This window comes from Natator depressus, chromosome 11 (genome assembly GCF_965152275.1).
Source record: "Natator depressus isolate rNatDep1 chromosome 11, rNatDep2.hap1, whole genome shotgun sequence".
Classification (NCBI taxonomy): domain Eukaryota; kingdom Metazoa; phylum Chordata; order Testudines; family Cheloniidae; genus Natator; species Natator depressus.
Genome location: NC_134244.1, coordinates 60,083,785 through 60,931,518, shown reverse-complemented (window position 1 = coordinate 60,931,518; position 847,734 = coordinate 60,083,785). Strand labels below are relative to the sequence as shown.

At 42.8% G+C, this 847,734-nt stretch overlaps 7 protein-coding genes across 27 annotated transcripts; 2 read left to right on the top strand and 5 right to left on the bottom strand.

Annotated features, from left to right (window-relative positions):
• Positions 1-127,261: 127,261 nt before the first annotated feature.
• RAPH1 (Ras association (RalGDS/AF-6) and pleckstrin homology domains 1) lies at positions 127,262-663,953 on the top strand. 5 transcript variants are annotated; one of them, XM_074967968.1, is made up of 19 exons: positions 127,262-127,379; positions 396,567-396,729; positions 397,344-397,390; positions 412,296-412,439; positions 576,705-576,824; positions 587,676-587,781; positions 588,646-589,166; positions 600,841-600,921; positions 616,402-616,476; positions 623,850-623,927; positions 626,384-626,543; positions 633,713-633,834; positions 635,668-635,733; positions 637,502-637,645; positions 639,516-639,626; positions 644,578-644,676; positions 645,966-646,086; positions 648,330-648,516; positions 653,631-653,757. In XM_074967968.1, the coding sequence occupies exons 3-18, from the start codon at positions 397,367-397,369 to the stop codon at positions 648,488-648,490; spliced, it is 2,133 nt and encodes a 710-aa protein (XP_074824069.1). In that variant the 5' UTR covers positions 127,262-127,379; positions 396,567-396,729; positions 397,344-397,366; the 3' UTR covers positions 648,491-648,516; positions 653,631-653,757. The 5 variants fall into 5 exon arrangements, with proteins under 5 accessions (XP_074824069.1, XP_074824065.1, XP_074824066.1 ...); XM_074967964.1 differs by lacking the exons at positions 600,841-600,921; positions 616,402-616,476 and adding an exon at positions 397,169-397,210 and having other exon boundaries at positions 648,330-648,472; positions 653,631-663,953; XM_074967966.1 differs by lacking the exons at positions 127,262-127,379; positions 396,567-396,729; positions 397,344-397,390; ... (1 more) ...; positions 600,841-600,921; positions 616,402-616,476 and adding exons at positions 507,191-507,247; positions 513,467-513,510 and having other exon boundaries at positions 648,330-648,472; positions 653,631-663,953.
• Positions 328,599-340,782, bottom strand: ICOS (inducible T cell costimulator). The gene is made up of 6 exons (XM_074966886.1): positions 340,716-340,782; positions 333,642-333,683; positions 332,393-332,731; positions 330,559-330,671; positions 329,705-329,795; positions 328,599-329,158 (listed from the first exon to the last, which is right to left on the bottom strand). Exons 1-5 carry the CDS (start codon positions 340,771-340,773, stop codon positions 329,706-329,708), a joined length of 642 nt encoding a protein of 213 aa, XP_074822987.1. The 5' UTR covers positions 340,774-340,782; the 3' UTR covers positions 328,599-329,158; position 329,705.
• Positions 363,000-366,637, bottom strand: CTLA4 (cytotoxic T-lymphocyte associated protein 4). The gene is made up of 4 exons (XM_074966885.1): positions 366,415-366,637; positions 364,670-365,020; positions 364,131-364,240; positions 363,000-363,098 (listed from the first exon to the last, which is right to left on the bottom strand). Exons 1-4 carry the CDS (start codon positions 366,470-366,472, stop codon positions 363,000-363,002), a joined length of 618 nt encoding a protein of 205 aa, XP_074822986.1. The 5' UTR covers positions 366,473-366,637.
• CD28 (CD28 molecule) lies at positions 406,982-418,129 on the bottom strand. The gene is made up of 4 exons (XM_074967986.1): positions 418,063-418,129; positions 411,266-411,625; positions 410,868-410,986; positions 406,982-407,197 (listed from the first exon to the last, which is right to left on the bottom strand). Exons 1-4 carry the CDS (start codon positions 418,115-418,117, stop codon positions 407,057-407,059), a joined length of 675 nt encoding a protein of 224 aa, XP_074824087.1. The 5' UTR covers positions 418,118-418,129; the 3' UTR covers positions 406,982-407,056.
• A 1,295-nt stretch (positions 663,954-665,248) lies between the features above and the next one.
• On the bottom strand, positions 665,249-774,223 carry ABI2 (abl interactor 2). 16 transcript variants are annotated; one of them, XM_074967970.1, is made up of 12 exons: positions 773,974-774,222; positions 729,123-729,290; positions 717,213-717,389; positions 713,009-713,026; positions 702,557-702,654; positions 698,243-698,389; positions 696,995-697,116; positions 695,744-695,923; positions 691,194-691,352; positions 684,024-684,110; positions 683,517-683,690; positions 665,251-671,651 (listed from the first exon to the last, which is right to left on the bottom strand). In XM_074967970.1, the coding sequence occupies exons 1-12, from the start codon at positions 774,088-774,090 to the stop codon at positions 671,476-671,478; spliced, it is 1,623 nt and encodes a 540-aa protein (XP_074824071.1). In that variant the 5' UTR covers positions 774,091-774,222; the 3' UTR covers positions 665,251-671,475. The 16 variants fall into 16 exon arrangements, with proteins under 16 accessions (XP_074824074.1, XP_074824075.1, XP_074824076.1 ...); XM_074967981.1 differs by lacking the exon at positions 773,974-774,222 and adding an exon at positions 733,876-733,982 and having other exon boundaries at positions 665,253-671,651; positions 696,995-697,119; XM_074967969.1 differs by having other exon boundaries at positions 665,254-671,651; positions 696,995-697,119; positions 773,974-774,220.
• A 30,539-nt stretch (positions 774,224-804,762) lies between these two features.
• Positions 804,763-828,709, bottom strand: CYP20A1 (cytochrome P450 family 20 subfamily A member 1). 2 transcript variants are annotated; one of them, XM_074967961.1, is made up of 13 exons: positions 828,552-828,709; positions 822,954-823,003; positions 822,691-822,857; positions 820,192-820,337; positions 818,785-818,952; positions 817,260-817,338; positions 816,023-816,138; positions 815,010-815,064; positions 813,007-813,127; positions 811,624-811,735; positions 807,085-807,149; positions 805,255-805,344; positions 804,763-805,078 (listed from the first exon to the last, which is right to left on the bottom strand). In XM_074967961.1, exons 1-13 carry the CDS (start codon positions 828,621-828,623, stop codon positions 804,928-804,930), a joined length of 1,392 nt encoding a protein of 463 aa, XP_074824062.1. In that variant the 5' UTR covers positions 828,624-828,709; the 3' UTR covers positions 804,763-804,927. The 2 variants fall into 2 exon arrangements, with proteins under 2 accessions (XP_074824062.1, XP_074824063.1); XM_074967962.1 differs by lacking the exon at positions 828,552-828,709 and adding an exon at positions 827,995-828,009 and having other exon boundaries at positions 804,768-805,078; positions 822,954-823,004.
• A 102-nt stretch (positions 828,710-828,811) lies between these two features.
• Positions 828,812-841,505, top strand: LOC141996144 (alpha-aspartyl dipeptidase-like). Its single transcript, XM_074967963.1, has 8 exons — positions 828,812-829,006; positions 831,092-831,180; positions 832,496-832,570; positions 834,815-834,894; positions 837,126-837,299; positions 839,037-839,096; positions 840,381-840,463; positions 841,334-841,505. The coding sequence occupies exons 1-8, from the start codon at positions 828,906-828,908 to the stop codon at positions 841,410-841,412; spliced, it is 741 nt and encodes a 246-aa protein (XP_074824064.1). The 5' UTR covers positions 828,812-828,905; the 3' UTR covers positions 841,413-841,505.
• The last annotated feature ends 6,229 nt before the right edge of the window (positions 841,506-847,734 follow it).

Below are 847,734 nucleotides of genomic sequence, written 5' to 3'. Positions count from 1 at the left end.
TACCATAACACACCACATAGCTTAGCAAACCATAACAAAGATACCAGAAAACACCACAACACAACACATAAAACATTGTACATACCACAGCACCAAAATATGAATCATACACATTAAACACACAATACAACACAAGGGAACTATAAGCACAGCTATGCAAAATTAAACCCCAATCAACTCAAATTACAGTCTCAAAATGCAGTCCATGTTCTCAGATTGCTCAAAATTTGTTTCATCTATCCTGAACCAAATTACAGTATCAGGTGGAAATCACAATGAAACCAGGCCAAAACTATTTGATTTTGAGGTTCAAAGAAACTCAAAGTGAAACTTTGGGATGAGGTGATGGTGGTAAAGCCACATGAACTCAGGCAACAGACACAGAGCGAGGACAGACAAAGTGGATGAGGTAATATCTTTTATTGGACCAGCTTTTGTCTCTTTTCACCAACAGAAGTTGGTCCAATAAAATAAAGTACCTCACCCACCTTGTCCCTCTAATATCCTGGGACCAACATGACTACAACACTGCATATAACAAAGAAAAGAGTCACACAAATTCCTTGTGAACTGAAACTACCAGGTTTTGCACAACTGTCTATTAAATCTGGAGTGTCTACCACAAGACAGGGGCATTCTAGAACTTGAAAACAAAGACAAATCATTTAAAACCACCACTGAAAATATAGAAGTACTGCAAGCTTTGTAAATGTGTGCGTATGATCAATCAGGCCCAATATTTACAGGAATGATAATTGTTATAGGAATGATCAAAGTCCTCTCACTGGGGAAATTGTTTCCCTGGAAAAAGTTATTCATCCAAGCTGCACTTAAGGATTCCAAACCATCCAGCACCTATGGATGAGATACACATTTGACACCCACAGCTTAAAAATCTGTAGAAGGGGAGTGGGTGGTAATTATGGGACAGGGAGTCAGTGTTAACTTTTTGCCGTTTGTTTAGGTTTTTTAAAAAGCTGAACTAGATGAAGTTTTCATTTAGGGTATGTTTACACTGGCAGAGTTACCACGCCGCTCAGAGAGCGCTGAAGGGAAACCACTGTTGTGTGTTCACACTGTCAGCTGCCTGCGCAATAGCATGTTCACACTCGTGACACTTGCAGCAGTATTCAGAGTGGTGCACTCTGGGCAGCTATCCCACAAAGCATCTCTTCCTCTTCTGCTGCTATGAGTTGTGGGAAGGCGGAGGGGGTCGTGGAGCATTCTGAGTCCTGTCCCAATGCCCCATGATGCATTGCTTCGCATCCCAGCAATCCCTGTACTTCTGTCCACATTTGACGCCATCTTTCAACGGTTTGTGTACCGCGCGCTCTGCCTCTTCAGTCTGCAGGAATGGATCCCGCACCGTTGACCAATATGCTGCTCACTCTCACTAACACGTCACTAATGGCAGTGGAGTTATTCCTTAAACTACAAAGGCAAGAGCAGCTGGACATTAATCTCGCCACGCTTAGTAGCTATGACACGAGATTGCTTGTGGCATTCACGCAGGTGCTGACCACAGTGGAACGCTGCTTTTGGGCTCAGGAAACACGTACTGAGTGGCGGGATCACATCGTCTATGCAAGTCTGAGGACGAGCAGTGCCTGCAGAACGTTGGGATGAGGAAAGCCACATTCATGAGACTGTGTCATGAGCTCGCCCCAGCCCTGCGGCGCAAGGACATGAGAATGAGAGCTGCCCTGTCGCTGGAGAAGTGCGTGGTGGTTGCACTGTGGAAGCTGGCCACTCCAGACTGCTACCAATGCGTCGCTATCCAGTTCGGAGTGGGAAAGTCGACCACTGGACTCGTGTTGACGGAAGTGTGCAGGTACATTATTCGCATCCTGGTCTGAAAGACCATGACTCTGGGCAATGTGTGTGATACTGTGGATGGCTTTGCACACATGGGCTTGTCTAACTGTGGAGGGGCAAAAGATGGCATACATATTCCAGTGCTGGCACCAGACCACCTAGCCACAGAGTACGTTAATCGGAAGGGGTATTTCTCAATGGTTCTCCAGGCACTTGTGGATCACCGTGGACATTTCACGGACATTAACACAGGCCAGTCCAGAAAGGTGCATGACGCACGCATCTTTCAAAACACTGGCCTGTTCAGGAAGCTGCAAACAGGGACCTTCTTCCTGGACCAGAAGATCACCGTAGGGGAAGTCAAAATGCCCATTGTGATCCTGGGAGACCCTGCTTACCCTTTAATGCCATGGCTGAAGAAGCCATACACAGGGAACCTTTTCCACTGACTGTGTTCATTATGGAAGATATCTTGCTGCTGAGGGTGAGCAGGGAATCAAGGGAGGGTCTTCTCCAAGACTGTGGTTTCCGCCCTGGCCTGTATGCGGCTCACCTGTGTCAGCAATGGCTCCCCCCCACTCACCCGCATGACAGCAGAGTGGCACGGGAAAGTTACCCTTAATGGGGCAAGAAACAAAGATCTGCCAAAGAACCTGCGGCAGCGGTTTGCCCAGTATCTCCATGAGCGTTTCATTGAGATCTTTGAGGCAGATTCTCGTGAAGTGAGGGAGTTCATCAACACCCTGTTCTGCCACTCAGACTAGGCATGTGGTGGTACGCACATCATACAGACACAAGCCTGCTTTCTGCAACCCTCCCGCCCCCAACAACTCACTTCAGCGATTCCCAAAATCAAAGCCACTTACCAGGGGCCTCCTCTCCTGTTTGTGCTTCACCAAGCTACGACTGCTGTGACTGGCAAGCCTCCTCTGGGGTAGAGACGAGCTCCTGGCAGCATGCATTTCTGACCTCCGTGTCTTCCTCTGTCTCTGGGTCCCCCTCCATAGCCTCATCCAAGATTTCCTTTTCCTGGCTCGGTCAACCCTTGACTGGCATACGAGCCATCGAAATATCCACAGTGGCCTTTGCAGTGGAGGTGGGGTCACCACTGAGTATCGTGTCCAGCTCTTTGTAGAACCGACAGCTCCTGGGCGCAGCACCGGAGTAGCAGTTTGCCTCCCGCGCCTTGTGGTAGGTGTTCCGCAGCTCCTTCACTTTGACCCTGCACTGCAGTGTGTCCCCGTCATGGCCCTTTTCTGTCGTACATTGTGAAATCTGTCCGTAGGTATCATAATTCCTACGGCTGGAGCACAGCTGGGACTGGACAGCCACCTCTCCCCAAATGTTGATGAGGTCCAGCAGCTCAGCATTGCTCCAAGCGGGGGATCGCCTGGTGCGTGGAGCAGGCTTGGTCAGCTGGAAAGATGCGCTGACACCACTGCACGCATCACCGAGCAAACAGGAAGGGGACTTTCAAAACTCCCAAGGAATTTAAGGGGTGGGGCTCACGGTTGGTCACCTGGGGGCAGTGCAGTAGAGTTCAAACCGATGACCAGAGAGGCGAGAACAGGCGTTGTGGGACACCTCCCGGAGACCAATCACAGCACTGTAATCGACCAGGGTGTCTACACTGGCACCGCGGTGTTGTAGCCCCAGCGCAGAAAGCTGTGCGCCTCTCATCGGTGTGGTTTTTTTACAGCGCTGCAACTGAGCAGTTTCTGCGCACTAAGTGGCTTGGCAGTGAGTGCACCTCGGGAGTTACACCGCAGAAAGCTGCTTTACTGTGCAGAAACTTGCCAGCGTAGACAAGGCCTAAATCATTAGACTGGAATGGTTTCTCTTAGCTTGGACGATAAAAGTCAATGAAGTCAGTTTCACTTGCAGGTTCCCAGTGCCGCAATGTTTGCATTTTAACAAATAAACATTCTTCTGTGGTGTTTTCTGTTTTTGCAAAAGTGTTTCAGAGGAATTCAAAAATAATTGGGGAAACATTTCTGTTGTTGCTACATTTTATAAGGCTACTGTTTTACAAAATTTAAACTTGGAACAAAGTGGACAGGGTCCCTTTAAAATAATAATTTGCTATGTACTGGCAAAAAGAAGTTAATAGTTGTGATCCTTATAACAGTTGGGACCAAATTCTCTGCTGATCTAATTCCACTGATGTCAATGGAATTAGGCCAGTAGAGAATCTAGCCTTTTATATCTAGATAGTTCAAGAACCTGAAAAATGTCTGTAATTGAAACATATAGTACTATACATGGCAATACCAAGGTAGAATAGTCTGAGCCAGACTAAGGTAATTCAGGACCCCAGGCTCTATGTAACACAGGGCTCCTCCATGGCCCTACCTCCTGCTCCAGAATGGTAGTGGAAGGGGGCCCCTGTCCCACTTCAGTGAGACAAAAGCAAAGGAACAGAGTTCCCTTCTTTTGCCTTCCCTCACCTATCAGAAGCAGCACCCCTTTCCCTCAAGGTGGCAGCCAGGTGGCCCCCAATATTTTCGCCAGCATCCAAGGTTTGTCTGCTTAGGTGAGTGGGCTAAGCTCACATCGCTCTTCTCCTACCACACATGCTGGAGTTGTGTTGGCAGAGCCTCCCAAAGCAGTGAGTATTTGAGTTAACACCTCAGTGAGGTGCATGAGGCAGTTCAAACTTCTCAGAGCTGTTATTTCAGGCTCTCTGCAGACTCAGGCAGATATCACTGCAACAGTTATATCCAAGTCCTTGATTTGGAAGTTTTTCTCATTTGGAAGTTTTTCTCCCCCAGCCATTGGGCCGGGGGGGGGGTGTTGTTTTGTTTTTGTTTCTTAAATAAACACTGAGATTCTATTATAATCACATGACCTCAGAACCTGGGCCCTTGGGCACAGGCCTATGACTTAATTCAGCCCTGGTTATATATTAAAATTTGCCCCATTTTTTATCTTTTTTTGTCAGTGTTTTAATCTTATTCAACACAGACATTCAAACGATAAGGAATAAAATATAAATTTCCAACATTTTGTAATAATGGCAACTATGTGTCATCCCAGGGGATTTGATATGAGCAGTCCCTCGGGGATCTCTCTCATCTCCATGTAGTTCGAGTGGAGTGCCCCAAGGGTTGGTCCTTGGGCCGGTTTTGTTCATTATCTTCATTAATGATCTGGAGGATAGCATGGATTGCACCCTCAGCAAGTTTGCAGATGACACTAAACTGGGAGGAGAGGTAGATAGGCTGGAGGGTAGGGATAGGATACAGAGGGACCTAGACAAATTGGAGGATTGAGCCAAAAGGAATCTGATGAGGTTCAACAAGGACAAATGCAGAGTCCTGCACTTAGGACGGAAGAATCCCATGCACCGCTACAGACTAGGGACCGAATAGCTAGGCAGCAGTTCTGCAGAAAAGGACCTAGGGATTACAGTGGATGAGAAGCTGGATATGAGTCAACAGTGTGTTGTTGTTGCCAAGAAGACCAATGGCATTTTGGGATGGAGAAGTAGGGGCATTGCCCGCAGATCGAGGGACGTGATCGTTCCCCTCTATACGACATTGGTGAGGCCTCATCTGGAGTACTGTGTCCAGTTTTGGGCCCCACACTACAAGAAGGAAGTGGAAAAATTGGAAAACGTCCAGCGGAGGGCAACAAAAATTATTAGGGGACTGGAACACATGACTTATGAGGAGAGGCTGAGGGAACTGGGATTGTTTAGTCTGTGGAAGAGAAGAATGAGGGGGGATTTGATAGCTGCTTTCAACTACCTGAAAGGGGATTCCAAAGAGGATGGATCTAGACTCTTCTCAGTGGTAGCAGATGACAGAACGAGGAGTAATGGTCTCAAGTTGCAGTGGGGGAGGTTTAGGTGGATATTTGGAAAAACTTTTTCACTAGGAGGGTGGTGAAACACTGAAATGAATTACCTAGGGAGGTGGTGGAATCTCTTTCTTTAGAAGTTTTTAAGGTCAGGCTTGACAAAGCCCTGGCTGGGATGATTTAGTTGGGGATTGGTCCTGCTTTGAGCAGGGGGTTGGACTAGATGACCTCCTGAGGTCCCTTCCAACCCTGATATTCTATGATTCAGTGTAACAGAGGCCAGCAGGAGGGATTATTTCCAAACAAGGTATAGAGTAAACTGATGATATACAGCAGTATATATGCTGTACTGCCAACAGCACAAATTCAATCTGTGCCCTGTTGGAATGTTTGGCCAAAAATGTCAGCAGGTTATGTTGAAAGTATCCTATTCTGAGCCCAGAAACCTTGTTTCAGAATAGGGATGGCCAGTGCTGCTCTTTTCCATTCCCATTTAGCGAGGAGCTTAATGAAGAGGTAGGGAGTCAGGTTAGGCTCTATCTTGGTGTGTCTCTCATCTCCGTGCTTGATATTGAAAGGAATCTGTTGAATGTAGAGTTAAAAAGTCAATGCATGGAGGAGAAGGGTTTCAGCTGCAAAATTTCCACAAGGATGCCTCTATGTCACATGACAGCTTTGCAACAGTCATATGCCTTCATGACCATGAGGCTGGACAAATGTAATTCTCCCTCAGTAGGGCTCTCAGCAGAGCTTGCAGCTGGTGCAGAATAGAGCTGTATATTTGTTCACTGATGTGAGCAACTGCGATGTCACACCCACCCTCTGCTCTTTACAGCCTGGGGCTATTGCTGTGGTGGTGCGATTTATGCACCCCCCTCACCCTCTTGCTCAAAGCTGTGCCTAAAAGCACACTCTGGCCTTTTAAATGAAGGAAAGTGCTAGTTTTTAAAAGGCCACCCCTGTATTGTGCCTACTGGCTATATGTCATTTACTCACTAACAGTTTTCTAACACTGTTTTCCTTTGTTATTTTATACATTACATGTTTCATTAATTGTTCAGTTTACAGACATATTTTTGGCTGGTACATCAACACTTATACTTGCTGTAACTTGGCCAGTGTATATCCGTGTACTTGTTTAAATTAATAATATTTATCTTTAAAGTGAAAGAGTTGCCAAACACCATCACTGAAGGTGCACTTTTTGAATAGGCTGTTTTTATCTAGGCTTATTTCTTTATAAATAATTGTTCATTTGCCTTTGTCCCTTTTTCTCGTGGCTATATGATACCATCTGATGATAAAATCTAGAGATGATAAAACAGAGTTTCATCCAGATGCATTTCTCAAGGGGGAAGGATTTGTACGGAGTGTGGAAGAAATGTAGGCTCCAAAACTAATGTTAGTGCAGGGGCTAAAGAGAGAGGAGGTTCTAGTACTGAAGACACAGACCCACTCCTCATCTATCAGCATCGCCTGAATGCAAACTACTTCAGTCTCTGCAGGGAGTGGAAAGTGCACAGTAGAAATGAAAGTTGCTCCTGCTTTTTCAGATGGGAATACCATCGGTGTCTCAAAGGAGCAACGTGGAATATAGCAATGATTCCCATCCCCTGACCCACAGAATCCTGGCTATAAAGGGTTGGTTAAAGGGGGCTTCTGAAAGCAAAAGAGTTAGCATGCTGCATTGCCTCCACTCCCCTCTTTTTGTAGTGGTTTGCTCACCCCCATGCCTCCCAATGGAAAAGAGCATAAGGCCCCTGATTATTTGTTCATTTCGCTTGCTCTACCCTGTTGCTCAGCCATTCCCAAAGGTTGTCTAGCTCAGCTCTCTTTTGCCTTCCCTTAAAATGTTTTCTTGTGTTTCATTTGTATTGATTTTTCCCTCTAGAATTTCAGACAAACATTACACTGTCCTTTGCAGTTTAAGACAGAATCTGCTACAACTCTTACCCTGATAAATCTGGCCCAATGCAACTCCAGCCGTTTAAGAAACCAAACCCAATCAACTACACCATTAAAAAATATAGTTAAATGGGGGGTTTAAATGCAGCCCCCAGGAAGGGAAGTTTTGTAACATCACACAAGTTCAGCTCATTCCAGAATTCATACATACACTAAAAATGAAATTGGGATTTAAAGCATTCTGAGGAGCTGCACTGCCTATTAACAAAGCCATCTGGGACAGGCCAGCTAAACATTCTGCCTTTCCTTCATCCTTTTACCAGGTACACTCCCAAGCATTATCCTTTTCCCACATGGTCTCCATTTCTTGTACATATCCAAAATATTCCAGCTATAATTTCTTGACCTCCTGTGACAAACAATCTAACCTGTCCTGTAACCTGGGTTCCTTGCAATGCCTATTGTTGTAGCTCCCAACATGGACCTCTTACAAACAGTTTGCCAGCATGCAGGTCACTCCCAGATGTGTCTGTGTGTAACTGCAGCCTGCCAGTCACACCTGGCTCTCACCAACCTGGATTGCACTGCAGGGAGATCCCAACATACTCCCAGTCCCGGATTTCCCCCCAGAAATATATGTCTGGTACTGCCCAGCCCTCTCCTGGACAGTACAAATATATTAAGTCAGTTATTCTTTTAAGGGAATAATATATACTACAGTTTATTACCTTAAATAGCGCTACCCAGGCACTGTAATTTAAACACACTGGATTAAATAAAACAAGTTTATTAACTATAAAGAGACAGATTTTAAGTGAGTACAAATAATGAGGCATAAAAATCAGAAATGGTTACAAGAAAAATAAAGATAAAATGCTCTCCAATGCCTAACTTAATCTATATTAGATTCAAGCAAAGTTTCCCACCACATGCTTCCAGCAGCATTACTGACCAAACTCTTCAGGTCAGGACCTCTTCCTCAGAGTCCAATGGGTGTTGGTTTGTTTGTTTATTTTTTTGTCTTCTCAGGTGCAGAGAATGAGATGGGCAGAGAGAGAGAAGGGTTTTCTTGGGGTGTTTGCCCCTCCTTTTTATAGGTTTTTAGTCCTTTAAAAAACATTTACAGCTGAGAACCAGGAGACATGCAGTCTGTTGGGGGAAGCACCATGCTGTTTCTTGCTAAAATGCTGATCCCTTTGTCCCTGTCCCGCTTCCTTGCCAAAGACTCCCCACTTGATAGGTGATGGCCTGTTAGCTTTGTTGATACTGGCTGGGGCATCAGCTTGCCATTTGTTGTTGAGAAACTGGTTTAATCACTCCCCAGACTTATCTGGGAAAAGTCAGTCATGCTTTCAGATTATTTTCATAACTTTACATATAATGTTGCTATATGCACTTTATCATGATATTACCATTCAGCAATTTACGAGTTTTCAAAAGATACCTCACAAGTCATACCTTGCACAAAAATTATTACAATAGTGTGCAGTGGCAGATTAGCCACTGGGCCATTGGGGCCTGGCTTCAGGGGGGTCCTGGAAGAATGGGCACTCCTGTGCCCCAACCTGCTCCACCCACCCACCCACCGTTCCTGCCAGGAAGGGGGATCAGGGCGCAGGGGCTTGCCCCCCTCCACCCGTCCGGTGCTCCTACCGGGGAGCGGGGCAAGCCCCCATGCCCAGACGTCACTCCCTGGCAAGAGTGCTGTGGGGGGACTGCAGGTGGAAGGAGTGCAGAGGGGCCCCCACTTGCTCTGGTCCAGGGCCCCACAAAACCATAATCCACCGCCGATAGTGTGCATAACATAGTGCAGTGATTTTCAACCTTTTTTCATTTGCGGACCCCTACAAAATTTCAAATGGAGGTGCAGACCCCTTTGGAAATCTTAGAAGACACAGTCTGTGGACCCCAACGGGTCCGTGGACCACAGGTTGAAAACCACTGACATAGTGTATACAGTACATATTGTTCTGTTTCCATGACATTCTCAGTATTTCCTAATAACATTTCAAAAGCTTCCTTCTTTTCCATATACTGCCATCAGAATCCAGGTTTGACACCTGTGCAGAACGCTGTACCTTGATAGCCAATGGTGTATCAGTCTGACTTTTAGAGTAACCAATGCACGCTTTTCCTTTGAAGAGATAGTCATTTGCACGAACACTGAACATTTTTCTGGAATAATCCACAAATTCATATAGTGTGGAATCTGAACAACAGAAATACATTGTCTCAGCAGTTTCATAACCAGTTTGTATTGGTGAAATCTATGACTTCTCATGAGCTCTGCACCTTTGCCTTTTTTATGTCCATATTGTTACTCCTTTTAACCAGAGTGATTAGACAATTTTGGGGGGTCTTTCAGGTTGTTAGGAGAAACTGATTATAACGGTCAGGTATTTTTTCAATGCAAACCTGTTTATTTACAAAGAATGTACACAATATTCTGTTTCACTGAACATGGTAGGAATCGAACAGGGAAGTTTCTGTATTCAGAGTGTCAAGCCTCTTTCCAACCAGCGCTCTACCCAAAAAGCTTTCTCTCTCTGAGCTTTTTCCTCAGGGTTACACTACAAGTCCTCCTTTAAATGCTGCTGGGCTTTCCCCCTGCCTTCACTGATTCTGTGGTATTTCTGCTGCTTCTCTCTCACACACACACACAAACAGCTGCAATCAAATCAGTCCTCCACCCCTGTGTTTATTGTCAGACCCCCTGGTGTTGAATCATATTAAAGAAGTTCTGTATTAAAATCACAAATGAGTTTGATTCCCCATAGTTTAAATTCCAGGGTATTACTAATTAAGAGGTCTCTTGGTTTTTGGTACTGTTTCTCTCCCTCTGTGTGTGCAACTTGCAAGCTGCTAATTGCGTTAGTACATTCTAAGACAGAGTCTGTTCTCAAAGCAATTCACACAGAGAGAGACTCAAAGCAATACTCTGCAACAACAGAAACAGCACCCAGAGACTCCCCGCCCTTTTGTTGTATTAACAATTGTGATTAAAATAGAGATAGAGGATGGATGTGGATGGATGCTTGGTGTGGATAATAACTGAATGATCAGGGAGCCTAAGAATCCAGTGTCCATCGGCTGAAGAAGGCATCAAGTGGAAATAACCAGAGGACCTCCGGAGGGCAGACTGGAATCCACCCAACAGCCTCAAGAATGGGAGAACCAAAGAACAAGATAACATCTGGCAGCACGGAGCCGTCAGGAATGTGCTATCTGCTGATTGATTCAGCAACAGCATGATGAAGCAATTCCCATAGACTGGCATAGGAAGAAATTCCTATAAAAATGGACTCTAGAAAGTGAGAACTTTGGGGGGTGGGGAGGGTCTGATTCTACAAACCAACTTCCAGGAGCATCAGATGAGCAACTGCTCAAGGCCCTGCTCCCTCCTCATGTCCAGCCACCTGGCCAGTGGCTTGGCATGAGCAACTCTAAGGCTGGTAACTATGATAACAACCTTGCAGAACCTGTGTGTGTGTGTGTGTGTGTGTGTGTATGAATGAATGTGTGAATAAATATGAGATTGAATGGAATGTTATAACTATAATTAACTGCTTACTGTGATTCTTTCTGTATTCACAATAAATGTGGTATGTTGCCTTTTCCTCTTTAATAAGATCCTGCTGCTTTTTATTTTATTGGTATCACATTTTGGTGGAGAATTGCGAAAGGGGGGAATATTGGTAAAAAACCTCAGTTATTGTAAATATTGGTGTGCACACCGCCAGCTCTATTGAGCTAGGCATTTCTATGAGGTTAACCAGACCTGCTGGCCTCCGGGAAGGTAGCAGGGGACCTGCTGGCCTCCGAGAAGGTAGCAGGGAGAAATAGGTTAACCGGACCTGCTGGCCTCCGGGAAGGTAGCAGGGAAGAACAGGTTAACCGGACCTGCTGGCCTCCAAGAAGGTAGCAGGGAGAAATAGGTTAATTGGACCTGCTGGCCTCCGGGAAGTTAGCCGGGGACCTGCTGGCCTCCGGGAAGGTAGCAGGGGAAAAACGCATAGATTAAGCTATGATTTCAGAATCTAGGCTGTGTCACTTGCTAAGTAATACCAGGAGTGACAAAGAGATTGAAATATCCATGTTAAGATGTTTAAAAGAAAACAGGGTAAGCCAGTACCAGAGGGAGGAATGGAGTCAGAAGGAACTCCAACCTCACCTTTTGTTAAAGAAATTACACCTTTTAAACAAATCCTTCAAAAAAAACTTGGGCACAGTCCTTGGACTAAACAAGCCCTAGCTGCTGTCTGCACTATTTCGGACCTAGAGCATAGATTGGCTCAGTATATCCTCATACACAAACCTTCTAGTGCTGCCAAAAGAGATGCAGCAGCAATTTGGTTGTTGCGGGAGGCATGTAAGGATTCATACCTCCGCTTGTCCTCATGTGAAGAGGAAAAGGCACAAACGGAAAAGGGAGCAGACAATTGGAAGGTGCTGGCTACAAATACCCAAAGCCAGCTGAAAATAGTGAAAGAGGCACTCCAAGAATACAAAAAGAGTGAAAAAGTTAACTCTGCAGAGGCTGGAGGGACGCAGGTAAAGGGGGAGAAGGTCCTATGTACGGCACCCCCAGGCATAATTACAAAGAGAAAAGAGAGTAAAAAAGTTAACTCTGCAGAGGCTGGAGGGAATTAAGCAGCTAAACTTTGTGAAAATGTTAAAAAGGAAAAGTGTTAGAGGAAGAGCATTCTTGGTTTCTTTGCAGCCATTCTGAAGGAAGAATGAGCCCTTTTCCAAAGGAATGTCTGTAAATTAGCCAGGCAAAAATAAACTATCTGATTAAAATCATTTGACTGGACAATTTAGTCAAATTTGCTAAAAGAACATAAGGGGGTTCTATTGGAACTTAACTGCCTCAAATGTATAAAGGGAATGTAAGATGTAAAAAACAGAGCAGTGTGGAAGGGATGTTAAGGAAAAGAAAATATGTATGTATCTATCTGTGTGTGTGTAAATATGTAAAGTTCTAAGGACCAATTGGTTTTGTTTAAGTTTTAAATAATGCCACTAAAAATCCATTTGACTCTTTAATTCAAAGTTGCAAAACTGACAGACCTTTTTGCTAGACACAGGTGATTAGTGTTGTTTAGCTTTGGGATTTGGCATTTAACCCTTAAAAGGCAACTCAATGCTTTACAAAATTTAAAATGTTTTTAAGTTGTGGCTGCAGCAGGGCAGTCAAAATCAGGAGAATAGAAAAAAAAAATTCTGAATTCTTTTTGTTTGTTTGTTTTTTTTTGTTTGTTTGTTTTTGTAACAAAATAGCAGATGAGAGTTGTAGGGGAAAAAAAAAATTAAAAAAAGACAGTGCCCCTCTGAAGCAACAGCAGGGGTGAGGTGCACAAACCAAAAAGAAGCAATGTTAGAAACACTGAGTCTTAAAATGGCTCTGAGTAATCAGATTGTCACTTTGATAAAGGTACATGAAAACTCTGTAAGCAAAAAAAGAAATAATTACACCTTATGTAAAAATGGATATGGATCATGTTATAGAAGTTAAACTATGGAAGGAATGTGAATTTGCCCCAGAACATGTGCAGGGTATATTGTAGAAGGGGCAAAAGAAATGCAAACATACCATGCTACTTAATTAAAATGCTATTAGGGCTCCAAAGAGAGCCACAATAGGTTGGGTTTTCTTTTTTAGATTGCTCTGTGTTTTGGAAACAGAAGTTTAAAAAGTGATCAAAACTCTGGTGAAAGTTGATTGTGTCCCTTTTAAGATAGAGTCTCTGAGCTGCTGATGGCTTTAAATCCAAAAGCAGGAAGCATCTGTGAAAATGCAAATGACCTAAATGATAAAGGAAGAAAAGAACTAGCAGCACAAAGGAGCTGCAGATAAAGGACATACCTGGTCAGCAAACAAATTGTCTAAATAAAAGGCATGGGATAACAAGATAATTTTAATAAATTTAATGATAAGTACCCCTGTAACAATGTATAGTGTGTATGATTTTTGGAAAAATCCTTTAAGGTCATATGGCAATGATGCTTCTCAGCTATTACCTATACATAAACTTAAAGCTTAACACAGAAGGAAAAACATTATAAACTTGGTCCGCTGTATAAGAAGGAAAACTGAGGTACCCCACTTCAGGGATTTAATGACTAAACAGTGGGATAATTTCCCCATAACCCTTAAAAGATAGACGCCATTGAAACCTGGCCTGCCTATAGAACAAAAAACAGGAAAATATGGGGGTAATTCCTCTGTTTTGCCTGTAATCAGCAAGGGCATTTGTAAAAGAAATATTTTAAGCAATAATCTGCCACCCCAAAAAGGGGTAGAAAATGTTCTTTTGTCTTTCAGAAAATCAGGAAAAGCTGATGCCAGCTGAAGAGCAACCCAATACCATGAATCTACTGTCACAATAGAAATTGTGTTTTGGGTTCTGTGTTTTGTCTTGTTGCTAGCACTGTTGTGTGTTTAAAAAAAAAATACTGAAGACCTGCAGGAACTTAAAAATAAATTAAGCTCTCTGTCCCAGCTACAGGACAGCCTGATACAAAAACAGGTACATGCCAATGTAGACTTGGTCCAAATTGGTCTGGGTAACCTAAAAGGCCAATGGAATCTTTGGTAATGGCTTAATACTACCACATGGCTTATGCATAAGAAAAAAAAATTTAGAAATAGGAAACTACACAGCCGTAGCTCTGGGATGCACTGAAATGCAGATACTTGCACTAGCTACTTTGGAACACGAAATGTTCTGGGTCATATTGGGAAATATTAAGGGTTTGATGCATTTGTTAAAACAAAGAAAGAGATCATTGTTTGACACTTATCAATATGAATGGATGCAATACGTTTCCAGTATTGTAAAACCAGACTTGTTAATGGGAGAAATTGTTGTCAAAATTGCACACCAACAGTCGCTGGAGGCAAAGGTATTGAAGGTTAGCCCACTCCCCATATTACACATGGGATCCTTCTGGCTACCCTGGACCTCAAGCCAGTGGGCTGGGGAGGGAGGGAAGCTATTGGAGACTAGAGGTTGTACCGAATGGACTCCTCAAAAGTGGGTGTGCCTCACCTTGCCTGTTGCCCCAGAACCTTGTAGTAAAGATACATCACTAGGATCACGTATGTGGGATGAATTGGAATCACAAACTCAAATTGCCTCACAGTACCGTCTCTTGAATAGGCTACATAGAAAGTGACACTGACGATTATAAAGCTTAGTGTCAAAAGGGGGATTATGTTGGATCATATTAAAGAAGTTCTGTATTAAAATCACAAATGAGTTTGATTCCCCATAGTTTAAATTCCAGGGCATTACTAATTAAGAGGTCTCTTGGTTTTTGGTACTGTTTCTCTCCCTCTATGTGTGAAACTTGCAAGCTGCTAATTGCGTTAGTACATTCTAAGACAGAGTCTGTTCTCAAAGCAATTCACACAGAAAGAGACTCAAAGCAATACTCTGTAACAACAGAAACAGCCCTTTTGTTGTATTAACAATTGTATTTAAAATAGAGATAGAGGATGTATGCGGATGGATGCTTGGTGTGGATAATAACTGAATGATCAGGGAGGTGCCAGCCTAAGAATCCAGTGTCCATGGGCTGAAGAAGGCGTCAAGTGGAAATAACCAGAGGACCCCCAGAGGGCAGACTGGAATCCACCCAACAGCCTCAAGAATGGGAGAACCAAAGAACAAGATAACATCTGGCAGCACGGAGCCATCAGGAATGTGCTATCTGCTGATTGATTCAGCAACAGCATGATGAAGCAATTCCCATAGACTGGCATAGGAAGAAATTCCTATAAAAATGGACTCTAGAAAGTGAGAACTTTGGGGGGGGGGGGTCTGATTCTACAAACCAACTTCCAGGAGCATCAGAAGAGCATCTGACAAGGCCCTGCTCCCTCCTCATGTCCAGGCCACCTGGCCAGTGGCTTGGCATGAGCAACTCTAAGGCTGGTAACTATGATAACAACCTTGCAGAACCTCTGTGTGTGTGTGTGTGTGTGTGAATAAATATGAGATTGAATGGAATGTTATAGCTATAACTAACTGCTTACTGTGATTCTTTCTGTATTCACAATAAATGTGGTATTTTGCCTTTTCCTCTTTAATAAGATCCTGTTGGTTTTTATTTTATTGGTATAACACTGGGAACTCCTTGGACTGCATGGCCAAGCCATTGCTCGGGCTTGCATGAGGTCTAGTCCTCAGGCAGTGGTTTTCCATTGTTTCTGGGACACTAAACATCTGATCACTGAATTGTCCCTTCAGTCAGCCTGAAGGGAAGGTGGTGACAGCCTCAGTGAAGTGGTGTGATTGCCCCACCCTCAGCATAACAACATGAAACTCATATTCCACACCCCACTTCAGATCCTGTCATTACTGCATATTGAAAATCTTGCTCAGATTCAATAACAAGGATATTAGTATAATGGATTCATGGAATTTGCTCTTGCCAATTCAAACGTCACCACTGTCACCAGCAGTGGCATGCATTACTGTTTCAGTACAGATTGAATTTCTTGATGATGTACCAGTCTTTGAGCACAGTGAGAACACAACAGGGCCACTGATCTAAGTGGGAACCCTCTTGGTATCACTGTGAAAAATACAATCATAGCGTGGAAATATTTGGTATTCTGAGTGCTGTTTCTAGACACAGTTGAAACAGTACAGTCATTGAACAAATATGCAGGAAAGCCCATTTCCAACAGAGATGTCCAGGGCTTTGAATGACAAATTAAGTCTTAGAAGGCAAAATCCTCATCCCATTAAAGACAATGATAAACTTCCATTATCCTTACTGTGGCCATTATTTGGTCTAGGTCACATAAACATGAATTCTGGTTGCTGAATGATTGTCTTGCCATTTCTGTAATGACTGTGAGAAAAGGTATTTGACTTTGTTTTTACCTTGTGGCACCACATCTAATTCTCCTTTTTTCTTAATTCACTCAAAGGTGGCCAGTAGCAATACTTTACTAACAAGTGTGTAATTGTTTAGTTATTGCACTCTCTTGTGATTGTATTGTTAGTAATCTCACATTATTGCAAGTGAGTTGCTAGTAATTGCACAGGCTTTCAGATCTTTTCTCTTTGGCAACAGAATGAATAGCATCTTGCATCAACAGACATCAAAATGTACAAGAGTTTTCTTTGTTTTAAGTGTCTTTTCTATTGCAGCCCTCAGGGATGGAGGTTCTTTTTTAACCATAGCTAAACGCTTCACATTTGCCCTGCAGTGAAAAAATACATCAGACCTTAATAGAGTTTTACTCCCTTTACCACCTTGGTTTATTTTCATGGACTTCTATCAGGATTTTACTCTGACTTTATATCTGATGATATTTATTCATGCTGGGTATCCCATCACGCACCCTGAAATCTTTTGGAAGCTTTCTGACAACAATTAACAAGCTACAAGAGTTTTGCAGATATTGCTGCCACTCAGGCACTCCCTTTCTTTACTTCAATGGGGTTTCACAGGTGCAAGTGAGAGGAGAATTTGGCTTGTTTCTCATTCACATATGGAAAAGGAGTACTTGTGGCACCTTAGAGACTAACCAATTTATTTGAGCATGAGCTTTCTGCTTTCTGGTCACACCTAACCAGCCTTTGGGCTATATATGTCCGCTCAGTCATTTTATCACATCCTTGCTACTTTGGCATCTCTCCGTGTTCACTGTTAATGTGGGAGGAGAGATCACAGGATGGGAGAATAAAGGTGCAGAAGTAATGGGAAAGAGAGGGCAGAGGGTGGGAGTGAGGTTTCGAGTGTTTGCAATAATAAAAGGGAGAAAAGGCAGCAATAACTGGAGGACGAGGAAGCTTATGGTCCTTTGCATGACGCAGACAGCGCTGCAGCGCATCTGGTGAAGACTGACAGGAGAGAGCTCTCCGATCGGCCTAAAAACCACCCTCACGAAGGGCAGAAGCTATGTTGGTGGGAAAAGCTCTCCTGCCAACGGAGCACTGTGCTCGCTAGCGCTTTGGTCGGTGTAACTTCTCACTCCCACCCTCTACCCTCTCTTTCCCATTACTTCTGCACCTTTATTCTCCCATCCTGTGAGCTCTCCTCCCACATTCATACAATGCTAACAGCTGGTATGGGCTTTCTTCACCGCAGATCGCTGTGCAGATGAGAGGCAGACTCTCTCTTCATTCATGTCGTCTCCCGACTCTTCCTGTCTCACAGTGAGACAGTCTCAAAAGCTGGTCCAACATGCGAAGAAATACAAATAGCCAGGCTCCAAAAACAATCACGGAATTCTTGAAGTGAGGTACATAGAATCATAGAATCATAGAATATCAGGGTTGGAAGGGACCCCAGAAGGTCATCTAGTCCAACCCCCTGCTTGAAGCAGGACCAATTCCCAGTTAAATCATCCCAGCCAGGGCTTTGTCAAGCCTGACCTTAAAAACCTCTAAGGAAGGAGATTCTACCACCTCCCTAGGTAACGCATTCCAGTGTTTCACCACCCTCTTAGTGAAAAAGTTTTTCCTAATATCCAATCTAAACCTCCCCCATTGCAACTTGAGACCATTACTCCTCGTTCTGTCATCTGCTACCATTGAGAACAGTCTAGAGCCATCCTCTTTGGAACCCCCTTTCAGGTAGTTGAAAGCAGCTATCAAATCCCCCCTCATTCTTCTCTTCTGCAGACTAAACAATCCCAGCTCCCTCAGCCTCTCTTCATAAGTCATGTGCTCTAGACCCCTAATCATTTTTGTTGCCCTTCGCTGGACTCTCTCCAATTTATCCACATCCTTCTTGTAGTGTGGGGCCCAAAACTGGACACAGTACTCCAGATGAGGCCTCACCAGTGTCGAATAGAGGGGAACGATCACGTCCCTCGATCTGCTCGCTATGCCCCTACTTATACATCCCAAAATGCCATTGGCCTTCTTGGCAACAAGGGCACACTGTTGACTCATATCCAGCTTCTCGTCCACTGTCACCCCTAGGTCCTTTTCCGCAGAACTGCTGCCTAGCCATTCGGTCCCTAGTCTGTAGCGGTGCATTGGATTCTTCCATCCTAAGTGCAGGACCCTGCACTTATCCTTATTGAACCTCATCAGATTTCTTTTGGCCCAATCCTCCAATTTGTCTAGGTCCTTCTGTATCCTATCCCTCCCCTCCAGCGTATCTACCACTCCTCCCAGTTTAGTATCATCTGCAAATTTGCTGAGAGTGCAATCCACACCATCCTCCAGATCATTTATGAAGATATTGAACAAAACCGGCCCCAGGACCGACCCCTGGGGCACTCCACTTGACACCGGCTGCCAACTAGACATGGAGCCATTGATCACTACCCGTTGAGCCCGACAATCTAGCCAGCTTTCTACCCACCTTATAGTGCATTCATCCAGCCCATACTTCCTTAACTTGCTGACAAGAATACTGTGGGAGACCGTGTCAAAAGCTTTGCTAAAGTCAAGAAACAATACATCCACTGCTTTCCCTTCATCCACAGAACCAGTAATCTCATCATAAAAGGCGATTAGATTAGTCAGGCATGACCTTCCCTTGGTGAATCCATGCTGACTGTTCCTGATCACTTTCCTCTCATGTAAGTGCTTCAGGATTGATTCTTTGAGGACCTGCTCCATGATTTTTCCAGGGACTGAGGTGAGGCTGACTGGCCTGTAGTTCCCAGGATCCTCCTTCTTCCCTTTTTTAAAGATTGGCACTTTTTTTGAGAGATTGCAACGAAAATCAGGGATCTCCCATTATCAGTGGGATATTTAACAGGCCGTGTGCAACACTGGGCTCGATCCTGACATGCAGCCTGGATGCAGGGAAACTATTGACTGGTTTACAAAATATTGCATGTAAAAATGCAAAGTAAAAAGTTCTGACCTGCACAGGGGAACTCACTCCTTCAGCAATACACTGCTGCTGTGCAGCCACCAACTTGCTCCTGCTTAGTAACATGAGTTTGGCTTAAAACCCTGCTTCAAAAAACTATCCATATTTAGTGACTCAGCACAGCGCTTAGGCATGTGCTTCAGTTCCATTGACTTAAATTAAAGCATGTGCTTAACTGCTTTGCTGAAAAGGTGTGGACTGCATCATGTTCTTTTCTGAACTGAGGCCTCAGAGGAGATTGCATAGCTAAACACCCCAGCCAAAACATTTTGAAAAATCAGGGAGTAAAATTAGGTTTCTGAAGCCGTATTTAGGCACCTAAATAAGGGGCCTGATTTTCAAAAGTGTTGAGCCAGCTCCCTAGGACCTTGGAGACTGACATCCGCCCCTGAACACTCCAGGGCCTCCTTGGGCAATGAGAGCACCAGAACTAGCAAAGTACGTCCTACGCAAACTACATACCCCACAGCTGTAAGTAATTCTGTCCAAAACACTGAGGGCCCTAAGCCTAGCGACGGCTGAGTTTGGAGGCTCCCATGATGGGAAAGCGCAAAAAGGACAGGACAGGTCAGGCCCCATGAGAATTTCAACCCCCATGGGATTTTCAGGATGGGCTGGGGGTCTTGTGGGACTTGGCATGAGATTTGGAGCCATGATAAGAGCCCTGTGCTCATGGCCATTTCCTGTTTGCTGGTTTCCAGAAGTCAATGAAGACCAGAGCCTGTGGATCATAGGCAGCAGTCTGGCAATGACCAAAGCCTACTTGATTATGTAGGGTAAGCGGTTGGCTGGCTGCAGGGGTGGGCCCAAGATCTGGTGGGGCAGCAGGATGGGGTAACAGATCTGTTGCAGCCACTTGATGAAAGAGGCCATGTGTTACCTATTCCAGACCAGAAGGCAACCAGAAAGGTCAGGAAGGAGAGAAAAGAGCAAGCGGCGAGGAAGGGAACTGTGTCCTAAATTGCCAGGGATAGGGAACTCATAGAGATGACGCAGTCCATTTCAGATTGGCCTGGAGCCCTGGAAAACATGTGTCAAGTGCAACAGGAGTCACCTCAGTCCCTACAGGGTGAGTTCAGAAACAGTCAGGGCCCAGGGCAAGACCCGGTAGTCCAGACTCCTCGGTAGGTGTGGCCGCGGTTCAGCACACTCCCACTAGTAGGCTGCATGGTCTCAGGTGGGCAGTGATGGTTGGGGCTCTGGTCAGGGTCAGGCCTGCGGCGGAGCACAAGGGCAACATGAATAAGGGGGTCACAGAACACACCAAGTGTCTGCAGGTATGAGGTAGGGGGGACGTCATTGTTATACATCTAGGGGGAGAATGACCTTGGAATGTGTTTTGGGCTCCAGCTGATTTGGAAGGCTGATGGGACTGCTGGTGAGCACATTTCCTAGCATGGGGATAGTATGGTTGGAGATACTAACCTGCAGGCTTTGATGGACTGCAGTCCACCCACAAAAGGTGGATAGGACCGAGAGGAAGACCAACCAGCAAGTATTGAAATGGCTGGAGTCCCACGGTGACTTGGTTGTCCAACATGGCCACATAGCCAAGGGCGGCTGAGCTTTATTAAGAGGATGGATTGCACTGCTCTAAAACAGGTGCTGATTTGTTCCTGAATGAGCTCATTGTTGGGTTGGTGTAATGTTTTTTGCTCGTGGGGAGCATTGCCTAGTGGTCAGGGGCTTAGGCCCTTCAGCATGTAGAGAAGGGGTTTAGTAGGGGAACCCAGGCCTTCCCACTCCAGCGGCTTCCAGCCAGGGTCCTGTGAGGGTGACAAAAGGGCCTGATGCTCAGGAGCGCCTTAAAGCTGCCATCCCTGGGCCACTTCCTATCACTCCGCTATTGTCCACAGTTCTCAGTCTGTAACAGGAAAGTGTGAAGGGGGGTAGCTCACTGCTTGGCAGCCCTTCACAGCTAGGCCTGGCATAGCAGCTCTCTCCCTCCTGGGGCGGCAGCTGCCTCCTCTTGTGCCTTGGCCCTCTGGCCAAGTCAGTCCCAAGTCTCTCTCTCCTTCAGGGATAGTCCATAAACAAAACACAGAGAATGAACACAAATAAACTGGGTTAGTATGTGAGAGGGGGAAATGCCTCCCACTCAGGGTCTATCAGAAGCAGGTCCTCCCTTCCATCAGGGAGGGACCTTCAGGCAACTGTTGATGGGAGAGATCCTGCCTTTCCAAGATCCTGGTCCTGGCCACAAGTGAGCTGTTCTGCTCTCTTTTAACTCCTCCTCCAGTTGGTGCATCTCTTGCAGGTGTCGCAGGGAAGGGCTGGATGAACCCAGAGCAGCTCCTTAATCCCTTCTTGCCCAGTGTGGGGTTTGTATACCCCATCACAGTTGGCCAAACTCCTCGGTAGCCCGGCAGAGGTGAGTTGGAGGCAGCTGATGCTGACACCTCCTTGTGGTGGATGCCCAATGCAGGAACTCACTGATTTAGGCTCCAGATCCAAAAAGATAACAATTGTGGGCATACAGAGGGCATCTCCTTATAAGATGGACAAAACACATCTAACCCCCTGGGAGCAAATGCAAACCATGGGTCAGGATGCTACTCTGGCCAGACCATCCCACCAATACACTTAATGGTGATCCCTTCTCATGTCAACCCCTGAAAGGGCAGGTGGAGGTGCTGGGATAATTGGTTCCCCTTGTGCTGGGAGCAACCCCAAAATTGGCAGAGTATCAGTGCGAGTGACTGCCCTGGGCTGTCCCCTGATAGTAACCTTGGGTGTAAATTGACCAATAAAGTTGTGGGCTGGTTAAAGGACATCCCTCATGTCCTTGCTTTCTTCCGTGTGCAGTGAACACACCAAAGAGTTTCTGACAATAGCTTCCCTCACGTCTCAATCTGCTCCAATGGCCAGTTCCTTCTGCCTTCACAAGGGGCCCGAACCCTTTCCCAGTGAAGTCATTGACAACACTAGGTGTTGAACAGGGCCCTAAGGGATGTCATAGACTCTTCCAAAATCTTCTCTTCAGACCGTTGTGACATTGCTGATTCACTGTCAGTCCCTCCTAGAGCAATTTAGCGTCAGTGCCCTTAGCTTCTAAAACCTATGGCCTTAGAACACTAGACAATGTAAGGGTCCTTCACGCGATATTGAGAGGAGGGACAACTGGGAAAAAAACAAAACCAAAACACCCCTTCACCTTCACCCTCCGCAAAAAAACACTGGCTATTTTACTGGACATTAGGGTCAAGGCAAAGGTGAATGTAACATCTGATATCATTGAAACAGACAGGATGAGAAGGTGAAATCTAGAACTGGGGGGGGGAAGTATAGGTCATGCTTCTCTAAAAGAAAAACTAAAGGGATTTGCATAAAATAAGTCAAGACTATCTGTATAAACGGAAATGTTAAGCAGTTGCTAGAGTACCAAGTGCAGTCTATTAAGAGCAAAAAGTGCACATGGTCGTAATCTTTAGTTTGTAAGTAAGACCAAACGTGAATTCCACAATATACAATAGTAATATTTTGTAATTGTAGTTCAGAGTCTCTTATCCCAAGATGCTAAAACATACTGCAGCAATTAACAGAGTTAGTCTTACAACACCCCAAGGTGGTAGATCAGTATTATTCCCATTTTAGAAATTGGTAAATTAAGGCACACACAGGTTAAAGCCAACATTTTTAAAAATTATCCACCAATATCAAGTGCCTTAATTTCTGGATGCTCAATGTCAGACGTTAAGGGCCTGATTTTCAGAAGTGCTGAGCCCTAGCAACTCTAAATGAAGTTTTGGTGCTCAAAACCTCTGAAAACCAGCCTATAGGTATCTAAAGTTAACCTCTCCCTAAAGGGAAGCACCCCAAATTGTTGTAGACTTTTGGAAATGTGGCCCAAAGTGATTTGTCCACAGTCATACAGCACGTCAGAAATAAAGCCATGAACAGAACCCAGAAGTTCACATTTCCTGTCCTCTGCTCGAATCACTAGCCTTCTTTTGTATCACAAAAAGGAAGTTTTCATGTTGATTGCAAGAACAGATTGCCAGCCTGTCCAGAACCTGCATTAAACAGATTTTAGAATGCTCCTTTCTCTCTCCATCAGCCTTACAGAGTAAAAAGCACCTGCTGACTACATGAGAAAAAACATTTTTTTGACTTGTTTTGCGGTTGTTTCATGTCACTTTCCTTATTTTAAAATACAGAATTTGATTCTGTCATGCTAATTTTGTTTTTATTTGGATTCATTATTAAATAACTTTGAGCATTAAATAACTATTTTTTAAAAATATTATGAAGTAATTGTATTGGTGTTTTAGATGCTTTTCAATGAATTTGATGAAGTGTGAAATTTGCCCTTTTTATGATAACTAACCCATGAAATCTCTCTCTCTTTCCCCATGATTTACACAGTATGGATTTTCCATTGTAAGGTTAATAATTAGTTTTTCATCTGTTTCCACACAAATTATTGTGGTGTTATGGAGTGCAGAAGCTATAATTTATAGACTGAACTGAAGTTAATCTTATGGTCACTTAAGGGTGCATTGCTGCATGGCACGGAATGCTTTCTACAAGGTGCTGAGCACCATCAATGCCTACTGACTCAGTACTTTGCAGGAGGACCAGGCCTTCATGGGTGTTTAAAGTTTTTGTACAATATGTGTGGATGTGTTTAGATCTATTTTATTCTAACCCTAAATAGAAGCAAAGTAGTGTCAACAGGAGACTACAGGGTTGGTTTTCATTAGAAACTGACATGCTTTTTGCACTCCTCTTCCCTACACCTCCACACTTTCTACAAACTTCTCTTGTTGTGGGAGTGCTTCTGACAAAAGGATGTACTTCGGAATTACATCTGCTTATTTTAGGGGCCAAAATGCATTTTTGCTGCCATCTATTCCTGTTAGCCTGGCAGCTCCAACATAGCTACGATGAAGTGAGCTGGATTCTGTTTCTTCTTGTTTATCATTACCCGAATTGTGTGCTAAGTCAAATCTGTGCAAATCTCATTCATGGCTCTAAGATTGCACAGGTGTCCCTGAAGGCATAATTTGATGATAATGGGGCTACACTGTTGCATGCGTGGCTTCCCCTCTTCCCACCTCCCAAGGCCCAGTGATAATAAGTGAGATGGAAAGAGCTCAGCTTGACTGTCAGCTCCTAGGCAGAGTCTGCAGGGCTGGCAGCTGGAAACAACATCTTTTTGGCTTCAAAACTGATCACCTTAGGGTGTAAATCACTGAGAGAGAATAAACATGAAATTCCTATGTTGCCATTTTCACAGACACTTGAAGCACCATTCAGTCAATCCACCACCTTCCAACAAGATGCTGTACAATAAATACAGTTTATCTGGGGGGGGGGGGGGTTTGCAGTCATGTTAATGCAACATTAAGAATGCAGTGTTAAGATTTTAAGAAGCCATATTGGGCAAAATTGTGTTTTTTTCTTTATTCACCCCTGAAGAACTTTAAAAAGGATGCTTGTACTTTCTGTATTAAATAACTAACTAAATAAAAATCACCTTTGGACAGAGCTGAAATACAGAAAACTTCAACCCAGTTGGTGATTTTATTTTTAAAGTTATGCCTGTTTGAAAACACGGGGCTTGAACGGAAACAGTTTTGCAATACTTTGATTATAGCAGTTGCTACCAGGCAACCAACATAAACACAAACAGATTGAGCCAAGAATGTAGATAGTTTTTTAAGTAGTTTTGTGCTCCAATACCATAGTCTTGAGCATAGTATAAAAAGATAGTAAAGAAGAGGCCAGAAATAGGAGGGAGTTGAAAAGACAGAGCAGAGCGAAAATGACAGTAAATGGTACCAGTGAAAAAGTGAATATAAAAGTGGGAGGGGCTAAGATGGGAGACAGAGAAGGCAGGAGCCAGGAAAGAATAGGGTAGCTGCTCAGATTTTCTCGGAATGTGCTACTGCAAACATGGTTCTAGCAGAGCGGGGTTACATTTAACGTTCAGAGAGACCACTACTGGAATACTGTGTTCACTTCTGGTGTCAAGATTTCAAAAAGGATGTTGAAAGATTATAAAGGGTTTAGATACGAGCTACAAGAATTATGCCTAAAACATGCCTTATAGCAAGAGACTAAAGAAGTCTGATCTCTTTAGTTTATCCAAGAGAACGTTAACAGGTGACTTGATCATGACCTATTAGTACCTACATGGGGACAAGATTTCTGAAGTAGACAGTTCCTTAGCAAAAAAAGGCATAACAAGATCTGTGGTTGGAAGCATTATGCAACATTACCCAGTATAATAAAATAATGATTTCTCTATTAAACTTCAGCTCTGCTAATGGAGTACATTACAGTTAAGTCAGTTTTGTGTGAGAGACCCCGAGGTATTGTAATGGGAGGTGTCTCAGGCAGTGCACCACAGTAGGGAGTATACTTCAGAGCCTGATGACATTATTTAATTATGCTGATGTATCACAGTGTTCTCTGTATTACCTGAATAGGGTATTAATACTCTGCATAGGTAGTTATGCATGAGAAACTGAACAGTACAGAACAGGAGGTTCTATTGCAAACAGACATATTTAGCAAGATTATAAAGAAGAGTGTTGATGAGCAGTGATTAAACACACAAGTGGGGAAAATGTAGTGATTAGAGATTTAGAAATGCTATAAAAAAACCAAGTGATATTTTACATTTAGGGAGCTGGAAAATGCCAGAGATGAAAGTTCCTCTGTGGTATTTATTTTAGTTTTGAATGCTTGCTACAGAAAATGAAACACCTAGGGGCTTTTTTTCCTTTCATGTTTATTTTTTTTCCACTTTGAGATCATTTAATCTAGATCCCCCTCCGCCTTTTTTTGCCATTAAGGTTCTTGCAGTAATTATGATGCCTACAAAATATATCCAGTGGGATTCATTTTTGTTTACATATCAATCTTCAGTTAACCAATCCTTACGTTCCCATTGTGGGTTTGAGAGCATAATGCCAACTTTTGAAATATTTATTAAAACAAACTATTTATAGATTGTGAATTGGATTGGTCTTGTTTGTATAGTATTCCCAATATGACAGCTGGAACACTTTAAGAGGGAAGAGCCTATTAACAAAGCCCCAAACTTTTCCCCTTGGAGAGCTCAGCGTCCAGGGAAAATGGGTGCAACTAAGAAGCTGCCTTGGAATACATGGGCTGAGATCAATCTGAAGCATGCAAAGCTGTCACTTGCACTTGGATAAGCTTTTGAAAATCAGGCATAAGTGCTCAGAGAGCCTCAGATGAAAACCACTGGAATACACATGCAAAATTATTATTATATTTTATTTCTTAAGGAGAACCATACCAGGATTCTAGTATCTATTAACATTAAACCATATCAAGAACAGTAACCTCATTTCAAACTTTGAGGAAAATTTCCATTCTGACACATCAATTTCCATATCTGGGAATTCAGTGCTGTAGTCTTCTGCCATATCTCTGCTCCCATTAGGTCTATTACAGCATTAGAGTCTTGTCTTCTTTTATTACTTCTTGCATTTCTGGTAAAGTTAAAGCTTATAAAACTGCAGGGGTAGCTATGAAGATGAAGTATTGTTCTGCTACCAACAGCGTATATAGTGTTATTGCAGTAATGGGTACCTTGAAATATAGTCTGTTGGGTTATTTTCTTTCCCTGGACCATGCAATTTTATAATCATAACTTATAGCTATTGCAAATCCTACATTTCAGTATGCACCGCGCAGTCTTGCCAGCGCTCACAATTTTATTGACAGTCTCGTGTATTTGGTGTTTTACTTAAAATTCCAGGTCTTGGAGTCAAGAGATTACAAGAAAATCGCAGCTTTCATTTTTTTAAAAAAAAGCAGTTTCTGGCCCTTAGACTTGCTGAGAAAAGCTTGAAATTGTGACACAAATGCATAAATGCTCAAAACCCAGAAGGCAATTTTAAGAAATATCATGATCTCTGCGGGCCTGACTCATGATTTTTAACATTTGGAGCTGGCAGTACATAAAATTGTCAGAGATGCCCGGCGATCTATACGATTGTAAATGGAGGTTCATAAATAGATGTGATATCATTTTCATGCCTAGATGGCTGCTAGGTTGCAAAGTACTTTGTTAGATCTGCTTCCAGTGTATACATCCCACCAATGTACTTTCACCTGGCTTTGCTACATCAATATTTGGGATCAGCATGCACCTTTGTTAGGTCTGATATGTCATAATTCTTTTCTGGCTCTTCAACTGGGGTCACTACATAGAAGTTGGTGTGAAGCTCATCAGTGAAATTCGATATTTCCTCCCCGTAGTGCACTCCAGTTTGAAGAAGCTGATATGCAACATGCCTTTCCTACGTAATGCCAACAGACACCAGTTGTTCTCATCGGGGATCAAACCAGGAACTTCTTGAGCTAAATACGTTAGCCTCAACCGCCTGAGCTAAAAGACACCTTCCTCTTAGCCATGGCGGTAGCAGGCTCACCAATCTCTAGCTGGCCTAGCCACCACTAGAGGGGGACAGAGTACCACACTGAGCAGGCATGGGTTACACCTACAAAGACACATACTATGTCTACACTGTCCCGCATTTTGGACGACAGGAGCACGATCAGCAGTGCCCACCCAAGTGCTGCACTGTAACTCCTCCTTGTGGATGCTGGGGGCACAAACTAAAAGGTTCCTAGTTTCCAAACTAGGAACCTTTTAGTTTTCACCCACTGTATCCACTCACAGGAGTTACAGCGCAGTATTTTGGTGTGTACTTGCTATTCGCATCCCTGTTGTCCGAACTGCAGGGCAGTGTAAACGAGTCCTTTAAGTAGTGTTGTCTGTTTGCTTGATTCTCTTTTTTCAGTCCATTATTATTTGTTTTACAGCAGTGCCTAGAGGCCCCAGCTGAGATTAGGGCCCCATTGTACTAGATACTGTACACACACACAAGGTAAGAGATTGCCCTGAAGAGGTTACAGTCTAAATACCCACGACATACAAAGCAAGTATCAATATTTCCTGGTTTTACAGATGTGGGAACAGAACTGACTTGCCCAAGATCACACAGGAAGTCTGTGGCAGAGCCAGAAACAAACCCCAGCTTAAAAATCACAGTCTAGTGCCTTAACCACAAGGCCAGACTTCCTCAGCGCACAGCCTGGTTTCCCTCTTCTGTGTGCAAAACATGGCCACAGAACGTAGGTGATGCTTTCCTGGGTTCCCATTCTAAGCTGCTAGATGCTCAGATTACTCTGAAAGGGTGACAATTGTACTTCCTGAATTTTGCCAGAGATTAGAATTTCGTCACTGTGGTTAAGTGTGTTGGGAACATGTCAAATTACTTTTTTGATTTTATCTTGAAAATTTTCAACAGCTGAGAATATTCCATAAATTCATTTTTTGTGCTGTCTCGAGACAATGCGGGCAGAAAATGCTTTTTCAAATAAAATGTTGGTACAAATTCAGAGGGTCACTTTAAAAAATAAAAATAAAATCTAGCTTGTCAGAGACAGTTAGTTTACCCACTGGTTCAATGGCACCCTTTACAATAGTGAGATGCATCTTACAGTCCTTTGTCCATACCCTATTAAAACTCCTGTTGCAGGCAATAGAATTTTTAACTGAGGACTCAGTCGTGGTATTGCCATGAGTTCTGAGCGATGTGCTTCCCGCGGAGTGGACAGGAAGGCAGATTGTGATTTTGAGAGTCACAGGCTAGCCTCCACGTTCCCCTTACTCCAAGGGGGACATACCCTGGGCTATGTGTACAGAGTGGCCTGGCTATGTTAGCTGGCTTGGTCCCTGCCCACTCTCCCGGGGGAAGGGAACACAGCAGTTCCACTGAGGCTGCTCTCACTAAGTGCTGCTACCCATGATCCAGGGAGCTGGTGCAAAAGAGTAAGGGAGTGTTTTTCATAGATTCATAGATACTAAGGTCAGAAGGGACCATTACGATCATCTAGTCTGACCTCCTGCACAACGCAGGCCACAGAATCTCACCCACCCACTCCTGCGAAAAACCTCTCACCTATGTCTGAGCTATTGAAGTCCTCAAATCATGGTTTAAAGACTTCAAGGAGCAGAGAATCCTCCAGCAAGTGACCCGTGCCCCATGCTACAGAGGAAGGTGAAAAACCTCCAGGGCCTCTTCCAATCTGCCTGGAGGAAAATTCCTTCCTGACCCCAAATACGGAGATCAGCTAAACCCTGAGCATATGGGCAAGATTCACCAGCCAGATACTACAGAAAATTCTTTCCTGGGTAACTCAGATCCCACCCCATCTAACATCCCATCACAGGCCATTCGGCCTATTTACCATGAATATTTAAAGATCAATTAATTACCAAAACCATGTTATCCCATCATACCATCTCCTCCGTAAACTTATCGAGTTTAATCTTAAAGCCAGATAGATCTTTTGCCCTCACTGCTTCCCTTGGAAGGCTATTCCAAAACTTCACTCCTCTGATGGTTAGAAACCTTTGTCTAATTTCAAGTCTAAACTTCCTGGTGGCCAGTTTATATCCATTTGTTCTTGTGTCCACATTGGTACTGAGCTTAAATAATTCCTCTCCCTCTCCAGTATTTATCCCTCTGATATATTTATAGAGAGCAATCATATCTCCCCTCAACCTTCTTTTAGTTGGGCTAAACAAGCCAAGCTCCTTGAGTCTCCTTTCATAAGACAAGTTTTCCATTCCTCGGATCATCCTAGTAGCCCTTCTCTGTACCTGTTCCAGTTTGAATTCATCCTTCTTAAACATGGGAGACCAGAACTGCACACAGTATTCCAGGTGAGGTCTCACCAGTGCCTTGTATAACGGTACTAAAACCTCCTTATCTCTACTGGAAATACCTCTCCTGATGCATCCCAAGACCGCATTAGCTTTTTTCACAGCCATATCGCATTGGCGGCTCATAGTCATCCTATGATCAACGAATACTCCAAGGTCCTCCTCCTCTTCCATTACTTCTAATTGATGCGTCCCCAGCTTATAACTAAAATTCCTGTTATTAATCCCTAAATGCATGACCTTACACTTCTCACTATTAAATTTCATCCTATTACTATTACTCCAGTTTACAAGGTCATCCAGATCCTCCTGTATGATATCCTGGTCCTTCTCTAAATAGGCAATACCTCCCAGTTGTCCCGGTGTCCCCGGGCAATGCTCTGGAACTACTCCATATGAGGCCAGGCAGGACTCTAGGGGAGCCTCCTCTCTCTGAGCAGACTGTTGCCAGGGCAAGAAGCTTACAGAGCTTTGACCTTCCTGGGTCTGACCTCGGAGTATTCAGCATCCCCTTCCACACATCCGATGAAATGAGCTGTAGCTCACGAAAGCTTATGCTCAAATAAATTTGTTAGTCTCTAAGGTGCCACAAGTCCTCCCTTTCTTTTTGCGAATACAGACTAACACGGCTGCTACTCTGAAACCCTTCCACACTGTGCGCTTCCCGCAGTGAGTCTGCCCAGAGGGCCCTGTGCCCCAGCTCCGCAGTCAGACGTGACTCTCAGCCAGCCGGTAAAACAGAAGGTTAATTATTCGACAGGAACACAGCATAGAACAGAATTTGTTAGCACAGAAATCAGTGACTTTCTGCCAAGTCCATTTTGGGGAGCCCTGGGCCAGATGCCCTGGACTCTCCCTCTTCCAGTGCCCCCAAGCAGACTGCCAGCTCCCAGAGATTCAACCTCAGACACCCTGTTGCTCCTCCTCCTTGTCTTTGTCTCACTTCCTGGGCAAAGAGTCATCTGGTCATCACCTGGTTGCATCCCCCTCCTGGGTCTCAGGTTACGAAGAGCACCAGTCATAGCATATGTGCAGGCAGCTGGAGCAGCCTCACCTGCCCCAGAGGTCTCACCCAAAGTCACACACTCCTATTCCCACCACTGAGGTATTGGTGCAGCACACAGGGAAACTGAGGTACACACTGTATTCATGCAAAACAGTAAAACTCACATAGGCTCAACAGTAAGACTCACATACAACATAACAAGGGAAAATCCCCACTTCGTCACATCGGAGCGTCATAGAGCTTCTTCCACAACCATGCGGAGTGGAGCACAACTTGAATACAGGATTTTGGCCATCCTTATTCTTCAGAGTTCAATGTTCATTGTCCCCTTGTTTTCTTAGGTGAAATTTCTCTTGTATGGCTGTGCAATGGGATACTCTAATTAGGCTACATGTTAACACATTTGAAGGTTCCAAACTACAGCACCTTTTTACATAGCAACTTTCACATGAACGATCATAAAAATGCTTGACCGAGAAAGGCAGAAGAGAGGAATAACTCTTTACAAAAAGCACCTGATAGGTAAGAGCAACAGGGATAAAAACAGGGCGTGTAGGGGCATAGATGCAATCACTGAGGAATAGAATGTTAAAGCACTTTTATAGAATCACAGAATAATCAGGGTTGGAAGGGACCTCAGGAGGTCATCTAGTCCAACCCCCTGCTCAAAGCAGGACCAGTCCCCACTAAATCTAAATCTTTCCATTTTTTTTAAATTTGGGTGGGGCCAGGGGCACAAACTAGAACCTCATATCCAAACTCCTTCACATTTCTCCTGTCAGTTTCATATCCCTGGATCCAAATTCTTCTAGACTGTTACAATTCAGGATCCAAATGGGTTGACTTGAGACTTTGGCACAAAAATCTATTGAGAGCAGTTGGCCTGTGAAAAACTCTTGTGAAAGCAGCACTGTGGTGGCACTGGTGGGATAAAATCTCATGAGAATGTCTCATAAGATTTTGACAGCATCGGATTCATACCTGAACCCTAGTGCAGTTTCATCCACTTATCCAAACTCTGAACCTAATCTTTATCCAGACATTGCCTCCTTAGTAATTCTCTAATACCAGGTAATGTTTAGAATCAATCTTAGGCTAAAGTGAACAGGTAGCTTTCAAGGTGATATTTGAAGCGAGGAGGGTGAACCAAGGGGAGAAGGGGCATGTCAGATAAATGGATAGCACTCGTGAAAGAATGACCCCCACCTGTGGAGCATCTATCTACTGCCTCTCACATGCCAGATTTCAGAGTAGCAGCCGTGTTAGTCTGTATCCACAAAAAGAAAAGGAGGACTTGTGGCACCTTAGAGACTAACAAATTTATTTGAGCATAAGCTTTCGTGAGCTACAGCTCACTTCATGCATGCATCCGATGAAGTGAGCTGTAGCTCACGAAAGTTTATGCTCAAATAAATTTGCTAGTCTCACATGCCAGAGTGAGCATTGCTGTAGGAGGTTTTGATTTCTCACATCCAATGTTTGTGTGTGTTAACGTTTTAGCAGCTGAGTGACCCAGCCTGCATCCTCCATTGCCTTCATTTACAAAGAAAGTTGCAGATTGTTTTTTTTTGTGTCTCCCTATTAAGGAGTCAGACTGTCCTGGACACCTGGCACTTTCAAGGGTGATGTGGAATCATTTGGGTAAATTCCACTTCTGATGTAACTTTGATTTCATGTTTTCTTTAATGTGGCTAACATTCAGCGTGGGCTTCGCATCACCAGTATAATAAGAACATTGGTATTCAGCATACGTGTTTCAGTGGCTGAACTTTTGATCTCTGAAGCCTTGGTTTAACTGATGATAGCTCTCTTTACATGATGATTTTTTTCTAAATGCTTCAGCCCATCACATTCTTTTTCATCCGGCTTATTCAAGGAGAAAATATCTGAGTGAAATGAGTTAGCACAAAGAGCAGCACAAAGTGACTGGGTTGGACCACTTATATGATGGTTGCCCTATAAAAGATCACCTCTCTCTGTGAGGAAGACATGCCAAGCCATACTTGTATTAGTGCATTTCTCACAGTGGGCTTTTTCTCTTTCCTTGAAGGCTTCACAACGGAATACTTGGGCCAAGGTTTGTTTTTGTTTTTAAATGGGAACCTAAAGTTAGTAGCTTAAGTATGGATGTAGGTGCCTACATAATTGGCCAGATTTTCAAAAGGACAGAACACTCAGCATCTTGGCTCATTATTTCACATTCTAAATTTGGGCTCCTGTATTTTAAAATGTTGCCTTCTGTGCCGTATTCGATAGCTCCAGTTCAACCCATTCCTGGAATGGACCGAGAGTCACTAAAACATCCCTAATCAGGATGCTGAAGTTTAAGCAGATGCTTAAGGCCCACTGAAGTCAAAGGGCCTTAAGCTCAGACTTAAAGTTAAGTCTGGGCTTAAGTGCTTTCTCGAGTTATGGCCACATTTAAGAGCTACTTTTCTGAATGAGGACAAATGACATCATGAAAATCTAGGTTTTATTTTCTTTGCATTTATTAGGTATTTGTGCATGCCACATATTTTTGGTCAGCAAGTTGTGAGTGCATCTATGGATTTTTTTTGGTGGCTGTTTAGCCATCTGAAATTTACATATTCAATGTTTTCTTTCAGATTAAAACTCTCAGCAAGAGCAGGCTGTCATCCTTCAGAATCTTCAGTCACATTCTCAGAGAATGTCACACGATTATCATGCACCTCAACACCTGCATAATGGAGTGACAGCATGTTTTCTCCTTTCATGCCTATGTACTCCTTACAGTCATGAAGTTCTCAGATCCATATATCCCTTTTCTGCAATCACAGCATAGTAAAGGGTTGTCTAAACTAAGCATCAGATACAAACAAGTGGAAAACCCAATATTAACCATGTCACTTATGATAAATGCAAAATCAAGTCTGTACATTTTGCATTCTATTTACTCTTTCAGCTAAATTGCTCTGATTCTTATTTTCTGCCTCTTATTTCTGACAGCCTTCAACTTTAGAAGGGTGCATTATATTATTCGTGATATCACTGGATTCTAATTCTTCCCCGTCTGATTACATCTCACTTACGCTTCCTTTATGGCCCTGTGCCAATTGTCATGTTAGTATTTTAAGGCTTGATGCTGATCTTCAATAGATGTTCAAAAGTGAAACAACGTGTGTGTGTGTGTGATGCGAGCTATTAAGAGCAGCTTCAGTATCACAATGTTGTTGCAGTTGTTGCTCATCTTCCAAAAGGTGCTTCAAGAGAAATAATTGTATGTAAATCCAAATGATAGTTGAGAAAACGGGTGTGTTTTGATTAAAAAGCAACATGTATTAGCCATGGGCAGGTTGGGATGAAAGAATTACATGTTGAACACATTTTCTGAGTGCAGTGGAATCCACAGGCTCTCTCCAAAGGCTAACATTTTCAAACAAGGATGTGCAAATTTAGGCACCTAAGTAAGTGCCCTGATTTTCACCTTGGCTACAGAGTCACCGAGCACCGACAACGTCTTCTAAAATTTTGGGTCACATATTTTGGTGCCTGAATATGGATTTAAGTGCCTAACTTCAGGAACTCACGGTTGAAAATGTTGACCTGTAGGAATAAGCCACGCACATACACAGCCTCTTTGGATACATATTCAACAGGAAGCCATTTTCCTATATGCTATTCAGCAAACAGAGATGCAAATGCAATATCCAGAACGTTGGAACTAATGTGAAGCCACAATCAGGCCTTGGGAAATTTTGAATCCATAATCCAATGAGTTCCTTTTATCCATATATGCAGGGCTATTAAAATCCTTACTGATGCTTCGTTTAATTAATTGTTACAAAACATTTTCCCCCTGCCCCCATTTGCTAACTGGAGAAAGTGGTGTATACAAAGACTGAGAGGGGTCTGTAGAATGTTGTGAAGGGTGATATTACAACTCTTACTGTATAAGAGGCTCTGAAATAATGTTATATTGTCAGGGCCAGGTGTAGTGGTTCGAGCAGGAGTCAAGCCAAGGGATGGAGCTGGAGTCAGAGTCAGGAGTTGAGCCAAGGTTTGGAACTGGAGTTAGAGACCAGAGGCAAGGAACAGAAACAAGGCAGGAACCAGGAACAGCCAGGAAAGCAGGAGCAAGGCAGGGAAGCAGAGTCCAAAGTAGCATAGAAGCAGAGCCCAGTTGTGCAGACTACTTCCTGTGCCTCTCTTTGGGTTTAAAAAGAAAGCCCTGACCAGAGTTCCAGGTGTTCCTCAGATCAGGACCCAGGGAAGCCCTCCCTGATGTAGCTTCAGGTTTCACGGTCTCGCCATTCAGTTGGTTAGCTGTTGGTTGGGAGGTGGGTGGTGCTGTCAATGGGGAACTCTGTGGACCCAGGTTCAGGACACACAGGGTTATTACATACAGAGTTCTTGACTGCAGCAAGCATCAGTGTAGCTGACACAGTTAGAAACAGAACTCGCAAACTTAACTATCGAGTTGCTCCTGAGCAGCAGTGCCACTGAAATCAGACTAGTTGCACCAGCAGGACACCAATGTAAGCATGTGGAAAATGAACCCACTGCATCATTGGTGTAGGATTAGAGGAAGATATACAGACTCCACTCTCCTAGGATTTGGAAAGAATGATTAATTTATGGGTTGGGAATATTTTAATAATATTACTGCCATTTCACTTTCAAAGAGAGTGTAGGTAAAATAAAGCAGTAGGATTTTTTAAAAAGCCTAGCCATTTTTCTATAACGTACATGTATTTTCTCATTTTATCAAGGAAATTTGTGTTAATATCATTCCCAAATTGTAACACATAAATCAGGCTCCATTCCTGAAATTAAAGATCTAACAGACTTATTAGTCTCCTTCCACCTGGAGGCATTCTTCCTAGAGTTAATAACATAAAAGCGAATGACTGTGTGGCCACGAAGAAAGGAGTGAAACTTTATAGTACATAAAAAATAGAAGGAAATCCTTAAAGGTGGGGGTGGCTGAAAAGGGGAACGGTCCAAATGAAAAGCTAACACAGTGTTGTGACACTTCACAGCTGGACTAAGGAGTAATGAAACAGAAAATCATATTTTGTATTTTTATAGCAGCTTTCATCTGAGGAAGTCAAAGTGCTCTGGAGACAGTTAATTGGTCACACTGTGAGATTGGGAAGTGTTACTATCCATAGGAGGCACAGAGAGATGAGGAGACTTGGCCAAAGTCATACAGGGAGCCTGGGGCAGGGCCGGCAATAAAATGCAGCTCCCATCCTCTCAATCCAGTGCCTCAACTGCAAATGAACCTTCTTCTCTCCTGGTCAGCAGTTTTGTGAAATTTGTGAAATCCACATGTTCAATGAAAATAAAAAAGTTGGGGTTGGAGATATTTGTGTCAATGGTTGGGCTTTTGGTGCCACAATTTTGGTTATTAATAATAACAGTACCTAGCGCTAACATAAAGAAAAGGAGGACTTGTGGCACCTTAGAGACTAACAAATTTATTTGATCATAAGCTTTCGTGAGCTACAGCTCACTTCATCGGATGCTGACATAATGATTTTTACCAGTAGATCTCAAAGCACAGAGGTGAAATAACTTGCCCCAGGTCACCCAACAGGCTAGTAGCAGAACTGGGAATAGAACCTAGGTCTTCTGAGTCCCAGTACATTTCTCAATACACTAAGATGATAAAATTCCATTTAAGTTCTGCTTTTTCTCCATGCCTAAGCAGGTCTGTTCCACCCAAGACCCATCCTTTCTTTTCAGCCCATGACTTAAATGACAAGCCAAAAGAAGCCACCAAAGCAACTATTACTGGCCTCTGAGTTCTAGAACGATACATTCATTCTACTTCATGCTTCAAACATAGAATTAAAAAAAATCCATGATAGGAACCAGTTTTTAAATAGAATATAATAATACCATAAAGAATCTCTACTGCATTAAAGGTGTGATGGCATTGGACAGGAGATGAAATGACTTGTACAACTATCAATTAACCAATCCATCAACTATTGATTTTCAGTTGGGAGGGGAGGTGGAACAACTGGAGAGATCTCCTTTACTCCTCTTCCCTCACCTTTGAGGTATGGTTTGTGGCAACCCTTCCTCGAGCCAAGGCGGGCTGGTTGTATCTCTCTCCGAAGCCCAGCAACACAGCTCTTCGTTAGAGCTGCCCGAGAAATTGTCAACAAAATGTTTTTTCATAAAACTTTATATGGGAAAAGTTTGGTTTCAAGGAAACTTTCATCAGGAAGATTCATCAGGTCCAGGATGGAATGTCTGTTCACAACCAGCAGGGATTTGGGTGAAGTAGGAGTGTAGAAACATATCCCTCCCCCTGACTGTGTGTGTGTGAGGGAGAGAGAGAGGGAGAGAGAAACACACACAAACACTCTCTTAAACCTGGGTCTTTAACATACAGGTGAATGCTCTAATCACTGGGCTATTGGCTATTCTGGGGTGGGGTCTCTCTCCACAAAAAATTTCTAAAGGCCCCAGTTTCATTCCACTGTGACATGAGAAAATGCTTGAAATCTTGAAAAATTTAATGGGCTGGGAAAATCATTTCCCCGCATGCCCTACTCTCAGTGCCAGCCAGAGAGGGTTTTTCTAGAGCAAGATAAGGCAGACCCAGCCTCTGCCTAGTATACAGCCTGCCTTCATGGTTCTCCGAGATGTCCCCTCCCACACTTTTCACAGAGAGTTTTCCTTTGGTGAGAACTAATGGAAGGTAGCATTTGCCCCTTACAAATGCCATACTTTACCCCTGCCTCCATTTCATTGTTATTGCTTTTCCATTTACAAGTAATTATAGACTGCGCTCCCTTTTCAACCCTATCTCCTGCTGAAGCATGCTCTGCAAGGTTGAAGGGGCGGGTATCCCTGGGTCCAGTACTGTCCTTCAACCCCTCCAGGCCCAATGTGGAGTTTGTGCATCCCATCACACTCCTCTAGTCCTTAATGGGAGTGTTGCCTGACTAGGTGTGGACTAACAAGGACTGGAAGATTTGAGGGACCATTATTTTGATTATTCCAGGTTAATATTACAGTGTAAGATTTAATATCCAGTGCATTGTGCTGATAGTGCTAAAATGATTTACCACATATAATGTTTTAACTAGCAGTTATAATAACAGTCACCCCCTCACTTGGGAAGTCGATGGGAGCTGCGATTGAAGGTCAGGTCACACGTTTAGGGCCATTTTTTAAAACCTTGGCCTCAGTTCATTCAGAACGTGGGGTTTGTTTCTGCCCTGAAACAATCCAGGAAGAGCTGTAAAAATAATGAAGGTAAAAGATGTAGGCATATTTTATAATTCATTGAGCCATGAATGAGCAGTTTAAATTAGAGCAAAATAAGGGAATATAGAATGTTTATTCAGCCAAACCAATGTTTTCTCTGGGATCTAAAAAATACTTAATAATAAATGACAACTCCCATCCCACAGCAAAGCAATAATTTAAAAACTAAATTTACATTGTAATTAGCCTTTCAGAAATGTGAAGAACTTCAGTATAGACGTCCACTAATAACCTCACGGCTGCTGGAAAGCCTGTTCCACCCACACGTGCTGTTTAATTAAACTCCGCGTTCCTCATTCATACACACAGACAGTTATGAAGAGCAGGTGGTTCCTACTTTGAAGCTAATGGATAGATGGATCTTGATATAACGCAGTGAGATTATCTTGCTTGTACCCTTGACTTTTTTTTTTTTTTGTAAAGCTAGTTTTGCTTTTCTCATAAGGGCTACAAAATTTAGCATTTCTACCACAGACTCTACTGGACATTAGTTTTACTTAATGTTGGAGATTATTTTCCACAATGAAAAACTATTAAAAACCACTAGTTTAGAGCGCCTCATTGGCAAAGGTGGAAAGTATCGCATTGCTGGAGTGGCCTTGGGACTACTACTTATTCGCAGAGCTGGTAGCGAGAAAGTTTACAGTGAAGCATGGGGGAATCCTGCCATTCAGGCTGCGGGGGCCGGAACCATTCAGGTTCAAGGTCCCCTACAGCTGTCCTTTCACACCGCAACTTCCTTCTCCGCCTTACCCATCTTCCCGGGGACCTCAGGAGAGAAGGAAATGTTGGAGGGAGGGAAAGAGAGGCTGGGCAGCAGGAAGGGAGATTTTCCAGCTCTCCTGTGGTGTGAATAACCTCCTTCCATGTAGACTGGGCTTTTATAGGTTCTTAAACTCCTCAAATCTAAGGTGAGTATGTGGGGACTTGATGTTCTGTGGGTATTGCACGCAGCTCTTGTGATGGGTGAGTGGCACTCAGAGAATCACCTGCTGGCCTGTTCACAGCTTGACAGTAGCCTCAAAGGAGACTGTATTGGATTATGAGAGCTGCAGTGGTGGGCTGCAGGGAACAGGACGAAGGAATCATGAAAGAACGGTGATGACCACAGAACTAAACGTTACATATTACCTGTGCTTGCTTGTCCAATATATATTTTTGCTACATCCGGCATATGTAGTGTATTGCACTACTCTCTGAAAGCAGGAAGTATTCTTATTATATACCATCAATATGTGGGTACTCATTAGTGAAATATAGTGAGCCTACTGTGTGCTCTTATAGCAGTGTTCACTAAAGATTTCAAAACACTTCACAGGGCATCATTATCCTCAAAGTACTGACAGGGAAACAGGCAGTGAGAAGTGCTGTGCCCACTGCCACATACTGGGCAAGGGCAGAGAGTTGGGTTCAGAACTCGTCTCCTTACTCTCGGTCCCTTGTTCGAATTGCTAGATCATGTTTTTCAGCAGTAGTATTTTGTAATATTTGAGAGTTTGTGGGCAGCTTCGGATGCACTTGGAAGCTCAATCAGCATATCTGGGGAATAAAAAAAAGGAGGTATCATAAACATGTTGGGTGGGGTTCCCTCATTGTCTGCTTGAGAAGTTGGGGGGGCGGGAAATCAACTCAAAAACCTCCATTTGAGACATGCTTCACACCTGCAGGGTGACAAAGGGCCTCCAGGGCAGAGGTAGGTGGTGCTCCATTAGACACTAGGTCCTTATAACCAGGCTGAGGGAGCTCAGTAAGAAAAAGACTATAAAGGAGGTAGGACTATCCTGCAGTGCAGAAGAAGCAGCCAAAGGGGATGATAGAGGTGCAGTGCTGCCTCTTGAGGCAAACAGGTGCTATGACTAAAGACAGTTATGCATGTTTAGCGAATGTGGGAACTCAGTTATAGGCTGTAAAAAGGAGGACGAGAAAGGCTGATGGATATAACACCAGGGCTTCACCAAGAAAGATGTCCCACTTTGCATTGCCGCTGCACTAACTAATTCAAACGATGAAGTATGTAAAGTCTTAGAGACTACTTAATCTAGAATAAAATGGGTCTTTTATACCCAATTCTAACAGCCATTTAAAGAGAAAATATAATCATAGGATAATCAATGGAGTGAGTAATATTACTGGTTGAATGATGAATGGCTCCTGGAAGAAAGGATATTTTTATGTATGACTTCTGGCAGCTAAGGTAGCTCTAAGCTTCAGCCTGAAACAAATAGACATCTTATCCGTAGCAAGCTGAATGCTTCAAATAGTGCAGGCAAAGACATGATAACGCCCATCTCTAACGTTCTGGATTTTTCTTTTTGTTGCATTGTGTTTTGCCTCCCACTGTTGCTGGGTCAACTTCCATTTTTCAGGAGAAATTCTTTAAAAGGTGTTCTTGTGTAAAGAAAAATTTCCCAGAGAGTTAAACTTGATTTTTAGACTACATCCCCTTGAGCAGGGCACTTACATCTATTCAGTGTACCACTCACACTAGTGTTTTCCTACACTAACACCCCAAGCATAAGAAAAAATAAGGTCAAAATATAATAGCTAATCCTGGTACAACAGATGTTGACGATTCAATAAAACCAGTTGAACTGTTATACTGAAGGAGAGAAACTGCTCTTAACTCCTTTTTCTGAAACTGGCTGTATGCAAATCAGATGATCTCTTCTGTCCTTGACCCCTTTGCTCCTACTCTCAGGGCCCTTTCCACCTGAACACCCCGTCTTGGTTCTCCCCTCCATCCCCCAAGTCTTTCCTTCTGTTTCTGCAGCTGCTGAGCAGAGTACTTTGGAGAAAGTTCCATGCTGAATTCCTCCTTTTTTATAGGTTATTCTCTCTTCTCTGCCCTCTGGTCTTGGTAACAGTGTGTCACAATAGCCTGTATTCCTCTATCATATGAAGGCTAACTGTGCACCAGCCCACAGCCCTGTTCAGCTGTTTGTGGATCTGCGATAGGTAGAAACTACTACTGATCTTCCTTTTTATGATCTTGTGAGCCATTTCACCCCCCAAAAATATGGACTCCGGGGAAAGTTAGTCAGCATTGTTCCCCTGAATACTAACAGTCAAATCCAAATCACAGATGAAATTAAACGAGACACTCCCACCTTATTTAAGAGAGAAAAAAATAGATAAATACAAGAAGTAAAGAAAAGCATTTCTTGTTTCTCATGTAGGCAAGGACTCCAAGTGTCACTAAGTAATCTTCCTTTCAAGAAGAAAAGGAGTACTTGTGGCACCTTAGAGACTAACTCACTTCATCAGCTTATGCTCAAATAAATTAGTCTCTAAGGTGCGGATACAGACTAACACGGCTGCTACTCTGAAACCTTCCTCTCATGGAGTTTTAGTCCAACCATGTTTAACCGCCCTCCTAGTGAAAAAGTTTTTCCTAATATCCAACCATGTTTAACCGCATGTTTAACCGCATCCTTGTATCACTTCATTGGGATACGTCTCTGATTCCAAGTTTAAAGTCTGGTCCCTTTCCTCTTGTTCTTTCCCTGTATGCCTACCAATCCTCTCCTCACTTTTTTTCTTCTTTACCCATACTCATCTTCACATCTTTTTCTATGCTTCTACCTACAATCTATGACCCTGATTCACCAAGTCCCATTGACTTCCATGGGTCTTAAACACATGCTTAATTGCTAATCTTAACAGGGATGCTTTCTTGAATCAGGACCCATGTTTGGAACAGTCTCCCACCTCCAAGAGGCATCTTCTCTCCACTTCAGCTCCCTTTTTCATAGAATGCTTGTTTCATAAAGCCTTCGGACATCAAAGAGCAGACTGCTGTCCTTTCTGCACCCAGTTCTACATTTAAAGTATTGCCCTCTTTTTACTTTTGTCTGAGTTAGAGCGTAAGCTCTTCTGGGTAAGCTTGCTGTCTAATTCTGCATTCCTTTATGGCACTACATGATTATGTATACAAATACAACGACCGGGGAAGGTGCAAGAGGCAGCTTAAGGATGAACCAGCCCCTCTGAAGAGGCCCAGAGCTTGCCACATAATAGAGACAATCTGAGAACTATTTATTTTCAGATGGTCTTTAAGCTATTTGGGAACTGGGGGGCAGGGAATGAATCTGGAGTTTCCAGAGGAATGGAATTGGATAGTCAGATTTCCCATGGGGATATGACATCCAGGGGAGAATCTGTGTTCACGAGAAGCAAAGAAAGATATTTTCCTGCGCCCCAAATTCCTGCAGGAGCCAGCTGGAGAGATAGATATGCAGTTCTCACCTTGTATTGTCAGGCTTTTCAATTTATAACTTTTAGAAAGCACAATTAGATTTACTATTTCCATATCATTTTGAAAAATCCCTATTATTGGTTGGATTTTTTTCTTTTTATAGACTGTCCAGAAAAGGGAATATAGAAATTAATGGCAGGCTGACATATTAGTTTGTTCACAAAACCTCTTTGTAGCTGTTATTGTATGGACCCCCTGGCTGTAGAATAGAGTGTCAGTTTCTTAGAAAGATGGAAGAATCCGCCAATACATTCTTCTCTCAAATGTTTCATTTATTATTGAGTCTGTATGGAGGCTAACATCTCTCTTCTCTGCCAGCACCACACTGATGTAATCTCTTCTTCTGTATTTTGTTCCCTAGCTAGCCTTGCACTATTTTTATTCTAGGAAGAGGGATAGGTACTTAGAGAATGAGTGTAATTAGCTTGAAGATGTGGTGGCAGTATACTTAATTGTTATGTAGGATTTGCTGTCAAAGGACTCCCACACCTGGGGCTGGTGATAAATAAGCCTGAAGCAAGGCGATTGTTGGTCTCTTAGAACATTTTTGTTTGAACTTCACCTTGGTGATGACAGGTTTCAGACTAGCAGCCATGTTAGTCTGTATCCGTAAAAAGAAAAGGAGGACTTGTGGCACCTTAGAGACTAACAAATTTATTAGAGCATAAGCTTTCGTGAGCTACAGCTCACTTCATCGGATGCATAAAAGTGGAAAATATAGTGGGGAGATTTTATATACACAGAGAACGTGAAACAATGGGTGTTACCATACACACTATAACAAGAGTGATCAGGTAAGGTGAGCTATTACCAGCAGGAGAGCGGGCGGTGGGGGGACCTTTTATAGTGATAATCAAGGTGGGCCATTTCCAGCAGTTTACAAAAACAGTAGGAGGGGAAATAAACATGGGGAAATAGTTTTACTTTGTGTAATGACACATCTACTCCCAGTCTTTATTCAAGCCTAAAGTAATGGTGTCCAGTTTGCAAATTAATTCCAATTCAGCAGTCTCTCATTGGAGTCTGTTTTTGAAGTCTTTTTGTTGTAATATTGTGACTTTTAGGTCTGTAATTGAGTGACCAGAGAGATTGAAGTGTTCTCCAACTGGTTTTTGAATGTTATATTTCTTGACATCTGATTTGTGTCTATTTATTCTTTTACGTAGAGACTGTCCAGTTTGGCCAATGTACATGGTAGAGGGGCATTGCTGGCACATGATGGCATATATCACATTGGTAGATGTGCAGGTGAACGAGCCTCTGATAGTGTGGCTGATGTGATTAGGCCCTATGATGGTGTCCCCGAATAGATATGTGGACACAGTTGACAACGGGCTTTGTTGCAAGGATAGGTTCCTGGGTTAGTGGTTCTGTTGTGTGGTGTGTGGTTGCTGGTGAGTATTTGCTTCAGGTTGGGGGGCTGTCTGTAAGCAAGGACTGGCCTGTTTCCCAAGATCTGTGAGAGTGATGGGTCATCCTTCAGGATAGGTTGTAGATCCTTGATGATGCATTGGAGAGGTGTTCGTTGGGGGCTGAAGGTGATGGCTAGTGGCGTTCTGTTATTTTCTTTGTTGGGCCTGTCCTGTAGTAGGTAACTTCTGGGTACTCTTCTGGCTCTGTCAATCTGTTTCTTCACTTCAGCAGGTGGGTACTGTAGTTGTAAGAACGCTTTATAGAGATCTTGTAGGTGTTTGTCTCTGTCTGAGGGGTTGGAGCAAATGCGGTTGTATCATAGAGCTTGGCTGTAGACAATGGATCGTGTGATGTAGTCTGGATGAAAGCTGGAGGCATGTAGGTAAGTATAGTGGTCAGTAGGTTTCCGGTATAGGGTGACGTTTATGTGACCATTGCTTATTAGCACCGTAGTGTCCAGGAAGTGGATCTCTTGTGTTGACTGGTCCAGGCTGAGGTTGATGGTGGGGTGGAAATTGTTGAAATCATGGTGGAATTCCTCAAGGGCTTCTTTTCCATGGGTCCAGATGATGAAGATGTCATCATCTGGGAGTGGATGTGTCATTACTCAAAGTAAAACTATTTCCCCTTGTTTATTTCCCCTCCTACTGTTCTTGTAAACTGCTGGAAATGGCCCACCTTGATTATCACTATAAAAGGTCCTGTCCCCCCCATCCCCCTGCTCTCCTGCTGGTATGCTTATGCTCTAATAAATTTGTTAGTCTCTAAGGTGCCACAAGTACTCCTTTTCTTTTTTTGGTGATGACAGTATTTCCAGAAAAAACATTGGCTAACCACCCCCTAGCTGCAGAGTGACCATCAGACTTAAAGACAGCTTAAAGGGATTTCCTCTAAAAGAGATGTATGCATAAAAATAAGCATTAGACATTTAAAACATAGGAATAGTCACTTTTAGGATGTATGTAAAGGTTAGAGATGGATTCAAATGAAGGATATGGACCTGAACACACCCAGTTTCTGAGGAGTTGGCTCCAGATCTTGTATTTAGTAGGTTAAGCTTTTCTCTGTTAAAACACAAATCAACATATTTGTTGCATATGTGTCTGGGTCGTTATGGCTTATTTTCGTAATAAAATGAGTTTTGGTACTGAAGAATCAGGGATTTCTAGCACAGAGAAACTGAGTGACAATAACTATTCCACTATATCTATTCTAATATAACTCCCCAGTGTGGATTTCCTATTCTGGAATAAAAGTGACATTCTGCTTACAGCTATGTTGGTCAATGTCTCCATGTAGATAAGCCCTCAGTAAAGCTATGGAAAAGTGAGCTGGATTCTATTCCGAATCATGCATAGTCAACTAAGTTATGATTGCTAGATCTTTGTTACAAGTGATATTGTAATAAACATAAAGAATACAGCTTAGAGATCCCAGTATGAATTTGCAGTGTTGACAGTAGAAAAACCTACTCTTGATTTATCATCTTAGCAAATTTGATACAGAAGTCACTGAGAGAGGATAAATGTGTCATTTTTAGAGCCACTTAGACTATAACCCTACTTTAATTGCAGAAAATACAAAATAAGTGCCAAATGGAAGTATGAACAGCAATTTTTTCTCTTTATTACTGACACAAAGAAGCCATGAGCTTAGTCTTTCTTTCAAACTCTATAAATTCATACTACTAGAAATGTACAGAGTATTATTTCCCCAGAAAAAGAAGTAAAGTCTATCTATGGATTGTTACAGTTCTGAAGCAACAGACGGGAAAGACAGTATTGATTTAAGTAAGCCTGATAGTTTTACACTAAACAATTTGAAATGAGAAAATAAGACTTACAGTTTAAAGATTTCCCTTCCAGTAGTAGCTTGAATATTCTTAATCAGTATGGCTATAGTCCAGATTGTTATCAGGACATTCCTCACATATTATGGTCCTTCTTTTGCCCTGGAATAGTCCTGCCACTATATTCAGGTGGCCAAATACTCTATGCAGAATTCAAGTAACCACGGAGTCCAATCGTTTTCTTATCCCTTAGGATCAAATGCACTGAAAACAACCAGAGTTAAAGAATTGTCTTTGGGGAAAAAAAAGTCAACTCAAGAAATATCCCCCTTCAGTCGAGCTTAGCAAAAGCTACAGCTTCCTCCTTCTGTGAAAAGTTAAGCCTTAGATACTGTATCTCTGCCAATAAGCTTTACAAGCAGAGACTTCTCCAGTTTTAGACTCTTTTTGGATTTAGAAAATTGGAAGGACAGGCTCTATTAAGAACCAATTAAAGTGACATTCCAGCATGAGAGGAGCGCTCAGAACACTGCTATAATCAGTTAAAATGTAATGGAATTTCTAACTCTCCCTCCCCGCTGCACGGAAGTATCAAGGGGGAAAATCCTGGCCCAACTGGAGTTTTGCCCTTGACTTCAATAAGGCCAGGATTCCACCCAAGTGTTTTGAAACAATACCACGCCAACCTATATCATCATCATATCTCACAAGCTAAGCAGGGGAGGGTCAGGCTTGTCCAGGACTTTGTTAGCAGACCTCCAAGGAGAAAACCTCAGGCTGCATTAGCTATTCAGTGTAACACGCTGGAGGTGCTGCCTTTAAAATGAAATGGAAAACCGAGTTATGAATGAATCAAATCAAAGCTATTCTTGGCGGTTGTGGACAGCTGCTATATATGTATTCATTTATTTATAAAAGGAGAACACCTTTTCAAATGACTAGGAACCATGAAGTTGCACAGTACCAAATCTATATAACTACCTATATCTGTTTATCTAACTACACTTACCTTTGTCCGCCTCCCACCCCTTCTCTTCTACTGCTGGTCTCACATGATTTGTCGAGTCTTTTCTTAAACTAAGCCCTGATCCTGCAAAAACTTATGCACAGGCTTAACTTTGTGCACTGTGGGTAGGTCTCATTGAATGGGATAACGCCTGGTACTTTAAAAATGAAGTGTTTGCAGCACTGGGGACTCAGATTGTAGACCGTGCGGGACAGGGATCATAGCTTCTTGTGTGTTGGTATAGTGCCAAGCACAATGTACAGTAATAATGGGACCACTCATGCTCACTAATGATCCCATGACACTATTTTTGTAGGAGGGCGTTGGCAGAGGTGCTCTGATCAAGTTCCACTTTAGGTGCTCATCTCATTCTTATTTACCTAAATTCCCCCTGGAGTTACAACCCCCTAAAGTACAATAGTGTAATTCACTTCCTAGCCTAATATGGCCATGTAGGGTAACTGTGTGCTCTCAAACATCTGCTGTAGTCCTTCCCAGAGCTGCACTTCAGTGTTGGATGATATGACTTTGGTATATGTAGCTGGTAATGTCACGGAGGGAGGAGTTTGAAAGGTACTCTATTAATATAAAGGGTTTTAAAAAGAAATGAAGTAAGACGATAGCTTTTAAAGTGTGCTCCATGCAGCACTTTGGGGTGGCTCACTGAGAGCTGGCAGGTCACATGGTGCAGGCTCTGCTCCTTGTCTCCAGCTGCTAAATTGTATTATGACACTGTTAAATATACATTAAATAACTTCCTAATATTACTTTCCTAAGTAAATGGCTTTCATTGCCTCAGGGATGTTCTGCAATTGCAAGCAGGAGGGGGCTGATCAACAAGACTCTCTCTCTACTAAGATGTGGTCCATTCTCTGAAAAAGCTTGAGAATCCTTGAAATAAGATGCTAAAAAGACAGAAAGACATTACACTTTCAGAACACTTCTAAATCTTGTCCAGCATTCCTGGTTAGATGAAGTGTCTCAAATCATAAGCCCTAATAAAGACGCCAATCGCACTAGCTGAGCCAAGATTTTCAAAAGTAACCTTTTTTGGGGGTGGGGCTGGGGGAATACCTCAGCATTTGGATGCCCAAATCATCAGTCGCTTTTGAAAATCTTAGAAATGTCTGTGGGACTTCATGCAGGTTAAAGGTTCATTTGTGAGGATTGCCTTGCTGGACTGGAGCCAAAAGGTACAACAATGCACAGAGGAGAAGCGGAGGTCTTAGAACATTGTTAACTTTACATTCTCTGTTTATTGCACAAATCCCAGAATTTCCAGGTGCCACTTCTTGGAAGCATCACTGCACATCCCCTAGAACATGCAGTGGCTCTCACAAAAACAAATATTTGACGCTGCAATGCATCCTTGAGTAGCATTGCCAGGGGATTAATGATAAAGTAGGTGAAAAAGCCTTATCTACAACATCTGACCAATACAAAGGCACACATCATTTGCATTAAGAGTAAATGTGCCCAGAAAATAAAGGATGCCTCAAAGACCTACTGCTAATGCCTAGGACATCTGCAAACCAGTTATTTCCCTTGCATACTGCACTCCAAACAAACAAAACAACCCAACTCAAACCGGTACTGGTACTGACTTCCCAAGTGAAAGCATCACAGATAGAAGACTAATTCAAATTGTCCACTAGTCAATCACACAACCACATGCACACACAGCTAAAATGAAAGTGCCATGCATACCATCCAGCGGTCATGATTATACATTCCTCCCAGGTTTTTTTAAAATAGCCATGTCACTACCCATTTGTCTATTTTACAATGTGAACATATGATAACACAGCTGACCAGGCTGGTTTGGGATTTGTACCTTTCCGGAGCGACAGAGGATTGTGTCCCCATTACAGTAGAAGGAGCACAGATCACAATCTAAAATCTGTAACAAGGATATGAGAAGCTTGTACACTTCCATTCTCATTACAGTGTTTGTCAAAAAGACAAATTAACGTTGTGCCATTTTCGACTCTCATTACAATCTTTGTCATCAGATTAAATATTAGACTTTTAATGTCTCTGTGAATTATAGCAACATGCTCTACTATGTTGACCTTTTCGATATTCAGTATTTTGATTGGCTGGCATTTCCACTCCTCCCCTACCTGGAACCACCACACAAAACCTGTTGGAAGGGCTGGAATGGGCAGCCAAAGAGAATGCAGAATAGTGAAAAGGTCACCATGGTACAGTCCTTCCCATCTTTCACAGAATTTATTGCATCATTAAAATTCTTATGGCAAGGTATGAGAAGACTGAGAATAGGTACCATCTAAAACCCCTCTCATTACCATGCTACAGGTGAATTGCAAGGTTTTACTAAAACAGCAGAAATGAAGAGCCAAAAATCCAAACTATGTTCAAACTACAAAATATCTGCCTACACTTAACGCCTCCCCCACCTCCACCCCAGGTTTGTTAAATAAATTTTGAAGGCAGCTCTGCTTGCACTCCCCTTCCTAAGCTGGGTTTGTCTACATGGTGGGGCAATTTACAGAGACATGATTTCTAAAGGACAATAATGTGTTGCACAAGGACACTAATGAGTTGCACAGTAATGTGTAGCCCTAAAGGACACTAATGTGTTGTCACAAGGACACTAATGAGTTGCACACTAATGTGTAGCCCCTGCTGGTAGCCCCTCATTGTGAGGGAACAAAGTTCTACATTACCTGTACTTAACAGGCACAATCTGGCCCTGTATATGCATTGGGTTACATTTTGAGGATCCTGAACAGCTGATTTATAGTAAGCCTTGTAGTGTATCTTTAAGTAAACATCCTGGTTGCACTAGTGTAGTCAAACTTGTTATACAGTGTCCTGGTATCCCAAGAACTTCTGGGATGCCAGAAACATTCCCCCTCACTTTTTTTTTTTAGCTCAATCAAAATCAGTCTAGACAGGGCAAAACTGCTCTGGCCATTGAAGTGGTGTGATAGAGGGACTGGGTGCTGCTACCTTTGACCCTCACTTCCTTTTTCCGTAGGGGTACCAGAGCCATGTGGACTTTTGTGCAAACCATGCATGGTTCCATGGTGAGATTTCATAAAGATCTGAAACCATATGCAATAATGAATGAAAAAAAAAATCACACTGCATCTCAAATCTTGAATTACACAGCCCTAAAAATGTTGCCACAAAAACATCCTGGCTTTTGATACTGGAAAATAGTCACCTTACCTTGAAGACTTCTGTCATGGTTTCTCAGCAGCTGCAGTTGAGCTCCAGGACCAGGCTACTCACTCACTGGATGAGTGGACACACAATACTGTGTGCCTGTATTTTGTTCACTGGCTTTCTTTCTCTTCCCCAGGGAATGTGATAGTAAAAGGATCAGCCCAGTTCACATTGTCACAGGCCCAGCTCTGCTTTGAGAATTTTGGCAAAAGCTGCTGTACTTGAACCACTTCAGCCAGCCATGGTCTGTACTTCTCTGAAGAACCTGTACTGTCTCCCCCAGACTATACGACTGAGTCTTTCTTTCAAATCTTCCGGAAAGTACAGGAAGAATCCTTTGTGTTTACAATTCAAATCACCTTGATCATGTGGCCTAGCACCACCCAAAACCAACTCAGTTAAGAAATCCCTGGATCTGGCAAGAAAGAAAGCACCCATTCTTAATGACAATAGCTTTCCAGGGCTGCTTGGGAACACCCTGAGGATCACTTGCTAATGATGCTGGGATAGGTGTGGCTGCAGTTGCTATCCCTTTCATGTCCCAACTCCATTTACTTAACGTCCCTATAGCTATGGGAATTTCTTCCTCACCTTTGCCACAACACTACAATCCTCTCGCCCTCCGAATGTTGTGTACAGGGATGCATTTAGAGGGAATCTAAACTGATATATGCTGTTGATCCCTTATGAAACAGTCTATTGTTAAGGGCTCACAGCCTGGAACATATGCAGTGTTGTTGGTCCTTGAGAGCCAAGATGGGTGAGAATATATCTTTTATTGGACCATCTTCTGTTGGTGAGAGAGAGAGAAGCTTTTGAGCTTACACAGAGATCTTCTTTGGGTCATGGAATGTAGGCATTTTAATGGCTACTGTGGGGGAATGGGATCACAGCAGTAGAATCTCAGAACAATGCATACCTCTAACTACAGGGGTTAGATACATACAGGGAAAGTTCCTCAGGCAACCAGAGAAGGCCCATCCAGACTGGCAGCAACTGAAGCATTGTGTGTGAAGTCACTCCTGCCTGTGGAGAGAAGGAGAGGGGAATGTGTGACTTTTCTTTTGTTCTGGGGGAGGAGGAGTAAGAGGAGAGAAGTGACTGAGGAAAACTAGCTCAGTTAACTAAAGGTGCAAATTTAAAGGGTATTAGCTAAAGTACATTAAATCCCTGTGTAGATGGTCTCTTCAAAAGTAAAATGGCCTCAGTTTGGTTATCTTAATTAGCATTAGTGAATTCACTAAGTGACTCAATTAACTGGGGGCTTGTCTACTTAAGCAATTAGACCACAGCAAGGTGAAGGATGAATCTACCACACACTAGCCTGCCTTGGTCTCACTGCCTATGAGGACCCTGCTGACCTGTGTTAATAGTTTGTTACTGCACTTTGAGATAGTCCAGTTTCAAAAGGGACTAGACCAAGAGTGTTTTAACAAATGTAATACACATCAGCAAGGTCTATGCAGACAGTTAGACCAGGGCAGGCTAGTATGGGTAGATTCACCCCTCACCTTGGGGTGGTCTAATTGTTTATGTAGACAAACCTTAAGGCTCCTTTACTTCTCCATTGGAACTTCCACACAGGAGTTTAATGAATTTAAATTAACACAACTTAATTTGGCTTAATTTCCAATTATAGACAAGCCCTTAATCTTATTTCCCCTATTTGTCTCCAGAAGTAGGCCTAAGAAACCTGAACTCTCACCTATCAAGAAGGAGGCAAGGGAGAGGAGACAAGGTAGTCAGACCAGAAAGGTAAGTGTCTCTTTGAACCAGCCTTAGATTGGAACAGCCTAAGCCAGAGAAGGGACTAAAAGCTAGCAGGCTAATGGGCATAGATGGACCTTCTGGACAAGTATCATATTTGGGGCCAGAACTAGCCTCCTATCATATCCTGGCTGCTGGGTACATTTATAGTACTCTGGAATTATCTCTAATAATATCGTAATGGGCGAAGGTGTAGGAAGAAGTGGGGACTAGACCACATTCCAGTCTGCTGAGTAATTAAGTGTCAATTTAGGGAAAGCAGGGAGAAGACTAGTGCAGTTAGGTGCAAAGAGAATGGAGTTAAGTAGTGAAGAGAAATGAAAGAGAAAATAGGATTTTTAAACCAAGGATGGAAAGGGGCTGTCAAAGATTAAAGATGAGATGGCAGCCAGGTGTGCACAGAAGTAGTTGTCTACCCCCTTGTGGGAGGTCATAATTACAGAATTTGCATGTCTCTAAGTGTGAAATCTGTGTAGGGCTAGTGCCCCACTCATGCTAAACTCTTCAAAAATGAAGGGGAGGAAGTGAGACCATAACCCACCCATCCAGTGGAGCTGGCCAGCTGGACTGATCATTCATACTGGACCCTCTTAAAGGGATGTGGTTTAAATACATGGGGCTGTGGTTTAAGTACACAAAGTGGTTTAAATTGAGAAGAGAGGTATCCAGGATTCTGTGCCTCAAGGCTAGCAAAAAGAAACTATGGCATGTTTATAGAAGACACTATAATATAGATTTATATATGGAATATAAATATAATCTTGTCATCCTGAAAGTTTTCATGTTTTATGGACTCTCCTTACTCTTCTACCACTTAAATGTAGCCATCTTTGGTGCAGAATTCAATAGCTATTCTGTACCACCATTGCTGTAAATCAGGGAGGAGGAGACTAACTTATACCCAGATTTTCCCACAATGCACTAGCACATCTCTTTGACCTGAGATAAGGAAACCTTGGCTCTTAGTTTTGCTTTAAAACCCTGTTTATTATTCTGTAGTGAATGTCATGCCCATGCAGGGTTTTATGCCCATTTGTATTACTTGGTTCTGGCCTGTTCATCAGCCTCTGTTCAGGGTGACCAAAAAGCATTTTAAAAAAAGAAAAATATATATTTGTGTTTGAAACTTGTGAGGCTCATACAAACATAGAAAAATTCAATCAAGCAGGAAAGTTAAATGGGCTGGAAAATGTATCTCTTAATTCCTGGCTAAGAGTTGCAACACCAAGAAGGAGGTGGGAATGTCATAACTTGAAAATATCATGAGGACAGTCAAATGTCAAAGGAGTATGGATTGGACAGCTGCAGGAGGCACAGGTCACTTTGGTACCAGGTAGCCCATCAAGTGATTCTGGACAGCACCAGCAAAGAAGTGGGATGAACTGAATTCCAAGCACAAGTTCAGGACAAAGATGACTTGTGGCCCAACCAAAATTAGACCTCTCCAGATCTGGGTCCCTGCAATCAGCTTCGCAGCCCTCTCCAGTAGTAAGGGTACCTCCAGGAGCATGAGCAGCATCAATCGGACAGAAGAGAATGGGTTCCTCTTTAGATAAATTGAATCCAAAGTTTGATACCTTCCCTGAAAGCCATGTCTCTGATATGGAGGCTGAGACATCCCCAGGGGTTGGGTCAATGACCATTTCATACTTAAAACTAAAACCCTGGGGGTAGATATTTTAAATGTAGTCTCTTAAGGTGAAAGCTCATGCGGCCTCTTGCTGCCAGCGAGGGTGGGTAACTCTTCTAGACAGCAAACAGATGATGCTGCCATGACACTAGATTATCATGTGAACATCTCTGGAGTGCAATTCACCCACCTCTGAGGCTGAGTAAATAGGATTTATGCAGGGGAACTATGCATGAACTGACAGTAAGAGATTCCTCTGCCTTCCCCCAGCTTTCAGAAAGAGCTCAGGGTAGGAGCTTAGCACTTTCACACCAGCAACTCCAGCCACAGGGCTGCAGTAGGGCCTGTTGCCCCCTGTATAGAGATTGGGAAGGCCACTGAGCCCTTGTAAGCCCCTCTGTTCATGGGGAAAGGTGAAACCTGCAGAGTACCTGTCTTGTCAGCCCCCTTGGTGGGCACCCTACATTCAGCAGCCCCATGCACTGGGGTCTATTCTCCACCAGGCCTCAGTCACCTGCTCAGATTGGAAAGAGACAATAGTTGCTCCCTACTGCAGGCTCTAACCATTCCTTTGGGATGCATTTGGTAAACAGTAATTCTTGTGTTTGGCACTATGTGGACGGGAGGAGACTTTCACTGTATCCTAAACCCCAAGAAAATTCTCTTGATTTACAGCCCTTCTCCTGGCTAACTTCTTCCAATCACGCCTTTCCACTGTAACTTCCTTTCCTCTCCTCTCTCCTAACATGGCCCCCTCAAACTAATACCAGAATACCGGAACCGATTAATACTTTTTAAAAGTATTTAAAGCAGCACTATATAAAACAATGGACAGACTTCATGGGGGATTTGAACTGTGTTCTGAACCTCAAACCTGCTCTACAAACAGGATTTGAGGGGATGATTTATTTTAAATACAATAGTTGCACCAGTACAACCCCAAGCATGAACACAGTTGTGTCCCTTTTCAGGTGCCTGATACTGGTGTAGCTTATTTCCCCATCCCACAACTTGGGTGTATGGACAAGGCCTCAGAAGACTTAAATGCTTTTTAACAAGTGGAGCTGGCCTTTTTGAGACATCCTGTGTAGCAATTTCTCCTTCCCTCCCCCTACCCCAGCATGTCACTGACTCCTGTCCACTGTAATGGCACTGATATGTATAGGGCCGGACTGAGGATTTGACTCCTGCTACCTCAAAATTGTGTCTAGGGGATCGTCCAGGCCTCCCCTGAAGGAGTGGAGCCCTATGCTTATTTCTTTGAGCCCTAGCAATCAGTTTGCATCTATTTCCCAGGCTAAAGAAAAGGGCTAGAGACTTCTGTGTGTGTGTATGTTTTGTTTTTTTTTTAGCTGAAAGCTGAGATCCTCCCCCACCGGGCCCCAGGTTTCTCAGTGCTAACGAGGAGCTCTCTCACATGAGCCCTACAAGGCCCCTCCAGCTCAACAGTGACAATTGTGTGTTTAGATTTTAAATACATCTTTGTTCAGCACTAGCTGTGAAATAATTCTTCCCCCTAAAGGAAGCTCCTTCACTGTTTTCCCTGTTTTTGTAGTAACAGACCCTGAGCATATAAACAACTTCACTGCGCGCTCCAGTTGAGTAAGAGCCTCCCCTCAGAGAAGACACTACAGAAAGGAATACATCTAATTCCAAATACTTGTAAGTGCTAGAGATATTTAAAGCATTAATCAGCAATTAATACAAATAAGAAACTCAATCTCTCTCATCATTAATACTAATTATGCTTTACCGTTGTATTTTCCAAGTAAAATGACAAGCAACATGCATATGGAGGAGGCTGGCTGGCAGAGGTGCAGAAATGGGGAAGCAGCTAAAATGAAGGAGAAAGAAAAGTGATAAGGGAACTTGAAAAATAAGTAGGATCACTCAAGCAGTAAGGTGCAATGATAAGGGTATCAAAGCTGGTCTGTAGATATCTCAGGCATTTAGGTCAGTGTTTTATAAAGCTGGCTTCTGATTCAGGGTGGCTGAATTGTTGTGTGTCCAACCTGACTATACCTTCGTCCCTTCGTCTAAGTACCCACAGCTTCCAATAATTTGGTTCTGGGAACTCGGCACCTACGAAAATGAGGTCCCTGGTGTCTCAAGTTGGGTAATATTGGTGACTTAGAGGAGTGTTTATACAGAGATTGTCCCAGAGCCTTAATATGCCTCCTTTTCTGTGAGGAATTTCCTGCCCTGCAAGGTGAATTCCATTGACTAACACGGAGTGCCTCCCTGTGATGTTCTGAGGACTACCCAAACCAGTCAGGAGCTCAGTCGCTGCCTGCCCTGTAACCTGGGGTTAATCTTATGCTACTATCGGATCCCTGATACCAGTAGCCACCCCACAAGCATAAAAGGCTCATCCTGGCTTCCACCAATGTGCATCCTAAGCTAGTGGCGAAATCTACAAGATGAAACTAAAAGCAGAGAGCGTCCTGGTCATGAATAATGACAAAGGATGGGACTGGTATATCTTGGGGAAGGTGTGGGGGCAAGAAACACACTGAATCTTTCACCTGAGGGGCAAGATGGCACTGCGTACTTGTCATGAAAGGAGGCTGTAAAGTGCTGCAAGGACTTAGGTGAGCCATGGTCTACAAGACCCAAGTGTCTTCTGAATGAAGTCTAAGCTCTAGAATGTATGTTATGATGATGTTTTATATCTGACCATTTGTTTCCACTACTTCTATTTGCTACTACTTGAATCCCCACGCTTTGTTAAATAAACGTATACTGAATTTCACTATAACCAGTGCTGCGTGAGGTGGAGTGGTGTCCTGAGGTGGAACTGGTAAGCTGGGATGTACCGTTTTCTGTGGAAGCAGCAAATCTGTGACTACTGCAAGTGTCCAGTGTACCAGGGGTTGGCAGCTCCAGGGAGATTCTCATAGGGCTTGCAGGTTGGGGTGAGGCTATTGCTAACCTGTAGAGTGACAGGGGATCTGTGAGGTCTTGGGCAACACAAGCATCCCCATGGCCAGAGCAGCTGGGGAGCAGACCCACAGCAGGCACAGAAAAGGCTTCTTCCTGCTAAGGGCAGATGGTCGTGAGGTGCCTCTCAACCCTGGGTACCACTGGGAAGCATCACAACATGAAGAACAGTGGATTGGACAGAGTACAGTGCAATTCAGTGTTGCATTAACACATTGCGATTTGGCTCATAAGTTCCTCCTGAGTAATAGCAAGAGAGGTCAAAGAAGGGAATTCCTAGCTAAGCACCTCACTGGCATATTGGAAATTGCATTTATACCCATGTCCCTTCAGACATGACTCTTCTTCACCTACGTTCTGCCCCCATTAACTCTGCCCAGGTGAGAGCAAGGGGAGTGGGTGTGCAGGAGGTTTAAGATTTAGTTCTGCTCAGTGTGGAGGCTTAGGCTTGGTCTACACTCTAAAATTAGATTGGCCTTTCTATGTTGCTTTGGGCGGTGAAAAATTTTGCACCCTGAGTGCTGTAGTTAAGTCAGCCTAACTCCCGCTGTAGATGCAGCGAGGGAGGTGGAAGAATACTTCTGTCACCCGGCTCCCACCTCTCAGAGAGATGGATTAACAGCACTGATGGGGAACTACTCCTCCTGTCCATCGTTGGAAGCAGCTACACTATAGTGCTGCAACAGCACAGCTGCTGTGGTGCTTTTGTGTAGGCACACCCTTACACCGAGTGCTTAAACTTACCGGTAGCTTCCACCCACTTTTGCTCTGAACTGGAGCACCGTACCCTTGGGCTACCTGTATGTAAGGACTCGTGGGACTGGGGCCTAAATCAATTCATTCTCTCACTCCCACGCATGCACACTCGCACCCCTGAATATTAGCCAAGCACTTGAAAGGCATAGGGACCCTCTTTTTATAACAAGTGCTTTGTATCTGGACTTCCTCTTGCTTCACTTGGCCCAGCCACAAAAGTGCGGGTTGGCTTGCTATATATGGGCCTTAGCTGAAAAGCAAACGGAAGGTGGAAAGTTCATAAGAATAGTTGTCTCTGCCTTTGTATGATCTTCCAGGGCTGCAGAAGCATCAGTTTGTATTCAGCCGGAAGCCAGCTTGGAGCTGGATTAGCGACGGCATAACACCTTACAAAGGTGCTGGAAATATTGCTCTAAAGAAACATATTTCATGCTCATATGTGGTCTCTAGCCTACCTACGCTTAAAGGAGCTACAGCCTGTGCATAATGAATAAGTATACAGTCATTAGACCAACGTTTACCAACCAATAACACTCAGGGACTACAGCTATTCTACCGTCCTTGGAGTCTAGAGAAAAAGGATATCTCTGTGTAGCAATTGGTGGCAAAGGCTGAGTGTTTAATTTAGATGACTCTAATGCTTCAAATAAGATCTGTTCTGTAGCAAGGCCCCCTTCTGTGTGAAGGCCAGTGTTGTTTACCTGTCTACACATCCTGCTCAATACTGGAACAAGAATATCTGAACAGCAAAAGGCCAAAGCCGGGGCATTCATAGAGGCTCTCACTGATTATACTAACAAATTTATTTGAGCATAAGCTTTTGTGAGCTACAGCTCACTTCATTGGATGCATTCCACTGAATGCATCTGATGAAGTGAGCTGTAGCTCACGAAAGCTTATGCTCAAATAAATTGGTTAGTCTCTAAGGTGCCACAAGTCCTCCTTTTCTTTTTGTGGATACAGACTAACACGGCTGCTACTCTGAAAACTGATTATACTGCAGCTCATACCTTCAAACCCCATGATGACCACTCCCGTGTGGTGTGTGTAACAGAATGCCTGAAGGAGCTACTCCTATGTTAAAGCAACATCTCTGCAGCTAGTGGCTCTGAAAACACGTAAGATTTAAAAATAAAGCTTGTGCACTGGCTTTAGGCAGAGGACGCTAGATTGGAGAGACGTTAATTGTATGAGAGGATGTACAGCCTAGTTGAAAGGATGCTATATTGGAACTCAGAAAACCTGGGCTGTGCTCCTGGCTCTGACACTGACCTGCTGTGTGACTTAGGGCAAGTCACTTTCCCTCTCTGTGCCTCAGTTTCCCCCCCCCCCCCCCACCGGTCCTGTCTACTTCGCCGCTTTAGGATTGGGACTGTCTCTTGCCTTGTGTATGTACAGTGCCCAGCACAATGGAGCCCTGCTCTCCGCTGGGACTTCCAGGCACCCCTGTAATACAATTAATAGCGATCGCTTATGTGGAATACAATGCCGCTTTACATGGGGCTATGCCCAAAAGGATACATGGGAGACCACTTTGCTCAGTCCTTGAATATATCTGCATTGCACAGTAAACATGTGGCATTATAAGAAGGCTCACTTTCATAGGAATAAGAAAAGGAGTACTTGTGGCACCTTAGTCTCTAAGGTGCCACAAGTCCTCCTTTTCTTTTTGCGAATACAGACTAACACGGCTGTTACTCTGAAACCTTTCATAGGAATAACCATGGCATGAAGAAAAGAGAACAACCTGTGATGATTGCACCCTCACAAAGGCCTGCTGGTGGATGTTATTATTTATACTGTGACAGTGCCCAAAATGTGCAAGGTGATGTACAGACACGTAGAATGATCTAGGTCCAGATCCTCCTCTGGTGTAACGAGGCTTAGAACCATTGACATCGCTGGATTTCACAATGATTTACAGTTCTCAAGTTCTGACCTTATATAGTCCCTGTGCTAAAGAGCTCACTGTCCTAAAAGAGAAGCTGATGGGGAAGAGATTCAACAACTAAAGTCATAGAATCATAGAATATTAGGGTTGGAAGAGACCTCAGGAGGTCATCTAGTCCGACCCCCTGCTCAAAGCAGGACCAATGCCAACTAAATTATCCCAGCCAAGGCTTTGTGAAGCTGGGCCTTAAAAACTTCTAAGGATGGAGATTCCACCACCTCCCTAGGTAACCCATGTGATGGGTTGGATCACTGAAACCCCCTTGGGAGCTGCCACCTGATGTGCCAAGACAACTTCTGCTCCTACTTTCCTGCCTTGTCAGCTTAGGACTTCAGTGCCCTGCCTGGTTTGAGCCAGACCCGCTAGCCTGCTGCAAACCCAGATCCAGGTCTGAACCACATCCCCTAACAGCTGTAGGCTTAACTGAAAGCAGCTTACAGAAGTGTTCCAGTCTTCAACACTCAGATGCCCAACTGCTAGTGGGGTCCAAACCCTAAATAAATCCGTTTTACCCTGTATAAAGCTTATACAGGGTAAACTCATAAATTGTGCGCCCCCTATAACACTGATAGAGAGAGATGCTCAGCTGTTTGCCCCCTCACCCCTGCCCCAGTATTAATAGGGTTAATTAATAAGTAAAAAGTGATTTTATTAAATACAGAAAGTAGGATTTAAGTAGTTCCAAGTAGTAACAGACAGAACAAAGTGAATTACCAAGCAAAGTAAAATAAAACCTGCAAGTCTATGTCTAATAAAACTGAATACAGACAAAACCTCACCAGTTCCAATAATGACAGGTTTCAGAGTAACAGCCGTGTTCGTCTGTATTCGCAAAAAGAAAAGGAGTACTTGTGGCACCTTAGAGACTAACCAACAAATAAATTGGTTAGTCTCTAAGGTGCCACAAGTACTCCTTTTCACTTCCAATAAGCTTCCTTTTACAGACTAATCTCCTTTTAGTCCGGGTCCAGGTCTCCCTCTGTAGTTACTGTCTTTTGTTCCAGTTTCTTTCAAGTATCCTTGGGGGTGGAGAGGCTATCTCCTTAGCCAGCTGAAGACCAAATGGAGGGGTCTCCCATGGGCTTAAATAGACTTTCTCTTGTGGGTGGAGACCCCCTCCTCTCTCCCATGCGAAGTCCAGCTCCAAGATGAAGTTCTGGAGTCACCTGGGCAAGTCACATGTCCATGCATGACTCACAGTTTCTTACCAGGTAGCAGCCATGGGTCACATGCTACCTTGAACGTCCTCAAGTAGACTTCTTACATGGATTGGAGCATTCCAAGATCCATTGTACTTTAAGTGCTTCTTGATTTGCACATTCCTTTCTCAAGAAGCTAACCAAATGCTTTACAAAGGTTACTTAAAAATCAAGCCAGTACACAGCCAATATTCATAACTTTAAATACAAAAATGATGCATACAAATAGGATTAATAGATTCAGTAGATCATAACCTCTACAGAGAGACGTTACACAGCATATGTAGCATAAAATATATTCTAGTTATGTCATTTATACATTAATAAGCATATCTCCCTAAAGCCTTATGGGGGGCACCGTCACAACCCATTCCAGTGCTTCACCACCCTCCTAGTGAAATAGTGTTTCCTAATATCCAACCTAGATCTCCCCCACTGCAACCTGAGACCATTGCTCCTTGTTCTGTCATCTGCCGCCACTGAGAACAGCCTAGCTCCAGCCTTTTTGGAACCCCCCTTCAGGTAGTAGAAGGCTGCTATCAAATCCCCCCTCACTCTTCTCTTCTGCAGATTAAATAACCCCAGTTCCCTCAGCCTCTCCCCGTAAGTCATGTGCCCCAGACCCCTAATCATTTTCATTGTCCTCCACTGGACTCTCTCCCATTTGTCCACATCCCTTCTGTAGTGGGGGGGACCAAAACTGGATATGTTACTCCAGATGTGGCCTCACCAGTGCTGAATAAAGGGGAATAATGACTTTCCTCGATCTGCTGGAATTGCTCCTACTAATACAGCCCAATATGCCAGTGGCCTTCTTAGCAACGAGGGCACACTGCTGACTCATATCCAGCTTCTCATCCCCTGTAATCCTTAGGTCCTTTTCTGCAGAACTGCTGCTTAGCCAGTCGGTCCCCAGCCTGTAGCAGTGCATGGGATTCTTCCGTCCTAAGTGCAGGACTCTGCACTTGTCCTTGTTGAACCTCATCAGATTTCTTTTGGCCCAATCCTCCAATTTGTCTAGGTCACTCTGGACCCTCTCTCTACCCTCCAGGGTATCTACCTCTCCCTGCAACTTAGTGTCATCCGCAAACTTGCTGAGGGTGCAATTCATCCCATCATCCAGATCATTGATAAAGATGTTGAACAAAACTGGTCATCTTGTTGACCAACGCCATGTGGTCTTGTTGGTTCCATATTGCTTTTTTAAAAATTTTTTCTAGACACACCATCTCCGCATGCCTCCTCCCAGTCATTATTAAAACCAACATCACTTACATGTTTGTCTGTAATGTTAATTAGCCTCTCCCTGTCCTTCTCCACATGGCAGTATCCTATGTCCCCTGCCTAAACTGCTCATTTAGGGCCTGATCAAAGGTCCATTGAAGGATCTCACTGACTTAAATAGGGTTTGGACCAGGGAGGTCTATGATATCTGTATGGATTATTCCCGGTCAGCAGTCCCCTGGGAAAGCAAAACTTCCTTCTCTATTGCTTTATGCCCTCATGCAGGCTGTCAATAAACTTGGTGTTTTGCTACAACTCATTTTTTAAAAAAAGAGTCAACAGAAACCTTGTGCTATCATAGAGCAAGATATTCTGCGATGTTACCATTTAGCAAGACACGCTGCTTCCTGTTGTTCGATTGGTGAAGTGGCTTTCTCTTTCTGCCGTGACAGCCTGTGTCTTTGCACCACTACTGCAAGACTAAGGAAGAGATCTCTGAAAAAGGGAGTAGCTTTATTTTCCTGTAACAGAAAGATATGCAAGGCTTTTCAACAGGAGCATAAAATACAGCCCTGCTTTGAATTCCCCTTTGTTTTTTTCTCTAAGTTTTACAACCTTACTTATCTGTAAATAAAAGAGTTGTATGTATTTTTTTTTTCATACCGTGCTGCATAAATACATCCTCATGCATCCAGGAACCTGACAGCTGCCCTCAGAGATACAGTGTGACAGCTTAAAATCCAAGAATCAATCACTGAGATATAGTGACTATACACAGTTTCCAGTAGGATGTATCACAGAATCCAGGAGCTAGCTATTTGAGATATGCCATCATCCTTCTGATAGATTAAAGCACCACAGCCAGGAAACAATTGTGTAAGAAAAAAATGGTATCATAGATCTGCCAGGTTACAGCGCAGATTCCAGGAGCCAACCAGGGGCCGGCAGTGCTGTATCTCTGTTTCCAGAAACCTACAGAGAAGCCTTATGACAGTTCTGTTCTCAGACAGCCCCATTATGACCTAATTAGCATACATGAATTGCAGATTTAAAGCATTAAAGTGATGTACAAATCATTAATTTTTTGTCAAATCCGTGTCAGCCTTGTGTATGCCTTCCTATTTTAATGTTGCATGACAGTGAAAAGAAGCCTAATCCTCCATATATAAAGAGGAGAGATTTGGGGTAGCTGATATAATGAGATCTATTTAAGCGCTGTGTATTTTCCAGCTTTGAGTATATCTGCTTGGAAAAATGCTACATTTGTTTCATTAGGGTTAATTGTGAAAGTATGTAAATGTATTCAAAACCCTAGAGGACATTCTACATGTTATCTGTATGAAATAGATGTAAAGCTGACTTCATACGAAAACCTCTTTTTAATTTTGAGGTAAATAAAAAAGATATATTTATTACACACACAGGCTGGGCCTGATTTTAGAAGGGCTGAGTGCCTATATCATCACTTGAAATCAGTGAGAGTTCTTGGTTTGTAACATCTCTGGAAAAAATCAAGCCATATATATATGTAAGCACACACTCTGTGCAAAAAATTGACCCCATTAGTGTGATACCAAAACAAACATATAAGGTCCATGTCTGTTCTACTAACTTCCAAATCAAATTTAGCACATCTGGGTACACCAGAGGAAATGAGGACAGCTTTAAAGAAGATGTTTATGCTGTAGCGTATGCAAGAGTCTTCAATATTATACACCGCCTGGGGTTAGTTGCTCTTCCAGTTGCCCCACATGTAATTGTGTTTGATGTTCTTTCTGCTATGTGTCCTGGGAATGCAAAAACCCACCCATTTTGGCAGCCTTTGGGTCAGAGATTGACTGCTTGTTGTCGCCTTTCAGATTTCCCTTGTGCTTGCCCTCCTTGGAGTGGGCTTTGAAAGAGCTCTCATGTCTTATGTTAAAAACAAAATGATAAAAGCACTATACCGTGCAAAGAAAGAACGTTTCTATTACAGCCCTCCGACCACCCCATTAGAGTGCCATCCTGGTCCCATTTCATTCAACTGATTATTCCTACAGAATACTTTACTTTAAACCTGCAGAATGAAGCCAAACCATTCCACAAAGCAAGATGTTTATTTTTTACCTAGTGATGTCCAGATGCAGGAAGTGTAGGGTGTATTACTTATTGACTGTTGGGTGCTGTCTTTCACCCATCTTGATCCATGTGTTCATTGGCTTCAGTGGGGCTGGATGGAGTTTAGATGATGGGAGATTTAGCCTACAGGCTACACCTAAGCCTGTCAAGAACAGCAACAAATAAACTATTCAATTCTGACAAGTCACATAAGCACAGACGCCGGCTGGGCTTTACAAAGGGTCTAACAGAGTTAGGCACCCATTTCCCAGTCCAGTGGGTGTTGGACTCCTAACTTCCTTAACATCCTTTGTAATTCCCAGCCTCCCTCCCCGCAAGGTCATACTCCCATCAAACAGCAGTGTCTTTGAAAAGCCCCAGACTTCCCCAGGATCCCGAAGCAGTAGTTTTGAGCAAGGGGCCTTTGTTTCAGTTCTGCCAGTTTCAACAGTCAACAGCACTTTTGGGTGGATTATTTCTCCTCCAGTTCCTTAGAATGACTTGCTGGGCAATGAATAATCCGCAGTGTAACAAATCTTTTCTGACAGCAGATGAGTGCAGAGATGACTCTCCTCTGGCCAGTGAAATAGGATACAGAGGAATGGAAGTGCCTTTCAAAAATGTATTTGGAAAGAGACAGCCCAAGCTGTTTTTATGGCTTGAGAGATCCACGGCTTATACCCCAAAGTGCCCTCATCATGCCAGCCCAGTGGATTTTCCAATAACCATGTAGATTTTGGGTAGTAGGCATCAGAGCATTTTCATTGTCCTATAGCACACCCTATCATCTGGAGCAATAAGGAACCAAGGCTGTGAATTAAATCCCTCTGCAGCTTTATTGGTTAAAATTTTGATCATTCTTTTGAGAGAATGCCATTGCAAGAGTAACACACCAGTATCTGCATGTTAATAATAGTCACCTTGGGATAGCCCAATTCAACTCAAGGTAGGGTGAGTATCCTTTTTGATCAGCATGGCGGAGGTAAGGAGCTAATGACTTGTGTCTATGTGAGAAAAAAGCTGGCAGAGGGGAAGGATGGTCTTGTGGTTGAGGTGTTGGACTCGGACTCAGGATACCTTCATGGCACCAGGACTGGGTCTTACTATTTCCACCCCTTTCACTCCTGCTGTTGTGGGACTCTACCCAGCTAGGATGGAAATGCTGTTGACTGCGGGAGCCAACAAGAAGAACGGGTGACAATTATAGCAGTGCCTCTGGTGGGGGAGTTTGTCTGCTATTTGTAGCAAGATGCAGAAGGTGCATACCTTAGCTATGTCCCCAGCTGCTTGTGGGTACCCAGGTAGCAACAGCAGCCAAGAGTGCTTTTAACCGTTTACGCTGGGCAAAAAAGTTGGGTCTTTTCCTGTTGAATGTAGACTGTCACCACATTTGTCTGTGTCTTTGTCACCTTCAGAGAGAATTACTGCAAGGCACTCTACATAGGGCTATGCTTTCAGACCACTTTACGCAGGACAGAATGAGGCAGCCTGTTTATTAAATAAAGTTTTATGTAGAGAGCATGTTACACCTGTGTTCTGCACGTTTTAAACACAAGAACGGCCATACGTGGTCAGACCAAAGATCCATCTAGCTCTGTATGCTGTCATCCAGCAGTGGCTGGTCCCAGATGCTTTAGAGGGAATGAACAGAACAGGGCAATTTATTGGGTGATCCGTCCCCTGTCATCCAGTCCCAGCTTCTGGCAGTCAGGGGTTTAGGGACACCCAGCGCATGGGGTTGTGTCCCTGACCATCTTGACTAATAGCCATTGAAGGAGCTATCCTCCATGAACTCATCTAATTCTTTTTTTAACCTAATTGTACTTTTGGCCTTCACAACTTCCCCTGGCGACCAGGGGGATTTATATAGTGGCATTATGATACTTTTTGTCTTATTAGCTATCTAGATCCTAATGTTTCCTAACATTCTGTTAGGTTTATTTTTTGGACAGCTGCTGCTGCTGCACATTGAAAAGATGTTTTCAGAGAACTATCCACCGTGACTCCAATATCTCTTTCTTGATGGGTAACAGCTAATTTAGAACCCGTCATTTTTTATGTGGTAGGGAGCCTGCCAACCCTCACAGGAGCAGCAGGGGTCCTGGGCTGAACCCCCTCACCCCGGCACCCCTTCCCCAAGATTTAGTCTGGGGTATATAGTACAAGTCATGGACAGATCATGGGCCATGAATTTTTGTTTACTGTCCGTGATCTGTCCATGACTTTTACTAAAAATATCTGTGACTAAAACATAGCCTTAATTATGTTTCCCAATGTGTATTACTTTGCATTTATCAGCATTGAATTTCATCCATCATTTTGTTGCCCAGTTTTGTGAGATCCCTTTGTATCTTTTTGCAGTCAGCTTTGGTCTTTACTATCTTGACTAATTTTGTGTCTGCAAATGTTGGTACCTCACTGTTTACCCCTCTTTCCAGATCATTTATGAATATGTTGAACAGCACTGGTCCTACTACAGATCCTTGGGGGATGCTCTATTTACCTCTCTCCACTGTGAAAACTGACCATTTATTCCTACCCTTTGTTTCCTGTCTTTTTACCAGTTACTGATCCATGAGAGAACCTTTCCTCTTATCCCATGACAGCTTACTTTGCTTAAGAGCCTTTGGTGAGGGACCTTGTCAAAGGCTTTCTGAAAGTCCAAGTACACTATATCCACTGGATCACTCTTGTCCACATTTCACTGATTATTGTTAATATTATGGTAACACCTGGAGGACTGAACTGAGATCAGGGCCACATTGTTCTAGACCAGTGGTCTCCAACCTTTTTACACACAAAATCACTTTTTGAATTTAAGTGCAACCCAGGATCTACCCCCCCACTTCCCCAAGGCCCTACCCCTACCCCAAAGCCCCGCCTTGCTTGCTTCATCCCCCCCGCCCTCCGTCACTCGCTGTCCCTCACCCTCATTCACTCTCACCATGCTGGGGTTGGGGTTTGGGAGGGGATGTGGGCTCTGGGCTGGGGCCGAGGGGTTTGGAGTGTGGGAGGGGGCTCTGGGCTGAGCCTGGGGCAGGGAGTTGGGGTGCAGGAGGGGGTGAGGGGTGCTGGCTCCAGGAGGGGGCTCAGGGCTGGTGGTTGGGGTGCAGGCTCTTCCAGGTGGCATATGCCTCAGGCAGCACAGCAGGGCTCAGGCAGGCCTGCCTTTGCCCCACGCTGCTCCCAGAAGGGACCAATGTGCTGCGGCCCCTGGGGGGGGCATACGGCTCTGCGCGCTGCCCCTCTCTACAGGCACCGCCCCCACAGCTCCCATTGGCCACAGTTCCCCATTCCTGGCCAATGGGAGCTGCAGGGGCGGTGTTGCAGGCAGGAGCAGCGCACAGAGACCTCTGCTCCCCCTCTCCCCTGGGGCCGCGAGGCTGCACTGGACGCTTCCAGGAATGGCGTGGGGCCGGGGCAGGCAGGGAAGGGAGCCTGCCTTCATGGCAGTCCCGCTGCACTGCCAGACCTTTAGCGGCCCAAGATCGCCATCAGCTGGGAGAGTCTCCAGGATCGACCAGTCGGTGACCACTGCTCTAGACACAGTGCACACACTTAGCAAGAGAGAGTCCTTGTCCTAAGAACCTTGCAATGTAAATAGACAATATTAAGGAAAGGTGGGAGGGGAAAAAAGGCATAAAGAGTGGCAGTGATGTGCCACAGCAGGGGACTGCTAATCCAGGGCCCTATCCACCTGGCAATATTGACTCTAAATTGACTCCAAGATGAAGTGGTTTTGATGTGTCAGTGGAAGCGTTGGAGCTATGCTCGCCGGTTAAATGGGAGGAGGCTGGTGGCAGGGTGTTCTTGGTAGTCCTTGACTTTGGAACGCATGCCTCCCGTCCCCCATTGTGTTCCACTATTGCCTGGACTTGGTGACCTACATACATACCTGAGTACAGAGACAACAGTGTGAACAGAACCCAGCTATGGGGGCCGGTATCGTTACGCAATGGGCATAGCCAAACACTGAAATGCAGTAAGTCTCTGTGCGCCCAGGGTGAAATACATCTCTTTACAGAGGGCCTACACAACAAGGTGTGTTAAAATCACTGGAGTCCTATGTCAGCCCTCAGGGACTCCCGTGGCAAGCAGACCTTGTGCTGGCCCTCTGCACAGGGTAAATTTCATCCCCCTCCTTTACACACAGGAACACCTGCTAATAAAGTAGTAGGATGTGAGTCAAAAATGCACACGTCTGAAGAGACACCAGCATGCAAGTGAGTTCCTTAGCTGTGTATTTTCATCTCTGGCTTTCTTCCCGCTGCTAAGGAAGAGTTACTTGACATCTGCACAGCAATGGTTTCATTAGCATAGGAGCTTGGTTCCCTGCATTCCCTGCCCTGCTCATCACCTTATAATTTGGATTTATATACACAACACTGTGCAGGATCAAGTCTAGTATCCTGACTGATCAGCTGCAGTGGATTTTGGTCATAGAATTCTTGGCCTGACCCCTTCAGTACCTTTGCCAAAATGTTAATGTCCAGACCACTTCTTGGGACCCGCTTAGCTTTCTTATGGACTAAAAAATATGGAAACAAGATTCATGGCGCACAGCTCCTCTCTTGAGTTCAGAATCCCATGGAACCACTGAAGCAGGATCAGAACAAAGCCCACTAATTAAGCAGCAAAATCCTGGAGTATGCCAGCTGGCTCTGGGGATAAGTTTAATTTCATTAATTTGATAGCTGCTGCATCATCTCCTGCAGTAATTGGTGTATTGAGCCTGTCCCTGGGCTCTGATATGAGCGAGGAGAGCATGAAAACTCCATTTCATCCAAAAGTTCAGACAGTTTAGACCCAAATTGCACTTTATTAGCTATCTTCAAACGGCATTATTTATCAAGTAGTTTTCTGGGAGATTGTTCAATCCACGCCCATTACCCATGCAATTTCCCCATGTTGTGTTGGTTAAGCTAGTTATTGCTATCATAACTGGACTGACAGCAACCTGTGGGCTTGTCTTTACATTCCAGATCTGTCTTTCTTTTTATTTAGCATGACAGGGCTAGGATTAGTCAATCCAAGGGATTTTGCACAACTATGGATAAAAGTTAGCCTGGACATTTGGCCTCTATATAAGAACCTATGTCAGCTTTGCCATTAAAATTCAACTGAAAACACCGATGAGAACCCCATATTTATATCCGAACGCCAAGAATATCTCTGTGTTTTTCCACAATACAACTAATCCAAATACATCTTAAAACCTGAGTTCAAATAAAATGAAACCACAAGAGGTACGATTATCAAAAGAAGTAAAAGCCTAAAATACTTGGTCATGTTCATAACCTGGTTCATTTGAGTCCATCAAATCCCAGGCCTGTTCCAGGATTCATCCCATTGTTCCCTCTGCCTTCTGTTGTCACAGTCATCAAGTTTGGCAAGGAGGAGCTTCAGTTTGAGTTGAGGAGTCAAGATCATTGGTCAGGTTGGGCGTATTGTTGATAAAGATACTGCATATGCTAGTCATCGGAATGTAGGATTTGCCATGCCAGCCCAGCCCATCTTGTCTGGTAACCTGGCTTCATCAGTGGTCAGTATTTGATGATTCTGGCTTCCTGGTCCAGTTATCTGATAAGTTCTTTGGCATTTCCTTCATTGAGTACATCAACCCATTTGAGGTGTTCCTCATTGTGTGTAGTCCAACCCCAGTTATTTTAACTATGCTGCCATACTTGCCAACTCTGAGGTTAGGTTTGGGAAAGACTGCATTTACATTCCTCATCTTCTATCCATCAAAGTCTGTCGAGCCAGAAAGATTCCGGCTCCTGTTGTATTTCCTTAATTATACCAGCCAATCCTGGGATGACAACAGGGAGAGGGATTTTATAACTAATGGCTGCTACATTTCCTGTGGGGATTATTGCCTTAAATTCTTGTAACAAAACCTTCTGAGTGCTACCCCGCTAAATAAGTCAATTTCTTAAAATGTTGGTAAATATCAATGACTCCTCAGAGAACATAGTACTAACTTTTCTCTTGATTTGGAACACTGTACAAATGCAGCTACCCTGTAATGCACTAAAAGAAGGGAGATGGACAAATAGCATTGGCTTGATCAAAACATCGGACAATGGTTCCCAAACTGTGGGTCAGGCCCCCAAATGGGGTCATGCGATCAGCAGATGGGGTCATGGTGATCTCTCTTGTGTGGAGGACACAATTTCGCTCCTCGCAGCCTGACCTCCTGTGCAGCATGACCTCACCTGTGTGGAGGATGCCATTTTGCTCTTCAATATGGGGTCTTCCAGGCTGTCTGGGGTCCCAGCAGGAAATACTTCATTAAAATGGGGTCATGCTGGCAAAAAAAATTTGGGAGCCCCGGCCATAGGATAAGCAAGCACTGAGTTAAGCTTTGTTACAGAGCTCTACTTATTCATTGTAATATTCCTGATAGTTCACACATGGGTGTTTCCTGGAGAGGCAGCTGTGGAGAAGATTTGTTTTGTCGTTCGTGGAAAAATGCCCCCTAGAATCTAAGATGAGTTCTCCTTTGTTATCTACCCAGAGTTCCATCTCAGGTCACCAAGGGTGAAAGTCTGGGGTAGGAATGCTCTATAGCACTCTGCCCTTATAAGAATGTTTTTATTCAACTGCAGTGGGGTTGCAGTGTTTAGAAGACATGGTAGTGACGAACCCTATAGAAAACCTTAGACAGAAAGTGTGACAGACCCAGGCCAGTGGGGTACAGGAGTCTGGTCGAAGGCAAATAGACTGGCCACTGGACGAATAGTTTTCTGTTCCCTGCATGACCAGAGCAGGGGCTGCCCTAGAGCAATCAAGAACCTGCTAGAATCAATTATGGCAGGCAGACTAATCAAGACACCTGGTTTAAAAAGGACCTCCCATCAGTTAGTGGGGGGTGTGCAAGGAGCAGAGACTGAGAGGGTGTGCTGCCGGAGGACTGAGGAGTGCAAGCGTGATCAGGCTTCAGGAGGAAGATCCTGTGGTGAGGATAAAGAAGGTGCTGGGAAGGCCATGGGGAAGTAGCCCAGGGAGTTGTAGCTGTAGCTGTCATGCAGCTGATACAGGAGACGTAGACAGCTGCTATCCACAGGGCCCTGGGCTGGAACCTGGTGTAGAGGGTGGGCCCAGGTTCCCCCCATCCCTCCAACTCCTGATTGGACACAGGAGGAGTCGACTTGGTCTGTGAGCAACACCAGAAGGAAAGGTCTAATTTGGAAAGGGATCTGGCCTGTCCCCAACCCACTAGGTGGGACAACAGAGACTGTGGAGATTGTTCTCCATTTCTCCCATGTTGGCCAGTGATGAAGTTAGCTGACTGAACGGCAGGTTTGAGCCTCTAGCAGAAGCAGACAAACTGAAGGCTGCCGTGAACCTCTGAGGAGAGCAAATCCACCAAAAACCGCAGGACCAACCAAGGCAAAGGAGGAACTTTGTCACCAAAGATACCTCTGTACGTGGGAATTGAAAGGATTTCAGGCCACAGCTGAGTGCTTAAAGTTAGCATCCTATTTGCATAGCTAGAAACCTAAATAGCAATGGTCTGATTTTCAGAAGCGCTGTGCATCTGCAAAATCCACTGAAGTCACTCAGCACCTTTGAAATCAGGCCATTCTATTTAAGGTGCCCAAGTATGAATTTAAGAGTCTGATTTTAGGCACTCAGGTTTGAAAATTTTGGCCTTAAGGTGCAAACCTTTTGCTTGAATGTGCTATCCACATTCTGAAGGTTATTTCTGCTCTGAATCCTTCACTGAGATTATATTTGTAGCTAAAGTCCCAGAAAATTCTTCATATCGCCTGTAAGCTCAACAGAAACATGTTCTTACCATAAAATATTTAAACTTGGGCTCTCAGTTAATCGCCGTTAACTCACGGGATTAACTCAAAAAAATTAATCGTGATTAAAAAATTAATTGCTATTAATCACAGTTTTAATTGCAATAGAATACTAATTGAAATTTATTATATATTTTTGGATGTTAAACAATAATAGAATACCATTTATTTAAATATTTTTGACGTTTTATACATTTTCAAATATATTGATTTCAATTACAACACGGAATACAAAGTGTATACTGCTCACCTTATATTATTTTTATTACAAATATCTGCACTGTAAAAATGATAAACAAAAGAAATAGTATTTTTCAGTTCATTTCATACAAGTACTGTAGGGCAATCTCTTTATTGTGAAAATGCAATTTACAAATGTAGATTTTGTTTTTGTTTGTTACATTAGTGCACTCAAAAACAAAACAATGCAAAACTTTAGAGCCTACAAGTCCACTCCGTCCTACTTCTTGTTCAGCCAATCGCTAAGAAAAACAAGTTTGTTTACATTTACAGAAGATACCGCTGCCCGCTTCTTATTTACAATGTCACCAGAAAGTGAGAACAGGCATTCGCATGGCATTTTTGTAGCCAGCATTGCAAGGTATTTACGTGCCAGATATGCTAAACATTCATATGCCCCTTCATGCTTCAGCCGCCATTCCAGAGGACGTGCTTCCATGCTGATGACACTCATTAAAAAAAGAATGCGTTAAATAAGTTTGTGAGAGAACTCTTGGGGGGAGAATTGTATGTCTCCTGCTCTGTTTCACCTGCATTCTGCCATATCTTTCATGTTATAGCAGTTTCGGATGATAACTCAGCACATGTTGTTAATTTTAGAACACTTTTGCTGCAGATTTGACAAAACGCAAAGAAGATACTAATGTGAGATTTCTAAAGATAGCTACAGCACTCGACCCAAGGGTTAAGAATCTGAAGTGCTGTCCAAAATCTGAGAGGGACGAGGTGTGGAGCATGCTTTCAGAAGTCTTAAAAGAGCAACACTCAGATGCAGAAACTACAGAACCTGAACCGCCAATAAAGAAAATCAACCTTCTGCCGGTGGCATCTGACTCAGATGATGAAAATGAACATGCGTCGGTCTGCACTGCTTTGGATTGTTATCAAGCAGAACCTGTCATCAGCCTGGACACATGTCCTCTGGAATGGTGGATGAAGCATGAAGAGACATATGAATCTTTAGTGCATCTGGCATGTAAATATCTTGTGATGCCGGCTGCAACAGTGCCATGTGAACGCCTGTTCTCAGTTTCAGGTAACGTGAACAAGAAGCAGCATTATTGCTTTCAAATGTAAACAAACTTGTTTGTCTGAGTGATTAGTTGAACAAGAAATAGGACTGAGTGGACTTGTAGGCGCTAAAATTTTACATTGTTTTATTTTTGAATGCAGTTATTTTTTGTACATAATTCTACATTTGTAACTTCAACTTTCATGATAAAGAGATTGCACTACAGCACTTGTAATGGGGGAATTGAAAAATACTATTTGTTTTGTTTTTTACTGTGCAAATATTTGTAATAAAAATAATAATATAAAGTGAGCACTGTACACTTTGTATTCTGTGTTGTAATGGAAATGTAGAAAACACCCAAAAAATGTAAATAAATGGTATTCTATTATTGTTTAACAGTGCGATTAATCACACGATTAATCGCGATTAATTTTTTTAATCATCTGACATCCGTAATTTAAACCCACTCTGCTGGGGTGGACATGAAGGAAATAAGATATTGTTAAAAAAATGGACAAATCTTTATCTTACAGGTATTTTCATCAATAACTAAAATTATGCAGCTGTCTTCAAATAGCTCAAACTCACTAACAGTGCAGCTGTCAGAAGACTTGATGAAAATATATTCATTTGAAAATATAATTTCTTTGTAGTTGCTGGATTTTTTTCACCCCCAGACTGTCTGGACCACTAAGAGAGATTACTGAGCTCTGAATGATTTTTTTTTTTTTTCAAATTACATGGGAAGTAGTTGGGGGGCTAATATGTTATGTATTCAAATGAAAGGCTTTTCAAAAACAGAGTTGAAGTGAACAACAAATTCAAAACACAAGCGCCTTGTTCTGCCCTTTGGCCTACCTGTCTGTGTCCTTATGAACACAGAGTGAAGGACTTCCAGCGGAGATATGTCCGTGAAAATAATCTTACCATTACTCACCCTACTGCCATGAACACGCTGTGCTGAATTGCAGCAGTCCCTGTGTGGATGAATTGGGTTCTGGCGCCCCTTCCCTACTGCCTTAGCACAACCCCATAGGAGGCAACTGGAATGCTGCTGATCCTGAATGCAATGCAAAGATGGTTGTCCCACGGGGTGCTAGTGTAAACATTATTAAGGGTTGTGGGTATGTTGGAGGCCACACTTGAGATGAGGGGGAAGCCAGAAGATAAACATGAAAGTAAGGAATGTGGGAAGCTAGAGAAAGAAGTGCGGAAGCTCTGGGCTGCTAATTTCAACCATCCAAAAATCATGAGTGAGGCCCCCCAAAATCTTGGCTTAAAAAATAGGAGACATAACAATAATAAACGTGGGGTTATTTTTATTCAGCTTCTGGTTTTTGAGCCTTTAAATCTTGTGTTTTCAAGCTTTTTCTCCACCGCCCATGGTGGCTGGAAGGCTGGAAACACATATAATGAAAGCTGAGATCCTCATCAAATTGCTCCACTCCCGGAGCTTGGGTTTAAGAAAAACACCAAATATCGCAAGGCTCTCAATAAAATCACAAGAGTTGGCAGCTCGGAGAACAAGGCCAGGTAGGATGGAGGGGAAATTCGAGTAAGGAGCCAAGTAACTGGGTTGGAAAGAGAAGGAAAACCTGAGGGGGGAAATGAAAAGTGTGACAGAGAGGGAGCAAAGAATTCAAGGACAGGGTTACGTTAATGAGTTCATGTATATGTACTGAACATGCAGATTAGGGCACTATTTAATTTGCATGAGTTCTCCAATTTTCTAAACCTTGAAAAGTATGATGTGGTAACTTTTTAATAAAATGCTATGTGTCTGGCCCAGAGAAGATAGTGTTCACAGACCTCCAGAAATAAGTCGTTTTTATGGGACCCCTGGAAATCTGACATTGGAGAAGGAGTAATGCTTTTGTGTGTTGAAAAGGAATTTGGAATTACAAGTATGACCTTAATTTGATGTATCTACAGAACATCTTTAGTAGTTTTTTGAGGAGTAAAATATAGTCTATTTTAAAGGCCATCACAAATTCTGTACCTACCATAAGTCAGTGTGTGAAACAGGGTGAACTTCACTGGTCGATTTATTTCAGCTGCTTCGCACCACTCTGGTGACACAAACAGACTCAAGGTTTATGGCTGCTTTGCATTACCGGAGCCGTTTGAACAGCCGGAGCACGTGAGTCTGGCCCATAGTGCATACAAAATAATTCTTGGAAAGATAGTTTTATGAATGATAAACTATGTAAAACGATCTTCTTCCTGGCATGATTCATATCGGTATAGTTATCAGACTGCAAATAAGTCTGAACCAAATGCAGCAGCAACTTTACGGAAATAGAGAGTATATATCAACGTGCATTTTGTATAATTGGTGCCATTTGAAATGATGAAGTACTACGAGCCGATCTTTATTAAATAATACTTTGTATCTATATAATGCCTTCCATCTGAGGTCTCAGAACACTTTGCAAACATTACCGAATTAACCTTCTCAATGCCCCTACAAGGTAGTGAACTATTACTTTACCTATTACATAGATGTGAAAGTTGAGACACAGAGCGATTAAAGCCAAATGCCAAAATTTTCCAAGTTGTGTACCTTAAAGTTAAGCACCTAAATCCACATTTAAATACCGAACTTTTTTTAATTTTATGGGAGCTGTGGGTTCTCAACATCTTTGAAAATCATGCACATTATTTCCATGCTATTATGGATGCAGACACCTAACTGGGCTTAAATGACTTGCCCAAAGTCACATAGGCAGAGTGTAACAGAGTTGGCAAAACTCTGAGTCTTGTGCTTTAACCAAAAGACCACTCTACTGAGGCCCCAGTTTGTTAACTTGTTTGCATTTTTGTGATGATTTTTTCCTCCCGTAACAAATAAGAGCCTCCAATTTATCAAAAAAAGGGCTGAATGCACTTTAGCAGATTAATTTGAACGAAGTACCTATTTCAGCCAGAAATGGGCAGGGATCCAGATCTCACCTGAGTGTGAGGAAGTTCTGATCTGAAATCAGGACCCAGCTTTGGGCCATCTCTAGTTTTAACTGTATTGAAAAAGTACTGATTTTTAGAAATAAATGTGTTTGAAATAAAGAAAAGAAAAGAAAAAAAAGCCGAGCTAAACTGTGGGTCTCATCACATCCGATTGATTTGCTGTTGTTTTAATGATGGTGCCTATCATAAATGTAAAGGTTTGGCCATGACGGAGATCCAGACTAGACTGAACATTTTGTCACTTCCATGTCCCTCCTTAGGCCTTGATCCTGCAAAGAGCTCAGCATGGACTGATCCTTGTACTTGCATGGAACTCCACTGACTTTAGTAAAACACAGGGTCAGCCTGCGCTGGGCTCCTTGCAGGATCAGAATCTAAGAGAGGAACAGGGATGGGGATGGAGGTACCATCTGGTAACAGAGGAGGGAGCAGAGAAGCCTTGGGAGCAGAATCTCTTCTCATTTACACCCATTTTACAGTGGTGGTATTCCACTGACTTAAGTAGAATGATTGCTGGCTTATACCTGTAGGAAGAGAATGCAGCCCTTAGACCGTTCATGTTCTCTGGACAGGTCTTGGAGGCTGGCAGAGGGGGATGAAGGTGGAATAAATACTGATAAGGGCTGAGAGGGAAAGTGTCAGATGGATCACTTGGAGAACAACAGGTGCCGCTAATTCACATTGTGGCATTGGTGTCAGCCTCTGAAAAGAACGATCACCTCCCCGCCAGAGTAAAGATAAATGGTGCCATTCAAGAGAGAGCGTGTGTATTTATGTAGGGAATCGAGGAATCAAAACAATGAGAGCAAGTGGATTATAAAAAATTGTAGAAGAGTAATAGTACTTGGCAAATTCATTTCCACCATGAAATAAATACACAGTCAGCTACTACGTTTTTCACAGGGCCTAATGTCATCTGCATTGATCTGTGTTTAGTGTCTGATCAGTAAGCTAAGTCTGTGTTTTCTCTCCCTCTTTTTTTTTTTTTCTCCCTCACTCTCTTTCAAGACAATGCATTCTTTCCCTGGTATCTCAATTAATGGTTTGAAAGAAATATTTACCGAGCAAATGTGGAATGCGTCAGAGTGCTTTGCAAAGCTGCCAACAGGTCAAAGGTCGAGAATAAAAATGATGTTGAAACAATAATTAATTAGCTGACATTCCCAAAGCAAATTTTCTAAGAGAGCACCATTGTAAATCATTGAGCACCCTGCCAAACTGACAGGAAAATAAGTAATGAGGGAAAGGGGTAGAGGAAGAAAGGAGAAAAGAAAATGCTAAAGAGCAGAATTGTTTTATTTACACTTTGAAAATTATCTGATCTTTTTCAGAAAATGTTCTTGCCCCCAAACAACATTCTTCTTCAGTAAATAATTTCAAGCTGCTTTCAGTGACGAAGCCACAAAACCGTCCATCCTGAGTAAATGTTATTGACTGCATGGGAAACTGATCAAAGTACTTACAATACATTTAGAGGACTTCTGGTCTGGAGAGGCCAGCTGTTTTGGGGAACTCCCGGAACATGCAGTATCACGTACACAGCAGAATTTCTTTGTGTAGGAACAGCTTTGAGAGCTCCACCAGACCCTTCGTGCAGCTGTAGTGATAGTTTTAAGAGTTGCTTGGGTGAAAAGGATGAAGGGAGTCAGTGAGCAAATCAGTTGCCTCTGTCTAAGGGCCCTTCTTTCCTTTTTCATTCAACAATGTTGGAGTGATGATAAGATGAAGACAGAGGATATTATAACTGGTTGTGGCCTCATCAGTGTTATGGCTAATCCTTCATAAAAGTGATTGTTGCTTTAGGTGCTTTGCATCGCTTTGCTTGTTTAAGGACCATGTGCTCCTGTCCACTTCTGTGGCACAGAAGGAAAGAGCTGTGAGTAACTTAGGTGGTAACCCTCCGGTGTTAGGCAAATCAGGTTGGTCCATGCCGCACAGCTCAATTAGCCAGGCTGGGTTCACTACCCTATGAGTAAGCAGTTCTCACTTCTTTTTTTCCCCAAAGGGGGTGTTGGAATTAAAACAAAATAAATGAAAAAATCAATTCAGCTTTTATAGATATGAAGGATGAGATTTTCAAAACTGCTGCAGGAACGGGGACACCAAGCTACTCTTCAAATTTATAATAGAAGATCTCAACCAAAGTCTCCATTTATTTCAATTAAGAGGGTGATCCTGCATGTTTTACTCAAACAAAAAACTCCGACGGAAGGCAATGGGAATTTTCCACAAGTGAGGAGTGCAGAGCAGGGCTGTAGCTAGGCTAGTTTTAGCCATATGCTTGTAAGTTTCACCATCCTCTTCATGGAAATAATATCAGCTTACTCATTGTTATTCCCACTAAAAGCCTGTTTTCGCACTAGTAAATATTCTACTCCTGTACTCATTTTGACACATGAATGTTCCATTTTGTGTTATAGGGAAGCTGTGGTAGCAGTTCTCTGGGGATGCTGCTGTAATAGATTCACAAGGTTGACTTGTTTAAGTGGGATTTCACTGTATTACACAGAGGATTTTTTCCTAAGGATGTGATTATTCCAGGACTGATCCTACTGCTGTGTTATGACCACTCTTGGCATCGTGTGTGTGTGGCATGGGATTAGTCTGCTGGTATTGTATAAAGTGACTTAGACATGTTGTCTTATTATCATGTGGTATTGTAGATCACTTTACAGGGGCAACAGCTGCAGCCATCGCTTCTCCAGATATATCATAATTTGGTATGTCAGACACATCTATAGGATGCAGGCTGCAGAGCACTGATTCTTCTCACTTGTCAATACATTTATTTCTCTCTCCTCCTTTTTTTAGTAGTAAAACCATCCTACCTTCCAAGCAAGTGGCTACCCTGGTGACTGGCTATAAAACATATGGGACCTCTGTAACATCATCAGTACTGTAGCTTTCTTCCAGCGGTTATGATAAATAATTAGATATTTAGCATTCATTGAGTACATTTACAGTCTGATTTTCAGAGGCTTTGAGCCTTTGAAAATCCCACTGGCTTGATCCAGCGTTGTGGTTGCTCTGCATATTTGAAAATCAGGCCCCGTGTATCCGCTGCATGGGAGCATTGCTGAAGCTGCACGTCCAGTGCTTAGGAGAGAATGCCGGGGGTTGCTCAGTATTGACCCTCCTTGACTGATTAACCAAGGAGTGTCCCGACCAGCCACACCTATCCAACACATAGGCAAAGCGTATTCAAATTGCCACCAGATGTGTGCACTGGCATTGCTGGGGAGGGGGCACTTCAGACAAAGGCTGCTGCATTCGGAGACTCCTGCAGAACATAACAGAAAAGTGGTGAAAGAGAGATGTTGCTGGGTCTCAAAAGGAGTCTTATCTCAGTGTGAGGGAAGGCGTGTAGTTAAGAATCTGGAACACTGACAAACTTTATCCGCTGGCCTGCCCATGGTAAATCTCTTCTGCCCCAAGATAGCTGATCAGCAACACCCACAATGCTGGCACACCCAGGCGAGGCAAGGTCTCCTCTTGGGGCTAGGGTGGGGTGGGGAAGGAGAATATTATTTCATCAGCACTAATTCCTAGATCAGATTCAAGGCAGCCTATTTGTCCGTCCCTTGGAGGAGAATAAGGCTGTCGGGGGGAGGGGAATGTCCGACACATCCGATCCTGCCTTTTAGTGACATTTGCTACAGCAGAACAACCAGCACTGACTTTCTGGTGGGGAAAGGGGGTGTTTGGCTTCAGAGATCTACCAGAAAGCACAGGAGGAAGCTATGCAAGCTGGCATTTTACAACAGCTTCCTCCCCTCCCCTCCCCTCGCTTGTATTTGTTTGCTTTCAAGGAAGAACCAAGGAAGGGAGGGGGGAATCCAGCTTGTTAACTGGCAGCAGCTGACATTTTTATTGTGTTTTTTAATTAAATAACCCCCAGCCACTCGAGCACACACAACACCCCCCCCCAGCCACCGCCTCCTCTTCCTCATGAAGAGAGGGGATCCCCATTAAACCGGGAATCCAGGGTTGGCCTTCTACTTTCAGGCTGTTGCCTGCATTTCTTTGTATGGACCAAGGACAGCACAGCGTAATGCAATCTGGATCACACCGTCTTCTCATTCTGTGGTCAAAGGGCAGTAACAGAGAAATCTAATATGGATCTTCCTTTTTGCTGCATTCACTAGGCAGGAGTGAAAGCTGCTGTTTGTTCTTTCCTTAGGATCGACACGTGCATCTCATAGCAGTTTATCCATTCAGACACCCAGCCTGATTTGCTTTTAGATTTGACGGCAGCCCTTGATACCATCAACCACAAGGATTTGTTGACACTACTGGGAACCGTAACAGAGACGAATGGGATCTCATTTATGTAACTTTATTCCTTCCTTTCTAAGAGGTCCCTACATTGGACAATGGCTCATCCACCCAGAATACTCTCTCCTGTGATGGGCTCCATCCACTCCACTGTTCTGTGCAGTCCAGTCTAGTGAGGCAGTGTTGGCTGTCGTGCCCTGAGCAAGTGAAGGACGTTTAGATCAGTGTGTCTCTTCTTCACCCTAGGGCATTGTGATGACCCCCTCTTCCTGGGTATCTGGCTGTGATAAGGACTTGTCTGAGAATGACCTTGCTGAGGCTCAGTCCCAATAGGAGGCAAGCAATGCTGGAGGTAACACTGGGAGAATGGGGCAAGGAGGGTGTTGGCTCCCACAACTTGCCCATCCTTTGTGAGCCAGGTATGGAATTCAGGTAGGGCCTTGGGCCTTCAATGCCAGGTGGTACCAGTAGCTAACAGTGCCTTTCTGTATGTGGTTGGTGCACTGACTGTGTTTTTCTCTCATTTGTGGATCTTGCCTTGATCACCCAAGCCACCGTGATGTTCAGATTGGGTTACTTTAATGCACCTACACCCAGCTTCCTCCAAGGAGTATCTGGAAGCTTCAGCTGATGTGACCTGCTTGCTCAGCAGGGCTGGCTGCCAGGACTGTGCTGCCAGGACTGTATTCCTAGACCAGGGACCAGAATGATCTGGGCTGGGGAACATCATGAGGGGCTCCTTTCAGAGTTTCCCTTCTGCTGCAGGGAACTGCTGTAGGAGGGGCCGATCCCGGTCATTGTCTCACTGCTGGGATTCACTCTCCCCTTTCAGAATAGCAGCCGTGTTAGTCTGTATTCGCAAAAAGAAAAGGAGGACTTGTGGCACCTTAGAGACTAACCAATTTATTTGAGCATGAATGCATCCGATGAAGTGAGTTGTAGCTCACGAAAGCTTATGCTCAGATAAATTGGTTAGTCTCTAAGGTGCCACTAGTCCCCCTTTTCTTTTTACTCTCGCCTTTGATAGTGCTAGAGACCTAGCGTGAACAGATTGGTCATTTGCGTCATTCCTCCTTGCAGTTCTGATAGTCCATGATACCCCTGGTGTCTGACGGCCCCACTCCTTCCCAACTGATAAATAACCTCCTTTTTTATTTCAGCCACCAAGAAATCTCTCAAGTCTCTTATTCCACACGTGAGGAGTTTGAAAAATGTGTTCATGCAGCCATTTTGGGGTGTTCATTCCTGGCATCCCACTTATCATATTTTGATTGTCTCTCAAAGAACAACAACATATTTTAACTCTTTGCAAATGAGCTGGCATCCTGTTGTTATGGTAACTAAAGTTCTAAAAATAATGCAAAGAAAAGACCACTTTTAATTGATATCACGAGAAGTTGTTATGGTAACCAGAATTTTAAAAGTAACTAAGTTAAACTATACTTTTTATCCAGAGCTTTGCATAAACAAATTCTGATTAAAATATCAGGTTTAATTTAATCAGTTAATTAATGTCACTAAATGTCATTTATCTTATAACTCTCATTTATATTCAGTGCAATATTACCTAAACTTACTGAGTTCCAACTATTTTGCCATCAATCTGGTATTTTGGAAAGGAATGACTACATTTATTTTTGGGCATGGAGTAGCGGAAATGTAATGTGTTGCGATTCTACCTTGGGGGCCCGGTTCTAATCTTGCTGACACTAGTGTAAACCACAGGTAGCTCCACTGAAGATAACCTAGTTACATAGGTGTAGCTCAGAATCAGATCTCATGTTGCTATGGTTCTACTGTCGCTTGAATGCAAATGACACTCAGATCACTCTGCAGGCCTGATCCAGCCCTCTGTCTCTGGGTGTGCCGACACTTTGAGCTGCGGGTGTGATTCCCAGCTTGAGAGGAAATACCTGTACTAGCTCTGATCAAGGTAGCACCCTAAAAGTAGAGCAGAGCCATGGCTGCGTGAGCAGTGGGAGCGGCTAGCTGCCTCAGATATGTTCCTAGGGTATCAGACATGTACATTCAGGTAGCTAGCTCATGCTGCCAATGGGTCCCATCTTCCATGCATGCTATGCATGCTAGCTTGATCAGGGCTAGCAGGAGTATATCTCCTCGAGCTGGAAATCACACTGCCACCTTGAAGTGTAGACGTACCCTCTGTGCCATCTCTTCCTGGATATCCCAGCCCCAGGTCAAAATTAACATGGCAAGAACTTCCACTTTTCCTCCCTTCTTTGTCATCAGTGGCAATCCTGCTATGCTCCCTGTCCCTTACACAGGTGGTGACATGTCCTCATAATGGGGATGTATTTTTCTCTCTCAAGATCTGTACATTTCTCTCTGCTCCTACTGCAAAGAGCACTTGTACAGGCATTGGTTATTCCTTTGCCTCAGCTACAGCATCCTCCTTCTTTCTGGACCTCCTCGACTCTCACCTTGTCCCCTTCAATCTCTCCCACATGCTGCAACAAAAACAGTGTCCCTTGCTCCATCCAGCTCCTCTTCAAATCCCTTTCACTAGCTTCCTCTCACCTTCTGCATCTAATTTCAGCATCTTGTCCTTGCTTTCCAGGCCCTGCTCTATCCAGCTTCTCTTTATGTCTCACTTCTCTCTTCAGTTTTCACAGATTCGTAGAGTTTAAGGCCAGAAGGGACCACTTGGATCGTCTAGTCTGACCTCCGCATAAAACAGATCATAGAATTTCTCCCAGGAATTTCTGCATAAAGCCCATAACTTCTGTTTGAGCGGTAACATTTCTTTTACAAAGACATCCAGTCCTGATTTAAAGACGTCAAGTGACAGAGAATCTACCTTGACCCAACGGTTAATTACCTTCACTCTTAAAAAAAAAAAAAAAAAAGTGCGTCTTATTTCTATTCTGAATTTGCTTAGCTCCAGCTTCCAGCCTTTGGCCCTCACTATGCTTTTCTTTGCTAGATTAACAAGCTCCCTATCGTCAGAAATCTTCTCCCCACATCAGTACTTACATATCATGATCAACTAAACTTTCTTTTGGATAAGCTAAATGGACTGAGCTTTTTAAGTCTCTCACTGCAAGGCAGGTTTTCCAGAACCTGAATCATTCTTCGAGATTTTTTTCTGAGTCCCTCAAAGTTTTCAGCATCCCTTTTGAAGTCTGGATGCAGTATTCCAGTAAGAGTCTCACTAATACAGTATACAGAGGTAATATGCCCTCACTATTCCTACTATATTCCTCTTGTACATCCAAGGATTGCATTAGCTTTGTTAGTCACAGCTTCATGCTGGGAGCTCATGTTCAGTTGGTTATGCACCATGACCCTCCAAGTCCTTTTCATAATCATTGCCTTCTAGAATTCAGCCTCTGTCTGGAAAGTGTGACCATTCTTGGTTTGTAGATGTATTAAAAGCACATGTTTTTCAGAAGAACCCAGCTTACCCAGCAATCCAGATCACTCTGCAGAATTGATCGGTCATTATTATTTACCACTCCATCAATTTGAGTCATCTGCAAACTTTATCAGCAACGTTCCCTCCTTCAGCCAGTCATGATTTTCCTTTCTCTTTTGCCTCCAAATCTTCTTCCGTGACTTCCCCCACTTTCTCCTGGCCCCCTTCCTAGTTCATGCTTCAACTCCTTTGTCCTCAAGGTCAAACATTCATTTCTTTCCTAAGGCAGCTAGTTTGTCCTGCCGAGAAGTGGTAAGTCACATGACTGAAAATCCGTGTTTTTTAAAAAAATTCTTGCTAGCAAGGTGCATGCAAAACTTCCCCATTCAGGCATACTGCTTCTCACTTTATGCCATTCCCCAGCCCTCATTTGTGCCTGGCCCTGTTAGACTGGAAGTTCTTTGGGGGAAGGTACCTTATCTGTAAAGCGTCCAGCAAACTGTTCATACAATAAACAAATTGATAATCATCATTACAATGACAAATGCACATAGAGTGTGTGTGTGTGTGTGTGTGTGTGTGAGAATGTATAAGCACAGTCATTCACAGATATGGATCAACGAATCTATTTTCCTCTCTAGAGATATTGTACTCGATCCATAAACCAATTGTGGAAGGGAGTGTTTTTTTGTTGTAATGAAATGGAGTCTTCTCTGAGCACAAGTGGTTCCACTTCAAGCGCTGCTTCACAAATTAAGCTTTTAATTCAATCTCCGGCTTTTTTTTAAAAAACCGGAGTTGCCAGCCAGAGAGCAGCAGCTTTTCATTTAGTTTATATGTTTTTTTAAAAAAAAAAAAAAATCTTCCCTTTAGATGCTTGTTTGTGTTTCACGATTTGAATTGTTGTAATTGTCCATTTTAGCTCTCCCACTCAAACCGATATTTCATTCGCTGCGGCACGAGAACAGATTTCCCAACTTTTGGCAACATTCTCCTCTCCCTATGGCAGAACTTAGCTCTGGTATTTTGCTTTCCCTACTTGTGCAATATTCGCTTGAAGTTAATGGGAGGTTCCCTGCCTGTATGGAGAGCAGAATATTACTGTCAACTTGATGAGATCAGCTGTGTGGCTCTCAGAGGAGAATTTTGCCCTCCGTGCTGAACATTTACTTGCCAACCTATTATTTACTGTGGTCACGGAGCTTATGTAATAGCCACATCTCCTGTGCTGCTCTTTCAAAAATATCAACAGCAAAATCTTTCGTTATTGGAGTTGTGCGGAAAAACATGTATCAAACTAGGGAAAACAGCCACAGACCATTATTATACAGAACTGAAATCCGTGTATAGCCGCCCGGGAAGATGCACAGCACCAGATACATACCCCCACTTGCTGTTGTTGGAGGATGTTTGTTTGGAAATCTGCTGCCATGTTTTCACATTTCACTGTCGAGGGGCAAACAGTACAGCAACTGAGGAGAACTTGCAAGCCATTGTCTGTAGTCACTGTCTTTAGTTGACAGGGTATCTTACTCGGGGCTTTGGTCATTCAATATAGTCATTAAAACTGGTTGTAAAAATGGGATTCTTTTCCTGAAGAAACTAGTTTCAAAACCAGCAACGACCTTCCTGTTTTTATCCGGATGTTTGAGTAAAACAAAATATTTCAATTCTGAAATGCTCCGCAGGGCCTCATGGGACATACAGTTCAGGTGCCTCATACTCCCATTCTTCTTTCTACCCTGGACTCCTTGGTTGGACTGCATAGCCTCTGATGCACCACAGTCTCCCTCCTTTGGAGAGGAGAGGCGATATGTCGTGATAGTCCCCTGGCCATAGTGCACCATGGAAGATGCCATTTGGCTGGGAATCCTGGGCCTCAGAAGAGGACGGCGGTCTGAAACTCATAGACTCCAACACCTATATGTTTTGTTTTTTCATTCATTTTTTGATGAAGAATCAAAATTTGCCATGGAAAGCAGATGTGTTTCAAAAAAAAAAATTGTTTAATCAAAACCCTGATTTCTGACAAAAACCAGCGTGCATGGAAAAATTTTGACCAGCCCTACCAATCATCATATCAGGCAGGAGATCTTGACCAATTCTTTTAGACTCTGAGTTCTTCGAGCAGGGACCCGCCGCTGCACACTATATGTTTGTGCAATGCCTACCACAATGGGGTCCTGGCCTGGTTGAGACCCTTACGTGCTACCACAATATAAATCATCATAATAAACCAGACTTCTTGAGCTTTAGAGATTGGACTGGTAGTAAATTGATCTATTTTCTTCCCTCTGTGGAGCACTATCCATGGAAGCATATGATCCTGTACGTAGGGAATGCTCTCATCTAGTGTGGGACTTCAGTGCTTAAGGGCTTTGCTGAATTGGGGCCTATGTCTTTCCCAGCATATCATTTCTTTTTCTGTGTTTCCTTGCTAAGGGATCTTCTAATTACAGATTAGTAAGTGATTGATCATGGGTGGATGGACAGATCATTATCAGCCAGTCTGTCCAATCCATGTGAGTAGAAGTGCGAATTCCTGGACTAGCCGGAGATTATTACACCAGACAAATGTTTAGAAGCATTGATCTGATCTGACTAAATAGCAGCTAGGCTGAGGCCGTGCACAGCTGCCAAATTACAGTGGGACACAACAGCTGGAGACAGTCATAGGAAGCCAGGAATTACTCAGCTGCCGCTCCTCCAAACCATGTCTGACATGCTATTTATCTTGTGCCTCTGAAAGTCTCTCTTTCCAAGTAAGTGAGGGCTGGTATGAGATAGCTCGGGGGGGGGGGGGTGTTATTTTCTGTTGAATAAACAAATTTTGAATGAGCAGAATCAGAGAGTCTAAAATGGTACAAAAGCAACCCCTGCACTAGTTAGAAAATGTGAGAAATTAAATTAGGTCTAGGAAGATGCCCTTAGCGCCAGGAGCAGTATCAGGGATTAACTTAAGTTGTCTCAGAGAGAAAGAACTCCCTTCCCATTCAGTCCCAGCACACACTTTCACTACAGGTTGGCACTTCCCTCACCAGTAGCAAAACGGAGCTTTCATATTAGACATCTGGGGGCCCGCTGCTTGCCACCTTCCTCTCTGGAGTGACTCTGTGCGGCTGCCGCACCCAGGGGGAGTGCTCTGGAATATCCCGCCCCATGGAGCACTCATGAATGCGTGTTGCTGAATGCTCCTTACGCCAACCTTAGAGTGGAGCCGTGTGCTCTTTTTCCAGAGCCAGCTGCTCAACAGGAATGCAGGGGGAGGGCTGCTCATGCTCTCCCCGCAGCTGGCTACGCTACATTTCCTCTTGTGCCTTGTGGTGCACTCCCTCTACGGCACAATAGCCGGTCACCTGAGGTGATGTGAGGTGTGAATTGTACCTATGTCCTGAGCACGTGTGCTGGGAGAAGACATTTGAAGTTACACTGGGGCGGGAGGTAGCTCGGGGGAACTAAGAATTACATCCTATGTCTGTACAGTGCATAGCACCAAAAGGGCCTGGTTTCTAGAAGCGTCTGTAATACAGAATGATGATTCTTTGATTCCACCTTTTTTGCAGTTCACATTATTCTAGGCAGCCTTTGAGTATTAGAAATGTAGGCTGGGATATCAACAACGGGCCTTACTCAGCTTCCAAGTTTCAGCGGGAGCAGTTAGGCCACTGATGAGGGCTTCTGGGCAGCCCAGCTAGCACTGGCTGGAGCAGCTAATTCTGTTTCATGGAGGGTTTTAATATGGTGAAACTTGGTTTTGTTCTGCTTAGGAATGAGAACCAAACAGCTCAAAACTCTCCAGAAAAGGGAATGGTGTTCTGGAGCCACTGGCTTCAGAAGCCCTGGGCTCCCCAATTCTGAGGCAGTCCCACCTGGTGGACTATCTCAGGGCCACGGCTCCTGGAATTCTTGGGTTCCCATCTCCAGGGCAGTCCACATGGCTGGCTGCCCCAGAGTCACAGACCCCAGAAGCTGTGGACCCTGGATTCTGTTGCAACATCAGCAACATTGAATTGTCTCTATGAACACTTCAATTTTGCCAAATCAGCAAATGTTGACAAAACAATATTTTTGTCTGAATTTTTCTGACCATCTCGAATCCCAACATTACTGTCTATGATGCCCTAATGAAAAATCTCTCCGTACTTACATGGTGTGTCCAGAAAGCATGCATGAGAGAACCATGAAGCATTTTCATTTCTTATGATGAACTATGAACAAGACAAGCTACCCAACAAAAAAGGTGCCCTTGTCTTAATTTGTTATAAAGCATGAAGTAAGGCAATTTAAGGGAACTTAGAATTAATATAAAACATTTGTCTCCAACCTATTAATAACATGGAACAGTACAACAGTCAATAAATACAGTGCTGTGAGATGAATTTAAATTAGGCTTCATGTAATACCATGCAATCGCCCTTTTAAAAGAAGAGATTTGATATCAGATATTTACATATTTTCTTATCACAGCACAGTTGCTAGATACCTAGCTGATAAGGGGTCTTATAAAATTATAAGCTGAAAGATAGACCATCCAATACAATCACTTGCTTTCATTTGTTATGATGATTCATTATTTGTATTACTGTAGTGCCTAGGAGCTCTAGTCATGGACCAGGACCCCGTTGTGCTGGGCGCTGTACAAACAGAACAAAAAGACAGTTCCCGCCCCCAAAGATCTTATAATCCAAGCTCTCTGTTTTTTCTTTTCCCATGTATTGTTCTGTTCTAAGGAACGAGATCTGGATGGGAAGTAATTTTCTCTTGTGAAAAAGTGTCATTAAATTTTTTTATTTTTGTCAGCATTTTTGCTTATTCACCCAAAACTCTCTGGGCAGTCAACAGAAGCTGGATTCTGACTCTAAGCACGGCCCACAAGCTGGAACAACTCCTAGTGTGTAAGTGTCACTGAGAGGCCTTGTGACTCATAGACACACCCCTCTGAGTTACAGTTCTTTCCCCCTTGTTTTGGTTTGTGATTTTCTGCTGTCCTACACCAGCCCCAAATGACAGCCAACGCACAGTGGTTCAGATGCATTGGATGGAGAGTGGAGGATGATGGAGCTAAGACTCTGATCATTTCTCACCCTTCCCGGCCCACATGCTCTAGGAGGGGTGAGTAAGCCAACACACAGCATTTACCTGGACCCAAGGTCTGAATGCAGACGTGTGATGGGGCTTTTACTCTCATGCACCAGTGTTTTGTCCAAATCCCAATCAGTCCTGGCAGTATTGGGTGCAAGATTGGGTCCAGCACCATTGAATCGCAGTCCATAATGTCTTGACTCTCATATTTGCTTGTCGTTGCCCCCCTTCGTCTCCCTTTCTGCCATCCTTGCTCGGATTGAGGAGACTCCTCAAATAGTCAGTCAGCACTGAGTCAGTGCTAATGAGAGTGGCAATATCTGTTGCAGGGTTAGCAGGACAGTCAGGAGATGAATTACCTTGGGTGGGCTTTAATCCATTGTCTACGTTGTCAGAGAAAGCTGGCTGCCTAGGTAGTGATTGTCACGGACAGCATGACCAACAATATTTATGTATGAAAGGACAGCTCTCTCCATAAATATTATTGTTCATGGTTAAGTGGGTAAACGTTGGAAATAAAAAGGACTCTTGAAAGGACGAGTCCACATCATGACGTTCCAGATGTTCCTGACTGAGCATCAGGAACCAAACTTCACTGAGTGCTGGAGGCAACACAGATGTGCCTCTCCTGGGCATAGCGAGACAACAGAAGATCGGTAAATTAACATATAGATTTCATTTGAGACTCGTAAGCAGATGCCATCAACAATTTGAAATGACAAGTGGGACGTGAGATGGAGGATATGCTAAACCATGTCACCGTTCCAGCAAGTCCCTTGTTTCCTCCAGCAGAGCCAATACCTGATGCTTCAGAAGGTGCAGCTCCCTTATAGTGCACTAGGCAAGGCCCCTGATTCAGCATGCCCTAAAACAGGGCTCGCATAAATAAATAAAGATGCAAGGGCCTAATCCAACTCCCAGGTCCACAGGTGACTTTTCATCAACTTCAGTGAGAGTTGGAATAGGGCTTAAGTGGGAAGCATCCCTGCAACGATCACCCCATATTCCCACTCAGTGAGCATATTCCCCTGGCTCCAGGTGAGGTAGCGGGTGGCTCCTTGTCAGCATTCCCTGTCTTTCTTCACGAGGGCCTGGCTGTGAAAGCCGCTCACCCGTAGGGAGTCTCAGGCAAAGCCGTTTCTGTTCCCACTGCAGTCAGCTCTGTCACTGGAGCACCTGCAGCCTGCCCCATGGAGCTGCCAGCAGAGGTGCCCCCCACCGAAGTAGCCAGAACAATAGGCAAGCTTCCCCTGCTCCCAATAATAGTGAGCGGCGGGTTGGAGAGGGAGTGTGGAGCTGGGTGAATAATTGATTTTTCAGGTTGGTGGCCAAACCTGTAATCTGAAGGAAAAAAATTGGTTTGTTTCAAACCCAAACTGATTTTTTTGCCTATTTTTCTTGCTGAAACAACTGAGACAATTTCATGTGGGGTCCAATTACATGTTTTGAGTGTCATTTTGAAGTGGTATTTCAAAATGAAACTGATCCGCTCGAAGCAAAATGTCAAAGCAGTTCACTTTTAATTGATGTTGAAATGAACTGTTTTGACTCTCTTTTCAGTTCTCCCCTCCTTGTTTTTATTCATTCCAAACTATTCACCGAATTGCACCCAAAGTGGCAAAGTTTCAGTCGTCCCCAAACTGCACTTTTTGCCAGCATTTGCCCAGCTCCAGAGGAGAGCCCCTAGGGGAGGAGGAGCAATGAAACACGGGAAGAAACTAAAGGAGAGTGTTAAAGGATTGGGGCATACCTTCTACCTCGTGCTGAGCCACCTCCCAGCCAGGGCAATTCTGCCTGGAGCCCTCTCACAGACCCCGGGGAATGCAGTTTCCAGCAGGATTAGTCACTGTAGGTTGTTCTCTTTTATTTCAAGCCTCCTTAACAAAGCCAGATCAAAAGTTTCACACACTCTGCCCTCCGAGTTTGTACAAGTGACGTAGTCCCTTCCCCTAAATCCATCAGCCGAGGCTTTCCCGGCTCCTACCTCAGAGCCTTAGTGATAACAGAACTTCCCACAGACTCCCTTCTGGCCATTTGTGGCTTGGGAGCAGGACCCTGCAGCTGCTCCAGCTGCAGTCCATCAGGCACAGAGCCACTGGCCCCTCAGCTCTCTGGCTGGTGTTGCGGGCCTCCCCTCCATTTCCAACTACTTTCTTTAACGAGGATCAGCCAATTAAGTTGCAGGTCCTTTTGCCAGGTGCAGCAAGTGGGGCCACAGGTGCTGACTTTTATTTTTCCCTGTGGGGGCTCCACCCCTGCTGTGCCCTGAGGCCCCTCCCTCACTCCGCCCTTCGCCCGAGGCCCCGCCATGACTCTGCCTCTTCCCGCCCCCGCTCCGCCCCCTCCCCCTGAGGCCCCCCACTGCTCACTGCTCTCCTCCCTCCGCCCAAACAGGTGAGCGGCAGTTCCGCCAAACAACTCCAAACACCCCCTATTTTTTTCCCGTGGGTGCTTGAGCCCTGGAGCACCCACGGAGTCGGCACCTATGGGTGGGGCTAATCACCAGCCAGCTAGCGGCTGGCCTCTCACCTCAGGGGAATAAACAGGGTCGAGGCAAAGGGGGAAATGGATGGTGATGCAGGACATAGCACGGAAGACACAGTGCAGGGGATGGTGTCCAAGGGCTAAATGTTCCCTAGGGTTGTGTGGCCAGCAATGGTTGGGAATGACTGGTTTACAGCCCGCTGCATGAGAGCTAGTTACCCTTTGCACAATAACGCTACCAAATCAGATAATGCCCAAGAATAAAAATAACAGGGAAAGGCAGCAGAGGGCCAGTGCACTTGAAAAATGATGGGCTAGTAACCAGCTCCTCAAAAGCAGGGGCTGTTCCTGAAAACCCTCGCTCCTGTGATTAATACTCATGCAAGTAGCCCCGATGACACAGGTGCTCCCACAGATGGAAGCAACCCCGTTACAGTCAATGGGCTACTCGCATGAGTAAGGGTCAACAGGATCAGGTTCCCAGCCAATAGCTACTGAGGCAATGCTTCTCCTTTACACTGGGCTGGTAAATGACCCTTTGAGGCTCCTTTACACTGCCAGAATTGTGCAAAAGGGCTTTCGTGTCAATGAGAATAAGGCCAGGTGTACACTACAAAGCTATGTTGGCACAGCTATGTCGGTCGGAGTGTGGAAAAAAAAACCTCCCCCCCGCCCCCGCCCCCGCCCCCCGGCTGACATAGCAATGCAGGCAAAAGCCCCAGTGTAGATGCAGCTGTGGCGACAGAAGAGCCCTTTTGCAAGCCTAGCGAAGCTCATCAGGAGGCATGGTGTTCCTGCACGAGCAGAACGTCTTGTGTCGGAGTACGCCGCGCCCACACCGGGGGGCTGTGCTGGGCTAGGTCTACTGGCAAAGGGTTCATAGCGTAGAAAGACAAAATCTAAGTGCTTGTCTGCGCATGGAGTTGAGTTCATCCGTTTTAAAGTCACACCCTACGGCCACATCTACACTACCCGCCGGATCGGCGGGGAGTGATCCATCTGTCGGGGATCGATTTATCTCGTCGAGTGTAGATGCGATAAATCAATCCCCGGTCACTCTGCTGTTGACTCCGGAACTCCACCACAGCGAGAGGCGGAAGCGGAGTCGACGGGGAAACGGCGGCCGTCGATCCCGCGCCGCGAGGACACGAAGTAGGTGATTCTAAGTTGATCTAAGATACGTTGACTTCAGCTACGCTATTCTCATAGCTGAAGTTGCGTATCTTAGATCGATTCCCCCCCCTTTCCCCCCCAACCAGTGTAGACCAGGCCTACGTTGTTCTGGAAGAACTTCCAGGTAGCAGGTCTAGGCCAGGCCTAAGGCCCTGAGGGCAGCAGTTTTAAAAAAGAAATCCGAACATTTTTTACATCTCTGACCGTCCTTCCAGGCATGTGCATTAGTGACCATCTGTGTTTTCCTTTCAGTCCCCATCACGTACCCTCCGATCAATGGCAGTTCAGGACAACAAGGCAATATAGGAGATTTGGTTTCAGCAAGACTACTTTCCCCTATAACTGCTATTTATAGTGAGTAAGTCCTGGAGAATCAGGCCCTCCATTTATACGGAAGGAGCAACTACATGCAGTATAGGACCACAGTACATGGTACACTGAGACTATTCACTGACCTAGACCAAGTACTGGCTATGCTTTGGTCTAACTTCTGAGTGGAGGGGGCCGGCAAAGTAAGAGCACTTTTTATAAGCTCCATTTTCTCTCTATGCACAAGTGTCTGTCTCCCGCTGTTACTCCAGGGCCCTACACCCCAGTTACCTCCCATGCTCACAGCAAGTACAGAACAATTCTACTTATTGTTTTATATAGTGTCGCTGATAAATACTTGAGAGTGATACTCGTGTGTGTGTGTGTGTGTGTGTGTGAGAGTACACGTGAGTGTGTGTCGTCTATTGCTCATGAGACACAACATAGTCTGACTCCCAGTTCCCAGCTGGAAACCACTATGTATGTTTTCAGTGTTCACCGTGTGGATGAAGGGAATGTCTTTGCTTCGTGTCACTGTATGCAAGTGTAAGAGAATAAAAAAGGGCCATATTGCTAGACTTGTGACAGGGTGCACAAACCACTCACTGGACAGCAAAGGGTTAAAGAGCAGGTCTGGGTTGAGGAGGTCCCACCTCTCTGCCCTTGCTGAGCATGCTCCAGTTGGAGGTGTGGTTTAAAAGGGAGCCAGCTGGCTCAGTTGGGGGTGGGCAGGAGAAGGACTTAGCCAGATCTAGAGTGGGAGAAGGAAAGTCAGTGAGCAGCAGTCCTTGTGGGCCAGAGCCCGGTAGGCAGCCCGCGAGATAGCACTTACAGGGACAAACTGCAGCATGCTGTAGGAAAGGGGGGATAGGAAGTGACCTGGAAGGCTTACTTGAGGTGCCTGGGTGGAAGATGCAGGATGGGCCCTGGGTTTGGAACTTGGTGGACCGGATGAGCCCTGGTTCCCCAACCCCTCCTACTGCACCCACTTGGCCCAGTGACCACCAAGAACTGCACAGAGATCATCCCCACAATTACTAAGTGGTGGACCGTGGACCCATTCCGCTGGGGTACCTGCCTAAAGGTCTACAGGCTCCTCGGAGGTTTTCTGTGCTACTGTCAGGTGTAGGAGATGAGAGAGGTCATTGATTACTCATGGGAGTGTACCCTCCGATATCCCTGCAGTCTAGAGCTGTGATGTTGCCACACGGGCAAAGCTATCCCCCAGAGCCTCTATCAGGTGCTGCTTCTCCAGCCCTCAGCCCCTTGTGCACTAGGTGGGTGGCTCCTTCCCAGCTGCTATGGCCCAGGTTTACAGACAAACCAAGTAGGGACAAAAAGAATGAGGAGTACTTGTGGCACCTTAGAGACTAACAAATTTATTTGAGCATAAGCTTTCATGGGCTAAAACCCACTTCATTGGATGCATGCAGTGGAAAATACAGTAGGAAGATATATACACACAGAGAACATGAAAAAATGGGTGTTGCCATACACACTATAACGAGAGTGATCAATTAAGGTGAGTTATTAAGGTGAGCAGTAGGGACAGTCCATTGTGTGATGGAGTACCCATGCTTTCTTACCACTCACTCACCAATCTGCAAGGTTCCGTAATTCTCACTCTTTAGTATGAAATAGCCAGGTTCTACTCTAACAGCTTTCTAGTACCCTTCAATTTCCCTTCCCGTAACTTATAATTGTGAAGTGAATAATACTCACACAGTCAGTGGAGGGTGGTAGCAGAGAATTGGGTCTAATCAGCATCCCGACACACGTCTAGTTAGCCTAGTCTAATTCTATATCAGGTAATATTTCTGATTTGAGCCATCTAATTTCAGGTATCTATTCAGAGGCTGGCGTGTACAGCCAAAGTGGTTGGAAAAATCGAGCATAATGTACTGGCTTTTCCCCTCTGCCAAATTGACAGTGAAGACCTTTTAAAGGATGCTTCATTTAGGCACTTGTATTATCAGAAATATTCCACAAGCTAGAATCAGGCCCTCAGTGCAGTTGCACTGCTGAGAGGACTCCCACGGTTGGATCAATGACTGGCAGGGTTCCACTGCAAAGACGCTTATAGCAGCACTGCAGGCCACTACTGTTAGCTAGGCCACTACTCGACCTCACTAGTTCACTGTGTGAGCTCAACCGAAGGAACCATAGAGGGAGGGGAAGAAGGGGCAAGACGAAGGAGCATTTTTCCTGGCCTCCCCTCTTATAACACTGCTCGGATTAAAAGACATTTCAAAATGTCGGGGAAGAGAAAAAGGAAATGAACTGGAATTATGATACTGCCTGTCTCCTTTTATTTTCCTGCGTATGTAAGTGGTGGGGGAAGGAGAAACTCTGGTTTGGGACATCATTCTGGATGTGGTTTGTAATACATTTTTTTTTAAAGAGAGAGGTTTTAAAAGGAGAACGCTAAGCAGACGGAGAAGTGACATGCCATTTATCCAGGTTTTGTAAAGTAATGAGCTAGATCCCTCGGTGATCAATCTCTCCCCTTCAATTAACTGCAATACATTTCTCATAAAATATTCTAAACAGTGCTGGACTTTCCTCATGCCTTACATTATTTATGGGCCATGTTTATTATACTTGTCCTTAAAGCAACTTTATATATTGTGTCTTATTTGTCAGCCAGGAAAACAAGTTGCAGAGTTATCTCAACTGAATGTTAGCTCTGCTACCTTTCTTGTAACACACACGCATACTGCCCCTTAGAGGTGACATCCTGCCATGACCACTGGAAAAATCAAAGCTATTAAGATATACTTTGACTACAATGTGTTCATGCCATTTTGACCATCTGGGTGGTTTATCAGAATAGGGTCTATTCTGTACTTCAGAGGGTCCATATTCTGATCTCAGAAACACCAGTGTAAATATGAGGTAACACTACTGATTTCAACAGAGGTACACCATGTTTACAGTGGTGTAGCTGATGTGAGAATCTTGCCTTAGGTTTGTGTCCTGAAAACGCTGTCATGTAAAGATTTAAGAATCACAGCTAGAACTGCAACAGATTTCCAGGTGCCGCTGGACATCACCACGGTTGGAATACAAGAACTCCCATGTCGACTTGAGTCGAATTGACACGTTGCTATCCTCTGTAACAAATGAGTATGGAAATGATGAGAAAGGAAACAGCAGGCTAACGCTATTACTTCATCAACTGCTATAACAACCAACAAGCCCATTACTACTCTGCTTTGCTGCTCACTGGGGACTCTGCCTCTGCAAAACGATGGGCATCCTCACAGAATGTAAGACAATGACAGCCCAGCCAGACCTCGGTCACCCCAAGGGAGGTGATCTCATGTCAAGCTAGTCTCTGTCTCTTGCTCCGATGGAATATAACCCCTCCTTCCCCATCTCATTGTCTTCATCAGCCAGCTGTCTCAGACCTCACCAGCTAGAAGCAGTAACAGACAGAGAGAGAGAGAGAGTATTCGAGGACAAGAAAAAACTTTCCCCCGTATGTCTGTCTTATTTGACAATTTCCCTGGCTAAGGCTTTACATTAAACAAACCAATGTGCACATTTCCAAGTGGGGAGTGAGCAGGAAGTGGTATGAGAGGCAAAGCCATCATGTAAACACATAGGGAACTGAGTCATTTAATTTAGAGAGAGAAGAGCTAGGAGCACAGAGGAGCGCCTGGATTTGAAAGAATTGTGAGCTGCTCATCTGTCTAGAACTAGTGTAACATTAAGTCACATGATAGACTCTTAGATCCCAGCTTGGCCTTTTGCTCTCATGCCAGCAGAGACTGGGAGTGCTGTAGAATAAGTGGATCTGAGGCCATAATTTGCAGTGCTTAAATTATTCAGCCATTTCCCTCCCCTCTTTTGTGGCCCCAGTTCTCTTGAATCTATTAGTCATCCCAAATTATTGGCCAAATAATTTCTGTGAATAATGTGAAAATGTGAATTAATAGTGCAGAAACATTTCCATGCATATCTGCCCAGCTCTGCTCTAGGAGTAAGTGTAGACAGAGGGGAAGGAGGGGGCTGTTCCCACTGCAGCCTCCCTCTTGCCAATTCAGGAGCAGTGCTGCAAACTCCTCATGCCAGAAGGTGGCATAGGGTGAAGCCAATGGGCAGAAGTAGCATGAAGAAAAATGGGAGATCTCGCTGCTGGGAAAGCAATGATACCAGCAAATCATAGCCTGAAAGATAGGATCTAACAGCTTAGGGGCTACTAAATAATGTTGGCCCAGATCCCCAGCTCTGGCTGAGGAGAGTACAGTGCAACTTGGGGAGGGGTGCTGAATTCGCAGCCAAGGAACAGCTAGGTGGCGAGAAGTCCTGGCCATCTAATCTGCCAGCTACTGACCAGTGTCAGGGTCTGGGGATAACAGGCCCTGGGAGAAGTTAATGAAACATGAGGGGTGTTTGTAAAAGAAAGAGGGAGGCTTAGTTGTAAAATGCTACATATCCCTCAGGGATCCCATTATTTTAATTAGTTATTAGCTAAGATTCTAATTAGCAATAGGTTGTGGGAGACTGTAGCTCTTCTTGCCATTAACCCTTGAGAGCCACCGAGGTCAGCCTAGAGATCATCCGCACAAGGGGCCTGCTCCACTGAGGAAGGGATTTATACCGTGCAGGGAGCAGACTGCAGCATCCAGTTTTGCTCAGGATTTCCTGAGGCTGGAGCACTGCAGGTCAGCTTTTTCCAGAACGACGCCCTCTGGATTGGTAGTGAAAGTCTCTGACAGCTATTTTTTTCCCACTTCCTCTGCCTTTTTTTTTTTTACTTGCTTTCTTCCTGTGAAGGGATTAATTGATAGCATTAGGAACTGTCGTCCCCACCCCCAATCTCACACACACACTTGCACATCCTTGCAGCCAGGATTTGAGTCATCCGATGGAGGTAAGTAGACTGATGTCATGTGAAACACCCCAGGCTTCCGCATTTTGAGTCTGAGAAATCGTTCCTCAAACTGGGCAGAGCAGTGGGGATGCTTCCTGTTTTATGCCCCTAGCTGCGCCTATGAACAGCACAGATCTTTTGGCTGGAGGACAGGTTATTTGCATCCAAGTGACCTCTCATCAAAGAGAACACCAGGCTCTCATTTGACATTATGGTTTGTGCCTGCGTGTGCGAGCCCTCCAATAAATAGATTGTGAGGTCTTCTAACAGTACTTTTACCTCAAAGGAAAGAGTCCCAGAGTGTTTCCCTCTGGGCACAGTGTGTGTACGGATGCATTAACCACATTCATCCTCCACTAGCTAGAGCATGATCAAAGTATTTTAATTGTGGATATCTTTTCAGTTGCCCAGTTGCTGTGTATGATGTCCCAGTTATCTCACAGGGCCGTGTCTTGATCCAATGCCCTTTCATAGTGTTTGGCTAGTATCTGACTATCGCACCCTGGTCTGGAAGTGCTCTATACTGGTTCCTTCTTATCATTCTTCCAGTGAAGTCAAGGGGAGTTTCCTCAACAGGAGAAGAATCAAGTGCTATCCTGATTCAATAGCGTCTTTCTCCCATCTTCAAGGCTGTCATGATTGGGAAGAGAGACACATTAGTGCTGTAATAAAGAGGAATATCAATCTTAGAAATGGGCTTGACTCAGCTCCCATATCCAACCACCAGAAAACTATGGAGGGATCTAAATCTGAACATGGATCCCAAACTGTGCCGTCTGAACCCATCTCTTAATCTAGGTGTCTGTAATTTTTGAGATCCTTAACTTGGGCTGGCGGCTTTGCCTGTATTTTACTCGCAGGGGGGTGATCCAGAGTTTTCCCTTTGGATGTACTTTCAGACGAAAGATGTGGCTGCCCATCACATTCAGGACATCAGAGAGGCAACTGGATGCACTGGTTCGCTAATCTCTTGTGAACATGCTAATCTTTGCTTTGTAAGACCGTTTAGCTGGGGAAGAGTTAACACGTTCACCACTCAGTGAACATATTGCTTCATTCAGGAGTGAAAAAAAAAAAACCCTCCCAGAAAATTGGATGTCAGTGGATTATCCCTTCTGAGACCCATAGATTAGTGGGCTTGGAGAGAGCATCCAAGTGGAAAAAAATGTAATATCACCGTATGTGAGGGGAGAGACTGCTCCTTCACTCCAGCTCAATTACAGGGCTCTCTTATCATAGGCATCAGATGATGCCTATCCCACTGCCTTCTTCACTTAAGCCTATTGCTGTATTTTTATTAAATATTTGAGGGCCTTCTGGAATTGTGACGCTTCTTGCCATGGATGGAGTGTTGGCTAAATCATGTTATCTCCTCAATTCTCTCCCCCACCTCACCTCTCTTTATTCACCTGAATACTGCAGTAATACTGTATCTGAACCCTAATTTTGCAGAATGTGTATGATCTCAGTGGGAATGAGAAGTCTACCCTCCCTTTCCTCCCCTTACAATTTAAGACCAGAATCTCTTCTCAGATCCCCCAGTGTAAGTCTAGAGTAACTGCAATGGAGTTAAATACCAGAACATCCAAGGAAGTAACTCTGGATTTCCTCTGGTATGATGGAGAGCTTGGAGTGCAGACTGGGAAGGAGATATACTAGGCCCCAAGGTATTTGGGATGCAGCTTCCCAGAAATCTCAGTAAGGTCTCCATGGAAGACTTAATGCAACCTAAGGCCATGTCAGCGGTGACAACACTCATGATGTTATCACAAGTCTTGTGATATTCTGTTTTTTCTCAAATCCCCAGCCCTGGAGATAACGAGATCCCTAAAAAGGCCGGGGGGAACAAGAGTACATGTCTATCTAGGCCTCATGGCTGCAGACAAAAGCTCGAAAATATGAATGGAGAAAACCCTAAAAATTTAAAGAACCCCCAAATTATTATTTTCTTAGAAAATCTTATTTATTTTAGCAATTTGTGATTTTTCTGGGACCTGACTCATGACTTTTAAAGGCTTGGGGTTGCCAATACTGTGATGGGTTCTTTGGATCTACAGAATCTCCACCCCTTCCTCCTGACTGGGCACTGAGGCGCACCGAGAGTCCTCTGCAGGGCCTGGAGGGGTGTCTGAGACAGAACTGTTCCCTTCCTTCTGTACAGAGTGGAGGAAAGCCATGTGTGAGGCTGGAGGGGGCATGATCTGAGCTGAAGTTTAGCAAACTCAGGGTGAGGTTAATATATATACTACAATATACAAAGTGTGAATATTTCTCTTTCTCTGTTGTTGTTTTTTTTGACCATTTAAAGAGCCACTGATGTGTTTCCGAAAAATTAAGCTGGAGATAAACACTCTGCCGTTCTGGTCTTGGTTCTAGAACTGTGTGATGGGGTGGACCGGCTCCGCACTGGGACTGAGAGGGTTAACCCTTTCCTTCTAGCAGAGAAAGCCACACCCCTGAGGCTCTGCTGGGCATGCTCCAACCAGAAGTCAGGTATAAATGCCTGCAGAGCTGCTTAGTCAGGGCTGGCGGCCGACAAGGAAGGATGCTCAGTGGAGGCTCCAGCCCAGGATCAGTTACAACCCTTACCAGGGAGAGTTGAACAACCAGGAACTGGGGCCACTGGCTCGCAGCTATTGGAACCCCAGGGACTGTTGGGTGCTGAGGAACCTGGAGGCCCTGATGCCACAGGTATTACTGCTGTTGGAAAACTGGTGGGAAGTGACCCAGGGAAAGTAAGGGAGCGGTACCTCACACCACTGTGAGGTCAGTGTGTTTTGGTAGGTTTCCCCAGTGACCCCGTGGCGGATCACCTCCTCACTGGCAGGGCCCCGGGTCGGAGCCTGGTGAAAGCGGGTGGGCCCCAGGCTCCCTCACCGAGGGTCACTACTCCCCCCCCCTTTTTTGATGACATAGTCACTTGACCCCTCTCTTATCCCAAAGGAGACAGAGGGACTCTGGCCATTGGGCCACACTGCTGTAGGTGCAGAGTATATGGACTCTGGCTGCTAGGCTGTGCTATCCCACTAGGGGAAGAGGAGGTATATGGACTCTGGCCATTAGGCCACACAATACTGACTATCGGAGGGGTAGTAGAACCAGCATAGATGCAGAGGGATGGGGTTACCCCTTGCCCCCCCAAATCAAAGGGGTTGATGAGGTACAAAACCCGCCACAAACTGGATCTGAATTTGTGAAAAGTTCGATGGACATTTGAATCGAGGAGTTTGGCTGAGGCTCATCTCTGTTTTAAAGACTTTCCATTTGGAAAAAAAAAATCTGCTGATAGAAATCAGTCTCTGTATTTTCTCTTCCTTTATTCTCTACTTCTAGTGAAGTTTGCAGCAAACAGAGCTTGTATAAAAATGTCCATAGCATAGCATACATATTAATCAATATCATAATAAATGCAAATGTTGCACAAAAACTAAAGCTGTCTTCCCCTGGCTTCTTGACAAACATGTCAGAGGACAAAAACAAACTAGACAAAGACACCATCCATCTCCCATTGCATATTCCAAACAAGTTTTGTTGAGAAAAATGCGTAAACAGGGTGGTCTTATGGTTAAACTACAAGACTGAGAATCAGGAGATCTGGGTGCAAATTATTTCATCCTTTTGGGAGGAATTCATGCCCCCCTGCACCATTCAAGTCCCAAGGGGTATAGGCGGTACAAAAAGCATTGCACACTACACTGAATTTCTGCCTTTGTATCAATGTCCTTAACTGTGAAATGGGGTTAATAGTATTTTCCTGCCACACAGGATGTTGTAAGACTAAATTCATTAAGGTTTGTAAAACTCTTTGAGATTCCTGAGTGGAAGTCCATCCATAAGTACAATGTATTATTCTTATAATCAGAAAAGGGAGTAAGAAGAAATATTATCTCTTGTTATAGAAAACACAGGTTCACATAAAATGTCTTAGAATTATTAAATCCCACGTAATTGTATTTGATCATTCCCCCCCCCCACAGTATTGCCAATCCCACATGTCCAAAAATCATGAGATTTAAAAAATAATGTTGGGGTTCTAGTTATTTGCCATCCAGTTTTTGAGCCATTAGGATTCATGTTTTCAAACTTTTCTGCACAACCGTGAAGTCTTGAAATTACCTTTTTTGAAAAACAAACTGAAAGTGGAGAATCTCACCTCATCGCATGACTCGAGAAATGGGAGTCTTCAGAACAAAACCATCAGCCATTGCAAGACTTGTGACAAAATCACGAGCGTTGGCAATACTGTTAATTCAAAAAGAAGGGAATTCGTTCCATTGTGCAGGTATATGGGCTTACATCTTCAAATGTCACTACTGATTCTGAGCGCCTCAATACTAGAGTACTCAATTTGAAACACCTTTAAAGGGGTTGATTTTCAGGAAGTGCTGAGCACTTGCTCTCTGAAAATCAGGCCGGTTTAGGACTTCTCAAATTGGGTACCCCAAATCACTAGTCACTTTTGAAAATGTAGGGCCTGCTACATTAGAAGATCTGATCTAGAGCGTGGGATATTGTTCCTTAAGGGAACGTGGTTGATGTAATGCAAGAGTGAGGACCAGATTAATTCATCATACTCAGATTGTTGTCCATAGAAAAACAAGCCAATGCTGTTGGGATTATTTCTTAAATCTTCTCTCCACCATACTAGGAAAGGAGAACATATGTCCTTCCAAACTAGTGCTATGTTGCACTTTGCTCATAGCAGAGTTGTGCACTCAATCATACAAGCAAGCTGGTCCTGCCCTACGAAACTCACCATCTTCCTCACCATAAATCCTCCTCCTGTTTGAGACATTGCAGTTGGCTATTGTAGAAATGATTAGGCTGTCACATACAGAAAATTATGGCTTCAGATGGAGACAGATGAACTCTTAAGAAACAAAGATCAGGTAATGAGTCACCTTCTATCCCTGTGGTTATATTTAGTTACATTGCAAGCTCCTCGGGGAAGGGACTGTTTCTCAGTGTGTGCATTGTGCCAAGGACACCTTTGTTGATCACTAAATAAATGCACAATTAGAACAATAAGCAGAATTGTTTCTTAATAAAATATTTTGCAAAGCTTTCCAAGACATACCATCTGATCTCTAAGGTACAGTGCCTGATTCCACAAAGACTTGCACATGTGTTTAATTTTGCACCCCTATGGGATGACTCAAGTGCACAAAGTTAAGCGTGTGTACGTATTTGCAGGACTGGGGCTCCTAAATTTGTAATTTCTCAGCTGCAATATTTATTGTTCAAGGAAGTGCAAGCATGCTCTTTGGTAACATGTGCCAAGCACAGGCCCTCAGGGATCAGCAGCAAAGCATTGTGGACAGCTCATGACAACTCTTATTTTAATGCCCAGTTTTAATGAGGCTGTTTTCTTAATCTTCTCAGTTCGCTGTAGAAGATTGGCATACTACCAGCACCCTGGCAGCTGAGAGACAGCGGAACAAATCTCACTCCTGTTCAGAGCTGAAAGTGAAAATAAGGTGCGAGGAATCTAAGGGAAGTTGTAGCATGCATGGCAGATGTTGTTACATTTTGTCTAGTAATCCCCTCCTGTGTCAGTCACATGACTGATGACATTCCCAAGGGAGGTTAATGGGCAAGGATGTTACTTGTTGGGATTTTTTTTTGTCAAGCGAGTATGAAAATAATGTTACAGGTGTACCAATAACAGCAGGATGAAAAAAATAAATAAATCCATAAAAATGAAGGGAGGGCAATATGAGAGTTAGTGACACATCAGTGACACATAACACATTAACAGCTGAGCTGAAGAGATGTAAAGCCCAAAGCACCGTTTTATGCGGTGGGGAGTCAAAACTGGTGTCCTAAGACAACCCATGCACTTTGTCTCCATTTCCTTTTGTGGGAATGAGCTTTGACTGGCACACAAGCTTGCTCTGATGAGCTTTGCATGAGGAAGTGATACACGTTTGTATGAATCATGGATTTCTAGGGTTTCATTTCTAATGTGAGTTACGTCTGACCATGTGACTGGATACGGAAGATGATTTGTGTGGTTTTCATGTAGCTATTGGACTTTAATTTTTCACCTGATTATCAATAAAAAAGAAGTGAAGAGCAGCATAGAACGTTAACATGTCTGCAAGGCACACACAGCTGCTTGCATAAAACAAATTTAGACGTAGGGAAAAACATTCCCATTCTCTCTGTGACAATTATAAGAACAAATTCACAAACAGAATTTGCACATTCCTTTTCTTCCCCTCACCCCTTTCACAAACAAAATCTGCCAACCTGTTAATCAACTCCCTGATGGCAGACAAATGTTTCAGGGAAACATGTGCCAACTATCCATTGATACTGGCTGAAATTCAATAGGACGGAATGAATTGATGCTGGCATTCCATTTGGTGCAATGCAATATCTGATCAATAGCAAGTAATTGGACATCACTCTGTGAAAGAGAGTATGCTGAAGCTGTTACATCACTATGAGTTATGGATGATATTAGTCACTGCCAGACCGTTTCATCAGTGTAATTTCTTTTCATCAACATGCTGTGGCATTTGAAATGTTGGACATAAAAACCTCTATACTTTATTAACTTGAAATTAAAAGCTGTGCATCCCAATGAATTGTAACATTTGTTACCATGTGTGAACGGTGCTATCACATCATTGTGCAAAGTTATAGAATTCGCACTTTTAATGAACAGAAAAAAATACAGAAAAGAGTCAAATAACAAGAGCTCATCTTGGTGGGGGGATATGCACTCAAATACGCTTTCCTTTCAATTCCTCCTTTTTAATTGTAATCAACGCGGAACCAGCAGGGAGAGAAATCCATGTTTCCCTCCAGCTTATGCTAGTTCCCAGGTGTTTGCAACTTATGAAAGTACTGAATACATATTAGGAGGGTGGCTTTTGAAAAGAGAGAGGTTTTGTTCACCTCACTCTTTGTTTGCAGAGGAGGGAATTGAACTCATGCCACCCTGGCCAGCACCCTCACCACTTAGCCATTTTTCTGCTCATTGCACAGACAAGCTCATAGAATGTGTCCATCAGAAAAGCGAAAACTGTCTGGTCAGCAGTAAGAATGGAATGAAAAAAGATTTGCACACAGTGTCTGATTTTCAGAGGTGCTGAGAACCTGCATCTTCCAATGACATCAGCGGAGCTGTGAGTGTTAAACCTCTGAAAATGAAGCCAGACTGTAAGGCACGGAGTCACACTCCTGTAGGTGAGAACATTCCCTGTGTTCTTTGTTTGATACGAAGCCCGTGGGGAAAGCTGTGATGAGAGTACATGATTGTATTGCTTGCAGGGTTGCCTAATCATGACTTTATCATGGGTCTTGTCATATTTGGTGAATTATTTTCTTAAATCCCCAGGTCCTGGAGCTGTGAGAATCTCAGCTTTTCATTTAACAAAAAAAAAAATTTCTGTCCCTAGAGATTGTGGAGAAAAGCTTGAAAACCTGAACCCAAAAGGCTCAAGAAACCCAGAAGGAAAATAAAAGGAACCTTAAATTTGTATTTTTGGCTTAAAAATCAAGATTTTTTTTTTTTTTGAAATCTCATTATTTGTTGTGGCCTGACTAATGATTTTTGAATGTTTAGGGTTGGTAGTGCTGGTGATGTTTGTAGTTTGGGTTGAGCTAAGCTCTCAAAAAAACTTTTCAGTCTTCTTGTGTCTGAAGAATTAGATTGCAGCTGATATAAGAGTAAGCTTTCTTGTGAGGCTTCCTAATGTTTCCTGCTTCCAGCTGGGCTAACGTACCAAGGACACAATTCAGGAAAGCACTTAAGAACAGGCTTTTAAGTCCATTCCTGTTCAGGGAAATACTTAAGCCCATGCCTAAAATACTTAAGCACATACTTTAATGTAAGCATGTTTGTAAGGACCATTGTGACATATGTACATGCTTGAAGTACTTTGATGCTTAAGTACTTAAAGAGATGCTTTACTGGCTTATGGGCAACAAAAATGGTATAACTACCCTTCTGCTTTTCTGGGAACAAAGAACGCAGGCCATGCTTACTGGATGGGGGACTTTATACTGGGAAGCAGTGACTCTGAAAAAAATTTGAAGGTCATGGAAGATAATCATTTGAACATGAGTTCTCAGTGCAATGCTGTGGCCAAAATGGCTAATTTGCTCTTGAGATGCATAAACAGGGGACTCTCAAGTAGAAGTAGAGAGGTTATTTCATCTTTGTATTTGGCTCTGGTGCAACCGCTGCTGGAATACTGTGTCCAGTTCTGGGGTCCACGATTCAATAAGGATGTGGATAAATTGGAGAGGGTTCAGAGAAGAGCCCTGAGAATAATTAAAGGATTAGAAAACCTGCCTTGCAGCGATAGACTCCAGGAGCTTAACAAAGAGAAGGTTAAGGGGTAACTTGATTACAGTCTATAAGTCCCTATCTGGGGAACAAATATTTAATAATGGACTCTTCAATCTAGCAGAGAAAGGTACAACACAATTCAATGGCTGGAAGTTGAAGTGAGACAAATACAGACTGGCAATAAAGCATACATTTTTAATGGTGATAGTAATTAACTATTGGAACAATTTACCAAGAGTCGTGGTAGATTCTCCATCACTGGCAAATCTTGAGTCAAGGTTGGATGTTTTACTGAAAGATTTGCTCTAGGAATTATTTTGGGGGAAGGTTTTTGGCCTGTAGTACGCAGGAGGTCAGACTAGATTACAATGATCCCTTCTGGCCTTAGACTCTATGAATCCGTGAATGCTGGATGGACTGTGAAAGGAGTCCAGAAATGAAAAGTATCAACCAGATTTTTTTAAACCCCAAAGAGGTTGCAGTATTTACCAGTGGTTCAGAGAATTTATTGTACTTGATTTTTTTTCTGAATTGGTTTGCTGATCTGTAGAAAATATATACAATGTTAATTTGTTTTTTTGCTGAGGCTGCTGGGAATTGGTCACCAAATAAAACTACATAATCAAATCTGATAATGTGCTTACACATTAAATAAAATGAGAAGCTAAAAATAAATCAAGGAGATTGGTCAACCCCCAGTGGGCTTGGGGCTGAACAGGGGTGGGGGTTGAGGAGCAAGATCTTCGTACTGTTTGACTATAACTTCTTTGGCGGTTTATAGCCCAGTCAGTCCCCCTCTTCTAAAAGGAAGGAAGCCATGATTACTGGCACAAGAAAATAGCTTCTCATGGCATATGCATGGGGTCTGTCCTGGGGCTGGCTTTGTTCAACATCTTTATTAATGATCTGGATGATGGGATGAATTGCACCCTCAGCAAGTTCGCAGATGACACTAAGCTTGGAGGAGAGGTAGATACACTGGAGGGTAGGGATAGGGTCCAGAGTGACCTAGACAAATTGGAGGATTGGGCCAAAAGAAATCTGATGAGGTTCAACAAAGACAAGTGCAGAGTCCTGCGCTTAGGATGAAAGAATCCCATGCACTGCTACAGGCTGGGGACCAACTGGCTAAGCAGCAGTTCTGCAGAAAAGGACCTGCAGAAAAGGACAGTGGACGAGAAGCTGGATATGAGTCAGCAGTGTGCCCTCGTTGCCAAGAAGGCCACTGGCATATTGGGCTGTATTAGTAGGAGCATTGCCAGAAGATCGAGGAAAGTGATTATTCCCCTTTATTCAGCACTGGTGAGGCCACATCTGGAATATTGCGTCCAGTTTTGGTCCCCCCACTACAGAAGGGATGTGGACAAATGGGAGAGAGTCCAGCGGAGGGCAACGAAAATGATTAGGGGGCTGGGGCACATGACTTATGAGGAGAGGCTGAGGGAACTGGGCTTGTTTAGTCTGCAGAAGAGAAGAGTGAGGGGGGGAGTTGATAGCAGCCTTCAACTACCTGAAGGGGGGTTCCAAAGAGGATGGAGCTCGGCTGTTCTCAGTGGTGGCAGATGACAGAACAAGAAGCAATGGTCTCAAGTTGCAGTGGGGGAGGTCTAGGTTGGATATTAGGAAACACTATTTCACGAGGAGGATAGTGAAGCACTGGAATGGGTTACCTAGAGAGGTGGTAGAATCTCCATCCTTAGAGGTTTTTAAGGCCCAGCTTGACAAACCCTGGCTGGGATGTTTTAGTTGGTGTTGGCCCTGCTTTGAGCAGGGGGTTGGACTGGATGACCTCCTGAGGTCTCTTCCAACCCTAATATTCTCTGATTCTATGCAGCTATGTGACTGTAAGGTTATTTTCTCTGTACTGTACCTTTAAGGCTGAGGTGATCCCTGTAGCCTGTCTACAGGGGGTGCTCCCTGTGAGCTGAGTCCCAAGGTTGGTGCTGTCGCAGAGCAAGTAATACACATTACTCCAGTTTTACACTGGTATATTTCCATTGACAAATCTTGCTCTCCATGTCCCCAAACAGACAACACAATCCACATGCGAGGACCCCTGTCTGTAGCTCCAATGAAGTCAGTGGGGCTCTCTATGCATGTGCACCTTCTGAGATCTGGTTGTAGGATTAAAGTCTTTTTATAGTTAAGTTTCTCTGTTTCATTTAGTCTAAACTAAGCCACCTAGGCGGAGAGTACATCTGGTCTTTGACTATGGACCCCTCCCCCAGCCCCAAAAACATCTGTATGCAAGCATCGCTCAAATCATCAGCCAAATACTGCCCTAAATGACAGCTCCATAAAATGCACCTATTTTGTAGAGCTGTGTTTTTGCTCCTGCATTTATATTAAGTACTTATTTTAGCAACTAATTATCTAACAGCCATGCAGGGAGTGGGCCAAAAATGTAAAGCAGCTTTCACAAGGGGAACCAAGGCACAAGGCTCTGTGTGAGCAGGAGAGTCTACAGCTAAATGCATTGGTGATCAGCCACCGGGGTAACTTGCCTGAGAAGATCAAAATGCAGTTATGAGGGGTGTAGTGATTGTACTGTATCCCTTATGTGTTCATGCCAGGGGGCCTCTGGATCAGTTATATCGAAGGTATTCTAGTAGTGGCTTAGACATATTAAAACAGATGAGATAGCAGCACTGTGAAGACCATAACAATGGAAGCGAATATGTGGCTCTATATAACATAAGAATGATGCTCAGTTATTCAGAGGAAGCAGCAAAATGTTCTGGTCATAGCCGAGTTCTGTTCCTGACTCTGTAGCAGAGTTACTGAGCGGCCATGAGCTTGTCATGTCTCTGTGCCTCGGTTTCTCCATTTGTAAAAGCGATTGATTCTATTTTTCCACCTTTGTAAAGTGCTTTAAGCTCAATGGTGGCGGGGGTGCGTGGGTGGGTGGGTGGAACCTCTATATAAGTGCAGGGTGTTGTTGGTACTATGTTTTAGTATTGTCTTTCACTTTGAGGAGTGTCTGGAATGAGAATTACAGGTGAATAAATGGACTACATCTGTTTGTCTAGGTATGTATATTGCATTCATTACCACGGTATCTGAGCATCTTACAAAATTAAATATTAAATATTCCAGACAATCTTATGTTTTCCCCTCTCCTAGGACAAAGGCATGTTTTTTTAACTTGTACAGGCTTTAGAGAGCTCATAAACTCCAGTAATTATCACCGCATGGCCTCTGTCACCTATTGGTCACATTCATGAGCACAATTTATTCCTCCCCCCCTTGTATATAATAGTATTAATGATTAAAAAATAATTCATACAAAAATAAAAAACATCTAACAAAAGAGACAATGACATACTTCATGTGGAGCCTGCTTTACATGCTCTGTGATGTTGTCTCCTATTATAAAGCTCCAGAGGATTTAATAGGAAATAATAACCTTTCTATACATTTTTTGAAACAACCTATAGAAATGAGAGAATTAAAATCTCCGCTGTAGAAGAGAATCCTGTGGGATGGTTCAGAAAGACGATAGAAAGGATACTATTCTCTATTTAAATTCAAGTGTGATTTCTATAGAACTCGGTTACTTTATATAGAACCTACCAGTTCCATCCCTATTAAATGCCATTAGACTTTCCCCATAAGAAGGGGCTGGATATGTGAAGAGAAAAGGGGGGGGCATGAGGAAAAAATCACATTAAAGAGGGAAAATCATTTCTGACCTGAATTTAGCCCCAACTGCAGTCCCCTTTTCTGAGAACCCTGAGTATAGTGAGACCACTGCAGCTCCATTATACAGGGGTGCAAGTGAGTGGGGGGGAGGTGAATCTATCAACATCAGTGCAGAAGAAGGTTGGCAGGGGGCAAAGAGAGGGGTGGAGCAGGAGAGTGGCCAGGATATGCACCATTACATGGTGCTCACTTAACAATACTCCTGAGGGCATTCTGTGCCAAAAAAAAAAAAGTCTGCACCAAAAAATTAAAAATTCTGCAAATTTTATTTGTCAAATAAATGTAGAGGCTCCAGCATGGCATTGGGGAGCACAGGCCACTGGCTGCACAGAGGTGGGAGATCACTGGGCAGCTCCCACCTGGGACACGGACTCAGCGGTGAGGCTGCACCCAACCCTGACATAGAGCAAGGACTGGGCCTGCCCCAGAAACACCCCAGGGCCCTTCCCCTCCATGCCAGGTGCACCAGGTGTGGGCAGGCAGGTTCAGCAAGGCAGGATCCAAGAGTGGAGGGGCTTAGTGTGGGGGGATCCAGGTGTAGGTTGAGAGGATTCTGTGTGGAGCAATCTGAGTGTGGGTGGCTCAGTGGAAGATCCAGGTGTGGGGGATCTGGGTGCACAGGGGCTTGTTGGGGGGTTCTGGGTGTAACTGTGATGGGACTCTGCAGAGAGTTCCAGATGAAGGAGGTTGGGGCTCAGCGGGGGAGGGGGGGGCCTCAGTGTGGGGGGGATAGAGATTGAGGCTCGGTGTGGGGGGCTCAGTGGGGAGAGGTCCAGGTGCAGCTGAGTGAGGTGGGGATTCGGATGCGGGTGGCTTGACGGGGTGGTCCAGGTGCGGGGGCAGGGGAGTGGAAATCATCAGGGGGGATTCTGAGTGTGGGAGAGTCTGGGTAAGAGGGGGTCTGGATGCATGGGGACTGGGAAGATGGGGGAGCAGCTCCCTGCACAGGGATCCCTCCCCCTGCCGCTGAGGAACAATGGTTGCAGGAAGTGTGTATGTGGGAGTTTGCAGAGCTTCCTGCAGCTGGGGGAGAAATCTGGAGGATGATGTGCAGGGGAAGAGGAAGTCCTGTCCACCCCAGCCTAGCCGGGACTAGCAGCTGAGCCCGGTGCAGGATAGGAGCAACCAGCTGAGTCTTACCCAGTCCTGCCCCCTGCCCCACAATGATTTACCTCTCTGCTGGCTCCCCATGGCACTCGAAACAGACTGCTGGAGAGGGTCGCATGATCACACTTTTGGCTTCCCTTTGCTTCCATATCAGAAAGTTATTTTTCTGCAGGGAAGCAAAGAAATCTGCAGGGACATAAATTCTGCACATGCGCAGTGGTGCAGAATTCCCCCAGGAGTATAACAAGCTGTTTTCTCCTCATTGTTCAGTGTGTAGCTCCATGGCTTATTCACTGCATGCTGTTCAAACCCTGCTCTGAAGACAGAATTATTAATTTCCTCATAGGCTTCCCTCTGGTGCTCATCACTATAGTATCTGAGTGGTTCACAAACATTAATTTATTTTCAGCCGGTGAGGTGAGGTGATGGTATTATCCCCATTTTACAGAGAGATTAAGGTAAGAAGAAATTCACTAATTTTGAGTGCCCAATTTGAAGCATCTGGGATCTGATTTTTCAGAATGTGTAGCACCTCATATGATCAAAGCAGAGCTCCACTGACTTCAGTTGCAGCTGAGAGTGCTCAGTGTTTCTGCAAATCTGACCCCAAGGCCTCAAGTCAGGCACCCAGAAAATGAGGAACACACAATCAGTGACCACCTCTGGAAAGTTTGGTGTAAACGACTTGCCACAGGAATGCTGTGACAGAGGCAGCGATAGAATCCAGTTCTCCAGGGCAGCATTCAACCGCCTGAACCAGAAGACTGTCCTTTCCCTTCCTGCAATCTCTAGCCTCGTTCATTACCCACCTTCCAACTTTTGCAACAAATGAAGGAAGGGGTCCTAGAGACCACCACCTCCTTCACTACACAATCCTGGGTCATCCCAAAGAAATCCATCCTGTGCACTGAATGAGGCAGGGGCCCTGTGGAAAACAATATGTCATCAAGAAATTAAAGACTGTAGCATAATGCATATGTGTAATGTAATGCAATGTAGTTTTTGTGGGTATGTAATTTCCTAATTTTTAAAAAACTAAAATGAAAAATTGACCAAAAATCCCAAGAGGTGGCATCATATTGGCATCCGCATGGCTCATCTGCAGGGTTGGAATCTTTAGCTCCACCTCAGAGACCTCTGTCGCTTGAGATAACAGAGTAAACGATAGCAGGAGGAGGTTGTAATCTTCTGCGGCCCAGCCCCAGAGGGGGATTGGACACTTTGCCAGAAGGTTTCACAGATATTTGCTGATACCTTGGCATGGTGAGACTAAGGAATCTTAGATTCCATCCAGGCTCTGGAGAGGAGTCCACTGTAGTGGACACAGGCCCTTCTGCCTGTTGTCCCTCAAGCTTGAGCCTTTCTGCCCCATCCCCTCCATTCTGTCCCCGTCCAAGTCCTGTCTCTTCCACCCATCTCTTCATCTCCACCTCATTCTTACCTAGCCAGTCCCTGTGTCCACTCTTCCAGTTTCTCATCTCAGTTCTAGTCCTTGCCCAGCAGCCAGTCCCAGTCCCCTGGTCCTGGCTCCTCATCTAATCTGCCCCCCCCCCACCAGCGTCCACTCCTCGTCTTCCCCGCTGAGGCTCTGTAATGCCTTGTAACCCAGACCAGTAAGGGGTTGTGTCACCGCCTGCACTGTAACCCCAGGTACTTCTGTGATGGGCAGCTTTGTCTCAGAGCCCTGCCACCAGCAGCCGACTCACAGCACAATGGCCTGACCCTGGCTTCCACCGGCTTGGTTACTCCTTGCAGGGTGATGCTAACAGCTCTGAGTCTCCCCAAAACCATCTCCACTGCAGCATTCACTCCCTCTCACTAGACCCTCACAGAAGTTATCAGGTTTGCTGCCCCCAAAGAGAGAGAACACACACCAGCCTGTTAGTTTGGCTGAAGATTTTACTGTCCTAACACGTAGTACTGAGATGGTTTGTAATCAAACAAGAATAAGTTTATTAACAAAGATCAGAGAGTGAAGTGATAATAAGTAAGAACAGAAGACACAGATATGGTTATGTGGAAAACAAAACACACTTTCTAATGAATAAAACTTAACCTCAGCAAGTTACAATCTTTGTCTAAGCAGGTTTCTGACCTACGGTCAATTCCCAGAGACTTCAACCCCCTTTGTTGAAGGATCCAACTTTCTCTGAATACAAGAGCTCTAGCCTCTTGTATCCATTAAGTGATGGATGACAAAAATGGCTTTTTGCCTCTGCTTATATCTTCCCAAACTTCATTGACTCTGTTTCCAGAGGCAGAAAGTTTGCAGCCTCCCTCCCCTATTGAGATAGTTAAGTGGTCATGTCCCCTGCTTGCTCACCTGATGGCTTTGCCTACCTTATTTGTAAACGTGCTTTTCATTGTCTTTGGTCTCACCTTGCTTTATTTACACTGGAGACACAGTCAAGCCACGAAAACTACATTTCTTTGTCTACGACCGGCTGGGCTCAGACACTGCCTGCCAAACACATTCTAGAAATATATTTCCAGCACACACCTATAGTTTTACATACATCACCCATACATACACCATGCAATAATAGTAACAACCAGCGTGTTCCCAGTTTGCCTAGGACACCTAACACAACACCTTTTTAGATACAGACTAGGACAACAGTGAGTTGGGGCAATGAGTGTGCCAGGCCTGATGAGCATTATGGTCTGGGGTGCCCTCTGCCAGTTAGGTCACAGGCTTCTTTTCCCAGGTCCAGCTCTTGTCCCCTCTGTATTTGATTCCAGTGGCTTCCTCCCCCATCGATCAAGCCAGGGGATGGGAAATTGAGAGCAAAGGAGAGACACCCCCCCTGCTTTCAGCACTGGTGCCAGGACTTGGACTCAGCATGGCCTGCAATTGCAGGGAAGTCCTGCTCAACCCCTGGGCTGGAGCATGCTCAACGTGGCTAGAGTCTCTGGTGAATTAAGCTGCGTTCAACCAAGTCTCTACTAAGCATGTGCAAACTGCAATTTTTCAGAGGCTTATAACATGGAAAAATATCAGCAGATTTTCACAGGGACAGAGAAAGGTGCATCCCACATACAGAGACTTTCCCACCAAATTTCAAGTCCCTGCTTTAAAGCATGGGAGCACTAGGGCAGTTCAAAGCAAAGGTCAACATATTATTGTAACTCACACAATACAATGTATTTTCCTCTATCCTTGTTCTTGGAAACAGCTGAACCATATTGGCTGAAATAATAATTAATAATAAGAATCAGCCCGAGGCAGACACCTAGCATGAAAAATTTCAGCCCAAATAGTTAACAGCTGGCAAAGTAATAAGCAACTGAAAACAGGGTCTTCGAATGAGAAGTGTCAGGTGACCTTAATGATAAGTTGTGCTACTAGTCCCTCCAATAATATGCTTTTGTGTCAAAATGCTCAAAAATATAGACACCTATGTTATTCATGTCTAACTCTTCTTAAAATCCCACTATCTTCATTGACTCAATAGTATCTTGTGGCAGTGGATTCTACCAGTTAATAATGCCTTGTGTTGTTACACTAGGAACGTGTGGAGTGTTCGGTCAGTCCTATACCTTTAAATCTGAAACCTCTCCATTTTATTGTGTGACCCTCTCGTTCCAGCATTATCAGTAGCATAATGAGTAGCAGCACCTCATGGACTTTCTCTATAGCAATTATTATTCCCGTATACTTCCATCATGTCCCTTGCCATTCAGCTCCTTGCTTTGCTAAATAGTCCTGTTTTTGCTTTAATCTCTTCTGATATCATTTGCTTTGCCCTTCTAGGGGACCTTTTCTGTTTCAGAAATAGCCTTTGAGAGAGGAAAAAAAAGTTGTTTGTTAATTTTAAAACCCAACAGGTTTTAGCAACACCTGTCACTGCTTCCATCTCTCCAATCAGTGAGCGGTGCTTGGGTCTGTCTCAGTGGGAGCTGACAATTTGATGATACTTCATCAGCATGGCTCTCCTGCTGAGAAGTAGATTGAGACAAAGGAAATGGCTCTCGCTAGTGGAAAGGATGGGAAATCAGATTTTCTAAGTTATTGTTAGGTAAGTTCTATTATATGTTATCTTTTAATAAAAGATTGCGGGGGGGCAGGTCGGTTAATTTAACGGTAGACTCTTGCTTGACACTGTCCAGTTCCCTTGACTGCTCTTGCTTGACACTGTCCAGTTCCCTTCATTTTCTGCAGGCTTTTCTCACGACGACTACTTTAGACTACTTTAGCCTGCGCCGCTTCCCACAGCTCCCACTGGCCGGGAACGGCGAACCGCGGCCACTGGGAGCTGTGGGCGGCCGTGCCTGTGGACGGTCAATGTAAACAAACTGTCTTGTGGCCCGCAGGTGGATTACCCTGATGGGCTGCGTGCGGCCCGCGAGCCGCAGGTTGCCCACCATTGCTTTAAAGTGAACGGGGAAGTTTATAATGTTCTTGACACTGTTGCTTCACTCTTGCCTGGCTGGAGACTTAACAAGAGAGGCATGCAGTGGTTTGGGTTTTCAATGCTGGCTTCGCTTACAGATGTTAGACGCTATTTTTTTAAAATAAAAACTCTAGATTATGCAAAATGCAGGCTCTATCTCTGTAGTGCCCAATGGACTTATGCAGAATACAAGCCCAAAGAGCTGGATCAAGGGTGAAATCCTGGTCCCATTGAAATCAATGGGAGTTTTCCCATGGACTTCAATGGGGCCAGGATTTCACCCCAGATTAAGTCAATGGGAATCGTTCCACTGTTGTTAGATGGGGCTGGATCGGGTCCTAATGCTGGAAAGCCTTCTGGATTTCTGTTAGTGCAGAGGATTATAATCCCTGTATTCAGGAGTCCTGGTACAGAGTGCATTAGTAGTTTGGAACTAGGCATCTAAATTCAGACCATTTAAAACATCAGACAGAACAGCTTGGATTTGTCAGTGGAAAAACAGGAGAGTAACATCAGTATAGCTTACCCATATGTGGTCAGACTGCACCTGGCCCCTATGGGGGTATGTGTTCGAGATGGCATTGGAGGGAAAGTACAAGAAACTTTCCCTGCCTGTGTGCTTCCCTCTCCCTCTGTGCGGTCCCTTCATTCGCCTGCGTGCAGGGACTACTCTCTGCTAGCATCCCCTGTGGTGCAAACACCACCCCAATGAGCATGGGGAGGAGATGCCGTGTGCGCTGGCCAGATTGTCGGCGAAGAACGCGCTGCGTGCAGGGGATCACCTAGAGACATTGTGCCTCCCGCAGTTCCCTGCCGGGTGGTGCCTCTCTGGACGGCCGCAAATGCAGGCAGTAGCCCAATCAGTGGGACAATCTGACTTCGGGTGTCCAACACACTGTTACTCCGGGAAACAGGCTGATTATTTGTTTAATTTAGTGAAAGCCATGCCTCCCCTAGCTGTTTGAAAAGCAAATCCTTCGGCAGGCTCCAGCTTGTGCTTGCTGAGCTCCAGGGATCCCAGTGAAACGCTTCTGCAGTTGTGCAGAACCAACACAACTTTCTTAATGTCTGTTAGTGCAATTTGCTGGCTTCAGGAAACCCATTCGCTGAGCCGTTAAACAACTCCTTCCTTCGATGGTGCTCTCCGGGGCACCCTTATAACAGTGTGAACAGTAGATCTCGAAATGGGGACGGGGAGGGAACAATATATCAGCGGCAGTACCTAGGAACACTGGACTTAATAATGGAGTGAGGAAGCCTGCAGTGGTTCCCTGCCAGAGTCACACCACACTTCTTCATCACCGAAAGTGAAATAGCAAGAGGGCTGGCTGTGGTGCAATTGTTAGCGTCCCGCCGCTGTGTGAGAAACCCGTCAGTTCCCAGGCCCAATCTCTTGTTCTCCAGGCGAACAGGGGCTAGAAATCCCTTGCAGCAACCCCTGCGCCTGACCTACAGACTATGGGCCTGATCCTCAGCTGGTATGAATCGGCACGGCTCTGTTGATGTCTGTGCAGACTGAGGCCAGCTGAGGATCTGGCCCAGTGCAGATAGGCTTTGTATGGCCTGATTGTGTAAGAAATTAAGTCAGGGTTCCCACTGACTTAAGTGGAAGCAGAAGAAGGCCTTTAATGACCAAGGAAGGTTTCAGAGATGCAGGGCCACCATGGCTGGCTGAGGGTGGAGTCTTCCAGTGAGGACCAAGATGAAAGTCTGCCATGTAAGACCCCTCCTATTTACCCCCCCTAAAAAAGTTAGATAATGGTCCCGGAAATGTATATATCTAATTATGGAATCCACATTTCCTTCTTCCAACTTTTCATACTTCTATTAATTCTTCCTCTTCTACAATACCAAGAGACACCCTGGCTGTTGGCTGGTACTGTATATCAATTGTGCATATGTACTACCTCTACTTTCAGGTTCACTGGGCATGCAATCTAGTTTCCCCTAGGCGGGCCATGTACATTTGAAATGACAGGTTTTATGGCTATATGGTCGCATGAGTAACTGAGCATATCCAGACTATATTCAAACAGGGGCTTTTATTCTCAGGATCCAGGCTACCAGTTCATATCAGAGGCGGGCTGTGCATAAAATAATGTTAGTTGGAATACGATGACCTGTAGCCACTGTCTTAAAAACCTAAAGTAATAAGATTTGCATGTTGGATCAACACCAAACAGCTTGGTATCCTGCTTCCAGGAATGCCCAGTATCCAAGACAATTGAGAACCAGGTGGAGAAGAGGCTGGTAATGCATCAACCTGGCCAGTTGTCTAGTGCTGTACATGAAGGAAAAATATTTCCTCTCACCCTTGCATGTAGTCATTTCATACCATGAACCATGGGCTGTGAAGACCTTTAACACTGTATTATCCTTTTACAATGGTGATACAATGATCCGTCCCTTTCCTTTTTTGGAACTGTTTATTTAGGAAGTATAAGCAAGCCACATATGCATCAAAAATGCAACACTAATAGTTACACAAAGGGTTAGGGTTAGGGTTAGGGTTGCTTTTTTTGGGCAGTGAACTATTATACAGCGATAAACAGAGACAACCCTCTGTCAGTCAAGACTATTTCCACAAAAAGGGCCTTGAAATAGGGCTTACAAACCTCTTACCGAGCCCAGGCAGAAGAGAGAGGAAAGCTGCTCTGGCTTAAAGGCAAACTGCTTGATCACACCCCCACACAGCTGCTAGAACTGCCAATCGTGGGGTATGTCTACATGGAGATGAAAGCCTGCAGCAGGGCCGCAGCTGGCTCAGGCTGTGGGGCTAAAAATGGTTGTGTAGACATTTGGGTTCAGGCTGGAGCCCGAGCCCGAATGTCCACACAGCAACTTTTTAGCCCCAGAGCCTGAGCCCCAGTCAGCTGACCCAAGCCAGTGGCTGGGTTTTTATGCCCAGGGGCAGTGAGTTGTATGGGCCTGTGGTGCCCGGGCTCCAGCAAATTCAGGGCCTGGGGGGCCTGGCTCCACCAATGTTAGGGGCTGTGTCTCTCCCTCAGCCCCATCTGCCACCCCGTGCGCCTCCCGCGGAGCATCCCCCGGCCCCGCCTGCTGCCCCCGCGCGCCTCCCCTGAGCATCCCTGCCTGCCCTGGGCAGTGGGTGGCTGCCCCCTGCAGCTCTGTGCGGCACTCCCTCGCCGGCTGCTGCCGGCTACAAGGGAGCAGCGTTGGGGGCAGGCTGAGGCAGCTGCTGCGCCTGAGGAGGGGAGGAGTCACATGGCGGCCCCCTGCCCCCGTCAGGCAACTCCGAGTTGACTCCAAGAGGGGTGGCGGCCGGGGGGGGATCCTGGCTGGACATCTTGAGCAGCAGCCTCGGGGGGGACGGGCTTGGGCCCCTCCTCCCCTGGAGCTCGCTGCTGCCGATGGGGAGAGGGCTTGGGGGAGTCCTCTTCTCTGGCCCCCTGTCCCAGCCCCGAGGCAGCCTGCCTGTTGCACTCCAAACTCCTCATCCCCGGCCCAGCCCCACACCCTTCCTACACCCCAACCCTCTGTCCCAGCCCAGAGCCCACCCCCAACAGCCAAACCCCTCCTGCACCCCAACCCCCTGTCCCAGCCCAGAGCCTGCACCCAACACCTAAACTCTGACCCAGAGCCCGCACCCAGCACCCAAATTCTCTCCCAGAGCCTGCACCCCAAACCCCCTCCTGCACCCAAACTCCTTCCCAGAGCCCACACCCCCCCGTGCACCCCAACCCTCTGTCGCAGCCCAAAGCCCTTACCCAGCACCCAAACCCCCTCCTGCACCCCAACCCCCTGTCCCAGCCCAGAGCCCGCACTCAGCACCTAAACTCCGTCCCAAAGCCCGCAGCCCTCCCCTACCCAAATTCTCTCCCAGAGCCTGCACCTGAACCCCCTGTCCCAGTCCAGAGCCTGCACCCAGCACCCAAACTCAATCCCAGAGCCCGCCCCCCTTCCACACCCAAACTTCCTCCCAGATCCTGCACCCCAAACCCCCTCCCACACCCAAAACTCCCTCCCAGAGCCTTAGGCAGGTGTGGGGGGTGGGGGTGGGACTTGGACCCACTCTGGGCATCAGCACAAATTATACAAACCTGCCGACCCTGTTTATTCCCATGTAGACAGCTGCCCACAGCTGTGACCAACAGAGAAAACAAGACCCCTTACAGAGGGGAGAGAACAGTGTGGGAGAGGGAAACAGAAAGGCCAAAGATGGTAAAGGGGCTACAGCCCCGTATGAGGCTGCCTCTGAGAAAGCAACCAAGAGACAGAAGGGGATTGCAAGCCCTACAGTTGAAGGGCTGACCGACTCAATTTAAAGTGAGAAGCTATGATCGGATCTAACTGGCCCTCCGTTCGTTTGCAATCAGGAGAAGCTGAGACCCCAGAAAGGCCACACCAAAAGGTGATCACAGGACCTCCTTCCAGAGGTGGCCACAAGCTGCAAGATATTCCTTCTGTGTGGGTGCCAGGTAAGAAATCAGGAACCACTGTAGTCTCAGTACAGGAGAGCGCTACAGCTTTGGTCATTATTTGATGACTTGCTATGCCCCCAGGACATAAAGCCCATGACTAGCTACCTTAAGATATACTATATGGAGGGTCTGAGAGTAAACCTTTCTCAAACTGGTTTCTCTTATAGCCAACTGCTGTACAGGGAAAATACTTTGTCTGCAGCTGCTATAGGAACCTGCAGAAACCTGGTGTCTGCTTGGAATCCTGGACCAGGATCACTGAAAGCCCCACACAAGAACAAAAGGCTACAAATTACCTCTATAGTATAGTAAAGTTAAGAAATGAGGCTCTTAAAAAATCTTTTCTCAATTAAAAAGAGCTGTCCTGGAGTTACTCCTTCCTTTAAAAATCATGATCTACCTAGTTCCATAAATCGATGAAGGAATTTTGACCGTTAAACTTAATTGATACTGAATTAAAAGAAATGAACTTAAATCATTTTGCCATTTTCTTTGAAAATCAGTTTTTGGCATTGCATTTCTCTCCATCACTGTGCAAGGCAAAGTCACATATACTCAGGAAGCAAGATTAATGTGTACAAAAGATAAAGCACTCTGAGAAGGCGACATCTGTGGCAATGCAAAAGATGTTTCAAGGAAGCATAAACAGGCAAGAGTAAAAAAGAAAATAAAAACTGACTTTTAAGTAAAATCAGCAACAACTTGGATTTATATAGCACTCCATATGTTCTACATGAATAATACCCCCAGGCACTTTAGAGTGAAATAAGGTAAGAAGAACGCCCAAAGCAATAAACTAAAAAAAAATAATTAAATTTCTTCAAGATGTTTCCAGCTCTGACTAGGTGCAACTCTTCCCTTGACGAGACTGTTGGTAATGGTGTTGAGGTGCTGTTGTTTTACATAATTGACTCTGGACTGACGCCATGATGCAGTGATAGAACAAAGACCGCCTGTAGTTGCCTTGCTTATTGGTTTGGCTTTTTAAATGTAACGTTGTGGCACAAGTTTGAGTGCTTAGAAAAATTTAAGTAGTCAGGGTGATAATATTCATCGGTTCGGCACTACCATTGAGGTGATTATAGGAGAAAGTGGGCCTTGGGTGAGGGGCAATGCAAAACATTGGGGGATTTGGTAGTTTGTTTGTTTCATTTTAAGGAGGAAGAAATCAAGAAAGCTGTTCTTCAGAGGGCGGTCTGGGTGGATTTGCCCAGCTCTTGTGCTAGTGAGAAATAAAAAAAAACAAAAACTCAGCATAAGATTTACAGTAACAAATGCAAATAATTCTAGCATGAAACCTCCCAGTTGTCTAACACTGTAAACATGAATCATGCCTAGTCTAAGGCACTCTTCAGCCTCATTATAGAACAAAGAAGGTGTGACAGGATCCCCGGGGTGCAACCTGGGACTATTGGACTGCTGTGCCCCCTTTACTCACTATTTTGGGTGGTTTCTCACAATGCCTTACCAGTGGCAAGCAGCAAACCCCTCCAGGTGCTGTTACCACTCTGTACAGCCACATGTGGAGCCCCACACCCAGCTAGAGTGCATGAATGCTCCCAGAGCCACTCACGAATCATGGAGAAAGGCATCAGCCAAATCTCCCCCAGCTCCCAGCCTTGTACCCTAGGAATATACCGTCTTGCACTGCTCAAGACCCTTTCTTGAGCGATGCAAGTTTATTAATTGGTTCACCACTTTGTCAATGGAAAGTGGATATACACCAGCCATTGTAAACCTTAGCAGATTTACCAAGCACTTCAGGGAAACTCACTGGTAAAGATAAACAGTTAAAACAAGTTTATTGATTATAAAAGTTCGTTTTAAGTGATTGGCAAAAGGTCAGAGACAGTTACCAAAGAAAACAAAATAAGAGCACAATCTAAATCTTAAATCTGTGAAATACTAGGCACAATTTTCTCACCCCACTGGATGCTGCAGTTCATAATACACAGGTTTCACCCTTGAAACCTGGGCAACTCTCCTCTGTTGGAGTCTTCTGAGCATCCTTGGTGCTTGCAGTGTAGGTGGGGGAGGAGAAAAGGCAAAGCATGGGGCCATGATGTTCTGTTTTATACCCATAATCCATGTGGTTGGAGAACATAAATCCAGGCATGTCTTGTGGGCATTGTTGAGTCACCAGGCAAGATTGAACTATTCCCCTGGTGTGGCTTTGTGCAAGTGAGTCATTGAATTGTAACTCCCTTGCTGGACAATGGCTGTTGATTGTTGTTTGACACCCACCCAGGCGTTGGTTAGCTCCCTTGTCCTTGTGTAACCCACACACCTCCTGGGTGTGGTGCTCTGTACCACATAGTGGCACCGAGACCACTTAGAGATTAAAGAGTCTGTTATAGCCTTAGCTAAGAGGCATGTGGCTTTTAGCTCATGCAGTAGAGGCTCATGTATTTAGCTCTAGAGGTCCCAGGTTTGATCCTGCCCACCAATGACTGGGGTCTGTTGGAGTTACACTTGTCTCTGGGGATCTAATATCTGGGCGATTCCCTAACTGACAGCATATTTTAGTGACAACCATACAACACAATCTCATAACTTCATATGCATTAATGATATACATATTTAGATGGAACAGTGGGTTTCAGCAGATCATAGCCTTTCCCAGGATACCTCACATGGCCCACTTTATATGAATTATCAGAACTATATACAAATGATGACTATGGGGGTTACAGGGAGCTCCTCCAGGGTGTAGAGTGTCACAGAGGGATATTCCAGTTACAGTACACAATGGAGTCTTTCCATTCTCTCCCTTCCATTCACCAAGCCCACATCAGGTTAAGGTTCAATGAACAGTGACCTGCACATCCTTTCCCCAAATCCAGTTCTCCTGATGATAAAAACCGTGAGTGGTTGAGTCGTTCTCCCTCTTCCACCCTCATTTTACAGCTGTCATATGACAGCAGCTCAGCAAGTCAGGTGTCTGTTTGCTGAAAAATTGCAGGTGCTGGCTGAACAATTTTTTTTCAGGCCATTCCTAGTCAAAAGCGGTCAGTCCCTGCCATTGGTGTGAGAGCTGTCCATGCTTTAGGACCTAAAATCCACATTCATCAGATGCTGAACCTCTCAGCTAGATGCCAGTAGGGGCTGAATTTTCAAACCTAGGCCTCTTATCAGGAGATCTAAATGCTCTGTTTGGGTGATCAGATCACGTATTTACACACATGGTACATGCCGTTGTATGTATTTGGCTGCCAACATGAATGTCCAAGTGGAAGAGTTGTACTTCTTATTAAGGCAATCACAACAATTAATCATCTTAATTGATTCATTATTGATATTGTTGTGGTGCCCACAGACCCCAGTTAGGATTCCCACTGTACTAAGCATTGTAGAAATAGAGAAGAAGAGACAGACCAGGCCTCAAAGCGCTAACAATTTATGCTTGAAAACAGAGACCAGACGATCAAGCACCCTCTCCGTCCCAGGTTGGTGATCATTGATGAATTCAGCTTTGGCGAGTCAGAGCGATGAAAATCCAGCTGATTCAAAGACACTTCCTTCCAAACCCAAACAGAGGAAGAAATATTGCCAATGGTTAAGAAAAGGATCCTCTTACTTTTTAATTCTTCACTGTTTAGGTGACACAAGGATGAGCCTCAAAAAGGGAACTTACAGCATACGTACGCACTGACGAAAGTGTGCTACTAAAATGATCTAGGCAGGGATTTTCAAAGCTGCCTAAGGGCATTAGCGACTCAGTTCCCACTGGTTTGACTCCCTCAGACCTCTGAAAAATCTCAGCCCAAATGTCCACCAGTTTCCTGTAGCAGGACTGAAGAGATGATGGGGGTGAATGTTGACACTGACTTAATTTTTCATGAAAGCTGGTTCACCCCTAGGGCTAGAGCCTCATTTTGACTGGCTACCTGAAGGACCCTCTCCCCGCCCCCCCCCCCACCATGTAGGATACCAGAGAGCCTTGGTGTAAAGGGCATAGTCAGGGAAATGGGACATGACCAAAGAATGAGGCAGTCCAATGTGTCCCCAGTGCTGCAACACCCCCCTAGGCTGCTATGATTTGCACCAGATGCTGAATTGACTCAGGATTGGTGACTCACTAATGTGACTCAGCTACTTTTTGTCTTTGCCTCATCCCTGGTCTTGAGCCACAGTGTAGCTTGGCTAAATGAGAGGATCCAGCTTGTTATGTCCATGAAGAATCTTTTCTCCAGCAATGGCTATTGGTCACAGAGGCTGAGGACAGGGACGGGCCATTAGACTTCTTGAATTTTTATTTCTCTCACACAACTATCATCAATAGAAGAAGAGCCTCTCTTTCAAAATAGGACTAGATTTAGGCCAAGGAGGCAGTGTTTTATATGGATTAAGTTAATCCCAAATTTGGGGTTTAGGTTCAAGGCTGATCAGGGCTAAGGTTTGGGTGCAGATTTGATGGTATTGAAATCTCACGCTGTTTGCCCCAGGGTGGCAGACTCTTAATACTCGGCACAGGTAATGGGACATGGCCAAAGAATGCTGCATTCTAGTTCTTCTCCTAAGACTACTTAGTTTTAGGTGTGAAAATCCTCCACTAAGATTTAGAGAAATTGCTGCTGGATCATTAGTTCCAATCAGGATGTAAATAAAAGGGGATGGGATTGTTTCTTTGGGCCAGAGAAAATTAGGACACATGTGGTTCTGGAGAGAAAGCCTAACATCACCCAAACTCAGCCAGGAAGCTAAGGCGGTGGTTCATGCTGTGTTATTGATTCTGCATCACCAACAAAACCATGTCTCAAGATGGAGCTGAGTTTTGGACACTGAGGTCCTGTTCCTGCTCCTAATGACTTGAACTGGAGCAGGTCCTAAGTCAGGACCCGTTTTGCTCTGTAAAGGATACAGTAGGGATTCAGCTTCCCACTCCTTATTGCCACAAGATTCCTCTCTGAAAATCAAAGTTAGGAAAATGGAAACCTCACCAGATTAGCTGTTGCTCTGATATTTTCATTCTTTTGGGCCAAGAGAACAGCTGGTCCCAGACAATTTAAGCCCCACTCAAATTCACAAACAAAAAATACGCCCCTTCTGGTTTTAGAGTTAACCTGGAACCAAAACACATGGGGCCAGGTATCAATCTGAGGGTTAAAATGGACTCTTCCCCCCCCCAGAAATTCAGCCTGCAGATCAAGTTCTGATGCATTTCTTTTGACTGTGCTAGGCAGGGAAATTTCATGAAAGAATCAGGGAAGGATTACATGAAAGTTTCTTTTGTTTTAAAAAGTACAAGACAGCCCATATACAAACACTGTTACTACCCAAGTTTGATAATTAGCAGCACATAGAAGCATTTTAACTCAACGCCTGTCCGCCCAAGCCCTGTTTCTTGCCTCTTCCAATGTTGCCTCTAGCAGATCCTAAATCTCTACTAAGAGAAGCTTCCCCTCACAGTATATTGTATAAACATGTCTGATTCCCAGGTCTCACAGCACTTCACAAAGGTGGGTGTGGTATCTTTCTGCCCATTTTACAGATGGGGGAAAAGGAGGCAATAAGAGGCGAAGTAATTTGTCCAACACCACATTGTAAATTAGCAGTAGAGAGCTGGGAACTGAACCAAAATGCTCCAATTCCCAACCACTTGTCCACGGACCGCACAGGCTCTTATAGGGGCCTGTCAGTGTATACATCCTGCTCCTAACAGAACTATGCCCTTCTAGAGTCATCTGTCTGGGTTATGATTTATTAATGAAAAGGCACTTCTAAAACAACACCATGTGAAAACCCAGCCTGGGCTTCGCCAGGCTAGTCTGTCCCTGGAGTTCCTGTATCTCGGCCTAAAGTTGCTCCCCCAGTTTGGCTGAATTTTATCATCTCTCAGAATTGGGGCTCTCTAAATCCCCACTCACTCTCTGTGTGAACACTGCTCCCCCTTCCCTTATAGCCAGGTGGGGTAATGAGCCAGCTATGCCAGTGAGTTAGCAAAACCTGTGTAATGCTTTCCAGATTAATTATAATCTGCTAACAAGGTGAGGTTTTCAGGAAAATCCTGCTACCAGTAAATTGCTTATGATTCCATCACTCAATTAATTAAAATCTTCCTGTTGCTTTAAAAAAAAACCCCAAACCTTCCAGCTAAATCACGCATATTGTGAACAGACCAGCTAACTCATCACCACACACTCCAATAACAAAGAACCAATAGCAAAATCAGATCATTGAAATATAAGTAACAATGACCTGTTTTCACAAAACAAAATGGCCACACAGTTATTAAACTACATTTCCCAAGAGGCATAGGGTTCCAGTCAAGGGTCACAACAGCTTCCCAGGTATAAGAAGCCCGACCTGCCGACTGCACAAGTTGCACAGAGGAAAAGTAACAGTATCTTATTTTGCTAAGCAAATCAATGATTTATGTGAAGGCAACTTTTTAAATACATAAAACATTTTTTGGTTCTTTGATTAGGCCCCACTTCTCTTTAGATCAGAGGTGGGAAAACTATGGCCCGCAGGATCTTCCGGCCCAGCCCCTGAGCTCCTGGCCCAGCAGGCTAGCCCCCGCCCCCCCTCGCAGCCTCAGTGCACTGTGCCACCGGTGCAATGCTCTGGGCGGCGGGGCTGTGAGCTCCTGGGGCAGCTGCAGAGCCCGGCCTGACCCGGTGCTCTGTGCTGAGCGGTGCGTGGCTGGCTCCAGCTGGGCGGCGTGGCTGTAGCACCACCAGCCACCAGTGCTCCAGGCAGCATGGTAAGGGGGCAAGGGGCAGGGAGTGGGGGGGTTGGATAGAAGGCAGGGAAGTTCGAGGGGGTGTTGACAGGGGTCGGGGCGGTCAGAGGGTGGGGAACAGAGGGGTTGAATGGGGGCAGGGGTCCTGGGGGGGGCAGTCAGGAAGGGCGGGGGGTTGGATGGGGCAGCGGGGGGGGGGGCAGTCAGGGGCAGGGGTTCTGGGGGCAGTCAGGGAGAAGGGGTGGTTGGATGGGGCAGGGGTCCTGAGGGGGGCAGTCAGGAAGGAGAGGAGGGGGTGGAAGTTCCAGGGGCAGTCAGGGGACAGAGAGCGGGGGAGGGGATGGATGGGGCAGGAGTCCTGGGGGGGGGCCGTCAGGGGGTGAGAAGCATGTGTGTGTTTGGGGCGGTGGGTTATAGGGCGGGAGCCAGCCCACGCCTGGCTGTTTGGAGAGGCACAGCCTCCCCTAACCTGCCCTCCATACAATTTCTGAAACCCGATGCGACCCTCAGGCCAAAAAGTTTGCCCACCCCTGCTTTAAATTGAATGGTATGGCAGTTTTATTTTTTAAGGTTATGGAGCATTTTAAACATCCCTTATACCCATATATGTCCTCCCCCACAATACAGTGGTCACACTTTTTAAAATCTTCTAGTTTTGCCTTAGATCAGGTTACCTACGTGCCTGCAGTACTTTCTCTATTTGGTATCTCTGTATACAAAGAGCACAGTTAAAAGGTTTCCTTCTCTTTGACAGTTTGCACTAGTGCAGAAGAAAGCTCTCTCCCCCACATACTGCCTCTCAAAATGGAAGCTCTGAAGGTCCACTCATGATTACATTGGTTAACCCTCATCAATAACTTCCACTGCTTCAGGTCTCCACTCCCCTCCCCCACCTCACCCCCAGCAGGTTTGGCTCCCTTCTTGGGTCCTCTCCTCCTGTCACTGGGGCTGGCAGTAAGCTAGGGTTTCTGGGTGAGCAGCAGAGGAGGGTTTCCTTACCCTGGAGCTGCTGCAGCCCTTCTTCCCTCTTGCCAGGATCCTGCAGGCTGGGTGACTGGCGGCTCTTGCATCTCCCCTCTTATTATTCAGAATTTATGTGACCAAAAGACTTGGGAGAGGAGAGAGGTGGGAAGACCTTGGCAAACAACCTTCTCCTGGCTCTGCCCCTGCCAGACACACATGAGCAGCAGAGCAGTTCTCTCCTCTTCCCAAAGAGATGGGGAGAGGTGTTTCAGTGAGAGCTGTTCTGTTGAGAGCGCACCCTGCTAGCAGATGGGGGGTGAGGAGAGAGTTTTGGCAAGTTTCTGAAATTAGTCACTGAAATTTTCTTTAACGTGGGGCTTGGTGATGGGTGACTTATTCTTTGAGTAAATAAATTTTTTTGCTGATACAGACTAACATGGCTACCGCACTGAAACCTGTTGAATGCTTGTGTGTGTTACATCTAGGGGCAGGAAGCTGATGTCTCTGGTCCCTGCTGAAGGAACAAACACTGCATGGTGCTGAGGGCAGGAGTGAAGGTTAGGACTCCCTGGTGGTCTCAAATTTCCTCCCAGTTACCAAGAGGTGAGATAATGGACATTTTAAAAAATCCTTCATGATTTGCATAAAAAGCTAAAATGGTGAACAAAGGAAAACACACATGGTCAGATTTCGCACCGCCAGTAACTGCTTGGCATTTGTCAGTACTTAAAGGTCATGTCTGAATGTGGCATTAAAGTCCTTCCCCCTTTCCCAAGTTATTGGACATCATACCGATAGGTAAAATTGAATGTGTTCTGAACAGCTCTTTTATTGACTTACAGGGTTTATTGACTGCCCGTATTTAGAGCGGCCCACTTTTATGCACACACATGTCATGCTGGAATAATTATACCGGCTGTTAGCGTTCCTGAAGCAAGGTGTGGTACATTGGGAAACCCCCTGGTTCTTGGGGTTCTTTCTTTTTTGTTTTTGCACAAACATAACCGCTGTGGAAATAAGTGTCTGAGGATTTAATAACTGTGGTACTGCCCTACAGAGATCACCCACAACAGTGATCTGAACATGTTTTGGAACAAGTCCCTTTGAAGTGAAAGTTAGACTGCACCAATGTTAGCCCTAAGTCTGCGGCTGTTTATCATGTTGATAGCCTGTGTCACGGGGAAGATCTCAATGGGAAAAGGTGAGACTCTACGATATGCGGATGACATGTAATAAGGGATTCTCAAAAGAAGACTCAGCGGTATGACCAGCCAAACTGGTCCACTACTAGTAATAACTTGACCATCTCAATATTTATGTAAGAGATTCCTCTTGGTGAGAGCAAGGTAGGTAAATAACTATCCCCCCCGACTTTACAATATATTTGGAAGCCTCGCCAGCATTTTTCATTTTTTTCCATTGCTTTCTCTATTTGCATTTACTTAGGAGCTACTAGAGCTTATCCACTTTTGAAGTAAGCTTAAATAAACGCTGTTAGTTGATTATCAATCCTACACAAGTGCTTGCATAAGAAGATAAGTTTTCTCAAAGCTGTTTGCTTGGGGATAGGCGGCTGTTTTAATGGCAAGTTTATTGAACACTGTGCTGTTTATGTGCTGTAATTATTTGTCCTTCAGGGCTGGTGATATTATATTAGTCTTTCTGGTTTTCATTAACACCTGCATCTCTCTTTGCAATTAGCAAAATGATACACTGCATCTGTCATTCCACCCCTTGCCCCTGCTAAAGAAAAGAGTCTGAACAGAAAATGTGATCTTAACGGCAGTAAAAAGGAATAATGGTGACCTGTACCTGCTTACAGCTTTAATGGGAAGGGCTGAATTAGTCAAACAGAATGCTTTCTATGCAAACAACCTTCCCTAACATTAAAAAATAATTCATATCATGTATATGGTGTCAGGCAACTCTATTAATGCACCAACCTGACAAATGTTGTGCGAGGGGCTGCAAATGGGACATATCATTCAACTGTCTTGACTAAGAGCATAACAAGAATGGGAAAGAGGACAAATGTAACTTACTCTGGATACAGTCCCAGAACTGTAATCTCATTGTTCTTCATGGTGAATTATATAGAAGTGCTGAAGATGAGAATATGATTTTAGCTGTGTTATGTATTTTAATCATTTTCTTTTGCCACTAAACAAATAACTCATTGTGAAATACTTACAAATGGGGAATATTAGTTTTTGAACTTTGAAATAAATGGGCAGAATGAGGCTGGAATGTAAGAATGTTCTGCCAGTTGCACTGAAACGGGAAGAGATCTCTATCATGGGGAACCAAACTCAGCTCTGGTTTAAGCAGAAGAAATTCCTGTTGACTTGCTAGGGAGTTGGTGGCTGCAGCCAGAGCTGAATTTGGCTGTCTATCTCTAAGGCACCCTAGGAATACATGTGGTAGGCCTCTTTGTCTGGAGCTGAATGGCTTGGAGAGAATTCTGGAGCTGGAAATCACAAAAGAAAAGTGGGTAATTAGTTGGAAGTCTAGAGTTGGGAGCCACATTGAAAGGGTTGTGGTTGCTAAGACATATCAAACCAGTCTCTGCTGGCAGGAGTGGTTGCAAATCCACTGAAGACCGTACAGCTGAGCCTGCTTAGGCCAATAGCAAAATTGGCCCATTTGTGTGGTGGCTGGTAAGAAGAGACAAAATTTGAAGGCGCCTAAACAGCTTAATCCAAGGTTGGAGTCCTTGGCTGATCCTTTCCAGTGTCAGAAGACCTAAGAGTCTAGAAGATGGAAACCCTCTAAAGTGCACACAGCTTTCCAGAGGCTGTCTCCTGGGTGAAGTGTGACTCAGGGAGAGGCTACCATCAAGAAGTGGAGTAGGTATCAGGAAGGACTGGCCGGAGATTATGAAAGTTATTTCTAAAGTAACTGCCTGTCTCTTTAAAATGTGTTTGTGTAAAATTCCCTAGGTTTCTTCTCCATCCTTAGCCTGGAGTTCTATGTCAGACCGAAGACAAAGCTAGTTTGACTAACCCTTTCCCAGCTTTGTGTCGTCTGCTTGTAACTCTGTGGAATGGTAGGTGGAGAGAAGTCCAACGTGACTGCCTGTGAAACAGGTTGCTATGACAACACAAAGATCAGGGAGACAAGTCTGTGTGTTGAATTTATACAAACCGATTTTCTGGGGTACAGGTGGTTTGGGGGGTCTGCAGACAAATGGTCACTCATAAAAGTAAGTGAGAACTTCAGTGTGCACCCTGGCGGGGTTGCAGTAGTGATGTGCATGGGTCTGTGTGAAAGGAGGTTGTGATTCTGGATCTGGGTTGTGGTCCCTGGGTCAGCAGGGTCTGGGAGAGCTGTGGAAATGTGGCAAACAGTAGAGTGACACACATCCTCAGAACAATCCTATCTGAGCAATCAAGGAAGGGGATTGATGCACTCTGAAATGGGTTCTATCCAGTCCTTCGAAAGGGGCGTGGATGTGATGAAAGGCTTCGATGGAGTAGGTGTAAAGTAGGGGAATCACCAAGCTGCCTTGTTAAAGCCCTGGGACGTGAAAAGCAGCATTGTCTAGGAGTCACTTAAATTAATACAAATGAGTTTTACTAGAGTCCCTAAGTTAAACTTACAATATTTCAGCTCAGAGGACTCTTAGGAGCTGACAGTATTACTGTAGCAAGGAATGGGGGAGAGGAATATATTTTTTTTTTTTTACTCAAGTCTTGTAATGAAGGGTTAGAAAGCAAGCTGGGACAATGAAATCTCTTGGGATTGTGAGGGACCTCTCATATGGGATTCTATTCTGTTACCCTTTTTATTCAAAGTGTATGTGAGGCCATAAGAGGAGAGAGAGGAAAGACTGTATTACATAAAACCCTTTCTACAAGAATAGCTGGAGGTCTCAGACAATACAGTATTATGTTCCAATTCTGAGCTTTGAAACACCAGTGTAAACGTAAGAGTAAATCCAATGAAGTCAAAGGAGTTATTTTGGATTTACTACGGTACAAGTAAGACCAAAATATATTAGCCTAGGATTTGAAATTCCTTTGACGCCTTCCTGGCCTCAGGGATTTCAGCTTCCCTTCTCAGAGGAAAGAAATAAAATCAACAAAAGTGATCCAATAATGAAATATTTGATTTCCCTTATTTAAAAAACACCACCACACTCTATAGTAATGGTCCCAAATACACCTTACAAGAGCCAGTCTAGGCCCCAGCTGTGGCGTGTTGCACAGCTAGGGATGGCTAAGTTGATTCTGAGGAGGAATACACCATTTCCTTAAGGCAAAACAATAAAACTTAATGCAGAGTCCATCCCCTCTCTGCACCTCCACCCTGCCTGACTATCCTGCAGGGAAGCTGAGCTCTGGGAATGACATCATGAGCATGCCCAGTACCTGCCAGCTATCCCAACATGGTGAGGCCTCACCTCCCTGGCTTAATCCCAGAAAAGGGGGAGTCTGAGTCAGCTGTGTGGCCTGAAGGCATCTCCCAGGTTACAGCGAGATATCCACACCCAGCCAGGATGGAGATGGCTTGGGAAAAGTTTGCTCCTAAGGACACATGTATCTAAAGGGCCCAGTCCTGCTTATTTGCTTCTACTGGAGCTGTGCCGGGGATTCTGCAGCTTCCCCGATGTCCCAGCAGGTGAATGTCTTCTCTGGATGAGGACAGGATGAACGAGCGGCCTATGCTAAAAATGCCATCTGATTGACAGCTCTGAACCCTCCCCTATTGAACTGAAGAACCACCCCCTCCCAAGCAGTTTAACGCCACCACCCACCATTACCAGACAATGGAACAAACACGGCACCCCCTCCTTTCACTTTGCACGTTGGTCCAGATAGTGTTGGACACGGATGGTGGGTATCATAGGCTGGGGAAGGCCGTGCCTTCCCAAACAGCCAGGCTTGGGCATGCCGCTTCCTGCTCTGGCCCACTCTTCCCAGTTCCCCTGTGCAGTGGCCCTGGCTCAGGCTCAGACTGGGGATTGCACTGGGGCCGTGCATGCCGCCTGCCCTCCCGGCACTCCGGGGCTGGGGCTGCGTCATCTGCCTGCCTGGCACTCTGGGGTTGGGGTGGGTGCTGGTGGCCGCGGTGGGCGGGCTCTGGGCTGCGGCAGGGTGGGAGGGGCATGGAACGGGTGGGGCTGGTGGCTAGCCTCCCTCAGCCGGCGGTCCACGCGCCACCCATGGTGTTGGGCCTGGTCACGCTGACACAGAGCCAGTTTACATGGCCACATGGAGTCCTGACCTTTGGTTAAGGTCAGGATTTTGGCTCACAGTATTTTGCACTTTCACTGTAGAATTTTATCCTTTCCTTCGAAGAGCTGTGAAGATGGTTCAGCACAGCTAAACTGGCAAGGTGCAGTTCACACGCTGTCCTGATTCTCCCCAGAAGATTTGGCTGAGAATGAGATTATGATCCAGTGATCTCATTCTGGACTTGATTTTAGCTGGTCTCAGCAGCCCAGGTGTAGTTCTCTGCGTTCCCAACCTTGCTGAGCTCCAGAGAGTGGCCGCTCAGCACAAGGTAGGCAATGCTTTCAGCCTTCCTGTTCCTCCCAAAACAAGCATCCTCAACAGGCTGTGCCAGAGAGTCCATATCTCTGGTGAACAGCTTGCCAGCACTCTAGCTGCTTTTTCTCCTCCATCCTTGGGTCAGTGGTGGATAGATGGGTCACGGAAGTGAAACGTACGAACATAGAGAAAGGGAAATTACGCAGTGGTCTCTCAAGCCAGGATCGCTGCACAAGACCAGAAGGAGAAGGATTTCTGCATTCTTTATTGGGAAATGTTGATTTTTGCTCCCTTAAGCCTTTTATCTGATATATTTGGAGCCTAAACCGCCTTAAAGGTCCTTCCCTCCCATTGCTTTCTGTTCCAGTCTGCTTTTGGTCACTTTCATTCATCTGTCCATGGCTGGCTGCCTGGATAAATTTTGGACTGAATACATTTCCTTGCATTACCAACATATGTGACAAATAAGTAATCTTGACTAATCAGAATACATTAGAGTGCAATGTTCCAGCTACTGAAGGACACTTGGAATTCAGCAAGTTGCATCTGTCATCTCCCAAACACTATAAATATATAATATAAGTATACACATAGAAACGAACGCAAACTGCAGAAATACAAACTCTTGCAGATCTGTGCTTGCTTTCTCTTTTGGATCAAATACATTAACGGTAACGAAAATGACTGACACACTTTTTGCGGATTTAATTTACATTTTTTTCAAAGGCCCATTAAACGTTTCCTTGAGATATTATCTTGTCTTGAAAATATTTCCAAGTTTTAAAGTGTACCATGTACCTTTGAAGAATTTCTCAAAACACTTCAGATGGACTCTGCAAATTTAGACTAAACCTCTCCCCCCCTTCCAAAGAAGTATTCATTCATTAGGGATACTAACAGTATTTGAAAGGATGCTAAAAATATACTCCTTTATCACAAGTCATTTGCACAAGCCAGATGTCAGGTATATCTTTCAATTAAGGAGAAAAGCCTAATTTAGTGAGAATTAGATCTAAATGGGATGCTAATCAAATTGCTCTGGCGCTGATCACAAAGTGTGACCCCTGCTGCATGACAAATAATAGCGCTTTATTGAGTGCAATGAGCATCGTGCAAAAGATGCAGGAGCCTCTGCACTGGAACCAGAGAGCCCTATTCTGTGAGAGCGGAGGGCACTCAGCATCTCTCAGGACTAGACACATGGTCTTTGGGATGGTCAGGTCTATACTGCGGTGGCCAAGTTCCAGCCTTTGTTGAGGATATGTGAGCAGAGGAGCTCTGCAGCCTCTGGAATCCATGAAGGCATTCTGGTGACCCAGCAATAGTGTCTGTGTGGGGTGCCTGGCACACCCTTTAACACAATGCAGTGTGCACCATGCCATGCATTATCCTCCCAAGCCAGCCCAACTCCAGTAGCTGATGTGGAATTGGGGTGGGGGCCTCTTCTCCCATCCCTTTGTGCCTCTGCACAGGGTCAGTCACAATCAGATCCTAACCTTTTTCCGTTACAAAATTCCCCATACAGTAAGCAGTCAACATTTTCTGTGGCATAGAAGGGCTCAGATTTGGCTTCCCACCTAAACGAGGCATTCAGCAAGAAAAACAGAAGAGACACAAACCCAAATAGCTGAGGTTCATGAGGGTTTCCTATGGAGATCTGCTTATACTTCTCCTATTCTTTGTGGAACCTGATTCACTGGAGCAAAACTCCACTTCCATATGACTCTGGAAGCGACTTCGGGGTTTACAAAGCCCAGCTGGCGCATGTATGATGTAATTTCTGTAGATGGGCAAGCTGGAGCCAGGCTGTCATTTCAACATTTTTGGACAGAGATCCCACGCATAACACTTAAGCTTTATCCAGATATTGGTATTCCGGCATACCATCTTTCCTGCTAATCTGTTAGGGTGGTACTGTTCCCACTCATAATGTGGCACACTATGTCAATTGCAACCCAGCATAGATGCCAACCTAAATTGGATTGAGAATAGCCGGCAGCAGAGCCTCCTGCTGGTGGACAAAGTGCCAGATTAGACCACATGCTCTCTTACTAGAGATTGGTGTGCCTAAAGCTTTTTACATGTCAAGTAAAAGGATTTAAGGGGAGAAATCACTCTTCTAAAGAGACAAGTTGGGTGAGGGAGCATCTTTTATTGAACCAACTTCTGATGGGGAGAGAGATGAGTTTTCAAGCTACACAGAGCTCTTCTTCTGGTCTGGGAAAAGGACTCAAACTGTTTCAGCTAAATACAAGGGGGACCAAATTGTTTTCTGTTCACCCTTGTATTTAACTGTGACGCTCTGAGTACCTTTCCCAGACCTGAAGAGGAGCTCTGTGTAGCTTGAAGGCTTGTACCTTTCACCAACAGAAGCTGGTCTAATAAAAAGTACTCCCTCACCCCTCTGGTTGCTCTGATATCCTGGGAACAACCCGACTTCACCAACACTGCAAATAAGCCCTTCTAATGCAGGGTACCTGAGCTGAGAGGCTCCCCTTCAAAGCTTCAGAACTTTGTGTGTCATGTCTATGGCATGGTTTTAGTCTATCTCTTTTTCAATCTTCTTCCATGCTGCCAAGGAAAAGGAAAAGTTAGGTCCACGCAGAATATCCCCACAACCATGTCTCTCCTTGCTTTTGAAGTTCTTCTCCCTCATTTCACAACCTTGCATCCCTGTCTCAGGTGAATATTGGTTGTCCTCCAAGTACAGACCCCTGCCCTCCAAACCGCCCTGGTTATATTGTTCCTGAACATATGTCATCTCTATGGTTTGGTCTTTCTGGAATTACCAACATTGTCCAACACTGCAGTGTCATTCCAGGCAATATAGCTGTCAGGGACCTTTCTTATGCACATGACGATGTCCACTAGTTTAGATGAAGGCTCAGGAGCTAAAATATCATACCTACAGAGCCAAATTTAGTCTTGGTGTAAGCAGATATAACTCCATTGACTTCAGCATAACATAGATATAATAGACTTGTAGTGGGACAGAACTGGGCCTGTAGCAGGGCAGTCTGCCCCTTTAAGGGCCTGTGGAGCCAGGGAGGAGCAAGCCCCAGCCCAAGGAGAAGCCCATCCGGCAGGTGTTGGGAGCCAGCTGATCCAGCTAAACAGCAGCTAATGACTGGCTCTGAGCTACAGCTGGAAAACAGAAGAGGCCCCAGCTCTGTGAGATAGGAGCTGTATAAAGACAAATGCTTCCCTCAGCCCTGGCTGGCCCTGTAATCCCACAGAGGGGGTGGGGAGAGCAAGCAAGTGTGCACCATGACCATGGATTGTCAGGTCAGGACTATTACTTTTCCATATGTTTTGGTTTTTGTGCAGCAGAAAACTGAAAGAGCCTATGTAGAAGGCTCAAACTGAGTTCTGTATGGCTGACTGTTTCCCTCCAAGCTGGTGGATAGGATCTGGGGCCCACTGTATCTGTGGACCTCTGATTGCACCTGTCTTTCCAGCATTGGCGTTCAATGAACTTGTTTGTTTTCTTTCAGAATACATGGGTTGTTTTTTGTAGTAGAGGATGAGGAAGGAATGGTGCTGCCATATGAAAGGGTTGCCTTTCTGTACTCTCTTTAGCACCTCTTTAATCAGCATTGTCAAGTAGGGTGAGATGTCTCACATGTGAGAGTTAAGTTATCTGCCAGAGACCTGCCTTATGATAACCCCATAGACTACATGCTTTCTCAAATATCCCAATAAAAATATAACCAGTTTTCCCATAGACGTGTAAGACACATGAATGGCATCGTGAAAATTCATGAAAACTTTGTCAAGATTTTTCCTATTTTATTTTGTAAACTTTAAATTTTGCTGCAATTTTGAAACTTGAATGATTTCAACCAGCTCTCCTATGAGAAAATACTCCCCAAAGAGTACAGACTAAATGCTATGCACAACATACTATAGACAAAGTAGAGCTGACTCATAGTGAAAAACTTCTGGCATAGTTGGACCACCTAAATTCACAATTAAGCTGTTTTTTGTAGCTGTCTCATCTGGTGAATTACCCGTGCATGGCTGCGCTACAGTTTGAAAGGAAAATGAGTGAGTACATGCTGGTTGAGTAAAATATTAAGATACAGACGTTAGAGAGAAGAGAAGCTATTCTATAAAAAGCTGATAATGAAGAGAGACAGCATCTTTGACAGTGAAATTAAGCTAAACAAAAAAGAAAATATTACAGAAATGCTACACATATATCAAAGGGAATGAAAAAATTATGACACCTGTTAGATAGTAAGACTAGTTTGAGTCCTTTGAAAATATGGAGTCTCCTCACCTACAGGGACTCCTCAGCAGCCCATCCATAGAGTGAGACAAGGAAGTAGCATTTGTATTTGGGTGTGGATCCATATTTTCTGTGGTGTGGGTTCAAAGCCAAATCAGGGCTGTGGTGTGGGTTTGCATCTGACAGCACCAAAGTCACATGAAGATTTCATGGAAATTTCATGATCTGCTAATTTCATGAGACTTCTGCCATCCTGAATGGTGGAAATCTTTATCTGAAATCTCCCATGAAAGTCTGTTAAAAGATTCTGGCTCTCTGTGTTGGGACCAGAAAACTAGATCCATTCCAGTTGTGTATCCAACCCAGATCCAAAATTGTATTCATATCCAGGGGCTCAAATCCAAACACATTCCCATCCCCCCCCCCCCCGTTAATCTTTTCTCCCTTCGTGACATTTAAAGGGGCTAGAATTTGTGGCTGTGCTGTTGGCCTGTCTGTATTCTAGATGTATTAGGGACAGTGAACCTATGCTGCCATTCTCTTGAAGCTTTGGATTGCATTCAGGCACAGGGTAAAACCATCTAAAATACACTGCATTCTTCCTCCCCTGCCATCATATATTTATTTTTCTTCTGCTACAACAAAAGCAGGTGTTGCTTTTGTGCTTACGCTCCAAGTGAGATGGGCCTGCTAGTCACGTGAATTTCAGGGTGCTGGACTGGCTGCAGCTGTGGAAGAGGAAATAGATAAGATGAGTGGAATCTAGATGCTCTCATTTCAGTTTTACATCATCCCTGGAATCCTAAGCACTCATCTCCTTTCCTTCCATTATTACTCACTGGATCTGCCCCTTCCTTCTCCATTATACTGACTTCCCTTTTCTTTCCCTCCCCCTGAAACTAGATATTGTTCAACAGACTCAGGAAGGATCCTGTTTTGTTTCTGTGGCTTATAGCACAATTGGCTGTGCTAATGTTTCCTGTATAAGCTGAGGTCGGGCAGCTCTCCAAGACCATACGTTACGCAGTCATAATCTTGAATCTTTTTGCAAGTCCCTACCAGAATCCCTTTCGCTTCCTTTGTGACAGATCATCTCTAAAGGGCCCTCAAGTTTTAGACTGCTGGTATCTTCAAAGGAAAGTAAATCTGTAGACTGCCTGGCGATATCAAGGGGAGGCATGGTTGTTTCTGGCATCAGGCAACAGGTGTTTTTTACAGTTCTGTTTGAAAGTATAAATCTGCCCTTATTCACACGGGGTGAAATAGACAGCCAGCTTTTTCTGGTTCCAAGACAAACAGACCCTGTGGACTGCACTGGTTGAAAAGAAGCTAATACTCCAGAAGTGGAAATCCACATGGCTCCTGAGAATACAAGGGTCTGAGCTTCCTCGCCGCCAGACTAAAAGATTCTGAAAACCATTTGGTGTTTGTCGGCATGTAATCGATTTATTCCTGATTTATACTGGTAGCAGAGATTAAATCTGGCCTATACACATCTGACTGCTAAGGTCTCCCTCTTCTCTCTTTTCCATCTATTATTACTTAATGTTTATATGTGTTTCTATATACTGAATAAAAACCATAATGTACTTGGTAGTGAATGTATGAAAGAGTTTCTTCAGTGACACTAGCCCATAGCAGCTGCAGCATGTGCTGAAGGGTTGTACAAGGGAAATCAGTTAGAAGAAGATGTGGCTGGGATATGCTCTGAAGCGGATAATAATCTATCCTCTTTCTATATAAAATGACTATTTACATCAACATAGCATGGTTCTCAATATGACTGGTGGTGTCTCACTGGTCCTTCTGCCCTCTTGTCTGTCTGTCGCTGTCCACCTGTTGTCTCTCGTCTTATAAAGCCAAGAGGGCAGGGATCAGGTCTTTGCTATGTTTGTACAGTCCCTAGCACCCTGGGATTCTGGTGGGTGTGCTAGCTGTGATACAAATAAGAAATAAAGGAACAGTGGGTGGTTTGATCAATTTTTGTGGTTCCCGGAGGAAACTTAACAACTTAACAACATAATAACTTAACTTAATAACAACTTAAAAGTAAGTGACAGAATCAGATGTTTGAGAGACCAGCCCACAGAAAAGTGACAGCTGAGGTTGCCAAGGGACCTGAAACTTACAGGCAGCCTGGAAGAAATATTGTGAGTTTTGAAACAGCGTGAAGGTAAGGCATGGAGCCGTAAAATTTGAGGCCAGAAGGGATCACCAGATCACATAGTCTGACTTCCTGGATATCACAGCCCATCAACACCACGCAGCAGTGCACGCTAAACCCAGTAAATGAAATGAGATCAAGTTATTACAGCCCACAGGAGACTGGACTGTTATGTGCCACAGTCAGAGAATAGCAGGGACCAAGGTGCACCAGTGCCCAAGGTTCACACAATGGCAGATTTTCTTCTAACACAAGCACTAAAACTCTGCATTGAGATGGCATGGTTATGTTCTGAGCCAAAGGACACTGATGAGGAAAAGCAGCCATTGTGGAAATAGTGGCTCTGTAACAGGGTTGTATTGAGATAATCAGTCTGGTGGGCTCACCGGAGCATGTGTGAACTGCAGCAGTGGCTCCTGCTGCCCCATTTGAAGGGGAGCAGTGACTGGTAGATCTTCTGGCTCTGCCTTGTCACATGGTCTGTGTGGCAATGTGTGCAGAGACCCCTTCATGGTGGGCAGGAGAAAGCACGCCTCTCCTGTGCAGGAAACCATCCGGCACCTGCTTTAGCCGAGGACCACAGCACTCAGGTAGCTGGGACAGGATTTGCTCACTTGTGCGGAGCCAGCCTATGGTCTTCCATCAGGTCCCTCTTTCCCCTTGACAGCCCTGATTCTTTGCTCATCCCCAATGTGTTGACATGTCAGAGGGGAGATTTCATCCCCTGTATTCAAAGGATGATTTGGGTGCCTCTACCTCTCTGATATAGTCTTGCAGTTGACAAAAATCTCTAGATGTGTTCTAGAGAAGCTTCCTGTCATGCAGTCTAGGGTGGCTCCTGACCATGAGTACCTATCTCAGGGCAGACTGTCGGAAACAAGGCGGAGACCCCAAACTGGTATGTTCTATAATTAGATTTCACCAACTCAGTAGCAAATGTGAACTCCTGAATCATTATAACAGTCTTACCATGGAGTTACACACAGTCCCCATAGACTCTCCAGTCTATCTTGGCTCCTAGGCAAGCTGGACTTTGATAAATGGTCACTTACACCAAAAATCACACAATATTCAGGTTGCTTCCTGTCCTAAGAGACTTGTACCTTATCCCAGGTCAATTGGTACCCTAGATCTTACACCAAACAGAGTGCCTGTAGCCAATCCTGTAATCAACTATTAAGTTGCTTTAACTAGAGAAAATAAATAAGTGTTATTTATATGTTCAAGCAAGCATGTACATACAAATGAGCTACAATCTAAATCCTAAAAGTGATAGAGTTGTCATGATCTGGCCATTCAAAATGTCTTTCAGGGCAAACCTGGTTGACCCCGAGGATCTCTGCTTTAGTTTAGTGTTTCTTGCCATGGGAGAGTTTAAACAGCAAACAGATGATAAATATTCATGTCCACTATTTTTATTTCCCTCTCTAGCATTCAAACCAATGGGATGAGGTCTTCTGCCTGTACTTATCCCTGGGTGGATGGGGCAATTAACAAAGCTTTTGCCTTATGATGGCCCACTTCATTTTTGATAGTCCTCCTGGGCAAGGGGGAGACAATTCCCGTGTCTGGGTTCACAAGTTCAGAGCAAACATATTTTCAAAGTTATAAAGTAAAACTTATAAGGAAATGTGTAGCACAGAATACAGACATTACAAGCGAGATTAATGCATGCATCAACTTACAAGCATTCCATAGAGTCTAAACACTACATACATTCTTACAAGACTTACAGTTTTGTTCAAAATAGGTAACATGTATGTGAGCTGGTTTGGTTTACGCTATGAGTTTGCCAGTTCTTAGCTAATGCCTTCCACCTTGGCCAGAGCGGGCACTTGGTTTACCAGTGTCACACTTCCATTTAAGCATTAGTTGCTTACTCCATGTGCTACAGCTAAGGCTTTTCAAATGCCTCCAGATCTTAAACCATGCGGCTTCCTGGTATGCAGAGTCAGTACTGAGGGGTGTTAGTGCCCACGATGGCACAAACATACCAGTGGGTGTGATTCCTACTTTGGGTTCTGCCACTCCAGGTTTGTGTTTTTTCGTAATGTACAGAAGATAGGAGGCAGGGTTCTGAACACCACTCAGAACCCTAATTTTAAGGCTCAGATTGTGCAGAGTGGAATTACAGCAAGGCCTGTGAGTGAAAGATACAACAGCAGAAGGCAAAGCTGGGAGTAATGGGAGCAGGTGTCTGGCACCTCTCAGAGTTGGAGCTAGTTCCCTGACATTTAGAAGGCATAATGGCTGCATGTTTCCATGCCAAGTATTGGAGTATGGGATTTATCTAGCATGTGCCCACCTACTTTATGCATGTGGACATTTGTTCTCCCACCCACCTAATTAGGAAAATAGAGTGTAGAAAATTAAGGGGTGGATTTGTTGTTTTGTTGTGGCTGTTTGAAGGCAAAGTTTGCTGCAGAACATGACAATCCATAGAGGCATAGCATTATCTCTAAATCCAGCATTAGAGCTGGCTTTCCCCAGGAAGACTTCCAAGAGGAGAAACTATGGCACAAAACACCACTGTGGTGGGGGGGAATAAGCATCAGAATTACTGGACTGACCTTTGCACCCCAAAAATGAATGCTTGTGACAGCATCATAGTTAGAGATGGGCAAAGTTAAACTGGTGAAACTGATATCTTGCCTCTTATCCAGACACTTTAACACACACTTCTTCCCAAAGCCAGAGGATCACTGGGTGGGACATGCTGCCTCTAACAAACCCAGACTGAGTCTGGTATAAAATTTCAAACAGAACTTCTTTGAGGGAGTAGCTTGTGTTCCTTAAGTTTCCTCCAGCCACCCAATAGTTACTTCCTGTGGTGGGGCTGCTCTGGTCTGAGCTTTAAAGGGGGGCCACTTGGCTCTGCTTGCTGCTGCCTCTGGCTAGATAGTGCCCATCTCTGACACTTACACAGCTAGCCTCCAAAATCAGTCTTGAACTTCTCGTTTCATTCACGCTTGGCTTGCTGCAGAGTCTGCTGTGGGCTTCTGATAAAGGTTAAAATATTGAGCAAAAGTGCTCAGAAGTCTAAAGCTTGTGGCCTTCCCCATTCATTTTGGTGTCCAGAGTAGCCACTCCAATTCACTTTCTTATAGGTAGCCTTCAGTGTCACATCTCTGTTGGCCCTGTTGTTGTATTTATAGGTTTTTCCCTCTGCCTTGCTCTTGGCCCTAGAGAGCTGATGTGAGCAGTGTTAGTAGGGTAGGTAAGGGTGGGAACAAATAATGGAGTTGAGGAAAGTTCAGACCCCTGACCAAGGCATGTTTGTGTTTGAGCTCAGTCAGTGTGAGAATATTATGAGGAGCCAGGGATTTTTTGTTTTCCGTGCTCAGACAGCTGAGAACTGACAAGCAGAGGAGTCAGGATGGGCAGTTGTCAGTCAGCTTTTGAGAGTCTACATATATCCAGGAATACGCAGCCCAGATATTAGCACACCCCCTACCAGAGCTACCTTCCAGGCTTGAGCATGTGGGTGGGAAGTGTCTTCATAAGCCATAGCACTTCACGGTACAGAAAAAGATCTGACTGAGGAGCAAAAGGGAATTTAGTGTTTCTCACCATCGGTTCCTAGCTTGGAGAATCCTGCAGACTTTAATGGCCAACTCCTGCAGAAATTCAGGGCTTATCTTTCACGGGGACTGAGAACTCACTAGTCATTGAAGTCAATGGGAGCTGCAGGTTCTCTGGCTCAGAAATAAGGCCCTAAATCTCTGCTAAATAGGGCCCTTTTAGACAGATGACCAGAAGGGAGCTTAGTGCACTGACACTCAGGGGCGCTGGAACAATTTTTATAGTGGGGGTGCTGAGAGGCATTGACCCAAACTGTAAACCCTGTATCTAATGGAAACCACTTCAAGCCAGGGGGTGCTGCAGCACCTCCAGCACCTATACTGACCCTGGGCCTTGCTTGTGGCTTTGTGGTTTCTTAGCTGCGAATTGGAACAGCAAGAGGCTTTTCCCCTGTTCATTCTCCAGACCTTTATGAAGTACAGCGTGTAGAAACTTTATTGGCAACAACTCCCTACTTAACAATAATCAGACCATGTTGGGACAAAGTATTTAAAATATGTAGCAATGTGGGACTTTTTAAAACGTAAGCTTTAAAATATGCAGTGCAAAGCTGCAGGAGTCACCCTCCTAGAAAACCAATGCACATCTTGGAGCTGAGCGAAACTGCTTTTCTTGCTTATTGATGAGCCCTGTGCTGCATTGGGGGGGTGGGGGGGCGTGTTCTGCCAAAATGTATAAGCTTCACATCTTTTGAAGTGATATAGTGACATTTGTAGCTGTTGCATTAAGAGAATCATTAATAAATTGGGCTACAAACGCCTGGGTGAATGCAACGGACTCCAGCTGAAAATGTGCTGAAGAAGCTGGATGTAATACTTCGGTAATTGGCAAACAGGCTACCTGTTGGTTTACTTGTCAGCACTGAGAGCTGGTGTTGAGGCTACCTGGGGTGTAATTCTATTTTAGAGAAAATGGGGTTCTTTTAATTAAAACAATTGGTGCAACATCATTTCACTTAGTCATCCAGGGCTTTTTAAAGAAGATTGAAATCAGTCCAAGCAGTACTGTCGTTTGAGCTCTCCAGGCAGAATGAGAGAAGTCTGGGGTTAGTGGGAGCACTAAGTGGGGGTGAGGGCCTGAAATTTGCTTTTTGTAGGTATTTCTACTGGTTGCTGAAGTCAATGGCTGGCCAGGGGTGAGATTGGCCAGTCTACTGTATCTCCTTTAGAGAGGGCGTTGGGTGGGTCTGCTGGTGTTTCCTAAACAATACCTCAAAACGACAACATCCCAAGAGCAGAAACTCTCTTGTTGTTAAAAGAGTCATGGGCCATGACTGCAGAAGGTGTTGATAAGAACTAGATCTCCTAGCAAAAAGCATATCTGCTTTTTGAGCAGGGGGTTGGACTAGATGACCTCCTGAGGTCCCTTCCAACCCTGATATTCTATGATTCTATGATCTTTCACAGAGCTAAAACTAAAGCATTGCATTGAGTCCACCTTACTAAACATACGTGGAATTTAGTTTGTCTGCTGGCAGCCTTAAGGAGACAAGAATGATGTCATAGGCTTGTAAATCGCTTTGGAATTAATGCTGCTATACAAATGGCCTATACAAAGGACACCCAGCACTGGAATGGGTCACCTAGGGAGGTGGTGGAATCTCTGTCCTTAGAAGGTTTTAAGGCCCAGTTTGACAAAGCCTTGGCTGGGATGATTTAGTTGGGGTTGGTCCTGCTTTGAGCAGGGGGTTGGACTAGGTGACCGCCTGAGGTCTCTTCCAACCCTAATCTTCTATGATTGAAATGCAGCCACCTCTGCAGGGCAATGCTGCAGTTTTCTGACATCAACACAATTTGACACAGGAAATGAAGAACATTGCAAGTGAAGGATATAAGTAATTAGGATGCAATGACCACCATTTCTAATCCTTCGTTGAACTCTGCCAACCTGAATTCAGTGACTACGCAGTAGATGAAAGACTGAGGAACTTGAATATTGGATTAGCAGGGGCCAAATATACAACTGAGGCGATACACTCAACCACTAGGGGAAGTAGGTGGGGAAATGACGACTCATAAACCTTCTAGTGGGTTTGTCTAAAATGAGCATTTGAAAATGCTTGGTAAAATGTTTTAATACACGTTTTAGCATCATTTAGCATCTAGTCTAACCAAAGACAAGAATGTTTAAATTAGGGCTGTCGATTAATCGCAGTTAACTCACGTGATTAACTCAAAAAAATTAATCATGATTAATTGTGCTGTTAAACAATAGAATACCAATTGAAATTTATTAAATATTTTTGGATGTTTTTCTACATTTTCAAATATATTGATTTCTATTACAACACAGAATACAAAGTGTACAGTGCTCACTTTATATTATTTTTATTACAAATATTTGCACTGTAAAATGATAAACAGAAATACAATTTTTTCAATTCACCTCATACGAGTACTGAAGTGCAATTTCTTTATCGTGAAAGTAACAAAACAGTGTAAAACTTTAGAGTCTACAAGTCCACTCAGTCCTACTTCTTGTTCAGCCAATTCCTAAGACAAACAAGTTTGTTTACATTTACAGGAGATACTGCTGCCTGTTTCTTATTTACAATGTCACCTGAAAGTGAGAACAGGCATTCACATGGCATTTTTGTAGCTAGCGTTGCAAGGTATTTATGTGCCAGATATGCTAAACATTCGTATGCCCCATCATGCTTCAGCCACCATTCCAGAGGACATGCTTCCATGATGATGCTCGTTTACAAAAAAATGCATTAATTAAATTTGTGACTGAACCCCTTGGGAGAGAATTGTATGTCTCCTGTTCTGTTTTACCTGCATTCTGCCATATCTTTCATGTTATAGCAGTCTTGGATGATGACTCTGCACATCTTGTTCATTTTAAGACCACTTCCACAGCAGATTTGACAAAACGCAAAGAAGGTACCAGTGTGAGATTTCTAAAAATAGCTACAGCACTCAACCCAAGGTTTAAGAATCTGAAGTGCCGTCCAAAATCTGAGAGGGACGAGGTGTGGAGCGTGCTTTCAGAAGTCTTAAAAGAGCAACACTCAGATGCAGAAACTACAGAACCGGAACCACCAAAAAATAAAATCAACCTTCTGCTTGTGGTATCTGACTCAGATGATGAAAATGAACATGCGTCAGTCCGCTTTGCTTTGGATTATTATTGAGCAGAACCCATCATCAGCATGGAAGCATGTCCTCTGGAATGGTGGCTGAAGCATAAAGGGACATATGAATCTTTAGTGCATCTGGCACGTAAATATATTGATCGTGACACTTGTTTGAGTGATTGGCTGAAGTAGGACTGAGTGGACGTGTAGGCTCTAAAGTTTTACATTGTTTTATTTTTGAATGCAGTTATTTTTTTTGTACATAATTCTACATTTGTAAATTCAACTTTCATGATAAAGTGATTGCACTACAGTACTTGTATTAGGTGAATTGAAAAATACTATTTCTCTTTTTACAGTGCAAATATTTGTAATAAATAAATATAAAGTGAACACTGTATGCTTTGTATTCTATGTTGTAATTGAAATCAATATATTTGAAAATGTAGAAAACATCCAAAATATTTAAATAAATGGGATTCTATTATTGTTTAACAGTGTGATTAATCACAATTAATTTTTTTTTAATCGCTTGACAGCACTAGTTTAAATCTGTGTTAGCTGGTTGTGGTTAATCCCAGCTGCTAGTTCCAGGGTGTTCCTAGTTTGGAAACATCCATTCAGAGTGGCACAGAGTCCTAGAAGATTCTCTCCACCATGAGATTATTGTAACATACCTGTGGGAGTTGCATAGGGAAGAGAAGTTGGAACATGTGGAGGAAAACTGTTGGCTTGTAATGAAAAGCTGCAGGAGACTCTCCCACAGGGGGCCTGATAACACCCGTCTGCCTCAAGATGGAAATGATTTTCTTTACGTTCTTCCTCTTGCCCATGTCTGTGAAGCAGGCTCAAGAGAGTTCTGGCTCTGGAACAAGAACAAGAAGAAAAACTCTTCCTTTTGAAAAATGACATGGTTCGGTAGCTATGACGAGGGGTGCAGGAGAAAGGGAAGGGAGTGAAAGAGTAAGTATGAAGACAAGGGGACTAGTGATTTTTGGGAGGCCAAAGGAGATTGGAGAAAGAACAGTCGGGGAGAAGGCAAATAGTAGGCACCCATAACTCTTCTAGAAAAAGGAAAAGAAAAACAAATCAAATCCTCCCTTCTGCTGCCCCTTGTAATTTTACAGAAATCATCTGTAATTCTCCCTGGAGTTCCTTATTGACAGCTGGCAGATGTAGAATGAGAGAGGGTCCCCAGAATGACTAATCACTAAGTCACAGCTGGAATCTCGATGAAGACATTGATGCAGTGAGGAAAGGAACTTTTGCTGCCACATGGTGGCAGAAAGGAGAACTTGCAAATTTTATGTTCTCCCTTGTCGTCCTTGGCCAAAGAAATTGCCTTGGTTTTTGTGATTTCCAATAAAAATGTGCTAATTTTGAAAAATTAAAGCCAGGGGAAAGACACCAAGCAATCAAGTGATATGGAATTCATTTAGTGCACAACTTCCTCCTTTATAATCCAGATAAAATGCTCACGTGCCACAGGCTCATCAACAAGTGTTTTTGAACAGGTGCTTAAAAGCCTGTGTCTCAGAAACAGTGTGTGAATGGTACCTCTTATTGCTATGGTTGCTATAGCAAGCTCTTGTTCTTAATTGAATGCCACAGTAAATAATACTTTATAAGCTTGGGGGGAGGGGGGGGGAGGGCTAGAACACCAGCTAGAAGTGCCCTGAGCCACTTTAAATTACTATTTTTTTTTTTTGCCAGAATTGTACATTTTGTGCTGTTGGGCATAGAATGGGAACACCTGTTTATTTTGTTATGAAGCTGCTTTGTCTCTAAAAATGCCACAAGACGTGTAATGTGCATCTGAGCTCTTTGGTAAACAAGTAAAAGAACGACTCATTTCGTTTAAAAAAACCCCTTGTTTTCATTTTAAACCCTTTGTGGGTTTTTTAACCATATTTAGCAGGAAAATAGGACACACTGGACTGAAATGACCTCTACTGTAACACCACTACTCACACCAGTTGGTGACACCTGGGAGAAACTTAATCTTCTTCTTCTTCTTCTTTTTTTTAGTGTGAACAGCCCTTGTAGCTTTATAATTCATAAACATTCCAATTAGAGAGCTCACTCATGCACCCGGCGCTCCCAGAGTAGCATACGGACAATGCTGTCCTGGAGAGAATCGCAGAATGTGGGCAGAGGAGGCAGGGGGTACTCTACCTGATAAACAGCTGAGAGCAGCAGGGATTTCTTATTATCTGGAGAGAGGGAAGGGAAGGGGAGGAAACTGCTGGCCTGATGACAAACAGCTGTGAAGCAGGAGATTCAAAGACTCCTGCAGGGAAACCGAAGGAACAGTAAGGTTAATAGAACCAGGAGATTCTACCTGTTGTGCTATAGTATAGGAGTGAGACATTAAATGATACATGAGAGGCTGGGTTCTGAGCCACTAGCATGGGCTGAAGAATAGCCTTGTGGTTGAGGCACTGGACTGGCAATCAGGGGATCTAGGTCAATTTCCCAGCTCTGCTACCAATTCCCTTGGGCAGGTCACTTCATCTGCCTGTGCCTCCATTTCCTATCTGTAAAATGGGACTAATACGTCCCTATTTCACAGGGGTCTTGTAAAGGCAAATTGACGAATGCTCAGATGTTGTAGCAGTGGGGGTCCTGGCTGTGAGCACATCTTTTGTAAGCCATCTATCTCAGGAAATAAAGGGCCCAATTACTCCTCACTAACTGTTTTTCATAGATGCTGCCTCCTCATTAACAGGCTACATCTGTTTCTTACTATAATTAGCTCACAGTTCAATAGATAGCTCCAGTTTCTTATACCTGTACTACAATCAATGTGGAAATTACAGAAGTGCATGCTTCTCCCCCCTGAAAGCGGCTTCAGTTACACACATTGTTAAGCACCTAATAGAAAACAACTGCACGTTAGAACCCTCAAACACAGGAATTAAAATGCCTTTTTTTGATGGCTGCCAGTGCACATTTCCAAACCTGCAGGGCGTGCCCAGGCTCCTCTGGATTCAAGAGGAATGGGAATATCCTCACCAACCAGCCATGGGTGAGGCCAGAAAGCTTTATTTCCAGCCACCTGTGCAATGGGAAGGGGAAGTGAAGCGGGGGTGCCAGGGGGAAGCGTGCACCAGCTGGCCCTGCTGCTGCAGCACTATAACTGAATTCTTTGGGGGTGGAAGGGTGTGAGGTCTGGGGTCACTTCCTGCCAGGTTTGTTCCGAATGGGAGGGGATATGTAATTGCACTGTCTCACTGTACCATTAGTGTCAGGACTCATTAGGAAGCCAATCCACTCAGTGGCAGTAGGCACACAAAGAAAGAACCAGCCAAAGTCTGCAGCCTGCAGGAGCAGTCGTTAGACAGAGGAGCTGGGGAGGGGGGAGCAATTGTAAAATTCCCTGTCTGGGTAATTAGAGTCAGCGGGGAATTGGATCAGCTCCGGCAGGGCTTTCATTTCTCTCCTTGCCATTTTAGCAGGATTGGCAGGTGCTGCTTTATTCCAGGGGTGAGGTGATGTGCCTCTGTCATAATTCACAATGAGAAATGATCATCCCTTTGCTGCCATGCTCCTGGAGTGGGCTGAGCAGGCAGACTGTGATTACTATTGTTATTAGTACCTTGTTAGCACGGAGGAGGGAGAGGACTGCTGGTGGCTGTCTCCGAGAGAGGGTGGGGGGGTTGTACAAAAACACATTGCAGGCTGACTGGCAAACGCCGATTTAGAAAGTTGGTAAGGAGGGAAGTTTAATGTTTCGCTCTTCCTCGGTTGGGATCCATTTGTAATCTGTAGAAAAGAGGGAGTGCTCTGGAAGGCTTATTCGGTGTGCAAAAAGTGACAGCATATTAGTTTCCTTTAAAGAAAAATTGCAGCAAGACAAGTTAACTGAGTCAAATATGCAGTAAACAAATGTGAAGCTTCTGACATTCTGCGTTTTGCTTATTACTGTTAGTTAAGAGGTTGCTTTGGACCGTGGAGCTGGAGAAAGACCTAATCCATCTCTGTGCAGGGATGATATTTAGGTCCTGATTCAAATCTATAGCAAGACCACCCCAGCGACTTTGCTCAGCTTTGGCTCAGGCCTTTAGTCCCCTGGTAGACCTACAGGATCAGATATTCTGCCGATACCACATTTGGTCACAGTTGGAAGGCCAAGGAGTGAGTGAGAAGCCAAGAAAGAATATCAGAAATCCTTCTGTAAACAGGACCCTTCTTACTCCATAGACGTTTCCCCCCAGGATGACTTGTGTATCAGATTGGCTCTCTGCGCAAGTCGCAATCAGAGTCTGGCAACAGTGCTGCTTAGGTGAATCCAGTATCTGAAAATCAAACTGTTCTTTCTGCTGCATCCATCAACAGCAAAAGGAAATAGTTAGGAATTAAAACTTAGCTGACTGGCAAATTTGTTGACTGTGCATGAGGTGGAATAAAATACAGCTCACTCTTCTGGGATGCTGGCTCTGTAGACTTAATCATAAACCCATGGCTCTGCTTCACCCTCTACCCCAGTATATCAAGCATTCACACCTCTTTTTTTTTTTTTTAGCATGTTGGATCAGTGGCAAACTAACAAACCACAATCATCCCATCATCTCCAGCTTCCTCAGTGGAATCCAGTTCTCAGCTCTGAAGTGCTGAGACTCTCTGAGTACTGAAGATTAAATGATGGAGACAGAAGCAGTAATAGCTGCTGATTATAGCTACAGAAATGGTTTTCTCATAAGGCAAAGGCTGACACTATATACAGATGTATATGTTGTTGCATATTATTCCCAAATGTGCTGTGAGAGAGATGGGCCACACATGGAAACAGGAAAAACTCTGAGTTCAACTGAGCCTGTCTTGTTGAGAAACAAAGGAATTGTATGCTTGAGCCTTCTTAATACCCCCAGCCCCCACACTGAATTGACAGCTACTTTAGTCAGAACAGTCCCAGTCCCCTCTGCCCTCATCCTCAGTGGGTCCTCTGTCTGGATTGCTTTAAATCTGATTTGGGATTTGAGCGTTATTTGGATTAACTCATTAGTGGAGCAGCGTTCTGGCAAACCTGCTAATCTGTGGCAGTGGTGCATAGCACTGTGACAGTGTTACCCTGCAAATGAGAAATCTAATGAAATTAGGATTTCATGCATTCAGGCAGGCCTTTGAATGGTCTGCTGGCACTTGGTCTGAATTGCTGTGGGCTGGGAAGGGAATGAGGTGACCAGACTGCAGCACTGCACCTGGGCAAAGAAGGGCAGACCTGCTCTGCTGTGCAGGAGTATTAGCAGACTCTGAGGAGAAGGACAGCCCCTTCCCCATCTGCCTCCTTTGTGTCACAAACATGTACACATAGGATGGAAAGACTAACTTTTTTCCCTGGGGACGGAGGATGGCTGGCTGGGGGGTGCTCTGCCCTTAGGGCTGTGGGCTGATCCCTAACGGGAGCTTTGCTGTTGTTTTTTCAAGGGTAGAAGGACTCCTAACTCCACGGTTGTTTTTGTGTTGCGGTAGGGAGACTCTGCGCAAGGTGTGCCGGCCAATGTGTGTGCATAACCGTCTGTTCTGTTCTAAAATTACACACAAGATTAGCTGCCTGGAAATAGTCCATTCAGACTTTTTTTGTTTTTACTTTAATTTTAAAACCCCCCCCCCCCCCCAAATTAAAAGTGACCTGGCACCTCTCCTGTGTGCTGCTGCGGACGAGACCATGCATAATTTTTTTTTTTTTAATGTTCCCTTGAGGCTGCAAAGTGACACCCAATGGCATCTTTCAGCTTGCCCTTCTGCCCCCACCAAATCAGGGGGAAAGTCTAAAGTTTCCATGGTGTTTGCTTGCTAGTAAATGGACAATTGTGAGATGAGGCAGGAGCAAGTTAGGAGCCTGGGATGCAAGCCACTTCTTGAACTGTACTCTCCTGCCACCCAGTGATGGCTTTTGGCACTCGCAGGTGCTAATATGATGTATCTTGGCAGCTACAACTTGGCAATGCTGTATTTCCTGGAGCTTGTTGCAGTATTCCTTCCCTAATTACGGGAAAAAGGATTCAGACCCTGCCCAAAGTAAACATGTTTTAAAATGGGGTGTACTGGGGAAGAATGTCTCGCTCTTTCTTTGCTGTTTCTTTCTTGTTGGGCACTTTGGACTCCAACAGGAAACCAGCTATTGAGTAGTCAGTACTGAAGATTCTGCACTGGCTTCTAGTTTTTGCACATCCTGAGCAAGCAAGGAAAGCTATTGCTACTTGTCTCGTCTTGCTGGGACACCCCAGCAACAATCAGACCTTCCCCAGTTTCGCAGCTGGAGGAACTTAGCAATGGATTCAAATCAAGTACAGTCACAAAGTGCTGCTGAAATTGGCCACAGTTCTCAAATGAAAGAACTAGAGGATCTGAATGTCCTCCAATGAGAGATGCTTCGAAGGCCAGGCAGGGATGATGATAAACCTCAGACAACATGTTTGGGAGAAAACATCAGTCTTCCCCAGGAGCAGGAAGATATCAATGGAGCGATTTCAGAGCTCTTCCCCTCCTCCCCCTTGTGGCTACCAGTTATCACAAATATGCTTGGATCCAAAAGCTGAGGGGCAAGTAGGAGCATTTTGCTTGGGAAAGCAACTTTTGGAGTAGTGTGCCTGTGGTTTTCAGACATCCCTGGGAGCAGCAGGAATGTTTCAATAGCTCAGATAATCACTTTTCTTCCCAGGACCCCAGAGCTTCCATTTCCACAAAACCACCTTCCCTGCGACAAGATTAAAAGTGCCAAAGAGAACTTTGGGTTTTTTCAAACACAACTTAACTGTCATCTAACCAAAGATAAAATGGGCTAATTGAGCAGTTCAACAGACAAACTAGAAATCCAGTTGTAGATGATCATTTTAATTAGGCAAACTAGGAAAAATTAGCATGCTCTTGAAAATCACATTAAGTCCTGACTTAATAAGCAATGGTCACTAGTTGGTAGCAACTGCACATGGGCTAAAGCTGCTGCATAAGTGTCTTGTTGGCTGGAGAATCTAATAGACCCGTAGCCTTTGTTACTGAGAGGCTTGACATTCAGCCTTGACAATAGCACCTGGATTTATCTAGGCAATCAGATATATTGAACTGTGGATCTTTAACAAGTGGGTAGGGAAAGAGATGGCTGGTCATTTTTCTTCATGTTGTGGAATAGGTTTTGTTCTTGCCTGCCAAAGATGAAGGAAAGGGGGTGGGGGAAGGGAAATATCGTGATCAGATGGCCGCCTTTAAAGTGTGAGGTAGCACTTTCCTGCACTGTTCCCACGTGACCCATCTAGGGTGAGGGTAGCAGGAAAACAAAAACCTATTCGCTTAAGTTCCATTAATACGTTCTGCATATCTTTAAATGTTCTGCTAGTCAAGTATTGTGTTAAGTGGAGGAAGAAACACTGCAGCTGATTTGCATTTTGTTATTAATTCAGAGAAACGAGGGAAAAAAGGGAAAATTGTCAGCGAGGTGCTTTAGTGAATCTTTTATACGATAGCAACAATTTATGTATGGGAAGCAAATACTTAAAAAAAAAAAATCAGTAAAAGGAAATGTAATTCAGAGCAGCTCCTGTACTTTATCTTCATATAACGATACGGCAAAGCCTGTATTCCAGCACTCTGCAGTGAATTATGGGGCAGGGTAGAGCTTGTAGGACTGCAGCAGCTTTGTGCAGAAATAAAACACGATGGGCTATGATGGCCCATTAGGAAAAAGTGCTATAAGGAATTCTGTGATAGTCTAGAAATGGCACGTTTCATTCAGTAGGTTATTTACCCGTGCTTTAGATTCATGGGCTGCTGAAGAATATGAAAGCATCTTTGAAATCCATTTGTGGGATCTCATTTAAATGTTTTGCTGAATGTGTCTTTGTCCCAGTATTTCAGACTGGCAAAGGCAGCGCGCTTTAGTGGACAGAGTGCAGGACTAGGAGTCAGAAAGCCTGGTTCTGCTGTCTGAGGTTGAGCAAGTCTTTCTTCCCCAACCCTTGTCTAAGTTCTTTGGGGCAGGGATTGTCTCCAACTATACACGTACAGAACCCGGAAGAATGGGGTCCTGATCTTAGTGGTGGCCTGTAGATGCCTACAGTAACACAACTGTCTCTAATGGAGTCACTTCCTGATCTCTCTGCATGTTGTTCAGTAGTTTGCAAACAAGTCCTATCGGGCTGATGGTCCTAGGCATAAGACAAAGCAATTGCTTATGGCCCCAAGAGGCTCGGGGGGGCCCACTTTAGTAATACCTCCCAACTACTAACAACCATATTTAACATGGGCTTTTTAACAAGGGAATAAGTATGTGTTGTGTTGGTGTATGTTTTGGTTTGTGGAAATAATGCAAGTATTATTTTAGGGGGTGGGTGAGGGGTACAAAAGGGGGGCCAAAATATCCCTGTAAAGAGTCACCAATGAGCTAGCACCACCTCTGCATACGGGCATGTTTACAACTATTTTGTGGGAGAAAATTACCCTGTGGCAGCTAATTCTCCTTATAAATCTGGCCCAAGCAAGCAGGGGAGTGAATCTGATGCAGTGCGAGAGAGAGAACTTTTTAAAAAAGATAGTTTAATGTGTAGCTTTCTTAACATTTGAGGAAGCTTCACAGCTTTAAAAAATTTCAGCTGAAAATGAAACTGACTGTATTTTCATATATATATACATACATACAAATCATCCCAGAATAGATCTTGTAATTTCTGTTACTATCTGGTGTATCTGTCTCCACTAACAGATATCTGCCAGTGCATCTCAATGTGTCTGTAAATATTCAAGGTTTGGCTTTAATGAAAAATACTGTATCTATAGAGAGGAAAGGTAATGGTTTATATGCAAATGTTACAGTGCTATCTTTTAGTATCTCAGGAAAAAAAAAATCAAGCCACAGCCTTCAATCTTATTTAAATAAAAATAATAAAAAAAATCACTTTGCCTCAAGAGATCCAAAAACCAGAATATATTTTCCTAGCTGATTGATGCTTTTCCATTTATTTTTAAATGTAATTTTCCCCGGGTAAGGAATTGTTCTCTTGAATGTCAAGGAGGAAATATTTTCCAAATCATATTCTCTGATTGGCTGGTTTGAGCCTAATCAGATACCTCAGTTGTGAAGAGGGGATGCGGGAAGTAAAGAAGGGAGTGATTTGTCACGCTGGTTTTCCAGCCACTGCTAAAGAGCTGCTTTGTAATGCCAGCCTGCCAAATCTCCTGGCCACAATCAAATTACTCCCCTCCCTCCTCCCCATATGTACACGCATACACACGCCCTAGCCCTTCAGATCGATCACTGACAGAATAGTTATTAAACAAAAACTCAGCCCAGGGAATTATTAATCGCAAAGATTCATTTCTTTATCAAATGTTGTGGCCTGGAGGGAGAGCTCTATAAGCTTTCAGAAAGACCATAGCACATTAATCACTGATGGAGGGGGTGTGGGCTTGGCATTTTTAATACTTGTCAGATCAGAAGCAGGAGATGCAGAGATCAAAGGAGCTACTTGCTGTTGGGAGGTTGAAGACCTACATTTTCTTTTCCCCCCACAAGGTTTTGGGTTCTCCTTAGGTTTTTAGCCCAATAAGCTTCTACAACTCCTAGATCTGTGCTGGTCCTGCCAGCTGCGTGTCAGAGCGCTGGAAGGATAAGAATGGGCATTTGGGTAGAGCATACACTAGACACTGTGTGCCAAATACTTTCGCAGGCGGTCACATTTCTAGATGCCCAGCTTGAGCCAGACTTTCACAGGGGCCATGCACTTAAAAGAGCAGCTGACGTCAATCAGAGCTGCAGAGACTCATCTCCGGTAACAATCAGACCCAAATCTGTTTAAATCAAGTTAAACTGAGGCACCCAAAATCAGATGCCACTTGTGAAAACTTTGGCTTTTCTGGAAGTTTAGCCTTTGGTTCACATATATATAATTGTTAATTACTGTCACAATAACTGTGAGCTGTATCTTTGGCCAATTAAGATGGTGTTGTACAGTGTCTGAGGCTGGAAGCACTTACCCTGTGATTAGTTAAATTGTTAATTAACACTGACCTTGTTCACTTTAATACTGTGACCTCTAACCCCTTTGTAGGTGGGGAGTTGGTTGCTCCTAGTGGAGTTGAGATGCTTCGTGAGGTCTATAATGTAAGCTGGTATTTAGTTGACCCTCTGTGAAAGGGTGGTATATCATGTCAAGCAAGAAGCCTTTATCATTACAGCTCCAGCAATCCTGCGGCTGAATTACTGATTCTCACACTATCACTTTAGATCTGCTACCAAGCAATTTTTCAGACTGGTGAGGTTGAGTGGTGGGTTTGCATGCACAAATCATTACCACTTATTCATATCAATCTCTTCCTTAGAGAAGAAGGATGATCTTGTGGTTAAGGCCCTAGAATGGAATACAGGAAACCAGAGTTCAGTTCCCAGCCTTGCCTCCGTCGTCTAGGGTGACCTGGGGCAAATCCACTTAAGGATTGAATGCTTAAGAAGGGATAAATACCCAGAGTTTCAGCTGCAGTCCTTCTGAACTTCGGTACTCAGACCCTCTGAAAACTTCCTTCCTCAGTTTTTCCATCTGTAAAATGGAGCTAATGCTTCCTTATCTCACAGGAGTGCTGGAGGGGAAATTCATTATCTCGATAGCATGTGCAAGCAACTGCTGTCAGCAGCCTCAGGCCACTGGGGGCAAGGACTCTATCTGAATGTATGCTTGTACTGTACATGGCGCAGAACGCCCCAGTCTCATCTGGGACCTCTGGGTTCTACTGCAATATAAATATTCTAAAAATAATAGTGGCTCTTGCAGGCAGCAAATGTCGCTGCTGTGCAGTGTAATGCTGGTTTACAGCTCTTATTTGTCCAAGTAGCTGAGAAGAGAGGAGAAACATCCGCCCTCTCATTCCTTCTGGGAGAGAATGTGGTTTGTGGATCCTCAGCACCTTAAAACAAGCAATACAATATTTGGGTTTTGGTGTTGCCTCAGTGTGTGAGACTGTCTCTCTGGGAGTCTCGTTCCCTGATGAAGCAGCTCCTAGCTCTGCCAGGTTGAGGGCCTCTGCTTTTGAAGTGAATCTTTTTGTAAGCGGTGTCCAGTTTCCCAGGGTCTCATAGCCAGTCTGGGTGGATTAAGCACTAAAGTGTAACTTTCAAGGTCATAACTGACCTAGTTATCCTATATGGAAACTGCCCTCCTTCCATCGAGTAGGTCCTCATAGATCAAAGAGTATATTGCAGAGCCACTTTGAATAACCATAAGGTGGCCTCCATTATGAGCAAAATAGCAAAGCTGAGCGACAGGCTACATACTATATAAAATGTATCTGGTTTGTCCACCAGGGAAGCCCTGAAATCCATATACTGGGGGAGGGCTTTCACACTGCAAAAGCCATGTTTGTTTTTTATTGCACCCAGCAATCCAGGAGTTGCTTCACATCCCCGAGTGTGACACCTTTGGTGGGACATGAAGCAAAATCTTGTATTGTGGGGCAGTTTTGCCAGTTTGCAGTTTGTTGGGGGGAAAAAGAACATACACACATCCTAATCCACTAACCCCTGAAACACACTGTGTAAGTAGTTTTATCTTTCTTGTTTGAGTATATTACAGCCAGCACCTCCAGACTCAGAATTAATGGGATTTTGTTAGGACTATGCAGTAAGACTTGAATTATTAGAACAGAATCTTTGCATGGGGGATTGCACACTTCCTTTGTTCCATTAAAGCTGTTTTCTCACCTTTCAGCAAGAAGCTATGGCTGGGTCCATAAGTGGGGACTGTAATCAGGATCTACAATCCTTTTATTAACAGTTCAGAGGTATAATGGATCTTAGAAAGCTTTTGAGCTTAGATGCTTTTTTTCATTAACAACTTTTCTGCTGCTTTTCATACTAGCCTGCTTGGCACAGCATCCATGCACATCAGAGGTATTGGTGGTGGATACAGGCTTAGTCTGGTGTTAGCAGTTTTGAGGGAGGTTTTTCCTCTGCTACAATATCCCTACTAGTTGAATGTCTCTCCTGATATTAACCAGCTACTGGGGGAACAGGGCCTTCATTAGAATTGGAGACATGGTTGTATTAAATAGGGTAGGAGTTCAGGAAAGTCTGGTTTCTAGGCTTTGGTTTGGGGTTATTGCTGATATCCAAGGACCAAACCATTAATTCTAGCCTCTCTCTATCTGGTTCACTGATGCAACTTTTCCTCTAGTGTGTGGGCTTGGACATTTTTGGGGGGTACCCAGTTGAAAAACTAGCAATGAATGTTCCCTAAAGCACAAGCCACTTTGTGGTAGGGAAGGTATACAATGGCTTTATTGCTGTAGTTCAAAGACAGCGTAGCTCTTCCATTTTAATTAAGAATTACTACACAAACACGAATGTCTCCTGGGTTCCTATTCTGTTGGTATCTATGAATTCAGTGTTAATACTTTATATTATCTATGAATTGTGTTACAGTAGCACCTAGAGGGCCAAGCCAAGATTGAGGCCTTATTATGCTAGGCCCTGAAGAGTTTACAGTTTAGACAGACAGATGGACAAACGGTGTGGGAGGAGGAAACAAGCACAGGGGAGGGAAGTGAGTGGCCTGAGGTCACCCAGTAGAGTCAGAAATAGAACTCACTGTCCTATCCACTGGCTCATGCAGCCCTTTGCTGTAGTTTTAGACTAACACTGTCTTTCTACAAGAATGTTTCCTTTCCCATCGCTTATTAAGCGTGTCTCCCCGTGGTTAATGATTAGACACAGTGGACGTATCTATATTAGGATTTTTTTCCCTTAACATTTCCCATAGTTGCTGCCACTGGCTTTGCTTCCGCAGTAGTTGAAGTCCTAGTGCAGACAGGTCTTCAGACAAGGAATGGCATTTTAAGCACTGTATCATCCAGATCTACTCTGAGCACGGTTAGATGACACAGCACCTAAACCTCCTGGAGCCCTATCTACACTAGAGCACCTATCCCTGTGTCACGACCAGGACGTGGGCAGTCTGACCTAGTGTTCAGAGCAGGAGTTGGGAGTCCAGCTGGGTCAGATATCGGGAGGTCAGAGTCCAAGACAGGCTAAAAGGTAAACCGAGAGTCGGGAGGCAGGCAGGGTCAGGTTCCCAGGAGATCAGCGGCAGGCAGTAGGAGCAGGTACGGCAGGGGAAGCAGCCCTGAACAGGGAGAACCCTGTTGCATGGACAATTTCCTGTTCCTGTGCTTTGTTAAGTAGAGGCTGAGGACTAAGCAGGACCCCCAGGGCTCCACCAGTCAGATCCCAGGACTAGAGTCTTCTGTTAGAGTTCAGCTGCTAGTCTAACAGCTGTTATCACATCAGTGGTTGGCAGCTTGGGACTGCCTAGCTCTTAAGAGCCCTGTGGACCAGGGTACAAGCCCTGTGGTCCCTGATATACACTGCTGGGAAACTTTAGGAGAAAAAAACTTGTATAGAGACATCCAGTGAAGTCAAGAACTGCAACAACAACAGCAAAAAAACCAGACAAAAAAGATGGCAAGGGACTCCAAGGACCTCCCAAAGCAAACAAATTGGGCAACATGATGGCAGATGAAATTCAGTGTTGAGAAATGCACTTTGGAAGGAACAGCTTAAATGACTCTCATACGCTGATGGGTTTTGATGGAGTTGTAACTTCCCTGGAAAAAAGTTTCCAATGAAGATGTCAACTCAGTGTGAAGCACTGGTGTGTTTGTTTAATACAGACTAACATTTTAGTTGCCTTTTTTTTTTTTAAAAGAGTGAGAGAGAGAAGAATGTGGCATATATTAAAATGGGATTACATCAACTGATGTTACAGCTTAAGTACTGAGTTCATTTCTGATTGCTTCATTTCTAAATGGCCATCTCAGAGAGAGATCCAGAGAGGAGCAAACAAAATTATTAGAAGCATAGAGAGAGAGGGGGAAGGGAGAGATTCCATACTGGATAGGATTCCAAGGACTAGGATGACTTGGACTGAAAGCAGCAGACTAATAGGGAAGACAGGAGATAACGAATTTCATCCTGTCCTAAAGTGAAAGGTAGTTCTTGATGAAACAGGAAGGCACAGACTTAAATCAGGTCAAAGGAAATACTTTTTTTTTTTTTTAATGCAATATATAGGGCAAGGTAGCCTGTTCTGGCCTTTGGGTGCCTGGTGCAGTTTTGCCCTCCTTCGGTACTGGGGCTGTCATTGCTGGGCTGCTACCCCAACATATTGCAATGCAGCTTACAGGTCAGTTCTGCTGTCAGGGTGCATGAGGAGCTACAGAGGTATGATGGTTTGAGTGCTAGCCTGGGAATTGGGAGACCTAGGCTCAATTCTCTATTCTGCTACAGACTCCTTGGTAAGTCACTATAGTCCCTCTGTGCCTTGCGTTCCCCCTCCGTAGTGTGGTACTTGATCTCTCAGGGGTGTGGTGAAGATAAATACATTAAGACTTTGAAGGGCTTTAGATAATAGTGGCTCTATAAGTGCCATATGTAGATTATTCAACAGGGCCTTATGTGCTTAAAACTAAGTACTTGCTGGATGAAGCCCGAGTGCTCAGTGTCCTGCAGGACTGACCCTTTAATGAACAGCCTGGCACTGCTCGGTGTGTATAGTTTGCTATTACAGAAGCGCTTTGTTCTTGATTCATTTCTGCCTAAAGAAAATCCTGCTTGGGAACATTACCCCTCTTCAGACTCTCAATGTGCTCTCCTCTCCTTATGCATCTAGTACTCTCCAGTGCATTCACGTTAGGATTTGCCAGTCTCAGATGAGTAACCAGGTCTTTCAGGAGGAGAGCTTTCCTGTGATGGTCTTTAGACATCGGGGCAAACAAGACTTTTTTTTCACCGTTGGTTTTTTGTCTGTAAGCAGAAATATTGCTGAGGGTCACAATATCTAGAGTATCTTGGGAGCACGTTATCCATAAAGAATCAAAGGAAAGGGGGACAGGAAAATATTCAGTTGTATCACTTATGAATTAAACAAGTCTGCCACACTGATGATACATAAAATGTTACATCTGACTGTGCAGCCTTGATTTATTCTAACAGGGCTGTCACCCCCCAAATGCCTCCTCTCCTTACTGCTTGGCTCCACCTCTTCCCAATCACTGAGTTTGAGGGGCTCAGGTAGGCTAAATGACAACAATGTCACAAAGTGGAGACTAAATTGTGCTCTCTATTGAAGTGGTGTAAATCCAGTTACCCCATGGACTCCACTGGGCGCTCACCTTCTGGATTTACACTGTTGTAAGAATTTGGCCTTTGATTTGAAGCATTCTTGCCGTCAGTGAACTTTGGCTGGCTGGCTGGTTGGGAGTGTATTTATATAGCTACCTGATTGGGCTCAGGTTGTTAGGACTTAGAAGGGTCCTTACCTGGGCTTGCTTAATTAGGGCTCCTGCTTGAAGGAGATCTGTAAGCACTCCCACATACTCAAGTGTTGAAGGAAAGAAGATTAGCAAGGCATTAATTCCCTGAAGGCTGGTTTTGTGTGGGCCTCTGTGCCATGCCAGAATCCACTCATAAATATCTTAGGGGTGGGAGGTCGATTGAGGGCATTTGTCCGAACTGCCTGCTGACAGAAGCAGACCGAGGCTGATCATTGCCTGTTTACTGCGGAGGTCCCTTCCGGTGACTGGGCCACAGTTGTGAGATGCAGCTAAACTGTGGTATCAAAGGGTTCTGTCGCTGTACATGCTGATGGCTGGGTGTGGGACCGGCATGAGAGCTCATCTGGCGGATTGAATGCCAGGTGCTCATGAACCATCCCTTATGAGCCATCTGGACAAAATCTAATCCGTGCAGGGAGGAGCCTGCTCTTGTGATCCACACCAATGAGGTAAAGAAATTTGAGATGTTGTGGAAGCTACATTTAAATGAATGTAGGAAGAAGTTTTTAGTGAAGGAACTCTAGATTCTCTTCCTCACAGAGGCCTGTTAAGGAAACTACTGGGTTCCAATATATGGTTGAGAAAATGGAGCAGAGAGGTGGTGTTTAAATGTTTTTGGCACTAAGGGCTTGTACACACTAGCACTTACTTCATTATAATTTAAGTCACTCAAGGATGTGGAAAAGCCCTCTTTCCCCCACTCCCCCAGCGACATAAGTTACACCGGCCTAAGCGCCAGTCTGGACAGTGCTATATCTGCAGGAGAAGCTCTCCCGCTGACAAATCTGCCACGGCTCGGGGAGCTGGAGCAGTTATGCTGACAGGAGACCTCTCTCCTGGCAGCATAGAGCGTCCAAACTAGCAGTGCTACAGTGGTACAGCTGTGTCACTGTAATGAGTCTAGTATAGACTAGCCCTAAGAAACCTACTGGAGAACACGGCATATTCCAAAGGGATGGTGTCCTCCTTGACCAAAGTAGAACCTGACCACTGGTAAAGAAGAATTCTTTTTTTTGTGGTGGTGCGAAGGACTATTTTAAAATGGAAGGTAAAGAAAATTCAGCAGGGTCTGAGGAGCCATCTCCTGAGACAGTGATATCTGCTAGAAGTGTCAGTAACGTAGGATGACCACACAGCAAGTGTGAAAAATCGGGACGGTGGGGGGGGGGTGTAATAGGAGCCTATATAAGAAAAAGACCCAAAAATCGAGACTGTCCCTATAAAATTGGGACATCTGGTCACCCTACAGCAACATGACAGAGCAAAATAACTGTTAGGGGAATTCTGCATTGGAGGAAAGACCGGCTAAGTCATCAAGGTTCAATCCAAAAAGTCAGCAAGATTTCAGATAATAGAGTAACTTCAAATAGGCACCCTGCCAATAATGAAAACTCTACATGTCTATATTGCAATAGCAGAATGCTTAAGAGCAAAAATAGGCTAGCTGATAGTGGAAGAGGCCTGAGGCCAAATCGGGGTTATTGAAATACAGTGGAATGCAAGTAATAAATGGGATATGGTAAACACTGGGTGTAAATTATACAAACACAAATTAGGTTGTAGGTCTGTACGTGGCCTGTACAGAGTACAAATACATTATATATATTTTTATATATTACACCATATGTGGGCCTGGTGATTTACAGGCAAGTAGGACACTCCCTGCCCTATGTAATTTAAAATCTGGGTTGAAAAAGAACTCAGCACCAAAAGGAAGTGGCTGGATTTTCAAATGTGCATGGCACCCACTTTTGTTGCTAGGAGTTGCTGGCTGCTCATTGGTCAATCTAGTGAGAGAATCCTAACACTCTGAGGAGAGATGCAGTCAGAACACAGAGTCTCAAAGCCCTTTTTAATACATAGCCATTTACAGACGGGTTAAATGTCTGCCACCCAGTTACACAGCAAGTTGCAATGGCAGAGCCGGGATTGGGAGCAAACAATTAATACACTCCGCTCACCCCTAGATCAGGCTCCCTCTTCACACTTCAGCAGAGTGCAGCCTTCATTAGAAAACCTCTTTAAACAAACAGATGAAGAGCACATAATATTTTTACTCCTCAAAATCTGGAATACTATATGCCATTTACATTGAGTCATTTGAAATTGCTCCAAATGAAACATTATACTGTGTTGTGCCAGTGCTTTAAGTCTTCGTACTAAGGTTGTAACAAGCACACTCTCACACACAAAACCCCCAGTCAATAGCGCTCCAGATTTAATGTAGAAGGAATATAAATCTATTGTGATACATCATGTCTGTGAGTAGCTTTCTGTGGGGGAATACGTGATGTAGTGTTCATGCATGTAAGCAGCATTGATGGCTGGAACCTGAAGTCCACAAAGTTCAAAATGGAAATCAGAGGCAATTTTTTAAGTGAGGGTAATAAACCATGGGAACTTATTACCAAGGCTACGTCCTGTGGGTGTGATTTCCCCTGCTTGCATTCGCATACTCATGCTAGCGCTCATCAAGCTAGCAGGAGTATTCATAACAGTGTAGCTGCAGTAGCATGGGTCGTGGCAGCGGAAGTACGGCTGTGCTGATTAGAAACCCACGCTTGGCGTGGCTGAGCCATGCCTCCACTGCTGCGACTACTGAATCCACACTGCTATTTCTAGTGAGGTGGTGTGACCCTAGGAGCCCTTATAGCCACACCCCACACATTACTGCAATAATAGTGGCACAAAATATGCCTCGTGGGAGGGTATATGAAAGCTAATAAAACACAGATTATTCATCATTGGCAAGTGCATGTGTTAACATTAGATGTGAAGTGAGGAACTCTTTCTCTGTCTAATGTCACTAGAACATCTTCAAGACAAAGAGAGCCTAGCCTAGGTAAAGGTGATGAACAGGTCTGTGCTAGACAAGAGAATGTAGGTTTACCTCAATTTACGTATTAGCCCTAAACAAAGCTATCAAGCTAAACCAGCACGGGTTATCTTGAGCTTGAACTTGAGAGACAGTGAATTAACATGACGCCTGCACCTTAGAAAGGAGACTGAATCCTGGGAGACCTTCTGGACTTGTAAGACAAAGACATCCCTTTGGGGGATATGCAGAACAAAAAGACCCCATCTTGCTCCTTTACCTTATGGAGACAAGGAAACCAAGTGATTTGATCTCTGTGATGGGTCCTGGCCAATAAAGACCTGGGAAAGGAACTGGGGATGAAATGAACCATCTTGAACAAAGACTGTATCTTGCTAGATTAAATTTTAGACTTCTGTATGTGGGTTTTTTTTCACTTTTATTTGCTTTTAACCATCACTGCCTTTATCACCTTTCCCTTGGTATCACTTAATCGAGGCTCTTTTGTTAATAAACTTGTTTTGTTTTTACTGTAAAGGTAACTCAGTTCTGTGTTTGATGGGAAGGGTGTATTTACCCCAGGTGCAGAAGATGTGATATACTGACTCTTTAACAGAGCAGTGAACATAATATCTTCTGTAGATGCACTCTGGTAGGGGCAGTGCATGGCAGAGAAACCTCTCTGAGTAGCTTGGGGGCTGAAGTTCACATTAGGCAAGGTATGGATCGGGGGAACCTTGAGGAGTTTGCTGGTGTGGTAATGAGCTGATGCAGTCTAGTGGCCAGCAGAGCTCGCTCTTACTGAGGCAGAGAGGCAACAATGGCTAATAATTCTGGGTATTTCCGGCAGCGTGTTACAGTTAGCTTAATGAGAGTTAACAAGAATCTGTATAGACAAGCAAGGGAATCGCACCCCAGCTCATGGTGTAGATGTAGCCAAAGGGGTGTAGTAAACTCATCAGCTGGAGTCTTTAAATCAGGATTGGATGTCATTCTAAAAGATGCGCTCTAGCTCACTGTAACTTGTTGGAAGAGATGCAGGAATCACTGGATAAAATTCTATGATCTTTCTTATGCAGGAGGTCAGATTAGTGGTCATAATGGTCCCCTCTGACCTTAAAATCTATTCTATTAGCTTGCAAAACTATAATTTAACAGAACAATTACAGCTCACCGTGTGATTGTAAAAGTTTTGAAATACTGTTTTACATGATGCACACTGTAATGACTGATTTAATATTACTTAACAGCTTTAATATTACTTAAAAGTGTGTGTGTGTGTAAGAGGGAGGAGGTATTGATGTGCTTTGTTATTGGACTAGATGGCTTTGATACCACGATAACGAGTGCATAATAGAAAGCTATCTCAGTACTAGAAAATATTACACATCAAACAACCATTCAGAGAGAATATTGTCCGCACCATCCTTGCATCCTCTGTAGGGTGTGCTAAGAAAACTTTTTTGATCCTTCTTGTCTTTTCTTCTCTCTTCAGACCAGTGTGTGTGTGTGTGTGTGTCTGTGTGCGCAAGGTGTTGTAAAAGAAACGGTCTTGCTTCTCACTTGGAACACAGTGAGATGTGTCCTCATTCTGATGTCTGATGATGGCGGGGGGTCCACAGCTGCTGAGCCATTGAGAGCTTACTCCTTCGCTTCAATAAGTCTTACTCTTGGACTGTCAAGTCCATGACTGCTATGGTCAGGGAAGATGATCAGCAAGACACAGGCTGCCCATGACATAGCCAGGGCCCAGAGTATAACTTTCCAGTAGAAACGTCACCCCGTATTTTGGTTGTGAAATTTTCTTTTGCTAGAGCCTCAAGACTTTTCTACTCCCCGTTGTTCTAGCAACAATGAGGCCCAGTATCTCTGGTATCCATACTGCTAGGCCCTAAATATTGTACATCCTGAGCATACAAGATGTGAGTCAAATTGTGCTTGCGGCCTAACTTTCAGAGGTGCTGAGCACCTGCAGCTTCCATTCACTTCAGTGGGACTTGTTGGTCTCCAGAAGTGCAGAGCATCAACCGCGAGGTGATCAGAGGCTCAGAGTCTAACCTGGAAACTTCCTAAGTTAAAGTGGGAGGACAAGTTGACAGAGAAGAGAGAGGAGAGTGGGCCCTATTCACAGGTTATTGGATGGTGGAAAGGAAGGAGGGACATGCTAGGACTGCTCCATCACCTTCTTTCTGGGTGATGAGGCAGTATCCTTAAAGGAACATGGTTGAAACATCAACAAATTTCATTTTGGGATTGGGGCGAATTTGAGGACAGTCTCACTTTAATGAAACTAATCCATCTGGCCTCACCTAGGAACAGAGATGCATTTAAGAGTATGCTGCCCCATTCAGCTAACCAACTCAGGAGAACAGTTAATTAGTTGATTCCAAGACTAAAATATAGTGGAAGGTGTTTGATATGTGTTTGCATTCAATAAGCCTTTTGCCTGAAAAGTAGAGTTGGTGTGGATTTATATTTTCCAGTATGGAAAGTTTGGCTCCCATGTGTTTTGAATTCTGCGTTCTGAGATCCAACATGAATGCTGCATCATACGCTTATTTCTCTGTAGTGTCCAAAACCACTGTATGCCTGTGGTCCAGTCTCCCCCTTTGGGATCTGCCCTCCTGAGTTCTTCAGCTATTCCATCTTCCAGTCCAACCCAGTAGATGTGTTACATCAGTGAATCCGGTTGTTCCAGCTAATGTTATCTGCTACACGAGTTTATGCCAAAGTGCCTTCCTGCAATGGCTCAGGCTAGGATAAATGTTTGACTTTTTTTGTTTTGCCTAGAATTGTAGTTCCACCCACTCTCCAGTTTACACCTCTTTGACAAGGTACCAACCTGACTGTTCATACAGATGACACACTGTGAATACTCCCATATGCCTCAATGAGGTGTTAAGCAGGGGCTGGGCTGCTGGAGATGTAAGTCGTACAACACAAGTCCAGAAGTCCATTTATGGTCATTAAAAATCCTGTTGCACTTTTTGCAAGTAACCAGAGTTTGTTCGAGTAAATTTCCACTTTGGGAAATCTATATTCTGTGTCCCCAATTTCCCCGGCATGTTGGCTTGGTTACAATATTCTTCACTTCCTGTCTTACCCTAATGTGTAGCGTTGCTGTACACATCTATGCAGCTGATGAGTTCTACCTTCAAAACTGCATTTGCAATTCCATGCAAATGGAGCATTTTGTAAAATGCTATGGGATCTTTGAGGATGAAAAGTGATCCCACAGAATTTTACAAAATGATAAATGCAATATAGAGTTACAGGACCAGACTTTCGGACACGACTAGCCATTCTGAGTGCCTCAGTTTTTTGAATGCCCAACTTTTAAGACACTTAACAAGGGCCTGATTTTCAGAGGGCAGGTGCTCAGCACTTTCTGAAAATCAGGGCCCTTGAAGGCATGTCAAGTGGAGCACCCAAAAACTGGGGCACCTCAAAATGACTATGCACCCTTGAAAATCTTGTCCTTCGTATATTAACAATGTTGTTCTGTGCATATCTTCATTCTGTGATAGCTGGAAAACAATCTTGCATGTCTAAAACCCAGTGTTTAGTCATGCATTGGACATGTAATATCTAGCCCATAATATTGCCTAAATTAAATCAATTTGTCCTCCTCCTTCCCTAATTCTGTCCCTCCATATCCATTTGAATTACATTCTCTTCATACATCTTCTCCTCTGCTCTTCCAGTTGATAGTCCCTTGGTTTCATAACCACAAACATACTCAGCCACTCTGTATAGAACCAAGACTAAAGCTATGTATATAAATCGGGCTCCAATACTGTGTTTTTTCCTATTATTGGATTTTAAATGCATTTCCTTACTAATTACTGAACAACAATAATTCATCATTTTTACTTTTTAGATCCCCACAGATTTTTGAATCTCCCACATATACATACACAAAACAAACCCATAACCAATCCTTTTCTATTAATCATACTTAAAACCAGAAAGCTAGATAGTATCTGTCAACAAATTTAGCTGCTGCTTCCTTCCAGTGCATGGGAAACACATTTACCTTTAATATTGTGGTATTAGCAATTCTATAATATATCACTTTGCCAACAAGCTAACTTCCCTCTTTTGTGGTCTCTTGCTTAGCTATATAATTAATCCAGACGGTCCAATGCTACTTATAACTTGTCACTTATTTTCTGGATCCCACACATATAGTTGTATTCTACTCCACTGTGAATCCTGCTGCTCTGTACTGGTACCTGGATATTTTTAGTTATATATTTATTCATGTGATGCATAAATGTGCCAATGGATGTCCACCCAAGTGCTCTGGTCACCCTTGGCATGACAAAAATACGCATGCAAGAATGGATGAAAACCCACCACAAATCCCCATCCCTGTTGAATAAAATCCCATCTCTGCAATTGCGATTTTCTCCCTACCATGTTTTCAAATATCTGAGGGGGGAAAGGTTCTGCTGTGCAATAAGCCCAGACGGTAGAGCTGGCAAGAAACCAGAATTTCCATTAGGTAGGAATTCCCAACATTTCAAATCCAAACGAAAAGCCAAAATTTTGAAATAGCCACGAAATGGAAAGTCTGAAAAATGTATCTTTGGAATTATCAAACTATTTTGATCATATAAAATGGTATTTAATAATGTATGGTATTACTATTTATATAATTGATACAATGTTATTTTAATTTAGTTCTGACTTGTATATTAATCAAAATAAGCCAATTTTATTTCAATAAAGTTGAAATGAAACATTTTGATACTGAAATGAGTCAAAGTTATTTGGAGGGTTTTTTCCTGTTGACATCTATGCCCTATCGTGAAATGTGTCGGTTTTGACAAAACCGCATTTTTCCGATGGAAAACTAGTCTGTGGAAACAATTTTGACTAGCTGTACCCACAGGTCATTGAATTTGAGCTATTTCAGACTAAGGAAGAGGAGTGAATTCCAGTGCCATGGGGCCCTCCTAGAGAACACTCTGCCGGCCAGAATTCCCCTCTCATTTATGCCAGTGGGGCTCCAGCCTGAGCACCTCTGCTGACCTCAGACTCGGCCCTGGGCGAAAGATGGTCTGTCAGGTAGGCTCTAACATCTATAGGGCTTTAAAGGCCAATGCCAACACCTTAAACTTCACCTAGAAATCCCCAGGGAGCTTGTGCAGATTGTGGAGCGTTAGGTTAGTATGCTTGTGGCACTGACAAATTACCCACGTAAGGTCTGATCCTCTTCTCTCTCCAGTCACTGGGGCTTTGCCATTGGCTGTAACTGATGCAGCATCTTGCCTTGGGTATGACCATGGGATAAAGGGATGGGATAGTCCATCCTCTATTGCTGGGCCATGCCCTTCCCAGGGTCTGCTGCCATACTCCTTCCCCATTTATAGTCCGGTTTTCTCAATATGTACCTTGGTTTCTTTGGATTTCTTCTTGCCCACGCTCCCCCCAAATTCTGTCCTTTCTCTAGACTGCAACTTTCATCTCACTCACTGAATTCTTCAGTCCGCAAAGCTCTCTCATTACCTACTTCATCCCTAATACAATACTTTCCGCTTATTAAAAGGAGTCACTTTATCACTTGTCCCACTTTCAAATGTATTCCACTGCACTCTCAGCACTACTCCATTCTGTCTGTTTACTGCCTCTGGCAAGCGGGGTCACACCTGCACCTCACCCTCACCAGATGGTGAACGATCTCCATGACACACAGACACGCTAGATTCTGAGCACACCATCGGTCAGTTCCATTATGCCCATCTTCGTTTATCTGCAATAGAATTAGACCCCCAGCAAGCTGTTCCAGCCTCATGCTCTCCATTTCTCACCTCTTTTAATTCAGTATTTAAAAAGAGAAAATTCTCAAAGTCGAGTATGAAGAGATGTCGTCTCCACTTCTTCTAGCCCCATTTGGATTTAGGTCCTATGCACTTAAATCCCTTTTGAAAATGAGATTGGGGCGCCTAAATCAGTTAGGTGTTACAATGCTGAGCATAGCAATGCCTACATACCTTTTTAATATCCTGGCCCAACTGCTTTAGTTGCTGATCACTCTAAAGGATGAAAAGGCTGGGAATTGGGACCTGCTGCAAGGAAGGAAGTGCAGGGTGAAAAAGCCCATACAAAATGGGCAAGAGGGAAAGAAACCGAGAAAGGAGGATGAGGAGAAGCCCAGGTCAGAACAGGGCCAGACCATACGGCAGTGGTCCTAAAGGATTGTTTTCCGAATGAGGGAGGTTGAATGCAACAATAAGATACTGACTTACTGATAAATAACAATGCTTGGTTTTTACAGCAAGGCCAGATTCTACTCTTGACTGTGGTGCAAACCTCCCTTTGACGTCAGTGGGAGATCCAGGGTGAGTTCTGGGGGAGTGGACAGTCTTGAATTTCTACGCCGACCCAGGGACCATAATTAGAAATGGAATTCAAGCCTCTGCACAGAATGTGTCTTGCACTCCTTCCCCTAATGAAGCTCCTTCTCAGGATCCTCCTTGGACAGCCTTCCGCACTCTCTCCAGTGTAACCTTTTCTGTGGGGGTGGCCTGGCATAGTCACTGCTTTGCACTCTCCTACCTTAATTCCTGGATGCTTATTGTAGCTGGGTTGTTTCTCAGAATACTGTTAAGTTTGTGGAACAAAATGTTCTAAGAACAAAGGAAATTCAAACCTGTCACTCAGTTAACTCGTGCTCAGTGTTGTAGGGGTTTCAGGTCACTGAACACACATTCAGTTTTACAGTAAGCTGGTAGAGAGAGATGAGGGCACAGGACGAAGCTCTGCTCAGTTACACTTTTGTTAGCCCCGTTGACTTCACTTGGGGTATAGCCTGGGTATAAATGACAGTCGAATTGGGCCAAGTGTATTTAATGTTTCTAAAGCCCAGGCCACCTGGTCTCCAGCGCTCCTTTCATGTTTTATGTGCTCTAAGGGATATATTGTCAGCCAGCCCAACTTCTCCCTAGTTGTGAGTGTATTGCACTAGCCAAAGGGAGGCCACCCTCTAGAAACCTGTCAAGCTGTAGCTGGTTTCATAGGACCGGATCCCCTAGTCCAGCCAAGCTGGGTCTGTGTAAGACTGGCGTACTGCTGGGGGCCAAAGGTGGCTTTAAGCAAACTTCATGCTTCCCTGATCTTTTGGCCAGCTGGGGACTGGCACGAAGCCTGCTGCAAGTTAGAGCAGACTGATGGCTACTCTAATTTACACCCTAGCTGGAATTCATTTACTACTCTATGAAATGTAGGCCAAGTTTCACCTCAGTCTCAAGGTGAGAATGAGAGAGGCAGATCCTATGAACCCTTACTCCAATAAGTAATTCTTATTCGCACAGCTAGCCCTATTGAAATCATTGGCTCTGTTATGCAACTCTGGGTTTGAACACGTTATATTACAGCTAACTGACTCTCCATTATAATAAACACCATCTGAATCAGAAGAGAAAAATTCACTGGCTGCTATGATGAGGTCTAGTACTCAGTTCAGAGGCCCTGCCAATGATCACTTGGTTAGAAAATCATTTCAGGTTTAAAGAAGGAAACCAGCACCACTCATTATAATGGCAGCTCTGAACAGTGGCCGCATGGCCCAGTGGTTAGGCTGTTGAACTATGAGTCCAGATACCTGGCTTCTAGTCCCAGCTCTGCTGTGCCCTTGGGCAAGGCACATCTTCTCTGTGCTTCTGGTTCCACTTCCACCCTTTGCCTGTAGGGCATGACCTGTCTCCAACTAGGTGTATATGCAGTGCCCAGCACCCTGGGGCCTCTAGTCACTGCTATAATACTAATTATAAGTAGTATGTTATCAATAAACATTTCTAGTGTTTGAACTGGGGTTGGGAATAGAATGGATGGGAATACAATACCTCCACTGTACTGTCAATTGGAAAAAAGTGAAATATTTTAGGTAGAAGGGCAGTATGTTCTAATGCGGAGAGAGAGGTTGGTCCATTAGTTATAGTTAGGGTGACCTTACGTCCCATTTTGGGCTGGGACAGTCCTTTTTTTCCTGTATCCCGGCTGTTCCAATTTTTTTTTGTTTGGTTGGGGCTTTTTGTTTGTTTTGTTTTGTTTTTTGGGGTTTTTTTTTTTGAAAAATCAGTAAATGGGACAAATGCCCACTTTTGGGGGGCAGGGAGTGAGTGGCAAGGGCAGCCTCATGCTGGGGGCAGGCAGGGCTTGGGTGAGTGGCTCAGGCCAGCCCCGGGCATGGGGAGCAGGGCTCGGGCTAGCCCCACTTAGCGTCTTGTTTTTGGATTGGGAAATATGGTCACCCTGTATAGTGCTAGTCTGGGATTTAGGAGAGATGAGTTCAATTCCCTGCTCGGCCACAGACTTCCTATATGAACTTGGTCAAGTCGCTTAGTAATCTGTAAAATGCACTTCCTTATATCACAGGGGTGTTGAGAGGATAAATACATGAGGTGCTCAGCTACTGTGGTAATTGGGGGTGTACTGGTACCCAGGATAGATAGGTCCACAGTGAGAACTAATGTTCAGCTTTGTTAATGTAATTTTGTGTTAGTTTTTCTTGGAGTATAGAGCCAGTCACGTACGTGTGTGTGTGTGTGCGCGCACACACACGCTCATATGCATGTTATAAAAAAGATCAGTGTTTGCAACTGTGGTATATATGGGCATTCAAAACTCACCCAAGAGAATTCCCCTCCCCCCCGTTTATTAAAGGCTTGGTACACTTGTGTGAGGTGTGTGCAAATACTAGGGAAAAGTAAGGCCAGTTAGCTCCTGTATGAAATATGGATCTAGGTTTCACCTCAATCTCAAAGTAGTGCACCGAAATAGGAGCCCCTTGGGAGAACAACTTGAAATGAGCATCTCACTTTGTGACCTCCGTTCGACCAGAACTTTGTGCATGGAATAGGCAAAGTAGTCACTGCAAGAATCTCCCCTTACTCCCTCAGTGCTACCTGAATGTGGGCTTAGGAAGGCAGGGGGCAGTAAGGAGGCTGGGTTTGGAGTTGGGGTTTTACACTGAGATGCACACAACTTGAATGTTGTGGGGTTTGTTTCCAGTTTTTTAATAACTGGACCCTTGTATACTTCCCCTCCCCCCTGCCTTGGCAAGACCCCAACCTGCCCTCTCCTCCTCTGGGAGTTCCCTAATCTATGTATCAGTGGCAATCCTATAATCCCATATAATTGTATTAGTCTCAATAGCAGATTAGTTTTAAGTGCCCCTGCAGACAGGGAGCTGTCAGCTCTGCTATTGTTTTCTACTTAATGTGATTCGAGGCAGCAAGAAGAAAAGCAGCTGAGAGCCCTCTGTCTCACATTACAGCCCACAGTTTCTAAACCAATTAAGGAAACGGGATTTACAGTCAACTGGATTAGGAGGTTTGTTTATATTATCCCATATTATAAAAAGAAATACCTTCCATTTTCTATCTATCCTTGTAATCAACTATTCTTTCCTCTGCCTTTTGAAATGCCCATCTCCTTACCTATCCTTTTACCAATACATCTCACATGTATGATTTCCGCCATCTGTCTGGCTAATTTTACCAGACTGTTTTATTACATATTTGTTTTCAATGCACGCGGTGTAGAAAACCCGTTGTGTAACGCTGAGACAAAAACCAATGGCTGAGCTCTGATAGATTTCAAACAGACCTCACCAATATATGAATGTCTGTGCACAGGGCCCGGCAAATATTCCAGTTCCGTCAGTAAATGTATCCTGCTGGAATGTTTATCTAAGAGCCAAGGGAGCTGGGTATTTGGATAGCAAGAGTGTCCTCCATCACTATCAAGCAGGGAAATGGTGCCAATAAAACCCCATAATGTTCACACATGGTGAAGGAGGTGAAATGAGACTCCCGTGGTAATATGGTAAATGAGATCAAATACCTCACAGGTATGGTCCCAGATTGGGCCAGCTAATTCGCAGCTCAAGGACAGACCCTGATACGCTGATGTAGTACCTTCCTCTGCAATTAGTCATTAGAAATTTCAATAGGTAAGATTGCAGACTAAGATCCTGCTCCTGCTGAGGACAAGTATCAGAATCTGAGGCCGAGTGCTAAGTGGTGATTTAGTTCTGTGTTTCAACAACAACAACAAAAGCAACTCATCTGGTACCTGATACGTGCCCATAGTAGACATACAGAACAAGTAGTTACCACAGTCCATAGGGCCTGCAATGACTCAGCTATTGCCCTACAGGAGAAATAGCCTTGAATTCCTAATTCAGAGCTAATCCCTGCTGTGGGGCATTAACACATTCAGGTGACCATGATTTTAATGTTTCCCCTGCTGGTGTTAAACTAGCAAATACCTTCCTTTATGGTTTGTTCCTAAGGCAAAATTTGTTTGGAGGAGCATTTTTACTTTGAATGGAGATTTTTTTTTTCTATTGAATTCCATTTCCTAAAAGCATTTTTTCCCTCCAATCAGTTCAATATTTAAACAGGTTTAAATTTTAAATCTTCTCCACTGTACAAACCCACTTAGAGTTTTAAATTACAGTAATTCTTCACCAGCTTTCATTTTTAAAGCAATGCAATATGTATAATCCATTCCATGAATCTTAGATAAGTTTGGTATTCTGATACTGTGCAATTTGCTGCCTTGCAATGAAGCTTTGCAGTGCAGGTGAGCTCTTCCACTCCAGGGCAGTAGCTTTATTACAAATAGGTTTGAAAGAAATAAGAATGAAAAATGATAGATAAACCCTGCAGCTTGCAGCAGAATTCAACTAAGTGTCTCTCTTAAAACTTCTTGATCCTATAGTGCTCATGACATTTAAGAATGGCCATATTGGATGAAACCAATGGTCCATCTAACCCAGTAGTCTCTCTTCTGACAGTGGTCAATGCCAGATGCTTCGGAGAGAAATGAACAGAACATGGCGATTACTGAGTGATCCATCCCCTGTTGTCCAGTCTCAACACCTGGCAGTCAGAAGCTTAGGGACATCCAGAGCATGGGGCTAAAGCCATTGATGGATCTATCCTCCATCAACTTATCTAATTCTTTTTTGAACCCAGTTATACTGTTGGCCTTGGCAACATCCCATGGCAACAAGTTTCATGGTTGACTGTGTGTTTTTGTGAAGAAGTACTTTCTCTTGTTTTTGTTTTTTAAACCTACAGCCTATTAATTTCATGGGGTGATCCTTTGTTATTGTGCTATGTGAAGAGGTAAATAATGCTTTCCTACTCACTTTCTCCACACCATTCATGATTTCATAGACCTCTATCATATCCCCCCTTAGTTGTGTCTTATTTTCAAGATGAACAGTCAGTTTTTTTAATCTCTCCTCATATGGAAGCTTTTCATATCCTTGATCATTTTTGTTACCCTTCTCTGTACCTTTTCAAATTCTAATATATCTTTGAGATGTGGTGACCAGAACTGCATGGAGTATTCAAGGTGTGGGCGTACCATGGATTTATACAGTGGCTTTATGATATTTACTGTCTTATTTTCTATCTCTTTCCTAATGGTTCCTCACATTCTCTTAGCTGTTTTTGACTGCAGCTGCACACTGAGCAGATGTTTTCAGAGAACTATCCACGATGACTCCAAGATCTTCCTTGAGTGGTAACAGCTAAATTAAACCCCATTATTTTGTATGGATAGTTGGATTGTTTTCCAACATGCATTACTTTGTATTTATCAACCAACCACAGGTGATCAACACAATGCAAAATAGCCCTCCTGCTCTTCCAGGGATCCATTTTTAGTGCTTAGGGTTCTGGTCTTATCACCTCAATGCCAGAAGGCTAACAGCTTTAGGGAGAGCTCAGAAGAGAGGGACATGACTGGAGATGTGAAAGATTAACAAATTAGTCCAAGATTTTCAAAAGTGACTTTTTTTTACCCCAGTGTGTCTATTTTTGGGTTGCCAACCTGAGACCCCTTAAAAGGGCCTGATTTTTGAGATGGTGGCTGTTGTGAATTTTGCTCTTGTCATAACAAAAATAATATGAAGAAACAACACCAGTACAGTTGGGTCTGAAATAACTGTTTACTAACTATGTACAAACATGCAAGGCCTAGCTGCATACATACTAGCCAGAGCAGCAGTATCTAGTGCAGGGGTGGGCAAATGTTTTGGCCCAAGGGCCGCATCGGAGTGCAAAAAAGTATGGAGGGCGGGGTAGGGAAGGCTGTGCCTCTCCAAACAGCCTGGCTCCCGCCCCCATCCACCCCCTCCCGCTCTCTGCCCCCTGACTGCCCCCCTCAGAACACCTGACCTATCCAAACTCCCCCGCCCCCGCTCCTTGTCCCCTGACCTCCCCCTCCCTGGATGCCCTGCCCCTAATCGCACCCTGGGGACCCCACCCCCTATCCAACCCCCCCCCGTCCCCTGACTGCCCCGACCCCTATCCACATTCCCCACCCCCGACAGGCCCCCCAGGACTCCCACGCTATCCAACGTCCCCTGTTCCCCATGCCCTGATCGCCCCTCACCCCCCAAAAAGCCCTGACCCATCCAACGCCCCCTGCTCCCCGTCCCCTGACTGTCCCCTCCCAGGACCCCCACCCCTAACTGTCCCCCAGGACCCTACCCCCAACCAACCCCCCTGCACCCCATCCCCTGACTGCCCCCTGGGACATCCTGCCCCTTAACCAACCCCTGCTCCCCACCACCTCACCATGCTGCTCAGAGCAGCAGGACTGGCTTATTGGAAAGCCTGGGAGGTGGGCGGGCGCAAGCGGCGCTCCCTGCCCGGCAGCGTGGCTGCGGGGGAGGGGAGACAGCGGGGGAGGGGCCGGGGGCTAGCCTCCCTAGCTGGGAGCTCAAGGGCCGGGCAGGACGGTCCCGCAGACCGGATGTGGCCCGCAGGCCGTAGTTTGCCCACCTCTGATCTAGTGGCTTCGAAATTCTAGAACTCAGTGTGCACCCCAGAGGGCTCCCAAACTCCTTAAAGAGATACTACCTTTTGCTTGTACGCTGTAGCAGGTGCTCAGTTGAAAAATCAGGCTGCTTAAAGGTTTCTCACGTTGGGCACCAGCTATTGCTCATCATTTTACTCTTATCCTAATTTTTTCCATCTAGGCTATTTTGTGCCTGTTGTCCAGCAGTGGTGTAGCCCCACCAGTGCTAGGAGTGGTGTTGGCATTCACGTGGACTGGCTCAGGCATTTCCAGCACCTCATCAGGCTTTCAAAGGCCTGGGCTTGGTCTACACTAGCAAGCATGCATATAAATATTATACATAAAGTATAAATGTTGCTATCCCTGGTGCAGCGATGCACAAGATTTACTCATGTTGACACACTGAGTTGTGAGTACAGCTCTTTAAAGCTTTCAGAGTGTAGCAGTCGGGCAAAACTGACGTTGATGAACAGTACAGGATTTTGTAATTTGAAGATGCTGCTGCCATGGTATATTTTGGTCAGCTTGCCCAGAATCAAACCTCGCCTTGATAACCACTGAGGGTAGGAACTTCCCACTCATCACTGGGGGAGTCCACTACACACATTCTCAGTTGGAAGAGAAGGGACAGATACCGGGGAGAATGATAAAGGAATACTCATTATCTATTTTAACGGTGACCTACAACAGCAGAAGTTGTAAACCTGCCCCTCCACTTTATGGTCTGCAAGGAATGCCTGGTTCTGTACAAGTTGTCGTTCAGTTATGTACATTAGAAGCATCAGGTCTCTTGCTGGGAGGCTTGTCTAAATAATTACGGTAGTGGGACTGTGACATCACAACCGACCAGACTAAAACTTTAACCCACTGGGAAGGATGTTTAGTCAGACACTTGAAAGGAGCCCTACAGAGGATTTTAAAAAGACTGGACTTGAGTTCTTCTTTGATGTATAAAAAGGCCTGAAAGGTTGGTTGTGTTTTAAGAGCGGGATATTTTTCTACCTTTTTTTTTTTTTTTTTTTTTTTTTTAACCTTAGGAATATCAGGAAGGGCAGTCTGGTTTTCTGTGGTTTTGGTGATGGACTTATTGGGGGTCTTGGAGCATGTTTATAGCTAATTGAAGGTATAGTCAATTTTTGACCAAAGCCTCCCTTCTCCAATGTGTTAACTGATCACTAGTGTTAAGCGTGTTAACAAAAACAAACCCCCAATAGTTTCGAACAGCCTAACAATAAGTCCCATCCCCCATCAATTGAAATTTCACCCTCTTGACTCTTGTGACAACACCATTTCACTAGTTCTCCCGTTACATATTTTTTTCCAGGAAAGACAGGACTTGAAATTCTAATGTAAAAAAACCAAACACAAAACCAATATTTCTTCAGGTCATGTTTATACGTCCCAAGAGAAGGACAAATCCTCATTTTTTTCTCTTTCTATGTTCTCTTGTCTTTAGAGGAGGGTCCTCCCCACAAAACCAAATATGACAAAGGTTGATGTACCTGATATTACAGACAGCAGAACACCCAACCCTTTAAAAAACAATAAGACACCCTCTTTCGGGAATTCTTTACACTCATATGAAGCAAAGACAAACACCCCACCCCTCCCCTTCCTTTTCAGGTCACAATTCAGCTCTAGAGACACGGTAAGAAACTAAATCTGTTAACGGTTTGCTACTTTTGGCACAGCAATGTTTTAAGTATTTCAGAAGCACTTCTGGACAGCATGGAGCACTTTGTAGTGAAGTAGCTTTATCTAAGGCTGTCTCTACACTAGCACTTTTGTCAGTCAGGGGTATGGAGCAAAAAACACCCCCTGAGCAAAGGGTTTCACTGACAAAACTATCAGTGTGGACAGGGCGATGTTGGCAGGAGAGCGTCTCCCGCCAACATAGTTCCCACCGCTCATTGGGGGTGGTTTAATTATGTCAACAGGAGAGCTCTCTCCCATCCGCATAGAGTGGCTATGCAGGAGACCTTACAGTGGTGCAGCTACAGCGGTACAGTCTGTGTAGATTTCGCCTAACAGTGAGAACAAAGTGATGAATTAAGCAAATGAATGACAAATGCAGAAAGCAAATCGCTCTAAACACAGTGCACAAAACAGTCCTAAGACACATGTCACATATCACAGGTAGTGACTGATGATTGATACCCTGAGGCCTGTTTTATCATGTGCTTCCTTATAGTTGCTATGTGTTCCCTTGACTACAAAGTTCCTCATGATAGCTTTTAAAGTTCTCGAACATATAAAAATTAAGTTCCATACCTTGTATCTAATAGTTACTATAAAATTTAGAGGCGATTTTTAAAAAAGTAGAACTTTTTACCCTGATTGGTCATGAAGGAGAATCATAACTTCATCACAATCTTTTATTGGTTGTGAAGCCCAGAGATTATATGGCATAGGAAAGCACAATGGACAGCACACAGCAGCGATCAAACACACATCACCAGAAATAATTTTTGAGTTAAACTATTTCCCATTAGCTCATGAATTCAGCAAATATTCACCTTGAACACAAGTCTGAGTAGTTATTAAAAAGGACAGTGTCAAATCCGGAGTTTGGGGGCGAGCGGGATTCAAAGAACAAAAAAGAATGGGGGAAGGGAGAATTCAAATCCTAACATGAACAGAATATTTGCATGGTTTATTTTTAATGTCAGTGAAGATGGTTCTTATTAAAATTTAAATATTCCCCAAAAATGTGGAAACTTGAATGCAACATTGCTGTTAGTGAATGAGAACAGGAAAGTACAATTGACTTTTATTTAATAATGAAAACTAGCTGAGATCATTTCATAGTCCAAGATGCGTGAAATGCAGAAAAGTCGACCTCCTGAGGTCCCTTCCAACCCTGATATTCTATGATTCTATGAACAGCACAAATAGTGAAAGTAAACTAGATGTTTACAATTCTTTCTTTTAGTAATCTTACTGTAAGGTATTTATAGCAGCAGGGCTATTTAAAAAAAACAAAAACCAATAGGCCAAATTCTGTCCTCCATTACACTGATGTAAATCCAAAGGAACTTGAAATTCAGTGAAATCAATGGAGTCTCTCCTGCTTTTTCACCAGGGTAACTAACAGCATAGACTTGTCTATAGCTTTCATCCTTTTAACTTTCTTTTCTCATGCAGCTCTTCAATATAATAAACATCAAGCTCTGAGGCCAGGGTGTGTGCACATACATAAACTTATTGCTTGATTTGCCTTTAATAGTTTATTAACTAAAGGGGAATAGTTTTTATGATAACTTAAGCACAATGTTCTTGCCAAATGCTGCTGGTCTTTAATATTACACATCGGTTTTATATTTTTAAAGTAATACACTGAAAAGATAATCAGTGTTTGGCTTGAGCTGGCAGACGCCAGGGACTTTCAGTTCTGCTATTGCAGGTGTCGCAGTCTGCCCTCTGTCTGGAACTCAGTCTAGTGGAATAAGGCGAAGGCATAGGGTCCGCTCCTGCAAACGCTGCTGTGTATAGTGCTTACTACTGCAAGTAGCAATAACCATTCTTTAATGGGACTTCTCACAGCTCTACCTTAGTATTAGACATACTAAATCATGCCCCTCGCAGATCAATGCTGTAAGAGCTCCCTCTGCACTAGGAGCTCTCCACTCCTGCGTGGAAGATGGGCTCAGCTAACCTCTGTGGTATCGGGTCCTGTCTCCTGGACTTGGTAGAGGCCTCACCACCAGTTCAGAGATTGGGGCGGAGGTGAGGGCCAGAGAGAGATTGGCAGAAACACACTGTCCACCTCCCTGCATTCTCTGGAGATTGCCAAGGAAGGGTGATGCAGCCTGGCTGCAATATCTATCCTGCAGAATCCCCCGTATTGTAAATTCCACCCTCCAACATTAGCTGTCTCCCACTGCACAGGGTCCAGAGACTGGAGCCAGAACTTCTCTGCATACAAAGTTGCTGAATGGCCCTGGCCTCTCTCAGCCCCCCTGCCATGGCAGATCAATGACTGAGGTAGCTGTTATCATATCTGTCTGCTGTGTCCCGCCTAATACATGAAAAAGCAAAGGTAATCTCTCCAGTGCCCTGATTGTAATGAGGAGGCATCAGGGCTTGCAACAACCCATGCCTGGACACAGACATGCCATTGCACCTGAAGCTATTCCTTATGTATTGGCGTAGCCCCGAGACTTTCTGTCCAGCTTTGGGTTTTCTGTGGAGCCCATTATTAGTCATGTGGTGGGCAGGGGAAAGGTGGACACTTCTGCAATTGTATCAAGCTACATTTTTCCTTTTGCAGACAATAATGGTGGTGATCTTCATAACCCAGGAAACTCTCCCTCCCAACTTCCAAGCCTCTACAGCCATTTCCCATAGGTATATCTTACACTATCAGCGCTTCACACAAGTCCTCATGGGACCTGATTCCTCCTCCTCCTCCCAACGAATCTGCTTGTCTGTGTTATGTTCACAACATACACAAGTAGAAGTTGGATTAAAAACCTAAATAAAATACTTTCTGCAAAGTTGCAATGCAATGCTGCTTTCTTTCTTAGAATCTAGAACCTTAAAGCAAAGTGAGACAAAGCAGGTTGTTCCCTAAGGCCGAGGGGAACGCTCAACCCACCTTTCTCTAGGCTGGCTCTTTGCAGACTGACTGAAGATCCGGATCACACAAGTCCCTACAGAGTCTCCTGGCCTGCAAGTGAGACTGGGGGATCGTTTTAATACCGCTTTTAATATGCCACCATCTATAATCTCTGCTGCCTTCTGTGGATCTTTTCTGTACAGATGTAGAGCTGCTGCCAGTGTCTCCCAGTGCAGCTCCTCATCCCTCTGGTCCCAGCTCATGAAAGTGGCATTCCTCTCACTGATTTCAGAGTGGTAGCCATGTTAGCCTGTATCAGCAAAAACAACAAGGAGTCCTTGTGGACCTTATAGACAACAAATAAATTTGTTAGTCTATAAGGTGCCAGAAGTACTCGTTGTTATTCCTCTCACTATCCAACATGCTAGTCACTGCTGCATTACCAGAAGTCTCCTTGTCATCCCACATCACACTTAGCTGCATGGATGGGTAAGGACTGATATTGAAGATTCAACTCAGCACATTGCAGAATGGGCAAGTTTCCATCTTGAATCAGATCTACCTATTATCTCAGGCCTTGCTTCATAGGACCTTATGCCACTTTCTCTTCCTGACCCTGCTTACTGCTCCCACTGGTACCCCATGTCGCAGGGACACATGGTGATAAATAGCAATGTTCTTTATGATTCCTGTCAGCTGGCCTTGGACCCATAGACATAGTTTGACACTTATATTTGTGGGACAGCTCCAGTCAGGCCAATGGGGCTCTGTGTGAGGGGGGAGGGGGAAACAAATTATGCACCTGCCTGAGGCTTGCAGTTTGGGGGCAATGCCCCCTGACCTTCCCCCAAACTAAACCCGTGCTTGGACCTCCTCATCTCCCCAGATGGCCACCGGTGTCTGTATGTTGGCCTCAGACCATCTGGCAGCATGCTCATAGGAAGGTCAGCAGCCATAGGAAGACATTCTAGTGACTGATGCAGAATGTATTTGCTGCTAAAGAAGTTGATCACTGGGAAAACAGCACATAAAATGAACTCCATGGGATGTACACTGCTGTTTTTTACAGGCAAGTAGCCTCTGGAAATACTGAATGCAGAAAGGAGATTAGAAAGGCCAACTAAGCGGTGTCACGGTGACTGTTGCACTATGGAATAGCAGAGCGTGGACTATATAAAGAAAAAGCTTCACTCTACAGGGCAGTCAGTCTGGCATCTTTCATGAGTCCTAAATTCACACACACACATTTTTGTTTTGAAGAGGGGGAGAAAGCTGGTTTAAAGAAATAACATCTTTTACATAAACTGTGTCAAGAGACGGGAGTATCTTTTTGCTCATTGATTTTTCCAGGGATTCAGATGGAAGGCTCCCTTTTTAATGTTGTTGTAAATCCTTCAGAAATTGTTGAGAGAAGAGACCATTAAGTGTTGGCGCTGTTGCAATTTACCTAAAATAGAGTGTTCAATATATAGTAAATGAAAAAACTCGAGTGGATGGTGTGATATGAGAAGTATGTCTGAAGTTAGGGATGATGTTTCATAGCATGATTTATGAGAAGTGGGTAAATTATTGAAAGGAATCCATTTGTTTCACCAACTGAGCCCCATTTTCTTTTTGCGAACTGTCCTTGACCCTACATAGATTTTAACAAATATATTTGAAATTAGTCACTGACTAATTTAATCAGTCTATGGATTTCTCATTAATTATTAGCTGCTACTTTCTACTTTGAATATTCACTGTTTTAATTTGCTATTTGTGCTGTGATTGATCACCTGAGTCACATTGCTGAATCCTGAATAGATTAATTCCAAGATGGCAGCATGAACACTTCTACAAAAATACTCATGTGGCTCAATATTTGCATGAGTATTTGCAACTTTCTCTCTCATGCTAAAAAATGAATTATGAGTATTTGCATAAAGTGACTGAAAGAGAGCAACCATCCACTATCAAAACAAATCCATTCTTAGAACAGAAGAACAGCCATACCGCATCAGGCCAATGGTCCGTCTAGCCCAATAGCCTGTCTTCCAGCAGTGGCCACTGTGCTTCAGAAGGAAATGAACAGAACAGGCAATCATTAAGTGATCCATCCTCTGTCGTCCACTCCCAGCTTGAAGCAACAATGGCTAGGAACATTCAGAGCATGGGGTTGCATCCCTGACCATCTTAGTTAATTTCATGCGGTATAGGTCCATCAGTGGCTATTATCTAGTTCTTTTATGAACCCTGTTATAGTTTTGGCCTTCAGAACATCCTCTGGCAACAAGTTCCACGGGTTGACTGCATTGTGTGGAAAAAGTATCTCCTTTGATTTGTTTTTAAAGCTGCAGCCTATTAATTTCATTGGGTGACCCCTAGTTCTTGTGTTATGAGAAGGAATAAATAGCACTTCCTTATTCACTTTCTCCACACCAGTCAAAATTGTATAGACCTTTATCATATCCCCTCTTAGTTGTCTGTTTTCCAAGCTGAAAAGGCTTTCTGAAAGTCCAAGTACACTTTATCCACTGGATCACCCTTGTCCACATGCTTGTTGACCCCCTCAAAGAATTCTAATAGATTGAGACATGACTTCCCTTTACAAAAGCAGAGTTGACTCTTCCCCAACATATCAACATACAAGAACAAATCCGCACAGACACCCCCCTGGAACCCCAACCTGGGGTATTCTATCCGCTACCCAAGATCCATAAACCTGGAAATCCTGGACGCCCCATCATCTCAGGCATTGGCACCCTGACAGCAGGATTGTCTGGCTATGTAGACTCCCTCCTCAGGCCCTACGCTACCAGCACTCCCAGCTATCTTTGAGACACCACTGGCTTCCTGAGGAAACTACAATCCATCGGTGATCTTCCTGAAAACACCATCCTGGCCACTGTGGATGTAGAAGCCCTCTACACCAACATTCCACACAAAGATGGACTACAAGCCGTCAGGAACAGTATCCCCGATAATGTCACGGCAAACCTGGTGGCTGAACTTTGTGACTTTGTCCTCACCAATAACTATTTCACATTTGGGGACAATGTATGCCTTCAAATCAGCGGCACTGCTATGGGTACCCGCATGGCCCCACAGTATGCCAACATTTTTATGGCTGACTTTTAGAACAACGCTTCCTCAGCTCTCATCCCCTAATGCCCCTACTCGTGCTACATTGATGACATCTTCATCATCTGGACCCATGGAAAAGAAGCCCTTGAGGAATTCCACCATGGTTTCAACAATTTCCATCCCACCATCAACCTCAGCCTGGACCAGTCCACACAAGAGATCCACTTCCTGGACACTACGGTGCTAATAAGCGATGGTCACACAAACACCACCCTATACCAGAAACCTACTGACCGCTATTCCTACCTACATGCCTCCAGCTTTCACCCTGACCACACCACACGATCTATTGTCTACAGCCAAGCTCTACGATACAACCGCATTTGCTCCAACCCCTCAGACAGAGACAAACACCTAGAAGATCTCTATCAAGCATTCTTACAACTATAATACCCACCTGCTGAAGTGAAGAAACAGATTGACAGAGCCAGAAGAGTACCCAGAAGTCACCTACTACAGGACAGGCCCAACAAAGAAAATAACAGAACGCCACTAGCTGTCACCTTCAGCCGCCAACTAAAACCTCTCCAACGCATCATCAAGGATCTACAACCTATCCTGAAGGACGACCCATCACTCTCACAGATCTTGGGAGACAGGCCAGTCCTTGCTTACAGACAGCCCCCCAACCTGAAGCAAATATCACCAGCAACCACACAACAGAACCACTAACCCAGGAACCTATCCTTGCAACAAAGCCCATTGCCAACTGTGTCCACATTTCTATTCAGGGGACACCATCATATGGCCTAATCACATCAGCCACACTCTCAGAGGCTCGTTGACCTGCACATCTACCAATGTGATATATGCCATCATGTGCCAGCAATGCCCCTCTGCCATGTACATTGGTCAGACTGGACAGTCTCTATGTAAAAGAATAAATGGACACAAATCAGATGTCAAGAATTATAACATTCAAAAACCTGTTGGAGAACACTTCAGTCTCTTTGGTCACTCGATTACAGACCTAAAAGTTGCAATTCTTCAACAAAAAAACTTCAAAAACAGACTCCAACGAGAGATTGCTGAATTGGAATTTAATTTGCAAACTGGATACAATTAATTTAGGCTTGAATAAAGACTGGGAGTGGATTGATCATTACACAAAGTAAAACTATTTCCCCATGTTTATTCCCTCCCACCCCTACCCCCCACTGTTCCTCAGACGTTCTTGTCAACAGCTGGCAATGGCCCACCTTGATTATCACTACAAAAGGTTTTCACACCCCTCCCCCCCCCCGGCTCTCTTGCTGGTAATAACTCACCTTAAGTGATCACTCTGATTACAGTGTGTATGGTAACACCCATTGTTTCATGTTCTCTATGTATATAAATCTCCCCACTGTATTTTCCACTGAATGCATCTGATGAAGTGAGCTGTAGCTCACGAAAGCTTATGCTCAAATAAATTGGTTAGTCTCTAAGGTGCCACAAGTACTCCTTTTATTTTTGCGAATACAGACTAACATGGCTGCTACTCTGTTGCTACCCAACATATTGTGTTCATCTGTGTCCGATCATTCTGTTCTTTACTGTAGTTTTAATCAATTTGCCTGGTACTGAAGTTAGGCTTACTGGCCTGTAATTGCCAGGATCACCTCTGGAGACTTGTGTCACATTTAGCTATCCTCCAGTCATCTGGTACAGAAGCTTATATAAATGGTAGGTTACATATCATAATTAGTAGTGTTGAAGAAACTTAAATATGAAATTGCACAACTCTTGGGTGAATATCATCTGGTCCTAGTGACTTATTACTATTCAATTTATCAATTTGTTTCAAAACCTCCTCTATTGACACATTAGTCTGGGACAGTTCCTCAGATTTGTCACCTAAAAAGAATGGCTTGTGTGGGAATCTCCCTCACATCCTTTGCAGTGAAGACTGATGCAAAGAATTTATTTAGTTTCTCCGTGATGGCCTTATCTTCCTTGAGTGCTCCTTTAGCACCTTGATCGTCTAGTGGTCCCACTGATTGTTTGGTAGGCTTCCTGCTTCTGATGTACTTAAAATTTTTTGTGGTTAGTTTGAGTGTTTTGGCTAGTTGCTCCTCAGATTTCGTTGGCGCAAATCTCTTTTTGTGGCCCAAATCTACTTATGAAGTACAGGGACACAGCATGCACAACTAAAGAGTACAAGACGTTGGAAATTGTGATACTTGCCAAATATGATGTTCATGTAGTTAAAGTAAATATTAAACCCGACACTCATAGCAAAAGCATTCTGCTGTCTGTCAGACTAGTTTTCGCTAAAGAATGCCATGTAGTGACAATCTGTAGTTGACGAAAGCCCTAAAATGAGCCCATGGGAGCTGCCTTTTGCACTGCAACCTGAAAGTTCTTAAGTCTGACCTATGACTAGACTTCTCCATCAGCTAAGTAAAAACCATTCAGTGCCCTTCTCTTAAGTATAGCTCCCAGGATACTGAGAGATTTTTTTCATACCTGCTTCCTTTCCCAAACACACTTTCTTTCAAAATTAAAAGCATATGAATCCAAACTGTATCTCAGAGCAGCAGCCAAAACTCAGGTCACAGGCTGGCTCATGAAGCAGAGCTGTATTACTCCTGGGGTTTTTTTTTAATTTAACAGAGAACAATCTCATTAAGTGGCTTTGCATTTTCTGACTTCAAACAATGCTATTAAAACAGAGCAAAATTCTTAAGATTCCTGAGCAAGGCAAGGTTGCATCTCTTTCCTTTCCTTTAACTTCCCTCTTCAAAGTCTTGGAGACTACCGGGTGTTTTGTTTTACTGGTTGCTGTATAACAAGAAAAGGGGCTGAGTTCTAGGGGTTAAATATCACTTAAGAACTTCAAAGGAGCTCCTTTGAGAAGAGGGTCTTTGACTTTGCATCTGGTCGGGGGAGACACATGGAAAAGGTTACCATGAGAAACTGCCTTTCCCAGCTGCTGCCTGTCTGAAATTACTGCTGCTGCAGCAGCAGTCCCAGTCACTTGCACATGCCAAACATTAGTTTTTTGGCTTATTTCAGTCTGCTCAATTCCTTGCAGGAATTCCCCCAAGGGTGGAAGGGATTTCCAGCTTGTTGCAGGTTCTTTTAAACAATTTGGGATGACTCAGGTAGTTTCTGAAGCTCAGGGCAGGGCTCAAACATGGAGTCGTTCAGAGTCAACAGCTGCCTTACATGTGAAAGAGCGTGTCTGCACGGCTGCCTCCACGCATCAAGCAAGTCTGCTCTTTTTGTGAGAAGAGAGCCACTTTGCTCCGCTCATTCCATGCATCCTGTCTCTTGCATGGGATGCCTAGTTGCATTAGATAACGTGCAGCCATTGTTCGATGCCATTTGTGGACAACTGCCAATTACTGGATCAATTTCACCTCCCCAAACTTGCTACTTTTAGCAGCTCCGGTCATGTTGGTTTTTTTCCCCTACCTGTCTCTGAAGAGGCTTGCAGTGAAAGTGTGCTTTAATTATGTTCAGCTAACACACAAAAGGTTTAGTCGCTCAAATGTAATAGGGTGTAATGGCTTCTCACCCCACAGAGCGCTCCACTAGCCATGCGTCGCCTAATCAGATGCAGAATCAGGGGTGGGCAGAGTGGGAGAACAGGCTGCTAGAATAGTACAGAGAATAATTGTTAGCAGCCCTGGGCATCTCAGGGCATCTTTAACTACAATTAGACATCCGTGGCTGGACTGTGCCAGCTGGCTTGGGCTACAGGGCTGTCTAATTGTGGTGCAGATGTCTGGGCTTGGGGTGCAGCCAGAGTTCTGGGACCCTCCCATCACACAGGGTCCTAGCATTTGGGCTCCAGCCCGAGACCAAATGTCTACACTGCAATTAAACAGCTCCTTAGCCCAAGCCCTGTGAGCCTGAGTCAGCTGGCCAGACCTGGGCCATGGGCCAGACCTGGGTTTCTAATTGCAGCGTAGATGTACCCTTTGACTTAATTTCCTAGTGTATAAGCAGAGCCCTGAAAGCTTCTGAAAACAAGGGATTCCCACATCAAATAATCACACCAGCACCCCACCCAAAATCTTCATTGCATTAGATCTCAGGACATCCATGACTCCACTTGATTTTTGCCTGGATTGGTATATAATTATTCTGTAAATGATGGTTCTGGTATTTCAGCTGAGCATCTAGTTGAACAGGACGTTGCCTAGTTGTGTCCAAGGGGACTAAGAAACAGCAGAAATTACTGTTGGAAGGTACGATGCTGGAAATGCTGGTTGAGGGTCCATGGTCTGTTATGCAGGAGGTTATACCAGAGGCTCATAATGGTCTCTTCTGGGCTTAAAATCCATGAAAATTGTTGGGGAGGTGGTGAAAATGGGTTAAAATTAATCCAAAAATAGTCTAATTTTATTTTTGGCTAAGTAAACTCTTTTTTGATTATAGCAAATGCCTTCTTAAGAGATCAGAAAGAATGATTTTAAAGTATGTTGCTTGCTCACAACATTCATTATGGTAATGCTCCATCATACTTAGCCAAGCTGCTCTCTTTGATCAGCTATTGCGGCCTTTTGTCTGTTTCTTCAGTTCATCTACATTTTGTTTGTGCCAGAGTTTTTGCGCTGTTCTGCCTCTGGTTTGTTATCTATGGTACTAGCCCTGTGGAATTACAGAATCTACCATACAGGCTGATTTTTAAATCAAGGCTTTAAAAAATTCCTCCTTTATGAAAAAATAAAGAGCAGTTGATAAATTATTGATTAGCTGATTCGCTCTATCTCTTTTTGTAATTCACCACTGTTATCCATTGAACATTATTTCCTGTAATACAGTGCACCGTTCCTCTTCTTCAGCTGGGATTTATTTGTGTACCTTTAAAAGGGCTTGGTTTATTTTGATGGGGGGGGTGTGTGGTGGTGGTAATTTGTTCTTGTCAAACAGTTTGGGTCATGTTATACGACACATTCCAAATGAGTCACGTTTGATGAAAGCACCCGTCTTTAATATCTTCAAATTAGAGCTTTTCAGTGTCAGATTCCTTTTGTTCCAATATTTTTTGTGTGGCTTTAGTGCTCGTGAATGGCAGTCAGATTGACAGCCCTAGAAACTCCTACCTAGTAGGGGGAGAGGACCTTGGTATAATAGGCATTACTGAAACATGGTAGAATGACAAAAATCATTGAGATACTGTAATTCTTGGCTACAAACTATGCCCATAAGACAACTTAGGTCACAGAGGTGGGAAAGTAGCAATACACCTGTTAGACTCCATAGACTCTAATAAGGTAAAATTTAAGTAGAGAGGCTCACACAACAAAAAGAAAAAAGAAAAGGAGTACTTGTGGCACCTTAGAGACTAACCAGTTTATTTGAGCATGAGCTTTCGTGAGCTACAGCTCACTTCATCGGATGCATAGCATATCGTGGAAACTGCAGAAGACATTATATACACACAGAGACCATGAAACAAAACTTCCTCCCACCCCACTGTCCTGCTGCTAACAGCTTATCTAAAGTGATCATCAAGTGATCATCAAGGAAGGCCATTTCCAGCACAAATCAAGGTTTTCTCACTCTTTCCCCCTCCCCGCCCCCCCCACACACACACAGACACACCTACAAACTCACTCTCCTGCTGGTAATAGTTTGTCTGTTAGCAGCAGGACAGTGGGGTGGGAGGAAGTTTTGTTTCATGGTCTCTGTGTGTATATAATGTCTTCTGCAGTTTCCACGATATGCTATGCATCCGATGAAGTGAGCTGTAGCTCACGAAAGCTCATGCTCAAATAAACTGGTTAGTCTCTAAGGTGCCACAAGTACTCCTTTTCTTTTTTCTTTTTACGAATACAGACTAACACGGCTGTTACTCTGAAACCTGTCACACAACAAAGTCTCTATATGGATACAAATCCTAAATCATAAATATACTAGCAGGATTATGGTAACAGCTTTCTGTTCAGAAAAAGGATACAGTATGCACATTAAGGGAGGTCACAGGGAACTACAGAAGAACCTGCGATATGAACACCTCGGGAATGGAGGTTGTTTGTAACTCTGTAATGTTCATAGCTCTGAACAAAATGTCATGGTTGTTCTTTCAAAAGTTCACAACTGAACATTGACTTAATGCAGCTTTGAAACTTTACTGTGCAGAACCAAATGTTGCTTCTCCCCCTCCACTTCCCCCCCCCCCTTTTTTTTTTTTTAAGTATTTTAACACAGTACTGTACTGCTGCTACCTGATTGGGTACTTTCGGTTCCAAATGAGGTGGGGGGGGGAAGATGTCGGCGGGGGTGAGGGTGTTAACTAGTCAGTTTGTAACTCTGGTGTTCATAACTCTGAGGTTCTACTGTAAGTCCAGTAAAATAGTAATAATAATGGGGGATTTCAAGTATTGCAAAGGAACATGGTCTAGAGCAGCAATTTCTCAACACATTAAACAATGCTTCTTGGAACAGCTGGTTCTAGCAGAGGTGTGGGAACTAGCGGTGCAGGGGGTGCTGCAGCACCCCCAGGTTTTACGTGGGGTCCTGCCTGCTGGCCCAGGGCCCCAGCTGCTGGCCCCCCTTACCCCTGTCTGGGTCCCCCACTGCTGAAGACACGGCCCTGCTCCTGGCCCCAGCTCTGGGGGGTGGGGGGTGGGGCGAGACGCAGACAGGGGTAAGGAGACTGGCATTCAGCACCCCCACTATTAAAAGTGTTCCAGCTCCAGTGGGTTCTGGAGCACCCAGGTGGTGAAGTAACTCAGATGAATCCTAAGGAGCTGCAACAGGAGTTGGTTCAAATATAATGATACTTAAGCCATTCTGTAATAGTATCTCAATATAATTTCCATTCAGGTCCCGGGGGTACCAAAAACTAGCACAGTGACATTACATTTTAGAAAGGAGGACTGCCATGAAATGAGAAAACTAGACAAAAAGACCCTAAAGAGTTAGGGAAGGGCTTCATGAGACGTCATACGTGTTTAAGGCAGGTAAAAGAACCGTATGACGGCAGATGCATGTCAGTGCTGTCAAACACAAGGGAATGCTCATGGGAAGGTGTGTGTATGTCCCAGGACTGGAACCCTCTATTTATGTGATCACTCTTTGCAGTGGGGTAGTGAGAAGTGAACAGTGTTCTGAATGGGAACATGCCAGTGATTTACATGGGGACACTAACATTTTCAATATTTTCTATCCTAGCCATCATCTATTAATTGTGTTTGCTTCTTTGACTAGATGTTTTCCAGTGAGATTTCCTCAAGGATGACTGTCTTTCCCTTGTCAGTTATAGTTAATCTAGCTGCCAAAACCCAAATGTGATGATCAAAATGTGTATGAGTAGTTCAAATGATTCCTTCCATTGTGTAATGAACTTATTAAAAATAAGGTTAACTTGGCTGATCGGAGACCAGGGCTAAAGCCAGTTTATCTCCCCTGTTTGGGACCATGCAAAGGGAATTACTCCTCCAGCCCGAAGGTATTTGTAACTCCTGTGGGTTGCTTGACCCAAGAAAGGGAAATCGCCATTATGAAAAGTATGATGGGAGAAGCAGAGCAGATGGTGAGGCTCCTATAAATGAGTCCTTCTCTTTCCAGCAGCTCTTCTACTCCAATAGACAGAGCTTGGGATTTCTTGGCTATTCTGGTAGGCCATGCTTACACGTGGATCTGTCAGCCTAGGTCAAGCAGGTGGCATCTGTTGCCTTTCAAGGCATGTGCATCTTTAGAAGCCTATCCACGTTTTCAGCTGAAATGGGCCTTCAGAAATACCGTTTGGGGTGTTCATAACAAACCAGACTTATTGAACACCCCTCCACCCCACCCCCCGTGAGGTGGAGCATCAGTGCAAAGCCAAAGGTGTGTGTTTGGCTCCGGCTTGCTCAGCTCAGTGGGGCTGTCAGTCCACTCCTGGCATCCAGGAGTCTGGAAACCCTGTGTTCTCAGGTCTGTCAGGGGGTTGATAGGGGAACCCAGGCCTGCCTGCCTCCTCCACCGGGTTCCAGTTCAGGGCCCTCAAGCTAGACAAGGAGAGTCAGGGTTTGTTGATTCTGACCTTGCCCTGAGCTCCACTTTAGGCTCTTCAGTCTGCTGGCCTGTTTGCCCCTTTCTGGGGTGTTGTCTCTGGGCAGCCCTCGAGCAGTCTGCTGACAGGACTTGCTGCAGCCTGCTCACTACTGTGTTAGCCATCCTGCCCTTCTGCTTTCCAGTCCTTCTATCCTCCCAGCTGGCAGTGTCTATATTAACCCTTGGGTTGTTGGGCTAGTGTGGGATATGTACATGCCATCACCATGGCTCCCCGCCCCCCAATAAAGTCAAGTAAAGAGAGCAGAGAGGTGATGGGGAGTGAATGAGCGGGTACAAATACACGTTTTTGTTCTGGACTCAAGCTGAGTTTTCCCCCTGTAGGGCTGGGTTGGAGTAAACCTTAGAAGAAGCAGTGCTCTTTGGGGGCTGGTAAGAAGATAACACGTCTAAAATTGTGTGATGTTTGCAAAAAACCTGGTGGTTGAGAAGTTATTTACACTTGTGCTCATTTGCATGTTGATGATCCCCAGAATACCCTATCAGCTCCCAGTTAGTGCGCAGATCGATGCCATTGTTGGAGCGTTGGCAGGATTCTGAAGGGTCTGATGGGGGGGCTTTGGATGCAGAGTGTGACATAAGCATACCCAGGTGGTTATGTAAATGAGAACATTTTGCTGTGAAGTCTTCCCCCCTGGTTTTCAGTAGACCTGCGGGTGCTTGCAAAACTAACCAGGGATGTTTGGGGAGAAAAATAGAGATCCATCTTTTAACTCAATTGAAACACATGGGACTAGGAGAGTCTTTGGGACAGGAAATTGAATGGGAACATGGTAAATATGCTACTAAAGAAACAGGTGCGCTCTACACATAGGCTGGGGGTGAAGCGTCCCTTGGGGAGGCTAGTTCCCTGCCCTGCCTCTTCCAACTGAGGCCCCACATCCGCTCTCTGCCCCACTGTGGCTCTGGCCAGGGTGTGTGTGTGTGCGGGGAGGGGGGGCAGGACGGACCTGAGAGCTCAGTTGGGGCCACGTAGGTGGAAGGGGCTTGAGAGCTTGGCCCTAGCCAGGAACACAGCAGACCTCTGGGCCCTGGCCGGAGTCCTTCACCCATTCTGTTCCTCCAGACCTGGGGCTGTGGCAGGAGGAGATTTTTCTAGGGGCCCCAAATTGGCCGGGGCCCCTTGGCATGGGCCAGTAATCTGCCACTGCGCCCTGCCCCCTGGCGGCATGACGTTAGGGGAGGCTTAGCCTCCCCCAGTGTCCATTACACACCGCCCATATCTCTACATAAATAGGAGTGGTATATGTGTGGGGTTTTTTTTTTAAAGTACCTTTCTTCTGATTTTCACCTATGGCAAAGGAGATCCACTGGGGATTTAAATGTTATGTAGGGTTCCTGCACTTAACAACACCTTGAATATCCGATTCTGGGTGCTGCTTAGTCTCATTTCCCATCCCAAGTCTAACCAGCCAGAAGCAGCAGGAGCTTGTCTGCTCTTTGGTTCTCTGGCAAACAGCTGACTGCAAATGTATTGCAGAGGGCTGCACTGCTTCAGCTCTCTACTAAAAGGTGGGGGGATGGGAAAATTAGCAGTTTCAGCATGCGCGCCGCTGTCTCTAGAATTAGGAGCTGACCCTCTTTAATGTTACCAGTAAAATTAAACTGATGCGCCAGTCATCCATGGCAGGCTTCCAGCTCTCTGCTCTTATGGGGGATTACCCTGTCCTTAGAGATAAGGAGGGCTGGATGCTTTCTAGGAGAGAAGGAAAACCCGCATCAAGCTGCCTGGGGCTACAGCTGAACCTGCTTGCCTCTCAAGGAAGATGTTTACTATCGATGAAACAGCAGAGACTGGAGAAATAAATCAGAGGTAATAAGGGGGGAACATCCTCTCCACATCAAATATATTATTTCATCATCTATGATTCACAATAAAATGGCACTTATGGGTCTCCCATGCTTACTAATGTAGCTGGCTGGCTCATTTTTGTTAGAGCAGCAGGCCTGGTGCTTTTTTTGCTACTGGAATTCCAGTTTTGTTACCAAGCAATCCAGTGCAGGGAGCATCCCGCACTGGAATGAATCTGTCAGTAGGGACATATTGGTGTAACAAGGGGGACTTCTGCTGCACCCAAATCATAGCGCAACTGGGAAAGATATGAGATCAGCTGGCCTCTTAAGTTCTGAGTAACGGAGCTGATGGCATCTCGTTCCTTTCCCAGGTGAAAGTCTGATTTTTAACTTAGCTGCCAGTTTAGCCAGTCAGCCCTCAGACCGATTCTTCCAGTAATCTGTTGCCCATAAATAGACAGCCAATTCAAGAGTTCTGGTGACATCACGTTCTCTTCAGTACATTTCGAGGAAGGAATGCTGGTCGTGTGGTAAAGGAACAAGGTGGGAGACCGGGTTCTATTCTCACTTCTGCTCCAGACTTGCTGTGTGACTTCAGGCAAGCTCATTTAACTTTTGCCTGCCTGCGTTTCCTGTCCCGTACAGTAGGAGCAAGGACACTTCTCTATCTCCAACGGGGCTGAAATTAACTCACTTTAAAGCACATGAATATTCTTGGCACCTCAATGTAAGTTATTGTATCATGGTAGTGCCCAAAAGCCTTAATAATGATTAATGATTGTGCTAGGCACTGCACAAATATACAGGAAGCCATGGCCCCGGCCCTGAACAGTTTACAGTCTAAGTGTTTTATTTTAACAGGGAAACAAATCCTGAGCAGACAGCAGGTGGAAACTTCCCTCTGAACCCCACACCCCCCACGCCATCCCTCACCTTCCAATACAAAAGACCCAGATAAACCTTTGTGCACGTGAAATATAAAAGACCTGCAGAAATAAAAGGCTGTCGCCAGGTTTTTATCCCTAAAACCTCCAAGTGAGGAGCTGTGGACAATGAATGTGAAACTGTATCTCTAGCCTCTGGCCTCACTTCTTGCCTCCTAGATGTCTTCCTGCCTAAACAATGAATGCACTCTTGAGCGTAAATTGCCTACCGTTTCAACATCTGCCCTTGTCCCCAAGGCTGGCCTCCTCCGGTCATGTTTGGTCTTGATCATTCAGTGCTTCCTAAAGAAAGGAATGAGAGCTTCATAAAGAGCCTCCTTTTTAATGTTGAGTGGTTATGTGAAAAGCAAAGGCAAGAGAAAAGCAATTTTTTCCAGTGTTAAGTGGTGCTTCTGTATTTATATAGCTTCTCAAATAAGGCAGTCACTGCTGCTTGGTCATTTCTGGTCACCAGCTCCTGCTGGGAACATCTCACGGCAATTTTCAGTGTGCTGGAAATCTGACATCAATTCCCATTCCACCTGCAATGGAATTTGGGTTCTGAAGAACTTTATTACAGGTATGACAAAGCGTCAATGGGCTGTGCACCAGTAAAGCACCACTCTCCAGGAGGAGAGTTTACCAGCTACCAGTAACCTCTAGCACGGTTTATCAGCAAGAGCTGGGATGTGATGTTAGAAGGGACAGTGCACAAAAGGAACACAGTACATAGAGAACAGCTGAAATCAAGCCAGCATCGGAACTCTTCTTCACTGCTTTAATGTGATCTACAGGGTCAGGACAAAGGGGCTTTTCTTGTCTCTGATCATGCTAAATCAGTCCTAGCAGAGCTGTGGTATTATTACCACCCGTTTTTATTACGAACGGGCAAAATTTTCCTCCTTCCTCAGCGATTTCACATGTGACACTTGCGCCGGCGTGGTCAACTCTGAACGGTCAAAGGCTGGTCTTAGTCTCCCGTGCATGCCACCTTCTAGGAGAATGCACGGATGATGCCGTGTGTAGGGAACAATTTGTCCCTCCATCCTTCCCATCTTGCACATCCCTATCCAGCTCTATGCTAGCTATTAAACTAAGGAAGGATAAGTCCAATGCTAGCCAATCTTGGGTACATCTGCATACAGTTGGGAGTGTAATTTTCTGTTCATATAGAGGTATACCTCCTAGCTCTACGAGAGTCCATGTGCTAAACGTAGCAGTATAGCCGCACCAGCATGGACTAATCATCGAAGGACACTCCCGTCCAAGGCCCTAGGTAAGTACTCAGGTGACTAGACCACACCACACTGCTATTTTTAGCATGCTAGCTCAATCAAAACTAGCATTTGTCTGCCTGAGCTGGAAATTACACCTCCCAGCTGCATTGTAAATGTATGTGGTGTTTATTTTAGGGCAGTGTTTCCCTAATGTTTGAAAGTTGACCCTCACATCACAAAAATGAAAACATCCTGACCTCCCCTCCAGCCCCAGCATGTGATGTTAGTGGCTTACCCAAAATAAGTGGTGATTTAGAGTAGATTGTGTATATCTTCACAATATGATGCTTCCTCTCCTTTCTTACAAATTTTGAGCAGTGAACTGCTTTAAATGTCAACATTAACTGCACTATTGTGTCTCACAGAAAAATGATAAAGACCAAAACACCCTGTCATCTGTGGGCAAACCCTTTTCATGAAGCAAACACCCCCATAGCTGACCTCTCAGTCCTCATTCTCAAAGGAAACCTGCACAAGACCTTCCAAAGACTAGACTGGGAAGTATAAGAGGGGTAGCTGTGTTAGTCTGTATCCACAAAAACAATGAGGAGTCCGGTGGCACCTTAAAGACTAACAGATTTATTGGGGCATAAACTTTCGTGGGTTAAAAAAACCCGCTTCTTCAGATGCAGGGGGTGAAAATTACAGATGAAGGCATAAATATACTGGCACATGAAGAGAAGGGAGTTACCTTACAAACGGAGAACCAGTGTTGACAGGGCCAATTCAGTCAGGGTGGATGTGGTCCACTCCCAATAATTGAGGAGGAGGTGTCAATACCAAGAGAGGGAAAATTACTTTTTTAGTGAGCCAGCCTCTCCCAATCCCTAATCAAGTCCAAATTAGTGCTGTTAAGTTTGCAAATGAATTGTAGCTCTGCAGTTTCTCTTTGAAGTCTGGTTTTGAAGTTTTTTTGTTGAAGGATGGCTACTTTTAAATCTGTTGTTGAATGTCCAGGGAGATTGAAGTGTTATCCTGCTGGCTTTTGTATGTTACCATTCCATGTCTGACTTGTGTCCATTTATTCTTTTGCGTAGAGACTGTCCGGTTTGGCCAATGGACATGGCAGAGGGGCATTGCTGGCACATGATGGCATATATCACATTAGTAGCTGTGCGGATGAATGAGCCCCTGATGGTGTGGGTAGTGGGAACTTAAATTCATACATTTGCTGGTCTTAATAAAGAAACTGGTTTTTGTCACTCATTGCAACAATCTATAACCCGCTAATCCTCCCCTCCCACTCCCCCTTTTTGGTCCTAGGCCTGGAGAGGTGTTGACAAGACACTTCACCTTGAATGGTGTCTTGGGATATGTGTTAACTACTTATGCTAAACAAGGGGTTCCACCTTGCATTTCGTTGTGCCACTCTGAGTACCTTTCCCAGCCTTGAAAAAGAGCAGTGGGCATCTTGAAAGCTTGTAACTATCATCACTGGCAGCTGAGTTAGCACCTATTGAAATGAATGGGTAGTTCACATCTCTCGGCTGTTGTTTGACTTTCTGTTAAGCTCAGGCATATATTGCACGAGTTATGCTCAAGACACGCTTCAAAGTTCTCTTCACAATCAGGACAGCTAGAGGCTTACTTTAAAAAAATGGAAGCAGAAACTGGAGAACGTTCGACCATTAGTTCTTCATCTCCTGCCCCAGCAAATATGCCCACAATTTGGAAAATGCAGATTTAGTGTTCTAGAGCCAATTTCTGATCCTAGGAGACCAATAAGAGTTTTTTCTCATTGATTTTAGTGAGACCATGATTTAGGGCTTCTTTTGTATTGGATAAAATACTGCCGCTTCCCCTGTAAAATGGTGACTTCAGCGCCTCATATTCAATATTAAGGATTTTATAGTTTGGTCAGTGCTGCCATTAAAATAAGAAAGGGAGCTAAATAGTGCATCAGCATCTTCCTCATGAAGCGGCAGTTTAAATTTCAGGAGCCACTGCACAGAGCACGGTGCGCCGAGCTTTTGCATCTGTATGTGCTGGGCATTGGTAGTTGCCAGTTGAAAGCAGTTGTTCCTATGTGGGAACGAGGTAGCAGTGAACAGCAACAGTTTTGTGCTGTTGAGATCAGGTGTGCTGTCCTGTTAATGGCTTGAATTTGCAACAGGCCGCTGCTGAAGGCCTTGGAGAAATGATTAGCGCATTGTCCCTATAGAGCATTTGAGGGGGGGAAGGGAGCAGAATGTAAACAAACCACCTTGAGAGCGGGAGAAAACCAGACAACTGGAACAAACCTCCATGATTAAGACACTACAAACGGTATACTAAATAATGCAGGACAGGGCATTATCATCCAGTGCTTGTCAATGTCAATAAAAGGGTGTGCTGCAGAGCAATAATATCCTAGGAAAGTCTACTCTTGTTAATTTCACCCAGCAGCCTCTACAAAGCAAGCTTCTATGCCACTGGATTTTTACCTCTCAGAAAAGGAAGTATTTGCCTTTAAAGTCAGCCTGAGCTTGCTTTCCACTGTGTGCAGCAAACCCTTTTGTAATACTTTTTTCACTAGAACCGTGAAGTTTTCCATCCAACCTGCCAGAGACAGTGTCTCACAATCTGCAGTAATTATCCTGACAAGGTCAATTAGTAAAAAGAAAAAAAAATGATACAGTAACTTGGCCACTAGTTTTCCTTTTACTGCTGTTTCTCTGCAGGCTGCTCTTGGCACGGATTGACATGGAAACTGCATTGCACCAGAGAGAAACTATCTTGATGCCAGAGGGAAAGTAATCTCCAGGCAGAGATCACTCTCCTGCTTTGTAGGTGTTCAGAGAAGGGCTGCTACCTCCTGGAACACAGCCAGTAGTAGGACCACTGCTAACAGCAGTAGCATGAGCAGCCTTGTGTTTTCTGCAATCCAAATACCTGAGAGATCTGTGTGTGTGTGTGTGTGTGTGTGTGTGTTTGATTTCCGAGCTAAAGATGAAAATTCAGACCAGAAGAATAAGAAGAGGGAGAGACTTCCTTTACAGAAAAGGATTGAAATAAGAGAGCTGTGAATTCCCATAGATTAGATATTTGATCAGTAATAGCCACACATCAAATGTATCAGGCTTTGTAAAGAAACCCTCTGGGCCTGTAGGTGAATAGTACGTACTGTATATCTGCAGGGCTCATGTGAATGAGTAAGATCTTCAGGGAAAATGGTTCATCTGTTAGTTCATTCTTCTTACAAAGTTGACATTAACATGCATTATTACCAGATAAATACTTCAGCACATCATATCAGCAGTCAGCAAGAGTGGTACCAACTAGAGTCCTTAAGCTTTCTCCAGTTGGTGAATGCAACATAAGGAAGAAATCTCAAGGTGCCTTTCAAGACTGAGAGACTGACTTGACAAAGAATATCCCGAAATCTTGTTTTCTACCCTGCTCCTCTGCTGGCTCCTGGAATAACATGTAATTCAAACTTGGAAAGAATCCTATGCTGTTTCCTTCAGACTTATTCCTTCCACATGTGAAAGCTAGTAATTGAAACACCTCATCTCCTTTCATAACTGAAGCAGGGCAAAAATAGCCAAGGATTGTTGATTGAAACCATATTTCCCCAAACCTCCAGTAATTTTATTTTATTTTAAAATAAATGTAGTTAGAGTAATGAGTGATTTTTTTGCATACAGATGGCTTTAGCAAATCTAGTTTTATCTGGACTCCTAAATAAATTTTAATAAACCTACAGCTCTTGTTCCTGGTGTGATACTAGCCATGGTGTTACAAACTTGAGGCAGGTTTCAGAGTAGCAGCCGTGTTAGTCTGTATTCACAAAAAGAAAAGGAGTACTTGTGGCACCTTAGAGACTAACAAATTTATTTGAGCATAAGCTTTCATGAGCTACAGCTCATTTCATCGGATGCATTCAGTGGAAAATACAGTGGGGAGATTTATATACATAGAGAACATGAAACAATGGGTGTTATCATACACACTGTAACCAGAGTGATCACTCCAGTTTGCAAATTAATTCCAATTCAGCAGTCTCTCGTTGGAGTCTGTTTTTGAAGTTTTTTGTTGAAGAATTGCAACTTTTAGGTCTGTAATCGAGTGACCAGAGAGATTGAAGTGTTCTCCGACTGGTTTTTGAATGTTATAATTCTTGACGTCTGATTTGTGTCCATTTATTCTTTTACGTAGAGACTGTCCAGTTTGGCCAATGTACATGGCAGAGGGGCATTGCTGGCACATGATGGCATATATCACATTGGTAGATGTGCAGGTGAACGAGCCTCTGAGAGTGTGGCTGATGTGATTGAGGCAGGTTTAGTTCTAAATGCTGATTCAGCTTCAGAGTACTGCGAAGTGGGAAGTGGCTTGGAATGGGGGGGCGATGTATTCTGGCCTAAGCCTCAAGAAGTGTGCCAGATCAAGATTCAAAATAGCTTCCATCACCTGAGTACTCAGCGTTCAAAAGGGACTGAGATACTCAGCACCTTATAGCAGCACCACCTTTTCCCCAATTTTTGAAAGCTGAGCTCCTCCCCCAATTCAGAAAAATCCTTCACATTGCTGCTTCAGCCCTGCCGTATGCAATTAAAGGCCTATCTGTATTTTAGATCTTCATAATACAACACCTCCTCTCCTCCCTCATGCTTCAGTGAGCTCTGAAAAGGTTAACAATTTTGGCTTGTAAAGTATCTGAGTTCCATTAAAATGAATGGCCAGCTCACACCTCAGAGCTCAGCCTCACATTGCATTGTTACATTCAGGGCAAGCTTTCAGCGTTCTTTCCACAAACGTACCAGCTAGAGATTTACTTTAAAGAATGGAAACTGACGTTCTAGGGAGTGTTTCAGAGGCCTGGTTAATCCTTCCTACCCCTCCAAAGGAGACATGCCCCGCACTTAGGGAAAGGCTGGTTTATTGTTTTACAGCCAATTACTGGTTCCCATTGAAGTCAATAGGAATTTTCTCTCTGATTTCAGTGGGACCATGATTAAGGGCATGGATACACTTGCAGATGTCGAGCGCTGGGAGTTAAACCAGCCTTCGGAGACCGTAACAAAGAAAACGCTACCAAGTGTTTACACTCTCAGCTGGAAGCGCACTGGCGTGGCCACATTAGCAGCTCTTGCAATGCCACAAAGAGCAGTGCATTGTGGTAGCTATCCCAGCGTTCAAGTGGCTGCAACACGCTTTTCAAATGCGGGGGGGCGGGGGTGGGGGTGGGGTGGAGTGTGACAGGGAGTGTGTTGTGTGTATGTGGGGGGAGAGTGGGTTTCTGGGGGGCTGAGAGCATGTCAGCATGCTGTCTTGTAAATTCAGACAGCAGCCGACCCCGCTCCCCCCGCCTCTCAGGCAACATTCCACACTAATGGTTGCTTGGTCCTGGAGCAGATAAGCAGCCGGCTGTCAGAAATGGAGCTTTGATATCCGCATTCCTACAGCCGAGTTCAAAACAATGGCAAGAGTGACCACTTGACTTAAGGGGATTATGGGATGTTTCCGGAGGCCGATCAGAGCACAGTAATGCAGCACCTCGTCCACGCTGATGCCTGGGCGTTTCAGCTGAGGTGCATCAAGCGTTATGCTTCTCATGGAGGTGGATTACCAGGAGCGCTCCAGCTGCGGAGTCCAGGCACTCTAAGTGCCTTGCCAGTGTGGACAGGTGTTGAGTTAGGGCACCCGGGGCTGCTTTAATGCGCTCTAACTCGCAAGTGTAGCCAGGCCCTAAGAACCTCTTTTATATGGGATAACACACTACTGCTTCCCCTTCAAAGTGATGACCTCTGACTTCAGCAGCCCGTATTCAATAAAGGGTTTTACAGTTGGAGAATGCTGCTACTAAAATAAGAGAAGGGAACTAAATTGTGCATCAGAGGTTTTCTTACGAAGCTGCAGTTTACCTTTCTATACCCACCGCACAGAACCTTGTGTCTGCATGCCCCATACTCTTTGAAACCGGACGGGACTCTTATCCCAGGCACTGAAAATGAGAAGTCCATAACTGCAGCTGCATTGTGAAACACGACCATGTAACTCCAGAAAAGAAAATTCAAACTGAGGTCACTTACTGTGCAATTGGCTGGCATGCTGCTTGACAGTCAGCCTGTACTGAGCTGTCAAGGCAGAGAACATGATGCTTTCTATTGGCTCAACTCGCACTTTTTGAATACACAGACTTTCAGGCTCTCTTCTGGGGAGGGTAGTTCACACAAAAAGCATGTGTCTCGCCTGTGCGTGGAACTAATTTCCATCCAGGTTTTTTTAAACCCTCCCTGTCTTGTAACTCTGCTTTCTCTGACTGTATGCTGTTCAGGAGGGAATGTTACTGTAGAGTGCGAACACAGTACGGTTCTGCTCAGTAAAGCCCTTCTAAATGTGTTAGCTCTGCCAAAATATATAGCCTCTCACGGTGTCCTTCCAGCCATTCTTGGCCAATGTGCAGCAAATAGATATAGCATAGGCCAATGCCATGTGGCAGGGCTCAGTGTCTGGTAGGATGGGAGACTTGCCGAAACTTAGAAAACAGGTAAGTAGCAGCGCAAACACCAGTGGCACCTGATCAAGTGGCCTCTTCGTAGGAGTGCTGTCCACTGCCCGTTGCTATTTATTTTTAATATCCACCAGGAGAACAAAAAGTGCTTTACCATCTACGTGGGCAGAGCCTTGGGCCCCCATGCATATCCAGCTGCTGAACTGGGGCTTCTATAGGATCTGTCCACTAGTAGTGTAAACAAAGCAACTTTTCAAGAGCATACAGCGACCTGCCCAGGGTGGAAGTGAAGAATACAAGACAAAGTTGAGGGACATTCCCAATAGGTAAGGTGGGCACAATGGACAGGTTGTTATTTTAAAAGCTATTCTGCAATCCGGGATGGGTTTCACCAAAGCGCTGAATATTGGAGTTTTACCACCGACTTCAATGGGAAGACAGCGAGGCCAATGCAGAATGCTTCTGTAGTCTGATCTCCATGTACAGGAATGCTATCCCTTCTAGACTGCGTCAGTGCAAAGCACAGCAAGAGAACTGCCTATTAGAGAGAGGCTTCAAAACCAGGTAAAAATACCATACTGTTTAAAGATTATTGGGGGTATGGGGCATAACCCCCTAGACACAATCCAACTTTCGAATGGGTAAAGACTTTTGTTGAAGGATCAGAAATCTCAGTGCTGCAGAGTCAAATCATTCTGAGGAGCTACTCCACCACTTCAAAGTTCAGCCTATGTGATGTAATGTCAGATGGAGAGTCTGTTTAACTTTACATTAATTATGATCACAGATTGGGGACAGAAAATCATACCCCAGTCCTGGTTGCAAAGGTATTAATGTGTGATACAATGCCACGATGTGTCATTTGAGCCAGTGCCACAGACATGCTAAATGAGAAAGAGCTCTGCTTTGATCCTTTCCACAAGACAGACAAAGAAAATACATTCTAATAATAAAGTAAAAACATCCCTTTTATTAAAGCCTGACCATTCTGACCTTTATGCAATGCGTTATTGACAATTCCGTTAACATTTATTTAAATTTAATTTCCCAGACCAAGACATGACTGAAAGTAAAATACTTTCATTTCAATTGTAAAACTTTAATGCATCTTTGAATTAATTGGGCACTGTCCTCATCAAATGAAATAAATGGGCTGGTAATTGATTAGAACCTCAGGGAACGATGGAATCTCATTGGCTAGAAAAAGAGAAGTGACCTATAAACGGTCAAGATTCTTTCAAATAATTTCTTCTTCAACATGCTTTTAAAAAAAAATCTCTCTCCAGGGCTTAGATTAGATATTCTGATTTGATAAATAACTTCTGTCAAGGCAAGTATGGGCTGTGATGAAACTTAACTCTTTGCAAACTCTAGACTGTGCTGCAAAAGAGAAGTTTCTTTGAGCACCTGTTATATAACTTTATTAGTATTCTCTACAGCCTGTCATGGGTTTTCTTGCCTTCCCTTTCCATCCTGTGCAGTGGGAGCAGTCAGCCAGGTCTCCCCTTCAGCAGGAACAAAGGCCCATGGGGGGGTAGGAGGGTTGGCTATTTCTCTGCCTCTGTTGTTATGCACTCCACACACTTCTTCTAACCTCTCTTCTTCTCCCCAGGCCAACTTTGCCTTTCGATAAGAGGGCAGAATGAGTAGGCTAGAAGGCTGCTGCTGCAGTTCAGCTGGCATTGCCACCCCAGTCAGGGGGCTGAGTGCTTCACCTTTGTGCCACAATCCTCCTCCTTCCACAGCTGGCATGCTCAGCCTGCTCTTGAAGCTGGCCCTCCTTCCCAGCCATGCGAAGCATTAACCCCTCCCCTCCTCCCTGTGTGGCTAGTCTGAATGCAGCAAAGTATATAATGACAATGATACGTTTGTGAGCCCATCCTAAGTGCCGAATGAGTTAGTTGAGCTTTACAAGTTTCCAGGACAGTGGGATGCATCTGGAAAGTCGTTCAGGGTTATGTTTGATCCTGAGCCCATACCCCACTATACCGCAGCTATTACTCCACCAGCTTTTTATGAGCTTAAAAATATTGCCAGAATGAGGTGTTCCCTTCACTCGCACGCAGCTGATGCTGCCACCCTTGTTCATGCAGTAATCGCAAGCAGGCTTGATTATTGCAGTGCTGTTTCTACAAATGCTCTGCCTCCCCATCAGCAGAACCAAAATGCATCAGCCAGACTTCCTGCTGCGAGGATTAAATCGATTAGACGCCTGTACCGTATTCCCTGGACTGACTCCCAATTCGTCAGTGCATCAATAATAAAATGCGGAGCTTTACCTGAGGAGCCCTCTTTCTCTGCTCGTTTAAGAAGCTCCTGAAAACCTACCTAGTCTGGGAAGCATTCCAGCTACAGTGACCACATAACCCTCTGCGAATGCCTATTTGGCACTTGTTTGTGTTGTAATGACTTGTATTGCAGTGTAGCTCTAGTGTTCCAGAAGCGCTCAGGAGCCAGGTTTGTCAAGAGAGAAGGCGCGGTGCTTTTAGTAACTGCACAAGCACTTGGCTCAGCCTGAGTCCACACAGGCTTTTCAAAACATCTAGTTCCAAAGAGACAAAACTGGGGGACTTAACCTAGTTATTCGCATAGCCATCCCATCACAACACTGCATGGCCCCATTTGCATACAAGTAGCTTGATACCTATCTCCATCCACTTGTGGTGCTAGGCTTTGAGAGCTTCAGACTGTGTCTGTTTTATTGAGTCATCAGAAAGTGTATGCTCCTTCTAAGTGTACTGTTTGTGGTGGTGGTTCGTGGCAATAATAATAATCAGCTTGTAAAGAAGAGAAGGGCCCAAACTGGAACCTCAAACCCGAACAATCCTTAAGGTTGTGGATGCGAAAAATCCATGCATCTGAACCTGGATCTGAATGATGTGACTATTGCTTGTGAAGCCTTTGGCTACCTTGTTTATATAAAGGACTTGTCTGCTAGTTTCTGGACTCTTAGGTCATATGGATCTTGACTGTTCTGGAGTTCCATCTTTGTTACTGTTACCTCTTTTGAGCTGAGCAACTAGCCAAAATTTGGGGTCTTGTGGACTGTTTCTGTTAGGAGGAGAAATTGATGGAGTCAGGTATTTCTTTGGTGCAATCACGTTCATTTAAAGCTTTTGTTTCCCTGATCACAGTAGGAATCAAACAGGAGAAGACAATTTCTTTGATCACATTGCCAAGCCTCTTTCCCACTAGTACTCTACCAAGAAATGCTCTTTCTTAGCTTTTTTCCCCTCAGGGTCCACACTACAAAGGCCTCCCTGGATGTCTTTTACGTGGGGCTTCTTTGCTGCCTTCTCTGCGTGCTTCTGTGGCATTTCTGAAGCCTCTCTTTATCTCACTCCCCCTCACACACACAGCTCAAATAGTGGCTGACCTTGAAAGATACACTATTGGTCACAAAGTGTATAAAACTTAAAAGGGACAGAAAGTACAGTCCTGATGCTCCCTTCTACCCTATGGACCAGGCTCTCTGGCAAAGACTGCATCTCCCATGGTGCACTCAGAGATGATTCCCATAATGCACTACACAGCTTGGTCAGGCAGGTTATTCATATTGCGTAATAGGAGTAGTCTTCCAGGGAGCCCAATCTAGAGAAGAGACTCACAACTCCCATAAAGCAATGTGCTGATAGGGGAATGCAGTTTGTTTTGTTTAATGTTTTGTTGAACTGAATTGATGCTAAACTTTTTGGGTCAGTTAAGCAAAATGAAATCTTCTGAATAAAAATGAAACCCAAATCAGATCTAAAACAAAATATTTATTTTAGATTTTCCCAATGGAAAATCAAAATTGCAATTTTACCACAGAAATATTTGATTTTTTGCAGAAACTGTACTTTTTTTCAGGAAATCATTCTAACCAGCTCTAGTCAGGCATATATTTCTGAGGAAAAATGGCTTTGTTTCAGAGTGACCTGAGCTTCTGTCACCATGCTGAGAATTTGATTGAGTCTCCAGCTCTGCTTCCTGAAACCTCTGGGTTTTCTTTTAAAGTCTGCTATCTAAGTACTAGCCAAGCTCAACCCTACTTTACTCATAAGATCTGACAAGATCACATCTTGAGATGAAATGGCTCCCGGAAAAAAGCCAAGTGTACTGCTATGTAAGTCACACTTAGCAATCCTCTCATACATCGCAGGTCAGGTTTCTAGCCTGTACCTATCAGTAGTGACTTAGAACCACAGCTACACCAGAAGAATGTAAAAAGAGGATATGTAGGCAATCGTATGGGAAAGGGAATGCAGTTTGGCTGTACAGATGCGCACACCTCTCTCATGAGAAACACGAGCTAAACAGTAGTGGCTGAAGCAAAACTGAATGTTGCTTTTGTCATTTTAACTCTGGAATGACCCCAACCTTCATCTCTTGCTGTTCAATGGCTGGCTAAGCTGTATACAAGACTGAAGACTCTCCTGCCTTGTGTGGTTGTTTACACCTGGGCAAAGTGGATGTAAAATGCCAGCACACTCGAATGATCACATTGTACATCCACTTTGCTCTCACTTTCAGAAGGGTAGAAGGCTACACATGGTGCAAAGCTGAAGAACTCTCTCATTCATTGTTTTATGGATTAGAAGGCATAAGCACACATGTCACTGAGAGCTGCCTGCATGATGCAGCTGGTTCGGCTCTGGCCAGCGTTTGTCCAGTGTTCTGTTAAGCATGAGCTGAAGGGAGCCAGCTGTACACTTGGCATCGGACCTCAAGGTCAGGAAGATTTCTCTCCCAAAGATGAAATCATCCAATATTTTAATCTTAGGATAAGAAGTGAGATGGGAATCTCTGTAGTTTACAGATCACTTTGCTTCTCCTGCAGGATTATTGCCTGACATATCTGAGATAGCGTTGGCCTTGGCAATGGGCTGCCTCCTCCAGACTCACTGGCCTGAAGAGCTTCACGCTTTACGCCAAAAATACACTGGCTCAGAATCTTATGGCAATCAGGGGATTATCCCAGGGATTTTCAGATTCAGCTCATTCAGAAAGGCACACTCTGGATCTTATCTTTGGAAGTAGTCTAGAGATTGAGGAGCTAAACAATATACCATTGCCCTGGGCAGGTCATTAACTCCACTGTGACAGCAGAACCTATCCCCACTCCTTTTGCAGAGATGGATCTGCTCTGATGATCCACCCTCACAGATTGTCAGCCTACAAGGGATTCCAGATTGAGGAATTGTGATACGTAACCACTGGAATACTCGTTAATAGTTGAGTGAGATGAAATAACTCTTGTCCCCAAGCATCAGCAGACTGGCAGATGGAAGAGGCAGCAAGAAGAATGGAACAGCATAATGTCTGCACCTTCAGATGGTACATCATCATTCTTTCCCAGTATGATTTTCAGTCCATATCCTCTTCCATGCTTTCTTGCTTCTAGACGTGCAGACAGTACCAGCAGCTCATAGTGCTTGTTTCTGTCCACAATTAACCAGCAGATGTGATCCCTCTGTCTTCTCCAGCCCGGCTTACTATCATGTAAACCTGGAGAAGACCGGGAAGCTTCAGCTGGTGAAAAAGCCAATGGTTGGTCTTGAATGGGGAGGAGTGATGTGAGCACATAATACCTGTGCCTCCCTCTCCCGCTGCACTGGCTGACTCTTTAGCTTGTCAGGCAATTCAAAAAGTTAGCATAGCAACCAACAATATGGTATGGTGACAAGTTAAAAGACCGCATCCTTCCCTTTGCAGCAACCAGGTATTGTTATAGAAGTGCCCCATTCCGGGAACAGGACCCCATTCTGCTAGGCACTGTGTGCACATAATACAGTCCCTGCCCCAAAGAGCTTACTGTCCACGCATACAGTGAGACAACAGGTGGGTAAGACAAATTAATGGGGATGTCAAGGTACACTGTGAAACATAGCTTATTAACTTAACAGCTAGAAGTGTCAGCACACCCACTGCCTGGCTGTTAACAAGTGGCATAGGCACTGACTTTCACTCTTACTTTTACTTTTTCCCGCGTGTGCTCCTCCCCCGCAGCCCAACCCTCCCCCAAGGCCCCAACCCATTTGCTGCTCTCAACCCTCTCCCAAGCCTCTCCCTGAGCCACTGTTTGGTGGCATCCCCAATCAAATGTGGGTGCTGAGCACGCACTTTTTTTTCCCCAGAGGTGCTCTAGCCCTGCAATACCCACAGAGTCAGCGCCTATGTCAAGTGGTGTGTCAGTACCCTGGCAGAGGTGAGTTTTTAGGAGGGCTTTGAAAGAAGACAACGTTGGGCTCTGCTGACTTTTACAGGGAGCTCTTCCCAAGCAGAGGGGCCGCATGGGTGACCACACACAGGCCTTTGAGGAAAAGTTGGACTAAAGGGTGGTAAAGGCTGGCATTCTGGACAAAGTGGGCCCGGGAGTCTATGGCTCAGTAAAATGAGTTGACAGGTAAGATGGGATAAGTCTCCTGTCATGGTCTCCTTCCCTTCACCACAGCCGAGGACTGCTGGGGAATTTTGGCCGTCAGTGCTATTGGCTGTCAGTTCAAGCAGGGCAGGGTTGGGGTACTTGGCATTTTTTTCTCTTTAGGGTTTGGTGTTCCTAGATGGACCTATGCCAGGCAGCTCATGTGAAGGGCAGATGTATAGGAGTTCTCTTTTGGCAGTGTGTGAGCTCAGGACCATACAGCACTCCAATACAGCTGCTGTTGGCGGCTGGCACTACAGGATATGGTGATGAACACTGGGTCCCAGATCACTGTTTTGCAATCAGGAGGGTGGCAGCCAAAGTAAAGGGGCATTTGTCATGAGGGCAGGGAAGTTTGGCAGCTGGGGGAGCTATTTGGGATCGCTGTCCCTGCGCTGTGTGGGAAGGTTTGGTGGCTGGGAGGGGCTATCAGGGGAGGGTGTTTGTTAGGAGACGAGATCAGATGGAAGCAGGGTTTGGAGCCTTTTGTATGGACTTTAATTATGGGCCAGCCACTCAACAGTTCAGAGGGACTGTGCCTTGCAGAAATGCAACCCTAATTCACCTGGTCCCCAGGTTCACCCTTGGAAATGGGGGACCACAATGGGGCAGAGCACCCAGAACCGCCAAGGGCCAAATAGCCCAGTCTTGTTCTCATCATGTGCCTGAGAATGAGACCTCACACTTGTAAATGACTATCGTAATGCTTGATTAAGTTGTGACCTGCGGGGGTTTAAGTCTCTTACTCACAAGGCTCAGAATCCTCGCCAGCCACTCAGGTTGCTCTCTTAATGCAAGCCCTTTTACAGCAGTAATGATAGCCTGGCATTGAGGAGCATTAACATTTCAGCTACCGCCTCAGCTTAGCGGTATTATTCTGTATCTCTGCCCCTTCACGCTGAGGGGCTTTTTACCATGTAAACGACCATTGCTGCATTTAACAGCTTCATTAATTCAATCACCACTTCTTGCTGTATAATATGAGAGAGAGAAGAATGCACCGGGCTGGGAGGCAGTCAAAGGTTTCATCCCGCTGCCCGGACGGTTAGAAATCCCTATAGCCAACGTGTGCAGAGGCCAGCAGAGCCAGTCGGCTGTGTTTGCCAGACTGCTGCTGAACTGTGCTGCAGGTGTTCGCCGTGACGACGACACATGTTTGAACCAGGCGCCCTGTGAAATTCGAAAATGTGCACTTCCTCTGCTTTGTCAGCACGGCTCCTCTTCGCCTGCAAGGGTTTCAAAAGCACGAGGGAAATGACTCACCCGGCCGAACGTGGGAATTATCCTGTTTAGCCGCTCTGCTTTATCCTGTCAGAAAGCCACGATGAAAAACCCGAGTCATAAGAGAGCAAAGGGGCTCCCACATGACTGACAGACACCAACTGTTCGAGAACTCTCAGATCCTGTTATCGAGAGGAGCCTGACCCTTGTGCTGCACCTCCATTAATCATCATTTTAATCCAGTTGGAAGTCTTTTCACAATCCTCCATTTTCTTTCACCCCTTCCCTGCTATCTTACCCTGAATGTTCTCATCTCCTTTTTTTTTTACTTACTTTTTTTTTGGGGGGGGAGAACCCTAAAGTTTTCATTTGTTTAAGTAGAAAGGGATCACTTTTCAGAAGGTTGTAGGCTAAATCCTCCTGGTTCAACCAGTAGAGCACTGGGATTACTCCCCAAAGTCAGTGGAATAAGTCCAGCCCAGTTTTACTGAGCTGAATTCAGCCTGAGTTTTTTTTTGTTTTTTTTTTTTAATTGTTTAGTGATCATGAATGTTCTCAGACTAGCAGCATGGGAAAGAGTTTATCCATACATCAGGACCAAGCTTCTCCACACCCTTATTATTACAGTAGCGCCTACCTTGGTCTCAGATATTCTGCATTGTCACAACGAGACGGTCCCTGCCCCACAGAGCTGACAGTCTAAGGCCCTCTTTCCTGAAGCACTTGAGTAACTTTTAAGCATGTGCAGAGTCTTTAGACTACTAACGTGCTTACTGTGAAGTCCTAATCCAGTGTCTGAACTACAAGACCATCATCCTTCTTTCCATGTAACATCTGTCCGGGACTGGAGGGACTACCTGTAGGCGTGATTCTGCCCTTCCAAACTGTGACCTCATTGACAATATGCTGACAAAGGTGCTGGTTATGTGGTGGCTTTTGTGACCTTTAGGAACAGGGCTAAGGCACTGATGTGTTCTGTGAATGTGTCAGGATAGTGATAGATTGGAATTTGAATGAGAGCATTGGTGGGGACAGTTGGGTTTGAATTTATTTGTTATGTTTATTAGCAAAAGCTCCAAATGCAAGTGCGGAAAGATGCTATGTGCTTATGTAATTACATGGAATGTATAAACCAAAACAGCAGGTTTCAACTTTGGATGCTGATAGAAAAATCATGTCTTCTGAAAACAAAGCAAAGAAGAACCAGGTTGCTCACATTTTTGCGTGCACACATTTGATTCGAATTCGCAGTATAACTGCTACCTGCACCAAAGATAAACAAATGACTAGTGGGCTTGTGGTATAAGACTGGGATGAGAAATCAGGAAGAGCAGTTGTCCAATTCTGGCTTTGGCACTGTGCTGTACTCTCCACTGGCACAAAGGGGACATGAGGCTGGCTTGATTGGCTTCCCAAAGATCCTGTGCCATCACCCCTGATAGCCCTTCTGTAGGGGGGATGTAGCCAGATCCCCAATATACATCAGCTATTTCCAGGTGCTGGAACAGCATCTTGGCGTTGTGCGTAGCTAGGTACAATTTAAAGCAGCCCTGAGGCATAGTCTGTCTTTCTGTGGGCCCAGGATCAGGGGAATGCAAAGGTGATGTAAAGGATGCAAGAGTCAGACCCCTGTGTAGTGAGACAAATGACTTCATTGCCTCAGTTTCCCCCTGTTTAAAACAGGGCTGTTGTGAGGATTAATTAGATAATAATAAAACGTGTTGTACATGTAAAGAACTGTATAAGTACCAAGCACAATGATGATAGATGAATCTCAAAGGTTTGGTTCCAGTAAAGCATTGCAGAACTCTGGGTGCTTATCCAAACCACGCCTGAACTATTTGAACCTCTGGGATCTGCAAAACTGCACCTGAAGCCTCATGGAAATGTTTTTTTTTGTGGGGGAGGAGCACTTTCTGTTCCAGAACGTGACCGAACCACAATCACAGAGATGCTCACAAACAAAACGCAGTGAGAAAATGTGAACCTCCAAAAGTTCAATTCAGATTGAGTCCAAAATCACGGTGAAAATTTGCGGTGAGGCTAGAGTAGGGGATTTCTTATTTGATCTGCACTGTAATTCACTCAGCCCTAAACTCAGCAGTGTTTTCATGTTTCCAATGGTTTCTAGTTTTGAGTGTCTCTTCATTTTCTGTGGCCTCCACTGCCATAAGCAATAAGTGTATGTAATTTAGGGTAATCCCAGTAAAAATTGTCACCTATACTGAATGAGGTGGTGGAAAAGCATACATGTCAGCATTTGGCTAAACAGTTAAAGGGATGGCACCAAATGAAGCTAGCCGGCACTCAAGTCAGGCGTGTTTATCCATTTTTAGCACTGATCCAGCAAATGTATAGAAGATGGTGAAAATATCTCTGCACACAAGTGCCTATGATGCACACACTGAGACACAAGTGTTGAAACACACAAGTATTCAGTAGGAAAAAACGTGGGAACAAAGAGGTTTGGGTGGCCAAACTACTCCAAGCTAATAGTAAGAGAGGAATGTGTACAACCAGTACCATTCATGAATTCTGGAGGATTGTTTTAATTTTCTCTTCCAGCTCTTCCCTTCCCCCCCCGCCCCCAATTCTTTTTAGCTGAAGTAAAGCTCATAGAAATAATATAAGAACATAGACAGAGAGACCCCTCATAGTACATGGAACAATAATCCAGTCTGCTTGTTCTGCTCTGCCCGTTTCTTCTCTAAACAGTGTTACCAGGAAACCCTTGACCCAGTACAGTAAGGGTTTTGAAAAGCCCACTATGCAATTGAGCCGTGGGAGGACTTCTTTATCCTCTAAAGAGTTTAGTATTGAATTCTGGTTCACCCACAGGTTTCTGATCCCTGTGTTAACTCCAGTACCTACTCATACCTATTTACTTATTTATTTTTCAATTTATACAATACACCTATAATAAAATTTTAGGTGCATGAACAATCAATATTGACCACAGATGACAAAATTGAATCTAAAACCTGCTAGTGCTAAGATTCGTCCCAATCAGTCTACCCTTTTAATAAAAACCTGGGTAAATAGATTTTACTAGCCAGAGATTTGCATGGTATAAATTTCACCCTGTGGGGACATTAAAGTTGTCAGTTACTGAAGAAATTCTTAGTATGTCACAAATAAAGTAAAACTTGAATTCTTTGATCTAGAAGTGTTTTAAATGATTCACAGGCAAACTTTTCTGAGTGAAGAATATATTGTCTTTTAATGAAATTAAATGTATAATTTAAAAGACCCTAAAACATGAAATTGATTAAACCTACCAGATGTCACATGAAACTTAAAATGTGGTCCTCCTCTGAAAAGTGTTTTAGTGAATCTGAAGCCTTGCTTAGTAGATTAGTTCCCTGTGTGTATCTGCTGTCTTTAGTGACAAAAACACATTTTACTGCTAAGTATCCCTGTTAGCAATGAGGAGCCAGAACAGTTATTGGAGAGTGAGTTGGATTCTGTTGCTGCTTCTGCATTGCCAACAAAATATTTTGTGAATTTTGAGTCATTTGTACTTGTACAAATCCAGTATCCAGCCACCCACATTACTGAGACCATAATTTAGGCTGCAGAACCTTTATTACTTTTGATACCTAACAGATCTCAGATGAAATTTGCAAGGCTGGTAGTTAGGAACACAATAATCTCTCTACTTATCACTTGAACAGATTTGATTGGTGTTGTTTTTTGTTTTTGTTTTTAAGCAAACAAACACAGAACCTATGTGGCATTTTTTACAAACACTTTTCACAGTCTCCCCTGATGAATACAATACCATTAGCATGCTTTTTTTGGTTGGGGGGAGAGAAAAGTAAATAGAGCTCAACAAATATTTTATTCAATTTTTGCTCTTTTTTCGGGTCAAAAATAATCACAAAATTCTCACATTGATTCATTATTAAAATTACTTTTGAATTAGTTCATGGGATAATCGTTCGAGTTCAGCTTGTCTGATCTCTGAATATTACAACTGCAATGCACATTGTAAAGTAACTGATATAACTTAAGTAACACTTAACTAATCAACGTCATGAAAAAGTTGAATTGTATGCTCCATTTTAATATTTGCATTTTGTGCAGTGGATATTAGTTTCATAAGTCACCCAGTCAGGGATCTGAGATATAACACCATGACTTATGTAACTCACAGCGATCATGTGGATTTTAACTGGGATGTTAAAGACCCAATTTAAACTATGCCAAACATACCTGGAGGCTATGATGACTGCCAGATAAATGCTTGTAATAACAATGTAAAATGGTGCTGGAATTTCTTGCATACCTCGGTTTTGGTAAAACATTAGAATCATAGAATCTCAGGGTTGGAAGGGACCTCAGGAGGTCATCTAGTCCAACCCCCTGCTCAAAGCAGGGCCAATCCCCGATTTTTGGCCCAGATCCCTAAATGGCCCCCCTCAAGGATTGAACTTACAACGCTGGGTTTAGCACGCCAATGCTCAAACCACTGAGCTATCCCTCCCCCTTTAGTACCACATACAGTAATGGTTTCAAAGGAAAACAATTCTCAACCTCCGCTCTATCTTTATCATGTTTTTCAAATAGGAATTCATTAAACTTCCTGTTTGGTAGGGTAGTAATATTTGTTCATGCTCCTAACTCTTAAAAAATTGCAGAATTTATTTTGCTTGTATCTTTAGTAAGGGCATATTTCATCAGTGGTGCTGGAAGAGTTTATAACTTCCATGAAGTCTCAAATGTAGCTCTCAAAGAAACTGCACACTCTCTTCAGTGTCAGCAGAATACTACCTGAGGCTTCAGTGAAGTTATGAGCACCAGCAACATAAACTGTGGAGCTAACTGTGTTAAAACTCGCATTCCACTGCTCACTGTAGCCATATAGTCCATCATTGTAGCCCAGTGGGCTCACAGCAGTTTGAAATTATCCTGGCATGGCCCTCCTGGAGATTAATTGTCCACCAGGTAGCAGGATTTTAAAAAGACTCCGATTTCCCATGGTTCAGATAGACTAACAGCTGTGCCTGCACTATAGTGATTTGCACAGTATAAAAACAGTATAAAAACCTAAATAGAACAATAGTGAGAGCACCAGCAGAACACGGTGAAGAAGCTCCTTTTTGACTCTTGTATGCAAAATACCGACAGCAATGAAGTTCATACTTGCTTTCACCAGATCTGAATCTGACTCCATGCCTCTAGCAGCAGAGGCTAGGAAACCTGGAATCCCTGAGTCTGTTAGTTATGTACCTGCCCTCCTCTGCAAGGAAGAAGCGACATGGGGGCCCCAATGAGGTGATCATAACATGAGCCAGATGCTCCAGATGCTTTTGAATGGCCGCAATAATGTTCATTTACGGTAAATAGGTTACTCTGAAACGCAGCCATCTTCTCTAAAGCGCTGCTTGCACAGCTTTGCCTGGTTGCTGAGGCCCTGGTGCCCCAAATGCTGAAACCAGGTGCAGGAGCTCTGCCAAAAAGCGATCTCTCCCACCGGTTTCAGACTCGCCCCGTGCGCCGTTCGAGAGAGACTGTTTCATTGTTGGTGGCTTCTCCACAAGTCAGCTGGAAGCCTTGTACGTTTCTCCTTGGCATTGTTTTAGCACATCGCTGATATGTTCGCGAAGCACAAGGCCGCGACGATGGAGCCAAGGGTTCTGCTAGGGAGGGGGTGGCAGGCTCTGGAGTCTGGGTTTAAAAGTCTTTAAAGCACACTGTTTTGTTCACCAAATGTGTTGGTGCGCCGCTGGCAGACCCACGCGGGTTCTGGATAGAGGTTACTTTTAATATCTGGCCCTCACTTTAGGATCTCTTTTAGCAGCGTCCCTCTCAGCATGCTTAGCCTGCACTCTAATCAGCTGTTGTTCAGAGCCCTGTAAAAGTATTGGCTGGCTTGCAGGCAGCCAATCAGAGGGCAGCACCATAGCTAAATCTACTCCAGAGCTGGCTTCATTCTAGCCTTCTCCTGCCTTCTTTCTTTCCCCAGTTTTTCTGGTTACCCAGCAGAGAAGGATGACATTTTGAAAGCCCATGGCCACCCCATCATCCAATTGAGCCTTATGGAACAGCCTAGCTATAGTCAATAAGTGAGTATACCTTGGAAATGGTTAAATTGTATTGCTTCCCCTCCCACCTCTGCTCAGCGGCAGGGCCATGTCTCTGTCCAACGAGTGCATGTTCCTGTCAAGGAAGAAATAACGTGGCTCAGCATGCTGATACCAGTGGCATAGCAGAGATAGAGGTTGCAGCCTGAATCAAAGCAGAAGGCAGCCCTCTTTCCTTAGCTGCTGGTGCTACTCCTCTGTTGATCACTGGGGTTGCCTGCATTGCTCGTAAAGAAGCAGACCCCAAACTTTGGGCTGGATCATGTGAGTGTCTCCTCATAGCTGTGCACTACCCAGAGTTACCCCCTTTCCCTTCAGGATGTGTGTGTGTGTATTGCAGTGAACATGAGAGAGATCATCCCAGGGCACGAGTGTGCCTCCTTCAGAGAAAGACGGCTGGCTCTGTGGAGACAGGGGAGGAGCGTGGTTTTGTGTGTGCACAGGAGGCAAGTAGAAGGAGACTGGGTGCTTGCTCCAGAACAATCTGAGGGAATTTCCCCATGTGGCTTAGGGTCTCTGCTACAAGTGCTACCCCTGCGTCTGTTTGCCAGGCCAGTTGGTGGAGTTTCACAGTGTCACCAGTGTCACTCTCCACTCCCTCACTCCAAGACAATGGGCGCCTGGATGCTGATAGGCACCCCATCTTTGTCAGGTGGTAGCGTGTTTATTGCTCTGAACAGAACTGGCTCAGAAACGGAGTTCTGCCTGCCTGCTCCCATGCCCCACAAAAAACTACTGCTAATAAATAACTGGCCGCCTTGGGGCATAAGCAGTGATTTCTCCCCCTTCCACAGGCTTTGCTGCCTGCTGTCCTTTAAGCAAAGTGTTCTGTCTCCTTTTATCATGCTTACTCTGCCCATATCTCTCAGACGAAAATGACATTGTCTCTATTTCCCACCTACGGCCCACCTACAGTATGAACAGACCCTAGCCCTAGATCACAGCTTTTGGCCAGGGTTAAAGTATCTCCATTAGAACAGTTCCTTTGTCATCAGTGTGCACGTTTACAGTAGTTATGAAGCAGAGTTTCCAGCCTCGCTCTGAAATACAAGGGGGAAACGCTGGTCTTCTGGTATGTTCCTTGTGGGATTTTTGACTTGGCCAAAACCATTAAGGATGCTCAAAAGTCTGGAGAGAGAGCTCATTCTCATGAGCTTTCAAGCTCCATTTGTAGCTGTGTGCGCCTTTCAGCTTTCCATTTGCAGGCAGGGAAGAGACCCCTCTGAATTAGGCTGTAATAACCATGTTTCTCTCTCTGCAGTGGCAATAAAAATGGCAGTAAGCCACTGATGCCCCTAAGTTGGGTAAGGGCACAAGTCTTGAAGTGTAGATAGAAATAGCATTATGGCTTCATCTTTCCCGCTTGCATAGATCGGGCCAAAGTCATTGGTGCACCAAGCATTGGAGGTGCTGCCGGGGCCAGTTTGGACCTGGTGCAGCCTGGAGCAGCCCTTGGGTTGCTCCAACTTGAACCTGAGTGCCCATGGCCCCTCTGGTCTGTTCCAGAACCCAGGAGTTGTCCCTGGCATATCCCCAATTTTGCCTCTTGCACTGGTGCTCCTGTAAGGGTTAGCAAAGAGCTGGTTTTGCCAACTGTGCATAGGCCCCCTAGGTGTGGGGAATTCTCCAGGGAGTCCTTTGGCTGCTCCTTTGTTCAGGGCTGGCGTAGGAGGGGCATGAGGCACCATGATTAGCCCAGCACCTCCAGTTGCAGGACCTCTGCTACCAAAACAAGTACAGTATTTCTCAGTTCTCCCTTTCTTGCCCAGAATAGAAAAGGAGCTTTGCCATGAGTTTTCAAGCACTAAGTGGGTCGAAAAATATCACAAGAAAAATACACCCAGGTGTTGTTTCAGCAGGTAACTGGGATTTGCTCTCACATGCTGGCCACAGAGCTGTAGCTGCCCACCCATGTGGGAAGGTGCCAACCGCACAATGTGAGCAGAGGGTGGGTTTCCTGCTTCTCTCTCCTATTGCTCCTGCTGAGGTGCTGTTAAAGGCCACTCTGCTCCTTTACTGGGGCTGCATAGGGTGGGAAATGAAAATCATGGGCCTGCTGACTCTCCTGCATTCACCTCTCCTCTAGTTTGCCTGTTCCCTAGTTGCTGCTGTTTGTAGCAGGCCTCTTAGCATTTTATTCTGCATTGCTCTGTTGATGGTGATGTCACATCAGATGAGATGAACAATTCTTATCTGCTGATGTCAGCACTGAAGGAAGAGAAGGAAATGGTCTTTTTGTCTAAACTATTGTAAATCAGCCCAGTACACCAGACAATACATTATGCTTTTGTTACACTGAGAGTTAAATTACAAGGAAATGAAGGGTGCATAATAATTCCCTGTGTCACTGATTTCCCTGCCTCTCAGAAAGACGTTCTCTCCCACAAACAGGTTTCCAGTCCTGGCATTATCACTGTGGAAAAGGCGCTATCTAGTGGCTATGATCTGCAAAAGAACTGCTGGGTGTGGGGGAGGAACAGCTAGAAATGGATAAATGTAAACAGGAGTGGGGTATTATGAAGGGAAGACATGTTCAGATGGGTCATATTACCTCAGTCCTAGACTTATTATTGTGTTAAAGGTAACATCATGTGCTCTGAAGACAACTCCGGGTCTGACTTTTCTGACACATCAGTTTTACACTGATGTTATACCAGGGCTGTCCTTAGAACAAACGGCACCCTATTTCATGACTTTGATGCACGATTTGCATGCATGATTTATCCTTGTCGTATAAGATGATAAATTTACACACTAGAATCTGTAAATCTGTATTTATTCATGCCATATATAAGCAAAATGTAGTTCTCAGAAAGTCTGGAAGGTTCCACAAGATTCTACAAAGGACTAAAACATTCTAGGAGGTTAGTGAAAAATGAATCCACGTATGGAACACCTGAAACATGCTACTTCAGATTTTCTGTTTCCCCTTTTATCACTAAAAACAACAGCACCTCGAGCCCCCCCAAACCCAGTACCCTAGGCCATTGCCTCGATCGCCTGCCCCTAAATCAAGCTGTGTGTAATGCTATTGAGATCAATGAAGTTACTCCTGATTTACACTGATCTAAGTAATAGGAGACTCACATGCTAAATATCTCTCCTATTTATTTAATACATTATTAACCTTAAAATATGATCTGACGTTTGTGGTGTTTTCAGCTGTATTCCAGCTGGGATAAAGTACTAGCCAGAAATTCCATTTCTGAGGGGGTAATGATACATTCATTTAATCTTCCGCTTGCATCAAGTGATTCAAATAAACATGTAGCAGCATCAATTCTTTTAGAGCCCCATTTTCTTCAGCAGGGCTTGATGCTTTGAAGATTGCAGAATTAATTTGTGTAGCCAGTTGCCTACTGGATCTTTAACAGCTGAAATTGAATAATGAACTAAAACAAAGCACTGTAATACACTGCATGAAGTAAACCAGTAAACACGCTCTATATTCAAGCACCACATGTCCATGTCTCTGTTTGTATCAAGATGTACACACACACACACCTATCGATTTAAGCAAATGTATCCTCTATGCCAGAATTTGTCAATGGACATGCCCATAATTCAGTGCAGATTTATGAGGATCTCTATCTGAATACTGATCCTTGGGGTTATCTAATAGTAAATGTCATGAGACAATATCTGAGCCCGGTGGGTGAGAGGAGGAAGAGATGCTCTGTGCATGGTTCTCCATCCTCCAACACAACAAGAGTACTCAGCCAGGTTCGTGACAGCCAGTGTCTGGTCCAGTGTAGGCCTCACTTCAGGTCCAGGGCCTGTGCTAGGCAAGGAGGGGGAAACTGGCCTGCTGGAGGAAGGAGTGAGTAGATTGAGCAGAGCTACGGTGGGAGGATACATATTGCCCCCTTCTCACTTTACAGAGCTTAGTCCAAAGAGGCTGACTAGGGTCTGGGGATGTATTCTCTTTTTCTGTGGAAACCCCTCCTCACACATTGGTCCTGAAGGGCAGTGTGGCCAGGGGGGTGAGTCCCTGGCAGTACAGGGAGTTTCCCCCTGCTCCCCTCACCTCCCCCCCCCCCGGCCACACTGCCCTTCAGGACCAATGTGTGTGGGGGGCGGGGGGAATGAGGAGCTTTGTTGGACAGAGCTGATGTAGAAGCACAAGGCCTTTACATGGATGGCCCTAGCATCCTGCAACTCGCCTAGGATCTGTCAGGCTTCAGGGTTGCCCCCATGGCCTCTTTGTGGGTGGGAAGAGACAACCCCATATGGGACTGTGTATTGTGATCTGGGCAAGAGGATCCCCCCAGATTTTGCTGCATGGAGGATGATCTGGTTTGCAGCATCTCCTCGATCTAGGGTGAAGTCCTTCAGCCCCACTGAAGTCAATTGGGTCACAATGCTTATCGCGAAGAGCAGAATTTAGCCCTCTGCATGTGACAAGGGGATTCCTCAGAGGTCCATCATAGAAGATTACACTGCTAGGGGTGAAGCTGCTCAGGGCAGAATGGAAACACCTCGATCTCTCATGGATCCTTCCAGTGTCCCACCATTTTGAGGAGAGATCAAAGTTAGGCTGGTTGTTCCCTCTGTGCCATCTCACTGTAACTAAATGTGCCCTGTCACAAGGGTCTGGTGAAACAATTTATATATGCAAGCTAAAAAAAAGTGGGAAACAATTTAAAATTTGGGAACACTATTTCAATAGGAAAACAAGAAACAATGTACATAAATTGGAAATAATAACCACTAGTATTCTAGGAAAATGTGGCTTCATTTTTACCCTTGTCTAAGTAACTGCTTGAGCAAAGAGATTAACTCTTCATTTTCTCCATACCATGTCAGCACTGAGCACTAACCCTCTCCCCTTCTCCAACTCTCCTTCTATCACATGGATGAATGCTAGAACTTCACTCTATCACTCCTTCCATGAGTTCCAAGCCCCAAAACACAATTCTGCCTCCACCTTTTGAGCTGTAAGCACACACGATTGCTCTGGTTTGTCTTATCTCCATTGGACGCCCCATCATTTAAAACTCCTGCAGAACTTCAGACCAGTGGAAAACTTGTGGTTACTTACCTACAGAAATCATAGGTCATCAGCAAGGTTTGAACCTGCAAAACTGGCTGTAAGAAACTGGCAATTAGAGCTGCAAGGCCCAACTACTAGAGGGTCACCTGATCCCAAGCATTAAACCAGTGGATTATACCTGCATCCTGGTGCTATACCTTAATAACCCCATAATGTCAGTTTTCTAGAAAAGCCCTGCTTTGTAGATTTTTTTAATTGCGAGCCAATAATAACAGCACAGAAAAAATCAGCTGACCTATGGGGGGTGCACAATGTCGCTTAGCACCTTCCTGTCTGAATAAAGCCTCTAAAATCTATAAGTTTCATTGTACAGAAATGTATACTTTGATAATAAACAAACCGGTGGGAGGAAATGAGAGAAGAGATGCTGCTGTAGAAAGAACTGAATGTCCAAGCTTCAAAACACAGAGAGAGAGAGAGAGATGACTCTTCACTTGTAAACATTTTTTCCTCTTATAAACACTGCAAAAGATCATTTCATAATTACAAACTAATGTATGTGGCTTTTTTAACAACAAAAAAAAGCTTTGTTTCTCAGCGGCACCATGTGTATCACATGCTGCAGTTGCTATGGTAATTACTCCTGTTTTATTGAATAGCACTGCAAGGGGTTATACAGAAATGAACTAAATGGCCCAAATGCTTGTTAGAATGAATATGCCCAGTTATTTATAAAAGGTGCCATGAAGCACTCAAAGAAAATAAGAGGAAGGGAGGGGAAGGAAACACTTTTATAAAGCCAAGACTGCCATTGTTCAGCCATTTTCCCTTTATTGGAGGAGGCATTCTGTGACCCTTACAGTTAAAAGGAAAACTAGTATGTCAGTCTGGGGCTGGTAAAAGTGTTTATTTCATGTATTTGCTTTGCTGGACCATACCAGGTGGAGCCAATTATAAATATATGAATTGGAGAAGAGCCAAAATTAGGACCCTTAATCTCCCCCTTCAGATTTCAAGGGGTAGGTTAAAATCGCCAGGTCTGAATATGCTCCTACCATTTGAGTTCCAAGCTGGATCAAAGAACAGAAGGGACCTGTTTTCCTGTTCAAATCTGATTTTGGCCAGATTTCTCAAGCACAGCAATTTGCTTGAGATGGCAGAAATCTCGTTAGAGCAACTCACTTGTGAGATTGCAGCTCCCAGGATTTTTGTGCTGGCCAGTGCTGATTTGGCCTCAGATCCTGGCCTAAACATGATCTGCATCTGAACACTGCCTCCTTGGCGCATTTTGGAAACAATTAGCAAAGCTATCCATCCAAGGAATGTTTCTATGCAGTGTAAATAAATTAACAGGAATTAATTAATTCAGCTAATTAATTTGATTGCGGCAAATTGATAAAATTTTACCAAATGCACAACATAAATTATTTGTCTGTATGTAATCTGTATGGAGATCATTAGTTCTTTATGATATCTAGGTCACAGATGAAATCCAAGACCTCACTGTACTGTAAAATAAAGGAAAATATACTTTTTCAATGACCTATCACATGGTGACCTTCAACGCCAAATAGTTTAGGAGTTTATGTAGTTCAGCATTCAGAAAGACCAAACTGTATAGAGTGAGTATACTTCACTTAATTGGGACCTTTAATTAAGTTTGACACATTTGCTGAATGGGGCCAAATGAGATTCTATCCTGATTTGGCAGGCGGGGCCCCTTCAAAGTAAATGGAACTCAGCATGGGAAACAGGGTTTGCACGCCCATGGGATTCTGTGTCAGATCTCTATTAATGATTTCTAGCATAGAGGAAGGTAGATGTGTGTGTGTGTATAAAATAGCATATAAAACTAAGGTTGCAGCTAGGGATGGTTACTTTGCTTGTAAGCTCTTTGGATAAGGACCATCCTTTTGTTCTGTGTTTGTACAGCTCTGAGTACAATGGGATCCTGGTCCACAACTAGAGATCTTAGGCTCTTCTGCAATACAAATAATAAGACCTTATTTTGTCTAATTGTGCACCCATTCAAACTTCCTAAGTATGAAAGCTTGACTCAGACTCTGTTATTGGGTTTACTTTTCTCCAAGGGGAGATGCTGGCAAAAGAAGAGAGAAAAATTCATAGGTGAAAAATGGAGCTCTGAGAAGGGGAGAGAGAGACTCACTGAAAAATGGTGTGTGTATGCTGAATAGAGGGCACTATATTGGGCCACCTTAGCTCTTGAGGAATTATAAGGGCTTTCTTCTAACTAACAAGATGGAGGTGTTTTTAAATTGAATCTGACTGAAAAGAACCACATTGCTTAATGACAGATTATAAAATTGAACAAACTCCAGTTAGTTTAGCAAACTCTTTGTCTTGACTATTAGGCTAAGAGGTCCGCAAACACTCAAACACCACAAGGTCAGCCCAGCCCTAGCTCTCATTTTGGTGTCTTGGCACCTCCGGGCTCCACGCGTGGAGAGGCCCTTTGGTGCAGGGAACTCTCAGTCCTGTGCAGAAATAGCGGGGTCAGTTGCCCTTGTGTAACACCAACAGATGCTGGTGGGCAGGATCAAACTGGGGACCTCTGGAGCTTAGTGCATGAACCTCTACCGCATGACCTAAAGGCCAACTAGCTGTTATCACACTCATTTAACTCTAAGTGGTCTCGGTGCCGCTAGATGGGACAGAACACCACACGGAGGAGGTGTGTGGGTTACACTTGCAGCACTACCCTGAACCCAGCTAAGGCCTCTCCTTGGCTGTGATGATCCACCTTAGTGAGGCAGGCAGCAGGCTGAGGAGAAATGGACAGGCTGAGTGGAGGGAACACAGCACCAGCTCTCCTGCCAAAGCTGCCAAAGAAAAAAAGAATCCAGCCTAGGTCTGTAACCTTTCTGCAAAGTTCTCTTTGGGAGGGAACCGCAGGAACATCTAGGGCAGGGGCAGGCAAACTTTTTGGCCTGAGGGCCGCAACGGGTTTCTGAAATAGCCTGTCCCCCCGCCTCCAATCTGATGCGCCCTGCTTCTCCCCCCTGATAGCCCCCCCGGGACTCCTGCTCCGTCCAACCCCCCTGTTCCCTGACCGCCTCCAGACCCCCGCCCCTAACTGCCCCCTGCTGCCCCATCCAACTCCCCCTCCTTCCTGACTGCCCCCCCCGGGACCCCTGCCCCATCCAACCACCCCTTCTCCCTGACCGCCCCCGGACCCGTCGGCCCTAACTGCCCCTTGCCCCTAAATGCCCCCCACTTCCCCCATTCAACCACCCCCTCCTTCCTGACTGCCCCCCCCCGGGACCTCTGCCCCATCCACCCTCCCTGTCCCCTGACCGCCCCCCCGCCGCCCCATCCAACCTCTCCTCTCCTTCCTGACTGCCCCCCGGGACCCCGCCCCCATTCAACCCCCCCGTTCCCTGCCCTCTGACCATCCCGACCCCTATCCATGCCCCTGACCACCCCCCGAACTGCCCTGCCCTCTATCCAACACCCCCCTGCCCCCTTACCACGCAGCACGGAGCACCAGGTCAGGCTGGGCTCTGCAGCCCCACCGCCCAGAGCATTGCATCACGCAGCACACTGAGGCTGCAGGGGAGGGGGGACTAGCCTCCCGGGCGAGTTGCTCAGGGGCCACTCAGGACGGTCCCATGGGCCGGATGTGGCCCACGGGCCGTAGTTTGCCCAGCTCTGATCCAGGGGAATCTCAAGTAGCTTAGTTCCACTGGAAGGAGGTCTCTGGGGGCTAGATCCTCTGCAAAGGAATAAGAGCCTCTGAGGGATTCCCTGTGATACTGTGGTGGTTCTAGGGAGGTTCTGTAGCCTGGTCTGCAGTGGGACAGACTCTAACCCCCTCTGGTGAAGTGATGGGTGGGAATCTCTGTGAGGAACCCCCCTGCTGTGGGTTTTCCCAGGAGAGAGAGTGATCCATCTCATGCTTTGGCTCCATCCACACGAGCTAGCCACACTGCATCAGAACTTGATCTGGTCACCACTGTGTTTAATATGCAGGGAAGCCCAGTTCGCCAGGCTGCCTGAAAGGACTACAGAGATGGAACTTTATTGGGATGTCTCCCAGGGAACAGATTTAGCTCGATGACAGTGAACCAACTCTTCTCTTAATCAGCAAAGTTGCTTTAACGAGCTGTCCACGGGGGTGCCTCAATTAAGAGGGTTCTCCTGGATGAAGTTTGTGCTCAGTTAGGTTTGATTTCACAGTGATTTCCTCCCCCTGTTTGTTAAGCACTTCCCTATTGTGCTATGGAAGACATGTTTTGTCTGGTCTGGGGATTTGGTCTGCCACCTCGGAGTTACATCCTCCGACCAGATGGAAGCGGGACACTGTCTCCGGCCCCTGCAGTCAGAAACAGCGATGCTTTTTAGCTGGCAAGCAAGCAGCTTCTTTTGCATGGAAGGCTGTGTCCATCTCTCCACCAACTCACACTAATTATGTTAGCTTGGTTTTCACCCAACCTCCAGTTGCTTCTTTTTCTATGCCCACATCTGTGACTACCAATTAACACAGCAGTGAGTTGCTGCAGCACCCCCGAGCAGACCAGCCTAGCCTTAATGGTTTTCAAATACTGTTTTGACCTGAATGGATTCCCTTTGTTGGACAATTATAGCCTTATATAGCCCTATATAAGGCTATAATTGTAATTGGGAGGCTAGGCCTGTAGATACCAGGGAGCAGTGATGTATTGAGAACAAACAGTATTACAAGCCTGTCAATATGCCCAAATACTCTCATTTAGATCATTTTAAAATGTTTAAGAAATCATTAGAGCTCAAACCGAATGCACGAAGTGTGATTATCTACTCGCTGCTAACAGGAAAGCTTGTCACTTCTGTTATGCGAAGCAGACAGCACAGCAGCCGAATTTATTTTTAAGCAGCGTGTGACATAAATAGCAATCTTAAAGGGTTTTGCCATTAAAAACACCACCGGAGACTCAGCTGCAGTCCAAAGGACTTTGGGAAGCAATGTTTCGAGAAGAGATTGCAGTGGAACCCATAAAATATTTAGCTGAGGCTCTAAAGACATTGTGCTTGGCTTCCCAGAACGACACAAGGGCACCCGCCAATGCATTATTAACAACTTGAGAGCTGAGCCATGGGAGGGGAGTGCAGCGACAGGGAAGGATGCAACACGGATATGGGGCGACAACAGTTTGGAGAAATCACCCCAAGCATAGGGAACAATGTTTAGCCCTTACCCTACCAGGGGAGAGTGCTGGGGGTAGTTACTCATGTATGTTGAGGGCTGTCAAGACAAAAGGGTGCATGAGAGACAGCAAGTGGTTGAAGGAATTAGAAATAGGGAACATCACACCTCTTGTTGCAACCAAGTAATTACTACCACAAGAAGGCAGTTTGGGGACTTATGGTGGGTTTGGTCCATTTCCTAACATCCACATCCGAAATATCATCAGCAGAGAGGCCAGAGACTAAGGGCTTGATTGGGCTAGAGGCTGGCCCCGATCCAGAAAAGCACTTAAGCACACGCTTAAACTTAAGCAGGTGTGTCGTCCCATCGACTTCAATGGAACGACTCACTTGCATAAAGCTAAACACATTTAAGTGCATTGCTAGATTGGGATCAGAATGCTCAGCATGTTGTAAGATCAAGCCCTGAATAGAGTTGGAGATGGATTTACCCGTGGCCCCCCGAGCGGTATAAGGATTGAAGCATGAAGGAGACTTGCACTGCCACTTTGGATACCACACCTATGCTGAGGGTGGAGGACATCTGTCTCCAGGGCTGTCAACCCAGCAGCTTTCGTGAACACTTAATGTACTTTTAAAGTTAAATGTGTATTATTATTTCCTAAGTCTCTGTCTGAATTAATTTCCCAGAAAGACTGCATGAGTTTTATGTGTTGGTATCATGTGAAAGCCATTGACCTGGAGACATGCAATATATTTTTGATGAAGTAAATGTGTGATCAGCTGACCTCCAAAATCAAAATGGCAAAAATACCTTCCCCATGCTTTTAAAGGGAAATGAAAATGTTTAATTGATTTAAAGTTCATCGAACATGTAAAGTTAACCTAGAGGCAAATCATTAACTTCCTCCTGAAAGAGCATAATTGCATGGGTACGTGTTCATGAAAGCGAAGTGCAGGATGGAGAGAAATTCTGCTTGTCATTGGATAGCCTATATGCATGACATTTAGACAAGATGCAAAATTTGAATCCAGAATTCAAAGTTGTTTGAATGCAGGTTTTTGGCTGCGTCCACACTGCAAAATGAGAGTGGGATTTAGGCTCTGACCCACCTCCTGGGACCTGGGTCCAGAGTGATTACTGATGCAAATCAGACAGATTTGTATGTGCATGGGAGGGGCTTCGGCCTGAGCTTGGTGTGCAGTGTACGGATACACACAGTGAGCTCTGCGTCAAAGATGATGCCCAAGTTACAGGCCTGACTGACAGGAAGTTCAGTCCACAGTGATCAAGAAAGGAGATAGCAGTGAGGTGTTGGAGGGGGAGATTAAGATTTGTGTTTTAGCCACATTGAGCTTGAGCTGGTGGGTAGATATCCGTGACTAGATGTTGGAAAGAAAGGCGGAGATTTTAGTCTGGGCAGCAGGTCTGTTGAGGTAGATCTGTGAGTCACGAACATAGAAAAGGTAGTTGAATCAGTGTTTGAGGATCAGATTGCCCAGAGATAAGGTGTAGAGAGAGAAAAGAAAGGGGCCAAGGACGGAGCCCTGTGGGAACCCCTCCCCCGCAACAGAAAGTTGGAAGGGGGGAATGAGCAGGATCCGCCAAAGGACCCACTGAAGGAGCATTTAGAGAGGTAGGAGGAGAACCACAAGAGGACAGAGTTCTGGTTGCCAAGATTTCAAAAAGAAGAGTATGGTCGATGCTGTCAATAGCAGCTGACAGGTGAAGGAGGATGAGGATGAAGTACTACTTCTGAGCTTTGGAAAGGGTCTAGGATGGAGTTGGAGGAGTGGAACTCCAGACAGCAGTTGTAACTGGCTGGTGTAATGAGTTTAGAGATGAGAGGGAGAAGAGAGATGGGGCAGCATTTGGAGAGGCAAGTGGGTTCAAGGGTGGATTTTTGTTAGGATGGAAGTGACTACACCATGTTTGTAATCGGATGGGGAAGAGCAAGAGGAGAATGAGAGGTTCAGCAGAAGACTACAGGAAGTGATGAGGGTGGGTGCCAGGGAGACAGGATGGGATGGGGTCACTGGGGAAAGTGGAGGGGTTAGAGGAGGAGAGAAGATGAGAAACTTCTGCACCTGTGACAGGGGAGAAGGAGGAGAGAGTTGTAGGAGTGGAAAGAGGCTAAGGGGAAGATGAAGCCCTTGTCTCCCAGAAGCCTGCCCCTTTCTTCTCATTGCTCCTATCCTCCCCCAATCACCAGAAGTCACTTGTGCCCCAGTCCTTCCCCTTTCCAGAAATAACAACTTATTTGGTCCCTGAGAGGTTTCAGAGTAGCAGCCGTATTTGTTAGTCTCTAAGGTGCCACATTACTCCTTTTCTATTTGATCCCTGTTTTCCCTCTTGGCCTTCCTCTCACTGCAAAAATCTCTGTCTTTGGCTTAAACATTTCCTGGTGCCGCTGTGCATCTACATTACACTTATCAATGAGTTCTTGTGTCTGGCGTCCCAATCTGCTCCAACTCTGTGGTGTGGGACCAGTAAGACAGTTTGTCAAAAGGTTTATAAACTTCCCATCCAGCTGAATCTCTTCCCCTTTCAGATTTCAAGGCTTTATGATGGCAAACTCACCCTTGCTACCAGAGTCATTTCTTTCTGCTGGTGCTTCTCTTCCTGGTGTTGTTTTAGTCAAACAACTCCTGCAATATGTATCATTTCAATTATCTTGAAGGTTTACACTACTTCCAATGAACTGAGCTGTGCTTCCATCTTCTGCCCATTATATTCAGACAAAGAAGGGTAGGGGTATATGGATGGTGAATGGTGTGTGAGCCAGGGTTCAAAGGACAGGAGCTTATAAAATAGTTACTCAAAACTCCTTTCCCATAGTCTGTCTCTCTCCTATATATTTAAATGCAGTCTGCAATCATGGACTAGGAGATTTAGTTTTAGAAAAGGTTTCTTCTGAAAGTAATATGGGGAAATGTAAATCAGTTGCTTGTTTTTTGTTTATGCTCCTGGACAGTAAGAACATAGGCAATTGTTGTTCCAAGTATTTCACGGAATATATAAAATCTTTCTTTTCATAGAGGATTTATTTAACTAAAGATTATCCAGCTTGCAAAGAATTATTTTGTAGGAAATGAAATCTCTGTAGCTCTTTCAGTTCATGCCAATGCTTGCCAGCTGCCCAGCCCAGCTCCCGCTCCCTAGTCACAATGCCCATAAATATCTGGGAAACTGTCCATTATAACCAAAGTTTCCATCCAATACTTGAAACCAGAGGAAAAACACGTTTGCTGTGGGGAATCTGTTCACGTCCATTATCTCTGATGGTTCCTGATAAGTATGTGGTACCGTGCTAGCAGAAGCATGCTGCACACAATGGAAATATTGCCTGCTTTCAAAAATTACGATTCCCCAGATGGAGCCCTTTGAAAGTAATTTAGGGTTGCCCAACTCCCTGCTTTCAACAGTGTGTACAATCTGGTACCATCTTGCCACTAGTCTGACTGGGAGCGAGGATCCCATTATAAATGCCAAACAAAAGGACCTCCCTGTCCTCGCTCTGTTTTTACTAAACTAATTACTTCATTTTTGAAAGGGGAAAAGGGTTCTCTCTGCATCCGTCAGCCCTCACCCCTCCACCCTCCTTTGCTGGTTTGATCCTTAAGTCATGCTTCTATGGTGACCAAGAAGGTAATATTTTCCTTTTGCTTTCCAGTTGTAATTTGAAGCTGGATTTTCAGAATGACCAAACATTTGCCCTTTGCCACCAGCGGAGAGTCAAATGGCAGTGGGTGAAAGTGAGAAAACTTTACCAAAAAAAAAAAATCAATGCAGCAATACTGTTTGAAGCACTGTTATAATCGGAGACTGGTAATGCCCACTACAGTAGATCTGAAAATTCTGGATATAGTCTTGTGTTTGGGAAGGCATCATATAATCATCTGATGCAATACTTGATCACCGCAATATTTGTGTCATTGTGCACTGTTATCATCCATGGATTTTGGACACCTCAATGCTCCTGACAGCTGGCACAGATTGTCCCCTCGCCACTGGGACTACACTAAGGAAGCCTGCAGCCCAATACGGTTTTTTTCCCCCTTTAAAGAATAACAGTGTCTCTGATCTTGTTGAGGCGTCTGCAGGTCTTCCTCACACCACTGCCTGGCTTACTAATGACCTCATCTGGTGCAGGAGAGAGGCACATCATCTTACGTTGTTCCCAGAAGAGCTGCCTCTCTGAGACAATATTCTAGGGAATAAAACAACAGGAGCAGCAGCAGTCGACTCAGTGATGGCTTATGCACCAGTGTTGTTTCTGGAAAGCACTGCATCTTCTCTACCAATGTGTGTGTCCTTTGTGTATGGGATCCAGCCTGGCTTGAATTAAGGGAGAATTCAGGATAGAGGGTGTGGGGGAGAGGGCAATCCCCTTCATTTGAATAAAAACCTGAAAGCTTAGGTAACAAACAAATACAGTAAACCAAACCAAAGCAAACATTTTAATAACAATTCATATATTGGCCCAAACCTGAGGGAACTTGGGGTGTTCTTGGAGTCCAAACCCAGATCTGGATTTCGTGGCTTGTCCGTTTCTTTAGAATGGGCTGAATCAAACCTCTAGACGCCAACACCCTGGACTTTGGGAGTTATGTTTTGAAAACCAGTTCACTTTTTGTTGTCTCACCCTCTTTCTCATAACAAAGGGCTCTGTGTCTTTTAGACTTGCTTGAACAATCTGGATTACATTTACAACATGAGGCAGGTCTGTCATATAGAGGAACAGATGTTCAGGATGTATTATAAATGCACAAACTATGTCCCACCCATACTTTGTCATCATTTTACCCACAATGGTCTGATCTTGAGATTATTGTTATTTTTTAAACCTCTCACTGGACTCGGAGTTTTGAGCATGCAGTGACTGCAGGGTGAGGCCCCGAAATGTTGACTCTGCACATTCCCCAGTTACTGCCGCTTTTAAAACTGTGACAAAAGGTAGTATCCTTTGACACAGCATCCTTTGATGAACAAACAGCTACTTGATAATGCTCAGAAAATGTATTTACTGAGCTCCATTTTGCAGCCAAACATATATCCTTTATTGTTCCTTTTGGCATTCTGCCCTCAATGTTGATCCATTCTCAGCCTTAACCCCGATAGACCGCTCCCCGTACCCAGCCCCACCCTTACTTTATATATTTCATCAACACAGCTAGATATCCATCTATCTACTATACCCTTTGCTGCCTTCTGGCTGCCCTTTCTTCCTTGGACTGCATAAACCCAGTCTGTCAGAAGCTCTAAAATTACTTGTTCTGTGAAGTTAAATCTTCAAAGTTCTTTGGAAATCTAGTGTTTGAAAACTCGTCCCTTTATCACATTTAGGATTAGCACAAAAAAATGGCAACACAGTTTCTGCAGTCCTAAGAAAATTGCTATTAACCTTCAGAATAAAAGCATGGACTGTCATAATGGTTAACTTCCCCAAGGAAAGTGCCAGGAAGGTGGAAGCCAGGACAAAGCAGAGACCTCACCAACAAGTCTCAGAGAATCAATGGCCAAAAATACATACATACATACATACATACATAAAATAAAAAAGAAAGCTGCCTCTGTACTTAGGAAGGAGAGTATTAAGGTTGAACCTGAAGCAGAATTCCAGATTCAAACATCTCCGCTGTAGCTCACGAAAGCTTATGCTCAAATAAATTCGTTAGTCTCTAAGGTGCCACAAGTCCTCCTTTTCTTTTTGCGAATACAGACTGACACGTCTGCTACTCTGATCCCTATATTAGATGCATCATAATTCCAAAACTGGGTCTGTAATTTGCAAATGGCCCCTAACTTTATCATGGGCTAAACCAAAATTCCAGTTCTAGAGCTTCGGGGTTCATCATCTGCTTCCAAATGTTGTGGCTTAAATCCATGTCTAAGTGAGACAGATACTCATGGTCTGAAAAGTGACTGAAGCAGAGCCTATTGGGCCCCATTGAAGCTTCAAGATGCTAGTGATTAGCCTTTGGAATAAAAGTGTGTTGTAGGCCTTAACTTTGTTGTATTTATAAATCTCAGAACATGGTTGGGCTGCTTACAAGTCTCAGGAGGCCAAAAGTAGATTGCAATAAAATAACAGAGATTGTTTGCGTAACAATAACATACCTTGTCTTTGTACTTTGCAAATCTCATGGGGGAAGCTCACATTGGAGGGAGGAAAACCCTTTGCCTTTCTAGAATTGAGTGTCCATTCCCTGAGCCTCTTTACTCCCTGTGCATAGACAATTCACCAGAAATAGTGAAAATAATAAATGTAATGTTTGTCCAAAATCACCCAACCATTGTACATCACTGTGAAATTTATTTACCGCACCTTACACCTCTATAGCACTAATTAGTGAAAGCTGTGAGTGTGACTTATAACTTAGTGAAGGTTTTAGATTAGTTCACATTGACTCATCAAACATGAGTTCACGTATCAATGTTGTTCTTCTTTAAGCCCTTGCCAAACCTCTGAGCCATCCAGCCTCTTTTCCGACCAAGAGGCTGAAATCAGGCATCATTATAGGTCCCAGTCTTGCAACCCTTTGAAGTTACTTTACTCATGTGAACATTCTATGGGATTACTCACATGACTAAAGTTACTCATATGTTTTAAGTGTTTGCAAGATTGAGCACCTGGTCAGTTTATTTGGGCCCTTGTCCTGCTCCCATTGGAGACAATGGTAAAACTCCTATTGACTTTCCTGATGCAGGATTTGAGCCCATGCTCCCTTAACTGATTAACATACAGTATGAGGCATGCTCGACAGACAGCTACATATTGCTCAACGTGCTGCTCGAATGTGGTATGTTCCCACCTTTCCATGGGGAAACACGCTACCAGAAGAGAGAGACTCTCTCGAGCAGCTGAGAAAGGGTGAAACCTTAGCAAAGCTGGAAGCAAATTAAATTTTTTCAATCATCCCTAATGGCTGTGTAAAATACCCCTATCATGTTAGTAAAAGTGAAAACAGTGCCTCTCTTCCATTGCAATCTGTATCACCCTTTTCAGGGGATTCATTTAGTATGATTAGGCTGGAGACGCATTTTGTTTTGAGTCAATACAGGGCCACCCAGACGCACTTACATATTTATCAGCTTTCATTATCCTCGTTGCAGATTTTAAATGATATATTTGCATCCGTTTGCATGGGAACATGACACACATCCTAAGTTACACAGCCAAACTGCTCCCAATCCACTGAGCCATACAGGAGAGTTTACTGTAGGTTTCTGCAGAAACTGTTATGTGCTGATCTGTGTACCTCTTGGCTGACTTCAGTTAAGCAACTTGACAGCTCGGGTGGAATGAAAACCATGGTCAGCGGGGGCCATGTTCCCTACACTCTGGTTTTCCAGCAGACCAAAGAATGACAAATGATTTTGTCAGTCCTGTTGATGAGGACATCACAAAAACTGCCCACTGATGTGCATTTTTTCCAAGACGAGGGGGAGGAGAGAGTGTTTTGAAATCAGAGTGTTTCATGTTTCCCTTTGCTTTCATCTGTCCACAACTGTCATTCACCACTTTAGAGGAAAGCAGAAATAAGTGCGATTCCTGAGCAGCTTGGGTATATGCGCACATGATGAGATCATACGATACTTGCTACTGCAGCCTGGACATGTTTTGCTTAACTAAGGGGCAGTCCCAAAGGGTATCCTGGGTTGTTAAAATGACAGCCCCTAAAATGTGTATTAACACCCACAGTGAGTCCTCTTGGGGAGTAAACTGAATGCGGTCCTAACTCAACAGTCTATCTGTGTACCCCAAAAACACACACACAGAGGCAAGCTCTTGGGTGTATGTAGTCATAGTACCTGCTGGGTCCCAAGAGGCCGTGGGGCAGCTAGCTTGTGGCCACACTATCGAAATAATGTATCTAATCCTTCAATTCTCAACCAACCACCCAGGTTGGTTGTGACCAGGTTTCAGGGGATTTGACCCCTCCCTCCCCCATCTTTATTTATGGTTAGAGAGGAGCGGGGTCCTGAAGCTTTGGTAACATGGGGTCACAGTATGGGAAAGGCTGAGAACAACTGATCCACTCTAGTCTATTTTGGTAAAAATATTTACATAGCCCTTAGCACCATAGCATCCAGCCAAGGCCAAAACCCCATTTTCCGGTCAGGTCTGCCAGGTTTGGAAGCAGACAGCAAGGGGTTAAGTGTCTGGGGAGTGGATGCAGCTGGAGTTTGTTAACCTATGAGGCCCAGCTGACATGTATAAAAAGAGGAAGAGGAAAGGCATGGGCCTCTGGTGGAAAGGCTGTATGCAATGCAGGAAGGTACTTTGATGGCCTGCTGAGCAGTGAGAACTTTTATTATGAAACCTGTTTATATCCCAGCAAGGCAGGACTCTTATTTGGACCCCAGGAAGGAAAGGAATTAGGCCCTTTTGTCTTTTATTCTGGGAGTGGGCTATTTCCATCATTGGAGAGGGGGAGTCCCTGCAGCCACAGTTTACTTTGATTCTTCCATATTGCTACAGGTTTCAGAGAGGTAGCAGTGTTAGTCTGTGTCAGCAAAAACTGCGAGGAGTCCTTGTGGCACCTTAGAGACTAACAAATTTATTTGGGCATAAGCTTTCATGGGCTAAAACCCACTTCATCAGATGCATGGAGTGAAAAATACAGTAAGCAGTATATATATGAAAAGATGGGAGTTGCCTTACCAAGTGTGGGGTCAGTGCTAACAAGGCCAATTCAAGTAAGGTGGAAGTGGCCTATTCTCAACAGTTGACAAGAAGGGGTGAATATCAAGAGTGGGAAAATTACTTTTGTAATGCTGACGAGGCCAATGCAATCAAGATGGATTTTGCCCATTTCCATCAGTTGACAAGAAGGTGTGAGTATCAGCAGAGCGAAAATTACTTTTGTAGTGACCCATCCACTCCCAGTCTTTACTCAGACCTAATTTGATGGTGTCCAGTTTGCAAATTAATTCCAGTTCTGCAGTTTCTCGTTGAAGTCTGTTTTTGAAGTTTTTTTGGTTGAAGAATTGCCACTTTTAAGATTGAAGTGCTCTTACTGGTTTTTGAATGTTACAATTCTTGATGTCTGATTTGTGTCCATTTATTCTTTTGTGTAGAGACATTGGCCAATGTACATGGCAGAGGGGCATTGCTGGCACATGATGGCATATATCACATTGGTATATTGTATATATCACATTGGTATATTGGATGGCATATATCACAGCCCTGATGGTGTGGCTGATGTGGTTGGGTCCTCTGATGGTGTTCCTTGAATAGATATGCGGACAGAGTTGGCAACGGGGTTGGTTGCAGGGATTGGTTCCTGGGTTAGTGTTTTTGTTGTGTGGTATGTAGTTGCTGGTGAGTATTTGCTTCAGGTTGGGGGGCTGCCTGTAAGTGAGGACTGGCCTGTCTCCCAAGGTTTGTGAGAGTGAGGGATCGTCCTTCAGGATAGGTTGTAGATCTTTGATGATGCGCTGGAGAGGCTTTAGTTGGGGGCTGTAGGTGATGGCTAGTGGCGTTCTGCTATTTTCTTTGTTGGGCCTGTCCTGCAGTAGGTGACTTCTGGGTACTATTCTGGTTTTGTCAATCTCTTTCTTCACTTCAGCAGATGGGTACTGTAGTTGTAAGAATGCTTGATAGAGATCCTGTAGGTGTTTGTCTCTGTCTGAGGGATTGGAGCAAATGCGGTTGTATCTTAGAGCTTGGCTGTAGACAATGGCTCGAGTGATGTGGTCTGGATGAAAGCTGGAAGCATGTAGGTAAGTAGAGGGGTCAGTAGGTTTCTGGTATAGGGTGGTGTTTATGTGACCATCGCTTATTTGTACTGTAGTGTCCAGGAAGTGGATCTCTTATGTGGATTGGTCTAGGCTGAGGTTGATAGTGGGGTGGAAATTGTTGAAATCATGGTGGAATTCCCCAAGTGCCTCCTTCCCATGGGTCCAGATGATGAAGATGCCATCAATGTAGTGCAAGTAGAGCAGGGGTGCTAGGGACGAGAACCGAGGAAGCGTTGTTCTAAGTCAGCCATAAAAATGTTGGCATACTGTGGGGCCATGAGGGTATCCATAGCAGTGCCGCTGAGTTGAAGGTATAAATTGTCCCCAACTCTGAAATAGTTGTTGGTGAGGACAAAGTCACAAAGTTCAGCCACCAAGTTTGCCGTGACATTATCAGGGATAGTGTTCCTGACGGCTTGTAGTCCATCTTTGCGTGGAATGTTGGTGTAGAGGGTTTCTAGATCCATAGTGGCCAGGATGATGTTTTCTGGAAGATCACCAATGAATTGTAGTTTCCTCAGGAAGTCAGTGGTATCTCAAAAATAGCTGGTAGTGCTGGCAGCGTAAGTAGGGTGACCAGATGTCTCTATTTTATAGGGACAGTCCCGATATTTGGGGCTTTTTCTTATATAGGCTCCTATTACCCCCCACCCCCTGTCCCAATTTTTCACACTTGCTGTCCGGTCACCCTAAGTGTAAGGCCTGAGGAGAGAGTCCACATAGCCAGACAATCCTGCTGTCAGGGTGCCAGTGCCTGAGAAGATGGGGCGTCCAGGATTTCCAGGTTTATGGATCTTGGGTAGCAGATAGAATACCCCTAGTCGGGGCTCTAGGGGTGTGTCTGTGTAGATTTGTTCCTGTGCTTCTTCAGGGAGTTTCTTGAGCAGATGATGTATTTTCTTTTGGTAACCCTCAGAGGGTAATGGCCTGTAGAATGTGGAGTCAGAGAGTTGTCTAGCAGCTTCTCCTTCATATTCCAACCTATTCATGATGACGACAGCACCTCCTTTGTCAGCCTTTTTGATTATGATGTCAGAGTTTTTGCTGAGGCTGTGGATGGTGTTGTGTTCTGCACGGCTGAGGTTATGGGGCAAGTGATGCTGCTTTTCCACAATTTCAGCCTGTGCACATCGACAGAAGCACTCTATGTAGAAGTCCAGTCTGTTGTTTCGACCTTCAGGAGGAGTCCACGCAGAATCCTTCTTTTTGTAGCGTTGGTAGGAAGGTTTCTGTGTGTTATGTGCTGTTCAGAGGTGTGTTGAAAATATTCCTTGAGTCGGAGACGGCGAAAGTAGGATTCTAGGTCACCGCAGAACTGTATCACGTTCGTGGGAGTGGTGGGGCAGAAGGAGAGGTCCTGAGATAGGACAGACTCTTCTGCCGGGCTAAGAGTATATAGCTGGATAGATTAACAATATTGTTGGGTGAATTAAGGGAACCACTGCTGTGGCCTCTTGTGGCATGTAGGAGTTTAGATAGTTTGGTGTCCTTTTTCCTCTGTAGAGAAGCAAAGTGTGTGTTGTACATGGCTATAGCAGCTTGTACCTTGCCCTGTGCAAGACCATCTATGCTCATAGTTGTGGGTAACATCTAGAACAGGGCATCTGTGATTTGCCACCCCACCCAGTTAACTTAACACCTTCAAGTGGAGTATTGTACAGGAAACTTTTGAATAAAATGAGTTCAGAGTCAACCTTCATGTACCTTGGAGGGTGCTGGAGAGAGACCAGCCAAAAGAAGAATTTGTGCTGGCCACTCACTTGGAGTGTGATTGCCCAGACTCCATGTGGCAGACAGAACAAGGGGCTGGGGCTGCTGCTGCTAGGTAGTATACATGCAGTAAAGTATCCAGGGTCTCAAACCCTTCTTAGAAAGTACAGCTGCTCCCTTGTCTCATCACCTTTCTAAATCCTTGCACAAAATACCCTTGCTGCAGCATGTGCTGCCACCCTCTACCCTGTTGCAAGAACTCTCCCTTCTCTTCTCATGGGAGGCTAGCAGCCCTTTCCTATCATGTAGATGTAGGTGATACAGTTCTCTCTCCCCTCTGGTCCTTGGCTTGGGGATAGACTATGTGATCTTCTCCACTGCCGGGAGAACCCAATACCTCCCCCTGTGAAGCCCTTCTGCTATACTTATCCACACATCAGCTGGAATTTTGGGGCTTCTCTTGAACTCTTGCTCCAGAAATAGCTAGGCTGGTAGGCAGCAGGGACTTCTGGCACCGTGTCTCTCGTTTGTTTATATCTTGGTATAAAAAAATTTTTTTCCAACCTGCAAACTGTGCACAGAGCCAGTCTGCATAACCACACCTTCCTGTCACTGTGACACTCATCCCCCCTCCCCTCTCTAGTTTGTTCCATCAATTTATTGTTTTGGCTTAATTTAAATGGTAAGGTCTTTGGACCAGGCCTGTCTCTCACTATGTGTGTGTACAGTGCCTAGCACATGGCTTCCTCATCTGGGTGCTCCTGTCATGAAAAGAAATCAGTCTGAAAGTTTGCAGTGTGAGAACTAAAAGAGAGTCAGCCTGTCAGAAGCTGTCATGCCATCTGGTGCATAACTCTTAGGGAAGTTCCAGAGCGTAGCTACGTTTGGGTAGAGATTCTGCAGCAATGCCTAGAGATTAGCAAGTCAGAGACCTGGGCTCAATTCCTGCCTGGGCCCCGACTTCCTCTGTGACCCTGGGCAAGTCATTATATCGGTGCCTCTCTCTGTGAAATGGAGACAGTAATCTTTCCTTTCTCCCACCCCTTGTCTATTTTGCCTGGTAGCTCTTTGGGGCAGGGAGTGTCTCTTGTTTTATGCATGTACAGCACCTAGCACAATGGGGTCCCAGATCTCAGTTGGGGTCTCTAGGTGTTAGCATAATACAAATAATAATAATAATTAGTAATGCAGGAGACTATTGCTGCAGGAGATGATAGGAGAATCAGTCCACCCCGCCTTCCCTTCCCTGCCCCCCAGGATAAGACCTGCCACTGGAGGAGTGTGGGGCTGCCAATCTTCCTCTGAAAACAAGACCCCCAGACAGAAGTTCGGTAAAAGAAAAGAAGGCAACCATCAGGATCTGCCTGCTTCCCTGGAGGTGAGCAAGTAGGTGAACCTGAAGATAGGATCAGTGTGGGGATGGGTGAATATCCAGGATGAGCCTTTTGCCAGAAATGGTTTGCCCATCCTCCTCCATGTCTCTGTGAATACTGTGGCAATAGATGGCTGAATACTGCTAAGAAGTGGTAGCGAATGTTCATCTGAACCACACTCAGTCAATTCACTGTGCAGGCTTTTGTGGCTCTTTTTATTCACTTTCCATGCATGCCTGGGCAAATTTTTGTTTGCAAGAATGTCCATGCAAAGAGGGGACGTCTTGAATATTTAGCCAAATATGTATTTACACAGGAAGTTCTTAGTGGCCAACATAGTGGATTTGGGAGTCAGCTAGTAAGGAAGAAATACCACATGACATCAGTGACCAGTCACACAGCATGAATAATGAATATTTTAAGCACTAGCTGTGGCAAACAATTTTCAGGCTAACACATGAGCTGAAATATGTTTGCATAACCAATCTGGTAAATAATTTCAAACAAATTAATAAAGTCTAAATCTATGTAGTCATTCCCACATAAGAAAAGGGATTAAATTCATCAAATAAATTGCTTGCTGCAAGTACTTCACACAACATTAAAATTGTTGATTTTAAGCTGCTCATAAATTTAGCTAGCAGTATGTTGATATCACTATTGTATACAGGCCAGTCTGTAGAAATCCACCTATAAGTGAACCCATCAAAGGGCTTAGAAGTTGCAACCAAAAATGTGGAAGAGTTTTTAATTCTTCAGTATTATTCCATCATACACAATTGTTGTGTTTGTTCGTTCCCGCTGAGACTTGGGGAAAGATGTGCAATTAAAGTAACATTTCCATATCTAGACCTGTAAGATCCAGAGTAAAAAGATCTTTGGGAATTCCTCTCCTTTGTTCCAGCCAGAAATATTTGCTCAGGCCTGCCCTTCTGATCTGCTCCTCTCTTTCCACTCTAATGGGCTCACTTAAATATCTCCACCATTGGCAAATGCAGATTTATGGCCCTGATTCTCAGCTCCCTGCCAAGGAAAGCAACTCACCTTTGCACTTGTCCCAATCCCAGACCCTCTCGGCTCCTTGCTCCCCTGCACAGGATGCAGCAGGACTTGTGATTGAACCCTTCAGGAGTTATGAATTAAACTAATCTCTCATGGGGCCTATTCTGCCTCATTGCAATCAGCAGGAGTTTTGCCGTTAACTTCAGTGGCAGCAGAGTCTAGCAGTTTAGTATTTTATTATTTACCATGTCAGTTTTATCTCTGAATTACGTGCTGTTATGCTAATATTTTACTCTTTCCTTGAGTTCAGCATCTTGAGTTATAACATAATACAATTTTCTAATCCAAATATTGTACCTTCTGAAAAAGTATTTCCCCCAAATCACTGCAATTTGAAAATAATTTTGAAATTCTTTCTCCTGCCCCGGTCAATTGCTTTTTTCATGGCATTCGCGTCTTCTGGAAGGTTTTGTATTTTGTATTTATTTGTTTCTCTCTCTTGATCGCTTTTTCGGCTTGCATTTCCCATTGTGATTATCCATGTACATTTCTAATTAGTTTTCAAGCACTGTTTATATTTGTCTTGATCTGTAGATATCTGCTCATGCATGTTCATAGCATTGTCTTGGTTTGTGTAACTGGCAGCTTTTCCACCAGGCTTCTATTAGCAGTAGTCATCCTTGAATAGGAAAGATAAGTTCAACAGTTAAGGAAAGGTTTTTTGGATGGTTCTTGGAAGACATGCTCGGTATGTCTTTCAGCGTAGTTCTGTTTTTCTTTCTTTTGTTGCTTGCTTCTCTATAGACCTCTCCCTATGTAACCTTCTTTTTTCTTTTTCCAGGACACTTGTGCAAAACATTGTCTGATATTCCAGACACAGATCTGTGAATGGCTGCCAGCCACAGCCCAGGGTATTGACTTGGCTTCTCTGTGTGATCTGAAAAACAAATATGAAACTATTAACAGGAAAATAGGAAATGTTCTCACTACTTTCAGTATCCCAGAGGGGTTCTGTTTGGCATTTGGCTACCTCCCAGTGGTCCCTTTCTCTGGATTCTGATTTCCCTCTGTCCCACAAAGGCCTGTTTTTGCCACAACAACAGTAATTTAACTCCAGAATCGAGAGATAAATTTTTAGAATTTACTTAAGACAGAATTTGCCTCTTACACATTCCACACCTTCTTCCAACTCTCTTTTTCATAGTCACTGATCGGTGGCTCTATATTTGACTTGCAGGCAGTGTGGCCTAGTTGATAGCATCCGGTGCTCTTAGCTTCTATTCCCAGCTCTGCCATTGGCCTATTGGTGACACATCATTTCAGTAATCGGTGCCTCAGTTTCTTGAGCTGCAAAATGGTAATGACATCCTTTGGAAGTCTCTCAGAGAGCTCCTGATAAAAGCCTTATTGTAGTGCTGTGAGGTAGTGTTATTATTTATTATAATCATTATGCTGAATGGGTTACAATCCAGTGATTGGAGAATTTTACACAAACTAGAAAGACCATTTTACATTGTTAATTTGTTTCTTAGTGACAGCTGGAAGGTTTTGTATTTTGTAGGGCTGGTTGAAAATTTTGGGCCATAAACTTTATCCATGACAAATTGGGTTTTCAACTAAATGACAGTTTTCAAGGAAAGTGGCTTCTTTGGTCAAAAATTTGTGACTTTTCCTCAGAAAACCAAAACCCCAAAACTTTCAGCAAGGCTAGTGGTCATTCTTACTTTGTCTGGCTCCAACCCCTGTGACGTTATGTCTCCCACAATATCCTCACCACCTCCGTCGTCCCACACTGTCATTGTTCTGGTGGAACAATGCTGGTAGGGGAGGGTCATGATCATGAGAAGAGTCATTCTCTGCAGTAGGCAGGTCATATTCCATACAGGTCTTTGAAAATCAGGACAGAGACCTTGAACTCCCTGTGCTCAATAATACAGAGAGCAGTGAATAGGGGTGACATGTTCCTAGTGACCTGTGTTACTGGGCTGCTGCATTCTGAACTATCTGGAGCCTTTTCAGGGCATGGGGCTTCATTTCTAGATATATGTAGAGAATTGCAGTAGCCAGCCTAGATTTTACAAATGCATGGACCTTTGTGACCAGATCTGAGTCCAACAGGTTTGAGTGCAATCTTCTAGCTAGCCACAGGTGGGAATGGACATTTTCTTTCTGCCACTAAAGCACACTTGTCTGCGTGCACTGCAAAATCTGTTAAATTAGTCAGAAGCCTTTGGGTCCTCAATCTGAGGGCAGGTCTTGCCAATAGACGGGGTTTTTAGGGAGGAGATTTCTTCAAAACACTTCCCTCTTCCTACCAGCATCACTTCAGTCTTGTCCAGGTCCAGCTTCCTCAGGCACTGATCTCAGCTAGGCATGAGAGAAGCTGTGAAATGGTACTTCTATTGCAGGATGAAAACGAGATGTCTAGCTGAATGTCACCTGCGTACTGCTGGCACTTCAGCCCTTGCTGTCTCACCAGAGCTTCCAGCATCTCCATATAAACCTTGGGTGAGGAGGGGAGAGAACTGACCCTGTCAATGCAGGCACGGTTGTCCATATCACCCTTTTTGTTTCTGTCTGAGAGGAAGGAGTGGAGCCATTTCAAAGGCTTTTTCCATTGGCCAAGTTTATTAGGTGTCAATTCAGTCTATAGTGGTGAATTGTTCATCAGCAGTTATTTGTGCTTTGCTGTGTGGATCAGATCTAAAACCAGCTGTATTTCTTCCTGGAACATCCCAAGGTAGTAAACAAGGAAAAGCAGGCCCAGGGCCTTTCCTGTGCAGCACCGGCTGCAGCGCCTGTGGTTTCTCACTTCTTCGTACATTCTTACCCTTGACCCTGGTGTGCTACCCAGTTCCCTCTGTGTCACTGTCTCCTGACAGTTGTGATTTCCTTTCCTGACAGGCGGCAGGAAGAAGAGAAAGCTGTGGGGCAACCTTTGCTCTGAGAGGACTGGAGGGTTATTAACAAGGGCACGGCCTGACAGGCAGGGTTTGGGAAATGCAGATAAGATCAGGAAGAGGGAGGAAAGCAAACAAGCCAGTAGCTCCGGGCATACGGACCATTTTGAAATTGGCCTAGACACACAGCTTTAAAAATTGCCCTTTCCCTCCATTGTCACGTCCACAAAATGGGCACTGGATCACATAATTTTCATTAGCAGCGGACATAGACCCCAAGCCCTTCAGTTCAGATTCAGATCTGAATTTGTCAAAGGTGTTTGGATTCAGGTTCTTGGTCCGGAAAATAATAATACCAAGCTCTTTCCAGCCACAGATTTCAAAGCATCTCCATTATTTCTATAGATGGGCAAACTGAAGCACAGAGTGGAGAAGTGACTTGCCACATATTATGCAATAGGTCAATAGCAAAGCCAGGAATGTGAACCCATACTACCCAATTCCCAGTCCAATGACCTATCCACCAGACCACGCTGCCGCCGGGAAGTCAGCCATGACATTCAGCTGGGGACCTTACTTTCCCCACAGCTCTGAGCTGGTCACAGCTAGGATTTTGATGTGGGCTATTTCTCATTATCAGTGACTGGCAGATCCAGGACAAGATCAGGGGTTTTTTTTGTTTTGGTTTGGGGTTTTCTTGTTTTGTTTTTGTTTTCTTCTTCTTTCTTCCCATCACACCAGTTATCAGATCTAATTTCCAATGCATCCCCAAATCAAAATACCAAAGTGGAATGTCACAGACACATTTTCCTAGTGTCCTGATAAAATAACCCTCTTGCAATCTCTCTCTACTAAGAGGGAGGCTTTTCTCATCTTAATGTAACATGACAATGGCACCTCCACAAGGCTTGGTGTTGAGATTATATCTCTTACATCCCTGCAGTAACTGTTGTTTAGTATGGCTTGTCAGGCTGTCAGATAAAGGCACACAGCTTTCTATAAGGAATTATTAATGAAGATTCAGCTAGTTTTTCTGCTGGAAACGGATCACTTCACTCTTCATCTCACCCACTTTTTACATTAGAAAACTAAAAATAGCCCTGGGTTAATACGGACAGACCTTCAATATCTGGCAGGTTTTGCCTTGCCTTCTAGTTGTCTGTTCAGTTTCTCGGGAGTGAGGCTAAGTACGCAAACCCTTTTTCTAACTGTAGACGGCTGAACATACCTGCACCATAAACATATATACAAGGTTATATCTCTGCATGCTGAGCACGTTCAATCCACCAACCCCTTCCTTCACCCAAAGGCACAAAACTCTTATAAGTCACATTTTTGAAAAATGGATGAAGCAAGTGAAGTGCTAATAACACCAGCTAGAAATAAGTTCACGGCTGCCAAGAGCTGTGCAAGTTTCTCTATTCTTTTTAGTTAAGCCCCCTCCGTCCATTTCTACAACAGGCCTGCTATTCCAGTCCGGGTCCTCTCCCGAGCGGAGGCTTGCAACACAATGTATGGTGGGTGTTATAAGGTGGGCAGGTAAGGGTTTGTGAAGTGGACAATTGTCCACAAATTGCTAGGTTGAGGCTAACAAACTCAGCTCTGGTTTGGACTCAGGTTTTTAGAGATGAAAGTAGGCTTGGTTGAAAGTAGGAAAGGTGACTCCAGGCCTGAAGTCAGATGTGTGATCTGCCTCGGCCCCCAGAAGTTCTGGGTTTCAGATGCTGAGAGATGTAGTCTGTGCAGTGTCTGGTGGTATCTTTTTGTCAGGACAGTGACCAGCTACTCAGCTGGTGTCAATGAATGATCAAAGTCAGTGGAGTTATGACAATTTACACCAGCTGAGGATCTGGCCTAGTATATTACTAATTCTAATGAGGCAGCTCAGTGAGTTTCCCCTTTCAACACGCACATGTCATGTTCCCATTTCAGAGGCCATGTTTGAAATGCTCAGATGCTTGTTCTGTGTGAGGCTTTTAACGTTTGTTAATGACATTTTGCCGAACTCATTTGCCCCTGGAGTATGTCATAAGATTTGTGTCCAGTGAGCACATGTCTCAGATGTGCTTCTACATTGCTCTACCTGCGCCTTCACTGGAATAATGGTTGCTGCTCTAGAAACTCAAGAAAGGGAAAGTAGGCCAACCTCCAGTTCCTGCCAAAGAGCCTGAATGTGGTTCCACATGATTTAACAGAACTAACGGATTCTTTGGATATGTCAGGGCTGCGCTTTACATTAAGTGCTTTCCAAAACCAAACCGAGACCACCGGTTTCTCTGCAGTATGAAGCAAAACAAAAACACACAAAAGTTCATGTGTTGTCACCAGAAAAAAATTTGCTAAGAACCAGCAGAAATGAGGAGTTAATGTGTCCCATATGTGGCAGCTAACCTGGGTTTTATGAGGTTTTCCAAGAGATTTCTGAAAAGATTTCTGTAGCAGCAAATGAGATCAAAAACCCATTTTCCTGTCAAACAGGACAACTAACATTCCAGGACAACTAACATTCAGGTCACATTTTCTCCTGCATTTATGTCTGTAAACACTGGAGAAAAACTTGGATATTTAGTGCCCCTCAGCAATAATCTATTTGAAGATTTAAACAGTTTCCTCTGAGGAAGATTAGGCCATGGCTTTAGATACTACTTAAATTTGAGTGCATCTTAGAGAGAGGTCTAAATGTTAACTGTCTGGTGAGATATTTGTCTATTCCAGAAACATTGTACCTTTCAAATAATCTCATACCTTGTTTCCAGCTCATCAATTGTTCAGATCAACTCAATTAACTTGACTGGTGATGCAGTCACCAGACATTCCAGTTTCACCACTGCACTAGGATTTCAAAATGGTTACTGGCAGTGGATACATGTGATATCTGACCATCTAACCACACACAGAGTGAAGAGAGCTGTTTTTTTTCTTTGTAACTGTGTTCTGAACACCAGAGACAAGAAACATCACTATTTTCATTTTCTGGCATTGCTTCTCTGAGAAAGGTCAAACCACTGGAATGTTAGTTAGCATTGCTGGAGAGAGTAAAAAAAACCAACCAAGGATGCATTTCATATGGATTCTCTGGGGTGCTGATGTGAAGGCAGGTTTTTCTAGCTTGGATAGAAAGGATTAGGGGCCCTTATCCTTGTGGGGGTAGTATTTAGAGAATTTGAGTTGGCTCTCATATCACTGGACACGCAGTATAGAGGATTCAGTAGCATAGACTCAAGCTCTCTGAAGGACCACGAGGCAGAATCCACGAGAATCAGAATCCACGAGGCAGCTACCACTAAGGGAACTCAAGGGAGCTGGAGTACAGAGCCGTCTCATTAGAGTGTTATACCCACTAATGAGATCTGTGTCCTAAAGGAGATTAGGAAGGGTCCTGCCCTGTCCACCTTCAGACCTCATTGCAAAACTCACCTCTTCAATAAAACATTCCTCAAGAAAATCTAGCAGTGCGCTCCAGTGTAGGACCCAACAATGAAATCAAAGAGCAGGACAGATAATTGCTCTCCTTTTGGGACAGATCCCACTGTCCTCTTTAAGCTTTTTGTGGCACCCAGATACTATAAGGGATAGGTACTTTGGAAATACTAACAGCTAATTTGTCACTTAGTCATACTTACTCAATTTCCCTTATCTTACAAGGATACTGGGAGGCTCAATTCATTGTTTATAATGCACTTTGTAATCTTCAGATGGAAGTGCAAAGTATCATTAATATTAAGGTAGAGAAGGACAACAGAGGATGGGAATCAGGTAAGAAGCAGAGGACGGTGGGAGGACAAAGCATTGCAGGTGCATATGTGGGGAAACAGAATGACACTGTCAAACCATTTATCTAGCCAATTATGCTGAAACGGACAAAATCTCCGTTTCCCTGTGTCACAGGGTGAGCTGTCCCTTTAAGAATGCTGGGGCTCAGCTGTGTCTGTGCTAGACTAAGGGGTTAGCTGCACGAACAGAACAGGTCGCAGGAAACTGAGGTGTGACTCTAACCCACACTCACACCTGCTGCAGACTGTCTGCATGGACCCTGCTGATGCACATTAACAGTTCGTCAATGTGCTTTGATCGAGTCCTCTTTAAAAGTGCATTCATGAAATCTTAAAGTGTGTCAGCAGGATCCACGCAGACAGTTAATCCGAGGCAGCTAGTGAGGGGTAGAGTCACACGGCAGCTGCCATGAACTAAATGCTGGTGTAGACAATGACTTAGCTTACCTCTCCAGGTGTAGGAAATGAGTGACAAAGGGTCAGGTGATTAAGAGCAGGCTGCTGGAAGAATCAGAGCAGCCTGTAATTCAGTAAGGGGGAAATGAACAGGGACAGAGGAGTTCTAGGAGGAAGAGAAGACCTGGGAAACTGGTGGAAGACTTCAGGGAGAGGAGACCTGGGCAGCCAGGAGGGCTGGGAGTAACAAGGGCAGGGCTTCAGGGCTTCAAGGACTGTGAACCAGTGAAGATGGTGGGCATGGGATCCCTCTATATTGCCACATAGTCAGCAAACCCTGCAGCTCTTCTGTGAAGGGGAGAACAGAGACTGTTTAGGCTGCTAGCTAGTGAAGTGATGCAGGAACCCCTGTGAAGAAGGGGAGGGTGAAAGTGCTGACAAGAGCCCAGAAGAGGGGCAGTCTTGGAAGAGTGTATTGTGGAAGAGCAGACAGACTCTTAGACAAGTTTTCTTTCCCTGTGTTTGTTTGGATTTGGTTTATACTCTAAAGAGGGGGGAGGTTGACTTGGCCAGAGGACCAAGTCACCTCAGTGCCCTAGGCCACTGGATGCCAATGACTGACTGGAGAGAAGGAAAGTGTGGTGTGATATAGAGAGGGAAACTGAGGCACTGGACAGGCCCAGAGCCACACTGGGTAGACGTGCTGCTCCCCAATAATTGGCCAACACACGAGGATCATCACTTCTAAAAGAATAGTGCCAGTAAACTGGGACATCTAGACCCCTAAAGGAGAGGGTACAACTGTCTATCTTTGACCCTTCTTTATTCTGCTTTTACTACATCATTATGCTCTTGCCAAACGTATTGCCTCCTCATTTACAGTAACTCTAAAATACATCCTTTCCTTCCTGATCCTGACTGCGGAAGCCCTGGTTCATGGCTCGGGCAACTTACCCTTCATCCTTCTCCTATTGCTCCCTCCATCACCTCTGTAGATGTTTTGCCTTCAGTACTACACTTCAGTACTACCAGAAGGCCTCTCCTTTCTAGTCTATCCAAAAGGCCACAGTTAATATCATCTTCCATCCTGGCTGAGTCTAACAATCTCTCCTGCTTCTCAAAAGCCTTCACTGGGTCCTTCTGCATCAAATCCAAAATCTTCCTCCTCCTCTTCAAGGCTCTTCACCCAACTCTGCCCCAGTCTACATCTCAGCTCAGTTAGCATGATGTTGAGCATGATATGAACACCTAGATATACCGATCAGTGGATTTCATCTTCAACTCCCTTGAGCGTGACCTACACTCGGAACTGTAGAATTATAGCTAATTTAAAAAGCCTCAATCCTTCAAGATGCTGAGGAGCCTCAATTCCCATTCAGTGCAATGGAAATTGAGGAAGGTCAGTGCTTTGAAGAAAGTGCTCGGCATCAAGCTAGGAATTAAGAATACAGGCAAAACCCCATTCAGTCAGAGCCATGAAGCCAGTGGTGTTGCCTGTGTGTAACCCAGGGTCTATTTACCAGTGGAGATGGTTGAGAAATGGAGAAAATCTGCTCTATTCAAAACAAAGCCCCATGTGCTCCCAGGCTGGCACACTGACAATGAATCAGTACCAGTCAAGCTCAAGTTCCGGAGCAGCCTGAGGCCAGCTGGGGAAGAGGTTGACATGGAGGATGTGTGAAGAGTCAGCATGATCCAAGGAAGTAATGGAGAGTTCCGTCTGACATCTGAAATGATGTAGCCAGGAAAAGATAAGGGTCTGGCTGGGAGGGGAGACAGTAATTGTTTTTAGCATGACAGATAAGAGATTAGGCCTCCCTTTTGCAATCTGCCACGCTAGAAACAGTAGCTTCCTGTGCCGATGCTAAATATTTAAATTGAAGAATGTAACTGTCCAGCCTCTCTCCTCCGTCCATCCCTCAGGGGAAGGCCTGAATTTCCTCTCAGCGTAATTTAATTTTGAAATTAGAGACGTAGACATTGACAATTTTGCCTTCTTCATCTGATCATTTCTATATAGAGTGGCCAAGAACAACAACGCCCCCCCCATATGGAGTATTCAGCAGTGAACGCCTGTGGAAAGCTCACTCATTTGCCCTCCTTGGGGGTTCATCATTGCACTGTAAGGCATGCCTGGTGGGCTCTTCTTAATCCTCCCACACACAAGGGCAGACACAAGAGGGAGACAGGAGGTCCGATTACAGAGTTTCCTCTCTCTGGGAGACCAGCTTTGCTGTTGATTTGTTTATCTGCCCGGAAGCGCTATGACCAAGCAGGGGTTCAGAAGCACTGTTTGGCTCCCATTAAAGTTCTATTTGCAGTGTGGAACGAGAGCGGTTGTAGGTATTAAATGAAAGCGTTTTTTTTCCAGGGGAAGCAAAATACCAGGCCTTTAGTGTATCTTTACATCCACCTGATGAGTGACCAGCACAGACCTGATGCCCTGGAACACATTAACCTCCCCCCAGGCTCTTCGACATCCCCCGTCCCTCGAAACAACAAACACACCAACATGTACACCAGCATCAATACTCAAATGAGGCACAGAATTGGGTTATCTTCTCTGTGCGAGGCGGATTTATTTCGTTTCCCCTGCTCCTCACAAGCATCCGCACCACTTTCCCACACACCCCTCTCCACAGGCACCTAACACTTATACACTGGAAAACCAGTAGTAACTAACATTTGTGCTTTTGGCAATAAAACCACAGGCCTCACAAACCCCAAATGGCAAAAAGACATTTCCATTCCAATCCCAGCTTTAAATTAAACTGTAATGAAAAATCAGCAGTGGCAGCTGGGACCAGAGACACTGATTGTGTCTAGGAACAAAAAGGAGGGAAAGGGAGAGAGACTGCGAGGGAAGCTCAGTCTGGTAATAAAGCAGCTGGTAAACCTTCAAGTAAAAAGAAATTACAAAAACAAATCCAGTAGAGAGACAAGCAAAGATGCCTGCTCTTCCTCACGATCACAGAAAGGCCACAAATCAGCTTCTACTTTACGAATGGGTGCTGGGGGGAGGGGAAGATATTATATAGTCCTGTGCTGACATCTGGAGGAGAGAGATGGGACTATGGGGCTAAATCCGTCTCTGATGTAACTCCACTGACTTCAGCAGAGTTACACTGAGGATGGGTTTTGCCTGCTGGGATTTCCCCCCCTCTTTCTGCTGTGTTAGTGTTTGAATTTTACTAATTCACAGTGGAAGTAGCTTCCCTAGAATTCTGGAAGGGGGAGATGAGGGAAATATTGATCCCACCCCTGGCCTTATCCTGCTGGCACATTCAGTCTGGCCAACAAACACAGGCAGAGGTAAGCAGGGGAGCTGGTCAGAAATCTGACTTTTTTTTCCATTGAAAAACTGAACATTTTCAACTAGAAACGAGTCTTTTGTCGTTTGGCAGAAAAGTTTCTCGGCTTCCGTTTTTGGACAAGAAGTCCACGTTTTCAATGGAAAGCTGGCCCTTTTTTGCATAAAAAATGTTTTGGACAAATATTTTTGCCCCAGTAGGAAGTAACGAAAAAAGACGGCACATCTTTGAAAAATGAGAGGTCGGGTTCTAACGTGAATCTGTTTTTGTTTGTTTTTATTTCTACACCAATTCAGTAAAAAAGAAGCACCTTTCCTTTGCTGTAGCCCTTCCGTGGGACACTTTAAAAATACAATTATGTAAACGAACTGCTCCAGTTAATCCTCTTTACATTAATTATTGGTCATCCAACAACCCAGCCCCATAAACCATATTTAAATCTTTATTTTCTCCCACCCATAGTATTATTTAGTTTTATTACAAAAGCACCTAACTGACATTGGGTTACCATTGTGCTAGGTAATTACTACAAGAGAATTCGGGCCCTGAGGAGTTTATAATGTAACTAGACAAGACACACAGAGGGAGGGGGCAAAGCATTACAGAGAGGAAGTGACTTGCCTTACACTACCCAGCAGATAAGGGGCAGATCCAGGTGCCAGAACCCCACTCTCTCAAGTCCTAGTCCAATGCCTTACCTACCGGATTGCACAGATTCTCCCTGGCCTTAGCCACCAGGAAGAACAAATGGACCTTGCAGTGTTGGGTCATCTATGGTGACATTTTTAAGGTGTCTGTGTGTCATCGCATGTACGCAAATACATATGTAACTGAGTGGCTAATTCACCTTAACAGCCATGATTGTACATGCAAACAGCAACAAACGTCTCATTTGCATGTGCAGTTTCCCAGTTGCAGCACAAATGCAGCAATCATGCATTCATTTTAGAGGTGGAAATGCGCAACTGCATGCACACATTTTAGTAAATCAAGCCCACTTCGTAACAGACTGAATGTAATCTTGGCCACAAAATACAGTTGTCAACAATAATTAGTGGTTCTATGAGATGAAAATCATAAAAGTATTATTATTTACATGCATTTCCTGATTTAAACAAATTCGCTATTTTTGTTTGCCCTGTGTTTTTATTTAACTTTCAGTGGTATCAAAGAGAGGAATGAGTTGTAGCAGTTTGCTGAATGCTCACTTTGGATTGCTTATAAATTGCGTGAACAAAAAGGGTGCTTAAATTTAGGAGCTGTGTCCATATTTAAGCACCTAAACAGCTGGCCTGAGTTTGAAACTGCCCAGAACAGTTTACTTTGAAGTCTGGCAGATTCTCCTTCCCCAGCATATTTGAAAACTAGGCCAATTATTTAGGCATTTAAATATGAATTTAGAAGCTTATGTTTAGGCACCCACATCTGAAAATCTCAGCCTATATCTATGTCTCAAGTTATAAGGTTTTTGGTTTGGGTTTCAGTACATTTTTATAAAAACCCCACGCATTCAAAATCTATTTAGCTACTGTATATAACTGTATGACTATATATAAATGTTTTGTTTAGTTACACATCTAAAATATTTTTACCTTTTGTGATTTGTTGCTTTGGGAAAAGCTCCTGTGCATACTTGATTTGTCAAACCAGCCAAGGGAGTTAGGTGTCCAACTTCCATTGAATTTCAATGCACCTAACTTCCTTAAACTCATTTGAAAATCCCAGCCAAAAAAGAGACAGGGGAATTTTCAGAAGTGCCCAAGTGTCAAGTCAATGGGACTAGTCACTTAGATGCTTTTGAAAATTCCACTCATATATCTACACTTGATACCTTGCCCTGTATTCTAGATTTTAAGGAAGCTTCACACACAGAAAACCTCTGCTCTTCTCTTCCATCTCCTTCAGTTCTCCCTCTCTCATCCACCACACAGTCGTGCATACAGTAGTTTAATGGTTCAAAAAAAAATGTCCATAAATGAGGCCCTGAGCACCAATCATCTTTCTGTTTGGTTGACAGGTTTATAACAGATGTTTTAGTTAGTCATGGTTGAACTCCTAAAGGTTGAGTGATTCAGGTTGGAAGAGCACCCAGTAGTTCAGATGCTTATCTGAACTTTATCCAAATGATCCAACCCCCGTGCTCTGGCAAAACTGGGTAGCACGCTCTCAAGAGCAGGCTTTCTCGCTGGATTTCTAGGGTGGGTACTTGCTATTTCCGAATCTCAGAGGAAGTTTTGACTCTGGTTGCTTCTTAGTTTACCCAAGCCCATTGCGCCTTCCCTAATTTTATTGTCACTGAGTCTAGAGATCAGGTTTTTTAAAGATTCAGCCAAGAGCAGAGCAATATTCCACAGCTGGGTTTCCCTCCCCCCGTTTTTGTTTTTTTGATAAGGCATGTTGGGATATTTGCATGACAATGTGCTTTATAAGTTGCTGCTGGATTGCATTGGGTCCTTTTCTTTGTACAGTTATTTGTTGCCTTTCACACTTGTCTACTGGCTAAGGGCCAAATTCTGCCATCTATTGTGTGCCAGCAGCTTCCATTGATTTCAAGACAATACTAGGAGCCAATGGGAGTTTCTTATGGCTTTGTGCATCTGGGGGCAGATCATAAACCTCAATCAGTGACTCGCTAATTCTATACAAAGCTTCAAGCAATGTGCTTTCAGAAATCAAAATAAACTCATGCAAGCATTTCAGACTGATACAATCTGCACTGTGAACCTTTACTTTTCAAACCGAGTTATTTGCATGGGTTAGGTTTAAAACGACTCGGGGAGACCACAACTAGTTCTTTATAATTATTTTTGATTGTGTAACCTTTTGTTGAATATACAACTCTCTGTGCAATGTTTGTGGAGGGTTTACCGACTCTGAACCATAGCAAAGAAGTTTCTCGGTTTGCCTTACTGAGTTATTTAAATTATAGGAGGACATGTCTGTGTACATTACTTAAAAGATCTAGAGGGCAAAGTCATTTATGCTGTAGAGACAACTCAGTGCACACACAAACATTCCCACAGCTTTTGAGCTGCATGCACCGTTCAGACAGCGGGGCTGCTGTGAACTAGGAGTATGTGGAATATTAATATAACAGGGTCTGATCCTGTTTCCATTGAAGTCAATGGCAAAAGTCCCACAGACTTCATTGAAAGCAGGTTCAGGTTCCAAAGGAGTACCCCATATATCCTGCTTTGCTTCACATTTCTCATGTTCTGTGCTGTTGAGGAAGGGTGGTTCACTGGACTATGACTTGGAAGATCTGGGTCCAGTACCTGGCTCTGCCAAAGACTCCCTGCACGAGCTTGGGCAAATCATTTAATCTCTCAGTGCCTCAGTTTCCTACTTGTAAAATGGGGCTTATTGTACTTCCCTTCTTCCATCACCTTTTACCCATTTAGACTGTAAGTTCTTTGGGACAAGAACTCTCTGTCACTGTGTGGGTGTGCAGTGCCTAAAACAGTGGGGGCTCAGCTTTGGTTTGGGCTTTTCAGTGCTACTGTTGTACACAACAGTACTGTAACAAATAGCTTTTAAAACTGAAGCAAGGAATATTTGCATATTTGACCAATTCTTAGCCCTTACTTTTCACCTTCAAAGCACTTTACAGACAGTAACTGTTTGATCCTCACAATACTGCTGTGAGATAGGTAAGCGTTATATCTACCGAGGCCATTGGCGGCAGGATGGGGTCAGTATTAGAAGTGAGATTTGATAACAGAGTTCCTAAATCCCTGGACTGCACCCAGATTAAATGGACTATGTCTCTCAAGACACTTTAGATTTCCCTGGCATAGGGGAATTCTTTATGTGGTATGGAGCTGGGCACCCAGCTCCTATGCCACAAACAAGTCCAGCACTGGAGTGTATCCATTGTATAGCCAAAGCACTGTTGCATGCCAGTCATCCCCAGCCTCCGAACAAGCCTTTTAGGGCCATAGACATCTGGTGTAGTTTAGAGCAACCCTGAGGCTTCTGTTAAAAAGCAAACAAAAAACAACAACACTGGGACCAGTCCAGCCGATCAGAATTTTTTCCTCTCCATGGAAAAACAAAAGCCCCCCAAACCAAACATTTAACTCTCAAAAACTTAAAGCTGAAATTTGGCCAAAACTTTTAGGTTTTCAGGTTTTTGAATTTTCTGATTGAAAAATAGATAATTTTTGTTTTTGTTTTTTTGAGACAAGCCGACAATTTCCACAAAAATGTTTAGTTTAATTGAAAACCCAACTTTACACACACACAAAGAGGACAATGTTCACCCAGCCCGAGAGCTCAATGCCGGCATAGGACTGGCCCCAGGATCAAGGAGCCTCAACCAACTCTTTGTGGCTACTGACCCCACCTAGCTGTGCCCAGTGCTTATTGGATGCAGTGGAGAACTGAGCCAATTACCTCAGAAGCAGGTGCAGCACTAAGGTAATGATTTAGGAGCTTGGCAATAACTGCACACTCTTGCAAATCTGTTAGACAAAGGACTCCGACTTGCCCAGTGCAATTCAAACACCTCTAGCTCTGGGTTCATGAAGAGGAGAATTTGAAAGTCTAAAACGCTACTTATGAAACCCACTAAAACGTTTGTTGCTGTTCTGTTTCCTTAACTTGTTTAATATCACAAGTTAGTAGACCAGAAGTAGGTGGTATATCATTGGAGGGAGGGAGCTGTTACTGGTAGATTAAGGAACTGGCAGTCAGGACTCCTAGGTTCTGTTACCAGCTCTCTGTCTTTCATACTCTTATTGCCGAGCAGCTATCACTTCAGTAGCGAGCAGCTATCACTTCAGTAGACCCATTGAACTAAATGGCCTACTTGTGAATAATCAGAAAGAGTAAGAGGTTCAGAATTATGCCCCTGAGACAATTTGGACCTAGTTGATCAGACAATGCAGTGGGGATAATAAAACTTACCCATCTCTCATGTAGTTATGAGAATTCATTGATTCCTGAATGTGTACACAATGCTTTGAGGCCTTTGAATAAAAGATATTTATGGGGGTTGAAAGTGTTAATAGTTTAGTTAATCTCCTGCAGCAAGTTCCTTATAAGATAAAATTTGTATTCATTCTATAAAAACAGATCTTCTTTCCATCTCAAAACTTACAATGGGTTAAAATCTTTCGCATTCTTCCTTACTTCTCAAGAAATTCAGCCCCATGTTTCTAAAGCAACATAAAGGTAACAACAACAAAAATCACCATTTTCTGGCTTTCTCTGCTTTTAGCAGTCACTGTTCTTGATCCTCTACTTCACAAGTCATTTCAAGTTCATTCTGAAAACTGACTCACTAGTGGGGGTTTTTAAGCTATAATTACAATGCGTCTGTTTCATTCCCATTGGACTGAGTGGCCATCATTTATCCATTTTCTGTATTGGGGGGGAATAATTTGACAGAAGCTATAATCTGTTTGAGGAAGCCAGGGGCTGTTTGATATTAACACAGAGAATGATTAATCAAAGTTAGAGTGGTCAACCAGCAATAAATAAGGGCTGAGGTCTTTGGCAGCATGAAACAGAGAAGCAAGCATTGCCTGAAAAAATATATCGGGGTCATAGATAAATGGAGAAACTTTTGGCGTTTTCAGTCATATAATCTTGAAGAGACATGGCCAGCATCACAAAACCTAAAACGTATGGGCTAACCCCTCCGCTGATGTGAAAGAAGGTAGGTGTTCGCATTATTGGATAATATTTAGTATCTATTGAGCACCAAGTGTGTGCCTGGTTCTGCACAATTGCTACAAAGAGCTCACTCAGAGAGCACAGCAGAGACATAAATATGCCAGTTGGTCGAAGATGCTGCAGGGGATTTTAGGATTTGGTTGTATGGTGGATTATTGCTTCTGTGTTGGCTTGACAGAAGAAATGTGTGATCTGAATGATGAAGGTGCCCATTGAACACACGCAGAGATGGGATAAGGCATAAGAAATAGCACAACAAGGAGAGCAGGAGAAAACTGTGTAGAGTGCAATTAGGTGGGAGGATTGGGTGGAACAAAGGAAGTGCCCTTGAAAGCTGATTTTCCTTGAAGAACAAAGGTTTAGGATTACCTGATGTTTTTCAGGTTACAAAACCTTACCAGGGCTAGCTGGGGACAGTGAATTGTTATATGCATGGGAACATCTGATGGAGGAAGTTAGCATTTGCTCAGCACTCCCCAGCTGGACAGTAGATACACTCAGAGCTCCTGAGTGGATGAAATAAGCAGTCACTGTTTTTCAAGCACCGTTTTTTAAAATCCTTTACCTATTATTAACCCATTCTACCATTGCTCTGTCAGCATTCGCCACTTACATAAGATGGGTTGGCAAATTGAGTGATCTGACCAGTTACTAGTTGTGTTCAGAGTTTACCACCCAGGGTCAGAAGTCATTTAGTTCACTGATAGATTAGGGGCCTGCACCCTTCTCTCTCTTGGAGTCAATCGGATGTGACTTCAAAGGTTCCAAACCTGCAGCTTGGATCTGTCCAGGCACTGAAGTCTGCACAAGGGCAGCAATCCACACGCATGGATCTAGTGGCAGGACTGTGTGGAAGGCAGGTAAGCCATAAGCTACAACAGGGTATGCATTAGAAGGCGACTGATGTATGCCTCAGATGTGTTACACTTGCGAGGCAAGGGCTGAATGCTTCCAACTATCCAAGAAGCTCCCCAACATATGTGAAATACAAAGCTAACTTAATTTGTAATAAAAAATCCCTACAAGTCAAACCAATGAGCAGCAATTGTTCTGCCTATTTTTAGTGTTGCCTCTTGCTTAAATCTCAGGTGCTTGACACAGCTTAGATGTGTGATAAAGGCAGGCCACAAGAACATTACCATTCTTTGGTAGGGCTGTTTTTTGGTCAGCACACTTTCCCCCTGTGTCATCGGAACCTGAGGGTTTGAACCGTTTGCAGGGAAGAAGGTAAAATGCATTTCACAAAAAAGACGAGATGAATACTTTAAATTTGTAGGCTTTTTATTTCTTTCCAGGCTCTAGAAACAATTTTTAGTGGTTCCAGCACATTCTAACGTGGGTGCCGTTTGGGAGGGTCCCCAGCATAGCAAGATGGATTCATGGACTGTAGAGACAAGTCAAGAGGTTTAGCCTGTACGCCCACACTGTGGATTTGAGATTAGACAAAGAGCTCAACCTGTCTGAGACCTGTGTGTTTCTGGGAGGTGGAGATTTACCAGTGCCTGTCAGTCTGCTGGCAGGCCCAGATTAACCAGTGTGCACTCGCTGCATTTGCACAGGGCCCCTAGCTCATGAGTCTGCCCCCAACCAGCAGATAACCAAACAAACAACAAAACCATGAGTGGCACTGCAACCTGGCACGCCAGGTCACTGCGCCACTCATACGTGTTAGCGTGGCCAACCCTCTGTTATGATGCAGGACAGCCAGGCCAAACCTGAGTGTGTGGCGCTGTGATCTGGTGCTTGGCCCCCCCACTTCTACCATAACCACTGAACCATCAGAAGGCTCACCATGCTCTCCCCCTGAAAAAGAGTCTGTTGCTCCTCCCAAGGGGTACATCCCTCTTCACCCCTGGTTGAGGACCTCTCCCCTGGGTGGTAGGAGGAGGGCAGCACACTGAAGGTGTACCTAGGGTGGCAGCTTTTCTTGTATATCACATACTCTGTCTAGTTCAAGGAACGTCGGGGGGGGTGGGGGTGGGGGAAGAGAATTTTCATAGGCCATGGGGCCCACAATTTTTTAATTTGGGCCTGCCTGGTCGTGCTGCACTCTTGGTCAGTGCTATGCTAATCATAGTCCCCTGACTTAAGGGGAAAGCCTGAGCAGGCCCTCTCAGCCCTCATCCTAGGAGCAGGGAAACTCCCTAACGCAGCAAACCTTTTGCTTCTGGCCACACCTTGGTTGATGGTTCTGCCTTAACCCAGGGTGCTATGGGCAAGGCCCTGTGTACTCTGTGGGAAACTGGGCCTAAATTGTGTGACAAGGGTGTCTGGATTCTGTGGCACCTTCGAGTGAATTAAAGGACATCGTGGTATGACACGTGTGTCCGGTCCAGGGCAGCATCCTTTTGATGTTATGGGCTGTTGAACTGAATGTATTAGGCTCCCCCAAATGCTGGATGTTCCATTTTCCCTGTTGAAGCTGAAAAGTTGAGAGGTTGCCAACTTTCTAATTCCAGAAAACCGAACACCCTTGCCCTGCCCCCTGCCTCGAGGCCCCGCCTCCCGCTCCCTCCGTCCCCCCTCCCTCCATTGCTTGGTCATCCTAGCTACAGGAGACTTCCCGAGCCCGCAGGCTGTAGTGCTGCTGTGCCCGGCATGAAGGTTGGGCCCCAGAACGAAGGGGCCGGAGACTGGCCGCCTGGCACTGAGGGGGCTCTGCTCTGCCTGGGCCCTGGGCCGCTGGCTGAGTTTCATTGTCTGGTTTTATTGCTTTTTTATTTTCTCTCTCTGATTATGATGGTGCCCGGGAGGACTCCACTCTTCCAGAGGCTGTCTAAATCACCCCGCCGGGATGGGGAAGAGGGTAGGCCGGAGGGGAAAAGATGGGGGAAGGGGGGGTGGAGGAGAGAGGATGGGGAGGGAAAGAGGCCAAGGATGAGAGCAGGGTGGGGTGAGAGGGGGCAGTGAAGGAGAGAGGAGAGGATGTGAGGGGTATGTGGAGGGGATGGGGATGCAGGGGGAGGCAGAAGGCTACAGGTGCATGAGGATGTGGGGGGCACAGGGGTGTATAGGGACATAATGGGCATGCAGCAGTGTATGGAGATGAATGGGGTGCAGGGCTGTGGGGGGTGAGGGACATGGGGGTGGTGGCTCTGGGAGGTGGAGAAGATGGATGGGAGAGCACTGTGAGGGGTACAGGGCTGGGATGGGTACATGTGGGGTGCAGGGAGGCATGGAATGGGGAGGGATGCAGTGATGGTGATGGGGCTTGGGACAGGGATGGATGCAGGGAGGGGGATGGGGGCGTGGGGGGAGTTGGGACGGGGAGGGATGCAGGGAGGGGGCTGCAGGGCAGGGGGAGGGGAGGAGTTGTCCAGAGTCCAGGCTGCTGGGGCCAGCGACAGACTCAGGAGAACTGTCCCGGGCCGGGGAGGGGGGTGGTGCTGCTGGGCCAGGCCTGCCCCCGACTCCCTGAGGTGGCCGGGCCGGGCACTGGGTTCGTCTTGTTCTCCTCCCCTCCCCTCCAGCAGCCCCATTCCCAGCATTCGGAGACAGGGATACATACCTCGAATTCCTGGGTGCCGGCGATGGGGTGACAGACCTCGGGGTCGCCATAGGAGCACGCGCTGCAGCTTGAGCCCAGCCACAGGGGGAGCACAAGGAGGAGAAGAGGGCCGGCAGCAGCGGGAGAGGCACAGCTACCTGCTGAGTGCTCACAAGTCGTCTTTGCCCTGACCCGGCCAATGGGAGCTGCGCCTGCGGGCAGGGGGCAGGGCAGCACGTGGACCCCCCTGGCCACCCCTAAGCCTAGGAGCTGGACATGCCAGCTGCTTCCCGGGAGCCGCGCGGCGCAGAGGCTAGCAGAGAGCCTAGAGGCAGACGTTGTGGAAATGGGCGAGGGGACAGATGGGGTTTTGGTGCCCAGGAAGTCAGGTGAGGCTTTTGGCACTGGAGAGAAGATACTGTCTTTTTTCCTTCTGCTCTCTGGCTAGATGTGACTTGATATGTTTTGAAAGGGGCTTGAATTCCACTCAAAGAACCCTTGAAGCAATCAACCCTACAACTCTGGAGTTTGCTAGAGCTGTTGTAGGGAGGAAGGTCAATATTGTGATATAGAAGACAAAGTACTGGGAGTTAGGAGACCTTAGTTCTGCTCCAAGTCATGCCACGGGCGTTCAGGGTACTTTGAGCAAGTCACTTAAGACCTGATTTTAAAAATTGCATGTGAGCAAAAACATGCATGCAGTCATGGAGGATAGGTCCATCAATAACTAATAGCCAAGATGGTCAGGGATGCAACTCCAATGCTCTTGGTGTCCCTAAGCCTCTGACTGCCAGATGCTGGGACTAGATGACGGGGATGGATCATAATTGCCCTGTTCCGTTCATTCCCTTTGAAGCATCTGGCAGTGGCCACTATAGGAAGACAGGATACTGGACTAAATGGACCATTGATCTGACCCAGTATGGCCGTTCTTATGTTATGTGCCTAAATCACAGACTCAGTTTCTGCAATCAGGCTTCCAAAAACAAATGGCCAGTAACACCATCACTGTCCATTTTCATATGCAAACACTTAATTTGTGCTTGCAATCACAGCTGTGGTATTTATGCAACTATGTGAGTTCCGTTTTGGACCCCAGGCACGTGGGAAAAAAACTTTGTGACTCAGTTTCCTCATGTGTAAAATAAAGATAATATTCCCCAGTTTCACAGGGGAGCCATGAGTCTTAATTCCTTCATATTTGTAAATTACCTTTAACTTGCTGGAGGGAAAGTGCTATCAACACATACAGTGTTGTTATGAACTATACTAGTTAAAAGTAGCACTACCCGAGTATATGATGTACTTGAAAATTCTGTTAGTGTTATAATGGCATCAGCCAGGGTAGCTGTGAAGAATTTGTTTTTATGTCTTTGCCTTTAATTTCGTCAAGATTTTAAAAAATCCCCAGAGCGTGTTGCAGCTGCTCCCGCATTAACAGCCTTGAAATAGAATGTGTTACTTAGCGAAATGCAGCTGCACAAGAAAAAAAAAACTGAATTGATTAATCCACCAAGATGGTTATTCGTATTTTAAATTCATATTGTTTAAACTCAAATATGTTTGCCTCCCAGACATTTTTTAGTTATGTTCTTCCTAAAGCGGTAACAATTTTCAAGATCTGCATTAAAAATGAACACCGTCCAAGCAGCTCAACACCTCCTGCCGCTTGTCGGCTTCTGCTTGTTTCCGTGTCACAAGCTATGCTTCTGAGATTGCTCCTTTGAGGGTCTTTATCCAGTACGATGTAAATAACTATTCCTAGCCTTAGGTTCTTCCACCATCTTTGATCATGTCATCATGAAACTGGCCCTTGCAATGAACAAGGGACTTCATACTAACGTTATTAGAGTGTGGCGGAACACATGGTATATTTGAGCATGTCAAGGAACACAAGCCCTGGGAGAGTAATAAGAGAAGTTCAGAAGTTTCCCAATTGATTATTGCCAGCTCAGACACTGCCATTAAAGAGTATATTCCTGGTCCTTTGCCCTTGTAGTGTTGTAAAGTCATTGCTGCATCATGAATCTAAGCGGCTGAGTTCCTCACACTATAGCTCGGACATTAAAAAGCCAGTCTTGGCACTCAGATGGGTGCATCCTGCTCCCACTGATTTCACTAGCCTCCAGTAAGGACAAAAGGGCCTCTCCAAATGCTGTCATTGGAGAAAGGGTTTGGCAAGGCTGCACTAAATGTTGTTTTCATTTGAACAGATGTAACTATTTTAAATTCAAATTGTATATCCGCTGTCGCTGCTGAGCCCAGGGCAAAGGGACAGACATGCACACAGCCCCAGGATCAGTGAAGCACTAACGTGACTTAAAGCCACCTTTGCATCCCCTATTTCTCAGCTGCACTCAGTGTTCCTTGGCCACAGCTGAGGAGCTGGCCCTGTACCTCATGTATTCTGTTCCTGGTCCCAGCTATCAGCAGATTCCAATCAAGGCACTGAGGGCCAGATCTTCCCTTCAATATGTTGTCCTGCGGAGGGCATGGAAACCAGCTCTTGCTGGAAGGGAGCCAATGTGGCCTTCTCCCCCACATCTGACTCCCTGCAAGCCCTGACATGTGATCTCTGTGTGGTTTTGGTGGCTGGGAGGCAGATGGACCTAGGAGGAGACATTCTTAGTGGCACAGTCCCCTTTCAGACCTGCATGGATTTCCCTGCAGTATTATCTTATGAGGTCATAACTCCTGTCGCCCCAGGCAACCAATGGGAGTGTGACTCCTGAGAGGCCATAGGGGTGTGCCTGGGATGGTAGTATGGATGTACTAGGCCACCAAGTCAGTGCCCCAGCCCTCATGCTCTGAAATCCGTCTGATTCCCCCAACCCATATTTGCATATTCATGGAAATGGAGGGCTAATACCTCTTCTGCTCCGTGGGACTGAATGTCTAATTCATAGGAAATTCATGGAGTTTCCAGACCCTCTTGCAGGATTTTCCTGCTACAGGCATGATCCGACCTTATGATTTAGAGAGAGATCCACCTTTTGGTCAACTTATTGCAATGCAGCGTTTAAGGCTACTTGGGTCACTGACTCATACATGCGCAAACTGTGAGACACATCCACCCAAGTGGGTTTTCCCTCTGTTCCACCACTCACAAAAAACCCACTAGATTAATATTCTATTTCTCATTTTAAAAGAATGGCACCGGCCTATCTTATCCTGTCACACAGTGTTTTTCCCTCCCCCTAAATAATTTCCTCACCTTCGTGTTCTTTCAACTTTTTATTTAGCAGCTCTCTTTTCTGCTCCTGCTAATTTATTCCTTGAAATGCTTCCTAAATCCTTTTAGTTTGTCTGCCCCTTGCTGATAACATTCATGAGCCCTAGCTCAAGTGGGTTACAGCAGCTTCGTTTCCTCTCTCAAAAGCTTCACTGTACCTTAATAACATCTTAATCTCCTGGTTTTGTAAAGAATACAGATTTGGTTTACCTAACCTTTCTAAAAATTGACAGGTGTCTGAGTCATTTTTATTGCCCTCTGGTTCTGTCTCTAGTATTCTCTTTTATAAGTGACCAGAACTGCATTGAGACTGCCAAATGTGGCCTCAGAAGTACTTACCCAATGCTATAATAATTTCCTGTGACTTATATTTGATACCTCTATATTAATGTTTCCCAGGATTTTGCAGAGCATGGGCACAGAGGTTACATTCCTTTTCCTAGTTTGTTTGTTTTCATCTCCCTAGTTTGGAGCTCCCACATATTTACCTACTTCCCCTACATAGAACTGGATAAACCAACTGTCTCCTCATACAAGTCTAGGCAAGATATTCTGAATTACATTCCCTTCTCATCCTTTTGTATTGACTGGCCAATGGCCCTTCTCAGACATGTATCACTGATTGTGTCATGTGAAAACTGTCAGGTTTTGGACATCAAAACTAATGTTAAGATTTTAAGTGGGACTAAAGTCCTACATTGCATATCTGCAGTCAAGTCAATTTCACTCACATTGATTCTACACACATACAGTGTGAGCTAAGATGGTCTTGGGTTAGTAGCTGGAGTTATTAGTTGTTTGTCACTGTTCCAGAAGTACTGGATCCAATTCCCACTGATTTCAAATGGAAGCTGGATCAGCCCGTGGAGAAGTAATTTACTGCAGGGTTATCAACAGTTCAATCCAGTAAGGGAAAGGAGTGAGATTTTAGTGAATTTGTTCAGGAGTTTAGTAGCTGATCTGGAAAGGAAACTGAAGCATGATGCTTTTCCCAAGAGTGTGTGTGGAATTCTGTCCATTCTTTGGCTAGAAAATATATCGAGTTTTTCAAATCTCTCTTTCCTTCTTCAAAGCCTCAAAAAACGGTGCTTTAAAAATACACAGTCAGAATCTACAAACCATTAATATTCCCTTCCCAGCTTTTAAAGTACAAAATCAGGAGCTGATAGCACCATGGGACTTGAAGGCAAATCTGAAATCTGGATAAAGGGAATCTCCTTCAAGTTTATCGCACACATTTAGTTAGACTGAAGACTTTAGCCTCTGAGGGTATGCCTATATTGCAGTTAGACACCCGCAGCTGGCTCATGCCAGCTGACTTGGGCCACCTCACAGGGTCCTAGAGCCTAGGCTGCAGCCCAAGCCCAGATGTCTACGTGCAGTTAAACAGCCCTGCAGCCCAAGCCCTGTGAGCCTGAGTCAGCTGGAACAGGCCAGCTATGGGTTTTTAACTGCAGGGCAGACATACCCGGAGTGCTATTTACCTACAAAGCAAGGGGGTCTGTGAGCACATAATAAGCCTTTCTGATTCTTACCCACACTAAGTTACATAACATATGTAAATGCAATTTGCATTGCCTTGCTATAGTCTTATGATTGTCTCCTAGAGTAATTCACTGTAACAGGTATGTCTCCTGCCTTATAAAGAGCGCACTGACTGGCTGGTTCCAGATCTATTAAGGTTTTGTTCTCATACCGTCTGTGCCATTGCAACAGAGCAACAGCACATATACAGGTGAAAATACGATTCTGAGTGGTGTGATCACAGCTCTGGGTCCATAATTGCTTCATCCCAATGGGCAATGGTTGAGGTGGATGGGCAAAGATATAGCATAGTGGACATTGTACGTGTGGGTATACAAGTCAGCTGGCCCTAGTCAAAAGTCAGTAAGGATCACTCAGTAATTAATTCCTTTGGAATGCTGTGTTGATCTTATACTTAGATGATTAATCCAAGCCACCCAAATATATCAGTAGCAAGATAAGGTGTGAATGAATCATATACTTCTTACTGTCCAAGATACTTCTATCTATCTACGCGGGTGTCCCATGTCACCACAGTATCTGAGCACCTCACGATCATTAATGGATTTTATCCTCACCGAGGCTGTATTATCTGGGGAACTGAGGCACCAGATAAATTAAATGACCTATCTAAAGTTACAGTAGATGTCTATCTTTGAGCCAGCAATTGAACCCCATTCTGAATCCCAGTCCCAGTGGCCTAGCCATGAGACTATGCAACTTACCCGTCCTTTCTAGCAAAGTGTGAAACTCATGCAGTTCAATGCTTTGTGAACTTCTTGAAAGGTTGTTTGGCTTTGCACAAGCAGGTTGAGTTTGTGAACCTCTCACCAACAGAAGTTAGTCCAATAAAGAAGCTGGAAATGAGCGACAGGGGATGGATCACTCAATGATTACGTGTTCTGTTCATTCCCTCTGGGGCCCCTGGCACGGGCCACCATTGGAAGACAGGATACTGGGCTAGATGGACCCTTGGTCTGACCCAGTAGGGCCGTTCTTATGTACCTTACCACCTTGTCTCTCTAACATCCTGGGACAAACACAGCTACAACAATGCTGCATACCGCTCTTTCTGTGATTTAGCCTCATGCTTTTGAGTTTTGTTCAAAGATGATTCGAGCTAGAAACACGTCTCCCTGACTATATACCAGAGAATAGAAGACTCACCCCCAAGCTGGCACAAGTGGATGCCCTGTATACTGGGCCAGATCCTCAGCTGGAATATATTGGCAAAGCTCCAGTTATGTTGAAGGCATGACATGGATTTGCACCAGCTGAAGATTTGGATCACTCCGTTTTGTTGTGACTTTTTTCCTCTTTTTCCCTCTTCTCTGCTTATTTTTCACACACACTCTGTATTCATTGCTCACCCTGCCCACAGGCTGGAGCATTTGCCAGCCAGTCCGTTCATTGGATTTCTTTGGCCAGTTCCTTTGCTGGTGTCAGTCCTTGTGGTTCCATTGATTTCAGTTCAGTTTACGCATTAGAGTTGTAAAATTCAATTGACTTCAGTTCAGTGGAGCTGAGCCCTTTTATCGTAGCTGAGGATCGGGCCCTCTCTCTCCATCTCTTTTCTCTCACTGTCTCTCTCTTTAGCCCGTATTTGAACACTATGATGTTCACCCCCACATATCTTCACAATTCACTAGTAGGTATCGTGCATGAGTGTCCTGTATTTGGCAAAGCCCAGAATTTACCAAACCGGCTTGGCCGATCCCTATCCTGTCATCAGGCAGAATGTGACAGAGTTAAAACCCTCCATTTCTTCTACTTTTCACCTCTTTCGGCCTTGCATGAGGATGGCTTTGTGTGATTTCTTAGCTCCTTTATGTAAGTGCTCTCATTCAAGTCTTAAAATAGCTTTTTTTAATTAAAGTTCTGGTTTTCATGAGAAATTAAAGGAATATTATCTTTTTAGCACCAAATCAGTATTTTAAAAGTCTAATAAGTAAATGTACTATTTCAAAATTAAATACAATATTTCATCTTTCTGACTACTAAGCTCATTAAATATTGAATCTAATTCCAAGCCTAGCTTTATTGTTGTGGGCATGATGGGGGTGAAGGTGAATAGCACTGTGATGGGTTTGGTCACAGAGACCCCCTTGGGACTGTCACCTGATGTGCTGAAACTACTTCTGAGCCCGTTTTCTTCGATGGCTTGGGACTCCAGAACCTTGCCTTGTTGAGCCAGACATACTAGCCTGCTGCAACACCCCCAAAGCTTCAGACTTAACTGAAAACAGCTCAGCAAGTACTCCTGTCTTCAGCATCCAGACACCCAGCTCCCAATGGGATCCAAACCCCAAATAAATCTGTTTTAGTCTGTATAAAGCTTATACAGTGTAAACTCATAAATTGTCTGACCCCATAACACAGATAGAGAGATATGCACAGCTGTTTGCTCCCCCAAGTATTAATCACTTACTCTGGGTTAATTAATAAAAAAAGTGATTTTATTAAGTATAAAAAGTAGGATTTAAGTGGTTTCAAGTAATAACAGGCAGAACAAAGTAAGTCACCAAGCAAAATAAACCAAAAACACGCAAGTCTAAGCCTAATACATTAAGAAACTGATACAGGTAATATCTCACCCTCAGAGATGTTCCAATAATCTTCTTTCACAGACTAGACTCCTTCCTAGTCTGGACCCAATCCCTTCCCCAGGTACAGCCCTTGTTAGTTCCAGCAAACAGCTTAGGTGGAAAGCAGGGGTGTTCTCATGACTTAAGCCTCTTTTGTTCTGTTCCATCCCCTTTTATAGCTTTGGCCCAAGGCAGGAATCTTTTGTCTCTGTGGGTCCCCGCCCCTCCTTCTAAATGGAAAAGCACCAGGTTTAAGATGGATTCTAGTATCATGTTCTTCATTACGCACATCAGGTACACAGGAAAGCTTGCAGGTCAATAGACCCATTCACAACCAATTGTCCTAGTCAATGGGAGCCATCAAGTTTCCAAGCCACCATTAGTGGCCCACACTTTGCATAATTACAATAGGACTTCAGAGTAATACTTCATATTTCTAGCTTCAGATACAAGAATGATACATTCATACAAATAGGATGAACACACTCAGTAGACTATAAGCTTTGTAATGATACCTTACAAGAGACCTTTTGCTTAAAGCATATTCCAGTTACATTATATTCACACGCATAAGCATATTTCCATAAACATATGGAGTGCAACCTCACAAACCTACCACTGTGCCCGGGGGTAGGGGACACTGTAGTCAGAGCCCTAGGGCAGGGCAGTTTCAGAATTGCATCAGGCCCCCATAGGCCTGGTCTCACCATACCTATAGCCAGCCCTATGCAGTCTCTGCACTGCACCCCCAGGTGAAGTAAGGGTCATGGGCAGCCTTTGCCACTGTAGCACCTCTTTGGATGGATGCTCTGTCTCCAGAGGCCTGCAGGCTGTGTTGACCCAATGAGTGAATCTGCTTTCTTTTTCCTGTTATAAGGAGTTGTTTTGTGCAGACAGTGGCCATGATTCTCAATCACTCTACTCCTGCGCGTGGGGCAAGAATGGAGGATGTTAGGTGATTCTCAATCACATTGATATTCCCCATATTCTGGGGCTGTTCAGAGCTCCGCCTGGCCTCCAGTGTAAGTCACAGCAGCCTTTGAGCTGGTCTAATTTAATCATCTGTCCAGTTCTAGGACCTAGACCACTGATGCAGTTAGCCATGTATTTCTAGTAGCTGTTGTTCATTATCTAAACACCTTGCCAGCACTTAACAAATGCTAAATAAAAATGATGGCTGCTTGTCAGAATGATGACGGCCATCTAGAGAAAGTAACAGAAACAGAATGAGATGCTAAATCATACAGCAGCTCGTGAGCTCACCTTCCACCTCTGGCAGCCTGGCTTTAATAGAAATCCATGGGGGGTGGGGTGGGAAATGTGACTTAAATCCCCCCCTTTGGAGTTCTGCACACACCTCCCGGCAATTGACAGTCTGCTTTAGTGGGGGAGACACAGCTGAAAAGAATTGGTAAGCTCTTGCAGGTGTTGCAGCTTGCATAATGCTGCTCTTTATCAAGCCTAAAATATCAGTGCCTTCTGACCTCCAGGAACACCAAACACAGTATTGCAGGCTGACGTGCCTTCCGGGCACAGCTCCTGGGACGGGGGGATACAAAGTTCCACCACCTGGTGGAAACTCCTGGGGGCCCTCTGTCTGAGTGGGGCTCCTTTCCCACCCTTTGACAGGACGCAGCAGGCACCTCTGTGCACAGACCAGCTCTGCTTTCCTAGTCCATTTGGGGAGCTTACCACCACCATGGGCTTTAGCCCCCTGGGGAGCAGAAGGACTGATTCTGAGTGTGCCAGACTGATGTGCAAAAGAACAAGGGAGGCATCCTCTCTCCCACCCACCCATCCTCCAGGCATCCTCTCTTCCACCCACTGCTTCACATCTGCACAGGCCTGGGCACAATCTTGCCTTTATTTTCTATAGAACACACACGAGCTGCATGACTTTTATGAGCAGAAAACCTTCTCTCCAGCCGTTGTTGCAGTGTCTGTTCTGCATGTTAGGAGACGGAAAATACCAATCACTTCCCCCCAACTCATGCACTATAAACCCACACACACACAGCAGCAACGGCGGCAGATGCTTTTGACTCATTGCTTGACACCATTTCCTCCACCCGATCTCTTTCTGCCATTCTCTAGCCACAGGTCCCTTTGTCAGACGAGCCTGAAACATTGGCGTCTCCCTCCCCTCTGCCAGCCTCACTCTCCCATGCTCTCTTGGCTACCACTTGATCATTGCTTGTTTGGCCTGTCAGCTCTCCTTGTAGCCAAGTGACCTGCCCACAATCTTTTCATGTTCTTTATTGTCTAACTCACATTGTTCTCCTGAGTGTATTGCCCGACTGCAAGAGGTGCTCTCTCTTTCAGCCCGAGTCATTCCAAGTATCAATCACTCCACAAGCACCTCTGCTGCTATTAACCTTCTTCCTGTCTTCCAAATCAAAACCATTTCTCACTTGCATATGTCAACACCAGCAACAAGCATCGATTAAATGTCTATCATTTTTAAAGCACACAGCCCTGCTCCTGTTGCTTGTATCTTAATGCCTCCCATATGCTCCTCATCAGAGTCTAAATTTCCCTGTTTGCTTCCCCTGGAATGTCATTCTTCATTATAGTAAGTTGCCCTCAGTAAATTTATTCATCATCTTTTTCTATGACAGCCACGTTCTTCCACTACGGGAAATTGAACACTCTACCATATGCTCAGGGCAGCAAACTTTAGTGCTTGCCTGCTCGATTGCTTTAACACATTGCCGCCTTCATACAACATTCTGTTTGCCACTAGTGTGTCGGGCTTCCACCAACATATGCATTAGGCATGTTAATGGCAAGGAGGAAATTAAGTGAAGCTGACAACGTGAGGAAAGAGCAGTGTGATCCCATTAAGTTCTACCATTCACTATTTTTACTATTTTGCAAGGGGTGGGGAACCTGAAATTAATTCATCAGAACATGCTACATCATTAGCCTGCTGAGCCTCCATCTGACACCTTCCAAAACCATAACAATGCAAGAATTCAGAAGAATGAGGCCTGCCTCTACAATTGCTGCAGGTATGCTACACTTGCGTGCAGCTGGTATCATTGTTAGCTTACCTCTCATACTGTGATCATTCCTAAGCCTGTGCTGGGTCTTGTCTAATTAATGCCGGACCATCAGCTGCTGTGAGAGGTTTAATTTTCTCTATATCTGTATTAATAGCTCACTCTGCCAGCCGAACCTCCTTGATACATTGAGCAAATTGCATTCAATAATATGGGACGAACCTAGTATTTCCTTGTCTGGAATCTGTTCCTATTTTGACTTCTTGCACATCCCCTTACATATATGGATCCCTTTTCATAAGACAGTTGATTATAGATCCACCCGTATCTACGGGTTGAAGTGCATTGTCTTCATACAGTGTGTTGTTTACACATTGTTTCCCTTGACTGCAATGATATGTAGTCCTTTCCTCCTGGTCACTGTTTGATTCCTTGGGCCAAATTAAAACCTGGTACAAACAGGTGCAACCCCACTGAAGTCAGTAGGATTGCACTTGTTTACAACAGGGCTGGATTTGGCCCCTTCTGTCCATTTACTGATTTTTCACTTCACTTCTACAACTGGGAAAATGTTGGGCCTACCTATATTCTCATTTTTAGGCTAGATTTACACCAGTGCACCTGATTTACATTGGATGATGGATGGAATCAGACCTCTCTTTCATAGAATCACAGAATCATAGGCCTGGAAGGGACCTTGAGAGGTCATCTAGTCCAGTCCCCTGCACTCATGGCAGGACTAAGTATTATCTAGACCATCCCTGACAGGTATTTGTCTAATCTGCTCTTAAAAATCGCCAATGATGGAGATTCCACAACCTCCCTAGGCAATTTATTCCAGTGCTTAACCACCCTCACAGTTAGGACGTTTTTCCTAATGGCCAACCTAAACCTCCCTTGCTGCAATTTCAGCCCATTGCTTCTTGTCCTATCCTCAGAGGTTAAGAAGAACAATTTTTCTCCCTCCTCCTTGTAACAACCTTTTATGTACTTGAAAACTGTTTCTTGTCCCCTCCCAGTGTCCTCTTTTCCACACTAAACAAACCCAGTTTTTTCAATCTTCCCCCATAGGTCATGTTTTCTAGACCGTTAATCATTTTTGTTGCTCTTCTCTGGACTTTCTCCAATTTGTCCACATCTTTTTTGAAATGCAGCGCCCAGAACTGGACACAATACTCCAGCTGAGGCCTAATCAGTGCAGAGTAGAGCGGAAGAGTTACCTCTCATGTCTTGCTTACAACACTTCTGCTAATACATCCCAGAATGATGTTTGCTTTTTTTGCAACAGTGTTACACAGTTGACTAGTATTTAGCTTATGGGCCACTATGACCCCCAGATCCCTTTCCACACGACTCCTTCCTAGGCAGTTTATGACTCTTCCATTGTTTGGGCATGATTCTTCGGTCACTTATACCAGTATAAATTGGGAGCATTTCTGTTGACATCAGTGGGGTTACGTGGATGGAGAGGAGAATCAGACTGACTGGAATAACAACAAAGAGTGTGTTCTTGTGAGTTTATTTCAGTGGGGTATAAATTGTTGCTGGGAGGGTTCTGGGTATGGTTGTGTATGTGTGTGTTGTGTGTCTCTACACTAGGCCTGCTCCATAGAGGATGTGAGTCTGTTACAGGTTACAGACTCAGCTCTTTAACTCAAGCTGTAAGATACTTTTAGCTCTGAAGGTTCCCCATTTCAGTCCCCATTGTGTCAGTCATAATAGTGGCTGTCAAACTTGCACCTGCTCCAGCATCTCACCAATTATACTGTAACCCACAAAATGAAATTCACAAGAATACAGTGGCACCCTCTGGAAATTCAAATGATCTTGGAGTGGGAGAACATCACGATATCAATATTACTAACAGCTTCCACACGGCAGTGCTGGTTGGACTCTGCCAAATCTCAAGCATGCATTTCTCATAACAAACAGTGCTTAGATCATTTAAAACCTCACCATTTCAAGCTTTTCCAACTTTATTGATTTTTAACTCATAAGCCTGAAAAAATATTAGCCTTCCCCCAGCATTACTCATGCATCAGAGAACACAGATTCACAGTCTCTCTCTCAATTCAATGTCATTGGATGGAGCCTGAACTTGGTCGCACTAGGATTATTGGTGGTGGTGGTTGTGCTCAGTGGTTTAGTTACAGGGAAAGGGTGTAATAAAACACTAAAAGGATATTTCACATCCAGCATGGGGCTCGGGAAGGAGCCTGTAAATAACCCACGGTTTTAAGGAAAAATCAATGACAGTTTCTCAAAGCTAGAGATTGGTTTTCCAAGCTGTCACCACAGGGTAAAAGGCTACAGGCTTATGCCCTGGTGCTGCAATAACCTCCATGTGGATGCCAGAATCTTCTCAAATAGAATCCTATTGATTCCGCTGGGGCTCTGAATAGGTAAAAGCATCTGGCTACACAGATCCCTTTGCAGCACTATGGCCGCTCTCTTTATATAATGAAATCTGCGACTGTCCTATACATCACTCATTCCCCTAAGTCAGAGCAGGGAGGCCCCCTCTAGTACTCAGCCATGTACAATAGCCTCCAGTATAATGAATATGCCCTTCAAAAGTATTTCCTAAACTTCAAGTAGCCGTGGTTTGATCCAGTGAACAGCTCCTATGCACCAGCAATAGGGTTAGTCCATTGCACCTGCTATTCCAAACGTAGAGTATCTCTAGTAGGAATGTAGATGGATTTAAGAGGAGTCACTGCCCTGTAATTTCTGAGACAATGAGCATGCTTCAAAAGACAGGAATGGTGATATCAGCACTGAAATTAGTTGTGGGATAACATTATTTTCAGCTGAGTGCTCTCCATGTGTAAGGGATAAAGCTATTAAAATGTATGGGTCATGCTATTATTTTCAAATATACAAGGCAATCACTTTCTGACTGGCTCTAACAGCCATGTACCGTCGGAAGAAAAATCTGCTCCCGACCTGGAGTATAGCTCATTCCTATAATGTTAAAATCAGCTGAGAATTACCATAAAGGATGCCAATTTTTATAGATGTTTATAAATATTTTAGTTAGGGTGGTCGATGTGAACACAGGTACACTTGGAATTTAACTAGAGTTCATCTCACATGGGCCATTAAACAGCCGATCAAATAATAATGATTCCCAGCTCAAAAGAAAGTCAAGCTAGCATAGATTAAAATACGAACTGAGCCAAATCTTTTAGCTAAAATGTAGTGAACACAACCAAGACCTCTTTATCACTGGGGCTTGAAAATGTTTGTTTAATTCTTTAGAATATTTTTCACTCATCTGTGCTTTTTTGTTTTAGCAAGGCCCACGATAGAAACGGCAAAATTCTCTTTGAAGGGGATTAAGCCAAAAGCAAGCGGAGGCCACTTTACTTCTTAATGGGAGCATCCACACAGGGGGTTAATGGGTTTTAACTAATTAAACTTTAACTTTCCACCTTTACTTAATTCAGCCTAACGTTCCTGAGTGTCCCTGTGTAGACAAGCTCTGAGGTTCATCCGTCACTGTTTACTGCTGACATGGCTGAATCTGAACCAATGAGCTAAAGTATTAGTATTCATTTTATTTTGGTGTCTAGAAGGCCCAATCAAAATCGGGGGCTTACTGAGCTGGCCACTGTACAAATACATAGTAAGAGAGAGTCTCTTCCCTGAAAGCCTTATAGTGTAAATACACAGGATATGTGAAGGGCGGGAGAAAGGAAGTAGTATTATGCCCGTCTTACAGACGGGCAACTGAAACATACAGAGAGAAGTCATTTGCCCAAGGTGTCACAAGAAGCCTGCAGCAGAGCTGGGAATGAAACCTACATCTCCCGACACCCACTCCAGCACCTTAGCCACAAGGCAGGCCGCCTTCCCATGCAAGACTCCTTCATCCATCTCCTGAGCTCATGAGAAGGAGAATATTTTATAGTCCATGTTAATTTGATGGATCTCACACTATGGATTCTGCCATAGATTAGGGTGATGATTAATGAGAATGCAGGTGTCAGGTTTGTCAGGAGAGACAGCGAGGAATCTTTATTTACCGCGTGAGTACTCAGCTTGCTCGGAGTCTACTCAGTGGAAACACTGAGTTAACAAAGGGCATGATCAGAGGCTTAGTACAGGTATGAGCATCCTGACGTTACAGACTAAGATCACATCATCTCATCTTACTTGCACAGTCACTCCCCAGTTAATAACTTGGGGCCTGATCCAGTTCCCATTGACTTTAATGGATTAGCTGGCTTCCTCTAGGGCTCTAGTAAAGCTTCAGGGAGAGGAGGGAGAGAGTCAGATGGAGGTTCTCATCAGGAGTGATGGACGCTCTCTAAAAGTGCGGGGACCAGGGCCCCACCCCACACACTGCCCCTTCTCCCCGAGCTCCTGCCCTCATGCTGCCCCTTCCCCCAAGGCCACCCTCCTGCACCGCCTCTTCTCCTGAGGCCCGCCCCCACCCCATTCGCTCCTCTCTGCCCCCTATGCCCCCCTGCTCACCCTTACAGCTAGTAAAAAGTGGGAGAGCATAGCCCTCCCACTTTTAAAAGTGATGGGACCGTGGCCTCCTGCCCTCCACCCCCCATTCCAGCACCCCTGGGTCTCATTCTTTTATTTAAACAATAAAACTTGCTTTGCAATAAAGGGTGAGTGGCTGTCTCTGGGTGGTGTCTCTGCCCTCAGATGGCTATTTGAGGTTACTTTAGTTCAGCAGGGCTCCATCCTCTGTCCATTTTGGAGCTGTCAGCTTGAAGATCTACTTGTGTGTGCTTGGGGTCTCCCTTGACATCACCCCCAGTGCCTGAATGCAGTTTGCCTGCCAGCCTCTCAGACTGCTCCTGGGAAGGCAGCAGAGCTGAGCTGGGCATGTGAACTGCAGGCAGGCTCCTGCCTAGTGATCTCTGAAAGCCTTTGTAAACTGGCGGGCTCTGGCGAACTGGGCTGCTGCCCAGGGCTCCACACTGTGGATTCTGCCTGGCCCAGAACTGGACTCATTGTTAAGAGGGAACAGCAAGCCAGTGTGTCCAGTTAGCTCAGCAGGGCTCCTCCGAATCCATCCTCCTGCCACGAAGTATTCAGACCTGAAACCTCCTGCCTCTCTCATCCTGTGGTTTTTCTATTCTGCGTCCCGCTTAGGCAAGACATCCCATTTTTAATCTCAGAATATTCCAGTGTTCCATCACAATTTAGTCAGCCTTTCCAGTCTGCCCACGGGCGTCTCACAGGAGCATTCCTGTGGGATTCTGGGAGTGCACTAAGAAGAAGCCCCGTTCCTCAAGGAAAAAGTGCATGACTGAATTCCAGCCGGAGAACGAGAAGGACAAATGGCCACTGTTGGCTGCTAGACTGGAGCAGCAAAGCTCCAAACCCCACAGCATGTGCTCATTCTCTTCCCCCCACCCCCTCCATTCCCCCTGACACCCAGAGTTTGTACAACAAAAACTAAACTCTGTTAAGGTGCATACAATTTGGGAGGGAGCCAGACATTTTCACAGGCTTTTTCAGACTTGCAGTTTGCACAGTATTTCCTCTAAGCATAATTTACATAGAGAGGAAATGAGTCTTATGAAATAAGTCCTACCCTATTTAGACACTAGTCATTTAACATCGTTCATGGTTTTGGAGAGGTGCGCAGAGGTAGGGATAACATTTGTAAAGAGCAACACGTCTTAGTCACTCCATCCAGACAAAGCACTCATACAGTTTTTTGTACATTCATATCCCTCATACGCTGTTTCTCCAGTCACAAATCTATTATTTTCTCCCTCTGTTTTTTTTTAAATGCCATCTGTGTGGCTTGAGGTTATATTGGAGCCCATAAATCTCCTGTGAGCCACAAAACATTAAGCCACTATTATCTTTATAATTTCATTTTCTCCATTTCTACCCTAAAACATTTCAAACTAAATTGAACACCCGAGGTTTTCCTGTGAAGTTTATTTCCAAGACATTATTGAAGTACTGTTGATAAAGCCCAAATGTATAAACTCAGCACTTCCTAAAATGGCCTGATTTATTAAAGCAGAAATGTTTTTATGAATAGAATTGGAGTGTCAAATTGTTCTTATCTTTGTACATTTCCAGGCTGTGTATTCTTAGTCTGGTTTCCAAGAACAACTATGGAACTTTCATGAACTTGTTTCTATTATTTCCCATGTATTATCTCTTGAAGATGCTTGCCTGGTAGGTTTTTTTTAACTAAGACTTTACATTGTATCTTTTCTTTGTCTTGATTCTCTATGTGGCCTCTCATGTTCTTGTTGTCACTGGCTGTCTCTGATACTCCGTTTACCCTGCTAATGGCTACCAAATGTTCTCATAGTAAAACAGATTGGTATTTTACTACATAAGGTAATAAAATTGGAGGGATCTTGTATTCTGGTTGAAATTCTATGGCCTGTGTTACTTCAGAGGTCAGATGAGATTATCACAGTGGTCCCCGTTGGTCTTAGAATCTGTAAATCTATGTTATATTCAACTGATTTTCTTGAGGTGCAACTTCATAGATTCATAGATTTTTTTTAAGGCTAGAAGGGACAATAAGGGACATCTGGGCCCAAATATTTAAAGATCAATGGGATTTTGGCTCCTAAATGCCTAATTCACTTTTGAAAATGAGATTTAAACTCCTAAATCATTTAGGCATTGCAATGCTGAGCAGAGCAACATCTAAATACACCTACATCCTCTCATAGAATCATAGAATCTTAGAATATCAGGGTTGGAAGGGACCTCAGGAGGTCATCTAGTCCAACCCCCGGCTCAAAGCAGGACCAATCCCCAATTAAATCATCCCAGCCAGGGCTTTGTCAAGCCTGACCTTAAAAACTTCTAAGGAAGGAGATTCTACCACCTCCCTAGGTAACGCATTCCAGTGTTTCACCACCCTCCTAGTGAAAAAGTTTTTCCTAATATCCAACCTGAACCTCCCCTACTGCAACTTGAGACCATTACTCCTTGTCCTGTCCTCTTCTACCACTGAGAATAGTTTAGAACCATCCTCTTTGGAACCACCTCTGAGGTAGTTGAAAGCAGCTATCAAATCCCCCCTCATTCTTCTCTTCTGCAGACTAAACAATCCCAGTTCCCTCAGCCTCTCCTCATAAGTCATGTGTTCCAGACCCCTAATCATTTTTATTGCCCTTCGCTGGACTCTCTCCAATTTATCCACATCCTTCTTGTAGTGCGGGGCCCAAAACTGGACAAAGTACTCCAGATGAGGCCTCACCAATGTCGAATAGAGGGGAACAATCACGTCCCTCGATCTGCTGGCTATGCCCCTACTTATACATCCCAAAATGCCATTGGCCTTCTTGGCAACAAGGGCACACTGTTGACTCATATCCAGCTTCTCGTCCACTGTCACCCCTAGGTCCTTTTCCGCAGAACTGCTGCCTAGCCATTCGGTCCCTAGTCTGTACCGGTGCATTGGGCTCTTCCGTCCTAAGTGCAGGACCCTGCACTTATCCTTGTTGAACCTCATCAGATTTCTTTTGGCCCAATCCTCCAATTTGTCTAGGTCCCTCTGTATCCTATCCCTGCCCTCCAGCGTATCTACCACTCCTCCTAGTTTAGTATCATCCGCAAATTTGCTGAGAGCGCAATCCACACCATCCTCCAGATCATTTATGAAGATATTGAACAAAACCGGCCCCAGGATCGACCCTTGGGGCACTCCACTTGATACCGGCTGCCAACTAGACATGGAGCCATTGATCACTACCCGTTGAGCCCGACAATCTAGCCAACTTTCTACCCACCTTATAGTGCATTCATCCAGCCCTTACTTCTTTAACTTGCTGACAAGAATACTGTGGGAGACTGTGTCAAAAGCTTTGCTAAAGTCAAGAAACAATACATCCACTGCTTTCCCTTCATCCACAGAACCAGTAATCTCATCATAGACCTCCTGGATAATACAGGCCATAGAACTTCCCCAAGATAATTCCTGTTTAAACTAGATACAGGTAGCTCTTTCATGCTTTTTTTTGCTTTTGGTTTCCCCCCTCCCTGCTGCTAGATCCTCTTGAATCATGGAGTTAGCCATTACAATGGTCTTCTGTTCGTGTTTATGTGTAATATAGGATTTTAAATTAAGAAAACAAAACTAAATTAGGTAAAGAAGGAGAACATGAGCATTTCCCCCTTTAAAAATAAATAGCTAATGGTTACCGCTAACAGTACAGCATTTCCCCTTCCTTTATTAAAAACCAAAAAACAAAATATTCTGGTTTCTCTTATAAAGGATTTAGGAACATTCATCCAAAACACCGGACCAACTAAACGGTGCAGCAATTCAACTATAATACGGTTTATGACAGGGCATGGCTTTGTACATAATCGAGCTAGAAGAGATGGTCCGTTTGACAAGACAGCACAGCCTGCCTTCCAGTGGACAGCTGGCTATTATAAAAGTACTACTACAATTGGCAATAACTGTTCCCCTTGCGGGCAGGATTCAGCAGAGAGGTCAAAGAGTGAATGGACACGGAGATGGAACTACTCTGTCATCACTAAAAGTGATCCTTCCAAGTCAGGTTTGAAGTGCAGAGCAGGGGCAGTGCGGGGAAGCTGCTTACACAGTACCTGTTCCTTGTATATGTAGTGAATGTTAGTCTCCAGGGTTGTCTGCCTGGCACCGTTCCCCAGCGCTAAACTCACTAATAGAAGAAAGGTCTCTATTCACTCCGATTTAAAACCCTTCGTTGTTTCTCACAGTCTTTACGCTCCATAAAAATAGTCTCTCCCAGCCCCTGCCTCCCTGGCCAATTTTCTTTCTCCAAAACTGTCAGAAGAACAAATCCAAGCAATTTATCCTGCATTTGTCATTGCCACTCCCTTGCCCTAAGTCAATCAGCACCATGTGGCTCCCAGCAGGCAGAAGCAGGTGTCTAAGCCCCTGCGTGCTAAAGCAGAAAAATGAATTTAATATGAGGGAGAGGCAGGCAAAATGGCAGAAGAGTGGAAGGATTTTAATGTTTTTCATCAGTGGGTTTTTATTAATTATATTATTATTATTATTACTATTATTTTATTATTTTATTTGGAGATTAGCGATGGTGGCACTGAGCTGGGATGTGGGAAATAAAAGAAACTATACATGAAATTTAGGTCTGGAGCCAGTGCTGCATTGTTTCCTACAAAATATTCTCCAGTGCAGTGTCCAATTGGTGGGGCCTTTGCCACTTCCCTGGGGAGGTGATTGCACAGTGTCTAACAGAGCTCCTGGCTAAGGCGTTGATCCTGGCAATCACCTAGGTGACCTCCATCCTGTTTCCATTGGAGAAGCTGGCCGTCCTCAGAAAACCACAACTACAAATAGTCCTAACTGTTGCCCTCCATGAGACAATTCAGCAGAGAGGTCAAAGAGTGAAGGGACAGGGAGACAGAACTACTCTGTCCGCTCTAAAGGTGACCCCTCCAAGTTGGGTTTGAGGCTCAGTGGAGGAGTAGCGCAGGGTAACCCAGTCTAACAGATCTCCCTGCTTATGCATTTATCCTGATTAGTACCTAGGGCCAGATCCCCAGTTGGTGTAAAGCAGTGTGTCTCCATTACAGTCAATGGAATGACACCAATTTACACCAGTAGAGACTCTGCCCTTTTTTGTCTTTTTCTCACTTCCAGTTGTAACCCCTTAGACCACTTTGAACCTTTTCTTGGGTCTTTACTTACTCTGCTACTTTCATCCCTACGTCCTTAAAAAAACATCCCCCACATGGTTAAACATTCCTTGCCCCTAATCACTGTTTAGCCAAATTTTTCATCCTGAGGTCTTTTAATCTCGCCTCATAAATCAATCTCTCCAGCTCATTAATCAGTTTTGTTGCTGTTCTTTGAATTCCCTCCAATTTGTTGACATCTGTCTGGCGGTAAAGTGCCCAGAACAGAACGTCGTATAATGGTTGCTTCTCTCAGTGGTATCACATAGAGAAGGACTGCGCTAGAGTAAATTTGTGTATGGAAAACATGATTGTTATCAAGCACAAGAGACAGGAAGAGAGATGAAGAATTTCCATTGGAGTGTCTTGTGGTGAACTGAGATGAAGCCTTAATTGTGTTAATAGATTATTTATGATACAAAACTAGTTGGAATGTATGATACACAAGTAAAACCACAAGAACAGTTTTTAAATAAGATATCGAGGGGTGGCTAATAGGAGAATGGTGCACTCAGAAGAAGGAAGCTATATTTTTAAAATGTAAATGGATAATTAGGGCCTGATCCTGGTTTTACATATTAGAAATCTTGTGTTATGTATATACAGTGGACGTCCATGCATGAGGTTCGTGCTAGAAACATCCCTTCTAGAGCTCTGAGGTGGAGCAACTAAAGAGCCCATCCTTGAACAATCCAGCCCAGTTTTATAATGAACTCAAGTGCATGCTTGGACAGGACAATCGGTGCTCTGTGCAGATGAAACCAACCAAGTGCACAGTCTGTGTACACCACTAACCAGTCTTCATAGCCTTGATTTTAAGGAGCTGTCCCCAAATTGGGGAAGTGACTCAGTAATACTGCGTCAGACAGCAAACAAAACCAGTTTTAAACCATGTTTCTGTGTGCCTTTCAATATCACCTGTCACATTAGTAACTAGGCACTGACCATAAGTCCTTGCTGCTGTTCCTGCACTATTCTATAGCGAGAGGCCTAAGTGCCTTCATCTGCATAAACATGTATCAGCAGGGACAGAGATTATTGGGTAGGTATATGGCCTGAATCTTGGCCTCATTCTGCCTGTTTCACTCCATTCTGGTGGCGCAAAGCAGCCAGAACCCTGGCAGATCTGACCCCTGGGAGATTCCCCCAGGCAGAGGAATGGAAGGTCTATAGTTGCTTTATACCACTGTCAACGCTTGTGGCTCCCTCCCAGCATAGAAGACATTCCTAGGGAAAAGGAGTGTGGCTAGAATACCACTGGGCTCCAGCCTTCCTGAGCTGCCCAAACAGCTCCTTGGGGTCATGAGTATTTGGGCAGAACTTAAAGCAGTCCTGCAGCCACTCAGCTGGTTCCAGGATGAGGGAGTCACAAAGGTGGTTTGGAGCCAAATTGGTCGCCACCACCACCACCACCCTCTCCTTCTCCCCAACCATCACAGCTGTGCTGCCAGACACATCTGAGGATCTAGTCCATAGACATTTACAGTGACAACTTTTCAAAGGTTTTACCTTTATTCTATCTGTGTCACATTGTCAGTTAAGGCTGGCTTGTTTGATGATGTGATTCAGTAAGCAGGCAGTCAGTTATGCTGGAGGTTAATTGGGTAGCCAGACTAGAGGTTTTGGCCAGTTTTCATGAAAGAGACTCCAGAACCTCAGCAGTGGAGTTGACAAAAGCCATTGTCAAAAGAGACGGTATGTTCTTTTTCACCCTTCCTTTCGATGATGTAAGCGCTGGTGCTTTAGTAATGTTAGTAGTTGAACAGGGAACTCTCCTTCTGTAGTTACCATTTTGAGTGACAGATATTAATTAGTTTTACTTCGACAGCAGTTCTTCAGTAATAGTTCTTCAATAGCCATTCCTCTTTGACTGATTTATAACAGCTCTTTACCCTCAATTAATAGATAAAATAAACTTAAAATTAAATCTTATTACTCATAATTGAGAGTTGAAAAAATGGTATGGACTTTACACTTTTTAATTTTAATCATGAGTGCATTTAATACTCATGAAAGTGAGTGGTTTATTGCTCTGGCTTGAACGAGACAAAATGTAGGCACTGCACAAGCTTTGTCTTGTAATTAGGCCAATACACCTCAATCTGGAACCCTGCTGGCCTCATTGTGAGATGGGACAGCCTGTTTGTGTGTGTGTTTTAGAAGCTCCACAAATGGGGGGACAAGACCGGTATCACCAAATTCTTCTTTTATATCCTAAAGCAGGCTTTCAGCCTTTATCTGCAGGAGGCCGCAGTTAATGTAAAAACCCATTGTTCAACTAGAACCTATTCCTTTTACAGCTAAAACCAAAATGTAGTTAAAATCATGCACTTGCGTGTCAAATGAACCATTGTTAAGTCAGTCTTATTTTTACTTTATTGTTTCTAATAACATTTTTATGGCTATTTACATTTTCAAATATTTTATGCCTCTTTCTACATCAATATTCTACCAAACATATGTCAGTTCATCACATTATTTATTTTGCCTGCATTTAATACCGGGTTCCCTCAGACGTGTTAATAACTTCCAGCTTGCCGTGCACGAAATTAAAGGCCAGAGTATTGAAGAGCTTGCCATAGATGTTAATAATCCTTTATTTGTGCTGTTTTTGTTACTTCCATCTGTTACCACCGGAAGGATGACTTTGTAATAAACCCTGATTATACCTTCACCACAAAAGAAGGGAGAGGAAATGAGATGTCAGCCCGAAGTCTACTCGTGACACAATTATATTCAGCGATTATTCTCAGCAATTTAGAAATCTCTGAATAAACAAGAATCTCTTAAGATATTTTTTTCATGTTTGTACCAATCTATTGCTATTTCTGAAGAGCGAGGGATAGCTGTAAATGGTTATATTCCCTCCAGCACAGCTGTCCGTTAGGCCCCATCTACATTTAAATACAATAGTCTGTTGTGCCTGCCTAAGCCTTCATGTAATTTGGACCTGATCTTGCCCCCCACCCCCCGTTGCAGCGTGTTGCAATGTTGTAATCTCTCTGTGTGCTTTCATTTGAAAAATATTATTTAAATGGCATGTGGGGTCATCAGAGGTGCACATTTACCTGGATTGTCCCAGTTTTGCAGGCCAACCATCCCGGTGGCTATGTTGAAACAAAATATTTATCCCACTTTCAGTACAATCAGCCTGCTGGACGTCTGGGCCTCAGCTGCCAGCCCACAGGATCCATACTCTCCTCGACTACTCTCCATACCTTCATGTAGCCTCTTCATCGCCAGCAGTCACCCAGCTCCCTTCTTCCTGTTTGGCTGTATCTAGTGAGGCCCAGAGCTGCAAAAACCACCTGCTGATGGCATCTAAGTCGTGGCTGTATAGGCACCAGCTACTGTCATGCCTATATGACTGAAGATCCCAGAGCTTGCATGATGAAGGGAGGCAGGGATTTCTGAGGGATTGCACTGAGTTAGCTGGCATGTTGTACAGCAGCTGCCAGGCTTTGAGGACCTCTGCCGTGTGGGAGGTGTGCGTGACAGGATGGGGAGGGTGTTGCATGGAAACACGGCTTTTGGGGAAGATCTCTTCACTGTTTCAGCTGCAACAGTGTAAGTTAGACAGGGCCTGGGCATTCTTACCACTTTGTTGTCTGGATCGGCTCTGGGCAGTGTTAGACAGCCCAGTGGTAAACATTTCTGTGCTCTGTCTACAGTATGATTGCAGTGGTGGGAGATCTCCCCAAAATATGAGCATACACATAGCCTTGGGGGCCAGGCTGCACATGGGAAATGAGTTGCACTTTCCATGTCGCCTTTGCTGTCTTTCACACCTTTTCAGGAACCGTAGAATTTCACTTGAACCATATTTGCAATAATGCCCCTTTCCTCCCCGTGCTGGCTACTCCCATTGCTGCTCTCAGTGCAAGAGGGAAAGCAGACTCTGCAGAGCCACTGCATTTTCTCCCCTGCCATGTGGGAGGGTGGGAAGGGGCAGGGAATGGGTGATGCTGTGGCTCCACCCCTCTGGCATGGTGGGCAGCATCGCTGTGCTGGGTGAAGTACACTGCCCCAGGGATAGACCCAGTGCAATATACTCCCTCTCCAGAGCAGCGGGAGAACCAGGAGGCAAACTGTGACAATAAAAGTCACAAGCTCCCTACTGAGCTGCTTTCAGGGCAGGGCAACAACCTGCTGCCCCTTACTCAGAGCCCACAGCGAGTAAGCAGCTATCTCAATTATGGGGCTCTAGTCCCATGAAATGATTTCGGTGACTATAGCCTTTTCAGGGACTCTCTGCTACCTTCCACCCCTTTTCGCCTCTGGGCTGGCTCTCAGCTCCTGCTGTGGCAGCTCAGCCCCTGATCGCCGGGCTCATAATTCAGGGGTGTGAAGTGATGCCTGTGAACTCTGAGATTCCAGTGCATCTAAATACAAGGGTGTGTCATATTAATTGGAAGTGCATCTCATACCAATGCCACTTAGAGGGGCTACAGCTTTTTTATTTGTTTTTAAAAAGCTCCAAAATATCTTCTTAAAATACACCAGAACACAAAGCAAAAATTGCCGGTGCCATCTTCCAAAGGTATTCTTTAAAAAATCATTTCCCATTAACTCTGAGAATGAACCCAGTGCATGGTTTATAGCTGGAGTCAGAATTTACCCAACAGGGTAGTTAAAAGACTACAAGCAATTCCCACAACTCAAAGAACTGAAACCTGCCCTAATGCCAAATTGACTGCTAAACGAAACCACGAGTGGGTTGGGGAAATTTGTTTGGCTGTGGTGAGAGCCATGTCTCAAAACACTGACGTGGGCAGGAAGTGAAGATGGATTGAAGATTGGCTCTGAAAGGAGAACAGTCACCTCCTTTCTAAATGGGACTATTAGTGCATTCCAGCTTCATGGGAAGGAGGCAGAGAATATAACGTATTTGGTCTTTTAGTTAAAAGCTTAGTACCACCCTGTTTTGATTTCTTCTACAAGATAAAGTATGTAGTACATCCAGCTCTTGTTCAACGACTGCCTCGAGACTTCACTATGTGGAATTTTACTCTGCTCTGAAATGCACGAGTCCCCTTTTCTCACATTCTATTGTTTTTAGAAAATCTTTATCTACTGGAGCAAGAGTTGTTTTCTCTGATCAAACTATAACTCTGTTAGGTTTCTCAATAGTGCATTTGCCATTAGGTAGGAGCATATCTCGGGGGTTGGTGGTGGCTGCCTTTAAAGATCACAGCCAGTCTCCCAGGTAATAGGGCCAGTAGAAAATCTGCATTCCCCGGATCAGCTCTTGAGAGTCAGAGATAAGGCAGGAGTTAAAAGGGAGGAAGCACATTCAGAGAGCTGGCAACCCTGTCACAGGAAGGACATCCCTGCCATGCTCAGAGGTAATGAAGGGTCCTGCTAGGAACCCCACATGGGTAAGATCAGGGCCTACATGTTGCAGACAGTCCTTCCTACTCACTAAGTGGTCAAACAACGCAGTTCTCTCTGAGGTAAAGAGAAACTGGTCAAGCACTTTTCTTTTAAAAACCTCTTCAGCTGTCCTCCTCTATCCTGCCGGGATGGGACAAGCCCACATCCCCCTGGCAGCAAGCCTAACGAGCATCCTGCACTCAGGCAGTGACAATTAGGCACACTTGCAGAGCATGCGTTTCAAGGAGAGGATAGTTTAAAGAGGTGAAGCCAGCCACAGAGCAGGGGGGAAGTTTGCCTTAGGGGAGAGGCTGATGGAGGGCCTAGACCAAGGCAGACATCAGCCATCCCTTCCCCCTGCTTTGCTTAGGACACAGGCACTGCAGCCCTGAGAGAGGCTCTGGATGTCTGCTTTCTGAGGGTGCCCTGTAGCTGGACCTGAGGAGCAGCACCAATGACTGGAGGTAATTAGACCCAGAAAAGACCCTGGGAGTGAGCTCAGCTCCTGCAGGGAACAGTGAGCTTGCCTAGGAGTGGGGATTTGGAGGTCACCCAGGGGCAAGAGCTGTAAAGGGCTAATCCCAGGCTCATAGCTGGCTGACTACACCTACTTCCTCTACCCTGATGAGCCACTATAGGTGATGGGTTTCAGAGTAACAGCCGTGTTAGTCTGTATTTGCAAAAAGAAAAGGAGTACTTGTGGCACCTTAGAGACTAATCAATTTATTTGAGCATGAGCTTTCGTGAGCTACAGCTCACTTCATCGGATGCATACTGTGGAAACTGTATGCATCCTTACCCAGCCCTTAACACCACAGGGTAGATAATATACTATTCTAAACCTCCCCTTCTCTTGTGGTTCCACAAAGTCATCCAGGGCAGCTTCATCTCTGCTGATGAGCCAGTATTCTAGCAGCAAGTTTATTACCAAGCCTGACGTCTTGTCATTTAACATTACTCCATATCAATCTTGATTACCTTCCTCATTCCTTTGGTTCTCACTTATATCATTCCTCATTATGCCTCTTCAATTTTATATTGAGTTATCATGTCTCAGCAGCTCCTATAATTTCTTAGCATTCCTTATTTTTTGTTAACTTTAACCCATATTAATGTTCCCATTTATCCATTGCTTCAGCTTCAAATGTATGTTGCCTTATTCTGTGAGGTCCTCAGTCAAAGGGAGTTGAGGGCACCGAATACCAGCATCACACCCAGGCATGCTCATGCTCTCTACACGTGTTAAACTAATTGCTTTACCTCCCCTATTCCAGTTGTGGGTTCAAATGTCAACAGCTGGGCATTGCCCCTGAGAATTTCAAGGGGAGTGACTGAGCACAGAGGAGGTTGGGAGCAGGATTCAGCTATTTTATTAGACAAGAGGCCAACAATAATGCCTGGGAAAGGTGTGGAATGTTTCTTGACATGGTATTTGGAGTGTAACAGGGTGGACTTTGGGGCTTTTGATCTGTGATCTCTCACTAATATTATCCCATTTTCGTAACAAGACAAACAAAAGAGGGGAAAAAAAACTCCTACTAGGATTAGGTGGGAGATTTTATGCTGTATCCTGGTAAGATTTTAGCTCTATCCTCAAAAGTATTGTATAATGTGCTTAGATAGGTAAAACTTGCATTCAAGGGATTAAGTGTTTTGTCCACCCTGAACACCAGGTATCTTGATAAATAAGGAGTAAACAGTGAGAGTAATTCACCATTGGAACAAGTTGCCACGGGTTGTGGGGGATTCTCCATCACTGACAATTTTTAAATCAAGATTGGCTGTTTTTTTTCTAAAAGATCTGCTCTAGGAATTATTTTGAGGAAGTTCTCTGGCCTGTGTTCTTCAGGGCATCAGACTCACTAGATGATCATAAATGGTCCCTTCTGGCCTTGGAATCTGCGAATCGATGCTTTTAACTCTGGATTGGGAAACAGGCTTTTACGTTTTGAACATCTTTAAGTTTTAAGAGTTATGGCTTAGCAAGCCATTAAGAAAATAATAGTAGTAAAACGATGAATCAATTGTGAAAGAACTTATAAAATGCAGTTTTAGTTAATAGATGCTTTCTAGTAGTAAAGTGTGATTATTGGGATAATCTCGTCAATCTAGTTCTAACGCAGCCGGAGCGATGATCAGAACTCCAGGATTCCTGGCAGTGAGTTTGTGTTCAGTCCACTAGACCATCTTCCTTCTGCACCATTGACTCTGTTAACATATGTAACATGTAAGTGGTTTAGTGTTGCAGTACTAGTCTTCTCCCCTTCCCCATGCCCCTGACATCTCTATTTTTAAATAATTTCCAGTGTCCTCCCATAACTACCAAGGAAATGCCAGATAACTGGGGCTTGGCTGGCTGGTTCTTGCTCAGTCTAACTGATCGCCCTGTGTGGGATCAGGAAGGAATTTCCCCCAGGAGTGATTGGTAGTGACCTAGGGTTTTTAGTACCTTCCTCTTCAGAATGGGTGCAGGTTGCTTGCCAGGATCATCTGGGTACAGCTCGCTTAATGCTACTGCAGGGGTCCCAGGCTGTGGTGCATCTCAGTGCCTCCTATTCTCTGCCTGTGGCACATAACAGTCTAGTCTCCTGAGGGCTGTATTACCTTTGTATTACCTTTGGTCTAATTTCAGTTGTTGGGGATTGGTGGGCAGGTGTTGGCGGGGGGGGGGGGGAGCTGTGATTTACACAGGGGGATCAGATGAGACAATCAGGTGGTCCTTTCTGGCCTTAAATTCTAGGGCTATGAGTAATTGTCCAGAATGTAAAAACGTCATTGTGAAATAAACAAGTATAATTGATTTAAATCTTTAAACCTCACGTTAAAGTACCCAGGCATTATGTGCAGCTGGGTAGATGTGGATAGTCCAAGTGGCTTTCTCCTAATACACATTGCTGTACATTTCTGGAAATTATTGATAATTAAAAGGAAGCTGCTAGCTCATGTTCTCTGTCTTCAGTCTAGTTAACGGCACAAGAGCTCAGTGCCCACATTTGGGGCCGGGTTTTCCTAAAAGCGCAGTACGTTGGGAGTTCTTTGACATTCTGGCCATAAATCACAGTGGGAGCTGCTGGGTGCTGCACATTTCTAAAAATCTAATCACTTATTTGGGTGCCTAAAGAGCTCCGTTCCCATTTTAGAAAATGGGGCCCCAGTTCTGGGTGCTGGCCACTTGATAATCTGGCCCTAGCAGCCCTAAGCAAGGTAGGTTTCTGACACATCCCTTGGGAGACTGGTGTAGATCCTGGGCTGTGTTGTGGCCACTTTGTGCTGCACCAAAGCTGCCTTAAAAATGGTGTATCAGCCCCTAGAGGGATCTTCCAGTGGCATAGAGCCAGCACAGTCGCTCTTGTGGAAGCACATCCGATGCCAGCTGGGAGTTATAGGGGCAGGCAAAGCACATCACTGGGGCGTCATTATACCCCACTGATCCCCAGTTGCTGTAATAGTCCTTTTAAAGCAACCTGCCAGCTGACAATGGCCATATCTTAGCGTGCAGGACTGGCCCAGCTGGCCCAGGTGTAAGGAATCACATCAGTGCTTTAAAGGGGTACGTTATTTGGCTGGAATCACAAACTGAATACCTCTCCTCACTCAGAAAGCCTTTCCTGGTATTCAGCCTCAATTGTTGCCTTTCTTGGTATTCTCTCTATATTCCTAGCTATAGCTCCTTATACCACAGTAAGGGCTTGTCTACTGGGCGAAATAGCCACTCCAGACTAGCTCTCCATGTGGACACTCTTAGGCTGCACTAAAAAGGCCTCTGTCTGGTTTAGCTTAGTGCACTTCCAAAGTGGAAGCTCTTTTGCAGTAGCATTCCCATAGGCAAGCTCTTAGTGACTCCTTTTCCTTCCTTGGTATTAACAGTAAGTGAATATGCAAAGGATGTTACCGTGTCCCACCCTTCGATATCACTTAGCCAGACTATACACATTGAGCTATCTTTGTCATTTTTCCTCATAAATTAATTTCCCCAGCCTCCTGGCTATTTTTGCTGCTTGTCACTCACCTCTATCCAATTTGTCAGTAAGAATTGGCCATAAGCTCTCTTCTGTGTTTTAATTTTGTAAAGATATTCTGTGTCCAGGATTTCTCAACTCTCTCTGTGGTTTGGCTCAGGATCCAGGATTTTTTCCAGCTCGCAATGTGCTCTGTTTGTGTGATCTATCTCACTTGGTTTTTCAGTGTTCTGTGCCTTTAAGTAAACTACAAACTCTTATCAGATCCCATGTTTGTTTGTCACTGGAAGCGGTCCTGAACCAAGACCCAGGATCTAAACACTCTAAAACTTTGGGGAAGTTTAACTCTAGCTCTGAAATTTGCTGCTTTGGTTCATGTCTCATTTACTAGGTTTTCCCGTGAGGCCATTTTTAATATGAAATAAATGTTGCAAATGATGCAACATTGCTGCCCTCTTCTGGAGGAAAAAAAAAGAAATTGGATGGGGGGGGGAAAAAGTGAAGTGCATAAAGCCAGATTAGGAAGAAATATATTCTGGGATAGCGTGTGGGGAGAGAAATGATTTTGGCTAAGCAAAAATGAAGTTTGAGGACTTACTTCTAACTTGCACATGAAAGGTGCTGACTAAATGAGAGTCAAAGTGAATGTATAGACTGGGATGGTACCCTCCTGCCTAGTTCATTAGCTAACGCATTTAGGCTGACCAGACAGGAAGTGCGAAAAATCGGGACGGGGTGGGAGGTCATAGGCCCCTATATAACACACAGTCCCAAATTATCAGGACTGTCCCTATAAAATGGTGATATCTGGTCACTGTAAACACATTTCATCTTTGACCTGGATACTGTAGATCTAACATATAGTTTTTCTTAGCCATAATTTTCATTCATGGCTTCTAAGGTTAGGTCCCCTTTACCCCGGCTTTTTGATGTCCAGTGGAGGTCTTTAAACCAACTTCCATAGAAAATGACTCCAGGGATGTTTCTTGCTAGATTTGGGGACTTTTTCAGAGTTCAGTTTTTTTAGTCTGCAGTTTCTCTGTGTTCAGATTTTTTTTATTCAAAAAATGTGCATTTCATCTCCAGCTATGTGAGACTTCGCTAAATTCACTCAGTCTGCACGGTTGAACAGTGCTCCTTTTTTAGTTATATGAGGAAATGCCTGTGGGTTCTGAAATGCTGAAACCCTTCTATTGCAAAGGATGTCTCTGAGCTTAGTGTATGGAGAGAGACAGCCGTGTCTTTGTAAAGGAGCAGGACATTTGATGCCGTCTCCTTTTAAAAACAGAAGAGGACTGTAAGTGGGAGGAGTTTCTACCCTAGGGTACATACTCTGGACACAGTCCGCACTTACCACCTCAATGTCATTTTACAGCCGATAAACCTGACCCTAAAGCTTTCTCCTAAGCTCGGCTGTTCCTAAAGGTTTCCTTGTGGTGCCTGTCCATCCCACCCCCAATTTCCCTCTGCTTCTGAGAGGGCCATTTGGACCCTTACAAATATCCTGGATTGGCACTAACAAACAGCCATTTGATTTGACTTCTGTGATGATGCTATACCTCTGTGCAGGTGTCAAGCTCTTGACATCAGATTAACTGAACAGAAGAGCCTACCTTTCCGTGCAGAGCCCTTGAAACCTGCATCCCTGTAGCAGGGACTAAAAGATTCTATCCTGTCTCTCTTTCAGTTAAAGGTCTCCTTCACATTGAGTGGGGGGGGGAGGGGGGGGAAGCTGGTTTTCTTTCCAAGTCTGCAGGTAAATGCACATACTGTGGTGAGCAAAAGGGAGCTTTTTAATGTATTCAAATATAGGGCTGGCCAAAAAATAAGAACTGTTTCATGAACAATTTCAAGGTCTTGAAACTTTTTTGTTCTACATCAGAACGAAAACAAGACCTTTCAACATCTTTGTGAAAAGATATGAGTGAGAGACCAACCCCAGAATACCCAACGGTCTGGTGGGTAGGGCACTCACTTGGATTGTGGGCAACCCAGGTTCAAATGCTTGCTCTGAATTGGGCAAGAAAGAAACTTGTTCCCAGTTCTCCCATATCGCAGCTGAGCACCCTAACCAATTAGGCAGTGGGCTGCTCCGAGATGGGTCTTTGGCCTCCTCTCTCTTCCCCCTCCCCTACAGAAATTCCATTTTCAGCTCATCAACATTTTTTTTTTTTTAAAGTTTAAACCAATTCCTGACCAGCTCTATTCAAATAGTCAAATATGTCTGCTAAGCTGAAGGGCAGAGGGAGAAGGGGGAAACCAAACTTATGCTGAAGTCCAATCTTCAAACTAGGCATTGTTTCAGTTTTTCCCCTTTCTACTTCCACTGGAACTGACTCTCAAGGAAGGAAGGAGGAACAAAAACTGACAACTTCCTATCTCTGTCCTTCCTCCCAGGAAGCATCTAGGCTGCCTGGCTCTAAGGTTGGTCCCTTCTTGTAACCCAATTTGTTTAAACCATCTGTGTTCTGTTACCAATGTCATACACTCCTTCCTTGCAGCATTTCAACACAAATGTTGAAGTCTTGGAGCTTCCTTATCTACAGGGGTTTCATACTTGAGTGATGTGTATCAAATTTGCCTTATCACAATCCGACGCTAGGGATTTGACACATGTAACTTCCACTAGAGTTGATAAGCATTATGTATACAAATCCACTGCACAACAAGAGGATAATAGACTTCCTATTCCTTGACCAGAATAGCATCTCTCCAGGGAAATGCCCTGGGCACTTTACAATGAAACATACAAAAAATTGACACTTCCAGCTAATAATGTGTCAAAATTGTAAGCCTGGTTGCAAAGTGGCTAATTCCACAGTCCATAACCCCAGAGCTTCATAGATCTAGCTAGACAAACCAACAGCCATCTGACAAGCCAACAGCTGAATCCCCTGAGACAGAGGCAGTGATGGTAGAACAAGCCTGAAGCTCAGAAAAGGATCTGTGATCCAGTCTATTAATGGCCCTAAAACTTCCAGCCAAAGTTCTAAAGTCAATCTGTGGCCAAACAGGAAGCCAGTGAAGTGACTGAGGAAGGCCATCTCTGTGCACCCTCTAATCACCAAGATTCTCGCCCCAGGAAAACTTCTACTAACAAAGCAAGAAAACACATCATGAGGCACAACAATCTGTAGTCTCTGTCCATTAAAGACAGTGAAACTATCCAGTTAGCTGATGATTTTAAATCTTCCAAAAAGGTATTGGCCAACTCAAACCGCGACAGACAGAATGGTATCAGTCTGGTCCCGGATATGTGGGTTTGGCGTTGCATACCTCGCTCGGGACTGAGTTGACAGGATATGTGGTAGTAAGCACGTGTGTATCTGCAAACACAGTCAGACCAGGAGCTTTAATGTGTTATCTATATACATGTTCTCCGTTCTTGGTTCAGTGACTTCCTGTGTCATTTTAGACAAGTCACTTGAACGGGCTGGGTCTGATTCTGATATTCACTTACACTGCGGTAAATCAGGAGTAATTCTGTTCTAGTCAATGGATTTGCACTGATGCAAACTTACCTTAAGTGAGATCAAAATCACACCTTCAGTGCCTCAGGCTTGGTCTATGGTAGAAAATTGTCACCTTAACTACATAGCTCAGAGATGTGAAAAAGCCAGGCCCCTGAGCAGCCTAGTTAAGCCAACCTAATCTTGAGTGTAAACCGTACTAGGTTGATGGAAGAGATGGATGTGTATTACTTATGCCATCGGCGTAGGTAGTGTCTACTCTGAAGTTTGAGTAGCAGCCGTGTTAGTCTGTATTCGCAAAAAGAAAAGGAGTACTTGTGGCACCTTAGAGACTAACAAATGCTATATTTGTACCACTGTAGCGTTTTAAAGTGTAGACATACCCTCTGTTCCCCATCTGTAAAATGAGGATATATTTTTCTCCCTCCCTCTTGCCTTGTCTATTTAGTGCTAGGGCAGACATGTGTTACCACACACATATGGTCCCAATCCCAGTTGGAGCCTCTAGGTGCTAAGGTAATACAAATAATTAAGTATTCACACAAGTAAAACCCAAGTTCAGGCTGTAATTCCAAAAACTGTATAAAACATTGGAAAGCAATATAAAAGACTTCATATCAGTTATAGCTGAATGAAATTATACATAGTGACCTGGCAGGATGATTTACCCACATAAATAAGGTACACATTTTTAACGGTGTGAGTGATTACCCATTGGAACACACTCTCAAGAGCTGTATTCTCAGTGGCTTCAAATCAAGACGGGTTGCCTTTCTGTGTGAGATGTTTTGGTCAAGCATAAGTTACTGGGCTCAGTACATGGGCAACTGAGTGAAATTCTGTCGACTCTCATGCAGGAAGTCAGACTAGATCATCTAGTAGTCCCTTCTGGACTTAAACTGGGAGAGGTTTTATAGATTCATAATCTACCAAGACCCAAATGAGAGAGAGAAGCAAGAATTTTTCAGACAGAAAACCTAACATACTGTAGGATTAATTTCTTTAGGGTAAATAACTTTCTATAATCTCAGCTCAAGATGATTTCCATTGTCATTTCAACAATAAAAGTAAGGAGACAAAATTGTGTGGAAAGTAAGTGAACTTTGGACTACAAGTGATGTCCTGAAATGAAGGATGTTGGAGAGGAATGTTTACCTGACTCCCAAAATGCCTCTGAATATTTTATTAATCTATCCCTTTTTTCTGGAAATTCAGGTTTCCCACATATAACATGAGTTACCTTAAAAAGTGCATCTCCAGTGTCTTTATTACTTAACAACTGTGGCTCAGGAGATTAAATACACATGGCCAAATACTGGAATTGTATCATTTAAAGAGATGTGTTCAACTTGAAAATCACATTGCCTAGTATGAAAGGTGACCACACTTTACTACACACAAGTGTCTCTGTTTTGATTTTGAATGCTTACTTGAATTGCAAAACACTCACACAGAAGGCAAAGGTATACTTTTTGTGCTGGAGTTGCTTCTGCCAATTCTGAGTCAGTGACTCACTTGTTACTCAGAGTGAAGCATTTATTTCCAGTAACTAAGTGTCTGAGTTTATAATGACAGGTTTCAGAGTAGCAGCCATGTTAGTCTGTATTCTCAAAAAGAAAAGGAGTACTTGTGGCACCTTAGAGATTAACAAATTTATTTGAGCATAAGCTTTGAAGTGAGCTGTAGCTCACTTATGCTCAAATAAATTTATTAGTCTCTAAGGTGCCACAAGTACTCCTTTTCTTTTTGAGTTTATAATGAAACACTGAATAAGTGTCATTAATGTTCATTTTGAACAACTTTAATAGTGTCTGTACTCATTTGACTTTTCCCTTCAGTCCAAACACTGTTTGCCACACTGAATATTTGTTCCATTGGTGTGCCATGAGTTTGGTCCTCTGTAAAGACAGAACAAATTCTACTTAGCATAGAAATGTCTTGAGCAAACATTTGTTGTTAAAAAGATTTTGACTGATAAACTGGGACACTTCTAGAGTCTTGAGACAGACACTAAGGGACTGTGTAGGTGAAACAAAAGCATACTGTCACTTTAAATATAAGTCCAGGTTCAGCAAACCTTTCTTTGTAAAGACTGTATTTTCATTGTTTCTTCTGCATACTGTAATCCAATTCTCCCCCCCCCCACCTTTTTGTAAAGACCATTAACAGAAACAAAAATACTTTATCCATGTATAAAGTTTTGGTCAGACTGTTTTAAAGGGTTGTCAAGGTTCCTTCCCCACTCTGAACTCTAGAGTACAGATGTGGGGACCTGCATGAAAGACCCCCTAAGCTTATTCTTACCAGCTTAGGTTAAAAACTTCCTCAAGGTACAAACTTTGCCTTGTCCTTGAACCCTATGCTGCCACCACCAAGCGTGTTAAACAAAGAACAGGGAAAGAGTCCACTTGGAGATGTCTCCCCCCCACCCCCCCAAAAAAAATCCCCCCAAGCCCTATACCCCCTTTCCTGGGGAAGTCTTGATAAAAATCCTCACCAATTTGCATAGGTGAACACAGACCCAAACCCTTGGATCTTAAGAACAATGAAAAAGTAATCAGGTTCTTAAAAGAAGAATTTTAATTAAAGAAAAAGTAAAAGAATCACCTCTGTAAAATCAGGATGGTAAATACCTTACAGGGTAATCCAATTCAAAACATAGAGAATCCCTCTAGGCAAAACCTTAAGTTACAAAAAGACACAAAAACAGGAATATACATTCCATTCAGCACAGCTTATTTACCAGCCGTTTAAACAAAAGGAAATCTAACGCATTTCTAGCTAGATTGCTTACTAACAAGTTCTAATACTCCATTCCTGTTCTGTTCCCGGCAAAAGCATCAGACAGACAGACCCTTTGTTTCCCACCCCCAGCTTTGAAAGTACCTTGTCTCCTCATTGGTCATTTTGGTCAGGTGCCAGTGAGGTTATCTTAGCTTCTTAACCCTTTACAGGTGAAAGGGTTTTGCCTCTGGCCAGGAGGGATTTTATAGTTCTGTATACAGAAAGGTGGTTACCCTTCCCTTTATATTTATGACAAGGGTGCTCAGTCAGAAACTGGATATTTCAAAAACTAACCCGTTTCCAAAATTTCAAACTGTTGGCTTCTCTTTAATGTGCACTCACTTCTCCACTTAAAGCTGCGGAAGTAATGTTTAATGTGAGCCTACACTCTGATTATCAGCAGCCTGGTGTCTCGGTTATTCCCACCCATGTATGGCATTTCTCACTGGTGATAAATTACCAAGTCTCTTACTGAATAATGGGAGCAGATAGAATGGGGAGACAAGAACTTTATTCTCAGTAGCATATGCGGTGACTTTTGTTTTTGCTGGTGGGTGCTTGCTCCTCTCCATCCCCTCCCCGCTGGGTGAGTGACAAGTGGGGCCGCAGGTGGTGGGGATGAGACCGAGCAGGGGTGGGGCCTCTGGGGGAAGAGGCCAAGTTGGAGCAGGACCTTGGGGCAGAGTGTGGGCAGAGCAGGGAGCAGAGACCACAGTCTGGGCACTGGGGCCTACTAAAGATTAATCTGGCCCTGGGGGTACTAAGCACCCCCATCAGGTTTTTTTTCCCAGTGGGTGCTTGCGCCCCAGAGCACCCATGGAGTTGGCATGCTCAGTAGCCTTTGGAACTGGTGACAGGATGGGTTGGGGAGAGCTGATGCAGATTGGGGAGGAGTCAGGAATAAGTAGAGGAGACATTGGGTAAGGGGGCTGCTGGGTGGGAGAGCTTGTGGACCTGCTATGTGGTGGGAAGGACCTGGGCATTGTTGGGAGAAGGAGCCTGCAGCAGGTTGACAAGGGTGGGGGGTTTTTGAATAGGAGAGAACTTGAGCATATTGGATGACTTGGGAATCCTATCCCATTTAGCTAGCCATACTGTGCCCATCCAGTTCAGCCTCTGACTTTATTCTGTCCCACTCTTCAGTCTGACCACTTCATTAGCGTCTGACCCCCATTCCATCCCACAATAGCCCTATTCCCCATTAGCTCTGTTCTCGCCATTCACCATTTCTCCCTAACCCTCTCTCAGCTGAGCACTGATGTTTCTGATCACTACCTTCCCCTGGCTGCTAAAGGCTCTGTGCTAGCACATGTCCAGCCAAAGGAGCAGACCGTTAGATAGGAGGCACAGAAGCATCCTGACTGCTTCCACATCCAGCAGCCCCTGGTACTGGACTCTGGAGGAATAGCTTCAAGGAAAAGCTGTTTAGGCTCTGTGTTCTCGTTGGGTCCACGAGACTCCAGTTGGACTGCAGGAATGGGTGCAATCTTGGGAGACTCCAAGTATAACTATCACACCCATTGGAGGACAGACAAGTCTGGTGCTTGGTTTCCATGGCTGGTGTGTGGGCAGTGACTCAAGCCCAGAGCTGTTAACAAGTTTAATATGGAGGAGCCATAAATTAATCTGCACTGGCAGAAATTACTCTGCAACTCTGTGCACCTCAGATCTGTAACCAGGCCTACTGATCCCTGCAGTGCAGTAGGCCTGAGTTGTGTAACAGTGAGATGTACAGAAACCTCAAGCCAGAGAGGCTTTAGTTATCTTTGACCGCATTGATGGTAGTGTATTTTAGGCCTAGATCCACAAAGGTGCTTAGGTGCCTAACACCTAAACTGAAGTGCCAAAATCCTGGGTTTAGCAACAACTGAGAACTGCAAAACTTCCGCTCAGCTGCTGCCCTAACTTTGTTGGCCCCTACATTCGCATCACTTAAGTTTTTGCCTCTAGGCATGTACACTGCTCCCTCACTCTAGGTATCTAGGTACCTACCACCTGTCCATGTGATCTGCAAACTGGGGGAAGAGTAATTTCTAGACCAAGGAAAAGCAGTAGATCTAATCTGGATTTCTGTAAACCATTTGATCTAGTTCCACATGGGAAATTATTAGTTAAATTGGAGAAGATGGGGATTAATATGAGAATTGAAGGTGGGTAGGGAACTGGCTAAAGGGGAGACTACCACAGGTACTGTCTAGTTGGAGGAAGGTTAGTAGTGGAGTTCTCCAGGATCAATCTTGGGACCAATCTTATTTAACATTTTCATTCATGACCGTGGCACACACAAAGTGGGAATGTGCTAATAAAATCTGCAGGTGACACAAAGTTGGGAGATATTACTGATATGAAGGGGGACTGGAATATCATAGAAGACTTGGACAGCCTTGAAAACTGGAGTAATAGAAAAGGGATGAAATTTAATAGTGCAGAGTGCAAGGTCATGCACTTAGCAACTAACAACAAGAATTTTTGCTATAACCTGGGCTGGGGACTTAGCAGCTGGAAGCAACAGAGGAGGAGAAAGATCTAGGTGTATTGGTCCATGTGAAGTGACTGTAGGAAAGGATTCATTAGGTGAGGTATTTTTACTAGAGATAGGGAAGTATTACCTTTATTCAAGGCACTGGTGAGACTTCATCTGGAATACGGCATGCAATTTTGGTCTCCCAGTTTGAATTCATCTTTGTTAAACATGGAACAGGTGCAGAGAAAGGATGAGAGGAATGGAGAACCTGCCTTACAAAGCAAAGTCTCGCCAAGTTGGCAAGGAAAAGGGCAAATACAAGGAAGAAACCATTGAAAAGATGCAAGAATAGAATGGTCTCCTGTGTGTCACCCATTAAAAGAACTGCTACAATGAAAGGGGGGAGGGCAGAGAAAGACTAAAGGCACTGGGCTTGTTTAGCTTAACAAAACAAAGGCTGAGGGAAGATAAGATTGCTCTCTATAAATATATCACATGATAAACACCAGGAAGGGAGAGGAGTTATTTAAGTTAAAGGTCAATAGTGACACAAGAACAAATGGATATAAACTGGCCATCAACCAGTTTAGGCTTGAAATTAGATGAGTTTCTAACCGTCAGAGGACTGGAGTTCTGGAAGAGTTCCAAAGGGGGCAAAAAACCTAACTTGTTTCAAAACTGGGCTTGATAAGTTTATGAAGGGGATGGTATGATGAGATGGCCTACGGTGGCACATGGCCCATCAGCAGCTGCTAGTAGTAAATATCTCTAAAGGCTGGAGATGGGGAGCTAGATGGGGAGGGCTCTGAGTTACCACAGAAAATTCTTTCCCAGGTGTCCGGCTGGTGGGTCTTGCCCCCATACGCAGAAACTAACTGATCATCACGTTTGGGGTTTTGAAGGAATTTTCCCTAGGTTAGATTAGCAGAGTTCCTAGGGATTTTTCACCTTCCTCTGTAGCATCAGTGGCGGATCAGCCACTGGGCCAATAGGGCCCTGCCCCCGGGGGCCCTGGAAAAATGGGCGCCCCCGCTTCCCGACCCCCTCCACCTGCCCAGTGTTCCTGCTGGGGAGTGGGGTCAGGCAAGGGGGCCTGCCCTGGTCTGCCCACCCGCCATTCCAGCCGGGGCAAGCCCCCAACCCCCACTCCCTGGCAGGAGCACTGGGGGGAAGGACTGCAGGTGGAAGGGGTGGGGGGGGCTCCCACTAGCTCTGTCCCATGGTCCCACAAAACTGTAATCTTGCTCTGTGCAGCACTGGTCACCTGCTGGTTTGAACTAGACCAAATGGTAGCTTCTCTGTAACCTGAAGTCTTTTTAAATCAAGATCTGAGGACTTCAGTAACTCAGCCAGAGGTTATGAGCCTATTGCAGGAGTGGGTGGTTGAGATTCTGTGGCCTGCGATGTGCAGGAGGTCAGACTAGATGATTGTAACCGTCCCTTCTGGCCTTAAAGTCTGAGTATGAGGTGCTCCTTGACCTAAATCACTTGTGGGTCCCAATCTGGTAGGTATGGTTAGAGGCCTCCTAATTCCACACACAACAGCCAGCAAAGGAAGAAGGACTAGCCTTTAGTCAGATGGTTAGAGCACCCACCTGGAATGTGAGAGACCATCGGTTCAAATCCTTCCTCTGTCTGATGAGAGAGGATTTGAACAGGGATCTGTCACCTCTCAAATTGGTGCTCTCACCACAGTGATAGGATATTCTGATGTAGGGCTCCCTCAGTGTCTCCTGGTGAAGTTGTTCCACTTTAATTAAATACTAATTAGGTCAGAGTGAGTGACTATAGCCCAGAGGCTAGAACATTCCCCTGAGAGGTGGCAGATCCCTGTTTAAATCTCTTCTCTTCCTCTGTCCGAGGCGGACTTCAACTGCGGAAGGGGGAGTTGTCTCACATCTCAAAGCCCTCATCCCTGAGCTAAAGGCTCTGAGGGAACTGCTACTCCTTCTCCTATTGTTTTGCGTGGCGTTAGGTGGCCTCTGAGCATGCCTATTTGATTGGGTCCCAGTGTCCCATGCATGACTTAGGTGGCTGAATACCTATCTTCTCCCCCACGCCCAGGCTCTTGGATCACTAGCAGAGACCGGTGCCTCCCTACAGCCCAGGATTAGGTGCTGATCTCCAAGGGAGAGGCAGGGCTTAGGACATGCCCCTGCTCTCAGCATCTCCCACTGGCTAGCTTAGGTGGCTCCCTGTTTAATGTGCTGACTTTGTGGATCGCTTTCTAAGGTGTGTCTCTCCCTGTTCATTGTGTATGGAGCCTAGGTGCCCAGCTCAGGCTTTGTGACTTTCTAGGTGCCTAAGCCCCTTTGTGAATACAGGCCTTACTTCCCACAAATCTGTGTTTGAAGAATGAGCATTTTAAGTTACTGAGGCAGCATCAGTTTGCCAGAGGATCCAGTATTGGCTTGATACAGTAATCAGGGGATCTCGCTGCAGTATTCAAGGTCTGTGTTTCAGGCCACCGTCTCCCAACTGCTGGGATAGGAAGGTGGTGTTGTGGGTAGAAGTGGAAATCAAGAGAATAGATGACACTGACATGGGGAGGTGTAGGAGGGAAAGGAACAGGTACTAAAATGTGAGACCCGCCAGCAGGTTGGAGTGAGAAGGAAAGGGTGTTTGTGAGGCCCACAAAGGCTGCGGGGGATGTGTTCAGGGTTTTGTCTCAGGAGAAGCTGGTGGCTACATATTTGCAGCACCTTGCTCAGACAAGCTAGCCTGGCAAGCACCTTCTCATTGAATGAATGATTAAGGCAGTGGCCATATAATCTTCCCTAGCCAGTCCTGCCAATGAGCCTTATCTCTAATTTTAGAGCGACAAGAGCTGTTAAATTTCCATGTCTGTTCAAGCCTGAGTTCAATTGCTACTATGAATCCTCAAGCAATTGTTCCCTATCCCATTTCCTTCTGGTTCTGTCTCAGATACATAGATAGTCACAAGGTGTGTGTAACAGTCTGGACCCTTATGTTCACCAATTTGTATGAAATTTATCATAGTCTGGTAAAAGTGTGCCTTGAGAGATATCCTTTGCTGATCATTATTTGTTCTGGAAAAGTGTGTGACAACATTGTATGTAAAAGTGATAAGATTCTAGTGCATGATATTGCTAGCACATGCTCCAAGTTTAGAAAAGCAGGTACAAAGCAGTTCCTCAGAGTCAAAAAGCAAAATGATGCCTCCGCCAGGTGTCAACATAATCAAATGGACCATTACCAGGTTAAGGGGCCATTCTTCAGCAGGAAGAAGGGTGTGAGTGAGAAATTCACATCTTGGCAAAGGAACAGCTGTGGGTTCCCATGCAAACAGACTTTGTCTCCTGAACCTCAGCTGGAGATGATTTTCAAAGAGGAAAATAACCATAAGGGGTGAGAACAGAGGACACACCTTCTCTCTTCCCTTTCTTTCTGTGCACAACATCCACAACAGCTGAAAGACAAGGAAAGGAGTATTGGACTGAGAGGGGTCCTGGCTGAAAGGCCTCTAGCCGGTAAGACTGCTAAACCATGTGGTGAGAGAGACCTTTGCTCTGAATTCATTTAGCTTGTTAAGTTAGGTAGTAATAGTTTTGCCTTGCCTTTTATTTTCTTGTAACCAAATTCTGACTTTTAGGCCTCATTACTTGTAATCACTTAGTTAACTACAGAAGATTGATTAACTTGTTTTGTTTTATCTAAACCAGTGTGTTGTTTGGGAACCTCCATTTGAGACAACAGGGTTTGTGCATGACACTTTCTATTAATAAAATGATGGACTTTCTATGCACTTACATTGCCTAGGAGGGTACTGGGTCAGAGGCGGCAGGTTTGTATAATTTTTGATGGGGCCCAGAATGGGTCTAAGCCCTAATCCCTGCCTTGTAAGCCAATATATATTTTTTTTAAAATAATGTAAAAATGGACTGGAAACAGAAAGCATTTACAATGTCCCTTAATCGCTCACTATCATAAGAAAAAAATATTTAAGAATATCAACTTTATTAATACTCTTTTGAATATAGAAACAACCAAGCGCTCTTGAATCAATAACCCTCAAAAGCAAATTTCTAAAATGAAAACAAATATAGCCCCTTCTTTTGCGATGTTTTTAGGAGGCAGCAAACACCTTTTGTCGTTGTTTGGTTCTTGAAATGAAGTCCTCCGGGAGACTTGCAATGTCCAGTTCAGAGGTAGAGTTCTTACGATGTGCAGAAATGCCAAGTGATTTAGATGTTCTTGGTCCATTGTCGTTCGCAAATAATTTTTCAGTCTGTGCAGGCAACTGAGTGATCGCTCAGCGGTGCAGACTGTAGTCGGAATTGTGAAGAATAATTTCAGGAGAATTGTAACTTCTGACAACATGTCACTCAAGCCTTCATTTTGTTTCAGAAATTGCTTCACTTAGCTCCCCAAATTAAGCTGGCAATTTCTCGATTTGCAAAGATCACTCAACATTTCTAAATGAAGAAATAGCCTCTCCATGTTAATGTCACCATGGAAAGATTCACTTATTGGGACAATGTCCTGTTTCGAGCCATTTGCTGCATCAGTGATATGCTTCTCCAATTTTACTGCAAATGTAAAGCTTTCTGTTGAAAACCTCTGTTCAATGGCAACTTTGCAAGCATCAATGATCCTGACCTATATCTGGTGAAAATACCTTCTGTGACCCCAAAGAGTATGAGGAAGGCTTCCATGATCAAGCCATCTCAGTGGCTTGCATTTTCTCAGGAGTGCAGGATCATCTAAAGATTTCTTGCCTTCTCTACAGTTTCCCAGAAATGATTGTATGAAAAATCGGTGCGCACCCTGCTCAACACCTCTTGTAAGAGGCCAACTTTCTTCATAACGCTTGCCAATGATATGTTTGGGCTTTGAATTTTTGCATTAGCTTCTTCTACAGGACTCATGGCTTTCACAAGAACTGTCAGTGTAAAGTACATTGAAAAAGATTGAAGTTGCTTCAAGAATCCACTACATTTTGAGTCAAATTCATCAGAAGAGTAACTACATTCATCTGAAACCTACATTCATCTAGGCAGTTCATCATGGCCTCGTAGCTGTGGAGCAGTGATTTAATGGTACTGATCCTTAGTGTCCATCTTGTTGGGTACAATGGTCGTAAAGAAAGCTCCCCTTCACTCTGAAACTCATACACTTTGACTCCCTGAAGGCATCGATGAGATCTTTCACCATCAAAAACATATCATAACGTTCTTGAATATTATGCAGGGCATCCTGTGTGGCAAGGTTAAAGGAATGTGCAGCACAGTGCACAAATTCTGCTCTCGGCTCTCGATCCTTCACTCTGGCTTGGACCCCAGTAAATTTGCCAGAGACATTACTGGCTTCCTCGTAACACTGCTGCTGGCAATCAGAAAAGGGCAAATCACACCTGAGACGCGTGTCTTCCACAATTTTGAAAAGAGAAGCAGCATCCATTGTGTCAGTTCGGTAAAACCCAATAAATGCCTCATAAATCTGCCAGTCTTCACTAGAAAAGAACCTTAAAGGAAAAACTTGCTAGTTCTGTTCTTGACAAATCAGTCTCATTACAATGGCATAAAACTTTGAAGACTTTATTTTATTTTATTTTTTTTTGCACAATTTGTCTTAGCGCCATTGTTGCCATTTTGGTTATTTTGTTAACCTCATATGACAGCCACTTGTATTTTGTGTGACTAAGCCACTATCTCGGTTCCTCTGAATCTGTAGTGCTTGGCAACAAGAGCTGCATCAAATTTGAATCACTGTCATTATGGCCACATAATGCTATTCCTTGTTGACCTAGGTACTGAACACTGTTAAAAATGTTGTGTAGTGCATTCCTAGCTGATTGTGATTCTTTTCTATAACTGGCCGACATTAGTGCAGAAACATTTACCTGTGATTGCAGAGCAGCAGACTTCACTACCACTTCCCTGTGGCAGGAGGATTTTTTTGTGTGATGTAAAGCCACGCAATGTGTCTCTCCCATCTTGAAATCCAGTCAAAATAAACATTGGTTTGGTCTTCATAGAAAATACTAAGATCTTCTTTTAAGAACGTTTTTTTTTTTCGCAGACTGAGCAAAACGCTCTGTTTTAATTCGCTATTATACTCCAACCACGTGAATCTTGATAGCCAAGATTGCTGAAAACTCCTTTTCTTATCTTGTAGATTTGCCACATCTTTCTTTTCTATAGCTTCCGTTTGAAAGCTAGGTGTCAAACTCAGGCTGTCACTTGATGAATTACCCTTTTTCTTTTTCTCTGGGTAACTTTATTAAGAATTTATCCACTGTTGATAATTACGGGTCCTACAACTCAAGAATTTGTTGCTGGGATAAAATGAAGTTACAACGCGCCGGTGCCACAAGATTACAAGGGCCAATTAAAAGTGGAAAGTCAGCATCAGCACTCGCCTACTTCAGTACATTATATTTTGTTGCACCCGTATACAACCAATTATATACTTCTTTTAAAGGGTGTAAAATATTCAAGTATTGTGATAGATACGATCATGCCCCAAACGGACCGCCAAATTTTAAATGGTGTGGATTTTTTTCCCCCAGTTGAGGGCTCTGGGGTGAGGCTGGGGATGAGGGGTTCACAGTGCAGGAAGGGGCTCAGGGCTGGAGCTGAGGGTTGGGGTGCAGGGGGTGAGGGCTCTGGCTGGAGGGGCAGCCTCCGGGGAGGAGGAGCTTGGGGTGCAGACTCCCCCCACCCCTCTCCCCACTGGCAGCAGCAAGCTCTGGGGGAAGGACCCCCCATCCCCCCGGCAGCATACTCACCCTGCCCCACTGTCACTGTACGTGCTCCTAGGGCCTCTCTCAGGTCCAGGCAGCCCCCTCGCCTCCCCTATGGTGGGTGCGGGGGTGGGGGCTACCATCATGTGTGTGCCTCCTTCCCCTCCTCAGGTGCAGCAGCAGCCTGCCACCTCAGCCTGCTGCCGGAGCCACTCTTGTGCTGTAGCCTCGCCTTAGGCAGTAGTGGCACAGGTGAGGGAGAGCAGCGTCGTGTGGCAGGGCAGCCGCCCACTTTCAATCAGGCAGAGATGCTCTGGGGCCCAGGAGAGGTGTGCGGGGGGGGGGTGGCAGGTGGGGCCCAGGGGATGCTCTAGGCAGGGCCGGGGGAGAGACAGGAACCCACTGACCCCTCCAAAAAGATAAGGATGACCATACATAATAGAGATGTTTTAATTGAACCAACGTGTACAAGGTGATAACTAGCCACATCAGGGGGGCCGTAACTATGTCAGAGGCAGTACGTAATTTGTTTGTATCAGGGTATAAAGCTGTCTCTCAGAGGGAGTATCTTTGTGCAGCTGAGGGGGGGAACGGAAAGTCCTGCCATTCAGTGAGCTGCATCCATTGTCACGGGCATACATGTCTTAGGCTCCTCGTAGAGTCTGCTAGGTGCTATAACCATGCTTTGTCAACAGTAAACCTGGTCTGGTGCCTTCGTACCTTAACGGATCCTGTAGTCATTGGGCAGTTTGCTCGAGGTCTGCTGTACCAGCTGTCTGCGCAGAGCTGGGGCAGCACACAGGGAAAGCGCACACACAGCCGAACTTCTAACCACCCTGGGCAGTTCAGGACACACATTTCCAGGGACAAGATTGGGAATTTGCTGGTGTCACTCTGTAAGATAATTCAAGAGTGGCTGGCTAGAGTACTCATCATACAGCTTGGAGTGATTTACATGCTGAAGGCTGTCTGAGCAGACCAGGAGTGGTCGCTTTCACAGCGAAGCAATATAAGACACCCCAGATTAGAGAATTGAGGGGACACAGCTGTTCAACAGTCCAGATCATACCATGGGTAACGTCAGAGTGTAATGCCAAAAAGAAATGAATTGACCTAGAAAAGTTTGAACCTATTTTTGATCTTACTTGAATCTTATTCAAATTTATGTAAAACACTTACCCTGCACACAATGCATGGTTACTGGCCTTGTGCCATTGCATTTGCATCAGTGACCTGTGGTTCCCTTGTCATCTTTCTGAGTCAACTCACAGGAAAAGGTATGATTGCCTACCTTGTTCTGATAATCTTGATACCACATTTTCCTGTTGCACAAACATCATGTCAGGGTGAGTTATCTAAAAGTGTTTCCTTTTTAGCTGGTTAAAATGTAAGTTCGCCACATTTGTTTTAAGTAATCTAGCACACCAAGTGGGCCATCCATTCTAACTGCTGTTCCCTAAAGTCAGATGACAGCAGCAGGGTGAGGGAAGGAAGGGTTTGGAGGCAGCAGACCCTCACATCCCTTAAAAACAAAACTGCTTGACTCCACACCCATTCTCATAGGACACCTGATTGCTTACTTGGCAAACAATATTCACAACCGGTTTCAGAGGAGCAGCCATGCTAGTCTGTACCCGCAAAAAGAAAAGGAGGACTTGTGGCACCTTAGAGACGAACCAATTTATTTGAGCCTAAGCTTTCGTGAGCTACAGCTCACTTCTAGTTCATGAAAGCTTAGGCTCAAATAAATTTGTTAATCTCTAAGGTGCCTACTAATATTCCCAACAATCTATCTTTAGGTTCTGAGCTGGTCCCCTTTACCGTCTTCTCAATGTGTTAATGAATTTATAAATTTATAAAAATATTGGCATACTGTGGGGCCATGTGAAGCTCTCTACACCAACATTCCACACAAAGATGGACTACAAGCCATCAGGAACAGTGTCCCCAATTAATGTCACGGCAAACCTGGTGGCTGAACTTTGTGACTTTGTCCTCACCCACAACTATTTCACATTGGTGGACAATGTATACCTTCAGGTCAGCGGCACTGCTATGGGTACCCGCATGGCCCCACAGTATGCCAACATTTTTATGGCTGACTTAGGGGACGAGAGCTGAGGAAGCCTTGTTCTAACACCCCTACTCTACTTAGGCTACATTGATGACATCTTCTTCATCATGTGGACCCATGGAAAAGAAGCCCTTGAGGAATTCCACCGTGATTTCAACAATTTCCATCCCACCATCAACCTCAGCCTGGACCAGTCCACACAAGAGATCCACTTCCTGGACACTACAGTGCTAATAAGCGATGGCCACATAAACCCACACCCTATACCGGAAACCTACTGACGGCTATACTTACCTACGTGCCTCCAGCTTTCATCCAGACCACATCACGGGATTCATTGTCTTCAGCCAAGCTCTACGATACAACTGCATTTGCTCCAACTCCTCAGACAGAGACAAACACCTACAAGCATTCTTACAACTACAATACACCCCTGCTGAAGTGAAGAAACAGATTGACAGAGCCAGAAGAATACCCAGAAGTCACCTACTACAGGACAGGCCCAACAAAGATAATAACAGAACGCCACTAGCCATCACCTTCAGCCCCAACTAAAACTTCTCCAACACATCATCAAGGATCTACAACCTATCCTGAAGGACGATCCCTCACTCTCACAGACGTTGGAAGATAGGCCAGTCCTCGCTTGCAGACAGCCCCCCAACCTGAAGCAAATACTTACCAGCCACCACACAACAAAAACACTTACCCAGGAACCTATCCTTGCAATGAAGCCCGTTGCCAACTGTGTCCACATACCTATTCAGGGGACACCATCATAGGGCCTAATCACATCAGCCACACTATCAGAGGCTCGTTCACCTGCACATCTACCAATGTGATATATGCCATCATGTGCCAGCAATGCCCCTCTGCCATGGACATTGGCCAAACCGGACAGTCTCTACATAAAAGAATAAGTGGACACAAATCAGATGTCAAGAATTATAACATTCAAAAACCAGTCAGAGAACACTTGAACCTCCCTGGACACTCAATTTCAGACCTAAAAGTGGCAATTCTTCAACAAAAAAACTTCAAAAACAGACTCCAACGAGAGACTGCTGAATTGGAATTAATTTGCAAACTGGACACCATTAAATTAGGCTTGAATAAAGACTGGGAGTGGATGGGTCATTACACAAAGTAAAACCTATTTCCCCATGCTAATTTTTTCCCCTACTGTTACTCACACCTTCTTGTCAACTGTTTGATAATCAGGATGGCCCATTTCACTACAAAAGGTTTTTTTCCCTCCTGCTAATAGCCCACATTTAATTGATTGGTCTTGTTACAGTTGGTATGGCAACACCCATTTCTTTGTGTGTGTGTGTGTGTATTTTCCACTGCATGCATCGGATGAAGTGGGTTTTAGCCCACGAAAGCTTATGCCCAAATAAATGTTGGTCTATAAGGTGCCACAAGTACTCCCATTGTGGGTTGGGTGTTTTTGTTTGTTTGTTTTTGTTGTTTTTTTTTTGCTGATACAGACTAACATGGCTACCACTCTGAAACCTGTCATAAATGTTAGTTAACCATGGAGGGGGGGCACTTGACCCAATCATTGAATTTATTTTAAATGATAACATTTGATCCTGGCTCTTTCTACTGCTAATGACACCTGGGAGAAGAGTTACAAAGTTGTCACCACCATATTAAGCTCCATCTGAAGTAGTGACCGGGGGCACTTGAAGATTCCTTCTCCTCTTCTAATATCCAGCCTCATACTTGGACCTTAGGGATATTTTTAAAATTGAGCCCATAATATATACTCTCCTTTTGAAGGAGCTTTAATGAGTCTGACAAGACACCAAGAGGAAAATGGTAAGGTAGTATGGGCCAAGTCTTCCTTGCTTTACTCCACACACACACACACCCCCATCTTCCATTCTGCTGTTTTCATAAGGGTCTTAAGAAAACGGAAATCTATGTACAGGTTTTAAATGTGAGGAAGATGTTGTTGTGCTTGTACAGCTTGTGGACTGGGGGTATATTGTGCATCTCAGCATGCTGGTGTTATAACTGGTCTCATAATATAGCTCCAATACTTGATATGTGACTTTGCCACTAGCCTTTGGCCTCTTAGAAGCCGTACCTGAGCGGTTTGTCCATGTAGATATACTAGCTTTGTGTCCAATTACACTTTGATAAAGGATGGGGAATGACTGGACAAATGGCATGCTGAAGGCAATCAGGAATTTGTAATGTACATCTTTCATAGAGGACTGGATATGCCTGGAAAAGCTAGCACAAGAACTGTCGGCGTTTTGCAGTTTCATGGTCAGTGAAGAGTCTAAAGAGTTTATGGGTAAATGTTATCTTGGTTTATTACTTTTAGAAGCAACCAGCCTGGTTATGTCTACATTGCATTGTAAACCAGAGTCTGTGGGACCCAGGCTTATGCTCTCAGTGTTTCCAAGTCCATGCTTGAGCGTCAACAGTGGATTGTAAACCTAGGTTTAAGATTGCTGGACCTGGGCCTCACAACCATGCTAATACATCCCTACTGCACTATGCAGATCTTCTGACTTATGCCTAGGGCTTGAGATGCAGCCACACTTCAAAATAATAGGGGTTGGACCCACATCCTGAATCAGACAGACTTGTGTGTGGCCAGTAGGGAGACTTGGGCTCAAACCTGAATCTGAGCCCATGTTTACAATGCAGACACTACTCTACTTTCAAATTTGTAGGTTTCTTTAATTTTTAGCCTTAAAGTTGATTTGCTTTCAGGTCTAATGACTATATTTTTGTCAGTAGAAAGCATTTAAGATTTTTTTTTTCTGATCTCTTCCCATCCTTAACTCTAGCTTGACAAATATTTTGTTTTTAAAATGTCTGACATACAGTGGAAGATGGGGAGTAGTAGATCTTACTCAGTTCTTCAGCCCCTCTTAGCACTAGGAATGGGGGCAGCCACAGGAGCTCAGAGCCAGGAGAAGGTAGGAAGCAGAGAAACCTATGGAGCTTGGAAACTCTTGCATGGTCCTTGTTTCCCTGCCAGCTATACCTTCTTCCCACCTTTCCCCCGCAGATTCCAGAGCTTGATTCCTGCTCTCCTTCCCCGTTTGCTCTGGCTTCTGTTGCCACAGAGTCTGAGGTCTTTAGTAACCTAGTGAATTGCTCACCTGGCTCTTTGGTTTCTATCAGCTGTGGCTCCTGTAGACTTTCAAAACTCCACTGGGAGGCAAATCTGGAACTCGCTGAAAGAATCAGGGTATGAAACCCAAGGAGGCAGATTTAGGGAGGTCCCCTGGAGAGTTGGCAAATCTTCACTAAGGCTAGAAGTTTACATTTGGTTATACAAGGAAAGTCTTAGGAGGCTTATATAGCCCTATGTAGTCTTCCCAGTCTGAGGGTTGGCTCAGCCATAGTCTCTTGCCCCTGGGTCCCCTATGGGAGTCCCTCCTCCTGGGTGGAGCTCACTCCTGGCGGACTTTCTGGGTCTAATTACCTCCAGTCCATGGCACTGGTCCTCAGGTCCAGCTACTGGGCACTGCTGGAGAACAAACATCTAAAGCCCCTCTGAGGGCTCCAGTGTCTATCTGCCCTAAACAATGTGTGTGCGGGGTGGGAGGGGGGGGGGGATGGACGGATGAACACTTCAATATCTTAGATTCATTCTGTGCAGATCAAAAGCTTCATGTGTTTTTGTAAAATCTTCCTTTCAAGACGTGGGGGGGTTTTTTTGTTTGTTTTTTTTTTTTGTTTTTTTTCCTTTTGGTTAACTTAGTTTCTACAGTTTCAATTCCTGGAAGCTGTGTGGTTAATCGCTCATTTTAATATATCTACTTGCATCTTGCTAGTACTGAAATTAATGCCCTCAGTATATAGCTAGCCTTTCAATCTTGATAAGAGATCCTGACCTAATTGCTTCAGTGAAGATGGGACTTCCTGATGCTGCTAATCTTGATCCTGGAGTTGTCTGAAGAGCTGTCTGGGCTTATTGAGAGAGAGAGAATACTGGTGAAAGTGGCTTGACTGCTTTGAATGTACATAGGGTGATGGTACTTTCTCAACAGAGATGCTCTCAAAGTTATAGCCACATAGGGTATGTCTACACTGGAAAGAAAAATCTGTAACATCTAGTCTCAGAGCCTGGCTCCGTTGACTTGGGCTTGGACTGCAGAGCTAAAATTGGCAGTGTAGACATCCTTGCTCCATCTGTTTAACCTGATGAAGGGGGCGGGTCTGACTCTGGCCTTCAGCCCTAAAAGGAAGGTCTACAATACTATTTTGTGCCCTGAGACTCTGAGCCACAGGTTTTTCTTTACAGTGTAGACATACCCTTACTCTGTATGGACAAATGTACTTCCTGTATTTCTTATGCTATTAGCACAGAATCAGACATTACTCCTGGGGGAATTCTGTATGCATGCAGAATTCATGTCCACCACAGATTTCTTTGCTTCCCTACAGAAAAATCCCTTTCTGATGGGGAAGCCACAAAAGCAGCCGTACCACCACATTGTTCCAGGCACCCAGAGCAGCCAGCAGAGAGGTAAATCACCATGGTCGGGGATGGGGATGCCTGGCTGCTGGCTCCTACACTGTGATGGGGCTCAGTTCCTCTTCTCCCACAAGGAGCAGCCAGGGCCAGGTCAGACCCACCCCCTGAAACCTCTCCCAGATGCAGGAAGCTCTTCACCACCTTCCCTGCCAGCTTCCTGCCTCCATTGCTCCTCAGCTGCAGGAGGAGGGCTCACTGTATGGGGAGCTGCTCCCTCATCCACTCAACCCCGATGCATCTGGACCCCCCTGCACCCAGACAACCCCCCAATGAGCCTCTGACACTCAATCCCCCTCATACTCTAACAAGCACCAGCCCTTGCCCCAGGACCACTCCGATGAGCCCCCTGCACTGGGACCCCCACCCCATTGAGTCCCAACCACCTGAACCCCTCCCCACTGAGCTGTCTGAACCCAGATTGCCCCACACTTGGATCCCCCAACACTAAGCCCCTCCACACTTGGATCCTGCCAAGCTGAGCCTGCCTGCTCACACCTGGTGCAGGGGGGTAGGGGCCTAGGGTGTTTCTGGGGCAGGCCCAGCCCTTGCACTGTGTCAGGGTCAGATGCAGCCTCACTGCCAAGTCCATGACCTGGGGGAGGAAGGACTTCAGGGTGACTTCCCACCTCCATTAAGCTAGTGCTGGAGCCTCCCCATTTATTTATTGGCAAATAAAATGTGCAGAATTTAACATATTGTACACAGAATTTTGGCACAGAATTCCCTCAGGAGTAAGACATAGAAGGAACATTCAGAGATCAAGTCTAGCCCCCTGCACTGAGGTAGGACCAAGTAAACCTAGACCATCCCTGACAGGTGTTTGTCCAGCCTGTTTTTAAAAGCATCTCATATCAGAGATTCTACAACCTCCCTGAAAGCCTATTCCAGAGCTTAACTACCACTAGTTAACAAGTTTTTCCTAACATCTAATCATTTGTCCTATCTCCACTGGACATGGAGAACAATTGAGCACCATCTTCTTTATATGGGCCCTAAACATACTTGAAGACTGTTATCATGTCTCTCCCACCTCCACTCAAGACTAAACATGAACAATTTTTAACCTTTTTCTCATTATCATTTTTCTTGCTCTCTCTTCTGGACTCTCTCTGTCCCATTTGTCCACATTTCCTAAAATGTGGCCCTCAGAACTGGACACTGTACTCCAGCTGAGGCCTCACCAGTGTCAAGGGGAGCAGAACAATTACCTCCCTATCCTACACACAACACTCCTGTTAATACACACTGACTGGTACTAGCTTTTTCACATACACAATTTGTGACCCACTATAACCTTCAGATCCTCTTTAGCTGTACTACCACCTCACCAGTTATTCCCCATTTTGCATTCATGCATTTAATTTTTTCCTTCCTAAGTGAAGTACTTTGCACTTGTCTTTATTGCATTTCATCTTGTTGATTTCAGACCAATTCTCCAATTTTTCAAGGTTGTTTTCAATTCTGATCCTGTCCTCCAAAGTGCTTGTAACCCCTCCCAATTTGGTGTCCTCTGTAAATTTTATAAGCAGACTCTCCACTCCATTATCCAAGTCATTTAATGAAAATATTCAATAATATCAGAGCCAGGACTGACTCTTGTGGGGTGCCACTAGATATGCCTTTCCAGTTTAATAGTGAACCACTGATAATTCCTGTTTAAATAAGGTATTTCGACCATTTGTGCACCCACCATATAGTAATTTCATCTAGAAACCACACTTCCCACATGATGTTCTCATAAGCAAAGTAGGGACTCCAGGGCTTAATTTGTGCCGAGGCTTGCCAGGGCTGAGCCCTGCACTTTTAGGCTTGGCAGTTCATAGTCCCGGCACCTCTGGGCTGAGTTATGAAAATAAAAAAATTTTGCTTGAGCCCCAGCACCTGTTTCATTATAAAATTAAGCACCACGGGGCTCTCTCAAAAGCCTTACTAAAATCAAGATCTATCTGGTCTACTGCTTTCCCCCTTATCCACTCAGCCAGTAACACTGTCAAAGAAAGAAGGAAATTAGTCTGGTTTGGCCTGATTTGTTCTTGACAAATCCATGCTGGCTGTACCTTTTTATAAGCCTATTATTCTCTAGGTGCTTACTTAAAGTATTAATCAATTTGTATCTTTACTAGTATTGAAGTTAGGCTAGGTGGTCTATAATTCTCCCAGTCCAGTCTTTGCTCCCCTTCTTAAAGATAGGTACTATGGTTGCCCTTCTCTGGATCCTCACCCATTCTTCATGAGTTTTTAAAGATAATTGCTAATGATTCTGAGATTACTTCAGCTAGTTCCTTAAATACCCTAGGATGAATTTCATCAGGCCCTGCTGATTTGAATACCTCTAACTTATCTAAATATTCTTTAACCTGTTCTTTCCCTATATTGTCTTGTGTTCCTTCACCCTTGTTAATATTGACTATCTAGTCACCATTCTCCTTTTTAGTGGAGATTGACGCAAGCTAGGCATTAAACAACTCAGCTTTCTTGAGGTCATCAGTTATTAGCTCACCTTCCACTCAGTAGAGGACCTACACTTTCCTTCATCTTTCTGTTGCTCCTAATGTGTTAAATGACCCTCTTCTAATAGCCTTTTATGTCCCTTGCTAGGTGTAACTCCTTTTGTGCCTTAGCCTTTCTGACTTTTGTCCTTACATGCTTGTTGCTGTACTGCTCCTTAGCCATTCATCCATTTTTTTTCTACCTTTTGTTGGATTCTGTGACAGGAGTTCTGAGTTAGGAGCTGACTTGGTAACCTGCCACTCAGATCCCCACCAGCAAGGTTAATATGGATCTAAGTGGAAGACCAACTAACCAGCTGAAGGGCTAATTAGAGGGAGAAGCAACCCCAACAGCTCAGAGCAGATAGAAAGGAAGCTATCCCTGGTAAACAGGGTGTAGAGCCTGAAGGGAGGCAGAGCCAGTTGCTGTTAGTATTGCTCTTTCTCTCCCACCCAGAAATAAGAGGGGAGCTGACTGGGACTTCTATATGTGTAAATAGTACCACAGGCAGGAGTCTGAAAGAACACTAGAATAAAGCATCGTGGTGGTGAAGGTGGCCTATAGTGAGTGTGGTCTGAATCTAAGGCCATGTCTACGCTACCAGCGAAATCTGCACTGCTGCTATCGATGCAGCCATGTCGATTTAGCGGGGCTGGTGAAGACACGCTAAGTCGATGGGAGATCACTCTCCCGTTGACATACCATGATGTAGACACCGCTGTAAGTCAACCTAAATTAGGTCGAGTTCAGTTATGTAACTGAACTAGAGGAACTTAAGTGACTTACCGTGTTAGTGTAGACCAGCCCTAAGGTGTGAGAGGCTCACAGGGGAACATGCCATGACATGCTTTTTGATTTTTCAGGTCACTAAAAAGCTTATGGAGCCATATTGGCCTCTTACTATTCTTCTGTCTTTCCTTCTCATCAGGATAGTTGGCAGTTGTTGTTCCTTGAATATTGTTACCTTAAACAGCCAGCTGTCCTAAACTCCTTTATCCCTTAGCTTCTCTTCCCATAGGAGCTTACCTACCAGTTCTGAGTTTTTTTAATCTGCTTTTTTGAAGTCCATAGTCCTTCTGCTTTTCTCATGCCTTCTTTTCCTTAGAATCACAAAATCTATCACTTCATGATCACTTTCACCCAAATTGGCTTCCACCTTCAGATTCCTCTCTTGGTCAGAATCAAGTCTAAAATGGCTATCCCTCTGCTTACTTCCCCCACTTTCTGAAACAAAAAGTTGTCCCCAATACAATCTAAGAACTCATTGGACATTTGCATGGCAGGACCAATGGCAAAATCAGTTAGTTGTTTTTTCTTTTGGTTCTGTTAGGAGAATTGTTAGTCAAGGGCCTGACACTGCAAACACACTCATATTATTCTTATAAAGCTGGTCAAATTTCCAGGTGAAATGTTTTTCTGTTAGAAAATACCATTTTGATGAACGTGAAACTTTCCATGGGAACATGTCAATTCCCATGAAACCTTTTTTCACATTTTTGGAACAGAAAATTTCAATTTTTCATTTGAAAAAACTTGTTTCAATTTTTGATTTTATAATTTGTATAACTTTTATTTTCTATTTAAATATAAAAGGCTGAAATCAGAAAAATATTTTAAGTAAACATTTTGATTTATCAAAACAAAAAAAGCTTTGAAAATTTGTTTTTTGCAGGGAATTTCAAACATTTTTTTTCATTTTTGTTCTGATTCAGAATGAAAACAAAACTTGAAATTGCAGAATTTTCTGCACAAATGGAAATTCCAGTTCCTGCATAGCTCTAATGATCATTATTTGTCATTTGTTTTGTGCATTTCCTCAATAAGCCATTAACGGTGTCTGGCCTTTTTACTGTTGTACCTGAAAGGCTGTTTGTGGGTGCTTTCAACCTCAGAACATGTTTCAGTAACACATACAGAGCCAAACTCCATAACTTCACATACGACGATAGCACATACCATCCAACGAGATATTAATGTCTAGCAGATCAAGACTTTTAGAATGATACCTCGCAAGACATACTTTGTACAAAACATATCCTAATTACATGAATATTGGGGTGTCAGGTTGTCACACCCATCTTCAGCTCCATGGCAAATCCCCAGAAAAGATAATACAGATGAGGCCTACATTTTTTTTTCTGTCCTGCTAAAACATCTCACCCCCTACCCCCAAATGGTCCTGGGGGCAACTGCAGCCCTGATGGAACTGTACAGCCAGGGAACTAGGGTGGAGAGGGAGACATTGCTGAGGCGCAGTGCTTCCACTCAGATTATTTGGGTCTGTCATAGTGAGGGTGGGATCCTACTGCCTTTTCCATGGAAGGGAAAATCCTCCCCCCCCCCACTGCCCCAGCCCCAGTGGATGGACTATACATGGAGACATCTGTGGGAGTTTTGCTGTAGAAGTGCATGATTCAGCCTGTAGCCTCTTCTGCTGGTCATCATGCATGAACCAAAAAGAGCCCAGCTTGACTCTCTCTCTTGTTTGTTTGGGCTCATTCCAATGAGTTACCTCCTCCCCTGAGTTTCACTTTTGGGGTTTGTCTTCTCTCTAGAGTTAACCCAGGTGGTCTGTACCCAAGTCAGCCTATCCTGACTGTGAGCAGCCACCCTGCAAAGCCCACCAGAGTTATTGTGTTCTCACAGGTGCTGTACTCTCATGTGTCTGTCATTAGGACTTTGGGGGCATATCCCATGGCTCTCTGTGCTACAGTAAGATGAGCCACTCTGATTCTTTTCCCAGTGAATTGTGGGAGAACTCATCTACCCTTTCTGGGTATATGGGTGGGGGGGAATTGTGGGAAGGCTAAGGAGGACTATCCACACTCGAGTGGCTTAGCCTAGGTCCATGTTGCAAAGTGGGCAGAGTACCAGCCCAAACAAAATGGAAATTGGGTTCTAACCCATGCCCAAAGTTGTGCCATCCAGCCTGGGTTGAAAGCACCACTAAGCTCCCATGGGCTGTTTTTATATGCAAATGTGAAGGGGGCTGGGGTAACGCCTGAGTAAGACCTCAGGCTAACTCTGCAGTGAAGGCACCCCCTGTGAGATTGGGATTTGAACCAATTATGGCTCTCAAAGCCAACCTAGTAAAAACCACAGACAGCACTTCACCAGGTGCTGTGTCAAAGGAAAAGAAAAATGTGGGAACTGACATTTTCATGATTTTGATGTAACATCGTAACTTTGCCAAGCTTGCTCTAAAGGTTCACAAACTTTTATGACATCTTCAGTAACCATGATCTGAGTCTCAGCTTTGTAACAAACCCCCTAAACCCATGGAGTTTCATGTCATTGGCAGTTTGATCAAGACTGTCTGCATGGTTTCTGTAGTAAAGGAGAAGGCAAAAAGCATCCGTTAAATCCTAGATGGTCTAGAAACTCGGTGACCATCTCCAGCAAGTAGTAGGGTTGCCAACCCTCCAGGATTATCCTGAAGTCTCCAGGAATTAAAAACTAATATTTAATTAAAGATGATGTCATGTGAAGAAACCTCCAGGAATACAGCGAACTAAAATTGGCAACACTAGCTAGTAGGAGAAGAGAAAACAAAGGAAGTGCTTACTTAAAAAATTCAAAATGGTCCTGTGACCATGGGACCATGAGGTTCTGCCAAATGACTACATCAATGTGACTAAGTTTCTAAATTAAAAAATCTGCTGCATATTTTTCTTAATATTAGCTCTTATCACCACTCATTGGCTGTGAGTTATGTTGGCATGGAAGGGGAAATAGCTCAGGTCTGCAAATGGCTTCTTGGTTGGTTGGTCTTAGTATGACAAGAAGACATATATCTGATCTGCTATGTTCATTTAAGCAGGTGCTTCAGACATAATTAAGGAGCTCCTTTTTGACTTAACCGAAAAGAGTTGAACTCAGTGACACATGCGCATTTAGAGTGAAGGAGAGGTTTCTGTTTCCAGACAAAATTAAGAATGTGATTTTATTACCTTGGGTGGAGGGTAGATATGGTAGGAGGAAACAACCTAAGTCCTCGGTGGAAACTATGACTCGTAAGTTGCAACAAACAGTGGATTTTTCAGATACGCCCATCTTTTCCAGTAAAGAGAATATTTTTCTTTGAAAAATGGGGGGGGGGGGTGGAAAACTGTAGTTTGCTTCACTTTTGTCAGAGTCCTGGTGGAAGTGTGGTTTCTTTGAGCTTTTTGAAGCTTGCGGTAGGAACTGCTCAATGCTACTCATGAAAGAGAAACAAAGCTTGCTTAGAAAAGCTGACTCTGGGAAAGGAGTTACAGGTGCCAACATGTTAATCAACAGCAGCTCCATTGCCCGGCTACTGTTACCCACCTCTTGCAAACTGGGTTTGGAAGAAGCAAGTGTCAGTGGGTGGGATGGCCCCTAAGAATGCCCAGATTAACCAGTGTGCATTTGCACAGGGCCCCCAACGCAGGAGGCCCTGGACCACTGGGGGAAAAGCCAAAACCAAAACTGAGGGTACATCTACGCTGGGGGAAAATACGTAGCTGTGAGTCTCAGAGCTTAGGTCAACTGACTCGGCTTGCAGGCTGTCACTGCGGGGCGTGCCCCCTCTCGCATGTATGGCATCTGCAGAGCAACATTCTATCGCTGAAGTTGTATGCCCAGAGGCCATTTCCGGGTCTCCTCTGTGACAGTTGCTGTCATCCAATTCACCTTTGAATCCATATTTGGGGCACTATGTTACATTGTGTTCCATGGTTTGGATGTTCTCACCGCAGTCGCACAAGGTGGAATCATTTTGATTTCTCTCCCTTCTCCCCACCACTTGTGTATCAACTAGCCACGTCTTCCGTGGTTTGTTTGGAGGCAGTTCAGAGTGATCCAGAGCCTGCATGGCAGGTCGAAACTGGGAAGGCAGTAACAATTGGTTGGTTTGTTAGGAGTAGTAGGTGATGACCTTCAAGCAGCTCTTCTCTCCCCCCCGACCCCCAAAGTTATGAAGGAAACCATGATTAACACCATCAAACCGGCAACCGAATGTTGATTGTTTACCTCCCAGTCAAAAGAGCAACCTCCCCTCTTGGCCAGGTTTCAGAGCCCAGACTCCAGCTGGAGTGGGAATGTCCACACTGTTGTTTATAGCCCCATAGCACAAGCCTGAGTTTGTTGACCAGGGTTCTGGGACTTGCTGCCCATTGTGTTTTTGTTTTGGCAGAGTGGTGCTGCAAGGCTATGTGCTAGGTTACAATGTCACTTACTCAGATTTGGCCTGGATGTGGAGTGCAGAGCCAGGGGTGCTCTAGTGAGTGGCCAGGAAGGTCCCGGGGTGGTGGATGATGAGGGGCTGTGGGTGAGTTGTTGGTGGGCTCTGGGGTGAGTGGGGAGCAATGGGATACTGGGGTGAGGTGTTGAAGTTGAGTGAGGGATATTGGTGGGAGGGAGTTGTGAGGGGAATGGTGCATGTTGTAGGGTGGTGGGGGCCAGGATTTGGGAGTTAAGTCGGGGGGGATGTATGTCGGGGCTGCTGGGATGTGTGTTGGCAGGGGTGCTGGAACAATTTGTACAGTGGGGGTGCTGAGAGCCATTGATCCAAACTGTAAACCTTGTCTATGATAAAAAGAACAGGAGTACTTGTGGCACCTTAGAGACTAACAAATTTATTACAGCATAAGCTTTCTTGGGCTACAGCCCACTTCATCGGATGCGTAGAATGGAACATATAGTAAGAAGAGAGAGAGAGAGATAGGTAGGGGTGTGTGTGTGTGTGTGTGTGTGTGTGTGTGCGTGTGTGTACATACGTACATACACTTTGTATGGCAACTTCCACCTTCTCTGTATGTAAGAGGCTAATTAGTTAAGATGAGCTATTGTCAGCAGGAGGAAAAAAACTTCTGTAGTGATGATCAAGATGACCCATTTAGACGGTTGACAAGAAGGTGTGAGGATACTTAACTTAGGGAAATAGATTCAATATGTGTAATGACCCAGCCACTCCCAGTCTCTATTCAAACCCAAGTTAATGGTATCTAGTTTGCATATTAATTCAAGCTCAGCAGTTTCTCGTTGGAGTCTATTTTTGAAGCTTTTCTGTTGCAAAATTGCCACCCTTAAATCTTTTACTGAGTGGCCAGAGAGGTCGAAGTATTCTCCTACTGGTTTTTGAATGTTATGATTCCTGATCTCAGATTTGTGTCCATTTATTCTTTTGCTTAGAGACTGTCCGGTTTGGCCAATGTACATGGCAGAGGGGCATTGCTGGCACATGATGGCCTATATCACATTGGTAGATGTGCAAGTGAACGAGCACCTGATGGCGTGGCTAATGTGATTAGGTCCTATGATGGTGTCACTTGAATAAATATGTGGATAGAGTTGGCATCGGGTTTTGTTGCAAGGATAGGCTCCTGGATTAGTGTTTTTTGTTGTGTGGTTGCTGGAAAGTATTTGCTTCAGGTTGGGGGCTGTCACCTTCAGCCCCCAACTAAAACCTCTCCAGCGCCTCAAAGACTTACAACCTATCCTGGAAAATGATCCCTCACTCTCACATATCTTGGGAGACAGACCAGTCCTCGCTTACAGACAGCCCCCCAACCTGAAGCAAATAACTGTTATGCTCAAGGATTGGACCTAGTAGGCATTGACCTGCTTTGGGGGCCATGCAGAACCATGGCGTCCCACAAGGGGAGCATTTTGTTGCCTTTCCACTTGGGAAGGTGCGATGTACACCGTCATCCATAGACAGCGAGCTCTGTTGGGGGTGGGAGCAGGATCATGGCACTATCTTATCCCCACCTCTCCGCTCCTTCGGAGATAGCTTGTACCTCAACAGACAGCAATGCCACACTTAAGAGAATACAAGGACAGCAATTGTGCCTAGCCCCAGTGCAAAGGGGAGACCCCCCCCTTCCTTTGTTCCCACCTGCATGGGCCATGCACAGTCTGGCCCTTAACTCTAGTCTGAGAGACCTGGGTGCACAATACTGGCTGTTGCAAAATCATCTGCTGCATGTGTGGAAGGATGCAGTAATTGGGATGGGGCAGGGCAGAGGAGCGGGGTCAAAATACACAGCATGCCTGACTATCTCTGATTGGAATCACTGGTTTGGGCATATAGAAATGCAGAGAACTGATGCAGGATTTACAGTGTGAAATATCCTTCAATATTTCAACGGTGTATTTTTTAAAAAACATGATTGTTTGCTCCGTGCGGCAGTTAAATGCTTCTCCTTGATCATCGGAGCTGATTTCTCTTGATTAAACCTTGATCTGCAGCCACATAAGATCTTATTACTCAGCTAAGGAGCTAACTAGCATAGAAATGCTCATTAGATGAAGTTTGACTCCCCGCACCCGCTTTTTCATATCTCCAGTGTACTGATCTGCTCAATTCATTTTGCTGCAGGAGATGGCTGGGCCTCTCTTCCCCTCTCGTGAACTGAGCTCCTAATCCTAAAGCATAAATACAAATCTCAAAAGTTCATCTCCCAGGGAAATCTGAATTGAGAGAGAGCTTTGGTAGATTACTTTAAAAATGATGGACTGGATAGCTCAGGGGCCTGAGATGGGTATATAGAACCTTTCATCTCTATTGTCATCAGTTCAACTCTAACCCAACTCCGTGATTTAGTCCCAATTCCCCAGTGACCCCTACATGGACAGCCCCTGGGATCCCTTGTGGATACAACTGAATTTTTTAAATAACCTGCCGAGAGAGACTGTGGCTTTGCCACATTTATTATTGTGACAACTGCTCCATAGCAAGATACACAGACACATGCATGCTGAAATCTCTGTATATAAATATGATTGCAAATCATGCTGTGATGATACTTGGGTATAGACCCCAGTCTTGATTCCTTTGTTTGTTTCAATCTAGTTCCAGTCTGCTCTCCCCTACTCTTAAATACACATTGTAAGACCTCTAGGGATAGGAAACCTGAAGGAAATTCAAGATGACTCAAACTTTGAAGTTAATGAAAAGCATGTGCTAAGGAAGTGTGGCCCCTGGCATTTTATCATGATTAGCTGCAAACTTTAGATCCTGAATCTCAGCCTCACAAAGTGTGGGATTGTTCAGATTTCGGTTCATAGGCTAGCCCAATATGAAGGAAAAACTTGCAAAATTCGGATACAGGTTTGGGTTTCAAGCCCTTTTGAAATATGCTGGTGTTTAAATGGTGGGTGGGGTGGGGAGAGGCTCTTAGTATCATTTATAAAATGCATCCTTTTGTACACATTTATTGTTAAACTTTTTACCAAACCAGCTATACAGTTACAGTGGCCAGCCTTAAAGTCTTTCCAGTGTTTGCTTCATATAACTGTAAGCAAGGTCTGAATGAGTTCTCCCCTGACAGCCCGTGAGGAACTGGGGAGGGGAAAGGCTTCAGGACCAGACTGCATTTACATTTACATTTAACACACTTATTCTGTCTAGGTATCCAGCAGACAGAGCTGTGTTGCCAAAGGGATCAATTTTGGCTAGTGTTGGGTCACAAATCACTTGATTATTGAATACAGGGGTAATGAAATGTTGTCCTTATTATCTGAGTGAAGGGCAGCAGAACTGTACTTGCCTGTCCTGATGAAGGGGGTCACCCTCAACTGACCTGAAGCAGGGGGTTCGGATGCCAAATCCCAGTGAGAGGGTGAGGACAGGTGTCCCTGCCTGGTGGTGTGGGCTCTGCCTATGCATCATAAATAGCATTTGAGCTCCCCCTCTCCTCTGTTTAAAGATAAAGCTGATTAGGCTCCACTGAGAGTCTTTTGTTTGAAGTGACCACTAGAGCTGAAATCACTGATAATCAGGTCTAAATGCTTAGACCTGTTGCGGGGCAATATTTCTGCATAGAAGAGATTGCCGTGCTTGCACTAGCAATGAGGTTCCCCCACTGAGAGCTGAGTGGCACCTCAAGAGAGCGACTCACAGAGGTCACAGTCGAGAGGCAGGTGGCAGCAGAAGGTCACAGTGCAGGGCCACCCGTGAGGGAGCAGATGGCGGTGCGGTGAAGCGCAGAGTGGCACAATGGACGACAGCAGCAGACTGAACAACAGCGCAGCAGCAGCAACATGGAGTGAACAGAGGCAAGTGAGAGCCGGTGGTGGTGGCAGTGTCGGCATGGCTTGAAGTTTCTCTTCCCCACCCCCCACCCCAATGTCCGGTGAGAGGTGAACTCATGTGAATGCACCTCTGAACTCTGGGTCTCCACCAACAAAGGACAGTGGCTGTGAGTGGGATATGGCAGGGAGAGGAGTGGCATGCTAAAGGGATGTTTGTTTGTTTGTTTGGACTTTCACACCGTAAGGTAAGACCCAGAGGCAAAGGACATTGCCCAATGTTCTCTGGAGCGGGAGTTTTGCTTATGGTCAGACATATTTGAATCATGGTTGTGGTGTGTTTCCCAAATTTAATGCCAGGTTCCTTTCCTCTTTTTATTAAGTTTTCTCTGCTATCTACAGACTCAAGGCTTGCGAGTGGGGAAGTATTGCCTCTTAGAGGTACCGGAGTCGGTGGGGGGGAGTGGTTAATTCTCCCAGATTACTGTGTAACCCACACACCTTCTGGGTGGGTCACACACACACACACACACACACACACACACACACACACACACACACACACACACACACACACACACACACACACCGACTGCTCTACAGCCTTAGCTAACAGCCAAGTGGCTTTTGGCTCATGCACTAAGCTCCATAGATCCCAGGTTCAATCCCACCCACCGACGACCAGGGTCTGTCGGCGTTACAACTGCGTGGGGGCTTGAGCTGGTTCTGTGCTCTACTATTAAGAGGGACCCCCCCTGGATATTGACCCCAGCCCTTGCTGCTGTCTGGCAGAAGGGTTACATAACACCACCTCTTTAGTAAGATTAAGATCAGCCTAGTTTGCTTGCCAGTTCTAAATTTCCATTTCAAGTGTTTACTTAATTTCCGGTGTCCTAGTTGTATCTAGACAATACTTAGCTAAAGATATTTAGGGGAAGATGTAAAGGGCAACCCCTGTATTAACTTAGAGTTTAAATAATGGGGGTGGGGTTCTCAGTAAAAAGCAAGAATAAAAGCTTCTTTCTGACACTGGATCTTTAGTTCTTCTTTCATCATGTACAACAAATGGACTTGGTTTTTTACCAGTGCTATTGTCACTGAGGCAACTGCTGGAAAATTCAGCTTGATTCTACTGGAATTTCAGAATAGACATCTTCAGTGTCTCAAACGCTGTCCTCCTGGATGCTACTTAGCTGTATACGTAATGCCTATCTGATCTGAAAGAGAATTCCAGAGTAGAGCCGGTTGAAATGTTTCATTCACAGCACTTTTTTTTCAGCCTCTTCTCCAAAACTAAACTTTCACAGAGAGGCTTCCACTTTTTTTCAAATTGTTTTTCATAAAAACCAAAATGTTAAACTCCCTCCTTCTTTTTTTCTTTGATTCCTTCTTGTCACTGAGTACAATCGAACAAGTGATGTCTAGAGGATTATTTTCTCCATCTTTTCATTTTTCCTCTTGCCACTCTAACTTTTCAAAACTTCCTCAGCTGTGGAAAAGTTAGTGGCAAAAGGAAATGTGGCCCTGTTTCATTTTATTTCACTCACAGGAAAAAAGGGGAAAGTGTGGGTGTCTGTGGGAGGGAAACCAAAAATTCAAAACACTTCCAAAAATATTACGTGAAAAAATTCAAAGTAACAAAGTAAAAATTGTTCCTTTTCAAACTCCATAAAATGGAAACCACTTCAAAATTCTGAAACATGTTTGTAATCTCTCAACATATCTTGACCATCTCTACTCCTTAGCCCCTCTCTTTTTTGACTGAGACCCTGTGTGGGGATTGTCATGATTACCGGGCAAGATTCACCATTGAGATTCTCATCAAGTGCACCCCAACATGTCAGATCTCAGTCCTTCAGCTCTCAGGGGGGCAGGAATTCTGCAATTCACTCCCTCTTAGACTAGCACCTGAGAACCCCCCCCCCCCCCACCCGGGGACCAACCATGACTACTTCAGCAGATAAATCTCTGCTCTTGACTTCTCTCCACTGGGTAACATTTTAAAAAGAGGCCTAACCATATGGCTCTTACATAGGCCAGGTCTACACAACAGACTTACATCAGTACAACTACATCACTCAGGGTGAAAAACCCACCCCCTGAGTGACCTAGTTACACCAACCTAATCCCCCAACCTCCCATTGTAGACAGTGAGTTCTCCCGTCGACATAGCTACCACCTTTCAGGAAGGTGGATTAACTAGGCATAGGAGCATCTTCATTAAGCACTAAAGCTGCACATGAAGACAAGCCCTTAGCCCTTTAGCGGCTCCTGGCCTAGATACCTAGGCTATGTCTACACTAGAGAGCTTACAGCTGCACTGATGCAGGGACGTTGCTATAAGATCTCTCCTGTAGCTGCATCTCCCGCCAGCCTAGTGCTGTGCACACTACCACTTATGCTGGCGTAACGATGTCGCTCAGGGGATGTGTTGCTCAGGGGTGTGAAAAATAGAAGTTTGGCCGACATAAGGGGGTAGTGTAGACATGGCCCTAGGCATTGATTAGAAAGACATGGCCTGCAGCTCTTACTTTTCCCCCAGTTTGTGTGTCAGCCTCCCAGCATGCTGACCTGACCACTTGCCCTTCCCCTTTCTGCCAAGGGCACCTTTTAATCAGTCATGGTCTTTTGATCTTTTGTGTATTGGACTTAAAAAAAAAAAAAAAAAAAAACATGTCCTAGCAGTGTTGTTAGCCCCAGGAAGTAACACCTGCCAGTGATCGCCCCAATGTTCTCTTAGCTGGTTTGAAAGTGCGTACCTGTGACTGTTTCTTCTCATCATCCTAGCTTCCTTTCCTAGGCCAGCCACCAGCTGTGGTTTGAATTAACTCCTTGAGTTCAAGTAGGCAGCAATACAAAATTGAACAGAGACACGGAGTCGCATGTAATATTCATAACAACAAAGCCACGGGAGGCACGTGAACACCCCCTTTGGGGAGGCTAGGTCCCTGGCCCCCCCGCTTCTGCTCAAGGCCGTGTCCCCAGCCTGCCCCCGCTACTGCGGCCAGAGGAGCCCTGGCTGGGCCACCCTGGGCTGCCAGTCAGCCGGAGCCCCAAACTCCAGGTCGTCAGCTGGAGTTGAGCCCCGCTGGCTTCTGGGGTAAGGGGAGTGAAGAGGGAGGCAGCGGGCAACCTCACGGGGTGGGGCGGTGGAGGTGAGGGAGGGATGCAGCAAGTGATGGGGACCTCTGGAGAGGGGCATGTGACACTGCACCAATATTCATAGTGATATTATGTTATGTATTTTATGCAAGGTAAGCCATGTGAGGTGTCCATTGGAGAAGTTATGATTATGATATCCTATTTGTATGCATGTATCATTTTTGTATCTGAAGTTATAAATAGTGACTATGTATCTGTACTTCAAATGTAGTTACACCTGGGTAATGCCCACTAGACAAGATGCTTCTAGTCTAGACAACTGGTTGTGAAGGGCCTATTCATGGTAATGGGCCATTAGGAAAAACAATAGGCCTTGGGAGAATCTTATCCCCCACCTGGTGAGCTTTCCTGAGAAGGCTACAGACAGCCTGTTAGTAATGGCTGCTATGACTCTACAAGGACATGTGACCAGGCCACATGATGCTGGACTCCATCTTGTGATGTCAGTATTTTTCCACAAAGTGGTCTGGGAACCAAGCTTTGAAACAGAGTTCCTGCCATATGCTAACGCTGTATAAGGCAGGGAGTGACATCAGGGTTCTTCACTCCCAACATAAGAAGACTCCTGGAAACACCTGAGGACCAAAGACTGAACTGGGGGAAGGGTTGGATCCAGGCTAAAGGGATTTCTAGCCTGTGTATGAAACACCTGAGGATTCCAAGCTGCAAAGCAAGTGTAGCTTGTCCCTTAAGAATCTACAAATCTGCCTGTACCATCAGTTAGATAGGGTGAGAATCTGCTATTCATATCCAATCTAGTACACTAAGCTTAGATTGCGTTTTTGTTTGTTTGCTAGGTAATCCTCTTAGATATGTTTGCTATCCCTTATAATCACTTAAAATCTATCTTTTGTAGTTAATTTATTTTATGTTTTAATCCAAACCAGTGAGCTTTGACTGGAGTGCTTGCGGAAAATCTCTACTTGCTTACCACAAGTGTGCATTGCTCTCTTCACATTGCGGTAGAGGCGGACCGGGTGTTTAAACCCATATACTGGCCAGATTTGACCAGGGCAGGGGTCCAAGGCTGGGAAGCTGATGGTTAGAGAGCCTGCGTGTAACTGCAGCTGGGTGTGTCCCTAGCTGTGTGAATGCTGGTGAAAGTGCAGGCTGGAAGGCTTGGCAGCTTGTCACAGCAGCACTGTGTGAGAGGGAGCCCAGGCCCTATGGGTCAGGGGGCTCAGTGGTACTACTGTTCGAGGTGACACCCCGGGTGGAACCCGTCATGGGGGTGGAGTGGAGAGGACTGAGTAGGGACTCAACAGGCAGTGGTGGGTGGGGGCCTCGGGGAGGGCAAGAGACAGGCGTAGGCAAGGACACCACGGCCCAGGTGTCCTGCAGCAGGTCAGCAGCAGCTGCGCCAGGCCCTGGCCTATTACACCTGTCACCCATAAATAAAGCACATCTCCCAGTTCATCGCAGGGATAAACTGCAAACACCCTCTTCCCTTTTCTACCTCCTCTTACGGGTTGAGCGGTTTCTTTCCTCAGGATGGTGTGTGTGAAGTTTCCCAAACAGTCTAAGAGCCACGTGGTGTAATAAAAACCAGATTTATTAAGAGCAGAGAGATCACATACAAAACCAAGAAATGGGCTAGTCTAAAACTTTGCTAAGCTCATCAAGAGAGGCTCATCTCTGTAACAGGGTGTGAAAATGTGACATTTCTAGAACTCGACTATTTTTTTTTTTTCACCTGAGCCACTTGGGGCAGACCCGCACCTTGTCTCTGAGGTGTTTTCTGATAATATACAACCTCCGGTCTCTGTACCTTTCCTTTGGGAACTTGCTGTTTCATGAGATTCCTTCTCAGTCTAGTAATACGTTCCTTTGGACTCTCACAGGTATTATACAGGGCTCTCATAGTCAGCACATCGCACAGGTATGTAAGAACCTGGGATTGTTGTTTAGCATCTTTCATCAGTAGATCTTCAAGTGGTTTACCAGGGAAGGCAGTATCATTATCTCCTTTGTACAGAAAGGGGAAGTCCTTAGGTCACCTGGCAGGCCAGTAGCAGAGCCAGCACTAACACCCAGACCCGAGTTCTGGTGTAGTGCTCTAGCCACAGATGTTCTGGTTTGCTATTTTATTATTAATTCATTTTTTGTTGCTTCTCTTTCCCTCCATATACTGGTCTAAAAGTAGGTCAGCTCAGCTGGGGACTTTCAGCCCTTGTCTGCAAAACCACCTCATTCGGGGTCTGTTGTTGTGGAGAAGCCCTTCTGAGATGCTAACTGTCCTACTTTCTAAGGTTAACTGTCCCTGATCGGAGAAGCCACCTGGTTTTCTGTCTGTTAGAGAATGGAAGTATTTCTTACCAGTATTTCTGCACCGTATATGAATTAGCGACACTGGTTTTAATATGATGCTCTAATTTTAGAGTAACTGAGCAGTAATGTGCTGTGCACTGCCTGGCAGGATATTCAGGTTTGATTCCCTGTGGGCCATTTAAGGCACAGTATCGACAGACTCTGAAGGTGATCCAGGCTTTGAACTGCTCTAGGAATGTGAAGTACCGGTAACCTCCGACCCCTGTGGGGAAATAATAAAGGTCTGATGCAAAGCCACAAAAGCAAGATAGTGCCAAGTTAAGACTGAAACTTCATCTTCCTCTCATTCTAGGTGATGAAGGACTCTTGAATATTCTGGTCTTTTGTACCTTAACATGTATGTGCTGTAATATAGATAAATAAAGGGATGGGATAAGGAGGCGCTGCCTTGCTTTCTCATGTAGAGACTGATCCTGCAGCTCTTACTTATGTAATTAAGAGCCGCAGTCTTGGGATTTTAATATACAATATGTATACTGGAAGAATTTTGTTCTTCTAGGAAAAAACTCTGTAATTTCCTTAGCTCTACATAGAAAAGATGATCCCTACAGTGTGGGTTGTGAAGATGTAGTGAGAATCCAAAAAACTTAAAAAAAAAGATGCACAATAACTGAGATTCTAGATGACACTAGAAAGTACATTACACTCTCCTTCCATTGTTTCTCTATTGTCTGGAGTCCCAATCCAAGGGACAGAGACTCTGTGTGTGTACACTAAAGTATCCTAGTGTGGTGCTGTTAAGAAGTTTGAAGACGAATCCTGCTAAACTGTCCATAACAAAGCAGAAATATGCACAGTAAAATGGGTGCTGTGCTGGCCACGCTGCTGGAGTTGGCTGTGGAGGTAGTTAGTTTTTTGTTTTTTCCAGTGGGAGGTATCACAGAAGAAACCTTCTGCAGAAGGTATAATATAATCGCTCTATGAAGCACTGCAACAATATCCTTGGCAAGGAAACATTCTATACCTTTCAACTACAAGGTGTGGTGTGGGTTTTTTTTTTTTTTTATGGTGTCACACTGGATGTGCAGTCAATAGATTTGGCCATGCCCAAATTAACACAGAATATCTAGAGCAAAACACGACTGGAAATAGCTCTAGAGCTAACATCTCCTTGTTGAGCAGATCGGTATCATGTGAGTTCAGTCTGGGAAAATCTCTTTGGCTGTGAAACTGACATTTCTCGTGAAGGAAGCTGAAGGTGCCAGGGAACTTCCTGTGCCACAGGTGACCTACTTGCAAGTTCACACCTGTAACAGAAATTAAGAATTTGTTGTAAACAAGCCTGAATCACTCCAGCTTCTAGCTGTGCTCCCCTTCTAACTTGTGGCTGATTTTCTATATAAGGGCCCAAGTCAGCCCTATACTCCTGACACCCTCCCACACCTGAGCCAACAGCCAGAGTCTGGCCTTTATTATAATGATCCAAAGTGTGATAAGCAGATGTACTTAGAGCTGAACTAGATGCACTTTCCCAGAGTCATTTTGGGAACGGTGTGGTATCACAAGAGTCTGAATCAATTGAAGCTTCACATCAGTTCCTCATTCTTGAAGTTATTACATTGCCCTATTCTGAAGCACTAACATTTCTGGGGACTGGTCTGTTGTTCTGATCTGTAAGTTCTTTGGGGATTTTGCTTTTAGTTTGCCATTCCTGTTGGATGGTACTGTGTACCCAGATAAATTATAACACAGCCCTCCTAAAGTCAGTTGAAGGCAGATCAGGCCAACCCTTCCCCACAGAGAGCCAGTTGCTAACAACGTAAGAATGATTCAGTAAAAAGACATAGTACAACCTTAGAATGCTGGTTTTCTAGCTGCATTCACTGCTGCCATGGGCATATATTCACTGTTGAACTCATGGGAGTTGGATTCACATTGCGTTGTCTGCAAAGAAAATGCCCTGAATTTAGTTGATAGTCTCTCACCCTCATTCACTCTCTCTTGCCTTTGTCCTTTTAATAGGGTGATTTAATCTCTCTCTGCTTCCAATGGATAATAAAGTCAGAGGCAGCTGGTGTTCGCCTTCAAACTTCACAAATTGGAAGAGGAAAGCAGACTCTGTTCAACAAAACTCTCTTCTTCTGTGGCTGTTCTGTCCTTTTTGTTTTTAAGAAGTTTTTGCTCTGGAACAGAGCTGGAATTCTCCAGTAATTTGTTTCCCCTCTTTGGAAGCAATTCACTTGATTATTTTCTTCAAGGTATTTTTGCTGACCTGTGCAGAGTTGCTCCTTCTTCCTATGGCTCCAGGCCTTTAATCAATAGGCTAGTCTGACTTGGAAAAATTAAATCTGAGCTGCTGTCCCTGATGACTGAATTCCACATCATTGAAACACACTTAGCACATGCTGTGCGTGTGTCTGTAACTGACCCCTGCGTGAGAAAGTTGCAGCACTGTAAAGTGGCAGTGTAGACAGTGCACTCCCCTCGTGGAGGTGGTTGGGTTTTTGTTTGTTTGGTTTGGTTTTTGTTTTCTTTTAATAGCCCTGGGAGAGCTCTCCTAGCACTGGTGCCGTGACTACACAGCCACATTAAAGCGCTGCCGCGGAAGAGCTTTAAAGTTGCTAGTGAAGACATACCCTAAATCTCACGAAATTAGGCCCTCGATGTATCCACTTTGGACCTAGGACTATATATGGAAATTGCTTACCTTCTTTCTTAAGCAACAGGCTACTATGCAGCAGATACAGGAAACCACGGAAAATGCAGTGATCCCAATAAGCATCCATGACATCATTTCTGATACAAAGCAGGCTTCTGAGTCTTGACCATATTAAAAAAAAAACCACAAAAATCACTGAGGATTAGCAATATAAGTTCTCCCCCCGCCCCCACACATGCACTTTGTGTAGGTGAGATCAGTGCTTAGAGTGGTCTGAAAGAAGTGTGTGCCGGGGTTGGGTTGGGGTGGGGAGGGAGAATCATTTTCCAGCTTCGGTAAGATAGTGACCCAGTTGGCTTTTAAAAATTTTTTTTTTCCAGGTTCACAACTCCATGCATTTTAAGTAGTGGGGGAAATGGCAGAAGTTAGTGTTTTGAGAGGCTCTAAATGATGTGAATGGACTCAAGGAAGACACACTGAGCATTAGGCAGAACGCAGCAATGGTCCAGAGTTTGTGTGAGGAAGAAGTGAAAGAGGCATCGAGGCTAGTATTGGTGACAGAGTGGAGGGGGCAAAGGACAATCTGAAAGGAGACCAGGGCTGCATCATGGGTGGGCCTAGAAGGCCCAAACCAGACTGCGTATTAATTTAATGAGTAGCACAAATGGGGAGTCAGTGGTCCAAAGGACTGGTGAGAGAAAGCAATTTGGAAGCAACATTTTGGATGAAATGGAGGGAGGCAAAATTAGAGACCCGAGGAGAGTGAAGTAGTCAAGGCATGAGATGACTAAGCCATGGCTGGGAAATCTGGCTGCCCAGACACCAAGGAAGGGGTAGCTTTTGGAAACGTTACGCAAGAGAAGTGACAGGATTTGGATCATAGATTAATATATTTTTAAGGTCAGAAGGAACACTAGATCATCAGGTCTGACATAACATGGGCCATTGAATTTCATGGTTACCCTGGTATTCCCCAGATGCTGCGGGATGGAAGGTACAGAGGGAGAAGAGAGGGAAAACTGGGAGGATGGTTTTATTATCCATCCTAACAGAGAACAAAGGCAAGGGCTTGGACAGATAGATTATAAACTTGTTCAGCTAGAGGAGAGACACTTGCAAACCAGCCAGGATGAGATATCACAGACACAATGAATGGTAACTCAGAAGATGATTGATGTTCGTTCGGTACCCATGGGGGGGTGCGGTCATAGCCCCTTTCAGGTAGACAGCAAAATGTCCTTTAGATTTTGATAGACTGTCCCAAGTTACTTAACAGACCTAAGTCCTGCTTCAAAGAGGTAAGCAGCATATTCCCATTAGCTCCAATGGGAGATGTGAGTGCTCAGCACCTCTCTAGAGCAGGCCATAAGTTAGATTTATGTATTGCTTCTGGTACAGATACTGATAACAAAGATTTTGCCTGCGACACATGCAGATAAATCTCAGAATGGATTTTTGTGCTAATCTAGAATTTATTCAAGGTTTGTGTTTGGTATCTTAGAGAAACACTCGGGAAAGGCTAGCTCATTACAAAAGCAGCTTTGCCTGTCCTGGAGTTGACACCTCCTTATCAATTATTGGGAGTGGACTACATCCATCCTGATTGAATTGGCCCTGTCAACACTGGTTCTCCATTTGTGAGGTAACTCCCTTCTCTTCATGTGTCAGTATATTTATGTCTGCATCTGTAATTTTCACTCCATGCATCTGAAGTGGTTTTTTTACCCCCGAAAGCTTATGCCCAAATAAATCTGTTAGTCTTTAAGGTGCCACCGGCCCCCTTGTTTTTGTGGATACAGACTAACATGGCTACCCCCTGATACTTGACTCTCATTTATATATCTCTAAAGCTAGAGTAAGGAAAGAGGGGCTGTGAACTTACCATGGATATACAAATAGGTTTCATTTACCCTACATTCTATGTAGGGAGCAGGTAAAAGGATTTCTAGGCAGCAGAGATAAATGCCCGTGTGCTTGCTTTCCAAATTTTTGAGAATGAAGGACGTGCTGTTCCCCGAGTGCACTGGCTCACAGTAGGTGCTCTTAGATTCAGGTATTGCCTTCCCATTGTCCATGTGGATTGCACAGATTTCCTCCCTCTCATGCCCTTTCAGCAGTGTCACTCTGAATTCAGTAACATTTTTAGGGTTGCTGAAGCTGAATTTGAAGATCCCCTTGTGAAATTCAACCATCACCTGGGGATCAGAGACAGTAGGTTGTTCTGCAGAGAAAATAATAATCTCCAAGTAATTATCAAACCAGGTAAACATAGCTGTAGCACTTAAATCTACTGAAGCGTGGGTCTCTAGCACTGTGTTTTTGGGGAGTAACCCGCAATGAGCATTCTCTTGACAGCAGGAAAGAGAGATAAATATATCCTATATCACTTATGGACACCCTTGAATTCGCTTCTGTCTTGTTGCTGGGCACATTTAATATTCAGATGTTGAAACAAGGGGTAAAATAGCTTGTGAAGATACTGCGGAACACATGTGCACTGACCCAGGGTAAGCTGGTGTAGGTCACTGTTAGTGTTTAGATACTGCATACTAGTTATTATGGTAGTGCCTAGAGACCCCCACTGAACCCAGCATTACAGATGGGTAAGTGAGGCACAAAGAGTTACCCAAGGTTGCAAAGCGGTAGAATTGAATACAAATCTCCTATGTCCCGGTTCAGTGGCTTATTCACAAAACCATCCTTTCTCTATGCAATTGCTATTAAGTTTGATCCTAATAATTGACATGGTTATATCTCCTATCATTTGAAGCTTGCTGGGGTAGGGGGAAGGCATGTCACCCCATGCCCACTCGCACCAACCAAAATCCGCATCCACTCTGGCTGCAGGTGCTCACAAAAATCCCTGAAAAGAGAAGCCATCACCTCATATGCAGCAAAAATTACTCAAATTTTTTTTGAGAAGTCCATTAAAACACCTGACTGAGGATCTCCTGGTACCTCCCAGTTTGGCTTTTGTAGGAGTCTTTGGGAAGATGAATGAATTGCAATGTCCCTTGTAAAGAAGGACATGTTTCCATTTCAAGAACCACCATATTGTGATACAAAAAAATATTTACAGCCCTCTTAAGACAATTTATGGAAATATTAGATGTTTTAAAAATGGCTCTTACCTATATTTTTGCATAGTTGACGTGACAAACAGCAATCAGTTCCTGAAAAATAAAATGTAATTTGCTGTTTAAAATCACTAAAGGATCATAATGTGATGTTAAGATGGTGACATCATTATCTAGTGCTAAAAAATAAAATCCTACAATGCAATAAAATCATTGCAAAACATTAACATCAGAAGCTAAAGAGCATTAATTGATCCAGCATTAACATCAATCACTTATGTAGCATTCATTAATTCTCACAATACCCATACAAAGTAAGTATTATCTGTATTTTGCAAGTAGAAACTGAAAGTGAAAGTTAAGTAATTTGCCTAAAGCTACAGAGGGAATGTGTGTTAGACAGGATTCAAAATCCGAAGTTATTGGATCATTAACTCAGATGATAGTCAAGGCCTTATATTTCTCTTATCAGGGCTCCTAAGATCAGAAGGATGTCAGCCAGCCAGATAGAAAAGTCTGACTCTCCACATCAGACGATATTTTCAGTAAGGCTTTCAAAAGTCACTTGGATTGAAAGACTCACTTCAAACAACTTTATTTTGCTATGCTAGGGAAATAGAGTGAAAATAGTTAATTAAGAATTTTAATGAGCCAATATGTTGTTGTTCTGATATTCCAGTATTGTCTAGAGGCCCCAGCCAGACTTAGCCCCTGTTGTGCTTGGTGCTGTTCAAAGCTATTGTAAAACACAAATACAAAGAGCTTGCGATCTTGTCCTGATTCTACAGGTACTCAGGTGTAGATAATTACACACTTCAGTCTTTGCAGGGTCTGGCCAAGTATGCTCTGTTTCTGGACTCGAGCGGTCTTTCATATTCATGCTTTTTACTTCTTTGAAGTCTTGTTCACATACCAGAGAAGTGCCATAAGAAATTCAGCACTCCTGCACCAAGTATTCTTAAACCTCCTTATTAGCAAAGACATCCGAAATACCAGTTGTTCGTTAGACTAAAAAATCCTTGAAAACGTTAGGTTTTTTTGTCATATCTATTATACATTATTTTTAAAATTGTTGTATTTTGACAACTAACTCCGTTCCCAGTAGTAAAAAGTATTAAGTGTGGGGAGGGGGGTGAGGCAGAACTTGAAGAAGCAAGTGGCTGCAAGCTTCTCCCTACCTTACTCTCCATTAGACCTTAATGCATCCTGAAGAGAGAGAGCAAGAACATACAGTCTAGTGACTGTACAGGGAGTAGGGAGATCTGAGTTCTATATCCAGTTCTTCCATAGACATGCTGAGTGACCTTGGGCAAGTGCCTCCATTCCTCAGTGTCCTCATAACATTTAGTAATATGTACATCCCTCGCAGGTGCCCAAAGACACTTTTATGTTGTTGAATATTTGTAAAATCCTCTGGGGTGTTCAGTTGGCAGGTGCTACAGAAACAAAATATTGTTGTCACCCCTGTATGACTGAGTCATACTCTTCCTCTGTTACCACACGGCCTCTGGTCCACTATGCAGTCTGTTACCCTTGATCGTTCTAATAGTCTGTACCACTTCCAGGGCTATTGCCAAGTATGCTGACAGTCAAGATATTGGTGTCCCATTCCCACTGGTGTGGTGATAGGACAGATAGGTAAAACTCCCAGCTGGAGTATAGATGTCTGCTCCAGTGGACGAACTACAGACCAAAACTTGTTGTACAATAAAGTAACAAATATAGAAAGTGCCAGCACCAAGAGAAAGGATGAACATTAAAATAATTCTTGCTGCTTGATGGGGGTGGAAAGTTGCTGTGCTACTGTTAATTATTTTAAGTAACGATTTTGTAAAGACTGTCTAATTGTAGGGGCTGTAGTGTGATAGTTAGTTTTAAAATTAGGCACCACATGGACAAATCAGTGGAGGGAAGAAAAACGTTGAAAATATATCAGGTGTAAAGCTTACAGTGTTTGCCTCGTATTTTAAATCTGATCTAATATTTTTGAGGAGTATTTAATAATAGTCTGGGGCTCTTTAGATTTGTGGTTCAATTGCTTTGGTTAAATAGGGCCAAATTCGCTACACTTTCTAACGCTGAATCGCTTCTCGCTCCACAAATAGCCCCACTGAAGTCAATGGGACTATGCAATTATGTATGCTTAAGTGGGCCACAAGCTTTATACAGCAGTGACTTTCATCCTAAAAACCTACGTAGCACACTGGCTTAGTGTGGGAACTCCCCCAGTGGCTGGTCCACATCGAGGATAGCAAGCTAATTTTGCTCCAAGCTAATGGAGTTATTCTTTTCGTTCAAGTGGTGGTGATCTGTCTTTTATGCTGAGGTGCATAGGAGTCATCCTTGCTGCTGACCAGCAATAGAAATGGTGGAGGAGGGTCATTAAGCGTACAATTCATGTGAGACTGTGGCCAACTGAAGGATGGTTTGTATCTTCCTGGGCCCAGAATTGTAACCACCCACCTTCAAGAAGACTGAGGACTAATAAGATCACTTCACTGAGTAAACATTTTGGTAAATATGATGCAATAATCAGTGGAGTAACAGGTGAAAATGTGGCCAGGCAGTAGTACGGCAAAAAAGGGTCTGGGGTTTGAGTGAGTCAACTGTAAACTGAGTAAATTGAATGAGTCAACAATGTGATGCAGTTGCAAAGATGGCTAATATATTGGGGTATCTTAAAAAGAGTGTTCTAAGACATGAGAAGTAATTGTTCTGCACTGCTGAGCCTTCAGCTGTGTCCAGTTTTGGTTGCCACACACTAAGAAACATGGACAAATTTGAGAGAGTCCAGAAAAGGGCAAAAACAATGATAAAATGTTTAGAAAACCTGACCTATGAGGAAAGACTAAAAAACTGAGCATGTTTAGTTTTGAGAAAAGACGACAAGGGGGAGGATGCTGCTCCTTGTCCTATGCTCTGTAGATCAGATACAAGCTAAATCTGCAGCAAGGAAGAGTTAGGTTAGATATTAGGAAAATCTTTCTATTTATAAGGATAGTTAGGTATTGGAATAGGTTACCAAGGGAGGTTAGGGAGTCCCTCTCATTGAGTGAGTGGTTTTAAGAACAGGTTAGACAGATTCCTGCCAGGGATGGTCTAGGTATACATGGTCCTGCCTCAGCATAGAGTAGATGACCTCTCAAGGTCCTTTCCAACCTTACCTTAATGATTCTGTGATGATCGCAGCATAAAGAGAGCAACTCCTGTGAATGAGGTTTTAATGATGTATAAGAGAACAACGAAAGATCACCAGTTTCACAAGCATACTTCATGAGCCCAAGTTAGCTTTGCCACTGAAAGCTGTGTTTTTCCTTGCCAAAATGGAGACTGTCATGAAGTATTGCAAAAATGTCTCTGAAATGTGCGAGATGATTAATATAGAAATTGTAGTGAATACTGTTTTCTAACTACTAGGTAGTATTGGGTGGAAATGAATTCCAAACTGTGCAAACCTCTGAACCTTTAAAGTTCTTGCCGGTAGCTAGTGGTTGCTTCTGCTGTCTTCACTGTCCCAAATGTGCAGCTTTAACAGGTGATACAGCTTTGCAAAATCCTATTCCCCCAATCACCTGGAATGGGTAACACTTCTGACAGGCCAGTACAACATCATAAGCTTTTTCATTATCATCAGTCATTGTGGAGTGAGGCAGACAAGGAGATTTTTGTGTCCACACAGGTAACTTTTTCCTGCTTCCAAGACTGGATGTTACTTCTGGGACCCCATCAATCCTGGATAGTAACTAGCTAGATACGTTTGTGATGTCGCTCCCTAACATACACGTAGATGCTGTGAAGGGTGGGATGTATAAGCACTGTTTTTTATACAGAGTGCAAAATGCCCTCTTTCTATTCTGTATAAAAGCATTTGGAATGGTGCCATCTTTAAGGTTGTATTTTTTTCATGAAAATCAGGCTGACATAATGCAATAGCAATAAGAAGACTGTGGCAGGGGTTAAAATCTCACAAGCAGGTGTAACTCTGGACTTAAGTGGAGGTTCTCCTGGTTTAAGGAAAAGGAGACTCTGGCCACTTATATTTCTGGTTGCAATGTGGGACTGATGGGTACAAGCATGTGTGTGCGCACATGCGTGCACAAGCTATGTTGGCTTCCATAAGAGATTTAAATTATGTTTCTAACTCAGTCCGGCCAACATGCTTCCTGAGTTAGAGCATCTTCCTGAGCATCTTCAGTAGAGTCAGTGGGCACTTTGGTGGGGGCTCATGGATTTCTGCACCAGTGGTGGTTGGATGGCCAGTGACCAATAGGTGTTTTATTTGCCAGCTGACTACCAGCTGCTACTGGCTTTCAGACTGGTCCGTGACTCAATGCCATTTGCAAACAGCCCAGGTAAAATCGCATCTGGCCATAACAGACTTAAAAAAATAAAATAAAGTTTAACCCTCATTTTGAAACTTGGAGTTGAGGGTGGGATGGCTGGGTGGGAATAGTCTTGGACCGTTGGGCGGGGGTGAGGGCATTTTTGTTCTGCGGTTTAACTCTCAGAACAGAGCTTTACTTGTAACGTACTCGTGAAAGTCACCAACGCAATCTCAGCTGCATGTGTTTGCTGCTGAAGATGAGCTTGGATTATTTTTTTTCTTCCAGTAGCATAAAGAAAATAACTACAGTTTTAAGTCACTGAAGCACTGACCCTTCCAGCCACTCTAAGCCGATGCACTCTGAACTCAGTTAAGCCACTCACATGTCTGAAGCTAAGTGTATGCACAAGTCTTTGTAGAATCAGGGCCCAGACCCAAAGAGCAGAGCTATTCTACAGGAAAAAAGGTGTTGGCCACAGATATACTACTTGCCTGTCTATGCTATAGGATAAATATAAGTATTATGGTGGTCCCTATTAAAATGTCAGCATTTGCCATTCAGTACCTCCACCCTAGTATCTGAGATGAGTATGGTTTCTCCCTACACTGACAATAGGAGGTTTCTGTTGTAACCCGTGATAACAGTTGGCAAATGTTAACTTTTAAATGGCTACATGAAAAATATAGAATAGACAACTTTCCACAGCCAGAACCCCATCGCTGTCTGGTCTGCAGCCCTATGGCAATGTTACCATGACCTTTAGACAGGCAGTTTACGAATATGGAATCTCTTGGAGATTTTGTGGAGAAATGTGCAAGGGAAATTTGTCTGAGGGAGAATTCAAAAGGGACCAATATTAAGCCCTTCCAAGGTAAACTAAATGAATACAAAAAACCTCACGTCAGATTGAAGGCCTGATGTTTTCGTTTTCGCCGTTTAGTGCCTATTCCTGCATGCCTTATGCAGATCCAATTCCATTTAAATGAAGTCAATAGAAGTCTGGGTAGGGACTGGAGCCTGAGGCTGCACATTCTCATAGTGATTTCTTTATCAAGATTATGCCACAAAGTCGCAAAGACCAAAATAAATTTTAATTTACATGGCACAGTTTCTGATCGGAAATATATCCATAGAGCAGGGCTAGGGCCTGCAAATTTGCATGCATTTTTGTTAAAATGCTGCTATGTTTTTTCCTACTGAAATTCTGCTAAAATGCTTGGAAATAGTATTTTATGGGGTAACATATTCCATAAATTCTTTGCATCCTTGTTGAGATACTCTAAACCAAACAGCCCCTTATTTCACCCGGTCTTGTCCTTTTTAATAATAATAGTAAATAATTACCGTGTTATATGTTGAAAGCAATGTAGAAAAACATTTCCTGTGAGATTTCATTTTTTCCCTCAGAGGAGCTTTTGAAATCACCCTCTTTTCTCTCCCTTTGCTCCTCCTTTCCTCCTGATTCCCAGCTTGAACGTCAAAAAAATGCCAGTGTCTGAGAGAACATTCATTTGCAGTCTCCTTCTTTTCATATGAAATGTCCTTTCCAATGAGTCCAGCTACACTGGATAAAGCATGTTAGCTGGATGTTTCTGCTAAAATGGAAGTGGTTAGTATTGGTGTTTGGTTTTCATTAATAGCTTTTTCAAGTTAACTCCTCATTGAGACAAGGGCCAGCTCACACACTACTGGAAATATTGAAATCCTCACTCCACTGAAGTCAATCGGAGTTTTGCCATTGCATTCCATAAGGCCAGGACTTCATCCATTCTTTTGATCTGCCAGTTTGATGGCCTAGGATGCCGGCACTACATTAGCTAACGTTCTGAAGCTTTTTTTACTTAAATAAAAGCTTAATTTCTGCATAAAACCCTGGAAGTACTAAAATTCCACAGAGACTTTAAACCTACTTTATATCACTGGAATTTCAGTACCATCTATTTCCAATGGCCCTAGGCATGACCTTCAAAGGAACAAATTTAAATGGGGCTTAGTAATAATACCCACCAAATCCCAAACTTCAGAGTACTGTTACTTAGGGCAAATCACACTAAATCCTACAACAGTATATGGGTTAATGAGATTTCTTCTTTTAATCAAATATTGACTGAATTTCTGCACTGGACTAGTATGTAATGGAAAGTGGGTTTCAGAGAAGTTAAAAGGAAGCGAGTTCTGGCATACTTTGCACGCGATGCTGCGATAGGGTGCTGAATCCCATAAACTGCCTCGTCAGTGTTATGGTCATGGTCAGCTCGATGGCATCACCCAGGGCTCCTTATAAATCACTCTGCATTTCCATCCTGCAATATAAATGACCTAAACCACTTCTTCAGCCCATATATGTTTTCCAAGTTAAAAGAATTCCCCACGTAAGCATGACTCCTCCTTGAAATCAATAGCTCAGTATGGATCTCCTTATACAGGCACCTGGTGCACTTTTACATTTCTAATAGATTATGCTCCATAAGGGAAGACAGCTACACTAGCTATATCTGAAAGGTAACTGGCTGTTTACGTTCTTCACTTGTCCACTTGCAAAGTGCATATTTTTGTGGGTCTCAAAGACCGCGCAAATGTTCTGTGCTGGCACAAATTCAGCTCAGATCAACCTCTTTTTGGTGGTGGTAAGGTTGAGGCTGACCTCTTTCCTCTAGGCAACTATTTTTCTTAACTGTTTCTGTTCCCCCATCCCCCCAACCCCATCCTGACAGTCATTCCCCATTTACACATCTGGTCATTGTGTGTCTTAAATGCCTTATGGATGATTATTGTAAGAAGCAAAACCCCAAACGCCACTTACCATAGAGGGATTCCAACTGAAAGCAGAGGAGACAGAACGTTAAAACTCCTGACTTCATACTTGTCTGACACAGACACCAGCCCCAGCCGTCTGTCTTAAGTTTTCAAAACTGAGGGAGAATTCACGCTGTTGCCCCTTTCGTAGAAAAGGAAGTGGTTTTGTGGGCAACGAGTGGAATTATACAATAAATAAAAGGGCTCTTTTATTTAAAATAACCCATAGCAACATTATCGCTATGTCAGCAGGGGTTTTGCTATGACATGCGTCTGTGTGTGGGGGGGTGTCTCTTTTTGGTTTTATTTTCCCCTAGCTCAGTCTTACTTTCATCTTCCCGGCATCGATAGTATCTGTGTCATTAGTTTACCTCATAGAATATGGGCCACCTTCGATATTCACTTTCACGAGTGGCTACTTCCCGCTTAATCCATCCCCTGCATGCACCACCATCACCTATCTAGTATGTGTCTTGCAAATAACCAGTGGCTAGCAAACCAGTTCTGACATAGATAAAGAACCAAAACAAATTTATGTCAAATTACTTTCTCACAAGCCACTCTCCACCATCAGTTTCTCTTAAACAACTTGTTGCTGTCTTTGTTTTAAAGTTGTTAGTGGATACAGTAAGGGAATGGCTTACTGGTCCATGCATTGGAATCGAAGCACCTGGAATTCAATGGAAACACAAAGTCAAATCCCAGGTGGATCAGCTCAGCCCTCTATCTTTCTAGGCGCTCATTCAAATGAGACCTTCAAACCCGAGGTCCTGTTTGGCCTGCATGGACACTAAAGACCTCATGGCCTCTCTGTAAAAGTAGAGGGAGTGATGCAGTGTCCACAGCCAACGTTTTCTCACTCTGCTTTTGTGTTGCTGTGCTCTGGGCTGCTGTTCTTTGTCCCAAAGGCAGCTGCACATCTGTGGTCTAGGGAATGCTTTAGGATCCTTTGGGATCAAAGGGTCTACATCCACATCCAAATGATTATTTATACATGTATATTTTTATTATTAGAGCTGGTGGAAGATGGGAAAACAACTTAAGAATCTAGGGGATTTGGTTCATTTCAGCTGTATTGGAGCCTGTTAGCATTTCTGAATTTACAAAGATGATCTGAATGGCATTAGTGTGATCTACCCATGGACATACTTGGATGACCCATTCAGACACTGTGCAGATATTCCAGAGATTGACCTGGGTTCACTTGGGATGGGCTTCTAATGTTACCAAATATCAAATAACTTTATAAATAACAGGACTGGCTTGCACATGCTTTGCAAAGCCAAAATTCACCACATTTTGTATTGGCTGAATACTTGTTTTAGCCATTAATTTACTTGCCCCTTTCTCAAAAAGTGCTTTTTCTCCCAGCACCATTGTCAGACAACTTTTAGAGGGATACAGGCTCATTGCAGTTGAGCCAGCTCCTGTGATGGTGAGCTAGTGCAGCCTCTGATCACAAGTGGTATAACTTGCTAATGTGAGAGGCAGCCTGGTCTAGGTAATGAAGCACAGGATTGAAAGCAAGGAGCTCCTATATTCTAATCCAACCCCATACAGAATCCTTCATTGCCTCTAACCTTCCTGCCTTTGTTTTCTTCCTCTGTAAAATGGGGCTAATACTTTCCCACCTCATGGGGATATTTTTACTGAGAAAAACTAATGCCGGTTCCAGCTGACAGCTGGTGCAAGCAATCTGTTTCCACAGCACACTTCCTATATCTGTAGCTATTTTTGGTCTCTCACACGTGTTTCCTTTTTCCAACCTACATTGGGCCCAGCAGCTCACTTCTCTTCCCCTGTCATTTTAATCTTTTAAAATTCTTCAGGGACATGTTCCAGTCGTCTATCCAGCTATTCCTCTGACAGCTTGTTCCAGTCCACCTCTCCCATCTTGGCTTCCCCTGGTGCTCCTCCACACACCAAACAGATCCTCTTTCAGTGGCTCTGACTTGTCTCTTTGGGGCTTTTCCCCTTCCTCTGAGCTACTAAGTCACATCCTGTCTTTAAATCTTACCATAAACCCCACCATACCACTGAGATTTAAACCCCATGTGCCCCTTCCCTGTTACTGCATCTTTCCATTCGCCCTGGTTATAAATAATCTGGGAAAATCCTTACTTGTGACTTTGCTGCTTCTAAATAATAGAACACAACACACGCAGTTTAGCTGGGAAATGACCTCGCCAGCCCTCGGCCAATACAAGATTGTTTTCTACAGTGTATTACTTTCTCCTGTCTAATTTCAGATGGTGGTAGCACAGCCTAATCGAACTCACTGTGAGGATTTTGCTTCTGATCTTCGCTCAGTTAAATTGCATCATTCCTGTTCTAGCTATGTTACTACCCTAAGCAGCTAGTTATCCATCATATACCCTTTATTCATCTTTTAATCGAGTTATACATTTTTCATTTCAGCATTCTGTTCTTTTTACCTGACTCTATATTCACCTCCCAGTTCTCTGCTTCTGCCCATAAATGGGCAACTGCCCACAGCTGTGCTCTGTCTTCTCACTCTTGTTAAGCATTTTGTGATCCTTTGTCTGAAGATGCCAAAGTCTGTCTATGCAAATTGTATTATATTTTCTCCTGCTGCTCCTCATTCTCTGCTTCAATAACTGGCCTATATTCTGGAGCCTCTACGCCAGCCCCCTCAGGGTCAGAGCACAAAACCTCCGCTTGTTTTTTTTTTTTTTTTCCCCTCTCTCTCTCTCTCTAAAGGAAGGGGGGCACTGACTTCTGTGCTAGTTTTAATTTTTGTTGTGGCTTTCAACACTCCTCTCCTCTCCATTGAGCGTGTAAACAGGTGACAGTCAGTCAAGGAGGCAGAGCCTTTGGCCTGAAATGCAGCTCATTTCTCTCTTGTTATTACTCTGATTTTTGTTCCCACTCTGTGGGACGCTGCACTGCAGGGTAATGGAAGCAATCAGGGCTCACCTCAACTCAGCAGCAGGACAAGCACTTCTCTGCAGAACAGATAGGATGAGTTGGGTTTGTGGGGCGGGGGCCGTGTGTGGCTTTTCTTCTCAGTAAATGCTATCTAGCTCAGATATCTGATGAATCAGTCTCTTGAAAGTGTAAGATTAGTGCCTTCTGAGTATTTCACAGTCACTGATGCCTGTCATGCACCCTAAGAAAGAAAAACGGTGGTCCATAAAATCCTATCCTATACTAAGTAGTTAGTATATAGACAGAGCTGGGTTAAGGCACAATAGGTACGTGCCTTGGGTCCTGCCTCCCAGAGTTGTGATGACTAAATCTATTTAAAAAAAAAAAAAAAAAGCTTAAAGGAAAGCTTCTTCCCCTCATCATTGGGAAGAAAAGCTCTAAAACGTGGCCTGATACGGGGACGCTGCCTGAGTCTGCAGACAGCCTCCAGGAGAGGGAAGAGCTGTAACCATCAGAACCATGGAGGAAGCTGCCTGCCCCCATGCGCTGTTGCTCTGGAAGGACAGGGCATCCCTGGTGCTGCTGCAGCTCCAGGGAGGCTAACCTGTCACTCTGTGGGGCCTGCCACTGTTGTGGTGAGAGGGGGCAAGCCACCAGTCCAGCCTCAGCTTGAGTGGAGGCTGTGTGGAGCCCCCATGCAGGGATATGCCTAGGGACCCAGTTCACCTTTATCTGGCTCTCTGTGTAGACAGTGGATGATGACTGATGTAAACAGATAAAGTGTGTGACCATAAAATCTAACCCATTGTGGGTTTTGGACTCAGAAGCACAGTGACCGTACGACACTAAACTAAACACCACTACAAAAATCTTTACACTAGAATTATTCAGTGTGTGTCAGTAGGGTGGGAACGCCCACCTGTGGTTATTTGGTCAACAGCACTTTGGATTGAAAGAGCCTTTTGCCGTGGTGGGTGGGTTTTGTGGTGTGGCTTTATCTCACCAATGTTAGTGTTTACTGTTTAAAGGTAAACTTTAGTTACAACTGCATAGGCTGGGTTTCAACATGGAGTCTCTGACGGTAGTAAGTTCCAGTGAGAAGCAAGCTGATGGCATGTTCATCTGGATCTAAGATGAATGTTGCAAATGGCAAATTTAAATGTGACATGAAACAAAGCAAAATTAAGGGTTGGATTTTCAAAAGCACCCGAGTGACTTAGGAGCACACGTGATTCTGACTTTGCCCAGCGAACTTAGGCACTTTTCAAAATCCCAGCTTAAAAGCCCATCTTAATTTGGAGGTTTTTTTCTGAACAGGCTACGCGGAGCTTTGCTATGCAATTCCCATTAGAGAGAGGCTTAAACAAATGCTGCTTTTGTAGGAGTGACATATAAACCTAGAAGAGAGGAACCTCAGCTTATGTAAGAATAAAAGCAAGGGTGCTTTGCTTTGCATGCATTATGTTCAGAACTACGTGATCTATTTGTGCTCTACACATGTGCAAAGGGTAGGCAGAGGACCCCAGGAACTGTACCAAACACTACTTCCAACCTGCAGGTCAGAGAAAATTAAAAAACACATGCTCCTTAGTGTTCAGGGCCTGCTCCTTTTCCCTATCCCTTGGGTGAGGAAGATCTGACTGAGTACATTTTTGGGTGAATGATGCACCTGCTAAAGGAGCGTAGCCGTTGGCATGCAAAATTCCTCCTAGAGCCCCTCCCCCCCCCGCCCGCTAACCTTCCTCTGAGACAGGGCTGACATGGCTGAGCCATTCATAACTTAGCAAAAAATGCCTCAGATCCATCCTGTACATTAACAGTAAGAATGCTGCAGAGATTTGAGACACTGCTGTAGACTGGAAGGAAGTTATTTTTAGAAGGGATGGCATGAAAGGGGTAGAAAAGTGTAGCTATATATGACTAATGAAGAGTAAGCCAAGTTGCTTCTGAGCAGTCCAGCTGCTCACAGAAAATTCTCTTCATTGTCACATGGATCTCAATAACTATCAGTGATTTGTCACTTTATTGGACAGGTAAAAAAGCTGGTTCTAGACAGTATTCCCACAGGAACATACAGGTTGTATGTTCCCTTTCTCATCAGTATGTAGTAAGGGAGAAGGCATGTGCCCTACGTTACGTACAAGCCTGTGTTTCCCATTTTGATTATAATGGGAACTAGGCTCAGCTGAGTAGTGAAACTAGGAAGTTTTGCTAGTGAAACTTTTCAGACAGCAAGAGAAACAGAGATGAATGAGGGGAGATGGTTTTTTAAAGAATCCATTCATTATGGTCCTTCTGCCTCTGGGGCAGTTCACAGCCTGGGCAGCACAAAGTAAAGGCATTCTAAAGACCAGGAGCTCCTAGCACTGCCCAACCTGCAAACAGACTTTTTGTCGCACTCTGTCCTGCTCTCCTCAGATACTCCTTTATTTAAGGGCTCTGTGGTACCCCACTGAACAAAGCTTCACATGTGGGCCACGCAGTTTCTTCTGGAATAACATCACACATCAATATGCACATGTATTCATGCTAATTGGTGATCAAACTTCTTTGGGTACTAACAAATGTTCACTGATTGCTGTGACTTCACAGGGTTCTCCTTAGACTTTACAGAGTCTGGTTATACTATTTTCAGAGTAGCAGCCGTGTTAGTCTGTATCCACAAAAAGAAAAGGAGGACTTTTCTCTGAGGTGCGACAAGTCCTCCTTTTCTTTTTGTGGTTATACTATTGTCATCCTTTCTGTTCTCCCAAACACAGAACAAATAAGATAAATGACATCATGCAATTGCTTGGAACTGCCACATTGGGGTGCTGCTGATCTATACTTTATCTCTTCGTTAGAAAGCTCAGCAGGAAATCGGTTCCTTGCTTTCGCCCCTGATGGCAGCTACGGTCTGAAAAATGTCTCCAGTAAAAGCCTTTTAAAACAAGAACAATAAGGAGTCCGGTGGCACCTTAAAGACTTACAGTTTTATTTGGGCATACGCTTTCGTGGCTAAAAAACCCACTTCTTCAGATGCACGGAGTGAAAATTACAGATGCAGACATTGTGCACTGACATATGAAGAGAAGGGAATTATTTCACTCCGTGCATCTGAAGAAGTGGGTTTTTAGCCACGAAAGCGTATGCCCAAATAAAACTGTTAGTCTTTAAGGTGCCACCGGACTCCTTGTTGTTTTTGTAGATACAGACCAACACGGCTACCCCCTCATACTTTTAAAACAAGAACAATCAAAAGAAACCCCAGAAGCTTCTCTTATTCAAATGCAGTGGTTATGCACTGATAAGGTTACAGGCAGCTCCTGTTACATCTGTGTTCATCTATTTACATCTTCTGATCCATCTAGTTCTATTGAAAGGCAATCTTCCTATAAGAAACAATACTCCATTGGTTCTATGGTTTTGTTTGTAACAAAGAGAAGTTCAGTGAAATGCAACTATTTTATGAGCTATGGCAGGGTGCATTGGTAACTCTCCTGCCCATCTAAGTTAAGTTGGGGACTGGTTTCCCATTTCATTTACACCAGAGTAAACCAAGCCTAACCCATGACCTTTAATAGAGTTACTACAGAATGTAACTGGTGTAATGAGCATCAGAATCTGGCTGTAGATTTTATAGCCTTCAAAGCCTGATTTTTGCATGTTATTTCCCAGGACTCTGAGTTTAAATAATCGCAGCGTACAAATTTTAAAGAAAACTCTTGGCCTCACTGATGGAATTTGAAGCCTCCTCTGGAGATATCAGTGAAATATCTTTGTCAGGCTCCAAGCTCACTGTTTCTGTTGGGACAATGGAGGGGTAGTGGGGGACTGTTCACCATACCCGGAAAGATTTGCTAACTCTCACTGGAGAGCATAAGGCTCATTTCTCTATGCAGGCATCGACACTATGTTGATCCAGGCTTATTGGTTGGATGACAAAGCACAAGCTTGTTAAAAACGTTTGAATCAAATCATGCTACAAAACGGGGAAAGAGCAAGAGACAACAGAATAGCTGAAATGAAAGTCATTACTCAAGATGACATTGCGTCACTATTGTTTCATTCTGAATGTAACTTTTCCTCTCCTGGAGGGGAACAAGTGAGGACTGTGATGCAAGACAAAGACCGGATTAAGCTATTAGTGAAATCAGAATCCTAATGGAAAGAGGACCGCGTTCACCCACAAAGAATAGAGGGCTTTCAGGATAAAATGTTCCTATATAGCCCACAATCTATATTAGGAGAGTACACTGATCTTCTAAACCATTTTTAAAATTGATTTACAAACTGGGAACATGGTAGTTAACTGATGGGTATACAACAGGTGCTAAAACACATGCTTGCCTTTCCATTGTCAATATTATTTCTAAGGTGATGTAGGGACTGAAAACAAATGCAAAGCAAGATAGGTGTTGAAGCAAGTAAGTAGTATTGCCCTGTCCACAGGTTAATTTGGAAAAGGGGAAGTTAAGAACTGAGGAAATGAAACATGGGAAGAGGATTGTGTGTAATGTCTCATCAAGGTAGAATAATTCCATCCTATCATGATAGCCCAAAATCCAAAGTCTCCATAAAAGGATTCTATAGAAGTACAGAAAATCACAGTAGGGAGCTGCCTTACAGAAGCAAAGGGTGAATTCTTCCCCTTTGTAAGCAATAAAGAGAATTTGGCATATTAATTAGAATCATAATGAACTAAACATAGAAATCAATAATGTATTTTCTCTAGAGAGTGCATATGATTGAAATGACTACCATAAAACATTACTTTTAACCACATGGATCACACATTTTGTTTAACTGGCCTCTTCTTGGGTTTCTGGTCTGTTTTGCAGATGATCTCTGGGTGTTTCTAACAATTTCCTAACATATACTTTGTTCTGGAGAAGGCACAATATGTTTTCCTTGCTTCTATCACTTGTATCCCTGGCTTTGCAGAATTTAACAAGCTTGCTTCCATCTCTTTGCCAGGAAGCACCTGTTTCTCAAATTGAGTTCAGTAGGAACTCAAGTACTCTGCATCTTTCAGGATCAGCCCCTAATGATCTCTCTCAGCCTGGATTAATGGATCGATATGAGGGGAGAATGTATGCATTGTCTCAAATTGTCTGTCTTGTTGGATAGATCTCAAGCCTTAGCATTTTTAATCTTCTCACAGAAAGCCTGAAGGCTGACACTTCTGTTGTTAAACAAAATAGCATTTATATTGTATTAATGCCTACAGGCCAGCCGCAGGGTCCCCATTGTGCTGTTTATGGTGCTAACTTCAGTCTCTTGTATGGAAGCTCCACTTTTACAGCCATCTTAATGATTGTGGGATGCCACCATTCCAGAAGTGGGTTTACATCAGAGCTAGCCTTTTTTCAAAGGCATTCCCGGAAAACAGATGATGGCTATACCTGAATTTTATCTTACAGTTTAAATGGTAGCTGGTCATTTGACTAGCTTCAACAGACCCAATCTACTAAAAAATGTTCACACGCTTATTTTGTGTATCTTTTTATCTCAACTCAACACAAAGGGTTGACTCTATCAGCTTTCCAGTTATTGGCAGATATTCGTTTGTTATATTTTTACTTTAAATCTTGTCAGTACACAGGGGACTGAACAAATCTGGGGCGGGGACGACAAAATGTGCATCCTTTTACTTCTGTCACTGGTTTGGGTCCAGCCTATGTAAGTAACAACTGCAAGATTTTGCCATCAGAAGACTGTTGATGGCCTCTGTTCTGTAGTCTCTGTCCATTCCCTCCAGGACAGGTGTCCATATCTCAAACAACAGCCTCATAGAATCGTAACTGACATTTGCTCTTTCACACTCAAGTACCCTCTCACCAGCAGAGCAGGTCGGGAGTGAGGTGTGCTAGCCGTGAACACTGAGGAAGCTTGTATTGCTGTTGTCTCTCTCATACTTCTGAGTACAGATGGGCTGCCATCTCTGGGCCTGACACCTGAGCATCTCTTACAGCCCAGGAATAATTAATTGTTGGTACAGTTATTAGTTTTGGTGGTGCCCACAAAATGCACTAGGCACTGTACAAATGTAACCTATTAGTTAGTGTGTGTTACCAGTTCCATTCTGTGCCTAATCCCAGAGGATGAGAGTTTGTTACAGCTCCAGGTAGGGAGTCTTGGCTATTAGTTCAAACTGTAGCAACTCATACTTTTAGCTCTGCAGATTCCCAGTTCAGTCACCTGAGTGTTGGCTGAGATTGTGACTGTTGCACAAACACAAAAGAAGACCAGTCTTTCCATCCTGTTTGATGTCTCATTTATTTCCTGTAGGACTTGAATTGTTTTCTAGTGACATCAGTGGTGGCTCCCTAATGTTTTCTTGACCTTCTGATTTTGGTGCATGTCCTGTCTTGAAGAAGGAAGCAGTAGTTGGGGAGTGGTGATGGGGGGGATTCATCTGGCCATTAACATTTTTTCCCTTTACTTGGCATTCTTAGAACTGGGATGATTCAGCGTTAGTATTTTAGCTGGATATAAAAGATACGGAAATGTATCTCTCTTCACTGAGATTCCCCCCCCCCCCCCATTTTGTGGAGTACAAAGAACTTCCCCCTGTCTAGGTGTTTATCACATGCTCGTCTGCATGATATCTGGGTTGGGTTTGGTTTGACACTTTTTGTCTTTGTTTTTAATAATCTCTGAAAGAACAGTGAGCTTGGAGATCTTTTTTCTTTTTAAAGGAAGTGGCTAGTCAAGAGCCATTTGAGTTTTCTGAAGCTCTCCCACCTCTGCTGTAATACCAAAGAGCTGATATTCACTGAAATTGACTTTGGAAGCAGACTGTAATTTTATTTGATCAATTTTGTCAAAGCTTTTGAAATGCAGCGTTTTTTGCTCCAGTTGAAGCTTCTGGGGTTGTAAAGTGCTGCAAATTAATCTTACTATTTGTGAGGAATAGGACTCTCTCTCTGCCTTTTGGTGGCTGGCACAGGAGTGGGAGTATGAACTCTCCTCTTTGATCCACATGGCACATCTCTTGCTGTCTAGTCGGCTCTCCTTGCATCGCATAACCTCCCCAGTGGTATTATCAGTAGAAGCAGGTTCTGTGTACAAAGAGAAAGCAAAGCTAGCCTTGAAAAGAACTGTCATGCAGCTCAGTGAGCAGACTAGCCTGTGGTGTTTCTGGAAGGTAGTGTATTATCTCCTAATGTGTGTTTGTTGGTTAAGTACACAGCAAGGATGACCTGTTCCGTGTGGGTCAGGGTTCCATTATATACATTGTAGCCTGTAACTCTCCAGAAAAATGGATGTTTGCATCAATACTGTTCCCTAAAGTATAGTAAAGTCCCTAATATAAACCTTGGGACTGCAGATACTTTTTAAATGTGAAAGTTCCAGCAAGGGGAGGATAGCCCCTGAGTGGAATTGCAGCCTTACTAGAGTAAGTGCAGCAGATGCTGCACCATCCCCTGTATAAACCCAGCCTTGCCCATTGTGTGAAGCTCTCTTACACATTTCTGCCTATATGTAAAGTGAGGGCTGGATCCTGGCCAGGCTTGACTGGCTGCACACGTGAGGGGAGAGGGTGCAGGGTGAGAACTCCACAAAGACACTCTCTGTGCCTTTGTAGTGGGCAGCCTGAGTTTTGGAGCTTACTCATTCTGGGCCTGTGCACCAAGGGGAATGTTAGCCCCACAACAGAGATCCCAGGGGGAAGGGCCTTTCTGCTGCACCTACTGTGTTAGAGGCGGTCGTAGTGGTAGCTCATTTTACTGTTACTTCATTCTTCCACCCCCATTCATATGTTTCTTCCTCCTGTTGCATTTCGTCACAAACCTAGATTGTGAATTCTCTGGGGACGGGGCTGTCGTCGTCTTACTTGCTTGTACAGCCCCTAGCACAACAGAGCCCCGATCCATGACTGCAAGACTTTCTGAAAACCAGCTCCCTTTTAGGTGTCTCAAGATAGGTGCCCAACATCATGAATCCAGAAATCTTGGCCAGAATGTGCGTCCACGCACATGCAGAGATGCCACGTTCTCAGCATGACTCTGAGTCCCCTGCTGGGTAAATTGTCATCAGTGGGGATCAAACCCCACAACCCTGGATCTAAAGACATGACCCTCTACCACCCAACATGTTAGCTCAAAGCCATTAGCACACTAATCAGGCCTAGCCACTGGAAGGGGACAGAGCACCAGACTGTGTAAGTGGGGCTTACAAAAGAGCCTTACTGCTAAATAGCTACAAATAACAAACCTGTGTCTTGAATGCTACCATGTGACTCTGAAAGGTGAGGAAAAGACTGAGCGCTATTCTAGCCAAAGGCAAAGCCCCCACTGGGGTGATACAAAAGAAATTTGTCTGCCTTTAGTGGTATGAGCCCCCATATGACAGATACCAGTTGCATAAGCTTTTTCAGAGGAAAGATCTTTCTTCTCTGTAGAAACAGAATGCAAACAAAAACTTCCATGATTCTTTCCTTGTTTGTCAGTACTGCACTTTCAAAATACAAATATTCACAGTCTGCCCTCCTAAAACTCAAGTTAGTCAACCCATAAACAAAGCAGTATTTAACTTTCCTGAATCCTGCAGAGTCCATTTGTCCTCTCATAAAAGAATTATTGTGTGAGGGAGGTGTCTTGCCAACATTTCCGGGTGTTTGACAAACCGTTCATCGTACTGATGTGTCAAGATAGATAAATCTCTCAACGAACAGAGGTCTTTGTCTTAACCGTATAATCTCGCCAAGAGCATACCTCTCTGGGAATCTCAAATGCATTAAAACATTAAAAGAATTAAACCCCACACCATTTCTGTGACATGGGCAAGTGACTAATATAGAGATCACGTCACCCACCACTGAAAGTAGCAGCTGTTTAATGGTGCACTGCAACGCTAAACAAATTAGGACAGGAATGGAAGACTAACATGTCCAGTTGAAACCTCAGGGTAACTTACAATTGGTGAGCAATATGTCTTGGTTTGAAATTCAGCCAGGACATTTGGTTTAACACTCCACAATTATGAAAAGTGCCTTGGTATCTTTAATTGACCACAAAAGATCAATTTTACATCTCAGTCGTAACTCCTGAAAATAACATTTCAGCAAAGAATAGAGACTTTTATAGCAACTAGGGGGAAACCAGACAGCATTTCATTTATCAGCCAATTTGCAGTTCCTATGTCAAGACAAATGAAATGCAGTGTATTTAAGGGAAATGATTTATGGAGCTGTAATTCTAACGAGATTCTGCAGATGTACCTGTCATAAAACATGGGCTCAAAGCCTGAGTAAGTTGTGTACTCACCAGAACCACTCAATACATAGCTGCATTTTGAAAGCAGAGCTATTTTTCATTGTATATAACTAATCCACCTGAATCCAATCTCTCAACACTACCGACTTCCCATGGTTTCTGCTGCTGTTTCTCTGATGTAGCTGCGGGGGTAACTTTCAGGCCATGTCTACAAACTACCACTTATGCCAGCAAAATTGACGTCACTCAGGGGTGTGAAAAAAACACACCCCTGAGCGACCTACATTTTGCAGGCATGAGTGGCACATGCACAGTGCCATGTCAGTGGGAGAGGTTGTCCCGCCAACACAGCTACCACCGCTCATTTAGGTGGTTTTGTTATGTTGACGGGAGAGCGCTGTCCCATCAGCACAGAGCAGTTACACAAGCGATCTTACAGTGGCGCAGCTGCATCGGGACAGCTGTGCTGCTGTAAGCTGGCTAGTGTAGACGTGGCCTCAGCAAAACGCCAAAGCAATAGAGAGCCTCAGACTTTGTGGAAGTGAAGTCCCTCCTGTTCATGTAATGGGGTGAGATTTTGTGATTTATTCCAGCGCCTCATGCAACAAAACTGATTTTTGATCTGGGTTGTTGTATTTACCTGCATCATCAATGTTTAATGCTGCAATCCGTGTACTGGGCTGCAGTCAAATGGCAGATATTGAGAAAAAGAGACTCAGTTTAACCCGTAATCAGAAACACCCATACCAAAAGCTCTGGACACCAAAGAATGAATTCAATTAGATTTACAGTCACATCATGGTGACCACCTAGCAGCATCAAACGAATCACATACAAGCAAAAATTAACTGAATCAGCCAATACACCAGAGCAATAAATCTCATCCCCAGAATACGTCCTTTATAGATTTCTTCCCCCCACCCGCACCAAAAAACTAGAGCTGGTAGGGAAATTTTTGAGTAAACAGGTTTTCATCCAAAAACACCCATTTACCATGACCAAAACTTTTTGTGGGAACATACCCATTGCGATTAAACTTGAGTTAGGAAAAGTTTCTCAGGTCCAGCATGGAATGGCACTCTGGAGCACCTCACAGAAAGAGGCCTGTGGAAAGAGAAGAAATTACCCACAGCTACCCAGTGTAATTTCCTACTCCAGTTCAGGAAAGCATTAAACAAATGCTTTTTTTCTGAATCAGGGCATCTGACAAAGACAAAAGAAACAGCTTTGTCCACTCACTTCAAGGTCCACAGGCAGGTCCACAACACCTCATGATCAATGGCAACAAAGCCGTTGATGACATTCACTGATATCCGTGTGGATGCCTGGTCTTAGTTCATCATGTTAAATAGCAAAAATAGAGTAAACAGAATGGAAGTGAAGCAGGAAATTACAATATAAATGATCCCATGAATATGAAGGATTTTCAAAGTGGAGGGGAAAGAGAGTCCCACAATTCCAGAACTGGTGTTGTGACATCTGATTAGACCCTTTGGGTAAAATGTATCCACTTCTAAATAAAAAGAAAAGGAGGACTTGTGGCACCTCAGCGACTAACAAATTTATTTGAGCATAAGCTTTCGTGAGCTACAGCTCACTTCATCGATGCATGCAGTGGAAAAACACTACATGCATCCGATGAAGTGAGCTGTAGCTCATGAAAGCTTATGCTCTGATAAATTGGTTAGTCTCTAAGGTGCCACAAGTCCTCCTTTTCTTTTTGCGGATACAGACTGACATGGCTGCTACTCTGAAACCACTTCTAAATGTAATTAGTTCATATTATATTAGAGAGATTAAGAGCAAGAATAGCCCAAAAATATCCCACCTGAATAATCCAGTACTTCAAAGTAAAGGAAACTAATCATAGAATATGATATGATGAATTGATTTGAAAGTGTTGTAAAGGAAAGGAAAATATTATTAGTTCACAGGGCAGAGAGTCATCTTTTCAACAGAATAAAGAGACAGAATTCTCTTATACCCTGTGGGCAGCCATTTATAACACCTACCCAAAGCTTGACTGTGAAACCAGCTTATTCTGCAGAGAAGTGCTGATGTGGACAGCTTTCCTGCATGTAAAACGTGAAATCAGCAGGTTATGATTGCTATTAAATGTTTCCAGAGTGTCACTTACCAGAAGGATTTGATAACTTATACAGAAATGAATTGTTTTTCTTTCCTATCTTGTTTAAGTGCTGCTAAGATACCACATTTGGACACCGTCAGATGTGAACCTTTGGGGTTCCCCCCCCACCAATGTTATCTGTAATTTTTGTGCAATTTATTTCAAGTCTCTCTGATCAGATGTATTTTTATTTTACAAATACATTTTTGTGTGTTCCCATAACACACACTGAAAGTATTTTTGTCATTGGAGTAGGGACTTATAATTAAGCAGACATTTTATTGTGTTTATTTCACTTTAAACAAAGGAGAGGTGCCAGTGTTAGAATCCAGGGGCCCTGACAAATAGTTAAGAACATAGTCCAGAATTAGAAGCAACAGTCTCAGATGAGTGGACAATCCCATCTAATTTAAAAAAACAGCCCATCACAAATCTAACCAAACATATCCATCATGGCTTCCCCAGAAACCACACCCCCAGCCTTCCCCAGTACCCATATAAATAGAGAGGGCTTTTCTGTCTGCCTAAAGGCCAACAGCAATCAGCTTTTTAAAGAAAAGTTTCACAATGAAGCCTTTTCAGCCCTAAGTGTCCTGGCAAGTGCAAAGTGCAATGTACCAGTGCTGGTAAGTACAAATCACCAGGGTAGGAGAATGTGACTTACCCATTCTGAAACAGAGAGAATTTTCAAAAGAGCCAACCCCACTTCACACTGACATAGTGCATCTCCACCTGGGGGTTTGCACTGGGGCAAGAATCCTTCCTATCGTGCAACCCTGAGGAAGAGTTCTAAAAGAAGGGTTGGGAACTGTCTAAAATGTAGGAAGCTGTGAATAAATGGGAAGCAAATGGAGAATGATTTCATGCACAGGAGAATAAACACACTGTTGTCCCACTGCACAGCAATAGCAGGTCAGATTCCATCTGGTGGTAGAGAAATCAGAAACTTAGATTTTCCTAGTGCAACTTATTTTATTTACGTCAGTCCTTGGATAGAAAGGACATGCAGACAGTCCCCTATTTCAGAGCTCTTAGCCCAAACACCAATACCCTGTTCCCAGGGGGCAGCTCTGCCACAAGCACTGACCCTAGTTAGAGAGAGCCCCCCTCCCAACAAGAAGAAAAAAGGGTCCTGCGTTGCTAAACCAGCAGCAGCAGCATCTCTAAATCCTGCCCCACCTCGCTGCACAACAGAACCACATCAGTGTTGCCAACTCTCGTGATGTTATCATGGGTGTCATGATATTTGGTGTTTTTTCCTAAAGCCCCAGCTGCCGGAGTCATGTGATTTTATACAAACCTCAGCTTTCATCTGGAAAAAAAACAAAGCCCTTTGGGGAGAAATGCTTGGAAACGTGATTCATAAAGATGCAAATTCCAAAAATAATAATTAAAAAAAAGAACCCCATATGTATTATTCTTAAGCCAGTCTCATAATTTTTGGGAGGCCTCACTCATGATTTCTGAATACTGGGACTTGCGATACTGCTTCCTTCCCACTGGAGGATTTGCCCAGCTGTGCAGTTACACAGAGTTATCACTGTAGCACCACACACCAAATAAATAATATTAATTATTTGTGGAGACAATCTTAAAAAGAGCCAGTCAATAAGAAAAACAAACATTCATCAATAAATTATTTGCCATTTGACAGAATTGACTGTTCAGCTCATACATTTTGTAGCTAGTCAATAAGAAATTGTTTATTAGTTCAATTTATTGGAGATCAATAAAAAGACCCAACTAAGTAGTAGGTGACATCTGGTTTGCAGGAAACTTTGCATGTGTATGAATATTTAGATAAAATGAGGGACAGACTTTAACCAGGCTCTTTAATCTTAGTAGTTGACTGCTTTTGTTATATGTGCACTTATACTTTTCAGTATAGTTATATTGAGAAATATCTCTGTCTTGTCACTCTTTCTACAACAATCTTACCCACAGCTGTTCCTGCTATCTGGGGGGCAGAAAGAGATGATAAAGTTTGGCGCATCAGTTGTATCACATGGAAGAAGCAGAGATGTCATGTATGAATGTTTTACCCATGGGCAAGAAGTGGACTAGTCCAAATTTACTGTGCTAAAATAAAGCAAATTAACAACCAGGAAAGAGCTGGAGGAAGTAACAGTCCGTGAAGAAACTGAGACTGTCTTGATCAAAAATAACTACAAAACCATGGAGGAAACCCATTAAGACATGGCACTCTGTGTGTTCATGGTTGAGATATGTGACTGTGGAAAGAGAAAAGCTTCTCTATTTTAAAAGTTAAAAGCATAATCAAATGCAGAGAGAACCTATCATTGCCCACTTTTTTTGGAGTTAGCTGCTAATTCACAGTACTGGTAAGTACTGAAAATTCCTGGCCTAGAATACTGTATTCTACCCAGACTTCCACCTGTTACCTCAGGCTTTAGAAGAAATGTCCTGTCATTACGTGGCTCTGGGAAGAAGGATAAAGGAGTTTGAGGTGCAACTGGTGTTCTCATCCATCCTCCCCGTGAAAGGAAAAGGCCTAGGTAGAGACCGTCGAATCATGGAAGTCAACGAATGACTACGCAGGTGGTGTCAGAGAGAAGGCTTTGGATTCTTTGACCATGGGATGGTGTTCCAAGAAGGAGGAGTGCTAGGCAGAGACGGGCTCCACCTAACGAAGAGTGGGAAGAGCATCTTCTCAAGCAGGCTGGCTAACCTAATGAGGAGGGCTTTAAACTAGGTTCACCGGGGGAAGGAGACCAAAGCCCTGAGGTAAGTGGGGAAGTGAGGAAGCACGATCAGGAGCGCGCGAGAGGGGAGGGCTCCTGCCTCATACTGAGAAAGAGGGATGATCAGCAAGTTATCTCAAGTGCCTATACAGAAATGCAAGAAGCCTGGGAAACAAGCAGGGAGAACTGGAAGTCCTGGCACAATCAAGGAATTATGATGTGATTGGAATAACAGAGACTTAGTGGGATAACTCACATGACTGGAGGACTGTCATGGATGGATATAAACTGTTCAGGAACGACAGGCAGGGCAGAAAAGGTGGGGGAGTTGCATTGTATGTAAGGGAGCAGTATGACTGGTCAGAGCTCCGGTATGAAACTGCAGAAAAACCTGAGTCTCTGGATTAAGTTTAGAAGTGTGAGCAACAAGGGTGATGTCGTGGTGGGAGTCTGCTATAGACCACTGGACCAGGGGGATGAGGTGGACGAGGCTTTCTTCTGGCAACTCACGGAAGTTACTAGATTGCAGGCCCTGGTTCTCATGGGAGACTTCAATCACCCTGATATCTGCTGGGAGAGCAATACAGTGGTGCACAGACAATCCAGGAAGTTTTTGGAAAATGTAGGGGACAATTTCCTGGTGCAAGTGCTGGAGGAACCAACTAGGGGCAGAGCTCTTCTTGACCTGCTGCTCACAAACTGGGAAGAATTAGTAGTGGAAGCAAAAGTGGATGGGAACCTGGGAGGCAGTGACCATGAGATGGTCGAGTTCAGGATTCTGACACAGGGAAGAAAGGAGAGCAGCAGAATACGGACCCTGGACTTCAGAAAAGCAGACTTTGACTCCCTCAGGGAACTGATGGGCAGGATCCCCTGGGAGAATAACATGAGGGGGAAAGGAGCCCAGGAGAGCTGGCTGTATTTTCAAGAATCCTTATTGAGGTTACAGGGACAAACCATCCCGATGTGTAGAAAGAATAGTAAACATGGCAGGCGACCAGCTTGGCTTAACAGTGAAATCCTTGCTGATCTTGAACACAAAAAAAGAAACTTACAAGAAGTGGAAGATTGGACAAATGACCAGGGAAGAGTATAAAAATATTGCTCAGGGATGCAGGAGTGAAATCAGGAAGGCCAAATCCCACTTGGAGTTGCATCTATCAAGAGATGTTAAGGGTTTCTTCAGGTACGTTAGCAACAAGAAGAAAGTCAAGGAAAGTGTGGGCCCCTTAGTGAATGAGGGGGGCAACCTAGTGACAGAGGATGTGGAAAAAGCTAATGTACTCAATGCTTTTTTGCTTCTGTCTTCATGAAGAAGGTCAGCTCCCAGACTACTGCACTGGGTAGCACAGCATGGGAAGGAGGTGACCAGACCTCTGTGGAGAAAGAAGTGGTGCGGGACTATCTAGAAAAGCTGGACGAGCACAAGTCCATGGGGCCGGATGCGCTGCATCCGAGAGTGCTAAAGGAGTTGGCGGATGTGATCGCAGACCCATTGGCCATTATCTTTGAAAACTCATGGCGATCCGGGGAAGTCCCGGCTGACAGGAAAAAGGCTAATGTAGTGCCCATCTTTAAAAAAGGGAAGAAGGAGGATCCTGGGAACTACAGGCCCGTCAGCCTCACCTCAGTCCCTGGAAAAATCATGGAGCAGGTCCTCAAGGAATCAATTCTGAAGCACTTAGAGGAGAGGAAAGTGATCAGGAACAGTCAGCATGGATTCACCAAGGGCAAGTCATGCCTGACTAATCTAATTGCCTTCTATGACGAGATAACTGGCTCTGTGGATGAGGGGAAAGCAGTGGACGTGTTGTTCCTTGACTTTAGCAAAGCTTTTGACACAGTCTCCCACAGTATTCTTCCCAGCAAGTTAAAGAAGTATGGGCTGGATGAATGGGCTAGAAGGTGGATAGAAAGTTGGATAGATTGTCGGGCTCAACAGGTAGTGATCAATGGCTCCATGTCTAGTTGGCAGCCGGTACCAAGTGGAGTGCCCCAAGGGTCGGTCCTCGGGCCGGTTTTGTTCAATATCTTCATAAATGACTGGAGGATGGTGTGGATTGCACCCTCAGCAAATTTGCAGATGACACTAAACTGGGAGGAGAGATAGATACGCTGGAGGGCAGGGATAGGGCCCTAGACAAATTAGAGGATTGGGCCAAAAGAAATCTGATGAGGTTCAACAAGGACAAGTGCAGAGTCCTGCACTTAGGACGGAAGAACCCCATGCACCGCTACAGACTAGGGACCGAATGGCTCGGCAGCAGTTCTGCAGAAAAGGACCTAGGGGTTACAGTGGACGAGAAGCTGGATATGAGTCAACAGTGTGTTGTTGTTGCCAAGAAGGCCAATGGAATTTTGGGATGTATAAGTAGGGGCATTGCCAGCAGATCGAGGGACGTGATCGTTCCCCACTATTCGACATTGGTAAGGCCTCATCTGGGGTACTGCGTCCAGTTTTGGGCCCCACACTACAAGAAGGATGTGGAAAAATTGGAAAATGTCCAGCGGAGGGCAACAAAAATGATTAGGGGATTGGAACGCATGACTTATGAGGAGAGGCTGAGGGAACTGGGATTGTTTCGTCTGCGGAAGAGAAGAATGAGGGGGGATTTGATAGCTGCTTTTGACTACCTGAAAGGGGGTTCCAAAGAGGGTGGATCTAGACTATTCTCAGTGGTAGCAGATGACAGAACAAGGAGTAATGGTCTCAAGTTGCAATGGGGGAGGTTTAGGTTGGATATTAGGAAAAACTTTTTCACTAGGAGGGTGGTGAAACACTGGAATGCGTTACCTAGGGAGGTGGTGGAATCTCCTTCCTTAGAAGTTTTTAAGGTCAGGCTTGACAAAGCCCTGGCTGGGATGATTTAATTGGGGATCAGTCCTGCTTTGAGCAGGGGGTTGGACTAGATGACCTCCTGAGGTCCCTTCCAACCCTGATATTCTATGATTCTGTGGTACTCCTTTCAGCCATCTTTACCCATAATTCCTCAACCAAAACCATTAAAATCTTCCACGGAACTGCTTACCCCTGTAAATTCACATGTGCAGTGAGCAGCCCAAGTAATTCATCACCCTTTCTCTTTAATGTAGAAAGATACTGTTGCACAGCCTCAAATGTTGAGCTGACCAGCCACGTTCTGCTTATTCATCAAATAGCCAGGGATGGGTGGAAGGGAGACTGTGATGAGAGAAAGAGGCATATGGTCACTGCTTCACCTTAGGGTTGATGCCCGCCATTACAGGTTAGAGCAGCCTTCCCGCTGGTCTAAATTAGGTAAGGGAAACAGCTGGCCTCTCTTTTGTGTTGCACTGAACCTCCTCCAGGTTTGAGGCTGATAATTTAAAAATGCCTGGGGGGCGGGGAAACAATCATATAAGAGAAGTGGAATCTACACTGTGGTGCATGCTGGGATCAGTGGTGCAGATAATAATCATATGGATGCCCCATCAGGGGTTGCCAGAGCCTCACTGACTCTGGTTCTCAAATAAGCCAATGCATCAAATCAGTTTGTGGAAAAGAGCAGAGGTGGAGGTCCTGTAGGGCAAGACAATGAGTATCACTGGAATGGAGATTCCCTGAGAACTGAGCTTCGCACTTTTCAGAGAGGGGCCACTACTGTACATACTGTATAGAGATAGACATAGATAATATTAAGTCTGGGCTTTATACTGTATTCATCACTCCGGTATCTGATGTAAACTAAATGAACATTATTGCAAATAAAAGCTGAATTGAAATACCATTTTCTTCTATGTTGCCATATCAGCTGATTTCGGTCCGTTTAATTGTCTGCTTGAAAATGTGCAAGAGCAGACCCAGCTTAAAGGAATGATGATCATTTGTGTACATAACATGTAGCTCAGTTGCTGGAAGAGGAAAGATCATGGTATGGCAACATCAGCAGGAATGATTTAAGTACTGGCTTGCAAGTACAAAATACTGCCATTGATGTCCACCTTTGTTTTCCTGAGCTGCTGAAAAGGAGAGTGTTGCTTCTCTTTCCCACACTGGGGATTATTCATGTGATATGTTTAGAGCACGTAATATGAAGATGACTATCTTAGCCAAAGGGATCAGAGTGGAGAACTTTGCCCTCAACATATCACATGATTGAGAGAGAGCTTTTTTCAGAGATGGAAAAAGGAAATTATGTTCTGGAACTGGGACCAGCTTTTTGTATTAAGATCGACAAAACGTGCCACACAAATCCTTACAGTCCACTTCTGCATGTAATTTACTGAAAACTGTCTGTGACTTTAAGTAATGCCATAGTAACATTAATTAGGCAAAGGGACCATTGGCCAGATTTTAACGGTGAGCACTGAATACTTGAAGGAGGAAATCTGAAAAGAGACGTGATTGTGAGCACACGGGCAATGCCCGTGTGTGGGCACCAGAGTGTAAAAACACAGAGTTAGAAGGTAATGGGTTCCTTTGGCATTACTGCTTTCTAACATGTAGCCACTTCCTGTTTCTTCTGAGAATCGTGAATGAAAAATTAACTTGACTTCAGGAAAAGCCTTAAGGTTTTTATTGAACTGTACATAACTAATAAACAAACTTATACACTTTCTTCATTTTCATGGAAAATAGTCTTTCAATGCAGCGCCAGACTTTCTGCCGTTAGGATTGATGCTAATTTAGCATTTCGTAAAAAGCAAGACTCCAACAGAGCTGGAGCATTCTCACAGCAATAGGCTAATAAGGCTCCTGCAGTGAGACCTTTTCTCTTGAGCAGCTCAAATGCCATCCATGGTCACTCCTGCACAGCATTGCTGTGACAATGGCAGAAAAGTTGCTGAGATCAGCCCTTCCCAGCAGCAGTGTCCTCACCAGCCTCAGCTGGCGCTTCCATGGGAATGCTAAGCGCTGACGCAAGAAATGGCACCAAATGCACAGCGCTACATGGAAACACATCAACACTCCTTTATACCTAAATGTATCTCAGGCTCACAAATACCTATGTTTAACTTTGCAATGACACACAAGCCTCTGCCTTAATAGTGTTTGATTTCAATTGGTCAACACATATGCTGAAGTTTGACGGCAAGACATTTGAGTGCAACAGTAATAGCTCTTAATGCTACATATAGGCTACCTGATGGTACAATATAACTCTCAGAATCAACAGCCAAAAGGTAGTCATATTTGTGTGACAGGCGTATCCTTGAAATATTAATGCATAACCTTCTCATTAATCTATTCTATTCCAAACTGTAGACATTCTGTAGAAATTGCAGGGTATGTTCTTTTCTCCCCCTCCACCTTTTATATTAGGAAATCTTATTTTATTTGTTTATATTAGAAAGCCAAACAAGTAGAATCTCCATCACAGCTAGAAAATTGCTCTGTGCTGTTTTCTTGTGCTTCAGCGAATGACTATGTGATATGGCTTAACTTTCTTCTCCTCTTCCTCTGAAGTCATTTTCACATAGAGCCCAGTAGTGAGATATTTCCTCTTCCGTATCTATAAAATATGTGAAGAAAATAAGATAAATCCAATGTCAGACTTGACAACGAAGACAGACTCTTAATCAGTGACTGTCGTGTTCTGAAGAACAGTGATAAGCAAAATTTGTTGGCGTGCCCACACTGTCGGGGGGGGGGGGGGAAGGGGTGACTGTTCTAGTCACCTTCCCTTAACTCTGTCTCTCTGGTAGGGTGAGATAATTATGCACTTGTCAGTGGAGGGAAGAGCAGCCAACATAGAGGAGCATTAGGTAACAGTAGCCAAACCTTCCCTGAATTAGCACTAAAGAGGTGTTCAAGCTGCAAAGTTCAGTTCTGTACCAAAATTGTAGGTGTTCGGATCTAGGAGTTTGATGGGGCTCAAAAAGCCAGAAACTAGTTGAAAAGGATGGATCTGGATCTGAGTGCCCAGTAGTTCTGGGTGTTTGGATCTGAGGTTTGGGTTCTGGTCCATTTCTAATTGACAGTATACACATGCCCTTCTCACCAGCTGAGAGACAGGGAAGGCCAGGGCTCTGTCCCGCCATTGCCTTCAATTGTGCCATTTACACCTGGGGAAAGTAGGTGTAACATACTGCCGGGTCAAAGTTCTCTACTCTCACCCCTGGTCACCTTTTACATTCACTTTGCACAGAGGTGAATGAGGACAGAGTGCCAGGCCCCAGACAGTGGCTGAGTCAGTGATGTGGAACGGAGTACGTACAAAGACTGATATTGTCTTAGATCCCAGTAATGGTTGGTGCCCGCTGCTCAGGATTCCAGAGCAGTCAGGTTAGTGCAGAAACTAACCAGGGGTGAGATTCACCAGTATGATCTGACTGCTTTCTGCCACTCTAGCAATACAAAGCAGCCATAAACTGCCTTAAAAGCAAGGTCTTTGGCTGCTTTTCAGCACTGGAACAACAAACAGGAGCCAGAGCATTCCAGTGACTCTGTCCCTATCATTTTTTTTTCTATGATCTGATCTTTCATTCTGCCATATTTATGCAATTAAGTGTAAACTGTATGATACTCCAGCTATGGCACTTACCGCTTTGCTCAAGACACAGGCTGTGATGAGGATACTGTAAATAAACAATCCTGAAGCAGCTGCTCCTAATATCCAGAGATACAGGTCAGTGTCTGGGCAGGGCTCTGGATCTGAAATACATCAGATTAAACGTGACATTGGGAAGGAAGCTGTCACAATTCATTAACCTTTTTGGGCACTGCACCCCTCCGTAACAGAACTCAGGGCTAAATCCTCCAATCCATACCCTCTCAAAAATCCAATTGACCTTAATAGGAGTTTGACCTGGGTAATGACTGCATGAGTGGCCTTCTCTGCACACATCCATCTACACACACACGTACAATATGGGGCATTGCTCTTACAGCCCAAGTATGCACCGATCATTGAATGCATCATGTCTGCCTTAGCTCTACAAGTGGTTCTTAAAGAGAGAAGAGCAAATAATGGTTCTCAAAGTTGGAAAGTGATTTTAACACTGACTCTTGTTTCAACAAAATAGCAGCTTACTAAACCATAGATCACAGAATAATGTAGTATAGTCAGGGTGCTTTGCTCACCAATGACAAAGAGCTGTGTTCCCTTTCCTGTGTTCATATAATAGGGTGGTGGGTACAGCCGCTCCATCTTGCAGATGTATAGACCAGCATCAGTAGCATGCAGCCCCATGAGAGTGAGGGTCACATTGTTTTGGCTGGGAATGACATGACACTGAATGATCTTTTCCACAATGAACATCTCGTACTCAGTTGTGTAGGTTGAAGCACAGATCTCGGTGTACTCCTTGCCCGTCTGTTTAAGCAGGGTCACTCGGATTTCCTCTGCATTCCCAGTGTGCTTATATTCACACACCAAATTGGCAACTCCTTGCCTGTTGGCCAACACCACTGCTGGCTGGGTCACTTCGATAGCTGTGATCAAAGGCAGAGCATGATGATCAATTAACACATTAAAGAAATGCGCTTCAATAATATGTAAGCTCTGACTTAAAACCTATAAAAGCAAAGAAAGAGATTCCACCCTGAAGATCCTTCATCCCTGGACCCAAACTGTGCTGGATCCTTTTGGAAGAGATATGAGATTTCCTTTCACTCCCAGTATGTAGACTTTTTTTTCAACACCTGCATTAATGTACTAAAAATCCTTAAGAAGGAATTCTGCAGTTTCTGAACGCCCATTATGATAGCTGATTTGGAGATCTCCGCTGTTTCTCATTCCTTAAATAGCATATGATATGGACCCACATAATGGACTGTGTATACTGCAGGTTTCCTTCTTTAAATAAAGCATTTTTAATATATCAGAAGGCATGAAAGGGACTTCAAATACTAAAACTTTATGCATTATATGTTGGGGATTGGTCCTGCTTTGCGCAGGGGGTTGGACTAGATGACCTCCTGAGGTCTCTTCCAACCCTAATATTCTATGATTCTATGATTGGGGACTGTGGAAATTTAAACCAAATTGTCTAAAAAGTAGAAATAAACTCCTAGGCTGATAAATTTTGACCAGGAACACACTTGATCATTAGGGTTAACAATAGAGCTGGTCAGAATACTATTTTGCAAAAAAATTCTGTTTTTTTTTTTTTTTTTTATCCGGGGCAGGGGAGGAAGGGTTGCTCACATTTCTTTTCTTTGAAACCTTTTAACCAACTCTACTTGCCGCTGGAGTTACATTGAACAAATTCTGATAAAACACAGCAAAACATTTGAAATAAAATTCACAAGTTAAAAAACATCTGCTACACACATCTCTAGCTTTACAGGTTGCAATGTACCACTGCTCTTCATAGCTCTGTAGTTTTCACTTTCTATATGGAAGTCAATGGATTTTGCGTGAGTAAGAACTGCAGGGACTGACTTGTTACCATGAGCTGGATTCAAGTCTGGATTATTCCCTGCCAAGGGAGGGTTTATTTTCTCTGTGGCTGCCAGTGCTAGAGAAGGGGAAACCAGAAGCTCTTTGTCCACTCAACTCCTATCTCTACAGTAACAATTTCATGCAGAGGATCTGATTTAAACAAACAAACTCTTTATATATTCCTGATCGGTACAGGAGTCTTTCCTAGCACCTCTAATAACTCTACTGCTCTGGAATCTTTGCCTGTTTTCCCAGTAAAGTTGCAGTGCATTGTATTGGACTTGTCCACCGAGAATCCCTTGACTTTCCCAGCCTGTGCTCTTCAGAGACCCCGCCTCAAATATGTCCTCTCCTTGTTATACTGAATCACTGTCCTGCAAAGGGGTGAAACTGAGAAAATGTCAACACCCCCAGACACCTTCGGTCTCCTTGATCTACCCACCTTTGGTGATGCCAGTGGCTGTGCTGAGAAAGCCAATGGTGGTCAATAGCGTGAGCATTCCAGCGAAGAGACAGCCGTTAGAAAGTTTGAAGTTGCCTGTTGCCCTCTAACGCCAAGTCCAGATGGAATTAAATCAGATTTATAATCAGAACTGCAGGGAAAAGGGCAAGACCTTTCAGGATACTGAACCTCGAAATGTTTGAACCCACACAGATTCAGTGTATGTATATATACCTCTGATCCCAAATACACACACACACACTATACCCGAAAGTGCATGAGACTTTGTTTTGGTTTTACAAGAAGGGAAGTAGTGGGTTTGATTAATACGTGCAGAGTTAACCTCAAACAGCTATGAACAAAACAACGATTCAGCAAGTGGAAAATGTATTCAATCCGAAATCTGTCATGCGTTATACTTTAAGAATTGGGGGAGGAAAGAGAATGAAAGAATAGTTCAGCCCCTCCTTTGGCAATGCAGAGTTGAAGTATTCAAAGTTCCTGAAATCACCAGGTATTTCCTTTTAAGGAAAAATACCTTTTAAGAACATACCTTTTCAAAGTGTCTACCTGTTTAAGGTTATGTAAGCTTTGAAAATTATCTTGTGTTTTTATGTGAGAGTCTGTCAGGTCCACGGAAAAGTCACTGTGGATCATTGGCTAAAGAGGTTTTAAAGTACTATAAATATGTGTCTACATAATAGGCCATTACTTTTTCTTTTTTTCTTCAACCTATTAAGCTCTTATATAATGCACCTAAAGGTATATAAATGGACCACCACAGATTCAGAACACCCATGAATTGGTCTATGAACTAGAAAAAACTGATGAAAAATACTGTAATTTTTTATTAAGATGATAGACTAATGATATATATACTAATGATCTATATAGTGGCATAGTTACACAAGAGCATTTACTACTGCATAATTTAGGTGGGATGCCCATATAGCAATAATGATAGCATGAAGAGAGCCATAATTTGCTCTTACCCATGAGCACGCAGTAAATAAAAATAGTGTATAGTAACTCAAAGTTGTGTGAAAATAACTGGTTGGGCCTATATCATACTGTTGGTTGGACAAATTAAAATCAATTCATAAATAAATTCTTTCATACTATCAATTACCATGGTATAAATGAGCTTTTAGAGGTGAATTACTGGCCTATTCTTGACCCTGACTTATCCAGAGTAAAGATAGAGTTGAGAACAGCATCTGTACCTTGGATTTTGCATGCAGTTAAGTGAATGATGCCTTTTAGCCCTCATCAACCATAGTTTAATCTGCTGGTGGCTGATGGGGACTGCATATGGAGTATGCAATTAACTGATAAGCTTTTGGGGGGAATGCATTACAAAACTCAACGCTCATTGCACAGACACCTATTGTCACTTGGTACCTTGCTACAGTAAGGATAGGAGATGCCATGGTCCTACCGTTGCTCTGGGAAATATTCTGCTTAATGATACCAGCTATGCTTCCGTACTGTTTCTTTTCTGAGGGTGCCTTTTTGGAAGAAGAAGACACTTTTCTGTGTTCTCCGCTCAGCAGCCTTATGCTGGAATGACTGTGGTTCCACCTAAGTAAGGCTGAATGTGGCTCCCTGTGAAGACAGCCGATGCTGCTCCTCTTTTCATTGGCAGGAGCTGATTGAGGGTAGCACAAAACTGTCCTCTCCAGGGGTGGAGAGTGCTTCCCCACCGTGCGGCCTGTTTTTGCCAGCCTGGGAAAGAAGGGCCCAACATTACCTTCAATCCTGAGTGAGAGGATGCTGGTGCAAGACTGATGGGCCAGTTGCTTTAAGCTGATGAGCCTCCTACAGACCAAGACCCTATGGGTCTACACTGTAATAACACATCTACAGCTGGCCTGCATCAGCTGACTCGGGCTCACAGGGCTCGGCCTGCAGGGCTATAAAACTGCTGTGTAAACATCTAGGCTCAGGCTGGAGCCTTGGCTCTTGGAGCCTTCCTTGTGGTGCAGTCGCAGAACTTGGGCTCCAACCCAAGCCCAAATGTCTACACTGCAGTTTTATAGCCCCACAGCCCAAGCCCCAGGCTGCTAAACACAGGCCAGCTGTAGGTGTTTTATTAGAGTATAGACTTATCTTAAGGGTCTAGGGATGGTCCATCCACCCCCATTGTACCACAGAAACTCCCTGTGGGTTACACCAAGTCCCCTGATCCAGGCTGTGCTAAGCCATCAACCCCATGTACCTAGCACCACAGATTCCTCCAATATTATCTCTTTACTGCCACATGTTTTTATGGCTACCGTTTTGTTTTCTCCTCACTTCACCATACCACCGGCACCATCACCTGGTCTTTGTCCTTCCTCTCCCCTCTCCCGTGCCTCTCCCCACCCCACCACTCCTTCCCATCTCCCTGCCCATCCCCACCCTCCAACTTCTGCTCTCCCCATGCCCCCTGCTGTCTCCCTGACCCATCCCTCCCTCTGAACTCCCTCACACTTGCCCTCTGCAATCTCTCCTCTCCCTCCTCACCTCAGTTCCACCCACACACACACAGCCAATAAATGGGCGGAGAGGAAATAAAACAAAGAAACTGCTTCTGTACATTTAATGGGACCGTACAGCTTGGCAGAATAGCCTCATGATCGTATTACTGTAGCCCATATTCTTCCTTCTCCCATGTTCCTATTCATATATTCTCTCACCTACTGGCCCTGATTCTCAGTTGGTCCGTTCCTTCACAGGAATGGGGCTGGGGGTGGGAGAGATAGTGAAGGTAGGTGGCGTTAAGTCCCTCTCTGTTTCCACATTGCATTCTGACGCAGGGAGGAATCTGCCTGACCTCTGGTTTCACTTAGAGCAGCCGCAGGCCTGTTCTAAATTAAACTCCGTTTCCTACAGGCCTCAGTGCACAATGCACTCCAGCCCTCTCACCTCAGAAATCTCCCTTCCCTGTCCCTGGACACCTCTGCTACTGCCGATGCTGTGCTACTCAGAGAGGGGTCCAGGTGCTAACTTTGCTTGTGATGACTTTGAGGTTCAGAATTCCTTCACTGGTGGTATTCCCAGAGGCTGTCATGGTCTAAAATGAAAATGTAAACTCTTTGGGGTGGGTGGCTAGGTTTTATTTTTTATGGAGCCCAGCATATACATAACAGTATTTTTTCCTTTTTCCCCAGGGGCCACATAACTCTCCAAATAACAGGTGAGCCTTTCTACTCCACATGTGCTACTCTAAGTACCATCATCATGGTCTTCACTGGGTGACTTCCCGAGCTAAATGCCTTAACAGCTGGAGCTAAAGAATCAAACTATGAGCTTTTGCAGACTTACTCTCTCTGTAGACCAAGCACAGAAAGGGATGCACAACTCAGACTGAACAATGTGCGACACTACTATAACTAGGCGTATTCGGATGAGGTAGATAGCTAAGTTTCTCAATTAATTGAAAAGATCTGTGTCATTCTGGGTTGATATCTGACACTTGAAGTAATTTTACCGGCTTTTCTTTTGTTTAATAATTAGCGAGGACAAATTATCAGCTTCCATTCAGTCAAAATTCCCATTACAAACTATTGTTATTATTATTCCACAATTAATTTCACACTTTTAAAAACATCTTACTTTACCCTAATGCTGTTTTTCTTCTGCATTGACAGGAACTAAAAAAACCATTGGGTTGGTGAATAACTACAGATGTAATGGGGAGAAGAAAAGTTTAACATTTGCATAGCATCTGGTTTCAGGATATCTTGTTAAGCTCAGGCTGTGAGATCATCTCTAAGTATTCACATTTTTATCACATTAGTTCACCACAAAGCTAGTGAGGTTTTGAAATGCACTGTTATTTTAAAAAATAATTCAGACCTCTATATGAAAAGGCTGAAGAAAATTTTTTTTTCTAAAAAAAAGCTAAGTAAAGAAGAAAGGAAGTAGCACGGTGGCTGGAAAAATAATTAATTCATTACCATTAAAGGACTAAAATCTGATTGCAAAGCCCTATATATGGCCAAGTTTGGTGGACTGATCTGGGTCCCATGGGAAACCACAATTCGCATCACACAGTCACTTAATACCGGATGTTTCAGAACTCTAGACTTTCTGTCCACCTTTAATGTGAAAATAACAAAATGGATCCCAGAGGTGCGCTGTTTACCAGTTTAAAATGAACTGAACTGGAGTTCTTAATAAGGCAATGCCTGCGTCTCGCAATGTAGGTGATACAACTAACTAGAATCCTTTTTTCTGAATATTTGTCACTGGGCACTAGACTACACTTCTTGTGTATCACAAGGGAATATTGACCAATGGGCAGGGGCGTGCACAGGAAGTTAAATTTTACCACTCGGGGGGGGCACTGGTGAGGGACGCAGAACTCCTCTGGGGGTGGGGAGTGAGCAAACTCCTCCAGCCCCGGGGCCCTGCGCCTGGGCTGCGGCAGGGAGAGCGAGAGAGCTCCTCTTTTGTGGGGCTGAGACAGAGTTCATTCTCTCCGCCACAGCCCAGGGGCTGGAGAAGTTCTTCATCCCCAGCCTATTATTGGGGGGGGTCCATGCCCCTGATTGCCCCCACTTGTGTATGCCCCTGCCAATGGCTTGCACAGGTATAGATAGGTAAGATTCAGTGGATATCTTTTACCCTGAGGTTGTTGGTAACTCCTTCTTTAGACCTCATCTTTTTTATTCACCCCACCCTTTGGAGCCACCACGGACGTTGACTCCATAATTCTATTTGATGAATGGCATTTGCCACTCTCTACTGGGACTCTGAGGTATCCATGGCTAAACTAACATGGAGAATGAATCATCTCTTAACGCTAAAGACAGTAGCTCAAAGGTGCACAACAGAACATACATTCTACCCTGCAGCTAGATATCATCCTCATTTATTATTTGTTTTGCAGAAGTGGCTAAGAGCCCTAGCCATGAATCAAGACCCCTCTGTGCTAGGCGCTATACAAACACAGAACAAAAAAACCAGGCCCTGCCTCAAAGATCTTATACTGTAAGGGCTTCTCTAGACTGACAGCACTGCAGTGGCATAGCTGTGCCGTTATAGCCCTTCGTGAAGATGCAAGTTATGCTGACAGGAGAGCTCCTCCCTTAGGCATAAGTACCCCATCACCCTAAGAAGCAGTAGCTATGACAATGGGAGAAGCCCTTCAATTGATATAGCATCATCTACACTGGGGGTTAGGTCAGTATAGCTACATCACTCAGAGGTGTGGAAAGTCCACTCCCCTGAGCAGCATAGTTGCACCGACACGAGTTGGTAGTACTGTAGACCAAGCCTAAAGCTATGTCTACACTTAAACCACTAACTCTTCATCACAGGCACTCACTATGGGTTCTCCCTTCGCTGTAGTTAATCCACCTCCTCACGAGGCAGTAGCTAGATGAATGGAAGAATTCTTCCATCAACCTAACACTGTCTACACTGGAGGTTGAGTCAGCTTAACTATGTCACACATGGGGGTGGATATTTCACACCCCATAGCAACTTAGCTGGGTCGACCTAATTTTTTAGTGTAGACCAGGCCCTCAGGATAAGACAAGAAACAACAGGTGAAAACAGACAGACGGGAGCACAAAGAAACAGCAAGACCGTACTGTTCAGCGTGATAGGCCGTGCTCTCAGCACACCAACAGCCAAACTGGTGTCAAGTGTTCTGTAGGCATCTTGGGAACGGAGAGATTTAAAGGAGGAGAATGAGGTGGCTTTGCAGACGTTTACAAGGAGCTCCTCCCAAGCACGAGGGGCAGCCTGGGAGAAAGCACGAAGGTGCTTGTTTAAAAATGTAATACGTGATTAATGAAGGCTGGCATCGATCGGAGGGAGGAGTCAAGAGCTCCGTCGTGAATGAGGGGTGATAGGCTCGGAAGGGCCTTGAAAGTTTCTTTGCTGCGATGGAGAAAGGGGAGTCGGTGGAGGGATGCAAAGAGAGCAGCAGCACAGTCAAAGCAATGAGCTAGGAAAATCTTTGCAGCGGCATTCTGACTAGACATGAGTGGAGCGCCATGGCATTTCTCAAGGCCAGCAAAGAGGCTGTGCAGTGAGTGAGATCTGAGGAGAGGCTGGACGAGAGATTTAGCTGTGTGTTCAGTTGCATTTAACTGCACCCTGCATCTGTGGTCATTAGCTTTCCGAACCGCACAACTGGGATGCTTTCCTTGAGGTTGTCACTGGAGATTGTTGGGACGTCGTGAGGCAGAAGCATGTATTGGAAGATTTTGGCAATGTAGGAGAACTTCCCTTAGATATTAGGAGTGGGGGGAATGTGACTAACAAGTGGATCGGGAGGGATGGTTAAGGGGAAAATAGGAGTGGCTGGACCAGGGAAGAACCTTATCTCCCCCTTTAATGTACTCAGACTCATAATATGAATTTAAGGACACATTCCTAAACAAAAAAGGTCCCTGAATAAAAGTATGTTTCAGCGGAGTCCACCTACTACTCTGCCCTCCCCCCCCCCGAAATTACACTCTTTCAATAAAACTACACGTTAAAAATAATGAGGTTTTAAAAGTCTGGAAATAAACTGTTAAGTGATGCAGACAATTCCCTGCTGCCATAGAATCATCCTTCACTCACATCCTGCCCTCCACCCAACCTTAACTTTACCCCCTTGGAGTTTTGATCTGTACTGGAAATCTGCTGTTAACTGCATACTGTTGATTTTACATATTGCTGATTAAATGCACAGTAAGGCATACAGTGCGAGGGTACATTGAGTTATGTCAGTCTGTGAGCGCTTATCAAGTGATGTGCTGGTGAAACAGAATGATACTTTCATGAGTAAACTCGGCCTGATGGATCTGTTTGGTGTTAAGAAATAATGGGCTTATTACGTGGTATTGAAGGTTTATGTAGGTGTGTGTGTGTGCCTTGAACGTTTGTATTTTATTATATAAGGACTAATGTAGGTAAGTTTTTTGTATTCAGGCTCAAGAGTTTGAAAGTTGATTTTGGGTGCTTCTGTTTTTGCATAACCAATTTGAAACACCTTAAGAGGGCTGGTTTTCATTGACTGGGTACAGAGTACACAAGGCTCCTTTAGGTGTCTTTACCGTAAAATGTCCGCAATCAATAGTCACCTTTGGAAAGATTGGCCAGCATTTGTAGTGTATCTTAGTGTTACGACTATTGGAAGTGAATCCCTTGAATGGGATATAGGATTTTCTAATCTCTTATTGATAATGTTTTTTGTGCATATATTTTTGTCAATGTTAGATGGACGTTTTGGGGGCAAGGTAGCTCAGGTAGGATAACACTGAGGGATGAAGTCGTTTTTAGTACCGGGGAGCTGGATCTATCCCTTTGCTGTTCATTTCCAGACTTTTTAGCGATCGTATTTTTTAAAGGTGTAAAAAATGTTTTGGAAAGAAAGTGTAATTGTTATCCTGTGACCCCCATTTCCCATAGCTCTTTGTACAGCTAAGGAGGGAGTGGAGGAGGCTTTTGCTGAGCTTGGGATTGGTAAAGGGTGTGTAGGGCTTGTCGCAAGTCAGCATAGGCAGGGCCCCACATATTCCACAATTTCTCAGTCAAGGAATTTGTAGCCTGTGATGCGGTGTCTACCCCACACAAGGCTTGAAAGGGTTATGGTGGCCAGATAGGTCAATTAACTCCCCAGGCTGCACCTGGTGGAGGAGTCAGGGAACAGGGATTGATTAAATGAGGCTCAGCTGGTCAGGAACAGGAAGGGCCTGTATAAAGCCCAGGAGCTGAGAGCAGAAGCAGGCTCCAGGGAAGTATGCTGCAGTTGCTCCCTGGGAGGAAGAAGGTATGTTGGGACTACAGAGGGTAACCCACAGTTACACCCTGGGAGGAGGGAGTTAGGAGCCTGGCAAACCCAAAGAGGGGGAAAGCCAGGAAGGTAGGAGAAGGCTCTGGGGGAAAGCAGCAGAAAATAGGAGTGCAGATCTTGCCACTGAGCTGGAATCCAGAGTAGAGGGAGGGTCTGTAATCCCCCACCAGCCACTGGGGATGTGGAACCAACCAGGCAGAGGACAGTAGACTGCCAGATTTCTACTGGAAAGACTTGGTTACATAACCCCATGGAAGGGGGAGCCACATAGCCACCTAGCCAGAGGGCTGAGTTATGAAGAGGAGGCTGCAGTTCCCGGAGCGAGAGGGGCCTGTGGGGTGAGAAAGGGTGACGGATAAGGACACCGCCAGAGGAGGGCAGCACCTGGCAGAGCTAATCCCCCGGATGGCCAGGACAAGGCGCCATCGGCGGTGAGTGGAGCCCATGACCAAATCCACTGTTTGCCACATAACTGTGCTCCGGGATCTAAATTTTCATTAATAAAACAAATCAAAACTAGCTGTTGCCGTTGTGAACAACAGCTTAAATCTGTAAATGGAGGCAGTGTTGTCTAAACTTCTCCTCCTGCATCTACCAAGTGCCTGAAATAATAGCTCTGAGAGGTGTGAACCCACAGGGATAAATCTGACACCCCAGACGTCCAGTGGTTAACTTTCCCTATGGATCGTTTCAGCAGAAACATCCAACTCATGTGCTTATCCCACAATCGCAACTGGCCTCCCACTTTTCCTCAGGTGCCAAACCCAGCTGGGAAAGCCACCGGCTTGGAATTAAAGTCTCACTTGCCATACAGTGCACAGATCCTTGACATAAAGACAAGCTGATATCGGGCAGTAAGCTAGTAGGGTAGTGTAACTGGTAGCTGCATAGACTAACAGAGGCATGCATTGGAGAAGCAAGCTGAGTTCTTTTTACAGATGTTGAGTATTTAGGGTGAAAGAGCTTGTGAAGCAGGACTGCTAAATCATTAGGTGGGGAGAAAGGAAAGGAGGGCTTGTGAGTAGCCCCTCAATATGTTTGTTTGTTTGTTTTTGTTTTGAGGGGGGGGAGCGATAGCTCAGAGGTTTGAGCATCGGCGTGCTAAACCCAGGCTTGTGAGTTCAATCCTTGAGGGGGCCATTTAGGGATCTGGGGCAAAAATTGGGGATTTTTTTTGCTTTGAGCAGGGGGCTGGACCAGATGACCTCCTGAGGTCCCTTCCAACCCTGATATTCTATGAGATTATCTGTCACAGGTTATGAAAACCAGTTAAAATCAGGCCCTAACCAAAGATGGTGGAAATCTTTTTTGAATTTTGTAATTTTGATGAAATGTTGAGTAAAAAAGGAAGGGGGAATTTTGCAAATATTTTTTCCGATGTTTTCACCAGCCCCAGGCCCAAGTGTCTGCATTTTATTTTTTAAAATATCAGCTGTTTAGCAAAAACAACAACAATGAAGCATCTCCTACTTTATCGAAATGACTTCTTCACCAATGTGCTGCTAAGCCTGAGCGAAAAATGTTAAAGTTGCATTTGAGGTAGAAGAAACTGCAAGTAGATAGACATCTTTCTTGCTAAGGTTTTATCTGCTAAAATTTTCCCTTTTGTTGGCAATTTTAAATGGCCATGATATTAGCCCTCTTTTTATGATTTTCAACTGACAGCAAAACGTTGTCTTGTAAAAATACAGAAGTAAAAGTCCTGATTCTCGTTGACACTAAATTCTTTTCTCCACACGAAAGCTGTACCACTTCAACTATCCCAGTACGGATAAAACCATTCAGTCCCCCGATGTGTGGGTGTAGTTCGACTGGTATAAATGTGCTTTATCCTATGTAGTGATCCTCGTGAGGGAAGGGAAATAACAGCATTGGTCTGTCAGTTATCCCAGTATAACTGCATCCACACTAGGGGCTGTACTGGTATCACTCTGGGTTTAAAAAAAAAAGTCGCATCCCTATTTAAAAACAAAATTTAGGTGAGATCAGGCCTTAGGCCACACTGCTCTGGCAGGGCAAAGGGACCTTAAAGTGAGTCCAAATGTAACTGACGCTCACGTTAAGGCAACCTTACAATGACAGGTCGGTGTAAAATGATTTTAGTGTAAATGAGAATGGGAGCCAATACATTTTGTCTCATTGAGTTAATGAGATACTGTGGCGCTGGTTGCCTGCATGTGGTGAGTATGGGTACTTGGAAAATGTTGCTTCTATACTGAATGCCCTTCATAAAAGTCCTGAAGCTGTGCAAAGTGGTCGCCTTCTGGGAAATGGGGTGTAGAGCATTTTACAGTACATGCCTGCAGTGACTCAGAGCAGCTCCCCGTACAAACTGTAACCATTTTCACTCATTTGACTGTTTAATCATTTTCTAGCTGTATTACTTTAAAACCATTCCCCCTTTTCTCCCCCAGTTTTCTCTCTGCTGCGTTTTCCTTTTGTTCACTTCAAAATGTTCCTTATCTTCAGAAATATCAGGTTCTCACTGTGGTAGAATCAAATTGTGCCATCCTGTGTGGTGAGATCGGCGAGGAAGATCGAAATGGTTAAATATGCTTGCTCATGACCAGAATTACTGGCACTGCTCGGCACACAACGCTCTGACAATTATTTTGTCAGCAAAAAAAGTGATGAGCCAGCAACCCCCCTAATGGCTGCAGAGCGTGAGCAGCAGCAAAAAAGTGCATTCTGCTGAGGACAAACCAGTGAGCCACACTGAGGACACTGCTCAGCAGCTGAGGTAGCAGAGTGCAATTAAATGAGCCAGACTGAGGCCTGGTGTTCGGCTGAAGTCAAATGAGCAGCACGGCAAGCACCAGGGCTTTGTTCAGCCTCATGCATTAGCTTTGCTCCATAGTTTTACAAGCACATCCATTCAGCACTGCAAAGGAGGGATTCTTACGCAGGGGTTGGGATTCCAGGGGAGTCGCCAGAGGGTGGCTGAGGAATTTGTTACAAAAACAGTTTTACAAAAAAAAAACCCCAACCCAGCAGCTGCTAAGATCCAGTGGCTCCAAGCTAATGGGAGGGATGAAGAAGCTGTGCTCCCTCCTCCTCTGTCCCTACTGCTGCTCCTCATTTCACTGCTGAGTCGCCCCCATGGCTGCACCATAGTCAGCGTCATGGACAGGCAGGGGGAACCAGCTGCTCACAGCCTCCCCCATCCCCTTGCCATGCTCAAGTGACACATCCCTGAGGCAGATCACAGTGTCGTTGGAAAACGGGAGGAAACTCTCCAGAGCCCACCTAGCTGCACCATCCACCAACAATCTACTAGACCCTTCAGCTGATCTTAAAGAGCAACACCCCTGCCTCTTGTTTGTCGTATTTACACTTGCCACTTCCATGTGGAGCTCCAAATTCTCCAGCTACTTGCCTGCATTTCTGTAGTGCCTATATGACCAGTTTCTAGGCTATCGTGGGCTGGTCTGTCTTTGGAACTCATATCACTCCCAAAGCCCTTCATAATAATGGGTGTTCCTCATGTACATCCAGTGTTTACCTTTTTCCCCCTTTGTTTGAAAGGAAGGACATTGCACACATCATAGTTGGCTTGTCTGGATTACTATGCCCCTTCTAGCCAAGTGTATAAATTGTTTCTTGGAAATCATCATCTGTGTTTGCCCAAGTGCCATGGACTTCTGCCACAGTAAACGTGTTTTATGGGAAATATTGTGTAGCACAGGAGTTGATCTGTATTAACTCTTTTATAGGTAGAACTGTGCTACTCACCTGCAGCAATTCCTTAAACAATTGTTATGTGTTTTCTTCTCATTTATAATTTCAAGTTTTGTGTGAAAAGTATTCCACCAAATGAAATAGTCAAGAAAATGGACAGCTGATTCCAATGTACTTCTACAAAGCTACAATCCTTTCTGGTTCTCTGGACGTATCCATCCTCTGGTCCAATTAACCTGAAGCAATGCAGGAATCACGCAGTAAGACAACAGCGGCATCTTACCACCTGGGCCATTTGTGTTCACTTCAGGTGCTCTGTGAAGCTCAACCAGTCAATCAGCAAAGAGCTTTGGACAGAGTCCTATCTTGGCGTGCAGCTGAACTGCCCTCAGCCCATGTCTGGGTGGGGAAGGACTCCTCGTGTGGCATAAAGCTCCCCTTTGTACTCTGCAGACCTGATCACCAGGTGTAGCTTACAGCAGCTTGAGGGCAGCTCTTACACTAGGTGTCAATAAACCCAAAGGGCCAAAACTGCATGGGAGCAGAGCTGTATAGCATCATCCTGGTCGCACTTGTGTCCTAGCACCAGGGGAAGGCATAGGGACTGCTGAGCTGGCAGCATGTCACAGAATCCCACTGTACCTGAGTGGTCCTCCAGCGGGTTGAGATTTACAGCTGGAATCTGCCGATGGTGTGGCACTGAGTATCCCCAGCACAACAGAGGATCTGACCCTTTGTGTCCAAGCTGTTGTTACACACAGTGCGCAACTGGCAGGACTGCCTCAGAATCCATCAGATTAAAAAACCTGCAACTGGATCACCTGCATCATCATTTATCTAGCAGCAGAAAATGATTATCATGGTACATTACATTGACATTAGCTCTTAATCATCCTTTTATCTCATTAAATGTCTGGCTATTGCTGTATGTATTCCGGTGTGACCCTAGAGCAGAGAAGCTGTAAAATGTCTGAGCTTTGTGATGATACCCAAGAATAGAGAAAAGACCCTGATTTGCAACTACACCAAGCAAAAGAATCATGTCAGTCATGTGCATAGCACAATCTATGTGGAAAAACAAGACAATCGGACAGGATTAGAAGATGCCTTGAGCTATTGCATGAGTCATCCACATTTTGTTTGTATTTAAGTCCTTCAGGGCTTTGGCTCGCCAGTACACGGTGTGTATATATATATTTAATTTATTGTGCATGTCATCTAATACTAAACATTTGAGCTATGATATGGCTGAGCTGAGGAAACTGAGATGGCTCCAGAGATAAATCAATGGAACAAACCTTTGAAATTGAAATTTATTTCTCGTAGTTGTATGGCTGGGCACGGGAGATTTACTGGGCTTTGACCTCAGCAGCCTCAAGCAATTATTCCAGTATTTAAGTATAGGAAAATGCTACATTCGCTCCGACAGCAGAAAGATGAAGACAGGGCCAATTTGGCAAGTACCGTGAAATATATCTCTTGAGTTTAGTAAGGCTTTGACACCGTTGCACATGACATTCTCATAAGCAAACTAGAGAAATGTGGTCTAGATGAAATTACTCATGAGGTGGTAGACTGTATCCAAAAATAGTTATCAATGGTTCACTGGCAAAATCGGAGGGCATATCAGATGGGGTCCTGCAGAAGTCAGTCCTGGGTCCCGTATTAATCAATCTTTTCATGAATGACCTGGATAATGAAGTGGAAGTGTATGCTTATAAAATCCCCAACTGACACCAAGCTGGGTGGGGTTGCAGGCAGTTTGGAGGACAGGGTTAAAATTCAAAACAACCTTGACAAATTGGAGAATTGGCCTGAATTCAACAAGATGAAAGTGCAAACTACTTCACGTAGTCCCCATTTTGCCTTTGGTAGTTCTGCTGAAAGGATCTGGAGGTTATAGGGGATCACAAATTTAACATGAGTCAATGATATGATGCAATTGTGAAAAAGGCTAATATCATTCTGGGGTGTATTAATAGGATGTAATTCAACCTCGGCAGGGGTGCAGCCTCAGCTGGAGCACTGTGTCCAGTTCTGGGTGCAACACTTTAGGAGAGATGTGGATAAATTGAAGAGAGTCCAGAGGAAAGCAACAAAATTGATAAAAGGGTTGGAAAACATGACCTATGAGGAAAGGTTAAAAACTGGCCATGTTTAGTCTTGAGCAAAGAAGACTGAGGGGGGAAGCTGATAACAATCTTCAAATATGTTAAGGGCAGTGATTAATTGTTCCCCATGTCCACTGAATGTAGCACAAGACATAATGGGCTTAATCTGCAGCAAGGCAGATCTAGGTTACATACTAGGAAAAACTTTCTAACTATAAGGGAATAGGCTCCCAAGGTAGGTTGTCAAATCCCCATCATTGGAGGTTTTTAAGAACAGGTTAGACAAACACCGGTCCAGGATGGTCTGGGTTTACTTGGTCCTGTCTCATCGCAGCGGGCTGGATTTGACGACTTCTTGGGGTCCCTTCCAGCTCTACATTTCTATGATTCTGTGATAAGTAATAGCGATGTAGAGCTTGGGACAGGAACATTCTTCCAGAGGCTGGTCAAGATAACTGTACATGACCAGTTTGTACATATGCAGCATTACAGAGTTGACACCATAAGCTGGATTCTGCTGGATCTCTTTGCAACCATACAAGGGTGATAGGGAGGTAGATGGGGAGAGGTGGATGCTAACCACCCAAAGGATTCCAGAGCCATTGTGCCAGCATAGTACAGGATCATTCAGGGCAGCATGCTGGGTACTCACCTTCCTGTTGCTTTATAAAGAATCAGTGTTCTCCCCCCAGGCACCCCCTCTGCCCCACATCTGTGTGGAGCAGCTGTCAGTAAGGATGTGGGGTGTTGCCGAGGGGCCGAAGTTCATCCTCCATTTTGGAAAGTGGGGCTCTGGCTCTGGTCAACACCAGGCTCTGGCTGTGGTTGTGCTTGCGTTAGGTGGAGTGTAAATGAAAATAATGCGTTAAATACAAACCCTCTGTGCCTTAATGAGGAGACCAACACAGCCCGTCCTGCCAACCATAACTGATGGTAGTTAGACAGGTAGTTAGATGGCTACATCCCTAAGCCATCAGCCCATCCCACTTGCAGCTGTGATGGACTGGTCAGGGTAGTATCTGGTCCCCTCTCACCTAGCACACTTCTAGTGCTGCCCTTCTAGTGCTGGGGGGAAGGCTCCCTGCATCCCTTTCTCCCTACCCAACATATTAGTGCCACATGGAATAAATCCCAAGTATCATCAAATTTCATATTGTACATTATATTATTAACCTTTTCCCAACATTATACCATAGCATAAGTATCACAATTTCAGAGTGCAATCATGAAACAAAAGCACACAGAAACACACACCCCAGCATTAATGATTCATAATTCTACTGCTGAACTTATTTCTAGTTCAGTTAGTTCTCTAGCAAACTCCATCAAGAGGGAAATGTGTATCATACATTTTCTATTCCGTATGGCTTACTTTCATGGCAGGCCCCTCCCAGCTGACATGTCAATGCACACCTATAGATGATAGTCTCGTTTTCACTGAGCTATGGGTTGACATATTCATGTAACCCAGAACTGGGGCCCACAAGACTCACTTTGTTGGCGGTACCTAAGTCCAGGTCTTCAATTTCATTCTCCACTGCACAATTAGATGAGTGGACAAAATAGTGCACTTCGTTATTCATACAGCAACAGTGTAATTGGGCCAACTTCTTCTCTGTTGCCCTGGTGAAATTTCAGTATAAAAATCAATGGTGTTACTCCAGAGTTACACTGATGTAACGGAGCAGATTCTGGCCTGGAGGCTCTAATATGTCAAACTGAGCTGAGTTAAGTCATCCTTGGAAGGAGACAAGCTGTCAGCTAGGTGTGCAAGCCGATAGAGGACTGCTTTTAAGGCCATGTTCAGACAGGACCCAATCCCAACCCTTTAAAGGAGTCTAATTTTCTAATAACTGTGTGGGTCCTGTTCCTGGGGTTCTTTGAACAACAGCCGAAGTGGTGACACCAAGAACAGGTGTAAGAGGGACTGAAGAGGTGATGGGCAGTGTTTAAACTGAAGTGGAAGATGGGAAGGATTTATTGTCCTGGCAGAAGAGCTCATTCATCACCCCTCTGGAGAGGCCTGAGTCTCCTCACACCCTGGTGTAAATCAGGAATCACTCTACTGAAGCCATAGGCGTTGCACTGGTGGATGTGAATAACCTGATGTGAGATTAAAACTAGCTTGGCTCTGTCTACATGTGGTGAAATCATACCTCTGATTGCCATGTACATATACCCTCAGTGTCAGTGGCAAAAATACTCTTTCACAGTCTCCCTTGTCAAAATGTAATGCACAATGGTGACCAATAGATGGGGCAAGGTAGCTGTAAATAAATGTGCTAATCAGCACAGAGCGGTGAGGGCAGTACACCGGTAAAGTGCCGCTGGTGTTACGTCAGTGAAATACAATATAAACTCCTATTACTGCCCATGCTTGTATTTACAGAGATCCCCTATGGCGTTACGTTTCATACAATAAATTTTTACTTTGCATTGATACAAGGTAGCGCCCTTTTTTGTCCAATGATCTCATAGCATTTTACAGATATTAATTAATTAAGCCCCATACCATCCCCATGAGTTTGGTGGTCTCCCCTTTTTACTGATGGTGATTGGAGGCCTGGAGATTCAGTGAAGGCCCCAAGGTCATTCAATAAGTCTGTGGCAGAGAAGTGACCGGAAGGCAAATCTCTTGTCTCACTGTTCTAGAATTTAACCACAAGATCATTCTTCCTCTTCCTTCATTAACATTAAAATGAAGAAATTAATCCTTGGAAATATGTCCAGTGGCTTGTGTCACAGATCCTAGCAATCCACTAGGACTGCTATAAGGGGAATCCAAACCTCTTCTGCTCTAGATCCCTAGGTGTTCCAGGCCCCTGGAGCCTGAATGGAGGCACTGCCCTAATCTTGGGGTCCCCAAGCACACTCTCTGGGTGCAGACCTCCTATCTGGCATCCCCCTCTGAATGTTGGAACCTGCTGTCCAGCCACCTAGCCCCTCTGCATGCAACACTGACCTTTTTTCTTCCCAGGTAATTAAACACACTCTCTCCCAGAACTCCACCCCAAAGGTATAAAGCTTCTGGTCACAGTTTATCTCTTCCAGGAGCACATAGTAGTTGTAAAGCAGTCAGCGCACACACTTCTCACAGTCTAACACCTTTATGCTCTTTTATACTTAATCAATAAAGCACAGGAGAGTATAGATCATATGCAACAATAGATACCACGCTCATCCCTTTCTATCTCACCCCTTCCTTGGGAATCCTTAGGAAGTCAGGACCATCAGTGTCCTCTGCATGCGGACTATCACATGGTGCCTGGTCTCTCCCTCATGGACGGAAGAAAATGACTCCTGAACAGACCAGCTTCTGCTCTTTTAAAACCTCCAGCCCCATGCATCAGGCGTCATGCCCTTGTCAGCTTTCCCACATGCACACAAACTCCTGCCAGGTGACTGTTGCTAAGGTGGCTTCCCTCGGGCTAATCCAGTTCCCCTGGGTTGGGAGCCCATCCTTTTTGTAGAGCAATTACATTCAATAGTCAAAGCACTGAACTGCAACAACTCTCCTGTTATGTTTGCCACCACCCTCTGAAACCTCAAGCCAACACAAAAGCAAACAGACAGACCAGAGAGAAGGCAAAAGGCTGCACATTCAGAATGGAGTTTGCAACCTGATATAGATACACAGGATTCACAATCTCACTCAGCATTCAGAAGTCCTACAGAGGTATCCCTAGATCATCACAGCTTGGAGAGAAGGAGAGAAGAACCCAGTTCTACTGATCCTTGAAGGACAAGAGCATGGAAGGGTGGGGGAGATGAGTTGCTGGATGTGGTGAGACCATGCCACCAGGATGCAAGGATGGGCTGGTGGCCAGTGGCTCATCACCACTTATTAAAAGGACAAAGAGTGGAAGTTATGTGTAATGCCTTTATACCAGTTTTGGACGGTCAAGGAAATTCATGAAAATCCAGAGTTTTTCTTCCTATGAACCCCAAATATATCCAGAGTTTTCTGAAGTATATTGATTTTACCAAACTGAAATCTTTGAGGAGAAAAACTTCATCTCTGTGACTACAAATTACATTTCTTATTTCATTTCCACTAGTCTGATGTTTCTGTTCAAGAACGCAGCCTAAAGTTTTTGTCCAGTTATGCTGCAGAAGAATATGAGGTTTCAAGAAAAAAAAATTGATCTGGGGAATTCAAAACAAAAACAAAAAAGCTCCCTTCCACGTAAATCAACCTGCCTTGTGTAGAGTGACTTACAATTATTGAAGAAGTCAAAAGATCATGGACATTGGTGCAAGCAGGGAGCAATTTAAAAAGACGACGGTTCTCATTTCATTCGGAAGGCAATGTGAGGTCTCACAGGACAATGGTGAAAATTCAGGATAGTATTTTGGATATTTGCATTGCCAGTATTCTTAATAGAGGCCACGCTTAATTCTTGAAGCATTTTTTTTCTGAATCACCCTACACCGCACAGGCTGCCCAGGTGCAGAAGCTCCGTTTGTTTTATAATTCTAAGAGGGTTTGTCCTTTTAACATTTCATAACCAAAAGTACATCAGCAATACAATAGTTTCTGCCTTTCAACCAAATGTCATGTTGCCTGAGCCTTTTATTTCTGTATTTAAAAGGTCACCAGAGCAAAATCTGGTATATTTTGACTTTTTTCCCCCCCTCCAAACATTTCTGCACTACCAAAATTAGCAACTGAAATTAGCAACTGACCAGACCAGAACCCCTACTCTGAACAAAGTAAAGGCATTCTCCACATTTTCCAGTTGGATTCCATGTCTATAACAGACCAACCAAACCCATGGAGCCAGACAATGTTGAGATTTTGGATTCTGGATCTCAGTTTTGCACTTAGGTACCATTTCTATAGTCAGAATCCTACTTAGTTTCCTGAGGCAATGCAAATGTTGCATTTATAATCTATTGACTGAGTCAAGGGAGTAAGTACAAGTTTTATCTTTGCCCTTCCCACCCTGAGACTAGATTACTGGGCCAACACCTTAAACTCATCTGGGTATTGTAGTTAGTGCAGCATGGTTAGCACCAGATGAGCAATGTTACCCACAGAGAACATATTATACTGGGTGCCTCAAGCGTAGCACTGTCAGCTGATTTCCTGGGTCGTTTATGTTGATTTTGTCCTGTAAAACACTAAGGATCTGATTCACTGCCCACTGAAGCAGGCTAAATGGTTTGGGTCCTGGCTATTTCTCAGATGCATCTCTGTTTATGTAACATCTGTAGGCCATCTAAGTCCTGTGGGAGACCAGTGGTGACAAGGCATTCTTGCTGTGGACCCCTTAGCTGCTAGACTTGCTTTCTGCCTTGGCTTGCCAGACCAGCATTGGTGGCCTTCAGAAGCAGGCTTCAAAAGCCACATGTTCTGCCAGGCTTTTCCTGAGCTGGCTGGGGGAGATGTTTGGGTGTATCTGGGACTTGGGGCTAGAGTTTGGAGGCACTCCATTTTGGGCTAGGAAGAAAATGTTCTAAATATTATGGAGCAGATCCTCAGCTGCTGTAAATCAGCACAGTTCCGTGGAGTACATCAGCTCAGTTCTCTGATGTCAGTGGTGTAAATCCGGGAGCAGCACCAGTTCATCAGTGGAGCTATTTTGATTTACACCAGAGTGGGGTCTGTCCCCCTGCCCTTTGTTTTAAATTGGCTTGTGGTGGGTGTTTTAAGGAGATCGTGTAATGCATACTGGGGCTGTATCTGCCCTTCAAGAAAGGTCATTAGCATTTTGATTTGTTTGGATAATTGCATGTTTTTATGCTGTGAAAGTGCCCACAGCGCTGGTTGATAGGCGGAGTTAAAAACTGCATTAAACAATTACACAACCACTATAACAGAGCAGATGTGCTGCTATGGTTATGAGTCAGCTAGCATTTCCATTATAAAAATCTTATTCTGGGGACTGACTAGCCCAACCCATTCCAAAATACATCTTGGCTGAACTGTGCAAGTTACCCATTCAGGGGCTTCTCCATGTTACAATCTCTTCGTCGCTTGTTAGTTTGGCATTTGAACATCCAAAATAGTTTCTGTCCAGGTTCAGACACTTTTAAAAATCAACTTCTAGATAAAAACAATTTAAATGACAATAAATGTAGCTAGTCACTGATGTGGGCAAGTCATTTTTGTTGTTAAAAAAATATGTTCTCTTTTGATGTCATGGAGACAGGATGAATTTAGTAGAGGGAATTACTTGATTGGAAAGGGGCAGGTGAATAGGCCTGCTCCATCCAGCCTTTTCATCTCTGCCAATCTGGCTCTATGCAAGTCAACCAAAATCTTACACCTGTGATGAGCCCTTGTCCTGATAGCTAAATTTCCAAACTCATAGTTCTGAATGACAGTAGATAGGAGCTTCCTCTTAGAGACCCTCTGATGAGGGGGGAAAGGCCCCATCATCACTCTGATCTTTGGGGGCAGGAGCTGTCCAGTCACCATGTTAGTTGCTGGGGGAAGGCACTTCTAGTCTCTGCTCCTTAGCTAACAAGAGAAACCCCTGCCCCTTTACAGGACGGGGTCAGCAGTGATGTTTCTCTTGTCCATGCCCAAGTCATTTTTGGGTTTCAGCCCAACGTTAGAGATGAGGCCAGTAGGGGCCATGAAGTGGGTTTAAGCCAAGGAGCTGTAAGATCTCATATGGACCACTCAGCCCTAGCAGGAGAGACAGGGATGAACCAAGTGTAAGGTGACAGGAGGAAGTTCTTCTTCTGGCAGCTCTCTGTATCTATCGTGTACCCATTAGTGTGGTACTTCAGTCACCTTAGATGGAGATAGCATGACATGCTTAATTATTGATATTTTCAAAAGCAATTCCTATATGCTGAAATATGTCTGAATATATCAATGTAAATCTACAGTAGCAGACGTAGCAGACACACCAGGGCAGCCTGGGTGACTATACAATGTGAACGGGACAATGCAGAAGTGGATAGGTATATGGTCGTTGTTGGTTGATAACAAAAGGACTATGGATTTCTAAACAGCCAACCACTAACCAACAAGAGAGTGCAGGAAGAGAGTGGGATGGACAAAGCAGCAACTAAGAGCACACTGATGTTTTTTGGGGAAAAAGTTTATAGGAACAAGAGGCCCAGGTTTAGAAGAGAGCTATAACATGAGGAAATGGGAGAGCCCAGAGAGTGTGCCATGTCCCACAATGTTTTCTTTAGCCTTTTTAGCCCAGATCCTCAAAGCTATTTAGGCACCATTGATTTCAAAAGAAGTTAGTTGCCTAAAAACTTTTGAGGATCTGGCCCTTTGTATTTTCATTGAGAGCTCTTTGCCATTGGATCCTGGTCCATGACTAGGGCTTGTAGGTGCTATGGTAACACAAATAAATAAATAACTTCATCATTTTTGTCACAGCAAATCTCTGATTTTCCCAGCCAGGATGTTACTTAACTGTTCACCAGAGGACAGAGATACGGGAACATGCACCTTCTGAGAAACAAAATTCCCAAAAGAGGAAAAGTCTTTTCCCCCCTCCCTATCCAATGTGAAAGCCTGCTTCATCCTCTATCACTCTTTTTCTTTTAAAAAAAGGCCCATGTTTAAATAATCACTGAGCACCAGACGTTTAATGTTTCACCATACATAGGGCCCTACTAAAATTCACGGTCCATTTTGGTCAATTGGATTTTAAAAATCATAAATTTCATGATTTCAGCTCTTTAAATCTGAAATTTCATGGTGTTTAGTTGTAGGGGTCCTGACCCAAAAAGCAAGGTTATTGTAGGGGGAATTGTGGTGCTGCTACCCTCACTTCTGCACTGCTGCTGGTGGCTGCCTTCAGCGCTGGGTGGCGGGAGAGCGGCGGCGGCTGGCCGGGAGCCCAGCTCTGAAGGCAGCGCCCTGCCAGCAGCAGTGCAGAAGTAAGGGCGGCCTGGTACGGTATTGCCATCCTTACTTCTGCGCTGCTCCTGGCGGGGCGCTGCCTTCAGAGCTGGGCACCCGGCCAGCAGCCGCCGCTCTCCAGCCACCCAGGCTATGCAGAAGTAAGGGTGGCAATACTTCAACCCCCCCAAAATAACCTTGCTACCCCCCTGCAGGACCCCCAGTTTGAGAAACACTGGTCTCCCCTGTGAAATCTTTATAGTATAGGGTAAAAGCACACAGAAGATCAGATTTCACAGGAGGAGACCAGATTTCACAGTCTGTGATGCGTTTTTCATGGCCATGAATTTGGTAGGGCCTTAACCATACATCACTAACAGCTCTGTAGTGAGGTTCTGCCGCACTGGAACTCCCTGGTACTGCCAGGTTAACTCATCATATGCTACAATAATACACTAAAAAATTCAAACAGCCCGTACATGCGTGTGGGTTTCCACTTTAGCTTTAAAATAACGCAGAAACTTCCATTTGCCTTCTATCATAATTTACGTCCCTCCTTTCTTCCCCTCCTCATTTTCATGTGATGGAGGTCCAGAATCAGGCCCTCCACTAAAATTAAGTGACTTCAGACTGTGCTCTTAAAGACTTCTTAAATAAGAGCTTCTGCAAATGATTTTCTCTATTCAGCAGGGAAATACAGGATGATCCAGCATTTAAGCCCCAGCTGGGCCTCTCTCAGAGTACATCAGGAAACTCACTAGCTTTTAACAGAGTCAATGTCCTGATGACTTACTTAATTATTTAGGTGCTGTGCCCAGATCTATCCCTTTAGCTCTTTGTATGGTGCAATGGTTTCTGTTGGTAAGCTTGACTCTGATTGGTGCCTGTCTTATTTAAAAAAAGAAAAGGAGGACTTGTGGCACCTTAGAGACTAACAAATTTATTACAGCATAAGCTTTCGTGAGCTACAGATCACTTCATCGGATGCATGAACTGAGCTGTAGCTCACGGAAGCTTACGCTCCAATAAATTTGTTAGTCTCTAAGGTGCCACAAGTACTCCTTTTCTTTTTGCGGATACAGACTAACACGGCTGCTACTCTGAAACCTGTCTTATTTAAATCACTTTCAGTTGCTTGTCAGTTGGGAATCAGAAGTCCATATTGATTCATGTTTTGTTGCTTCACAGTATCTGATCCCTTGAAGAGTGTATTTTTTCCTCTGCTGTAAATGAAGTTTATTCTTCAGACACAGATGCTCTATATGTATCTTTCCACTCTCTGTTAGCAGTTTTATATTGTCTCAGGGCGCATACAGTAGCCAAATGGGTACTGATGGGCCATGTGGTTTATTTCACTCAGAGGTTAGTGTGTTTTGGGACTTCATCTTCACCACATACCAAAGAATGCTCTACATCGAGTGGTTGTCCAACTGAGGTATGTGTACACCTACGGGTACGTGAGCTGTCATAATGGTGGACAACACATTTTTATTTAGTAAGACTTGGCAATCTAATCATAGGCATATGATGACCCTATTTCAGATGGGGTATGCAGTAGATTACATTATTTGGAAAGGGGTATACAGCCTAAAAAGTTTGAAAACCACTGCTCTACATCAAGTGGATTGCTCACTTTCTTAGTAGAGAATTTGGACTGGAGAAGAAGGGAATTGTTTGTCAGGCTCTGTGATTTATATTTTATAACCCAATTAGTGAGACCACATTACTTTCATCGAGGTGTAAACACTGCTACTTGATATTTTTCAGACTCTTCTTTTTGCGATATCAACCCTTGCAAATGCAGAGCACAGGGCATTATACCTTCTGTTTTAACTCAGCATCACAGCAGCTGATCTCCTTATACTGTTGAAAATATTTGAGAGCACGGTATGTGTGTGGATACTGATGTGCTAAAAGAAAGATGTGTTCCTCTCCATGGTTGCTCCAAAGAGGGGAAGTAATTTGAAATAAAAGATTTTTGAATAACTGAGCATCACTGAGACAACATATCTGATACTGAATTAACAAGAGTCTATTGGCAAGGTTCCCTATCACTGAAAATAGAAGCTAATTAAGCAGCAGCCTCTTCTACGGATGGGTTCTGGTTATGAGACAATGGATAACAACATGAGTTAGAGACTACAGAACACAATACCATTAAGATTCATTATTCCCCAGTGCAGCCTGCAACAAAGGGGACTGTTACTATCAGAACACTCTATTAAGAAGAATCACTCATTGTGGCCAACAGATAGGCCATGGGCACTGCTGAATGAAGTCAATACAATCCTAAAATTAAGTTCCTTGTAGGACATGATGGGAACACAGACCTAAATACTGCCCTTCAGTCACACTCCTGCAATTCTTTCGAATTCAGCCTGGCTTGTGAAGAAAGGAAAATTCAATCAAATTTCCCCTTCTGCGACAGTGGTGCAGATCTATTAACAGTTATCTATTTACCTCTACATACAATTTAGCTGAGGAGCAGGAGGCAAGGAAGGGAAACAGGTTTATTTCAGCACTCAGCTGCTTTGATTCTTTTCCAAATGTTTGCCCTCAGATTTCCTGGCACTTGCTGTATCAACCAACAGCTTAAGCCTGGAGTTTTTACATTACGCCTAGAAACTAGTTTAACAACCTCTAAGCCACAGATGACTTTCCTGAAAATCTCACAGCAACCCAGAAACTATTGCCATCTTTAAGTACAGGTCTGTTGTCTTTGCTCACAAATGACTGCTCAATATGAAAAAAAAATTCCAGAAGTGAAACAATGAAGCAGTGAAGAAGTTAATGGACGTGCCTATGGGAGAATGTCTAACCAATTAACCAAAAGCTTGAGGAATTCTTCTACAGAATGCTAGAGATGGAGGGAAAAAATAATTACTATGGAAAAACATGTAACCTAAAGTCTAAATTTTGCACTTATTTACACCACTGTAAATCCTAAATAACTCCACAGATGTTGGGAGTTATTCCAGTTTTACAGTGGTGTAACTGAGGCCTGGTCTACACCTGAAGTTTAGGTCAGCCTAGCTATTGTCTGACGGCTGTGAAAAATTTCACACTCTGTGTGATACAATTAGGTCAACCCCACTGTAAACATGATGGAAGAATTCTTCCATCGACCTAGCTAGCACCTCTCTAGGGGGTGGATTTACTACAGGGATACAAAAACCCCTTCCATACTGTATTGTCTACACTACAGTGTCTTGGCTGCAGCTTTGCCTCCATAGCACTTGTACTGTATACATATGCTGAGAGATGGATTGGGCCCCTCGTCCTATGGATTTCAAGTTAAACTTTGACTTGGCTGAAAAATCAGTGAGCTCAGTGAGAATCAATAAAGGGATTAGACATTTTCTACACACATTCATTCCCTGCTTTCTTATTCTTTACCCCCAATTAAAAAAAACAATCCCACAATACATACAATTATTATTATTAATCATCTTTATTACAGTTGTGCCTAAGGGCCAATCAAAAATAGGGCCCCACTGTGCTACAAACACAGAACAGCAAACAGTCCCACCCCCAAGGCAGGGGGAAGGGATAGAACACACCAGCAGAGTGAACAATGGGTGGCAGCAAATAGCAGCTTATTCTATCATTTTGGGTGGCGGGGGGGGGGTGTGGTGTGGAGAGTTTCCTTACGAGGAAATCAGTTAAATGGAAAGAAAAGGGAAGGAAAGGGGGGGTGAGGGCCAGGGCAGGGGAGAAGAGGAGCAGGTGTGAAGTGAAGCAGAGGTGAAGTGACTTGGGGAGGGGGGCAGGGAGTAGAAGCACACAGCCAATCAGCGCAGGGCAGGGGACGTCCAGTCAAAACTGTGGAAAGTTCTCTGACTGGTCACAGCTCCCTGCTTTGGCTGCTTCTGCTCCTACCACCTGGACTCTCTGGCTGACTCCTCTCTGCAGCATCCCCCCGCAAGGCCACAAGAGGGTGGGGAGGGAAAGCACCACCTGGATACATCCTAGTGCTCCCAGAGAGTGGGTGGGTCTCCCCCTGAGCATCTCTGCATCCAAGGAGTACTGGGGAAAGAGGTGGAGGCCCCCCATCATGCCCCCGCTCCCTGCCATAATGCAGCAGTCCCTGCTTTGGTGGCTTCTGCTCCTATTGGCTGAAGTCAAAGCCATGCCAATTCTTCCCCGAGCTCATGTGCTTCTGTGTCATTTCCCCATCCCCTACCCTTCGTCTGTCCATCTTTTAGACTGGAAGCCCTTCAGAGCAGGGACTGTCACTTTCTGTGTCTGTCCAGTGCCTGGCACAATGGGGCCCCAATCCCCCTTGAGTCATTGGGTGCCACCATAATATGCATATTTACTGCTAATAATAATTTATTGGGTTAAAATTAGAATCTGCAGTTACGCTAATTCTAAGAGCTACATGGTATGCCTCCTGCTGAAGAACAAAAGGTGATCACTAGCTGAGGAGAGGGAATCATTTCATCCATGCTGGAGTCCTGCACAGTTAAGTGCATGGTGGAGGTTTTATGCCTCCCTTTGAAGCTTCCAGGAAACAGGAGACTACTCCACATGGACCATTGATCCGTGTGGCTACATCAACCCCGCTGGCTTTATGTGGAAAACCTCACTGTTGTGGGCCTCCACGACGGAGCCTGCAGAGGATAGTGATGGGAGGGCTGACTGAAACACTGGAATAACGTGTCTCCTCACGCATGATTGTTCCGTTAGGCACGGCTAGGCTTGTCCCACTCAGATCGGCAGTTGCTGAGAACATCCTTTATTATTTGTTCAGGGTGGAGCCCTTGCACTTAGAAAAGCCAAGAGAAATGGGGAAAACATACCATTGAGGCTAAAGTCCTCATAGACTCTGATGGCTGGCTGGGTATTGTAGCTTAAAAAGTAAATAGGGAGAAATTTGGGGATCATTTAGAGTGAGATCATAGGTCTGTTTTTATATATTGTCCATACATATGAATTATGTATAGGGCCACTCAGTTCACAGACATTCTAGCGACTATGCTCTGCCTCTTTCTGGCCAATTCCCTGTTGCTGTGGGGGGCACCACTGACTGAGAATAGGCAAACCCAGCTATTCCTGCAGCACGCCAAGAGAGCATCTGCAAGCTTGCAGTTCCTCCATGGGTTGCCTCAGAGGAGACCATGTCATTCTGCTGCTTTTCAGGGCTGTGAGCCTTACACAGTCGGGAGCAGGATTTTCCCCATATTCGGCAGCTGGCAAAGTATTGGTTTATGATGAATCAATAGCACTGTTCCCTCTTGACTTGAAGATACATTTGACTGTTGTATGGCACATATGTTTGGACCATTAAATCACCCCCTAGAATCCCTCTCCCCCCTAAATTACTGATGCTGCAAATGTGCTCTGGGCAACGGCTTTGATGAACTTTGCCCCTCTGCTAGAGGCAGTCTAGAATGCTGCTGCACTGGACGAATTCAGTGAGAGGGGATTTACTTGTGGTTTCCAGGGCTTGACATGAGGTGCATGGGTTACATAATGCTCCGCTCAGATTGCTCTTTTGGCTTTTCTTTGAGGCTGCCTAGTGTAGCAATGAAAATAAAGTAACAAAGTTAAAATAAGCTGTCGTGAGACTAAAGCAGTTAAGGCCAGATGTGTTTTAAGTGGTAAATAAGAGGCCCACCAAAAGGGAAGTAAAAATAGCACAGAGAGGCACTCAAAGATTTTTGTGTTTCCATCGCATCTGCTGCAATAACACAAGTGCATGTTCCGACCATACGTTTTCATTGCATGGGTTCTCAGTGCAGGAATAAAACTGATGCTAGTTTTGAAAGGGAGAGACAGCCTGATCCAAAGCCAATTAAATTCTTGTTTGTATGGTAGTAGTTCCTAGAGGCCCCTAGAGGCTGGGATCTTACTGTGCTAGGTGCTGTATAAACACAGAGTAAGAGACAGTCCCTACCCCAAAGACCTGACCATCTAAATAAATGAGACAGATGGGAAGAGAAACAGAGAGGTGAAGAGACTTGCCCAAGGTCACACAGAAGTTCAGTGGCAGAGCTAGGAATAAAACCCAAGTTTGCTGACTCTCAGTCCAGTGCCCTGTCCACTATAAGAACATAAGAGCGGCCACACTGGGTCAGACCAAAGGTCCATCTAGCCCAGTATCCTGTCTTCCAACAGTGGCCAATGCCAGTTGCCCCAGAGGGAATGAACACCATCCCTGCCCATCCTTGCTAATAGTCACTGGTGGACGTATCCTCCATGGATTTATGTAGCTCTTTTTTGAACCCTGTTAGAGTCTTGGCCTTCACAACATCCTCTGGCAGTGAGTTCCACAGACTGTGCGTTGTGTGAAGAAATACTTTCTTTTGTTTGTTTTAAACCTGCTGCCTATTCATTTCATTTGGTGACCCCTGGTTCTTGTGTTATGAGAAGGAGTAAATTTATTTACTTACTTTCTCCACACCAGTCATGATTTTATAGACCTCAATCATATCCCCCCTTAGTCATCTCTTTTCCAAGCTGAAAAGTCCCAGTCTTATTAATCTCTCCTCATATGGAAGCTGTTCCATACCCCTACTCCGATAAGTCTTTCCATTTACTTTAATGGGCTTTTGGATCAGGCCGGTAATGAGAAAACTACTCAGTGGTACAAGTTGCATAGGGCCAGGTACTAAGCTAGGTGAGAATAGTGACTGTGTGTACAGTAACAGAGGAGGTAGTGCTCATTCTCGACGATGGCATTGGGATCTTCTGGGTTTGTTGGTCAATATCCAGTGTATATATTTGCAAGAAATCGGTGATTTTGAAAATTTCACTCAATCATGGCATTCTTTTTGGTATGCAAATACTTCCAGGTTGAGTTCCCCAGGGCACAGACAGTGAGCATACACACAGGGACACACTCACTGTTCACCTGTGTGCATACACACACTGCACATGAGGACTAAAACAGGTTAATATATTCAGTTCTTCAGCTCCTAAGCCAGCCACGTCTCTTTCCCTGCCGTCCCTGCTCTTTTTCAGGAAGCATCTTCCCGATCCTTCCCCAACAGGTACTAGGGACAGCCAGTCTTGGCATGTTCCAGGCCCTGGGGCACAGACACATTCTGACTCAGACCTTTGAATTTCCATTGTCTGCACTTTACCACTCTCCCAGAACAGAAGACACCACAATGCCCGCTCACTTGCCCACTAACTTTTTCACTCCCACTGGAGCCCATGTGTGTAGTCTCATTTATAAATTAAGACATGCTGCCGGGGTGCCAACTCTTATGGCAACCCAGAGTTGTCTAATGAATGACAGAGAACCGTACGTCTGTGTAGCTGTGGATCAAGTGCAATGAATATTATCACAAGACCTACCCCCAGGAACACAAATGAATTCTGTTATGAATTATTCTGTGGGAGTCAAAGGGGAGATGATTTTCTTTGGCTTCCCTCCCCCTGCCCCCCACGGCCACTTGTGTTACCTGCTATAATTTGCATGTGTGTTAACATCCCATTGCTCCAAGCCTGGAACAGCTTTTCATGTCTCATCCTCCAAGGGCCCTCAAGAACCCACAAACAAGGCCTAGTCCATCGGTGCCTTCGTGACTGTCACAAAAGTACATTTAAAAGGGGGAAAAAAAACAATCTCTGCAATAATCCAGGTGGTAACGCTGTGCATGGGGCGAAATGAGGAGAACATAGAGCAGGAAGGCAGCACTGAAGTTCTGTAGGGGCCATCTCGGAAGACCATCCTCAAGCTGTGAGCTATGGCAAAGGAAGGGAAACAGCAGTAGTGTGCTGAGTGGGCTTGCCAGGATCAGGCCACAGATCTGTCCCTTTTCCTTGTGGCGCATAGCTCACCCCTGAGGAGCATTGAAGCAGTGTGATCTAGTAGATGGGGCACTGGACTAGGTCTTGAGCGGCCTGGATTTTATTCCCTCCCGTTGTCCTGCCCTGTGACCCTGGGTGAGTCACTTCCTCTCTCTTTCCCCTTCCACCCTTTGTCGGTCTTGTCTGTGTGTGCAACAAGCTCTTTGGGACAGGGATAGAGTCAGGCTCTTACTATGTATATGTATAGCACGGGGTGCTAAGCTGGGCTGAAGCACGTTCTAGGTGCTGCTCTTCTACAAATAATTATTAAAGAGTCCAGTCTGAACAGACTGCAATGGGCTCACTGATCTGAGGGGAAAGAGGAAGGATAACTTAAGAGATGTCACCCAAATCAGTGTTCACAGTGACCATGAGTCACGTAGGCAGCTCTTTGGGGCCCCTTTTCTTGCAGAGTCCCTGCTCCAATTCCAAGCCCCAGTCTCCCTCCAGAGAGTTAGGCCTGATGGTCCCGCCATACTTCCTTTCCCTCTCTCTTGTGCCTCACTATTTTTTGCAGTTGAGCTACTTGCAAGACAGATACTAACACTAGAAAGGAGTTGTTTGGTTTCTAGGAAGAACACGCAGCCAGTCCTGGAGCAATCTAACCATAAGGCTCTGATCTGACAATGTTACTGAGGATTTGAGAGCAGAGATATAGGCTCACGCCATGCAATCCAGATCCAGATCCAGACTGTTTGTGGCTGTTTGGCTCTGATATTTTGATTTGTGCTGATTGCTCGTTTGTGCCGATTGCTTGTGTTGTGTTGTGTTGTGTTGTGCTTGGTTGTGCTGATTGCTCATTGACCTAGATGAGCAACCCAACATTTACATGAAGGAGAAAAACGCTGTACAGAAACGGAAAAGGAGTATTTGTGGCACCTTAGAGACTAACAAATTTATTTGAGCATAAGCTTTCATGAGCTACAGCTCACTACAAGCCCTCCTTTTCTTTTTGTGGATACAGACTAACACGGCTGCTGCTCTACGGAAACGTCGCCCGCAGCCCTACAAAGACTTATGCACAGGTGTCGCTTTTCTCCTGGGAGTAAATCCATCAACTCCAATGGGATTCCTTCCATTCCGTGAAGTCACACATTTGTAGAAACCATTGCAGGAGCAGGTTCTTGGTGAGTATTGAACAAGAGTGTTATGTGCAGCCACCCAGGAAAAGGGGTGGTGATGGTGAGCTTTTAAAGAAAACTTCATTGTCTGGAAGGTGAAATCCAGATAATCGGCTTGGGTGAAAGGGATTATTGAGGCACTATGTTTGCTGGGTCTAAACCTGGGGATCAAGAGGACCACAAAAGTAATCCTTGTTTCATCATCAGGATGAATCATTTGATGGTTCTAAATGAACCACAGGAAATTCCTTCCCCTAAGCTGCAATAAAAAAGAAATTGACACCAGCATTTCCATTTTGCTAAGGATAAAAGGGAAACTATTGTTAATATGCCTCAAAACAGGGGTACAGAGAGTTCGGCAAATTGGGGAGGGGGGACAGGAGGAATCCTCTTTTAAAATACTGACACTATAAATTCACTGTTTTTCAATCTGGTACTTCTCGAGTCTCAAAAGTTGGTGGCAACCTAGCAGAAATAAACAGTAAAGGTAAGTCAAACGTCATGAATTTTGTGGCATTTGAGACCAAATGTACACATTGTGGCTAATGTTTGGAATCCAAGATGGTGAATTAACAAGGGTTTCTCTTCTCCCTCATATGCATACGCTAACCCTGTGGAAGGCAGCGAGAAGGCCCACAACTCCATGGGTGCGCGCACGTGCAAATACGTAAGTAAAGAACCTATCATCGGTGCTCAGAGTAGGCAAATGCTATTCCTGAGTTCTCCTAAATGTGACAGGTCCATGCTCCGAATTCTGAGATCCATATGTACCCATACTATTCAAATCTGGTTCTTGGACAGCAAATATTTTGGCTTCATTTAAGTCCAGGCCCGTAGTCCTAATTAATTTAAAATATGTTATAAAACTTAAACATATATGGAAAGGTACCTGAGACCTGAAAAGGTAAAAAGAGAATAATTTCCTAAATAGTAAACATTTTTTAAAAATCCTTCTTAAACTATTTATAGGAACCTTTGTTTCTTATCGTATTTATGCAGAAAGCAAATTGTAAGTGTGTGTACATATATAAAGACTCCCTCCCACACAAGAAATACATCTCTGAGGATTCATAACCATCAGTAAGGCCTTGTGCTGTAGTGCATTGACCCGTTGCTTCCATTCCCTGCTAAGTATGTGAATAACAGTCTGAACAGAATGTTTTTTCTATAAATTGATTGCACTGGAAATAGCTTTTCTTGCTGCAAATCCTCATAGATGAGCAGGAGTGAAGGGGGAGAAAGGTGAAGAAAAATCAAATTCCATGTTGTGGGAGCCAACACATTCTGGAGATTTACAAATGACCTTGACACTCTGCAGTTGTCCTAGGCACTGGATGTTGCTTAAGTCTCTCTCTCCCAGTAGGGTAAAGCTAGGGAAATCCAGGGACTAAATTCAGTGCCGTAGGTCAGCGAAGGGAAGGAAATTGTATGAATTAAACAAGACCATTTAGTCTTCACTGATCTTTGATACTGATACTTTCCTTTTGGAAACAGAACCTCTTTTTGCAGGTGACACCCACACATCCCCTTTCGTTACCGCCGATGACAATAGCAGCGATAAACCACTGGAGCTCATGCTGCTTCACTTAATCTTTATGTGTCATCGTCACCGAACGAAGCCACAACAATGGGAAAACAAAGCTGTTTGCTGCTGCTCGTTTCTAACTGACATTTCCCCACAGACCGTGTGTTTTGTGTAACCTAGGGACTCTTTGAACTTATTTTTGTGACTGCTCTGTCTGCGTCTTTCACAGTAGGTAGTTCAGAAGCACAGTTCTCTATTTATATTCTGTCCTCATTTTGCATCTCTGCCTTCATGACTTAAAGTCAGGCTACAGAATTACAACAGAAAGTGATTAATTAAAAAATCATTTTAAAAAGGAAGAGTCTGGTAAAAATGAAACCAAAAAAACCCATTTCATTCAGTAAGAAGAAAGGGCAGAAATAAACTTGCCTCCAAAAATATGGCATGTTTATTTTAAGTATGCATATGTGTGTTTGTAAGCAAAAATAACCCGTTCAGGAGATATCCATCTACATTTTTAGAGGTATTTAGGTGTCTGCCGCTGCAGATAGGTGTCCAGTGGGATTTTCAAAAGTGCCTACTCTCCTAACTGCTATTATAAACAACTAAAAGTTCGATGCCGAGGCGCTTCTGAAAATCCAGTGAGGCACCTATCTGCATCTTCAGATGTTTAAATACCGATAAAACTCCAGAGCTTCCCTTCCAAAGGCCTCGCTTTAATAGACAACACTCACTTGACCTGAAGCTCAGGATAACTGATTTGCCCAGCTGCTCGAGACCAGCTTTATAGTTCTTTGGCTGAAACCAAAAGAGGTGGAGCTAATCAGCTCCCTCCACCTCTTCAGGAGGTGTTTCCCACAGGGTTGGGGTTTTTAAACTTTTCTATACATCTTATTTTTGTTTGCTTGCTTGTTTTCGCTGTTAAAAGCAATTTGCGTCTTGGCCTCACCTCACCGGAAGGAAGGGGCTGGTGACACCTGCCACCCTGGGAAGACAAAGACAACAGGCAAACCAAAGAAAACAACACACAACCAAACTCAGTGCACCTTCCCCTGCCTCAGGGGGAAACTGCCATGCTACATTCCTACCACAGAGGGTGCTGAGGAGGGCTCTCATTTGAAATCAGCAGTAGTCCCAAGCCCACATAGGTGATCTAAGATGACTACCACCACCAAGTACAGTTGGTTTCTCATGGGTGTATAGGAGCCCCATAAGGGTAAAATGTACTCCTTGAGGTAAGAAGGTTTCTCTCTTTTTTTGTAGCATAGTGGCTGGAGAAAGAAAGAACAGCCTGCCTTATAGTGTGCACCTTACAGTTGATTTGTTCTTCTCTGTCCCCTGAAGGATTGTTATAAGGTTTCAGTTCCATGTTTTTTAAGATTAGGACACCTTTCTGCATTAACCCTTTACTAGCTCTCCCCTGCCCATTGGTCTCTCTCATCCCCACTGGTGGATTGCATAAAAACATAGGCTGGACTCAAACAACGTCAGCTAGAAAAAACTATTTCTCCCCTTCCTAGCTATCCAAATTAGTATCTTCATAATTTTTTTTTTTTTTGGCATTACTTCAGCATGCTGCTAATGAGGAAAGAGCAAATAGGGTAAACGCTCCCAAAGTCAACATTCTGCCCTGGACTTCAGCCCATGTCTCTGTCCACCGGGAGTGGATGAACTGCTCAAGTAAAGACAGAAACTTCCTCTCTGCAGCCAATTTTCATGTGTCTGGGGAAGGCTGAGAAGCCCAGGAGCAGTTCAGCTGAATTTCAACAACTTACCTTATCACTTTCATGAGCAAAAATTCAGCTCTGAGTCTGACCACTGGGGCTGGAGATTAATGTAGCCCAAAGGTTGTCATGGACAGCAAGCACCGTAGAAGCACTAGTTTATTTTGACTCACAACAGGGAGAGCTAATTTAATGGGGCGCTGGCAAGGCCTGTTGGGCTTAAATTTAGACCTCTTATCTTTCTTTTCCTTGGCAAGCTGGGCAGAGTACAGTGCCTCATCCCCTGCACTGAACCCTCCATTTTTGTTAGCCAGCAAATTAATGATATTCACAACAGCCCCATCAGAGAGAGGAATGGTTCAGTGTGTATTCATTCACCTAGCTGCTGGCTTCGTCAAAGATGGGTTAGCAAGCTGACAGAATGGGGATGTATCCCAGGTGCCGCTCTTGTTATGAAACGCTCATATCTCCTTCAGAATGGGGACTGTTATTAATATCTGAGCTGCATTTTCAGTTTATGCATCAAACCCGCTGTCTGAAAGCATCCTAGGCCTCCTGTCATATTCCAGACATCCCCTGCTTTATACGTGGGTAGGTTAGCGTATGTCTAATTAGATACAAAAATCACATAAAAAGAACTTTTATTCCGACGGTAAAGTTAGGGAAGTGCCAGATTTACAGCTGTCCCTGCAGTCTTCGCTCTGCCCCGTTGTGCACCCATCCTGTGCCATACACTGAGTGAGCAGGTGTCCTGTGGAAAAAAGAGCATGTGATCATGTAATTAAAGACTGTATCATAATCATATGCACAAGGGGGCAGGATGAAGGGTGCCCAGGCAACTGTAAACTTGGCATTTCCTAAATTTCCGTTCTTGACTCTGCGACTGTAAATGTTCTTTAAGGTATTTCTAATATTATTTCCTAGGGCTTTGCTATTTTAAAGGAAAAGTTCAAAGAACTTCTATTTGTTCTGCCTATAACGTTGAGCTCAATCTGTGAACTTCTACAAGCTGTTGTACTGTTGCCAGTTGTTTGTTTACCTCCTTGTTTTTGTATTATGGTATCATCCAGAGGCCGCATTGTGCAGGGGGCCGTACAAACGTAATGCCACTCCTACCCAGAAGCATATGCAATGTTGTCCTTGGTTATGAAATGTACGTGAAAAAGCAGATTGTGTAAGTGTTCCAACCTATGAGAATGTATCAGCCAGATCCAAAATAGGTTTTTTTAGAAACAAAAAGCCAAGTAGGAAAAAGCCACATGATGATATAATAACTAGAAAACCAGCTGTCTTTGAAAACTGTCAGCCACTTCAATGGTCAAATAAAACAAATAAGACTAACTTGATTCCTCACCCCTCCCCCAGTACTGAGCTATTAGTTGTAGGCTTATGAACTCTGGAAGGAGAGCTATGTTTCATCTTTAATTTTAAAAAATGTACGAAGAATTAGTGCCCAGATCTTGGAATGCATGTAAAAATATGAACGACACCATTAGGCTTTTTTATCCCTCTGATAATGGGTTTACATGAAATTGGCAGCCTCCTAATACCACATCAATCAAATTGGCCACATCAGACTATCCATGCACCCTTCAGGCTGGAATAACAGCACACCATAATGTGATGCTCTCGCACAAAGTTCCTAACTGTGAAAATCAATCCACTTGCATCCAGATAAGCAGTTTTCAGTGTTTCCTTCCCTTTGTAACTCCCAGACTCTAAACAAGGCTTGCACGTTGCTCTTCTGTATTGTTTTCCAAACTCATTTCTAGTCACTGGCAGAGAAGAATAATAGCCTACTAGTGTACTTCCTACCATAGTCTACTTTCTGGGTATAGTGAGTAACTAACAAAATCACACCTCTATCAGTGATTCATCTTGAATAAACTTTTTCCAGTAGCGCAGCAAAAAACCTTGCAAAAGTGGAAAGATTTGATCTTTAGCTTTGAAGTAGATTTGTGCGTGTTTCCTCATACTCCACTTTCTTACTGACATTTGTCAATAACAAACTTGCTACTCACAGGTCGGATAGCTCCAGCTGCAGGGGCTAATCTCTACAGACTTAACAATTTTGCAATGATCCAAAACCTATAGTATGTACGAACTGAAAGGTAAACAAATGAAAGGCAACAAGAGAAGCCATGCAGAGTGTGTGGCTGCCGAGGATCAGTAGTTTAGGGAGACTCAAAATCTGAAAGGATGCAGCGTAGCCGAGGGATGGGGTAGGGGAACCTGAATTTTTCAAACCTAAAACAAATGCATCTCAAACTTCTGCAAGGCTTCAGTCTTCAAACACTACCTGGAACCTAAAACTGGAGAGAACCATGGCACACAGCTATCTTTGCCACGAAACCAATGACATATCAGTGGCTTATACAGAAAAACATAAAACGGAACTTTCAGTTTGCTGGAAAAGGTTAGCAGGTTGGGTGGGCACTTGAACTACAGAGCTTTGCATAGCAATTAATGAAAGTAAAAGAGCCAGTACATTAAATAAATTAGGCAGAGACTAAATGATTTAGCCAACATGTGAAGATAGTGTTGACAGTCCTAGAAGAAACAACAGAAATTCTGGAGCATCTGTTAATGGTGAAGAATATCGGGATTCTTGGGATTCAAATGGTTAGAGAAGATCTGGACCTTTTGACTTGGCAATCTAGACAATCCCCATTCTGAAGGTTCAGGGTACCTATGGAGATACCACGAGTCATCTCATCACAGTAGTATAATAAAGAGAGAATCCTTAGAACAGCAAAAACCAAGAAAGATATTTCACTGATTTCTGATAGGGTTTCCATAGGTGAGTGGGTTGAGGGAGCAGGCAAGGAGCCTTCCTCCCATTCCCTATGTCCGCCTATGGGTAGAAATGACAATTTCAGCCCCTGTGTTCATTAACATTGAAATCCAAGTTCCAGAGGGGTGTTCTTGGGGGGGTAGGGGGGACTAGTGAAATTGCAGTCTAGCTCGCTGGCATATGTGATTGAATTTCAACCTCTCTGCCGGGCAGATGACGCTGTTCCCACTGGCCTGTTATCTAGTCCTGGGCAGCATAGCAGGGAGCATTCTCTTTTTGCCTCACACTTCAGCCAGCTGACTTGCTAAATGTAGGGCCAGTAGAAGCAATGGCTGCCCTGGCATGCTGCACACTGAGTTAAGCCAGCAAGTAGCTGGAATCCGTTAGGAGTACATATAAACCAGGGGATACTAGTCACTATTCACAAAGCCAGTCTGTGGGCTTAATGTGCCCACTTCTCCAGATACAATAACCCTTTAGTGCCCTGCACATCACCAGTGGTCGATAAAACTGGTATTTCAGCCACACAAAATGCATTGCCAACAGCCAGTAATTTATGGCCCCACAATACTTTACTGTTATGTTGATGTCCTTTTCAACACAGCATCAGGGCTCATGCACTTTCCTTCCCGGTCCTCCACACACATGTATACTTTTGTAGTGTCTTCATTAGTTGTGCCCCTTTTTTGGTCACCCACATGAATTAACGTTTGTTTGGAAACGGGCCCGTAGCGTTCCAGTGTGTAAATATTGAGGATGGGTTCACTTGTTTATCAAAGACTTACTGAATACATGAAGTACAAAGCACTGTGCATTAGAATACTACACGGCTACTGTCTGTACATGTAAGCTGAAATCCAATGAAGTGTTAGTGGAGAGAAAACAAATAATATTAACAATTGCATTAAAAAGTAACACTTGTCTTTTACTGTCAGGCCTTACAACGTATTCAAAATTTAATTTACAGCATCTATTTAACAGTTTTAAAAGAAGATTATAAAAGTACAGTAAAAACTCCAAGGCATGGGGACACAATGAAATATACACGCTTCTCGCATCTGGAAATGCATATGCAATTTTAAACCAGAAATTTTTGCCCCTGTGTATTTTTGTTTTCTGTACATATTTGTCTGCTATACTTGTGCCAGAGTAGAAGACGTTATTTTCACAGTATATTCTGATTGCAGCACTCTGTTAAATTACAGGATGAAATCCTTGGCAGTGGTTTGTGGCTCAGAAGGTCAGTAAGATGACGCAGTCGGTGATTATATGATGATATCCATAAAATTGCCATGGAGGACTCACGTATGAGTTCTGCTGCAGGGGAGTAAGGAATCCCCTTACTCCGCTGCACAGGCCACCCAAATTGCTAGGCCCTAGACAGTGGGGCAGGTAGCTGCCACTGGCCTGCCATTCCCCCCATCCATGCAGGGAATGGACAGGCTGCGAAGGCAGGGGGTGGGCAGCGCTTTGGCTCCACCCCTCCCAAGGCACCAGCCACTGCACTGGAGCTAGGTCAGAGAGACAAAGTAGGCTGTGGCAGCAAAAGGAGCGGCACCGCTCACTTCTCCCATGGCACAAGGAAGAAGCAGGGCCCAGACTGTGACGCTCAGCATCTCAGCAGAGTTCCTGCTTTGCGCCCGGGACAATGGAGTTACCTGCTTCCTGCCAGAGATACAACTCCAGCCCAGAAAGGGAAGAAGGAAAAGCCCCGTTAGGTCTTCCTGTGCACTCCCTTATTAACACAAGATTATTCCCTGGGGCATACTCAAGCACTTAACCCTGCACAGTTTTCAGTTAGATAGGATGGAATTAAGTCTGATCAGGAATCTTCTGTCAGAATGATTTTCTGACAGGAAATGCAATTTCTGCAAAAATATTTTTGGTAGGAAAATTTCAGTTTTCCTGAATTTCTGATTTTTTCCCTTCCCTTTGGAACCCAAATCAAAATATTGAGCTCAGGGTTGGTTCAACCTCAGTTGGAATATTTCCATTTATTAAACTGACCAGAAATGTTTCATTCTGAGTCAGTTCAAAATTAAACTGCATTTCCCTATTTTGCTGCATTGGCTTATGGGACTCAGAGTTTGCCTCCAGCCTCCACTCTGCCCCACCCCCCATGGATTGGACTCCCTGCCCTGACTATATTTCCCATGATGCAACATTGTCTCCTCTCTGACCAAGCTGAGTAGTCTGTCATGGGACTCACATTACTGCAGTTGTATCATGGGAAATGTAGTCCAGCCAGAGAGCCTGGTCCATAGTTGAGAACAAGGGCATCAGACTCCTGAACTGAATTCCCATGAGGCAATGTGGCTCTGTAAGAAAACGCAGTTTAATGTTGAACTGACTAAAACTATGCATTTCCAGTCAGGTCAACAAAATTAAATGAAACATTTTGAGTCAGGAATGTCAAAACATTGCATTTCTATTGAAAATGTTGACTTGGACTGTTTCACCATTTCTGAATCAAAATTTTTTGGAATTTCTGTTCTGTGAAAAAAATTGGTATTTCAAATTTTTGTCCTTCTTCTTCATATGGCTGATGTGTAGCTATAGAGCAACAACTATAATTTTACATTTAGGTGGTTGTCTGGTAATTGCATCAAGAGTGGCAGAGTATATTGCTGTGATGCCTCCTCTGTATTTGTGAATCAGGCATTGAATTGTTTTATGTTCCATGGACTGTTCTGGGTGACCTCAGTTGCACACTGGAGAGTTTTTAATGTTCCATTAGTGTATCAAGTATCCGCATCTGCCATGGTTTGTGCAGAGGTGGTTTAGGGTTGCCTGTAAGCTTTGTGGAAGATCGAAGCCAGGGATCTTTTTGTTCTGGTTCAAGACGAAAACAAATGTAGAATTATCAGAATTTTCACACGGACAGAAATTCTGTCTTTTGCTCAGCTCTAGAAGGAATGGAGAGAACCAGTAAAGGAACCTCTTCTTCTAAGCTTGGGAGTAGCTTTTGTGTTGAGCTGACCCTACTGCAGTTTTGGAGTCATTATTAAAGGCAACATGCCACATGAAAACCACGGAACGAGTTTTATTCTAGCCCTTGTTTTACTCCTCCATGGAACATGCCTAGAGAAAAGTCTATATAAGAACAGTAAGCCCCAGTTAGAGCCTGATCCTTCAAGGTACTGAACAGCTCCTGCAAAGTGCTGAGGTTTCAGTTCCTCTTGACTGCAGTGGGAGTTGAGGGAGTTCATAGGGTGTTTAGGAGCAAATTTTCAAATGATCTGATCACTCAGCATTGTGGCCAGATTTTAAAAAAAGCTCAGCTGCTATGTAGGCATCAGACTACATGGACAGATTTTCAGGAGATGTTGTGTGCACACTGGGTTCTCAGCTCAGCTAAAAATCGGTCCCCGATTGTGTGTGCTGAGCACTCAAAAATCTGGCCCGCTTTTGAAAATCAGCCCTCGTAAGCTCTAATGAGGATTTTCTCACCTGCTTCTCCTATGACTTTGGCCAAGTCCTGGTGTTTCCTTGTTGTAGGCCAACATAATGCAAAAGGGTTCTCTTCATGATGACTGCAGATCTTTCTTCGTCCCTTGTTGTTCCAGACCTGCCTTGCAGGTTGATTGCCTTCTCACTGTATGAAATTGTTTCATAGGGGGTCCTCTCCCCTTACAAATATTACACAGTTACCAATTTAAGAACTTAAGAATCACACATTTAATGTATAGTGGATTTCAAGTGTGCTGGATCTGTCATTATAGCCCACCTGTGGAATAATCTAATGGTCCACATGGCTCGCAGCTGACTTTTCCCTTCAGCTGAAACCCTCCCCTATTCTTTTAAGCATATGTTTGGAACTTGAAACTGAGCTCTCCTCTTTGAAGTGAGAGGGGACCAATTTTTGCATCAACAGTTTGCTTGGTACCATATTTAATGGTAACCAACTAGGGCTGTGATTCAGAGATTTATAATTCTTCAAGTCAAACATACTTCTAAGTAGAAATTAACGTTCAATATAAGGCAAAAGTGATTGGGAAAGCTCAATAGTTGCAACAGTGAACAATATACCCTGCACTGGATCCAGTGTTATCTTTCCCCCTTACCCACCATCAAGCGTGAACATGAATTGTAGCTAGTTTTCAGCCATCAGCGAAAACAACCTGCTTTTACCCAGCATCAATTAAAGTTTGACCAGGACTTGCTATGATGTAGAGATGTCATCAAATATAACAGATATGACAAACTAATGGCAGGCTGTCCTTTCACGTCCAAGTGCACACGGCAGAGTAAAAGCACACCAGGGGTATTAGCAGCTTGGTAAGCAGATAGTCATGGTTCCCAAGAGCGGTATTCAGTGTGTATCCGAGTTGGCGCGTAGGGTTGGTAATGCTTGTTCTTTGGGCCAGGAGGATGGCGTGGCGTCATATTCATGTAGTCACTCGTCAGGATTCTGTTCCTCTTGTTTTTCCACTACAGGGGGGAAGGTATGAAAACATTTCTGCAATTAGTTTTTCCTCCTAAATAATTTTTTAAAAGCCTTTGTGCAAGGAGTCCAGAGTGTTTGTTAAAGCTGCGCTCATAAGGAATAAAGGACTTGATTTGTTTTTCCTCCTTTCCAATTAATGAATTGTCCAAGCAGGTCATGATATTATCAAACATATTCACCACTCAGAATAATTCCCCAAGGCTTTTTCAGGAAAGCACTGAAGCAAGTGCCTAAAGTTAAATAAATTCATCTAAACAACAGCATGAGTAGTCAGATAAAATGTTCTGCGAAATTTTCCCTCCTCTCCTGTCAGTGGCCGAGCAGCCCACCTGCAGAGAAAGCTATGCTATTAGAGAGATCTCCTGGTAGTGAATGCTGTAAACTAAGATTGTGTTCTAACTTCTCTTCTAACCACCTTCTTAGCTGGAGGAATGACTCAGCGGAAGTAAAGCAAGTGCAGTCAGCAAGGGGTTTTCCTAGCTTCTAACTAGAAAATTTTTAAAAATTGCTAATGTAAACAAAATAAGAGTGACAGAAAACTCCTCCTGCCTGTATGTAACTGTGAAGCCCTGTCCTCCATCTCCCAAACTATCTGCAGTCTGCTGGTTGAGGGGTGAAGGAAGCAGAGGTGAGGTTATTCTCATCTATCTGGCCCTGAGTACTATACCTCACACTCATTAATGGACTTCTGCCTCACAGTAACCTGTGCAGTAGGAAAGCACTATCCCTATTTTGCAGATAGCAAACTGAGGCACAGGGTAGATTACGCGACTTGCCTGAAGTCAGAGAGGAAGTCTGTGGCTGAGCAAGCAAGTGAACCCATGGCTTCTGCAGTCTAGCTCAGTGTCCTATCCTCTAGGCCATTATTCCTACCTAGGTTAATCCCTTGTGAATTAGCGACTGTGCAGTGGGCCTCCCTTCTATCACACCTCTATGGCTGTAACTTGCTAAAAACATCTTTTTGCTGAAATTTCTTGCATTTGAAATATTTTCAAAAGCTTGAGCAAAGTCTGTATTTTTTACTTTAGTAAGGACTAAACATATAATTTTTCCAAAATACTTGTGACTCTTCTTGTGTGTGCATGCATGTGCCCACACGAACAAACACAATTCAATCTGCTCAGGTTTCCAAATGGCTAGTCCTCGCTGAAGGCCAGTCTACAGAACAATTTGCCTGAAAAGCATGTAAAGTGTGGATGTATGCCTATTTATATATACACACGTGAGAGAGGCCTTACATCTGGAGTTATAAGCAACTCAGCTGAGCAGTAAATGTCAGTTCTATAGAATAACATACATAAAGGTTAGTTACATATTTTATGCTGGTATTTCACTGTGGAGTTCCTCAGTTGTGTACTTCTGACTCTGCAGTAATTGAGGTGCACAGGGAAGCCAGTAGGAAGATTGGGGTTTCAGAGTTCTAATCTCCTTTTTTATTTTTTATTTTTTTAAAAAAAAAACCCACTCTTATATAAATATAATGTTAAGGAGATTATTTTCCCTTCTTTGAAGTGAAGAACTGTTAAATTTCACCTAGTGACAGGCACAGATGGAATATTTTGGATTACTAGCTTTACTGCTACATAATATTTTAGAATACAGTGAGTGCAATTCTACCCTCAGATATGCCTGTGTTAATCTAACTGATCTGGATGGCAGTTGTACAGATATCCCTGGAGGTGCAAAATTGTGTTCGATATGTGCAACATGGGGGGGATTAAGGTTACATTAACAACTTTAATATTTCCTGACTTTAAAATGGTGACCAAGTTTCATTCATTCAAGCTTGGAAAAGTAAATTATATTACTTATCAACTGTGCAGTGTGTGTCTAAATTATTAGATACATACATGTGTGCTCGCACAGGTATATAATCTATAACATAGATATATACTTGTGTGTGTGTGTGTGGATAGACAAATGTACAATTTTAAAATCCTCTAGCTAAGTCTGAGTTATCTTTGGCTTATTGAAATATTTAAGTAGCATGAATAAATGCCTGACTGTACAAAGATGAAGGTGTAGGACTGATGGTTTTGGAGAGCAAAGCACTTTTTCTCAACAGAAGTCAAAAACTGTGTAAGAACACAGAATGAATTAGGGTTTGGCCTAGCTGAAACTGTCATTGTGGGTAGCTTTTTTGGACCCATAATCTTTATTAGCCAGCTCTATTTACATCCAACAGCACTGTAAGTATGTCAGCACTCTGAATACATGTTATTCAGAGGATACCAGCAGCAGGTAAAAATGGATGAAGCAAGCACAGTACAGAATCAGAATGCTACACTGCCATTGTCCGTAGGAGTGTGTGTCATCTTAGTAAGAATCTGTATCTGAGATGTAAGAGCGAGAAAATCCAAACAGCAGAGAGAAAATTGTTCAGACTCGAACTTTTGGATCTGAAATGACAGTATTTCATCAAGGCACAGATGCTACATAGCAATTTCACCTATTGGTTGTACCATTTTAGCTTTCCTATGATAAAATCAGAGCAAATCTCCTCAGTGGGGGTGGGGGAGAAGAGAGCGTTTACTGGCTTTAAATTTGTTAATGGCCATGCCTGATCCAGCTTGCATATCATCAGGGATTCTCATTGCAATGAGCTTTGGGCCTCTGTATGACAATGCTGATGCAATTTAGTGACCTTGACTGGCAATGGGACTGGGTTTCTGTACTCAAATGTAGGGTTTAATCTGAAGGAGGGGTCAGGGAATTGCAGGCAGATTACCTTGTAATTCGTTGACAATATATATTTAAAAAGAGAGAGAGAGACTGGGAGGAGGAGAGTTCTCCTATATGGTCACTATTCAAGCCTGCACGAGTGAAATAATCTAGCTGTACTCTATACAATATGGGGATCAAACCCCGCCCCCACATCCATGCACAGAAGAGGACGTCGGCTGCCTCCACACCTGCATGTCCTTTCTCCCTGGACCTGCAGATCTGTGTGTCCAATCAGGCAGAAGAGGATGGAGCCAGGGTGTGTCAGGGGTGTGTCATTGCTCCAGAGATATTTTAAAAGAAAAGATTCAGAGACAGCATTATCTTTCCTATGCCGCCCACTCCATGGTAGAGCAAGGGTAGTGGCCAGAGGGAGTCCAGTGGAGTCAGGCTACCAGGGAGGGTGGGGAAGAGGGAGAGTTGCTGCAGAGGCAAAAGGAAGCCCTATGGAAGGGCTTGGCTAGCTGCTGAGCCAGAGGACCTGTGCATATTGTAGGTGGGCTCCATGGTCTGTCGCATCCTTCTAGAGAATAACCTAGGAAGTAGTTCACAAGGGGCTTCTTGCTGGTTTCCTGCCTCTGCCCCCTCTGCTGTTGGTTTTATTATGAGCAGGGACAATCCAAGCCAGTGTTACTAGGGGCGGAATGTGTGAGAGCCTGGAGCTCTGACGCAGTCAAATCTCCAACTCAAGCCCCAGCCAGAGTTCTGCAGGGTTAGGACTCTGGTGTGGAGCCTTGTTACTGATGTGAGTGCAGCGGGCAGTCAGATTTTGTTTCCTGTGAATGGATGAGCAACCAGAGTGAAGAACCATCGCTGTTCTTAAACTGAAGATGCCAATAACTGTGGAAGGTATAAGCTGGGCAAAAGCTGGTGGGTGGAAGGGTGGGGGTGTACCTGAGTCACATAAAGCAAGGAAAAAAACTCATTTCTTACCCAGCAGATAACAAACGCTGCAGTTATTAGCACACTGTAGAAAGCCAGAAATCCAAGAGTCACCACTAGAGCCCAGAAGGGTGTTGCAGATTCAATTTCTGGTGATTGGAGGAGCATCTCTTAAAGAAACAGAATTAAAAAAAACGTCAGAGAACATAAAAGCAATAACTTTAATTTCCATTTATTGACTCCTTGCTCCAACACTCTTCTGTAAATTCTGTGGCCATCAGAGGAAAGTGGCAGGTTGCCAGACCCATTATTTGGGGGAAGAGGAATTTTGCCTTTCACTGAGAAATAGTCATTACATACCTGACAGGGAACCTCAATGCTGTGAGCTCTAGCGTTAAGGTGTACATGTAAGGAAAAGGATATTGGACAATTATGATTTTGTGTCTTACCTGTCACATGAATGACAGTCCCATTGCTCTTGTCATTGTAGATGTAAGGAGGTGGAAACATGACCTCAATTTTGCAGAAGTAAATATCTGTTTGGTCAGTATTCAGCTTCCAAAGACTGAAATTCACTTGCTTTGTATGGCTATCAACTGCCACAAGGCAGTTGAATTCTTTATTTGAATGATGGTTGTGGAAGGAACCATTCCAGGAAACAGAGCAGACTTCAACCGCTCTGTCTGTTCCTTTATTCAGTGATGCTCTGAATTCGTTCCCAGTTCCATTATAGGCATATTTGCAAGCCAAGGTAGCATTTTTATTAGATGCCATGATTCGAGGCGGCTGTTCCACCAAAATCTTGTTTTCTGGGAGGGAGGATGGAAAAAAACACTTATTTATAAAATACATTATATGATTTTAAAAAAATATCACATCCTGCTAGTGCAATTGCTCAACATACCAGTACCCACTGAGACTGTGTATCTACCAGTGTGATCAAGGGTATGTTGGATTACAAGTGTGACATTTAATACTGAAGCTCTAACTTCTGTCCCGGTTATAGACACACCAGTGTATTCATTCCTTAGCATAGAGTGTCCTAGTGGACACCACTAAGTTGAAATATATATTTAATATCTAGCTTACCAAGCAACAAAAAAAGAGGACCACTGTTATACATAGGCCTTCTGTTCCAAGAACAACCTTATTAAAAGGCAAATAGCTTGATGGTGTAACTGACCCCAGTTGGGCCCTCACTAGAATTTGACCCTGATACCTTTAGCATGGCATGAGCCTCTACAACTTGAGTTAAAAAAAATTCCTCTCGCTAGGTGCTGTAGTAACCTCTTAACCTCTATCTTATGTGGACCAGCCATAAGATGGTGACAAAGAGTTAGTTCCATAGCATTTAGCACACTAATGGCCCGAAGATACACTTCCTACAGAGGCAGAATCCTACTTGATCTAACTGGCCTGATACATAAGAACAATGTGGTTTTTGTCTCCCACATCACTGGGGTCTCTCTGTACTACCAGGTGCCAAAAGGAGTTGAATCGCTGAAATGGACTGCAAAGAAGGCTGCTTATTTAAGTGAGACCTTACACTCTCTTGGAGAGCAGAGAAAAGAAGTGAGAGGGAGAACGACTCTCACCAACAGCAAAGCTTTCACAACAGTGCAGGTGTGTGACCACACAAGTCTTTGTGCAGATCTTTTACATTAGGCCTTTGTGGGCTCTATCCGGCCGAGCCATAGGCACAGTCACAGGGGATGCTGAGGGGGGAAACTGTTTCTGCCCCAGTTTATGTCCCCCTCCAATTTTCTGCTTCAAAACCTTCTATCCTTCTCCTCAACCTCTTAAAAGGGCTAGGGAATAAATGGAGTGGGGGCAAAGGTCCTTTCTAAGCTAGTGGGAGTCTAGAGGACCTTGTCCCCACTCGTCAAATGACTGATTGGAAGAACAGAAATGGGTGGAGCACCAGTGGCTTAGCAGAAGAAGGGGTTCAGAAACTGCCCTCAGGAACTCTCTGTTCACTGGCCTAACAGCAATTGGAAAGCATCTGTTGAAAAGGATAGGGGGAGCAGCCGGAGATGGGGAGGAAGCATTGGGGGAGGGGGTAGAGCAAACATGGAGGACTTGGACGGAGAGAAACACACGCAGAGGAATCTGGGAAAGGAAGGGGCATGTTGGCCAGTAACTGATCTAGGGGAGGATAACAGAGACAACCCACCAACTGGCGTCTTGAATATATGTGAGACGGGTGCATCCCTACAGCCAGCATTAGTTCTTTGATTGCCAACTTAACTCACTACTGCAGAAGCTAGCCACTCTCCCACTCCAGGAACTGCTTGCTAACCTCTGGTTTTTTTGTGTTCTCTGAGGAAGAAGAAAGAGAGCAGGCATTGCATACTGGCTTTGCAGAGCCCCCTCTCTAGCAAGAGAAGAATGCAAGGGAGAGGAAGATTCCAGTCATTTCTCCTGAGGCCCCTTGCTTCAGCTTGATAGCACTGTGTGTACTAGTGCGGGAGAGACAAACTTACACATATTGCTGCAAACCTTGCCTACTTTCCTGTGTCTGCAAAACCCAGGAGAGTGAGAAACTAACTTAGAGCAGGGAGTTCCCTTACGCTGGCAGAAAGTGGTCCAGATTTTGGATTCTGTCCCATTGTCCCAAGACAGCTGAGAGCACTATTTGGCTAAGGCCTTATCTTCACTAGGGGAATTAAATGTTTGGTTCATTTGTCTGCTTTTGAAACGTGTTAGCTAATCTATTTTAATTAAGTGCTGTTTTAAAATATTTTATTGCTGACTGTAGCCTCGGTTTAACACCTTTTCCAAACATGGTAGCTGGAAGTCGTTCAACCTAGCAAGAAAATCAATACATGACCTGGGCTGGAGTGTGCAAGACGCTAGCAGAATTCTTTTATATGTATCATGTTTGGGGCCTATGAATCCTACTGGGAGTGAGGGTTGCCTAGTTTTTAGATAACTGGAGAACGAGGCGTTGCGGGTAACATGTTCTTATTGGTAGCAGAATTGCGGTGGTGCCTAGAGGCCAGGGTCCATGCTATACACATGTATAACAAAGAGCTGTTCCCTGCCCCAGTGAGCTCCCAATCTAAGTAAGTGTCCTTGATCAGAAACTTCCAAAAACATTAGCAGATTAGAGAAACGCCTGCAAAGCTGTCACAAACACTTATGAAGAAAAACGAGATCCTTTTGGCCAGCCCTGCTTAGGGGCAAAGGGGAACCCTCTGAAGTCTCATCACTGAGGCAAGCCCCTCAAGGCATTGTTTAGACTCTTCTAAGGAGCCCAGTAACCTTCCCCGGTGCTTTGCTACCATAGGCTGGTCTCTAATCTCAGATGTGCGGTGTGTAACACCAAATATCTTGAACTCCCCTATTCAACTGCAGTATCGGATCATTTTTGCACCCGCAGCAATGTGTTGCTGACAATATGAGATTCAAATCTATTGGCTTTTCTACCCAAAATTATTTCCTGCTTTCTTGGCCATGCAGCCAAATCTGTGAGCCCTCTGATGCAGATTAGATGTTAGCATAGGTTCTTGTTCTTCATTAGCCAAGCATATGGAAATACAAGATGCCGTAATAGCATGAGCAAAGTGTATTGCATGGGTCAGTGGATGAGGACTGTTTACAAATGTTTTGTTCAAGCTGAGAACCAGGGTTAGCTTTGTCAGGTGGCTCCGCTACATTAAATCACATCACCACCTAAACAGATTGAGCGGTTTTGTTCTTCATTATGTGGAACAAATTATTCCTCATGAAAGCTATGTGCATTGATGGGGGCATAATGCAAGCAAGCGTTGTGTGACCTCAGCATGCAGCTCTACCAAAGCACCCGAGTCCCAGCCTCCGGCAAGGCCTCTTATCCCTCTCTTGTGGTTCTGTCTGTTGGAGAAAATCAGCCATGCCAAAATGTATATTCGGTCCACAAGACAATAAGATTAGCCCATCAATCTCTCATGTCACCTGTGACCAGAACAGGATTTGAATAAATCCTCAACAGGAGCTGAATCTGGGCGAGTAAATAGAATTTGAACCTCGGTCTCTAAGAGGCTGGTGTACTAACACACTGCCGAAGCATAGTTCGAGTTGATCTTGCATTCATGAAAACACTTTTCTTATAAATGTCACTTGGGCTTTGTTAAAATGGTAAAACATTGAAACATTTAGTAGGTGTTTCCATTTGTGACTCGTTTCCCATAAATAGGGCTATGATTGCTATTTCCAATGTAAAACAATGTTCCGTTGTAAGTGCTACATAATAATAAACATCTATATAGAGCCATGACTGCACCTGACCTTACCCAGCCCAGAAAGCAACAGTTATGAGAAATCACTGTCTACAATTTCATAAAAGTCTTAAAGTCTGGGGTGGAACCACACTCTGTAGCAAATTAAGCACATGCATGAGCTTTCGCAGGATCGGGGCCTTCAGATTTATAAGCAACTGTTGCACATAGTCCGTGTAAGATCTCCTTGTCATAAAGCATTTCACAGCACATTCTTCATATTAAATTTATATTATAATAGAATTTAGGACTTTTCATCACGAAAAAATCTTAACCATCCTTAATAACTGTAAAACACTGACGTTCTGATCTCATACACCTTACGCAAGTAAAACTCCATTGAAGTCATTGTGGCCCAGGAAGAGAAACAGAGAAAACATAAAAGTAAGGAAGAATAATTGTTTTTCCAAAATTTTCCATGCATAGCCAGCAAGTGATTAAAAACGTCCTGCGCTTGATTGGTAGACCAGAGAAGCAAATAATTTTATTCCCTCTTTTCTCCCATACAGTACTGATATTGAAAACAGTAGTTGTTTTGCCTTTGTTAGGAGTATGGGATGACGTTTTGAACAGCTAAACTGTTGTTCTGCATAAACATAATAGAGAAAAGGCCCATCTGAATGCCTCGGGAAGGGAGGAAACTGAAGGGGGCTAAAAAACCTATAAACAGAAACATACACAGATATGGTACCAAAAAAAAGCAATTCTGACTTAAGGCTACCAATTTGTGCTGTTCAGCTACTTCCAGTCTTTTTTAAGATGCTCAGAAGGGTCTTTTCTCTGTTACTTTTGGGTTTTTTTTATTGGCTAATTCAACCAACTGTCTATGATATGCAGCTTCCCCTGAAATGAAACATCCTACTCTGATCCACTTCTCTTGATCATGAGAGTCTCATACCCTTGCTAATCTCCCCTTCCTTACATTAAGTACTGTGTGAAAAAAGGTAATAAATGCCAGGAGATGCACTACTGGTTTAGTTAAGCGCAATTTCTTAATTTGCAGGGCCCAGGGGTCTGTTTAACTTGTTCGAAGAAGAGGAAATGTGTTGATGTCATCCTAGTGTCTGGTAAACCACTGCTCACCTTGCATACACACCAGAGATCATTCTACGGACTAGTAACCTGGGTGGGTTACAGGTCTGTTTTTAACCCAGAAAAACCATGAGCCAGCAGATTTCCTGTAGTACAAGGGTGGGATCATTTGCTACACCATATCCGGAGAACCCACCAGGATTGGTTATGAAACACACACTGCAGACAGAATATTCTAGCTGCCTCTTAGATTACAGTAAAATAATTACTCAGCGAGAAAGACAAGCAAGAAAAAAGTACCTTTTTGTCAACACTAATGCAAAGATTGTGATTCAGGTCAACATACAGCGTTCTCTGAGATAGTGTTATAATACCATAATGGGACAGTCTTGTTGGCCTTAGTCAGGCAATGTTCTCATTGACTTTAATGGCCATTTGGATTATATAAGGACTGCAGCATTCGGCCCAACAATAATAATGTCCATTTATTAAGCATCTCTGATCTGAGGATCTAAATATAAAGACAAGGTGGAGAAGAAACCTATGGCAAATGCTCATTTAAGCTCTCATCCTGCAAGCTCATACACGTGCTTAACTTTACACATTTGAGTAGTCCCTCTGAAACCAATGGGACTCCTCAAGTATTTAAAGTTAAGCAAGCATGCAAGTGTCTGTAGGATCTGGGCCAACGGCAGTGTGTCAGAGCATCATTAATATATACTGCAGTTCAAAGGATTTGCTTAAAGCTGCTGGCACCTCATTGATTATTCCCCCACTCCCACCTCCCCACACTGTTCACCTACTCCTCTTGCTTATCCCCACTCCTAGAGTAATAATCATCTGTTTGTGACAACCCCATTGCCTGCTGTGGAAATAATTATGATGTTACAAACAGAGAATTATAACTTCAGAGGAGGAATAAGAAGCGGAAGCTGATGAACTCTGAAGCAATATCGATCTTGATTTCATGCAAATTACAATATCCTTAACCAGGGGAAGAGAATTGCAGAAAAATGTAAGAACTGTTTCTAACTCCTTTTTTCTAATTCTTCTGCCAGGCAACAGCAGCAATGTAAGAATGGTCTACATGTGACTAGTTCTGTTAGGAGGACAGGTTCCTGTTCATCTCTTTTCCTGTAAATATACAAATGCTGACATTTAGAGAAGAGCTGACAACATGAATTCACAGGCCAGTGATTTCAGCAATACTTTGACTTGAGATTATCCTAGCAAAAACGATCATTCCCTGCCTTGCTTTGCATTCTACTATGTCCCTTTGAAAGATGTGGCAATTATGAAGCTACTAAAACTGCATAGGAGAGGTGATTACAAGACATAGAGTAAACTAAGCAAGAACAACTGAAGATTTAAAACATTCAGTAACATGTTAAGATTCCCACATAGACATTTTTTTGTTTTCAGAGGGAAATTGATTATTCAGTAGGGAGCAATAGTTTTTTTTTTAAACCAACCATCAGCAACCCATTGATTGTCCTAGAAAAAACCCCTCTATTTTTATCCATTTTACATATTTGTTAATTCTCACTCAGTATTCTTAGGGCTCAGTCCTGCAGCCCTTTAGACAGGGTGAACTTTCAATGGAATATAGGCTGCACATTGGACACTCTGGAGGTGACAGAAACATATACATTGAAAGAAATGGAGACATCAAAACAGTTTGGACCCTAAAATAAAGAGAACCCACCAAGGTAGCAGTAGTATGTTCAAAACTGATATATGCCAGGGGACAAATCCTGACTCCAAAACATACCTAAAGAGAAGTCAAATAAAAAAGCTCTTAGGCTCCAATTTGGAGAAGATTGCAATTAAAAAAACAAAACAAAACAAAATCCATTTTATCAGCCTGCAGTAACTAGTCACCTACATCGAAATACATTCTCCTGCATCTTAATGATGGTCCAGAAAAGTAAATGGAAAGGATCAAAATGGTTTACCTGTTACTTCAGCAGCTTGAATGAAGCTGAGAGCAGCGAGTATCCAGACTATCATGATGATAATGGTGGGCTGCAAATTTAGATGCCACCCCCACAAAGAAATCTGAAGAATGAACCACAAGCCAACCTGGTGGGGCTAGACTGTTCAGTCACTCACACATTCTCTCTCTCCTCTCCTTTCCCCCTCCAGAGCACTTGATCTACATACTGACTGAAACCACTGTGATGGCAACATTTCAAACCGGAAATTAAGTTGTTTGATGACTTCAGCTTTTTATCTTTAGGAAGTCTCGTCTCTGTTGCTTAAAAGGAAAGTTTGTCCTTGGTAAAACTGTATTATGCTAAAGGAAATGAAAGCCCACCTTCCAACATTCAATAGAGTGCCCCTTTTGGCTAGCCAGTGTTTGGGTGGGGACTTGTAGACCTGTTTCTGTTACGAGCAGAAATGGATGAAACAAGTCAGGTATATACACTTTGGTGCAATCCTGTTTATTTATAAAGACCGTACCCAGAGTCCAGTCTCACTGAACATAGTCGATTAGAAACAAACAGCAAGTCATTCCCTTGCTTACTATTTCCAAGTCTGTCCCTCCAATGAGTTGTGTGCCAAGAAGCTCTGTTTCTCTGCCCGTTTGAAGGCCGCAGTACCAACTATTTCTCTTGCTGGATTCCTGCCTCTAATGCACACACAGCTTGCCAACAATGCCCTAGCATCTAGGTTTGCCCAGTTCAAAAGGAACCCTCTTACAGCTGAGCCTGGCTCAGGCTTTGCCAGATGACCCTGTGCCTATGGTAGTAGCCTCCTATTGTTTCCGGCTATCGTGTCATAAAGGAGTATTTAACTGCTCCTTCCATTTAATCTGAAATAAGGGTCTGTGATTGTCTAATAGATCAAAGACCTGCTTGATGGCAGCCATTAATACCCTCCAGCATAATAGTAGCATGGTCAGGCTGTTTGAGATCTTTACTATTAAACTATTTCCTGCACTCAAAAGGAACAAATCACAGAGCCAAACTCTACTATGGATGAATGTGTATGGCTCTCATTGACATCTATAGGAGGTGAACATCTGTATCCATGGGTAGAGTTTGGCCTACGATGCCTTGACTTCCCTCTCAAAACGCCATCAGAATGGACTTCAAGCTACAATATTTCACTATTTACGGAGAGAGAGAGAGAGAGAGAGAGTATATTTTGGCAAAAAGTAACATAGTGCTTTGCCTGTTCTCTTAATCAAACTGATTCCTGAGTTCATATTAAACTTTACATTAAGCAGCTGACCTAGTATGCGTTCTACCATCCTCCATAAAGAATGTCTGAAATTCCTTAGATGTGAATTTTGGAGTGTCTTGTCCTGTCCTGTCCTGTCCTGAGTGCACGCCCCTCACTGTGGGCTGACAAAACCACACCCTCATGGCCCTACTGGGCATGCTCAAAGTGCAACACCAGTATAAGAGGGAGCAGCCTGGCTCAGTCTGGGCTGACTGCTGTAGGGGAAGGAGGTGTGCTGCTGGCTCCTGCTGAAGGCATGTGGGCACTTTACAATGCGGAGGCCAGCCAGCTGACAGCAACCCTCAACCCACAGGCTCCGGACACTACCGAGGGAGAAGGAACCAGGGAAACTAGGAAGCCACAAGATGCGGCGAAGTGGGTAGGAAGTAACCCAGGGAGTCTTTGTGGGGAGTTGGTTGGACAACCAGAGACTAGCTTGGTGTGTTTTGGCTGGATCCCTGCCGAGCTGGTGGCAGGTAACCCTGCCACCAACAGGACTCTGGGTCGGGACCCACTGGAGAGGGAGGGCCTGGGTCCCCCATCCTGGCTGCTGCCCAGCCTGGGGTGGCTGCTCATCCTGACAGTAACTGGCTGCTAGGCTGCACATCCCCGAGCTGGAGGCCAGTGACTGACTCTGGCTGCTAGGCCACACTGTCCTGAGCTGGGGGTGCACAGGCACGACTGCAGGCCTATCAAGACTCATGCCCTGCCCCAGGAGAGGACCTGACCCACAACATGGAGACTGATGTCTGATGTGACATCTAAAGAGAGTGAACATGCAGAAAACAAATTTCTCAGTTACTTCTATGCTAGAGGTCATAATATTTAGAACCATTAGCATCAGCTGTTATAATAAACACTTGCTTGTTTTTTCTCTGCAAATTAGATTGGAATCTTCTCTCTGGATGGCAAGATAGAATGGCAGGCATTTCATGGCACATATGTTGTGATACACAGTGACTTAACTATTTCAGGGTGGTTTCCCTGTAATTCTGGCAGATGTCGGGCTTGCAGGGATATTTATGTAGTCCTAAGGATACCACACCATATACAGTCTGCTGCCATTTATTTCATCGTCAATAGGGAGAGTGGTTTCCAGCCAGGATTTTCTGAAAAATCGGGTTGTGGATTTTTCACTTTTGATAGCCGCTGGGGATGATAGTTCAACAGTGCTTCTTTGGTGTATAGATAGCATGCACCCAAGATCTCTTGGACGAGACGCTTCATTCAGAGCCCAGCTCTGTAATCTGGTAGCTAGTTCAACTGCTCTACCCACTTCCAGTCCAAGAATTTTAACAAGAGGCTTGTGGTCTACAATCCGTGTGGAAACTCATGGAATTTCATGACGCTAGACCCAGGCTTTTCTGTCTGAGCCCAGTTTTTTGTTTTTGGGAAAAATGAAAAACCCAAGTGTGACGTGTTCATCCCCCCCCATCCGGGATGCCACTTGATGTGCTGCGGTCCCACTGGTTCCACGCATTCCACCAGTCTGGGTTTCCTCACCCTGTCCTAGCTGTGCCAGGACCTCAAGCCTTCTCTAGCACACACACAGGTAAGGCCACACCCAGCTGCAGATGGACACAGAGACACTTAGATTAGCTCTGTATGGGGGGAATCAGCTCAGGGAGTGCCCAGCATTCACATGCACACTTCCTTTGGGGTATAAACCCAAAATAATGCTGTCTTGCGCTGGATAGAAAGATCCCCGGATATGAATTGCACAAACTGGGTTTTGAAATAAACAAGAAATAAGCTTATTAACTACAGAAGGTAAATTTTAAGTGATTATAAAGGATAGCAAAAAAACAAAGCAGATTACCGAGAAAATAAAACAAAACACACAAACAAAGCTTAATACACTCATGAAACAGGTTACAAATTGTAATTTCTCACCCTAAATGTTGTTTTAGGCAAGTTGAAGAGTTTCTGTAGCTGAGAGTTCCAGTTATTTCTCTTTACAGACTGGACCCCTGTCTCAGCCTGGACTTAACCCCTGCCTTTCTCTTTCGGTGTTTTTTAGCAATCTTCCTTCTTGGACCGGGAGGCAATGAAGACGAGTCTTGATTGATTTACTCCCCAGCCTTAAATAGAATTTGCATAAGGCGGGAACCCTTTGTTTCCAGTGGAAAAATACCAGCAGTGTCCAAGGTGGTACTACATACCAGGTGATATCATCAGATGACCCTGCAGTGTCAAAGCAACATCCCAGGAAGCTTCTCAGGAGATTAGTATCTCCAAAGTTCTATTGTCCTTCTTAAATGTCTCATTCAGGTTGATTGGCTACTATCTGGTGGGGGTTCCCCCAAGGACACACACAGTTGTTACATAGTCAATATTCCTAACTTCAGATACAGAAACGAATCATGCATACAAATTGGGTAAACACATTCAGTAGATCATAACCTTTCCAATGATACCTCACATGACCCATCTTGCATAAAATGTATCTTAGTTATGCCATATTCATATCATAACAATATTTCTATGAAGAATATAGGGTGTAACATCACACCAAGAGATGGGTTTTTAGGTGAGATGACTAAACCAGTTCCTGTTGATCCTGTATTACAGGATCAAAAAGGAATTGTAATTTGAGCTCAGAGTTTCTAACACCATTGAACATCTCAATGAATTCTTGGTCTCCCTAAATGCCTTGTTAACCAATATTGGTTTCGTCTTGCAAAATTGTGCCATCCTATCACTGGTACAGGCAGATGAGCCTGCACACTTTGTATCAGACCCAATCCAGGCCCAAACACATCAATGTACTGTACACATGATGTTGCCGGGGTATTGGATACTTTCTATACTTGGAATCAATGCAGACATAGGTGATTTAACCTATAATGGCTCCAACACTGATGGAATTGACCCCTTTGTCAAAATCAGATTTGGACTGTGTTGTTTAACACAACATTTTGGTTTTACCTTAATTTTTCCCAAAGCTGAAGGCTCTGTCTTGTGCACACTGGATAAAATGGTGCCATTTAGGCATATCCCTAAGTGCGGGAATGTTGGCGAACCCCTGGGTGAGTGCAGGACGGGGTTGTGCCTTAGAAAGTACTATCCCTTCCCTGGGGCACAGTGGGAATGCACAGCCTGCCCATTCTGCTGTTGGCTGTGGTTCAGCCATGGCCCTGTACCTACCTGCCCTCTTTTTTGTGCCCCTCATGAGTCTTGGGATGGGGAAAGCATGGGGAACTAACCTTGAACAGTCCTGAGCACAGAGACGGTAGTTGTCCCTGACCCTTTTTGGAGGAGTGGAGGGGAGGGGGAGTAAGGCTCCTTGTCCCATTCCCTACTTTCCATTCCCCACCTTCTCCAGTAGCACTCAGAAGGGTCAGGGCCAATCTGGCGCATAGTATTGGCTCTAAGTGCACTGTTACCAAATTGTGTTTGAGACAGTCCATATGCAATTTGAGAAACTGCATCCATAGCGTGCAGGCCTATGCAACTGCCCAATGTATTATTTTCTCGGTGCTAACCAGCAGTTCCAGTGCTGCCTTTTCCAATTCCTCATGTTCTTCAGTGAGGTATTTAGCGCTGCCTAATGGCTTTCTCTTTGATCCCTGCTGTGGGGTCCAGTGTAAAGGGCATACTCTTCAGCAAGCTCGCAGCATCCTCACTTCCAATCCATCTAGCCTTTAACAGGAGCACAAACCACTGTTCTGTTTCCAAGGACACGCATCTTGCATTGGCTCCCTTTCTCCTCCAAACTGGGACCATGCTCTTCTAATCACTGGTTTTTAAACTGTTTACTTCTAAACACTTTAGAAACTTCCCTTTGTCACTTCAGCTCTATGGTCCTTCTCCAAAGCCAAGGCTCCTCTGAAGGAGCGGAGGGGTGGGAGGAGGGTTGTACAAGTGCTCAGGTCTGCTAGCTCAGGACAAACCACAGAAAAGCCTGTCAGAAAACATCTAGAAATGGCCCAGAATGACAAGTCTCTTTCTTTAATTTTCCCAGGTATTCAGACAGTGTTCCCCTTGCTAAGCAATAGCGAAAACAGCTGGTAGTATTCTACAATAAAGTTAATTTTATGTCCTAAACCCATTTTTAACTCAGATTTCCATCTGACTAGGCCGTCTGGACTCTGTCTGGCAAATTCTGTTTGGAGTCACATCAGTGCAAATCTGGAGTCATTTTGCTAGTTTCAGTGGGGCTACTCCACATTTGCACTGCTGGAAATGAGAGTGTCATTTGGTCCTGTATTGGGAGAGGTGGATGTTTCCTTTCCTCTGCAGTATAATGTCCTGGTCCCACTAAAATAAATGGGAATTTTGCTGTTGACTTCAGGGGCCACTGTCTTTTTCTTTGAGTAACTCCATGAGACATAAAATACCACTCCAGATGTTCAGCACAAAGCTGAAAATGCTGTTCATTTTCATCAGAAAAGTCCCCTGCTACACCAATAATGGCTTGGACTGGATTTTTTGGCAACTTTCTGAATTTCCTCTCTTGTGGATGTGATCCACTGTGATTCCTCTGAGACTAAATCAGGCACCTTTTAAACAATCCCAAGAAATCATAGAATCATAGAATATTAGGTTTGGAAGAGACCTCAGGAGGTCATCTAGTCCAATCCCCTGCTCAAAGCAGGACCAACACCCACTAAATCATCCCAGCCAGGGCTTTGTCAAAGTGGGCCTTAAAAACCTCTAAAGATGGAGATTCCACCACCTCCCTAGGTAACCCATTCCAGTGCTTCACCACCCTCCTAGTGAAATAGTTTTTCCTGATATCCAACCTAGACCTCTCCCACTGCAACTTGAGACCAGTGCTCCTTGTTCTGTCATCTGCCACTACTGAGAACAACCTAGCTACATCCTCTTTGGAACCCCCCTTCAGGTAGTTGAAGGCTGCTATCAAATCTCCTCTCACTCTTCTCTTCTGTAGACTAAATAACCCTAGTTCCCTCAGCCTCTCCTCGTAAGTCCTAGCCAGAGGATCACTTTACCCGTTGTGTGAAGAAGAATCAGGAAGCACTGACTTGGGGTCTCCTCCAATGTTCAACTTCTATAAAGCACAGAAAACAAACTCAAAAAATGGAGAGAACAAACTAGGAGCCTAATCTGTAAGGCTGGAGTCTAAACTGTAAATGGAGAGGTTCCCCTTGACTTCCGTGGGAATCGCCCTGCACCCTAGCAGCTCTCAACATGCACTTCTACACACTCTGTTCTCAGACTAATAAAAACACAGGGGCTTCCTAGAACATTACTTGTGACATTATATTAGCATTAGCTTGTCCTACCCAGGTCAATCCAATAGGAAAACAGCAGGTCATCCAGATGCCCATATAACTTATGTGCATACACTGTGAAATCATTGACTTTTTCAGTTACTGAACTAAATTATAATACTGTGCAAAGAATCTATTTAATATTGTCTTATGGAATCCACTTCCACCATATCATGATATGGATCATATGTGTCTGAGCTGTTTTTCATATGGACCTTATTCTGTTTATTTTGTTTAGTTGGCTAGTGCTCCGCTGATCAAGTAGATGGGCTCATTACACCACCTAAAGAGCTCAAAACAACTTCATTCTTTCTAAGCAACTCTAAAGAGCTATTTGGTATGAATAGTGCTAGAGTGCACTTGTTAGTACTTTACCTTTCTTTTGCCTAAAAATCCTCAGTAGAAGGAGTGTGTGTATGTAACCACGCACTTTTTGAGAGAGAGAAAATGCATAGTAATATGGTGTGATATAAAGGGTTTGATGAAGGGTCACATTATTCATGAGGCACTGTATGAACTATACAAGTCCTCCCCCCAAAATGTCCACTCACTATGCAAGCTTGTGCTTACGGGGCACTTTTCATCTAGTGGTCTCAAAAGCATTTTACAAAGAGGAGTACATATAATTCTCCCATTTTACAGAGTGGGAGACAGGCAGAGTGACCATGGACAAGTCACCTCCCTGATGGTAAAGCCAAGAATAGAATTGATCTCCTGTGTTCCGGCCCATTCCCCTCTCCATGAGCTACACTGGCTTCCAATAAAACCATTGTAGCACACCACTATAAATATATTGTGTACACACATATTTTACAGAAAAAAATGTTACTAAATGTTTCAAAGTCCTTAAATGTATTGGGGTTATCTTTGCATTCTTCTATCTATATAGAGCCTTCAAAGAGAGGAAAAATGGAAATATATTAAAACACCTTTGAAATGTACCTTAAAGGAATGTAGCTGTCCAATACCCATTGACATCAAGGGTAAAATTTTCCGAAGCAATTTAAGTATTCATGACCTTAAATCCCACTGGCTTGCAATGACAGGTAGACTCCACGGTGCCTGTTACTTTTGAAAATGGACCTTAGGCTCTCCTGAGTCACGCAGGCACTTTTGAAAATCTGACCCGTTCTCAGGGTATGTCAAGGGTAAGGTTTTTATAGTAGTCCTGAATTAGCCACGCTGCATAAATACCGGGGCAGAGCCTCAGCTGGTGTGAACTGTCAGAGCTCCATTGGCTTCAGTCAGGGCCAGCCCTAGACCAAATGGCACCCCAGGCTAGGAGCATCGTGTGCCTTCTTATCTCTTGGGTTTCCTGAATTTTTTTAGGGTTTTTTTTTTTTAATATATACAGCACCCATCTGACATACCTTCCCTATACAGCTCTCCCCCGTTTACAAACTCAGGAGCAAACAGTCCTCTTTATGAAGTCAAAATTTGTTGTGCAATACAATTACTGTCCCCTTTAAAGAAATATCTGTGGAGCTGGTAAACAGCCTAGCCTAATAATACAGTGGAACATTGTCCTTGGGATTACCTCATGCTGAGTGTCCCTCACAGGAAGTGATTATTTTGGTTGACACTAATAAAGAGTAACTTGTAGAATAAGCACTTTACATGAGTTCTTCACCTGAAGACAGTGGCTTCCAAAGGCCTGGGCAAACCTAGATGATGTCCAAATTCAACAACTTTCTTCCAAAAGAGTGACCTTTTCTCAGACTGTGGTTCTGCCAAAGCCAGCCTGCAGTGTCATTCTCTGCCAAAATTCGATGAGAAACAGAAGTTTTATTGTTTTTCTGTTGCAAAAAAAAAAGAAAAATACTGAGTCATAGTAAATTAGAAATGTTTTCTGGGATGGAATATTAAACACCATAAATATGCTAGCAAGAGCTTCAAACATTTCCACTCGGGAACCAGCAACCAAAATTCTGGGAAGTCCTTCTTAATTTTAAACTGGATGCTTCTTAGAAAAATGAATCCTGCCTTAACTCACCATATAAACATTTCTTTCAAAATATTCCTTAGAGGAGAGTGTACAAAAATAAACCCTACCACCCTGAGAAATCTGGATGGTTTGGGGAATCCATACTAGTTTTTTAAAAGCATCACATACACCGTTTTAAAAGTGCCTTTCTTTCAAGGAGCTCAAACATTTCACATGCATTAATTAATACCCAGATGCCATGTGAATGTGCATAATAGAATTACCAAGACAGATAAGTAGGTTCACAACACCTCTAAGAGGTGGCAAGACATTGTTAGGAAGAGAAACCCAGGTCTCCTGATTCCCAGGCTTGGTCTACACTACTAACGTATGCTGGTGTAACTGCACTCAGGGATGTGGAAATTCACACCCCTAAGCAACATAGTTATATCAACCTAATCCCCAGTATAAACAGCACTATGTTGATGCGAGGGCTTCTCTCGTTGACATAGCTACCACCTCTCAGGGAAGCTTGCCCATCGGTGTAGGTAGCGTCTTCACTAAACACTACAGCTGCACCATTGCAGCCCTGTAAGTGTAGACAAGCCCTCAGTCTTCCATTCTAGGCAACGCTGCCTCCTTATAATTTTTAAAAAATTAAGTGTCCCGTTTCTAAACACCAGCTAACCCGTATTATTTGCCCTTGTTATGTCAAATTCTCGGATTAAGCTTTCGTCAAATGTCCATGGTTAGTTGCCTATGGAGTTTGTATTATGTCTTCTAGTCAATTAAAATCTTAATTTTTTTTTCAAAGTAACCTTGCAGAGATGAGACAAATTAGTAAGCAGCAGCACTGGTTTAATAATAGAAGAAAGTGATTCATGACTATATTCATGATTAGAGCTCTCTGCTGGCGTTCTGGGGTCATGTTTATTTTAGGATTTCGATTGCCAGTCTATTTATGAATTCTAAACATTTTGTAAATTTTAACACAAATTATTATTCATCTGGTAACTCATAACAGAGATGCATTAGCAGCTGCTCATTAGCTAATATGCTTCATACATTATACTCCTGTTTTAAAAGTTTCAGCCATTCAATCAGAGAGCAGAAACAATAGCATGTGAATTAGGCAACCCGCTACACACCATTGGGGAAAATAAACAAACAAGGGTATTTGCAAAGACAACAGTTTATGAACAGCCCACCAGTTGAGGTGTATGTGTATAAGCTGTTTGGTGAATTCTCACGATTAACTCCTAGAAATCATGATGAATTTGGATGTTGTTGTTGGCATCCTTTTGTCTGCAAGAGACGGTGGGAATTGGAGCTATGATCAATTCATGAGTAGAAAAAGTGGGATAAATTAGTCTGATCAACCAATAATTCAACCCACTCTGGCAAACAGAGGTATATACGGAAAATATAATCCACTACAAAGATGACTATAACACATCCCTCTTCTTCTCAATAGCAAGAGAAGAGAGTGAGGAAGGCAACCCTGGATCAATAACTCCGATATCTTCGAGTCTCTCTGTGACAGCCATGTGGTAAAACAAAACCTCTAGTAGCTCTGCATTAAAAGAAAGGGGAATAAGTATTTAGTGTCTTCCTTGACCTGTATCAATTGAAAGTACAATCCTTCTTTTCTAATATTTCCAGTTTTTAACTGGTGTCTTTTTCTTTGATATTTTCACTTCTGCTTTTGGCTTTTCTTTTTAGCCCTGAGCATATGTTACATTTTGGTTTTCTTGTGTTTCCACATTTATTTTCTTTAAAACTATTGTTGAGCCCAAACTAATGTCAGGGGGAAGGGTCCAGCATCAGGACTGGAGAAACAGAATCCCATTAACTTGCCAATAGAAGGAAAGGGGTTAGATGTGCCTGGATTCTCTCTGCCACTTAGCAATAAGCATAGCTGGGCCAGGAAGTGTAAAGAATAATAATCTGTCCCATAAGAGGTGGTCTTAAGAGGGACTATATGGGGGTCTAAAGTGAAGTTCGTCCTGTAACTGTGACATTTGGTATTTAGCATCACCTCTTGAAAAATTTAGCACCCAGGCAAGTGGTGTCGTGTTTTATTGTAGACACGCTCTACATAGCTGGGAGCGGTTCTCATGTCACTGTAGTTAATCCACCTCCCCGAGAGGCAGTAGCAGGCAGCTGCTATTTGCATATGTGCAACACAAGCACATCTTGTGTGCATGAAGCAAGACATCAGAGTGCAGAGCAGGGTGGGGCAGTTCGAAGAATTAAAATCAGAGGGTAAAAAGTGTCTGGATTTAAAAAAATACTAAAGGCTTCTCCAGAAATAACATTTCCAGTACATGAGAAGAATTAGAATTTCTCAATCTAGATCCGGCTCACCTGGGATGAGTTTAGATCCAGGTTTTGCCTTAGACCTATCTCTGTAAGGCTTAAATAGCCCTTGGCTAACTAGGTGGAAGTGTTCAAACAGTTTGGTATTCAGACACTGAGGGCCAAGTTTATTTGGGGTCTGGTAAACCACAGTGCTGCATTCATCTGCCAAGAGACCTACCCTGTCATACTAAACAAACTAGGGACCTATTTTCTCATCAATGAATGTGTGTAGTTCATTTCTTGCTTACTGAGAATTACAGTCAGGAATTCAGAGGAGCATCTACCTCTATGACACATTACACTGGGAATCACACGAGAAGAAAATCTCTCTTGAGATTACCTTCACTGCCATAGTCAATCCTAGCTAGAAAAACTACATAGTCTTCTTTCCTCATTTCATTTAGCTAATCTTGGTTCCAGTCCTAGATAGACAATGGAAGCAAAATAATAAACATATTGATGCCAAAGATAAATCGGAGCTGCGTAATTTTAGATTTGGATCTGTACTTCTCCAAAGTTTGTGGGTGTCCAGGCCCAGTGCAATGCATACAGGTTTAAGAACAGTGGTGAATGCGTGCAGTGACAGCAGCACCTTTTAGGAAGGGTGTAGTTGTAGATGATAATTTTGTTGGTACTTTTTTTACTTGCGGTTGTTCCATTTGGCCTCGTAGTTAAATGAAGACATGATTCGCTGACTGAATTTTGATAATTTCCAGGGTTTGAGTTTGACCTGTTATGAAGGTAGAACCAAGCTGCAAAGTTTGATCAATTTCCAATCCACACAATTCAGAAACTTAAAAAAGGGCTGAGTTTGGTTTTAGAAACTGGTGACTTCTTATTCTGTCACAACTGGCTCACCCTTGCTTTTTACATACACACAAACTCACATCTCCCGTCTTGTTGTTTACATTTTGAATGCTTTCTTTGCTATTAAGCACAACTGTGCTCAGATGGACTAAACTTTCAGAAAGACGTGCTTGTGTTGCACATATGCAAATAGCAGCTGCCTGCTACTGCCTCTCGGGGAGGTGGATTAACTACAGTGACATGAGAACCACTCCCAGCTATGTAGACCATGTCTACAATAAAAGATGACACCACTTGCCTGGGTGCTAAATTTTTCAAGAGGTGATGCTAAATACCAAATGTCACAGTTACAGGACAAACTGCACTTTAGACCCCCATATAGTCCTTCTTAAGACCACCTCTTATGGGACAGGCCTGGCTCCCTGTACCTGCCTCTGGGCAGAAGCATGCAGTCCAACAGCTCTGGGACTGGGTGGCTGGGCTGCAATCCCTGTTTCCCAACCATGGTAACCCAGCTGCATTTGTTATGTGTGAGTCCGTTCACTCCAAGGACCTGTGACCAGTGGCGTGGTTAAAGGGACTCAAAAATAGCATCTTCCAACCAAATCATTCTTTATTCATTCCCCCAGAGGTACAAAGCACATAGAGCAAAGGGTAAAACCAATAAAAGGCCTATATGCATGGGTCTTACACTTTGATCTTTCCTTGCTTGCTTTTGTAAGTTCCCCGCAGCTCAGCTAACTACCATCTCCGGCTGGGAGAAACTGACTGTCCTTGCAGCACGCTGTCTGTCTGCGTGTTTCCTTGCCAGCATGACGCCCTGGGCAGCCTAGGGCAACTCACGCACCCCCCTCCCTTTTCTAGGGCCAGGGTCCTATAATGATGCGATGTTTCCTTTGATCTCTCTTTTCTCAGCATTGGCAAAACCGGAAATGATTGGGCTTGAGGAGTCACCTCTTCAAGGCTATAAGCCTGGCTCCTATTCTCCTTATTATTATTTGTATTATCGTAGCACCTAGGAGCTCTAGTCGTGCACCAGGACCTCACTATGCTAGGTGCTGTACAAACATAGAACAAAAAAACATAGTCTCTGCCCCAAAGAGCTTACAATCTAAGTATAAAACAAGAGACAACAGATGGATGCAGACAGACCAACAGGGAAGTTTAGCTTGATAAAGAGATAAATAACAGAATATGTGTTATCCCAGGCCAGGTAGAGATGACTATGTTCTGGAGAGGTTTTGTGGTGGTGTTACAATTACATATTCATATTCTTTTTTTTTTAGGTAGTAATGATTTTTGGGTACAATAGATGATAGATTGGTTCACAAGTGGGCACCACTGTTAAAAAGATCAAACATAGTGATGGGCATGTCTGCAATCCTTTTATGGGTAAAGTATACTTGCGTCACTGTTGTATTTTGACTGCTGTTACTTAAAAAGTAACCCTCAAATAGCGGTATGGGCAGAATCCTGCCCAAGGAGGAACCAAATAACAGATTTTCCTTTGACAGGCCATAGATCATGCACTCCAAATTACTCAAGTGACAGATAACATTAAAAATGCTACTTTTCATCATATACAATGACTATAAGGTAGGGCCCACCAGAGGCTGGAATGTTTTGATGAAGACTAGAGAGACAAGGTGGCTGAGGTAATATCTCTGATTGGACCAACTTCTGTTGGTGGGAAAGACAAGCTTTTGAACTTACACAGAGCTCTTTTTCACATCTGGGAAACCTCTGATGACAAATTGGAGGATTGGGCCAAAAGAAATCTGATGAGGTTCAATAAGGATAAGTACAGGTCCTGCACTTAGGACGGAAGAACCAATGCACAGCTACAGACTAGGGACCGAATGGCTAGGCAGCAGTTCTGCGGAAAAGGACCTAGAGGTGACAGTGGACGAGAAGCTGGATATGAGTCAGCAGTGTGCCCTTGTTGCCAAGAAGGCCAATGGCATTTTGGGATGTATAAGTAGGGGCATAGCCAGCAGATCGAGGGACGTGATCGTTTCCCTCTATTCGACATTGGTGAGGCCTCATCTGGAGTACTGTGTCCAGTTTTGGGCCCCACACTACAAGAAGGATGTGGATAAATTGGAGAGAGTCCAGCGAAGGGCAACAAAAATGATTAGGGGTCTGGAACACATGACTTATGAGGAGAGGCTGAGGGAAGTGGGATTGTTTAGTCTGCAGAAGAGAAGAATGAGGGGGGATTTGATAGCTGCTTTCAACTACCTGAGAGGTGGTTCCAGAGAGGATGGTTCTAGACTATTCTCAGTGGTAGAAGAGGACAGGACAAGGAGTAATGGTCTCAAGTTGCAGTAGGGGAGGTTTAGGTTGGATATTAGGAAAAACTTTTTCACTAGGAGGGTGGTGAAACACTGGAATGCGTTACCTAGGGAGGTGGTAGAATCTCCTTCCTTAGAAGTTTTTAAGGTCAGGCTTGACAAAGCCCTGGCTGGGATGATTTAATTGGGGATTGGTCCTGCTTTGAGCAGGGGGTTGGACTAGATGACCTCCTGAGGTCCCTTCCAACCCTGATATTCTATGATTCTATGATGAAGAGTGACATCTGCCCTATCTTTTGTGATCAAGAGTGGATATCTACTAGGTACCGTACTAGATCTTACTTGGAGGTGTTCAGGAATAAGATATCCAAAACGCAGTGTATGTTAGCTGCTGCTTTTCTCAGTTTGATACTATCTATTAAAAATGTCAGATGTCTGGTGGTAAGAAGGTGCAGGTCAATCATCACAAAGAATGTGGGAGGGAAACTTTAACATGTGCTGAGTCAGTGGTAAAATAAGTTAAGTACTGCTTCCCCATGAAATTATTGAGAGCCTGACCACAAAGTGATGCAATAGCATTTTCATTAGTTACCATGGTATTCAGTGAGTTACTACATACTTATTGTAAATTAAATAGTAATGGGCAAACACCAAAAGGTTTGACTAAATAGCCTAATGCTGTTTGTTCAAATATACCCAGGGCGTTTTCATATGGAAGTCTTAAGGGAATAGCCTTTATTCCGTGATTTCCAGTACTTTTGAGGTATAGTGGCCTAAAACCAGTGATCACAGCTGTGCTTGTGGTATTTTGGTACTTCTGCTCACAGCTCAGGCTGAAATTAGGAAGTGTGCAGAAGAGCGCAGAAGTGAGAACATAAGAACAAGCCATACTGGGTCAGACCAAAGGTCCACCTAGCCCAGTATCCTGTCTTCCAACGGTGGCCAATTCCAGGTGCCCCAGAGGAAATTAACAGAACAGGTAATCATCAAGTGATCCATTCCCTGTCGCTAATGCCCAGCTTCTGGCAAACAGAGGCTAGGGACACCATCCCAGCCCATCCTGGCTAATAGCCGTTGATGGACCTATCCTCTATGAATCTATCTAGTTCTTTTTTGAACCCTGTTATAGTCTTGGCCTTCACAACATCCTCTGGCAAAGAGTTTCACAGGTTGACTGTGTGTTGTGTGAAGAAATACTTCCTTTTGTTTGTTTTAAACCTGCTGCCTATTAATTTCATTTGGTGATCCCTAGTTCTTGTGTTATAAGAAGGAGTAAATAACACTTGCTTATTTACTTTATCCACACCAGTCATGATTTTATAGATCGCTATCATATCCACCCTTAGTCATCTCTTTTCCAAGCCGAAAAGTCCCAATCTTATTAATCTCTCTTCATACGGAAGCTGTTCCATACCCCTAATAATTTTTGTTGAACTTTTCTGAACCTTTTCCAATTCCAATATATCTTTTTTGAGATGGGGCGACCACATATGCACGTAGCATTCAAGATGTGGGCATACTGTGGATTTATATAGAGACAATATGATATTTTCTGTCTTATTATTTATCCCTTTTTTAATGATTCCCAACATTCTGTTCACCTTTTTGACTGCCACTGCACATTGAGTGGATGTTTTCAGAGAACTATCCACAATGACTCCAAGATCTCTTTCTTGAGTGGTAACAGCTACTTTAGCCCCCATCATTTTATATGTATAGTTGGGATTATGTTTTCCAATGTGCATTACTTTGCATTTATCAACACTGAATTTCATCTGCCATTTTGTTGCCCAGCCACCCAGTTTTGAGAGATCCTTTTGTAGTTCTTTGCAGTCTGCCTGGGACTTAACTATCTTGAGTAGTTTTGTATCATCTGCAAATTTTACCACCTCACTGTTTACCCCTTTTCCAGGTCATTTATGAATATGTTAAATAGGACTGGCCCCAGTTCAGACCCCAGGTGGACACCACTATTTACCACTCTCCATTCTGAAAACTGACCATTTATTCCTACCCCTTGTTTCCTGTCTTTTAATAAATTACCAATCCATGAGAGGACCTTCCCTCTTATCCCATGACAGCTTACTTTTCTTAAGAGCCTTTGGTGAGGGACCTTGTCAAAGGCTTTCTGAAAATTTAAGTACACTATATCCACTGGATCCCCCTTGTCCACATGCTTGTTGACACCCTCAAAGAATACTTGCAGATTGGTGAGGCATAATTTCCCTTTACAAAAACCATGTTGACTCTGCCCCAACATATATACACGCAGGTAAGGGCATTATGATAATATATACTGAATTCAATGTAGCTACACTAGGGGTGAGTTAGACTCATTGTCCTGCCCTCGCCGAGGAAAACAGATGCCCCTTTTAAACAGCACTTATTGTTAAAGAGGCCGGCATTTATTGAAGCAAGGTAATCACTAATATATGTAGGAAAAACAAAGCTCCACCAACTCATCTTCCAGATGTGGGGCTGACATGGGTACACTCTGCAATGAAATAGGATGGGTAATATCAGGAAGAGAAACAAAAGCACTCAGGGAAACAGAACAAGCAGAGTTTAATGGTCCAACATGGCATATACTGCACCTTCCTTCCACTTAGTCATCGACTGACTTTTTGTTGGGGGGAGTCGTAAATTTTGCCCTAAGCGTAAAGATTCCAGCTCTGTAGTTATATGCTCAGGGTCAAATCCTGCAAGCCTCACTCCCATTATTGTCAGTGAGGATTACTTGTTGCAGAGAGTGCCCCTCTCTTCAGCAATTGTTCTTTTTCCTGAAGGAGAACCTACTGAGGGTCTCAAACTCCTTCACAGCATGGCACACTTCTTAGTAGAGGTTCTCCTGGAGGCCTCCCTTTGATGCACGTTCTCACACTATTACCCATTGGGGAACTATGGCTACTTCAAAGTACACGGCTTTACTTCTCGCTAATGAGATAAGCATCTTGTCTTTTTTGGAAAAGAGTGTCTGATCTCCTCTGTTCCTCTCTGCCCCCATCAGCTGCCTTTCCCAGGCCTGAGAGTTTCCTGTCCCCTTCTCTTCTCCCTTTGCACATGCTTCCCTTTTCCTCAGGACATGTTTGCCCATTTGTCCCCTTGCTGTCTCAGGATATACTAGGGATAAAGAAGAAGAATTCCATGTGAACTGGTTCACAGTGCTTGATGCTTTTCTACTGGAATACTAGACAGTGGCAAAAAAAATTAACAGGTCTTTGTGTCTGACTGTGAATTGCTCAAGTTGGGAGTTCTCTTCCCTACCACCTGTCCACTCAGCCGAGTTCCGTTAAGTACAATGGGGCTCCTGTTGGTATTGTTTTCAATCAGATACAGTGGGACCTTTACTCAACTGCTGTATATTGGCTCTGATGTACCTTACTGTCACTTGGCGATGCCCTCAGTCTCCCCTGTGAAAGTACAGACCAAAGCAGCACTAGAGAGTTTGGCATGTCAGTGACTCAATCCCCAGCACAGAGAAAGGCCTGTCCCTTAATGCTTCCAACTACTGTGATTCCAGGACCATTCTTTATTTCTTTAGCTTTTTTTTTTTTTTTTTTTTTTTGGGGGGGGGGGGGTATTGTTGTTGTTTTGTGCTCTGTTTGGGTGTGTTAGAGCCTGGGCTAGTTTTGTGGTACATGTTCTTACTAATAATATGGAGAGACAAGCATGTATCATTATTAGATAGTTGGGAAAATGGTAATGAAATGTTTTAAATTAAAAGCAAATACATGTTCATGCAAGGTTTACTGTGTATTCTGGGCAAAGGCTCAGCTCTGTTTTAATTTTTGGCAGACTAATTCCCCGCGTCCTGACAAACAGCCTGGACTAATTTGCTGCAGAGATCTCAGTAAACACAGTAACTCAGTTTGCCATTATGCAAAAATGGACCCTGGCTTCAGTGTGTTATCCGTCTGCACAACGCTAATGAACCTAGAGCTCCAAGATATGAATAAGCTTGTGCAGTAAGGAGAAAGCCAAGAAAAAAAGAGCATTTTCCCCCCTCATCTACAGATCGTATGATAAGGGCAATTGATCTATGACCCTTGAATGATGCAGAATTTTGCAGAATCCAAACTATTCAAACTATCCAAACAATGAAGTGAGCTGTAGCTCACGAAAGCTTATGCTCAAATAAATTTGTTAGTCTCTAAGGTGCCACAAGTACTCCTTTTCTTTTTGCAAACTATAAGAACTTTTATGACCCAATTTTAAAGCAAACCACAATTCTGTATATAGCTTTAGAAACCATAATACTGTAAATCCTTTAAGATTTGACATTTTATTCACATTGCTCTAGGAAAGTGGACTGTGGACTACATAAAATAAATTCTAGTTCTGGCCAGGACCTATGGGGGGCAGGAGAATGCCAAAATAGAATAAGCATTTTCAAAAGAAATGTGTGATGCCACTGAACATAGGGAATGCTGGTTCTCAATGGAGTGAGCCTGTTCTTATGGGAGTCTTATTCCAATTTTGTAGGCCCAAGAGATTTGGAAAGTTCAGGTAAGCATCCCCACTGGGAATGATCCTCCAAACCTTTCATTCTACCTAACTTGAATGATTCCTGTCTGCTCCCTCCCAAGGAGATTCTTCTCCCTGATTTTCACTGTCACATTCAGCCCTGTATTCCTTCTATCCCAAAACTTCAACCCCAGTTCAGAAGCCCAAACCCTTACCCAAGTTGGCCACAGCACAGTTCCAATCTTTGGAAAAAGAAAACAAATCTAGAAATCTTATTAGGTTCACAGACTGAGGCTATAGAAGCTATGGAGGCTAACCCACTAAGCCAGCTACAGCGAGGGTTTGGGGGCTTACTAGAGAAAAGATAACACTTGCAGAAGACCGTTCACAGATCTTGGAGTTTGCCATTGAGCTTGTGCTTTGACCAAGCCATGACCAGAACATGTGCCAAAGGTACAGTATAGAGCCATCTCTATACTCACAAGGTTATCAAACACCTAAAACTGCCTAGTCAATCCTCCTTGATTATCTGTCAGACTCTACCCTTTTATATGAGTTGACATCTTGGAATGAAAAATCCAAGACACTGTTTGTTTGTCACTATTTGGTGTGGTGGTGTTCTGAATTTTAAATTAAAAAATCACCCATAAAGTCAGTGATACTTTAATATACTCATAAGGGTTGTTCTGTTTGTGGTGTTACGAAGCCCTTTCATTCATGGTTTGGAAGACGCCAGCAATCACATACCAAATACCACGAGCCACAAGTCTTGACCAAACAGCTCCCGAAAGTATTTTATGTGACCGGAAAACAGAAAGGTGGGGAAGGAGCCCCTAAATAAAATATATTGGGGGTTGTTTTTCTTTGTATCCAGTGACACCCCATGGAAGCTAATGTTTGATAGATATCAATCTGTGGAGACTGAAATGCTTGTCTTGGCAAGTAATGCCAGTTTGATCATGTGTAGGCAGGTCTTGGGGAATCTTGTCCTGAAGAAATTCTTTCTTGAGGTGGTGTCAAGGTTCCTTCCCCACTCTGAACTCTAGGGTACAGATGTGGGGACCTGCATGAAAACCCCCTAAGCTTATTTTTACCAGGGTATCTGGGAGGTATCTGGGCCTGAGGACCTCTGGTGTGATTCCGGTGCAATGAACTGTAATCTGTTGGGGTTCTTGGGGCAGTTGGCCTTCACATGCCCCAGCTCGTTATATTTAAAACATCATCCAGCTGACGGATCACTGGGGCGAGGTGGGTTGCTGGAGAATGGTGTGGCGGGACAATAAGGTGTCTGGAGGGTTCCTTGGGCTGCCCCCGGTAGTAGGGTGTGGTCTGAGGTTGTCCCTTCTGGTATCCGCTCCAACTGCGACCAGTTTTTTTCTTTTCTGCCACCTCCACCCATTTGGCTCCAATCTCCCCCGCCTCGATTACAGTTTTGGGCTTCCCAACTAGGATATATCTATTTCCTCAGGAACACCCTCTAAGAACTGCTCCATTTGCATTAGGAAGGGCAAATCTTCTGGAGATTTAACACTTGCTCCTGATATCCAGGCATCCCAATGTTTCACAATGTGGTAGGCATGTCGGGTAAATGACACGTCTGGTTTCCACCTTAGGGCTCTAAACCGCCGACGGGAATGCTCGGGTGTTAGCCCTATTCTGACTCTCGCCTTGGTTTTAAACAGTTCATACTGGTTCATGTGTTCCTTAGGCATTTCGGCCGCCACCTCAGCTAAGGGTCCACTGAGCTGCGGCCTCAGCTCTACCATGTATTGTTCTGTAGAGATGCTGTACCCAAGGCAGGCCCTTTCGAAGTTTTCTAAGAAGGCCTCGGTATCATCGCCTGCCTTGTAGGTGGGGAACTTTCTGGGATGGGAAGTGGTACCTGGAGAAGGTTTGCTAGGGTTTGTTGGTATATTCTGCTGAGCCTTTGCCTTCTCCATCTCCAGTGCATGCTTCCTCTCTTTTTCCTTCTCCTCCAGTTCTTTGTCCCTTGCCTCCATTTCTTTTTCCCTTGCCTCCATAGCTCTCCTGTGGGCAGCCTCCCTTTCCTCCTCAGCATGCTTCCATTCTTTTTCCTTTGGCTCCATAGCTTTCCTGTGGGCATCCTCTTGGGCTTTTTCCTGTTCCTCCATTTCTTTTTCCCTTGCCTCCATAGCTCTCCTGTGGGCAGCCTCCCTTTCCTCCTCAACATGCTTCCATTCTTTTTCCTTTGTCTCCATAGCTCTCCTGTGGGCATCCTCTTGGTCTTTTTCCTGTTCCTCCATTTCTTTTTCCTTTGCCTCCGTAGCTCTCCTGTGGGCAGCCTCTTTGGCTGTTTCTGTTTGGGGCTCTGTCATGTTTGCCTCTCTGTTTTTAACTAACTTTACACCCGAGAGTTAGAAATAAAACAAACAAAAAAACTTGGCTTGTAAAATTTTGCTGTGTTGTCCGGATACCTATGTTCTCTGATAGTGATTGTCAGCCTACAGAAAAATCCTTAAAAAAAAAAAACCTAACACCTTTGTCTCCAGGCAAATAGGCAGAAAACCCCTCTAGTTGCTCTTAGGTAAAAAAAAACTTCTTCAGGTCTGTGAAGACTTGTGAATTTCCTGCAGGAGGTTAACTACCCTGCCTTTAGGTAGAGAAAACTCCAGCTCACAAAAGACAATTCCCTTTTGTCTCTGCTCTGGCCCCCAAACAGAGACCAAAAAAAAACCAAACCTCTAACTGCTTTGAGCTTAACACCTGCTTTCCAGCAATCCAAAGGAAAAAAAATTTCCTTTTTAAAATCTGTGCTTCTTGTTCAAAAAATCTCAAATTGATCTCAAAATGATTTCAAGTTAATCCCACCACTCTGCCACCATGTCAAGGTTCCTTCCCCACTCTGAACTCTAGGGTACAGATGTGGGGACCTGCATGAAAACCCCCTAAGCTTATTTTTACCAGCTTAGGTTAAAACTTCCGCAAGGTACAAACTATTTTACCTTTTGCTCTTGGACTTTATTGCTGCCACCACCAAGCGTCTAACAGATATATAACCAGGAAAGAGCCCACTTGGAAACATCTTTCCCCCCAAAATCCTCCCCAAACCCTACACCCCCTTTCCTGGGGAAGGCTTGATAAAAATCCTCACCAATTTGCATAGGTGAACACAGACCCAAACCCTTGGATCTTAAGAACAATGAAAAAGCAATCAGGTTCTTAAAAGAAGAATTTTAATTGAAGAAAAAAAATAAAAGAATCACCTCTGTAAAATCAGGATGGTAAATACCTTACAGGGTAATCAGAGTCAAAACATAGAGAATCCCTCTAGGCAAAACCTTAAGTTACAAAAAGACACAAAAACAGGAATATACATTCCATTCCGCACAGCTATTTTATCAGCCACTTAAACAAAACAGAATCTAACGCATATCTAGCTAGATTACTTACTAAGTTCTAAGACTCCATTCCTTTTCTGTTCCCGGCAAAAGCATCACACAGACAGAAAGAACCTTTCTTTCTCCCCCCCTCCAGCTTTGAAAGTATCTTGTCTCCTCATTGGTCAGTTTGGTCAGGTGCCAGCGAGGTTAGCCGAGCTTCTTAACCCTTTACAGGTGAGGGCCAAGAGGGATTTTAAAGGTGTTTACCCTTCCCTTTATATTTATGACAGGTGGGTTGGGTTCCTTTGTAAATAGTGGACATTTGCAGCGAGTCAGTTTGTCTTTAAAGATGCAAATCACTTGGGAACTGTGAGATGACAAACTCCACTGAATTTTTATTATTTTCTGCAGTAGCATCCAAGAGCTGCAACTAGGATGGGGGCTCCGTTGTGCAAGGTTTTGTACAAACACAAAAAATGACTGCATCCCTTCCCCAGCTGGTCCAAAATGTAATTTAGGATGTCACACTGTCTGGAGTGGCTCACAACCATCAGTGCCAACCTCAGGGCAGACACCCCAAACTCGTATGTTCTATAATTAGATTTCACCAACCCAGTAACAAATGTGAACTCCTGAAGCACTGTAAGAGTGTTACCATGGAGTCACAGACAGTCCCCTTTGGTACTCCAGTCTATCTTGTCTCACAGGCAAGCTGAACTTACTGATACTTGGTCGCCATTCACCAAAATTCACAAAACATTCAGGTTGCTTCCCAAGAGTCCCAAGAGACCAGTCACTTACCCCAGGTCAATTTTTACCTCAGATCCCACACAAAAGGCAACACTGGTACCAATCCTATAGTAAACTAATTAAGTGTTTATTAACTAGGAAAAAGAAATGAGAGTTATTTACAGGTTACAGCAGGCAACATATTTACACAAATGAGTTACAGTCTATGGTTCCAAAAAGTGACAGAGTTGTAGTAATCTGTCAGCAATGAATATCTCTTAGGGCTAACCCAGGTTGACCATAGGGATCACAGCTTCTGTTTTTTCATTTTAGCCCCGTGCAAGTCCAAACAGGAAAAGAGAGAGAAAAAAATTCTTGCATCACTGTTTTATCCCTTTCTTCTAGCATTCAAGCTGATGGGACAGGCTTTCTTGATGGGTGTAAGAGGGCCATTAACTAAAACTTTGTATCATGATGTTCCACAGTGACCCATTTAGTTCTGATAGTCAGTCTTCATGGGTGGAGGAACCATTCCTCCATACTAGGTTCACGGGTTCAAAGCAAGCATTTTTACAGTTATAAAGCAAAATTACATATCACCTTACAGCACCGAATACAGACATTACAAGTGAAATCAATGCATGCAGCAACTTACAAGCATTCTACAGAGTCTAAATACATTCTTATAAGTCTAATACCTAACCTGAACGATACTAACGTACAGCTGGTTTCCAGCTATGAATTTGTCAGTGCTCAGCCTAAAGCCTTGGCAAGAGCTGGGCCGTGCTCTGCCAGTCTCACATAGGACATTATGCAGTGACTGTTATAAATAACGAAATAACAGAGGGAGGGAAAGGCGCAGGGCAGAAGTAATGAGATCATGTGGTTATACTGTTTTACAACATGTACAGCTTAATGGTTCCAAATCACTTAATTTTTTTTATCTCTTTAAAAATTCCCTGTCCTGCCTCTCCCCCCAGAAAATGTGACCTTAGGTTCACTGCCTGCTACTCTTATATAGCTGGCTGGGTTTCTATAAACTGTCCCCAACTGCCTGTCCACCTAACATTTATTAGTTTCTTTTTAAAAATATCACTAAACTGTCCCTGCAATTCCCTTAGATGATTGGTCTCTGTCCAACTGGAAAATCCCAGGGAACCAATTTAAACCTAATTATAATTAACAGTAATGACTGCTGCATAATGGGATGGTAATAAGGATGATTTAATGGTGTTCTGTGAGGCTTAGTCCTACTGAGCCAAGTTCTGTCTCGTCCACCAAATCGTCTTTCAAACCCTCTTGTGACTCTGACACAGACAACGAATAACTGAATTGCTTCGCCACTGTATTTGTGTGGAAGGAACAAACTGCCAGCCAGAAAATGTGCTCATAAAGGGGCCCTCATGCCACATGAATCACAGCTGCCCCTACCTTTGGTACGAGGCAAACAGCTGGCTCAGTCCTCATCTCAGTACAGCGTGCTGTCTCCAGCTCCATGACCTGTCCACACCTCTCCGGACAGCAGCGTTGCTATTAAACCCGCCTTCTGTTTAATCTGGAATTCCTGTTAATGGGGACAGAAGGCCGTCAGCAGGGGTATTCTAGTGACTGAAAGAATTCTACTATGTGCAGTGTCAATGTGAGGACAGGAATTAGTCATAAGGATTCTGCATAGGCTTGGCTATGTGTCTCAACGCACAAGCTTATTAAAACCAACACCAGACTGTAACAAGGATAAAGTGAAAAAGCAAAAAGATGGATACTTATTTTTTCCTTTTTAATGACTTGTCCTGATCTCTGCCCTAAATTGGCAACCCACTAGAGGCATGTGTTTTCTGGCTGCCCTTGATCCTGAGACAGTTTCTCTGCACTAGTAAATAACCAGAGTCACACATCTAGTCCAGTCCCCTGCACACATGGCAGGACTAATACTTAGATCATGACTGCAGGGTACTGGACTAGATGGCCTGCCGAGATCCCTTCCAGTCCTACGATTCTATGATTCTCTGTGAAACCAGTACATTTATTTAATACAAACAAATGTGAATGGAATGTTTTTTTTCCTTGCTCGGGCAAGGAGGTTAGACTTGTCCAAAACTGCCTCCTTTTTATGACTGATTCTCCAAGTTGGCAACTTAAACATGGAAGACAGGTTTTATTTTAAAGAACTTACGCAGTGGAACTGTGAAAGTTTCCTTTTAGCTTAAAAACAGAGACCTTAGGAGAAGCTCTTAGTACAGATTATTGGGGAATTAGGGCTCAAAAAAGGCAACCTTTTGTTACGGTAGGTACCTTCAAACACAATTATAATGGCTGATCTTTCTGATATTTTTTCTGCAATAATGTAACACATTTTTATTAAGCCCTGCAGAAGTATGACTGTCTACAGACAAATAAGTTCATCCTTAGCATAGCCATTCTCCTTGCCGTCTCTTTGTTTGCTATTATCATACAGTAAAGTACTCATGTGTACTTATTGTCTCTCCTCCAGAAATCTAACTGATTGAAGTAAGGAGAGTGCAGGTTAACCAACATGCCTTAATGACATCCTCCTTCCACTTCACTTCCTCTGGTGCAGTCAGCCTACAGAACTTAAAACAAAATGAACAGTACTGAGCTCAGGAAGTCCCACTAAGGCTTTGTGAGGTGGAAAATTAACTTGCCAAGAAGTTTACTACATGTACCATACAGTGCGACAGCTCAGGGTAATTTATCTTTTCATATCTATGTGTTACTATTTTAGGTGCCTCATATAAAGGGCAGCACAAATGCTGCTCAGATCTTCAACTAGTGGTGGTTTCATATTTTTAAATATTTAAGGGAAGAAGAATGGGCTTGTGGTTAAAGCAGGGGACTAGGAGTCAAGAAGCCTGGAGTCTATTTCTAGCTCGAACACTGGCTTCCTGTATGTTCTTGAACTAACTGCATGATCTCTTGGAGGATAATACTTACTTAATGCACAGTGGTGTTGCGAGGCTTAATTCATGGTTATTTGTCAAGCGCCTTGAGATCCTCAGATAGACGGCGCTATAGAATTACAAAGTGCTGTCTCAAGTGTAATATTGGCTGGGTTGACAGGCTAAAAATATACCCTCCCCAAAGTATAACAATCTTTGTAAATGTCATCCTGATAATGAAAAATCTTCTCCCGCCCAGAATGTATTGTTAAAATGTCATCTAATCTACTGGGATCCCTACCATGGTTGATTCAGGGGGATTGTTTTAGAGCAGTGTGCATAAGTTGCAGTGTTCTGTCTCTGTCCAGCAGGTCGGATAGTCTGTTCAGCATGGATAGAATATATCTTGCAGATTTGATTTACACAAACATTTGGAAAAATGTGAACATTTCAGGGAAATGACCAGTCCTTCGCTTAATTGAAATCAAATACATTTTCAGAGGCTAACATCTGGGGGGAGGGGGGTTGTCTTTTTAGTGCTTAGGAAGGTGGGGGACAGATTTAGCTTTCTGAGCTATTCATTTTTGAGTTATAATACAATAATTGGAGTATTTAGTTTCTGGAGAGAAGGAGGGTGCCTTTTTGCTGGATATGGTGTCTAATCCTGATAACTCACTGAAGTTTATTATTATTATTTTATTTATTTACTTACTTACTTAGTGCTATCAGTGTGCTCAGCTCTGTATGAACAGAAAGGATGGCACAGACCCTGCCCAAAGGCGCTTGCAATTTTGAATCAGGCATAGAAAACCCAGTGCAGAAAACTCATACATTTGGATGATGATCCTAAAGCCTGATTCTAAGCTGTGTGGCCCCTGTATACTGGCTCCAATAGGTTAGAGAGGTTGTAAACCCAATGGAACCCCCCTCTCCCCCCGGCAATACCCCAGATGTAAGGGGCTTTGGTAGTGTACAGTTGCTCGCTCCTACACTGCCCTCTCTCACAGCTCCAGCATGTGAGGACCCAGTCAGGGAGGATGTGGTGATTAGGGGAATCTGTCTGTAAAACTTATGAATTCTGGCTGATGTTATGAAGTAGTGATCCCTCCCAGAACAAGCACAAGGGACAATTGTTAGAACTTAATGGCTGCCTAGTCTAATGGAAGTATCCTGGGACAATTGGTCAGCTGAGGATGAGGAGAATCAGTTTTCTCCTATCTCTCTGCTGGGGGCTGGCGTTTGGAGTGTGGAAAATCCCCAAACACAGCACACAGAAACCAAGGTGTTGATGCTAGTCTTTAAAACCACAGAGGCTGGGTGGGTCGGGGGAAGACTCGGAGAGCCACACAGGAAGTGCTGTGGGCAGGAGGCCGGAAGAGAGGAGATGCTTTTAAAGCAGGGGGTGATGTAGGAGTGTCTTAAATATGGGACCTGCCAAGGTCAAAACAAACTGACCTGGAGCAGAAAGACTGAGAGAGAGACTCCGTGATTCAGATGAAAAGCCTTGAGCTGCTGGAGAAGGATCCCAGATACCTTGGGAGGTCAGCCACCCATCTGCTATTGAACCAGACAGCCCTCTTTTTGGGTAGTTTGTCCCCTGCCCGGGACTGAAACAAAACCAAACTTAGTTCAATATCGGATGGGAAACACCGTTGTAAGAAATGCCCCCTCCGCCCCCTGCCAGCCTGCCTTTGCATACACAGTGCATGAGTGGTCACACTGACAGATGCAGGACAGCACACTCCTCAAAATGGCATCCCCTGTGTGGTGTGGCTGCAAACTCACCGTGTGTGTGAGGTCACACCAGTGGGAACAGGTTTACACTGGCGGGAGCGGGCCTAGGCCATTCCCGGAAGTACCGGAATGTCTGATATTCTGAGAATGCATGAATGGCCACCCTGTGGATACCTCAGAGGTCCCTGATGCTGGCCCAAAGAATGCTCCAAAGCGGTGAGAAAACTGAGGCATGGAAATGTGTGTAGGACTTATTATTATGTCTAGATGAGAATTTCTAGTAGTATCCAAGGAAAGAGTAGCTTGTTTTAGAATCCTGGGCAAAGTCTGGGTGTGTTATTTCTGTGCTATACCTATCACATACCCTAGACAAGTGAGCCTGACCCCAGAGCACCCCCACGTGTGGAATCCTGGGATAGGGTGTGTCTAACCTACTGGGACTTTTGGGAGATCAGTACCGTTCCTGGGAACCTATGAGGGCCCCCTTTCCATGAAGGGGTAACAGACACAGCCTGTACTCAGGAAATGTGCCAGAGCGGCCAAGGGAGAAAACAGAGCTACACCCTGCTTAGGCCAGGAGCTCCTGTTGTCCAGTGGATTGAGACCCAACATGGCAGCCTGGAGGCTGTCCAGTTAGGAGCACCAGGGCTGTGACAGAGGGAGGGAGTGTGTCAGGAGAAGAAGAACATGTCGCCAAGCCATGCTGCACTGTGATCTATTCTGGGCTACTACAGTGGTCCATGGGGGCCATGGCAGGCAGCCATATATTAGAGCAATCCCTGGGAACAGAATCCTGAGCTGCTCCTACATATACCTGGGACTGGAACAGTTTCTGGTCACCTTCAAAATCCAGGTTCCCATAGGGATGATATAATGCCCTCTTGACACACACACCCCTCAAACTGGGCTGAGTGTGGCCCAGAATCAGGGCCCTAATCTTTAATCTGTGTACATGCAGTGGTCACCATTTTACAAAAGGTGAGCTGAGCTGAGCTGTCTGAGATACTGCAACTATTTTCTAGCCGAAGAGACCACCATGACAACTGGGTGATTAAAGGGCAGTGATAGCATTGGGAAGAGCAGTGCTGTAAGGCTTGTGAAGTGAGTGTTTTCAGGAGGAATATGTTTGGCGGATAGGTGGAAGTTTGACATCCCAGGTGGAGCGGGGGCGATGAGAGTTCCTAGAATAAGAGGCAACTTTTCAAAAGGTGCAAAGAAGATCCAAAGGGTGGAAGGAAAGATCAGGAGCAGCCTTACCAGTGCGTGATGGAGGACGAATTGTGAATAGGATTAGAAATGTTCAGAGTCCTGAAAGCAAGGACAAGAACCTTGAAGTGGATACAGAAAGTGAGGGGAAGACACAGAAGAGATTCAAAGAGGATCCAAAGAGCAGCAGGAGAAGGAAATGATGCATCAAAGAGCCTGGGAACACTCAGGTGTTCCTATTAGCCATGGTACGGTATAGGTACCGCAGACTGGTGACTGTAGATTTGCAGGGGGTTTTCAGTGCTCTAAAGGAAAACAAGATAAAAGCCAATCATTTCCCCTGCATCAGTGAATGATGTTGGCTGTAACTTGTTTGAACTGGGGGAAGCCTTTACTTATTGTGTATCTCCTCCTTTTCTTTCTTAATTATCAATTAGCTTAGATTTTCAAAGAAATGGCAAGGCATTCCTATCATGCACACTGAGGATATATTATTAGCATACTGAACTGCGGACCCCTGTTCATGCACTGGTTGCAGGGATCACTGAGTTACTTTATCAGGAACTTTAGGAAGTTGTATCAATCACTTGGGGATTTCTTACAAGGCCAAATCAGTAAATCCAGAGTATTTGGGCTGCCATAAATAATCTCACACAGAGCCTTTTCAGATTCCAACTGGTGCTCTCCTGAGGGTAAAAACATGTTGCATTTACACTGATAGAAAGTGAAGTAATGCTCAAGAGACCTCTGGGAAAGCTCTGATACTGTGAGAAGTATGTGTCCCTCCTACACCTACATTCTTTTCATTGCCATGAGCTGTCTCAGGGTACGTATGACTACTTGATCTAAGTTAACAAACAATTGATCTCTATGGCCCATTTCCTGTCCTCCTCCATGCCTCCTCACTTGGACAAAATTCCCACTGAAAGTCAATGGCAGCTCTGGTTAACAAATCTGCAGTTTCTTCTTCCGCCTTATCATCTACTCTTAGAGTATGTCTACACTACGGAATAAGGTCGAATTTATAGAAGTCGGTTTTTTAGAAATCGGTTTTATATATTCGAGTGTGTGTGTCCCCACAGAAGTGCATTAAGTGCATTAACTCGGCGGAGTGCTTCCACAGTACCGAGGCTAGAGTCGACTTCCAGAGCGTTGCACTGTGGGTAGCTATCCCACAGTTCCCGCAGTCTCCGCTGCCCATTGGAATTCTGGGTTGAGATCCCAATGCCTGATGGGGCTGAAACATTGTCGCGGGTGGTTCTGGGTACATATCGTCAATCCCCCCTTCCCTCCCTCCCTCCCTCCGTGAAAGCAAGGGCAGACAATCGTTTCGCGCCTTTTTTCCTGAGTTACCTGTGCGGACGCCATACCACCGCAAGCATGGAGCCCGCTCAGGTAACCGTCACCGTATGTCTCCTGGGTGCTGGCAGACGCGGTACTGCATTGCTACACAGTAGCAGCAACCCATTGCCTTCTGGCAGCAGACGGTACAATACGACTGGTAGCCGTCCTCATCATGTCCGAGGTACTCCTGGTTGCCTGTGTGAGGTCGATCAGGAGCGCCTGGGCAGACATGGGCGCAGGGACTAAATTTTTAGTGACTTGACCAGGTCATTCTCTTAAGTCCAGCAGTCAGTCCTATTGAACCGTCTTATGGTGAGCAGGTAGGCAATATGTCCTTCTGCACCGTCTGCTGCCAGCCAAAGATGTAAAAGATAGATGGAGTGGATCAAAACAAGAAATAGACCAGATTTGTTTTGTACTCATTTGCCTCCTCCCCTGTCTAGGGGACTCATTCCTCTAGGTCACACTGCAGTCACTCACAGAGAAGGTGCAGCGAGGTAAATCTAGCCATGTATCAATCAGAGGCCAGGCTAACCTCCTTGTTCCAATAAGAACAATAACTTAGGTGCACCATTTCTTATTGGAACCCTCCGTGAAGTCCTGCCTGAACTACTCCTTGATGTAAAGCCACCCCCTTTGTGGATTTTAGCCCCCTGAAGCCAACCCTGTAAGCCGTGTCGTCAGTCGCCCCTCCCTCCGTCAGAGCAACGGCAGACAATCATTCCGCGCCTTTTTTCTGTGCGGACGCCATACCAAGGCAAGCATGGAGACCGCTCAGCTCACTTTGGCAATTAGGAGCACATTAAACACCACACGCATTATCCAGCAGTATATGAAGCACCAGAACCTGGCAAAGCGCTACTGGGCGAGGAGGCGACGTCAGCGCGGTCACGTGAGTGATCAGGACATGGACACAGATTTCTCTGAAAGCATGGGCCCTGCCAATGCATGCATCATGGTGCTAATGGGGCAGGTTCATGCTGTGGAACGCCGATTCTGGGCTCGGGAAACAAACACAGACTGGTGGGACCGCATAGTGTTGCAGGTCTGGGACGATTCCCAGTGGCTGCGAAACTTTCGCATGCGTAAGGGCACTTTCATGGAACTTTGTGACTTGCTTTCCCCTGCCCTGAAGCACATGAATACCAAGATGAGAGCAGCCCTCACAGTTGAAAAGCGAGTGGCGATAGCCCTGTGGAAGCTTTCCACGCCAGACAGCTACCGGTCAGTTGGGAATCAATTTGGAGTGGGCAAATCTACTGTGGGGGCTGCTGTGATGCAAGTAGCCCACGCAATCAAAGATCTGCTGATATCAAGGGTAGTGACCCTGGGAAATGTGCAGGTCATAGTGGATGACTTTGCTGCAATGGGATTCCCTAACTGTGGTGGGGCCATAGACGGAACCCATATCCCTATCTTGGCACCGGAGCACCAAGCCGGCAAGTACATAAACCGCAAGGGGTACTTTTCAATAGTGCTGCAAGCTCTGGTGGATCACAAGGGACGTTTCACCAACATCAACGTGGGATGGCCGGGAAAGGTACATGACGCTCGCATCTTCAGGAACTCTGGTCTGTTTCAAAAGCTTCAAGAAGGGACTTTATTCCCAGACCAGAAAATAACTGTTGGGGATGTTGAAATGCCTATATGTATCCTTGGGGACCCAGCCTACCCCTTAATGCCATGGCTCATGAAGCCGTACACAGGCAGCCTGGACAGTAGTCAGGAGCTGTTCAACTACAGGCTGAGCAAGTGCAGAATGGTGGTAGAATGTGCATTTGGACGTTTAAAGGCGCGCTGGCGCAGTTTACTGACTCGCTTAGACCTCAGCGAAACCAATATTCCCACTGTTATTACTGCTTGCTGTGTGCTCCACAATATCTGTGAGAGTAAGGGGGAGACGTTTATGGCGGGGTGGGAGGTTGAGGCAAATCGCCTGGCTGCTGGTTACGCGCAGCCAGACACCAGGGCGGTTAGAAGAGCACAGGAGGGCGTGGTACGCATCAGAGAGGCTTTGAAAACCAGTTTCATGACTGGCCAGGCTACGGTGTGAAAGTTCTGTTTGTTTCTCCTTGATGAAACCCCCCGCCCCTTGGTTCACTCTACTTCCCTGTAAGCTAACCACCCTCTCCTCCTCCCTTCGATCACCGCTTGCAGAGGCAATAAAGTCATTGTTGCTTCACATTCATGCATTCTTTATTCATTCATCACACAAATAGGGGGATGACTACCAAGGTAGCCCAGGAGGGGTGGTGGAGGAGGGAAGGAAAATGCCACACAGCACTTTAAAAGTTTACAACTTTAAAATTTATTGAATGACAGCCTTCTTTTTTTTGGGCAATCCTCTGTGGTGGAGTGGCTGGTTGGCCGGAGGCCCCCCACCGCATTCTTGGGCGTCTGGGTGTGGAGGCTATGGAACTTGGGGAGGAGGGCGGTTGGTTACACAGGGGCTGTAGTGGCAGTCTGTGCTCCAGCTGCCTTTGCTGCAGCTCAACCATACACTGGAACATACTGGTTTGGTCCTCCAGCAGCCTCAGCATTGAATCCTGCCTCCTCTCATCATGCTGCCGCCACATTCGAGCTTCAGCCCTCTCTTCAGCCCGCCACTTACTCTCTTCAGCCCGCCACCTCTCCTCCTGGTCATTTTGTGCTTTCCTGCACTCTGACATTATTTGCCTCCATGCATTCGTCTGTGCTCTGTCAGTGTGGGAGGACAGCATGAGCTCGGAGAACATTTCATCACGAGTGCATTTTTTTTTTCTTTCTAATCTTCACTAGCCTCTGGGAAGGAGAAGATCCTGTGATCATTGAAACACATGCAGCTGGTGGAGAAAAAAAAAAGGGACAGCGGTATTTAAAAAGACACATTTTATAAAACACTGGCTACACTCTTTCAGGGTAAACCTTGCTGTTAACATTACATACATAGCACATGTGCTTTCATTACAAGGTCGCATTTTGCCTCCCCCCACCGTGTGGCTACCCCCTCAAGCCTCCCCCCTCCCCGTGGCTAACAGCGGGGAACATTTCTGTTCAGCCGCAGGCAAACAGCCCAGCAGGAACGGGCTCCTCTGAGTGTCCCCTGAAGAAAAGCACCCTATTTCAACCAGGTGACCATGGATTATATCTCACTCTCCTGAGGATAACACAGAGAGATAAAGAACGGATGTTGTTTGAACGCCAGCAAACATACACTGCAATGCTTTGTTGTACAATGATTCCCGAGTACGTGTTACTGGCCTGGAGTGGTAAAGTGTCCTACCATGAAGGACACAATAAGTCTGCCCTCCCCAGAAACCTTTTGCAAAGGCTTTGGGAGTATATCCAGGAGAGCCGCGAATGCCAGGGCAAAGTAATCCTTTCACATGCTTGCTTTTAAACCATGTATAGTATTTTAAAAGGTACACTCACCGGAGGTCCCTTCTCTGCCTGCTGGGTCCAGGAGGCAGCCTTGGGTGGGTTCGGGGGGTTCTGGCTCCAGGTCCAGGGTGAGAAACAGTTCCTGGCTGTCGGGAAAACCGGTTTCTCCGCTTGCTTGCTGTGAGCTATCTACAACCTCGTCATCATCATCATCTTCTTCGTCCCCAAAACCTGCTTCCGTATTGCCTCCATCTCCATTGAAGGAGTCAAACAACACGGCTGGGGTAGTGGTGGCTGAACCCCCTAAAATGGCATGCAGCTCATCATAGAAGCGGCATGTTTGGGGCTCTGACCCGGAGCGGCCGTTCGCCTCTCTGGTTTTCTGGTAGGCTTGCCTCAGCTCCTTCAGTTTCACGCAGCACTGCTTCGGGTCCCTGTTATGGCCTCTGTCCTTCATGCCCTGGGAGATTTTGACAAAGGTTTTGGCATTTCGAAAACTGGAACGGAGTTCTGACAGCACGGATTCCTCTCCCCATACAGCGATCAGATCCCGTACCTCCCGTTCGGTCCATGCTGGAGCTCTTTTGCGATTCTGAGACTCCATCATGGTCACCTCTGCTGATGAGCTCTGCATGGTCACCTGCAGCTTGCCACGCTGGCCAAACAGGAAATGAGATTCAAAAGTTCGCGGTTCTTTTCCTGTCTACCTGGCCAGTGCATCTGAGTTGACAGTGCTGTCCAGAGCGGTCAAAATGGAGCACTCTAGGATAGCTCCCGGAGGCCAATACCGTCGAATTGTGTCCACAGTACCCCAAATTCGACCCGGCAAGGCCGATTTAAGCGCTAATCCACTTGTCAGGGGTGGAGTAAGGAAATCGATTTTAAGAGCCCTTTAAGTCGAAATAAAGGGCTTCATCGAGTGGACGGGTGCAGGTTTACATCGATTTAATGCTGCTAAATTCGACCTAAAGTCCTAGTGTAGACCAGGGCTTAGTTCCCTCTTCTCTGCCCTTTTGGTATTTTCTTGTCATTCTTTAGTACTCTGTGGAGAGAGGAGAGGGGATGAAGAGAAGATATGGAAGAGAGAGAAGAAAAAGGAAATAGACCGAAGGATGGAGCAGCAAGGGGTAGGAGTGAGAGAAAGGAGAGGACAGGAGTAGAGTTATGGCGTGTGGATTAAAGTTCTCATACGAGGTCTATCCTCCAGTGCAGAACCCAGTTTAAAACAGCCTGTCTGAAGCAATACTAGAACCAACTTCTCTGAAACAGGTTTGTATGGGGATGCCCTGTTGTTCTCTTTAAAGTGCCCCGTGCAACACACTTTGGTTCACAAAATGCTAACGGATACAAGTTCACAGTGCAGTGCAATCCAATGGTTGACATTTACTGCCATCTATTATCGTCCTCTAGAGTCAAGAAGCAAAATCAATAAAACTATGTTAGGTAAGAATTCAGCTTGTGTATGTTTGCAATCCCAATTCCATGTGATTTTAGAAGTGTGGGTGTGTCTGAGATACTACACTGCCTGGATAAAGTTAGGATGTAACCCAAAAGGAGACGGCAGGGCAGAACCAAAAAGCAGTTAACCATGATAACGGTCTGGATCCTGCAGAAACATGTTCTCCCCATTATAAGAAATGCAGGGTGCCATTTCAGTCAAGAAAGTAGGTGGAATCCACACGTGTACCTATATTTATTTCCCCATATGAGACTGGCTGTAGACACACCTGTCTGTGCCTGTAAATTTCTCATCTAAAGATATCTAAAATAGACCTCACCTCTATTTGCTTTTGTTCCCTAAGATGGCTTTTCAATTTTGACACGATAAATGCTAACACAACTTGTCATGGGGAATGTCTGATGTAATGTTTGTCCTGTAATGCAAGTGTTGATTAAATATTTAGGGATCAGATGGCATCGCTTTAGAATTCTTGTTGTCATGGCAACCCTTTTGTGCTGTCTAATGCCTTCAGTGAACACTGTGGCTTTCTGTTTGTTTCAAGAACTGCTTAACGTTGGGCAGTGGAAACGCTAAAGAAAACAGAGAATTATAGTAACGTCCAATCAAAAGAACTAATGTTTAATATTTTTCTTCTAAAAACTAGATCTCATAATTCGCTGGAAAGAGGCCTGGCTGTGGAGCAGATGCCTAGTCTCACCCCAGGCTATATTCTGCTTATCTTGCTCATTGCCTCCTCAACATGCTCCCCTGGTCAGGTGACAAAGCTTTGGCCCTCATGATCAAATCTGTGACAATCAATATTCCAAGGAAGCAGAATAGTCTTATTTATTAAGCCCTTTCCCAAGCATCAGATGAATTATTTCCTGGCATCAAAATGAGCTGTTCCCGAATTGCACACCTGAAGAAAAGAGTTCTGTGTAAGCTCAACAGCTTGTCTCTGTCACCAACAGAAGTTGGTCCAATAAAAAATATTACCTCACCCACATGCATCCGATGAAGTGAGCTGTAGCTCACGAAAGCTTATGCTCAAATAAATTGGTTAGTCTCTAAGGTGCCACAAGTCCTCCTTTTCTTTTTGCGAATACAGACTAACATGGCTGCTACTCTGAAACTCACCCACATTGTGTCTCAAACAAATTTTAGTTATTTTCCCAAACCCACAGCAATATGGCTCAAGGTACCTCAGGATCACACAGTTCTTCTGAACCTTGAAATAATTCCCCTATTTTGGATTGAACTGATAACTTCAATTTAACATATGTAACAATATCTTGTATGGGAAATCTTAGCTCTCTGTTCTCTGGCTATAATTACCCTTTTAATCAAGACACACACATTAACTGTAGTGGCAAAGAAAGTCTTCTTCCACACGCATCCAGTGACTGTCCTAAATCTATGTCCATCTGTCCATCCCAGAAACAGCTCCTCAGTTTCTATTCTGAGTTTAGCCTTCTGAACAGATAAAACAGCATCAATATATCAGTCTACTGCTGCAATGCCCTTCCAGGTGTCCAATTTCTGACAGTATGTCTTGTGTTAGTTTTTTCTGAATAAACCTCTTGGCCAAGATTTTTTGAAAATCAATTGATTTTTCGGTGCCTAACTAAGCACATCTTTAAAAGCCTCACTTTCAGATAGTACTGAGCATCTGCCCTCTGAAATTTGGACCCCTCTAAGATGTCTCAAATTGGGCTTTCAAAATCATCAGCCACTTGTGAACAATTGTGGTTGCTATGTACCCATGGACAAACAGATGGGTGTTCCTATGCCCTCGCATCTAGTGGCTTCTCCTCAGGGATACCGGCTATGGAGAAAGCTTCATTACAGGCCTCTAATAGTGTTCCACATTGTAGCTTTCACAAAAAAACAACCGGTTGGACAGGAATATGTGTGTGGCCAGTATCTCCTTCCCTACATGGAGTTTCAGTAAGTACCCTTACAATTCTGTCACTGAGTAGACTGTAACTCCTGTGTCCTGCCTAACTTTCCTTTTCTGAAAATGAAATACATTTTAATGTCTAAAATATTGTACAAGCTACTGCTGAGCACACAATGAGTGCAACATTTGCCTAAACAATTACCTCCCTACTAACTCATTGCTTTGAAAAGCACTTTGAGATATATTACGGAACTATATTGTATTCTGTTCTGATTCCTTCCATCTTGGTGGTCAGATCCACTCAACTTTCCCTCCTCCCATTCATTAAATTTTATAAAGCTATGTCATGAGAGGATTGTGTAACTTACAGTGTGTTAATGATTCCAAGTGTTATTACCTTGATTTAAAACTGATCTAATTAGGCCACCTTCTGGTTGATTCTGATTTAGGTTTTGTCTTGAAAAATGGAGCATTTGTACATATAGCAATGAGTCATAAAGAATTGCAGTTGCTGAGAACACTGTTGACTCATTTTTCCTTTTGTTTTTGTTTGGTTCCATGTTGTGTTTGGATCTTCTAGAGAAAACTTTAGAGAAACCTGATATAGCACTTAACAGTAGCACAGTGACTATATCTGGCTCCACGGCTCACTGCAGAATCTTGCAGATGTTGGTCTCTTCCTGCAACATGGATTCTGGTTCTTCGCGATTCTATAATTTGATTTGTAATGACTGGATACCATTGGACTGTGTGAGCCTTACAGACAACAATGTCATCTGACATTCAGAAACATCTGTTAGCTGAAATCAGTCCTACCACCTAACCTTTAAATTGGTAGGTCTGTGTCTGAACACTAGTGGTTTCTGCACCAACCTGGTTTAGTAACAAAGAAAATTCTAGGAAGAGGAAAATGGCATTAAAGCTTCTGTCCTTTTCCTCATTTTTTCAATATTCTTTCTTTCTTCTCCCCAGATTTTTGCAATTCATCTCTTACTTTCTAGAACACAAATCATATGTTTCAATAACTTTCCCCCGAGATCGATCCTGTTGATGTGCCATGTATGTGTAATCCCCGCAAAATCTAAAGGGCTCTAATGGCAGCCTTTGCTCTGGGATTTTGCTGTGCTCCAAAGAGCAAGCTAGGTGGTGGTGCCACTCATGCTTGATCTTCCAGTGTCACCCTTTTTTGATGGAGGACACCCTCACCCAAAAAATAGGTAGTACGGTTGGGTTAAAACTGAGGAGCTGTAACACAATCGACAAATCTTCATATTTTCTATTATTTATTGAACTTACTATGTTAGGCCACAGAAAATCTAAAATAAGGCAGCAAGTTACAGAGGTCATTATCTTATCCTCTATTTCCCTCTTCTTTTAGCTTTTGGCTTTTCCTGTTAGGTCTTGTGCCTCTTTAGACTGTAAGATCTTTAGGGCAGTGGCCATGGCATTTTGGATATCAGCTGAACCACCTGGTAAACTTTGGGCACTATAAAATAAGTGATTTTTGTGTGCCAGCATGTAGTATACCATTAACATCTTCTAATAAAACATCTTTTAGCCAACGTAGCCCCCACTCGGTGTTTCACAGCACTTGAATACAAAGGTTTGAGACTTCAGTTAGCTCTCAGTTTAGGAACCACAGATTTTAAGAGAACCATGCACAAAGAATTGGAGGGAGGTTTGCAGATTAAGTTATGCTACCTAATTTGTCACAATTCAGAGTTAAATCAGGAAAAGTCTTCATCAGGTGCTTACAACAGGCTTGCAGCATAGATGTCTGTCATTTGGTTTTCTGTATTTGGAATATCTTGCAGCAAAAGAGATAGCAAATAGTTAGATTGATTTCAGCTTTACTCCAGGATGAGTGGCCTCATCCCTGAGAGGTACACTGCAGTGTAATAACTTGCTGTGATGTAATTATTCAGCTGCCCATTCACTTTTCAAGTAAATCACCATCTTTTGGTTATCAGGTCCTAAGCACACTTCAAGGATATATAAATGGAGGAACTGGAGCTACACACTTCGTTTTTGCCAGTTAACAAATGTAAATTGAAGGATCGACTGAAATGGAAATTCCATACTGAGGTTTATTAACACACGCAGAGGAACTGTTTATTGGGGAAAATTCTGAAATCCATATGTGCAATACAACATAAAAACTCATGAGTCTTACCTCCCAGTCCACTATTCTCAGAGTCGCTTTCTTAATGTCACTTGCCGAAAATAAAAACAATTCACTTCTCATTGGGTATGCAAAATGTAAGTCTGGCCACCAAAACACACAATGAGCCTTACAAGGTTTAAAACACGGTACAGGGGACACACTGATTGTCTAAGAGTTCAGTTATCTCTTTTTCCTTTACAAATCTTTGTCTCCTTTTTCTTTTTCCTAGGAGCAAATGGGTAATTCAGATAGATCTTTATGCACATTTGACACGTTCTTGCTAAATGCACTTGCTTCTAACCCCCACTGTGCCTCACATCATAAATTGTCAAAATACCAATGTTAGTGCTTCTCCCCTGTTTCTCAGCAGATAAAAACAATCTGTCCCCCCTCATCTTCCTAAAACAAAAGTTATTTCATCCAGGGCTGTAATACATTTCCCAGATAAGAGTCTTAGCATTTTAAAGTCATCCCACCACTCATGACTCTCATACTTGATTTATTGTCCAATTAGTTGACTTCACTTTGCAGAGCTTTGCCTCCTTTTGTAACAGCTGTGAACAAGTTGCCATAACAAAAGCAAGCATTCTCTAGAGCAGTGACTTTCTATTCTGCATTCTGAAGTTGGGGGAGGGGGCTTTTACTTCTGTGGGAACTCTAATATTATTAATCTTTAATTCCTATCCACCCACCTCATTCACAAGGGTCTCAGGGCACCTTAGAAAAAGTTTAACTAAAGCTATAATTTATATTCACTGGGGAATATACACTAGCCTGCTGAGATTTCAAGGGAATCCTTCATAGGAAGCAGATTATCTTTTCCATTGAGAGTAAGTTCAAGTATCTTCCTAATTAACATTCTATGACTGCAATGAGTGAGAATTGTTTAAAAAAACCAGAAAATTATAGCTGATCATGCAAAATGGCAACCTATCTCTTGTGTGCTCAGGTATGATCCATCTGGTTCTTCATATAATACTGCATGAGACTGGAGTTGCTGGAGTAGAGACCCTGAATAGACTATTATTCCACAATCTTGCTGAAATAACTAGCTGGCCAGAATCTCTGCAGATGCACAGTCAATCAGGAACAGTGCAGATAAGTAGAATTTTTTTTATCTGTCTTTGTACACATGAGAAAGTCAACAGAAGTTTTTGCACACAAAGGAATAAGGAACACGGGCACTCATAGAACAGGGAGTTGCGATAGTAAAGAAAAGAGGAAATGAATAAGGATCTTCAGCAGAGGCAGGATCAAGGCAGTGGCATACTGTGGTGGGGTGTCCACACCACACAGGACCGGAAGGGGTCAAGACCAGGTAGGCCTATAAACTCCACAGGCTGCTCCTGGGGGCAGAGCCAGGGAGCAGGCATTGATTGCAAGCAGGCTCAGCTGAGAAGGAAGAAGCAGGGCCTATTTAAAGCCAGGAGGCTGGCAACAGACTGCGGAAGCTATTTGGAGCTGATACTCCCAGAGAAAGGGGGAAGAACCAGGAGTGGGAGAAATCAGTCCTGGGAAGGAGCCATGAAGGCTGAGTAAAGCCCAGAATTGCTCTGTTGAGTGTCCCTGAACTAGAACCTGGAGTTGAGGAAGATTGGCTAGGACTGCTGAAGGAAAGAGTGTGATATACCCCAGAAGGGGGGAAACACTGAGTGACCTGGCTGGAGGGCTGAGTCACAAAGAGGACGCTGCAATTCCTGGGACAAGAGAGAAGCTGCAGACCTGAGACAAAGATGGCGTGTGACCACGGGAAGGGGCGTTGGCCTCAAGAGTGAATCCCTAGAGTGACCAGAAAGAGGCACCATCCCTGCGGTGAGTGGACCACACTGTCACACATACACAAAGCAGAGTTGTGGGGGTTGTGAAAGGAAAAGAGACTGATAGAGAAGAGGTGGGAGGAGAAGGGGAGGTCAGTGGGGTATCAGAATTGACGCAGGAGACAGAGGAAATTGTCGTTTCTTAAGGATGCTCTTCTTGGCCAGGAAAATCACTTCTGTCTTTTGAAACATTTAGTCTAATAAAGTTGATGTAAAAATGGAAATATACTTGGTCACCACAAAGATAGTGGAGAGGAAAGAGTCATTCATGGTGCCCAGTTGAGTAGCCTCCGCATAAAAGAAGCATTAAATTAGTGATTGTGGGTGAAATCCTGCCTCCAATCAAGTCAGTGACAAACCTCCCACTTCCATCATAGGGCCAGGGTTTCATGCTGGATGACCAAAAGAGATAGAAAAGAGGAGAGGGACAGAAATTCATCCCCTCAGGGACTCAAGAGGAAGAATCTTGTGAGGAAGAGTGGTTAAGTAGGAGCAGAACATTGACAGGTAGGAACTGGAGAGCCCTTCATAACTAATTGCAGAATTTCATCCTTAGTACTTCTTCCATGTACTAGTCCTCTGGAAACACTTTCAATAACAGTTCTCAAACTCACATTGTTTTACTACTTAGCTCTTTGATAGGACTGCTTATCTGAACTCCTGAATGTGAGCAGTGTGGCCATGAAGTACCTCCATGTTGTGCATTAAAACATACATTCTTATTTCCAAGAATTAATAGATATATTTTCATAAGCCAAGAATAAGAAATATTTCAGCAACACATGGAAGCGACTTCCTCTTATACAAGCTATTGGCCCAGCCCTGCAATCCTTACTCACTTGAGTAGTCCCCCTAGTGTCAGTGGGGCTAGTTATGTAAAACAGGACTATTCATGTTTAAGGGGAGCAGGATCAGGCTGTAATTCACTCTAGAATAAGGACTGGTTAGGTCATTGCAAGAGACTTGTGGCTGAAAAAGTCATTTTAAATTATTAATGCTCTGTCAGGAAAAAACAAACTTTATAATATTGGATTATACATTAATCTAATGCATATTTTATCACCAGTTCATGTGAGTGAACTATTAAACCGCACATGACTCTTGCAAATACTTTTTTATAGAGCAAATTTACAAACCATTTTGCATTCCTATCAAATATAAATAGCATCATATACTTCCTTCTGAACCAACATGTATTTCAGTGATAAATGCATTAGATTGCTAATATTCAAAATGGGAGTAGTAAGGCAAAGGAATCAATTTTAAATTCTCTCTTAGAATTTTGGCAGCGGGGGAAGCATAAATGTTCAGGATGTGAGGCAACAAATTCCCTTGTGTTCTTTTCCAATTCAGATCAGATTCTTCCATCATTAGCTTCACCTCTCTTCCTGTTTCTTTGCTACTGGCCAACTTGATATGGTTGTTTAGAAGAGATGTCAGTGAATTTCAGTGGACATAATCAAAGTTGACTGTAGGGATGGGGAAGTGGTCAAGATAAAATAAGAACTTTCCAGAACCAACACCGAGACTTGAATCCAGCTGTATTCTCAGCTCCTCATGGGGAGGGCCCTGGCGTGCCGTGGTATTCCAATCAGTGGTAGCCTGCCAGGAGTATCACACTTAGGCACTTCAGAGTGTGGGTCTCAAACAACATTCCCCCTACATGGTGTATGCCTACAACCACAATGTCCTTCCCAGGGTAACTCAGACTCCCCCCCACCCCACCCCCCATGACAGACACCTCACCAGAACAATTACACAGGAAAGGAAAGCTCTAGCAGCACTGAAGGAAACTTCTGTTCTTCTGAGGTTCTGCAGCCCTCAGCGGTTTGCGTAGTTCAGATAAGGCTCGTCCAAACAAAACCACCTTTATTAGTTGCCAGCTCCTTTAAACCTGTCATTTTAAGAAAAAAATCTTCCTGATAATGTTTTGCTCCAAAAATGAGGGCTTCGGCAGCGTTACAACTGCTCCTTCTGGGCTGGCTGAAATGACAACCCTAGAACTGCTGTATGTGTTGTGAGTTACACACATACCTCATGCTGGCTGTCTTCTCTCCCACCTGCTGTATTCAGGCTTGCGTTCCCCAGCAGGGGATTAGAATAGACAGAATCCTGCTTTGTGAAGCATACTGGGAGCAAGATGTTTGTGGTACATGTCTAGCCTCTGCAGGCTCATATGCATGAAAGAGAGACAGGGCAGGGTCAGTGCAATATGCCAGCTGTTGTGTCATTGCATGCACCGTAGTTTCCGTGGTTCATATGGTGGTTTCTCATGCAGGTGCGGAGCTGGGATTTTAACATGCTGCAGTCCTTATTTTGAGGTGGATAGTTGTTTTTCTGTACTAGGGAGGCGTTTAGAAATAAACAGCTTGGTCCCATCCCCCCCCCCGCCCGCCCCAAAGGCTTTGAGCACACACAGCTCCCATTGAAGCCCCTAAGAGCTAGAAGTGCTTAATACTTTTGAAAATCCAACCAAAAATGTATGCAGGAGGTTAAGAATGTTGAGTCTGTCATCCTTGCCAATGTCCCTTTAACTCCGGTGTCAGCTGCAAGAGTTCATGCTACTGTTTCTTCACTGTTCCTTAAAAACCCATAGATACCATAGCAACAGCTGCATCACATGCTCTTCTGTTTTGCCACCTATGAGCAGATATGAACAGTGCTGGCTAATCAAGTATGATCAAGTGTCAGACAGGAGGAGGACTCAGTCAGTCTATAGTTTCTTTGGAATAAACTATTAGCAAATGCTCTCTTTCTGTGACAAGCACTGATGACAAATGCTCTCTCATGTGACATGCACTGGTAGATCCCTAGCTCCAGGCAAAACAGATTCTGGTTCTTACCCTGGCTTTATAAAGAAACTGTCAATGTAGTTTACGTTTTAGATATGTTTTCCTTTCCCCCCCTTGCCCTCTTAAAAATGACGTGGAAGCTTGAAACTGAAATTTGTTTCCTCATTGAAATGTTTGCAGTCACTGTGTGGATATCCTGCTTTGGTATCGACGGGTTGGTCATGACTGCTGAGCTGACAGCATTGGTTGTGTGGGGTTTTTTTGTTACTTTAATTTTAAAAATGAGTACTGAAGCGTTTGAACTGAAACCAAAAACTCCATATAAAGACTTCTGTGCATGCTGCAAACAGATATATAAAAATAAAGTGCAGATTGATATTTTTGACATAATTATGACTGTCCCTTTAAGATGTGGTATAAAGCCTTTTCAGTGTCATGAAATTTATCAATGCCACTTCCTAGCTGAAATGTTCAATACCATTTTCCTTGACTCATATGGTAAATATATATATATTTTCATTTATTACCTTATTTCAGCAAAAGAAGAGGTTTCATTGTTCATATCTGATTTCTGCTTCTCCCAAAATTCCTCCCATGCACCACTGAAGAGCATGTGATCCCAATTCTATTTCATATGCCCTAAATTCAAAAGAGCCCAAAATGACTTTCAGGCTAAGGAGCTGCAACTAAGCTATATATTTTGTAATAAATCAGTCCTTTAATTATGAGTGGTTACAAGTTCACATATATCACTATATCCTGAAGCATGCTGCAAAGACTAAAATACAGGGCAAGGAAAGAGTAGGAGAGATTCATTCACCTGTGATTCTTGATAGAGATTTAATAAGACACTTGGAATGGATGAAAATTAATAGCTGTATTAAAATATAGAGAAGATTTTTGTGCTTTGAAAAAACCTTCAGGGGCCTTAAAATTCTGGGTACAAATGGGACTTTCTGACATTTGTTTATAGTATCCACAACAATTAGAGCCAATAAATTAAGTAGTCTGATTATTTTCCTTCTACTTTACAAAATAATTTTCATTATATAATACCAAGTAAGACACTCCAGGAAGAGATCAGTACAGTTGCTAATACAGACTGCGTCTTAGCTCTTTTTTTTTTTTTTTTTGAAGTTCAGAGATGTGTGGATGCTTGATTTGTCAAAGGGCTTGATTCTGCCACTGTTCCTTGCATTAAGTAGTGCGTTATTCCACAAGAAGTTCAATGGATTTCAGTGGAAATACAGCATAATGTATTACTCGGTTACTGTGGTAAGGGTGGTGGAGCATGGCCTGAGCCAAGTAAAAACATAGTTCCTGCCCCAAAGAACAGACAAATAAAGGCCCCCATCGAGTATGAAGTGAGCGGTGTGCATGATTTCAATGGGCCTTGCGTGAGATCTACTCATGAGGAGCTCATTGCATGATCAGAGCCTAAAATTTAATATAACTTAACAATGAGGCTCACAAAGCAAACAGACTGGGCAGTAAGGGGACAGGGATCCTGCCTGAGGGGTGCTAGTGTGATAGCTTACTTGATAAGGCAAATCCATATCTTGATGAGACAGTGGCTGTCTAGCTCCCTCTCCTCTCATGCTTTCCAGCAGCAGTGAGTTTTGATGGGGGCCTGAATATAAGGAGGGAGGTAGCATGGCATATACTTTCAGGGAGAAGGTACCATATGTCACAGATCCACAAAAGTTGGCGGTCAGGTTCTAAGTTCATAGTTTGGCCAAGGACTCTCATAAGAAAATACTATCTCCACTGGCATGAACTGATATCCTTGTTAGCAGTCCGAGTAGAATCCAAGCACTGGAACAGTGAGTACAGAGACAGGCCTCCTCTCTCTGAGAACCCTTCCAGAGCACTGGTATGAGGAGACTTGCACTGCCACTGTCCACGTTGTAATTGTTCTGTGGAGAAATGAAAGTCTTTACTTTCCAGGTCTGTTCATCCTGCACTTCTCACAAGCACAAAAGATTCCCCTTGTCTGCAAAGGGCTTTGGCTCAGGCCCCTGCTGAACCGAGCACATTCATTCAGGAGAGGCACAGGCCACGCCTGCAGACTGTGGAGAAATGTGCATCGTGCTCAGCATAGTGAAATGCCCACATCCCTCTCACAAAGGTTTGGGAGAAGGCTTGATATGACTCGGGCAATGGTTCCGAGTCTTCATCCATGCGATGGAAATGAGGAATGCAGCGGCCAGTTTACTGGCAAATAGTCTGTTATGCAACTCAGCCTCATGCTAGGTTTGGGAGTAGCTCCACATTAGACTGAATGGCTGTTTCCCCCCTCACCAATGCCAGGGCTTTTCCTTCTGTCAGCCCCATGCAGGATTAGACTGCAGACTTCTAAATGGATATTGCCCTTGAGTGATTAAAGTCTCTTTACCTTCAGTCCGATTGCAGCACGACTCCAGGATAATAACACCAAAAATCTGCTCCCTTTCATGTCTTATTGCTTAAGTAACTGGTGTTTTTTTTTAAAAAAAAAAACTCCACCAAAAACGAAAGTATAAATTAACAGATGTTCTCGGTACATATCTACAAACCATGATAAACAGGAATGAAGCTTATAGCAAAATAAGAGGATGCTATTAAGAGGATGAATTGTGTGTAGATACACATTTGTTTAAAGACTAGATTTAAAATGTTGTTATGGGGAGGGGGAAGAGGATCTTCATTGCCATTGCTTTATTTCCGGTTCCCATACACAGCGTTTTTAGTCAACCCTCCTGGAAAAACACTTATGCTGGCTTCTGAATGGGACTAAATCACAACAGATTGTTCTACAGGTCCCCAACAGATCTGACTACCATCCTGTTATACCCAAAAAATGTGGGGTTTGGGTTTTTTTTTATTATAATGTGTGGTGAGAGAAAGTCCAGAGGATTTTAAAAGATGCAATAAATATCCAGGGCCAGGTCTTTAGCTGGGGTAAATCAGCATAACTCTGACTTAGCACAGCTCTAAGAATGTAAAATAGGATCTGCCCTGCAGACTGAGATGCCTGTTACCAAGGATCTCATGACTCTCATTTCCATGGTGAGAAAATACAGGTTTAATAGGATTTTGTTATTAGTGAATTTGATGTGATACTGTAAATTTTTTGTTTGCTGGGACACTAGCGAATAATTCAGCGTCTTCAACATTAGAGCTGTAAGAGCATGACACACACTGGTAACATTTTCACAAATACAACACTGTTCATTGACTAAGTAGCAAAAAATTATCTGAAGTTCCTGGCACCAGACAGCTTTGCTGTCAAAATCTCAGAGAGTGAGGTCTGTATGGACAAGGAGACTAAACTACCTCTTAGCCCTAGAGGGCACCCTAGAGTTGATCCTTTCAGAATAAGACGGAGCTGTTGCTATAAAGAAGCTTATAGAGACCGTACGCATTCTGCATCTCTTCAGTGGATGTATAATGGATTTCAGTCTTCAGCCCTATCCGTTTGACATCTTTCATGAGCATTGAAAAGCAGCTTAGACAAACACTCAGGAATAATCTGACCTATTTTCTTAGCTTCCCCGTCTTAATATTTCCATATAGAAGAAATACTGTGTCCCTACTTACAAGAGCCCTGTTCACCCCAGAAGCATTACAGTGCAGAATAATACAGCTCAAACTTCCATGCTGCATCATTGACAGAGGTCATCTTACAGTAGCTCAGAACAACTCTTTTCAGAGCTGAGTGGCGGAACAAGTCAAATAATAGCCCAGGTTTTTCCCCTTTCCCACTTTTTCCCCCTTAGCTTGGCACTCCGTAATGAACATCTTCTTTGCCAAAATAATGGTCACTTCTCCAACACACTCTCTCCCTGTAACTTACGGAACTAAGGACACTGCCAGATTCCGTGAATAACAGACCTCTATACTGTATTCAAACATGCTTTGACACAGTCTTTTTACAGATGACAAGGAAACCGTTTAATGATGTCCCCAGGCAATGTCGCCCACATCTGACCTTGAATCTAGATGAGGCCACTCCTGAGGGCAGTTTTGCCATTATCTATGTACCTTCAGGCACTGCAGCTGACAGGGGAAATCCTGAGATCTGACAGGGAGAGACTGGGGAGAATCATTGAGTCGTCCCAAGCTGAAGAGCCTGCCAGCATTCTGAGGCAGAGGAGAAAACCTAGTAGTCTTGAAACAAGACCGTCAGGAGTGCAGTGCCCAGAATACTACAGTCGGCTCTGAGGGACTGCCTGCGATTCTCTCTTGAAACACCACTTTGTCCAATCCGTGGGCTGTGCTTAGTTCATCAGCAAAGCACTGAGTCCTTAACTGACTCTGTTCTTTGCCACATAAACTGTAATATTTTCCAATGTATAATGCTCTCCTTGGGTTTCTGAAGCACAGAACCAAACGCTATGCTGCCATCTCCTTGCTTTCACTGTGTAAAATCCATAAGCTGACACTAATCATCTGGAAAAAATTTTGGCTGTGTAACTTTTCTGCCTTCCTCAACTTTTCCACCTTTTGCCTCTGCTGTTTACAGATGACCAAGGATGGTGTAGCTCAAGTCTGCAACAGCCGGGCCTCTCATGCCATGTGTGTGAATTGCTGCCTCTGGGCTGGCATCATGGATGAGCCAGGCAGCCCATCCATCATGTCATGCAGCCCATGATGGGTGGGTTGGCATTCTCCTGTTGGAAAGCCTCTTTGCACTGTTTTACGCATTTCCCGTTCTGAAGCAACGGATTTAGTGGGTACAACACTGTTGCCAGGTATGGCAAGAATTTATGGTAACAGTTAATGAACCCAATGAGTGAATGAATCAGTGACACATCTTCAGGGTGAGGTCGATAACAAAGTATCCTGAAGGTCTCTGGGCAGGCTGGATCTTCTTTGTATCAAACTTCTCTCAGATATGTTGGCAGCAGAGAGACTATTTATTTTATGTTCCAGGAGGAGCCTTTATAGGTTCTCCGAAATCCTAAATCGCAAATTCAAATTTCCTCCCTTGCCTTGAATAGAAAAGTAAATCCTATATTGCTGAAAGGACTTGTTTCCACCTCCATAGAGTTTCCACTGCATGAGATGGGTGTGAAATGTTTTTTATCGAATTGTGTAGACTTTTGCTCAAACCTCATGGAGAAGGAAAGCCAGATCCAGAGCAGGATACGCAGTATGTAGTGAAGCAAAAAGTATCGTCTGCTCTCATACAGCATATAGCTCTGGCAAGAAGTGGTGCATTGAATAGGAAGATTGCTGAATCACCACAGGAGGCATAAACAAAAAGACACAGGTGAATGTCTTCATTTGTGTTCTAGATGAAGAAAACTATAAGGAGCCCAAGACATGTCAGCTAATATTATGCGCAAAGGGTTCGTTCTGTGGTTACCAAAATAGTAGAGATGGGCCAGAACCTTAAATAGAAACCCCTTCTGATTTTGAGGAAGTGGATAGGAGCCCTTATATTTTTGGTCCTGTAATCATAGGAGTTCTATTTTCTGGTTCCAGCGCATTGCAAACTTAATGAAAATGGATATTTTCAATGCGCTGAAACCAGAAAATAGAACTCCTATGACAGCCCCAAATGGCAGAAACTTCAGAACAGCTCACAAGACTCCAGCACTGTCAAATCAGAATGTGCTTCCCAAACCTGATCCTAAATCCTAGCCAAAACTTACTCTCAATCCAAAGCCGAATAGTGCATCCTGTTTAATAAATCCCTAAGTGAGAGAGCTGCTCTGCTTGCTAGGAACAGTCATGCCCAGCATCTCCACCACATATGGAAAAATCAGTTACCCCTAAAACGCTGACTGAAATACAGCAAACCAGAGAAGTTCACAAACAGAACAAGAGTGAATGGGGCGCGGAAGAAAGTTGTTAATCTCTAGGCTGTTGTGCCTAGTTATTGCACGCAATAACCTGAGAACATAGAAGGAGAAGAAATATCTTTTTAAAATGCTGCATTATATGGTAAAAACTAATCCCCATGATTTAGCAAATCCATTGTGTCTCTCCAAAGGCCGAATCCCGCTTTCTTTACGCAAGCGAGTAATCCAATGTGCCTCACAAAAGGCAAGCAGGATTTGACACTCACTCCAGAACATACTACATAGATCTAGTGACTGTATTTTGAACACTGGATACTTGTAAAGCTAGTGTTGGTGCTGCCTTATCCTAAAATCATGCTGATTGTGTCATCTTGTCAATTGCTCTAATGCTGGAGGCTTACATAGTATTACTTCCTATTGCTCTAAAGTTAAACCAGGGATTCCCATTAGAAATTGTAAATTTGACCTTGTTGGTTTTCTAACTTGGAGAAAAGAGAGAGAGGAAAAACTTTATGAATCAAGGACAGGCTGCGGGGTTGTTGAGCTTCTACTGAATGTTTTTATTTGTTTTATGCTATCTTGAGAACATCATTCCTGCAGAACCCACAGAATTTTAAGCTTTGCCAGAGCTGCATTTTATAAGCAACACTGTCCCCTGGCATCAGTGGCTTTCTCTTCTCCTGAGTGGCCAAATCCTTATATCCTTACTTAGTCCTCACATGGGAGAGCTTCTGTTGAAGTGAATGACTGTTGCCTGAATAGGCAATGTGGCGTATACAGTAAAGTATTAAATCTACTTTTTCCAATGGTAGTGTTGGGTGTCTTCAGGGGAGCCAGAATTTCTTTCCCACTTGCCACCCCTAATTGCAGTGCAACAGACTCTTAACCCACCATCCCTATTCCATATGAAGAGCTCTCACAACTAGGGAGGGAGCTCCATTAGCAAAATAAAAAAGAAAATTCCCACTGGCAGGAAACCAGATCAAGAAGGTGGTACTCAGCCTGCACTGAGGAACCTTGTCCAAAGCAAACATTTTTCAATTTTTACGTTTCTTTGAAAGCAGAAAGCACATGGAAAATCACCCACTGGCTGTTTTAAAATCTGTCAAATCCATAAAGGCACTGGGCCCAAACAGCAGGGACTTTCTGACACTTCTAAAAGGGGAACAAGAGATGACCAGGAAAGACGACGAACCCGTGTGTAAAACGCATTGTATATGGATGTAATTATGGCCCTAAGTCAGGCTTGGTATAAGCAGATGCAACCGGTAATGTGTCTGGGGCTGGGAGTACATATATGTACAGCGCAAGGGGGGGCCTGATCCCTGACCAGGGACTCTGTTTCTTTTGCGGTAGTGCATACCTAAAGACAATGGAGCAGCTGTAGTACTGTACCCACTTACGCCAGTTCTGAACATGGATCACGATTTTCTTTTGGTTATACTTCTTTCTTTTGAACAACAATAATGGGATAGGGCCAGATTTTGCTCCCCTTTGTCAGACCGTGTAATACACTGAGTAAGGTACAGTGTGGTAGAATCCGGCCTAGTGATGTTTAATGTGTTCTGCTACTAACTAAAATCAAGCATTTCATTTTAAATACAAATACACAAATTAAAGAAGGGCCAATGCGTTGAATCTGTGCATTCGCAACTTGGGAAGTTGAGGTTCAGATATGTGCATGCTGTCCTGCAGGCAGGAGTGGGCCAGGACAGCTCTGGGAGCAGTGTAAAGGCACAGGGCTGCCAAACCGATGGACCTGGATTCCCATGCTCCCCCTCCCCCCCACAAGATACTTGGGTTTAGGGGATGAATAGCCTTGCCTGGTGAGTGAGAATGAGGCCAAACCTCATTCCCTACCCTTGAGGGAATGAAGTGGTGGAAACTTTGAGTGTAAGCTTGCCATGTAGGAGCTGCAAATTTTGCAATCTCAGATAAGGGGTTGATATAATCATAGGTATTTAAGAAAAAAGGTAACTTTCTTCGGTAGGGTGACAATATTTCCCAAAGCGAAAACAGAACACCACGCGGGAATGGCCTGAGCTGCTCTCCCGAGGGCCCCTCCCCCACGCAGGAGGCAGGCAGGGCTTGGGTGAGCAGTGATGCACATACTAGATAGTGACCATATTTCTCAAAGGCTGGGCTGGCGTCGCTGCTCGCTGGAGCTCTGCCTGCCAGCCCCCCGCCCCGCCCCGCCTGAGCCCTGCCTCTCCCCCCCCCCCCCCACGCAGGGCTGGCATCACTGCTCACCTTCCCCCCCGCCCCGCGTGCATTCTTCCACGCCCACTTTTTTGACAAAAGTGGGCGTTTGCCCCCGTTTGCTCTTGCCAACTGATCAAGTTGGCAAGAGCAAACAGGCAAATGCCCACTTTTGCCAAAAAAGTCGGGATGGCCAGGACAGGGCTTAAAAAAGGGACTGTCCCAGCCAAAACGGGACGTATGGGCACCCTATTCTCAGGTCACTTCTGGGCTCTGATTTCACTGAGATTTGTTTTGTTTCAGTAACCGCTGAAGAGATTCCCAAACCCTTACAAGTATGAAAATCATAGATATTCGAGCTGGTTGTGGGATGGTTCCCTGGAGGATGTATTCCAGTGTTTTTCCCAGTCTAGTCAGATGTCCAAACTAATAGATTATGGTGGTGGAAATACAAGGGTAAAACAATGCTAAGCCTATAACATGATCTATCTTGTTTTCCAGTTTCTCTGTATGAAACCTGCCTCCAAGATCAGTGTGGGAGGCCACGGGGAAATGGCTCCATGTTGCCAAAGATCTGAGTGGTGGAAACAAGGAGCAATGCAAAGCTATAGAGTCTGCTATGGATTACTCAAGCTCAGTGGAGGTCTCGGGAGAACTGCCTAATGGGAATTGGGTGTCCAAACCGCATTAAAAATAAATTATAAATGGGCATCCAGATCTGGACCTAGATAGCTTTGAAAATCCCAGTTTCAGGACTTTTTTCTAAACTGGTATCTTTTGGGATATTTAACATCTGCATTTAAAAGATCATAATGACTAAATACTGCTCCCCTTATTTGCACTAAGCTCCCACTGTCTTAAGTCTGAATTAGGTTTGCTTCTACAGAGAAAATTAACAACAAGGTACTGTAAGGTGACTTGGTACATGAAATGAGGCAGAATTTCAATAATTAGTGTTGGATTAAGACCCTCTTAAAGGTTAGACAGACCTTGAACTCTTGTTTTCAAAACTTTGCATCCCCTAAAGGAAAAGTGAAAGAAGTAAACATGAACTAACATCATGATCCTACTATATTAAATCGCAGAGTCACATTTAGACATGGTTGAAAACTTTTGAAATTCCTCTAGGAAAAACATGAAAAATGTCCTCATTTTTTCAATGATCTCTAGTAAGTCACTTTTTTAACCTTAATATTAAACCCCATTATTGATAACTTCCTAAATCCACAGTAACAAATAATGAGATCTTTAATGAAAGCTATTATCTGCTATGCTAACAGTGTTTGAATATGTTACGTAGGCCAGTGCTACTACTGGTCCAATAATCCTTTCTAGACTGCTCTGTCAAGAATGAAATCTTAACATATGTAGCCCTTGCTAACTCACTGCTCTCTGTTCCCCTCTAGTGGCTAGATCACACAGAGATTTATCAGTCTGCTACTGCCTTGGAGCTAATGGGACTTGGGGTAGATTTTCAGAAACATGAATGGCAGTTAAGGACCTAACTCCCAATGAACATTAGTACTATTTGTGACTTTGAAAACCTACTCCTAGTCCTTTAACCCAAGGAGGAGAGGCTCATGCTCTAAGCTCCCGAGGGCCTAGATTCAATCCCTGCAGATGGACCAACCTGCAGCACTTTTACTTAAGCCATCTGAGAAAATTTGAAATAACAAGTTGGCAGGGAATAAATAAAATGCCTCCTTTATTCCCTTTCCTATGGATCCAGTCCTGTGAGCTGCTGACTGTTCTCAACTCAATAGAAGTTGAGATCACTTGGTGCCTGACCGGATCGGACTCTCCTATGGGAAGTCTCTCGTCTATTGCAACCACTGGTTTCATTGTTTACTGATGTGTATTTTTGTAGATGTTGGTACAGACAAATACCGTTTACAGTATTGCTATGCAAATCAACTACCCATTGTCAACAAATTAGAGTCAAACTTGCAATATAGCCCAGGCATGATTCATTTTATAACCGTGATCTTCTGAGAAACTGCAAAAGATATACTTGAATAATATACTTGTTTCCTACTGCACTGTTTGTGGCTTGTTGTTGGTTTTTGGTTTTTCTCCCTAGTCCCCATTTTTAGTCATTTGTTTTGCATTGTAAAAGGTTTGGATGTCCTATATTTAGCCAAAACATTGAAACACGTGGCTAACCAAATGAATGTAAAAGCAATTCCTCTAAATTGCTGCCTCAGGAGTAAAACCCCCTGTAATTTGCCTGTCTTCTTGTTGCTCCCACTCATGCCTGCTAAAGTAAGTATTGTATAAAAGCTCAACTGAACGCCTCACCTCTTTGATTAGCTGCATGCCTCTATCTCATACGGTAAGCAGAGGATAATGAGCTACTTGGGTGACTCAGTACATTAATAACTAGTACTTGGTCCATAAACTGATCCTGTGTAACCTGAGCGGTTTGGTTTAAACCTGATATCAACCAAATGTAAGGTCCAGATTTCAGATTAAAGGTGAGAGGGGCAAGTGGGGATTGGAATGGCCACAGGGGAGAGGGACAAAGGGTTGGTTGCTTTCACTGGAAACAGAATAAGCAGGCATCTGAGTGTTTGGTAAATCTGGGTCCAGTTGTCAGATTCCTCCCCTGAAGATTTGTGCCTGATGCATGGTAATTTGCAGCCCACCAATAGGAGGACATGAGAGTAAAGAATTACTGCAGTTTGAGGAGGGGGAGTGAGCCTGTCTCAACCTGCCTTCTGCCACAGGAAATGTAAGAAAAGGTAAATGACTGGTTCCAGAGGTGTCTCATGCTGAGAACTGCCTTGGGGCAATAAGCTCGGGGGAGGAGTGAGTCAGTCTCTCTACCAGTCCTCCAGTGAATTTTCTGGGGGACTATTTTGCACAGCCAAAACTGGGTGATAGCACCTGAACAAAAGATACTGGGGAACCAGCAGTTAATCTAGTGAAAGGATGGATTCAATGGCTTTGTACCCCCAGATTTTCACTACCTCTTTCCAAAATGGCCAATCACCTTCCAGGGAAAAGAGATTAACAATCTAGTCAATCCCTTCCTTTTAACTTGTTCTGTCAAGTGTAATCTCTCCAGCAGTGTTTTCCAGAGTATACACCTTTTTTTTTTTTAAATAGGAAGGTGTCTTGGAATAAGGCTGTTTGGTTGTGAACACAATCAGCCTCAAAGAGCCCTTCCTTTGTAGAGATGTAGATGTCAGTGAACTTCCTGAGCACCTTCAGTGGAGTCCACTGACCTCTTATGAAGCTATTATGGGACAGAAGGTCTTCATGTGCCATTTTAGTGTCCTGGCTATAGTACCTGGGTACTACAGAACAATACTATACTTCACACTGATGTCATATTTTCCATTGGAAGAATGCAAAGAACTTTCCAGACATTACTAAATTAAGTTTCACAGCATCTCTGTGCAATAGATATTATCCCTGTTTCACAGAGGAAGAAACCAAAGCATAGAGAAGATTGGTGGTTTTCCCAAGCTCACACAGCCAGTCTGTGGCAAAGATTGGCATGTAATCTAGATCTCTGATGAAAAAGGGCAGAGTCTCTGGCTGAAGCTAGGGCTGTGAGTCAGGAGGCCTGGGTCTTTACTCTCTGCACAGACCTCCTATATGAACTAGGGCAAGTTACTTAGCATTTTATGTGCCTCAGCTTCCCCATCTTTTTATTAAAAGGGGGTGATGATACATCCTTCCTTCACAATGATGGTGTTTAGAGGAATTCATTGATATGGCAAAATGCTTTGAGGTTTTGTGGTTGGTTTTTGTTTTTGTTTTTTTTATAGAAGGTGTTCTGTAAATGCAAAGGTTCTCACCGGTCTGTTCTGCTGAAATGCATCTCAAGTTTTAGTGGTCTTATTTAGGAGCAAAAAGTCCTGGGTTTTTTTTACCCTGATGTCACACGTGCAGTTTAACTGACCACTCTGGTGTCTGTAAATATGCGACATTACAACACACACGTGAAAGGGCTGTGAAGTGGAATCCCCAAACCAGCTGGCATTCCGTAAGTAACCGGGCATTCGGCTCTGCACTTGCTGTCCCAGGGAATGTCCCAGATCAACAGGCTGAGATGCACATTACATTCTATTTCTTACACAAGGCTGTTTAATTCAACATGGCAGACTTGTCTATGGTGCCCAGGTAACTTTCCCATTGAAAGATGGGTTTTGCACTTTTTATGGCACTTTCATCCAAGGCCTTTACAGATATTGGTTCTGAAAATATGCTGGTGAGGGCAGTACTTATTATGGTGCCCACTTTACTGACAGGGAAACTCAGGCACACACAAGTTAAGTGACTTGCCCAAGATCAAAAGGTATTAGTGACACAGCCCAGCGATTCCCTGCTCTAATCATTGGATGTCACTGCCTTCAGCATGCATATAGTGTACTGGACACTTCCAAAAGTTGCCACAAGTAAGATTTTAATTCCAAAATACTCCATCACAAGCACTGAGAAATGATGTCAAAAGGTGAGAATGCTCGGGTAACAATCTCAACATACAGTCAAATGAAACTATTCATGTGCTGATTGATCTTGCTTAGAAATTCTTTATCATTCTCTTTAATAGTCTCCAGTTAATTACGTGGTCAAAGTCAAAAAGCGGATCTCATTGTGCTGTCTCATCTGCACATATATCTTTACACATATAAACAATCCTTCTGAAATCGATGAAACCACTAGCGTGCATATAAGGAAGACGTGTTTGAGATAAGATGTCTAGGATCAGGCCCCCAGGTTTTAGCTTTGTGTGATTAACATTTATAAATCTGTGGATTAAGCCATTTTCCCATTCTGCATCAAGAAAGCATCCATATTTCCAGGAACACAAAGAGGGGGGCCGGACACCACAAACTACATACAGAGACTGGGAAAGCAAAACGCAGTGATATCTGTAGAAAAACAGATCTGTGCACCCTGATGCCACTATGAAGCTAAGAGAGACCCAGGCTGCATGAGGAAAAAACATGATGAAGGCCAGCTGTGTCTTAAGGCCCAGTTTCAGTTGTCATGTCTACCGCAGTCCAGAAGGTACACCTTATTTTCATTAGTGATGCTGAGGATGAAATGAAGCAGAGCTGCCAGGCAGGGTGTTTTTTAGACTCTGAGTACACACTTTGAACAGAACATGTAACTAATGCGTTAAACAGTCCCACCTTGAACAAGGCAGCGATTCAGCCAACGTGATGCTTGAGAGAGTATAACAGGTCGTTTTGTTGCTCTCCTTAAGTCATTCTGTTCCACTCTTCCAGTGCAACTCTACTGCCCTGTCTGCACCATCAGGAAAAGAAAGGGATGTTGCTTACCTGCCAACATTTCAAAGCTAAAAATAGGGACACTTGGGGAGAAAGAGTGTCACAGCGCTAAACTGCATTGAAATTCACTGGAACCATGAGATCTTTGCGGAAGGGCAGAGTGCAAAAGTAAATACCTTTTCTGCACTAATATACCTTTTTGAATGGACATTGTGTTGTAGTTTACCAGTACTTAATGTTTCGGTGATTACGTCTTGTTCTTTGTTTCAGACAAACTATCTTAAAAGTAAAGATTTTAAATGATCAAAAGAGACTTTAAACATCCTATTAAGATAGAGTTCACACCATGGTTGTGTAACTGTATTGTTACTATCTGGCTGCTTGCAAACAAGATAGCACTATATTGATTTAGCATCAGAGAGCATTCTTCATTACTAAAAGGGTAAGAACCTTTCTTTAAATGGAAGATGCATAGAAATGGAGGATCTCCGTGGAGATAAGTTTTTATATGGCAGCAATAAAAAGTAGATCATTGACACACATGAGGTAATCACAAACAATGGAGTAAATTATCACTGTTTAATTTTCTAGCTATCCCAGATGCCTCCCGGTAGTAATGAGACTGATATCTAACTGGAGGTCAAATCTTGACCTTTTCCCATCATACATGCTCCACTAACAATCAGTATTCTTTTGGCTATGAATTTATTTTCTGTGTAACTTATGAACTTCTTTATTTTGTTTTGGTGACACCGATTTTTCTGAGATTCGTAGACTTTAAGGCCAGAAGCAACCATTGTGATTATCCAGTCTGACCTCCTACATATTGCAGGCCACAGAATTTCACCCACCCACTCCTGTAATAGACCTCTAATATCTGGCTGAGCTACTGATGTCCTCAAATCATGATTCAAAAGTTACAGAGAATCCACTATTTACACTAGTTTAAACCTACAAGTGCCCCCAGGCTGCAGAGGAAGGGCAAAAAAAACTCAAGGTTTCTGCCAATCTGACTGGGGGGAAAATTCCTTCCTGACTCCAAATATGGTGATCAGTTATGCCCTGAGCATGTGGGCAAGACCCACCAGCCAGACATCTGGGAAAGAATTCTCTGTAGTAACTCAGAGCCCTCCCCGACTAGTCTCCCATCACTCGCCATTGGAGATATTTGTTGCTAGAAGTCGCGGATCAGCTACATGCCATTGTAGGCAGTCTCATCAGACCATCCCCTCCATAAACTTAGCAAGCTCAGTCTTGAAGCCAGTTAGGTTTTTTGTTCACACTGCTCCCCTTGGAAGCCTGTTTGAGAACTTCACTGCTCTGATGGTTAGAAACCTTTGCCTAATTTCAAGCCTAAACTTGTTGATGGCCAGTTTATATCCATGTGTTTTTGTGTCCACATTGGTACTTAACTTTCACTTCTTTCCCTCCCTGGTATTTATTCCTCTTTTATGACTGCTGTCTATAAATACATATCTCCCCTTAACCTTCTTTTGGTTAGCCTTTGAGTCTCCTCTCCTAAGGTAGGTTTTCCATTCCTCTGATCATTCTAGTAGCCCTTCTTTGCACCTGTTCCAGTTTGAATTCATCTTTCTTAAACATGGGAGACTAGAATTGCACATCATATTCCAGATGAGGTCTCACCAGTTCCTTGTATAATGGTCCTAATGCTTCCCTATCTCTACTGGAAATATTTCTCTGGTTGCATCGTAGGACTGTATTAGCCTTTTTCACAGCTGCATCACATTGATCATATGATGACTGAGCCACCAATCAATACACCCAGGTCCTTCTCCTCCCCTGTCACTTCCAACTACTACATTCCCAGATTATAGTTTATACATCCTTGATGTTTGCTATGGCTGACAGTAATAGAATGACGTATACTAGATGACCAGATCTGTTTTAGAACATGGAGCACACATTCTGTATCTCACCAATACAGATAGTGGTGGACTGCCTGCAGGATCCAGGGAAAGAATGCAAATCCTTTAGTTGCATGGACTGTTATACAAATAACAAGGTAACAAGAGAGCCTCTGCGAGGGAATGAAGCAAACTGAGGTACAAGAAGGGAAATTAGGGACATGTTTGACAGTCTGACTTCCACTTAAGCAATCAAAGTCATAGGGGTATGTTCACCTCCTGCATAAAAGTTGCTGAAAGGCAGTAAGTTAGTCTGTGAACTAAATGGCATATATTGAGACCAGGAAGGAGAACAACGTATTTGGATCAGTAAGAAACCAAGTCCCCAAGTCCACAGTTCTTGTCCAGCAACACAGACTATCCCACTGTGTTTCCCTCCAGTTGTCCCCTGGGTACAGGCCTGGGCTGATAACTAGACTGCCATGGATCAGCCAGCTCACAACAGTACCGTGTGTGGCCAAGGTGTTGGGGATTTACAGTGTGCAGGAGAATTAATGCTGCTTGAGGCAGCGTTAACTTCCTGCAACTCTTACTGGGCTGCCTGTGCGGCTTCTCTGGGAGAGCCATGAGGCTTAGAGTGACTCCTGCCCGCATTTTTCCTGTTTCTCTTCCCAGCCCCCTCATGGTCTGTGGGCCACACAGACATTTTGCAGAGATATGGGGAAAAGCCAAGTGTAGCCATCTTTTCCCTCCCTTTCTACTGCATTTTCCACGTGTTTCTCTCCCCTTTGTGTGGTGCGAGGTGAGTAGAGGGGCTTTGTTGCCCCTATGTAAACGTGCACTACAGCTCATATAGAGGCTCTTAGCTGTCTACTATCTTGCTGTTTTCTGTAGCTGCATAACATGCCACTGAGTGTGCAATTTATTTGGATTTGGTCCTTACCACAGAAAATACCAAAATCCATATCATTGCTTGCTGCGTATCAGGAAGCTATATTATACATTAATTAAGATGACAGACAGTGTGGTAATGATGATTAATGCTGTCAGCAGATGACAACACTTCCTGTCTTTTAGTAGTTTCAGTAAATAGCTTTTATAATGAAACCCTATCAAACAAAGGGTTTTTTGGTCCAAGAGCCAATAACTTGTGCATTCTAATCCTGGCTTGACAGACTCTCACTGTGGCCAGGAGTCGGTTGCTTAGGGCCTGATTTTCAGAGCTGAAGAGCACCCTCTATTTCATTAATTCTCACAAGACTTCTGGGTGCTCAACTCCTCTGAAAATTAGGCCCTGAATCTCAATAGCAGTTTACTTACCTGTAGACTGGGGATAGTACTTATTACCTTGCAGGGGCGTTATGGGGATAAACTGGATATTGGTAAAGAACTCTGGGGGTATAAAACACTACATCAATCCAGTTATGCCACTTCTCCAAATGTTTTGTGCTGGTTCTTAGGGTCAGCTCTAAAAGCCAATTAAAGTCAATGGGAGTCTTTCCTTTTAACTTCAGTGGGCGCTGGATCGGGTCTTTCCAACAGCTTACAGCATAGCTTACTTGTAGCAAGCTAAGTAATGATCTAAACACAGCTGCCTTCTGCTTGACACAGCTTGTGAAATCCCTGCCTCATTGAAGAAAATGGTAAAACGCCCATTGATTCCAATGGAGTTATGGAGCCAGGATTTCACCTATCACCTTCAAACATGGCACTAATTCAAAATGCATTGCCGGGGGGGGACGGGACTCTTAAGACCTCTGTGATATCTCTAGTGTATTCTGTACTTATACCCTGTTTCAAACTATGCGGACACAACGAATGTACTTTATTTTCTTCACTAGCATTCCGCCAGACAAACAGGAAAGAGGCTGCTTCCCCCACACTTTAGAGACTCAGCATGGGGGAAGATAAATGTGGGACATGCTTTTTGTGTGAATTCTCTGTATACTTGGGAGTTTAGAAATGTGGTTTAAGAATGGAGAGAGAACAGATTCCTTGAAACCAGCGAGAAGTTGGCTTTTGTTCAAGGGACATAATTTTTTTTCTACCATGCTAAAGTAACCTGGTTATACTCTGATGATTAGCTCTACTGATCACCTAGCCAATGCAGGACCGCCACTTAGCCTCAATACATCTCCCTGGCATGTAAGGGCGTCTTACCTTTCACTGACTTGCTGGTGACTTTAGTAGTAGTATCTGTTATAATCACTTTACATAGAGCAGGTTGCCAAAGAAAGAATAGAATTCGGTCGCAAGCATATAAGGGCTAGCAGCTGTGACCAGAACTATTCAAGCGGCTCTCATTAACATTTGAGATAGTAGGTTTCAGAGTAGCAGCCGTGTTAATCTGTATTCGCAAATAGAAAAGGAGTACTTGTGGCACCTTAGAGACTAACCAATATATTTGAGCATGAGCTTTCGTGAGCTACAGCTCACTACATTGAAGTGAGCTGTAGCTCACGAAAGCTTATGCTCAAATAAATTGGTTAGTCTCTAAGGTGCCACAAGTACTCCTTTTCTATTTGAAATAGTAGTTAGCCATGGAAATCTCCCCTGCGATCCCGGTAGGATGGACCCTAAAATGTGGTGGTTGAGGTTAGTAGAGGAGCATTGTTGCTTCTGGCATGGTCATGTAATACAGCATCTGAACAAAGAGGAACATGAGGACATATTCAGCACTGGGTTATGCTGGCTTTTGCTGGTATAACCCTAGGCACATGGTTCTCAAGGCAGAAAGTCCATGAAGCCGCTAAAAGTGGCTTTGCCCTTTTTTTTTCTTCCCCCTTCTCCCCCCACCTGAGGAGGTGGGCAGCACAGCCCCCAAACTAGCAGCCACTGATTGGGAAAGGGGCATGGCCAATAAGGATGGGAGACATGCTGGATCAGCATATCCCCAGAGCAGCCTCTGCCAGTATGCTCCTGGGAAACCTGGCCATTTCCTGAGAAAGCAATCCAAAGGGCGGGGCAGGTGACCACCCGTGGGATGACTCCTCCCTGAGTACAGGAGGAGAGGCTGGTACGGGGTGGTGTGATTTTCATCACCCTCTTCCAGATTGAGTAAATCAAGCCCAGGATGCTCTTTCTTGAGATTAATCATCTAATTATAAAGGGATAATATATATATTAATATTATGTTGTCTGTATTTTTTTCTTTCCATAGTTATTTATGGCTATAGTTAGGAACTAATGGGCCAAATCATGAAATTGTTGCTCACTTAAAACTCCTGTTAAAGCAAACATGAGTTTTGCCTGAAAAGGGACTCTGTGGTTGAGTCTAGTGTCAATGGATGAATGTTGTCATCTCAGGAAAATGATCTGCCCTTAAATAAATTTGTGCCAATTAAAGAACTTCCCAGGACAAATTCTTTGTCTAGAAGTTTCTGAAGACTAGAGCTGGGTAAAATTTTTCAGCTGAAACTTTTCTTCCGTGAAAAATGCAGATTTGGCAACACCAAAACTTTCTGTGAGTTTGTCAGTATAAATAAACTAACTGTTTGTTCAACCTGAAACAAATGTTTTCTCAGGTCTTCAATTCACCAAAACATTTTTCAGCTTGACCCAAAACAAATGGAATATTTTTGAATTGCCCACAAACTGAAAAATCCATCTCTACTCTCGACTAAAACAAAGGAGTCTCAGCTGGGAGTAATTTTTTTGCACATAATTTTTAAAAAAGTTTATTCATTGCATGTACATTTATATATTGTTAAAAATAAAAAAATATCAATTTGTCTTGGTGCACTGTAACCTCAGTAAGAGGCCACCCTTTTATTAGACAAGTCCTGCTCTGTTACATTATCATGAAACGTACTGGCCTAATGTTTCAAACCTGGGAGCCTAAAGTTAGACACTTAAATAGAAGTAGTCAGATTTTCAAAAGTGCTGAGTATTGCCAGCTCCTGGTGACCTGAGTGAGATTTGTGGATGCTAAACACTTCTGAAAATCACACCACTTTCATTAAGTTGTAGTGAAGACTCTCCTATGCCAATGAGAGAACTTCTTCCATCGGCGTAGGTAATCCACCTCCCTGAGAGGCAGTAGCTATGTCCCCATGAGAAGCTCTCCCATCGACGCAGCACTGTCTATTTAGGTCGGTATAACTACATCTCTCTGGGGGTAGATTTTTCACACCCCTAAGTGATGTAGTTATATTGATATAAATCTGTAGTGTAGATTTGGCCTTAGGCTTTTAGCTTAAGGCACCTAGGCTTGAAACTTTTGATCATGGAGTACAATTTTGCTTCATCTTAATAAGAAAACAGAATCCATGGAGGAACCAATTTTTGTCTGTACCAGGAGTGCTCACTTGCAAGTGATTTCACTGGTCTTTCAGAAACCAACAGCTAAGACATTTAAGTTTAAAATATCCTGTATTTTTTGTGTGCACAGTACATGTTTTCATAAACAGTCTCAAGGATTCTTACTTACAGATATGTGACCTAATTTTTGCACAGCAAATATAATTTAGGCTGAAGAGATCTACTCCTTCAGAGCTGTTCTGTTCAGTACAGATGATGCATTTCATTATGAAATGTCTTTTTTGAGAAACAAGGAACTTAAATACACAAACTAGGTTTCAATTACGGTAGGGCTGTGCCACAAACCAACAACACTAGGAAATTAAAAATGAGGATTGCCATTCCATTCTAACTTCTCTTCATTGCCTGAGTTCTGCATACAGAATTACCATTCACCTGGAGTTGTGTGTGCAGGATGAGAGCAGTCTACAGGAGTAGAGTAAGGCTTATTGGGGTTCAGTCCCACCCTCTGAAAAAGTCTTTTCCATTCTCTCAACAGTCCCCAAAACCTACTCCCCCACCCCACCCCGCTTCTCCCAAATAGATGGTGCTTCTTGTTGTCCCAGTTCTAGAATCTCCATTCCAGTTCTTCCATCCTAACAAAACACAATTTGCATCCCTCCAAAGAGACTTTCTCACTTTCCTAGACTCCGCAATCCTTGATGTCTCCACCCAACAGACTTTCTTCTCTCTTTCTCTCCCCCCCACTCCCCATCTCCTCACAACCATATCCCCTGCTCTGGAGTGTCTGAGTCTCTCTCTCCTTTTTCTGCTCTCTGAAAGTTATTGGTAATTCAGCTTTTGCTGCTGTTGAGCCTCTGCTTTGAGCTCCTGAGCCCTTCTCTTCTAGTCTAGTGTGAAGTATGGGACCATCAGTGACAGTCCTATGAGGGTTGCCTGCTTTGTGCTCTCAAGCCCTAAATTGCTCCAGGAGTGCTCCCTTGCCACACTGCCATCTTTGCTGACCCAGGGACTCTAGGGGCGGCAAAGTGACGTGTGCAGGCAGCCTGTGCTACTGAGTTTTCCTGAAGGTCAAAAACTAAGGCCAGGTCTGCACAAACACTTTTGCCAGTTGGTTAGAACTCTGCTTGTGTGTGTGTGATATTTCTAGTCTTGCAAAAGCCCTAGTGTAGACACAGTTACACCAGCAAAAAGTACTTTTGCCATTTATAGCTGCTTTTGCTTGCTGAATAGTTATAAGCTCTACTGTCAAAAGCCCTTTTTTTGCTGGTATAAGCTGCATCTACGCAAGGAAGGTTTTCCTGGTATACTTATACCAGCAAACCTCTTCTGGGGTGGATCTGGCCTCAGGCACATGGTGTCTATTGCTGCATGCATTTCTGCCTCCCTTAGACCAGGAGCCACATGAGACCTGGCGGTTGAAAGGAAAGTTTTATACCTCCCCGCACCGCACCCAGTGTTACCTAGGTCCATGTGAACCAGCAGCAACAAGCTGAATTATTGGTTTGCACCACAAAGAGAGTCAGCTGGCAACAATAATCAGGTTGCCCTTTCCTCAGCACTAGGCGGTGCCACGTACTTGGCAAAAGAGAACGTGGAGGCTCGTGCAGTAGCAGAACCCTGATCTCTGCGCGCTGGGGATCTGGCTGCAATCTGACACCCGTCTCTATTGATGGGATTTCTCTCTGGTTTGTTTTGTTTATGATAGTGTGAGATCAAGACACCACATCAGTGCTAGCTCAGCTGTCTGACTTCTCAGTTACTGTCACAACCACAATGTTTTATCTTGTGTATTTTTTTTTACTTTTTACACGGCAAAAATAATACGAAGAACTACATGGTCATGGCTGGGTCCCAAATAGAGCTGGTCTGGAGTTATTCACTGGAATGATTTTCCAAGGAAAAGCCCTCTTGGTAAAATAGAAATTTTCCCCGAGAACATTTCAATTTTGTTGAAAATTTTTGATTTTTCTGTCAGGAACATGGAAATGATCGCTTCTGGGCTGCTTCCCTGAAGGCTCAGGACAATTTCACTTTTTTTGTCAGTTTCTTCAGTGAAATCCACAAAAGCCTTTCCAGAGAGCTAGGGAGGCCAAGCTCCCTGACTCTCTGCTTTTCCACCTGATCCCCAGCGGCAGAGACAGAGTGCCCTCCAACCAGGAATTGGAGAGGCAGAGAGTCTGTGTGCTGAGCCTGCCCAGCCCTCCTGAAGTTGACAAGAGCCTTCCAGATGGGCAGCTAGAAACCTGAATATTTTCAGTGCATGTCACAAAAAGAGAGCATTTGCTAATGGTTTAGCATCACTGAACCATCAGCAAACCCCCTAATGGTTTAGAATCACTGAGGTGGCTGAGCATGAACTGGTCTGACTGGGCACACTACACACAGACACATGCATAGAGTATGGATATGGAGGGTTTAAAACTTTTAATGGAGTCTCCTCTGCTAGTGTTATCTTTCCTGGGTCTCCATTGCGCCAGCAGCCTCTATGTACAAATGCCCCATTTTGTTCTGTCTAATTATAGGTCCAATTGTCAGGCTCGAAAGCATGCAGTGACTTACTGTAAGATCTGACACCAGAATTGTCTGTGTTTAAAGCAACACTTTACGATTTTTTTTATTAATTTGTCCTTTTGCTGTAGCCTTATGAACCTCATGTGATGAGGAAGTGGTGTTTTTATGATTTGAGCCTGACTGATAGCCATGAAAAAAGCAACTTGCCACAGAATTATAGCAAGTTAGGAGAAACCACAGGATTTTACACAGGCCTCTGACTAAGTGTCGATATTAATGGAGGTGTGATAAATGAAGGGGGGTGGACGGGGAGCTCCCTTTTATGGACATCCAGCCAGCCAGTTAGCTATAAGGTCCCTCTTGGTGGCTGTTCTCCACTTGCTTTACTTGTAAAGGGTTAACAAAGTCCCCCAGGTAAAGGAAAGGGCACCTGACCAAAAGAGCCAATGGGAAGGCAAGAACTTTTTTAAAATCAGGAAAGAAGCTTTCCCTTTGTGTCTGTGGTTGTTCTCCAGAGAGCGCAGCAGCAGCAGCAGCAACAACAACAACAACAACAACAACAATAATAATAATAATAATAATAGCAGCAATAGCAATAGCAATAATAGCAATAGCAATGCTATAAGCAGCTGTAAGCCAAGTATGATCATAAATCATCAGATCATACCTAGAACTACTTATCTGGAACTCCCAAATGTGTAAGTAGATCAGAAATGTTTAGAAAGACACGATTAGGGTTATTTCTGTTTGTTTCTTATGGCTAACGGACTCCTCTGTGCTAATGCCAGATGCTTTTGTTTGCTTGTAACCTTTAAGCTGAACCCCCAAGAAAGCTACTTGGGGTGCTTAATTTTTGGAATTGCTCTTCTAAAATCTAGGAAATGCCTAAGTTCCCGATGTATTTTCTTTCTTTTTTGTTTTCAGTAAAATTTACCTTTTAAGAACAGGATTGAATTTTTGGTGTCCTAAGAGGTTTGTGCATGTTGTTTGATTAGCTGGTAGCAACCACTAATTTCCTCTGTTTTCTTTCTCAGCTCTTCCCCCAGGGCAGGGGTGTGTGTGAAAGGGCTTGAGAGTACCCCACAGGGAGGAATTCCCAAGTGCTCCTTTCTGAGTCCAAGGGGGTTTTTTGCATTTGGGTGGTGGCAGCATTGACCAAGCTAAGGTCAGAGAAAAGCTGTAACCCTGGGAGTTGAATACAACAAGCCTGTAGTGGGAAGCATTAATTTTTAAAATCCTTGTGGGCCCCCACCTTCTGCACTCAAAGTGCCAGAGTGGGGATTCAGCCTTGATGGGAGTACATAGAAAAAATGCTTTAAAGGATCCAACTAAAACCAGAGTATCCTTAATTCATATCCACTTTTCAGGGTTTTCCTCAAAGCCTGTGCCAGTCCCATCACACAAACTTTCTAACCCTTACTGTTCCTTTCCCTGACAGCCTATCCACAACTAGTCTGAAGTATTTTTCTAATAAACTATTTGACTGTGGAATGGGAAGATGGAGGTGGAATTCATTTCCAGACTTCTTCTGCTTGCAGGGTGCACATCGACACCCCTTGTTCACCTGCTCCCACACATCCTTTACATTAGAGGTAATCTCCCAGTATTTTAGTACACACATGTAGACGTGTTTATAGTTAGACTAGCAGAAAATCTCACTGATATTTTAGGGTTACTTTTTCCTAAACTAATGCTTCTACAGTAAATACTCTAAATCAAAACCAAATACAAAAATAAACTCTCCCTGAAAGGACCATTAATGAAGACCACTTTGATTTTGCCTATTAATTTTGGGGAAAAAACAGTCTTGATAGTTATCCTTTAAATACCTTTAAAATGTTCTAAACCGTTCATCTCCTTGTTCATCTCACCAGAGGCGGCAGGTTTGTATAATTTTTGGTAGTGCCCAGAATGGGTCCAAGTCCACACCCCCCCACACACCTGCCTACGGCTCTGGGAGGAGTTTGAGTGCAGGAGGGGTGTAGGCTCTGGGAGGGAGTTTGGGTGCAGGCTCTGGGCTGGGGCAGGGGGTTGGGGTGCAGCGCTTATCTCAGGTGGCTCCCAAAAGCGACCCACACACCTGTCTGGCAGTGGCTCCTGCAGCCCCCATTGGCTGTGGTTCCAATGGCAGAGTCGGTGCTCGGGGCGGGGGCAGCACATGGAGACACACACCCCTCAGGGGCTGCAGGGACATTTTTAAAATCACGCGGGGATGGTAGGTGGGGCTGGGGGGAGAGACCCAGCCCTGAACATTGGTGGAGCCAGGCCCCCATGCTCTGAATATTCCTGGAGCGCGGGCCCAAGGGGCCCTATAACTCACTGCCCCTGCATCTCATGTTCCAGAAATCATGAGGAGCACTCTGTTTACAAATTCAGGTATAGTACGTATGCCATGTCAGCGTGTGTGTTTGTTTTTTCAATGTAAAATAAACTGCAAAAGCACCAGTCTATGATGAGGTCAAAGTAGCAGAAATTTACTTTTCAAAAATACATTTTTAACAGCTCTGTATGTACAGATGCATCTGAAACTTCCTAAAACTATTTTGAGCCATTTTCTAGCTGAAGAACTTCTACACTAATTTAAACCACTACTTGGGGGAGGAAAGGAAACTATGCTTCCTGTCTAACAGCATGTACAGTCATTGTCACTTAAGATGGCCAAGATAGAAATCCAGTAAATCCCAGTACATGATTTATAATAGGTATGTCAAACACTTCATATGTACAAAAAAGCTACATTAGCAACAAATAGTTTTGCTATGTAAATACTTGATACAGCAGTTTAAAAAAAAAGACAGCCTTGTTAGGAAAAGCTTAACCATTTGGGCCCCAGTCTTGCATTTTGATCACTGCCAGCTGGTCCCTCAACTTTGAAGTAAATGGTGCGCCATGAAGACTTGAGTGGATCCAGTTGCAGGATTGGGGCCTTAGATAGTAATTAGACAGGGCCCAGTTGGACTAACTAGGCCCTTCCTAAGGCTCATAAATCCTCATATGGAAATTCCAGGAAGTGACTAGGAATGAGTTAGCCTCAAACATATCGTTTTTTTTTTCTCAATCATTGAGAAAAGTGGCTAAACCTTTTCTAATGTTTTATTGATTTCATGGTCCCAATTTAAAATACAAATTCAGAAGTTAAGAATCTCATGTCAACTCACGCACATGGTGCATACTTTATAGTGGACCCAAACCTGAGTTCTGGACATCTCATGCAAGGCCATGGGCACCCCCAGTTTCCACTGAGATCAAAGTAGCCAGACCTGCTCCCATTGAACTGAAGGCACTGTGATCAAACTCATATAAAACTGAACATTTAAACAATCTAACCAGCATTCAGAAATATGCAATGATGCTTCAGGATAAGAACTCTTAACGTTTATTTGCATTAGCTGACTGTTTTGTTTCAACTTGCAACCTTAAAATCACATTAGTGTAACTTTTTAATTTAATTTTTTTGTCTTTTTTTTTTTTTTTTCATTTAAACTGATTACTCTTCCTACTATAACAAAGTGTAGCTGCAACACCCTGGAGATGTGCAGCCCTGTTTTGCTGCAGGAGATGCACAAAAACTTACTTCTGGAATTATGTACCTGCACACTTGTATTTTTCTGCAACCCCACTGATTTTAAACTATACCATCTTATACATACAGGCAAAAACTAGCTGTGCTAAAAAGTTGCAGAACTTCCAGAAGCTGGGAATGAGCGGCAGGGAGTGGATCACTTGATAATTACCTCTTCTGTTCATTCCCTCTGGGGCACTTGGCATTGGCTACTGTCAGAAGACAGGATACTGGGCTGGATGGACCTTTGGTCTGGTCTGACCTAGTATGGCCGCTCTTATGTTATGTTCTTAACTCCATATGATCACAGATAGTAATTTTAACTGAAAACCCTAATATATTTTACTGAACATGCATAAAATCACTTATAACTTAATTATTTAAATCAAACTTATCATACAATTATTCCTTAGTGAGTATTAGCTCCATATAAGGTTTTAAGTTTTGAACTTCAGCCATTTCTAACGTTTAATGGTACAAATACACCTCTCTCCCAATCACCTAACTCAGAAGTGACCATCCAGACTTTGTTCAAACTTTGCCTTTTGAATGATACCAAATATAAAAGTTTCAGCCGAAAGTGAATTATTTTTAGAGTTCTGAGCAAATGAAAACAAAGTTATAATTGAACTGAAATCTTAATTAGCATAATGTATGGCTCTAACATCTCACCCTATAGATCAGGGGTCGGCAACCTATGGCACACATGCCAAACACGGCACGCAAGCCAATTTTTAATGGCACGCTGCTGTCTGCCGGACCCAGACAGACAGCAGCATGCCACTAAAAATCCTGCCCAACCTGGCCCACTCTTTTCTGCCCCCCGCTCTCTCCTTGCAGGGCAGGCAAGCTTCCCCCTCCCCACACCTCTTCCCCCAGCGTGCTAGGTTCCCGCCCCTCCTTCTCTCCCTCCCTGCGGCTGATCAGCTGATGGCCTTTGCTACGGAGGGGGAGAGGTAAAAGCGGAGCCGCAGCGCGCTCTCTGCTCCGGGGACCTTGGGGAAGGGGGTGGAATCAGGGCTTATCCCCCCCAGCTCCCTGCCGTGAGCCGCTCAGGGCAGGGGGCTCGGAGTACCGCCCTGACCCCTGCACCCCCACACACACACCCAGCCCTCTGCCCTCACCCCTGAACCCTCCCCACATCCCAGCCCCATACCCTGACCCCTGCATCCCCCCCACAACCCTAGCCCTGACTCCAGCACCCCTCACACATACCCAGCCCCCCCCATGCCCTGACTCTTGCACCCCCCACATCCCCACTCCCACCCTGAGAACCAGCCGGGAGCTCCTGTACACACACACACACACACACACACACCCCATTCCCACCTGCACCCCTTGCACCAAATGTGAGCTGCCCAGTTAAGTGCTCCACACCCAAACCTCCTGCCCCAACCCTGAGCCCCCTCTGTCATTCTAGCTCCTGGTCAGACCCTGAACCCCAACCCTCAGCCTGCTCCTTCACCCCCCAGACCTGTTCTCAGCACACTCCAACCCTACTCTTCTATGATTGCAAAAATTAAGGTTATTTGGGATAACAAAATCAAAGCTTGTGCCTTACGTTTTAAACAAACTATGGGCCTGATCCTGAAAAAACTTATGCACAAGAGTAGTTTCATTGTTTTCAATTGGACTTCTCAAATAAGCAAAGTTACTCAGGGGTGTAACTGTAGGCAAGATTGTCCCCTCTATTTCTATAACTTCGGACTGTTTATAAATGCCCATGTTATGCATCTAGTGACTTCTCATAAAAATAACATTGCTATCCTAGGTGTTGTCACTCATTTTGAAAACTTCCCAAGCTTGGGTTTGTTCCTCATCCCAGTTAATGTTGTCTGTGTTCATTGTGGTGTTAATAGTCCTCCTCCAATTCATCTTCTATGCTTACTTTTTCCACCTACTGGTTTTCACATGATGTGTCACAGAGAGAAGTATGGGATTTTCTCTTTGACAACAGGATAATAAAAATTTCTATTGTGTAGCTGTGCCATGTAACTTCGGAGGCTGGGACTCAGCCATGTTGTTCTCCCTGTGACCGTATCAAGTTAGAAGGAGGGGGCGGGGATGAAAGTAACTTAAAGGATTTACCAGTACACGGAGTCCTGAGTGGGGGCGTGGCCTCAACAGGAAGAGGTGATTTAAAGGTCCTGGGGCTCTGGTTGGGGACTTTAAAACACCCTGCTGCAGAGGCAGCTGGGAGCCCCAGGGCTCAGGGGTGAATTGAAGGGCCTGCGGCTCCGGCCACCGCAGAGCTCTGGGCATTTTAAATCCGTGCTGGGCTCAGGCAGGGATTTAAAGGGCCCGGAGCTCCGGCCACTGCGGGGAGCCCCAGCCCGAGCCCCGCTGCCGGAGCTCTGGCGGCGCTTTAAAGGGCATTGGGCTCCCTGCAGCGGCCGGAGCCCCGGCCCTTTAAATCCCTGCCAGAGCCTGGCTCCGGCAGCCAGACTCCGGCAGTGCTTTAAAGGGCCCAGGGGTCCTGCCACTGTGGGGAGCCCCAGGCCCTTTAAAGTGCTGCCCAAGCCCCGCTACCGGAGCTCCAGAGGTGATTTAAAGGGCCCAGGGCTCCCCACAGTGGCAGGAGCACTGGGCCCTTTAAATCACCAACGGGGAAGCCGGTCCGGTCCGGTCTGGCACGGCATACAGGCTCTTGCTAGTACGCCGTACCAGACCATATCGGCTTACTTTCACCTCTGGGGGGGAGGAGAAAGAGAATCATAGAGGACTGATAAATCTTAGTCTAGCTGCTGCTTGAAAAACAGCTGCTCATTATCTCAGCAGAAAACTCTCTAATATTACATACTTTAAAAATAATAAATAATAAGATTTAAACTGTAGGGAAAATATTTTCCCTACAAGTATAAAATAGTCTTATGTTTAACATAACATTTTGAAGGCATAAGATTAACTGGGAATATTCCACCACATGGAGATTGAAATGCCCTACCGTTAACTTGAGCCGAGCAGGGTCAATATAACTGATCCCTGTGGGTGGGATTTTCAAAAGTGCTTGGTGCTCTCTTCCCACTGAAATCAACCATTGATTTCAGTATGAGTCGAACTGAGCCAATGCTGAGCACTTTTGAAAGTTTCACCTTTGTGTGCCTGGCTGCTAATTTGTATATGTGAGTGGGTGCCTACATCCCACACTCAAATATGTGCCCGAGAGCCATGGACAGGACTTGAAAATGGACAGGACACTTAGCTATGTAAAACAAAGAGAGCGGGGAAAATTCAAGTGGAACACACACGTTTAGAAAGGGTAACTGAGATTAGAGGACCCAGTCCTATAATGTGCTGAGCACTCTCAACTCCCATTGAAGGAACTGACTCAAACATTGGGCTACTTGCTGGAAAGGAAAAGATGATATAATAGAGGTAGATAAAATAACAAGTTGTATAGTGAAAGTTGATTAGGGATGCTCGTTGTCCTATTACAAAAGAACTTCCTCAATAAATGTGAAATACTCCTTTAGCATTTATTTGTAGAATCTCACTGCCATAGGAAGTCATCAAGGCAAACAGTTTGGTAGAATTAAAAAAAGGATTAGAAAGCTTCATAAGCAAAGATAACATTTGCAGCTGTGTGAGATTAAAACAATGCAGGGGACTATCAAGTCTCATGCTTCAGCAGTATAAACTGATTGCCAATAAGGGTCTGGAAAGAATATTTTCTCACCATCAGATATGTGATGGGGATGTTTCACTTTCCTCTGAAGTAGCCAGTTTAAGGAATGATTAATGGATTAGAGGACAGATGATTTATCAACTATTATACATTGACAAAACTTATGCTTCTATAAAGAGAATCTCATTGAATAAGTAAGGGAGGAAGGATATTCTTGCAGTTAAGGCACTAGCCTGGAGCTGAGGAAAGCTGGGTTCAGTTACTGGATCTGCTGCAGACTTTGTGTGGCCTTCGGTAGGTTACTTAATCTCTCCATGCCTCAGTTCACCAGCTGTGAAATGCAGATCACAATATTGCTCCATAGGAATTTCAGTTATGCATTTAAAAAATACTGGGGCTGGCAATTAATTGCAGATAACTCAAACGATTAACTCAAAACAAATTAACTCAATTAAAAAAATGAATCTTGATTAATCACAATTTTAATTGCACTGTTAAACAATAATAGAATAAAAAAAGTATTTTTCAATTCACCTCATACAAGTATTGTAGTGCAACTTACAAATGTAGATTTTTTTTTTTCTTACATAACTGCACTCAAACCAAAACAATGTAAAACTTTAGAGCCCTCAAGTCCACTTCTTGTTTAGACAATGAAGTTTGTTTACATATACAGGAGATAATGCTACCCACTTCTTATTTACAGTGTCACCTGAAAGTGAGAACAGGCATTCACATGGCACTTTTGTAGTCTGTGTTGCAAGGTATTTACACGCCAGATAAGCTAAACATTGTAAGCCTCTTCATGCTTCAGCCACCCTTCCAGAGGTATAATAGAGATTGTATGAAGTGAATTGAAAAATACAATTTCTTTTGTTTTTCTTTTTTACAGTGCAAATATTTGTAATAAAACAAATAGTGAGCACTGTACACTTTGTATTCTGCGTTGTAATTAAAATCAATATATTTGAAAATGTAGAAAACATCCAAAAATATTTAAATAAATGGTATTCTATTATTAACAGTGTGATTTAAAACTGCGATTAATCGTGATTCATTTTTTAATGTCTTGACCGCCCTAAAAAATACCTTGTGAATCTTTTAGAACTAGATTTTGTATCAGTCTCACTGGGATTATTAATAATTTCCCCCAAATCATTATTGACTTTCAGACTAGACACACAGCACTTTAAGCAAAATGCTGAGCTGCATTTAAGCTGTTCCTCTGCACTAAGGGTGTAATTTTTTTGTCCTTCATACAAAGCCTTAAGAAACATGCTTTGTGTGGAGGAGCAGCATGAGGGTAGAGAGGAATGAATCCTTTCTCTAATGAGAAGTCCAACTGAGGGGCACCCATGCATTTGGCCCATAGCCATGATTATAGTCCATGGATTTTAGACAAAGCCACAGTCACTGTTCTCCCTAACCCATCACCCACCACATCCCATGAAGTTTATCAGTAGTCTATTGTGCTGTATGTAGATGCATTGGCAATACCAGGCCATGATGCCCAGCTGTCCATTACCATCTTCCGCCCCACCTCATGCATGGAGTGGGCCACTGAGGCGCTCCATTTCCAGGACTACATAGTCTCTTTATTTGGCTTCTCCATAAACTGGACCTTCTGCAATGTGGAATCATCATGGTTCCACTGCATTTGGGGCCTTCTGTGGCCCCTCAGCTGGGAGACTGCCTGCTTAATACACCATACACCAGATTAACAGAATATTTTGTTCCACCCGATTAAGTACTATGGGTAAAATTTTCAAATGTGCCTAAGTGATTTAGAAGCCTAAATCTCATTGAAAATTTTACCTTGTATTCTGATCTGTTACACCAGTATAAATCAGGAGTAATTCAGCTGAAGTATATGGAGTTGCTCCTGATTTATACTGATGAAATAAGATTAGAGTATGGTGTATTTGTTCCATTAATTTTGCGGTGCCCCTTTTCTTTCCACATTTTAAATAAGTCTGTTATCTGACAAAATATGGGTTACTCTGCTTCGATTTTTCTTATAGTTGTTGCTTCAAAGCCAATTTCTCTTCAGCATGTTCCTCTTTATTGTGAATGGTCAATAAAATGGAGGGAGGGAACGCATTTTTAAATCTAGACTGAATTAATTGAATTATTTATATTAGGGCTGTCCATTAATCGCAGTTAACTCATGCAATTAACTAAAAATTAATCACAATTAAAAAAATTAATCACAATTAAACACACTGTTAAACAATAAAGAAAAGGAGGACTTGTGGCACCTTAGAGACTAACCAATTTATTTGAGCATGAGCTTTCGTGAGCTACAGCTCACTTCATCGGATGCATACTGTGGAAATTGCAGAAGACATTATATACACAGACACCATGAAACAATACCTCCTCCCACCCCACTCTCCTGCTGGTAGTAGCTTATCTAAAGTGATCATCAAGTTGGGCCATTTCTCTAAGGTGCCACAAGTCCTCCTTTTCTTTTTGTGAATACAGACTAACACGGCTGTTACTCTGAAACCTGTTAAACAATAGAATACCAATTGGAATTTATTAAATATTTGTGGATGTTTTTCTACATTTTCAAATATATGGATTTCAATTACAACACAGAATACAAAGTGTACAGTGTTCACTTTATATTTTTATTACAAATATTTGCACTGTAAAAATGATAAAAGAAATAGTATTTTTCAATTCACCTCATACAAGTACTATAGTGCAATCTCTTTATCATGAAAGTGAAACTTACAAATGTAGGGTTTTTTTGTTACATTACTGCACTCAAAAACAAAACAATGTAAAACTTTAGAGCCTACAAGTCCACTCAGTCCTACTTCTTGTTCAGCCAATCACTAGAGAAACAAGTTTGTTTACATTTAAGGGAGATAATGCTGCCCACTTAATTACAATGTCACCTGAAAGTGAGAACAGGTGTTCACATGGCACTGTTGTAGCTGACATCACAAGATATTTACGTGCCAGATGCATTAAAGAGTCATATGTCCCTTCATGCTTCAACCACCATCCCAGAGGACATGCTTCCATGCTGATGATGATCATTAAAAAAAAATGCATCAATTACATTTGTGACTGTACTCCTTGGGGGTGGTGGGTGGGGATGGAGAACTGTATGTCTCCTGCTTTGTTTTACCCACATTCTGCATATATTTCATGTTATAGCAGTCTTGGATGATGACCCAGCACTCGTTGTTTGTTTTAAGAACACTTTCACTGCAAATTTGACAAAATGCAAAGAAGGTACCAGTGTGAGATTTCTAAAAATAGCTACAGCACTCGACCCAAAGTTTAAGAATCTGAAGTGCCTTCCAAAATCTGAGAAGAACGAGGTGTGGAGCGTGCTTTCAAGGGTCTTAAAAGAGCAACACTCAGATGCGGACACTACAGACCCCAAAATACCAAAAAAGAAAACCAACCTTCTGCTGGTGGCATCTGACTCAGATGATGAAAATGAACATGCATCGGTCCGCACTGCTTTGGATTGTTATCGAGCAGAACCCATCATCAGCATGGATGCATGTCCCCTGGAATGGTGGCTGAAGTATCAAGGGACATATGAATCTTTAGCGCATCTGGCATGTAAATATCTTGTGACACCGGCTACAACAGTGCCATGTGAACACCTGGTCTCACTTTCAGGTGACATTGTAAACAAGAAGCAGGCAGCATTATCTTCTGCAAATGTAAACAAACTTGTTTGTCTGAGCAATTAGCTGAACAAGAAGTAGAACTGATTGGACTTATAGGCTCTAAAGTTTTACATTGTTTTTGAGTGCAGGTTTTTTTGTGCATAATTCTACATTTGCAAGTTCAACTTTCATGATAAAGAGATTGCACTACAGTACTTGTATTAGGTGAATTGAAAAATACTATTGTTTGTTACAGTGCAAATATTTATAATCAAATATAAAATGAGCACTATACACTTTGTATGCTGTTGTAATTGAAATCAATATATTTGAAAACATAGAAAACATCCAAAAATATTTAAATTGTATTCTTTTATTGTTTAACAGCGTGATTAATCTCGATTAATTTTTTAATCGCTTGACAGCCCTAATTTATATTAATATAAATTAATGTTTTGTCCATTGCTAACAGAATAATGCAACACAATTTATTTTATTTTTATAACAACTCCCATTTGGAAGTGGCATTACAACTATAGTAGCAACTGCCATGGTTAAGGCTGAGCAAGATATTTGTGGATATTTTTAAAGTGTGAAGATGAGTCTTGCTGACTCTGATGCTTTCTAGGAGCTCTGTAAATGGGTAAGGCACCAAATTTGGCATTTCTAGACCAAGTTGTTTTTGAGCTATGGTGAACCCAACAAAGTAAAAGTGTTTAAGAAATGAGTGGGATTTTTTTAACCCACATTTCCAAAATGTGTCTGATTTGCCTTGTGCATTCTTTGCAGAAGATCCCTCTAATTTTCATGTGTGTGTGTGATTTTTTTTTAATTTCTTTTTCTGAACAACTAAAACACACAATGGAAAAACTTTCAAGAAGAAAAAGTAAATATCAGTTACTGCTGCTTTCTAATAATTACACTTTGATTGAAAACACCTGAGAATCAAGAAGGTGGTGTTAATAGTCATGGAATTGTTAACTTGATTAAATACAATGTACTATTTGATACTTTCCCACTTGAAAGGAGTATACACACAGTCCGACATTTTCAAGACATGCAGAGGACTTTACTATTTTTGTATTATTAGCTATTAATTTCACTGGGAGATGGATGCAACACTTTGAAAATCTTAACCTAAGCCTTTTGCAGGTCATGAGTACTTGTTTGATCTTGGGGATGTCTATATTTGTAACTTATTGATGTACATGGATGCTAGATAGTCCTGGTTCTGTAGAGGAGTTGCAGATCAAGTCTATCCTCAGTGTTGATAATCTAGATAATTGATCCATGTTGCATGAAATTTGTTGTATTATCTGCTTAGACAGTAGGTTATCTTAACAGCTTTAAGATAATGGATTAAAGATTCAATGTGCCAAAAATAGGCTTTGTGTTAGTTAGCCACAAACTTTTTTCTTCCACTATCGATGAAAGCTCTGGGGTGTAGAGTTCGAAGAACCGTTATGACTGTGTGTGGCTCTAAACCTTTTTGGTTTGGAAAATTGGGTGGTATTGTTCTGTGAAAGTAGAATGAATTATATTAGAATTATAATTCATTAAAGAAATGCTGCTTGAAAGGTTTGTTGAAATATAGTTGTCAGGAAGAGAAACATTAAGGAGTGTGAGACAATGGGTCCTCAAACTAATTAACTTAGAGCTCCTACTGAGCTAGGAGATTGGTAAACGTTAGTATGCAAATAAGATATGTATGTATATTTGTCAGTGTCTGCTTCCTTTTGTCTCCTATGTTAAATTGGCTTTGGCTTATCTGTATACATAAGTTAGCTTGAGCTTTTGCAGGAGGCTCACAATCACATGGGTGCATTGGCAAAGCGCTTTGCTAATAAACAGAGTGGTCTGACAAATTCAGTGAGTCTTGAATCTGACTTTGACAATTTGGAGGTTCCACCGAGATGGCAACCATCTTCACTGGGGCCGTGTGACTCCTGACCGTTCTTAGGACGGCCGTGGCAAGCCGGCACCTGGACATTTGGCCCGAGCGGTCCTCCGCCAGAACAGAAGGGTGCATGACCACAGTGATGTCTACGCCATCGAACCTGTTGGTTCCCACTCTGTTCTGGTAGGGATCCCGGGATCTGACATCAGGAATCTGGTCAGGTAATTATTTCTGTGTTTTGTCCGGACTAAGGACTGTCTTGTCTCTGTGTCTATCCATCCTCCCTGTGGTGTGTTTGAGTCTGGGCGCCGTCTCCGTCCAGGGATCGGCTGACCAAAGGGTTCCTGTCCCCATGGTCTGAGTGAGTGAAATCTGCACAATCGTAGCCGCACTGCGCCTTGGGTAAAACCCTTGGTGTGAAAGCAAGGACGATTGAGGCAGTAGCCTGTGGGCTCCTTTTGTGTGTTGCACTGGGCATCGCTCTGACGAACCCAACTTTCCTTCTTGTGTGATTGGTGTGTAAAGTCCTCCTGTATAGGTAACCAGATGTCTAAGTCGGGACAGTTCCCTGAAGGAACGCCAGCTCATTTTATGTATTTTAGGAAGGGTCCGGACACCTGTAAATTTCTGGAAAAATGGTCTAGGCTAACTCAGGAGAATCCCAAAATTCAGTGGCCACTGTTAGGATCTTGGGACAAAGACTGAGTAGATGTCTTAAAAGACAAACTCGGCCAACCTAAAACTAAATTGGCAAAAGGAGAGGTTGGTTGATTCATGCAGTGGTGGGAAGAGGCAAATCATAGGTGGACAGAATCAAAACTTGCCTCTCTCAAAGATTCTGGCTTCTATCCCACCAGATGCAACTCATTTCACTGTTGTTGATTTGTGCTCTGCTTTCTTTTCTGTCCCGGTTCACCCTGACTCCCAGTTCTTGTTTGCCTTTTCTTACAAGGGGCAACAGTACACATGGACCACACTGCCCCAGGGGTATACTGAAAGCCCGTCATATTTTTCCCAAGCATTAGCCCGAGACCTTGCTGACCTTGTTTTCCTGTCCAGGTCCACACTAGTCCAATATGTAGATGATCTACTCCTCTGTTCCCCTTCATTGTCTGCCTCTGAAACTGACTCTTTAGTGCTCCTTACTGCCCTAGCAAATAAGGGTTCAAAGCTTCTCGCTCTAAACTACAACTCTGTCAAGCTTCTGTCACATACCTTGGCTTTCTCCTCTTCCAGGGTTCCCGTGCACTTTCTCCCACCCGCATCCAAGCTATCCTTAGCTTTCCCCGACCCCGCTCCCCACGCCAGGTCCAGAAGCTTTTAGGCATGGCTGGGTTTTGCAGACAATGGATTCCCCAATATGCCTCCCTTGCAAAACCTCTCCAGGAACTCACTCGATTCTCTGTGCCTGACCCCATGCCGTGGCCCCCTGAGGCCAATTCTGCCTTTGTTTCCCTCAAACAGGGTTTGGCTTCTGCCCCTGCCTTAGGGCTGCCTGACTATTCTAAGCCTTTTACCCTTTTCTGCCACGAACAATCTGGGTGTGCACTTGGAGTTCTCACTCAGATGCACAGAGAAAAGAACCGCCCAGTGGCTTATTTCTCTGCCACTTTAGACCCTGTTGCCCAAGGCTTACCCCCCTGCCTGCATGCTGTGGCTGCTGCAGCGCGCCTAGTCGAAATGTCTGATTCCCTTGTTCTCCGCTCTCCTCTTACCCTCCTGGTCCCTCACTCTGTAGAAACTCTCCTGCTACAACATAACACAGGCCACCTCTCCTCTGCCCGCCTTACCAGGTACGAACTTTTACTACTATCAGCTTCATATATCATCATAAAGCATTGTTCTCAGTTAAACCCTGCCACTCTCCTTCCTTTGTCTAATGACGGTGATCCCCATGACTGCCTTGCAACTGTCTCTGCTGTCACCGTCCCACGCTCTGATCTTTCTGATGTCCCTCTCCCTAACTCTGACCTTGTTTTATTTACTGATGGTTCCTGTTTTCGAGACGACCAAGGTCGTCTCCTTGCAGGATACGCTGTAGTTTCACTCTCTGAAACCCTGGAAGCTGCGCCTTTACCTTCTGTAACCTCAGCACAAGTCGCTGAATTAGTTGCCCTCGCCCGTGCCTGCTTTTTGGCGGAGGGACGCTCCGCCACCATTTACACTGACTCCCGCTACGCTTTTGGGGTTGTACATGACTTTGGTACCCTCTGGCAAACTCGGGGTTTCCTTACCTCTGCCGGTACCCCTATTTAAAAATGGGCCCTACATCGCTGCCCTCCTGTATGCAGTTTTACTTCCGTCTGCCCTAGCTATTGTTAAGTGCCCTGGCCACTCAATGGCGCATACTGATGTTGCTAAGGGTAACGCATTTGCTGACGCCTCTGCTAAACATGCTGCTGCCATAGAACCTTCCCCAGATGCATTTCTAGGTTCCCTTTCTGTTTCTATACCGCCGCCGTCCCTCACTGACCTCACCCTGCTCCAAGACTCTGCCCCAGAAACCGAGAGAGAATCCTGGGTTGCCCAAGGTTGCTCTCTACATCCCGATTCTCTTTGGCGCTCGCCTACTGGCGCCTTTGTAGCCCCCTTTTCATTCTACCCGTCTCTGGCCGCCCTCCTACACGGTGTTTCGCATGTCGGAAAGGAGGGGATGGTCTCTGCTGTAACTAAGACAGGATGGTGGGCCCCCCATTTTAGTTCTTTTGCAGCCCACCACTGTGCAGCCTGTACCACTTGCCAAAGCCATAATATTGGTAAACCTGTAAAAGTGGCTCAGGGGTTCCGGGGCCTGCCTCAAGCACTGTTCTTGCATTGGCCACTTGATTCTGTACAAATGCCTAAGTGTCAACAATATGAATTTATATTGGTTATGGTATGTTTGTTCTCTGGTTGGATTGAAGCCTTTCCTTGTCGCAAGGCTGACTCACTGTCTGTTGCCAAATGTTTGTTAAATCATATTATGCCTGCCAAGGGAATTCCTGCTACTCTGTCCAGTGATTGGGGTACACATTTTACTGGACAACTTGTTCAACACCTGGACCGTATATTGCATATCAAGCATCTGTTGCACTGTCCCTACCACCCACAGATTGCAGGTGCAGTTGAAAGACAAAATGGTGTACTTAAGAATAAGCTTGCTAAAATTTGTGACTCTACAGGATTAAGCTGGCCAGTAGCCTTACCATTATCCCTTATGGACATGAGATCCACTCCATCCCAAAGGCATAAATTAAGTCCCTTTGAAATTGTTATGGGACGCCCTTTGCGAGCTATGACTACCATTACTCCTGTTCCAGATTTGAACTTGACTCACAGTGCGCTCCTTCAGTATTGCAAGGGACTAATGCAAGCTGTAAGTCACTTCCATTCACAGGTTCGAGCTGCCTGGCCCACGGAACCCACCTCCGACGCTTGCCACAACCTTGAGCCAGGTGATTGGGTCTACGTACAGCGCCATCATCGAAAGCACGCCTTGGAGCCCCGGTGGCAGGGTCCTCATCAGGTACTGCTTACTACACAGACGGCTGTTAAACTATCTGGCATCGCAGCGTGGATACATGCTTCACAGTGTAAGAAGGCACCATCTCCAGAGAACCAATCATCACCTCAGGACAACGCAGAGTTAATTTTGACTCCAGAAGAAGATGTAGAGGAACAGTCTGCAATACCTTACAATCTACGCTCTCGTAAGGGTTGCCAGAAGCAGATGATGAACAAAAAAAAGGCAGTAGCAAGCCTACTGCCTGGTGGGCGTAAAACCGTGACTGCGGTTCCCTCAGTTGAGGTTGTCAGAAACAGAAGAGCCTTGCCTCCAACATGCACCTCTGCCTGTTCCTCGGCTGCAGGTATCTTACAGTCTGGAGAGACCACGATGACAATTCTTTTATCCAGCAGCAGGTGTGGATAGCTCAGACCCTTAATATTTCTAATTGCTGGGTCTGCAGCCACATTCCAGCCCACTCTCAAACTGGTGTTCCTGTCCTGGCTATCCCACTCAAGTCCCCAGACCTCACTGGAGGGCCTTGTCCGTTAAACAAAATATGGAACAGCAATGACACTTGGGAAGCGGTGGGAATAAATGCATCTAAATGGAGAGGAATGGAGGGAAAAGGTCATGGTGTTGGGTGTGCAATGGGACAGGGCTGGATCTGGGGAAAAGCCATTGCCTTCAGCATGTTGTGGCCAATGGTGTATGGGATTATTCAAACAAAACTAAAAAGTGGCGGGCTGGGTATGGAGATATGAATTTTTTCTCAACCTGGGATCAAACAGAGAAATCAATCTCATGTTCCCCCTATAGTAACCTTAATGAAAACAATACAATCTTTCAATGTCATGCTAATAACACCACTCCTCGTAAGGAGAATTACCCTGTACCCTTTGGGGGATACTACTCCTCCTTTGCAAACACCTATATGACAAATGGGTGCAACCAACCCTTCCCGGCCTTAATAGGTCATCGCTGGGTGTGTGGCACCAGAGCTTATACCGCACTACCAGCTAATTGGTCAGGAATCTGTTATCCCGCCCAACTCTTTCCACAATTCCGAGTGCTAGGAACCTTCCCTTGAGAACGCCTCCGCAATTTCAGGCGAAAAAGAAGGGACTTAACAGATGCCCAATGGTAGGTAAATAACATAAGCCCCTTAACCTGGGAAGAGGCCATTGGTGGTTCCTTAATACCATTAGGGGGAGTAATACACCATGCAAAAAGGCTCCTAAGGTTACAAGCAGTAGTTGAAATAATGGCAAATGAAACTGGAGAAAGTTTAAGAGCCCTGGCCAAAGAGACAGGGGCAATCCGACAGATGGCCCTCCAAAACCGTCAAGCATTGGACATAGTGCTGGCGGCAAAAGGAGGGACTTGTGCTCTCATTGGAAAAGACTGTTGTGTGTGTATATACCAGACAACACCAATGAGGTAATAGATCGTGCTAGCCACTTAGAACAAATCGCATATCTTCCCCACGAAGAGCCAAGTTCTTTATGGAAGTGGCTAAGTAACCTTTTCAATTTCTCTGGCATAGGAAACTGGTTGTTTCAGGAAGCCCTAACTCTCCTGTTTGGAATCCTAATCATTTTTGTAGGTTTTCAGTTACTTTCCTGTTGTATCCAAAATTGTGTAAGGCATGCTACACAGATAGCTGCCCCAAACCAGAGTGCTAATTTGATGATTTTAAATATCACTGATGAATAAAGAGATAAAGAACGATTGATATGTGGAACGCGGTAATTGTTGGTCATTGCGTAGCTTGACCAAAAGGAGGGATTGTGAAAGTAGAATCAATTATATTGAAATTATAATTCATTAAAGAAATGCTGCTTGAAAGGTTTGTTGAAATTTAGTTGTCAGGAAGAGAAACATTAAGGAGTGTGAGACAATGGGTCCTCAAACTAATTAACTTAGAGCTCCTACTGAGCTAGGAGATTGGTAAACGTTAGTATGCAAATAAGATATGTATGTATATTTGTCAGTTTCTGCTTCCTTTTGTCTCCTATGTTAAATTGGCTTTGGCTTATCTGTATACATAAGTTAGCTTGAGCTTTTGCAGGAGGCTCACAATCACATGGTTTGCATTGGCAAAGCGCTTTGCTAATAAACAGAGTGGTCTGACAAATTCAGTGAGTCTTGAGTCTGACTTTGACCGTTCTAATGCCAGTTTGAAAGCAGGTACAAACTGGACTATGAAGTTAACAATGAATGGACTGGTTGCATCTCACAACAACCCACTCATGCTAAATTGATTCATTTTTATTACCCTTTTTTTCATTGTTGCTCTGATTTATTCAGTGTCATTAAGTCATTTAAAAAGCATGACTAACTTATTGGAATCTGGAGACACAATATAACATGTTGATAAGATCAGTTTCACACCCACTGACAGCATTGTCATTGTTGACAACCAACAACCTCAGAGCTGGAGTGAAAATTAATATATCTATCACTTCTATAAAATAAATTTGAACCCAGACATTTATAAACAGTGGGACAACCCCACAACATATGAAACAAGGTTGCATTAAGTATGCGACATTTTGAATGGTTAGATTAAAATTCTGGGCATATTTTTGTTTGCATTTACAGAATAATAATACACATTCTTGTTGACAAAATACTAAATTTCTGTGAATCTGTTGAAGACTGATGTTTTATAAATGGCAGTAAGGTCTGTAGTCCAGTCAGCATGATATTTCTGTACCCATGACTTTGTTCCAAACTTGTGCAGGATATTTTTCATCCATTCATAGTATTTCACAGGATTTCATGCAGTTTGGAAACAAAACTGTTAAGATTATTTGGATATTCAAGATGTTTTTCTGTATCTTCTGCGTGAAGTTATAGAAGTGAGTTGGACCTAGCCTTGGTTATAAAGCCTTAATTGTATGTACATGTAAAATTGTTTTGTTTTTATACTGGCTTCATTTTAAGCCTGATGTGCAGCTTGATGTTGCTTTTGACCTAGGCAAAATCTTGTGCATAGGCTAATAATGTTCTATAAAAAGAAAATAGCCATTATTTCTCAAAACTGTTTTTAATTACTTGTTATACGATAATAGAGAAAATAACATGTATAGGTTGACTGATAAAATTTTCAGTGTCAAATCGCAATGTATAAAATGTTACACATGTCCAACCTCTTGTATTTCAAATTTCTATTTGTGAACAATTTTGGCACAGGGAAAAAGTACCTTCCCACAAGCACAGGCTCTCCTCTACTAGAGCTTTGGAGCTCTGCTAAGAAGGCATCTTCCCCAGAAGCACACCTAATAAGTTTTACAGCAGTAGAGTTTTCATCTTGTATTTTATTATTTCCAGTAGTGCCCAATATATGCCAGATGCCTTCCAAACAGAAAAAAGGTGTAGTCCCTGCCCTGGGGAGTTTTGCAATCTAAAGACCAAGAGAGGGTAGTACAACAGATGGACAGATCCTCAGTTGGTGTAAATTGCACCAGTTTAGGATTTGTCTCATATGTATTTATATAAGTATAACCTTATAGAGTGATCGTGGTGGTGATTGGCTGTATGTTGGTACACAGGAGAGAACTATTACTATTGACTTCCTAAGGTCAGTAAAAGAGGAATTTGCCTACTTAGAAGAGGTACAGGAGAGGAGCTCCTCCAAGGACCTGGTGCCACAGAAAAGCACGTAGTTGACGACACAAATTCTTAGAGACTGACGCAATAGAAAATTGTGTACTTAATGGTTAAGATTTTTTTTTTCAAACTACTGTAACTATGTTAAGAGCTCTGTGTATAACATTTTATGCTGAAATCTATTTTTAGCACAAATATTTAGAGGAAAATAATATTTACACAACACTTTTTGTTTAAATTTTTTATGTGAAATATTAAATGAAAGTTAAGATTACTTTTGTAAATAAGCCAACTTTTAGACCAAAACCATTGTCAAAAATACTGTTAATTTGTGATTTATATATTTTGAGGCAATTTACATAAATTATACCTTTATGTTTACCAAAAACATGTGTAAAATTTCCCTTTAGTCATTCTAATAAGAACTGTAACTATGACTTGGAAGACATCTTTCTGGATTCTTTAATTCACTAATATGTACATCTGCTATTAAATAAAAGTATAGAATGAGTGATGTAGATGTTGGAAGAGTTCATAACTATGTTTTGTAGGTAATAGCTAAAGTTATTCCGGGGTCATGTAAGGTGAAATTTTACATGTTACATGAAAGCTATAGTGAGGAACATGTAGGCACTGATTCACTATTGCCCTGCACTTATACCAGTGCAAAATGCTGCAAAAATGTATTTGTAATATTTTATCTGACTTTATGTTGGTGATACAGAATTATTCAAATCCAAAGCAGACTGCAAGGAGTTAGAGAAGAATCTCACAAAACTGCGTGATTGGACAACAAAATGGAAAGATGAACTTCAATGTTGGTAAGTGCAAAATAGTGCATGCTGGAAAAAATTCTAAATATACATGTACAATGATGGATCGAAATTAGTTGTTGCCACGCAAGAAACAGATGGTGGACTCATCTTCTCTGAAAACTTCTGCTCAGTGTGCAACAGCAGTCAAAAAGGCTAACCGTATGTTAGAAACTATTAGGAAAGGGATAGAATATAAGATAGAAAATATAATACTACTACTCTAGAAATCCATGGGTCCAGCTCCAGATATCCATCTAAAAATGGATATAGATTAATTGGAAAAGCTTCAGAGAAGAGCAACAAAGAAGGGTATGGAATGGCTTCCCTCTGAGAAGATACTAAAATGTGTGTGAATTTAGTTACCCTGGTGAAAAAGCAGGAGAGACTCCATTGATTTCACTGAATTTCAAGTTCCTTTGGATTTACATCAGTGTAATGGAGGACAGAATTTGGCCTATTGGTTTTTGTTTTTTTAAATAGCCCTGCTGCTATAAATACCTTACAGTAAGATTACTAAAAGAAAGAATTGTAAACATCTAGTTTACTTTCACTATTTGTGCTGTTCACAGAATCATAGAATATCAGGGTTGGAAGGGACCTCAGGAGGTCGACTTTTCTGCATTTCACGCATCTTGGACTATGAAATGATCTCAGCTAGTTTTCATTATTAAATAAAAGTCAATTGTACTTTCCTGTTCTCATTCACTAACAGCAATGTTGCATTCAAGTTTCCACATTTTTGGGGAATATTTAAATTTTAATAAGAACCATCTTCACTGACATTAAAAATAAACCATGCAAATATTCTGTTCATGTTAGGATTTGAATTCTCCCTTCCCCCATTCTTTTTTGTTCTTTGAATCCCGCTCGCCCCCAAACTCCGGATTTGACACTGTCCTTTTTAATAACTACTCAGACTTGTGTTCAAGGTGAATATTTGCTGAATTCATGAGCTAATGGGAAATAGTTTAACTCAAAAATTATTTCTGGTGATGTGTGTTTGATCGCTGCTGTGTGCTGTCCATTGTGCTTTCCTATGCCATATAATCTCTGGGCTTCACAACCAATAAAAGATTGTGATGAAGTTATGATTCTCCTTCATGACCAATCAGGGTAAAAAGTTCTACTTTTTTAAAAATCGCCTCTAGATTTTATAGTAACTATTAGATACAAGGTATGGAACTTAATTTTTATATGTTCGAGAACTTTAAAAGCTATCATGAGGAACTTTGTAGTCAAGGGAACACATAGCAACTATAAGGAAGCACATGATAAAACAGGCCTCAGGGTATCAATCATCCGTCACTACCTGTGATATGTGACATGTGTCTTAGGACTGTTTTGTGCACTGTGTTTAGAGCGATTTGCTTTCTGCATTTGTCATTCATTTGCTTAATTCATCACTTTGTTCTCACTGTTAGGCGAAATCTACACAGACTGTACCGCTGTAGCTGCACCACTGTAAGATCTCCTGCATAGCCACTCTATGCGGATGGGAGAGAGCTCTCCTGTTGATATAAGCTTACAAAAGCAGCAACTAAGGAAGGATATGAGAGAGGTCTATAAAATCATGAATGGTGTGGGAAAAGTGAATAGAGAAATGTTGTTTACTCTTTCCCGTATTACAAAAATCAGGGGTCACCCAATGAAATTAACAGGCAGCAAGTTTAATAAAAACAAAAGGAAGTACTTGTTCTCATTGCCATGGAATGTTGTGAGTTATACTTGGCCAAAAGTATAACTGGATTAAAATAAGAACTGAAGGCTATCCTGGCTAATAGCCATTCATGGACCTATCCTCCATGAATGTCAAGGACACAATCTTATGCTCAGAGTGACCCTAAACCTCTGAGTACCAGAAGCTGGGCATGGAAGATGGGGTGGATCACTCCATAATTCCCTTCATCTGTTACATCTGCCCTTACCAGAGCTTCAGGGGCAATACTGGAGACAGAATACTGGGCAAACTGGACCAGTTCTGACACAATATGGCTCTTATGTTCTTACATAAATGACTAAATAGGTCAAGGATGAACTGCGTCCATAGGGAACAAAATTGGACTTGCATTTAACCTCTAGTGAAATGCCTTGGGAGTTTTCAGCCGGAAGACTGGGAAAACCTGGTTATCCAAACTCTGCTTATGTGAGTTTCAGATGAGCTAAAGTTAGGTTTTAGTTCCAGAATCCAAAATTCAACTAAAATTCAATTTGTGTGGCTATGAAACTCAAAACCTTTGAATAATTAGTATTCCCTTAAACATTCAGATAATTGGAATTTCTCTGGCCTAGATTTCAAAAGTGACCAATGATTTGCGGGGAAGGGATCCAACAGGAGAGGGATTAGATTTTCAAAGGCTCAGCACTTTCTGAAAGTGCAGTCCCTTTCAAGTTGATTCGGGTGGGTCATTGAAAATCCCTGGACAATTTTGAAAATGTAGCCTTTTGCTTTAGAGAAGAGGGAGCTAGTGCTGGGTGTTCACAGGCCATGTACGGTGGCTGGCACCTCAACCAAGGCTAGTGCATTTCCCTCCTGCCCCCACTCAGTCCCAGGACATGCAACAATCAGTGGTTAGCCCTGAAGGCTGGATATGACTACATTGCACACTAATCCTGGGCTCTAACTCAGGTCTGAACACAGGCTCCCCTTCCATCCACACACAAACCAGTCTGATTCTAGTCCACAAGGGCTCAGGACCTAGAACGCAGGGTGAGTGGGGTGGATCAGTGTGTGAATCCTGCTGTGACTCAGGTCTACACCCTGTCATTTTGCAACATGGATGCAGCTCAAGGCAGAGCTGAGTCAGAAGTAGGGTGACCACCCTTATTGCATAGAAATAAGGGGAAAACCCCAGGAAAAAGAAGGAACTCTTTCTTTTAAGGGACAGTTGAAGGATACACACTTTCCTTTAGCCTACCATGTATTTTTCAGCCCCGTACATTTCTACTGCCCTCAAGTATACAATAGCCTAAGCCTCAGTGTATAAAATGGGACATCTCCATTTTAATACATCGCCCAGCAAGGCCCGGGGGCTGCCTGAGGGTCCCCCCTCCTGTGCAGTGTGGACACGTTAGCACAGCTGTGAGGCCCAGGGCCAGCAGCTGCACGCCCATGTTCAGGCGGTAATGTGGACGCTGAGCCCGGGACTAGGCACAGGGCTCCACAAGGCCGAGCCCCCGTTCGCACGGCAGCCTCAGCGCACGGCGGCGTGGCGGGCGCGGCAGCGGGCGCTGCTGAGGGGAAGGCGGCGCCTCGCCGCTCACAGCAGGCCGGGCGCGGGGCTGGATGAATGGAGCGGGGGAGCCAGCGGGCTGCGGCGGAGGGAGCGGCGGGGCCTGCGCGCCGGAAGTGAGCGGCCGGGGAGAGCCCGGCGCGGCGGGGCTGGGGCTGGGGCTGAGTCAGGCGCTGGGGCGTGGGGAGAAGACGCGCCGCAGCCTCCGGCCAGGGACGCGCTCGGGCTGCCAGGCGGGGGCGGCTCCGCGCTGAGCAAAGGGGCCGGGAAGCGCCTGGGGGAGCCGCCTGCGCCGCGCTGCCACCATTAGCCGGGCGGCGAGAGGAGGAGCCGGAGGAGCCGACCTCGAGCCGCCGCCGCGGTGAGTGCTCAGCGCCTGCCCGGGAAGGGGAGCCGGGAGCCGGTCCTCCTCCCGCCGCGTCCTGCTCCCCTGGCAGTAGCCGCGGGCTGTATCGCCCGGCCTGGGGAGCGGGTTCCCCAGTAGTGGCCGGCTCCGAGCCGCCGTCTATGGGGCAGCGGCTGGGGGCTCGCCCTATTGTCCTGTCTGGGGAGCGCCCCCACCCTGGGGGAGCCGGGTGGGGGATATGCACATCCCAGCTGGGGGCGGTGATTTGGGGAGGGAGACAGTAATCGGATCTTGGGGTGCCCTAGGAGTGTGTGTAATAAAGCTGGATGGGGGGAGAGGGAGGAGGGCTCTCCCCTGTATTTTGGGGCTGGGGGGTGGGAATCGGAGGAGCTGGATCCTCTTTTTTTTTTTTCCCCCACATCCCTGCTCCATAGGGTCACCCCAGGAAAGCTACCACCCAAGGCAGAGTGTAGAAGAGGAGGGGCTGGGATTGCCCCAGCAGCAGTACCGCATCACGCCCCTCGTCTTTTACACTGTTCATGGCTCCAGTTCTCTTCCCCCTTAAAAATCAGTTCAGCTCAAGCTCTGGAAAGAGCGGGTCTGATGGGTGGTGTGCGTCTGTTTTTAAAGGTGCTGTGGTTTGTCTCTTTCTCTACCCCCGCGCGCCCCCCCCCCATTTGAGTCCTGTTCGCGGCTTTCCTGAGCTTGAGGTGCAAAATAAGAGCCTTAATGTAAAAATAGGAATGCGATTAATTTTGTAGAAAAGAAAAGGGATTGAAAGTGGACCGGGGATGTGAGAGGAATCTGTTTTGTGGCATTCAGACAATGTCAGCTTTAGTGAGTCCCCACCCTGTGGAGCTGAAAGCAACATAGTCCCATCCGCCGATTAACCGAATGTATATGGCAATAACTTAAAGAATCAACACAAATTAAACCACTTTCCTTAGTGTAGGAGGGAAAAAACAAGGCTGATTAATTACAATTTTTAATTCCTTTTTTAAAAAAACGTATTTTTGTAGCTATTTTGCCATCCATATTGGTGAGGGGCAGAATGATTCTTGAAGAACCTCCCAGGCAAGGCTGATGTCTGCATTGGTTTTCATGAAGATGAGGCGAGTTTTCTAGTGCATAGAGAGAATCACCAGTGGGAGGAGAAAGAGGAGTGTCTGTATACAGAAATATATTTTGAATGTTAGAATAGCAGTTACAGTTACTGCACATCTGTATTCAGTTTTTTCTTTTCCATATTAAAATGGCTAATCATTTGAGGCAACTAGTAACTTCTCTGTTCATTTCTAAAGGTATTTCATTTCTATTGGGTAATTGTTTTATTATGTGGCAACTAATAAAATACCTGTACGTTTTAGTTTGATATTTGTATTTAGTTGTTTTCAGCAGTGATTTTGACCTTGATTACATGTACCCAGAAGGATAATAAAAAAATGCACAGAAAAAGAAGCACCTACTCGTTTTCTATAAATAAGGTACTGAGGTGTCTATAAAGTCAGTTGGTGCTCTGTTGTGAAAGGGTTGAGAACTACTGTTCTCTGTGATTGTAGACATAACTTAAAACTATGTTGTACGCCAGAGTGACTTTTCTTAAAGGGACGTATCAACTTAGAAAACAGTTCTGCTGAAAATTCTGTAACTACTATAGTTACAAGTAACACCTGAAGTGTTTAAAATAGAAGGAAGGAAATCTTTCCAGTTTTACTTTGTGCTTAGTCAGTTTCACTGGTTTTTTGTGTACAGCCAAGTTATCTTTTGCTGAAAGACCTTTCTGAACATAGACAAGGAATAGAAAAACACTTAAAAATTTGTTATAAGCAATTAATAATGCGTACTGGGGTTATACAGCATATTTTAGATGGTATCAGAAACTGGAATTTTAAATTAGTTGTTTAAAAAAATACACAAAACAAGTTGACAGTGTCCCTGTGTAATATTTCAGTCTCTCTTTTGAATGGTAGGTGGGTGGGAGGAATATAGAGCTAATTGTTTTCCCATGCTTCAGTTAGCATGTGGCTTTCATATCTCTGGGTGGCACTGGAATACTGTTACAGAGTCCATGGTAGTGCAGCTTTTTCACAGTATGAAATTGGGAAGCGCCTATGAAGCTTCTCCCCCCACCCTGCAGATAGATGATTTCCCTAAAGTGCCTGGTTTTCAGAGCAGCACCCTGTGATGATGTGTTCTGCTACCCATGTTTTTCTAGATTTGCTAGTAGGTGGCATGGTAGACAATATTGCTAAGAAACAAAATGCTCCAGTCAAAGAAAGGAGTACGGCTTACCGATTGTTGCATATCTTAGCCTTTTGATAATTTCATAGTGCCAAGATTTTTCTTATGAAAGAGACCACTATGTGTAATATAAAACCTGTCCTCCTTGAAAGATTGCCTAATAATGTCTTGAGACCATTACCTGTAACCTTGAGTTTGTTTAAAATAGATTTTCCAGAGCAGTAGTTCATTATGATTAATTGTTTAGGAACTCTCTGTATATTGAGGGTTTTTTTAAAAAAAGTTGTTTTTGTAAAAAGCCAGGCTGCTTTTAATAAGAATATGTATTGAACTACTATAGGTACAGAATTATATCTTTCAGTTTAAGCTTGGGTCACTGTGTGCAAGATTGATCCATTACCTATGTAGGCTACAGTATAAGTGTACTTATCGTATTTTTATTCAAAATGTTTTTTCAAATATCTTCTGGAATTGTAACTAATGTTTTTTGGCTTTTTTTTTTTGTTTTGTTTGGTTTTTTGCTGATCGACTGATCAGTTTTCTTAAGCCATAAAGACATTGTTACTTTATCTCTCTCCCCCACCCAACCTTTGAAACAAAGGTGGAAGTTGGTTCTAAACTTTTTAAGCACTGTATTTTAGGAGTGTATCAGCACATGTTCTCCTTTCTGGAAAATTATATTATTTTAGGACTTCTATTGGGACATCTTTACCTGGTATTATTCCAGCACTGACAGGAAGTGTAACGCCCCTTCCCCCACCCTTAAGAAAAAATATATAGTGTCAAAACAACTTTATGCCCCTGGAAGAAAAAGGCCCATCAAACAGGGACAAAGTTGAAAGCCTGAACTAGCCAATCATGTCTAACAAATGCTAAGACAGATACATTATGCTGAAAATCACACTCATTAAACAATTTGGATCATATTCCTTCAATTCTCATTAGCAAAACAAACAAAATAACACTCCAAACAAATAAAAACTTCTTGCATTTTCGCTGAAAGTGCAAGTCATAAAATAGCCAGGCAAACAGAACAGCAAGTAGATTTACTGGTGAATTTTCAAGTTAAGTAGAAAACCAAAATTTGGACCAAATAGGGCACTGGACAACTTTCAAAACTGATATTTTCATTTGTCATGTGTTGAGCACTTTGCTGATAACCTGGACCACATTAAAAGAGAGAATTTTGAAGCAAAAAAAGTGCTTTTCCACATAACGGCTAGAAATGTCAAGTAAGGAATTTATGATCACCCGTTATTTAGAGATCGATATTGAAGCCTTATACAGAGGAGTCAGTTAAAGATAACTTTAACCTTAGTCTTCAAATTTCCTTGCTTTTGTCATTATGAAACTGATTTTACTGAATTATTTACCCAGTGGAGAGGGTCTGGATCCAGATTTCAGAGTCTGGAGTTCTGATCTGATTTTTGTTCACTATTATTTATATTTCAGTAGCACCTATTGGCCTCAGCCTGGTTGGGGTCCCATTGTGCTAGGTACTGTACATACATAGGCCCTGATCCTGTACAGACTTAGCATGTGCTTATTTTATGCAGTGGGAGTAGACCCATTGGCTTGAATGGGACTACTTGGTATGTAAAATTGAGCACTTGTGTAATTTTTTACAGGATTGAGGCCATAGAAAATGATTGTACCTATCCCAAAGAGCTTATAATCTAAATGCCTGTCTTTAATTTTATTAGACTCTGCAAAAATATTACCCATCAGGATTTTTAAATACATAGTTTATAACAGTGGCTCTCAACCTTTCCAGACTGCAGTACCCCTTTCAGGAGTCTGATTTGTCTTGTGTACCCCCAAGTTTTACCTCACTTAAAATCTACTTGCTTAAAAAATCAGACATAAAAATACAAGAGTCACAGCACACTATTACTGAAAATTGCTTACTCATTTTTACCATATAATTACAAAATAAATCAATTTGAATATAAATATATTTACATTTCAGTGTATAGTATACAGAGCAGTATAAACAAGACATTGTCTGTATGACATTTCAGTTTGTACTGATTTCACTAGTGCTTTTTATGTAGGCTGTTGTAAAACTAGGCAAATATTTAGATGTACCCCCGGAACTCACCCATGTACCCCCAGGGATACGCGCACCCCTGGTTGAGAACCACTGGTTTATAATATAAGCATGCTACATTTGATTTATTTCCTAATTGAATAGGAGTGTAAAATGTACATTGCCAGTAAACCACACATATGTACAATTGCTTCATGATGATTCAATACCCTTTCCTTAAAAACTTTGGGCAGGAGTGGGGAATAGTTCTGGGCTTAGATGTTTTACTCAAAGGAATTTTTACAGCAGAATTAGGAATCCCCAGAAAACAAGGCTTGAAATTAAAAGACTCTTGGATTTGTGTATCATTTAAAACTCTTTAACCATTAAATCAGCAAATTTGATTTTGAAACCTGCATAATGACACTAGACCTGTGTATAATTTATATACAATAGAATATGGCTACACACAACAGTTGAGTGATTTTTAAAAAGAATAATGAAATAGAATTGATACTAAAAAATAATTGCCTAATTTAGTATTGAATAAAAGAAGCTGTTTTAATGGTCCAGAACACACCTTAGTCAAATTGTAGGTACAATTCAACAAGGATTGAACGGACGTGACATTTTCCGCCTTTAGGTACTTGTACAACAAGGTTACAAGTTAGTGGTGGGAAGCTTCCACTACCATTGCCTGATTTGTAATTGGTCTTTAGATTGACAAGGGATTTAAGGTTCTACTGTTGTTAATTAAATTCTCTTAAATGCTCTTTCCATTGAAAAAGGCATATCTCAAAAGGCTTAATATTATAAACCAATAAGACATTTTGAAAGAATAGTTTCCATCTCAGTGAACAGTACATAACATTCTTTAGTGGCTGAATATTTAAAAATATTTTTCTAGATGAGAATTTTGTATGTTTCATTCAGAGAAAGTAAGTGTTGGTGCTAAATCAGAAGCATATTTCTGATAATTTAAAGCAGATTTAATGCATCATTTGCCATTTTTCTTTGCCTTTTCAAATAATAAATACACTGGGCAAAAAATAGAGCTATGACTCTATATTTAAAGGTTTAACACTTTACTAGATGATGTTTTATAATCTTGCTGACTACGTAGATTACTATAGGTCTTTTAATGCAGAATTCCTGAACTGTCCTTTTCTGGTGGTTATCTCTTGTGACAATTACTCCATCAGGAACAGCATGTCTAAAAGCATGTGCACCAGAATGTGTAACTATGTTGAGTCACTAAGAAATAGGGATGACAAATGGAGCTCTTTCCACCAAAGGTTTTTTGACTTAACTGAATACTAGGGAGAAGAGAAACATGAGAAATGGATCCTTAAAATTCCACATGACCAAATACTGTAGTTATCTGAGCTAAAAGCTTGTTAGCCACAGAGCCTACTATCATAATTCAGTTGAATTTTGTTCTAGTAAGAAACTGGCATATTTAAGGTTACTATAAAGACTTGAATGCAGTGTTGTAGTTGTGTAGGTTCCAGGGTAAAAGAGAGACAAAGTCGGTCCAATAAAAGATATTACCTCACCCACCTCATCACTATAAAGACTTGTTTGTTCACCTCTTATCTCTTCAGATGAGTAAGTGATATTTTTGTCTGGACATTTAAGTGTTTTGTAATAACTTGCAAAGCTGACATATTACAGTAAAAAACGGAGACGGAACCTCATTAAAGTCTTTGAAAAATTGAGAAATAAGGAATCTTTTTAATAAAGACCTCAGTGTTGCACAGGGTAACTGCTACCTTATTGATAAGTATTCTTTGTGTCTTTTTTCATGAGCTGCTTCTAGCATCCAAATCTTTATTGGAAAGTTATCATTTGTGGTTTCACTGTATCAATTCACCATCTTTGCATTATTTTTAAAAGGTACTGTATTGATAGTACTCAAAGTGCAACCATTGGCAGTGAAAGCTTCTTTTCTTCTTCTCCCTCAGTGTTACTCAACTCACACGTGGAACAGCCAACTCTAGAGTGAAAGGTTAGTTCAGTCTACATGCATATTCAATCTTTTAGCATTTGAGACTGCCCACAAAAGTGTCAGTAGTGGTGGATTTTGTCTTTGTTCTCTCTACCAATGTTTTTAAACCTATTTTCTGACCTTACCATTCTGAATCAGATTTGAACCAATGACTTGGAGGTGCGGCATCTTGATTATTCCTGCTGTACTTCCACTTTCTACTGAAATGTCCTTAAATGTGTTTATGCTTGAAGTATTTTCATAATGAAATTACATCTTTATAGACAATAACTGGGAAAATGGCTTGCTTAGATTCTGACTGTTAACATAATATATGTTGGAAGCAAATACAAGTCTGAGTCTCTTGCATTGTGTGTCTGTTTTTGCTAAGAGATACCTTTTTTAGTCTATTCTGGCAAGTAAGAGGAGACCACCTTCCAATATACCTGCTTTTTTTGTTCCCATCATTTAAGAAACAAGGCATGTAGTCTGTAGATTTTCTGCTCTGTCCTAGTTTTACGGCAGGGTTAGATTTATGAACTTCTGTGGTTTAGCTCCCCAGTGTGGATGCTGGGTTGATCCCTCTTTTCTAGTTTCATTCAGGCAATGAAGAACTATTCAGGACAAAGTGATTTTTGGCTTCCACTTTCCAGGTTCCCCAGTCTTTTCCTGTTTCATGTTGAGGCACTATCTTCTAAGCTTCAACCACAAGTGTCCTGGAAGACAGCACCAGTAAAACAAATGCACAACAACTTTATGTAATGTAAGAAAGTACGCTGACTTCAGGGGCTCCTTCCAGATATTCCTCCCAGGGCACGTGTGGTTGTAATGCCTAGCTAAGCAGCTGCTCAGTAGTTCTCTGACCCAGCTGCCTGCTTGTAGGAGTTGAACCAAATGTGGTAGCCTTATCTCCTGTTCCCTTTTGAAATTCTCCTTGGTGAAATAACAGCATCATAGGATTGTGAGCTGAGTAACTGAGATCACAAAGGGGATTTTATTGTACTGGTTAAAAGTTTAACACCTCTTTAAGGTCAGTGACTATATTTTGGAGAAAATTTAGTATCCCTGCCCCTTCAGTTTAGGTGTGATAGTTAATAATATACATCTTTTGAGACATGCTTTCGGTCTTTCAACGGGATCAGAGTTGGCATTGCTTTTATTTCTAAGGTGTAAAAGGTTGGTTTAAAAAAAAAACCCATACAAACCATTAACGCTGTCCTATTTTAGTGTCATAAAAGAGGTTTTTTTAAAAAAGGGCATACATTCAATTGTAAAAAGAAGTCTCTTGTAGGTAATACTCCCCAAGCTTCGGTAAATGTATTCACTTTCATTTCCAGATCAGAGCCGCCCCCCATCCCCACCCCGGATATTGCTTGTGTCATGACTCGTGTTGGCTGACTTTGTCAAATTGGAAGTGGACTTTGGAGTGTTATGTATTCAGCTAAACTGTGGGTGATCTAGAAGGATCAGTTTTTAAAAAACAATAATTTCCATAACTGAGGTGGGGTTTTTCTTGTAGCTCAGTAACGATATTCCAAAACAGAGTGACATCGACATGGGAAGTGCATTAGTTTTGCAAAAATTCTGTACTTCCAGATTTGTAATGTTAAGCCTATGCCTTCCTGGTTAATGTCTGAGTTCACTGTTTGTTGCTACTGCTAATCTTTTGTGGCTTAGAATGAAGACTGTTGAATGAGACTACAGGGCTTCTGAAATTGAGAATTTTATTTTCTATAACTTGTCTAATATTTGTCCAAATTTATTTGATTTCAGTATTCAAATTATAAATACTTTAATTGTTCTCTACTTCTTAGATGGTAATAAAACTATTTTATGGCTGTGGCACTATTACCTTCGGTCCCCTATTCTTGTTTTCACAATATCTCTAGGGACATGGGGCAGTCTCTGACTGAGTGCCCCAAGTACCCTCTTACTCCCTGCCCATATCTTACTACAGGTATAGTTTCCTTTCCTTGACAGTGAAATTCTCAAGTAAACCTAAGATCAAAATTATCTTACAGTGAAACTTATGGGTGAAAATTTAGTGATAACTAATATTTATTATTTATTTTTTAAAACAGATTTTGTATAAAGTTATATGTAGTCTACTTCTGGGTATTAGTGTAGTCAGAAAGTATAAATTTGTAGCTAGATTTAAGATAATATTCAACTTGGGTCTGAGAGCTGAAGTGTGTGGTGTTCCATCATATCTCCAGTTATCTGGCCTATCCTAGAAATCATACCTCTTGCTAGTAATGGGTGTAGGCCGCGTATCCAGTTTTGATTCTCTGAAACAGTTTAACCGTAATGTAGTCCAGGACAAACCATTCAGTACTGTTTCAGAAAGCTGCAGTTAACACTTCTTTAAGCATCTTTTTCATTTCAGAAAACTGTGATTAAACTAAACATCAGTTTGTCCTGAGCTATGCTTTTCTAGTGTAGACTTGGCCTCTGAGTGAAACTAACCACCTGTGTCATGCATAACCTCCTTTTCACATTTTTAAGTCTTTTTGAAGTAAAGGTACCGATCTTTTCGTTAATATTCCAGTCTTGAAATTCTTTTTTCATTAGTATATTGATAATGAAGTTTGTTCACGTCCTATTCCTGCGTTCAGTGCCCCTCTCCCTAATCCCGATACAATGCTGGGGTGTGTTCCATTCAATATGGAATAAAACTGAATCTTCGTTTTCTTTAATAGGTCATTTTCCCATTTTCTGTCCTTTAATGTATTATTTCAAAAGTTTCTTGAACCTGCATAGGTGTTAACTTTTTCATTGTGTACAGGTTGGGCAGAATAAAGTTAATTTTATATGTTGTTAACCTCATCTCTGGGGGGCCTCGTGGCTGTGTTGATTTTGAATGCAGGAATTAAGGCATCTCCTTTTTCAATCCCAGTTTAGGTGATTTTGATTTCTGTAATTCCTGTCTGTCACATGTCTTGATGGATAGTGTTCACCTGTGATACGCTGTAAGAAATCTCAAGGGTTAAGAGAATTTTTGCCTAGAGACCATTTAACAAGTCTCTTATTTCTTATCTACATGGTCACAAATCCTGTTCACTCTTACTTGGCTCCTGATTTTGCATTGTGTGCTTTACATGTTTCCAAAGCAGATTGCCAACTCTGCAGGATGCTTATTTGCCATTAGGAATTTGATCCATTAAATTTTACATTTTAAAGTACAATTATTAAAACATAACTATCGCAAGAATTTATAATGTCTGTTAAATATTATTATAACAATAATGGTCACTAATGCAACACTGACCACACATATGCTTAACCTGATGTCTTGGATTTTTTTTTTTAACTGCCTCATTGGAAAGATCAAGAGAGCCATGCTGCTCATACATTTTTGTTCATGTAATCTTATTAAAGTACTCATCTGCTTTTGTGCCTTTTCTGCACTATCTTCTTGGAGATTGGATGGCAGTGGAACATTTCTTAGTTTGCCATCTAGTCCTTGTATCTGTATGTATTTCAAGCTCCTGCTCCCTTGGGATAGAGATTCACTTTTTTTTCCTCTTTGCAGTTACTACGTCAACTCTGCTTCTAAGTTCAACACGTATTCTTGACTCTTTGTTTTGTTTCTGATATCTTCCTCCCTCCTTTCTTTGAAACACGTTTTGGAAGTCTTAACTTAAATCACATTTGTCTGAATTTTCTAGTATCCAAATTGTGTCCCTCTACTTGGTCTCTGTTAAAACAGTATTATTTTAGTTTCTCCCTTAAGTTTAATAGACTTAACCATTTTGCGTTCTCTTACTATTGGGTTAGTAAGAGAGAGAGGAAAAGTAACCGTGACACACTCTCTAGCATTTGGAGTAATCAGTTAATTATATAAATACTAATCATTGATTGTGTAAATTCTTTTGAACTGTGTCGTTGACAGCTGTTTGAGAACTCCAAAAGAGTTTCTTGACCTTTTAATCACATAATTATTTTCAGATTCTAAATTTTCATAAAATGTATTAACTAATGCAAATGTCTCCCAGCGGCTTTCTGAACATCTACAACCATTTCTTTTGTCAGGTATGATTAGATAACTTAAGGACCTTTCAAACTAATACATATAGTCAAAATGTATATACTAAATTCGCTTGGTGAAATTACTTCATTAAGTTTTAAAATTCTTTTAAAAAATTTAAAGAAGCGCAAACAAGCTCAATGATTACTTCCTTGGAGAAAATAAGAATAAACACTTCACAGCCTACCTTATTAATGCATGGCTTAAGACAATGATTTTTCACATGGGTAGATAAGTCTGGCTGACTTGGTTTGAAAGGTAAACTAAAATTTACAGACTATTCAAAAAGAGTGATTTATAACTATTGTATTTGGAAAACTTCTATGTTTTGCTTATCAAAATTTGCTAGATTCTGGCATTTCTAGCAATTTAACTTTAGTTAATTATATCTGCACACAATTTGAGAGACACTTAATAGTAATATGAAGCTTTTTAGGAGAACAGGTGAATGCAGGAGCAATAGTTGTGTGTGCCAGTTTCACTGATATTATTTCTCAGAAACTAAAACCTACTTTGTGGACAGCAGTGGTGGGAGGGTCTCTGTTACAAGCAGAGGAGGAGAGTCTGCCTTTTCCTGCACCTCTGTTGAAGTGTGTGCTCCAACCCATCAGCAGATGACTTAGTTCTTGGCTTTGCTGGCTCTTTGAGAGCAGCTCCATGGAACTGAAAAAGATACTTTTCAATTTGAGTTGCAGCAATGGTATGCACACAGTAGAAAAGAAAAAAAAACAGTAATGAGACTTGCTAGTAGTGTGGGATGTCCTCCTGTTTTCATTTAAAAATAAAAATCCATGATTGTTAAGGATTGGGAATTTGGAAACTCTTTGCCAGAAGGAAGGTATGAGAAGCTTCCTTTCAGTAAATAAAGAAAGGAGTCGGTATGGAGAAAATTTTGAAGCTCCCACTCCCTTCCAGTTGCTGACAGGGAGAAGGGTGTGAAAGGATGGGGAAATGAGTGAAATTCTTAGATGAGCCACAGAACCCATATTGCTACTTACCTATTAATGTGGAATATGGGTATTTGAGTTTACTGAGTTTTTCTGTACTATTTAAACTACAGTTGGTAATGTATAGGCTTGGAAGGATTAGATTTTTATAGGTAAATGTCAGTAAACATTGATTTCACGCACGAACCAACAAAAAAATATTTCTATTGATGACCAAAATTTGCAGGTAGGCAACATGAGAAAAATGTTTAAGAACCTAGAGTTTGATTTAAGGATATTTAGGCTTGCATATTTTGTCATGTGATGTTGACAATTTGTGTTTTAACTGTTATAAAGCTTTCACTTTTTGAATCTCAATGTCTACTGTCATTGAATAATTCTGACCCTCCATAATTTCCTGTGCTGGTGAGAATTTAAATTGATAAAAATTGAAAACAGTTGTTAAAAATGAGCATTGATATTATCCATTAAAATTATTTTTAAAAATTTAATTCTGCCAAGCCTAGTAATACAGCAGTGATAAAACTCTAGTTACTGTGATACTGTACTTATTTATGAAAATTGTTTTTCTCTTGTAAGAAATGGAGCTAAAAGAAGAAAATGTGGCACACTTGTGCTGTGCAGAGAACTACCAATCCATTGTAACTGTATAGGAGCAACTGATACTACAAGTCAAAAAGTACCCCAGAAAAGGCAAACTAAAAATGAATTTAAGAATAACTCATCACTACTTTATATTTACAAATATAAGTTAATGGTAACTTAGTACTTTTGAGTATTTCTGGGAAGGAGGAGTTGTGTTTCTGCTGAGGTTGAAAGTCCAATGCAGAGCAAACAAAACAAATTGGTTCATACTCTGCACTTTCAGATATGTTAGCAAGTGGTTTCACTTCTGAAGTCTCTTCAGTAAGAAATATATTTTTAAGCACTCAGATTATATGCACTTCATCTTCATTACTGTTATTTTATTAATTAGCTTATACATATACCAGTTGATGTCAGTTAGATTAGATAGTATGTCTTCCAAAAGTTGTATGCGTTCTGTTGGGTCAGTCTTTCTGTATGGCTTATGGGGATTTAGCCTGGATCTTTCAAAGGTAATAGCAGGCTTTTTTGAATGGTCATCTACATTGGAGTGTCTTCTGACTTAAATTATTCTTGAAGGTACAGTAATATACAATAAATAGCATTTCATTATGTGACATTTTATACAATTATAGTTTGGTTTAGCTTACATTATACAAGCTATTTTTTGGTTAGTTGCATTGAAAATATTTTGAAATGAATTTTTCTTGTTCACTTTCTGGCCCAAAGCCTGATTTAGTGAAATACTACTTTATTCTATTTATGTAGACATGTCACTTCATTATCAATGAATATTTAAATTACTTGTCACATATGTAGTGCTTTCTGTCTGAGCATCTTAGAGTCTTAAAAATGATGAACCAAGTTGTTATAAGAATGGCTGTTCTGGGTCAGACCAATGGTCCATCTAGCCCAGTATCCTGCTTTCTGAGTGGTCAGTGCCTGATGTTTCAGAGGGAATGAACAGAACAGGGCAGTTTCAAGTGATCCGTCCCCTGTTTTCCAGTCCCCGCTTCTGGTGGTCAGAGGTTTAGGGATACCTAGAGCATGGAGTTGTGTCTCTGACCATCTTGGCTAACAGCCATTGATGGACCTATTCTCCATGAACTTATCTACCAGTAATTCTTTTTTGAAGCCAGTTATACTTTTTGGCCTTCACAACATCCCCTGGCAATGAGTTCCATATGTTAAGTGTGCGTTGTGTGAAGAAGTACTTCTTTTTGTTTGTTTTTAAATGTGCTGCCCACTAATTTCATTGGGTTACTTCTGGTTTTTTTGTTATATAAAGGGGTAAATGTACTTCCTTATTCACTTCTCCACTCCATTCATTTTATAGACCTCTATCATATCCCCCCCCCCCCCTTAGTTGTCTCTTTTATAAAATGAACAGTCCCAGTCTTTTTAATTTCTCCTCATATGGAAACTGTTCCATACCCCAATTGTTTTTGTTGCCCTTCGCTGTACTTTTTCAAATTCTAATATATATTTTTGTAGCTAGGGAGACCAGAACTACATACAGTGTTCAAGATGTGGGAACTACCATGGATTTATATAGTGGCATTATGATATTTTCTTATTATCTTTCCCTTTCCCAATGGTTCCTCACATTGTTAACTTTTTTGAGTGCTACAGTACATTGAGCAGACATTTCAGAGAACTCCAAGATCTTTCTTGAATGGTAATAGCTAATTTAGATCCCATCATTTTGTATATATAGTTGGGATTATTTTTTCCAATATGTGTTGCTTTATACTTCTCAACATTGAATTTCATTTGCCATTTTGTTCCCCAGTCACCTACTTTAGTGAGCCCTTTTGTAACTCTTTAAGTAAATATTATTTATAAGTATTGTTTATGTAGGAGCACTCCCACTTTAATCTCTTAGCAGCCTAAATTAGGACCCGTCTCCTATCTTTCCCTGTGTCACTGATACCTACATGTACTGTGATCACTGGCTGCTTACCATCACCCAGCGTAAGTCTGTTCATTGCTTCTGTGAAGTAATGAATGTTGTTTCTGTTTTGAAGATGAGATATAGAGGCTCAGACTGGTTAAATGGCTTTCCTAAAATCACAGTACGTGTCTGTGGATGAGCCAGGAACAGAATTCAGACCTCTGGATTCTCAATCCTGTGGATGAAGCACTAGACCATATTTTCTTTTGTAACATCTAAGGGACATAGTGCAGTATACTGTCAGATATGGAAATCTGAGCTGACTTAGAAGAATTAGTCATTGTACTTCATAGGTTTAAAAATGGAAGAGGTAAACTTGAAGTATTCCTTATTTATTCACTACCATACACAGGTGCCAGCTTCTTCCAGGCCCCTGGAGGTGCTCAGGCCCCACCTCCACCTGATCTGTTCTCCCAAGCCTGCAGCCCGCCCTGCCTCTTTCCGCCCCCTCCCCTGAGCGCGCTCCATCCCTACTCCCCTTCACCCTACCTCCCAGTGCCTTTTGCATGCTGTGGAACAGCTGATGGTGGCGGTCAGGAGGGCTTGGGGCAGGGGAGCTGGCTGCAGGTGGGTGCTAAGCAGGGGTGGCCTTACCGTGAGGTGAACTGAGGCAGCCGCTTCAGATGCCAGACTGTGGGGGGGGCGCCACTAGGACCCAGAGTGTAGAAAATTGTCTGCTGCTGGTGCATACGTATTCTCTCTGCTCTAGATGCACAGAGATGGTGGAGTGCTGTGCTGGAGGAAGGAGGACACAAGAGACATGGCAGGCAGGCAGGAGAAAAGGTGAGAGGGAATAACAGAATGCAGCAGGAGCTGCAGGGAGAGAGAGAGGAGAAGCCTCTTATGTACCTCTCTAGCACCCCCAGGAGCCTGGACGGATTAATACCAGCTTCTCAGGGAGCTTCCTGTTTCCTGCTGCTTCCCTGAACCCACTAGAGGAGAACAGGCAGTCAGCTGAAGTAGTAGGAGGCAGTTAGGCCCTTTAAGACGCTGATATCTTCCCTCACTCAGGCCCTGCTACCAGCCTGCTTATTTGTCCCCTTCAACTGAGTGTTGAGAGCCACTATAGCTGGCACAGAACAGCAGTCATGAGTGAAAGAAGAACACGCCCCTCTGGGGCAGCATTCAGAAAAAGAAAGCAAGCAAAGGAAGCATTTCTATCTAAGCAGGAAGGAGCTCTCCTGAGATACATAGACACAAATGTTCACGGTGAGCCTTCCAGCTCCAGTGAGGATGTGAGAGGTGAGGAGATGCTTGATCTTCGGGTTAGTCAGAGTGCAGGTGACCTGGCAGCTGCTGCAGCATCAATATCTCCATCTCAAATGGATGTAACCATGTACATTCCTGAAGAAAAGTGTAGATCAGAGAAGAGTGTGGTGGAGGCGCAAGAAACAGCTGCTGCTGAGTTTAGTTCCTTTAAGTCTAGATGATCCAGGATTGTGGACCCATTTGAGCAGTAGCCTGAGGGACTTCCTTGTACTGCATGGACCACAGCAAGTGAAAAACTTCATGTTCCCCAAAGACAATGAAAATAGAAGTTTCCATCCAACACATTACTGGTGTGAAATCCCCAATGGTGACAAAGTGGAGCGGCCACGGCTTATGTACTCAAAAACCAGAGTGCTGCATACTGTTTTTGTTACAAACTCTTCCAGTCTAATGTTCCAGCCACATTGGGTTCTACAGGAACAAAGGACTGGAAAAGTCTGGGTAGAAATCTGGCATGCCATGAGAAGGCAGCAAATCACCAGAGAGCGTTCCATAGGTGGAAAGAGCTTGAGATGAGACTAAGGTTAAAGGCCACCATAGATGATCAGCATCAAGAGAAGATTGCATCAGTCTCTTTACTGGCAAAATGTTCTGAAAAGGCTCATTGCCATTGTGAGAATGCTTGCTACCCTAAACCTAGCACTGCTTGGAACTTCAGATCAGCTGTATGTGTCAAACAATGGAAACTTCCTTAAAATTGTGGAGCTGATGGCTGAGTTTGATGCTATACTCCAGGAGCATCTAAGAAGAGTCACCACCCAAGAAATGTACACACACCACTACCTTGGAAAAAAAAAATCAAAATGAGATCATACAGTTACTGGCAACAACAGTCAAACAGAAGATTGTGGCAGATCTGAAGTCAGCAAGATATTACTCTGTTATTCTGGACTGCACACCTGACATCAGCCATACGGAACAAATGACTTTAATAGCATGTTTTGTAACAAAAACAGAACCTAGTAAAAATGTCCCTGCAATGGTGACTGTCAGAGAGCATTTTCTAGAATGTATTGACATTGATGGTACTACAGGAGCTGGTATGACAAATGTGCTTCTTAAACAGCTGGAAGATACGGGAATTGCTATAGCTGACATGAGGGGTCAGGGCTACGATAATGGTGCCAACGTGAGAGGAAAGAAAGGAGGAGTGCAGACACAGATCTGAGACTTAAACCCTCAAGCTTTTTTTTTGTCCCATGCAGTTCTCATTCATTGAACTTGGGGGTCAGTGATGCAGCATCAGCTTCTAGTGAGGCTGCTGAATTTTTTAATGTACTTCAGAGCATCTATGTATTTTTGCCTGCATCAACTCATCGATGGCAAATTTTGAAGCAACTTCTGGGAATATCCTCTCTGATACTGAAAGCACTGAGTGCCACATGATGGGAAAGTCGAGTGGAGGCGATAAAGCCTATCAAACACCAAATTGGGAAGATAGATGATGCCATAGTTGCCATTATGGAGGATAATGCTATGACAGGAACTGTTCGTGGGAGAACAGTGGCAGAGGGAAATGGAATCACCAGAAACTTACATAACTTCCAATTCCTGTGTGGCTAAGTGTTGTGCTATGACATACTGTTTGAAATAAATGTTGTAAGCAAGAGACTCCAAGGTGTTGACCTTGATATATCTGGAGCAATGGAACAACTGAACAAAGTCATACCTACAGTCTTACCGGTCAGATGAGGGATTTCAAAACATTCTGAAGAGTGCACAGAAGTTGGCAGAAGAATTTCACACTGAAGCTATTTTCCCACCCATTCAAGAATACAAGTCACCGAAGAAGATAACATTTTGATTACAAGGCACGGGATAATCCCGTAAGAGACCCCAAACAACAATTCAAAGTTGAATTCTTTAACCAGGTGCTAGACTGTGCAATACAGTCAGTTGAAGAACGTTTCATGCAGCTCAAGGAACACAGCAGTATATTTGGGATGTTGTATGATATTCCAAAACTCCTCACTATACCTGAAGAAGACCTACACCAGCAATGCAGGGCACTAGAGACAGTGTTGACACATGATGACATGTGCAATATTGATGCGAGTGATTTAGGTGATGACCTGAAAGCCCTTTCAAGATGCATTTCAGCAGGAGCAACTCCAAAGGCTGTTCTGAAATATATGTGCACAAATGAGATGACCACCCTCTTTCCAAATGTTTTTGTTGCTCTGCGCATACTTCTAACACGTCCTGAAACAGTTGCCAATAGAGAACCCAGCTTCTCTAAGCTGAAGTTAATAAAAACACATCTATGCTCCACAATGACACAGGAGAGGCTGATCGGCATAGCAACCATCTCAATAGAGCATGAGGTGGCCCAGACTGTGGACCTTCAGGAAGCAGTTCAAATCTTTGCAGCCAAGAAGGCACGGAAAGCACCACTTTGATTATGCAGACAGATAAAAATGCCAGTGTTTACTATGCAGTCAAGAGGCGTTTGAAAGTTAAGTGTTACTTAAAATTTTTGAACAAGGCATTTTAAGTTGTTAGTTCTCCTTTATTGGGGTAGGTAGCAGAGCAGTACCATGAGAGGAGTAGAACAGGAAGGAGGCAGAATTGAGACCTTTCAAAGTTTTGGGCCAAGCAAGGGGGCCTGGCGGTGTCATTCGAGCTCCCCGCCTCAGGTGCCAAAATGTTGTGGGCCGGCCCTGGTGCTAAGCACCCACTACTTTTTTTTTCCCCTTAGGGTGCTCCAGGGTTTGAGCACCCACAGAGTCAGCACCTATGCCACCATATAAAAAACTCTCCTTCTTGAATTATTTACTTAAATCAAGCTGCACTCTATTGTAAAGTTTGACGTAACATTTAAGTGGTATGTCTGGATTGCCAAGTTATATTTGCAAGTTGTTTTGAGACATTTGTTTTATAGTGGTAATAAAAACAAACTACATCTGGATTTTGTGGAAGGCTGAAATCCACAGAGCATGGATATATTTATTGGCCTTCTTGCTGGTTAAGCTACTTTATAGTGATGAACTTCAGAAACTTACTGTATAACTAGGGTTTTATTTACAGCAGTACTGAAAACCTGATACCCTTGCTGTCCTCTGCCTTTTCATTCTAACATACAATATTAGAATAGGAATTAGGAATATCGTTTTTCCTTTTATGTAAATTAGGCCTTAAATTTGGAGTTTGTGTGTGAGGGGAGCCAACAAAAGTATTGTGTTACATGCTTAAATTTATCTTAAAACTAATAGTGGTGCAGATGTATTCCTCACTACTTCATAATGTGGCTTTTTTATAGCTATAGAAGTCTCAGCTGAACAAACCCTGTGGTTTGGCAGAAGAATCATCATTCCATTCTTGGATTTCACGAACTGTTCAAATATAGATATATGCCTGACTGAAAGTGATCAAAAATGGCAGGACTGTTTAAAAGGACTCCTGGACTACTGAGATGGGAAAAAAATCTTAATGACTCTTGTTTAGAGGTAGCAGTAAGATTCTAAAGTGCTTTTCTGGCCGAATGAGGTTAGAGAAAATAGTAAAATAAAATTCTCTGAAATCATGCTGAATGGTACTCCATTTCTCATTCCAGTGTTTTACAAAGTTACAGGTGCACACAAAATAAGAAATAATACACATGAAGATTTCAAAAATAGTGAAATGCAGAACTAGCACTTTGCTTTATAGTCAGTCTCTCTCTTAGCAAGTCTGAAGTGTTTGCAAACTCAGGGAAATGCTGTTTATTAAAAAAACCCCTTAAAGTTCAATTTTAAAAATTGATATGGTTCTATTGCCCTTACTTGTAAAAGCTTGTTTAACTGAAACCTACACTTTGGCTCAAATTTAATCTGCCATGCCCTTTTATTTCAAAGGACTCTGCTAGGAGCTTGTGAATGCACCCTTGTGAGAGCTGGTCTCAACAAATGTCTTGAAGTAGGTAGTGAATTTTAACTGGTGAAGCATTTTTAAAGCCAGCTAAGATATCTAGCTAGCTAGCTGTAGATAGAGAGCTATAAAAGTCTAACCAAGTTTGTAAAATCATACAGCTTTTTCAGGAAACCCCTAGAGAATCCACAGTTATGCAGAAATATACGAAGCACTCTTGATCTTAATCAGTTATATGTTCTCCTTAAAAGCTACTCCAGGAAGAGTCTTTGGTATGGTTAACAGCACTAAACAGATGGCTATGCTGTGGGAAAGGAGGCCTTTACATTTTCTAGAATTTAGACCCACTAACTGCTTCAAACATTGGACATATTTCTAAGCAAATCCACACTTAATATTCTTCAGTATTTGGGAATTGACTGTTAAAATATGAATAATCCTCAGCAAGCATAATATATACTTAAAAATGTATTTGCCTCCCAAAGCCTTAATTCTTCCAAGGAGAGGGTCAAGGTGGGTGAGATAGTATCTTTTATCGGACTAACTTTTGCTGGTGAGAGAGAAGCTTTCGAGCCACACAAAGCTCTTCTTCAGGTAAGACATTAGCAGTTTTCTTTACTTCTATACTTTTGATGAGCAAGCCCCAGAGGTCTTTTCAAGCACTCAAAGTTAGTGATTGGTACAAAATATTCATGTGATCTTACATATGGATCCCATGAACAGGTCCTCAATCAGTTAAATGTTCAACAGTTAGTGAAATATTAAATTGTAGTAATACAATAAATGGACACAAATCAGATGTCAAGAATTATAACATTCAAAAACCAGTCGGAGAACACTTCAATCTCTCTGGTCACTCGATTTCTGATCTCAAAGTGACTATCCTTCAACAAAAAAACTTCAAAAACAGACTCCAACGAGAGACTGCTGAATTGGAATTAATTTGCAAATTGGATACAATTAACTTAGGCTTGAATAGAGACTGGGAATGGTTGAGTTATTATAAAACGTAACCTATTTCCCCTTGTTTATTCCTTCCCCCTTCCCCCCCACCCCCCCCCACTGTTCCTCAGACGTTCTTGTTAAACCCTGGATTTGTGCTGGAAATGGCCCACCTTGATTATCATACACATTGTAAGGAGAGTGATCACTTTAGATAAGCTATTACCAGCAGGAGAGTAGGGTGGGGGGAGAGAGAACCTTTTGTAGTGATAAACACCCATTTTTTTCATGGTTTGTGTGTATAAAAACATCTTCTGTATTTTCCACAGTATGCATCCGATGAAGTGAGCTGTAGCTCACGAAAGCTTATGCTCAAATAAATTGGTTAGTCTCTAAGGTGCCACAAGTACTCCTTTTCTTTTTGCGAATACAGACTAACACGGCTGTTACTCTGAAAACTTTCACTTCTGTGGCACCTATCATTATAGGATCTCCGGGTGCTTCTTAAATCATGAATTAAGCCTCATGACGCACCCATGAAGTAGGTATTCTCTCTGTCTGTATCTCTTGCATGTGCTTGCTCATTTGTTTGGTAACATTTTTCCAATATAAAAGGGTGGATTGTGTGAAGGTCATCATCTGTAAACGGTGCCCATCTGTAATTATGGGGAAATGAGAAATTCATTGGACCTTTGTGCCTCAAAGTCCCACAAGTCTCTCAGAGCTGGAAACATAACCCAGTTTTCCTTTCTCCGAGTCTTGTGCTCTAACCATAAGTCCCTCCTTTTAGTAGATGTAAGTTAACTTACTTTCAGATTCATGATGGAATTGATCTCCTCTCTTCCTGGAGTTCATATTCACTTATCAGTATTAGAGAAGTTGTTATGGTCTCTTGGCACTGGAATAAAAAATATATTCTCCCAAATTTGCCCTGAGCTTATTTGGATGAAATGCGGTTGATCTGAGTAGCACCTTTCAGGTGAGTTGCTTGGCAAGGGTATCTCTCTTTCTTTCAGGGGAGACACTGTGTAATCAGGATAGAGCCTATTTTTAATCCCTATTTCATTAAACCCCCTCGCTGTATTTACTTTTAAATAAAATGTGTGTATACTAGTTCTTCCTAAAGTGAGACATTTCTGTCAAGACCTGTGCCTGGGGACAGTTCAGTGTCTGGTTCTGATGGAATGCTGTGTGCGGAGTTTTCCAGTTCTAAGGTGCAATGCTTGTAATTGTTAGTAGAAGCATAGTTCTCACTATGACAATTCTAGGGTTGTCTGTGTTCCCATGTCTCTATTTTTTTTAGCATTTAAGTAGCTTCTTGTTAGAGCGAAGGTTTGCTATTGTCTGAATTTGATCTTCCTCAAGCTGGAAATAATTTTTATCCAGACTTTAAAAACTGCTTGCTCATATCCTGGGACCAGCATGGCTACTACAATTCTTCTAGAGGAAAGCAACTGGCTGAGCTGTCTAGAGATTTTGGGTGCTTCCTTGCACATAGGTGTGTTTCTCAACTACTGGAAAGATATTATTTCTAGTAAAGGACAAGCACTATCAATTTTCTTGACTTCTGAGTTGGTTTTGTTGGTGTTCATGAAATGTGTGGTGGCAGTTGTTGTCTACCTGCACAAGCTGGGAGAGCATACCTTTCACCTGCTTAGATAGCTAGCTGATTACGATCACCCACACCACTGTGGATCATGTCAAAAGATGAGTTTGTCAACACCAGGGTGAGTTGCTAGGATTCATCATAAACTACCTAAAGACCTGATTTAGCTCCAGTAAGTGGAGTACGTAGAAACTGTGCTAGACACAGCTCGATTCCAGTCCTTCCAGACTTGGGACAGGATTCAAGACGTCAGTCTGGCTGAAAGGAGAAGAATAAGTCAGTAGGTGACAGCTCACTCTATTCTTCAAATATAGCAGCTCATGGATGCAAGAGGCATGTCTCCACATAAATGGACTCTTGAAATCCTTGTGGAAGCAAGCCTCAGAGTGGGACGCTTACATTGGATCCAGAGAATGGATAGCCTAGTCCAGGGAAAATTTATCATTAGGAATGAATCCAAATGAGGATGGGGAACCAGGGAATTCTCTTTCAAACAATAGCAGTTGCACAAAAATGTTCTTGATATGAGGATGCGTACATATGACATAATAAGGGCTTTCATAAAGATGGTATTCCAAAAATTAAGGCTACCATGTTCCACATAAACACTCAAGGAGGTGCATCAGACTTTGGAAGTCCTGCAGTGTGAGACTGGAATCTGTTCCACAAGACATTGATAATCACCACATATCTGACAGGGAAAGAAAATAAGACCACAGACTCAGCCGATCAGTGGTACATTGTCATGAGTAGACACATCAGATCTTCTTTCATTGTGTGGGGCACCAGCGTGCTTTGCCACTCATGTACAATAAATCAGTTTTCCACTCATGGCACTGTGGAAAGCTGGCACTAGCAAGTGATGCCTTTCTTCCACCAGTTCCTCTGTTAGCAAAAGTACAAGCAAAACTCAGTGATCTTGGTGGCCCAGACAACTATTCAGTACAGTGCATACAGGTCAAAGTGGATCCACTTACTTTGCACAAAAACTGCTCAACTTCGTTCATTCTTTAATAGTTAGAATCTAACACTCAAGTATATTTGGCAACTATTTTGGTTTATCATGAACTAGCTAAATGTAGACAAGGTAGCTCCTTATAGGTTAGATTCATATTGGGCATGACTTAAAAAAAAAAAAAAAAAAAAAAAAAAAAACCCAAACACTTCATTATACCACCCCCAACTCCTGGGAGGGTAATGTTGTTGTTCTGACAAAACTGATGAAAGCTTTCTTGAACTGTTCGGTTCCTGTGAGTTTCTTATATGGAAGGCTGTCTTTTCTGAAAGAGAGACTTCATTGTTCCTAGAGCTTCAGGACTTGGTTATTATGCACCTTATATCAGATTTTGCAAGGATAAGATGGTGCTGTAGTTTCATCTGAGATTCCTCTCCTGAGTGATGTTGGCGTTCCACTTCATGACGCTCTCATCTTGTCCACATCCTTTTCACACCTATACGCCTATCCCCAGCAGTCCATATTCCTTATGCTTGATGTCAAAAGGTAGTTTGGAGTGGACTAAAGAGCTTAAAGTCTTCCAAACTTTTGTTTCTTTTGATACCAGTTTTCTGGACCGTGCATGCAAAAGGTCCGTCTCTAAGTGGACATCTGAGTAAATTTTCTTTTTGGTAAGATCCTGTTTGGCCTGAAACTAGAAGGTCATGACAAGACTGCTTTTTTCTATCAAGGTCATTTTTTTCATAACCAATCACTTGAAATAGGCTTATTTTGGAAGGTTCATCTCCTGTACAACTGAAGAAACTAATTGAAAGATTTGGAAGGTAGTATTTACATCCTCCAGGGTGGGTGCATGATGGCCAATATGGGGCCTAACTTAAAATCTACCCTGCTGTTGCTGTCCTCTGGAATCAAAATTCTTTTACCTGTGGGATTCAAAATTTGTTTGAGCTCTGATTTCAAGTTAAGAATCAAAAGTCCAAGACCTGCAGGAATTAGATCTTCAGAGAATCCGAGTTAACCCTAAGTAACTTTCCCTCTTACACTGTGTGGTATGTTTCACATGATAGCTCACATGTGTAAGAGCTTTGAAAGTCTTTCATCTGGAAGTTTCCTAAAGACTTATATTGTGTACTTTCCTTCTAAGCCACAGAGTATAGGGAACACCCATAGTAGAAATGGTGGGCTTGATGATACCCAATTGGATAAGAACAAATGTATCTTAAAACAACACTGGTAGAGAATATTTTTAAAAACTTATATCGGAGATTGATCTTTTGAGACTAGAAGTGCTAAAAGAAATTGTGCATGAATCAGATTTAAATGTATTTCAAGCAGATAAAATGCTTTAATATTTAGATTTGGTTTCTTACATAAATTTAATTTATTCTGTTCTTCTAGTTAAAGATGCCTAAATCTTAATTTTGAATACTTTGGAGCGAATTGAAGCTCAGGATAAAGAACCAGTTGTGCTCTAATGAAAATGTTAAAAGTTGCAGCTGACCCTATGCTGTCTGCATTCTTCAGCCTTGCAGTGTGGATTTAAATATTTGGTTTTACAACTGAGCATGCTTTCACTGTGTTGTGACATGCCAGAGGGGTTGAAAAAGGCGTAGCCTGTTGACAGCTTCAGCAGCTGCCTGTTCACTTTTAAAATGGGTTGTGCTGTTTTTCTTACCCTTAAAGTGTTTTAGCAAGATTCAAGCAATGTTAGGAAAGCGGAATGATCAGATAGTTAAAAGTAGAACTCTTGATTGACTCTGAATTATTTGAAGTATAATATATTAAGCACATGCCGTACGTCATTACTCAGTTTTTTTTCTTGTTTTCTTACAATTTTAAGACTTCAAAAACTGGCTGTTGAACGTTGTGCGATAAAGTGCTAAGAACAAATGTTCAGACTAGCTCCTGTAGCATGGTGGTGTTTTATTGCCTTACGGAACTTAGAATGTATAGATGAACAGTCTAACTACCTAAAGCGTTATATATAGTCAGTGAAAAGAGAGTCTAAAATGTAGCCTAACTTTGTGCATCGTAGTTTTTACAGTTTACTTGTAACTGTTGAAATTGAGTAGTCATTTTATTATGAATCCTCACTTCTCCTTGTTCTTTACCTCATATTTGTCTTTTGTAACTTGATAAATTGCAGAAGTATTACTTGCCTCTAAAACATGAGACGTAGAAACATTTTGTCACTGTGGTAAAGTGATATGTGAACATGTGTGTATCCAGTCATCTGTGGATTAAGGCAATGCCATTTTTAACTATCAGTTTTCAAGGTAGAATTGCACTTTAAACTGTACATAGATGATGGCCTGCCTAGGTTTTGTATGCAGCGTAGTGTGGCTTGAAAGCTTGTCTCTCGCTAACAGAAGTTGGTCCAATAAAAAATATTATCTTAGCCATGTTGTCTCTCTTCCTAGTTTTGGCCTAGTTTGAGAAATAATGTTTAGTATTCATGCCTTCAAGTTATTGCTGAAGTGCTGGATGTATTTTTGTGTAAATTACTGAGGAAATAATCTGCCTAAAACTAATTCGTCCAAACTTACTTTTGGAGGGGAGACTTACTATGTGTAGAGCGAAATTTTTATCCTTGTCTTCGCATTGTGTAAATAATCAGTTGATGTCCTTGTATTACTGATACATTTATAGTGTCTTGAAATATAGGACAGCACTTAAAAAGAGGAAGTGAGGGTTGCCTCAAAGTAGTACTTCAGGAAACAGTAAATGTTGGATTAATTAAATGATTCCATGGTCATCTTTCATCCACATTGTTATGCTGTCACTTCCTTCTCACTTTGTTTGTTTAGGCTGCAGTTTCCCAACTCACTTTATTTCAGAGGTGGGCAAAACATTGTCTTGAATGTGATATTTGTAGATCTTTGGTCCTCATGCTAAGTTCATACAGGATGTATTCATGGTTTCTGGTCTTGATCTTTTGTAATGCTTTTGGTTTAAATTTTACCCCTAAAATCAATTACTAAAAATCACTCCTCATAACACCACATGTGACTTCTCTGTGTATTCAAGGTCATATCTGCTTGCTTCCATAACCAAATATTGCTAGTACTTACTCATGTTAGTACTACAGAGCTAACATTTTAAATGGATTATATTTCTATGTACTCATCAAAAGAATTATTTACTAAATTTGATTTGCAGAGTAAAATCTGTTTTCAGTTAAACAAGTGTGAGTAGGGTTGTACAGGTATAATTGAGGGCATAAATTGCATTCAGTGGGACTGCAAAAGGTAAAGGAGGACTGTGACAGACCCAGACCAGTGGGATACAGGAGTCTGGTAGAAGGCAAATATATTGGCCACTGAATGAACAGTTTTGTGTTCCCTGAGTGACCAGAGCAGGGGCTGCCCTAGAGCAATCAGAAACCTGCCAGAACTAATTAAGACAGGCAAGCTAATCAAGACACCTGGAGCCAATTAAGATCTTTCTAGATTCAATTATGGCAGGCAGGCTAATCAGGACACCTGGTTTAAAAAGGACCTCCCATCAGTTAGTAGGGGGGTGTGCCAGGAGCAGAGAGTGAGAAGGCGTGCTGCTGGAGGAATGAAGAGTTCAAGCGTGATCAGGCTTCAGGAGGAAGATCCTGCAGTGAGGATAAAGAAGGTGCTGGGGGGAAGACAACGGGGAAGTAGCCCAGGGTGTTGTAGCTGTCACACAGCTGATACAGGGAACATTGTGGACAGCTGGTATCCACAGGGCCCTGGGCTGGAACCCAGTGTAGAGGGTGAGCCCGGGTTCCCCCCACCCCCAACTCCTGATCGGACACAGGAGGAGTTGACCTGGTCTGTGAGAAACACCAGAAGGGAAGGTCTAAATTGGAAAGGGATCTGCCCTTTCCCGACCCACTAGGTGGGACACAGAGACTGCGGGGATTGTTCTCAGTTTCCCCCATGTTGGCCAGTGATGATGAGGTTAGCTGAGTGGATGGCAGGTTTGAGCCACTAGCAAGAGTGGCCAAACTGAGGGCTGCCGTGAATCTCTGAGGCAAGCAAATCCGCCAATAAGCGCAGGACCCACCGAGGCAGAGGAGGAACTTTTGTCATAGGACATAACCTGGCATGCAGAATCTTCATTATTGTCTATCTGTGACAAGGAGAAATCAGCATGACTTTCAGATCCCAAGTTTATTTATCACTGCTGACATGAGAAAAAAAAACAACCCTTTTTATTAGGGCTGTCAAGCGATTAAAAAAATTAATTGCGATTAATGTCACAGTTAATAATAGAATACCATTTATTTAAATATTTTTGGATGTCTTCTCCATTTTCAGATATATTGATTTCCATTACAAAACAGAATACAAAGTATACAGTCCTCACTTTATATGTATTTTTGATTACAAGTATTTGCACTGTAAAAAAAAATAAAGGTAGTATTTTTCAATTCACCGAATACAAGTACTGCGGTGCAAATGTAGAATTATCTACAAAAAAACCCTGCACTCAAAAACAAAACAATGTAAAACTTTAGAGCCTATAATTCCACTTAGTCCTACTTCTTGTTCAGCCAATGCGAACATTTGCAGGAGATAATGCTGCCCGCTTTTTGTTTACAACGTCACCTGAAAGTGAGAACTGGCATTTTTATGGCACTGTTGTAGCTGGAGTCTCAAGATATTTACGTGCCAGATGCGCTAAAGATTCATATGTTCCTTCATGCTTCAACCACCATTCCAGGGGACGTGCATCCATACTGATGATGGCTTCTGCTCAATACCAATCCAAAGCAGTGCGGAGAAGGTTGAGTTTCTTTTTTGGTGGTTTGGGTTCTGTAGTTTCTACATATGCGTGTTGCTCATTCAAGACTTCTGAAAGCATGTTCATACCCCGTTCCTCTCAGATTTTGGAAGGCACTTCAGATTCTTAAATCTTGGGTTAAGTGCCGTAGCTATCTTTAGAAATCTCACATTAGTACCTTCTTTGCATTTTGCCAGATCTGCAGTGAAAGTGTTCTTAAAATGAACAGCATGTGCTGGGTCATCATATGAAATATTTGGCGAAATATTTGGCAAAATGTGGGTAAAACAGAGCAGGGGACATACAATTCTCCCCCAAGGAGTTCAGTCACAAATTTAATTAACGAGTTTTTTTAACGAGCATCATCGACATGGAAGCTTGTCCTCTGGAATGGTGGCCAAAGCGTGAAGAGGCATATGAATGTTTACCATATCTGGCACGTAAATACATTGCAATGCCAGCTACAAAAGTGCCATGCAAATGCCTGTTCTCGCTTTCTGGTGACATTGCTCATAAGAAGAGGGCAGCATTATCTCCTGTAAATGTAAACAAACTTGTTTGTCTTAGCGATTGGCTGAACAAGAAGTAGGACTGACTGGACTTGTAGGCGCTGAAGTTTTACATTGTTTTGTTTTTGATTGCAGATATGTAACAGAAAAATCTACATTTGTAAATTGCACTTTCACGACAAAGAGATTGCACTATAGTACCTATATGAGGTGAACTGAAAACTAGTATCATTTTTACAGTGCAAATATTTGTAATAAAAAAATACACTTTGATTACAGTTACAACACAGAATACAATATATATGAAAATGTAGAAAAACATCCAAAATATTAAATACATTTCAAGTGGAATCCTTCAGTCCTTCAATGTTGTTTTTAAAATTAAATGTTAGAAATTGACACAGTGTTTCATTTTGGGTTGAAGAAAACATTTTTTTCAGCCCAAAATTACTTTTTTTAATTGTCATCAAATTAAAAAATCAATTATTTGCACAGCTCTTAACTGTAAATGGAAGAGATTGAGAACTTTAAGTATGAAAGCAATTGTAAAGGGGCAGATGGTGCGTTGCCAGACTATCCAGTTGACATTTTGCAGTGCTGTCTTAAGAAAAAGAATTCAGTATTCACATTTTGAGACTCAGTTGAAATAGTGTTAATTATTCAAATTCTTTTTTCCTCCCTTTTTAAAATAATGAAGTGGGATATTATAGGCCTGTTTAGAAAGGTAACTTGGTTTTGACATATAAGCCATGGCAATCATAAATAATGAAGATGGGTTACAGAGCGGCAGATGCCCCATGGAAAACCGCAAATGTTTTTCAATTTTAAAATAGCTATCAAATATTGGCCAGATCCTCAGCTGTGCAGCCTGGGAGAGTGCAGAGAAAAGGGGACTCAAAGAAACCTCGCTGCTCACTGATTGAGATGCTTGCTGTAGGATTGAAACTGCCCTGATGTAATTTAGAGCAGTTTAAAGACTGCTTTAAGCTCTACATTGGCTGCAATAGTCACACAGGGAGTGCTGCACCAGGTGTGGATAAGGCAGAAGTCCGTGTACTCTTTGGCACTCCCCACCCCAACATGCTCCTCATGTGGAGGCAAGAAGATTGGGTGGCGTAAGCAGCTACAGCAGTTTTACACTCCCTGTGGATTCCCCTCTGTTGGGGAATCCCTTACACAGCATGAAGCAGTTGCAGCTGGCGTTGAGGATCTGATCAGTTTCTGTATCCAGTTTCCTTACCGTTCTTTTTTTTATATTGTCAAAGATACTGGAATTAAAACAGGATCTTTGTGTGAACTTACTGTTTAATCCTCTCATAACTCCAGAACCTGCGTGTGACTTCACAGATTTAATGCTTTTGAAATTATTGTCCTCCAAAAGAGAGTTGTGACTTCAGATGAAAAATAGGAGCCAAGAATAAACTTTTGACACATCCTGTGTCCTTGCAACTGATCTTTATAAAGAATAAGTGAATAGAAATAAATTCTATTTAGATGACCTCTATTTCCAAGCTTCTTATGAGGCACCAGTAGCTTTAAGAGATTTGGGTTGTATATTACCATTTAGTTTGAAAGTCTTCTTTCTGTGAAGATACTGTCTGTAAGGGGCGTAAGGCTATCTGATGATGGAGTGCTGCCTGAAATACTTTCTCTCCCTCGTTGTGACATATGTGCAGTTACTTACTTGGCTTTTAATTCTTCACTGTTTCACCCACCGTTATTCTTAAGGAGCGGCTGGCATATACCAGGTTTAGTAATGAGGTCAGTTGGAGACTTGCAAACTGAAAATATTAAACCAGATTTTGAAAATGCATTTCTAGGCCAGGTCTACACTAGGAAATGAGGTCGCTTGGATGTGAAAAATCCACACCCCTGAGCGACGCATTAAATCAATTTAAACCCGGTATAGACAGTGCTAAGTTGAAGGGAGAATTCTCCCAATTGACATAGTTACTGCCTCTTGGGGAGGTGGAGTACCATCAGAGAAGATAGCATTTTCGCTGAAGCACTACAGTGGTGCGACTACACCTGTGCAGCCGCACTGCTGCAGTGTTTCAAGGGTAGACCTAGAATCTTTAACTAAAACATGGTTGATGGAAAAATACCTTCCATAATAAGCTATTAAACTCTTGCCTGGTGCGTATGGATGCTCTCTCTATAAATATCAATAAATGAGGCTGACAATATATTGAAAATAAATTGTCCGACAGTGATACCTCTCCCACATGCTTCCCACATGTGCAGAAGGCTAGGACATCCAAAGGTAGTCAGATTTTGTTTATGGTTCTTTAATGGTAGTTTTTTTTTTCCAAAGTTTGGATTCACTGGAGTTTGGACTACAGGATGACAGAAGTAGCTAATGTTCTGTTACAGATATGAGTGCACAGGCTTGGCGAGTCGTCTTTACAACAGATCTGCAGAGTTAAGTTTACTGGCAGCTTTGTTGAGAAGGTTCTTGATAACTTCAGTTTTCATTATAGTTTTTTAGCACCTTAGCATCAAGCATTCACTCAGTTGTTAATTCTAGCACTGTTCAGTGGATCTTAAATTTACATTAGCCTTTTAATTAAGATACTGTCACTTTTTCGTAGTATTGTAATTTTATGTGCATGTTGATGCCAGTCTACTCAATTGGTTATTTTATTTACTTGGCCCTGATGAAAATGTTAGCTAAATTTTGGCAGGGTTTCAGGGTACTTTTATTTATTCACTCAGCACCTAAATACAAGGCATTGGGTTTGTAATTGTTCATACAACTATGGAACAGTGAAAGGAGACTAGATAACTTGGCCCAGATCTTAGCCTTGCACTGTCCCATTTGGGTAAAGTTGGCTTCACTGACTCCTACACTGAGGGCTTGTCTACACTACAGCTTAAGTCGAAGTAACTTATGTCACTCAGGGGTATGAAAAAACCACCCCCCTGAATGACATAAGTTACATGGACTTAAAATACTGTCTCCCGCTGACATAGCCTCTGCCTCTCGTTGAGATGGAGTCATTACGTTGAATGGGGAGCGCTCTCCCATTGACATAGTTGGCGCAGTTGCAGCTGATGCAGCTGCACCAATGTAACGTGGTAGTGAAGACAAGCCCTGAGGAAATCCTTAGAGTTGTCCCCAGGTGACTTTCCCCCTCAATTACATGTACCATCCTTTCAAAAGACACATTGTAGGAATCAGACAAGTTAAATAGAAGAGAACAACTTAAACAGTACACCAAATCTTGCTACAAAAGTCCACAAACTATAGTGACTTTTGTTGTTACTACTGTGCTAATTAAATCCACACTGTGAATCAGCAATAAATTAATCAAAAAGATGTAATACAAGGTATTCATGCTTCATATTAACTTAGAGGTAATCCACTCAAAGTCTCCCAATGGTGGTAGCACCAGCAGAGATTTTTGTGTAAAAGTCACGAGTGTAGACAAGGCCCTGTAGTGAAGAACTGTGATTCTGCTTCTGTTTTGCTAATTTAATGGCCTGTAAAATAGACATAGGTAAAAGTGATTGCAGAGGGGACTGATAGCATTTATCTACTCTCTCTGACTAGCTGTACTTGGCACTGCAATAAAATCAGTGGTGAGAAATCTGTCCAAAGCTACCTTTGTTACTCTTTGTGCCTCTTCTTCGGTGACCTAAGGTGGAAAAGAGTGCAAAAAACACCCCTTCAAATGGGATAAGTCAAGGTTGGGGGATTTTCCATTGAGAGAGCAGCTCTTGTCTTACTGTAGAAAATTCCCAGAGAACAAAAACCCAAGATGATAAAGAGCAACAGAAGGATGAAAAAAAACTTCACTGTTTCCTCTGTTTTTGCAAAAAAAAAAAAAAAAAAAAAAAAAAAAGTGACAACACAATACAAGTAGCCTCTGGATGTCAGGCATTCAGGGACAGAGGGAAATGGCACCCAGCTGGTTCTCTGCAGCAGCAGCTTTGAATAAAACAAAACCTAACAAAACCCAGACCCACCACCACAACCCTTTGGGTTTTGCTTCTATCCTCTTTGAATAATAAAGCTATGACTATCTTTAAAATGTAGGTGACACATTGCATTTCATACCTGCGTATATTATAGCATACCTTGAGTTTTTGTTTTGATGTGCTTTTCTTCTCTCAACACTGATATGCCATCATTCCTTTTAGAATGGAGGACTGCATTTGCTTGAGTTCAGTTTGTGGAGGTGTAGGATCTCAATTTAGATTTTGAGGCATCTGTTTTCATTAATTCTGATTGTGTTGTCTCCCATCTACTTGTGCTCAGGCAGCTTGGCACATCCACAGTTGTGATCTGTGGATAGCTTAAGAAGAGAATGCTTTCTGATCTTGTGCTTTAAAAGGAAGGAGAGTTGAGATGGCTTGTTTCAGCTGTTGGTTATTGAGGAAGTTGTGGTATCCTTTAATCCTTAAGTGGGTGCTACATGTGACAAATCGCCAGGCCAATAATGAAGTGCTTGGAATTCATTATCTCAGAGTTTGAAAAGGTTATCACAGTTTGTATGGAAAAGCCCAATGTACGGAAGGATGTTTTTACTTTTAATAATGTAAATAGTAGAAACTGGGAACTCACCAAGCATTAGTTTAGTTTTTGCTTCTTAACTCTCGTACAGAACAGTATGTGAAACAAACTTTTCATGTCTTATCAAGTTAATGCTTAGTTACGGTATTACTAACCTGAAGATTTTATTTATATTCTGAATTCCTTTGGATTTGCCATTTGATATATTTTACTTATTAGAAACCCCCTTGGATGCCGATAGAGCTATTTTTAGTTTTGTTCTGTTTTTCTTTTGGCCTGATTTAATGGTTATACTATTGCAGGTTGGGATGGGGAAATTGTTTTACTTCTGAATACACCTGACTTCTGTTAAAGGCCATATTTCCTTAGAGACATTATTTCATTTTGCCGAAGCCGTACTTCCAAGATAATGATCTCTGAATATTTTCTGAGCTCTTCAGTTTATATATACAGTTCAAAGTGTTTTCTAAGGCTCTGTGATCACTTGGATTCTACTTCAAAATCTGTTTTTAAGTGGACTAGAGTCCTTTCAGCCTTAAGTGACAAATAGGTGATCCTTTTAGCTACCCACCCTCCCTGACAAGTGTGGGAACTCAGTTGTGGAAATTCAGAAGCCTGGCCTGTGACGTGGGGAAGAAAATAGTGGCTTTTACAGCATATTCTCCCCCCCCACCCCTTTTTTTTTAAAGGCCTGAGCTCCATGAGTGCTGCTGTTCCCCACAGACTCTCCCCTACTTTTCTCATGCTGCCTAGCAAGATAACTTTCCTCATTATACTGAGAATCAGCCATGTCATCTTTGTCAGGTTGAAATATGTGAACACCCACTCCATCCATAAAATGTTTTCTGACAAATTCAAGCACTACTGTGTGACTAATCAGTCTAGTCTCTTTAGGTAGATTTCTAGATTGGATCTATAAATCAAAGGTGCTATATAAGAATTTATGCTTAAAGATCCATAAAATTAATAAGCATCCATCCCATACTCTAGATGCCTTTAAATAATTAAATTTCAAATATTGTGATTCCAGGATGTTTGCTAGTTTCACTGTCAAGGCGCTCTAAATACTAGGGATACTAGAGAGACAATGTGACTGAGATAATATCTTTTATTGGACCAACTTCCGTTGGTGAAAGAGATACGGTTTTGAGCTTACACAGAAATTGGTACAACAAAAGATATTACTTCACCCACCTTGTCTCTCTCGGATCCTTGGACCAATACAGCTACAATAACACAGCAAACCGGGATATTAGCGTTATTTCATGTACAATGGAACAGTTATGAGGTATGTGGCTTGCTTTGAATATTAAACTGACTCAATTGTAGGTTCTCCTTTGTAATATTACCAGCTGATTTGTTTTCTTGAGGCTGGTCACATTCATGCAAATGAATAAATGCAAAAGGAAAGCTGCTTTTTTAGTCTAGGAAAGTAGTTCTGTAGCATTGATCCACTCTCTCTACAGTTATGATTAGCTTGACCAGCTGTTGTGATGTAAGTGAACCAGATCCTGTAATACTTTCCTTCTTGCTTTTTGTGAGTTAAAAATTGCAGATAGTAAGTGCTAGCCAGAACAGGCACCACGGAATCACTTCATCAGGATGGGAGGAAGCTCAAATACTCAGCAGAGTTAAATTGTATGGAATCTCTTTCACTTGCAGAGTTTCCTGAAGCTCAGGAGCTCCGCAGGAGAAAGGAGGAGCCAAAAACCACACCCCTTCATGCACTGGAGTCAGGTAGCATTGAGCTGTCAAAAGATTTGTCAAGAGATGCTGTACCTGTTACACAGTATGATCATACAATTCAACAGAGATAATTAAAATCAAATAAACTTGCAACTTGAGATAATCAAAATCAAATAAACACTGCAACTTGAGACCATTACTCCTTGTTCTGTCATCAGCTACCACTGAGAACAGTCTAGATCCATCCTCTTTGGAACCCCCTTTCAGGTAGTTGAAAGCAGCTATCAAATCCCTCCTCATTCTTCTCTTCCGCAGATGAAACAATCCCAGTTCCCTTAGCCTCTCCTCATAACTCATGTGTTCCAGTCCCCTAATCATTTTTGTTGTCCTCCGCTGGACTCTTTCCAATTTTTCCACGTCCTTCTTGTAGTGTGGGGCCCAAAACTGGACACAGTACTCCAGATGAGGCTTCACCAATGTCGAATAGAGGGGAACGATCACGTCCCTCGATCTGCTGGCAGTGCCCCTACATATACACCCCAAAATGCCATTGGCCCTCTTGGCAACAAGGGCACACTGTTGACTCATATCCAGCTTCTCGTCCACTGTAACCCTTAGGTCCTTTTTTGCAGAACTGCTGCCGAGCCATTCGGTCCCTAGTCTGTAGCGGTGCATGGGAGTCTTCCATCCTAAGTAAAGGACTCTGCGCTTGTCCTTGTTGAACCTCATCAGATTTCTTTTGGCCCAATCCTCTAATTTGTCTAGGGCCCTCTGTATCCTATCCCTACCCTCCAGCGTATCTACCTCTCCTCCCAGTTTAGTGTCACCTACAAACTTGCTGAGGGTGCAATCCACACCATCCTCCAGATCATCTATGAAGATATTGAACAAAACTGGCCCGAGGGCCGACCCTTGGGGCACTCCACTTGATACCAGCGGCCAACTAGACATGGAGCCATTGATCACTACCCGTTGAGCCCGACAATCTAGCCAACTTTTTATCCACCTTATAGCCCATTCATCCAGCCCATACTTCTTTAATTTGCTGGGAAGAATACTGTGGGAGACCGTGTCAAAAGCTTTGCTAAAGTCAAGGAACAACACGTCCACCACTTTCCCCTCATCCACAGAGCCAGTTATCTCGTCATAGAAGGCAATTAGATTAGTCAGGCATGACTTGCCCTTGGTGAATCCATGCTATCTGTTCCTGATCACTTTCCTCTCCTCTAAGTGCTTCAGAATTGATTCCCTGAGGACCTGCTCCATGATTTTTCCAGGGACTGAGGGGAGGCTGACTGGCCTGTAGTTCCCAGGATCCTCCTCCTTCCTTTTTTTAAAGATGGGCACTACATTAGCCTTTTTCCAGTCGTCCGGGACTTCCCCCGATCGTCATGAGTTTTCAGAGATAATGGCCAATGGCTCTGCAATCACATCCGCCAACTCCTTTAGGACTCTCGGATGCAGCGCATCCAGCCCCATGGACCTGTGCTCCAAACTCTTTCCCCCTGCAGAGGTTGAAGAGATGTGACTGCTATTCTCCTCAAACCATTATCATGGATGGGAGAGAGGAAATGCTGCTATATCCCTCGGTGAGATGAGAAATACTTTTTGGATTCCCTTCTTCCATCCTCCTGATGCTGGGGTAGGCAAAAAGGTTGGTTGCATAAGGTTCATGGATTGGTCGTTAAAATGACACTGGAATGAACCACCTTTAATGCTGACCTTGGACAGATGTACATTGTCACGAGACATAATTTTACCTCTGGAGTGTCTCATTACCTAAAAGATTTGCAGGGAGGAGTTTTTATGATAGGCTTTGTATTTCAGTAAATTGACGTGTGCAGTGTGGGTGGCTTACCTCCTGTTGCTGAGATGTGGTAGGAGGCAGGGGAGATGTGCAGAAAGAATTCGTTGTGAAATGTAATTTGTAACTCCAACAAGAAAGACACCTTCTCTGGCTGGTAAATCTTCTGGGCTTTGTCAGAGCCCACTGACAAACCTTAGTAGGTCCTTGGGATTAATAGATGGGAGAGGAGGAATTGGGAAAGCTTGAATCTAGCTGGTGGCTATAGGCATGGAGTGGGGCCAGGGAATCAGTATGGCCAGTGGAAAAACTTGATTCACTTTTCAGTACTTTACTATCTGTGCTTTTATCTGTCAACTGCCACTTCATGTACATAGAAAAATTTGAGGAATTTGCTAATTTTATTTAGTTACGTAAATCTTTTATAAAAGTGCCTTGACTCTGAGATTTTGTCTACAACTGCTTGGACTTACACTTTGAACTACTACAGCTGAGGCAGTGTTCGCTAGAGGGATCCAAAGTAAATGTTAGATTGCAAATATTGGGATGTCACACATTGCTGCATTTACATAAAATTACCATTAATATGGTGCACAGTAGAAGCAGCAGATTTGATCTGGAAACAATTTCACTTTAGGTTTTAAGGTGCTAGTAACAAGAAATTAAGATGTGATTTTAAAATACGGCTTTTAAACTGCCCCCTGTGATCTGTGTTTTAAACCTCTAGTTTTGCCTCTGTGTTCTTTATTTCAGCTACAAAAAAATTCATACAGATCAGTTGGTTCTTGTCAACTGTTTTTTTAACAAGATGTGAATTTGTGCCAAGTAATTACCATTTCTGGTGTCACAAGTGACTCTGAAATTCATTCCTTGCACAACATGATTAACTTAGTAGAGCTGCTCTCAGCAGTAAAAATACTCAGTATGTTACCTAATGTGCATTCTACTTTTAGAGTGTATTCTGAAGTTTATTCATCTGGTTTACTCTATATAGGGATTTCTATGCCAAAGAAGATATTTTTGAGGAAACAAAAATAATTGCTCTTTTGGGATGATGTTTAGAAAAACTCTTTAGTCTGAACCCTGCCAATTTGTTATACAGCTGTTAAAATGACATAATGGTTTTTTGTTTGACCAAGGGCATAAATAAGAACTTCCTTCCTCCTTCATTTTTATTTATTCTAGCTCTGTGCCGGATTCATGATAAATCTTTTTCAAATTACTGTTGTTAATTGAGGGGGAGTGCCAGTAAAATATGTTTTACCAACTTTTTCTTGATGTAATCTGTGAGTTAATTTTTGTGAACTAGATTACTTCTCTCCCCTTAACCTCCAGTATAAATTGGCCCAATGCATTGAAGAAAAACATTATACTTCTTTCACTTAGAAATCTTTCTTTGAGACTATTTGATTGTCTGAAACACCCAAAAATCTTGACACCCTTTATACTTAAGGTAGAGTAGAATGTGTTTAACCAGTGTTTGAAATGTGTTTAAAAACTGAATCACAGAACTATACATTCTATCCCTCTTGCTCCGTGTATTTAAGGTGTTACTGTTTTAGTTATGAGGCATGTTTCCTGTCAGTGTCCAGTTTATGCTGAAGGAAATGACTACATTGGTGATCAACGTCATGAACACAGGCATAAGTGTTTTAGAAAGGAACTTAAGTTTGGCTAGGGTGGTACTATAAATAAGTATTGATTCTGTAAATTTGGATGGTATTTGTGCTTTAGGAAGGGCATGGTTCTCAGACTGTGAGTGTTCAGCAAGCATAGAATATAATGATTTCTCGCTACATTTGGCGGCAACAACATGGAGTGGTTTACTTCCCCATCTATTGGTAAAAGAGGTGAATAAGCTTTTAGATAGGTGCAAATGACGTGCTTATGTAGAAAAATGGAATGCCTGTTAACCCATTCAGATATTTAAAAAATTCTAATAGTACCCTTTTACTTGTAATATTGTAATGAGGGATTGACCATAGTAAGCTATTGTATTTTAATAATTATGAAAGGGCTTCTTGAATTACAAGTTGCTTGCTTTTTAAACTTCTTTAACATTTTTCATGACGTGCACATCACTAATATGTATGTAAGATAGTAATCCTGGGAAGGGTGATGTGTAAGAACTTAAAAAATGTCTACACTGAAATATCCAAGTTCTAGTTATGGAGAGTCATGTGCAGAATTTAACTCGCTGTCATTTTTCCCATTCCCAGCTGCCTTAGGGTCAAAGAGAGCCCTGTAGATATCTAATGCTGAAGCTTGATGTTAAAACTGAATTGTGTGTCAGAAATTGATTTTTTTTTTTTTTTTTTTTTTTTTTGTTGAACTTGCTGATAAAATTCTCCAGGGCCCTGTTGTGTCTATTATATTTTTGTCCAAAGGTGGCTTGTTACAGTGACTCTGTAACTCTACAACATAGATGTTCACCTTCCAAATGCTGGGATACAAACATCTTTTGGCAGTAAAATTCAGAAGAAATAAAATGTCATAGGCTTGTTCTCTTCTGGCTTTTTTTTTTTTTACTGTCCTGTTTGTCAAGCTTTGCTTTCACATTGAAGGCCCCAGACTCTGTGAGATTTGTAAGAAGGATTCCCTCAAAACAAGCGGAGAATAAAATGAAAGGTTTAGAACTTTTCAGAATATAAGGGCTAAATAATACCATATTTCCTCAGTCATATACAAACGTTTATTTTCTTAAAGATTTAATGATCCACTTTTGTGAAAATACATTTTTAGCAGTTCTAGCTTTCAAATTCAAAAAGCAGGGAAAGAAAGGAGGATAGATATGTGAAGTGAGAGCTTGTGGAGACATGATAAAAGGAATGCTGCTGTAACTGTGCCAACCTGCGTGGTGTGCTTTAATTCAGTGATTGATTTGGAAGGAGTTTGCTTGAAGGTACCACCTTCTGACAGATTACCTCTGCTGCTTCAAACAGCAGTTCAATAGATGCAGAATTATTCCTTTTTAATAGCTAGTTAGGTTATTATGCAGGATTGTTCATTTGTGATAGTAATCACCTATGTCTTCTTTCTGACATCTTCTCTCACTCTTTTCCTCTTCCTCAACTCTACCTCACTATAAGGTAGTTATGTTATTTTGTACGTCTGCAGATAATTTATGTACAGTGCAAATTTTCAGGTCTTCAATTTCATGATCCTTTTGTTCTGCAGTGGATTACAGCCACATTTGCCGATGTGGTCAGAAAGGAATACAGAAAATTTAACCACAGAGATAAGCAGAGGACCATAAGCTGATTTTAGTACGCATCAACCCTCCACTCAGTCCTGATCTCACTCACCTGCAAAGAAAAGCCAGTGAATGGATCAGTCCGCAGGTAAAAAGAGTTGCTGTTGGCCCTCACCTCACAACATACAAGAGGAATCTGTCCGTCACAGCTCGTTAGGGAGAAGAGGAGCCACTGGGTGGTAGTGAGGAGCTTATTGTCATGGGGTGGTGATCCTTAGTTTCTCTGTAGAAGATCCAATCTTCAGTCCCTTCTTCTCTATGTAGCTCGATCAGTAGCTTCTCTTTTTTTGTCAGGAAGGATGATAAGGTTGCCTTCTCTCATTCCCAACCCCACACAGGAGTACTGAAAATTGGTCTCTTCCGAAACCTTGTCTATACACAAACTTGCACTAAAATCACTAACTTGGTTTTATTCACACCTCTTCTTGCTTGGGTGCAACTCTGTGTGGACACTTTTATTTCTGGATAAATGTCCATAAACACACTTGGACCAAAATAACAAAAGCTGTGAATTAAAACCAGTTTAGTTAACTTGGTGCAAGTCTGTTGGCAGACCAGCCTGAGAATGAAAGCAGGTATCAGGACCTTCTCACTACTGAAATTGCTGGTCCAGCAGAATTTCTTCTTGTGGAGTGGGGAAGGAGATCCAGGCAATAATTCTAGGCTTATTTATGCTGTGGCCACTAAAGACAGCAGCTAGACAAACGGATAATGGTCTGAGTTGCTCACCATATCTAGGTACCCAGCCCACCACAACTATATATTATGGTTGGTGGTGGGAGAGCTGGATCACATTTTCTCTCTCATATATATCCAAAAGTTTCCAGACTGCTATAGGTGACAGGGAAGATTGTAGGGAGCAGTGGGATCTTTCAGATACCCATTTTCCCAAGATGTATGTAGGAGGGACAGTGACAATGGGAAGCAATGTTTCCCACTCCTGCTGACCAGAAAGTGAGCAGAAGTTTCCTTTTCAGATGTCCACAGCAGGGAACTGGGCTTCATTTGACTTGGAGGAAGAAAGAGGGAGGGATATTAAAGATAGTTTATTTTATCTCTTTAATCAAAGTATGTCATTAGCTTGAATGAGGCTTCCTTATTTTTAAATGTTTGTATTCAGAGGTAAGCCACACTTTGTGTTCTGGACAGAGCATCAGTTAGTCTCTTTACCTTAAGTAAGAATCTAGCAGGAGACCTTTAGAAGGTTTCATTCCAAGGGAATTTGTGTCTTTACTCTGAATTATAAACTGGGAATAAGCGACAATTTGCTAAACTTGTTTTACTTGTGAGTTATTAAAAACTATTTAGCATTGTAGATACTAGTCACATGTTGGACCCTGATGCTTATGGCTAAGGATTGTGAAAAGTGTTAGGGATTAGGCTCTGAAGTCCCACTCCCTTTCCTGTAAGCGAAATTGATTTTCAGTAGGATTTGGGCACTTCTGAAAATATTGTCCTATGGCATTAGCATACATTCCCACACAACCAAAATATTAAAGTTTTAGATGTAATTACTAGTACCTAATGGTCTATATGGGCCATACTTTATCAATGAACTCCAGTTTTGACCTGGATAGCTGTAAAGGAATGCAGCAGGGAATCTTCTATACCAGGGCTTCTCAACTGTTTTCTTTCTCCCCCAACATGCTGTATAAACTCCCCATCCCACCAGTGCCACAACAACTGTTTTTCTGCATATCCAGAATATTAAAAGCCAGGGCCGGTGTTAGGGGGTAGCAAGCAGGGCAACTGCCTGGGGCCCCATGCCTCAGGGGGCCGCACAAAGCTAAGTTCCTCAGGCTTTGGCTTCAGCCCTGGGCAGCAGGGCTTGCACTTCAGCTTCAGCCCCTGCTCTCTGGTTTATTTTGGTGGCCCCCTGACACCTCCTTGTGGACCACCAGGGAGCCCCAGTTCCCTAGTGAGAACCACTGTTCTATACTGTTTTCTTGAAGCCCATCACCAGCACCTCACAATCTCCAGAGCTCTGATCTCTCAATGCTTCCCACCCTTCCATCTCTTGTCAGAGCACTGAAAACATGTGCAGTTGTAAGAGAAATGTGTATACTTGGTTCAATAAAGCCTTATGCAAACTTCTCAAGGAATCAGAACCCATTACATAGCGGGCTTAACTTTTCGTAGAGACATGAAGATACCAGGGTATTTCTCATTACCAGTGGGGAGGAAATTATGACATTTGGTCCATAAATGTTGGATCAGATACTGAAATAAAGTGAAAGTCAAAGCTCATTGATATGTTTGCAGTTAGTAGTAAAGAAAAGCTGCTACTTAAGAACAGTCACATACAAGGGAAGAACAGCCTGTCAATATGGGAAGTTAAAAGAGAAAGTCAGGGACACTGTGCTAGAAATACAGCCCAAAAGAATTTCTCTTAATCTCATTATGATGCTCCTCAGATTTTTGTTGTCTTGCATAAAGCTGGTCTCTCACACCAGAGTACATTCACGCCTCCTGCAGTGACTAATAATTAGTTCAATTATATTCCTCAATGCAGATTCTCTACCAGATACCATGACCCAAAAGCTGTGCAGGTTTTCTTCAGCCTCCATGCACAGCTATTCACCACTATCTTCCTTTGTTTTCATCCTCTGCACAAACTTCATTTGCCCATCTACAGACAGTTCACTCACTTGTACTAAATATTTTGAGGTATATTGAGGTGAACATTACAAACATCCTTGGATGTGGCTACTCCAAAACTAGCACAAAGAGAGAGCATATGAGTAAGCTTGTACTGCTGCTGTCTGTGCTTTACCTGTTCTGCAGATAAATAGAAGTCAGTCTCCAGGGATGTCAGTCTCTCACTACTCATCAGCACAGAAATGAATAAAATAGAACAGTGCTCCAACAAAACACTTTTTTCCATGGTTAAACTATAATTTTAAGGCTCTCAGTTATTGAGAGAGCTGTTATAATTACTGCTGTGCTTGCTATGATTTTGTACTCTTTTCTTAAGTGTACTGAGGAGCTGAAATTAGATGTTTTCTGAGTTCAGAGCTTGTTTTTAATGTGTATACTTTTAATTTTATGGTGTGTTTTAAATGAAGGTGGCATACATTTCATAAGGTGTGTTTAAGCACAATACATTGTGATACTTTGGAGAACAGTTATTTTTGCTTCATGGAGAAGTGGATTTGTGTTCCTAATAGTAATGGAAAATGAGATTTTTGTCTGATACTAGTTTGAAAGGCCTCTTTTAATTGTTACTAACTTCAGAATGTTGTTAGCAAACAAATCTATTCAATAATTAAATTATGCTAAGAAAATAGCTGTAGAAATTTAAATTATGTTTTCAGGAAAATGTTACAAATAATATCCAGATGACTCATTTTGAAAAGGACTACAAATAGTTTTCTTAATTGTTTTAAACAGTCTTGTGGCACACCTACCACTAATGCAAACAATGGCTTAGTTTTTTATCCAGTTCTTAGTATTTTCTTTTGCTACATAATTACAAAATAAGAATCCATCCAGATTGCTCTGGCTTTTTTACAATGTTGAAAAGCCCCCAAAATCTCTATATCAAAAATAAACCGTTCATGTTTCAAACATAATACCCGTGACCACACACAATTATAAGCTCCTTTTATGAGCTAGTCAGCTATTAGAATAAGGCAGGGTATATCTTTTACCTTTGAAGATACGTGGCTCCTGGATTAGATCAAATAGAATGACTTGTTACACAGAACCTTAGAGTTATGAACACCAATTATGAACTGACCAGTCAACCACACACCTCATTTGGAACTGAAAGTATGCAATCAGGCAGGAGACAAAAAAACCCAAATACAGTACAATACAGTACTGTGTTAAATGTAAACTACTTAAAAAAAAAAAAAAAAAAAAGGAAAGCTTTGATAAGGTAAGAAAACTGTTTCTGTGCTTGTTTCATTTAAATTAAGACGGTTAAAAGCAGCATTTTATATTCTGCATAGTAAAGTTTCAGAGCTGTATTAAGTTGTAAACTTTTGAAAGAACAACCATGACGTTTTGTTCAGAGTTACAAACAACCTCCATTCCTGAGGTGTTCATAACTCTGAGGTTCTACTGGATTGGGAATTTTAACTGGTTGCAAGCTGGAGGAATTTGTGAAGGTCAAGGCTCCTGGAATGTGAAAATGTGTCCCCATGTTGATGGATCCCATGAGGTCTCAGGTCTGTCTCCATACACCATAAACTCATTGTGCCAACTGATGCAGAAATGAGATTCAGCATTTACTCCACCAGTGCAGGTCTATTGTCAATATGCCCTAATGCTAACTGTCATTGAAGCACGCATAGGGTTGCCAACCCTCCCGCATTGGCTGGGGGTCTCCTGAAATCGGCCTCAATCTCCTAGTAACTATTAAAGGCAATCTGGGAGATTTTAATAGGCCAAAGTCCGGTCAGCGGGACTAAGGCAGGCTCCCTGGCTCCGCACAGCTCCCGGAAGTGACAGGCACGTCCCTCTGGTTCCTAAGCACAGGGGCGGCCAGGGGATCTCTGCACACTGCCTCCACCCTGAGCACCGACTCCGCAGCTCCCATTGGCCGGAAACGGCGGCCAATGGGAGTTGCGGGGGTGGTGCCTGCAGGTGGGGCATTGTGCAGCGCCGCCTGGCTGCCCCTGAGCCAGACATGCTGATCGCTTCTGGGAGCTGCCTGAGGTAAGCGCTGCCTGGCCAGAGCCTGCACCCCTCATTCTCTCCTGCACTCCAACCCCCTGCCTCAGTCTGGTGAAGGTGTGGGAGAGGGAGCGATGGAAGGAAGGGGGATGGAGTGAGTGAGGGGCAGGGTGTCTGACAAGGGGAGGGGCGTGGCATGGCAGGATCTTGGGTCAGGGCAAGGGTGTTTGGGTTTGTGCGATTTAGACAGTTGGCAACCCTAGCCACTAGGGAGTTTTACAGAATGTCTACAAATTGATCCACAAATTTCCTTAGTTTCTTATATGATTTAGTTGATATGTGGTATTTCAGATAACTTGTTTTAATAAAATGTAATGTTAACACAAAGGTAAAAATATGCTTAAAATCCTAATATGAGTCTTCTCACTGGCAGTTAAGTCTGAGAGGTTGACCTTCGTATAGCGACTTTAATAAAACACTAGATTTAGAGATAAGAGCCAGAAATTATAATCGAACATTGAATGACAAAACTCAACTAGCAAACATGCTGAAATGTAAAGCTGTATATACCCAAGACACCTGCTTGAAGTTGTGCCCAGTGCTCATTCACTTAATAGAACAGCATTTAAATGAAAAAGTCTGTCTAGACTGGCTGTAGCCAAGAATTCCTTTTGTAAGGTAAATTTGAGAACATTTTATGTGCAAGAATGTGCAATTTTAGTGGGGTCGCAGGGGTTCAGTTGACTTTGGTGTTGAAATTCCAAGGAACAACACCACTGTAATTTTTAAACGCTAGAAGGATCCTCTTACCCTGAAATATCACTGACTAGTTGTAGTGTTCTCTGGAGAACTAATGTCCCCAGACAGTAGAGTTGCTCATTTTCCATGTGTTTCAGTGCTGAGCTGTGTTGGCAGGATCCTCTCAGCCTGGGATCCAGAAAGTGCTCTCCTCCTGGGAGCAATGACCTACCCCATGGTTCAAAGGCCTATTTCCTTAATAAGGCCCAGCTGTCAGCCTCCTTCCTCCGTGGAAGGAAAAGAATATGTCATACCACTGAGGAATTGTACAAACTGTTTGCACAATTCCTCAGTGGTGTGGTATGTACTTCTCTTTCCATGGGAGCTAATTAACTCCCTTCCCTTGTCAGGGATGGAACACATATGCTCCAAAAAATTGAATGCTTGTCAGAGGACTTAGATTTGGTCTTAATAACTGTAGTTGAAGTCTTCTTGATAAGATTTCTTCATGTGTGTCACTTGCCAACTTCTGTAGATCTCCCGCTGTTCTAATCCCTGACATAGAAGGAACCTGTATGACTTGAGGCTGGTACTTGGTTTAGGTGCTTCGTCCAGGGAGTACAGTGTAAAACGGATCTCCCCACTGGGATTTGCTTGGAAACTGGAGTAATGTGCTTTTTCAGCAACATATCTTCAGAGAGCATTGAGTATACAAAATGAACGTCCTTATATATTTAAAATTTATTTTTGTGTCTTATTAGGTTTCCTTCATTACTGATTCTGAAGAGCGGTGTTCAGTTAGTTATTATTTTAGGTCGCTGTCAAGCAGCTTTTATACATTCAAACTATTTTATCTCAAAGTGATAGTAATAGCCATAGCATATACGATAACTGAATAAAGTTATGGTAATTAGTCCCTCCTTCAAGTGAAGAGGATGTATAAACAAAATTAATATGGAACATTTCAAAGCTGTTTTGTTTACTTCATACAAGAGGGTTTTTGTTTTTGTCCTTGTCAGCTTCATCCATTTTGAGGCACTTTTGAAGGTTTTTTTTTCAGTGACATGCTTCCAAAAGTTTAACAAGGTGCTCACTCAAAATTTCTGCCTCAATCAGTGGTATATGGACATTCCCTGAGTGAAATATGCTCTCATTCCCCATCCCCCAACACACGCATGCTCCATCAATTTCATACTTTCCCACCCTTGCTCCATGCTTCCTCTTGGGGGAGTGGTAAATAATGAAGAGAACTGGTCACTGATTCAAAGCAATCTTGATCACTTGGTAAACTGGGCACAAGCAAACATATGCATTTTAACATGGTTAAATACAAATGTATACATTTAGGAACAAAGCACGTAAGTAATATTTACAATATGGGGGATTCTATCCCGGGAAGTAGTGACTCTGAAAAAGATTTTGGAGTTGTGGTGGATAATCAGCTAAACCTGAGCTCCCAGTGTGATGCTGTGGCCAAAAGAGCTAATGGAATCCTGGGATGCATAAACAGAGAATCTCGAGTAAGAGTAGAAAGGTTATTTTACCTTTTTTATTTGGCATTGGTGCAACTGTTGCGTGAATACTGTGTCCTGTTCCGGTGCCTACAATTCAAGAAGGATGCTGATAAATTGGTAAGGATTCAGACAAGAGCCATGGGAGTGATTAAAGGATTAGAAAATCAGCCTTATAGTGATAAATTCAAAGAGCTCCTCTATTTAAATTAACAAAGAGAAGGGCAAGGGGTGACTTGATTGCAGTCTGTAAGTGCAAACATGGGGAACAAATATTGAAAAATGGTCTCCTCAGTCTAGCAAAGAAAGATATAACATGATCCAATGGCTGAAAGCTGAGGCTAGACAAATTCAGACTGGAAATAAGGTGTACATTTTTGACAGTGAGAGTAATTAACCACTGGAACAGTTTTTACTAACGGTCATGGTGGATTTTTCCATCACTGACCATTTTAAATCCTAATTGGACATTTTTTTTTAAAAGATCTGCTCTTGGAATTATTTTTGGCAAGTTCTATGGCCTGTGTTATACAGGAGCTCAGACTAGATGATCATAATGGTCCCTTCTGGCCTTGGAATCCTATGAATCTTCCTTAGCAACTTGTAGGGAGGCATTTCTTGGCATCAGCAGTAGCAGGGGGTTGTTCTATAATCTCTTCTTGCCTCAGTAGTGGCAGGGAGGTCATGCTGCAGTCTCTGGCTATGGAATGGCTCCTCTCTTGTTCTTCATGTGGTCTTCCCTGACTGCTAGCAGTCTCCCAATTGGTTGCTGAGGAGGAATCATGAAGGTCTTATGCAAGGGAGTTTGGTGAGGCTCTGAATCTTTTAACTCTGTTCAGGCAGTGGCAAGAGGAAAGGCAGGATACAGCTAGTGCAGGACTCCACCCACAATGGCGGCTGTGTCCCATCTTCTCTCTTTCCACCTCGGGTACTGTTGGAGGGTTCTGGTGATACATGCTCTGCACAGTGCATCCTCCAGGCTCTCCTAGCAGATTTGGTAAAGAGGTAGGAGATCCCTCTGGACCACCTACTGCGGCTGCTGGGTTGACGGGTGCATTCGCAATAGGTCAGTGGTCTAAATGAGTAGCAGTTGGCTCAGTCTCGGCTGGTCTGTGTAAGGTGTGAATTTAATCAATTTAGTTAAGTCTCTTTAAAAAAGAACAACACCCCTCCCCCACCCCCTGAGCTATTCTTTCACTGAGCCCATTGGCTGTCCCTCATGCTAGCCCCCTCCAGCTCCTCAGTGGATCTTTCTTAGGTAGAGTTCTACATGTTTTGTGGGAATAGTCTCCTGATTTTCTTACTAAGACTTAACTTGCACTATACAGACCATTTTTAGTAATCAAACCTTTCAATCTTTTTCTATTGCAACTTTTAAAAAGTACTTATGCTATCCATTTTCTCTTGGACCCAAATCCTATTTAAAACTTCATCCATCTTTTTAACCATACAGTGATATCTGTGATTACTTACAGAATGGAGGAGTTGGGAAGATGTTGGTAGAAGTAAACCTAAAACAAACTGCAGATAATGTGCTTGTCACTATTTGAATAGTTTAAGAGGAAGGAGAAAACGATCTTTTGGTTAAGAAGTTCTGAAGGAAAGTTATGTTTTCTTGATTGCTCAGTGGTAAGACTAGATGGTGATTTATTGAATCTTTCTTCAAAGCTGGTGCTTTTTAAATTATTTTTTCTACACTCTTGCTGCTTGAGAACTTCGTGACTAAAAGATTATGTTTCTAGGAGTAGGGAAGAAATATATTCAAATTATAGGTGTCTATCGTATGTTCTCTTTGTAAAGCTAATTATAAAACTGAGTCAGCACATTTTAATTAAATGCTAAGAATGAGGGACAAATATATTCTAGATATATGTAACATTTATTTTGTGGTTCTTTGAAATGTGTGGTGTGTGTGTGTGTTTGTGTTTTTTTTGTCCAGAGATATACTAGCTCTAGTTCAGTAGAAGTGCTGCCGTTAATAATGTAATCTTAATTCTTCACAGAAATCTCAAATCAACTTCCGGCTGCAATAGTTTGGGTTTAGCATAGAGCTGTATCGAGTTTTCCATTTGGGTACATAGAGCAACTTCTAAAGAATGTTGATTATTTGTTATAGCAGCTAAAACACTACTCTTTCATTTTTAAGCCATGGCTCAAGGGTTGACACTAGGTTCTTGTTGAAAGGAATTTGGCAACTTCTCGAGTCATATTGTATAATACCCACATTGTATAAATTGACAGTCTCTGGTATCATAAACTTATCTCAAAAGTGAGTATTGGCATAGATAATTATTTTAAGCTCCCATGGAGATTCCTTTGACAAAAAAAGAGTTTTATTATAGTGACTCTTCGTACATGTTTCTCTGAAACATAAATGTCATCCATTAATTCATAAAGGTTTTATGATCATCATGCATACCTCTATTGTAAAATTTACCTCTTTAAATATTATCTATTTTGTTTGCATATTTCCTCTTTGATTTTAATGTATATCACTCTGTTTCACACCTGAGGGCTTAAATAAGCACTGTAAGATGATTGATTTTAATAAGCAGGTATCTGGTTAATATCTGAAATCACAGTGGTACTGTGTCGTCAATGCAGACTGTTGGTTTCATGGTGCTACCACTTTTGCATGGCGAGGCTATCCAGGGATGATGAGTGTCAGCATTAAAGCAGTAGCTAATTGGAACATGCCCTTCCTGTGTACAAGCCCATGTACAGTGAACTCTTCCTGGTGGCCACACTGACAAATTTTCCTAAAATACTTAAGTACCTTTAGGAAAAACAAATAAATATGAACATATACATATCCAAAGCATTGCAATTTATTTATGTAGGGTTTTTTTCAGACTCAATAATAAAATACAGTTGTATGTCAGTGCCACTGGCCCTGCTGCCTCCCCCCGTCCTCCACAGATCCCCTCTGTCTCCTGTTGCCTCCACCCACTCCCCTGGTCTCTCCCTCGTGCCCCACCCCCCATTGTCCTGAGCTCCTTTCCAGGGCCTCGCACCTCAGACTCACCCCACTCCTTGCTGCTTGACCATGGTGTCCAGTAAGACTGGTCCTGGGCTGAAGCCCAGAGCTGGAGCCCCTGGATGCTGCAAGGAGGGGCCGCTGCTTTGCCCCTTCCCCCATCTCTGCCCAAGAGGCTGTCGTGGCTGCAGGAAAAACCCCTGGCCACGGTGGCCACATTTGAGAGAAACTGCTTTAGATGAAATATGCTGTTAGTAGTAAAGTGTTGTTAAAACATTGTCAGTTGTAACATTGAAAAGTTACATTAGGATAGAAGTGTTTGGTCTGTTCAGAAACACGCCGAAGCTCATATGAATGTCAACAGAGTGGCATGAAGGAGAGGAGTGGAAAGTGCATTATTCTCAGGGTAAATGCATATGTTAACCTCCTGGAGTTGATATGAATGATTACAAATGGAAATAAACTAGTGCTTTCCCATAATTCTCTGTGAGCCTTGCAAAATCGGACTAGGTATGATGTAATTCAGCATGAAAAGCAGTCTATGCTAAGACTAGTTCAGGACTGAATAAACAGGGTTGTTGCAAGTCATGATTGAGACATTAGATTGTATGTGAGAGGAGAGGATGCTATTGAATGCCTCACTTAGACTAGTATAGTTTACCGCTATGAAGAAAGGTGTAGGGCAGAGTGACATGGTTGTGTTGGTGCCATTTTCAAATGCTGTAAGGTGGATGTGTAAAATTAAATGGATGTTGCCTATAGTCCAGTGTAACCAGTACTTCACTTTCAGGAACACTAAACTTACTCATAAATTAAGTAGCAGTGCTCAGCTTGACACTTTAAGCCTTTTCAAACAACTATCAAATGCCCTCTTTTGCTAAGGTTGCAGCTGTATTAAGATGTATTTTGTTTAAATTATAATTAAGTGCTCCCTGCATATGCATCCTGTCTGTCCTTCCTGCTAATAATTTAAAAATAGCTCCGTAGTGGTTTGCAGAATTTTAATTTATAGAAATATTGCCACTTACACTGAGTAGTTCTCTTAAACTGTTTTGGAATCAAGTTTTTAATTTCTACTTGAATTGAAATATTTTAATTAATTTTTCTATGCGACATTCTGTTTCTACTCAAGTTTGTTTGGATACAGTACAAATATGTCCAACAAGTCAACATTATTTGATAGAGGAAAAACAGTATCAGTGTTTCACTGATACAAGCTCTTACACTGCATAATGAAGATATTGGGGAAAGTTGTACTAATTTTTAAAATTAAATAAAAAGCATACCTTGTGAATTACAAACAGACTGCATTTTAAAATGGGTTTAAGATTATACATACTGTCCTAGTTTATTCTCTTTCCCCAGCTCATGCTTAGAGAAGTGGCAAGGCTACTCCTACAGCTGGTGAGAGGAGTGGATTTATGGGAAATTGGGTTTAATGGACACCTGAATTTGTACTCTCTACTTGGCCAGAATTTTTTTTAAGCAAAATTATATTTGGAGAAAGCCTTCCTTTCATAGAGTCGCTAGCTAAGCAATCACTTTAAGAAGTCTACAGGTTATCTCATAAAAGATCCTCTGTGACATGATGCAGTCTGAGATGCTCTAATTTTATGACAATTAGCCTTACATCCAGTTGGTTTCTCTGGCTGACGTTTTAGTTCAGGAAATTGAACATTAATGAATGATATATCTCTTCCTTTTCAAGAGAGCATTTGTTTGGCAAGCCACTAGATCAGGCATTGAAAGATATCAAGAGAATAAAGGTTTTACTGTTTGCCTTCTCCTTCAGATGTGATTGTTAGCCCTTTTCAGCAGAAATTCCAAGAATTTTTTAATGTAATTTCTCCTCTTGTCTCCTAAAGATAGTCTCCAGAGATGCGGGACCTTTCAAATCTTCTTGGATAAAATCGTGGTCAGTTCATTTAGGCTGACTTCAGTATGGGGCTCTGACAACTTTTGAGAGCATAAGCCAGCTTTTCATTACACTTCTGGGGAAAGTTGGTAGTAAGCAGAAACTTGATTTGTAGAGTTCAGTGTGTGCTGCTTTTTGTTCTTCTGGTCATTCTCTTTGTTTTCATGCTTTCAAAAATAAAATAAAATAAAGGTCTTAAGCCATGATGGATCACCACCTTGATGTCCAAATAGTATTAGTGAGCACCTCCTAAAGAGACTTTTGGATATTCATGTACTTTGTCGTAGAATTAAAGGTCAGAAGGGACCATCACATCGTCTAGTCTGATGATCTGTATATTACAGGCCACCAACACCACCCAGGACCTGCATGCTAAACCCAACAACTGACCCAACAGTTGGGAAGTGCTTGGGTAATCTTAGCTCAAAAATTGAGAGATCAATTTGTTGGAAGTAATCAAAATAAGGTCTAAAAACTGTGATATTGGATATGCATGTGAGGAATAACCATTGCTCCTTTTTCTGAAAGCCACCAACCAAGCAGAAAGTTCTTATTTGCGTGTGTTCATTCTACTGAATACTCGCCTAGAGTTTCCCATACATGCTAGCATCTTGTTGCATCCCCCATCACACCTCAACTCTTTACAAAAGTTATGACTGTGGAAATGGGGGATAGCTATTGTCCCTTGTCTCAAAAATTGATCTAAGGGTTATTCCTATGATGTTACAAGTTTGGCAGTGTTTGAAACTTGGTGGTATTGTAAAGTTATCTAGTTTTCCCAAAAAAAAATGCTTCGCAAGAGTTCAGTTACCTATAATGGCATTTTTCAAGATCAGCTCAGGAGGGTGGATTTGATTTAAATCAAATTGATTTTTAAATCATGATTTAAATCACTAGTTAGGAAGACTCCATTTAATCATGGATTTCTACATAAAAGTGCATTCTCGTTTGTTATAACCTTAATACATATGCTACATCAGATAGATGTAGGTTTCATTTTTAGACTGTACACACTACATTTTTAAAGGATTTATTTTGAAAACTTTTCAGATTAGTTTTACAGCTATATCAGAAAATGAATGATTGTTTGGTTATTTCATTTAGCAAAGGTAACTGAAGCAGATATTTATGAAGTAAGTTCACCTCCCAAGACTATCTCCAGTTCAACAGGTTAATCATTAATATTTGGAGGATTTTCTTCCCGTGCTGTATTGGAGAAGAACATCACCAGACAGACATTTAAATTGTTTTATTTAACTAAAACAACAACGTTCTGTATTCTGGATTTTTTTCTTCAACAGCGAACATATATTATTTTAACGAAACACGCATATGAATTTTTGAATTTAGTTAAACTTTCAAGTTTTTTAAAATCAGGTTTTTGTTAAAATTGTTTAAAACGTTAAATTAAATATTAAAAAAAAAATTAAATCGACTGTCAGCCAGGTCAACATGAGAAACTTAAAATATTGGCTTCCGCAGCTAACTCAGTCAGCTTCATCTTCATTTTCCTGTTTGTTCATAATCTGGAAAAGAAAAACAAGCTTTCCTGCTTTTTCAGTCCCAAACGATTTCTCAATTTGGAATGATTTAATCCAAAGGAAGAAAATATTCTTTCTATACCAGCAGAAGACGCTACTGCTGTTAAAAGTGAGATTATCACTTCAACAGTCTCTGAATCCAAGTGCTTAAGTGACTTCTACCAGTTCACTGGTGTGACTTTCTTTGAAACATCAGCAAACATATATTTCTTGAATGGTTCACCCTTAGCTCTGAAGTTTATTATAGTTGGCATTATGGAGGGATGATTGCTAGATGTCCATGTCATAGCCAACTCCTCTTCTTTAGTAGGTTTCAGAGTAACAGCCATGTTAGTCTGTATTCACAAAAAGAAAAGGAGTACTTGTGGCACCTTAGAGACTAACCAATTTATTTGAGCATAAGCTTTCGTGAGCTACAGGTGCTACTGTATGCATCCGATGAAGTGAGCTGTAGCTCACGAAAGCTTATGCTCAAATAAATTGGTTAGTCTCTAAGGTGCCACAAGTACTCCTTTTCTTCTTCAGCAGATAAGGTTTGACCCTGGTACCGAGTATTGAGAATATTTGCAAGAAAATGAGCTGGAGATAGTGCTTGTTTCACTTGTGTTTTTTTTTTAATGCTTGTAATTTATCTCTGTCATTGCATATTTCTCTTTTTAAGATCTCACTCAGTTCCTTCCAAATTGCAACAGCATCAGCAATAATACAGCTGTTTCCCTGCATTTTGTTCAAGGCTACAGAAATAGGCTTCAGGGTATTCAGCATGTGTTCAACATTTCTCTTAAGCCCAATGTTGAGAACTTTAGCTGTGACGGTGCTACCTATTTTTTCACGATTTTGTTCACAAACTGTCAACAGATTAGGCCAGTTCTTGATATAGTGCTCAAAACAGTCCACTGCTGAGTTCCATCGCATGTTTTGTGGGACAGTTAGCTTGGTTCCTCCCACTTTTTTCAAAGCAGCTGCTGCAAAGTGGTTGTTACGGAAGTATTTTGCAATTTCAACAACATTAGCCTTATTTCTGGAACACTGAAGCCTTTGGCTAGGAGGTGCATCAAATGAGCACTGCAGCTGAATGTTATTAGTTTGGTTCTCTCTTCACTCTCTTCTAAATTTCTTCTTATCTTGGATACATTTGCAGCATTGTCTGTGACCAAGCTGTGTACTAGACATTTGAATTTTTTTCACAGTTTGTTATAGCTTTTACTGCTACTTCTTGTAAGTATTCTGCTGTGTGTGCATTTCCTGATGTATCAATTGTTTCTGTAAGAAAGACATTCCCTTCTTCTGTTGCCACACAAGCACATACAACAGGATCATTGTGGACATTGCTCCACCGATCAAGACTCAGGTTAACAATTTTACCCTCTAGACCTTTTGCACGCTGCTCAATTTCTCTTTCATGCACTTTATCCAGCAATTTTCCTGCAACATCTGCTCTGTTGAATGGACTGTATCCTGGTCTTAATGACTGAACCATGTTAATGAAGCGGGGGTTCTCAGTCATACGGAAAGGAGAGTTTGTTGCATAAACAAACCGGGCAATTTTTTCATCAGTTACCTCTTTTTATAATCTGCTGGTTCTTATCACAAATTTATCTATGGTTGTTTCAGGATGATGGAGATTTTTTTGTTTTTGCTACAGGTGATAGATATACTGTGACTATGTGACATACACGATGTGACTGAAACACTATCATTGGCAGATAACTCTGAAACTATAGAAAACGATGGTGATCTTGAAGGTGAATAGTCTTCAGAATCCTGTATATTGAGGATGGATTCTCCTAAACAAAATAAGTTATTTAATTATTACCATACTGCTCATTTAGTATTACTTATTGCATTCACTGATACTCCGTACTACTTTAAAGGTGAAACTGTAAAAGAAAGATCTGCCTATTTCAGCTATTTATTTTTTTTATCACAACTGCATCTAAAATGACAGTACAATAGAGTATCAACTTTATTTTTTGCTCAAACATGAGAATTCAAGAATAGTGCAGAAGGAAGACAGGCAGTCCTTAAGAAAGAAGTATGAAATAAAAAAGTTTACCAATCTGAAGATCCTGCAAGTTCAGACATGTTCCTTTCATCATCTTCAATGCAGCTTCCTCCTGAGGAGGAACGCTTTTCATGACGGGCAGCCAGGCCTTGCATTTCTTTGTTGCACTGTTTGCATTTTGTACGCATACCTGTTTTACTCACAGGTAGAGTAACTTCATTAAAATATTCCCAAACTGGGTCTCTTTTACAGCCTGCTGCCATGATAGGTTTTCCCTTCTAGTGAGAGAATGGTATGGTAGATCTCAAATCAATGACGGCTACACTCAGAAAGACCTCAAGACTTCTGGAATATGCTGCTCAAACAGTTTCACTTTTGTTTCTACTGCCTGTCCCTCCCTTCTCACGTTTATCTCCAGATTTCTTCTCCTTGTCCAGATCTATTCCGTCCCTAACAATCTTCTGTTCATTGAACTTTTTGAAACTTTGCACTTTCAGAGAGAGGTAAGGGATTGACTCTGTGTACACAAATATGCAGAGGGACAATAGGGTTGAGGTCTGTTATTTCTCACCTCTATATATTTATTTATTTATTTATTTATTTTAAAACATTTTTGCTGTTAACAAGCATGTTATCTCTGGAGAGACAAATCCACAGTTTGAAAACCACAAAACTAAGTGTGTCTGATGGTATCTTCTAGCCTGAGCACTGAGTCCCGTTGGGTAAATAGATTAACCTAAATCCCATAAAATTGGGTCCCTAATCCATGAACTATTGGAACTCATTTACAAAACTTTTCTTAAACATTACATGAATATATTGTTTCATTTCTTGTCAACTGTTTGAAATGGGCCATCCTGATTATCTCTACAAAAGTTTTTTTTTCTCCTGCTGACAATAGCCCACCTTAATTAATTGGTCTCGTTACAGTTGGTATGGCAACACCCATTTTTTCATGTTCTCTGTGTGTATATATATCTTCCTACTGTATTTTTCACTGCTTGCATCCAGTGAAGTGGGTTTTAGTCCACGAAAGTTTATGCCCAAATAAATTTGTTAATCTCTAAAGTGCCACAAGTACTCCTCGGTTTTTTTTGCTGATACAGTCTAACACGGCTACCGCTCTGAAATATGTATTCCATGATGAGATATCTTTGAGCTATAATGTATCTTAATTAAAACTGTCTTTAGATATCCTTTTTGAGGAAAAAACCTTTGGTAAAATGCGATTTAAATTAAAAAAAAAAAACCATTTTTTAAAATATAGATATATTTTAAATTGTTGGTTTTTATCCACCCTGAAACTCAGGTATGCCTTATTTTTCATCACACCCCAGACAAATATGGACAAGTAATTAATTTCTTCTGGTTGCCTATTTCCAATCCTTCCATTATTATGAATGCTCCTTCAGTAACTTATCCAAGACCGGTCTTTGTTCCCATCTGACTCAGTGCATTTTGGGGATACATACCTGTGCTCTAATGCGCGATAAATATTTATAAGCAGTTTGAGCTTTAATTGCCAGTTGTGGTTATTAACATAGAAATTATGTGGAGGTTCAGAAGTTTATACAAACTCTGCCTTAGATATCCAGATATAGCTGATTACTTTCATCCCAGTTTTAGAAAGCGTTAAGGAAATAGGTTGCTTGTTCAAAAGATAATTTACAGGATTTGTGTGGCTACAGAAATTAATTTTTCAAAATGATACATATTCAAGTAAACAATGATTTTTTTTTTAAGAACCCTTAGTAAAAATCATGTCTGTTTTTAACAACTAAAGGGAAATGTGTTAACTATTTACCCTAAACTGTCTTTTTCTCCTTGTATTTAGCTGTAGCACTAAGTACATTTCCCAGACCTGAAGAAGAGCTCTGAGAAAGCTCAAGAGCTTGTTTCTCTCTCACCAACAAAAGTTGGTCCAATAAAGGATATTATCTCGCCCATCTTGTCTCTCTAATATCCTGGGACCAACAGAGCTACAACACTGCATACTACTAAAGGAAAAGGCATTAAGACAGTTTGTCTTAAAAGGCGTGCATAGACATGTATTTAATTTCAGTGGTAGTGTGAGGAATCCTGTTAGGTGTGTTTGGATATCTTGTGTGGCTATACATACTTAACTTTTAACCTTTTAAAACTGCTATTTTACTGTAGCTCCAGCCTGTTTAAAAGAAATTGTAAAACACTCTTAGTAAACCTTAACGCATGAATACTTATTTTTAAAGATAAAATCCTGCTTGTTGCATGGGTCAACAGAGGTAAGAAGTGTAAAGAGAAGATTTCATCCATTGCCACTCCTAATGCAGCAGGAAAGAACGGGCACGTAGCCTGCTAGAAAGGGGGCCTGGCTGTCACACCTGCTGATAACCATACCAAGAAAGTACTATCTACCTACTGAAGGGAGCGATAGGCATCAGTTTGCAGTATGTTGAAATGCATGGTGGTTGTTTTGTTTTTGGGGTTTCTTTGCTTAAAGATTCTCTAATATGTTCATCCTCCATCTCCCAGCTGCTTTAAGCCATTAAATCCTGTGCAGGCAGTTCTGTTTTTTAGCTCCTGTTAAGAATTTTGTAAGGGACAACATTTAGCAATTATATTTATAGTTTAAAGCTGTGTTGTAACTTTGAACAAAATGTAAAAGTTCACACTGAATGCTCAAGTCCTCAGTAATAAGAAGGAAAGGGGGGGGGGGTGAACTAAAGTCAAGTTTCTAATCTAATACTTCTTCCACGCTTCCTTTGGAGCTGGAGTACAATTGGGTTTCATATGGAAGACCAGTTTAACTATGTTAGTTACCAGATGTTGATGGTAAGGGAAGCCTTCCTGGTGAGACACTGGGGGAGAAGAAGAGCAGGAAGCATATAACAGAATTCAGGGATAAGATTTTAAAAACCTTGTCACTTGAAAAACTGTCAGCAGCTGAGATATCTTTTATGTTTAGACTTTTTTTTTTAACTTAGTATTATAATGGGAGTCTCAGAGGCAGCAAACATCATAATTGAGGTCACACAATGTTTTCCGTTCCAAGTCCCTGTTTTCAAATGCTCACAACTTTCTGAAATTTTTCAGGGTGGCTTTTTTTTTTTTTTTTTTTTTGAGGGTGATCTTTTTAAGTTTAGAACAAAAAGTAATACAGGTTGGTGGTTATAAAGGAGAGTTTAAAACAAAACAAAAATCTTTCCCCATTTAAAAAAAAATCAATCTTGTATAAAACATATGAGACTAAAAAGATAAAATGTGACAGTATCTTGCCGTTGCTGAAAAGTACCCTTGAGCAGCCTGGTAGAAAATGGTTTTAAGTAGGCCAGGTTAAGAGCCTTTAAAATCAGACTTTCCACAGGGATAGTAAGGCTTATAATGATTATAGCCCTAAGCTTATAAATTGCTCAGCTAAATGAGGTTACACTGTGCATATGTGCAAGATGTGCATTGGCTTAGGCCGGCACTCAACAGGTCATTCCTTCTCTTTTCTATTCTTGTTGTAGTGTCCCATCTTCTTCATCCTGATTTTGTTCCATGCTTATTTGCTTCCCAATAATACTGCCAATATAATTGCAAGCTACTCAGTATAAGTGGGGGTTGCAGGCACTGCAGGAGTTGTAAAAGTCATAAGTCATAAAAGTTGTTATTCATAAGCATCTTTGTGTGACTAGAAGAAGCTTCAACTCCAGATTTTCAAAAGTGTTTAGTGACTTTTTTTGATGCCCAACTTGATTGACTTTCAGAGGGTTGTGTGCTCAGCAGTGCCTTTAAAGTATCAAGCTGGACACCAAGAATCGCTAACTTTGATGTGGACACAGTGACGAAATGAGGACAGACACATGTATGGAATTAAGTGGCAAGATACAGCATTTATTAAACTTTAGCTCAGGGGATCACTACTCACCTATCCCCTATACTCTCTAATATCAGGCATTTAATTGGTTCCAGTGTGACAGTTACCAGGCTCCTTACCTATAACCCATAATGTGGGATAGGCTCTCCTCAGCTTACCCCTCAGGACTCAGCTCTCTCTGAGTCCTAGCACCCACCCTCCCTCTGCCCCCGAGGAGGACAGAGGGTGTGTCGGGATGGGAACCTCAACCCGCAAGGGCCACAAGATCTGACCTCAGCCTGGGAAGGCCACAAGGTCTCCCCATCACATAAGCCAAAGGCCCATCGCTAAATCCCAGGTCTCTGGGAACTGTTCATTTTATCCTTTTAACTACACTGGAAACCAGCCTCAAGTTGCAACGAATTAACTCAACCCAAAGTACTTCAGTTAGGTACTAAGTGTGTTCCTTCTTGACCCACCGTGGCTTGAAAATACTGCCAGGAAGGCGGAAACTCCCATGTCCTCTTCCAGTTGGCACACAGGAGAAAAAATTTCCTTCCTGATTCCCCCAAACAGATGATTGAGTAGACCCATAGCATCTGTCAGGCTGGGTTCCTATTCCCAGTTCAGGGTGGGCAGGGTGGAGCTGCTGGAATGGAGCTGAAAGAGGCTACAAAGGGCCCCAGTCCAGGTTAAATCCTGGGAGCTGGAGAATGATGGCCAATCAGCATCCCTCTCCCCCAGCTGGCCAATTGCTGCCAGAGACTCTTGGTGGAGAGGAGCTACCTGGTGTCCCACAGTGAGTGTCGCCTTCATCACTGCTGGCCTCATCAAGTTCCCCCATCCATTGAGGCAGGTGGAGGCGGGGGGGGGGGGCATTTTGACAAACTTGACCACAGATAATTCCGTTTTGAGGCATTTGTTGGAACTAATAAAAAGTTATTAGTATTTATGCAGGCATTTAATCAGGGAGTATCTGTTCATAGTTGGCTGTCTTCTCATTTCTAGTTTAATAACAGTTTCTTAGTAAGATATGGCATTTCATTGACTTGAGTGGTAGGTAGAAATATATATTGGTTAAGCCAAATTTACAGAGAGATTTGATATTTTTGTAAGTGTCGAGCAATGAGAATTTTGTAATTTATACTTTGTCAAATGTATTTTTTTTTAAATAATAAAGTAATGGTGCCATGTTTTAAACACAAGAAGAAAGAAAAGCATTTAAAAGTTGGGGACAGATTGTCCCAGTTAATATGATTTCACAACTTCTTTAAAAACTTAACTATCCCTATTTTTAAGGAGCTGTGGCACACTCTAGTGTCAATCTTGCCTTGCTTCTGGTTACTATTAATGGACATTCGTCTAGCCACACAGTTTGATGAATTTTAAAATCACTGCAACAGTTAAGAAATAAATCTCTGTAATCAGACATGCCTTTTGTAAATATTTTTTTTACCTGGCAAAACAAAGCCTTTGCTTTTTTTAAACTGAGAGCCACCCAAATGGTTGACATAAGATACAACATAATCCTAGCAAATTTTTTCCAATCACCTTTGTAAATTTCTTTGTCTTGAGGCAAATTCTCCAAATATATTTAAATTACATCCCCAAAAAACTGTTATTTTAAAAGAATTCTTTTAAGGTTGCAAAGTCAAGCACTGAAAAGTTAGGAAACGGCTGAATTAAGTTGTCTGTGCAACCTTAATTTGGCCCCGTTGTATATGTGCATTATTACAGTCTTTCATTGCATGATCACATATGATTTTTTCCACAGAACCCCTCTCTCATTCAGCGCACAATCCTCCTGATTCAATGTCTCTCACAAGTTATTTAAAACCCACTGTACAAACCCTGCACTGAGTCAAAAATCATATATATTGCCTCTCGGACATTTTTGTGGTGCTGTGCCCATAGTACCAGAATGCTTCTCAGATATTAATGAATTTATTCACCATACCCCCTATAAGTTTAGATGGTAGTATTCCTGTTTTACTGATCAGAAGCTGAGACAGAGATTTCAATTTTCAGTGACCAAATTGAGATATAAAGGGAATGATTTTTTTCAGGGTATTTTGCATTTTTTATAGCACTTCATGTTTAAAGCAGAGTTCCAGCCATCTTCATTTGCAGTTGAGTCCTCAGCACTTTTGGAAATCTGACCCCAATTGTGCTTATTTGGCATCTGGAAAATAAGGAACACACAGTTAATGGTCATCTTTGAATAGTTGGGTTACGTGATTTGCCCAGCGTCATTTAGGAACGCTGTGGGAGGGATAGGGAGAGAATCCTCTTCTCCTGGGTGACATTCTTAACCATAAGATCAGGAAGAGAAAAGGACGAAGTTCTCTGCCTCATTCATTACACACCTTGCAACAAATGGGGGCAGGAGTCCTACAGAAAACCACCTCCTTCACTATACAACCCTGATTTCATTCCCTAATCATTATCCATCCTGTGTACTGAATGAGGCAGTGTCTTCCCCTCCATTCCTCATAATTACAGTTCACACTGTTATGGGATTTGCAAATTGAATTACATGATTTTCTTGCACTCGGTTTGTCAGCCATAATGTTTCATCATTTTAGATACTTTTTAAAAAAGGAAATTCAATGTCAAATGAAATGTTAAATGATCACCAGATGAAATTAATATATAGTGTGTGAATTTTAATATGCTCCGGATTAAACCATGAACCATATGAACGTGTATTGAAACGATTGTATATTGACATAAAGCATGACATTATTACTTAAATGTGACCCGCAAAAGATTTTTTAAAAGTTGGTCTTTTTTACTGCTTTGTTGTATTAAAAAGGCTTGAGAAGATGTGTGTTGTGTGCAGATGGGAAGGTTTTTTCTGTTAACGTAGAAAACTCAAAAATGTAAACTCTGATATTCCCTAGCTTTTATTGGAGAATTAAAGAAAGTACAAGAGATGTTTATGATGACATCTTAACAACATATCTGAAGTGGTGATGATGTTAAATCTTCAGTGACTAATTAACATTTTGAATATAGGAATCTATAAAACAAACCAGGATTTTAACTATTCAGATGGAAAAAATCTTATCCTCTTACTAGTTCATTTAATTCCTCCTTTGTACCACCATTTCAATAGTTCTTCCAGTCATAGGTGCCTAAGCTAGATAATACAGTATTTGACTTTATAATGTAAGAAATAGCTGGAAACAGATTTCATAATTTGATATTAAAATATAATCAGGTATTCTTTGTACATCCTAAAGAAATGAAAAATCGCATATGCCCAATGTTTGTCTTCCTTTTGCAAGACATCTTCAAATGTAGCCTTAACGAACTATAGTTTTCTAATCTAGGTTAATGCTAAAAGTGGTTTTAAAATGGTGTACTATTGTTACAGGTTACCTTTAGTCCTTTATTAATCTGTTTTTTAAAACTTGGCAATGGACATTATCTTTGTGGACTTGATGAATGTAGCATTTTAACTATTAAAATGATATATTTTAATTATTCCATAAAAAAACGTAAGGAGAAAAATAATTGACAATTTGTCAACAGCCTTTTGGTTTTCACACTTGGATAACTGAAACAGCCAACGGATTTTTATCAAACTTTTCTTAAATTTTCACCTGGTGAGGTGAGAACAAGCCTGGAAAATTATAATCTGAGGCATAACTTTTGTAAAATTGTGTCTAAAAGTAGTGGATTTGCAGGAGACTATTATGGGGAATAATATAAAAAGGATAATTCTTGTTTATATGGTGGCTTGAATTTGAATTTTGTGACTGACAAACATTTTGTACCATATATGTTATCTAGCTAAATTTGTGGCTAAGTAATATGGAAACACCAGGCCACATTTATGGATTTCTGTGTTTGCTGCATCTAAAATTAAGTAACAGAACTAAAAAGTATTAGTTTATCTGAACTATGCTTCTAACACTGTTTCGGATAATATATTGAAAGGGGTACTGTTTTCTAGTATGCTTTAAATTAAGTAGAAATCTGGTGAAAAGATTCATTTGGAAAAGATTCCTAAGGCTGTTGTCTAGCTACCCTTCTTTCAGTCTTGTCAAGAAAAATTAATGTTTTTTTTTAAATTTTTTTGATGTAAATTTCCAGGTTTCTGCTCATAAATATTCAAGCAGAGTTGTTATCCCTCCAGCTTTTAAAGATAGAACCGCTGAATGTATTGTAATTCTTGAAGCCAGTAACATCAAATTATAAGAAAAAAAAATGTAGTGTGGAAAAGTTAGATGGGTTATGAATGTCATCAGAGTCCAGTGTGTTGGAATTTATTTGGACCCTGTGATGTTGGCGCTCAATATTTAAGAAGAATAAAGTACATATTAAAATGTACTGAAATTAATTTTGATCAGTTGCTAGAACTTTGAATTACTTTTGTTCAGGCCCTGGATTGCTTTCCATAGAGCAAATTTAATGTTGGCTCAGCTTTCATCTGCTGTCTGATTTATTAGCCACAATTTTACAGCCTGAAGTCATTCAGAAACCTAGTCCACTCTTGGGAATTCAAAGTGAGAATTCAGATGCAGCTTTTGGATAAACTACTGCAGAGTCTAGTTTCTCAATGATGTACTGATATTGTGAATAGAGATAAATTTAAGTTTCCTTGGAGATTGATCAAGGTTTTTGGATACTAATTGCCTGAAAACATTCCATTTTATTTGTCTGTATATATTGATATTAAATGTGGAGGGGGGAAGGAACCCAGGACAAACCAAGCAAAAACCTGTTACATGCACAACTTTAACACTGCGTTGTGTATTAATCAGGGAACGAGAAAGTTAGAGCTGAACTGCTACCTTACTTGTGCCTTCTGTGTGTGTAGTATATATTGAAGCAATGGTTAATGATGTGATTGTATACAAGAGAAAATCCACTTGTCTCCACAACCTTAGGTACACTGGCATATCTAAAAAGGTATGAGCACAAATTCAAAGATGATGGTTAAGCAACCCAATGGAGTTAGGCACTCAATTCTTTTAGGCTCCCTTGAAAATGTCAGCCAGAATATGTATGCTCAAAGGGCTGGATTTAAATAAGAGGTTGCTTAGTCAAATTTATGACTTTTGAGTACTTTATGCAACATGAATGTTACTTTACCCTAGTATCTTTCTTAATTCTTTGATTTTTTTAAATGTCTTTTTAATAGAGAGAAGTCTGCAGTAACAGGCATTTAACCAGAAAAGGCCAAGTAGTACCAATCAGTTTTTTGTTTTTTTTTAATGTAGATTTAACAGATGATAGCTGGCCAAAGGGTGGCTTGTCTGTCAGTACTTAGTTGATAATACTATTTCTCTTGTTTGTAGGCACTGAGGTATAACCATTTTTATAGTGCTTATTACAATAGCATGTGGATTGTTTTTAAAAAAAAAACAAAAAAAAAAACCCAAAACATTCCACTTGTGGCTAATCATGGGCCTTCTGCCTTTTGAACATATTGCAGGGTTGTTTTCAATTCTGTCACCAGTGGTAACTGTATGATGGAAGACTTGATAGCCTTGATAGGTTAAAAGCTATGATGCTTTGCTTAAAAACAAACATGACAGCATTAAATACTTTTCCTGAATGGTGGATGAGTTTTTACTAATTTAAGAGTATTTAATTGTGTAACTGAAAATTTAAATGATTGCAAAATGCTACTGCTGAGGAGGAGCTAATTACTTTTCCATAAAGTAATATAACAGAATAACAAACTCCTATTTTTATATGCATTGAAAACTGAACAAACTCAACTGTTTGAAGTTAGTCTGAAAACAAATTTCGTAGCCAGTTTATTTAGGGAAGAAGGTGGATCTTTTTCCAACACAATCCTACAACATAGTAGTCTTTCTAGTGTAGTGGGGTCTGTAAATACAAGCAAATATAAAAAGCTGCATATCAAATATTTACTGATTCTGGTCAGTCTCAGTATATCATTCCTGTTTTAAATCTTGTTTTCTGTAGAATTTTGCTTTTATTTTTCTTTCATATAGAAAACCTATAACATTAGTGGGAAGAGAAACTGATATTCCCAATCCTCACGCCATTTCATCAACACAATAGTTTTGCTAGTTTAGAGGAATCCTATCCAATATGTGTTCTAGAAAACCTAGAAATGAGAATTGAATTTGAAAAAACTAAAAAATGTGATGTGAGCTATTGTTTTGAATTTTGATGAACCCTAGTAACTTACCTTCCCAAAAAAGCTAAAACTTGACATTATAATATATTTTAGGAAAAGAAGAAATATTCCCTTGCCATGAAACTGGTTCTTAAGGAGAATCTAGAAAAATGGAATATCACGCTTCTAAAGACACTATTATGATAAATTATCAGCTCTGTTCTAATCTAAAAGTGGAAAGGAACTAAAATAATCAACTGTTATGAAAAGTTAGATTTCAAGGGTCAAAATTTTCAAAAGTGTCTAGTGATTTTTATTGCTTCAATGTTTGGGTACAAAGCCTGAGACATCTTAAAGAATCCTGATTTTTTTTTTTTTTTTTTTTTTTTGGAGGGCAGCTGCTCAACAATTTTGGAGAGTCGGGACCCTTTAACATGCGTCATGACTCCCACAAATGGAGATACCCAGAATCACTAATCATTTCTGGCCAAAATTTTTCTGGTTCCCAGAAGCAGGTAAATTCTGACTTGCTGTACACAATATGGCAAGTTGAGTCCAAGACCTTGATCCTGCATTGTACTCTATATGAGTAGACTTGAGCCATGTCTACACTAGCACTCATGTCAGCAAAACCTGTCACTCAGGAGTGTCCGTTATAAGCAATGGGATTTGTGCTAAGAAAATTCACCTTCCAGGGCCAGTTAGTGAGTGAGTTTAAATCTAAATGAGACGAGAGACATTTGATCATCTTACTGTGCTTTTTGAGAACAGACACGGACTTATAGGAAATACAGCTGATGTTAGGATAGCTTGGGTGGGGCTGCAAAGGAGCTGGCAGACAGCACAGAATTTTAGTACCAGGCTTCCTGATGTAAAACAGTGCTGTGCTTGTAAAAGCTTTCCTTGGGCTGCTAAATGTTATCTACTGAGTAAATAGAATTAGGGCAAAGTGTCTGATGCCAGGTTAAAATAATTAGAGGAGCAGTTTGCAGCCTGGGCGATACTATTTCTTTTCTTTTCTTATGAAGATCAGGTCTTCATAAACATGCAGTAATAATTACTAGATACTCACTTCTACTGGAAGAATAACTATGAAAAATGCTGTTGAATAAATTAGTTGCAAAATACAGTTTGTTACAGTATAGTGGGTGGCAAAAGAAGTTTAAGGGAGGAAGAGGCTAGCCATGTAAAACCTCTGCAAATGTTAAATACTGCCTGCATTATTTCATCATTTCCATGTATTTGATCACCCTACTTCAGTCAGATTTCCCAAGGTGTGGTGTTTTGTTTTGTTTTTTTTGTTCTTGGGTTTTTTTTGTGTGTAGAGTTGTTACATACCCATATAAAAGGCACCAAATACCTTAGCCTCCAAATTGAATCTTATTTTATTTGTGTTTTTTAAGGTATTTACCAAACTTAATAGGAATAGAAACGTGTTAATGCTGAAATATAATAGCACTGTTAAAGATACACTCTCAGTTTAAGTAACAGTTTTGTCCTATTTGTTAACCTACTTTTATTCCAATTAAACACCTAAGATTATTAAAACAAACTGGAGGAAAAAGTTCTTGTTTAAATGTTTTTGTTGGTGAAAGAGAGAAACTTTCAAGCTTGCACAGAGCTCTTCTTCAAAAGCTTTGTCCCTTTCACCAACACAGCTACAGAAGCACTGCAAATATGTTCCCCAGGTTGCTTATGTTTGATTAATCGTAGATGTAGTAGCCCTACATCTTATTAGTTGTCTATCTTCAGTATTTGTAACATTTCAATCCATGACTTTGTTTTGCTAAAAGTTAGCATTTTAGAATTTTGTAACAAAATTAAAATGTATGCTATTTTGAACTAAACAGTAACCAGTACTTTAGTTAATTTATGTTGCAAATTTCAACATATTTCAAGATTTGGCCAAATCAAACCATACAGCACATCCTTAATAATAATAATAAATATTACTGTTGTTGTTATTATTATTATTATCTATTTCTTTTTTTCACTTCTTTGGGAGAGAATCCCTTTTTCTCCAGTTTTATGCCTCTCTCTCCTCCCCACCAAACTCCTCAGAGTGTTTGTTGGGCTTCTTCAGGCCTGATCTGTTCCTCTCCATTGTATGCTCTATTCTCAGTTCATCACCTGTGCTGCTTGTCTTTTCCTCCTGAAAATTTTAACACTCTTTTTAATTTTGCATTTTGGAATGAATGCAGGATTTACTAGTGGAGGTCTTGGGTGTTTTGGGGAAAGGAGAGCCACAGAAAATTAGTAAATAGTTTTGGATGCTAAAGCTACTTACTAAATTATTTATGAACCACTAAATCAGATGTTAGATAAATAGGTTTCTATTGCATTTCAGAGCTTTGGCCTTTTTTGAATAGACTTATTGTTCTTTTCACAGTTGTCAGATCAAATATATAGCTGCAGTGGTTTAATGTAAAACAATCTATCTATAGATGGATGCTTCTTGTAAAAGTTAGAATTATATGTTTGTCTCACAAGACCAGTTGAACCATGCTAGTATATTGAGGTGAGTGAGATGCCCAGAGGTGGAGTATTTATGGATGAATAGTTAACCTTTGGTATATGGAAGGTTAAACCTTCCTTCCTGTTGGATGGTCACCATAATGCCATTGATTCTTGCATAAAAGAGATTGGGAATGAAATCTTACAGCTGTAACTGTCTCTTTCAGGGAGAGATTTTCTTTTGTTTCTTCGTGCAGTGAGCATATAGTGAATTATAACATTGCTGAAGTAATCTGGAGAGATTCCAATATCTGACAGGATGTATTGCTGGCATTCTCTGTGGCTCATTTAAGCAGCATTTCTGTTTACAGATGTGTAGAGTCAGCTATTTGTGATGCAGTGAGACTGCATTTCCGGTGGATTGAGTGATGTTGCATATCTGTGGTCAGCTGAATTCCTTGGACTAGAGAGTTGAATTCTTTTAGTGCAAAGTCTGTTGCTGGCAATGAACACGTGTTCAAGGGTTAGCATGAAAGAATGTAATGTGGCATGTTAGACGTCACTATGGACTTCGTGTTAGCTCTCTAGTTTTTTGGGTGCTTTGTACTGATCTTGTAAATGGCAGGGACAATGTAACTTTAGAAGAATGAGTTCTTAAATATATTAATAAAAAAAAACCCTTGCTTTTGTCTCCTCTCATCATAAGGATGAAAACTATAGTGGTCCTATCCGCGTTCTTGGGTTGCGTAACTATACTTTCTAAGTGGTAGGTGCTGGTATCATTCAAATGGTCGGACACAACAGTGTTATGTTGACTCACTTTTAATTTCAAACCCAGTTATAGAAATCCTTTTCAATATTTTGTTTTTGTGATGTAATGAGTAGAGACAGAACACTTTCGATATATGTTCAGGGATTGTCACCACCTGTGTGTATTATGGGGAGCTTTGTGCTTGTAAACTGCTGCCATGGCTAAGCAGCTGATGAAGGCCAAAATTATTCAAATCTGGGTACCTAAAGTTAGGTTTCTAAATACATATTTAGAATCTTTGATAAGTGGCCTGATTTTCAAATATGATGAGCTCCCACTGATGTAGTAGCAGATGGAGTTGCTCTGTGCATCTAAATAGAAGTGGTCTATCGTTTTCAGTTGCCTAAATATGGAATTAGGAGCCTAACTTCCAGGACCCACACTTAAAAATTATTGCTTTGACCTGCTTCCTTTTCATTTTTAAAAAAAGTGTTTATGAAGTTGCTAGTACAGTAGCACACACAAAGCGTTGCACAGATTCAGGACATCGCTATATGATATAACATCAATGCTGAATCAACTGAAATCACACCAAAGTTTTCTTGCCTCCATTAAACCGCTGACATTTCACCCAAATAAACAAGGGTTCAGTTACGGAAAACAAGAGTAGAGAATGGCCTGTGCACCCGACTCCTACCAGTCAAGCACCTACCACCTGATGCAGATCAACCCTGGACTTTATGGCACTGCCATAATTGATTCCACACTCAAGTTGGCCAGTCTGGAGATACAGTGATCAAGTGGGTCTAACACGGCTGCTACTCTGAAACCTGTCAAAATATGAAGTATCTCCTGCCTTGCCACCTGCATGAGCATGAATGATCTTCACGTGACTTGCTGGAGTGCAGTGATCAGGCAGTCATGTGCATGGATATGGCAGGAAGCAGTGTAAGGACATGGCAAAAAAGAGATGTGATTTTTACATACAAAAAGTCACTATAAATAACAGAAGAGAACCTACTTGGGAAAAGCTCCCCTCCTCTTCAAAAGGGATTGTTTTCAAACCTCCATTCATGACCAAGAGTAGCAGAGACCGCTGTGAACGGAGCACTCTGGAAGTTCATATCTTCACTTTTATCAGGAGGCAAGACCAGATCCTGGAATTTCTTCATGCTACTGCATCCTTTGCTCATTTTCAGCAGAGAAGAATAGAGCTGATGATTTCATATCCTGCTTCCGTCTTTGCCTTTGTCCATTCTGCCTCTGATACACTTTGTGCGACCATGCTTTCTTGATTTGCATCTTTCCTAAATACTCATTTGCTTTGCAGTGCCCAAAAGAAGCAAGTTAAGAATAACAATAATAAAAAAAAAAAATTAACCCCCAAGTTATTCCTGCCTGCTGGGTTTCTCAGTGAGTTCTGTGTTCTCTTTATTTGTTTTTTACACTGTAAACTGTTTGAGGAGGGAACTTTCATTACTATTATATGCCAGGTGCTCAGCTGGTGTAAACTGGCATAGCTGCTAATCTGGCCGTGTCTGTTACAAATCCAAGCACCTTAATGGTTAACAAATAAATAGTAATGGTTCCTTTGAAATGCAGGGTTGATTACAGTTGTAACATTTTGAACCAGAATATGGTAGCAAGAAATGTCAGTCTTAAGAGGAGGAAAAGGCAACTAAAATACACTGGAGTGAGACGGAACATTTACTCCAGTTCATTTTACATGGGGTTCCAATCTAAGCATGTTTACTGAGCGGATTCTATTGTATACTAATATGTCTTTGTTTCAGCCTTGTGAGAGTAAAAACAGAAACTACATTTACTTAATATAGAAAATTTATCAGACTTAATACTATCACACACAAAAAGTTTACCTGTTGCATAGGTTTCAGTAGCTTCTCAGAAATATCTGAGATTCAAATGTCTACTTAGTAGTACAATTTTTCCATGATTTTGTTTCCCAGTGTAGTGATGTCATTTGTAGATAGACGTTTAGTAAGATTCTTAAACTACAGTCCTGCAGAATGTTCCCAAATAGCTTATTGCAATCCTCCAAAGAGACCTTGTTCCCGCTTTTTAAATGCGGAGTGTAAATTGACTGGTATATTTCTTTTGTGTTTCAGATGGAGCAATTATCAGATGAAGAACTAGATCATGGTGCAGAAGAAGATAGTGATAAGGAAGACCAAGATCTGGACAAGATGTTTGGACAATGGCTTGGGGAGCTGGACAAACTCACACAGGTCAGGGACGTACAAGGGTCAAATATTTCATTAAGTAATTGGCACCAATGTTACATATTAATTTTTAATGTCTCAATATGTTCTTAGAGTATGTGTCAATGTGATTCCCACTATAGGGAGCACATGCACCTCATGTGCATGAGATTGGAGTCTTTTTTTGAAAAGCGGTGTCTGTTGAGGCTGCACATGTGCTCGGAGTCTCTTTATGCTCCTGTGCGAGGGCATAAAGGGCAGAGTGGCTGCAACCCCCCCTTAGTTTTCTTACCATCTGCTGCAGCAAGACTGCACCTAGTGAGTGTCCAACCCTTTATTCTACTTACAGACTTTGAAACTGGTTGTTCAACCAGCTGTGTGGAGAAATCTTCATACTGGCGTTCCAAACAGAAGAAGCAACCCATTCACTCAAGGGCCACGCTGTGGCTCCTGGGAATCTACACACTGGCCTCCTCTTGGAAACCACAAAAGTACCAACAGAGGCAGAGGACACTGACCTATTCTCAGAGTCCACAGCTAGAGTTACCCACAAAGAAAGAGATCCAGGGGATGCTTCTCTCTCCCTTTAGGCAACCCAGATCCCTTTCAGAGATGGCAGATTTGATAGCTCATGTGACTCTTGACACTCCCAATCTGGAGCCTGCCCTTACCTTCGGGAATCCCTTTCCACCAGGCCTGGACAACTGTCACAGCCAACAAATGTGCATAAGGGCCCAAGACTACCCTATACATTTCCACTCTTTAAACACTACCCTCCTCCCTTCCCTATTCCTTTTCAAGGACTCTCCTCATGAGAGCCTTTTACAGACAGAAGTGGCCTCGTTACTTTATCGAGGCGCCATAGAAGAGGTAAATGTGGAGGATGGGGAAGGAGGCTTCTTCTGTTCCTGTCCTTTCCTTATCCTGAAGAAAAAAGGGGATCTTTGTCCTACCCTAGACCTGACAAGAATGAACAAATACATCATGCTGCTTCAGATTCAGAATGGTGGTAATGGTTGCCTTCATCATCCCATCTCCTCAGACTCAAGACTGGTGTGTGCCTCTGAACTTGTGGGATGCATACTTCTATATCGCCATCCACCCGGCTACAGGAAGTACCTAAGATTCACAGTGGGGCCCAATCATTATCATTCAGTCTCCACAAAGTACCTAGAGGTAGTAGCAACACATCTCAGAAGGAAGGTCATTCATGTTTACCCTTATCTGGACAATTGGCTGAACAAGGACAGATCTCACCAGGAAACAGCAGCAAGTTTGTAATATGCCCTCTCCCTGTTCTCTTGGCTAGGCCTTCTGGTGAACTACAAAAAAATAGGCTCTTATCCCATCACAGCTGATAGAGTTCATAGGAGCCTTGATCAACTCCTGGTTAGTGAGAGCGTACCTTCCCAAAGTCAGGGTTCTTGTTGATGCATTTGTTATTTATTAATTCAGATGGAATCAAACCGAGCTACAAAGGTGCAGGGATGTCTGGAACTGCTGGGCTATATGTCATTGTGCACATTCCTGACTTTGCTTGCCAGACTTCACCTGAGGCCTCTTCAACTCTGGCTCAGGTTGGTCTATACCCCAGATAAACACCAAATGAGCAAGAAGGCGGTGGTTACACCTCACACCATTGCAGAAGCGAAGTGGTGGAAAGAACCCAAAAACACGCATGGAAGGTTACCATTCTCTTCTGCTTCCCCAACAATGATTTTAATCACAGATCAAGGATAAGTTGGGGTGTCCACCTGGACCATCAACAAATGCAAGGGACGTGGTCCCCAGAAGGGGCCCACGTCAGTGTCCTGGGGCTCAGAGCTGTCATGTTAGCCTGCATATCCTTCCTACCTGTTCGTCAAAGCTCCACAGTGCAGCTCTTGACAAACAATACGTCTGCAGTGCATTATGTAAACAAAGAGGTACACGCTCTTCGCCCTGCTGTCTATAGGCAATCAAGCTCTGGATATGGTTTACTGTGCTAGCTCTTCACCTTCCAGGAGTCAGCAACACCCTGGCAAACATCTGAGGAGATTGTGTTACCATTCACGAGTGGTCACTGTGGCGATCCATCACGGATGAGATGTTCCTTCGCTGGGGACCCTGTGATACTTGTTTGCCACCAATGTCAGGTGCCAGAACTTTTTTTTTTTTTTCAGAGGAGGTATGAGCTTGAGGTTGTTACCAAATGCCTTCCTTTCGTAGTGGTCCCAAAGCTTTCTCAATGTTGTTCCACTGATCTTTATGATAAAATCCAGAATCAAACGAGACAAAGCCATGATCATCCTCATGACTACCTACTGACAGAGGCAGTTTGGTTGACAGGCCTTCTACAAATATTCAGTCAGCTGCCCGTCCAGCACTCACGTTGCTTGGATCTGATCTCAGAGCGCCACTGCCAGATGCTCTGTGATTCAGTCACTGCACCTGATTGCATGGCTAGGGGCTGATTGAAAACTGCAGAAAGAGCCTGCTCCCTCAGGGTCCAAGAATTCCGGGTACAGAGCAAGACTGCATTGACCAGAAAGACTTACTCACCTAAATAGAAGAGGTTTTCGGTATGGGCAGCCAAATATGGTCTGGACTCAGTCCAGGCATTAATACTGAATATCCTCTACTACTTAAAACAAGCTGGCATTTTGTTCCTCTATCCAGGTCCACCTCACAGCAATTTCAGCTTGCCGTCTACCTGTACGGTGGTGCTCCGTCTTCTTTCTGCTGTTCTACATATTTTATAAATGACCTGAAAAACGGGGTAAACAGTGAGGTGGCAAAGTTTTGCAGGTGCTACTAAATTACCCATGATAGTTAAGTCCAAAACTGACTGCGAAGAGTTACAAAGGGATCTCACAAAACTGGGTGACTGGGCCACAAAATGGCAGATGAAATTCAGTTTTGATAGTACAATGTAATGCACATTGGAAAAAATAATCCCAACTGTACATACAAAATGATGTCGTCTAAATTAGCTGTTTCCACTCCGGAAGGCGATCCTGGGGTCATCATGAGTAGTTCTCTGAAAATGTGCAGCGGCAGTCAAAAAAAAAAGCTCACAATGCTAGGAACCGTTAGGAAAGTGAGAGATAAAATGATGGAAAATGTCATAATGCAACAATCTAAATCTATGGTATGCCCACATCTTGAATAGTGTGTGCAGTTCTGGTAACCCCATCTCAAAATTAGAATTGGAAAAGGTACAGAGAAGGGCAATAAAAATGATTAGGGGTATGGTACAGCTTCCATATGAGGAGAGATTAAAAAGGCTGGAACTGTTCATCTTAGAAAAGAGACGACTCAGGGGAATTATGACAAAGGTTTATAAAATCATGAATGGTGGGGAGAAAGCAAATAGAGAAGTGGTGTTACGTGAAGAGGTAAATAACACAAGAACCAGGAAATTAGTATGCCGTAGGTTTAAAACAAGCAAAAGGAAGTATTTCTTCACAAAACACACAGTCAACCTGTGGAACTCTTTGCCGGGGATGTTGTGAAGGCCAAAAATATAGCAGGGTTTAAAAAAGAATTAGAAATGTTCATGGAGGATAGGTCCAACAGTGGCTATTAACCAAGATGGTGAGGGACACATCCCCATGCTCCAGATGTTCCTAAACATCTGACTGCCAGAAACTGGGTCTGGAGGATAGGGGATGGATCATTTAGTAGTTTTTCTGTTCTGTTTATTTCCTCTGAAGTATCTGGTACTGGCTGCTCTCAGAAGGGAGGATACCGGGCTAGCTGGGCCATTGGTCTGATCCAATATTGCCACTCTTATGTTTTTATTTTCTCACCAGATGGGAATTAAAGTTTCTCAGAGGACTATTACATACTTTCCCATCAGTCAGAGACCATACTCCTGCCTGGAATCTCAACATAGTCCTCCTCAGATTGCTGGAGTTTCGGTTTGAACCTCTTTTAGAATGCTCCTTGCATCACTTTCCTCTGAAGATGGTCTTTCTAATGGCTATCACTTGAACCAGAAGAGTGAATGAGGTTCAGGTGTCTGTCAGAAGCTCCCTATATAACATTTCATAGGGATAACGTGTCCAGGACTTTATTACATTGACAGGACCAAACCGTTCAGACTGTCTTCCTATCTATTTCTGTCTATAGCTTGGCATCCTAAAAGTCAGGCCATCTCGTCAGAAAATAACCAAATGGATAACTGAGTATTATTGTGTTGCCAGCTGCCTGGTGCACCTCTCCCCCTGAACATTAAGTCCTATACCAACCAGATCTTGAGCATCCTCCTCCTCCCACTTTAAGAATGTGCCGATATCAGAAACTACAAAGCAGCATTGCAGAGTAACCTATTGACCTCTTAAACATCGCTCTTTGACTTAGCGGTCAAGTCTGAGGCCAAGTTTAGGAAAGCATTTCTTCAATCACTGTTTGACTGATTTAGCTGAAATCCTTCGATCTCATGATCCCCAGGGGATACTGCTTACCAGTAATCTACAGTGGGATCCACACTGACACTTACTCAAAGAAAAAACTTTTACTTGGTTCTTTCTTGTCAGTTGGACCCTGTGACCTGCCCTCTGTCCCTGCATTTTGGAGTTTTCAACTATCATAGACTTCAGAGTGGGGGGGAACCAAGAGGTGGTCTCAGCTGCTCTGCCTTTAATGCCCTCATATTGGAGCATGAGGCAGCTCAGGGTGCATGCAAGGCCCTGGTGGATATTGCTATTCAAAAGACACTGATCTCATGTGTATGAGGCACATGCGTACCTACAGTGGGATTCACACTGACTACAACATGTGAAAGAACCACACTTACTGTAGGGTAAGTAACTGTTCTTTCTGTGGAAATGACGCTCAAGTGCACCCGTCCTTTAATATCTTTTTAGTTAGTGGGGATAATATTTTTGTGGATAGATATTACCTATAAATAGAATAAGTAATTTCTTGTTGTATATTGCATCATTTTGTTTAAGGAACAATTTTTCTTAATTCTGAGCCTATGGATAAAGAGCCATAGAAAAATCTTCATTCCTAGATGAACAGAAAACTCTCTTAGTGGCAAATTTATTTCACAATCTTGTGTTTACAAATCTAAGTTATGTTAACTAGGTAGGAATCTTTTGCAAAGCCATTGGCTGCATTAATAATTGTATGCCTCAACATATACATTTGCAAGAGGAGGAGTTTCAAAACAGATTTTTAGACTTCAACCCCCATTACTCACTTTGCTTCGTAATGCACCATTACCTTCATAATGTACACACAACCTCTTGGAGTTTATTGGCGTATTATTACTGGACAAAAATTACGTTTACTGACAGTTAAGCTTGCATCAGGTCCTACCCCACCCAGGCAAAATCTCAAAATTCTGGAAATAAATAGTTAAGGAAAAAGCGTCCTGCGGTTTTTGCCACCTTCATACTGCTCACAATGCTGTCGCCAATAAATTCCATCGCTTCATAAGGTTTTCACTTCCATCTCCCACAGTTACTGAAAAGTAATATGTATCCCAGCTTCATCAGACTTGTGCTCTCATGCAAAACCTTAAGTGATAGCTCTTATATCTATATCAACAGATTGGCATATCTGTCACACAGTCCATTTACTTGAAAAGTTATTGTCCCTTAACGTGGCTGAGGTCACAGTTAAGATTTGGCATGAGCATAATTAGAGCTTGCAAGAAATCCAGAGTATCTCCCTGCACACATTCCTAGTGCATTCATTGCTCTATTCCAGCTGGACTATTGGAGCAATGGAAAAACAGGTCTGTCTTCTCTGAATTTTTTTTTCCCAGGTTCACTGGATATTTATTGGACCACAAAGTAAGATTTTTTTTTCCAGATGGAAATTTTTTTTAAAGGATATGTTTAAACTTTATGGTACCCAAGAGATCTTTTTAATTCACTGTACCCTCCAAATTCCCTGCCTCCCAAATAAATGTTACAAAATTTAGTCTTAAACCCTGTAGCACTTGTGGCCAATATCTTATACCATTTAGCACTAATGCATTTTGCATTAGTGGTTAGCATCGGGACATCCTGCTTTCTAGGGCCAGGGTGTTAATGAGTATCTTATTTTGTATTTTGGTTCCATTCAAGATTTTCGCTTGGTTTGCTATAGCCAACCAGCAAAACTCGCCAATTCACCTTCCAAAGGCTTAGGTGAGAACTTGTTCTGCTGCTATCGCTAGAACCTGTCTATATAAATGTTCATGGGACACAAAGTAATTTGATAACTCTTGATTTCTGTACTATACATAATGTATGTACTCCTGACCGAAACTTTTTAATAAGCAGATGAGACTTTATCAAGAGGTCTAAACTATAGGCCAGCGACTATGGGTTCAGTCTGAGGAGTTAAGCCTCCCCTACCCTTCTCAGTTTCCATATTGGTCCTCATGACCCACAAATAACTCCAGTTCCTACCTTTACTGATAGTCATAACAGTATCCAGTAGCAGCAGTGTGTAAACTCACATGATTCTTGACAGTTTTACTGTTGCCTATTAGGTTCTAAATAGGCACATTTTCACTCAGGTGCTGCTTGGGAAATCTCTGGGTATCAGTAGACGCACTAGAGCCATCTGTTTGCAGCCTGAGGAAGACAGTGGTACATCACTGATTTACATTCTGTTTACATTTGGATGGTTGTCTTCCCAGTTATAAGGAATAGCCATGATTTTTTTCTCCCTAAAGAGAAAACTTAACTCTGCAGAAATTGATGATTTAAGGCACCCACATTTATCTTTATCACTTGAATTTTTCAAGCCCAGTTGAGGGCAAAGACTGAAACAAAATGGGGGGGTCTGACAGAATGAATGGTGTTGGGTGAGGAAGAAAAAAGATGTAAATCACACAATTCAAAAATGAGTTGAAAGAAGATAAGAAAGAAACAGAAGTAAAATTCTTTTTTCTGTGTGTGAGGTTCAACTGCTAAACTAATTAACAATGCTACATGGCTACCTTGGAAGCTGAAAAGCATTCAGGAATTAAATTTCCCTTCCCTAGAGTTTGGGAATCTCTTTCCGTTAGCTCCTACCCCACCTCTGGATCCCGAAACACAAATTTAAAATAAAACCTCTGGTAGTAGATAAAACTTACTTCTTCCTATGAAGCTTCGCTTTTAGGAGACTTGGGCCTGTCTACATGGAAGATTTCTTTTAAGTTATACCAGTATACAGATGTGATGTTCCCGTGGTGTTCTCTGGACTGGTGATCTGCCAGGCCACTCCAATCCTTGACTCTGGGAGCCAGCCTTACCCTGCTCTGCTGTGAGAGCCCCCGCTCCTGGGCTGTTCATGCACAGCCTCTAGCATGTAAACTGCTCCTTGGATTGTGCAACCCAATGACACTGGCCAATATCTCCAGTCCCAGACACAACCCTAGCAGCCTCCGTCTTGCAGTGTCCAGTTATGCCTACTGGACACTGCAAGCTTATATGAGTTCGTCAGTTTAACACAGAAATTGATATGCACCAGGATTGTTATCCTAAGGGGAGTCTCTGACATGCTTTAAACCAAACGCACTGCTTCAGGTAGAATAAACAAACAGATTTATTAACTGCAAAGATAGATTTTAAGTGATTATAAGTCAAAGCATAACAAGTTGGATTTGGTCAAATGAAACAAAAGTAAAACGCATTCTAAGCTGATCTTAACGCTTTCAGTGCCCTTACAAACTTAGATGCTTCTCACCATAGGCTGGCTAATTGCCCTTCAGCCAGGCTCTCCCCTTTGATCAGCACTTCAGTCGCTTGGTATGGTTTCTGTAAATGTAGGTGGAAGAGAGAGGAAGAGCATGGCAAAGTCTCTCCCTTTTATCATGTTCTTTCTTCTCTCCTGGCTTCCCCCGCCCCCTTCAGAGTCAGGTGAGCATTACCTCATAGCAGTCCCAAATTGACCAAAGGAAGGGGGGTGACTCACTCGGGAGTCCAACAGATCCTTTGTTGTTGCCTAGGCCAGTGTCCTTTGTTCCTGTGAGGCTGGGCTGGGTTTGGTCTCATACATGCCCTGATGAGGTGTGAACTGCCTCTCTGCTCTTGGGGAGTTTTTGCCTGGGCTTGCTTTAAGCCACGAGGGCACATTTTCAGCCTCATAACTGTATAAATGAAATTACAACCTATAACACTACTGTTACAACGATTACTATAACAACAATGCTCGGTGCATCATGAGCCTTCCGAAGACACCCAACATAACAAACTTTTCATTGGATACCACACAATCATTTTACAAGGATGAACATGGGGGTGCTGAGTGTTCCCCCGAGATACAGAGCGTCCCAACAAATATAACTATAACAATATAATTGTAACACTCCATGTAGACCAGGGATCTCAAACTCAAATCACCATGAGGGCCACATGAGGACTAGTACATTGGCCTGAGGGCCACATCACTGACACTTTTTTTCATAAAAAGATACAAAAGTCTGCCCCCCCCACTCCACCCCTTCCATGAGGCCCCGCCCCTGCCCTGCCCTCATTCCAACCCCTTCCCCCAAAGTCCCCGCCCCAACTCTGCCCCCTCCCTGCCCTTTATTCACACCCCTTCCCCAAATCCCCACCCCAGCCCTGCCTCTTCTCCGCCTCCTCCCCTGAGTGCGCCGCGTTCCTGCTCCCCCTTCCTCCCTCCTGGAAAGTCCTAAGTGCTGCCAAACAGCTGTTTGGCGGCAGGAAGCGCTGGGAGGTAGGCGGAGGAGCGGGGACGCAGCACGCTTGGGGTGGCAGAGGCAGGGAGTGAGGGGAGCTATGGCAGGCTGCAGGAAATAACTCGGCAGGCCGTTTGTCTGAGACCCGTGATGTAGACAGTCTCATTCTGAAACAGGCAGTGTAGCCTCCTGTTTAAGTGGGTGCACTGTACTAAACTGTCGATTGGGCACAGACTACCTGTAGCAGCACCCTCTACCCTTGTACTGCAACCCTAATCCTGGCCTGGTGCAGAGGGATGATTCCTGGGAGTTGGGGCTGGAGAATGAGATGTGGTATTCTTTGATTTTAGTAAGACTTTTGACACAGTCTGCATGACATTCTCATAAGCAAAGTAGGGAAATGTGGTCTAGATGAAATTACTATAAGGTGGGCTCACAACTGGTTGAAAGACCATACTCAAAAAGTAGTTATCAATGGCTTGCTGTCAAATTGAGAGAGAATATCTAGTGGGGTGCCATGGGGGGTGGGGGTCAGTCCTGGGTCCAGTACTATTAGATATTTTCATTAATGACTTGGATAATAGAGTAGAGAGTATGCTATAAAATTTTCATATAACCCCAAGCTGGGAGGGGTTGCAAGCATTTTGGAGAACAGGTTTAAAATTCAAAATGACCTTGACAAATTGGAGAATTCGTCTGAAATCAACAAGATGAAATTCAATAAAGACAAGTGCAAAGTACTTCACTTGGGAAGGAAAAATCAAATGCACAGCTACACAATGGGGAATAACTAGCTAGGTGGTAGTACTGCTGAAAAGGATCTGGGGGTTATAGTGGATCACAAACTGAATATGAGTTGTCAATGTGCTACAGCTGCAAAAAAGGCTAATATGATTCTGGGATGTATTAACCAGCATGTAGTGTACAAGACACAAGATAATTGTCCCGCTCTACTTGGCACTGGTGAGGCCCCAGCTGGACTACTGTGTCCAGTTCTGGGCACCACAATTTAGGAAGGATTTGGACAAATTGGAAAGAGCCCAGCAGAGAGCAACAAAAATGATAAAAAGTTTACAAAACCTGATCTCTGAGGAAAGGTTGAAAAAACTGGGCATGTTTAGTCTTGAGAAAAGAAGATTGAGGGGCGACCTGATAAGTCTTCCAGTAAGTTACGGGTTGTTATAAAGAGGATGGTGATCAATTAGTCTCCATGTCCACTGAAGGTAGGACAAGATGTTATGGGCTAAATCTGCAGCAAGGGAGATTTAGGTTAGATATTAGGAAAAACTTTCTAGCTATAAAGGTAGTTAAGCTCTGGAATAGGCTTCCAAGGGTGGTCATGGAGTCCCCATCATTAGAAGTTTTTAAAAACAAATTGGACAAACACCTGTCAGGGATGGTCTAGGTTTACTTGGTCTTGCCTAATTGCAGGGGGCTGGACTTGATGACTTCTCGAGGTCTCTTCCAGCCCTACTTTTCTACTTTACAAAAACAGCAGAACATGAATTTACAAACAAATTAAATATATTCAGCATTTTTATTTTCATGGTAAAATATTCATAAAGCACTGTCTAATATACCTAGCCACATAACCGTTGCTAAAGTATTCTGTTACATATCAACATGTTTTTTAAAGCCATAAGGGATAACATATGCACAACGTGATCTTTTCTCATAAGATGGAATGAAACTCACTTTTATAACTAATATATTTAAAAAATAATAGTCCATATTAGTAAAGATAATTTGATAATTTAGGCAAATTTACTTTAAAAAGTCCTCTTTCTCTTGCTTCTGAGATGTTGTTTTTTTCTGAATTGCGTTAATAGTCAAACTGATCCAGGTAACTGTAGAAAATCTCAGTAAAGTAATTCTTTCAAAATGGTGAGGTGTAGAACAATACTATTGAAAAACAAATTTAAGAATATATTTTCCTTCTTTTCAGTTCTATAGTGGCAGAATGAATGTATTGTAACATCTCTCCTAGTTGGACAGTTGACGTTAATCTCAGTAACATGGTAACTAAAATCTTTTCTAGTGCAGATGCTACAAAAGAGAACTCATTTTTTTAGATTACATTTCTCCCACTTAAAATAAGCTTTTAACCGTATTTGGAATATTGTTTGACCATCAGCTCCTGTTATATTAAATGCAAACTTTATTTTAGCTTCTTTTCTCTCTTCTCAGTTTGTTTGCTTGCTTGCTTGCTTGTTTGTTTGTTTGTTTGTTTGTTTATTTATTTATTTATTTATTTATTTATTTTTTAGAGTTTGGATACAGACAAGCCCATGGAGCCAGTAAAGAAATCCCCTCTTCGCCAAGAAACCAATATTGCCAATTTCTCCTATCGCTTCTCCATGTACAATTTGAATGGTAAACAGAATTTTCTGAGACCCTCAATTTTTTCTCTAACATTGAATGAATATTTGTTTTATCAGAAAGCAGCCATTTTACAAAATGCTAAAATCCTACAGCATTAAACATAGCATCCAGACATACTAGGGCATCATTTTCTAGTTTGCTTACATTGTATTATCCTGTTTATGTTGACACAGAATTCTTAGGGTCACAAACTGGATGTCTGTCAGCAGCTATTATCTGAGAATCAGAATCTGCTTATTTAAGAACAATTATTCTGATAATATTTTTAATGAAAGAGTGAATTAATAAGTTTGTTCCTTAAGCCACATTGGATGGAAAGGGGAAAAAAAATCTAAATAAGATGGCACATGAAAGGGCAACTGTAGTAATTAGATCCAATATTTAGGTTAAACAAAAAAGCTTTGTCAGTTTTTCATTATCTATGACTCTGGCAGTAGTACAGGAAACTTGCATTTTAAAAAAATGGGTTTTGGTTTTCAAAGCAGTGTTGGAGATTTTGCCACATACCTTCTAATAAAATTAATGAAAAATGTGTAGGGAACACCTCTGCATTGCTTCAAAAATGTCAACCAGGGTTTTTAACCCGACAGTTGCTCATTAAGCATTTCTGTAAATTTGAAAGAGATTCACTGACATCATAGGCTTCCATTACTGACACTCATGATGGCAAATGAAGCTCTGAAATTAAATTAAATTAAATTTTAACTACTACTTTTTATTTTGAGCGTTGTAGATTCAGAATGGTGAAATTACTGTATTGTTTCTACTTTGTCCATTGCAAAGTGGGACTACTTGGAGAACATGATTGAGAAATGGGTTAATCATGGGGAAGCTAATGCCTGTTGTTCCTTGCAGAAGCCCTGAATCAGGGGGATACTGTGGATCTGGATGCCCTCATGGCTGATCTTTGTTCCATAGAGCAGGAGCTCAGCAGCATTGGGTCACAGTCAGCAAACAGTGCTGCAGTGAAACGTCTAGCCACAGAAACAAAAGTAGCTCAGAAACCACCTGCTGGTCGACTTTCCTCTAAACACAGCAGTATAAAAGGATCGTCCTCTTCATCTGGTAGGGTAACTAAGCCTTCAAATGCCAACTTTTCCTTGGAGGACATCACTGCCCAGTTAGAGAAGGCTTCTTTGAGCATGGATGAAGCAGCCCAGCAATCTGTAATGGAAGATGCTAAACCTGTAGTTACTGCTCAGCACAGAAGGACAGCATCAGCTGGCACAGTGAGTGATGCTGAAGTGCGCTCCATCAGTAACTCATCCCGTTCCAGCATAACCTCTGCAGCATCCAGCATGGACTCCTTGGATATTGATAAAATGACAAGACCTCAGGAACTGGATTTGACACAGCAAGGCCAACCGATTACTGAGGTAGAGTCTCATTATTTCAATATAGGTTTTATTTACGCTTTCTTTAAACTTTGTTTTACCTTTCTCTTTCAGTCCTACCCTAATGGGGCTTATGGCCATGCATATTCAATGTGGTACAGGGTGAGTGAGGGCTAGCTTTTTCTTAGATACATTGACGTTGTTGGTTCTCTTGCTCTCTTTAAAAAAAGATTCCTTTCAAGCAAGGGTAAGGCTTTTTTTTTGAGGGTCTTCCCACCACCCTATCTATTCACATCTTAACATTTTCTGTATGTTTAAGATTAAAAAGTTACTAGGTTAAATGTTCAGGAATTCCAGTACTGTTCTCTGGAGATGCACTTATAACTATTTTAAACCAGAGTTTTTGAAAAGTATTTGTGGGGAGATTAGTGGTGGCATGATAGACTTGGTCATCTCTTTCATGAAGAGCCTTTTCATTCTCTTTGCTGATAATGTTAATATATTTAAAACTAGTCAGATTGGTATACCCTTTAAGATGACATTGTCCAAAGACATATCCTTTGTGTTACTACTCAATTTCAAAAAAATTGGGGGAAAACATACACTATGCTATGAATTATTTTGGTTTTTATAAAGAAAGAGAAATAACATGCATACTTCAGATAATTCATTATAGATTTTACAGTATAACACAATATTGTACATTGCAAATTGTATGATAAATTCAAAGCTCAATAGTAAGAGATTATTCAGCATATGTGCTTGAAGTTCTTGCTGTTTTTATATATGGGTTATTTTTCTTCAGGCCTGAATTCTCCCTCAGTCTTCATAAAGTATTCCAGTTTGACATCTTCTTTATCTCATGACAAATCATTCTGCTGCTAGCTCGTAGGCAAAAAAAAATTTTTTTTTTTTTAAAGAATAGACAAGAAAAAGAGGATTCAGTATATACATGGCAACTTACCAAGTGCCTTTGAAATTTCATATTTACATCCCATTGTGCCATTGTAAGAATTTTTCTTTCAGGGATCTTAAATGCTGCATCATTTGCAGAACTAGAAATGATGACTGGATAGCCAAAATAGAGCTATACTTATACCGGCATGATACATATAGAAGAATGTCCTAGTGAATCAGAGGGCTTCAATAAGAAAGGATTACTCATGATGTTTTGATGACATTAGAAACTACTACTGATAAACTGATTGTCATTCAGAAGTTTGCTGTGCTGATACACACACTTTTTAGTTTCCCCTCTATTCAGAAGAGATAACAGGAACAAATAGGGCTTAGTTTTATAGATAATTAACCCAGTTTGAATGCTATGCTATATTTCACTCCAGCTGAAGCAAAAGAATGACTCTTCCGACTGTAAGTATGAGGCAGAAATAGGTTTATTTATTGTAAAGGCTGAATGCTGTAGCTTGGACTGAAGATCATGAACTTCTCAAGGCCACGTTTGTACTTAATATTTATGTAGAATGCTTAGAAAATAATGAACAGCTCATGTTGATTTTATTTATATAATTGGTACTCCCATCAGTGTCCTCTTAACTGGAGCTGTGCCTGTATAGGTTAAACAAAAAAAAGCAAGGTGTCTTTCTTGTAGCCTGAGCTGTAGTTTTCACTTAAGTGCTCTTCTAACTGTCTGCAAACCAATTGAGGCAGATCTGGGAGTTGGAGCCAATCTTCTCCTATCATTTATTCAGTGTATTACTGTTCTTGCATTTAGTTTGCTCTATATTTCTTTAGCATAATGAGGTTTCGTTAAGTTTAGTTTTGGACCTTTGGAGAGGGATAGAAACCTAATACCATCCTGAGCAAAGGTGAAACTTTGGGAAGACGTTTCCCTATACATGGTAGTTAAAATGAGTGTAGTTATCATTGCCTGTTCTCTCCTGGCTGCCTTGTACCTGAGTGAAGCTTCAGAAGTGTGTATGTGCAGAGTTTGAGGTCAGTTTTTTCAGTGAAACAGGCGCCAATAAGGTACTGAATCTGAGCCTATCATTTTAAAAGAATAATAAAACCTGTCAGTCTGACTCATGAAATAGTTCATTTGTTAATCCAGTAAATACTTTTTTGTAGTCAGATGTTTCAGACCTTCAAAAAACTTTTTAAAGATACTGAATTTTTATGTTCACTTTCATTGAAGACTTTATTATCCTCCCCCCCCCCCCCAAAAACACTTTAAAAATTCATCAACTTAATGCATGGCATTGCTTTATGCACAATGAGTTATCCTGTGATTGGCAGCAAAAGCACTGAAATAGGATGTTAAAAACATGTAAACAGTTCTGTTCCTTTTTCTGTGTGTTTCTGCATATGTAGCTCTATGTAAATAGCACCTATGGCTCTAGTTCAGTCTGAGTAGCCAAAGGTGGTACATAAACTGAATTTTTTTTTGGTAGATGTGCATTGTATAGGAATAACTTAGATCCAAGATTTGTATGTAAACTTTTTAGTGCAATGTATTTTCTGCTGCTGATTCAGCAGTTTGAGACTCTTGTCTCAGTCAGTTTTATCTTGCCAATGATATGCTGAAGCATCAGTCAGATTGCACCAAAAGTTCTGGCAAAGAAGACACAGTCCTGCCATCTGTCTTTCCCGGATTTTCTAGTTCTTGCTATGGAGTGAGTAACAAGCAGTCTACTGCTCCTTGATGACTTAGATCTTTTTTTCTTAATAGAAAAAAGGGTTAATCACAACAGATGGAAAGGTAGATAGAAGAGGTGGGGAGGAAATTGCTTTTTTGTGTGCATAAGTGTGTGTGGCAGATTACTCTAATCCATGATTACTGGGTTTGTTTGTCTTGACTGCTTTCACAACTCTGAACCATTGATTGCAAGTCTGAGAAACCTGAAAGCCATCATAGATGTGAGTATGAGCTGGCCTTGTAAACCATTCCCCTTTTTAACATGAGGAGACTGACTGCTTCTCATAAGAATGTGTCTATTGTTTCTCGCCCAGATAAATTGATAAGAATGCTCTCTTTGAGGAAGGTAACAAGGGTCTGTTAGTCATTTGAGATGAGTGTGTGAGCCAAATCCTATTTCCTTTCTTTGGGGTAGTAGTAGTTACTTCCAATCCGTTTAACAAGAATGCTTTGTTTTACTACACTTTTTGTCTGATCTGTGTTATCTCACTACCCTGAAGAAGTGCCTGACTCTTCTGTTAGAGAGCTTGCCTTATTTCTGAAGAATCATTAATTAACTATTTAGAAATAAATTCATTAGCTCAAGGGAATGTCTTCTGATTTGTTGAGAAAGAAAAAACAGATGCAGTTCTCCATCCATCTACTGACACATGTTCCTATGGGTAGTGCCTAAGCACCCCCAAAATAAACTCCACGGTAGCCTGTGCTTGATTAAATCCATCCTCACAACTGAAAAAGACAGTCATGATTCCCCCCAGAAAAGAAATGTGCAGAGCTCCTGCAAAACTTGTCATTTTTCATTTGGTGGCTCACTATCCAGGGAAGGCTGGGAGAGTTCCAGGCACTTTCCAAAAGAACTGACTCTGTCCTTCCAAAAGGCGTATGTCCTGTGTGGGTTTAGCATTCATTTTCATGACTTGGGCCATCTTAGCATCTGTTAATGAGATGATTACTCTGGCTATACTTCTGGACATGGCGGAATCAAGCTTGTAGTCATTACAGTGTGGGTTGTCAGCCAGAAGACCTCAGATGATGAACCCTTAAAGGGTTCATCAAATTTTAGTGCCTTTTTGGCCAGTCATGAAAATCTTTAAACTTCTTCTCTCCCATCTGGCCCTGTTACACATACAAGTAAAACTTTGGAACTTTTTCTGTTACAAACCAGGTGGGAACAGTTTTCTGGAGAAAAGAAAGAAAAAAAAAAACCCCAAATCCTGTCCTTCTGTCCAGTTGCACTTGAGGGAAAAGGCTGGAGCACACAGCTTTCAGAGATTCCTTGATAGAAAGGACAGTTTTAAACAATCACTACTGTACTGACTGCCCTAACTAGTTGAACTAAAAGGGAAAGGTATCTCCTGTAGGATTTGTGCAGATACCAAGAGACCTTTTCCAAAGTTACTTCCTATTCCCTTACTTAAATTTAAGATTTTCTTCAAAGACCCTGCTGCCTAAATCTCTCTCTGCTGTGGCTGTATTCTAAGCTCTTGCTTATAGTGAAAATGATAGGTTTCAGAGTAGCAGCCGTGTTAGTCTGTATTCGCAAAAACAAAAGGAGTACTTGTGGCACCTTAGAGACTAACAAACTTATTTGAGCATAAGCTTTTGTGAGCTACAGCTCACTTCATCGGATGCATCATTGAGAGAATCGAGTGGATCTGGAAGCAAAATTTTTGCCCTTAATATTCTCCTTGGACGAAGTCCCTAAGTGGCCCTGTTTGCCCATAGGTTCCCTATGGGTTGTAACCACTTCTTGGATAGAGAGAAGGGAAGCCTTGGTGAAACGTTTGCAATGAAGCAGTTTGGTTTTCCATAAATTATTTCACAGATCATTCCTTGGTTAATACTTGCAGCTCAGATGATATTGCAGTTTGATTGGTACTTCTCCCTTTTACTTATGTAATGAGTAACTGACCCAAAAGATTTAGCCTGAACTTTGAGATGCAAAAACATAATTTACGGGTAAAGCTTCTAATTTAATAATAGTATTAATAAAGGGAAGGAAAGTAGATCATGATTTGACTAAATCTGTCCCACTAAAGAGGATTTCTTGCAATGAGCTCTTTATAGGGCAGCAGTAGAGGGAAGGAGGTAAATTGGGGGGTGGGAGGGAGAGAGAGAGAGAGAAGAGAAGAGAAGAACCTCAGTCATGCCCACCCAGCTAGTTTTTGTATCTGACATTTGGTGAAAAGATCCATTCATGGCCAGTCATTGTTAGTATACTGTGTATACTCAATGAAGGGGTTGCAGATAATTTTGAAGTCTGCCATTTGGTTTCTGGCATAGAAACGGCATTTTTTTCTAATGTGATAGTTCTTAAAATCTGTAATTCAGTTTGTGTGACAGGAGGAGACTCTGGCTTCCATACCATGATAGTACATCACTTAGCAATAGGTAGTTCCAGTTAACTGAATTTGATTTTGTACGTGTTCATCTTTATCACAGTTAATTCATGCGATTAACTAAAAAAAAAAATTAATCGCGATTAATCGCACTGTTAAATAATAGAACACCAATTGAAATTTATTAAATATTTTTGGATGCTTTTCTACATTTTCAAATATATCTATTTCAATTACAACACAGAATACAAAGTGTACAGTGCTCACTTTATATTTTGATTACAAATATTTTCACTGTAAAAATGATAAACAAAAGAAATAGTATTTTTCAATTCACTTCCTACAAGTAGTCGTAGTGCAATCTCTTTATCATGAAAGTTCAACTTACAAATGTAGGGGTTTTTGTTACATAACTGCACACAAAAACTATACAATGTAAACCTTAGCGCCTACGAGTCCACTCAGTCCTACTTCTTGTTCAGCCTATTGCTAAGAGAAACAAGTTTGTTTACATTTAAAGGAGATCATGCTGCCCACTTCTTAATTACAGTGTTACTTGAAAGTGAGAACAGGCATTCACATGGCACTGTTGTAGCTAGCATTGCAAGATATTTACATGCCAGATGCGGTAAAGATTCATATGCCTCTTCATGTTTCAGCCATCATTCCAGAGGACATTCTTCCATGCTGATGACTCTTGTTCAGAAAAATAATGCCTTAATTAAATTTGTGACTAAACTCTTTGGGGAAGAATTGTATGTTTCCTGCTCAGTTTAACCCGCATTCTGTCATATATTTCATCTTATAGCAGTCTCGGATGATGACCCAGCACATGTTGTTCATTTTAAGGACACTTTCACTGTAAATTTGACAAAATGCAAAGAAGATACCAGTGTGAAATTTCTAAAGATAGCTACAGCACTCAACCCAAGATTTAAGAATCTGAAGTGCCTTCCAAAATCTGAGAGGAATGAGGTGTGGAGCATGCTTTCAGAAGTCTTAAAAGAGCAACACTCTGATGTGGAAACTACAGAACCCGAACCACCAAAAATTAAATCAACCTTCTGCTGGTGGCATCTTTCTCAGATGATGAAAATAAACATGCGTCGGTCCGCACTGCTTTGGATCCTTATCGAGCAGAACCCGTCATGAGCATGGATGCATGTCCTCTGGAATGGTGACTGAAGCATGCAGAGACATATGAATCTTTAGTGCATTTGGCACATAAATATCTTGCAACGCCGGCCACAACAGTGCCATGCAAACGCCTGGTCTCACTTTCAGGTGACGTCGTAAGCCAGAAGCAGGCAGCATTATCTTCTGCAAATGTGAACAAACCTGTTTGTCTGAGTGATATGGCTGAACAAGAAGTAGGACTGCGTGGACTTGAAGGCTCTAAAGTTTTACATTATTTTATTTTTGAATGCAGGGGGTTTTTTTTACATAATTCTACATTTATAAGCTCAACTTTCAAGATAGAGATTGCACTACAGTACTTGTATTAGGTAAATTGAAAAATACTATTGGTTTTTTACAGTGCAAGTATTTGTAATCAAAAATATAAAATGAGCACTGTACACTTTGTATTCTGTGTTGTAATTGAAATCAATATATTTGAAAATGTAGAAAACATTCAAAAATATTTAAATAAATGGTATTCTATTATTGTTTAACAGCGCGATAAATCATTTTAATCGCGTGACAGCCCTAATTTAAATTGATCTAAGAGATGTAAGATGTAGAAATCAGGACAAAGAAATTGTAGGCATTGCACCGGAATTGACTCAGCATAGTTAGTACAAAGATAGTGGAGCTTTGGGGGCACATTTCAAAACTTAAATCAGACTATGAGGTGTTAAATGTACAGGCCCAAAAAAACAGATTCAGTGTAAAATTACACTGTAAGGTGGTGGTGATGTTAAGAATTAAAATAAACATAAGTAAGGAAATTCAGAGTTAGGTTCCCTCAGCAACTGTACCTTAGTTCTTTTGTTGGTTTGTATGATGGCCATCATTAAATTAACACCTATAGTAGCTGACACTGATAACAAAAGCTTCCCAATCCTTAGAATAGTTGTGAGATCTCACGTATCTCTGTATGTTAACTTGCTAAATGTTTATATGGTTACTACTACCATATTGTATATTAATACATTTAACTATATTCATATATAGAAAGACAAATGTTGACTGTGGACCATCTACAATAAGCAATTCTCTCTTTCAAAATAGACCTGGATCATTGAACTTCATTATATTTTAGGGTTTTTTTGTAAAATATGTGCTCTACTTCAAACAGGAATTAATTCAGAGAAATCATATGGCTTGCATTATGCTGGAGGTCAGACTGAATGATTGCATTGGTCCCTTCTGGCGTTATAATCCATGAATCTATTAATTTATTCTTGTGATGACTTAAAACAAGTCTGGCCTATTTAATCTTTAGGTTGAGCACTTTTTAACATGGGGGAGTATTGGCTTTAGTGTGTGTATTTGGGAGCCTATGTTCTGTTCCTTATGTTCTATGAATTGTGTGTGGTTAGCACGTATGAAGGGGATATAAGCAGCTGTGTGTAGTCATGACTTGCACCAATCAGGGACTGGGACTTTAACTTTGAGGTTTCAAACGAAATGCGTTCTTTGCCAGTTATTTTAAGGCATTCCAATTGTTGGCCACAGGCCTTCGTGGCATGTGGTTGCTTCCAATTACCCTTTCTTTAGTCTGTAAAATTTAGCAAATGGAAAGAATTAATAAATATGAGACTTAACCATGGTTGTTAACACAGCTCCTTCCGCACTTTTTTTGAACAGTTCATCACAAATGATATTTCTGACTTCCAAAAAAAAAAAAAAAGTAACAGTAAAAGAAAATTCTGTAAATCCATCATCCTGAAGCTGGTTTTCAGCTTTTTTGGCAGCACAAGTATCAGCAGTCCAGTTATTAAAATGTTTCTGAAATACAAATCATAACTTGCCAAATCTTATGGAGTTATTCAAAATATCTTAAAGATAAACTTATCAATTTGTAATTTTTAGGAACTTGTTTGTTTATGCATTGCAATATTCATCTGCATTAGCCACTCCCATAAGTGGTTTGTGTATAAGACCAGTACGGCATTCTGTTTGTATGATGTACTATAGCTACAAGGTAGTCTGTAATAGAAGGCTTTTTTGGAGAATATTGGTTGTTTTTACTGAGTGGTTTTTATAAAAAGGAAAGTGAGATGAACTGTGGGGAGGGATTGGGAGAACTTTGGAATGGAAAATCCTAGAAAACTAAAACTCCAGTCTGTTTGCAAATCAATTTTATCATTTGTTTAGTTAACTTATTACTTCATTGCAAACATTTGTGGAAATAGTATCAACTTATTTGGTGCACAGTGCTGGAAGCCTACATGCACTTTCTCACTTCCAGCCATTTAATGAATAATTTTGTAGTTAAATTGCTGAAATATCTTGACATTTCAGTTAATATAGTTTTCTTGGTTAATATATAACCTGGGTGTTAAAGTTATTTAAAATCAACATGTTATTTTTATTGAGTTTCCATGCCTGCAGCCATGACACTTTATGGTATATCTTCAGATCACACAAGCTAGGAAAGCTTAGATTGGGTCAGCGTTTAGACTGGAAACCGCCATGGAAAACCTACTTGATGTAGAGAACTGTTCTTGACCATTCAATAAGTGACTTTCTTCCCTCTGAGACAGAACTGAACCAATTCCCTAATCATAGTTTTAGGATGTACTGTGCTAATGTTTAAATTAAAATTAAAAACGAATGTCTTGTCTGTCACAGCTGGCTGGTTAAATTGACAGTAATGAAGGAATTTGTTGTTTGACTAGTAGAATAGAAATTTTTAAAACGTATGGTGTTGCTACTGCAGCCATATATTCATTGCATTCAGTTTTAGGGCTATGTGTTGTCTCCCCGAGCCCTCTGTGAGTTTAAAGTAATATGTTTTGAAGGCAAACATGATAGACTGTTTCCTTTCCACCTTAACTTTTTTTAAAGCTATAAAAAGCAAACACAAGGAGCAGTAGGAGAGAGGGAGATAAAAATATATTCATTCTTAAAAGTACTGGCTAAGTACTGCACTGTCTATCAGAAACTTAGGTGGCTTGAAAATAGAAGATGAACTCATTCCACTAAAACAAAAGAGAAAACTGTGTGTATGATAGGAAAAAAACCTAAAATTTTCCACTATGACCAGTTATTATCTGAATCTATTTAAGAAGCCTTACCAATAGCCCCTTGCAGATTACTCATATTGGTATGAAGATGTCTGTCTACCCAGATAGTTACATAACCCTCAGCACTGTACTCCTCCCAAAATTTAAATAAGATCTGAGAAGTTCCAGTGCCCAACGCTGTATCCTTCTAGGAAGAAGAGGCTTAGCTCAAGACTCCAACCTTCACTGAGCTGGTCAAATGATGGCCTGTCTCCTGATCTATGGAAGGGGTATGAACACTTGCCAATAGCAGTCAGGTGAACTAGAACCTCCTTGAAGTGTTTGGGCCTTGGTCCATGCATCCATGTGCTTTTTCTGATTAGAGCTGATGATAACAATAGACTAATCAGAGTTTACTGTTGATACCACAGCTGTCCCCAGTAAAGTGATCTTTCTAAGCCTTTCAACACTTCACTCCTTCACATGTCCCCATGAGACACATCAGTTTCCCTTTCCCCTTCCTCAAATGTCCATTAATGAAGAAGACCGGTATGGAACTGTGCACTCCAGTAGGAAAATATAAATAGCCCTTTCCACCTCCCTCCCCTTGTATTTCCCCCACACACACACACATTCAGTAGGTACAGATGCATAATATATACTGTACCATTAATATGGACAAACTAAGGGCATGTGTACGGGTGGAGTAATGTGCACTCTGGGGATGTGCTTTTTGTTGTGCATTAATTGATACTGTTTCAAACAGCACTACGTTAAAGAGCACTAGAAAACTTTTAGCACCCACAAGCAAGGTCTGAATGGACCAATTAATGCGCAACATGTTAGTGCACTTAGAAATCACTTTCCTGTAGTGTAAAAAGAAAAGGAGGACTTCTGGCACCTTAGAGACTAACCAATTTATTTGAGCATAAGCTTTCGTGAGCTACAGCTCACTTCATCGGATGCATGCAGTGGAAAATACAATGGGGAGATTTATATACACAGAGAACATGAAACAATGGGTGTTACCATACACAGTGTAACAAGAGTGATCAGGTAAGGTGAGCTATTACCAGCAGGAGAGCGGGGTGGGGGGAGAAACCTTTTGTAGTGATAATCAAGGTGGGCCATTTCCAGCAGTTGACAAGAACGTGTGAGGAACAGTGGTACCTCACTGTGTAGACAAGCCATAAGAAAATAATTGAACAAGAATTCACATATTCATAGAACCCTGTTAAAACCTCTAAATTAATAACTTCATAAGAAAATCTGCACAACTCATACTTAAGAGGAGACAGGTTTGTGCCAAGGAACTGAATCTGAACTGAGAAACAGAAAAATGGGTTTGTGACATAGTGTTATGCTGCAGTGTTCAAAAGTTTTCTCTCGGAAGCACCCAACTCCCAATGAAAATCTCTCCCTAAAAGCTGTGATGAATTAGTATGGGAGCTTATAAATAATATATGATCACAGAATATTTTTCTGTTTTGTAAACCAGTTTCTTGTCCTCCTGATACTGAGATAATTAAATGTTGAAAAAGTGCAGGGATTCATATTGGAGAAGAGAGGGGATGAGAGATACAACATCTGTGTAAAATTAGCAAGATTACTTGTTTGGCCATACTTGGCCCAAAAACACATTTGGAACAGCTGACCAAAATTAGGAACACAGCAGCATTCAATGGAGTTGTAAAATGTGAAAGGAATTTCTGTAGTTTTCTTTAATAAATCAAATACTGTTACAACTTACAGAAATGCAAACTGGGGCTTTTTGTGGGTTATAGAGGAGCTTGACACTGTGGAGTGAGAAGTACTGAAGGGACAGTTGACAATTGGAGGCTATCATTTATTCTTGAGTTGCTGCTGAGTCATTCTTGCATGTGATATTGGTTAATTTTTACCCAGTTGGATAAGGATTGGATGTGACTGGTTATGAATAAAACGAAAACAGCCTTCCATTTTAGTTTAACGTGTTGTTAGGTTTAGATTTGTAGTTAGTTAAAGGGGGAAAATGTACTGCTATAAGTGGCATTATTTTCTGTGTTTGGGGTTAGAATATTTGGGGGGAGGTATGACGGAAGGTGCAAAGGAGAGAATACATCTTAGTTCACAAACCCATAGCTATTTACTAATGTGTATTATCTGAGTCTGGTTTGTTTCTTAATCAGTTTCAGTGTAGCTGAAAAATGGGTAAAGTTAACATATATTACATGAAAATAAAGAAATATACTCATCAGAAATTGGTTACTAGGAAAGAAAATAGCCTAGAATGTAATACACAAACAAATTGTGTATTTTTCTTGTAGGTGGAAGGGGAAAATAAGAATATATTCTTATCCCTATAAAGTATTGATGGCTGTTGCAAAACAGGGTGGGAACAGGGATGTTGCATGTTACTTGATATGTTTATTTTCACTTCTCTTTCTTTTACTGGTTCACATCACTGCTCATTCCCACTCTTCCTGCATGATAATAAACGGTGCCTTTTCCTCTTCTTCCTTTTTCTTTCTTTTTCCCACTACTCCTCCTCCCCAATTCCTTCATTTTCACAGCATAATGTTTCTGTGGGACATCCCATCAGGCAGTCCAAGCGTCACATTGACTTCACAGAAGAGGAGGCTGAGCTGACTCCTGTAAGTTATGACGTGTCTGTCTGTCTCTCTCCTTTTTGTGCACCTGTGGCTATACCAGTGCCCCTTGTAATTAGAAACTGCATCAGTGATTTGAGCCTTATCCATTAACACCTCAGCAATGGAGACTGTAGTGAGCCTGTATCATAACCTGTAGCTTTTTGCAGACTTCCTTACAGTTGATCCTTCCCTATCCTCTAGCAAGTACTTCCCAAATGTACTAGTTTGAGTAAGCTATTTACACTCTAGTTAAAACAGCGTGTTAAGCCTGATTGCTGATAGCAAAGCTTCAGCCCTTCCAAGGGAAGGGTGCAATAGGAGATTTCTCCACTAGATGCGTTCTATGATTTATTATGATACCTCACTTTTATACAGTGCTTTCCATCCATAGATCTCAAAGAGCTCTACAAAGGAGGTCAATGGCATTGTTCTGGTTTTACAGGTGGGGATGCTAAGGTTGTGGAGGTGAAGTGACTTGCCCAAGGTCACCCAGCAGGCTAGTGGCAGAACCAGGTCTAAAATCTTCAGTATTTATTTATAACACTAGAATAAAAGTATAAAAACTCAGTTTGGTAGGCAAGTCTTTTGTCTACAGAATTTAATGTATTTAAACTTATTTACATTTTTTAGTCTTTCAAATTAGACTTATTTTTCTTCAAAAGTACGATGTAATTTTGAATCTTAAAAACTAGAGTCTGAAGACTAGGAAATACTATTACAATTTGAAATTACAGTACAGTGACCTTTACATGGAATTTTCAAGAGTGTCAAAATGTGGGTTTTTCTTATCAGATGTCACTGTTTCTGGTCACATCCCCTTTCTAAATTTTTGTCACCGAGAATAGATATGATTTAAAAATGGAATTGTAAAACATCTTTCTAGTTCTTACAATGAATCTGTAAAGCATAAGTTGCACAACAATGCCCTCAGCTGGCTAAATTAGGCAAACCGTTTAGTATTCATAATATATTTTAATAGGGCTTGATAAACCAAGAGAATCTCATGAAAATAGAATATTATTTAGATTCAATACATAGGTTTTCTGCTTTAGTCATAAAAGTAAAGTTAAAAAAACCCAAAATCCGAAACCTGATCAGTCATGTTAGTCTTTGGAAAAACTTCTGGTGAAAAACTATTTATTCATAACCCAGTGTTTTACATGGACATTTTTCAGGATTTTTCCCTTTGGTAAAGTCATTGTAGAAGATAAGTTAGACAAGAGCACAGCAAATGTAGATATCCTAGTAATAGATGAATTTCTGTATAAAAGGAATTAATCAGTCAACTGGATAATGGCATACAATACTCCTGCTTTAGTATTTTCCATATGTATAGAATAATTACTCTGTGAATGAAAATATACAGAAAAACCTATATGGGTTTTCTCCTTGCAACACTAAGTAGGAACTTTTCTGTGTTAGTCATTTGGTTTTTTTTGTTGTTCTTGCTGGTCATTCTTTCTTACATCTGTATATTGACTTAGTTCTTATTTTTTAAACATCTGATTAATGGCTTTACTGTTTGTTCATGCAAAATTTGTGATTAGGTTTTTTTTGTCTACAATATTTGTGATCTTTGTCATTGGTAAATATCTTTTGCTCTGATGTGCTGTTTTCCATCTGTCTAAGTAATGGACCAAGAGCAAACGGACCAAGTGCAGTAAGATTACAGAATGGCTGGGCAGAGTGTAGCCTTAAACATCTTTTATGATTTTTTATAGTGTATTTGAAAAAATTGCTTTGTAAATTTCAATAGCTATGTTGTCATTGCAGTATATTTCTGTAGACTTGAATGAAGTAGCACTGACTGAATTTTAAAGGAAAAAGTTTAGTGGGGACCTCATCCATTTACAATGTAGATGACTTCATAAGAAATGTAGCAAGATGTTCTGCTGTTACTGAGATCCACACATTTTCCATGTACTGGGGTGAATCATTCCATAAAGAGAGCCTTAAAAGGATGTTGTCTGTGAAACTTTGAACAGGCTTTAGATATAGATTAAATCTACTCTGTAACAGAAAGCTAAGAATAGCAAGTTAAAGAGTAAGTTCTTAAGCAATTTCAGAAGATTTTTTGGGGGGAAGAATTGTGAAATTTGCATCAAACTGTTAATATTTACGTAATGTCTATAGTGACAGTATAAAGAATATATAAACTTATTTGTTTACAGTAGTATAGTATTTTAATATTTGGATAATGTAAAGGCTATAAATCTGTCAAATAATACATAATTAGATATATCAGATGTACTTAAGGATCATAATTTAACATAAGTTTTTCTAGGTATATTCCACCTTTTTCTGAATGGAGAGATTGCTCCATATAGTATCCTTCAAGTCTCTAACTTCAAAGGAGCAACCTCCTTAGATAAAGGAACTGATATGAAATAAGCAACTCGTTTGCATTCAGTAAAGTTGGGCAATGCACTTAAGCCCTAGTTAACTGGGTTTTCATGTCTAATAGTAGTGTGTACGTGGGCTTGGAAGGATTCATTTTTTGTCGGTAAATGTCAATTTCAATGAAAAAGTATTTCCATTGATGATCATCGAAATTTACTTATGGGCAAAGTAAGAAAAATGTTGCTTGACAATTCTAGTGTTTGATTTTAAGGATATTTACTTTTTGGACAGGTGATGTTGGCAATTTGTGATTTAACGGTTATAAAGCTATAACTTTTTGAATCTCAGTGCCTACGGTCATTAAATAATTGTGAGACTTCCCATGTCCCCCATTGTCTGATTTTTTTTCCCCAGTGGTTTCCTGCAATTCTGAAAATTTAAATAGATAAAAATTGGGATAAAAAGCTTAAAAGCCATAATTTTGCACAGCTGTGAAAGTTTAAATAGATAAAAATAGAAAAAAAATGCTTAAAAATGAATATCGATATCTATTGAAATTATTAAAAAAAAATAATTCTGCCAATCTTAAGTGTATGGCATGTTGTGTAGTAACTCTGAGCATCATATTCTTGCAAGATGCAATATTTTATGTGCATATTTTAAAAGCAGTTTTTTTCCTAAAGAATTCAGTTTGTAAATTAAACAGGTTGACGGACAGATTTTTGTCTATATGTATAAATTTGCAACCCAGGATGCACGTTTTAGACATGTGACTGGGAAGAAGTAATCCATTCCATTACTGTGTGAAACACTTTGGTGCGTGTTGGAATTTCATGCAGCCTTTTTTCTTTTTTTTTTGACTTGAAGTTTGTTCCTCTCTTGAGCACTACCAACCTCAGGAATTAAAAACAGTCCATTGAGTTTATTAAAAAGGAAACTGCAATTCTTTGTGAAAGGGGAGGGGAAACTGTTTGGTTTGGGATATTCGAAAGATTTTCTGCTGTAGTTCAATACACTTCAACACAGCACTTTCCAGTGATCATCATCATGCTATGTGCGAGTCCTCTGAGTCCATCTGTTTTATCTTGTCCAACAAAGACTTCCTTACAATTTTGTGTCTCATGTTTATTTTTGGGAAAGCTAAAGCTCTTACTAGAATCTTCAAAAGTCTTAGATGATTCATAAATATCCCTTTGAGACAGATGGGAGTGTCTTTTTTGTTTGTTTATAAATTGAGATTAATATAAATATTTGCAGTCTCAGTCTGAGCTGTTCTTTGTTTATAGCAAAGAAAAAATATGAAGCAGACCAACTCCATTCCCTTCTTTCAAATAGGTTAAGACTACCAAATTGTAACTGAGTATTTCGCTACCATGGAAGGAGAAATTGTCAATACCAGTACACAGGCAAAAGATTTGTGGTACAGCTAATAATGTCGCTTGACGTGTACATTAGTTTTAATTACATTCTTGCAAGAAAACACTGAGTGAAATGGTACATATGACCTTTTATCTTATTTAGCTGTCAAGTACATGTAAACAGTAGGGTGGAAGTGTTTTGTATAGAAGTTGATATTCTAAATGCTTGAAAACGTGCTTGGTCATACTGCTCTGTAGTTATAAATGTTTGCAGTATTTGTGAACAGGAGCAAATAGACTTGTAGCATTGAAATCTCTTCTTAGAATAGCATAAACATCCAGTGTTTGTGTGGAGGGCTCTTTGAAAATATTATTAAATGCTATACACAACAGCTGGTCCATGAACCTCTCTTGGTATTTAGGCTTGAAGATAATGGATGTGTCCCTTCCTTTCAAGGAAGGAAGGAATGCAGGAAATCTTTTGAAGTCCTAAAAGTAATTTGGAACAAAATACATATGCCATGTTTTTATGAACATCAAGGCAAGCTGTTTTTTATTGAATGAACTAGATGTGAAAAGTAATTTACATTTTAAAAATATTTATTGAAATTAAAAGGAACTTAATGTCCATTTTATTCAAATTTAGCTCTTGTCATCACAACATAACACACATATTACATAAAACCTGTGGTAATTCATAGAATGTGTTGTGTTAACACATTTGCGTGCTTAAATCTTTTTTTTTCTGCTTGTGTTTGAGATTAAAGTTTTTAATTTTGGTAGAGTTATAAGAGGTATCCCCTATTTCTGTATTTGTTTGATTTTCAGTTCTTTGGATTAGATTTGCAGTTCAAGGATTATTATGCATGTGATAGCTTGCAATGTTTTTCAGTTTTGTAATTTTAAGGGTTGTTGTGAAGGATATGGATTAGGTTTTTATAAATCTTTTATCGGATGAGACTATTTGGTCAGAGAATCTTGGTTTTGATTTGAATAATTTTTGATAGTGTTCATTTTATGGTATCTAAGTGCAACTTGTAAAGTTACAACTTGAAAAAATTGAAATACTATTAACAAAAAACTTAATGTAGCTTGAATTGCCTGTTCAGATACATTATTTTTATATATATATATATATTCATTTTGTACATTTTCTGTTTGTAATTTCACTCCTTTGTTTTCTTCTCACCATATGTTTCCCTTTGCATCTATCTCTGGCCTTTTAAAATAAATTTTAAAAAAGGAAAGTATTTAAAAATAGTTTGAGAATTTATTCTTTACTGTGCAAAACCACTCAAACATAGTGAGTTCCTTTTGTGTGTGTTGTAAACATGGTCCCTGAAAAGAGAGTGCTTCTGGTAAGAAGATCAGCTACAAGAATATATAATGCTGACTTGTAAAATCAGTCTTCTTTCCTTCATTCTACGCTAAATGTTTTTGCCTTTTCTGTGATGACCAAAACAAGCTACATTGGACTGCTTACACTAATTGTGGTGAGACCACACCTGGAAACTTTTTGTGAAGAAATCCTGCAGTGAGATCCTTGCAGAAAGCAGTCACAGCCCTCATCAAGCTCCCCCAGCAGGATACTCACTAAGCTGCTGTTTGGATTCTACCATACTGGACCCCTGTACTCTTAATCCTCTTGAGTCTGAGCATAGTCCAAGCACTGCCTCTGGCTCTGGGTCTTTAGGCATATGCTCAGGATACAGATCCTTTGCCTAGCACCCCTTCGGAGACCCTGCAGTCCAACTGCCCAGGCCCTGAAACTGGTGCTGGCGCCTCCAGACTCTTCAGTAGCTTAAGCATACCCCTTACCAAGACCTCCCACCTTGTGCCCACTCAGGTTTTCAGTTCACCTCTTCAAGGACATTGGATAGTTGAAGCAAATAGACTTTGCAACGGGATTTCAAAAGCAATCGTTCATTAGTTTAGACAGCACAAGAAATACACAGAACCAGAAAAAACAATAAAACCACTCCCTGCCTCATTTCCTCACTGCTCTTGAGGGTTCTTTAAGATTTGGTCAGAGTCTTCTAAGGTATCCAGGATCCTTCCTCTCTTCTGCACATGGCTTCCAAATCATGGAATCTGTATGACCTCTGTGTTATGACCCTGTCTCTTATAACTTTCAGTTCCCTTCCTTAGGTGACTTCTGGATTAACGTTGTCAGGCGATGTAAGTCCTCCACCAGATGACCCATTGCTTAGTTGCCAGCCAGCTAACTTGTAGAACCAGTCTTTTTGATTTGTCCACCTCTTTAGCATATCTATTGTATTGCCCAGGTGGATTTATTCACATGCCAATATGTCTCGATAGTCCTTTCACCCAACCCCCGGTATGGCAAATTGACACACACTGGTGCATTGATCACCCATTCGTCACTCCCAGTGGGTGTCTCTGAAAAGAAGTTAACCTGTTGAGGTCAGGTAACAAGCAGCACAAGACTGAACAACTGAACTGAGTCACACATTTTATAAAAATAATGCAGTAATCTCCCCCATTGTTCACAGAAGCTAGTTCACCTACTTACACCTTTATGGTATATAGTAGTTGACATAAGAGTTTGCTGACTCTCTAAAACTGCTTCACTGAAAGCATGGAATATTTGAAAACATGGAGTATTTGAATATTTGCAAATATCTAATTTTATGAGTTTCGTCTAGTGCATCAGCAGAATGAAGTTCTTCAAGAACTTTCCCACTCTTTCCATTGCATGTAAGATTTAATAGCTTTATTTTATAAAAGAACTTGGGAAAGAGAGGTTAAGAAAATTCAGTCCAACTAAAGTCAAGATCAGATGTCTTTAAAGAAAAGATGGTGTTTCAGAATGTTTCCCTATAAATAAATCAAGTAGAGGGATTCTAGCCATGTGTACAATGTGTGTACAATTTTTGGCTTGAATGAATACTTTGTGAAAGAAGCTGGGCTAGAAATATCTGATCATTTTACCTATTTAGCAAACTCTACGGACACTCTGGCTTGACTTGGTCTTGATTACATATGTGCATAAGTCATGTATGTATTGACTGGAAAACATTAATTATTTGAGTATTCTAGATATAGCTGTGCAAATGATATAACTAAAGTAGAATGGAATGTCTTCTAATGCAGTGCTTTCGCTCCCTTACTCCCCTGCTAGAAGGACCCTTTTCTCCTAACCGTGCTCTGTTCTTTATTTTAATGGGAGGATAAATGTTGCAGGGAGGTAGGGAGTTGTCTTTAAATTAACCATTTTTCTTAATCATCTCAAAGACTGTTTCAAGCCTTTTTAATTTCTAGTGGCCAATGGTATGCTACCTGATTGCAGTATTACAGACCTTACCCTTAAGGGAAAGAAGTGTGCTTTTTTTATTGGACAAACAGTGGGAAATGTCTTTTAGTTATGGGAAACTGATTGGCCATCTATGCTATGAATCAATGAATCAACTATCACAGCAGGAAAAAAATGTAGTGGAACACAGGATTTTATTGGCCACCTGGCAAACACTAAATATGGCTGCATTAAGGAATACTATATTGTGTCTTTTTTACTATTTTGTCTAAATATAATTTTTAGACTCTAAAAGCAGTCAGGTAGAATTTACTTCCACTGGCTGCCTTCTACTTGTTCTAACGTATTAAGTTAAAGTTGGATTGGCAAAGGACAGAAATATCTGATAATCCAGATGTATTAAATGTATTAAAGATTTGGAAATATGGAAGAGTTACCATGAAAAGATTTTACTCTCCCCTTTTGGAGTAGCAAATTTTAATGCAAATTTTATTTTTATCTGTATGCCATAACTCCTATCTAGGTTTCTGAATTTTATGTCAATGGTATTTCTAGGTGTAAATTGTACCTAGGAAAATGTACATTCATTTAGGATTATACTTAAAAGGATAATATTTGTCAAGGGTTTGTAAGGTCAAAATATTGACCTGCATTTTTGTAGCATAGAATCATAGAATTTAGAGAGAAAAATTTGATAATGAGTCATCTGGTCCATCCCTGGGGGCCAATGCAGAATTGTTGCTATAGTAAATTTTTATTGCTTTGTATCCAGTCAGTCTTGAAATGTTTCAAGCAATGAGGTTTCCATTAGTGCTTCTGGAAGGTTATTCCATAACTTAACAAATATCAATCTCAAAACTTTTGAGATTGATAGTTGAATTAAATGGTTTTCTGTATTAGATAGATTTTAAGTGGTTTTAAAGTGCAGACTAAGTTTGCCCCATAAAATGGAACAAAAATAACCTTGTAACTAATCCTTTTCGTAGTTATTTTATCGTGCCTAATACTCCATTGGACCACCCTAAATTATTCCTCTCTCTGGTATTTATTCATTTCAAGTATTTGAAGAATGTTATAGTCACACATAGTTGTTGCTTTGCCAAGCTATAATGTATTCTTTTAAATCTCATAAATCGATCTTTCCAACTGGTTTAATCACTTTTGTTGCTCTTATCCATACACCCTCTAACTTCCCTACATGTTTTTGAATTTGAGGTGCCCAAAAGTAAATATAGTATTCCAGAACTAGGGTCACCATAGATTTTCAAAGAAGGACTGTACCCTTCTTGCCCTTTGGCATGTCATTGCAGCTCAAATTCATATTGGCAGTTTAAGTGCCATCGATTTGCTAGCTCAGACTTTGATTGCCAGAATCAGTCCAATCAAACTCATTATTACTGCTTTCTAAGTACCTCCTTTTCAAGGAATGTCTGTATTTTAATTTTTGCTGCAGATCAGGAAAGCAATGGGAACAAAATCCACTTAGTTCTTCATTTGGCTTTTTCTTGAACAGATACTATAGACTTTTTACTTTTCAAAAATACCTAGGTCCAGCCCCTTACAAGCAATCCTGTAGTAAAAAAGGTTCTTATGCACATATGTGATGGAAATGCTTTTGTTTTGTAAAAGCCTGTTTTTAATGATGCCAGCTTGTTAACCCACTAACCATTGGTTCAAAGGGTTGCAAATTTCTCTCTCTTTGGGAACTGGGCTTATACCTAATGCGGACAACTAAATGAACCATTAAACTATCATCCTTTATCCAAGGCTCCCTATTCCTTGTGGTTGAACAAACGAGTGAAAAGGGCCAAATTTATCTAGGGATTAGGCCAGTTTATTTCCCCTGAGATGAAAAACCTACTGTTCGGAAGAAGATTGCAGCAGTACAGAGACTGCAAAGCCCCCTTGAGATAAAGTGGGTGGCTGTAGAGGACCAGCGCAGGCCAGATAGCATGTGTTGATTATGATGTGGCCAGGTTCGCTGGAGGATGTCCATTTGGAGTTCCAGCCATAAAATAAACTTATTTTAAACACACCTGCCACCTTAGCAGGGAGAATGCCCCCTGAGCAAATTTACACTTCCGTGTACCAGCACTGATTTTTAAGGTGTGTGTGTACATAGGATACGTCTACTTTTCTGGACAGAACAGAATTCCCCTTCTCTGTGAAAGATTCTACTGTACTTATGCTGGGTGATACCTGCTATGATTGCTAATAGAATAATTGTGCTGCTAGGGCTCAATCTTGCAAGATATTGAGCTCCCTCAACTCTCACTGAAATTAATTAGTTGATAGTACTCATATAACCAGCAAAATATTCTTCTTTTCTCTTATAAGAATGTCTGTCTAGCAATCCTCCCCAAAATTAATCAGTAATGGAGGCGAGGAACCCCTTGAGCCATAGACCCTGGCTACAATTTCCCACAGCTCAACCATTGTGCTCCAGAGCAAGCTCCTGTTACTGCAGGCCTCTTGTTATAGTTTCAGCTAAACAAACACACACAACTCCAGTGGTACCCTTTTCTACTAAACTTTCTTTTCTTGTTTCTCTGTGGCCTGAGGCATTTGGGCTTCTTTTTGCCTTACTGTGAGCATGTGTTCCTGACCCCCACTCCAATACACACACAGCAGGCGAAATGGCCAGCGTGGGGAAGAAGGGCAGACAAGAGATGTCTCCTGTAAGGTGCTATTAACAGCCTTGTGTCAAAAATTCCTTCCAAGAAACAGCGCTACCTTCTGGGGGGAGAGTGAGGTCCCAACTCCACCTGTCTGTGTCGTTGATATCCAAGAAGGCTAAGGGTAAACAGCCCTAGAAAAGCATACTCTCTAGCCATGATACTGCATCGCAAAAGAAAGGGCGAGCTGGAATCCATTAAATCCAACAAGGACAATAGTGAGGAGCTTATTCAAACAGAATTCTTTGACCCTATGTTGAGAAATGTTATAGACACCCTTGAGCTCCATCCTGACCTAGCCAAGCTGAATAGGAAGTATTTCCCCCATTTATTCACCAAAGAATTCAGTAAAGTCTCTTGATAAGACAGTATGATACATTCTATTCTTGCTGAGCAGAAGTTCCTAGGAAGGGCAGGAAACTTTGCAGGCAAGTCTTTATTTACATTTTACAACATCCTTAGAGTTAAGCTTCACTTGTTCTGCAAGTAGTGTCCCTGTGGGGGGTACTCTGTAGTTGTGGTTGTGTCCCTGCGCTGCTGGTCGGAGAACTTTGGTAGTAGTGTCCGTTAGGCCCACACATGTGCGGTCTCTCCTTATTTTGCGCCAAGAGGCTAGTCCACGCATGTGGGCTAGTTCCCCCTCAGTTTCTTCTCAACCACCCCTGGCTAGAGACGGAACTGTTCCCAGTCCATTAGGACCGTTACTTTTGATTTGTATTTCTGTAATTCGCTAGCCTCCTAGTTCTTAGTTGTAGTTCTAGCTGTAGTTTTTTCTTTTTCTTTTTTTCTCCCCCTTTTAAAAAAAAAAAAAAAAAAAGACTTTTCCACTTTTTCCCTTGTTGCAGACCCTTCCCTCAGTGTGGTCTGCCCAGCTTACCAAGCTTCAAGAAGTGCCTCTCTTGCAAAGAGGATTCTTGTTGCAGACAAGCACTCCCAGTGCATTCGCTGCCTCAGGGAAGGTCACATTCGATAAAAGTGTGATCTTTGCCAGGAAATCAGGCCCCAGTCTCATAAGGATAGAGAGCTCAGACAGAAAATTATCTTCGTGCAGGTGGCTTTCCCACCCTCTCTGGACCCGCACCACGAGTCACCTGGAAGATATGAGTCTTCCCCAGAGCCCTCAACATATAAAGGCTGTGGGGCGAAGAAACAAGTCACTGATTCCTTTCACAAATATCAAAAAAGAGCAGAAAATCCCCACAGTGAGCCCTAAGAGAGCCACAAACACTCTGGTATGCTTGATATCCTCGGTACTGCCGGCACCGAGACCCTCTGTCTGGTACCCATGGCTCACAGAAGTCCTCAGAGGCAGGTATCTTTGACAAGCCTACAGACCCGATGGGCACGGGCACCAAGTCAGTGGCACTGAGGGACAAGGACAGGAGTAAGCACTCCTCTAAGAAGGTATTACCGGTATGCAATTTAACATAGGGACTATCATCGACACCTCATTTGGCACCAGAGCATCCGGTATGGACAAGATCTTCATCTTCCAAGGTACCGCCAGCAGCATCAAGTCAGTCAGCACTGCTGGAATTCAGACGCTCCAGGGACCTTCATGTATCACACATACCGGAGTCTCCTTGGTGCTGGGACTTCTGCACCAAGTCTTCGAACAGAATGGGAGTCTTCCCTGCTGCCCTGTCATGCCCCTCCCGCTCTCTAGTGAAGGCTCAGATAACGAACCTGAGGCTGTAGAATCACAGTGCTCCTTACAGTGTCCAGTATCAACAGGGTCCTCGAGCATACCCTCAGATAGCCCCACCACCACCACCTCGGTACAGCCACCCCTGGGCACCACCACTGACCTCTGTGCTATCACCACCCCAGTGGCCATACTGGGATCCTTGGGCTGCATATCGACACCATGCCTCTCAAACGTCTTACCAGTGATGTATTGCTCAGAGGGTGGGGTGCACATCTAACTGGCATCGCAACACAAGACAAATGGTCACCTATGGAGATATCCCTTCACATCAACCACCTCGAGCTAAAGGCAGTCAGGAAGACTGGCACCCATTTCCTCCTACTGATCAAAGTATTACACAAGAGAGTCCTAACAGACAATCGACAAGGGGGAGCCAGGTCATCTTCTCTTTCTGTGGAGGCGATAGGGCTATGGAAGTGGTGTTACACTGTCAGCGGCCTACCTCCCAGGCACACACAACTCAATAGCAGACAGTCTGTTGCAAATTCCCACACAACCATGAGTGGGAGCTAGACCCAGTAGAACTTCACAATCTATTCAGGGGGCGCTGACCACAGACTTGTTCACCACTTACCTGAACAAGATATGTCCACGCTACTGCTCCCTAGACAATGCTCTCCTCCTCTGCTGGGATGGAGACCTTGTTTATGTCTTTCCTCCTTTTCCCCTACTATCGAAGGTCCTGCTGAAAATAAAAAGACGGAGCTCACGTCATTCTGATCACTTCTACTTGGCCGAGACAGACTTAGTACCCTTACCTGTCACACTCCGTACCTCCTCTCCCAGTTCAGAGGACATGCCAGCGTGGGGGTTCTCCACCTCATGGAATGTTTCCTTCTTGGTTCGAACATCTAGACAGCTCCTGTTCAAAGGAAGTATAGGAGGTATTACTGCACAGCAGAAAATCCTCGACACGACGTACCTACCTGCAAAAAAGGTGCAGGTTTCGAATTTGGTGTACTTCCCAACAAATCTCCCTGACATCCGTGACTCTTCCACATATCTTAGTCCCTTTTTGGGCCAGTGCATAGTCTATCTCTAAGCTCTCTGAGTTCACCTAGCAGCTATAACAGCCTTCCACCAACCAGTAGAGGGATACTCAGTGCTGAAACACCCGACCACCAAAAGGTTCCTCAAGGGCATAGTAAACCTCTTCCCACAACCTCAACTTCCTACTCGGACATGGGACTTAAACCTGGTACTGAAAGGATTGACCAGGCCTCCCTTCGAACCCCTGGCCACCTGTTTGCTTACGTACCTCTCAGTGAAAACAGCCTTCCTGATCGCGATTACCTCAGCCAGGAGAAATAGCAGCTCTGATGGCACATCCCCCCACATGGTATTCTTTCAGGCCAAGGTTACGCTTAGGCCACATCCAAAGTTCATTTCTAAAGAAACCTCCCCGTTTCACATGAACGAATTGATTCATCTTCACCTTCTACCCAAGCCTCACCATGACAACAAAGAGGCTATATTACATGCTCTAGATGTCAGGAGAGCCCTAGCCTTCTACTTGAACAGGATGAAGATTTTCAGGAAAATCCCCTAGGCGATTTTGAGGAAAGATCCAAGGGCTCAGCAATATCAGTCCAAGGACTCTCCAAGTGGATCTCGAACTTCATCAGACACTGCTACCAAGTTTGCAATATGAGCCTTCCAAATACTATTCCTACACACTCCACAAGACTGATCTTCTCATACGTCACTTTCTTCAAGAATGTCCCTATCTCAGAAATCTGTACAGCGGTGACCTGGGCATCAGTTCACACCTTCGCAGAAAATTATGCGATCATGGGGGACTCCGCCTCCAATGCTATCTTCGTCTCCACAGTACTGTCATCTGTAACTGACCCAACTCAAAAGTCACAGACCTCCAGAAGAGATACTGCTCGGGAGTCATCTATAGGGACGCTACTCATCGAATAAGTTACTCACCTTGTGCAATAACGTTGATTCTTTGTGATGTGCGTCTCTGTGGGTGCTCCGCAATGTACCTCCTCCCCTCTACTTTGGAGTTCTTGTCAGTGAGTCTGTGGTAGAGAAGGAACTGATGGGGGTAGCTCATGCACGCTGGCTAGCCTCGTGGTGCAGCACGAGGAAAAACAGCACATGTGCTGCCCTAATGGATACTGCGATCAAAGTTCTCCAATCAGCAGTGCACGGATGCAAGCACGCCTACAGTGGAGCACCCATACAATGAAGCACCTCTAGAGGGACACATCTCGAAGAAACATCATTACTGCACAAGGTGAGTAACTTCTTCTTTACTCATACTTTCATTTTAAACAAAGCATCGTGTTCCTTGACAAGGATACAGTATCCACAATCAGGCTTGTCTAGACTGAAAAAATTAGTTGTTTTTAAAATGTTATCACTTCTTAAACATCACTTAGCATCTCATGGGTAAAGGCCATGATATTGAAAAAGTTATTAGGTGGCCATGGTCATAAAGATGTGATCCGTAGGATGTGCTAGCTAACACGTACTAACTAATGTGTTTGAAAATTCTGGTGTAGACAGCCACTTTGTAACTTAACATGTGCCAGGCTGAATTAAAGCTTGAAGTGAGTCTAGACTTTACTTTGACCAACTTACCATGGGTTAAGTTATACAGTACTGTATCTACACTCCATTTTTCAAATATATTAGAATTTGTTAACTAACACATCTCTCCCTCACATGTTTAAATCCTGGTCTACACAAGGACTTGGTTGTTCATGACTAGTGTGTTTTTAAGCATTAGGGCGTGTCCTTGGTGGTGGTTAAAAATATGCTAATGAATTAGCTAACATGTTTTAAAACAGCTCTCATTTTCCCAATCAAACGCTCAAAGGGGGATTTCTTTCTTACCCTTACTTACCCTAGGATTAGTAACTGACATCTCCCCAAAGAGAAACACTGAATCCTCTATTTCCAGATCTTTATTCTCTGTACATGTTATTCCAGAGCAATAATGTCCTATTGTAGTAACCTCTCAGGAATGACTTGAGAGAAGGTCGTCAAGTCAGTTCTCAAGAAAATATCCTTCCTGTGTGGCTGATACAGTTTATGTATAATTTAAATTCTTGGCCAATGGGGTAGCCATTTAACACCCATGCAACAAAGACTCCCACCTCAAGCAGAATTTGGCTTCTGTCAAATTTACTGGTGGAATAGCTGCCCAAGAAGGAAAGCCATGCTTTAACAGCTCTGAAACCTGAACAAAAGGACATCACATCTTACACTTCATGTTACTTTTGTCTTACTGGCATAAGATGTTCAGGAGGGAGTCATATTTTGTCTTTGATCTGCTCTCTCATCTGGGAAATGTTAACCCTTGGTCACTTCCCAAATGTGGATGATTGTCAGACAAACTCTTGTAGGAGAGAGAAAACTTGGTTTATATGTGAATTTCTCACTTGTGAGATATTTGGCAATCTGACCCATCCTTCTGGGGACTGTATTGAGAGAGAGAGAATATCAGTACATGAAAAGTTTAATTTGTTGGCCATAGTTCAGGATTATCAGTTACTCTCATTATGGTAAGGTTTTTTTTCTGCAGTTTTGGAAGTCCTCTTCTTGGGAAAACGAGCCAGGGTACAAAGGTTGACCAGCATGTCCTGGTTCCATGACTGACAGTTCTATGCTGTCTTCATCTCTGCACAGCAGAAGCAGCAAGCCCAGTTGTATAGGATTTGCATGATGTGGGTAGGATTTTTAAAAGTGTCTAAGTGACTTAGTAATGTAAGTCCCTTTACTCATGCTCCTAAGTCACTTAGGTAATTTTGAAAATCCTAGGCAGTAACTTGTAGAAAAGAAATCAGTAACAGGTAAGAAAAAATTTTCTTTAAGTATATTTTATAGTTGTTATGCCATTGAAAAACAGGTGAAAGGAAAGATGGTGTCTTTTACTAGCACAGCTGCTTATTAAACCTTTGCTTTCTGTCAAAAGTGTTTCTGAAATTCATTGTCTAGAGATGGTTAGAGTTTTATGGATGGGAGGAGTTTGCGTGGGGAAGTTAAGTGCGGAAGGTTTTTAAGTGTTTGCTTAAACTCTGCTTGTCTACTATAATCAACACACTATAAAATTACTGCACTGATTTCCTTTGACTTATTTTCTTTCTCTCTCTTTCTTTCTTTCTGCACAAGCACTCCTATCTGGACAGGGAAACATCCCTTCTTCTGAGAAACATTGCAGGAAAGCCTTCTCATTTGCTGACCAAGGTGATGCATCATCTTTCCACTTGCATGTGACTTTTTCCTTGTTGATAGAATGCAGCTCCCACTTCTGAGTTTATAAGTTTGATGCTCACCCCTCCCTCACTGACGACCCCCCCCCCAACCTGTTACATTTACTAGAGTGACTTTTCCTCTTGTCAGGCTTTTTTTAAAGGCTGTCTCATTTTAAATATACTCTGTTAAGTTACTACAAATATCCATCAAAGATTCCAAGTTCTTGGAGAGCATGTAATATTCATCTTAGCATTCTTGGCTAAAAAAGTCAAGTGGAGTCAAAAGTCTGTGGAGTCTGAAAGCTCTTCTGTTCTCCTCCCCTTTACAGGTATAAAAATCAAGCTGTGGGAAGCACATGGACGCTTTTTCTCATACTGCCAGAAAACAATAACATTCTTCAAATGAATTAATTACTAGCAACAGTTTGTCTTCATACTGAAAGAAAGGATAAAAATTTGCTATTTTGAGTGCTCTTACTTGGTGTAATCTGGAAAAAACACCCTAGTGTAAGACAAGATACACAGAAGCCTGTTATGGATAACTCCTAAATTATTTCTATAGCATGGAAAAAGAGTCAGTAACACCCCAAGAGCACGCCTCGCATTTTAATATATTGCTGTCCACTTCCTGGCACTGTTCGTTATGTTGGGAATCATAATTACTGTACCCCCTGTAGTTATACCAGAGGAGATGAAGGGTACGGACTCTGATTCTATTCAGTGATGACCAGATGGTATGCGGAAAACTATGTAGTTTTGTGTTGTAGAGAGACTTGCACATCCATTCTATCAGGAGTCCGACTTCACAGTTGTCCACCTTCTGTGTACCATTTCGTTGACTATTTAAAAAAAAAAAAAATTTAAGTGCTCCTAGGGAGAAGCTGGGGCAAATCTGAAGACAAGGACTATATATAGATTATGCCGATATAGTAAAGCAACAAGGGCATATTTGCTAAATAGGTAGGCTGAGGCTGTATTTGCCAGTTATACTTTAGAACAGGGATAGGCAAACAATGGTCCACAGGCCGTTTTAAGCTGGCCTGCAAGCTCCTGCTGGAGAGCAGGATCTGGGGCTTGCCCCAGAGCACTGGGTTCAGGGCTGCACCATGTGGCTCAGCCCTGTTCCGGCTGGGATGCTGGGTAGAGGGCTACACCACGTTGCTTGGTCCCGCTCCGGCCGGGACGCTGGGTTGAGGGCTGCTCCAGTGCTGCAGCCGGGGTGCTGGGTCGCAGGCCTCACCACGCGGCTCGGCCCTGCTCCAGCACTCCAGCCGGGGCGCTGGGTTGGGGGGCCACTCCACATAGCTCCCAGAAGCTGCGGCATGGCCCCGCTCCGGCTCCTGTGTGCTCCAATGGCCCCTTCCGCCACTCCAATGGGAGCTGCACGGGCAGTGCCTGCAGATGGGGCAGTGTGCAGAGCCGCCTGGCCGCACTTCCGCATAGGAGCCGGAGAAGGAACATGCTGCTGCTTCTGGAAGCCACTTGAGGTGCTCTGAGCACCACTTGAGGTGCTCTGAGCCTGCACTCCTGAGCCTTTCCCCATGCTCCAACGCCCTGCACCAGCCCTCATTCCCCTCCTGCTCTCCAAACCCCACGATCCCAGCCCAGAGCACCCTCCTGCACCTCAAACCTCTCATCCCCAGCCGCACCCCAGAGCCCTCATCCCCAACTAGAGCCCTCATCCCCTCCCGCACCCCAACCCCAGTTTTGTGAGCATTCATGGCCCACCGTACAATTTCTATTCCCCAGTGTGGCCCTCAGGCCAAAAACTTTGCCCACCCCTGCTTTAGAACTACTGTTTTTTCTAGTAAGCTGTACTTGTGTTAACACTTTTTTTAACTGGCCAGGAGCTCTCTGTTTTCCTAAGGAAATTTATTCCAGCTGCTCTGTAGTAAAGGAGCTTTAACAGCAGCCCAGAACAAAAGTAATTTTTCTGCTCTTTCCCAGCCCTCTCCTCTTTTACCTTTTTAAAACCCCTTTAGAAGTTTGGATGCATGAGAATTAACAAATGTGGTGGCATGGACAGAAACCATGAATGTGCCTCCCCCCCCCCACCCCCCCCCGAACCCATTTCCCAATTTCATGTCTTTCCTCATGTTCTTCCTGCTTCTGGTGGATTGTATTCTAGGAGGGTGTTGATGTGTACACAATTGCCACAGCATCAAATGAAAATGTGCATGAAAAGTGTTTATCCCACTGAGTAACGTTATCTAGTTTTAGATAAAGCAATCCATTTAAAATCATCATCAAGCTACCTTTTAAATTGTAATTTTTTTGGCTGGGAAATTTTTATATACAGATTAATTTTGCCAAAGTGCATTTGATTATGATTTCTTGCTTGCACATCCTTTAAAGAGAAACTTTCTGGAGAAAACTTTCAAATATTAAACTAAAAACATTTACTGGATCCCATTTCATGTTTTATGAAATCATGTCTACCACATTCACTTAAATGAAGTGTCAACTTCATAGCTTAAATAGTACCGCTTAATTGCTAGCTTTATTAAATACAGATAAGTTTTTCTTTAAAAAACCCTCCAGATATAAGGAAGTCAACTGCAAAAAACTACATTAATGTACAATAAAATGTAAGATGTCAAGAAATGCAAAAGGTAAGGTTCTTAGAGTAACATTAACTCACAATGCACAGCCTACATCTTTTGTGTTTAAAACACAGACCATATTTAAGTACAAATTTAACAAGGAATTATGAAATATATGGGTATAATGTGGCCATGGTTAGCATTACTAAAGGAACCTTTTAACTTTTGATTTCTTGGGGTCTTTTTCAGTTTTAACTGTGCTACTTTAAAAAATTGCATTAACATAGGTTTTTTTTTTATAACAGTAATATTCAGAGGCAGTTGAAATTCACTTATTGAGAGAATCGCTGCAGGTTGCCAGTTTTGAAAATAAACAAGAAAACTAACAAAATTTAATTATTCAAGAACACTGTGTCACAGTGTAGCTTAGTTTTATATCTATTTCTATTCACTGCATGCCAATATGTTTTGTATTAATAAGAGATCACTGTAGCTACTATTCCTTTGAGAAGTACAGCAAAGCTGATCTTTTTTTTTTTTTTTTTTTTTAGAACTATTGGGATTCTGTGTTTGTGATGTGAAAATTAGTGATATTCTTCTGTAATTAGATGTAATTTCAATAAGATTCGTTGCTTGGAGTAAACTTCTTTTAGGCCTCAATCTACAAATATTGCTCACATGGGTAACTGTTCACTAGAGTAGTCGCACTGCGTCTAGGACCTTAGTAAGTTGTACTGCTATTTCCAATTCCAAAGGGTTCTAAACTATTTCAAGTTCATATTTTAGTTTTGTTTACCATTGCAGGGGAAATGAGTTGCTAATGCTAGATGTGATTAGATTGATTAGTATGTCGTATTTCTAAAATGTAGACAGTTGTGTATAACAGTTGTCAGTTTATGTGGTTGAATGGCTTGCAGTGTATTCAAATTACTGTATTCAAATATTACTGTCACCTGTCTGTCTTCTCATGAAAATATATCTCACATGGAATGAGAAATGTAATTAGCTCAGTACACTGTCTGGTTGCATTGGCTTCTTGTTTGTTAATCCTCTTTGTTCCTTGTGTCAAGGTTTGTTTGTTTGGCGTGGAAGGGGGAAAGAGGCAGATTGATTAGAGTGTAGCAAACTTTGAAAAATATCAACTTTAATCCAATCATACTTCTAAAAAAAATCATAATCCAATTGTACTTTTGGGGAAAAAGTCATGACAATACATAATTCCCCATCTTGCATCAATGAAGCATTACCTGCCAAATCTGCTGAACTGTTCTTGGCATGTCAATTAGTTTAAAAGAAAAGCTCTGTTTAAAGAACAGTCGTAACTATTTTTTTTTTAAATCACATTTTTAGTTTTGCTTTGATTTTTCTTATACATGAATTTTAATCTTTAGCATTTGCTGCTCGTAAATAAGATCTTTTTTAGGGAAATTACAATTTTAGAATTTTTTTAATTTCTAATAGTTTTAGTCTAAAAGTTAAAAGTATTGCAGTAAGGAATCATCAACATGGATTTGTCAAGAACAACTCATGTCAAATCAGCCTAATATCCTTCTTTGACAGGGTAAGAAGCCTTGAGGAGGGCGGGAGTCCTGGGAATAGCAGTAGATGTGATATCTCTCTACTCTAGTAAGGCTATTGATACTGTCTCGCATGACTGTCTCATAAACAAACTAGAGAAATATAGCTTAGACAAACTTACTTATAAGATGGGTGCACAGCTGGTTGGAAAAGGCGTACTCAGAAGAGTAGTTATCATTGGTTCAAAATCAAGCTGGAAGAGCATATCAAGTGGAGTTCCACAAGAATCTGCCCTGTCTCCTCTTCAGATCTAGGAAAGGTACTCCCAGCCTCACGGCAAAATGCAAGGTGGAACAGATTGTTTAGCATAAGTCGTTAGCACATAGTGTAAGGGCCCATTCAAGGTAGAGTGACACATTAACACCCCTCTAGTCATAGGACAAAAAGGGGGAGGGGCTAGTGGGGTACAAATTGTTGTAATAAGCCATAAATTCAGTGGCTCTGTTGAGTCTGATTTTTAGTGTATTGCAGAGTAATGAATTTAAGCTCCCAGACTCTTCTTTTGAAAGTATTGTGCAGGTTTTCTTTGAAGATGAGGACTAAGTCAGATATAGAGTGATCAGTTTGTGAAAAGAGTCTTGAAGTACATAAATTATGAAATGGAGTGTGATAAATTGTTCTCCTTAACCATTGAGAAGAGGACAAGAAGTAACTGGTTGAAATTGCAGCGAGAGAGATTTAGGTTAGACATTAGGAAAAACTTCCTAACTGTAAGGGTAGTTAAGCACTGGAACAAATTATCTAGGGAGGTTGTGGGCTCTCCATCATTGGAGGTTTTTAAAACCAGAGTAGATAAACACCTGTCAGGATGGTCTAGATAATACTTAATCCTACCTCAGTGCAGGGTACTGGACTAGATGACCTATTGAGGTCCCTTCCAGTCCAACATTTCTATGATTATAGGCTATTGTTTCATCTCTGGAGCCAATCCTGTTTCAATCCTTAGAGTTTCAAATGAAAATTAATTTGATAATAGAAACAGCACATACCTAAACATGTTTATCATAAAACCACCACATAATCTATGATGGTTCTCTGCTAAGGAATCATTTAAGACTAGAATATCAGAAAAGATAATTACAGTGCATTGGCACAGGTGTATTAGAGCCATGAGGCCTGATTCTCCAAAGCCTTGCTCTTTGTGTAGTCACATGCACCTGTGCAAAGCGGGTGTAAAATGGTACCTTTTTGATAGTTGTATACTCACGTGCACATGTACAACATGCAATGGGATGGAAAATTGGGCCCCATGACTTGCGTAAAAAGCCAAACTGAACATGTTCGCAGCCTCTGTACAGAAATAAAGGTTTATGATTGAGGTCATAGATACCACTTTAAAAGCCAGAAATTGCTCAGTTTCTCAAAATTGGTCTTAAAAATATATAAAGGGTGCATCTTGCTCTTACTGACTTCAGGAGCAGCCCAGAGCATAAAATGATTAGTTGTAGAACCTTACCCTTCCAAATAAAATTAAAAAAATCTTAATAGAGCTTTTCTTTGCTTTTGGATAACAAGTGTTTTGTGGATGAAAACAACCAGGACTAAGAGATAGGATGAATACTCTAAAATTCTGGAATTGTATGTTTTTGGTTAAAGTTAAAAATCTTTTCAGATATCTTACTGATTGTTTTGTTCTTTTTTCTAAACCATATATTCTAGTATAACCTTTCCTAGTTATGTGATACCATCTTTATGATCAATTAAAATGAGTCTCTCACTAGCCTAATAAAAAGCATTGTTCTTTGCCTAATTGAGTTTTCAGATAATGTTTCAAACCCCAATTATTACTGCTCTTGTCAGCTTATTGGCTCCTCTTATTGAAAAAGATTGTTTCTCACAAGCAAGTCTATACCCCTCCACAGCTGTTGCCATCTCTGCTGTGTAGTATAGAAGTACAGTCTGAGAATGAGAGGACAAAAGTGACTAAGTAGGAGTAAGACAAAGTAGCCTAGGAAGGAGCCACTCCGGAGGATGGAATAACAACAATGGCTTCACAGAAGTGAAAAATGCCAGTAACAGTGTTACTCCTAGTGAAGTTCTGCACATATTTGAAGATGGATGAATCTTTGTCATTAAATAAAGGGCAACTTCATCCAAACAGTGTAATAGAAAAGCAGTTTAGGGATTTTATTTGTAGAATGAAATGATAAAGAGTTAATCACTGTAGTTGGGGCTGTCTTTCCATCATTGTGAGGAACTGTGCTACTTTTGCTCTGAAAGCATTCTTTTTTTGAGGGGGACTGACAGAAGTGTATTTAATTGTGTGGCTTTCTAATTGAGTTCTACAAGGTGGTTTATGTGCTTCTTAGACACTTCACGCGATAGTAATCCAAATCTTAGAATTCTGAAATTTGAATCCTACATGCAGAGGTTCTGCAGAAGTGGTTTCTTGTTTCAGCAGATCACTTCAACTCTATTGCAATAGTAATATTATAGGCTGATTGCTGGAGATTGAAAGCAAGTATTAGTAATGTTGCAGTATACCGGTTTCTTTATGAAAAGCAATTTAGAGCTAGAATGGATTCAAATTCTTTGGACTTTTAATGTGCTTTAAATTGTAACAACCTTAGATTTTTAAAAGGAAGAGTATCAAAGAGGAAGGTTTAACTTCTTACATTTGGTGATTTGGACACTTTTTTTTAAATGAGGAAAAACATAGTATGGAGCATGGATGAAAGGTGTAGTGTGCAAGTATTGAGCTATTGCCAACTGGTTTAACATGTCAAAAGCTTCCTAAACAGACTGGAATAGCGTGGAATGCTATTTAATGGAAGTGTCTGTAACAGTAAGCTATGGTATCTCTCATTGTGATGTTAACTTTAATAAACTGAAAATCTGTTGGATGTGTTTAATTGTACCATTGGCAAATATGGTATGAGCTGGGACTGTCATTGTAAATCTTTGGCAAATTAAAGCATTCAGTAATTGATGGATGCAAAAGAAAAAAGTAGAATGCAAAGGAACGATGCAATATTGGCTGGCAAAGTGCAGAAAAACAATTGCATTCTGTCTTCAGAACCACAGGGTCTGATTTGTGTGTACATCAGACAGATACAGGAAGTCTTTGCATCTTAAACATAGTCGTTTTTTTCAGCATCAATGATTGTTCCTTTAATTTCCACACTAGAGGTTGTTGCTAGTAGGGGAACTAGTATTCCTTCTCAAATTCTACCCTATGGTAACCTCATAATTAGAAGCTTTGAAGTCCTGATGTTTGTTTAACTGGTATGCTGTGTCCCCACAGGAAGAGCAGGCTGCTAAACTGAAAGCTGAGAAGATCAGGGTTGCTTTGGAAAAGATTAAAGAGGCACAAGTGAAAAAGGTAAGCTACATTTATATTATTTTACATGATTCCTAAGTAATCCTTATTGAATCAGAAAATATGGGTTCAGTTCTGCTCATCTCTGTTAATTACACTTAAACGATTTTAATAAAAAAAGACTTCTTTTCCCTTTTTTAGTTTTTCTTTTGAGGGACATTGCTCTCTGATCTGTAATTACGTTATTCAAATTTTAAGTAACTATTGTATTCTTTTTCTCTTCCAGTCAGGGCTTAATCAAGAACTTACACTATATGGTGTGGCATCACGTTTTTCTAAGTAGTAGCTTATTCTACATCCAGATACAGATTTAAAAGACTTTGGCAATGTGCATTCACATCTGAAACAGAGATCCAGCCTTATTCGATTGTCTTTGCACGTTCAGTAGCCTCGTATTTCAAACTGTCTTGTCCTCTTTATAGACTCTCATTCAATATACTTGTATCAGGCTCTCCAACTTCCAGTTTGCAAGATACAAACTCTCCTTTAGTTGTTAATAATAGGCAGAAGAGTAGTGAGTGGAAAACGCAGACAGTATTTGATGCTATGTCAAAGATAGTAAAGACGTTGCCTCCAAATTTAGGGACACTGTCAAGTAATTTAGGGCCAATATTTAGATATGTTTAATAAATCTGTATATCTTAATATTAACAGGATGATGTCCAGTGTTTTAAATCATTGAAAAATGTTAATATTTAAACATTCCACATTTAATATTTGCAAATCAAATGCTACAACATTGTGCTAGAGCATGAGAATTCAGAACAAATCAACTAACTTCTTTTAACTTTGCAAGCTGTGAGGTGCGAAAAAAGTAAGCAATAGCATAAAAGGTGGAAAGAAGATTCTAACATTCTTTGGTTTTCTAAATTAGTGTAGGTAACAGATTAGATTGAGGTATAATTTTTATATGGACACTGCCCTCTTTTTAAAGTAATACTGAAACAGCAGGGAATTAGCAGTTAAGTTTTTAAAACAGTGCTGCTTTCCCCACACACCTTCCAAGTAAAGAAAATTTAAGAGAACTTTTTTTTTGTTTGACTGCCGCACCAGTGAAAGACTAATATTTATGCAGAAAGTGGCAGAAATCTTATGACTTATAAATTTTTAAATTACAGCTGACGCTTGCATTGCCCATCATAATTGGAAAGACACTTGTGTTGTGTTCCATGTATTGTATTTATGTATTTTAAGTGTGTTGGGTTTTTTAACTAAACAGGAATGCTAAAATACTATGGATATACTGTACTCTGGAGATGAGTGTTTAAACTAGAGTAAACGGTGAATTCTCTGTAACTTGAAGTCTTTAAATCATGATTTGAGGACCTCAGTAACTCAGCCAGAGGTTATGGATCTATTACAGGAGAGGGTGAGCAAGATTCTGTGGCCTGCAATGTGCAGGAGGTCAGACTTGATCGTCATAAGGGTCCCGTCAACCTTAAAGTCGATGAGTTTATATGCTTTTTTGTTGTTTTTGACAAAGTTAGTTAAGAAATTCTAGATGGTAAAGAAATGAACAATACAAATTTATGAGCAATAGCAGCAATACACAGCTCTCCTTTTATATCATTTTCAATTAATATCAACACGTTAGCCTTGCATACTTTTATTTTTTCATAAGAATAAAAACAGTAATTAACAAAAATTCAGTGTCTGGTAGATCAATGGAAATAAATTATCATTGTATCAATTTTTAAAAGAGCAATGAGTAAAATTCCATATGAATTTATACAAGGCCTTTGTGCTTGCATCTAGTTGCTTGAGACAAGCTTGTGTGAACATAGGCACCGACTTCTACTGGTGCTGGTGGGTGCTCGACCCCCCCCTTTGCCCCCGGTCCCACCCCCATTCCAACCCCTTCCCCAAAGTCCCCGCCCCAACTCCGCCCCCTCCCTGCCCCTAGTCCGACTCCTTCCCCAAATCCCCAGCCCGGCCCCTTCCCTGCCTCCTCCCCTGAGCATGCCACGTTCCCACTCGTCCCTCCTCCCTCCCGGAGCTTGCTACAGCTGTTTGGCGGTGGCAAGGTCTGGGAGGTAGGTGGAGGAGGGGGGACCTGGCGTGCTCAGAGGAGGTGCTGAGGTGGGGCAGGGCAGGGAGCTTGGCTGCCAGTGGGTGCTCCAGCCTCGGAGCACCCACTGAGTCGGCACCTGTGTGTGTGAAGACAAGTTTGTTTCTTTTTTTGGCAATATGGTTTTTTGTTTTTTTTTAATGCGTAACTAAAATAAAACTACATATTGTAGATTTTTTTTCCTTTTACAAAAGGAACATGACCTTTTGATAAGTGGGCTTTGAAATGAACATCTAGTTATTAAATATGGCTCTTTGCATCTTTAAGGGAGAAGGAATTGATTTTTATATAAACTCTATATGAGCTAAACTTTATTTTTGTAATCTAGGTTCAATAAGAAATATGTTCGGGAAATTAATCCCTGTTGTTGTTGTTCCCCTTCTGGTCACAGCTGGTAATCAGAGTTCACATGTCTGATGACAGCTCCAAAACTATGATGGTGGATGAGAGACAGACGGTAAGACAAGTACTGGACAATCTGATGGACAAATCCCACTGTGGCTACAGTTTAGACTGGTCACTGGTAGAAACCATATCTGAATTACAAATGGGTAAGTAAACATGTTGATAATGTTGATTCCTACTTGTTATCTTAGTATTATCAGTTCACTTAGCATTTGTCCATATGGACTTCATACTAATTTAAATATTATTGCTCCATAAAACTATTAACGTTTATCAACCTCTGTTGGAATAAATTCTCATCGTTTTGATTGTTGGTTATGTTTAGATTTCTGCAACCATTTCTGACTTTAATATCTTGTACCTGTATTCACTTAAAATGCAATAGCTGATGGATTCCTTCATCAAGTAGTTGCTGAACCGACTAGAGGGGATGCCATTTTAGATTTGGTTTTGGTGAGTAGTGAGGACCTCATAGAAGAAATGATTGTAGGGGATAATCTTGGCTCAAGTGATAATGAGCTAATTCAGTTCAAACTGAACGGAAGGATTAACAAAAATAAATCTGCAACTAGGGTTTTTGATTTCAAAAGGGCTGACTTTCAAAAATTAAGGAAATTAGTTAGGGAAGTGGATTGGATTGAAGAATTTATGGATCTAAAGGTAGAGGAGGCCTGGGATTATTTTAAATCAAAGCTGCAGAAGCTATTGGAAGCCTGCATCCCAAGAAAGGGGAAAGAATTCATAGGCAGGAGTTGTAGACCAAGCTGGATGAGCAAGCATCTCAGAGGTGATTAAGAAAAAGCAGAAAGCATACAGGGAGTGGAAGAAGGGAGGGATCAGCAAGGAAAGCTACCTTATGAGGTCAGAACATGTAGGGATAAAGTGAGACAGGCTAAAAGTCAAGTCAAGGACCTTGCAAAGGGAATTAAAACCAATAGTAAAAAGTTCTATAACCATATAAATAAGAAGAAAACAAAGAAGAAGTGGGACCGCTAAACTGAGGATGGAGTGGAGGTCAAGGATAATGTAGGCATGGCCCAATATCTAAACAAATACTTTGCCTCAGTCTTTAATAAGACTAAAGAGGATCTTAGGGATAATGGTAGCATGACAAATGGGAATGAGGATATGGAGGTAGAAGCGAAACTCAAACAGCTTAGTGGGACTAAATTGGGGAGCCCAGATAATCTTCATCCAAGAATATTAAAGGAATTGGCACATGAAATTGCAAGCCCATTAGCAAGAATTTTTAATCTGTAAACTCAGGGGTTGTACCGTATGATTGGAGAATTGGTAACATAGTTCCTATTTTTAAGAAAGGGAAAAAAAGTGATCCGGGTAATTATAGGCCTGTTAGTTTGACATCTGTAGTATGCAAGGTCTTGGAAAAAAATTTTGAAGGAGAAGGTAGTTAAGGACATTGAAGTCAATGGTAAATGGGACAAAATACAACATGGTTTTACAAAAGGTAGATCGTGCCAAACCAACCTGATCTCCTTCTTTGAGAAAGTAACAGATTTTTTAGACAAAGGAAACACAGTGGATCTAATTTACCTAGATTTCAATAAGGCATTTGATACCGTGCCACATGGGGAATTATTAGTTAAATTGGATAAGATGTGGATCAATAGGAAAATTGAAAGGTGGATAAGGAATTGGTTAAAGGGGAGACTACAGCGGGTCCTACTGAAAGGTGAACTGTCAGGCTGGAGGGAGGTTACCAGTGGAGTTCCTCAAGGATCGGTATTGGGACCAATCTTATTTAATCTTTTTATTACTGACCTCGGCACAAAAAGTGGGAGTGTGCTAATAAAGTTTGCGGATGATACAAAGCTGGGAGGTATTGCCAATTTAGAGAAGGACAAGAATATCCTACAGGAGGATCTGGATGACCTTGTAAACTGGAGTAATAGTAATAGGATGAAATTTAATAGTGAGAAGTGTAAGGTCATGCATTTAGGGATTAATAACAAGAATTATAGTTATAAGCTAGGGACGCATCAATTAGAAGTAATGGAGGAGGAGAAGGACCTTGGAGTATTGGTTGATCATAGGATGACTATGAGCCGCCAATGTGATATGGCCATGAAAAAAGCTAATGCGGTCTTGGGATGCATCAGGAGAGGGATTTCCAGTAAGGATAAGGAGGTTTTAGTACCGTTATACAAGGCACTGGTGAGACCTCACCTGGAATACTGTGTGCAGTTCTGGTCTCCCATGTTTAAGAAGGATGAATTCAAACTGGAACAGGTACAGAGAAGGGCTACTAGGATGATCCGAGGAATGGAAAACTTGTCTTATGAAAGGAGACTCAAGGAGCTTGGCTTGTTTAGCCTAACTAAAAGAAGGTTGAGGGGAGATATGATTGCTCTCTATAAATATATCAGAGGGATAAATACCGGAGAGGGAGAGGAATTATTTAAGCTCAATACCAATGTGGACACAAGAACAAATGGATATAAACTGGCCACCAGGAAATTTAGACTAGAAATTAGACGAAGGTTTCTAACCATCAGAGGAGTGAAGTTTTGGAATAGCCTTCCAAGGGAAGCAGTGGGGGCAAAAGATCTATCTGGCTTTAAGATTAAACTCGATAAGTTTATGGAGGAGATGGTATGACGGGATAACATGGTTTTGGTAATTAAATATTCATGGTAAATAGGCCCAATGGCCTGTGATGGGATATTAGATGGGGTGGGATCTGAGTTACCCAGGAAAGAATTTTCTGTAGTATCTGGCTGATGAATTTTGCCTATATGCTCATATGGGTTTAGCTGATCGCCATATTTGGGGTCGGGAAGGAATTTTCCTCCAGGGCAGATTGGAAGAGGCCCTGGAGGTTTTTCGCCTTCCTCCGTAGCATGGGGCACGGATCACTTGCTGGAGGATTCTCTGCTCCTTGAAGTCTTCAAACTACGATTTGAGGACTTCAATAGCACAGATATAGGTGTGAGGTTTTTTGCAGGAGTGGTGGGTGAAATTCTGTGGCCTGCGTTGTGCAGAACGTCAGACTAGATGATCATAATGGTCCCTTCCAACCTAAATATCTATGAATCTATGAAAATCTGTCTCTTTAAAGTTAAATGAACTTGTTTTATTTTTAATTAAAACTAATCTAGTGTTGTGTTTTGAACTGAATTGTTTGGTAACTCCAATTAAAGTAGCAGACTGTTGTACATTGATCCCTTACTAGGACAACAGGCCTCTAATAGCTGAACTGTCTAGGAGAGGGTTGAACAGTGCAGAACACGTGTTTTGGGGGGAAAATTTGGGACTGGGCGTGTGTTGGGGTCACCCCGAAGGTAGTAACCAAGGCTGCTGGAAGCCAGTGTGTGGCTGGTATGTTGCTGACAGGCTGATGGGGTCAGAGTTGCTGGACCAGGGGTGTAGATATGTAAGGACACTTGGGGTGAGCTACATGCTGTTTGTGAGCAGCCCAGCTTGGGAGCTACAAGAGCGAAGCATTATAAGGCACCTAAGGTTGCATGGCAGGTGGTGACACAACCCCTCTGGAGGAAATTCACAAGACATCTCACACATTCCTGGATATTTTGCAGAATGGTGGATCTAGTAGAGTGGTGCTCCTCATTAATGAGGCCATCCTAGAGCCTGCCAAAGTCACGTGTCATACTCCAGCAGCAAGTGCACCTACTCTTAAGAGGGCAGAAAAGAAGCTGTGTCCCAGCCAAGGGAACAGAGTTTTTATTCTCTCATCCTGCCCCAAACTCTTTGGTGGTTCAAGTGGCCACTGAAAGGAAAAGATAGCACCACAAGGTCCACTCCTTCAGATAAAGGTTTACTATAGGTGCAAACCGTTATCAAGTCAGGGCGCTCCCCTTAAGAATAGCATCATTTATGAAGGTACTTTTAGTTGTGGCAGCAAGCTTCTATCACCACAGCTTGACAGTCTTTCCTTACCTAGATGACTGCTGTTGACAGGGAGATCTCGTTAGGCAGTACCTCATCATCATTTCTACTCTAGCATCACTGGGAATCTCTGAATGCAGAAAAGTCCATTTTAGTTCCCTCTGGATTCCGAGCGAGAGCTTATCTCCCTCCGTATAGATTCCAATCCATAAACAATTTAATCAGTCATCTCAGAAAGAACCTGCAGCTGTTGGTTTGTTCAAACCTTATCCTCCTTGATCAAATGGGATCCTGTACCTACGTGACACCTTTTGTGAGACTTCGGCTTTGCTGTCTACAAGCCTGGCTTCAGACGGTGTATGTGCCAAGCAGACACAATATGGACAAGTTAGTCCTGCTCCCTGCCTTCCTCTTTTCCTTTCTCCCACCCCCCGCTCCAGAGGGTGGGAGACTCTAGCTGGGTGGCAGAGCAGGAATGTGGGGGGAGAGGGAGTTCCCTTCACTCTGTCCCCACCCGAGAAGATAGGTGCCTCCCTCTTAGGATGAGACACCCATCTGGACAACCACACAGCACAACAAACATGGGCTCCTTGTGAATCCAGGAACACACAAGCACATAGACCTCCTGGACCTGAGAGCGGACCGAGTAGCATGCAAACAATTCTTACTGATCATACAATTCCTGCATATTTAGATAATGTCAGACAACATAACAACAGTGTTCTGAGTCAGCAAGCAAGGGGGAGCAAGATCTTATTCCCTTTGCATGGAGGTGAAACTGTAAAACTGTTGTATTCACCACCATATTATCCTAACAGCAGTACACCTCCCAGGGATACACAACAAACTAGCATACAGCTTCAACAGACCCTTCTTGTTCAACTGTGATTGGGAACTATAAGATTTCGTGGTGAAGAGCATATTCAAACAGGGATCCCCATCTTAGGGCCTGTTTGCATTTCCTGTTTTCTTGGAACACACTGTATACTGCTCCAAAGGGCTGCACAGTTAGGACTCCAAGGGAGATGCCCCTCTAATACTGTGGGCAGGACACTTAAGGTACATATTCCCCACCCGCCGCCTTCCACTTTTATCTTGATTTCTCAAGAAGATTCAGCAGAATGGGGCAGTGATCATCCTCATTGTTCATAGCTGGCCCAGACAGTTTTGGTTCCATAGTCTTTTCTAGCAGTCAGCCCACTCATCCATCAGTATTTAGTCTTTCACAGACCTCTTGACACAGGATAAGGGCAAGATCAGACCTCCCAGTCTGGACTCCCTCAACCCCACAGCTTTGTATTTGGATGGCTATTGAATCTAGAGCAGACATTTTCAGTATTCGAGGAAGACATCCTTAACAATAGCAGAAGGGAATCCATCAGAAAGTGTTACTTCGCTAAGTGGAAGAGTTTTTCTGTTTGGGCTCAGCATCACCAGATGTCTACAGAAGAATCAAAATTCCCACTATTTTGAATTATCTGCTCACCTTGAAAACCTCAGGTCTTTCCCTTAGCTCCCAACAAGTACACTTGGCAGCCGCTGGTACCCTCCAATGACAACCACTCCATTTTCACCCATCTAGTGATGTTTTTTTTCTGTAAAGGGTCTAGTCAGAGCCTTCCTCACAATAACTAAATCTGCTCCAATGTGGGCCCTTAACTTTGGTCTTCTCGACATTAACAGAGTCACCATTTGAACCATTAACAACATAATTGCTGTCCCATTTATCTGTGAAGGTCAACTTTCTAGTGGCTATCACTTTGGCTAGAACAGCAGAAGAACTAGACGTCCTTATGGCTGATCCACCGTAGACGATATTCCAGAAGGTTAAGGTTTCCCTGAGACTACACCCAAAATTCATCCCCAGTGTAATCTCAGGCTTTCATCTAACCCAGACAATACTTTAACCTGTTTTTTTCCCTGAAGCCACATGCCACCAATGACTGGACAGGAGATTCCATTCCCTGGATGTATGCTGTGTGTTGGCTTCTACGTACAGAGAAGAAAATCAATTACAAAATTTCCTGGACTGTTTTATTAGCAGAACAAATCAAGGGCCCACTCTACCAGAGCACAGGCAGTTTCGGTAGCCTCACTTCATGAAGGGTCACTTGTTGACATCTGTAAAGCAGCAATGTGAAGCTCTGTCCATACCGTCATAAAACATTATCCCTTGTGCTAGCCCACTTTAACTTTGGCCTTTCTTGAGCCTTGACTGGGTAACTTTGCAATCTTGACAGTCTCATAGTCTAGATAGTTAAATATAATTTCTTATAGGGGTGTTAGAAAAAGAAAAAAAACAATACACACACACATCTGTTTGTTTAGACAATTTAGCAGTTCACCACCAGAATTCTAAAAAAGAAACCTGCGTGCCATTGTGCACAAAGTTGTCAATGGCTCAGAGTTCCTACTGATTTACCTAGAAATATTTTTGTAAAGGAGGGAAGGCTCTTGTCAGAGAATTCATACTTAATTGTGTAGTGAAGGAGACAAGGGCTCTGCAGAGCGTTTTTCACAGTGCCTGTAGTAACATCAGGGAGATCTAACTGGTATAAATTGCTTTTGCCTTGTTTATTGTTCATGAACTGAATGTGCAATGAAGTTTAATAAGCTCCTTCAGCTACTAGACTCCACAGAAGAGCAACTGCTCTCCTGCTAGTTCCTGAGCTTCCTTATCTCATTTCACTTTCATCAACTGAGGTAGGGCTTGCTAAATGTTCCTGTGATCCTAAATTAGCTATGCACACTTATATAACCATCTTTCAGTTAGAACATCAAGAGTGTTCTTTCATTTTTATTTTTACATAATTCTTGTTTAAAAAAAGTGTCACATGGGTATGTAAGAACTATACATTTTAAATGAGATGATAAATAGCTGAAGATAGAATATGCAGGGCTTCACTGTACTGTGTTTATATTGTAAGTATACAAACATCTAACCCAGGGGTTGGCATCTTTCAGCTCTTTGGCTGCCCTCTTGAGGGCAGCCCTTTTTTTAAGAAACTGAATTTATTTTATTCACTTCTTTACATGCTAAAACAGTGGTCACCAACCCATCAATCATGATAGACTGGTCGATCCTGGGGCCTCTGCCAGTCGATCGCAATCTACGGGCCACTAAAAGTCCAGCGGCGCAGCAGGGCTCAGGCAGGCTGCCTGCATGCCATGGCCCCACGCCGCTCCCGGAAGCAGCCAACTGCTGGCACGTCTCTGTGCGCCCCTGGCGGGCGGAGGCTGCTCTGCATGCTGCCCCCAGCACCATCCTCTCAGCTCCCATTGGCTCGTTCCCAGCCCTTTCTTCCATTTTAACAAACTGTTAACTATATATCTGTGTTTTTCCTCACATCTTGTCCACCTACTGGATCCTCCTTTGAGGTCATGTTACAGAATGTGAGAGAGTAGAATTTTTTTTTTTTTACTTGTTTGCTCTTTCTCATTTATACAGAGAGAATCTTCGAGGACCATGAAAATTTAGTTGAAAATCTTCTAAACTGGACAAGAGACAGTCAAAACAAACTTATATTTGTAGAACGTATAGAAAAATACGCACTTTTCAAAAATCCCCAGGTAAGTCTGAAGCTGATTTTTCACTTTTTTATATAGATATTTGTATCTATACGTACACACACAAATGCACGCGCACACACACACGCTTTGCATTTTAACAATGCCTCCTGAATACACTCTGTGGTCAGCGCAAGATCAGCCCCCTAAATGAAATCCTGATGCTCTAATCGGTCCATTTTCTAAGTGTATGAGTAGGTTAGTGGAATTAATAGCAGCCCATGTAACCAGTTTACATGAAATACTCACCAATACTTAGTGCTATTCACAACTACACAGTCTGGAGAAAAGGGTTTGAGCTTGTGTTGTGACACCTGTCACTTTGGGGAGACCGGCAATGCCCGCCCACACCATCTCATGAGGATAGGGTGAGGGGAATTGGATGGACTCTGTGGGATAGACAGCTGCCTACAAGGGAGGGGCAGAGAGATAAGGAGAGCGCATGAGGAAGCCAGGGTCTGTCTTCATTCAGCTGTTTCCTGATCAAGTAACAACAAAAAGGTCCCTGTTCTTTTTCAATAATTAACTACGGGGGGATGGTAGTTTCTTGATTATAAGCATAAATGCACGAAATGTGCTGTAGTGCTAGAGGCCTACGGTACTGAGGGGACAGAGAGGTGAAAATAAAAACAGGACTTAACACAAAGGACCACTTGAAAAATAAAGAATTAACAAAGGCATGTTTAACACTTGATCACTTGCTTGCTTAATCTCTAGTGTGTATATTGGGTGCATGGATCATGTTCTTAAGTTTGTGAGGTACCTAATACATTAGGCTCTTGGGCCTAACTTTCCAAAAGCGAGTAGTGATAGCAGGTGCCCCCACTTGAGATACCTTATAAGGTGCCCATATTTTCAGCAAGAACTAAATGTCAGGCCTCTTTCTGTGATCTCAGGATGAGGCACCCAAAATCTTCATCACTTTTGAAAGCGTATTCCTCAATAAATGTCTGACATCAATACATTTCACTGGTTATTAGTAATAAGAATGGGCCTGCCGTAGATGGAAGTCAGCATGAATGTGTTACTTACTCAGTTAAAAACCTTGGTCTGTCCTAACACTATGAATATTGTTTTGCTTCCAGAGAGAGCAAGTGAATATAAAGGGGTCTGGAAGATGCTCCCTGTCACTGTACCAACCCCTTCCAGGTTAGGTGGGGAGGCCTGCAGGATCACCTTACTAGATAAAAGGATTATATCATACTGATAATACACAGTATGGATAAACAATTGCTATTTTGCTTATTTTTTCAGAAGTAATTGTTTATCATGAATTTTTTTCATTTAATTATTATTATTATTTTATTACTTATTCTGAAAAACTATAGAGATGGAGTGGAAAGGAGAAGAACAGTCCCATGTCCACTCCTTCCAAAATGCTGAATGAGGGGATGAAGTAGAGCCTACTTAAAGGCCCAATTTTTTTCCATCTAATTTTTATTCTGGGTTTTTAATTTTGTTATCTGTTTATATTACCTCAATAAGTGATTGGCTTTATGGCTAACCATGATGGCTGAGAACTGCAGCTAATGATGCTTTTACTTAAGGTAATGTCAGATGGACTGGCTAATATTCCTGAAAATACAAAAGGGTTTTTCCAGCCCTTTAAAATTAAAGAATGCAATATTTTGGTTTGTTTTTATTCTTTAGCAGTCTACCACATGAGTCTCAATTTTGCTCCAAAATAATTTTTTTAATAATATCTAGCTGTACTAGAGGACCAGACAGGCCTTAGAACAGCTAAACTCTTATCAGCACGCGGAAGTGAAAAAGATAACTTGGTTTGACTTCAAAACTTCAATAGAAGTTTCATCCTTTCATTTTCTTTTGTTGTAGAACTATCTGCTGGGGAAAAAAGAAACCTCTGAGATGGCAGACAGAAATAAAGAAGTGCTGCTGGAGGTAAGACAACTAAAACAAAAAGACCACAGTGATTTGTGAGCTACAATATGTTAAATTCTTAAACTATTGCTAACATTTAACTTGACTCGAGATGGAGGTTCCGCGAAGTGTTGAGCAGAATATGTTAAATGTGAATATGTAGCTCTGGGGAGATTTCTTCCTGTTCTTGATTAGGGAGCTTTCGGAATAAAGATGTCTCCTGATTTTTGTAATAGACAAAACTGCGAGAAAGTCCCCATCCATTGTTGGATCAAAACCATGCTATCTACAACTGCGTTTAAACAGTTGTCACTTGCAGAATTCTAGCTTAGTTTTTGACCAGTGAGAGGAGGGACATTTTTCTGAGAATGGTGATATCCAAACTTCTATTCAGTACCCCGCAAAGTTTATAGCTTATTTTATAATATAGTTCTCAGACAACGTATGCTGTATCCAGAACTGTACTACTAAGGTAATTTAGAAGTAATTGTCACCATGGTGGTTTAATAGATTGAAAAAACCCACAAAATACAAAAATCGTAAAAGCTAAGGAGAAAAATCACTGTTGGAAATGGAAAGTACTTAAAATCAAAAGAATTGAAACAACTTAAAAAGAACAATAAACAACCCAAAAGCAAATTTAGGAATAAACATAAATATCACAAGCATGACATATAACCTCTTAACATTCTATATAGTTTTATGCAAATTGAAAGTAGTGACGGTCTAATACTAAAAATGCTATCTTAGGTGTCACGTTAAAAAGGTTACAGTAGTTTCTTACATCTAACATGGGATTGTTATATGTGTCACTTTGAAACTTCAGCAATCATGAATTCATAATGTGTAAATGAATGTTTAAAATTAGACTTAAATACATTTATATTTATAAATAGTGTATAAATGATAAATTATTAATGACTTAATAAATGATTAAACAGTTTTTATAGATTGAGTCCAGTAGGTCAAAAGATTGCTTATAGCCATGGCATTTGACCATCTATAACCCCACTTTGTGCTATGCTTGTTGTCGTCTTAGCATATGCGCAACGTGCTTCAGGTGGCACATGACCAGGATTAATGACCAAATTTGGTCTGCTGGTTAGATCACTGGCTTCCCCAGCCCAGGCCAGGTACTGATGGGGAGCACACGAATGCTGAGCCATGCCGCCCGCCCCTATTATGCTTGTAATTTTCTGTAGCACATACTAGTCATTTCTGGATTATGATTATAACATCTGTAATGCTTTTATTTTCTATTTAATAAATGGAACCTTAATATAAAGTGTGACATACATTTCCACTGATAGCACAAGCAGCAAAATACACACAAGGTGGATCATAGTTGGGCCCACGGACTATTACTGAGGTTTTTGTGTATGCCTGGGAAATTGTAACCCAACAGCTGAGGTGTGGGCCGATGTCTTTCAGGTTTGGTTAAAGCCATTGGAGCACTTTTGGGACCATTACTGATCAGCATTGGTTAAGAAACCTTCGCACCTGTCAATTAAGTAGCACCTTTATTGGTATTCTGTACAAAGGAGAGAACTATTAAATCAGATGCAAAGTTCAAATGGGCACATACTCATAATTATCCTTTTGCCTCTACAGGTGGTCCCTTCATGTTAGAACTGAGTGGAGAAGTCCCTAATCATGCTATATATATTCTCTAGATAAATAAAGGACTTCAGCTCCCAGGCTTCTAAACCCAATCCATTTCATTGTTTTAAAATATTAATATGTTTTTATATGTTCTTTTTTTTTCTATACTGCCATTGGCTCTATGTAGGAATGTTTTTGTGGAAGTTCTGTAACAGTGCCAGAAATAGAGGGAGTCCTGTGGCTGAAAGATGATGGCAAGAAGTCTTGGAAGAAACGTTATTTTCTTTTGCGAGCTTCTGGAATCTACTATGTCCCTAAAGGAAAAGCAAAGGTGTCTTCCTTTGTTTGCTCTTATAAAATATAGTTCTTAAAAATGATTGTCTAATTTCAACCTGCCGTCTGGTAACTATCTACCTTCTGAATGAAAAACTCAAGAAAAATGAACGTCCTCTTGATAATTTAAATGTGTATGGATGGCAGGAGCTTTGAATATTACTTTAGAATTTTGGCTGCACTATGTTTTTGCTTAGATTATCATTACAATCCATCAATTTAAAAACACAGCTTTAAAATATAAATGAACAATTTATTCAAGAAAGATTTGATATAAAAAAATCTGACCTCCAATTCAAAATTGAGATCACAAGGATCTTCCATTTGGAAGACCTCAGCATATGTTTGTTCAGAGTAGAATAGCTCTCCTAAAAAGAGTGTGTGTATGTACAGTTCAGGCCAGTTTGATTGCTTTTCTCCTGCCTAATCCCATAGACCTTTTTCACAGGTGAAGGACTAAGTGACACTACAAGTGTTAGTGTGTCCTTGACTAATATGTGCCAGGGAAAAATTTGAATCATTCAGACCACCAAATGGCACAGTTCTTAGTAGTTCATATTCAAGAGTTTCTTCTTAGTCTATTTTTAACCACAGTTTCTTGAATCAATGTAGATCATACCCTTTCTGCATGATTTCTACAACTTTGTTCTCTATGTTGATGTTATACTATACTGGAGGAAAAATAGAAAATTGCTGCACTGATTGTTGCCTTCGTAACTTCCAGGCTGGTTTACGTGGAAATGGCTGGTCCAAAACACAGCAGCTCACCTCCTAAACAGCTGGCCACTGAAAGCAAATAAACCCCAACCCAGTGTTCTGTTGTGATCAGTACATTGGCTCCCCACAGAACTAAGTAAATTTCAAATATTAGTCTTCCTCTTTGAGGCTTTCCATTTCATTAGACAAGCTATGTATAAGACACCATGTAAAAAGCGTGTACCTTACAATCAGAAATACTTGAATATGAAATCTTAAAACAGTGTGGTTCTAAATGAGCTGCTGAAGAGGTCCCAATGTGACCTTTCCTGTTGACCCCCTGCTGACTTCAAGTTTCAGTGGTGGTCTGCAATATAATACTGTCAAAAGAAACAAGCAAACAAGTTTTGAACTAATAATGCACAAAAAATACACAGATTTGAAAAAGCATATCATAGTTAACAAAAAATAAAATCTGATGCAAGGATTTTCTGTATAGACCCATTCCACTTGGCATATTGTTTTAGTCTTAATGATTATTCATTCACCATTTTAATTAACAGTACTGTTTTTTTCATGTGAATGGAATAAGAAACATCTTAAACATTTCGGAGCATGCTGGCAAGTTGTTTCACATAACTCGAGTATTTTCCTTCATCTGTAGTACATAATTCTTCACTTCTTAGACTTCTTATTGGTTAAAATTCAGATACAGGAATTTTGTCCTTGGAAAATTAGCTGCTGTTGAATTTCAGTAGCACCAATTTCTTATTTTAGTTCAGTTCTAACTGTTTTTTAATTTAGCTTCTTGGAACTGGTGCATCCACTTGCACTAATGTGCATTGCTCTTCGTCGTTCCAGTCTAAGAGGTTGTCTACACACGCAGTTCAACTGGTTCATTTTAGTTAAACCAGTGCAACTTTACATGTGGACACATGCTTGCGTTGGTTTAGCTTGCCAAGCTGAACCAATGTAAGAGTGTCCTCACGCACAGTTGGCCCCAGTTTAACAAAACTGGAGAAACGTTGCACTGCTAGTTAAACTGGTGCAACTTGATGTGTAGACCAGGCCTAGGAGTGAAGAGCTGGCAGGGTTTAAATCAAGGTTTTTCATTGTGCCTTTGATTTTCCTTATTAATTTTTTTCATAACTGAATATTTGTGTGTTCAATAGGTCTCACGGGATCTGGTGTGCTTTCTTCAGCTAGATCATGTCAATGTTTACTACGGACAGGACTATCGGAACAAGTACAAAGCACCGACAGATTACTGTTTAGTGCTGAAGGTAACTTGTTAAATGTTTTTAAGTGTTTTACCAAACAGAGCAAGTATAAAGGTGCTACAGGAATTTTAAATACATGCTACTTTTGTCTAGAGTCCTCCAACAGCTAGATTCTTCTAACTAGGTTCTAGTTGTGACGAGGTAAGAGGAATTAATACAGAAAGTTAATGGATACTGAGACAGGCTGTAATGCAGAGCATGCTTTCCACAATGATATAACTAATGGAAAATTAACCACGAGTTTTCAGTATGAATCTCAGAAATACAACTTTAATTATGAAAAAATTCAATCTATTAAAAGATACCACATTTCTAGAAATCATAGAGCAAGTGATATATTCTCATTACATACATTGAAAAATACATTTTCTATTGTGTTATGCTACCTCCTAGTATGTGGAACAGAGTGGGATAAGGTGCCACAGTGGAGCAATGCAGAAGGAGAACTGGCTGCAGAGGTCTTTGCTGTTCCACACCCCCACATAGCTGGCTGATTCCTCTCTACAAATGATCTACACTCATACAAAAAGGGCGAGAAGGAGCTTAGAAAGTATTACATTAAATAATATGTTCCCACTGACAATTGCAAAAAATGCTTGAAACAAAAGGTCCCACAATGTGTTCCCCTCTGTCCCGCACAGAGGGGCTACATGGTTACAGTGCTGCCATGAGTCAGGTGGCCAGTGGGGTATCATGGCTACAAGCCTGGCCATGCTGCCATGTGTTTGGGGAAAGGGAGAATCTTTCCAGGATGCTGATAGGCAGGAGGGGACATGGACTGAAGCATTTTGTCCTAAGAATACCTATCCCTTTTCTCGTTGGGGCTCATTTCATACCCTTGGTGATGGCCTCTACTCTGGACCTGTGGACTAAGAGAAAATGTGGGTGTGGCTGTTTCAGAAGCTGCTGTGACGTTTATTTTGCTAATTTTTGTGTAGGAGGGAAACGTCCTCAGAAACCTTCAATAGTATCATAAGCTTTTTCATAGATAAAACTACCTTAAACCTAAAGGGTAAAGTTTGCAATGTATACACCAGCCTCACATCCTTTTTACCAAAAACTCACAAAGATCAGTTATTCATGTGTTCTTTCGGAACACTGCATACCAGAGAAGGATCTGATTTGAAAAATTCATATAGAGGAATGCAAATGGGGGCAAGTAATAAAGGAAACAAATGTAGTTAAAGGAGTTGCCCAATTGCAACATTTTAGTTAAAGCTCTGATCTTAAACCACAGAGTTAATAGCTGAAATGCTGTCAGGTATCTTTAGGTTGTGCCAGCTTTCTTCTGATCTATTCCATTCGCCTCCCGTATTTTATGCTAGAAATAGTGTTGGTTGTGGTAGACTCAAAATTATTTTGAAACAGTTTTTCACAGTGTGTTCATGGTAAGAAATGTTTCTTCATGAACTTAAACATGGTGCTTGGATGAGGATAATGGGTCCTGTTCCCCTTTAATAGGAGTACGGTTACGTGTTTTCTGTCATCGGTCACATCTCCCATTTCATTGCATATGCAATGAGCAAACATTAGGCATGTCAGTTATTCTAGTGCACGTCCACAAACTTTATGAAAAGGTGATATACTCTTGCCATGAGACACTTTATCATATATTTGTGCACAGTTAGAGGTAAAAATACTTACTTACCTACTATAATAAATACATAATATTTGGGTTCAGAAACATTAGTTAAATTCTAACCTGAAAATTCTTTTCCATGTCCTCTTAAGTCATTGGCACATGATTCCTATGCAGATAATTGAGAGCAAGTAAAAGCAGAGATTTAAGTATTGATGGATATTTATAAATTATTTGATATAAATTTCAGAGTAACAGCCGTGTTAGTCTGTATTCGCAAAAAGAAAAGGAGTACTTGTGGCACCTTAGAGACTAACCAATTTATTTGAGCATGAGCTTTTGTGAGCTACAGCTCACTTCATCGAGCTGTAGCTCACGAAAGCTCATGCTCAAATAAATTGGTTAGTCTCTAAGGTGCCACAAGTACTCCTTTTGATATAAATTGATTTCCAGAATGCAGAATATCAAGGCAAGTACGGATCATGCCTACATTTCCAGTGTGTCATTTCTAAAGCTAAGATTTTGTCACAGATATTCTTGGTAAAGCCATGGACAGGTCACGGGCAATAAACAAAAATTCATGGAAGCCCGTGACTTGTCCCTAACTTTAACTAACTAAAAATATCCCTGACAAAATGAGTAGGGAGGCAGGTACAGCACCCAAAGCTGCTGGGACTCCGGCGTCCCCCGCTGCTGTGATTTGTGGGAGTTCCGGGGTCTCCCTTGCACAGCGGCCAAGCAGCCCCGGGGGGGCCAACCGCCCATGCCAGCAGGGAGCTCCAGGGGGTTCCTGCCACCTGCAGCGAGTGTGAGCCTCTGGGGTCCCCTGCTGCCTGCAAGAGCTGGGCTACTGCGAGATCCCCTCACCCCTCCACTGGGAGCTCCGGGGCGTTGCCCTGCTGCGGCTGGGAGCTTCAGGGTCCCCCTGCCGCGGTGGGGGTTCCCCCACTGCAGCTGGGAGCTGCAGGGACCCCCCCACCAGGACAGGGGCTGGGAGCTGTGGGGCGGGCCAGCTGGGAGCTCCAGCCCTGGGGGAGAAAATGTCACAGAGGTCTCTGGAAGTCACAGATTCTGTGACCTCCCTCTGTGCATAATCGTAGCCATAGTCCTTTCCTGTCTACATGATTCAGATGTGGCTCTCATTGAGCTGTTTTCTATAACTTCTTGGCCAGCCAGTGTACTGGGCCAAATCTTACTGGAATAAATTTATTAAAATTGTTTTATTACCATTCTGAGTATAAATGGAGCCATAGAAAAATCTTAACTCAAATTTTAACAAATCAAAAAATTCCCATTAATTTTAGAGCATTGCAGTGAGTTGTTTAAGTGCATGTGATGGGGTTGGTTGCTCTAATTTGTATAGTGTTTTTTGAGGTGTAAGTGAAATATGGTGTTGGTATATCACCAGGCAGTTAACATGAGATTTTAAGTGGTGTTGGGCCTTCTCTCACTTACATTCCAGCAGTGTGAAGCAGTGTTTCACAGGTCGAAGGGTATGTGAAAACAGCATCATTTATTTATGGCTGCTCAGTTTTGTGCTACTTGTATTCATGCAGTTTGAAAGAAAAAAACCCAGATTGCACTCGTTTTACCAAAGTGACGAATGGGGAGCAGTCAAATTTTGATCATTATTAAGGTCCAGATTCTACCCCTCTTACTCATGTTTGAACCTCGCACAAGTAGTTTGAGTGATTGATAAGAGTTAACTCAAAAAGAGTTAACGTTATAACTTGGCATAAAGTACTAGGGGTGGCAGAATCTGCCCTCAAATGTGAGTTGTAGCTTTTGTATGCCAAGTTATAACGTTAACTCTTTTTGATCCTGAAGTTTAGATTTTAGAGCTTCTTTTTAGCTATGGTATAACTTGAGACAGAAAGTTGAGAAATTTTATTCGATCAGCTGTTGGGGCAGAGAACTGGAATCAGCACTCAGGGCTTTTTGTGTCTTCTACTGAGTTGATACATAACCTTGGGCAAGTCATTCAACTTCTCTATGCTTCCATTCTAAGCAGAGTTCTACAGGGTTTTTTTTTGCTGTACTACACATTCGCTAAAGGAATTGATAGTAAGATTAGTAAAAGCGGGAGTACTTAATGATTCAACCGTAGAATGAGACCAATTGTATGTTCTGCAGCTGAAGTGATATATATCTGTCTCACATTTCACAGATACTCAAAATGAGTCACAGACAGTGTTCATTGGAAGATGTAGTGTAAGCAAGTGTTCTCAAAAGGAGTTAAAAGATCTTGGATGCATGTGAGAGAGAACCTCCAAGAAAATGGGGATATTTTGAATCTTCCAGCAGACCTTTGTATAATTGAACCGTAATCTGATGAAGGGATTAATAGGGGTACTGGCAGCTGTGAGATACATAACTTTTACAAACCGAACAGGAAATGACCAAGTATTCCGGCCAAAGTGGCTTCCATCATCAGAATTTGAAAAAACAAATATATTGATCTTATTTGAATCTGACATGTTGAAGACTGAATTTGAAATAGGATATTTTTCTAAATAAAGTGTGAAGAGTTGTGTTTCTTTTTTGTGCGGGGGAGGAGGGAATGGCAAGTGGTGTAACTGTCTGAAACAGAAATATTAGCTAGTTTTCATCTTACAGGCTTTTGTATATAAAATGTTAATTAAAGTAACTGTGCTTGGCAATGGCTAAATTGTTAATAAAAGTAATCGTGCCGGCCAGTGGCCAAACCCTGTTCTTCAACTCTCAAGGTACTTAGAGGTGGAAAAAGCTAGTGCGGGTTCATTTTTTCAAAGCCTGGTTTTGGCAGTATAGAAAGGTGGATTATTAAGCTTTCTTCTTCCCATCTCCTTCAGCGATGCATGTGTTGGTAGAGGTCAAATGGATTAACCCTTTCTTTTCCACCACATCAGAGGTAGACATCTTCCCCCTCCTGCAGCTTCTAGAAAGTGGGAATTTTCTGACCATTTCAACTCAGTGCATGACCACCTCCAAAGATTCCAAGGGGGCAGAACAGCTCCAAAATTCTGTAAGAACAGCCCTTTTATGGTATTGCAAACCTGAAATGGGTGCTGGCCAGACAGTCCCCATGTTGCCACTTCGGGTGTCAAGTAATTTTTTTCCTCGAACACCCAACCTACCAAGAGCATATATCCCATCTTTAATGATGTATCAGTTCACAATTTCAATAGTTAGGAAGTCCTGATCTGAACCTTGATAGAATAATGTTTTTCTTGCATTTCCTGCTTTAATTTTCCACTAGATTTGAAAGTAGCAATGCCAAGGATTGAATAACAGTGCTTTGAAGCCCACTCTTCAAGAATAGCATTTTTTAACTCTTTAATTCTTCTTAATGTTCTTTAGATTAAAATATTGATAGACTAAATACTCTTTCTGCAGCACCCTCAGATCCAGAAGAAGTCTCAGTATATCAAATATCTCTGCTGTGATGATGTAAGAACTCTACACCAGTGGATAAATGGCATCCGTATTGCTAAGGTAACTACTCTGAATCATTTTATTCCTCTTCCATTCTTGCAATGTAGTGCTATTTAATAGTGTTATCTATATATTATCTTACTGAAACAGATGATGCCTCAGTGAGGGGAGATCGAGAAGACACACACAAAATTAACTAATCAAGAAGTTAATGAGCTATGGGTCAAATGTTACTTGTTTCAAATAATTATCAAGACAGTGCATGTTATCTGTTTATAAACTTCCCTATATCTAGCCATTCTGAACTTGAAGCTCCACAAAAGTCTTAAGCTAGTTTTCGTACATATTTCTTTTTGAAGTCTATCAACAGTATAAATGTTTGTTTACAGAATTGCTGCTTTAGGTGCTTATACAAATTTTTCTGCACCTTAATCTCTCTCTTCCCGCTCTCCGATCTCACAGTGAAGTCCCACTAGACATGAGATGTCACTGTTAGTTTTTAGCTGTGCAGACTCATTTTGGGCTAACTTATAAATGGATTTGAGAAAGGTGGCTATATCAAAAATAGAGACTTAGTAGTTGAGGTAATGATTACTTAGAACCGGCACCTTGGCTCAATGGATTAAGTCAGGGGTCGGCAACCTTTCAGAAGTGGTGTGCCAAGTCTTCATTTATTCACTGTAATTTAAGGTTTCGCGTGCCAGTAATACATTTTACATTTACCGGGGCCGGCAGATGGAATCCCAGACTGGCAGCGGGCTGTGCGCGGCCGGCGGCCAGGACCCGGGCTCAGAGGGGCCCAGCCAGTGGCTGGGATCCCAGACCGGCAGTGGGGGCGGTGGCTGGGATCCCAGACCGGCAGTGGGGGCGGCAACTGGAACCCCAGACCGGCAGCGGGCTGAGCTCTCTGCCCGCTGCCGATCTGGGGTTCTATCCACCGGCACCGCTCAGCCCGCTGCCAGTCTGGGATTCCATCCATCCAGGCCAGCAGCGGGCTGAGTGGGACCGGAGGCCGGGAACCCGGGCCGGCAGCAGAGTGCCACTGTAAATCAGCTCGCGTGCCGCAGGTTCCCAACCCCTGGATTCAGTAGATGATTTTATTGCACTTTCATGTTATCAAATAGTTTGACATTTTCTTCTGCAGGATAACCAGGTTGTTTTTGGTTTTCTAAGCAATTAGATAATAAAAGTGAAAGAAGACAATGCAACTGTTCTTAAACTAAATGAAAAACAAAACCTCTACTGAAAATAATCAAAATGCCTGGGTTACTCGGCAGAGAGACTGTTAATCAATCAGCTGAAACAGGCACAATCTAAACAGTTGTGTTTTATTGTTCCTCTTTGTTCAGTATGGGAAGCAACTGTATGTGAACTATCAGGAAGCACTGAAGAGGACAGAGTCAGCATATGACTGGACTTCCTTGTCCAGCTCCAGTATCAAGTCAGGATCCAGCTCTTCCAGTTTACCAGGTAGCTATAATAGCCTGACCTGTAATGGAAATACTGTTAAATACCGTTTGCTTCGGAAACCATTTGAAAACTCCAGAAAAGACTAGTGAATGTGACTGGTTATTTCCACATAGTCCCAGTACTTCTAGACTGTCTTTTAATCTCAAAAAGCAATTTATACTATTCTATTCTTTAGTAGTTGTGATTAATATTAATATAATGTCCTTTTCTCATTCACAGCCAAAAAGAGAATTTATCTGAAACTGAGAAAAGGAAACATCCTTTCAAATGCCTCATACCTGTCCACACCAATTTAAAAATTAATCCCAGGCTTGTGTTTCATGATGAGTGGAGATCTGTATAGTTTTTAAACTGCTTTGGTGGGATAAAGTATATGAAATAAATACATGATAAATAGTCTCTACCCAAAGGCAGAAACGCCACAAACCTGTTTTTTCTCTCTCTCTCTCTCTCTCACACACACTCTCACACACTTTTTAAAACATTGGTCCCAGTCCTGTGACAAGCCCATTTTTAAGACAAATACAGTAACTCCTCGCTTAACGCTGTAGTTCTGTTCCTGAAAAATGTGACGTTAAGCGAATCCAATTTCCCCATAAGAATTAATGTAAATGGGGGGTTAGGTTCCAGGGGAAAAAGTTTTTGCCAGACAAAAGGCAATATATACATTTTAAACAAGCAATTTAATACAGATATAAGTTTTTTAAATAATTTTAAACAAGCAGCTTAATACAGGTATAAGTTTTAAACAATTTTAAAGAAATAATTTAATGCTACAATCATCATTGCTGAGTACGAACCAATAGGAACAACATTGCTGAGTATGAAGCAATGGGAGGGGGGCCCCGCCTTACCCCACAAAGGCACAAGCCCACTGGCACTGAAGACAATGAGGCAGGCAAGGAGGCTGAAGGTGCTGTAGGCTAGGAGAAGCACGTTGCACGGTGGGAGCTTCCCCTACTGTGCAAGCACTGGGGGGGCCGGGGGGGCCTCAACCCTCGGCCTGCCCACTCCACACCTTCCCTCAAGCCCCCACCCTTAACCCGCCTCTTCTCTTCCTCCCCCCACCTCTTCCCCCTTTACTCCGCATGCCGCATCCTCGCTCCTCCCCCCTCCCTCCCCTGCCAGTGGCAATCAGCTGATTTGCAGCATTCAGGAGGGAGGAGCGAGGACTCGTGGCACAGGCTCCCCTCTCCCTCCCCTGCCTCCTGCCCACGGCAATCAGCTGGTTTGCGGCGTTCGGGAGGGAATGGGGAAGAGCAAGGACTCGGCGCACAGGCTCCCCTCTCCCTCTCCTGCCTCCTGCCCACGGCAATCAGCTGGTTTGTGTCATTCGGGAGGGAGGGGGAGCCTGCGCGCTGAGTCCTCGCTCTTCCCCCTGCCTCCTGAATTCCGCAAACCAGCTGCTTGCCGTGGGCAGGAGGCGGGGGGAGCAGGGGGAAGGCGCTGATCCGCGGGGTCTGCTGGTGGGCAGGAGGCACTGGGGGGGTGTAGGGGATCTGATGGGGGCTGCCAGCCGTTGTCAAAGCAGGTGACCAAATGACATTATAGCGGAGCTTTGCAGAACTTTAAACGAGCATGTTCTGTAGTGGAGCAGGGATGTAAGATCGAAACAACATTAAGCAAGAGGATGTTAAGTGGGGAGTAACTGTAGCTGTTCAAAAATTGGGTAACAATTTACACCTCTTCCTCATTGTTTACAGCTAATTTACAACTGTATGGAATTGGGTTTGAGACTCAATGGGTAGTCAAGCATAGTTCTACTGAAAACAACTAATTGCAGAACTGTTAGCTTTGCAATGCCCTGTCCATGCAAAGCATATCTGCTGAGTCACCAGGACTAAGTTACAACTCTTGTGACTTCCTGGCATCCTTGGGCTAGGCAACATGAACAGAAGCTTCTGTAAGGCATGAGAACAGGATAGCCTTCACAAAACATAACTGATATGTGGCTGTCTTCACAAGGTTGCAGGTGTGATTGTCAGGGGTTTTTTTGGATGTGTGTGTGTGTGTGTGTGTGAGGGGGTGTTTCAGACCCGCAATTTTCCAGTATGTCTGACCATGAGCTAAGTGTTTTAGTGGAAATAATGTCCTTTGGTGAGATAATGTATTTTAGCAAGCATAAAATTAACCTGTCACCTTTGTGCCTAGAAAGTGTCACTCATGAAAGTGTCACATTACAAACTCATTGACTTACTTTGATAAAAATGAACTTTTTCCTGTGTTTCATATTTTTTAAACAGAGTCTCAATCAAATCACTCTAATCAATCTGACAGTGGAGTTTCTGACACCCAGCCAACTGGCCATGTCCGTTCCCAAAGTATTGTCAGCTCTATCTTCTCTGAGGCCTGGAAACGAGGCACTCAGCTGGAAGAGTCCAGCAAGGTAACAAGAAGACTTTAGCATGAGAACCAGCACCCCCACAAAATGTACGAAACACAGTGACATCTCTTCTCATCTGTATCTTTACTGGGATTCTCTTCCCTTTTTACTCCACCTTTTCAACATACTGCATTATAATTTTTTTTCAGATATAGCTTTCTCCAGGGTAATGAGTCACCTCTTGAGCCTCCTGTGAGGTTTTATACGTGCCCATAGAAGCTTGACGGGTTTTTTAGTCATTTTCCAATTATTAGGTGTAAGACAGCCGTGGCTTAAAAATTCTACTGAGTAATGTTAAAAAAGACCAAGCAAAAACATTAACTGCCCAAAAGTTGAATGAAATGCTTTCAGGAAGATCTCTTTACTTAAGAAACTAGTCATGTCCTTCCATTGTGAGGCTGTGAACAACTGAGAGGTGGAGCTAGAAGCAGACAGACGCATGAGCCTGTTTTGAAATCTGCTCCAGCGGTATTCCCCTAGGTGTTTTTATTTGGGTTCCATGATAATTGAAGTAGTATGTTTTAATACGCTGTAGATAAAATATGAAACAGAAGTAGTAATTGGGTAGTGAGAGGAGAGCGGATGCCTCATGGTGTTGGTAAATGGGTATAAAGGATTTCAACTCTTGAATGCCTGACTCAGATCTGCTGTGGGTTAGTAATAACCAAAAGTTTTACACCTCCATTGTGAAATAAGTCATTAATGCAATTCCTCATGAACAACAGAACACACCACAAAAATTGCAACTATGAATGACTTTGTTGGCAGTCTTCGCATAGATACCAGGTGCTGAGCGGGCACAGAATCTGAATTAACAGTGTCAGGTCAGAGTTGAGGTACATTGGCAGGACAATGTGAGAGATGCTTAGGGCTACTTCCTTCAGTGCTTGCATCTGTTACAGACACTGAATTCATTTTACAAAAGACAACGTTTTTAAAATGGAAACGTCTTAAAGAAAAAGCATACAGATTTCACTTTGTCCTCCAATGGTGATGTGGGTTGTGGAATATATAACTAAATGAAGAAAATAAGTTGATGCAAATTCAAATATGCAGACGTTAAGCAACATATCCGTTATAGTTCTCTAAGCAATGTTAACTCATCTACCCTGAGCATACCTTTTACGTTTCATAATTTGTCGGAGCATCTAGAGTCTTTGATGGGGGAGGGTTATTTTTTGTATAAATCTAATCATTCAGTACTTAGTCTAGTAGTAACAAATTCTGCCTACTGTTGACCAAACTTTTAAAAGTGTACAAGAGCTGATCATTTGTGTGCCCGTACCAGTCCATGCTTGTCATCCTGACATGCATAATCTGATCAGGTATTGGGCATGTGCAAAAGTGCATTTGCCCTTGAAAATTTGAATTGGTACAGAATATGCAATGTGGGCGAGATAATGTTGCTATGAGAACTGTAACTTTTCATTTCCTGATTGATTTTTTTTAAACCTGAAAAAACTTCCTACGGCACTAAAGTTTTTTCCATTTAATTTTCTTGGAGCACAGTGGACTTGTGATGCTGTATTTTTACAACTCCATCATGCCACTGGCAATTGCTCAACTCAAAACCTAAGAGAATTTGTACTAGATCTGATTAAAGCAATTTTAAAACACGTTTTTTTCAGACAGTTCCTTATTAAGGGCTATCCATGTACAAGGACTGAAGTTTTATAATTCAGCAATTTGAGTTACTTGTCTGCAACAAAAAGTGGAACAACTTTTTTTCAAACAAGAAAAGTTGTATTTCTCCCACACTTGCCCAACACAGGTGAATGGATTGCCCTAAAAATGTCCAGAGTTCACCTTTGCACTTATGCAAAGTATGTGACGTTTTATCTCAAAAGTACATTTTTGAAAAAGTTAAGTGTAAGGGGTTACAACTGAAGAATTGAGTTATAACCTTAACTGCAGCAATCACTACAGCCTATAGTACCTAATTTTGGTCCTGTCTGGGTCTCTGACCTCAGTAATACCAGAGCTCTGAGAATTAAGGAGATAAGAAGAAGAATTAAGGTATATTTGGGGGGCGGGGGAGAGGAAGAATATTGTCACTGAAATGTTGGTGCTGTGATGAGGCAGTTACAATCACCGTGAGACATTCCTGGTACAGGCAGATCATTGACCGGCTAGACTCCAGCAGTGCCTTCTGAGTGTTTATCATAGTGTCCACACAATATGTTTGCTGGTTTTAAAGGAAACCAAACAAGATGAAAAGTTTCAGAAAATGGAGGCTTGGCTTGACAGTCGAGTTGTAGCCCAGAGTTTGGATCATTATGGGACTTGTGCTTGGTCTCTCATTCCTAGGTCACCAGTCCTCTGCTGGGAGGAGGCCTTTCATTGCTTGGTTATCTTTTAGTCAGACAAAACACTGAGGCTCCTCAGAGGGAGTCTGGCCATTGAGCAGAAGGAGAATCATAATGCAAGTTTGAGATTGTGAATAGTAAAGGGACAGGGAATAGTGAGAATCCTTCAGGTCAAAAAAGGTCTTGGAGGGGCCCCAGAAAAGAAAACATTAATAAAGGCATTAACACACTGTATGGAGCAAGGGGAACTGTTCTTGTGTGTTTTGTCGGTGTGCTCTGGGAGCCCAGATCCATGCATATAGAGTGATTCTGCATACCAAAAAAATGCTTTAACAATAGTGTAGCTATTGCATATACAAACTATTAGCTGCTTTCTCCTTATAAATAGCATTGGTGTAGTTTCTAAATATTCCTAAAGATACACCTCACCATTGTGAATTAACAACTGCAAATATAAGTTAGTTTTAACTGCCTCAGAGAAGAGAAAAAAAATCTTAAACACGGAATGAATTATCTTCTAGGCCTTTAGAAACCAAATTTCACTGAACACATTTTCGTAATTTGTTACAAATAATTGTGCATATTTTTAAAAGTTCAGAGACATTGTTCTTTGTCCTTTCCTCAATATTACTTGTGTTTATTGATTTGTGTAAAAATCGCCCTCCTAGATGCCAGGCAAAATTCTTCATGCTTAATTGTATCTAAAATTTTAAAAGCATGTTCAAAAACCATATGGTAATCTAATTGCTGATAAAAAAAAAGATTGCTCTTTGAGAATACAGTTGGAGCAAATGAATGATTCTGTATTTCTGAATAATTAGACTTGTATATCCGCCAAATAATATTTTATTAACCAGTTCAGTACAGTAAAGGACACCAAACACAGTGTTGTTTAGGTTGGTCTTTTTATTTACTTAGTTTACCAGCAGCTCTCCAATTTTAAATATAGCCAGGATGGCAATACAAAAGAAAACCTAAAGGAGAGTTCAGAATGTGGTTTTTAAATGACAAGACAAACTGGGTCACAGGACAACCTTGCATGTAGTCTTTAATTCCCAGTCTTTGCAAACCCTGCCATGCACTGATGCGTGCTTGTTATGCTTCTGTCGCCCTCTTTGTTTTTGATGCTCCTTGTGTTTCTCCTGTTGCCTCACTGTCTCAGGTGTCAAACGCGAAGCCCAGCACAGCTAAGGTCTGCGTGCCCGGCATGCCTTATACAGGGCAGAATTAAGGTCAGGGGCTGTTTTGAAAGCACATTAACCTGAGTGACTGATATTACTCGAATCTTGGCGACTAACCCTTTTCAGAGATCTTAATCTTTCTTTTGAACCTGCTGAATTGCTCCAGGGTTTTGTCCAATTCCTTGCCTTACTAGCTTACTTTGACAAATAGAGGCACACGCTGTGTTCGTTATAAGTTATTCTATTTCAGTCTGATCTATTTCATTATAAGTTAATATTTCAGTTTTCTCCCAGTCAAATGAAGAGTAGATATAGTACTATCCATGTATTGGCCCTTATAACAAATTGATATGCAAACCTTTTCATATAAGTTAGCTAGTCATATATAGTGGCACTGACAAAATGTGTCCTAATAAAATGTTTAGTAACTGTGGATGTCCATTCTATTAGGCTGTTTTTGGCATCAGTTACAAAGAAGGCTTTCTATTACAATCATCATGAAACTCACGGCTTGGCTCAAAGGGGGACCATGTTATAAGGAGGATGTGGTGTTGACAAACCTTAGGAGTAAATATAATTATGTTCTTTAATCTTTAACAAAAATTTAGATTTACAATTTAAAAAGCTTTAACCCTAATGCTACTGAATAAACCCAAATGAATTGGCTGGATTGTAGAATGCAGTATTCCTTCCTCTCTCAACCCATTTCTTTTCATCCCAGCTCTCTCTCTCTCTCTCTCTCTCTCCGTTATGTTCAGTTGCATGTCTAGCTGTTCTTTACCAATACAATTTTTGTGTATCAATTTTTTTATTATTTTATACAGAATGTTTGAGGATTTTTCCATAAAATTCCCCTTTTCTCTCTGCATTGTTGAACTTCAGTGCATGTTGGATGAAAATGTCTCCATGATGTACCAGCGTGTGGAGTTTGTTCCTGCAGTGTACTGCACTCTTCTCAGAATATTTTTAGGCTTCCATGTATCAAAACATTAGCAGCATAGTGCCATCACCACAGCTAACATAAAATGATAGCATTCCCTGATGTAGTTCGAGATCATGGAAAGACAGGTGCTCTTGAAGGCCTTGTGTCAGCCTGGTCCAAATTCAGTCTTACAGACCTGAATGGACATCTGCAGTGTCTCTTACTCTGCATGGCTTTCTCTCTAAGGGCTCAGTTCTGCAAGGGGATCTCCCTGGGTACATCCCTTACACCCATCTGGAATCCCATGAACGTTACTGGGATTCTGCATGGGCACAGAGGTCTGCCCCCAGGAATCTTCGTGGGGTCATGCCTCACTTCTATATGTGCTAAACACCCAACCACAATGGCAAGAGTGTTGCACCTGCCGCCCCTTGAACTGCTATCTGATCAGAAAATTTCAGCTATAGTCCATCTCCTCCGATTGTTCAGGCATATAGTTGAGTAAACCTAGCACTCCGTCCTTGTGAGACTCCATCTCCACCCCGTCCCCTCCATGAGCACACTCTAGTTCCTCCATCTTGTCCGTGTTCAGAATTTCCTTCTGCTGCATCATTGTGCTTATGTTTCCTGCATGCTGTAGTCTGCATCTTACTTTCAGTGACAAATATTTAGAACTTGCCTTTATACCCTCTCTTAATCTCTCTCTCTCTCTCTCTCTCTTTTTTTTTTTTTAAACTCCCCGTCTTTTTTAGGCCAAAATGGAGTCTGTGAGCCGACCCTTCACTTCACTTGCACCTGCCGTGTCCCCACAAATTAAAGTGGCTACCCCATACACAGCTTCTCAGCCATCGCCTCCCCTTCCACCACCCCCACCGCCACCACCTCCGCCCCCACCACCCCCTCCCCCACCGCCTCCGCCGCCTCTTCCCAGCCAGTCTACGCCTTCAACCGGCTCAGCGGCCCCCCTGTTTGTCAAGTACAGCACGATCACGAGGCTGCAGAATGCCTCCCAGCATGCTGGGCCTCTCTTTAAACCTCCCCCCATCACCCAGCAAATGCCGCCACCGCCCCCAACACTGGGAAAGATGCCCATGTTGGTGGCTCCCCCTCCTCCCCCGCCCCCTCCTCCACCTACCCCCGGATCAGCTATGGCACAGCTGAAACCAAACCCCTGCACCCCGTCAGTGCCACCATTCACCCCCCCAACCCCCCCTCTTAAAATCCATCAGGTTCCACAGAATGTTACTCCCGTTGCTGCATCATCACCACCCCCTCTCCCTCCCCCTGTGCCTGCAGCGCCTCCCCCCCCAGCCCCTCCTAAACCCCTCCTGCCTGTCCCCACGCAGGTGAGTGCAAAGGCGGCATCGCCCATCGTGACCCACATCCCGCCACCGGGGCCCGTTCCCCCTCCTCCTGCAATAAAAAAACAGCCAAATTTCACAGCTTCCCAAGTTCCTCCACCAACACCTGTTCCTCCAGGGCCTACTCCCCCACCCACCTTACCAAAACAGCAGAGTTTCTCTGTTAAACCTCCCCCATCCCCGCAGTCTCCTGTGCTGTCTGTTGTGAAGCAAATCGCCAGTCAGTTTCCCCCTCCCCCAACCCCTCCAGCCACAGAGCCTCAGCCTTTGAAGCCTGTCCCAGTCAGTGCGGCGCCACAGTCTCCCCCAGCAGTGAAAGCAAAGCCCAAGTGGCAGCCCACCTCTGCTCCATCTCCTGATTTTCCTCCTCCTCCACCTGAGAGCAGCCTAGTGTTTCCTCCGCCACCTTCCCCAGCTCCCTCTGCAGTTTCTCCTACCCCGGACAAGGCGGGATCTCCAGTCAAAAAGGCCAGCAAGACCTCAAGTCCTGGAGGGAAGAAACCACCTCCAACCCCTCAACGAAACTCCAGCATCAAATCCAGCAGCTCTGCTGAGTACCATGAATCTAAGAGACCTTCGGTGGACAGCCTTGTCAGCAAATTTGCACATCCACCAGAGCCTTCAGGATCTCCTTCCAAGGAGTCTCCACCTCCTCCTGTAGCTCCTCCAAAGCCAGGAAAGCTAAATCTTTCTGGGGTGAATCTGCCTATAATTCTTCAGCAAGGAGGTATTTCAGCAAAGGTACCTGCGGTAGGAGTGCCTGGGAGGGATCCCATGGTAGAATTTCCTTCTCCTCCATCTGATTCGGACTTTCCGCCACCTCCACCAGAAATAGATCTGCCTTTACCACCAGTAGAGATCCCAGCTGTGTTTTCAGGTAGCACCTCTCCAAAAGTTGCTGTTGTTAATCCCCAGCCTCAGCCCTGGTCTAAATCATCAGTGAAAAAAGCCCCTCCACCCACACGTCCCAAGCGGAATGACAGCACCCGGCTTACACAGGCCGAAATCATGGAATCACAGGGGCCAGTCAGTCCACAAGTGCCCACCTCGCCCAAGTCCAGCCTTAGTGTTCAGCCTGGCTTCCTGGCAGACCTAAACAGGACTCTGCAGCGTAAATCCATCACTCGGCATGGCTCCCTCTCTTCTTCCCGTGTATCCAGAACAGAGCCGACTGCCACGATGGATGACATGGCATTGCCTCCACCCCCACCGGAACTGCTTGCGGACCAGCAAAAGACTGGCAGCTATGGAGGCAGTCATATATCAGGCTATGCAACGTTGCGGAGGGGGCCACCACCTGCTCCCCCCAAAAGGGATCAGAACACCAAGCTTTCTAGGGACTGGTAATCATTAGGTGAACTATATTTTGCGTGACTTTCAGTCAATTCTACAATCAGCAAATCTGTACTTTGTGTAGAGAGAGAACATGTGACTTCTGCGATAACATGATCAAGACATGGTCTGCCACTGTCCCTAAGGGTAACTGTATGCATTCCCTTTCAGAACTAGTCCAAAAAGTTTGAGGGTTTGGGTTTGATTATTTCAAGGGGGTGGAAGGGCATTGTCCTCTCCCTTGCAATTTCTTTTATCCTTCATATGGATTGGACCAAAAACCTTTCTTACTTTTTTCTGCATTTAAGAAAAAAATAATTTTTTGTAGTGTCTGTCCATGTGAGATATGTTTGTGCATGTATTATAAATGTAGTTATATAATAGATTGTGATATATTACGTCGCAGTTATAGAAGATAACCAGAATGTTTTTGTAGATCTGTATTTATTGTTTCAGTCCACTGACGTATATATTACTAGGAATTGGACTCTAACCAGTCAAACCTTTACATGAAGATGAAGATGTAGGGGGCACTTTAAATCAGAAAAGCATCTTTTGGCAGTTTGTGACGGGTAAATGGTACAGCACTGAAGCATTCTGTCAGTATCTGTACATTGTCAATTGAGTGAAAATACAGACACAACATTACCAAAACATTCTGGTCCTAATACTACTGAAAATAAATACATTTTGAGCAACAACAAAAAACTTATATATATTGGGCTGGAGTGAAATATATTTATACTATAAAGAGCCTCCCCTCCAAATAGTTGAAAACCACTCTCAGCTCCAAGTTCTTTGTCCGTACAGTAAGTGGGATACATTTATATTATTCCAATCCAATACGCATTCTAACGTGGTAAGAAGCCCGGTAGCTTATTTGTACTGATAAGGAGAAATGATATGTTAACTCATTGTGAGAGCTGTCTGGAGCTCCTACACTCATTGCTGGGCCACAATTCCTTACTTCGACACATTGGGAGGCTCTGCTGCCCAGCACCAAAGGCTTAACGATGTGTCATGTGATATATCATCAATACATGTGTACATCTTATTGAAAATACAGGTATGTTTCTGTATTCAGTAGTACTCTCTGCCCCATGCACACACCGTATATAGATGCTCACCTTATCTGTGCCTGAAGAGATGAATTATCTTTACAAAAAATGGCTGAGAACCCTTAAGGAAGCATTGTTTGTAATTCACCAGCTGTGAGCTAGAAGCTTTCATTTGGGGAGGGAGGGATGGGAGTGGTAATTTCAGCCCACAAATAGCTGGTAACGCGTTTTCTTTGACCTTTTGAGACGGCAACGAACGCATAAGCCTATTAATTAACAAATTGCACTTCTGGCAGTCATGGAAGATGACTGAAAAAAATATATAATTTGGGAGCTGATAAAAAACTGTTAGGAATCCAGTTACAGCATCAGGGGCCTTATTAGGTGGAAACAGAATACTTTATTTGATTTGTTATTTATTTGCTGCTGATTACAACCATAGGGTCAAAATAATAGAATCCTTTTTCTTGTAATCTGCTAGTTTTTGATTGTGCAGTCGTACCCGGGAATCGGACATTGTGATATGGTAGTATAGTTACTATAAGCGATCTTGCGTCTCGTGTACGTGCAGTACAGTGTACGCTGTAAAATAACGCCAATATTAGCACTGTACGTTAACATGCTCGGTTGTGTGAATTTCCCTGATCACTAAAGGGACACTATCAAGATTGGGGTGGTCAGATTTTTACCTTTTTTTTCCCCCTTCAAAAATAAATGCTAAATGCTCTCATTTTTTTCGAAACCAAGAAAGCAGCCCAGAAATCACAAGCAACGCTGCAATAGATCACGTGTGTCGATACAGTAGAAACTAATATTTGGTGAGAGAGAATATTTGCCATTTGGGCTCGTCGATGTGAGAAGCATCGTTACAGCATTCCCCCCTTTTGAAAGTGTAATAATAATCCACGTGAGGAAATGAGTGTTTGACTAGGAAAGAAGTGGTCACAAAACATCTGTACTTGTATAGTGTTATATAAGTGCATTGTGAAAAGAGAAGATGCGTGCTGCTGACCTGTTTCATATGATTCTGAACCCGCTTCAGCACCTCCAGCGGCTCCTGGAAATCGTTGTAATATTTTAGAGTAGTTTATTCAAGCAATAAGAATATACCATTGTGTGCATTTTTAAAGCACTGCTGTGGAAAGGCACTTTTTTTGTATCTTTCAAACTGTTCACAAAAGTTTTATTTCTATTTTTGTGCTTATAAAGTGTCCTTAAAAGCATTGGCATTGTTGATTTTAAGCATGCTCAGTTAACTGATTAGTGTCTTAGTAACAAGATTGTTGAACTATGCGACAATTAATGGGTGCTGTAATTTTCTACATTGTTCCTTCTGCTGCTTGTACTGTATGCTGGCCCTCGATCTCACACCTTCCAGTGGAGTTAAAGGTGCACAGGTAGGAATTCTAGCCTCATAGTTTTTATTGATAAGTTTACCTACTGATCACTGCCAGTGTGTACCCATGTTCTCTGGGAGCTAAATCAGTTAATTCTTTTATCTTCATCCTCCCCTCTCCCTTAATAACTCCACTGGCGTGTGTCAGCCCGATCATTCTTCCTTTTGTTCATTTGATGTAGGTGCCTCTGGGATCTGCACTTGTTCGTAATTATGGCAGAGGAATGTCTTGAATGCAATTTCTTTAAAGGCAGATGAGAATTGTTCTCCTTTTCCTATGATCAAGTTCATTTGTCTAATATTTGTTTCCCATGGGACCATGAATCTGTGCTCACTAATGCAGGCCACTGAACAGTTTGCTGGAAGTCAGAAAACAGAACTCCATATTTGCAGCAAAAAGAGTGAGTGTCATCCAGGGAACAGGAATTAATCTTTTTGTTATTTGTTAGCTTTGGGCAATCCGACAACCTTTTGTGTCTGTGAAGAAAAGCAACGAATTTCCACAGTTCCCATGTAGTTTATTTCTGTACCTGCATGAGTTATATAAACCAAAAGATGCAGTTCTCTTTTAAAATAGTGTCACTGGGGGGTGAGGTTTTTGAAGCTTCTCCTTGAGTTCTGGGTTTCCCACCCCTTGTTTTTCAGCATTTGTGTTCTTGGCAAAACTCAACTTCAAGATGCTGTAGTCTTTGCTAGTGTCTATCCCCAGTCCCATGTTGGTACAAGCTAAGTAGTAGAAACTGGCTGCAATGCTCTCATCGCAGCATACTGAAACTAGACCACAGGGTGGCAAAAATTAAATAACCTGGTTGCCATTGCAAACCTTGAGAATCCTGATGGTAACTTGCTTTTCCAGCTTATTTGCTGTTCTGTTCTAGTGTTCAAATATATAAGCCTTGTTTGCAAGTAATTTTCTCCCTGCGTGTTGATTTGGAAATTGCCCCATTTCTTCCCTCTCTTTTAACCCCTTTGCTTCCCCTCTCTCTCTCTCTCTCATAGCGAGAAGTTAGTTTCTGCAAAGAATATTGACCATAATTCCTTTTGGATTGAGTCAGCATAGCACCTTGGAGCTGAAAAGCCATACTTTAGACAAATGGAACAGATGGTTTGATCCCACATTATTAACAAAATACAGGTGTTGTTTAAATTACTTTTAAACAAATATTTACCACTTGCTAGGACCTCCACTCAGAATGCTTTTTCTCTTGCAAGAGCAGCTGATCCCAGAGCTGCATTCCTTAACCTGTTGTGATGTTCTCTATACCTATTTTCCCATCTGGAAAATGGGGATAACTCCTATCTACCTCACCAGGGTGTTGTGGGAACTAATTAGTGTTTGAATATGTAAAACAGTATTTTCAGAAGTCTTACAGGAGAAACATAAGCCCTACCATAGAGCCTAGTATGGAAGCACAAGAGAAAACGACATCCTGTAAGAAAATGTGAATGCTCTACTCAGCCTGTGTATGTTAATGATTTAGAATCTGAAGCTCTTTTTATTTAAAAAAAAAAACTGTAATCAGGAAACACTGATGGGTCTGCAAGGTGCTTTTGGAGTTGCAGCTGCCTGAGGGACTGGAATTGTTGTGAGAATAAAAGGTGGGGTGTGTTTTTCAGAGAATTTTGCTAAACCTAAGCCAGCCAAGACAGGACAGAGGTGTTTTCAATACAGCAAGGCCAGGCAGTGATGCTTTAGGTTAGCTGACTGATGCGCCTACTGTATGTCAGTACTGAGAAACACAAAATAGGCAGGAAGAAATCACTGAGTGAAGGAGATGGAGTGACGTGAACATATAACACAGTGACAGCCCGCTAGATTTCTCTTATGTTTGGGACAAGGTGGAACTCTAGGGCTAAATGGCAAGTCTGAGGCATCAGAATAAGTACAGTGAGAATTGATGAGGTCAGAAAGTAAGTGAGGGGAAGAGAAGAGAAAACTAGGGAATAGCTCTGTAAAACAAGAAATAAGAGGAATTGGAGCCAAGTTTGATTATCCCTTCTAATGTTGTCAGAGCAAGTAGCAACCATTAGTTACCAAGTGCCACAGCCTAGGAGAAGGGGGCAGAATTCATTCAATCCAAACATCTTCAGTCAAAAGAAAGTAAAAAGCCAAGCGTGGGTATTGAAACAGAGCCAGTGGAGGACCAGAAACCAGGGAGCTACTTCAGGGTAAATTACAATGACTCCAAAACACAGACTTGGCCCATCCCATTGCTCACCTGGGAGAAAGTTATCCTGGTGCTGCTTCTCCTTGGTAGCACCAAGGGCCACCCAGCTAAATTTCTGTCTCTGTTTTAATTGCAGCAGGAGCCATAGTTAGTCCTGTGGTATATTTTGCTGGGACTCAGTTACTTTAGAAAGATCGACCAGGCTTAATTTCATAGTCTGTCAATTAACTGCAAAAAGTACTTTTAACATATCACGTCTGAATAAAGATCGTAACAGTTATTGAAATGCACGTGTTTTAAAATAGCTTAGTGTGGAAGTGCACACTTTCCAGGATGAGTTTACATGTAAATTGGAGGAATAGCTGATGTGTTTTGCTGATGTCCTCTAGTGAGTAGGAGAACATTGCCCTTCACCATGAAATTGGAGAGCATTGATCATCCAAACACAAGCGCTGTCTCCTTGGTAATGCTTTGCTTGTAAAACGCTGTTGTTTTGCCACAGAGGGACATTTGAGCTCTGTCAACTTACTGCGTTGAATATGTGCAGGTCTGCAAAGGTAGAGAGCACCTCCATAATGTGCCCAGAGAGAATGATCACTATTTGTAGTGCAGCACAGAAGAAAAGCCGCTAAAAGTAGACTGTCACCTAGGTTTCAGAACAGAGAAAAAGGAATGTAAACAATTCTTGGCCCAGTGTAGTTTTGAAATTGCTTTAGTGTCTAGTGCTTGAATGTTCTCGCGTTGCACAATAGAAGCTATTTTCATCTTTTTACCTCAGTGCCCATAGGTTAAATTAAATCCAAGAACAGTCAGCCTCAGTCTGGGTTGAAACTATTTTCTTCCATTAGAAGAGAAGTGAAAGTGCAGGTTCAGCACTAGTAGGAAGAAAAAATTTTCCCCACTTGTTACAGAAAACTGCAAAGAGCCCTATTCCATTAGCGGGTGACAAGGGGAAATTGTTTTTCATGCAGCTGAAGCTGACGCTGTCTTGTTAGATTGTTTTTTATGCAGCCCTAACATACAGGAATCTAAATGACTATTGCATGATACAACCACTCCACCCAGAATAACTCCACTGAAATCAATGCCGTTGCTCTGGATTTGCAGTGGGATGAGTCAGAACAGAATGTTTTATATTTGTAGGCTCTTGTTCAAACAGGCATTAATTCAGGGAAGTCTTAGGGCCTGTGATATAGAGGAGGTCAGACTAGCTGATCACAGTGGTATGTTCCATGGTAGTTGAGTACGCACATCAGCTTGCAGGACTGGTTTTATAGAGCTGAAGTGTGTTGGTCCTTGATGGAGCAAAGCTCCCATCTGAGCTGGAGTTCTGCGTGAAATTGGCCATAATATGTTCTAGTCGATCTTTTAGCTCTCCTGAAAATTAAATCCAAGAACACTTGTTTATAAATTTGCATTGGGGTTGTTGCAACTCCCTCTGTAAATCTTTATTGCAACTTCACAAATGTTCAGCATGCAGGTTTTCCTTTTCCATAAAACTGAATTTGCTGAAATCTCAACTATTCAAAGTTTTGATACTATAAACTCTAATTCAACAGCCAACCATAACCTGAGATAAAGACCCAAATAATCTGTCTGGTTTTTTTCTTCTTTGAAGGGTACATGTTAGTAATTTAAGCAATGTTCCTCTACTGTTACTAATACTCTAGCATATTAACATTGAAGTGATTTTAAATATTTTACGTCGCTTTTTATTTTATGTTGCGGGGGAGGGTGCGATTTCCCTCGGCCTGGACAGTGAAAATAGTCTCTCATACTTCTCTTTACTCATTTTCAGTTCCTGGTGTTCTCAAATTAGGAAGATGCTGTAGAGCAGATGGGTGGCAAACACTTCGGGGGAAATGTTTCCTTTGAAATGTTTACGCCTTGAAGGTTCCTGTCTGTAAAGCTTTTATTTATAACATGTACATTTTTGTTGTAAAGTGACTTGCCATTTCCCTTTCAAGTCTTTTCATTTGGGGGGCAAATAAACAGCAAAGCATTCCAATAACAAGTTACATGGTACCGAGTGCTGAGAGCAAAGGGTTCTGCTGATTATGTCCCATCTCATGAATTACAATCTTAGTTAAGCTTTGAAGAGAGAAATAAGTACTGTAAATACATTTATTCTTTGTATATTTAAATAAAAAACACCGCAGAGAATGGAACCAGTAATGGTCCGTCTGGATTCACACAGGGCCTAATTCTGGGTTTGGGGGTGGAGGGAATAGGTGCTAAACACCCACAGCATCCACCAGGCCTGTGTATGGCGCTTGAGAGGAGATGCAGCAGAGGCTGGGCAGAAAGACTGTCAACTACCCAAACCCAAATTCCCCCCTTGGTTTGGGGTGCAGAACTGTAATATCTAGTGAATGACTTGTAAATAGTGTTCCTGAGATAAGGAACTACTAGTATAAAATGTAAAACCCCTTTTTGGGACTACAGTTTCAGCTGCACGGTGGATGCAACAGTGCTTCTGCCAGGTATTTGAAGTCCTGAGTATACTTTCAGAAGGCAGGAGAATTGACCTCTTCCTCTACTGTGAGAGTCTCTTACCCACCACTGCCCTAGCTGCACTTCTTTGTGATTACACCGCTGTCTACCAAAGATGTCGCCATTACCTGCTTTCTTGGTTCTTGAGAATGAGCATGTAGGAGTTGGGGTGCAGCTAAATTAAAGAAATCAACAGGTGCCAATGTACAGCATGAAGAGATAAGGCAGGTGTTTTGCAAGAGGTGGCAGGCTTGTGCCCCTGTGGAGTAGATACTGTTGCACATTTGTAGTGTAATAATTATCTAGAGCAGTGGTTTTCAACCTTTTTTCATTTGTGGACCACTGAAAAACTTCAAAGGTGCGAACCCCTTTGGAAATTCAACCTCTGGTCCACACACCCCTACCGTAGAAGTCAGACTGGAAACTGACCGAAAAGCATTCAATCAGTGTTGCATGTGCAAGGCACAGCATTTGACACAGCGGGAGAAAGGGCGCTGAACTGTGGCCTTCTGTGGGTTGACCTGTAGGGGGAAGTATTCACGTACTTTTGATGGATCAGAAGAACAGAATGCGTTCTCTGAGATCTGAAACTTTATTTTCATAGTCACATTTCACAGACCCCTTAGACAGTCTGTGGACCACAAGTTGAAAACCACTGATCTAGACACACTAAGTCCCCATCTCACCATTCAGGAAAAATAATGTAATGTAGTAAAACACTCTAAGCAATTTGCTTCCTCAGTCTTCTGCTGCAGTGGTATAGAGTTTGTATTTAAACAGAAAACAAAACGGGGTTGGTTTTCCTGTCTGCTTCGTCATAAGTTGTTACTAACTCTGTCTGTTGAACTGCCATGGAACAAGCATTAACTGGAACATCACCGCTTGTTTCACGGCTTACACTAACTGTTAGCAGCCACTGATGGTGTCCTTTATAATAGTGGAGATGCACATGTAAGAAAATATTACAATGATTTGTCTGTGCAGCAAGCTTGTACTGAAAGTGCTGTAAATACATTCATATGTTTACTGCTTTAAAAAAAATTGCACATTTTATCTTTGAATGGGACTGCTCCCCCTCCCCCCTTTCAAAACAAAAAACAAGGCTCTTTGAAACTCTGACAATTTCAGGTTGGGGGGAGCTTTGCCATGTTATAAATATATATAAATATATGTATAAATATACTTTTTTAAGCATGGGAGAGGACAAAAGAAATACTGCATTATAAAGTACCCACTATAGCTCATTATACAATAGCATATGCACAATTCAATAAAGATGTAGTTAAATTTAATGCTTTCTGTTTTATTTTCCCTGTCTTGCCATTTTATTTGTTCATGAGATTATAATGTGCCTTGCTGGAGTGAAGGTAGACATACCAACCAGGCTTTCATGGGACTAGCAGGTTCTGGTCGTATAAACTAAATCCTCTGGTCTGTTCTGAAATGAAATAAGGCCTAAAACTGGCTCATTCTTGTCTGCGTCCTAGGAATGTTATGTAACCTTATCATTCCTTACTAGAAATACATTGGAAAAATACTGCACTTCTACAGAATGCCCCTATTAGTAAAGCAGCTGGACTCATGTTGGAGCTCAGATTGAGCACTGCAGGTTTCACAGCCTGAGACAAATGAGGTTGAGGTTTCCTGCAATCCACCTTCTTTGCTTCAGGCATGTTTCTGCCCCTGTGCCCTGCTCCAAGCGGTGCCTGGCTTGTGAGTCGAGAATCTGGCTCTAGCATTGTGGTCCCAAGCTGGTTACACAGGAAGGCCACATAACCCTAAACACAACCTGGTCTGGGCCAAACAGATTCTAAGTATTAAGATTTAAAGTCACCTGCATTGATTTAAAGTTCAGCTTGTTTTGTGGGTATTTAGACAGGGTATTTCTATGTACAGTATAGTATATTAACATACTTGATAATGATGTAAACATGATGACAAAATGCTAATGAATAAGCCATTAGCATATTGTGTTGAAGCAGGCTGCAGGCCTTATGCTCTGGTGGACCATACGTTGGGCACCCTGCTCTAACAGAACCAAACGGAGAGAGTATCAGGGCTTGTCTACATGGCACTCTTTTGTGAACTGCACAGAGCACCACATTGTTGTATGCTATCTGCCTTGAGCAAGGAGGCCTAGTGTATGGTGATGTAAAGACAAGTTTTTGTAATGCAAATTAGGTACCTTTGGGGTTGGGGCTTCCCTAGGTGGCACTGCAGGGCTGGTGTTTAAGAAAGATGCTCTGCCCCCTGCATACAACACAGAGGGGAGTTCCTGTTCCTCTAACAGGGAAGTTCTTACACCCCGGATATGGCCTAGCCCTGCTGCTTCGGCTACAGAACCTCACGCCACCATCCCCTTCAGTTGCTTTTACATGCTGCTTCCAAGAACAGGTGCAGCAAGACTGTTGGGTTTGCTTGACTTAGGTTAGTCTGTGGCCCCAGTCGCAAATGCTAGGCAGGGATGGGTTTGTGCCAGCTTCCATGCGTCTCCAACTAAAGGAGAGGGTAGGAACACAGCTCCTCTTGCTAGCACAGCTGTTTCTGTTCCCACTTTAAGATAGGACTATGGGGGACTGGTGCCTAGCAACACTGTCTTAATCCAGGGCAAGGGAAGAATTTGGATCATGAATTACTTCTTGACGTCAATACTGCCCCTGTGCAAAAGGGAAAGTGAGAGTTGGCTATGGGATTAGGGAGGTGGTGCCTCTGATGTGATTTTTACCTACTGCTGTGAAAGGCTGGAAAAAAAAATTAGTCAAACCTTAGAAATCGTTAATACACAGCGGATGACATGCTGTAGGCATCTGTCTAGTTAATGATGCAGTGGGGATAGCTCTGATCTCTCGCAGTATGTCCACCTGAGAGCCTGCTGGCAGCTGTGTGACCAACTCTGCCCATTATTCGCTGGCCAGCAGTTGTCATTAACCCATGAAGTGTTACAGAAGCGGTATATTCACAGGACACTTGGATGTGTGCTTTGTGTTTTTATTCAGGACTTGTTACAAGAGGGTTTAGTACACAGCAACAGTTAGTTCCAAGTACAATTAAAAAATTTTAAAAAATTAATCAGTGGAAGGTGGTTTGAATGGCACACACCCAGGAACTGTTTTCTGGTGGCATGCAACTCCCCTGAGTCCTGCATGTTTTGTAACTTACTTCACCAAACTCAATAGCAGAGTGGAGGCTCTGAGTAAATCGCCACAGAGCCAAAAATTGCTTATTAGACTGAGCCAAATTGGGTGTTTTATTTTTTGAAGAAAAAATGTACAGGAACAAGAGGACAGTGATGTTTTTCCAGAGAATTCATAGCAACCATGTGTCCTTACAAGTTGCAAAAGACACACTTCAAAGATGAAAATAAGCACTTGTTCTTCACAAAAATCTCAGATGAGGTCAGCGCTTAACCTTGAAACCAATTTGTACACAGCTCTGTTTTTTTCCAGAGGTTATCAATATGAACTAAAAAATATGCTGCCCCCCCCTCTTGGCAAAGTCAGGAGGTGGGTTGAAAGGCTACCTTTTAACAACCTCCCACAGAGGCTTTATCAAACATCCTGTTGTGACATGTAAGAGAAACAGTGCAATGTGCTACCCTTAGACTCCACTTTTGGCCATGGAAGTTGCATGGAACGCATTGATTTCAAATGAAAGCGGAGGTGGCCCATGGTCTGTGATTTAGCTTTCACGTATCTTCCCAAACAGGGGGCTGGGGTGCACTATTATTTTTGGAGTTTCAAAATAAAGCACTAGGACTATGGAACTAGTGAGTTCAGCTACTGAATATAAAAATCTTGCACTATTTTTTCCACTGTGTATTAAGCACTAGCCAGAAAAATGTAATTACAGCAAATTCAGCATTAGGCTGCAGGAGCGGGAAATTTGGACTCTTAATCTCCCACCCTCAGAATTTGGTTTTGGCTGGTTCCAAATACTAGAGGCATGAAGCAAGATTACCCCTTTGGCAAATGCAACATCTGCGTGCTTTCCCCTGTACTCTGCCTAGAGCTCAGGTTTTCAAAAACTGCTATGGCCAAAGTATACCTGCAGCGCTGCTCCCTTCAGCTACTGGTGATTACCTGAGCACAGGGCTTCAACGTCCACAGCTCAGAACCTGATCAGTCACTCTGTTCTGCTCCCAGTGGGGCAGGGCTATAAGTAATTTTCAACTCATACAGTGCCCCAATTTCACAGCCTCTGTAGGGGAACCCTCTCAATCATGTTCTGCTTTCATGTTAGGGCAGCAGGCTAAGACTGGAAACCCAAGCCCTTTAGGAAGAGTAGATCCTAGTCTCCACTGGCACACAGCAGAAAAGCCCCTAAGGTGTGTGCTCACAGCAATGTTGGACTCTGCATCAAAGCGCAGGGTTTATTTTACCACATTGCAAAAACTGTCCCCCCAGAGGGGAGCACTAGTCCACTGGTGCCTCTGGCAGAAGGTGAGCGTTTCTCACTGAACAAATTGTGTGACGAGCCCCCCCACCCCCAAAATACACCAGCAAGCAATGAGACAGGCCTTTCAGGGTGCTTCAGCCCAGGTGTCACAGGCTGTCAACATCAGGGGTTTTCCTATGACTATGAACAGCAAACAAGTTTGGTTAGCAACTAGTCCCATTTCCCTGTGCAGAGCAGATCACAGCCTGGCCGTGGCCCATCCCTCACAGTAATGAGGGACTGTGTTTGTTGAGTGAGAAAAGAGGGCACTTCCAGGCTCAGGGGAAGTAAGCAATTGGCAGGGGTAACCTGAGACCTACATGGGAGAGAGGAGATGCCCCCGAATTTACCACACCTCACCTAGAGTGAAGGGAGACAAATCTGCATTGAAGGCAGGCGCTAGCCTTCTAACCCACTCCACTCTTCAACTGCTTGGAGACCTCCACTGGGTCCGCTAGCAACTTGATCCTTTGAGAACCTCCTAAATCATTTGCTCTTTCCACTGCCCAACTGGGGGTTGGTTTGGAGTAGTTGTAATCTCCTGCTGGTGAAGATTCATACTTTGTAATTCTCCTAAATGTGCAGTGGCACCTGGTAGCAAATCACTCCTCCCCCCCAGTCCCTGAAAATGACATTGTGAAATATCACAGGGAATTATTTCCCCTATAGTGCTTTACTGAGACAACAGCAAAGCTTCCACCACAAACTAGCTCTTTTGTACACCTGCCTCTGAACAGCAGGCCCCTTAGGGCAGTGCATGGAGAAGCACAACTTATAGGGGTTGTATCTGAGGACTTGGGAACCAGTTGCAGAATTTCCTGTGCACTCCCCCTCTGTGAGCATCAATGAGAGAAGCAGAACCGTATTCAAAGAAACAGGACTCAAAGCCAGCACCCTCCCCCTGGCTGGCTGTAGTACAGGTACCAGACCCCCTCCTTGCAGTGTAGCTTTGTGCTAGGACCAGGATGTATTTCATTCTTTTCCAGGAAACCAAAACTTCTTAATAGAGGGTTAGTGAGATGGGAATAGCCCTTTAACAAGAGCTCCAGAGGCCATAGTGGACTAGCTCTTCCCCCCTACATTTTGTGGATTGAAAAAAGCAGTGGGTTTTGGGGAGAGGAGGATAGAGAATTAGTATTTTGACCCTAGGGCTTGCTTTGGACTATTCTGCTGTGTCCTTTTCGCCTACCCACCCACCCCCTCTACAGAGAGAGAAAAACACTGAATGACCAGCAGCTTGTAATTCTTAACACTCATTTCAGCTTTGACAGGACTCCATGCAAAGAAGTTCTGCCTCTATTTGAATAGCCTAGGGCCCAAGCCCCCACCCCTTTTTGAAGTAACTAATTAAATAAAAGGGGAAAATGAAATGGGGGGGAGGGACTACAAATGATAGAACTGGAAACACAACCCTCACTGACGTTAATAGCATGCAGTCTATGTAACAGTACATACAAAATCCAATTACTTTGGGCCTGGTCTATGCTCATTACATAGCATCATCCCTGGACAATCTACAGAATTCAAAACTGTAAAAAATATGCATAAAACCCAACAAGTGTTTTTTACAACATTAGTACTGCATAAAAAAGCATCAAACCAGCAGGAGGTGACCCAGAAACTCCCTCCACAGCAGCTGTGCAGGATGAACCACCTCGTAAGTGTCATGTTGTCAGCCGGGAACAAACAAAACACAAGCCCATCTTGTCTGCTGGCGAGGGGTCAGGACCTGCTGGACTCTACAAATCCTCTGCTTTGTGAGCTCGCCACACCAGACATCTTTCCAATGGAAACAGCTAGTTTAAGGAATATTGATTCTGTGCCCAGTCTGTAGCACAAGCATATCCAGATCAGGGCACCACTTCGATGTCGATGACTCAGAAAAAGCACATCTGGTCTGTAGAGTAGATGGGACCCTAACCATGTGCCCATCCCAGCGAGCACTCTGAGGAGTGGGTGGGGTCCCCATTTACACTACACAATGCAGCTGTGCTTTAGACATGTTGTTAGCAGGTGGGTTCCCCCAGTACTTGCAGTGCAGACATGCCCTTGGGGCTCGTCTACATGACAAAATGGCCCAGAATAGCTCTTGTACTTTAAATTCACATCCTACCTCATTTCATAACAACTTCCTGTGTAGCCAAGCCTTAGAAACTAACAGTAGCCCAAGCGTGGTGTAGGGTAACTGCCTAGCTTTGTCTCACCCAGACACTCCTACAACGACACCGGGCAATGTCTGTTTTCATCCATTTTGCTACTAGGAGACAAAAAAACCCAAAAGGGATTTTTTTGGGGGGGGGGAGGGGTCAGTGTCACCTAATTCAAGCATTCATCAAGGAATTGCCACCATCCAGAAGGGCAGCAATGAGATGAGCCCTGGCACGCTGCAGTGTGGCAGGGCTTGAAAGATGCGGCTCAGTGGAACTATTTTTGCTGCACACAGCTAGAAGGGGTAATTGAGTGGAGAAGGTTCCTGACAAGGACATGACAGCATCTAGGCTCCAGTGCCAACTAAGAATGAGGACTGGGAGGCAGAAAAGCTCCAAGGAGACTTCATATCCAGAGTATAAGGAAGAATGGCACCAGTTGTCCATTCCTTTCCCTTTTCTGCCCCCTCAGATTGACACATCAGTTTATGTCCCTGCTTGCTCGAAATGCACATCTCTGGCACGATATTGCACGAGCTACTGAGTTATGAGACTGGCTTGACTGTACACATTTTTACTAAGGAAGGAAGGAAAACCAGCCTCCAGTTAGTTATCTCTACTACTCTCCCTGCAATATTCCATTGTACACACATGCCTTAGCAGACAGCTGCAGCATTATCTAGACTTGAATAAGCTACTGTTGGTACTGGCTGGAATTTCACCTTGGCTCAAATGAAAATAGTTCAGGAAGAAACCTTGCTCAGTACCTCCCTATTATGGGAGATCAGACGAAATGTACATGGGCTGCCCTCCTCCAGAAGGACTACAACAGCAGGTCAATCAGTTTGCTGTGTTAATGAATTACGTTAACACTCCTCTTCCTAAACTGACACAGATGACCGTTCAGAGTTCTTTACACTGATCTGTGAAGCCAACTCAAGTGGTGGCATTTTCATCTGAGACCATATTAAAAAGCAAGCTACAAGTGTACGTGAAACCTTTACAGTGTGTGATTCACACCTGGCTAGGTATAGCTATGAAAGGTATTTACTATTTTATAAACACTGGGAGGGGCAGGGAAAAGAGCTAAAATAATGACCAGTTTGTGCATAGCTTTCCATGGAAAACCAACACCTATGGCCGCCCTTTTTACTTCCACTGAGAGGAGATTGAAGACGACAACTGCTCTTTGTCCTGCCTCTGCACAGGGCGGTCACAGCATATACTCAGATCTGGAACCAAAGTACAAAAGAGCCAATTTACAAGACCTGATTGGGTTTTTTAAAAATTACACTGTGCATAATACTGACATTTAGGATGAATGATCTGTCTCGTGCAAGGACGCACGAATAGATTCAAACCTTAACTCCTAGAGTTAGCCTCAGACTCCCAAGGAACCTATAAACTTAACTTCCCCCTCACCACAAAATGCACTTGTGTTCAGCTTAACCCCTCCGCCCCAGCAGGCTGGGAGCTTATGCCAATGGGGATCGCTTTCTACACCAGTGCATAACACAGATCTAACGTGGGGCAGTCAAAAGACTAAGATTACACAATGGTGAGGTCTTCTGGGCTGCATCCATCTTAATTATCTAAACCAAAAGGTAAGTGAACCCAAGCCAGCTCTGTGAGCCCCCACATCAGTCTACACGTGCAGTTGCAGAACTGTTTATGTTAAAGATGTAACGAACCATCTGGAAGTCAGATACAGGAACTGCTTTGTGTAGGAATCCAAATGTTAGATAGCACACACGTGTCCTTCCAGCTGCATGTGAGTGTAGAAAAAGTGAGGGACTTCCACTAGCCAGTTACATTAACCCCTTTGCACTGGCATCCAGGATGTCCGGTGCCAGAGGTAATATCACAGGGCCATACAGTATTCCTGAGAAAGATCCCAGATCACGCTTGAATCAGTCTGAATTTTAGTCAAGTATCAGCTACTCCACAAGTTCGTTACATCTCCACTACCTACATCTGAACGGGTCGGCTTAGTCAACGTCAGGTACAGCCACTGCTGGCAGCTGGAAGAGCCATTTGTTCAAACAACTCAAATCGCTACTGTATAATGAGAAAAGCAAAAAACAAGAGTGGTTGTGTTACAATTATCCTTCACTCAGTTCACTTGGGTGGGCCCCTAGGGGCTGGTGGAGAGCTGAGGTGCCCTGACAGTTCCTGTGGAGCAAGGAGCAGCTCTGCACCCTGTGGTCTTCACTCAGAGTAGTGCATGATGGATTCCACATAGTTCCCCGGGAAGAGCCCCGTCACTCCATTCATGACACCCTCATACCACCCATCATCGTTCTTCTTAATGACGTAAATGATGGCACCTTCCTGAAATGAGAGCTCGTCCTCCTTGTCTTTTGTGTAGTCGTAAATCGCCACGACTAGGAAAGGGAGGAGAGAGAGAAAAAATAAACATTGAATAAGGGAAGGTACTAGTGGGAGAAGGAGAAAATGCAACTACAACGGCCAGAGTGTGTAGCACTCTTGTGTTTAAAGCAACCTGCCAAAATTCTACTTCACCCACTCATCTGAGGTATCCCAGAATTTGCTCCACCCCAAATCCCTTCCAAACTTCCCAACTGATGCTGGGCTTCTTTTCTAATCCTTATTGATTGAAGTCTGGCTGTTATCATTTATAATAAAAACTCAATGCTTTCTTGAATGCTGATCTTCCAGATCCATCACACGATGGATAAACACAGTAGAATTAGACAAAGTTTGGTTTGGCTCCACACTGGCGCAGACACAATGCAAAGCTACTAATGCCAATTTTTATAGATTAGCAAAATGCAAACTAATTACCTGTCCAAACACAGGCTGGGAAAAGGAACAAAGAGCACTGTAATGAAGTCGGGAAGGGGAAATGATTCCGGGAGCAATTCTCAGCGGTAGTAGGAAAAGAACTTAGGGGAAGTAGGAGCTCTGGATTTCCATGGAACCTCAATCCCAAATATACCACAGTCTGTGAATGCACATGTGCAGCCCCAGCTCTGGGACTCATAGCGCCAAGATAAATTATCCAAAGAGTGGGGGTCTGCTGAAGTAAATCTTAATCAGATGACCCTTTAAAGGAAAATGTAGGCTAGATATTAGAAAAACTTGTTGAAAGATTAAGCTGTGGAATGGTTTTCTTAGGGAAGTGATGGAAGCCAAATCACTCTGGTCAAACCATTGGGAAATATTAAGCAAGGGACTTTCCTGTATTGGAAAGAGAGAGGGTGACCCAATAGATTTTTTCCATCTCTAATTCCTATGACAATGAGCACCAGAAAGCAAGTTATCCATGCCAAAATCTGAATACTGCTTTAGCAAATTGCATCAATCATCACTTTAAGCAGTTGGCACTGGCACACCTGGCACTGGCCTTGAAACAAAATGCATGTTGCACAGATATCCTGACTCTTTATGCTAGCGAATTAACAGAAGTTATCTGACTAAAATCCAGGGGGAAATCATTAACAGCATGAGTTCAGGAGTCAAGTGTCCTGAAGTACTGCGAAATTCATGATGATTTTGCAAACAGAAGATGAAGCTTTTCATTGAAGGAAGTCACAGAGAAGTTCAGGACAAATGTTTGCTATAGGCACTGGCTTTTTCAGGATGACCAGCAGAATTCATAACCACAGTGCAATGAGAGTCAAAATAGCTACCTTGTAAAGAGTGTTAATATGTGCAATATTGACCTGTACAATTCTTTCATTTGTACAAAGTGCATTAAAAAAGCATGCATTATAGGCTCTTCTTTACATTCCTCTATTTGTAAATTAATGCATTCTTACCAATTTTTGATGTACCATTCTAAGGGAATAAAACATGAATGGTGAAATGAATAAATGTTTATTGTATTTGTTTTTGATCTTGGAAATTTAGCACTGAAAACCATTTTTATTTAATCAGGATATTCTGGTTTGTGTGATACAATCCTCCCAAATTCCTATTTAAAAATACATTAAAGCTCCTGGTGAATCTGTTGATCCTAATTTTAAGGTGTTTTTCTCTTAACTAAAATGTTCCTGCCCTATCTAATAGTCAGGAGAACAAGTTTAAGTTTAAGAGAAAAATGTCTTAACTGAGGCCCAATAATCCATCTGTTTAGATGGTACTTTCTGATTCCCTACTTTCTCATGTGCCAGTTTGCACCATTCCCTTCTGATAATTTGGAAAATATTCAGCGTTTCTAGTTTACTAACATACATTTCCTCATCATTCCATGAGGAAATAATGCAAGTCTGGCTGCTTGATTCTCTTACAAAATGACTTTTTTTATATAAAGAAAAAATTAAATCTGCATTATAGATCTCTCCTTGTAATCTGTTCCTTCTGTGAATTACTTTCGCACTGGGACCTTTTCCTCATTCTCAAAGAACGCTTAATCCTTCTGTCTGCAGTCACACCACTTCAAGCTGTGATCTTGGCAGAGTTCCTAAATTATATGGAGTCAGGGCCAGCATTTCAGTGAGAGCTCCAGATGCTGAAGTAGTAGTATTAGGGATTCAACAGGTGGCAACCTTCCCTCTAACAAGCCTTAGGCAGGTCTTATTTTCAGGTGTAGCTGAACACACTTCAATGCAAAGATTAAAAATACAGTTATCCACTGGGTTGTAATAAGCTGGTTTTTCTAGCTGATGATTTTTGCACAGTTTTTAAACAACTATATTTGGTTTGACAGAAATCTTCTGATGGATTATAACAAACTGACCACAAACCTATCCAAGATTTGCTCCGAGACCCTGGAATTCTGAAAGTGAAATGGGAGGGTAAGACCAGATTCCCTTCCTACATGGCATGGAGGAAGATTTCTCCCCTCTAAATATCTATTCCTACCATCTGCTTTGTTTGGTTAAGAATCTTCCTTAGCATGGGCCCCATCCTGGGGATTAGGTGAGGCACTGTGGTGCTCACAGGATGGCCTTCTGGAAGAGAAAAAACTGAAGTTCTGACTGCCAATGGTCATCAAAATCATACGGTGCCCTGCCCAAATTTAACAACCCCAGAATAACTGCACCAAGCGGTTTAAACTGGATCTGGTATCCACTTCCTACCCCAAACTATTGTGTAGTGTTGCTGTGCACTATTAGACACAGAACCCCAAGGTGCCATTTCTAGTCACTTTTTTCAGAGCAGAACCACACACTTTAGAGCAGCCACAATCTATATCCATCGCACTTCCCAACAGCTTTCCTACTTCTACATCCTCAAATTCTGCTACAGTCACTTAGTCTCTCAGAAGTTCTTTCCTATCAAGTTAAAGGTTAGACACACAAAAAAGCTACACAAAATCTTTGGCATTGTTACTGCTAATTGTTGGGGATAACTGAATGTCCACCTTGTCTGTCCAAAAAAACCAGTTTTTTCTTCTCTTGATCATGTAGCACAGACAATCCTGTTTATAAGAGAACAAGCCATTGCCATGGAAATAATTATTTTGCAGCAGATAAAGCTTTGTTCATTCACAGCAAGATAAATGCATAAGTTCCTCTAATATGAAAGTCCCCTTCAATGTAGAACTTTGGCTTTAGAGCTCATTTGCCCTGACATGTTAGAAAAGGAATTTCAAGCACTTCCCTCCTCTCCCAAATCCAGTAAAATATCTAGAGGTTGTTTTTGTACAGCGACCAAATTATTCATATTCACAGTGGTATCCACCCTTGCCTTCAAGATCTCCTTGAGTTTCTCTTATCCCACTGAGCTATTGTTTAGCTGTTTGCTCATCATACATTGGAAGAACCTCAATTTCCCTTGTTATTTTCATTTCATCAAGTTCTTTTGTTTGTTTCTTAACACAATCCCTTAGTCATTTGGTGCCAAGAGACAGGATCTGAATTAGATTTTGGCAGGGACCCTGCACTAACACCAGGGAGTTCATTTCCCACCCCCCATCCTCTTCTATTTTATAGATCCAATATAAATCCCTTCCTCCCCCAACATCATTTACCTTGTGAATCTGAAATCAGCACACTTATTGCCTGCTGGGACATTTACAATTACCTTGCTGCTTTCAGATGTTCTCATTCACAGGCCCATAAAAGTCAGAGATGGGGACTGACGCAGGATCTTGTCTCTTGAGAAGCATTCTTGTTTCAAATTTAAAGTATTTTCTTCTGGACAGAGACGCTTTCAGTATGAATACAGTTTTTCCCCCAAAAAAACAGCTAATGCTATATTTTGTAGTGTCAAGATTATTCTTTTTTTATCAACACAAGATATAAAGGATAGATAAAACACTGGAGTCTTGTTAATGCAGTAACTGTACCATTAAAAGTTTAGACATCTGTTATGGCCCATGAATGTTAACATGTTTAAAACAAAATTTTAATGGAATAAACTTCATATATATTATGTATATCCTCTAATAAATATGTAGTACAACACATTGGTGTGATCCACAGTAATTCTTCAACAGGATCTGGCGCATTATAGCATGAAAACTGCTGATACATGACAAAGCCACTTCTATGGCAACAGTTGTCTTATACACTTAATGAGATATCAGTAGCTTTAGGTGAAGAACTGTAAAAGTTTTAAACAATTTGATCGAGGACGCTTCTGTTACCAGACCCACAAAATCCAACCTCAGCCTCTTTTCCTCCACTGACTGCAATCCAATGTACACATGCATTACTCCTTATAAGCATTTCACACATCCCAAACTCCCCACTTGTTCCCAAAGCCTCCAAGCAAGAAGCAGGGGAATGAGGACACAATTATGACAAGTAGAAGTTTTTCATGTGAAAGGAACTATTAGGTACTTAAGGGCTGAAATAATGATGAATCAAGGCTTCCCTTTCCCTTAGTAAAGTGGGAGAAAAACTCCCTAGCTAAACAGAATGGTTACTCATTTCTGGGGAGTTTGGTTTGTGGGGTTTATTTCACAGGTAGAAAGCTCGCTTTATGAATAATGCAGGGGTTGCACTTAACATTTATACCATTTTGAAAGATTCTACTGGTTTGAGATACATTTCCTGTACTAACAATGGGGAACACCATTGGAACCAGAAATCGCTCAAAACACAGGAAACAGACCACTGTGTCTACTGAATGCTGACTGTACGACTTTGCTGTGTGACCACTCACATTTTTCATTTCAGCACTCAACTGCTTTCTCCGCCCTGCCCCAAGAAGCTAAGACTGAACATCCAAGACTGCCATGTGAAGCATCCTGATGTCTGATGGGCTGCTTAGCCTAAAACCTGGGTACACTTGCTGGCAGGTGAAGGGATGTCCTGAACTTATTAGGTAACAGCCATCACCTGAGGCCTAGTGAGGTTACTGGGCCCCGCTGTGCTGGTAAGGGTACAATTCTGGCCGTTAAAGCTCGAGGGGGGAGACACAGCAGAACGATATAATTCCTTTCAGCAGTGTGGGTGGGCCAGGAGAAGAGAACTGACTGCATTATATTTCCTCATCAGACAATCAGGTAATATATGGATAGGTTTGAGGTTGGAATCCTGCGTTTTCTGTGGGACTTTATATTTATAACAATATTTGGTACTCCTTTAGCAGATAATTGGCGGACACTACCAATTTTTTGCCCCTTTGGGCACTCCCCAACTCTCCATATCAGATACACCTTTACAGTCATTTCAGAGGTTAGTTATTTTGTCTGATTCAGTGGTCTAAAACATACTCCTATGACCATCTCATCTACAGCCTCAACCCACAAGGAATTTGCACTATTGATTTTCTCTCAGATCTCCTCTTTCCAAAGAGCACCAAACTTCCTTTACTAACGAACCGGAGCCACCTTTTACATATTTGTCTGTTCAAAACTACGTAGGCTTCAAAACTCAATCTTCCCCACGCCGGTCATTCAGAGCTAGAAGAGTCAGTTATAGAGTCTCCAATTCTCCTCCCTTAACCCCTCGTACTCCATTCACAGACTGAGGGTACTGTGTAAAGGTTGGTGTAACTCTGTAAAAACTTGCCCAACAAAATCATTCTGTGGGAAGAGGGGGTTAGGAATCCCCGAAAAGATCCTTGATCAGATCAGAATGAAACCCCACCCCTACCCCTACCGTGGCATCTGAGAATAAGTGCTAGAGGACTTGCCTAGGTACTGCCATTGTGAAGCAAAAGGAACCTGTCTTGGGTTTCTGCAAAAGCTAACGGGTGGGAGGAGGGAAGAATCAGAAATTCCTTTCACAATGGAAATCGTTTACAAACCAGCAGTTCCCCCTTTACCCTGTTCCATATGGGAATGTGCATAATCCTGCCATTACCTTTCAGAAGAGATTTGGAAGAGTCACTCTGAAGGCTGATGTACAGTCATCTTCCTGCCCTCATAGGTTTACCCACATGACTTCTTTAGCCTTTGTCTGTCTAGTCCAGGGGTCGGCAACCTTTCAGAAGTGGTGTGCCAAGTCTCCATTTATTCACTTTAATTTAAGGTTTCGCGTGCCAATACTACATGTTAACATTTTTTAGAAGGTCTCTCTCTATAAGTCTATCTTATATAACTAAACTATTGTTGTATGTAAAGTAAACAAGGTTTTCAAAATGTTTAAGCAGCTTCATTTAAAATTAAATTAAAATGTTGATCTTATGCTATCGGCCTGCTCAGCCCGCTGCCGGCCTGGGGTTCCGTTCACCTAGGCCGGCAGCGGGCTGAGCGGGGCCTGTGACCGGGACCCTGGCTGGCAAGGGGCCAGCAGCCAGAACCCCAGACCGGCAGCAGGCTGAGTGGGGCCAGCAGCCGGGACCCCTGAGCAGCTCAGCCCGCTGCCGGTTTGGGGTTCCGTCCGCCGGCTTCTGCCAGCCAGGGTTCCAGCTATCAGCCCCGCTCAGCCCGCTGCCGGTCTGGGATCCCAGCCCTGCCCACATAGAGTAGGTACCTATCTTCTCCCTGGTTCTAGTCCATTCTCTTCCTCTCTCTCTGCACTGAGCTGAGGGTGGGAATGCACTGAGCACAGGGCTGGGGGTGAAGGAGCAGGCTAGGGGTTGGGGTGTAGGGTCTGGCCAGGAGCTAGAATGAGGGAGGGGGCTCAGGGTTGGGGCAGGAGATTTGGGTGTGGAATGCTTACCTGGGCAGCTCCCATTTGGTGCAAGGGGTGCAGGAGGGAATCTGTGGGGGGTGCAGGAGCTCCCGTTTGGTGCTCAGGATGAGGGTGGGAATGTGGGGGGTGCAAGAGTCAGGGCATGGAGTGTGGGGGGGGCTGGGTATGTGGGGGGGGGCTTGAGTCAGGGCTGGGGGTGGTGTGAGGGGGGTGCAGGGGTCAGGGCAGAGGGCTGGGGTCATGCTCCCAGCTCCCTGCCCTGAGCGACTCATGCAGGGGGCTGGAGAGGATATGCCCTGATTCCACCCCCCTTCCCCAAGGCCCCGTCCCCACTTCTCCTCCGCCTCCTCCCCGGAGCAGCACACGCGCGCTGCAGCTCCACTTCTCCCCCTCCCACGCAAGGGCGATCAGCTGGTCGGCGGCAGGGAGGTAGAGGAGGAGGGGCAGGAACCCACCACGCTGGGGGAAGAGGCAAGGGAGGGGGAGCTTGCCTGCCCTGCAGCAGCAGCCAGCAGGACCAAGCTTCTTCACCCTGCCCCCGTGGGAGGGGGGTGGAGAAGAGCGGGACAGGGCGGGCAGGATTTTTAATGGCAAGCTGCTGTCTGCCAGGGTCCTGGCCTGGGTCCGGTGGCTGGGACCCGGCAGGCAGCAGTGTGCCATTAAAAATCAGCTTGCGTGCCATAGGTTGCCGACCCCTGGTCTAGTCCTATCTACACGGTTCCTTTCATCTGAGGATATCAGTCCTTCATCCAGGAACCGTTCACCTTCTCAAATATTTAACTACTTCGTGCCCAAATTTCCCAAAATAAAATGACTAAAATGGCTTCATGGGGAGTCATGTTCATTAGGGTTCCGACTTTCCTATCAAAATTTGCTCAATTCATACATAAGACGTTTTTCCTCCCGTAAGAGTTGGCACTGCAAATTCACCCTGAGATATGAAAGTTATTTGGGTTTATCCATCGCAAAAAGATTCAGTGAGTGCCTCCAGTTAAACCTGGCCAACCAGGCTGAACACAATGGGGTTGCCCAAATGGAACTGAGGGCAAATATTTGCCCTGCAACCGGAATGCAATTAATTCTGCTGAGGCAGAACAGAATCTAGTTCACTTTCCCATAGTACTGAAGAGCCACAACAGCTAACGGGAGTAATCAGAGGGGAAAAAAAACAAAACAGTCTCTGCTCAAAGATTAAGCAGATATAATGCACAGCAGTGTGTGTCCATAAACTGCACTTCAGCATCAGCTGGCCCACCTGCTTTGAACCTTACGTCCTACTCTAACTAGCAACTATGTCACACTTCTTTAAAACCCTGCATTAGTAACACAACAAACAGTGGCATTCTCCTTTATTCGATTAAAGGCCAGCAAAGTTTTCCTGAGGTCCAGGTGACAAGGTTACCAGAACTTGAGTGAAGATTGCTCTCTACAAGTGTATTTGGAGTTAGGAAATACAACAGCAGCCAAAAGAATGAGAAGTCTCACATGTGGAAAGTTCTCCTCATGAAATATTTGGGACTTACTGTTCCTTATGAACACGCTAACAGTGCAGTAAGCTTCACCCAACAGAAAATGCCTCGCAGAATAAGCAGTGTCCGCAAGCAACAAAAACAGAGCGAATGCTGAGTGCCCTCAATACTACCCAGGGTACAAAGCAAGAAGCAAATGTTTGTGAACAATTAATCTGATCAACAAGGGTAAAGACTTACAGAAGTGACCTGTCCTGGTCCTAGTCTGAAGAAAACATGCCACCTATTCTCACAGAAGGAAGTGCAATGGAGAGATTTAACCTCCCAGAAAAAGCTGATCACTCCATGTCAGGTGCACCAAGGTCAGTAATCAGCATGCCCATTCCAGACACTCCACTGTGACAGTCATGCTTTGTATCAGTGGCTTTTTTTCCTGCCCTCCCTCATGGAAATAAGCCTCCTTGACACAAATAAGCTGAAGCAATGTTTATCAAACAAAAGAGTCTGTGCGCATCGATAGAACGATGTCAATCAGATCCATGGAAAGGTCACTAGGTGTAGCAATGCATGCAAATATCCTGCAAGTCAGACATTTTGTCTGACAAGTTGTCTCAGCCTGCTGGTGAAGTCTGGGTGTTTTGTGAACCACACACTTATGACAGTTAGGTAGGAAAAGAGACAGCAGTTTTGGAGTCTGCTGGGACTGGCAGAGGTTGCTTCTTCGCAATCTTCATTTCTTCCCCAGCTACTTTACTTTATTTTTATTTATTTTAAAAAAAAATTATTTTTCTTGCATGGATGAATTTTCTCTCTTTGGTGCAGTGTGACTAGGGTTGCCAGGCGTCCGGTTTTTGACCAGAACACCCAGTCAAAAAGAGACTCTGGAGGCTCCGGTGAGCATTGCTGACCAGGCCATTAAAAGTCCTGTCAGCAGCACAGCGCAACAAGGCAGGCTCCCTGCCTGCCGTGGCTCTGCGTGGCTCCCAGAAGCAGCAGCATGTCCCCCCACTGGCTCCAATGCATCGGAGAAAGCCAGGGGGCTCAGTGCGCTGCCCCCTGCTGCAAGCATCAGATCTGCAGCTCCCATTGGCCAGGAACCGCGACCAATGGGAGCTGCGAGGTCAGAGCCTGCAGATAGAGCAGCATGCAGAGCTGCCTGGCCATGCCTCTGCATAGGAACCGGAGGGAGGACATGCTGCTGCTTCCGGGAGCTGTTCGAGGTAAGCGCTGGCCGGAGCCTGTATCCCTGAGCCCCTCCTGCACCCCAACCCCCTGCCTCAGCCCTGATCCCCCTCCTGCACTCCGAACTCCTCAGTCCCAGCCCAGAGCACCTTCCTGCACCCTAAACTCCTCATCCCCAGCCCCACCCAAGAGCCTGCACCCCCAGCCACAGCCCTCACACACACACCCCGCACCCCAACCCCCTGCCCCAGCCCAGTAAAAATGAGTGAGTGAAGGTGGGATGAAGTGAGCGGGGGGGGGGGGGGGGGGTTTGAGGCCTCTGAGAAGGGGCAGGGCAGCGGTCGGGCCTCAGAGGAGTGGGGTAGGGGGCGGGGCAAGGGTGTTCCGTTTTGTGCGAGTAGAAAGTTGGCAACCCTAAGCGTGAATGTTGTTGGAGTGTCGAACATTCACTACCCACAGCTGGAAAGTCTTGCTGTGCTACATTTTATATCATTCTTTATTTATTTATAGGCACACTGCCCTGCTTCGTAACTGGAACCAGGATTTCTCAACAAAAAGTTTTCAGTGGCAGTAACAGAAATTTTCATTTTTCTGTGCACTGTGGTGACATTACCCTACTCTATATTAACCATATTTTTAGCCTGTGAAAGAAATTTAGTATAACTAATTCCCCAAAAAGGTACCCGGTCAAGATGGAATTTAAGCTTTACACACACACACATGCGCACACACTCACTTTTCGTTCTGAGATTCTTAAAACTATTTTTGTGAGCAGCTCCAACTTCATCGCTTTCAGGAGGCCTTCAAACTCTGGCAAGGACAAAACACTGGGGGCAGGGAAGGGCCTTTTTTTTGCCCCATGAATTCCCATTTAAGTTTGGCAGAGAGATAAGCTTTTGAAAGTCACCATTACCTTTCTGATGTGTGTCATCAGCATGCCAAAATCACTTAACGTGGACATTCTAATGTAAGGCCAGGTCAGTGCTGTCACCACAGCAGTGCCACACACTGCACGAGGAACCAGGGGAACAGATATCTTCCCAAAAGCGTCGGAGAGGAAAGAGCTAAGCTTTTTCACACTTAGCTGGATCCTGCAGACAAAGCCAACAAGTAGAATGTGCACAGACTACTAAAATCTGCCCTTGTCTCTGGAGGTCTGGTCAGCCAATACCAATGTCCATGGTGCAGACAAAAACTAAGCGTGCAACAGCCACAAGTTGTCTAACACTTACTAACTTCACTACCATCTAACCACCCTTAGGGGAGATTTGGATAAAATCCCCATAAATCCCTGCAGCCATCAAGAGAAAGTTCCTACACACACAGCTAACCACAGAATGGAATGAACTGGTGTGGTTGGCACCAGGCAGCCCTTTTATAACCTCATGTCTGAACATCTGTTGCTGAGAGAGGGGCACTGCTTTCTAAAGGTTCACGAAATCCAGCAGTCCTGAGGAGAGTGGGGGGTTGCATACTGCTTGAGGGAAAATACAGAAACTACCTCAAGGAAGGTGACCACTCTGACAAAGCCAGCATAGCTTGAAAGGTCTTGATCTGGACAGACTTCTAAGTCTGGGTATAAGGCTAATGTCAGCTATGGGGCACAAGGAGCTTGCCTGGTACTTGCCTTCCAAAGTCTCACTTCTCAAACATATTTTGCTTAAACCCGAAACTTTTCCTAAACATGTCTCTGTCAAAGTAACATGCAAAATTTCAGACAGGTCTCTTTTTTTAAGAGATCAAGGAGAGATTAAAACTGGAGTTATAATAGAAAGCCAAGTGCAGTCTTAACTATAGCATCATTACTGTGAATCAAGCACAAACACATCAAGTGGCAGGAAAGAGGAAGAAAAGCTATTTAAGCTAGAGGACTATGTTGGTAACAAAAACAAATAAGTATAATTGGCCATGAATAAATTCAGGCTGTAAATTAGAAGGAGGTTTCTAACTATGTGAAGTGACTCTCTGGAAAAGCCTTCCAATGGGAGTAGTGGGGATGGGCAACCTAAAACTAGTTTTAAGAATGAGGTTGATAAATTTATGAACAGGATTATATGATGGGTTGCCCATGAAAGCAGGGGACTGGACTTAATGGCCCAGGAAGTCCATTCCCTGTCCTATGTTCCTGATAACCTTGCAGAATGTACTTTATAGGCACCATCTCCAGTACAATGGGAAGAGGGGAGAAATCAGATGGGATACCACACAGTAGCATACTCTTAATATCCAGTATTGTGTTAATGAAGCAATGTGCAAGAAACCTGTCCTACACAGCAACGACTCATATTACTAGACACACGGTGGCATCCTAGAGAATTCGTTTGAATAAAAAAAAAAAACATTGTGATTCAACTGAAGGGATCAATTCTCCAGCCAGAGCAAATCTCCAGAATCACAAACTATATGGACTGACGGGAAGGTGACAAAGTGACTTCTTTAGGAATTGCAGATTAATGATATAAAAGCTTAATTATCCAAAGCAACCAACAGACCTATTGAAAGATTCTCATTTAACAAAGGTAAATTCTGAAGTTAGGGGTTTTAGCAAAAGACTGTAGAACTGACGATACCACCATCTCTCTCTCTCTCTCTTTAACCCTACCCTTTTCTAAATAGGTCCTTGGTGCCCATGGAGGGTCCTCTTCAGCATAAGGATCACTGTACTCCACCACAGCTGCCTCCTCCTCTTCATAATCTTCTGGGGGTGGGGGTGGAGGCGGGGACTCATCAAAGACTGGCTCATCTACAGGTGGAGGAGGAGGGGGAGTATCTGAAACTAAAAATAAGCAGCAAGATCAGCATGAAACACCCTCTAGAACTACAGTAGCAGATTAAAAGTAGTGGTCTCTATTCAAGAGCTTCCTAGCTAGTTTCATGGGGACCTACCACTAGAATTTAGGAACACTAAGATGGGGAGGCAAAAGGATCAGATTCCCTTGACAAATATTTTTCATCTTGTTTGTTTTTTTCCTGTTTTATTTGAAATTCACCAAACAAAGCACAATATTAAAAAGCAGAATTCTAGCTACGTACAGCTAAGGTTTTTCCACACATGAAACAAATGCCATACCCAATGCCCAATCATAGCAAAAGGAAGAAGCAAACTTACTATTTTCTTGAACTCTGGCCACAAATCCCATCAGTGGTAACTGTGGAGTTACCTGTAGGATGGAAGGAGGAGGAGGAGCAAGGGATACTGCAGCAAAGGAGTAAAAAAAGACAAATAAATTAGAAATAAAAACGTGACAAACAGGAAAGTAGGCATATCCATCATTAGGGCACTACAGCAAGCTGCCAAAGGAGGTGTGACAAAAAGGATGACATCCAAAAGAGCGTTTTAAGAAGAGCTTTAAGAAATATAAATATCACTTGCAGCAAGTTGTAGTTCTCTCTGTCTGAAAATTCCCACACCAGCTCCTTATCATAACACCAAAAACTCAGTTTAAGAACTTGTTTCATCGAACTACCATGAAGATACTTTCTTCTCTTAAACTCTATTTTTATTGGAGTAGAATATAAAACTTTATGAACAGCTCTAACAAAATACAAGAGAGCTTTTCCTTTTTGATCAACAACATAATATTGATTTGTTGACAGTGTTCACGTAACCATGCTGGTCTGAGGATATTAGAGTGACAAAGTATGTGAGGACCAAGTTTTCTTGGTGAAAGACAAGCTTTCAAGCTTAGAGAGCTGAAGATCTCTACATAAGCTTGAAAGCTTGTCTCTTTGACCAACAGAAGTTGGTCCAACAAAACACATTACTACACCCAGTCTGTGTCTCTAACGCAATGATCCCCAAACTGTGGGCCGCAACCCCCGTAGAGGGGCACGGAGGAACAAGGGAGGGAGGGGCACAGTGGGGCCTGCGGCAGCCCAGATGGGGGGCAGGAAGGGACTGCCACCCAGCCACACGTAGCCCCAAGCCTGGCTCCGCCCTCATTCCCTCTCTGTACCCAGGCCAGCCATGCCTCTAGCCCCAGCTCCTCCCCCATCCCGCCCCCAGTTTCACCTTCACCCCAAGCTCCAGAAGGGATTTATCTAGATACACCCCAAATGACCTCAGGAAACATGCAATTCACTTGTGTTAGGTGTGAATAAGAGAGAGAAAACCCTTGAGAAACTGCACACACTTGGAAGATGAAGGAACTTTCAGTACTTCTCTTATAAACTTTTATTTTCAGGGGTCTAGAGCCTCACTTTAAAATTCCCTCAAGAGAATTAACTGTCCAGGAAATATAAATTTGAGAGGGGGTGGGGGAGAACAATTTAAATGGTTTTGTTTGAAGGCAGAGGAAAAATATATTTAATCATTTAAGATTATTTCTCAATCACCCTCATTAACTTCCTTTAAAAAGTAAGTACAGAGTTCTCATTAAAATAAAGGGCTAAATATCTGAGTATATGTATGACCTGTGCAAAACAGTGGTGTTTTAAAAGTAGGATGGTATTAAGAGAATTTTTCATTTTATTTTGTAAAGAAACTTGGCATTACTCTAATGTAGAATGTCTACACTTTTTTTTTTTTTTGCAACTGGTATTTAAAATGGGTTAGTTAATATTTTGAAAGGGTTGCTATGGATCATCAGACAATATCTTTTAGTGGAGATATCAAACAGAGGCCTTGGCTATTTGTGATCAGCAGAGATCCTGTTGTACTTCATTAGATTAGTCTTGATAGACAATTTTTGTTTCTGTGATCAGCAACTCTTTAATGATACCTTAGGTACAAGTTATCATGACTTGATCACATTTATAATGTCCGAACAGAATAAACTCTAAATCAGGAAAATATATACTTGGTCCTTTAAGAAGAGCCAGAAAGCTGAAAACAATCATGAGCCAAATCAGCCAGGAGGAAGAATTTAATCAGAAAAAAATGTGAATACTAACTGGGAGACATTTAAGAACACTTTAGTAGATGCCCAAAAAGCCACGATCAAGGAAGATGACCATATTGGTTAAAAAACCAACCTGGTTTAGGGGAGAAGCGAAGGCAGCTATAAAAATAGAGAGAGAGAACAACAGAAGAAAGTTGATAGTAACAAATATAGATCAGAAGCTAGTAGTTGTATAAATTTGATAAGGGAACCAAAGGGACACAAGGAGAAATCTATGGCCAATAAGGAGTAGGTGTTTTAAGTATATTAGGAACAAAAAGTATCCTAACAATGGTATTGGTCCACTACCACATAAAAATGATAGAATCAATCATACTTCACAAAAGGCAGCCAAATTTTCAATAAATCTTTCTTTTCTTTATTTGAAAAAAATCAGATGATGTAGTCTAATCATAACAACACTGTTCATTCCACTAGTATCTCAGAAGAATGTTAAACAGCAACTACTAAAGTTACATATTTTTAAATCAGCACACCCAGATAACTTGCATCCAAGAGTTTTAAGAGAGCAGGCCAAGGAGTGTGCTGAACCATTAAATGCTGATTTTCAATAAGCCTTGGAACACTGGGCTAGTTCCAGAAGACTGAAAGAAAGCTAACGTTATGCCAGTATTTTAAAAGGGTAAATGGGATGACCTAGGTAATTATAGGTCTGTCGGTCTGATATCGATTCAAGGCAAGATAATGGAGTCACTGATAAGGGACTCAACTAATAAAGACTTAAAGGAAAGCAATCACTTAATGCCAAACACCATGAGTTTATGAAAAACAGATCCTACCAAACTAAATGTTTTTAATGAGATTACAAGTTTTTGATTGATAAAGACAATAGTGTTGATGTAATACACGTACTTTTTGGTAAGATGTTTGACTTGGTACCCATGACTATTTTTATTAAAAACTAGAATGAATATAAAATTAACAGGGCACATATTAAATGGATTAAAAGCTTGGCTAACTGATAGGTCTCAAAATGTAATTGTAAATGGGCAATAATCATTGAGCAGGCCTGTTTCTATTGGGGGTCCTACAGGAATCTGTTTTTGACCCTACACTACTTAACTTTTTTAATCAGTTACCTGGAAGAAAACATAAAATCATCACTGATAAAGTCTGCAGATGACACGCAAACTGGGGAGGGAGCAGTTAAAATATTGAAGAGGACAGGTCATTAATACAGAACAATCTGGATTGTGTGGTAAACTGGATGCAAGCAAACAATATGCATTTTAGTACAGTTAAATGTAAATGTACACATCTAGGAACAAAGTAGGCCATACTTACAGGATGGGGGGCTCTCTCCTAGGAAGAAATAACTCTGAAAAAGATTTGGGGGTCAAAGTGGATAATCAGCTGAACATAAGCTCCCAGTACGATGCTGTGACCAAAAGGGCTAATGTGATCCTGGGATGCATAAACAGGGGTATCACGAGTAGGAGTAGAGAGGTTAATTTACTACGGATCTGGTGCGACCACTGCTGAATACTGTCCTCTGTTCTGGTGATCACAATTCAAGAAGAATCTTGCAATGGGTTCAGAGATGAGCCATGAGAATGATTAACGGATTAGAAAACCTGCCTTAGTGACAGGTTTCAGAGTAGCAGCCGTGTTAGTCTGTATCCGCAAAAAGAAAAAGACTAACAAATGCATCTGATGAAGTGAGCTGTAGCTCACGAAAGCTTATGCTCAAATAAATTTGTTAGTCTCTAAGGTACCACAAGTACTCCTTTTCTTTCTGCCTTACAGTGACAGACTCAAAGAGCTCATCTCATCTAAGGGGTGACTTGATTAGAGTCAAAGTACCAAATGGGGAACAAATATTTAATAGCGGACTCCTCACTCTACCAGAGAAAGGTACAACATGATCTAATGGCTTGAAGCTAGAAAAATTCAGACTGAAAATAAGGTGTACATTTTTCAGTGAGAGTAATTAACCACTGGAACAATTTACCCAGGTCACAGTGGATCCTCCATCACTAACCATTTTTAAAATCAAGATTAGAGGTTTTTCTAAAAAGATATGCTCCAGGAATTATTGTGGGGAAGTTCTATGGCCTGTGTTATACAGGATATCAGACTAGATGATCATTGTGATAGATAAGGAGTCCTTGTGGCACCTTACAGACTAACAAATTTATATGAGCATAAGCTTTCGTGAGCTACAGCTCATTTCATCGGATGCATCCGATGAAATGAGCTGTAGCTCACGAAAGCTTATGCTCAAATAAATTTGTTAGTCTCTAAGGTGTACTCCTTTTCTTTTTGCGGATACAGACTAACACGGCTGCTACTCTGAAAACTGTGATAAATGTGGCAATTTCCTGCTATATCCGGGACAAACCTTACTGAATTAAATTAAAATTAAGTCAATGAAGTTTAAGTATTTTAGGAGTTTGCTGTATTAAAAATGCAAAGTGTATGTATTATTGTGGGATTGTATGTCACTTCTCCAGGGGAAGATGTGGTTAGTGGATACCTTGGGAAGTGTTATGTGCTTCAGAGGACTATTTTCAACAATGCACCAGACAAACAAAGTTAAGTGGAGTTCTCGCCACCTCTGGTTATGCAAAGATCCAACCTTCTGAAACTTCGCCCTGAGGACGGAACCATTGTCTGGCTGATTACTTATTCAGGGTCTCTGCAGATCAAAGACCCAAACTGTACAAAGGAGTGACTCAGAGATACATGGGGGGTTGGGGGCTTGTTCTGAGCTAACAGCTATTTTGAACTTGTGCCCACAGAAAAAAATCCCTTTGTGATGTTTGAAGAACTCATCAACTGCCAGATTCCTTGCCTGAGTTGGGGTGTTCTCTGGTAGGCTTATCAGCAGGCATATAGAGCCTGGCGTCTAGAGTGGGTGCCCTCACTGGACATAGAGGGGGAATACAGGTGCAGTTTCCCTGAACTGTGACAATCACACTGATCCTGTCTGACCTTGGAATCTATGAAAAGACTAGGGATGTTAATACCAGTGTTCTGTACATTCTCTAACTCAGGTAATTTTGTTCTATCTGAATTCCCCCCTTTAGTTGCATTTGTACACGGTATACTTCACTAAATATAACTGCTGGGCAACATTACTGAGTATTACTAAGCATTCGTATTGCATCCCAGAAGCAGTTGCATTTCTGTGATGAGCGATTTGATTGTATGCAGGTGCCATCTTTTACTCAATTCTCCTTCTTTCCCACAATGAAGGAGAGTCATAAATCCTCTTTATCCTCAGTCAGTAATTTGCAATTGGTAGTAGCTCTTCAGAACCCAGTTTTAGACATATTTATATAAAACACAGACAGGCTTACATCCCCACAGCCTTCCAAAAACAGCCTCACCACTGCAGCATAAAAGTTAAATAGCCTTAGTAGTGCTATCCAGAAAAAAAAAATTCATGCCGAAAGCATATAAAATACACTGGGGGGGGGGGGGGAAATGCATCAATATCCCCTGCACAAAATCCACACAATGTGAGAGAAAAAAAACAGTACTGGCTTCCTTGAAAAAAAAATGCCACACATGAAATGGGATGAACCTGCTCTGACATCCCCGTTTCTTCTATCCTGATAATCTCCAAAGGCCTTTCCTTCACTTCCCCACCCCAAAAATCCTCTCCTCCTTCTCCTCCCTCCACTGGTCTCCCCAAACTTTAAGATCTGTTCTTTCTCCCACCCTACAGTAGGGCTAAGCAGCAGCTATGGTCCCCCATCTTGCCAATGCTTCCTCCTTCTACAAAGGGAAACCACAGCCACCACTTGTCATATGCCCCACTCATGGATTCTAACTTGGCGAGTCCAAAGGCGCCCCTTCCCTTCCTGGGAGTCCAGATACACAGATCCTGCCTTAATACCCCCCGAATACAACTAAGATTCCACATTCTGCCTGGACATTGATTTAGAAAACGTCTTCTCCTGCAGCTCCTTATTTATGCTGTGCCAAGTGTCCCTGCCATGGAAGTATTTTCTTTGTGATTTATAGTTCAAGTGAATAATCCTTTTAATCATTACTTTCTTCTCGGGTAAACAGACTGAATTATGGTTACATAACTTATTTACAGAATATCTGGCATCTTTTACAATATAGTAGTGGTAACTTCCAAAGGAGGTTTCATTAAAAACAGAAATACAGAACAGTGGTCAAGAACACTCTGGATATACTGAAAATCCTCTTTACTTCAGACGGCATTTCTTTTTAGTTGTATCTGACACTATTTCTTTTACCTTCTCCCTCTATCTTTTTTCACCTTTCAACATGCGTATAAATGTACATTACAAATACTATAACTCAAGCAGCTAGTATAATTAAGTCATGCGTTTTCACTCCCCCACCCACCATCTCGTCCTCTTGGATTCAAATAAATGTCTCTTTGAGGCTAGCTAGCAACTAGAGATAAAATTATATGTTTGAGTTTGATCAAATCCCCGAGGCCAGATGCTGGAATCTGACCATAATTCCAAGTTACGTGTACAATTTAAAACTGTAGAATAGCATCACTGCACCACTTGCACGTATCTAGCTTAAGTATAAGAAATTTGAAAATCAATAATCTTCAAACATTCCTACTGAATCTCTCTGCATCTTCTGTATAAAGGAAAATCTGTTCTGAAGCCAAACATCTTCCCATCTCCATTATTGTTACAGCACCTTCCTCTCTAATCAGAAATGTGGGCAAGAGGTCTGGTTATATGAATGGTCAGCACTTTCCTACTCAGATACAGGACATGTCACTTCTTGTTAAGCCTCAAAATTGAGCAGATAAGAATTAAACCACCTACTTTTAGAGAAGGGTCACCAGTTAGACCAACACCAGCATATATGAAGCTTGACTCCTGTCGCAGAGCTCCTCCTACCTGCCATGTCTAGCACCAATGGCATCCTGACCCTAGATGCCTGATAAAACACACTCCAAGAGGAAGGCCCTGCCTCCTAGACTGACCATTATTCAGGAGAGAAACATACAAGTCTCCAGGCTGCAGTAATTGGGAACCAGGATTCGAATAGTTCATGAAAGACCAAACACTCAATCCTCAACCAGGATTGGAACAACAGGGGTCCTGCAGACCAAGAATGAGATCCACCGGATGAGCCGTGTAAAGGGGATTGTGTGTAGTGCCTCCCCACACTGTTTTGTCGAGTCAGACACTTTTATTTTATACTCGCTTCAATTAAAAATAAACTATTCTAGGCTGTTTGCATTAATGGGAACTGAACACCTTATATGTGGACAATAGCCTTACCAGGGCTACCAATACTGTATTAGAAATCACCTAAAGCAGCACACAAAATCTACTGTGGAAACAGTGCAGTATCAAAGAGACTTCACAACTCTGAAGTTATGAACACGTTGGTGTTTTGGATTGGATATACTGAAGTAACCCTCTTACCTGGGTTCTGGCTATAAAAAGGCCCTCCATTCATCTGGTTCTGAAGGCTCGTTTGTGAAGTGATGGAAGGAGGGCGCCTGTATGGTAAAGAGCCCCCTATTGTTGGGGGGGTGTGCCGGGAGGCAGGTCTGTTCATGCTGTAGAACTGAACTGGGTGACCTGGGTTAGAAAGAAAGAGGCATTAGCAGAGAGAAGATTAAAGTCTGGCTTTTTTATGCCTATATTCAAGACTTACTCCAAGGACTGAATTTGGGAGGGGGGGAAGGGAACAGTAAGTCTGCATCTTAAGAGCATTTTGTTCAGTTGCCAGATCAGCTGAACTCTGAATGTCAGATAATACTGACACAAGGAAAAATAACTCTTACTCAACTGCTATACTTAGCACCACCAGCAAAAGCAAATACAAAAATGAGGAACTTTTAGCTTTAAAATGTTAGAACTGGAGGACACTGTTTCCAGTTAGTAATATTATATGATGCTTCAAAATGAATGTAAATTCAGGAATGAAGGTCTTTTTCAAATTGAACTAGAGTTTCATTCACAAATCAGGTAGAGATGCTTCATTTCATTGTTAGATAGCCAAGTGTTCAAATCACTCACAAGGTACCCGCTAATTCAATTGGAAGTCATCTCTAGGGATCACAAATGTGTTATATTCTATGACTAAAGGCCACAGCCACAGCTCTCAGGAAATGTGTGGAGGATCATTTTTGGAGAATGGAAAAGAACAAACAGCTCGGGAAGAGGAAAGGGAATCCAGCACAGTGTTCCAATGTATTAGAAAAATTTTAATTGACTCAATCCCTTCAATACCTCTGCTTTATTCCACCCAATGTTAACACTGCAACACACAATTTTTATACCAAACTGATTCAGACATTTAGTAAATAATGTGTGCTTGCCTTAAACTACACCCCAGAAGTCACAACTAGAAGACTAGTAATTTGACTTGAATCTCATTGTCATCATACTTGAACCAGTCATAAACCATGATGTTAAGCTACCATGTATTTACATCTAATTAAAGCTCTGAAGCACGCTATTGACACAAAGGTAAACTAGACAGTTTTCAGTTTACATGGTTCCTCCTCCACAACATTACAGGTGAAACTCATGGTTGTAAAAACCTCCAGGGTCCCTGCCCCACCCCCACCCCCCGCCAAAAACCTCAACCCAGTGAATTTCTGTCCTCCTCACTGACATTCTCCCTTTTTTTCCAATCTGTCACTTTGACTGATGAAGCCTTTGCTTAAAGCTTTTTTTTTTATGTATTAGAAACGTTGGGGGGAAATTTCAGACTGAGAATGAAAGCTTTAAGCTCAGAGAAGTGATGAGATCACAAAGGTTCTCGTTATGCCTATTAGGAAACAGTAAGGAGGTTACAGAACTATCCAGAAGCCTAGGGGAGGAGGAGAATGGGCGGAGTCACTGGTTGGTGGAGAGGGATGCTGCTAGTGCAGGGGTGGGCAAACCTTTCACATCGGGTTGTGAAACTGTATGGAGGGCTGGGTAGGGAAGGCTGTGCCTCCCCAAACAGCCTGGCCCCTGCCCCCTATCCACCCCCTCCCACTTCCCGCCCCCCGACTGCCCCCCTCAGAACCCCTGACCTATCCAACCCCCCTTGTTCCTTGTCCCCCTGACAGCCCCCTCCTGGGATCCCTGCCCCTAACCATCCTCCAGGACCCCACCCCCTATCCAACGCCCTCTGCTCCATGACTGCCCTGACCTCTATCCACACCCCCGCCCCCTGAGACCCCACCCCCTATCCAACCCCCCTGCTCTCTGTCCCCTGACTGCCCCGATCCCTATCCACACTCCCGGCCCTAACCGCCCCTGGGACTCCACCCCCTTTCCAACCCTCCTGCTCCCCATCCCCTGACCGCCCCCCCCCATTCTCTGCCCCATCCAACCACCCCCTGACAGGCCCCCCGGGACTCCCACACCTATCCAACTGCCCCCCTGCTCCCTGTCCTCTGATTGCCACGACCCCTATCCACACCACCACCCCTGAATGCCCCCTGGGACCCCACCCCGAATCCAACCCCCTGCTCCCTGTCCCCTGAATGCCCCAACCCCTATCCACACCCCCACACCCCACCCCCATCCAACCCCCCTGCTCCCCGTCCCGACCACTCCCGCCCCCCAACCTCCACCCCATCCAACCGTCCCCTGCTCCCTGTCCCCTGATTGTCCCCCGGGACACCCTGCCCCCTGTCCAACCTCTCCCCGCCCACTTACCATGCCGCTCAGAGCAGCAGGAGCTCACAGCCCCGCCGCCACACTCCCCGGCAGGAGCGGCGGGCCAGAGCGCCGGTGGCACAGCACACTGAGGCTGCGGGGGAGGAGGAACAGCAGGGGAGGGGCTGGGGGTAGCCTCCCCGGCCAGTAGCTCAGGGGCTGGGCAGGACAGTCCCGTGGGCCGTAAGTGGCCCGCGGACCGTAGTTTGCCCACCTCTGTGCTAGTAGGTAAAGTCAATGGAAGACAGGAGGCCTGAATTTTATCCATTAAGAATCTGCATTCCTGTCTGGCCAGCTTGACATCAGCCATGGTGGGGTTTTTTTAGCATATCTGGATTGGCAAAAATATCATAACATGTTACTTTTTCAACACTAACTCTGTTATCTGTATCCACGGGAAAATACAAAAGATGTAAAGTAGACTGAGAATTACTGGATTCTTGTTTTACTTACAGAATTTATAACAGTGTACTTTTTGTATTTAAGGAATAAATATGCTCAAAGTCAATCACATAGAACAGGTTTTGTTTAATAAAATTAGTGGCTTTTCTATTGTCCTTTTTTTCCCTAGAAGGGTAAAAACAGTGACTTTCTTCACTCTCAAAACAAAACTATTATCCTCATGCATCCTATTTCAGGGAAGTCATCTGAACACTAGGCTAATATAAGGAGAAAGTGGGCACCTCTTACTTTATTTCTTAACAAAGGGAAGATAGTAAATTATTTTTTAAAAATCAGATGATCTGAATTTTTATTAAAGGACTTGAGTTTTTCACTTCTATTTAATTCTGATTGTTTTATCAAAAATCCACAAGGAGTGCAGTTTAAGACCTAGAGACCTGTAACATTTTTCATAAACCAGTGCATCAAAACTGAAAATCAATCCAACTTCGGGCTGATCAATCTCATCTTCTAACTGCACAAATACTTCAGATATTATGACGATTTGTTGCCACTGAGATTCATCACAGCTCAGTTACTTCAAATACATGTAAGCCATTTTTGATATCTAAAACAGATCTTTACATAACAATACTACATCCAAATCAATCAACCAAAGACAATACATACTAGTCTTATATTATATTTAGTAAATAACATGTTGCAACTTCAGCAATTAAAGAAATATAAATGCAGAGAGGCTTTATAAACGTTAAGAAAGCAAGCTTGAGTACACGCAGTATATATCACCTATTGAACAAAGTCTTTTGGCAGAAAATGACTCAATTTGTGTATTAAAACTTCCATTTCCCTAGTAGTGAATCAAAAATGTATGTCTCTTTTGCAACAACTAATGGAAAGGAGAGATGTTGGCCCAATACACCTCATGGTTAGGGCCCTACCAAACTCATGATCCATTTTGGTCAATTTCATGGTCATAGGATTTTAAAAACCATAAATTTCATGATTTCAGCTATTTAAAACAAAATTTTCATGGTGTTGTAATTGTAAGGATCCTGACCCAAAAAGGAGTTGTGGGGGGGTGGGGAGGGGTTTGCAATGTTATTGTAGTGGGGGTTGCGGTACTGCTACTCTCACTTCTGCACTGCTGCTGGAGAGCAGCAGCTGCTAACCGGGTTCCCAGCTCTGAAGGCAGAGCCGCAGCCAGCAGCAGCACACAAGTAAGGATGGCCTGGTATGGTATTACCACCCTTACTTCTGCACTGCTGCTGGCGGGGCGCTGCCTTCAGAGCTGGGTGCCCAGCCAACAGCTCCCACTCTGCGGCCACCCAGCTCTGAAGGCAGCGCAGAAGTAAGGGTGGCAATACTGTGACCCCTAAAATAACCCTGAGACCCTGTTGCAACGCCCTCTTGGGTCAGGACCCTCAATTTGAGAAACGCTGGTCTTCCCCATGAAATCTGGTTAGTTATAGGGTAAAAGCACACAAAAGACCAGATTTCACGGTCCATGACACGTTTTTCATGGCCGTGAATTTAGTAGGGCCCTAATCACGGGAGTCAGGTCACAGAAAACCATACACATCACACACTTCATTAGAGGAACCATTTTGAATCCAATATTTGAAGAAAAACAACTGCTTGATGTCAAAAGAATTTCTGCCTTTATCCTACATACGCTTCTCTGAGAGCTCACATTATCCACACTGCCACAAACATACAACATAGTGGTTGTTTACAGGACTAATACTCTGAATCTCCTGGAAGAACAGGTGTTTTCTGACAAAAATCATATCCAACAAAAATAAACCAGAAAAAACCATAAAGATTGAGGACTCCCAAGTATCTCTGAAAAGCCTCAGATTGTGTTCACATCTTGATTCACCTGTCTATGAAATGGAGCAAAGACTCACCTGCTGAGGGAGTGGAAGAAACAGCAGGGGGAGTTGGAGAGGTGAAGCCATCAGCAAGAGGCTGGGCTCCTGCAGCAGCAGCATCTGGGGCAGCGGAGGGGGCAGTAGCAGGAGCAAGGGGGGAAGGAGCAGGTGCAGAGGTAGCAGGAAGGGGAGAAGTGCCAGCTGAGCCAGCAGGGGCTATGTGAAAAGAGGAGGAAGAGGTAAAGTTAATAAGGAGATCAGGTTAGCAAGGATTAGAAAAGCCTTCTGACAATTCAGTGTTAGATATTCAGTAAACGTTAAATGTTCTAGCACAAAAAGAGGGGATGAGAAAAAAATGACGCTTATGTTACAGGACCATTCCAGTATATGCAGCAAATAAGGGTACCTGGGTCAAGAAAGTCTGCTATCAATTACAGATGTAGAAACCAACCTCTGAACATCTCAATGAAAGTCATTACTTTAAGAAAGACTGCTTTCCCCCTTTGATAGTTACTCTCCAATCTGTAGCACACAACTTTGTAGCTTTTGTACAAAATTAAACATATAGCAGAGGGAAGCCATCAGTTTCCCATAGCAATGTTTGGCACAGAAAAATAACTCTTCAGAACACAATTTATGCTAAAATAATGGTTTTCCGTCATTTCACTGAGAAGACTAAGGAAAGAAGCACGCAGAAAATCCTCAACACTGTATGAGAAAAAGAAAGGAGAGTACAAATACTAATTTCTGTGAACCAAAAGTGTTTATGTTTGACAGACTGCCTTTTCCATGACAATCTGCTCTGCTTTCATGAGTATACTGAAGATTTACTTTACTGTGTCCTTGCCTTTTTAAAAAAAATAAATCTAAGCTTCTAATAAACTTCTAGATGCCTACACGAACAGAAAGCAAATGAAAGACCATTTATCTGGCTAAAAGGAGCTAGAGACACTGTTTTCTTGGAACAGTGCTGTGTCCTATCTAGTCACGTCTAGACAAAGAGCTCCTGTCTCAGCTGGTTTAAATGAATCAACAGTTTTGATTAACCAATAGACATAAAAGGCAAACAGGCAAATATCAGCATAACCAAACATTTCCACACTCAGGGGATATCAAGGTACCCACATTTTAATTATTAGCACCAAAACAATGTTAAAGTTTGTATGGTTCTGGAAAAGTTGCCTTGAAAAATTCTCTTGGAGATTCAGAGTCTTGCAAACACAACAGTAAATAAACTCAAACATTAGAACTTGGACAGAAAGAGAGGAAGGTGAGATTCCTATTTACCTGGATACACGCTAGGAGGAGATGGAGTGGGGACAGCAATAGGTACACCCACACTTCCACTTCCACTGTTCTCTCGACTGCTGCTCCGACTACTTGGGTGGCTCCCTCCACTACTCCCACTGCTGCTAAAGAAACCAAAGCCACCAAAACATTAATAATCTGGTCCATGGAGAAAATACATAAAAACCCAACAATAGAAACTTGCTACTTCACACTAATAACTGGCAGAAACAAACAACTGAAGCTGATATAACAAAAATCATTTTTCACAAAAGCATTTAGGTTTGATCAAGAATGATCATTCGTTTGGCACTAGTAATCTAACAAGTATATATGGCATTTTGAAAAGCTAACTAACATGACACCACTGCAATACTATTAAATCTTTGAGTGGAGAGAGACAGCCCATTTTTGTACAGATTATATAAAGCATGTGGATTTGCAAGATTCTATTATATATGCTTCCACATTAAGTATTGTTGGGAGTAGAAAGGTTAAATCTATCAACATTTGCTGAAGTCAGTAAAATCAAGTTTTCTCGTGTTTAGAATGGATATGGTATGAAGCTTATTTGTCAGCCTACTTAAATGTTTTTGAAGAATAATTTAACATTTTAAGAGACACTTTTAGCTCTCAGGTGGCATCTTATACCTCTGACAATTCCTAAGACTGACGAAGTCTTCTAGTGGTCAGTGAAACAGTATCTTCTGTTATACGTCATAACTGTGGTCCATCTCTCTGGGTTCAAAGCTAGTGGTTTACTCATTTATAAGTTGTGATTACTTCATTTTTACAGAACTGGTTAGCACTGTTCATCCTAAAGTCTCAAGATCTTTTATTTTTCAAAAAACATTGATTATGAAGCACGAGCAATTTTTAGTCCTCCAATAAGCATACCTCATAATTCGCACACACAAAATAATCTCCCCAAATCTTTGTAAAGATTAAATAGAGTGATGTTGCCAAGTTCCATATTACTATGACTGTTTCTACTACACAATTTTACTAGTAAATTATGAAGTACTGTACCTTACAAAATTAAAGTGTAATTGTGGGGAAAAAGTGAAGTAAATTTTAAGATGGAATATTATTGTTTTAACTGTGTCCATGAGTCAACGGGTTTCTCAGTTAGTAGTGTATTAGTGAGGTTATTAGTAGGATCTGGGTTTGATTTTAATCACAGCAGTGCATCTTGTATAGATTACTGTATTAGGCCAACCACATTCTGTGCAGGAGTAGACTGAATACCTGTATGTGCGATTCCTCTGATTCACAGAAGCTGTTCTAACAGGGCTCTGTTGCGAGGGAGCCATATTACGTGTTGGGCTAGGTACATAGTCATTTGGTACCACTGGAGGACGCACAGGCTCCAGTGTGCGATAGGGAGAGTGACGCCTGGACAAAAAAAGCAATATGTACAGAAGCAAATTTAGTCAGAATATAGCGCAGCCACAGATCTTTTACCAGTGTAAAATTATAGTTATGTGTCGCAAAATCTAAGGGACTCAAAAAAATTGTTTTTCCACACGTCTGCAATGTCCAATTTATGACCAGGGAGTGGAGGATGGGATTTATGCTCTCCATTACCCAAACCCTTTTCCTGTGCAGGAAGTTTTGCATATTTTATTGATCTGAATCGAGCAGTTGAGGAGTCAGTTTGCCTTTCCACTACTAGATCAGAGTAGTTTGCATTCATGTAAATATCTTATTTTGAATTTAACACAATAAACTCTGTTTCAGGATCAGCCATTACATGAACATAAGAACGGCCATACTGGGTCAGACCAAAGGTCCATCTAGCCCAGTATCCTGTCTTCCGACAGGGGCCAATGCCAGGAGCCCCAGAGGGAATGAACAGAACAGGTAATCATCAAATGATCCATCCCCCGTTGCCCATTTTCAGCTTCTGGCAAACAGAGGGTACGGACACCATCTCTGCCCATCCTGGCTTATAGCCATTGATGGACCTATCACCCATTAATTTATCTAGTTCTTTTTTGAACCCTGTTAGAGTCTTGGCCTTCACAACATCCTCTGGCAAGAAGTTCCACAGGTTGACTGTGTGTTGTGTGTAAAAGTACTTCCTTCTGTTTTAAATCTGATGTCTATTAATTTCATTTGGTGGCCCCTAGTTCTTGTGTTATGAGAAGGAGTAAATAACGCTTATTTACTTTCTTCACACTAGTCATGATTTTATAGACCTCAATCATATCCCCCCTTAATCGTCTCTTTTCCAAGCTGAAAAAGGTCCCAATCTTATTAAAATCTCTTCATAACGAAGCTGTTCCATACCCCTAATCATTGTTGTTGCCCTTTTCTGAACATTTTCCAAGTCCAATATATCTTTTTTGAGATAGGGCAACCACATCTGCACGCAGTATTCAAGATGTGGGCGTACTGTGAATTTATACAGAGGAAATATGATATTTTCTGTCTTATTATCGATCCCTTTCTTAATGATACCCAACATTCTGTTCACTTTTTTGACTGCTGCTGCACATTGAGTGGATGTTTTCCGAGAACTATCCACAATGACTCTTTCTTGAGCGGTAACAGCTAATTTAGACCCCATCATTTTATATGTATAGTTGGGATTATGTTTTCCAATGTGCATTACTTTGCATTTATCAACACTGAATTTCATCTGTCGTTTTGTTGCCCAGTCACCCAGTTTTGAGAAATCCTTTTGTAGCTCTTCGCAGTCTGCCTGGGACTTAACTATCTTGAGTAGTTTTGTGTCATCTACAAATTTTGCCACCTCACTGTTTACCCATTTTTCCAGATCAGTTATGAATACGTTAAATAGGAGTGGCCCTGTACAGACCCCTGGGGGACACCACTATTTAGCTCTCTCCATTTATTCCTACCCTTTATTTCCTATCTTTTAACAAGTTACCAATCCAGGAGAGAACCTTCCTTCTTAGCCCATGACTGCTTACTTTGCTTAAGAGCCTTTGGTGAGGGACCTTGTCAAAGGCTTTCTGAAAATCTAAATACACTATATCCACTGGATCCACTTTTTCCACATGCCTGCTGACCCCCTCAAAGAATTCTAGTAGATTGATAAGGCATGATTTCCCTTTACAGAAAACATGTTGACTATTCCCCAACAAATTATGTTCATCTATGTGTCTGACAATTTTGTTCTTTCCTATAGTTTCAGCCAGTTTGCCCTGTACTGAAGTCAGGCTTACAGGCCTGTAATTGCCAGGGTCTCCTCTGGAGCCCTTTTTAAAAACTTGCATCACATTAGCTATCCTCCAGTCATTTGGTACAGAAACGGATTTAAATGATAGTTTACAGATGACAGTTAGTAATCTTTCAGAAATGTTGGATGAATACCATCTCGTCCTGGTGACTTATACTGTTTAGTTTATCAATTTGTTCCAAACCTCCTCTAATGACACCTCAGTCTGGGACAGTTCCTCAGATTTGTCACCGAAAAAAGAATGACTCAGGTTTGGGAATCTCCCTCACATCCTCAACCATGAAGACCAATGCAAAGAATTCATTTAGTTTCTCCACAATGGCCTTATCGTCCTTGAGTGCTCCGTTAGCACATCGATCGTTCAGTGGCCCCACTGGTTGTTTAGCAGGCTTCCTGCTTCAGATGTACTTAAAAAAAAATTGGTACTACTTTCTGAGTCTTTGGCTAGCTGTTCTTCAAATTCTTTTTTAGCCTTCCTAATTATATTTTTACATTTCATTTCCCAGAGTATATGCTCCTTTCTATTTTCATCGTTAGGATTTAACTTCCACTTTTTAAAGGATACCTTTTTGCCTCTCACTGCTTCTTTTACTTTGTTGTTTAGTCACGGTGGCTCTTTTTTGGTTCTCTATGTTTTTTAATTGGGGTATACATTTAAGTTGAGCCTCTATTATGGTGTCTTTAAAAAGTTTCCATGCAGTTTGCAGGGATTTTACCTTTGGCACTGTACCCTTTAATTTCTGTTTAACTAACCTCCTAATTTTTGTGTAGTTCCCCTTTCTGTTGGGTCACTGTGGTGTTTTCCCCACCACAGGGATGTTAAATATTATTATATTATGGTCACTATTACCAAGCGATCCAGCTATACTCACCTCTTGCGACCTGAACCTGTGCTCCATTTAGGACTAAACCAAGAATTGCCTCTCCTCTTGTGGGTTCCAGAACTAACTGCTCCAAGAAGCAGTCATTTAAGGTGTCAAGAAACTTAATCTCTGCATCCCTTCCTAAGGTGATACATACCCAGTCAATATGGGGATAGTTGAAATCCCCCATTCTTATTGAGTTTTATTTTAATAGCCTCTCTAATCTCCCTGAGCATTTTACAGTCACTATCACCACCCTGGTCAGGTGGTCTGTAATATATCCCTACTGCTATATTCTTATTATTTAAGCATGGAATTACTATCCATAGAGATTCTATGGTACAGTTTGGTTAATTTAAGATTTTTACTTTATTAGATTCTACACTTTCTTTCACATGTAGCATCACTGCCCCACCAGCACAACCTGTTCTATCCTTCCAATATATTTTGTAGCCTGTTATTACTGCTTCCCATTGACTATCCTCATTACACCAAGTTTCTGTGATGCCTATTATATCAATATCCTCATTTAATATGAGGCACTCTAGTTCACCCATCTTATTATTTAGACTTCTAGCACTGGTATATAAGCACTTTAAAAACCTGTCACTTTTTAGCTGCCTGCCATCACATGATATAATTGAATGGGACTTTTTTTCATTTGACTGTTTCTCATCAGAGCCTACCTGTATTTCATCTTCCATCCTCTCCTCCTTATTAGGACATCGGGAATCTAAATTTATAGATCCTCCCCTAAGGGATGTCCGAACCACGTGCTCCTCTGTACCTGTCGGCTTTCCCCCAGACCTTAGTTTAAAAACTGCTTTACGACCTTTTTAATTTTAAGCGCCAACAATCTGGTTCCATTTTGGTTTAGGTGGAACCCATCCTTCCTGTGTAGGCTCCCCTTTCCCAAAAGTTTCCCCAGTTCCGAATAAATCTAAACCCCTCCTTCCTACACCCTCATCTCATCCACACATTCAGACCCTGCAGTTCTGCCTGTCTAATTGGCCCTGCGCATGGAACCAGAAGCATTTCAGACAATTCTAACACGAACATACACTACATCAATGCAATAACTAGAAGGGCTGCTGTTCCTCACGACACAATTCATAAGGACTATCAGATGAAGAAAATGTAGAATTCAGGTTCATAGCTCCACCACTAAAACACACCACTAATTCTATCCACCACAGATAATACAAGCCAAAAGAAATCAAAGGAAGGCTTCCTGAATAAAACTTCTAATGACCTTCATCATCTACAGTGATCAACACATCACCTACAATTTAAGATGTGGTCAATAAAAAGGATGGTGGTACAACTTCTCCAAGCCTCACAGCCCATCTTTAGATGGTGGACAAGAAGCAAGAATAAGGAAGATGTTTAAAATTTTTGCCATGGTAGAAATTTACGTGCTCAGCTGTTTAGGAATATCTCTTCCCCATCTACTCTCTACGAAAATATTAAGTCTACAGTAATTGTACTCACCCAATCGTTCCTTTTCCTGACATTGGTGGGCTGGGCGGTTTCTGGGTAGGTGGAGTGGTACGAGGCAGCCCACCCATCTTCATATTCTGTGTACTAACCTGCATGAAAGAACGGAGAGAAAAACAGCCTTTACTATACTCCGACTTTAGGTAATAAGAGCAAGAGTCCTTGAAAATTCATTCTATAGTACTAAAGAGGCCAGGGGAAGGTTTAAACTGAAAAAAACTGAGAGGCCATGCATTTCATACACAACTTCTACTCTGCCAGAGGTCAACAGTTGCACTCAAAGGACTCTTCATTATGTGGGGTTTGCAAAGATTTGTATATAGAAACTACATTCGCCTTTAGGCCATCACATGAATATTAAATCTCTGCTGATGTTGAGCTGTACTTAATCCAATTAAAAATCCCTTTTAGCAGGGCAACAAAGTAGTTTTCTTTTTTGTTTTGTTTTGTTTTATTTGTTGAAGATAAAAGCAGTTATTTCTGGTTGCACTGTTTAATGTTAATTCCCTCATATTTTTTGAGAATGGACTTTAAAAAAAACTAGAGGAGTACGTAGGGTTACAGATAACTAAAGAGCAGCTAAACTTTAGTAGTTATTTTTACATTAAAGGTATTCTCCAGTAGAACTAATCTCTCGCATTTTAAGATTTAATATAAAATTATGCTTTAAACAGAATGCTATATATTGTAATGTTTTCACATTAATATACCAAAACTATTTAATGAACATAAACTACACATACAAAACATGTAGCCAAACTAAATTTATAACAGTCGAAGCTAAACTAAATCTCTAGTCTGTGGAATAGGAAAAAAGAAATCATGACTACTGATGTGATCTTTCCAGTTTTCTTCCTTAGAAAATAGTGAGATAATCAGAAACTACAAATTCAAGTTAATATTTCACTATTTAAGTCATCAGCATCAATGTTGACTGATCTCAGTGCTGATCAAAAACAAAATGGTTTGATATTTATAATTCATGATGTTAGTAGTAATTATGTTGTTAATGTACACACCAAGCCAATGAATAGCTCTCTGGCTGCATACAAAAGTTAGACACAGCAGGTAGAGAATTTATACACATATATGTAGGGAGGATCTATAAAATATCTTTAATCTATGAGCCCTAAATCTATTCCTCATCATATAAATAATGTCAAATGATTCATGCTAAATAATTTAGGGTTTTAATTGTTTTTATGTTGGTTATTTCCCATTATTAAATACTCTCTATATTCTCCTTTTTGGATACCCATGCCATGCTCTATTGCACACAGATACAGCGTATATCATTTCCAACATGTATTGTTTCCAAATAAGGTGACATATTCCCAGAAAGTAAGTCCCCCTATTTATAGAAGAGGCTCAGTGATCAAGTTGTTTAGAAATATTCTTAGAGGCAAATTACATCCTTTTAATCACTCCAAAAGCCAAGCAGTGTTTATTTTTGTTGCTGTTTAAATGATACAGATTATTTAAGGATTAATATATTGCAGTATCCTGACACACTGAAACTTGATTCCTATATAGAAGGTGAAAACAGAAGATGGAAATCTCAAAGCTATGCTGCTTTTAGCTTGTCGTGGGTGGCGGGGGAGGGGGGGGCGAAGAGTTTAAAGAAGTGACTATTGAGATTTTTAGAATTTGAGAGACAGTAAAAGTCTCAAATGTTCTGATTAGTTTTACAAACATATCTTGCAAATAGTATCATAAAGTCCTTTAAGCCAACTTTAAGCAACATGAAAACTAAAATTACTTTAAGTGAAGGGCTAGGTAAACACTGAATTCCATCAACTTGAGCGGGAGAGGAAAAGTGTATAATGAAAGGAAAATACATTTTATTCTTTTCACAGAACACGGAAAACACATCCCAAAAGCTGGAATTTTTTTTTTTTTTTTTTTAAAGTTGCAGCATCTCCTTCATCTCCTTTCATCAAACTTGTTGGTATCACCCACTTACCTGTCCGAGTTGTTTAAAACAAACATCCTTTATTAATGTTAACCCCTAGGTCACTTCTTATGCAGAGGATGTCAGTGGCACATTAAGCTCTATGAGTAGGATTTTCAAAAGTCTTCAGATGGGAGCAGAGTTAAACCAGTGTAAGCACTTTCGAAAATTCCATCCTAGATATTTCAAACCTCCTATAAGTGTCTATCACTCAGGGACACAAACAGCATCATAACCACTACCTATAGGATTATATTTAAACTATATGATTAAATCTAATTTAACATACCCTCAAAGAAGAAACTACATTACTGTTATTAGTAATAATATTACAATAGTAATAGGTACTGCAATAATGTATTAGGCTCCCATTATACTAGGAATTGTACAGAGATTATAGTCCCAACCCCAGAGTGGTGGGGTGTGAGTAGTTGGAGGATAAAGTAAAGTAAAGTGAACAGTGTAGCAGAAAATTGGAAGTCATGCTTGCTGTTTTCTTCACCAATGTAGAACTCCAGAGACTGCCAATATCTTTTACATAAGATAGACACGAAACAGCTTTAAAAAACGTGACTTAAAAACAGTACAAGAATCTCTTTGTTAACAAGGAATTTAAACAGTGAAAAAGAAAGGAGACATTCTTTAAAAAGACTAAAATGAAAAAGGGGGTAATGCATGACAGGCAGATTAAATTTAGACTCCCCCATGTGATGACTTTGAAACTGTAATGCTGAAAGAGGGCAAGTAATCAAGGTTTACAGAGCTGTTTTACAAATCTGAAAGAGTTGACTGATTAAAGTTTAGCTATTGTCTGTTACACAGCTCTGTTTGAAGAGTCTCCACTTTGACTTAAGGCCAAATAATCAAGAAAAGCAATGAGAAATATACAGCTATTTCAACAGTTCTGATTAACACTGACTGACTGACCTTCATTGCTAGAACAATACCACACAACATAGAGAGAAAGCTTTCCGATTATCTTGGATGAGGAGAAATGGGGAGAGAGACAGCGTTAGGATAAAGTAGGAAATTGCATCAGTAACTTTAGCTGAGATGCAAGTCAGTTCATCCCTAACCCCCTACCCCAAGAAAGATGCAATTTTCAAGTCCCTCTTCACCGTCTATGTAAAGATTTCTAGTACCAGAAACAGAGGGAAAATATTCATATATCTGCATATGTATACCCTTTGTATACCCTTTCTATGTGTGTGCACACACATGCATGTCATACATAAATATCTTCCTACACTAATCCTCAACTCAGGGAATTTAAAGGAGTGACCGTAAAGATTTTTTTAAAAATAAGCAGCAAGAGAACTGAACATTACTCTTGCATTCACTGCCAGATTTTTAAGTTTGTCCAGTATACTTAATTTAACTGTACTTGCTAAGCGGTTCTGATTTTATTTCCTAATTAAGTTCCTCCTAAAATATAAAGATGTTCACGCGCCAAGTAACTGAAGAGCAGACCGAATTGTTGCACTCTAACTGCCCCATGTTGATGCTGCTGGTGCAAACTAAATGGTACCCAGCTCGTGTTAATGTATTCCTCTTTCAAACAGTACTACTTTAATGCAAATTAGGTACACTTTAATTCACCCTAGCAACATCACCATGGAGCAGTTAGAACACAACACTTTGGTGCACTCTGAAATTCACACCCTCATACTCCACCTTGCAGTATAGTATACAGGCTTAGTCTCTCTGTGCCTCAGTTCCTCATTTATAAAACAGGGATACTAGTACTCCCTGCTTCAGAGAGTCCTGCAAGCTAAAATTCATTAAAGATTGTGAGATGCTCACACACTGTGGTAATGGGGGCCACATAAGTATGAGAGAGAGAGAGAGATCTTAGTTGTACTTGCCCTTCCTCCTAACTCTCCCTTCCTGCCACGCTCATTTATCTCAGTTTAGACTGTCAGCTCATCTGGGCTACGTGTTTTAATACAGCACTCTGTGTGTGTTCATACAGAACCTAACGCAACAGAATTCTTAAAATTAAGCTTTACAAAGGACACTTTAAGGAACTTGTGACCAATAAAAGCAGCAACTTAAAAGTCACATACTGTTCAGTGCTCTGCACCTCTAAAAATCAGGAGACTTATATAGGTACCTAAGTATGGTTTAGATGCCTGACACTAGGCACTCAAATTTAGGAAAGTCACTAAGGTCTAAATTTCTAACTTGGGCTTGGCAGAGCTGGGAACACTGTAGAACCCAAGCGTCCTGACTCCCAGTCCTCTGTACTAACTACCAGACCATGCACAGCTTTTCAAAGTAATGACCTCAACTGCAAAAACTAGTAAGTGGACAATCCATGTAAGTGTTCTGAGACATTAAAACGGTTCAATGGTAATTCAGCAACACTGCTGGAAGTACTTCATTCATACCAACTCTGAGGACGCTCCTGCCATTCCTACATACCATATTAGCAATACATATTTTCTGAGTCCATCCACTTGGTATTACTCTTTTATGGAATTTTTAAAGCCCCACGATGTTTCATTTTCAACATTAACAAAACCAAACCACATTTCCTTAAACTTTCTCACATTTTTATATGTAAAAAAGGAAACAACTTCCAATTATGATACTTAACTTTTGGCTCTTAACTGGCAAAATAAAGAGAAATTTGGCAAGTTTTGCAGCATTTTCTGAACAACTTCTGAAGCCATATATCTCGTGGGGGCAGAATTACACACATGACCTACAAAAGGACAATGAACAGTACTTAAAGTTACTTTCTTTTTTAGTTTGCTGGTACTTTTTAAAAAAAAAAAACAAACAAAAAACTGAAGTCCCACAAGTAAAGTTGAAGGTTTAGAATCATGTTTGTCCCACTATTCTTAATCATTTAGATTCCTGCTGGAAAAATTTGGGTTTCTTAATTTTTAAGGGGGGGGAATAAAAACGTGAACATTGCAAACTTTCTTCAAAGCTATTTCTTCTGGACAAAGGTCAAAAAAAGAAATCCCTAGCTGCTTTAAAAGCTACGGTCACCCAATTCGTGTTTGGTTACCTTCAAGCAATTCCTTATTGTGTGCAATTAGAAGTTAGCAATTCAGAACATAGATGGCTCTAACTGAGGGATTCTAGTCAAGCAATGGACACCCTATTGCTATGTTATAAATTCCATATGATAAAGAGCACCTCCATGTTGTTTTTAATCACACAATTGTGTCTTTCCTCCTATACTGCCACCAATGATGAATAATGGCCATATTTCATTAACTATACTATCTGTCCAAAAAAGGCTCACAGGAAATTTTACCACACAACTACCCACATGATTACCTATCCACACAAAGCTATTTCCTCAATTCATGTTCAGAATACCAGCATAAATAATATCAGCATAAATTTAACTCCTCCCTTCAGCTGCATTCTTGTGGGGTGGAAATGACAGTAACATATACATTTCTCATTTCCTCTGATACTCAACTAGTATAAAGGTGAGTCTAGGTTTCCCACCCAGACTATGTCAAGAATGAATAAATGGACGTAAGTAGTGTCAGACTGTTCAGTGATTTATTAGGCTGTAACTCCCCACTCTCATTGCAAAAAAGGAAGCAACTTAATTCTTTCTATATTAGGCAGTTGAAAAGATTTTGAAAAGTAGCATGCTGCATTGTCTTCTAGTGCCCCATGAACTACAAGAACCATAAATACTTCTAAGGTGTTTGATTCCTGGATCTACTTGTGACGAAGAAAAAATTATAGGAGATACTGACAAGATAACTCTGATTCAAGGGCAGCATGGATTTAATTCACAGTCAGAACAAGTTTGGAGATTATGCAACACTTATCAATAGAGGCACCCAAACTGGTGGAAGGCAAGGTGGATGAAGAACACAAAACTGCTTTGCAAATATTTAAAAGTGAACTGCAAAGAAAATAAAATTACTTGCACATATTTGTTTCTTTATAGGTATAAAGGCAGCTCAAAAGGTATGTTTTTCAAAGGCTTTTCCCCTGTTTTTCTAATGCAAAATAAAAAAGGGGGGACAGAAAACTCCTTCTTTAATAAGTTTAGGCCACCTTCTTTATGAATCACAAAAAAGAGAAAATAGGTGAACACTCATTTTTTCCTTTGCAGGTCACCCTGGAAACAATCGTCAAACCTACCAGCCATTATTTTTGAACTCCCAATCCTCCCCAAAACCAGCTTTTTTCAATTTTTAACCATGCCACCCTCTTACACCATCAGCTTTTTCAGCAGGAAAGAGCCTAGATAAGCTCAACAACTCTGGATCTTTTACAAAGCATCCAATTTTAAGACTTTTCAAGTGAAAGAATCCATCACAACCATTGGTAAATTGTTCTAATGGCTAATTACCCTCACTCTTAATCTGTTTTTTCAGTTATTCCTTATTTCCAGTTGCTTTACCTCAGCTTCCTGCCACTAGATCTGGTTAGGTCTTTGCTAGATTAAAAGAGCTCTGTGCTATCAGAAATCTTCTCCCTGTAGTCTTAGAGACCATCATCAAGTCATCTCAATCTTCTCTTTGATAAGTAAAATAGATTGAGTCCTTCAGTCTCCCACTGTATGGCAGTGTAAATCTATTATGAAGCAACTGACTTATAGCTGATATGAAACTACTACAATTAGAGTAAAAAACAGTTTTTATTTTTTTTTTTTTTTTTAACATGACAGCAGCCTTGAATGAACTGCAGAATTGCTCTGACTGAACTATTCAACCTTCAGGAATGATTTCATGAGTAAAAAAAGTAGTCCCATGAACAAATATTTTATAGACACATAGATATGTATTTTATAGTCGTACTAACACCTAATCACCAGACATGCTACGAGCTCCTAGATTTGCACAGGTGTATTGTATATTCACATGGCATGTTGGCAACTACTGTCTATAGATCTGAAGAATTAACATCAGGATCTACTTTAAACACTGTGACCCTTTAGCTGCAAATAGCAGTGAACATGTCAATAGAGAACATTTCTTTAAATACAGAATACTCTTCAGGATCAGGTCTCAAGAGGAGGCACTCTCCAGAGAAGAAGTCACACTTAACCCACTGCACATACGTCACCCTCTGGGGAGAGGAAGAGAGAACAAACAGGTGACAGATACATAATCACACTGCTTAATGCATTCCTGGAAGGCACTCAGATTCTACATGGTAAGTGCAGTATAGAAAAATATATAGAATAAAAATCCCTAAAGAGATCTTTTCACACATTTTTATGGGAATTCCTTCATTGGTAAATCAGACTTCAGATTTTCTAGGACATTCAAGCACGAACTATACTTCTCCGATAATGCAGATTAGGGGTGGGCAAACTTTTTGGCCTGAGGGCCGTATCTGGGTGTGGAAATGAAATGGTGGGTCATGAATGCTCATGAAATTGAGGGTTGGGGTGCGGGCTTCGGCTGAGGGTGCAGGCTGTGGAGTGGGGCCAGAAATGAGGAGTTCAGGGTGTGGGAGGGGGGTTGGGGTGTGGGCTGGGGCAGGGGTGCAGGGTGAAGGCTCCAGCTGAGGATGTGGGCTCTGGGGTGGGGCTGGGGATGAGGGGTTGGGAGTGCAGGAGGGTACTCCATGCTGGGACTGAGGGCTTCGGAGGGCAGATCTAGGCTGGGGCAGGGGGTTGGGGCATGGCAGGGAGTCGGGGTGCAGGCTCCTGGCGGCACTTAACTCAAGCAGCTTCCGGAAGCACCGGCATGTCCCCCCTCCAGCTCCTACGCAGCGACGTGGCCAGGCAGCTCTGCATGCTCCCTGTCCACAGATGTCGCCCCTGCAGCTCCCACTGGCGGCAGTTCCCGGCCAATGGGAGCTGCGGGGGTGGCACTTGGTGCAGGGGGCAGCATGCAGAGCCCCCTGCCTGCCCTATGTGTAGGAGCCGGAGGGGGGACATGCTGCTGCTTCTGGGAGCTGCACGGAGCCACAGCATGCACAGAGCAGGGTAAGCCCCCAACCCTGCTCCCCGGCTGAAGCGACAGAGCAGGGCAAGTCCCGGACCCCACTCCCTGGCGGGAGCTCAAGGACCAGATTAAAAATGTATGAAGGGCCTGATGCGGCCCCCAGGCCGTAGTTTGCCCACCCCTGATGTATACCACTTATACTTACAGCCCTTCTGAGAATAAAATTAATGCCCCATTCAACAATACTCTAGGAATTATCTTCAGGTATTTCAAATATCTAAGATGTTGGAGCAATCTGTCACCTAATACCAGCAAAACCAACCTCAGGGTGAGAGAAAAATTACCTTCCCAACCCACCTCAGCTCTTACCTATTATATGTGTACTCAGCTGACTGAGCTTGTGACTGTGAGCCAGAAACTTCTGAGTTCTAACCCTGGCTTAGATTTACTCACTTGCCCAGGCTTGTATGTTGAGTCAGTGGCAGGTGAGCAAACCTCTCTGTATCATGTCCAACTAACATGGAGTGATGGGAGAACTGTCTATACTAAAAAGTTACAGCAGCAATGTGTGATTTTTAATTGATTCAGTTAGACTGGTGCAAGAAGCTGCGTGAACACTTAGTTCAGTTTAGCCAGCCTTATCTTGTTTTAACTAAAGCAGATTACAATTCTGTTTAAATTAAACCAAAAATAAGCCAAACATACACAAATGTCTAAACAGAGGTTTGCATTATTATACCTAAATCAGTTTAGCAACCCATTTAGTTAACCTGTGCAACTTTCTTGTGTAGCAAAGCCTGCACTTAAAATGTGAAAAAAAACAATAAATGCTAAGGTAAGTATTATATATGTGATCTCCTCCAAAATGGGACAACTGAAATTCAATTGTATTTATACGACTATGGAGGCCATTTTTCACTTGCAGCTTCAAGTCATATGTGCCAGTCTGTGCACCTAGAATTTTTAAGTGCAAGTCAGATCAAATGAACTGTTTAAACCTCAAAGAGCAACATACAACACACCTTTTTAATTATTATTATTATTTATTATTATTACAGAAAACCCCACAAATCTGGCAACAAAAGATTGTCTGACACACATTGTCTGATTGGCCTAATCAAGCTTGAGATCAAGGATGTTCTTTGACAAGTAACTTTAAAATTCTAATTTGACCTACATTATAAAGAAAAATATGCTAGCATCATTCAAGTTCTATATATAGAAGAATTTCTTACTCTGAAAGGCAGAAAAGAGGCTCTTACCATCACTGCAAAGGGGAAGAGAACCTGCCAGCTCTACTCTATAATGAAGTGAACATACAATGCTTTTAGATCATTACTTCTGCATAACTTGTGCTTGGAGAAAGTAATGAAAACTTTAAGAATATGCCAGCTGCTTTTCCAAATCATTCAAAGTTACCATACCAAGAATAGGATTTTTACAGAATTGCTCTCTGTGAAATTCAGTATTAAATATGCATAACTACTGCATTACAAATGCTGTACTGTCAGTCTAATTTTGATACCTGGAAAGATACTACAATAAATTAAGCAATCAATTTATAAGCATCTAGAAGATAAGGTAATAAGTAATAGCCTACATAGACTTGTCAAGAATAAATCATGCAAACCACCAATCTAATTTCTTCCTTTGATAGAGCTACTGTACTATGCCTAAGGGAGAGCTTCTCCTGTTGGGGTAATTAAACCACCTCTGCGAGAGGCAGTAGCTATGTTAACATAGTGCTGTCTACACCGGAGGTTAAGTTGGCATAACTGCATCACTCGGGGGTGTGGATTTTTCACACCCCTGAGTGACAGTTATACCAAGGTAAGTTTCTAGTGCGGAGCTGGCCTTAGGCTCACCTGGGAGTACTCATATGTGATAGTTTGCAGGATTGTGGCTTACGTACATTGATGAGCTAAACATAATACTGCTATATTAGTGGCATACTAAAAGCAATCTGATATTTTTAAGAGAGGGTTAACATTTTGCATAGTGATATTACCAGGTCAGAGAAAATATCTGTAATATTTGCCACTATACATACAGTATTTTATATAAAGAGTAACTCTGACATTTATTGAAAGTAACTAATGTGTGATACTGCAACTTTAAAAAAAAATGCAAAACTTCATATAAAAAATGTTTGATTTTTCAACACAACCTTGGTGTCCCTTTATCTGAGTAAGTTTACACTGAAATATTGGTCACAAAGTGAATCATAAATCACACCGTATATAGGATAAAAAGAGTATTACACATGGGGAGGTTTAAATTCGGCTAACTACTCATTTATGCGCCATTTATTCCTACTCAGTGTAAATATACTATTTCTCCCTTGTTAGGTGAAAACTAGCTATCCTAAAATGAGTCAACATTTCACTGTAAGCTTTTATAATTAACTGCAAATATTAGCTACATTAAACCCATCCATTTATATTGCAAAATGTCAATCTATACTGAGACTGAAGGTAGAGTACATACAGAGGGAGAAGGAATGGCTTATTCTTTTAAAAAATTATTATTAGTGACATGCTAATTTCAAATCTCTCCCTATGTGTAATAGTCTCTAAAGAATAAGAATGGAAATCCAGCCCTGGGGTTTCTTACCTTAAATCTAAGCAACCACTTAATGCATACATGGAGCAAATAAAAGAGGTAAGGGAAAAAAGCATTGAAAGGTTAGTTGGAACTTCAGGATATGAAGAGAAAGGAAATAAAGAAAAAGTTAAGCATTCAGCATCAACAAAATAATGTATCAATAGATCATAGAAAGAGTGGTTAAAGCAGAATGTGCCATGAACAAAAGATTTTCAAGATGAAACTTTTAATAGACACACTGATTAATCAAACAGCCTTCAGATATGTCTTAAATTTAACTAGCTAACTAAACATCCAAATGTTTGGAGGACTACTCATGAGACAGTGCAGTCACTCAAGTTCTCCCACTGCTAACATTCGAAGGGTCAACATTTTCCCCACAGTGAGGGTTGGATTCTAAGTGGATAAACTTTACAAGTGAATTTATACTAGGTGGCAAAAAGCATCCTCATTGATTATGAGAATCTGGATGCGAGTAAACGTTGTTTTACATGTATTACTATCATTCCAATTTGCTGAAGCAGCAGCACATTAATTCTGGAGTATTAACCTAATCTAAAAGTGCCCCGTCAGCCAACCCTGTCATGTCAGCTAGCACTCGACCGGAAGTGATGAAAGATTTCCTAGCAAGGAGAACCCTGAATCTCAATTTTTTTGCACTCCAAAGGCTGAGTAAAACTGGGAGTTTAGGCACTAACTTTTAAAGTTAAGTTGTATTTATGTCCTGCTGCCACAATGCCGGATAGTTTCACAAGCCCAAAATGTGTTCAGAAATACCAGTCCATTGGTTTGACTATCTATTTGGTTTTTTTAGTTCTAAGTAATTTTTAAGAATGCTGCATTTTCTTATACCCTATGTAATACTGGGAACACTGAGCAGCTCAGAATCCCAACTGTTAATCATCTAGACATACCATATTTTGGGTCATCCGTTGTTTAGTTCCCAAATAAACCCCACTATATTATATAGGTATAATACATTTTTCTGATTTACTGAAAATTTCCTCTAAATTACAAGGTCCACAGATCTAATAACCAATAGGCTCTCACCTTCATGAAGCTACATAACCAGAGCCAGACTTGTCAGTCACTGCCACGGGAGAGCATGGCAAGCTACTCTGAAGAGCTCACCAGTTGAGACAGTTTCCATGGCAAAGGGTAATATCCCCTGTGGTCTGAAACTTAATGAGATTATATGCACTACAGTAATATACTGTGAGTTCCTACTGCAGAGCATAACTGTGAGCTAACTGAAATGAACTGAACAGGATTTTTTATCCTATTGGGGAGAGAAATACTCTAAAGAAGGGAGGGTCAGATCTGAGGATCTTTTAACTCTGAGGAAGAAAATTTTTAGCTAATCAGAATAAAATTTCCCTCTTCTCTTTCATCTACAAGGTCCATTGATTCATTAACCAATGGGATTTTCATAGTGTGGCTTCAGGGAGGGTTCAAGTAGAACTAACTACATATAGGATTTTAAATTCCTTCTCTACTACAGCATGAAACATTCTTTAACTGAAGGTACCATCCACTGATGCCTGAATGTCCAACTTATAAATTTTTGAAAAGGGATGAATGGATAACCCAGTGGCTATCCTGCAGATCTCATAGCACATGTAGAGTTACTTAGCCGGGTCGGCTGCTGCCACTCTCAGCGAGTGGACTTTGACCTCAGTTGCTGGAAAGAGACACTGACTTTTAGGCTTCATGGATGCACCATCTCAAACATTTTGAAACAGTGGATTTTGATACTCTCTCTTTTCTTTAGGTATCAGATAGTAGAGAATCAATGGAGCACTGTGTGTGACAGAGGTAGATCTCAAAGGCTCTACCAACATCCAATATATGCCACAACTTCTTTCCTGGGAGATAATTTTTCCACAGAGCCCAAAAAAATCATTCTCGCCACTGTTTGTCGAAAACTGAGTTAATTTTTGGGATAAAGGCTATGTCCATATTATTGTGGAACATGTATTATCCCCCAAGAGATAAGGCCCTAAGCTCTACCACCTTCTGGGGGGGTAATGGCTACCAGGATGGCCACTTTGATGGAGCGGAAATATATGGATACCTTCCCAATAAGATTAAGAGTCACCATGTTAAGGTTCACCTTTAGGTCCCATGGCAGTGCTCAATAAATCTTAGGAAGATGAACTAAAAATGTATCTATGAGAAATCACTTAACATCCCAGTATAAAGATATCCTCATTCTGTCTGTATGCTGGATTGTGCAGCCACTAGACATTTTGAAGCTGAAACTGTAAAGCACCTGATCAGACTGTTCTGGAGGCAGAACAAACAAATCAAAAAAAAAAAGTGAACTCTTCCGTGTGAGGTGACTAGTTCTGTCTATAGAGTTGCATAAAGGATGAGAGTTCATTTTCTAACAGATCTGTGGACCTTACAGACAAAAGAAAAATTATTATTTCAAGTAGCAGTGCACACTGATGATCATTTGACAAACTACACAATGTTTACAGACTTTCATTTCCTAAATAAAAACGCAGCACAATTTAGAGGTTCTTTGGAGCAAACTTTGCTTTTACAACTGTCACAGGACCTGGTCACAGGGTCTTAACATGTGATACACTGATCCATTCATTTGAGCAGGTTTGATGTCAGAGTCTTTTGCAAGAACATAGTTTATCATATCACTTTGGGCTTGATCTTGTTGCACTGAAGTTAACAGGATTTCTGATTACAATGGGTGTACAACTGAGTCTAAATTAAATTGTGCTGTAGCAGAGAAATAATTTTTCCTTAATCTGTCCTGAAAGAATATCACTAAATCAAAGTTATCATAAACGATAGCTATGATAATTCACTTTTATGCGCTACATGTTAATATATTCATTGATTCACCATAAGGAATTCTGCTGATATGCACTAATTCTTTTATAGAAACTTACAGCAGATTTTAATACGAGGCAGCTGATTTCTTAAAGAGCTTTCCAGATATGAAATATTTCTGCAAAAATGTGCTGAAAAACATCACCACTTCTTTTTTTACCAGATTATGTACACAAATTGAGTAGCAAACATTTCCAATGAAAAATAAGATATGAATTTGTCATAAAAACAATGTTCAAAAGCTCTTGAATAAAATATTCCTTTATTGAAAAGATCTTTAAAAAAGAATGCTTTGAATTTCAATTTTAAATTCAAAGGATCATTTGTCTACTTGCATTAATCATGTAACTTTATAAAATGTAATTCAGACAGTGTGAAATAATGAAATTCATGTCACGCACAAGAAATTTTGCAATCAGTTGATTTAAAGCATGTTATTGCACCACTACTTTGAAAGTTTTGTGGATTTGTTAATGTGTGTGTTTTGTAAATGATACTGCTTCATGTTATTTACATTTCTTCTTTCAGAAAGTAATGTTGACAATCCTCTTTTATATTCAAATGGTTTCTTAATAGCACAAAAATAAGGTCACATCTGCTAAGATTTTATTTACATTAGATGTGATTTTTAAATATGTATGTCTAATTTGCATATGGCATTACTGTGTACACCAACCAGGTATCTGCAAAAAAGCAAGCAGTTATGGGTCTAGTCAAATTTGCAGTTAGTGCCTAACTGGCTTGTGCAATTCTAGTAACTACATGCAAACTCAGGCCCTAAAAATTGTACTATTCATCCCAAATCTGTGTTTAAAAAAATTCCTGAAAAGGCATAACTGGCTGGCCCAGGTTTTGGTGGCAGTCTTCAGGTTCAGAAAACCCATTATTGGACATCAGCCACATTGCAATTCTCTTCAACACCACTAAAACTAAAGCACATTCAATGCTGCCTTTTACACAAATACATCCTGCTAATGAGCCACAGGGTAGCACTACTGGTATTACACCTGAGTCAACAAATGCATTTTGTGGCAGTAACGGGACAGAGGGTTAATAGCCTTTCATTACTCAGGTACCTCCTGACAACAGATTCCAACAAGGGAAAAGGCATTAGCCTCTATCCAAGTAAGCAGGTTTAGCCGTGCCCCAGAGGAGTTCCATGGTCATACACATACCCAGAATCACGGGTAAAATGGTCTGCAAAGTTAAACAGGACCAGGGGATTCCTCTTAAATCCATCTGGATTAGACAATTGAGAAAACCCATGCTGCAATGTGGAAGACAGGAATAAGTCACTATTCCAGGTCCTTACATTTTGAAAACATACAATAATTTAAGAGTGTTTTATAACATCACCTACCTTCACTCCGTGTCCAATATCATCTAGAATTGTGTAATCAATAGGTTTTCTAATGTAGCGAACTGGTCGCTCCAGGTTGGCTGGTGCAATGATTTTGTGGGTTCTTGAGGTGTTTTTGTTCGTAGTCAAAATGCCAATTTCTCTTCTAGCAACTTTCTCTTTATGAATGTCCACTGTCTGCAAAACACAATGCGTTTAACAATAACGTTGAATATTAAAGTGTACATTTGGTATTAAAAACTTGATTTGGCTCCATGCTTTTATAGATTGCAGTTATATACAGATATATCAGTACAAACATTTGCTGAGTAAGTACTGCTTACACTCCTTTTGTTCAATCACTGTTAGAAGTTACCACCTTCTGATTTCACTTGAATTCTTTACAATTAAGCAAAATCCCTCCTAATGTTTCCGCTCTATTAGTAACTATTATTAATTCGGTTTCATTAATTTAACAATTTCTGTACTTTGACAGCAATTTTAAATGCTAAATGAGTATCTATACTTTAATAGTCACCCTCCAAAATGTCTTTCATTCTGATGAGGCCCCAAAGGTCTTTTCCCAGTCTGTTTCCCCCAGTTTGTGTGTGCCCTGTAATACAAACCTCGGACATAATTAATTTGTTTTGTCAGACTGTGGAGTAGTTTCTCATTACGGTAATTTATTCATTCATAGTAGCAGTGGTATCAAAAAGGATAATATTGATAATAATCAATAAGGATAATATCAGAAAAATCAGAACAGGGTTCTCAGTCACTACACACGGTTTACTCTGCATAAAACGTCAGATTTTTTTTTAAAGTGCTTAGCACTTATCTAGCTATTCCCACTGTAGCCAATGGTAAAACGTCCACTGACTTCAACGGGAGCAGCATTAGGGCCAAAGCTAAGCACTTTTGAAAATCCCACCCTACATGCACAGCAATGACTATTATGGTAGAACAATGAATACGCAGCAAATTGAAAAGTATCGCTGCCAAACAGATGTCTCGTGAAAGTTCCAGAGATATTAACATCCAAAACTGATTAAGGCTGTGTCATTAAGCAAAAAAAAGCAAGGAACTACTAAGTATAAGCCAGATGCCACATCTTTAACTTAACCCTTTGTACTTAAGTATTACAGATGATACTGTGAGCCAAACTCTCTCTACTTGAACTCCTGTGAAGTAAATGAACTTGGTCCCTTGCAGGCATCAGTCAGTGACCTCAGACTGCGCAGTGGTTCTCAAACTTTCATATACTGTGAGTGGTTTAAGATTCATTTTAGACCATCCCACAATCCTGAATGCTTCTTCCCTGCTTCCATTGCAGTGCTTGATTACACAGAAATAATATTAGTACAAGAAAAGATTGAAGTATACTTGCTTTAACACAATTGCTTATGTTGCTTTGTGCTTTTTTTCTCTCTATTTCTTCTCCCTTGACACAGAGTTATGTTTACCAAACCTCCCCCCATTTCCTGCAGCTTTAATTGCTAATCTGTCTAGGTCACTCGGTAGGATTTTCCTTTGCTTGCTGTTGATCCAGTTTTGGTAAAATTGGTCACATTTTAATTTATACCAGAAGAACTTGCACAAAACAGAGCAGTTGTGCAGGGTAAACAGATGTATCTGATGGATTTTTATTTAACTGGTCAAAAAATCCTCTGGCAATCCTAAGGGTATTGGCTTGGGACATGACTAGGAAAAAGCAATGCAACTTGAAGGCAGACGTGCTTTCTTATTGTGAAAGAAACAGCTCTATGGACCACCGTTTCAGAGTCACAACAAGACAACAAAGCACTTGAAACCAACATTTCGGTCAAACCCATTGCTGACCTCAAATTTGGTAATTTCACATGAGGGAAGTTATACTGTGAACAAAGTTACAGCTATGTGGACTTATATAATCCCACCAAAGTCACCCTCATTGTGATTTCTAGTTCTCCTTTTTGTTACCATTTTAAACACAAATTTAGTGTTTGTGAATGGTAACAGACTGACTTTACACAGTCAAGAGGAAGAGAAGTCCTCTTTATACAAAGTCCTATTTAGCCAGAGAACACGTGCAGCAAGAGATCTGTTCTTTGCATGTACTCATTTTCATACCAACAAGAATAACTTATTAGTGTTTTACACTCCTGTTTACACTGCAGTTAACAAAACTAAGAGCAAACGGGATTCTATTGCATCTTGTGCATCAGAACCATTTTTATTACTTTCCAGTCAATTGCACTTATGCAAACTCTTTCAAGAAAATAGGGTTCCCAGTTCTCATTGACTTTCAGTAGGAGATGGATGCTTAACTCTTTCCCATCTGTGCCTTTGAAAGTCTCCCCCATACAGGCCAAAAAGGAGTTAGTGAGTCACACTAGGAAATCTGCTGTGTTTATAAGAAAGAAAATAGGGTTGCCCCAGTGTCCCAACAGAGGCATTAGCTAAAGACAGTGGACTGCCAATACGTAACCACCTTTATTACTAATGATATGGAGAGATGGAAGAACTCAGTTTGACTCAGAATCTAAGATGGGTTTGAAGACATGGCAATTAGAAATATCTTTTTACTGGTAAACTGAACATATGTGATAAAGAAATCATCACTGGCAACAGCAGGGATGGAACCAAAAATGCCATTAATACAATGACTTTTCAGAGCAGATACACAAGTTTTCAATCAATTTTAGCAAGACTTTCTTCAAAGCTATAATTCTACTCCAGTGTTCATGGGGGGAAAATACTGAACCTACAAACAGCAAATCATTTGTCTGTTCATGCCAGAAGAAAGACAGGAAGCAATGAATGTGGTTTAATTAGGCTTCAACTTTATTCACTTAAAATACCTGAGAGTACCCAGCAACAAACTGTACAGTGCAAGGAGTGGGGTCGGCTCCCTGCTGTTCCAGATGTAGGAGGCCACAAACTCCCCACCTCAGCTCCTTGAAGAGATGCTTTCCTTCAAATCCTTTTCCAATCCATTTGACCCAACAAGTGTAACCCTTCTATACCAATTACAAGTTTAAAAAGGAGTTAATTCTTGCACAAAGTTAAATTGCACGGTATACTTTCTTCCTCAATTTTAGGAGTAAAGAAAAAATACCAGAGCATCTTATGAAGCTTAACTGATACACAAATACTGATCAAACAGTGAACTATGTTTCAGTCCTCAGTATTTTCTTCTGTCTGCACAGCAACCTAGCAGAAAGGAATCCTGGTCCATAACTAGGGAGTCTAGGCACGATGATAACCCTAACAATAAGGCCTTGTTTGATATGCTGTCTTGTACATCATCATATCATTTGGACACTGTTATCCCATGATACCTAACATTTTCTATGACATGTAACTACATTTTGCCAGGTATAGAATAGAGGCTTTAACGCCTTTGTTTAAAAATTATCTATGTAAATATTCCAATACAGAGAGTTGCTAAAGTCATTCTTCTCCTCCCCCGTCTACGTTAGAAAAAACTGAAGACCCTGCCCAGAGTATCAGGACCGTGCAGGGTCCTCACTATTACCTAAAATTGAATGGAAAGTTTGTTGTTCATTGATTACCAATAAGATGACTGATCAAGTATAAATTTAAAAATAAACATTGCAGAACTTTGCGCTAGACTTCTCTGTATTAAAGGTGATTAAAATGTAAGCACTACCCTTTTTTCTAATGGGAAAAAGATTTTAAATTACTTGTTCTTACCCTGCTCAATCATAATCTTGGCCAGAGACTATTAACTTTTGTACTGCAGAAACTTGTTTCCATAAATTAAATAGTATCTTATTAAAAGTATAACTGCATCGGTCTTCCTTGAGGAATACTATATTAGGTGAGGCACTGCTATAGTTATCAAATAATGAAATGCTTAAAAACTTATTAAAACAGAAAAAGATCCAGTGGGAAAGGGCTTGCATGCCAACCCAAGCCTGTATCTTTATCTCTTAAATGTAACTACTGAACAACTGAGCATCTGACCGTGGCACTCACTTATGGTAAATATACAAAGAATTCTACCTAAAAAGATTTTGCAGAGAGGCTTTTCAAGAAACTCATTTGCTTGGTTGGAAGACTGTTGCAGATGTAATATCTTAACAGTCTCATAAAACAACTACCTTGCAAGAACACTGAGGCAGTTGATTATATGAGAAACTGACAACTCAGAATAATCTGCAACTAAGGAAACAGACATACTATGATCCTCAATACACAGGTGACTACCATCACCACTGTCATACTCCCTGAAGTAACAAGGAAGAGAGCACTGACGGCATGTTTATTCAATAGTTTATAAGTTCCATCAAGCTGATCTTATCATGAAAAGATTTTCCTCAGAAAACCACTGGAGTAAAAAAGATTCTATCATCTTCATTTTAAAATGCATGGGTGTAACAGGTTCCTCCCGGGGTGCCACCTGGAACTGAGGTACCACTGAGCCCTCTGACTCACCAGCCTGGGCTCCCTCTCACACTGTGCTGCTGTGACAAGCTGCAGACCCGCTCCCAGTCTTACACTTCCACCAGCATTCACACAGGTAGGGACACACCCAGCTGCAGTTACATGCAGGCTCTCTGACCAGCCACTGCATGAACCAACAATGGAAAGGCTACAGGCAAGGTAACTCCCAGCTTCCCAGGCATGCACCACCTCTGGAGCATAAACCCAAAATTATACTGTCATGAACTGCACAAGGAACTGTACAGCGTAAACTGATAGAGTTCCTTCCTCCCTCTCCCCCCCTCCGCCCCACAATGTGGAGAGGAATATGCAACAGCCTTTGCCCCTTGAGCTACAATTTTCCATGCACTTCACTCCAACTCACTGGTTTAGATTAAAACAAAAACAAGTGTATTAACTACAAAAGATAGATTTTAAGTGATTATAAACATCAAAGCATATTACCTAGCAAATAAACAAAAATGCACACTAAGTTTAACACACAAGTTAGATTAACTATGAATTAGCCGTTTCTCACCCTGACTGATGATACCAGCAGTCTGGTAGATTCCCCAAGGCATGAGCTGCATTTCCTTTGCAGCTTGGGTTTCTCAGGTTTCTATACACAGGCTAGAAATCGCTTTAGCCTGGGTCCAGCACTTCCCTGAGTTCAGCCTTTGTTCATCAGTTGTTCTTCACTCCCCACACAAGAGAACTCCTGGAAACACCTGAGGATGTCACTCCCTTCTTTCTACAGCTTTAGCATATAGCGGGAACCCTTTGTTCCAAAACTCAGTTGCTGGAAAAACGATGATATCCCAAAATGGAATCAAGAGTCATGTGGCCTGGTCACATGATCTTGTGGAGTCATAGCAGCCATTACTTACAGGCTTTCTGGAGCATTCTCAGGAAAGCTCACCAGGTGATGGATAAGCTTCTCCTAGACCTATTGTTTTCCTTAATGACTCATTGCCCTGGATAGGTCCTTCCCCACCCACTACCTAGACTGAAAGCATCTTGCCTAATGGACATCGTTTGAAACTACATTTGAAATACAGATACGTAGTCAATAGTCGTAACTTCAGATACAAAAATACATACATACAAATAGGATAATCATATTCAGCAAATCATAACTTTTCCTATGACAACTAAGAATTTGTTCCTAATCAGCCATTTCAGGCTACTGTCAACACTGTTCTATGAACTTCTCCAAAGCTCTATTAACTTTGGGCCACTGCTTTCAATTGTCAGATATTAAATATCTGGGCAGAATTTAGGAACAGTTACTATTAATCTTTTGATAAGCAATTCAAGGTGACTCCAAGAAAATTAGAGTACCTTCAGAAATCATCATTTGCTAAAGAACACATCTGAGGCCAATATTCAACATGTAATTTGGCAAAATATTGTACCAGTCAGTTCTGGAAAGGGGTTACACGAATAATGAGTACATTAGATAATTTTTGAGCAGTCACCAATATAGAGCCACCTCTTACATTAGAAATATCTTCAAAATCCTATAGGAGGAGTCTCTCAAAATATTAAATTGGGCTTCTAAAAGATTTACTATTTGTTGACAAATTTCAGAAGTGAAATTGCAAAAGGAGTCCTGAACGCTTCCAAACTGGATTTCTGAAAAAACTAAGATTCCAACCAATTCTAACTTGGACTTGCAACTCAGAATATGCGTCTAGTAGACTTCTAAAATTCACTTTTAAAAACTTGACTGGAGACAACACTGACAAATGTTTTTGGAAAGGAATGGATCTTAAATATTTTAAAAATACCTATTCACCAGAGTTAAACATTCAGAGCACTGGGCAGAAACCACGTTGCGTCAACACCCACCGCGGACCTTCGCACTGCTTTGTTTTAATTAAACAGTCAGATTCCCCTGGTCCACACCAGTTCTAACTCCAAACTGTTGTCCCTTTAAAACTGGCTTGTTGCTTTAACATAGGAACCCCTGTTTAAGTTTGGCAAGTTCACAAACTTGACAAAATGATTTTTTAGAAGACAGTTGCCTAGACTCAAGATTTATATTTCAACTAGTATCAGCAACAGCAGTTGTGATGGCATTGTTAAGATGCTGAAATGCATCCTATTCTATACACTGGTAATACATGGTTCCAGTTCTGGAAAGTTATACAACTGGGCTGGCACTTTTGGAGCTGGCTGTTTGTTCCCATGGCTTGTGATAAGAGACAACTAACTGACAGTGGTTCCAAACTTTTCCTGACAGAATGCCACATGGGATGGGTGTTCCAATGGTGGCTACATTGGGCTGGCTCACACATGCTCTTGCAGCTTAGCTAGGTGCCATGGGAGCAGTGGATAGAAGCTGAAGACTGTGGGCTGCTGTGGGGGCCCTGCAGCTCTGTACACATCACAAGCCTCCCACTGTGTGTTGTGTTGGAGGCAGAGGGATATAAAAAGAGAAGGACAAGGGCAGAGATCAAGGATGAAGCAGTATTTTCACTCTATCCGAGCCACCTGGATTAATCTGCTGCTCTCCCAGTAGAAAACAATGAAAGGAACATTTACCTTGTGTGAGGTCCTCTGTTAGTGCTGTGCCCTTCCCAACTACTGCTACTTCTTGAGCTCTTTATGACAACACAACAGGAGTATCTTGATTTATGACATTACAGTTGACAGATGGAAATTTAAAAACTAGCCTTGTATTCAAAGAATTATTTATTACAAAACTTTACAAAATCACCCCTTAAACCACTTTGGCAAGTTTTCAGGCTCCAATATTAGTTTCAAGAATTCAGAAGCCATCAGTATTCTGTTTGTGAACTTGAACAACTAAAATAAATGTAGTATTTAGATATATTTATCATTATAAATTGATGTTTATATAACAAATGTATTTAGGGTTTAAGCTTTCTGCCTACTAGTAAACACTATACAAAGTAAAAAGCGTGACCTAATTATGAGAAAGGGATACTTTCCTGATTAGGGACCGTAAAGGGTTCGGACTCACCCGGCGGCACCTTTCTGCTGGTAGTCATCAGGAATTAGCTCGTCCAGCCACCGGAGCGCCCTCTGCAGGCCGGTGATCCGCCTTACCGCCAGCCTGAGTCCCTCCCAGGACCCAGTGCCCCTTTTTCTGGGGTGCTGCCCCCCTGGCAGTACTCCCACACACTCAGATTCTGGGTCTCCCCACCAAGGGGAACCCCCACCCTCTAACCCCACCTAGCCTCAGTCTGGGCTACTGCCAGTCCCCACTTAGCCCCTTGGATCGGGGGTATGCATATGCCACTCATCACAGGCAAGGGGGTTTTGGACCTGCTGCCTCCGCCTACCCATAGGCTGCCCCTCTGCAACCCTGCACCTATTTGGCCAGTAGTCAGGCCTGCAGCAGTCTGAGACTTTCCAGGCCAGAGCTCCCAACTCCTCTGGCCCTTCCCCAGCCCTGCTCCAATCTAGATGTCCTGCTCAACACCTTGCAGCCAGGCCCTTCTTCCTCTACAGGCAGAGGGAGACTGACTGGGCTCCTGACTCACAGCCTCTTATAGGGGCCAGCTGGGCCTGATTGAGCTGGCCACAGCTGCGGCTGCTCCCTTAATCAGCCTGGGCTTTTCCCCACAGCCTCAGCCCTGTCAGGGCCGGAGCAGGTAACCACCCCACTACTGGACCTATAACCTGAAATATCCAAATTACTTCATCAGCTTTAATCTCAGTGCTCAGATTAAGTCTGCAAGGTTGGCATTTAGAAAAAAGTAAGTTAATTGATCAAATTTGGCATTTAAATCAGTTGAACACAATGAGCATGGATCTCCAGAATACCAGGTTTTTAAAATTAAGTGTCTTTTCAGAAGAGAACTGCACTTTAACAAACAAGCAATTTTGAAAAGTGTTCCTACTAAAAATGCCAGGTGGCCTTATTCTTCAAAATATTTATTTGGAGAGCACTTGTCTAATAAATTCTGGATGACAGGACATCCGAGATTCAGTTCTTCCTTGTTTAGAATTAAAGACAGATTAGCTCATCCTTATCTCAGATTTTGTACTACAGACTGTTTTCCGGGCTTAAGGATCAGTCTGAAGTGATCAACATACTACTCTGAAGTATAGCCATGTATGAATTGAAGGAAGAGGTAGACCTGTGCCCATTCTGAAGCAGAGCGGATGAAGTAGATCAGCCTCAATTAAAATCCTTTGACTTTCTTGTACACATGACGTATTCCACCTAGAACTAGAAACAGTAGGACTGGCATCTTTACACTGGACATGAAAAGCAATAAGCACTGTAGAAGTCTTCTGCATATATGGAAGTTGAACTATATTTGAAAGACAATACTGTACCTTTCATACAATGGGATTAATTGATCTTCGAACGCTGAAATTCTAACATTGCATATACACCTCTACCCCGATATAACGCTGTCCTGGGGAGCCAAAAAATCTTACCGCATTATAAGTGAAACCGCATTATACTGAACTTGCTTTGATCCACCGGAGAGCGCAGCCCCGCTCCCGCGGAGCGCTGCTTTACCACGTTATATCCGAATTCGTGTTATATCGGGTCGCGTTGTATCGGGGTAGAGGTGTATTAAGTGTGCCTTTCCAGAGAACTTTGTATAAATGAATTTAACACACTCCTGCACTGTAAATGATTACACAAGACAGACAAATGAAAAATGATTGTGACGTTAATAGTTGGAGGCAGGGAGGCTGTTCTTTTAGTTTCAAGAGATGGAACTACTGATATTCTTTCAGACTGACAGCAGCACAGCACAGCTGCCAACATCCCCAGTTAAACCTTCACTCCTGTGGTATAACTGTTTCTCATGAAAGCACTGAAAATGTCCTTCACATGAAATGCTACAGTCTCAGGAGCACATATTCAAAAAGACACCAAAAATGCAGAAAAAAATATTTTTAGCTACGTCTTGTTATACAAATGCAGCACTGAAAATGTTGGCAGATATATTTCCGTTAGCCTTTTGGCACTGGTAATTTTGCACTTCTTTGTAATAATGAAGCATTTTGCATTTATACTAGTGGCGACAAAATAAACTCACATTTCAATTAGTATAAATGTCATGTATTCTCAGAAAGAAAAGACAATTGGAAATGTGATGGCATTCCTAAAAAAAGCTGCTTTACATAAATGACAGAACAAAAATATAACAAGCTTTTCACATATGCAGCATACAAAACTGATCTGCCTGGACAAAATACTACTTTCCACTTCTATAATGCCTGCTGTATAAGGATCTTAAAGCTCTTCACAAATATTAACGAATATATTTATTTTTACAGATTTGGAAACTATCACAAATTAAGTGACTGGGCCAAGATCACAGGAAGCCTGTGGTAGAAGAAATGGAACCCAGACTTTCCAGCTTTTAGCTTCACTCTTAACCACAGGACTTGCAAGATTTGTCACCTACTAGACCGAAGACTAAACCTGCTACCTGGGGTGAAAAATACCTGGCTGCCATACCCCTTGCAATTTAAAGCACTGTTCTCTGCATACTATTTAATGACAACTTATCTAACTACTTTCTGTTTAGTACATTTAAGAAAGTGGAACCTACTATGTCTCACCTTTGTTACTTTCTTTCCCTCCCTGGTTTCACTCCTCTCTTTTCTTTCCTATAATAGACAATGGCTCATTTTTTCTTGTTCTGTCTTCAGTGTCCGCTTCCATTTTAACTTCTCGCCATCCATCCCTTCTTCTCCCCTATCTCCCTATCTCTACTTTGTTTCCTTTCTTCTCCCACTCTTCCTCCTGTCAAATAATCTCTCTGAATACCACACTAACTTATTTTAACTTGAATCACTCTCTCCTTCACCCAATCCCATCACATCCAAGACAGGAAATTTATCAAACTCCTAATAGCCTGAGAACTATGACTATTGGTCAATAATTGATACAAAATATAGTGCCCACCATTGTCCAGCAGAAATGCTTAGGTGAGAAGCCAACCACTCCTCCCCCAGCTACTGGGAAAGCAAGGATGCTGGAAATCCTGCCAGGGTGTTGTCCCAATATCCTGCTCAAATGGTGTCACATCCTTTTCTATCAATCACAAGCCAGTAGGTCTCTGATAAACCTGTAGCATGGACTCAACCCATTCTGGTGGCTGGAAGGCAGAAGCAGCATTTTTGTCAGTTTCACTATAGCCCACTAGTTCTGAATAGCAGCAGGTTTTATTCTGCTGCCAACAAAGCTACAAGCTACTTGCAGATTTAAGACTTTGTTGGACAGAGGGGGAAAGTGATGCATGTTTGTGAGATAATCTTCATAAGCACAAGGGCTAAACACAAGATTTTTTAAAATAAAAGTTGAGAGCCTCTAGAAGTTGATGATACTCAACCTGGGAAAGCTTCACAATCTAGTGGCTTTCTCAAGTCCTGCTTAACCACAAGGTCTGTGTCACGTATGAGTCCAACTGTACTTTCACATGTTTCGAAACCAGAAGAAACACTTTATTTCATGTCATTTGAATTATATGTAAATAAATATATAACTGATGTCTTGACCAAGCAACATCTTACTTTGACAACACTTCTGGAAAAGCAGGCAGATCTCAAGATTCCTCTCCCCCATAGAAAGTTATATGATCTTTCTATCATCCGCAACACTAAGTGTTGACCTGAATTGCCTTTGTAAACAACACTAAAATGCCAAGCACATGTAGACTTGCAGGAGGAAAAGGGAAACCTGAAAGAGAGGATACTAACAGGAACCTAGAGCTGTGCACATTTCACAGGAAAATACTCTACTCTGAGTGCTTTTCAGCATCAACTCCTGTACTTCATTTTGTAAATAAGTAAATCGATTATTTTCAAATACCTGGTTTTACATTTTACTTTATAGCTTAATTGTATAATTATTTGAATTTACCATGTGCCATAATCAATGTCAAGAGAAAACTAAATTAAAACACAGTAAGTTTAAAATGGACAACAGGAAATGCTACTTTACTCATTAACAGGTAGAAACTACTGTTACAAACAACAAGATTCAACACAGAACAGAAAAAACAGCATCTGTATTTACACTAGCTAAATATAAATTACAGGGACTATCAAACCTCATGCTTCAGGGTATCTGTAAATTAATTACCAAATAGGGGCTGGAGAGATGTGTCTCAAGGCATAGCATTATCCATTTTGCCAAATGCCTTATGGGATTGTTTGCCTTCATCTGAAATATGGACTAGACACCACTGACAGCCAGCCACGCTGGGACAGTCCAATGATCTATCTAATATGCTATTCTATATAAATTTCTTAAGATAAAAAATTAAACAAAATGTATAAAGGCAAAAAAATCTGATAAACATTAATAATACATTAATATAATAATTATCTAAGTCAAACATGTGAGTCAGGTGCAGTAGGATGCCCAGCTGTTTTAATGCCAACAGTCTTTTCTTATCCACACTATGCAGCATAACATCAGATAAACCAAACCCTTGTTGTATCTCCTGTACGATTTCAGTAACACATACGGGATGATATAAGTAAAAACTGTCTCACTTGTGAAATATGGTTGATTGAAGATTCCATGCGCCGAAGCTGGGATGCCTGGATATCCAGCATTTGGAGAACATTGTTGGCCAAAGTGTTGATCAGATAAGCTACACTTGCTAAGGACTGGGTTGTGTAGGCTTTGGTTTCTTCTAAGGCTCGCTGTTTATCTGCTGACTAAAAGCAGAAAAAAATCCATTTATTAAAGGAACTGACAGACATGAAGATTTGCCATATGAATTGCATTTGCATCCCTCTAAAGGATGGGAATTTCTACAATTCTACAAAATCAAGTCTAACTCATTATATATTAAAATTACTATTTTTCTTCACCTAAAATTCTTAATTACCCAAAAAAGATTAAGTAACGGTTCTAGTCAGAGTTTCCTGTTTTTGCAATGAAAGGAAAATTTTTGAAGCTGTTATATATGATCCTGTCCCAAGAAACCATTAAAAATACACTAGTACTACTACGAATGCTTAGTTCTTATACATGGGCTTGGCAGGATTCGGTTTAAATTGATATATGTCAGCAAATGTCAATTTCAGCTGATACACTGAAATGGACAAGAACATATCCATCAGCAAGAGTCATCACAAGTGCAGCCACCACCCTTCCCCTCTACGCACCTTGCGCCTCCAGGGATCGGGCGTCACTAGCCCTGCAGCAGCACAGAAAGCCCTCTGAAGCCCCACTGTCATGGGAGCGACTGAGCAGGGCTGTGACAGCAGAGCTGCAGAGGGTTCCCTGCACAGCCACAGGGCTGATGATACTGAATCACTGCAAGTCCAAGTTGCAGGGGAAGCTATGGTCCTGGCAGGGCAGGGCAGAGATCCCCACCAGGGCTGTGAGGAGGAGGATGGTTGCAGGGGAGGTCACCCGGCTGCTGAATGGTCTCCCTGGTGTCTAGGAGTTTGTCCTCCTGGCAGTCCTGGCCAGGGGCATTTGCTCTGCCCGGCCAGGACTGCAGCCTTCCCTGCACTTTGTGCCTGAAGGGTGTTGCAGTGCAGGGAGCCCTCTGCAACCCCTGCTGGAAACTCCCTGCAGTTCTAATGCCACCACTGCCCTAACTCCCACCCTTAATTTCCTGCAACTGTGAAAATTAAAATTGTTAAAAATCAGGGGAAATTTTTAAATAAAAATCAACATCAATCATCAAAATTGCAACAAAATAAAAATCGAATTCTGCCATGCCTACTTCTAAAGTGCTTTTCATCAGTAGATCTCAAAGCACTCACTGGTACTTAAAACATAAAATTTCCGCAATATTTTTAAATTCATGATTGTTCATTTATCCATTTACACATGCAAAATGCTCATTACAGAATTCCAATACTGCTTGCTCAACTTTGTGTGCTTTATTTAGATCTTGCAGTAAATGCCTGAAATAATCTGCCAAACAGAATATTCAGTGGTTCCAATTATTCAGACCTCAATGGGCTTTAAAAATGGGCTTCAAAATGGAAATGAGTTTTCACAATGGATGAACTGTAATTGTTTTCCTAAAATGGTAGCAAAAAATTACCATACTAGAAAAATCACTTTAAAATGATTAAATTAGTAGTAGTACATTTTGTAAAAAACCTTAATATTCCTACAAGTTTGAATACAGGCAGTCGGACACATCTGGTTCCTGAAAATCGCGTCTTAAGTCGAAACGTTGTAACTTGATTTTTCCATAGGAACAATGTCTGATCGAGCGGCGCAAAGTCAAAACTGATGTCAAAGTCAAAACTGACATCGGAAAGTCGAAACAGGATGTTAATTTACAAACGTCGTAAGTGCCATTCGTCGTAACTTGAATGTTGTAAAGTCGAGGACTGCCAGTACTCTTCACTCTCCCTTTTTAATCAGTCCTCACTTTGTTCAACTTTCAGACAACTGGACATGAAAATCTGACACTAAAAATATTTAGGATACCAAACCAGCAGATTGCCGTTTTAAAATATTAACACAGGCAGACATTTTAGAACAGATTTAGAATTAATAACTTGCTAAGAACTCAGCCCTCAAGGTTCTGCTTTTCTCCTGGAACAGCAGAGGACATCACAAAAACCTAAATTAGTTCAAGGAATACAGTTAAAAGCATTGTTTAAGAAATGAGAAATGTCAACTGTTGCAAGAGAAACGAATCAGATTCTGAACTCTAATCTTTCATGTTAACATATGCCAAATGATAACAGCCTTTGATTAGACAATGCCTATTCTCACAGCACAGCCACAAAAATAGCTCTCAGTACAGGTATCTTGGTTCTACTATGATTTCAAGTTATTTCCCTTTGTTCGTGCATCAATATCAGAAGGTAACTGAGAACCAGGACACGGTCTACATTTGTTTCGACAGCATCCAGCACAAAAGATCCCTCATTCTGATCAGAGCCTCTGGGCACTACAGTGCTATAAATATTAAATACTACTAAAATAATTGACTGCTGCCACAGAAGATAAAATACAGAATATTGTACTTCTGTGTTTCATTTCTTCCTCCCCCGACAGAGTTTCACAAATGGCCTAGTCTCCATGCCCCAATACCAAGCTATATGTAGAATCTAAAGAAGTTTCGCTGCTCACTCTATGTATTTTTCACATAGGTTAATCTTAAAAATTTGATATGTGCCTTTGTTATGGAGATACTAGCCGAATGATTCAGATTCTTATAACCCTACCAACTTGGTCAATGATCTACTTGAATGCAAATATTTTGTGAAACACTGAATGCAAACCTTGTCTCTCTACTCTAGGAATAATTATTCCCAGGGACTGAAAAATTTTCCTAACACCCAGTAGCCTGAGGACTAAATTTGCTAGCCTTCACGAAAAATACCTATGTCAACATACATACAATATTTCACTCTGTCACCATCCATCCCCAAAAATCAACATAATACATCCTCCTCCCAATCTTAGCAGGTTCCTCTTTGCCCACATACCCAACAATGGCTGTCTACATAGCTCCCTTCTTTCTCCCAGCCTGCTTCCTAGGAAAAGGGATGTCAGCTGCTGCTCAATCACACCAATGACTGTTTCCCAGCTCATGGTCAAAAGGGAGAAAACACTGGCCAGACAGTTTTTTGCCCATCCAGCAGCCCCCAGCAATGGCAGTAATTGACTAATATTTGACAACTACTATGAAAACAAGGTGGGGTCCCTATGCAGAAAAACACCTTGGCAAAATGCCCTCTTCCCAACTTCCCCTCCATTATGACCAGCAGATGGGAAGTGGGTAGAATGCTGTCTCTGGACCCCACTTAGGGCTTTTCATATCCTTTGGCTAGTGTAAGTCTGATGTACTTGAAGATCCACATCAACCCACCCCAAGAGAAAAGGACAGGACAGGAAAGGGAGAGAGATCTGTCTTCTTTCCCCTTTACAAAGCCTCTTGGCTGCTATGGAGAACCACCTTCTTCCCTACTCCATTTCCCTGTGAATGACATCGGCTCAGTTTTCCCAAGCACATGAAGCATTACAACTGATAAACAACCAGAAAATTTCACAACTCAAAAGGCTTGAGAATGGCAACAGTGAAATGGTCTGTAATCCTATTAGTTTTATTCTGCAGCATCTTGGGAATTCTATGAACAGAACCAAAAATGCCAATTTGAATCTACACAGAGATCGTTCTGGCCAGCTGACATTAGAAATCTCCGAATGCAACAAGGATTTTCAACCATTTCACAATCATTAGCAGGCAAACTTTTTCAGAACAAGAGACAGGCAATTTATTGTTTTAAAAACAGCACAGCCTGTGCTATGACTCTGTTGTAAAAAGAAAAATGCATTAATCTATTTTATATTCAGAGCCAGCCCCTCAGTTGCTGTAGACTGATGTAGCTCCAGTGAAGTCAGAACTATGCCAATCCATACCAATTGAGGATCTGGAGCTTAGGACTTGTCTTCATTCAAGTTCTGCAACTAACCCAATCCCCTCCACGCACAAAAATCTGTAGCTTGAGTTAAATGGTGCTTTAAACTCAAGCTAGATGGCCCGTAGAGGGAGTCAGTGCTGAAGCTCAAGTGCTGGTGACTCTGAAGTAACGTAGTAGTGATGCAACAGACCAAATTACAACAAAGTCATCATCTGCTAATTCAATTACTCTGCAGTTGAGATGTTTCAGTGTGATCCCTCTCACTAAGGACTTGTCTAGCCTTAAAACACCACAGCGGCATGGCCACAGCGATAGCGCTTCGGCATAGGTAGTGTCTACAGCGACAGGAGTGATTTTCCCGTTGGTGTAGGTAATCCATCTCCACACCCTGTACGACGTAGTTATGCCAACTTAATTTTCTAGTGTAGACCAGACTTAAGTGGAGTAACTCAAGGCTGATCTACACTGAAAAGTGACACTGGCATTGCTACGTCTCTCAGGTGCAGATAAGCCGACCTAAGCTATGGCTACACTAGAGAGCTTACAATGACGCAGCTGCACCGATGCAGCTGTGCCGCTGTAAGCTCTCTAGTGTAGCTGCTCTAAGCCAATGAGAGAGCACTTTCCCATCCACTTAATTAATCCACCCTCAACGACCAGCAGTAGCTATCTTGGCAGGGGAAGCTCTCTCACGACATAGCACTGTCCATACTGGTGCTTAGGTCCATGTAACTAATGTCACTCGGGGGTGGCTTATTCACATCCCTGAGCGACCTAAATTATACCAATATAAGTGGTAGAGTAGACATAACCTAAGTCCCTGTGTAGACGGTATTAGGTCAGTGATCCATGGAAGAATTCTTCCATCAAACTAGCTAACACCTTTTAGGATTACCTATGCCGACGGAAGAATCCCTCCTGTTGATGTAGGCAGCATCTACACTGAAGCATTACAGCGGCACAGCATCTTATATGTAGACAACCTCAGTGAGCAAACAGTTGCAATGAAAATAACTCCTCAACACTGAAATAAAGAAAGCATTTACACATTTTATATTAACATTATCTTGTGACCACTTTAAGCACAGAAACTTTGTAATATAATACATGCATTTTTGCAGGCCATCTGTTAATCACAGTATTTTACTCAGACCCTGAAATTCTTTGAAAGAAAGCTGCACATATTTTGTTTGGCATAGGAACCTGAAAGCTCAAAATTTTCACATGTACAGTATAACCTGCAAAATGTGCTGCATGTGGAAGTTAATTAAAATTGGCATTTGAGCTTACTATTGTCAGCCATCTCTTTGAAAAGCGCTATTAATGACAACATTCCAGAATAACTCAATTTACATCTCTCTAATATTTTGTAGGTAAATTTGGGTTTCATGAAAGTGATAGAAGCTAGCAGCTTTAGGCGTGGGCGAAGTATACCGTGAATCAGCCCTCCAGAAGTTTCCCCACACAGCTATATTAAGTACACCTCCATCCTAACCTCAGATTTGTAATGATGAAAAATGGAGAATAGAATGAAACCTAGCCATCTTTTACCTCTAAACACAGTAGTCTTTAAACTCAGATCTCCAGAAGAAAAGGCTATATCTATATCTAATTGTCATGCAACCTTTTCTCCCTTACATCACAGAAATCTAGGACTGAAAGGGACCTCGATAGGTCATCTAGTCCAGTCCTCTGCACTAAGTATTATCTAGACCTGTGGTTTTCAACCTTTTTTTCATTTGCAGTCCCCTAAAACATTTCAAATTGAGGTGCAGACCACTTTGGAAATTCAATCTGTTGTCCGCAGACTCCTGCCATAGAAGTTTTAGACTGAAAACTGACTGAAAAGAATTCAGCTATAAATACTGCATGTGCTCAGCACAGCATTTGACACAGCATGAGAAAGGGCACTAAACTGTGGGCTTCTCTGGTAATGACAACAACGCTTTCAGGTTTTGACCTGTAGGTGGGGCATTCGCATACTTTTCATTGACCAGAAAAACAGAATGCCTTTGGTGGGATCTGAAACTTTATTTTCAGTCACCTTTTGTGGACCCCTTATACATAGCCTGCAGATCCCCAGGGCTTCACAGACTAAAAACTACTGTTCTAGACTATCCCTGACAGGTGTTTGTTTAACCTGTTCTTTACAGCCTCCAGTGATGGGGATTCCACAACATCCCTAGGTAATTTGTTGCAGTGCTTAATTACCCTTACAGTTTTTCCTAATATATTAACTTAATATAGATATTATATGTGAGGAAGTTTTTCCTAATATATAACTTAAGTCTCCCTTGCTGCTATGTAAGTCCATTACTTCTTGTCCTATCCTCCAGGGTTAAGGAGAACTATGTACTTGAAGACTATGTCTCCCTCCCCCAATCTTCTCTTCTCCAGACCTCCTATTGACAATTTAAAAACTGTATTAACTGTTGCCACCATGCTTAAACCTGTCAATTGACTTAAAACAACAAATGTTCCCTCATAATTTGCAGTATCACCTAGGTATCCTATATATAAATATAGAGATTATGCCAAAAACATAAAGTCACATTACTAAGCTATCAGTCAAAAGCAAAGTTTAAGCACAGTCACTCTTACCAAATCATTTCTGATTTTTTTAATCTAAAACCAGATTGATAACTCTGAAGATTGAGGTCCACTGTTTATCCATAAATACGTCAGGTACACAGTCTCCACTAATATACTTCAAACCTGACGTAGAGGTACCACCTCAAGGGTAAAATGGTAATTTAACCTCTGTGCTCACCCAAATCCTTTACTCCTCTACCAAGACTGCTAACAAAGGCACTGACCTAGCTAGATTCAAACTGAATACAAAACAACGTTACATATATTTTTATTTGTGAGGGGCAATACACACAGGGCTCTAGTATAAACCAGCACAATGGGGATTCTTTATTTAGAGTGCAGGCCGATTACCTGTAGCTCTCTGGTTCTCAGACTGAGAAACACAGTTTAGGCAAACTGAGTTGTGACACTAACAAGCATATGTCCTGGATTACGCATCCTGGGATGCACTGTATACACTGCAACTCTATACACTGCAACTCTCCCTCATTTAAACTAAAGTAAAAAACAAAAAACAATTAAACTTTATCCTATTTGTGAAAATGATGTACACCTATTAGGGCTGTCAATTGCAGTTTAATGCCTGCGAATAACTGAAAACAAAATTAACACATTAATGCATTTATCGCATACCTCTGGGCCGGGAGGGTGGCATCAGCAGTGAGGGAGCTGAAGCCCCGCGCTCTGAGCCCCGAGCTTCTATTTGAAAATATAGAAAACATCCAAAAATATTTAAATAAATGGCATTCTATTATTGTTTAACAGTGTAATTAATCACAACATTTTTAATCTCACAATTGATCGCGATTAATTTTTTTTAATCGCTTGACAGCCATAATAAAAATCACAAATGTCCATATCACTCTGTGAAGTCTTCTCCTTTATCATCTTGTTCCACATTTTTTTCCAGAAGCAAAATGACACTGATGACCCTGAGCAACTAGTGGTGTCAATATGAAGCTTTAGTTGGAAGTCAGAGTTTCCTTATACCATGTCAAGTGGTTTGGGTATTGCTAAAGCAGTTGGTGCTAAGTGTCACGTATCAAGTGTCACGTACCAAAGATCTTTAGTAAACCTATGTTCACATTGTGACCATTTCCAAGGTTTGAGGCTGTCTTCAGTTGAAAAATCTGTGCGCGCCTTGTACTGTAACGCACCACTTTACTAATGCTGTCTTTGAATAGTGCTGTAACTTGCAACTTTCACAATACATTTAACAGCATCAGGAAAATTTGACTGTCCATTCAAGTGTTTTATTTTTGTCCAGAATCAATCTGTCATCTTGATCAATCATTACCTGGACAGAGATGTTGCAACACTGATTTCAGTCAGTGATTGTGTGAAATATTCTTGTCTGTGTTATGTACATGCCTTTTTCAGCTATGCTGGAACTGTTCAGATATATATGTTCTGGAACCTTTAGGTTTTGTGGCATCTTCATGCTGGGAGAGTCAGTATCATGCAAAGTGGTCTTGCAGCAAGATCTATAGATTGCTCCTCTAGCTGGACAGGAGGAATGTTCTTCTTGAGAGTAGATACCACTGCAGTTCTGCCCATCTTAACAGTACATATCATGCTTTCAGCTGAGACCCATAGTCATGGCCTCATTTGTTACCTTTAAGGTTTTACCATTTAAATTGTGTTGGATTTCAGCCTAATACCTCAGTAACTGATGCTTGTAATTCTGACATTTCAAAAGTATAATGTTAAGTAGATGCTTGAGCATCACAGATGTGCTTCTCGTAAGGCTCATCTTCACAGCCTCAAAGAGGTGCAGTTTAGGACTATTTGATATCTTCTCTCTGCCAACATTAGCCAATTTACAGGTGACAGCCTATACAGATAGCGTATTTAGTGTCTATTCTGTTGGTTGCCTTACTTGACAGAATACACAAATGTCATATTCAGTGGCTTTCTAGGGAGTCAAAGTATTCACTGAATTTAGATGCCACTACATAGTTTTAAGGTTCAAGCAGAATGTAAGTGATGTCATGTACCTTATTCTTTTGCACAACACAATAGCATGGCTCACTTTCAGGCATCATTACCAAAAGAATATTAGGAAGTTTTCAACACATTTGATACACTCTCACATATGGGTATAATCAAATGTGGGTTCATAGTCTACCTCAAACCTTGAGAATGGTGAGAGCCAAATGAAACCATAAAACAAGGGGAAAAAATAACTTTATTATTCAATCTGGTGGTGGTGTTCCTCACAATAGAGAAGAAACAGGACTCAGATGTAATAAATGCAAAGGTGATTATTTAGGACACAGGCCCAGCAGCTCACTAGCTTTCTGCCAAAGTGAGGAACACAGTTCGTGCTATAGTATTATGACACTAGATTTGCATAAGATCTGGTCCAGCCTGATGACTATACAACATATCTATTATCAATCCCAAGTCACTCCATGCCCCAAAATAAGAGTTTGCAAAACTGTAATTTACTATGGAAAAACGCGAAGTTTTACAGTTAGTAACAACAGCACTAACGAAACAAAAAAAGTAGATGCTGTTGGCTGGATAGCTGAAGTGCAGAAAAAAGACAGGGGAAGGTGAGAGAAGACCAGACTAAGTGACCTCTCAAAGGAACAAGATAGCCATATCACTGACATTTGCCTATAAATAATGACAGGTGAAATGGCACATAACTCTCAAGAGCGGTGATGAAGCCTGTGAGCCATTGTGTAACAATCATGAGCAATTCCCTATAAAAAGAGGAAACAAAGGAGCAACTGAAATGTTGAAGGTAAAATAAGAGGTATATGATGAAATTAACACAATTTCACTTATACAGCTTAAAGAAACAAGACACGATAGCTCTATAAAAACTGATTCAGAGAGGATTTAAAATAAGATGGAACACATCTTTGAGGTTGACCAAGAATGGCAATGACAAGGACAAGTAAAGCTGCACAAGTATGAATGACAAAGATGAATATATAAAGAAAGCTCTTATCAGTAGATGCACAAAACCACCAAGAGAGATCACAGAGGCCTATCAATGGAAATGTTGAAATTAGATAAAACTCTGGTAAATAATGGATTTTGCAGCCATGGTCACTTCCTACCCAAACTTAATTTTTGTGATGATTCAATCACTGGACATTTTCACAGTAAAGTTAGTCTGAGGTTAATCCAGCCGGAAACTCTGGGCTTGTAAACTGCTAAAAACAAACTGTCACCTCTGAGTGCCTGATGCTAGCAGCAGTCTCAAATTAAATTTGAAAACATTTGCTTAAATATATTTTATAGTTGATACAGGCAAGAACAGCTTTTGCAAGGTTATCTGTCAGGTTGTTGCAGTGCACAAAACAAGTGTAGTTTCTCTCTCTGGAGTTTTGGGAAACTTGAAAGGTATTAATGTACAACTAACCGCAGCTAACAATAACCAACATATTTCTTACAAAGAATCACAAATGTAAATTCTCTAATTCAAGTCAACACATTTCACAAGTGTCATTATAGGCATTATAAAGTGCAGTATGTTAGCACAATAATATTTAGATGTCATGAGTAGAAGCAGAAGTTCAACAGGTCAATATGGGATTAATTCCATTCACAAATGAAGTGTCTGGAATCTGATAATCCCTTTTTCCAACACATACAATGACCTTCCATTAAATCCTACAGCCATGTTAAAAACACGATTTTTAGTAGTGAAACAACAAAACCCATATTTTCTCAACCAAACACTGCAAAATCCTTAAGTGAACCCCTCAAAAGAATCTGCAATGAATCAGACTGAGAAGCTATTACTTTCTCTTCATTACTGCAAAAGGAAGTCCCACTTGTGGCTTCTGTTAAGCCCTGGCAAGCAGAATTCAGATTTTTACAGAAGTTTCAAGACATATGTAGTGTTCTAGCAGCAGGGTTCCCCTCCGTCTGGGTCCGTGGGAGGCCCCGAGTCAGGGCGGTGCAACAGGAGTCTGGGGCTTGGGCCTGTGGTCAGGAACAAGCAGCAAACACAATCAGGGAGCCCGAACCCTTAGTCAGGGCTGGGCAACAAGTGCCAATATCTCCAGGACTGGCTCTAGGCACCAGTAAAGCAAGCACGTGCTTGGGGCGGCACATTTCCAGGGGCGGCACAATCCGGTCATCCTTTTTTTCGGGGCAGTTGCGCTCTCGGAGCTGCGCCACTTTGACAGGGCAAGGGCGCCACGCCCCCAGCCGCAGCAGGAAGGGGAAGCCCCAGCCCCAGGATGCTGAGTTGCCAGGGCCCAGCCGCCACCTGGGGAGGAGAGGGCGAGTCCTGCTGGGGAGCCAGGGCTGCACCACCTCATCTGCGCACTGGCTGCTGCGCTGCCTTGTGCCGCCCCTTATATCGGGGCTTCTCTGCGCGGCCGGACGGGGGAGGGGGGAAAGCCCCTGCAGGCGCTGGGAGAAGGTGACATCACTCCCTCTGCTTCCAGCGCCGCCTGCAAGCCCCAGCCCCACCTGAGCTTGGGGCAGCAAATTTTTTGCTTGGGGAGGCAAAAAACCTAGAGCCGGCCCTGAATATCTCGGGCCTGTAACCAGGGTGGAGCAGCAAGGGGTTCGCACATCCTATCTCCTGCGGATGGCCGACAAACGCTGACTCCGTGGCCGAGAGAGGGGGAGACTGCCACCCCAGGATTAGGGTGGCAGGGGGGAGCAGGCCCATCCACTCCACTGCTTCCCGGCCCAGGGCCCTGCCAGTGGCAGACCAATCTGCCATTGCGTCAGCAAGGATCCTGACCGCAACATGCTGACCCAACTTCCAGCAGCGCTGCAGCCAGATTAGGGTCAGCTGCTCCGGGCCACTTCCGAACTCAACCTCAGGGCATACCTGGATCTGTAGGGGGCCCTCCAGATCATCTGGGTAGAAGGCCTGCGGTAGTCCTGGCCACTTCGCCGCGGTCGGGTCAGCAGGCGGCTCTGGGAAGTTCTCAGTTCCACAGGAGCCTGCGGCAGTCTCCCAGCTCGGGAGCAAGCAGGAGGCATCTGGCTCCTCCAGTGGCTGCCCTCCAGCTGAGCTCCCAGGCCCGCCTTTTATACTTCCTGTCCCGCCCACTGAATTCTGGTGGGAGGGGTGAGCACGGCCTGGCTCCACCAACCAGGGCTCAGTTAAGGGTTCCTCTCCCTCTGTGTCCGTGGGAGGCCACACTGCCTCGCTACAACATATTCAAGCCATCTACTAAGGAGAGGTTTCAGAGTAACAGCCGTGTTAGTCTGTATTCGCAAAAAGAAAAGGAGTACCTGTGGCACCTTAGAGACTAACCAATTTATTTGAGCATAAGCTTTCGTGAGCTACAGCTCACTTCATCGGATGCATACTGTGGAAAGTATAGAAGATCTTTTTGTACACACAAAGCATGAAAAAATGGGTGTTTACCACTACAGAAAGTTCTCTCTCCCCCCACCCCACTCTCCTGCTGGTAATAATCCAACAGGAGAATGGGTTTGGGGTCGGGGCGGGGGGGGGGGGGAGAAAACCTGGATTTGTGCTGGAAATGGCCCAACTTGATCATCATACACATTGTAAGGAGAGTGATCACTTTAGATAAGCTATTACCAGCAGGAGAGTGGGATGGGGGGGAGAGAAAACCTTCTGTAGTGGTAAACACCCATTTTTTCATGCTGTGTGTGTATAAAAAGATCTTCTATACTTTCCATAGTATGCATCCGATGAAGTGAGCTGTAGCTCATGAAAGCTTATGCTCAAATGAATTGGTTAGTCTCTAAAGTGCCACAAGTACTCCTTTTCTTTCTACTACGGAGGTTCAAACAAACTGCAATATTCAATAAGCCTACTTTATTAATACACTGAAATATGATGACAGGTTTCAGAGTAGCAGTTGTGTTAGTCTGTATCCGTAAAAAGAAAAGGAGGACTTGTGGCACCTTAGAGACTAACCAATTTATTAGAGCATAAGTTTTCGTGAGCTACAGCTCACTTCATCGGATGCATTCAGTGGAAAATATAGTGGGGAGATTTTATATACACAGAGAACAATGCCACATTGCTTTTTGGCTGTGTTTTTGGAAGAACGGTCAGGTCCTTACCCAGCCCTTTCATTTTTAAATGCTGACAAACTCCCTGGAATAAGTTACTAGATGCCTAATGAAAAAAATCTTTGAGTAGACAAGGCAATCTTTTTTAATATAATTGAATATTTTACTGAAGTTTCTTTTACTAGACACATGGTATTCATTAGCCCAACCATGTATTTTCTGAGGACCTTCCGTGAGCTACAGAAAATGACAATGAACAGAGAACTGAAAGTCACTAATTCACTAATTATACCAGGATAACCAGAAAATTAGATATTAGAGAAATTGGGGAGCAAATATTTAACAATCTTCCGTTTTAAACAGACCATTTTTATTAATGAGGTTTGCTCTGGAATTTCTCCCCCCCACACACATACATACCTACCTGATGTGTGTGTTAGAAGTCTCAAAGGTACCAAGGATCATCAGGAAGATAGGTAGCAAGCCAAGGTTGATTTGTATTGGCCAGCCACCTAAAATATCCCACATTACAAAGCATCTTCTCTGCCCAGTCAAAAGAGTGAGTAACCTTTTCTGCATTCAATGTCATCTGAAGCCCTCTCTCCTGCCAAGTCTCTATCAGAGAGCACCTAACTCACTGTTCATTCAAAAATACCACTTCTGTACTTTGATAGGTTAAGTATTGTGTATAAATATGAAGTCACTTGAGTCAAATACTGGTATTTTAAGATCCAATAAAGCTTAACAAAAAAGGGGAAACTAGGATTACTGTCAAAATATCATGCTTCTAAATATTCAAAAATTAACCCTAGAATCCCCTTTGTGCTAAGATTGATTGGCATCTTCCATAGCCATTAAATTTGCCCTAAAATATCAAGAATCATTGTATAACCTTGTAGATTTATGTGCTCATTTATTTTTCCAGGACAGAACACTTCACACTACCACAAACAAACAGAGATAAAACACATAAATTTAATTTTGCATAGCAGCTGATTTCATAGAACAAGAGTTCTCAAACTTCATTGCACCTTCTGACAACAAAATTTACTACACAACCCCGGGTGGGGGGGGGACCAAAGCCAAAGCCCAAGGGCTTCAGCCCCAGGTGGGGGGCCTGTAACCTGAGCCCCACCACCCAGCACTGCTCAGACTTTGGCTTCAGCCCTGGGTGGCGGGGCTCGGGCTTTGGCCCCAGCAAATCTAATGTCAGCCCTGGTGACCCCATTAAAATGGTGTTGCAACCCACTCTGGGGACGCGATCCACAGTTTGAGAGCTGCCGTCACAGAATGAACTATAGAAGCCACAAAAATATCAATCATCACATACACATGTACAAAGTTACTAATATCTTACATGATCAGAGAGATAAGTATGCAAATAAATGGAGAGAAACTTCTGTTATTTTCATGCTACACGAAAATATCTGCTTCAACTAACAATGTTAGGGTTATTAATTTAGAGCATACTCAAACCCTAAGGCGTGGTCTAGACTAAAAGGTTAGGTCAACCCAGCTAGATCGCTCAAAGGAGTGTGAAAAATCCACTGACCTAGCTACCACTTCTCAGAGAGCATACACCCTACATGATCTGTCGGACCTAACAGTCCTCCAGCAGCTGTCCGACAATTCCCCTGTCCCCGTGACAGTGGCCGCTCTGTTCACAATTTAGAACAACACTGCCCAGCTGCCTTACAATTCCCCTCCCCACTCCCTTAAACCCCTTAGCGTTTCTGAAAAGCCTTTTTCTGATCATCTTGGCACATCTACCAGCCTACTCTTGTTGTGTGCATCCGAATATGCCAGCTCCACAAACAGAGATCTACTCCATGTGAACCTCTTTGGAGCAGGCAACAAGCGTTGGACCTCTTCAGTCTCTGGGGAGAAGAGGCAGTGAAAGCACAGCTACTGACCAGCTGTAGAAACATCAATATCTACAAGCAGATTGCATGGGGGACGCTGGCAAAATGGCACAACAGAGACCAGCAACAGTGCCAGATGAATGTGAAGGAACTATGTCAGGCATATCAGAAGGTGAGGGAGGGCAACAAGAAATCTAGTGCTGTCCCACAGACAATGAACAGCATCCCATACCTGGCAAAAATCCCACCAGCACCCCTTATATGACTGGACACTTTAGAAGAGCCTGAGGCTGAGACCCCTGCCACAACAGTTGGGGGTACAACATGCCACAAGTCACAACCATTCCACAAGCCAGAAGCTGTTTGAAACTCCTCTGGAGTCGAGCCAGTTCTGTCAGGCAAGCACAGAGGAGCCTGTTAATGAAGGGGAAGGGAGCTCACGTAAGTTTATATATGTCATGAATTATTCCTCATAGTAAATTTTCCCATTTTTGTTGCCCAAAACCTCATCTACCTTTATCCCTCCCTCTTCCCAACTGTCCGCCACCCTTTTTTGCCATTTAAAAATGGCGCTCCTCCCATTCACAACTTTAGAGAAACAAAGGCATTGACTTTTGATTGAGTACTTTACCAGGTATAACGTGTTAGAAAATAAAATATTAGAGAATAAATTCAAAAAAGTAGTATGGCAGCTCGATTACACAATCCACATCAGATAAGCGTCCTGTGCTTGGGTGGAGGTAGAAGAAACAGTCAGCATCTGTTTGTCAATTCTTTGGTTTGTTGGGCCAGGCAGAAAAAGCCATGCAAATGTACTTTGTTTATATGAATAGGGATGTCCCTTTTGTCCTCTTGAGAACTCAATGAAACTTTCATTATGATACCGTACAATTCGCTCTCAAACATTTCTAGGGATGGCAGCCTTGTTTCTTCCCCCACGATAGGAGACCTTCCCACACCACTCTGCAACAAGTTCAGATGGCACCACTGTAGTAAAGAGGCTAGCACCTTTCAGCCACCAGTAGCAGCTGACTCCTTTATGCCTTTGTCACCCTCAGGAGTGAGATATCAGCCAAGATCACATCCGCCAGTGAAAATATTGCCATATTCATTGCACTTGTCCTATACCCATACCCAATTTTTAAAGCTTCCATGCAACAGAACACACACACACACACACCCTCACTGTGATAGGCTGTACTCACCATGGTTTGAGCTAAAGAATGGTGCTGCAATAACACTCACAAAAGCCAGAAGTGACAATTAGTATCTTATTAAAGGTATTTATGGGAAAAACGCAAGGGAGTTTTGAGACCTCTCTCTTTCCATAGTGACTGTAAATCTAATAGTTTGTCTGTCTGTTTTAATCAGTAGCATCCAGCATGGTAGCCTTGAAGGTTCCCTCTCCACCTTGCTTAATGTCTCCCAGTGCTCAGAAGAAGAAAGAAGAGGACTAGGGAGAATACATTCAGCAAGGCCCTCCAATCCTCTGTGGCCTCGGACCATGAACACAGCATTTGGAGGGACCATATGATTGGCCATGGAGAATGGACTAAGAATGGAGAGATCAGCTGTTGCAGTGAAGGGAAAAGGACCAAAACGGGAATCAGGAAATACACCAAGACATCATGGGTTTGCACAAGCAACAAACATAAATGTTGCAGAAGACTGCTGACATGTCTAAAGACCATCAACTACACAGCCTTTCCAATCCTTGGATAGCACAAGGGCAACTGCTTCTTACAACCCCTAACCCAACATGTGCCAACATCATGTACAATTCCTACCATATTACCAACATCAAACATGGTCAATTCCTACCATGTCAAACCGGGGGGAAATAAGGAGAACTACAGCTACACATAAACAGACCAATGAAAAAAACAGGCTCAGACAGCAACTTATGTACCTCTTAGACTGCTTTTACCCTGGGTTTTTTGCACTTCACTTTTGTTGACCACTTTTCACCAAACAAAGTTCTATTTTTGGAAACTGAAGGCCTATTACTGTCCAACAAATATAACAGAATTAATAGTGAGAGGCAATAAGCCCTCTCTCCCTGCCCCAATACCCAGGCTGTGTCCTCCAGAATCACTATCGGCATTTCAACATCATTAGTGGTAATAAGCCCATTGGGCAAGAATGTCCCGGCTTGCAGCTTTTTGAGAAGTCCTGTTTTCTGAAAGGTGAGAGCATCATGCAGCTTCACTGACTAGCCCACAACCATGTCCGTGATATGCTCCCAGTGATACCCCAGCGCTTGCATAACCATTGAGAAGTAGCCCTTTCTGTTGACATACTCAGTGGTAAGGTGGGCTGGCACCAGAATAGGAATGTGTGTACCATCTATCGCTCACCGCAGTTAGGGAACCCTATTGCTGCAAATCTATCCACTATTTCCTGCACTCTATCGAGATTCACAATCCTGTGTAGTCGGAAATGATCAATGACCTTACATATTTGGATCACAATGCTCTCCGCTATGGATTTTCTAACTCTAAATTGATTGCCCACTGACCGTTAGAAATCTGGCATTGCAAGCTTCCAGAGCTTAGCTGCAACTCACTCTTCCCCACTGTCAATGCCACTCAAATCCTTCTATTCCTGTTGCAACTGGTGTCATGGAGGTTTTCCATGTCTTTGTTAAGTACTGTAATGTAGGGTAGGCCAATACCTAAAATTCTGAAAAAGCTAGTTCTCAAAGAAATGTATAAAAATTCTAATACTAATTCTGTCATTTTCTTAAGAAATAAAAAAGATTTAGCAGTCCTCTAAAATAGTTACTGCATATTTTAAAAGTGCCAAAGAAGCCAATACCAAACAACCACACTTAGTGCGTAGTCTGTGTGAAGAGCATCAATCCAATGCATGTCAACAAAACTCTGCACTGGCACAGCTCCACTGACACCTAATCACTTGCCCCATTGTGTTTCATGCTGGTAGTGCTAGTAAATCTGCTATTTCCCTCAGAAATGGTGAGTGGACACTGGTGACCTCTTTCAGTTCAGTCACAAAAACATGAAAGACTTTAGTTTTCACATACATGTGCTTTACTCTAATCAAAAGTTGCAAGTTTTCTTTCTTTGAAATGCTGAAAATCATGCTTATGCTTTCACTGTGCTGATGCAGCATCTACTTGGGGCATTATCACCCCGTAAACTGGCAAGCTGTAGATTCACATCCTGACTTGCAGCACAGTAACTTGCCATGTGGACAAGCTTAGATGAAAGCTCACCTGTGTAATCTTTACTACTCGATGATACACAAGTCAAAGAAAATAGCACAGCTTTCTGAGTGCAGCCATATACAGTGGTGACATTCAGAAAGAAGCTATAGTATACTAAGAGAATTTGATAGGGGATGCAACACTACAGAAGTGCATCAGTAGTAAACCATTTTTTTTCTGAAAGTCACTGACACAAATATGGATTCAACAATGACTTTACAGTCACTTTTTGGAACAGAAATGCACTTAAATTAAAGCAAATCAGAACCACCTATTACATTCACATAGTCATAAGAACTACATGTACTGACATCCACAATGGAATGAACATGACAGATTTTACAACCTTATTATGAGAGCTGACAACACCTTCCAATTTAAAGGGGCACTATCTATTTAAATTTGCTAAAGTATTAGCCAGAGTGCAAGAATTTGTATAATCACTAAGGTTATTTCTCAATATTCTACAGTGACTATACCTATCTCTGTATTCTGACTACTATAAAAATTCCTCTGCTCCATTTATTCATGTTTATTACAATACTGCCTAGGGACCAACCAAGAACATTTTACACTGCCTTGCACAGTGGAACCAACATAGAACAAGAGACCCTGCCACAAAGAATTTACTACCCTCAAAAGCCCTTGTCCATATTACCAACATCAAACATGGTCAATTCAACCTCAAAACCCTTTCCTACTTTGTCAACCCAACCAACCCAAGTCCTTTCAATAACCATCCATCCCCTTCTGCCTTGGGGCTTAAAAAAATCTTATCACTCTCTTCTCTATAGGTAACTACATTTTCAATTAACCACATTTAGTATCTGGAGTTATGAGGTGTGTCAGACGTACAAGTTGTCAAGCTTGTGGGCATATGGATGCATAGTTCTGAGGGCAGTAGATAAAACAGAGGGTTTTATAACAACTCAAGTACAGGTATTTGCATAATCACTCATCTATGTAATGAGATTCTAGGTTTGTCACCTGAAGACTAGAATCCCTGTAAAGTCAGCAGGAAGTCATGGAAACAGCTACAAGCATGGTTTTGAGCTCTTTGTTCAGAATATCACCGGGTTGAATCATCAATGGGTTTTGCGGTCTGTTAACATCCAAATTTTTTATTTCTCTGCTATTCTGACTTACAAATTACACCCATATCAATACAGTTCCAGTAAGGCATGTATCTATGCCATGCCAAGAGTCCTTGATCACTACGCTATCAAGCCAACCACCCTTACTCTACAGCTAATTTGCATGCAACAATTTCACTGGTTGTATGAGGGAGACTGCACAGACAGTGGATTACTCAGCCTAATTGCTGCGGTTCTTCAAAACCACCCACACAACACACGTGGCCTCTCACCACAGCACGTACCTCAGTCACCAACTGTATAAACCAACATAAAACCTTCCAGGCACAGCACACGCTTACCTTGAGTGGCTAAGCCATGGGTCATCACTAGTTGGGAAATAACCATACTGGGATAACACAAATCCCTCAACTCATTGTTCGATTCTTTAAAATCACACATTCTTGTTCAATGCTTTACAAAGTTGTTGCTAATGCAGCCAGAGAGCTGGCAGGATATACTCAAGGAAACAAAATGTCTTCAGATACATATCAAGTATCTCACATTAGAACAGAGGTTCTCAAACTGGGGAGGCAGGCCCCTGTGAGGCAGGGTGTGTGGAATGTATTCTGGGGGGAGAGAGGAGAAGTTTTAGGGGGGAGGGGAAAAAAAAACAAAAAACTTACTGCACACATTTTACCCACAGGAATGAATAACTAGCAAAGCTGATTCCTCCAGACATATCAGGTCCTCAGATGGCGCTGTGCGTTTGACTCTAGATGGCGCTGTGCATCTTGCAGATTTCTGTTAAGCTCGCATAGCATTATACAAAGTCGTTGCCAACTTAAATAAATCGGTTTGCTATGACACGGTATGCACATTTAATTGTAAGTATCAACCACAATCACAATTTTGCTTTTGCTCTTATTACAATGGATCACTGGCTCTGTTTGAATCAAGGCTTTACTGTTTTTAATATTTAGTGAGAGTTGCATATTGATTTTTTTTATCACTATACGTACTTGTGTGGCTGAAGGGGAGGTGTATACTACTAAACTCAAAGAAGGGGTGTGCGATCAAATACGTTTCAGAACCACTGCATTATAACAAAGTATATTATGAAAAATCTGATAAAGGAAAGTATAAGCCAAAACCAAAATTTCACATCAGATGTATAACATTTGTGAGGTAACAGTATTTTCTGTAGGATCCACAGTGCCAATATTTTGCCCTCAAGCTAGCACAGTCTGGGAATACTGCAGGAACTGTATGATCGGCCCTGGAGCAGTGGGAAAGTAGAAAAGTGATGTCTCTGTGTGGCTACACGACCACTTTTAGCAGATGACAGAAAGGTAACTACAAAGGATTGACGTAGGGTCTTAAAAGTACCATGTATAAAACCAAGGTGATGACTGACCCAAGACTCAATTCTAAAAACCAAACCTGGAATCTGGTAGCCTTCTAAAGCCTCTATGCTTGCCTAAAAGTACTGGTTATGCTGTGCTTGCTGAACTATCACTTACTTACCAACCTATAAATATGTTCTTCAAGCTTACTAAAGAAGCTTCTCTTTCATTACTATGCTCATTAGCAGAAAAGTGACAATTTTAGCCATTCTTTTCTCAAACTATTTTATTCCTCAGGCAGGGTGATAATGCAGGACTTTTTTAAAAAAAATATTCTGAACCTGCTGTTTCTAAAGATCACACTTTAAAATGACAGTTCAGTAGAAAAATATCTATCCTATAGGTGTCTGAATGTAACACCACATAATCACCACTCCTCTGCTTTGGTAATCCAGGATCCTTTAAACAAGAGTTAATGTAGAAGCTTGGAAGGACTATGTTATTTAACAATTTCAACCAAAAGCAACATGTGCTTCCCCATATTTCAAACTGAGTCAAGTTTTTGCACCAGCAAGAAATATAACTGAACTAATAATTATGTAAAATGCAATGACTAACTAGATTCATAACAGCCAGGGGCTGAGAAACTCATTCATCCATGGCATATAGGAAGCTTCCTCAGGCAAGTGCCATCAACTTCTACAGAGTCACTTCATTTAAAAACTATGTCTTTTGCCCTTATATCTGTAACAATATATTTTGTTCATATTTCGAAGATAAATAAATGCAGTGCCATCTTTGACTCAGCGACAGTTTTCAGAGCTGTTTCTAGGACCTCTATAGACAACAAGGAAACGGACAAACAGGTCAATTTAATTCTGATGCTGCTAAGGAACTCTGCAAGTAGAAACAGGGGCAGACACTAACTAAGACAAGACCAGGGAGAGGAAAACAGAAGAGACATCTCTATGCAACAGCCACAGAATTGAGAGCTGAGTAGAGTAGTGAGAAGACAAGCCCTCTCCTCTCTTCTGGCAGTGAGAGTGTAATTTGTGAAGGCCTTCAAACGTATTCGACATATACTACCTGGTAGCTGATGAAAGAGAACCATCAACCAGAACCCGTGACAAGAATCCCAGCAGATTTTTTTTTTTTTTTTGGCATGTGGGGGTGGGGGTGGAGAACAGGGGAGAAGGGGCCTGGCTTCTCACCTGGATATTTCTACTAGACAATGTCCCCTATCTGCTGTCATAAAGGTTTGTGGCTAGGAAATTAAGTAATTTTGTATTAGGTTCAGTAAGATTTCAAGCACTATGTGTGGTGGTGGGGGGGGTTATTAAACAGATTAGAAAGGATAAGCGTAGTACTGAATGAGATTTTGGGGAGAGAAGAAAGGAGTAAGAAAACGTAAATTAGGATGACATAGTATAAGGGAAAGAAAGATGTAAATGGTGGAGAGAACAGGAGATAGATGCTGAAAGCAACATAAGACATCTATTTTAGGAAGAGAAAACAGGAAGTGAAGCCAGAAAGGAAAGAAATGCAAGTCTGCTCTGAAAAGTTACTATATAAAGTAGCATCTTCTTACTAAAAAGATCTGCTCCCAGTGTGTTTTCAGAGTTATATCTACTTATTTTTCCGACAGTATTGTTTTAGTTTTTTTGCTCCTATTATCACTGCACAACAGACCATACTGGGAAAGCAAGCTGGATTCTAGTCTCTCTCACTCAGCAACAGAATTACTAGCCAAGTTCCAAACGGCAGTTGAAGTCCCACGTAACTCGTGATTGTTGAAGTCCCATGTAACTCTTAATGGTGATCACACATTAAAGAGGGCAGCTAGACTCTCAGAACAGCTTGAGTCTGTAGGACTGGCAGTTTGTTTATATCTTTTCAATTATCAGTTGAGAAAATTTGATATGGAGCTATCGACTCTCAAACATAGAACCTCACAAGGCCATGTTTAGAGTGACTTTTTCAGAGTACAAGGGCACTTTAAAGGACTTAACTATAGAACCCTAAGAAAGTGTACAGCAGATAACTATCACAAATCTAAATGTAAAACACATTTGTTTTGATGTTAAAGCTAAAAATTACTCACTTCTTACCAGTTGAAACAACTTTAGTCCATTTACTTCAACATTTGAAATCTGTGTTCCTATGCGGTTAAAGTGTAGGAAGTTCTGTTATACACAACCTGCACCTTATAATTTACCACATCAGCATCAAGTCTTCTGTAATTATTGTAATCAAGATACATATTTTACATTTTTTTTTTAACAAATTTTCACACAAATTGTGAAGCGTCTTGCCCTGAAAGAGACTACACCAGGAATGTGTTTGGGGTAGTTGGGTTTTTTGGTTCTTTTTTTAAAGCAAAGTAAAGAGTACAGATTGTGTTTATAGCATAAAACAGTATGAACTTGGATCTATTCCATGTAATTGTACTTATTTTAACTAAATGAGGATGACGATGAACTGACCAGTCAACCACATATCTCACTTGAAACCAGAAGTACGCAATCAGACAGCAGCAGAGACGAAAAAGAAAAAAATAAAGCAAATACCATACAGTACTGTGTTAAACATAAACTACTAAAAAAATAAAGGGAAAGCAGCATTTTTCTGCTGCATACTAAAGTTTCAAAGCTGTATTAAGTCAAATGTTCAGCTGTAAACTTTTGAAAGACCCACCACAACATTTGTTGAATTACAAACATTTCAGAGTTATGAACGAACTCCACTGCCGAGGTGTTCATAACTCTGAGGTTCTACTGTGAGGTTGCCCAATTTACTTTGAGACACTGTTGACCCACAGCATTTTTATGTTTTTGCTGACTGTAAAAGCCTGTGTCTCTCTCTGATAGGAATACATCTTAAACTAAACCCACTAGCCAAACCTATTTTCACCAAAATCTCACCCTCAGCTTGAAAAAACTAAGTCAAGTTAATGTCTGATCATCTCTACTCTACATTGTAAAAACTGACTATGAATAATTTTCAAATGGCTTAAATATTGCAGCCAAAATGAATAGCCAGAGGGTGCTAAAGATTGGCAGAGATTGGTGCTAGTGCGGCCTGTCTCAGAGAAATGCTCTGCATCCCATCTGTTCCAAATACGCAGAAATGCAATTACAAGTACAGTTTGTTTTCAGCAAGCCCTCTACAAGGTGACCAGCTAACGTACTAACCTATTCTACAATACAACTTGTAAACACATTTGGAAAAGGTAAATAGATATGAAATAAAAACTTACTCATGTTTTAGGCATTCTTTATGCAACAATGAACGTCAGATCACAGAAGGAAGTCTACAATTTTTCAAACCGTCATCTATCTTTTTACAGTTCACCACAAAACTACAGGCTCAACAGAAAACATCCAGCAGTTCTGCAGCACATACACACTGGACTTGCTCATTTTTCCTAATCAAGCTATTCAAGAGGCATCATAGCAGCATTCTTTTTGTTTGTGCAAAATGGTAAGTAGCATTGGTCAAGTAATTTACTGCTTGTGTAAAGCCTGCCTATAAGAGACCTGAATTTTTTTATTTTTAAAATGTAAATAGTTGGGAAAGAACAAAGGCATTTTGGAAATTTCAGTAAACTGTATACTGGTGCATCCGATGAAGTGAGCTGTAGCTCACGAAAGCTTATGCTCAAATAAATTTGTTAGTCTCTAAGGTGCCACAAGTCCTCCTTTTCTTTTTGCGGATACAGACTAACACTGCTGCTACTCTGAAACCTTAAATACTTGAGAACATTAGCTGTACTAAAGAATATTTTGGAAGCAATCCGTAAGCAGACTCAAACATTTCAGCCTGTCCTCTTGTTTACAGAGGCTCCTATTTGTTTTATATTCAACATTTTCCATTTTTAAAATTTTCTACCTTTAGCACAAAGAAAGTAAAAGACAGAATATAACTTAACAAGGAAATACTGCACTAAATTACAGATTTAAAGTACCTGACATGGCAGAGACCCTACAAGAAAGACTGCAACACCACCTTAGCCTCCTTGTAACCCTCACAAGCCACTGTAATCAGTAGCATCACTCTGGAGGGAGATCACAGTTTTATCTGTGCCCTGGCCTTTTACAGTCAGCTACCCTTCTAGAGGTTAGGGAACAAAGTTCCAACAGAGCACGTTACCCCAGACAAATAAGTTAACCAATTCAGTTTGATTTCAATAGAAACTCTGTATTTTCAAATTTACAAAGAGACAACTATAAAAACAGAACACCATACAGCTGGAGGAATACTATGGGAAATACTGCTACACCAGCACAAGAAGTTAGTAGCTGAAAAATGTGTGATCCCTCCTCATGTGACAGATGTATAGATGAACAAGACAAGCTCTTTAAAGATGCTCCAGAAAGTGTCTGTGTAGCCCAACCCTTGGTCATTAGACCTTCCTCTTATGTGGACATCCACCTTTACATCAGATTAAATCATAACCATACATTAATCAAGGAATACCCAGTTCTAAATATCAGTTTCTGGTACACAAATTTTCTTCCTATTACAAGGATATTTTCAGATAACATTTTTAACATATATTCTCCCCAAAAATCAACAAATACTCCTTATTTCCTGCTCTTTAGAATGTATGTAACATTGCATTTCCAATAGACCTTTCAGATACGTTCAGCTGCTCATTTCTGCACAAAGTGTTGCTATTCTACCTAAATCTTGCATACATGTCCATTATCCACTCCTATCAACAAGGGTTTTATCAACACTTAGCAGCACTTCATTTCCATCCAAACAGAGGTACGTATTTCTCAAGACCTGTTTTTTTAAACTAAAGAACACCATTTTTAAAATCAATATTTATGCAGCTGGCAGAACTCATATTGGACAGGCTACAAACCATCTGTCACAACCATCCTGACAGAAGCTGAAATAAAAATGTAACCATTTTATGCTATTTTTCCCCCTTCAGACAGCCACAGTTAGAGATAGCTAATACAACTGAAGCAATTTCAGAACTTTCACAAAACAAAACAAGTACACACATTTCAATCAATCCAAAATTATATATAAACTAGCAGAACTTTTACTAATTACCCAAGTTTGGCTGAAGGTGGATTGTTATATATAATTTCTAAGGAGAAAGAGATCATATAGAAACAGATTACTTTGAATAAAAGGAAAGCTCTTTCCTGAGATATAATTCCCGACTTGAACCTGGAATGTTTCAATAAAACCTTCATTTTATCCCAAACAATAGAATTATTAAACAACTTCCTATACAAACCAAATTTCATCCTATCTAATGAACAACAATACCAGATAATTTTACATATGTTGATAAGTCTCTCAGTGCCAAGAGATAGAAGCCATAATACACATCCCTAGTGAGAGATTTTAAATCATTACTACAGCCATGAAACCAACTTATTGGTATAACACCAACAACATGCTCAGAACCTTCCAGACAGTTATATAGGGTTGCCAACCCTCCAGGATTGTCCTGGAGTCTCCAGGAATTAAAGATTAATCTTTAATTAAAAGATTATGTCATGTGATGAGACCTCCAGGAATACGTCCAACCAAAACTGGCAACCCTCGATACCTAGGATTTATATGGCACATGGAAGAGGCATGGAGGTATAGCAAACCAGGTTGGGGACTAGGTAGAAGAGTGCCAGATATATGGGGCTGTGTGGAAGAAGACCCAGCATGAGAGGAAAAGGAGGAAATTAAGGAGGTAGTTAAGACATGCTTTTGGAGGGAACAAAGAGTTAGCTTGCTACACAAGACTTTATAGGCAAGAATAAAGAATTTAATGACAGAGGCAATGAGAAACCAAGGAAGGAGATTTGAAGAGAGGATGAACGTAGCAAGCACAGTGGATGAAGTAGATGACGTTTGTACAGTCACCAGAACACTCTTCCCCCAAGGCAGAAAGAAGATCCTCAGTACTTGGAGGAGTTTTTTGTTTTGTTTTTTTAAACACAAAGCAGCTCACTTCCTTCACCTTCAAGACCCTCTACCCTATCATCCAACAACCCATATTTCCAATTCACTAATCAGACCTGAACTGGCCAAGCAAGTAAGCACAGAGCTACAAGAACACTTATTCAAGGGACTGTCTCTGCAACATTCCAAACATCTTCTACAGGAGCAAAGAGCTAAATTCATGTCTCAAACTTTGATCATTTCTCAAGTGCACTGTGTCACCGCTATCTGCTCAGTATTGGAACTATATTTAATGTCTTGAGAGAAAAGCAAAATGTGGTACCACATTTCACAATATTTCAGTGTAATACTCACAAAGTTATGTTTCATTAATAGAGGCAGACCATTTCATCTGTCTAGGGAGTAAGATGTGTAAGGATTTGTGGCAACAAATATCAAAAGCAGCAAACAGCTCTTCTAAATTATTTTAAGTTTATGCAAGTAGCATGATTGACCCGGACTCAAAACCACCAATTTTTAACATTGTCATCATGTCCATCCTCCTTTATGGAGCAGGCATGGCAATCACAACTGAAACTGATAAAATCAACGCATTCCAAAGTAAATGCCCACAGACTATCTTCAGGGCCCACTAGAAAGACTTTTTTGCAATATCAGAAATTCTAAGTGGAGCAAACCAGTCTAAAGCAAATATGGTAAGATGACAGACATATTTAGGACACTCTTTAAGGATGCCACCAACACAAAGCTTAAATGTCAAGTGATAATAGGGACATTACCTGTAAAAAGGAGGGCAACCTAGATAAACATTATGCAGAACAACAGAGGAAGAAGCCCAATCCATCAACATGACACTCAGAAGCACGAACAGACCAGCACAAAACCAAAATAAATGGAGGAATCTGGTGGATGTCCTATGTGCCTGTAGGTCTGGGAGGATAAAGAAAGACATGGCAGAGCAAGGGGCAAAAATAGAAAATGATTGTAGCTAACCTGTTTCAGAGTATCAGCCATGTTAGTCTGTATTCGCAAAAAGAAAAGGAGTACTTCTGGCACCTTAGAGACAAACAAATTTATTTGAGCATAAGCTTTCGTGAGCTACAGCTCACTTCATTGTAGCTAACCTGTAACTGTGAAAGAGAGCCTGGGACTCCTCTTACAGCAGCTTTTTGCTTGATTACAAAACATTAAGCAGCCCCAAATTTCATTAGAACATTTATCTTAATTATGGCACATCGCCAACATTCAGGTATATATAACGGACACTCAAACTTAGCCTATGTACCCATTTTCTAACAGTATTCTTTTCTTGGAGCATGAAACTGATGAATGAAAACTAAAAGTAGCATGGCTACAATTTAAGAAAAAGAACATTTTTTATTCCACTGCAATTTACCAAGTCATATGTATAACATCAAATCAGTGACTGGAAACAAAGTGTGATCTACAGGTAATAAAATTCAGATAACAGAAGACTAGCAAGCCAATAAAAGCTAATTTGTCCTGTTAATTTGTTCAAGAATAAGACACTCTCATTTTAGGATCATAACTGTTAAGCAGAAATTAACAGCTGATCATATCCTGATAATTGGGAGAAGAGGGAGACCTGTACAGGAGACTGATCAGTTAAATCTGGCATTAGACTGTTCCTGTGGGCTACACATACTTCATCTGTAAGCAGTCTGAGTGCTCTTATATCTTTACGTTCAGGATTGCAGGTACATAACAAAGCATAAAGTTCTCCCTTTGGCCTATTGTTGAAGCTTAAACTTGCCTGCCCTTTTGAAGGTCAGGGAGCACTCTTATGGTGGCAGACCCACAATTACCTGAAATAAAGTTCTGAAAGTGGAGCCAAATAAGGCTTAAAAGGTTAAAAACTCACTACGAGGTTTCCCCCTAAATTAATGTGTGGTAATTTTCTGCTAAAACAGCAGCTCTGCAACTGCCTGTTAGCAACCACGTGGAGGTAAAACTTCTGGACAGAAGCTACAATGGAATAAGCTTGAAATAAGGATGTAAAAGGTTAACCGGTAAGCAATAGTCTTATTGCTCCAGCCACACGCTCAGACAGAGCAGCACCACCCAGATGAAGCAGCCCAGCCCCACCGGTTCCGTCAGATCAGCCCCAGCCCTAGCCATACCGGATGGTTAATCAGTTAGCCATTTAAATGAAATTTTTAATCGTTTAAATGGCTAACTTTTTAAACAGTATTTACATCCCTAGCTTAAGAATGACTGAACCATGACTAATCCCTTTATGGCTGCCTTCCATATCAGCCAAGCAGGATGGCAACCTATTGGCAAGGCTGGTTTGATATGCACCTGAAGGGTAGCTGACCACAAGGCACAAAGAGCACTCCTGCAACGTGATCTCCCTAAAATTAACCATATACACACAAATATATGAAATACTTTTGCTAGACAACTGCTTGATTCTTTCAAGTTAATGAAGTTTCAAGGTTAAAAAGAATAAGGGTTAAAATGTGACCTCACTTTTTTTTTTTTTTTTTAAATAATGTTTTCTGGCTTATTTTAAGTCCAAAACTGCTTGGCCTAGAAACTCCATGCAAGTTTCAATCCATTAGTCTTGAGAAGGACTCATGCCTTTGACTATTTTTGAGGGAGCTGGAGTGAAAAGTTGTGGGTTCAAGCATTTCACTGTTGGAAGCATTTTCTAGGACATTAATGTCCCAATGAGGCTCTCGCAAATGATGCATATCGCATGTGGATGGCGTGAAGAGGGGTAGGAGGCAGGCAATCTTGAAAAAAGGAGATTCCATGGCACGGCCCACCCACCTACCCACATGTTCTCATGAGCAAGGAATAGGAGACAGAGTCACAAACACAAACAGAGATCTGATCTTAGGAACAGGACCATCTCCAGATAAGGTAAGTGATCTAAGGGATTTTACAAAATACACAGGTACTTCTATCTAATTATTATTATTTGTACTGTGATAGCAACTAGGAGCCTCAGGTTCACTATATTAGGAACTATAGAAACACAACAAAGAGATTCTCCCTGTTCTGCAAAGTTTACATTCTAAATACATAACAGCAAAATGGATACAAATCTTAAATTTTAAAAACAAGAAAATACTCAGGCCAAAAAATAAAATTTTAATGAAACTGGAGTTATGGTTATTAATATCTGTTATGCAAGTGAAAGCCCCAGAGATTACAAAAATCGTTCTAAAAAATATAATAAAAAGCCTAACCATTTCAATGTTTAAGATAATCAAGTTGAATGTGTGTAGGTCTTTTAATTTTAAATATAAATTTCCATACTAAACATTAACTCTACTCATTCTCATTGGCCAAATAAGTGAAAGCCTGGTCACAAATAATCTACATCTTAATTTTCATGAATTGGTTAGTCTCTAAGGTGCCACAAGTACTCCTTTTCTTTTTGCGAATACAGACTAACACGGCTGCTACTCTGAAACCTGTCATTAATTTTCATAGTCACTAACAATGAAGAAGTGATTTAATGGAATTATCTTACTCACATTTGCTATACCTGACAACACTTAAGTGTTTTTAGATTGCTACAAACTATTCATGACTTCTTTAAGACTATACGTGCTTACCAGATAGAGGCTTTTAATTACTTCTCTTCAGCAAACATGAACACATTCCTCAGAAGTACATGGAGGTTCCAAATGTGAGTTTCACGCATAAAGCTACTATTATCTGATGTTATCTTAAGGGCAAGGCCAAAATTTAAACTGTTAACATAACTGAGGCACAGGGTGACAGGTATATTTCATTTATGTATTAAACATATAAGTACAAAACCAAAGCTGTGTACTCCAAAGTTTCTTCACATGCAAGGCAAACTATGCAAATAAAGCGGAAGGTATCTTTTTAAACGACATGTAGTCCTTTAAAAAGCATCCTTTTTTGTGTGGATATAATTGAGAGATTTAACACAAGCTGCAATGGGCATACACTGCAGAGGGGATCAGCAAGGTATAGGTGGAGCAGACTTAAGGTTGTTCAGGTGACCATAACTATGCACTGCCCTGTCTAATGTTTGGGGTTTAATATAACTAATTTTCATTTCCAAGCTGGTATGTGTGTTTCAAAAAGCAAAAATCTTCCTCTAATCATACCATTCTTCCCTATTACCAGCCCCCCCTAAAGTTAAAGATATTTAGAATCCCAGCTCCAATGTGATGGGGTTTTTAATTTTGCATAGGATTATACTGCAGCTGTCCTTGGTGTCTTTGGATAAAGGCTTTCTGAAAAAGCTACTGCATAAGCAAAACTGTCACTTATAATATCTTGTCAGTTTTAAAACAGCTTTTCAAAATAGCTATTGCCACCAGACCATATAATGGACCAATAACTGATGACATTTAACTACTTGTTCTACTACCTCTTCTGTTCTCCCATATGGCGATTGCAAGAGGTTGGGAGCAGACACTGGTAGACATGTCCCTCCTGTTATCTCCTACTGATACCCAGGGAAGGAATGAAGGATATACTCCAGTATATCTACTTTTATTTTTGGAAGCAATGCAGACTTCTATCATCAGAATTGCTATCAACAAGAGAATGCCAGTACAACACAGAGAGTTCCAAAAACAAGCTGTAATCCACTAGTGAGTCACAGTCCCAAAGCATTTCATGATGTAAAGATAAGCCACTTGTATTACTGTATAGTTATCAAAGGCAACTGAAATGTTAAGCATGACCACTAAGGTAGTCTGAGGCTATACAGGGAAAAACAACTGGACTACAATTCTAAGACACCGACTACAGGTAAGAATAAAGCAAAATCATGTATGGGTCCATACTTCGAGACTAATTTTTCTTTTGTTTTTTAGGACATCAAGGAGTAAGAGCACTAAAAAAGTAGTACACAGAGCCAGTGGTAGACACCTTTGCACCACTTTAATGGCACACAATCACTGGAAAGATGCAATGATCAAAATTAAGAAAAAATGTTTGAAACATGTTTAATTCCTGTTCATTTGGCAAAAAGTTCATTTACCGTGAATTCTTTCATGGTTAAAGTGGTTTCATTTGTTTTTGAATTGACCTTACAGCTATTTTAAATCTATATTCAGCAAGTTCTACTACTGCATGAAACAATGGGCATTTTGTTACACCATGGTCAATGAAACTTCTGCACAATGAATCTTTTTATTTGACAGGGACTTGTTTACATGATAGCCCCATCTCTAACTATTAACAATATTAAACAAAGCTGTTCAGGCTTAAGTCCCTGAAAAGTTATAGGATGTGAAGATTACAGGTGCACTTGATCAAGGGACTTTTTTAAACTATGCATTCATTTCTCTATTCCTCATGCAATTCCCTCCCTCATTCCCACTGGTTCCTTAAGTCCAGAAGACTCCCACCAACTTCATGTCTACCCTAACCACCACCATTCCAAAAACACACACAAATACTTACTTTACTTACTGGCTTTTCTTGGTGTTCATACTGTAATATCAGACCATTTTACATACTGCTAACTAATAATGCTGGCGAATATATGAATATGTATCATATTAACTATACACACACATATGCATTAAGCACAAATATTGTAACAGTGATACAGCCTAAACTGGCCTATACCATGATCTAGTTCACTGATGCTAAGTATCCTATAACTCCTTGCATTTGCATTAAGCGGAGAGGAAACTTGTCAAAAATCAAGATACATTTATTCTATGTCTTAGTACAAGCTAAGGAAGAACCTTCACAGACCAGTACCTGGAAGGCTAGCACCCAAAACAAAGATAAGGAAGGAAAAACAACAAGAAGTTAGGGAACTGAGTTAAACTGAGGGTTGGATTTTAGTGATGCGTAAGGAGATGTGTAACTTGTAAAATCGTATAAATAATACCAGCTGAAATGTGTGACCTGGGAGAAGATACCTTTGGTATAAGGCGACTGTACCATCGCTGTACGAGACCGCTCTTCGGAGACTGATATTGTATAGAACCTTTTCCCTGTACCATATTAATAAACCTGACATTGGTTATTTGGTTTCTTGAGTATATTTCATAATGAACCAAAGTGCGGTCTAGCAATTGACTGTACAATTTATCAACAATATAGTCTCAACACCCCTAATTAGGGAAGTACAAACCTCATTTTGCAGATGAGGAATTTTGGTACAAAGGGATAAAGTGACTAACCAAGGTTACACAGGAAGCGTGTAGCAAAGCCAGGAACAGGACACAGCAATCCTGAGTTCTGATCCATCGAGCCCTGCAAATCCACAGATATCCGTATCCAGGGACCATTTTTGGGGATCACAGATCAGACGTGGATACACTCCGCCAACCCAATGCCTTAACCACAAGACTATTCTTCCTTTCACACATGCCTCCATTTGGCTATCCCATGTTAGAACTAGTTTTAGCAGGACTACAGTAAAAACTATTTAAGCAGTGCCATTAACTGTGTGCAAAGCCCAGTGGAGATGGATCCTTGGGGAAGTAAACTCACTTGTGTGCGACTTGATTTCCTCATATTGTGAAACAGAAAGGATACTTATCTTCCTTTGTAAGGCCCTGAGACCTACAGATAAAAAGCATTTTACATATGAACTATATTAACTAAAACTGCATGGGAGTTTAGGTAGACAGAACATAAGTGCTCAAGGTGTGATTCAGTTTGTGTAGAAGTGTACAATGTAGACAATGGCATCCTGGAGATACTTAAGCTTATGCTCAAATAAATTGTTTAGTCTCTAAGGTGCCACAAGTACTCCTTTTCTTTTTGCGAATACAGACTAACACGGCTGTTACTCTGAAACCAATCTAAATACAGTAGTCAGGACAGAAAGGAGGTGTTATCCCCATTTTACAGATGGAGAACCAAAGCACAGAGAGAGAAAAGTGACTTACCCAATATGAGAAAGGAAGTCTGGGGTAGAGCCAGGAACTGATGCCAAAATCTTGAGTTCCATTCCAGTACTTAGCCACAAGACCAACCTTTCTCCTCACCAAACAAAATGGTGTAGTATATCAGCCTCAAAGGATGTCCCACTTGTGGAAAACTGCTGATTCGACGTAGCCTCTATTGTAGCACATATGATACGCTACTGTCTTCAAGGTGACATCCAAAAGAAAAAATGTGCTCATTTTTGGTTCTTTATGGTTTATAAAAGACATAAAGGACTTTTTCCTCCAAAAGAGCTTTCTGCCTTTTTTTTTTTTTAAACTTTAGAAATTGAGGTCTTGCTTTGTTATTCCTTGAAGTTGCTATGTCAATGGCAGAAGTTGGCCAACATTATGTATTCTGAATGTGAAAGCTGAGCAACTGCCATGTGAAAGGATTAAGTTAGACTTGTCAAAACTGTTTTTGTTAGCACCTATTTAAGTCAAACAACTGACAATCAGCTGGGAAAGAAAGATCTTTGTTAAAGATTTAACACCATGACCTTTCAAATAAGGGCAGAGAAAGCTCTCACTCCAATACTCTGATCCTGTAAGGCAGCCTACATCAAAAACAGTGAAGACAAAACCTCATACTTCGTATATTTTTAGGGTCAAACCTAAGCAAAAAAAAACCCACACATCTGTAAAAATAAGATGCAAGTCTTCTTTGATCATAAAACAGAAAAAAAATGACAACCCAATTTTTCTGTCCCCTCTTCAATTCACCTTTAAATCAATTCCTAGGCCAGTGAAGTTTGGGCCTTCAAAATAGCATTCTTCACTTTCTGTCCTAAACTGTTACAGGTTGCGTTCCAGCTTACCAATAACTACACATCACTTCAGATGCAGTGAGGTGATTTATAAGAACGTAAGTCCAAAGTAGTATATATCATTCGTAAACTGTCTTTGAATAAGTAGCATTAATATATTACAAAGGCTTGCAACAGGCTGATTCACTGACAATTTACGTATTTATATTGAGCTCAAATCTTGACTTTGAGTAGGCAACCTTGGACACCCCCAAATACACGAGGGGATATCCAAAGTTTGACTTTTTCCAAGGTTGCCAAAAGGTCAGTTTGTCTCATTGACTTTCAATAGTTCCAGATGCTTTTTAGCCTGAGTCATGATATTTGGTGCGTATTAATTAAGGACTGCCCAACGCTGAGAAAGTTCCAAATTTGGTATTTCTAACAGATCCCAAGATGATCAGTAACCATTTACAAAAGTTCTGTTCATTTATTCCATTAAGTATCTTGTTGGGTAAGCTCTTGAGTACTGTTCTCTTCCATTTGAAGAAAGCTAGATCAACTGAAGTAACCAATTTTATGTAATGGACTCAGACAAAAAAAAAAAAAGTTAAAGGCAAACTATTGCATTGTAAGCAAAGATGTTGACAGCAGATCCACCAGAAAGGCAAAATACTGTCAAGTGTAATATCAGAGATCCTGACTCTCAGATTATTCTCCCCATTCTAGGATCCCAGTTTGTAGACTTATGTACGGAAATGTACTCAGACAGAAGAGGCTACAGTCTAAGTGCTTGTGTGGGTACTTCCTGAAAAAGGTCAAAAGAACTTTCTATGATATTCTGAGGATCACCAATGTCCTAGCTAGCAAGGCTAAGCACACATTGATCCTTTATACAATGCTACATCATTTGCTCCAGGACCTTGCACATTTAACAGCTGGCTAGTTCTAGAGAGGGAACCACGCTGTGGAATCAAGCTGCCAAAGGAAGGACATCAGGATAAACAGCCTTACCCCTCTTTAGAGTTAACCCACTAAATGTTGGATAGAGAAAATGCTGAAGAATGCCTCCATAGATACAACATACCACATCGTTGCATATTGGTCTATTCCATTCCTTTTACATCCTACATTGTTTATTTTTTAAACTCACTACATACTTAAAGCTCATCTTCACTGGACTTTATCTTGAGTTAATTGGTCACCAATTCACTTGAGATACTTAACACATTTGTAAAGGCTAGTGTGGACACACCCCGTAAGTTTCATCAAATCTATAAACATTTGTTCTTTTATCCAGGCTGATTCCTATATTCTGGAACAAATATCTCCAGCCTTCTTGTGCATTCAAACATTGAGCCCCATTTCCTGTCTCTCAAACTGTATCAGACAACTTCCTGCTGGGAAAGATCAATAAAACAGAAGCTTTACTGTGAGATTAACACCACTCACAGTTCCGGTACTAATAAAAGAGTGGCAAATACTTCTGAACTGTGTTGAAAATTCATTACAGTGCTCTTATTCAGTAAACATTTAACTATGATAATAAAACAAACCAAGACAAATTAATTCAACCACCTCAACCTCATTTTAGACCACTTATTAAAGTAGCAGCTATACACATACTGTCAAAGGAACAGATTCTGCTTTTTTAAAAACAACAAAAGCAGACCTTCATTTAGGCTTAATGCTAATCCATCGCTAAAAGATGCCAGAACAAAACACTATTATCTATTATTAAAAGACTAAGAAAATTCCACTAACTGTAGTTTTTAATGTGGGTAGTTACAGGATACAGAAGCTGTAGCAAAATTAATGCCTTTTTTCTGTCAAATACAGCACATTATCTAGATCCTGCCTACTACACTTCTAAAATATATGTCCCCCCAGCCTACTTGGGTCCTCCACTCCCAGGAATAACTGCAGTGCTGTGCATTTTTCCAAAGGTGCAAAAGCATGAAATTCACATGATTCTTGACAGTTTCACTACTGCCCACAAGGTTCTGAACTGAAACAATTAAACTGATCAGAGTTGTTAATTTCATTCTACTGTTGCCTGGCGCAGCTAAGAGGCAATGGAGCCCTTCATTTCCAGATTTTGTAAAGCCCTGGATTGGTTAACAACCACTTCACATTTGAAAGACTACCTTTATTAACCAGAAGGGTTAAAAAAATTTTTTTTTTAAATGAACACTTAATCTACAAAAGACAATCACTTAGGCCCTCACTCTTCCGGGGAAACTTCGTCCTCAACACTCAAAAGTAGCTCACGAAAGCTTATGCTCAAACAAATTGGTTAGTCTCTAAGGTGCCACAAGTACTCCTTTTCTTTTTGCAAATACAGACTAACACGGCTGTTACTCTGAAAAAAGCACGTAAGTGAAATTTTCAAACCCTCCTAACATAAGCCATCATATAAAAAATAGGTTCCACTTCATATTCAAGTCACATCATTCTGGGGCTTGCTATGGAAAGGCTAACAGCAAGGTTTCCTTCCACGCTCGAAACTTACGGGTGGTGTCTCCCATGTCATTTTAATCCACACTCATCTCCTTCCCTGAGAACCTAGTCAACTTCTGTTTAAACAATCCAAGAACCTAAAATTAAGGTTGCACAAAACCCCATTCATTCTGACTGAAACATGCATGAGATCCATTTTCACCTCGCAGTTTATTTAGTTCCAGGAAAAAAAAGTGTCCAAATTGGCTAATCAGAGCCCTGAAAATTGAAAAAAAATTACCCAAATACATTATGTTGCCCATCATCTATCCCATCTAACGGAGCATTATCTTGCTTTATAAGTTTCAGAGTAGCAGCCGTGTTAGTCTGTATTCCCAAAAAGAAAAGAAGTACTTGTGGCACCTTAGAGACTAAACAATTTATTTGAGCATTTATTTGAGCTCAAATAAATTGGTCAGTCACTAAGGTGCCACAAGTACTCCTTTTCTTCTTGCTTTATAAGTTATTAAAAGTGCATTAACAAAGGTTCTCGTTCAAGTGAAAGGATAACCAACAAAATTTAGAGGTTTTGCATTTGTAAGCAAGATGTTGCTTTCAATTATACACAAGTAAACAAAGAATGGCTTAAAAACTTCATCTTCACAAATTCTACTAAAACTGGGCCAGCACAATTTAGCATTCAGACTGCAGTTAAAATCTGTCATAAAAACACACCAGCTAGAGAAGTTCTTCTCTCTCCTCCAATCCTGGTTCAATTTAACTTAATGGAGATCTGAGGTTTTTCACTTAGCTGAATGCTCCTTGGTGAAGGCTTTGGGCGGGTTTTAGATATTCATCACAATGGTGTACCACTTCCTGCACTGAAACGTAAAGCACTAAAGCCACAAAGCATATAATGATCACAGATACATATAAAATGTGAGCAACAGAATTCAGATTTTAAAACACTTATGATGCGTATATAACAGTAAACATAAGCTTGCTGCTCTGAATAGCATCCTTGATCAACATTATTCAATGTCTACATCATCAGGAAGTAGATACACAGCAGAAGATAGTTACCAAAATGCCACTCTCAACAAACATACTCAACAATACAAGAATAGATGTGCCTCTTTTCCAGCAGTAACTCTATAGTATTCATAAATTCTGTTTTCCCATCAGTGCATGGGATAGTAAAACTGATAACTCCCATTAACAAAGATAACAAATGGCTCATGCTATTCTGAACACACAGAAGAATCAATCCTACTATTTTACAAACCATGATTTTTAACTCAGTGAACCTATTAAATGCTTTGAATAACTCTTTGTAAAATGTAGCACAGATATACAAAGGAAAATACAGTGGTTGAGTGATAAACAGTTATATGGCTCATTGGGGGGGAAAAGGCAAAATGGGCTGATAGAGATTATCACAATACCAATTCAACCAACACACTAATGATCTCTCCATAAACCTGGAACACAAGATAAATACACAGTAACAGCAGTCCACAACTCAGATGTGCTTGCGATGAATGAATACACACCATCGAATACTATTCTAGGTATAAAAAAAAATAAATTAAAGAATCATTTTTTAAGAAAAAAATCAATTGAAGACATGTACACATAGTACTGGATAAAATAACAGTCCTTTTTAGATATTTACAGTATATTTAAAATACGTAAGAAAATTTAAAGTGCTCATTCTAAGTCTTAAATACCTGTATCAGTCTGATTTTTCTCCTAGCTACCTGAGCCTCATTACTGATGCCATTCCACAGGAAGGAGATATTTTGGTTATCCCGTTACCTAGACATGGAGGCTAAAAACCCTCACATTTAATTAACAGGATCTGCCAAAACCATTAGCCTCCTAATGGACTGACAGCCTGGACAGTTTAGGCACCTAGGAGGAAAAGACAAGTTATAGTAAATTAAAAACAATTGAAAATACAATTACTACTATTGTTATCTTGACCCCATAGCAAAATATTCCATGTTTCAGTTATCCCCCTCTATAAAATACTTCTAGCTTGGGAAAACCAGTTTTTAATAGCATTTGTAAGATCTTCACTGAATTTGCAGGGGGAAGCTCAAGGGGAGAGCACAAAAAGGGAGACACTTAGGCTTGGTCTACACTTAAAATTTAGACTAACCTAGCTAGGTCACTCAGGGGTGTGAAAAATTCATACTGGCACACTACAGTTTAAGACAACTTAATTCCCAGTGGAGACGCAGCTAAGTCAATGGGACAATTCTTCCATCGATCTAGCTACCTCTGCTCGGAGAGGTGGGAAGCACCTATACTGCAGTGCTATGGTGACACAGCTGTAGCACCCATAGTGTGGACATGGTCTAAGGAAAATGATGAGAATTTCCCACTCTCCAGCAGATAACTTTGAGCCTAAAGAGAGACATGTCAAACAAATGCTTGCTTTATTTCAACGGAATAGTGGCTACATACAACCTTATTAACAAGGAATGTTCAGTTTACATAGCTATTATACTGCTTGGTATTCAACGATATTCAAAAAAATAAGTAGATACCATAAAAGGAGAGAGTACTTGGACCTTTCCTTAGGCAGTTATTTAAATTATATGATTTTTGTGGAATGCTACAGTAGTCTGATGGTAAAAACTGCATGTGCATTGGGGAAACAACAGGCTGAAAGTCTAACCATTTTATGTACTGATATGTCCACAGATCCATCAGATTTGCTTTTCCAGTTCCCTAATTTTGTTAAGCAGCTTTAATTTATCAGCATCTTTCTGCACTCCTCAACTATTGGAGCCTTAAACTCATCAATGACTGTTTTATATTTGCAGAACAAGCCTTCCATGCACACTTGTAAGATCCAAGTATAACCACTAATTCACTAGTAGCTAGCTTAAAAAGAAAACAAAATTTAAAGGAACAGTCAGATTAAAAAATAGTTTTTAAAAACAAATTTACTTGCATGCATCACTTTAATATTAAAACGAGAAGTTTAATAAACCTGTTTACTTTGCATTATTTGTGCTGTTTGTTTACTTTGTGCAAATCTGTTATTTGGACATTGAAAATAGAATGATCTGGCTATAGTCAGTTTCTCATGTACTAACACAAGCTACAATATGCTATAGTGATAGGTAAGGTCAGAAGAAGAATCTGAACAGAATGTTTGGGTTGCAAATACTGCAGTAGAGTATTTGTTTAACATTATTTATACAGTAAAATCCCTTATTTATGTTCCATGATGAAGTAGGATTGCTAAGAACAAATGGGAAGGCAACTGAAATAGGCTAGAAAATTCCACCCATGAGCAGGAAACTTTCCCATCTCTATACAAGAGCCTAGAAGGCTACTAATTATGGCTGCACCTTTTTCTTTTCTTTTTAATTAAAGAAAAGTTTATACCCCTTACAGTTGTAGAAAAATCTTCCAAATATAAAGAATGCAGTATTGTCTTGTAGAGTCCACAGACAGCTCCTATGTTTCAATAGTGATTCAGTTTGGGTAAGAAATAGCAGAGTGAAGTTAACGACTCTGGTCAGTTTCAATGCTGCTACTCAGAACCCTATGGGCAGTGGTAAAACTGTCAAGAATCATGTTGATTTCACAGTCCTACTGCTTAGGGAAGCTAGGGAGAGCAGGCACTGAAGTTATTTACAAGGGCTTCGAAAAGTAGTGGCTCTAGAGCAGGAGTCGGCAACCAGTGGCATGTGTGCCGATTTTTACTGGCATGCTGCTGCCAGCCGGGATCCCAGCCGCCGGCCCCGATCAGCCCACTGCCTGCCTGGGTGAACAGAACCCCAGGCCGGCAGCGGGCTGAGCAGGGCTGGTGGCCGGGACCCTGGCTGGCAGGAGCAGGCGGATGGAAACCCAGACTGGCGGGCTAAGCTGCCGGCCCCGCTGCCGGCCTCGGTCCCGGCTGCCGGCCTCGCTCAGCCCGCTGCCGGCCTGGGTGAATGGAACCCCCAGCCAGCAGCAGGCTGAGCAGGGCCGGCAGCCGGGACACCAGCTGGCAGAAGCCTACGGAACCCCAGACCAGCAGCAGCTCACCCCCTGCCGCTCTGGAGTTCTGTCCGCCACCCCACTCAGTCTGCTGATGGTCTGGGGTTCCAGCAGCCCAGCCCCTTGCCAGCCGGGGTCCTGGCCGCCAGCCCCACTCAGCCCGCTGCCAGTCTGGGGTTCTGTCAGGGGCCCCTGTAAATGTAAAATTTATCAGTGGCATGCGAAACCTTAAATTAATGAAGACTTGGCACGCCACTTCTCAAAGGTTGCCAACCCCTGCTCTAGAGGAAAGAGAGTAGTAGAAACCTACTGGCCATTCCTCTCCTCACAACAGCCAAGAGACTGGAGAAGCCAATACAATACTGGAAACGCACACCCCTCACAGCAGCCTAGAGGCTCTGAAGGTGGGGAAGGGTGGGAGAGCTCATTCTTACTTTCGAGCAACTAGAGATGAGTGGAGCATCACATTCTTCAAAGACTGAGAATGACAGTGCCTTTCAGAAGGCTCCAGGGACAGCAGCTGGTAGAAATCCCAGCACCTATCCCAAAAACTAGATGTGGCATGCTGGCTTTTCACCTGAACACATACCTCAATGGCGGAAGCTCTCCACTCTAATATTTTATATCTGCTTGTGACAAGTAGGTTTAGTCCTCTGGCCAGCATGTATCTGGTAATTTTTCCAACTCACTTTCAAAGCGTGCCAAAAGATTTGAGAGTTCATGAGTTTTGGAAGCTAGATGCATTGCATGAAATGAGAGGCTTTTTAAGAGAAGCAGTGATTACTGGGTAAACCAAAAAAGGTCTGAACAGAGTATAATCGTTGATTATTCTCACAGAGACCTGTAGTATAACCTTCAAAAGATGGATAAGCCAAGATAATGCTAGGATTTACTTTAGTATATTAGTAATAGAAATAAGTGTGATTAGAAAAAATGTGCAATCACATCATGTGTAACATTTCTTGGAACAGCAAAGAAAATTCTAAAACACCAAAATTATACAATTGTGGCTTATTGACCAGTCTGAGCATTCTTTGCTTCTTATAGGAGACCCATACAAAAGCACTGTACAATGCAAATATTTTTTGTGAAAATGGAGACCCTGAATAGTTAATTAAATTCTTGGTCATCAATTAGCTACTCTTCAATAAAGTTAACTTTATAACATGGTGCAAACTGAGCACTGAACTGGGTATAATCTGCAGAGCATGAGAAGATGAGGCTATGAATAACCAGCATCAGATTCCTGCCTCTGATTAGCAAACCCTAACAGCTCTGATGAAGAGTCTTCTGAACAAAGTTGTTTGAAAAATGCACGTACATGCTGTATTATATCTTTTTTGAAAGAAAATGCAGAGATCACTATGTGCTTCCCCCAACTTATTTTTATTGTAGGAATAAGTCTTGTCTGTTGAGTAATGTTTATTTTTATTCCATTTCTCTATAAAGACTGCATATTTTGATATTTATGTTTATGAATTTAAGTTTAGAAACTGATTTATTGCTCTGGGTAACCTTATGCCTATTTTTGCTTTAAGTCACATATTAAAAAAAAGTCTGAATTATTTGAGTGTGATCTGGAAATTTTATTTTTCCATAGCATGTATCAATTTATTTTCCTGTTCAGCAGAGTTAATGGCTGCTGAAAAGCATGTCAACATATTAGTTGATTGGCTGGTGTACTAAAGAGCGACTCAGTGGAGAATTTAAAAAGAGCAAACATTTTTCTGGAGCTAAAACTGAAGAAAGCTGTTTTCTGCCAAAACACTGGTCTTTCACATTTTTTCTCCTCTTATATTTGCAATGAAATTAAATTACTTACTATACATTTGATGTTTTATCTGATCATTTGCTATCACAAGATTTTAGGGTGCTGTATCAGCACATGCAAGGGAAGGCTGGTTACCTATTTGTTGAACACTAACCATAAGAAAGGTTTACCTGCTTTTGTTTTTAAATGGTGCTGAAGTAACTCTGACTCTTCATACAACAAATCAAGTATAACTGATTAGCCAGATTTCTATATTTGAAGTTTATGACTCCCAAAGTTGTACAATCTGAATACCTAGTTTCATAAGAAACATATCAAAATTACAGCAATTGCTCCAGCTAGCAAATCCCATGCAGAGATCTCCATGTTACCTGAAGATATTTGAAGCACCTTTCAAGTTGCTAAGAAAATCAAATGTATATTAACAGTATACTTCAAATTCTCTATTAAGTGATATAAGCAGATGAATCTTGTTAGACTTCTCACAGTGATCTACACATCCACCCATTTTAACAACAATTTCTATACTTCGGAATAAAACTACAGATCCTACAAATCACCAACTGGTACACAAAACTGCTGACAAACTGATGGCAAAGAGGTCAATATGAGCATATCACTTTCATGCTCCAATCACTGTAGCGGCTACCCATCCAATATTAAATCAAATTCAAATCTTAGTCTTAGCTTGGCCTAGCCCTTAGACATCGCAAAGGTCCCCATAACAAAGACCTCCTGAAACTGCAGCAGTCAAACACACAAGGAAATTCTAGAACAGTGGTTCTCAACCAGGGGTATGCAGAGGTCTTCCAAGGAGTACTTCAATTCATTTAGACATCTGTCTAATTTTACAACAGGCTATATAATAAGCACTAGCAAAGTCACTACAAACTAAAATTTCATACAGACAATGACTTGTTTATACTGCTCTATACTCTAAACACTGACATGCAAGCACAATATTTATATACAAATTGATTTATTTTATAATTATATGGTAAAAATGAGAAAGTAAGCAATTTTTCAGTAACAGTATGCAGTGACACTTTTATTTTTGTAAGCAAGTAGTTTCTAAGTGGGGTGAAACTTGGGGTACGCAAGACAAATCAGACTCCTGAAAGGAGTACAGTAATCTGGAAAGGTCGAGAGCCACTGTTCTAGAAGACCATGGCAGAACTAGTAGAAGCTGAAGACAGGGCTTCTTGGAGGCTTAATTCTCCACCATAGCTAGGAATGACCACGACTCTGACTACCTTCTGCACAAACTGAAGGACTAACCTTTTTCACATGACTAAGAGCAAAACAGCCCACAATGCTGCTTGGTTTTGGAAAGGGATAGACCATAAAGTGTAATTTAGTCCCCTCTACTTGTTCCTGAAAAGGAGAAACGAAAATGTAGCTCTAAGCATAGACTATTTGGGTGAATTTACGTAATTTTGTAAGAGGCTCAGATAGTCATAAGCATGGTATAGATACCTAGACAGATCAGTAACAAAAAAAGATTCAGAAGTCCTTTAACCAAGCTGGTTATATCAGTAGAATATTTACTAATGGAAGACTCAACATTTTGTGAGGACAGTGCCAGATAAACTCTAAAAAAAATGGATACACCTTGCACAGGAAAACAATACAAAGGAAATACTGAAATCATTGAGATCTTTAGATATGCACAACAAGGTCCTGATCCATGATGAGGGCTCCTAGATGCTATCTGGTAATACAAATAATAACATGGACACAATCATCTTGTATCTATAGGGACAACAGATAGTCAAGAAGGGCATACACAGAGGACAATAACTGAATTACATTCCCCACTTCCTCTGCCTTTGAGACTCTTCCCACCCACCCAAAAGACAGTCAGCTTCACAATACAGATTTTTAAAAGTTACATATTTAAACATTCATATTATCAAAGTACAGTTTTGATTAAATAATTTGAAAAAGGGGAAATAGTAATGATAGAACATGCTGTTAAATACTGTTCATTTTCTAACAAGGTATGTATTTAGCTGTGTCATCACACTAATTGAAATCTTATTGTAAATGACCTAAAATATCAATAAATAAAATATTTTTCCCAATAAAATGTTGATCATTCTATGATGTGGATGCCGTGAATTAAAGGGTCTAATCTCTTCTATAGTGACATTATTTTAACTATTCTCTCCCCCACTGGTTATATCATTCCCGTTCCCCTCCCCCCGGGTCACCTGCTACAGTAATCCTACCAACATCTCAAACTGGCCACAGCTATTATCATCCTTATGTGCCAGTTCTGAAAGAAACACACAAAAACGGCTTCCATAGGGGGGAAAGAGAGAGAATATGAAACTGGGGTCCCAGGCACTTCTTTTAATGATTGTTCGGTACGGCAGTGAGGAGAGTGCTGTAAAATTCTCGACAGGTACCAGGCTGTTGATTCCACCTTCCCCCTCTTCACTGGCCGCATGTCTATTTTACTGCGACTCCTCACACCCCACGGGAGTGACCTCACTCTGATAGCCCCCGCCACGCTCCTCCACTCCTCTCGGCACCCCCCCCCACCCCCCAGCACTAGTCTCCTTCCTCCACACATGCCCGGCCCACGTTACTCCCCACCAATGTCTACCGCAAGCCCCTGTCACCCCCTCTTCCCGTCCCCGTCACGGCCGCCAGCCTAACTGCGCGCCTGTCGCGGCTTCCTTCCCCCAGGAGGCCGACGGATGCATCTGACCGAAGATCCCTGCAAGACCGAGCCCTATAAATACCCCCCCGCCGCGCTTCACCTCTTCCGTCCCCCATCTGCCGACCCCCCTACAGCCCTCCTCAGCTCTGCTCGCCCCGCGCCCGCTGCCTCCCCAGCCGGGGCCAGCCCAGGCTGGGCATCAGGGAGAGGAGCCCGGGCGCCAAATTACACCCGCCCCCCGGGGGGGCCTTTCGGGAGGTGAACCGGTCCCCGGAGGCGGCGGCACCACGCACCGCCCCCCCGCTGCCAGCTCCGTGCCCCCCGCGGGCAGAGAGCCGGGCTGGGCTCCCCACGGTCATTCCCCCTTCTCCCCAGCTGGAGCCCCCCCGCCCCCTCAGCCCGCGGGGAGAGCCGGCCCCGGCCCCGGCCCCGCCGCCCGGCAGCGCCCGCTCCCGCCGGCACCTGGATGTAGTTGGTCTCGCAGTACTCGGCCACCCGCTCCAGGTTGGTGTAGCTGTCGAAGAGGGCCCGGCGCCCGCCCGGGATTTCCTCCTCCAGCAGCATCTGCAGCTCCGCCATCTTCACATCCTCGCCCCCGCCTCGCCGCCGAGACCGGGCCGGGGGCCCAGGGAGAGAAACACCCACCGCGGCGCGGCGCGGCGCAACCACCGGCCACCCCACCGCGCAGGCGCAGAACCCGGGCCAGACAGACCCTCCCCCCCCAGGGCTCGGCGCCCCTCACGCGCACACCCACTTCCGGTTCATCCCGGCAGGGGGCGAGGGGGCCGTCCGCCAGTAACCCCGTCCCCGCCGCGGGGGGAGCCAGAGGGGCGGGGCAGCGCGCCTGGAGGGGCGAGGGGGCTGGGGAGGTCGGAGGGGAGGGGCGAGGGGGCGTGAGGGGCGGGCATTGAAGAGGGATGAAACAGGAGGGCTGGTGAGAACAGAAGGAGACCATCTGGCTGGGCAGGGCAGGGATTGTATGTTACGGGGACTAAGCAATGACTGACGGGATGGAGCTGGGGGAAGGGATGAAACCAAGGAAATTCTCTCTCTGCACTTGCATCCATCCGTTTGCTGCCTCCAAGTGCCGCATTTTCAACCTAGCAGCCCCCAGAGCGGTTTCCTTACCCACTGCTGTGCACCAGACAGGCATTTTGCACTTGCACATCTGGACCCCTGTTACACATGTGCATATGAGAGTTTGAGGCGAGTACATGGGTGTACAATCCTAGTACGTATCCATCCTTGCAAAGTTGAAAATCTGACCCTTGAAGTTTCCAACACTGTCATTCTCTGTTTCTCTTTGGTTTCCATCACAGGTTATAATAAATCAAGTCCAGTTCCCTGGAAATCTAGGATATAATCCTTGAATAGAGGATGCTGTGTAACAACAATTAACTGAAACTACAATTAAACTAAAGGCCCTCATTGACTAAATATATTGTGACAGGTTTCAGAGTGGTAGCCGTGTTAGTCTGAATCAGCAAAAACCACTAGGAGTCCTTGTGGCACCTTAGAGACTAACAAGCCTTCCTACCAATGCTACAAAAAGAAGGATTCTGTGTGGACTGCTCCTGAAGGTCGAAACAACAGACTGGACTTCTACATACAGTGCTTCCGCCGACATGCGCGGGCTGAAATTGTGGTTTGTTAATCTCTAAGGTGCCACAAGCACTCCTCATTTTTTTTAAATATATTGTGACTATACTCTATTTACCTCAGTCTAACACTTGTTGAAGATTCAACTAAATATATTGTTTGTTAGTCTCTAAGGTGCCACAAGCACTCCTCATTTTTTTTAAATATATTGTGACAATACTCTATTTACCTCAGTCTAACACTTGTTGAAGATTCCCCTATGAATTTCACAAATAAACCATCAGAGCCAGTATAATCTGTGTACTTCATGCCCACCCTTTCTGTATATTTTGCTGCCCATCTGCTGAAGGTAGATGCCTGATGATCACAAAATTACACCCAAAAAGGAAACAAATATAAACAATATATTTAAGACAATATAAAAAAATATTAAAATCACAGTGTATTATATACTGACATTGAAAAGTATCAGAGTAACAGCCGTGTTAGTCTGTATTCGCAAAAAGAAAAGGAGGACTTGTGGCACCTTAGAGACTAACCAATTTATTTGAGCATGAGCTTTCGTGAGCTGTAGCTGTAGCTGTAGCTCACGAAAGCTCATGCTCAAATAAATTGGTTAGTCTCTAAGGTGCCACAAGTCCTCCTTTTCTTTTTATTGAAAAGTATATATCACTGAGCTGGTCATCAAAAATTCTAGGAAAAGTACTAGATATTAGTGTACAGTGATGATAGCCAGTAATTTCACAGTTATGGGAATTATTTCAAAAAGCCAATGTCAAGCACTTTGTTCAACCACATTTTATTAATGTACTTAAGAATGGTGTCAATGTGACTACTCCCATGCTTAAAATTATGGACATGCTTAAGTATTTTGCTGAATCAGGGTTTACTTTTTTCCCCCCTCAGGTTTGTGACTTACGTCCTCTGAAAATAGCGTTTTCTTTACTAACAATTTTGACCTACATTTCCATTTTGTGAACTTTTGACTTTGTGCTGCTGTCTTTCTAAATTAGATAGTTGCAGCATGTCAGTGGCAAGCTAACAGCACATTTCTGAAGCAGAGGTCCAATCCTGCACCATTCATCTCAACAGGACTACAGTGTACACCAGGATCAAGTTTTTGTGCTTTTTATGTAACTACTGCTCAGTTCTAATTAGAAGAAGAATAAAATGTTTCTTCTGTATGGATCCCACATAAAAAGCTGCAATTGTACAGGGAGAGTGAAAGGGTAAATTCTGAGCCACCAACCAGTGTGCTTTTCAGAATCAAAAGAGAACATTTTATAATCCAAAGGGCACTCCAACCAGAGAGGAAGGATTGTCTTGCGGCTAAAGCACACCGTTTATTTAGTCTTGGCTTTGCCACTGAGTTACTGTGTGATCTCAGGCAAGTCACTTAATATCTATACAATTAAAATTATAATACCCATCCCACATGAATGTTGAATGATTTAATTCCTGATCACTTCCTTTTAACCTGCACAGAAAGTCCCTTTTCTGTGCACAGAACTCCACCTCCCATACAGAAAGCTAGGTCAGCCACTACTGGAGAAGCATTTCAGCTTTCCCAGGAGAGCTCTTTTCAGAGCTGGGTATCTGGACAGGGGGAGAGGGTAATCTGACTTGCATCACCCTTCCATGAGCCCCACAGAGATTCTCGCACAAATGTAATACAGACCCAGGCAGTATTACATTTCTATTCTTACAGTTTCCGTGTTGCAAGGGATTCTGAGGTAGCCACCACCTAGAGAAGCCTCAACACAGCAGTCCTATTGGAGCTGCACAGCGATGGCACTGTGGAAGGGAATATTGCCAGGGATTTAGAGCTGGCACAATACCTCCACCTAGATGGGCCTGGCCTCCAACTGATTTCCTAGAATATATGTGGATTCTAAAGAATCTGCAGGATTTGTGAGCCAGACCTACAGCCTTTGGGCAAGCCCCATTCTGCTCTTCTCTCAAGAGAATAATTGGGAAGAAATCACTGCAAGGAAAAACTCCTGGAGACTTCTTCCTCTTAGCCCTGATCCCAGGTTTTCCCATGGGAGGAGTGATTGGATGTAATGTTTGTTAAAGTGTTTTAAAATCCTCACAGGCAAAGTGTTATTCTAATATTTTTATGCCGGTTAAAATTTGCAATTTACAACTTCTTGATAGTGTGTTTTAATTTTTCTAAAGCAGTTAAGGTTCCTTGAGACTAATTCATATTTCATAGCTGTAACCAGTTTAACTCCATATAGACATGTGAAAACAATGAAATACCCTATCATATGTATTCTACAACTACATGCACTGAAGATTTCAATACTGTACATTCTCAGTATTGCCAATCCCAGAAGTTCAAAGATCTTGAGTTACATCCCAAAAAACACTTGTTGCTTTTAAAGATACAATCATGTATTTTAGTGTGTCTTCTGATTTGTGAACGCTCCTGGCCCAGCCCCACTGTTGCATGTGAATTTTGCAGGGTTGCCAACCTTGACAAACGTATAGGAGGAGGTTTTGACCCCTGCTGCAGGAGCTCTGGCTAAAAGACCCAACTGAGTTCACATTACAAAAATGGTGTATGAAGTACTGCCTGCTAATGTGGAGCTTCCAGCTTCTCCCAACCCCTCCCCCGCCCCCCACATACTAATTAATTCTGTGTCCCAGCTCTGCATCTGCCAAATTCTCAGCCCGATATCAATTAATTATGCACCCACCTAGCCCACATCAATTTTGTGCCCTCTCAGTCCCATATTAATTCATATTGTGCCTACATTACTGCCTCAGACCCACATCGACTCTGCCTCCCACCCCTGTACCACATCTGCCTTTGCCCCTTGGCCTACCCATGCAGCTCAAGGTATTCTTCACACACACTCCAGGCCTAAGATGAAGCTCCAGAGGCTCTTGGCATGTGCCTTCAGCCAACAGGGGGTTGGGAACTTCAGGACTCTTCACTCATTCTCTTCTTTGGCACCAGTCAGCCAGAACCCATCCCACGTATAATCCCTACATTATCTGTTTGCAAGAGGAGGATGTTGCCGAGACCTGCAAGGAAGGTTTTCCAAAGATGCTGATAAGAGTTTTGGTTTGGATTAGGTAGCAGCAGATTTTGGTGAGAGGGAGTTTGTAATCATAGAAATGTAGGACCAGAAGGGACCTCGATACGTCATCTAGTCCAGTCCCCTGCATTGAAGCAGGACTAAGTATTATCTAGACCAGTGTTTCTCAATGACCGGTCCATGGACCGGTGCCAGTCCCTGAGATTTCCCTAACACAGTTTAAGAAGGCAGCAAGCCGGCCTCTGGTATCAAAAAGGTTGAGAAACACTGATCTAGACCATCCCTGACAGGTGTTTGTCTAACCTTTTCTTAAAAACCTCCAATGACAGAGATCCCACAACCTCCCTAGATAATTTGTTCCAGTGCTTAACTATCCTCAGAGTTAGGAAGTTTTCCTAATGTCGAACTTAAATCACCCTTGCTGCTATTTAGCCCATTACTTCTTGTCCTGTCCTTGGGAGTTAAGGAGAACAATTTATCACCCTCCTCTTTATAACAACCTTTTACATACCTGAAGACTGTTACCATGTCCCCCATCAGTCTTCTTGTCTCCAGACTGAACAAACCAACTTTTTTCAGTCTTTCTTCAAAGGTCATGTTTTCTAGACCTTTAACCATTTTTGTTGCTCTCCTCTGGACTTTCTCCAGTTTGTCCACATCTTTCTCTAAGTGTGGTGCCTAGAACTGGATGCAGTACTGCAGTTGAGGCCTTATCAATGCTGAGTAATGTGGAAGACGTACTTCTCTAGTCTTCCTTACAAGACAAGCTAATACATCCCAGTCTGATGTTTACTTTTTTTGCAGCAGTATTACATTGCTGGCTCATATGTAGTTTGAAATCCCCTATTGCCCCCAGAGCCTTTTCCGCAGGACTGTTTCCTAGGCAATCATTTCCCATTTTGAATTTGTGAAATTCATTATTCCTTCCTAAGTGTAGTACTTTGCATTTGTCCTCACTGAATATCATGTTTCAGAGTAACAGCCGTGTTAGTCTGTATTCGTAAAAAGAAAAAAGAAAAGGAGTACTTGTGGCACCTTAGAGACTAACCAGTTTATTTGAGCATGAGCTTTCGTGAGCTACAGCTCACTTCATCGGATGCTGTAGCTCACGAAAGCTCATGCTCAAATAAACTGGTTAGTCTCTAAGGTGCCACAAGTACTCCTTTTCTTTTTTCTTTTTACTGAATATCATCTTATTTGTTTCAGACCATTTCTCCATTTTGTCAAGATCATTTTGAATTTGAGTCCTGTCCTCCAAAGCACTAGCAACCTAAGTTCCCTGTAAGCTGTGCGGCCGCACATTAGCCTATTTAGAGCTACGCAGGGGCTCAGGGAACCCACCCGGGGACTGACTGGGGGAGGGGTGCCCCTCCCCCAGCCCCCACCTAGCCCGGCCCCCAAGCTGCCATGGCAAGGGCACCCCTCTGCCAGCCCCAACTCAGCTGTGGCCCAGCCCGGCAGGAACAGTGCAGACCCAGGTGCAGCCGGAGTGGCCTGGCTCGGCTGCCCCAAACCCAGCCCTGGCCCAGACCTGCTGGGGCCAGGGGAGGGGTGCCTATCCTGCAACCCCAGCTCAGGAGTTGCCACTGTGGGGAGAGGCACCTCTCCCCATCAGCCCAGGTGCTGTTGTGGGGAGAGAAAGCTGAGGGGAGTCCTCTCACATCATCTCCATATTGGGGCATATAACAAAATTCATTCTGCACATGGGTGGGAAAAATTAAAGGGCTCACTGGAACCTCTCCCAGCTTGGTAGTGTCAGCAAACTGTATAAGTGCACACGCTAGGCCAGGGGTTCTCAACTTTTTTCTTTCTCAGGCTCCCCAACATGCTATAAAAACTCCATGGCCTACCTGTGCAACAACGATTGGTTTTCTGCATATAAAAGCCAGGGCCGGCATTAGGGGGTAGCAAGCAAGACAATTGCCACAGGGGCTCCTGCAAAGCTAAGTTGCTCAGGCTTTGGCTTCAGCCCCAGGTGGCAGGGCTCAGGGCCACAGGCTTCAGCCCCATGCAGTGGGGCTTCAGCTTTCTGCCGTGAGCACCAATGACTCTAACACTGACCATGCTTGGTGGACCCCCTGGAACCTGTTCGTGGCCCCCCAGGGAGCCCCGGACCCCTGGTTGAGAACCACTACTCTAGGCCATTATCCAAATCATTTATGAAGATATTGAATAGAACCAGATCCCTGAAGGACTGTGCTCAATATGCCCTTCCCACTTGACTGTGAACCATTGATAACTACTCTCCGAGTACGATTTTCCAATTAGTTGTGAACCCATCTTATAGTAGCTTTACAAGGCTATATTTCTCTGGTTTAAAAAGGTCATGTGAGAATCTCAAAAGCCTTACTAACATCATGAAATAGCGCATCTACTGTTTCTCCCATTTCTCCCCTGTCAAAGAAGGATATTAGCTATTTTGACATGATTGGTTCTTGACAAATCCAGGTTGACTGTTGCTTATCACTGTTGACTGTTGACTGTTGCTTATCACTTATCGTCTAGGTGATTACAAACGGATTGTTTGTTTGCTCTATTATCATTCTGGGAACCAAAGTTAAGTGTACTGGTCTCTAATTCCCTGAGTTGTCGTTCCCCTTTTTATAGATAGCCACTATATTTGCCTTTTTCCAGTCCTCTGGGATCTCTCCTGTCCTCCACAAATTGTCAGAGATAATCACTAATGGCCCAAAGATCTCATCTTCCCTCTAATGTCTTGGATGTCATTATATGCACACAGTTAAAATCTGCTTGGGCCCTTTGGCTCTCAGCTCCTGGATTGATCTTGCCAGACCAATAGCCAGGCTTTCTCATGGGAGAGTTCGCATCTGTAGATCCTGTTCCTGGTCTGCCAGAGGATATGTTTAATGATTTTTAGGGTATAATGTAAAATCTTATCTTAGGTACACACACAGGCCTGATCACCATAGTATCTAGGTTCACCTGTTTGCATAGGCTCATAGTTAGTTCTTTACCATCACAGCAAGGCAGGGTGGTACACAATTTTATGGAGTTCCCTATTTGAATGACACATATTTTTTGTTTTTAATTTAAATATGGAAAGTCCACATGTCACAGCAACAGTCACCCTCTGATCACTTATACAGATACATAAGATAACTTGTAATGGTGTCAGGGGGTATTCCCTCCCAGAGAGGCAGGCAATGGGATGGGGTCCCCTTTTCCTCCCTAGCAGTGGCAGCAGGGAACTCCCTCATCCCAAGAGCAGCAGTGGTTCCTCTCCAATAGGACACATGACCCAGGGCAGAGGAGACAGTGGGGCACAGCGTGCCCCATGGGCTCAATCAGGCACATGGCTCACAAAGGGCAGAGCCTACCACAGGCAGGTTTGTGGGGCTGTGTGACATTACCCAGGGTACAATCTGGACTGTTGAATAGCTGTGTCGCCTTAGTTCTCCAGCCTGGGGTGCCTTTTACACTGCTTCACTCCAAGAGCAACCACTCCTGGTCTGCCCACACACAGTCTCCAGCACATAAATTACTCTCAGCTATATTATATGAGTGCTGTGGCCAGCCACTCTTGAATTACACTGCAGAGTAATGCCATCAAATTCCCAGTCCCAGACTTCCCCCCAGAAATGTGCGTCTTGTACTGCCCAGTCCTTTCCTGGGCAACACAAGCTCATATAAGGTCTGTCATTTTATTAATAGAAAATAATATGCACAAATCCTGTTATCAAAAAACATTTCAATACACTGGCTTAGATAAAACAAGTTTACTATCTACAGAAAGATAGATGTTAAGTGATTACAAGTAATGAGGCATAAAAGTCAGAATTGGTTACAAAGAAATAAAAGGTAAAACACAACTAATTCTTAATTTAACAAGCTAAGTGAATTCAAAGCAAAAAGTCTCTCTCACCACATACTTCAGCAGTCTTACTGGCTGAACTCCTTTCAGACAAAATCCCTCCCTCAGTCCAAAGCTGTTTCTTTGTTCCTCAGGTATTGTGGGTAGAGAGAAAAGGAGAAATATTTGGGGATCTGTTCCCCTCATTCTTGTACATTTTCTTCTCTTTAAGAACTATCTCCAAGGGTTCAGGAGACAGAAAGTCTGTGGGGATAGGAACCTCCAGCTGTTTCTCTGTTGCTGCCCCGCCTGGGACAGGTGGCTTGGGGAAGAGCTGGGGCTTCCCCTCCCAGACCACAATGTCAGGACTTGGGCAGGAGCTTTCCCATTGGATGGGGATATGGATGCCCCAGCCCGTTACCTCCTGTGTGAGTGGCAAGTCTTGGGCCATGGTGCCACCCTGCTGCTGTCTTGGGCATGGCCATGTGGGAGGCAGGGGCTACTGGGTCTCTGCAACCTCAGAACTGGTCAAGTGGGGCAGCCTGGGCCCCTTGGTCCCCTCCCCTTGTTGCACCCCTGGCCTGCTGCACCCTTCTCCTGCCACACACAGAGTCCCCAGTAAGGGTAGTGTTGATGGGGCCCTCAAAGGAGTGGATCTTGGAGCTAACACCCCATTGAGATGCTTAGGGAAATTCACCTCTCTCACAACTATTGTTTCAGGCTCTCTGCAGCCTCACGCAGATGATATTGGACTGGTTACACATGGTTCACATTTTCAAGCTTTTCTTCTCAACTCTAAGAGCTAGCAACTTACTTTTTACATGAAAGCTGCGAGTCTGATGTAATCACATGATTCCAGGAGCTGGGACCCCTGAGCCTGTAGTGCCTGTGCCTTAATCCAGCCTTGCTTGGAACTTTGCTTGAACCAAAAGAAATACATAGACACAGGAACATTTCTCAAAACTTGTCAAGATTTATGCTCCATTGGCTATTTTACAGTGCTACCAAACATATGTGCTGCTCTTGAATAATTCATGACCATAGAACGCATACACACTTTCTTTGTCTGAAAATTGTGGTAAACTGTGTGTATGAAGCAATCTTTCCTGCTTCTGTCACACATCTGATTGAATAATCCCTTTTTGCTAGTCCATGAAAGCAGCCCCTCCATGACCCTGTGGCTTCTGCTTAGCATCCTGGCCTTGTTCCCACCCATCCACCTTCTTCTCCAACATGGCTAATAGGAGCTCATCAGCACTTCCCATCACACTCAAATAGTTTTATTGTGGTGGTAAAGTATGAATCTCATTGATCCACTGTTAAATTATTGGAGATGGAGGTGGAGATTGATGATTCCCTGGAAAACAGAGTTAACAGAAACCGCAGCTTCACCCAGCTCAGCGTGAAGCCCTGAGTTGACCTAATACTTATGTGGCGAATTCAGACAATCCTTCTCACATTGTCTCCTCTGAGAGGGAGTTTAAAGGAACCACTTGTTTCAAAGGCAGAGATTTCTTTGAATTGTGGGAACTCAGAGTGGGGTCAGAGTTATAGTGTGGACTCAGGTATCAATTTCCCCACTAGGTTACTGGACAAATCGTAACCTCTGTGCCACAGGTTTCTTTCTATGCAAAATGGGAATAATAATAATTCTTGATCGCTTTGTTAAAGAAGATTGAGATTCTAGAATGGACGAGGACATAGAAGGGACCAGGATTATTATTACTGAAAGACTCCTTTTCGTCTGAATCACACATACATACATAGCGTCTGACCTAAGTCCCCGTGGAGTCCATGAAAAGACTCCCATTGACTTAATGGGGCTTTGAATTAGGTTGCAGTGAGGCTGATTCTGATATCACATCACTTTTACACCACTGTAGCCCGCTAGCTTTCAAGGAGTTACTCTGTATTTACACCACTCTAAATGAGATTAGATTCAGGTCCCGTGGCCTCAGTTCTCAGGTACTTTTGATAGATATGTGGATCAGCATGAATGTTTTAAGTAATATTTCCAGATGACTGTGTATAACAAAGGATTTGATGGTTTTCAGCAGATGAGGTGGTAAACTGAGTCACAACACAATTGGAACAGCATTTGAGGGAATCTTAGAGAAATAGTCTGGCTGAGGATGTGAACACAAAGCTGTCCTGTTGAACGTGCAATGCTACATTTATAAGTAATAGAACCAAACCCTGTTCAGTTACACCTATGTAAATCCAGAGTAACTCCATTAGCCTAACTGAAATTGCTCCGTAGTTACACAGTGAAACTGAGAGCAGATTTTGGCCTAATATCTGCATTTTGGTTCTGCTATCTAAAACCCATTGATGAATACTGTACATATTTATCAACAAATCAGGTTAGGATGCAATCTGATTTCATTCAAAACAAACAAATAAAAATCCATCTCTCTTAATATTAGGTTTTGTACTTTTTTTTTTAACACACAACCTACATTTTGCCCTTTTAATTGGAATTACAAGTACAAGACATGTTCCCAAGGGCGACAGAAAGGATGCATTGCAGACAATGTTTCATATTTGAGTAATTTTAAACACAAGGAAGTGGGGGGATGGAATTCATCCTTTCTGTAATTTGAATGAAATCAGTAGATGAATGTGTCCCCATGACTCAATTCTGCAATGGGAGATTTGGGTGCAAAAGGACTGACGACAATGGGGTGAAATTCTGGTCCCACTCAAGTCAGTGGGAGTTTTGGCACTGACTTCAGCGGGGACGAGATTTCACCCTGGATGTTTGGGTGTGCAAGAAACACAAGCTAGCGAGCTCTAGGTGCACATTCTATCACAAAAAAACAAGCAGTAACATTTTGTGAAGGGTGCTAAGGGCAATTTAGAACAAGACAAACCAATACATACATCACTAAAAACATCAAAGACATCTAGGGCAGTCATATGAGGTTACATAAAGTATTCTGAAGCCAGCCTTAACACACAAATCACACACACCACTACCCAAGCTCTCACTGACCAGCCCCCGCAAACAACCTTAACGCTGGCCCCATAGGTCTGTTATGATATGTCTACACTGCAAACGAAAAAAGACTTGCAGAAGTGAGTCTTGGGAGCAGGGGGATTCGCAGGGCTGTTTGGGCTTAGGCTGGAGCCCAGGCTCTGAACCTCAGAGAGGGGGGTAGGACTCAGACCCCAAATGTCTACACTGCTGTTCTCCCCGTAGCACAAGCCCAAGTCAGTTGACTGAGACTCAGTGTCATGAGGTTTGGTCGTTGTTGTTTTTTTGCAGTCTAGGCATATCCTTATTCTTTTATGGGCCCTTTAAATACTGCATTTAAGAAGCGATCACTTTTGTTGCCATATGTTCAGGAACTTTGTATAACATTTCCTCCATCAGAATGACCCTGAGCAATCCTCTAGACACAGTACATTAACCATAACATTGCCTGCTCAAATTCCCTCGCACTAGCCTGGCAACACCTGCAGATCATCTTCCTTTTCATGCACACAAGAAGGCACAGTGACAGCTTGCATCCCCCTGTCAGTGTCAGCCTACTCTGGCTGTAAAAGCATGAAAACACTTGAGTCATCAGGAACAAAAGTCTTGCTCTCTTCCTTTTGATACAAAAGCTCAGATTTGATACTTTTTCTCTTTTTGATGACAGTTTAATTTTACATTTGTCTGTGTTGGCATAGAGATTTACTGAAAGGTATCTGGTCAGCCAGTACAACCAGTGTGTTTAGCCACCCAGGAAAATGTCATTCCCTCCCCTCACAGTGATTACTGTGCCAGCCCAGCCTTTGTATGCACTGCAAGCCACTCCAGACCCAGTAGACCTTCTGGCTAGAAGGCTGACTGTACGGTTAAACCATTAGCCTTATTCTCAAGAGATTTAGGATTAATTCCTAGGTCTGACCCAGTCTTCCTGTGTGACCTCAGCTAAGACACTGATCCCTCTGTGCCTCAGTTCTCAATCTGTAAAATGGGGATGATATTCTCTTCGCCCCCTTTATCTATCTTGTCTGTTTAGGCTGGTATTGTCAAAGGAGCCTACGGAAGTTAGGCATCTAAATCCCTGAATTTCAATGGGCATTGGGCAATTAATTCTCACAGGTTCCTTTGAAAACCCCAGCCTTAGATGGATAAGCTCTTTGGGACTGCTTCTTGCTGGGTTTTTGTACACCACCGAGCATAATGGGGCCCTGCTCCTGGGTGGGGCCTCTGGGCGCTACTGGAATAAATAAATGATAATAATAATATGAAAGCTGCACTCTGAAGTTCAGTTATATCAATGTGCCAGATGTACAGCTATGTGCACGTTGCCAGTTTCACACAGTGATTTATTTGTAGGGGGCAGCCAGGGAAATTCCTCCTTTCTAAAGTTTCTGTTCCCTGGCTCTCAATGTTCAACACACGCTCAGCCAAGGAATGCATTTTCCCTTTTGCTATATATTTTTCTGTAGCGTGGATTTGCAATATATAATACGACACCCTCTTTACCTTGGTTCACAGCTTCAAGACCTGTGCATGGCTTCCCTGATCTAGGAATTTCATTTTGCAAATAAATCACTGCTCTCACATCACATCGCATCCTGTGTGTGAAGTGAAAATATTGTAATTTCCTGTCCTTTCCAATCCATTCAGTGTTGCTGGAATGTGCATATGCTGCAGCAGCTGTTTTCGACAGCCACATCTGGCAGCCTCAAAAAGGTATGTTTCCCCAATAGGACTACAGCAACCAAGCGGTTAATAATTTTCGTTAATGTGCAGAGGCCTATAACTCAGTGCTAATCAATTAGTCTGCTTTAACTAATTCTGTTTTTGGTTCAGTTTGCATCCCCTTTGAAGCCATCATATGCATACAATTTCAATACGTCAGCAGACTTCCACATCAAAGCTGTATTTACGACCAGTTAATAATTCCCCCTTGCACAGAGTTTGAGATGTGCATTTTTTTCCCCCAATGTTCGTTAAATAAAAAGTTCCCTTGGAATTTGCAGTCTAATTGTATTTGCTGACCTGTAGTATGCCTAATCTCCAAGGCCTATCATTTATTTGTATAATAGTCTGTTTTTTGTCAGTACATATAGCTTTTTCAAACAAAACAATTCACTTAGGCACAGTCACTAGCTGCAATTCTTGAATCAGGAGAACAGCACCCATTTATGTATCAACTGTTGTTTAAGCATATGCTCAACTAGGTTAAAGGATATTGTTTGGGGCCTGGGCTGGTTATAGTCACTAAAATGCCAGAAATGGAGAAATATCACTTAGAAGAGGATAGCCGCAAACTTGCATTTGGTACAACACTTTTTTTGTTCCTTAACTGCCAACCTGATTTTTGCAAGTGGCTCTTAAAAAAATAGCAGAAAGGAGAATTTTTTAGCTTCTAAAATGGCTGGAAGCTCAGTGAATTTAGCAGCACATAGGATAAAACACCAGCAGTAGAATTCCACCTCCTCAGGAATCAGCAGTATTTCTCACTGCTAACTACCTTTATTATCTAAACGCCTGCCCACATTGCATAATTGAATGACTCACATAAGCGAACGACTTGGTGGAGTTCTATGAGGGGATCACACTGTGAAAAACCCTATCTCATCACAGAATGAAGATTATAGCTGAGACAATAATTTCAATATCTGTGCAATGCGGGAAAAGAAAGGTAAAGGCAAGAAGAATTTTCAACACAAAGGTGATTTAGAAAATTAGATTGTTGGGTTTGGTTTACTGTATTTGAGCATTGCAGCTCTAAACGGCATACAGGCTAACACAGGATGTCGTAGCAGTATTCTTCCCTCCTAGTATGAAAAATTCACCAGCAGGGGCCTGTTCCAGCCCATTATTGTTGGAGAGAGTTTTGCCATCAACTTCAGTATAAATAGAATTGGTCCCTAACCACTTATCGGTTACAATAAAAATCTGAGATCTGATCTAGCAACCCTTTATTTTTATTATTACTAATTATTTTTATTAAGGTGGGTGCAGATTTTTAAAAGATATGTAGGCATCTAGTGGAATTTGCAACAAAACCTAAATCCCATTAGGCATCTATCTGAATATTTAGACACCTAAATACCTTTAAAAATCTAGTCCATAATGTGTAGAAGTCCCAACAGAGATTAAAGCCCCATTGTGCTAGGCTATGCGAATAGTTGTATTGAATTTACTGAAACTACATACAATAAATAATAACACATGAACAAAAGTTTACAAGCCTAGGCCCACTCTAGAGGTAAATTGGAATGGTGAATTATCAAGCAATGAATTTACTTCTTTTTTACAAGTACGGTCGCTTCATATCAAGGCATAATCTCTTGCAAATTTAATGTGAAATTGTTCCACTGGCTGACTCAAGGATTAAGTGATTCAAAGATCCTCCTTCTAATAAAATGCTTTGCTCAATGTTGAATGTGCGACACCTGCATTCTCACCACTTGTGCTAGTTGACTTTCCAGGACACTCCATGGTCTATTCGTGCAGTCATCACTATCATCTTGCATGAACTAACTCAGTCCTATTGCTCCCAAGATGCCTTTTCATCTGTGCAAAGGTTTTTAGAATGTGATGGGTGAAAACAGGACACCAATCCTGCAAAGCATGAAAGAAAAGTAAAATTTGCAAGCAGTTTTGCCACATTATGTGTAATTTCCCTCCTCTGCATGCAAGAAGATGTCAGGCAGTAGCAAATCTGCCAGAAGGCTGCTTTGCTGGAATGGGAATCTTATTTGTGGAAAGCTTAGAACTACGTAAGAATGCTAATAAATGCTGCAACAAGCCAGCAGCTTCTCAAATAGTTGTGCAGAGGTAATCCAGTTACCACTGTCTGATGCACGTACTGTTTTGAAGCTGTAGTACACTGGGTTCAACCACTAGCAACCCAAGGATTGATTGATTGCTATCAATCAGCCTTTGACAACACTGGGTTCTGAAACCTACTGAGCAGGAACTGACGTTGCTGCCTTGCTGTTCCTTTGTTAGCCTAGAATTGCTGGTTCTCCAAGCGTTCCATCAAAATACAGATTTCAGAGCTACAGAGTCACTGTGCGGCACAAGAGCTGAAAGGCCTAAATTCTCTGCAAGGATTAGATGGAATAACAAAGATATGTAACCAGTCACTTACATCTGACGAAACTGTACAAGCAAATTATTTAACGTGCCATTCCAGGAATTACAAATCCAGGGTGCGCCGTGCCTTTCAAAATTGGTGGTGTGGCGTGAGGCCACCACTGTGCCTTCTGGATCAGCTGAAAAAAGGTATCAGAGTCTGGCTTCGGCAGGCAACAACAAAGAGAATCACAATGACAAGAAACTGTGTCTTAGAGCTGCATAAAGTAGTGTTTTGCCACTATGCGCCATGACTGTTGCCTTTGTCACCAGTGAAGATAGAATAGTAGGCATGTGGAGTGGGAAGGCCCTTGAGAAGTCACCTAGGCCAGCCCCCTACACTGAGGCAGGACCAAGTAAACCTAGATCCTGACAGGTGTTTGTAGCAACCTGGTCTTAAAAAGATGTAAGAAAATCCCCATGAAGGGGGACTAAAATGTTGTTAATTGGAGGTAAACCTTGACTCTTCCTGGGCCAGATGCTCAGCTTGTGTTAAATTGGTGTTGATCCATTGACTTTGGTGCTGATTTCCACTAGCTGAAACTACAGCTCTCTGTTTTTAAGAACTCTCTGACCAAAATGTCTAAGAGCTACTTACTGTTTTTCCTCTGTTCTGGTATATTTAGTTCCTTCCCTGGTATAAGGGCCTGTGATAATTTGGTTCCCAGCTACATCCCTGCTATTTGTCCTAGCAAGAGCATAATATCGGGCATTCATATAGAGCTTTTTCATCAGTTCGGCCTTTATATACCATATACATACTGAAATGGCCTCAGCCATCAGTGAAATGCTGCCACTCAGGCAGCTCGCACACAGCACCCTACACAGTGATATGTTAGTGGACATGGTGGCCACTGACACTAGGACCAGCTCTGTCACTTACCCCGCAAAAAAAGTGCCTTGGGTTTTTTGATGCTTTGACAGAGGGCTAACTATAGCAGCTTGGTCACCGAAGTTGCAGAAGCATAGAGAAGGCTGCAGGATTCACGGTTTCTTTTTGGGGGTGGGGATTATTGACACCTGGGTAGTAGCTACTGGGCTAATGAGACAGTTGGCTCAGTAACTGGGAAGTTTTATATATAGAGTTGGGAGGAACAGGAAGTAGAAGAGCTCAGAGGATGAGCAGGGGAAGGCTGGATCATGTTCTGTTTTGCCTAGTAACTGAAGAGTAAATGTACATGGGGTGAAAGGGGGAACACCCTGGATGTGTCTGTGATGGAAAGATAGCAAAAACAGGTAAGTCACCACTGCTCACTGGGTAGCTGAAGAGGTGCCCTATTATCTACTCATGGAGCAGAGAGGACCATGGTTGCAAAAGTCTTGTCTAAAAGATCTACAATGTATTTATGTTGGCAGGATGAAGGCTGAGTCTACCTTACCAGCATGTGACCCTGTGTATCCAAGGTGTCCTGGCTTTTCAAGTATGATGATCAATAGAAGTGTGTGCAACAAGAGTGATGTAGTGGTGGGAGTCTGCTATAGACCACCGGACCAGGGGGATGAGGTGGATGAGGCTTTCTTCCGGCAACTCACGGAAGCTACTAGATCGCATGCCCTGATTCTCATGGGTGACTTTAATTTTCCTGATATCTGCTGGGAGAGCAATACAGCGGTGCATAGATAATCCAGGAAGTTTTTGGAAAGCGTAGGGGACAATTTTCTGGCGCAAGTGCTAGGGGAGCCAACTAGGGGGGGCGCTTTTCTTGACCTGCTGCTCACAAACCGGGTAGAATTAGTGGGGGAAGCAAAAGTGGATGGGAATCTGGGAGGCAGTGACCATGAGTTGGTTGAGTTCAGGATCCTGACGCAGGGAAGAAAGGTAAGCAGCAGGATACGGACCCTGGACTTCAGGAAAGCAGACTTCGACTCCCTCAGGGAACGGATGGGTAGGATCCCCTGGGGGACTATCATGAAGGGGAAGGGAGTCCAGGAGAGCTGGCTGTATTTCAAGGAATCCCTGTTGAGGTTACAGGGACAAACCATCCCGATGAGTCGAAAGAATAGTAAACATGGCAAGCGACCAGCTTGGCTTAATGGTGAAATCCTAGCGGATCTTAAACATAAAAAAGAAGCTTACAAGAAGTGGAAGGTTGGACATATGACCAGGGAAGAGTATAAAAATATTGCTCGGGCATGTAGGAAAGATATAAGGAGGGCCAAATCGCACCTGGAGCTGTAGCTAGCAAGAGATGTCAAGAGTAACAAGAAGCGTTTCTTCAGGTATGTTGGCAACAAGAAGAAAGCCAAGGAAAGTGTGGGCCCCTTACTGAATGAGGGAGGCAACCTAGTGACAGAGGATGTGGAAAAAGCTAATGTACTCAATGCTTTTTTTGCCTCTGTTTTCACTAACAAGGTCAGCTCCCAGACTGCTGCGCTGGGCATCACAGAATGGGGAAGAGATGGCCAGCCCTCTGTGGAGATAGAGGTGGTTAGGGACTATTTAGAAAAGCTGGACGTGCACAAGTCCATGGGGCCGGACGAGTTACATCCGAGAGTGCTGAAGGAATTGGCGGCTGTGATTGCAGAGCCCTTGGCCATTATCTTTGAAAACTCATGGCGAACGGGGGAAGTCCCGGATGACTGGAAAAAGGCTAATGTAGTGCCAATCTTTAAAAAAGGGAAGAAGGAGGATCCTGGGAACTACAGGCCAGTCAGCCTCACCTCAGTCCCTGGAAAAATCATGGAGCAGGTCCTCAAAGAATCAATCCTGAAGCACTTACATGAGAGGAAAGTGATCAGGAACAGTCAGCATGGATTCACCAAGGGAAGGTCATGCCTGACTAATCTAATCGCCTTTTATGATGAGATTACTGGTTCTGTGGATGAAGGGAAAGCAGTGGATGTATTGTTTCTTGACTTTAGCAAAGCTTTTGACACGGTCTCCCACAGTATTCTTGTCAGCAAGTTAAAGAAGTATGGGCTGGATGAATGCACTATAAGGTGGGTAGAAAGCTGGCTAGATTGTCGGGCTCAACGGGTAGTGATCAATGGCTCCATGTCTAGTTGGCAGCCGGTGTCAAGTGGAGTGCCCCAGGGGTCGGTCCTGGGGCCGGTTTTGTTCAATATCTTCATAAATGATCTGGAGGATGGTGTGGATTGCACTCTCAGCAAATTTGCAGATGATACTAAACTGGGAGGAGTGGTAGATACGCTGGAGGGGAGGGATAGGATACAGAAGGACCTAGACAAATTGGAGGATTGGGCCAAAAGAAATCTGATGAGGTTCAATAAGGATAAGTGCAGGGTCCTGCACTTAGGATGGAAGAATCCAATGCACCGCTACAGACTAGGGACCGAATGGCTAGGCAGCAGTTCTGCGGAAAAGGACCTAGGGGTGACAGTGGACGAGAAGCTGGATATGAGTCAACAGTGTGCCCTTGTTGCCAAGAAGGCCAATGGCATTTTGGGATGTATAAGTAGGGGCATAGCCAGCAGATCGAGGGACGTGATCGTTCCCCTCTATTCGACACTGGTGAGGCCTCATCTGGAGTACTGTGTCCAGTTTTGGGCCCCACACTACAAGAAGGATGTGGATAAATTGGAGAGAGTCCAGCGAAGGGCAACAAAAATGATTAGGGGTCTAGAGCACATGACTTATGAGGAGAGGCTGAGGGAGCTGGGATTGTTTAGTCTGCAGAAGAGAAGAATGAGGGGGGATTTGATAGCTGCTTTCAACTACCTGAAAGGGGGTTCCAAAGAGGATGGCTCTAGACTGTTCTCAATGGTAGCAGATGACAGAACGAGGAGTAATGGTCTCAAGTTGCAATGGGGGAGGTTTAGATTGGATATTAGGAAAAACTTTTTCACTAAGAGGGTGGTGAAACACTGGAATGCGTTACCTAGGGAGGTGGTAGAATCTCCTTCCTTAGAGGTTTTTAAGGTCAGGCTTGACAAAGCCCTGGCTGGGATGATTTAACTGGGAATTGGTCCTGCTTCGAGCAGGGGGTTGGACTAGATGACCTTCCGGGGTCCCTTCCAACCCTGATATTCTATGATTCTATGAATAGTCTCCTTGCTGCAGTGGCTGAGTCATTATTGACTTGGAAGTGTCAGTTAAAAATACCTTTTTTGTAGTCAGACTAGAAAGGCAGGAGAGGAGCCTGCTCCCTCCTCTCTGGGCTTCTGACAGCAGCGACCTGCTTGGGTTCCATAGGGGGAGATAGAGCAGAGAATGCCAGTTGTGTACGGCTATTAAGAAATTGATCTCTGCTGAGGCTTGGCTGGTACCCTACAGCAAGAGGGGATCTGGTGCCCTTAATGCTGCTGTCACCAGAGGATCCTTTGCATTGATTGCAGCAGCATTTCACAGGAGGTGCTTATGGTAGGGTTACCAGGCATCTGGTTTTCACCTGGAACACCCGGTTGAAAAGCTCTAGTCAGTGGTGCCGACAGGGCCATCAGTCTGGTTGGTGGCGAAGTGGGGACCTGGGACTAAGGCAGGCAGGCTCCCTGCCTGCCCTAGCTCCGTGTGGCTCCCGGAGGGGACAGCCGAGAGCACCGGGTCAGGCCGCAGTTCTGCAACTGCACTGCCCGCCCGCTCAGAGCATTGCACCAGCAGCACAGAGAGCTGAGGCTGCGGGGGATGGGGAACAGCAGGGGAGGGGCCGGGGGCTAGCTTCCCGAGCCAGGAGTTCAGGGGCCGAGCAGGAGGGTCCTGTGGGCTGGATGTGGCCCATGGGCCGTAGTTTGCCCACCTCTGGTCTGGAGTCTCCCTGGCTGCCCATGCACCTAGGGGCTGCAGGGACCTGGTGACCACTTCCTGGGAGCTGCAGTAAGTGCTGCTGGGTCCCTGAACCCCACCCCAACCCCCTGCCTCAGCCTGGAGTCCCCTCCTGCACCCAAACTCCCTCCCTGAGCCTGCATCCCCCCAACACCCCACCTGCCAGCTCTGAACCTCTTCCTGCACCCCAAACCCCTCATCCCTGGCCCCACCCCAGAGCTCACACACCCTCCTGCACTCTGAACCCCTCGGTCCTAGCCTGAAACCCTCATTTCTGGCCCTATCTGGAGCCTGCACCTACAGCCCATTATCCCCAACCCTCTGCCCCACCCCCCTCTTACAACCCAAATCCCTCATCCCCTGCGCCACCAGCTGGAGCCCACCCCCGCCCCTCCTGCTCTCAAACCTCCTGCCCCAGCCCAGTGAAAATGAGGGTGGGGAGAGCAAGTGATGGAGGAAGGGGGGATGGAGCGAGTGGGGGTGGGGCCTTGGGGAAGGGGCTGAGAAGGGTGTTCAGTGTTTTGCCATTAGAAAGTTGGCAACCCTAGCTTATAGATTCCAATGCCAGATGGGATCAGTGTGATCAGCTATAGGCCACTGAACTTCCCCAGACTAATTCCTCAAGCATATCTTTTAGAGAAACAGCCACCTGTGATTTAAAAATTGTCAGTGATAGAGACTGAACATTGGTAAATTGTTCCAATGGTTAATTATCCTCACTGTCAAAAATGTATGCCTTATCTCCAGTCTAAATTTGTCTAGCTTCAACTTCCAGCCATTGGATCATGATGCTGTAACCCCATTCAGGACTCTGACTATGGCCAACCTTTTGTCTGTCTCACCTTTCTTTGCTTTTTTGAATCTTAAGTCCCTAGTTTCTCTTGGCCAACTTCTATTTTCAGTTACATTAGTGGAGGTGCTATATTACTTGGTATCTAAGCACTGACTATAATCCGAATTAGAGTTATTCTGGATTTCTATGGGTGGAACACAGCAAAATTTGCCCATGTGGCTTTTTAATGGCAAGCAGTGGCCCTTGCTAAACAACCTCCTCTGCGAGGGAGATGAGCACGTGCTTTTGTCAGGCATTTGGCCAAGGGAATAGGACAATGATGGATACTTCTGTCCTGCTGGAAACAAAATGTTTCTTTTATGACATTACTTATCTCGTGGGGGCTGGCTCTCCAGGAGAAAAAATGCCCTGAAAAGTAGGGAAAATGATTTTTTTTTTTAATCCTAAAACCTTCCAGGGAGATGCAAATGTATTTTGAATGCTAAAATTCGGCGAGATTTAAATATCTATCTATCTTGAGGCAACATTGCCATGACAACTCTTATCTTCTCTCCCCCCACTCATACATAGAGCATTTTATTTGTCTTTTCCTCGTGGTTCCTTTTACCCTTCCCCCATCCCCAAAATCCTAGCACTTCAGCACGAGAGATGTCATGTGGCATCTGCCTAAGTGAAAAGTGATCAGTAAGAACCCTAAAAGAGACAGCTGCCAACGTGGTGCTCATCTTTGAGCTCCAGGGAAACACTTTGCATCCCATATACTAGCCCTAGCTCAGGCCAAATGGAGGTCCGCAAGAACTGCTAGTATAGTTGTCGTGGTATCACCTTCTGGTGGCTGAAGGTTTAACCACTAACTAACTAAAGATTTGCCTCTAACTCAAGCATTAAAAGCTGCTGCTTTCAGTTTCAGACCACCCCATCCAGGAGAGAGAAAGGGGTAGGGCCCTGTTCCTCCAAACTGCTTTCACAGGTGTGATCCTAGCTGGCTCCCTTTGCACCAGCTCCATATATAGAGCTGGATACAGAATGGATCCAAATATCCAGTGGACTTCTAGTGCACTAATCAGAATGCTGGGATCTATACGCCAGCATCTAATTCCAGGTAGTTCTTTCTGCAGTAATGAAAAAAGCCTTGAAAAGAGCTAAGTAGGGTCACAGTCAAAGGTGAGATTCTAGTTATTGCCTAGGGGCAATACACATATTTTTCTATATTATCTCCGACATTTTAGTGTAGTGATAGTTGACCTTTAAAATGGGCAGTTCTGAAGTGCCCCTGAAGGTATTATCCAGGTGATTTTTTAGTTTGCATGGACAACCACTGGGGTTCAATGTATTCAACACAGCATAAATGGGGAGTCTAAGCTTTTCCAGGTGTTTTAACAGAGGAGTCCTAGCCCTGGTCTACACTAGGACTTTAGGTAGAATTTAGCAGCGTTAAATTGATGTAAACCTGCACCCATCCACATGATGAAGCCCTTTTTTCCGACTTAAAGGGCTCTTAAAATCGATTTCCTTATTCCACCCCTGACAAGTGGATTAGCGCTTAAATCGGCCTTGCCGGGTCGAATTTGGGGTACTGTGGACACAATTCGACGGTATTGGCCTCCGGGAGCTATCCCAGAGTGCTCCATTGTGACGGCTCTGGACAGCACTCTCAACTCAGATGCACTGGCCAGGTAGATAGGAAAAGAACCGCGAACTTTTGAATCTCATTTCCTGTTTGGCCAGCGTGGCAAGCTGCAGGTGACCATGCAGAGCTCATGAGCAGAGGTGACCATGATGGAGTCTCAGAATCGCAAAAGAGCTCCAGCATGGACCAAACGGGAGGTACGGGATCTGATCGCTGTATGGGGAGAGGAATCCGTGCTATCAGAACTCCGTTCCAGTTTTCGAAATGCCAAAACCTTTGTCAAAATCTCCCAGGGCATGAAGGACAGAGGCCATAACAGGGACCCGAAGCAGTGCCGCGTGAAACTGAAGGAGCTGAGGCAAGCCTACCGGAAAACCAGAGATGCGAACGGCTGCTCTGGGTCAGAGCCCCAAACATGCCACTTCTATGATGAGCTGCATGCCATTTTAGGGGGTTCAGCCACCACTACCCCGGCCGTGTTGTTTGACTCCTTCAATGGAGATGGAGGCAACACGGAAGCAGGTTTTGGGGACGAAGAAGATGATGATGATGATGATGAGGTTGTAGATAGCTCACAGCAAGCAAGCGGAGAAACCGGTTTTCCCGACAGCCAGGAACTGTTTCTCACCCTGGACCTGGAGCCAGTACCCCCCCGAACCCACCCAAGGCTGCCTCCTGGACCCGGCAGGCAGAGAAGGGACCTCCCGGTGAGTGTACCTTTTAAAATACTATACATGGGTTTAAAAGCAAGCATGTGAACGGATTAAGTTGCCCTGGCATTCGCGGCTCTCCTGGATGTACTCCCAAAGCCTTTGCAAAAGGTTTCTGGGGAGGGCAGCCTTATTGCGTCCTCCATGGTAGGACACTTTACCACTCCAGGCCAGTAACACGTACTCGGGAATCATTGTACAACAAAGCACTGCAGTGTATGTTTGCTGGCGTTCAAACAACATCTGTTCTTTATCTCTCTGTGTTATCCTCAGGAGAGTGAGATATCGTTCATGGTCACCTGGTTGAAATAGGGTGCTTTTCTTCAGGGGACACTCAGAGGTGCCCGTTCCTGCTGGGCTGTTTGCCTGTGGCTGAACAGAAATGTTCCCCGGTGTTAGCCACAGGGAGGGGAGAGGGTTGAGGGGGTAGCCACGCGGTGGGGGGAGGCAAAATGCGACCTTGTAACGAAAGCACATGTGCTATGTATGTAACGTTAACAGCAAGGTTTACCCTGAAAGAGTGTAGCCACTGTTTTATAAAATGTGTCTTTTTAAATACCACTGTCCCTTTTTTTTTCTCCACCAGCTGCATGTGTTTCAATGATCACAGGATCTTCTTCCTCCCAGAGGCTAGTGAAGATTAGAAAGAAAAAAAAAAACGCACTCGTGATGAAATGTTCTCTGAGCTCATGCTGTCCTCCCACACTGACAGAGCACAGACAAATGTGTGGAGGCAAATAATGTCAGAGTGCAGGAAAGCACAAAATGACCAGGAGGAGAGGTGGCAGGCTGAAGAGAGTAAGCGGCGGGCTGAAGACAGGGCTGAAGCTCAAATGTGGCGGCAGCATGATGAGAGGAGGCAGGATTCAATGCTGAGGCTGCTGGAGGATCAAACCAGTATGCTCCAGTGTATGGCTGAGTTTCAGCAAAGGCAGCTGGAGCACAGACTGCCACTACAGCCCCTGTGTAACCAACCACCCTCCTCCCCAAGTTCCATAGCCGCCTCACCCAGACGCCCAAGAACGCGGTGGGGGGCCTCTGGCCAACCAGCCACTCCACCACAGAGGATTGCCCAAAAAACAAAAGGCTGGCATTCAATAAATTTTAAAGTTGTAAACTTTTAAAGTGCTGTGTGGCATTTTCCTTCCCTCCTCCACCACCCCTCCTGGGCTACCTTGGTAGTCATCCCCCTATTTGTGTGATGAATGAATAAAGAATGCATGAATGTGAAGTAACAATGACTTTATTGCCTCTGCAAGCGGTGATCGAAGGGAGGAGGGGAGGGTGGTTAGCTTACAGGGAAGTAGAGTGAACCAAGAGGCGGGGGGTTTCATCAAGGAGAAACAAACAGAACTTTCACACCGTAGCCTGGCCAGTCATGAAACTGGTTTTCAAAGCTTCTCTGATGCGTACCGCACCCTCCTGTGCTCTTCTAACCGCCCTGGTGTCTGGCTGCGCATAACCAGCAGCCAGTCGATTTGCCTCAACCTCTTACCCCGCCATAAATGTCTCCCCCTTACTCTCACAGATATTGTGGAGTGCACAGCAAGCAGTAATAACAGTGGGAATATTGGTTTTGCTGAGGTCTAAGCGAGTCAGTAAACTGCGCCAGCGCGCCTTTAAACGTCCAAATGCACATGCTCAGCCTGTAGTTGAACAGCTCCTGACTACTGTCCAGGCTGCCTGTGTACGGCTTCATGAGCCATGGCATTAAGGGGCAGGCTGGGTCCCCAAGGATAACTATAGGCATTTCAACATCCCCAACAGTTATTTTCTGGTCTGGGAATAAAGTCCCTTCCTGCAGCTTTTGAAACAGACCAGAGTTCCTGAAGATGCGAGCGTCATGTACCTTTCCCGGCCATCCCACGTTGATGTTGGTGAAACGTCCCTTGTGATCCACCAGAGCTTGCAGCACTATTGAAAAGTACCCCTTGCGGTTTATGTACTCGCCGGCTTGGTGCTCCGGTGCCAAGATAGGGATATGGGTTCCGTCTATGGCCCCACCACAGTTAGGGAATCCCATTGCTGCAAAGCCATCCACTATGACCTACACATTTCCCAGGGTCACTACCCTTGATATCAGCAGATCTTTGATTGCGTGGGCTACTTGCATCACAGCAGCCCCCACAGTAGATTTGCCCACTCCAAATTGATTCCCAACTGACCGGTAGCTGTCTGGCGTTGCAAGCTTCCACAGGGCTATCGCTACTCGCTTCTCAACTGTGAGGGCTGCTCTCATCTTGGTATTCATGCGCTTCAGGGCAGGGGAAAGCAAGTCACAAAGTTCCATGAAAGTGCCCTTACGCATGCAAAAGTTTCGCAGCCACTGGGAATCGTCCCAGACCTGCAACACTATGCGGTCCCACCAGTCTGTGCTTGTTTCCCGAGCCCAGAATCGGCGTTCCACAGCATGAACCTGCCCCATTAGCACCATGATGCATGCATTGGCAGGCCCCATGCTTTGAGAGAAATCTGTGTCCATGTCCTGATCACTCACGTGACCGCGCTGACGTTGCCTCCTCGCCCGGTATCGCTCTGCCAGGTTCTGGTGCTGCATATACTGCTGGATAATGCATGTGGTGTTTAATGTGCTCCTAATTGCCAAAGTGAGCTGAGCGGCCTCCATGCTTGCCTTGGTATGGCGTCTGCTCAGAAAAAAGGCGCGGAACAATTGTCTGCTGTTGCTCTGACGGAGGGAGGGGTGACTGACGACATGGCTTACAGGGTTGGCTTACAGGGAATTAAAATCAACGAAGGGGGTGGCTTTTCATCAATGAGTATTTCAGGCAGGACTTCACGGAGGGTTCCAATAAGAAATGGTGCACCTAAGTAATTGTTCTTATTGGAACAAGCAGGTTGGTCTGGCCTCTGATTGATACATGGCTAGATTAACCTCGCTACACCTTCTCTGTGAGTGACTGCAGTGTGACCTAGAGGAATGAGTCCCCTAGACCGGGGGGGTGGTGGTGGGGGGAAGCAAATGAGTACAAAACAAATCTGGTCTATTTCTTGTTTTGATACACTACATCTATCTTTTTACATCTTTGGCTGGCAGCAGACGGTGCAGAAGGACTGCAAGCCATCCACATCTCATGGCTGCTTGGCAGAAGATGGTGCAGTAGGACTGCTAGCCATCCTCATCTCTTGCCTGCCTGGCAGAAGATGGTACAGTAGGACTGCTAGCAATCCGTATCGCCTGCCTGCTCACCATAAGATGGTTCAATAGGACTGACTGCAGGACTAAAGAGAATGACCTGGTCAAGTCACTTCTAATGTAGTCCCTGCGCCCATGTCTGCCCAGGCGCTCCTGGCCGACGTGGCCAGGAGCACCTCGGACATGACGATGACGGCTACCAGTCCTATTGCACCGTCTGCTGCCACAAGGCAATGGGTTGCTGCTGCTGCTGTGTAGCAATGCAGTACCACGTCTGCCAGCACCCAGGAGACATACGGTGACGGTTACCTGAGTGGGCTCCATGCTTGCCGTGGTATGGCGTCTGCACAGGTAACTCAGGAAAAAAGGCACGAAACGATTGTCTGCCCTTGCTTTCACGGAGGGAGGGAGGGAAGGGGGGCCTGATGATATGTACCCAGAACCACCCGCGGCAATGTTTTAGCCCCATCAGGCATTGGGATCTCAACCCAGAATTCCAATGGGCAGCGGAGACTGCGGGAACTGTGGGATAGCTACCCACAGTGCAACACTCCGGAAGTCGACGCTTGCCTCGGTACTGTGGAAGCACTCTGCCGAGTTAATGCACTTAATGCACTTAGAGCATTTTCTGTGGGGACACACACACTCGAATATATAAAACCGATTTCTAAAAAACCGACTTCTATAAATTCGACCTAATTTCATAGTGTAGACATACCCCTAGAGTTGCCAAACAAAGACTTTTCAGAGAGCAAGTGTCAGCTGGCCCTGAAAGTTATTTCCATTGCAGGATGCAAAGTGAAATATACAGCACTTACTCCAGAGCTGGATGCTACAAATACAGTCAGCCATTTCTCAAACGTCAGGTAATAGGCTATGCATATTGCTATTCCTATGCAACTGGTTTATATGCTGGGTAACAGTGACTATGAGCTAATGCCATTTAATGGCTATTTGGAGGCCTGGCTGAAATAAGTTGACAAGTGCCTATATCACAAAACTACCACCATAATGGCACTTATTATCCCCCTTTGTAGTCTCTGCAATACAAATAAAAGGGCAGCCCTCTGCACCCACTCCGCACCTCCAGAACTTGCTTGGTTCTCATTGCAGGAACCTAAATAGGCATGGAGACAGATTTACCGTTCACCCCTACACATGGCTTAATTCTATGATAAAATACCATATATGACAGAAAATAACCTTTCTGTATAAGGTTTTTGAACCATCCTATTGGATTTAAGAGAATTATAGTTTTGCTACAGAATACAGTAGAACCTCAGTTACAAACTGACCAGTCAACCCCCCCACCCCCCCATTTGGAACTGGAAGTCTGCAATAAGGCAGCAGCAGAGCCAAAACCACCACCAAAAAGCAAATACAGCACAGTAAGGTGTTAAATGTAAACTACCAGAAAAATAAAGGGAAAGCAGCATTTTTCTTCTGCACAGTAAAGTTTCAAAGCTGCATTACGTCAATGTTCCATTGCAAACATTAGAAAGAACCACCATAATGTGGTATTCAGTTACAAACATTCCAGATTTATGAACAACCTCCATTCCTGAGGTATTCGTAACTCTGAGATTCTACCGTGGAAGCCTATAGGACAGTTTAAAAAAAGCCTATAGAGGCAATTTCTCTACCACCCTATTGGTTTTGTCTCTAGAGGACTTTTCCACAAGGGCTGTACTGCTCCTGCAGGTGTTGACCCTGTTCTGTGACTAGAGGGGCCTTCTGTCTGAATGCTTTGGCATTGGTGCTAAATGGCAAACCTAAACATTCACTTAAAAAAATCCCCAGCCAACCAAACCCACACACCTTGGAGAAAAAACAATTGCCTACTGGAAATGACCATAAAATGTATTTTTGAGCTTTTAATATGAAAATGTATAACATGTTAGTAAGGGAGCAGTTAGCAATGATCCTTGAACAACTGCCTGGAAATTGAAATTTTGTAAAATAAGGCATTGCAACTGGGCTGATGACTCATGAACTGAATCTTAAGACTCATCCAATTTGAAATGGCAGATATTAAGCAATGAAGAATGGTTGCGTACGGTGTTAAGCAAATAATTCAGTCACAGTCACGTGAAGAAGTGTCATAATATTAATGTAACTGTGCTAGAGACTTGTATTCTGGGCATTTACCACTTTACTTCTTCCCATTTCTAACAGCACTTGGCACAGTTCCTGGCTGAGAAGGGCAGGGAATTTTTCTTCATTGACACTGACCACTAGAGCTAATACAAGCTATTCCTCAGATGTTAGCCTCCACCATACTGGGCCAGATTCTTCTCCCACTTACTGATTGTTACACCAGCGTATTGTTTGTATTCCAGTAACTCTAACTGTGCATGGTGCAGACATAGACTAAGTTTACAACTGCTGTGGAGTTATTTCCAATTTATACCAGTATAAGAGGTGAATAAGCATTGTGTGTACCTGAGACTTTAATGGACATCATGAGAGTACATTTTCAGTTCAGGGAACTCCGAACAGAACTAAACAGAAGTTTGATGCTTTTGGACAATTATTTTTGAAAGAGCTTCCTAGTGTCTGAATCATCATTCCCACTGTGTGACAGTAAGAAAGCAAATTGTGGCCTTAAGTATACTACAAAGTCAGCTATTCTCAGACAGGTTCTTAACAGACACAGTGTTGTTCTACCAGTCCAAGAATAAACTATCCTCCATTCTGGCTCCTCCACACACCAGGGATATTTTAAAATAAAATTGTGTATACTTATTTTTCCAAAGTTTTGGAAATATCTGGAACCTTTGGGAAAACTGAGTTTTACATAAGCAAGGCTTAGGGTGCATAGCTAGCTGGCACAGGATCAACCTTCAGTTACGTGGAGGTCCGATGAATAGAGCTTTTGTGTAATTCATTATGAAATAAATGTCAGTGAGGTGCAAGGGGCTGAATCACACAGTGATAGTTCTTTCTACCCAGAAAACAAAGATAGTAAAATATCTTTCCCTCCCTCCCACCCACCCACCACCGTGTATCAATGGGATCAGGGACCATTCTGGAGTTTTGAATCTCAGCTCCACAAAAGCAGAGCTGATCTGAACACAAAGGCAGGATTTTCTGTTTAGATTTCAGCTGAAGATGGCATCAGATGTTAATCCAAGCAGAGCCACTAGGACACTATTTAGGCTGGCAGTGAGCAATTAGAAAGAAACAAAGACACTTTTATAACAGCAGTGTTTCCCAACGTGGAGGTGCCAGAGAAAAGGATCACAGTGTAGGTGAAGAAAACTGCAGCTGCCCAGATCTATCTCCCCACCTGAAACATGCTGACCCTTCTGCAGATGAGGTAGAAGGTAGCTCCTTGGAAGCTTCTCCCCTTCTGCTGTGGCTCTTAAAAGGGTTGGTTGCAAGAGCAGCTCACATGGTGGCTGCAGGCTGAAGTTGCAGCCTGCCAGCCCAAGCTTCTCTACTCCACCCCCACATGAGCACTGCCAGCACCGTGTTGAGAGTGTGAATGGGGATCAGAGTCATCAGAAGAAGTAGGTTTAGGGGGAGCAGTGGTAAGGGGATGGGGAAAGCATGTATAAAAGAACAAAGGGACAAGGAAGAGTGAGAAAATGGACAGAATAAAGGAGACAGGACAGCAAGTGTGTCAAGATTTAGGGCAAAGGGGACATGAGGGCACCAGCCAGTCTATCCCATCCCAACAGGCTCAAAAAAGGAGAGTTTGGGAACCACTGCATTAGGGCAATGAGAGGGACCTGCACAAACAGACTGTACTTGGTGCTAATTTGGCTAACAATGGTTGGGAAGAGGACTCTCTAAAGGGCTTTTTACTTGTAAATTAGAATATTAACCCAAAGGCCTATAAAATCAGCCCTCTCCACTTCCCCCACTTGCTCTGCCAGCCTTGCAGTGACCTGATGCTGTGCGATGAATGATGTTCAGCAATCATTCCTGATGCTGATTAAATCGGATGCTGGCCTCAAAATCTGCTGGCTAGAGAATCCCTGCCTTGTTCTTTTTAAAACTGCCACTACTGTTTTAGCAGGAATTGGACAACCATTTCCCTCCCCAGCCCTACATGACCAGCCAGGGCCACCCTCCCCACCAGCACAGTGCAGTGGACCCCCTCCTTCCCCCACAATTAGGGGAAACTAGGACTCAGGTGATGCCTCCCTGCTTCCCCCCACCTCACCAGATGGCCTTGAGGAAAAACTGGAGAGGAACCAACCAGAGACCCCAGCCAGCTGGAGCTGCTGGGCTGAGAAGGAGTCAAAGCAGGGGCCTGTGGCCAGTCAGAGAACTTCCTACAGTTTTGACTGGACTGTCTCTGCCCTGCACTGATTGGCTGTTTGCTCCAACTCTCCCCCTCCCTATTCTCCAGAGTTGCTTCACTTCACACCTGCCCCCACACCCCTCTTTTCTCCAGCATGCCCTTGCCCCTCCCTTTTCTTTCCATGTTGTTTATCCTAACTAAAAGCCTCTAAAAAGTGCATCATGAAACTAACATGCTATTTGCTGCCATCACACTCTGCTGGGGTGTTCTACCCCTTTCCCCATACAAATAATGGGCTAGCTGGAGCATTGGCCTATTCTACTACAGCAGTTCTTATGAGTAAAACTGTAAGATTATGTTGCTTCCTTGAACGCAAAATGGCTAGAGGTCAAAAGAATGTATCCAAAAGGCATAAGAATTAAATCTACTTTAATATGACAATTTTTCTGAGTTACAAAAAATGCCAAGAGGCTGCTGGGTTAAGAACATGGAAGGTAATGAAACGGTGACGTTAAACCCTTGACCAGTTCAGCATGATGGAGGAGGGTTCCTTTTTGAGGCGCGCGCTCTCTCTCTCTCTCTCTCTCACTAACTCACTCCTGGCTTTGTTCACTCAGCTTCTCTTGGATACAGTTATCCATGCTTCTTCCTTTGGCGAGGTTACCAGCTCATATTTGGTCTCCATGACCTGCCCTTTCACGGGATGCAGATATAATTTCCTTACCAACATACTCAGCAGTACTGTGGCCACCATATATGCAAACCTAGGGAGAAAGAATAATAAAAGAAGACAATGAGATAAATTCTGCAGTCACTGCTGATACAGTCTGCCAGGGCTGGTGTTCAATGCTTGACAAATTTAACAGGAACAAGCTGTTCCTTCCTACCCCTGCATCCACACATATATATAGCCTTTTTTTTTTTTTTTTTTTAATCTCACCTCAACTCTGGGCACTCCTGACTTCCCGAAAAGCCCAGTAAGGAAAAGTTTTTCATAGCGGATTCATCACTGAATCTGTCTGGATCAAATCTGTAAGACAAAACAGGGACTGATTCTTCCCGGGTATGCATGTGTGTGTGCGCGCACATTTGTACACATAAGGGGCAGAGACTAATAAAATCCTAAAACTTGGAATCCCACTACTTTGCTATCAGCATCAATTGAATGCCTTCTCCCTCCTACATCATGCAGCTTGCGAAGAGCACATGCAATCTGATTTCTCTCTCCTTTCCTTCTCCACTGCTTACATGAAGATTTCCAATTCTTCTTGCCCCTCACCCTCCACTTCAAGCAGCTGGCATGTGTGTGGGGGAAGCTGATGATTCATTAGAATGAGAAGAACTTGTTTCAGCATTGGGTTGATGAAAGCTTTAAGGGAACTGCTGGTTTAATGAAAATGAAATTCCCATAATCAAGTAATCATCAGGAGACTAATAAAATGCCAGGGAGCTTAAAACCTGAGCTATGATATTATAGAAAATCCTTGATATTCTAAAATATGCAATTAGATGACTTTAAGGCAATTCTCTCTCACCGTGTATTAGATCCTTTCCATTACACTTCAAACCTTTGGCTCCCTGCCTGTGCCTATGAACTACAGCTCTGATCCTACGCCGATTAAAGTCAAAAGGAGCTTTCCCATTGACCTTCAGAGTCAGTAGGAATGGGCACTACATTCACACCCTAATTAAAAGTGTCAAATTACAGATGGTATAACAAGAAGGGAAAATCAGTCATTTAGAAAAACCTGTTGAAAGCAGACATTCACCCACACTATATTAGGACTTGACTGTGGCTAAACTTGCTCAGGTGGGCAAAAGGAGGGCACACAAGAAACCCTCAAATACGCCTCCCCCCGACCAAGTCAACCACAATCTCAGCCCTTAATCTACTGTCAGGCAATGACTGGGTGTGTTTTGTGCTGACTGTGGACCATGGCCCTGTTCTCCAGCTTCCTCTCCAGCCAGTGCCTCCTTGCCAAACTAAGGACAGTGCAGCTATCATTCTGATGTATGATCTCCTACTGCCCCTGGAGGCATCAGCTAGCATGATGCTGATAGGGCAGGAGGCCTCTCCACCCTCCCTCTTTCTCTTACAGCCATAACCCTTGCTTCAGGGGAAGAATAGAGCCCTTAGAACTATTTTTTCTCCCACAAGCTCCTCTGTCTTTTCTCTCAGACTAGAATCACTGACCCACATTCTTTCCTGCCTAAGCTATGTTAAACCAGTGTTAAAAATTGCCACCTGGAGGCCAAAGCAAGCTACAGCATTTCCTTTTGCCCTCTGGAGCTCTAATTTTCAGGCCAGGATCCTTTTTGTTTTCATGGGTGGAAATAATGAGGTAGAGTTTCCTTCCCCTTAAAAAACAAAAATCTTTGACTGACATTTCCTCCCGTGAGCCATTGTTTTATGGTAATGAATAGTGATTTCAAATCCATTTTAATCACTGTTTTCCCCTTGCAGCAAACCAGAAAAATAGTCCCACAGCATTTGCCAAGGGAGGGCTGTGAATAGCCAGAAATATCTGTTACTGTACTTCTTAATACACAATGAATATGTAGCCTGCAAGATCACATTTGGAGTTACCCAAAACCCTGTCCTTGGAGACAATCAAGAGAGCTCAACAAATCTTAGCAGGGAGTTCCTTCCACGACAGGCTACTTACGGAAGGTTTGACAGCCTACCCATAGGGACATTGAGAGACAAGATCCGAAAGAAAGAAAAAAAAAAAAAAAAAAGAACTATAATAAAGTTTCTGGTATCCCATACTTATAGGGTGATGCCCAAGCTGAGCTGTCCTGAAGCACCACACCCAGAGCATATAGCACAAGAGTCTGAAATGAAAAGAAAATAAAACACACATCTGAGTCAGTCTAGAATACACGACAGGGATAAAGTTACCACTAGACAGTAACCATTAGACAGCCCTTATGGAAGAGTCCTATATAGAACATATATAATAATCCTATATAGAACATAATACCCTATCCCCAACACCTTTACTTTTTTCATTTTTAAGCTATCATTTTCTATTAAATTGCATAGGTCTTTAGAGCAACTTTAATTGGACCCTGTTGGTTTCTGTAAAGGGTGGGGAATCAAGCCACTAAGTTCATATCCAGATCCAAACTTCCAGAGTGTTCATATCCAGAGTTCAAGTTTAGCCCATATTGAGATAGGAGCCAGGCACGAGTTCGGATACAGATTCAAACTTCACTAAAATTCTGGGGGTGTTGGCCAGGGACCTGGTTAAATCCCATCTCTAGTACACAAAGACAAAACCTGTTTCACACATGATCTCCTCATTCGTCCCACAACTAGTCAGGCACAAATGATACAAAGTATGTTAAAAATTAGGACTGAGCCCATCACCAGCATAAATTCAAGCCATCACTTCCATTTGTGCAAGGAACCTACTCGAAACCATACTGAAATTAAAACAGAGCATGTGTGTCAGGGAGCAGTTTAATGTAAGCAAAAGGGAGCCAGCACCATCGTGTCAGCTCTGCTCAATCCAAGTAAGTGTGTGTGTGTGTGTGTGTGTGTGTGTGTGTGTGTGTGTAGGAGAGAAAGAAAGAAAAAAAAAATGAAATCCAAACACTCAAAAAGCAGCACTTGCCTTGTAAACGTCAACCTTATATGGCTTCCAAATGTCCTTAATCACAATCCCAGGGCCCTTTACTTTTATTTTTCAGCAGCTCTGTTGTGACATACCTGTTCTGAAGAGTTTACAATCTACAGGCCAAGTTCTGTTCTGTTTATGTGAGTCAGTCCCATTGGACGAAATTCATACCTGATGTAAGCTGATACAACTCAACTGAAATAAATGGAATTGAAATAGATTTTGTTCTGGTCGGTGAGTAAGGCAGGCAGCATCTGCCCATAAATTAGGATTTTATAATTTGGGGCCCAGTTCTGCCACCCTTGCTCATAGTTAGTAGTACTCTAGGGCCAGATCCATTGCCCTTCTCTTCTATGGGCTTTGCATTAGTCCTTTACTTTGCAAGTAAGTCCCATTGGAATCAGTGAACTGCATGCAGAGTAAAGTCTTTCTCTGTATCTGTAAAGGTGACAATATCAGACTCTACTTGGTGGAATGATGACATTTAATGGGACACTAATACCAGGGGACCTAATATATAGGCCATGCTTGTGGGGTCATGGCACTATATGTGAAAGAAAGCAAAGAGTCAAATATAGTAAACATCTTAAATGAATCAAACTGTACCACAGAATCTCTATGGATAGAAATTATACTTGAAAAATAAGAGAACAGCTGTAGAAACATATACCGGCCATCTGACCGGGATGATGATGGTGACTGTGAAATGCTCAGGGAGAATAGAGAGGCTATCAAAATAAAAAACTCAATAATAATTGGGGATTTCAGGATATCCCCATACTGACTGCGTACATGCCACCTCAGGACAGGATGCAGAAATAAAGTTTCTAGATACCATTAATGACTACTTCTTGGAGCAACTAATCCTGGAACTCAAAAGGGGAGAGACAATTCTTGATTTAGTCCTAAATGGAGCACAGGATCTGGTCCAAGAGATGAATATAGCTGAACCGCTTGGCGATAGCTGCCATAATGCATGTATGTATGCATGGGGGGGCGGGGGGGGAATACCAAAGAAGTCCACCACAGGAGTATTTAACTTTAGAAAGGGGAACTACACAAAAATGAGGAAGCTAGTTAAACAGAAATTAAAAGGAACAGTCACTAGAGTGAAATGCCTGCAAGGAAACTTTTTTTACAACACCATAATAAAGGCTCAAACTAAATGTATATCCCAAATGAAAACTAATAGTAAGAGGACCAAAATAATGCCACCAGAGCTAAACAGAGTAAAAGAAGTGGTTAAAGACAAAAACGCAGCCTTTAAAAATTGAAAGTCAAATCCTGCTGAGGAAAATAGAAAGGAACACAAAGTCTGGCAAGTCAAGTGTAAAAGTATAATTAGGCACGCCAAAAAAGAATTTGAAGAGCAACCAGCAAAATCTAACAGCACATTTTTTTAAAGTACATCAAAAGCAGAAAGCCTGCTAAACAACCAGTGGGGCCACTGGACAACTGAGGTGTTAAAAGAGCACTCAAGGAAGATGAGATCATTGCGGAGAAGCTAAAGGAATTCTTTGTATCGGTCTTCACTACAGAGGATGTGAGGGAGATTCCCACACCTAAGTCATTCTTTTTAGGTGACAAATCTGAGGAACTGTCCCAGACTGAGGTGTCAGTAGAGACGGTTTTTGGAACAAATTGCTAAACTAAACAGTAATAAGTCACGAGGACCAGAGTCACCAGAATCCTGAAGGAAACTCAAATATGAAATTGCAGAACTATTAACTGTGATATGTAACCTATCACTTAAATCAACTTCTGTACCAGATGAAGGGAGGAATAGCTAAAGTGATGCCATTTTTAAAAAAAGGCTTCAGAGGCAATCCTGGCGATTACAGGCCGGTAAGCCTAACTTCAGTACCAGGCAAGCTGGTTAAAACAATAGTAAAGAACAAAATTGTCAGACACATAGATGAACACAATTTGTTGGGTAAGAGTCAACAAGGCTTTTGTAAAGAGAAATCATGCTTGACTAATCTTAGATTCTTTGAGGGGGTCAAACACACACCTGGACATGGGTGATCCAGTGGGATAGTGTACTTGGACTTTCAGAAAGCCTTTGACAAGGTCCCTCAAAGCTCTTAAGCAAAGTAAGCAGTCATGGGATAAGAGGGAAGATTCTCACATGGATCAGTACCTGGTTAAAAGACAGGAAACAAAGGCTAGGAATAAATGGTCAGTGTTCAAAATGGAGAGATGTAAATAGTGGTGTCCCCCAGGAGTTTCTACTGGGATCAGTGCTGTTCATCATATTCATAAATGATCTGGAAAAAAGTGTAAACAATGAGGTGCATGGTTTGCAGACGATACAAAATTACTCAAGATAATTAAGTCCAAAACAGACTGTGAAGAGTTAAAAAGGGATCTTGGAAGGCTAGGTGACTTGGCAACAAAATGGCAGATGAATTTCAATGTTGATAAATGCAAAGTAATGCCTATTGGAAAATAATCCCAACTATACATACAAAATTATGGTCTCTACATTAACTATTACAACTCAAGAAAGATCTTGGGAGTCATTGTGAATAGTTCTCTGAAAATATCTGCTCAATGTGCTGCAGCAGTCAAAAATCTAACAGAATATTAGGAACCATTAGGAAAGTGATAGATAACAAGACAGAAAATATCATAATGCCTTTACATAAATCCACGGTATGTCCATACCTTGAATACTGCATGCAGTTCTGGTCCATCCCCCCCATCTCAAAAAAAGATATATTAGAACTGGAAAGGTACCAAGAAGGGGAAAGAAAGAAAGAAAGAAGGAAAAAAAAAAAAAGGGTTAAGGGTATGGAACAGCTTCCATACGAGCAGAGATTAAAATGACTGGAACTATTCAACTTGGAAAAGAGCCAACTAATGGGAGGTGGAACATGATAGAGGTTTATAAAATCGTGAATAGTGTGGTGAAAGTGAATAAGGAAGTGATATTTATTCCTTCACATAACAAGAATCAGGGATCAGCCAATGAAATTAATACACAGTAGATTTAAAAACAAAAAGAAGGACTACTTCATACAACACGCAGACCACTTGTGGAAATTGTTGCCAGGGGATGTTGTGAAGACCAAAAGTGTAACTGGGTTAAAAAAAGCACTAGATAAGATCATGGAGGATAGGTCCACTAGTAGCTATTAGCCAAGACAGTCAGGGATGGAACCCCATGCTCTGGGTGTCCATAAATCTCTGACTGCTAGATGCTGGGACTGGATGACAGGGGATGGATCACTTGATGATTGCCCTGTTTTGTTCATTTCCTTTTAAGCATCTGGCCACTGTCAGAAGACAGGATGACTAGATGAACCATTGGTCTGACTCAATATGGCCATTCTTTTGTTCTTAAATTAGGATCTTTTGTGCACAATTTAGCCCAGAGACAGACCCCTTCAAAGCCAGCAGTAGTCGTCCATGGAAGGCCATTATAATGAACCACTGAATGCAAATCTACTCAGGGTTCTAGAATAGCCTCTTCACAGAGGAAAGGGGAAGAGCTCCAAGCTGAACTGCACAAATATCAAAGACAGACTGTCATCTTGGTGTAAGCTGTGCTAAAGAAATAATCTGGTTTTGACAGTAATTGGGCACAGTGCTCCCCTTCTCCACGCTAATGGGAACTTCAGAATTGCAAAGAACAAAATCAACCAAGAGGAGAGGGCAAGTTTGAGCTCCCAGCTCTGTCTTACCTCTTTGGGAATAATATGCTGGTCAATTCTTCCCTCCAGCTCCTGCAGCCGAGCGGCAATTGGCGTAAGCTTTGCTGTCCGCACCGTCTCACACAGGACCTGCCGGCAATACCTGCAAACAGAAGTCTGTGCCAATAAAGCTTTTTCTGAGACAAGCAAGTGCATATTTCTGTGGAATCAGGAATGGCTGTTCTGCGTAAGGCTGCCCTAGACTTGCTGACCCTCTGCATTTGGGATCACAGCTCTTCTCCCAGATCTGCTTCCAGGACACACTCAGTGAGGACTCCTGGCACATTTGTAGATGAAGCAAAAGGCTTTCTCTGGGAGGTTATAAAAATATCATCTGTTCTGTGGCCAGCTGATAGCAGCTAGACAACAAGCTTCATCAAGGAGAGACTAGGAAGCTCTCTTACAACAGTATTACAGAGTTCCACTGCTCCACAGGGCCCTACAGTAGCTATAGCAGGGGACTGCAGAGGTATGCTGCATCAGCGGCTGGACTCTCTAAGGTTTGCTTAAGGCATCTAAGCGCTGAGGCACATGCTTTAGGGACATTGGCAAGACTCCTAATCCTCCTTGTTGAAGGTTCAACGCACTGTGCCCTGTCCTCATCAACCACCTCAGGTCATGTCCCCACTGCTACCAACCACACCTACTTTGGAGGGCCCTAATACTGTGAATCCTCTGCACCTTGGTCCCAACTCAGTAAAGCACTTAAGTGCTGAATAAAGTTGGGGACTGTGTTGTACTGCACCTTACATAAGAGGACCCACTCCGGATTGGGCACTACTGCAACACAAACAACACCTAGATTACTCTAATTAGTAATGCTGAAACTAAGAGGGTTCTACAGAAATTTAACATGGTACTAGTGAAATTGTCTAAAAACCTACACAGTTGAATAGAGTCTAACAGGGTTTTTTTGAACCATCTGGTAGAATCCTACACCAGGGATATAATTCTCTGTTGCTTTCTATAGGGTGGTGCTAACACCTACAGAAAAGGTCTCTCTCCTATTCACTCCTCTTGGACTTTTCCAAAGGGGTACATAGCCATCAACAAGAGTCACCAGTCAAGGATACCCCTTTTGTTCCTGCTAAAAGGAGTGGCAAGACATGATTCAGAGCATAGCTCCCAAGCCCACCACAAGGCATCTTGCCCAATCCAGCTCCAAATGAAGTCAAGGGAAATGCTCCCACTGACTCCAAGCAAACTCCACCTGGGCTTCTGATGGGCATGCTCCCTGAGTCACTGGACACACTACTCAGTGTTGCTGCTTCCCCTTCTTTCACAAGCATGGATAGGAGTCAGCCTTTAGCATGCAGGATCACAATGACATCTTATTTAGCTCAAGTGCTTCTCCCACTCTTAACATGGACTCACCTGAGCTGCTCAATTTTCTCATGTGTAAGTGGGCCCTTTCCAAGAACTCGGTCCACCTCCTTGTAGAGGGTCTGTTGGACTTCTTCTGATGTCGTCAGGAAATAGACTGCCCAGGTGCATACTAAGAAAGGAACAAGGAGAGTGCTGGCTCAGCAAATCCATCTCCTCATTTAAGGGGGACAAATCAAGACCAGTTTTCCTTCTCTCTATCTCTGCAATGTTACTCTTCTAATGCAGTGAAGAGGCATTAGGGAGACACATGAGATACAAATGTGAAAGGATAACATCTCATGAACTATAAAATGTAGCTGTATAGAATTTACCTGGTAGACCTTATTGATTCTATACTGAATAATAGGACAGAGTCTGAATGATGTTATCCAGGGATACTACAATCTGGAATCCCTTTTCCTGTCCTAGTGACAAGAAACTTGGGAAATACTGGAAAATGATCAAACCAAGTGGATTAAGGAGGAAATAATCATTTAATGGGCTTGGGGTGCTGCAGCCTCACAGCTCCATGATCCACACAGAAGAGACTAGACAGTCCTAAGAAGGGTCAACCACTCCATACTGCTGCTCCTCCCCTAATCCCCAGAACACAGCTCCTACAACAGTCATATTGCCTGCACACAGGCCAGCACTCAGGGTAATCAGAGAATTTAGACAACCAGACTAGATTTAACTAAAAGGGCCCTGAGGAGTAAATCTACCAAAGTGAGGCTCCAACACACGTGGAGAAAGCAGCCAAAACCTCCCCTCCAGCAGGTGGGTCATAGGAGAGTGGACTGTGCTGACCAGGAAAGCGATGTGACTGAGCAGTTGGGGATTCACTGATTTAACACTTCCCCTCAATGGAGCTCTTATCGCCCCCTGGCAGAGCTCCGATGGGAAGGTGACAGCAATATTGTCACTTGCCCCCCCTTTTCTGCTGACTCTCTGTGCACAAGAGGGATTCAGGTGGCACGAGGGATGTATAACAACTCCCTGTACCATGTGGCTGGATCTGGTCTTGTGTGTATCTAGCAATAGACTTATGATATACTATCTAGGCAAACTTCTCCAATAAAATTATCAGAAAGACAGACAGCTCTAATATGAAATAAGCCCACGTGAGGTAGTGTTTCCAAGCTGCAAGAAGCAAGCGTGAGCAGGCATTTTGCCATTTTCTACTCTGGAGGTTGTACAGGGGATCCCATCAGAAAATTAAACAGCCAAAACACTGGGAGAGAGTTTCCTGTACCAGTGACATTCTCTTTACGTGAGTTTTGCTACTTGACTTTCAATGCTTTTCAACATCTTGGTTAAGTGCTATATTTGGGCGGTTGTCTTTGGGATTCTAGATAAATGGATGATTTTGGGCCAGTTAATCCTGAAGAATTAGTTTAGAAAAGTTCCCCAACATAGTAACAATTTGTGCAGCCAAAAGCTTTCCATTTGGTTCTTCTTTCTGTTTGCATTTCTCATAATCTTTATATGACTACGAGTAACTTTTAAAAAAATGGTGATAGCATACATGCCGTAGGGAAACGTGAAACAGCCAGTCAAACATCAGTTTGCTCTAAATCTTCCAAGAGCAACAAAGTTTATTTCAAGGGATGATCGTTTTGGGCTGCTTCCCTTTGGTACAATTTCATCTAATTTAGCATCAGCTGGTTGGGCTTAGAGTCCAAGTGAAGAACAGCAGCAGGAAATTCTAAGACTCACAGCATGACATGGAGGGCTGTTTAACTTAACTTGATTGCTTTCTAGGTAGTGGGTTCTAGTGGATTGCTTAACTTCAATCCACTAGAACCCACTACCTAGAAAGGTGCACCGATAGGGCACCCGGACAGTGCTGTAGAAATACCTGCCTGAATAAATTTCTAGTATAAGAGAAAAGGGAAGGGAGATTTTACTTTTCCTTTACATGAAAATAAGTCTCATCTCACTATGCTTTTTTCAATATAGATTAGTCCCCTTATCTCTGTTAGAGTTGAAAGCTGCCTGTGTTCTCTACTTACGGTTAGCCGTGATTACACACCCTGCCAGAGAGAATATCATCGTGTCTTCCAGGATCTACGAAACAAAATCTGGTTCAGGGGTATGGAGTCAGAGAAAACATTAAAGAATCTAATGACAAATCACATCTTCCATTCCACCACACTAAATCACCTTAACTCAGACAGCATGAAATCCAGCATGAAAGGATAGGACTGAACTCTCTGTAGTGATTCCACTGGAAGGGTTTTGGGATTCCCTCCAAGACCTTTTCCACTTGGCTTATCCAGAACGCCTTGTCCAGTTCTGAGAGAACACTTTATTCAGTCCTCTAGAATCCAAAAAGCTCTGTGTGAATCTGGACTCGTCCTTGAGGTTTCTTTATTGGAATTTCATAAAGCTACAACTGAGGTGATCAGGCTCAGGTGTCAGATGTGGTTAGGGTGCACCACAACTCCAGCATACATAATTATAAATCAGATTATACACATATTCTAAAAAATTATAATTGTGCATTATATTCACATGCTTTATGATTGGTTTACTAATTTTGCAAACCAATCCTTGTACAGATCATAAGCTGTTCATGTGCTATAAAGTGTGCTAGTAAGCAAAGTTGCAGCTGCAAGTTTATCACACATTACTCTCCTTCTTACTATTTCTTAATTTAATAGCTACATATTAGTGACAGCCACTTGTGAATTCATGCTTTGTCCATTGTAACCTCTGTTTCCTTATTTCTGTTTTTTTCATAGTTAATGCAAGGCCTACAAAGGGTACTTAAGCAAAGAAAGATTCTTAACACTAAATACCCATCTAGTTCGTAGAACAATAAAGCAGCAAAACAGAAAGTAACCAAAAATATAAGGCATTTAAAGATTGGAAGATGAAAATAAATATACGTTATACTCTAGTGAGGTATCTGGACTAAACGAGATGCAAGACAGACAATTAATCAAACGCTAAGATGTAATTAACAATTGATCTAGTGAAACTCCATTAGCATGTAATGATACGTCACAATAGCTGTACATACCTGCTTGTCACTCAGGTTCCCCTGCAGTAAGGAGTCTATGAAGACATGTCGGTTGAAGCTCCTGCCCCGCCGCTCCTTTGTGACTTTCTTTAAGACGGATTCCATCTCCATCAGAGCTTCATGCACACAAACAAATCATTATTTTAAAAGCTGGTCACCCCCAAAAGCAGCAGAGGACTCGTCTAGAATCCATCTTCCCAAACAGTCTTTCAGGCAAGCTGTCCATCCTGTGTCCACTGACAGAAGCAGACTCTGTATTGAGCATGTTACTTAGTGTCAATTTGCAAGAAGTTTACTGAAATTTAATCTAAAAATGTACGAGTCAAACAGACAAATGGTTCAAACAACATTCAGGGTTTAACAATCACCCCACGAAACATTCTTATACTTCACTCAGATCTCACAGCCTGTGTGGTCTATAGAGTTATTGCTGCTAATCATTCACATCATTGTAGCACCTCCTTCCTCTCACATGCTGTCTGGGGACCCCAGCAATACTCACGCACAAAATAAAGGAGATCAGAGTTTGCTCTGTTGTGTCATATTGCTATAAAACTGGTGTAACTCTAATGAAGGCAATTCTGGATATACATCAGCTTAACAGAGCAGAATTTGGCCTCATGTCCTTAAACACACAGCACAAGTGCAAGAAAGGGAACACCCTGTTTTTGTGGGTTTAAATTAAGTCCTTAATATTACTTTAATATTTTAATAATAATTAAAAGAGACAAAACAGCACAAAAATAAAATAATCTGGTGTGACAGCATATGAAAGATGACATGAGAGAACCGGATGCATAACTGAAAATAGTAAGCTGTTCTGGGAATACCAAGGAAGGCATTGGTTAAAGCCACAATTCAGGACTTCTATATTCTGCTTTCTAACTAGGAGGAAGAATGGTCTTGTAGTTAAGTCACTAAACAGGAACTTAGGAAATCTGAGTCCAGTTTCCAGCTCTGCCACAAGCTTCCTGTGTGACCTTGGGCAAGTCATTTAACCACTTTGGCCTTGTCCGTAAAATAGAGATGACAAAAATTCACTACCACACAGGAAAAATCGATAACGTATGCAAGGTGCTCAAGATACTATGGTGATTAATTCCACAGAAAAGCCAATACATAAATAAATATGGGCAAATCAAACACCTTCATATGGTAATTATGTCAAACACAGTAACCACCGGTGTGTGAATGAGCCAATAAGTGGGAGTTGGGGGGTGGTGGAAAAACAACTTACCATCTTCATATAGCTTTTTCCTGGTCATACTTTTGTCAAGTGACCCATCCAAGAAACCCTTTCCAATTTCTGCCCATATCTGAAAGAGGTACAGATGAATTCCATTACCCTCCAAGTCACGGGTTGGTGGCAGCTCTGCCTAACTTTATCCTGACACATGCACAAAAAAATGAAGACTTCCCCTTCCCTATAGGAGGCCTGAACAGGAAATAGGTCTTGTTTTAAGTGTGGGCACAATCACATGTGCTGCTGTGTTTGTGAGGCTGTTTGCAAAGTGCTGCTGGAACTGAGCTGAGCTGATGCAGTCATGGGGATTAATTACAACTGAAAAAATGATATATCCCAAGCGGGAGAAGGAAGGCCCTTTACTTTTACGTCACTGAGGTAATGTATGCCTCATTTATCCACAGGGAAGCAAAAAAGGTTACAAACCCAATTTTTAAAAACAAGCCTTTGCAGATAGTTTTTAAGAGACCCTTATCATATCTGACAGAACCACTGGGTTCCTTTTTTTTCCATTCCATCCTCGAATCCTCATCTTTGGAGCCATCAGCATTCTGGCTGAAGTCTGGAACTCACATGATGGGTCTCAGAAATTGCTTTTGGAGAGAAAAGTGTGAAACTATGGTCTCAATTTACAGAATTGGTACAGTGGTATTCAGCACCTCTGAAAATTAGTTCCCAGATGTCCACTTCCTGGAGACTGAACCTAGCTCTATTAGCAAAGTCTTCCAAGCCATTGTATCCCAAGGCACAAAAACACTTCAGGGTCAAAAACTTCAACCCACTTATTCTGCATGTTAGAGTAGCATCCTATCACAGGTCACATCATTTTTACTCTTGATTTTAGAAAGGTCCATAAAGGATCCAAGATATGCTGGTCAAAGGGAGATGGCACAACATCCAAGATTCAAAGTAACTGTGGTCCATTTACTTGTAAGAGCTAAATGGCATTTATCACAAAGCCTCATTTAAACCTTTGCCATTCATTCCCAATTTCAGCTCAGTACTGTGCCTCCTGATCACAAAGTACCAATCTTGCATAATTACCCTTACAGGTAGCGTGATGGTTCTGTAAGTGTGGATGGCGGCCTCTACTTGGACTAACTGTGGTCACCTCAGATGTTCTCTTTATTCACAACACTGAGGGTTTAAGAAGGGACCAGAAATCAAAGACTTGGGATGGGATTTTCATAAGACTTTGAGTTAAGCACCCAAATGCCATCAGGTTTCAAAGACATTTGCACACACCCAGTTCCAGTAGGTGCTTTAGAAAACTCCAGCCTTACAAAAATTACCATATACTTATTAGCTATTTCTTTATGGTTGACCAAGTGTAAAATTTGACAAAATAGTGGAGAAATCACCAGCTTGGAGACCCTACCAACCTGAACATCCAAGGTGAAGGCCTCTGCTCCAGCATTTTGTACGCCTTGCTAAATTATGCAGTGATAGAGGCTAATGCCATCAACCTGGAAAATTGACAGGATCTAGGAGAACATTCCTTGCTCTTCCCGAGACTTACTGCATCATGGTTCCTGCGGAATCGAATTACTTCCCGGTCATCTTCAAAACTACCGCCCATTGCAGTCTGTGTGACAGACTTCATGGCAAAGCCCAGCATGTGTTGGCAAAGGGGCACATGTTGAGACTCAGGAAAGGACAGCCATTTTGCTAGCAACTCTTCAGACAGCTAAAAGAAAGGAAATCAGAAAGCTACAATAATCTCCTTGACCTACCACTTCACCCCATTGTTCTCTAGAAACATACCTTAAAGAGGAAGTGTTCTCACCCAGCTCTTAACAGTCCAGACACTGGATATGGCTCAAACTTAACCCCTTCTTGCCGTTTTTTTTTTTAATTATTAACTTAAAGAACAAACAGCTTAGGTTCCTGCTCAGGTTGGCTGTTCTGAGGGTTTTCCCCCATAGGACCCCTGTGAGCCTGCTCCTTCTACCACAAAGGAATGCTTAAACAGTTTAGTACTCTTGGGTTGGAGCTAATATGACTCACTATATTTGGCTGCCAGGGTGAGTCAAGAGAAGAGCTCTGCATCTGAGTACAATCCCAACATCTGGCATCCTGCCCTGCTCCCACCCTCTGGAGATATACCTAGAACTCAGACACTAGAGCATTTTTAGTTGTATCTAATGTCTTGAAATAAACATAACCAAACCTTGTCCTTCCTTCTAAATATAGTGAGCTAATGCAAACAAAAGCATATTTATACTGTACTTATACAGTCAGATGGATACTGCCACCACTAATATTACATTTCTCTGTGAAACTTGCTATCCAAATATTGTTGCAAGTAACAAAGTCAACCACACCTGGAATATGGGGGGAAATAGCATTTCTTTCACTTTGTTTACTTTGTGCATCTGACAGCAATTTATACAACATCTGTTCCATTGATTCCTCTGTCTTAATATAGAAAACAATAATGTGCTTCATCCATGTGTCTGTCCCTTCACAGTGTGCATGAGTGCCAGTGATCTGTTCTGGAGGGGATGCCAGACCAGCTTAAGAGTGTGTACCAATCAAGTGATTTATCCCCTGTCGCCCATTCCCAGCTTCTGGCAAAATTTTGTGTCAATTACCTCAAATTTACCAATCTCAGACAAGGAATATGTAAAATGTGAAGTGGAAATTTTACTTTTGAGGACTTTGAGGGAGAAGAACAAAAATAAATAAACAGACTTATAATGGAAAGCTACCAGTTCTCCATAATAATAGAAGAAATAAAAGTCCGGAAGTTATAATATTTGAGATTTTAAAACATTCTCATTCCAGCACCAACCTTCCCTCTGCTCCTTTATCCCAACCGCTATCCCCACTAACCTCTCCGCTAAAGGCCACAGATTACTGTTCTCTCCGGGAAAATGTTACACGCTGGCCTGCACACTGCAAGCCTTCAAATCAAGTAATTCACCTTCTGGATGACAGCAAAATTACTCTGCAGGGACTTGGTCACACCGTTTTCATACAGCTTTTTCCTCAGGTGACTCTCCCCCGCATCCCCACTGAGTCCAGACTGGTACCTCAACAGGGACTTTAGCATCATTTCAAAGGGATCCGCTGAAACAAACAAACAAACAAAAAGGAAAGTCTGAAATATCAGTCAAAACAGATTTGTGGGGGGAAGAAAGGGAAATTTAGAGAATCCTCTAGAATTCCCTCATTTTGCCCTTTATGTCCTCCCTGCTCAAAGGCTCCCAAAACTAGGGCAACCTATCCTTCTGAATAAGGACAATGAACACAGTTGCCTTTGAACTCGGTCAGTGCTACTCCTAAGTTGACAGCAATACGGGGCATTTTCTCCTTCCAGGAATGGTCTCCACAGAGCTCAAAATCTCTCTTGTTCCATGAAATCTGGGACCCAGAACTGGATCCTCCATGTGACAGTACAGCAGCTCCTAGCATACCTAGGCTGTCTCCCTGGAGTCCAGTGCCACCATGCTACATAAACAGTCAACTGGCTCTTCTCACCATTTTTATGAGAACTGCAGTAATAAGTTATAACTTGTTACAAGGTCCCCGGCTGATAATGTCATCAACTTGGTACAGCATCAGATGACACTACAACCCAACCCCCATGGAATGAAATTAGTTAACAGGTTCACTTACAATCTGTTTACATCTTACCTCATGGATACAACACTGCTGTTCTACTGGTCCACAAGCTCATTTTAGAATCAATTATTTCATGGGATAGAGGCCCAGACAGAGGCATGGATCCAGTGCTGCTCTTCCCCTTTCTTCTACTGCTCTGTGGCCTCGTTTTACCCACTAGCATTGCAGACATGCACACGATGTGTCAGTCAACGTGAAGGAGCTGGGGGATGTGCACTACCTTCAACAATCGTGTCAGGATACAATACGGAGAGATCTAATTCCAGAGTCTTTTACTTTCGGCTATAACACTGCTTCTCATACATCCCTCAAGTGCCACACCAATGAGCTCTTATTGCACTACTGTTACTAACACCGACTCCTCTTCCCCATCTGCAGAGGAGTGCCAGGTCTCTTATAGAAAACAGTGTCCTGTTAAATTATACAGATCCCCTTTCACCTTCTGCAGCAGTGGAATTTGTCATGGAATCATGATATGGAATCCGAGCTTTCATTTCAAAGGGAAACAAAGTTCCTGACCCTTATGATAGTAAAGGAAACATTCCAACTGTGAACAGAGTGCAAACTGATGCAGGGATGTCTGGCTGAGTCTCCAGGGAGACTGAAACATTAGCTTGGTGTGTGAACTGCATCCATTCATCTCAGTAAGTTGGTAACTTTGAAACCTAATGATGACAATTTAAACATGACCATGGGTAGCTAGTTAGCTGCTGATCCTTTAAGTAGAAACATCCAACCAATGTACTTATTCCTACTGACTCAGAACACCTGCCACACCTTCCCCAGTGCCAAAAGCCCCACTTCCCTCCTACCCTGCTGCCAAAAAACCCAATAGAATATTTCCCTCTTAACAATTCTATGAATCCAATGTGTTTTCAATACAGAATTTCGCTACACAAATAAAAACAAAATATACAGGACTTCTTAAAATAAGCTAAATTTAATATCTGCACTGATTGTATTATTCATTTTCAATTTAATTTAATAAAACCCTCCCTTTTAAAATTCATTTGAAACTACCACAGAATCTGTCCTGCTGCCTTAAAGTGCAAGAGAATTCAGAGGCCTTGATAGAATATAGAATATATTAGAATATACACGAAGCTTCCCAATGAGTATATGGGGACTTGGCTATATTTGACCTTGTCAATTCATTCCAAGTATACATTTGGGTCACCAAAGTCTAGCACTCATAAGAATTCTACTTTCACAAAAAACAGAATTTAGTCAGGAGACCTGTGAGATCATCTAGTCCAGTCCTGGGTTCTTCTCTTCCCTACAGTACAACACACATTACTTTGTCCAATCTATTTTAAAGTGACCCAAAGTGAAGGGGCTTCCATTTTCACTGGGGAGACAGTGTAACAGAGCTCACAGTCAAGGTTTTCCTGATATTCAGCCTACATTTTCCCTGGTGAGACTACCTATCAAGGTCAGAGGTTGGGTAGCTTATTCTTCATGACCATTCTGGCTTTGGCCTCTCTGTTTAATGAGGAGTGGTTTGTGATGTGGATACGTGCTCACTGGGAAGTGGACACAGATCACCAAACTCATTTTATCAAGACCACTGGATGGTTACAATGTTTTGTCACTTAAATGCAATCTCTGTAAGCAGTAGCAGAGACTCAAGATCATACCACTCATTCAGTTTCAATCTCACTCCTTTAAATACCGTGAATGAAATCCTACCTCCCTCAGAATCAATGGCAAAACCTCGTTTACTTCAGTGGAGCCAGGATTTAACCCTGGGTAAAAGCAAACAGAGAAATGAATCTGAGAGAAAGCAAATTAAACTTACATGTCCTGTTAGGGTTAATGTGTTGTTTTAGTAGATCAATGGACCCCACACTGACCACAAGGCGTCTTCCAAACCAGAAAGAGACAACAGGGCCGTACTTCTCATGCAGATTCACCAGGAACTCATGCAGGCTGCCACTGGTTACAATGTCTGGCAAGTTCCCATCTCTGAGGGAAGAGTAACAGGAATAAAAAACACACTTCTATGAACAGTATCAGCAATGAAGGTTAAATAAAATTAATGGGAAGGAGGAAGCCACTTACTTTTCATCTGTTGGAGTCATCCCTGGGATACCTGAAGCTTGTCTAGAAGCCTAAGAGGAAAGAAAATGATGCTCAAAGTTCTGCATCAGCCTCAGAAGATGAATATTTTAGCATCTATTGGCCTGTTGCTTCAAGCTTTTCATATCAGTTTAAAAGACCAGTTTGCCGGCTTATAACCCTTCACTGAATTAATAATTTGATAACAGGACAAAATTGTTTTTCCCCCCTTCTCTCCCTGCCCTAAATAGTCCAATACACACAGAAATTAGGGAATCTTCAGAGATTTGCACTTTCCCTGTGTATTAAGGTGAGATAATGGAAAACCACATATAACTCAATACCAATAGCATTTTTTGAACAGGGACACCAGAGTGTTGACTCAACAGCCTGTCACTTGCCCCTCCAAAGTGATGGTAGGTTTTTAGGACCATAGTTTTATCAATTTTACGATTGTTAAAAACAGTGTTAGAGAATCCTTTTTTTAAAGCCAGAAAACTGTTTTTTGAGAATATCTTCCATCACCGAAAACTTTTTGTCTAAAATAGCCACTATTATCATGCAACCTGCAGAAACACTGTGGTGCTCTCTGCAGCCGCTTTTAGCTAACACCATTCCTAATGCAATCTCGACATCATCAAGAACACCTGCCCCATACAGTTCTGTTCTAAACTCAAAACACTAAGCAAAAACCAGCAGTTTGCTTAAGCATCTCTAGTTAAAAAACTGAGAAAAAAAATCAGCGCTTGTCAAATAGCGATGCCACATTTGCAGTGAAAAACCCTATTTTGTTTAAATATCAACAAGGGAGAGGTTAAAAAAAATCTATTAAAAATGTTTCAATGCATCATTTGAAAGAAAAATAAATTCCAAAACTTGGCAAGATACATCCCTCGGCCTGAAACCTGCAAAAATTTACACAGGTGATTAACAAGCATGTTTGTGGTCCCACTGATTTAAATAGGATCACTCATCTACTTAAAGAGAAGCACCTACCATAGACATTTTACCCACAGGGCCTTGATCCAGCAGTGGAGACCAGTACAAGGGTCTGCCCGTGAAGAGTTCATTGCAGTGTACTAAAGCACTTACTGGCAGAAGGGAATCATTGTCCAGAATAGTGCTCCGCAGAAGTATTTTATTACAGCTAAATTATACTAATTTTCCAAACTTCCATGGACCGTAGGTTCTAAGGCCCCCTCTACACTGGCAAGTTTGCGCACACTAAAGCAGCTTTGAGCGCAGTAACTCCCGAGGTGTACTCACTGCCAAGCCACTTAGTGTGCAGAAACTGCGCAGACGCAGCACTCTAAAAAATACCACCTCGACAAGAGGCGTACAGCTGTCTGCGCCATGGCTACAGTGCTGTACACAGTGTAGACACTGTGGTGATTACAGTGCTGCAATTGGCCTCTGGGACATGTCCCACAATGCCTGTTTTCACCTCTCTGGCCATCGGTTTGAACTCTACTGCCCTGCCCTCAGATGACCAACCGTCAGTCCCACCCCGTACATTCCTTTGCAAATTTGGAAGTCCTCGTCCTGTTTGCTCGGCGATGCGTGCAGTGCTGTCAGCACATCTTTCCAGGTGGCCATGCCTGCTCCATGGACCAGGCGATCCCCCACTTGGAGCAATGCCGAGCTGCTGGACCTCATTGGTATTTGGAGAGAGGAGGCTGTGCAGTCACAGCTGCACTCCAGCCGTAGGAATTATGATACCTACAGACAGATTTTTAGATGCATGATAGAAAATGGCCATGAGCAGGACACATTGCAGTACAGGGTCAAAGTGAAGGAGCTGTGGAACGCCTACCACAAGGCGCAGGAGGCAAATCGCTGCTCCAGTGCTGTGCCTAGGAGATGCCAGTTCTACAAAGAGCTGGACGCGATACTCGGTGGTGACCCCATCTCCACTGCAAAGTCACCTATGGATACTTTGTTGGCTTCGTTGTTAGTCGAGAGTGGACTGAGCCAGGAGGCGGCAATCTTGGATGAAGAGGGGGACCCAGAGGCAGAGGATGACTTGGAGGCCAGAGATGCATGCAGTCAAGAGCTCTTTTCTACCCTGGAGGAGCCTAGCCAGTCACAGCAGGCGGATATTGGCGAAGTGCCAACAGGAGAAGAGGCCCCTGGTAAGTGGATCTGATTTTGGGAATTGCTAAAGTGAGTTATTGGGGGCAGGATGGTTGCAGAAAGTAGGCTTGTCTCCCACTTCATGCTTAGTTTGAGCGGAGAAATAGGCTGTTGATACACTCCCTCACTTCACGTGGATCTCCCTCAGAGATCTCCAGGAAACTCTCATGGAAATACTGGGAAATCCGCTCCCGCAGGTTCCTCAGCAGAGCTGCTTTCTTTCTTGCCCCATTAACGGTAACTTTCCTGCACCACTGTGCCGTCACAGGGAGGGGTGGGGGGGGAGGAGGCAGGGGGAGGAGACCATAGCGGCACACAGGCTAGCTGCATAGGGGCCAGGGCTTAAACTGCAGGCTTGGAGAACACTCTCCCTCGATTCCCTGCTCACCCTCAGCAGGGAGATATCTTCCAAAATGATCACCTCCTGTGGAAAGTGTGGGGACAGGAATGATTATCAGGCCCCCCATACAGTGCTGGCTCTCCCCAAGTGACCAAGGGCCACGTGCCCAGTGTACAGCAGGGTCCAGGAACAGTGATTTACCCTGCCCCTGTGGCTATTCACCATTTTGGCAAAAACAAAAAACAACGAGGAGTACTAGTGGCACCTTAGAGACTAACTCCTCGTTGTTTTTGTGGATACAGACTAACACGGCTACCACTTTGAAACCTACCACCATTTTGGGGGTCTTGTGGCTTATGTGTACTTGCCTGGGGTCAGCCAGTTAGTGTTAGGTGTGTGAGTAATGGCTGTGTTTTAAAGCACTGAAACAACGTTGTCTGTGTTGCAAACAATACTGCTTCTGTAAAATGTTGCATTTAAACTTCACAGACATGACCTTGGGAGGCCAACCTCCCTTATTGGCGGCAGAACGGTTGTGAAGAATTAGAAAGCGTCCCAAGAAGAACTAAGGAGGACTTGTGTGTGAGGTTATGATCACTCCGCCGCCGAGAAAAAGGAACTCAATGAGTGGCGGGACAGCGAGAAGAGGGAACGAAAGGAGAACGCGGCACACCAGAAAGAAGCCAAGGGGCGGCTCTTAACAGTTATGGAGCACCAAGGGGACACGCTCCAGGCGATACTAGCTCTTCAAACCGAGAAGCTCCACGCCCATCCTGCCCTGCAGCCACTGTCACAAAACTCTTTCCCATGCGCCCGCCCCACACCACCAACACACTCTTATCAACCTCCTGGCTCCACTTTCTACCAGCAGCATTCCACCCCTCCCTCCACACAATCCAGCAGTGTGGACTCCCAATACCCACTGCACTCAAGACCCATCCATCTGCAGTTTGGCCTTGATGAAGTACAGCACCCGCTGCATCATACTCCAAAGGAGAAGAGTGGGCATGATCACTGGACATACACAAATTTATAGCTGTCCCAGGACCCCTCCTCCCCGTGAGACCTTCCATTCCCTCACCCCCTCCCTGTTGATAAATTTTTTCATTTGACTCTCTCCTCTGGTTGTTGTCTTTCAATACAAGAATTGTGTTTGTTTGAAAGCAATCTTTATTCTATTAAGGGAAAGCAAAAAGAGCACTGCAAAACAACATACAGTTATGTTAAGGCCCCTTCTTGCATCATGTGCACCAATCACCTCCTAGCATTACAAGCACTGCAATCCCGAGCATAGCAACAAATATTAGTGGCTTTCAGCTTCAAATGGCTGCCTCAAAGCATCCCTGTTCCTTATGGCCCTGTGCTGTGCCCCTCTAATAGCCCTGGTCTCCAGCTGTCCAAACTCAGCCTCCAGGCGCTGAGACTCTGCCGTCCAGCCCTGAGTGAAGCTTTCACCCTTCCCTTCACAAATATTATGGAGTGTACAGCACGCGGCTATAAGCATCTTCTGGTTCAGGAAGAAAGTCCCTGCTTGCAGCTTCTTGAACAGGCCAGTGTTCTGAAAGATGCGTGCGTCGTGCGCCTTTCTGGACCAGCCTGCGTTAATGTCTGTGAAACACCCACGGTGATCCACAAGCGCCTGGAGAACCATTGAGAAATACCCCTTGCAATTAACGTATTTGGTGGCTAGGTGGTCTGGTGCCAGAAGTGGAATGTGCATGCCATCTATTGCCCCTCTGCAGTTAGGGAAACCCATTTGTGCAAAGCCATCCACAATCTCACGCACGTTGCCCACAGTCACGGAGCAGGATGTGATTAATGCCTTGCACACTTGCATCAACCCGACTCCAATGGTCGACTTTCCCACACCGAACTGGTTAGCGACAGATCAGTAGCAGTCTGGAGTAGCCAGCTTTCACAGTGCAATCGCCACTTGCTCCTTGCTGCAGCACCTGAAGTGGGCACTGAGGGGTGATGGACGCAGACCCAGCAACAATAACTCACTGCATGGATTAAAGGTGCAGCCAGGTGGCCAGGGACACACATTCAGCACCACCTCACCCCAGCTGCTGCTCCAGGGTATGACATACCCCGCCCTCGCCTCCCTGGGCATTTCCATGGCATGAAGCTAGCTGCTGAAAACAGGCAGGGAGGGGAGAGCCCTGGACATGGTGCAGATGCCCCCACACCCAGACGGGATATTGGGGGGTGGGTGAAGGGCAGTTCAGGAAGGATGGAGATGATGCATCTCAATGGGGGGGGGGAGGGGATTCGGCCTTCCAGTTGCCCTGCCCCGCAGCAGTTACCAGGCACAGGTAGGACATGACCCCCCACCCCCATGGCAGTTACCGGGCACAGGGAGGGCACGCCCCGCCCCCATGGCAGTTACCGGGCACAGGGAGGACATGACCCCCCACCCCCTCGGCAGTTACCGGGCACAGGGAGGGCACGCCCCGCCCCCATGGCAGTTACCGGGCACAGGGAGGGCACAGCCCGCCCCGCTCCGCCCCGCGGCAGTTACCGGGCACAGGTAGAGCACAGGCCGCCCCGCCTCGCCCCGCGGCAGTTCCCGGGCACAGGTACAGCACGGCCCGCCCCGCCCCGCGGCAGTTCCCGGGCACAGGGAGAGCACAGCACGGCCCGCCCCGCCCCGCGGCAGTTCCCGGGCACAGGGAGAGCACAGCACGGCCCGCCCCGCCCCGCGGCAGTTCCCGGGCACAGGGAGAGCACAGCACGGCCCGCCCCGCCCCGCGGCAGTTCCCGGGCACAGGGAGAGCACAGCACGGCCCGCCCCGCCCCGCGGCAGTTCCCGGGCACAAGGAGGGCACAGCCCGCCCCGCCCCGCGGCAGTTCCCGGGCACAGGGAGAGCACGGCCCGCCCCGCCCCGCGGCAGTTCCCGGGCACAGGGAGAGCACGGCCCGCCCCGCCCCGCGGCAGTTCCCGGGCACAGGGAGAGCACGGCCCGCCCCGCCCCGCGGCAGTTCCCGGGCACAGGGAGAGCACAGCACGGCCCGCCCCGCCCCGCGGCAGTTCCCGGGCACAGGGAGAGCACAGCACGGCCCGCCCCGCCCCGCGGCAGTTCCCGGGCACAGGTGCAGCACGGCCCGCCCCGCCCCGCGGCAGTTACCGGGCACAGGTACAGCACGGCCCCCACCAGGATGAGCAGGAAGGTAACGGCGAAGATCGCGAAGTCCAGCATGGCCTAGGCCGTGCGCGCCGCACCAAGGACTCTCCACGTCCCCGCACAGGTCGATCGGCAGCTCGGCGGCCTGACCGAACAGACCAGAGCAATCGAGCGCGGCGTGGCGCACACAGGGTTCCCGCCAGACCCCTCCCCGCAGCTGCAGGGGCCGGACTCCGCGAGCGCGGGGAGCCGCAGAGCTGCGAGGGGAGGGGCCGAGGGGCGGGGCCGGGGCCCGGGGCCGGGGCCGCGCGCTGGCTTCCGCCCCTGCTCGGCGGCGCTTTACACCCGCCTGCTCCGATGGGGGCCCCGCGGCGGCTGCTGCTGGTCTCCAACTCCACCCTGCGCGGCGGAGGGTACCTGGGCCACTGCCAACAGCAAATCAGGCGCTTCCTCGGGCAGTAGGTGCCAGCGACCCCCGCCTCGGCTCTCGTGGCTCATGGGGCCGGGGGCCGCTCGCGCCCGCCTTCAGCCGGCCTCCGCTCGCGCCTGCGGCGTGTGCAGAGCCGGGGGGCTCTGCTGGGGGCGGCTTGTGCCCCCCCCCGCGCTGTCCTGGACTCTGGGCGCGGCGCCTGCTGCTGACTCGGGCCGGGGGCTGGCGCGGGGCAGTGGCCTGAGCGGAGAGTCCGTGACTCGCTCCCGCGAGACCCCCCGGCGGGGCTGTCAGTGTTTAGCCCGGGGCCCGGACAGCCAGCAGCGCCTTCCGGGCGTGCCCCAAGCCTGGCGCTTTCCGGAGCGACCGCCGGAGCCTGGCTGCCCGGTTCCCGAGCGTTCCGCTGGGAGCGGGGCTGCCCAGATCCCCTGGGCGGCGTTGACCGATCCCCGCCGAAATGCCGGTCTCTGCACGAGGGTGTAAACTCGTGGCAGCCGCCTGTCTCTGTCGGCTAAGCGCTGACGGCGTGTGCCGCCCTGCGCGCTTCGTAGCGGGGTAGATCAGTCTTGGTGCTCTAGCGAAGGGAACATAGTGGTTACGCTTTAAGCAGGCATGTCCGTGTGCTGGGGGTGTGTGTATGGTGGGGGGAGAGGCTAGTGCATGAGGTGGAAGGGCTGCCTGGACCCTGAGGCGCAGCTGGATTCCTGGTATAGACAGTGGAGTTGCATTGGGACTGGGGCCCTTCTTGGGGCATATGGAGAACTGGACAAGAGACTGGTACGCTGGGAAACAATGTTGCCGTGTTTGGTTTTCAGAGACATTCGTAGGGCTGAACACAGGCTGATAGAAATGGGAGTGTAAATCACGTGTCACACAGCAGGCATAAGTTAGTCACAGCCTGAACTTTATTCATTTTTAAAAGGTTGTTAGGACCCATTATCACAGGGGTGGGCAAACTTTTTGCCCCGAGGGCCACATCTGGCTATGGAAATGGTATGGCAGGTCATGAATGGTCATGAAATTGAGGGTTGGGGTGCAGGCTGTGGAGTGGGGCCAGAAATGAGGAGTTCAAGGAGTGAGAGGGGGCTCCGGGCTGGGGCAGGGGGTTGGAGTCTGGGGTGGGGGGCTGAGGGCTCCAGCTGGGGGGTGTAGGCTCTGGGGTGGGGCTGGGGATGAGGGGTTGGGAGTGCAGGAGAATACTCCAGGCTGGGACCGAGGGGTTTGGAGGGTGGGAGGGGGATCCAAGCTGGTGCAGGGGGTTGGTGCACGGGAGGGGATCAGGGGTGCAGGATCCTGGCAGCACTTAACTCAAACAGCTCCCGGATGCAGCAGTATGTCCCTCCTCCAGCTCCTATGCGGTGATGTGGCCAGGCAGTTCTGCACGCTGCCCCATTTGCAGGTGTCACCCCTTCGGCTCCCATTGGCCGCAGTTCCCGGCCAATGGGAGTTGTGGGGGCGGCGGCAGGGTGTAGAGCCCCCTGGCTGCCCTATGCGTAGGAGCCGGAGGGGGGATGTGCGGGAGCTGCGCGGAGCCATGGCACGCACAGAATGGGATAAGCCCCCAACCCCGCTACCCGGCTGGAGCGATGGAGCAGTGCAAGCCCAGGAGCTCGAGGGTCAGATTAAAAGTTCTGAAGGGCCGGAGCAGCCCTCGGGCCGTAGTTTTCCCACCCCTGCATTATCAGCATTGTCACGGAACATGATTTGGTGACGGTCAGGTCTTTGGAAATCAGATGCGGTGGGTGGAAAAGTAGGAAAAGCAAACAGTTTCTTTTTTAAAATAAAAGGAAGGAAGAGGAGCGCTGCTTTATCTTAGGCGTTTTTAAAACTTCCTCTTGGTTGTATCAGGAAAAGCAACCCTTCCCTTTCACCCCGTTTGCGTGCAACTTTATGTCCACTCACCAGTATGAAGCTTTCATCACCACTTGTGATCTCTGCATTTAACTCCAACTTGTTAGGTCACAAGGAAAGTTTAAAGGGGGGTAGGGAAGAGAAGGAAGCCAAGTAGGTAAAACTTTGGGTCTGCTGTTACAACTAGTTAAGCCCACATAACAAAGCTGGTGAAGCCCAAACTGTTTGCCCAAGATGTGATCATGTTATCTGTCTTTCCTAGGAAAGTGAAGAGAGTTTTGTTTATTCCCTACGCTCTTCATGATCGAGATGCCTATGCCAAGACCGCAAGAGAGAAGTTCGAAAGTTTAGGTAAGAAAGCATCCTGCTTATGGACCTGGAGTTTCTGTAAGGGGGAGTGGGGGAGAATCAACATGGTGACTTATTAAAATATTTTGCATTAACTTTAGTTCTGTGGGTTTTTTCTGCTGAATAGACATGCTAGCTTTTTCAGGTGGCCAGTATCCAGGAATAGAGGCTGTTGCATGACTTCTTTTTCTGTCTAACTGGGGTACAAGATCTAGTTAAACAATTCTGCCCTTCAAAAATAAAACAAAAACCCCATCAAGATCCATTTGATCTGGCTTTCTGTGAGGGATTTATGTAATAATCTTCACTCCGCTGGGGTGTGGGATTTTTGACCACACGTGAAAAAAATTGTTCACACGGGTGGCGTGTGGGGTTTTTGACTCATGAAGAAAAATCTGTTGAACTAGTTCAATTCCACTGTAGTTCAGCTACTCGCTAGTGATAAAAACATAGGAATTGTAAGACCAGTGGTCTGTCTGGGCAGTATCCTATAGATACTTCAGAAGATGATACAAAAAATCTTGTAATGGATTGTTTTGTCATAACTTGCTCTTAGGGGAAGTTTCTTCTTTATCCTGTCCGATCCAGTGGTGGATATTTTCATTCATTCAAACTGTTTTTTTTTTTTAAAAAACTCAAAGCTTCAGTAGGCTAAGGACTTAACATTGAGACATAATGGTATTGTAATAAATCACTGTCTTGTCCTGTTCTTACTCGTATTTTGTTTGCTCAGTGCACAGAAGTGGTTACAGCAGATGTTATCTTTGAACTGTGGATAATGATACCTAACAGGCCACTTTCCTGGGTGGCTCCAGATAACAAACCCCAACAATGTAATATGAATAGTTCATTTATTCATTCCAGTGTGTGTTTGTCTGAATAGTGCAAATTATTCCTTTCCTTGCCTTGCATTTTTGCACTGTATTGGCCAATCCTGTGTTTCTGTTAGGGCTCTCTGATATTTTCCACATTCTCCCTCATCCTGCTTAGCCTGAATAGTTTTGCCTACTCATCTTTAAACTTTGCCACTTTCCTCTTAATCTCCTTTTCCAGATCACTCAAATCTATTTAAAACCACCATTGCTATAATAATCTTGTGGGGCACATACCTCTTAACCTTTTGCCAGGCTGAAATTGACCTTCTCCTCCTATCTTCTATCTCCTAGCCAGCTTGTACTGTACGACAGTACTTTGCATCTCAACCCCTGGCTGCTATGTTTCCTTAGTAGCTTCTTGTAAGGGGTTTTGGACAATAGGTGAGACTTATCTTTATTTAAATAGAAATGGCAAAAGTAGATAAACAAATGTTTTCTTGTAGGATACGAGTTAGAAAGTATTCATGAATCTTCAGATCCTGTAGAAGCTGTAAGGAAATCTGAAGCAATATTTATTGGTAAGTGTTAGTTTTTGGACCTTTTCCCCCTAAAGTATAACATGGAAAAATTAGTGCAGTCTCACCCAACACTTATATAGGAGAAATGGGACTGAAGAACCTGATTCTGTCTAAGAGGGCTAGTCATTAAAAACTGCTCAGATAAGTAAACATTTCTAGTTCACAGTGGCAATTAAGAGTTCCCTTTCTAATTAAGATTAGGAGTGTATATTGCGGTGGGGGCTACATGTTAAGACCTGATCTTGCAGAGACTTAGACATTTCTCTGCTTATATTGTTGTGTGTTTTATTGCATCTGAACAATGAAAACTGACACATCTGTTCCAGGGTCTCATGCACTAGGGGAATGCTGAAATGTTGGGAATACAAAAATTCTATAAGGGTTTGATGTCTGTCTCAAGATCTCTCAATTTAAAGAGAATCAATTATATTTGAAAACCCCTATAATTTAGGCCTAAACTCTGATTGGCCCTCCTAACAACATACTGCACTGTCATGGGTTGGGTTGGATTGGACGCCTAAACTAAAAATGTACTTGAGGCAAAGGCAGAACAAAAAGGGATAGTAACAGAATATTGCTTTAAAAAACCAAGAGAATCCAGGCTGTTTCCCATTTGGTGGAGGCAGGAATAATAATGTGACTTAAATTCTTCTGGAGTTAAGGTACTGTGACTGAATGCATTGTCTACACCAACCCTTGCTGAGCATAACTTTAGACTGTAGCCCATAAGGCTAGCTTGCCTTTATTATATTCTTTGCCTTGCCTTCATTATATTCTGCCTTTATTATATTCAGCACTAATGCAGGAAACTGACAGGTTTGTATCCTGTAAGACATTGGCTTCAGCAGTTAGCATGAGGCTTGAGGCCTATGAACTTTGGCACAGATAAACAACCCAAGGGGAACTGGAAAGAGTATAAGGGGAATTTTGTCAATAATGGCATCAGCCAACCACAGAAACATGAGCTGAAAACCAGCTTTGGAAAGTTTTGGGAAGAACTTCCACCCACAAGAGTTCCATGGCAACGAATTGACATAGAATAAATTGAAATAATTAATTTACTAACCTATATAAAAGGAGGACACCAACATTAGTAGGATGAGGAAATACAAATAAGGAAGAGAGGAGAAACCCTATTGAATATGCATTAGACACAATGGTGTCAGTGTAACATATTGTAAGAGTTACCTCCCAGCCTGTGGGTTACATCTTGCTCCCACTGCCCTGTGGAGGTGCCAGAATGATGGCCATTGGTGATGATGAGGAAGGTAACAAAGATGAGGAAGATAATAGCTAACATTTCAGGTTGTTCTGTAAGGGATGGCGTGAGCATGGATGCTCAGATGTACTTTCTGTAATATCTCTATCTACCTTACTGAGTTAGTGTTTGTCTGTGCTAAATGTATTATTAATCTATTTGTAAATAAAGAAGAGTTCCCAACTATATAATAATCTGAATAATACTGGGGCTGAGCTCGGGACAGGAACCTGTCTATCCTCAAAGTGATAACTGGGGATTCTTAAGTAATCAATATAATTAATACATAATCTATGGATCAGGTTACAAGACCTAGTTTTCAGTTTATTTGTAAATGCTTCAGAAAATGCTCTTGCTCTCTAAGAGCACAAGGTGTAGTCAAAGCATAAATGTTGACCAGGAGGGTCTAGTCTGCTTCTTGTACAGACATTAATAAACTTCTTCTAATGATGACTGTCCAAAGTAGTAAGTGCAGTTGCTGCATTGCAATCAATTTGTAGTCACAGCACTGAGCCTGCTAAATTCACCAAGCTTTAATAAAGACACTTCTCAGAGTGTCAAGCCCCTACCAATTAGATCTGATTCTTGCCTTCTCTAAATTCTGTGTCCCCGTAGGAAGGAATTATCTTCTGTAGTTTGAATAAACAGAAGATTGAGTTTTGGAGTCATCCATTCTTTCTCAGACATCAAATCTTCCTAAAAACTGGAATGAGATCACATCGCTATAGTATAGGATTGTGTTGAGACTAATAATTTTAAAACTTTACTCGTGCATATTAGACTAGTATCTTCAATTACAGTAGCTAGGGTAAATGTGACATTCTCTAGGGCATAAACTGATCCCCAGCTAAGGTCAGTATTCCTTTGAAGCAGCTGGCTTTATCTACTACTGCAGGCAGGATACCAACTAGATGGCCCATTAGGGTCTTCCAATCTGGCAATTCTTACAGTCTCAATTAAGGCAAAGCTACACTGTTTTCCTGCAGGTGGTGGAAACACATTTCGGCTCTTGAAAGCTCTTTACGACAACAGTCTGCTCCAGGAGATCAGGAAAAGAGTTCTTGAGGTAACCTAAATGATTCACAAACTAAATTACAAAGGGCATGGATGGATGTTGTTTGGCTTGTATTCCTTAGTGTTTGTAGAAGCTTTTTTAATTGCTTATACATGGTTGCTACACTTCAGAATACTGTGGTTCAAGCCTGGAGCATATGGCACATACCATTGCAGAAGATTTTATCCTTATGTGTAATAAATGTTACAAAAGATAAGGCCTGAAGGAGCTGCCAAATTGAAGAGAGGGCTCTTATCAAATACTGCTGACTTGGGTCATATTAATGATATGGCTGAGAGTAATTGAGCAACTGCTTTCAACCTAGCAAATCACGTGGATCAGTTAATTGATCTCTGATGCAGCACAGCTTCTAGTCCATTTGAGGTACACTCAACATCTCTACTGAAGACATGCAGCTAAAATGATACACAAAGAGAGTGCTTGTTCCAGCCACTTCAGGAAGAGGCTACAGATTTCCACACTATTTGGGGTGGTTTACTGCAGTCCACACAGATGGAGCTAAGGTGATGGTGGATATAAGCAATGATATTATGTTGATCCAAATAGCCTCATCAGAATGACTCCTACACCAAGTTCTTGCTGTTAGGAAAATTCCTGACACCCAACACTAGGTCCTTGTTAGAACAAGGAGCTGTTTTAAAAGGTCTAACATTCTCTGTGCTTTGCATTGGTCTGGTGGCATAAGCTCCCTTGAACTATTCCTTTTTACCTTCAGAGCTACTTCACTTCAGCGTGAAGTTGGTAGCTTGATGTTTTCCTGAATTATTGGCACCCGCCCCTTGCTGGTACTTTTGGGTGGCACACTTAGCCTACATTAGCTAACATCTCTGGGCACAAATGAACTCAGTTCTTTCCTTCTGAGGTGGAATACAAATATTCTGTCCATGCAGAGCAGAAGTATTGATAAGAAAACGTGAACGTTGCTCTTCCCAAATGTGAAGAGGAGGGTGGCGTTGTTTCCTCTTGTCTTGGAGTCTGGAGGAACGGAGGAGCCAGTTGGGAACCAGCACAAACTCAAAATTGGCATCCAGGGGAAATTGAGACCCAGCTGCTGGCCTCTCTTCTTGATGACACTTCCAAAGGGAAGGGATAAATCAACACCCCAAACTAAGATGCTGTTGATGTGACAAAGTTGACTGGAACTGTCAGAAACTGAAAGATATGGCCTTTTGAAAAGACTTTTTTACTGATACTCTAGCCAGGAACTCAGCAGTCTGACTGTCAAAAGGAGAACCAGGCTTTAGTTGTGGAAACCTTGAAGTTCTCAGCAATTTTGTACACCTATCTCTGTGAATTAAAGGCCAGATTTGTAAAGGTATTTAGGTGCCTAACTCCCATGTGAAATCAGTCTGATTGGGAGATTATATATTTTCAAAGAGATGGTCCTAAGGAAAGTAGTGATTTAAAAACCAATAAACAGTAATCACTTACCTCTCCATTCAAACCAGCATGAAATGTTTTTCCAGCAGGGACCTTCAATAGTGAATGTATTGCAAATTCTGTACTTGCATTATAACAATATTAACTTTTCAGAACTTCAGATGGTAGTTAGAATTGCAGCACTCAGCTCACAGATTGTTTAAATTGGTGCAACTCCACGGACTTCACTGGAGCTATGCAGATTTACACCACTGGAGGATCTGGCCCTTACCTGTGTTTAGGGTTAGAAGTCTTGGGGCAGAAAGGTCTTAACCTCCAAAAGCACCAGTGGCACCAAAAGTTTAGGCTACTTTGAACAGGATGAAAATGAATTCATAAAAATATAATAGGCACACTCTTGCTGTGCTGCCAACAGAAGCAACCCCGGGACATGCTTGGTAAATAATCCTGAAACAACATAAGCATAACGTTGTTGAAGAACAACGTCTTGAAGAACATATGTCTTCCCAACAGAGAGTACTGACAGAACATATGCACTATCATTTCCTACAGAGTTTGACGCTTTAAGGCACAGGATTGAGTTTATCTGGATTCAGTTTCAGCTCTGCCTCAGAGTACGTAACTTTGAGGCAGCTACTTCACCTCTACTTCCCCTCAACTTTCCCTATCTAGCATTAAAGATATTATAGTTGGGGAGTTTGAATTCACCAATTTTTTTTGCCTTTTGAAACGGTCTGAGAGAAGGGATGTAAAAAGTAAGGTATCCGTCTCCTCTCTGAGATCAAGAACTAAGTTTCTTGCAGCAATAACAGTTCCTATTGCAGTGCTGCTTTATCTTCCAGGATGGAATTCCATACATGGGGTCCAGTGCAGGAACGAACGTAGCTACTGTCAGCATCAACACAACCAATGACATGCCAATCGTGTACCCACCTTCTCTGCTGGCCCTTGGATTGGTTCCTTTTAACATCAACCCCCACTACTTGGATCCAGATGTTAACAGCACTCACATGGGTGTAAGTAAAGTACATCTCCACCAGCTGCAGAGCTAGTACACTAAAGTATGAGTATAATGTGCATATGCTGTGACTTGTAAAGCTTGCTGCTGTCTAGCAGCTGCCTGCTGGAGTTGTTTGAAATGTAAATGAAGCAAAGGAACCTTTGTTACAGCCAGCCTCCTCTTGGAAGATTTTCCTTGGGAAGGTTACCTGGCAACAGTATTACTGAGGTGGAACAAATTCTGATGGCTAATTCAGGCCTTTTGATGACAAATACTGTTATTACTGCTGACATGTACTGCTTAGGTGGGCAAGGGAGAATACTAAAGGGCAAACTTAAAACAACTTGAATAATGATACCTGCAGCATTAGGTAAAATGCAATATTTCTGGAAACTTTCACCATAGACTAACTTGCTGGTCCGCTATGACATTCCATCTAGAACATCTTGAGGCTTTATACACATCTACACATTGATTTTGAGACTTTCAGGTCAGGGTGGAGTGAAGGAAATCCCTGGTTTACAGAACATGTAAGGGATAGGGAAATTATACAACCCACCCCAAGGCACTTAAGCAATAAACCTTAAGTTCTTAGATAAAGTGAGCACAGATTGTAAATGGAATTTAGAGTGGGAAATATTCCATCAAATATAGAGTCCATATACTTAGACTAAGGTGCAGAGCTGAGAATTTAGGTCTACTCAGTAAGAACCTAGGAGAATTTAAATTGTAATAGCTGAACAAACCACCTATATTTTGCAACTAAGAGCACAATTCCTGGGAATTTTGCTCCTATGACACAAAGTACTTCAGCCTTTTTATTTACAAGGATGGTATCTGTCCGGAAACAGCAAGTCTCCTGGAGACAATAAAAGATACTCTCCATCTCAGAACCATGGAGATATGGAGGACCCAGATCCAAACTTTTAAAATGTAGGTCTGTTTTAAGATGTGGATATACAGGTACACTTAAATCAGTTTTGCAGGGAGAAAAAACTGTCTGCGGCTCTCAAGGCAAGCTAACAGTATTTTTTACTGCTCAATTTTCTGCAGAACTTCTAGTGGGAAAATCTGTGTGGGATATAAATGCTTGTCTCTGCCCTGTGTGTCCCTCTGACCTTCTCAAATCCTTCTGTCCCTTTGTGTCCTTCTATCCCTTCTTTGCGCTTGCTTATTTCTGTCCCTCAACTCAGGAACTCCAAAGGAACGTGGTTACATGGCAGAGTTCTCTGCCAAGGAAACCTGATTAGGGCTTTAAATGTCATTTCTATTAAGCAGAAATATGTAGCTAGTTCAACGGTGGAAACCTTGTCCCCTTTCTCTGGAGGCTCCTATCTCCTTCATTCAGAAATAACTTCCAGAACTACCTCCAGCAGATGAGGGAGACCAATATTTAATCAACTAGTTCCTTAACCTTAAAATAAATTGAAGTGGAACCTTAACTTAGATTTTTTTGTTTGCAACATTTTAACAAAGGTTAGTATTTGAGATACAGGGTGAACTCCTGGCCACAGTGAAGTCAGTGGGAATCTTGCCGTTGACTTCAGTATGGCCAATATTACATCCATAAACTTCAAGCAAATGAAGTTTTTCAGTTGGGAATGATACTTGCCGATAGGAGCATAAGGAAACAGCATCAAGTTAACATTTCTTGAAGTGCTTTGTGATATTTAGCTAGATGGTTCTAAATTCTAAGTACTCATATAGCAGAAATTACTTAAACCTAGACTCACACTAGATCCTACTATTCCAGGAGACTCGTGCGGAGAGGATTCTTCAGTATCATGAGGAACCAAACACCCCTCCAGTACTGGTGAGTAATACATCCCAATCAAACTCTCATCTCCAGAACTCCATCATATGAATGCACCCTCTCCAATCAGGTATTGAATTTTAGATGTCTTAATCTTTCCCATGTCCTTTCCATCGTACTGTAAGGCTTTTCTATCCGTTTTCTACCACGGAGACTTTTCACTGCTAGCTTCAACCTTGTTCAGGTTGCTCTGATCTGCATCCTGTATATTCAAGGCCTCTCGTTGTATGCAGGAGAGACCCTGTATGCAGCACTGCCTCCATCTGCAGAGAGTAGAGCAGTGGTGCCCAAACTCTTCCTGTCATGCTCCCATTACCAATAGTGGAATCTGTCCATGGCCCCCTCCATTACAGCACAGTTGGCTCAGCAGAGGAGCTTAGGCTGAAGGCGGAGTTGTGGGCAGAATAGGGGACGGAGTGGAGCTGAGGCCGGCGGCAAAGCATCTTTGTCATTAAACACTTGTCATGACAACACACTGCTGTGTAGGAGGTCAGCATTCGGAGGCTTTCCATCCTAGCCAGCATGTCCAATCCCTGCTGTCTGAGAAATACTGAGTTGTGGTTACTAACAGACTCCACTGGTTGCTGTATGGCAATCTTGACAAACTAGACTTTGAGAATGGTAGTAGTTAAAGCTAATGAAAGATCCCAGGGAACCATTTTACTTCCCCTTCATGTGTTTTAAAGACACAGTGAACTGATTCTAGAAAGTGAAATCATCCTCCTAACACTAGCTATGACTCACCTACTTTGTCCTAGTGCCTTCATCTCTGAAGTGCCATCCTTATTAGGCACAGGTGATGGAGTCAGCATACAGGCAGTTCTTACATTATTTGGGTACAGACAACATCTTGGGAATTGCCCATCTGAGACCATACTCTTCACTGTGAGAACTACTAGGTAAAATAAACACCAGGCTGTCAGATGAGAGTCAAATGCTTTAAGCGAGCTAAAATAAAACAACCCTTAAGGTAACTTGTGGTTAGATGGTCAGAGATATTTTGTATTATCGCTGTCTACCTTACTGAGTTAGTCTTTGTGACTGTGCTAAATTAATAAAATACTTGTAAATACAGAAGAGTTCCTGTAGTGAGTGTTGCACCTTTGCACATTGAGATTCCCAACTATATAATAATTTGAATAATAGGGGCTCTGCTCTTGGGACAAGAACCTGTCAATCCTCAAAGTGATAACTGGGAATTCTTAATTTAACTGGGAATTTAACTCGGATCTCTCGTTTTGGAACTCAAGTGACAGCTAAGGGTTTTATTTCTTGTCAATTCAGGGTTTGCGTGAAGGAGCAATGTTACTAGTGGAAGGAGACAAAGCCACCCTGCAAGGAGTAACTGGAGCACGGTTGTTTCTGAGGTATTCAATTTGCATTCAGTTCTGTGTGGCTTTTAATCAAAGTTGTGTTTTTCTTCCACAGCAGAAAGAAGACTGATTGTGGGGTTAAGACACTGGACAGGGACTCTGAGATCTCCATTCAGTTGATAGCTCTGTTGGGTCTTCCTGTGTCAACCTACAGTAGGGGAGTCATTTAATTTCTTGCCTCCATTTCCCACTTGTAAAATGGGAATGGTTTGAGGTGGGATAATACTGTAATAAAGGGGAAACACAGATAAAGCAAAAGTTTTGGTTGCATTTGTCCTTTATACTGGCACCTTTGTGGGGTATTACACCTATTCACACTTACTGGGCTACAGCATGCCCTTTCAAAAAATGAGTTACAGCTGTGTGTACTGGTATATGAGTCTTACTAGTTCAGGGCCTGATCCCCTAGGGTACATCTCCAGTGCAGCTCAAGCTAGAGTGCTAAAAATAGCAGTGTACCAGTTCCAGCTTGGGAGGCTTGAGAGGGCAAGCTGTAATGTTCACATTGCTACTTTTAGCATGCTAGCTTGAGTTGGCCTGTCCCAGGCTGGGAGACTCACTCCCAGCTACACTGTAGACATAGCAATAGTCACTTATTGGATGGTATTGGGGGCCAGACTGAGTCCTAAAAGCCTAAACCTGTAGTTCTTAGTCGCATGAGGAAAAACTATGGCTTGGAGTAATGGTTGAAGGACTAGGTCATAAGGTTCAATACCTAATAGCAGGTACTCCAAGAGTTCCACATAGCTTCCAAAGTACACAGATTCAAGGACCCAGCTCAAATAGTAAAAGGAAGCAAAATAGACTGTTCACATTTCTGCTTTGACTGCCAAGTTTATAGCATGGTTCTTATCTTTGTTCCAGAGGTGAGAAACCAACTGAACATGAGCCTGGAACAGATTTCAGTTTCCTCCTGACCGACAGTAACTCCCAGAAGCCCTAACCTTTCCTGCTGTGAAACACCAGATGCTAAAGGAAGATAGTGAAAAGAGGAGCTCCCAGGTCTGGAAAAAGTAAATTTTGTAAATAAAGCAGGATTTAAAGAACCCATTACTCACCATTTTTATTTCTGTAGGAACTGACTAATCTCAAACATTTCCTTGCAGCACTAGGGGAGAATACCCTCCTGAGGCTAATTTATGCAGGTTGAACCTCTCTAGTCCAGCACCCTTGGGACCTGACCAGCACCGAACCAGAGAATTTGCCAAACCACAGGAAGTCAATGCAAAGTGCCAACAGGTCTCCATAGATGTGGGAAGTAGGGGTGCAGGGGGTGCTGCAGTACCCCCAGGCTTTATGCTCAGCATGGCTCCCCCACCCAGGGACCCTGCTGCCACCCAGGTCCTCCCACTCCCTCCGGGAGGTTGAATGCTGTGAATCAGCTGTTCGAAGCGCTTTGCAAGCGCTGGGAGGGGGAGGAGTTGGTAAGCGCAGGGCCACCAGTGTGCAAGAGGTGCAGAGGGAAGGGGCAGAGGGTGGGAGCTTGGCACCAGTGGATGCTCCGCACCCACTAATTTTTCCCCATGGGTGCTCCAGCCCTGGAGCACCGATGGAATCGGCGCCTATGTTGGACCACGGATGTTGACGGACCAGGAAGCGCCGGATTAGAGAGGTTCAACCTGTAGTACGGTTTTAATAGTTGGTGTAGTGAACTGAGGGGTCATGAGAGAAAGCAGCTCCCTCTTCTCTGCTTAGCTGCTGAAAGGATTTGCCATGCAAGGGAATCTGAAATAGGAGCACCAGAAACCTATATCCATCTGAAGATTTTCTGGTTCTCCAGCCTTTCCTGGAAGCACAAAGACTCCCCTATTCACTTGCTTGCTGAAGGGAGCTCTGTTCCTTCTCCCACTAAAGGCAAGGGGAATACTTCCCCCCAAACTTCTTGATGTTAGCAGATTAGGAGGCCAGGTCAGAGCGGTTCATGCTGCCCAGCCTAGATTCCCCCCCCAGTGCCTATTATTTATTACCTGTCTTAATAAAAAGTGCAACAGACTAGTAATAGTTCCTAAACATTCCAACCCTCGTGGCATAGTTATAAATACCTGGACCACACCATGAAAAAAGCACAGAAATCACACATCTGATTATTATTTATTTGCTCCAGCCCCAGCTGTTATATACAAAGCTAATTTAATAATTATGTACAAAATAAGTGTGCATTTTAAAAATTTAGATTACAAATTTGCAAATACTAGAAAAAAGTGCAAAATTTTAAAACATCTTCCATCATGCTGTACAGAAACAAATCCAACATTAGCCAATATACACACTTAAAATTATTAAAACTTAGCCATTGAAACATAACATATATTAAAATAAGACAAACAGTATATACGAAACCTTAAAAGCACCCAGAAGGGATGAAGGTATTGCACAGAAGACTAACAGCAAATTCATTATACTGCCAGAAGGCTATTAGTGTTGAATATATCTAGTTTCAACTAACTAAAATTTGAGTTTATTTAAAGGCATTTTTGGCATTAAATCCATTTGTAATCATATAATTGCACAATCATAATTACTAGAATTAAGAGATGGTTAATTGTCACACTATCAATAAGGCTTAGTGTTCTGTTTCCACCAAAAGTTATAGTGATTTAAGCAAATGCTGAGGCACACCGTAGTGAGTCTCATTTTCCACTCTAAAAACTCCTTAAGAAAACTTTGTTTTAAGTAGCAGCACTATCTCCAAGAAATTGCTCAGAGAGGGTGGCTCTTTTCAGACACTATGGCCCCAACCCTTCACTGAGCAATGCCTGGACTGCTCCTGCAGAGCTCATTACAGGAGCAGAACACGAGGCAAGCTTACATTACTTGAGTCCCTGCAATTACTTCATTTAAGTTAGGATACTACTGAACACAGCTCTCATTTGTTAATGACTCAAGAAAATACTCCTACTTAGATGCACATGGGATTTCTGGTTTTAAGGGTTTGTTTCTAGGCAAATTATGGTTTCAGTTTAGGAATAAAAATTCATTATTGGTATTTGAAAATTTTCCTTGTTATATTAAAAACATTGACCTCTGCTATTCCCTCCCCAATTGTAAATTTTATTGGATATTTAATCTCACGCTCTTGCTTGGGTGAGGTCATATTTTAAAACTGGAAACCCTATATCTATCCTCACCCATAGTTTGGAAATACGATTAGAACAGGAGACCCTTCCTGCCCAGCATTTCAGAAGGATGGCTAGAAATAGTGGACAGTAGATTAGACATGAGTTTGCAATATCAGAAAGAGCCAGTAGGATTTCTATACACTAGTCACAATACCCCACAGAGCATTCAAATTTGAGCACCAGAAATGTCTAAGAGTCCAGACAGAAGCAATGCATGAATAGAGCTAGAGGACCCGGGTTCTGAGGAAAGACTGAAATAACTATACATGCACAGTTTGGCAATTAAATATAGTATGTGAAAGGCTTAGGTATCAAAGAAGACACCTCCAGTATTCCAAGGGGATATAGCTCTGTGGGAGATGAAATTGAACAAAGGAAAGTCTAGATTAAATATCAGCAATAATTCCTCAAGCATCAGGTTTATTAGACGGTAGACCTGTTTCCACGAGTAGAAAGGAAAACCCTAGCACCTGACACATTTAAAAGTAAGCTACACCAAGCACCCTACATTTAGTGCAAGGAACAATTCTGGACTGTCACCTTGGGATGGACAAAATACACCTTTTAGGTTATCTTGCTTTCTTCGACTCAGTCCCGAGGTCCGTGATGCTAAGGTGCTTTGAAGGAAAGGTGCTTAGGCTCCAACGGAAGGGGTCAACCCTACTGTACTAGCTGTACAGCTCCTGCTACCTAGTTTGAATTGCAGTAGCCTGGCAGGGGACCTGCAGGCCTTTGGAAGAGTGGGCTAACAAGGGTTATTAGAAGAGGCAAGGACTACAGAGTGAGACTGGGTTCCTCAGAATGCATGGACTCACCCACTGAACTCCCCACCTGTATTGCCTCCATTTGGTTCAGGTGTGGGCATCCAAAGAGGCTACATACAGATGGGCATTGGAAAACTCTACGACCAAAACAAGGGAGGAAGTTCACTTTGTAATACTGAATGCAACTCTTGAGATTCAGCAGAAGAAATTTTAAAACTACATCTATAAATCATTACAACCTGTCATGGGAGCACTTGATTAAGTAGCTTTCTTGTATTTACGTCTCAGACTAGTGGATCTTAATTATTTGTTACATAGCCACCCATGACTGCACTTCTACAAAGAATGACAGACTCAATAAAATGGATTAAAAATAGCCCAGTTTGCACCATTACTGCATAGCAGTATTGTGAAGTGTAAATGATCTAAGAATCACCTCTTCTACAAACTTCTTAACCCTCTTAATACTGAGCTAGTGTAGAACTATTAACATTTCAGCGTATAGTTAGTACATTCTGTTAATCAAATCTGAGATTATAGATTTGTTCAAGATTGCTGATTTGTAGAATTTAAGTGGATGTTTACAGAATCTATATGCCCAATCCTCTGAACAGATGTAGTGCTCACAACTGCGAGTCGTTCCATTGCTGTCATAGTAGTAAGCTCAATGAGCTGGTTCAGGAAAGCATTCCCCTCCGGGACACCACCTGAGTGCTTTCCAGAATTAGGGCCTTCAGCTGTTCCACAGGATCAGGCCTAACAGTATATTTAATATAGAGTCTTAGCATTTCCTCCAAATAAAAGATCAGATTTTTAATATACCCCTTCAGAAGAAAAAAATTTAACCTAGTCTCAAACTCTCTACAATACTGTAGTCCATAAACAAACATACTTCTTCAACTAAGTAACCTACAAGATGAAATCTTTTTCTAGTGGATGATATCTTTAAATGTTCTTACTTGAGATTCCATATATAGCTAACGGGTAGGATTTTCATCAGAGCCTAAGGGAATTAGATGGCCAACACCCACTGAATTCTATTAAGACACAACTATCTTAACCCAGAGTAATGGGAGATCACTCACTGGCTATCCCTTCCTGGATTGTGGGAATTTTTTTTTTTTTTTTTTTAAAGGGGATGGAATTCTATTGTTTTAATCCTTTGCACTGCAGGAGAACTCTGATTTTTAAGACATTAAAGAGGCTCCTTATCAAAATAGTCAATTCAGTAGGCTACGTAAAAGCCCATATGCCATTTAAATTAAAAAAATTATAATATTTGTAGTTAAAGCAGGTATTGAAGAAAAGCTTTGCATAGATGAATATCTAGATTAATCAAAGATCTTACTGGGTGCTTTCTGAATTAAGGCCCCCCCCTCCACAAACATTTTAAATAAGAGGAAAAAGATTGTTTAAACAGGGTTTTTTTGTGTGTGCTGGTGGTGGGAAGATAGGTGGATGATGGAAAAGATAAAGTTTCAAAGATTGCACAAGATGAGTATGATACACAGAAAATAAAGAATATACTGATGCAATATTACCCACGTACTTTTTTTGCCCTTAACTTGGACAAGGAGCATATAACTCTTTGAATGCTGGCATTTCCCAAATGAACACTTACTGTATTAGATAATTCTTCATAGTACATAAAATAATAATAACCAAAAATAATTACCACCACTGAGGCTTGCAACATTAATCGGTAACATTGATAATTAACAAATTTTATTGGAAACAAAATTATTCTAGGTTTCAGAGTAGCAGCCGTATTACTCTGTATTCGCAAAAAGAAAAGGAGTACTTGTGGCACCTTAGAAACTAACCAATTTATTTGAGCATAAGCTTTCGTGAGCTCACGAAAGCTTATGCTCAAATAAATTGGTTAGTCTCTAAGGTGCCAAAATTAGTCTAAACACTTCCCCAAACTGTAAGTGGAAGTTACTGAATACTGCTGACTGTTGAATCCAGTTTATAAATTACTAGGAGGAGATGAGTCAATATTCAGCTTTTTTTAAAAAATACATATGTTTACAGTGCTGACTTAACTTTTCTTTTAAGTCCACCTCACAGGTAAGCAATATTTTTTAGTTTCTATAAATATCACTGTGGCCTCCAATGGTTAAACAAAAGACAGAACACCTACAAAAGGGCCTTGAAAAATTCTTAGCGTTATAAAGCAACTATGTATTCAGACTAGCCTGATCTGAATTCATAGTCAGAACTGCGTCATGTCACAGCTTTACTTTCTAAAACAAAGTTAAATAAATAAATTGTAGTGTAAAAAGACTAAAGAGAACTTATATTTTGATAACTATTTTTCCTCTATGAGGAGAGCAGAGGGGATGGTATCCAAGAGCACTATTAGCTTGAAGAGTCATCAAAAGTAAAAATTTAAATCTTAGAAGAAGTGCAGTGCACTAATTCCGTGTCCACGGCTCCGTGTGGACTGCAAACCAGCCACAACTCACAACCACAAAAAAAACTGTATAATTAATTCAAGAAAAATTGAAAGAAAATAAGTTAAAAACAAGTGGAACACCAGCTAAATTCTTCCTTACTTATAGCTCTCACATACAAACTACATCTTTTATTTACAGCTTCCTTTTACAGATTAAGCAAAGTATAGCTTGCAGACAGACATTATTGAGTAGTTAAGAAAATTGACTGCTGCTGGTGCACGAAAAGACGACAAATTGAAATGTAAGTAGCACCTTTCATTCTCAAGGGACCAGATGCTCAGCTATGGCCAATCTGCACAAAGTGCAAGTAGTGTGTGAATGTGATTTAACACTCACCTTTGTACTCGCATGATCTTGCTGCTGCTTTGTGAAGGGTTGGTCCCTTAGCGCCAAGACAGAGCATTATGAGGGCAGCTCTAATTTATACCAGTAGCCAACATTCGTGAGGCTTAACTAATGCTGGTAAAGCACTGAAATCCTTGGATTAAAGTGTTATATATTCAGATTATCATTAATACAAATGCCAGCATCTCTCCAATTTCTAAACCCACATTACATTTTGTGGAGGTTGACCAGTTTCCCTGATTTTCTTACATGGATACAAATGCTAAAATTTTCACCAGTTCAAAAATTAAAAAACTTTTGCATAAAATACCTAATACAAATAAAGATTCTTTCAAAAACTTACATGTGAACCTCTCTGCACAAATGACAACAGAAAGACTTATGTTCTGGCCAAGCATTACACAGAACATTAACTTTCTAAATTTCTCCACTTTGATTCTGCTAGTCAAACAGTCTTGCAATTTTAAAAAATTCCAAATATACACATTTAAGATCTTAAATGTACAGTCATAAAACCATCACCCACACTACCCCCAAGCAAATTCATAATAACCCCTCTTAACTCTCATAAAATCACA

Coding starts and splice junctions, on each gene's coding strand:
- CYP20A1 (XM_074967961.1), bottom strand. CDS start 828,623: ATGCTGGACTTCGCGATCTTCGCCGTTACCTTCCTGCTCATCCTGGTG. Junction 816,139..817,259: donor GAAAAAGCTATATGAAGATG/GTAAGTTGTTTT, acceptor GTGTGCATGAAG/CTCTGATGGAGATGGAATCC. Junction 815,065..816,022: donor GGAACCTGAGTGACAAGCAG/GTATGTACAGCT, acceptor TTTGTTTCGTAG/ATCCTGGAAGACACGATGAT.
- RAPH1 (XM_074967964.1), top strand. CDS start 397,367: ATGGGTGCGCGCACGTGCAAATAC. Junction 623,928..626,383: donor AAGAGGCACAAGTGAAAAAG/GTAAGCTACATT, acceptor TTCTGGTCACAG/CTGGTAATCAGAGTTCACAT. Junction 644,677..645,965: donor ATGGCATCCGTATTGCTAAG/GTAACTACTCTG, acceptor CTCTTTGTTCAG/TATGGGAAGCAACTGTATGT.
- CD28 (XM_074967986.1), bottom strand. CDS start 418,117: ATGATAGTCTGGATACTCGCTGCTCTCAGCTTCATTCAAGCTGCTGAA. Junction 410,987..411,265: donor GACTGTCATTCATGTGACAG/GTAAGACACAAA, acceptor TGTTTCTTTAAG/AGATGCTCCTCCAATCACCA. Junction 407,198..410,867: donor CAGCGTTTGTTATCTGCTGG/GTAAGAAATGAG, acceptor TCCCCCCTGTAG/TGGAAAAACAAGAGGAACAG.
- CTLA4 (XM_074966885.1), bottom strand. CDS start 366,472: ATGCTCACGCTATTGACCACCATTGGCTTTCTCAGCACAGCCACTGGC. Junction 365,021..366,414: donor AGCCACTGGCATCACCAAAG/GTGGGTAGATCA, acceptor CTTTGATCACAG/CTATCGAAGTGACCCAGCCA. Junction 364,241..364,669: donor AACACAGCTCTTTGTCATTG/GTGAGCAAAGCA, acceptor GATGTATTTCAG/ATCCAGAGCCCTGCCCAGAC.
- ICOS (XM_074966886.1), bottom strand. CDS start 340,773: ATGAAGTCAGGAGTTTTAACGTTCTGTCTCCTCTGCTTTCAGTTGGAA. Junction 333,684..340,715: donor TCAGTTGGAATCCCTCTATG/GTAAGTGGCGTT, acceptor TTTATTTTTCAG/GAACTGATTGCTGTTTGTCA. Junction 329,796..330,558: donor CCTGTTGCTTAAGAAAGAAG/GTAAGCAATTTC, acceptor TTTTCTTTGCAG/ACAACGCAATGTGAATCCAA.
- LOC141996144 (XM_074967963.1), top strand. CDS start 828,906: ATGGGGGCCCCGCGGCGGCTGCTGCTGGTCTCCAACTCCACCCTGCGC. Junction 839,097..840,380: donor CAAACACCCCTCCAGTACTG/GTGAGTAATACA, acceptor TTGTCAATTCAG/GGTTTGCGTGAAGGAGCAAT. Junction 840,464..841,333: donor GGAGCACGGTTGTTTCTGAG/GTATTCAATTTG, acceptor TCTTTGTTCCAG/AGGTGAGAAACCAACTGAAC.
- ABI2 (XM_074967969.1), bottom strand. CDS start 774,090: ATGGCGGAGCTGCAGATGCTGCTGGAGGAGGAAATCCCGGGCGGGCGC. Junction 698,390..702,556: donor TCAGGAAAAGGAACGATTGG/GTGAGTACAATT, acceptor TTTTTTGTCCAG/GCGTCACTCTCCCTATCGCA. Junction 684,111..691,193: donor TTTTTATAGCCAGAACCCAG/GTAAGAGGGTTA, acceptor CCTTTGCTGCAG/TATCCCTTGCTCCTCCTCCT.